General features: G+C 37.9%; 1 protein-coding gene, 2 long non-coding RNA genes and 3 pseudogenes across 3 annotated transcripts; 2 read left to right on the top strand and 4 right to left on the bottom strand.

Annotated features, from left to right (window-relative positions):
- Window positions 1-148987: 148987 nt before the first annotated feature.
- On the bottom strand, window positions 148988-165055 carry LOC139436497 (uncharacterized). The gene is made up of 2 exons (XR_011645757.1): window positions 164909-165055; window positions 148988-149140 (listed from the first exon to the last, which is right to left on the bottom strand). It is a non-coding gene; the product is annotated as an uncharacterized lncRNA (long non-coding RNA).
- A 147787-nt stretch (window positions 165056-312842) lies between these two features.
- LOC111765227 (U6 spliceosomal RNA) lies at window positions 312843-312941 on the top strand (annotated as a pseudogene).
- Window positions 312942-345573: 32632 nt separating this feature from the next.
- On the top strand, window positions 345574-346492 carry LOC101411785 (phosphatidylinositol N-acetylglucosaminyltransferase subunit C-like; annotated as a pseudogene).
- A 60072-nt stretch (window positions 346493-406564) lies between these two features.
- Window positions 406565-971307, bottom strand: DIAPH3 (diaphanous related formin 3). The gene is made up of 28 exons (XM_058276598.1): window positions 971005-971307; window positions 946080-946112; window positions 919761-919937; window positions 896493-896597; window positions 836375-836505; window positions 800911-800985; window positions 800753-800822; window positions 794463-794599; window positions 792209-792314; window positions 776787-776897; window positions 776350-776468; window positions 775424-775540; window positions 767042-767160; window positions 765827-765891; window positions 758258-758362; window positions 754138-754446; window positions 752468-752582; window positions 710759-710854; window positions 701463-701557; window positions 697572-697673; window positions 643897-644136; window positions 631960-632089; window positions 615886-616010; window positions 607164-607328; window positions 577561-577696; window positions 539515-539610; window positions 538980-539039; window positions 406565-407778 (listed from the first exon to the last, which is right to left on the bottom strand). Exons 1-28 carry the CDS (start codon window positions 971182-971184, stop codon window positions 407516-407518), a joined length of 3582 nt encoding a protein of 1193 aa, XP_058132581.1. The 5' UTR covers window positions 971185-971307; the 3' UTR covers window positions 406565-407515.
- Window positions 489573-493524, bottom strand: LOC139436538 (uncharacterized). Its single transcript, XR_011645832.1, has 2 exons — window positions 493346-493524; window positions 489573-489841 (listed from the first exon to the last, which is right to left on the bottom strand). It is a non-coding gene; the product is annotated as an uncharacterized lncRNA (long non-coding RNA).
- Window positions 971308-1137312: 166005 nt separating the features above from the next.
- Window positions 1137313-1138613, bottom strand: LOC101412656 (isochorismatase domain-containing protein 1-like; annotated as a pseudogene).
- Between the last annotated feature and the right edge of the window lie 14820 nt (window positions 1138614-1153433).

Below are 1153433 nucleotides of genomic sequence, written 5' to 3'. Positions count from 1 at the left end.
GATTTAAAAACCAAAGATAAGATCAAGGTTTGATATGGGCTAAACTGAGGGAAGGCAAGGGCTGTCATGGAGCAGGTAGAAAAAGAACATAATTGAATCTGGGGGGGGTGGGTGGAGAGGATTTAGGCGGAATTCCAGGTAGAAGTAATTATGAAACTGAAATAGTCAAATAAGGAAAAGTGGCAGAGAGTGTGTTCCTGTTTCGGAACAGCATTTGCAAAAAAAAAAAAAAAGGAAAAGCATATCATTTACAAACATTTCATTATCCTCTAATGCAGATTATGAGGGAGAAGAGACAGGAGTTGATGTGAAAAGATAAACATGGAAAGTTGGTAGGACAAGTTAAGGAGTTTGGATTGTATCTTAAGGTCTGTGGGTTGCACTGAAGAGTTTTAAGCAAGAGAGCAACCTATGTTGGATTTTAGAGAGTCCATTAACTATTAGTGTGGGAAAAAAGCAAGACTATAGACAGTTTGAAGATTGTCCAAGTAACCTAGGTAAACAGGTCATGCTTACCTAACCCAAGATAGTGGCAATACTTGGGAAAGACATGGCTAAATTGGAATGGCTTTAAGGGGGAGAAGCAATAGGCCTTGATATATGGGTATGGGAAGTAGAAAAGAAAGATTGCTCCCCAGAGTCATGTATGACCTGTGCAACCTACTCACTAATGGCCATTAAATATCCTATGAAGTCATGTAAGGCAGGTATTTGGGCTGCATCTATTAGTTTATATTGATGGACTAAGAATACTGATGGAGACCAATGGAACTTCCTGTTCAATTAACAGGATTTTTCCCCCTTGTTCTAGGAAATGGAATGTTCCTCATTGTGCCTAGGCAAAAGAATGTAAAATACCAAAAAACATGAGAACAACAATGACTGAAGTTCGTGATTAGTATTTCCATATAAGTTACCAGTTGTTTATAAAACAGCCATGCATGGCTCTGTGAATCTATTTCCTATATTTAGTGCTGCTATTTCTGCTCAATAGAAAAGACCTTTCTATAACTATTATTTCATATGAGATCTCATCTCATGGATTTTTTCTTTTAACCTATAATTCAAACAGACGTCAAATCTAACCATAAACCTTCAGGGTTTTTTTTTTTCCTCCAAAAATCTAAGAGAATCTGAGATTAGACTCAAATGCTTTTCATATGTGCATGAAATCTACATGGAAATATAATTACCTAGTAGGGACTTCCTGCCCAAAGATAAATGTAAGCACATTTCAAAATGTTCCAGAAATCACAGTCTTTGCTTTTTACTACATCAACCAGGAAACAAAAAAATAATAGAAAAAAAGTAGTTTGTGCCTTGAGCAAACCGAAGACTAACAGTGAAAATCTAAACACACAACCTGATAGTCTCCTTTAAGGAAATAAAAGTATCACAGACTTCTGAGAAGATATAAATGCCATGGGGTACTAAAAATACCAGTTATATAACAAGAAGGGAGAAGAGGCAGGGGAGTTGTTCATAAAGAAATATCTTCCCCAAACCCTACATAACAAACCAACCCACATAATACTCAAGAGAACTTTATTCTTTTACTGCTCCTTCTCTGGATGGTCAAAAGTACAAATCCAGTAAATGTATGTTGATAGGTTTGAGTCTGGGAAAAACAATACTAACTCTTACAACCCTTGGACACAGCCCAGCAACTATATGGCCAAACCAGAAAATTCTCCAACCATTCCAGCAGAACTGCACAACAAACACCAGTACCAGTTTAAGTTCCCCTGACTAGTATTCACGGGCACTACACTTTGTTAAATAAAAATTGGCTTAAATTTTATGGATGGAACTCTTAAAAAACATATTTTAGAGAGGTTAAAAGTTGTACTAATAACTGCCTTGATTTCCCATCCTACCTTGGAGACTGTAAATTTATCATTGAATGCTGTGTTAGGCTGAATGGAGGCCCCTAAAGATAAGAGGTCCTAATCCATGGGACCTGTGAATGTCACTCTATATGGAAAAAGGCTCTCTGCAGATGTGATTCAGTTAAGGATCTTGAGACAGAGAGAGAAGCTTGGATTATCCATGTAGGTCCTAAATACAATGAAAAATGCCCTTGTAAGAGAGACACGGGAAGATTTAAACCAGCAGAGGAGATGACAATGTGTCCGCAGAGGCAGAGGCTGCAATGATGTGGTCACAAACCAAGGAATAGCTGAAGCCACCAAAAGCTGGAAGAAGAGGAAGAACCAAACCAAACTGACAACAATAACAAGAAAACCAGATTCTCCCCTAAATCCTCCTTGAGAAATCAAGGCCTGCCAACACCTTGATTTGGGCCCAGTGATGCTGATTTCCGATTTGGTGCCTCCAAAACTGAGTGAATAAATTTCTGTTGTTTTAAGACCCTCAGTGAGTGATAATTTGTAACAACAACCCAGGAAAGCAATACAGATGTCCTGAGTGCATAGGGAATGGAGAAATTTCTCATCATTCACTTTGCCACTTAGCAGTTCTTCTACATGATGTGCTCACAGCCTTGGGCATGGGATCTCATCAAAGAGGCATGGCTTTAGCAGCTTTAACTGCAGACAGCTGAGCACACACACTATGCTCACATGGGAGGAATTTGGCCTTCTACAGAATCAGAACCACCAAGCCCCCTGCCAGCAGCAGAGTGAGGCTATGGGTAAGTTGCTCCATTCCTTTCAATGTACATACCGATGCCATTTGTAACTGGGACCATTTTGGTGGTATATTGGATTGTATGACTCACTGGCAAGGAGCAATCAGAGCCCTAGTGTGGGGTGAAGGGAAAGCTCCCTGAGAAGAGTATTCTTTTCTCAGGCCCAGCATCCATAAGCAATGTGACTTTGGGTAAGTTGGTAACCTACTTCTCAACAGTGTCTTAGGGCAGCTTTGCAATTAATTTGCAAATGCCCTTTGGCCCAAAGAAAATCCATTCAGCCAATGAGATCTGAATCTCCAGAACTACTGATTTGCATAACATGCAACCATGCCAAAGAACTAAGTATCTGCCCATGGTAAATGCAGAATCTCATATAAACACAGATTCCCTGGAAGGTCCAAATAAAAATGAAAGAAAAAAGAGGGAGACTATTATATTTATCTTGGTTCCATTGACTAAATCCTATTTGACTTACTCTGATTCTGTTTAGCAAACAGGTATACTGGCAAACAACTATTTTCTTAGACACAGTGAGACTGTGCAAAATATGTTCAGATGCTTTTAGATCCTTAGGAAAGGGCACTGTATAAATCCAGGAAACTATTGTGTGAGAGAGGCAGGTCCTTTATCTCCTGATCTTAATAAAGAACTAAGCATAAGTCCTATCAGACTTCTAGTACAGACACCAAATTGACCCCTCTGGGAGCTGGGAAAGTCTCAATCTCCTTCTTGCCTTATATAGCAGTGGTAATAAAGGAGCGTGCGTTGAGAATTAACTAAAGTTAGCATACTGCCTTGAAGAGAAAAGTCTTGATTTAAGTGCTGAAAATTTATATTAGTGGAATGGGAAAGACTAGAGAATGAGAGGAATGGAAAGTTACAGAAAGTTATAATGAGAAATATAACTGGAAGCAGGTCTAAGGGAAAGTTGAGAGCTCAGAGGCCACGGGGCAGGGTGTAGAACGTTCCTCCTCCTGGGTCGCCTGGGGTAGGCTCATCAGGTCCAAAAGAGAAGTATGCTCTTTAGGCAACAGAAGAATAACGATTCAGAGTGGAGAAAACAAAACGAGTAGCAGTGGAGTGCCAGGGAATGAGGGAAGGGAAAAGATGGCAAAAAACTAAGGAGTAAGGGACATCCTGAGAGAACAGAGAAGGAAATTCATAGGATCGAGGAGAAGTGCTCTTCAGTCTCCAGTTCCTCTTAGATGCTAGGACTGTGGGCCTGATTTTATGGAATCAAGGCTATCCCAGGCTGTCATCAACCTGCTACAAAAATTGATTTGACAAAACTGATGGGGGTGATGGGAGCATAACACTGTGAATACAATTAACAGCGCTGAAATATATATCTGAATGTGATTTAAAAAGGGAAATGTTGGATTGTATATATGGTGACAGAATAAAAAATTTTAAAAATCCATGGAACTTCACTGCACAAACAGTGAACACTAAGTTTAAACCATGTACTTTGGTTTATCGTACAATTATAAAATTGTGCTATTTTCAATTGTAACAAATGTTCTCCCTTAATTCAAGGCGTTAGTGATGGGTGGTATATGGGAATTTTGTGTTTTATGCATGATGGCTCTGTAAACCCACAAATTCTCCAATAAAGAAAAAAATTTTTAATGAACTAGAAAAAAAAACAAAAACCGGAGGTAAGTTCTAGCCTCTTGGCATATGGCAAAAAGAAATATTTTATGGGAATTCAGATTTCCTATCATAAACCACATTGACCACCAAAGCAGTATTTGCACACAAGTAAAAGCAGTTTGATACAGAAATGTAATTAAATTGGTTCTCGAGCTCCTATAATCAAGCAAATGGTTAGTTTGTTGTTTGTCGGTATGGTTTGTTTTGTTTTGTTTTGTTTTGTCTTAATTTAAGTTGTCTTAATTTAAATTTCCTAAGCCTTACAAAGATGTAGCTGACAATAGAGTCTAAAAAAAATAAACCTTTAAAAATTTTCCTAAGTTGTTGGAGGCAAAATGGTTACACCTCATTTTGTTTTTGTATGGAGACAATTCCAAAAGCCATCTTGTTGTTTCCTATGAAGCTTGGCCAAAACTCATCAGATAACAGGCATGTCTCCTCTTTGTATGTAAGATGTAAGAGGGAGTGGAGAGGGAAGATGGCAAAATTACAATCTGCTCCACAATCCAAAGGAAAGACAGAATTCCTCTGGCCCATGTATGATCAGATCTCAAGTTAAGTGTCCCCTCTGCCATGCTCTCTTTCTTCAGGAGTACCCAGTTCTTTTACCCTGTTCCAAATGCATGATTAACCCACATCACCTGCATGGTATTTTAAGCTATAAACATCCTGTTTTTCTGACAGGATCATTCATTTATTCAACAAAGGTATCAGATTCCAGTTAGAGAACAGAGACCGCACCAGCTATTCCAACAAAGGTTATTCAACACAAAGAATTGTTAATCAGATATTAGAAAACTGAAAAGGCATAAAGGAAAGATGGAGATTTCACAGACAAAGTAGCAGCTCTGGGACTGGAGAACAAGAGAGAGATGTTGAGAATGTTAACCATAGAGCTATACTCTCCAATACAGTAGCCAGTAGCCACGTGCGGCTCGTGAGAACTTGAGATGTGGCTAGTCCAAATTGAGATGTGCTAAAATTGTAAAATACACACCAGATTTCAAGAACTTAGTATGAAAGGTAAAATACCGCAATAGTTTATTTGTTGTTGTTGGTTTTTTTAGGATTTATTTATTTATTTATTTAATCCATCCCCTTGCGACTTGTTTCTTTCTTTGCTGCCTCTTCTCTGTGTCCATTTGCTGCGTGTTTTTTCTGGGTCTGCTTGTCTCCCTTTGTTGCGTCATCTTGCTGCACCAGCTCTCTGCAGTGTATGGGCCAGCTTGCCTTCACAAGGAGGCCCTGAGACACAAACCCAGGGCCTCCCATGTGGTAGACGGGAGCCCAACTGATTGAGCCACAGCCACGTCCCACCTCAATAGTTTTTATACTATTGAAATAATATTTTGTGCACACTGGGTTAATATATATTTAGTTCACCTATTTCTTTTACTTTGTAAATGGGACTGCTAGAAAATTTAGAAGTTCCCAGGTGCCTCACACTAAATTTCTTTGGACAGTGCTGTCTTAGAGGCTTAGGCAAGTCTCTCTCAGTATTCTGAGATGGGGTGCTGCTGGCCCGTGTTGGTATGCCTGAAAGGTTATAATGAGGCTGGCTCAGGGCTGGTGTGAAAATCTGCAAATTGGAACCAACAGCTGCTGTAGGAATCCCCTGTTCCTGCAGGGTAGAGAAGTGCTGCTGTGGTGATGCTCACAAGAGCTGCAGAAAAACAAAGAGGAAGCCTTTTCCTTTCCCAGCCTTGCAGTTTCCCTTTATTGCCCCAACAGGCGGAGCCTAACAGAGACTCTCAAAGAGAAAGGTGGTTGGCAGGGTCCCAGTCCCGCCCCACAAGGCAGAATATAGAAAGGCGAGTTTGATACTGAGGGGAAAGAGATTATTAAGTGGCATAACAGAAGTTCATTGAGTGTCAGGCATGGTTTTAGATATGAGGCACAACCATGAATAGGAAAAGTTCCTGTCCACAAAAAAGCTTCTCTTCTCATGAGACAAGACAGACAGGAAACAAATACATAAACAAAAAAGATGATTTCTGAAAGGGAAAAGTATTATGGATAACAATTGGGTCATGGATCTAGGAGGGAACAAGATGAGAGGCTGAGGTGAAGCACCGCTGTAGATAAAGAGGTCAGGAATCTCCTGTCTTGGAGGGGATGACACCTGAACTGACATCTGAGTGATGAGACAGAGAGGGAAGCAAAAGAAGGAAGAGGAAGTGTTCCAAGACAGAAAGAATAAAACTTGCAAATCTCTGGGATTTTAGCTGGAGCATAATTGTCAGGAGGAAAGTTTATAAGGGATGGTTGAGAACAGATTATGTAGGGTCCCTGTAAGTCATAGTAAGTAATATGGATTTTAACTTAATTGCTATGGGAACCACTGTAGGATTTTCAGCAGAAGAGTGGTATGATCTGATTTACATTTATAAAAGGTCATTCTGGCTGCTGTGCAGAGGAATGGACTCTAGAGGGGCAAGAATATGAGGGAGATCTAGAAGCTATTGCAATAGCCCAGGTAAAAGATAATGATGATGTGTGGGGCTGTGGTTGAAGCAGTGGAGATGGTGAGAAATGGTTGTCAAGATATGGACTAGAGGTTGAGTACTCATTAGGTGAAAGGGGTGTTTTATGTAGTTCATCTGAGTAACCTTTGCAAATAGCTAGCAATGTAGAGTTTAAACATCAAAATTCTTCTTAAAAATCCTTACTTTTCATGGAATTTATTCAAAATTATACAAAACAGTCCTTGATCTTCTTCTATAGAAAATCCAAATCAAATTTGCAAACTGTTGTTTTGATTGGGGACCCTATTCTCCATTTTTGTCTGCCATCTGATGCATCAATTTCTTGAGTTCCTCAACTCCAATTACTTTCACTCCATATGTGAGAGTTCTGCTTGTTTTGAAGCAATGCTTAATTAGGATGAAAAGATCATTTTCCCTATAATCTAAACCATGTCTTATCTATGGTGTTTAGGTAGAAACTGCACTTGCTTGTCCATGAAGCCAGTGCTTTGGCACTCATCAAGACCCTTACCTAAATGAAATTATTTTTGCTACTGAACTATCAGTGTTATTTAGCTGCTGTCACCTACCAAGGTCAGAATCACACTTACTAAAACCAAAGTCTCTCCATGAGTCCCAATGTGGGACTGGAAACATCTGGAAAATCCTTTATTTTTCAGCTTTCCCAGTCACCACATCCAAGATGCTGGGATTGAAGGTACCTATAAATGGCATTCCTTTCTTCTTTCCCTAGTTCTGGATGGTAGTCAGAATTAGAAATCAAAATGTCAGCTTATATATATATATAAATGGTGCTAAATTGTAGGCTATGGCTTGGACTGAAGGTCAAATGACTTTCCTAACATGTTCCCCTGACTGGAACTTCACCACCTTAACTACAGAATTCCCTGCATTCCATGGAATAGTGAAGATGAAAATCAGATTAGAGCCGGGTGGTGAGCAAATTGAAGGTGAGGTAGTAGAGATAAAGAATGATTCCTGATCATTTCCAAAGTTTGACTGTAAAGAGGAATGGAAAAATGGACAGTAGCATAAGTGGATGTCAGATCAATGGAAAAATGATATTTTTAGAAGGAAAAGAGGGCAACATGTTTACATGTACATGGAAATAATCAAGGGGAAAGGAGGAGTGAGGACAAAGGAAAATGAATGTATATCGAAGGATGACATCTGTGAGAGTCAAGGGGTGGGAGTCAGAGTACCAGCAGAAATGCAGACCTCCCTAGTAACAGGTGGTAATATAAAAACTATGGGGGCAAATTAATCTAGGTTTCTAGATTTAGTTGTGGGCAGATGGCGTTTTTATTCTATGTTTTCTATTTTCTGAATGAAAAATGAAATGAGGTAGGGTGGGAGGTGTTAGAAAAGAGAAAGTTTGATATTAATATCTTACTAGGTAGGGAAGCGAAGTTACTGGGGAAACTATTTCTCAGTGGTGCAGAAGGCCCATTTGAGGTGTGTGAAAATTTAAAGCGAAGCCAGTCAGCCTACCCATGCCATTCTCTCCAGAAATGTTCTGATGCTCCGGGACGCCAAGGAGAAGCGGAGTATCTGCATTCAGCTAAATAGGGATGATTGCAGGTCACGATGGTGAAGGAATGGCAGGCCAAGGAGTTGAGGTCATTTACGAGGGTGTGATTATATTACCATATTCAACAATAATCACGGAACTCCTAATACTATCTATGTCAAGATCTAGTGAAATATCCAGTGGAGTGAAAGAGAGACTTAGGCACTTCCATCGTCCAGGGCTTTCACCAGAATTGGTGAAAAGAATTTTTCTTTAACCTATGCCTCCTTTTCCTTTCCTTTTCATTCTTCCTAAATAACAAGGCACAACAACAAAATGGTAACATATATCGAGTACTTAGGTGATAGATACTACACTAAGGACCTTTCAGGAACCTTGTTCTACTGCTCCTACATAATGCCATGAGGAAATCACTATTCTTAGCTCCTTTTGCAGATGAAGAAAAAGAATCCGAAGATGCCAGGTAAACAACCTATGCAGATAACTGTATCAATTTTGCAACTACTGGCTTTGGAGGCCCTTGTTTCTGCAAGTTAAAAGTCATCATCAGTTGACCTGGAGAAACTCTGATTATTTTTTAAATTATTTAAAAGTTCCCATTTTCATGTTAACTCATAAACAACCAGTCCATTCTTTGCAGATCCTTTTGGAAGAAGTAAAAACGTTAAGCTGCTTATAAAATTGAGTGAAATTATTATTCCAAATTATCTGTTTACAAACTGCAGTCTTGCTTATAAAAGTAATTATTAAAACTCTACAACCAGGTAAACAGCTCATCTTATCTTCTTCCTTCCAAAATTCTCTTATGGGGGATAGATAAGATGTTGAAAAAATATTTATGCTTTACCAAACATTTTCCACTTAAGAGAAACAATTTGAATTTCTAAATCGAGGCCTAGAAAAATAAATAAAGGTTTCCTCTTCTTAACTCCTCTTCCTTCCTTCAAACCAAGATTATTGTTCCAAGAAAATGTTCAATGACTAACAGGTATTGTGTTTTCCTATGAGAAACCAGACTTACAGAGGCATTCTGTCCTACTCATGAAAAAAAAACCACACATACACAGAAAATTAGCAAGGATTGAAAAGAGCAAGAGTTTTAAAGCAAGGGTTGTATAGAAGTGAAGGTCAATCACATTTTTGACACAGGGAAGTGGGAAGTGTTCCTTTTGTTCTCTAAAGAAACAAAGAATTCCTAAAGTTGAATTATGCAGAAGTCCCTTTCACTACTTACATTTTTTAAGACTATGTTATATTTGAATATGTTCAACAATCCCTATCTAGAAAGACATATCCAGTCCAGACAAACAAAAAAGTGCCCATGTGTCCCAAACAGCAGAAATGTGTGGTCATGGATGACACAGTAGCCCATTTGGTAATAGCTGTCATTTGTTGAAGTTTTAGTACATTCTAAGCCAAAGAATCTCAATCTTGGTTACACATTAGAATCACTGGAGACATTTCTTTTAAGCTTGTTTTTTTTAAATTACCATTAAAATTACAGAAAAGTTACCAAAATAGCACTGAGAGTTACCTTATATCCCTCACCTACTTTCCATTCATATATAACTCATATTTCTTACATCAGGCCAAGTGATATTTAGTACATCTTCACAATAATTTCACATCTGTTCTTTCACCTTCAATTCACACTCTGATGAGCTCCAGTAAATTTCTACTCCTAGGATTTTGAATTTCTGAGCAGGCTTAAATGATATTGACATGGAATGCTATTGTGACTTTCTCCACTAACAAAGTCTGTTTCTACTGAATTGGATCTATTCTCCTGTTACCATATTTCAAACACATCCTATTCACCAAGCTTTGGTGACACCAAAGAGATATTTACCATCTGTTTTATGATATCTAATTCACTTGGTTACACACTAAAATAAAATATATTGAACCCACAAGATTCAATAAAAAGCAAAATAGATGCAACCTAGAATCATTTTTTTTAATGAAAAACAAATGAAATAGAATTTAGCCAACTGGCAAAGAGCAATGTAAATATAAACTGGAACTAATCTCTGGGTTTGACACCTTTGGACAGACATCTTGTAAGGAACCTTTGCCACTTGTCTCTGTTTCCACAATGAGTGTTTCATCACACAGGCAAAATGAAAATGGTCAGGAACTACAGTTATCCCATAACAGGAGGGCAGAAGTCATTTTTCAGTCTAGCTTTTTAAGAGTATAAAGCCAGATTCACAGTGAAGGAGAGGCATAGTTTCTCATTCACAATCTCTCTTCCACCCAACCTATTCTATTATCAATATCAGGAAGATACAGAGATAAAATATAGTTTAAACTTCGGATCCCTCTAGCCAGGCTATTAGGTAGGGGAGAGGTCAGTGCTGGCCTGTTGGAAAAAAGGAAAGCTGATGATGACCGCAGTGGTGGTATCGCTTTTTCACCTGAGAAGTGTGAATTGGGATGGGATCAGCAGAAGAGGAGAGCTGGGTTATCTGAGGTTTGTACTGTTGAAGCTAGAGACAGATGTGCCTAGGGAGCTATCAAAGTAGCGGTGGGGCAATGCACGCTCAAAATTGAGATAATTTGGGGGCTCCTCTGGGCTCCTCTGCTCAATGTTTTGAGAGATTGTTTTGAATTGAATGCATTCTGAAAATATCTTTTCTTCTGGTCCCTGAAAATTCCTGCCCAAGGCATAGGAGAGAACAATGAGTTTGGTCTGTAAGTTTACCCACTTCCTTCACTGGCTTTCCGTTCAGCATGTTTGCTTTCCCTTGTCATTTATACATACATACATGCATGTGTGTGTATATATATATATATTAGAATATGTAAGAAGGATACCATCTGGAGCTCTCCATTCATATGGCATACAATAAATAATTGCTTAAATTACATAACTGTTGCATGAAAGATAACTTATTTTTATTATTAGCTTTATGGGCTGATGTTGGCATTTTACACCCAAGAGTAAGGAAAGGTTTCTTCTGTCTTCAAGGAACCCCACAGACTAAGAGAGAAGATAAGACATGCATAAGTACCTAATACCTAATCTGTACAGTGCCATGTGCCTTACAAGAGATATAAAGAGCCCCAGAGGTTCAGAGAGAGAAGAGATTAATTCTGAACTCAAGAACATGACAAGCAAGATGGCTAATGGCGAAACAACAGGATTCAAACATGAGCACAGTGAATGCTAATCTCAATTTTACTGCCCTGCCTTAGCCACATCATTTCACTGTGCATTAGTTTCTTCAACCATTAAATGAGAAGGGCAAAATGGCATTTTTGCCCGAAGTACTCATATCCTCTGGAGATAGCTCTGCGATGAACACATCAATAAGCAGATCCCAAACCAAGCAAAAACATTGTATTGTTCATGGAAAGGTTAACAGCGCTCTGAGGATAGCAGAAGTGGCATTGCCCTTTACCACAGCCCACCTTCAAACTTGGTTTGTATTCTTTAGGACAGTCCCACAAACTGAGACTGTATTGTCAAGCTGGAGTAAAACTAGATGTTCACATACAGCCAATCTTAAAAGAAGGTTAATTTGTGTTAGCAAACTGTCAAATAACCTATCAAACTTAATTATCTGTCTTCACATACATTGTCCCTCCCACTCCCCATAGTACAGAATAAACAGAAAAATGTCTCCAGGATTGTGATAGCTGATCTTTTAAGGCAACTTTGTGACTAAATATATAAAAAGAAAACAAAAATTATTACTGTCTGAAGGGCTTTTTCTTTTCCTCTTTGAGAACACTGCAAAGCAATAATGATGATATAAATTCAAGAGCAAGTGTTTCTGCCTTTATAAACTCAAATGAGTAAATTGATCCTTTTCACCTAGCATATTTTTACTGTGTGAAGAGAGAAACTTTGATAAGTTTATGAAAACAATTAGTACAAGTAAGAGGTGTTAATAGAGTATAGACACCAAAAATGTATGAAACAAAACAAAATGCAGAGGAAGTGATGGATTCTCTGTTGTAGAATATAGATTACATTGTTAAAATAGTGACTGATGGGATGGCTTCTCTTTCAAAGACTCCCTGTATATAACAGTTGTATTGTCAAAATTGATAAAAAGGAAACACTTTGTCAAGGATATGCCTGCCCATATAATATTCATATAAAATTGCAGGCATGGGAAAGTTACTTGAAATAACGACACATCTAAAACTGAAGAGTGGGGAGAGGAACTTAAAAGCAGAAAATTATATTAAATCCCACTAAAATACCTCACCTTATAATGCTATTTAGAACCGCTCTGCACAAGGTGCTTCAAAATAGAGTCAAAAAGGGCTTGCAAGATTACATTATTTAATTTCTATAGTATTCCATATCATTTTGAGTTGCCATATACATGAATTCCTAGCTGTATTCTTCTGTGATTATCTCATTATGAATTAGGTAAATTATTCTCTCTCTCTTTCTGATGAAGAAATTGAGAAGGAAAAGAGTCAAGTAACATATCTCAACTCATTCTGAGTAAAGACAAGTTTTTGGTCACTTACTAGAGCATTTTCAAATGTGATAAGAAGTCATGTCTGGCCAAATTAAAAAAAAAAAAAGAAAAAGAAAAGAAGAGCAGGCATCGACCAGGACTTAAACTATTTGATCTTCTATAGACTTTTGTAGGTCGCAAAGGGCAGGGAAAAATTTAGGATTGGGATTTTTGGTAAGGATACAAGGGAGAATTAGCAAGTGCAAGAAATCCTCTCAGTCCTCAAGAGACAAGTTTCATGGTGAATTTTGTCCTATTACAGAAACTCCACCAGTCACACAGCATTACCTATCAACAGCTATTCTTGTAGATCAGCTTCAGTTTTCTACTTTGATTGTCTGTTTTCTCCCTCTTCCTCTAGCTCATGTTCTTTGTCCATGTGGCTTCTACCACCTCATGCCCATTGCCTTTTCTCTATGTGTCTCTCAGTCTTCTGATCAATTTTTCTTTGTGTCCCTCTATATAGGTCCCTAGTCTACGCAATAAGAGAGAATCTGATTCGCTTAATCACTCTTCAACATAGAGCACCCACGCTGGGCAGAATCCTTTCTCAAGTACCTGAAAAGCTGCTGACCAGCCCATAGATGATTTTTTTTTTTTTTTGTACTGGCTCCAATTTCCAACCTGCTCTAAGCAGATAGATGATAGGGATACAATGAATTAAGAAAAGGAAACTGCTCCCTAGTTCATGGTTGGAAGAGGTTGTTGGCAAGGTGGTCTCTTAGCATGTAATTAATTCAGCATGTAATTAATTCATCTGTATTCCCAGGCATTTGGTTGCAGACTGCAGAAACCTAAACTTAAGTTCCCAAAGAAAATGGTACCTTTGATTCAATATATCCTTTTTTTCTTGTGTTCCACTTCTGGTGTATAGATACTCTAACTGGAACAGTTATGTTATCTACCCTGCCCCCCACCCCCACCACCACCACCACCAATGACAGGTTAAAGGGGACAGGAAGTAGGAAATGAAACATGGCTGTGGAGAGCCATAAGGTAAGCTCTGAGGACCATCACAACCAGAGACAGACTCCAGATCACCTACAGCGCTCTCCTGACAGGCCAGGACAGTCACAAAGAATTTAAAGATAGGTCCTACCTCAAGAGAGTTCCCATTCCATGAGTTATTTTCCACTGTCGTCTGTCCCAGTACATTTTCATCTCTGTCTCCAGTAAATATTTAGCTGGAAGAGGCTGAGAGGAACAGGTAAGCTGGAATTCAGGTGCGTGTGCACACATGCATGTGTGCATATGTAGCTTTCCCCTCAAGAGCACAGTATATAGGAAGAGTTCTATTTTTCATCTACACCATTTCAATTTAAACTGTTAACTTTCTGAGGCAGATCAAATCGATGTGGGAAGAAAGCACAGTATTCTCATAGTGCTTACATTTCACCTGAATTCAAGTTAAATATGAATGTACTTCCTCTTCACTAGTTTTCAAGGGATCATATTAAACTAACTTCTCGCTACACACCAGACACTCCGCTGTGAGAGAGAAGCCCCAGGCGCCAGCATCACTCTTTTTAGTTCTCACCTGTGTTTGACCTACGTGGGTACGTTTCTTAAGGAGGAATAGGGTACTTGGCTCTACCTTCACGTAGAGGGTTGTGTGTGAATAAAGGCTACAAGGTATAAGAACCCTCTTCTCATTTAACTAACTCTCTCTGGCCTCAGAATCAAAAGAGGTTCCCTCATGCATCACATCTTTTCTATTATCCGTGTGCCCTGCACGTTCTGTTTCGTGGCAAAAAATAGTGATACCGTCTGCTTCCTAGAAGGAATCTGTATTTAAGGAAGAGATATGAAGTGGGCAGTAATACAATGTTCCCATTTTATCAGCTCTCTCCAGTCTCACATACCTTATCACCCAACTGTAACCCAACAGAAAACAATCCACTTCACCCTAATGTCTTTCATATAAGTGATTTTTAGGAAACACAAGGCAAACCTTGTTTTCTGTAGCACCCTGTGTTACCAAACCAAAACAGAAAGCTGCCACTGTTTTTACTGTTGGATTTGCAAAAGAAAATACCAAACTCATTTATTCATTCACCAAAATGCATTAAGGCCTTATGATGCAAAATGTTCTTTTAACATCTCCATGGGAACTTAAAACTAACAAACACTTTCCATTTTAAAGATGAAAAAACTAAGTCATAGAGACACTCAATGACTTATCTAAACTAAGAAAGTATGTTTACAAAAGTCATGTCAATTTTGTTTTTAAGTCTGACTCAGTGACTGGCAAGGCAAATCATTCCACTTCTGTTTTCACTCAACAGCTACAAATGCTGCCATACTTCAGGACACATGGGAGGAAAAACATACATTTATGCACGTGGATTTCTTATAAAATAAGAAAGCATTTTCTCCATCGAAGTTCTGATCTAATTGCCCAGATATTCTAGGTATTTCTTGAGATGTTTTTTATAATGTTCACTTATGACACTTGCATGTAATATAATGCAAATATTTGCTTTAGGCTCAGTTACATAAAATTAGAATTTACACTGTTTTTATTGAAAATACGATCAAAGTCAACTTACTTTTCACTAGCATATAATATGCTAGAGTTTCCCCTAAATTAAAAAAGAATATTTACCAGGCTTACTCTGTTCCCTCTCCTACAGGTCCCTTGCCCATGAATTGGCATTAATGGAGACAGTGAAATGAGTGGACTCTCCCACCTGGAAGGTAGAAAACAGCCCTACGTGTGTAGGAAGCTTAGGATACATGCTGCATAACAGTATTTCTGAAGAGTGGTGAATTTTGCCTTTAAACAGAGGTCAGCAAATAAATACAGGGAGCCTGAGTGTTGGATTTTTCCTTGTCAAAGATGAGCTGGTCTAATGGTAGGAGATCCCCATTTCCCAGCTCCAACACAGAAGAGTCACACACACAAACGTGGACGCTGTCCCTGCGGTCGCAATACAGACCAGTTATTGCTGCCAGGAACTATGGGTGGGATATGCCATTTCTGTGATAAAGTCCAGCCCCCACTTACAGACAAAAGAAACACAAAAAGAAGCCTCCAGCAGTCTCAAACCATAGTAATTTCACCTTGAATAGACTTCTGAAGGAAGCCCCTTCGTTTTGATTTCCATAAACAGAAAGGAATTTCAAATCCTGTTTTTCTTCATTAGTATATCACAAACGGCTAATTAGGAAAGATTTCTTTGACTAAATGATTTAGTTCTTATGTCTGTTTTGACACTTGAAAGGTTACAGCTTCAGGAAAAGAAGAGCCTTAATTAAAGAATGAATTATTAAGTATTGTTTTAATTGATGTTGCCCAGTGCTATTATTTTGAATGTTTATAGATGTTTTATGCGATTCTATTATCAAAATAACCAGAGAGAGAGAGAAAGAGATTGACTACTGGGGCTTAAAAAAAAAGGAAGGGCTTCTGCCTGATCACATTCAGCCATGTAAGTTCAAGAATCATCTGAAGCGTGGTTTCCATGACAACAAGTCACTAATTGCGAACATGAAGTAAAAAAAAAAATCACCCTCACTGAATTTGGCAGCTACATGGATGATGTATAATTTTTATTTTAATAGTGAAATGATACTCTTCTTTAGGGAATCCCTCAAGTCACGTTCCCGGAACCAGGGAGCCGCTCCACTGCAGGCTTAATTCTGGTCTGGCAAAGGTGTTAGTGTAAAGCTGACTAGATGTCAGGCTTTGATACCCAACACCCAGCTTCTGCTGGAGACAAGGGGAGATGGTTGTGATGAGGAGTGAAGGGTCTTTGCATGCGAGCCACAGAATAGCAAAAGGGGCTGCTGGAGCCAGGGAACCAGAGACACTAGCAAATACTGGATTTGAACATCACTTAGATGAGGAGATAACAACAAACTGAGCGGGAAGGGTGAGTTAAAACCTAAAATCGGCCACTTGCCTTGGGGTTACTCATCCTTGTCCACTTACTAGCAAAGGTTTCTGGTTCCTCTGCCTGGCAGATTTGAAAAAACAAACAAAAAAGTGAACCTTCTGCGATGTGGAAACCTGTTCAACGGACACAATGGCACCATTGAAAATTCACCAATTTATGAACTGCAGCATTTCATTTGTAAAAATTGCTTCAGCCCAAGTTCCCTTTCACCAGCTCTGTAAGTCTACTCACTGGGTCACTAGGAGTGAGCAAGAACATTTTGATAAATTCTGTTTCCATGACGATGAATAACCAGTGAAAAGGGGGAGGTGTTGAAAGATCTGTATTCTGCAGAATACTCTCAAATGTTTGCCTGTTTTCATTTTTAGCCATTTAGTTCTCATGGCTCTGTTCCAGGACTCTTTAATTTGCCAGTAGCTGTTTTTCCTACACAGATTACAGGAGTAATTCATCAGTGAATGTTTCACTCAATGGTCCCATCTGAAGTAAGGAAACATAAAAATGAATTTTTCCAATTATGCCTTTTTGTTTGTTTAGAAAGAATGTAGTAAGCTTTTTTTTCCCCTTTCTTTCCTCAGAATCTAGCTTTAGTGTTCTTATTCTCCATTATTTATTGACCATTACCTTACACAGACTACGAATGCAATTTGTAAGATGTTGGGATCTGCTTTTAAATACTAATAAATCCCCAAAGGCAATGATTTTTTTATTTAGTGGACTGTAACCCTAGAGGGGAACATAAAGAGAAAAAAGAACATTAAAACATGTAGACCCAGTACATGTTACAACAGCACAAAGTGTTTAGGAAAAAAAATTAAGAAAGCAATAGAGATTTTTTTTACTAAATTACTTTAAATTGGCTTGTTTATATACATTGGAATCTGTTTATGTTATTTCAGCATTTATTCACTTCCTGAATTTCATGATAAAAGTACTATCTTCTGGGGACCCCAAAAAAGAGAAGTGATTCCAATGTCTTTTTTTTCCCCTCAAATGATGAAAATAGCAAAAAGAGCTTATTTGCACCAGGAAAAAATTGGATATGTACTTTTTTTTCCTGAGGTACAAAGTAAGAATAATGTCTTTTCAAAACATGTATTTCCAATCTAGCTTTAGTTTGTATCTCAACAAGATGGAATTTAGTTCATTTTTAAAACTAAGTTCAAATGATGGGATTTTCCCCTTTTCTTTCTTCTTGCCTAAAACAAAGCAGATGAACAGTTTTTTTATTTCTCTTGCTTGTTCCATCAATTTGTAGCCACAAATGTAAACAACGCTTGTGTTGCTCTAAAAATTTATTTATCCTTTGTTCAAAGCTGGAAGAAATTTTAATGGGACATGTTCTAGACCCTCAGGAATTTGCAAATTGATGAGATCTCATCCTAATCTAAGATTGAAAGTGTAAAGAACGGTGTGATTCACAAGAAACAAAAAAAGAAACTATTTCACCTTTATTATGTAAAGCTCTGCCAGGCAGAACTACTTTTTAAAAATTTCAGTAGATAGTAATACCATAGTATCTTTTTCTGGTAAGAACTGCTCTTCAGGATCATATTTGCTCTGAGTTTAATTTCCCAACCAAAAACAGAGAAAACTGCCATATTGAAAAGAATATGGAAATCCTTTTCCTCCTTCTTTAAGACATCCCCTCTCAACTAATACTATTAATACTGGTGGATCACAGAGAATTTATATGACTGAAAACTCAAAGTAATTGTTTTAATTAATAAAATCTAGTTGTTTTGCAACAGACATCCATCCATAAGATATTTTTAAAAAGATAACCATGCCACTCATGTAGCCCTCAATTTGCTCATCTTGATTTAAAATACCAGGAACCCACAACATCGTTTTGGCAGGAAATGGACAAGGGGAAATCTAATGACTTCTTCTGTTAACCTGTCGTAGGTAATGCATTTCAGCTTGTCGGTAAGGTGCGTGGGCTCTGCTACAGGGCAACGCTTCCTTGGCCAGAGGTCGTCTCACAGGGAGCCAGCGTGCACTTCACGTGGATGCTCATAGTGGGAGACCCCTCAGCCAGCTGTTGTCTGGGCACTAGCACTGCCATGGCCCACCCAAAAGGCCGCCACCGCCACTCTTGTGTGACCCCTACTTGGCTCAGCAGCGCAGGGGTCTGCTTGTTAATGCTAACGTGTCTGGTGAGATGTGGTTCAACGGCAGCTCTCTCCGTCCTGTAGATTGCAAGTGCCACAGAAACACTGTCAAGTTCAGTTGCTAATCATTAAAAATGAGTATAAATTGGAGGAATAATGACTTGTTGATCCATCTTTCAAGTTTGACATCCTCATGACATTATTTACAACCTTATAGATGTCATTCAACTGTTAGCAAGAGAGCGAGAGAGAGAGTTTTGACAAAGAAAATGATCATGAAACTTCTTGGATTGTTTGGTTAAAACTGGCCAAATCACACAACATACTAAAAGCTCCAACAATTTTATTTCATAATACACATTTAAATGATGAAATCAACAATTCTTGTACCTGCCCTAGAGCATCTATTACTTAAAATTTTATTAACACTGACAAGATAATTTATAAATATGGCATCCTAAATAGTTTATTACTTTGCATATTTACATGATACATAAACGAATATATAGCATGTATCATAAATCTGGTCACATTTAAACAACACCAAAAAGGAATATTGAGTGTACATTCCTATAGCAATATAAGCACTAATAAGGAAATGTGTATTTATGGGTCTAAAGAACAGGTGTTTTTTAATATTTGCAATGTGTTCCTGGAAAGTTGTGTGAAATATGTTTTTAGTCAAATGATTTTTATTCGCTAAGACCTCAATGCTTAAATTATGCAATGAACCTTTTAATAAAGCTAGAAGTCTTTTTGGAATATGAAAAACTATTTTCTCCAAACCAGTTTTGCAACTTTATATTTTTTATACCTGTGGTTAAAAACTAGTATGTTTTATATAAAAAGTTAAAAGCGCATAGGTCCTGTTGTTGAGGTTTTTCCCACTGTTTCCCAAAAATAATAGCAAGGGGTATAGCTTTAAGGGCAGCATGTTGAAACAAAAGGATTTGATCACAGGATCCAACAGCCTACTTTCCCATCCAGCATCTAATACCACTGGCCACACTTGGCTCTCTATTGCAAAGGAGAATAATATCAACTCAGGATCTTTCCCACAAGCATAGAAACTTCTGATATTTTACCAAGAGTGGTTAAATGAATAAAATAATAGTCTTCTATTTAATTTACAACTCAGGGCTAACCTTCCACCATTTGTAAATCACATAAAATTTTAACTGCATTAAGAGATAAGTTTTTTTTTTTTAATTTTTTTATTTTTTATTGACTTTGTAATAATATTACATTAAAAATATATATGTGAGGTCCCATTCAACCCCACCCCCCCACCCCCCCTCTCCCCCCCCCCAACAACACTCGTTCCCATCATCATGACACATCCATTGGATTTGGTAAGTACATCTTTGGGCACCTCTGCACCTCATATACATTGGTTCACATCATGGCCCATACTCTCCTCTATTCCATCATGTAGGCCCTGTGAGGATTTACAATGTCCGGTGATTACCTCTGAAGCACCATCCAGGGCAGCTCCATGTCCCGAAGACGCCTCCACCTCTCATCTCTTCCTGCCTTTCCCCATACCCTTTGTCCATTATGTCCACTTTTCCCAATCCAATGCCACCTCTTCTATGTGGACACTGGATTGGTTGTGTCCATTGCACCTTTATGTCAAGAGGAGGCTCAGATTCCACCTGGATGCTGGATGCAATCCTCCCATTTTCAGTTGTAATCACTCTAGGCTCCATGGTGTGGTGGTTGTCCTTCTTCACCTCCATCTTAGCTGAGTGTGGTAAGTCCAATAAATCAGATTGTAGGTGCTGGAGTCTGTTGAGGCTCAGGATCTGGCTGAGATAAGTTTTTAAATAGCCCTTTTAGTGAAGTAGAAGCTACCAATTCCATGAGATAGCTGACATTATCATTCAACCAACAAACGTTTATGGCGTATTCACTGTGTCCTTCAGCCCAAAGTGCTGGCTGGATAGTGGAGAATATATAGAGAGGTAGAGACAGGGATAAAATAATCTAATGAATATGAAGCAATGTGGAAGGGAAATTATAGAAAGAGACCCAGAATAATTGTATTTGGAGGGTTGTAGTAGGAGCTTAACTGGGGAGAGGACAGCAAGGTTTAGCAAAAATTTCTGAATGAGATAATTAGGGGAGGAACACTCCATTCAAAGTGGGCATGAGGGCAAAGGCGGAGACATGAACAACAATAACCTATTTGGTATGGAGCACCACAAGCACCTCCTTGTTGCCTGAGTGTCTAGTGCAAGGCAGGTCATGGTTGCAAATAGTAGCAAGGAGATAGGCAGGGGCCACATCATGAAAGACCTCGTAGTCATTTTTAACAACTTGGACATTATGCTACCTTCATGACCTTTTGAGAGATGATGGCAGCAGTTCTAAAGAGAGATAATGATTGGCAGTAAATATTCAGAGAAGAAGATGAATTAGAGATATGATAGAAAGTAGGGTTATCAGAATTTGGTGATTGATAGGGCATGGGGAGGTTAAAGATTGCTTAATTAAAGACATTGCACAGGTTCTAGCTTGAGCAACTAGGTGGCTCATAGTATCACCAAATGAGATAAATACAAGAAAATGAGCCAATTCAGAGAGAACACGCTACCATAGAAGTGTTGATGGAGCATTCCTATAGGGATGCCCAAATGGGAGTTGGATAAATGAGTCTGAGGCCAAGGACAGAGCCCTAAGTAAAGAACACAGACTTGGGATACAGTGATAAATGATGGTATCTGAATCCGTGAAACTGAGTGAGTGTCCCAAAGAATGTGGAAAGTGAGATGAGCTATGGGTTGAGAATCCAACCCTTGGATCAATCTCTTAATTGAGAAATTGCCAAAGGAAAAAATAACCAAAAAAGGAAACAGCAAGGAGTTGATCAGAAGTAGAAGGAGAATTTATAACAAATAGAAGCCACAGGAGTGAAAAATGCAGCAGAGAGGTACAATATAATAAAGATGGAAAAAATACACATTAATCTTTCTTACCTCCTTCTCCTACCCAAATACAATTCTATGCACTACAAATAGAGCTTAGATAACTAAGACAACTAACTTAGATAATCAGTTCAAAGTTACTCTTTTTGACAAGTAAACAGGGTACAGATTGCAGTGTTGCCAGTTAAGGAAGGAAACTTTTACTTTAATGTCAAATTGAGAATACAGTTGATATTTTGTGAAAGCTGAGAAGCTTCACTCATCAGTTGGGTCCTAACAGAAAAGGACACATCCTTCAGTGTAGGAGAAAAGAACAGCAACAAGTTGTAAAAAGGAAGGAAATGGGCTGTAAAGCAAGTTAGAGCAAGCCCACCATAGGCTCCTGAGTAAGAGAATGTTGGGAGAAGTGTCATCGGTCCCTGGGGCAATGAGGGCAACTTGAGTCTCCACAGCTACTAGCACCAAATATAAACTTGGCTCCTACTGCATAGCCAGCAAGGGAGAAAGGGCAGGAAGCCCTAAACTAAAGAGAAACACTACAACCAAAATAAATACTCTAGTATGCCAGATGCCAAGAAATAGGATGATATGGCCTAGTTAAAGGAACAAGATAAGCCCCCAGATGACAGAAAGGATTTGAAACAACTAATCATAGATGATCAAACAAATCTCCTTAATAAATTCAATGAGATAGCTAAAGAGATTAAGGATAGTAAGAAGACTTTGTATGAGCAAAAAGAAGAATTTGAAAGCATAAATAGAAAAAGATCAGATCTTTTGGGAATGAAAGGTGCAATAAATGAAATTTATAAAACATTGGAATCATATGATAGCAGATTTGAGGAGACAGAAGAAAGGATTGGTGGGCTTGAAGAGATGACCTCTGAAAGTGAGCATACAAAAGAACAGATGAAGAAAAGAATGGAAAAATTTTTTAACAAGGTCTCAGGGAACTAAATGACAGCAAAAGATTTGCAAACATACGAGTCATGGAGATGGTATAAAATTTCCCAACCCTATTAAAGGACATAGATATCCATGTCCAAGAAGCACAATATACTCCCGTCTGAAAAAATGCAAATAAAACTACCCTGAGAAACATACTAATCAGAATGTCAAATGCCAAAGACAAAGAGAGACTTCTGAGAACAGCAAGAGGAAAGCAATGCATAACATATAAGGGAAACCCAATAGGATTAAGTGTTGATTTCTCACCAGAAACCATAATGTCAAGAAGACAGTGGTCTGATATATTTAAAATACTACAAGAGAAAAACTTCCAGCCAAGAAGCTTATATGAGGCAAGATTGTCTTTCAAAAATGAGGGTAAGTTTAGAATATTCACAGGTAAACAAACAGAATTTCTAACCAAGATATCGGATTTTCAGGAAACACTAAAGGGTATGCTAGAGCTTGAAAAGAAAAAACTGGAGAGAGAGGCCTGGAAGAGAGTCCAGAAATGAAGATTATATCAGTAAAAGTAGCAAAGTGTCAAAAAAGTGGTGAAAATAAAATATGACAGGTAAAACTCAAATAGGAATAAACTTAACCAATGATGTAAAGCACTTCTATTCAGAAAACTGCAACCCAATGTTAAAAGAAATTTTAAAAGTTCTAAATAACTGGAAGAAAATTCCATGCTGATGGATTGGAAGATTAAATATCATTAAGATGTCATTTCTACTCAAATTGATATACAGATTCAATGCAATCATGATAAACATTCCATGGGCATTTCTTTTAAAATTTGAAAGCACAATTATCAAATTTATTTGGAAAGGTAAGGGATCCTGAAAAGCCAGAAATATTTAAAAAGGGAAAACGAACTCTCATTTCCAGACTTTAAATCATATTACCTAGCTATAGTGTTAAAAACAGCATGGTACTGGCATAAAGACAGACCAAAGGAACCAAATCAATCATTCAGAAACAGACCCTTACATGGATGGTCAAGTGATTTTTAACTAGCCTGTCAAACCCACACAGCTTGGGCAGAACAATCCATTCAAAAACAAGTAGTGCTAAAAGAACTGAATATCCATCCCCAAAAAAAGGAAAGAGGACCCCTACCTGACACCTTATGAAAAAATTAACTCAAAATGGATAAAAAACATAAAGCTTCTAGAAGAAATTGTAGGACAATATCTTCAAGACCTCATGGTAGGTGGTAGGTCTTAAAGAAAATAAGAGAAGGACTGAGATGGACTACTGATGTTTAATATATGTAGAAGTTTTAATTAGTTTTACTGTAAACATTTGGAAATGTATAGAGTAAACGGTAACACATAGTGAGTAGCAGCTGGTTTATAAATTTGTATGTGGCTGAAAGTGGTAGTAGGTATGTAAATATCAATTGACAGAATGCTAGATAATAATCTAAGAGATGAAAAGCATGGTAAACCAAGAGTTGAATGAGAATTATGGTGGATAGTACAGATACAAAAGTGTGCTTTCTTAGCTAGAGCAAATGTACATCAGTATTGCAGGGTGGTGAGAAGCATGGGAAAAATACAACTGGAGTGATCTATGAACTGTGGTTAGCAGTAATAATATAATATTCTTGCATCTATGCCAAAGATGTACTGCATTGATAATGGGCAGTATGGAAAATGTGTGCCAAATGTACACTATGGACATGGTAACAATCAGATGATATTATCTTATCTCTAACAAATGTTCCGCCACAGTGTGGTATATTAATAGAGGGGTGTTGTTTGGGAATTCTACACATGTGCATGATAGTTTAATAAGTTTACAACTTCTGTCATATAATATATTTTTTAAATAATTATAGGGCAGTTTGGGGGAAAATACACCAAATGTAAGATAAGGACTATAAGTAGTAGTAACATTTTGACAATATTCTTTCATAATGTATAGCAAACACCTCACGACAAGGCAAGGTGTTGGTGAGGGTTGATGTATGGAACCCCTGTATGATGTTACGTGTGTTTGCTTTGTAAGTTCACAACTGTTACTATACACTTATTATTTATGTATGTTCATATATAAATGATATAAAGATTATAATAATAATAGGATGGGTTGGGGGAAAATATTTTAGTTAGTGGTAATATTTTGACAATGCTCTTTAATCATAAGTTAAAATGTTTAACAACAAGCCAAGGTATTGTGCTAGAGTGAGGTACGAGAGTTCCGTATGATATTATATATGCTTGTTTTGTAAGCTCACAAATACTACTATACACTTATTTTTTATGTATGTTTATGTATGAGTGTATACCTCAATAATATTTTTAATGAAAAAAAAGTAGTAATATGCCAAAGCTACAAACTAGCAAGTGGTAGAACCAGGATTCCATAAATTTTAACTCTTATTATTATACCATTGAAAAGTGAAAAATTAAGGTATTTCCATATGCCCAGCTCTGGGCAACAAAATGACAAAAAGTTGGAAATTCAAACATTTGTTTAAAGATTTAGTGAATTTTATTTACAGCTTTTTGGTTTTTAGATGTTTCAGAGCATTACACAAATACGTTTTCTCATTTTAAGACCTGCAAACAGATATATTGAATGGAAAAGTTTTTTAATATCAAATGAGGTGCATCCAAAATGCAATGATTATACATAAGGCAATTAATTCACAAATTGTGATTTATTAGGACATATCCTAAGAATTTAGAGCAGGTTATCAGGAGAAATCTGACCAAACTTAGAAATCAGTTATTTACCTATCCAAAAAACAAACCTAAGTAAACTTCCAAACAAGGAGCTTGAAAGTTTTTGCTAAATCCCCACTGGAAGATAGAAAGTGATGATTAAAATTTATATCCAGGCTTAATAGCCTTAATCCCAAATACTGGACTATCTCCCCAGTCTGCAACTGGGTAGAAATTATCTCATTTTGTCAAACATCTAAGTATCAAATGCATGCCACTGTGTCATAGAAAGGCTAAGTGTTCATTAATTCAACAGCAGAACAAGTAGTCATTAAATATCCACACTAATCTCCCAGCTCACTAACACTTACTGCAATCCCAAATCTGTACTCTTTGTCACAGAGTGACAAGTTATATTTTATACTACATATGTGTATGTTACCTGTGTGTGTATGTACACACATACACATAGTACTGCGTACAAAATGGCTTTTAACAGTCCCTGCAAAAATTCACTTTCAATTAAGTCTATGGCTGCTATGCCTTGGGGAGGTTTGACTTCACAACTGAAAAATACTGCTAACATTTCACTTCCTTAAGACAAAATTTGATTGCATGTTCAATAATATTCTCAGTCAAAAAATGGTAAGTAAAAAACAAAAACAAAAGAAATTTCTTCTGAACATGGACATAATCCAGACAAAACTGATACTCTGTGTGCCTTGAATTCCATATTGTCTTTAAATTTGTCTTTAAATATGGACAAAATAAAAGAACATAATGGTCAAAACAAAAGAAAGTTTAGCAGTTCTTAAGAACATCTTAGGGAAGGGGACATGGCTCAACTGATAGAGAGTCCACCTACCATATGGTAGGGTCCAGGGTTTGATACCTAGGGCCTCCTGACCCGTGTGGTGGGCTGGCCCATGCACAGAGCTGCCTGGCACAAGGAGTGCCGTGCCATGCAAGGGCGCTGCCATGTGGGGGTGCCTCACGAGCAAGGAGTGCGCCCTGCAAGGAGAGTCACCCTGTGTGAAAAAAAGCACAGCCCACCCAGGAGTGGTGCTGCACACAAGGAGAGCTGATAGAGCAAAATGACATAACAAAAAAGAGATGCAGTTTCCTGGTGCCACCGAGGGTGCAAGTGGACACAGAAGAGCACACAGCAAGTAGACACAGAGAGCATATTAATAAAGCATAAATCCATTCAAAGTATATGGTGGTATTTGATGTAATAAGATAGTTGTGCATTCATCACTTCAATCATTTTTAGAACATTTTCATTATTCCAGTAATAATAATAATACTAAAAAAACAAAACCCAACCAACCAAACAAGACTCATCACCTCTCAATCTCTCTGTCTTCCCCTGCTGTATGTAACTGCTTTTCTGTTTCCTTGTCTTTAGTTTATTTGTATGTATATTTTGCAAAAATGGTCTTATATATGCAATATCATCCATATTCATATTTTACATGAGGTTTCACTGTTATACAGTCCCATGTTACATTTTTTAGCTTTCCTTCTAGTAAGATACATGTCCTTAGACTTTTCATTTTGACCATTGTTGTAACCATATAATAACTCTGCTAGTTAAAAAACACCATGATGTGCTCTCACTATTTCCATTCATTTCCAAAGATTTACAAAATTTTACCAATTTTGCATGGAATAACAATCAGCTTTCCATTCTCTACCCTCCTATTTTCTGGTAAATTATATTCTAATTATTAACTCCATGAGTTTACACAATATATTTAGAACATAATAGTGCAATCATACAGTATTTGTCTTTTTGTGTCTGGCTTGCTTCACTCAACATAATGTCCTCCAGGTATATCCTGGAGCATATGTTGTCATACACTTCATGAATTTACACTTCTTACTGCTGCACAATATTCCATTATGTGTACACACTACAGTTTGTTTATCCATTCATCAGTTGATGGACACCTGTGCCGTTTCCAAATTTTAGCAATCATGAATAATGCCACTATGAACTTTGGTGTGCAAATGTCTGTTCACATCACTGCTCTCAGTTCTTCTGGGTATATACATAATGATGGTATTACCAGGTCACATGGCAAGTCTATATTCAACTCCCTTAGGAACTGCCACACAGTTCTCCACAGTGACTGTACCATTCTACATTTCCATCAGCAGTGAATAAACATTCCTACCTCTGTATATCCTCTCCAGTATTTACGGTTTTCTGACTTTTTAATGGTGGCCAGCCTAATACATATGACATGACATCTCATTGTAGCTTTGATTTGCATTTTCCTAATCACTAGTGATGTTGAACATTTTTTCATGTGTTTCTTTACCACTTTTATTTCTTCTTTGGACAAGTGTCTTTTCAAGTGTTTAGCCCATTTTTTAATTGGGTAGCTTTTTTTTATTGTTGAGTTGTATATCTTTTTATATATGGATATTTAAACCTTATTGTGTATGTGATTGCCAAATATTTTCTCCCATTTCTCCCATTAAGTCGGCTGCCTTTTCACCCTTTGACAAAGTCCATTGAAGTGCGAAAGTGTTCAATTTCAAGGACATCCCATTTATCTATATTTTCTTTTGTAGCTTGTGCTTTGGGTATAAGGTTTAAGAAATTACCACCTACTACAAGATCTTGAAGATTTTTCCTATATTTTCTTCTAGGAGTTTTGTGGTTGTTGCTTTTATATTTATGTCCTTGATCCATTTCGAGTTAATTTTTGTATAAGGTGCTAGATAGGGTTCCTCTTTATTCTTTTTGGATATGGCTAACCAGTTCTCCCAGCACATTTGTTGAATAGACTGTTCTGGCCCAGCTTGGAGGGCTTGACTGCCTTGTCAAAAATCACTTGACTATAGATGTGAGTCTATTACTGAGTTCTCAGTTTTGTTCCATTGGTCAATCTGTCTGTCTTTATTCCAGTATCATGCTGTTTTTACCACTGCAGCTAAGTAATATGCTTTAAAGTGAATTCTACCCAAAATGATTTACAGGTTTTATGCAATCTCAATAAAAATCTCAACAACCATTTTGCAGAAATGGAAAAGCGAATTACCAAATTTATTTGGAAAGATAAGGGGCCGTGAATAGCCAAAAATGTCTTATAACAATCTTATATTCCACCACTTTGATGAACCCAACTATTAATTTTAATAGCTTTATTGTGTATTTTTCAGGATTTTCTAGATATAAGGTCATATAATCAGTGAATAGTAAAAGTTTTCCTTCTTCCTTTCCTATTTAAGTGCCTTTACTTCTTTAGCCTATTTGCTCTAGCTAGAACCTCTAGCACAATATTGAAAACAATGGTGACAGTGGGTATCCTTGTTTTATTTCTGATCTCAGCGGGAAAGCGTCCATCTTTTACCAATGAGTACAATACTAGTTGTGGGTTTTTCATATATGAACTAATTACCATATTGAGAGATCTTCCTTCTATTCGTATTGTTTGAAGCATTTTATCAAGAAAAGGTGCTGTATTTTGTTAAATGCCTTTTCTGCATCAATTGAAAGAATCATATGATTTTTCCCCTTCAGCTTATCAATGTGGTTTATTACACTAGTTGATTTTCTTGAGTTGAACCGCGCTTGCATACCTGGAAAAAAAACCATTATATTGTGATGTATAGTTCTTTTAATATGCTTTTGGATTCAGTTTGCAATTTTTTGTTGAGGATTTTTGCACTATATTCATTAGAGATATTGGTCTCTAATTTTCTTTTTTTCATAGTATCTTTATCTCGTTTTGGTATTGGGTGATGTTGGCTTCATAGAATGTGTTTGCTAGCATTCTTTCTTGTTCCATTTTTGGAAGAGCCTGAACAAGCTTAGTATTAGATCATCTTTGAATGATTGGCAAAACTCACCTATGAAGCCACCTGGTCCCAGGCTTTTCATCTTTGGGAGGTTTTTGATGACTGTTTCAATCTTTTCACTTGTGATTGGTTTGTTGAGGTCTTCTAATTCTTTTAAGGTCAGTGTAGTGGTTCATGTGCTTCTAGGAATTTGTCCATCTCATCTACATTGTCTAATGTTTTGGCATACAGTTGTTTATCATCTCCTCTTAGGATCTCTTATTTCTACAGTGTCAGTGGTAATTTACCCCCTGTCATTTCTGATTTTCTTTATTTGCATCTTGTCTTTTTTTCTTTGCCAGTTTAGCTAAGGATTTATCAATTTTGTTTTTCTCAAAGAACCATATTTTGTTTTTGTTGTTTCTACTGTTTTTTTTTCCCTCAATTTCATTTATTTCTTCTCTGATCTTTACTATTTCTTTCTTTCGGCTTGTTTGGGATTAGTTTGCTGTTATTTTTCTAGTTCCTTCAGGTGTGCTGTAAGATCTTCAATATTATCTCCTTCCTCTTTTTTAAATGTAAACATTTGAGGGATATAAATTTCCCTCTCAGCACTGCCTTTGCAGTGACTGATAGGTTTTGATATGTTATTTTCTCATTTTCATTTGTTTCAAGATACTTGCTGAATTCTCTTGCAATTTTTGACTAATTATTTAAGATAACATTGTTTAGTTTCCATGTATTTATGACTTTTCCCTTTTTCCATCCATTATTGATTTCCAGCTTCATTCCATTATGATCAGAGAAAGTATTTTGTGTAATTTTAGTCTTTTAAAATTTATTGATACTTGTCTTGTAACCCAACATATAGTCTATCTTAGAGATGGATCCATGAACACTTGAAAACAAAGTATATCCTGCTGTTTTGGGGTGCAATGCTCTAAAGATGTCTGTTAGGTCTAATGCATTTATTTATATTACTCAAGATCTCTATTTCTTTATTTATCTTCTGTCCATATGTCCTAGCCAATACTGAGATGGTGTATTGAAGTCTCCAACTATTATTGCAGAGACACCTATTTCTCACTTCAGTTTTGCCTTTGTGTGCCTCATGTGCCTTGGGACACACAGGTTAGGTGCATAAATAGTTAGTACAGTTTTTCTTCTTAGCAAATTTTCTCCTTTTATTAATATATAATGATCTTCTTCACCCTTATAAGAGCTTTGCATTGAAGTCTATTTTGTCCAATATTAATACCTCTACTCCAGCTCTTTTTTATTTACTATTTGCATGGAATATCTTTTTCAAACCTCTCACTTTTAACCTGGTTGTGTACTTTTGTCCGAGGTGAGTCTCTTTTAGACAACAAGGAGATGGGTCTTTTTTTAAATACATTCTATCCATCTATGTCTTTGATTGGGGAGTCCAAGCCATTAAGAATCAATGTTATTACTGTAATGGCATTACTTAATCCATTATGTCCTTCAGCTTTCTGTTGTCTTATCGTACTATTATCTGTCTTTTTACCTTTAATTTACCTTTTCAAATAATTTTCATTTCTGCACTCTTCTCTAAGTCCCTTGCCATTGTTTTGTTTTGTTTTATTTTTTTTTCCTTTCAGGCCGCTGCACTCTCTATTATCTCTTGTCATTCTGGTCTTTTTTTAAACTACTCTATCAGTTTTTATTTATCTGTGAAGACTTTGAACTCAACCTCATTTTGAAGGACACCTTTCCCAGTTACAAAATTCCTGGCTGGCAGTTTTTCTCTTTCAATATCTTAGATATATCATACCACTTTCTTCTCATCTCCATGGTTTTTGATGAGAGGTCAGCACTTAATCTTAATGAGGTTGCCTTGTATGTGATGCTTTGCTTTTCTCTTGCTGCTTTCAAAATCCTCTCTTTATCTCCAGTATTTGTCATCCTGAATAGTAGGTATATCATAGTAGGTCTATTCAGATTTATTCTATTTGGGTACATTGTCCTTCTTGGATACTCTATTAGTCAGCCAAAGGGGTGCTGATGCAAAATACCAGAAATTGGTTGGTTTTTATAAAGGGATATATTTGGGGTATTTTATATTTGGGGTAGAAGCTTATAGTCCCAAGACCAAAAAGAGTAAGTTACTTCCCTCACCAAAGTCTGTTGCCCCATGTTAGAGCAAGATGGCTGCTAGTCTCTGTGATGGTTCAGCCTTCTTCCTCCTAAGGCTCTATGTTCCCAGCTTCTTCCAGTCTCAGCTGTAGGCTAGCATAAGGCTTGTCTCTCTTCTCAGGACTCATTTCTTTCTGGGCTCAACTGCTCTGCCCTCTCCACAAGGCCAGCTGTAAACTGGCCAGTAAAATATTTGGCAATCACATACCCAAGTTGCAAACAACCAGCTCAGGGCTCCAGCATCAGAACTCTCTGTGATCTCCTGTGTGTATTTACTTCCCTTTGATTGAGCATCTCTGTATATAGCCCACAAAGCAGGAGAGTGTGTGTATGCGGGGGACGGGGGGGGGGGGGGGGGGAGGTGGGGACAGACTCAAACAAAGATGCCCTAATGATGTGGTCAGAAAAATCCCTAATCTTGATTTAATAAAGGAAAAGGAAAAGTGAAACTTCAGAATCTAATACAATCTATTACGCCTGGAGGATCAGACCAGTTTATAAACACAATTCAGTATCTATATTTGGAATTCATAAACAATACCAAACTGCCACAGATACTGATATTTAGGTCTTTCATAAGAGTTGGGAAGTTTTTGGTCATTATTTCCTCAAATATTCTTTCTGCCCTCAAATATTCTCTTCTCCTTCTGGGACCCCGATATGTTTGTGCATTTTTCATTGTCATTCAATTCCCTGAGACCCTGTTCCATTTTTTCCATTCTTTTCTCTTTCTGTTCTCCTATCTTTACCAGTTCAGATGTTTTGTCTTTGAAATCACTATTCTGTCTTCAAACAACTCAAATCTGTTCTTAAGCACCTCTAATGCATTTTTAAAATCATCTATCATGTCTCTCATCCCCATAAGGTCTGTTACTTTTGTTTGCAGGCTTTCAAATTGTTCCTTATGCTCACCCAGTATCTTCCTAATATCCTTTTTCTCTTTAGTCATATTTTCTTTCAATTCTTTGAGTTGCTTTAGGTGAGTTGTGTGATTATCATTGATTAATTGTCTTAAATCCTGCATCTCTTCAAGATATTAGGTTTGTTCCTTTGGCTGGGCCATCTCTTCCTGTTTTTCAGTATGGCTTGTAATTTTTTCTGATGTCTAGGTATTTGAGTATATTGGTGAATTTTCTCTGATGGCCAATTTCTCTCACTTTATTTTTTTTTTTCACAGCTCTTCTTTGATATTTGATTTAACTTATTCTAAGTCTTTAAAATTTCCCAGCTTAAGTTATCAAAATTTTACCAGGGACTCACAAATGAGGCACAGATTTTCTCCTAGGAGTTAGGGTACAGAGAGAACCAAAAGCAGTTTTTGCTTATGAAATGTCCAAACTGGTCAGCTGATGATGCTCTTCAGTGCACCTTCCCAATGAGGTGTTTCTGTCTCCATTTTCCTGTATTGGTCTGACCAGAGTTGAGATTTAAAGTAGGCTCTGCTTGATGAATTCACTGAAGAAAAGCCCCCAACTCTCCCTCCCTTGTCCCTTGTTAACAGCTGGCAGCGTGGAAGATGTCTATCCCCTCTCAGTCGGTTGCAGTCAGCCAGGGGTTTTACCCAGCTTAACATCTTGGAGGTGGGGAGGAAGAGTCCTTCCCAGCCACCATGGGGATTTGGTCACTCTTGTTTATTGTTTTCAGTTCTTTGTCTCTCTGTTCCTTTAACACCTGGGGGCTATAAAGCACTGTCCAGGTCTGCTGACCCTCAAAGCAGTTCCCTCAGACAGCTTTTGGCTCCTTCTCCGTTGTTTTTGTGAGAAAGGTGAGACCTGCCTGCCTAATCCAACATCATCATGTTCCCACAGTTTCCTCCAGATTTACTTTTAGAGAAATCTTTTTAGTGTTAAAAATCAGTGAAAGCTGACTTCAATAACCACCATTAGGTCTTTTCTAATGCCAAAGTCAATAGCTCCTCTTGTAATGGTGTTATGATTTAAGCACTGCTTCAGGCCTATGCTAAACTTGAACATGGGATCAAAGAGATAAAAGTCACATGACTATATTACTTTCATTTTATGGTCTGAAATTCTTAGAATCTGTACATTACTGTCATGGATGTGTAATTGTTTTTAACGTTCTTTTGCATCTTTGTTTTGAAAGGTGTTTTTCTCCCCTTTAAATCTTCCTTCAGGGAAGCCAAACTATAAGCTGTTTGACTGTGGATGTGTATGAAACTCAAAAAATCCTAGAAAAGGAAATGTTGAAATGTCTGCCAAAATACAAATATTCTGACATCCTCAACAAAATATTCATGGAAATTCTGGGATCTTGAATTTCTAATACAATTTTATACTGAGTGAAGACAGTATAGTGCAAAAAGGAAAGCAGTAAAGCATAGCAAGTAAGAGCAAAAGATTTAGTGTCAGAATTGTAGTTAAATTCCTTCTTCACCATTTATTAATTATATGGCCTTGCAAAAGTGATCCAATGACTTTGAGTTGCAGTTACCTTTTCTGTAAAAGTAAGAAAATTAGATTGACCATGGAAACATTTCCGAAAATAAATAAATAAATAAATAAATATTTTTTAATGTATTTGAACTACCTTATGCCAACACTGTTCTAGTAGGATATCACAGTGAACTAACATGCAGCTTCTAATAAAATAATTTAAAGGTATATACATTCAGGTAGCAATAACTGTTTTAAAGAGAATAATGCAGGGTAAGCTGATAGTGAAAAGAGTGAGAATCTGCTACCTATAGGGTTTGGGAAGTCCTATGAGGAGTCATCTGAGCAGAAACTGAATGATATGAGGCAGTAAATCATGTATGAATATCTAGGGAGAGCACATCAAACAGAAGGAAGAGAAAATGCAACAATCCTCAGGTGGCAATATGCTGGTGAATTTGAGAAAAAGCAAGATTAGTGAGGCTGGTGCTCAGTGATTTAAGTGTTGAATTTAAAAGGTAGTCAGGGGAAACAGATGTGGCTCAAGCAGATGGGCTCCATCTGCCATGTAGGAGGTCCAGGGTTCAATGCCCAGAGCCTCCTGGTGAGGGCAAGCTGGCCTGTATGGCAAGCCAGCCCATGCAGAGTACCGGCCCATGCAGGAATGCTACCCTGCAGAGGAGTACCGACCAACATGGAGAACTGGTACAGCAGGACGACGCAACAAGAGACACAGAGGAGAGAATATAAGAAGAGGTAGCAGAACAAGGAACTGAGGTGGTGCAAGAGAGTAATCACCTCTCTCCCACTCTGAAAGGTCCCAGGATCGATTCCCAGAGCTGTCTAATAAGAATACAAGCAGACACAGAAGAACACACAGTGAATAAACACAGAGAGCAGACAATGGGGGGGGGGGGGGCGGAGGGGAGAGGATAAATAAATAAATCTTTAAAAAAAAAGCAGAGAGGGAAGCAGATGTAGTTCAAGTGGTTGAGCACCTGCTTCCTATGTATGAGGTCCCAGGTTTGATCCCCAGTACCTCCTAAAGACAAACAAATGAAAAACCCAACTCTCATTGGGGAGTGGATGTTGCTCAGTGGTTAAGTGCCTGCTTCCTCCCATGTATGAGGTCCTGGGTTCAATCCCTGATACCTTCTGAAAAAACAAAGTAGTCAGGGTTTAACTCACACATGAACTTACATGCCATAGCAGGATTTTGGACTTTCACCTAAATGTGATAGAAAACCACAGGGTAGTTTTGAGTAGGGAAATACCAGGATCCAATTTATGTTTTGAAAGGATCACTTTGGATCCAATGAGGAAAACAGACTCCAGGAGAGTTTTCAGGGTAACTGAAGAGAAGGCAATTGCAACAGTGCAAGCAAGAGGCAGTAGTGGCTAAAAATAGGATGACAGCACTTGGAAGTAGCTACAAGTGGTTAGATTCATGGTGAGTTTGAAAGTAGATGCCACAAAATTTCTAATAGGTTTAATACGGGTTGTGAGCAGGAAGATAAGCATGATTCCCAAGCTGTGGGCCCAATCAATTGGGTAAATTGAGATGCCACTTACTGAAAAGGTGAAGAATGGATGAAGAACAGATTAAAAGGAGAGAACTCTAAAGAGTTCAGTTAGAGATATCAATTAGACATCCATGTGAAAACATCAAAACATCAGCAAGACCACTGGACATACAAGTATACCTTCAGGAAAGAGGTCAAGATTGGATATTAAAATTTGGGGATTATCAGGGTATAAATTGTATTTAAGCTTTGAAGGCACATGAGATTCCTATAGGAGTGTGTAAACATAGAAAAGAAAGGGCTGAGCTCCGGGGCTTTCCAACATTTAGATGTCAAGAAGATAAGACCAATGGAAGAAAATCATGGGAGGGTGTGTCCTAGGAGCCAAGTAAAGAAAGAGCTCAAGAAAGAGGAAATTATCTACTGATATATGGTACACAGAGGATGAGTGAGACTAAAGCAGGATTGACCATTGCATTGGCAACACAGAGCTACTGGTGGCCCTGGGAAGATAGGTTTCAGTATAGTGATGGGAACAAAAGACTTAGTAGAGTAGGTATAAGGGATAATGGGGAGACTTCTGGGAAGCTGGTGTTAAAGTAGGTAGGCAGAACTCAGCTTTCTCACAAAGAACAACAAAGAAAGGGCAAAAACCTACTTGAGGGAGCTGTTTGGGAATCTGCAGAACAGGACAGTGCTGCCTGTCCTCCAAGAGTGAGTGGGACAAAAAGACAAAGAGGCAAATGCAAAACTGGAACACAGACAACTGCAATCATATAGAGTAAGAGGAACCAAGTGTCAAAAACGAACCTTAACCACACATGCAGAGAAAACAACAAAATAAAACCTAGCATAGAAAGAGAAGTTAACCAAACAAATAAGTCCATCAAGATAAACAGATACCTTAGAAACCAACAAAAAATTATAAACCACATTGAGAAACAAAAAGACATGACCCAGTCTAATAAACAAACTGAAAAACAAGAGTATATACAGAATATGGAATAACTAATCAAGGATGTCCAAACAAATATCATGAATTAACTTAGTAAAGTAAAGGAAGAGACAAAGGATATTAAGAAGCCACTGGGGAAACATAGTGAAGAAATTGTAAACATACATAAAAAGATAATAAGTCTGGTGGTGATGAATGGCACAATGCAAGAAATTAAAAATGTGCTAGAAGCACATATCAGCAGATTTGAACAGGCAGAGGGAAAAAATCGCTGATGCCGAAGACAGTACATCTGAAATCAGACAGATAGTAGAACAGATAGGTAAAAAGCCAGAAAAAAATCCAGCAGGGTCTTGGGGATTTGAATGACAACACAAAACACACAAACATGTACACTATAGGCATCCCAGAGGGAGAAAAGAAAGAATGGGACATAAGGAGTGTTGGAGGAAATAATGGGTGAAAATTTCCCAACTCTTTTGAGGAACATGCAAGTCTGGGAAGTGCAGAGCACCCCAAACAGTATAAATCCTAACAGACCTATTCCAAGACTTATACTTAACAAATTTTTCAATGTTCAAGACAAAGAGAGAATATTGAAAGCAGCAAGAGAAAAGAAATCCATCACATATAAGAAAAGTTCAATAAGATTCAGTGTTGATTTCACAACTGAAACCATGGGGGTGCAAGAAGGCAGTGGTATGACATAATTAAGGTGCTAAAAGAAAAAAAACTATCAAGCAAGAATTCTGTATTCAGCAAAGCTGGCATTCACAAATGAGGAAGAATTCAAAATACTCACAAATAATTAGAAATCAAGAGTTTGTCAACAAGAAAAATGCCCTTCAAGAAATACAAAAGGAAGAGGATTTGTCTCAATGGCTAGAGCTTCTGCCTACCACATGGAAGGTCCAGGGTTCAAACCCAGGGCCTCCTGACCCATGAGAGGAGCTGGCCCATGCACAGTGCTGATGCTCACAAGTAGTGCTGTGCCATGCAGGGGTGTCCCCTGCATAGGGGAGCCCCATGTGCAAGGAGTGCACCCTGTAAGGAGAGCCGCCCAGCATGAAAAAAGTGCAGCCTGCCCAGGAGCAGCGCCACACACATGGAGAGCTGATGCAGTAAGATGATGCAACAAAAAGAGACACAGATTCCTGGTGCCACTGAGAAGAATATAAGTGGACACAGAAGAACACACAGCGAATGGACACAGAGAGCAGACAACTGGGTGGGGGAAGGGTGGGGGAAGGGTGGGGGAGGGGAGAGAAATAAATAAATAAATAATCTTTAAAAAAACAGAAATACTAAAGGGAATTTTCCAGGTTGAAAGTTAAAAACAGGAGAATGAGGGTGGAAGAAGAGTGAGGAAGGAAGATTATTGGTAAGAATAACTAAAAAGATAAAAAGAGAAATAAAACCAATATATGACATGTATAAATCTAAAGAAAATATGAGTAATGTAACTAATGCCTTGACAGTAATAACACTGAATGTTAATGGATTAAACTCTCTGTGTCAAGAGACACAGATTGGCAGAATGGATAAGGAAATATATCTCATCTACATGCTGTCTACAAGAAACTCACCTTAGACCCAGGGAAACAAATAGGTTGCAAGTGAAGGGTTGGAAAATGATTTTATATGCAAACTATAACTAATAAAGGGCAAGGGTGGGTATATTAATATCAGACAAAATTGCAAAACTATTGTGAGACAAAGAAGGACACTATATATTAATAAAAGGGCTAATCTATCAAGAAGAAAGAACAATCATAAACATTTAAGCACCTAACCAGGGCACCTCAAAACACATTGGAAAAACTAAGTGGAGAAATAGATGCCTCTACAATTATAGTGGGGAACATTAATACACCATTAATACCATCAGACAGAACATTTTGAAAGAGGGTCAAAAAAGAAACAGAGATCTTGAATAATATGTTAGAGGATCTAGACCTTATAGACATATACAGAACATCACACCCAAATAAAATGGGATATACATTCTTCTTGAGTGTGCATGGATCATTCTCCAGGATAGACCTCATGCTAAATCATAAAACAACTCTTAAATTCAATAGCATTGAAGGGTTGAAATATACAAAGTAATTTCTCTGAACATAATGGAATGAAACTGGAAATAGGTAAGGGGCAGAGAGTCAGACTGGTACAAAGATATGAAAGTTAAACAACATACTCTTAATCAGTGGGTCAAGGAGGAAATTGCAAAAGAAATCAATAACTACCTTGAAATGAATGAAAATGACAACATAACACATCAAAACCTGTGGGATGCAGAAAAAGCAGTGCTGAGAAGGAAATTTATAGCCATGAATGCCTATATTAAAGAAGAAGAAAGAGCTAAAATCAAAGACCTAACTGCCCACCTGGAAGAATTAGGAAAAGAACAGCAAGTAGAAGAAGGAAATTTTTAAAAAATTATAGCAAAGCTAAATGAAATTGAAAATAAGAAAGCACTAGAAAAAATTAACAAAAACAAAAGCTGGTTTTTGAGAAGATTAAAAAAATTGACTAACCCTTAGCTAGACTAACAAAGAAAGAAGATAGGGAATATAAATACATAAAATAAGAAATGAGGAAGGGGATATTACCACTGATCCCACAGAAATAAACAGTATCATAAAGGATACTTTGAAAAATTGTATGCCAACAATATGGATAACTTAAATGGACAAATTTCTAGAAACACACAAGCAGCTTACATTGACAAAAGAAGAAACTGATTAACTGAATAGAACAATCTCCTGATCGAATTAGTCAGAGAAACCCCCAACTAAGAAGAGCCCAGAACCAGATGGCTTCACAGATGAACTCTACCAAACATTCTGGAAAGAACTAACACAAATCTTGCTTAAACTAAAAAAAAAAAAAAAAAGAAGGGGAGGGTACACTGCCTAACTCATTCTATGATGCCAACATCACCCTTGTACCAAAACCCCATAGAGATGCAAGAAGAAAGGAAAACTACAGACCATTCTCTCTAATGAACCTGGATGCTAAAATCCTCAACAAAATACTGGCTGATCATATTTAACAACACATCAAGTGAATTATATACCATGACCAAGTGGGTTTCATCCTTGTTATGCAAGGATGGTTCAATATAAGAAAATGAATCAATGTAACACCATATTAACAGATTGAAAGATAAAAATCACTGGTGTGGGATGTCAGTGATGGAGGAATGATTGGCAAAGGGTTCACCTGGGGCATGTCTCTAAGGCAAATGAGTACGTTCAGGTGTCCTTGGGGCATTGTCTCGGTGACAATGCCCCACAATAACTGAAAGAATATTGAATTCCTATGCTGAGGAGTTCTGTTACATTTCGTAATAAGACAGCAGGAATCCCCCAAGTACAAGGGCAGTGCCTAGTGAAGGAAGACAGACCACTACGCCAGCCCCTTGATGATGATGGTACTTAGAAACTTTATTTATGAAATTGAAACTTAGCCTAGTATTATATAATGCCTAAGAGTTAACTCCTGAAAGCCTCCGTGTTGCTCAAATGTGGCCTCTCTCTAAGTCAAACTCAGCATATAAACACACTACCTTCCCCCGGTGTTCAACATGACTCCTGGGGAACTCTTCAGTTCATTGGACTCACCCAAGACAACTAAAAAGGAGATGATGATTGACAATGCCCATCCCAATCAGAATCAGGGAGGGCATCACCATCCTCAAATCCTCAAGAATGGGGAATGAACAATGGACTAAAGTAGCCTTATTATTATTATTATTCTAATATAACCTTATTGTTATTATGGCAATGGAAGAACTTTTATCATTGATATAAAGGCAGTGGCCACCAGAGATTCTGAGGAGAGGGAGAGGGAAAAAGAAGTATAATAGGGGGCATTTTCAGAACATTGAAATTGTCCAGCATGATAATCCTAAAATGGATAAAGGCCATTATACATTTTGTCTAAACATACAAAATTGTGCAGGATAAAGTATAAACTACAATGTAAACTATAGTACACAGTTAGTAGCAATGCTTCAATATGCACTTATCAATTTTAACAAATATGCCACACTAATGAAGGTTGTTGTTAATATATGAAAGTGTGAGAGGATGATGAGGTGGGGAATATGGGAATCCTTTATATTTTTTATGTAACATTTATATAATCTAAAGCTTCTTTTAAATTAAAAATTAAAAACAAAGGGATCATGGGAAGAAAAGAATTGGGAATGAAAAAAGTAATTACATATTTTGTGAAGATTAAATAAGAAAAGATAGCTCAAGCACCTAATCCAATGCGTGTTTATAAATACTAGCCATCATTATTTTTATTATTTTTATAGTCATCCTGTATCATTCAGACAGACCAACAGAAATAATTCTGTACATATGGATTATAAATATATGTGTGTATACATACACTGAATGCTTTTACCAATAAATATTCATGAATAATTATCTCCTTTTAAGCTTACAATATTTTAGGGGGGAAAATACAGCAAATGTGAGTTTTCCCATTTTACAGCTGAAAAAATTTAGATTCAGAGTTTATGACTTGCCCCAAAGTCATATATAAAGCCAGAAATGAAACCAAGATCTAATGGCAGCCAACATTTTTCTCATGCCAGCAATGAAGAATACTTATAAGTTCAGTTATATCACCAAAGAGAAAATCAGACAATATCAGTGAGAATTAGACAATGCAAATATCTAACTGGAATAATGAACACCCAAAAGATACTTTTAATTCATAAATTATTTACATATACACTGTTAACCATCTTGTTCAGTTTTTTCTTGGTAGACATAGTCAGATTCCTTTCTCAAGTGAGAAAATGTTCTGCCATAAAAACAGAATAAACTAATCCCTTCACAGAAGTTATGTAAAGGAAGATAAAGGAAAGAAAAAACATTTTCTTCAACCATGCATTCAATCAATCAAGAAATATTTTATAATGCAACTACCCATTTTGGATATGGCATTAAGTGCTGGGGATACAAGAGGAAAGCAAGCAAGTATGATTCCTGCTCCCTTGCTGCCTGCAATCTTGTGAGAGATAAATATTATTCAAATTTCTAAATATTAATTTGCTAAATTGTGGTAAGTTTGTAGAGGAAAAGAACAAGGTACCTCGGGAAAGATAAACAGGAACAACCCAACCTAGGACCTCTGTGACTGAAATGTATGAAGGAGACAAGAAAACGTCTGGATCCCTTCCATAAACCAGATTCAAGAACTTTCAGGAGCTTGGAATGAAGAGAGACCCTCAGAGGAGACATAAATTCAATAACCCACTTTGGTAACACATATGAAAGAATCAGGTTGATTTTCTTTTAAGGAATCCATTTTTCTAATCTGCAGATTAGTGAAAACAAGGCACAGTATACTTTCTTTTCATTTCCTTGTAGGAGCCTACAAAGGCCAAGGTGAAGCATTTAAAGAAATAAGCACTGAACAATCCTGAAATGTTTCTAAAATGTGTTAGCTGCTCCCAAGACACCAGGTCATCAGTGTGGAGCCCTGTTTACACCTTCCAAAGTTTACCATATGGAGACTAGGATTCTTTTGGGGCTGCAAGCAAGTCAAGTCCTTGCTGCATTCTGAGAAGCATGCATTTTCCTATCTAATGGCTGGGATGAATTCTGTGGCAACCTTACAATCAGCTACTTCTCACTGCTGTCATCTTTGTTAGTAATCAAAATGTGATCCTTCTTGTTCATCCAGTTCTCTCACCTCCAAACTGTTTGGTACTTCTTCTCCCCAACCCTTGTCCCCCTCTTTTCCTACCTTCCAAATATTTAACCATCTTTTCTGGGACCACAATTGGACTGTTCCATCTCCAAAATATTTCTGAATCATGTCTTTTCCATTTTGTTTTAGCTCTGAGGTTCCAATGTGAGGTCTGTGAATGAGATTCAGTGACGAGCTTGAAGAGATGTATTTTTAAGTTTCTTTGCTGTTATTTTGAAATATGACTTTGTAAAAGAAAAAAAATGATTTTAAAAAGTTATTGCTGTATTAGAACACTATTGCTTCATTCAAAAGGTCTAGGTTGGCTAATATATATGATCAAGTGGCATGCAATCATCATTAAACCATATGACAGTACCTAGAATAATTTTCTGTTGACAAAAATTAAATAAAATGTCTCTGCCATATGAATAAAGAGATCTATCATTCTTTACTTTAGTCATAGATTAAGTTGCAGAAAATTTCAAGGGAAATAAATTATAATGATGCTTCTATATACTTCAGTTTTACTTTTATCTTTGAAATGGGACACAGCAATCACAATCTTTCTTATGTCAAAATGCTTCTGTGACTGGAAGCATGAAGCCAACAAATACAACGGTTTACATTGAATTTGTGTGTCTTTTTTGTTTTTGTAAGAAACCGTGATTGGAAAAACTGGAATGTTGTCAAAAATTTGCCAAGCCAGGCATCAAGATGCATACTGGATTCCTCAGTGACCATCACCCTTCACCCACATCTAGTCATTTTCCAACTTCTTTAGACTGAACCCTCTAAATAGCTCTGAATTCCATCCACGTCTCTCCATACCCACAGCCACCACTATCTACTCTCATCCAAGCCAAAGGCATTTATTAAATAGTTACTATAATTATTATTATTTCTGTGCCCCCGGTTATAGCAGTTTGATATGGTTATGAAGTCCAAAAATAGATATTGGATTATGTTTGTAATCTGATCTGTACCTAAACTGGATTAAGTTATGATTGGGACTTTGACTGGGCCATGTCATTAGGGCATTGAGTCCCCATCCCTTGTTCTGTGGGGACTCACAGATAAAAGGCATGGCAAAGGACAGAGTTGAAGTTTTTTGGTGCTGGAGTTTTGATGTTGGACTTTGATGCCAAAGCCTTAAGTTGAAGCCCCAGGAAGCAAGCTCATAGAGGAAAGAGAAGCCAGCCCCAGGAAGAGAGGAACCCTCAGCCCAAGAAGAAACAAGACCTGGGAAGAAAGGAACCCTAAACCCAGAAAGAAGCAAGACCCTGGAAGGGAGGAACCCAGGAAGCCTGAACCCTGGCAGACATCAGCAGCCATCTTGCTCCAACACGTGAAAATAGACTTCTGTGAGGGAAGTAACTTATGCTTTATGGCCTGGTATCTGTAAGCTCCTACCCCAAATAAATACCATTTATAAAAATCAACTAGTTTCTGGTCTTTTGCATCAGCACCCCTTTGGCTGACTAATACACAGGTCATGTCCCAGCTACCCTCCATTCTAGGTGATTCTCCATTGCAAGATAGGAGAGTTAAGGGTGGAGCTGGGTGATAAAGAGAGAGAAAGAGAGAAAGAAAGAGTTAGTGAGAGGGGGTTATTTTTGAAGCAACAATTATTAGGAAATTCTGGGTGAGAGGCATGATAGAAGGGGAAAAAATGCTGTTGGGATAGAGAAAAGACTTGAAAAATCAATTTGTTTATGGAAGACCTTGGAGCTAATTTTCACTGAAATCACCAGTGAGATGAAATAAAGAAATGTGTGGGTGTAATTTTGGGCAATGAGAGCTTGCTGACTTGTCTCAGTGCTAGGAGATTTTAAATTATCTGTCTAGCCAGAGAAAGGAGTTATTCTTTTGTTTCTTGTGGGGTTGGGTTTCAGAGAGCAGGACAGGCTGGGGAAAGGGAGGTGGTGGTAGATAACTACTGATGGGAGGACAAACAGCACAGAATGTAGCTACCTGTGGGCTGGCTACGGCCGAGGGGAGAAGTCAGCCAGGAACTCCTTGTGACAGAGAGTGACAAATGAAGTGAGTTCAAAGTTTCCTTTTTCTGCTCTGTAATCCTCTTATGAGAGTCTTACACATTTAGTAAAGCATGTTAGCATAGCCTTGGAGAAGGAAATAAATAAGCTCTATTTATGCTCAAGGCTAAGCACTATAGGGAGAGGACAGCAGTGTGCAGAGTAGTGATGTGGAGGCCGGAAGTGCTCCTGAGAAGCCTGAAACCGCAGTCAGGAATGAGCAGTGAAGGGCAGCAACTGGGGAAAGAAACATAAGCCCTCCTTTCCTACAGCTCCTCAGACAGCCTTTGTACACTGCACAGGTGGAATATCCATTCAACAGCTCTATATCGAATAGCCACTAGCACCTGACACTCTTCTAGGGGCTGCGTGTGGACATAGGAGATGAAGAAATCTGACCAGGTCTTGGTCCGGTGGAGCACAAATCCCCGTGGGAGAGAAAGACTTAACAAACCAGTGTAAATTATGTCAGATGGTAATAAGTGCACGGGAGAGAAATGAAGAGGGGTATAGTCGAGAGGGGGTGCCAATTTATAGAAGGAATTGGGGAGAACTCCCTAAGAAAAGAGAATTTGAGCAGAGATCTGAAGGAAGTTCTCAGCAAACTATACAGACATCTAACAGAATGTTCTAGGCAAAGATAACAGTGAAAGAGACTTGAGACTGGAGTGTGCTTGTTATTTTTGATAACCTAGGGAAGAAAGAGGCTCCATATGTCCATATGACTCACTGCTATCTCCATCAGTATATATTGATATTAAATCTTGTTTCCCTAGGAGAAAACCATTTTAAAATGATAAACCATTGTACTCAAGGCTGTCCATCATTGTCAGGGAGGCTGCTGCAAGATGTACATTTTTGTTCAAACTGTACAATGGATAAAGAGAAGACTAGAGGTAAATATCTATGTAAGTGTTGCTAGATGCAATGTTTCCACAGACTAGAGTTTAGAATGACAGAGCATTAACAATGTCTCTGAAACCGGAAGCTGCAGATACCTGAAAATACAAAAAACGAAACAAAACATAAAAAACCAAACTTCCTCCACTCACATGACCTTGGAATTGAACCATGGATTCATTATTCTTTTCTTGCTGACATTGACAGCATCTATGTGCCTTAGTCTTTTCCACAGGTGGCTTTAGTTTAAGGACAAAGAAAATCAAACAAATCCAGTCACTCAATAGGGAGGCTTGGATGACATCAGGCGTTCCCTAAACAAGTCCACTGTCTTCTGGTAAAGTGGACTTGAGAGGGTTAATTCCACTTCCTGCTGTAAACTTTGGATATTGTGTGTTCCACATTTCTGGTGTAAAAAAATAAGGCTCACCTGATTGTGGAGAAGAAAAGAATTTATTTTCAATCTTGCAAGAAGGGGCACACAACCAGAAAACATGGCCGGCGCCCCGAACAAGGAAGAATGACACAATTTATACCCCTAAGCCTAGCACGCAAGCCCTTCCTCTGTTTCTCCATAGATTGGATACTTCAGAGGTTACAGCCTATCCGAGAAGATCTAACTTTCCCGGGGAAAAGTTTGTGATTAACTTCTTCCCTCATCACATTCCAACCATTTTAGTTTTTACCTACTCCCCTTTGCCAAATAAGGAATGGAATTTAGTGCTGAATTGGTATTGACTTAGCTCTTTCTTAGGCATCTTTTTTACTGCCTATAGGACTGGCTTAAACTGGTTTCCTTTGTTCCTGTTTAATCCAGGAGTGGGAGACTGAGGCAGTAGCCTGCAAGGTTACATTAATTAATATTTTCTACCTTTATGTAAAAACTAAACTAATCCTTGTTTTTTACACTGGGCTTCAAAATAAAGATAATTCTTGGACAAGTGCATTTCCATGTCAAAGTCTCTTCTGCTTTTCTCTCTTTTTTTTAATTCTTTTTTTCTTTTTGGTCAATAAACAGCAGCCTTCTCATTAAGGTTTGCTTCAAAGTACATTAAAATTTACTTTTAAAATTTGCATTATTTGGGACTATGTAAATGTTTTTAGAAAATGACCATTTGTTGTTTGCATGAAAAAGCAAGCCTTGAAAGAGATGCAATTATTTGTGAAGATTGATTTTACATTCTGTCTCTATGAAAAGAAATCAATTTTCCATTCAATAGAATACATTGTATGCAATTTTTGTGTATATATGTGTTTACATGCTGTTTCTGGGAGCAAGTCTGTGGCTCTCATCAAACTCTCAAATGTTTTTCGAAGGAATAAAAAAAAAAATAGTAACGTCCCCTGCCTTAAGCTGAAACCTAATTCTGCCTGAGGATAGCTCTTCTCCCTGGGCTGTCTCTGGTAGAATCTGCTCACTCCTCAAACTTTGCAAACCTCAGCATTAGGAGTTAGTCCCCACTCCACTTCCAAAGCATTCCTCACCCACCATCTTGTAGCATGTTTGTCCTCTCTCTCACTACTGCTGTCCTCTACCAACTACCTTTTCATTGTCCCCTTTATACTCAAGTCTTTAGAACCTTATTCACAGTTCTCCACTTCTCTGCAAATCCTGCCATCTTCCCAGAAACTTGAGCATCTATGTGAACAATACTTCCAAAGGCTACCCTTAAAAATGCCTGTGTTCTCATAATTTCAATGACATCCTCACCATTCTATTTCTGCTATCCACATCTCAGGACTAGGTAGGTTCTGGTCCTTTGTTATCACTTGAAATGTTCATGTCTAACATTACAACCTAATCACCACAACCATATCCTGTCAATTCTCTGACTCAGTTACTAAAATGCCATACCTATTGCAGCAAAGTAGTAAATAGTTAAGGCTCTGAGGTCAGCCCCGCTATAAGGGATTCTTAACCAGGGGTCCGTGAGCTTGAATTGAAACTTAAAAAAAAAAAATATTCTTGTGGGGACATGTGGGTGTGGGTATGATATATTTATTAAATAATACACAGAATGGTGTGGACTTAATAGGAGCTCTGTGGTTTTCACCTGACTGGCAAAGGGGTCCATGGAACAAAAAGGGCTAAGAACCCCTGCTCCCTAAGTTTAATAGCAATTCTGACACTTTAGAGATGCATGAGTAAGAGCAAATTTGTTAATTTCTCTGTGGTAAACTGATTTATGTACCCAGGAAAATAAAGCTTGTTCTTAATCTTTATCCATTCCTATGGGTATGAAGCCCCTTTGAACATAAACTATTGAAGATGTTATTTTCAGTCAAGATGTGGCCCCACTAAGTGAGGTTGGCTGCTAATCCTGTTACTAGAGGCTTCCTGAAGAGAACGTACATGGAGAAGCTAGGAGCTGGAACTCCACAGAACCTGGAAGGGGGAGAAGACACTGCCATGTACATTGCCATATGACAGGACAGCCAAGGACTCAAGGATTGCCAGCAGCCAGCCCTGGAACACTACTGTCTTTGAGGAGAAAGCATCAGCTTGCTGATGCTTCCGCTGTGGACCTCCCCTAGCCTCAAATCCATGAGCCAATAAATTCCTATTGTTTAAGCCAGCCCATTGTGTCGTATTTGTCCCAGCAGGCAGGAAACTAAGGCATTCTCTAAGCCTGCAGTTTTTCTTATGGAAAATAAATATAATAATAGTAGTTGTTGGACAAACAACAAAACCCATAACATATAGTATAATGATATTAAGGAAGTATGCAACAAATCATAGCCCAATCTATTATTATTTGACCTCGCCAAGACCTCTAGTCACTTTATTCCTTTACTTACTTCCTTATTAACCCATTTCTTAAGTCACCTCCCTACCTATGTTAGACAATGTGGTCTTTCATTTTAGTCATACTCCTGCTGGAACATCCTCAATTCTCTCACACTGCTTGCTGTATTTCCATTTGAACTCTCCTTGCAAAATCCTGACCCTAGATTGCCATGAAAAATTATACCACTTGTTATGTTGTCCCTGGGGGGAGGAGTGAGATGAGGGGGGTGGGGGTATATGGGGACCTCCTATTTTTTTAATGTAACATTAAAAAATTAAATAAAGACAAAAATTTAAAAATTTAAAAAATTTTCAAAAACATGAACTTAAAAAAAAATAGTACTGTGAATGAATGAATGAATGAATGAATGCTACCATAAATTCAAGTGATCCAGTCTTAGCAGGCCCCTCAGAGCTACACAGCTGCTTTATTTCTTAGTCATCCCTCTCCTTTCCCTAAAGCAGTTATTTCAAATGCTCTCTACTCTTCAAACTCCAAACCCTGCCACCTGACTTCTCAGAATTAACCAATGTTCCCCAAGTTAACACCCCTCTTATCTTCACACTGAATTATTATGGTAAATGATAGACTAACTCCCTTAATACCACTTTAGCCCCCTCCCATCAGCATGAACAGTGGCTGAAATGTTTTAAGGCCTGCATTTCCCAATCAATCTTGCATCTGGGTCTAGCAGAATCATTCTCTAGGCTAGAGAGCAGAAATGAGTACGGTGCTATGGCAGCCACCCAGAGCTCTTCTGAAGACACTGGCAGAAATACAATTTGGTAACCCTTCGACCACTTCAGGAGAAGTCTTCACGCAAAGGTTCTCAATCTTGGCTGTACACAACCATCACCTGGAGAGTTTTATTTTGTTGTGTTTTTTTTAATACTATGGCTGGGCTCTGCTCCAGATCAATTAAACAGTCTCTAGGAGACCAAACCAGGCACCAGTAGTTTTGAAGAACACACCAGGTAAGTCTGATGTGCAGCCAGAATTGGGAAACATTACTCTGATACCCAGCTGGCCCCTAACTGTGTTGGATGCCAAGCCCAAGGCAAGTAGCAGCAGCAGCTCCTGATTCAGCAGCTTTCCTCAGAGAGGCCAAGGCAGTGTGGTTCTTGAGTAGGAGCTGGTGGCACAGACTCATCAGTTCCTTGGCCAGCCAGTATTGCATTAAGATAGAGGCAGTCATTGTTCCTGGAAGCTCAGCCCAGAACTGGCTTCTCCAGCCCTTCCAATAAGAATGTAAGCTGCTTAATACCCTGTCATAAATCCTTTCCTGCTGAAACTGGTTAGAGTGTACTGTTGTCTGCTACTGAACCCTGAGCAAAACAGCTATCTAAAATTCAAGTGGGACCATGTCACATTCCTGCTTTAAATAACTCACAGATTCACCATTGTTCTAACATGAAAGTCTAAAGTGATTCTAGGGCCCTGAGCCTAAGCAGAGTTGCAACTTCTACTCTCTGGTTCGCTGGACTTACCCAGGTCAGCTAACAGGGGGGTAAAGATGTTCAACCATCACACCAGGGAATCAAGAGTGCCTACAACTGCAAGCAGAGGAATTGCATTCATCATCCATGTGGAATCTAAGCCCCCTCTTGATCTAGAGGTTGAGTGGACATCACCAACTCAGGGTTCACAGAATGGAGGAATAAAATATGGATTATAGTAGACTTACTAATATTCTACTCTAAACCTATTGTGACTAGAAATAGAAGAAATTGTAGCATTGAGGTGGAGAAAGTGGCCACAGTAGAGGACAGGGAGAGGGAAGAAGAGATGTGATATGGGGGCATGTTTGGGACTTTGAGTTGTCCTAAATGATATTGCAGGGTCAGATGCTGGACTTTACATATCCTGCCATAACCCACTGAATGTCCTGGGGAAGAGTGTGAACTACAAGGTAAACTATTATCCATGTGGTACAGCAGTGCTGCAAAATGTGTTTACCAAGTGTGGTGAGTGTGCCACAATGATGGGGAAGGTTGTTGGCATGGGAGGAGTGGGGTGGGGAGGTGGGGGGTATACGGGAACTTCTTATGTTTTTTAATGTAACATTTTTTTAGATGTATATATCTACAAAAATATATAATTTATAAAAATGATGGGAGTGGAGGGGTGGTGAGTGGGTTATATGGGAACCTCTTACATTTTTTAATGTAACGTTCTTTGTGATCTCTTAACTTTATTTTAAAAATTTCAATAAAAATATAAAGTGACTCTAAAAGACTTACAAGGACTTTTGTGATCTGGTGCCTGTCTTTAGTTAGTTAGTTAGTAATAAGTATTAGAAAGCTTTTTAGAAATCCATACACTCATTAGGAAATTATACTTGTAAGAATTTATTGAAAGGAAAGATTTGGACATATGGACAAAACTCCAGGTGGTAGACTCAAGAGTGGTTTCTATGTTCTTTCTTATACTTTACTTCTTTTTCACTTTTTTTTTCAAAGACCATGCATGATGTCTTTCAAAAAAAAAGAAAATATTCTCACTTTAGGAGAAAGCATTTGATGTTTTTAGTATACAGACCAAACCAGATAACCAGACCCCTTTAAAGAACAATTCTGTAGCTTTTCTGAGTGGCCAAATCAGTGTGATTCTTGAGTAAGAGGTGGTAGCCCTAATAAGACAGAACCCTTTCTGGATGAGCTCATGGTTGTGGGTATTCTCCCACTGGCAGTCTACTCTCATGCAAGCCATTGCTATGGCCTTTGCCGTTGAGAAGAGGTGAATGAGAAAACAAACATCTTATAAACAGGGTCTATTTGCCCATTCAGCAGATAAAAAAGGAAAGAAGAGCACTAAACAGAAGAAGAAAGTAATAGCAGACTTCAGAGAATTAGGAGAAATCTTCAACCTTCTCAGTTCTCTGCTTTGGTTTTTCTATCTCCTCCTTCAGCAACGTGTGTTGTAGAGGAAGGGAACATAATCTAGTATTGACTAATGCATATATCAAGAAGAACTAATCAATCATGTTCCCTATACCTAGCATTGGCCAGGAGCCATAACAAGAGCTTTAGAGAACAGATGGATATTATTATTGTCTTTCATATACCATCTCATGCAGTTCTTCAGTAACCCTGTGTGATGGGATTCTTTGCTCTCCTCTACACAGATAGAGACACTGAGGCTAAGGAAAATGAAGTCCCTTGCTCCGGGAGACACAACTCATAAATGACAGGGCCTGTTTCATGGCAATTGAGAATAATGCCTCTATGAACATAGGTGTGCAAATATCTGTTCGAGTCCCTGCTTTCATTTCTTCTTGGTATATATTATACTAGTAGCAGGATTGCAGGGTCATATGGTAATTCTATATTAAACTTTCTGAGGAACTGTCAAACTGTGTTTCACAATGGCAGTACAACCAGAAATAAAAGAGTGTTTCTATTTCTCCACATCCTCTAAAACACTTGAAATTTTCCATTTTTAAAATAATAGCAACTCTAATAGGTGTGAAATGAGTGTGGTTTTGATTTGCATTTCCCTTATAACTAGTGATGTTGAGCATCTTTTCATGTGTTTTTTAGCATTTGTATTTCCACTTTGGAGAAATATCTATGAAAGTTTTTCCCCCATTTTCTAATTGGGCTTTTTTACTTTTTATTGTGGAATTGTAGAATTTCTTTAGTCTGGTTATTAAATCTGATATATGATTTCCAAATATTTTCTCCTATTGATGAGGTTGTCTTTTCATTTTCATGACAAAGTTCTCTGATGCACAAAACTTTTTAATCTTGAGAAGGTCTCATCTATTTTTTTTTTCCTTCATTGTATATGCTTTGGGTATAAAATCTTAGAAACCATCACCTAACACAAGATCCTTAAGATGTTTCCCTACATATTCTTCTAGGAGTTCTATAACTCTGGCGCTTATGTTCAGGTCTTTGATCCATTTTGAGTTAATTTTTATATGTGGTATGAGATAGAGGCCCTCTTTCATTATTTTGCATATGTATATCCACTTCTCCCAGAATAATTTATCGAAGACTCTATTCTTTTCCAATTGAGTGGGCTTGGCAGCCTTGTCAAAAGTCAATTGGCCAGGGAAAATGGAGGATTAGAGAGGAGAGGATTCACTTCTCTTCCAGAAAAGTAGCTAGAGGATAGGCAAAAATTATCTGAAAAACTATTCTAGTGCTTAGACTCCAGAGGAAGGATAGACATCACCCAGAAGAGAGAGGGACAAAGGAATGCAGTCTCGGCTGACTGAAAAAGTCCTGTGAGTAAAGCTGCAGGAGCAGCTGCTAGCACATATCCCCCTCTACCCTTAGAGCAAACAGCACTGGGTCCTCCAGCCCCTGGCAGATGGCTACGGACTAAAGGAGTTATAGGGGCCCTCTTTCCCAAGAAAGGTAAGAGGGAGGGACACAGCCTATGGCAAATTCAGATTTTGGCCAGTGAACTTGATCTACTGTGCACACTTTCAGGCCGTGAAGGGCTGCAACATTATTGGCCCTGAGAGTAAACACTCAGAGTGTTCTCAAAAACTCTCCTCTCTACTCCCCCCAGGCTAGCTGCTGAGGATGCAGAAGGAGGGAGGGAGTAACCAGTAAAAGGAGGAGAGGAACTTCTGGGAAAGATTGTTGGCAAGTCTTGGCCTGCCCTGAGGACATTGCTTCTGCTCTGCCCACCCAGGCAGGGTTACAGGGAATGTATTCCCTCCTAGCATCTGGGGCCTGAGAGGAGAGATCTGCCAAAGACCGCCATCTGCTGGCAGACCAGGCAAGTACGCACAAAGAAGGGGGAAATAGTAAATTCAAAGAGATAATCTGGTGCTTTTATTGCCCACCGCCTTCCAGGGTGCTTAGAAACTGGTCTCCATGCCATTACTGGGTCCTTAATCCTGGTTTAAGCAGTTAAAGAGGGGCAATTCTAAATACCTAGAACAAAATGAACCAAGAACAAAAGAACAGTGATAACAAACAACTAGTTAACAGTCAATTCCTAAGCAACACAGAGAAATAGAACATCAGATTAAACTCAGCATCATAATCAGATACCTAGGCATCTGCAAATAATTACAAGACATATTAAGAAAAAGGAAGCTATGACTCAGGCAAAAGAATAAACCAAAGCTCCAGAGAAAAATCAAACCATGGATTAAAGGACAGCATGGCTACAGAAATAAAAAGACATTAAGAGGAAAGCATATGTGACTCAAGCAGCTGGGCTACCTACCACATGGAAGGTTTCCCAGGTTCAGTTCCCAATGCCTTCTAAAAAGGAGATGAACAGAGAGCAGACAGTAAGCACAAATAATGCGGGGGGAGGGAGAAATAAATAAATAAATATAAATCTTTTTAAAAATACATTAAGACACTAGGCAAGCACAAAGAAAAAATTGAAACCTTGGGTAGAAAAATAACAGAGCCTATGGGAATGTGGGACACAGTAAGAGAGATTAAAAATGCAAAAGAGGCAATCATGAAAGAAAGAATATGCAATGTAGAGAATAAAAAAGCTGAAATTGAAAATAGAGAAGATCAGAGAAAGAAAAGAATGGAAAAAATTGAACAGGTGCTCAGGGAGTTGATTGATAACATGAAGCAAACCAACAAACATGTGATGGGAGTTCCCAAAGGAGAAGAGAATGGGAAAGGAGCAGAAAGAGTATTTAAGGAAATAATGGATGAAAATTTCCTAACACTCATGAAAGACATGAATATATATATATATATATATATATCCAGGAAGCATAGCATATTTCAAATAGAATAACTCCAAACAGACTTGCCCCAAGACACATAATATTCAGGAAGCTAAATTCCAAAGAAAAAGAGAAATTTTTGAAAGCAGCAAAGAAGCAAAAACATCACATACAAGGGATGTCCAGTAAAACTTAGTTTGGTTATCTCTTCAAAAACAATGGGGACAAGAAGGCAGTGATAGGATGCAATTAAGTTACTGAAAGAGAAAACTGCCAGTCAAGAATTATTTATCTGGGAAAACTACTTCAAATATGATGGTAACTTTAAAATATTCACAGATAAAAATAAACAAACAGAGTTTGTAAACAAGAATCCAACTCTTCAGGAACCACTAAAGGGAGTTCTAAGACAAAAAAAAAGGACGAGAGAGAGTCTTAGAGGAGAGTGTAGAAGTAAAGACTCTCAGAAAGGGTAACCAAAAGGGAGAAGAGACAGGCAAAAATAAGATCTGACATATGAAAGCCAAAGGATAAAATGGTTGACGTAAGTAATGCCTTTACAGTAATAACATTGACTGTTCATGGATTAAACTCCCAATCAAAACACATAGCTGACAGAATGGATAAGAAAACTTGAGCCATCTATATGTTGCCTGCAGGAGACCTACCTTAGAGTCAAGGATGCAAATAGACTGAAAGTGAAAGGTTGAAAAAAGATATTTCATGTAAGCAGTAACCAAAAAGAGCAGGGGTAGCTATACTAGTGATGAACAAAACAGACTTTAAATGCAAAAAGTGATAAGAGATGCAGATGGCCATTTTATATTAATAAAAGGGACAATCCACCAGGAAGAACTAGCAGTCATAAAAATCTATGCACCTAACCAGGGTGCCCCAAAATATGTGAGGCAAACTGTGGAAAAACTGAAAGGAGAATTACACATCTCCACAATAATTGTTGGAGACCTCAACATGCCACTCATGCTAATAGAACAACTAGACTAAAGATCAACAAGGAAAGAGAGAATTTGCACAATATGATAAACAAGCTGGATCTGACAAACATATACAGAACACTCCAAATCAGCAGGTTAGACATTCTTCTCAGGTGCACATGGATCCTTCTCAAGGAATGACCATATGTTGGGCCACAAAACAACTCTCAATGAATTTGAGAAAATTGATATTATACAAGCACCTTCTCTGATCATAATAGGATGAAGCTGAAAATCAATAATAGGCAGGAAAGGGGAAAATTCACAAATATATGAAACATCACACTCCTAAACAATCAGTGGGTCAAAGGAGAATTGCAAGCGAAATTAGTAGATATCTTGAGACAAATGGAAACAAGGACACAGCTTATCAAAACTTATGGGATGCATGAAGGCAGGGCTGAAAGGGAAATTTATAGTCCTAAATGCCTCTATTAAAAACAAAAGCTGAAATCAAAGATTTTAATAGTACAAATACAAGAATGTCCTTCTAAGGAATAGAACAAATGTTCATCACTCTTGCAAGGTGATAAGAAGGTGGAGAAGCATGGGGAAAATATAATTAATGTAACCTGTGGACTATAGTTAACAGCAATACTGTAATATTCTTACACTAAAGCCAAAGATGTATTATGTTAATAATAGGGCAGTATGGAAAAAATACACCAAATGTACTATAGACCATAGTTAGTAGTAATAGTCTGATGATATTAACTCATAATCCGTAACAAATGTTCCACAATAATGTAGTATGTTGGTAGAAGCATGTTGTATGGGAATGCCACACATGTACATGATTGTTTTGTAAGTTCACAATGTCTCTAATAAAAATATATTTTTTAAAAACTGAAACAGTATTAGCAATAAGAGAACTTGATAACTAATAGAGATCGCAGGTATTTTCATATGATATTACAGAAGTTTGAGATATCTTATAGGGCATGACTCTTGCTGACCAGCTCTCTCAGCTTCTGTTCTGTGAATATTTTAAACTGTTCCTCGTTTTTGAAGAAAAGTTTGTCAGATAATTTTTGATCAGCAGTTTTTCTCTTCATTTCTGATGAGAAGTTGGCACTTAATCTTACTGAGGATCACTTTTGATTCAGAAATCTTACTTTATTTTTGGCATTAGACCTTCTGATTAATGTCTGTCATGGAGTAGGTTTATTAGGATTTATTTTGAATGGAGAATGTTGTGTTTCTTGAACATGCATATTTATGTCTTTAATAAGTGTTGGGAAGTTTTGGGCCATTATGTCCTCAAATATTCTTTATGCTCCTTTTCCCTTCTCTTTTCATTCTGGGACACCCATGACACATATATGGGTGGGCTTCATGGCATTGCTCAAAGCCCTGAGACACTGATGAATGTTTTATATTCTTTTTTCTATCTGTTCTTCTGGCTGTTATAGATTATTCTTGTTTTCTAGTTCACTGAGTCTTTCTTCTGTCTTTTCAAATCTGCTCTTGTGTGCCTCTAATATATTTTTAATTGCTACTATTTTGCTTTTCATACCCATAATTTTTGTTATGTTTCTTTTTATACTTTCAAAATATTATTTATGCTTACACATTGTATTCTTAATATCATTTATCTCTTCATGCATATTTTCCTTTATCTCCTTGAATTGATTTAGGAGATTTGTTTGATCATCTTTTACTAGTTGTTGCAACTTCTGAGACTCCTCTGAAGTTTTAATTTGTTCCCTTGTCTGAGCCATATCTTCCTGTTACATGTGTGGCTTCTAATTTTTTGTTCATGTCTTGGTATCTGATTATATTGAGTTAATTCTGACAGTTTCTCCTTCTTGTCCAGGGTTTTATCATTGACTGGCTTTGTGTTAAGGCTCTTCTCTGATGCTTGGTCTAACTTATTCTAGACATTTACAATAACCTGTGTGTATCTGTTCAGATATTCTCATCTCTCCTTCATCTGATCCATTCGGATAATATGTGGTGCAATTTTTGAGATTGTTCTTTTTGTGCACATTGTTTCACCTCTAGGACAGAGCCCCTTTTCCTCTGTTTCTTCTCCCAGAATTTTGATCTGTTCCATTTGTTTTTGTGCAGACTTTTCTCCCCAGGTCCTATGATTCATTTAAATTCTCTCCCTCAATCTGTGCCCCAACGTCCTTACATTTTTCAGTAATAGGACCCATCCTATCTTACAACAGCTCAGTTTAAACTCTGTCCCTTTTTTTCTGTGAGGAATTCTTGCCTCCATTTTCTTCCCTAGTAGAGTATCAGATGGTGTTAATCCAGAAAGTTCACTTCAGAAAAGTCCATTTTGCCTCTAGATGGTCCAGCCCACTAATACTGGATAGAGCAAGGTCACAACAATCCTGACCAGTCTTTCTACACTGGTATCTCTTTTTGTTGTTCCCCTGGGATCTCTTTTATATGTACCACTCTTCAGTGTCTTGTGTTCTACCCTAGGTCCCTGTGGACTTAGGTCCCTGTGCCTGGATATGCATGGAGTTCTAACTCTCTACTGTGAATCAGTCTTAAGTATCTTTCTGATTGGAAGGAGTCAGGCTGTGTTGCCTCTGTGTGAACAAGATGCAGGGGACTGAATGAGGGGGAGGGAAAATGGGAACTAACCAGTAGCCTGGGATGGAATTCTCCTACCTGAAATTTTTCTGTTTCTTCTATTCAGCATTTGTGGAGCTGTTTTTCAGTCTCTATGAGCTCCAGAGTTCTAAGCATGTGGAATTTGTCCTTTTGTTGGCTAAATCTCTTGGGATACTTTTTCAGAGACTATCTTATGTTGCCAGGTCAATTATGTCATTCAAAGATTGTTTTTAATGTTGTTCAATGGAGGGGGGCGAGGGCCGTGACCCAAATTTCAAAACAACTGACATCCATGCTTTTAGAAAGAAGTTCAGATATAAATTTTGAATCACGTGGATGGTTAGTCAAAAATTAAAGATACTTAAATACCACAAATTACTCTTGATGAAATGTTTTTCCTTTGGAGCTAGAGTCTGAGTATCATTGTTGAAGGTAGTGAGGAAACATTAAGGCTATGAACAAGAGTGACAAAATGAAAGTGATACAGAAAATTGATTTGTTAGTGATGAAGAGAATGGACCAGAAAGAATAAAAGTGGAGACAAGAAAATTAGAAAGTCCCTGCTACATGCAAGTCACTAAATGGCAAATTTTGCCCATCTAAATCTTACTTAATCGTCACAAAAATAATGTGACATGGACAATTTGATATTCATTTTACAAATGAGAAAACTGAGGCTCAAGGAAACAAAATAACTTGCCCAGTATAACACTGCTATTATCAGTGCCAATTTTGGGGAAGAGAGAGTACAGAATACATTTGTGACATCCTAGGACTACAAGAGACGTTAAGTCAATTACCCTGATAACCACCTTTCTAGACCAGTGCTTCCAACTTTGCTGATGACTGGAATCACCTGAAGAGATTTTTAAAATACCAAAACCAGCATTCTATGCCAGAATGATTCTGATGATTAGTCAGGTTTGGTGAGCTTTACTGAAATCCAGATATCATCTAGTCATTTTACTGAAAAAGGAACTAAAGCCAAGGGTTGATTAATTCAGCCTGGGACCTACTGAATTTGAGATAATAGCAGGGCTTCTGGTAAATTCTATGAATATTTCAGCTGGAGATATGAGATTAGAGCTTTGAAGATATGTCAGGATTAAAGGAATAAATTTTGAAGCTATCTGCGTGGAGGTGATTGACTCATGTAAGTTCCTCCTGGAAGGAAATAGTGGGAAAAAGGAACAGAGTTTGAAGGTAGAGCTTTAATATTCACACTGGTGGAATGGGAGTAGCAGCAGAAATAGGTAGACATGATTAAGAAGTATTCAGGAGGATACCGTGTGGCCTCAGAAGTCAAATGAGTAGAGTCCAATTCATCAAAGGAAATATGCATGAAGAAAAAATGTGGATTTAATCATTGGAAAGTTACTGGTGAATTAGAGAATATTATCTTGAGTAGAAGGTAGATAATAGACAGTTGGTTAAGGTTGTAAGAAAAGGAAGACAGCAGATGTAGAGCTCAGAGAAGCTTGGCAATGAAAGAAAAGGAAGAAAAAATGGTAGCTTCTGGTGATCTAGAAGGTCATTTTGAAGGTATTTTAATTTATGCTGTCAATGAAGTATTTAGTAACACTAAGTAGGGAACCATAGTACTTATTAGAATTAGGAAGGAATTTATTCCAACCCAGAAATATCCACCAAACTCAAAATGGTGGGCAGCTTTTCTTTGTGTGAGTGAGGGAAGTGCACCGCATTTGCAGGAAGAAAGTCCACAGGCATAAAAGATGGATTTCACCTGTGAGGCTCTCCAATACTGCTGATCAGGACTCCACTTCTGCACATGGAGCTCTGCTCATCTCCCTCTGGCCACTGAACCAGGACTTCAGTCCCATCTTGGACCTGGAATCAATTTCACTCAAAGCAATGAGGACACATGTAATTTCATGCTCCCCTCTCCTTCCACATGGTCAGTTGGATTGAGGAAAGACTGGAAATTCAAGCTTGTTTGGTTTCATTGTTGTTTTATTTTTTAATGATGGGGTGGCCAGGTGGGGAGAGCAGGTTTTTAGACTTGTAGACCATCCATGTGCTCCAGTCCAGTCTACCAGAGTTCACTTTGAGGCCTGAGGCCCAAGTCCAGTTAAAAATAGAATGTAACTTTTTGTTTTCTTCTCCATTACTCCATACTTGCATTTCTCCCTCCATGTAAAGTTTGAATTTGACCTAGAGTAGGATTTGGTATTTCTAAGCCTACTAGCCATCTGGCCACCCAAGCCCCCCACCCTAACTTCCAAGGCCAGATTTGGACCAGGAAAAACAATACATAGTGTCTGGGAGCAAAATGGACAAGCCAAGTCAAACTCCATGATGGAAAACTAAGATTCAGACAACATAGAGGCTATGTACGAGCACCAACCACCATCTCCATTTCAACTAATAGAATCTACGCCCACAGTACAGGGAAATAGAAGGCACCACATGGGAATTACTTACGCCCCACAGAAAGACCTATAAATATACCTGTATCCCACCCATCTCCATCCCTTCTTCCCCTTTTGGAATGCAGGAGGGTTCTTTTTATTTTAGGTCAATTCTTTAACCTGTACTTTAGATTCTGTCCCTCCTTTCCTCCTAGGAATACTTCTCTTTCTTCTACCTGAAACTGTTGATTACCTTCCTCTTTCCTGTATGTTCATCTCCTCCCTCTTAAATGGATCCCTTACACTTTAAAAAATATTCAAGGCTCTGATCTATTTTAAAGGCCCTCAGGTTTTTTATCATCTATCTCCCACCTCCCCTTCAAAGCCAGATTTCTCAGGAGAGAGGTCAAGCTTCCTTATCCCTATGATCCCATCAGCCCACCTAACCCCATCCACGTGGGGCCAGATGCATTGATATTTTCAGTTTTCAAGCTACACAGCCTCTTAAGAATGTTTGATACCATTGGCCACTTCCTCACCCTAGAAACTTTTTTCTTGGCTTGAATGAAACCACCTACATTATCCTGTTTAGTTTTGTTTCTTCTCAATGTTCTTTACTGACTATCCTCCTCTACTTGCCATTAATATTTGGCTATTACCAAATATCCTTTCCAAGTCCTCTTCTATCTATTCTCTATCTCCAAGTGATCTTTTCCATTACTATAGCTTCAGTGACCATATGTATTTATGTCTCCCAATGTATCTAGTCAGCCCCTGCCCATTAGTTCACAAATTCAACTTTCTACTTAAAAATCTTCATTAGCATAAAGACTCTTCTAAACTTAAGGTCTTCTTTCACTTGCAAACTTGGTTTTCTTGCAGCATTCCTTGTCTCTATGAATGTCAGTTGTGCAATCCATAAATTTATGGTCATCTTCATGCCTCCTCATCCAATTTATCCATAAACCAGCCCTGAGATTAACTCCTGAATATCTTCAAAAGTCATCCATTTCTCTTTATTCCCCACTGCCACCACCCCAGTCCAAACTACTATCATCTTTCCCTTATACTGCTGTACCTAATTCCTAACTGGTTTCTCTGCATCTATTCCTGGCCCATTCCAATTGATTATCTACACTGCACCCAATTCTTTCAAATCCGATCTTCTCACCTCCTAGTTTAAAACTCTTTAGTGCTTCCCATGGCTCTAAAACAGGGGCTCTTAACCTTTTTTGTTCCACGGACCCCTTTGCCAGTCAGGTGAAAACCACGGACCCCTTACCAAGTCTACACTTTCCTGCGTATTATTTACTAAAAATATCACATCCGTACCAACACAGCCCCACAAGAATAATGGTTTTTTTTAAATTCCAATTCAAGTTCATTGACCCTTGTGAAGAACCCCTGCTCTAAAAGTCTTACAAGGCTCTGCAAGTCCGGGCCCCCACTTGCTTCTCCAGCCTCATCCCATACACTCTCACTTTGATCCCTCAACCAGACCTCACCAACACTGCTTCCTCCCTCCTGCCTCTATACTTTCGCTCACACTCTCTCCTCTTCCTGTCAGCCACCCTGCCCCACCCTGCTGAGCGTGTGCATGCAAGCATATATCCATGCATGCGCACATACGCACCACTTCTCTTAGTTGATTCCAACACGCTCTTTCTAAATATCCACATGAACACACTTTTACTGGGAACCTCTACTCACCTGTCCCTCCTTCATATGTGGTTGCCCACGTCATGTACCCTCTTAGCTCCATGTGCCTTTCCTTTCTAGTTTTATGACAGTGTACAATTATACCATTGAGATGATAGGATTTGTTGCATCTCTGGCTATACTGCAAGCTCTCTGAAGTAGTATCCCCAGTGCTAAACAGGGTGTGGCCCGTGGTAACAGGATATAGTTATTGAATTTGACCTGTTAAATTTTACCAAGAGGGCACAGTCAGGAATCAGTTTGAAATTTAAATTATCAAAGTTCATAATCATGTTGGGTCATTCCTAGAAGAGTTGAAAAAAAGAACGAAAACAAATAAAAACAAAAAGAAGGAAAAAAAAAAAAGAAGAGCGGTGGTCTTGGGGTTCTGTAGCTCACGTTTAATGCTTCACAGATGATTAGGTTTGTCAGCTGCCTCAGGGAAGGGAGCAAAGAAAGACAATCTCACCATCTCACAGGACTGTTGAAAAGGATGAACAATGCATGCGACAGTGTTCCAGAAGCTGGAAAAGCTGCTGTACATAAATTTGGTTTAAGCCTAAGGAATGTGATATAAGATTGATGAGAGCAGGGAACGTCTCAAATACACAGTTCTAACCCCAAGCCCAGATCAGTGACTGGCACAGAGAAGGTCACCACAGTGTTTGTTGAATGAATAAACGGATATCCCTCTTCTTAAAATAAGTTAATTTACTGAAAGAATTTCTTGGCCATATTTGTTGAATGAATTCTATTCTTTGAAGTGAGAGGCTGTCCTGAGAGAGACCTAATTTAAAGATTTTAAAACATAAGATGGATTCTCTTATATTTGAAATCATTCTTAAAGATTAAAGTGAGAGGACACAATGATCCCTCTTAGGCTTTATTTGTCTCGGTAATTACTCTTAATTCTCCTGAATTATCTCAGGCATCATCCCTCTGGAAAGCCTACCTTGACTCCCCAGTCTGGGTTAAGTACTCACCAACCCCCACCCCCTCTGCGCCCTCCCCCACACACCCTGGACTTCTGGAGCACTGCAGGGACATCCCTGTTACAGCGCTTTCCCATTGTTTTAAAATCCACCAATGTCTCTCCCACCAGTCCTTAAGTTCCTTTAGGACAATGACATTGTTTTATTCTTTTAACAACTGCTAATTCCTCACAGAATGGCTGGCACGTAGTAGATACTAAATAAGTTTTGGTTGGAGCAAACTGAATTCTTGAAGACTTTCACAGATGGTATCAATTTTATAACCTGATTCACTCATGCATTAGCGTTCAGCCAGTTTTTCAGCTAATCCCTGTTCATACCTGGGAGAAATGATAACATATCATTTCATAAAGACTTTCTGGACCACTTTCATGGTACCAAATGTCATTTTAAAAGAATTCTGATCAATACTGGTTTAAATTAGATATCAGAAAATCCAATGCATACATAAGTGTTTGCAGTATTTATATAAAGCTAACCTCAACAGTTTCTTCCATTTCCTTTCCTTCATTTAGCATGACATTTCGGTTCATATTCCTGTGTTGCTGGGTAGAGCATATGCATTTCTATTAGTCAGTGTTCCCCCATGGGATTCTGCCAACAGGTGTTCTGACGTCTTCATTCTATATACATTTTCCCTTTACTTGCTCTATTACTAGAACAAAAGAGCTCATTGTGGTTGCTATAAGACCAGATCTCATTTACATAGACTTAATAGTCTATATGTATTTCTTAATCTATTATTAATCTACTGATCTAATTTAACAATCTATTGATTTAATAGGTTAATTTAATCTATTATTCTAAAATATTTATTTAAACAAACAGATTTAATAAACAGATTGATAGATTTAAGGTTTCTCTGGATTACTCACAGTATGAAAAATTGGGGACCAACTATTTGCCAGTATTGGGTGCTACGTCAGTAGACATCATCCTTGTGCTTTCTATACCTTCACTAAGCTCTGAAATTCTGGCAGGGTGGGGTAGGAGGGAGCAAGTCCAGAAATACATCTTTATATACACAATTCTCAGTATTCCAAACACAGAAGAAAAATCCTACTCTAAGAATATATAGCTTGATTTCCCCCTTCCAAATATGATATACCAGCATGAGTCCATATATTCCATATAACTTACTTCAGTAAATGTACAACTTGTGTTATCCATCTATGCAGCTACCATATATTTTTAAAGCACCACAATCTACAGCAAACTCTCTAAAACAAAAAATGGAGAATGTATGCTTAAGTTTACTTCCTTTTTCTGAATAAAGACCTCCTTAGAAGAAAATGTATAGCAATATTACAGGCATATGGTTTGTATTTCTGGGTGGTAGTGGGGGGAGTCGTTTTTGTACTTAGTCTAACTTGGCATATCTAATTGTATTTCCAAAAAATATTTATGATTCTCAAAATTCAAAAAACAAATGTTGGTTTTCCATTTATAAGGCTGAACTCCCTTGACATTAGCTCATTCTTTTTTCCCTGAGAATTTTCTATTATATATTGTTGCATGCTAGCACACACAGACACACACAGACACATCTGCATTCTTCAGACAAATCTGTTTAAAAGTTTACTTTAATTATTCTTGACTGATATACGTTGTATTCATTGTCTCCTGTCCTTTGCCTCCACCAAATCTCTTGCTCCAAAGAACTACCACTCTTATAAATTCTTTTTAGGATTAACAAGCTGAAGAAACCTCTCCAAGTAGTACTGCTCTGCAGCAGCCCCTGCTGTCCCTTCCCAGTTGTGCTTGTCAAGCTCCGTGCCGTATCCCCAAAGAGCCAAGCCAGGGTCTAGCCCCAAGCGACCTGCAGGGTCAGCAGCTCCTGAATTGTGCCGTCGACCATTTGCAAGGTAACAACTGTTCCTTGTTTTCAAAGTGAAAAGGGAATGCCAGAGGAATGCATCATTTTTATGAGCCTTTATTTTCCTTGTTTCCAGAACACACACATAGAAAAAAAAAGGGATTTGAAATCGTTTGTGACTAAAATGATAAAAGGAAATCAAAGCAACAAAGCATAGACCATTGGAAAATCTTCAGCTGAAGCACTAGTGACATGATGTCAAAGAAGCGTTCATTTCTCAGAGAAGCTATATTAAATTATGCTCGTGCTGACTGCTCTTCCAAGGACTGTTGATAGATGCTTAAGAGAGGAAAATTTTCCTTTCAGGTTGACCTTAAATGCTGCTTATACCAGACCTTAAATGTTTAAATGTGAACATAAAACATGTTTCCATTGGTCCCAGAAAAAAATATATTTTTTCAACTTATTCCTTTTAGTTGTTGCTCAACAATTGTTGCATATGGAAAGATATATATGTGGATGGATGGATGGATGGATGGATGGATGGGTGGATGGATGGATGGATGGATGGGACAACATAAAGATAGATTAATCCTCCACTGAAGAATAAACACATTGAATATTCAAAATGACAAAACCAGACCGTAATTACCCAAGTGGTTACAATTATTTTTGCCCTGCACCCATGGAAACTCTTTGCAGCAGAGAGAAAATAGAGTAAGTAGATTACGATAACCTACTATGTTTCTACCACTTACATTATATTTAAACCAATCTTCCCAAACAGTGTAAAATGTACATATTTGTAATAAGGATACTATTTTCCCAGAACTGAATAATTGAATGAAATAGAGAAAAAAAAGCTGCAGAACTAATCCAAATGAATGTAAATCATGAAACAAGATGTTGATTGGAAGAAATAAAAGAGATAGGAATAGCAGGAGACAGGAACAGGACAAGGAAGACAAACTGATTTAAAGATTTGGAGTATGTTGCTATTCTGGTATCAGGAAATCTATCTTTAAAGGAAGAGTGAATAAGCCTAAAACAATGGGACACCAAGAACAACATTCTTTCAAAAGATTAACCTCAGGGTCACTTGTAACTCAAATTTTATGAATAACCTAATTCTTTAATAGTAATTAAGACCACCAGATCTGTCAGCTACCAAAAGACTATTGAGTACAATGCAGAGTGGTAGGAATATAGAGAAGCATGGGAAAATACAATTAGTGTAACCTATGGACTATAGTTAACAGCAATACTGTAATATTCTTTCATCAATGCCAAGGATGTACTGTGTTAATAAATAGGGGGTATGGAAAAAATATGACAAATGTACGCTCTGGACCATAGTTAGTAGTAATAGTCTGATGATATTATCTCACAGTCTGTAACAAATGTTTCACAACAGTGTAGTGTGTTAGTGGAGGGTTATTGTATGGGAATTGCACACATGTGCATGATTGTTTCGTAAGGTCACAAGTTCTGTACTAAAAATGTATTAAAAAATAAATTATTTTTTTTTAAAACTATTGACCTAGCCAGATATTCCAACTAGATAAGGCTGCATTTTTTGCAGGTTTCTCACTTAACAATATCAAACAGTGGGTCAGCCAGGCCAAGGCCACTAAAGCATGGTTAGTGAAAATAGTACTGATTTTAAATGAGATAAAATCATTCCAATGCCTTCTTTTAAATTTGAGAACAAATCTTGACCCCAAAGAGCCATGTTGACATAACAAAACAACACAATCCTAGCTGATATTATAGTACCCTCTTAGAGTAGCTGCTAAATAGTTGTACTTTTGAAAGAAAATAAAGACAAAGAAATCAAAACAAATCACTTTATGTTCCCTTGGTACAGAAGACAAACTTTCAAGTTGTGACAAGGGACTTTGACTTACAACAAATCCTGACTTAATCAGGGTACGGATGAGAAACTATTAAGTCATCTGATCTTCGCCTGGACTCCATTTAGGAGACACTCACAAAAATACTACCCAAGAAATACTACTTCCATAAAGCAATGCAAAAAAGTCACTAATGTATTACTGTATCTGACAAGTGGAATGCTCTAGAATTTATCCTTTGTTAATGAATTACCAATAATAGGAGTATATTTATATGCTTTTGTGCAAAAAAACAAAGGTAAGGTTTCATTATGCCAATGGGTATATACTCCTTTGACAACCTTCTTGGAAGCGATTGTAAAAGCAGAATCTTGGGGGAAATGTCATAGGGGCCCAGCTTATTAAATTTTGTAAATCATAAGGCTTGTCTGCAATTGCAGTGCACTGCAGCTGATTTAGTCATTGGCCTAGAAACTCTACTGTTAGGACCATTAAACAGGTCCAGAGTTTAAGTCGGGATGTAAATTATACTCAAAAGAAACGGAGACCTTTGCCTCATGTTTTCTGTCTGTGAAAAGCAGGCTGGCTGCACATACAGCAGCGATGTGAAATGAAGCAACTGTGCTCAGGTGATGAACGTCAGAATTTTAAAATGATGCATCAAACCTTGCACTTCGATCAAGCCCACCTGAGTCTCCCATAAAGTTCTCTTGTGACTTCTAATATCAAAAATGGAACCCAAATTAAATTAGACTTTTCCTAGCTGAAAAATCTTCACAGCTGGAATAGATATAACCACTATTCATTTCAGGTTATGCCAGCTTTTACAGTCAGCTTCAACAAATAGCTATCATTAGATATAACAAGGACAATGCTGTGGATCGTTTAAAAATAAAGGGTTGTCATTTTTATTTTTTTTTCTTAAAAGGAATAATGAATTGCCTATAGCTACTATGACTGAAAAACCCCTTTAGAGGCCACAAATAAATGAGGCCATAAAGGAAGCAAAGTCATATGTCAAAGAAACTTGATCCAATTAATCATTCTTTGTAGTAATTCTGTCATGAAACTTTTTAATGTTTTTGTTTCCATTGAAATGTAAACTGCTAACTTGTAATTTGGAGCCTACTCAGTTATTTAATATTATTACATTAATTTTTAAAGTATTTTTTTCATACAAGACTAAATTTTTGAAAGTTTCTCATGGCCAAGTTGTAAATAGCCAACTATTTCATAAATGTGGGAAAGGAAGTCTTTCCTGAATTGTAAGGACTAAAGGAAAATGGTTCCAAGTATGTTATAGAACATTATAGTGTGTTAAGTGTTACATTCTTTAACTATTATATAATAATAGCATTTAATTGCTGAAAATTAATATAAAAATTGCCCTCATTGCATCCATATAATTTGGGGGTATGTTTTTAAGTTCCAAAATTTTCATAGCATCTGTAAGAGAAAACCATGTTATTCAATCAAGATCACTTCTAGGTGGAAGCACCACAGAGCCTGGACACTCAATAACTATTAGTAGATAAGCATGATTCTGCCCATTCTATAACCTTGATAAACATAAAACCCTGACTTAGTTTTCCATGATAAATTAACCTAAACCCATTGCCCCTGGTAACATGTACAAAGCTCTCCTTGGGACAAAAAATAATGGTCAATCGTGTATTGAACTCTTCTTACTGTCTCCCATTTTTTACTGTGGTACAAGCTGCTGGGAGCAATATACCAGAAATGGATTGACTTTTACAATGGGCATTTGTTAGGTTAAAAGCTTACATTTCTGAGGCTGTGAAAATGTCCAAATCTAGGCCTCATCAGAGAGGCTGTCTCACTGAAGGTCAGTTGCAAGTGATCCTGGACTCATGCCATGTAGCAAGACACATGGCAGATCTGCCAGTCTGGGTCTCTGCTTTCTCCACTAGGCTTACTTTCTCCCTGAACTCAGCAGTGGGCAATCAGCTCTCCTCCAGGTCTCATCTCTTTTAGCCTCTCAGGGGCCTCTATTCTCTGGTGATTCCAGCCTCCGGCTGCAAGGGTCTCTCTCTCAGCCTCTCCCGGTTTCTCTTCTGTAGCTTTTTTCTCTGTGTCTCCTACTTCTAGTTCCCAGTTTATAAAGGACTCCAGTAAGAGGATTAAGACCCACCCTGGGTCCTGCAATCAAATCAAAGCTCTTACTGAAGTAATTCATTCAAATTTTCCATTTAGAATAGGTATATAGGCACAAGAATGGGTTTGCTTTAAGAGCAGGATTTTCTGGGGTCCACAAAAGACACAATCTAGCACATCCATGATTCTGCCTACCCAATACATCACAATATAATGCAACAGAACATATAATGGTTAAATTCATTTTAAAAATTCCCATTTGGACATCTTTTATGTTAAGACACAAAAACCTAGTTTGGAAGATATGATTAAAATGTGGTTTGATATCAATAGAAGAAGGAAAGAGGCAGAAATCAATACTGTGAAAGCTAATAAAGACAAATGTTCCGTGATTCACCAGGGAAGGAATAATGGATGAAAAATTGAATATGATTCAGCAGTGTTACACTGTCACCAAAAGGCAAATGCTATATCGGATTGCATTAATAGACATATCATGTAAAACAAGCAAGGTAATTTTTCAGCAGGAGCATTTCTCAATACTATTAGCTGGGCCAAAATTGGGAGAGTACCTATAATTTGGGGCACAATCATTGTACCAAAAATTGTATAGAGTTCACAGGAGAAAGAAAATAAGCATGAAGAAAATTAAAAAACAAACTAGCAAAGAAACAGGTTTAAAAACCAAACTTGCTTTTAGAGATTCAGAAAACTAAGTCTTACGTTGTACAACTAAGGGAGGACATAGTTACTGTAACAAAATTAATAGAGGGATGGGGTCTAAAAGTGAAGATAAAGACCAGTCGTTTACACTAAGCAGTAATAAAACCAATAACAAATGAATCCAGGTAGTGGACTTACATTAAACAGAAAGGAAAATTCCTACTATGTAAGTATCATGCAGTGATTCAGTGGTATGATGGGGATCCCAGTCATTGCATGTGTTTAAAACATACTTGGTAACTCAGCCTTTTCAAAGTGATTTGGATTAATGAGTATATGCCTGAAAACACCTTCAAACATTTGTAGTTGTTTCCTAGTCTTCATAACATGACATCTAATCAGTTTACTTACTAAATGAGCAAAATTTAAAGAAAAAACTGGGCCTGGGAAATTCAACTTGAAGTAATAGAGACAGGGCTTACTAAATCCACTGTCAAAATAAATTATCTCAGAATTTTAAAAATGGAAAAAATACTAGCTAATTTGTGGAGAACATACTATATCCTATGTATCATACTACATTAGTCTGTCAAAAGGCTGTTAATGCAAAGTACCAGGAATCTGTTGCCTTTTATAAAGGGGGGGTTACTTGGGGTAAAAGTTTACAGTTCCATGGCCATGAAAAGCCCAACTCGAGGCACTCTCAGCAATGCTTTCTCACCATAGTCAGTTACTGTTGACCTTGGTGTGTTGCCACATGGTGAAGCAAAATGGATCTGATCTCTGCCTAGGTTTCTCCTTCCCCTCTGAGCTTCCTCTTTCAGGCTCAGCATATCTCCCCAGGGCCTCAGCTATTTGAGCCTTCTCCTTACTGTCACATGGCAGGATCAAAAATGACAAAGCTCTCTTTTCTGTGTCTGTCTAAGCATCTGTCTATATCAACACAGCAAGGGGCAGAGACTCAATAGAGTCAGGCCTTACTAACATAGTCCAATAAAAAAGCCCTACAGCAATCTTATCAAGTAATCTAATCAACGTCCCCTCAGATGAATTTAATACAATCAAAGGGTATCATGCCCAGAGGAGTAGATTACTTTACAAACATAACCTTTCTCTTTTTGGGATTCATAAAATAATCTCAAACAACCACAACCATGTACTGCCTTATATTTTTTATTTATATATACCATTTGGTACTCAATCATAAGAATTATATACTATTATTATCTCCATTTTACAAATGAAAAAATTGGGGTTTAAGGAAGTTAGAATAACTTTGCCCATAAGGTCCCATAAGGATTTGAACTCTATAGTCTAGCTACACTGCTTACTATAGATATTCTCAGTTAACCTAGAAATAACCACAGCATTTAAAGGAACTAATTAGAATGAACTAGGGTGATAGTTAAAATCTGTTATCAGTAGATAATGACAAAGTTTCTGTTGGTAACTGAAGAAATAAATTTATGATGCAGAAGGAGAATAGTAGAACAGGCATAAGGATAATTTTATGCACAATGAATGACTTCAACATTAAACAAATATTGTGAAGAGTTAAGGAATATTTTTTTCTGGAGATGTCATCAAATTCTAAATACTTTGGATTTTCATCTTTCTGTGATGAAAATTTTGTGAACTTTTTTCTGAGTGCAGAGTATTAGATTAAGTCCTCCTAAACTCTTTGTAAAATAATAATTTACATAAACCATAATGTTGTTTTGGAAAAAAAAATTGTACTGGGGGAATTTTAAGGGAATGTTTAATTTCTTTCTAATATAGAACAATTAATAGAGACAACTGGCTACAAAACTACAACCCAAATTTTACATCTCTTGAGTCCCATTGAAAAAAGAGACCATTCAAAATGGGAATAGGAAAGCAATCAATCCAGAACAAGACCATGATGATGACAATTACCTAAATTGTATCATGTATTGTATAAGCATACTCAATTCAGAAACAGTACTCAAAGATATATTCATGATATAAGAAAGTCCAACTGCAAAACAGACATTGGATTCATGCTGCTTTTTATAAAAAATAAATGATGATTGTAATTTATTTGCTCTTGCCCTTTTTGTTTCCATGTATTTCAATATGCCTTGATGTTCTGTTCCTCTTCTTTTTTTCAGCTTACCTAAACTCATCACATTGAAAGCCTACTTCATTTCTGGTCAAAATAATGGGAGTAAATAAAACCATGACCTAAGAGTTTATGTAGGATTTGCTCCTTCCGTTATCATTTCCATTACCATTGTTAACATGTCTACAATAGTACAGGTGGTATTGGGGATATTATTCCAACTGCCCCATTATTCTGTTCTTCTCTGATGAGGACCTTTAAGAGTGTTTGGAACATCATAGCCTTTCAAAATGGTTCATTTTTCTGCTCTATGAATAAAATTACATAGGTAAATAATTCCCTTTCTGCTTAAAGAAGCTTCTCATTAAAACTCCTATGTTGGAGGTAAAAACATTTGTCCAATGTAATTCTTAATTCCTACATGTAATATTGGTTAGTTTCAGGATTTAACACTAGAACTAAAAAACAAAGCGCTTCCTCTGTATCCTCAATCCTAAGATTTCTCAAGAAAAATAAAATCAGTAGCATTGTTTATATCCAATGCTGATTCTTCACTGTTGTCCACTGCATATCTACTAATTGTTAAAACATTGTTCAAACCTAGGCAGATTTAGAACAGATGGGCTTGGTTAAAACATTGGTTCTGTCACTTACTAGCTGTTTGTAATTGGAAACTTAAATCTGCACCTGTTTCTACATATTTAATGGGAATAATTTTACCTATGTTGCAGAATAACAATGAATTTTAGACGTCAAATTGAATTACTGTGGTGCCTTGCAGCAGGTACCAGATGAATAATAGCTCTTAAGATTATGTTTATATAATCTAATGAATTGCAACAGGGCATTAGAAAGCTACAGAGAAGTACAAAACATAGAAGGAGATTCTTGCACAAAGAACCTAAAGGATGGGATTGGAAGGGTTTTTGCCAATCTTCCATTCCTGTGAAACTTCTTTGTACCTCCAGGACTTCCTTAGGTGAGGGAGTGGTTTCAAGAGGACAGGGCCCTGGGTCCCAAATTCCTTCCATCAGATAATCTCATAGTTTATTTGTTTGGTGCACTGGGCTTCAACATAAGATATTATTTGATAAAAAGGTTTTTTGGGGTTTTTTTTGTAAAATAATAGCAGAAGCTATGTGAGATGCTCCAAATTCAATCAGATATAATCTTTTACATACCCAAAAGTTAGTATTCTAAGAGATTGGAAAAAAAATTATATGAAAAGAAAGCAGAATTCCAGCAAGCTCCAGGGACTCTAATGTTAGAGGGAAAAGACATTCTGCAAGACAAAGAGATGCAAAATCCAATCAAGAGGTGAAGTCATCTGGCTGAAGATTATAGAGTGACCTGACTTGTGGCCTATATGATTAACTGTGGTGTTAAGTTACGAAGTACCATATGTCAGAGATTATAAATAAGGTCTTTCCATCCTTTCTCCTCACTGAAAAAGCAGCAGTTGCTTCCTGACCAGAATCCTTGATCATTAATAACTTCAGTTAACTGTGAAGGCAACCAAAAAAATCACTTGGGAAAGCCACCCTGAAAAGTGTTGGGGGTAACAAAATTGTGTTCCTCTAGTGGAGCATTGTTCAAATCCAGACAGACTTAGAATTAAATATATGACATTTAAGGCAACCATTTATACATTATTGTTTTCATTTGATTACTTTTCTTTTAACGAGGGTTCATTCAATATGATCTAGGTGTCAGCAACTCTTCTGGGCTCTATGGATATTCTATTCAGCAAAAAGAAAAATCTCTACCTTTGTAGATCTTATCTTCCAGTCCAGGGACAAATGCAATAAACAGTAGATAGGTTAACTGATAATCCCAATGCCCAGTCCATATTTTCTCCACACTCATCTATTGAAAGCTATTAACTATTAATAAATAAAATTCTCTGCCTGAGAGTTAAGAGCACACTCTACCCACAGTTAAGGCAAGACAGAGATGAAAGAAAGGTAATGTCCTTGAAACATTCCTCAACAGATGATAGAAGGGGTTCTGGTAGATTCACACTCCAGCGTTTTCACTACATGGTGGAAAGGAATTGAGCCTCAGTTGCCCAGACTCAGACTGATAATACGCTTGATCACCTACCCTTTCCTGATTCATTTCCCCACCTCCCTTTTCTTCTTTGGGATCACCTCTCAATTAGCACTTAAATTTTGTCCCATAATTTGTTTCTAGGGAAACTTGTTACCTGCAAGTAAATTATATAGTATCTTAAAATGTGATAATACCTATGAAAAAATACAGAACACATTAAGAGGGATCTGGATCACAGTGGTCAAGTTGATGGAAATAATTTTAAAAAAGACTTGAAGGAAGTAAGGGTGCAAACTATGGGGATATATGGAAGGCTGGGGGAAGCCAATGCAAAGGTCCTGAACCAGGATTATGCCTGGGGTGTTCAGGACTAGGGAAAAGACCAGTATGAAAAGACCAGGGTGTGAAGTAGAGAGTAGTAAAAAACGGGATAGAGAGGTAACTGTTGCAGGGAGGGGTTGAAACTTTTGTAAGACCTTATAAAGACTTTGGATTTTATTCTAAGTGATTTGCTGAGGAGGAGGGCTTTGAGCAGAAAAGTGACATGACCTGACATGTTTTATAAGCATCTCTTTTGCTACTGTATTGAGAAAAATTAATAGGGGATTGTGATGGTCAGCTTGACCAGGAAATGGTACCCAGTTGTTTGGTCAAGCAAGCACTGGACTAACTGTAACACAAAGGCATTTCATGGACTTTAATCATCAGTGAGTTGATTGCATGGATGGCTGATTATATCAACAATCAACTGAAGAGATTGCCTTCAGTCAGTTGAAGGCCTTAAAAGGAGAAGTGATTTCATAAGTGATTTCAGCATTCAGGTAGAGAATTTTCATCTCTACTTCAGACAGTCAGCGTATCCTGGGAACTCATCGAGGCCTTTCATTCGAGACCCTGACTTGCAGCCTGCCCTATGAAATATGAACTTTTGCATCCCATTTTCACATGAGACCGTTTTATAAAATCTCATACTATTTATAGATATATCCTATCATTCTGTTTTCTAGAGAATCCTGACTAACACAGGGGTCAAAGATAGAAGCAGGTTGACCAGTTGGATATCTATTACAAAAATATGTGCAAGAGAAGATGGTAGCTTGGACTGGAGTGCCAACAATGGAGGTTATGAGAGTGATAAGATTCTAGATATATTTTACAGGTAGAGCCAACAGGATTTCAAGACTAGATGTCAATGTGAATAGTAAAGGATGACTCCAAAGTTTTGGGTTTGAGAAACTGTAAGAATGAAGTTGTCATTTACAGATAAGGGAAAATCGCAGCTGGATCAAATTTAGGTTAGACTATCAGGAATTCAGTTTTGAATACATTAAGTTTGAGATGTCCATTAGACAACCAAGTGGAGTTTGAGCTGTCTGGCATTAAGGAGAAAGGTCTGGGCTGTAATCACACCCATTGCATTATTATTTTTGCATCAGAAAATTTGGAGCAGATGTGGCTCAAGCGATTGAGTGCCTGCTTCCCACATAGAAGGTTCTGGCTTCAGTTCCTGGTGCCTTCTAAAAAGCAACAACAACAATGAGCGAAAAAAAAAAAAAAAAAACCAATCAGGGAGCTGATGTGGCCCAGTGTTTGCGCACTGGCTTCCCACTTACAAGGCCCTGGGTTCAATGCCCTAATACTGAGTTAAAACATGTACCCAGAATATAAAGATATTTATGTGTGTTTCTGAGTGTGATGTAGTTGGACTCAGATATGACCTTTCTACACATGCCTCTTCTGTTACTTTTACTGGACCTGTGATTGGCGTTTGGGTTGGTGTATACTCAGGAGACCTGAATCTCTGGACTGTCCATGTGATGGCCAGGCCCTGGGCCTCAGCAGACTTGCGGCTCCTACCCTCTGGTTTCTTGGACTTACCCTGGTCAGCTGACAGGGAGGTAAAGAGGATCAACCATCACACCAAGGAGCCAAGAGTGCCTACAGCTGCAAGCAGGAGAATTACACCTATCATCCATGTGGAATCTAAGCCCCCTCTTGATGTAGAGGGAGACTGGTCATAACCATCCCAGGGTCCACAGGATGGAGGAATAGAGTATGGATTAGAGTGGACTTACTGGTGTTCTGCTGGGGAACTATTGTGATTAGTAAGGGAAGAAATTGTAGTAGTGATGTGGAGAGGGTGGCCGTAGTGGCTGCTAATGGTAGGGAGACAGAAGAAGAGATATGGCATGAGGGCATTTTCAGGATTTGGAGTTGTCCTGGGTGGTGCTGCAGGGATGGATGCTGGATGTTGTGTGTCCTGCTGTGGTCGCCCCTCGGGCTGAAGTGTGGTTTGCTGAACTGGCGGGGGGCGGCGGCCGCGGTAGGCCTATTCCAAACCACTGCCCCTGTAATAGGGTGGTTGGTCGGGCCCACCGCCACCCCTGAAGGAAGCTCGGCATGGGCGCAGAGTGCCCTCGGGTCTCCCCTTCTCGGCAGCCATGCTTCCGTGGCTGCCCCTCCTCCCAGATAGCACCACACGATGCCTTCTTTCTCCCTGCGCAGGTGCAGGGTGGAAAATTCCAGTCTGCCCTTTTCCCCTCCCCCCAACAGCAGCAACAGCCAGGCGTGGGCAGGAAACTCAAGTCTGCCCTCTACCCCAGCAACAGCAGCCACCAATCCCTAAACCCTGCCCCTTCCCCCAGCAACAGCGACAGCCAATCCCTAACCACCACCCCTCCCCCGTCCAGTACCGCCCACTGGCCTTTCTCCGGCAACCAATCAGAACAGGGCGTGGCTTCGACCAATCAGCCTTCCCCAGCCCCTATAAAACTGTTGCCTCTCCCTCAATAAAGTGGACTTGCGTGTTTACCTTGTCTCCGCGGTAGTTCTTCTGCCATGCGCCCTCCAGTCCTGAGAGCCCCCGACAAGGGCCTGGCCTCCCTTGTCCCCAGTTCGTCGCCTGCTTCTCCGGGCGACCCCCTCGTCGCCGGCTTCGCCGGGCGACCCCGTCAGCCAAACCGCACAACCCCTGTGAGACCGATCCCTCGTCTGCTGCCGGACCGACCCCTTGTCCCAAGCGGGACCGACCCCTCGTCCCAAGCGGGACCGACCCCTCGTCCACAGCCAGACCCCACCTCTACCGACCGAGCAAGCCGCCGCATCCTGCCATGGCCCACTGGGTGGACTGGGGGAGATTGTAGACTACAATGTGGACCTCTGTCCATGTGCTGCAGCAGTGCTCCAGAACGTATTTGCCAGGTGCAGTGGATGTGCCGCAATGATGGAAGAGGTTGTTGATGTGGGAGGGTAGGGTTGCTGGGGTGGTGGGTATATGGGGACCTCATTTTTTTTTCTCCCCTTTCCCCCCTTCCCCCCAGTTGTCTGTTCTCTGTGTCTATTTTGCTGCATGTTCTTCTTTGTCCACTTCTGTTGCTGTCAGTGGCACGGGAATCTGTGTTTCTTTTTGTTGCGTCATCTTGTTGTGTCAGCTCTCTCCGTGTGTGTGGCGCCATTCTTGGGCAGGCTGCACTTTCTTTTGCACTGGGTGGCTCTCCTTATGGGGCACACTCCTTGCACATGGGGTTCCCCTACGCGGGGGATACCCCTGTGTGGCACAGCACTTCTTGCACGCATCAGCGCTGCACATGGGCCAGCTCCACACAGGTCAAGGAGGCCCAGCGTTTGAACCATAGACCTCCCATGTGGTAGACGGATGCCCTAACCACTGGGCCAAGTCCGCTTCCCCTCAAATTTTTTTAATGTAACATTTAAAAGAAAATAAAGAAGAAGAAGAAAAAAACAAAAAAACATAAAAATATTTATGATTTTAAGTAGAACTTTTAGCTTTTATATAATATCAGATTGTTTAAAAGAACTTAAGAGTTTACCATATCTGTAATTTTAATTTATTAGCATAATAAGAAACAACTAAATTCTTGAGAATTGTCAATCATATCATTGATGCAGTAAAAAGAAAAAAATCATTAAAGGTATTGATAAAGTTTAAACTGTGTAAAGACAAATATACTTGCAAAAATGTTCAAATGGTATTCAAAGGCCCTTAAAAGTTATTGCAATCTTATAAACAGAATAGTAAGCTTGGTAAACTGAACCTAAAATCTAAAGAAAGAATTAGGTTTTTTAATATCTAACTTATAAAAAATGGAAAATTATTCTTTAAAAACTCTTAAAATGATCTTATCTACACAAAATTGCCCCTAAGAGCATCAACAAACTCACATTTAACAGTTTGTTCTGATAAAAAATAGAGATTGAAAGTCTACTGTCTAGACAATTCGGAAGACCAGAATGATGAAATATACTACTTAAAGTTTCAGAATCAAGATTTCCAAATATTTCCAGTTACTATCCATGCCTGAAGTGAGCTGTAGTGTAACTGTAAATTATTCTGGAAGTTTGGGGATTCTATGTTGTATGTAATAACTTTCAGGAAAATGTATAGAGGCTCATCTTGGTTAGGTACTTGATGCCTTTTATTATTTGTTATAACTAGTCAACATGACACATATAAGATCCCAATTCAATTTACTACATATGACAATATATCGCCCATTAAAGGAAACGAACTTGCCCAAGAAATTGAGCCACAGCCAAGACTACAGTGGGTACAGTCAGAGAGCATAAGAAAAAAAATTATTTTTGGAGATGTGAAAGAACCAGATTCACTTTTTCCCAATCCATTACCATATTGGATAGCAATTATAGCAATAGCAGTAGCTTACACCATTAAGAATAATTTGGGGAAACATAAAAAACTGTGCTGATTAAAAATTTTAAGACATTATGTACAAATAATACTGAGCTCTATTGAATTGTAGCTATTTCTAAGTTTAGGATCAATTCTTTATACTGCAAGTGGGGTTTCACTGCATTTATTATTTTAAGAACTTAATTTAAGGGTTTATGGTATCTGCAAATTTTGGTCGTTCTGGTAAATAGAATTAATTTATGTGGACCGGATAACAGCTTATTAATGAGGCTATTTAAGGGTAGAATAGACTGGAGTAGTGATATTAAGGTAGAAAATCGATTTGAGCAGCTAGAAGTTTCCAGCCATGATTTTTATACAAATTTAACTCACTAGGTAATTCTTCCTAACCTCTCAATTTTTTTTTATTTCTTACTTTTGGGGACAGAGGATTATCACAGAAACATAGCAACTAAGAGTTAATTAAACACAAAATAGTTCAACATGAGACTTTACAAAACTTAAGATACAAAGAAAGTTAGCGTACTAAAGACTATCAGCCCTTATTGTCACTTTTTGTCCAACAAACGTGACCTTCTCTTTATTTTTTTATTTATTTTTTTTTTTAAAGATTTATTTATTTATTTAATTTCCCCCCCCTCCCCTGGTTGTCTGTTCTTGGTGTCTATTTGCTGCGTCTTGTTTCTTTGTCCGCTTCTGTTGTTTCTTTGTCCGCTTCTGTTGTTTCTTTGTCCGCTTCTGTTGTCGTCAGCGGCACGGGAAGTGTGGGCGGCGCCATTCCTGGGCAGGCTGCTCTTTCTTTTCACGCTGGGTGGCTCTCCTCACGGGCGCACTCCTTGCGCGTGGGGCTCCCCCACGCGGGGGACACCCTTACGTGGCACGGCACTCCTTGCGCGCATCAGCACTGCGCATGGGCCAGCTCCACACTGGTCAAGGAGGCCCGGGGTTTGAACCGCGGACCTCCCATATGGTAGACGGACGCCCTAACCACTGGGCCAAAGTCCGTTTCCCGTCCTTCTCTTTAAATGTGCTATTAGTTTATGTCCACGGCTTTATCTCTAAATATATTTATTGGTTTCCTGCCATTGTAAAAAGAGATTGCCCATTTTATAAATTAACTTTTATAAAATTAGGAAAATACAAGAATGTTTCAATAAGAAAGCAAAACCTCCCACAAATTCATCACTCATCACTCATACTGAACATTTTGGTATATTTTCTTCCAGATATTTTACTGAGTTTATGTAGATTTTTAAAAGCATATTTGGGATGACATATTTTCATCAAGTTTGATATTCTTTTCCTCCCCCAGATTACCTTCTAACATTTTCACAAATCGGTAAATATTCATGGAAAAAGGTTTTTTGATGGCTAGGTAATATTTCATTGTAAAAATTTTCATTATAAAAATATATCTCAAATTAACCATTTTCCTATGGTTAAATATTTAAATTTCTTGATTATCATTTAAAAACTACATAATTAATACCTAAAAACATAAGTATCAATAGAATGAAATTTGATTTTTTAAAATATGCATTATAACAAAGTTTTTAAAGAGTTAAACTATTTCTTATTTTTAAAAATACTTCCAGTTATCTTTTCCTTAGAGATGCAACATTTGGTTACATATGTTTGGTATTCCATATATATACTTTGATTTTCTTCTTTCTGTTCCTAATTAAATATGCAATTAGCTTAATTCCCTTGAGTCTAATGATTCTCCATTGTTGGCATGCCAAATATCCATTTTTACCTCAACTATATTCATTTGAGAGATAAATATTTGATGACTTGTATCATCATTTTTCTTCTTCTATTTTCCAACATATTTTTTGGAAATAATGAGGATAAAATCCCATAAAACATTTAAATAATTGTACAAACACTGTTAATACAAATCTGCCATCACCATTGAAGCTGAAATGGTAGCTAGCGTATCTTCTTTTTTTTTTTTTTTTTTTAATTTTTTTATTTTTTATTGACTTTGTAATAATATTACATTAAAAATATATATGTGAGGTCCCATTCAACCCCACCCCCCCCCCTCCCCCCCCCCAACAACACTCGTTCCCATCATCATGACACATCCATTGGATTTGATAAGTACATCTTTGGGCACCTCTGCACCTCATATACATTGGTTCACATCATGGCCCATACTCTCCTCTATTCCATCAAGTGGGCCCTGTGAGGATTTACAATGTCCGGTGATTACCTCTGAAGCACCATCCAGGGCAGCTCCATGTCCCAAAGATGCCTCCACCTCTCATCTCTTCCTGCCTTTCCCCATACCCTTTGTCCATTATGTCCACTTTTCCCAATCCAATGCCACCTCTTCTATGTGGACATTGGATTGGTTGTGTCCATTGCACCTCTATGTCAAGAGGAGGGTCAGATTCCACCTGGATGCTGGATGCAATCCTCCCATTTTCAGTTGTAATCACTCTAGGCTCCATGGTGTGGTGGTTGTCCTTCTTCAACTCCATCTTAGCTGAGTGTGGTAAGTCCAATAAATCAGATTGTAGGTGCTGGAGTCTGTTGAGGCTCAGGATCTGGCTATCACATTGTCAGTCCAGAGATTCAAATCCCCTAAATATATCTTAAACCCCAACATTAACTGCACCTCCAGCACATTAGCATGAAAGTCTTATGAAGGGAGATCCCATCTGAGTCCAGATTCATCACACATAAACACCATTTCCAAAGAGGGGCCATCTGCCCTGGTAGTTAACCCCATCGGCCATGACCATAACTCCCATGGGTCTCTTTAGCCCTCAAAGGAACCAATATCTGGGGGTTGTATCTGCTTTATCTGTCTCTCTGACTCTGCTCAGTTGTGCATGAGGGCAAACCTTCTGCCAGCCTCCAGACTCTTTTTTAGAAACTTGTAGCCATATAAACTCATTTCTCCTTTCCATTTCCCCCTTACTTTAGGTCAAACAGCATTTTAAAGTCATGGTATTTTATGTAGACATGGATATTCTGCTGATCCGCATTGAACCTTCCGTATAAGGTCATTTTCCAGTTGCATCATCAGTTGGTAGTTGATAGTGGTCCCTCGTTGCCAGGGAGGCTCATCCCCGGGTGTCATGTCCTGCGCTGGGGGGAAGGCATTGCATTTACATGCTGAGTTTGGCTTCGAGACTGGCCACATTTGAGTAACATGAAGGCTGACAGAAGGAAATTCCCAGGCACAAAGTTGCTCTAGGCCTTGTTCTTATTTTGGGTTTATCAGCTCACAAGCATAGTCATTAGCATCTGGGGCTCACTGTTGAACCCTCACTCCCTCCCGGTCCCCACCACTGTACCTGGGAGACTGTCGCTGCTCCCCTAGGGACCACGACAGAGCACCACTGGCCAGGAACCCAGTACCCCCCCTACTGTGGTTTTTAATTGTTGCCACTATGAGTATATCCAAACATTACCATGCACCCTGGACATATGTTCTGTACAGCTCCCTGTCAGTCATATATCACCTGTCATTGGTATCCCATACCAGTATCCCTCCATTGCCATTGTTGAAACACTCTGTGATCCAGAACTCCCCGAAATTTGAAGCCCAATATAATGTCATGGTCCCTTACTAGGGAATGGCATATAGCGATGAGTTTAAAGGATAGATAAAGAACTTGGATAAAGTTAGATAAAGAACTTAGATAAAGAATGTTGACTTGAAAAAATTCCACATCCTATTTCTTTCTTTTTTTTTTTTTTTCCCCCCCCCCCCTAATTATTCAGCTTTTCTTCACAGGAGTCCTAGACCACAGCAGTGTATATATATAATATACAGCACTCCCACACATCCACCAGAAAACCTTTTCCCTTCCACAGTGATACTCTTACACCCTATTCATATCATATTTACTTAAAGTGATGTACAGAGTCTGAGACATTAGCTTTCTAACAAGGTGACATCTGTGCTTACATTATGGTGCATACTTTAGGATACACAGTTCTTTACATTTTTAGTTATCCTATGTTTTACATTATGGTTTACATTATCAGTCTGTCATCTCCTATATGTTATGGTGTAATATTACATGTTTTATATCCATCTTTGTGTACTCTCAAGAAACTCCTCTCTTACCCCCCATTTACTTTGGTTCCACACATTTAACATCCATTTTCCCTTCCACCTTGGTGCCCTCAGTGATAGCCAACCTCCGTTTCCTGAGGAGCCACTTCCAGAGATAGATGGAATAGTGTTCAGGGCCTAACTTGCTCAACTGCCCCAATGCCCTGGGAGCCACCCTTTCTCTCGAGGGATACAGTTCCCTCTATTGGATGGCATTAGTCCTCCCCAGGATGTGGGTCCACCCCCACTCTCACTACTTGGGTTTCTACCCCATGGTGTCACCCACTCTGGCAGAATGAGCATTTAGACATTCCCCAGGAGCCCGTCCTGCATCAGACCCTCCCCTCCGAGCATTCTAAACAGGTAACCCTCTTTATTATATTTTGATATGATTTTCCCGGCATTTTACTCTCCACCAACACCTGATCCTCTCCTGGTTCGTATGCTACCCCTCCCTCCCCCCACTTTTGGGCAACGTTACCCATCCGTCCCTCCCCAGCCACCCTCAAACCCGCAAAGCCCCAAGCAAAGGCAACCCCTTACCCCCCTTTTATCTCTTCTTTGTGTTCATACTTACCACCATCTCGTCTTAAATTCCACCCCTGCAGACATCGGCTCATATCCTTCCTCCACCCTTCGATTTCCTGCAAGCCTATCGTTCAGTCTCTTGCTATCTAGGGCAGCTTGTTTATTTCATATCATTGAGGTCATGTAGTATTTGTCCTTCAATGTCTGGGTTGCTTCACTCAACATAAGGTTCTCAAGATTCATCCATGTTATCACATGTGTTTGTAGTGTGTTTGTTCTTACAGCCGAGTAGTATTCCATTGTGTGTATATACCACATTTTATTGATCCACTCGTCTGTTGATGGGCATTTGGGTTGATTCCAACTTTTGGCAATAGTGAACAATGCTGCTATGAACATTGGTGTACATATATTGGTTTGTGTTCTTGTTTTCAGTTCTGCTGGGTATATTCCCAGCAGTGGTATTGCTGGGTCATATGGCAAATCTATGGCTAGTTTTTTGAGAAACCGCCATACTGTTCTCCAGAATGGTTGGATCCTTCTGCATTCCCACCAGCAGTGGATGAGTGTTCCCCTTCCTTCACATCCTCTCCAGCACTTGTATTCTTCTGTTTTTTTCATAGCTGCCAATCTTATGGGTGTAAGATGGTATCTCATTGTGGTTTTGATTTGCATTTCCCTGATAGCTAGAGATTTGGAACATTTTTTCATGTGCTTTCTTGCCATTTGTATTTCTTCTTCGGAGAAGTGTCTGTTTAAGTCTTTTTCCCATTTTTTAAATGGGTTGTTTATCTTTTTATTTTCAAGATATAGGAGTTCTTTATATATGCAAGTTATAAGTTTCTTATCAGTTATATGATTGCCAAATATTTTCTCCCACTGTGTGGGCTCCCTTTTTACTTTCTTGACAAACTCCTTTGAGGTGCAGAAGGCTTTAATTTTGAGGAAGTCCCATTTATCTATTAGTTCTTTTGCTGCTTGTGCTTTTGGTGAGATATTCATAAATCCATTACCTATTACAAGGTCCTGTAGATGTTTCCCTACACTGCTTTCTAAGGTTTTTATGGTCTTGGCTCTTATATTTAGGTCTTTGATCCATCTTGAGTTAATCTTTGTATAAGGTGTGAGATGGTAATCCTCTTTCATTCTTCTACATATGGCTATCCAGTTCTCCAGACACCATTTGTTGAATAGGCCACTCTCTCCCAGTTGAGAGGGTTTGGTGGCTTTATCGAATATTATGTGGTTGTATATGTGAGGTTCTATATCAGAGCTTTCAATTCGATTCCATTGGTCTATATGTCTCTCCTTATGCCAATACCATGCTGTTTTCACCACCGTAGCTTTATAGTATGTTTTGAAGTCAGGTAGTGTGATTCCTCCAATTTCGTTTTTCTTTTTCAGTATGTCTTTGGCTATTCGGGGTCTCTTTCCTTTCCAAATAAATTTCATAGTTAGTTTTTCTAGTTCCTTAAAGAAGGCTGCATTGATTTTTATTGGGATTGCATTGAATGTGTAGATCAATTTTGGTAGGATAGACATCTTAATAATGTTCAGTCTTCCTATCCATGAACAAGGAATAGTCTTCCATTTATTTAGGTCTTCTTTGATTTCCTTGAACAATCTTGTATAGTTCTCAGTGTATAAGTTCTTTACCTCTTTAGTTAAATTTATTCCTAAGTATTTGATTTTTTTATTTACTATTGTGAATGGTATTTGTTTCTTGATTTCCTCCTGATCTTGCTCATTATTGGTGTACAGAAATGCTACTGATTTTTGCGCATTGATCTTATAACCTGCGACTTTACTAAACTCATTTATGAGTTCTAGAATCTTCGTTGCAGATCTCTCAGGGTTTTCTATGTATAGGATCATGTCATCTGCAAATAATGAAATTTTGACTTCTTCCTTTCCAATTTGAATGCCTTTTATTTCTGGTTCTTGCCTCAGTGCTTGAGCAAGTACTTCTAAGACAATGTTAAATAGGAGCGGCGACAGTGGGCATCCTTGTCTTGTTCCTGAGTTTAGAGGGAAGGAGTCTAGGATTTCTCCATTGTAAACAATATTGGCTTTAGGTTTTTCATATATACTCTTTATCATGTTCAAAAAATGTCCTTGTATTCCAATCATTTGGAGTGTTTTTATCAAGAAAGGGTGCTGTATTTTGTCAAATGCTTTTTCTGCATCAATAGATATAATCATGTGATTTTTTTCCCTTCAATCTGTTTATATGGTGTATTACGTTGATTGATTTTCTTATGTTGAACCATCCTTGCATACCTGGGATGAATCCCACTTGGTCGTGGTGTATAATTCGTTTAATGTGTTGTTGAATACGATTAGCAAGTATTTTGTTAAGTATTTTTGCATCTAGGTTCATTAGAGAAATTGGTCTGTAATTTTCCTTTCTTGTGATGTCTTTGTTTGGCTTTGGTACTAGGGTAATGTTGGCATCATAGAAGGAGTTGGGTAATGTTCTTTCTGTTTCGATGGTTTGGAATAGTTTCAGCAGGATTGGTGTCAGTTCTTTCCGGAATGTTTTGTAGAATTCACCTGTGAAGCCATCTGGCCCTGGGCTCTTCTTAGTTGGGAGATTTTTAATAACTGATTCTATCTCTCTGCTTGTGATTGGTTTGTTAAGATCATCAATTTCTTCTTTTGTCAATATGGGCTGTTTATGTGTTTCTAGGAATTTGTCCATTTCCTCTAGATTGTCATTTTTGTTGGAATATAGTTTTTCAAAATATCCTCTTATGATAGTCTTTATTTCTGTGGGGTCAGTGGTGATATCGCCTTTCTCATTTCTTATTTTGTGTATTTGCATCTTCTCTCTTTTTTTCTTTGTTAGTGTTGCTAAAGGTTTGTCAATTTTGTTAATCTTCTCAAAAAACCAGCTCTTGGTCTTGTTTATCTGTTCAAGTGCTTTCTTATTTTCTATTTCATTTAGTTCTGCTCTTATCTTTGTTATTTCCTTCCTTCTTCTTCCTGTTGGGTTACTTTGTTGTTGTTTTTCTAATTCCTTCAAATGTGCAGTTAGTTCTTCAATTTTTGCTCTTTCTTCTTTTTTGATATATGAATTTATGGCTATAAACTTCCCTCTCAGTACTGCTTTTGCTGCATCCCATAAATTTTGGTATGTTGTGTTATCATTATCATTTGTTTCAAGGTAGTCATTGATTTCTTTTGAGATTTCCTCTTTGACCCACTGTTTTTCTAAGAGTGTGTTGTTTAATTTCCAAATCGTGGTGTGAAATCTGGGCTTCTTTCCCTTGCAAATCTCCAGCTTGACTCCACTGTGGTCAGAGATAATGTTTTGTATGATTTCAATCTTTCTGAATTCGTTCAGCCTTTCTTTGTGGCCTAGCATATGATCTATCTTGGAGAATGATCCATGTGCGCTTGAGAAAAATGTATATCCTGCTGTGTTTGGGTGTAGCGATCTATATATGTCTATTAGATCGAGCTCCTCTAATATACTATTCAGATGTTTTGTTTCTTTGGTGATTCTCTTTTGAGATGTTCTGTCCAGAGTTGATAGTGGTGTATTAAAATCCCCCACTATAATTGTAGATGTATCTATTCTTTCACTTAGTTTTTCCAGCGTTTGCCTGACGTATTTAGAGGCACCCTTGTTAGGGGCATAGATATTTATGATTGTTCGATCTTCTTGACAGATTTTCCCTTGGACTAAAATGTAGTATCCTTCTTTGTCTCTCACAATTGTTTCACATTTAAAGTCTATTTTGTCTGATATTAATATAGCTACTCCTGCCTTTTTTTGGTTATTGTTAGCTTGTATGATTGTTTTCCAGCCTTTCACTTTCAATCTCCATGCGTCTCTGGGTCTAAGATGTGTCTCTTGTAGACAGCATATGGATGGGTCATATTTCCTTATCCAATGTCCCAGTCTGAATCTTTTGATAGGTGAGTTTAATCCATTGACATTCAGTGTTATTACTATCAAGGAATTATTTTTGTTAGCCATACTTTGATTGGATTTGTGTTTGTCATATTTTGTTTGTATATTTTTTTTTGTCTTTTTTGTTGTTGTTGTTGGTCTTATACTCTCCTCCAACTTTGCCTTTCCTGTTTTTTCCTTTCTTCCTGCAGCACTCCCTTTAGAATTTCTTGAAGGGGAGGTTTCTTGTTGGTATACTCTTTCAGTTTCTGTTTGTCTGCAAATATTTTGAACTCTCCATCATATTTGAATGCTAGTTTAGCTGGATAAAGTATTCTTGGTTGGAAATTTCTTTCCCTTAGTACCTTGACTATATCATACCACTGTTTTCTTGCCTCCATGGTTTCAGAAGAGAAATCAGCACTTAATCTAATTGAGCTTCCCTTGTATGTGATGGTTTTCTTTTCTCTTGCTGCTTTTAGGATTTTCTCTTTGTCTTGAGCATTGGATAATTTGACAAGTATATGTCTTGGGGTGGGCCTGTTGGGGTTTATGACTTGTGGAGTGCGCTGTGCTTCTTGGATATGTACATCTGTCTCTTTCAGTAGATTTGGGAAGTTTTCAGCCATTATTTCCTGCAACACTCTTTCTGACCCCTTTCCCTTCTCTTCACCTTCTGGAATGCCTATAATACGTATGTTTGAGCGTTTTGCATTGTCATTCAGGTCCCTAAATCCTAATTGGATTTTTTCTATCTTCTTATTGACCCCTTCTACTATCTGTTTGATTTCTGATGTACTGTCTTCCACATCACTAATTCTCTGCTCTGTCTCTTCTAGTCTGCTGATATTTGCTGCAAGTGTATTTTTGATTTCTTGAACTGTGGTGTTCATTCCCATCATATCTGTTATGTTTTTGCGTATGTCTGCAATTTCCCCTCCAAGTGATGTCTTCATGTTGTTAACCTCTTTCATTACTGCATCAAATTTGTCGGTGATAAATGTTCTGAGATCTTTCATTGCTTGTGCCAAGTTTTGCTCCCCTTCGTGATTATTGGTTTGTTGATTGGATTCAGCCATGTTTTCCTGATTATTGGTTTGGTTCGTAGATTTTTGTTGCTTCCTGGTCATCTCTTTATTTTGACGAATTTAATCAGTTCCTTAGCTTCTTTGTCTGCTCTTGGAGGTTAATTAGTTGTTATTTTTGCACAGGTGTTATATCTTCTCTTTGTCACTTTTTTCTTCTTATTCTAGTTACTTGTTGTTGGTTAAGTTCACTTTAGAGGAAAGTATTAGTGTTGGGGAAAGGCAATTGTGTAAGCAAGGGAAAAGTGTAAAGTTGTATTGGTGATGTATGTTAATAAAGCAAGAATATGAGATCTGGAAGGATGGAGGTTAGATTCATGTAGATTGTATAGAGTTATAGCTGTAGGTAGAGTACCTTTTATGAAGTAGATGACTGAATTTGGGAGGAATATGGTATGAACTACACAGCTATTGTTTTCATGAGAGAGGGAAAAAGAAAAGAAAGGTAATAGTTTCAAGAGTGGATAATAGACAGAAAACAGAACAAAGGTATTAGAAATTAAGAGTTAGACACTTTGTGGATCAAAGAACGGGAGGTGGGGGGTGGAATATAGGAGAGACAGTAGATGATAGTGGATATCAAGATGCAGGGGAAGGGGGATGGTGTAGGTAGCCTAAATCAGTTCACACAGAAATGAGGCAGTGGAGGATGGGAAAACCCAGCAAATGTGAGGTATTCCCTGTAGCACCTATTGTATACTTGAATTAAAGTAAAAATAAGTGGAAGATGAGGGACAAGAGGGAAAGAGAAAACCGAAAAAAAAAAAACTAATTATAATAAAGAAAAAAGAAAGGCAAGAAGAAAGGAAGAAAGAAAAAGAGGATGGGCAAACGGTGGGGAACGGATAGGGAGAAGAGAGATACAGGTACACACGTGTCACAATTGCAACACTATCTAAAACAACAACTTCCCCCCGCTTTGCCCTAAAAACCCCGTCTGTCTGCCCAAATGGGTCTGCAAGCACCTCCCTTCCCACAAACCCCCAATAGGCCGCCCAGGGCCCACGAACTCCCCAGTACTGCAGATGCAAAAAAAAAAAAAAAAAATTAAGTAAAATAAATTTAAAAAAAACAAAAAACAAAACAAAACAAAACAAAAAAACAGAAACCCCTCCGCAGGCCCGGCTCCGCCCGCCGCGGAGGCTTGGACCGGCTCTGCCCGGCTCCTCACGCCGCCTTGGCCTGGCCTGGCTCCGCCCAGCTCTGCTCGCTACAGCGGCCCAGCCGGCTCCGGCGTCCACCTCCCGCCACCGCGGCCTGGACCGGCCCTGGCCGGCTCCGTACCCGCCGCGGCCTGACCCGGCCCCGCCCGGCTCCAAACGCTACCGCGGCCCGCAGCCGGGGCCTGAACCGGCCCCGCCCGGCTCCAAACGCTACCGCGGCCCGCAGCCGGGGCCTGGACCGGCCCCGCCCGGCTCCAAACGCTACCGCGGCCCGGCTCGGCCTGACTCGGCCCCGCCCGACCCCGCTCCGGCGTCCGCCGCTGCGGCCCGGCCTGGCTCAGCCCCACCGAGCGGGGCTAGATGCCTCGTCTCCGCCTACCCAAGGAGGGAATCCTCTACAGGTAGCTGGGATCTCCGTGTATATTTCACAGACGAATCCTCTCTGTTACCTTCCCTCCAAATCGATGTCCAGACACCTCCAGACCAGCAAAAATCCTGAAACAATCCGGTCCCAAAGAGTCTCCAACGCCGCCCAGCCGATTCCCTGCAGAAGACCCTAACAGGGATGTTCACTCAGCCGCCATCTTGCCCCCTCCCCAGCGTATCTTCTATAGATACCAGAGACAGAAATCAACTCTAGCTGACCAAAAAGAAAATTTATTAGAAGAACTTAGAAGAGTCCATAGGATCAAAGGGATATCAGGATGGGAACAGGCTGCAGACAGATACATGAAGTTATTATGCCAGGAGACATCGGGAAGTCTTGTGCTGGTACTGTTGTGACTAGAGTGAATAAAATCTGTTTCTCCTCGCATCATCCCACACAAAGTTTCAAATTTCCCAAAGAAAGGGTCCAACTGGGCAAATTGCCCTTGGCATTACTACAGGGAGGAAAAGAGATTTTGGATAAGGGAATTGGGGTATTCTGTAGTAAGAAGGCAAGCCCATGGATTTACCTTGCTGCTGAGTTGTCAGCAGGTGGAGGAGAGGAAATTTCCCAAGTGGGAACCAAGGTGCTCTTACAAAGAAAGGAAATGAATGCTGGAATGCAAGTCCCACGGTGGTAGGAACCTTTATCTTTTTTGTTTACCAATGAGAACAGGCAAGTAGGTGCTCAATAAATATTTGTTGAATCAATTGACTTGGGTAGGGAAAATAAAAAGAACAAGTGAGTGAGAAAAGGAAGGAGGGAAGGAAGAAAGGAAGGGAGGGAAGAAGGGAGGGGTGGATGGAAAAATGGAAATGGTAAGTGGTGAAAGTAACTCAAGGTAATTTTTTTTTTCAAAGATACTTTCTTTTCCCCCCCCCCCTGCCCTGCTATTTTTGCTGTCTGTGTCCGTTCGCTGTGAGATCTTCTGTATCTATTTCTTTTTTTGTCTTTTCTCATCTTTCTCCTCTAGGATTCACTGGGATTTGATTCTGAAGACCTCTGATGTGGAGAGAGATTTCCTGTCAATTGCACCACCTCAGTTCTGATCTCTGCTGCGCTTCACCTTGACTCTCCCCTTTGCCTCTCTTTTGTTGAGTCATCATCTTGCTGCGTGACTCTTGTGTGAGCACTGGCTTACTGCATGGGCACTCAGCTTGCTACATGGGCACTAGGCTCGCACACGGGCAGTCACATGGGCACTCGGCTCACCATGTGGGCACTCATGCAGCCACTCAGCTCACCGTGCAGGCACTTGGTTTACCACACAGGAACTTGCATGGGCACTCAGCTCACCGCTTGGACACTTGGCTTGCTGCATGAGCACACACATAGGCATTTTGCTCATTGCATGGGCACTCGGCTCACTGCGTGGGCACTGGCTCACCACGCAGGCACTGTCTCACCATCTGGGCACTCAGCTTACCATGCACTCACGCAGAAACTCAGCTTGCAGTGCAGGACTTGGCTTACCGTGTGGGCACTAGCTCACCACACAGGCACATTTTCTCTTCTTCTTTTTCACCAGGAGGCCCCAGGGATCATACATGGGTCCTCATATCGTAGGTAGAGGTCTTATCACTTGAGACACATTTGCTTTCCATCAAGGTAATTTTTTAAAAATAAAATGGATAGTCAAACTAGGTGATACTTTCTCTTTTTATCACTAATAAGGAGCTATTCTAAAGTAGTGTACTTGATTTTGGAGGGTGGCTTCCTTATTGACTTTGAAGGCAACGTTAAAAGGAAGCTCTAAGATCATCTTAAACCATGGCAGCAGTGTTGGTTGTAATACAGAGCTTCCCTACAGGGGCATTGTAAAGGGTTCATTTGGATGTTAAGTCCTGCAATGGAGGTTTTTAAAAAATTCATTTGTGGTTACACATAGTATATTCTCCTTAAACTAATTTGTTAAGGAAAGCAATACACAGCACAAGAAAACTGAGAGATGCAGGAAGGACATCACTCAAAACATGGTTGGTTTAACAACATTTGCAGATCAAATATAATTTTGGAGGTCTGAATGATTTTAAGCACATTTGCAAAACCCACTAAAAGCAATAACAATAGCAACCATATATTTAATACCAACTATAAATAAGGCATTTCACATTAAATTATCTATAATACTAATAACAAGCACCCTGCTAAATAGAAACTACTGCTCCAATTTCATAGGTAAAGAAATTGAGATCAGAGAGGTTGAATTGCCCAAAGTCATGCAGTACAGCAAAGCTAAGGCATGATTTGAATCCCGGTCCATACAGTGCCATACCCTGGGTGTAATACTGATTGTAATACAGTACTGCCTAAAAGTAAAAAAAAAAAAAAAAAAAGAGGCAGTGTACTATGTCCCCCTCTAAGCTACAAATTTATGAGTATATTTATTACTTGCCTGCATCTCTAAGATGTTCACACATCCATCAGTTTAACATATTTTCTAAACAATGCTAAACTCAAGGACGCATTTAATGTCATCAAACTTACTCTTTAATTTTTTCCTTTTAAACCCAATTTTTTCATTTTAATGTTTTAATGATCTAATCATGTATCCATATGTAACATTAACTTTTAAAATCAAAAGTACCTGTGTACCATCAGGTAGATGGATAACGATGAACTTTCTCTTAAATGAATGGAACATTTCCATATGAGTCAAAATTGTACCAAATTCTTATTTGATGAAAAAAGTCTTGTTTTCAGTAATGACCAAGGAATAGGCCTATCATATCCCTTGTAAGGACTTCTTGATGCCAGAGCATATCGGCATGGAAAAGTAATAAAAGAGAGCTCAAAAAGATCTAAAAAGTTTATAGAAAGAACAACTACTTCATAATAAGAGTTTCCCGATCACAAAGTAGAAAGAAGAAATCCGACCATAAATCTATATTCAGAGTACAGAGAGGGAAATGGGATAGGAAGTAATTTTTGCCTTACTTTTGAGCAGCACACATCTTATGAACAGGGGTGGAAGTTATTCAATAACATTTATTGCAAGGACTAGTTCAGTGCCTTCCACAGGTGGGCAATCAATAAACCTTATTTGGAAATGATATTTATGCAATGATAATGAGCCTATTTCAGCACAGCAATTTTGGGGGAGAATATTGTCTTACTGAGGTCAAGCCTTGTGGAGTGAAATAATAAAAGGAAGGTTAAAAATCAAATGTGGAAAGTATTCAAAAAAAAAGAAATTAAGGTTCACATGAAATTTGCATAAGCATCACTATTCAGAAAAGTAAATTTATTTCTATAAAAGTTTTGAAACATGTTTTGGTAAATACAGAGAATGCATAAAAATTATGCATGGTTCTCTGCTTCCCGCCAACTTCACTAATCCACACATATTTATTTACTCATTCCAACAGTGAGAACAGAACACAGAAGGAATCTGACTTTTGGTTCAGGGTAGAAGAAGCAATTATGTACAATTAAGTCCTTTTGCCTTTGTTTCTTGAGGTCTACTTGACTAAATTGACATAAACACAATCTCTGGAGTTTTGCCACATGCAAAATCAAAATGGGTAATTTCATACAATGATTTAATAGTTTGGATCAACTATATCAAGTGATTTAAATCGAGAATCACTTATTTTTAAATCGAGAATCCTTATTTTTCTAGCATAAATTAAAATACTATCTCATTACAACACAAACACACAAATACGAGGGCATTCTCTTGGACACCCTGGGGCTACTAAATGAGTTAGTCTCATGTCCAGGAAAAAATATCCTAAGCTGTGTTGACTGTTATGCTAGAAAAATCTAAACTTTTTCCTTATCTATTTCTAATCTAACTTTTGTATGTAACTTTAGGTAATAATAATGTAAATTATTCTTTTCCTACCTGGTAAAGAGCACTTGATCAAGAAATGGCTTATGGAAAGAAATAAAATGAAGAGTACCGAAGAAAAAAGTTAATGCAGCTATAATATATCTTTAAAGGTGGCATGTAGTATTTGTTCACTCTGTTCACCATAGAGATATCTAACATATATGTTTTAGAAGCTGTTAGAGTATGACTGAAAATAATATGGCAAAGTTAAAGAAGCAAATAACCAGAGCTGATCTGTCACTTTAACAGTCCCAAATTTCTCATTACATATTTGTATAAGTACTAAGAAAAAACTTACATAATAGACAGGACACTGTGTTAAAAAAACAAAGAGGAAAGAAGAAATTTACTGCCAACTTCCAGTTACCTGACCACTAAAACCATTTCTATATTAAGGTCTAATTTTAATTTTCTTAGAATTACCTATTCTCTTTCCTTTTTCCATTCATAAACTTAGCTTGAAACCCTTTGGCTGGCAAAACTCCATCTAAGATTTCAGGAGTCAGCTAAGAACTAAAACTTTGACCTGATCATTTCTTATAAAGAAAGCTGTAAAGAAGAAGAAAAGCCAGGCTGTTCAGTTAGCAGCAACACGGAAACCTAAGACAGATGATAGATACTCCCCTTTTATAGTTGGAAGGAAGCACACATTTGGATCAAGAGATGGGGGTGTAGGAAGCATTTCCCCAGGAACTGCAATTAGACAAACAACCAGAAAGAATAAACTAAAAATAAGAAGTATTTTCTTTCTCTGGTATTTCTCATTTTACACAAATCACACCCTGCATCCATATCACAACTTCATCTCTGACTTTCCTCTGCAGGGAAGTCTGTTTTGACAATTTAAACAGACAAAGTTTACAGTAAATCTTTGTAGCAGACAACTGAAACTTTGGGAGCAGGTCATTTGAAAACCTGGAGAGGACAATATTTCATGTTGCATTGAGAATATGTTCACAGAATTCATGGATTTGTTTTTTGTAAAACATATTGGATTCTACCCAGACACATCTTCCCCACACCCACACATACACAACAAAGTCAGTGAGAGAAACTGTGCCCTTGGGCCCCTGGATCTACCAAGTTTTGCAGAGAGGTATTCAATCTAGACTCGAAAGCTCTCACATCACATTTGGGAAAATGGAGGCTGACCAAAATCATATACAACCCATTAACACATGTTACTCTGCTATCATACCTGTGGCAGGTTAAGATCATTTTATGAGTCCCAGAATGAGAAAGATTACGTTTCTGAATTAATCTATTCCTGTGGGTGTGATACCCTTTGATTGCATTAAATTCATTTGAGGGGCCTTTGATTACTTGATAAGATCACTTTTGGACTTTTGATTGGACTACATCAGTGGGGCATGATTCATTTTGAGTGTCCAGTCCTCTTACTAGGTCTGATAAAAATGGAGACACAGAAAAAGAGACAGACAGACACAGAGAAAGGCAGCTGCCATATAAGAGAGAGGACTAGGGGTTCACTTACACAAGAAGCCCCAAGACACTGAGTCCACGGAGCAGCTCAAGAGAAGACAACCCTGCTATATGCCTGATAGCTTACAGCTGAATTTGGGAAGAAAGCAGAACAGACGAGAATGATATAAGAGGCCTGGAAAAAGACAGGCCCTACACCTGGTTGTCCTCAGCTGAGTGCCAACCTCAGCAAGATTGGTTTCCATCTTGCTCCAACACGTGGCAACTGGTTTTGGTGAGAAAGCATCTCTGAGGGTGGCTCAGTTTGGATGTTTCATGGCCTTGGAACTATAGACCTTTACCCTAAATAAATCCCCTTTACAAAAGCTAACCCATTCCTGGTACTTTGCACCTACAACCCTTTGGCACACTAAAACAATGCCTACCATCACTTCCATCCTCATACATTTCTACTCAAACCTCTTAGCTTCATATAGAAGGGCTTTTGAGGTCACCCCTTCCTATAGCCTTTCAGAGCATCATCCCATGCCTTGCCTTTTCTCTCAATTTTCACCTCACCCAGAGAAAACCAATTTCAGATCCACTCATGCAACATGTTCTTTTGTGCTTATGTGCTTCTTCCTGCACCTCCATTTGATGAGTTCTTGTGTATGCCAGGCATTATGCCAACTGGCCAGTGTACATTACTCCTATATTCCTGGGAAGCAGCTACAACAAGTGTTCCTGTTTGACAGACAATGAAACTTGTTCTGGTTCCTAAAGAGTTGAGTAACCTACCCAATACACTACCTGCTGAACGGAGGACTACCACCTTGAGTCCTGCCTTCAAAATCCATGTCATCATGTTTAATCCTATCCCCTGTCCTTTGCTTAGCTAACACATATCCCCAAAATCTGCCCAAGCTTTACTTTCTCCAGCAAACTTTTCCTTACTCTGTATTTTGATTTAGATGTTGTTCCCTGGTTCTCCCTAAACAGCCTACCTGTTACTCTATCTTATCATGCTCAACTGCATTGCTTGATTTACTCGGTTGTCTTTCCTCTAGTATCTAGAATAAGCCCATAAGCCCCTTTTAATCCAGGGTTTAGCCCAATGTCTGGCTCATGGTAGGTAATCAATAAATGTTTGTTGACTGGCTCAGGAATAAATAAATGTCACAAGCCTGTGAGATCATGGCCAATGGAAAGATTAAAATACAAGACTTTCTGACTTCAAAGTCATTTTCCTTCTTGTATATCATCCTGGCTCCCAGCTAATCAAGAATAAATGTCCTCACTGCACCCACAAACTGGAAATAAGGTTATCCTCAAAATTAGATAGTGAGAGAACCAGCGTTAAAAATACATTGTTGCCATATGGTAATCTCCTATAATTTTTTAAGGTAACACTTTGTGTGATCTATGTATCTTGTAAAAATAAATTAAAAAATACATTGTTTCTTGTGCCTAGAACTGTCTCTGGGACACAGTAGGAGCCCAATAAATGTTGAATAAATAAACCTGGTCCTGGCACTTAGGTAGCATGTGTTGTGATCTATTGACATATAGGGAGCCTGATAAAAATGTAGAATCCCAGATCTTGCCGCAGACCTACTGAAACAGAATCTGCATTTTATCAACATCCACCAAGTGACTAGTAAAGTTTAAGAAGCTCTACCCTAGAGTACAAAGTGTGTACAAAACTGTGCTTCCCGCCCAAGGGACTTACAATTTAAACGAGAGAGAAAAATCATCCCAGTCATGAAATAAAATAGATTAGTATCACAAAAATATACCATAGCAGAGGAAAAACAGCATTAGACACTGTGACTTGAATACCGTAGAGAATGAAATAATGTAATATTTCAGGGAACTCTCTTAAACCAGATAGAGAGCATGGAGCCCTCCGGAAAGGCACTGTCTGCAAAACACATGTAGTAAGCTCACTGCTCTGCCCACCCTTGCAAAAGTCATGGCGAAGACAGACAAAGCAAAACCCCTGTGGTTAGCATCATATCAGAACTTGGAGAGAAGGCCTGGAGAATCAGAATGTGGAGATAAATTGCCTCTCTTCAACTCCCAGCTCAACCATCGACAAGCTCAACAATCTCGTGACTTGAGGTGCATTGCTTAAACCTGAGTTTCTCTTCGGAAATTGGGAGGATAAAGGTACCTAATCTACCAAGTTCCTATGAGAGTTAGATGAAACAATTCCTGCAAAGCACTTGGCAGAATGCCTAACACAAATAAGTGCTCAATACATCATTGCAATTACGTCATTTTAGGCATTTTTGAAATGTATGTTTCCTTTGGCCTGGCCCCCAGCCTCAGGCCCTGAGCTGGCTTGTCCTGCATCCATCCCAGGAGGTGGCTGCTCATCTCCATATTAGGGTTCCTAAATTAAGGTGTAGTTGGCCCTAAACCTCCTGACTTTGTATGAAAATACAGTGTGTAGAAGTATATGTACACATTTTTAAGGAAATGTCATAGTGTTTTTAAAGGTATCAATGGCCTAAAAAAGGTTATTAATGATTAAATGATGTGAAAAGGCAGGGCAGAGAGATGTGTGATTTAACAACAGATTTTCAATTCCGGTCCTTCCCTCAATAGCTGTGTGGCCTCTCTGAACATGCCCCCTCATTTTATAGTGGGAATAATAACACTGCTTTAATAATATCACTTACCATGGAGGAATTTTGCAACATTCAAATGAGATGCTGGAAAGTGGATGTGGCTCAAGCAATTGGACTCCCATCCACCACATGGAATGTCCAGGGTTCCATCCCCGGGGTCTCCTGGTGAAGGCGAGCTGGCCCATGTGGAGTTTCTGGCCCATGCAGGACTGCTGGCCCATATGGCAAGCCGGTCGTAGCAGATTGCTAGAGCAGCAAGATAACACAACAAAAAGAGACACAGAGGAGAGACAATAAGAGGCCAGGCAGACCAGGGAGCTGGGGTGGCACAAGAGATTGAGAAGACAAGCAGACACAGCACAGAAGAATGGACACAGAAAGCACCCAAGGCAGGGGGAGAGTAAATAAATAAATCAATCTTTAAAAAAATGAGATGTTGTATGAAATGGTACTCTGTAACAATAAAGACCTTCCAGATGTTAGTGATAGCAGTTAACAAGTGACTTGCCAAGCATCTTCTTCCGCTAGTCCAAGACAGCACACGCCAAGGAATCACTTTCTCAGGAAATACCCTCCTTCGAAGGCTGCAAGGGAGTTGAGCTGGTCAGGAGGCTACAGACCCCACAGCTTTGCCCCTGTCAACCTTATAAAGATGGGGCTGGTTGAGATGATAAAGGGGGCAAAATGGAAACAGCAAGGGGCGAGGACTGGTCGGAAACAAAGGCTGCCAAAGCTAAAACAGGTGAGTAGCAGCAGCTTCTGGCTTGTCAGCATGGGTTAGCATACTTTGATTTCTAGACACGAGCCTGAGGCCGACATGCCCAGATGTGTCAACCAGGCGGCAGGGTTACTTCGCAGCAACACATTTCCAGGCAGCCTAGCGACGGCATTTTCATTTGTCAACAGCAAAAGTGAGTGGAATTCCGAAGTCAAATGATTCTGCTTCTTTAATTAAAAGTGGTCACAGCAAAGCAGCCTAGAAATAGGGAAGAAAAACAATCTCCACAAGAAGATCAGGATATGGATCTGACTTTGAACCTAGACACCTCCACACTGCAATCAAGTGGATTGTCAGAAGCCACAGTGCACAGCTGAGGTGCAAGTGAGAATGAGACTGTGAGGGGTGTGAGAACAGCTCCATACCCATAACACTGTCATCTCATAGTACACTGTGCATCAAACACAGTTCCCAGCAGCTTTCCTGCCTTTCAGGCAGGAATCTATCTGGAAGATGGAAAAATTGAGAAATATCAGGAAGTTAGATTTTCTTTTTTATTCACATGTAGGACAAGAGTGGGATAGCCCTGTGCTTGGTACGTGGAGATAGTCATTCATTCCAACCAACTAGACTTTACCAGCTTGCAGTTTTAAAAAAGGAAAAACGCAGTCTCTCTCTCTTCTTCTTATCACTTCCAAATCAGAAACAAGGATATTAAATCAGTTCCTGAAGAAATGATGTAAGAAAGCTATTTAAGACTTCAAATTCTTGGTGATATGGGAAAATAAGATGACATTGAGTGTTTCCTCTCTCTGTTTAGGACAAAATCATTGTACGTGTTTCCCATGGCCATATTTAGCTCATTTCCTAAGTCCGTGCATTTATTCACAGTTTCTTCTCTTTGAGTTTTACTGCTTGAACAGTGCCAGTAATGAGGGAAACATATTTGTCTCTCTAACTGTCGGAGATGACACAGAGAAGCAAAAAGAACGTGGTCAGCGCTGTTTTGTCTCTAATTAATGAAGGTTTTCATGTATTTCTGTAAAGAAAAGAATCGACATTTAAAGGGTTGGAATCTATTGCCCTTTTCAATGTTTTCCTGTAAGGAAAAAAGCGATAAATTTTTATGTGCAGAAAACATTGCATGTGCAATGCAATGGAATTGATAAGGACACTAAAATAATTTTTTTAATTAAATCATCCAGTACCACAAAGCAATGCCTAGCTGATGGTGCCATATTACTTCATATTATACCTTCTCATTCTGAATAACTACTGTTATATAATATGAATCATTGATGTTTAATAATAGAAATAACCACAGTCAGATGCCAAATCAAGAAGAAAAGAGCTGCACTTTGAAAAAAAGGACTCTCTTAGTGTACATGCCACACAAACGCTCAGAGCTCGAGCTCTGAAAGGAATCCTGTGGTGGAGAACTATTGAGAAAAGCAGTCCTGAGCAAAAGGAGAGGAGAAAAAGCCTAGTTACAAGTCTGGTTCTTGCCCAGTTGAAGTAAGTGACACTATGAAAGTCCATCTAGGCCCAGCTCTGTGCATGTGAACAGTGCCACACACAACACACTCCCCGGTTGCTAATAGCAGCTGGCAGAATTCAATGTGTGGTGTGTCCATCCATCAAAAATACCTACTGAAGTGTATAATGAGAAGAGAGGGCTCTATTATGCATCTTAAGAGAATACAAAAAAAATTTTTTGACTTTATGACTCACTATCTGGGAAAACAAAAAGAAAAATACATTAAAAAAAGAAAATATCTACAGTGTAACATAAAATGAATGCAATATATTAATACTGCAAAATGCAATGTATTAATAGTGCAAAGTAGAGAAGTAAAGGATGCCCAAAGTTTTGATTTCTTAGCTGCTAAAACAAATACTATACAATGAAGTAGCATAAACAATGGTTTTGCTGTTTTGAGGCTAGAAGTCAAAAATTGAGGCAGGAGCAAGGTGATGCCTTCTGCCAGAATTGAGTGGCATTCGGGTCTGGCTACTGGTAATCCGTGGCTGTAGGCTTTTCTGTCACATGGTGATACACATACAGCCCCTTTTCCTTTCTCTTTGGCTTCCAGCTTCTGGCTGCTTTCCATGGCTTCTCTCTCCATCTGACTTTCACTTTGCTTATAAAGGACTCCAACAATTTGTATTAAAGCCCAACCTTATTCATTTGGGCCATACCTTAACTGAAGTAACATCTTGAAGAATCTTATTTGCAATGGGTCCATACCCACCAGAATGCAACCAAGACCAAGAACATGTCCAAACAGGGGTTCACAAGTCAAACCACATCACCCTACAATAATGTTCAATGAGTTCCATATAAGGAAAAAACAGACTCAGATGAGAATATTATTTCAGTCATTTACATCTGCTTGGAAGAGGTGAATTTTTCACAGAAGAGGAATTTAAGGGAGAAGCTCTATGAGAATTCACAGATGAGTCAAACGTATTGTTCAATGGTACCAAATCAGAATGCAATCAGTTACAAGTAACAGCCACTTAAAGCCATGTGGATTTCTTTGTTGCACGAAATAAGAAGTCTCAAGTAGGCAGTATTAGTTGGTATTAGTTCAGCAGTCTCACAAGGTAAAAGCTGGCATCTGATTTTTTTTTGTCCTCCCTTCTCCTCACAAGATAGCTGCTCAGCTCCAATCACCATAACTTCATTCAAAGCAAAAAATAAAGATGAAAGAAAGAAAAAAGGGAAGGGAAGAAAAAAGGAAGAAGAGAAAGAAAAGGTAAAAGATGGAAAGGGAAGAGGGAATGAGTAAATTTGTTATATGTCCCTTTTATAGGAAAGCAAATGCTTTTCCAGAGACCCCACTCCTTCTGCAACTTCTACCTGTCTCGTTGACCAGAACTGTTTCTCATGGCCACATAGGGAATCTGAAAAATTGAGCCCTGAGTTTTTCCAGTCTCCAGAATGCAGTGAGGAAAGGAGTTGGGAATGCCATTAGGCATACCAAGGAATAGAGCCAGCCCCAAATGGACAGGCAAACGCAAGAAAATATAGATGATGGTGAGATTAGCTTGAGTAACTAAAACTATCTGGATGGTATTTTGAAAGACTTTCTAAAGCACACCCACAAAGTGAGCTCAAAAATAAATTGTGGGTAGAAATAACATCTAGAATATCTTGTTTACAAAAACATTCACACCCTTATAATACACTTTCACACTTTTATGCGCTGGAAAATTTCCACCCTTGACAGAAGAGCAGTCATCTCTGAAACAGGATATGCAGTAATTTGCCATGCCACATACAGGAATTCTCAGACATAGGGTATGCAAGGAAATAGAAATCATTCTCGCTAAAGCAAAACTACAAAACAGATTAAAGAATAGACTGTATCTGTTTAAAGGATCTCCCACCAATGTTCCACATTTCATCCTATCTCTTCTCTGGTCTGTTATCAAGCAAGTGACATCTGTGTTATCTGGTGCCAAGGCACTTTGTCTTGTTTGTGGATGCTTTACTTATTTGCAAGTACACCCTGCTGAATGCCCACGTCCCTATTATCTTGAATGAAGGGGGAAGATAGAGGATTCTACTCCCTGCCTATTCCATGCCGGGTACTTTCCTGTGTGCTGGGTCTTTTGAGCCTCTCCACAATGCTGTAATTTGAAGTGCTACTAAGGTGAACTGACCTAGAAGGAGCTTATCATAGAGGAGCAGCATGGCATAAGCCCAGCCAGTCAGATTGCAGAGCCCTTGGTTCCTCCTCGGCACTGCTTCAGGGAAATCTAAGTGACTTGGGAAGCATTCCAGCAGCGAATATAATGTGTATCACATGATAGATGCTGAACACATGAATGAAACCAATCTTCCCTTGACCACAAAAAAAGAGTGAAAAGCAGGAAGCTAGTTTCCAGCTTGGGGAATACCAGGTTGACTTGATCCAAGCCATTCTGGCCAAATGAACTCTCCATGGTTTCGGGAAAATCACCAAGCTCTGCCATGGACAAAGTAAAAGCATTGGGATGGCCCCAACTATTTGCAATATCAAGGCAATTTGATGCTGTGGAAAGAGTGAGGGCTTTAAAGCAAACCATCCTGGGTATAATTCTGAGTTCTACTCTTGCTAGCTAGGGTCCTTGGATGAAACTCAGCTTTCTTTTCCTCCTGTGTGCAATATGGCTAATAATGTCTACCCCAGTGAGATGATGTGTGCAAAGTGCCCAGCACAGTTCCTGACACCTGTAGCCAGTGCCCAATGAATGAGACCCAACATTAGTGATATGAACACTCCTTTAGCAGCCTGACCTCCACATGATGATGCTCCATGGGCCCATGGCTAGGCACTCTCCCAAGGTATGACCCCAAAATCAGTTGATGGAAACAGTCAGCAAGGCAGTTCCCCAGTCCCCTGGCAGTGTAGACGGGGCATGGCAGGGCTGTGCTCCCCAGCAATAAAGCACATAACTAATGACTGAGTCAGGAGTGTTTGAGCACACAAGGAATAAGACAGAGGAGATGTCAAAGATTAGAACTGTTTAGATGATGGAATGATCAAAAGGACATAAGATTTATTGGACTTACCCCACTCAGCTAACATGGAGTTGAAGAAGGTCAACCACCACACCATGAAGTCAAGAGTGCCTACAACTGAAAGCAGGAGGATTGCATCCAGCATCCATATGGAATCTATGCCCCCTCTTGATACAGATGTGGAGTGGACACAACCATTCCAAGGTCCACAGGATGCAGGAATAGAGTATGGATTAGAGTGGGCTTACTGATATTCTATTCATGAACTATTGTGATTAGTAATCGAAGAAAATGTGGCATTGGTGTGGAGAAAGTGGCCATGGTGGCTGCTGGAGGTAGGGAATGGGAGGAAGAGATGAGATGTGGGGGCATTTTCAGGACTTGGAGTTGTCCTGGGTGATGCAGCAGGGACAGTTACCAGACATTGTATGTCCTCCCATGGCCCACTGGGTGGAATGTGGGAGAGTGTGGGCTATGACGTGGACCATTAACCATGAGGTGCAGCGGTGCTCAGAGATGTATTCACCAAGTGCAATGAATGTCTCATGATGATGGAGGAGGTTGTTGTTATGGGGGGAGGAGTGGGGTGAGGGGTGTGGGGGGTATATGGGGACCTCATATTTTTTTAATGTAATATTTTAAAAATAAAGACAAAAAAAAAAAAAAAAAAGGATGGAGTGGTAAAGGAGACAGGAAGAAAACCCAAGAGAGAAAAAGGAAGATGCCCAACAGTTAAAGAAGGAAAGGCTTTATTTTTTTTAAAAGCTTTTTGAAGTTCATGAGACTATATTACTCCCAAGGGTAGAGTGGAACTCCCGGTGATAATCTGGAAATGGGTGAATAAGCGGTGAAGGTTTGGCATGAAAAGGCTAGAGATGGACCAGATTTGCAAGGGATAAAAGGATCAAGCAAGGTTTGTGGGTGATGTTCTAAAACAGGATTGTAGTGGGGGCTGGCCTAAGCATCGTAGCATGTTTAGAGCTTCTGTGGCCTCTGTCCACTACATGCTGGAAGGCTTCTCCCCAGTCATGACAAGCAAAAATGTCCCCACGCTGCTGAATGTCCTGTGGGGGACAAATCGCCCCCCAGTTGCAAACCACTGGTTTAGAATACAGAGATCTGTGTATGTTTTAAACCACAAGGAAAGAAATGTATAAATAGTTTCACTTTCTTGTCATGTCAAGCTTCTCTGTTTCATATCAATAGAGAGAAAAAATGCCAAAATTTCAAATGGTAAACAGAGAAGGGAAAATAGCAATGACTGTCAGCTGAGTGGATGGGAATCAGCAGCACTTTGTTGTTGCTCTGTGCAACAGTGTGAGTAAAGGTAACTTTGGGGGAGAGACCTTGACTGTAATTTTATTTAATTTCAAAATATTACCAAATTGAGACCACAGAATCGCTATTTACAAAATAATAAACTTTCTAAGAGCTTGAGAACAAATTTCCAGGCAAAACTTTTGAAAAAATTCAAAAGGGTAGTACCTTTACTTGTGGATGGAAAGAAGGAACGAATATGACAAGTTTTTATAGCCTTAGCTTGTTTCTTTGCGGTTTTAGACATGATGCATTTGGAGCCCTTCGACTGTTCCTACCTCCCGGCTTTCTTCCACTAGGAAAGCTTTAGCATTCAGTCATGAAATACTGCACCCCAGTTGCTCCTATTTTTAAACAGATTCTGCAGAGTTGATATTCATATAGTTTAATGTTTTATGCGGAAGTGCAAAAAAGAAACAATCCAACCCATATCTTTACTTAGTTACATATTAAAGAAATGTAATTTATAATAAACATCTGCTTTCCAGTAATAGCATAACAGAAGGCAAGGAAATTGGGTGTGAGAAACAGCATACACTCATGCATACATGTAATTAAACCTTTGGAGAATAGCTGATTGTTTTTTCATACCCATCCAAAAATCAATAATACACACAACAATGTCAAGTCTTATAGAAATGCTATCCTAAATATAATGACCTGGCCCAGTGATAACACCTGTTAGAAACTTTCAGTTTATGGAGAGCTCCCTAGGGGACATGCTGAGGCGACACTACAGGGAAACAGAACTACTAGTCAGTGCTGAAAGGGGAGAAATAAATACAATTCATTATCTGACATTGTGAACACACAACTCTAGAAGAAATGGTGATCGCATTTAAATTTCATTTTCTGATTGTTTGCCTTAAATTGCTTTGATGAGGACTTACAGGAAATTACTACAGAGATTGCTTAGTGTTATCTTCATGCAAAAATATATAATGCTTATATTTTCTTCTATCTCTCATAAAATATGTCCTTGAAAAAATAATGGATATTTGAAAAACTAATTGCTGGATTTTCTTGAAAAGCCCCCAAAGATAAGGAATTTAATTTTTTAAAATAGCCACTAGATTAATACCAATGAACTCTGGTATAGAGCATGATGCTAATGAGGTCAAACTCTTGAGTTAATTCTGGCAGAAGCCTTTTATTTTGGTTTCATTCCGTAACTATAGATTGTAGCTTCAACCCAGGTCAGTCAAATCAAAATTGCATGATGTTAATCCAAGAGGGACTAGATAGAGAGTATAAGTGAATCAAGTCGAACCTGTGGCCTTTCTTGGAAAAATAACTGAAAGTTTATAGACCCAGGCAAACACACCACCCATTAGAGGGGAGGGGGAAGAGGGAGGTCAACCAACGGGTCTTGTTTTTTGTGGTTGATCCCTAATGCCGCCTTCATTTAGGAAGAAAAACTCTCTGAATGCTGCAACTGGCTCAACCCCAACATAAGCTTGCTAGTTTCTCACAGCACATGTCTCTAAAAATCAGCAAGGCCAATCTGGAGGCATGGCCTAAGGATCCACAGTTAAGCTGCAGCCAGCTGTTTTACAACTGTTACCAAAGAGTATTGGAAATGCCATTTGTTGCAGATGTGACTTCAATTCTAGGGTTCAATTGGAAAGAAAGGACTAACAGGGTAGAAAGGTAGAACATCCCTTACTTTATAGAATGAAGTTCCAAATGGCCAACCAAACCTCCACTGAAAACAATGAAAGTGAACATTCTGTTCCATACCAAGAGCACTATTATTCCAGTTATCTGTCACCCGGAAACTTGAGTTGACATAAGCTGACAAGGAAGCTGAAGTGAGATCCTGTGCTATTGGCACTGAAACAATACATAATGTTTTGAATGCTGCAGAAAGATAATGATAAAACTGAAAAGAAGCGTTCAGTGTTGATTAGAAAACATCTTGTGGATGACTTCTTCGTCTGTTGCTGATAATTAATTTTGCAAAAAAGGCAGCCATATTATCTCATCTTAGAGGTCTTGCAGTTGCCCCTTCTTCACACTACTTTTATGAAAATGAGATTAAGTAACAAGAACACAAGCTGGTAGGAGAGGTTGTTCCTTTTTCAAAGCAGTCTTCACATCCAAACTGTTTCAACCCAATTTCCCAATTTACTACATTTACATCTTTAACGTTTATCATAATTGATGTTTAAAATACTTAACTCTAGGCACTGAAGGAGTCTGAAAAGTCAATTTGTGTTTAATATACCTGTCTATTAAAGCATAAAATTAGAAAATACATTTTCAAAAGATTATTCAAAAGGTGTGATTGAAGCAAACAAACCGAAGTTGTGATGATAGATGGGTAATCAGATGGCTTGTGTTCAACCATGCCAGAAAACTGAGCTGTAGCCAAATATCTATAATGTGTTATAGAACTCTTTTTCAGCCAAGTTGCCCAAATTTGCTCTCCATCAGCAATTCTCATCCTACCTCGGGGGGAAGGGGACAGAGAATCGTGTACCAGAGGGGAAGAGCAAAGAGAGCATGTCAAAATGCCAACCTTCTGAGTTGCTGTTATGCAGATTCTGAATCTGTAAATCACAGTGGGGTCCAGGATCTACCTTACTAATAAGTAACCCAGGCAATTCTGATGCAAGTAACGAGTGAACTATTCTTTGAGAAATATCATAGCTTTCTGTTTAACTCTTGTGATACCTTCTTTACCTCCTTAATACTTTCTTCCCAGGAACTCAGGAATGCGAGCTCCCCCATTACTTTCTTACCATTACCTCAGGGCATCCTTCCATGCTCTGCCTCCCAAATCTTCTTGCACCTCCCTGCATCACTTTGTTCCACTGCGCTTGCGATTTTGGACTCCCCTTGGCTTCCTCAAACTGAACTTGCCTGACATGAAAACCAAGTTCACCTGCAAAGGCAATTTTCTGCAGGGGACAGATGGATTTGTTCTTCCTTCAGCATGTCTGTTACCATCAAAAGTTTATGAGATTCTTTATTTGAAAAAGGCAGAATGGTGCAAATATAAAGAACCTGGGATCTGGAGTCAGGGTACTAGTTTTGCTTCTTGAAGATGCTGCCAAATATGGTTTAAGATCTTGGGAAAATCATCTTATATTCTGACCCTCAGTCTTCTCATCTGTGAAATGAATAAAATAGCACCTACCTCTTAGGGCTTCATCTAGGGTTAAATGAGATAATGTTTCTGAAAATTTCTTTGGAAACTTTAATTTCCTATAGGGATATTAGACTATTAAATTTTGAATATCTTTGCAAGGGAAAAAAAAAGGAAAAAAAAACATGTCGACAATCATTTTAAAGTCTTCATTCTTTATGGAAGAAAACAGGGAACTTTTTCTAGCTTTTTTCTCATGAAGAGTGAAAAGTATAATTCTTTAATAGTAATTCGGCTCTTTAGTTATCCATAATGTACTCTTTAGGGGTCCAGAAACCAACTGTTCTGGATAATGTCCATTTTCTCTTCTCTGCCTGACTTTGATGCCCAGGAGGCTGGCTCCTGCAGGCCACATCTCCTGAGCACTCTTGCAAGTTGCTGGTGGGGGTGGCCAATGGAGGCACCAGTGGGAGATGGATGGTGGGAGGAAAGATAATGGTGGGTTATTTCTTCCCCGCTCAATCCCCGTTTCCATACCACGTCTCTGGCAGCAGCTGTGCCCATCCACTAAACCAGCAGCCCTTCCTCCACAATCCCAGCCCTCTTCTCCCATCAGTCCTAGGCATGGTAATTCCTTCCTGCTTTGCCAAACCCTGAGTGGAATGTTTCACCATCCTTTATGCATTCCCTTGTTTGACCCCATCCTATACTGCGGTAGTGGTTCGAAGCTGTATATACCCCAGAAAAACATGTTCTTAAATCAAATCCATTCCTGTGGGTGTGAACCTATGGAAAAGAGGATGTCTTGATGAGGTTACTTCAGTTAAGGTATAGCTCAGCCCAATTAGGAGGGGTCTTAATCCTATAAGTGGAGTCCTTTATAAAAGGATTGAAATTCAGATAGAGAGAGAGAAAGTCACAGAGCGAGTAGCCAGTAGCTGGACATCAGTGAAACCTGGAAGAGAAGGGAGAGGCCAGGAGATGCCACCATGTACCTTGCCATCTGACAAACTAAGAACCAGGGATCACCAGCAGCCAGCCCCAGAACACAACAGTCTTTGGGGAGAGAGCATCACCTTGATGGCTCCTTCAGTTGGACTTTTTCCCAGCCTCAAACCATGAGTGAATAACTTCCTATTGTTTAGCCTGATCCATGTCATAGCACTTGCCAGTGCAGCCCAAGAAACTAAAACAACCTCTATAATTAAACTCTGGTTATTAAAATCTTCCCATTTGAACCATCTGGAGTGAATTCTGTTTCCTACTAGGATCCTGATTGTAAACTACATGTATGAATTTTTGAAGCAAGACTCAAATTTGAGTTCACTTTTATGACCGGGGTATTTTGTTACTACAGATTATTTTCCATTCTCCTATTCTTAGTCAAAAGCAGGTATTACTGTTAATATTGAATATTCTGCCTGGGGCAATGTGGTAAAAAAGATTACTGCCCTAAAGCTAAACAGAAACAAACAAATCCTCTCTCCCAAAGAATCTCTCTGAAGTTTCTTGTTACCATGGTGTACTTCGGCATTGGGGTGTTTTTCTTTCCTTTGCTTTCTTTTGTTTAAATGATGCATGGAGGCTTTTCAGTTGAGAGGTGGTAGTTTCTTGTCATTGTTATTTTGGTGGCGTGTGAAATGACTTCAATTTTTTAAATGTGTTTATAAGTTTCCAGTTTGAATTAAACTCCCTCAATATGTTTATGGAGAAAAAAATTAATGGAGAAGTTATTAACATTGGAAAATAAGCTATCTCAATTACACAGTAACTTTTTCCCAATGGTTTTCTTAATATTTATATATTAACATCATAATGGTTCAATACGACTTACACAATATATGGAACCATTATTGTGAAAAAGATTCATTAAAATAATATCTCCATCCTACCAATAGAATCAGCACTCCGTAATGAATGGGAAAGAGCCAAATGCAAGATTACACGATAGGCTAGAAGCTGTGTCATGGTCTACCAGGCCAGGAAAGTAGTACACATTTCGTAAAAGAGCCAAGTAAATAGTTACAGAAACAGGAAGATGTCTGTAGAGTAATTGTGTATTCAGGCAATTATTAAAACATGGATTTGGAAGATTCTCTTTTCTCCTTTTCTCTAGGCCTACCCTTTTAATAAGAACAAAAGTAAATCAAACGTGTGCACAAAGACACAGAGTACATTCAAGTAACTTCAGGGACTCTATTTTAATCAACTAAAGGGATATATTTTAGGGTGGAGAAATGACATCTTGAGACCCCTTCATTCCATCAGGGTGTAACAGCTGATAGGGGCCTGTGTCAGGCAAGCTAAGAACAATACATGCTATTCTGATGCCTCGATATTATAGGTGCAGCAATAACTAGCTTGCAGAGCTTCAAAGAGCAGAGACGATTTCAACCTTAATAACCCCTGTGGCATTTTTCAATTTTCCAGGCTGCCAGTCAAATGAATGCATGTCTGGGCAGGAGAAGAGACAAGAAAGGGATAAGATTAACCTCTGAGATTCAGGATATAGACTCCATTGGCTAAACTTGGTCATGTGTTAGAAAACAAATATGGGTAGCCAGTGCCCTCTCAAAATACTGAGCATGAATGCCAGCACAAAGAAAGATTCTAGGAAAGAAACTGCGCTCGACAGGATCGTCTGGCTGAAGTAATCTTGGAATGTTAATCATCCTTATTTTCTTCTTCTAGGTTCAATGCAACCCAGCAGTCTCCACCTGATGTTGAAACTAATTAGCCCAAGAGACGGCTCTTAAAAGACTGGCATTGCCTTTTCAAATGAGAGAGACTTCAGAAAGCGAAGACCCGCCACTGCTTGAGCTGTTGGATCTCCACTGCGGTGAGCAAACAGAGCTCTTGGCCCTTCCCCTTCCCCACATAAACTCTGCAGCCCTTTCCCCAGGCTTCCCTTCCCCATGGAGAAAGTAGAACCCTTTCCCCCAGGAGGCAAAGAGCCTCCAATTAGGGGCACCTCTAAAAGAGCTAAACTGACTTTTGTTGCCAAAAAGGCAAATTATACGGAGAGTGAATTTGCATCTAAAGATGGAGCCATTGTGTAGATGGCTCACTGCACCTTGACTTGTGGGTTCCGTTTCCAGGTATCAAGCACTTTCAAGATTTCCTCCCAAGTGTCTCTCAAGCTTCTACTCTTCCACCGGTGCTCCTCCCTCAACCCTTGTGCGAGTACTAGACAGTCTGAAAATAAGACAAGAGATTGCCCATTTCTAGAGAGAAGGTGATTGAAAGTAAAGGAAGAAACTCACAGAGAAAGCCTATTGATTCTGTCTGAAATGTCCAGGGCCAGCCCTAGAGTTTAGGAAGGGTCACCAGCATATGGCCAGGGGGCTGCTGACCCCAGTGACTTCTCTTTGATCTGACCTTTTTTCATTCAATCATCCATGTAGCTATTCATTTATTCATGCCAAAAACATATATCAATACATATTATGTACAGAATTTCTAAGATAGGAGCAGATGTGGCTCAAGTGATTGACGGCCCACCTCCTGCATGAGAGGTCGCAGATTCAGTTCTCAGTTCTTCCTGAAAAAAACAAACAAGGAAAACAAATGAGAAAACCGACTCAGGGGCACTGATGTGGCTCAGTGGTTAAGTGCCAGCTTAACCTAAAAAAAAAAGAAAAAGAATTCTATGATAAATATTAAAGAGAAATAAAAGACAAACGGGGGAAGTGGATTTGGTTCAACAGATAGAGCATCTGCCTACCACATGGGAGGTCCAGAGTTCAAACCCAGGGCCTCTTGACCTGTGTGATGAGCTGGCCCATGCTCAGGGCTGATGCGCGCAAGGAGTGCCGTGCCATGCAGGGGTGTCCCCACATAGGGGAGCCCCATGCACAAGGAGTGCACCCCGTAAGAAGAGCCACCCAGCATGAAAAATGTGCAGCCTGCCACACACAGAGAGCTGACGCAGCAAGAAGACACAACAAAAAGAGACAGATTCCTGGTGCCACCGACAAGGATACAAGTGGACACAGAAGAACACACAGCAGATGACACAGAGAGCAGACAACTGGGGGTAGGGAGGCAAGGAAGGGTAGAGAAATAAATGAAAAATAAATCTTGGGGAAAAAAAAGACAAATGGAGTCCAAAAACATGTAATGTGCTAAGGAGAGTCTGCCCCCACCATAACCTAACTGTCGTTTCTAGCCTGAATAACTGCACTTACCTGACAGCAAAATTTTCAAATTCAGTTCTGCTGTGTTGCCCACTATTTAAAACCATCACAGCCTTTCTCTTCCTCCAAGACAAACATCAGTCTTCTGAAGTGGGCTTGCAAGACCCTGTCAGAGTCTTGGCTCAGCCTTAATCTTCAGCCTTACCTTGCACCTTTCTTCCTTTGCACACTGAGTTCCTTCTGTTCTGGCCATCTTCTTCTTAAGCAAATTTCTACAGTTTGGAATAATTTTAGATTAACAAAAAACCTGCATAGATGTAGAGAGTTCCCATAGAGCCCTCACCCAGTTTCAGTTTCCTCTAATGTCATCATCTTCCATTACTACAATAGGCCTGTCAAAATGGGAAAAAAAATACATAGCACATTATTAAACTCCAGACATTATTCCAATTTCCCCAGTTCTGCCATGAGTGCCCTTTTTCTGTTCTTGTATCCAGTCACACGGGATGCCTTTTAAGTCTTCATCTCATCACAGGGTTCTTCCACATGCTTTTGCATTGTGTGAAACTCTCTCATTTCCCCTCGCTCCTCCTCCCAGCCTTCTTTGTCAAGGAGTTCCCACTTTCAGATCTCAGTTCAAAAGACATTTCCTCAGAAGAGCCCTTCTGAATTCTATATCTAGGACTGCTTCCTGTGTAGCATGCCCTCATGGAACGGTGTACCCTTCTTTCATAGCATATTTCTCAGTTTGTAATTTTACTCTTCCTGGGATTATTTGATTGTCTGTGTTTGCAACTAGACCATGAAGCGAGAAACCCTGTTGTTTTTGCCCATCATTGTATCCCCAACACCTAGCACAATGCCTGGCATGTAGTAGGTACTTAAAATGTTTTGAATGATTGAATCAATAAATGCATGAATGAATGATAAAAGAGAAGAGTTAAATGATAAGAGGATGCTTATTATGGAACATCAAAAGGAGTGATACAGACATTAAGTATCCCAAGAATTCAAGAGAGGGAAAGATCAAAACAACCGCATGTATGGAAAGACTTTATGGAAATGAAGGCTGGGACTTTACCTGGACCTCTGTTCATGAACTATCGTTTACTGACTACCTACTAAGTGTGAGCCCTGGATGTGTTTTGTTCATTTTTAGTGAGAAAATATCACAGTGTGTCATTTCTGTAATGTTTCAAAAACAGCAACAGTGCAACAGAGAGGATGGATTTGCGCAGGAAGAACCTAGAAATAGAAAAGTTAGGATAATAATCCACTCAGAAATACTGAGGACTTGAACTAAGGCAAAAGAGATCCAGATGGGGAAATAGCTAAGTGGCTGACTCAACAGGGATAGAAGAGGAAATTCCTGGAGGGAAGGGGGGGGAGGGGAAGGGGGAGTCCAAGGGCTGAGCAGTAAGAAAAATAAGCTAAGAGTTAAAAATTAGCTTGGATATTTGGAATACAGTGAGAATATTTTCAAGTTGTAGAAAAGGGCTCATGATAGAAGCAATGGAATAGAGACTTAGATGAGCTCTGGTTTTGAAAAAGTCAAAGAGATTGGACTTTATATTCTATTAGTAATGAGTCATTAAGCAATAATGACATGATGAAAGTGAGATTAGGATGAAGAGAATCTAGGGAAAGGTAAGATGCACTGAGAAGCTGCTACAGAAATCTAAACACTTGCTTTAGAGTTTTAGCATTAGAAATACTGAGAAAATGGCAATCTTGTGACAATTCTTCAGAGATGGACAAAGGAAAGGGACACTAAGAAGTACCCAGATAAGTACAGAATACTTTATCTTTAATACTTACAATTGAGCTTCTCTTCTTTATGAAGAAAACATCCTGGGAGACCAGATTTTGAATATTCATACATAGTCAATGAGAACTCTTTATAGGGCAAGTATAGCTGAGCATACCAGAAAAAAAAAAAAAAAAAAAACAACAATCGTACACATGGGCCTTACTTGGAAACCTATCACCTTGTGATAAAGATTTCAGGAGAAATGAATGAATGGGATCTACTTCTGTGCAAGTCAGTCTCTGAAACGACCCCCAGTGATCTCTTCTTCCTGACATTCAGCTTGTATATTCCCTTCCACATTGTACCAGGGTTGGTCAGTGAGACGAATAACCTATATCATGTACTGTTTGAGTTCTTCCCAGAAAAAATCTTCTGAGGTTCCATTCTCTTTCTTTCTTTCTCTTAGATCACTTACTCTGGGGAAATGCAGCTGCTACACAGTGAGGATACTCAGGTAATCTCTGGAGAGACATATGGTGAGGAAGGGAAGCCTCCAGCCAAGAGCCAGCAAGAAACAGGAGTCACCAACAACCACACACGTGAGCATAGAAATGAATTTTCCAGCCCTGCTCCAGCCTTGTTTTGATTGCAGTTGTGGTCAAAAACTTGCCTGCTATCTCAGGACAGACCAGCTAATCTGCTCCCAATCTTCCTTTTTTTAAAAAGATTTATTTTATTTATTTCTCTTCCCACCCACCCCCACCTCTCCACCCCACCCTGGTTGTCTGCTCTCTGTGTCCATTCGCTGTGTGTTCTTCTGTGACCGCTTCCATCCTTATCAGCAGCACCGGGAATCTGTGTTTCTTTTTGTTGTGTCAGCTCTCCATGTGTGTGGCACCATTCTTGGGCAGGCTGCACTTTCTTTTACTTCTGGGTGGCTCTCCTTACGGGGCGCACTCCTTGCGCATGGGGGTCCCCTTTGCGGGGACACCCCTGCATGGCAGGGCACTCCTTGCGTGCATCAGCACTGTGCATGGGCCAGCTCCACACGGGTCAAGGAGACCCGGGGTTTGAACCATGGACCTCCCATGTGGTAGGCGGATGCCCTAACCACTGGGCCAAGTCTGCTTTTCTGCTGCCAATTTTCTGACCCTCAGAAACTGTGCAAAATTATGAATGTTTGTTGTTTCAAGGCACTAAGTTTTGGGCTAACTTGTTACACAGCAAAAACAACTGAAAAACGTCGTACTACTAATTATTGAACACCACTAGAAATCATGTTTCCATCTTCACTCTGGCTGCTAAAAAGTTATAAGCTAATTATTACTCTTGGTTTCTGTTGTTTTTCTCAGCTTGGAGTTGTTGGTATTTCCTCCTTCCCCTCTCCCTTTTTTTAAATTTAAATTTTTATTTTTATTTTTATTTTTTCTTCCTTTACCCTTCATCCTGCTATTTTTGCTGTCTGTGTCCTTTCACTGTGTGATCTTCTGTATCTATTTTCTTTTTGTCTTCTTGTCTTTCTCCTCTAGGATTCACTGGGATTTGATCCCGGGAACCTCTGATGTGGAGAGGTTTCCTGTCAATTGAACTTCCTCAGTTCTTGGTGTCTGCTATGCTTCACCTACACTCTCCCCTTCTTCTCTCTTATGTTGTGTCATCATCTTGCTGTGTGACTTACTTGCACAAGCACTGGCTCATGGCCTGGGCTTGCTGCATGGGCACTGGTTTGCCATGCGGGCACTGGCTCGCCATGCAGGCAATCACATGGGCACTTGTCTCACCACACAGGCACTCAGCTCACCATGCGGGCACTTGCAAAGGCACTGGCTCATGACACGGATACTGGCTTACCACGTGGGCACTCAGGTCACTATATGAGCACTTTGCTCACCACGTGGGCACTCAGCTCGCCACGTGGGCACTGGCTTGCCATGCAGACATACTTTCTCTTCTTTTTCACCAGGAGGCTCCAGGGATCGAACCTGGGTCCTCCAATATGATAGGTGGAGGCCTTATCACTTGAGCCACATCTGCTTCCCTCTCCCTTTATTTTTGATTCCCAGCCTTCCACTGATTTTAGTTTCATTTTACCTACGCATTTATTGAAAAGCTCCTAAAGACCTTTTTGGAAATAGATGAGCACTAAAAATGTAAATAAAAATAGTAAACATTATATATGTTCCAGTCATCAGAGAGATCATAATGTGAGTGGGAAAGAAAAAAAGCAATAATATGACACAGTTTATTGTTAGTGTTCCACCACATGGCAATCGCTTTTAGATGTCAAAGGAAAAGGATACTGAAAAAGTTATGTTTTAGGTCAAGATCCCCAGAAGTAGACACTGCAGTAGGATTTGTATTAAGAAAGTGCTCTCAAAATAAATTGCTAAGGGAACACGGAAAGCAGAGGAAGGAAGAGGAAAAAGCCATGCCACAGAGGTAGTTCAGTCTCACAGATGGCTCCAGTCTGATCCTGCCTGAGAAGTTGGCAGTCTAGATTGACACCTCAGAGTTTGTCCTGAGACAGACAAAAACGAGCTTCTGTACCAGTCACTTATCAGCCAAGGTGCCCTCAGGGGGTTAAGCTCCCAGGTACTCCAATCTTCTGCAAGACTTTCTGAATGTGAAGGCAAAGGGCTCCAGCACCCTGAGGGCAGTCCACCAATGAAAGTTTCTAGGAGAATGTCAGAAGGAACCACTCCCTGAAGCCAAGGAAGGGGAGCACAAAAATGGTAAAAGATCTGACAGCACCTGGGTAGACAATCAAGGTTTACTCCATTAGGAAAGGTTTCATTGAAGGACATGATGGCTCTTTGCTTGTACTGAGCAGCAAAGGGAAAGCATAGAATTGGGATAAACAACCAGGGGGAAGTATTTTACAGAACCTATGATAAGATTAACTAGTTACAAAACAAGCAAAATCTCCCAGGTACCCCAGAATGATCTGAAGTTATAACTTAGACCCCTAATTCTATTCTGAATCCCAAAGTGAAGGGTTGGGGTGTGGGTATCTTGAACCTGGTACTTTTGGCTAATGAAAGCATAATCTTTTGTCTTTAGGAAAGGGGTGATATGAGGTTAAAAAAAAAATCCATGCCTTTCCCAAACCTTTTTTACTCCTTTCTGGCTCTAAAACATAGATACAGTATAAAACCCTGGCCTCAATCTTGAATAAAAAGAAAACCTTGTGAGAAGAGGATAAGAGGCCCACCCATGTGTTTCAAGTCTCCGTCTTCTGTTATTATCATCATCCTGAATTGCTGAAATTTGGGAACCATTTCAAATACAAGCTATTTAATAATATGTCTCTCTCATGTGCAGCAGGATTTATCACCAACAAGCAAAGTGCAGTAATAGCTTTTCCTCCTATGCACACTTTAGGATAGCGTCTAACTTTATCTGGAATTGGGCATAAAGGAATAAATCATTAAGCCCCTGTTTGCCTGAACAAGAGCCTGTCGTTCAGAAAAATCAGGCATCCAGGGGCTGCCACAGAAACTCTATTTTTCTGGCTCTCCATCAGGGTTGCAGACGTATCTCCCCAAGGATTCATCAACCACCAAACAAAGAGGGAGGCAGGTCAATGACACCAAAATCTGCAGCTTCAGCAGCTTCTGAAGTTCTTGACCAGGAAAAAAAAAAAAGTGAAAAAAAACACACCATCTCAAAGGAACTTTAACAAATGGTCTCAGAAGTCATAGGTTATATTCTGGAAAGAAGACTTTCAGATCCCTGTAAAAAGCAAGTTTCTGGGGCTTATAATGATGGGCTACCAACCAGCCTAGATAGGTGCCTTTATTGTTTTATTAGCTAGAATCTAATTCTATATTATGATTTTCTTGTATCATTTAGTCAAAAGAATTTCTTCATAATGATTTTTATCTATGTTATCATTATTTAAATATTGATGAATGATACTGAGTCAAACTTATTTGTAGAGTACAGGCACTGCATTCCAGTTGAATATTCCTCTTTCAATTCATCCTCCTGTTCATGTAATTTTCCACCAATAACTGATTCCATGGAATCATGGAATTCCAACCCAAAACAGAAACCATTGTATTTAGGGCTATTACGCACTTTATAGGTGTGGAAGCTGAAATTCAGAGGTTAAAGAAAACTTCTTACAGCCATAATGTATTAGTTAGCCAAGGAGTGCTGATGCAAAATACCAGAAATCTGTTGGCTTTTATAAAGGGTATTTATTTGGGGTAGAAGCTAACAGTTACTAGAGTTAAAGTAATGAGTCCAACTCAAGGTACCATAAGAGGTACTTTCTCACCAAAGTCTGTTGCCACGTGTTGAAGCAAGATGGCTGCTGGTCTCTGCAAGAGTTCAGTACTTAAAAGTACTTAAGAGTACTTTCCTCTTAAGGCTCCACTGGCCCAGCTTCTTCTGATCTCAGCTATAGGCTGGAGGGCTTGTTTCTTCCCTTGCTCAGCTGCTTTGTTCTCTCCACAAGGTCAGATATAAACTATCAGGAGAACGGTTCATGTCTTCCCGGGGCCACAGGATCAAAGCTGACTGACAGGTTCTCTCCTCTTCCATGTCTATCGAGTTCTACCTATTACTCTGTGTATCTTCTCCTGCGTGAGTGTCCATTTATATAGCTCACCAAGGGGAAAGGGACTCAACCCTAATGATATGATCAAATCAAAGCCCTAATCTTGGTTTAATCAAGAAATGTAAAGCCTTTGAATTTAAATCAATCAAAGGGTACCATGCCCAGAAGAACAGACCAGTTTACAGACATAATCTATACCTCTTTTTTGAATTCATAAATAACATCAAACTGCCACACATACAAAGCCTGCACTGGAAGGCCAGCCACTGGACTCCCTATCCAAAGCATTTCCTAGGATGTCACCGTTCAACTAAAAAGGTGAAGACAAATTTAAGCTCCAAAGTAGTTATGAATAAATAGTTTGGGCCTCATACCAAGTCACAGATACTCAGAGAAGCAGCTGTAGAAAAACAAAAGCAAAAACAAAACGAAACAAAAAAATCATTACAATTAAGAATCGAAAGGACTGAGGTTGAGTCCCTATGCCACTCATTTGTTCTGAGACTTCAGGCAAGTTGTCCAAGTTCCCCTGTACTTCAGACTTCTCATCTGTTAATGGGAATTCACAATTTACCTCACAGGATTATAGTGGAGAACAAATACAATAATGTGTACTTGATAATGTATAAAGTGGTCAAGAATGTATTTTCAACCATTTTACAGATACCATAAAAATGTAACAATATCGAGGTATTTTTAAAGGATCATATTCATATCACTACTGATATATCCATCTTCTTCCTCTCAAGTAGTGCCTTTTTGCTACAAAATAGACAGAGCTTTAAATTATGGATTCTTGATATAATAGAACAAGACAGTTCCTTCCAATGTGTTATATTCTATTGCCTCAAAATAATAAACTGCCAAGACAATATGTATGATATTAGTGGCACATTTTTCAGTGAAACTCCCAAGGAGAGGAACTCAGAGCTTGCAGTCAGAAGCTGGGTTTCATCCTTTTTTTTTTTCAATCTCATCCTTTTTTTGTAATGGCCTGAGTTTTATAGAGTAAGAAAAATCTTAACTTACAATAATCAGAAAAAGATAGGATTCATGAAAACATTCCAAATTCTTAGAAACACAAAACTTTAAAAAGCACCGAGGGGAAAGCAAGATAAAAATAAATCATTCTGGACTTAGAATTACTTTTGGGGCAAAGATTTATAACAGGAATCAAGGAATGGGAGTCCAAATATAAAGCATTCAAAATTCTTTTCCAGACATTCAGAAGTTCTCAGTGATTCTCAGTTCATTTTTCTCAGGAAGCACAGTTCTTTTGATGTCAAAGAAAGACTCAAATTGACTCCAGCACTGATACTTTCTCAATAACATCTCCTTTCAGTCAGAAATGGGTCACCCAGAAAATATTCCCCAAGGAAGGAAAGACCGTATCAGTTACAACCCTTGCACAGGTTCTCATAGGTGTCTGAAAGGGGCTTTCCAAGAAGAACTCAAAAGTTCCCAATCGATAGAACTTGTTTCTTATATCCTTTCTCCACAGAAACAAGATTCCAGTGAATTATTCAACTTCATGTTTTTTCAAAGCATTACAGTAAAGATTTTTAAAATAAAATGTTATTGAAGTATATCATTCATACATGAACATACATAAAAATAATAAATATTTAGTAAAAGTTGTGAATTTACAAAACAAGCATGCATATCATCATACAAGATCCCTATACATCTCCCCACCAACAACACCTTGGAATGTGGTGAAACATTTGTTAAAACTATGAAAGAACAGTGTCAAAATATTATTACTAACTATAGCCCATATCTTACATTTGGTATTTTCCCTCGATCCACCCAATTATTAACACCCTATATTAGTATTATATGTTTGTTATCATTCATGAGGGAATATCCTCATATTTATCCTAACCACAGTCCATCTTCCACCACTGGATTCCCGGGGTTCTAGAGTCCCATGCTTAGTACAGTCCATTCAAAGTGTACACTCAGTGGCTCTCATTTTCATCAGAGTTATGTTGTCATCACCTCAGTCAATTTTAGAATGTTTTCATTATTCCAAAAGGAAAAATACCAATCTACTTATATTCCCCTATTGTTATCTCTTAGAATTGAAATAATATCTTCTTGCCATTGCTGTAAAATATTACAATATTTCTCTTAACTATCCTTCATAAGTTACATTTGTTGTAATTTTCCCATGCATTACCAATTCTTAGCACTTTGTAAAAGAAGAGCAATCTTATATTTATACTATTAACCCAGTCTTCATCTACCACCAAAATACTGTTATATTCCCTAGATTATTCTCTAGTTTTCTTTCAGTTGACATTTATGTTCAAAGACTACCTCTTTCAGCCACAATCACATTTATAAATGAGCAGTATTAGTTATACTCACTATAACATGTTACTAACATTTCCACACTTTTACAATCAACTTTATTAATAATACTGGGCTTTTTAAAAAGCTTATAAAACAATAGTCAGTATTGTCCTGTTCCAGAAGAGCACCACATATTTTGAAGCTCAACAGCCCAAAAGGAAATTTCCAGTCATTACTCATAACCCAGAATATTTATGGGTGACCACTTCCAAGTGCATGAAAACTCTCATTATGTGTTCTCTTACACAGTCTCGTACCTTGACAATCCCAGGAACCTCTTACCACCCTACCCCAATGCATCTCATCTATCACCTCTATGCATTATGAAGATTTTCCCTCTTATCTCAATGGCCAAAATTGGGTCATGTGGCCGCCCTAAATCAGACCATGACTCCTAGCTCATACAAGTCAGGATTTCCTGCTGAATCTTGTGGAAAGGGGGAGCACTGAACACATGAGATTCTGCAATGGCCAATGAGTAGGAGGGCAGCAGGTCTGTTAGCACTGCCATTCTTTGAGTACTGCACTTAGCATTTTACATACATTATTTTATTTAATTCTCAAACACCCATGAGGTATTTCTTACTATCCTTATTTTACATATGAGAAAACAGTTGCAGAAAGGATCAGTAACATGCCCAATGTCACACCTCTTTCCATGGTGGAGACAGAAATCAAAGCAAACTTTGATTTAAAATATTTTAAAAATGCATTCCTGGCACACACGCACACTACCCTTCCACTGAACTTGACATTAGAACTTCAGCAGCTATTGCTTCTGTTAGAATATCCTAATGAGGTGCTATTGAAGCATCAATTCATTTTCCTTGGAAGTTCTCTGCCATGAACAGATGAAAGATACCGAGCCTAGATCTGTTTTAGTTATCCCAAATCAACACAGTCAGATTTACCCATGCTGGGATTTTTCAACAAAATGGCGACACGGAATCACAAAAAGAACCAGCGTCTTGTCGTGAAGTGCTGAGAACAATAGAGTTATTAGGAGAGGATACCAAAATATCTTTGATTCACTGGGAAAAATGTTCCTGTTCTGATCCTCACACACTGATACTACAGATGGACCCCGTTTAGCTGAGGCACGCTCTGTGCTTCAGCTGTTTACTTAAGCAGCACCAGGGTTCTCAGAAATAGTTGCTATGCCAACCAGCCCAGGACTATATATACATTCATGACCAGGGCTTATTCTTAGGGCTTTGTTACCTCTCTTTCAAAAGTTTGAATCTCTCATTGCTAAACTGCTTGTGTTCATGCATTACAGCCTTTGATAGTTAGGCAGTTTCCTGTTCTCCTGCAGGGGAAAAACCCAAGTGTGGGCTTGCAGGCTGTGCGGAGCGACCGTTTGACGTCACAATTTTACAGACAGGGGCCAGATGTCCTATTTGCCCAAGCCTCTAAAGATTTGGTGTTTAGATGATAACGGCCAGTGCTTTCTGTCACCCATTATTAACTATCACATGTGTGCATTACCGTGGAAGTTGCAAGAGGACAAAGTAAAGCACGCTTCTGAGGTGTCATGTTTATCGTGCTTTTTAAATGTTCTGTAGGTATTTTTAATGGGATTCAATTCAGAAGGCGTCAGCCAACAAATTTGGCCAATCAATCCACCCCTGGTCTCCTGCTAGAGCTGCTTTTAAATAAACCTGTAATGTTGAAAACTGAAGAGAAAAGGCTCTTTAATTACCTTTTCTCCTCTTTATGTTACTTTGATGGCTTTTGTTCAAATGCATCTGAATTTTTCCAGTCTGTTTTATAATTATTGGATGACTACATGCTGCATTGCCACTTCAATTAGATTTGATGGCTGATAAAGACATTGTTGACAGGGCGTGTGCAAGTAAATTTGGAGAATACCAGATTAGTGGTATTTGTGTCGTTGCATTTAAGTAAAAATGAAATGTCCTGGCGCATGTATGATGAAGTCTGGAAATTTTTTATAAAGAAAGAAAAAGCAACTGTGAGAAATCAGGTTTTCAACAGAGAAGCGGTTTCCTGTTGAGACATCATTTTAAATCCTCAAGTGTGTAGCACTTCTTCTTCAAACAGATTATAAAACCAAAAAACAATCATATAATCTCTTCCAACAAGAGGTCTGCAACTAGACAGATTGCTTTAAAAGAGAAAGAAGTTAAGAAAAAGTCAAGATCTAAATACTGATAATACATCCTAAATCCATCTGAATTGATAAGGTAGAGAAAGCATGGTGATAAAGCTTAAGGGGTTAAGGCTTTGTGTTCACCCAAAAGATCAATAGCTAGGAAAGAAGAAAACTTGGAAACATTTCCATCTCCAATTAACAACTGAACTATACATGGCAGATGAGGCAGAGTGAGAACAGACATGCTATTTCCCCAGGAACAGACCCTGCTAAAGCAGGCTTAGGCTTGGGTTTGCTATCGATGTAACAACTGTGTGAATGACAGTATTTAAGTGCTAAAATATTTGCAAAAAGGAATGGAAATCTGCTGTTTCTTCCAAATCATTAAAGCAAAGCCAGATATTTGAAGCAACACAGAACAGTAAGCAGTTAGCCAAACTGAATAAAAACTAACATTCACGCGCAGTGCTCCCTACCTGCCAGGCACAATGCTCAGTGCTGTCCAGGCAAATCCTATCATAGCCACAACAACCCAGCATTCCAGCTTGGGAGAGACATTGGCCATACAGCTGGCCAAGGGCAGAGCTGGGATAAGGACCCAGGATGGACTGCAATGCCCGTGCTTTTAACCATTTGGCTATGGCAGGTTTCCTAGCTTCCTTTCACCTGTACAACATTCACTTATTGAACCAGTCTGCTCTTTGCTGCTCTTTACCCTACTCTCTGAGTGGCATCTGAGATCTTCACCAGGAAAGCTCAGCAGGGTTGCAAGGTGAGTGCCAATGCCTACCATCTAAATTGTTACAAACAGCCTGATGTTAAATATCTTGGAGAACAAAAACCAGAATGTTTGGCTATACTTTTCACCTTTACTTCAGATGTTTTGATATAATAACTCCAGCTAACAACCATATAGTGCCTTCCATATGCCAGGCAATTTTCTAAGCACTTCATAGCTAGAAACTTATTTAATCTTCACAGTGGGAAAATGTAGCTATTCTAATTTCATCACTCCCATCTTACAGATCAGGTTCAGGAGAGCAGAGGCCCCTCAGCTGCTAAGTAGATCAGTCAAATCAGAGCTATGTAATCCGGCTTCAGAGTCCACACTCCTACCTGGCAATACTTACCCAACCTATGGGGGTAGCAGGGTATGTATGTGTGTGCACTGGACACAGCTAAATGCTCTGTATCTAAGTGCATATCTCTGGTCCACTGAAAAACAAACAAAAAATTGTTTTTCAATTACCTATTGTTTTTCATAATTACTAGTAGTATTAGTGGACCTGGTCAATTTTTTTTCTAATTGTTATTACATGCTATAGAATTTCTAATATTTCTCTGTCCCAAATTTATGAGTAATATCTTTATAACCTTTTTAGTGAATTGCCTATAGTCTCTACCTTTTCAGTAAACAGCATTGTAATAATAGCATCTACTTGTAAAGCTTTCCATAACTATCTTCCAAACAGATGCCCAGCATTTCATTTGGTGCTCCAAAAATCCCATAAAGTGATATAATGATAAAGGACCAGGCATGGGAAAATAAAAGACAATTATCAATAGAATCAGCTCTGAAAAGTACAGGAGGAAGAGAGGAAAATGGTGGAAGTGGTGACTAAAGAAATTGAAACTCTCTAGACTATACCAACTGGTGAATAAGTCAGATTGACTGCTAACGATCCTGGGAAGGTTGGGCAGAGGTCCATTAGCCAAGAAATCAGTTATTGTATTCTGAATACCATGTCAAGTGTCACAGGGAGGGAGATAAGGTGAAATAAGCAAACTTTCCAACCTTAATGACCTTACAATCTGAAGACAGAGAGATGAATTTAAGTCAGTGTAAATAAGAACAAGGTTTCATTTATGTTTGTCTGTTCTCCCCAGGAAAATACTTGAAAAAGGCAACAGTCTTTTAATTTGTTATCCCACCACTCCAGTAGATGACCATGACATGATGATTCCTAAAGAAATTAGTGAACCAATTATAAAAGTGTTGAGAAAAGAATAGATAGCATAATAAAGTCGCTAATAAGGTTCTTGAAATGAATGGAAAGGACTTTGTTGACAAGTAGAAAAAATGCTGAACTTTGAGGAGCTGTTGTAATCCAACAGTTGGTGGAAGTTACTCATTTAAAGAAGTTTCTGTTGTTTTAACTCAGAATGTCCAAAATGAAAATTAGTTTGGAGATAGAGAGTAACGTGTAGAACAAGTGAGAAGCAATATGTCCTGTGCCCTTTTGGTTCTTGTTCAGAAGTAAGGCAGAGTTGGAGAAAAGGAGTTTTATAATGGTAGCAATTCTACATTGTATTTTTAATATGATGATAACTGCTTTTACCTGATCTTAATGCATATCTTTATACTGGTGATATTCCTTATTCATCTACTCTCTTGATTCTCAACACCTCCCCCACATCTCTGAATAAAAAGCAAACATTTACAATAACAGAACAAAACAAAAACCACATAGATGGGCTTGGGCACACATGATAGCTGTTTGCTGAAAATAAAAAGTGGCTTCTATATGCATTACAACAAAACCCGGCAGACACACCACCAAATGCACCAAAAAAGTTGTCCAGGGGTGATTTCAGTGGTCAGAGTGAAATAGCTGCTTTGCTGCTTTTAATTTCAATTACATACTATAGCTTAACTCAACATAGCCTATAAATAAAATTGCTTTAGAACTTGAGAAAGCATAAGAAGTTACACATCTTAAAAGTGGGTTTTCTACAGATAACCTTCAGTCTTACTGTTAAGTAGATGTCTGGCCTTAAGACAGCTTGCCTGTTTCTCTGGATGTCTTATTCTTCATCTGTAAAAGGATAGGGGTGAATTGGAAAGAGGTATAAACGCAAAGAACATCAGCCTAAAGCTTTGATTCTGGCACTCTGACATGCATAAGGGATGTCCTCCAACACATGAGCTGACATGGAAAACTTTCACGGAAAGCTACTCTCTCAATGTCTAAGGAAGGGGTTCTTTGAGTAAACAGTACTACTGTTTAATAAACACTTAATTTGCTATCACTAGCATTTTATCTATAAAAAGGCATGCTTTGTTCTTGTCATCCAGTATGAGGACTGTATTTTATGCAGAAAGAAACACAGGATAGCTGATACCCTATTTCAAGTCAGTATATATTTTAAGTCTTATATTTATTTAACAAGACTTGTTTACATTCACACTGAAAAGTTTCTAGGAACAATTCAAATTACCTCCTTTCTCTCATCTCCTACTTAGTCCTCTATTGTTAGAACAGAGGAAAGGAGTGGAGAGAAGCAGAGAGGAGAAGGAAGAAAAGGAAAGGAAAATCATATCCTGGTTTCAAAGGCTCACAATCAGAATGAAAGGTCTTACATTTCTTCCCTTCCAGCAGTTGAAGTTTGGAGTCTAACCCTTCCTGAGAGCATGTTTTTTGGCCCTCCCTCCTCGGCAGTGATTGCTCTGTCCACATTTTCACCCCCTGCTCCTCTGTAATCTCTTCACTCAGCTCTGTTTTCTTCCTGCCCTCCCTGCCCTCAGCGTCTCTTCCGTGATTGCTCTGGCCTCCTCGCTTTCTCCAAGCTACCTCTGCTCTTCCGTTATCCCTCTTCTGTTCCCGTAACCCTTTCTGCGGCCTCCTCTGCAACCCCTCGTGCCCCCATCTCCACCCCTGCCATCCCTGGAGCCTCTGCAGCTTTTCCTATGATCACGCTCCTCGGTTTTCTTGGTGATTTCTGTGCCCTCTCTGGCTTTTCAGCTTTCCTTAGAACTCAGAAAACCACAAAAGGTTCAGAGATTAATTTCAGTTTGGGTAAGCACCCAGGCTTGTGAGTGCCTGTGCCAGTGCTTTACTGAAACTCTTTGGATAGAAAATCTCACTGGGAAAGTCGGTCTTAGGAAAGTTCAAGTACTTGAAGTTTGAGCAAGAGAACAATTTCCCCCCAACAGTGGCATTTCCACTTATTATTCTGGGTAAGCTGAACAGAAGATGTCTATGTTTATTATGCATAGCTTATCTTCTTTCATTTGACCTGAGCTCTACATGATTAGAAAACCCAGTGTGCTGGGCACTGAGAAGGGTCAGGCACTCATTCACTCATTTAGTAAACATTTATTGAATAATTACAACGTGCTGGAACTTCAGGAAGCTGGACTTTACTTCAATCTCCATGAAATAATTATAGATTTCCTTTCCAAACATAAACTATATATATATATAGACCATAGCTACCTTGTGTGCCCTTCAAGTAGAATGGATAATGTCAAAATGTTACTGCATCAGTCTTCCCACCATTCTTGTTTAACTGTCTCAAATTTAAAGATCAGTTATTGTTTCCTCTTACCTTAAAATATACATTTCTATGATTCCTATCACAGAGCAGCCTAGGTGCTTTTAAATGAAAATTTTCCTCTGAGGTCAAGTACAACCACCAGGATTAGCAGTTCATATCACATGGAATAGATGATAACAGCAGAAATCATTATTTTGCTTGATTTGTACATCCAATATTTAGTTGGTTTCTTTGCTTAGTTTTTATTTTTACATTTCTTGGGGAAATTGGAAAACTGAATTTTTATTGTCATCAAGCCAGGTAATGTAATCTGAAGATATTTGAAATGTTGAGGCAAAGGTTAAGCTTCTACCCTACTAATATTTGGGCATTGCTTCTCTCTTTCCCTTTAGCATGGAATCCCAGTCTGGTGGTTTATGTGCCATGTCTGCCAAAAGACATTTCTTACTGGCCTGAAAAATATTTTATTCTGATTATAAATGCTCTAGACAGACTGGCAATCTCCACTTTGCCTCATAGATATAATAATATCTATTGTCATATACTTGTCCTACTTCACACATTTTTAATACCCACTGGGTCCCAGACGCGTTTGAGTTTTAATTCCTAAATTAAGTACCAAGTTGAGCCCAAATGGCAGCTAAGATATGGAGGGGCATGACCTTTTAATAACTGAGAATATCCTAACAATAGATTTGCTGAAATGCAGTAAAAATATGCAAACTTCGATTAAAGCTCACTCCCCCACACCTTCTCCATATGAATGGGTGAAAACGGCCAACTAAAGGAAGGAAGCCCTTCTATTTCCATAATTCCCAGGAGAGCTTCCTGCAGTGTTCAAAATGAGTGACGATCTCGCTTCTCTAATAGATACTAGCAGGGACACGTATTTCTTCCTAAGGATGAGAATGTTTCTCTGTTAGTGCTAACTCTGGTTCAAGGCTCGGGAATATTTAGCAGTAATTCCTTAAACAAAATTGCACAGATGTTCAGGGTATCTTCTCGGGTGTGGTGAAGTAAAAGGGCAGTGGCATGATAAGAATTTGTCCATTTCCCTAACTCTGGCAGGACCCTACCTCCATAGACAGTGTCCCCAAACGTACAAGCTCCTTGAGGATATCGAGGGACCAGGAGTAAGTCACAATTCGATTGGCTATGCTACCTCTACATGTGCTCTATATAGCCATTTCATTTAAATTCTGTGGCAGGATCTTAAACTGTGTATCTATCTTGGGGGTGGGAGTGGGGTGGAGGGATGGGGAAGAAGCTGTAATTCTCCAGAAATTCTGCAGTGACGTCCCTAAAGTTCCAAACCTAAAGAGTCTCCTTGGACATTCAGTCCTTTCCAGCCTACAAAAAGAGCTCTGGGGGGTACCCTAGAAGGGTAACCCAAGTGTCCAAGCAATATTGCAACTGTTTCCTCCCTCCTCTCCAACCTGGCCCCCACAGAGAGTGGGAAGGCGAAGGCAGCCTACTCATCTTTCCTCTATGCTCAACATCTTATTCAGTAAATTTTCCTAAACCTGTTTCTCAATATCACCTCATTAAGGGAAAAGATAATTATGATATTAATGTCTTGCTTCCCAACACCTACTGAAGTCATAAGCATTTAACTTCACACTTAAAAGAAATGGGTCCCAACTTATCTGACACCTATTATTCAAATGCAAATATCATAGCGATGCTGAAAACTCAGTTTCTTTTCATTTCTGACTACAAAGAACAGATGGCATTTTCAGTGAACTGGTCTCAAATTGCCTGTGGGACCAGAGGAAAAGTGCAGGTAAGTGTAGAGATCCAATTTAGAAAGTAGCAGATATTTGGAAAAATATACACCGAGACTAATTCAAACCCATGATACAATGACATGCTGCCAAACATAGGGAAAGCTTTTCCAGCATCTATCACTTTCTTTCTTACTATAAGATTCCAAGCCCTAGAGGAGGAATATAGGGCACCCCATGAACATTTGCAGGGTTTCCTCTCTCCTTGCATTTTCCTTACCCTAATCACAGAGCACAACAGCAAATGGAGGACATGTCACAGACAGCAAGGTGACTGCTGTGCCTATCCCTTCTGATATGAACACTCAACATACATTCTCTCCTTTACTCCTCACTACAGCCAAGTAAGAGGAATTGTTTTTTCCCAGAGATAGGGAATCACACGTTTAGAAAGGTTAAGGAACCTGTTCCAGGTTGAATTGCTTCCCTAAGAAAGATACCCTTCCCCTCCCCTCACCCTGCCCCCATACCTGTGAAGGTGACCTAATTTGGAAATAGGATCTTCGTAGACTTAATCAAGTTAAGTTGAGGTCATATTGAATGAGGGTGGGCTCTAATCCAATAGGACTGGTGTCCTTAGAAGAGTCACATGGAGAGAAGAAAGTCATAGGAAGACAGACACAAAGGAGAGAAGGTCATGTGAAGGCACAGACTGAGGTTATGCAACTACAAGCCAAAGAGTATACCCTATGTATAATTTATGGATTCTTAGTTTTCAAGGAATTAAAGTACAGTAAAATACCCCTAAGACTAAATTCCAAAATGATACCGAATCTATAAGAAAAAAAACACACAAAATAAACAAAATAAAATTATGCAAACTATAATCACATATTTCTTGGATGCTTCAGATGATCCTGTAAGCCCTTGTAATGTCTCAAGTGTGTCTTCCTGAAGAAGAACGATTGTGCTAAAGAAATACAGGTCAGAAGAATAACAGATAAATCAGCTTCCGCTTCCATAAAATCACTACCCAAATTCTCTTAAATACTTCTGCAGGGTTCATGATGCGGTGATCTAACTTTTTTTCAGTTTAAGTTAACAAATCTTTATCTAGTGCCTTCTATGTGCCAGGCACTGTGGTAAGTTCTGGGTAGCAGTAATGTGTGATGTAATGCCTGTCCTGAAGAAGGATACATTCTGATTTTGGAGCAATACATTATTGTTCTTGCAAGTTTTAATATGGATGTAGGTGGGATAGTAACAGCAGCAGAGCCACACTTTAAAAATGGCAATTGGTATGTCCGCTGATATAAAATGACTGCTGATTTTCTCTTCTCTTCTTTATACTCTTAATAATAATAATAGCTACCTTCCCATGTCACACAAGCATATTTTGAAACTATCACACATACACACACACCTTTCAAAGATTAATAAACCATCATTTTGTCGTGTTATCTGGACTTCATCACTGTGCACTTTCACAAGGATCCTGCAGAAAACTTTCTTATGGTTCTTGGGAGGGAGGGGAAGCGGGGAACAAAGGCAGAAGGGAGGAAAGGAGTATAACCTTCCCTTTGGCATATGTCTGGGAAAAGGAGAATCCTTGTGAGCTCACTGGATCAAAGGGAAGTATGAAGTTTCTAGGCTGCCAATCACATAGCCACCAAACCTTACTTTTAATGAAAAAAAGAAACTAACTCCTGCACTGTTGTAAAGTACTTACCAAAGACACCTTCCCTGCTAAGCACCATTCATTTCAAGAATGAAAATGCTGTAAGAGAAAAACGCCCTGGGCAACTGGGGACCAAGGGAAGGAGGAAAGTGTGTGGTTCAACTGTCCCTGTAGGGGAAGGAAAGTGTCTCTTTCCTTGACAGCTACCCCACTTAACTAGTGTGCAGTCAGCCCTACTTGGCGCCAGTGAAAATTCAGCTTCCAGCAGATTCCCTGCCATCTGCCTTCTGACTGCCAGCCTACAGTCAACACACCTTGAATGCTTAAATTCTGCAGCGCTCCCAAGGGCTGCCTTTTGGGGGCAATTAGAAGATCCGTGGAAAGAAAATCTTTACTTTGCCACTTGGCTGAGGTTTCCAAATTTAGTTCAAATTCTGGAAGAGAATATTCAGGTAAATAGTATGTCCTGATTTTTCTTTTCTTTATTTTGATTTTTTAGTACCCGTAGCCAGCAGCCCTGGAAACTGAGGGAGTGACAAATGGACGTAAGGATGGCTCGAGTATCCAGAAAATCAGCAGAGATATTATTCAATTAACAAGGAAGAAAAAGGAAAAATGAAAACAGAAACAAAATAAGCTCAGCTTTTGGCCCCAGGACTCCACCAGGTATCTGCCAATTTTTTCACCCTGAAATATGAAGAGATTCCAGATGGAAACATTTTCACTTTTTATTATCTCTTTATTTGGATTTTAGTGGTTGCTATTTGAAAGTTCCCTCATACTGGGCTAAGAAAGAAGCTAAGACAATTGCTCAAAATCTGTGGAGGGAAGAGGGAAAGTTTTGGCATTTAATCATTTCGATCACTGGAGTATATGTTACAGGAAAGTCAAGATCTGCTCTTCCAAAATGTATCCATCTTACACATGAAAAAGAAAAGGGAGACAATTTTGGTTTCTTTTTCTTACAAAATGCATGACTAGGATCAGGTGCAACCAAAAAAAATGTCTTCTTGATACACCAGGGTCCTGACTATTGATCAAAGCTAAATGGCAGTCCAGGCACATCTGTACCCTCTGAGGGCCCGAAAAAAAATAAGAAATCTCTTGGTACCTTTACAGTCAAAAGAGTCAGGTAAAAAGTCCTATGGATGTTAAAAACAGCTTTTTAATGTCAGGCTAACATCGTCCCACAGGTTCCCTTTCCTTCATTACTTCCTCTGAGTTCCTTTTAGTTCTCCTTGAATGAGTCCTCTAGATTTGGATTAATAAACTCCTTAAACCTTTTACATTCAGATCCACATTAATCAGATTCATAGCTCTACCCATTCTCCTAGGCACACACTTAAAGAGGTCATAAAGAGGTCATCTGCTCAGATAGAATGTCCCTGAACAACCACTCTTGCAGTACAGTACTTAAACAATATACTACAGCTGAAACAAAAGTTTCTGAGTGAGAATAGGAGGGGGCCTATTTTCAACTAAAAAAACTCTCACCATACTATATCCAGGTTCCAAGGACAGTATAACAACTTCTTAAAGACATTTAGAAAAGCATTTATACTACAGCATCTTTATGTGGATGTCAATCACTTCCATTCAGAATTAAACTTAGATTGACTTTACAACCAGCGAATCATCTGTTTTCCTAGATTTGGGGGAGATACATGTTTCTCTATGTTGCATAGAACAATCTTAGTTGCATTAAGAATTCCAGGATCAAAAGGAGTGTGACAGTTTTGGTTCTTTAACTGAAAATGAATGAAAGGCCCCAACTATATGACGAGCATATATCAAGTCACAGTTTAGAGTCCCAACTGCACAGGGCTGTCCCAGTCCCTGGTTCTCTGTCTAGTTAGCTGCACTTCTCTCATCAGCAGATCCAGAAGCTGGAAGCAGGTTCCACAGTAGGGTCCAATGCTCTGTATTCAACAGGCTTCCTCAAGGCAAAAATTTCATCAGGGTTCCAATTAGAGCCGGAGACTGATTACTTGCATTTATAGACCTCCTGTCTAAATCCTCACTCCCCTCATCACTGGATCAATGCTTGTTCACTAGATGATTGATTGTGGGCACATTACAGCAGGCCCTTCTCTAAAGTCGTCTTCCTATTGCTTTCTGTTGCATTGGGGAAACTCCGATGGCTTTACTTTAGCAAACAGAGCAAATGGTGGTGGACGTCGGCTCTGGAGCAACCCTGCCTTGACTTGCAACCTGGCATTGCCACTTCTCAGTGGCCTCATCTTGAGCAGTTTGTTAACCCTTTTGGAGTCTGGTTCCTCGTACACAAAATGCAAATAAATTATAGTGCCAAACAAAGAGCTGAGGATTAAATCCTTTGAGGATTAAATTAACTAATCTATATAAAACAGTACAACAGTGTAGGAAGTACTCAAAATAGGGGATATTAGCTTTTCTACTGGTTCCCTGGAGTCTCACTGGGGGATGTAACATGAAATTATAATATAGTCAAAAATGCCCTTGAAAATCCTCTAACTCTCCCCTAAGTAGTGTTTTCCCTTTTGAATGCATAATCTTACCAAGACATGGCATCTGTAGCAAACACTGCGGGTGCCCTGTTGAAGTGCCCTGTGTGTGCCTTAGGCCACTTACCGGCAAACACAGGGAACTCTCCTCCTCTGGCTGTGGGATGGCCTCAACCCCAGGTCAAGGTCAGCCGGAAACCTGGATAGTTCGTGCCAGAGAACCCTCAACTAATGACCGGTGGAGAGTTGGCAGATAAATATCACTGCTTAGGTGGCTCTCAGTTGGAATACTAGAGATGTGTTCTTACTCTCTCCCAAAGTGGGAGAGGGACTGAGCACCAGATGCCCTCAGAGGCATCTAGCTCACAACACACTTTTTTTGGTCTTTCTTCCCTTTCCAGATTCACATCTCCACTGGGAGAACTTTCCAAATACATTCCTTACCCTTGAATCCTTGTCTCAGAGTCTGCTTCTGGGGAGTCCATACCAACACACTGCCTCTCAATAAAACCATTATAACCACATTTTTTTTGTCTTTATTTTTTTAATATTACATTCAAAAAATATGAGGTCCCCATATACCCCCCACCCTCTCACCCCACTCCTCCCCCCATAACAACAATCTCCTCCATCATCATGAGACATTCATTGCATTTGGTGAATACATCTCTGAGCACTGCTGCACCTCGTGGTCAATTGTCCACATCATGGCCCACACTCTCCCACAGTCCACCCAGTGGGCCATGGGAGGACATACAATGTCCGGTAACTGTCCCTGCAGCATCACCCAGGACAACTCCACATTCAGTGACTGTAGAAACAAATTGTTCCTTTTGGGTTGAGGGCCTATTAAAATAGTTGGCTGGGCTTAGCGGCATAGTATACATGGATCATCCTTGGAGTTGAAACCATGGTGGGGCCCTGTAGTGTGGTTTCCCTTTCCCATTCCAACTTCCAAAGGAAATATCTCCATTCTCCTGAGGGGATCCTTTAAAATGTAGTTACTGGATCTTCCTCTTCCTTTTCCTTCCTTTCCTGAACAACTCACTGCAAAAGCCAGTAAGCGGGGCCAAGCCAGACCTGTATGTTTGGGGAAAGATGGAGGGAGGCTCACAGCAATGCTCATCAGACATCAGAACCCAAGTGAGGAAGGAGAGCAGGCGAAGGCCCAGAATGGCACGTTGGAACCTGAGTTGAGCATACCTAGAATGCAGCTGGTGGTTTCTAAATACTATTTTTCACTAAAAGGAACCAGAGCTGATTTCAGAGTTGGGACATGGAAACTTCAATATGATCCTGGAAGTACCAGGATGAAAGGAAATGCTCACAGAATGGTGGGGATGTATGAAAAGGATACAGAAGTCATCTTAACAGGGTTCCAACTAGTCAGATCTGGGGCAAGTGAAGCATCAAAATAAATAACAGTGCTAATATATTATTGAATATCATTGAATAAAATAGAAACCCATGAGGAGAAACAGGGTATTTACATCATCTCAAAGAACTTGCCCCACAAAACATTTGTTAATTACAAAGGAAAAGATGACTTTACTGTGAAGCAGCCTGGCAGGCACTATATTATTCAAGTGATCAAGTTTAATATCGCTAATAATAGGACAAATCAAAATCATGTACCACAACCTGATAGGATGCAATCAGAAGCTTCACCTCTGAGATATTCCTGCCAAAGATGCATAACATGAATGTAATCATGAAGAAACATCAATAAAACACAAAATTGAAGGACAGTGAGAGACATTTCACACAATAACTGGCCTTCAGAAATGTCAAGATCATGAAACTTAAAGAACTGAGGAACTTTTCTGGAATAATGAGACTAAGATACAACAGAAAAACAAACATGTTTCTGTCCTGGTTTCTTTTACTATAAAAGGGCACTATGGGGAGACTTAGATGGAGTCAGAGGATTATACAGTAGTAATGTATATTAATGTTAATTTCCTGGTTTTGATGGACACATTTCGGATTTACAGAAGAATATCCTTGTAAATAGGAAACACACTAAAGTATCCAGGGGTGACAGAGCATCCTAACTACTGACTCTCAAATAGAGCAGAAAAAAAAAGGTCTTCGTATTGTTAACATTTTCTGGAAATTTGAAATTACTTTGAATTCAAAAGTTTGAAAAAAAAAAATAGGTACTGACATCCAGAGAAAATACCTACAGATACTGATATTTAGAGATTCTCAAAAGAAAAATCAGTTAAACAGCAGTAGACCCAGCAGTAAATAAAATTTAGCAGCATACACAGGTTCTACCAGGTTTTCAGTGCCTCACACCTAAATATAAATGGTCAAAGATCATCAGATTCTTAAGATTGCCAACATGTCAAAGCAAAGGACAAAAAGATCCAAAAGAAAATTATACATAGGAATAAAAGAGCACTGGTTCATTTATTGAATATCAATGGAGCATTCGGAGGGTTGCTACAAGATCCCCCGTGCAACAATTTTTTTAATGGCTTCTTCTGTTCTCAACAAAAATTTTAATTTTTTCCCATGTACTTTTAGATATACCTTCCCAAGTTGTTGCTAAAATTTATTAAAACAATCCCGATAGTTCTTTTTAAGAAAATTGGAGTTGAAAATCATAAATACAGTGGTTTAGTATGCCCTGGCAGTAGAATCAGACAGCCTTGGGCTTGCAGCATGCTCTACCAATCATACTGGATGTTTTTCTCTCCAATTCCTATTACCTCATCTGTAAAATGAGGATAAAGCTTACACCCTCAGTATTGTTGTGAAGAATGAGATAATATTCATAACTAAGCCTAACACTTAGAAAGTGCCCATGAAGTGGGGATATTGATAGTATTGTTATTTACCACTAGCTTTTCAGTAATCTAGATATATAGATCTTCCTTTTGGAAGAGGCCCTGTGCTCAACATTTGTTCCAATCATGTTCCACTGATGAATGAATATCTACATCTGAGTGCCTTCTGGTCAGTCCACTTATTCATGGCACCCATCCCATCAACATGTATCTAAGCCCTGATTTAGTTATTAAACTACTGTCTCTCAGATTCATACCCTCCCTTCCAAATTTGTTTGATATCCAAGGCTGAGGTTAAAACCCTTAATTCTTTTTAGCTGGCCCTTGTTTAGGCTCTGCCACCAAAGGGCGCTAGAGGAAGACTACAAGGCAAGAGAACAAACGCCTTCCTGTTTGCATCCTTGTTCCTATTTGGCTTCCTGGTGTTCTGGTTTTCTGTTTGCTCTAGGAAACCTTCTTCACCCTAGCAGCCACAGTTTGTTAGAGTATAGTAGTCAACTCCGGTTTGCAATTTTTCTGTCACGAAAAGAATCAATCTCATCACACCTTTCAGGGGACTCCAGCTCTGCAGAGCCCCTCCCCTAAGGCATTAAGTGTTAATAATTCCAACCCCTTCCTTCTTCCTTCAGTCCTAGGGGTGTGCTTCTGTGTTTTTTTGCCCCCCTTTTTTATTTCTTCAATACCTAGCTAGCAATTCTTTATTTTAAATGTGTTCTATTTATGTAAGAGGTGTATATTTTGCCTTCTACTGGTCTCTGCTATACATGTCTTGTGTATCCTTCTTGGATTCCTCTTCTGACTCAATTCCAGGATCCTTTCTGTAGATTACCTTATGTTTTAGGCTTAATCAATGCTTCCAGTAGACATTGGCATTTCCATTGTATATAGGTTCTCCAGGATTGTTCAGGCTAACTCCACACTCTGTTGAAGGAACACTTGCAGCCATATCTGATCCTTACATTCCCATCTGCTGGCCCCTCAGGGAACAGACAGACAGGTTTACTTCTACCTGGCTACCACCTACCATTTACCTTTACATCTCTTAACTCAGCAAGATCACTTGGGCTAGCAACAGCAGAGAAAATTATTGAAACCCAGGGCAGTAGAGAAACCTTATAAGACATCATTCACTTATTCTGCCTCTCTTCTATTTTGCTGTCTCCAGGCCACCCTAAAGAGTTCATCAGTATCCTCCTCAAATATTATTTTCATCTTAAATGTGCAATGACTCCCTGCTGCCTCTCAGATCAAGTCTAAACTCCTAAGGTAGACACTCAGCATCATTAGGACAACTTTGGCCATTTAGATGGACAACACGTCAGTCTTGGACTGACTTTTCTATTTTGTAAATCTGGTTTTGGTGACAAACTCAAATACTTTCCAAGCCCGTCTGTTTTAAAGAAAGAACTTGTAACAGCCTGTAATAGAGCTACTTGGGGATTGGAATGCCTGAGATAAAGGCCTAACACTCAGGAATGTGGTGCACCAAGAAGAACCAAAGTCTCCTTAAAACTTGGTAGAAGCGAAGAGGAAATCCCTCCAGAAAATGGAGCACACTTCTTGGAAGGGTTTGAAATGAACCTCACTCCAATGATATGTTTTCAGGGGCTACTGGGCTTCTTCTGGAGACCTTGGGGGCCAGGAAATCTTCACTCTTCAACCCTGTATGTTGCTATGCTCCTTTAATTGATGGTCTTCTGTGTACAAGTTGCATTCTTTACTTGCATTTTAAAAATTTGTATAATTTCCTTGTTTCAGTGGGCATTTCCATCCATCAAGTACGATGACTTTTGGCAATCACCCATACCCACCACCCAATAAATTTCCACAGTAGGACTTCAAAAAAAAAAAAAGCTTATTAAACAAATTCATAATGACTATCTTTCATACTCAAACAGCTATGGTATTTAGTAGATTGTGTTGCCACTCAGTTTTATTATATGTGACCTACAAAGTAAATTAGCTGCATATAATTAATAGAGTTTAAAAAGGTGGTTCAAGGTATTCTTATGTCATATCCAGCTTAAAAAAAACAAAGAGAAAATTCTGTCAAATTTCTGTATTTTTGATTACTTAATGTCAAGACCTAGGTTTTTAAAAATATCTGAATCATTGTCATACCTTATAAATCAACCTAAGAAAAAAAAAAGTTGTGATTTGTAAAGTATATTCACAGTTTAGTATTCTTACTAAATTTTCACTTGGCTAGTTATGATTTTGCTTTAATGTTAAATATTATGTTTGTGTTGTTTTCTCTTTGTAAGATGACTTGGTACTAAATTATCCTATTTTTGATGTGTCTGTCATCACTAACTTTATCTTATTTACTGTCATTCATTTCTTCTCAGTGTTACACTCTTCCCATTTATTCTGCTTTATCTGTATCGTGATTAGGGTATGGCATATTTCAGTTGTTTCATTCTCTTTATTTCTCAATAATTCATGACCTTAGCTTAATTTCTTAATGTTACAAACTTCTCTGATTTCAGAAAACTAAAAAAATACCTAATGCAAAGTGACAGATATAATCAAAAAGAAAGTTTCTGTTACCTGATTTCATAAAGAAATGAAAATTTAATGAAATAGGCACTTCTATTTAAATCATCAATGGCATACTTAACCATGTAACACATTCTCAGCTTCACATGTGGCACATTACAAGATATTTTTAAATTCTTTCCACAAAATGAAATATTTGACTATGAATATATCACTGAAACATTTCGTTTATTCATACTGGAATGTGAAGAACATGCTTCTCTTGATGAATCATCTGGAGGTGGTAAATGTAAGCAACAACGTAGCTATTTTTGTAGAAATGTCCTTTAACCCACACTGGTAGCCAAACTTCATGTTCAGGCCTACATTTTACTGCCTGCTTAAGGAAAGAGAAAAAAAAACTCATTTAAAAATAAATACATAACAATCATGCTTATTTCTGTTTATTTCTCCTTAGAAGTCAGCATTTCGCATTTCTCATAGAACTGAATTTAAATACATTCTCTGATGACTAAATTGCAACTCATCATCAAAACTTGTCTCTCTTAAGCAGGACAAGACTCAGAATAAAATCCAAGGTCTTTATCTTGACCAATAAGACCCAGCCTGATCAGTCCCAGCCTTTGTCCTCTTCTCTTACCACTCCCTCATTTAATAAATCCCAGCCATACCAGCCCTCAGATCACTTGAATTTGCAAGGCTCATTTTCCCCTCAGGACCTCTCCACTTGCTGTTACCTCTGCCTAAAGCTGTTACCTCTGTTCCATGGACCACTTTGCCAGTCAGGTGAAAACCAGGGACCCCTTACTAAGTCCACACTATGCTATATATTATTATATTTAATAAATATATCACACCCACACCAACACCAACATGCCCCCACAAGAATGTTTTGAGTTTTTTTTTTTTTATTTCAATTCAAGCTCATGGACCCCTGGTTAAGAACCCCTGGTCTAAAGGTCATTATCCCAACTCTTTGAAAGGCTAGCTCTTTCTCACAAGGCACATCTTTCCTCAAGCGCTGCCAACTCAGAGAGGCTTCCTCAACGTCCCATCTCAAGTAGCACTCCTTTTCCACCACTCTCTGTTCCAATGCCCTAGTCCCTGCATTTATCTGCATCTAAAATCATTTGTATATTTGTTGTCTGTCTTGCAATGAATCTCTGCATAGCCTCTCACACTCTGGGCTTCCCCTCAATCCTAAGTCTGTAGCTCTGCTTCTCTCCAGGTTGCTGGTTGTTCTCCAGTTCTGGAGCCTGCCCAAAATCCTGACCTATTTTTTACTGGCTCCTGACCCCCTGCTTTCTTCCTACCAGTCTTCTCTGTCTCAGAACTAGACCCAGCTCCATATACCTTCATGACTTGTTTCCGGAGGGACCTTCCTCAACCTTCCCTCACAGTGTGACCACATGACACTCAGAATCTTTGGATAGGATCTAGGGACTTTGACTGGACACTGATCTCCTTAAAAACACAGGCTCCTGCCATTTCGTGGACATGGAGTAAGTGAGAGTCAGACAGAAGGGAAGTGGGAAGAGCCATTTGAGCTTGTGGGTTTGAGCCACAGCATTTCAACCCAAGATCTCAAGACACATAGGTATTCCTGTCTTTTGGACCATGAGGTTTATGTAATTAATATTGGAAACAATAGCAACTTCAATTGACATGGGCTTTTGGCTGTGATGAACCACTCCTACCTGTGTGGGTTGCTAGAACTCTCCCGCTTTGCTTTTGTTGAATGTGAAGATACCTGAGATGCAGCTGATGCTGTCCAGGAACTAGACAGAAGAACGCACTGTGGGTGCAGTATAAGAGTGGAACTGTCGAATGGTGAAAAAGGAAGTGATAATCAAGGTCTCCTCCCTCTTGAGGTTGTCGCTCAAGAAGATTGTTGTAGAAACAGTCCTCCGCCTCGACACATATCTCCGGGAAGGAGAAGCTTCTCTCGTAGCTGGAGCAGGTCTCCTTCTAGAGATGGAGAAAGATCTCGGGAAAGATTGCACAAGCCATTGTAGGTCAATTGAAAGGAAAGAAAAGATCAGTTTGCAAGAGGAGTGACATCTGTTAGCCCCATTTGGCAAAATGACTCTCCCGTGACCCCCGGGGGCAACCCCCAGAGGACAACCCCAGGGGGCAAGCCCCAGCAGGCACCAACAAGTCTTCTCTGCCCCAGTAACAGATCACCAAAACCCCTACTCTCTGTCCCTGAAAGACAGAAGGTGCATTCCAACACGTGAAGACCCCTCCCAACAGAGTAAAAGTCAGTACTTTTTCACTGTTCTTGCTAACACCCTGCCCCTAGACTACTTAAGAGCAAACCCAAGTCATTCTAGCGCTGACGTCAGACCCCCACCACGTCAGCACTCTAATAAACTTTCTCCACCTGAACTTTGATCTGTCTCTGAGCCTCATTGAACTAGGATCTAACAATGTCAAGGAAATAACTTCATCTGATGGGAGTATATACAGAAAATTCAAGTTTTGTTTGTGACTTCATAAGCTTGGTGCATTTTTAAGACGTTTCAGCTGTTTGAATTTGTCTCTTGTAACAGTGATACACATGAAGATGTAATTCTCTATGGTTTGAAATTGATCATATGAGTCATGTTGAAATACCAAGAATTTGTTAGTTTACAATGTTCCCTTAAGCAAAACTGAACTGCTTTGAATTTTTAGCCTTGCATAGACTGATAATAAACCTCGAAATTCTGCCTGGCTAAAGTGTTATGTTTTAATATTATGGTAAGCAAACTGGCAAAAACTAAGGCATTTAGTTTTGTTCATAGCTGGGATATAGTAGCAATTGTAGTTAGACAAGCAGTCTTTCAAAGCTGCTGTGAACACAAGCCAGCTGGTAAAAAATAAAAGACTGCACTTCTAAATTAGATTGGAGGTTTTTAGAAATCCAACTAGTCTTCACAATGGGCAGAGTTGTCTAGTTTGTGTAGAATCTATTTCAAGAAAGTTACCTTTGACTTAGTTCAAAAGTTTCTTTTGTGATTGCTGCATATAAATACATAGCTGTTTAATAACACGCTTTAGTTGGAAATTTGAGACTATTCAAGATAACCAGTGTTCTGCCAGTTTAAGGGTACATTGTAGAGCTGACCTTTGAGTTACCGTGCAAGATTTCTTCATGCTGTCATTTGTAAAATGTTGTGTGAGAATTCTTGGGATTAAAATTTTGATGACAAATAGTTAAAAAAATTTTTAAAAAAGCCACAGGCAAACATGAAAGCTATTTGCTCTCTTACTCCATCATTCCTTGAAATTTTCAGGAACAATCATCTCTAGCAATAAATGATTTCCTACTAATCCTATCAGGACGCCAAAATATGATTTCAAGTAGCTTAATTCTAGTGACATATGGTACCATGAGGTGGTTAATTGCATAAATTTGGGTTCAAATTTCATTTGTGGTATTTACTAGCCATGTGACCCCAAATGCACTGCTCAAGGTCCCTAAGCCTTAGCCACACCTAAGTATAACAACAGAACCTTCCTTGAAAGCTTGCTGTGAGGACCTAGTGAGATAGTGTGAATTATTCAGATCTATGCTGACGCACAGTGCTTGTGAAAGGACAGAATGATAACAACCTTATGGAGGGGAGTTTGTAAGATGTAACCAAATTGCAAACTTACTCTTTGATCCAGTATTGCACCTACAGTTACACCTCCATGAGTACAATATAACATAGGCCCACAGTTATTTGTCAAGGATTTATCTGTAATAACAAAACATTGGGGGTGGGTGTGGGGGACTAAATGCCTAATGAGAGAATGCTATTTTATGTAACAGAGTATTATGTAGTCATGAAAAGAATGAAAAGTACTTCTATGAACTGATAAGGAGGGATTTCCAGGACATATTAAGTGAATTAAATCTGGTACAATGGAATATACACACCTTTCTGGTAAGACAGAAAATAAGAATTATATATGTATGGATATCTTTGTTTGGTGCAAAAGTAATTGCAGTTTGCCTTGTTGAAATTTGCCATTTGATATTGGTGTACATTCTTAAATACATCATTTTAATGTGCATTTCTCACTTTGTTTTTTTATTATTGACTCATTACTTGCTGTTTATTTTATTATTTTTAAGTTTATTGAAGTACATCACTCTTATGAACATATGTAAACAGTAAGTATATAGTAAAAGTTGTGAACTTACAAATAAACATATGTAACCTCTTACAGGACTCACATACCTCACCCTACCACAAATACTTCGAATTATTGTGAAACATTTTTAACTAATGATTAAAGAGCTTCCTCAAAATATTACTGCTAACCAAAGTATTTTCCCCCAATGACCCTTCTATTATCTTTATATCATTTATATATGAACATACATAAACAAGTGTATAGTAAAAGTTGTGAACTTACAAAGCAAACATGCATAACATCATACAGGAGTTCCATACATCAACCCCCCCACCAACACCTTGCATTGTCATGAGGCGTTTGTTAAAATTATGAAAGAATATTGTCAAAATCTTACTACTATTTATGGTCCTTACCTTCCATTTGGTGTATTTTTCCCCCAACCTACCCCATTATTATTTTTTAAATATATTTTTATGACAGAAGTCGTAAACTTATAAAACAATCATGTCCATGCAGAATTCCCAAACAACACCTCTCTATCAACATACCACACTGTGGGTGGAACATTTGTTACAGATAATATCATCTGAGTGTTACCACATCCATAGTGTACATTTAGCACACATTTTCCACACTGCCCCATTATCAAAACAGTACATCTTTGGCATAGATACAAGAATACTATATTATTATTATTACGGATAACCACAGTCCATAGGTCATACCAGTTGTATTTTTTCCATGCTTCTCCACATTCCCACCATCCTGCAATAGTGATGTACATTTACTCTAGCTAACAAAGGACCCTCTTATATTTGGAACATCAACCACAATTCTCATCCACCTCTTGGTTTACCATGCTATTCAGTTCCTAGATTATTATCTAGCATTCTGTAAATTGGCATTTGCATACCTAGACTACCATTTTCAGCCACATACACATTTATAAACTAGCTGTTTCTATATGGTACCCTCCACCTTATACATTTCCATACTTTTACAGTAAAGCTAATTAAAACTGCTACATACATTAAACATCAGTAGTCCATCTCAGTCCTCCTCTTACCTAAGAACCCACCTCTTACCACCAGGTCTTGAAGGTATTTTCCTACAATTATTTCTAGAAGCTTTATGGTTCTTACTTTTATTTTTAGGTTTTTGATCCATTTTGAGTTAATTTTTGGATAAGGTGTGAGACAGGGTTCCTCTTTTCATCTTTTGGATATGGGTATCCAGTTTTTTCAGCACCATTTGCAGAATGGACTATTCTGCCCAAGCAATGTGGGTTTGACAGGCTAGTCAAAAATCACTTGACCATACATGTCAGGGTCTGTTTCTGAACCACAAATTTAGTCCCACTGGGAAGTGTTTGTGGCTCAACTGATAAAGTGTCCACCTACCATACGGAGGGTCCAGGGTTCTATACGCAGGGCCTCCTGACCTATCTGGTGAGCTGGCCCACATGCAGTGCTGCCATATGCAAGGAGTGCCATGCCACGTAGGGATGTCCCCTGCATAGGGAAGCCCCACGTGCAAAGAGTGTGCCTGGCAAAGAGAGCTGCCCTGCATGAAAAAAAGCGTAGCCCACCCAGGTGTGGCAATACACACACAAAGAGCTGACACAGCAAGATGACGCAACAACAAAAAAAGTGACAGTTTCCTGGTCCCGCATGACAAGACTGCAAGTGGACACAGAAGAACACTCAGTGAATGGACACAAAGAGAAGACAACGGGGGGACAGAGAGAGAAATAAATAAAATAAGGCTTAAAAAAATTTTTTTTTGTTCCATTGGTCTATGTGTCTGTCTTTATGCCAGTACCATGCTCTTTTTACCACTATAGCTAGGTAATATGATTTAAAATCTGAAGATGAGGGCTCACTTTTCCTTTTTAAAAATTTCTGGCTATTCAGGACCCCCTACCCTTACAAATAAATTTGATAATCATCTTTTCAATTAAAAAAATGTTTGTGGAATTTCTATTGGGACTGCATTGAATCTGTATATCAATTTGGGTAGAATTGACAACTTTTTTTGGTTTTGTTTTGTTTTGTTTTTTGTTTTTACACTTTTTTATTGAAGTTAATAGATCACAAAGAATGTTACATTAAAAAAACATAAAAAACATAAGAATTTCCCATATACCCCTTTCCCCACCTCCCCAACCCATCATTTTTGTAAATTGTATTTTTTGAAGATATATACATCACACAAAAAATGTTACATTAAAAATATAAAAAACATAAAATATAATAAAATATATTAAGAATATAAAATACATAAGAATATTTTAAAAATTGTGAATATAATTAACACTACATATAATTGAAAATGGTAAAAGGGAAAATTTTAGGTTGTACATATGTTACAGAATAAAAATTTTTAAAGTGGTAGAATATAAACTATAGATCTCAGTTAACAGTATCATTATAATAGTATTGTAGCATCAATTATAACAAAATTACCATTCTACTAATATGAAAATCTGCATATATGAGTGGGATATATGGGAACTCTGTACTTTCTGAATATTTCTGTAAACCAACAACTATTCCAAAAGATATAAAAAAAGAAGCGTGCTCCAAAATGTATTCACCAAATGCAATGAATGTGCCACAATGATGAAAGAGGTTGTTGATGTGGAAGGAGTAGGGTGAGGGGGTGTGGTGGGTATATGGGAACCTCTTATATTTTTTGAATGTAATAGTTAAAAAAAAAAGAAAATAAACAAAAATAAAAGCAAAAGTTGAAACAAAAAGATAAAAATTAATGCAAAAATCCATAATGATTAATGTATCAAAATCTTAAAGAAACACAGGGTCAAGATTATTGATTTTTCTTTTAGCTTTAGACTCCAATATAGATCTTCATTTCAAGTTTATATTTTTTAGCCAATAATTTAAAAAAGATAAATATTTATCTTCTTTTTTTTTAATTTATTTATTTTTTTATTGACTTTGTAATAATATTACATTAAAAATATATATGTGAGGTCCCATTCAACCCCACCCCCCCACCCCACCTCTCCCCCCGCCAGCAACACTCATTCCCATCATCATGACACATCCATTGGATTTGGTAAGTACATCTTTGGGCACCTCTGCACCTCATAGTCAATGGTCCACATCATGGCCCATACTCTCCTCCATTCCATCCAGTGGGCCCTGTGAGGATTTACAATGTCCGGTGATTGCCTCTGAAGCACCATCCAGGGCAGCTCCATGTCCCAAAGACGCCTCCACCTCTCATCTCTTCCTGCCTTTCCCCATACCCATCGTCCACCATGTCCACTTTTCCCAATCCAATGCCACCTCTTCTATGTGGACATTGGATTGGTTGTGTCCATTGCACCTCTATGTCAAGAGGAGGCTCAGATTCCACATGGATGATGGATGCAATCCTCCCACTTTCAGTTGAAATCACTCTAGGCTCCATGGTGTGGTGGTTGTCCTTCTTCAACTCCATCTTAGCTGAGTGTGGTAAGTCCAATAAATCAGATTGTAGGTGCTGGAGTCTGTTGAGGCTCAGGACCTGGTTATCACATTGTCAGTCCAGAGATTCAAATCCCCTAAATATATCTTAAACCCCAACATTAACTGCACCTCCAGCACATTAGCATGAAAGTCTTATGAAGGAAGATCCCATCTGAGTCCAGATTCATCACACATAAACACCATTTCCAAAGAGGGGCCATCTGACCTGGTAGTTAACCCCATCGGCCATGACCATAACTCCCATGGGTCTCTTTAGCCCTCAAAGGAACCAATATCTGGGGGGTTGTATCTGCTTTATCTGTCTCTCTGACTCTGCTCAGTTGTGCATGAGGGCAATCCTTCTGCCAGCCTCCAGACTCTTTTTTAGAAACTCGTAGCCATATAAACTTATAAACTCATTTCTCCTTTCCATTTCCCCCTTACTTTAGGTCAAAAAGCATTTTAAAGTCATGTTATTTTATGTAGACAGGGATATTCTGCTGATCCGCATTGAACCTTCCATATAAGGTCATTTTCCAGTTGCATCACCAGTTGGTAGTTGATAGTGGTCCCTCGGTGCCAGGGAGGCTCATCCCTGGGTGTCATGTCCCACGCTGGGGGGAAGGCATTGCATTTACATGCTGAGTTTGGCTTCGAGACTGGCCACATTTGAGTAACATGAAGGCTGACAGGAGGAAATTCCCAGGCACAATGTTGCTCTAGGCCTTGTTCTTATTTTAGGCTTATCAGCTCACAAGCATAGTCATTAGCATCAGGGGCTCACTGTTGAACCCTCACTCCCTCCCGGTCCCCGCCGCTGCACCTGGGAGACTGTCGCTGCTCCCCTAGGGACCACGACAGAGCACCACTGGCCAGGAACCCAGTACCCCCCCTGCTGTGGTTTTTAATTGTTGCCACTATGAGTATAGAATTGACAACTTAATGATATTTAGTCTTCTAATCCATGAGCATGGAATGTTCTTCCAGTTATTTAGACCTTTTTTTATTTCTTTTAACAAGTTACAGTTTTCTGAATACAAGTGCTTTACATCATTGGTTAAATTTATTCCTATTTGAGTTTTATCTGTCATATTTTATTTTCACCACTCTTTTGACACTTTGTTACTTTTACTGATATAATCATTTCTAGACTCTCTTCCAGGCCTGTTTCACCTCTCTTTTCTTTTCAAGCTCTAGCACACCCTTTAGTATTTCCTGAAAATCCAGTCTCTTGGTTAAAAATTCTCTCAATTTCTGTTTATCTGTGAATATTCTAAACTCACCATCATTTTAAAGACAATCTTGCTGGATATAAGATTCTTGGCTGGAAGTTTTTCTCTTTAGTATCTTAAATATATCATACCCCTGTCTTTTTGCTTCCATGGTTTCTGCTGAGAAATCAGCATTTAATCTAATTGGGTATCCCTTATATGTTATGCATTACTTTCCTCTTGTTGCTCTCAGAAGTCTCTCTTTGTCTTTGGCATTTGACATTCTGATTGGTATATGTCTCAGAGTAGGTCTATTTGCATTTTTTTGGATGGGAGTACATTGTGCTTCTTAGACATAAATACTTATGTCCTTTAATAGAGTTGGGAAATTTTATACCATTATTTCTTCAATATTCCTTCTGCCCCTTTTCCCTTTTCTTCTCCTTCTGGGACACCCATGACATGTATGTTTACACCTCTCTTGCTATCATTTAGTTCCCTTAGACCTTGCTCAATTTTTTTCCATTCTTCTCATCTTTTATTCTTTTGTACATTTACTTTCAAAGGCCATCTCTTCAAGCTCACCGATCCTTTCTTCTGCTTCCACAAATCTGCCATTATATGATTCAAATGATTTTTTAATTTCATTTATTGCACCTTTCATTCCCATAAGATCTGCTATTTTTCTATGTATGCTTTCAAATTCTTCTTTGTGCTCATCCAATGTCTTCTTAATATCCTTAATGTCTTTAGCCATGTCATTGAATTTATTAAGGAGATTTGTTTGAACATTTATGATTAGTTGTCTCAACTCGTTTATGTCATCTGGAGGCTTCTCTTGTTCCTTTAACTGGGCCATGGTTTCCTGCTTCTTGGTGTAGATTGTGATATTTTGTTGGTGTCTTCGCATCTGACTTACAAGAGGATTTATTCTGGGTGCAGTTTTTCTCTTTAGTTTAGGGCTTCCTGCCCTTTTTCACTTGCTGGTTGTACAGTAGGAGCCAAGGATGTAGTTGGTGCTATAAGCTGTGCAGGCTCAAGCTGCCCTCATTGCCCCAGGGACTGATGAAGCATCTCCCAACTTTCTCCTTTGCCAGGGGTAGGGACAGAGTCACAGCTGTGTGGAATAATCCAAGTCACACAGGCCTAGACTGTAGTTGCCCAGAAAGACTGATGAAGCTTCATGTCCCTTTTTCCCCTGCCTTGGGCAGGGATGGAACTGCAGGTGTGGGCAGCAAGCAGTGCAGTGTGGTCCAAGATGACTGCAGTCGCCCTGGTAGATTTCTGATTATTCAATCTGTTCCAGTCAAAGGTATGTGCAGTTACCTGGATAGGCTGGTGCAGGGCCCAGCAGCCTCCTCCCTGCCAAAGGTGGGGCTGAAGCCTAGACTAGGGCTCCAGGGTCATCCAGGTGAAAGAAACCAGTTTTTACCCTCACTGTGATTTTCTATCAGCCCAGCTTCTCCTCATGCTGGGGGTGGAGTCAAAATGCTGGCTACCAGCCTCTTTCCAACTTGGATGGGTTCAAACTTTAGTCAGCTGAATTTACTAATCAATAGCTGAAATCGGCAGCAAACTGTCTCTTCCTCCCCTGTTTTTGGGAAATGGAGCTTCAAATTCCAACCACAGAATAGCTCCTCAGGCAGCTTGGACTGTCAAAGTAGGATGATAACTGGCCTCTGTGGCTTGACCAGTAATTTCCCAGAGAGGCTGGCACAGATTCTTCCAGCATCCTCCTTGCTGGAAGGGGGGATGTGGCTTAAACTAGAGCTGCAATCTTATCTGGATGGAAACAAGCCAATCCATACCAGCACTGTGATTTTTCCATCCACCCTGCTTCCCCTCATGCCAGACACAGAGTTCAGATGGCAGCTACTGGCCTCTCTCTGACTTGAACAGACTCAAACTTTAGCTGTTCTAAGGATTATACTTTAGCTCACCGAATTTGCCTATTGGTAGCTAAAGTTGGTGCCCAATCATCTCTTTCTCCCCCATTTCTGGGAAGTGGAGCTTTCACTCCTCCCAGGGAACAGCTCCAGAGGTGGCTTGTGCTTCCAGTGGAGGATGAGGACCAGCATCCGTGAAGTGGTGTGCTCTATTTACAAATCTTCTCTGCAGATGGGCAGACTCCTCCTTCCATTTTTTTAAGGATGTTGCAGGATCCTCTCCCGGTCTCCTGGAGGCCCCAAACAGATGCTTCAGCTAGCACCAGATAGCTCTGGGTATTTACTAACTGCCCTGTAGCAGGAGCTGACTCTAGGAGCTCCTTATTCTGGGGCCATCTTGCTGGTTCACTTGCTGTTTATTTTATATTTTAGACTTTGGAAATGATGATGTTAGACAAAAAACAAATTTGAGTGATTTTCTTATTTGAGTTCAAAAATGGGTTGTAAAGCAGCAGAGACAACTCACAACATCAACAATGCACTTGGCCCAAGAACTACTAACAAAAGTATAGTACAGTGGTAGTTCAAGAAGTTTTGCAAAGGAGACAGAGAACATTGAAGATGAGGAGTGTATTGGTCAACCATTGGAAGTTGACAGTAACCAGTTGAGAGCAATCATCAAAGCTGATCCTCTTAAACTAAACAAGTTGCTGAAGAACTCAACATCAACCATTCTCTGGTCATTCAACATTTGAAGCAAATCGGAAAGGTGAAAAAGCTCGATAAGTGGGTGACTCATGAGCTGACGGAAAATTTTTTAAAAATGTTCATTTTGAAGTGTCATCTTGTCTTATTCTATGCAATAACAAACCATTTCTTGATTAGATTGTGACGTGCAATGGAAAGTGGGCTCTGTATGACAACCAGCAATGACCAGCTCAGTTGTTGGACCGAGAAGAAGCTCCAGAGCACTTCCCAAAGCCAAACTTGCATCAAAAAAAGGTCATGGTCACTGTTTGGTGGTCTACTGCCATTACAACTTTCCAAAACCCATCAAAACCATTACATCTGAGAAGTATGCTCAGCAAATCAGTGAGATGAACTGAAAACCGCAACTCCTGCAGCTGCCATTGGTCAACAGAAAGGGCCCAATTCTTCATGACAACGCCTGACTACACATCACACAACCAACACTTCAAAAGTTGAACGAATTGGGCTACGAAGTTTTGCTTCACCCGCCGTCTTCACCTGACTTCTCGCCAACCAACTACCACTTCTTCAAGCATCGCTACAACCTTTGCAGGGAAAATGCTTCCACAGCCAGCAGGTTGCAGAAAATGCTTTCCAAGAGTTCGTTGAAGCCCAAAGCATGGATTTTTATGCTACAGGAATACAAACTTATTTCTCATTGGCAACAATGTGTTGATTGTAATGGTTTCTATTTTGATTAATAAAGATGTGTTTGAGCCTGGTTATGATTATTTAAATTCACTGTCCAAAACCGCAATTCCTTCGTACCAACCTAATTGTATGTTTGTATGTATGTATATATGTACACACACACACACACACATATTAGATACCTACGCATATTGCTGGGGAAGTCATGGGCACACCAGAGGTCATCTCCCAGCCATTGCCTTCCCTGCCTTCTTTTGTTTCGATCTGTTTCTATTCTGCAGCCCAGGGTAGATGGTAGGTCTAATGAAAATGCCCAGCCATACCTTAACTCTGGAAACCTGAATATTAATGTGGAAATTCTCAGTTGCAAGGTCCCCTCTTCCTGAGGTGTTTAAATACCCCACTCTTGGGCAGTACAAATTTGTCTCTAGTCTCCCCAAAGCGGGGCACACGGGAATGCCATCCACACACCCTGACCCAAGTAGTTGGCCTCCCAGGGACACCTGCCTCCATGGAATCCTCTCCTCCCCCCAGCACTTTGGACCCTTTGTGCTATGGAAGTAGTAAAGCCATCAGTCATTTGCTCAAAGTTTCTGTTGTGTCTGATCCTTGTTCCAGTGATACGTCATATAGCAACTTGCAACACGCATATCTATATATTCACATATAATTTATTTGCTTACTTTATGAAAATGAAACGAGAAGAATAAACCAGAAAGTAATGAAAATGGTTATCCATAAGGTATAGCTCAGCAGTTTGAGTGCCTGCTTCCCATTACAAGGTCCTGGGTTCAGTTTCTGGTACTTCCTACAAAAAAAAAAGAAAAGAAAGATGGAAGCAGGAGTAAGACTTTGCTAAGTAGATTTTTTTTTTTTAAGCCTAGCTCTGCCTCTTGAACCATGTAAATGTTTTACATATTCAAAAATTCAATTTAAATTTAAAAGGATTTGCAAAAGCAAACTCTAAAATTGAATACAAACAGAAACAAATGAACCTAACTGCATATCAACATGATAGTATAACCAAACAAAAGAGAAATAATTAAGTAGGTTTTGAACCCAGTAGTCTGAACCCGCTTGGTAAGATATTGTCAGACAAATCCACATTGTGAGCTTTTCTATAGCACATCCAAATAGGCAGGGGGAATACCTGTTGGCTGTTACTGTCTCTGGCTCTCCCGATTTGGGAGACGGCAAGGAGGAAACTTAGAATAAATACATATGGTTGATAAAAAAGAAATCATGGACTGGGATCTATTTCCAGCCTACTGAAGCATGTCAGTTGATACTTTACTTATTCATTTCCCAGAAGAGGTCCAAACAAATAAAACTGCCTCCAACTTTCAAAAAGGAAGTAATACTGGCTCCAAGCTGTCCTGGAAAGAAGCAGTTAAATCGTATCCTTATTTAACCTCCTTCTTTAGTGATGTGCCTTGGCAGAAACTCAAGGGGAGTACACTTGTAGCCAGGCTCTGGGAAAAAGACAGACAACACTGTCTGCCACTCTTGTGAATTATGCTAGGGACGTGCTGCAGTTTCCAATCTGCCCATCCCCACGGTGCTGACAAAGTACCAAGCAAGGGGCAGACCCCTGGGTTGACAGGTCGATTATTATTTCAGATTTTAAATACTGAAAGTGAGATAGAAAATCCCTCTCCCATATCAGGACTTGGAAAGTATAATTCACAAGCAATTAAGTTCACCTTATGTGGGGAGCATTTAAAGATCAATAGGCCCTTCCTTTTCAATTCCTGATGCACAATTGGCCTAACAAGACTCCTTTAGACGCTCCTAAATTATAGACTTTAAAAAAACTTTTCCCCCAATATATAATATTTTCCCCCACCACATGATGAAATGACTATTTGCCACTGGCCCTCTATTTTCCTTTCTCTCTAGACTTAAAAGCCTGTTTCATTTCTACTGCAGGATTGTGTCCAGGTATAGACAGACACCCTTTGTAACTGGTTAAAAGCTACAGAAAGTCTCTATTGAAACAAAATGCTGCTCATATCCCCATCCATGCCAAGAGGAATAAATCACACAAAAGCACCTAAAGAAAACTGTTTTATAGTTACTACTGTGTTATATTAGCTGACAAGGGGAAGATGATTACATTTATAGATTTTTTTTCCCCTTTTATAGAGGCAGAATCTATGTGTAGTTGAAGAATCATGTATTATCACCCCTGGAATTTGAATTCAGCTAATGGGAGCTCACAGCAAAAGGAAGACATCTTGTAGGGCCACTTTAGGTCTGGGCCTTGCTCATGGGCCATTTAAATAGGCTTCCTTGCTTCCCTTGGCAGCTACTGCACTGATCTGCAAATGCATTTCAAGCTTCCATTTTTGCACCAATAAAAATATTTAAACAAGTATCTCTTTAAAACAGCATCCTAGGCTAATTATGGATTTGGACGTAATTAATGCCAGTGATCGTTGTAAAATTATATCTTATGCTTGCACAGCATTATGTACATCTGTGCTTCAGAGCACAGTCACATACATAATCTCACTTAATCTTGGGAACTCTGTGAGGGAGATGGAATGATCATCTCTCCATTATGTAGTTAAAGCCCCTGTTCAAGAAATGGCCCCTCTCAACACTGAAACCTTGTGTCTATGAAAAACTCTGACTTAACAAGAGACATCAGTCTCAGTTCTATCCCTTACTAGCGCTGTTATCCTAGACAAAAGACCAAACCTCTCTGATTTTAATTTCTTCATCTGTAAAATACAGAAAATAATGTTTCCATCATAAAAATAGTGGGATGAGTAGTTTTAAGAGAAATAATTTAGCACTTAAAATGATAATATTGATTCATTCATTCATTCGGCAACTGTTTATTTAGTGTGTTTTAGTAGTTGGTAGATGAGAAAAATACAGAGCTAGAGGATGGAATACAACTGCACTATTAAAATATAGTACCTCCCTTCAAGAAGCTCACAGACTAGAGAGATGGCAAGCATCTAACCATTAAAATAGAGTGTGATATTAAGGTAAGCAGGCAGTCACCACCAAGTACAGTTGTGAAGGTTTTAAACTGCACTACAAGAGATATATTCATGTCATCATATATGTGAGTGACAATGCCCCTGGAGTTACATAACGCACAGCCTGAGCAGCCATGTACTCTCTGCCCTGCTGGTAACCAAGAAAGGTTAATGAAGGTTTCACAGAGGTGATATTTGATCTAGATCATTTCAGAAATGGGTAAAAGTACATGAGAAAGTGTGAAATGAATATGGAATAGCAAGACCATCATTGTCATAGTAGATGGAATGTGTGCATGACAGAAAAATGAATCTGAAAGGATAAAAAGAGAACTCTTGGAACAGAGCCTTGTAAATCATACCAAATAATTTGTACTTTATTCTAAAGCAATAGAATTGCCTTCCTGCAGATCTGTGGTTGCTGCCTTTTCAAATTTCTCTACTACCCATCAGTCCCCAGTTTCCATTTGGAGATCCTCATGGGTCTAGGAATATCCAAACAGAATAAAAACCAAAGCTCTTACCAACAATGTTGGGACAAATGTGAAACATTGTGACGGAGAGGGAAGTCAGCCTTGGAAAAAAGCTGGCACTAGACAGACTAGAATTGGGAAGAAACCAGGCTCCTGATAACTGTATTGAATCTCTGGGTCAAGACTTGCCTGAATCTCTGGGTCAAGTCCACCTAACTCTGGGATCTTCAATGATGGAGCCTATAAATTTCTATTTATTATTTAAGTCAATTTGAGTTTTATTTTCTGTTACTTTCCACCAAAATATTCTTAACAGATGTAGGCGTCAGTGAAAGACTAAGCAAGAAATAGCATAATTGTATTATATTTTAGAAAATACTACTGGCAGCAGTTGGAAAGATGTACTGCAAGAGGCATGTGTTAGTAAAACAGTCTATAGCCAAAGTCTAAGCAAGAAGGAAAGACAAAAGAAATGAGCTGTATACCCTGATTTCTCAGCTGCAGTTTTAGCTCTGCCTTTGTGTTACCAAATAGCTGCGGTTTTAGCTCTGCCTTTGTGTTACCAAATAGCCTCAAGAAAGCCTCAACCTCTCTGAGTCTGTTTCTGTCTCTGAAAGCCTTCATAGAAATATTTGAGGGGTCAAGATTAAAAGTCAAGATAGTCAGAACCTGTGAGGCGGAAAAGGAAAGAGTAAGCTGGTATAGAAAGATGGTATCAGGAAGGAAATAATGTGTCAGAAGGAAACCGCTTAAAGTACACTCCAGAGAAAATGCAACTGATAAAAGATATTCATTTGAGAAAAGCAACAGGATTATAACTAATGGGGCTTCATCACCAGAAATCCACAATCTAACCAAATAAACCATCTTCAAAGGAATAGAACAAATGCCACACAAAACGGGTTGATCCTGGTGTTCTGTTCGTCAAGGTCGTTCACTTTAAATGTTCACTGAGAGTTTCTATTTACAAAGCAGTGTGGTAGGTACTGATAAGACAGTAATAAGCAAGATAAGCATGGCTCTTGGGGGTCCAGAGAAGACCTCTGTCTTAATTTCCTACGGCTACCATTGCAAAGTACCACAAACCAGGCAAAATAAATCAACAGAAATTTATTCTCTCGGTTCAAGAGGCTCGAAGTCTTAAATCAAGGTGTCAACATTTCCTCTGAAACCTAAAGGGGAGAATCTTTCCTTCTCTTCTAGCCTCCAGTGCTTGCTGACAATCCATGGATTTCTCCCCTCATCTCTCTGTGCCCAGTTTGCCCCTTCATATGAGAACAACAATCACACCGAATTAGGACATACCCAAATCCAGTTTGTCTTTATCTTAACAAATAATCTCTTCAAAGACCTTTTTCCAAATAAAGCCATATCCAAAGGACCAGGGGTTAGTCCTTGAACACATCTTTTGTGGGGGGTTGGGGGGTGGATATGATTCAAGCATAACTGCCTCCTAAAAGATGATGTAACTTGATATTAAATCCAAAGGATGAGAAAAAGTTGTCAAATCAAAGGGAGAGCTGGTAGAGGGAGTAGGGGAAGATGTTGAGTAGAAATGGTTTCCCAGACAAAGGGAAGAACCAGTGTGAAAGAACAAAACATGTCCAGGCTCCTCTGCTCTTCCATATAAATGCATGATGCAGTATGGGTGCCACCGCATGCAAAAGACCAGCAGGGGTGGGACCACAATAAGTCTTTTATAAGTTTTGTTAAGGAGTTTGGATTTTGCCCTAAGAACAATGAGAATGCTGTACTATGCCTAAGGCATTACAAAAATAATAAAAACTGGAATCATCTGTTCTATACAAAATAATTTGTAGGCAATCTGGAAGGAAATTTCTGCTTTTGCAGCTTTTCAAGCATTTGTACAGCACCACATATTTGCCATTCAGTGACATTTGTTTAATAAAGGATTGATTTAGACCTTTTCTGAGTATATGATTCCTGTAATAAAATCAGTTTTTTGTTTTTTAAATGATATCTTAGACATAGTAAGACATCACAATCCATGTAAGAATCCTGCCCTAGAACCCAGGTTTACATTCTGGTTGCCTTCTAAGACTACTTGAACCTGGCATGCCCAGACTAGCTGACACTGTGCTGGACTTGAGAAGGTTGAATTTAAAGCATCCTTTCTGGCCCCCAAAACAATTCTGTGTAATCTCTGCACATCAGTCATTCAAACTGCTGATCCTTGGATGAGCATACCTCTGCAGTTTAACATGTATCAACCTTCTGGGAAAAACGGCTAAACGTCAGAGCATGAAATCATGTTTTGTTCAGGGGTCTGCTGAGTATGTTAAGTCAAATTCTCTGTTTTGGGCCTTCAAATTGTTTTGTGAGCTCCCATAATAGCATTGTACCATATGGTCTTCAGGAAAACAGACTTGGAAAGCAAGGCTTGATGGCCCTGACCGGCAGCTTCTTAGGTATGTCCTTACAACCAACCAACCACGGGAGATAGTTACGCTTGGACCTCAGGATTCCTGCCCCACCTCCAAAATCCTACCACACTGTAAGTTTACACCTGTTTGGAGACTAATACTTGCTGGACATATCTCAGTCTCAGCACTTGGGGAAGATGTCTAGCTCTTCAAAATATTTAAAATACTTTTCCACATTATCTGTTTCAGTTGCCTAAAAGTTGCTGGGAGCAATATACCAGAAATGAATTGGCTTTTATAGTGGGAATTTATTAGGTTATGAGGCCATGGAAGTCTCCAAATCAAGGCATCATCAGAGATTCTAGCCCACTGAAGATGGGCTACTGACGATCCTGGATTCTTGCCATGTGGCAAGGCACAATGGCAGCCAGTCTCTGTCTTCTCCTCCAGATTCACCTTCTCCCTGAACTCAGCTGTTGTCAGTCAGGCACATGGCAGGGTATAACAGTGGCTCTGCCAGTCTCTGCTTTTTCCCCCAGACTCAGTTCTCCTGGAGCCCAGTGGTGGGTAATCAAGCACATTGAAGAGCACGACACCAGTCTGCTCATCTCTCCCCTGTCTTCTCAGCCTCTTTGCTAGTTCTGCTTTGGGTTGCTCCATCTGTGGCTTTTCTCTCCCTGCTCCTGGGTTCCTTCTCTCCATCTTTGGCTTTTTTTGTGTGTCTCTCTCCCTTTCATTCCTCCATTTATAAAAGATTGCAGCAAGAGGACCAAGACTCACTCTGAGCCATGCCTCACAGAAGCAATCCAATCAAAGGGTCCCACACCAACAGGAATGGATTAGCTTCAAGAATGTGATATTTTCTGGGATCCACACAAAGCTTCAAACTGTCACACTGTTGTTTTTTTTTTTTCATATGTGTCTGGTAACCTGGAAAAAGTTCATTGTGATAAAATCAAGAACTGCAGCTAATATCATAATCCAAGCCTCAGATTGACAAAGCAAGGAACTACCCAGGGACCTAATGCCATTACTGATCTCAGCTAACAGCAAGAAGTGATTTGGAGAAGAGATGCTTCTGTGTTCAATATTGTTCCTGACTTCCTATTCAGAAATACAAAACTTGGGATTCAACAAGATAGTCTTCCTGCGAAAGCAAAGAGTTCCAAACTGCTGCAGACACAGATGCCATTAAACTGTTAAGTAAAATACAATGGCCAACTGGTCAACTGTATTGGACATTGTCAGAAGGGACCTCTTTCTGAGAAAGGATTCCCAAGAAGACAAAAATAATTGACCTGTGGGGGCTATCTGAGAAAATGAAACATATCCCTTCAAAACTGCAGATAAGCCATACCTGGTGATAAAGCAGTTTTAGGCCACTAGAAACAGTTTATCCAAAGGAACAAGTATTCTATACTAATCAATGTATATCTGCCCCCCACTTTGTAAGACACCCCAATCCTTCATGTAATAAGGACCTCTAATGTCAGCAGGTCATTGTAACCTCCCCTTAGAAATCCCCTAAATGCCTTTAATGAGCAGGTGGCTGTTAACACTCTCACTGGGCTCCCCTGGTTTGAGAGCTCCCTGCTCAAGCAGTTTGTCCTTCAATAAACCTGCAGCTTTGATTCCACTGGTGACTTTATTTCTTCTGACCCAGCTTGGCTGAAACTCGGAAGGGAGATCGGCTAGTGCAGGTCTAAAGGACCAGCTCACTAGAGTTCTTCACTAGTCTTTGGCAAGGGCTGCAATTCTTTAGTGCCCTTGACTAAGTCATTGGGTCTATCTTATATGGAAATATTAAATACCTAGCCAGTGAGAATGGCTATCATCTCCAGGACAGTGTTTTTCTTTCCACTGGTATCCTTACAAGATCCCCTTTCCTCTGGCTCAGCTTTCAGCCCTTCTGCCACAAATATAGATTCTGTACTGATCATCTTGTCTGCTTGTCTGCCTCGGGTCAGGTCCTTTGGAAACAGACTTGGCTAGAGATCTACATACAGATTTGTTGGGGAGTGCACTTAAGACCAACATATGGAAGCAAGTGAAAGCAGCAGAGCCAGGCAGAGGAAGAAGTTGAACTGGGATATAGCCACAACAGAGGCCTCCATCAATCCAACTATGGAGACAGGATGGAGCTAGGATGGCCCTAACAATGATGAATTTTACCAGAACCCTGTGATCCTGGGAAACAGTGTAGATTAAGAAATCCGCCACCCACTGTGGTATAGACCTAGACTGCGGTAACTTCTCCTTAGCTGGACTAAACTTCAGTCAGGGTTCTTCCTGACTGGACCCCTGACCCTTAACAGAATCCAAATCAAATATGTTCCCTCTTGGCTTTAAAAGTAAATTTAGGATATAACATCCTAAAATGAACACACTCTGTTGCTTGATCTCCCCCTCCAAAACTTTTCCATTAAACTCATCCCAGTCCTTAAACTCCCCTGTCCTCTGCTTCCTTCTTTTTGACTTGAATTTTATTTGATTAGAGAGGATGAGGGCTTACAAAATCATCATGCATAGAATACAGGATTTCCACATACCACCCTATTATTAATACTGTGTGTTGATGTGAACATTCATCACAATTAATGAAAGCATATTTTTATAATGGTACTACTAACTATAGTCCATGGGTAACTTAGGGTATAGTTCCATGGATTTGTTTTTTAACTGTTAGTGCTACCATATATATAATCTAACGTCTCCCCTTTACTCACATTCAGATATATATTTCAGTGCTGTTAATTACATTAACAATGTTGTGCTACCATCACCACCATCCACTACCAAAATATTCCCATCACCCCAAATAGAAAGTCTGTACAAATTAAGCTTTGACTCTCCACTCCCTAACCCCACCCCTGCCCCTAGTAACCTATATTGTAGTTTCTGACTCTGAATTTCTTACTCTATTTCATATCCATGAGATTATGCATTTGTCCTTTTGTGTCTGGTTTATTTCATTCAACATGATGCCTACAAGTTTCATTCATGTTGCATGTATTGGAACTTCATTCCTTTTACAGCTAAATAATATTCCATTGTATATGCCACATTTAAGTGTTTTAAGTTTTTGTTTAATGATATGATTTCTCATTTGGCAGGAAAGAAACTGGTGATCTTTGTCTAGCTCCATTCGTCCATAGCAAAGTACATCACAATTGGCAGGTGGCTAGTAGCCTCTGCAGGAAGAACAGAATCTACAAGTCCCCGTGAGACTCGCACAGCATCAATTCTAGCAGGTTCTATTGGTCAAATCAAGTCAAAGTTTATCTCAGATGCAAGTGATGGGGAAATAGCCTCCATCTCTTGACAGGTAGAGCTGTGGAGAGATTATGGCCATTTTTTTAATGCATTATTTTTTTTCTTTTTAACTAGAAAGGTTGTAGGTTTACATAAATATCATGCAGAAAATACATTATCACCTTGTATTTAATGTGGTGCATTTGTTACAATTAATGAAAGTTGTACTGTTAGCTATAATCCATGGTTTGCATTATGTTTCACTGTTTGTGCAGTACTATGTTGTTTTGTAAAACTGTTATTCTAGTAGCATATACACAACCTAAATTTTCTCCCTTTAACCACATTCATTACATAATTCAGTGCTATAAATTACATTCACAATGTTGTGCTACCGTTACCAAAATCCATTACCAAAACATTTCTATCATCCCAAATAGGAAGCTTATACATTTTAAGTCTTAATTTCCCATTCCCTATTCCCACCCCATCCTCTGGTAATCGATAGCCTAGATTCTGACTGTGTGTTTGCTTATTCCGGTTCAAATCAACCTTTCTCCCCTGTTTTGATAGCCTTTTAGTCTCTCTCTCTCACCCACAGTCTTCTGGTCTCTCTTTCCTCTATTGCATATAGCTTTGAATAGTCACCCTATTCACCCTGTTTCATGTTATCCAGTCAATGTTTCTTTGGCATCCCAAGGTGAGGCAAGAGGGCTAGAGCTTTCTACTCCCAAATTTATGTGATTCCCAACTTGTTCAGTGAGGGCTGCTCCAGGAAAAGGTCATAACCTTGGGCAAGGCAGCTCCAGCAAGCAGAGGACAATTCCTGGGGGGGTGGGGAGAGCTGAGCTGTGAAGCCTCAGCAGCACCCCCACCCGGGAGCTGGGGAGAAGAGTTTCTTGGACATGAAGGGGGATGGGGACATGCCACGGAGCATCCAGCACCACCACCTCTCACCCCAATAATGCAAGGAGCCACCCGGGGCGGGGGACTGTGCAGGGTGGAGAGGAGCTGGTGTGAGGTAGTTCAGCCACCGCCCTCCATGCGTCCCTGCCTCCTCCTAATTTCTGGTGGCTAGTGGTATGCTAGGGGAATGCCCCAAGGGACCCCTGACTGCTTCCACTCCCCCTAATGTGGCAGACTAAAGCAAGCAGCTTAGGCCAAGAGTCCTGTGACTTGAAGTTCTGCAGTGTATTGATACGTTTAAATATATTGTGTGATGTCTTTCTAAAGGTGAATTTCTAACACTTGCTTCTAATGTCTCTTGCTGGCTTTTAATGGCAAGAGCACAATATTTGAGCTACTTTTGGGTTCGACCAATTTTTGTCCACCATCCAAGCAGACTTACAGACTTTGTATTTTTGGGAAAACATCTATGGAGTTCCAAACACTCAGCTCAAAAGAAGTTTTGGAAGAGTGCCCAGGTGGGGACTGCCACCCAGGTAACAAGTGAAATGAGTACGTTAAAATTGTCAAATCCTTCAAACACGCAGAGTGAGAGCACAGGCCCACTAAAACAGAAGGTGCCGTTTAACGGTGCCTTAAACTGACGCTGCAGGACCAAAATACTGTTCTCTTCAATTTGTTTCCAACAAATAAATCTAGTACCTTCTACACCAAAGTAGGGTGAAGGCTGGTTCAAGAGGTCATTTTAAAGGAGTCACACTTCATTTCAGGAACAAGCACATCTTGCCGAAGCAGCTCAGCTGTCATTACAACCAGGATCTCATCACTGCCCTTTCTCTCCCTGGCATTATCCCTGTTTTACTGAAAAGGAGCCTGGCATGAGGTACGTAAGTGGCTTTAGCCCCAAACCAGGGACCATGTCTGCAGCAGGCACTGGTGAGAACACAGCTCTGTGCAGCCCTGGCTCTCAGCCCCAGACTGGATTCTCTCCCAGCAGCGGGGCCTGAAATGCCCCCTGCACTCACTCTCCTTGGCCTGCTTTACCTGAGAAACAGGCTGAAAAGCAGCCTTTCCCAGGAAGATTCTGTTTTCATTCACTGATCAAAGAATAGCCCTCCCTTCAAGGGGACACGGAATACAGCACGGTCGGTGAGTGACTTATTTTCTTCCCCCAAAGGGGGTCAGAATTTCCGAGCCCCTCTGCTGCTGCTTCTGACAATATGAACAATCGCTCCCGGCCTGGCTAAAGCATGAGGTGAAGCCCAGCACTCGAGCTGTGCCCAGTGCAATGATGCTGGCTAAATAATGCCATTCATCACCTCCCAACAGTCAAGGAGTCTAAAATCTGTCAATTCATCCCACGTGAGGCAGATTATGTGATTTACATGTTAAAGTGCCCCTGTGGTTTGATTTGCATAGCAAAGACTTTGGGGGCATGGAAACAAAGGATCAGTGTGCATGACAGAGTGCTATTAGCATAGAGCATTCGGATTTTCAGACAGCCCAGCCTGGCAGACCATCCGGCTGCTTCACCCCATGCATTGAGTTTATAGGATTTGACAATTTCTCATCTATCCTAAGGAAAGAGGTTAGGGTGTAGGTAGGGACTGAGTTTTGCTAGAAAGGCTGTCTTCTTAAAGAACAATAATTAGTTTTTCCTTAGAGGGTTCTCCTCCTACCTACCACCTTTTTCTTCTTCTGATAATCATTCCAAAGCAGAAATCTTCTGCCTGATAATGCTAGAAGAACCCAGCCTGAACACTGGAAAACTCAGGCAGTAGTTCCACCTTCATCAGCCGTTCAACCCGGTAACTGCCTAACTGAAACTTCCTGGGCTGGCCTCTGGCAAAATTACGAAGCAAGTTGAGCTTTTCTTTTTTCATTCCTTTCCAGCCATCTTCTGAATGGCCCTTATGGCATTTTATTAAAATGTATGTGATTCCACTTGGTTAATTTACAGTGGGAGATGAACTAACATGAGCCACGCAGAGCTGGTGATTTTGCAGGTCATGCTTCCAGATTAGAGATGGGAGGTTGCTAGGAGAGCAGAGAATCAGAATAAATGGTATGGGATGTCCCCGAGGGCCTTTCCTTCAATCATCTAGAGTACCAGGATGAGATGCTCCTCTACACACATTCACTCCTTCGCTCTACTCATATGCCTAGGATGGGTGAGGCTTTGCAGTTAAAAAATAAATAAAATCAATGTCCCTACCATCCAGAAACTCCCAGTGGATCAAGGGAAGCAAAATTATAAAGCAATGTGCATAGAGCTACAATGGAGAGATAAATGGGGAGCTCTGGGTGGGTATAGGAGAAATTAAACAGCCACCAGTTGGGTGGTAACTAGAAGATATCCCAGGGAAGGAAATGGTTAAGGCAGGACCAAAAGGATCTGTATGACAAAATGCCAAGTTGACATCCTCAAGGCTAGGTAGAGCTGGGTTGGACCCCAAAAACCCTGGTTTTGATTCCTTGCAGACTCATACTCTCTCCTTCATCTGCATCCTCCCCACAGTTACCCTCAGTTACAATTGAGTGGGTAAAACCTTTTTGAGAAACACATTGGCTCTCAAACTCATACTGCTTCTTTCCTGCCTATCTGGCCCCCAAGGATACTACTCCCTAATTATCCTGAGGATAACTCTTACTCTCAATCCCCTCTACCCTAAACCCACTCCCTACAATGCATACACACCTACACACACACCCCAAAATGTACTCACTTGCATCCTATTTCTTCATTCATGTAATATTAGTTGAGCAGCACCTAACGAAAAGACTTATTAAAGTCTGGAATCTTGGGTTTTAATTCTGACTTTGCCACATTTGTGATTGCAGGCAAGTTATCTAATTCCTCTGCAACCCAGTTTTCTCCTAAGATGGAAAAAAAAAAGAACTAGAAAACCTTCCAACTTTAACATAAAAGAATATAAGACTGGTAAGCAGATGGGGCTCAAGCAATTGGGTTCCCACCTACCATTTGGGAGTCTCTGGCTCGGTTCCTGGTGCCGCCTAAAGAAGACAGTGAGCTGGAGCAACGGACAGACTCAGCAAGCTGACATAACAAGATGACACAATGAGAGACACAAGAGGAAAAACATAACAAGAGACACAACAAAGCAGGGAATGAAGGTGGCTAAAGCAATTAGATGCCTCCCCCCACATCAGAGATCACAAGTTCAGTTCCTGGTGTCTCCTAAAGTAACAAAAATGATGAACAGAAACAGCAAGTGCAAACAACAAGGGGGTGGGGAGAGAAAAACAAAATGAATCTTAAAAAAAGAGAGAACATAAGACTACCTAATAGATAATAATAGACAAACTGAACCACAGAAATGTGGGGGCTGAAGAACAAGGTGAGCACCCAGAAATCCCACCTTAAGAGTTTTGTCATCCGTCACATTACAAGTGTCACTTACCAGTCCTGAGTTAGTCTCTAGGTCTTTAAAAGGAGAATATCAACAAATGTACCTAAGGGTTCTTGTGAAAGTTAAAAATAGTACTCCTTGTGAAAAGCACTTTGCAAATTATAAATGCAATACACCATTGCTAATGTGTTAACTCAGATGAGATAACTCAGCACTCGGATTACAATTACTAGCTGCAGGGTGCTGTGAAACATTCCTTAAACCCAGGGATTTTCAAGGGAGGAGGGGGGAACTAGGGAGGACATTTTATCCCACTGAATAGTTGGCAATGTCTTGAGACATTTTTTGGTTACTCAGTCAATATGGATCACCACAGCTAGACACCCAAAAATTTACGAAAAAGTCCCAATGAGGAACAGCTTCTCTCAGAGGTTTCATCCAAAAGCTCTTGGCTATGGGGATTTGGATGGAGGTTGTCCTGTGATCCAGATGTACCATAATGGATGTGCAGAAGCACCATGGAGTGGGATAACTACTCTAGAAAACACACACTCTTTTTTTTTGAGGGGGAGAGGAGAAGAAAGTCGACATTTCCTTTTTTTAATTAGGTGATGGAAATTGGGGAAATAAAGTCTGGATAGTGGCTGATAACATGACGTATCATTCATACAATAGAGCCAAACTCACTGATTCTGGTACATTCTGTTCCCAAGCACACAGCAAGGTTAGAGTCATAGAGATTACTCTTCCTGGAAATCCACCAACCTAAAAGTCTATAAACATACAATGTAAGGGCACAAAAATATCTGCCATGATGATATTCCTTTTAATTACGGGTTTTAACAGTGTTTGCTCCCTAACTGGGTGGTAAACACTTTGGAGCATGCGTATTTCTACAGGCTATCTGAGCATTTCACTCTGGAAATACTTCTTGCAACCCAGGCTAACCATGAACAAAATTTGGCAAGATCTTTAATGGGCTGATACTTTCAGGCTCCAACTGGTTTGACGCTGTAGATGGAGAAAAATGAGTTCTGAAACAAGAAACTCTTTAACCTTTAAATAACTGTTCTTGTTCAAAAGGGAAAAAAAAAACTTAAACAATTTGATTTGATTTTTCTTATCACAGTCCAATAAGGAGGCTGTTACACTAAATGGGGAAACAATCTTAAGGAATAAGAAAACTTTAACAATAGGATTAGAACTCACAAGCTGTAAGTTACTTAAACTCATGTCAGCAATTCTGAAAAGGCAATAGTTGCCCTCTATATACTTTTTTCCCTTAAATCTGATTGTATTAGGCAGCCAAAGGGGTGCTGATGCAAAGTACCAGAAATCTGTTGGCTTTTATAAAAGGGATTTATTTGGGGTAAAAGCTTACAGTTACAAGGCCTAAAGAGCCCAACTCAAGGTTGGCTTCACACCAAAGTCAGTTCACGTGCTGAATCAAGATGGTGGGTGGTCTCTGCCTGGTCTCTGCCTGGTCTCGCAGGCCTTAGCTGAGGCACCCAGAGGACAAGTTTACAGACATATTCTCTTTTTGGAATTCATAATTAACTTCAAACTGCCACACTGATGTTTTCCTCTTCCATATCATGCCAATATATGCGCTAAAAGGCTTTTGAATAGGAACAACTTGTAGGAGAGGGTACTGCAATGCTTTACCATTTTGTCTTCATTTGTGATGGTCATACTAGATTTCTGACCTTGATCTTGGTGTTAAAGCCTCTGAATCCTGAAATCTCAGATTGAAACTGAGAGCTCATTCCTTTACCCTCTTGCAATGCTACTAGGGCCATCAGCACTGACTCTCCCCACTGAGATAAGAGCCTGGCAGTGAAATAGCCTGGCGGAGGTGGACGCTTTGTAAAACACAGAGCGAAGGGGTAATAGTTATGAGGTGGACAGATTCAGTGCTCCTGAGAACTCCGTGATGTGGCATTGACAATACCTTCTGAAACCCTAAGTACTGCCTAGGTAATTGTCTCTTTGTGAGGAAGTAGCTGATTAAGGTATTGGTAGGTTTTTCCTGTGTCTGAGTATAAGCTTGGCACTTTTAAAAATGGCATGAAGTCTGTCAAGTCACTAGGTAGCATTTTTGAAATTATTCTGAAAATGAACTAAATGGTAACTCACAGGACTTACCCCACATTCACAAATTGCTCTTATAATGGAAGGCTAAAATCACTTGATAAAATCCTAAGAATAATTTAAGTCATACAAAACTCCAAACTACTTCAGGTCTACTTTTGTCCCCTAGGATATGAACTCTGAAATTTTCTAATTAATAGTTTATGGTAAGAAATTCTTTAAAGGTATTCCCTCTCCATCCTTGAAAAAGCATGCACACACCCTTTCTTTGTAGAGTTCACTTTTGAGGCATCTATTAATAGTTAAGGGCCATCCCAGCTTCAGACGGAGCTTCTTGTTTGAGACAGTGAGAGGAATGAAAAGGAGGGCTCAGGAGATGCCATCTCAGAACCCATGGATTATTCACACTTAGGGTGTGATCTTTAGGTACAGACAGGAAAGGCTGAAGGCAGAAAGAAGAGAATTTATTTTCCACAGACTTGCTTATGTTTAAACCAGAGGAGAGATTCTCAGTAGTGGCAAGATAGAGAATCTTAAATATGTGGCCAAGGGGTTTTTGCCCTGAAAAGTTGCCTAGATTGGGTGGCATTGTTTGCATGTTTGCCACAGAAGAGCCTCAAAGTCTTCTGGAATATCAATCCCCTAGAAATCCCAAGAGCTAAAAGGAAAAAAGTCATCTGACTGAAAACAATATTTATTCAAAAATATTTCCAGAAGCTATGCATGCTTCAGAGAGTATTGACTGAGCATATTCTCTTTCACATAATGAGGCAATTGAGCAGATTCCACTGATAGAGCAGCTGTAGCAAAGAAAGCTCACCAAGATGTGGACAAGTACTGAGTAGATCCTCAGGCACTATTGGCATTCTTTGTTAGAACATGAGGGGTTCTGGAAACAGAGATCCAGTAAGCCTTCCTACCTAGTTTGTCTTAGCCTGGGAAGAAACCCCTGTCCCTAAGACCACAGCATTCCAAGATACAATGACCACATCTGCTCAGGTTTTACAGAGAAAACAATCACCAATAGCCATTTGACATGAACATATTTTAAAGTAAAATTAAACAAGTCTAACAAATGTGGAAGAGGCAAGATGGTATGCACCTACCTCTGTTTCCTTCACCAGGAACTTATCCTGTGTGGTTCCTTTTATCCCTCGAACCTAAAATTTTCACATGAATCAAAACAAAGTCATGTCTTCTTTTAACAACTAAAGAATCCATTTAAAGATGAATATTCTGAGATTTGTTGTTTAGTTTCCTCATTCACCACCTGAAATTAAGTTACTGCTACACTTACACTCTGCTGGGGAAACGTTTAAGGTCAAACAAATGTTTAATAAATTTTCCAGCCTTATCTGAGAACAGTCTCCACCATCCCTCCCATCTTTTCATTTACTGCATTTTTCCAGGAAAGGAACACCATATCTGAACAATTCATTTTAAAAATAAACAAAGCTCTGTGAGTGGCTGATCTTAGATCGTGCCTGAGATTCATCTTTATATCAGCCTAATCTCTGTTGTGTTCCAGTTGCAATGCTTCAGCTGCCCAAGAATGGAAGGCACTCACCTAGGAAACAGAAAATCCATCTTTCAATTTTCTCAGGAAATTCTTTCTCAATAAGAATGTTTCTATGTGCTGTATATATCCTGTTGATTATAACTCCATTACTTCAATTGGCAGCAGATGTTAGTATGTCGTGAGAAACTAACGTTCATCTCAAAAATTTCATTGAAATCATTGTATATGAACATCTAGAAAAATACAAGATTAAGGTAACAGAATTTCAGATTATGAAAAAAATGCAGAAACAGATTATTATTGGTATGCACTTTATCTTCTGGAAGTAGACAGGAGAAACTTTGCCAAAAATTGGTTGGGAATTAATTTTAAAATTCTGTGATCTAAATCAAGTAAATTATGAGAAAATATTCATCCATGCATTGTAAGATTGTCTTTCCTGATATCTGTTTTATTATATAGTGTTATATACATTCCTAATGACACTGTACTAATCAGGATTAGTATATTTTACCTATTTTTTTAGTTCAGTTCTTTTATAAGGACACACAGGAGTCTAAACAGTTTTACGGAAAAATCTAATCTTTGATATACAGTCCAATAGAGACTGACAATGACAGACTCTTTATGAAGTTAATCAAGTAACAGTGAATTTTTCATTATGATTAAAGTGAATGATAATGCCTAATACATGTTGACCAACGTAGAAAGGTTGTTAGAGGATTCTAGGACAAGTGGCCTTAGATGTCCACCAAAGACCATTCATTTTGCAAGACCAAGAAAATTTAAAAAGGTCACAAAGGGAACAGAGTGTGGCAGTTATTCAAAAAGAATATTTGGATCAGATATCAAAAACTTGAATGGTATTAGTTGTAGAACATTAGATACAGAAAATCTTAAAGCAGGATTTAGTATGAGAAGGGTCCTCAGGAGAGGCCAAAGATTAATACTGGAAGTCATTTGTTCCCATGTCCTCAGAGATTAGCATCTCAAACCCACCACAGATAAGACTCTAGCTAGCTTACCCTATCACCATCTCAATTTGACCTCTTATAAAACATGTTGAAACTTGGAACAAATATAAAATCAAAAGAAAACTTTGTATCTCTTAGGATACCCTAGTTTAGCCATGCTGTTATCAGCATGATATAGTAATAATTCAAATAAAGATTGAAGGTAATCTTCCTCAGCTGGTCTTAGTAGGGATCTGTCTCATAAAATCCCTCAAGAAGAATATAAATATCAGAGCCATATTTATGTGATAGATAATATATAACAACAGTTCAAAGTTTTTATAATTAAAAAGGGACCTAAGATACCTGATCTAACTCTATTATTTTACAGATGAAAAAAAATATCAAATTTAGAGAAGCTGAATGTCTTTTCTAAGGTCACACAGGTAGTTGGTGGAAGGCAGTTAAAGTTTGGAATGGAGGGCTCTGGAATTTTACTGACAGGTACATCACATATACAACACTTGTTAACCTTGTGGCCTGAATCAAGTTTCTTAATTTCTCTTGGTTTCAATTTTTTCCTCCGTAAAAGAGATATAATAATAATAGAGTAGATGCCCCCGTGTAATATAATAAGGTCGAGTGTAAGAAAAGGTCATTGTAAGCAGGGACTCATTAAAAAATGTAAACATTCAATTAAATATTTTAAACCTAAAACATATACACTCATTTACCCATCTTTCCTGCAGGGCCAAGGCCTTTCTCTCAATTTGAGAGCTATGACCATGTTCCTCAGTATCTTTCTTCAGCTCACACCCAAAAAGTTTCCATTTCATTAAAGCGGAGCAAACACTGACACTTAGGAGTGAATCCAAGTACAGAATCTTTTTTGATTTTTATAATTTCAAAGCCTCTTGTGGTTGTTTCATCTATACCTAATTCAACTGCCTTTTTAAAAACATTCATCGAGTCCTTCATTCTATTGTAATTCACATTTCATTGAACTGTGTTAAATTTAATGAAAATGTGTAATTACATTAGCAAGTGCAAATGGTATAATCAGATTTGGGTCCAAATATCTCTGGCTCTTGGTAACATGCACCCTGACTTAGGGGCACTAGGGTGATCAACCTCCTGGAGCTGGACCTGCTCTCTGGCAGCTGCCAATCTGCCAAAAGCATCAGTCAGTGTGTTTTACAGATGGAGGGAGAAAGTCAAATGCAGGTGACTAAGAAAGCTTCTACTGGAGAGCACAGGTGCAAAATGACAAAGTAGAGAGTTCTACAAATCCTCCCTTTATAACGAACATGAAAGACCTGGAACAAAGGGACTAGAATTAACTAGATGCTAACCCTGGAACCAGAATGGACTTTCAGAACAACTACAGGAGTGCTAGAGGAAGTGTCAGGCTGCCCAGAGTTCAGTTTTTCTAAGTGAAAGCACTAACCAGTGACAGGTCCCATTGCTCAATCCTGCAGCAGTGGCAGGAGAAACACTGTGCCTAGAGCCTTGTGGTCTGGGTTCTGGGACTGGTGGACTGGGGCTAGGGTTGGTAGAGGAAACCTCCTCCTCTAAAAGTTGGGGCTGAGGGCTAAGGTCAGTCTGGGGGATCTTTGAGGGATGAGCATGGAAGCTGGCCTCATTTTCAGTCCTCTGGGCAACAGTGCTTCCATTCTTTCACCATCATCCAGGTGGATGCTGGTACACCTTCTCTGGTGGTTCTGTTTTCCTTCTGAGTGTGGGAAATTCCTGGTCTGGCAGACCCCTGAGAGCACAGGATAGCCTCTGGCCTCGATTTCAACCCTCTATGTAGCAGGGACTTCTGGCCTCACACCAGCATCTATGAGGACTTAAAGACCCAGTGCACTCTTTTATTAGTTGGGTTTCTTCTTTCTCTTTCTTGTGTTGTTTAGTCTCGTGGGTTCCCAAGGCACCAGCAGAGATGTCAGCCTTCGTTTTTTTCAGCAGCAGGATCTTCTTGCCTTATACTAGCATCTACAAAGACATAAAGATCTGGTGTACCCATTTTTCTCTTACTTTCTTATATTTTGGTTGGTCGACCTTTTCTTTCTCTGTTTTATATTTTTGGATTTAGAAGATCCCTAAGGGGTAAGTATCAACCTTGGCCTTGATTTTAACCTTGAAAGCTTCAGTTTTTGGATCCCCACTGGCACATAACAAGAGATTTGGAGAGGCAATGTACTTCTTTTTTTTTCTCCTTTTTTGTAGGTGTTTTATCTGTCAGTATTTTCTCTTTTTTCCTCTTTCTAACCTTCCTTTTTTTTTTTATCCTTTTCATAACTTTTTCATTCTTGAACTTAGTCTGGCAGATTGAAGAGTAAGAGAGTTCGATTTCTAAAGTGACCACACTCTGGATTAATACTCAATGTCCAATTCTCAAAAAAAAAAACTACAAAACATGCAAGGAGATAGGAGAGAGGAAAGTATGGCCCAGTCACATGGAAAAAATAATTTGATAGAAAATATTCCAGAGGAAGTACATTCTCTAAAATTACTAATCAAAGTTCTGAGAAAAAAATCAGATCAATGTGCTAAAGGAAAACATGGACAAGGCACTAAAGGAAATCAGGAAAACAATATATGAACAAAATGAGAATCTCAATAATGGGATAGAACTTATAAATAAGATCCAAATGGAAAATCTAGAACTCAAAAGTTTAATAACTGAAGAGAAAAATTGAAGAGTGATTCAGGAGCAGGACACATAAAAAAGAATAAGTGAACTCATAAATAAAATATCTGAAATTGTCCAGGTTGAGAAGCAGAAAGAAAAGAGAATGAAAAAGAAAAAAGTGAACAGAGCCTAAGGAATCTGTGGGACATCATCAAGTGTACCAAAATACACATAGAGGCGTTTCAAAAGGAGAAAATAGAGATAAAGCGTGTTTTAGTTTCCTTGGCTGCTTAGGAAAATACCATGTAATAGGTTGGCTTAAATGATGGGAATTTATTGGCTCACAGTTTTGAGGCTAGGAGAAGTCTATATCAAGGCCTCCTTGAGATGATGCTTTCTTCCCAAAGTCTGGTATTCTGGGGCTGGCTGCCAATGAGCCTTGGTCCTCGGTTCCTGTCACATGGCAATGCATATGGCAACCTGTCCTGGTCTCTCCCTTCTGTTCTGAATTTCAGTGACATTCAGCTTCTGGCTGTTCTCATGGGAGCTTTCTATCTTTCTGAATTTCATTCTGCTTACAAAGGATCTGTAGTAGGATTAAGACATATGCTGATTGAGTTGAGCCACCCTTTAACTGAAGTAACCTCATCAAATGTCCTACTTTCAATGGGTTCATACCCATAAGAATGGATTGAATTTAAGAACATGTTTTCTTGTGGAACATGACTTCAAATCACCACAAAGGACCAGGAAATAAAATTTGAAGAAATAATGGCAGAAAACTTCCCAAATCTAATGACAGATATGAATATACAAATCCAAGAGGCTCACTGAACACCAAGCAGGATGAACCCAAACAGATCTACCCTGAGGTACTTTATGATCAAACTATCCAATGCCCAGAAAAAAAGACAGAATCTTAAAAACAGCAGGAGAAAAGTAGTGTATCACATGTAAGGGATCTTTAATAAAACTAACATCTAATTTTTCAATAGAAACCATGCAAGCCAGAAGACAGTAAGAGGATATATTTAAAATGCTGAAAAAAAAAGACTTTTACCTGAAAATGATATACCTGGCAAAGGTATTCTCTAAAAAAATGAAAGAAATTAAGACATCTCCAGACTATCAAAGATTGAGTGAGTACATTAACACAAGACCTTCCTTATAGGAAATGCTAAAGGGAGTCCTTCATGTTGCAAAGAAAGGACACTAGACAGTATCTCAATGCTGGATGAAGAAATAAAGATATCCAGTGTAAGTAACAATATGGGTAAATAATTACAAGTATTTTATTTTTCATTTGTAATGATATCTTCTATTTCCTATAAGGGTTAAAATTTAAAAGGATAAAAAGGAAGTATAAATCTGTGTTTACAATGCATACAAATGTAATTTGTGACAACTAAAAAGACAACAATAGATGATATAGGTACTATATATGTGTAGGCTACTGAAATCAAGTTTTAACCAAAACAAACTAAATTGTAAAAGATATAGTATCCTAAATGTAATACCCATAGTAATCAAGAAAATATTTTAAAAATATACACAGAAGGAAAAGATAAATTCAAAATGGCTCATTATAAAAGACCCTTCCAAACAGAAAAGGTGGCAATGATGGAGGAAAAGAGAGTCAAAAAGGTATGATATACAAAAAAACAATTAGCAAAATGGCAAAAGTAAACCTTGCCTTATCAATAGTTTCCTTAAATGTAAATGGATTAAACTCTCCAACGAAAAGGCAGAAACTGGCAGAATGAATAATGAAACATGGCACAACATATATTGTTTACAAGAGCCCCACCACAGATCCATAAAAACAGGTTGAAAGTGAAAGAATGGAAAAAACTATCATGCAAACAGTAATCTAAAGAGAGCACAAGTGGCTATATTAATAGCAGACAAAATACTTTACATTAAAAACTGTTACGAGAAACATAGGACACCATATATTTATAAAAGAGTCAATTGAAAAGAAGATTTAATGACCATAAACATATATGCACCTAGTAGCTGAGTGTCAAAATATAAGAGGCAAACATTAACAGAATTAAAGGGAGAAATAGACTTTTCTTCAATAATAGTTGAGATTTCAATGCACTACTCTCAATACTGAATAGAACATTTAAACAGAATATCAGTAAGGAAATAGAGGATCTGAACAACACTAAATATAAGACATATTTAGAACACTCCACCAAACAAAAATACACATTTCTTTCAAGTGCATATAGATCATTCTCTAGGTTAAGGTATATATTAGGGTCCAAGAGAAGTCTCAAATGGCAAAATATGTAAATCATAAAAAGTAACGTCTCTGACCACAATGGAATGAAGCTAAAAATAAATAACAGAAGGAAACTGGTAAATTGACAAATACCTGGAAATTAAACAACATACTCAACCAATGGGTTTAAAGAAGATATTACAAGGGAAATTAAAAAATAGCAGCAAATGAAAACAAAGACACAACATACTGAAACTTATGGGATGAAATGAAAACAATGCTCAGGGAAATGTATAGCTATGAATATCTTTGTTTAAAAAGAAGAAGTATTTCAAATTAATAACCTAACTTTACATCTTTAGGAACTAGAAAAAGAATAAAGTAAACCCAAAGCTAGCAGGAAAAAGAAAATAATTATAATTAGAGCAGAGATAAATGAAAAAGAGAATAGAAAAATAGTTGAAGTAATACAAAAGTTTGATGCTTCGAAAAAAAATAGAATCAACAGACCTTTAGCTAGACCAATAAAGAAAAAAGATATAAATAACTAAAATCAGAAAGGAAAATGGTGATATCAATATTGACCTTACAGAAATAAAAAAGGATTATAAGAGACTATTATGAACACTTGTATGCCAAACTAGATGATCTAGAAGAAATGGAAAAATTCCTAGAAATACATCAACTACCCAAATTGAATCAAAAAGAATAAAAAACATTAACAAACCTATAACAAGTAGAGAGACTGAATCAATAATCAAAACTCTCCCACCAAAGAAAAGTCCAGGACTGGACAGCACCACTGGTGAATTCTACCAAAGATTTAAAGAAATAATACCATACCTTTTCAAATTTTTCCTAAGAATTCAAGAGGAGGGAACACTTTCAAATTCATTCTATAAGGCCAGCTTTACTCTGATAACAAAGCCTGGTAAATACATTACAAGAAAAGAATATTACAGACCAATTTCCTTTATGAATATAGATTCAAAATTCCTTAAAATACTAGCAAACCAAATCCAATGGTATATGAAAAAGATTATACACTATGACCAAGTGGAATTTATCCCAGCAATGCAAGGATGGCACAACATAAGAAAGCCAATGCAATACACTATTTAAATAGAGTGAAGGAACCCCACCTGATCATCTGTATAGAGGGACTACATAAAAAATTTACTTTCTTATTAAAACAATCTGAAAAGTAGGCATGAAAGCAAGCATGAAAGAAAGCAACATGATAAAGGTGATTTTTGAAAAACCAACAGATATTATCATCATTCTCAATGGCAAAAGACTTAAAAAGTTACCCCTAAGATCAGGAACAGACAAAGATGCCAATGTTCACCACTGCTATTCAATACTTTACTAGAATTCTTGCCAGAGCAATCAAGAAAGGAAATAAAATATTTCCAGGGCAGTGGATGAGGCTCAGGTGGTTGAGTGGCTGTTTCCCACATGGAAGGTCCTGGGTTCACTTCCCAGTGCCTCCTAAAAAAATAGAAACAAACAAGCAAACAAATGAAAAAACTTAAGGGAGCCAATGTGGCTCTGTGATTGAGTGCCATCTTCCTACATACAATGTCCCAGGTTCAACCCCCAATCCTGGTACCTCAAAAATAAAAATGTTTTTCAGATTGGAAAGGTAGAAGTAAAACTAACCATATTTGTAGATGACATGACCTTATACATAGAAAACCCAAAGGAATAACTAAAAATTATTAGAGGTAATAAATGATTTCAGCAAAGTGACAGGGTACAATATCAACACACACAAAAATTCTGTTCCCATACTTTAGCAATCTGAAGAGGATATTAAGAAAACAATTTCATTTACTGTGGCATCTAAAAGAATAAAATATCTAGGGATAAACTTAGCTAGAGATACAAAAACTTGTATAAAAACTACAAGCACTGCCAAAAGAAATTACAGAAGACCTAAATAAATGGCAAGACATCCCATGTTCATGGATTAAAAGAATTTGCATTGTTGACATGCCAATATTACACAAAGCAATGTACAAAATCAATGTGATACCTATCAAAATTCCAGCTGTTTTTGAAGAAATGATAAAAGTAATCCTCAAATTTATATAGAATTACAAGGGGCCTTGAATGCCAAAACGATCTAACAAATGAAGAACAGAGTTGGAAGACTATATTTCCCGATTTCAAATTGTATTGCAAAGTGACAGTAATAAAAACGAAGAATGTCAACCACCACACCATGGAGCCTAGAGTGCCTACAACTGAAAGCAGGAGTATTGCATCCAGTATCCATGTGGAATCTAAGCTCCCTCTTGACACAGAAGTGCAATGGACACAACCAATCCAATGTCCACAGAGAAAATGTGGCATTGGTGTGGGAAAAGTGGCCGTGGTGGCTGCTGGGTGCGGGGAATGGGAGGAAGAGATGAGATGTGGAGGCGTTTTCGGGACTTGGAGTTGTCCTGGGTGGTGCTTCACAGACAATTACGGGACATTGTAGATCCCCCCAGGGCCCACTGGATGGAATGTGGGAGAGTATGGGCTATGATGTGGACCACTGACCATGAGGTACAGCGATGCCCAGAGATGTACTTACCAAATGCAATGGATGTGTCATGATGATGGGAGAGAGTGTTGCTGTGGGGGGACTGGGGGTGGGGGCGGAGGAGTTGAAAGAGACTTCATATTTTTTGAATGTAATATTTTTAAAAAATGAATAAAAAAAAAAAAAACCCCAAAAAAACAAAGTGGTTCTGGCACAAAGATAGATAAATAGATCAGTAGTACAGAATGAAAGTCTAGAAATAGCCCCACACATCTATGGACAATTGATTTTTAACAAATGTGATAATTACATGCAGGGAAAGAATAGTTTCTTCAACAAATGGTATTGGGTAAACTGGATATCTACATGCAGAAGAATGAAGTTGGATTCCTACCTCACACCACATACAAAAATCAACTCAAAATGGATCAAGCACATAAGTATAAGAGCTAAAACTATAAAACTTCTAGTGATAACAGGAGCAAATCCTCATGACCTGGGATTTGGCAATGATTCTTCTGTATGTCATTAAAATCATAAGCAACAAAAGAAAACAGATAAAATTGATTTAATCAAAATTAAAACTTTTGGTACATTGAAGGAAATTATCAACAAAAGTGAAAAGACAACCTATGGACTGGGAGAATATAATTTCAAGTCATATATAAGGGTTTAATATCCAGAATATATTAAATTCTCAATACAACAACAAAAGGACAAACCAATTTAAAAAAATGGGTAAAGGACTTGAATAGACAATTCTCTAAAGGAGATATACAAATATCCAATAAACGCATGAAAAAATGTTCAATATCTGTAGCCAATAGGGAAATGCAAGTTAAGACCACAATGAGATTCTACTTCACACCCAAAATGATGGCTATTATTTTAAAAAAGGAAGGAAAAATCAGTGTAAAAGGAGTGTCAGAGAGGATCCAAAAATGGAAATTTAGTGCATTTTTGTGAGAATTTTAAATGGTGAAGTCACTGTGAAAAGCTATATGATGGCTCCTCAAAAAGTATAGAATTACCATTTGACCCAGCAATCCAACTTCTAGGTATAAACCCAAAGGGAGTGAAAACAGTAGAAAACAGATACTTGTACACCAAAGTTTATAACAGTATTATTCACAACAAAGATGGAAACCCAAATGTCCATCAACAAATGAATGGATAAACAAAATGTGATACATATGCTACACGCAATGGAATATTATTAGGTCATAAGAAAGAATGAAATTATAAGACATGCTACAATATGGAAGAACCTTGAAAAGATTATGTTCAATGAAATAAGAAAGATACATAAAAACAAAAATTATATGATATTACTAATAAGAGATGACCAGAAATAGCAAATTTGCAAAGATAGAACACAAATTAGAATGTAAGGAGGGAGAGGGGCATGGGGAGTGGGTAAGGGAAATTTTTAAGTTGTTCTCTAGAATTTATAAATAGAATACATGTTATATGAAAAACAAAAACTTCTAATGATAGATCACAGAACAGCACCAACACATAGAAAGCACCCAACCAATAGTAGCTATTATTGTACAAGTTCAGAATTAATTTCTCCTGATTTCCTGTCTAATATTCTTTCTTCTACACATTTTTTCCATTGATATACTAAATTGACTTTTTTATCCATTTTAACTCCATTAATAAAAATTCCTAATAGATTAAATTATATACCCAGGGTTTGTTACAATGGTAAAGAGCAATTCGAGAGTCATGTTACATAGAACCCCATGATATGAGAAAAAGATTTATATTTTTATTTTAATAGTTTCTATTTTTCTCATAATTAAAATGCACATGTTTATAAATCGAATGCTATATTTCACTGATTCTAAGATGTACATTTTCCCAAATTTTAATATCTTTTAAATGTGGATGCCTTCCTCCTGCCTATGACATCTTATAATTGCAGTGACCCAGGTGGCAGTCATAAGACAGAGACACTGCTTGCACATTAATATCCTTAAGAGTACCAACATCAAAATTCAGAAGTGACAGCAACTTGGAAGAAAATCACAGAATCAATAGAGTTTCAGTCCTGAGGATTACTGCATCACCAGTTATCTAAATGATACAGAGAGCATTGTTGTATGGAAAAATACAAACACTGACAATGAACTGAAGTAATTCAGAAAAATATGAAGACTTATGAATACCTTTTTCAATCCATTTCACTTGTATTTTTTTATGTATATATACAGGAGTGATGTATGATTTTTTAAATACCATGCCAAATAAATATAAAAAAGCTTTTTCATGAATAGGAAGAATTATATTGATTTTTGACTATGGTGGAGCAACTGGTACCAAAGTATCATTCCCATTGTAAACAACCACAATAGTGCATCCAATATATGAGGCAACTATTTTCAGGTATCAGTCACAAACAGAAGACTGTGATCCCTGAGAAAAGGGAAACTCACATAAGCCCCACAATTGCCCAGCTCTGCAATGGGACGTATTTTTTACTTCAATGCAGTGAGCTGGAGCCCAATCAGAGCATGGCGGTCCAGCTGAACAGAAGTGGCAGACATCAGAATTTGGGACAGCCAGAATCTATAGGGCAGGACACCAGAATAGGAAGCTACACAAAAAGAGGACTCCAGAAGTCCGGCATGGTATTTCTCATGAGTTGCTGGCCAAGGCCTTGAACTGTGTATGGTCAGAGTGAGATTATAAAAGGTTCACCAGAAAGCATCTGCTACAGAGTTCAACATGGAAAAAAAAATACATGTGGTCAAATAAATGCTCATTAAGATATTACCAATACCTTGTAATATCCTCCAGAGTCATCAAAAGGCTGCTTCTTAGAAACAAGGGCCAAAACCTAGAATAAACTCCACTCAGGACCCACCCAAGCAAAACTTAAAACCAAGCCTGACAAGATCTACAGGAGAGACACAATTTAGAGAATTATGGGGAATTGCTTCACAGAGCATAGTGGGAACACAGGCTCAGGCGAAACAGACACCCCGTAATGACCTCTTTATTACTTACACAGCACATAGGGTCTAAAAGAGGGGAGCAAATATCCTACTGTGGAGGCCCACTGCTCAGGTCAGGGTGTGCATATCCCACTTTATGTTAAGGATGGGGGACCAATTGTGGCTGGTCCCCAGAAAGGCGAAATGCCCAGTAACGCCACACACTTCCGCCTCACGACAGAGATGAGGGACACCTGCCCTGCCTGAAGGGCTTGTATACATTCCAGGGGAAGGGGCCCTGCTAATGTGCAAACTTTGTGCCCCAGCTGGTTAAGATTTAATATCTCCCAGATGCCTTCAGTCCTATGCAAATTGGAAACATACCAAACACCTTCATACAAACTAGCAAGAGTGGAAACATAACGCAACTGCATCTGGCAAATCTGCAGGAGGAGAAAAGGAGAGGGGCAGGTGAGGGCTGGGAGATAGCTGCTGAGTATGTCTGTGCCTTCCCCAGCTGCTGAATCCTACCAAGTTAGACAGGTTTGGAAAACACCTTTCCTAAGATTCATTGTCCCAGGCTAAGGTCACGCAAAGATAAGGTGTTCAACCAATAATTTAACTGCCCACTAAAAATCGTCACTCTTCACTCTCTACACTCCTCAGAGTCTCTAAAACATATTATCACAAATGGCTGGTATATAATCATATCTGTAAAGAAACAAGAAAACATGACCTAGAGTGAGTTAAAAAGCTGTCAAAAGTTACCATTCCCTAGATGCCCCAGATATTAGATTTAGCAAACAAGGACTTTAAAGCAGCTACTACAATAGCTTTGAAAAAATAAAAGAAAATGCATTTTAAAAAATACAGGAATATGTGGTATAAAGGAATAGATAAACTGGGAATCCCAGCAGAGAAATAAAAAATAAATAAAATGTAAATTCTATAACTGAATTAAAGTTAAAGTGAGAAAGTTGACCTAACAGCATATTAGAGAAGAGTCACAGAATTTAAAACCTGTCAAGAGTAATTAGCCATTCTGGAAAGAAGAAAATACAGAAGAAAATGAAAAAAGCCCAAGGAGTTTCTAAATATTGCAATTAGGTAATACATCCATTAATACATGCATGAATATAAACATACATAAAATAAAAAAGGAAGAGAGAAAGAATGACCGAAAAGGCAGAGATTGGAAAGGAGGAAAGAAGAAGTGGAATTGTCTCTTCAGACAAAATAATTGTCTTTACATAAAATCCTAGAGAATCATCAATAATTCTAGATTTAGTAAATGAATTTAGCTGGCTTATGAGATGCAAGTTCAACATACAAAAATCAATTGCATTTCTATATATTAAAGAGATTGGAAAATGAAGTTTAAAGGAAATCAATAACATTATCATAGCAACAAAAAATATAAATTTAGGAATAAATTTAATAAATATGTAAAAACCTTTACATGAAAATCTATAAATCATTTCTGAGAGAGATTGAAGATCTAAATAATTGGAGAGAAATATACAATGTTTGTAAACTAGAAGATTCAACATTGTTAAGATGTCGAATTTCCCCAATTGCATCTACAGCAATCCTAGGAAAAAACAAATAACAAACAAAAAATCAGCAGTAGACATTGATAAGCCAATTCTAAAATCTATATACAAAGGCCAGAAACTAGAACTAACAAACAACTTTGAAAAAGCTTGAGTACTTATACCATCTGTATGTCAAGACTTCCTATAAAGTTACAGGAGTCCATATGATGTGATGATGGTGTGATGATAGACAAATAGATCATGGGAATAAAAAGAGAGTCCAAGAAAAAAACTCGAGCATATGCGGTCAATTGTTTTTTGACAAAAGTCCCAACCTAATCCAATAGAGAAACATGCGTTTCATCAGATAGTGCTGAAACCACAGCTATCTGTAGGGGGAAAAAATGAATTTTAAACCGCATTTAACATCACACACAAAAATTAACATCAAATCTATTATACCTAAATTTGAAAGCAAAAACTCAAACTCCTAGAATAAAGTAGAGAAGAAAGTCTTTGTAAAGTTGGTATAGGCAAATGTTTCTTAAACAGAACACAAAAAGCACTAATCATAAAACTAAAAATTGATAAATTGTACTTCATCACAATTTAAAATCTCTGACAGGGCCAGGATTAGGGCAAGGTAACTGAGGACAAAGTGTGCAAGGACAACATAGAATTCTATCTTTATTTACAAGTTTGACATTTTGTTCATCATGAAATTTTGCATTGATTTTTAAAATGTTGCATTAAAATATTGCTCTTGGTTCCCAAGTTATTGGCATTCCATTCCATTTTGTGCTCAAAGCAAGGGGCTTAATTGTCTTACCTTACTTCTGGCCCTGATCTTGAGCACCCTGAATTTTCAACTCAGAATTATCTTGATTCCCTTTGACTCAGTGAGAACTTCAGGCTCTGTTCTGCATAGATCCTGTTCTAAGAACTGAAAACTTTCTCCATTCAGTAAACTGGGGCAATGAGGGCTAGCCTCATTTGCGTCATTTCTTGCAGGAATCACTGACTTGTTTACCAATTGTTTTACATCATTGTTTCATGTGGTCAGTCAAGTTTTCTAGTTGTTGAAAGGGAAGAGTGATTCAAGTCTCTGGGGTCTGCCCTGGCTGGAAATGGAAATACTTGCAAGACTTTTTAAATGTATTTTTATCACTACTGTTTGTATCCTTTAAAGCGCAAATGAATATGGCAAGCTTTTCAGTGTACCTCAGTTTTTATTGGTTTAGAAGACACAGTTATCAATTTTTCTAAAGGTGTTATACTCCTTAATCTATACAGTTATCCCCAGTGTACTTCAGTTTTTATTGGTTTAGAAGATAGGCTTATCAATTTTTCTAAAGGTATTATACTCCTTAATCTATCCAGTTACCCTTCCACATCAAGACTTTCCTTATTGCAGTTTTGATATATCACTGGTTGGCATAAGAAATTAAATGGGAGTTTTTTGGAGACAACACGAAAAGACCAGCAGATGACACAGAAAAAGTTTAGAAACTGAGAAATGCATAAAATATATGTATAGTATTGTATAATATTGCCTATGGCCAAATAACCCAAATTTTACAATTAGGTACTGTAAATACCCCATAAAAGAAAAGGAAAAAATTCAGACTTCTCCTCTGATATGGAAGGCCAAAAAATTTTATGCAGATTTTCCAGATCATAAGGTGCCATGTCCCGAGCCCCTGCAATGTGGAATGGATAACTATATGAACATTTTGCAACTGGTCAGTATTTGTTTATTAGAGAAGTTGTGGGCTTATAGACCAATCAAGCACAAAATACAGGGTTCCCACATACCACTTATGGCAGTTGGAAATTATTTTATTAATCCCAAAAAGAGAAAGAATATATCTGTGAACTAATCCATTCCTGTGGGTGTGAGACCCTTTCAGTTGGACTACATTGTTGAGGTGTGATGCAGATTGCATCTCTGCCCCCTTCCTGTGTCTTCTATAAATGGAGACACACAGAGAGAGATGTAGGAAATGGGAGCCGCCATATTTGATCCTGCCATGTGAGAGAGAGGTTTAAAGGAGAGGTCCAGGGAGAAATAAAGCCTAAGCCTGATAGCATGCAGCTGAACTTGAGAAGAAAGTGGAGCAGCTGAGCCTGAGAGAGGAGGCCTGGTAAGAGACAAGCCTTATGCATGTTTTTCTTGTGCTCATCTCTGGTTGATGATAGATTCTGTCATCACCTCCATCCATTTCCAAACCTTTACAATCAACCTAAATAGAAATTCTGTACAAATTAAACATCAACTCCCCATTCTCTAATCCCAATCTACCTCTGGAGATCTATATTCTAGCTTCTAAATATGAGTTTATAATTAGCTCATTTCAGAGAGATCATATAATATTTGTCCTTTTGTTTCTGGCTTATTTCACTCAACATAATGTCCTCAAGGTTCATCTGTTATGTTGCATGCATAAGCTCTTCATTCCTTTTTACAGCTGAATAATATTCCATTTGTGTGCACCACATTTTGTTTATCCATTTATTAATTGATGGACACTTGAGCTGATTCCATCTTTTGAAAATTGTGAATAATGCCACTATGAACAGTAGCATGAAAATACCCCATTCATGTACCTGCTTTCAATTCTTCTTGGATATAGCTGCTTTCTTTTTTTTTTTAAAGGTTTATTTATTTATTTAATTCCCCCCCTCCCGTGGTTGTCTATTTGCTGCGTCTTGTTTCTTTGTCCGCTTCTGTTGTCGTCAGCAGCACAGGAAGTGTGGGCGGCGCCATTCCTGGGCAGGCTGCTCTCTCTTTTCACTCTGGGCGGCTTTCCTCACGGGCGCACTCCTTGCTCGTGGGGCTCCCCCATGCAGGGGACACCCTTGCGTGGCAGGGCACTCCTTGCGCGCATCAGCGCTGCGCATGGCCAGCTCCACATGGGTCAGGGAGGCCCGGGGCTTGAACCGCGGACCTCCCATATGGTAGACGGACGCCCTAACCACTGGGCCAAAGTCCGTTTCCCATAGCTGCTTTCTTAGATGAAATGTTTTTCTTAATTACTTCAGATTGTTCATTACTAGTGTATATAAACACTGCTGATTTTTTTCATGTTGGTCTCATACCACACTATTTTGCTGAATTCATTCACTAGGTATAATAATTTTGTTGTGGCGTTTTCAGGATTTTCTGTATATAAGATCATATCATCTGCAAATAAGGAAAGTTTCACTTCTTCCTTTCCGATTTGGATTTTTATTCTTTCTATTGTCTAATTTATCTGGCTAGAACTTCCAGTACAATGTTGAACAACAGTAGTGATAGTGGCATCCTTGTCTTTTTCCTCATCCTAGAGGAAAAGTTTTCAGTCTTTCACAACTGGGTATGAGGTTAGTGGTGTGTTTTTCATGTGTGTCCTTTATCATGTTGAGGAAGCTTCCCTGTATTCATAGTTTTCTAAGTGTTTTTATCAAGAAGTGGTGATGGATTTTGTCAAGTTCCTTTGCTGCATCAGCTGAGACAAACATGATTTTTTTTTTCCTTTGTTCTATTACCAGGGTGTATAATGATAATTGATTTTATGTTGAACCAACCTTGCATATGGAGGATAAATCCCACTTGATCATAGTACATAATTCTTTTAATGTGATGTTGGATTCAGCTTGCTGATTTTGTTGAGAAGTTTTGCATCTATATGCATAAGGAATATTGGTCTAACATTTTTTCCTTGCATTTTTATCTGGCATTGGTATTAGGGTGATGCTGACCTCAGAGAATGAGTTACGGAGTGTTACCTCATCTTCAAATTTTTAAAAGAGTGGGATTGTTAATTCTTCTTGGAATGTTCAGTAAAATTCACCAGTGAAGTCATCTGGTCCTGGACTTTTCTTTGTTGTGAGATATCGGGTTACTGATTCAATCTCTTATTTGTTGAGATCTTCTATTTCTTCTATTTCTCCTTGAGTCAGTATAAGTATTTGCTTATTTTAATTCATCCGTTTTATTATCTAAGTTTCAAGTTGTTGGCATACAAATAAAAAATATTTTATTTCTGTGTGGTCAGTAGTAATGTCCCCTCTTTTCATTTTTTATTTTAGTTATTTCTTCTTCTGTTATTATAGCTAAAGCCTTGTTGACTTTATTGATCTTTTCAAAGAATCTAAAGTTTGGTTTCATTGATACTCTGTATTATGTTTTTATTCTCTATCTCTGTACTAATCTTTATTTCCTTCATTCCAGTTGATTTGTGTTTAGTATTTCCCCCCCTCTAGTTTTTTGTTGTGAGGTTAGGTCTCTGATATAAGATTTTTTTTAATGTAAGCATTTAGAGCTAGAAATTTCCATCTCAGTACTTCCTTTGCTGTATCCAAAAAAATTGAGGTATGTTGTATTTTCATTTTCTTTGCCTCAAATTATTTCCTAATTTCCCTTGTGATTTCTTCCTTGACCCACTGGTTAAGATTACATTGTTTAACTTCCACACTTGTGGATTTTTCATTTCTCCCATTATTGATTTCTGCCTTTACTCCATTGTGTTGGTAAGGATGAATTGTACAATTTCAATATTTTTGAATTTACTGAAACTTGTTTTGTGACCTAACATATGGTCTATCCTGGAGATTGATCCATGTGCACTAGAGAAGAATGTATATTCTGCTGCTGTTAGGGAAAGTGTTCTGAATATGTTAGGACTGATTTAGAAAATCACCCAAGTCTTCTATTTCCTTATTGATATTCTGTCTAGATGTTCTATGCATTATTGAAAGTGGTATACTGAAGTCTCCTACTGTTAATGTAGAACCAACTATTTTTCCCTTCAAATCTATTTTGGGGCTTTCCCATTACATACATACATACATAAATATATATATATAATTAGTATGTATTCTTGTTGAATTGACTCTTTTATCAGTGCATTAGTCAGCCAAAGAGGTGCTGAAGCAAAATACCAGAAATGGGTTGGTTTTTTGGTTGTGGGTTTTTTTTTCCTTCCCACTTTACAATTTTTCTCTTTTAAAATATATTTTTTTATCTGTTTTAAAAAAGATACATAGATCACACAAAATGTTATATTAAAAACTAGGGGATTACCATAAGCCCCACTCCCCACACCCCCCACTTTTCCCACATCAACAACTTCTTTCATTAGTGTGGTGCATTCATTGCAATTGATGAATGCATTCTGGAGCACTATAAAGGGTGTTTGTTTGGTGTAGAAGCTTACAGTTACCAAGCCAATAAGCGTATGTTACTTCCTTCACCAAAGTCTTTTGCCACGTGTTGGGACAAGATGGCTGCCAACATCTACCAGGGTTCAGGTTTCCTGGGTTCTCTTTTCCTGAGATTCATTCCTCTCCTGGCTCAGTGCCTCTGTTTTCTCCACAAAGTCAGCTGTAGACTATGAGGCTCCTTAGGCTTTGCCTCTCTGCACAAGGCCTGCTGTGGACTATCAGGAAAACAGATTGTTTCTCTTCCTGAGACCTTTTCTCTTTCCTCATTACCAAGTTCCTCTATATGCTTACTTCCCAGGGCTCCAGCTCAAGACTCCCACCTCCCTTCTCTGCATTGCAGTTTCTCTGTGAAACTCAATGTCCTACTGACATGGCCCAATTAAAGACTTAATCATTACTTAATCATGCCCAGGTAGAGACCAGTTTACAAACATAATCCAATATCTAATTTTGGAATTCATGAACCATATCACACTGCTACAGTCAGTATATAATGACCTTTGTCCCTTGTAGCAGTTTTGTCTTGAAGTCTATTTTGTCTGATATTAGTTTAGCTACCCCAATTCTCTTTTGGTTACTATTTCCATGATATATATCCTTCTCATCCTTTCACTTTCAGCCTACTTATGTCTTTGAACTTTAAAGTGAGCCTCTTATAAACAGTATAGAGTTGGGTCATGCTTTTATACCCATTCTGCCAATCTCTGTCTTTTGACTGGAGAGTTTAATTCATTTACATTTAAAGTAACTACTCATAATGCCATACTTTCTTGAGCCATTTTGCTGTTTTGTCTTTGTAAGTCATATTTTTGACCCTCATTTCTCTGTTAATTCCTACTATCTACTTTCATATATTTGATATTTTTGTGTTGTGCCCTTGAGTCCCTTATCATTTCTTTTTGAAAATATTTTTCATGTAATTTCTTCATTGTTGTCATGTGATTAAAATTCAATGTCCTAAATCTATAACAATCATATTTAATTTGATACTTAACCTCAACTGCATACACACACTGTTCCTATATTTCTCTTATCCCTGTACTATAATTTGGTACTTGTTACACATTATATATTTGTACATTTTATGTCCACAACCATAGATTTATCATTAGTTTTTATGAATTTGCATTTTATACCTAACAGAAGTGGATATACACAACAAAAAATACAATACAGTAGTATTTGGGCTTTATAATTATCTGTATGATTATCTTTACAGCAGGTCTTTATTTCTTAATGCTGTTTTGTCTAATGTCTTTCCTTTTAGTCTTTAGCATTGCTTATAAGACAGATCTACTGATCAGGAACTTCCTCAGCTTTTGTTTATCTGGGAATGCCAATCTATTCCTCATTTTTGAAAGAGTCTTGCTGAATATAAAATTCTTGGTTGGAAATTGTTTTCTTTCAGCACTTTAAATATTTCTTCCCATTGGATTCTTGTCTCCATGGTTTCTGATGAGAAATCAGCACTTAAGCTTATCGGGATTCCCTTAAACATAACATTTCTTTACTTCTTAATTTTTAATATACTTTATATTTTATGCATTGCTTTTCTCTTTCAGACTTTACATTGGATGGTTTTATTTCTCTATGTCTGTGTATGGTTTTCCTTGAGTTTATACAGTTTTGGCTTCACTGAACTTCTAAAACAGGCACATTCAGTTTCTCAATAAATTTGAAGTGTTTTATGCTTTTTTTTTCAATATTCCTTCTTTTTTATCCTCCTGGGGCTCCCATAATGCATATATTGGTGGCTTGATGGTGTGCAACATATCTTAGGCTATGTTCTCTATATTTTCTTTCTGCTGCTATGTCCAATTCATTTCAGTTGGCTTATGTTGGAATTCACTGGTTCTTTGGCTAGCTCTGATCTGAAATTCTCTAAGGAATTTTTATTAAGGTCTTCAGTTCTGGTATTTGTTTTGTTCCTATTGAGAATCTCAAAGAGATTATATTAATAGTTCATTCATTGCTTTCCTATCTTTTAACTCTTTCTCTGTATTTATCTCCTTGAATATACTGAGGATCATTTTTTTTAAATCTCTGTCCTATATGTCTACAGTCTGGTCCTCTTCATTGATAGTTTCTGGATTTTTATCTTGTTCCTTATATAGGCCATTGTTTTCTGTTTCTTTGTTTTGTAATCTTTTTCTTGTACATTGTATATTTAATGTTTTAAATTGCTAACTCTAGGATTTAGTCCAGAGCTGTCTGTTCCGTAAGGTTTATATCTAGGTAGCACTATGAGAAAAATGTTCTTCAGGGCTAGGAGCTCACCAAATCAAACAAAAGCAAAAAGGACCTTTCACAGTCTATGCAAATTGGTTCTTTGGCTGGCAGGCTTGCTTCTGACTTTAACCATCCCGTCAAGAAGATCCATCCTAAGGTGAATGTAACAGGAAGGGTGCTCTCTATTTTATCTGTGACTTGGAATGCTACTTGCCTCAAAATAGATTTTTACCTCATTCTGGGTGCTCTATTGTGCAACTTAATGCAGATAGTTCTTGCCCCAGGCCACTTCAACTTAATTGTTTTTCACACTGCCCTTTCTGACCACAAGCTGTGTCTCTGCCTTCAGGAAAAACTGGGAGTGCAAACCTGAGAGAAATTCCCCAGCTCAGTCCCTCAGACATCCTCCAATAAATTAGCAACTGACATACATGCACTCCAATATGTGCTGGGGTTTACTCTGCTCCCTCTGGAACAGGGCCAGGGACCCACAATGAGAGTGGAGGCTGGCTTCACTCCACATTGGGGATGGAATTGAGGAGGGGGTGGAGGATGGGCCAGCAAGGGTATCAGGTACTTCTCTTATGGCTTTTGAAGGTGCATTTTCTTGAGTATTCACCCTTAACTATAACCCTTTAGCTATTTTCCATAATTTTGAGGTAATGTACTGTCTTTAAATTGCCTCTGTACCTTTTGCTTAAGGGGGTTTAGAACAATGGCTGCCCTCAGAGTGGCCTCATGTGATCAGAAGCAGTGACCACTGATTACACCATACACCCCTGGAGCTTTAGAGTCCAGGTCTTTATATGCCACCTTGGCATCAGCCAGCTGCAGTGGAGCCTGGGCTGGAGTCCCCTTTGCTTCCTGCCACAAGGCTAGAGGATAGGGGATGGTAGCTGCTGCAGGACAGTGAAATTCAAAGGTATTTATTGCCACTTATCAACCTCTTCCTCGGATGCTGCAGTGTTCCACTAGCCTCAAGAGTTTTCAAAATAGTTGATTCAAACAGTTCCTGTCATTTCAATAGTTGTTTTTGCTGGAGGGATTGATTCCTGGAGTCTCCTATTCCACCATCTTCCCACAATCTTTCATGAACATTTTTAATCCACTACTTCTCTATATTTCAGGGACTTGGACTCTAACTGTAGAAATACACCATAAATATATGTAACCACAAGGTAAAGCTTTATTGAATTCTAGTATAAACCAGGCATATTTTAATACCATTACATGTAACAACTAAATAATCATTACATTCCTGTGACTTTTCATGAGTGAATAATAAGTTTTATTATTAGAAATAAGGAAACTATGGGACAAAACATTTGTGATGGAACAAAATTCAGGTCCAAGCAAATTACAGATTCCAGGCTCTTGAACACAGCACTTTGCGAAAAACACTGTGAGGATATTGCATTACATTTCTATTGCTGCCATAACATTACCACAAACTTAGTAGCCTAAAACAACACAGATTTATTATTTCACAATACTATAGGTTAGAAGTTTGTTCAACTTGACTGGTTTATCTGCTCCAGGTTTCATAGAGCCAAAATCAGGGCTGGATTCATCAGGTGGCTCTGGGAGGAAATCACTTCCCTCATCAAGGTTGTTGGCAGAATTCAGTTTCTTGTGACCATAGGACTGCAATCCCATTCCTTTGTTGGCTGTCATCTGGGGGGCCATCCTTAGCTTAGCTCATAGAGGCCTCTCTAGTCCTCACATATGGGCCCCTGCATCTCAGAGAGCAATGGTGCCCCAAATCCTTGTCATTAGAATCTCTCTCTCTTTCCCATCTGCCACTGCTTTCCCAGCTCCTCTCTGCTACATGACTGACTGCAGTCAAAGTAAGCTCTCTCCTTTTAAGGGCTCATATGATAAGATTGGGTCCCGTCCTGAAAATCCAGAAAAGTTCTCTATTTTAAGGTGCAGAACCTTAATTACATCTTCAAAATCCCCCTTTCTTCTGTAATATAATATATCCCCTGTTCTAGGTATTAGGGCAAGGACATTTTTGAGTGCCATTCTGCCTACCACAGATATTTAATTGCTATTGTAGTTCAGAGGAGGAAGAGATCGTAAGAGCCGGGAGATTAGAAAGGGTCCACAGAAGTAAAATATGAATTGAGTTTTGAGGCGCATCAGATATTACCAAGTGCTGTTTGTGCTGGAGAGGAAAAAGGACATGGCTGTGGGGGATGCCATTCCAGATAAGCAACAAGAATTGCACAAGCAAGGACACAGAGAAAGTAAAAGGCACTTGTAGTAAGTGAAAATGATTAGAATGATAAATTTCAGGGAACATTTGACAGGGAAATATGTTAGAGTGCAAGTTAAGCTGGTAGAGAATAAATGCCAATAAAGGAATTTTGGTTCTTATTCTACATATAATAGGAAGTCATTAAAAGTTGAATGGAGGAATAAAAAGTGAAAAAGATCTTCTGGAAAAATGAATCCAACCAGTATATAGGAAAAATAAGTGAGGAGGGCAAGGAGATGGCCAGATAAATTAGAGGCTGTTCTATCCAGTCAGTTGAGCAATAATAAGGTGGATAGAAAAGAAGGGAAATTGGTTAGACCTTAGGGAAGAACCAACTGGACTGTAGAAATGCTTAAATGTTGCATGCAAAGAAGTAACTGTGATCTTGGGATAAATAAGGCAGGGGGGCAAGATGCAGAATCTACTACTAAAGAGGAAGCCCAGCCAGGTTAAGCAGATTAAAAATGATTCACTTCTGGGGAGAACAGCTCTGCACTAAGAGGAAACAGTTGGATTCTGCATCTTACTCAGCCTTCATAATGTCTTGCCATCCTCCTACTTAGTATAAGAAATGGCTCCTTCACAAAGCAGGCTCACTGCCAGAATCCCCCTGACTTCAAAAGCCACATCTCCAGGCACAATAAAGCAGAGAGACTTTTCCTCCTGAAACCTTTCCTTTAATATTTGCAGTTATTCTCCAAACAGTGGTTTAATTAGTGTTTTTAATTTCTATACTTAATGAAAAATTTACAGCTTCATGGTTGCGTCTGAGGATTCTGTTCATTTGTAAGCGTGCTATCTTTTCTTTCTTCCTATTTTTTAATGCAAGATTTTTACAGACTCAAAAGCATCTGAACTTTAATCTTTGGGGCCATCTCTGCATTTCAGAATTGATGTATATAATAAGAAAAAAGCCCCCTACTGTACAAAAGTCTGGATTAAGAGATCACTCTTGAAGGCACTTCTTAATAAACATTCTTTGACAGATCTGAGATTTACAGGGGGCCATCAAAGCAGCCATGTAAATGGGGACATATTGACAACTTTCCCCCTTAAAGGCAGAAGCAAAAAGGATTTATATGCTTCAAACACAGCTCCCTTGGGTACTCAACAAGGGACTTATTTTGTTTCTCTTTTAATAGCTCCTCTTGGGTACTTTATGGACCAGTTCTCTCATATCAAGTGTCTGATCCCAAGATATAAATTAATTTTAGAGGCACCTTTTATCCATCTTGTCTGCTAAGGCAACATTCACCATTTGTTTTGGTTGCCATGGAGATAATTGATTCTTGTGGTAGCAGGGGTCTTGTTTGGGGGTATTAAAGGGGTTTGGGTCCAGGGATTCTTTAATTTTCACACAGTGAGGGAAACCATTTCGTCAGTGGAGCATTTGTACACATCTCCCACATATAATTAGAATGATTTTTTTTATCACCTTGTGCAATTTTCCTTTTTATTTTCCACCTCTTTCTTTTTTTATGGCTTAATATCTCCTCTACAAGTGTTTGACTAAGACCACAGCAAAGGACAAACAGTCCATTTATTACTCTTTTTTAGGATAGTTGGACACAGCCTCCTAGCAGAATATTATCTGAAAAACCAGGTGAAGTATCTGAGAAAATGGTGGATTACAGAATCCTATTCAGGTGGAGGAAGAGGCTACATTTTATGAAGGCAAGAAACACTTTGAATACCAATTCATAAAATCAATCTCCCAGCGACCAACTCAGGTTGCTAAAGATTGGGTCCCTCTGGAGTTTATGCGCCAGTTTTGATATTTACAGAGGGGATTGCTGGATCCTGCTATAAACTGTTAGGACAGGCAAACTGAAAGGCCTTTTCAAATACAATAAGAAAAGTGAAGAAATATCAGTTTTAAAAGCACCCTCTCAGATATACAAAGAAAATAATAAAATACAATATTTCAACTACCTCATTTCAACTACCATGACAGAGCCTGACAATTTCCATAATAAATTATCCAAAGACCTTTAAAGGAATTATAAAACATAACTACCAGAAACATATTTGTTGCACTTAATCTTTGGGAATCATGAGTTACAGTATTTCTAAACATATATTTATAACACCCAAAAAAATCCGATTGCAATTATCCACAGAGCTAATATTTTCACTAAAATAACTTTTGTTACAGTTCAAAAAGCTACTATTAAAAGAAAAAAAATTAAATCATTGATCCAAATGAAAATCCTAGCAGTAATAGTGAGCAAAACTAAGAAGGTACTTCAGTTCTTTTAAGTGCACAGCACAAAATCAATTTGCAATGACCCTGAGAATCTACCTTCTTCACCACATGACAACAAAAGAAATGGGAGAGGAAAACAAATTAAAGTAGATTCTTAAAAGTCCTTTTAGTCTTCCAAAGATTTCAGGGTATCTGTAAACTATGAAACTTTTAAAGGCGGCTCTTTGAATGTTTATCAATATCAGTTGTATATTCTTACAATAATGGCTTTTAGGCTGACCCCAGAAGCTAATGATTCACTTTCTGATTCTTCTATCACTCCCATTATTTATCTATCCCACACATTTTTTGAGTATCTATTATGTATTTGGCACTGTGCTGGCAATGGAGGGAGAGGAAATCAACTAATGCAATCTAGCCATCCACCAAGGTAAAGATAGCACAAGGGTGTATGTGTCTACAACAAAGCAAAATGCCAAAGGAATGTAAAGTAGAGGGGACCATTCCACTACATGCTTTCCACATAATAGCTCATTTAACATTAGCAACATTCTAAAAAGGGAGGATCTATTGGCACATCCAATTCACAACAGGAAAGCTATACTTTAAAAGGAGTTGGTACCAGGTAGAGCCTGGGTTTGAGCCCAAATCTCTCTGAACCCTAACCCAAGCACTAACCCACTAACCTATAAGCTTCCTTAGTTCAAACATTAAAATTGTCTTCAAAGTTGACATTTCAGCTAGGCCAGGAAGGATTTGAACATGGGGAGGAGGGGAAAGGCATTCTACAGGAACAAAAGCATATATGGAGACCAGTGTATCTTTCCCTGGTGGACGACATAGATAGCAATTAAGTGTTACAAGGCACTTATTGGCACCTGACACTACTGTAAGCAATTTGTACATATTAACTTATTTCAACCTCACAGTGACTCAACGAGAGGAGGTACTATTATTATTCCCACTATAAATAAGGCAACAGACACCGATCAAGCAACTTGCCCAAAGTTCAAGTAGCTGATAATAGGCCATGACTCAAACCCAAGCAATTTGACTTCTAGCCCACTCTTTTTTTTTAAGAGATACAGATGACACAAAATGTTACATTAAAAAATATGAGGTTCCCATATATCATTAGTGTGGTACATTCATTGCATTTGATGAGTACATTTTGAAACATTGCTACAGAGCATGGATTATAGTTTATGTTGTAGTTTACACTCTTCCAGTCCATTCAGTGGGTTATGGCAGGATATATAATGTCCTCCATCTGACCCTGCAACATGATTGAGGACAACTCCAAGTCCCGAAAATGCCCTAATATCACACCTCTTTTTCCCTTCCCTGCCTTCAGCAAATTCTGTGACCACTGTCTCCACATCAATGATGTAATTTCTTCCATTGCTAGAATCACAATAATTCAATAGTAGAATACCAGTAAGTCCACTCTAATCTATATTTTATTCCTCCATCTTTAGGACCCTGGGATGGCAATTGTCCAATCCACCTCTAAATAGAGGAGGGGCTTAGATCCCACATGGCTGATGGATGTGATTCTCCGGCTTGCAGTTGTAGACACTCTTCGGTTCCCTGGTGTGGTGGTTGACCATACTCACCTCCCCATCAGCTGACTTGGGTAAGTCCAATGAACTGGAGAGTAGGTGTTGCAACTCTGCAGAGGCTCAGGGCCCAGCTGGCTCATGGACAGTCCAGAGAGTCAAGTCTCCTGAGCATATACCAACCCCAACACTAACCACAGGTTCAGTAAAAGTGACAAAAGAGGCATGCATAGAGACTCGCATCTGTCATAACTGTAGGACCTGTGTGTCTCCATACCCCTCAGGAGCACCATGACCTGGGATTGTATCTACTTTGGCTGTCTCTGAGATCCTGCTGAGATGTATGTAAGTGTGACCCCTCTGATGACCTCCTGATTCATTTTGAAGTCTCTTAGCCAGCCATATAAACTCATTTGTCTTTACCACTTCCCCCTTTTATTCAAGGTCTTTTTCTAGTTACATCACCAGCTGGTGCTTGGTAGTAATCCCTTGATGCCAGGGAGGCTCATCCCTGGGAGTCATGTCCCACACTGGGGGGAAGGTAATGCATTTACATGCTGAGTTTGGCTTATAGAGTGGCCAGGTTTGAGCAACAAGGAGGCCAAGCCCACCCTCTTAACATCCACTGTCTCTCTGAAGACAGCAAACTTCTGCAGGCTAAAGAAGATATGTGGAAGAAGGAGTGGTACAGGGCAAGAACAATCCAATGCCTAATTATGGAGGCTATAAAGGTGTCTTGGGGCTAGGCTAAGACCCTCAATGATCTTCTCCAGGCTTTGGTGAGGCACAATTTGTTTATTTGTTTGTTTTTAGCTGGAATAAGGTGAGCTTTGAGCTTTGTGTATAACACACATACACATTGACACATGCATTCCCTTGTCTCAGTCATGAGGTAAATAAACTCAAAAACACAATGCTCACTAAGATTTCTTTATGTCATTTCTCTTCTTTCCTGCACACAGATTGGATATCGTCAGGAGTCCTGAATCTGTAGCATAGGAATGTTGCATATCTCCATCTTCCATTTCTAATAGCATGATTTCTTCTCCACATGATTAATTTGGATCTTTTCTGAGCTCAGTAGCATCCCAGGGGAGTTAGCAAGATATATCTGAAAAAGGGCCTTGGGCAGCATTGTCCTCAACTTTTAATGATGATGTCCTGGTCACTTATGTTTTAAATTAAGAAAAACCAATACATTTTAGTTGACCCAATTTAATCTGATTTCCTATTCAGAAATTTAAGCCTGGTCAAACACCATGACATTGACTCCAGCTTGCCAGAGCATCCCAAAGAGCTCTAGGTAAATTGTGCAATTGCCTTTATGTCTAATTTTTTTTACATATTTATATCATAAATATACACATATAACATTTTACTCATAGGAATAATATATCTGTGTCTAAACAAAATGAAAACATTTATTCTTTAACTGCCACCTAGATGGCAAATTATATTCAGATTGTGGCTTATACTTGTAAATATAAATTTTTAAGCCATTGTATTAGTCAGCCAAAGGGGTGCTGATGCAAAATACCGGAAATTGGTTTGTTTTCATAAAGGGTATTTATGTGGGGTAGGAGCTTACAGATACCAGGCCATAAAGCATAAGTTACTTCCCTCACTAAAGTCTGTTTTCACGTGTTGGAGCAAGATAGCTGCCAACGTCTGCAAGGGTTCAGGCTTCCTGGGTTCCTCTGGGCTCAGCGCCTGTTTTCTCCATAAGGATGGCTGTAGACTATGAGATTCTCTAGGCTTTGCCTCTCTCTACAAGGTCAGCTGTAGACTATCAGGCAAAAAGCTCTGTCTCTTTCCCCAGGGCTCCAGCTTAAGACTTCGGCATCAAACATCAAAACTCCAACTTTAAGAACCCCTCAAATCTGTTCTTTGCCATGCCTTTTTTCTGTGAGTCCCCACCCCTTGGTGCCCTAATCATAATTCAATCATGCCCAGGTACAGATCAGATTACAAATATAATCCAATATCTATTTTTGGAATTCATAACCATATCAAACTGCTATAGCCATCAGGAATTTCTTACACATAATCTAAAGTTTCTTTAAAAAGAATTTCTTGAAAACAAAACAACACAAATTTAAGTTTATGTTAGAGACAATAAAAACTGCATCCCTGAGAACACACATAGACACTTACAGGAAATGTGGTTCATGAGATACAGAGTCTCTGGTCTGAAAGAAAGATCACATTTTTGTGTTTTGAGGTCAAATTACATCATTTTCTTTCCAGTAAAAAAAAAAGCATCATACTAGAATGTTAATATCTTTAAAACCCCTGAGACTCAATATTGTGATCTCTCAGGATGATTTACGGAAGATGAGACTGATGAGCTGCAGCAGCCATTTAATACCCAGAGTTGTGCTTAAGAGAAAAGGATTTCCAGGATAAACCATTTGCAGGGAAAATTCAATCTAGCCTTCTTTATTTTGAGAACCTACATTAAGGAGAAAAGAAAAAGGCACTGAGTTTTAGCCCCTCATTATAAGTAGAGCTACTTTATGTTACTGAGGTAATTTATGTCCATGATCAGTTTGACTATACAAAAACAGTTCAGTGAAAGAAATATGCAATTTCCATTGGCTCCCCACCTGTTTTTACTCTCTCTCTGTTCACTATGTTGTCTACAGAATTGTATGCAAAATGTATGTAACAAACACACACTAGGACCTACTCTGCTAGATGCAGAATGAAACAAAATTGCAGGAGAGTTCTCATTTGCCCTCAGTGAAGCTAAAATCCAGAAATCAAGAAAGCACAGTTATAAGGATAAACAGAGGAAGGTAGAGCTGGAGTTGAGAATCACCAGAGGGCAGGCTAAAGATGTGTGCCTAATTCCAACAACGGGAGATGAAATACCCATTTCAGGGACATAAAGCGTAAGTCTGTTGAGGGATCTATCTTGGATGCTGCAGCAGCAGATGTTTGAGACCCTGGGTTGGAAATAGGGAGCGTGAACGACTACAGGTGGTTATCATACCAAAATGACAAAATAACATAACAAAAAAATCCATAAAAACCTGAGTGACTTCTGTTAGGTTTGCTGGCATACTTCCAAACACTGAAAGGTTGCTCCTAAATTATCTTTCAGGCTGATTTCCTTTTTCTCTGCATGCTAGCAAAATGCCATAATGAACATATATACTATTTCAGTGGAACTGGGAGTTAGTGTTAATGGGAAAAACAAGTGATGTTGCTTGCTCAAGGACATACTAAGTATTTTTGCCTGAGTGACACAGCAGTGGACTCACAAATTTCCTGGTTGGTTTGGGACAATCCCAACACCTATCAAAGTGAGATTTTTGTTTGTTTGTTTTGTTACCATGGAGTTTTCCAAGTGGAAATTTACAGAGGATTCTCTGAGGAGGTCCTTGAGGCTCTTTCTGATTTAGAAGGTGTTCACAGGCCTCTGGCTGGGCACCCATACACAGCCTTCCTTTCCCACTTGGCATCTGCGACCTGAATTTCCTGCACAGGATCTTATCCATATCTGTTACACAGAAGAGTTAAATTGGATCACAGGGCCCCCTCACTACTCATACCTGTGGGGAAAGGCTCTACTGTTAAAATTTCTGAAGTCTGAGCAGCCTAGCGCCTGCAGGTTAAGTATATTATCAAAATTGCCAGCCTACAGGGGAAACTGCAGTCTCTGCCATTTGCAGAACACCTATCATGCTCAAGAGCTTTACATACATTTTTTTCCCTCTAAACAATTCCACAAGGTTAGCCATTGTTATTTCCTTTTCACAGGCTTCAAGATGTTAAATAAATCTGCCCAAGGCCACATGTACAGCAAATAATCAGACTTCTTGATCACAAACCATACTCCTTCTCTGATCTGGGATTCTAAACATAACCCACAAGTGAATTATAAATATCAATTTAAGCAACATAAAACCATGCTGATCAACTAGGTAGTTACTCTACTGGACTAATCCTGAGAGAAACTGAGCAAAACCCTTGGGAAGCCCAAACCACAGATTGCTAGGTTAGAAGTTGACAAAGGGGTCTTGGCTGAGACACCATAACCTCATGCAAATAACAAAGGGCTCGCATCTGCAAGGGTCCAGTGTTAAGGACTACCACTCACTCTCCCAAGAGACAGTTTCAGAGGCATGAAAACCTTTCAGAAATGGTGGGCCTGATGATCTATCTACTATGGCTATCAACTACGATCTATCAGCATGCCTACTGAGGTATACTGGAAGAAGATCTGACCCCAAGAATAACATAAATCCATGGCATTTCCCTCTGGGCAGTTAAACTAAAAACAGATTTCAAGTAAAACATGAACATTCAAAATTGCCCTGTTATCCTTCGGAAAACAAATGTAATTTCTTAAAAAATCATTGAAATGGGCTGACACCAAGGTCCAGGAATGAAGAGAAATGAGAGAAGAGATCTGTCCTATGAAATAATAGTCTCACTCATCTACTACTTATAATGTAGACTGAAATACATCCCAGATTAGGAAATAGCCCTGCATCTCATATGTAACATCTTTTCATTATTCTTTTGTTTTCTTTTTTTGCAGTGACTTTTGCAGAGTGCTTGTCTTCTGAGTAAGAGAGGTATTAAGGTTCATGTGGAGTAGAGTGAGATGAGAAATAGGTGAAAGTGATTAATTATTTTGATCACTATTTCATAAACATTTGAGTGCTTGCTTTGAGCTCATTGGGGATACTGTTGAGCAAAACAGTCTAAGTCAATAATCCCTACCCTTACAGAACTCACATTCTAGTGGGGGAAAAGATAACAGAAAAGACAAATAAATAAGCTATATCATTTGTTAACCAATAATAAGTGCTGAGGAGGGGAAAAAAAGGCAGTGCCAGGGATGTAAATTTAAATGAGTTGATTATTTAACATGGGGACTAATCTATGGAAAGACTTCAAATTGGGGGAAATATCCTAACCTTGGTACAGTAAGCTGTTGGATAGGAAATTAAAATTTTAAAAAAATTTAAGTCCTGACAACATCAATAGGAAAGAAGAATTATGAAAGGGGTTGACTGCTCTCATCATGGAATGGTGATGATGCCTATTTCTATACTTAATAAAGCCTAATTTCAGCCCTAATGAAATATTTAATGTAAGCTGGCAAAAATATACCTATTGAACACAGTTGTTGTCTTCTGTTATAGTTGGATTTGGCTGTAGAATAAGCAAGGAATTAGTAAACTCTCAGGGGCCAGAATAGCAGAAAATTGGAGCAATACAGGTCCCTTTCACCTACCTAGAACAGTGTTGCTCCAGCTGGGGTCATGATGGCACCTGCACTGGTAGTAACCCAGAATGGCCTCCCTGGTTCTTTAATAAACCTATTTTCTTTTCACAAAGAGCAGAAAATATTATCAAGCTAAATTTTTCCCTCCGCCAACAACTTAGGGATAATGTGTACCTTGTGAATCAAGCTGATCACATAAATTAAGGCTTTGAAACACAATATGTGAGCATTTCCCAACTGAACATTTCTTTTCTGTATAAATTAAAAATGTCTAAAAAGGGGTTTATTAGAAGGAGGTTATCAAAGCTTTTTTATGAACATGCTTCCTCTTTTGATCTATATAATTTTCAAAAAGTGTTAGATATATCATGATTTCCAGCACAACCGGATTTTTTTAAGTTTAGGAATCAGAAGGAAAAAATGCAAATAGAAAAGGCATAATTTTGAGACCATGACTATTTCACTGAAATTAGTCATTAAGCAGAGGAAATGAATTTCAGTAAAAAGCCTTCGTTATCTAGCACTTTATCAACCAGAAAGCTCCAGAAAAAAAATCATTTCTAATATCTCCCCAACACAAATCTTCAATCTATTAACCACAGCACTACAAGAAGGCTGTTATTTGCTTTCTTACTGGTTTGGGGAGGAGAGAGAAAATTACATCTTTGCATCAGTGAGCTTTTTCAAACAATGGTGATTTACATGTCAATCTCCTGATTATTAAATATTATCTATGTGATTTTCAACCGCATCCAATGAAAAAAAATTTAAATCACAGATGATATTTTAGAAATGCTAACTACTTTGAATTTTTATAAAGCCTTGGTGAAGATCAAAGCCTTTTCACAGTGTGCTTGGGGGGCTCACTGAGCCAGAACAGATCTGAAGTAGTAATTTATTTCTGGGACTTTTCTTCAAGCATGTCCATATTAAAATACCAAATATTGGGGGACCTTGCAGGTTCTATTCTCAATGAACTCAATCCATGAGAGACAAAGTTGATAGTTCCTCAGTAGGCCTGGAAGACTACCAAACAGAAAACATAGTGCTGTATAATGCATCCAGTTCGGGAGTCATGGGAAGCGCTGTGTGTATACTTGGAGGACTTTTCTTGTCTGCAAGTGAGCTAAGGACACAATTAGGTTCCTCTGTTTGGAGAGAGTAGTCCATCACTTAATGAGACCATGAAAACATTGAAAAGATACAAAGATAAGCAAAGTGGGATTCAGGCTCAGCACTCATAATACCCTGTTCCTCAATTTTTTTGTGTTCTTCCCAGTTGAAGGGTGAATGCAAGCTGTCTCATTGAACTGTACAAACCACAACCCTGTGATCTGCCTGATTGGAGGAAGAATTAGCAAAATATGGACTGCTGAGCTCTATAACCTCTGTCAGTACTTGGAGATTGCCAGTCTCTCCTTTCTGCTCTTGAAATAAAGAGGAAACCAGTATACAAGCTAAGTTATGTCAATTAGAAGACTCAAAGCATTAGAAATCTCAAACTAGAATATGGTGTTTACTGATAGATTTCAAGGCCTTGCTTAACATCTGGTGCAAATAAGAGCTAGATGAACAGTGGATCTCTGGGTAGGTAGGCTGCTGTCATACCCCTTGCTGGTTTGTATCACTCACCAGAGAGTGAGAGCAGAGATTTTTCACATGCACTAGGCTTCCCAGTTCCCGGCATGGTAGCAGATACACAGTAATCACTTACTCAGAACCTGTTAAGAGAATAAATATACCCTCCAGAACCAGTATGGTGGTAAGGAAAGTTGTATGGTTCCAAAATTACAACCTTTGGCTTTTCTACATAATCTCATTGAGATTTTCTTCCCATTATAGCTATAAATATGGAAGTATGTTGTTATCATTAAGAATGGATATTTCACTTTTTCAATTGCTCTACAGTCCAGTTAAAATGTTCTCGTCTGACAAAAGGAGGCCACTCTAAGTATGATTGACTTCTCACTGACTGAATTTGTTTATGTCTTGATTAGTCTAAATCCCAGACTCAAAGAAGAGCCTTTCCAAGAGTGCAACTACCAACAAGGACATGTGGGCTGTGCAATGGTGTTTTTCTTTCCACAGAGTACAGGGTAATTTTTGTTTCTAATTAAATATCTGACATCATCTATTTATAAAAGTTCTCAGTGAAGTGACCCGCACACAACGCGTCCTCCTAACTGGTGGCTGATGACATGCGCACCTATAATGTGAGCCTTAAAGGAGAGCACATGTATCTGCGTTGTGTTCTATGTGCTTGTAAGGTTTCTATTTCCTCTATTCTCCTCAGTTGCCAAGATTTCCAAGAAAGAAGCCTCTAAGAGGCACTGGACACATTTCCCATCTCCAACAGGAATCTCAGTACCAGCTGAGGAGTCTCTTGCTCCTTCCCAGCTTCCTGGAAATGAAGATCACTGCCCCACCCACCCCCTCTTTGCTGGAAGACTGAGTCTCTGACCTAACCCATGGGACAGCAGGGTAAAGACAGCAGAATAAGCAACAAAGTGAAAGACTGGATGCTGTTTCCAAAAGTCTCTCTCTCATTCTCAGATTATAGTTTATCTGCAGAGAAAATGCAACCAAGAAATCCATCCAGCTCCATGAGACCAATTATACTATCAACACTTTCCTAAAGAGCACCAAACCTTGAGTTTTCCCTGCTGGAGAGTAGCTGATCTTCATGGATACCTGTGTTACTAGACATTAAGAAGGAAGATGAATTCCATCCATGCCTCACAAAAGACATTTTTGCCCTTCCCCCTGCCTCGCCACTGAACACACTATGTTTACAAGTACAAGCTATGACTCTGGAGATAGAAAATCTCATACCATCAGCACAAGTTGAACAAAATGAAAAGGGAAAAAAACCTACACCCATCTGGACTTCCATATGCTCTGTAGCCTAGAGGCTAATATAAATCCTTGAATGTTGGTTATAAAGCACTGTGATATGGATAACTGCTATGCATTGAGATTATTTAGACAAGTGTTTTTTCTACCCAATAAACCTCTGAAAGGATCAAAGTACAATCACTCCCAATTATCTGTCCATAAGTTCTCTCCTTCCTGAGTTTTTACCATACTCTACAACTGGTCTCTGTATTTATCCCAGGCTGGTTCTCTATCCAATGGACCAAAGGGCAGAGTGTAGTGAGAAGACCTGATACATGGGGACTGCTGAGAGGTTCGAGGTGACAAGGGAGCAGGGTGCCTGGTAAAGCAGGAAGCTGATGAGAGATGTGCCTAGAGAAAAAGAAGCTGGACTGTGAATGACCTTGTGTGCCTCACAATGGGTTTGAAAGGTGATGGATTTTGTGCTATTGTGTGGGCCAGCAGAGAGATGATGAAGGCCAATTTAAGGCAATTCCAGGAGATATGGAGAACAAGGATGAGGTTCAATTTTGTAGTCAGATTTATGCACTGGGAAAACTTCTCTTCCAAAGAAATAAAGCAAAAGTAAGCCCCCTGAGAAATCCTTCTCAGGATTTTCGTAGCCCCTAATACAGGCATAGCTCATTTTATTGCACTCTACTTCACTGTGCTTTGCACATATTGTTTTTGTTCACTTATTTTTTAACACATTGAAGGGGTGTGGCAATTCTGGGTCAAGCAAGTCTACAAGCATCATTTTTCCAACAGCATGTGCTTACTTAGTGTCTTCATGTTACATTTTGGTAATTTTCACAATATTTCAAATTTTTTCACTATCATTATATCTGTTACGATGATATCTGATCAATGATCTTTAATGTAACTATTATAATTGTTTCAGGAGACCACAAACCACGCCCACACAAGGTGGGAACTTAATGAATATATATCGTGTGCTCTAACTGATCCACTAACCAACAGGCTGCTCCCCATCTCTCTCCCTCTCCTTGGGCCTCCCTATTCCCTGAGATAGAACAATTTTGAAATTAGGCTAATTAAGAACCCTACAATGACCTCTAAGTGATCAAGTAAAAGAAAGAGTCACATGTCTCTCTTAATCAAAACATAGAAATGAATAAGCTTAGTGAGGCAGACACACCAAAAGCCAGAGAGGCTGAAAGCTAGACCTTTTGTACCTAAGAGCCAAGTTATGAATGCAAAGGGACATTTCTTGAAGGAAATTAAATGTACTACTCCAGTGAACACAGGAAAGATAAGAAAGCAAAACAGCCTCATTGCTGATATGGAGAAAGTTTTAGTGGTCTGGTTAAAAGATCAAACCAGCCACAACATTCTCTTAAGGGAATGCCTAATCCAGAGCATGGCCCTAACTCTCTACGATACAAGGAAGACAGAAAGAAGTGAAAAAGTTGCAGTAGAAAGTTTGAAGCTAGTAGAGTTTGGTTCATGAGGTTTAAGAAAAGATACTATTTCCATAATATCAAAGGGCAAGGTGAAGCAGCAAGTGCTGATGTAGAAGCTGCAGCAAGATATCCAAAAGATCTAGCTAAGATAACTGATGGAGGTGGCTATACTGAAAGGATTTTAAATGTAGGCAAAAACTAACCTTCTACTGGAAGATGATGCCATTTAGGACTTTCAGAGTGAGAGAAGTCAATGCTTGGTTTCAAAGCTTCAAAGACAGGCTTACTATCTTGTTCAGGGGTAATGCAGTGGGTGACTAAGTTAAAGAGAATGCTCATTTAGCATTCTGAAAATCCAAGGGCCCTTAAGAATTATACTAAATATACTCTGCCTGTGCCCTATAAATGGAAAAAATGGAGACTGGATGACAGCACATCTGTTTTCAACATGGTTTTCTGAATATTTTAAGCCCACTGTTGAGAGCTACTGCTCAGATAAAAAGAATTCCTTTCAAAATATTACTGCTCATTGATAATGTACCTGATCACCAAAGAGCACTAATGGAGATGTACAAAATTAGTGTTTTCATGCCTGTTAGCACAACAGCCATTCTGCAGCTCATGGATCAAGGAGTCATTTTGACTTTCCATTCTTTTTATTTAAGAAATATATTTCACAAGGCTATTGCTGCCATAGATGGCAATTCCTCTAATGGAACTGGGTAAAGTAAATTGAAACCTTCTGGAAAGGATTTATCTTTCTAGATGCCACTAAGAACATTGATGATTCATGGGAGAACATCAAGATACCAACATTAACAGGAGATTGGAGGAAGTTGATTCCTATACTCATAAATGACTTTGAAGGGTTCAAAGCTTTATTAGAATAACTGCAGATGTGGTAGAAACAGCAAGGGAACTAGAATTAGAACTGAAGCCCAAAGATGTGACCAAACTGCTACATCACATGATAAAACTAACAGATTAGGAGTTGTTTCTTATGGATAGGCAAAGAAAGTGTTTTCTTGAAATGGAATTAACTCCTGGAGAAGTTTCTGTGAACACTGTTGAAATAACAAAAGATGTAGAATATTACATAAACTTAGTTGACAAAGCAGTGGCAGAATTTGAGAGTTTGCCTAATTTTGAAAGAAGTTCTAATGTGGATAAAATACTATCAGATAGCATTGCACACTACAAAGAAATCTTTCATGAAAGGCAAGGTCAGTGTGGAAAACATCTTATTTTAAGATATTGCCACAGTCACTCCAACCTTTGGCAACAGCCACCCTGATCAGTCAGCAGCCAACAGCATCGAGACAAGACCCTCCCATCAGCAGAAAGATTATGACTCATTGAAGGTTCAGATGCTAGGTAGCATTTTTTGCAATAAAATATTTAATTAAGGTGTGTACTATTTTTTAGACATAATGCTATTGCACTTAATAGACTACAGTATAGTGTAAACATAACTTTTATACACACTGAGAAACCAAAAAATTGGTGACTCACTTTATCACAGTGGTCTGCAAGTGAATCTGCAATATCTCTGAGGTATGCCTGTATTTGAGGAATAATATTAAAGGGACTCAATGTGTTTGTTAAAGCTTACTGCTAAGGGGGAGAGTCTTAGTACTATAACACTTACTTTATCTTACAGGAGCAACATTCATTAATATTCTAAATTCCCACCTTAACATAAATATGTTTCTTTATTATATTTAAAAGTCATAGTTTTCAGCATCCTAATTTATTATTTTGCCCTTAATAGAGAAATGCCCTTGATTTGTGTTCCTTTTCCTTTTTTTTCCCCTAGTGCTGCCCAAGATTTCCACCTCTGAAAGCTCCAGTAACAGCCCTTGACCAACGGCTTTAATCCCCTTCATAATGAAATTAAAACTAAATGGATTTCAATGATCTGGTTTAAAGTTTTTCTAATTCCACTTTTATAGACAACCTTTAAAATTGGAGGTCACACAAAGGTCTCTGTGTCCATTATTTAAAAAAAAAAATCAAAGGAAGATTTTGAAAGATACTTTTCTCCCCTAAAAAAACCCTATTGTAAGAATAGTTTTGACTGGATTTTAACAAGAAAGAACTTCAAAGGCCCATGGATCCAATGTGTAGGATTAGCCCATGGACACCATCATCACAATTTACCAAGTTGCATTATGTTAAAGAAAATTTGTCTTTATTTGGGGTAACTGTACGGTTCTCAAGATTCTAAACTATTAGAAAGGGCCAGGCAAACCCCTGACCACGGTTTTGTACATCAGTACGTTCAAGGTCACCTTTTAGAGACAGCTTCAGAAGATTCCCAGGACCTGAAGTGAATTATTTCATTGATACTCAGGTGCTACATCCAGGGAGAATCTGACAATCTTAGATATTTGACTTAGGCAAGAAGGGGTGTTGTCAGACATGTTTTAGAAGAATTAACAGTTCCTAACGGGTAGGGAGAAATCACATAATATTTTCAGAGAGGCTTCCTTGGGAATCTGGGCACATATTCTCTTCATCAGAGAAGCAGATGTTTCTGATTCCTAGCTGTTTTGTCTCTTTGTTATGAAAATGAGCACAGGTTAAGAGAGATCTGTGTTTGTGGGACCACAGTTTGAATCCCCTGGTCTGGGCGAGACAGCATCAGAAGCCCTCGCTTGTTCTCAGGGCAGGCTGCCCAGCGAGACAAGCTCTCAGAAAGTAAACATGCTTGTCAGTTCGCTAAGGAAGCAGCAGTCCAGCTGTCACTCCATTGCACAACACTTAGTTTTTAATTTTATCCCAAAGACGTGTAAACAGGCGTCCAATACCACCTCTCATTTCTCTTAAGTAACACAATGGAAGTGACAGAGAAAATGTAATCAGAGTAACATAAATGGAGAAAAATAAAATAAGGGATAAGTATACAGCAGCCGCTTACTCAGGGCCAGGTTTTTAATGGGCTTTCTTAATTATGTCTGCAGTCTTTAACGGCAGCTTCCATTTTCACCAGTATAAGCCCACATTTCAAAAGCAAATTGGATACCTGCATGAACAAGCAGGCAGTTAGGCAGCTAATTACTGTTTGCAATTCAATTACCTAATTACTGTGGGCAAGTGTGGGGTGTTTGTGCAAGCAAACAGACCCACCCACAAATATTGCAGATTTGATTAAGAAGGCTTAGGTGCAAAGATCCATGTTCATTGGTACTACCTAATAAGCTCAATAATTTTCCCTCTGGGCCCAGGGAAGTCCTGGTTAAATGTTTTTCTAGGAATGGAGTGGAGAAATGCCTGCCTAAGTGGACATCACAGGCCTCTCCCCTAGCCAGGCTGAAGATTAACCTGGACCCTTACCTTGCTACTCAAAGTGTGGTCCAAGGACTGGCAGCACTGGCATCTTCTGGGGGCTTGTTTGAATGGTAGAAACTCAGGCCACACCCCAGATCTACCAAGTTAGAATCTGAATTGCACCTCCCTAGATGCCTCCTCAGTAAACAGCACTACTCCTTGCTCCAAGTGAAGGAATTTCCTTTAAAATGGTGGAAAGTAAATGACCAATAGTCACAATGAGCGTGCTATATGCTTTAAGAGCAACCCTTCATCCTAAAAACTCACACGTGCAGTACCCAGGTGGATGGTTTTGGAGGACGCCCTGGATCAAAACCGCCTTCAATATGAAAACATGCCTGATGTGCTCAGCATGGGCCCAAGGAGGAGAGAGCAGTGATGGAGCTGGGCTGCCCCCTAAGACTCCACAGACACATCATTCACACATCATTCCATGAACATTCACTACCCATTTTGAGATCCATTTGACTCATGATATCTGTCATCTGTGACCACATGTTCAGGAGCAAATTCATTCTGTGACTGTCCTCAACCAGGACTTTAAGTCCAATTCATCAGTAAGCCTGCCTCCATGGAAGAATAAGACAAGCACTCTTTTGTGGTCTCTGCCCACATTGACCTATTTATCCAAACACTACCAAGAGGATCGCTGTAAAGCTTCAGGAAGAACCTGTTTCTACTCCCAAAGAGAAAGTTTCAACTACCTCATCAATCTCTCTCATTCTGCATGGTGCTGGAACTTGAGAGCAGTGCCCTTCCTAGGCAAAACTGTATAGTTTTTCTTCATGATATAGAGGAAAAACACTGAGCAGGGATCAGAGACCTGACCCTACCCTAACCAGCTGTGTGACCTTGGGCAAGCCACTTAAGTCTCAGACTCCTCATCCATAAAATGAGGGGATTGAAGTAGGTGGTTTCCTGATTCCCTTCTAGTCCTACAATAATTTGTCATCATCCTTTCCACACTCAGGCTCACAGTTTCTAAAGCCACCTCTGGCTGCCAGGTGTACCCCATACAGCATTCTATTTAGGCCTTTGGATTCTAGGCAGCTCTTACTGCCCTTTCCCACTGTAAATCTCAACCACTTCAGTGTTTCTTTCAGCTAACTGTTCCACTGGCAGACTTCCTAAAAGATGTACCCTAAAGTACTAGCAGATAATGTAAATGTATTTAACTTCCCATGGAGCATTTGGATTTGCCTGTAAAACTCTTTCCTTAGCACAGAGGAGTCATTCTCTAATAAAATATTAAACTTGTTTCTCTAATAAATGAAACTATGGCATCTCTACAAATAGCTCATCAGAAATATTGGCCATAAGGCCACAAAACACAATCCCTCTCTTTTCATTTTGAGTAACTGAGGCCCAGAGAGATTAACTCACTTGTCCAAAGAGATACTGCAAAGATTATAACTAAGATTTCTTGAACCTCAACTCTCAAGGTCATTTTTATTATTATTGTAAAGGTAATGCATTTAAGTTATGTTGACTAATGAGCGCAGTCATTAGCTTTGCCCCCAAAAGGTTAAGGGCAGGCAAGATCTATATACAGTCATGTCAGGATTTCTTCTGTAAAGGAAAAGAGAAAATATCTTTCATGAAAATGCTTTATAGTAGTTATCCAAGCTAGAGTTATTAGCCTCTTACACAAAATCAACCATTCAACAACCCATAAGGGAAAGTCAGTATTGCTGAGAACACAGATTACTACAGGAGACAAAATGCTGAGGGAGAGAAGGGGGTACAATGGAACCCCCTTGGTACAAGAGACTTGACCCTGTTGCTCACGGGGGTCCATAACTTTACATCTCTGGCTTGGGTTGGACTTGATGATCTCTAAGTTTCCCTCACATTCAGAAAGTTCTTTGAAAAACTGTACTATATGCAAAGAATGAATCAAACTACAATGAAGTTTAGCAGGAACAAATAAAAGTTCTGCCGTATGGATACATTTCAATGACAGTACCAAGGAAGGATAGGGTAAAGACAAAGCTTACCAGCTAAATGTGAACAACACTCAGAGATTCCCATCAGAGTCTTACATGACTTTAAAAGTTTTACCATGGGTTCAAGCAGCATTGATATATGTTCTGTTTAATTTTAAGGCACTAATAGACCTATTCTGCTCAATTAGACCACATTCTGTTTTGATGCCACATTTAAGAAGCATGTAGACAACCAGAAATGTGTTCAAGAGAAGTGGCCAGATCAATGAAGAGGTTCTGAAATTTGTCGTGTGAGGGATGATAGAAGCATGTGAAATGGTTAGTCCAAGGGATCAAAAAAGATCCTGAGTGACCCGATAAAAACTTAAAGGGCTGCCACTTTCAGGAGAGGTTGGTGCTATTCTGTGTAGCCCCAGAGAGCAGAGTTGGTGCCAGTGGGGAGGAGATGAGAGGAGTGCCTTGAGAGCAATCGGGGGCATCCAAAGGCAGAATGGGTGACCTCAGGAGGTCAGTCACCAGAGCAGTGCAAGCCCTTCTGTCTGGTGTTCCCTGGAAAAGATCCAAGCATCAGATGAGTGGGTGAACAAGATGACCTTTACTGTTCCTTTCAACTAAGGAGGCTATGAAATGGAGAGAGAAGTTGGACAAAAAGAGGAAGCAAAGATCTGCAAATGCCAGGTATTTATTACTGCTTTAAATGAAGCCATTTCTGTCTAGGGAGTAGTGATAAATCATTCATTATCACTGGAGGATATTTTTAGTATATTTTGCTAACATACACAGCAGACATTTCTTTAGAATTACACCATTAAGATACTCTTGGTGTAACTGGTACAATAAGTCTATCACCTATTAGTAAGTTTGATTTTTCTTTTTTGCTAATGAGATACAAATATCTTGTTTTATAACTATAAAACTCATTTTTTCTACATCTAATATGTGATTTCCCTCCATGTGCCTTATTTAAGGCTGTCATATCCATTAGCAAATTTTATTTTTACCTGACTGGTTGAAAAAGCATGTTAATGGCAACTCATTAATAAACTTCATGAAGACGTGCAGTGCCTTCACTTTGTATTCATTCTTGGTTTCTTAGTTGCTGCTAGCATAACTAAAATTTATTAAGATGTGATTGTCTTCTACAGTGTGACCATCTGTGTTATTAATACAAAAGCAAAACAAAATCTGCTTCTTTTATCTTACTTGTGCTCTCCCCTCACCCATATCCAATGATCATCTTATTTTGACACGCCCAAGAGACATGGACTGTTTCCTGACTTTAAGAATCCCCATTCTGAGAGCTTTCAAAGCTTCCCTTTTCTCCCCAGACACAAGAGAAATCACTAAAACTTGACAATACACCTCATCAGAAAAAGGGCAGACATCCACAGTTATTAATTAGCAAAGATGTTGAAATTATCTGTAGTTTGTGTGGACCCGGTCTGTTTTGAAATTGTACTATACTACTCCAATAAAAGCCTGGAAACACAAGGAAGAAAAATAGATCAATCCATACAAGGGTGATCACTTTTGACAATTAGAACAATGCAATACTAATTCTCTCTCTACTTTTTAGGGAAGGCATAAAGGGAGCAGTGTCTTTTGGACAGTTAAGGGGCAAAAGGTGGGCACTGAGTACCTTGAGGTAAGGGAAACGGACTATCAGAATGTTGGAGAGAGTACCTAAGGAAATAGGAAGACAATAAAGGTCATGTTTGCCTCCTTTTTAGTTAGTGAAACCAATTGCCAAAGAAAATGGTTAGGCAAAGCTCATATCTGAGAAGGAGGTAGAAATAGTCTCAGATAAGATGACCCCTGGGCCCTGCTGGAACAATAAAAATCTGTTTATTCAAAGATCTCTGAAGAGTCTACACTGACCCTCAAGAGCTCACCCCAGAGCCTCACAAGAAATGTTCATAGAATGTGACAGCTGTTCTTGGGGTGTTCAGCCCATTAGCTGCCTTGAGATTTCAAACTCCTACATTCCACAATCGCCACCATTTTCAGAGTATCTGGTAGATAGAAGGCAGGGGAAGGAGCAAGAAAGATAACACATTTTCTTAAGTTTCAGAGGGCACTGGCCTTCACTGGACCTCTTTCCACCAATTCTTTTGTCAGAGCAACAAACCTTTCTAAGGTACCAGCATTGGAGAGATGATACCTAACCCATGGCTCATGTCCATTCCTCTGCCTCTGAATGCATGAAAAAGGGGTTAATGAAAATAACTAGTGTTTGCTTTATGTTCTGTTCTTTAGGGGATAGTTTCACATCTTTTTATTTTACTCAATTGTCAAGACAGGCCTTTGAGCTAACAAGAGTGGATATTATTATATAGTCACCATTGAGTAAATGAGAAAAATGCGGCAAGAAGAAATTGAGACTTTTCCCACCTGTTAGAGTCACTCAACTCTGACCATCCTGTAAAAATCTTTTAAGGTTAGATGGGGACTAAGAAAACAGGGATTAGAATCCAGGTGCCTAAACTCCTAATTTAAGGTTCTTTGCCAAGTCAATTATTCTCCTCCCACTACTATTCAATTCTCTTCAACAAGAAAACTGCTAATTCCACATTAGTTCCAGAAACTGTTCTAGGCTCTGAAGAATTGGTCAAATCCCAAGAAATTCAAAATCTATATAAAAAGTTAAACAGATACGCAAATAATTACATGATTTGGGTGCATACTATAATACAGAGTCATAAAAGATGCTATGGGAACAATATAATAAAGAGGACACTTCATTAGATTTGAAGATACCAGAGTTAGTAACGTTTGAGCAAGTTTTTAAAACAAGAACAGGAGTTTTCCAGGAGAGTAGGTATCAAGGAAAGTTCTGACCAAAAGAATGGGGTAAATAAAGGCACAGAAAGTGGCAAGTGGCATTCTATAGGAATGATCAATAGTTCAGTTTTGGTCAATAGTCTGATTGACCAATAGTCTAATTAGTCAATAGTCTCACTAAGTTGAGATGGGCTGTGAAGGGGTTAATGAGGTGGGGCTTAGCCTTTTAGGCTAAGGGGAGCTAAGGAAGAGGAGTCTTTAAAAACTTATCTATAACCTATTAAAAGCAGAGGGCCAGGTTGCAGATACCATTCTTCTGGCATGCTGACTGGAAATTAGAGCAGCAAGGCTCTTATGCTTATTCTAACCTGTCTACCCCCGCGGTGACATCACCGTTCACCTCCCCCTCTACACTATCCAGGAGGCATCTAATGTAATTGAACATCCATAACAAGTTCTATGTTTGCAATGAATGGAGTCATTCATTCTGGCTACAGGATCTTCATTATAATTGCATGAAGCTTTCATTGTGGGCCATGTTATGAGAATATACTCGAAGCTGGCACAAGGATAACTGACTGGTAGAGCCAGCTGCAAATGTCATGTCCCGCTTTTACGCACAAAGTGAATGGGAGTTTAGGGAAAAAAAATCCACTGCCCGTCATCACTATGATTCATCCTCATCCCATCAACACCAGGATGTCTCAGATTACATTGTCTGGCTCTCAGGGAAGAATCTAGGACAAGGTTGAAGGGAAGGGCTGCCACTGTGGAGTCAGGGCTCTCCTCTGAGGCTCCAGCTGCAGACAGCCACACTCCATGCTGAGAGTCGAGCCAAGGTCTTCCCGAGTGATGGCTGAAAAGTCTGTGTAAGACAGAATGTGAATCCTGGAGCCTAATGCTCCCTGCAGGAGCAGAAGCTGGGAACAGTGGGAGCTGACTGTCATTTCCTTTGTTTGTGGTAGCAGAGCAAGGGAAAGAAGTGTCACAAACATGAGGGAGAGGAAGTGGGAGATCTTTAGCTTGAGCCACTAAATTGGCTGGAAGCTGAAAACAACAAAAGATAAATTTGCATTTAGCATGTTGTCTGGTATATTCAAGGGCCTCCAGTGCAAGGATTTTGAAATGGCGGCTGTCTTATCTGCTGACAGGGAGAGCACATCTTGCCTGAAAACTTTGGTTCTGAACTGTGAAACCTGGGTGCCTGTATCTATGAGGATTCAACCAGAGAAGCAAAACCACTAGAAGCAAAAAACATAGGTATAAGGGTATTTATATGAAATGATGCACTTACAGAGAGAGGGGGATTTATTACAGGGATCTGACTTGACAAATTTGTGGGAGCTGGTAAACTGCATCTGAGATGTCCGTGTCTTCACATCTGATGATGGAACCTGATGTATGCAGAGCAGGCAGTCAGGAAGGGAAGGTGGATGTTGAGTGAGAGAGAGCAAGGACAAGCGAGAACCCATGAGGTCAGGCTAGAATGTGCATCACTCTCACTGCCTCCAGTTGTGATGATGCAAATATCTTACAGGAAAAAAAAAAAGATCCTTCATCTTGGAGATAAATACACACATGACCCAGAAGTCAAAGAAGCTGACTGAGGATCCAGGGAAGAGATGGGCATTTGCAGTCTGACTGCTACCTCACACCAATGAAGTAAGCCAATAGATAAGCAAGGATGTGTATGAGTTTCAAAAGCGCCTAGCGACTCTGCCCTGGCCTTTTGAGCATAGAAACAGTATGGCCATTGTTACAGTTGTGCCCTCAAATCTTGCTCCAAAATGTCTCTTTTGGCCGACCGTGATGAGAAACATACAGGGAAGGAAATTCTGGGAAATGTAGTCCAACCTAGTCAACACATGGCAAAGCGACCACTATGTCCCCTTAGAATTAACTTCATGATTAACTGCAAGGTGGATAACATACAGATATTAAAGGGATATTCTAGAACAGGGAATGAATGGAAATCCTAGAGAATTGAACCAAAAAACATGGCAGCTTGTAAAAGGCGCACCTTCATTCCAAATTACTGTGTGTTCAGGAGTGTAGTTAGGATCCCAGTTGGAGCCTAAATTCTGTTCAAACTGGAATAAAGGCAGATCTAGAAGACTGGTAGGCATGCACTTTAATAAGTTACCACATTTATTTACTCATGGGACATATACTATATCATTACTCAAAAAAGAAAATCTAAGTTCAGGGAGATTAAATATACCTAAGGCTAAACAATCAGGTAGTAGGATTGGGATATGAAGGCAGGACTGTTAAGGGCCATGGGGCATCTTCTTTTATTACCTATAGAATGTGAATAACAAATACTCTTTGAAGGGAATATTGAACTTGTTTAGATCACCGCTTATTCATCCTTCAGTGCTCATTTTAAATATTATTCTCCTGGACAAAGTGAGGTCCTCCTTTAACCCACCATAATATTTTGATCACAGCTTCACTATTGCACTCATTTCATTGTATTATAGTTATCTCTTTGCACATATGTTTCCTGTCTTGAACATTGGTACCACATCTTGTTATTGCAGTATTCCCGGTACCCAGTCATGTGTCTGGCACATAACAGGGAGTCAAACTTTAATTGATTAAAATTCTTTGGGGAAGTTGTGTTTATATCTATATCCTCCCATAATATACCATTTCCAGGCTTCAGATACCCTGAAGTTCTTTCTTAAGCCAAAAGAAATACTTTTACTTCAAAGCAAATTCTTGATTTTTTTCTCTCTCTTCTGAGAAGGTAAAAATGCCTAGTCTTAAATTTCAGAGAGACAGGAGCAGGCAATTTCAAGTCTCCAGTTTTCTTTGCCTGGCTAAAAAATCTAATTTTATGACACATTTGAAAAAAAAAAGAAAAAAACTTGTAAACTATACTTATGCAACACATAAATGTTTAACCTAAAAATCTTTATATACCCCCAGTCATGCTTTCTCTTCTATTCCTTCCCATATGTATTAGTTTCCTAGGACTGCTCTAAGAAATTACAACAAACTTGGTGGTTTAAAAACAACACAAACTTATTCTCTCTCAGTTCTGAAGGCCAGAGTCTGAAATCAGTTTTCACAGAGAAGAATCTAAGGTGTCAGCAAGACCACACTTCCTGCAGAGCCTCTGGGGGAGAATCCATTCCTTGCTTCTTCTGATGGCTGTTGACATTCCTTGGTTTACAGCCACATAGCCCCCAATATCTGCCCCTGCAACCCACACTACCTCCCCCCACCCCCTTCTGTGTGTGTAATCTCCTTCTACCTCCCTCTTAAAAGAATCATATGATTCCATATTGGGTCCACCCAAATAATCCAGGATAATCCCCCCATCTCAAAATCCTAATCACATTTGCAAAGAGCCCCACCTCTTTTATTTATCTATTTATTTTGCCACATGAGGTGATGTTCACAACTTCCAGGGATTAACATGTGAATATCTTTTGGGGGTGTAGTAGTTTGATATAGTTATGAGTTCTAAGAATAGATATTGAATTATGTTTGTAAACTGGTCTGTACCTGGGTCTGTAAATTATGATTAGGGCTTTGAGTGGGCCACATCGGCAGGGTTTTGAGTCTCTGCCCACCAAGGCGCAGGGACATGGCAAAGGACAGAGTTGAGGTTTTGATGTTGGAGTTTTTGAGCTGGAGCCCAGAAAGTGAACACACAGGAGAACAGAGGACTAGAAATAGCTCCTTAGACACAGCAGAAGCTCCGGGAGAGAGTGACAGAGCTGTTTGCCTGAGAGTCTACAGCAGACCTTGTGGAGAAAAAAGAGGAGCTGATCACAGAGAAAAATGAACCCTGGGAAGAGAGGAACCCAGGAAACCTCAACCCTGGCAGATGTCAGCAGCCATCTTGCTCCAACATGTGAAAATAGACTTTGGTGAGGGAAGTAGCTTACAATTTATGGCCTGGTAACTGTAAGTTCCTAACCCAAATAAGTACCTTTGTAAAAACCAACAGATTTCTGGAACTTTGCATCAAAACCCCTTTGGCTGATTAACAGAGCGGGGGACTTTTTCCAGTTGACCCCCACCATTTACGTTTTCAATTCCTACTACTATTGCCCATATCCCTAAGAACAAGCATCAGCCTTCATCAAACTCTCCCAATAGTGTCTCAGGGCAACAAATCATCATGATAACTGGACCAAAGAGAGAGAAAAAAGGCAGGGTAAATGTTGCCTGGGCTATCACCTGATTTTAGGCTCACTGATTGATTCCAGGGGCCTTGTCTACATTTTATTCTTATTTATTTAGTGGCCCTCTATGTGCTCAGTCCCATGTAATACACAGTAGGGACTGAAGAGCCATAAAAGAAAAATTTATTTTAGACTTGGCCAGTTCTCATTTCCCTAACTGCTTCAATTCATACCCAACAAAGTCCTAGGATCCTGGCCACTCAGTGTTATCCATGGACCAGTGGCATCAGCAACACCCAGGGACCTTAGAGATGTAGAGTCTTTGTCTCTTCCACTGATCTACTGCATCAGAATCTACAGTTTATCAAGTTTTCCAGGTAATTCATATGAACATTAATTTTTGAGACCTACCTCCCTGGATCTTTGAGGCAGCAGTGGTTTAGAGGAAACAACCAAGGATTGGCATCATAAGACCTAAGCTGGAATCCAAGCTCTATTTATATTTCTACCCATGTGACTTTTGGAAAAATCACTCTGCATCTCAGACCCTCAATTTCCTGAAATATATGTTAAACCATAAAGTGATCTGAGAACCACTTAGATCAGATTCTTAACTCCACCCCTTTATTCCTGAATCAGAATTTCTCAGAGATTTACATGTCCAGCAATCTCCTCAAGTGATTTTTGTGCATTTTAATTTAAAGGTTACTATACTCAGTAAATAATATACTGACACTAATGCCAGTGATATGAGGATGAGGGTCAGCACCAATAACACTGAGGAATGGTGATTAGGACAGATGTCTGTACCATATTTTGTCTTCCTTCTTTAGTGTCCATTACAGATGAAAGATTTTTTGCCTTTCCCCAAACCAAATCACAGCAGTAGGATTGCTTTATGGGGGAACTACCACCACAAGCAATCATTCTGCCAAGAAAAAGAAGCATGGTGCCTAGCAGGTTATTGCTATGATTAGTGGCTATCCATTGCTCTTCTGATTTTTCTGAGAATATCAAAAAGGTTCCCAAAGAGATGCGGCTTCCCACATTCCATTTCACAAGAAGTTTCTACAGCTGGCAGTTAGATAAAATAGTGCAAACTTTATTTCTTCTTACTGCTGTGCTTGCTTTTCAGACCAAAGAAAACCTGTAGCAGTTACACAAAATTAGCTAAAGACCAAAAAGATAAAAATCAACATTTAGTGGGCATCTACTATGTGCATCTACTGTACTAATTTCTCTCTAGCTGCTGATTCACTAAATCTCCATGGCAATCCAATGAGGCAGGACTGTCATATTTTATAGAAGATGGGTGAGACTGAGTGTCAGACACAAATACCCATTACATACTATTTTAATGTACAGATTTTTTATTTGGGTTCCAGTTAGTTCATAGTTTTCATCAGAGTCTCAAAAAATAAAAATAAAAAAGGCTAGGAACTAATACCGAGAATGCTTACTTTAAAATCCACTCACTAGCTAATCCCATTCATAGTTCTCAACCTGACAATATCACTCAACTTAATTCATGAAATATTGTTGAGTACCTGCTCCAGGACCCTGGCCTCTGGAGGTATATAACTAAATTTCAGAATAAAGGAGGGTTCCACAGATACTAAATGATGTTAATGCTTATGAAGACTGCCTCATATCTCATGAATGAAAGAGTTAAATATGCAAAGGTTTTTGAACAGGACAGCATTTGACTAGAGCTGCACTTCAAAAAATCACTCTGATACTTAAAAGTCAACCAAGACGGTGTATAAGATGCTCCAGGGTGCTGTTTCCCCAAAGAATCCTTGAACAATGAGCAAAAACTGGCATTGCCACATCCTCAAAATTCTGGAAAATAATTAAAGGGTTACAATAATGGGGAAAGTGCCCATCAAGAAAACACAGCTTTAAAAAGAGTAGGAGACACCTGTGCCAACCTTGCTGACTCCTCCCCATACCCTCCCCGCACAGTGTTAGAGCCAACTTGTGCTCCCATTGTGGGTCCCTGGCCCTGTTCCAGAAGGAACAGTAACCCTGTGCACACACTAGGGTGCCTGTATGTCTGTGCCAATCTATCAAGTAGCAGCTAGAAAGACTGAACCAAGAAACTTGTCCCTGACTCAGTCTCTCAAAACTTACCCTGCAGGCAGAAGAGCTTGCAGATTACTAAAGAAGTGTAAGAAACACTTAAGGAAAAGCAACCTGGGACAAAAGATTACCAGCTTTAAGACATACAATAGAGTACTTGGGGAGGGGGAAAGTCTCTTTCATAGGAAGTAGTGGGGCATACAGAGTCCTATAAATGGAGGCATTCCTAGGGCCATCAACAAGCACAAGGCAAAAGTGTAGGACAAGATGTAGTCTCTCAAAAAACAGAAAGAACCCTGAATTTCAATTGGCCTCAACCTACTCTTCTTGATAGGATGGCCAAACTCTGTAGGAGAAGCCAATGAGGAGGCAATTTGCAAAGATTGTGGAATGTGCTTTTTGCATTGACTTGTTTGTGATAGCTTCTGACACTCAAGGAAATCTGTCATATCACTAGCTGCATGGAAACCTAAGGAACAGACAAAGAAGGAAACAATTCTAGAGTTAACACATTAAAATATACAGTGTGCAACTAGATTACAAGATAAGAGAAAGAAATAGGAAATGATGCCCAATCCAAATGAAGATAAAAATTTCTAACTGTTTTTAATGGAAAGTCTATTTTATCTAATTTTACTATAGCTACCACTGATCTATTTTGGTTACTATTTGCATGGTATTTCTTTTTCTGTATTTTCACTTTCATCCTAATTTGGGACTCTGAGTTTAAGATGAGTTTCTTGTTAACAGCGTAGAGTTGGATTAAGCTATTTTTTCAATCCATTTTGCCACAGTATGCCTTTTGGAGAGGTGGGAGAGAAGATAGTTGAGGGATGGGAGATGGCCCAATAGGTGTATCTTCTTGAACACAATGGAATGAAGCCAAAATCAATAACAGAGGGAGAAGTAGAACACTCACAAATATGTGGAAATTGAATAACACTGCTCTTAAACAACCAATGGGTCAAAGGAGAAGTCACAGGGGAAATTAGGAAATATCTTAAAGCAAACAAAAATGAAAGACAAAATACAAAAAACTATAGAAGGCAGCAAATGCAGCAGTGAGTGGGAAATTTATAGCTCTAAATGTTAACATTTAAAAAGAAGAAAGCTCTCTAACATCCAAACTGGAGGATCAGAAAAAGAAGGGCAAACCAAACACAAATTGAGCAAAATGAAGGCAATAAAGAATGGAGCAAAGAAAAATGAGATATTTTTTTTTTAATTAGAATTAACAAAACCAAAAGTAGGTTCTTTGAGATTGTCATAGCAGTTGTGAGAGGTTCAATTATTTGTATATAGAAGGGCGAGGACTCAGGAATGATTTTGAGAAGGAAAAATGGTTTATTGACGGCTGGCTAGACTTGGGAACTTTCTGTTTCAAACCCGAATCCTGAACAAGAATTGTGAGTTCCTTTTATATAGAGAGGAAGGGTCAAATTGTTCTTTGTTTCAGTGCTCAATAGGCTTGAATTAGCATATATTGTCTACATCCTAGGTAAGCTTTTATCATGGACCTTATACATTCTAGATAAGCTTTTAGCACATTTGGTTTGCATTTCCCCTGAATATTTAAAGTTTATAGAGTTCGCATTGATAAACTGTTTCCTGGGACTGGAGTTGTTGCCATGCTCACCAAGGGCAGGACTGCAGCCTCTTACATTCCACACCCACAAGTCACAGACAGCTTAGGTTATCTCTTAAGAGACAAAGAGCCTCCCACCCATAGCCCATATCAAGATCTGTAAAATCAACACAACTTTAGCCAGACTGACAAAGAAAAAAAGAGAGAAGATAAAAATAACTAAAATCAGAAATGAATTTTATATATGCTACTGGCCACACAGAAATATATAGGATTATAAAAGGATACTATGAACAAATGTATGCCAACAAATTAGAAATCTAAATGAAATAGATGAATTCCTAGAAACACACATGCTACCTACTGATTTGAAAAGAAAGAGAAGATCCCTACAGACAAAGAAAGTGAACCAGTTATCAAAACCCCCCTGACAAAAAAGCCCAGGACTTGAGGACTTCACTGGTGAATTCCACCAAACATTCCAGGAAGAATTAACGTGAATCCCTGCACTACTTTCCCAAAAAATTGAAGAAGAGAAAATACTCTGTAATTTATTCGGAGGCCAACATTACCCTAATGCCAAAGTCTTTAGATAAAGATGCCACAAGAAAAAAAAAAAACAGAATAATATCTCTTATGAAACTAGATACAAAAATCCTCAACAAAATACAGGCAAAATAAAGCCAACAGCACATTAAAAGAAGCTAATAAATGAATTCAGCAAAATGTGGACTATAAGATCAACACCCCAAAATCAATAATGTTTATATACACAAGCAATGAACAATAAGAAAAAAATCAAGAAAAAAAATCCATTCATAATAGCAACTAAAAGAAATCAAATATCTACAAATAAATCCAACCAAGGATGTAAAGGACTTATTCACAGAAAACTATAAAACTTTGCTAAAAGAAATCAAAGAAGAACTAAAAAAATAGGACATTCTGTGTTCATAGATTGGAGGAATAAATATAGTGAAGATGTCAATCCTACCCAAAGCAATTTATAGACTCAATGTAATCACAATCAAAAGTCCAACAACCTTCTTTGCAGAAATGGAAAAGCCAATCATCAAATTTATATGGAAGGTTAAGGGGCCCTAGATAGCTAAAACCATCTTAAAAAAGGAAAATGAGGTTGACGGATTCACACTTCAGATCTTAAAACTTACTACAAAGCCACAGTCATCAAAACAGTATTATAGGGGAATAGATATAGCTCAGTGGTTAAGCACCTGCTTCCCACATATGAGATCCTAAGTTCAATCCCCACTATCTCAAAAAAAAAAAAAAAAAGTCAGTACGGTATTGGCACGAGGTCAGACATATAGACCAACAGAATCGAATTGAGAGTTCAGAAATCAACCCTCAATTTAATGGCCAACTGATAATATTTTTTAAAACTATTTTTAACTTCAAAAAATAAAATGACAGACAAAAGGCATCTTAATAAATTATGGAAGCATTACTTTAAAAAATACTGCCTAGCACATTTACCTAATTTAATCCTAGTAAACTCAGTTGTTTCTCCAGTATTCCCAAAGATGAATAAATGAATACAGATTGGCTAAATGACATGACCAAGTTCTCCTTGTTAATGAAGAAGATGAAAAAAATAATGCTTGATCATATTTACATCTCAAAACTAAATCTCATATTTTTTTTACCTTTAGCATTGATATAGTACTATCTTTGCCTTTACTACAAAAATATTACAATATCACAGTTATGATAGTCTCTAAGTTACACTAGTTATAATTTTCCCATGTATCACCATATTTTTAACACCATATAATAGAGGAAAATTCTTATATTTGAAATAGTAACACAAATGTCATCTACCACTGAAATCACTATATTTTACTGTTCCTAGACTATCTTCTGGCTGTCTTTTAATTAACCCCTTAACTGACTTTTTATTTATTTATTTATTTTGGTACTAGTGCTGGGGATTGAACGCTGGACCTTGTATGGGGGAAGCTGGCACTCAACCACTGAGCCACATCGGCTCCCCTGAGTTCGTTAATTTTGTTTGTTTGTTTGCTTGTTATTTGTGTTTTTGTTTTTAGGAGGCACCAGGGACTGAAACTGGGACCTCACATGTGGCAAGTGGGTGCTCAATCACCTGAGCCACATCCTCTAACCTGATTTTTGACAAGCTGACAAAGACTACCCAATTGGGAAAGAATAGTTTCTTCAATAAACGGTGCTGGGAAAACTGGGTTTCCATTTGGGGGAAAAAAAAAAAGGAGGAACCCTATCGCACACCTTATACAAATGTCAACTCAAAATGGATCCAAGATGTAAATGTAAGAACTAAGACTATGAAACTCCTAGAAGAATACATAAGGAAGCATCTTCAGGACCTTGTGTTAGGCAATGGTTTCTTAGACTTTACACCCAAAACACAAGCCAAAAAAGAAAGAATGTATGAATAGGACTCATCAAAATTAAAAACATTTGTCCCAGGAGGACTTTATCATGAAAGTAAAATGACAACCTACAGAATGGGAGAAAATATTTGGAAACCACATATCCAACAAAGGATTAATATCTAGAATATATAAAGAAATCCTTCAACTTAAAAAAAAATTAAATCGGCAAAAATCTTGAACAGACATCTCTCCAAAGAACGTATATGAATGGCCAGAAAGCACATGAAAAAATACCCAACATCATTAGCCATCAGGGAAAAGAAAATCAAAACCACAAGGAGATACCATTTCATAACCATTAGAATGGTTGCTATTTTTAAAAATGGAAAATAAGGGTTGGAGAAGATGTGGAGACATAGTAGTACTCACTCATTGCTGGCAGTAATGTAAAATGGTGCAATCACTGTGGAAGACAGTTAAGCCATTCTTCAGAAAGCTAAGTATAAAATTACTATATGCCTGATAATCCTTCTACTGGATATATACATAAATAATTGAGAGCAGACTAAAATAGTTTCCACACCGATATTCAGAGTGAAATTATTCACAGTTGCAAAAGATGGAAGCAACCTAAGTATCCAACAAGATAGAAATAACCCAAGTGTTGGGAAACGGACTTTGGCCCAGTGGTTAGGGCGTCCGTCTACCACATGGGAGGTCTGCGGTTCAAACCCCGGGCCTCCTTGATCCGTGTGGAGCTGGCCCATGCGCAGTGCTGATGCGCACAAGGAGTGCCCCCCCACGCAGGGGTGTCCCCCGCGTAGGGCAGCCCCACGCGCAAGGAGTGCACCCATAAGGAGAGCCGCCCAGCGCAAAAGAAAGTGCAGCCTGCCCAGGAATGGCGGCGCCCACACTTCCCATGCCGCCGACGACAACAGAAGCGGACAAAGAAACAAGACGCAGCAAAAAGACACAGAAAACAGACAACCAGGGGAGGGGAGGGGAATTAAATAAATAAAAATAAATCTTTAAAAAAAAAAAAAGAAATAACCCAAGTGTTCATCACCAATGAATGAACAAAATGTGGTATATGCATGCAATGAAATATTAGTCAGCTGTAAAAAGGAATGACGTCCTGATATACAATAACATAGAAGAACCTTGAAGACATCATGTTGAGTGAAAAAGCCAGACACAATGGGCAATTATTGTATGATCTCACTGATTTGAAATAATTAGAAATAAGAAAACTCAGAGTCAGAATCAAGAATATAGGTTACCAGAGGATGGGGCAGGGATAGGCAATGGGGAATTAAGGGTTAAAATGTACAGGGTTCCTGTTTGAAATGATGTTAATGTTGTGGTAATGGATGGTAGTGATGATAGCATATGAATGTGATTAAGAGGGAAAATGTTAAATTGTTTATATAGTAACACAATAAATTTTTTTAAATATCTATGGAACTATACTATATAAACAGTGAACCCTAAGTTAAACCATGAACTACAGTCAATAGTACAATTATTAAAATGTGCTGTCAGTTGTAATAAATGTTTCAAACCAATGTAATGTGTTAATAACAGGGTGCCATATGGGAATCCTATATTTTATGCATGATTGTTCTGTAAACCCACAATTTCTCTAACAGAGAAAAAAGAAAAAGAATTATACACAGTGAACAAGTGGGATTTGTCACAGGTATGCAAGGGTGGTTCAACATAAGAAAATCAATTAATGTAATATACCACATTAATAAAACAAAGTAAAAAAAAAAAACTCATGATCATCCCAAATGATGCAGAAATGACATTTGGCAATATCCAGGGCTGTTTTTTTAATTTCAAAAAAATTAGAAATCTAGATACACAAGAGTACTCCCTCAGCGTGATAAAGGACAGATATGAAAACCACTATCAACATCCTATTCAATAGTGAAAGACTGAAAGTTTTTCCTCTCAGATCAGGAAAAAGAAAAGGATGTCCATGGTCACCACTGTTATGCAACATTGAACTGGAAAGTTTAGACAGAGAAATTAGGCAAAAAAAAAAAAAAAAAAAAAGAAAGAAAGAAAGAAAGAAAAGGCATCCTAAGTAGAAGAAGTAAAACTTTCCCTATTTGCTGATGACAATGCTATATAAAGAAAATCTTGAAGAATCCTAGAGCTAAAAAATGAACTCAGCAAAGTGGTGGGATAATGCTCAACATGCAAAAATAGTGGTGTTCCCATATTCTAGTAATGAATAGGCTAAAGAAGTAATCAAGAAAAAATTCCACTTACAATAGCAACTAAAAGAATCAAATATTTACAAATAAATCTAGCCAAGATTGTAAAGTCTATGTACATCAAAACTGTAACATTTTGCTAAGAGAAGTCAAAGATGACCTAATAAATGGAAGGATATTCTGTATTCATGAATTGGAAGACTAAATATTGTTAAGATATCAATTTTACCCAAAGCAACTTAAAGATCCAAAACAATGCCAATTAAAATTCCAACAGCCTTTCTTGCAGAAATTTAAAAGCCAATCATCAAATTTATATGGAAAGCGATGTTGGGTATATGGAAACCTCATATTTTTTAACGTAACATTTTTTTGTGTGATCTACATATCTTAAAACAATTTTTTTAATTAAATTTTTTTTAATTTATATGAAAGAATAAGTGGTCCCAAAAAGTAGGAACCATTTTGTAAAAAAACAAAGTTGAAGAACTCTCATTTCCCAATATTAAACATTATTACAAAGCCACGGTAGTCAATACAACATGGCACTGGCACATGGACAAAAATATAGACGAATGAAATGGAGTTGAGAGTTCAGAAATCAAGGCTCACATCAATAGCTAATTGATTTTTGACAAGGTTTTCATTTCTACTCAACGGAGAAAAATCAGTCTCTTCTACAAATATTGTTGGGAAAACTAGATATCCATATGTAAAAGAATGAAGGTGGACCTCTACTTCACAACATACACAAAAATTAACTCAAAATGGCTCAGAGACATAAATATTTTTTAAAAAATTTTTTTAACTATTAAAAAATCCTAGAAGAAAACAGGGAATCATCTTTAGGCAATCGTTTCTAAGAGTGTACACCAAAAGTACAATGAACAAAAGAACATATAGATACATGGGATCTCATCAAAATGAAAAAACTCTGATGATGAAGTTCTTTGATACACCAAAGTAAAAGGACAACCTACAGAATGGAAGAAAATACTTGAAAACCCTATATCCAATAAGGATTTAAGATGCATAATTTATAAAGAAATCCAACAATGGAACAACAAAAAGGCAAACCATCCAATTAAAACTGGGCCAAGAATTAAAGAGATGTTTATCTCCAAAGAAGATAGACAAAAGGCCACATGAGAAGATACTCAGCAACACTAGCCGTCAGGGACATGTAAATCAAAAACCACATTGACATGCCACTTCCACCCCCCAGAAAGTCTTCTAATTTTTTTTTAAAGATTTATTTATTTATTTATTTCTCTTGCTCCCCTCCCTAGTTGTCTGTTCTCTAAGTCCATTTGCTGCTTGCTCTTCTTTGTCCACTTCTATTGTCAGCGACATGGGAATCTGTGTCTCTTTTTGTTGTGTCATCTTGCTGTGTCAGCTCTCCACGTGTGCAGAGCCATTCCTGGGGAGGCTGCACTTTCTTTCATTCACACTGGGCAGCTCTCCTTACGGGGCACATTCCTTGTGCATGGGGCTCCCCTACGCGGGGACACCCCTACACGGGGACACCCCTGTGTGGCATGGCACTCCTTGTGCGCATCAGCACTGCGCATGGGCCAGCTCCACATGGGTCAAGGAGGCCCCGGGTTTGAACCACCAACCTCCCATGTGGTAGACGGATGCCCTAACCACTGGGCCAAGTCCACTTCCCTTAAAGGGATAACAGTTTTGGAGAGAATGTAGACAAATGGAAACACTCATTCACTGTTGGTGGGAATAAGAGAAATTTAATACTGTATATGTTACCACACACACACAAAAAAAATCAATAGAACTGTACAACACAAAGAGTAGACCCTAATCTAAATGGTGGGCTAAAGTTAATAGCATAATTATATATTTTTTCATCAATTTTAACTTAAAAACCACATAATGCAAAATGTGTGAGAATGGAGTATGTGGGAACTCTCTGCATGAGTTTTCTGTAAACCTATGTGTAACTGCTTTCATTTTTTCAAAAAAAAAATTAAAATCACTCTGGCAGCTGTGTTCAGGGAGTTGGAGGGAAAAAAAAAGAAACTGACTGGGGACAGAGAAATAACTGCAGCCAAGCCAAGCCAAACCAAAGCCCCTAAACGAATGAGAATGACAAAGGGCAGCAGATGCCCCCCCATCCCACTCCGAGTGGGATGAAGGTACTCAGCCCAGGGACTAGCATCAGTAGGAGGAGGCTGGCACACACAGCAGCATCCAGAGGCAGCAGGCTTAGGAGGGCAACTGTGCACCTTATGTCATCCAGAACCACACTGGTGCCTCAGCTTTATTCAGTTGCCTAACCTGGACTGCGTAACCATATTTGTACATGGGCTGCTGTGGGGTATTATTGAATGGAACGTGTGAAACGCCCCGTCCAGAGTGCTCCTTATAGATTACCTTCCTCCTTTCCTAAAGCCTTTGTTACTGAAAGTGCAGTGAATGGACCAGCAGCAGTGCTGCCAGGAAACATGCTAGAAATGCAAACTCGCAGGACCGACCAGACCTACCAAATTAAAGCCTGCATTTTTATATGCTCCCCCAGGATATCAAAGCACATACAAGATTGTTGTATGTGTTGGAGAGGATGTAGACAAATGGAAACACTCATTCACTGAGTGACCTACATAATCCTTCTGGAATGCTCCCCATCCAGGACCCCTAGCTTTTCTCTGCTTACCTTTGAGCCCTCCATCTTCTCCCTTCCTTCCATCCTCCAAGAAGAAATGAGAGAAAGAAATGAAGGGAGAAAATATACCAGAGCCTAGAAAAATGTCCTTTGACTGTAACACAACGCTAATTTTTTTCCTAATAAAACTGTCACTAAAGGGCATTTTAAAAAAAAAGTTAGGAATAGTGAGCTTCAAAAATGTTTAAAGAAAAATTACATCCAAAGAAATTCATTTAGCAGTTTGTCTGCTATGTTTATAGGGGGAAATGTCTCCTATTATTGGCACACCTTTTAAGATGACTCATAAAAGGAAAACGTAGCACACTAGTGACAGTAGTAATCCAATTTTATAAGGCAATAAGCAGGACCCATGACAGAGAGGAGAACCTTTGATTTTGTGGATTAAGGATCAAATTTAGCCCTGAATGCCTTTGCGTTTGGACCACCATTCAAGCCAAAGCTTTTAGGCTCTTGATGTTATGAAGCAACAACAGGGTAAAGGATCAAAGGATGAAGCGTTCTCAGCAAGTAAGAGTTGGCTCAGGGTCTGCCAAGACAGGTATTCTCTGCATGAAATTCCTCAAATAAGGGGAAGCTGTTAAGCTGCTGAGCCACCAGCTCAAGGCAGCAAAACTGATGTTCTGATTCCAAACACAGAGAGGACAGCTCCTTGTTCCCTAAGGCCTCTGCCTGGGAAAGGGCACACATGATGAGAAAGAGTCACAAAACAGATAGCTCTGGAGCAACAACCATCCAAAGTGGCCCCAACCAAATCTCCTTGGACAATTCCTGAAAACATTTTGCAAAATCTTCCTGAGAATACCCTCCTGAATCCCCGATCTCAGGTAAGAATCAGCAATGTCAGAATATCCTCTGGTTCTATTTCAGTATAAATATGTGAGTACATGAATAAAAAGTATATGCTGTTATTTGGACACTATTCCCATTTAATGTCATTTTAGATCGTTAAGACCAGTGCTATTGTGATGAAGAATAAAGAACTAGGATAGTGACATGCACTGTCACTTCCCAGCTTGGTTCTTGAGCAAGTTAAAAGCTATCATTTAAGTGTCCACAATGTTGTCAATAATGATAATTCCATTCATTGAATAATTACTGTCTGCCACAGACTGTTCTTACTTTTGTAAGTATGATGTAATAAAATTTCCATTTTACATATGTAACTGAGGTACAGAGAGATTCTGGATCTTGCCCAAAGATACACAGTTGATACAAGATGATCTGGCCATCATAAATATTTCTTTCTGATTCCAAAGCCCTGTACATTAATTTGCACATCTTTCTGTGGAGTGAGTTGTTACATGGTACATAGAGGGAGCACAAGTCCAGGCAAAACAGAAACTTTTAGCAAATGACCACTTTATTACTTGTACAGAACAAAGGGTTCAAAAGAGCAAGGGAAGAGATCCCATGGTTGCTGGTATCCCATGGAGGTCAACTGCTCAGGTCAGGGCCAGTATCCAAATGCCCCACCTTCTCCAAATGCCCCACCTTCAGAGCAGAAAGGAGAGACAAACCTGCCTCTGTATTTATACAATTCAGGGAAAGGAGCCTAATAAGCAGCTGGGGCTGCTTGTTCCCAATTTCTGGGTTTAAGGTATGGTAGGTTGTTCCATTAGACCTAACATGTCTCCTGGGCTATGAAATGAAAACATACTGAAACACCTGAACAATAGAAAAAGGTGGGATAGAGGGTAGGCAAGGGCTACTAGGAGATGGCTGCTAGGTATGTCCCTGGCTTCCTCAGCACTCTGCCAAGTCATCCCACCTTCCTGTGCTCAGCTGTCTCATCTATAAAATGAAGACCTGAGGCTGATGGTCTCCTGTGTCCTCTCCTGCCCTGAGAAGATTTGATTCTCTGTGATCTAAGGTTAATTTATATTGTGTAGAGGAGGATAGAAAATCATTTGTTGATTTTGAATATGGTATTTTGTATTCCTTTGACCTAGACCAGAGTACAAAATACAATCAAATATAGCCATGATACATTTGAAAGTCTGAGCCAAATTAGTAAAAAGAATTATAAGAAGTATAATTTTTGCTTCCAGACCTGTGACGAGCCAGAGTCAAAACCATTTTTTGTTTGTTTTCAAAGTAAAACAAAATGTCTCATGGCGACGCCTTCCATTACTCTTAGGGAAGTTTTTTTTAAAACTAACCTAACTCTATCATGAGATATGACATTTGTTTCTTGTCCTAAGCCGAAATGTATATTTGGTTCTTTTCCATGCCCCTAGGACTCTGTGTGCTTTTCCCTATAACATAAAATTTTTAAAGTGACTTTGAGACTTTATCGTGCTATAAACTACTAAAAATTCCTTGGTATTATCAGTCAGATTAATGATCCTTGACCTTCATTATAAAATAACCAATTCAGGCAGCTAGGTAGTTATCTCATCAGATTTTATTCTCTTGGCTATACATTTCATCTTGTTACCTAGCCCTGACTTTCAAAATGCCTGGAATAAGATTTAACTTACCTGTGCTCTCTATTTGCAAGTGGCTATTTATAAAGTTTACTAAAACTTAAATAAAATTTAAGATTAATTTCCTCAGTCACATTTCAATAGCCACCATATGGCTAGTGACTACTATATTGGCCAGTGCAAGCACAGAACATTTTCATCATTCCAGAAATTTCTTTGGACACTGCTCTTCTAGATACTCCCACCCTCCAAATCCCCAGCCCTCGTTAGCATACTAGAACGCTTAGCCTCTAACAACTTGCAGTCATCTCATCTGAAAAGTGAGAATAACACTTTTCTAACTCAAGCAAGAGGAATGACTGAGGTTACCTTTGAGGTATCTTACCTTGTATGATAGCCCCACTTCTGTGAATCTACCAAGAGTTGGCCCTTAGTCAGAAAGATAACACCAACATAATGATGTTTCTCTGGGAAAAGTCAAATTTGAATTACATCATCTCAACTTACAGAATCTTTGCCAAGATTATAACCAACTTAAAAGTAGGAACTCATTCCAACTTCACAAATTCCTTATTTGCTCCAATATGGTTAGCGATACTTAGACTGAATCAGTTCCTTCACAGCCCAGCAGGCCTTAGAAACAGTGTGATAAGAGAACCAGCCTCTCCCAGATGGGTCAAAGGGTCCCTATAAGAAGACATCTGGGAAAGCGAAAATTCATTTAAAAATGCAAACAACACAGTTCTGCAGTAATTAATCGGGGAACATAAGTTGTATTTGAACTAAAATGGAACCTTTGATTACACTTAATGTCTGCCGGATGATTAATGTACAAAGCATCGGCTGTTTACTAAACAAGGGATTTGTCTTTTCTTTACTATTTGAAAAATGTTTAAAACAGTTTCAGAGATGTGATCATTTCTCTGGCACTTACTGGACTGTTAAATTGAATTCATGCCGTCCTTCCACGTTTCCCAGCCCACTTGGGAAGAGTGGAAATGGGAACCAATGAGCAGGGCCTGGACGTTGTGAACAAGGCCTAATTGCCACTGAGTTCATGTTTATGGAAGCAAGTCAGCCTTGCAAGCAGGGCTACCCCCTGGACCAAGATGAATGGTGAGCAGCATAGTTGGCTGCTTGGGCAAATAAGTTTCCTAATATGGGATATTATTCACTTCTATCATAAGCCTTAATGAAATCATTTTATATCATGTAAAATATCCAGATATGTTTGAATGACAATAATTCCCAATACAAGATACCATAGATACAATAGGAAAGGTTATCAACAACCGCCACCCCATCCCCCAAGAAGTCATCCTTGTTCTAGGCTTTCCTGAGCAGGTAAAATGAATCTGGGGATAGGGGCAGCAAAATCCTCTCCATCCTTTCACTAAACTTACTGGTGTTCAAATGGGTCATTTCAACTTCGTTTTATCATCTTGACTTCTTGCCTGAAGAATAACCAGACATTTCTGGGCAGATCCATGGGCTACTGGTTTTATCCTAGTAATTTATCAATCCCCAGAAGAGAAAAGCAAAATTGAATATATGTGTATTTATCTTGGGAGAGATTTTGAAAGGGATCCTTGACCCAGAAGAGATTTAAAAGTCCTGATTTCAATGGATTTGGACTGCAGCATCAAATCCCAGATGAAGGTACAGTCTCTACCACTGGTATGGGCAATTAGCTGGCAAGTACTGGGGCTAGAACTCTGTAAAGGGAAGCAGGATTTGGATGCTTAAGTCAAGATCTCCCCCTCACATCCCCTGTTTTTACTAGTTGCAATGTGATGGGTGATGGGTTCCAAGTCCTCAAAGACTGTTTATGTGCCTGGGCTGAATTTAATATTATACCACCCAACATAATTTCTGGATGTGCCAAGAAATTAATGCACATTATTTCACTCAATCTCAATAATTGTTCAAGATGGGTATGATTTGCCCCATTATGAGATGAGAAAACTGAGGCTCAAGTTGGCTAGATATTTCTTTCAAGGAACAAAGCTAATCTACTGCTGTATCAAAATGAGAACCCAGGTCTCTCTGATTCAAAAAAAAGCTTGTTCATTAAATTTGCTAGGAGAATGTCTTTCCAGTCTCGAAGCATGAACTTTCCATTCTCTTATCATCCCATCTAAAACTGAAAGGGTGGCACATCTCATGATTCTTTGGGCGGGGTAAAGTCAGGCTAATTTTAGATATCTAATGAGAAAGGATTAAGGTACTTCCTGTTAGACAGTCAACACAAGTGGCTCTCATTAGCAACAATAAAAAACCAGCTTGCATGGTAGGCAAAGGAAGCAGGCTCCGCTCGTTTTTGTGATTCTCAGCTGGGTTGCTCCTTTAAGAAGCTTAGCCTACATAGTCACATTCATAGATCCTCCAAATCAGAACCTTTAAAAAAACACTTAGGAGTGATTCCTAACTAGGAAAGACATTTTTTTCACAAAAGAACGTCGAAGAAGTTTATCTGAAAGCCAGTGAGTTTCAGGTATTTCAGAGAAAACCATCTAGAGAAGTGATTTTACACAATTTGTGAATTTTATTCAATCCCAGCAAAATTTGTCACCTGCTCTGTGCAGGAATCAGGCAAAATGTGGCAGAAGAGGCAAAGATGTATAGCATGAGATTCCTGTTCACCAGGAATTCACAATTCATTAAGATACAGGTATACACCCTGTATGTATGGTCTGGCAAACTGTACTAAGTTGTAAAATTGACTTCCAACAAATTGTGAGAGGAAAGGAGAAGAGAAGAGAGGCAGAGCATGATTCTAATGGGTGAACAGGTAGCTGTGAGAGACAAGTCTCAGAAGGACTTGGGGAGAATGTTGGCTCTCTGGACAAATAAAGGAAAGTGAGGCATTGATGGGAATAATTCTCAAAAAGCATGGAGGCAGAAGAAGTGTGTATGTATCTGGAAAAGCAACAGTGACCTGTGAGGGCAAAAAAGTAGGGTAACTGGAGCAATAAGCCTGGGAGGTGGATTAGAAGTCAAGGGTGCCATCAGTGACTACAAGTTCAGGTTTTACCCCATATATCCTTGCTACTCAAAAAGTGTGGTCCAAGGGCAAGCAGCCTCAGAAACATCTAGAAACACATCAAGAATATAGAAGCCCAGACCCCACCCTCAACAGACTGCAACAGAATCTGCATTTTTACACGGTAATTCACGTGCACATTAAGGTTTGTGAAGGACTGGTGAAGTCATGGGGAACCACTGAGGGGAGAGAAGTAACATGATCTGAGCTGTACTTGGGAAATATAATTTTGACAAGGAGTGCAGAATGCACACAGAGTAGCCATTTGATGACCACAATCTAGTCGCCTTCTAGAAAGATGACTGTTAAATGATAATCTGCAGACAGGTCCACCATATTTGACTTTGAGTTATCTCTGTTTTGTTTTTTTAATGCATGTTTATTCAATAAGAGAGAGGTAAGGAAGGAAAATCTGGTAGCGGTCTATAATAGATAAAATTTTACTCTGATTGACTATCTGGAATCTATGTAACCATGCTGTTTGATTTTGGATAGTTCAAGCTGTTTAATACTATCTAAAATCTGGTAGCCAAGGCCCATGTAACATGAGATGATAGGCAGGTTCAGTGCCCCAATTCCAGAATAGTCTATAGCATTTCTTATACTCCCCCCCATCCCTCAAACACCCATTTTGAGATAGTCACAATAATTTTCCTCATTTCCTGCCCAGACAGCTGTGGAATATTGTAATTCATTGTTAGACAGCTGCAGCAATCCTCCTTAGGAAAGGATACATCTTGTCAAGGATGAGATTATTCTCAAATTTTTTGTTTATTTTTTAAACAATCGATGTACCCGCCAGATGGAAAAACAGTCTAGCCTTAGAAACCTGAAAGTGAGGCAGCATCTAACATGTACTTCCCCGCACTGAGGTTAGTGCTGCAAATACCCTCACCAGACTGCTTGTAATCTCTGCTCTTTCTGTGAATAGTCCAAACTACTCCTGTTGGAAAAGTCTTTCTGACTCCTGAAAATAACTCCTTACTAGCTGAGTAAACCTTAATCCTCTCCTACAGGCAGATTAGTAGGATCTAATAGGTGAAGAGGACCCAGTTTTAATCCTCAATTATCTCCTTCCTCCATACTCACAAAACAACCCTGATATCTTCTGATCTTTCTACAAGACTGTGGAAAGGAAAGGCAAAGAAGAGCAAAAAGAAGATAAAGCCTTTCCGTGTGTGTGTGTTTGTGTGTGTGTAGCTTTGTGGGAGGGAAATAGAGACCACATAAAAATTGAAAAATTACCTCAGATGTCAGTGAGAGAGACGGGACTTGGAAGACTAAAGAGAGCAGAGATGATTAGAGTGGGTAGGAGTGTCTGGAGAGGTCTTAGAGGTTATAATACTTGGATTATTTGGGAAACGTTGGACATTATGTCAAAGGAGGTTTGTTACTATGACAAGTCCTATAATTTAGATATCACAAATCACAAACAGGACACATAAGAAGGAAACTCTTTTCCTCCTAAATGGCTTCTTGTGCTTTTATGATAACCTTTTATTTAGTGCTCTCTTAATTTTTTAAGGCACTATAGAGTTGGCAAAATGGTTCCAGAGGCAATAAAATCCCTATCGTTTGTTTTGTGAAATTGGTGTTTGGTAGTTATTTGGGGGAGTCTCTCTAAATAAAAATCCCATTCTTTCCCCATTTCAAAAATCTCTAATAATCATTACGTTTTGTTTGGCAAGTAAGGTTAGATTCATAACTTCATAAACTCAGTCACAAAACTTTATTCCCTGAGGTAGAGAGCAGATGAGGTGAGTGCTCACCAGCACAGCTTGGTAGTCTACAGAAACCAGCAGCAAAGGCCGGAGCAGTCAACAAGCCTCTCTGAATATCTACTATAGGCCAGGGTCTTTGCTCAGAAGAAGGTGCAAGACAACAAATAGGCATGAACCCTGCCTCCCAAAGCATATGCATTTATGAGGAAGACAATCAAGGAAATGGTGAGTATAATACAGTTTTATCAATATAACAGGAGCAGCTACCTCCCTGGGGAGGGGTAGGTGTCAGAACGGACTTCCTGACCAACGGGGGGGGGGGGGGGGGGGGAATGCCTCCAGGAATAAGTTGTCCTTAGAATTTCAAATGCAGGTTTTTGATAGTCCTAGATATGCTCAACCAGGATTAACTAGCTTCAGTGGTTTATCATTTAACTGAAGAACTTAAAACAGAACTACCAGTCATACACAAGATGAGTTATCCTGGTATCACAAATCCCAAGAGGTTTAAACACTGTAGACAGGATTACCCCATACAGTGACTGTCACATCCTTAGAAAGTCTTCATGGATGAAGTGTGTGAACAGGGTCTGTGGTTGGTTTCGTGGGAAAGGCCAGTTTGTCAGAATACCTCACCATCAAGGTAGCTTAGAAAGAGGAAAGAATCAAGAGAATTGGACTGCCTGAGTTTGAATCCTGGCTTCCCCACTTCCTAGACAGCCAACCTTGGGCTCAACCACTCTGCGCCACAGCTTCCTCCTCTGGAGAATGGGGATAATTGTAGTACTGACCTCAGAGGACTGTGATGAGAAGTAAATGTTAATATTCACACAACTTATAAAACAGTGTTGGCCCTTAGTGGGTTCTCTGAAAAGATAATGTTATATGAAAGTTGGTGTCATGCGGCCCTCAATTAAATGTGTATCAAGACTGGGTTGCTGAAGCACAGTTTATTCCAGGTAATACTTGACTTGACAGGTGATAAGATTACTTTTCTATGGGGGAAGAGGCCATCCATCTGGTGCAACGTACCTCTCAACCAAAAAGATCCACTTAGAGGTACTGGAGATTGAACCCAGGCCTCTGTACAAGGGAAGTAGGCACTCAACCACTTAGCTCCATCTGCTCCCCATCTATGCCTTCTTTACCCCCAGATATGAACTAATGAATGGGATACAGTATCCAGAGATACTCTCACATCTGTGGCAGATGGGAAGGCACCATTTCCCTTTTTTATTAATATTCAAGCAAAAACAAGAGGTAATCATCTTTATACTGAGGGACAAGAGATCCCCAAAACTGATAACAAATTAGCATTATGTTCTGTTGATACCCTGTCACATCCTTTTCATTTCAACATCGAATTTATCTTGACTGGAATTTGTCTTACCTCAGATTATAAAATTTTCATCCATCTTTTGCTTTTCCTATTATTCTCCACAAAAGTTGGCAATGACCCTCCTTCTCTAGGCCAAAAACAAACATAAAAAGAAGAAAACACTGAGGCATACACATAACCCCTAGACTGACAGACTTCCACAAAACTAATTTCCCCATCCTCTTATCAGAGGCCTGTGCTGAAGCAGCAGCCACAGGGAAACTATTTATAAACTGCACAGGGCAAGTAAATGCCAGGAAGCATGATTGGCTGGCTGCCTTTGAGATTTTACACAGACATTCCAAGTTGCAGAGCTGTTTCTTTTCCAAAATTTTAATAATTAGTCATTTTCTCAAGCTGTAACCAAAGAAAAAAAAAAGGAAAGGGCAAAGCTTCCTTAGGAGGACGCTAGGATTGCATTACCAACTTTGTCAGGCAGCTTAATAAGCATCCCACTGAGAGGGCTACAGATAAAGACACTGCTGAGATGCACTGGACGCCCAGACCGGCAAGTAGCCACTCCTGGCTTTTCCAGATGGCCATCCCCTCCTCCCAAGTGCAAGCTGACAATCACGCCAAATGGGACTAGATCCTGACCACCACCCTCATTTTCAATTGAGCAAAATCGGGATTTGAAGTGAGGTCTCTGAAGATCAGGCGCAATGACAAGAACTTGGTCCCCTAATAAATCACAGCTGAAGAGAGCGTTCAAGAAAGCAAATGTGGTATGATTCTGCTGGCAAGATGAATTCCATTATGGTCTCACTCTTCCCCTTTTGTCTTGGCTTAAAACTTTGAAAGAAGTTTAATCAGTGACCAAAAACTCCATGTTTATCCTTCGTCTAAAGCCATTTTTGTTATTGTTCTTTTGGGAAATCATCTTAGAGATTGCCTCTGTGGGGGAGGCAGGAATATATATTTTTTATTTATTCCTGAGGGCTCTGGGCTCTCACAGAAGCAAATTTTTGTGCGAAGTCCATATGTGGATCTGGGAATTTTGAATAAAGAACCAAAAATACCAAGCCATTTCAAGTATTTTTACATTTTATATTTTCTACCTATATGTGCTGAAAATAAATAATAACACCTGAAAATGACAATTTACCTTCTGAATCTGGGTTTAGTGAAGCAGGTGGTACTTAAAAAGGCATCACTGGTAAAAATCAAAACATCACAGAAACACTGCCTTTTACTCTCTGTTCTTCTTAACAATTTTTAAATTGGCCAAATGATATGAATTTAACATTTTCAACATTTAAGACTGGAAAATGCAAATATTTTTATCTTTGATGTAAAGGTGTGTGCTCACACAAAACCCCTCAATTTGTCAACCTTGTGTACATGACACTTTTCATTTCCCCACTTGCTGAGGAAAAACATAGAGAATGTGTAATGTTGAACAAAATGACATTTAGAGAATTACAGTTTTATCCTTTTACTACTTTAGTCATTTAAAATTTTATTTTAAATATTACATGAATAAGCCTTCCCTATATATTGGAAATCAAATCAAAAATTCCACATGAGTCAGCAAAATTTTCACCTACTCTAATCACCCTTTTATGCCAGTTGTCAAGATGATGCATATAATGACATCAAAACCCTGAATAAGTAGAAAATGCAGGCTCTTTGGGCAATATTTTACAAATTTATCTGAGTTTTCACTTGCCATAAATTGACTTGCCTTGAGGACCCAGACTCACCCTTAGTTTCATGACAGTGTAATCATAATCATAATCATGCTGAGTTGGATGTTGTAGCAGTCTGATACTATTGATGAATTCCAAAAAGAGATTTTGGATTATGTTTGTACACCAGTCTGTCCCTCCAGGCATATTAGAGTATATTCCATTCAAAGGTTTCACTTTTACTTGATGAAACAAAGATTAAGGCTTTGATTGGGCAACATCAGTAGGCTGTTGATTCCCTGCCCCCTTGTTGGGCAGAGACTTGCTGAGAAACTGTACCACGGAGAAGGGAAGTAGGAGTCCTGAACTGGAGCCCCAGGAAGAAAGTATACAGAGGAGCTTGGTTGCGAGGAAAGAGAAGAAAGCCCTGGGAAGAGAGGAACCCTGAGCCCAGAGAGAAGGAAGCCCTGGGAAGAGAGGAACCCAGGAAGCCTGAACCCTGGCAGACATCAGCAGCCATCTTGCTCCAACACGTGAAAATAGACTTTGGTGAGGGAAGTAACCTGTGCTTTATGGCCTGGTAATTGTAAGCTTCTACCCCAAATAAATATCCTTTATAAAAACCAAGCAATTTCTGGTGTTTTACATAAGCACCCCTTTGGCTGACTAATACAGATGCACTTAATTATTTACAGTTTCTAATCCTAAAAGAATCACATTTACCCCTTGGAAAAAAAAGACCACTGGTCATCAATAGTTGTCTTCTATATTCAGAATATTCTTAACCATACCCTCTCATTAGAAAAGTAAATTTTTGTGGGAAATAGAATGCCCATCCTATTATTTTGCAAGTACAGCAATTCTCCCTAAAGTACCTTCATTATCCTGAGTAAACCCATTACTCAGCTTCTCTGATGTGAGATGACAGCCAATACCCCAGCCCGTTCTGTTTTCAAATGTTTTATACTCTGGGACATGGGGGTCTAATTCCACATCAAGCCATTTTACATAAATGTCAGGGCTCTCACCATTATTTTGTTTGTTCCTTGCTGAAAGCCCTGCAGTGCTGGTCATCTTATCACCACTTCTAAGAGAAAAAGCAGATTCAAAGAGGTTCAGAGAAGTTAAGTAGCTTAGCTATCAGGGAAGCTGTCTAGGCTTTGAATCTAACCTGCTTGCATCCAAAATCCAGATTATAGTCACCAAGTCATCTTGCTTCTATTTCTGGCTAAAAGCAAAATGTCATGGCTAAGGTCATGGAAATATATAGGGGTTAAGTGCTACAGCCTAGGTTCAAATTCCACCTTGTCTCCTCCCTCACTGTGGGACTTTGGGAAAAGTATTTAACCACTGAGTATTTAACCACTAAAATGAGACCAGCAATGCACATGTCTCATAAGAATTTTGTGAGGATTAAATGAATATGTGGAATGTACTTAGTCTAGTGCTTCCCATGCAGTAAAGTGTTCAGTAAATACCAGCTGCTACCACTGTTACTTCACTACATTTGCAAAGCAACTTCTAACCATCTTGACTTCTAATATTCAACTTCTTACCTAGGGATAAGTTCTTAGCCTCTCTGCCTTCACGTGTGAAAAGCTGTATTAAACTTCATCAGGGAGACAGAGAAAGATTGAGAAGCCTTGAATTGGGGGCTTAGAATAGATGGACTTGAAACAGTACCATTCTGAACAATGAACATTCAAAAAAAAGATCATTGTAATAGTAATAGTACTAGAATATTCATCACCATAATGACTCGGTGTAATGGTTGGTTTTTAAATAGGGTTTCACTAAAAGAGTTAAAAATCTCTTAAAACTGCAATTTTTCTGGATTCAAGCAAAAGCATCTTTAGGCCTTTGTAAAAATCACAGATGTTTAAATATAAATCCCAGGGGAACTCATTAGTTAAGTAAGGCTCCCCCTGCCCACTCTAACCCATACCTCCGGCAGTCACCGAGGACCTACCTGTACATAACAGGTGTTTGCTGTGCACCTGCGCCTGGTGAGGTGCTGCATGGAGGGATTTTGATGTTGAAAATAAGCTGTCTAAAGATCACTGCTGCTGTGTTTGAAAATTTTATCGAATAAAAGGATATCTTTATAAAGAAAAATATGCATAAACAGGTTCAATCCCTGGTACCTCCTATAAATCAAACAAACAAGCACAAAACAAAATAAAAAAACACAAACCAGGCAACACAAAAGAGGGGGGGAGTGGAGAGAAGTAGTAGCTCAAGTGGTTGAGTGCCTGCTTCACATGTACAAGGTCCCGGGTTCCAAGGTTACGAACGGTTCTTGTTCTCATTTCTACTTGGATTCATGTTGTGCAATGAGAGTAGGATATACATGAGGCCATATTCACTAGGCAGTTATTGACTGCCTACTATGTAGATGATGATTTTTGGGCAAATAACTTGAGGCTTTTGTCATTTTGAATTATAAGTGGTTACAGGAATAACTCACAATGTTGTCTCTAGTACTTGCTCACTGAAATAGAACTGAATTTGCAAAGTGGGCTGTATCAGGCAGCCATTGCAATGTGATAAGCCACCCCAAAACAATATTAATTTATTCTCACAGAAGTAGCTGCTGGCCAGCTTGGGGTCAGGTGATCTAGGTCGAACTGAGCTGTGCTTAGCTCCAAGCTACATATTGGGTTAGAGTTATGCCTTGCATCTTTTATCCTCCTCGGACTGGCAAGTCTACTGGAGCTTCTTAAGGCATTAGCAGGCATGCAAGAGGACAAGGTCACCATGTGAGTACATTTCGAGCCTCTGTTCATATCATCCCATCAGTCAAACCACAAGACTGGGACCAAATCAAGTAATGAACAACACTTCTCTTCAGATGGGCAAAAATACAGTCATACAAGAAGGGGTACAGGCACCAGGTAGGATGAAGAATTGGGGCCAATAATTCAATCTTTCACATGTACTCTCTAGAGCAGGAGTTCATAAACTTTGTTGTCCTCTGGACCCCTTTGCCGGTCAGGTGAAAACCACAGACCCCTTACTAAGTCCACACTATACTGTGTATTATTTAATAAATATATCATACACCTCCAACACGTCCCCACAGGAATGTTTTTTTTAATTTCAATTCACACTCACAGACCCCTTGTTAAGAACCCCTGGCTGAAGAATGGTTAATGCCTCATAGGCTCTGTGCCTAAATATAGGGTAATTTTTTGGGTAACTATTTGGGAGGCATGTGCCCATTCCTTAGAAACTTTAGTTATTCAGTTTAGCACTTCAAAAGCTATCACACTATTTAAGCACTTCAAATTTTTCTATTAAAAATATGGATAATTCTTATATAAGAATAAATGTCAGCCAAACATTACCTGTATCATATTACAATAATGAGAAATTCCATATAAAGCAAGATTGGAAGAAATTAAACTGCATAACTCTGAAGTCAGCGACTATTCTGAAATATTTTTATCATTATACTTAGTACAATACCTGTCACGGAAGGGACCCAAAAAAATTGTTTGCTGAAAATTTGAAAAACAGAATTACCAAAACACTTCATCAGAGGCTGATATCTTACTTATATTCCTTATCATTAGTTTCCATTTTATCATTTATTGGTCTGTAGGCTTCCCAACTCAAGTTCACAAGCCTTCCTACCCTATGTGCTTGTTTATTGCTTAAGTCTTTGAAGCTATCATCCGTGTAATGAAAATGTGCTACTCCTCCCAATAAAGTTGGTCAGATCTGGGGCTTCTGTGCTGTTTCCAGACTGCTTTTGGCTAGCATTGATATGCCTTTGCCTCTGATGTTGGTTTAAACAACATATAGAACAATGCTGCCTCTCCTGCCCAGAATGGACAACCCGGTTGTCTCTTTCTACCACCGTCTTGCTTGTAAAGAGGCACACCTAAAAATGGGGTGATCATTTGTCTAGCAAAAACAACCCTGACTTCAGAACTTTCTGTGTTCAATCTAAAGGCCTGAGCCTCCTGGGTGTCATTTTCCTGCTCCTGGGGGCTCAGTAGTCACTGCAGAGAGACCTGCAGGGGCTCTGGAACACCCAGGAGCCCCCCTCCCAGAGGGTGTCTATGAGGACAAGGAAGCCATGCCTAGCGGGGAGAAAGATGAGGGTCTGCGAGAAGCCAGGGGCCCAGAGCTGGAAGAGGACTACAGCAATGCAGGGGAGCCTGAGGACGAGCCCGTGAATGAGGAGGTCGAGGCAGCGCTCCTGAGTCCCAAGGGTGGGACCCCCCAGAGCCCGGGCCTGAATCTTGGACTGGGACAGAAGGTCTCAGCAACAGCTGTTCCCCACTTGATGGCCCTGAGCGAGTTGTGTGTCAAATTGGTTAGGCTATACTACCCAGTTATTCAATCAGACACTAATCTAGCTATTGCTATGCAGGTATGTGGTTGACAGGTACATTCAGTTGACTTTAAATAAAGGAGTTTTCTTGATAAACTAGGTAGACCTTATCCAATCTGTTGAAGGACTTCAGAGCAAAAACTGAGTTTTCTTCCAGAAGAAATTCTTCAAGTCTAAAATATCAACTCCTTTGAGTTTCCAGGCTGCCAGCCTGCCCATCCGATTTGACTCACCAGCCCCTACAATCATGTAAGCCAATTCCTTTCTTGAAATATATGTATAGTTTTCTCTCAAGAATACTTACTAATGCAGATTTTAGTACCTTCAAGTAGTTTATCAGTTACTAACAATTTGGGTACCAAGGATGCTGCTATTTTGATATTTGATAACATATCAAAAAGGTGGAAGTGGTTTTGGAATTGGATAATAGGCAGAGGATGGAAGGATTTTGAGTGGCATGGTAGAAAAAATCTAGAATGCTGTGGCAGTTTGATATTATTGATGAATTCCAAAAAGAAATATTGTGTTTGTAAACTGATCTGTTCCTCTGGGCATATTAGATTGCATTAGACTCAGAGGTTTTGCTTTTACATTATTAAATCAAGACTAGCGTTTCTGTTTGACCATGTCATTAGGGCAACTCAGTTTGAGTCCCTGCCTACAGCTAGTCTATGGCTGTGGATGATATAAGCAGATGCTCAATCAAAGATGAAGAGTAAATACATGGAGAAGAAGAACACAGAAGCAGATACACAGAAAGAGAGAATGCTCCAAAGATACAGCCCCAGGAAGAAAGATGAGCCTGATAGTTTACAGCTAACCTTGTGGAGAGAGCAGAGCAGCTGAGCCCAGAAAGAAATGAGCCCCGGGGAGAGTAATGAGCCTTATGCCAGGCTAGAGCTGAGATAGGAAGAAGATGGAACCACGGCACCTTAAAAGGAAGGAGGAAGGCTGAATACTCACAAGCATCACCTGCCATCCTCTGTCAATGTGTGGCAAAAGACTGTGAGAAAGTACCTCTTATGGTAACTTGAATTGGACTCTTTGGGGCCTGGTAACTCTAAGTTTTTACCCCAAATAAATATCCTTTCTAAATGCCAACAGAGTTCTGGTACTTTGCATCAGCACCCCCTTTGGCTGGCTAACGCAACTGCTTTGAAGAGACTTTTGGTGAAATGTGAATATTAAAAGTGATTTAATGAGGGATCAAAAAGGAATAAGGATCACTATATGTAGAATGACTTGTCTAAATTCAACTCTTGTTTTTTTTGCTACATTAAAAGAATGGAATGCAAACATTTCTACTCACCTCCTAGGAAATTGTGAAAATTGAGAACTCTCTGCCCAACAAGAAGGGGAAACTAGCTTATCAGTTACTAACAATTTGGGTAATAAGGATGCTGAGTTTAATAGGCCATCCAAAAAAAAAAAAAAAAGGAAAACAGGATTTCCAGGCAGTTAAAGCTCCTCTAAGAAAAAAAGATTTCCCTGGCAAGGATGTTGCTGGGAAGGAAGTGGTAAAAGAGAAAAGTCATGGGGACAGGAGCCTCATCCCAAAAGTTCAATTTAGCAAAGGTCAACACTGAAGGTCTTGGGTGAGAGGCCATAAAGAGAAATGGTAAAGAGCAAGGACTCTGGAGCCAGCCTGCCTTGGGTAAAACCCCAACTCTGCTCCAGACTATTTGTGTAACCTTTGAAAAGTTACTTAAACTCTCTGCTACTCAACTGTCAGCTCAGTTTTCTCTCCTGTAAAATAGGGATAATATAAGCTTCTACCTGTGGAGTTGTAAGGATTAATGAATTGATGCTTAACAAGCTGTTAGAACAGTGTCTGGCACAGAGTATTTGCTTCGTGGTACCCGTCCTTATTATTCATACAGTACTTGAGAGCTTTAGAGTTGGGGCTATGTCGTTATACGCTCAGAGCAGAAACTTTGTGTGACCTGCACCCACACCTTATGCGTACACTAGCAGATTCTCCCATGAGGGGTCAGAGAGGATTCAGCTCCTGAAAGATCTGCCAGTATTATCTGGGGTCTTTCAGATTACAGAAAGATCTGAGCAACTCCTCACTGCTAGAAAGTCCAGCTCTGCCCCTTCCAGATGCCCTATTGGGACCACTGTAATCCCAAGAACAGAGAGCCTATTAAATTCAGGCCCCAAATGATTAGCGACTTCCTTCCACTTAATTCTATTTCATTCAGTTCCCTCATCCAGAAAAGAGAAGCACTACCCACTTCACAAGATCATTAGAAATGTTAAATGAGATCAATAAAAACCAGCTAACACAGTGCCTGGCACATAGTAGTCACTCAAGAAGTATTTATTTCCTTCATTCTTTCCCTTGGCTAAACACTGTTACGGACTAATGCTTCGAGGCAAAACCCCAGTAGGAGGAGGGAATTCGTTCTGTCCTTAAGACACTGCAGCCTATACCACATCTGCTGATTTATTCTTTCCCCAAGTGCTTGTTTCTCATAGTGTGGAAAGGCCAGAAGGAACAACTGCAAAATAGGAATAAAATAAAGATAATAAGAGTAATGATCATTAATAATATCTAGCTTTAGATTTATAAGAACACTGGCTTCTGTCTCTTGAGGAGAGAAGTTCGTGATTTCTCTTCCAGTCCTTGGAAAACAATTTTAAATTACCCCTGCATGTTAGGATAAGTTTTGCTCGGCTATAGTTATTAAATTCATTTATGTTCCTACAACAGAAGGAGACATCCTGGACGCCCATTTTTTTTTTATCATTGAATAGCCACCTATGTGCTGTTCCAGAAGTGGAGAAGGTAAAGGCACTGGAGTAATTAGTAATCAGAGTAAGGGTACTAGTAGATAGAGACCTGCAACCTATTTACTACACATAGAGACCGTGTGACAATATGAGGAAGGTAAGGGAGACTACTGGAGAAGACACACAGTTTAAAGACCAACATACAGAAGACAAAGTTTTATTCAAAGCATAGCAGATGATACCATGCCTCGCTCGTGGCAGAACAGTTAATTTCTCACACGAGTCAGTATGTTGCTAGAAATGCTGAGGAGGGGGGACAAATCCCTACTGCACACTTTCCTGTCTTTCCCCAGATTGTAAATCTGCACCCAGAAAATGAAGTACAGGCATCTCTGGGATTCAATGAGTTTTCCTCTCCACCTCATTTTGTTTTCTTATTTCCTGGCATAGGCACCAAGCAATCAGGAAATGTGACCCAGAAGTGTGGTGGCACATGTGTGTATTGTTTCAGGAAGATAAGCATTTCTCAGTCTCCACCAGGTGAACCTGCACATTCCACCTTTAAAGAAAGTTTTAAGCAATCCTGGACTTCTTCGGAGTCCTTTGTTCTCAGGACCAGTTCAGGAAACAGCCCACAAGGACAGAGTGTCTGTAAACTGCTTGATGGTATATGCTGTGATCTGAATACCATATCTTCAGAGATAAGAATATGCTGTTGATATTATCTTTACATGGCTTTAGGAAGGAATTCCTAGTTACCAGTCAGTGATATCAGTCATGATCCTGGTCACACTGCGATAATCCATTTAAATGGTCACATGCTGACCAAAAGAGCAAGCTTCATCTATAGAAATAAATAAATGTGCGAAGCTCTCTATGCAGTATGTTACTAAAAGTATTCTTAAAGAAATAACTAGGGCGGCGGACTTGGCCCAGTGGTTAGGGCGTCCGTCTACCACATGGGAGGTCCACGGTTCAAACCCCAGGCCTCCTTGACCCATGTGGAGCTGGCCCATGCACAGTGCTGATGCGTGCAAGGAGTGCCCTGCCATGCAGGGGTGCCCCCCGCGTAGGGAAGCCCCACGCACAAGATGTGCGCCCCATTAGGAGAGCCGCCTAGCACAAAATAAAGTGCAGCCTGCCCAGGAATGGTGCCGCACACACGGAGAGCTGACACAAGAAGAAGAAACAGATTCCCATGCCACTGACAACAACAGAAGCGGACAAAGAAGACACAGCACATAGACACAGAGAACAGTCAACCGGGTAGAGGGGAAGGGAAGAGAAATAAATACATAAATAATAAATCTTAAAAAAAAAAAAAAAAGAAAGAACTAGAAACAATGTGGGTATTCCACACATATCTGTATCTAGCTTAGCTTTATACTGAAATGAACCCCTACAGAGACAAATATGTCTATACCAAGCAATGATATCAATAAGTCATTTACTTTCTTATTGGAAAAGGAACCAGGGTAGGGAAGACAGAGATGATTAAAGGAAAGGGTCTTGGGTTCAAATAGACACCAAGAAGCACGAAGTTGCCCAGAACAGCCACTGGCCAATGGAAAGTTTAGACAAGTTAGAAATAGCCTGTCCTATCCTCACCCTGATCAGATGGAGCCTGAGCACCGACGGCTTTTTGGGGTCTGAATTTCAGAAGCCCCTTGCGACCTCAGGCAGGTGCGTGTCCACGTTTCACAAACAGCGCAGTCTCAGAAAGCAGCAACCTTTTGGAGCCCAAGGCACACTCCACAGAAGAATGAAGCAGAGGGTCAGTGGAGAGCTGCTCATGGTCTTAGGGATGGTCCTGAAGGTGAGACTTTCAAAAGGTGGCCTCCTGGTGGTTGCTCAAGTGGAAGCGAAACGTTCTTTCCCATCCCTGGCACAAAACTGAGCCAAGAATAATCACTGTTTCTCTTGCCAATCTTGTCTTTTTGACTGGGGGAGAGTTTTAGAGTGGAGAGAATGTTTGCTCAGCTCCATGCCTCAGTCCCAGACAACCTGAATTTCACTGTTGGATTGATGCATTGGCTCCATAGCTCTGATATGAAAAGCTCTGATTTCACCAATTGCCCTGATACATGGACAATATTTATTGTAGGAATGGCTATTGTCTTTAAACACACAGGTTAAACTTTATCTTTTCAAATGCAAATCCCAAAACATTACCCTTCATTAACAAAAGTCATAATCAGGAAAGAAATTAGAAACCACCCAAATAATTTTTTTGTAACTCTCTCTATTGGCACCATGTCTTCTTTCTCCCTCCCCTTCCATAGTTTGTTGTTGCCAGCAAGGAGACAAAAGGAAAACAAACATATTTATGTAAACTTATATTGATTCAACCAGGAAGAAACCCCAAGCTTTCAAGGTCTGAGTCACAAATCAACATGATCAGAAATTCTGATGTGTGAGGAATACACGAGTACTTTTGCTTGTTTTCATGGCTCAGGCCTGTTGAGCTAGAGCTAAACTGAAACACACAGACTCTTGTTTTAAACCTCCATTTACTAGATGATATTTTGGGAAAGGGAGGACACAATAGAGAAGAGTCCAGGCCTGTATATTCAGCTCCGTGCTCCATCTCTGACAGATCCACATTTGGGAAAATCAGAGCGAGGTCGTATCACCTTTCCAAACACGAGAAAACTCTGTTCTTCCCAAGATGACCCAAAATGTTCTAATTATTGGTTATTCCCTCTGGCCGGTGAGGCAGCCAACAAGCACGAAGAGTTCACTGAACCCACAAGCGCACAGCTGTTATCTTTGACTTGTGGCCAAAACAAAAATTGGAACAGAATTTACCCAGGCAAGTGTAAAGGCTTCTGTTTAAAGCAGCTATTTTCCAAGCCAGATAAACAGCTTTGAAATGGAGAAGAAATGAATCCTTTTAGAATGTCTGAATCAAAGTGAGGTCAACGTCTTCAAGACAAAATGTTAACATAGATTACCCACACGACTGCACAAGTCTCCGAAAGAATGAGGCAGCCTCCATGCCTGTGGGCTGCCTGTAGTTCTACCTTTTTTGCCAACTTGTTTCTGTATTTTGGAAACAACTTTCTGCATTCAGGAAAGGTGGCTGTTTATTTAGTTAGCTCATGACATAAAACATCAAGGGATAGCGAGATGTTGTGCTAGAAGTTTCTGTGAGCCAGCAATTGCACGGGCCAGCGGCCTCATTGCCTCCCAGCTCTTATCTGGCAGTTTGAAGAGAGAAAAAAAAGTTTCACTTTGACCTTGAGTCAGTGATTCCAGCCTTTGAATTTCTACTAAGAAACAGCATCCAATACCATTTTTTTCTCTTCCCCACCCCCGCCCTGCTGTTTTTGCCATCTATATACATTCACTGTGTGATCTTCTGTATCTATTTCTTTTTTTGACTTCTCGTCTTTCTCCTCTAGGATTCACCAGGATTCGATCTCGGGGACCTCTGATGTGGAGAGAAGTGTCCTGTCAATTGCGCCACCTCATTTCCTGGTCTCTGCTGCTTCACTTTGACACTCCCCTTCATCTCTCTTTTGTTGTGTCATCATCTTGTCATGTGACTCACTTGCATGGGCACTGGCTCACCATTGTGGGCACTTGGCTTGCTGCCCACACTCAGCTCGCCATGAGGGCACTCTCGTGGGCAGTTGGCTCACCACACAGGCAGCTGCATGGGCACTCAGCTCACCTTTGGGCACTGGCTCACCACACAGGCATGCTTTCTCTTCTTCTTTTTCACCAGGAGGCTCCAGGTATCAAACCTGGGCCCTCCCATATGGTAGGTAGAGGCCCTATCACTTGAGCCACATCCACTTCCCAATACCTTGTGTCTTAGAGCAGACAAAGGGACCGGTAGATAATAGCTGGTAGAAAAAGCAAGGAAAATTCACCCTCCCAGTTCCTTACACAAACACTGAGTGCCTGTGCTAATCTGGCCATCCATTTTACAAGCACCAAATGGTACAGAGCAAGAAAGCAATTTGCACTGCTCTCAATGCTTTTCATAGCTTGATACCTATTGTGGCTGCTTACATTGTACCAGCAGGTGGGTATAAAATAGATTTTGGAGCCTACAGATGCAATGTCCTGGGAGAGAAGAGGAAATGATTTTCTCCCCAGTAGAGTGAATATGCATACCAGCATACCTGAAAACAGGCCTGGATCCTGGTGAGCCTTTAGCACAGCAAATCCATCTGTACTTCTACCTCAAGTGGCCTATTTCAGTGACTACAAGGCTTACCGAGCAAGGGTGGGGAAAGTCTGCCTTTCTTGATTCCAGCCACATCCGCAGCATGGACAGCTTGACACCTACCCACTCATTCATTTCCAAATTCTCCCTGTCCTCGTCACTTGAGGCAGTAATAAAATCTCACCAGTTTCAAATGCCTGGGTTTTCTAGAATAGTGAATGCCATGTTTCCAAACAGGGTAAGAACATGTGTGACTTCAAGGCACTGTGGCCTGCCCTAAAACACTGTCGTTCAGGCACTCAGCCTCATGGTGGCGACGCTGTGCCCAACGGGCAGGGATCGTTATCAGAAGCCCAATGAACAAACCGATGGGATGTTTCAGACCTATGAGCCTCAAGCTTTTCCAGAAATAACGAGAAGTGACAGATGAAGTCACTTAACAAAACTGATTTTTTAAATGTGAAACGGGTTTTACAAGGAGTCCTACCTCAGTATTGGGTGTGAATGAGCTTAGTAAGAAATCTCATAGGAGGGGAAATCCCTATCAAAGCTGAGACACCCGCTTTGCTCTCTGTGTATGACAACTGGATATCCCTCGATAATAAAAGGACTGGGTGGGGAGCAGATGGGAGGGTGGGCCAAAGCTGTGCAGAACAATTCTCTGAGAAAGGGTTTCAGAGAACTTCCTAAGTGGAAGCATTAGGACCAAGCTTTGTACCAGTTCCAGAACAGTTGTTTGCCTGATAATTTGTTTATGTGACGTGAACAAGGAAGATTCTGCCCACTACCTTCCTTCCCTCGCCTAGGCCATGTGTTTCCGCTACTGGTTGTCTGGTTATTTTACCCTTGCTCCATTCCTGACTCATGAATTTCTTATAATTCTCTAATACAGAGATTGGCAAGCTTTGTAAGGGCCAGATGGTAAATAGGTTAATTTTTGCAGGTCATAAAATCTCACAACTACTTAAGTCTACTGTTAGAGCACAAAGACAACCATGGGTAAAGCATAAATGAGTACACCTTGATGCCAATAAAACCTTATTTAAAACAATAGGTACCTGGGGGCAGCCTCTATGATAAGGGTGATGGGATGGTTTGGCAGTGGATGGGGGTGGTGGTGCAGTGATGCGATGATGCTGGAGTGTGAGTGTGAGCAGAGTTGGGGGTGTGTGTTGGGTTATCCATAGAGCTGGACGGGGGGCAGGAGGAAGGAACGTGTGAACTCTGGGAAGGTTGAGGACTGTGGTTGAGAATACAATTGCAGGAGTGTTCTTTTGGCATCTATCGCAGGGTCATTGGGCAGGGTGTGGGGGGAGCGGGGTGTGTGGGGAGGGTGAACCTGAGGCCTAATTCTATGGAATATGAAAATGTTCATGTGGTCATGGGTGTTTTCTCAGTCAGTAGAGACCCACACAATAACCAACAAAATATTGAATTCCAATCCTGGGGAGCTCTGCTACATTCTCAGAGTGGCAAGAAGCTCTAGAGTACATAGGCAATGCCTAATAAAAGAAAATAGACCAATATTAACCTTCAATGTTAATGCTTATACTTATGAACCTTATTCTTGTAAAACTGAAACTTAGACTAATGGTAATTATTACCTAAAAGTTACCTCCTGAAAACCTCCTTGTTTATTCAAATGTGGCCTCTCTTTAAGCCAAACTCAGCAAATAAACACACTGCCTGTCCCACCCACCCCCACCCCAGCCATGAGACATGACTCCTGGGGATAAGCCTTCCTGGCACAGAGGGATTAATACCAAATGCCAACCAGTGATGCATTTGGAAAAAGATCTTGACCAAAAGGGGGACATCCCAGAGGACATCCCAGAAGTTCCACTTTTGCACATCTTAGGCAGATCTCACTGCCACAGTAAAAACCTCAAACAGGTGTGTGCCTAAGGGTTCTAGAGACATCCCAATACTATAAGCAGGACAGACAACCCCACAAAATCAGCACCCCATCAGGAATGCTTACCTTGGAATATATGTTAACCTATTTCCCCATTGTAACACTTAGACTAATTTATAATTTCCCTACATGATTCTTCTACCCTTTTTATTTGAACCTATAGTTAGCACTATACCTGCTAAATATGTATCCCAGAGACTTAAATCTTCTGGATGTTCATATGCCAGTTTAGCCCTGAATCTCAGCAGAGTTGCAGCCAATACCTACTCTCCAGTTCATTGGGCTCACCAAGGACAACTAACAAAAGGATGATGGACAACCCCCAGCCCAAAAAACAGTATCTTCAACCACAAGCAAAAGAATTCCTTTCATCTGTTCCATAAGATCTAGGCCCCCTGTCAGTCTGAAACAGAGCAGGCATCACCACCCCAAAATCCTCAAGATTGAGGAATGAGCAAACAAGGGGGGTATGCAACCATGGACCAAAGCAGACCATTTATTGTAGTAAAGGAAGAACTTGTAACATTGATATAACAATAATGGTTACCAGAGGTTCTGAGGAGATGGGGAGGGAAGAATAGGTGAAACATTGGGCCTTTTTAGGGCATGATATTACAATGATGGATACAGGCTAGTATACATTTTACCCAAAACTATAAACCTGCATGGTACAGTGCATAAACCATGATGTCAACTACAGACTTTGGATAGTAGAAATGCTTCAATATTTGTTCAATTATAACAAATGTACTACACTAATGTAAGCTGTTATTAATAGGGGAAAAGGTGGGGAGGGGAGGAGATAGAATATATGGGAATTCCCTATACTTTCAATGTAACTTTTCTGTAATCTAAAACCTCTTTAAAGTTTGTTTTCTGGGGGGAAAAAACATAATAGGGAAGGGGTCAGATTTGGTCATAGTTGGCTAAACCCAGCTCAGTCACACAGCATCTTGAGCAGTTAGCCCTGGGAAATACTGAATTTTCAGTTCCTTTCCCATATTTTGGTAACCTTCTGTGTAGATTGTTAGAATAATAGTCCCCAATTTGTTCCTATCTTCTTCCATCTATGCTTTGAGTAATCTCCTCCCACAATGACTCTGGGCCAATCATATGACTTGCTATGTCCATTTAGGATGGGTCTTAATCCTCTTACTGGAGTCCTTTGCATATTCACATAAAAGAATGAAATTCAGTCAAAGAGAAAAAATCATGGAAGCAAGAAGCTGAATGCAGTGAAACCCAGAAGGGCCGGGATAGACCAGCAAACACCTTCACGTGTTTTCCCATATGAGAGAGGGGTCAGAATTGCCAGGAGCCAGTGTTCAGGAAGAGGGTATTGTCCTAATGCCTTGACTGGGACATTTTCATGGCCTCAAAATTAAGTTTAGAAGTTAATAAATTCCCACTGTTAAAGCCAACTCGGTTTATGATATCTGCTTCCAACAGCCTAGCAAACCAAGAGAGATTTTGTTCCCAGAAGAGTGTGTTAACCTTAACAACAGCCTAGCAAATAAAATGCTAAAAAGGCTTTGTAACCGGGTAATGAGTAGAGATGGGAAGAGTTGTGAGGTGCTTGATAGAAAAGACCTAGATTGCTTTGAAGAGCCTATTGGTAGAGATATGGATGCTAAAGGTACTTCGGATGAGGCTGAGAGAGATATGATGACTGTGTCATTGCAGACTGGAAGAAAGGTGATCCCTGTTTTAAAGTGGCAGAGAACTTGGCAAAATTGAGTCCTGATGTCAAATGGAAGGAAAATCTGAAAATAATGCACTTGGATAGTTTTAGCTGAGGAGATCTGTAAACAAACTGTAGAACATGCTGCCTGGTTTCTCCTTGCAGCTTATAGTAAAATGTGAGAGGAAAGGAATAAGCTGATAACTGAACTCCTGGCAAAAAGAAACCAAAAAGAAATGGTTTGGAAAATTCTGAGTTTCCAGAAAGTGAGTACCCAGAATTGTGAGGGTTTAACTGAACATGGAACCAGTCAACCATTTCATTGCAAGTCATGTTTGGAAATGTACTTATCCAGAAAGGATTTGTAGAAAATTCTTTAGTGTGATGGTTTGGACCCCTACATACTATATGTGAATTTGACCAGTTTTTTTGTGAGATCTGTATAAACTAAGAGGGACAGAAGAGGAGCAGGTTGAAGGAAAAATGACTTCACAGGGAAAATCTTGGATGCTGAGGACTGGACAGAAGACTTCCCAGGCCAAGAGAGTAAGCCCACCCATGTGTGTGGAAAAGGAGAGTATGCCCTGGAACTTGGAGAGGGTGGGCCCTCTACCCCATTGTTGAGAGAGTGCATTACCACCCCAATGCTTGATGAGAGTGGAGCCTAGAGCCCAGCCCCACCTCAATACTTGAGGATGGAATTGTCACCCCAGGATTTGGGAAGAGCAGCACCCCTGTATATGGAGACAGTTTGGCCACTAAGCAAGTACTTGGAATGGGTGGGGCTGCCACTCCATTAGGCTCCAAAAACAAAACATTGTTCTATGGATGACTCTCAGAATTTGAACTCTAATGGATTATGCCCTGCTGGGTTTTGGAATTGTTTGGGATCCATGACCAGTTTTCCATCTTTTCTCTATGGGAATGGGAATGTTTATCCTATGACTGTCCCTCCTTTGTATTTTGCAAGCAGATAACTTGCTCTCTAGGTTTCACAGGTTCATAGTTGAAGGGGAATTCTGCCCTAGGACAGACCACACCTATAACAAGTTTTGATGAGACTCTGTACATATCACTGAAATGATTTAAGGCTTTGGGAATGTTGTGATGGAATAGATACATTGTGTATATGGAAAGAACATGTCTTTTGGGGGTCTAGAGGGTGGCGTTTGGTAGTTTGGAACTGTATGTATCCCAGTAAAGCATGTTCTTAAAGCTAATCCCTTTCTGTCAACAGGGACCCAGGATCTTTTGATGAGGCTACTTCAGCTAAAGTGTGACCCACCTCACACAGTATGGGTCTTAATCCTCTTACTGGAGTCCTTTATAAGAAAACAAAATTCAGAGAAAGAGAAAAAATATGGAAGCAAGAAGCTGAAAGCAACAAAACCCAGAAGAGAAGGGAGAGACCAGCAGATGCTGTTACGAGCCTTGCCATGTGGCAGAGGACCCAAGGATCACTAGCAGTCAGTCTTTGGAAAGAAAGCATTGCCTTGATTTGGGCATTCTCACAATCTCAAAACTGTAGGCTTTCAAGCAAATAAATTACCATTGTTAAGGCCAACCCACTTTGTAGCATCTGCTTTCAGCAACCTAGCAAACAAAAACACCTTGTTGCTAGAGGACACCCACATTCCTTCGTTCTTTGTCCCTTTCCTCTACCTACATAGCCAACAGTAGTGGTCAAGTGTCCCTTTTGCTTCAAATCTCTCATACTTTTTCTTCCATCATGTTTCTGTGACCCCAATTAGTAAAGTTCTTTGCTTTTATGGGCTCATATGGTTAGATTGGGCCCACCCAAATAGTCCAGGAAAATCTCAAGTCCATAACACAAAGTCCCTTTTGCCATGTAACTTAACATACTCACAGGTTCCAGGGACTAAGATGCACACATCTTTGGCGGGGGGAAGGGTCACTATTCTGCCTACCACAATGGGCAACTTGGTGTAATGGAGCCAGACCCTAGTTTTTTCAAGCTCTGTATAGAGTTTAAGGGCTAATTGCAAACACTTTATGTGACCAAATTACCCCACAAACACCATTATAGCCACTCTAGAGCTTCCCCTACATCTCCTGAAATTGCTGCTTATTTATGTATTCACCCATATCACTGAACCCTTCCATCTACACAGCTCTCCTATATACTTAGTTTTAAGTTAAGGTAGTGAGGCCATCATTGCCTCAACAATGAATTTCCAAGAATGTTGTCAGGAATTTCTAGTAGCATTGTATTGGGAAAATACCCACCAACCAGTTGTCATTTTTCTATCCCACTCTGCTTAAAGCTCAAATAAGTTGCTTATATCTAAGATTGTATGCAGAGAAAATACCAGTGTTAAAAACAATGTCAAATTCCTATCCTTATTGGAATTTTGCAAATTGGTTTGTTACAGTTTTTTGTGAAGCCACCAGGACCCATTCTTTTATCAGTTAGGATGGCTTCAGCTGCAAGTAAAGGAAACATGGCTCTTTCACATTACAAAAAGCACAGACAGATCAGACCCCAATGTTATTCTGCAGCTCAGTAAAAATAATCAAGATCCCAGTTTTGCTCACTCTCTCCACCCTGACATTCTTGGCATCAAACTGGTAGCAACGTGGCTGTACCTCTTCCTGACATCACATCCAATTATAACATCATGAGGAAGGAGAGAAGCTGTCTCTTCCTGTGCCTCTCTCTTTGTTGTAAGGTAATGTGTTCCCACAAGTCCCCCGATAGACTACCCACCTGACCCCACCCCTGGTTTTATTGCCAGAATTGGACATGTGACCTACAGCAAAGCAAGGAAACAAAAACATGTCACTTTATCAAGGCCTTCCGTGATCATCCTTTTTTAAAGATAGCAACTGCCCCAACAGTACCTCCCAGCATTCCCTTCCAGACCTTGGTTTTCTTCTTAGCATTCATTGCCATATGTAGTATACATTTTCTTCCCAATCACTACCACAACCCACACACTAGAATGTCAACTCCATGGTGATAGGCATTTAGGGCTTTTTTTTTTTTACATTCACCTAAAACAGCGCCTGGCACATAACAAGGATCTCTCAACATTGCTAAATAAATGAGCAAGTGATAACCCTTAAACCAATCAGGCCCTTGGAGCTGGAAGTAAATCTGCTTCCGCTTAGCCCTGTTGCTATAGCAGGGAAGGTGGATAACTGAACAAAACTGAATTCATATTGGGAAGCGGACTTGGCTCAACAGTTAAAGCGACCATCTACCACATGGGAGGTCCACGGTTGAAACCCAGGACCTCCCTGACCCGTGTGGAGCTGGCCCATGCTCAGTGCTGATGCACGCAAGGAGTGCCGTGCCACGCAGGGGTGTCCCCGCGCAGGGGATCCCCACGCTCAAGGAGTGCTCCCTGTAAGGAAAGCCGCCCAGCAAAAGAAAGTTCAGCCTGCTCAGGAGTGGCACCACACACACGGAGAGCTGATGCAGCAAGATGATACAACAAAGAGACACAGATTCCTGGTGCCACTGACAAGAATAGAAGTGGACACAGAAGAACACATAGCGAATGGACAGAGAACAGACAACTGGGGGGAGGGGCGGGAAGGGAAGTGAAATAAAAAAATAAATCATTAAAAAATATAAAAACTGAACTCATATTAAGAATAGATACCTAGGAGTGAATGCTAGCTAGGCAGCTCCCACCCCTACCTTTAACCCTTTTTCTCCCTTCCCACCACCACCCACCAATATTGGCCTGGGGTAACTTTGAAAAGACAGAGACTTAGTCATGTCAAATCTCCCAGGGGTTTACTGGATGTGTAATCTTTCATTCCAAACCAGACTCGCAGAAACTTCTTTTCAAAGCTCCATTCTTATCATCTGGAGTAGAAGGGAAGGTTATCGCCACGATCCTCTCCAGTGGGATTATTTTATCCTTTGCTATTACAAGATTTGTAATACCTTATATAATTTCCCCCTCTACATCCAAGGAAGCAATATCCCTCGATTTTACATACCATTAAGAAGGGGGTTTATCGAATGAAGACTGGAAACCACTAGATAAGCTAAAGCAATTAGTTGAAGCCATAAAAGGAACTGGGGAGAGCAATTAGGCAGATGTCTGGCTACTTAAGCTACCCCACCTGGGGGAGCCTGAGCAGAGCACGAAGAGAAGGTGACCATATTCCTTATAACTACCAGGCTTCTGCAGCATAATTCATAATATTCCTATCATGTTCTATTCTCTAGTTCTTAAAATCCACAAGGTAGGGGACCCAGCACATCTCTCAAGGCATCTCTAAACAGGCTCCTTCCTCAGAGATGTTTAGATCAAGTACCTCATTATGTTTGTCTTAGAAACCCTTTCTACTCTCTCTCAAAATGCCTTTCTTTATCCTTGTGGAATTCTAGGGGATCATTTGGTCTTTTCTCCACCTATTACAGTGAAACAGTCCTGCTACAACCACTATGACATAACCTAACCCAGGCTCCAGAGTCTCTTTCCTTTTGAACCCCTTCTGCCTAAATAATCCTGAGCTTCCCTCAGCACCCAGGGGTCTCTTACCCCTTACAGAGCTGCTACCATTACCACCCATCACAGGTTCTTCTCCTCTCCCCAGGGAACCAAAGAAAAGAGCCTGTTTGGATTCTACACCTGAATCTCCAAGTTCCTTCTCTGCTAGGTGCTAGGGGAAACTGATGACTTTGGTTTTATCATTTCTATAGTCAGCTCCACTCAAAGGAATTTCTCTCTAGGTACACTCTAGGAAACCCTAGCTATAATCCAGTGTTTTTATTGTTTATCTTCTTACATAAATTGTTCTGGGGTTGGTCATTAAGAACTACTTCAGTTTGGCTCCAATGTCTGTATAACCATCATCCTTCCTTTCCTGAGCACTTTCTTACATACATCCCAAGATATTCCAGGCTCATCCTTGCCCTAGACTAGGAATCAGTCACTTCTTTATGGAGCCCTAGAGTTACTTTTATTTTTATTTTACTTTTTAAGATTTATTTTTTATCTATTTCTCTCCCCTTCCCTGCCCCCCAGTTGTCTACTCTCTGTGTCCATTCCCTGTGTGTTCTTCTGTATCCGCTTGTATTCTTATTGGCAATACCAGGAATCTGTGCCTCTTTTTTGTTGCATCATCTTGCTCCATCAGCTCTCCATGTGTGCAGTGCCACTCCTGGGCAGGCTGCACTTTTTTCACGCAGGGCACTCTCCTTACAGGGTGCACTCCTTGCACGTGGAGCTCCCTACATGGGGGACAACCCTGCGTGGCACAGCACTCCTTGCACACATCAGCACTGCTCATGGGCCAGCTCACCACACAGGTCAGGAGGCCCTGGATTTGGACCCTGAACCTCCCATGTGGGTAGACAGATGCTCTATCAGTTGAGCTAAATCCTGTTCCCAAGAGTTACTTTTATTGAAGCATAGTGTTTAGAAACTAAGATCTGGGTACAAGGTAGACTTATTGCTAATGTAATGTCATTGCTTCTGGGCTCTCTCCAGTAGACAGACCTAGGAAATACATGTGTGTATACTAACCCATGTATGTGCACATCTACATTGTCTTCTCTTTATATATGTATATCAAAGCCCATGTTTATACTGATATCTGTGATTTCAATCCAACGCATCTTTCATTTTAGCCTTCTGCCTTTCCTTATCTGTAATGTTTTTTTCTCCAATAGTTAGAAACCCAACTCTTCTTATTGTCTATTTATTCAATTCTAATATATATATTAAGCATTTCAGAATTTCCAATGCATATGCCTCTGAGAACAATTCTATTATATATATTAAGCATTTCAGAATTTCCAATGCATATGCCTCTGAGAAATATTTACTAGCTAGATTACAGCATTTGTATAGTATTTTTCTTTATTCTTATAATATTCAGTAAAAGGAAGCAGACATGGTTCAACTGATAGAGCATCCACCTACCATATGGAGGGTCCAGCGTTCTATACCCAGGGCCTCCTGACCTATGTGGTGAGCTGGCCCATGCACAGTGCTGTTGTGTGCAAGGAGTGCCATGTCACGCAGGGGTGCCCCTGTGTAGGAGTGCCCCACACACAAGGAGTGCGCCCCGCAAGGAAAGCCGCCCTGCATGAAAAAGGCGCAGCCCACCCAGGAGTGACACCACACACATAGAGAGCTGACACAGCAAGATGATGCAACAAAAAAGAGACACGGTCTCCCAGTGCCACCTGATTATACAAGCAGATGCAAAAGGACACACAGTGAATGCACACAGAGAGTAGACAAGGGGGGGGGGGGGAAGGGGAGAGAAATAAATAAAATAAATGTTTTTTTTTAAAAAAAAAAAGGCCAAATAGGTAAAAAAAAAAAAATCAGTTAAATTCAGTTAAAGTACTGTTTTCCAAGGTTGCTTGGGTTCATTCCTTTTTATAAAAAATAAAAACCATAGTAATGATTAATATTATTTATTGAGCCCCTTTTAGGTGCAAGACACTGTATTAAGCTCAGGTTTCATCATATTTATCGATTTTTCTTTTTAGGAGGTACCAGGGAAAGAACCCAGGACCTTGTACATGAAGCAGGTGCTCAACCACTGAATTATACCCACTCCCCTCATTTCTTTTTAAAAATAAGATCCTTGATTCTGAAGACTTTCTCAAGCCACCTAACATCCCTCCTCACAATCTTGAAACCCATTCTATATGCAAACAACCTGAGAGCACTGGGTTTTGATGTCTCAATCCCTGTTCTTCTAGAAAGCAGGCATATTTAAATACTTTCAGAATCTTACTTTTTAAGTCCTACTTTTAGATCCTTAGCCTAAATAAGTGTCAAATATATATTGCGCCAGATCTTTAAATGTCTTTATAAGATTAAAGCTCTTAATTAAAGAAGGAAAATGGGTTTGACTCTTGTGTATATTGTATTCATACTTTATTATTTTTCTATACAATACTTTGGATGGCTGAGACAATCATTATAAATTTCTTTTTATTATTCTAAATTTGTATTATCCCCTTAAGTGGTATATTGGATTGCTATAGTTCACAACCTCCAACCATAAAATACAAAGCAATAAAGTCTTCTAATTAATGCACACATATGCAAAGTTTGTAATTAAATGCAAAGCTATAATTGGACCCAGTGCCCCATCTAACAAAACAGCAATAGTGATGAGTGGTGCGGGGAAGTGTAGCTGGAATACTAGTCATTGACATTGAATGTTTATTTACAGTAACTTAAAGAAAAATGTATTATTCCAGATTTTAGGGAGAAGAAATATCTGTAAAACCAATAAGGAGAAAATCTGTCTCAATTCATCATCATAGAGGAGGATAAGGTCTATTATAGTTATGACAAAATAAGGTGGGGGAAGACTACAGCAAATTTATGGATATGGTAGCAAAGAAAAAAATTTGGCTGTTGACTGTAACTGCCCATGCATACCCCTACTCCACACAGCCCCACTAACGCTTACACCTCTGTTATTGGGAGCATTAAGTTCCTAGATCCATTTGAGTTTTTGTTCTACAAATTTCCATATAAGCGTAACTTTTGCTGGAAATGGTGTTGCTTCTATCTCTGACTGCAAGTGTTTCCAATGATGGTGTTCCATGATCCACAAAAACATTTTTCATGAATAACTTATTTCCAAATAAAAAAAAAGTTTAGGAGTTCTGAATTTTAAAAGAAATGAGAAAAAATCCAAGTTACTGTATTAAATTCATTTGAGGACCCAATTAACCAAAGCTGTCTCTCCCCTAGTATTCTGAGTAAGCACTAAATGTTACCGCCACCCACGCTGTGGCTTAAGTTAGAGTCTACACATCATTCACTATTCCTCCCCTTCTCTGTCCCAAGGCACATCCACCTCAACAATAAATTCTAGCAGTTCTATCCCCAAAGTATGGCATGAATTCATCTACAACATTCAGTCTCTACTTCAACAACCTTAATCCAACATACCAGCATTGATTAGTTGCTACTATCGCCCTTTAGTTTTTCTCCCCCAATATTTATTTTGCCTACCTTGAACCCATCTTCTGTACTGCGGCCAAGTGAGCATTTTTCACAAACATAGATATGCTCATACCACTCTTCAGTTTAAAGAATGTTAAAGGCCTCCTATGTCCCTCTGGATGAAAGACCATCCTTGGTCTGGTCCCTGTGGGGCACTCATCTTACCCCACGCTTCACCTCACCTCTCTGAACTCAAGCCCACAAGCTTCCTTCGGTTGCTCTCTCCATCCCACTCTCTCTGCCACACCTGGTTGATTCCTACTCACTCATATCTCATTTCAAACATCACCTCCTCTAAGCAGCTCTCCTGAGCCCCATTGTCCTAAGGCAGAGGACCTCTCACATAATCTCATAATTATATATTCCATTCATACCCGGTCTTTTGCTTCATGGTACTTAGTATGGTTGAAGTTTTACATTTGGAAAATCACTGTCTTACCCAAGATTATAAAGAATTTTATCTATTTCCATTTTTTAAAAATAATATCCTTAGTACCAAGCAGAGTCAGTGACTGGCACTAATCAATAAATATTTGTTGCACGAATACCACATAAAGAAGAGTCAGAATATAAGGCATTTTCCCTTCTTTAGCAAACATCAACAGCAGGTGGAATAAAAACCTGCCAATGCACTTGAATCTCCTATGGTGATCCCTGAAGTTCTGCTGAGCTCAAGACAGATGGAAGCCCTGCAGCAGCCTTGCAGAATGACCACTAGATATGACACACAGACAAAGCAGAGCGCAGGGTGAATGCTCCGGGGCAGAGAGCCAGCAGCCTGTTGACATTCATAAAATATAAGCCTAGCCCTGTCTTTGACCCTCTTAGGCACAGTAAAACATGGTAAAGCTATAGAGAAAGGATGGTCTGCTCTTCTGGAAACATTACAGAAAATTTGAATATATGACCAATATTTTAATATACGACCACTTAGCAGCCACTTGTATTACCTGATAATGTAATATTTTCAATCTCAAAGAGCAGGAGAGTCAGAGGCTTCAGTGATTTTTCTTCTTCCTGCCATTTCCAGTGACTCATTGTAGTGAGAGAAAAAATAAAGGTAATGCTTTCTGGTCCTCTCTTTTCTAGCTCCCACAGAAATAATCGTACCCTGAACACACGGGGCGTGGATGGCAGGAGAGTGACCCACCTGAGGAGAAAAGATGGATGGCTCCAGGAGGGAGCCCCGAGGCGAACACTGGGCCTGGGGTGTGTAATGAAAGCTAGCCTGCACTGGAATATAGTCAGAGGGCAGGGATGTGACCCCAGGGTGCCAGCTGAGCCCTACAAAGGATTTCCAGGTGGAAGAAGTTCTGGGGATCAGATGGTGCCTAAAGCACTGACTGTAAAAGATGCTAGAAGCAGATCCAAGGCTAAGAAAGGGGATAGTGAGAAATAAACAAGCAGAATCAAGGACAGTGGCCAGGCAAACTTGGTTTGCAAAGTGTGTGAGGACTGAGAAACAGAGAACAGAATCACATCAGGCAAATCTCTCTCTCCCTACCACATTCAAGTGTCCTTGACTCTTGTGGAGGTTTCATAAGACACCAGGTCCTTAATGGTTTCATTTGTTCCTGTGAGGAAACTGCCAGGAACATCTTCAAGCCTGGATCATTTCAACTACCTACTTTCCATTCATACACCTCATCTGCCAATTATGTTCCTCAGAAGAAAGTTATCTTAAGTGTGTAAGACAGCTCCTGGTCAGCTTTCTCAGGGTCCCATTCAAAACTCCACATCCCAGGGGACTTTTATAAACCTTCTCTGCTCCCATCAAGTCACAGTCCTACCTTTGCTATCAAGTGTACCTTCTATTTTGTGCAGAAAATAAGAGCCATATGGCAAGAAGTCTTGCAACCTCATGGTCTTACACTTTCACCTGAAAAGGTGTCTGGAAATTTACCATCTTCTAAGAAATATTCAACTGGTGCTTAAGGCTAATGTACTCAGGATTACGCCCCGTCCAAGTTTTCAAGTCTTCAACTTCTCCATTGTTCCTCACACTTAGCAAGTAAGTCACTCCCCATTTTTAAAAAAAATCATATTTTCCTTTTGTCTCTCTCCTTCTCAACTTATCAGGTATCTTCTATACATTTTCACCTTCTTTTCACCTGGTACAACAGAAATAACTCTCACCATTCAACAACCTGCTCACAATCAAACCCAATGGACACTTCTGCATTTGACATTGCTGACTGCTTTCTCCTCTTCTGACTTCCATGATATCACTCCTATGCTTATCCTCCATCTGTCCATTCTTTCTTGGTCTCTTTTGCTGGCTTCTCCTTTCTCTGCCCACAGTGCACATATAAGCACTCACATTTCCCAGCCACCACAACTACATATAGAGGCGAGTTTCAAATCGTCAGCCTTTAGTTGCAGACTATCGTGCCCAAGAATCTACTAAAAGTCTCAGTTTGGACATCCCAGAATTCTAATTCATCACATCCCAAATTGAACTCATGTTCTTCCCTACAAAGCTGCTTTCTTTTATAGACCTTGACCAACTACTCACTTCACCCCTAGTGAACCAAACCAACTTAGACTCCTGCCTATCCTTTACCTTTCACATCCAATTAGTCAACAAACACTATTGATTCTGCCTCTCCAATACCTCTTCATCGACCTACTCATGTCTACCACCATATCACTGCCATGGTTAGGTCTCATCATTACTTTCCTAAAATTATAGCAATGGATTCCTAATTTTTCTCATTTCCTCTACTCTGCCCCCACTTAAACATGTCCTTGAAAGACATATATTCTTTAGGGAAATAAAATGTCCTATCATGTCATACAAGTGACTCACAATATGAAAACCATACTTACTTCCTCTAATATTATGTTATTTGGATATTAATACCTACTCTTTTGTGAGGCTTAAATGAGTTAATATACCTGAAATATTTAGAAGAGTGCCCCATACAAAGAGGATGCTTACAAAACAAATGATATTCCATGAAGAACTTAATAAATGTTCAGTGAATAAATGATAGGCTCAGCAGAAGCCTTGATTTGCATTCAAATCTATTATGCAGATATCTAGGAGACCAATATTGAGCATAGAAGACTTCAGATTCCAGGCTAAAAGGGAGGAATTGCTCACATGGTGCCAATTAGGGCCTCAATGGTTCCAGGACTGTATTTCCAGTGTTTGCAACCCATACCTGGATAGAGCAATTTGAAATAAAAAGCACTTCATAAAAATCTTCTTTCATTTTTACCTCTTTTGGCCAAAAAGTTCTATTTTTAAAAGAGAAATTAAATATTACATTTTAGACTTTTATTTTGCTTGCTCTTAACTGTTCTAAGATTCAGAAAAGATGTCATATGAATCAGTTCTTTAAATATCTAAGATGTTCATTATAGCACCTAAAAGATTAAGTTTTTAATAGGTGGTCATCATTGAAAGTGGTTCCGTTATCACCACTATGATCATTCTCCCTCATAGTCCCACAGGGATATGACCCAACAACAGAGACAACCATAGAACCATAAGTGTGCTTTCAATTTAGGTGACTATATATGTGCTGAGTGTGAATATGTATGTGCGTATACAGTTATAAACACTTTTACATTTTTTATATCACATTCATCAAGCAGCCCTGTGAGGAGGTAAGCAGAGTAATAATAAAATTATACTAGTTTTATAGAGAGAGAAAATGACACCAGAGGCAGCAAATCATCTCCACTATAGCAGTCAACAAAAGATTTGAGCCTGCTTTCTGCCTTGCAGATTCCTAGCTTCTTACTCTGAGGTTGAGCAAAGCATACAAAGGTGATCAGGAAGCAGGGGTACAAGGGAGGCCAAGTGAACAAGAAGTAATAGAGGAAGCTGTTTTCCAGGTTCTGTGTCCCTCAATCTAGGCAAAACATAGACGTGTCAAGCCATCAGTTAGTTTGTGGGTGGCTTCTGAAATTTGTCTCTTTTATCATCCCTAAAAATTTGTGAATAAGAGTTACCTGCACTCATGATTTGTTTACTGTACCAGCGTGAAAAGTCAGGACACACCACTATCTCCTACATGCAAGGATCAAATTTTTGTTTGAATTTACATTTGTTCTAAAGGAGAAGTGAGATTCTGACAAGCATGGGTTGATTTCCCATCGTGTTCCCCAGTTTCTTGGCTCAATCAGCTGGACCCTCAGCAGTGCCAAGCATATTTCGACTGCCCTGGATCACCCAAGGTATGCTGGAGGCCTTAGGAGACCATATGTTAGGCATCTGACATATGTTGAGAAGGAGCTGGTTGTATTTCTGAAATGGATTTCCATAACATATCTTCAGCAGTGATAGAATTGGCCCTATGGCTTATCATGTATAAATCATGGTTAATTATATTTGACTCTGTGAACTTTTCCATGAAGTCTTCTCAGTGGTACTTGCCCCTTGCAGTAGTCACACGTCCTGAGTTTTTCAATGCATTAAACACAAATGTCAATGCCTTGAGAAACTTCACAAATCTACTCACTGCCATTTTTCATCCAGTCCTGAGTCCACATAATTTGATGATAGCTGTATAATTATGAATACCATCAAGCAGACATCACCCATGTGAACCAAGTGCTAAGCATTATTGTAATAAGTCAGAGAAAAGTCATGAAATTCTTAGCTAGCCTAAACTTAACAGCACATGAAACCATTTAACTTAATTAAATGTGTTAGACCCGAGTTTTTCCACTTCAGCAACAGAAGTCCATTTAAATTAGAGCTGCATGAGGGAGAACTGCCTCCATAGTTGCCTCCTACACAGAACAGGCAAAACCACCAGGCTCACAATGGCATTTCATCTTCAACCTTTCTCTCCATGTATCATTTTATTATCTCCTACTGCCATGTTTAAATCAAGTCCTATGGAGTGCATATCAGAAAGTCATAGAATCATGGCTAAAAGAATTTCACATAATGTCTAATCTCTCACATTCATTTTATAGACAAGAAACTCAGGTCTAAAGTAGCAAAGCGATTCTCCTGAGATCATAGATACATGGCAATAGAACTGGGATGAGAACCCAGGTTTCCTGATGCCCAAGCCAAGAATTCATTTTTGGCATGCACTAAAGTACAACTTAGTAATGGCAGCTGAGAGTTGCAAGATTTGTTCCTACCTGAGAAACAGAACACTAAAGACTATCCAAAGAGGCCGTTGCCACTAGTCTGGCTTTATGCCTAAAAATCTCACCGTTAAGAGGTTCTTCTGTGCATTTAAACTGTTGGGTTCCTAGAAATCTTTTTTAAATTAAAATATTACATTATACAGCAGGGGATACCTCCTGAAATGGTAGAAGTAATACTTTAACATGGATTTCAAGTCAGAAATCAGGACCTGAAAGATAAGGATAGGAAATGGATAATATCTGATGGAAGTAACTGGTGGAATAGGAAAAGAGGGGAGATGAGACACTCTGAAGGTCTGTGTAGTTAATAGGCTCAGAAGAGCAGATCTGAGTGCTTAACATAGGTCAGAAAATGGAGGGTAAAGAGATTCATATCAAGAGCATTAGAAGGGGTGCCCAGTATCTAGTACCCATACACAAGAATGCAGGAGCAATGGCCAATGGCCAGTATCTTCCTATGTCTAGAAAAAAACTCTCTCGCCATGAGGCATTTTCCTCTTTCATCCAATTTTCACTCAGAAAAGTAGAAGAAAGTTTCTATGTCTATCTTAAGCCCTCTTGCCTAAGGTTTTCTATGGGCATATCCTGTAAGCAGATGGTGAATCCCTTAACCAGAAATCCATGGCTTCAGGCACTCTGCTTCTGAGTTCAGGCAGCAGGGAAAAAGCTCCCAAACAGGGCATCATTTATCCATCCTTTTGCTATGAAACTTCCTCAAGAAGGTTCTGGTCAGTTTTGAGGTCTATAAAATACAGGAGAAGGCTGTCGTTACTGTCTGGCAACCCCTTTGCCTCCCTCTACTTTTCTGAACTGGACAAGGTAGTTATGGGGACACTCAGGGCCACTGGGCTCAGTGACCCCCTTGCAACAAACTGGGTAAAAATATAATGAGGGAGAGGAGGCTAATTCTCTTTGGGAGGTAGGTAACCCCCTATAGGATAAGACATTATATTTTCAAGTCACTTTTTGAAGTGTCTAAGTCAACCCACCAGCAAGCAACTGTGAGTCAATGAAAACAAAGAAGCAATACAGGCCCTATCCTCAGGGGCTCGCAATCCTATGGTGGAGAGAGGGGCATTCTGTAAAGAGATAGCCAAGAATATCAAAGGCCAATCAATGAGAGGAAAGGGGAGAAGAACTATATGGAGGAGAGAAATGGATGGAAAAAGAAGATGTAAAACAATAACAGTTAAGTGAGCACCATGTTCCCAGCACAGTGCTGTGATTTATAGGCATTATATTATTTGATGATATTTATGACTTTAGATCTCTAGGAAGAAACTATTAACTAGTATATTAGTAACTGTCTCTAAAGACTCACCTCTAGGAAAAATAACCGAGCAAAGACATTATTCATTTACAAGTGACAAAGCAAAGCCATTGCCTGTGGTTTGAAAAAAGTGAGTAAACGGTGGAAATTGCCTGTTACTTCCTTCCTGTGGCAGCGTTATCTACCATTTTATCAACTTTGCTTTGAGTGTACTAGACTTGGCACAGCACCTTGGACAGAGTAGCTATGAAATATTCATTTGCTGGTTTGACTTGATTTATAACTTCTTGCATCCTCCCTGACCCCTTATTATCCTCACTGAGTGATCAAATCCTTATCTTTCAGTTTGACAGCGGTGCAAATTTCCAAACTGCTTGACTGAACCTGGCCAAACAAGACCCATTTTGGATCTTCAGCTGATATATCCTAAACACAAGCAGCCATAGAAATTCCTTTCTCTCTCTCCACATGCCCAGGAACACTTCCAAGTGCAAAGCTGCCCTGAACTACAAAGAGCAGGAGTGGAATTGAGAGATTAGTGATGTGAAGACAAAGCATGGTTGGAAAGTGGGAGAGGGCATGGGAACAGTACTTGTCATGCTGGAGACATTTTCAGTGAGAGCAGGCCAAAACCTTTGTCTGCCAGCTTAGTAAACGCTGGCCACAACACGCCCTCAGTTTGCCAGATTCTATTGTGGAACTCCCTCTAGGCTCAGAGAAATAATTATTAACTGTGGATTCCATGGGCTAGGATTATGACAGGTGGAAAAAACCTTAGACTTTAATCTGCGTGATCTGAAGTTTCAAATTGGGCCTAAACACTTCCAAGTGCTGTACATGCGGCTGTGAGAACCAAGCTCCTTTTGCCCTGGACCTTCTGCTCTCAACTTGAGCTTTTCTTTTACATTTCCATGCTAATTAGAATTCTCTGCAAGTGAGAGAATAATTGGTCTGGTTATTATACACTATCAACAGGCCACTTTTAAGCTTTCACCCCAAATTCAGAGTGGTTAGACCTGGGTCAGCCCGCCTTCTGGTTAGCCTAGCTTAGCCCTCCAGACTTGCTGCATAGATCATCGTCAAGCCTGTAGATTCTGTGATTGGAAAAGCCTTAGGTCTCCTTCCACCTTAAACCTCTGTGCCTTAAAGAGCTCTGAAGGGAAAAAGGAAAGAGGAGTCCCTCTACTGGGACCAAAGCAGAGTATCATTCATTTTCATGAAGGACTGAAAAAGCCCTTCAGAGATACACGAGCAACAGACTGGAAGCAACACAGGGTTACACTAGAAAGCTGAGATGCACCCAGATTGGGAACACAGGCTCTCAAGAGCAGGGTGGGTTGCACAAAGCATTTAGATGAGACCAGAGTCAGAGGGGCAAGAGGGCACTGGCATCTCCAGATGGACACTCTGAATGGTGCTGTATGCTGCTGCAGAAACCAGCTTGAGAATTGCCTGTCACTGCCACTCATTTATCAGGAACATGTCCACCACCTTTGGGAGGTTACGAAAGCAAAAAGAAACACAAATTCATTGCCTTAGTACATCACTTTACCTAGTTGTGAAGATTCTTTTCCAAGGGTAATGGTGATCTGTGTAACTAAGCACTCGAGGAATAGCAAGCATTGTGGAATAAAGTGTCTGACTCCATGTTTGATACACCTTCTTCTCTGCCCTACATGTGGACAAACCAGCCCAATGCTTCCTCCCTTGGCACTGGCAGAAATTTCAAACCATGCAAGTCCCAGTCTGTGCACAGAAATCTTCACTGCAGTCCTTCCCACTACCTACCATAAAACTGCAACCAGTCTCTTTTCCTGCTCTCAAGTCATTTTTGTATCAGCCTGGGAGACCAACTTATTTTCCCCAGAGGACCTCATAATGTGAGTACTACACATTTTCATACACTCTTGGTATGTGGGTGGTATCAGCACAACCAAATTCTGGGTGGAGGTTCTTTCCATTTTCATGGAGTGACCACAACACATTGTTTAAAATGCATAAAAGAAACATTACTTAATAGACTTGACCTGGGAAGATTTCCAAGATATATTCTTAAGCTTATAAAACATTTGCAAAACAAGGGTTATATGATTCCATTTATGTAAAATTTAACCTCAGTCACTACTGGTCAAGGGAAGAGAAAATATGAAGAAGTTGAAAGTTTACTTTCATGTTTTAATCTCTATACTTACATAATGCTTAAAACAAGAATTCCTCTATAGCAAATGATTTATTTTTAGAAGGCACTAGCAAAACAAATATTGGGCCTAAATAACTTCTATAAACTAACAAAATTTTTATTCAGACAGGCAAAGACTATTTTTATGGGAATATCCAACATTGATGAAGATGTGAAGAAACAGACACTCTATATTGCCAGTGGGCTATGGAGCAAACTGAGCAATACAGATAAATAATCTAAAAAGTGATCAAATTTTTTGACTCAGTAATTCCATTACTAGTGATCAACCCTAAGGAAATAGAGGTGTACATAGCAACTTACATAAAAGAACTGCCAGCACATTATTTTTTAAATTAAGTTTTATTTCTATCAGTGGAATATACGTTCATAGTTTAAATGTGATGGTACAAGGTTTATGCAGAAGACAGCAGCCCCCAACCCAGTATTTTCCATACCCATAAGCCCATTCCTCAGATTCCACCTCTCCACTCATTGATAGTCTTCCTCTGATATGTAACCCCATTTCTTAAAATAATATTCTTATCCTACATCTTGATTCAATTCTAGACATGATATGTTTGTCTCGTTATGGTGGCTGCCCTGCATCATCTTACCTATCCCCCTTCCTCCCAAAATTGTCTGTCTACGTGTTCATAACTATCTAAATATTATATTGAATCAAGAAATATGCTATGATTTTATTTCTTCAATAATTTTTTCCTCAAGTTAATTGGTTCTTTTTTTCTTTTTAAGTCTAATATTTTTCTGATATTTCTAGATGTTTAAATAGATCAAATAGTCACTACCCTCTCCCAAGTGCTTCCTAGAAACTCCCTTTTGTGTATTGGAAGGACAACTTTGTCATCTTTCTTTGCTTACTTCCTAGTTCACTTAAGCACATCTTCTAGCAGCTTCCCAAGAAGGAAAATAAGGGAGTTTTTGTATGTGTGTGTTTTTAAACTAATTGCATGCATGGAAAAAACATTATTTTCTTCACCTTCGGTTTTGATTTCTTTCCTATTAGGTGGATATTGGAATTTCTGGATTGATCTTCTAATTCCCTATTCTTTCCTCCATTTTCTTTTTTTTCTATTTACCATTTTCCCTTTTTTCTGTTTATCAGTTGAGTTCCCTCAACTGATCCTCCAATTCTTTTACTACTCTGACTACTGTTGTCAATTGAATTAAGTACCCCAATGTAGGCTTGTTCTTACTCTTCATCCACATTCCTGTGAGTGGATCCATTGTAAAAGCCCTTGACGTTACTTTTGTTTAAGGTGTGTTCCAACTGAATGAGGATGGGTCTTAATCAGAATTACTAGAGGTCTTAAAGAGAAAGCCACGGGAAAGAGCCAGAAACTCAAAGTCAGCAGAAACCCAGAAGTGAATGGGGAGGCCATTGCCATGTGACTGGAAAGCCAGGGAACCCCAAGGGTTGCTATTGGCCACCAGACTACTGTAGTCTTCAGGGAGAAAGTAAACCTTACCAATATCTTGATTTTGGACTTCTAGCCTCAAAATTATGAGCCAATAAATTCCTGTTATTAAATCAAAACCAGTGTGTGGTATTTGTGATAGCAACTCAGGCAAACTAGCAATATCATATTCTTAATTTTAAGGTCTCTTTCTAATCCACTGTTTATTATTCATAGTATCTTGTGTTTGTTTTATAGATGCAATAATTTATTATCCTGAAGTATTAAATATAGATATCTTCTGGTTTCTTCGGCATGATTTTTTTTTTTAATTCTTGTTTCTCTCTTTAATATTGCATAACTTCCTTAAATATCTAGTGATCTTTAGCTGATAGTCATACTTAAGGCCTACAATTTCAAAGTTCCTAATTAGAAGCTTGGGGTTCATGGGCATGACTTGTCTACCAGTGGAAGTGTGGTGTATATGGGCATTTGACTTATCCACCTACATGCTAAACTAGGAGATTATCTTGAAGCATATAAGGCTTTTGATAAAGAACCAAATACTAAGCTGGAGCTCTTTGCCAAGAGCATTGTCCTTCTCCAAAAATTCTCTAATTCCCAGCCAGGAGTAAGGACAGTTGTCAACAAGGCATCATGACTGACTATTAAGGTCCTACATGCAAGGCAGTGGAGATCACTAAGGATTCCAGAGGTCAGTGCATAGAGTTTCAGTTAATGGCCCTGCTTTCAGCTCTGCATGCTTCCTCCACTTTCCACCGTCAGTCCTACCATTGCAAGCATAATGATGCCTTGTGTGCCTAGGAGAGGGGAGGCAGGCAAATTAAAAAGGCAGAAGAAGTGTAGAGACTTAGGAACTATTAGGTTACTGGAATGACATGCCAGGCGCCTCGAAACACATGAACTAGAGCCTTCTGCAAGGCCAGTGTGTTTATTGACACTTAAGTTTTCCTACTAAAGATGAATCTTACTCTTAGGATTAACTCTGGCCAACATAAGAAGATAAAATGTTGTAAGCTGGACAAAAGGTGCCAGGCAACAACCTCACATAGAGCTATATTGCAAAAATCAATCTTCCTGGTAGCTGGTCAGAAACTCACTGTTTCTGTGTATTGAATTTTAGCCTATTTTTATAGTCATACATTCCTGTACAGACACATTATAGACTGCAAAGGCCTGATTGTGAAGAGTAACAATAAAAGGTGAATTATGCAAAGGAAATATCGGGCATTCCTAGTAAATATACACCTTAAACCTGGGGCAAAGAAACAAGCTAAGAAACAGTCACTCCTCAAAAAATAAATGCTTACTATTGTAAGGAAAGTATCATTTAGAAATATCCCACATGATTTGAAAAAACTGCAACTTCAAGCAGTTTAAAAGTGTTCATGCCCATGAGGGCTTTACCTTACACCATCATTGGGAGGGAATGACGAAACTCTGCCTTCTTTCTAGATTCTTGGTTGGAGACTGGCTTATGTGAAGATAAGGAAGTGACTCACTTCTCGGCTTCTTTGATACCTTACCGAAAGTGATAAGAAGTGTCGTAGGAGAGTTTGGTAGTTCCTCAGGAAGCTAACTATAGAATTGCCATATGATCCATCAATACCGCTGCTGGGTATATAACCAGAAAACTTGAAAGCAGGGACACAAACAGATATGTGCACACCAGTGTTCATAGAGGCATTATTCACTATTGCTAAAAGTTGGAAACAATCCAAATGTCCATCAACGGTTGAAAGGATAAGCAAATTCTGGTATAAACATACAATGGAATATTACTCAGCTGTTAGAAGGAATGCAGTATTAACACATGGGATTACATGGATGAACTTTGAAGACCTTATGTTGAGTGAAGCAAGCCAGGCACTGAAGGAAAAATATTACATGACCTCACTGATATGAATTAAGCAAACTGAGCAGACTTATAGAACTAGAATCTGGAAGATAGGTTTACAGGAGACAAAAAGGAAGAAGAGGGTTGTAGGCCAATACCCATATGGGCAAAATCTATGATAAAGTGGAAGGGTGTAGTTGTGCAGGGGATGGGAATGACAGTGTGAAGTGATGCTACTGGGTTGGACAGTGCTAGTCTGTGAGGAAGGTAGAGTAGGGAAGATGGGTTGGACTCTCCATAGAAATGGGGGAAAGGTTGGGGAACGGAGCAGATGAACTCTAGGGATTTGCAGGTATATGGTTAAAACTACAAAGTTGGGAATGTTCTTTTGGCAAATATGGCAGGGGAGGGTTACTGGTTTAGGATGTTAGATGTAGGGGCATGCAGGACAGGGCACACCTGGGACAGGCTTGTAGGGAGTGTGTGTGTGCACATCTTGTCACAGTGCATTGTGTTAGTGGATGGAGACCCATATAAAGAATGGGAAGGTGTTGGATTCCCATCCTGGGGAGTCCTGCTATGTTCTCAAATAGAGGGGTGGGAGTCTTTCAAGAGCATAGGCAGTGCCTAATAGGGGAGGACAGCCAGCATGTCAAGCCCTCAATGTTGTTGCAAGCAACTATGACTCTTGTTCTTCAAGGAGTGAAGCCTGGTGGTTGCTGTGGTCCTGAGGGAAGGGGGAGGGAGAAATAGAATAGATGGAACATGGGGCATTTTGGGGGCATTGGCACTGGTTCACATGATCTTGCAACGATGGATACAGGCCAAGGCCATGTTAAATTTCACAAAAATTTTTAAAAGTGTATGTTCTAAAATGTAAACCATAATGTAAATCATTGACCATGGTTAGTAGCAATGTTTCAATATTTGTACATCAATTGTAACAAATGTATCATCCACATGTAAAATGTTATTAACAGAGGAAAGAGGAAAAGGGGGAGGATGTTGGTATATGGGAATCCCCTATATTTTATATGTGACTTTTCTGTAAAATAAAGTTTATTTGAAGGCAAAATGAAAATAATAAGACACTGGGTGAATAAACTGAAGAAAATGTCGCTGTACATACAAGACAACAGATCTTACAGTGATAACAGGCAATGTCAATATTATTTTTTATTTTTTATTTTTATTTCAAGTTTTATTAAATTTTTATTTTGTTATTTTTAAAACTGTCATTTCATTTTCTTATTAATTGCACTTGGTTATTTTGTTGGCTTCATTTTTGAAGCTTTGGATCACAGAACTGTGGTAGGGAGGATCATTTGTGCGTGGTATCAGTGACGGGGGGTGCGTGAGTTGAGGTTCACCTGGGTCACTCCTATAAGGCATATGCATGTGTTCAAGTGTTCACGGGGCATTGTCATGATGGACAGACATTCACACAAGAACTTAAAGAATATCAAATTCCCATCCTGGGAAGCTCTGCCACATTCTCTAGTGGGATAGGAAGAATCCTCCAAGTACAGAGGCAGTGACTAGTGAAGGAGGATGGACCATTGACGGGCCCTTGATATTGGTGGCTGTACTTATGAATATTTACTTTTGAAATTGAAACTGAGCCTAGTATTATAGGGTAGCCCAAGAGCTACCTCCTGAAAGCCTGTTTATTGCTCAAATGTGGCCTCTAAGCCAAACTCAGCATATAAATACATTAAGTACCCCCCAGCATGGAACATGATTCCTGGGGATGAGCTTCCCTGGCACCAAAGGACTACCACCAAGCACCAACTAGCAATGCAAATGGAAAAAGACCTTGACCAAAAGGGGGAAAGGGTAAAAAGATGAGTTTATATGGCTAAAAGATTTCAAAGTGAGCTGGGATGTCATTCCAGAGGTTATGCTTATGCACGCTTCAGCAGGATCCCATTGACTACCAGAGTAAATATTGCCTCAAATAGCAGGACCTCTGAGAGCTCTGGAGACATCCAGACTATAGGCAGGGCAGACAGCTCAGGAGTTTGGCACCCTGTCAGTGGGCCCTACTTGGGAATTTATGCTCCCCAGTGTGACAGAGTTGCACTGGCTCTTCTGTTCCTTCTGTTTGAACTACAGTTGACAAGTGTATGTCCAAGAGACTTAAATCTTTGGGCTGTCCATGTGCCAGCTAGGCCCTGAATCTCCACAAAGGTGCAACATCTATTCTCCAGGTCATTGGACTCACCCAGGACAACTAACACAGTGATGATGATAGAAAACAAGCATCCCTAGGAACAGAGAGAGTCTACAACTGCAAGCAAGATAATCCCATCCATCTGCCTCATGGGATCTAAGCCCCCTCTCAATTAAAGGTAGCGTGGGCATCACCATTCCAGAATCCTCAGGATTGAGGTATGAATGACGGACTAGAGTAGATTACTATTACTCAGCTGTAGACTTACTGTGATTCTAACAATGGAAGAACTGTTATTGATGTAGAGGCAGTGGCCACTGGAGGTTCTGAGGGAAGGGGGAGGGAAAAACAGGTGTAATATGGGGCATTTTCAGGACTTGGGAATTGTCCTGGATGACACTGCAATGACAGATAGATGCCACTATATGTCTTGTCATACTTACAAAATTGTGCAGGAGAGAGTGTAAACTACAATGTAAACTATAATCCACACCTAGTGGCAATGCTTCAAAACTATGTTTATCAACTTAACAAATGTACCACACTAATAAAGGACATTGTTAATATGGGAAAATGTGGGAGGGGTAGGGAATGGGGCACATGAGAATCCCAGACATTTTTTAGGTAACATTTATGCAATCTAAGTACATTTAAAAAAATTAAAAAGTGTGTTTTTAAAAATTCTATTAGCAATTGTAGTTTTAGTTGAATAGTGCAATCCACACAGGAAAATCTATACTTGAGAATGTTCACTATCTAATTAGAATGCTTCCTCACTCCATCCAGTGGCATATATTTCTATATTTAATATCCATATTTATTTGCTATGTGTGCACATATGCAATTTTTTCTAAGAAATTTGATATATCTCAGAGTGGAGAAGAAAAAAAAGAAGTCTCCATAGGACAAGTTCAGAGTTGGCTTTGGCATGGCCTGGAGGATTTGAGGTACCTATTGCTAGTAACTCTCACCTTAAGAGTGGTGATTACTTCCCGTAGAATACTGAAAATTCTGCATCACTGAACGTCCTGTGTATGTGAGAAGGCTTGTAAAGTACGATGTCTGGGAGGTGGGCATAGAACCAACTCCAATTTATACTAAACAGAAATTCAAATATCTGTTTGAAAAAATTCTACATGCACACATACCTACCTATGTCTAACCATACCCATATGTTATATTTACCTTATGTGGTTAAAGCATGCTATAGAATCCTGCAATCCTCAAAGCTATGAATAGGCACCTCTCCTGTGTGCTACAATAGTATCCTATACTTACTCTCTCAGCCTGGTTTGATGCCTATTTATACATTTATCTTCCTTCCAGAGTCTGAGATATGAAGGGTGTATCAGTCAGGATGTCCAGAGAACAGGATACACACACATACACACACACACACATATACACACATATTAAGAGATTTATTTTAAGGAATTGCTTCAGGTGATTGTGGGAACTAGCAAGTTCAAATTCCACAGCAGCAAGAAGGTGGAAATTCTAGTAAGAATGATGTTGAAGTCTTGAGTCAGAAATCCATAGGAGAGGCCAGCAGAGATGTAAAGGATATAATCTCATCGAGGCAGATTTTTCTTTTCTCAGGGAAACCTCAGTCTTTACTCTTAAAGCCCCCAACTGATTGGGTGAGGATTACTGAAAATAACCCCCTCTCCTTAAAAGTCAACTGATTGTAGATGCTAATTCTATCTACAAAATACCTCAGAAGCAACTTGTGGGCCAGTATATGACCAAACAACTGGCCACCATACCCCAGCCACACTGACATATATTAGAAATCACAGCTTGGAAGGGACCATATTCTCTATCATATTCCTTGCCCAATGCCTATCACAACACTGTGTACAGAGCAGACATTCAAGATGTGCTTCTTGCACTAAGGAGTAGCTTACAACTTCTTTATTAAAAGTGTATTTATTAAAGGGGAAGCAGCTGTGGCTCGATTGGTCACCCATCTACCATGTGGGAGGCCCTGGGTTCACATCCCAGGGCCTCCTTGTGAGGGCAAGCTGGCCCGTGCCGTGGAGAGCTGACGGCCCACACCCAAAAAGAACTGGTGAGCAAGATGACTCAACAAAGGGAGACAAGCAGAACAGAAGAACGCACAGCGAAGAGACACAGAGTGCAGACAGCAAGCAAGCCACAAGGGGATGGGGGAATAAATTTTTTTTTTAAGTGTATCAAAAGGCTTGTCTCACTTCTCTGATTTCAGCTTCTAAATAATCTGGGGGTAAATATGAAGTTCTAAAGGGAGAGAGGGAGAAAGGTTGAGTGCCAAGTTCTCAAAATAATTTGACTTTTTGTGTACCTAAACCTGTTCTGAGACTTGAATATGAAAAACCACAACTGAACTGATTGAAGTCTCTTGACCAAAGTGTAAGCTGACACAATCACTCAGCAAGTATTCAGCACTATCTTTTCAAGTTGAATTAACAGCCTCCAATCAGGCAATTCCATTCCCAAACTCTTGAGAAACTCTTACACACACACACAAGGGCACATGCACAGGAATGTTTATTGAGGCTTTGTTCATAACACCTGAGAAACAGAAGCACTTAAGTGACAACTGACAAGAGAAAACTGAAATAATAGAATACCACTCAGCAGTGAGCTAGCATGAACTAAAGCTACAGCCAGGACACATCTTGGAAACAAATGTCAGGGAGAAAAAAAGCTTATAAAACTACACACAGGTTGGGTACTGTGGTACTCAATACATAAAGATAAAGAAGCAACAAAATTCAAGGTTAATGATGTATAAACATGTGGAAAATTCTGTTCATAAAGGAAAGGGAAAGAAAGCTAAGTCCTAAGTACATAAATTCCCATTACCTCTGGAGGGAAGGAGGGACACAGGGGAAGGAGCAAAGGCTACCCTCTGCCATGGTGTTGGTAATGGTCTAGATTTTCTGTAGAATGGTAGGTTTATGAGTATTCCTTTTGTTATTATGCTTTATGGTTTACATGTATTTTAAGTCTTTATGAGGCAAATATTTCATAATTAAGATTTTTTAATAACAAATTTTATAGACACCTGTAAAAGAACATTGTGCTGCTCTGCTTTTAACATAAAATATTTCTTCCTGGAAGCCTCTGTTCCTTACTTTTTAGTAACACTCTCTCCTTTTATCCTTGTCCCACATGTACTTTTCACAGCTTCTAATCCATTAACTATTCTGACATATGGATTTAAATGCCCTTATTACACTCTGTTGGATTCAAAATCTCCAGGTCCAATTCTCCCAACTCGGTCTCAAAATCAACAGTTCCGCTTGTGACCTTTATATATTCAACCCTCTCATCTGGTTGCATCACCACCTCCCTTACTCCTGTCTTGCCAGACTCTGAACCACATCCCAGGAGAAGACCATGTTCCCTGATCAAATCAGATTATTCTTCCTTTGTTCCTTTGGTTCAATAACTCTGCTTGGCCAAACGTTCACACCCATACCCCTAAGTTTCTTTCCTTCAATTCTCTCTTTGACCTTCTCTAATCCAGCCTTTGCCCACTTCAGTCCATTGAAGCACAAAGCTACCAATTATCTGCTGGAGGGGGCGGCTAAGCGCCTGGCCTCTGGGGCAGCCTCAGCCCCTTGACTTCACAGCAGCTTTTGATCTTGTGAAACACTCTCCCCAGGTCAACCGATGACTCCCACAGTGGACAGCCAGAATGGCTTCCTTGCCTAGAACGTAAAGAAGCCAGCACGGCCAGCTGCCCAGGGTAATTTGCATGCTGCAAAGTAGCTCCCAGCTAAAAGAGGGGAGCTTTGAGATGAGAATCATTATTTTCATTTGGAAGCTGAATAAAGGATTGATCACACAGTCTGAAGTACCTTGAGGAGAGAAAAGAACTGCCAGTGATTAGAAAATGCAGACCTTCTTTCAAATAATTTTAAGCAATTTAACAAAAAGTAGTATAAAATAAAAATTTTTAAGGAATCTGAATTGGCTCTGACAGCCACTGTAAGAAACTATCTTGGCTTCTCTTTTACAGAGCAGATTTGAGTTTTAGTTTTAAGGTAAAGGGGTTTTTTTTGTTTGTTTGTTTTTTTAGTTGTTTCTGTTTAGATTTAGAAAGAGCTAGAAATAGTCTTTCTGCTCTGAAATCACACTTTGGAAAAAAAAAACTTCTGTTATGGTTCTTACTGTATTTTAGCATATATTAAGGTTTGAGTTGATCATCAGCATTTGGATATTCAATATAGCCTCAATATTGCTCCCAATTACCATTGCAGATTGATCTCTAATTTCATCAGCTTTGAGTAAAGGACGCTGTTCCTCCTGTCTTTGCTTTCCTTCCTCCGTCGCTCTGCCCCTGTGGTTTTGTTTTTTCCTGACTGAATGACCTCCTTGCCCTCTCATTTCCACTGGTCAAAATTCCTCTCATTCTTTGACCAGCAGTAGCTCTGTTTGTACCCTGGCTGTACCCTCGCTGACCTTATTGTTTTATTTACTTGCTATATTACTTTAACTAATTTTGAAATAACTTCAAACTCACAGACAAGTTACAAAACTGATAGAGAGTATAGTACTCTTTATAGATACCAGTTTTAACATTTGAAGTATTTTTTGTAACTTTTGTTTGTGTGTATTCCCCTCCTGAACTTTAGAGAAGGATATTTCTATCATACCCATTTACCACTTACACCTCAGTGTATTTTTCCTAAGACTAAAGATATTCTTTTATATAGTCATAATACAGTTAGTAGCTTTAGGAAATTTAACATTGCCCTTTATAACATTTTTCTCCGTACCACATCATCTAAAATCAGATAAATATTAACTAGTGACATGACGTTTAAATGTATTAACAGTGCAACAAATAAGCAATCTGTGGGTAGTCATAGAAAGAACATGAATACCCTGTTTTTCACACTCTTCCTCCTACATTAGCATCCATTGATATTCTCACCCAATCTTTACTGTGATAGCTGCAAAATTGTGAAATTCCACCTTCACTGCTCCACCCACATTTATGTTTTCTTCTGTAAAGAACAGCCCTCATTTTTCCCTGTTGTATTTACTATACTTATTGTTAGTATAGACTCAAATTCCTGTTTATGCAGTGGGTTCCAAACCATCATCCTTATTCTGATGTTTAAAATTGTCCCATATTTAGCCAGTGAATAGCTTCTGTATCATTTTGATACATGTCTATTAATTTTTTGAGCACTTCCTTACTTTTTTATGTAACAATAGTCCAGGCTCATCTTGTTTCTTCTCTACCCCAGCCCTGTAATTAGCCATTGATTTGCTGATATCATATTTTATTAACTATCATGTGCCAGGCAGTCTGTTAGTCTCCACAAGTACAGTGATGAGCAAAACCAAACGTGGTCCTTTTCCTGATGGAACTTGCAGTTAAGTAGACAAGATGACTTTTCTTCCTCATATATTGTACCATTCAACCCACCCCTGTGTGGTGATGGTGAAGGTTTCACAAAGTGTATTGAATGTTTATGAATGAGTTAATATTACCTTATGGTAATCTCAATTTCTCATAGGAATCTAGGGCACAGTGATCCTACAAGCCTATAAAGAACTCCGAGTCCAAGGCTAACTGTTGCAGAGAGACTCCGTCCTATATTCAGAGCTCACTCCTGGCCTCCCATTCCCCTACAGTAGTAGCACACACTGGCAAGGTGCCATGCAGGGCAGGAAGCAGCAAAGTTGGTTGTTAGGAACCAAGAGCACAGGATTGAAACTTAGAGCAAATAACACCAAAGTCAGAGATTTAGTCAAGAGCAGTATCTTTGAAAAACCACAACCAAGAGGGTGAGATTTCCCCAGCCACAAACTGTATGCCTCTCTACCTACCTCTGTGTGCTTCGGCCACAGTGGCTTTCTTTCCATTCCTGGAAAGAGCCACACTCCATACCACCACTAGTCTCTGTGCTCTTCTCCACACTCCTCTCATTTCTGATGGAAGAAGCCATCAGGACCATCCCACCACCCTTGCCCATCCTGTTCATTCCTTTAGCCTTACCCTTACAGTCTGCAGTATAGAACCTTGAGGCATGTCAGGGAGCTTGCATTTTTATTCAAGGGCAACAGATTGAGGAATAGAAAAAGAAGAGTCAGAGTCACCATGTCATTTAAGGTAACTGACTATAGATGCACCTTCTACTTGAGCTAAGAGACTTAACTTAGACAAAAGTGTTATCGCTCTCAACCTCCAATCTAGAAGACTTACTTGGAATCTGAAAAACTAGAGAAGAACAAGTGATTGCACACTGATTCACAATAAATGAACTGTCCCATGGTGAGGCTTTTAGCAGAACCTCCTGACTTATTTAGGGATGTCACTTCCTGCTTTGGTCTCTCTGTTTGAAAGTATCAGTGCCAATGTTGGGTATACCTCAGGGACTTTTGAGAATGTAATTTATAAATCTAAATAAATGAAAAAGCTTTGTATGCTCAGTTGTGCAAGCTGAATGCATAAGGGCAAGCAAATGAAAAACTGTACTTGTTAGAAACAATTACAAAGGCCTCTGTCTCTATAACCCCACTGCCTTTCTTATTTTTCTGGAAAGTGGTAGGAAGCAGCAAAATGTCCCCAAAGAAATAATACCCTTGAGACATTTAAGCCTCTAAATTTGGGGTATTTGAGGTCTTGAAAAATAAGAGAACTAGATGGTAAAATTATTATTACTTTAAATAACCACAGATAAAAGTATCTCTAGTCAAGGATTTAAAGGATTCACTCTCAAAAAAGAAATTGGATATGGAAAAAGACTGGCATAGGTTTTTTTTTTTTCTGATATTAGAGTAATATCTTCATTGCAAAAAAAAAAAATCTGAAGCTCTAGAATTGCAAGGAGAATAAAATAGCAAGAATACTCACAATCTCACCACCTAAGTATGCTAACAACTATTATTTTCATATATGATAAGAGGATTAGGTTCTGACTAAAAAGAGAATTCTATATTCTGATCTGATTTTTGTAATTAATTTCTATTCTGAGCATTTCTTTTTGTCATTCAACAATCTTCAAAAACATGATTTTAAGTGCCTACATATTATGTCAACATATACATATACCCTGATTTAACTTTCTTGTTTTGAGAAACAATTTTCAGAAATAATAATAGTGAGGATTTCTGGCTTAAAAATGGCTGATTGGTCGCATATTTTAGCCCTCTGCTTTTTCAATCTTGCTAAACCATGAGTATAAAAGTATTGATCCATAAGGAAAAAGAGTGCAAGATGAGGCGTTGACAAGGAAAAGATTTCAATACAATTTTTAGAAGATGTTAGGAGGGAGGAGAAAAACTAACTTAGTAGAAACAAAGAAGAGGCTACCCGAAAACCTGCAGCTTGTTCTAATGAAAAGCCAACCAACTGACCCTAAAGAACACAGAGACTCAGCCCTTGAAAATATTTCGCTATTTCTTCCCTATAGATAACCCTTCTTTTTTTTTTTTTTTTTTTTAAAGATTTATTTTTATTTAATTCCCCTCCCCTTCCCCGGTTGTCTGTTTTCTGTGTCTTTTTGCTGCGTCTTGTTTCTTTGTCTGCTTCTGTTGTCGTCAGAGGCACGGGAAGTGTGGGCGGCGCCATTCCTCGGCAGGCTGCTCCCTCCTTCGCGCTGGGCGGCTCTCCTTATGGGTGCACTCCTTGCGCGTGGGGCTCCCCTACGCGGGGGACACCCCTGTGTAGCACAGCACTCCTTGCACGCATCAGCTCTGCGCATGGGCCAGCTCCACACGGGTCAAGGAGGCCCGGGGCTTGAACCGTGGACCTCCCATGTGGTAGACGGACGCCCTAACCACTGGGCCAAAGTCCGTTTCCCAGATAACCCTTCTTAAACATCTCTTCAATACCAGTCAGGAATGACACATACCTAACAATGACCAAGTTAAGAATCAGTAGGCTCACAGAGAGCCACCTGCAAAGTCATCTTGGTCAGAAGAATGTCCTGGTTGGTCACTGGTTATTTGGAGATAAACTATTTTTAAGTTGGAGAAATAGGGTGTAGGTATCTCTAATATTGTGATCGCACCCAACCCACCCAACTCTCCACCCTCCACAGTCCAGTTTCTCAGGATCTCTAGTTTTGATTTAGAATGTAACTTCCTGTCTTTCAAGAGTATTTGGAGGGTCTTCAACTCTCCAGAATCTTTCATTAAACCCTCTTTTAAGTCCACTGTGCTTTACGTCGCATGCAATATAGATTCTTCTTTATTTTTTCCACTTTTGTTTTTTGTTTTTTTCTTTTTCTTTTTTAATTTTTTGTTGCTACGAGATTCATTTTATTCAGTGCACATGTTGAAAATTTGTGAAGCACACCTTGAGTCATGGCAACCACTATAAGTCTATTTTTACAACTTTTTAAATTAGCCCAGCTAGCACCAGCAAGCTTAATAAAAGCTTCTGATGGTAGAATAAGTGGTTCTTATTATCAAACCTGAGCACTTTTTGACTCTTTTCCTTGGTGTGGATAACAACATGCTTGAAGGCTTTCCATCTCCATGCTGTCATAGCGCTTGTATTACTACATTTGTCACTTCATACTGTAACTATTTTTTCACAGTACTGTCACACTAGCTTATGAGATCATTGAGGTCAAGGACCATATTTCTGCTCTTTCAACACATTTTTCGAGGACCTGCTGCTTCTCAGTGTGATAATAGGAAATACAGTGATCAGCAAGGTAAACATGCCTTATGTAGACAAGCATAGGATGGTCTGAATGCCAGATTTATTTAACAGCTACTGCCAGAATAATGCTGCATAACAAAAAATCCCAGATCTCAGTGGCTTAAATCATTTATTCTCATGCTCACTGGTGCACGTTCTCTGTAGTTTGGTTGATCTGAGTTGGAGTCTGATGGGAGGCTATGCTTCAGGATGCAGGTGGACAGAGCTTGACTCTGGGCTAAAAGTTGGGTTCTGGTCTGAGACACCGTTCTTTCTGGAATTACTCAGAGCATGCTTTCAACATGGTGGATCCCTGGCACACAAAAGGTCAAATACATGAAAAATCTCTGCCACTGGTGTCCGTTAACTTTCCATTGATCAAAGCAAGTCACATGACCAAGTCTGACAACAATGGAGCAGGGAAGTACCTGCAAAGTTGCATCAACTTTAAATACTCATTGCGTCTGTACATAATTGTTCAATATTTGTCTCCTACTCTTTTGTAAGCTCAAAGGCAGACATCTGACCCTTCTCACTGATAATTCAGCAAGTTCTCTTGCATAAAGGTGCTCAAAATTTGAATCAAATTGAATTGTTAATTGTCATGATAGTGGAGTTCATAGAACTAATAGATCATAGGGAACAGAGGGTCTTCATTCTTAACATTGCCTGCTCATCAGAATCATCAGGGGAGCTTTGGAAATTTCTAGGCCTGTGGCTCACCAGACCAATTCAGCCAGAAGCTCTGCATTTTAATTTGAGTGCAGCCTGGGCCTTGGTGTGTTTCAAATACATACCTGATGGTTCTAATGTATCGTTAGGGATAAGACTCATTGATCTGGGCAGAGCTAATCAGGGAGAGCTAATCAGGGAGAACCTCCCGAAGGAAGAAGCATTTAAGCAGAAACTATCCCTGGAATGATAAGATCATATTGGCCCAGCTGAAGGCAAATGGTGGGTAGAAAAGGTTTTTTAAAAGAGATTGTCTCCATATGCCAAGGCACTGAGGTAAGAGCCTGTTTCACCTGGTGACTAAATCCAGGCAAGAAACATTGCTCTGGGGAGAATTTAGATTAAATAGCCAGAAAAACTAGGATTTGAGGGGAAATCTTTCCAGTCAGAAAGCAGAGGTTTCCTGGGAAAGGCTCTGCCCAGTCTGAGTAACTTCCCTCCCCTGCTCAGTGTGACTTTTGCCCGAGTTTATTTTTGCTGCTGCTACGTGCAGTCCTTTCCAGCTCTTCTCCGTTGTTTATGTAACTCTCTAGGCAACCATCTCCTTTCTAGGATATGACAGTCTTTCCACACAACATTTTTGTTCATGAGTGCGGAGTTACATTTTAATAGTAGGCTTAGAGATTTTTTTCCCCAAGTATCAATGTAAGAAAATCATTCCAAGAACATTTCTGCTTTTTAAAAGACTGCTCTTCATGACAGATTTTGTCACTTTATAGTCTCCCTATTCAGATCCATGTGATGAATCCCTTTCAGATTTTTTTTTAAGCAGTAAAGGTTTGATGTTGTCAAACTGATTAGCTTTCTGGAATCCAATAATGAGAATAGTTACATTTTATTTTGTCTTATTTGCCAGAAAGGTTAGAGCTAAAATTGTACATATTAGCCCAGGTTTGGGGTATAATTCTCTGGCCCACTTTATCAAATTTTAATGATTTTTATCTTTAGCAATCATACTTCTGTGTGTGTCTTCAGTGATAGTCTAAAATACCTTTCTGAAGCAAAATCTGCAGATCATCAGGTTAAGTACTCAGGCTCTTAGCAGAGGCTGTGGCAAACACAAAGCCATATAAGACTCTGTCAGTGGTCTCCAGGAGTTTTCAATCTAATTTCTCTACAAATGAGTATCAATGAGAGAGATATATATTTTTTAGACCTCAAGTTCTCTACGATAGGTCTAAAACTAAGTGATTTTCCTTTTATCTTATCTTAAAGTTATAACCATTTTTATTAAAATGTTTCCTGTATATAGATTATCTTCTGGAAAGAGATAGGAGTATGCACACATGTGCACAGGCAGTACTAGTCACTATTACCAATGTACTATTATGAAGGTTGACAAACATGAAGTGTAATTTGTAGCAGTTCTGGCTGCAAGATGTGGACACTAACAATGAAATAGTAAATGCATAAATAATTGCTGCCTGCTGCCTTTTTTGTAGCCTTACTGAGAAAATGGTATCAATTGAAATCAAGTAATTTTGAGCCCTATCAGTTTGCAGCAGAGAAGAAAACCTAAGAAAATGGGAGAACCGTGCCCTTCTGCTCTGAGGAAGTTACCAATACAAGATTCAAAAAACCAAGTGGAGACTTTCCAAAGAAAATTATGCCATTCAAGATGCCAACACTGCGGTTGTCCCCAATCCACATTCTTCAAATAAAAAGAGTAGTAAAAAAGGCCCTTTAAAAATTATTCCTTGTGACAGGTCTACCTCTGAATCCAATTAGCAATTTTATCACCTCATTTTACTAACATCTATTAATCTTGAAACACTTATTACTGGCATTCTATTGATCTCTTTCTGGTCTGTATTCATAAGAGAGAAAGCTTATTTCTATTTACTAACATGAAAAAAAAGAGTTAAGGCAAGATACTTAACATAGAAAACTCATAAGTTTCTACCTAAATAAGCAGTACAGGAATCTCCAGATTATAGTGGTAGACAGTGCTATAGACTAGGCAACACAGTTCACGTTAACTAACATAGTTGTCAAAATTATACTTTATCTTAAATTTATGATTTGTCATTTTCTGTAAAATTCTGAAGACCTAGAGCTTTTTGCATTCAGTTCTTACTCATAAGATACTGACATGATTTAGTTATTCTATGCCAAGTAGACATCCATCAGGTTCAAGATGGTTCAGAATGGCCTGATGTTTCCTGAATCATCCCCCACCCACCCTGATTTCCTGTAACGTAGCTCAAAATATCAGATGGTGGAAATCGACAGGTCTTGACTCAAGTCATATTTACAGAAAGCATCACAAGCATTTGTCTCAAGAGAAAAATATCATTTACAGCTGCTTTGAAAATGTTTATAAGGCATGGGAGAGTGGCTTGATCACTTTGTTCAACAAATGATACATTTTCAAGATGTAACAAGCATGAAAATTCCATTTTTTATTTGATTACAAGACCCCAGTGTACTGCAATGTGGTCGTTCCTTAGACAAAGTGTCTATTTGTTGGGAAAAAACATAGGAACTGGAGGAACCAAGCCCATCACATGCTATTCTAAAGCAGTTGGAAAGTTTTAGAGCTTCCTGCTTCTACATATGTAGAAATAGCCTGCCTGGTCCTTCTACTATGCGGTGTCATGATAGACTAACCCAGCATCAGGGTAGGGTGAGCACTTTCTCTCACTGCCTCTCCTTCTCTTTCCCTCACAGGTTCCTTTCCTTCCTCTATTTATGAATATCTGATTCACATTTACCTTTACAGAAATGTTTGGCTATATAATGCATATGCTCTGGAAAAGAGGAAAAAAAAATCACTGAGCAAAATGCCAGGTGCTAAAACATTTATGGAGGAGAATCTATAATTTCCTATAGCTGTTCTTCCCAGCATGGTATGGAAATACATTTAATTTTCTTTTCCTTCCCCTCACCGGAATTATTGAAAACCGAGGCATTGTTTTATAGTTATTTCATGTGATTGGTTTAAAATTTCAGTTTGATAAGAATCTTAAAGAGAAAAATAACCTAGAAAGTTCACCTGTAGTTTGGAAAAGCAGCAGTGGGGTTTGAAGAGCACAGATCTGATGAAAGTGAAAAATGTTTAAGCATTTTCAACTGACCAGGGTGGAATCAGTCTCAGAAGGAAACCACAACAAAGTAGCACAGGTTTAAAAGAGAATATTTAGCCATTTTGAAAGTTGTGTGGGAAATAAGGTAATTATTATCTGAGACTATAATGAAAAGGCAAGAATTACAGATTTGATGCCTCCATGGGAATCAAACTTCTTCAAACTTTTCCATTACAACAAACTAGACTTCCATTCCCGGCTAAACATCTTAAAAAGATGTGAGATTATGGAAATCATATAGTCTTGATTCCATCACAATTTCTGGGAAAGCAACATGTAGTAAAAGGTCAGGATGACCATTTTAATTGAGAACAGTCTCTATAAAACATAATCTGAATGATTATTAGAGCTGAAGACCTCAGCTATGACTAAAGATATGGAATGAACAGATTATGGCATAATCTATTCATTGGTACTCTCTGTAGAGATTGTCCATAATTAATTCTGCAGTCGTGACTGTCAATAGGAGAAGCGATCATGAGCAACCGGTAAGACGTACTGGGGAACACTGGGGAGAGGGGTGAGGCTTTAACCTGCCTCCTGTTCTCCCACTAACTAGCCATTTCACGTTGGCAAGCCCTATAAACTGTATTAGTTTCCTTAATTCTCAAATAGGAACAATAATAATCCCTTCCTTACTGCCTCACTGGGTTGTTGTGAATATCAAATGATATTAAAGTAAAAGAACTTTGAAAAATATTAAAGCCACGTAAATCATAAGGCATTAGCACTTGCTGAGTAATAATGCCATAGTTCTACCCAAAACTCAGCCTTCATGGCAGCATAGATTTTTTTTTTCTGCTTGAAGCAGGGGTTCTTTCTTTTCAACTTTATTTTGTACATTTAATAATTGAAAATATAAATTAAAAACTAAAAGGAAAGCCATTGACTAAAAACATACAGTTCTCAATCAAGTGTACTGGATACCTATACATTTTTTTTGAATCATACAATATGTTACATGATATATTTGGTTCATAGTAATGCAAACGTACAGTATTTGTCCTTATGTGTCTGGCTTGTTTCACTAAACATAATGTCCTCCAGGTTCATCCATGCTGTCATAGGCATTATGACTTCATTTCTTCTTACAGCTGCACAATATTCCATCATGTGAATACACCACAGTTTATTTATCCATTCAACTTTTAGACACATGGGTTGTTTCCAATTTTTGTCAATCATGGATACTGTTGCTATGAACATCGGTGTGCAGATGTCTGTTCGTGTCACTGCTCTCAGTTCTTCTGGGTATATAACCAGTAGTGGTGTTGCAGGATCATGTAGCAACTCTATATTCAACTTCCTCTGCCAAACAGTCCTCCACAGTGGCTGTACCATTTTGCATTCCCACTAACAGTGAATAAGTGTTCCTATCTCTCCACATCCTCTCAAAAACTTGCAGTTCTCTTTCTTCTTAATAGTGGCCATTCTTAGAGGTATGAAATGATATCTCATTGTAGTTTTGATTTGCAGTTCCCTAATAATTAGGGAAGTTGGGCATTTCTTTGTGGGTTTTTTTTTCCATTTGTATTTCTTCTTTGGACAAATGTCTATGCATGTCTTTTGCCCAGTTTTTAACTGGGTTGTTTATCTTTTTATTGATGAGTTGTAACATCTCTTCATATATCCTGGATAGTAAACCCTTATCAGATCTGTGATTTCCAAATATTTTCTTCCATTGAATTGGCTGCCTTTTCACCCTTTGTCAGAGTCCTGTGAGGTGCAAGAGTGTTTAGTTTTGAGGAGGTCCCATTTATCTTTTTTTTCTTTTGTTGCAAGTGCTTTGTGTGTAAGATCCAAGAAGCCACTACCTACTGCAAGATCTTGAAAATGTTTCCCTACATTTTCTTCTAGTGATTTTATGGTCCTGGCTTTTATATTTAGGTCTTTGATTCATTTTGAGTAGATTTTTGTTTAGGGAGTGAGATGGGGGTCCTCTTTTTATTCTTTTGGTTATGGATATCCAGTTGTTCCAGAACTATTTGTTGAAGAAACTGTTTTGTCCTATTAATATTTACTCGTTAGGTTTTTCAAAAAACAGTCGACTATATAGGTGAGGGTTTATTTCTGGCTTCTCAGTTCTATTCCACTGACTAATGTGTCTGTCTTCATGCTAGTACCATGCTGTTTTGACCACTGTAGCTTTGTAATATGTTTCAAGGTCAGGCAATGAAATTTCTCCCACATTGCTCTTCCTTTTTAGAATGTTTTTGGCTATTCAGGTGCACTTCTCCATCCAAATAAATTTGGTAATTGCTTTTTCTAATTCTGGAAAGGAAGCTGTTGGGATTTTGATTGGTATTACATTGAATCTATAAATTGGTTTGGGTAAGATTCACATCTTCACAATATTTATTCTTCCAATCCATGAACATGGAATGTCTTTCCATTTGTTTAGGTCTTTTTAAATTTCTTTTAGCATTGTTTTGTAGTTTTCTGGATATAGATCCTGTACTACTTTGGTTATTAATTTCTAGGTATTTGAGTCTTTTTGTCGCTATTGAAAATGGAATTTTCCCCCAATTTCCTCCTCAGATTGTTCAGTACTACTGTACAAAAACATTACTGATTTTTTTATCCCCCCTTGTGGCTTTTTGCATGCTGTCTGCTCTCTGTGTCCATATGCTGTACATTCTTCTGTGTCTGTATTTATTTATTTTATATCCCTTCCTCCCTTGCAACTTTCTTGCTGTCTGCTCTCTGTGTCCATTCACTGAACGCTCTTCTGTGTTTTTGCTTGTCTCCCTTTTTTTTGTTGTGTCACCTTGCTGAGTTGACTCTCCATGGAGTCTGCGAACTGGGTGGCACTCTGTAGCAATCGGGCGAGCCTGCCTTCACAAGGATGCCCCAGGACACAAACCCAGGGCCTCCCATATGGTAGACAGGAGCCCAACTGATTGAGCCACAGTTGCTTCCCAACATTACTGATTTTTGTATGTTGATCTTGTATCCTGCCACTTTGCTGAACTCACTTATTAGCTCAAATAGCTTTGTCATGGATACTTCAGGATATTCTAAGTACAGGATCACGTCATCCATAAACAGTGAAAGTTTGACTTCCTCTTTTCCTATTTGAATGCTTTATTTTTTTTTTTCCTGGTCTAATTGTCCTAGCTAGAACTTCAAGTACAATATTGAAAAACAATGGTGACAGTGGGCATCCTCATCTTGTTCCCAATCTTAGAGGGAAAGCTTTCAAACTTTCCCTATTGAGTATGACGTTGGCTGTGGCTTTTTCATATATGCCTTTTATCATTCTGAGAAATTTTCCTTCTATTCCTATATTTACAAGTGTTTTTATCAAAAAAAGATGATGGATTTTGTTGAATGCCTTTTCTGCATCGATTGAGATTATTATGTGGTTTTTTTCCTTCAATTCGTTAATGTGGTGTATTACATTGATTTTCTTATGTTGAAACAGCATTACATACCAGGAATAAAACCCACTTGGTTGTGATGTATAAGTCTTTTGATATGCTGTTGGATTCAATTTACAAGTATTTTGTTGAGGATTTTTTAATCTACAATCATTAGAGAGATTGATCTGTAATTTTTTTTTCTTGTAGTATCTTTATCTGGTTTTGGTATTAGAGTGATACCAAATCACCCAAATAGCTTCATAAAATGCATTGGGTAATTTTCCCTTCTCTTCAATTTTTTGGAAGAGTTTAAACAGTACTGCTTTTAATTCTTTTCAAAATCCTTGATAGAATTCACCTGTGAAGCCATCTGGTCCTAGACTGTTCTTTGCTGGGAGATTTTTGATGATGGATTCAATCTCCTTAAATGTGATTGGTTTGTTAAGTTCTTGTATATCTTTTAGCATCAGTGTAGGTTGGTTGTGCATTTCTAGGAATTTGTCCATTTCATCTTGGTTGTCTAGTTTATTAGCATATAGTTTCTCATAATATCCTCTAATTCTTTTATGTGGGATCAGTTGGAACTTCCCCCCTTTCATTTCTGATTGTATTTACATCTTCTCTCTTTTTTCTTTGTTAGTCTAGCTAGGGGGTTGTCAATTTTATTGATTTCAAAGAATCAGCTTTTGGTTTTGTTGATTTATTTTCTCTATTGTTTTGTTGTTGTTCTCAATTTCATTTATTTCTGCTCTAATCTTTATTATTTCTTTCCTTCTGCTTGCTTTGGGATTAGTTGGCGGTTCTTTTCTAGTTTCTCTAATAGTTCAGTTAAATAAATTTCCCTCTCAAGATTGTCTTTGCTGTATCCTATAAGTTTTGATATGTTGTATTCTCATTTTCATTTGTCTCAATATATTCACTGATTTCACTTGCAATTTTTTCTTTGACCCACTGATTTAGGAGTGTGTTGGTTAGCCTCCACACATTTGCAAATTTACTTTTTTCCTATTATCGATTTCCAATTTCATCCCATTATGATTTTTTTAAAGATTTATCTATCTCTCCATCCCTTCCCCCATTTCCCCCATTGTCTGCTCTCTCTGTCCATTTCCTGTGTGTTCTTCTGTGTCTGCTTATATTCTCATTAGGCAGCACAAGGAATCAATCCTGGGACCATCTGGAGTGGGAGAGAGGTGATTCCTCTCTTGCACCACCTCAACTCCATTCTGCTATGTCTTCTTATTTTTCTCTCCTCCGTGTCTCTTGTTGCATCATGTTGCTGTGCCAGCTCTCAGTGTCACCTGGCACTCCTGCGCTGGGCAGAATTCCCATGTGGGCCAACATTCCATGTGTGCCAGCTGACCCCATGGGCTTGCCCTCACAAGGGGACTCTGGGCGTCGAACCCTGGACCTCCTATATGGTAGACCAGAGCCCAATTGGTTGAGCCACACCCATTTCCCTCCATTATGGTCTGAGAAGGTACTTTGTATAATTTCAATCTTTTTATCTTTATTTCAATCTTTTTATCTTTATTGAGAGCTGCATTGTGCCCTAACATGTGGTCTACTCTGGAGAAACATCCATGGGCACATGAGAAGAATACATAACCTGCTGAGTTTAGATGCAGCATTCTATATATGTTTGTTAGGTCTAAATCATTTATCATATTGCTCAAGTTCTCTGTTTCCTTGTTGATCTTCTGTCTAGTTGTTCTAATGATGTGAGTGGAATATTGAAGTCTCCAGCAATTATTGTAGAGATGTCTATTTCTCCCTTCAGTTTTCCCAGAGTTTGTCTCATGTTTTTTGGGGCACCCTGTTAATTGCATAGATACTTATGACTGTTATATCTTCCTGGTTTATTGTTACTTTAATTAGCATATAATGGCCTTCTTTATCTCATAACTTTTTTGCATTTAAACATCTGTTCTAATATTAGTATAGCTACCTCTGCTTTTCTCTGGTTACTATGTGCATGGAGTATCTTTTCCCAGCCCTTCATTTCAGCCACTTTGTGAGTGAGTGAATTTCTTGTAAGCAGCTTATGAATGGCTCATGTTTTTTACCATTCTTTCAAGCCTGTATCTTTTGACTGGGGAGTTTAATCTATTCACATTCAATGATATTACTGTAAATGCACTATTTACTTCCTTTATTTTATTCTTTGGTTTCATATATCATATCTTATTTTTGTCTGTATTCTGCTATTCTTTCTTCTACACTTTCCTCCAAGTCTCTCCTGTCTTTTTCTTTTCCGCCTGTCTCTCCTGTCTTTTTCTTTTAGTTTCTAAGGCTTCCTATACAATTTCCTGCAAATGTGGGTTCTTCTTTTGCAAACTCTTAAGTTTCTGTTTGTTTGTGAGTATTTTATACTAACATTCATATTTAAAGGACAATTCTTCTGGAGAAAGAATTCTCAACTGGCAGTTTTTCTCTTTCAGTACCCTAACTGTATCATACCACTGTCTTCTCACCTCCATGGTTTCTGAAGAGAAATCTGTACTAAGTTTTACTGGACATCCTTTGTACATGATAGTTTGCTTCTCCCTTACTGCTATGAGAATTTTCTCTTTATCTTTGACATGTGACATTCTCAATAGTATGTGTCTTGGAGTAGGTCTATTTGGATTTATTCTGATTGGGGTATGGTGTGCTTCTTGGACATGTAAGCTCATTTCTTTCATGAGAGTTGGGAAATTTTCAGTTATGATTTCCTCAAATACTCTTTCTGTTCCTTTTCCCTTCTCTTCTTCTAGAACTACCATGACAAGTATGTTGTTGCATTTTGTGTTGTCATTCAACAATCTGAGATGCTGCTCAATTTTTTCCATTCTTTTCTCTCTGTTCTTTTCTCTCTTCAATTTTAGCTGTTCTGTCTTTGGTTTCACTTATTCTTTCTTCTGTCATTTCATGTCTGCTGCTGTCTGCCTCAAATGTGTTTTTGATCTCAAGTATTGTGTCTTTCAATCTCATGAGCTCTGTTACTTTTCTATTCAGGATTTCAAATTCTTTGTGCTCAATCAATGTCTTCTTGATGTCATTTATCTCTTTGACAATATTGTCTTCCAACTGATTAGTTTTCTCAAATTCTGGATCTCCCCTGGGGCTTTGAAATATTCCTTTTCTTGGGCCGTGTCTTCTATTTTCTTAGTATGGCTCGTAATTTTTTGCTGATACCTAGGCATCTGATTAGGATGTAGTTTACTCAGATGCTCAATTTCTTTCTCTTTTGTGGGGATTTAGTGGCAAGAGGCTGTGTGTTACTAATGTTCTTTGATTCTTGGCTCAACCTGGATTGTTAGTACTGTCTTGCTGGTTGCTCAAAACTGGGGCCTTGGGGAGGGAGGTTATAGAGGTGGGGAAAAGCCTCTCTTACTTTTTATTTTCTTGCATGTATTTCCTTGGTCTGCCAGAAGATGGTGCTCTTTGGCAGAATGAAGTTCAATGCCTGGTCAGAGTGTATTTGTTGCAACACAGACCAGATCAATCTGATACAGCTTCCTATCTGGAGGTTATGAGCCTTGTAATTCAAACTTTCTCTGAGATAGTTCTCCAGCCTTCTCTGGCAGCCCCCTCCCTTTTCCCAGGTCATAAATATTTCCACTCCCCTCTGAGTCCTCAACAATCAATCCCTGTTAGTAGAGGAGGAGATTGGGAGGGTTGTATATCTTTAGACCTTTTCTGGCTCCAAGGCAAATTTGGTGCAGCCCCACCTAGCTTGGATGGGCTCCTGGGACATAGCAGACCAAATGTGTGGATCAGAACCTGAGTCAATCTTAAGCTGTGTCCCTCCCTCTCCCCTTTTTTTGGTGTAGTAGATCCCTAGAGTTCCCTTTGTCTGTAGTCTCAGGCCCAGAGGACCGAGAATTCTAAAGTGTCTTTACTGTGGGGAATGGTGCTGGCAACAGCAGCTGCTGGTTTCAACTCACAGTTCTGTCATTGCAATTCCCCTCCATTGTCCCTCTCTCCTCCGGATGGTGTCCAGTCTTTGCCTAGTGTCCTAAACCCTAGAAGATCTTCTTCTATGCTGCTTCAGCCTGTCCTCTAGCTATTTTTCTGGAGGAAAAGAGAGTTCTGTGTCTTTCTAGTCTTCCACCTTCCAGAATTCAAGCAAAGCATAGAATATTAGTTGTTTTGTTTTCCAATCCTCTTCTTATCACATTCCTAATTTTTAAAAAATACCAGAGGAGAGGTTTTGCAAAGGAGAATTTTTTTCTTGTTTTTCTACAAGTGGAAAAGCTCTATTGACATTTCATTTTTCGTTCTTGGAAGACTCTGGAAAGAATTTAAAATTTAAAGGCAAGTTTTAAATCCTCTTCACAGTATTTCAATAGTAGCAGCATTATCAATATTACTCCATCTGCATTGATAAAATCCCTTTTTTCCCCTTATGGTCATGTTATATGTATACTACAATTTGAAGGAGACAGACATATTTCCTCCTGGGAAAGCCAAATGACCTTAGGTTCTGATGAGAGGAAAAACCTTGATGTGCTCATCCAGGGTCTGGGTCTTGGGTCTGGGATTGGAAATTCAGGGGCCAGTATGTACAGAGTAATCAGGCTCAGGGGAAATGATTCATACCAATTTAACTCACAAGTCTGTTGGTAAAAATCCAGAAAGCCAATTTATTCAGTAGATCAAAAAAATTTACTTTCCACGGCAGATCTGGGAAGTCTAACACTTACCAGGTTGCTTGATGGATATGGAATCAGATTTACTTACTAACAAAGATGGCTGCTGTGGTTCAAGACATGAGAGTACTAGGGGATACCTGGTGCTGCACAGGCCAGAGGAACCAGTCCACAAATATTTGTTCATATATGAAACAAATGTTGGGTAGTCTTAATCCCCCATTTGCAGATTCTTGGGCTTCACCTTATTACTATCCCAAATATATCACCAAATATTCCTGCTCACATTTCCCTGGAATCTGTTCTGTACTCATATACTTCTGGGTCTTTGGGCAAGATTTGTTCTGGAATATTGATGATACCCCAAATACACCTACAATAGTTCAATACCACATTAAAAGTCCACTCCTCTGTACCCACTGGGTAAGCATGGGCTGGTGTTCACTTAAAGAACTGTATCACCAAACTCTGATGGTCAAGTTTAAGTCACTTTGCAGGGACAGTACAAAGTAGAAAAATAAAGAATTTTCTCCTTATTTTGCAATAGGGACAACATTGATAGCAAGCTTCAAGGAAGAGTGCCACCATGTTAGCAGCATGGACCCACTGTAGCTGAGGGACATCTTGGCTAGAATTTTTTTTCTATCAAGTAAAAAAAAAAACTGATGATAAAAATTGTGTCATCAGTTCTGTGAGGGTGACATTGGCATAGGGACAATAGGGCTTACCTAAAAAAAAAAAAAAAAAATACAGCAAGAAGAAATGCAGAAGCTGTCTAAAACAACTACTTTGGGGATTTGCAGACCAGGAGCATACCATGCATCTCCCAGGAAGGAGTGGGATGGTAGAAGCTGAAGTAAAAACTGAGAAAAATACCCCATGGCAGGAAAAGATACCTATCCCTCCACCCTGGAAGCAAGCAGCCTCAGTACAAACTGTGGCTAACTGCCACCAACAAAATGTGGAGTGGACATTCTCATCCCTGGGAAGAGGGAAGACATGGCAGAGGGCTGAATATGGCATCTGATTGACAAATTTGGACTGCAGGGCACAGCTTTGAATCATGGCTCTAACTGGCCTGGAAAAAACCATACAGTGGAGGTTGGAAAAGTTATACTCCCTCCCTCCTAGGGCTGTCAGGAAAAGTTCACTGAAGAGCATCAGTGACTGGCAGGCCAGGAAGGTATACTCATTCCCAACAAATTGCATGGAAAAAGAAAAAGAAAAAGAAAAAAATGATTTTGGCATCTTTCCTATCCCTTCCTAGAGTCCCTTGGACTTGGTTTATACTCCATTAGTAAGTCACTGACCCCTTTTGACCACTAATATATAGACAATTTTAAAGATATAGAATAAGCTGAACCGAGAATCAGAGAAGAGATGCAACACTAAGTTCATTGACAATAAAACCATGGACAAGAGAAATTGACCAGAGTAAACTCACCAACATAATCAGATGCATAGCAAAAAGTCACAAGTCATACTAAGAATAAGATATGTCCCAAAAGGACAAATTAACGCTTCAGATGAGACATGGGATTTGAAATGAATCAATGATATTTGAGCAAATATATGTCAATTCAAGAAGTTGACAGAAAACATGGCTAAAGAATATTAAAATGACACTTGGTGAACACAAAGAATTTGAAAACCTGCACAAAAAAAAAGTAACAGAACTAATGGGAATGAAAAAGAATGGATGAGATTAAAAATATATTAAAGGCATACAAAAGCTGATTTGACCTGACAGAAAAAAAGGATCAACAGCTTTGATGACTGGGCATCTGAACTTAAAGACAGAAGAACAGAGAAAAGAATGGAAAAAAATTGAGCAGTGAGCAGTGTCTCAGAGAATTGAATGACAGCATGAAGTACATAAACATTTGTGTCATGGGTATCTCAGAAGAAGAGAAGGGAAAAGGAACAGAGAGAACACTTGAGGAAATAATGGCTGAAAATGTCCCAACCTTATGAAAGACCTAAATATTGATATGTAAGAAGTACAACATACTCCAAACAAACTAAACCCAAATAGACTTACTCCAAGACACATACTATTCAGAAGGTCAAATGCCAAAGACAGAATTCTGAAAGCGGCAAAAAAAAAAAAAAAACTGTTGCATACAGGGGTCATACAGTACGACTTAGTGAAGATTTCTCCTCAGAAACCATGGAGGCCAGAAGGCAGTGGTACAATATTTAAGATACTGAAACAACAAAACTGCTAATCAAGAATTCTTTATCCAGCAACAATGTCCTTCAAAAATAAGGGTGAGTTTAAAATATTCACAGAGTTCATCACCAAAAGTCCAGCCCTATAAGAAATAGCAATCAGAGTGCTGCAGACTGAAAGGAAAAAAATAGAAGAGAGGCTTGGAGGAGAGTATAAAAATAAAGATAATCAGTAAGACTAATTAAAGGCATTGGAAGACAGACAAAAATAAGAAATGAGATATGAAAGCAGAAAGATGGTCAAAGTAAAGCCTTTACAGTAATAACAATGATTGTTAATGGATTAAACTTTCAAAGACAGACTCACAAAATGGACTCAAAAAACAAGCCATCTATTTGTTGTCTACAAGAAACCCACCTTAGACCCAAGTATACAGATAGGTGAAAAGTGAAAGGTTAGCAAAAGATTCTAAGCAAAAGGTATCCAAAAAAAGAAATGAAGTAGCTATACTAGTATCAGAAAAATAGATTTTAAATGCAAAAATTTTATGAGACAAAGAAGAACATACTAAAAGGGGCAATTCACCATGAAGAAATATTTATGCACCTAACCAGGGTGCCTCAAAAATATAAGGCAAACAATGGCAAAACTGAACAGAGAAACAAATGTCTCAATGATAATAGTTGGGGACTTCAATACACCACTCATCACTGTCAGAATATCTAGACAGAGGATCAATAAGGAAATGGAGCTTGAATAATATGAGGAATGAACTAGACCTAACAGACATATGCAGAACATTGCACCCCCGAAGAGCAGGATATACAATCTTCAAGAGCTCAAGAATCTCTCTCCAGGAAAGACCACACGTTGGGTCACAAGACAAATCTCAAATTTTGAAAGATTGAAATTATACAAACACTTTCTCTGATCATAATGGAATGAAGCTGGAAATCAACAGGCAGAGAATGGGAAAAATTCACAACTACATGGAGGTTAAAAAGAAAATTAAACAGTGTATCAAAGAGGGAATTGTAAGGGAAGACAGTATGTTGAGACAAATGAAAATGAGAACACAATATATCAAAACCCATGGGATGCGGCAAAGCCAGTGCTGAGAGGGATATATAGCCATAAATGCCTACTTTTTAATGTAGGAAGAACTAAAATCAAAGACCTAACTACACACTGAAGGAATTAGAAAAAAAAAACAGCAAACAAATCACAAAGGAAGCAGAAGGAAATAAAGATTAGAACAAAATTGAAATTGAGAAAATAGAATCAATAAAACCAAAAGCTGGTTCTTTCAAAAGATCAACAAAATTGAAAAGCCCTTAAGTAAACTGACAAAGAAAAAGAGAAAATGCAAATCAATAAAATAAAAACTGAGGGGCTTATGACGACTGCTCCCACAGAAATAATAAAAAGATGGCAAGACATTATGAACAATATGCCAACAAATTAGACAATTTAGATGAAATAGACAACTTCCTAGAACTACACAAACTACCTACACTAAAGAAATAGAAACCCACAAATCAATCACAAGAAAAGAAATTGAGTCAGTCATCAAAAAACTTAAAACTCCCAAAGAAATACCAAGGACCAGGTGATTTCACAAGTGAATTCTATCAAACATTCCAAGAATAATTTATACCAATCCTGCTCACAATCTTCCAAAAAATTGGCTAAGTATCCACTACCTAATGCATTGAGGCCATCACCCTAATACCAAGAGACATATAAAGATATAAGAAACAAATTACTGACCAATCTCTATAACAAATATAGACGCAAAAATCCTCAACAAAGTACTTGCAAATCAAATTCAAAAGCACATTAAAAGAAATATACCATGATCAAGTGGGTTTTATCTAAGATATGCAAAGGTAGTTCAACACAAGAAAATCAATGTAATATACATTAACAAACTGAAGAAAAAAAATCACATCTTCATCTTGATTGTAGGAAAGGCATTTGACAAAATCCAGCATCCGTTCTTGATAAAAACACTTCAAAAGATAGAAATAGAAGTTTCTCAACATGATGCAGGGCATATATGAAAAACCCACAACCAACATCATACTCAATGGAGAAAAGCCACTAAAAGCTTTCCTCTAAGACTGTGATCAAGACATTAATGCCCATTGTCACCACTGTTATTCAACTTGGGCTTGAGGTTCTACTTAGAGCAATTAGGTCACAAAAAGAAATAAAAGGAATCCAAATCAGAAAGAAAGTAAAACTTTCACTATTTGCAGATGACATGATCATATATTTAGAAAATCTCAAAAATTCTAGAATGAAGCTACTAGAGTTCTTCTCTTCTAGAGTTCAGCAAAGTGGCAGGATATAAGATCAACATGCAGAAGTCACTAGTGTTTCTGTACACTAGTAATGAGCAATCTGAGGAGGAAATATAAGGAAACAAGTTCCATTTATAATAGCAACTAAGAGAATCAAATATCTAGGAATAAATTTAACCAAGGATGTAAAGGCCTGTATTTAGAAAACTACGAAACACTGCTAAAAGTAGTAATAAAAAAAAGTTTAAAAATTTTAAAAAGCTAAATAAATGGTGGGGCATTCTGTGTTTATGACCTGAAAGACTAAATATCATTGAGCTGTCAATGCTACCCCAATTGATTTACAGATTCAACACAATCCAAGTAAAATTCTAACAACCTACTTTGCAGAAATGGAAATGCCAATTGTCAAATTTGGAAGGGTAAGGGGCCCTGACTAGTCAAATATCATTAAAAAGAATTAAGGTGAAGAAATCATTCTTCCTGACTTTAAGAACATTACAAAGATACAGTGGTCAAAAGAGCATGGTAGTAGCATAAAGATGGATGTATTGATTTAATGGAATCAAACTGAGAGTTTAGAAACAGACCCTTACATCTATGGTCAACAAGGCTGCCAAGCCAACTCAGCTAGAACAGAACAGTCTCTTCAACAAATGGTGCTGGGACAACTGGATTTCTATATCCAAAAGAATGAAAGAGGACCCCTAATCTCACATTTAAACAAAAGTTAACTCAAAATGGATCAAAGACCTAAATGTTAGAGCTAGGACCATAAAAGTCCTAGACAGAAATATAGGGAACCATCTGCAAGACTGTAGCAGTTTGATATTATTTATGGATTTCAAGAAATGATAATGTTTGTAAACTAATCTGTTCCTCTGGGCATGATACCCTTTGAGTGTATTACATTCAGCTGAGATGTCTGATTAAATTATGTTAAGATTAGGGCTTTGATTCAACCACATCAGTAGGGCATGACTCAGGGTTGAGACCCTGCTCTCTTTGACCTATATAAAGGGATGCTTACCCAAGAAGACACAGAATATGACACAGGGAAGAGAGAAAGCTCCACAGCACAGGAGAGAACTTTGATCGTGGAACCCCAGGAAGAGATGATGTAAAGAAACAAATCCTATGCCAACCTGTATCTGAAAGAAAAGAAGCCTGAACCCTCATAAAGATCAGCAACCATCTTGCTTCAACATGTGGCAACTGACTTTAGTGAGAAAGCAGCCTTGAGATGGACTCTTTAGGGACTTGTAACTGCAAGCTCTTACCCCAAATAAATGCCCTTTATAAAACCCAACAGATTTCTGGTACTTTGCATCAGCTCCCCTTTGACTGACTAATACAAAGACCCTATTGTAGACAGAGGATTCTTAGGCTTTATACCCAAAGCATGAGCAACAAAGGAAAAATATAGGACTTCCTCAAAGCTAAATACTTTTGTGCTTCAAAGGACTTTATATCAAGAAACTGAAAAGGCAGCATCTTTAATGGGAGAATGTATTGGGAAACCACATATATGATAAGAATTTAATACCAGAATATATAATGAAATCCTCCATCAATAAAAAGACAAACAACCCAATTAAGAAATAGGCAGGGAAGCAGACATGGCTCAACTGATAGAGCATCCATCTACTATATGGAGGGTCTAGGGTTCGATACCCAGGGCCTCCTGACACGTGTGGTAAGCTGGCCCACACACAGTGCTGCTGCACGCAAGGAGTGCCATTCCATGCAGGGGCACCCCCACATAGGGGTGCCCCACGCACAAGGAGTGTGCTCCACAAGGAGAGCCGTCCCGCATAAGAAAAGTGCAGCCCACCCAAGGGTGGTGCTGCACACACATGGAGAGCTGACACAGCAAGATGACGCAACAAAAAAAAAGAGACACAGATTCCCAGTGCCACTGGATAATGCAAAGCAGACGCAGAGGAACACACAGCAAATGGACACAAAGAGCAAACAATAGGGGGAAAGGGGAAAGAAAGAAATAAATCTTTAAAGAAAAAAAGAAACAGGTAGAAGACTTAAATAGACATTTCTCCAAAGAGAAAATACAAATAGCCAAAAATCGCTTGAAAAGATGCGTAACATCACTAGCTATTAGAGAATTACAAAGCAAACCAAAATGAGATATTTCACACCTACTAGTCTGGCCACAATTTTTTAAATGGACAACAACAAGTCCTGGAGTGGTTATAGGAGAAACAAGAGAACTTCTTCATTGCAGATGCTAATGTAAAATGGTATAGCCTCTCTGAAAGACAGTTTAGCAGTTCCTCAGGAAACTACAGAACTGCCGTATGATCTGGCAATCCTACTTCTAGGTATATACTCAGAGGAAATGAAAGCAGGAACACAGACATCTGCACACTGATGTTCATAGTGGTATTAGTCACAACTGCCAAAAGATGGAAGCAACCCAAATGTCTGTAAACAAAATACGGTATATACATGAGATGGAACAGTGCTCAGCTGTAAGGAGATATAAAGTCCTATATATATGACAGCATGGATGAACCCTGAAGACATGTTGAGTGAAATAAGCCAAGCACAAAAGGACAACTATCATATGAGCTCACTAATAAGAATCAATTATAATGAGCAAACTCATACTTAATATCTGGAGTAAAGGTTACCAAGAAATAGAATGAGGATGGTTAGGGGGAAGCTGATGCTTAATTTGTGCAGAATTTACAATGAGGTTGATAGTAAATGTTTAAAAGTGAACAGAAGTGATGGGAGCACCATGAGAGTAATTAACAGCACTGAATTGCGCGTGTGATTGTGGTTGTAAAGGGAAGTTTAGGTTCTTTGATGTCACTAGAAGTAAAGCTAGAGGACGAGACATGGGACTATAAAACAGTAAACCCTGTTGTGGATGATGGCTTGTTAATATTATGTTTTTTAATGAACTATAACAAATGTACATCATTCTTACAAGCTGTAAATAGGGTGATACATGGGAAAAGATTCAATTAGTGCAAGTTGTCAACTATAGCTAATAGTAATATTGTAGCTTTTCTTCATCAGTTATAACAGATTCTTTACCACTGCTAAGGATCAATAATAGGAGGTATAAGAGGTAAGGACTGGGAGTTTTAATCCTGGAGTCCCAGGAAGTAAATACACAGAGAAGCACGTATGTGAGGAAAGAGAATAGGGTCCATTAAACACAGCAGAGGCCCCAAGGAGAGAGACAAGCAATTCGCCTGATAGCTTACAGCTGGCCTTGTGGTGAGACCAGAGCAGCTGAGCACAGAGAGAAATAAGTACCAGGAGAGAGATGAGACTTACCCTGGCCTACAGCTGTGATTGGAAGAAGCTGGGACCATGAAGCCTTGAGAGGAAGAGGAAGCCTGAATCCTTGCAGACATCAGCAGCCATCTTCTCCAACAAGATGGTGAGGGAAGTAACTTATGCTTTATCACCTGGTAACTGTAAGCTTCTACACCAAATAAATATCCTTTATAACCCCTCCCACAAAAAAATAAATAAAAAATAAAGACAGGTAAAGACTTTTTATTTTGTTTTGGTTATGTTTGGGGCAAAGAGTATTCTAAAAATTGATTGCACAACTGATTATACTGAGAGCCATTGATTGTACACTTTGGATGGACTGTATGGTGTGTGAATAAAACTGCTTTAAAAAACACACAAAAATGGTATGAAATCTTTTAAAAATGTATTATTATTCAGTAATGCATTGGGACTCAAGCAAACTTGCTGTGTAACTACTACATCCCCAGGTGCAGAGATCTGTCACAGAGTTGAACATTGTTGAGTACTGAATCATCTACCCCACAAAAAGACACGTGTAAGTCTTAACCCATGGTCCTGTGGGTATGAACTCACTTGTAAGTGGAACACTTGGAGATATCAGTTAAGCTGTGCCCAAACTGAATGATGAAGGGCCTTAATCTAATATGGCTGAAGTCCTTATAAGGAAAGGGAATTGGACACAAATATAGAATCAGGGAACAGGAAGAGAGAGAATGCCAAGGGACAGGAGTGCCAGAAAGCCATCACCACAGCACCACTAACTTTGGAGAAAACATGATCTTGCTAACACCTTAATTTTGAACTTCTAGTCCCTAAAACAGTGGTGCAATAAATTCCTGTTATTTAAACCAACCTGTGTGTGGTATTTGTCATAGCATTCCCAGCAAACTAAGACAGATATTGAGGTTAATGGGCCTACATTTGCAATCAGAGTAGTGTACTGAGTGTTTTGCATGGGTTATTTCATTTAATTCTCACAATGACCTTAAGATGTAGGATTTTAATTAACCCCATTTTACAGATGAGGAAACCCGTGTTAACAGACAGATGGTAGGAAGTAGTCAGAACCAAAACCTACTGGTGAAATCTCAAACAATACAGTGACAAAGGAGTCTCATTAAAGCTCGTATTTTCCCCTGTTGTATTAATCCTATAACATACCTGATCCCGTCTATAAAGATGGACTCAAATTGTTTCACATTAGCCAAGCACCTTGGTTAGAACTGGACAAAGAGTTAGGAAGTGTAGAACCTTAGGTTTTACTGATATAGGAATTGTGCCAGGTACTGCCTCAATCTTCTATGGTTCCCAGAACACATCTTTCTCAGCTGCCCAGAGCCATACAAACAGCTCTGGGATCCACTGATCAATGCCCTAGCTGTCCAAGAAAATGTCCCATAACTGGGAAATATAATGATTTGAACTAAAGAAAGTTTATGCCCTGCAATGCCATAATTCAAAAGTTTTAAAAAATTGTGTATTTGGGGACTCTGTGCTCATGATTTCCAGAATATTAGACATTTTTTGGTTGTATATTCCTATTTTCTAGCTCCAGGCCCAGGTGGCAATACAATTATACCCGAGAGCCCCAGGAAGAGAACTGTCTGCCTTGTCCAGCATTCACAGTATTAGACATAGTGAACTTTTTCACTCTAGAAAACCAATATAAGCCTCCCAGAATGAACTGACCATAATCACTGGGTGTATTAGTGTACCTTCATTCACGTGACTTGCCTAGCCAGAGGAAACTATTGGGAAGGCCATCTCCAGTTTCCACTGGGATCCAGCAGGCTGTAATATCTAAAAACAACCGCTGTTCAGTGTCCTCCTGTCTATTCAAAAACATACATTGGGTACTGACCCCATCCTTCTAACTTTGCTATCCACACTCAGTGTATCAGTTTCATAAATATACTCAAGTGCTAAAAATTATTTGGCCAGACAAAAAAAATTTCATACCCACACATATTATGTATATGAAATATCACTTAATCAAATGAATACTCTTGTGAACTCGAACAAAGAAAGTATGCCTTTTAGAATCAGGGCACTCAACCTCCAAAACTGGTTGCAACCTCTTCCTTCCACATCTGTCTTTCTCCAAATTTATCAAATTACCTTCTTGTATCCCACACGCACAAACATGCACTTCAACAAATCCTCAGTGCAGCTACCCACAAGGCTGCTCCATCATTAAGATCTATCACTTCTCAGCACCTGATGGTTATAATAGTATCCACCCCCCCCCCCCCCAGATTAATACTTGTTCAACATCTCTCAATCTCACCAACTCAAGAAACTCTTTCCTGGAGAAGGAAACAAAATTATAACTTTTCCATGATGATTCAGTAGAGAATGAGACTGCCCAATACATTAACTTCTATTCAGAGCCACATGCTCCCTCTTGAGAAAGGCTAGAAAATGAGCTGCCAGCTAGAAAATCCTAAAGAGTATCACAATTATAACTTCTCATTGGCACTTTCAGTGACAGTACTTCTGACCTAAGACAACAGAGAGACACAGATGTACTCCTGAGTCTGCTCATTAGCCTAATGAGGATGGAGTCAGGCAAAGAGTTAATTTGACTAATTTAATCAGCATGCCCTTAGATGGGCCTATTGGGAGAACACCAAAGTGACGGAGACAAACAGAACACAAACAGGAGAGGAGTTACTGAGTTGTGTTTGTGATTAGGCAGAGCAACAGACTGAGAATTTAACAGAACCAAAGCTGGAAAGAACCTTAACAATAACTCAACTCAATAATGGCATTTTATAAGATCTAATGAGGTAAAGAAATCATTATGAAAATAAAGTTTATCATAAGATATAGGAAATCATTTCATAAACTAAACTGTTATGTGTATGCATATATAAGATACTAAATTGTTTCCCCAAAATAAGAAAATTTAAACAATGGATATGTTGTCATTGTCATAGAATGAATACTGTAAGCATACTCCCTCCCCCGCAAAGAAACTAATTCTTTAGCTATGTGGACACACTTCAAATTTCCCTCATTATCTGATAAAGGATGCAGTGTTTAAATAAGAATTTTTCTCCAAGCTTCTCCTGCTCTGAAAAACTAGAAAAACAAAGCTCTGATGAGTGTTATTTGAACGTATGTTTCCTCTCTGCTAAAAGAAATACGACACAATGGGTTGGCTTAACAGGAATTTACTGGCTATGGTTTTAGAGGCTAGAAGTCTTGCTTCCCTCCCAGGAACAGTATCTTCTGACCAGCAATCCTTGGAGTTTCTTGGCTTTTCCATCACATGGCAATGTATGTGGCAGCATCCTCCCCTTTTTCTTCTAAGTTCTGTCAAATTCCCACTTCTGGTGCCCCACAGTTCTTTCCCACATTCATTTCTTCACATATAAGGACTTTTTAGTCATATTGGATTTAGGCCCACCCTCATTTAGTTTGGGCGCATCTTAACTGGTAACAGCTTTCAAGATCCTATTTGTAATGGGTTCACGCTCACAGTACCGTGACTGTGACCTGAACATGCCTTTTGTTAGAATCACAATTCAGTCCCCAACAGTGATGAATATAAATTGATTTACCAGATTGAGGGATTTTCAGTTAATTGTAATGGATGATTAATGTTTTTGATTAATGGTTTCTGGTTACTTTCAAATTCCACCTTAAAGTACCATAAAAATGTCTGTTTAATGTTGGCAGTCTTTTGACAACATGCCTTGAGCTTACAATTAGAGATAAAGCCACTTACTCATCAGATTCCATAATTCTAAGAGAGTTGATTGAGGGATTTTTCTGGACAATAGATCAATTGCACTGATTATTTCAATACATTAATTCTCACTTTTCCTGATTTTTTTTCTTCATTTGAACACTATTAAGGAAAAATTTAATGGCTCAAGCCTAAGGGGAATAAAAAAGAAATGAACAGGAAAGCGGGTATAGCTCGGTGATTGAGTGTTTGCTTTCCACATATGAGGCCCCTGATTCAATCCCTGGTGCCTCCTAAAAATTTTGTAAAAATAAAATATATTTCTTGGGCTAAAAAAACAAAAAACTTATGGAATTACTAAGCCACACAATCTATAAGTTGATCCTCTTTTTTTAACTTGATGATAGTTTATGGAACTAAAATAGGATAGGGAAATTTATATTTTGAGTATGAGTCTTTTAAGATAACTTTTGTAATGTTCCTATTTGAAAGCTATAGCTGCTAGCCCAACAGTCAGTCTAGACATACATAATGTTCCCTTTCAGCATTTTATAATTTTTCCTTTTTTTCAATTATTAATGGAGATATTACTATGTATAGTGGGTATAAAGTTTGTACTCTTGCAGGAGACAAATAAATCAAACACTGACAAAAAGAAGAACTGTGTTTTATAAGAAAAAATGTAAAACCTAATTTAAATGTGAGTGTGGTCAGGAATGACCTCTCAGAGATATAAAGAACAGGTCAAGTAGAGCATGTAACTCAGTGGTTGTGCATGTGGTTCACATATACAAGGTCCCAGGTTCAATCCCCGCTACCTCCTAAAAAAGAAGAAAAAAAGTGAACAGGCCAAATAGACTGGTAGAGGGAGAGAAGAGATACCAGGTAAAAATAACATCATATGCGAAAGTTCCTGAAGCAGATGTAACCTTGGTGAGTTCAAGGATTATCAGTCAAGGTCAGTGTAGCAAGCGTAAAAGAAAGCCATACAAGATGAGGCTGGAGAAACAGCCAAGGGTTGAAGAGAAAATGAGAGAATTCATATAGGATAATGGTGAATGTAGTCATTAGCCTCTGCTTCCTTCTAAAATCCAATTATAAAAGTTTTTTTTTTTAAATAAAAGAGAAAATGGCATCCAAATTTTAGAGTCTTAAAGTATGTGGACAGTAGGGTTAAATTATCAAATCTGAAAAAGCCTTCAGTAAAAAGAGCTAAAAGTTACCCAATTTATATCCCAGAATCCTCTAAAAGCTGAGAAATTTGGCATGACCAGGTTACCTATGAAAGGGTAAAGGTAAGGCTAAAAACAAAAAGATTGGTTGAAAGACCATTCAAGAGGCACTTAGTCTTAGTACCAGTCAGGGAGGGATTTAATACAGAGTAATAGCTGCTTACAAAACTGTTGGATGAGCAGGAAAAGCACATACCAGGGAAAATAACCATTAACTCTCGGATTTTTGTCAGTCTTTAGAGAGTCAAGAGGTAATAGGAACTTTAGGAAACTGCCAGAAATGATCACAGCTATCTGTAACATCATAGCAGGTGATTTGCAAGGAAACATCTTGAAGCTACTCTAAAATCTCATACATGCTGAAGTCCACAAAATGGCCTATTGCTGCCAGAGGACAATATGTTTTTTCCCTTTCTTATACCTTCCAAATCTTGTATGCATGCCTCTAACTGGCAGCCTTGAACCCAGATCGTGGCCAGCAAGGAATTCTGGGAATTAGTTCCTGGACTTCCAGCCCCCGTTTTACAAGGGGACAGCATAGAAAAGGCATGATCAGGGGAGAGGGAGGCGTGCAGTAGTAATGTAGCTGAGTTGGCATCCATAAATCAAGCAGAAAACCCATCCAAGATCCCACTCCCCATTTACTTATCAGGGCTGTTGTCCCTCCCTCATGTAGGCAGAGGACGGGAGGTGTAGGACAGATAGTCTTTAGACTCAAACACAAGGTTCAGTTGATGGCTGTGATACAGCTCTTTAAACAGCAGAAAGCTCTCATATTGAATGTTTAGACCAGACTTCTTTCCCATTTAGTTTTGTAATATTTATACCCCCTGGTCTAGATACTGGAAGAGCCTTCCCTAGAGAAGCTGGAAAGACAAGAAAAAGGCCATAGGCATTGTCCAGAAAATGTCTATCAGATCCCTATGATAAAGGGTAAGCCCACCTACTGCCACAAAGTTTTAAACAACCATTTAATGATTCACATTAAGTGTGAGGCAAGAGTGGAAGGTGATCTCAGCAAGACAGCACAGTGAAACACCCCTGGGAAATGGTTGCCCCTTAGAAATGGGGAAAAGACGAGGGGGGAGGCCCAGAATCTGTCAGTACCAACTTTCCCCACATTGGTAGATGATCAAGGCTAGACAACAAATCAACAAATGCTGAATCAGAAAGAAAAACTAAGAATAGTAGGAAAGCCACAGGACAAAATTACTCATCTGGGCCCCTCCCCCTCAGTTCCATGCAGCAGGTTATTCAAACTGTGGCAGCCCAGACACATTCAAATGCAGGTCCCTGGGGTCTGATTATTGGCATGCAGAAACAAAAGCTGTGAGTGACAATTATATCAGCACGCACTGGCTCCATGAAATATTGACTGAGGGCACACATCTAGGTCCCCTAATTCAGATTTTACCCAGGTCAAAAAGGTGTGGAAAGGAAGAGAAGACAGTACAGAAATGTGGAGCAGAGCTGAGCTGACTGTGGCTGCCTGGGGTAAAAGATTGAGACAAAGAGCACAGCCCAGAACCTCAGAAGGAGAAGTTGGGAAAAGAAACTCTATGGGAGGAGAAATAGTCACTTACTAGGGAAAACTACCATGCATGCCCTGGGAAGCCACTGGCTCAGAGAGACCTAAAAAGAATCTAACTGCTCACCATGAGCTCTTCAATAGATTCTGCATAAATTGGGCTAAGCACTGAAGAAGACTTTCAACACACAGCCAATATGCACTAAAACCCTGGGTAAAAGGGAGAATCTGATTTCCAGAGTTAACACATCAAAATTTTCAAATGCTCACACCTCAACAAAAGATAAGAAGATATACTATGACATACAGAGAAATAGGAACTTGAAGACAAAATCTGTTACAAGACACAAAAGACACTACATATTAATAAATGGGTTATTCCATCAAGATGATTTAACAATTATAAACACAGAGTTCCAAAATCTAATCACAGAGTTCCAAAATCACAGATCCCCAAAATATATAAAGCAAACATTAACAAAATGGAAGGGGAAGAGCAATAATTCTATAATAATTGTTGGAGATTTCAATATGCCACTTTCAATAATGGACAGAACATCTAGATACAAGGTCAATAAGGGAACAGACGAATAGTATAAATAAACTGGACCTAACAAACATATATAGAACACTCCATATGACAGCAGAATATACTTTCTTCTCAAGTACACATGGATCATTCTCCAGGATAGACCATGTTAAATCACAAAACTAGTACCACTACATTTTAAGATTGAAATTATATAATGTATCTTCTCTGACCACAATAGAATGAAGCTAGAAATCAATAGCAGGAAAACTAGAAATTCCACAGCTTTGTAGAAATGAAATAACACACTTTTAAATAGCTAATCGGTTAAGGAAGAAATCAGAAGGGAAATGTGAAAATTCTTAGATGAAAAAGGAGGAAAAAAAAGACACAACATATCAAAATTTATGGGATGTAGCCAAGCTAAGAGGGAAAATTTATAGCTGTGAATGCCTATATTAAGAAAGAAGAAAGATCTCAACCAATAATTTAACTTCCCGTCTTGAGGAACTAGAAAAAGAGCAAACTAAATCTACAGTAGTAGAAGGAAATATTAGAGAGGAGATAAATGAAATAGAGCACAGAAAAATCAAAGTCATTGAAAGCGAAAGTTGGTACTATGAAAACAACAATAGACAAACATTTAGCTAGACTAAGAAAAAGAAATGGTGAAATGAAATTGGGCCATTATTATTGACCTTACAGAAATGTAAATGATTATAAAAAATACTATGAATAGTTATATGCCAACAAGTTAGGGAATCTAGAGGAAATGGACAAATTCTGAGAAACACACAACTTACCTAAACTGACTCAAGATGAAATAGATCTCAAGCATAAGAAGTTGAATCAGTAATCAGAAAACCTCACACACACAAAAAGTCCACATCTAGACAGTTTCACTGGTGAAGTCTACCAAACACTCCAATTAGAATCAACACCAATCCTTCTCAAACTCTTCCAAAAGATTGAAGAGAAAATAAGTCTTCCTAACTCAATAGTGTTTCATTTCTCTGATAGCATTACTTTGATAACATTTCTCTGATGCCACACACAGTTAAATGCATCATAAGGAAACTACAAATTTCCCATATGCAAAAATCCTCAACAGAATACTAGCAACTTGAATTTAATAGTATATTAAAAAGATTGTATGCCATGAATAAGTGGGATTTATCCCAGGAATGCAAGAGGGACACATTAACAGAATGAAGGGGGAAATGTCACATCATCTCAATTTATGCGGAAAAGGCATTTGGCAAAATTTAACACCTCTCATGATAAAAATATTCAGGAAAAAAAACAGGAATAAGAGGTAATTTCAAGACCAGAGTTGTTATACTCAATGATGAAAGACAGAGAGTTTTCCCATGAGCATTGTACTGGAAGTTCTAACCAGGGTAGTTTGGCAAGAAAAAATAAAAGCCATCCAAACTGGAAAGGAAGAAGTGAAACTACCTATTTGCAGATGACATGATCCTTGATATAGAAAATCCAAAAGATGCACAAGAAAACTATTACAATTAATAAATGAGTTCAGTAAAGTTGCAAGCTACAAGATTAACAAAAGATCAGTTTTTATATACCCACAAAAAGGCAAAATAGAAATTTAAAACAGTTCTATTCACAATAGCATTTAAGATTTAATCAAGGATGTGAAGGACTTGTATGCCGAAAAACTACAAAACTGATAAAAGAATTTAAAGATGATCTAAATAACGACAAGTCATCCCATGTTCATGGATAAGAATATTTAATATTGGTAAGATGCCAATCTACCCAATGTAATCTACAGAGTCAATGCAAAACCTATCAATATTGCAACAGACATTTTTCCATAAGTAGAAAAACCCAAAGTCATATGGAATCACAAGGGGCCCAGAACATGCAAATCAATTTAACAAAGGAGGTGTTCTCATACTCCGTGATTTAAAGTTTATAGAAAGCTACAGTAATCAAGACAGTGTGGTACTGGCATAAAGATAAGTACATGGTACAATGGATAGAATAGAGAGCTCAGAAATAAATCCATATGTAAGTGGCTTACTGATTCGACAAGGATTCCAAGTCATTAATTGAAGAAAGAATGGATTCTTCATCAATGAGTGCCAGGAAAGCTATATATCCATGCAAAAGAGTGAAGTCGGACCTACCTCACTCTATATACAAAAAAGTATCTTAAGATGGATCAAAGATGTAAACGAAAAGAGCTGAAAAACATAAAACTCTTAGAAAGCTTAGAGGAAAGCCTTCATAGACTTGGCAGTAATTTCATAGATATGACCCTAGATGCACAAGCAAAAGAAAAAATAGATAAAACAGACTTCAAAATTAAAAGCTTTTGTGCAAAGGACATTTTCAAAATAAGAAGACAGCCTGCAGAAGAGAAGAAAATAATTGCTAACCAGATACCTCATAAGAGCAGATGCAGCAGGAAGGCTGTGGTGCAGCTGAGTGAGGATCTGCTGTCCCAGGCAGTGATGACGGTGGAGAACAGCAGATCCACAGTGGGCATCAACCTGACGGGAACCCAGGACTGGCTGGCGAGCATACTGCTGCACGACATAAGCATCCATCACCTGTGGGGCAAGAACACCGTGCAGACGGGGCACAGCTCCAAGGACCGGCTGCTGTCGGGGCTACCGCCCGCTAACCCCACCAGGAAGGCCTGGCCAGCCTGCACAGTGCTCTTCCACAAGCCGCTTTATGCCGCAGACCGCCGCCCCGCTCTACTACCCCATCCACTGGGCCACTCTCATGTCCTCCCACCAGCTCTCCCAAGACCTGCACTTGGTGCAAAGTGCCTGACGTGTGCTGGGAGCTGTGTCCAGACCCACGCCTCGCAGCCGGGCTGGTTCAGAAAGGACCAGCCCAGCCACGGCGCCATGGGCATCCTGTGGCACTGCCAGCCCATCAGCTTCCCATTGCTGACTTCACTGGGGAAGGTTTTAATAGCCAGGTAAGGATGCTATTCTGATAAGGGTTTGATATCCAGAATACACAAAGAACTGCTTCAACTCAACAGCAAGAAGTAACCGAACTTAAAAACGGGGGAAAGACTTGAATTGACATTTCTCCAAAGATATGCAAATGGCCAATAAGCACTTAGAGGGATGCTCCACATCATTGGTCCTCAGGAAAATACGTATCAAAACCATGAGATACTGCTTCACACCCACTAGGATGTATATTGTTTTAGAAATGGAGAGTAAGTGTAGTAGAGCGTGCAGAGAAGTTAGAACCCTTATATATTGTTGGTGGGAATGTAAAATGGCACAGCCTCTATGGAAATCAGTTTGGCGGTTCCTAGGAAAGTTGAGCATAAAAATTACCATCTGACCCAGGAATTCCACTTCTTTGTAAATACCCCAAAACATTAAAGGCAGGGACTCATTTGTACACTAATTTTCATAGCAGCTTAATTTAAAATAACCAAGATGTGAAAGCAACCACAAAAGTGTCCATTGACAGATAAATGGATAAACAAAATGTGATATATACACACAAGGGAATATAACTCATCATCAGAATGAAGTTCTGATATATGAATGAACCTTGAGAACATGTCGAGTAAAATAAACCATACACAAAATAAGAAATATTATATTTCTTGCTTATAAGAAATACATAGAATCAACCTTCATAGTGGCAGAGAGTAGACTGTAAATTACCAGAGCCAAAGGGGAGGGAAAGGGAAAGTTCTTGCTTAATGGTTGTGGAGATTGAGGGGATAAAAATGTTTAGGTAACGGATGTGGTGATCATAGTATAATATAGTGAAAGCAGTTATTACCACTGACCTGTACACTTGAAAGTGGTTAAAATGAGAAGTTGAGTTGCATATGTTGCTACAATAAGTATAAAGTAAAGATAAGATGTGAGGCAAAGATCACCAGCAAAGCCCAAAATAGGAAAAAAGTCCCATGAAGACACATGCTTTAGAGTGATAGGAAAATGTCCAAAAAAATAAAAATAAAGTGAACTATCACTGTCCTCAAAAAGAAAGGAGGATATTCTTTTTCTTGGAAATTAAGATATCACATAAATATCCTTAATAAAAAGTTTATAAAATAGCTACCAAAATGCCAGACATTAGATATCTTATCTTAGATATTTTTATTTTATGCAAAAACAATGTTTCAGTTATTTATCCATTTCCCATTTATTTTGCTTTCTGTTAAATGGTATTTTACATAAACACACATTGTACCTGAGTACTGTATCAATCAACCCCAAACTGTAGTAAATATTTTCTTATGCTTTATTGATGAGATTGTCTTTTATTTAGAATAGTTTTATTTTATGCATGGTACTTGCTCAGTGAGAAAATAGGAGAGGAAAGTTAGAGGATGGTTCAAATCATTGACGCTCCAGAAAGGACAAACTAACTGAGAAAGTTAAGAGGAGAATAAGTATCATAGGGAAAAATCAAACTAATATTCCAGAAACAGAGGCCTCCCAGTAAAGTTGTGCCACGTCTTCCACATCTATTTCTCATGTTTGGGGATTGTGATCCAGGGATGGAATGAGTCGTGCACACCTGAGAGACGACACTGGAAGCTATGCCCAGGTTTCCCAGAGCCCTGGAATGTTCTTTCTGCCTTCTTGCTCCTGGTGCTGTGTACATTTTGCCTGTAATAAATCTTTCATTAAGTATACCTTATTAGAGTCCTGTGAGTCCTTTCAATTATCTGACCCTGAGTAATCGCGGCACCATAGTGACCAATCAGATTTGGCCATTAACACATGTGAAACACCCTCTGGAAACTGCCAGAAATAGCTAGGTTGAACTTTACAAGGCTCTGGAGATCCCACACGAGCAGGTTGAGCAAGAAACCACATTACATATATAAGATTTTGTTTTCTCATTCACTTAAATGTTGGAAGGGAGTTTTAAATGAAGAGATATAATCTGACATGAATATAAATCAGAGTATTTGTGTTCATTTCTTTGGAAAAATAATTTCATTCTCTAAAGCAATTTTCTTTTCTGTAAAATGGAAAATATTACCAAATTTATACCACAGGACTATGTGTGTTTACATAATGCATGTAATAAGCAAGTACAATGCTGAGCATACAGTGAGAATTCTAAATGTTAGCTCTTACTACTATCCAAATGAAGATGTCAAATGTGAACATTTATAACAAAGCTGGGCAATACATTACATTAGAGATTTTATCTTATTTTTTATTTTATTCAACAATGTCTCATTTATCAATTTTCCATCTATTTTGTTTTCTGTTAAATGGTATTTTACATAAATATACATTGTACCTGAGTACTGTATCTTCCAAACCCAAAATGTAGTAATATTTGTGTTTTATTGATGATATTGTCTTTTATTTAAAATTCTATAACTTTATTCTATGCATAGTACTTGCTCAGTGAGAAAACCATAAATGTAATTATTAGACCACTAACTCAAATTTCTTCTCCTGGTGGTTAATCATAGTTTCTAATTCCAATGGACCATTTTCTAGCAGTCTTCTTATCTAATCCTCTCACTACAGAGATCTCACGGCTAGTAGGAGGTAGGACTGGGACTCAAATCCAATCAGATCCATATTAATGCTGAAATTGTGAAAATATACAGATGATGTGAATTTTTGGAAAGGATATCCTTTATAATAGGAATACCCAAATGTGATGAGAGAAAAACAATTTTAAAGAAATTGCTCAAATCTTTCAATGCTTTAGGAGAGAGAAAAAAATATAATAAGTATAGGATATTCTCCTACCAAAACAACAACAACAAAAACACTCAGACCCCAGGTTGGAGACTGTTCAAGGTCCTTTGACTCACATGAAACAGAAACCCATTCAAGATAACTCAAATATAATAGCGACTTACACAGTTACCTTAAAGAAAAAAAAAATATATATATATATATATGTATATATATATGTTGAGTTGAGGCTGGCACTTGATCTCTAATTTTACCTCTTCTTGCCATCTTTGCCCTGGATTATGGTTCCTTCTGCTTGCTTCTCTCATAGCCGAACACCCCAACTTTTAGCTCTAGGTCCATCACTTAGACAATGCTACCAGCATTGTCTCTCATTTCAGTTGTCTCCCTGGTTCACCTGCTGTTAAGGTTTGGCCGAGGATATTTTTAAGCTCAGGTAGTCTAGGGCTGACCTTTCTGGGGCTGTGGGGAAGCGAATACCTCTGAGCAGATCCTGTATTCATAGAAGTTAATGACCCATGCAAGGTAAGTCCTTGAGGTATCTTCTAGAGGTGTTACATGAGGCACATGCCAAAGATGCAGTTAAAAAAACAGGAGTTGTGCTTGCTTCGGCAGCACATATACTAAAATTGGAACGATACAGAGAAGATTAGCATGGCAAGGATGACATGCAAATTCGTGAAGCATTCCATATTTTTATTTACCACGTAGATTAGAAAATTTTTAAAAATTACTGGAACCCAGCACCCAAAAAGTCCTTTTGTTGCCCCCTTGAGTCAGGAAGGTCATATCCCTAAGGATCATACTGTCCTGTCTGTTCGCACCATCAACTAATCCCACCTGGTTTTGTACTCCAAGAAATGAAATCATAATTCCTTTTTTACTTGGCTTCTTTTGCTTCACTTTTTGTAATATTCACCCATATAGGTGTACAGACTTAAGGATCATTCATACTTACAGGGTGAAAGTTTACAATTGTTGGAACATGCTACAATTTTTACCTTCTATTGTTGATAATTGTTTGGGTAGTTGATAAACTGATAAACAGTTGATAAACTGATAAGTTTGGGAAATTATGAATAATGCTGTTATATGCACTCCTGGAAATGTGTATTCCTGGAACTGTGCAAGCATTTCTATTGGGTATTTTCCTCCAAAGGTATCAACAGGTCATAGGAGATATCTATGTTCACCTTTGGTGAATATTGACCAAGAGTTTTCCAAATAGAGTTAACACCTTATGCTTACACCAACCATGGAATAGAGTTTAGTTTCAGCCCATCCTCACCAATATTGTTATCTTCTGACTCATTTTAGCCATTTTGGTGGATGTGTAAAAGCACATAGGAAGTGCAGAGATTCTAGTCAGTTCACAGATGCTGACAGTTGGGAAGTACCACAAAGCATCACTTCATCAATCCCTGCCAGCACTAGGGTCACTCCTCAGCATCTCACACGAAGCATAAGAACTGGGAAGATATTTTAGTGGTATTTGATAGCATTACCAAGAGCTTTAGAAATACTCAAATACTCTGAGCCAAACACCCAAGGGACAGTGACAAAAAGTACTCAGGGACCACCTGACTTTTAGCCTGGTGTTCATCATCCTTGTTCTTCCTTGGGAAGATTTTCCCATTTCTGGACAAGTCTAGTTTAATTTCCTTTCCCCAATACAGTTTGTGCCAATTTTTTTGTGAATATTTTGGGTTTTACCTAATTTTGTCTCTTGCTTTTCTCTTTTCCCTCTTCAAATTTTACTTAAAAGTTTGGAACTTTACAATAATAAATAGTTATTGTACAAAAATAAAATAAAAAGTGAAAAAACAAGAGTGATCTAATAGTTCCTTGGTAGCATATATCCACGTACGATATAAGCTCAGAAAAATTGTATAGAGAAAGTGAATGGAAGAATGGGTAGGGTTTGACTAAGTGGAAAGAAGATAAAACTGTTCCATGGTGGTAAAAGGGCACCAAGATAGGAAATATTGAGGTTTGTTCAAGGACTAGAGTATTTGAAGCAGAGCACAGTATTTGATTAAGGGTATAATGAAAAACAGGGTGGCCTAATTAGGAGAGCACTGAAGTCCTTCGTAAAGAGGATAGATTTGATTCTAGAGGAAAATTTAGAGAAAACTAGGTTTTAAGATATTTTCTTCTTGGGAAGCAGATTTGACTCAACTGATAGAGCATCCACCTACCACATGGGAGGTCCAGGGTTCAAACCCAGGGCCTCCTGACCCATGTGGTAAGCTGGCCCACACGCAGTGCTGATGTGTGTTAGGAGTGCTGTGCCATGCAGGGGTGTCCCCCACATAGAGGAGCCCCACATGCAAGGAGTGTGCCCCGTAAGAAGAGCCACCCAGTGCAAAAAAATGTGCAGCCTGCCCAGGAGTGGCATCTCACACGCGGAAAGCTGACACAGCAAGATGACGCAACAAAAAGAGACACAGAATCCCAGTGCCTCTGACAAAGAATATAAGCAGACATAGAAGAACACACAGCAAATGGACACAGAGAGCAGAAAACTGGGGGGGTGAGGAAGGGGAGAGAAATAAATAAAAAATAAATCTTTAAAAAAAAAAAGATATTTTCTTCTTATCATACATGGGTACAAGTTTGGGTATGGGGACATGTGAAGGTGGGTGGTGGGTGGTCCAGAGCTGGAAAAAAGAGGTAAGGTGATGTTGTACATTCTACTTCTAAGACTCTATCCTAAGGAAATTATTAAAAAAAGAAAAGCAAAGATATTCATGGCAGTATTATAAATAACATGGAAAAAGAAGTGATTTAAATACCTAGCATGTGGTTTAATAAATTAAATTTCTAGATAGAATTCTACATGTCATCCCATGTATTTCTAGATGTTGTACCACTGAAAAGAATGTTTCCCCCACAAATATTTAGTGATGAGAGTTGGGAGCTGCTCATAAAATATTAACTGTAAAATTCAAGTAAAGTTATGTTTATATATCTGATGTTACCTGAAACAAACATGACCTTTTGCTTTAAAATTTTTGTAATTTAATCTTCACTTCTTAAAAAGAGGTTAACATTGTTTATATTTTCAACCAATTATAACAAGCAAGCATTGGTATCTGTTATGTGTGCTAAAGTTAAAGCTAAGCTGCTACAGAGAGACCCCGAGAAATCCAGGGCTTAAAGAAGGCAGGCATGGGTTTATTTCTCTCTCCTGTAACCATCTGGATGGTCTAGCTGAGCATCTCCCTTCACCAGGTCATTAAGGGAACCAGGTTTCTTTTATCTAGGGACTTCCCCCTCTTTTCTTACCTTAATGATCAAAGCTGGGTTGGTGTCATGTCCCTGTTCTAGCCCATTGGAAGGGGGAATGAGCAACAAATTCAAGAAACTTTGTTTTTAAGAATGTAAGGTGAAAGTAACTCATCTCACTTTTGTTCTTATCCCATTAATTAAAATATAGTCACATGGCCACCTGTAGCCAAGGAAACATACTAGAAGCAGAGTTTGCTCTGTGATTTAGAGGAAGAAGGGGAAAAGGGATACTTGGGGACAAAAGTTGGCTTTCCCACATCTTCTGGAAGATAATGGTCCTGCAGCAAGAGCCTTTTCTTGACTGTTGCCAGAAAACCAAGGGTTTGGGGGGGGGGGGGGGCTTGTCCTTAAGTCAGTAATAGAAACTCCCTGTGTCACCATTCTAGTGTGTTAATTGAGCAACCAGGTAATCAAGTATAATGAGATCTTCTCACCTTCAGTTCCCACCCCATACCTACCCCAACACTGCCCTGGAGCAGATTAAGAAACCTAGACAATCAGGGTCTCTCTGCATTTTTTTCCTTTAACTTCTCAGCTTTGTGTAAACCTTTTTTCTCTACTTCAATAAAGTTTGGGGAAATGCTGAAAGCCTCAAATCCCAAGTAATATTAAAAGTGACAGAAAAAGCTTTTGCCCTCAAGCAGATTCTGCTTCCCAAACTGCAAAATTTCTACCTGATTAAAACAGAAGAGAAGGGAAAAACTGTAGAGCAAACCAATCACAAATAATCACCTTTAAAAATTATCCTGCCACCACATTGCTAGAACCATGTGTAAAATCAGAACCAATGTCCTTCAGTACATGGACTTCTTATTCCGAATTCTCAGATTTTTTTTGCCTTCCTAGTTCCTAGTTATTGGTCATATTTTAGAGTGTTGAAAAGGAAAGTTCAGATAATATCCAGCGAAATGACGTATTCATATGAATTTCTCTAGGAATTAAAAAAAAAAGCAGCAAGAAGAAAACATGAAAGAGGAAAAGGTTACTTATCTAACTGCTGTACTCACAAAGTTCACCCATGATTTTAAATAAAGAATCTGGAAATCATGGGAAAGTGTGCAGGGGTCTTTAATGCTGAAACCTAGGAGACCAGATGGATGTGGAATGGTTTGGGGGGCCCACAACAGAACTGAGAGAAAAGGGGGGGGAGGAATTCATCCAAATCATAACTAGAACAGCAAATGGGTTCCATTTCTTTCTCTAGGCAGCTGCCCACCCACCAATCCCTGAGAGAATAAACCATCTCAGTCAGTTCATTTGACAAAACTTCCTACTCTTCAGTTCTTTGCCTGACTTCCAAACATCAGCATTTCAAATTTAGTCATTTGTCATTTTGTCTGTAGATTTAACCCAAATCTGCAATTTTTTTTTTTTAATTTAAGAGAATTCGTTTTAACACCGTGAAAACCTGACCAACTCAGCACGTGGCCCAGTCTGAGGGTGCGAGCCGCCTCTCAGCAGACACTTGGGAGGGCCTCGATACAAATAAGCAAAGGATCTCAATATTTAGTTTCAGGAAAAATGTTCACTACATCTCCACTTTATTTTTCCTCAAGATGTAGTGTCGTAGCAACTTTCCAAGATGCTATGGTTGACATCTTTATTAATTATCTTGCAGAGACAGCAAATGGCACTTAAATGAAGTTCACAGATGACGCTAAATTAAGAGCTGCTGCTAATACCAGTAAAGACAGAGCAATAAATAAACCCTCAATGGTTAAAAATACAGAGAAGGAAAAGGGGGGTGATAGTTGGGAAACATCTGAAAGTGCTACAGAACATGCACATTTTAAAGGAGGTCTATTTTAGGCTAAATATAAAGACACTGCCTCTTGGATGGAAGCAATCCCACATCCCTTCCTCCTGACTCCTGTGGCACTGAACTTGGAGCAGCAGGTCTAACTTGGGGCACTGCATTCAACCTGGAGGAGTTTGAGAATAAAGAACACCACCGAACTGAGGATCACAAATTGCAATGTAAATAAAAAGGTTAATGGGAATAAATATTTATAATTTCAAGACTAAAGAAAAGTCTGCAATTATTTGAAAGGTGCAAACACTACAAAGAATAGCAATTATTTAGCCTAGGAAAAGGCCTGCAACTAGAAATAGTGAAGTTAAATATGGCATTACTTCAGAAATATTAGGCAATTTTTCCCAGCCACAAACGCTATTAGATCACAGCAGTAGGTACAAATATCATTCTTCCAGATCTTTCCTTTCTGGAGGAAAGAAGAGTAATAAATTGAAGGATTATAAGGTAATTTAAGAGAAAGCATTAGCCCACCGGTGAGTAAAGGGCCAGAGAAAGCAGAGACCTTGGGCTCAGTTGAACCAAAGTTCCCTAGGTCCTTGCTCACGTTGTTGGGTCCCAAGCTTGCAAAGCCAAGGAGATGTATTGCAAGAAAGAAGGAAAAATTATTTCTAGAATTCCTTCTTCCAGTCTTGGAAAAGATAAGCAGAAAAGACTTCATTCATACATTATGGGATGGTATGAATTTTGTCCCCTCAGAAGATGTCTACTCCTAACTCTGGTTTTGTGACTGTGACTTCGTTGGGAAGTAGGATCTTTGAAGATGTTACAATGAGTCTAAACTGGATTAATGTGGGCCCTATCCCAAAAGGACTGGAGTCCTTATTAGAAGGGAAAATTTGGACACAGAGAGAGAAGACGTCCCCGTGACAGAAGCTGCGGCTGTCATTTCAAAGCAAAGAAGCCAGCACTGGAAAATCACTGCCAGAACCCTACGGGCTTCAGAAGCAGCAAGGTGCCCCACTGACACCTTGATCTTCAACTTCCGGCCTCCGGAACTGTGAGGCAATAAATTGCTGTTTAAAGACATCCAATTTGTGGTTCTTTGTTCCTAAGACACAAGAAATGCTTAGAAAAGATCTGACCCATATTGTTGGTGTCCACGAAGAATTAATTCTTCCGAGATGGAAAGTAGCTTACTAGAAATAGACAAATCTCTGGATTTTGGCAGATTCGGATAACAACCCTCTTACAGTTGCTGTTACAGTTGTGACATACTCTAAGACTGAATTTCTCCTCCTACCTCTTCAGGTAGTTTTGCAGGGGTTCTTAATATTTTTTTGTTCCACCAACCCCTTTACTAGTCAGGTGAAAACCACGAGCCCCTTCTCAGAATGTAGCGGCGGATAGTTTTACGACACTCAGCATCAGAGGTCAAAGAAAATAAGAATAATAGGTTGATTTTTTTCAGTTCAAGCTCACGGACCCCTTGGGGGTCTGTGGACCCCTGGTTAAGAACCCCAAGTTTAAAGAATCCCCTGATAGATAAGCACAGCACTGCTGAGTAAGAGATGGATTGAACTCAACCCTACCTTTGCCACATAGTAGCTGTGATAACTTAAGGTACTCAACCTCTGAGTTTTTTTCCACCTGTAAAAATGGTATAGTATCTAAAGATTGCTGTTTGTTCATACCTCCTGAGATCCAGGGATCTTATCACCTAAACAAACTAAGGAAGGAGGTGGGAAATGGATGGCATACTGTGCAAAGGTCTTGGTTATAAGTAAAACTCGGGTGATGAAATGGAAAAAGAGTTGTGATGCTCAGGGTTGTGTGTCATCTTGGCTAGGCTCTGGTACCCAGTTACGCAGTCAAATACTAATGTAGGTGTTGCTGTGAAGGTGTTTTGTAGATGTAGTTAGCATCTACAATCAGTTGACTCTAAGTGAAGATTATTCTTGAAATGTGGGTGGGCCTCAGTCAGTTAAAAGGCCTTAAAAGCCAAACTGAAGTTTCCCTAAGAAGGAATTCTGCCTTAATACTGCAGCATCAATCCCTGCCCAAGAGTTTAACAGCCTGCCAACTTGCCTTACAGATTTCAAACTTGCCAGCCACCACAATTGCATGAGCCAATACCTTGATTTAAATCTCTTGAGATATGTATATCTCAAAATAGAGAGAAATATATTGAGAAGTATATTGAGATACAGACGTGTCTCTACCAGTGAGTAAATATATCCTCCTGGTTCTGTTTCTCTGGAGAACCCTGACTGACACAGGGTTTGTTTAAGGGATACTGGACAGAGAACTGGAAGCAAGGCTAAGCTTCTAGAAGCAATGCTGTTTTGACCCCACCATAAACACCACTGGTCTGCCATGAAGCTGATCACCACTGCTGTCAACAAAGTCCCCTGCAGGCTTGAGATGCTGCCAGGAACTCAACTTGATTGCAAGCATAGCTGCTGTTAGCACTCGTGTATTTTTTGTGCCCAAAATTTGACCTTCTTGCTCTGCCAATAATGACAACCAAATACCTAGTCATCACCTTCTCCTGCCAGTAGATTCCACTCATAGCCTGCTTCCTGATGCTGTTCTATTCTAAATTAAAGACTGGCAGGATCTACTTACTACCTGTGTCCTAACTGTAAGGGAAACTGAGAAAAGGGGTGTTATGACTTCTACATCTGTGAGGCAGGACTCATAAAGATGAATATTCTCCTAACATAAGTGTTTCAAGAGAGGTTGGATAGCCCTAAAACATGGCAAATGTCCATTAGAGGGACTTGGCTCCCCAACACTAACATACACATTTTTTCCATTCTTAAAGTCAAACAGCAACAGACAACAATGACAACATAATACTCCCACCTAATATATCCCTCTTATGAGCAATCTGCCAAAGGGGAAACAACTCAAAGTCTCATCTGCCAACTCCCTCCAGCTCCAAATCCAAGATCTGAGATCTATTCCTACTCTATGCCTGTCACAATTCTGGCTGGACTGTGGTTAAGCTATGAACTATTCTGTAAACTTTACTCATTCTATATAAAATATTAAGAACAGGAAAAAGGAAAATACTCAAAATGCATGAACATATGCATGAAGCAACTAAGAAAAAAGAGTAGGGGCAGACCTAAATCCTACAACTGTCACAAGGCTATAGTAGTATTTATTTCCTTCCTCCTGTACTCATTCTATATTCCCCTTGTCATTAGCCAGCACCTCAGCTGGTCAGAGTTTTTAACCAGGTGAGATAAGCCATATTTCAGTCCCAAGATATATAAACACTTGGCAGTCTTGTCTGAAGAGGGTTACTGTAGTTCTTATCTTTTATCACTGAATAAGGAAAAACTAGGAATCATAGAATCCCCTGAGTTTCATGAAGAATCCTTCTTGTCTCCATTGTATGGAAGTGACCCAATTTTCCACTAATAGGAATCACCTCATTTAATACAAAATCCTTTGTTTTTACTTATTTTCCAGATGAGGAATAATGAATGGCCAAGTGACAATCTCAACACCCAACATGACTTTGTCTGTTAACAGAAACATTTCTCTTGGTTACCAACCTTTAAATCAGGAGATTCCAAAGCTGCAAAGTTAGAAAACAGAGACTATTGGAGTCATTTGGGTATTATAGTGAGATGTGTCATTCCATCTTCCACCCCTTGGTTCCAGGATCCCTGAGTCTGGCTATGAAAGACAGGTCCTGTTTCTTTCATAGGTTCAGTTCATATCCCATCTTGTAGAATAGCACCTAGGCTGCAAGGAGTTGTTACTCAGCTAGAGTTGTAACTGAGTCTTTGGTGGTCCATTTCACTGTATTATCAGGTCAGATGCTTCTGGAAGGTAGAGTTCAGAGTAGAACCAGAAGATTCTGTGTCATGAACACTTTGCTCATGTCTTTAGCTTTAGATATCAATCACTCCATGAACACAGGTCCCAGCTCAGACCATTCCAAACAGTTCTGGGGTGAAAGGACATGGTTCCCAAGACTCCTCAGAATCACAAGGCATTCCATCCCACCAACAGGATTCTGAGAGGTCAAGAGTAGAGCAGCCTCTTAACATCTTTCATTCTCTTTTAGCCCTTTTCTGTTATTCTGTTCTCCCTCTCTTCCTCTCCTCTCCCCTCCTGATAATTGTTTCTTGCCCTTCTCTACCTTGTACTTCATCATTTTTGTAGTTTCAACCATCTAGTACCTTATCCAACTGGGGAGAAGCCAGATCCTTATATAAATTTCCCAGGGTGGTGTTTATCCCACTCAACGCCCAGGCACCATGTTATAGAAAACAGACATTAAGGAAAAAGAACTTGAGTATTATGTAAATTGTTCTTCCTAGCACAAAAGTGAACCTCTCATTTTTCTTTATTTTAGAAGTTCAAGCTTTGATTCTTTTATTGCAAAGGTTTATGCAATTAGATATCAGGATATCAGGGGAAATGTTTGCAAATTCCCCCATACAATCCTTACAAATTCTCAGTTTCAACCTCTACCAGTTTCCTTTTTTTAAAAAAGATTTATTTTATTTCTTTCTTTCACAGCACTCCTTGTACGCAGCAGCTCTGTACATGGGCCAGCTCACCACAGAGGTCAGGAGGCCCTGGGTATCAAACCTTAGACCCTCCCATACAGTAGGTGGATGCTCTATCAGTTGAGCCATGTCAGCTTCCCTGTTTCCTTTTCAAAAAAAACTCTTTCACATCTATAATCTTATTGAATAATGGAGTTTGAGCACTTAAAAGGTTTAAATCTATCTGAATACCTCTATATTTGTTTTATGTTAAATTTAAAGGTATATGTTCAACAGTAGTACATTAACCCCCATTGAGTTTTTTTCTTATGTGTTGTTTTACAATTTTTTAAACCGATGTTGACAAATTTTATTTTATGACTTTGCTCTTTAGTAATAAATCTATAATAAAAGTAATTGTCATTTTTGTAAGCTGACATTTTTAAAAACTTTGAAACCCAGGCATAAGTGTTCTCTATGGAGTATAGAACATCTGTTTTTACTAATAATATGGTTTTATGGAAAAGTTAAAGGATGGCTTAAAATTTAAGATTTTTTAATTGAGTCATAAATGAGAATGTACAAAAAAATGATTTGCTGAAATAGCATGTGAGTAGAAAGGATCTAAAATAGAAGGAAATTTTCTACAAATAAAAAATGAAGATCAGTGCATACTTAAACACACACACAAATGCAGTGGTTCTTAACTTTTTGGGGGGTGTTAAGATTCCTTCCAAAACCTAAATAATGCTATGACCCTTCTCCCCCAAAAAAGAACACATTGATACACAGGGTTATGGACTCTAAATTAAGACTAGATTTCTAAGTAATAAGAATTATTCCAGGCTAAAAGGCTCTCTTCCTCTCTTTGTACCTTCAGTCTAAACCCCCTTCTCCAAGTAATATTAGTCCTGTAGTAGAAGGTCACTATCATCAGTGTTTTACCCTGCCCATTAAAATTTAAGGCAGAGAAAGAATGAATAAGTGAGTATATGAATGCCAGTAGAGATCACTGTGGGTGTGTCTATGTTAAAAAAAAAATTCTGTAGTCCCTGGTTTGGAGAAAGTCATCCTAGGCAGAGAATTCAATACAATCCTAATCCTAAAATTCTAATAGCCATCTTTACTGGAATGGAAAAGCCAAATGTCAAATTTATATGGAAGAGTAAGGGGCCCTGAATAGCTAAAGCCATCTTGAGGAAGAATGATGTTGGAGGACTGACACTTCTTGATCTGAAAACTTATCACAAAGACAGTAATTAAAACAGCATGATACTGGCACAAGGATAGACATATATATACATCAATGGAATGGAATTGAGAGCTCTGAAGTCAACCTTCACATTTATGGCCAGATGATTTGATAGGGGGACAAAGATCACTCAACTGGGAAAGAATAGTTTCTTCAACAATGACACTGGAAAGCCTGGATCTCCATTTGCAATACAATGAAGATAGATCCCTACCTCACACTATATACAAAAGTCAACTCAATCAACAGAGGGAAGCAGATGTGGCTCAAGGACTGAGGTCCCACCCATGATGTGAGAGGTCCCAGGTTCAGTTCTCAGTGCCTCCTAAAGATGACGAGCAATACAACAAGCTGGCATGACAGGCAGATGTAGGGAGCTGAAGCAACAAGATGATGCAACAAGAGACACAAGAAAAAAACACAATGAGAGATGTAACAAAGCAGGGAGCAGAGGTGGCTCAAGTGATTGGGCACCTCCCTCCCACATCGGAGGTCCCGGTTTCATTTCTTGGTGCCTCCTAAAAAAGAAGACCAGCACACAACAAACAGGCACAGCAAATGTAAAACAACACAGGGTGGGGAGAAATAAATAAATCTTTTTTTTTTTTTAAGTCAGGGACCTAAATATAAAAGCCAGAATTATAAAACAAGAAAATGCAGGGAAACATCTTCAGGTCATTGGCAATGATTTCTTGGCCTTTTAGGCAACAATTTTCTTAGTCTTTACATCTAAAACACAAGAAACAAGAAAATATAGATAAACAGGATCTTGTTAAAATTAAAACCTTTTGTTTCAAAAGACTATCATGAAAGTAAAACCACCATCTAAACAATGGGAAAAATATTTGGAAACATCTCATAAAGGTTTACTATTCAGAATATGTAAAGAAATCCTTCAATCCAACAAAAAGACAAACAACCCAATTCAATGGGAAAAATATTTAAATAGACATGTCTCCAAAAAGACAAAAAAGTGGCCATAAAGTATATGAAAGAACACTCAACATCATCATTAGGGAACTGTTAATCAATTCCACAATGAGATACCATTTCATACCCAATTGAATGGCTGCTATAAAAAAAATACAAAACAAAACAAAAATCCACAGAATTAAAAGTATTAGAGAGAAGGAAGTGGATGTGGCTCAATCGATTGGGCTCCCGCCTACCATATGGGAAGCCCTGGGTTGGCTTCCCAGAGCCTCCTTGTGAAGGCAAGCTGGCCTGTGCCCACAGAAAGCTGACAGCCCGCACCTGTGGAGAGCTGGTACAGCAAGATGATGCAACAAAGGGAGAAAGAACACCGAAGAACATACAGTGAATGGACACAGAGCAGACAGCAAGCAAGTGGTGGGGGGGGATAACTAAAAATAAATCTTTATTTTAAAAAAAGCATTAGGGAGAATGTGGAGAAATAGTAATATTCATCCACTGCTGGTGGCAATGTAAAATGGTGCAACCATTGTGAAAGATAGTTTGGTCATTCCTCAGAAAGTACAGTACAGGATTACCATATGACCTGGCAATCCCACATCTAGATATATTCCCAAAAGAAATGAAAGTAGGGAATCATTTGCACACTGATGTTCACAGTGGGATTTTTCAAAATTGTTAAAAGATGGAAGTCACTCAAGTGTCCTTCAACAAATGAATGGATAAACAAATTGTGGAATATACACACAATGGAATATTATCCTAAAAAGGAATGAAATTCTGATACATATGACAACAATAGTTCAACCTGGAATACATGTTGACTGAAGTAAGCCAGATACAATGTGATGAACACCGCATGATTCTACTTATGAAAAACTTAGAATACACAAATTCATAGAGATAGAAAAGTAGATTAGAGGTTACCAGAGTCCAGGAGGACAGAGAAATTGATAATTATTGCATAGAGGGTACAGGGTTTTTGTTTGGTTTTGATAAGTGATGGTAGAACAACTTTATGAATAATTAATACCACTGAATGGTACTCTTAAATGGTTAAAATGGGAAATTGTATTGTTACAATAATTTTTTAAAAGTCAGAAGCCAAGGGGGGAAACATTAATAAATAGCTGGACTTGGTAATGGAGTGGAGAGCAGAGGTGATGGAAATAAAAAATGGTGACATACTTCACTTCTTAGGAGTACTTGGTTTTTACAGATGACTTAAGTTGCAGAATGAATAGCTTTACCATCTCAGGATCACCAGCGAAGACCTTGGGTGGTTTGCAATGCTAAAGGCACAGCACTATCACATGTCTGTATGACAACATCTTCCACTTCCACTAAGGGATTAGAGCTGGGCATTGATGTCCAAAGCTGAAGTTTGCAAGCAAAATTATTTGGAGAGTAGGATAAAGAAAGGGTATATCACAAAGAGGGTTATATAGCTATAAATTTACTTGTGGTCTCTCTTTTATCACCTCCATGCACACAAACTGTGCCCCAAAAACAGGGTGTGTGACTGGAGAAAGGCAAGTGGCCAGAAAAGCCTATCAGTGCCATGCAAATTCAACCTGCTAAACCAGGATTCTTGAATTACATAGATCACACACACTCTGCCATTGAATACCTAACACAAGTTTCCTTTTATTTTGAAGATAGTCTTTCATACTGAAAAATTGCTTCTGCAAGTGCTTACACTAGTAAAATTCCAGCTTATGATTCATATGCCTGATTCCACTTCACTTCATTTTGGCTATTAATAGCTGATATACTTTTTGGATATTTTCTAGTTCCTAGTGAATTCCCTCTTCCTTCTTCCAGTTGCTGGCAAGTAGAAGGAAGACCCAAAAGGAAAAGGAAGGGAAGCTGGTGTGTAAAAAAGCAATATGAACTAAAGATAATTATGGATGGCTGCATCAGGGCCACCTGCCTGCCCTCTCTCCCCCAAGCTGAGAACAGGTGGCAGTGTCAAGGATGGCAGTAGAGAGGGTTTCAGTTCCACTCCCGACTTCCACTTCCCTTCCCCAAATGTCCATCCGCGCTTCCCCCAAGCAACCGGTGTGAAAATACGAGGAAAGACTAAGTAAAACCATGTGGGGTCTCTTTTTTTTCCTGGCAAGCCAAGTTATAAGTCTCCCATGTCCGCACTTCCACCAGCTTGCGGTGTCTAACCCCCTTCTAATAGTTTGAACCATATAAAAAAAGCCTCTTGATAGTTCAATAAGTCAAACGCTGGCAATGTCATGAGGTGCAACGTACAGAAATTCCAGAAGCACGAGGTTCTGAATGTGCCCCTCCCTGAGACACTTGGGAAGAAAACATTCTGAGCCCTCCTTCCTGCCTGCGTTGCCTTGTGTACACCTGTGAATCCCCAGCTTCTCCTGCTCGGCTCTGTGATCCTTCTTCCTATGACGTTTGTGTTGGAAGAGAAATGGCAAGGATTTGAGAAACTAGGAGTTTGCTTGGAAAAGACCACAGAAAAGCCATCTGCACTCTAGCTTGTATCAGAATAATTCATGAGGCAGCACAGCTCCTCTAGCTTCCCTTAACCACCCGACCAAGAGCCACAAGCACCTTGTTGGGCTGAAGACACAGCGCCCCCACATGGCAGTGTGAAGAGAGGGCGCCTTCCCCTCTCTCCAGAGCTTGGGTTGCTATTCAAAGTCCTATCTACGACTCTTGGACAAGACCTCGGCCTCCTGCATACAGAGAAAAACCAATACGGATTTTAACAAAATGTGGCCAACAAGAGAAAACTAGAGTGTCAAATCTAGAGACTGCTGGAAAAAAACTCATCTCTGTCTTTAGTAATCAATAGCTTATGCTGGCGTGCCGGCTATCATCACGCACACTGTAAGCCTACAGACTGATACAGTCAAGCTTCATTTATACTTATGTGAGCAGGGGGACTTTGTATTTGATTTTTAAAGATGTATGGAGTCAGCTCTATTTAATTCTGATATATTGGTCTATTATCTATAACAGGCCATTGGCTAAATTACAGTGTTCACATGAGGGTCCAGGATGGAAATTTATCAGAATGACAGAGAAATATTTAGATTTAGCTTTTCAACAGTAAAATTTGAAGAATATAAGCATATTGTGCCGTAAATGGCCACCAGAACTAGATTAAAGAGGACCTCATTGTACAACAAATGCATTATTAAAATAGTTTATTATCCTGCATTAAAAGTGCAGCTTGACAATTGATGGAGCAGGAGAGATTCAATCGGCAGAATTTCAGCAGATGAAACTGCAGTCCTGGGGAGTCTAATTCAGCGAGTCTGGAGAAGGCTCCTAACAGTGACGGAAACTGACATTGCTGGATGGTCTATGACTAGCTGTTATTTAAGTTTTTATTTTGTTTCAATAATGCACTGTTCATTTAACTTCCTTTGCTGTTAACTCAATCTAGACAAGTCACTTCAGGAGGCATTTTCATTCACTCAGCACCTGTGGACTGGGTGTCTTTGTGTGGTAGCTATTGTGAAGGGTGTGCATTTTCAGAAAGAAGACTCGTGGTCATTACCTGTATCAGCCAGACTTCTCCAGAGAAGCAGAACCAACAGAATACAGATCTATGTATTTAGGCATTAAAGATTTTAAGGAATTGGCTTATGCAATTGTGGGGGCTGGGCAATCTTAATTCTCTTGGGCAAGCAGCAGGCTGGAAACTCAGGAGTTGAAGTTGTAATCTTTAGGCAGAATTTCTTCTTCTTTCTGGGAAACATCAGTTTTTGTTCTCAAGGCCTTTAACTGATTGGACAAGGGCCACACACATCATCAAGGGAATTTTCCTTTACTTCAAGTCACTCAATTATAAATGCAAACTATATCCACAAAACACCTTATACAAAATCTAGACTAGTATTTGACCAAACAGCTGGAGACCATAGTCTAGCCAATTTGGTACAAAAAAATTAAATATCCCACTTGCCTTAGGAATCTGACAGCCTAGGGAGAAAATACAGATACCCTGCTTCATGCAACACCATAGTCTAATGTCCCCCTTGAAGGGAAGAAGGAGAGGCAGGAAATCCCTGTTTCCTAGCAGGAATGTCAATAGTATTAAGGAAAGGCTTTATGTAGACCATGTAAGTCATGACCATGCTATCCCCTCCCAACACAGTGATGTCCTTATGGGGTAGCATTTATGGCTTCTATTGTTCCTTGCACTGATGATGGATTTACAGTAAATCATTTGTAAGAGATCAGTAACATGGATTTTCAAGCTGCTGGTTTTGGTAGGCAAAGATAATTGACTTATTGGAAAACAACATGAGAGTCTGAAAATGCATTAAATTCCAGCTCGGCCCCTCCCTGCCTCTGGGACCCTGGAAAAACAAGTTCTTTGTAAAAGGCCACAAGATTATTCTAGTAGAGTAGATTTTGTCATCTTTGAGTCCTGGGGACAAAAGATTTAAGAGTCATCCATTCAATGGATATATATTAACCGTGTATAATGGAGCCTGGGAAACAATGGGAGTACGGCACAGAGCCTTCCTGTCCTACAGCAATAAGCAAAGAAAGGTTCCTGGAATTTAGGTCAAGGAGGTCAAATACCTTCTAGTAGGATGCATAGCTTGCCTTTCGTGTCATAGAACACTACATCTGAAATGATCTTAGAGATTATTTAGGCAAAACTGCTCGTACTTGATCAGGGAAAACTGAAACCCAAAAACATAACTTTCATAAGCACTCAGGAAGATCCTGGCATTCTTTACCTATTTAACAAATATTTGAGTGCTGGTGTTTTGCGAGGTGCTGGGAAAACAACAATAAATGAGCCACTCACAAATCTTACCTCCAAATGGCAAACATACTAGTAAACATGAATTTGCAAAAAAGTATCTGATCTGATAAGGGTCATGATCTCAAAACCTACTGGAGGGGTGTCAAGATTTGCAGGAGGGAATTAGGCTGTTAATCTCTAAAGGGTGGAGAGGAAGAGTAGAGCTAGGATTGTAAATCCTAATAAAGTTCAACCCTTTTTCTACAGAAACCAATTAACACTTGCTGCTCAAAGGTGGTGGGTGGGGAAAGGGTTGTTCCTGGAGAAGATTTTCTTACTCTCTAACTAGTCTGACAACTGTGAGCTAGCTTCTTGCAAACCTTTGTTAGGGTTCATGCTGCCCCTTTGCTTTGATGAACGGTGAGTAGAATAATGGAATGGAAAGGGCCTGTTCCTTAGAATAGGGCAAACCTGGGTTCAAATCCAAACTCTGACACTGACTAAAGCTGTCACTTTCTGAACCTCACACTTCCCATCTGTGAAATGAGGAAGACACCTCTTTAATAAATTTTATTCTTTAGTTAAATGATGACTGGCCTCCAGGAGCCAGGCCAGAAAAAGAACTCAGAGTCACTTTAAAGGGTCAGACAACTGCAAACACCTGAAATTGCACATTTCTTGCCAGTGTTATCTAACAGACTTTGCAAAAGAAACAAATTCAGGGTCTCTAAATACTGAGCAACTATCTTCTATTCTGCTCCTATGCCTCCTCAGTTAAAATTATTATAAACATCTTCAGTGCTTTAAGTTAAGTTCATTAAAAGATCTCTATAAACTCTGCACTCCAAGCTCATTATTACCATGAGCAGACTGGGAAAAGCCCACAAGATTCGGATGTACAGATTCACTGATTAGAATCAATGCACTCAGTCATAACATGGGGAAAGCACCACAGTTTCTGTGTCTTGTTCCCCTAGCATTGTTGTAGCAGTTGTGTTCAATTATTTGCATATAGAAAGGCCAGGACTCAGGAATGATTTTGAGAAGGAAAAATGGTTTATTGATGGCCAGCCAGACCCAGGAGCTTTCTGGTGCAAACCCAAGCCCTGAACAAGAATTTTGAGTTATTTTTATACAGAGGAAGGGTTAAATTGTTCTTTGTTTCAGTACTTAATAGGTTTAAATTAGCATATATATCTTTCACATCCTAGGTAAGCTTTTAGCATGGACTTCATACATTCTAGATAAGCTTTTAGCACATTTGGTTTGCATTTTCCCTAAATATTTAAAGTTTATAGAGTTTGCATTGCTAAACTGTTTCCTGGGACTGGAGTTGTTGCCACAGTTACCAAGGGCAGGACTGCAGCCTCTCACCATCCCACACCCACAAGTCAGGACACAGCTTAGGTTAAGATTATTTCCAAAGAGACAAAGAGCCTCCCACCCATAGCCCACATCAGCATAAGTTACAGTTTTCTGAAAGGAAGTTTTAATGAGGGACCTAATGAAATCATATGTGCAGGCCTGGGCACATTTTAAACAAAAGCCTCAAGCACTCCATCCTGCTTCCGCTTTCAAAGAGGCTCATCCAGGAGAGGAGGAAATAGTGCTCCCCAAAGTGACCTTCCTTGATTTGGATTCAGGACAAAGTGGTGAATCCATGACTTCCAGGGAGTCAGCACATGCTCCCCTAATACGTAACTTCTCCTCTGGAAGCTGGGTTTGTATCTGTCAAAGCCTTTCAGTCTTCCACTATGACCACCACAGGTACTGGTTGCCTGATTTGTCACTCCACAGGACTTTTCTACCTGTACAATTCAAATGTTTTGATAAGCTTCTCAGACATTGCAAAGCAGGGAAGCGACAATTTGCAACTAGTAGCACAGGTTCTGGTGGAGACAACACGTGGAAATCTGGGGGGTTGGGAGACTGGTAAAATGCCTGTAGGTTCAGTTCTACATATGGAATTCCTATCCAGGCTCTTCAGAAGCAGTGTTGATGTCAAGTCAGTCTTTGCTACTCAAGGATATTCCATACATCAGCTTCCGATCTCTGGTTTTGAGTTTTAATGATACCTACCAATGGACCTTATTTCCCAGCAGCAAAAATCCTATAGCGTTTTTCTAACAGCAGCTTCTTTTGTCTCCTCTTCAGAAATGCCAACACGATCAACAAAAGTCAAACTAGCCACATGAGAAAAGGAGCAGAGTGCAGTATTTTTAGCCCTGAGCTTTATCGTTTGATTTAATTAGTCTGGTTAGTGATCCTTGCACCCTTTCAGCCAATTTTAAGACCTCTATTGATGAGTGATTACCCTATGTGACTTTAATGAAGAGCCACGATTTCAGAAACAAGCAGGAGTGCCCCGAGAGGGAGTATGGCCATTCTAACCAACAGGAAAGGCAATTCTATGTTTTCAAGCTCGGCACTTATCCTGGTTCTCACAACTTCCATACTATCGCCAAACACACTGCTATCCTGACAGCTACTATTAAAAAACACTTTCCCTTTGTGTTCTTTTGTTCCCTTTCAAGTACACACGCTACAGCTGTGATCTGCACAGTGGTTGTCAAACTAGGGAACTCACCGGAACCAGGAAATATGCAAGGGCTCTCCAAATGCTTACGAGAATTCCCACAGTTTTAAGAGAATCAATTTCCAGTTCTCAAACTCTATTCTTTATGAAAGGGGATTTGCCCAAGCATGAGCTTCATATTTTTACCAAAAGTCCTTTAGAAGAAAAAAAACAAAAACAAAAACAAAAAACAAACATTGCCTCACTCCCCACACCCAGTGGAAAATTTGTTTAAAAAAAAAAAAAAGGAAGGAGGGGAACAGACTTCCTTGAATGACTCGACACTATCCATTCTTTAGGCTTCTAGTCTTTACTTCTCTTTTACATGCTCTTGATAAAGATGAAGCTCAGCATTAAAAATGAGATGTTTTGCGTCCCTGTTGGGATGTTCTAAATTCAGATATACTATATATAGTGTAGGGTGGCAGGAGTAATGATAGTTTTGTGTAGTGACTTTACCTCTTCCATCCCCTATTATGAAAGAATTCATTATTCACTTGGGAGATTCTGTTGAGAGCAAGGCAAAAAGATCATCTATGGGAAAAAATGAACACCGAAAATGGACTTTAACGTATTTAAGTGTAAGCACTTCTTTTCAACTATTCTCAATATTCATTTCTAAGACATATTAGCTAGGGGAAAAGTGACTTCCATAACCCAAAGAAAATCACCTTCTAGAACAGCATAGGTTAGTGATGCCAATCTTTTAAATGTAAGCAGAATGTTTTCTGAGACTCTAAATCTTTCTAGATAGCTTAGATAAACCCACAGATAAACTTCTGTGTGATTTCTTACAGGATTTGGTGTGTGTTATTAAAGGAGGCAGTTAAAGCTATTTTATCTGATCGTATCTTGAAATATTAATTCTAATCTTCATTTTATGAAGAATTTAGTATTTCTGCCCCTTATTAATAAAATATAAAATTGTGCTAGCTGCCAGAACAATTCATTTTTAGCAGTTTATATACCTCTCTTTTGTTTCATATGCAGGAACTTTGATCATAGTGTCAAAGTAAAATAATGGTGGTGTTTCTTAGGCTTATAACTGAATTTTTAGCTGTATCTAAAAGCCAAACAGAAAAATGGTACACATGCCATATGCACAAGCACTCATTTACCTAAGCAGTGCTATGAGGCTTAGCTCCTTCTAGTTTTACCTCCACATTGCATTACATTGTTACGAGTTAACAAGAAACTACATATACCATTTTGGTTTTATCTTCTTACATAGGGGATGTTTGTTATATCTAAGTCATTTTAATCTTGAGTTAGCTGTTTTCACAATCATTTATATAAAATGCATTCCATAATTTCTTCAAAATATCCATTGTATACCTCAAGACACATTTAAAAATGAGGTCAGAGATTTCTGGATCTAGGGCAAGATGAGTACTTATTTACATTCCTCCTACTAAGTTCAGCTAAAGGACCTGGGACACTGGCTTTAACAAGAGTATAGACAGACAAAACGTGAAATGAAAGCTACGATAGACTTCACAGACATGCGGACGTATGGAATTGCATTACATCTAAGGTACCATGTGTGGTGGCTTGATAGTCATAAGGGTCTGTTCTTAGGTTTGATTCATTCCTGTGGGTAATTAGGATCCATTAGTAAGAGAGGTCTTAAAATGTGACCCACCTCATTTAGGTGGGTCTTAATCTTCTTTCTAGAGTGCTTTATAAGAGAATGAATTTCAGACAGAGCAAGAAAGCCATGGGAGCAAGAAATTGAACTCAACATAACCCAGAAGAGAAAGGAGAGACCAGAGGATGCCACCTTGTGCCTTACCAAGCATCCAGGATCACTGGCAACTGGTCTCTGGGGAGAAATCATCACTTGATGATGCCCTGGACATTTTTCCACCCTCAAAACTGTAAACTTGTAAGCTAATAAATTCCCACCATTAAATGCCAACCCATATTATGGTATCTGCTTCCGGAAGACTGGCAAACTAAAGAGACAATTGCCGCTTAACCTCTGACATTGCTTTCTTATCACTTAGAATATTTTATACTTATTGCCAGAACTTTGTTTACATATTTGTCATGTTGAATATACATTAAAAGGAAAATATAAGTGAATTAAGTGGGTTAAGGCATTCCTGAAAGCATCTTGTTCAGAATTTGACTTTCCTGTATCACTTTGAGTCAAGAATTTTATGTCTGTCTTTCCACACAGTATAGTTTTTTGTGCAACCAAGAGCATAAGTGATGTAGCAATTTTGGGGGGCATGGGGGGGTAGGTGCCAGCACCAGGGATTAAACTGGGACCTGATATGTGGAAGGCTGGCACTCAACTGCTGAGCTACAATGCCTGCCTGTTGTCTGTTTTTCCTTTAAGAGGTACCAGGAACTAAACTTGGGACCTTCCATGTGGGAGGTGGGCACTCAACTGCCTGAGTCACATCTGCTCGCCTGTAGCAATTCTTGAAAGAGTACTCTACCCAATCTCTAGAATTTTACTTGAAGTTGCTGATGTCTTTTCTGCAACTATTTGCAAGATTTTCATGATGAGTTATTCTTGCCTTTATTGAAAAAATTTTTCTAAGACTTAGGATTCATAAGCCTTCTTTGAATGGCTTATTTAAATAGGTTCGTTCAGCTACACTTCCATGAATAAAAACCAACTTTGTGTATGTGATGAAACAACCATATCATGACTGCTTCCTGCTTACCAACTATTGTAAAATGTGTGTCTTAGAACTAGCATGTCATAGATCTGCCTTAATGTGGTAGTATGAAGGATTGAACGAATCCTGTTCGGAGAAAGCCATACTTGACATGTTTTCTCTTTTTGTTTTGTTTTTATTCATGGGCAGACTGGCAGAAAAAGGGAGGGAGAGGAGAAAACATGGAGACATGAGGCCAAGGGGCACATTCGGGCAAATAAGTTAGTAAAAGCATATAACAATCCTGGAAATCTAGACAAAGGTAGTTCACAAGGGGCCTGGACCTCAAGATGAGCAGCTTAGTTTCTGGTGGGCAGAGTATCATGAGCCACTGAAAAGTTAAAGCAATGTTAAGATTTGATTCAAGAAAGATTACTCTGGGAAGTTTAAGGCATGTATTGCTGGAGAATAAAGAAAATAGGCAAAAAAGCTGTCAGAAGTGAAAGGACCAGAGATAACAAGAGTAGCTACTCAGGGATCTGCAAGTCTCCCAGGAGTCTACACAGAACAAAAGCAGCATCTTCAGCCATGATGCATGAAGCCCAGACTCTCGGCAGTCCTGAGTTGATGGAAATAGTAGAGGGAATCTGATGTTGGGGAGAATTTCCTGCAATGATCCTTAGCAGTCCACCTTTCAGATCTCAACTATGAGGCAAATGAAAAAAAATACTGCTCAAGTAGACTTCCACTGTTCAAGCCAAGTATACACTCAACCTTTGCAAGCTTGTAAAGAGCTTTTTAGGTACTGTACAATTGGAGGCTAGCAAGAGAGACTAGTTAAGCTCTTCTCCAAAAAATATAGTAGAGATTAAAAATATTAGAGCATGAGAAAGACTACCAGCATGCACAAGAAGGCCACTGGTATGTGTGAGAAACAAGTCATGGTAGATTGGTTATATACTGTCAAGAGGGAGTCGCGCCGCCAGCACGGATGTTGGTTTTGCTTTCTCCGCCGCCGTCACTGTGGTGGCTGCTGGAAGCCTTCCTCGCACCGCCTTCGCAAGCTGCGGGCTGTCAAAACACCTCGCCAGCCGTGCGCCGGGGACTGCTGGCCGGGGCTGCTAGTCAGTGAAGGGGGACCGCGCTACAAACTCACGCAAGCCACTGGCCAGGAGAAGTAGACAGCTTTATTGGCAGAAGCGGGGGAGCCAGGGCGCGCGGGCCTATGCGCGATCTGCGAGCGAGTCCGGGGAAGGGGTAGTGGACGGGCGTTCTATAGCATGAATGCAGAAACATTATCTGATTGGTTGGGACAGCAATATGTCTATATATGGTAACTATAGATTTACTAGACAAAATGGCAGAAGGAGATGAAATGGCGGCGCGGCGCATGCGCACTGTCCTTGCCCCATGACTCAGCGCTTTGAAGACCATCCCCGAGTTTACTCAAGGGCATGTGGGGGCTAGATTTTACTCATAGTCCCGTGTCTTGTAGTGCAAGTCTCATGGCTTGGACGGCTGCACTGCCGGACCTTCCTTCAATGTACCCCAACAGAGACATGTTCTTTTTTTTTCTTTTCTTTTTGAATTTTACAAAGGGGGTGTGTTAGTTTATATGCTTACACTTCTGAAGTCATGAAAATGTTCAAATCAAGGCATGATCAAGATCATACAATCAAGTCTCTTGGACCTACACCTACCAACTCCAACTATAAGTTCAAATAGAAGGGACAGAAGAAGCATATGGAGAGAAGTCACATCTGAGTCCAAATCTGTCACACTTGGGAGCACAAATTCCAAAATAGGGCCCATGGGTGAAGCACCAAACTCCAGAGCTATCTGCCATGACTGTAGGAGCTGAGTGTCTCCAGAGCCCTCAGGAGCTTCTCTGTTTGGGGTACTGTCTACTTTGGCAGTCTATGAGAACCTTTTCCCCTTTTTATTCAAGGTCTTTTTCCATTCTTCCTGAAGACTGACTGCTGGTGATCCTGGACTCCTCTGTCGTACAGCAAGGCATATGGGGATATCTGCTTCTCCCTCCTTTCTCTTCCAGGTTTCCTGGCTTCCTGCTTCTTGCTTCCTTGGCTTTCTCCTTAATTCAAATCCACATCCCTTTGTGTGATGCCATTGTAAATAGGATTTCTTAATGATGTTTTTAAACTTAGGTGTGGCCCAAATTAAATTACAATGTGGTAGGTCTTAATCTAGATTACTGGAAGTCTTAAACCTGGAATGTCACAGTAGCAAGAAAGGAGAGGACCTTACCATGTGGCTTGAAGAAGGAATTTAAGCCAAGGAACCCCAAGGACTGTGGCAAGCCAGCACCAGAACACTGTTGTCTTTAGGGATTTGCCAAACATCTAGATTTGGACTTCTAACCTCAAACCCAAGAGCCAATAAATTCCCATTGTTTAAGCCAACCTACTGTGACAGCAGATCCAGCAAACAAGATAGAAAAGGAATCAGTGCTTCAAATAGGAGATGCAACTTGCACTTTGAAAGCTGAGATGTTTCAGTAACTGATATAGGAAGACAAAAGCAGAACTTCCTCCCAGAGAGTGAAGTTCTGGTCAATTTCTCCATGCTTCCTTCATCCACATTTATTTATTCATATTAGGATTTAATCCATTCTCTCCTATTTCTGGGACTTCAATTTTACATATGTTAGGTCTTTTAATTTCATTCCTTAGGTCCCTGAGGCTCTGCTGAATTTTTTCCTATATTTTCCCCTATTGTTCAGATCATTTTTATCTGTCTTCAAGTTCACTGACCATTTCCTGTCATCTATATTCTGCTCATCTCAGTTATTTAAAATACTCAGGTACTATAACTTAGTACTAGAATATAATGGTCTTTAGTTTCTATTTCTCTGCTGAAATTTCCTATGTTTTTCATTGTGCACATATTTTCCTGTATATACTTGAACATAGCAAAATAGTTGCTTTAAAAATTCACTAGTGGGAAGCGGACTTGGCCCAGTGGTTAGGGCGCCTGTCTACCACATGGGAGGTCCACAGTTCAAACCCCGGGCCTCCTTGACCCGTGTGGAGCTGACCCACACACAGTGCTGATGTGCACAAGGAGTGCCATGCCATGCTGGGGTGTTCCCCGTGTAGGGGAGCCCCACGCACAAGGGGTACCTTCTGTAAGGAGAGCTGCCCAGCATGAAGGAAAGTTCAGCCTGCCCACGAATGCATACACAGAGAGCTGACACAACAAGATGATGCAAAAAAAAGAAACACAGATTCCTGTACCACTGACAACAACAGAAGCGGACAAAGAGGAAAACGCAGCAAATAGACACAGAGAGAACAGACAACTGGGGCAGGGCGGGGTGGGGCAGGGGAGAGAAATAAATAAAATAAATAAATCTTTTTTAAAAATTCACTAGTTCTAACTTTTTACTTACCTTGGGGTCTCTACTGATTGTCTTTTCTTGAGAATGGGTCATATTTTCCAAGTTCTTGGAAAGTCAAGTAATTTGGGATTGATCATATCTTAGACATTGTGACTTATGTTGTGGCGAGAATGGACTCTTTTATATTCTTCTGAAGAGTGTTTATTTCCTATTTTAGCAAGAAATCGTTTGGATGTAATCGAACAAAGAAACTCTTCCTCTTGGAAAACAAAACTCAGTTCAGAATCTTTAATCCTCAGCTGGAATCTGTCCCACACATAAACAGTTCAGGGGTTAGCCAGAGATTTAGGCAGAATTTAAAACAGAACTTAGGGCTCTCTCTCTAATTCTGAGATTTCCCCCTCACTTACCAACAGCTGAGGTGAGTGAACTCTGTCTTCCGGTTTTTCAATCCAGAAAACCATTCTTTTAGAGTTTTAGTAGCATCTTGGTGCCTGGGCCTGCTCTCAGACTAAATGTTATTAAAAGAATGAGTAACTCGCTTATGCAATTCCCTTTTTCTACATGTCCACTTCCCTCCAAAATCTACCTGCTTCTTTCACTCTTCAGTGCCTTGTGGTCATTAATTTTTAGGTTTTGTTGAGAACTTGCAGATGTTATCAACAGGACTCTGCGTTTCCGTGAACAGCTCAGCTATACTGGAAGGTAAGGCCAGTATTCCTGACTGATTCATAGCCACTAGACCCTTGCTGCCTGCAGGAACTGTACCTTTTTGTGTATTTGTAGTATCTCATTTTGTCCCACAAGAGTCCCAGTAGAAATGAACTGTTACTGTTTACATTTATAGACATGGAAGTAGAAGTTGAGAAAGACTCAAGGTCACACTCCAGAAACAGATTCAAATCCAAGTGTTTAAGAGCCTGAAGTCCACACTCAACACCTGCTTTATGAAAGAAAATTAGCTCTCACTACCAGCAGGTTGCCCTGAGGCACCAAAGACTGCCCTAGGCAGGCTTCTTAATCAGAAGCCAACTTCAGACTAGCTGATTGCAGGCACTTAGAAATTCACTTCCTCATTCACTTAAAGCAGTGTTTTCCCAACTTGTGTTGTAAGAACCACCTGAGGGGAATCTCCGGCTGCAGACAAGACATTATTAAGTAGTCTGCAGGGATAGGGGCTGAAAACCCAAATATTTAACAGGCACTCCAGATTATTTTAAATCTTCTCATTTGAAAACACTTAAAGAAATGAGCGCCTGGTACTGAAACACTGTTCATGACTGTGGTTTTAGTGGAGGAAATAACTCCAGGGTAATCAATGTAGTTTATTACCTAGAGCTTCTCAAGCTAGGCAGTATTTTTGCCTGTATTATCTCCTTTGGTCCTCCCAACGAACCCAGAAGTACTCTTTTCCTGAGGAAACAGGCACCAACTTCCCTACGATCAAACCAGGATGTAGAGGACCAGGGTCCACTCTAGGCTGTTGGATCCCATGAACATTCTTCACTACACTGTCCTGTTTGTCCACTCTGCTACCACCACTCCTGAAGAGAACTTTGGGTACATATGTGGCCATGGCACACTCTTTCCCAAGAACCCTAGAATAAACTTTTTGGTTTTTTTTAAAGATTTATTTATTTAATTCCCCCTCCTGCCCCAGTTGTCTGTTCTCTGTGTCTATTTGCTGCTTCTCTATGTCTATTTGCTGCATCTAGTTTCTTTGTCTGCTTCTGTTGTCGTCAGCAGCACAGGAAGTGTGGGTGGCACCATTCCTGGGCAGGCTGCACTTTCTTTCGTGCTGGGCGGCTCTCCTTACGGGTGCACTCCTTGCACGTGGGGCTCCCCTACACCGGGGACACCCCTGCATGGCAGGGCACTCCTTATGCACATCAGCACTGCGCATGGGCCAGCTCCACACAGGTCAAGGAGGCCCGGGGTTTGAACCGTGGACCTTCCATGTGGTAGACGGACGCCCTAACCACTGGGCAAAACTCCTCTTCCCTAGAAAAAACCCTCCAGAGCTTTGGGTTTGCTCAGCTTCAAAGGTCCTGCTATTTTGAATAATTCTCAGCAGAAAGATTAGAGAAGAAGAAGCTCAGAGAGCTCAGGCCTGATTCACAACATGCAAATTATTTCCATACGTTTATTATAGCTATTCTTGTACTTAGTGCCAGTGTATAAACCAGATGACAAGTTTACAACCTTAGTTCTTTTTTATATATAATAGTAGCAAAAGAAGTTTGAAGTAGAGTGTCAACTATTCCCACCCCCAACAGATTATACTAAAAGCAACCTCAGGCTAAGATATTTAAGTTTTAACAAATGAAGTATAAAAGAAGCCATTTGTATGACTTCTCTAGAACTTTTCTTTAAAATTTCTCTCCCCTCCCCCCTCCCCCAGTTGTCTGCTTTCTGTGTCCATTCACTGCGTGTTCTTCTGTGACCACTTCTATCCTTATCAGTGGCACCGGGAATCTGTGTTTCTTTTTGTTGCATCATCTTGTTGTGTCAGCTCTGCATGTGTGCGGCGCCATTCTTGGGCAGGCTGCACTTTCTTTTGCTCTGGGTGGCTCTTCTTATGGGGTACACGCCTTGCGTGTGGGACTACCCTACACGGGGGACACCCCTGCATGGCAGGGCACCCCTTGTGCACATCAACACTGCACATGGGCCAGCTCCACATGGGTCAAGGAGGCCCGGGGTTTGAACCATGGACCTCCCATGTGCTAGGCGGACGTACTATCCATTGGGCCAAGTCTGCTTCCCTCTAGAGCTCTTTCAGATGCTCTGACCAATTTTGCATGAAGGCTTATTCCAGGACAATGCCACAATTCCCAAAGCTGGACTTTGTTTTCATGTTAGCCAGTCAGAATTTAGAGTGTATGGCTAGAAACAAACCTCATAGGTGCAAGTTAAGAGTATGTCACAGACCTTGCTGAATTCTTATGCCCTATTCATACTATTTTAGACAGTCACCATATGTTAAATACCTTTATTACACTGACATCTCATTTCTAACATTCCTCATATTGGACAACAGGCTATATTTTATGCCAATAGAAAACTTCTAGCACCTAGAATGCTCGTTAGAAAGTATCTGTTGTTGGAGATGTGGCTAGTAGGAGGGCTTGTGATAGCTGCCTTTCCAGTATAGTCCTTTCTGATAGAATATGCTCTGACCCCTCAACTGCAATTTCTTCAGTAGCATACAAGCTGACGACTTCTTTACTCTGCTTTCCAGATCACCCCCATGTTAAGGGTTGGCTTAGCATGAAATGTACGTCCTATTATATCATGTGGTGCTGCTGAAGGGCTTTATAGTTGTAATATGCAGACATTGTAACAACAAACTAGAAACTTTTGTAAGTGCTATGAAGGGAGCCAATTTTAGGGTGCATTGAGAGAGAATAGGAGGAAAAACTGAGGCAGATTAGCTAGGGAAAGGAGAAGATGAGCGGTCGACAGGGCCATCGGCTGACAGGGCCATGGGTCGGCCAACAGACAGCTCGCTGAGACCTAAAATTTAACTTTGACGTCCCAGTTTCTCTTTCCGGGACCTCCCCTTGGTCCCAGATATTCCAAACAGACCTCATCATTGGCCCCCCCACCATAGGTGGGGTAACCAATAACCAATGGCGCATCCCCTTAGCACTAGCAAGGGGGTGGAATAATTAACAGTTAAAAGGTAATCACACAAGGCAGAGCTCACTCTCTCTGCCTAGATTAGCCCACACCAAATCTTGATGTGTATTTCCATCTTTTTCTCCCATTTCTCGGCAAGCTCTGTTCTTCCCCCCATTTCCCAATAAATTCTTTCTACTGGCCTAACTAAAGTGGCATGTTCTTAAATTCATTTTGCAACATAGCCAAGAATCTAGAGGAATCCAACACTTCCCCATTTTCAACACCAGTTTCTTCTCACAGGAACCCATGGCTGGAGGATAGTTGTAGATTCAGCATCAGTCATCAACTTTCCCATTTTTCCTTCTCCCAGTCTTACCGACCCAGTCGTCCAGAAGTACAAGTAGGGACCAGTAGAGAATGTTCAGGTGGAATTAGCCAGGAGTAAAGAGAAAGAAAGTCAAAATCTGAGAGAACAGATGCCAGGGGTTGACACAAAAGCTTCCTGAAAATCCCCAACTCATCCTTTCCCAGTCTTCAGCAGAGCAGCTTCAGTGGTCCTTACACATATGAATGCCATCTCCAGAATGTCCACACAATTCTGAACTCTAATAGCCCATTTCCTCCCAATTAGTTCTGAAGCATGTTGTAATGGCTCCCTCCACCATTTCTTCATTCCTTCCTCTCTATTTAATCATGTCTAACACTACTCTGGAAAAGATGTAGTTGTTCACACTGTCCAACACAGTCTCTCCTGTGCTTCCTAATCCAAGTTCATGAAAGCTGATGGATTCTTGGCTTTTGCACTTCTGGGGTGAGGTGTTTCTTTTTGTTTAATGAAAGGTATTTTGTTCTGTGTGTTCATAAAAATCAGGCAATGTAGAAAATAAAGCAAAAATAGTCACATTATTTTATAACAGAACTACCGTTATAAACTTCTATACATCTTACTACAAATACATAAATATATAGTTTGGATAAGACCATAGTATTCATATTGGTTTCATCAGAGCTAACACTTTTGGTATCACTCATTGTCATAGCCATAAAACATGTATATAGAGAGTTATCATGGTTTTTAATGAAATCATGTATTTCCCCTTTCATCTTGCTTTTCTCATTTAATGCATCATGGAGATCATTCCAAGCCAATGGTTTAAGTTTTAGCATTTTTTTAATCGTCTGCTTAACATTCCATGATTTGAAATACTGGAATTTTGCCATTCCCTTGATGGACATTCACATTGTTTCTAGTTTTATGTCACTACATTCATTCTACCAACATTTAACTTTTTATATATTCTTTTTATATCAGGTACTTTTGTTTCTTTGCCTATACTTCAAAGAGTACAATTGTTGTATCAAACACTGAATGTCTTATTTTAATAGGTTTTGCCAAATTACTTGCCAAAAAACTTTCATAACTCGCATTTTTATCACCAAAGTTTAAGAATGCTTTTTCTTCAGAGGTAGATGTTACTCTTTTTATTTTGTCAAACTCAATTTTGTCATCTCCTAATGAGAGATATGCTATCTCATTGCTACTTTGAGCATTTTCATGATCATTTATGAAGTTTAATATTTTTAGGTTTGTTTTCCATTTTTATTTCTTCTTGCATAAAATGTCTATATCCTGGCCATTTTTGCAAGATTAAAAAAAAACAAACTCCTTTGTAAAGAGTTCTTGATGTCGTAAATTTAGTCTATTGTGTTATGGGTTATCTATTTTCCAAAACAATCATTTGTTTTTTGATTTTGTATTACACTCATTTGAATAATTTGCATCAAGTCAAATGTCTTTTATTTTTTGTAGCTTCTGGGTTTACCTTGCTTTAAGATTTCTCCCCTACTACTAGATTATACATAGTGTCTCTTAGATATTTAATATTTTAATTTTAAGATTTAACTCTTCAGTCAACCTGGAGTTAATTTAGTTTGGATTATTTTGTGAAATTTAATTTTTTTTCTTATCAGTTGTGATAGCCTTATCTAGTAATCAAACTACTTCTCTCCCCTCCCCCCACTAAATTATAAAATGTGGGTATTTTTCTAGGTTAAAAAGCTTGACTTCTGGCTCAAATATAGAAGTCTTAAGATACTTTTGCTCTCAGTCTAACAACTAGCAAGCCAGATAAGCTACATACTCAGTTTTTGAAAGGTTATCAGAACTGAGGACATATGCTAACAGGATAGAATACATACTTTGTAGGGTAAGTAAAAAATAAGAATATGGGGCCCCTTATTAAAAGCCACTAAGAATTTCAAAGCTAACAGCAGAACTTTGAGCCAAATATTGGACCTTGTGAGCCTGGATGCCTTTGGGATTCTGTGGGTCACACTCTTGGAAGCTGACCTAGTACATAAACCTAAGTGAACTAAACTCCAGAAAGTGGCAAGAGACCTACAATTACATTTGTCCATGACTGCCAGAGGTGGGAGAGGGAATTGGCCAACGATTAGAGGAGAAATAATTTTAAATTTTAAGCTACTTTTGATGGCTCCACATGGGCTTGCATTAAATTTAGATCCATAGGAATCCCATACACAGAACAAGACAATCCTACTTCTCTATTTCTTCCACACACTAGCCTTCAAGGAGTGTTCAGGGTAGTACCCCTAAAATGAGGACAAGGAAGGAGACCTGTGAAAATTTCCCAAAGTACTCCAAGTTAAGTTAATAGTACAATAATAATATTCTTTCATCAACTATAACAAAGGTACTATAAGTACTATACTAATACAAAATGTTAATAAGGAGAACTACATGTGTGAGGGAAGGTGTATGGGAATTTTATTCTCCATGATGTCTGTAAACCTACAATCTATTTTTAAAAAGATACTAGAGGAGCTGAGAAGTAAATACAACAGGTAGATTTTAGAGGAGAATGAAAGCCAGGGGAGGAAACCCATGCAGTAATGAGTTGCCCGGATTTTTCTCTTGTAGCTTTGCCACTTAAGGAAGGCACCAGTCATGAAGCTGTATGATCACAGGGCACAGGCAGCTATAAATATGATAAACTATCATGAAGACACTTATTTTCTTGGCCAGAAAAACTATAAAAAATAAAAAAGGTGGACTTATGATCCAAGGATTGTGGCGGAATTCCCCACTTCTCCCCCTTCTTTTCTTTGCAGTTTTTTTTTAATGGAAATATTATATCTTGTCATTGCTGCAAAAATATTACATCAACTCTAAGAGACAACTATGGGGATAGAAGGAGGTATGGGAATTTTCCTTTCAGAGTAATGAAAGTGTTATAAAGTTAACTGAGGTGGTGACAACTGAGGAGATGACAACAACTGTGATGAAAATGAGCTACTGAGTGTATACTTTGATTGGATGGTACAAAGAGTAGAGTTGTATAATACAATGACTCCTATGGTGGAAGATGGACTGTAGTTAAGAAAGCCATTATGAGAATGTTCTCTCATGAACTATTATATAATACTAATACAGGGTATTAATAGGGTTGGTTGGATAAAAAATACACCACATGTAAGATATTGGCTATAGTAATATTTTGATGATGCTTTTTGACACTTGGTAACAAATGTTTAACAATGCAAGGTGTTGGTGATGGGGTGATATATGGGAGCCTTGTATGACAATATGCATGTTTGTTTTATAAGTTCACAACTTTTACTGTAAACTTATATTCATGCATGAATGAATTTCAAAAAAATTTTAAATACAATGAACCCTCAACAGTATAAACTCAAACAAAACATACCTAGACACATCATAATTAAACTGATGGAAGTTAATTCTTGAAAGCAGTCAGAAAGACATCAGATTACGTTCAATGGAAAAAGTCAAATAAATACAGCTTTCTCTTTATAAACCAGAGGGAGAATAACAGAAGGAGTAGAAAAATATTTTTAAAGTGCTGGGGGTGGGGGGGAGGGAATAAATCCTTTAGGAATGAAGGCAAAATAAAGGCATTCTCAAATGAAGGAAAACTAAGAATTTGTCACCAGCAAACGTGCTCTAAAAGGAGTGATAAAGGGATGGGAAAGCAGGCAGGCGGCCACTCTCCCCTGGTCTTGCACCCCGCTCGGGCCCGAGCAGGTGTCAGTATTTCTGGGCCCCCTCTCCTCCGCCATCCCCCACAGGCCCAAGGCTGGATGAGGGGTGGCAGCAGGTGGGGGAGGCCTGGGAGGGTGGGTAGGGGATCCCTGGGGGGACCCTACCCCTGCCCCAGTCCTTTCCCTGACCCTGTGAACAGGCGTTGCCATTTTCGGCGCAGCTCACCCTCCAGCACATGCGGCAGTCTGGGGATGCCCGGGATAGGGTCTCCACTGCAGGCGGGGCGGGGCAGGGGAGACTCCAAGGGTGTCTGGCTTTTGAAGCAAAACCTACCGTGGTCTCCTTGGAAGAAATAAAGACCAGGCAATAAGAATTTTCTTCTCAGGTGTGCTGGATGACCTTGGTATTTTTGACCCTCCGTTTTCCCCATTGTGAAAAAGGGGAACTTGGCTGTATTGTCCCACCTTAGAGAACAAACTCATCTGTTACAAGCCTAGTCTGGGTTGCTACCTTTGAAAGCAAGGGAAGGTTGGTAGAATATCAACCACAGCACAGCATAGAATTTCCAGAGAGGTCTTATTTCAAAACTTCATTAAAAAATGAACCACATGGACTTCTGCGAGGGAGACTGAACTGGCCTGAGTTTGAGGAAAAGGATAATGTGTGACCAATCAGTTACTAACACCAAGGAGGTCAGGTGGCAGAAGGTCTTGTATGAACGACAACCATTCCCTGATAACTACATGGATCAGCGGTTTCTGGAAGAGCTCTGGAAAAAACATCCATGCCTGGAAGTACCAATATTGGGCTGTAGTGTTTGAGTCCAGTGTGGTGATACAACAGCTGTGCAGCCCCTGTGTTTTTGTGGTGATCTGGTGGTATATGGACTAGGGTCTTCTGGCTCCTCACTGGCTTTTTGGGACTGGCCTGGCTTCTTCACTGATTGATTATGTTTTGTTTGATCTCACTGATGGAGGTGAAGGGCAGAAGAAGAGTGGGTGGACCCTGTGGGCTGACCTGAAGAGTGCCCTAATCTTCATTATTTTACATATGGTTTTTCACCAGTGCTGAAGACCCTGACAGAATCTGTCAGCACTGACACCATCTATGTTATGTCAGTTTTCATGCTGTTAGGGCACCTCATCTTCTTTGACTATGGTGCCAATGCCGCCATTGTATCCAGCACACTGTCTTTGAATATGGCCATCTTTGCCTCTGTTTGCCTGGCCTCACACCTGCCCTGGGCCCTGCAAGCCTTCATCATGGTGACATTTGCCATCCAGATTTCTGCTTTGTGGCCCATGTTGCAGAAGAAACTGAAGGCATGTACTCCCCACAGCTATGTGGGGGTCACACTCCTTTACGCACTTTCAGCCTTGGGAGGCCTGCTGTCCATTAGTGGTGTGGGAACCATACTCTTTGTCCTTCTGCTGCTTTCCATCTCATGTCTCTGCCCTTTCTACCTCATTTGCCTGCAGCTTTTTAAAGAAAACATTCATGGGCCTTGGGATAAGGCTGAAATCAAAGAAGACTTGTCCAGTTTCCTCAGCTCAGTTAGGAACTTCCAGACTCCATAATTAAGGCAAGCTGATAAACTAGCCTCCCAACTAGAATAAGATCTAAAGGCAGAGCTCCACTCTGGAAGTAGCATGCTGCTGTGGGTGGGAAAGCAGAGATTGAAAGAAAAATTTAGTCAAAGTCTTGGGTGGTGAAGGTGCTTATCCTTGTTATTTTGTGGATGACAAAGCTTTGGGAGGCACTCTTGAATTACTGCCTGTTGTTTGCTCTAATAAATGAAGTGATGTGGTTTCTATTTATTAAAAAAATAACAACACATCAAAAAATAAATAAATAAAATAAAAAGAGTGATAAAGTTTCAGGCTAAAAAAAATAATACCAGAGGTAAACTTGTAACCTCAGGAATGAAGGACGATCAACAGACATAATAAATATCCCCACATTAGTACAATAGACTTTCACCCTTTATGTTCCTTAAAACATGACTGTTGAAATCAAAAGTTACAATACTGTCTGGTGGAGTTTGCAATGTAGATAGATGCAATAAATATGACAAGAAGAGAAAGTGGAGGATCCAAAGACCTAAATGCTTCAAAGTCACCTACATTTTACTTGAAATGGTAAAATATTAACTCTAGATAGCCTGTGAAGGGTTGAGTATAAGTACCATACTGGTTAGAGCAACGAGTAAAAAAGGAAGATTAAGTAGATAGCAAGAGCCAAATAGATTTAAACAGAATAACAAAAAATAATTCAGAGGCAGGAAGGGAGGAACAGAGGAAGAGAACAAAGAAAACAGAAAACAATAAGCAGATGAACCTATACCTAACCATCCAATAGTACATCCATGTCTTTTTCCTGATTTTAGAGGGAAAACTTCCAATTTTTTATCATTATGTGATGTTAGCTGTGGGCTTTTCATATATGCCCTTTATCATGTCAGAGACATGATCCTTCTATTCCTGTGTTCTGTTTTTATCAATAAGGATTAATGGATTTTGTTAAATGCCTCTTCTGAGTCAGTTGAGAATGTATTTTTTTCCTTCACCCTGTTAATGAAGTATGGTAGTTTGACACCTTATGTACATTGGAAAAGATCATTTCCTGTGAGCTAATCCATTCCTGTGGGATTGAACCTATCAAGGTGGGACATTTTGATTAGGTTACTTTAGTAAGTTGTGATCCAGGTTGGACCTTAACCCTCTTTTAGAGACCTCTATAAACAGGATTAATATAAAGAGGCACAAAGAGAAAAGGCCACAGGAGCTCAGAGAGAGAGCTGGAAGAAGTCAGAAGCTGAAAGCAATGAGACCTGGAGGAGAAGGAAGAGACAGCAGATGCCTCCATTGTGCCCTGCTCTGGGGCAGGAGCCCAGGACCACTGGCAGCCAACTTTCAAGAAGAGCTTCACCTTATGCCTTGATTTGGACTTTTCTCAACTTTGAAACTGCAAGCTTGTAAGTTAATAAATCCACATTGTAAAAGCAAAACCATTTCTGGTATATTGCCTTAGCAGATTTTAGCCTGGAGTACTTTGGAAAACTTCTCACAGCTGTCCTTGTCTTCATTTTAGGGATAGTACCCTGAGAACTCCTTGAAGGTTAGTGGGGTGAGGATATAGGAGTAGGATTGTATTGCTCTGTGTGTGGGGTTCCTCTGGATCTAGATGTGGTATATTGCATTGACTGATTTTATGTTGGACTACCCCTGCATACCTAAGTCCCACTCAATCAAGATATAATATTTACTGTGCTGTTGGATTCTAAGTCCCACTTAATCAAGATATAATATTTACTGTGCTGTTGGATTCAGTTTGCTTGTTTTGTTGGGGATTTTTATATCTATATTCATTAGGGATATTGGTCTATAGTTTTCTCATGATATCTTTATCTGGCTTTGGTATGAGGATGATACTGGCCGCATAGAATGAATTAGAAAGTGTTTTTGTTTGTTTTTGAAAAGTTTGAGCAAGATTGAAGAAGAGGTATCTAGGTGATGGGCTCAGTTACTGTTTGTCTATGAATATCTGAAACTCTCCCTCATTTGTGGGCAGTTTTGCCAGATAATGAATTTTTGGTTAGCAGTTTCTTTCACTACCTTATGCATATATAACTGCTTTCATGTCCCCATTGTTTCTGATGAGAAAATGGCATTTAGTCTTCTTGAGGGTTCCTTGTTTGTGATGAATTGTTTTTCTCTTGCTGTTTTCAGATCTTTCTTTAGCATTTAACATTGATTAGTGTGTCTTGGAGTCAGTCCATTAGGTTTTTTTTTTTTTTAAGATTTATTTATTTATTTATTTATTTCCCCTTCCACTCCCCTCACCCACCCTGGTTGTCTGCTCTCTGTTTCTATTTGCTGCATCTTCTTCTTTGTCCACTTCTTTGTCCACTTCTATTGTTGTCAGCGGCACAGGAATCTGTGTTTCTTTTTGTTGCATCATCTTGTTGTGTCAGCTCTCCATGTGTGCGGTGCCTTTCATGGGCAGGCTGCACTTTCTTTTGCGCTGAGCGGCTTTCCTTATGGGGTGCACTCCTTGTGTGGGGCTCCTCTACGTGGGGGACACCCCTGCGTGGCAGAGCACTCCTTGCACGCATCAGCACTGCACATGGGCCAGCTCCACACAGGTCAAGGAGGCCCGGGGTTTGAACCGCAGACCTACCAGGTGGTAGGCAGTTGCCCTAACCACTGGGCCAAGTCCACCACCATGTCTATTAGGTTTTAATCCTGTTTGGATTTCATTGTGCTACTTATTCATGCATAATTATGTCTTTTTTATAATTTTGGAAATGGTCTTTATTTCCCCAGATATTCTTTCCTCTTCCTTTCCTCTTCCTTTTTGTTCTCCTTTGCTTCTGGGACTCCCATGTATATGTGTACAATTCATGTTTCCACGGGTTCTTTAGGGTCTGACTTTCATTCTTTTCTTCATATACTCTTTCAACTGTATGATTTTCCTGTCTTCCACTTCACCAATTCTTTCTTCTGCATGTTCAATCTGCTTTTGAATGCCTCTAGAGTTATTTCAAGTCTCCATTGTGTTTTCCATCCCTATAAGTTTGGTTTTTTGTATAGTCATCTTAGTCTCTATTCATACTTAGTTAATTTCTATCCGTATTTTCTGTTAACTTCTTGAATTGATTTAACTGAATGGCTTATTAGTAGTTCTAATGTGTTTCTTCTTCTGAACTTTTAATTTGTGACCCTGATTGCATCATCTCTTCCCATTTCCTTTTATAGCTTATGATCTTTGTTTGGGGATTTGGTTATTTTGATGTGCTAACTCTGGAACTCAGTCTCTCCTTCTTGCTTTTGATTTTATTGTAGATTGGCTATGTTAATGCCCTTCAATGTTTGGTTTGGTTTATACTGAAACTTTAAAGCAGCCCATGCTTGACAGTTTGAATTTTCCTATGTCTTTCTGTATGTGCCTTTAACCATGGGCATGTGCATTACCTTTTAAGGTTATCATATTATGTACAGCTATTTCCCCTGCAAGGGAAGATTTCCTTTCCCTGCTCTTCCAAAGTAGTTCTGGGCTCTTCTGTTTTTATGTAAACTTCCCTCCCCAGTGTCTATGATTTGCCCACCTCCTCTCCCTCATTCTGGGATACTTTTTCACTCCAGCTTTCAGCCAAGGGTCTGCCCTTCCTTAAAATTGTTCAAGTTTCCCTTTTCTCTTGCAGATTCTCTTAGTAACTTCTACATTGTGGAATCTGACCCACTGAGCCAGATGAAGGTCAGTGATCAAAATCCTTTTTTTTTTTTTTTTTGTCCCCCTTATTAGGTGCTGTTAATTAGCTGGCAGTTAAAACAAATATACAATGGCTTGGCTTAAGAGAAATTTGACTCACAGTTTTAGAAGCTAGAAGACTTGCTTTCTCCTGGGTCAGCATCTTCTGGCTGGTCAGCAATCCTTGGGGTTCCTTGACTTTGTGTACATGGAAATGTACATGGCAGCAGCTCTTTTCTCTTCTGTGTCTGTTGTCTTCCAACTGCTTGTTGTTTCATGTGTCTCTCCTTCATGTGACTTTCACTCTGCTTACAAAGAACTCTAATAACTTAACCTGATTTAGTTGGATCATATGTTAACTGAAGTAACATATTGAAGAGATCTTATTTATATTAGGCCCACCCCCACCAGAATATAGACCAAAATAGTGTCTGATCTGGGATACACTATTCAACTCCCATTGGTCCACCCTTTAGACCCCACAAAGACATGTTTTTCCCACATGCAAAATACATCAATTCCATCACAACATTTCTAAAGCTTTAAGTCATTTCAACAACATCTCATCAGAATCACTTATACATATAGTTCATCCTAGAACAGCATTCTTATCTGTCATCCTGTGAAACCTAGAAAACAAGTTTTCTGCTAAAATATGCAATGAAAGGACAGGCATAGGACAAACATTCCCATTCCCACAGCAGAAACTGGAAGATGGGCCACAGTCCCCAAAGAAGTCCAAAACCAAGCAGCACGAACTCAATTAGATTTCAAGTCTCAGAGTCATCTATAGATTGATGTTTTGTATTCTAGACCTGATGGACCAGCAGCCCTACCCTTCCCAAGTGCTTGCACATTACCCATGCTCTCCTTGAATGCTGGGACACAGGCCCCACCATCTCTAAGTTTTGGTGTGGCAGCACTTCCAGAAAAAAACAGGGCGCAAGGCTTTTCCCCCTCCAAGTGATGGGGTGGAACCCTTTTTCACTATATATGGGTGGCCTCCTCTTTTGCCCAAGAGGTCTTTGACTTATCCTTCTCTCTTCTTTAATCCAGGCTGGCAGTGGTTCTGCACATTCAAATTGTGAAAACTTTGTTGGCTTTGCACGTTCAAGTGAATCCAAACCAGACAGTAGAACTTTCTACAGATCCTTCTTCGATAATGGCAATTCCAATTCTGACTTCCTTCTTGACATGTCTGACTGGAGCCATGTTCAGTCACACCCTCTTTAGCAAATTGTTGTCCAGTTAACCTTTATGCTGAGCTCCAAGAACTCACTTCCTGAAAGCTCAAGGAGGTCCCTAGTAGAGCTGTTTCTGGTCCTAGTCTTAGAGTAGGCTACCTGGAGAGACTGAGAATTTTCTAAGTCAACTGCTGTTTCCTTTCTACTTGAGTTTAATTCTCAGCTTATCCCTTTCCTCCATTTTACTATAAGCTAAAAGAAGAAGCCAGGCTGCACCTTCTATACTTAGCTTGGAAATCTCAGCAAAATATCCACTACTTTTAATCTACTTTTAATCCAACAATAGAATATAATTTTGCCACATTCTCTGCCACTTCCTAACAAGGATTATCTTTCTTTCAGTTTCCAGTGACAATCTTTTCCTTCTAAGGCTATATCAGAAGTACTTTTTACATCGATATATTCCTACCAACATTCTGTTCATGACGAATTGTGTCTCTAAGACAATAAAAACTTGTTTTACAGCTATTACTCATTTGAGCCCTCACAATTATTCTGGCCTCTGCCTATTGCCCAGTTCCAAGGCCATTTTCACATTTTAGTCTTTTGCAATGGCAACACCCCATTCCTGTTACCAAAAACTGTTTTAGTTTGCCAGATGCTAAAACAAATATAATACATTGGGTTGGCTGAACAACTGAAATTTATTGGCTCCGTTCCAGAGGCAAGGTGGTTTGCATCTTCCCAGGGTTGGTATCTTCTGGCTGGCTAGCAATTTGGAGGGCCCTTGGCTTTTTCATTACACAGCAATGCTTTTGGTGATGTCTTCTCCTTTCTCTTCCAGGTTCTGTTGATTCCCATCTTCTGGGTGCTCCTTATGGCTTTTCTGACTTTCACTGTTTATAAAGGACTCCAGTAATCTGAATTAGAGCCTGATGTGATTTAGTTCAGCTACACCTTACCTGAAGTAACAGCTTGACAATCTCATTTACAATGGGCCCACACCCCTCAGAATGCAGACCAAGACCATGTCCAAATTACGGTATACTATTCCATCCATATCAGATGTGCCAGCAATTAGGGATTAGGCTGGGAGTATGCACATATTGCCAGGACTTTTCCTACGCATTGCTCTCCCTTCAGGAAGACTACTTTTTGTACATACTTACCAACTGCTAGGGCCCTGCCTTCAGTCTGTGAGGCCTTGGGTCCTTTGTCTGAATGTGCATGGGTGCCTTTGGGTTTAGTGACCTCAGCAAGAGGTACCTAGGACAGAATTGATGTGTGTCACTTAAGCCACACAGGACTAATGTGTAAGAAGTTTCAGGACTTGCAATTCTGTGCCATTCTACATTTTTTACATGCTCTCTAACTCAGCATTTGTAGAGTTTTTCTCCAGTCTATTGTATTTCAGAGTTCTAAGTGAGCTGAATCTTCCCTTTTATTTAGCTGTCTTCTAAAGGGAAATGTTCACAGGGATATCTTATACACCATCTTGGTGAATATACTCTTTAAGTATGTGTGAAACAATCCCTTAGAGCAAATTCTGGACTATAGAACAAACCTTAGCAAACTTAATTGAATTCATACAGAGTATGTTCTCTGACTGTAATTATAAATTAGTAAAAGATATTTGAAAGATTCGGTAGTTGGAAATTAAACTTACTTCTGGATATGAGACAGAAGTCATAAGAGACGTTAGTAAATATTTTTAATTCAATAAAAATGATAACCCAACATACTAACTTGAGGGATGGAGCTAAAGCTTTTCTTAGAGTAAAATTTATAGTATTAAGTTCTTAGATCAGAATAAGAAAAATCTCAAGTCACTGTTCTAAGCTTCCATCTTAAGATACTAGGAATACAAGGAAATTGAATTCAAAGCAAGCTCAAGAATTAATAAGAGCAGAAATCAATGAAATTGAGAGCTGAAAAAAAAATTAGTGAATCTAAAAGCCAATCCTTTATCATAAAGTGAATAAACTTAGCACATGGGTAGGAGGAAAGGCAGTAGTTTACCAATAGCAAGGTGGAGAGACAGCATCACTCTAGATACTCTAGACATTAGAGAATAAAACTATATACAACTGTGCCCCTAAGTTTGACAGCTTAGAGAAAATGGAAAAATTATTTTGGAGACAAGCTACCAAAGCTCACTCAAGAAGAAATGGAGGGAAGCAGATTTGGCTCAAATAAGAGAGCGTCCACCTACCAAAGGGGTGGTCAAGGGTTCAGACCCAGGGCCTCCTGACCTGTGTGGTGAGCTGGCCCACATGAAGTGCTGATGCATGCAAGGAGTGCTGAGCCACACAGGGGTGTCCCCTGCATAGGGGAGCCCTATGCGCAAGGAGCACACCCCTCAAGGAGAGCTGCCCAGAGCAAAAAAAGCGCAGCCTGCCCAGGAGTGATGCCACACACCCACAGAGAGCTGATGCAGCAAGATGCTGCAACAAAAAGAGACACAGATTCCCACTGCCACTGACAAGAATGCAAGTGGGCACAGAAGAACACACAGCGAATGGACACAGAGAGCAGACAATGGAGGAGGGGAAAGGGGAGAGAAATAAATAATAAATCTTTAAAAGAAAAAAAGAAGAAATGAATAATCAAGATTATCCTACGTTTATTAAAGAAATAAAATGCATAGTGAAAAGATTTCCCGAAGAAGTCTCCAGGCTGAGAGGGCCTCACTGGTGAATTCTACCAAATACTTTTTTTTAAAAAAGCCAACTATATGTTTTTCTGGAAAAAAAAGAGAAAGTGAACATAGCAAGTCATTGTGATATCAAAGACATTACAAGAAAAGACTACAGACCAATATCCCTTATAAATGTAAATGTAAAAATTCTCAAAAAGCACAAGTCAAATCTAACAATGTGTAAAATATGTCATCACTAACTTGGTTCTATTCTGGGAAGTTGTAGCTAGTTCAACATTCAAAAGTCAATGTAATTCCTTATGTAAATCACTAAAGAATTGACAAAAAGTTATCGTATACTAGTTTTATGAGTTTTTAGTGTTAGTTTTACAAAGTTTAGATACACAACATATAAAGATATACATTAGAAATCCTCATATGACTCCCATTTAGCAATAGTTTCTATGTCCTTTTTAAAAAAGGGGTTGTTTTTAACAACTTGTTAGCATGTATACTGCTTTAACTTAGAGGCATTAGAATATAAGATTAAAACTATGTTTACATTCAAATTTCTGTGTTCAAATACCAGCTTCGTCACTACTAGCTGTGTAATATCGGGCCTCACTTTTCCCAGCTTCAAATGGAATAAAAGATCTCAGTAAAAATTAACTGAGCTAATACATGTTAAGCACTGAAAAAGTGCCTGCCACAGTCAGTGCAAAATTGTATGAATTACTCTATCATGAGCATTCTCCCCTGTTAAACAGCTTCCAAAAGAATTGTAATGGTACCATAATATTCCCATTATATGAGTATGCCCCAAACCCTCTTAACCAAGACCTTGTTACTTTTACATTTGAGTTATTTCCCATTTTTCACTATTACAAATAAGACTTCCATCAACATTCTGGATTATACCTCTGATTCTTCCTATAGGTTAAATTCTTAGACTAGTAAGTTAATGAGATGGAACATTTAGGAATCTTACTGCATACTAACCAATTTTTCCCTCAAAGATTGTGGCCCTTTAACCACACCTACCAGAATATGAGAGGGTTTTAGTAGCATACTTACCAGTACTGAATACTCTTGAACTCATTTCTTTGTTAACTCTACTTCACAAGAAAATCCCTGCTCATAATCACTGTTTGTCCATGTCTCTCATTGCATCCTGAAAATACTGATGTTGGGCTGATGATTTACATTTTCTTTTTGGTGGTGCTTTTAGGGAATATCTTCAGTAAGTTTTAGGAACAGAAGGGATTTCTCTTTACCTTGCGGCAGCTTTTACCATTTCTGGTTACAAACTGTACCTCTCTACAGTCACTAGCCATCTTCCAATATAAATGGACTTTAGCCCTTGGGTTTATAGCCCTGATATATATGAAATATATTGACTGGGGATAATTTTTTTTTAAAGACTTATTTATTTATTTATTTATTTGTTTATTTATTTATTTATTTCTCTCCCCTTCCTCCCCACCCTGGTTGTCTGTTCTCTGTGTCTATTTGCTGTGTCTTCTTTGTCCCCTTCTGTTGTTGTCAGCGGCACGGGAATCTGTGTTTCTTTTTGCTGTGTTATCTTGTTATGTCATATCTCCGTGTGGGTGGCACCATTCCTGGGCAGGCTGCACTTTCTTTGGCACTGGGTGGCTCTCCTTATGGGGCGCACTCCTTGTGCGTGGGGCTTCCCTATGCAGGGACACCCCAGCGTGGCAGGGCACTCCCTGCGTGCATCAGCACTGCGCATGGGCCAGCTCTACACGGGTCAAGGAGGCCCCGGGTTTTAACCACGGACCTCCCATGTGGTAGAGGGATGCCCTACCCACTGGGCCAAGTCTGCCGCCCCTTGACTGGGATGATTTCTTGGCAAGACTGACCATATGAAGCTGGCTTAATATCTTCATTTCTATTAGACACCTGCTTTTTAGGAATACCTGGAAACAAAGCGTCTAAGAGTTTATCTCCATTGTTTTCAAATGAACTTCATCAGAATCACCTGAAGGGCTCACTCTGGGTTTCTGGTTAAGCAGACCTTGAACAGGGCTAAAGACGTGCACTCCTAACGAGGTTCCAGGTAATGCTGATGCTGCTCAGAGGACATTTTTCGAGCCATTGATCTTTCCCTCTTCCCTCCAACTAGTTCCAGTAATAGAGTCTATTAGGCCTCACCAGGGATTTGTTCCACCATGTATCCCTCAACTGGTTGTGCTCTGTGACAGAGAACAGCTGGAAAGCATCTTCATAACTTCTTGCATCCTTGAAGGCAAATATTCCCTTTTCTTCGTTCTCCTTTTTATCTATCTAGAGTCCCAATTCCCTTAGCATTTCTTCACATATCCAAACTGCTCATCACTTTTATTGCTCTTCCCTGAAGCTCATTTTGAGTCTCCACACCACGCACCCCCTCTCTGCTAAAAAATTAAAACCCACAAACACAAACACACAGAGGGAAAGTGTGGTAACCAACTTGAATGCATAACTTCCTATTATCTTTACCATGGTCTCTATCCATCTTTTAATCTGAGAAGCTTCATAGAAACTGATGCTCAGTGATAGGTTTTTATGTCAAAAATCATAGTGTTACACAGATAGGTAGCTAAGAAAATATTGGTCATTTTCTTCACACTTATTCGAATAGCCATGTCATTTGGTACAAGGAATATCCATTTATTCCAAATATTTCAGCACCTAGAATGTGCCAGCACCTAGAATGTGCCCATATCTGGTGGATGTGGCATTAACATTGTCAGGCCAACTTGCTTAAGTACATGCTAGCAAACTGAGGATGTCAGAAATGTTTACAGCCCACACACAATACTGCTGAAGAGAAACTTTAGCAATCAAAACACTATTTTGGCCTCTTCAAAATCCACTACGTATAGGAATGGATCTAGCTTATGGTCAACTTAATACTGCTTCCTTATAGATAATTTACTATTATGGAAAATTGAGTCATTTGTCTTCGAGATATGTCCTGACGAGTACATACTGTGTTTAATGCTGCCGACAAGGACCACTATTTTGTCACATAAATGTCAAACATTTTTAAAAGAGGGGAGATGCTTTTCCCCATGCCTTGAGCTTTGAGGCAGCAAGAATTGCATGGCAGATCGTACTGTCTTCTTGGTCAGAGTGTTAGGACACCACCAGTTAGCCAGCTAGCCATCTTCTTAGGTTACCCTGTGTTGTCTTTTGCATGAATTAGTTTGCTCTCAGGTTTATTCTGGCTTCTGAAAAGTGGATTTGATTTTTAATGCCAGAAAAGTATATGCAAACAATACAGCTGGCACTCTCAACAAAGTGACATATTCCCTTGAATTTCAAAATGCAGGTTATGATAGCCCATGAAAAAGAGCAATTAGGGATTGGTGGAAGGACTTTGACTTAGTAAGTATCGGTCATTACTGTAGCACGGGGAGACTGTCCAACTATGGTATGGGAAGTAGCTAGAAGATACATGCCAGTCATAGCTTCCAAGGTGGAGAAGAAAGTGGGGACTGACTTCCAGTGTCAAGTTCCAGGACCCGTCTCCTTAAGGACTGTGCTAATACTATATCTTTGGGTGTTCATTTCATCACTTCCAGGAATGTCATCTGGGGAGTGAGTGCAGTGAGCTCAAGAGCAGGTGTTTGAACTTCACACCCTCCAAGCTAGCATCAAACTTCCTGTGAGAAACTTCCAAAGAAAGTACTGTATTGAATTCAGCACTGAAGTGATAATCTACCATTATCAAGCATAATTTATCACAGGTACTTTAATGTATTACATTAAGATAGAAATTATAGGATAGTCTAGATATATACTAAAGAGATACTTGATTAAAAGAATCTTACTCCTATTAATTTTAAGATCTCTAAAAATTAGGAATAGATTTTTCTATAATGATGAATGCCTATCTGAAACCAAAAGGAATATATTCAATAGTAAAATTTTATTAGCATTTTTAAGTCAGAATAAAGCAAGGATGCCTATTATAATAAGCAAAATCCATTTCTTCATCTGAAAGTATATTAAATTCATACATTTTTCTTGGCACTGTGAGCATAGCAATGAAGAAAATATTGTATTAAAAGTACTAACACAAGAAGAGTTATTGGAAAAGAAACTTACATGCAAATGTACTATTTATGTTTTATCAGATAAACAAAGAAACATAATTGATACCTGAGATTAAAAGCACAGATGTCCCAAATTAATGATGGCAGGAAATTCCTAAGTCAGAGATAAAATATCTAGTTACCTTACCAAGGAATATGCAACATATGAATGAAGCTAAAAGATTTAAAGATCTCAAAGAATCTCACTAAACAGAGAGGGATACTAACTAAAAAGGACACAGTGGCAATTCCTTCCAAAATAACATAGCTTAAATGCAGTTTCAATTAAAATAGCAATAATTTTAACTTGACAGCAGTGATTCTAAATTTAATCTGGAAATAAAAGACAAGATCAACCGAGAAATTATGAAGATGGCAGAGCAGGTCTTTACTAGATATTTAAAACTATTCAGAAATATAGTAGTGACTTTTTTAAAAGTATGTTTCTGGAAGAAATAGACAAGACAATAGAACTGCAAGCTTATAGGAAAAGGAATAAGATATTCACTATAAATTATTTTGGTGGAATTGACAATTTGGGAAAACGTTCACCGAGATCCTAACCTTTAGATTAAAAAATTTAAAGAAAAAAAATTTAGATATACTTCTCTAAAATCTGGGTTTGGAGAAGCTAAGTATGCAGTCATAAAAGTAGGTAGGAAAAAAATGAATAGATTTGATGGGTAAAAATATTTAATATTTGGCAAGTCAAATTAATTTCATCTTTGTGGTGCAGTTTTATTAAAGAAATACAAGAGTCATTATGTTCCTGAGCCTGCCCTTCCCCATTCAGCTGTTCCCAGCTTCCCTAACCACTGTTAGGAAAAGCCAGCAACTCTTTAGTCTGGGTTAGAGCTCTGCTTAAAGAAAAATCAGACATATTCATAAAATAACTTTCATACCTTACCAACGGCTTGAAATAAACCCTATTACAGGGTTATGAAGACACTATTTATGCCCACAAGTGTTGAATTTAAAAAGGAGCAGATCATAGCAAGATTTGTCATAAGTCTCAGTTTAGTTCATCTATAAACAAATTTTGCTAGACATTTTAGATGTTCTGTACAAATTGCTTGCTTTAATTTTGTAAGGAAGTTTCCAGGTTGGCAATGGATTTTAAAATACTTGAATTCTAGGAAGGCAGCAGCTTTTAACCTTCGTACTTTTTTTTTTTTAAAAAAAGCTAATTAGGAACATTAAATCCAAAAGGACTGAATCTTTAAAATGTTGGCTTTGTAATGCTGATGGAAACAATTCGACTCACCTGCTAATTTGAGTGTCATCTCCTGATTAGTCATTGGAATGAGATATTCAAAGAAATTTTAAAAGATTAAAAAAATCATTTAGGAGCACCACTAACTTTACTATTAGGAACTTGACTGCTTGGAAAATTAAATGTGAACAGAGAAGTATTTTAAATTCTCTTATCACTCTTGGCTAAGAGCTTTCTTAATTTATTGTGCACTTGGTCAGTTGGTAAACTTCTGAGATAAGTCCTAGTCATGTTGTCAGCTGGGGTTCCAGAGCCTGACCATTATCTCTGTGGGTGCCTGGGACCCTGTGGGCTCTCACCATACACAGACGAGTGCACCAAGCCAGAAGAGCACTACAGCTGTTTCCACATCCAAAGGCGATTCCAGCCTAGGCGCCCCTGTAAAACCACAATTCATTCACAATTCTCCTTTTCTTCAGCTGTGCCCTGGACCTCTTCAAATAAGTTTAAAGTACCACCTGATCCTGAGAATTATTTTTTCTCTTGAATGTGCTCAAGATTCTGTGATGTCCCATCAAAATACAAGGAGACCCAGCTACCTATGACTTGGTCAGCATCTCCATTTGGATTCCATTCTTTCAAATGCTAATTGTGCAAATCATATTTCCAGGTAATTTAATCCTTGAATACAACTTTTTACCCCATTCAACTTATGTTTAAGGGCCTACCTTGTATCTGGCACTGATGAGAAAACAGACTCAGGTCTTAATCTTTAGTAGGAGATGCAGAAGTGTAAGAGTAGATTAAACAAGATATTACAGGTGCCAAGAGAGAAGCTGACATTGAGGGAAGTAGGCCCCACAAAGGTGCCAGGAGGCAAGTGGTGTGTCTGTAAGTGAAGGAGGTTAGCAAAAGTAGAACGGAAGAGAAGACAACGATTGAGACCACAGTAGCTGGTCTTCAGAGATGGCCTCCATCCACTGCTTTCTTCTTCGAATATGCATGGTGCTCCTCAAATCAGCAGCTGAGGCCTAATTCCCCTTCCCGGGAATATGGACTGGCTTTGGTGACTCACTTCTAAATGATTGAACACTGTTAGAAAAATCCATGCCACTTCCATTCTGTTTGGGCCGCGTGCCCTTGGGAGGCCAGTCACAAGAGACCTGCGTGGAGAGGAACCAGCGGTCCTCTGCTCATAGCACCCAGCGGAGCTCCCAGTCCACAGCCAGCACCAATCACCCATGAGGAACCCTTGGAGAGGACTCCAGGCCCCCCTGCTACATGACTGCAACCGCAGGAGAGAACACGAGCAAGAGCCATGCAGCTGAGGGAGCCAGTGCCTACCAAGAGATAGCCTTGTTGTTTGAAGCCACTAAGTTCAGGGTGGTTTGTTATGCAGCAACAAGAACACAGGCAAAATTGAAGCCTAAGTAATGGCACAGAGACACAAAACAGCCTGGGCTGGGGCGTTGCAGGCTCACCGTGCTGGGGTAGAGGGGACTGAAGGCCTGCGTGGAAAGACCAGAGACTGTAGGATCATTGACATTGTTTCAAGGGCAGTGGGTTTCATCCTTGTGGGCAACAGGGAGCCAATACAGAGGTTTCAGAGGGGGAGAGGAGGCTAATGCAATGAGATTTGAGAAGACCCTGGAATGTAGAGAATATTGCAATTGTCCCAGCAGGAGAGGGTAAAGCCCTCAGCTAAGGTGAGGGCAATGGAGATGCATGGGAGAAGGCAGATTTAAACATGCTAGAACTACTGTGACTCTACAATGGAAAAAATTGCATCATCGATGTGGAGACAGTGGCCATGGGAGTTGCTGAAGGCAGGGAGAGGGAAGGAAAGAAGTGATATGGGGGCATTTTCGGGATTTGGAGTTGCCCTGAATGATATTGCAGGACAGATGCTGGACATTATATATCCTGTCATAACCCACTGAATGGACTTGGGGAGAGTATAATCTACAATGTAAACTATAATCCATGCAGTGCAGCAGTGCTCCAAAATGTATTCACCAAACGCAATGAATGTGCCACAATGATGAAGGAGGTTGTTGAAGCGGGAGGAGTGGGAGATGTGGGGTATATGGGAACCTCTTATATTTTTAATGTAACAGTTTTTGTGATCTATGTATCTTTAAAAAAAAAAAGACAATAAAAAATAGAGAAGAAAAATACATAAACAAATATGCTAAGATTCAGTAGAATTTGGCGCCTGCCAGGACTACGGGGAAGGAAAGACGTGCATTCTCTAAACTTCTGATTGGATCCTGTTAAGTGCCGGGCAGCTTCTGTGCCCTGAGGATGAAGCAGCCAGCGAGAGCGCCTGGACTCTCAGGAGTTTATATTCTAGTCAGAAACAGACAATAAATGGGTGTAAGTGAGTTTAAGGCTCCCTTAATTTTCAGTTAGTGTCCTTCCTGCCAATCTGTCTTCTCATTTATCATGCAGTGTACAGGAAGAAATGGATGGTTTTCCAGAAAGTAAAATGAACTCCTTAATTTAATATTCTGCACATGTCCCACTGAGACAGATGATCAGGGTGCTAGAGAGAGGTCAGGGCTTGCTCTTGGAGACTGAGTACACCATGGAAATGCAGAGATTAAAGGAAGACCTTCGGCTGGGGACCGTGGACTTGAGTCCCAGAGAGCAGTGCCACAGAGCCAAAAGGAAGCACCAAGGACATGCTTCAGTGGGGAGCAAGGGTAGTTCTCACCGTTTTTCTAAAAACGTGTATGCGTTCGCAACTCGGGTATTTATTGAGCCCCTCCTAGGTGCCAGCCTCTGTTGCGAGGGTGGGGCATATAGCAGAGAAAGAGAGAAAGCCCCTCCCTGCCCGGACCTTCCATTCCACTGTGAGGGGACAGAGAGGCAGCTAAAGAAACAAAACAGTGTCAGTGTACTAGGTTCCTAGTGCTACATTAACAAATTACCAAAATTTAGTAGCCGAAATGCCACGGATTGATCATCTTACAGCTCTAGAGGTAAGAAGTCTGAAAACGGGCCTTCCAGGCTTACACTTAGAGGCAGGGCGTCGGCAAGGCTGGGCTCCTTCCCGGGGCTGCAGGGAGAACCGTGCCTTCCTCTTGCGGCTTCTGGAGCCCCCTCCCAGCACCTGCACCACTCTGACCTTCCACCTTCACCTCTTCCTCCCCAGACGCTGAGCCGGCTGCCTCCCTCTTGTGAGGACGCTTGTGATGACGTTAAGGCCTGGAGAAGCCAGGCTGCCCGCCCCATGCGAGGGCCTTAATTTAATCCCATCTCAAGACCCTTTTGCCATAAATGGGAGAATTCTCACAGGTGCGGGGGATTAGGGTGCAGGCATCTTTGGGGGGCTGTGAAGCTCTGATTGCCGTGAAGAAAAATAAGGCCAGGTAAGCAGTTAGGAAGTGTGACTGGGAAGAAGAGGAAGAAGAAATGAGGACAAAAGACACCGGGGCATGGAAGGCCTGTCAGCCGTGGGAAGGACTGGGGATTCTATTCTCAGTGCGGTGGGAGAATCTGGAGGGTTGATTTATTTAGGTGATTTGACTTATAATTTTGAAAAAAATCTATACTTTTCACTTTCTTTACATGTAGTTCTTTAAGGAATTTTGCCAAAGCTCTAGCTACCGCCATTACAAATTTGAGGAATGCACAGTTCTCGTCTAATACAGGGTCCAGGCAAGAGGCTATTGAACACTTGAAATGTGGCTGATGCTACCAAGAAAATGAGCTTTTAATTTTAATTATTTTAAGTTTACATTAAAGAACTGATACGTGATTCCACTTTTGGAAAACTTTTCAGTATGTTCCAGACAACTTGGGTATATGAATCTACTTTTCAAATGTAAATTTTATGAAATCTAAATACAGATCCAGTATTTCTGATGAAAAAATTGGCATGTGAATTGAGATAAGCTACAAATATAAAGTACCTGGATTTTGAAGACAATATGAAAAAAGGAGCGTAAAATAGCTCATTGGTTTAAATAAAATATATTATTAAAATTCACCTTTTTACTATTTAAAATGTAGCTACTAGAGAATTTAAAACTCCATATGGGGCACCAAAGAGCCAAAAATGTCTTAAGAAGAAGGAAGTTGGAGAACTCTCACTTCCTGACTTTAATGCAAATTACTTAGCTACAGTGGTAAAAAACAGCAAGGTACTGGCATGAAGGCAGACAGATTAACCAACGGAACCAAATCAAGAACTCAAAAATTGGCCCTCTCATCTACAAGAGATTTTTGACAAGGCTGTTAAGCCACCCAGCTGAGCCAGAACAGTCTATTCAACAAATGGTACTGAGAAAACTGGTATTCTATACCCAAAAGAAAGAACAAAGGCCCCTATCTCACATCTTACATAAAAACTAACTCAAAATGGATCAAGGACCTTAATATAAAACAACCACCATGAAATCCTAGAAGAAAATGTAGAAAAACATCTTCAAGATCTTGTGGTAGGCAGTAGTTTCTTAAACCTTATGCCCAAAGCACGAGTAACAAAAGAAAAAATAGATAAATGGGACCTCCTCAAAATTCAACACTTTTGCACCTCATAGAACTTTGCCAAAAGAGTGAAAAGGCAGCTAATCAATGGAAGAAAATATTTGGCAATCCCGTATCTGATAAGGGTTTAATATCCATGATATATAAGGAGATGATACAACTCAACAATAAAAAGACAAGCTATCCAATTTAAAAAATGGGCAAAAGACTTTAAAAAAAAAAAGAAATACAAATGGCAAAGACACATGAAAAAATGTTCAACATCATTAGCGATTAGGGAAGTTCAAATCAAAATACAGTGAGATATCATTTCACACCTATTAGACTGGCCATTATTTAAAACTTGGAAAACTGTAAATGTTGCAGAAGATGTTGAGAGAGAGAAATGCTTTTTCACTGTTGGTAGGAAAGTAGAATGGTACTGCCACTGTGGAAGACTGTTTGGCAGTTCCTAAGGAAGTTGAATATAGACTTGCCATGGAGCCTGGCAATATCATTGCTAGGTATATAGCCAGAAGTACTTAGAGCAGTGACACAAACAGATATCTGCACACTGATGTTCATAGTAGCATTATTCACAATAGCCAAAAGTTGGAAGCAATCCATATGTCCATCAGCCGATGAATGGATGAATTGTGGAGTATACACATGATGGAATATTATGCAGTGGTTAAGAAGAAATGAAGCCATGAAATATACAACAGCTGTGAAACATAGGACAACGTGGATGAACCTGGAGGACATTATGTTGAGTGAAGCAAGTCAGACACAAAAGGACAAATACTCTATGATTGCTCTATTATGAGTTGAATATATTATGTGAAATATGAATATGAGTAAAATTGCATGTATAAGATCATTTTTCTTTGAAGCTAAATAAATGTATGTTAATGCTACAAAATGTTAGTATCAGACCAAAAAAAAACCCATTATACAAAGTGAAGAAGAGCAGACACAGAGTACATATTGTATGATTCCATTTATATAAAATGTAAATATAAATAAATTTATAAAGATGAAATTAGATTAGCGGTTATGTAGGGCTGAGGAAGGAATGCTGTGGAGTCTTTCTTTTTGGAATAATGAAATTGTTCCAAAATTTTTGTGGTGATGAATGTACAACATTGTGACTTTACTAATAGCCATTGGTTATACACTTTGGATAGATCATATGGTATGTGAATATATCTCAATAAAACTGCTTAATAAACAAATAAATAGTTGTGCAAGAATAGCCAGAAATAGCAGCTATGTACAACAGGGGAAAGAGAAAGATTGAGAGGTGAGGAACTTTCTTGTTTGTCTGGAGTTTTTCTGCTTATTATTAATATTATTGAAATAATGAAAATGGTCTAATAATGTCTGAAGTGATGAATGCTTAACTATGTGATTATACCAATTACCATTGATCACACACTTTGGATAAATTGTATGCTTTATTAATATATATCATTAAATTGATTTGTTTTTTAAAAAACTGTATATGTGGTTTGTATTATCATTCTATTAGTGGTAATATTGACCTGTGGTTTTGGTTTTCAAACTTAGCTGAATATAAGAAAGATCTGGAAAACTTTTACAAAAATACAGATTTCCAGACATTATCCCAGGCTTATTGAATGAGACTCTAGTGGGAGGGTCTAGGAAGGAATATGGATATTTGTTAGGCTCTCCACGTGATTCTGAAGCACCAGGTGATTCTGATACAACACAAGTTTCCTTTTTAATTAATAATTTTGTTTTATTCATAGAGAAATTGTCAGTCTACAGAAATATCGTGCAGAAAATCTATAAAATGCAGAGGATCACTTTAGATGATGTGATCGTTTGGAATTTTATTTCAAAGAGGAAAAGGGAAAAGTGTGCAGTCAAACGAGGTGGGTTTTGTTTTCTTACTTTCCTGGTGCTGTTCTCTTAATTTTTTCTGCATTGGAGCTATTTCAGCAAGTCTGTATGCTGTTGGGAATAGTCTAGTGAAGAGGAAAAATGTGTAGTACTGGAATGGAAGGTGTTAAAGAGAAGTAAAATTTGTAGTTGGGAATGAAGGTGATAGGATCCAGTGCACAGGGGAGGGCTTGATCCTTGGGAGGAACAGAGATGGTTTTGCCTTTAACAGGAAGGAAAGTGGAGTGAGCGGGGAGGGACAGATGCAGGAAGATAGGGACCCTGCATCTATTTCCCTAGTCGAATAAGAAAGAGGCCATTCCTAAGTGTGAGGGGAGACTTTGGTAGTTACAGGAGAGAGAAATAAGTGTGAAATGGTTACTTAAGAAGGTGGGAAAATGAATTAACTAGGGAAACACTGTAGGTTTCCTGGGCAATGTAAAGTCCCTTGCGGGCTGTAATCGTTAATTTAAAGCTAGCAGGCTTGTGTGCATGTTTTTTCTCAGCCATGATCAGCTGCTCAGGAGCGGTAATGGAGAAGGTAAAAAGTTGGGTTTAATCAGGGTTGGGTTTTGAAAGTAAACATGAGGAAGAGGGAAGGGGGAAAGGAATTTGAGGGTGGATGCAAGGTGACGATTATAAACATGGACTATGGAAGCTAAGTTGGATGAAAGAGGAGAGTGAGGGTTTGGGGACACAGAAAAGAGGTAGAGTCAAAGGATAAAATGTCCCAATGGGATAAAAACAAACAAACAACAACAACAAAACACATTGGCATGGGGAATACTTAGAGTAAGCAAATTTTGGAAAACTAGGAGAAAGCGATCATAGTGTAATGCCTTAAACTGAGGTTTGGGAAGAGATATAGGTATTGGAACCAAGCCATGCCATGGGTTTGAATAGCTAAGGTGCAAAGGAAGTTAAAATCACTGGAGGACAAGGTGTTGGGGAAAGTATCTATATGGATACTAGAAACACAGAGAATGATGGCAGGAATAGTGGTAGGGAAACTCCAGGCAAACCAGGGCATAAATGCTCCAACTAGTAAAGGCAAGAGTTTGGAAGGATGGCAAGTGATTCTAAAAAATGGGATATCAGATTGTATCAGGGAGTATTGGGGGTGGGGGGGGGGTAAGGAACCAGAGGGTACAAGGATCTGGATGTGGAAATCAAGAGCAAGGAGGATAGCTGTCCCACCTCTAGGCACAGTGATACATGGGATGGAGGGAAGAAAAATAGCCATCATTTGAGAGAGCTACAGGGAAAGTCATGGTCTCAAGGGACAGCCAGATTTCTGTGTCGACAGGAGGATGAAAAGGTCGTCAAGGCTGATGATTTAGGGGATTTTGCAGATGATATGCTGTGAGTTCCAGATATCACAGATGTGAGGTTTGGGGGCTTAGGGAGGAATAGGGACTTGGGACAGAAAAGGCTTCCCACTTCCTGGAGCCACTCAGGGCTAGTGTTCTGGGAGGCGTGGTCTTCTTAGGGACACTAAGGTAAAAGGGATGTAGGAAATCGTGGACCTAATCCTGATGCTCTCTTAGAACAGAAATCAAGGGCCATGTAGCAATTGCCTTTGTGGGCAAAATATAAACAAGCAGATGTGGTTTTATTTACAATATCAGGCAGTGGGCCCTAGTTTGGTGACCCCTGTCTTAGGGAAGTGGCTGATCAGTTCTGGCAAGTGTTGCTCTATGCGAATTGCACAGGTAAAGAGGGCAGAGTTGACTGGAGGAAGGTGGGGAGAAGAATGGTGAGAAGAGTTCATGGGACGTTAGGTCCTCTCTGTCTTGCCAGTGGAGGAAGGACCAGTTGGTCTCCTCAGTAGCATTTGCATCTCTTTGGCCCACATAGATCCTTCTCTGTCCTCCTGGGTTTCATCTGGGATAACTGGTGCATGATCGGGTTGTTGTTTAAAACACAAGTAATGAGATAAAGCCATTGGGGGGGGGGAGGAGATGAATTTCATTTACGATGCTGATTTTGAAGTGCCAGTGAGGCATCCAAATGGAGATGGCGTTGGCATCTGGAGCCCATAAGAAGATGTCTAGGTGGGACAGATAGACGAAGGGGTCACCCATAGGTAGTGAATGAACTGCAGCCTCAAAACAAGGTGAACCTCTCTGGGGACAACATTTAGAGAGCACCAGAGCTATTCAGATACAGAAATCCCCTCTGCATCTTGAGGTTTCCCACTTGTAGGTATTGATAAAATTAATCCCATGTTTCCCAAATCCCAGCCTCATTTTATGCAGGGTGAGCACTGAGATGCTGAAAAGTGTGAGAGAAAGTTTCCACCACGTACTCGTTCAGGGTGGTACAACTGAGAAATGAGTGCAGGAAAAAATCTTGAACCTTCTTGTGCAATTTGTCAGTAAGGTAGGACAGATTAGTGAGTCGGGGTGAGCTTCCCTCTCCCTTTTGAGGATTCATTTTTCAGCTTGTCATCACTTCTAGAAGAGGGCAGAAAGATGATACGTAAATCCTTTGACATTACCACCAGTTAACTGCTTCCGCAGAAGGAAGTGGCGCAAGTGGCCATTTCAGGTTGTCTCTGGTGCCCTGAGAACCCGGAGAGCCCGTGTGAGGCAGTGCCAAGTGGTTTGCTCTTGGAATCAGAAGATCTGCATTGGGGATGTGGTTTGGGCATTAAAAGGATCTGTGACCTTGGTGCGACTCACTTCACCTTCCTGCACCCCAGCGATCTCCCTTTGTAGAGCACCAACTACGTACCTGGCCTGTTGTAGGGACCTACTCATGTCATTTACGAATTCCTGCTAAAACAGGGTTGCTGTGAGAATCAAACGAGAAAGCAGATATGAAAGCACTTTGTGAACTAAAAAACAGAAATGTACAGACAGAGGGCGTCAGATAACACGAATCACTTGCTTTCAGTGGCCCTATTTGCCATCAAAATAGCAGGACAGGTTTGCCCAGTGCCTAAAGGTCTCATTTATTGATTCAGTTTTCTTTTCATGACACTGTGGGAGTTTTGTTGTTGTTGTTGTTGTTGTTATTGTTTTCAAGTCAAGGAACTGATCATCAATTTATACTTTACATTCTATACTAAAATTCCCAAATTCAAGAAATAGAGTGCGAAGGTCCATATTCTTAGGCTACTGGGTCACAATCCTCTTAGAAAAATTGCTGTGACTTTTATAAACCCTCAGTCTGCCACTCTTTCTAAAGCTCCACTAGCAAAGTAAAGGGTTTGGAAAAGGAACCTGTGGGGGTGCTCTTTCCAGGACTGAGGAGGCACTGCCAGTGGAATATGATGGCATTCTTGCAGTATAATTTACACCTGTATTTCATGCATTTTATTCACTGCCAATAATTATTGAATAATTGCCGTGTTCTCCCACTGAGCCCTCTCTTTGTACTCCCACTTCTTCTTAGGGTTTCAGTGAGATTGTAGCCTTTGGAAAATTTCCTTCCTTCTGAAAAGAAGGCAGGTGGTTTGTAATTCTTATTTTTGAGGCAAGCATTTAAATAGAAAAGCTTTTGACCCAGTAGCCTGTCCTGTCTCCTTGGTTTCCATGTGCACTGTGTACTGGATGGATAACAAGAAGAAGTTTGTCCTAGGAAGTCACTTTTGCTTAAAGACCTTAAAATTCATGTGTTTGTGACTCCCATGTTACCTATTTTCATGGAACATCTTCCAAATTTGCTAAGTTGATTTGAATTGAGATAAATTAGATCATTTGCAGCCCAACTTGCCTGCCAAATTCAAATTGGCACTCAAAGCACTTTATCTATGTTTGGGGGTTTGTTGGAAGACAGAATCGTAAAGACATTGCTACGTGGAAGGCGTTTGTTTTATTTTCCTGTGAGTGAAAACAAGTTAATTTCTACTTTCCCCCCTCCCTTCTCTGTAAAAAGTTTTTCCCCAATTGCCCAGTTAGTCTGTTTTTGTATCTGTTCTCGAAATCAGAGGAGAGTTTTGTTTTCTTTGTGGAAAATAAGTCAAAACTGCAGCTATAACACACCCATACACACACAGAGCGCTGGGTGTACTCTAATTGCTTTCTCTAGGGGATCTTCTTGCCATTCCAGTGTGACTACTCCTGGGGAAGTTCTTAAGACTGAGATATTTACTCATTATTCCTTTATATTATAAACCTATAGTTAAGGAACTTAAATATCTGTCACTTCCAGAAGGGTACTTATTTGCAACCCAAAATGCTTATGGGGGAATCAGATGTGGCTCAAGTGATTGGGCACCTGTCTACCATAAGGGAGGTCCAGGGTTCAATTCCTGGACCTCCTGGTAAAGGCAAGCTGGCCCTCACAGCAAGCTGGCCCAAATGGAGTGCTGGCCCATGCAGGGGTGCTGGCATGCATTGAAAGCTGGCTCAGCAAATGATGCAACAAAATGAGACAGACAGAAGAGACAATAAGAGACACAGCAGACCAGGGAGCTGAGGTGGTGCAAGAGATTGAGTACTTCTCTCCCACTCTGGAAGGTTTCAGGATCAGTTCCTGGTGCCACCTAAAGGGAGGACAAGCAGACACGGAGGAACACACAGAAAATGGACACAGAGAGCAGACAGTGAGTGCAAAAACAATGGGGATGGGGGATAAATAAATACATCTTTAAAAATAAATTTTGAGGAAGTTTTGGATCACAGAGTGGTTCAACTATGGCAGGGGAGGAGCACTGGTGTGGGGTGTCATTGATGGGGGATGCATGGATGGGAGGGAGTTCTCCAGGGCATGGATATAGGGTATTTAGATATGTTTGGATGTTCGTTGGGTATTTTCATAGTGGATAGAGTTATATATGACAACTGAGGGAGTGCTGAGCTCCCATCCTGGTGCGCTCTCTCACATTCCCCAGTGGAACAGCAACAATTGCCCCAGTGCAAGGACAAAGACCAGTGAAGAAGGATGGTCGAATGATGGGTACTTGATACTGATGACTATAGTTATGAACCTATGTGCTTCAAATTTCAATGAGTCCTAGAGCTGCAGGGTATCTAAGAGTTACCTCCTGAGAACCTCCATGTTGCTCAAATGTGGCCATTCTCTAAGCCAAACTCAGCAAGTAAATGCACTGCATTCCCCCAGCATGGGACATGACTCCCAGGGATGAGCTTCCCAGGGACGAAGGGATTAATACCATCACTAGCAGGTGATGCAACTAGAAAACAACCTTGAGTAAAAGGGGGAAATGGTAAAGACAAATGAGTTTATATGGCTATGAGACTTCAAAATGAGTCGGGAGGTCATCAGATGGATTGCATTTATGCATGTCTCAGTAGGATCCCAGAGACAGCCAAAGTTAATACAACTCCAGGTACTGGTGCTCCTGAGGGCTATGGAAATGCACAGGTTCTACAGTTATGACAGATGGCTCTGGAGTTCGGTGCCTTGCCAGTGGGCCCTACTTTGGAATCTGTGCTCCTGAACGTGATGGATTTGGACTCAGATGTGACCTCTCTATACATGCCTCTTCTGTCACTTTTACTGAACTTGTGGTTGGCACTGGGGTTTGTGTATGCTCATCAGACTTGAATCTCTGGACTGTCCATGTGCCAGCTGGGCCCTGAGCCTTAGTAGAGTTGTAACACCTACTCTCTGGTTCATTGGTCTTACCCAGGTCAGCTGATGCGGAGGTGAGAATGATCAACCACCACAACAGGGAATGAAGAGTGTCTACAACTGCAAGCAGGAGAATTGCTTCCATAAGCCATGTGGGATCTAAGCCCCTCTTGATTTATAGGTGAGGTGGGCATTGCCATCCCAGGGTCCACATGATGGAGGAATATAATATGGATTGGAGTGGACTTGCTGGTATTCTACTATAGAACTGTTGTGACTCTAGCACTGGAAGTAATTGTATCATTGATGTGGAGCTGGTGGCCATGGTTGTTGCTGAGGGCAGAGAGAGGGAGAAAGAGGTATGATATGGAGTATTCTGGGGACTTGGAGTTGTCCTGAATGATATTGCAGGTACAGATGTGGGCATTGTGTATCCTGCCATAACCCACTGGATGGACTGGGGAAGAGTGTGAACTACAATGTAAACTGTGGTCCATGTGGTGTGGCAGTGCTCCAGGGTGTATTCATCAAGTGCAATGAATGTGCCTTACAGATCAAAGGGGATGTTGATGTGGGAGGAGCGGGTGGGGTGGGAGTGAGGTATACAGGAACCTCTTATGTTTTTTAATGTAATGTTTTGTGTGATCTCTTTATCTTTAAAAAAATAATAATAAAAATAAATTTTAAAAAGCAAACAGTGAAAAAATTAATAAATACATTTTAAAAATGTTTATGGAGTTTTTGTCACATTCTTTATCACCACAAAAAACCCTAGTGACAGATTAATAAACCAACCTTCCTAGACCCTGATCACTGAAGTGGAGACAAAAGCTGTTTCGGAGTCCAAGCCTTGCACACAGTATCAGACTGCTTGTGCATTTACTCAGCCTTAGAACTTGCAACCAAAATGACCTGGGCTCTAGTATTATAGAATAATTTAATGCTTATTGTTATAAGGCACCCTTCATTTGCTAAATGGGGTGTTGCTTAAATTGGTGGTATAATGCAACACCCAGCACTTGCTCAGGTGAAGTGCTTGGCAGTCATTTATTAGTTAATCCTCACAACGAGGTCTCCATGAAGTTGGTGGGTGGAAGGTAGAAAATAATCCGATTGTTCACTTTATAGGGGAGGATTTGAGCTACTTGAAATCAGTTTGGAAACCTAAGCTTTGGACATTCAGAACCTCATTTTGTTCCCAGGGAGGTCTTCAGTATAAGTCTCCAAATGTTTTTCCCATAATGTCAAGAAAAGAGATGATGACAAATAAAGCTATAGAACTGAAACTTCATTTCGTTTTGTCATAAATAATACATTCCTTTAACTGATATCCCTTTATAGCACGTCTCCTCACTTACCCATTTCTAATTGGTAAACCCTGAGATATGAGAGAGGACAGATTGGCACTAATGTCCCAATTGTTATAAAATGTTTTGATAAAGCTGAAATCTGCCCCCATGGACTTTTTAGACATTGGTCAATTCATTCATTTAATAAATTATTAGTGAGCATCTGCTATATGCCTGACATTGCACAAGGTGCTAGGGATAAAACAAATAAAGCATAATCCCTGCTCTCAAGAGGCATCCTCAGCAGCTGCTTACAATTAGAATCAAAATCCAGGAGACGCGATTAGCTAAATATAGAAATGACTGACCTCCAGAATCATCTGCCAACCACGGCTGAGATGTTAAAACACATAACTGATGAACAATCCTGCCGTGTTAAATCAGTGCTGTTATCTAAGCCAAATATGGCAAATAGATGAAGTTGAAATATTTAACTGAACTCATTCATTCGTATATCAGTTATTTATTATATGTGTACTTTCCCATGTCCTCTCAGACCTTAGCACTTATTTGCCAGTTCCCCATTCGGTCTTCCCCTGCTGTGCAAACACCACTGTATCCATTCAATTGAGCAGACCGAAATTTAAGCGGCAGCCTTGATTCTTCTCTTGCCCACCTTCATCCTCTCACTCCCCAACATACGATTCAGAAACAAACTCAGCCAACTCCAAAATATCCTGAGCCTGTCTTTCCCTCATAATCTCCACAGCCTTTCCCTCATCTAATCACCATCGTCTCTCACCTGGCGCATTGCAGTAGCATCCTCCCTGGCCTCCCTGCTTCGGCCCTTCCCTTCCTACCCCATACACATACCATCCATTCTCCACTCAGCAGCCAGAGTGAACTTTTAAAAATGTAACCCAGACTGTGCCATTTACCACATACGGATTGGCTTCTGTCCCCCTAAAAGACATGTTCAAGTCCTATCCTCAGGTCCTTTGAATGTGACCTTATTTAGAAATGGGGTCTTTGAAGATGTTATTAAAGAGGGGGCCAAACTGGATTAGGGTAGACCCCAAGCCAATATGACTGCTTGACTTGTGAGAAGGGGAGAGGAGATGCGGGCAAGACATGGTGGAGAAGGTTATGTGCAGACAATGGCACCAGCAATTGTAGGCAAACCCTGGAGCTAGAAGAGGAGAGTAAGGATTCTCCCCTACAAGCTTCAAATGAAGTTGGCCCTGCCAACATCTTGGCTTGGGGTTTCTAGTCTCCAGAACTGGGCAACAATAGATTTCCATTGCTGAAGCCCTCCAGTCTGTAATACTTGGTTACAGTAGCCCTAGGAAACACCAAGGCACCAATGGAAAGTGGCTCCCCCTTGAACTTGGAATAAAATCCAAACTCCTTTTCATGGCTTTGAAGGTATGAATGGTGCAGCCTCTGTCTTTCTTTCCCAGCTCAACTCCAACTGTTGTAGCCCTTCCCAAGCCACAATGGCCATTTGTGCTTCAAATTCACCAACATCATTCCCAACTTGGGACCTTCATGCAGATTGCCCCTTCTAATATTACATAGCTTGTTCCCCGCCATTCAGATCACGGCTCAGAGCTGTCATCATCACAGTACCTCCACTTAAGTCTCTGCACATCACTTATTGTGATATGGGGGTTCTCCTCTCTTTTGTTTATTTGAGTCTTGTCTTCCGCAACTAGAATGGAAGTTCCGTGTCTATCTTGTCTGCTTCCGTATCTGTAGATTGGTTTCTGGTACATATGTGATGCTCAATAAATATTTGTAGAATGAATGGGTGAAGGAGGTTAGCTGGAAAAGGAAAGAAGGAAGAGGAGTTGGAGGGAGAGGGGGTGGGGAGAAAAGAGATTGTGAGAAGGAAAGATACAGAGAGATATTGAAAGAGCCGGAAGAAGAGTGAGAGCAAAAGAGACAGCTAGAAATGAACTGAGTTTGATATTGAGATTCCAAGGACATAAAACGGTTAAATGCAGCGGGAGTATAAAGTGGGCTGGGGAAGAGGGCAGAGGCAAGCACCAAGAGGTGAGCAGCAGACAGATCATCAAGAACTTCGAAATCTAAGGAGGAGAGTTTGTGCTTTGTCCTGTGGAACCCAATTAAAGGTTTTTCACAGGGGAGTGACAGGATCAGATTTGTGTTTTAGAAAGATCACTGTGGCCGTGGTGCGAAGAATGAATTAGAAGAGCGAAGACAGAAGGAAAATTATGTTAAGAGAAAGGAATGGTCAATGTGGCAGCTTAAACAAAGGGGAGTCAGAAAGCAAGGATTTGGCAGTGTTTTTCCAACACTGTCAGGGAAGAGGCAGTAAATCTGAGAAGCTGAGCATTCCAGTGACTAGAGAGGAAGTATATAATGGTGGTTAAGAGTCTGGGCCTGGAGACAGACAGACCTGGGTTTAACCTCAAATCCATCACGTGGCAGTTTATGTGATCTAGCTCAAATTATCAATTCTGAGCCACAATGACCTCTTCTGTAAAACTGGAATGATGATAATGAGTTTGTAAACTCCTCAGCCCTCCGCCCATTACATATGAGTGCTAAATAAATATGAGCTTTATTATAATATTCTTAGATGTGCTCTGCCACAGGCTTGGATAATTCTAGCTGCTTATACTATGGCTTGGCCTCAACAGCCTCCTTCTTTTGATATGATTCCCTGCATGTCAAGAGACCAACTGATTATTCATTTGACTTCCTAGATATCTGCTTTAGGAGTCTCCTGGCCATCATTGAAAGCATGTTTCCCAGTGACTATTAATAGGATAATACTGTGTTCACCTTTAGTTTCTTCTGTGTTTGGTTAGCTTGAGTCAGTCTCCCTGGATGTATTTGACCCTGGGAAGAGCAAAAAATTGAGATGGGGAGCTTCCCAGGCTGGGGCTCAGACCCTGGACTGGTGTTGCCACGGAGACCCGTGTCTGGACAGGGACTTGTCTCAATACTCTCCCAGCTTTCAGTTTGCCATGTGGAATCATGTACTTGAAATTTAATCACTCGTACATGGTAACTCTTCCAATATTTAAAAATTCCTATTTTCCTTTTACTTTTCTTACCTCAAATCTTCCCTTGAAGCCTGATAACCAGATAGAATAAGAAAGAACTAGGGTTGTTTCATAGTTCTGAATTTCCAATGGATCAGGCGTGATGCCCACTTATGCATTTGATGTGTTTTTCTTTTAATCTGTCTTTGGGGAAAAGACTATATCTGTTAGTCTTAATATTTTTATAAATTTAATAGGCTCATTTAGAGGTAGATATTTTAAAGGGACCACCCATGCATTACATTAACTACATTGTACTGTAACCTTATCACAAGGGCTTTAAACCTTAGGGACTGAGAAAAATTTTAACACCCTGTTTAGTAAACTTGAAGCCCTTAGCTGATGATCGGAGTTCACTTTTCCCTCCGTACAGATCAGGCAGCTGAGGTGGGTGATACTTCAGTCCTCTGAAGGTCAGTCCAAAGGTGTGAACATCTCTGATGCTCATCCTCAGAGCCCTGGGGCATTTCCACTTGTGCCTGCATTACTTGCCAACCCAGAGCCTTTGCCTGGCCGCTGTCACTCTGACCCTGGGGCCACCCTTCACTCCACTCCCAACATGCTCTTTCAAGCTGACACCGAGCAGAGGCTGACCTCCCACAAACCACTTCCCCACACAGACCCAATTAATCTTAGGTCTCCAGTCAATCTAATGCATTTCCGTCCTTGAATACTTTAGAATTCCATGGAGGGGAGGCTTTCGGCTCTCCTTGGCTTCCATGTGGGCTGAGCCATGGCTGGAACACTGACAGCTGCCCTATGGAATGAGTTGAAGAGCCCTGATGGCCAAAGGTGTCTTCTCGCCAGTGCCGGCGTGTGGGAACTACTCCATTCCTACTCCCTTCCTGTGGCTCCTTAGGGCTTCTTTTGAAGATGAGGAATTCCTAAAAGGATTGACCAATTGCCTCTGGCCAGAGAGCAGTGCCCTAAGGCAGAGCCCTACAAGGATAAGGGAAGGAAAGGGGAAAGGAAAGGGCACTGAAGAAGGGACCAGGTGTTCAGACATTTGAAGACACTGGGTGCCTGCAAGTAGTGGGTCCCCCAGGGAGGGTATACATGACTCCAGAATCAAATTACTCAGGAATTAAACCCCAGCTTGATCAAAGGGATGAAACTCTTTGACTTGGGCAAGCCACTCTACCTCTCTGAGAACACATGCATGTGAAAGATTAAATGATATTTTGTATGCAAAGGGCTTGCCGTAGTGACTACCTGCAACATAGATATCTAAAAGTAAAGATAAAATACCACTCGCTCACTGTAGCTTTTTTTTTCAAAGATTTATTTTTTATTTTATTTCTCGCCCCTTCTCCCCACTCCCCTCCCAGTTGTCTGCTCTCTGTGTCCATTCGCTGTATGTTCTTCTGTGTCTACTTGCATTCTTGTTGGTGGCACCGGGAATCTGTGTCTCTTTTCTGTTAGGTCATCTTGCTACATCAGCTTTCCATGTGTGTGGCGCCACTCCTGGGCAGGCTGTGCTTTTATCGCGTGGGGAGGCTCTCCTTACGGGGCGCACTCCTTGAGCACGGGGCTCTCCTACGAAGGGGACACCCCTACATGGCACTGCACTCCTTGCACGCATCAGTACTGCATGTGGGCCAGCTCACCACATGGGTCAAGATGCCCTGGGTTTGAGCCCTTGACCTCCATGGTGGTAGGCTCTATCAGTTGAGCCAAATCCACTTCCCTTGTTGTAGCTTTTGACCTTGACCAGACTTGGCTTCAGTCAGGACCACAAAGACACAAATCAGCTGCAGTTTCATCAAATATAGGGCAGATGTCTACTTTGCCCTTTCAGCATTCAGAACATTCAAGATGCCTCCAGATCACTACAGAAAGAGAAGTCTTATTTATGTGAGATGCTTGGGTTAGCACTGATCTGGATTTGATGAGCTTCTTGCCCATGAGGAGACTGGAATTTGGGGTGAGGCATGGAAAGGAAGAGGGCATGGCACGTGCATGGAGTGAGAATGCGAGGGGTGGGGAAGTCAGTGGTGACATCACTGACACCAGTGACGACATTCCATCACGCCTTCCCTGTAGCTGTGGGAGCCATGCCATCATGAATACCCAAAAATGGAGGCCAAGAAGAGTTGGGAAGATATTTGGATCCTGGAGTAGGCAGAAAGATGGTCCCCCAAGATGTCCATGTCCTAATCCCTGGAACCCATGAACATTGCCTTACATGGCAAAGGGGACGTAAGGGAGCAGATGGAATTAAGCCAACCTTAAAATACAGAGATTATTCTGGAAATATATGAGTGGGCTCAATGTCATCCCAAGGGACCTTAAAAGTGGAAGAGGGAGGCAGAAGAGGAGGTTGGGTGATGATATGAGAAGGAGTCAACCCACTCTTGCTGGTTTTGAAGAGAAAGGGGGCTATGAGCCAAGGAATGAAGGAAGCCTCTGGAAAGTAGAAATGGATTCCCTACAACCTCCAGAAAATATAGCACTGCTGGCTCCTTGATTTTAGCCAGGTGAAAGCCATGCTGGCCTTCTGGCCTATCCAGTTTAAACCAGCTTCCTTGTGACCTCAGGCATTCAGAAGCTCTAGGTAAGTAGTAGAGTACCGAAGAAAAGCATCTGTTATTGAAAGTCAATGTGGAACTTGCCTCAGAACTTTTCAGACTGCTACATCAAAAGAAGAAACAAACATTAAGAAGGAGGTTGCTAGAGATCTAACTCGGCCTCTTTGGAGGAAAAATTCAGAGACAATATGTGTCCTGTATGTCAAGTTTACCTTTATTGTCCCAAAGAATAGCAGGGATCTTAGAAGGCTGTCATGTTACAGCACAACGTGCCACGTTAAAGCTGGAGTGGCAGTATTAATGGGATTGCCTTGCTTTAGTAGGTTTAAGGCAAATGCTTAACATTATTTTCCTGCCGTTTTCTAAATTAAATTTATAAGAAATATTATGTATCCTGCTGTGCAGAGTGAAAGCTCTATTCTTGTAAAGGGCTTACAATCATATTAAAAAGCTGGAGGGTGAAGTTTGTTCATCCCATCAAAGCCACAAAGTAAAAAATAGAGTCTTATGTAGTGCATTTTTATAATGGTAATACCTTTTGGGGTATATAACCCCACAAAGTGCTTCACCGATATTGTTTCCCTAATCCTCAGGACATCCCTGGTGGGAAGGTATATCTTTATCTCCCCTTTGCAGATGGGAAAACTGAGGCACAGTGAGTGTCAGCAATTGGCCTTGGCCTGCTGGTGGGTTGGCCACACAGCTTGCATGGAAACTCCAGGATCTTAGCCTGAGGACTGTTCACACCATTCATCAGATGCAGTCATCTTTCTAATCTACCTTTCTGCAGGTACAGAAATAGCTCCAGGAGGACTTCAGCATCTTGCAAATTTTATCTTAAAGTTCCTCAGAAGAAATCTTATAAATAGATTTTCTCTTCATTCCGCTACATCTACTTAAAATACTTCTGAACAGTCAGTGGATTGGAGTGGGAGGCCTCAGCACAGGGCTCAGAGTGGGGGCATTTTTGAGGAGTTAGTGAGAAATGTGGGTGATCTGGGGAAAAGCCAACAGAGACAGTTTGGGAAGCCATAGCAAGACTCTCTGTGGTAAAGTGAGGCCGAGAAGTGGGTTGTTGTCTCTTCTCTAGGAGGCCCCACAGGATCGTGTTCAGCAAAAAGTACACATTTCTTCAGACCAAGGAGATTCAGGTCGTTCAGGAAGGCATTTTCCTGGGCACGGAGTTTATCCCTGCTTTTCTGCAGCCTTAGATTTCCCCAGGCTCTTAGGCAGCATCTTCATATTCTGGAAACCAGGTTTGGGCATCTTGACCAGAAACCTACCATAACTGAAAAGCTTTACCCCTGTCCTGTGCTATGGAGGAGTGGGATGTCTCAATCCCCCATTCTTTCTGCTTGTTCCCTCAGTTGTGTGTCCTTGAGCAAACCAGAAAGCACAGGCTTGAGCCCCTTAAGAACAATGTACATTAATAAATGTGTCATTGTGTGCCTGCTTTTGCAGGCATTAGTCTCGGTGCAGCACTCCTGTGGTCTTGTTAGAATTACGCTCTCCCTGGCAGGTCTGATAGGACTGGACCATCCACTTTTAACCAGCATACTGTGATCGCTCCAGTATGCTGGATATAATAGCTCTCCATGTGTGCTGTGAGACACGGACTCCACCGAACAGAAATTGTCTTCCTGACACAGTGGTGCCAATGTTGTTGATGTTTGTATCTTTCTTTGACATCCCATCATCGAGTCTGATAAGGAGTGTTTTAATTTGCCAAAGGGGTGCTGATGCAAAGTACCAGAAATCTGTTGGCTTTTATAAAGGGCATTTATTTAGGGTAAGGGCTTATAGATCCAAGGCTGTGAAAAGTCCAAGTCAGGGCACCATAAGAGGTGCTTTCTCACCAAAGTCAACTACCGTTGATCTTGGCATGTTGCCATGTGCTGAAGCAAGATGGCTGCCAACCTTTGCTGAGGTTTCAGCATTCCCTTCTGGGTTCACCCTTTTCTCCTGAGCTGCTCTGTGGGTCCTGCCTCTTGGGGCTCCATGCTTAAGCGATTCTCTCTTACATGGCAGGATCAAATATGGCAGCTTCCTTTTCCTGTGTCTGTCTCAGTGAGTCTCTCTCTTTGTTTCCATTTATAACAGACCCAGAAAAGGGGCAGAGTCAACCTGAGTCATGTCTCAATGATACAGTCTAATCAAAAGCCCTAAAGTGATCTTATCAAGTAATCTAATCAAAGACCCCTCAACTGAATTTAATGCAATCAAAGGGTATCACATCCACAGGAATAGATTAGTTTACAAACATAGTGTTTCTCTTTTGGAGATTCATAAAATAATTTCAAACTCACAAGGAGGTCCATATTTCTTTTAATTTCAGGGCTTCTTATGCTCAATGCCCTTCAGTAAAAATATTAATATTAGGAACATTGTTACTGGTTATTCCTGGGAAATGATTTGAAACAAAGATAGCCAATTTATTTGGAAACTAATATTTTCCATTTCTTTTCTTCCTATACCCACATATTGTATTTGTGTCATTAGTGTTTGGGAAACATTCAGTTGTTCCATGATTTATTTATACAAATAATTAATTGATCAGCTGTACAGAAGCTCATTAGAGCAGTTTCCATCCCAGATTTAAGATTGATAGTGGAGAGATAAGGGACTTGTGCTACCTGTTCCCCATTTGAACAGTGGTCTTATACAGTGTTGGTTCTTACAAATACCTAAAGACAATTCTTTAAAGTCTCTTTCATTTCTGTGTAGAGGTTCTTCCAGAGCAGCCAGCTTTGCCAAAGTCTGGCATGCCCATAGCACAAAGCCCTGCTCATGTCCCCTTGACTCATGCTGCTCCAATCCCTGCCAAACTCTTCATTCTATGAGCGTTTGGGGCTCTCTGTCTGGATGTCTGGGTGTCTGGGGCCATGTACATATTCAGCCTGAGAGAAGGTAGGCCAGAAGGGCTCGGAAATTAATGCTTAACCAATAATGAATGGGAATTGGTGGATAAATATCCCATCTTCTTCTTTTTTTTTTTTTTTAATATTTATTTATTATTTTTTTAAATTACATTAAAAAAAATATATGAGGTCCCATTCAACCCCACCGCCCCCGCCCCCCACTCCCCCCACAGCAACACTCTCTCCCATCATCGTGATACATCCATTGCACCTGGTAAGTTCATCTCTGAGCATCACTGCACCCCATATCAATGGTCCACATCATAGCCCAGACTCTCTCACGTTCCATCCAGTGGGCCCTGGGGGGATCTACAGTGTCCCGTAATTGTCCGTGAAGCACTATCCAGGACAACTCCACGTCCCGAAAATGCCTCCACCTCTCATCTCTTCCTCCCGTTCCCCACACCCAGCAGCCCCCATGGCTACCGTTCCCACACCCATTCCACATTTTCTCTGTGGACATTGGATTGGTTGTGTCCATTGCACACCTATGTCAAGTGAGGGCTTAGATTCCACATGGGTACTGGATGCACTCTTCCTGCTTCTAGTTGTAGACACTCTAGGCTCCATGTTGTGGTGGTTGACCTTCTTCAACTCCATGTTAGCTGAGTGGAGTAAGTCCAATAAGTCAAAGTGTAGGAGCTGAAGTCTGTTGAGGCTCTGGGCCTGGGTGTCATATTATCAGTCCAGAGATTCAAATCCCCTACATATATCTTAAACTCAGCACCAACTACAATTCCAATAAAGTAGCATGCAAGTCTTGTGAAAAGAGATCCCCTCTGAGTCCATTTCCATCACGCAGAAACACCAGCTCCAAAGAAGGGCCATCTGTCATGGCAGTGAACCCCTTCTGCCATGACCATAGAACCCGTGGGTCTCTTTATCCCTCAAAAGAACCAATACCTGGGGTTGTATCTACCTTATCTGTCTCTTAGACTCTGTTCAGTTGTACATAGGGGTATTCCTTCTGACAACCTCCAGACTCTTTTTTAGAGACTCACAGCCTTATAATCTCATTTCTCCTTTCCATTTCCCCCTTACATTAGGTCAAACCGCTTCCCGAAGTCATGTTATTATATGTAGACAGGTATATTCTGCTGTTCCGCATTGCATCTTTAATTCAAGGTCATTTTCTAGTTGCTTCTTCAGCTGGTATGTGGTAGTGATCCCTCGGTGCCAGGGAGGCTCATCCCCGGGTGTCGTGTCCCACGCTGGGGGGAATGCATCACATCTACACGCTGAGTTTGGCTGTGAGAGTGGCCACATTTGAGTAACATGAAGGCTGTCAGGAGGAAACCCCCAGGCACAATGCTATTCTAGGCCTTGTTCTTATTGCAGGTGCATAGGCTCAAAAGTGTAGCCATTAGTATCAAGAGCCCACTGTTGAATATCCCATCTTCTTGAAATATATTCTAAACCACCTTCCCTCCAGGTTAAATCCAGCTACTACCTACAGAAGGAACTGCTTATGAATCCATCCTAAAATTGGCATCCTTTCCTTTCCTGTCTCCCTCTCCATTCTCTGCTGGGACTTCTTGGGATAACCTTCTAAATAAGTTTGGGTCTGCTTCTGGGGGAACCCAACCTAAGATGCCCATGTATTCCCAGACTTCTAACTTCCTTTGTCGTATACAATATTGGTCTATGCAATCATGAAGTTGGGCTAGACCTTCCAAGCTATCTAGGTCTATAGAGACCTTTGGGGGTGGGGGGAGGGGAAAGAGGGAGAAGGTAGGACTCTGACCATTTCCTTCAACCTGAGCAGAGCTGATTTATATTATTTTACCTCTTGCTTTGCCAGTAAAATTCCATTTGAACTAAAAGATCTACACCTTCAAAGAAAAAAAGTCTGAAAACTTGCAGATCTAGGCAAACATTTCCTGATACAGGGATCCCATCAGTATTAGTTTCCTGGGACTGCCAAAACATATTACCACAAGCTTTGTGGCTTATAACAGAAATTTTTTCTTTATAGTTCTGAAAGCCAGAAGTCCAAGATGTCAGCAGGGCTGCGTTCCCTATAGGGAAGAAGGCCTTTCTTGCCTTTTCCAGCTTTTGGTGACTCCAGGCATTTCTTGGCTTGTGACTGCAGCATGAGTCCAATCATTGCCTCCATCTCCACATGACCTTCTTGCCTCTGGCTGTGTCATCACCCTTCTGTCTCATTTAAGGACACATGTCATTGGACTTAGGGCCTGCTCAGAGAAAATTGGATGATCTCATCTCAAGATATTCAATTACCTCTACTAAGATCTTTATTCCAAATAAGGTCACATTTATAAGTCCTGGGCATTAAGACATGGACATATCCATTGCAGGACCATCATTCAATGCACCACACTATCCATAAGGGGTCTGACTAATGGTATTTGATCATGGCTCAAACCTGAAATAACTGGCAGCTTCTTTCCTCACTTTCCTTATTTCTACTTAACTCTGATTTCTTAAAAGATAGACTTCATATTGTGCCCAAATCAGCAACCCTGTAACTCTCCCCCATCAGTTTTGGTTCTGCCCGTGCAGATACCCTGGGGAAGTCCAATTCCTCTCCACTGTGACTAACACTGCTGAACATAAAACAAGGATTCTAGAAATGTGGAGATTTGTGAATTCAGAGCAATGTGGATAACTATTCAAACTTAATCGAACAATTATTTATTATGTATTTACTTTGTGCAATGGACACTGGTGGGTGGTACAAAGGATTCTAGCATGGATAAGAGAGCCCAGGACCTCTGATGTAGTATCCAGCAGGACGACAGGACATGTTCACACATAACTACAATACACAGTATTATGCGAACAACTCTAACACAGAGGAGAAGGCAATGGGTTAACAAAGTGCAGTGGGTGTTTAGATAATAGAGGGTAAGTCACGCCACCACCTTCAGTCCATTCTCCATGCAGAAACTAAAGTAGAGATGAAAATACAGCTAAGCATGCTCTTTCAGGTTCAGAACTATGTAAAGGTCTTTGGTGAAAACAAAAACCAAAACCCCCAGCCCCTAGCATGGCCTTCTCAGCCCTGCTTGAAGGGCCCCTGCTTGCCCCTCAACTTCCCTTTGCATACCGTCCTCCCAGCTCTCAGTAACAGGCGCCAGCCCTCTGAACCCACATCAGGTCCTCAGATATGGAAGTGCTGCTCTGTCCCAGGGTCATCTCTCAGGATTCTTCCCCCCACCCCCTGCTGTTTTGCTGTCTGTGTCCATTCACTGTGTGATCTGTATCTGTTTCTTTTTGTCTTCTCTTCTCGTTTTCTCCTCCAGTCTTCACCAGGATTCTATCCTGGGGACCTCCAATGTGGGAGAGAGATTCCCTGTCACTCATGCCACCTCAGTTCCTGGTTTCTGTTGCATCTGGCCTTGACTCTCCCCTGCGTCTCCCTTTTGTTGCATAATTTTGCTCTATCACTCACCGTGCAGGCATGCCTTTACCAAGGCCCCGGGGATTGAGCCTGGGTCCTGCCATATGTAGACAGAAGCCCAATCACTTGAGCCATGTCTGCTTCCCAAGCCTCCAATATTCTAACCTCAGTTCTCTGCTCATTGTTTAGATCTCATCTCTAAGAGGACGCTCTTGACTCTCTCACTTAAATTAAGTCCTAGGTCATATTCTCAGAGAGTTTTGTGACTTTCACTTATTTTACAGTCATGCATCTAGGTGTGTGATTATTTATTTGATGTGGATCTTTGCCACTAGATATTAAACTTCATTAAGGTTATTATTTCTCATAATTTCCACATAGTCTGTCATAGTGCCTGTAAAATAGATTGCTTTTGTTTTCCTAGGCTGCTCAAGCAAATACCATGTATTTGCTCAAGCAATACCATGGGTTGGTTTAAATAATGGAAATTTATTAGCTCATGGTTTTGAAGCTAAGAGAAAGTCCAAATCAAGGTGCCATCAAGGCGATGCTTTTTCCCAAAGACTGGCATTCTGGAGCCGGCTATCCTTGGTCTTTGGGCCATACTTTAACTGCAGTTACCTCGTCAAAAGGCCCTACTTAAAATGGGCTCAGAACCACAGCAATGGGTTAAGTTTAAGATGTTAAAGCTTTTCTGGAGTACATACAGCTCTAAACCATAACATAGATGTTTAACAACATTTGCTGAATGAGAGATTCATTCAATGAACAAGAGCAGTTGGGTAAAGGCTTTCCAAAAGAGGTGGCATTTGAAAAGAATTCTGAAGCAATCATAGAGATGAGGCAGGGGGCAAAAAATTCCTGAGTGAAAAATATATAAATGGGAAGTTTTTTTTCCAAATTCTACTCAATTTATTCATTTAAAAAAATATATTACATTCAAAAAATATGAGGTCCCCATTCACCCCCACCGCCCCCACCCCCCCACTCCACCCACAGCAACACTCTCCCCCATCATCATGACACATCCATTGCATCTGGTGAGTACATCTCTGGGCATGACTTTAAAGGTTAGATGTAGAATAAATATTGATTTGGAAAAATTCTACATCCTATCTTTTTTCTTTTCTTTTTTCCTAATTATTGAGCTTCTCTTCACAAGAGCCATAGATCACAGTAATTCATATATACAATATACATACTCCCACATATCCATTATAAAACCTTTTCCCTTCCACAGCAATAATCTTTTAACTTATTCATATCATATTTACTGAAACTGATGTACAGATATTGAGACAATAGCTTTCAAACAAGGTAACATTTGTGTTTACATTGTGGTTTATACTTTAGGCTATACAGTTTTCTAAATTTTTTAGTTATCCTATGTTTTACATTATGGTGAGTTCAAGGATTACTTTTGGGAAAATGACAATAGCATTTAGTTTTAAGATGTCTGGAGTGGAGGTTGACAAACTTTTTCTGTAAAGTATGAGATAGTAAATATTTTAGGTTTGCGGGCCACAGGGTCTCTGCTGCATCTACTCACTTTTGCCGTTGCAGTGTGAAAGCAGCCAGAGGCCATACGGTAACAAATGGGCTTGGTGGTGTTCTAATAAAACTTTATTTACAAAAGCAAGTGAAGGAATGGATTTGTCCTGCAACCTACAGTTTGCTGAACAGATCTAGTTAATCAGAATCTAGACTTGTTGGCTGGTGAAGGGCCCTAATGCTAAGTTGTGGAGCAATAGCTCACCAGACAGTAATAGGGAGTCATAGCAACTTGTTTTTGTTTTTGTTTTTTTGAGGAGGGGGAAGATTTGTAATGAAAGTGTTGTTTTAGTGTTATTAATCTAGTAGCATTTTTTGCTGAACTGAATCAGAAGATATTGGAAGCACAGAGAGGACAGTGAGGAGTTGTTTGGTTAACTTGGTTAGGTTATTGCATCCAGTTGTTTGGTCAAACACTAGCCTACTTATTACTATGAGGGTATTTTGTAGGTGGGATTTACGTCTTCAATCCATGAAGGAGATGGCCTCAGCAAATAGTCAACAAAGGAGATTGCCTGGGCCATGTGGCTAATTTCCTCATCCAATTAATTAGAGGTTTTAAAGTCAGAACCCAGGGTTTCAGAGATCAGAAGGAGAATTTCTGCCTCAAAGTCAGAGGCTCTTGAGGGAATTTCCAGCCAGCCAACTTCTTGGAGAATTCAGACGGAGGACTTCAGCATCACCTTTATTGGAGTTTCCAGCCTATAGCCAGTGCTCTAAAAGTTCAGATTTACCAGCTCCCACAGCTGTGCAAGCCAATGCCACATAATGCAGCTCTTTAGAAAAAATATTTATATAAATATGTATGTGCACACATACACACATGCATGTATATCCTGTTGATTCTGTTTCTCTGGAGAACTCTCTTACAGGAATCAATTGTACTAATCTAGGCAAGAGATGATAAGAGTCTGGCCTAAACAAGACCGAAAGTAACAAGCTGGGGGAAACTACACAGTTAATGCTGATGTTTTCATCCCAGGTACTAGAAAATGAAATGGGCTGAATAGGGAAGAGGTAAACGTTAGGAAGAGAATAGCTTTGGTGTTGATAGGAAATGGCATGTCCAGTTCAGGGCGTCAGGAGGATATACAGTGGCATATCAACAGATGGGAGAAAATTAGGGGCTCACCAAGGGATTGGTTGACACAGACTTGGGTGAAAGCCTGAGAGAACAGTGAGAAGGAAGGCCCACAGCCCACGGGTAGACCCTGGCGATGTCTCCAACAGAATCCTGAGTGATGAAAGAAAGCATTAGTGTGTGATCCAGGATGGCACAAGGCCATAGGTGGCAAACTGGAGAGGGTTTCAAGAACGAAAGGTGAAATTAGGCCCAAACAAATCCATCTCCAGAAAGCAAACAGAAAACAAATCTTCCATTTCTGGAATCATAAAAAAATATAGCTGTAGCACGGAATATTAGCTAGAAATTAAATAATGAAATTAGCCAGAGTGAGCCTGGCCTTAGGGTTGGCGTTACCCCCATTCTCTTCAAGAACCTGCATCACAGGGAGTGCGACACAGAAAGGATACAGACCTATTTGCTTCCTTTATCCCAGGCAGGCTCTCATACTTCAAATGACCTGAAAAAATTCAGTAATCTGTTCCTTTGTTGGAGTCTCTCTCTGAGACTCCATTGGTGTTTAATTTATCGGGGCAACAAGGGCCAGCTCAGGGGCCATCTCTGACTTTGCTTTGATGCCCTGATGCCAAAGCACACAGTCAAGACTGAAGGCCCTGATTTCCAGAGGACACAATGACTTATGGTTAATTCCACTGTGTTGGCATATAATAGGGGAGCTGTCTGGCGATGAAGGGAGAGCTGAGAGTTCACTGCTGCCCTGTTTGCTCTGCTTCTCACGTATCTGCCCTGGCATTCCCGGGAAGAGGGAATGCATCTGTTCTTTAGAATGAGGCTCTGACTCCTCTTTGACCCTAAGTGAAATCCGGAGGGAAATGGATTGACAAGGGCTGATTTCACTGGGAATTTGACTTCCTTCTCTTTGAGTTGAAAGCATTTAACCACAGATTCGCGTGGTAAGGCCAGCAGAGAAATTAGGAGCAGGAGCAGAGCGATGATCCTAAACAGCCTTTCCTGGAAAGTGCCCAGTTTGTTCCCACCTGCTGATTTCTACACTCTTTCCAGGTGCTGTTGAATATAAACTATGGTTATTAGTTTCTGTGGTTTCTCTTTGTGGAAAGATTTACCCTTCTGCCTTTCCTTGGAGAAAAATAAAAACTTCGGAGTCATCTCTGGGGATTTTACAATCAGGAAGTAGAAAATTGTATTTCAAAGTTGAAGCTGATGAGGGATCATCCTGTAATGGGATATAAGCTCTGTGTCTGTGGAGAGAAGGGATGGAGGGAACAGGCAATCTGCCTGCTCCTGTTCTCTGTCATCAGAAAGATTTCAACTTTTCAATCTGACAAGGAAGTTTTGCAGCCTAGACCAGGTCATGACTCAAGTGAAAAACAACCGTTCCTGTTCAGGTAACAAAGCACTTAATTTTCACAAAGTCATCTGGATTCAGAATAATGAGTCAGTTGTTATTTCTGTAGGATGACTGTCAATAGAATTTTCCTGTGAATACATTTCAGATTTTAACAGCACTACTCCTTGCTGCTGGTGTAAAAGCTACCAGGTCATAAAATGAGTTGTGTACACCGTTTGCCATTTGCTCCTGCGGATGCACTGCTGGCCTTCTCTGGGCTCCAGGAGGCTAACCTATGTAATCTCCATACTCTCTGGCTTCCAGCTGGGTTCATCCGAGGGGAGTCAGCAGCACGTCAGAGGGCAGGATATGAGAAAGGTCAAGGGCTCCTATTCTTCAGGCTCCTTCCATTAACCTCCTGTCCTGCCGAGGTTTGGGCAGGGGCTGTACTGCTACCCAATGACCCCTCTTTTTTGGCTCAAGTTTTTGAGGCCTCCAGTCCCAGGGTCCCTCCCTTTGCCCCTTTAGGTTCAGGGTTCTAATGACGTCCTACTATTGCCCCTCCTGGGAGCTTCCCAGTCTGTAAAAGCTTACAGTTCTGAGGCCATGAAATGTCCAAATCAAGGCATCAGCTGAGAAGCTTTCTCACCTGCCAAATGGTGAAGGAAATTGACCACCGATCTCTGCCAAAGTCTCCACCTTTCCCTTCAGAATCTGCTGGAGCTCAGCTGAGGGCAGCCAGCCAGAAGGCTTCTCTTTGATCAGGTTCCATCTCTCAGGCTCAGCTGCTCTTTCTTCCCTCATCTTTCCCTGGGCCTCAGCAATTTGAGCCTTTTGGGGCTCCTCTCCTTGAGCTCAGCTGTGGACAAACCTGGAGTCCTTTCTCTCATACCGAAGGATAAATTTGGTGGCTTCTTTTTCCTCTGTGTGTCTCTCTCTGTGTCTCTGTTTTTATCAGACCCAGCAAAAGGGCAGAGACTCAACCTGAGTCATGGCTCACTCTTGACATAGTCCAATCAAAAGAGTCTCACATCCACAGGAATGGGTTAGTTCAAAAACATAATCTTAACTCCTTATGGGATCCACAAAAGAATTTCAAACTGTCACAAGTCCTTTTATCAATCATTTGTAAAATAAAAGGAAAGTCAGTATGGAAATAACTATGTCTATCCTGGTCAAAATTTTAACAGGTATGTTGGAAAACTTGACGGAATAATTCTTAACTTCATATAGAAGAAAAAACATTCAAGAATAGCTCAGAGAAATTGGAGGGAGGGAAAGCAAAAGCAATAATAAAAGTCAATTTTATCAGATATTAATAAAACTTCATCAATTGAAACAATGTGACAACAGTGCAAGAATAGGTAGGAAACAGATTGACTACAGAGAATAGAGAGTCTGGAAAATCACATAAGGATATATAGAAATACCATGTCAGAATATAATTTATGCAAATGATAGTATTTCTAAACATTAGGGAAGGTAACAATTATTTAATAAAATGTTTTGGGGTCTGGCTAGCAATTTGGAAAAAACAGAAAGCTGGGTCCCCAACCTCACTAATTATATTACAACAAATTCCAGAGGAAGCAAAGATTTTAATCAGAAAAAAAAAGCCAAAAATAAAAATACTTGGAGAATATATATTTGAATATTTTTATAACCGTGGAGTGAGTATGTATGGGTCTAAGGATGTAAAGAACACAAGAAATAACATAGAAGTTTTATTTTCTCTATATAAAATATAAAAATCTATAAATAAAAAGATGACGTATATAAGGAAAATATACTGACAAATACTGATAGTAATCTGATATAGATAGTCTGAAAAACTTCCTACTGAAAACAACCAAAAATGCTGGATAAAAGTAATTTAAAGCTCTTTAAGTATATTGCTGAGCTGGCAAAAAGTTAAGGGATTTATAGAGGTCAAAAGTGAAATTAAAGTTAGGAATGTCTTAGTTTCCCATCTGCTAAATCAAATATTATATGATAGGTTGGCTTAAACAATGGGGATTTATTGTCTTATGATTTTGAGGCTAGGAAAAATCCAAAATCAATTTCAACACTGTGGTGTTCTGGGGCTGGCTGCCAGTGACCCTTGGTCCTTGGCTTTTCTGTCCTTTGACAATACCCAGAGCGATGTCTTTTCCTTTCTTCCCCCAGTTCCATTGACTTCCAGCTTCTTTCTGTGGCTTCCTCTCTCTTTGGACTTCATTCTGCTTATGAAAGACTCCAGTAATCCAGATTAAAGCCCAACCTGATTCAGTTGGATAACTCCTTAACTGAAGTAACATCTTCAAGAGATGTATTTACAAGGGCCCACACCCACCAGAATGTGGACCAAGATAAAGAACATGTCCAAACGGGAGCAGACAATCCCATTCACCACAAGGACTGAACTGTGAGCTAAGCAAGTACTGAAGCAGTTTCCACTAAAGGTGTCTGCCAACTCTGATGACACGGATCTTCTCTTTTTGATGGCTAAGCACGGTGAGGAAGGTAAGATAAAACTAGGACCTGCACAGGGATCCCAGTGGTTATACCTTGATTGAAGGGTGAATGAGAAATAAGCTGTGCTGCATGGAAGTGGAGAGCAAGGAAACTTGCCTGTCACCACCTTGCCAAGTGGACTGGGAAAAAAAAAAAAAAAAATCTTCTGAGAATTTTCCAGGTTTCATGGGGCTTTATAGATAGAATTGTTATTAGCAGACATAGTCCAAGGAACCTCAAGCTGGCAGGGAACTCAGGCTACTGGCAGAAGAAAACATAGACCCTCTCTGAGGGCATGTGAATTCAATTCAAGTTTCAAAGAATTCTCTAAGATGATGTTCCCAAAAAATGAGTTTACAGCAAAAATAAAGGAAAACAAGTTACCAGAATCAAGAGTCAGCAGATACAAGCTTCTAAAATCTTTAGATATCAGAATTATCAGATACAGACCATAAAATAATATATTTAATACATGTAAGTAAACATAAGGATGCTTAGAAGTATGAGAAAGGAACAAAAGACTATTAGAAGCAACCAAGTGGACTTGTAAAAGAAGCTAACAGACTTCCAAAAATGAGACACATGATAATTAATTCCTAATACTCAATGCATAGGTTAAAAAGGTTAGACATAGTTGAAGACAAATTAGTGTTCTGGAAGATAGATGAGAAGAGATTATCCAGAGTGCCATATAGAGTGACAAGTAGAAAACGTAAAAGCACAGGTAAGAGACAGAGAGGATAGGCAAGGTCTTCTATATAGCTAATAGGTATTCCAAAAGGTAACAGAACTGAGAAGCAGGTATAGCTCAAGTGTTTGAGCACCTGTTTCTCCCATGTATGAGGTCCCAGGTTGGATCCTTAGTACCTCCTAATAATAATAATAATAATACAACAGAGAAGAAGCAATGTTTGAAGAGAGAATGGCCAGAATCTTCCAGAATTGTGGAAAGGTACTTGATGATTAAGTTCATGTGTCAACCTGGTTTGGTTATGGTGTCCAGTTGTTTGGACTGATTGTTACTGTAAGGGTAGTTCATGGATTGAAATCATTAGTCATTTAAATAATTACATTTATAATCCATGGCTGATAATACCTACAACCAACGAGAGAGAGAGCCCTCAGTATTGAGATAAGTCTCATCTAATCGGTTGAAGACTTTAAAGGGAGAACTGATGATTTCAGAAAGATTTCTCTTTACTCCAGACAGCCAGCTTCCCATGGGAATTAACTGAAACCTTCATTGGAGTTCCCAACTTGCAACCTACCCTATGGAATTTAGACTTGCCAATCCCCATGGTTGTATGAGCCAATTCCTATAATGAATCTCTTAGTATTTATACATATATCTCTTGTCAGTTTTATTTCTCTAGAGAATCCTGACTAATAAACCAAAGCTCAATTCAAGAAATACAGTGACCCTTAAGGAGAATGCGTAAAACAAAGCTGTACCAAATGCATCATGGTGAAACCACAGAACCCCAAAGAAAACAAAATTTAAAAGCTGTCAGAGAGGAAAGAGATACCTCTAACAAACCAGTTAGACTGACAGCTAACATCTCAACTGCAACAATGGAATTTGTGAAATATTATTATGCTTAAAGAAAATATGAAAATACAATATCCATCTTTCAATAATGAGAATGAAATAGAGAAATTTTTCAGTCAAAGAAAAACCAAAAGAGTTTATGACCAATAGATTATTACTAAAGAAAATTCTGAATATATATGCAGAATGGTTCTGGAAAGGTTTCAGATAAACTAGAAATGATGAGCAAAAATACTGGCAAATAGAGGATAAATCTAAAGAAAAGAAAATTGTGTAAAAACAATGATAACAATGTCTAATTTATGGAGTTAAAGAAATTGGGTAAATAAGCATATAATTTTGGAGGGACTAATTGGTGTTAAGGTATTTAAGACCTATATTATTCAGAAGAGTAATATTAATAAAAACAATTAACTGTAAACTTTGGAAGTTAAAATATCAAGGTACTTAGGAAACTACCAAAAGAATCAAGTGGAATTTCCAAATTTATAGAGGAAAGAAATGAAGCGAGGAAAAGGGGGGTAGGGGTGAGGGGAGAGAGTAAAATATGTTGTTTAGGATTACATACTTATTTGGAAAAACCACAAAGAAAAGTAAGGGGACAGTGAGCACAAAAATCCAGGAAGCCCCATGGCTAGACTTAGAGCGTGGCCATGCTGTGTGGTCTCTGTTTGTGTGGTCAGTGGAGTGGCCCACAGGATGGACTCAGGGGTTCCCCTGATTGCCCAGAAGAGTGTCCAGCTGGTACACGAAGACCAGCGCTTAACAGCATCTTCGGAAGTGGGAGGAACAACGACGAAGATGGAGAAAGTAGGAATGACTGAGAGCACCATGGTGCTTTCCCTGGCACCATTTGAGCCTGGGAGTCTTGTGTGATCCCTGGAGGGCTAGGTGGGGGTCTCCAGTTATGAGTGAGATGGAATTTCCACTAGCCAGACAGATGATGGCCCAGATCACAACAATTAACTTAGAGAAATAAAGGAAAAATACTTCTTTTGCTGGGAAAAAAAAAAATCATCCTCAAAATGTTAGTAACAATCTTTGGTGAAATTTCAGGTGATTTTGTTTCTTCATATTTTTACAAAAACAGAGATGTATAAAAACTAGACTTACCTGACTATAGGATGTAACAAAGGGAATTTCCTTTTCTTTAGAAAGGACAGTGTTTGTAATTCCCTAGTTGTTGCCATGGAAAATATTTGTGGTAGCTTCTAATCTTCTAACCTAATTTTCTAAGGTCGCCTATGCTTTATAAACTATAAAGCACACATATGTTTCTGTTACCATTATTTAGTATTTAGCACTCATTCTCCCCTCAAAAGATAATTTTTATCAAAACATATCTGAAATTCAAGCTGCTATATATTATGCCACCTATAATATAGGACCCCAGGCAGTGTGGGCCCTCCATAATTAATATGTATTAATTATAATCTTATCAGCAGAAAATAAGACCAGAGAAAGGGTTATGGTGGTAACCATCACTTTGTCCATTGTTCTCCCTTCCTTTGGGCACACAGTTAGATCACATTTCTCAGCTCCCTATAGTGAGGTGTGACTGCCTAAATTCTCTCCAATGGAACTTGAGCACGGGTGATGTCTGCTATTCCCAGGCTTGGCTGTTAAAACCGCTCACACACCTTCTTCCAAACTATTTTTCTTTAGGCTTCCTGGGAGGCTGACTCCCTGTCTTGCATCCTCCCCACCTCTCTATCTATGGCAACTATGGAAGCCACACACTGAAATGGCAACGCTATATCAACCTGGGTCTCTGAATGTCTGCGTGGAATGTTCCACTTCCATCTCCAACCTCTGTCCCTAGACTATGAGGTGAGCAGGAAGTAAACCACTATGAGGAGCCAGGAGTTTTTGGGTCTATTTGTTTCCACCATCTCTCCTAACTAAAATACTGACAAATTCTTAAGAAGTTGCTCATAATATCCTGAGGATGAAAGTTCTCTCTCTAATGACTTTTTGTAGTCTTTTGAGATGAATCCTCAGATACCGTGTGGTGTTTCACCCATGACTGTCAGATTTACTTCAGATACCGTGTGGTGTTTCACCCATGACTGTCAGATTTACTTCATTAGTTAATTTGATCTCCTGGGTGTGAAACTGTCTTTTCACTCAGTGTGAAACAGAGACACACACGGTAGGGTACATGTCAGATGCCACAAGTTAAGCAGAGCAGTATTTTCCACTAGACCTATTTGGTCTTTTACAATTATAGATGGGAATGGGATCTGGAAGTTGAAACTGCAGTTTTGAAAGTACAAAAATAGAAGCACCAGTGTATTATATTTAGAGGAAACAAAAGCTTTAAAATGACAGTTATAACAAAAACTAAAACTAAATAATGTGTGCTGTTCTGGAGTAGGTTGCAGAAATTTCAGAAGAGTTGTCTCCTTCTAAAATAAGCCACTGTTTTGATTACTCCTCTTGGACGGGCTCAGATGTTACCCAAGTAGAGTGGAGTCATCTATACATGCTCCAAAGTTCTGGTTCCAGAAGGCTCAAGAAATAATATGAATATGACCAAAGGCTTTCTGGAAAGAATACTGCAGGGCTTTATACATAGGGCACACAGGAAAGTGTTTTACAATTCTTCACCCATCCATCTCCACCAAATCCTTATGTGGCTGTACAAACATTTCTCCCCATGGTATTTGCTTACATTTCCCTCCTCCTTTCCCTCTTCTTTGCTAGTCTCTCTGTTCTTTTCAGTGTAAATCCTGCTACCTTATTCTAGTTTTCCCCCGGTACTCCATCCCTCCTCATTCAATATCCCAATCTCCATGGAAAGATCCAGGGAAAGGGATGTAGAGTCAGAAAGAGGCTATGAATTCTTAAGCTTTTTTCTTTCTGTCTCTATCATATTGATCATATGTATTGCTCTTTCCTCTGCCCTTTCCACTTTTCAAGGACTTCTCAGTTCCCCCATAGCCCTGCTGCCCTTAACTAAGTGAACTGCAAAATTTGGGTAAGGGCAAGGCCCAGTGATCAGGAGTGAGGCTTTGACCTCTGCTCATATTGGTTGTAATTTTGGGGGACTAGAGTTCCACTCCATTGACATAAACGGGTAAGAATTGACTGAAGAGCCTTTATGGGTACAAGTATTTACATTCACATGTTCTGTTTATTTTCATTTTTACCCAGGACTTTAATGCTACAGGTCATAAAAGAACTTGCTTGTCCTTATTCATATGACTTTGGAGGACGGGCACTTCTTCAGGTTGTTTGCCTTGAGCATGCCCCAAAGCAAACCAAACTGGAGCACTTGCCCAGCCCTCCAATGTGGCTCTGCCCACAACCTCATTCTACAATGAGGAATGACAGTGATGACCTAACAACTCTACTCTTGCTACGTCTCAGTGGACCCAGAGGCCTGGGCCAGGGGGCACTGCTGTGGACTGGTAAGAGCAGGTGAACCCGAGATATCTGACCCACAGTGAAGACCCAGATGCCAAAGTCCTCAGAGCCAGCAGCCGAGGAGTCCTGATGATGTTTCATTTCACTTATTGTAGAAGAGGTTCCCAAGCTAGAACTTAGGGTTCCAGGGGCTTGTGTTTCCATTGCCCTTCCCACTTCACTGGAACCCAGATGGCAGGCAGCTCACCTGGGGCTTCACTCCTGGATCCTTTGCTAACTTCCGAGTCCAGGATTTCTGGCAGCCCTGACAACTTCACATTACCTCCCATCTTTTCCTTTGTGACCTTTACAGTTGTCAAATGAGCTTATGGTCTTTTTTCCCTCTAGTCCTTTATCCCTGAAGTGAAATAAAGCTGCACATTCATCAACTTGGTCCCCCTGACACTTTGCTGAGTATCTTTTGTAGTTTTTTCTGTCTAATATAACATGCGTTTAGAAGCATGGCCACCCAGCCCTTTCAGGATACATTGTGTTCTCAAAGCTGCCATGACATAAGCTTGTTTAGATGAAAGGGCCGGGCCTATTCTGGTAGCTTCTGTTTGGCTTATTTGTCTTTGGTGAGATCATATTAAAGTTTCATGCTTTCTGGGTGTGTAAAATTGATGTAGCATAAATGTATTGGCTGATCTATACATTTTTACTCTATTGTTTGAAAGTCACTCTCTTTGGGGTGGTCCCTGTAGATGCAACCTTGCCTGCATGGATCCCAGACAAAATGCCATGGTTAGTATTTATCAGAAAAAATATGCATCTGTGGAGAAAAAAAAGAAAAAGAGTTCTCTGGAAAGTCAGATAGAATGGCTATTTTTACATGATTATTTTTTCCCCATCATTTCTAAAGAATGTACATCCCACAGTGATGTGGGTGATCTAATGGCAGCAGTGTTAAAAATTAGATTGACAGACTTAATCTCAAACTCTATGGTTATTTTCCAAAATAAACACATGAAAACACATACTGAAAATGTATCAAGTAGGAAGGTAATGTGCTTGCCTTAAATACCAAGATGACTTAGTGCAGACTGATTCTTGCCATAATTAATACAATAGCAGATGTTTACTTTGGAATGCCATAAAATAGAAATCTTGATGCATTTAAAATTAATAAAAAATTGAAACCTCTTAATTTAAAATTATGTATGTTTTATTTTATAAAGATGAAAGAAAACATAAGGAAGCTCCATATCATGAGAAATTGTTAGCTATCTTCCTTTTGTAATTGGCTTAGCAAAATTTATACAACCCCCCTTAAAAAAAAAAAATCCAGTGGTTTAAGAAAACTGCATTAGCCTGTTTTAGAAGCAGCAATATATTAGCTTGGTTGGCTTCCCCTCAATCTTTGATCTATTTTTTTTACCCCCAAATGAAAGGTACTTATTCTTTCCCTCTTCAAAGACTTGATATATGTTGCTCATTCTTACTGGCCTCTTCTACCCCTTCATGGCTCTGCTTGCCTAATTCTGCCCATTCTCTCGTTTCAACTTCCGTCACCACCCAGAAGGCCTTTCCCGAGCCTCCCGTGAACTCAGCCTCCCATTACATTCTCCTCCTAAAGCTGTACTTCCTATACCAAGCACACTTTTCTTGTGTATGTCTTTCTTTTTGGACTATACACCCTTTTCTTGTTCCGTTCTAGGTCACCGGTATTTAGCACAGTTCCTGGTGTTACTGAATGAGTGGGTTTCTCTTAAGGATTGCCATCTGAACAGCTTATATCAGACTTTTGAGCCTAATTACTATTTTATATACATACATGGGGTTTGGCAAAGAGTAATATTTGTCTAAGGATTCTCTAATGGATGGATCCCTTGGTCTCCTTTCATTAAGCAGACTGTTCATGAGTTATTTTCAACAGAGTTGAAATGTACAATCTGTTGAGCTGTATGACAGGTATCGTACAGAACACTGAAGGTATGGAGATGAACAAGACACAGCCCTTGTCTTCTAGAAGCAAGACAAAAATGGACAAGGATGGTGCTGGATCTGTGTGCGAAGGACAACGCCAGCAACTTTTAACTTTAGAAGGATCAAACTGTCAGAACAAAAAATATGGTTAGATTGTATAGAAACCTTATACTGGGATGGTTTGGAAAACACAGAAAACATTTCCTGTTTATTTAAGCTGTCTTTAAAGAATCAATTATTTGTCAATTTTGCTGGTTTCAGGAATGGAAGAAGCAGCAGGGAGGCCAATGCCAAGTTCAGTTTGTCTGCAATAAGTCTCTTACTTTCAAGAGGACTGGAATATAAATTGCCTCATCTAAATGATGAAATTCAGAAATCTCTCCAAATATGCCACTCCAAAGTGTATAGCTGTATACTTAAAAAAAAAAAAAAAAAAAAAAAAAGGGTATCAGACGTGTGAGAAATACCTTGATTACTGGACTAGACTCTTAAACTCTACACATATTCTGAATTTGTTAAAAAAAAAAACCTCAAAAATACTTTCTAACTTTTATATACTATTTAAAAAGGCCTGTTTTAAATGAAATGGTTGTTTTGCTAAAAAAAATTTGGCTTGCCAAAGGCAATACTTTATGTATTGTCCTTCTATTCCTCCCTAAACTCAGAAAGAAGGGAGGTAGATAAAAAAGGAAGCCAATGGAAAAACAAAAATGATGAACACTGTCATTGTGCTGAGATGCTAATGATTTGGAAAGTACTCCTCTCTTGTACATGCCATGCTTACAGAAGCCTCACGTGTCTTCAAAACACAGAGCGTTTGACAAGTTGTTCGTCTGTACAGGAAAAGGCATTCCTAGTGGGAGCCATGCACAGAGGCCACCGGTCTCAGAGGACCATAGCTTCCTGTCAACTCTTGGTTATTTTCACCAACTATGGCAGCAAATGTATACGTATAAATTTATTTACCTTGAATTTGTGTGTGATCCTCTCACAATTTCTATACTAAAAGAGAAGCAGAGGTGACAGGAATTCAGAATGAGCAACTATTTTATAAAACGTATCCATTTTCACCTTTAAGAGACATAATGGAGACTGGGGGAATTCATAGCAGTTTGGAAGAAAATAATGTAGCTGTGTGTTGAGAGTTTTGTATAAGGGCCACTAGAAAACTGCCTTCAGTTTGGTCCTAATTGCTGGAATTTCTCTAGGAGGCAGTTTAGAATAGTGCAGAGACAATATAGCTTAAGACCACAGAGCCTGGAGCTTTGGACTGCCCGAGTTTTAATTACAAATTTACTCCCTGCTAGTGGTGTGGTGGTGTGGCTGGGTTGGTGTCTTAACCCCTCTCCCCATTAGCTTCTTCACTGGTAAAATGGAGGTTCCTAATAGCTCCTCCTCCTCTTCCTCAGATTGTTATACACACTAAGGATAAGTGTATATAACTTAGTGTATATAGTTTCAAATACACTAAGTGTTTTGTTATATTCAGCAAGTAAGATGTGCTTAGAACAGTGTCTGGTGCGTAAGTGGGCAAGCCATGGAAGAGAATGTTTTGGTTCCTCGCTGCATTCCCATGTGCAGGATGTGAGCTGCTTTGCCTCTCCCACTGAGGTGATGCACCAGCCCAACCAAGTCAGTCCTCAGAGACAAGCAAACAGCATATGTGATGGCAAAAGGGGATAAGCGCCAAAGCTACAGTGCCCCCTTGTTCCATAAAATCGCAAAACACGGATTCTCTGAGCCGTCAAGTCCTTCGGAGCTCAGATATGGTAACCTTTCACTTGCGTAGTAGATTCCTTTATTATCTCTCAATCAGAGGCCTCTGCTGGCTGAGGACATGTGGTGAGGGAGGGAGGGAAAGAGCAAGGAGACATGGGCTTCAGCTGGGCCAGTCACTTCACCCCTCGTAAGGAGGATAAGGGGTTTGATTTAGATCGTACAGTGGTGGAAGCAGATTCAATGTTCGTGTATGGAAGGCCAGGACTCAATAATATTCTTGGGAAGGAAAATTTATTAACGACTGGCCGGGCTTGGGAACTCTGGTTCAAGAACCTGAGCCCTGGATAGGATTTTTGGGTCTCTTTTATACAGAGGACGTAGGAGTGGGGAGTCAAATGGTACATTGTTTGAGTACCCGATAAGCATGAATTAACCCATCTCCCCCACATTCCTGGTAAGCTTGAATGAACATATTTTGTTTGCATTCTCCCTGAATATCCAAAGTCTAAAGAGCCTATATCACCTAATTGGCTTTCCGGAACTGGAGTGGTTGGCATGGTTACGAAAGGCGGGGCCGCAGTTCTTATTTGATACACACAGTTCAGGTTATTCATGAAGAAAGGCACAGCCCCACACAGAGCCCCTATCAGTACCCAAAGTTCCTCATGGGAACTTGCTAATATCCTAAGACTCAAGAACTTCAGAACCTTCAAGGAGGGCCTCTCAGCATTGGACAGCTCTAAACTTTTAGAAAGCTTTTCCATGGTCACTCTACTTTTATCCATTGGCCATATCTCTATCCTCATAGACACACAGAATAAGTTAATCATCTTTCATATGACTCCTCTGAGGACTTGAAGGCAGCTCTCCTGTCCACTGCACGTCCTTCCCCTCTCTGAATATTGTCAGACGGACGGTGGCTGTTCCCATCGGCACCCTACAGTCGGTGCAGTGTTGGACAATTGGTGAGTGAAGCTTCTGAAGGTGGCTGCTGTTGAGCATTAGCGGCTTATCACCCAGGAACCACATATCCAAATCAACAAAGACATCAGGTCCAGGGTCCACCTGACTCTACCATGGCTGCCAACACTACACAGTTCAGGCAAGCCCTGCTGTCTCATTTCTGAAGTTTAGGAATGGCTAAAATGTCCAAGCAATCCTCATGGACATACGGGATCTAATTCATGGGACTGCACCAATGGTTGCTATTCTGCAGGATATATGAGGCTGTTGGAGGGCTAACTTGTTCCCAGAAATGGACCATTAGTGCCCTTCTGTTGTCATGTCAGAATGCTGCTCTCACTCGGCTCCTCCTCAGAGGGGCATGTTGACTGTGGAGGATGAAAACAGCTATTTATTAGCTTGGATGTCTGTGTATTTCTTGTTGCCTCTATCTATCCCTCCACTTTTCTACTCAGAGCTTCTGAAAGTTCCATCTTGTCTCAACTCAGCAGAGAAAGGAGGAAAGGGGGTTTAGTCTGTGCTTGTCCTCAACATTAAAGGACGAGGAGCACCCCTAAAGGCCACGGGGGTGGTGACAGGATTACTCAGACTGAAAGAATTCCAATGGAGACGTGCGAGTCACGGCCCCATCTAATACGTGTGCATACATTCCCTCCATTTGTTGCTTGTCGGTTCACCACGAATAGATCAGGCATAAAATGAAAATATGCCCATTGCAGGGTACACTTTGCTATTACCATCCACCTAAAGATCTCGAAGGAGGCTCGGATGTAGGGAAAGGAGGCCACCAGGACAGTAAGAGCCTCGTTTCTTGGAAAGGTGGGGTTTATCAGAACCAGACGCTGCCTACGTCGTGCTGTAGCTGGGGGAACGGGCAGCCTCCATGAGCAGCACATCCTACCTGAACAGGACACGTGGTCTCTGCTGGCACTACTGTCATGCCTAGCAGTGTCCTGAGGGGGCCTGTTCTTCTGTAAGGGTGCCCTTCTTGGGCTCATCAGTCAGCAGTTGTTCAGCCTCTGTGGAGAGTATGAGCAAAACTATTATAACATCAAACAAGACAAAACAAAACAAAACAAAATCCCTCCCTTTCTAGGCTGACACATGAGCAGAGAGGCAATTCCCCCAGTCCGCAGTGACTGCCAGGATGAAGGATCTTTGACAAAAGTGGGTAGTAGATTCACGGACTGGGTGAGTACAGAACATTTCCTATAATATCCTGGGACCCCAGGAGTTAATAAGGAATAACACTGGACACTTCTTGTTGAGGACCTTTCCTCTCTTAGAGGACTTCAGTATTCATTTCGTAAAGTGAGACGTAACTTTTAATCTAATGGAGGCAGTAAATGTTCTGCAGAAAACATTTGGAGTGACTTCTAGGACATTTTAACTGAGTTTCTTATAAAGATTAAAAAATAAATAAACCACATTTGTTTTTTCCAGGTCAGCAGTCCTTTTTATTTGGGAGAGGCCGTGGAAGGAGGAGAGGGTAATGTATACAGGCTATAATTCAGGAGGTGATACACCTAAGGTCAGGCAAGACAGAATGATGTGTGAGATCACATTAGAAATATCTCTGGATTCCTTTGGGAGTTATAAAAGTGCCTTAATTCCTTTCCATGCCAAACATCCTGTAATAGTATGACAAGATTTTATTTATTATCACAGTCAACTTGGACGCCTAGGTTTGGGGTAGGCCACAGGTGTGGGATGTCAGGCACAGCTCCTATAATCATCAGGAAGGCTCTTGGGCCATAAAGGATTAGTAATGAGGCCCTCCAAAGAAAATGCCATTTTCTTCAGGTTGGAGAGGCACCTGTTTGCTTTCATTAGGCACCTAGTTGGCCAAGTACTTATGCCTGACCCAAGGGAAGGCAAGAAAGATCACATTTTAAAATTAAGTTTTCCTGATGGGTTGGGTACTTTAATTATGAGATCTATACTTTTGTTGCTTAGTTTTTATCTATTTCAATAGAGAATGCTTTTCACATACTGAGCTTTGAACAGAAATCATTACAAAATATGTAAATAGACATTTCTATAAATGAATACATTGGTACACATAACTACATGTGCCTTTATACACACTATTTAATGTGTTAAATTAAATGTTCATGCTATTCACATATTTATGGTCAATCTTTTGATTTTGATACAAAGATGGATCATTCCTCCAGAAACTGATCATGTCTGTGTGAAAGAAAACAGAGAATCTGGGAAGAAAGATATGGAATACATTCTGAGAACTAGTACTGCTCTTGAAAAATAATTCACCAGAACATGTTTCAGTGCGTTTATTTCTTTATAGTTTACTATCATAACCTTTGTGTCTGACCATTAAGGACATTTAGTCACCTTTATACATAAAATATTATTAGATTCTTAGAGAATCATCTTGAAAGTAAATTTTAGTAACCCATCCCATGATTAGAAATTAAGGAGAAAAGAGAAACTTTTAGAAATAGGTTTATACTGCAAATATAATATGGGATAAAAGTGCCAAGAGAAGAATGGAAAGTCTCAACCTTGAAATACTGTCAAAAGGTAAAAAAGTTAACATAATAGAGACTTACTAAAATACTTTGAGAGGCTGTTGTAAAAGAAAAATGAGTAATCTGTGTTGAAGAGATAATCCCAAAATTTGGCTTCCAATTCCATCATTGAAATGGCTTTAAAAACATGAATATTTCATAGTAAGAAATATGTAATAATGTAGAGCTGTGTGAACAGAGAATGTTGCTGATATTGAATGGGAGGAGGTAATATCTGAGCTTTTAAAACATTTTTGTCCAATAACTGGGATTTCAAAATGGACAGTATGGGAACAATATATTGTTTTAAGATTTTCTGAGGGAAGCGGACTTGGCCCAGTGGTTAGGGTGTCCGTCTACCACATGGGAGGTCCGCAGTTCAAACCCTGGGCCTCCTTGACCCGTGTGGGGTGGCCCATGCGCAGTGCTGATGCGCGCAAGGAGTGCCCTGCCATGCAGGGGTGTCCCCCGCGTAGGGGAGCCCCACGCGCAAGGAGTGTGCCCCGTAGGAGAGCCGCCCAGCGTGAAAGAAAGTGCAGCCTGCCCAGGTATGGTGCCGCACACACGGAGAGCTGACACAACAAGATGACAACAAAAAGAAACAGATTCCCGTGCCACTGACAACAACAGAAGCGGACAAAGAAGACGATGCAGCAAATAGACACAGAGAACAGACAACTGGGGCAAGGGGGGAAGGGGAGAGAAATAAAATAAATCTTAAAAAAAAAAAAAGATTTTCTGAGACTAAGTTCCTACCCCTTGGAGAAGTCAAAAAAGGAAGGTATTATTGCAGTAAAATATAACACGCAAATAAAAGTAGCTGATTAGGAGACAAAGATAATTTTATAGTCAAATCCTCATTAGGGGACACATCTAATTTTTGTTCTAATGCAAACAAAATCCTATACCAGTCCTACTTTTGACCTTTCCCTTATACCCATGTGGGAATAAAGGACTTTAATTGATTAAGGTTCCAATATTTTCATTTTATGGAGAGATTTGGATACAATTCTGAAATGCCATACAGTCTCTGTGGGCCTTTGGCAACTCTGTGCATTTTGCACAACAGTAGCTCTCAAAGCAAAATGATTTAACTGTTTGGCCCTAGGACATATTTTAAGAACACTCATGCTTGGCAAGGGTATCTAACGAGTACCATTTAGCAATTCACCAGACAAAAATAAGTACTGATCCACTGTCAGCCGTCATTCCTGGATCTCCAAAATTTAATAATTAATATGAAGGAAAAAAGAAAAATGAAGGTCACTTTTTGGGGAGGAGGGGGAAAGGAATGTTTCAATTAAATTAGCAATTCATATAGTAGAACCTATTATTATTATTATTTAAAGGTTTATGTTTTCATTTATCTCTCCCCTTCCTCCCTGCCCCCCAACCCCCACCCTGCTACCTGCTCTCTGTGCCCATTCGCTGTGTGTTCTTCTGTGTCTGCTTGCATTCTTGTCAGCGGCACTGGGAATCTATGTCTCTTTTTGTTGCGTCATTTTGCTGTGTCAGCTCTCTGTGTGTGCGGTGCCACTCCTGGGCAGGCTGTACTTTTGTTGCATGGGGTGGCTCTCTGTGTGGGGGCTCCCCTACATGGGGGACACCCCTGCATGGCACAGCACTCCTTGCGCGCATCAGCACTGCACGTGGGCCAGCTCCACACGGGTCAAGGAGGCCCTGGGTTTGAACGCTGGACCTCCTGTGTGGTAGGCGGACACTCTACCAGTTGAGCCAAATCCGCTTCCCAGAACTTATTATTTTCTAAACATCATATAGTCCTTCCAAAAGTTGCCACAAAAATAAGTACCAAATGTGTTCCTTGTCTACTTGTTCTTACCTATAAAAGTTATGAGTTTAATTAATAAGGTGAAACATAGGACAGATGTATATCATAGCCTAAATGATTTAGTTTCTAACTAGGAAACTCAGAGCTACATTAGATTATGATATTTTAAAATAGAATGAATTGCCTAGGAAATAATCATTTATGGCTAAACTAACATTTTAATGTCATTAACAACCCTTGTTTTCACATAAATAATACAGCAACAACTGAAAGCTTTTGGGACAACTTGGTATAAACAAATGAATTTCCTAGATTTGCAAAAAAATTTTGAATTATTGAAACACCCACTTCTTCATATAAAAAGTAGGCATTTTTAGATATACTTTTCTAAAATGTTATCAAAAAGGGACATATATAAGCAATATAGATTGCTTCCCTTATTTTAAAATTACTTTAAATATTTGGGAAAATAAAGCCAACTTGTTAGCAGGTCTTTGTTTTTGGGCACCTCGGTGGTCACTTAGTTGTCTGTGTGCTTTTGCCACATTCTCCACAATGACCATAGAGGAGAGGGAGGGGAAGCCAACCAGGGTTTTGTCCACAGCCTGCATGGAACATCCTCTGTCAAGGGCACTGGGTTTTGAGTTGGCTTTTACCTGCTAATTCAAATGAGCAAACTGTTTGCTCGGAAACACGAAATTATACTTTAACATCTGACCAAAAATGAAAGGTCACTGCTATAGTTCCATCTAAATTTGGCTAAAGGAATACCACGGATTTTAAAACCCAACAGGCACCACACCTCATTGTCAAAGGGGCAGTGATGAAGGAAATATGTCCAACTGAAAAATGAACTGTTCCTGCCGGGCACATACATCTCTGTTGGTTGTTTTTTGTGTTTTGTCCTCCACAGCTGTAGTCCTTCTCTTCAGGCCTGCTCGGAACTGGCTCCTGTGGGAACGGGGGAGGGAGTGCTGGCTGCTCACCTGTGGGAGCACAGCACTGGTGCTCTGCTGGCCTGGGCTCCTGGCGCTCCCCCTTGAGGGGTGTCCTTCAGCTCCTGCCCGCAGCTGCTCTGGGCGCTGCCTGCTCCCTGTGTGCTCCCTGCCTGGACTTCCCTGCCTTCCTCTGCCCCTGAGAATCTGTGTCATCTTCACTTTCCTTTACTTGCCAGGTTTCTTCCCTGTGGCTGCTCTCAGGCCCCACGTTTCCAAAGTGTTTACCTACCACTTGGTGTGTCTAAACTATGTGACTGAATTTAAGTTTTGTTTCTGAAAAGCCCAAGTATCTCCACAACCACTTTCAGAACAGAAACTCAGAATTCTTTCATTTAACTGCCTTGCTAAACAAAACAATCCTGCTTTCTTGTTAGGGCTGTGTTTGCTTAAATGTGGAAATGTCCTCCACCTTTCTTGATTTTTAAAATTTGTTTTCAGAAAAATAGCAATTGCAACTGGAGAGCAAAATGCACATTTGAGCAATACAAAAGAGAATAATTTATTCCCACATTGGCTATGTATAACTCTCTGGCCCAAAATGTCTACAAATAAGACCTGGTTCATAGTTCCAATTAATTAACTTTATTAACTTGGAGCTGAAAGGAGGTGGCCCCTTAACCAAGGAGACAAAAGCAGTGAACCTTGCCAGACTAGTTCATATAACTACTTTTTAACTGAAGGTAAAAGAATCAGTTATTACACATTATAAAGAAAATAGATGCCTACACAGACTGCATATCAGCAGTCTATCTCCAGCTTATCTATATAATATCCCCCCAAAAGAGAACAAAGTAACTTTTTTTCATTTAGTGCAAGTAGTAAGTTTATTTTCTTTGATATGGAATTAGCAGTGCAATGATGCTCCAAATGAGGTAAAATTTTAACCTTCGCATATGAAAACTTTCCTTGAAACACTTATTTTATTCAGATCCTTGTTAAAGTTTTTGATTGTCAGATAAAAGAAATTGCAATTACAAGTTTTTTCACAAAATTTAAAAAAATCGTTAGACACATTTCAAAATGGCAACTTTATCCCATTGTCATAATTATCGGGGGAAAATGTTCTTTCAGCTAGACTGAGCATACAGCAGCATTGTAATACTGTATATATCCACTGTACGCAAAAGCACCTCCATTTTGCAAATAGAAAGCATACTTTCTGATCACATCATTCTTGGAAATGTGCTCAAATACCATATAGTCCCATACAGGGCCTAATCAACATCAATTCAACAATGATGATAATGAGCTTACCAGTCTTTCTGCATAGTTGCAATATATTCAGCTACATGTTTTTGATGCAGGTTGGTGATCTCAACTGAGGAAAAACTTGGGCTTGTATAAATAATATACATGGATAATGTAGCAAGATTTGAGGCTGATGATTCAATATTCATTAATGTTCAAAATAGTAATGTAAAAAATACAGGGACTTAGAAAGATGGCATTTTCTTAAGGACATGTTTCTGAACATACATGTGGCCACCTATCTGCTCTCTAAAGCATTATGTATAATTTCACCACCATATATAGAACAAATGAGTACCAGGAGACAAAAACAGCAGGAAAGTCCATTACAATCTTCAACAAGCCAAAGCCTCAAGTATATAGCTTAAACATTGCAATCACATATATAGCTCTATATATCTAATATATATCATAATTTAGAACTATATAAAGTCACTTATATAAAAGCAATTTTTCAAGTGTTAGCTTAGAGCATGGCTTTATATTTGGCTTAATCATTTTTTACCACTTTAATTTATAAAGCTCGTAATCTTGCCAGCAGGGCTTCAACTTCAGGAACTGATTCGTTTTTAGAAACGGAGCCAAGAAGTTCCATTTCCTTTTTTCTGTTGCTTTCTACATTACAGGCTTCCTTCTTCTCAACTGCCTTGATCCTCCCCGTAGACGGATGAGTGTCTAGATCATAATTAAGCTCCTTGGCGACTGGAGTCCTTGTAGAGTTGCAATTGATATTGTAGTGTGAACGTGACCCTTCCGTCAACTGTACTTTCTGATTTTCTACAGTAAGGAAGAAAGTGACATAAAACTTATCACTGTGATAACCAAGGACTTAGCACATCATGAAACATAAATTTAAAACAATTATTCTCAATAAATATATCCTGTTAGGTTGACTGAAGTGAGAAATTGCTATATTCAACAGAATAAGGTGGATTTAAAATAAACATGCGGAGGTTTAGAAAAAATGAAAAATAAGACAATCGCTTCATTAGAACTAATGCTTCCTTCCTTCTTTCTTTATGCTTGAAATGCTCATTCTGAAATGCCCATCCCTCAGTTATTATCTATCAGGGTTTGGTCCCATATTTCTGCCAGGTCTCTGCTCAAATGCCTTCTAATTGGAGAGACCTCCCCTGATCATCTATCTGAAAAACACTCCCTGCTTACTTCACTCTATTCCTTTAACCCTCACCTTTACCTTCATAGAACACAGAGTCACTGGACACATCATATATTTATTTATTTGTTCATGGTCTGTATCTTTGCTAGAATGTATGCTCCAAGATGCCAGGGGCATTGTTTTGAATACTGCTGTGTCCTCTGTCTAAATGGTCTGGTGTAAAGTAGGTGCTCAATAAATGTGTGTTGCATAAAGAAATTGTTTCCATATTTTATGACCGAAGATGAACACTGGTTTGAATAATAATGAGATTAATTTCCTTTTTGAACAAAGTCAAGGAGGAAAGTCCCAATAAGAATTTAACTAAGTCAACAATTTCTCTAAGAAGAAATATTGAATTTGGCAGGCAAATTGCTGAACACCTGCCTAGCAAAAGAGAACTGTGCCAGAAATTTTCAAATATATAGACACACACATATATATTCTTTTATAGGTAAATGACAGTGGTCCTGGGTAATCAAGGCAGTAAGGAAAGAGTTGCAATAGCTAATGATTAAATGGCTCTGGATGATTGACTTTCCCAAAGAGCCCTAGACATTTTTTTTCCTAATTAACTGATGCTTACATCACACAACCTTATAAATGATCTCTCTCATAGATTTCGAACTTTTAAAAAACAGAAACCCTCAGTATTCATGTAACCTTGAACAGGGCTTGAAAATGGCTTCAACAAACTTGACATGACATTTAAAGTTTTTTGGTTATTCGCTGAGAGATGTTCCATTATCCCAATAGTAATGACTTTGGAGCACAAGCAGTCACTCATGACAGTGTGTTTTATGTGAGTGCTGAAAATTCCAACTGAAAACAGCTTGTACATTAAAAGGTGGCTGCTGAAGATATTTACTGCACTGTCATTTCCTGACCAGGGGTTTCCAGTGATGGATGAGTATTTTACACACTTTCTTGGACAATCTCAACAAATTTTAGAAGCATGATCACCTTTTAGCTGTTGGAAGAAAATAAATACATTTTTCCTATCACCTTCTTTATTAGGCGGGTGATTGTTACTCAAAAATCAAAATCTAGTAGAACAGTGATTTTCTCTTAGAACACTTAATACTCTATGGTTTAAAATGTACACATTGCATTTGTGGGAAAGAGCATGTATTTCCACTCATATCTTTTTTTTTCTTTCCTAGCACTCACACCTGCCCCAAAGAGTGTGTAAAAACAACATTTGTAGTTAGGCACAGACTTTTAGTAAGCTTATTGCTCCTTTTCCAAAATGTTCCTATTTTTCTTGTCATTTGGCCTCTTCTAAACTACTCCATCATGTGACAACATCTCCAACCAACCAGTTTATTCTGCTACTGGGCAACTGCAGTTAAATGTTTGATGGGAGAGGAGAGATTAAACTGGCTAAAATATGAGTCTGGATAATATACATACATACTGTACCTTCTATGGCTATGATATATCAACTTCAATTCCACATGTGGCAAAGCAGAAAGCATGCGGGATTTTAAGGCAAATTTCGATAGAAATCCAAGCTCCTTCACTTCACTTTACTTAACGTCTTTGGCTCTCAGGTTCTATTAATTAGCCTCCAAGAGTAGCTATGAGAATTAAAGGAAATAATGTGGGTGGCCCCTCTGGTGCAGTGTCTGGGCACTGGAAGATACTTCCCCTCTCCTTTTAAAGCTATTTTAAGGGAGGCATCTTCCCAACCAAGGATTAGGCTTTACAGATGCTCTGACCTCTCTGACTTTCTGGTGACCTACCAGTGAGAGCCAAAGTACCATTTTACTAACAGCTTGTATTTACATGGCACCTTTATTTATAAAGCATTTTAAACATTACCACCTCATTTTATAGATTGAGAGGTAAAAGCAAAAAAAGGTTAAATCATTTGCTTAGACTTAGTTACTGAGTAAATCAGTGGCAGAAGCCAAATGATCTCTCTAGAGACACTGAGGAGGCCTTAAAGAAATTTGAAAAGCTCTCTGCCAAAGAAGAGTGCTAAGTAATTCAAAACTAAGTTTCATTATCACAATGTCCCAAACTTACAGTTCAAAATGCTTTCTGACACACTTAATCGTCTCAGTAATCTTGTAAAGCAGATAGTATCCTTATGTCAACTATCTAGCACAGTACATCCAAGGTCAAACATATCCTCCATTTCTTTCCTAGTCTCACTTAAATTCATGACTATGAACTTCAAGTATGACCTAAATCACATTACTATTCCCCAGTCCATTCGTTCTCTCATTCTCCCAGACAACTCTTTCATACCTTTTGCTTTCTTTTCAAACCTCCAGCATGTCCTCCCTTATTATTTAACCTTATCATAGAAGCAATCAGAAGAGAACTCTCACAAGCTCCCACCACATCCACCCACTACCCACTGCAGCACATACACCTACCCTTCACTTAAGATGTGTTCCTTCGGCATGAGCACCAGATACCACCCTCTCTTGTCTATTCAAGGACACCACTCTGGCACCTGTTTTTTTCTCTACTACACCATCAGTATCTTTCTCCATGAGATTATTCCCCTTAACATATAAGTATGCTGTAATATCCCTAATATTTAGGAAATTAAAAAAAAAAATCTCTATATGACCCCACATCCTGCTCCAGTAATGACTTCAATTCTTGGCCCCTACCATTATCTTGAAAGAATTGCCCATACTTACTTTCTTAATTCCTCTCTTCCCATTCCAGTTATGCTTTTGAACCCATTCCAACCATGCTTTTGACCCCTTATTCTCCGAAATGAGCTCTCTGTTAAGATCACTAACAAACTATTAGTTAGCCCTTGTTAAAAGCAAAGATTTTATATCCTCCTTGGATATCTTGATCTATACCAGATCCAAGGATGAAATGCCCAGCATAAGCAGGGAATTTGAACTTTTTTGCAATTTAGGTGAATAACAATGGGGAGGGCAATGTGGACAAGAATATTTCTATTCTTTTGAGAAAACTCAAAATAGCTGTGGGCTTGCTTTGGGGACAAAATGATGAGAAAAACTGAGATGGCATTTAACTTCTCCGTGGTTTCAGGTGGAGAAACAGTCATGAGAAGCAACAGGCAAGTCAGTATAAAAAGAGGCCATTCCTGAAACCACTGGAGAAATAACAGAACATGCATAAGGGCTGCTTTAAGAACGAAATCTTAGCTGCTAGAAATTCCTAGATAACAACTCTTCACTTCCAGGCGTCTTAAGTGTTTCTCAGCCCCTATCCAGGGCCTCCACTTCATTCTCTTTGCTTTGCCTCAGGCCATGGAGACCCAATCTGTGGAACTGAGGTAGTCTCATCTTAAATCACAAAGTAGATAAATAAAGGGGGATTGGAAGAGTCTCCTCTTTCACTGCAACTAAAGAAAATGATTACAGGTAGAGGACATGCCCAAGTTAGAAATTTCACTTTCATGAAGAATTCTTTCTTATTATGATGTTGGTTCAAGGCCTCATGTCTTGGACACTGCTGTCACAGGTTTACCTTTTACTGCACTTTGCTTCACTGTGCTTGGCAGATGCCACAGTTTTTGTTTGTTTTTACAAATTGATGATTTGTTGGAGCCCTGGGTCCAGCAAGTCTATCAGTGCCATTTTTTCCAACAGCATGTGCTCTCATTCTGTCTCTGTGACCCTTGGTATTTCTCACAATATTTCCAACTTTTTCATTATTATTATTATATCTGCCATAGTGATCCATGATCAGGCTTCTTTGATGTTACAATTGTAATTGTTCTGGGGCACCACAAATTTTGACCATTTAAGCTTAATTGATACATGTGTGTGTTCTGACCGCTCCACTTCCGGCCATTCCCCTGTCTCTCTCCCTCTCCCCAGGTCTCTCTAATTACAATGGCCTCTAAGTGTTCAAGTGAAAAGAAGAGTCTCTCAGTTTAAGTCAAAAGTTAGAAATGATTAAGCTTAGTGAGGATGGCATGTCAAACGCTGAGATAGGCTGAAAGCTAGGCCTCTTGAACCAAACAGCCAAGTTGTGAATGCAAAGGAAGGAAATTAAAAGTGCTACTCCAGTAAACACATGAATGACAAGAAAGTGAAACGACCTTATTGCTGATATGGAGAAAGTTTTAGTGGTCCAGTTAGAAGATCATACTAGTCACAAGATTCCCTTAAACCAAAGCCTAATCCAGAGCAAGGCCCTAACTCTCTTCAATTTTATGCAGGCTAAGAGAGGTGAGGAAGCTGCAGAAGAAAGGTTTGAAGCTAGCAGCAGTTGGTTCATGAGACTTAAGGAAAGATGCCATCTTCGTAACATCAAAGTGTAAGGTGAAGAAAAGCAAGTATTGATGCAGAAACTATAGCAAGTGCTCCAGATGAGCCAGGTAAGATAACTGATGATGGTGGCTACACTAAACACAGATTTTCAATGTACACAAAACTGACTTTCATTGGAAGAATATGCCATGTAGGACTTTCATAGCTTGAGAGAAGTCAATGCTTGGCTTCAAAGCTTCAAAGGACAGGCTGAGTCTCTTGTTAGGTGCTAATGCAGCTGGTAACTTTCAGATGAAGTCAATGCTCACTTACCATTCAGAATTTGTACCCTAAAAGGAACAACAAAGCCTGGATGACAGCGCATGTTTACAACATGGTTTACTGAATATTTTAAGCCTACTGTTGAGACCTGCTGCTCAGAAAAAAAGATTCTTTTCAAAATATTATTGCTCATTGACAATGCACCTAGTCACCCAAGAGCTGTGATATAGATGCACATCAAAATTAAAGTTATTTTCATGCATGCTAAAACAGCATGCAGGGATTAAGCTGCCATTTCAACTTTCAAGTCTTATTATTTAAGAAATACATTTTGCAAGGCTAGAGCTGCCATAGATAATGATTCCTTTGATGGATCTGGATAAAGTAAATTGAAAAACTTCTGGAAAGGATTCACCATTCTAGATGCTATTAAGAACATTCGTGATTCATGGGAGGAGGGCAAAATATCAACATTAACAGGAGTTTGGAAGGAGTTGATTCAAACCCTCATGGCCCACTTTGAGGGATTCAAGACTTCAGATGTGGTGGAAACAGCAAAAGAACTAGAATTAGAAGTGGAGCCTGAAGATGTGCCTGAACTGCTGTGATCTCAAAATAAAGCATGAAAGGATGAGGAGTTGCTTCTTATGGATGAACAAAGAAAGTAGTTTCTTGAGATGGAATTCACTCCTTGTGAAGATGCTATGAACATTGTTAAAATGACAACAAAGAATTTAGAATATTACATAAATTAGTTGATAAAGTTGTGGCATGGCTAGAGAGGACTAACTCCAATAGTGAAAGAAGTTCTACTTTGGTTAAAATGCTATCAAACAGCATCGCATGTTACAGAGAAATCTTTTGTGAAAGGAAGAGTCAATTGATGTGTTAAACTTCATTGTTTTATTTTAAGAAATTGCCACAGCCACCCCAACCTTCAGTGACCACCACCCTGATCAATCAGCAGCCATAAATCCTCCATTAACAAAAAGATAAGACTTGCTGCAGGCTTGGATGATGGTTAGCACTTTTTTAGCAATGAGGTATTTTTTGAATTAAGGTGCATACATTGGTTTTTAGACATAATGCTATTGCACATTAAATAGACTATGGTATAGTGTAAACACAACTTTTATATGCACTCGGAAACCAAAAAATTAGAGTGACTTGCTTTACTGTGGTGGTCTGGAACTGAATCAGCAATATTAAACATTTGCTATTCATGACTTGTTTAGACTGACCTGAAGACCCAAATTCCATGCAAAAACATGTACTTAGTTGACTTGCAAAGAACTTGGGGAACATCATAGTCTCTGTTAGAGAGAACTCTTTATACATGTTCCAAGGCATGACATAATTGTAATTTGAGGCAGGTGGGCTCATCCTTTTCATGTGAAATTGAAAATCCCAGATACAAGATGATTCACTTGGGCACACAGACTCTTTCCATGAAAGGTAAGGCTGGGGTATGAATAAAAAGAGGAGCATTTTCTATTTCCCCTCAGCTCAAACCCATACCAAAAACACATTTTTAACTGGAAACTAAAAATATTAAGGCAAGATAGGATGATTGCTTAATTCTCCAGAGACAGGAGATAGCTTATGCTATTACATTATGAATCAAATCTATGGCATTCTTTTTCCTTTATGATATTACAATTGATGTCTGTGAGGAGAAGGATGATATATCCAGGACTACTGCCAATACCCAGGGCATTGCTGTTTGTCGTATGGATAGGCAAGGAACCAGCTGCTATTCTTAGTACCAGATCAGTAAGGGAATCCAATCCTCACATCTCGTATTTGTGCTTCTGTGGAAATAAACAGTGTGAGAATACATGCTATTTTCCTTTAAGATAGGAAAACTTGCTCATTTCGATTTGATTCCTTGTATGACACTTTAAGAATTGATTCTGGAGTTCTACCACAGTTGTCTTTCCTGAACTGAATGAAAATCTTGAAAATTGTTGAAAAGAGGAATAGTTCTTAAATAGAGAGAAACCGCTGGACTTACAAATGACAATAAAGACCTTAAATTACATCCAGTATTGGAATCCCACATGATCTTTTACAGACAATAGAATTGGATGACACAGAAAGCTTAAAAAAATAACCCACCATACTGAGCTAACATTTCCATTGTTTCCTGAGTGACACAAAAGAAACAGGAAACCAGGAAAGTTGCTGACAAAAAAAGTGCATATAAATATTTGCAACTTGGCATCCAAATGGGGAAAGTTTCAGCCAACAGTTGTTCTGCTTCTTGAGCAAGAAAGGAAAGGCTAAGGCCCTGGCTGACAACCCTTGAGGAAAACCCTCTCTGCTGGGTTTATCAGTTGCCATTGCTGCAGGAAGTATCAGTTATGGTTCAGAAAGAGGCATTATTCCCTTTAAATCAATATTGATCCCCTATCACATCGTGGTTCTAATGGGCACTGGCTTCTTAGAAGTGCCAACTCTCAGACGAAACATAAAATTGAGCTCCTGCCTTTTGTGGTCAATGGTGAGCCTGTGGCAGCTTTGACAGGAGGAAGAATATAGAATTCTGCTGTCCTAAATTGACTGCATCTATTCTGTCTTCCTGAAATTTGGTCTTTCCTTATAATTCATTACCTTTTGCGCTTAACTGTTACTCTGACCTATTAAGTAGAAGCTTTGTTTCACCACCAATGGCCTTATTTTGGTGAAAGAAAAAATGACCCGTAAATATAATTTTTAAAAACACCACTGCGTCTACAAGATAGTAAAGCATGTGGCAAATATATGTTTTTAATCTATGTAATAACTGAAGTTAGTGCTGGCTGCCAGCAAGTCATACCCCTGTGGTTTTCCTTACTGTTGATTTACTGATACTGTAAATAATTGTCTTCCCTTGGTTTCATTTTGTTGTTTATTTTATCTTATGTATTGAAAATATATAAAAGTGGTAAAAAAAAAAAAAAAAGAGAGCAGAAGGGCATTTTGTGCATAGTTAAAATCTTTTTGGAGTACCAAGAAACTCTTATTAAAATCAATTAAGTAAAAATAAATCCAACAAAACAATTTCTTCCCCAAATTCAAAAAAAATAAGTAAAAGAGGGTGGCGGACTTGGCCCTGTGGTTAGGGCATCCGTTTACCACATGGGAGGTCCGTGGTTCAATCCCCGGGCCTCCTTGACCCGTGTGGAGCTGGCCCATGCACAGTGCTGATGCGTGCAAGGAGTGCCCTGCCATGCAGGGGTGTCCCCCGCATAGGGGAGCCCCACGTGCAAGGAGTGCGCCCCGTAAGGAGAGCCTCCCAGCGCAAAAGAAAAGTGCAGCCTGCCCAGGAATGGTGCCACACACATGGAGAGCTGACACAACAAGACGATGCAACAAAAAGAGACACAGATTCCTGTGCTGCTGACAACAGAAGCGGACAAAGAAGACGCAGCAAATAGACCCAGAGAACAGACAACCGGGGTGGGGTGGGGGGGAAGGGAAGAGAAATAAATAAATAAATCTTTAAAAAATAATAAGTAAAAGAGAGGATGATTTAAAAAGAATCTCTGCATATAGAAGATAATTGACAATTGAATGAACTTTTTTCCAGGAACCCATCATATACTCTTCTGTTCAGTCATTTTTAAAAATCAATACCCTTAGACTAACAATTCAAAGACAGCACTGCCATTTTGCAATTTTAGGATTAGAAGGAAGTGGGAGATGAAGCAGGCTCCTAAGAGTAGGATATCCAGGATAAGTTCTGCCTCCTTCCTCTAAAGAGAATGGTAATGTGAACCCTTCTATTCAATTGCTTGTCTTTCTGATTTATAACATATTACTGGAGTTGAATGCCCCCTCTATATTTGATTCAGTCTTACTCACCTCTCCACTCAATTGTTAGCCATTCTAATTTGACTTTCATCCATACTTGTTCACTGAAACTGCCCCCAACAAGATCATCGAAGGTCTCAATATTCCTAAACTCAATGGAATTTTCTCATGCTTCATTTTCTCCTACATTTGAGACACTCAGTAATGTTATTTATAACTTTGAATATTATAATTATCATGTTATGTAACAATAGAAATATCATCACATAATCTTCATATGTGGTTCTATAGTTTACAAATATTTCCCCCATATATTAACTCACCTCCTGTGAGAGAAGTGACACGGATATACTTACCTTCTTTTGCATAAAACTGAGAAAGAAGACCTAACTTTCAGGCAGAGCCAATGATAGAACACAAGTCCTCAGTTTGCTGGGTACCATTCTCTACCATGATATGGCCCTTTGCCATGCTCATGCTCCTACTTTTTGACAATTCATTCTTAATGTTCTTTGATAATTGATCTTCTCAACATTTGTGTTGGAGACCATTATAAATTCAAATAATCTTGTATGACTTTATGTATAAGAATGCTCCTTTACTTCTTCCCAGGCTGTCACTGAATATGTTACATTAGCCATATCTAAGAATAGCAATATGTTCACAAACTAAGAAAAAACAAACTCATATCCACCCAGTGCTGACCTAACTTGAATAGAATGTAAGCTCCATGAAGGCAGGGATCTTTGTTTTATTCAATGATATATCACCAAGCACTGTCTCATAATAGGTGCTTAATAAATATTTCTTGAGTGACAACCTAAGCATGGCAGAAATTTATTACCTTATTTTACTTAAGGTTTCATACTAATCTTTTCCAAAGAAAGTACTTTGGAAAAACATTACCTGGATAACAAATAAGCTGATATTATATTGTTTTGGTTTAATGGTTCTGTGCTTTCTGGCCCCTTGATGATGCAGCATGGGGTCTAGAACAGTGCCACCCAGTAGAAATATGAGTCACAAAAGTTAACTACATACGCAATTTAAAATTTTCTAGGGAAGCGATGTGGCATAACTGATAAGCATCTGCCTACCATATAGGAGGTCCAGGGTTCAAACCCAGGGCCTCCTGTCCCATGGTAGCTGGTCCACGTGCAGTGCTGATGCGTGCAAGGAGTGCCATGCCACATAGGGGTGTCCCCCGTGTAGGGGAGCTCCATGTACAAGGAGTGCACCCTGCAAGAAGAGCCACCCTGTGCGGAAAAAAACGCAGCCTACCCAGGAGAGGCGTGGCACACACAGAGAGGTGATGCAGCAAGATGACACAACAAAAAGAAACACAGAATCCTGGTGCCACTGACAAGAATACAAGCGGACATGGAAGAACATGCAGCAAATGGACACAGAGAGCAGACAATGGTGGGAGGGAGAGAAATAAATAAAAATAAAAATAAAAATAAATAAATCTTTAATAAAATAAAATAAAATTTTCTAGAAGCTACATTAAAAACTTAAAAAGTAATCAGGTGAAGTTAATTTTAATATACTTTAACCCAAGATATCAAACACTATCATCACAAAAATGTAAGTAAAATATTTTAAAAATTATATTGAGATATTTAACATTATTTTTCTTTTGTACTAAATCTTTAAAATCAAATATGGGTTTTACACTTACACCATAACTCATACTAGTCATATTCCAAGAGCTCAAAGTCATATAAGGACATCACAGGTCTAGAACTTGGAGTTTCTATCAGTGTTTTTATTCATAACATTTTAGAATTGGGTATCTTCATGGAAAATTCCAGTGGTAAATAACTTTATCTCAAGTTGGATTTTGAACTATGAGAAAGATTATTAAAAACATTTTAGCCATTATGACAAAAATAGACATTTAAAATTTTGAGTTAAAAGTAAGTTCAAATTTAGAACAATCTATATCCAAACAGATTAACAGAAAGTCTTTAGTTTTTATTCTCCTATATTTAGTAGAAATACTTCTATTATTTATCAAACATCCCAGATAGGGATGTTTGTAGTTCATTTAGCTAGAGCCAAAAATTACTAAAATCAAGTTCAGGGCGGCGGACGTGGCCCAGTTAGGGCGTCCGTCTACCATATGGGAGGTCCTCGGTTCAAACCCCGGACCTCCTTGACCCGTGTGGAGCTGGCCCATGTGCAGTGCTGATGAGTGCAAGGAGTGCCCTGCCACGCAGGGGTGTCCCCTGCGTAGGAGAGCCCCACGCGCAAGGAGTGCTCCCCATAAGGAGAGCCGCCCAACGTGAAACAAAGTGCAGCCTGCCCAGGAATGGTGCCACACACATGGAGAGCTGACACAACAAGACGATGCAACAAAAAGAAACACAGATTCCTGTGCTGCTGACAACAACAGAAGCGGACAAAGAAGACGCAGCAAATAGAGAACAGACAACTGGGGTGGGGGAGGGGAAAGGGAGAGAAATAAATAAATAAATAAATACATAAATAAATCTTTTTTAAAAAATCAAGTTCATGTGCTTGCTTCAGCAGCACAAATACTAAAATCAAGTTCATAAGCCCCACTCCTGTATAGAATAGTGAAGAGTTGTGAATATGGTCACAAACTGTTCCCTTAATCTTGGTTAGCACTCAGATAAATAAGTATTTTGAACTTCACAAGGAAATATAATGAAAATACAGATAAAAATATACTCCAAATACTGGGGGAGAAGTCCCCAAAATATATAACCTTTTCCGTTATTAGCTCAAAAAATGAAAGGTAATTATTAATGGCATCAATCATTACAGAAGGAAAATGCCTTCCCAACATTTTATTTTCATTACTTGAAAAACAATAAAGTGAAAGAAGGCAACATTTCAAATATTTAGCATTTCATAAAGATTTTGTTTTATATAAAAAGAAAGAAACAGTTCTACTCTTCAGGTAATTTGGATTTATGTAACTTCTGTGTCTGGCAAAACAATGTCGAAAGATTAAAAATAGCCTTGTGAACCTGTGAATATGAATGACGACGACGCATCCTGTTGCTAGCACCCATCTTCTAACATATGGTCATCAGTCACCTAAGCACAGGCTACTGTTTAAAGACTTCTCTGATTTTACCATATGGTCTGTGCACATTTGAGTAAATCAGTGGAAATAAGAAGAATCTCACTTGCTAAATGACTCTCCTTCTTTCCAAAATGAGATGGACCTTTATTCCTTGACATTCTCCTGTTGAGACTGGAACAGGACCTATATTGGGGCCAAGGGTCGCGGAGGTGCCACTGTTCGAAGCTGACAGCCTTGCCTCTTTTGATGGGTCTATTCATAGCAGAGTAGCATTATCTTGTACTGGATTGACGGTGCCAAGTTTCATTATGAAATCTTAAACTACTTCTATGATTTTGGTTTCATGTATTTCCAGAAAATTAGTGGAAAAAAGAAATCTGGCATGAGTCATAGATGTGACCTTAAAAGAGACTAGCGCAGGCCAGTACCCTACTGCCTCCTGCTGTCTGTTTGAAGAAAGTGAGTGCCTGAGAGGACCTCAGGCAACATTCTCTAAGATATTTGAAGACAGCCTCTAAATTCTTGCCCTGTTCAGACTGCTGGGTCTGTGACAAAATCCCAACAAACACTCTCAGAGAATGGATCTTATTCCACTCCAGAAAAAAAAAAGGTTTCAAAGGTAATCCACACAATAACATCTGTTCTTTTAAAATTATATTTTGCTTTATTTTCTTCTTACATCTTTCACTTTTTTTCCTTCTTCCTTTCCCTTACAGGGCATTACCTAATGGCACTAAGGAAAAGGCAAGAGAAGAAATATATTATTTTTCCATTTTTAGCAGTTTTATCCTAAATGAAAATATTAATAAAAGTATGACATGAGTTAAAATAAATATAGGAAGAAGTATAACAATTCATTAAATCCAGAGAAATGTTTAAAATTTCAAATTATGTTTCTAAGATAAGGAAAGTGTTCATGACAATTTAGGGGTAAATATAAACTAATAATTTCTAGAACTAGTATAATTGGATCAATGATTTGGGTGCTAGATGTCAAGTCCCTTGAGTTTCAAACTGCAGTTTGATTTTTGATGGTCCTGGCTGAGTCCAGAATATCATCGACCTTTGAGATTTTTGTGGGATTTTTGATTGACAAAATAAGTCAGACAAAGTGGACCTTCCTTAGAAGCATTTCCCTTTTAATGAGGAAATAGTGAAGGAAATGTCAATGTCAGTTATTTTCTCGAAAATAAAATACCAAGTATGGTTCCTGGCTGCATTGAGATCTCTGAAAACTTGACTTCTGTAAACAACTTATTTTTCATGCAGCATTGCCTGGGTTGGTGCTCTTTAAGACTCTGTGTACACCATTGGCTTTGACTACACAATTCCCTCTTTCCAATTCCTGCTATAAATGCCTGCCTCTGGCTTCTTTACCCAGCAGGGACTGTTTTCTCAAAGACCTGCTTCCACTTGGTCCTCCTAGGGCTTTGGAGCACCTCCTGTCTCTATGGTAACAAGAAACACAAAGGAATAGAAATGTGCCATACAGCAGACAGTAAAGAAAGAAATTTGAGTGCAGTACTCTTGGTAAGCTAAAGAAGGTGCTGACAGCAGGAAAATGGACAAGGAGGACAAGTTGTAGCAATTGTTAGTAGTTTCATTTCTTGTATATTCTCTTAAAAGGATCACAAATGTTAACAGAGATAAAGCTTTAAAATATACGGAACTTTAAAATCCATGTGATATTTGAAATTAAAAAAAAAAATTGGAGACCCACATTAGTCATAAATGTCCAGCAATTCATTGTTCCTTGAACTATTGTGATAAATAAGAACTCTCAGTTAAGTGAGATACACAGTATGAAAAGAAAAATTAAGTCAAATATTCTAGTTTGGGCTAAGTTAAAGACAAGGGGAAATGAGTTACTACTATGACATGGCATAATGTTTTCTTTTTATATTTAACTTTAAGATAAACATTTTTTTAGACTTTTACAACTTGGGCATAATATTAAATATAGTAACTATTTAATTCAGTGCTTTGGAATAATCAAAGGGCATAGGTCCTAAAATTGTTAGTCAACTCCTAGTCATAAACCATACTCTTAACTCAGAGACTGGTTGTCTCAAAACATAGTGGAGTAAGATAATAGTTTCTCTACTAAGGGGAAAAAAATTGCTAGTGAGAAAATTCAAACCTTGTGGTTTGCTGATGAGCTACTACTATCATCTGTATATGAGGGACAGCAATGCTATCAACAGGAACCTAAAAATATTCATATAAACATGTATCTACAAATTATATATTATTCATATAGATACCTAATAAAATATACATAACCATACACAGTTATTCTATCATGATTTTTAAAAATAGTTCAGGCAGGCCAATGAAATAATGCTGAATATCAATGTTGTAAGCTTGCTGTGAAGTTCAGAATTCTACTGAAAAGCTGGAGAAAATGTAGAAATTTCCTAAGGAGCCTTAGGGCAGCCTCTGGTGACACATTTCAACATCTGAACTCATAGATTGACAAAGTTTATCCCAAACTCTCTTCTGAGAGGCAGTGCCCCAACAATTAGACTAGAAGAACTTCAGGAGAGCTAATCAGACACTCACTTGCAGAACTTTATTATTGGGATCTGAGATTTCTTTGCAAAGCCAGTTTATTTTTTAACCAATCAACTGAGACACAGCTATAAACTAGAGCCACTAGAGGTCAGACAGTTACACCTGTTGGCAATCATTAAATTTAAATGAACACTGGAGTACTTTGAATAACTTTTAAAGACTTGAAAAATATGGAACATTTTACATTCTTTGACAACTATTGAGGTACAATAATATGGTTGCTAATTAATTATTCTAATTTTAAAAGTCTTAGATTTTGCAATGGTACCACCTTTTTTTTTTTTTCTTCTTAAGTACCCGGCTGGGGAATAAACCCAGGACCTTGTAGGTGAGAAGCTGGTGCTCAAACACTGAGCCACAATGGCTTCCCTGAACTGTTTTTTTGTTTGTTTGTTTTGCTGTTGTTGCTGTTGTTTTTTCAGGAGGCACCAGGAACCAAACGTGGGAAGCGGGCGCTCAATGCTTGAGCCACATCTGATCCCACTATCTTCCTTTTTACCCTGGCTTTCTTCTTATTTGTTAGAGGAAAGAAAGCATTGCAAGTAACGGAACCTAGGAACTTTTGCAATTAATGGAATCTCATGGCATGAAAAGTTCTCTCTCTGGGTTAGAAGAACACAGAAGCAATTTGTTCTGCAGTTTTACCAAGTACATTTAGCATCTGTAACACTCATGGGCCTTTCAATAGGAATCATTCTGTTTTTCTAAGGTACTGCCTTGTACCTACTTTCTCCTGGTATACCCAAGTTTTATCTTATGTATGTTGATAGTCCCACTTAGCAAAGTGAAGGATTATTATAAAGGGTGTGGGGGTCATTTCTAATCTGCCCAATGAGATGTTAAGATTTGACACATTGAAAATACTCTGTTAACAGGGAGGTGAAGAAGGTCAACCACCACACCAGGGAGCCAAGAGTGCCTACAACTGCAAGCAGGAGAATTGCATCCATCATCCATGTGGAATCTAAGCCCCCTCTCGATATAGGGGTGGAATGGACATAACCATCCCAGGGTCCACAGGATGGAGGAATAGAGTATGGATTAGAGTGGACTTACTGATATTCTATTCTGGAACTATTGTGATTAGTAATGGAAGAAAATGTAGCATTAATGTGAAGAAAGTGGCCATGGTAGCTGCTGAGGGTAGGAAGAGGGAAGAAGAGATATGATGTGGGGCATTTTCAGGACTTGGAGCTGTCCTGGGTGGTACTGCAGGGACAGTTGCTGGACATAGTAGGTCTTGCCATGGCCCACTGGGTGGACTGGGTGACAGTGTAAACTACAATGTAAACCACTATCCATGTAGTGCAGCAGTGCTCCAAAATGTATTCACCAAATGTGCCACGATGATGAAAGAGGTTGTTGATGTGGGAGGAGTGGGGTGAGGGGGGTGGGGGCTATATGGGGACCTCATATTTTTTTAATGTAACATTAAAAAAAATACTTTGTTAAAAATATTTTTCAAGTAGCTCAGTGGTTGAGTGCTGGCTTCACATGTACAAGGTCCTGGGTTCAATCCCCGGTACCTCCTAAAATATATATTTCTTTGCAATGAAAACACAGTTGGCAAATATGGAACTCAGAATTAGCCCGAACAAAAGATATTCACTTTCTCATCATCTTATTAATAAAATAATTCTTGAAAAAAATTTTTTCCATGTTAGGCTATGTGTTATGACTTGTTCTACAAGTTTCTATAAAAAACCAACAATAAAATCTATACTAATATGTTGGAAAACTTAAGTGCCAGGTCTGTATGAAGTGCTTTATATGAATTGTCACACAGCCTAATGAAGCATGATTTTTATTCTTTCCATTTCACAGATGGGGAAGGGAGGCTTGAAAGGTTAAGACACTCACCCCCAAGTCATGTGGCAAGTTAGGGTGGTGCTGGGATTCAAGCCAAAGTCCCCTGATTCAGTTCCTGTCTCCTAACTATAGCACTGTTACTTACCATTTTAAACCTGTAAATGTTGAGGGAGAAGTAGACAATATTGCTATGTTAGCACAAGGAACCATAAGATACTTCATTTTCACTGCTATTATTTCACATATATTATTATTATGCCTTAAAAATCTATTGGGTTCTCTTGTTAAACAGAACCAGGAATATTTATTTCCAAGGTGTTTGGTTGTATGGTATAAAGAACACTCCTCACCCACACTTGATATATAATTATTCATATAAGAAACAAAATTTCTGATACCAGATTCACTAGTATGTTAGAAAATACTCCAAAAGCATTAAAACACTTTTGGAGCAGAACTACAAAGCTAGGCATTTGACATTATTACACTTAAAAACTTGATTTTAACAAATACTACCCAATTCATAGCAAATGGAGACTCTAGAGTCATAAAATTATGTTTTAGCTTTTTTTCCCCATAAAATAACCACACATGACTCAGTCTAGTTTTTAAATGTTAAAGTTTCAGCATCTAGTGTTCTCTCCCTAGTAATCTACACCTGAGATCACTGCACTATTCTTTTAGGAAATGGTTCAATTCCTTAAACAAAGACAAACTTTTATGGTTTTTAAAGCTTTACTTATGTAGTGAACTATGCATACACTCTCTATAATAATCTCATGACCTCTCAAGTCTCATCAAATACCACCTTCTGATTTCCCAAATGGTTGTGCTTCCATCAAACACTTCTCTCATACTCTGGTCTGCCTGGTGGTGTAGATTTTCTATGCCTCTTACACACACTAGTGTTTAGGGATAAGACCATAAACTACTTGAAGTAGGGTTTATGCTCTTCTCATTTTTTGTGGGGTGAAAAGCAGAACTTTACATGCAGATGTGTCACATTTTGTCAAAAGATTCCAGTCAAGAGGGCAGAAATTACATTTCAGAATTCTCTAGTACCCTGCAGAATACAAGATGGATAATGTGCTTTTATTCATATAGTCAAAATTAATTTACTGAGAATTCATAGTGGGCCAGGTTGTGCTAGGTGAAGGGATAGAGCAGAGAACAGACTAACAGGGTCCTTGCCTTCAGGAAGCCTAAAATTTAACCACATAGATTTATCTAGAGACATTCATTTAATACCTACCCTCTATAACTAGGAGGAATGATGGGAACAGTAGCTTGAAAAACACATTATTGATTTTGGTAACTGTTACGGCTTTTGGCAAAATTGGGACCCACATCTCTTAAGTACTAAACATTAACATATAAGTCCTGTGAGTCTGCTATGTTTCTAAAGAAAATGTTTACTGCTGGGGGGTGTCATTTTTAGAAGTTGACAGTGAATGAAAGAAACACAGGCAATGTAAAGGAAATAAGCGTTAATTAGAGGAAATCTTTTAAGGGGAAACTACAATATTTGGGGGACTGATTAAAAGGCAAGAGGCAGGGAGAGTAAAAAGGAGGCTAAGTAGAAATTCATATATGGAGGTGATAAATCTGGAATAGTTTATAAAGGATGAACTGGGCAGGAATTGAAGAATAACATGAAAAGGCAATGGATTTGTAATGTTTGAGACTCTGTTTTGGATATAATTGAGAATGGTGGCTGCCTCCACAATTCTTTCATTGTGGTTAACATCTAGTACTCTTCTTGTTGCCAACGCTATTACTAAAGGGAGATGTTCTGAGTTTGTCATGTTACCTGGGCCTTTCCTAAGAGACTGGTGTCCCAGTTTCCCACTCTCCCCAAGGCTAGACCACAACCGGGTCAAAATTTCTTTGGTTGGGAGTGGATACGGCTCAAGTAGTTGAGCACCTGCTTCCCACATGGGACGTCCTGGGTTTGGATCCTGGTTTCTCCTCAAAATAATGACAACAACAAAACAAACAACAAGCAAAACAAATGAAAAAAAAAAAACAACTTGGGGGAGCTGATGTAGCTCAGTGGTTGAGTGCCAGATTCCCACATATGAGGTCCTGGGGTTCAATCCCTGGGCCCTGGTATCTTGAAAAAAAAAAGTGCTTTGGCATAGAAAATCACTTCTCAGAGAAGTCTCCCTTTACCCTCAACTCCTATTTTCTGTTGTACCTTCTCACAGCACCCTGATTTTTTTTACTTCCTAGCACTTTCCACAGCTTAAGGTGTTTGTGTAATTATGTATCTAACGTCTACCTGGCTCTTCTACTCTACTGTAAGCTCAAAGAGGCCATTGGTCCATTCATCATTATATCCTATCAGAGTACATTGGATGACTACAACAAGTACCAAAGAAAGTATTCACTGAATGAATGACTGAATCTGAAATTTTACACTAATGCTGACCTTTATCCAATAAATTATACATGAAAACCACCACCAGCTTGATTTGGATTTAACAGCTAGATCTGAAATTCCTAACTTGTATTTGTAAACTGGAACTGTAGCTACTGCAATGCTCTTGTTATAGGTGTACTCTCAACTTCATTCCACAAAACAAAATCTTTCACAGGGTTTTATCTGAATGGTGATGATAAGGCTACCACCTATTCTCCATATGCCAGGCATGACTAGACACTGTAATAACATTTCCCCAGTGAATTCTCACATGACTCTCTAAGTTCATGTTATCCCCATTATACAGGCAAAAAAACTAAGGCCGAGCTGTCAGTTACTATCAGGTGTGACAGTCTTCTTGGTTTTGATATGTGATCCTCCTCAGGGTCTCCCTGCAAGGGCTATCCTCGGAAAAATTAGCAGCTCTTCTGTGGCAGGCAGATTTGTTTTAAGGGAGCTTACTGCCATGGTGCAATCTTTTAGTTTATCAAGCTGCATGCTCATTGATTTTTTTGTTCTTTGGGTTTATGTGAAAAAGAACCATAAACAATGCTCCTTGGCTCATCTGGTTAGTTGCAAACTGTACATTTGTGACTAGTTGGATCAAAGGATGCTCTGTTATAGGTTTAGCTTATATACAAAAGGGAAAATTGGGCTTCCTCTTTGCTCTATCATTCGCTTTTTATATCCTGGAAAGATTATCCTGGAATAATCTCTCTAGACTTCAGCATTTTTCTGTTTACTGGGGACGATTAAAGAAGACAAACTTACAAAGGATTTTTATGATAAAACAATCTATACATAAGCTGTCTTAAAAGTAGATTACCATATAAAAACAAGGCACTGTAAAGAGTCATCTCATCACAGCTCTGCAGAATGGCTGAGTTTGGGCCTCTTACCTAACGGTTACAGCAAAGAGATGAGTAAAAGGCAGTCCTGAACACAGATCACTTGGTCAAAACAGAGTCATAGATGCTTTCAGAAAAACAGCTCACAATATAAGAAATAGAAAGTTTCCATTTCTAAGACTTTTAATGTAATCAGCAGACTTGTTTATGCCTATATGTAGTATCATTAAATTCATGGTGAAGATGACAAATCCTGTGATGTGTATTTATGTGTTAATTTTCTGGGGAGAAGGTGGGTGGATATCCAAAATCTGAATAATGTATCTGATGAGAATGGCAGCTGTAATACTTACGAATTACAGCTCTTCGCCATTTAAAATAATCTGACAGCTTCCTCTTACAGTATGATAACAGCAATACACTTAAAATCAAGTTAAGGATTTCAGGGCCTCTAGAGTTTTCAAGTGGTATGAGGGATGGAAAGGAGATTTTTCTTATTTCAAGCCAGAGAAATGTTTCACAGTTTACTAAAATGTTGGTGCTTTTCTAAGTGATTTCTTTCTACTCCCACCTTCAAATATCTTGAAAGTAACTCATCAGTGACATTTAGTTTTTTGAGCAGTAACTAACATATTATGTTCATGAATAAACTGGTAATGGGAAACAGAAGAACCACTGACATCTCTTGTCTAATTAAATAAAAAACATTGTTTTCATTTCCTTGTCTTTCCCAAGTGTCTTCATATCTTGCTGGCTATCAAATAGCTGTCTAAAGTAAGCAGGTGCATGGATACATTCACACACATGGTATCCGTTTAATCCTCCTGTGATGTGGTCATTGTTATCTCCACTTACTGACAAGGAAGTTAAGTGGATTACCCTAGTGACAGAGCTAGGAAGTGGTAGATCTAGAATGAAAACTTAAAAACCTTTCAGTTTCTAGTGGCACACTCTGCACTGTCATTGGGACTGTGGGTTAGTTTTGCTGAATGAGATGCTCTCTATTACAGGTTTGCCTAATATGAAGAGGATTCACAGAGATGGAAAAGTGGTATTTCCATTGCTGGTGTGCACAGAAAGAACATGCTGGAGATGCAGGGGAGGCAAGCAGCTACAAGCTTAGAGTTTGGAGACAGCAGAGTTTGCTGTCAACAAAAGTTTTGTTGATCATGAAATTAGCTTTTGTGTGGAATCTATTTGGGGCCTAATAGATATATTTCAAATTCATGTGTTTCTTTTTCATTTGGTTTTAATCTGATATTAAACTAAAATCAACATTCAGAGCTATACATTTCAATCATCAAAACCTGGAAGTCCCCCAACTAAATCTGCCACTATCTGTGACTTTGTGTCTTTTTTTTTTTGGTCATCTCTATATCTTTTCCATTCTAAAGTTCGTTGATTCTATGAAGAAAATAAAATTACATTAAAAATAATGTGATAAGTATTTGATAGTGTAATGTCCTATTAAGTGCAGAAAATGTGAAGCTCAGTCATTCATTCTTTCTACTGAAACAAAGGCAAGAGGAGGAGCCTAAGTTCAGATAATACCATTATAGGGCAATTCTAAACTTTACATGTGCCAATTACTCTAGGCTATGCATTTAGTACCCTAGACAAGTCATGCATGCTTTTTATCTTATACTATAAGAAAAAATATCCCAAAGGATATCTCTTCAAGTCAATATTCCATTTGAAAAAGAAAAAGAAAAAAGAAAAAACAAAAAACAAAAAAACCCAATTCAACTCATAGGTGGTTATCAGGCAAGAGTACTTTTGGGTTCTAAAAGAACAAATGAGGAAAACAATGAAGTACTTTGGACTCTTCAGGAAAAGGTAGGGCTATCTAATAAACTCAAAGTTCTTCTCCATTGAGATAAAACATAAAATGCATTCAATGACAAACCAAGGTATTAATTTTTCACATACTTGTGTTTTGCACACATTTATTGTGTTGTGGTAAATACAGTCTGTAAGTTGCTTTGGGCTAGAGGTATGGAATGTTTGAAGAAGGCTAGGAAAGCTTTTTCCTGGTTTAGGTCAGGGGCTTAGCACAGTTTACACACCCAGGTTCAGCACATTCTAAAGCAGAGTCTATCACACATCCTCAGGCAAAACCATGAGCACCAAAGCGTTGCAGAAACAACCTTCAGAAGTAGAACAGAACACTGGCAAAGCAATGAAAAACATTGCCAAGACCAGAACCTTTTGGATCTTTGACAAGTGAGGGTATATAAAACCCAAACAACCTCAGAGCATCGAGGTGCTGGGCTTCATGTAAAAGCACCATCCATTTCTCATTGTCTGCTCTTAGTTGAAATTCCCTGTAAAGAGTGAGTCTAGACCAAGAGGCAGTATTAAAAACAAAAGGTTAGAGATCATCGTGGGACATTAATTATGCAAAAGAAGGTAAACTAAATTTAATCAGAAGCGGCAGACTCAGCGCAGAAAGAATTTTCTCTTTCTGACAGAAGCAGTTAGGAAAACATTTATGGTAATACCGCAGCATCTGCTGATTACAGTCAAAGCTGCAGGACACCAACGTTAAATCACTGAGCCATCCTGACAGCTCCTGGGTACTTGAGTCACATTGAACAACAATTTACAGTGAAATTCATCCAAGTTTAAAATCAGCCAACATGTTTCAACAAGAGAGAAATCACTTAGTTTGGACTTAATAAGACAATTATAAAAAGGAATTATAGCTGACAAAACTTTTGATCTAATGTAAGAATTGGTTCTCAAGAAATAAACATTTTAAAGAATACACTTTGAATTCTCAAATCTATTAACATGTTTTGTGATGAGTAAGGCTTCACAGTTTAAAGGAAGAAAGTATTATATATGAAGGTCAAAAATATAGGAAGTCGAGTCTTAACTCTTCTGACGAGGAGTCATGACAAACTCTGACTTCTCTTGATGCTTTGAAACTATGTATCTAAATCACTCAGAGTAATGAATTAGAATAATCATTTTTAAATAGTTGTGATTTGGTTGCTGATAGATATGGGTAAAACAAAAAAACTCAGAGAAACCGTGAACCAAAAAGTAGTGTAATGTGATCATTGTATAAACTGCCATTGGAAGGACATGCAAGACGACCACATGCCATTATTACCCCTCTGGGAATTCTTGACACAGGAATTTAAAAAATAATGAACTACGAAATAGTACATAAATTAATACCTAAAACCTTCATACTTAGGTGTTTTGGTGGGCTTTCCTGTGGCCACAAAAACACTGGTATTTACATTTAAATCTGAATGACTCAAGAGCCCAGAGAACAAAAGATTGTATTGAAGTCTTCAGAGGTTAACATTCACAAAAGTAAATGTTATCATATTTTATCCAAAATAGGCACCAAAAAGCTTCTTCCTCCAGTTGCTTTGGGAGTTCAACTAAATATTATTCATAACATTAGAGATTAAAAGAAGAAGGAAACAAAAAACTTTAAAATGATTATCTTTGAAGGAAACCACTGAAATCAGTCACCAGGGATGGCTCTTATTGTTGCCTTTTTCTCAGCTAGATAAATTGTTTCAAAATATGTTTGCTGCAGTTAATCACTTAAACAATATTCATCTGCAGTTTTAAAAGCTGAACTTCTTTATTCAATTTATTTTTCCAAACACACCAAAATGTCCCTAGACTTCTATTTAGAGGCATAGCCTTATAGATGGAAAAAAATGCAACAGGTAATCGAAACCACTGGCTAAAAACTAATAACTGAAAAGGACAAAAAAGGAATCAACTGAAAACCTCAACTATTAACATATAAGTCAATATATAATTGAATAATGAATCAATAAATACTTATTGAGCACCTATGTGCATAAACTACAGAGCTAGATACCACCTAGTAAAACTTTTTTTTTTAAGAAGCTACTGGGGATTGAACCCAGGACCTATGAAAAGCAGGCACTCAACTACTGAGCTACATCTGCTCCCTACTACTTAGCAATTTAAAGTACTGTCTGAAAGGGATCTGGGATAAAAAAAGAAAAAGCTCTTTTTTTAGTGTTACTAAAGTGCCAAATGAGTTGTGCATACCATAAATGCCACAAGATGTCAGAGGAGTGAGGTTCTCCCAGAGATAGTTTAAGTGAAGGCAGGCTTCACAGTGGCAGGGTCTCATTTGAGCTTTGAAGTATAAACAGGACTTAGATACTTCAGAAACAGTTTACAAGGAGCCTTCCCTGAGAAAAATCTACATGCTACAAACTTCCCATCTAGTTGATGGTATATCATTTAGAACCAGTGTCTCTTATGCAGATGAACATAAAAAGACAATGAAGAAAACATATTTCATGGGTTTTCTAATACTAAGATTTTTGGTATCAAACTGTGTTGGAAATTTCAGGTGGAAAATGTTTTTAAACTAAAGTTTGACCCAATAACAATTATTTTCATAAACAGGGTTCCATGTTTGTTACCTACTAGACAACACTCAGGCACAGAAGAAAACAAGAGTTGAGGGAGAGACAAATGTAAATCTCTTGTTACACAAAGTTTAAGATTCAAAAATTTACCAGTTTCTTTTTTCTAAAAGATTTTTATTTATTTATTCCCCCCTGCCCCCCGCCCCCCATTGTCTGCTCTCTGTGTCCATTCACTGTGTGTTCTGTGTCTGCTTGTATTCTCATTAGGTGGCTCCGGGAACTGATCCTGGGACCTTCTGGAGTGGGAGAGAGGCGATCATTCTCTTGTGCCACCTCAGCTCCCTGATCTCATCTCTTATTATCTCTCCTCCGTATCTCTTTTTGTTGCATCATCTTGCTGCACCAGCTCTCCTGCACGGGCCAGCACTCCTGTGTGAGGCAATGCTCTGCACAGGCCAGCACGCTGTGTGGGCCAGCTCACCTTACCAGGAGGTCCTGGGATTTGAACCCTGGACCTCCTATATGGTAGATGGGAGCCCAATTGCTTGAGACACATCTGATTTCCAGCTCCTTTCTTTTGCTCCAGAAAAGTTTTCTGAAAGGCCATAAGATTTCAGGGGAAAGCTTAATTATGGTGTGTGTGTGTGTGTGTGTGTGATAAAAAGGTCTTAGGCAGGCTGATGAGGCCAGAAGGGGTTAGGTCTCAAGCATGTTGTTGAGAGTATAGCAAAGACTCCTGCTATCCACACACTGCCCCCTTCTTCACCCACACAAAGGAAGGAAGGAAAAGCCAGGAAAGTGCGATATGCAGGTGGTATGGCAAAATCACACAAAGGAACTAAAATGAATTTCACTAAAATAAAACAGAATAGTAACTGGTAAACAGATGGCTCCTAATAGGGAATAAAATCTGATTAGACAGTTAGCTGGAGTATATATCCACTGTTTCAGAATCAAGTGAAAAATTCTTAGGCAAGTCATGAAGGGAAATTTACCCCTTTACGGATGAAACCAGCATTCTGAATAGGGAACAAGAAGCCTACTATTCTGCAACTTTGGATGGGGATATTATGTAATGGCAGTTAAGTTTCTAGGTAGATGTTGATGGTAGGTGTTGGGGAACAAATTAGTTTTAAGGTGGGAATATTCATCAGAGTAAAAGGAAAAAAATATTAAGCAGTAGAGACATAATAAAGGCAAGCCATGCTTGAGGAAAGCTGACCATAGATGAGTAAACAGAAGAAATTTGATGATATAACTATGAGTCCTCTGGGGCACTTTTGCTCTACCCAAACTATTTTAAACATAGACATCCAAATTCTAAGAACTGGAAGGTAATCTAATCCACACAATGTCACTTTACCCAAGAGGAAACTGTGGCCTAGAGTGGATGACTCACTTAGCACAGAGTTAGTCATGGTGGAGGAAGGATGCTACGGTGCTCACCCAGCTCCTGGGCTTTGGAGTCAGGTCTGCTGAGGCTTAAAAACCAACTCTGTCATTTTATTTTCCATTCCATTCAATAGCTGTAATGCAGTTTATGTTCATTTGTCTGTGAGTACTTTATATCATGGCATACATTGCATTTATATAGTGCTGTATATGTTCCAATGTGTTGTTTTTCCTTTAGGGGGAGCAAGCAAGAATTACCAAGACCATTGGACAGATGTAGAGACTCAGGTATAGTAAAGTTAAATGCTTTATAAGGTATATTAGTGAAAGAGCCTAGCCTAATTTAGATATCCTGCTCTTGTCACTAGATCATGTTATGCCTGGCCATTGGTATTATTTGCCCTGGATTGCAGTTTCTACACAGAAGAGAAATTGTATTTACTTAATGTAATGAAAACACTGCACATTTATAACTGTTGTTTTCTGCTATTTTTCATTACAATTGCATGGTATTTCAGCTACATTATGGGTTAAATAGACTCTTGAGGGCTAGCCTGGGAATCTAACCACTATTTATAACATTTCTAACATTGTTTCTATGGGAAACTGCTTTGTGAATTCCAAACAACTTATTTAATAATAAACTTTGGGAATACTACGGATTTCAAAGTAGAAGATTGTCTGTCAGACATTTCACGTAATTGGTTACTTAATTCTTGCAATGAAGCAACATATAATGGAATGCCTACTATGTACCTATCAGCCATTGTGCTGGCATATCTTAGACCTTGAGGCACTCCTATCTAGCAGAGAAGTACATTATTAAAACAAATAAAATATAAGTAAGTGCCAAGACAGAGATATGGGAAAAAAAATGCTGCAGGGGCAAAGAGGACAGAGGAATTAAGCCTCCAAAGGGCTAACCACAGATGCAATATTTGTTTTGGATCTTGATATATCAGTACAAGTCTGCCAAATAAAGAAGGGTAGAATGGTATCTCTAGTAGAAGGCGGAACATACAGGAAAACACTAGGACGTGTTGCTGAAAATGTTTTGGAACTAGAAAGAGGTGATAGTCACACAACATAGTGAATATGAGATGCCACTGAATTGTATACTTTAAATTTGTTAATTGTATGTTATATGAATTCCACCTCAATAAAAACAAAACAGCGAAAACACAAGGTGGGGGCTTTCCTCTACTGGATACCACAATGTGTCATAAAATAATGGCAGTCAAGCAGGTATGGTATAGGCACAGTGACATAAAGTAGACCAATGGAACCAGATAGAGAGAGAGAGAAAAAAGATGCCAGGATGTGAAAGGGCCTGGTGTATTAGGGAAATGATGACCAGAATACAGGGGGAGGGGAGAAGGCTATTAACTGCCAGCTTATATTTGGTCAGAATCTAAAATTTAAGAACATACTGGAGAAAGAACTAATGAGGAAAGGATCAGAATTAGTGTATAAGCAGTCAGTCCATACTGAGGCATCTTAAATTATCCTACTTTTTTGAGTTTTCCAAAGGAAAGAGAAGGGTCTATCAAGAAAATTATAGAGACCCCTGCCTTTCCTGCATGAATGATAGGAATTTCTATGTACTTATTTCTTGAGTATTGTTTTTATCCATGTCTTATCGTTAACTTTCAGCAATTGTTGAACTATGAGATCAAATCAAAGATTACAAACACTTACTTAATGATATCTAGTGTATTAATAAACATGGTGAAGGATCAGCAGTTAAAATAAAAATGGCACATCTCAACCTTTTCCTTATGCTTACTTCTTTTAAGCTAAAGTGCTTTAGGCTTGTAAAATTATCATCTTTTAAATAACAAAGAAAATATCTGACTATAAACATATATCTCAAGAAAATTCTGAACAAAAGTTCACCTGATAGTGCAGTCTGCATATAGATCAATTTTATTTAAAACATGTAAAAACAATAACATAAGCAAAAGAGAGGAAGCAATGCCAGCGAAAGGGAAAGAAGGAAGTAAGGAGGAAAAAAGATTTCAGCTCAAGTGCATTCTAATTTATGAGGAACTTCTTAATATTCAAGTACATAATCCATTTACAGATGGCTGACCAAAGGTGTTTAGGACTAAGTAAATAGTATTTCTTTCATGTGTAACATAAACAAAAGGACAGAGTCCACTGATTCTTTGTAAACATTAGTTAAAAATCATCCCGACCCTTCAGTGTAAAGCTTATGCAATGCACTTGTTAGGACTAAAATACTTCATTCAGTTGAAGACAAGTCAAAAAGGAATTTAAAGAACCAAATGCAGAATTGAGAATACAGAATACAATATCCCAGCTGTAGTTGAGAGTATTCTCTATTCTATGCTTTTGATAACTAAAAGCAGAATGAAATTTTCTTTTTTTCCAATCTCACTTGGTACAGATTCCTTGGAGTTTTGAGAAATTATCGGCTAGTTCTTTTTATAGAAAAAAATCAGCTTTCATGCTTGCGTTCATAATCATTTTCTGCATACCTGAGAATTTACGTATGAATTTTAGTAAGAAAAAAAGAGTGCTGAGGTTTAGGGCTAGTGGGCTAATCATGGGTGTTAATGATAAAGAACTAATTGTGAATTTAGAGCTAAAGAGGTCACTTAGTTAAATAGTTTCTAGGGTTTTCCCCCTCCCTTGTACCTCCTACATCACCGTACTCTACTGCAAAAAAGTTTTTGGCTGTGTCTGGAGTCCTTGGCAGAGTTCACAACTATATTTCATCTTCTGGTGCCTAAAGAACACTGGTGCCTAAGCCTCACTAGATTTTTTTTTTCTTTTTTTTCCATGGTTGATAATATCACAGTTATAGGGCTTTAGGTTTTCTTTTACTGATAAGGGAATTGAGGTCCAGAGTAGTCAAGAGACATAACCCAAATGACAAATGGCCAGGGCAATCTCTCTCCATATAAAAACCAACTCGCTTCCACCACAATCACCAAAACCCCATTCTACAAGGTCTCTGAAAATCTGTTTACAGTCTGTTGTACCTCCTGTATTACACTGCATAGCTTCTCCTTGATTTCATCTTTTTCAGGCCGTGTTTTGCTCCCTGGGAGTTATTCTGGGTCTAATTTACCTGTCAAAAGTGTGAAATACTGATTATAATAAAGTCTTTCTTCTGACTCCAACTTTCTTTAATCATAGAGCTTACACTTTATTGGGAGAGGGAGGCATTAAACAAATAATCAAACAAATATGTAATTGCAACTTGTAAGTGCAATGAAGGAAAAGTAAAGGATGCAATTATGAAGTGTAATCAGGGGGACCTGATTTAAGTTTTAAAGGCAAGGCAGTTATAGGAAAACTTCTATAAGAAAATAATATTTAACAGAGACCAGAGAGTTAAGAGTTAGCAAGACAGTGGGAGAAGAATATTCCAGGCCAGGGGAGCAGCGTGAAGTCCTCAGATAGAAGGCTTTTATAGTTGGAGAGTAGTGAGCAAAGAAGAGAGTGACACAACTGAGAACAGATAGGTGGCTGGGACTGGTCGGTGAGGGTGTTCTCAGACACGGTGGGAACTGAAATTTTCTAAGAGCCATGGGAAGTCATTAAAAGATGTTAAGCAGGAGAATGACATGACCAGCTGTGCTTCTATAAGATCTCTGATGATCCTTATCAAAGAACGCAATTTCAAAAATATATGCCATAATTCCGAGGAATGAAGAGCATTATCAGTGCAAATCCTTCTCTACCACCTGACAATGAAAAGCAAATGCTCTTTTGGTGGTCTTTACATAGTATCATAGAATTATTTACAATCTAACATGAAAGCTAATTACAGAATGAAAATAGCCTATTCCCATACCTTAGAAAAAGTAACAATGAAAAAAATTCATGAAGTGTGTGGTAGCTTTAGAATGGTAAAATGAGAGTATTGTATTTTTTTTTAAAGGAGATTGTCATAATATTACACAACAAATTTGAGTCTCTTACTTGCCTAATTAACTTGGACCTTTAAGTTATGTTAGAAATTGTGTTTTTTCAATTGAAAAAAAAACTTTGAACGCAGGACCTTGTACATGGGAAGCAGGCACTCAACCACTGAGCTATACCCACTCCCCTCTTTCATCTAATTTTAAATGATCTTTATGGGCTGCATAAAGAAAGTAAGGCCAAATTTTTCAGGAATTATTTTCTGAAATACATTATGAAATAGATAACCTTAGTAATGATATTGAAATGTGATTTTTCAAATGAGTGGCTTATTTTTGTGATACTGAGTTATTCTTGTGGTAATTTTAGTGAACCAAGGTCACTTTCAATTTGCCTCCCTTTACAGAGAAAACTGTTACTATTTCTTTGGTTTTGAAATTAATATTAATAACCAATGATCAACTTCAATAATGCTAAGAAAAATAACTCCCTGAAAAGATCTAAACAAGGTAAAAAGAAATAGGAGAGTTGCAAAAACTCAGAGAATTGTGTATAACCTCCAAATTTCACAGGATTCTCAAGATGTATTTGTTATACAAACCAAGCATCTTTTCTCAGGTTAGTGTTTATTCTTAAAAAAAAAAAGTGCATGAGGTTAATATACTTTGATTTTCATTTAGTATACTATCAAAGTAGCTATGCTACTCTTCATTTGTAGCACAGTTCTCAGAAAAATAAAAAATGTTACGTCAAAAAGTTTGATAATACATTACAGAAAGCCTATTTCATAGTTTCTAAAGTTAAATTGTTTTTCAGTTGGATACTTTAACAATCTAAGAAGAAAAGTAACTGAAGACATTATAAACCAGCTATTTTTTTTATAGCTTCTAAAATGCTAGATAGTTAAAATAAATAATGCTCTTGGGATGCCTCCATTTCTGCTTAATAAAGTAAATTAGCCTTAACATAGCTTCTTAGTGAACATATAACTTTAGCAAATGCTTGCTTTGTTCCTGATTCTTGGGGAAATGTTATTGAAAACAAAAACAAAGTAAAATAATGTTACAGTTCTGGAATGAAACAAAGTTGTTTAGTTATCTGAAACATCTGGTACTGAATGTGGATTTCTTAATCATTGAGAAGGCCCTGAAATATAAATATTCACAGGTTCAAAAAAGGGCTGCCAAATAGGTTATTGAGCAAAAAAATACACAACCACCTGGAGAACAAAATCCATCTGTCTGACTGAGTTTAGTTGAAAATATTTTTTTTTAGACTTGTTAGTAAAACCCTTATGTAAAATTTGATTGAATAATTTACTAAGAATATTTCCATAAGCATCATAAAGTGCTGCAATAGACAAAAGTGAATATACTAATCATCTTTCTAACTTGGCACCACTGCCACGACTTCTAATGAATATGCTTTATAGTTTACTAGTTAGGCTTCCCTGTACCCATGGTCTCAATTTTAAAAACAAGACTCCTATGGATAGAATTTGGCCAATCCCATTAAATACCCTCTTTTAGGGAAAAGGGGAAGGGGGTGAGAATAAGTATTCCTGGATTTAGCTGCTATTTAATTCCTTCCCTTAGAGATGTATACCATGGTGCCCTTCTCATCTTCCCCTGAGATTGGAACTCCAGTGATGGCTCAAGTTAGGATGAGGAAAAGCCAGGAGGTTTAACACTAAACCTCTGTTCTCTCTCCTAGAACTTGCTTTTGCACATAAACTCTGTCCTTGGAAATAACTCATCATTAGAATACATCTAGATGATCTCCTCTTTAAATATCGACAAGTTAAAGGGAGCATCTATTAAATGAGATAATAAAATGTATATAAAACACATAGTCTTCACATGTAAAAGTCACTAAATAAATATTAGTTCTAACACCCTCACAACTTGCCCCTTCTCCTAAGTATCAGAAAATTGTAACAAGCAAAATTTCCTAACAAAGAAGAGGTCTATAATCAGGCAAATGATCTATATTAAATGAACTGTCAGTACACAACTAAATTGGATTCATGGGTATAATACTGAAACATAAATTGTATTTTTTCTGATGACTAAAAGATGTACTTAAGAAGTTAGTCCTTTCCTTGCCATGTGACAAAGGAGACAGGGATCACAGGCAGACAGCCTGAGAATGCCCAGTCTCAATTGGGACATTTCCTTGGCCTCAAAAGTGAGCAAATAAATCCCCATTGTTTCACCCAACTCATTTCCTGGTTTTTGCTTGAGCAGTCTAGAAAACGAAAACACATTCCATCTTTTTATCAAAAAAAAAAGTTAGTACTTAAAACTTTTACCAGCATAAGAGTTTTCCAACAAGAGGACAATAAGTAGTGAATAGAATGGCCCTTATCTAAAAGAGAATGACAATTCAAGCTGAGTCAAGCAATTAAAAAGATATGCACTGGTACCCTTTCTTTTAATCTAATAGTATGAAAAATTGTCTTAAAAAAACTCTTTGTTCCATTACCCAAAACTCTCATTGTGGTTATCTTTTAACAACCACAAAACAAAAGAAAACAAATCAGAAACTAAGATATACACTCTCATCCCCCAAACAAAAGAAAACAAAAGAAAACAAGTTTCCTAAATCCTTACTGAAAAAGCTGAAAGGTAAAGATGGAGCTCTTAGCTTTCATTCAAAATAATTTCCATTTTAACTGCACCCAATCCTATTCATTAATTTCTATTCAGATGAGATGGTTACAGTGATCTTAAGCTTTTAGGCAGAGATCAATCAGGAGAATCTACTAAAAATAAAAGTGGCATGATATTTAAATTAATAATCACTTTTTAGAAATAGCTTAACGGATTTCATCTTATCTGGATTAATTTTCGAACATTAAACAACAGATGGTTATTAATGGTACAAAATTAGAATATAAAAATCTCAGGCTGTCTGAAAACCTGTCATTTGACACGTTTTCCATCTGAGAACATGTGGAGTTATTTCTTAGAGACAATCCCATGTTCCCTTATGTTGCAAACCTGTTACCATGACAGGGAGGACAAACTCCTGACATATAGAGCTATACATCCCATTACAATGGATTCATTCATATTTATAATACAATCTGTTATGTCGATGAAATCACTTTAGATCTCACTGTTATTTCAAACAAATCCATAACTGAGCAAAAGGCAGGATGCTGACAGGAGTTAATGTGGGTTTTACGCTGCTTACAATTGCTTTCTAATCTACTAAATGGCTGTGAAAATTGATGCACTGTTAGCAGTACTTTTATATACTAGTACAGATAAAGAGTTGTTGTGTTGCAATAATCTCTGTAATGCTAAATTGAATTTTCTACAATGCTTTTTGTTTTCCCTATTTGAACGTGATAAGCTCCTCATTTTTTGTAATCCACTTTAAAGAAGCCAAAAACATCTCATTTTATTAACTGAGATATATTTGCTTATTATACTTCCAGAAACAAAGTAAACTTGTAATTCTATCCTAGTTACTTTTGAAATGTAGTTAAAATTTTATTTTACATGAATTAAGGTATCCCATTCCCAAGAGATTTGGATTAACCCATTCCATACCTCTGAATAATGTGACTAGGAATTGGACTAGTACGTAGTTTATTGAGGGCTATATAACCTGATCAAAGTTATAAAATTTCAGATATCAACATGACATAATAATAATATCTCCTCAAAAAGCAGAATTGATATTTTAAAAACTAATCACTGGGCAAAAAGCTTTTTCAAAGAAGGAACTGAGTCTCATGTACCAACATCTATAATTATTTCATATAATTCATTCTAAATATCAGTGCAAACACACAATGTGTGAATGCCCACTAGTTATCAGACCTATGGACTGTATTACCTCTTTGGATGATACAGACAAATAATTGCAAACATGTGACAATTATAACAATCATTCCTCTCTTTAAAGAATTTGACTCCCATTTGAGGCTCGCCATTGGAACCATCAGGAATCTGAGGACTGCAGGCTGGGCTTTCACTTCTACACAAGTTATGAAGAAAGACTTATTGATAAAAGCAAAGAAGAACAGAGGTTCATGATGTTTTAAAACAACTAAGTCATCCAAAAAATTATTGACAAGTTGTGTATTTTTGAGAAAGGGGCTAGAAAGAGTGAATAATTATGCCTTGATTCTACAATGTTAATTGTGATTGTAAACCATGGTTGCTTTTAAGTACAATTTTGTTTAGAACTAAATAATGCTCCTGATTTATTTTTTACTATTATTTTAAACCTGTTATGTACTAGTGAGTGAACAAAACAGTCAGAAAAGTTTAATAAAATACATATGCCTAAATGTGCATAAATCTATGAATGCTTATTTTATGACTATTGAAATAGGAGCAGCATCACTTCAAAGGTCTGTTTTCTTCTTGTACTTATCAATACATTTTCATGATCTTATTATTTCTCTTTCTATGACAACTTATTATACTGACATTTATAAAGTGCATTCTTAGGAAAATTAAATAATTGGGTATCTGATTACGATTTTACTCTGAGCTTATTATGGCGTTTTAAACTCTTTCCCCTTCTGCTGTCTCAAAATTCTTTTTGGAAAATTGTCTTCTCCATGACTTAAAATAACATAAAATGATTTATTTCTAATGAAGGAAGACAAAACTATTGTAACTGCCTCAAAATAACTAATAAAAGAAAAGGAGAAAAATTAAAGTAATAATAAACCCATTATAAGTTGCTACATTTGGAAATCAGAACTACAGAACATAGCAGTTGTTAAAACCAACCTGAATATGAAAATAACATTAATAATACTAAAGATAAAAAGCACTAGCTTTTAAAAAATTTCATCTTTTTAAAATTTTTTTGTATTATGTAAACATTAGAGTAAACATGCAAAAAAAATGCTACTAAATTAGTGCATGAAAAGTACTGTAATTTTGTATCTTGACAAAAGAATCGAAATAGTATAAGCCACATTCCTGCTTCCTTAAAAAATAGCATATAAAAATATTCTTATTTCCTTAAATTAGCTTGAAATAATTTGTTTCTTATGAATGGCACAAATACTACATGGCAAGGGTCAAGACCTAAAACAATTAGTATGGCATGGTGTAGAGGTTCCCAACAGCTGCTCTCAGGCATTCATGGGTCTAAATGTGAAAAATGAGTCCTAAATCTAAATTTTTACGAATTACAAAATTAAGTTTATGTTCTCTTTCTTTTTCCTGGCCTTAGAATATGCTTATTAAAAATAAAGTATTGGTGATTGCAAAGGATCATCTTTTATATCCATTCATTCAACAATTAGTTATTGCACTAGTTATTAGTTATTATGGGCGATACTGTGTTCTAGGAAGAGAAGGGGAAAAACTGGAGAGGTCCTTACCTTTGGGGAGCTTATATTCTAGGTTAAGGCAGCAGAAGGCACACAATAGACAAAAAGTAAACAGACAGTAAGCCAGAGGGTAAGAAGCGTAACAGGAAAAATGCAGGGTAAAATGTGCTGAGAATTGGGGCTGCTATTTTACAAAGGATTGTAGAAGACTTTCATGAAGTAAACCTGGAATGGGGATTTGCAGGAATGGATAAAGTGTGTTGTGTCCATATTTTGGAAGGAAAATGCTTGAGGTAGAAGGAACAGCAAGTGAGAAGACTGACGTGTTTGAAGAATAGCAAGGTGGCTGAAGCAGCTAAAGAGGATGAGCCAGGGCAGAAGGACAGAAATGAGATCAGAAAGATAACAGGGTTTGGCCCTGTAGGTCTCTTACTCACTGGAGGGTTTTGAAAAGAATTACCTACTCTGATCTACAGCTCAGTCTGGATGTTTCAGAACAGATCAGTGGAGGACAAGGAGGAAAGCAAAGAGGGTAGTTAAAAGGCAATTGCGAGAACCCAAGTGGGAGAGAATGTGATTAGATTTGTTCTCCTAGAGATCCAGAGAAAATGTACGCTGACAATTCTATAAGTCATGTTAATTGTGATTTCCTAATTTATTTTCCAATTTCTCATTTGCTTCAGAAACATATTTGTGTATAGACTGGTCTTAATCCTAGGTTTTTATTAGAAAATCGTTTCAATAATTCATTCCATCTTAATGTAGAGCTAGTTTTTCTCTAAGAGTTCCTTACAGCTTTGGGACTTTGAACAATTCTGAGTTTGGAATCAGAGCCTGCTGGGGCAAGGCTGGTAGCTACTGACCTTACAGGGGCTACTGGAGCTAAATTAGAATGTTGGCCTTCCTTGGCTTTTCTAATATTTCACTTGGCTAGAACTAGCTATTCTTTTTTCTTCCTTTTCCTTCCAAACTTCTTGGTATATGCTTGTTGTCTCTAAAGGCATATTTCTCATTTCCTCCTTTACTCTGAAATACTCTTACTCCTTCAACTACACCTTCTCCCTCTGTCATTCTAAAATGTAAGCATTTTTCTGAGTCATCTGTCTCCATGGCTTCAACCTTAGGCTTCTGGCTCCAAACTTTATATCTCCAGGGCTAAACTCTTCTGAATTGCAGATCTTAGTTTCTACCAGGGTAGCGTACCTCCTTCTCTTCTTCAAATTCTTCATATCTAAATGTAGACTTCTCCTTGGGAGGGTGGGGGGGACCCTTTTCTATCTCTCTATATTCCCTTTTTCTCTTAATGGTTCCATCATTTTCCTATTTGGCCCATTATTTCTATCAGAGGAGATAAGAACAAATCTAGTAATCGTATCTCTCTACTGTATAACATATAACTGTCCCTCTTCCCTTTTATCCAGAAATCATTCAGTCAGAAACCTTTGCAAGAGTAGCCAAATATCCTCTGTTGGGGATTCCTCCCATCCCTGGGAGGGAGGATGCATGTGTACATGTAGTGGTGCTCACATGGGCACTCACAAAAGCTATAGTGAGTACTTTTGCTGACAAGTATCTCCAGAGACAGACACAGTGCTCACCAAATATTCCACGCGCTTTGCTACATCTCCCAGTCTCTTTTGCAGTTAGGTTGGGGTCATGTCACTAGCTCTGATCAATGAGTATGAGTTGAAGTGATAAGTGTCACATTTGAGGTGAAGGAGTTAACAGCTGAAGAGTCTCTAACATCCCTCATGTCCTGTTGAGGAGATGGTAATCTTTCAGAGGATGTAGTATATGATGGAGGAAGGTTGTCTGACCCACACTGGATTTCACGTGTCAAAGAAATAAACCTATATTATGTTAAACCATTGAGATTCAGGGTTTCTCTGCTCTCATGGTAAGACTTAATTATTTTGCCTAATAAAGGTTCTTTGGTTATTTTTTTTTCCCTCCCCCCCTGTTCCCACCCTGCTGTTTTTGCTATGTTCATTTGCTGTGTGATCTTCTGTATCTATTTCTCTTTTTGTCTTCTCTTCTCATCTTTCTCCTCTAGGATTCACCAGGAATGGATCCTGGGGACCTCTGATGTGGAGAGAGGTTCCCTGTCAACTGAGCCATCTCAGTTCCTGGTCTCTGCTGCACTTCACCTTGACTCTCCCCTTCGTCTCTCTTTTGTTGCGTCATCATCTTGCTGTGTGACTCAATCATGTGGGCACTGGCTCACTGCATGGGCACTCAGCTTCCCGCAGAGGCACTGGCTTGCCGTGCAGGCACTGGCTCACCACACAGCCACTCACGTGGGCACTCGGCTTGCCATATGGACACTTGCGCGGGCACTCAGCTTATTGGGCAGGCACTTGAATGGCCACTCGGCTCACCGTGTGGGCATTCAGCTCGCCAGGTGGGCACTCGGCTCACCACGTGAGTGCTTGGTTCACCATGTGGGCACTTGGCTCAGCATGCACGCACTGGCTCACTGTGCAGGCACACTTTCTCTTTTTTTTCACCAAGAGGACCCAGGAGCGAACCCAGGTCCTTCTAAATGGTACGCGGAGGCCTTGTCACTTGAGACATATCTACTTCCCTCTTTGGTTATTTTTGTTAAAACTAACCTTAAAAGTTAAATAATAGTTTATGTTAGTATTGATGTCATCCTAAAATTTGTCAAAAATCTTCATTTCTACCAGTATTCCTTTCAGTACCATCTTTAAGATGAATCTAGAAGTTTATTTACTTAGCAAAGGAAGTTAACCAAATCAAATTTCAAGGATATATATCTCTTTTATACTAGTATTTGGTAAGTAAGTCTTTGCTAACATAACATAGACAATGCTGTATAAATATATTATCATGTTGTCTCTCAGTCTCTGTCTTCAATTCCAAAAATTCATATGTTTTAAAACCATTCTTATCTTTGTGTTCATTTTAATTGCCTTACTCCATTATATCTATCTGGAGGTGAGTCAGGCCAAATATATGTTACAGCTATATATATAATAATGTTCAGTGTCTGTGACCATTTTTTCTATAATTTTGACCAAAGGTAATCATTGGCTGTCAGGCAGATGTCCCTCACACTCTTGACATCACAGTCTGAATTAGGTGATCCTCTAGCATCATCACATCACTTTAGGATGGGGATGGGAATAATTATCACATTATAGCATAAATATCATTATCTATCTCCTTCCCCAAACTGAGGTCAGAGGCCAAGCTTGTCTTGGTGTCTATTTATTCCCAGTACTTCATATAGACTCAAGTTTATGCCTGAAGCCCAAGAATTTTTTTTTTTTTCCAGTAAAAGAATGAATGAACTGAGGAAAATTATTCCTTAACATTTTAGCTAATTCAATACCAACATCTTGAAGCAGGGGTTTCTATTGTAGGGTTATAAGGTTTTATCTAGGGAAAAGGTTCAAAACTTCTATTAGATTCATAAAGGAATCTGGGTACTCTTCCAGACGTTAAAAGCCTTTGCTTTAGAGTTACATACACACATATAATGGATTTCCAATGACCAAGCTTATATCATGCATTTGCCTACTTCACACTTTCATCTGCCCACGTGCATGGTCTTGCCTGAAGATGCTCACCAATTTATTGACTCTCTCTACTACAGGGTTCAGTGTTTTCAAAACCTCTGATATTTGACTGACTACTGCCTTTCACTGGATTATTTGTAAAAGTGTTAAGTAAGCCTAGAGCTAATATCAATCCCCGAGGAAACCTACTTCTTAAACTTCTCAACCTTTTCTTTCACTGTTTGTTTTCCTTTTCTGAGATGGGTCCTTTACTATAATTAAACATCTCATCCGACCTCAGAGAGGGTGGATTAACTTTTATATTCCCATTTTGGCTATAAGAATTGCATTTTTACATACTTTTGAGCAGGAAGACAAAATATAACTCCAAAGTATTCTAAGTTTTAAAATTTTCATTTGTCAGAAAAGGAAATGTTCTATCTTTTTTTCTTCTTATGGCTTGTCTTTTTTTAAAAAATTAATTATTTATTTCTCTCCCCTTCGCCCCCAACCCCGGTTGTCTGTTCTCTGTGTCTATTTGCTGCGTCATCTTCTTTGTCTGCTTCTGTTGTTGTCAGCAGCATGGGAATCTGTGTTTCTTTTTGTTGCATCATCTTGTTGTGTCAGCTCTCTGTGTGTGTGGCACCATTCCTGGGCAGGCTGCACTTTCTTTTGCACTGGGCGGCTCTCCTTACGGGGCGCACTCCTTGTGCGTGGGGCTACCCTACGTGTGGCACAGCACTCCTTGCGCGCATCAGCACTGTGCATGGGCCAGCTCCACACAGGTCAAGGAGGCCCAGGATTTGAACCACGGACCCCTCATGTGGTAGACGGATGCCTTAACTACTGGGCCAAGTCCACCTCCTGTTTTATCTTTTCAATTAGATGTCTTCTTGTCTCCTAACATAATAAATGGAAGACTGAGCTACTTCTGTATATGTATATGTGTGCCTGTGTGTGTATATATGACACGCTTAACTTACTGATTTAATGTGGCTATTTTCTGTTTACAAAAGAAAATGAAATAAATTGTAAAATGAATAATTGTATTAATCTTCTTGCTAGGTATTATATTTACAATGAGGAATAGCTATTATTTTAAAGAAATTTATGTTGACAGAATGTGATTTTGCCCTAGGGACTAGGGGGAAAGATTTCTGAACACCAGCCTCAAAACACTGACCTTCCCTAACTTTTCACATAGCATATTTAGTGCCACATTTAATAAGGAATTATCAGTGGCTTTACCGGTCAGTCATTTTCAGGAAGTTTTAAAAAAATTAATTATTAAAATGGTAGAAAACCCAAAGCTAATGTTTAAGCCTTGAGTGCTTTTCTTTTTCCTTAATCTGAAGTGAGTAAACAAACATGAAAACATACAGATCTATTCTTCATTTCTAGATCAACCTCGAGAGGTCTATCAAGGCTTTCCAGAATCTGGCCCCCCTTCTCTTCTCTGACCTAATATCTTCTAGCTGCCCCTTTGATCCCTCCACCATACACCAGCGTCTGTGCATACTCCTTCTTCAGGTGACTGTTTTCAACCTTCTCATTTCACCCATCTGTAAGGCTAATTCACCCCCCCCCCATCTCTTTAATGTTTATCCTCAATATTACCCTCCTGGTGGTGAGAGCTTTCCTGATCTCTTTATAAAATGATGTGCTCCTTTATGCCCCCCAACCCCCACCATTTGGCACACCCTATCCCCTTTTCCTACTTAATTTTTATTTTTCTAATATTACTTTTGTCTATTTTTCTCTTTTCCTTCCAGGATTCTAACTACACATAAGTTAGACCTCAGCAATCCAATATGGTAGCCATAGCCACAATGGCTATGAAACATTGTAGCAGCTAGTTGCAACTGAGATGTGGGGAAGAATAAAATACATACAGGATTGCAAAGACTTCATATGAATAAAAGAAAGCTAAGTATTGCATTAATAATACACATATCACTTACATGTTGAAATAATATTTTGAATATATTGGGTAAAATAAATCATTAAAATTAACTCCACTTGTTTTGTTAAAGAAGTGTCCCACATTGTATGTCCATTGGACAATACTATGTTAGACCTTTTTCGTTTTCTCATGTTTCATATAGTCTTTTCCTATATATTTTCTTTTTTTCCCTCTCTGCTTCTGATTGGACATTTTCTCTTGTCTTCCAGTTCACCAATATGCTCTCTCTTTGTATAAATTACCATTTTACCTATCACTAAGTTCTTAATTTCATATACTGTGCTTTTTAGGTTCTAGAATTTCCATGTGATTTATTGTATATGTTCTAACTCTATGGTAAAGCACTCCAGCTCTTCACTTATTTTATCTTTTCTCTATTTCTTGGATATAGCCATCTCAATTAAAGTCTTTGCGTAATAAGTCTAATATCTAGATCATCTGTATATCTGTTTCTTGTGAATGTGTGGGTATATGTGTATGTTATGTGTGTGTGTTCATTTTGTCTTGCTTATTGCATACTTAGAAAACTTTTATTGCATTCTGGACAGTATGTATATATTAAAAACAAAAACTAAATGAGAACCTAAGAGCCCCCAAATAATGTTATCTTCTACCATGAAGTTCACACATTTCTCTGGAGGAAGACTGAGTGATTACCTTAATCCGAAGAGGGACTGAGCTGGTCTGAGGCTGGGCTGCAGTTTCAGTAAGACTCAACCCACTCTTACGGGCCCCAATTCCCAGGGTACGACCCTCTAGGGTTTCAGTTGATTGAATGGCAGGTAATGATTTCCTCAATGAGAGGTTTTTAGTACCTTGTGCAGCCCTTCACTACCTGCTGCTTCAGAGTTGCATAAACATCTTAAAGAGCAAACTGATTCTGAGTTGAGACCCTTCAAGTCTCCCATATTGCCATTTTGGCTCCATACCATTACCGAAGCTTGTCTGCTTTTTTCTCCCAAGTAGCAGCCCTCTGCCTGGCACTAAGCCAAGATTCTTGGCCTCTAATCTTAACAGTGTCACTGAAAGGTGGCACCATCTCCAAAATTTTAGTCCCTTTAGTCCTCATTGCTTTCAAAGCTCACAAATGATTACTGTGTTTTATCTGGCATTACAGTTGTTCCTGGTAGGAATGTTGATCTGCTACCAACTCCATGGAGAAGCAGGAGGCTTGCTTTATTATTTTTTTCCATAGCATGCTTTACTATAAAATAGTGTACATATTTTTATTATTTAGTTTATTTTCTGTCTTCCATCAGTAGAATTTAGACTCCAGGAAAGCTGGGGCTTTTATCAGTTTTTTCCACAATTATATCTCAAGTTCTCAAAAAATGTGGAAAGAATGAATTCATGGTCATCTGAGTTGATAAAATAAGAGAAATTAACTAAAAGTGATTCTTAAATAAAGATGAACTGATTTGTTCTCCTAATCTTCCCCCCACTCTTCATCAGAGAAGTTGTGGGTATACAGAATAATCATGCATAAAACAGAGGATTGCCATGCACACCCTATTATTAACACTGTCATTGATATGGAACATTTGTTAAAATAGATGAAAGCACATTTTTTAGAATTGTACTATTAACTATGGTCCATGGTTTAACTTAGGGTTCACTGTTTGTTTAATGTAGTTTCACGCATTTTTAAAAAATTTATTCTGTTACCATATATACAACCTAATTTTTATCCTTCTATCCACTTTCAGATATATATTTCTTTGCTGTTAATTATGTTCACTCCCATCTATTACCCATTCCTGGTAACCTATATTCTAGGTTCTGACTCTGTGAGTTTGCTTATTCTAATTATTTCATATCACTGAGATCATATAATGTGGTCCTTTTGTGTCTTGCTTATTTTCACTCAACATGATGTTGTCAAGGTTTATTCATGTTGTCTCATGTATCAGAACTTCATTCCTTCTTATGGCTGAATAATGTATTGTTTATCTATTCATCGGTTGATGGATAGTTTCCATTTTGGGTAGTTTCCATTTTTTGGCAAATGGGAATATGTTGCTATGAAAATTGGTGTGCAAATATCTGTTCGAGTCCCTGCTTTCAGTTCTTTTGGGTATATATCTTGCAGTGGGATTGCTGGATCATATGGCAGTTCCATACTTACCTTCCCTGAGGAACTGCCAAACTGTCTTCCACAGAGGCTATACCATTTACATTGCTACCAGCAGTGAATAAGTGATCCTCTTTCTCCACATCCTCTCCAACGTTTGTAGTTTTCTATTTTTTAAAAAAATTGTGTCCATTCTAGGATGTGTGAAATGGTATCTCATTGTGGGTTTTTTTGGGGGGGTGGGGTTATTTTTTTTACCCTTTATTTTGAAATATTTTTAAACTTACAGGACAATTACAAAAATAATTCAAGCTACCCATCTAGCTACCAAGTTATCTATACATCTGTTTAGCTCCTATATTTATCAATCCATTTTCTAAACACTTGAGTGTAGGCTATACGCCTCATGCTCCTTGAACACTTAATACTGCCGTGTATATTTCTTTTTTTTTTAAGATTTATTTATATATTTATTTCTCCCCCCTCCCTCCATTGTCTGTTCTCTGTGTCCATTTGCTGTGTGTTCTTCTGTGTCTGCTTGTATTCTCATTAGGCAGCTCTGGGAACCGATCCTGGGACCTTCTGGAGTAGGAGAGGCAATCATTCTCTTGTACCACCTCAGCTCTCTGGTCTACTGCATCTCTTATTATCTCTCCTCTGTGTCTCTTTTTTTTTTGCCTCATCTTGCTGCACCAGTTCTCTGTGGGCCAGCACTCCTGCACAGGGAAGCACTCATACATGGGGCAGCACTCCACATGGGCCAGCTCACCTTCACCAGGAGGGCCTGGGCATTGAACCCTGGATCTCCTATATGGTAGACGGGAACCCAATAGCTTAGCCACATCCACTTCCCTACATTTCTTAAGAACAAAGATATTCACTTATGGAGCCACCTTAAGTGCAGTTATCCAGTTCAAACAACTTATAATTGATACAATATTTATAGTCTATATTCCAGTTTTTCCATTTGCCCCAATAATGTTCTTTGGAGCTTTTCTCTTCCCAAGTGGGATCCCATCTAGGATGATGTATTGCATTTAATTGTCAATTCTCTTTTATTGCTTTTTTCTTTTTTATTGTGGGAACATACATGCAACATAAACTTTCCCATCTGAACAACTCTCAAGCACACCACTCAGCAGGATTAATCACATTCACTGTGTTGTTGTACCCTTACCACCTTCCACTACTAAAGCCTTTATTCCTATCTTCCCAAACAGAAACCCTACAGCTATATTGCATTAACTCTTATTCCCTTTGCCCCCTTCCCCTGGTAATACATACTCTACTTTCTGTCTTTATGAGCTTGCATATTCTCCAGTAGTTTTCTATGTAATTACCATGTCTTAAATTTAACATCTTAAATCTGTAACAATTTCATACCAACTTGCTTTCATACCAACTTAACTTCAATAATATACACAATCTAGGTTCCTATACCCCTCTGTCTTCCCACCTTTATATAGTTTTTGTCACAAGTTACATGTTTATACATTATAAGTCCAGCATGACTAATTTCTTATTACATTATATGAATTTGCCTTTTAGATCCTGTAGGAAGTAAAACATAGAGTTAGCCGTACAAAAAAGTCTCAGTAGTGCTGGCATATATATTTACCTATGTCTTTACACTCCCTGGAGAATCTTATTTTTTCATGTGGCTTCAATATATTATTTATTGTTCTTTACTTTCAACGTGCCAGTTCTTGCTGGTTGTTCAAGTCTTCTCTGAGGGAACAGGGCCTAAAGTTTCTCACTCTGCCATCTTGATTGGGGTGGGGTCAAAGATTGTGGCATTCCGGGGTTGGCCACTGGCAATCCTTGGTTCCTCATCACATGGCAAAGCACGTGCAGTGTCTCTGGTCTCTTCTTTCTCACTGTGGTTTTGATTTGCATTTCCATAAAACTAGTGATGTTAATCATCTTTTCATGTGGTTTTTAGCAATTTGTATTTCCTCTTTGGAAAAGTGTCAATTCAAGTCTTGTCCATTTATTTTTAATTGGGTTGTTTGTCTTTTTTGTTGTTAAGTTGAGGGATTTCTTTATATAGACTGGATATTAAACCTTTATCAGATAGGTAGTTTCCAAATACTTTCTCCCATTGTGCAGGCTCATGTTCACTTTCATGATAAAGTCCTTGGAGGCAAAAAAATTCTTAATTTTGATGAGGTCCCATTTATCTTCTTTTTTTTTCCTTCTTGCTTGTGCTTTGGGTGTAAAGTCTAAGAAACAATTGCCTAACACAAGGTCCTAAAGATGCTGTCCTACATTTTCTTGTGGAAGTTTGACAGTTCTGGCTCTTACATTTAGGTATTTGATTCATTTTGAGTTGATTTTTGTATATGGTGTGAATTAGTAGTCCTCCTTGTTTTTATAAATGGAGATCTTTTCCAAGGACCATTTGTTGAAGAGATTATTCTTTACCAGTTGACTGGTCTTTGCTACCTTGTCAAAAATCAGTTGGCTATAAATTTTAAGATTGATTTCTGAGTTCTCAATTCAATTCCATTTGTTTACATGTCTGTCCTGTGTCAATACCATGATGTTTTGATTAATGTGGCTTTGGGGTAAGTTTTAAGATTGGGACGTGTGAATCTTCCTTCTTGGTTGTAAGATTAGGAGGATGGATGAACTTGGAAGATTCACACTTCCCAATCTTACAACCAAGAAAATAGAAATTTATTCTACCATCATATATTGGGCCTTTGATATGTGCCAAATAGTGTGTTAAGAATTGGCAGTTCAGAAATGGGGAGAGTATGGTCCCTAACCCCCCAGTAAAAGATCAGCCAAAAATGGGGGTAAAAAAGAAAACTAAGACTTTCTTTCCTGACTCATGACAAGAGAGCACCAGTGGATCTGAAACATCCTAATTAAAAATGAATCTCTTCAAAAGTTTCTGTGGGAAGTTATCCTCTGCCTCTCATCGATGGCCCTCTGGTTCTGCTCAGAACAATCTGGTATTTTCTATAATTGCTTTGAGAGCCTGCAGCATCTTTGTTTTCAATGGTGGCAAAGTTTTGTGTGTGTTTTTCTTCTCTCCCTTGAAGGTATATTTGACTTTAGAAACAATCATAAACCCTCTGGTGTGAGGCTGGATAAAAAAGCAACCCCATAAACCATTTCTGATCAATAAGGGAAAACTATGAAGTAAATGGGACTTCTTTTCTTATGTGGTTTGTAAACTATCTCTGAAGGCAATTTCAGGAAATTTGAAATTTTATAAGCATGAAAACATTGCTGAAGTAGGTAAATTACTGTTTTGTTTCATTATTTTGGTCCTATGGTTGAAGGAATGATTCTGGAGTGTGCAATCTGCACTGCAAGGTAAGAATTAAAGAATATGGGGAATGAGATTATTTAGAGTTAACAATCCCTGTATTTCATAGTTTAGAACACAACATGTTCCATGTTATTATTAGTAAGGAGATCCTTAATAACAAACAATTCTATTTTGTGTTTTATGATACTGAATTCTGTCTATAATCCTTCATGAGTTTTTTCATATAGTTTTTATCCACTTAGGAATATATAAGCATGCATACATTTTTAGTGTATACAGTTTTTTATTTTATTGTTTTTAAGATTAATTTTATTTATTTCTCTCCCCTTCCCCACCCCCACCCCAGTTGTCTGTTCTCTGTGTCCATTTGCTGCATGTTCGCTTCTGTTGTTGTCAGCAGCACGGGAATATGTGTTTCTTTTTGGTGTGTCATCTTGTGTCAGCTCTGTGTGTGTGTGGCACCATTCCTGGACAGGCTGCACTTTCTTTCGCGCTGGGTGGCTCTCCTTACGGGGCACACTCCTTGCGTGTCCCCTATGCGGGGACACCCCTGCATGGCAGGGCACTCCTTGCGCACATCAGCACTGCGCATGGGCCAGCTGCACACGGGTCAAGGAGGCCTGGGGTTTGAACCGTGGACCTCCCATGTGGTAAACGGACGCCCTATCCACTGGGCCAATCCGCTTCTCAAGTGCATACTTGTTTTGAACTACCCCCAAACTTCAATTTAAGAATACATATAATAAGAAACAACAATGAAGATAAATGTCACCTTTTCCCATTTTCAGTTGAAGAAGTTGCTAGGTCAAACAGGGAAGAAGAAAGCAATAAGAAATATTGCTATTCTGAATAAAACACAACTGAAAATTGCTTGCAAATAATAGTTATTGTTAGTTTAATATATTTCTTAATACATACTTTGAAAAATATTCTGAGATTTTATTTATAAACTATTATTCCCCCAAATGAAGAGAAAATCAAAAGTGTTCATTAGCCATAAGCTACAACTTCAAAAGGCTATTTTCTTTTATCTGGATTCCTAAACATAATAAGTCTCAACTATGTGGGGTCTGTTACTAATCACAGGAAATAAGGGGCCTCTGAGAGATCACTTTTCTTTTTTTCTTTTTCTTTGTTGCTAATTCTCAGATTAATATTAATAATTCTCAAATTATTGATTTTAGAATTTTTGGACAATAGAAATAGTTAAATTGATTTCTTCAAATTGAAACTACTAATAAAATATATTAATATTTTATATTAGTATCACATATTTTCTATGGGAATATTTTGTTTGAGTAGTATTGACACATGCATATAAATGCAAGGAAGTAATTATGATTATATTATTAGCAGTTATTGTGGCAATAACTTCAGAAAATGGTTATAACCATCTGTCTGAGAAAACAGACTTTAACAGAAAATGAAGTCATTTTCATTATATGAAAGAAGTGATTAGACTCTGGTAGTAAAGCTAGCTAAATGTGTTTCTACCAAGCTTCAAGTTTAAGTTTTAATGCATTTTTAAATGTTTCTGGTCTCAAAACATTGAACAGCTGACAATTTCCCCCAAGAGAACAACACCTTGAGGGGGAAAGCAATTAGAATATGGATTGACCAGTAATCAGTAATCATTACTCGGTACATTAAATGTAATATGTTGGCACCTGGTTAAGTAACTTAGAAACTGGTATCTGGAAAACGGGACTTTCTCAAGTTAAACATAAAAGCTCAGAAAAATAAAATGGACTTTCCTAACTTTTACACATATTAGGAAGAAAACTGATAAAGATTTTAGAAAGATAATATTGGGTGAACATATTGAAGGCAATTGGAACCAAAAGGATTAAAATAGAAAATCTAGTCTTTTCTGGAAAGTTTAAATTCTTCAAAGTTTACAGCTTAAAAGAGCTGATGATACATTTGATATTAAGGTTTAATTGCCATATGAAGGTGGTTGAAATAAATTGTACATTTCAAAAAAACCTTTTATAAAATTTTTAAACTAGAAGAGAAGAACTGAAACTAATTACTAAACCAATTAGACAAGAACTTACACAAACTACTTTCACTGGAGACATATCCCACCTACCTACTGTACCATATACTTCACCTTACTTCCTATTCTACAAATGAATGCCATAGGAATAAAAATACCGATTCTGGGCTAAGACTGCTTGGATTCAAACCCTAGCTCTTCCACTTGCTAGCTGTGTGACCTTGCTCCAATAGGTCACCTCCTTCACTTGGAACACAGACCTTGCAACTTCTCATTCAAGGACAATGCTCTAGCAATTCTCTCATCTCTTCCTAACATATCAGTTTCTCCCACTTATTCCCATTGGCAAGTAAATCTGCTATTATTTCTCACATCTCAAAGAGAGAGAGAAAAAATTTTTTCTTTGACTTCAATTCCTCAATCTACTAATCTGTTTTTTTCTCCTTCCTTTTACAGCAAACTTACTTGAAAGAATTATCTATAATTTTAGCCTGTAATTTCTCTTAATCTCTATTGAACCCATCCAAATCAAGTATTTGTCCCATCTATTCCACCAAAAGTGCTATTCTAAAGGTCAACAGTAACTTTTATTTTACTAAACCCAATGGTCAGTTCTCAGGGTACTTGGCCCCACTGACATTTGACAACTTGTCACTCTCCTTCCTAAAATATTTCTTCTTTTGAACTCTATGGATATCACACTACCTGGGTTTTTCTTCTCAGTGTTTTGATGTTTCCTCTTCCTTACATTGAGCCCTAAATGTTAACATGTCCCAGAGATTAGTCTTTGGATCCTACCTCTTTTCTATCTATATTTATATCCTAAGAAATCCCCTCCAGTCTCATTGTTTTAAATATCACTTATCACTGATGATTCTCAAATTTATATTGCTATAGCCCTCACTTCTGAGCATAAGATTGCATATTCAACTGCTTATTTAACAGCTTTCTTTGGGTAGGGTGTCTAATAAATATCCCAAACTGAAATGTTCAAAACTGAGCTTAAGATATTCTCCATGCTATCTTTCACTCTCAGCCAAGCTCATCCTAAAGATTTCCTCATTTGGACAATCAGCAAATCCGGGTTAGGTCTACCTTCAAAATATACCCCAAATATGATCACTTTCCATGAGTTCCATGGCCACCACTCTGATCCAAGCCACCACCATCTCTACCCTGTATTATTTCCATAACCTTTTATCTTATCTTCCTATTTCTGGATAGCCACTCCTCCCTCACCCCCAGTTTATTCTCATCACTGCCACCAGGATGATAGTGTTAAAACATAAGTAGCCTACATCACTTCTCTGCTCAAAAATTTGTGTATGAGAGAGGAGTCAAGGCGAATAACAAGGTTTTGAACTGAGAAATTAGAAGAATGGACTTGCCATCAACTTAGATGGCAAAAACCGAAGGAGGAATGAGTTTATGGGAAGATTGGAAGCTCTTGTTTGGAGATATTATTTGAAATGTCTATTAGAAATCCAAACGAAAGTGTCAGGAAGATAGTGGGATATACAAGTCGTGAATTTAGGTATTAAACAGTAAGGAGTCAACAGTATACACATGGTATTGAAAGCCATAAGACTGGACGAGAACACTAGGGGAGTAAGTGTAAATGGAAAAGAAAAGTGGTTCAAGGATTGAGCATTGGGGCATTCCAATATGACATCAGGGAGGTGAGGAGGACCCAAAGGTACCAAAGAAAGGCATCCAGAAACTTAAGAAGGAACCAGGAAAATGCAGTGTTCTGGAAGTCAAGACAGGAATGTATTTCTATGAGGAAGAGATGATCAATTGTTAACTAACTGCTAATAAAATCAAGTAAGGTGAAAATAGAGAAATGACCACTGCATTTACCAATGTGGTGGCCACCAGTGGCCCTGACAAGAGCTTTTGTTGGGGAGATGAGGGAGAAAACCTAATTGCATTGAGTTCAGAGAGAATGGGACAAAAGAAATGGGACATGGTGAGAACCCCTCACAGCTCTTTTGAGGAGTTTTCTGTAACCATTATAATGTAAAATGAAGTAGATAAGTGGGGGAGTAGTTGGAGGATAAGTAAGAACAATATATTTTTTGGGGGGATGGGAGAAATATTTGTATAATGATGCAGTTTCTCTGCTTTGAGATGTACCCTTCATAAGCACGAGCAGTACAGCAGTGAACCATAGGACAAGGGACCCTCAGCTCATGGAGCTTACATCCTATTTTACTTTCATATATAGTAACTCAAAGATCTTCAAAGTAGACCTGTGAGATAAGACAGCTTTATTATTACCATTCTATACAAGAAAAAACAGGCTAAGAGTGGTTAAGTGACTTGTCTAAGAACAAATACCTAAAAACAGTGTTTAGATTAGTGAACAAAAAAACGCAAAGCTACAGCCTAATTAGGGAAGATCATTTGCCAGAGCTAATCTGTGGTAGGACAGAAAAATAACACATATGCCCTGAATTAGAGTTTAGACTGATTTTCTGAAAGAGCTTCTATCTTGTATCAAAAGGGAACATTACAAACAAAATTTAAGCAAGGATTGGAGACAAATATTTAAGCTCATTTCATAGCATGAACTAATTACTAAATAACTTTTCAAATATTGCTATTTATGACATCATTCATTTAGAAAGAGAATCAACAGAGAAACACATACAAATTTAAAGAGACACAATATATAAAACTCATTATTCCACTATGGAGTACAGATTGAAAATATAAGCATAAAAATTCTGATAAATTCATAAATGACTTTCTAAATACAAAGAGCCACTCTAAACTCTCATGAAATATTTACTCATTTAACTTGTGTATATAAGTTAATGGTTGGACCATTAAGTCTGATCCTTTACTATACTTATGTTTTAAAGGAATTTTCGAAAACATCTTTATGGAGGTATAATCCAAATATAATAAAATGTCTGTCTTGGGTGTCTATCTAGCTTGATGAGTGTTGACAAATGTATACACCCTGGAACTATCACTGCGATGTATAGAACATTTTCTGGGGTCCCTTTGGAGTCAATCTTCTCCCCCCACCTTCTGCCCCAGGCAACCACTTAAAAGTATTCTAATTAGCTCTCTAGAACACTTAGGTCTTGCTTGGGAAATGATTTGTAGCTTGTGCCCTAGTTATTATTGACAGCATCTCTTATTTGCAATTTTGACATCATCATTGTACTTGCTGGTTATAATTTTATGCATCACCTGAATATTTTAAGTGAGACATATTTTTTTTTAAATAAAAATATCCCTGATTATCTTCTGGAAAAAAACAAAGAAAAACAGTATTTGTTTTGGACAATCAAAACTAAATTAAATGTCATTTATTCAAAAAACTTTTATTAACATGTATAATTTTTCTTAAAAATCAGAGCTATAAAGATAAAGAAGAAACTTAAATCCCCTGTCCTCCTACCACATAGAGAAATCTACATTAAGACACATATAAAGTCATTAAAATCTGTGGAAAAAATGCAGATCTATGTCCCTTTGAAACAAAATAGTACCTGCTAGAAAGTTTCTAAATGGGCATAAATCTTTGGTAGTTTTCAGCTTTTTAATGAAGAACTTGTTTTCTGAGTGAGCCTGCAATTTATAGAATTATAAAAGTAACAGTTTATTTTTATTAAACTGGTCTTTTTGAAAAATACCAGATTATGATGACTAATGTAGAAAAATTATGCTAAAAAAAACACAATGGTATATTTACCCTCATTTTTTATTACATGTTTCAAATAAAAATTAACTTTCTTATCAGTATTTAATAAAAATTTAAAATGCTACAAATGATAAAACCACAATTTGAAAATGGCATGGAATTTTAAATTTTATGGTAGTAGATTAGGGATATATTAATAAAGTGGTGATTCAACTTTGGAAAAAAACTGCAGAACACAAGCTCCATGGAATTCGAACTCAATCCTTATCCAATTATTAAATAATAAAGGAAGAAGGAATAATAAAGAATTTGCTTAATTAATGCAGTTAAATACATACACTCCCTTACCAGTTATGTGCAGACAGGAGATCTAAGTCTAAATTTCTGTATTTGGAAAATGAAGATAATACTGCCTTCAATGCCACGGTTGCTGTGAGTACTAAGTGAGATAGTATATGTACATATCTTAGCATAGTGCCAAGACTATAAATTAAGTGCTTACAAAATATTAGCTATTATCATTATATTTAATTTCTTAAACTCGTTTATTACCTCTTTTTTTTTTTAATAGGGAGTTTTGTCATAAAGGCTATGTAAATGGACAAGTAACAAAAATAATTAAAACAAAGAGAAAATTCAAACTAAACTCTGAATTCTGCCTGAAAATTTTCAACCAACACAATTTATTACAGAGAACAAATCTGTACTTTGAAATCAGTTTGTTCTGTCAAAAAGACAAAAAAGCTCAGAGGATATAATTGAATGACTATAATGCACATTGGCCAAGAAGCGAGGCTTTAACTTGCTCTTTAAAGTACATGCAAGATGAGTATTGTTCCTACCATTTTAATATAGACTTTCCACTCCTAAATTGACTTTCTGAAAGAGTTAGATAATTGTTGTACACTTTTAAGTCACTTTGTCAGTGTTCTTGAACTGTGAAAGTAATTCAGTGTTGAACTCATAAAATATACTCTCCAAGGTCCAAGTTTAAGTGAGCATAGTGATTTGTTTCCTAACAATAGAGCCCAACTAAATTTAAAATATTCTTTGTGCTGGACAGTCCTTGAAGCTGTGAGTGCTTTTCTTATTCATAGCCCTTCTGAGCAAAGCGGCCATGGACAGATTTTTTAATGCATATCATCCACTATTACATATCCCACAACTCTGTTGCTACCCCTCTATGGCCATTTCTACCACACTATTCCCACTGCCTGCAAGAGTTCCTATATTACTATTACCACCACAACAGTCATTCTTATTACCACTACCTCAGCTACTGCTGCTTTCCTACCATTGCAACCGTTAGCACTCTTCCCATCACCAATGACAGCTATGAATAAGTGCATACTATTTGTCAAGCATTGTGCTAAACTCTTTACTTGAATTACCTCAGTTAATCTTCAGAACAATGTGAGATATGCTGTACCTAGCTGTACCTATTTTATAGACAAGGAAATTGAGGCACAGAGAACTTAAGGATAATTTTTGCCCCATGTTCATCTTTGGTAAATGGGAAAGCCAGGTTCTAAATCAGTCTTAACAACTCTGAGGCATGAGTTCATTCTATGACCTGGTGTGTAGTTTAACACAGAGTTAATACTGAAAAAATTATTTTTTACATGAATTCATAAATAAAAGCTGCCACGCTTTGAGTTGTTTTCAGTATATATACCTTACTGGACAAGAAATAGCATCTGACCAAAGTATGAGGCAATCTGGGCAGGGGACTGCCCTACAGGATATTCTATATGAGACATTATCCAGTAACTTGTGAATTCCTCTCCTGGGACCCTGAAACACATGAAGAGGGGCACAAATAGGTATATGGGCACTGATATGAAGGGCCAGAGAGAATAGAGTGGATTAGAGCCATGATGTCATGAAAATCATATATAAACATATCCCAAAAAGGGGACAGCATTGCATCCGCTGGGAATGACAAAAGAAACTGAGATGCATGAATAGACATAAGATATATCATTAGGAAGGCATAGTACTCATGGGTAAGGGCAATATCCAGAACAGCTTTCTGGTTCTCTAAGTGGCCTGACAGGGTAGCCACCAACATGCTCTTTCAAGGTTTTTGCTGGCTTCTCTTTCTCTAACTAATCAGTGATCCTTCTCTCAAGAAACGAGTTTCATCCATCTGCTCAAGCCTGTAATGTGAGGGTTCGGGTGTTTATTCTCCACATACAATCGCTCACTATGTTCTGTACTTTCTCTCTTTCCCCATCGTTGATTCAGCTCTGGTCCAAGCTACCATCATGTCTTGTCTGGACTATCACGATTTCCCCTTAACTTGTCTCCAGCCAATCGAATCTTGCCCCTCCCCAATTCATTCTCCTTGTAGCTGGCTTCTCTACCAGCCTCCCTTCACCTGGCTTTCAGTTAATCAGATCTCAGCTTAAAACACCATTTCTTTGGGGCAGTTCACCTTCAGAGTAGGGTATTTGGTCCTTCTGTTACTGACTCTTTTGTTGCCTTCTACTTTTCGTTTTTAACACTCATCACATTTACAACTACTTGTTCATGTCAATATGTCTTCCTTTCTAGACTACAGGCTCCTTGAAGGTGACATTGTTCTTGTTTTGTTTATAATAACTATGCAGTAAATATTTGCTTAATAAATACTTCTGAATATTTCTTCAAATAATATATCCTATATACTAATTTGAGGGACTCTGGTTTTTGAAACCTAAAAAACCTTAATATATGATCTGAAGTGTGTTTACAGGTATTTAAAATTAATACAACTAAAATCCAGCCTACCTCCATTGAGGGATGACACAGTGTATGCACTGTGCTGGGCATTCTGGGATGGGGAAAGGGTGTGGAGTACAGACTTTATGTAGTATCCAAACAGGAGTCATCAACATTTTTAAGTAGTGGAATGACTGATCAGATATGTGCTTTATGAAGGCAAATTTGATAGTAGTGGAATGGACTGAAATGTGTTGAGACTTGGGGAGCTATTAGAATACTACAGGTGAGAGGTTTTTGGAAGGCAGAATCATCCTCCCATAACAAATGCTGAAAATTCCAGCCAGCCCCTTACAACCAAGGTAAATGTGTGACCTAGTGATGTCCAGTAAGATTTAAAGAGAAGTCTGTGAAAGCACATATGGGAAAGATTTTCCTTCCTGAAAACAGAGACACACAAGAGAAGAAGAGAGCCCTTCCCTGGACTCTTATGTCTTTGGACATGGCTATGTGCAGATGTGAAGCCAGGCACTGTCTTGTAAGCATGAGTTGGTGACAGAGGACAATGGTCATGCAGAGCAAAGTGTAAGGTTAGAAAGAGACCAAATTCTTGATACCATGGTTGAACTACTGAATCAAAACTAACTAAAAAGACATTTTAGTTAAAAGAAAATAAAATTCAATACTGACTCCTTTCATTCTTTCCCTGATCCTTTACTGTATTAGGGGAAAATGGATAGATAATTTTTCTTTTGATCATGGGTAGAATACTTATTTTTTTCTCCAAAAACCATTTTCTTATAAAATTGAACTATATGTTACACATATACTCTCCTGACCAACCCCCCCACCCTGGCCAGCACTTTGATGGCCCCTCAAAAAGACAAAGGAAAAAAAAAAGCTTAGCTTTCTTGATTAGTGAAGTAATAAATATACCTTTTATTTAAGCATTTATTCTACCATCTGATACTTGGAGTTGGGGTATCCTACCAGACATAAACAGGATGCATTGAAGAAGTATTATGAAGGTAAGGTTTTGAGGAAAAGAGATCTGATTAGAAGGAGGAGGATGAGAAAAAAGATGAAGTTACATATAGATAAAGTTAAAAATAGAGATTTAAGATCTTGAACAAATAAAACTGAGATGATACTATTACCTGAGAAAAGGAAAAACATGGGAGTAGTTGAAAAAATGATGAATTCTGTTTGGAACAATTTGAGAGGTGGTTAATCAACCAGGCAGAAATAAATGTCCACAAGAACCTAGAAATAGTAACATACATGTAAATATCTTTCTTCTAAATGAACAAAGGTTGTAGGTGCTTTTTTCTTTTGTTTTGTTTTAAACACATTTATTAGCAAAATAAGGCATGTAAAAAATAAATGAAGTAATGATTTATACATACATGTAATTTTAATAGTTCCTAACACATATAACGTTTGCCATCATATGAGACTCATCTCCCACAACCCCCATTTTCTTGGGATTTCCTAGAGCTTGGAACTCTTGCCTCATGCCAAAGCCTGTTCCCAGGGATTGGCTGGGGCCTTAAGGAAGTGGTAGTGGGGAAGCCAGAGTGCATGCAACTGTATTTTCTGGATGTAACATAGAGCTCAATTTCTTAAGAAAATGGTTTTTGGAGAACAAAACATAAACAATTGACCCATCACACACAACACAACAACTCAATACACATCCCATCTACTGCCAAAATAGAACAAAGGAGCAAGGAGAAGAATCAGGAAGAACAACATTGAAATATTTTTTAAGGTTGAGATGCTAATTTTATGTTAGTAAGTAAGAAAGACCATATTTTTCTCCTTTATCTATTTGCAGCATATTCATCTTTTATGGTTGTCTTTCTGTTTCATTCATTTAACATTTGGCACCATTGATTGTTGAGAGCACATTATTGTTTCTGCTCTCAGAGAATTTTTCAGAATTCATCTTATGAAGACTTCACAAATTATCTGCTTAGCAAAGTTTTCAGCACATGGTTGGCAATCAATATTTGTTCAATATATGTATTAGTCAGGGTTCTCTAGGGAAACAGAAATGAGTAGATACCTGTTGTCTTCTAGAATATGGGATCTGATAAGAAGAGGGATGAAGAAAGAGATAACATTCAGAATGACTAGAAGTTATAATTTTGAGATTTGTAAACTCCATAAAAGACCTATAACCCAGCCTTTCATGTGAACCTCAATTTCTTCCATAACATCCCTGCCAAGCAACAATCCTGCCAAGGCCTGAATATTATAACTGGCAAGGAGGTCACTGTGTCCTAAGGGAGGTCAAACTATCACTGTACAGTTCTGTTAAAATGTTCTTCTTTAGAGTAAGATGAAATCGGATTCCCTGTTAACAGACCATTTCTGGTCCCAATCATAGCACTTTAGAAAAGTTTAATAGAATTAATAGTGACTTGGTGACATAGAACAGGTACAGCTTTGGAGAGGTCATGTAAACTCTCTGAGACTCATTTTTTCTTTCTCTAAGATGAGGATGATAATCTTTATACTCATGTTTCTGTGATAAGTAAATGAGATTATGTAAGTGAAAGTGCACAGTGCTTGGTTGCACCTAAAATTTTTAAAATGTGTACAAGAGGGTAATAATACCATTGAGTTCTTCTAAAGATTACCTTTTGCAAAAGGAGGAAAGGATGTTTAAAACAACTTTAGGTGGACCAGCTGAATTACTGTTAGTTAAAATTAAAATCTTAATGTACAAACATGTTATTGAACAGAAAATCTCAGCTTGATATTACAAGCAGTTGGTTATGAAAATGTTAAATCTTTTGACAACAATTTTTGCATTAAGATGTAAAAATATGCATGATTTAAGCTTTCCTTCACTGTGCTCAGAAATAATGCTGGGCTTGAGCATGAAAGAAACGTTATTTTAAAAGAGAAGCTGATGAAGATGCTATGGACAGCTATCTCTGAGAGAGACAAGTTCTGTGGTATGCACAATCCTACACTGTTGATATGCTTTATAGCTTCTAGTGCTCATAACTGTTTGAACTGGAGTATAAGGATCATCTCCATTTTACAAATATGAAACTGAACCTAAGATAGCTAAATAACTTGAAAAAGGTCACACATTACAAATAAGTGGCTGAGGCTGGATTTAAAACCTGCTCTATTGATGTTATACTCTATCCAAGAGTAATGGAGGACAAGTAAGGGCCTTAGTTCTCTATCAAAAGCCATTCTCCATGTTTTTTGTCTAATAAAAATTATGATTGAAAATGGTGAAATTTGGCAATGTATGTTAAGAATCTTTAAAATATTTATAACATTTAGCCTATAACTTTGCTCCAGAAATTAGTTTAAGTATATGATCCAAAATATGGTAAGAACTTTTATGCAAATATTCATTATAAATCATATAAAACAGTAATGAAATCAAACAAATTTCTTTTCTAAATGCTCTCTTCTCTTCAGTGACCCTCATATGCTATTGTCCTCCCTCCTTCTCAGACTTACTTACTGCCTCTCAACTTTAGCAACCAAATCAGAATCTAGACATTGGCAGGTATCAAGCTAACCTTGGCTTTCTACTCTGCTATTTTTATATTCACTTCCTAAGAGTCCTCATCCAGGCTTCTGGGTATAAAAACCAGCTATAGGCTAACTACTCTGACCTCTACCCAGCCATCTCCAGAATATTTTTACTTGAATTCCTAATAGATATCTCACATTAAATACTTCCACAAGAGCACATTCACCCCCTACATCCAACATACTCCTCATTCAGTAAAAGGGACCACCATTGCCCACTTCAATAAATGTCATCCAACCTTTGCTCCTATTGCTAACCTAGGAAGTCTACCTTGATACCTCCTTTCCTTCATCTCATCCATCACTTAGTCCTTTAACTTTAACAACCCCAATATACCAAAGTTTTCTTCATTTTACAATGGCTATTCATTGCCATTGGGAAATTGAATAATTCATTTCTGGGGTTCCTTTCCTTAGTCCTGATCCCTCTTCAACTGACAATACTTCTGATTCATTTGACTTCAACATTTCCCTACCACAACTGGATCAGATTAACTTGATTACTTCAGGGACCTACATAACAGTCTGCACAAAGAGGGGTAGTTATATGTTAACCATTCGCCTTCAGGGCCATCCACTGATCCATGGTAACAGGGACCTAAGGTCTTCACCATTCTGTCCAGTTCCAAGTCTTGCATTAATTTCTGTCACCTGACAGCCAACCCTTTCCTCATCCAACAAGGCCAAGTGAGTACAAGCCTGACCACTCATTTAGACCCTGTGGGAGAATTCTTACTTTCTGGTCATGTGCCCTAAGGTAATAAACAAATATTATACTGATAAAAATACTGCATTATGAAACTATAAAAATGATGTTTTCTATGCAAGAAAAACAGCAGTTGACTTTCCCACATAATAATAAATTCACCTCAACATTGCCACCAATGATTTCATGGCAGCCAAAACATTTATAGGCATAGGAGTATAATATTTCAAAGAACTAGCCTTGCAGTTCCAGATGTGTTAAAAAAAAAAAAAGATGACAAATATTAAAGAGGGTATCTTATATGCCACTAATTATATTGAACTTTTTATTCATAGAAACCATTTCTACAGAGAACACATTAATGTTAATGCATGTAAAGTTCTACACAACATAAAATTTTCAGAATTTCAAAAGAAAGTAAAATCAGTGATTACAGTCTATATATATACAGGCACTAGCCAGACATTTTCACATATTTATTCATTTTCAGACACTCAACAATGCTTGAAGGGTGGAATTGTTATCCCAGGCCCACAGGTGAGAGAACAGGCTGAGAGCCCCAAGGCTGGGGTGATGGTTGCTTCCCTGACACCATGTTGCCTGTGGTGAGAAAGAACTCGTATTTAACTTCCTTTCTTTAAGAAGAATATCACAGAACATAAGCCACACTAATAAGCTCTTAAACCTTTAGATGAAGTTCTATAGAAAGTCCTTGTAATTCCTAAGTTAATTCCTCTTTCTATTTGAACAGTTCAAAAAGAAAACCAAGGCTGTTTAGCACTTGATATTCCATTCAAAATTTTATAAATAAATGGTGATGATGTTTTATTCAAGGCAAATCATTATAAATTATAGACACCAAAATGTTACTGGCCTAAATAAAACACACTACCTAATCCTGCTGAATGTGAAGTGTTTAATGAATTAGCTTAATGTGATGTGCTTAAGATGACAGTAGGTATGAAGATCACCAAAAACAAGTTTCCATGGTTTAATTGTACTGCCTTTTAATAATACCTCTTAAAAATAAACACATACTTAAGAATGTACTATGAAGTATGTATAATCAAGAAATTTTTGATAGTGAAATAGTGAAAAAGGCAGAAAAAGGTAATAGTCTTTTTTATTTATTTTAAAAATGGTTATTTGTTAAATCATTTTGGTAGGCTGCATTTCAACACGGTAACACTTTTGAGGTGGTTTCAATCACCATAAAGATTAGAGAGAATGGCTTTCTGTATATTTTATTAAGGCTTCTGGGAGAAGTAATAGATACTGCACATTCATATATTTTAATGACAGTGCCGCCTCAAAAAAGAAGAGTATTTTTTTTTTTCCTATTCTTTGGATAATTTAAAAGAAAAAATTTCAGAAGTCAACTCTGAAATAAGTATAATGACCACTGATAGTTCAATTCTTTTCCTGAGATTTTAGCTCATGGCATGCCTCTGATAAGGAAATGCATCTTTCTAGAAATTGTTTATGGTTTTCTTTAACACAAAAAACAGCAGACTGCTCTTTTTCTTCCTGTAATGTATAATGCTTTCCTTCCAGAATAGTTTCCCCCTCAATATTAAGTCATAAAATAAAACGTCTTGCTTGAAAAACAGTATATTAATGAAGTAGGAGACATGTACACCTTATAATTTGAGTTGAATTACATGTATAATGAAGAGTCACATTTTTACTTAAAGAAGCCATCTATCAAATACAATACTTTCATAATTCACGTAAGTTATGCAAAAAGGTTGGCCATGGGCAAAAAGGTGAAGTAAGTGAAGGCTGCCTTTGGCTACTATTGTTCCTGGTGACTTTCCATTTTTGCCATTCATCAAAGGCAATATACTCTCTCAAGCTACTCATGGCCTATCTACTAAAGGCATTCCTTTCATGTGGAGTGCCCGGTGATATGAACTTCTATCTCCACGTATCTCCTCTTCTTGGGACTGGTGATAGCTCTTTAAAGAGCCATGCCTTTTTTTTTTTTAAGATTTACTTTTATTTATTTCTCTCCCCTTCCCCCGACCCCACCCCAGTTGTCTGTTCTCTGTGTCCATTTGCTGTGTGTTCTTCTGTGTCCGCTTGTATTCTTGCCAGCGGCACCCGGAATCTGTGTCTCTTTTTGTTGTGTCATCTTGCTGCGTCAGCTCTCCGTGCGTGTTGCGCTACTCCTAGGCAGGCTGAACTCTCTTTTTTTTTCTCTTCTTCTTCTTCTTTATTTTCTTTTAAATGTTGCATTCCAAAAATATGAGGTCCCCATATAACCCCCCACCCCTCCTACACCACTCCTCCCACATCAACAATCTCTTCCTTTTTATTCTTACTGATTTCCTTTCTTCTGCTCCCTGGAATACAGATATGATAAATGGAGTTCCAGTATCCAAGTTAGACCGAGAGGTAGCCTTGAGAGTAGAAGTTAGAGGTTAAAGAAGGTAGAGCATATAGACAGAAGGAACCTGAGTACTTGATAACACTATGGAAATGAATATGAGCACCAGCCTGCTAATCTTTGAATTGAGGGAAAAAAAAGGAAAAAAATCTGAAGCATTTAAGCCAATGCTATCTGAGTTTTCTTCTAGTGCACATGACATTAATCATAATCAATATGCATTTTTGCTTGGAAAGGGAAACTGGATGGCTGGAGCACAAGGAGATGAGAGAAATTTTTCATTGAATTTTCCTTTGCAAATCTAAATTTTGAACCATGTGAATAAACTGCTTAGTCAAAAATTAAAAATCAAATTTTAAAAATTTAAAAAACAACAACACTGCATTTACTTTTGTAACCAGAGCATCTGTCAGTTATTATACATGTGGAAGGTACTCATAAATGCTTGTTGAATGAAAAAAATGCCATAAAATACAACACTATTACAAAAGTACTCTCTTCTGTATGTTCTTGTGTTATCTATAAAACTGAATATATGAGGAAGACTTAAGCAAGCATGGAAAAATAAAGATTACAATTTCTTAGTAGAAGCTTAGCAAAACACAATTATTGGTAGTTACTGAAGCCAATAAGTAAACATTATATGCCCATTTATTTATCTGCCCCAATAACTCATTTTCCTTTGTGAGTATTCACTGACTATGCAGCATATGTAATAATTCCCAGTGAAGGTTAGAGAGCATTTATTTGTAGAGGAGTATAGAGCTGCTATTGAAGAAGCATTGTAAGATCTCAGCCCTAATTCCTATGACAATTTTAGTTTTCTAATATTTTTACACTATTAAAAGAATCCGAAACACACATTTTACCAAATGGATACAAGGCTAAATTTTTATACTGGAAACTTCTACAAATAACTCTCTAAACATCAGAAATTTTGATTTATTTCAAATATATACTATAGCACATCTTTTCTTTTTTTCTTTTAAGAAGAAATCACCCATCTTTCCACAAGGGACTGCTAACAATTTTAACCAGCTTGTTTGACAATTTGATTAGAATAACTCAAATGGAATTTGCTAGTAAGGTCTTTTTACTGAGCAAATCCATGAAACTTTTGAAAGATTGATAAGAATGTGTAACTTACTTTGTCAGACTCATTTTTCATTCTTGGTAATAAATGTTATTTTGATAAATAAAATTTATTTTCATTGCATTTATTGCACTGTGATTTTTATACAACCATGGTTTCTCAAGTGATATGAGGAAGAACCATACTTCAATACTCAAGCTGTTAGCTCATGTTTCTTTTAAAGTTATTTGTCAACATTTTTACATCTGCATTAGAACTAAATGAATTGATGGGATGACTTTCTCTATGCCCTATAAAATGAAATCCCAAGAATAAGTGGGTGTAAGAGCACCATTATTTCTTGATTGTTACTAATTCTACCTTCTTTGCCCCTCACTATTGCCATAAAACCATTTCACTTTAGGTTCCATCTGACAAAATAATGGTAAAGAAGTTGGGGAAAGCACTATAATAAAACAAAACAAAACTTGGGTAGACCTGAGTATACCCCTCTTAGTATTAAACCAGGCATGATGATGGATGGAAGAAGAAAGAATTCCAGTTCTTATAAGGCTGCTTGCTTGCATATGGAACCAAATTAAAACCAACAAGGTAGATATTGGGAGTTCTGAAAACAACTTCTCAGTGCCATCAAAATTATGGCCAGAATATTACTGGCTGCTTGTGCCCTTTCAGAAGCTAGGTTAAACTTCACAGCAAGGGCAAGGCAAAGTTGCTGAGTAAAATACAACTGTACGAAGACAGTTTTTACATTTGATAAAAACACTATTGTCAAAACATTGGCCATAGGAGTTGAGTTTTCCCTGCTGCAGATTCTGTGACAAAGTCCTTTGGAATTCAAGGCTCTAGGTCTACCATTCTGTAAGAATTAGTATGTGACCTTATAGAAGGAAATAATGATCTATATTTACAGAATGTCCTTAGGAATCATCCAAAAGAGGTCTAAGATGCTTATGGCACAACCTTTTTTGTTTTCCCCCTTCTGTAGGGTACAGAGGAATTAATAAGATATAACAGCTCTCCACTGACTGCCGCCATCATGGATACTAGTCGCGTGCAGCCTATCGAGCTGGCCCGGGTCACCAAGGTGTTGGGCAGGACTGGCTCGCAGGGACAGTGCACGCAGGTTCGTGTGGAATTCATGGACGACACAAGCTGCTCTATCATCCGCAACGTGAAAGGCCCCATGCGCGAGGGTGACATGCTGACTCTATTGGAGTCTGAATGAGAGGCTCGGAGGCTGCATTGAGCCTGCTGGGTCCTGGATGTCTGGGTGGACCACGTGGCCCACGGAAATGATTTGCGACTGTTCAATAAACCATTTAAATTGTATGTAAAAAAAAAAAGATATAACTGTTTCCTTTGAAAAATGTTTGTATACTAATTATTGCGATTGGCATTCAGTGTCCATTCTAACCATACTCTAGATTCTACAGTACCCACTGCAGTGGTTGGAAAGCTAAAAAACAATTAAAACCCTTTTGCAGATTGGGTACTACTTAGATTTGGCCAATTTCCAAATAGCTTAAGGTTTGGAAGCTGAAAATGAGGTGGAAGCCATGCTTTTGCTGGTTTTGTTCACAAGTGTGGCTGTAGAGGCATTTGGTTTCCACCATAGCATCAGTAGAGTTCCCAGTATCTGGTCACTAACTCTATGAATGCTCTAAGGCAGGAAGTCGGGTATCTGTTATGCTGATGTGGAGTGTAAAAGGCACTGTGTCGTTCTGTAGATGGCAGCAACAGTGGAGCTTCCTATATAAAGGGACTTCCTGTCAGGGAGCAGCAGTGACTAAGGTTCTGGAGCCAGCAGCTGAACCAGTGGCTTCCCAATTAAGCAGGAAGTTTCCAGACCATAGAGGAGGGAGCAAGGACATTGGTGGTTTGTTACGGCTTTGGATGTTGTTCATCAAAATTCAATCAAGGTTGTTTCTTGAGCCCTCCCAATGATTTGGTAATCCATTTAATATCCCAAGAGCAATACTTTCCTGCTTAAACTGGATTCTGGTCTCTGTAGCTGAACTTTTGCCAAGCATACATATCCCTTCCAAAAAGAATAGATTTAATATTTGTAGTGATGAGAAAGCAATTCAGGGGTTAGAGATCTATAGGGAGTGGGGCATTCCAGAACAATATTCAGGGGCTAAGGGGTGCTACAAACTCTGCTCTTCCCAATCAGGGTAAACATGTGCTTTTGGTACACTGAGATTTGTTTCAGGAACAGGAGAGTCCAATGTCTAAAAACAGTCCCTTGACTGGAAGTGTTTAGATTGCTTGTATAGGTACATCCAGAATAATATCCAAGATTTCGAACTCCAAGTTTTGAAGGACAGTGGCACAGCAAAAACCGAGTTTCTCAGAGTTGGTGCAACCCCAATTTCTGGAACAATGTCCTGGCTGCTAAAGGCAGCCATTTGTGTTTCTGCAGGCAATGGGGTTCTGGAACGTATGGCATCCACTCCTACCATGCAGCCATCTAACTTTCCATAAGATATTATATCCCTGGCTAATAAAATTAGAATCTTAATTTAACTGTACTATGAGAGGGGTGTGTGTGTAGTCTTTTACCAGAAGTCCATGGTTCACTTGAAATATTCAAGTTTCTTACGAAGAGTTTCTTTTTGTTTTATTATTATGCACTGCCCAAAGGGTCTTTGTTGTAAGTCCCAGCTGGTCAGAATATAATGGTATTTCTACCCATCTCCATCAGTATCTCAATAAAAGTTAAAAACAAAAAGACCATGATTGGTTATCACTCTGGGTCTTTAGTTTTGTGATAAGGAAATCCATGAAGTTATAAAAGGGACAATCCCCAGTCATACTTCCTGAGGTTTATCTGCAATTTGTAGGTAGGACAGCTAGATTTAGCAAAACAAAATGAAAGCAAGAGGACACTCAGTGAAATTTGAATTTAAGTTAAACAATGAATTAATTTTTAATATAACCATGTCCCTAAATGACTTATTTACCTGAAATTCACATTTAACTGTCCCTCTTTTTGTATAGAACTCCTTGTTTCCTACAATGTACAACCACTGTTGAGTGCTCTCGTTCCATATCAGCTCAGGGTCTTGAGAAAGACTAAAGGATTAAAGACATCTATATTCAGACAAAAGGAACAAGATTGCTGTGGGTCACTCTATGGCACTGTAATGAGTTATAATAATGGAAATTAATAAAGGATATAAGAAATTCTTAATTATTCTCAGACTCTTAATATTTCCTGGTTTTGTTTTAGTGAACCTAGTTCTTGAGCAGGGTTGCAGCCCAATTTTTGGCATTCTATAAGCAAATCTGTTTTGTTTTTTTTGCAGGCTGTCAGGAAGCTAAAAAAAAAAATTATAGTTGAGACATTTCAGATTCTTTTCTGTCCTTTAAATAGATAAGCCACTCAAATTCTTTTTAAAAAGAGATGGGCTATACATTAATGATTGACTCAAATGAGCTGCCTTTCTTCTATGGTAGTCATGGATAGTCAGGGACAAAAATAGTTCTAAAAATTATACAACAGAAATCAACTTTCTAATAATTACATCTTTGGGAAAATAAAATAATTTCTTATTAATATTTATGTAAGTTAGAAATTTGATTATAAAAGTTTAAAAAGAGTATAGTATCCTATTTATGCTGTGAAAAATGTATGCTTGGGAGCAGAAAAAATATTCTAGAGTTTCAACTTTTATTTACTAAGGCATGTACTCTGTAATGTGGAAAAGAGTAGTATTAAGCAATTTAGTGGTTTTATTTGTTAAAAATGTTCTGCTGCTAAAATATGAGAAGTGAAAATGTGGCTAAACTTTGAAATGCAATATATATCTGGAAAATAAAATAATTTAGAGCTTAGCTTATTTTTGGTCAAGTCTAGAGAAATATCATGAAAAATTCTCAGACTATTTGCTGACTAGAAAATCACTATATTTTCAATCAGCCTAATATGGCAGCTGTTTTTCATAGGCAAAGAAAAATAAGGAAGCTTTACAGTCTGTAGATATTTGGCATAGCTTGGCAAAACTAATCTGCTAGTTTCTTCTTATCCTTGTTATATGTTTTCCATATGGAATTTATTAGTATCAACGAGAAGAAATCAAAGAAATAAACAGAAACAAGAGGAAAGGTCCAGACTGGCATGCATTAACTGCTTGTCAACTATGGTTTTCCTAATTAATTGCCCTGTTGCTCTGTATCTCACTGATTACAGTACAACAGCTTTCATTAGTCACTGCAAATAAGACTTAGTGCCATCTTATTTACATTCTATTGCAAATAATTAGCATTTCATATTAGACTCGTCCAAGGCACTTCTGAACTTGCAAGACTATTTGACATCATCCAATACTTGATTCCATCCTGAACAAGCTTGAAAACAGATTCTGTGCTTTTTAGTTACAATGGTGTCACCAATGAATTTTACCATGGCTTAAATTCCTGCCAATATTAAGCTAGGGATATCAAAACGCTGCTGTAATTAGACTTTGCAAGCCTGACTTCCCTAGTGGTAGAACTGTCACAGAAGGGGAGGAAATGATATTCAAAGTTTATAATAACTCAAACCTCTACAATTATTGCTAGAACACGAATGCTACCATTTTATACAGCAAAAAGCAACTTAAGCAAAAGCCTTATTACAAAGGTAAAAGACAAAGAAAAAGAACATCATATGCTTTGATGACCAATGTTGTTCTTCTGCTTAAAATTTGTAATTCTTTATTAAAACTCAAACTTGATTATTTTGTTTAGGAAGTATTTCTTTTAAAAACATACCTGTCATATTTAACAGAATATAAAGCCTATTCTGCTATATAAATTAGAACTTCACTTTACAAATGCAATAATTCTAGAACTAAATATATAGATTAACATGTGCTATTTCATATAATGAAATTTCTAGAAAGCATTTTGTACAAAACCAGTTATTTTCATTGCTATTAAAATGTGTATGAATTTACATACACACACACATGTAATTCTTTAACTGCAATTGACATTTACTTCAGCATATACATACAATACAACAGGAAAAACTCAATTCTGTATGAATCTGCTATCCACAATAGAACTAGTTCATCTGAATGTAACACCCAGGGAAGGGTAACCATCAGTCTCAGACAATGGCTGGGACCATGTGCATCTCTGGATTATTTATCATGAGCAGTTCTTAGTATCTATTCCAGAATCTCATTTTCATGAGATATTTGAGCCTCTAGGTCCACTTAATCAACTTAGGAACCCTCCAGTTATTTATGTATTTGTTGCTCTTCTGCTTAGTCACGGATCTTGCCTGAGAGTCTTCCTCCACCAGCTCTGGCTGAGTGGAGCTCAGATGGCTGATCTAGTGGCCACTCATGCACAAGGGGGCTGATCTTTGACTTTTCCACTCTCTATAACTCAGTTTTCAACTAATGGTTTAAATGTCCTCACTAGATATTTGAGAAAAACAGGAGAGTGTTACACAATGTAATGCAATTTAAAAATCAGTCTTGTGAGCAAAGAAGTATACAAATACATTTTTTTGGAAAAGTATATGACTATTGGTTAAGAGCTCCCAGTGAATATAGTAGAGATTAGAGTTTAGAAATCAATGATGGTAATATATAGCACTCAGTTGATGAAGTTCTTTCATATAAATTATCTTTTCTACAAAGCGAATGAAGAACGTCAAAGAAACAGAAAGTGTCTTTCACATTATTTTGTTTCTCACCATAAGTCTCAGTGGAGCAGGGAATTAGTTATATCTGAAAAAACCTCTTTAAAAACAAAGCAAACGTCTGTGGATTTCTCACAAGGTCTGTGTGACCTGCAATAACAAAGGGGTCTTTACTTCCCCTGGCAACTGCTGGCGGTCAGAGCCAAAGTAGAGTTCCTTACAAGTGTGGGCTATTGTTTAGGAAACAAGAATGACAATTAGTTCAATATCCACTAGGTCACATACAGGATAGTAAAAATATATTTGATCCAGGAAAGAGGACTGTTAGAATTTACTCGGGCTGATTCACAGTTTACCTTCTTTCCAAATATCTGCATAAAACAAACCAGAGAACTTGGAAATTCTTTCCTATAGCAATCTATATAATCATTCAGCTATTTTTCAAGTAAAAGGGGACAAATGGATGAGTTTAACCACATTTCTGACATTTTCTAGCTGTTTAACCTTGAGCAAGTTACTTCTCTGTGCCTAATTTTCTCCTCTCTCTCTCTGTCCCTCTACCTGTCCCTCTCCCTTTCCCTCCCCCTCTCCTTCTCCCTTTCCCTTTCCCTCTCCCTCTCTCCACCTATACTTAATGGGGTTCTTAAATGATGATGAAATGAATTAGTACATATAATGATCAAAACCCTGCCTCTCACTACACAAATGTTGGCTATTATTTCTATTGCTAGGAAGACCATGATGTAGAGAAAATAAACCATTGTGAACTCATGACCTCAAGAAAGTAATTTCTTGTCAGTTTGTTTAAAAGAGGTCCAGCTGTGGCCTTACGTAGCCAGCCTATCACCAAACATATAATTTGACATACAGCCTTACTGCCCATATTTTGGTTTCTAACACTATTCTCCATTAAAGAAAGCAAGTGTCTGTGGAGAGAAATTGATTCCAAATCCCCCAGCAGGAAAAAATGTAGTCAAAATGAGCCTGTGACATCTGGTTGCCAAAAGGTAAGGATGACTTTAAAAAAATGCTTGGAGATGGGTGGAGGGAGAGGGAGCATATGGGAACTCTTTTTACTTTCTGCACAATTGTTCTGTAAACCTAGATCTGCTCTAGCAAATAAAGCTGATTTTTAAAAATCCCTGGGAAGTGATGTCATCAACGTGGCACTATAAGACAGCCCCTGGAAAACCTCCCCAGAGATTTAGTTGGGGGGTGGGGCGGAATCCCACATGCTTAGATTAAACTCTGAACCATGGTAGAGACTGGACCCATTGGTCTGTTCCTATTTCCCTCCCCCTCACTTAAACCTGAGCACCTTAGGAGTTACTCCAAGGCAGTGGTTTGGGTCCCTTCCACTGCAAGCAGAGACCATAAAGCCACTCACAGCAGTGAATTAGAATTCCATGCATATCCAGGCACAGAGATTCAAGTCCAGGAGACTAAGGGTAGAACACAAGCTGCTGAGAAGTGCTACATACAAAAGGGCCCCTCCCAAGGAGGGAGGGGAAGACAACAGTAGAGTAGTACTGCTGGCATGTGCTGTTGTGCCCTCACTAAATTCAGTTACTGCTGACTGGAACACCTAAACACATGAAGGACTTTTCTGGAGTGAACAACTTTCTGTATTGACCCCATCTGGCTCCCTGGGGCAAGATACCCAACTCGGGGATAAGTCATAGGAAGAAAAAGCTCACAGGAAAAAAAAGGGGGGGCGGGGTGGGATGGGGATTTAAACTGACCTATAGTAAGATAGGATGGGTTCCAGAAATGAAAAATGTAAGGAAAACAGGGCACTGAGAGAGGGAGAGAATTTGAACAAATTGTAGGAGTTGGGGAGAAAATTCTGCACAACCACAGATTAAGATTCCCAAAGAAAGAAAAAAGATAAGGAAGTTTTCTCCTGGCAGTGAAACAGTTACACAAAAATATAACCTTAAAAATTGTAACATATGCAAGGCAAGAGTAGAAGAAGAGCTGAGAAAATCAGAACAGTTAAAAATGGTCTATTTTAAAGGTCTACAATAAGTTGGACCAAGCATCAAAGAAAAGCCTTAACACAAAGCCAATCAACAATAAAATCCTAGGCAAGAGGGAGAAACTGACCTTCAGAGGTAACACAACATGATAATTAGATGCCCAGATACCAGCAAAAAATTACAAGCCAAACTAAGAAAGAGGAAGATATGGCTCAATCATTGGAACAGAGGAGACAGAGAATTTGGAACAATAATCAAAAAAGTTCAAGCAAATCTCTTAAATCAATTCAAAGGGGAAGAAGAAAATATGTATAAAGACATAAAGGATATTAAGAAGATAATGTGTAAACATAAAGAAGAATCTCAAACTATAAAAAGAAGCATAACAGAAATTATGGGGGTGAAGACAAAACAGTAGAGATTAAAAATACCCTAGAGACATACAACAACAGATTTGAACAGGTAAAATAAAGAATGAACAAACTAGAAAACAGGACAATCAAAATCATAGAATCTAAAGAACTTATAATTAATACTATACTTGTTAAATACATGTCCCACAGACTTAAATCTTTGTTCTGTTTATGTGCCATTTGAGTCCTGTATCTCAGCAGAGTTCTAACACCTACTCTCCAGTTCACTGGACTCACTCAGGACAACTAACAAGGAGATGATGATGGACAACACACATCCCAAGGAACAGAGAGTGTCTGCAACTGTGAGTAAGACAGTTCCATCCATCTGCCCCATGGGACCTAGGACCCCTTTCAGTTAGAAACAGAGTGGGCATCACCATCCTCAAATCCTCAAGATTGGGGAATGAACAATGGACTAAAGTAGACTTATTACTATTCTATTATAGACATTACTTTTCTAAAAATGGAAGAACTCTTATCATTGAAATAAGGCAGAAGCCACCAGAGGTTCTTAGGTGCAAGGAGTGTGTCCTGCAAGGAGAGCCTCCCCATGTCAAAAAAAAGCGCAGCCTGCCTAGGAGTGGTGCCACACACACGGAGAGTTGATGCAGCAAGATGATGCAACAAAAGGAGACACAGATTCCCAGTGCCACTGACAAGAATGCAAGCAAACACAGAAGAACACAGGGCGAATGGACATAGAGAGCCCAATTGGGGGGGGGGGGTAGAAATAAATTTTTAAAAATCTTAAAAAAAAAAAGTTAGAACATCTAGACAGAAGATCAGTAAGAATATAGACTTGAATAATATGGTAAGCAAACCTGACCTAACAGACATATATAGAACACTGCACCCTAAAACAGCAGCATATACATTCTTTTCAAGTGCACATGGATCATTCTCCAAGATAAATGGGTCACAAAACAAGTCTCAATAAATTTTGAAAGACTGAAATTATATAAAGTATCTTCTCTGACTATAATGGAATGAAGCTGGAAACCAATAACAGATGGTGAAATGGAAAACTCACACACATATATGGTAGTTAAGTAATAATCAATGCGTAAAGAAGAAATTACAAGGGAAATCAGTAAATACCTTGAGATGAATGAAAATGAGACTACAACATATTAAAACTTATGGGATGCTGTGAAGGCAGTGCTGAGAGGGAAATTTAAAGCTCTAAATGTTTACATTAAAAAAGAAGAAAGAGCTGAAATTAAAGACCTAACTGCACACCTAAAGGAATAAGAAGAGGAACAGTGAACTAATCCCAAAGCAAGCAGAAGGAAAGAAATAACAAAGATTAGAATAGAAATAAAGGACAGGAAGTGGATGTGGCTCAAGTGATTGAGCTCTCGCTTACTACATGGGAGGTACCAGGTTTAGTTCCCGGTGACTGCTAAAAAAGAAGACTACCACACAACAAACAGACACAGCAAATGCAAACAACAGGGGGATGGGGAGAAATAAATAAAAATAAATCTTAAAAAAAAAGAAATAAAGGAAATAAAGAATAAAAACAAAAAACAAAGAGAGAGTTAATAAAACCAAAAACTGGTTCTTTGAAAAGATCAATAAAATTGACATTCTTAGCTAGACTGACAAAAAAAGAGAGAAGATGCAAATAAATAAAATCAGAAATGAGGGTGTCATTACTACTGATCCCACAGAAAAGAAAATGATCATAAGAGAATAATATGAAGAAATTAGACAAAGTAGATTAAATGGACAAATTCCTAGAACTACACTAACAACTTACATTGGCTTTAGAAGGAAGAGAAGACCTCAGCAGACCAATTACAAGTAAAGAGACTGAATCAGTCCATCAAAAACCTCTCAAAACAGGTGGATCTTACTAACTTCCACAATAAACAAAACCTCAAACAGGGGTGTTTCAAGGGCTTAAAGACAGCCAGACACTATAAGCAAGGCATATAACCCCATGAAATTAGCACCCTATTGGTGGGCCTTAAGTTGGAATATAGGAAAGCCTATTTCCCCAGTGCAACAGAGTTCCTATGTATGATTCTCGTAGCTCTTTTATTTGAACCTACATGTAGCACAATACCTCTTATTGAGCCCTGATTCTCAGCAGAGTTGCAGCTGACAGCTACTCTCTAGTTCATTGGACTTGTCCAGGACAACTAACAAAATGATGATGGTGGACAAACCCCATCCCCAAAAACAGAATATCTATAACTGCAAGCAAAATAGCTCCTTCACCTGCCTCATAAGATCTATGTTCCCTTTCGATCTGAAGCAGAGTGGGCATTGCCATCCCCAAATCTTCAAGACTGAGGAATGAACAAACCTAATAGGGGAGTGCAATCATGGACCAAAGTAGACATTATTATTGTAGTAATGGAAAAACATGTAGCACTGATATAATGATAGAGGTTGTGAGGGGAGTGGGAGGCAAGAATAAATGAAACAATGGGCATTTTTAGGGTATTGGGATTATTCTGCAATGACAGATATAGGTCATTATACATTTTGCCAAAACTATAAGACTACAGTGCAAAGTGTAAACCATAATGTAAACAACAGACCTTGATAGTAGCAATTCTTCAATATTTGTTCATCAATTAAAAGAAATGTGCCACCCTAAAGTAAGATGCCACTAATAGGGGAAAATGTGGGAGGAGTGGGTGGGGTGTATGGGAATCCCTCATACTTTCGATGTAACTTTTCTGTAATCTAAACCTTCTTTAAAAATAAAGTTTTTATTATATATATTTAAAAAAACAAAAACAAAAAAACATATTCCTCCGAAAGAGAAGCCAGCAACAGAGGAATTCACTGGTGAATTCTAACAGACATTCCAAGAAGAATTAATATCAATCTTGTGCAAACTCTTCCCAAAAAACGGACAAGGAGGGAACACTACCCAACACATTCTGTGAGGCCAACATCACCCTAATATCAAAGACATAAGACACTACAAAACAAGAAAATTACTGACCAATTACTCCTTTGAATATAGATTAAAAAATTCTCAGTAAAATAATTGCAAATCAAATCCAACAGCACATCAAAAGAATTATACAAAGAGAATTAAAAAAAAAAAGAATTCTATACCACGATTAAGTAGGTTTTATCACAGATATACAAGTTTGATTCAACATAAGAAAATCAATTAATGTAATACACCAAATTAAAAAAGCAAAGGAAAAACAATCACAGGATGATCTCAATTGATGCAAAAAAGGCATTTGACAAAAGCCAGCATCCTATCTTAAGAAAAACACTTAGAAAAATAGGAATAGAAGGAAACTTCTTCAATAGGATAAAGGGCATCTATGAAAAATCCACAGCTAACATCACTTTCAATGATGAAAGACTGAAAACTTTCCCTCTAAGATCTGGAACAAGACAAGGATGTCAACCTGTCACTGCTATTACTCAACCCCGTATTGGAATTTTTAGCCAGAGCAGTTAGGCAATAAAAAGAAATCAAAGGCATCCAAATTGGAAAGAGAGAAATAGAACTTTTCCTATGTGCAGAAGACATATCATATACCTTAAAATTCTCAAAAAATCTACAACAAAGCTACTAGAGCTAATAAATGATTTCAGCAAAGTGACAGGATACAAGATCACACAAAAATCAGTATTTTCACACACAAATAATGAGCAAGTAGAGGAGGAAATCAAAGGAAAAATCCATTTATAATACCTCAAAATAATCAAATATCTAGGAATAAATTTAACCAAGGATATAAAGGCTTTGTACACAGAAAACAACTAAATATTGCTAAAAAAAAATCAAAGAATATCTAAATAAATGGAAGGACATTCCATGTTCATGGTCTGTAGGACTAAATAATGTTAAATGTTGATTTTACACAAACTGATTTACAGATTCAATGCAATCCCAATAAAATTCCAACAGCCTACTTTTCAGAAATGGGTAAACCAATTATTAAATTTATTTGGAAAGGTAAATGAATCTGAATAGCCAAAACATCTTGAAAAAGAAGAAAGAAGTTGGAGGACTCACACTCCCTGACTTTAAAGAATATTACAAAGCTACAGTGGTTAAAACAGCATGGTGCTGACACAAGAATAGATATATTGATCAATGGAATCTTATTGAGAGTACAGAAATGTTCTTCACATCTATGCCCAATTGATTTTTGACAAGGTTGAGAAATCCACTCAATTGAAAGAATAGTCTCTTCAACAAGTGATGCTGGGAGAACTGGATATCCATATGCTAAGGAAAGAAAGAAAGAGGACCCCTATATTACATCATATACAAAAATCAGCTAAAAATGGAATAAAGGCCTAAATACAGGAGCCAGGACTATAAAAGTCCTAGAAGAAAATGTAGGGAACCATCTTCATGAGCTTGTGTTAGGCAATGGTTTCTTAAACTTTACACCCTAAACAGAAGGAAAGAAAAAATAGACGAATGGGACTTACTCAAAATTAAAAATCTTTGTGCAGCAAAGGACTTTGGCATGAAAGTGAAAAGACAACCTATTCAGTGGGAGAAAATATTTGGAAGACACATATCTGAGAAGTGTTTAGTATCCAGAATATATAAAGAAATTCTACAATGCAACAATAAAAAGATAAACAAATGGGCAAAAACAGTTTGCCCAGTTAACAAATGGGCAAAAAACTTGAGTAGACATTTCTCCAAAGATGACATACAAATGGCTAAAAAGCACATGAGGGAAGCGGATGTGTATCAACTGATAGAGCATCCATCTACCATGTGGAGAGTTCAGGGTTCGATTCCCAGGGCCTCCTGACCCATGTGGTAAGCTGGCCCATGAGCAGTGCTGCCCCGTGCAAGAATGCCGTGCCACGCAGCCCACCCAGGAGTGGCGCCACACACATGGAGAGCTGACGCAGGAAGATGACACAAGAAAAAAGAGATGCAGTTTCCCAGGGCTGCTGGATAATTCAAGAGGACGCAGAAGAACACACAGTGAATGGACACAGAGAGCACACAACGGGGGTGGAGGCATGAAGGTGAAAGAAATAAAATAAACCTTAAAAAAAAAAAAAGCAGATGAAAAGATGCCCAACATCACTGATAATAGGGAAATGCAAATAATATCACGAGATCATTTCACATTCACAAGAATAGCTACTAAAATGATGGAGAATTCAAGATATTCACAGATAAACAAAAACTAAGAGAGTATGCAAACAAGAAACCTGTCCTTCAAGAAATACTAAAGGGAGTTCTGCAGGAGCAAAGAAAAAAAACAGGAGACACAGTGGGAGGAGAGCGTAAGAACAACTAAAATGACAAAAAGAGGGGAAAAAAAGCAACATATGACAAACACAAATCCAAAGAAAATATGGCTAATATAGGATTCCTTGAAAGTAGTAAATTGAATGTCAATGGATTAAACTCACCTGTTAAGAGATACAGATTGGAAGACTGGATAAGGAATTATGACCCATCTATATGCTGTCTGCAAGAAACAAATCTCAGACCCAGGGATTCAAGGAAATGAAAGTGAATGGCTGAAAAACAATCTTACAGGGAAACAATAACCAAAAAAGGGCAGGAGTAGCTATATTAATATTGGGCAAAATAGACTTTAAACGCGAAACTATTGTGAGAGACAAAGAAGGACACTACATATTAATGAAGGGATAATTTTTCAAGAAGAAAGAAAAATTATAAACATTTATGCCCCTAACAAGAGTGTCTAAAAATACGTGAGGCAAACACTGGAGAAACTAAGGGAAGGAATATGTGCCTCTACAATTATAGTGGGGGACTTTAACACACCACTATCACCACTGGACAGAACATCTCAAAAGAGAATCAATAAAGAAACAAAGACTTCAAACAATATATTATAAGTTCTAGACTTAATAGACATATACAGAACAATACACCCAAATACAACAGGATATACATTCTTCTTGAGTGCACATGGATCATTCTCAAGATAGACCACATGATAGGCCACAAAGAAAGTCACAATGAATTCAGAAAGATTGAAATCATACAAAATAATTTCTCTGACCAGTGTGGAATGAAGTTGGAAATCTACAATGGCCAGAGACCCAGATTTGGTACCAAGATATGGAAATTAAACAACACATTCTTAGAAGAACAGTGGGTCAAGGAGGAAATCTCAACAGAAATCAGTAACTACCTTGAAACTAGTGAAAATGATAATATAACATATCAAAACTTATGGGATGCAGCAAAAGTGTACTGAGAGGGAAATTCATACATTAAAAAAGAAGAAAGAACTAAAATTGAAGAACTGCACAATTGGAGGAATTAGTAAATACAACAAACTAATCCCAAAGAAAGAAGAAAGAAATAACAAAGATCAGAGTAGAACAAAATGAAGTAGAAAATAAGAAAGTGCTCAAAAAAGTAAACAAAACAAAGAGCTGGTTCTTTGAGAAGATCAATAAAATTTGACAAACCCTTAGCTAGACTAACAAAGAAAAAAAGAGAAGGTGGAAATACACAAAATAAGAAATGAGAAAGGGGATATCACCACTGACCCCAATGAAGTAAAGACTATCATAAGAAGATACTTTGAAAAACTATATTCCAACAAGAAAGACAATTTAGCGGAAATTGACAAATTCTTAGAAACACACAAGCAGCCTACATTGATGAAAGAAGAAACCGATGATCTCAACAAACCAATCACAAGAGACAGAATCAGTCATTAAAAATCTCCCAACTAAGAAGAGCCCTAGGCCAGATGACTTCACAGGTGAATTCTACCAAACATTCCAGAAAGAACTAACACCAATCTTGCTTAAACTCTTTTAAAAAAAATCAAAATAGGAGGAAGATTGCCTAACTCATTCTATGATGCCATCATTACCATAATACCAAAGCCAAACAGTCACCACAAGAAAGGAAAATTACAGACCAATCCCTCTAATGAACCTAGATGTGAAAATCCTCAACAAAATACTTGCTAATCATATTCAACAACACATCAAATGAATTATACACCACGACCAAGTGGGTTTCATTCCGGTATATAAGGATGGTTCAACATAAGCAAATCAATGAATGTAATACATCACATAAATGGATTGAAGGAAAAAATCACATGATCATATCTATAGATGCAGAAAAAGCATTTGACAAAATACAGCACTCTTTCTTGATAAAAACACTGCAAAAGATAGAAATAGAAGGGAGCTTTCTGAACATGATAGAAGGAATATATGAAAAACCCACAGCTAACATCATTTACAATGTTGAAATTATAAAATCTTTTCCTCTAAGATCAGGAACAATACAAGGATGCCCACTAACACCCCCTCTATTTAACATTGTGTTAGAAGTACTTGCTTGAGCACTGAGGCAAGAACCAGATATAAAAGGGATTCAAATAAAACAGGAAGAAATAAAAATTTCACTATGTGCAGATGACATGCTCCTATACATAGAAAGCCCAGAGAAGTCTACAACAAAGCTTCTGGAACTTATAAATGAGTTCAGTAAAGTCACAGGTTATAAGATCACTGTACAAATATCAGTAGCATTTCTGTACACCGATGATGAGCAATCTGAGGAGGAAATCAAGGAACAAATACCATTTACAATAGTAAATAAAAAAAATCAAATACCTAGGAACAAATTTAACTAAAGATGTAAAAGACTTATACACAGAAAACTACACAACACTGTTCAAGGAAATCAAAGAAGACCTAAATAATAGAAGAATATTCCCTGTTCATGGATAGGAAGACTGAAAATTATTAAAATGTCTATCCTACCAAAATTGATCTACAGATTCAATGCAATCCCAATAAAAATCAACACAGCATTTTTTAACGAACTAGAAAAACTAACTAGGAAATTTATTTGGAAAGGGAAGGGGCCCTGAATAGCCAAAGATATATTGAAAAAGAAAAATGAAATTGGAGTAATCACACTACCTGACTCAAAACATACTACAAAGCTACAGTAGTGAAAATGACATGGTATTGGCACAAGTATAGACACATTGACCAATGGAACCAAACTGAGAATTCTGATTTAGATCCTCATATATACACTCATCTGATATTCAACAATGCCACCAAGCCCACTTAATTAAGAGAGAATGGCCTCTTCAACAAATGGTGCCTAGAGAATTGGATGCCCATATGCAAAAGAAGGAAAAAGGATTACCATCTCATACCTTAACAAAATTTTAACTCAAGATGGATCAAAGACTTAAATTTAAGAGCCAAGAGTATAAAAACCTTGGAAAAAATGTAGGGAAACATCTACAGAACCTTGTAATAGGAAATGGCTTCATAAAATTGACACCTAAAGTACAAGCAGCAAAAGAACAAATAAATAAATGGGACTTGCTCAAAATTAAAGCCTTTTGCAACTCAAAGGAGTCTGTCAAGAAAGTAAAAAGAGAGCCTACCAAATGGGAGAAAATATTTGGTAACCGTATCTGATAGGAAACTTACATCCTGCATATATAAAGAACTTCTATATAGAGAAAATAAAGACAAACAACCCATTTAAAAAATGGAAAAAAGATTTGAACAGATGGTTCCTCAAAAAACAAGGTGAACAAGCAATTCCACTGCTGGGTATATAACCAGAAGAACTGAATATAAGGACACAAACCAATATATGCACACCAATGTTCACAGCAACATTATTCACTATTGCCAAAAGTTGGAATCAACCCAAAGGCCTATCAATGGATGAATGGATAAATAAAATGTGGTATATACATACAATGGAATATTACTCAGTTGTAAGAACAAATACAGTACAAACATGTGTGATAACATGGATGAATCTTGAGGACCCTATATTGAGTGAAGCAAGTCAAGCATTGAAGGACAAATACATCATGACCTCTCTGATATGAAACAAGTAAACCAAGCTGTCTCAGAGAGCTAGAGACTGGAAGATAGGCTTAAAGGAATTTGGGGGGGAGAGGAAGGTTGTGAGCTGAAGTCTACATGGATGACGTTTATGATAAGCTGGAGGTAAGTATTTGTACAGGGAAGGGATAAGATGGGGCCATAGGGATAACTTTGGGTGGGGCTTTGGAGGCTTGAGGGGGGCTAGAGTTGGGAGGATGGGTCAGATGGCCTAAGGAATTGGAGGGAGGGATGGGGAGAACAGTTGAATATGGGAGACTGTCAGGTATATGGTTGAAACTATGATGTTGAGAAAACTCTTTAGAAAATATAATAAGGAAGGATTATGTATTTAAGGTGCTTAAGGGGGGATCTGGCACAGGGGCAGACTTCTAGGGAGTGAGTGCTCATTTCGTCATAGTGTGTTATATCATTGGGTGCAGACCTATACAATGAGTGTGAAGGGGTACCCACATCCTGGGGAGTGCGGCGGCTTGCTCGGTCGGTAGAGGTGGGGTCTGGCTGCGGACGAGGGGTCGGTCCAGCTCTGGACGAGGGGTCGGTCCCGCTTGGGACGAGGGGTCGGTCCGGCAGCAGACGAGGGGTCGGTCTCACAGGGGTTGCGCGGTTCGGCTGACGGGGTCGCCCGGTGAAGCCGGCGATGAAGGGGTCGCCCGGAGAAGCAGGCGACGAACTGGGGACAAGGGAGGCCAGGCCCTTGTCAGGGGCTCTCAGGACTGGAGGGCGCACGGCAGAAGAACTACCGCGGAGACAAGGTAAACACGCAAGTCCACTTTATTGAGGGAGCGGCAACAGTTTTATAGGGGCTGGGGAAGGCTGATTGGTCGAAGCCATGCCCTGTTCTGATTGGTTGCCGGCAAAAGGTCAGTGGGAGGTACTGGACGGGGGAGGGGTGGTGGTTAGGGATTGGCTGTTGCTGTTGCTGGGGGAAGGGGCAGGGTTTAGGGATTGGTGGCTGCTGTTGCTGGGGTGGAGGGCAGACTTGAGTTTCCCGCCCACGCCTGGCTGTTGCTGCTGTCTGGGGAAGGGAAAAGGGCAGACTGAATTTTTCCGCCCACGCCTGGCTGTTGCTGCTGTCGGGGGAGGGGAAAAGGGCAGACTGGAATTTTCCGCCCTGCGCCTGCGCAGGGAGAAAGAAGAAGAAGGGTGCCGCCCCACAGGCATCGTGTGGCGCCATCCGGGAGGAGGGGCGGCTGCGGAAGCATGGCTGCCGAGAAGGGGAGACCCGAGGGCACTCTGCGCCCATGTCGAGCTCCCTTCAGGGGTGGCGGTGAGTCCGACCAGCCACTCTATTATTGGGGCAGCGGCTTGGCCTGCTGCGGCCGCTCCCCCGCCAGGCCAGCAAACCACACTTCAGCCCGAGGGGTGACCGCAGGGGAGACCTGATGTTCTCAAACAGAGGGAATTGTGTCTCTCAAGAGAATCAGGGGTTCCCAATAAGTTAAGGCAGTCTAGTATGTCAAGCCCTCAGCACTGTTTCAAGTACCTGTAAATCTGGTCCCTCAAGTAGTGAAGATTGATTGTCACTATGGGCCCTGAGGGGAAGGGGAGAGAGGTATAGAACAGATGGAAACAGGGCAACTGGGAGGCATGGAAGAACTCCACAAGCTCATGTAATGATGGATATAGGACATGTTAACTTACACCAAAAGTATATAAAAGTCTATAAGCTAAAATGTAAACCATAATGTAAAACATTAGGAAACTAAAAATTCTAAAATGTGTACAGTCTAAAATATAAACAATAGGTAAACCAAAATGGAACCATGTTCAATAGTTATGTTTCGAAATCTGTACATCAGCTTCAGCAAATATTACATTAACATGTAAAAAGACCTTTGCTGGGGAAAGGGGAAAAGGGTTTGATGTTGGATATATGGGAGTCCCCTATATTGTATATGTGAATTAATATGATCTTAAACTTTTTTGAAGACAAAACTAAAAATTAGAAAAAAAAAAGGATGTAGACACTGAGGAAGAAATGAAAGAAACTGCCTTGCCTCTGTACATACAGGGCAACACCTATTACAGTGATGAAAGGCAAAGTGTTAAAAACAAAGTTTTATAATATTTTTCATCCTTTTAATACACCAATTTATTTTTACTTCATTTTAGTATTTCTAAGTTAGTATGTATATTATCATGTATTCTATTTCTAAACTTTAAACCCATCACTGTATTTCAATTTCCTATTAATTGAATTTGGCAATATATTAGGTTTCATTTTTGAAGAAGTTTTAGACCACAGAGCAGTTCAACTATGGCAGGAGAGAAACACTGATGTGGGGTATTATTGATGGGGGACTCATGGGTGGGAAGGAGTTCTCCAGGGCATGTATATAGGGGACACAAAAATGTTCTGATATATGTTGGGTATTTTCATAGTAGTTACAGTTACAAACATCAACTGAGGGAGTGCTGAGTTCCTACCCAGGGGAGCTCTGTCGACATTCCCCAATGGAACAGCAATAATCCCCCAAGTGCAATGGCAAAGACCAACAAGGAAGTATGGTCCAATAATGAGCCCTTCATACAGATGACTATGCTTATGGCCTGTGTGCCTGAAATATGTACTATGCCTAGAGCTGCAGGGAGCCTAAGAGTTACCACCTGAGAGCCTCCATGTTGCTCAAATGTGGCCACTCTCTAAGCCAAACTCAGCATGTAAATGCATTACCTTCCCCTCAGAGTGGGACATGACTCCTGGAGATGAGCCTCCCTGGTACCAAGGGATTTACTACCATCATTAGCTGGTGATGTAATTAGAATGAGACCTTGAATAAAATGGTCAACTCAGGCCGGCAGAATGTCTCAGCTTACATTTAGGACCATGTGTTAAAAACTGCTTTTTGACCTTGAATAAAAGGGGGAAATGGAAAAGATAAATGAGTTTATATGGCTAAGAGTTTTCAAAAAAGAGTCAGTAGGTCATCAGAGGCGTTGCGCTTATGCATGCCTCAGCAGGACCCGAGAAAAAGCCAAAGTAGATACAACCCTAGGTACTGGTTCTAGGAGACCCACAGAGTATATGGTCATGGCAGATGGATCTGGAGTTCTGTGCCATGTCAGAGGGCCCTACTTTGGAATTTGTGCTCCTGAGTGTGATGGAGGAGCTGGTCAGATGTGACCTTTCTACAATGCATCTTCTGTCACTTTTACTGAACCTGTGGTTGGCGCTAGGGATAGTGTATACTCAGGGGACTTGAATCTCTGGATTGCCCATGTGCCAGCTGGGCCCTGAGCCTCAGCAGAATTGCAACTCCTACTCTCTGGTTTGTTGGACTTACCCAGGTCAGCTAACAGAGAGGTGAAGATGGTCAACCACCACACCAGAGAATCAAGAGTGCCTACAACTGCAAGCAGAAGAATTGCATCCAGATTCAAAAAGATACTATATGATCTCACTGATAAAAACTAATTATAGTAAGCAAACACATAGAGTTAGAATATAGCAGATAGGTTACCAGGTGATAGATTGGGGAGTTGATGTACTCAATTTCTATTTATGTTGATTGGAAGGTTTGAAAATAGATGGTGGTGATGGTAGCTCATTATTCTGAGTATAATTAACAGTGCTAAATTATGTATATGATGTGGTTGAAAAGGGAAGTTTTTTTTCAAAGATTTATTTTTATTTATTTATCCCCCCTTTGTTGCTTGCTTGCTGTTTGCTCTCTGTGTCCATTTGCTGTGCATTCTTCTGTGTCTGCTTGTCTCCCTTTGTTGCGTCATCTTGTTGTACCAGCTTTCTGTGGGCATAAGTCGTCAGTTCTCTGCAGGCGCAGGACAGCTTATCTTCACAAGGAGGCCCTGGGAAGTGAACTCAGGGTCTCCCACATGGTAGACAGGAGCCCAATTGGTTGAGCAACAGCAGCTTCCCTGAGCAGTAAAGTTTTGAATTATATATGTTACTAGAATGAAAAAGATAATACATAGGACTGCCTAACAGTGAACCTTCTTGTGGATGATGGACTAGCGTTAATAGTACAAGTATAAGAAAGTCCTTTCATGAATTATAAAAAATGTACAACACTAATACAAGGTGTTAGTAATAGGGTAGTATATAGGAAAAAATACACCTAATGTGAATTATGGGCTATGATTAATAGTGCTATTTTAATACTCTTTCATTAGTTGTAACAAAGGTAGCACACACTAATGCAAAGTGTCAGTATTATGGTGGTATATGAGAATAATATATTTTTTACATTTTTCTGTAATTAAATGTAATTAATTACATCTCTAATTAAAACAGTAATAACAATAATAATAAAAACATGGGTTGGTTTTAAAGGACATAAAAGCTTAAAGAGGGTTCTTACTGGCTACAACTGACAATTTGGAGATCAAAAAGAGAATAACAACAGAGAAATAAGTTCTTTTTTTAAAAAATTTATTTATTATTCCCCACCCCCTCATCATTTACACTTGCTGTGTCAGTTCATCTTCTTTTTTTTTCTTTAGGAGGCACTAGAAACTGAATTTGGGACCTCCAGTGTGGGAGGGAGCCACCTAATCACATAAGCCACCTCCATTCCCTGCTTTGCTGTGTCTCTCATTATGTTTTTCTTCTTGTGTCACTTGTTGCATTATCTTGTTGTGTCAGCTTGTCGCACCTACCTGTCATGCTAGCTTGCTATCTTCTTTAGGAAGCACTGGGAACTGAAGCACAGTCTCCCATGTGGTAGGCGGGAGCTCAATCACTTGAGCCACATTTGCTTCCTGAGAAATTAGTTCTTTCTGAGTTAATATATTCTTGAAGTTTCTTATTTGTTGCTTTATATACCAATATCTAGTAGGAACTAGACCACCCATTGATTTTACTCTTGTTATACTTTTCCTAGCTATTTTTGCTTGTTTTTCCATTTGTATTTTAGAATTTGTCTATTTCTAAGAAAAATTCTGTGGTAATTTTTATTATAAATGACTTACTATTGACCTGATATCTTTATGAGATGATACATAAAGAACTAGAAATAATTAAGAAAATGACAAAAAAAATCCAATAAAAATGGAAAAGGATATAAAGAGATAGGTAATACATTAAGAAAAGATAAGACAATGGTGACATTAGTTGACTCTGTGAAAGGGAATCATGAGCATAAAGGATAGGGGTGGGAGTGGAACTTTGGTACTTTCTGAATTTTGAAGCATAAGAATGTATTAATCATAAAATGATTAATTATGGTTTATTAGAAAAGTTGAATATATATAAACCCTATTTAATTATGATATATAGGAAAGAAAAAATAATATAGTGAACATAAAGTAATATAAAAACAGTGAATATAACAGAATATGTTTAAGTTTTACTAATTTAATAGTTAAAGAATATTGATACTTAATGGGAAAAAAGCCAATACACATATATAGGTGGATTTTTCTCCATCTCTGTAAGTAGAAAAGGGTATATATAAACAACTATGAGTAAAGACTATCATTCCACAAAGGCAGGGTGGATTTTAAGAAAAAAAGAGGAGGAGTTGCACAGAAGGGCTATAAGAGAACAGATAAGCTAGGGTCTTGAGTGAAGAGCTGACTTTGCAGCGTAAACACTTCCTGGCTCCTGAGAGTTGAATTTTCTGAATGACTTCACTAATTATAATGAGATGCTCAGAGGCTCAATAATGTGCATGGTAAAGGAAACATTCTGTAACTAAGACATTCATGTGGAGAAGAAGAGAATCATCGGGCTTCCTGGAAAGGTATGGGCTTTAAAAGTTCTACCAATGTAGAACAGGAAGCTTGACTATAGAAAGTGGCTCAGCCCAATAACATAGACCAGAACTGACTCATCTTGGAAAGAATGAGTTCCTCTGTAAAAATCAGTTAGGAGGCTACTTAGATCATTTACCCTTGGCTGACCTGAGATCATATTAATTTTTCTTCTGGTCTTCTAAGATTAAAGAGCCCTAAACAAGCACAGAAATAAGAGTTGAAATAAGTAAGCTATGGCCAGAAAGAACTCTAGTATGGAAGCAATAAATAATGAAATAGAGATTAGAAAAGAAAGAAAGAAAAAAATTATTCAGTAATTAGCAGTACAGTGGCTCCTGGCAACTGTGCGTGCGTGTGTGTGTGTGTGTGTGTGTGTAGGAGAGTGGGTTGAGGGGTCAATTTACTCTAGAGGGGTAGCACAAGAGAACTCTTTGTGGTAATGAATTAGTTTTGTATTTTGACTGTGGTGGTCATTACAAAAATCTATAAATGTGGTAAAATTGAATAGACTTACACACATACATATTAGTGCACATAAAACTAATGAGATCTGAATAAGGTCTGTGGAATATACCAATGTCAATTTCCTGGTTATGTGCTATAATTGTGCATAACACTACCATTGAGGGAAACTGGGTGAATGGTCCAGAGGATTTCTCTGTGAATCTATAATTAATTCAAAATAAAAAGTAGAAAAAAAACACATTTAGATCTATACCACATATTATGACTCAAAATAAAAGTCATATGAATCATAAAATTAAATATACTTTTTAAAAATGAGAAGAATGCTTAATGTTTACTGGGGTTCTCGAGCAGCAATTGAAAGATAATAGCCTTTGGGGCACTACAACTACAGATAGTTTTAATCTGGTCAAAGAGTTTTTTAAAAGAAAGCCCAAAATGTTTAATTATGAGATTTCACATAAAATTATAGATTGCTGGTATCTCAAAGAAAATAGAAGAACTACCAATATGGGCATTCTACAATTCCACACAGCCGTTCTCTTGGTGCATCCACTTCCATTAAGTGTCCAGCCTTTAATGGCATTTTAGTTTTTATCTCTATTCTCACAGTAGGATGATTTTACATCCTTACGTTCCATCAGTCTGGGAGTACTTGAAAAAACTCTGAAGGAAAAGTACTGCATTTAACTATATAAGGGCAAAGAAAATAAAAAGAAATATGATAATCTGAGAAGAGTTAATAGTTTCTAAATTATTTTTATTATAAAAGAAAGAAAGGAAAGGCAGAAATACATCGATGAAAAGTAAATCTGCTATTCTATTATTTAGCAACTCTATGAAAATAAATTTTAAAAACTGGGAAAGTAAATATAGAATTAGAGGTAAAATGAAGTTGGAATAAAAAAATACACTGGGGTAGCGGAGCAAGTACGCTATGGAAACTGAGTCCTGGGATTTGCAGCCATTCTTCCACTTACTATCTAGTGTTACCTTGCAGGTTACTTAACCTTTCGGAACTTCACTTTTCCCACTTATAAAGCAGGATACTATTACCACCCCACCAACTTTACAGGGCTATTGTGATGAGGCAATGAAATGATACATGTAAAATACTTAGCACAGTTCTTGGCACCTAATATGTGCTTAATAAATATTAGATATTGTTATTGCTGTCAGCATAAAATCCAAACTCCTTACCTTTCATACAAAGACCATTGTCATCTGGTTCCAGTTTACCCCAACTTTGCTCACTTATCACCATTCATTATCACCATCTTGTCAACATGCCCCTCTTGTCGTTAAAATAAGCTCAGATCTTTCCTGCCTTGGTGCTTTCATTACTCCTTCCTGGCTTTAGCTTTATCTGGTCCTTCCAAGTTCTCCTTTCACACTGTAACTCCAGTGTCACTGCCTAAGAAAGGCTTCTGCTGATTATCACACATGCTCATTTTCTTCCTTCCTAGCATTTATCACAAGCTGCTAGTTTGTTCATTTATACACTTGCTGTTGCAGGAAGAGATGGATATTGTAAGGTCCAAGGACAGGAACAGTTACAGTCCCAACACCAAAAACAGATGCTCCTGGGAGCTGTACAATCAACATCTGTTGAACGAATTTCTCAGTATTGAAGTATAAAGCACTGATGAAAAACTGCAGATTGTATGACCAACAGCAAACCATATTTCAAGCTCAAATGCTTAACAATTGTTAATGTCTATAAAGTTCAAAGGAAAATCCAATCATAATTATATTAAGAAAGAATATTTGGGAAATGGAGACAATTAATAACACAACAACAAAAAATGCTGTTTTGATAAACAGTAAGCAATCTAATTAGACAGCCACCATACTTACTTCTGTATAACATTTTTGACCTGCAAATTATGCCTTCACACTGTAAAGGCAGCTCTGTAATTATACTGCTCTCCACAGTTAAAACACTTAGAAACAGAATGAGTGAGTAAATCACTGTAAAAGACGTAATTGCTACATTTGAAGATCATACAAGCCTGTTTGTTATTCATAGTCAAATATCGCCTCTCTCTCTCTTTTTTTGAGGAAAAGAGGAAGAAGAACCAAAAAATCAAGTTGGTTCAACTTTTTACAGAGGAAATGAAAATTTTCTGTAACTAAATTTAGCAGAATTTAGCTTATTTTCTGCTGGCTTCACTTAAATTTGAAGATTTTAAATATCTAGATGGTCTTTACTGATCATCTGTCAAAATTCTGGTTTCTGTGTCACTGAAAATGTTCAAAACTCTGCTATTATGAGTACTGATCCACTTTGCTAAACTATACTGAATCTCTGTGGGATATCAGGTTCATTTAGACCAGCAACGCCAAAATATTCTTACTATTGGAAAGTGGGTTAAAAATCTTCAACTTTGACCCTCAATTTCTGTAAAATTTATCATGCTTTCTTATCTGTACAGAATGCTATTAAAACACCTTCCCAAGAAGGACTTCTTGGGTAGAAAGAGTTTATCTTTCTATGGTCCTTCAAAATTTAGCACAAATTACATTTTGTTCCACAAGTTTTTCCAGCCTATCCATATTCTTCTCATTTGCATAATTTCAATATTTATTTGCAATTCTATTTGTTAGAAATTGGTATTAAGGGGGTTGATTTTATTTTTATTAGAAAAATCATATGGAAAATAGAGTTCCTATGTAAACCCTCTTACACATGCAGTTTTCCCTATTATTAACACTTTGCATTAGTGAGATAATTTTGTTACAATTGAGACATCATTATTATAATTACACTATTGACTAGAGTCCGTAGTTTATACTAGGTTTCAATATTTGTGGTATATAGTCTTGTTTTTAAATTTTTAATTCTAGAAACACACAAAACCTAAATTTTCCCTCTTAACCACATTCAAATACATAGTTCAGTGGTGTTAATTATATTTATGATGTTGTGCAACCATCTCCACCATCCATTACCAAAACTTTTCCATCACTCCAAACACAAACTCAGTATAAATTATGTATTAATTCCCCATTCCCTACCCCCATTCCAGCCCTTGGTACCTGATTCTAGTTTCTGATTCATGAATTTGCTTATTGTAATTTTATCTTTATACATTGTATGTCCAAAGCCATAAATATATCATTACTTTTTAGGCATTTTCAACCAGTAAAAAGAACAAAGGGGAGTTATATACTGTTTGTTAGGCTGCTGAAATGCAATATATCTGAAATGGGCTGGTTTTTAACAATGGGATTTTATCAATCTACAAGTTTATTATTCTGAGGTTGTGAAAATGTCCAAATCAAGGCATAGTCAGATTATACTTCCTGTTCAAAGACCAGAAGCCAGGGATCCTGGACTCCTCTGTCATATGACAAGGCACATGGTAGCATTTGTTGGTCTCTCCATTTTCTTTTGGGTTTCATTGCTTTCAGCTTCTGGTTTCTAGGGCTATCTCTCTCAGCTTCTGTGAGTTTCTCTCTGTCTCTCCCTCAGTGTCCATCCTGTTTATAAAGGACTCCAATAAAAGAATTAAGACCAACCCTGGGTCACACCTTACTAAAGTAACCTAATCAAAAGTTTCCACCAACAATAGGTTCAAACCCACTGGAATTGATCAGTTTTAAGAAAACACCACATGGCAAAAAACAACAACAACAACAACAACAAAAAACACACAAAAGGATCTCTATTTCTTTATGCTGCTTCAATTCACTATCTAGTGTCCTTTCCTTTCAGTCTGAAGAACTCCCTTTAGCATTGCTTATAGGGCAGGTTACGTGGTGACAAATTCCCTCAGATTTTGTTTACTTAGAAATGTCTTAATCATTTCCTCACTTTTGAAAGAAGTCTTGCTGGATACAAAATTCTTAGTTGGCAATTGTTTTCTTTCAGCACTGTAAATATTTCACCCCACTGTCTTGCCTCCCTGGTTTCTGATGAGAAATCAGCCCTTAATCTAACTGGCACTCCCTTTTACATATCATGTTGCTTTTCTCTTGCAACTTTCAGAACTCTCCCCTTCTCCTTGGCATTTGACACAGTTTTGCTACTGTGTGTCAGGGTGTGGTTCTCCTTCTGTTTATCCTGTTTGGGGTTTGCTGAGGTTCTTGAATGTGCATATTCATGTCTTTCCTTAAATTTAGTAAGCTTTCTGCCATTATTTCTTTGAGAATTCTTTCTGCTCCTTTCCTCATTCTTCTGGTACTCTCATAATGCATATATTGGTACACATGATGGTGTTCCACAGGTCTCTTAGGCTCAGTTCATCTCTTTTGAAATTTGTTTTTCTTTCTGCTACTCAGTTTGAATAATTTCAATTGTCTTGTCTTTGAGTTTACTTATTCTTTCTTCTACCAGTTCCAATTTGCTATTTTGAGAATTTTTCATCTAGTTATTGTGGTCTTCAACCCCAACAGTATTTTTGTTTGTTTCCTTTGAAAAATTTGTCTCTTTATTGAGTCTTTTATTGTTCATTCATGTTTTCCTGTTACCTTTGAGTTTTGTATGTGTATTTCTTTATCTCCTTGAACATATCAAGGATCAATTTTTAGAGCTTTTGTCCATATATCCAAAATTTGTTTTTTGTTGGTTTCTTGATTTTTATCCTGTTCCTTTGGATAGGCCATCTTTTCTTGGTTATTTTTTGTCTTGTAATCTTCTGTTACACTGTACATTTTAATATTTTAATGTGTTAACATAAAAATTGAGTCTCTGAGTTGTCTCTTCCTTAAGTTTGTATTCAGCTTGTGACATGACAGAGATTTCCTTGAGAGGCAGAAGCTAACCATACCGAATAAACCAATGGGCAAAATGCCTTTCACAGCCTTTGCAAATTGGCTCTGTGTTGGCTAGTGATCTCCATCAGAATTTAATCCTTCTATCAAGAAGATCTGCCTCAGGTGAATGAGAAGTACAGGGTTCTGTCTTTTCTGAGATTGCATCTAGCCCTGGGCTTGTGCTTGCTCATAGCCTTAGGAATTCCCCCATTTACAAGTATTCAAATGATTCCTCTATCCCTATAATATAGATTTCTGCCCCTCCTAGGTACTCTATTGAATGTCTTTTTGATGTAATTGTTTCTTATCCTGCTTTAGCTGTCAACAAGTTGCTTCTGCCTGAAGGGCAAGTTCTGGGAGGGGAGCCAGAGATGCTTTTCCTGGTTCAGTCTTCCAGGCTGACACCAAATAGACTGGAACTGACATATAGGCACCTTCTGCTCCTTCAGGAATGCCAGAGACCCACAATGGGAATACAACTGGCTGGTTCCACACTGTCCTGGGGAAGGGGTACATAGGAGCCAGCAAGGTGCCAGGAGCTTCTCTTCCATTTTTTAAAGCTGCATTTTCTTTATTTGGTACTTGTCCAGTTACGGTAACCCTTCTAGGAAGATGGCTCTGGCAGGTTTTGCTAGTTCTTCAAAGATTCTGTTGGGGGAGTGGAGCATTTTACATCCAGCATTTTACATCCTGAAGCAATATACATCCCCCATCTTGGTTCACTTTTTAATGATGTAATATACTTTCACTGTGTTTCTCCTATATACATTTTAACCTATAAAGTCTTTGAAGGCATGTAGCTTCTTTTCTGGCATGAATTTTTTGTTGTTGTTGTTGATATATTTCAGTTTTGGTTTTAGTATATCAATCAGTTTAATCAGTCAATTAGAGCAGAAGAACATTTTCTAAACTGTAGGCCTTTATCCATCAAAGCTGGCATTAAATATCTTTTTTAAAAAATGGAATACTATAGAGTAGAACAGAATGAACTAGAAAAGAAAATATAGTATAATTACAATGCCTGTAGTAAAGGTGAATGTTGTGAAATTTTTTTAGGTGTGTGTCATATGTATATAAAGTAAGCCTTGATGTATCATGTTTTTCTAAATGTGGGTTGCAGTCAAAAAAATTTGAAAGCCACTGGACTAGAAGATCTTTATATTCTTTCAATATCTAGATTCTGTAATATCTAAGATATTCACCTATATGGCAGACTTTCTTTAAATGTCATTGCTTATTAGGAGCTATAACTGAAATGTATGAAGTTTTATCCAAAGGTGATTATTAAGAAAAATCCTAATAGATAACCACATTAATGAATATGAAAATGTTCGTTACTAAATAAAACTTGCAAGAAATAGATTTCCAGCAATTACTTTTTCTCAAAAAAAAAAAAAACCCTATAAAGCCAGAACTTAATTTCCATAAAAGTTTTCCATGCATAATCTAAGTATATTTATGGAGAAGAAAATAACTAAAGCTAATAGTATATGACTTGTGTCCTACCATCTTGTTCTAAAGATTTAAATAAAAATACCTAATTTTAGGTTTCTGGAAGAAGTCGTAAAAAAAGGAAAAATATATAGCCTGATGAATTCTCTACAGATAAAATTTGAAGAATAATATCCAAAGTATGTGGGTTTCATTATAATTAAAGTTTTCTGATCATGGCCTTTTAGGTTTCTGATAGATGTTTGTTTAAGAACACAAATTTCCCCAAAAATATTCACTCCAATCTCTTTCTACTAACAAATGTAAAAGTTTGAAGAACTGTTCAGTGAGGGCAAATGTATAGTACATAATATGCCACTTCGCTATTCAGCACCCATCATAGACATTACTAAATGAGCACAACGTTCTTTCCAACTGAGAATTTCCAAACCCAGGGTTCCAGGAAGTAAATGATAATCAACAAGTTGTTGAGAGGAAATATTTCCCAGCCTGGTGCAGATTAGAATCCATTTAGGTCAGAAAACTTTGCATGAATGGTATGGAAACCAAGTTGCCATTACACATATACATATACACACCATCTTTATGTGTGCCCAACTGATAGATATCTAAATACATGTATATATGTATTTATATATGTATAAATATCTAGTTGATTTAGATTACAATGAGCCATGATATAGCTGGTAACTGTTACCTTTTATTGTGTTTAGTTCCTGAAGTTGCCTGATTTCATGAAACTCAACTTATTCATATTCTTCAAATTCAAGAATTGAGGTCACATACGAAGGCAGATATCTGGTTCTTATGAGCTCCCTTTCTTTGCTCCCCATGAAAACTCATATCCCTATCAAATGGCTTAGTAAAGAAAATGATACATAATGATATGTGATATTCTGCATTGAAACAAATATAGTAGGTATTATTCAAGAAAAAGAGTCACAAAAGCAAAACAAAACATGGACTAGCCTAACCCAACAGAAAGTACCATAAAAACTAACTGCTAAAATAAAAACTTCTTTCTTTTCTCTAATCAACATCATCTCATAGCAAAAGGTTATGAGTTACTGAACTGCTGAATAGATTTGCCCCTTTAAATCATCCAACTTTGCTTCTGAGGAGTCTTGTCACTTCCTCTTCATGTCAATGTCTTGCATGGCTGGGTTGCCACAGTCTGCTTTGGCCACTAAAGCTCAAGTCATCAGAGCCATCAAATCAATTATAACAGCCACTGCTGTCTTATACCGACAACGAGTGATTGGTAACAAAACCTGTCTGCTTTCAGTTCGTATCTGACAGTAACAACACAGTCCCTGCCTGCTCTTCCTGGCATTTGTCATAAATCAATAGCAATTCCACCACACAGAAAGGTGCTGGTGACTCTCTTCAGTCCATCTGATCTGGTTTTATTTACAAATTAAAAAAAAAATAACCACTAAAGCAAGATTAACACCAAAAGTTTATTTCTTGAAGTGTCTACTATTACATTACATGCAAGCAATCTCATAATAAAGAACCTCCAGGTTATAATAAAATTAACACCACAGAGTGTTCCTATTCTTTAATTCAACTTAGAAAATGAACCACTGAAATACCACTAAAACTTTGAAAACAAAGTTTTACATTCTGAAATTTTGTTATTTCATATTTAGTCAACAAAAAATTATTATTTCAGATCACTTTAGATCTGATGTCATGTTTTTAACTGGATGTTTAAAAATATGTCAACAAGGGAGCAGATGTAGCTCAAGTGGTTGAGTGCCTGCTTCCCATGTACAAGATCCTGGGTTTAATCCCTGATACCTCCAAAAAAAAAAAAAAGCCAACAAAACTTCTCAAAAAACACTATTTATTTTAGTAATCAGCAATTTCATTACAAAATAAATACATGCAATATTATAAGCAGATACTAGCCATCATTGCATATTAACGTATGTAAAAGATGATGATTTTGTATATGAAATATAAAATTTTTTGAGTTATTACTTCCTCACTGAGATTGGGGCACTTTAAATATTTTGTGTAGTTGAATAGCACATGGCTATTTTTACAATATGAGGACAACTTTGATCTAATTTGCAGAATTTGGAGAACACTTTAAGAATTTGTAATGCCTTTCTCATCCTTACTCTGCAATTTTTAACATAAAAAACTACTTAATAAAAATATGTATATATTTGCTATATATTAGGCAGCATGCTAAATTAAGTAGGAAAATGATTCTTGTAGGGATCTTACACAATAAGAGTAAAATAAAGATAATTTACAGTCACATAGGTTTTTATATAAGTGGAAGAAAATGAGAAGCAATACAGTAGTAATATATATTAAGTACCTATTTTATATAGGCTTTGATAGATGCTTTATATACATGATTTCACTGGCCCCTCAAATCTCTATGGCAGTAATTTTTATTGCCAATTTAGGACAAAGGGTCATATCACACAATGAATTTGAACTCTTGTCTGTATTTTTGTATGCTACTGATTTGCTATTTATTAAGAACCTACTACATGTTCTATGTTAGATTAAGCATTAAAAATCATCTAATGAATAAATCTTAGACACTGAGGCTACAGATGAACAAAACAAACCCAAAACCAAGGATGTTGTACCTATCGTTGGATATAAAAAGAGAACACGATGGTGAGTAAGGTAATAACTGTTTTACTAGTCCCAAATATCAACATATGTGGGCTTATGAAGCTTGATTTAAATGTTTGCACAACTAGTTGTGTGACATTGGTTAAACTATTCTCTTAACTTCCTCTTCTTTCTCATCTGTAAAAATTAATTTGATTCAAAACAATTGAGTTACAAATGAAATACCTATACAAGAAATTATTGAACATAATGTAGTTGCTCTTTAAAAATATTAGTTCTCATCGCTTCTTGGTGTTTATGCGTGATGAATCTGGACTCAGATGGGATCTCTCTTCATAAGACTTTCATGCTACTGTGCTGGAGTTGTAGTTGGTGTTGGGGTTTAAGATATATTTAGAGGATCTGAATCTTTGGACTGACAATGTGATACCCAGGCCCTGAGCCTCAACAGACTCCAGCACCTACAATCTGATTTATTGGACTCACCTCACTCAGCTAAGATGGAGTTGAAGAAGGACAACCACCACACCATGGAGCCTAGAGTGCCTACAACTGAAAGCGGGAGGATTGCATCCAGTATCCATGTGGAATGTGAGCCTCCTCTTGACATAGAGGTGCAATGGACACACCAATCTAATGTCCACAGAGAAAAGGTGGCATTGGAGTGGGAAAAGTGGACATGGTGGCTAATGGGTATGGGGAATGGCAGGAAGAGACGAGATGTGGAGGCATCTTTGGGACTTGGAGCTGCCCTGGATGGTGCTTCAGGGGCAATCACCAGACACTGTAAATCCTTACAGGGCCCACTGGATGGAATGGGGGAGAGTATGGGCCATGATGTGGACCACTGACCATGAGGTGCAGAGGTGCCCAGAGATGTACTTACCAAATGCAATGGATGTGTCATGATGATGGGAATGAGTGATGGGGTGGGGGTGGTGGGTTGAATGGGTCCTTATATATATATATTTTTTAATGTAATATTTTTACAAAATCAATTAAAAAAACCCAAAAAACAAATAGATGAAAAAAAAATAAAAATATTAGTTCTACTTCATCTTTTACACAAATCCTTACCTTAAAACTCAGTTGTCATTGTCAGAAATATACAAGGCCTATGTCTCTAATTTAAAATGTAAAATCACCTCACACATCATTTAAAATAATGCCTATCATTTATGATTATGTTAAACTCCATCTCCACTCCCAAATGTCCCAATTATCCTAAACAGAAGTTATTTATTCATCACTTAAAAATCTTTAAGTTTTATTGCTTTCATCACTTATTTGACTGCTTTGTATTTGTCAACTTTTAACTTTTGAAGAAAGAGGACACGTAAAAATCTTATCTTTGTATCTATTCCACTGTTTCGGGAAATGTTAACATAACTGGGTATCATGTTGGAAGTTCTGACTAAAGAATCAATCTATAATAGACACTGCCTATTTCCAAAAAAAGTTGCCCGACCATATGCAGAATTTCTTTGTAGATAATTAAAAGAAAAAAAAAAAAAAAAAAAAGGAAAAAAGCAGTGACCAGGAGGAGTAGCTTCCCTGACAGGGGAATTGGAGGGAATCTTTTGAGAGACATTCTTTGGGGAGCATGCTGTGACTTTCTAACCTTGGCTTAGAGAGAGTTGGATATGTGGAGACCCTGCAGGGAGAGACACAGTGGGCTGGGAATGCTGGAGAACCCACGACAGCAGGGTACAGTGTGGTGCCTGGGAATTAACTGCATTGTCCTCCAGAAGTTTGAATCCCAAGGGCAGAATTAGAACCCCTGGTAAAAATGTCCCAGGATCATTTTAATAGACATCGTGGTCAAGAAGGTAGTCTGCCAAAGTGAGGGGACCACAGCAGTAAAAGGATGAGTGTGGGTGGGGTGGGGTGGGGTGGGGTGCATCTGGAGTGGTCGACTGGAGGAGTTGCATTAAGAAGGGCTCAGCAGAGGAGTCTTCAAAGAACACATGAGACTCCCAGGAGACAGTGAACTCTCTACATTGGCCAGACCCTGAAAGTGATTTGCTAAAGCAGTATGCCAAATGCTTAAGAATTGTCTTATTCCTTTAGGTTTCTTCCTCCCTCCTAATTCCATGGAAGGGGTATGTGTGTGTGTGTGTGCTTTTTTACTAGGGAGGCCCTAGCTGAGATAGATTTGACCTACTGTCAAATATTATGACTACTAAGATGTATATATACATAAGAGAATACATTCCTCAACATTATATAATTAAAACCTATAATCCCATTAATCCATGAAGGTATCTTTAAGGGCCACTACTTACAAAATCTTCTTCATATAACAGCTTGCAGCATCCATAAGAGAATATTTTAAAAATCAAGTCAGTCTGCATCTGTTTCAAGAACAGTTATGGATTGAATTCAAATGATCAAATTTTAGTTTGACCATAGTTTATATTACCTATATGCTTCTTCTCACGCTAAGATATTTTCACCAACACGTTATCTGTACACAGAAACTTGACTGTGTTTTAATAAATGGATTTTCCACTTTTGGAATTGTTTTTTTCTTTCTTTCTTTCCTTTTTTTTTTGTCCTCCATTTTTTAGCAGCAGTGAAGCAATGAAATTTCATGTGTTAAGAACATTTTGGGGTTGAAGTTTAAACTCTCTCTTAGTGGCCTCCGTCTCTCCTGACCATGCTGTGAAGAACTATTCCTTGTTCTTCGGTCTAAAAGTAGAAGTGGAGGGAACACTGCCTAATTCATTCTATGATGCCAACATCACCCTAGTATCAAATCCACATAAAAATGCCACAAGAAAGGAAAACTATAGACCAATCTCTCTATTGAAACTGGATGCTGAAAACTTCAACAAAATACCTGCTAATCTTATTCAACAACACATCAAATGAATTATACACCATGACCAAGTGGGTTTCATCCCCGGTATGTAAGGATGGTTCATCATAAGAAAATCAATCACTGTAATACACCACATTAACATATTGAAAGACATGGCCATCTCTATCGAAGAAGAAAAAGCATTTCACACAATACAGCACCCTTTCTTGATAAAAACTCTTCAAAAGATAGAAATAGAAGGAAACTTCCTCAACATGATAAAGGACATATATGAAAAACTCACAGCTAACATCATATTCAATGATGAAATGCTAAAGGCTTTCCCTGTAAGAATGGAACAAGACAAGGATGCCCACTTTCACCACTGTTACTTAACATGGTGTTAGAGGTACTTACTCGAGTAATTGGGCAAGAAAATGGGCATCCAAAATGGAAAAGAAGAGGTAAAATTTTCACTATTTGCAAATGACATGACCCTATACATAGACAGTCCTGAGAAATCTACAACAAAGCTTCTAGAGCTGATAAATAAGTTAAGTAAAGTGGCAGGATATAAGATCAACATGCAAAAATCAGTAGCATTTCTGTATACCAATAATGAGCAATCTGAGGAAGAAATCAAGAAAAAAATTCCATTTACAATAGCAACGAAAAGAATCAATTCCTAGGAATAAACTTAACTAAAGACGTAACGAACTTGTATGCAGAAAACTAAACAACATTGTTAAAGAAAATCAAAGATATTCCATTCATATGAAGTTCAAAAGCAAACAAAAGTAACTGATGGTGTAAGAAACCATGAGAATGTTATTCTTGGTAATTGGGAGAGGTTGGTGACTAGAAGAGACAGAAAATGGGGCTTCTGGGGGTATTGGGTAATATTCTGTGTCTTGATATGTGTGCTGCTTACATGGTATATTCATTTAGAGAAAATACATTGAGCCTATACTCTTTTGTGAATTTTTTTGCATGTATGTAATATTTCAGTAAAAATTCAGAAATGAAACAAATTGCATATTAAAACTGAAAACAAGAAATGTTATATGAAAATTCTCAATTTTTAAAATTAAAAATGGAAAGGATCACAATGCAATATAAGCATAATTGTAAAATACTGAAATGGAAGATACTAATTGTTGACACATACACTGCAGATTTCTAGCAAAATACACGTTTCCAAAAGTAAGTTTCAGAATCCAGAAAGGTATTTGATTAGAAAGCCATTCAGGGAATGGCTTGGGCAAGGGCAAGATTAACCCAGAGAGTGCAATATGGTATAGGATGTGGGGCTGAAGGAGAAACAACAGTGATACATCACTCTCTTAGCCAAGGGAGATGGCTACAGGTAAAGAGTTTCCTTCACAAAAAGTCTGGCCTGTGATTTAAGAGGCTGTACTATGTGCCATGGATTACCTGGAAAATGAAAAGGAAAGAAGACCAGGACAACAGAAAGAAAACATTTGAAGAGACTGGAATCTCAGCTTAAGTCTATAAAAACCCACTCTCACCACCCACCCCATCTTAATGCTTCATCATGCTATTTTCAGCAATCAATAGATGACACGTAATCTAAGAGGATCAGCATGTGATCTAAGCATAGATGCTGCCAAAAAGGAAAAAACATTAATAAGAAGAAAAGCGATGTAATAAAAAGAACAGATCTATGTCTACATTATATTGTACATCATGTTTTAATTTTTTTCTTTCATATTTTATGTTTATACTTAAACAGCTTTGACAATTCATCCTTCATAAATTATAACAAAACTCAATAAGGGGAAACGGATGTGGTTCAAGCAATTAGGCTTCCATCTACCATATAGGAGGTCCACGGTTCAATGCCCAGGGCCTCCTGGTAAAGGCAAGCTGGCCCGTGTGGTGAACTTGCCCATGTGGAGGCTGGCCTGCACAGAGTACTGCCCTGCGCAGGAATGCTGCTCTGCACAGGAGTGCTGGCCAACGCGGAGAGCTGGCACAGCAAGATGACACAACAAAAAGAGACACAGAGGAGAGACAATAAGAGATGCAGCAGATCATGGAGTTGAGGTGGTGCAAGAGAATGATTGCCTCTCTCCCACTCTGGAAGGTCCCAGGATTGGTTCCCAGAGCCGCCTAATGAGAACACAAGCAGACACAGAAAAACACACAGCAAATGAACACAGAGAGCAGACAATGGATGGAGGGAGGGGGGAGAAATAAATAAAATAAATAAATCTTAAAAAAAAAATCAGTAAGGATGAAGAAGTGATCAATTTTGGGGGTGGGCATTCTTAAAGATTTCATTCAAATTTTCAGTCTTGGGTGGCAAATGTAGCTCAAGTGGTTGAGTGTCTGCTTCCCATGTACAAGATTCTGGGTTTAATTCCTCATACCCCCTTAAAAAAACTTTTTTTTCCTTTAATCTTAATGAAATGTTGGAATGTGAAATTAAGAGGCAAAATTCCTAGAAGATGAAAGAGAATGTACAAAGAGTTGAGAAGTGTTGATCACACTGGGAACTACAAAATGGTTTGATTATAGCTAAGCAGTGGAATTTGGTTATAGGATGCAGAGAGACGAGCCTGGAGAAAGACATGCATCATGATGCATGGAGGTTACATTTTAAATTACTGGAATTTACAGAGCATGAAAATATTTGTATTTTTGGATGATCCTTTTAGTAGTAGGTAAGTGTAAGTAATTAATTGGATGGGAGGAAATCTGGAAGAGAGAATGGCCATGATATTATTGAAATAAAACTGTCTAGAAATGAAAATGGACAGAAATAAGGCAGTGACACTTGGGGGAGAGAAGGCCAGATTTGCAGAGGCGGAAGGACAAATTTGAACAACATTAAGGATATGGAATAAATTGTACTTGATGATGAATGTGGTATGTATATGGCAATGGTGATGACTGAGCAAGGGAGGAGGTTTCCTTTGTGGGGGTAGAAATACAAGTAGCAGGGTAGGTTGGAGTTAGGGAAGTGAAATAAGAGGATTCACAACCAGTACCTTGGGAGTGCCTGAAGAATGACTACTGAAGTGGATGAGAACACTAGCAGAGAATGTTCTCACTTTATCTCACCCTTTATTGGGCTGTATAACAGCAAAAACAGGTCGGGGAAATGTACAGTAATTTCAAGAAAAAGTTTGCCGTTTTCTTTCCTTAAAATTTTAAGAAAAAGTAGTCAATTATCTTTTTGTAATGCCTATTCACAGATCTACTAAAGGATCTCTTCTAGCCCTTTGATTCTATGACAACTGCCTTTTTCAGAGTCATGTAGGGATGCTTGGGGGGATATTAATGGGATATTTGTAAAACACTTGATTTCCTTTAAAATTTTTATTTACAACCACTTACATACATTTAAATGCAGCTAGGAAAGCATTTTTAAATTCAATTTCCTTTGAAATTACCAAGTGACTGCAACAGAGAGAATAAAAAAGCATATTAATAGAAGGGAAAAGTCTACATACTACAATCATCATTGTCACTTCCTTGTCTCAAAACACACATAGGTATACACACACACACACACAAGTAAAGTGGTGAAAAATCATGCTATCTTACACTAAATTTATGTTAGGATTAATTTATTTTCTCTGGTAAATTTCTATATACTGCTAAAAAACAATATGTATGGGTGCAGATGACATGGTGTATTTATTCATTTTGAGAAAAATAGATTGAGGATTTATGCATTTATCTGCATGAATATAATAGTTAAGTAAAAAAAATTAAAGTTAAAAAAATTACAGTAACAACCAGTAATAAAACCTCAATTGTTAAAGATGACTATGTATAAGTGTGATACCAGATGAAGATGTAATATTCAATAATTGGACTGATACTGGTCAATATCTGAAAATATGTGCTCCTGGGACAGATGACATTATGGATAGGAATAATAACAACCAAGTGAGCTCACCTGGGCATTAGGAAATCAAAGATGAAAAGGGATCACACACCAGAAGGAGAGAACTACATCAACAAGTAGCCAGGTGATAACAGAGGACCAAGGTACTATTGCAGCATAAGGAGTACTAATGGTTAGGAGTGGTGCAGAGAGAGCAGTCTTGGAAGGTGATTCTGAAAGACAGCTTTGAAACTAGGACTAGGAAGAGAAGCCCAATCAGAATGATTGAGCAAAAATGTGGAAGGACAAGGCATTTTAGTTAGGAATGGCCAGAGTGGAGTTTACGGCTAACTTGTACAACTCAGAGTCTTTTTGTTCCAGGAAGGTTTCTTTCTTTAGTTGTTTTCATAAGAACTGACAACTTTAGCTTGCCAGGAAGGCAGAATTCTAGAATTTCATTTCCTTCTTTGTCTTTCATTTCTCCTCCAGTTTTAACACACAGCCTGGAGTTTGTCAGGATGTTTAATAAGAACAAAGCGAAAAAGTGAAATAGAAAGCAAAATAGAAGGGAGACAGGACCCAAAATTTAGTAGGGACCAGTACTACTTTAAGTGTGAATACTGAATGATTTAATCTAGAGGCTGATTATCTTTTAAAAGCACACTATCAAAGTATTAGCAATTTCTCCTGGTATATCTGTAAAGCAGTATCTTAGAACAGATAATATAGACAAGTGTGTCAAAAGTGTTGAGTTCCCAGCTCTTGTGATTTTAGGGGTAGAGAGAAGACGTGGACTCAATAATGGCTGGTGTGTATTACGAAGATATTTCTTGCTTAACTGAACAACCAGTGTTTACTGATTCCCAAGTGTATGTGTCATATTAAGGAAAACAAGGTTGCATATATAAATATAGGTTAAATTAAGTTGTTATTTATGACACCCTGTTTAACCAAAGACCAGACTTTATGAGACAATAAGTTGCTATTAGCTAGGAACAGTAGACTGGAGAAGAACAGTCTACTTAGAGTCAGTTCTCTAGCTCCAAATGAACTGTCATTAACAAATTGATCAAAACTGAATGCAAACAATCAATATACACTTTAGGACTTTCTAAAAATTGTTTTTCAGACAAAGAAATTTTCTAATTAAATTTCAACCAATTATGCCTGCTATGCTTGTTTGGCAATGTTTTCACTAATGTCTCACTATATTTCGAGCTCTAAGTAAACAGTCTGGAAGGATATGGATTGAAAGCAAATCTTTCCAATCACTAGTTCATGCAATGACAATTTCTTCTGCCCTCTGGGTGTTTTTTTCTTTTTTAAACAACTTTTTACATCTTAAAAACAGCAATTCGGTCTGTGTTCTACATTACTTTTATTTCAAGTTCATTTTCAGTTGATGACACTTATATAACCTATTTAATATCATATTTTACTGTGCATACCATTTATATTTGAGAAGCTTTGAAAATATTTTCTTTTAAGGAGAAAAAACAAACAAAAAACCCACACACAAAAAAACAAAAAAAGGGCCAAGCAGAAAAAAACGTTTGGACTATTCCTAGAATGATCATCAAGATTTAAAGCCTGTTTTCAAATTGGAACCTGAAAATTAATAGATGAGAAATATTATTCCAGATCACTGTTTCCAAAATGCTTGACTGGGGACATCTCAGTTAGTTCCTTAGCAACTACCCCCAATAGTCCTAATCCAGCAGGTCTGGAATGAAGTACAGAAAACTAAATTTTTAAAAGTATGGCTGAGACATACAATAATAAAGTTTGGAACCATGATAAGTATTTCTCATTATATATAATTTATAATTTAAATAGTGCTAGTTTCTGGCTTGACATTTTCATGGCATGATTGACAAGGAGAAAAATGAACATGTTTTAAGAAACAAAAACTTAAACTATAACCCCCCCAAATTATAAAATCATGTGAACACGCAAAAAAAAAATTGAATAAATAACTGGAAACTTTCATTTGTGACCAATTTTTTCAGGAGCAATTCACTTAAGACTGGACACAATTAAAAATAATTCAGGTTTATGATAATGCTCTTTCATTAGCTGTAACAAATGCTCACAGCAAAGTAAGGGGTTGGTGGTGGGTCAATGTATGGGAAACCTGTATGGTATGCATGACTGTTTTATAAACTTACAATGTCTCAAAAAAAAAATTAAAAATAATTCAGGTAGCATTGCTAAACTGCAAAGAAGAAGACATATTCGACTGAAAATGATTGAGAAAATAATTATAACAGCAAACCAAACTGCAAAACACAAGAATACTAAAAAAAATAATAATAATAATAACAGATTGCCAAGGTGACCCTTATTATCAATTACCAATATGTGACAAAAATCACCAGAATTATTCACAATCTGTTTCGGCTTTACTTGTCCTATCGTTAGTGTTTTTCAGACTGTCATATTTAGGGATTTCTGGGCCTGACTTTGGCATAAACCTAGAAGGGCTGAATCTTCTAATAAATATACACATGATTTTGTGGCTAGAGTTTTAAATTGGCCTTTTTCCATTTATATATTGCTAGAATGGTTCATTGGACTTCCTGGGAGGATGCTGGGAGAATCATCGTGGGATATAGCTCCTTCAAGCCTCCTTTATTTAAAAGGAGGGAAAAGGAGCAAGTGGGTTGAGGAGGGGTTGAAATAGATGTTTAAAGTTCAGGTCACTCATCCTCTCATTCTCCCAATGGTGTGCTTCACTTACACTATTAGGTCCATCTTGACCATTGGGATCTGCCTATGAAGTCATCTCAGGTTGCAAGAGCAGATGATTTCATTTCATGACAACTCTTGTTGGGTTTTTTAAGTTATATCCTACTATGGACTTGCTCTATCTTCAAAGGGGAACTGTTATCTCACACTGAATGATATATTTGCCTGTTTTTTCTCCTTGTTTCAGGAAGTGATAGCCCTCCTATTCAGACCAGATTGAGGGAGGAGAACCACAGGTTAGCCCCTGGATTCCTTTTCCTTGTAGTCAACTCCTCCTTCCCAGGTGATAGTCCTTGTGGTAGTCCAACACAAATCAAGTAATCTGATTCTAAAAGCCTGCAGACTCTCCACTAGAAATTGTTTTGGAATGTTTCATCTTGGCTAGCCATATGGGGGACATAGAAACCAACAAAACAGAGGCCAAGAAACCAACAAAACAAATGGCTGTGAGTTTTTAGACTGCAGAGCTGTGAAATATAATCTGCAGTGGCTGTGATTCTGCCCCTGGAACAAGGTTGGTGGGGCACTAGGTATTCCTCAAAGTGCTGGCTTTCCTGATGAATTCTAATATTACGTGTTTGAAGAAACTCCTTGATAGCAGGCCACCCTTCAACCCAAATTCAGGTTTTAGGCCCTTCATCTCACTGGTCAATAGGGAAAAGAATTTCAGCCGGCTTGAGGGTGGATCATCTACTCTTATTTCTCCAGAGGGCTGCTATGGCCTGATTGTGATGGAAATCTATCCTGCCAGTTACCATCCAGCCCACTGCTAAGTTCTGTGTTAACACAAATTCTCTCTGCCAAAGAATGTTGGAAAGAGCAGCCTCATTGTAAGGATATTATAGACTTCATTTGTTCGCAGAACTTCATTGCAGACCTACTCATCTGAGGAAACCTGAAGCCACAACTGATGGTAAATTTGACAGCATCTCATCTCTGTTGACTGAGCAGTTAGAGTATTTCTTACTTTTAGAGCTTCTTTTCTCATTTATCATGCTGGGAATACAGTGTTTTAGAAGTAAAGGCAAATGTTTTAAAGCTAAGAGTTTAGTACAATAACCTTGTATTATATTATATTTCATAGGGTTTATTTCAGAATATCCAAAATACCTTGCATAAAAAAATCACAAATAAGATGACTGTATTTTTAAAATAGTACTTGTTATATAGTTAATTAGTGTTTTCTTGTCTTAATAAAATATTATGAAAAGGAAAACAACAATAAGTCTTAGAAAATGATGGTGTCTCTTGGAATTTATAGAATGGGTAGGATTTTACTCAATGAGATGGGACTAATTTGTTTAGTATTTGTAGCACACAAATGACTTATTGTGATAACCATTATCAGAAACTAAATTCTTTCAGGGCACTGAATAATACTCTGGTAGCTGTCTCCCTGGAAAGAACATGAAAAACATTAAATATACATGGGCTCTTTCAAGGAAAAAAATATATACATATGGGATTGAAAGGTCTTCTTTCCCTGCTGTCTGGTAAAGAGAGGAATATGTAATTATTATTGGGTCATTGCTGTACTAATTTGGAATATAAACATAAAGCTATAGCGAGGAATAGCCTGCGATATTAGTTCCCTTGAATTTTAAGAACACTTCAGCCAGGATGCACTGTCAATTTATTCAACTAGGAGGTATATACATTAAATTAATACCTAAAAAACTACCCTGACATTTATTACTGTGTTTACATAGTAGTTGGTTTTAAAAATCTCATGTTTGGCCATTTTTTAGTCAATACCCTTTTAAAGGAAAGCTATAATACAATAATACTATAATAACTCATATGTTTTCTCTTGCCATTATACTGATTTTTCTTCCCAAGTACCTACAGCAATTAGGTTTTACAATGAATTACTACTTGCCTGGATGAAAAGCATATTCTCAAATTTAACTACCATTAAAGACCATAAGATTGGTAGATATCACTTTGTCTTTTATTTTTAAAAATTTACGTTGAGTTGGTTTTCAATATCACCTAATTTCTGACACTTAAATCATAATTTTCTAAAAACAAGGGATGATAAAAAAGGAAAAAGAGGAGAGAGTTACCATTACAAACCCAGTCTAATACCTATGTTAACTACCACAATTGGTTGGTTCTGACCAAATGGATATGTTTTACCTTTGGCCCCAGTAAAGCCGTTTCAGATGGGAATAAAAGGAATAACCATTGATCTCTCTCCTACAGCCTCTGGGCATTCCAGTATAGCGTTCAGGCCTGGATAAATAGTTATTCTGATAGGCCTGGCACCTACCTCTTAGGGACTGGTGTCAAATTAATCTCCATGTTATTAGTACCTTCTCAACAGGTTTTCAACAGTATTCTCTTTCCCTCTGAGTCCCAGATCAACAGTTGTCAGGGTCTGAGTCAAGCTGTGCTTCTGCCCACATAGTGGCACTGTCAGCACTGTCGGCTGCTCAAATGATTTTTTAAGCAGAGCAGCCGGTTGCCTTCAGCAGCAATGCTTCTGGGGGCACTCCGTGCTGTTCACCCAGAGTCTCTGGCTGCTCTACAACTGTGCTAGTTAAGGGATCGACAGAAGGAACAACAAATGGCTACAATTAGCATTCGCCCTGCTCCCTCAAAAGAATTTCATTGCTATGGCAACGGGAGTTGCCCAGACAACATAGGGCTTTGATGGAGAACAGAGTATTGCATTATACTAAGTATGGAACAAAATAGCCGTAGATCAGACTCTCGCTTCACGGCACAAAGATCTCTGCCATCATATTTAAGTTTAATTAACAAGAACTGATTTCTTAATTCTGGGACCCAAAGTTCTAGTTGTTGGTAGGCAGAAACAAAATATCATTATTGATTTGTTCTTTTAAAATTCCAATAAAACGATTCAAATGTGATTAAATTAGATTCTTCTTAACTTTTTTTTTCTATTTGTAAATGCCTTTACTTTTATTGCTGCAACAATATAATTTATAAACCTTTTCCCCAATCAGTTGCTATGCTATAAATGTGGACAACCTGTGAAAAACTAACATGTGCTTTCTTACACCTAGATATTCAAGCACATTCTAGATGTGTGCAGTTGTGTAAAGGAAGGAGCAACACAGTCTAAGAAACTTACACGAAGAGCTACAATCTTGCAGCTATTCTAATTCATTTAAAATCATACAGGAGAATATCCATCACATCGTTTCTGAAGTGAACTTTTAAAGCAGGACAGTGAATATATCTTGAAATTGGTTCTTAGTAGTACTACCAGTAAAATGGGAAAATTAATCTAAATGACATAAAAATAAAGCTACCTTGGCTACTATTAAATGCCTCTGCAGTCAGACTCCATTGTTGGATCAGTGCCTTTTATAGTCACGCAAATCATTCTATGGATCTGATCCAGGGGCACTTCTTAATGAGCCAAGAAAGGGGATATATTCAATCAACACATGGGAGTAAGACTAGCTGGTATAATTTGGCAGATGATGGACTTTTCTTTCTCTACTAAAATTCTCAAAATCCAAATATTCCTAGAAAACATACAGTCTCTTTCCCAACCAACATCCTCATCAACATGGGACCAAATATTATCATCAACAATAACAGTTAAAATTTATTGAATGCATAGTGCTTTGCAAACCTTGTTTAATTTAGTTTTCACAAATTCCTCATGAGGTAAGTAGTAATGTATACCTAGCTGACAGATAAAGAAACCCAGGTGCAAGGAGATTCAGTAACTGCCAGCCTATAACAGCAAGGCTGGAATTCAAAACTAAGTCTACTCCAGAGTATTTTATGTCAGCTATATTGTGAGGGTTACATTACAATCAATAATAATGTGGCAATTTTTAAGCTACAGAACAATAGTAAATACAAATTCCATGATGGGAAGAGTCTAAGTCAAAAAAATTAATAGCATATGTGAGAAAAAAAATTTATGCTCAATTAGATCAATCAAATTTCTTAAAACAATTTCTGGGGATGTGGGTGAGAGGGGGTTGGAGGGAAAGAGAACTGAACTCTTTACTGAGCACATTAGCTAGTGTTGTTTAAAAAATATACCCATAAACAGTTTGGATAGAAACTGGTCCCTTAGAAATCGAAGTACATGTTTTCATTTTATAAACTATAACTTTTAGAAGAAAATACTTTATTAGTGGTAAGTCACCATTAGTAAAGGTAAGACTATTTTTACTGTCTAGCAGAAATCATCCAGCTTTAGAGCTTTTTAAGTGCAATCTGAATGGTTCAGATGACACTATATTAATTACTTGGAGCCTAGGTTAATGTCAATTAAGTAGAGTCAAAAAACAAAAACAAATAAATTTAGGTTTAAAAATACCTCTTTTTATAAACAGACAAACTTAAGTAAGTCAAATTTTATTCCCATCTATAATTAAAGGGCAAATATTGAAAGTTCAGAAATTTCAATATCTGGGGTTTCTCTTTTTTCATTAAATGCTAGATTTATATACATAATTCTTATCTATGAAAACAAGAGTTTTCATAAATAAACTTCAGACAAAATACAGTACAAAGTTTCTTATGGCTCCAAATTCTACAGTAATGCAAACCTGAAAATACAGTTTTTAATTTATTTTCTGGACTGATTTTTCCAGACTCAAAACTGTATTACATGGGGAAAATTACTTCACTTTGAACATGTTTGAACAGTGTGGTGGTATTGAGATTTTGAGATAGCTAAAGAAGGCATAAAATGAGAGGGAAGAAAAAGCGAAGATTCTTTCATAAAACTGCCTGATGGCCAGTATTTTCTGAATAATATGTATATATATTTTTAATCATAATTAATTTAGTCATTTACAAGAAAATAAACACATTTAAACAGATATGTGCTAAAAAATTTCAGTCCAGTAGTGTCTTCCATTCAATTTGGTATAAACATGTTTCTTATACTTATGGATATTTTAGGATAATAGAAACAAAATTGTAAAAGTGCCTACCAATATATTAAGATTAAACAAAATAAGTATGTGCAAGCACTCTGAAAACTGTAAAGTGCTATAAAAATGTGTTTCATGAAAAAAATACTAGCTTTTAAGGCCTCAAAGAGATCACCCTTGACATTTACTCATTTTAAGTAAATCAAAGGAGAAAAGAAGATGAAGTCTATAAATTGCATACCCTTCTAAGACACTCCTTCTAATCTATCTCCATTTTTTAATCCTCGTCTAGGTCATCTCCAGTTTCCTTCCCTTGGGGCACCTCCATTTTTAGCCAGTTAACTAATTTAAAACATGCTAAGTTGAGGAGAAATCATTCAGCTGATTTTTCCTATTTACGTTGCCACAAAAAAGTAAGGAAGTAAATAAAACTCCTGTTTCTTTCTTATCTTTCTGTACTCTACTTCTGATATTCTTGAGTACATCTTCTGTTCCAGAAAAAGTAATCTCCTGATTCCATTTAAAGAAGGGCAATTTATTGAAGTTATTTACTTCAATAAATATAATGGAATTTGCTGTCATAGATTTGGGTTCAATTCCTCACTGTGTCATTCGTCAGGTTTATGATTTGGGGCAAGCTTTTTAACCATTCTAAGCCTCAGTTTGAGACAATGTAAATAAATAACACTTTCAATAGAGTCTGACATATGATAAGTGGTCAGATACTAGATACTTTATTCTTTTTAGAGACATCTTTCTATAATAGATTCCCACTTCCCTTAACCCTTAAGTCTGAAACAGTTTATTCCCTCTTCTTTTCCCATTTAACAACTATTAACCTGTAGACAGAAGTTCTGAGTTTGAATCCTGACTCAGAACCTTAGTTGCTATAATTATGCAATAACTATAATTATCCAGAAAAGCACACTTTCCAATAATGTACCCAGAACTGTTGCTATGTGTTAGGTTCTGTTGAGAACTTTCCATGTATAATCTCATTTGAATCCTTAAACCAAGGCAGGGAAGATTACAATCCCACTTAATGGATGAAAAAACTGAGGGAAAAGGAGCAAGTAATTTGCTTAGGGTGCACAGCTAGTAAGGGACAGCCTGTACTCTTAACCTCTACTCTATAAAGCTAGAGTCAATGTCATTATATTCGATTGATTTATGTGTGTATGTTCAGTTTAATTTTCGGGTTTAAATGCTATGTTCTGTATTAGCCACACATCTCATGCTTTATATACTGTGTACACATGCATGCATATATATTTTCCTTACAGTTAAAACTACATGGAGTCAGATTCAGCACTTATTTTGAACTAGTTAGCAGTCATAGAACTTGATTCAATATCACACACTTCTAAGCACTAAATAAATGTTCATTGATAATGAAGAAAATGTGCATGACAGGGCAAAGTCAAGGTAGCATCAACCACATAGTGGAAATAATTTGCAATAGAATTATAAAATATTAAACTTAATGAGCATAGTCTCAATTAGGAAATTGAAAATCTGCTCATTAAATATGCACATCACTTAGTTGGGCAGGGGTTAAACAATTTATAAGAATGGAATAGGATTTAAAATGACCTTGGCAGATTAGAGGAATGGTTCATCAAAAGTTGGATGAAGTTCAATTAAGAGAAGAATAAAATGGTATACTTAACCAAAAACATACTACACAGCTGAAGAATGGAAATAAGTGGCGAGCCACAGTGATAGAAAAATAAAAGCCATAAATAAAATAACCAGACTACCTGTTAGCAAAATGGGCTATTTTTATCTCTACCTATCAGTGGTTCATAATTGTGGCCACACATCAGAATCACAGGGAGAGTTTTAAATAATACTGGTGCCCAGGCCTCATTCTATACTAATTAAATTACGATCTGTAGAGCAAAGGCTCCAAATTTAAAAATTCTCTAGATATTTCTAATGGGGCCAAGGTTTAGAACCACTGGGACACATAATCAACCATATCCTTCATATCCATATGAAGAACTGTGGCTTATAAAAATAACAATATGGTATATAATCATACTGGGCTATAAGACACATTTAAGAGAAACTACTTTACAATGTTCTAGATCTGTGGTTCTCACAGTATGTTTCCTGGAGCAGCAGCACCTGGGAACATGGAAGAAATACAAACTCTCCCAAAAAAGTATGGAATCAGAAACTCTGGGTCCGGGCCCTGCAACTTGTGTTTCGATAAGCACCTGGGATGATTCTGATGCATGCTAAAGTTTGAAAAACAGGCTTTAAGCCAAGGAAACAACTTCCTTCTGTTTTCTTACAGCATTTGTTTTCTCTTATAATTACTAGATTATTCTATGCCCTCTTTTATAAGCTACCTCAAATTCTTCCTAGAGATTAGTAGGGTATAAAAATTATAAATTTAAAAACCAAAGCAATCATAACTTACAAATACCTTCACTGTTAAAATACCTTTTATTAAATGGATCAATATGGTAAATTCAGTGAAAAAAAATCTGTTGAAGTTGCTATTAAAATAGTCTGGAAGTAAAACTTAGTTGGTTGGCTCCGTTTCTTCACTTTTCAACTGGCTCTGCTGGCATCAGACAGACTCAGCTTAGTCACAAGTATCTTTTGAGATCTATTAAGCTGCTGCCTAATTATCCAAAACTCCTGAGGTGTGAGTCCACTGAGATTCCCACTATCCCTTAACTAATTATGTGCCACTGGGTGACCGAAAGTTAATTTAAGAACTTTAACTGTGAGTTAGGTCTATGACTGATTTCTATCCCCACCTCCACATCACTACTCCAGTAAATTAAGAGTTGATTGTATTTATTATTGGTAATGGTCAAAATGTATATGTAAAACTTACTCCTGGACTGGCGGCCTTGACAATCATCAATACCGTAATAATTGCTCCTAGTGGAGAAATAAGACAGAGGAGATAATAACACTAAAGTAACTGATTTTTCCTCAAGGGCATAGTTTGATAAGAAATACTGACAAAATTCTTTCTTTCCTTCCTGTGCCCTCCCCAAATTTTGTCATTTTAAATAAAAGACAGAAAAATATCCAACTTTACTGCTGAAAAATTGGAATTAAAAAAAAAAAGGTAAAACAATAAGATGCCATATGGTCTAATGGGTGTTTTGAAAAACATCTAAGGTTGAGGGTTTGAGAAACAGATACTGCCATAGGCAGCCAGAACGAGTATAGTATAGCTTAATCCCCTTGCCCCATTCAGCTCAGCAATTTGTATAAAAAACCTTAGAAGTGTTTATATTCTTTGACTTATCCTGGAGAGAGAGTGCTATCTACAGTGGTAAAATTTTTAAAACCGTGCAAAGTTCAAACCCTAGGGAAGGTGGTTAAATAATGTACAGCCCATCTTACTATGAGATACTATGCAGTTCTAAAATACTGTTAAGAAAGAACTAATGCTATATGGAAAATATTCATAACACAAAATATCATGCACCGCATGATAATGTATATAAATTTAAAAATTTATATATATTAAGTATTAGAAAGGTCAAGGCCAAAATGCCAATAAGGGTTATATATGAGTAGATGGGTTATGAGTAAAATTAATTTTCTCCTGTATATTTGTCCATATGTTAAAAATGTTTGACTATTAATTTATTTTCTACAATCAGAAAACTCTAATGCATTGGTTTTTAAACAAGTTCAAAATTTCCTTTGCTTTTTAATGGGCATATTTGATCCCAAATGGTTGCTCAATTGGTTCAAGTGTAGTTCTTAAATTAGAGTAGACTACTAAACTGCCTTATTTTAGATATAGACTATAAATATTAATAAATAGAGTTCAGTATAAAAGAGACAGATATAAACGTAAAAGAATAATAAACACTTATTTAGTCTAATACCATATTTTACTAAAGAAGAAACATGTTAAATGATGGGCTTTGGGACATGTACTCAAGCCAGTAAACCACATATCTTCTTTCCCTCCCACAGAGACATGATTTTAAAAAATAACAGTAGCTTGTACTTTATCTTAACTCCTTCTCAATTAAAAATTACTTTAATGTTGTAAATCTGGTCTTGGAAGACACTACAGATTTCTGTGAGATGAATACATGAAACTAATCACCTACTGAAAAGCATATACATTTAGTTGCTTAATTATGGATCTAACTCATCATGATTGTATGTTTGGAAGTAAAGACTTTTCCCTTTGGTAATAATCCATGTATTTAAAAATAGCTTGTAAAAAAGTTACTCAAATTTTATCATAAAATTATATATAAATGAGTCATAAATTACCTTGAGAGTACACTCCTGATCCATATTTTTGAGCTATACTAGTTCATGCCCCTTAAATAGTATTTTCCAATTAATAGTGGGACATAATGAAATATAGGCTAAACCTAGAGTTGGGAGGCTGACTTTAAGTCCAAGCCATGTAGTCATTAATTTATTCTTTCCTCATATATTCGTTCCTTCATTCATTCATTCAACAAATAGTTTTCAGAAGTCTTACCATGACAAAGCTTTTCCAGAAGAACATCCTTGAAGAACTGTAATATATTGAGGGAAGCTGCAGGGGCTCTGGATGGCTATCACATGACATCAGTGGGTTAGACAATAGATTTGCATAACAAGGGGAATTTGACAGATGAGGGTAAAAAGGTAGCAGAGTCTATGAGTCTAGAGAGCAACAAGGCTGCTCTCTTATGCATATTTACTAGGCCTAACTTTCTAAGGCCTCTTAACTGGAAGACCTGAACCGAGTGGAGGATAATATTCCTATAAAGTGACAGTGTTTCCTTTAATGGAGAGTTTGACATATGCGTTATGATGGAATTCTAAACTGTGTCAAAACTGATTTCGTCTCAATAAGAAAAACACTGATGAGTCAATAGAAAAATGAGCAAAAGACTTGAACAAGTACTTCACATAACAGGATAAACAAAATGTCAATAAGTATATTAAAAGGTATTTAAGGTATTCATATGGGAGGCACAAATCCATATCAAAATGACATACCCTATCAGAATGTCTGAAATAAAACTCTCATGCATTGCTGATGAAATTATAAAATGGTACAATCACTTTGGAAAATAGTTTCACAGTATCTCCTAAAGCTAAATATAGGTACAATTGCCCTCCTAGGTATGTACCTGACATAACTAAAAGACATGTATAAAAATGTTCTCAGCAGTGCTATTTATCATAGCCCAAAGCTAGGAACAACACAAATATTCAACAACAAAAGAAAAATAAACTATGGTATATTCATATAGTGTAAGATTAAAACCACAATAAGAAGGAACAAATTACAACTTCACACAACAATATATGGACACAAAGTATATGACTCTATCAAAAGAAAAAGGTTAAACTACCTTTGGAATGCAAGGCATGACTAGGAGGGGTAGAAAGGGGCTTTTGTGTGGTCAATTGTTGTCCTGTGCCTGGGTGCTGATTATGTAGGTTAAGTTCACTTTACATAAATTTGTCAAGCCATATACTTAGGAACTGGGTACTTTTCTACATATGTTATTCTTCAATATAAAATTACATTTATATTGAAAGGAAGAGAATAATATATGGAAGGTTAAAACAAAACAAAATAAAACTTCCTAGAAAAGCACAACACACAGAGTCAAGGAATTCAGTGAAACAGTGGAGAGAGGGTTTACCTGAGGCAATAATTTGTACATTAATAGTTTTTTATTCCTGATTTTGAATGTAGAAATAGTGTTTAGTAGTTCTTTTTTTAAAAACTTTATTTATTTTTTCATTTTATTTCTCTCCCCTTCCCCCCTCCCCACTCCAGTTGTCTGTTCTCTGCGTCTATTTTGCTGTGTGTTCTTCTTTTTGTCCGCTTCTGTTGTTGTCAGTGGCCCGGGAATCTGTGTTTCTTTTTGTTGCATTGTCTTGCTGTGTCAGCTTTCCGTGTGTGTGGCGCCATTCCTGGGCAGGCTGCCCTTTCTTTTGTGCTGGGCGGCTCTCCTTATGGGCCGCATGCCTTGCGCGTGGAGCTCCCTTATGCTGGGGGAACCCCTGCGTGGCATGGCACTCCTTGCGCACATCAGCACTGTGCATGGGCCAGCTCCACACGGGTCAGGGAGGCCAGGGGTTTGAACCGCAGACCTCCCATGTGGTAGACGGACTACTGGGCCAAGTCCGCTTCCCCGTGTTTAGTAGTTGTTGAAAGAGGACAGACACAGGATAAAATGATATCAGAGTGTAAAAATACAGAGAGACTAGGATTAGAGATTTGTTTAGAAGAGGGGCATGTGATTAACCACATGGTATATGACATGAAAACAATGTTACACTTTCAAAAACAGATAAGCAAGTGTCCCATGGATATAGAAACTACCACAGGGAGTGTGCAGGATCTGAACTGATTAAAAAAAAAACGTAATTTCCAAAAAATTATTATGAAAACCTTTGCTTTCTTCCAGTTACTGAAATAAACCAATATGTAGAAAGCACAGAGTTATTTTCAAGGAATATTATAAGTTTTACAACATATTATATAGTGTTTCTTCCTTCCATTTACTGAAAATATTTATTTCTTACCCTTAACAGATTGTATCATTTTATATTTAGGTGAGGAAAGGGAATGGGGACGAGTGAATAAAAAGAAAGTAGGTTAAAAGCATGGAGAGTAATAAGTTTCCAGTGAGTGAGTGGCAAGCAGAAAGACCAGTGTATCACAAGTGATGAAAGCCTTGAGACTTATTAGAGAGGATGCTACTGCCATACACTGCAAGTTTAGCAACAAATCCTGAGAGCTCTCTCCTGCAGTGATTTCCTCTGCCCTTTAACAGTGTACTAGATAAATCCCTTAAATGCATTACTTCCTACATTTCTGTCTCCACATTCAAACATAGAGTATCATAATGATTATTTGTGAAGTTGCCTTACTTTTTTAAAAAGATCCTTTGCTTTCTCTTTCCCCCCTCCTTTGCAACTAAGAAAATTTTCTGAAAATACATCTTTTACTCAGTGATGAAATAACACTTTGGATTAAATAAAACCCTGTCCATGGTTTATAAAACATCAATTTAAGAATTGTTCAGACTAACTACATTAGCAAGATATGAGTATTAAAAGAGCTTAAAATAAAAGAATCTTAGGTATACCTTATATTCTTAAACTTGAGGTTCTATAGATTTTGTTATAGGCTTGTCAGAACTAAATTATAAGAAGATGCCGTTAACATTTTTAATGCGAAATCTAAATAATATTTACTGATTTATCTTTCAATATGGACATGTAGGTAAAAGAGGAATTTGTTTTTATTTGCATTTCATATTAGGCACTTCTCTGCTGCATAAATGCTTTAATGGGAAAATATGCACATTTAATTTAGTAGACCTAGTTGTCACATTTCAAAATTTAAAAAATAGCAAGAATTTTTAAACTGTGAGGCTGCTATAATGGACCAGGTGAAAGTAAATGAAGCCGATATATGTGGTAAATGGTAATGCACTATTGTTTTCCTTAGTATAAGTCTGTGTTCCTTTATTTCATTATTCCTTCAGAAACTGGGATGAGATAGCTTCTCTGACTAATTAACAAGAGATTTGACTAATAGAAGGAGTTTGCAAGCATGATTAGTTAAATGATCATAGAATAGCACTTAATGACCATTATAATTTATTCTAAGATCAGTGCTAACAAATGATAAAACTGTTAACCAAATGCCATTACATCACGATAACGTAGATGATTTTGAACACTAATATAATAAATTCTAATTTATTTGGAAATCAAAAGAACATGCAGGTTTCTTAGTGCGTATCCAAGTTTCCTTCAATAAATTTATAGGTCCTTTCAAAGTAGAAAAATATTTAATATTTATCTCCTTACCAAGACTACTTAATAAGTAGTCATACCACTATTCTCCGCCAAACCACAAACCATTCACAATATACTCATCCACATGCCTGGCTTTAGTGAGGCCCAAGTAATATATTTAGAGACTTATTTACAAATGAGCCAATGATTATAACTAACATCAATGTCTCAAAATGTTAATTTCATCCTATTCTCTTGCATTCCCAGGATTCAGCACATATAGATTAGCTATCAAGTTTTTATGCAGCACTGGAGGGCTGCTTTTGCTCGAAAAGGCAAAACAAATAAAATGGTGCTTGATTTTCGTTACTACTTATTTCTATTTTTCTTTTCACTCACATTAAGAATAACAACGGAAGAAAATAATTCAGATTTGTGCTGCAAAATCACTGGCCAATGTTAACTATAGGCACATGTAAAAAATTAAGGTCAGAAGAGTGGCCCTTTTACATGCAGAAGTACGGTTATTTCCTAAGCTAGAAGCACGGTCATTATTGGATATTATCATCCCCTATCACTTTTTAGGAATGTACATTAAAGAGCACTTTAGTTCCTGGATCACATAAAAATGATAAGCTGAGAGACAGAACAGAGAGGAGTCCCCTTTAGGTTCATGTTCACCACTGGGAGAGAGAAAATGAAGTGGAAAAATGAAAAATAAAATTATAATCAGTGTATTTTAGGAGAAAATGAGATAGATAACTAATGAAGGAAGAGATTTTGGCTCTAGTCATATCTTTTATCCCCAATCATGTGTGTATATAAATATATATATCAATTGTAGGTTTACAAAAATATCATACAGAAACGACTAAACTCCCATATATCCTTCCCCGTACTCAGTTTCCTTAACATTTTGTGTCAGTAGGCACTTTTGTTACACTTAATGAAACAGTATTATTATAGTTATGCTATTAACTTTTGCACACTATTTATATTAGAATTTATTCATTTTGTTATACCTTTCTATGTTGGATGTGTGTATACAGTGTGTGGTAACCTATATACAACCTAAAACTTATGCCTTCTTATGCTTTTCCAAATGTACAATTCAGTGTTGTTAATCACATTCAGAAAGTTGTACCTCTACTCTCATCATTTATTGTCAAACTTTTCCATCACCACAAACAGAAACTCCACATCACTTAAACAATAATTCCCCATTACCCTCCTGCACCTGGCACCTGGTAACATGCATTCTAATATCTGACTTCATGAATTTGCATATTCTGTTTATTTCATAGAATTGAGATCTTACAGTATTTGTTCTTTTGTGTCTGGCTTATAGAATTTGTTTGCAAATGACTGTTCATAGTATCCTCTTGTAATCCTTTCTATTTCTGTTTGATCAATAATAATGTCACCCCTTTCATTCCTGATTTTAGTATTTACATCTTCTTTCTTTTTTTGTCAGTCCATCTAGAGGTTTCTAAGTTTTACTGATCTTTGTAAAATACCAACCTTTGGTTTCATTGATTCTATTGCTTTTTATTCTCTATTTCATTTACTTCTGCTCTGATTTTATTTTCTTCCTTCTGATAATTTTGTGATATGTAAGATTTGATCTGTGATTTCAGGTCTTTCTTTCTTTTCTACTTTTTTTATTTTAATGTAAGTATGTAAAGCTATAAATTTCCCTCTGAACACTGTCTTCCCTGTATCCCCTAAGTTTTGATATGTTGTGTTCCAATTTTCATTTGTTTCAGAATATTTCCTGATTTCCCTTGTGATTTCTTCTTTGATCCATTGATTGCTTATGAGTATGTCATTTAATTTCCTTCTATTTATGGATTTTCCAGTTCTCTGTCATTTAGTGATTTCTAGCTTCATTCTATTTCGGTCAGAATGATGCTTTGTATAGTTACGGTCTTTTAAAATTTAAGCAGATTTGTTTAATAACCTAACATGTGTTCTATCCTGGAGAATGATCCATGTGCTCTTTAGAAGAATATGTATTCTGCTGCTTTGAGGTACAGTGTTCTGAATGTATCTATTAGATGTAGTTCATTTATAATATTGTTATGTTCTCCATTTCCTTACTGATCTTCTGTCTATATGTTCTATTCGTAGCTAAAAGTGCTATACTGAAGTCTCCAAAAACTACTGTAAAGGTGTCTATTTCTCCCTTGCATTATGTGAATGTTTTATCTCATATATTTTGGGGCACCATGATTAGGTGCAGAAATGTTTATGATTATTATTTCCTCTTGGTGGATTGATCCTTTTATCAATATATAGTGCCTTTCTTTGTCTCTTGTAATAGTTTTTGACTTAAAGTCAATTTTGCCATTTATTAGTACAGCCATCCCAGCCCTCTTTTGTTACAATTTGCATGGAGTGTATTTTTCCATCCTTTCACTTATTTGTGTCTTTGGGTCAAAGGTGAATCTCTTGTAAACAACTTATAGATAGATCCTGCTAGCTTATCCATTCTGATAATCTGTCTTTTGATTGGGGTGTTTAATCCATTTACATTTAGTGAATAAGACTTAACTTCAGCTATTGTCCTTTGTTTCTTATACATCATGTATCTTTTTTCTGTTTTGTTTTGTTCTTCTTTTCCCTTATTTCAGCCTTCTTTTGCATATAGTTGATCTTCTGTGACAAATCTTATTGATACCTTTCTCATTTCCTTTTCTGTATATAGTTTAAATACTTGCAATTACCCTGGGGTTTGTATTTAAACAACCTTAGTCTTTAGCTTACTACTTCAAAAAATATATATATAACTTTCAATAGCACACAGTGTCTGCTTCTCTAACCCTCCATTTCCCCTCTTTATGCTGTTTTTGTCATAGAGCACAAAACATATCCAAGGGTTGTTACCTAATTTTTTAAAATTTTATAATTCTTTTTCATATAAACATGTATAGATAAGAGCATCCTATTCTTTCCATCATTAAAATCTTCTTTGATAACTTTGTATTTATTAATTATTGTGTTTTGTTTGAGTTTCTTCTGTACTCCACATTTTTTGTTTACTAAGTGTTCCTTTTTTTTTTACTTTTTTTCACGATGGAGATTTTCCTCAAATATCAGTTGATGATCCTTGACTCTACATTAAAAATATTTAAGAGTAAAAGTTTGCATGAGTTGAATAGGTGTATTAACTAGAGGGCTTCTCTGTGGGATGCCTTACGGTAAAGGAAAGGGGCCTAATGCCAGTAACTAAGGTCTTTTCTCTAAACTTATTTCCAGATTATTCTGTTTTTTGCTTGGAGTTCAACCTTGGCTCCTGTTTACTAAGAACTAAGTGGCGGATGGAGGCCAGGGGAATATATTATGTGTATTTCTTCTTTTTTCTCTAGACTAACCTCCTCTGTTTATATAATGCCTGTTTTTAGCACCACACCTCACCTCTGCCTTATATCCCCATTGTAGAAAGTCTCTAGCACAATTTTTACAAACAATAAACCACGCATCTCCTGACACTGTAGAGGAAAGGGAGAGAGACTTGGGGCAATACAAAATAATGGTTATAATTTAAGACAGTGGAGCCTGACTGCCTGGAAGTGTAACTGATCCTTTACCATTTCCTCCATTTTTAGTTCCATGCCTCACTCCTTATGTTTTGGCACCTGTAATCCCTGATCCCATAAGGGTAATTCAGTCCATTTCTCATTAAGATTATTTGGATTTCAGCTTTTTCCTTGCTGTATCTTGTTCTTTTGGTCTTCATATGTCTGGAGATGGAATCTGTGTTTCTGTTATTCCTTCTCTAGGTGGCTCTGTGGTGGTGCCAAGGAATAAAGGGATATAAAACATCTTTACTACTCTATTTTAAAATCAAGACTCCACAGTCTTTTAATTTTAAAATTTTCCCTCTAAACTCATACATATGATTAACTTCCCTAACAAAACTTCTCTTGCAAACACCATAAAAATAAACCTAGGGTAGGACCTTTTGAATTAGTACAAACTCTAAATTAATGAGATCTGATTAAGATTTTATGTAAAAACCCATTCTGGACATACCCTTTGTTCATAGCCAATATTAAATTTTTAAACTTTAATTGATTTTTGAAATTTCATTCTTCACAATTGGATAAATTGTCTCTCTACAGTTATGCTATCATTACCAACACGTTCTAGACATTGGAAAAAGTTAAAAGAACTATAATTATTAGGATTTATTTAATTGGGTTCCAACTAATGAGAGACAAATATCTGACATTTCAATGAAATTGTGGTTTAAAAGCTAGGATATATACTAGTCTACCCATAATAGTTATCTTTGTTTCATGAAAAGATTGAACTAAGTTCAGATGGTAAACTGATTTATTTTAACTCACATTATTATTTTTCTTGCCCTTAGACGATACTGTTTAGAAGGAAAGGAAGGATGGAAAGAAAAAAAGGACTAAAGGAAGAAAAGGTAGGAAAAGATTTTTTAAAAAAAATTAATGTTTAAGGGAATTTCGATCAATTATAGTTTGGGGTCATAAAGGTCCAATTCTTTATACTGAAATAGAAAATATTAACTTTGCAGTCATATCACAGTTTTCATACATAACAAAGATTTTGATAACCAGAGAAGTGAATATATTTTTCTAAGATGATACCATAAAAACACAGATATGCCGTTTCTTTAAAGTGCAGTAGAGTAAATGTTTATACCAAAAAAAAAAAAAAAAAAGTCTAATTAACAAATCTATTCTACTTGGCACTATCACTTTGCTCACGAATTTACATTGACTTTCTATTGACAAATACATCATGGGAGGAAGGTAAAGAAGGGGATGGGGTGAGGAGGAACTAATTTTATTGAATTGATTGAATATCTGCTCAATTCTAGGTACTATACTAGTTTTACACTCATGTAATAATCTTCCAAACAGCCTTTCAAACATGTATTGTAATTTCCCTTTTTTACAGGTGGAAAAGGAAAATCAAAGGTTAAATAACTAATCAAAGTCATAGTGTTAGTAAGTCAAAGATTCAAATCAAGACATGTTTGACTCCAAAGCCTAAACCTGACTCCCTGCTGGTTTTCAAGTACTGTTCATGCTATACCTTCTACATATATACTGCTACAGCAGGAAAAAAAAAAAAAAGATAAGCCACAAGTTGGTATACAACATTTTAAGTTTTGATTATTTTCTTAAATAGCTACTATAATTTTAAAAAATATTAAATATTCTCAAAAAAAAATGTGATGGCTGTTTGGCTAGTGCCCTAAAGCACATTCGTCTCCCTATTGCCTAACTGAACACTATGGATACATGTGGAGGTTAATTTTTAGAATATTTAGGCTTTGGGGGAATTATACTCTCCTTCCTTCCCTTTGTCACAGGGAAAAGTAGCATCTTGGCTCCTTTCTTGTCCCTCAAACTTTGATGTGATTATACAAGTAATGATGTCTCATTTGAGCTGGGCCATTAATACAGAAATGATTTTGCATCTCCCTGCTTAGTTATTCTCCTCCAATTCCTGTAAGAAATGTGCAGTTGTCTACTACCTTTGCTTCCCTTTCCCATCCAGAGGCTATCTTTGCAAGAGGAAACCATACATCCTAATTTTCAGAGAAAATAGATGGTATCAGATAAGATCTCAAAACTCCTTTACAATAGTGTGAACGTAATTAACAGCAATGAATTATACAATGAATGTGGTTAAAGGGGGAAATTTTAGGTTGTATCTATGTTAGTAGAATCAAAACTTTTCAAAAAACCCAAAGGACTGTAGACAAATCAGTGAACATTAACGTAAACCATGTAATACAATTAATAGCACAATTATAAAAATGTTCTTTTATTAGTTGCAACAAATGAACCACCCTAATGCAAGGGTTATTAAAAGGGTGGTATGTGGGAGCTCTGTACTTCACTTTTTTTTTCTGTAAACTTACAGCTTCCCTAATTAAAACACGACAAAACAGCAATAACAACAAAAACTATTCCTTACTCAATTATTTGGATCCACTTCTATTCATACAGCCCTCTTTTTCACATCCAGGTGCCAGACACCCATGCATGCTTCCTATCTCATCCCCAAGAACCTCACTGACCTTAACTACTGCTCCTTTAAATCTTCATCCCTTCAGAATACAAAAGCAGTAAAAGCCTCTGTCATTTGAATGGTAAAGAAACTTTAAGCCACTCATTAAACTACCATACATTCTAATTCACATTATTTCCCTTCTCTTTGCTTTCTTTCTTTTAAAAGATTTATTTATTTATTTCTCTCCCCTCCCCCCTCCACCCCATTTTCCCTGGGCTTTTGTGTCACTAATGACTTCTGGGGAGACTGATCCTTCTCAGTCTCCTCTTTTCCCTTCCTAACCTCTGAGGCTGCATAATGCAGATGGGCTCTGCACGTCTTCCTGCCCTGGGAGACGTGGTAAGACGAAGCACCCAGGTGCAGTGATGTCTTCTTCCAGATATCCTAAGTGAACCTCCATGGGAAAACCATTATATTGGATCTTAGCTCTTCATCCAACACAGTTTGCCACTAAAAGTGTAGATCTGCCAACCATTTGACATATTTTTCAGATTTGTGAATATGTCAATGGAAGTTTAGTTTTCAAATGGCAAAAAATTATAGCAAAAGGGGCTTCCTTTAAAGTATATTACATGTAAAATTATGGCATGCAGAAATAGAGAAACATTTTTAACAAACCAGTAATCAAATAACAAAATCAATAATTATTTTTCTCTTTTTGAGAATTTTGATACAGATTCTTTCCTCAGGGGGAAAAATACCCTACACAAAATTTAAATCAAAGTTCCAGAGAGTTCAAGAAGCCTCTATGGCTGGCCTATTAATTCCTTATAGACCCAGATCCTGAACCTCGGTTACAAGAAGAGAGAAGTTTAGAACAAGAAAAACAAAAGGAATTTAAAAATGGAGCATAAAAATTACAGTCCATGACACAAACAGAAAAAGCATATGAATCATAACTATTTCAAGGAAGTCAAATGTATTACTTTCCTTCTTCAATAGTTCTTTATCTCCTTTTCACTCAGTTATTCCCAGCCTTTAGCAGCATACATTTGCAAATGCTCATTATATGAAAGACATTTAGTATTTCTTATAAATGTCCTTTTAAAACAACTTGAAGTCCTCACTACTTGAGAATTTTCTAAACTGTTCGAGCCTGTTTGATAATGACTGTGCCGAAAGTCTGTCCTTTCCTGACTACAAATTAGAAAAGAAAAGCCTTTATAGTCTACACACAGGGCATCTTTACCTAGGTAGGAGCCCTAACTGAGTCCATTCTTCCTTTTGCTTGACTACATAGTAAGTAAGAGGCTGTATGAATAAACTGTGAAATCACCCAAACTGTTGTACATTGTTGGCCCAGAAAACTCTCCTTAAAAAATACAGGTAGCATTTGATTCTGCTTGAAACCCCAAGTTTAGAATTAGAATTTTAATAGTTCCCTTTCTTAGGTTATTTGGCACACACAAATTCATCGGAAAGAGAATGAACGAAAGTATTCTCAATAAGCCAACAATGAGAAAAACCATGTAAGTTTGCCATATTTTCCCTTTCTCTTTACTTTATGATAGGATTCAATGAAAAGAAATAGCAATGCCAGTTGATAATATATACTATTATACTTTGATAAACAAGGTTCTCTAGACAAGGGCTGATTTGGTATTGTCCTCACTGCTTTCAAAAGAAGCCTTAAGGCAATTAATACTTGGATGATGCCACTGAAAATCTTAGAAATTCCATAATTCTACTCAGATGATGCCACTGAAAATCTTAGAAATTCCATAATTCTGCCTCAAGACAAATCCTTACATCTTGGGGAAAAGGTAAGTCTAGAAATAAGCGAACCCAGAACTGAATGGATTTGGATGGGTATGTGTGAAATTTTGATATATCAATAAAACCTGTTTTATGTGCTTCCCTTAGAGTCTATTTTGCAGGGAAATATACTAATTCAAAGATATCTAAATAGCTTCACACTTAATTCTGACTTTAAATCTTAGAGTGGCAGAGCAGCTGTGCCTGGAGGCAATACAATCTTATTTCTATAAAAATCTCTCAAAGCTCCATATATAAGTGGAGGAGTAAAAATAGATAATCAAATCCAAATTAAAGGCTATTAAGAATTGATTTAGTGTAAAGATAATATAGAAAGATTTTGTTTAGGTTATGGATGTGTAATACTTGTTTGCCTAAATTTTTGATTATGTTTTATCTTATTTTGTCACAGTTAAATAGTTTTATCATTAGGGGTTATAATTGCACATACTTTATAGAATTCTTTCTGATTAGTCTACATCCACTTAAATGGGAAAAAAAATCCCACTGTACTACTTAATGGAAAGAGAATCATCTAATGAGGATGCAATCAAATTGTAGGCAGATGCAAAATAATGTGTGGCTAAACCATTTGTATGTGAGAACCCTGTGTCACAAAAGTTTTAAGGAAACTTTATGGAGTGTACAGGGGAAGTGAAGTTTTGGAAGAAAGGAATAATTATACTCTGAAAAATATAGTCACTCAGCTATATATCAGAGGTTATAGAGGAGGAAAACAAAAACAAAAACAAAAAAGGTAGAAGGAAAAGAAATGAGAAAACAATGGAAAAAAGATGCCAACAAGTACATTCTTTGAACTGCAAAGATTTATGACAATTTTAAAATAGTGTATATTGTTAATCTTTACAAAAATTTATCAAGTTTTTTCCTCTTTAATAGGATAATTTATAACCAGAAGGACATTTTCAAAAAACAATAATGGGGCCCTTTTGAGTCTGAGGTGGTTCAGAATATTTGTAGGGGTGACAGGTGTCTTGAGTTACCTAACCCAAAGTCCACCCCCCTTTCTGTCTATTTTTGGGGCAAGTGTCAGTCCCAGGGAAAATCTGGCAAGTAATCAATTTTTATAGTGCTTGAGAACTAAGGATGGCTTTTACATTTTTAAATGTTGGGGCAAAAATCTAGTGAAGGTTAATATTTGTGAAATATATGTGAAAATTATATGAAATTCAAATTTCACAGAAATCTCACTTTTTTTTTTTGTCAGTGATTGGTTTGGAAAATAGCTGTTATAATAAAGTTTTGACCATTGAGATACAAGAAGGCTACTAGGATATTTTATTTCCTGATAAAAGAGAAAAGGGGTGGCAGATGTGGCTCAAGCAGTTGAGTGCCCACCTCCCATACGGGAGGTCCTGGATTTGGTACCCAGTGCTCCTGAAGAAACAAACAACAAACAACAAATAAAACAAACAATAAATTTTTAAAAACCTCAGAGAAGTCAATGTGGCTCATTGGGTTGAGTGTTAGCTTCCTGTAAACGAGGTCCCAGGTTTAATCCCTGGCCCCCAGGTACCTCAAAACACACACACACACACACACACACACACACACACGCACACACGCAAAAAACAAAAACAGAGAGAGAAAGAGAAGGGAAAAAAAGAGGTTTATACCTCTCTTTTTTAGGCAAGGGAGTAAAGAGGTTATTAAGAAACAAGAAAACGAGAGAGGAGCACACGGTCCGAGGCATGGACCATAGAAATATTGCAGAGTGAGAGGTGCACACGAGGGCCTCAGATCGGGCCTTTTAAAAGTTTTATTCCTCCCTCTTCATAATGGTAGGGATAGGTCCCAGTTGTTTGCTGTTCTGATTGGTTGCCCAACCTGTCAGTTCTCAGGGGGTCAATGGTGAAGGCCTTTTGAGAGGATCCAGGGTTTCCCTTGACCCCAAATGGGATTCCTGTTCAAAATGAGATTCTTGCGGCCAGGGTCTCACAGGATCTTTCTAGCAGCCTTCCCCTCAGAAGGTTTCCAGGTGGGGTCTCATGGCCATGTTGTCTGTTCTCTAAATCCTCTTTTTTTTTTTTAAGATTTATTTATTTACCGCCCCCCCCTCATTGTTTGTTCTCTGTGTCTATTTGCTGCATCTTCTTTGTACGCCTCTGTTCTGAGCAGCACGGGAATCTGTTTCTTTTGGTAGCGTCATCTTGTTTTGTCAGTTCTCCGTGTGTACGGGGCCATTCTTGGGCAGGTTGCACTTTCTTTGGCGCTGGGTGGCTCTCCTTATGGGGCGCACTCCTTGCGCATGGGGCTCCCCTACACGGGGACGCCCCTGCGTGGCAGGGCACACCTTGTGTGCATCAACACTGCACGTGGTCCAGCTCCACACGGGTCAAGGAGGCCCAGGGTTTGAACCGCGGACCTCCCATGTGGCAGACGGACGCCCTAACCACTGGGCCAAGTCCGCCGCCTCTACATCCTCTTTTTATATGCTTTGGATGCTGTCATGTTTTCTTTGGGCCTGAGTTTAAACCTGGTTCTGTAACATGATACATCTCCAACCTTCCTAGAGCAAGGCACCAAAGCTTCCTGTGTCAGAATAGTACCTACCATATAGAAATAAATGAATTGATAATTGCAAAGCCCTTAGAAAAGGGCTTGCCGTGAGTCCTCAATAAGTATGAATCGTTATTGTATTTCTATTATCAGGGGAAAGCCCAAGAATGAAGAACAGAGACTGCCTGTGATGCTGAATCAGCCTGGACAATGCTATAACTCAAGGCTTCTTGTTGAGTGGGATAATAAAAGGCAACTTTCTGGCAAGTATTCTATTACTTGAAATTGAAAGCATTCTAAGAGATTTATTGGGTTTGTGAAATATATTTTTTGTTTAAAAATAATCTGTGCATTACTGACGATTAAGAAACACAAGTACCTGTGATTAGATACAAAGTATGGAAAGGAGAAAAAAAGCAGAAGCAAATGGATTCTTTGTTTCTACCATCACATCACTGAATTTTCAACATCTAGGCCTACCTCTTCTTGGCCTCTTTGCAGCATGGCTCACATTAGCCCAATCCTTGAAACTCTTCCAACCTTCATGAAGTAGGCTCGACTATTGTACTTTCTCTCCTTATTTCTTCATCTCCCTTCTGCCTCTTTTAAACTTCATTACTCAGCTGTATCCATTCCTTAAGTTCAGTCCTTGACCCACCCATTCTCTTGAATTAAAAATTCTCCTTCAAATTGTCCTGCATGATATTGCAATGACATATACAGGCCATTATATATTTTGTCATAACCTATAAAATTGTGAGGGGCATAATGTAAACTATAACACAAATTATAGTCTACCGTTCGTAGCAATGCTTCAATATGTGTTCACCAATTTTAACAATTATACCACACTAATGAAAGATGTTGTTAATGTGGGAAAGTGTGGAAGTGGGAGGAAATGGGGCATATGGGAATCCCCTATATTTTTAAAGTAACATTTATGTAATGTAACACTTCTTTAAAAAAAAAATTAAAAAATAAAAGATTCTCCTTCAGGTAACTCATTTGCTTACACAGTTTAGCAATTCTTCATCAGGATCTCTTAACCTAAAACTCCAGGCCTTCTTTCTCCAAACCTTGATATACTCTTTGACTCATTCCTTATTCTTTCTACTCAAACCTTGTTGGCATTGAGGTGACTGAATCCTTTCAATTCTTTACTCTCTCTTATGTTTGTCATTTCAGATCTATGTAAACTGCTTAGATCTGTCTTCTTTCTACTCAAAAATCTTCATAAATCATCAGCAGTCCAAATTCTCAGTCTTGCATCAGACTCTCAGTGTTAACTTCTCCTCTATCGGTTCCTTTTCCAGTCTAGACTATAGAAATCTGTAGGTGTGGTATGTACTGTGATAAGTAATATTCTGTATTCAACAGATGCTTTCTTCTTTTGTTTTACTGTTGTTAGGCTTTGCTTGGCTAGGCAAGAGAAAGAAATTTAAGTGATAACAAGTATCCCCATACTTCTAAAGAGTGAATAATCCAGTCAAGGGTATATCCCATCCTCCACATCTACTTCAACAACCTTGGGGAGCACAGACATGTGATGTACAGAAATCATCTTCTGATGACAGAGGACATTTTAAGGATGAGATAAGACGTTGTTAAAGGTTTTTGAGTTTGCAACTGGCATATTAAATCCCACTTTTTTGAGTAGTATTTACAGGCCTGACTTTGCTCCTCAATATACAATAATTGTTCTATGCAAGCCTAAACATAAACACATCTGTTCATTCAATGCATTTTTACGAAATTCTTGTGTGTCAGCCTCCAACCACGCTAAGGATTCAGGTCATAGCAGTAAGCAAAACAGATATCTTCCTTTATTGCCTTGCCCCTGCTCTTATGGAACTCATGGGAGTATAGCAGACATTGCAAAATGGGAAGACTGGGGTGTTAACAGAGCATATAATTTTATGGGGTTCAGACCATACTGCTACTGCTTCTTGTCTCCCCTTTTCCCGCAGGTAGTTGGGCTCATTTCTACTCATTATTAAAACTCTGCTTGGACTTTTGCTCCTTCTAGAAGGACTCTGCTCTCACCTCCAAGTCTGGATCCGGTGCTTCTTCCCGGTCTTCCCAAAGTTTTCCGTATTACCTCTATCATGGCATTTACCAAACGTACGGGAATTCTTATTGGTCTGTCTCACAAGTAGATGGTAAATTCTTGGAGGGTAAAAATGGTGCCTCATCACCATATTTTAATGTGCTTAGCAAGTACTCAACAGATTTAGCTGAATGAATGAAGTCTTAACAAGGAGAAATAGCAAATACACAATTTCTGCTTAGGCTTTAATAAGCAAAGCAAAAGATAACCCAAATAAAGGTTTTGTTTTGTCTTTTGGTTTTGTTTCTAGGAGGCACTGGGAACGGAACCAAGGACCTCCCATGTGGGATGCAGGCACTCAACCACTTGAGCCACAAGTGTTCCCCTCAAGTAAAGGTTTTAACTGAAGTATTTTTGGTAGAGGTTTAGAGTACAGCAGAAGGGCTGAATTATTCAGTGTGTACGATTTCTGTGCTTCTGGCTTCTGAAGCCCATAGGAGTTAGAATGCTTAAGATTATCTTTTGCCAAAATACATACTGGGGCATTTTAGCCCCAGAGTCCCATAAGATGTTTAACCAGGATTTTTATTATGAAATAAAAGATATGAAAAAATATATATATAAAATGCTTGGAATTTGAATACAGACAATGAAGGGTTAAAATTGCAGCTAAACCTAAATTGGGTTGTTGGATATTCATTTTTTAAACTTAAATTTTTATGATCTTTCTAATAGAATATAAGTTTATTAGAATTAATTAGATGTTTTAATACAGAGTTTATTAAGAAAGAAAAATGAATAACTATAAAAAGTAAACTTCCACTCTGAACTCAAAAGGGGACATAATTAATTCCAGATGTAATCCAAGGCTCAGACTAGGAAAACAGTGCTCTCTAGTGCTTAAATCTAGGAACAAGAGATGAGGCACACCAGAGGCTACGAAACTTCTCTGAGAGGTTTTAGTTCAATACTTCAACCTTATGTCAGAAAAGAAAAATATACACACCTGGCTCATCAGTTCATGGGTAGCAAAGGAATTCAATACCGATCCAAGCAGTTGCATTTAGAGAGGAACATGGCAGAGCATTTAAGAGTTGGACTCTGATGTCAGATAGGCCTGGGTTCAAAACTCAGTTGCCTGACCGTAAGCAAGCTATTTAATCTGTTTAATCTTTGGCTGTTTTTTGTGTTGTTTTTTTTTCAACTAGGAAATGAGATAAATTTAACTACCCGATAGAATTATTGTGATTAAATAGATTATATATATCAAACATTGACCACATGGCTTAACATTTAGGAAGTTCAGTAAATATAAAACATATTCTTATCATTTTTATTGTTATTTTACTTAAGAAGTAAAAGAATTGAAAAAAAATTGTGGAAAATCTTCAAACTCATAGGTTATAAAATCAATATCAACTACTGTATACGTGTAGAAAATACGAATGTCAGACATTCTTTTAAGTACATGAAAGCAAATTTAAAACGTGAAATAGGTTCAATGTTACACTTCAATCAGATGGTTCATTTGTATGCTTAGTATTTTTGAAGAAAACAAAGCAATTTTCAGAAATGGAAAGGTTACAAAAATGAACTCTATCTTTTAATTTAAAAATGACTATGATTCTTTCTGCAATGAAGAAATTTGCCTTAACCAAATCCTGCATTTTTCAGAGTCTAGTCTAATAAATCTATCTTTATATATACAGCACTTAAAGATTAATTTGGTAATTTGGATTTCTTTCCACTTGGTTAGAAACATGATGGGAAAACACAACAAAATATCAACAAAAATACTTTTTACAAACGCCTTAACCCATTATATTTACAATAGAGAAAGAATTTGATCTTTATGACATATCTCCTTTAGTTTGCTATAGAGTCTACTAGCTCCATTTTCACTATAACCTCAGAACAAGACAGTATATATTGGCTTTAGAAAAGCCAGAAATGTAATGCTCATCTGCTTTTATATAATGGATGGGAGTATCACCATTTAGAAATAATTATAGTTGAGCCATTTTAACTTAATTTACCAACATTACAGTTACAGAAAAACTGGGCTCCCTAAGGCCAGTACACAAAGTTATCTTAAATAATTTTCCCAAATAATACTGAAAATATTCATTTTTAAAAGTATGGATATATATATCCATTTTAGTCATATCACCATCATTCTGTTTGGTTGTAGCTCTTTGATTTACAGAGGGGTCTGAGTTGGTGATTAATACATTTTATGAACAATAAAAAATCCAAGTACCTATGCATAATAAAAAATATATATATAATAGGAATAAAATTTTACTGTGGTCACAACTGTGTCCCTAATTAGCTCTGTACTCTTGGGAAGGTTTTAGGCTCTCTGGGTTTCCATTTATTCATCTATAAAACAAAATCATCTCTAAGGTTCAGGACGGCGCTATGCTCTACTCCTTTTGGCCATGATTTAGTATATCGCATTGACTCTAAATCATAAACTCAAAGTTAGGAATTACTTAATGATCCACAATGAATTTCTCTGACTTATTTTCCTATTGTTAAAGTAGGGAGAACAAAACAAAAACAAATAACGTACGGTGAAAGGAGTTATAAGACCTATATACGATTCTGCTGCAGATTTATCCTTTCTTCTCATTTATTAAGCACTACACACACACACAAACACTTTACCTTGGTCAGTCAAGATCCATACAGCTATTAAGATATTACTACATTCAAGTCTTTTACTTACCTCATAATTATTTTAGGTCGTCCTAGAAATTTGGTTCAAGTTTCTTTAATCAGTCATACATTCATAAATCTAGAAATTAACCTGTCAGCACCACCTAAACAACTTTGAATGAAATCTTTCAAGTATTTTTCCTTTTATAAATAAGGCAAACTTTGGTGACAACCTCCCTCTGAATAAATGGCAATCAGAATGGATGAAAGTGGTTCTGACTATGCAGGCTAAGAGAACTACCTAGTACATAACATCAAGGGAAAGGCAGTAAAAGTAAATAAAGCTTAATGAACATGAAATGGCACCCTGACCAGAGGGAGAGGGCTCCAAGAGATTGGGCGGGTAGGAGTTGGGGATTTTTAAAGTCAGTCTCAGATAAATATAAGAGCCCAAATGATTATAAATTCATTTTCTTTCAATTTCTTAAAAACAAATCTTTCTACAGTATCACATAAACTCATCTGTATTTATGATTTTACCAAAATACTGGTCACAGTATCTCAAATCATACTAGCAAACAGATAGATAAAACAGGTAACAGGGTCAATATTTTAAATTGTATCTTGATGTAAAAGTAAATCTACAACTTAAAATTGTATTAAAAGAGCACAATGATTTTAAAACAGGTGTAATGGACAACACTGATCATAAATGTGTGAAGGTAATTTCAAATAATTTTTTAAAAAATCTAGTGCTTAAGACACGATCTCAAGACAATAATGTAAGGATGGAAAATAGCACACTATCCACGCATCTTTACTATTTTAGCTATAGTGAAACTTGAGAACTTCATAGCAGCCTGCTAAAATCGCAGATTAAGAGGATGAAAGTAGAGAAGAAGAATGTGCAAATTATGAATACAGTTTATTACCATGGTTACAAATTTTCAGAACAGGCCTCTGAGAGACTGGACTAAGACTCCGCTGAATATCTGGTTAAAAAAAAAGAAAGAAACTTTACTATAGAGGTCTGTTCATCTCAAGAAGTATAATGTTATTAGATTTTCTTCCAAGGTTAAGTATTTCTGGAAGCAAAGCAATGCTTCAATACCCTGAAATACTTGAAGCAATGTATGATGCTATGACTTTTACTCTCCATTTAATTATGCTACAGTAAACTCCACTGGGATAAGGTACAAATAGTCTTTAGATGAGACTTGTCACACTAATCAGGATTTTCTAGGTTCAGTGCACTGATTTCGTTAATAAGATACTGACATAGGCCAACTGGAATGCATCTCTGTTATTTGTCACAGCAAGGGAAGGATTAAGCAAATATATTATACTTCTGAACAATTGTTGACCAGAGAACTGTATTCTTGACTCAGGATTTTAAAAGAATTTTTTTTTAAAGAGTTCTTTGTGATAATTCCCAAGAAAGTAACATGAAACAAGGGTAATGTTCACCTTTCGGCTTCGGTGTCCTTTTTCTTCGGTCGCGGAAGGCAGCCCCAGACTGCAAGGCCTCCAGCAGACTATCCATCACTCCTGTCTCATCACACTCTGTGAAAAGAGATGCAGGGAATTCCATCAGCCCTCAGGGTTACCATAGCAATGTCAAAGCATAAACAGAAACTGGTGATGGTGATGGTAGGGGGAGAAAAGATCAGATGCTAGGGCTAAACTAGCAATTTCAAAATAAGATAGGACTTTAACTCTCTCATAAATCAACTGTCTTTTAATGAAATCTGTCTCATTAGTGCCTGTGCTACTCTCCACTAAGGAGGGCTGAGTGCCACTGATTCACTTCAGAGCACTGGTTTTATAGTCTAACAGCACAAACACTTCAAATGAAATGTGGTCTTAGGCATATCTGTATTTCAGGTTATCATAAATCACACATTTCCCTTGTGGAAGTAGGTTATTTTCAAGGCATAGCTCTTATTCTAAAATAGACCAGGTGTTGAAGACCATTGTTGTTGTTGTTATTCAGATTCTGCTGTCTGAACTCATTGTATAAAGTTATATTTCCATGCTAACTTTTGTGAACATGCTCCCAGCAATGGAATATTCCAATTAAAGGACAACTGTCCTTAATTCAATGTGACACAGAACAATCATTGCAAACTTTTGCAGGATGTATGAAAAGTTGTTCTTCTTTATTGAAAAGTAAACCGAAAGAGGCTCTCTAAAGGGTGGTACCTCAATATGATTAGATTAAATTTATGTTCTTTATATAATTAATGAAGAGTGTGATTATATAGAGAATTCTCTTGGGTAGGACAGGATGAGGAGCAATCTGGCAGAATACACCTAACCCAAACATCATCAATAATGGGTCACACCAACATCAATCTCCTCCAGAAGTGATACATTAGGACACAACATAACTGTAGCAGTTTTGTATTTATGAATTCCAAAGATAGATATTGGATTATGGTTGTAAATTGGTTTGATCCTCTGGGTATAGTAGATTGTATTGGATTCAGAGGTTTCACTCTTACTTGATTAAATTATGATTAAGGCTTTGTTTGGGCCACATCAGTGGGATGTCGAATCCCCACACCGTTGCCGGTTAGGGACTCACAAAGAAAACTACACAGCAGAGCAGTTAGTTGGGATTTTAATGCTAGAGCCCCAGGAAGTAAATATACAGAGAAGAAGACAGGAAAGAGAGAAGACTCTGTTAGACACATCAGAGGCCCTGGGAAGAAAGATGAGCCATTCTCCAGAGAGTTTACAGCTGGTCTTGTGGAGAGAGCACAGCAGGTAAGCCCAGGGAGAAATGAGCCCCTAGACTAGACTTATCCTAGCCTGTAGGATAACTCAATAACCTACGTAATATTTTACATAAATATTTCATCTGAATTTAAATGCCAAAAAAAAAACCAAAACAAACAATCATACAAATCCAATGTGAGCGACATTTCATGGAACAAATGGTCTGGGATCTTAAGAACTATTCATATCATGAAAGACTAAGAGGGAAAAAGAGAGAGGAAGAAACAAAAGAAAAGGCAGGAGAACTATTCTAGATTAAAGGAGACTAAAGAGATATAATAACTAAATGAAGTACACAATCCTTGATTACCTGATGGACTGTTTAAAAAAAGTTATAAATGACATTACTGATTAATATAAATGATACTGTAAGGATAATTGGGGGAAATTAGAATATCAATTGTATTTAGATAATATTACAACTATGTTAATTTTCCTGAGTGTGAAAATTATATTGTCATGAGACAGAATGCTCCACTGTTCTTAGGAGGCAGATGCTGACATATTTGGGCTCATTGTACAACTTATACACAGTTCTATGTGCACTTTTCCAAGCCTTTGAACATGCTTTTCTCTCAACAAGAATATCCTCCTACTTTTTTAGCCAAGCTAACTCCTACTTCTTCAAGACAAAGAACTGGGAATCCTTCTGTGACCCACTTGGCTGAACTGGGTATCTTTCCATGTTCACATGGCATATGGTTCATAGAGCAATAAATCCTTTACAATATTATATTGTGTACCTGACTGTCTCTACTAGTAGTAGTACTACTAGTAGTACTAGACCAGTGCTTGAAACATTTCATAAGAAGCTCATTAAGGAGGAAATGTGGATTTCATTTATCTCCAGCATCTAGCAAAATGCTAATATTACATACAAGGTATTCAGTAAATATATCTTGACTAAATTAGTAAATGGGCACTGAGATGGTCAGTTGGAAGGACTAATAATGAAAGAAAAAAAAAAAAGGCCAAAGATGGACAGGCCAAGGAAGTGGAGGGAATGAATTCCTACCACCAATGTGAACAGCATATCTTTGTTTCTTCCTTTTCCATTTTATCATAATCCATTCAGTTGCAAAATCTTGTTGATTCAAACTCCCCAGTATCTCCTGAATTGATCCACCGTTCTCTTTGCTTACTGGAATTTATATTGGTGGTGAGTAATGAATTATTTTTCATCTGAAATGTTACGCAAGTTGCCTAATCACTTTCCTTCCAGTTTCTCCGTAATTCTAATTCTTCCCATACTTTATAAGCCGTAAAGCAGAATTTTGATTTTCAATATCCCCGCCACAAATTTTCAACCTCTCAGTTCTTACATTATAAAGTCCAGACTCTTGCACTTGCCATTCAATGACCTCAACTATGAATCCAATTTCTTTTCCAACCTTTCTTTTATTTTCAACTACTGTAATTACCTCTTCAGTCAAAAGTAACTACCTGTGATTTTCCACAAGTATTCTCTTTCCTCTCCAATACTCTCCATGTGGAACCTATATATTCCTCTTGTATCCCAAGCCAATGTTGCTCCTTTTTCTATGCTCCATATGGCATAATGGAAAGAATACAGTACTTGGAGTAAGAAGATCATTGTTCTAGGCTGTACTCAACTACCCCTGCAACAGTGGACTAGTTGTACAATAATTCCTGACATGTATAATAGAGATAATAGCTGCCTAAGTTCAATGAATCTGATGAAATAATACAAATATATTTGGTAAGTTGCAAGTGATTTAAAAATACAGGGAAATAAATAGAGTAAATAAGTGAACTTCATGGTAAACTATAAGAAGTTAATGAAAATGTACTTATGAAATGTTTCAAGCACACTTTCAGATACATTATAGATTAAATAAGTCTTTTATTGTATATTTGATTATGTCTTCAGTTATGGACATAATCACGTATAACATCATTTCTAAGGGAACCTCTGATCTGATGTACAAGTAGAGTGTTGAAATGAAACTAACATGTAAAATGGGGACAATGAAGATGTAATTTGAAATGTAAAATGCATTTAGAGCCCACCCTGATCAGGACAGCAGAGTGAGATGCTTCAGATTTCTGTCCACCTAGAGAAGTTTTGAACAACCAGTAAGAACCGGCAGAAACATCTTTGGCAAAGGCCCTGAAAGGGTAAGCACTTTGTCAAGAAAAAGACTACTCAAAACCAGTTAGATCTTGTGGAGCCCTGCCTAGCATCTCCCTTACCTCATACCAATTCAGAGTGGAGTCATTGTGAATCCCTGATCCCATTTTGGAGGGAGCAAAGTAATCTTTGTGCACATACTGGCAGCATGTATGTATATTTGGCCCAATCTGTCTGGTGGTGGCCTGAGGGACTTGTCATCCCAGAACTTGCCCTGCAAGTAGAAGGCAGCTCACTGAAATTTCCCACAGAATGCTGTGGGAGAGCAGTTAAGTGTTTCCCTGGGGCAAGGGATTGCTGGCTGAAGGATATATAGTATGGTACCAAGGACCATGAAGAAACTATTTCCTAGGGAAGAGAGAACATTTGTATCCCAGTAAACAAGGGAATTTCTAGGGCCACTGGTGACTGTCCCAGAAAGGATCAGGGAGGGTCCTACACTTTGGCTTGGAGCTATTCTCTAAACTTTCTGTATGGATAAATTCTGAGGGACAGTGCTCCAGCAGGTCAATCTGAAAAGACTGGGAAAGGTGCTTTCTTTTTCTCCTTTTTGTGTGCGCTCCTGGATCCTGGCATTCAAGAAAACCTCTGTGAAAACACTAGCTAGAGGGAAGCGGATTTGGCTCAACTGATGGTGTGCCCACCTACCATACGGGAGGTCTAGGGTTTGAACCCAGGGTCTCCTGACTCGTGTAGTGAGCTGGCCCGTGCAGTGCTGATGTGCACAAGGCCATGTCATGCAGGGGTGTCCCCCGCGTGGGGAAGCCCCACACGCAAGGAGTACACCCCACATGGAGAACTACCCTGTGCAAAAAAAGTGCAGCCTGCCCAGGAGTGGCGCCACACACATGGAGAGCTGACACAGCAAAATGACACAAGAAAATGAGACACAGATTCCCGGTTTTGCTGACAAGAATGCAGGCAGACACAGAGGAGCACAGCGAATGAGCATGGAGAGGACAATGGGAGTGGAGGGAATGGGAGAGAAATAAATAAAAAATAAATGTTTAAAAAAAACCCACACAAACACTAGCTAGATAAAATGTTAAGGAACAGATGCCTTGACGTCTAAATACCATCAAAAATACATTAAAATATCATAATGTCCAGGTTTAAACCAAAGCTTACAAAACATACAAAAAGGAAGTGATGGTCCAGGCAAAGGAGAAGATTAAAGCACTAGAAATCATCAATGAGGAGGAAAAGACCTAGGACATACCAGACAAAGACTTTTAAAAAATGGTTCTGGGAAATGGATGTGGCTCAACCAATTGGGCGCCCATATACCATATAGGAGGGTCCAGGGTTTGATGCCCAAGGCCTCCTGGTGAGGGCATGCTGGCCCACGCAGAATGCCGTCCCATGCAGAAATGTCGCCCCACACAGGAGGGCACCCTGTGTGGGAAACTCATCCCATGCAGGAGTGCTGGCCAACACAGAAAGCTGGCATGGCAAAATGATGCAACAAGAGAAACAGAGGAGAGAAAATAAGAAGACATAGCAGAATAGGAATCTGAATGGTACAAGAGAGTAATTGCCTCTCTCCCACTCTGGAAGATGCCAGGATCAGTTCCCAGAGCCATCTTATGAGAAGACAAGCAGACACAGACAGCAAATGGACACAGAAAGCAGACAACAGGGGGAATGGGTGGGAAGAAAAATAAATAAATCTTTAATAAAAATCATTCTAAATATGCTCAAAGAGCTAAAGGAAAGCATGGAGGAAGAACTAAAGGACATCAGGAAAATATTAATAGAGAGATGGAAATTACGAAAAGGAAGCAAACAGTGATGAAGCCCATAGTCACAGAAATAAGAAATTCCCTTGAGGAGTTCAAGAGCAGATTGGAGCTGGCAGCGAACTTGAAGATAAGAAAATTGAAATCGAGTCTTAGGAACAGAAAGAAAAAAGAAGAAAAGTGAACAGAGACTGGATATCTGTGAGACATCATCAAGCATACTAATAACTGCATTTGGGAATCCCAGGAGGGAAAGAGAGAAAGAGCAGAGAGAATATTAAAAGGAGTAATGACTGAAAACATCAAAAATTGAATGAAAGACATGAATATACACATACAAAATGTTCACTGAGGGGGAGGGTGGGGCAACACACGAACATAGGAGATTGTCAGGTGTTGGTTGAGAGTATAATGCTGAGAAAACCTTTTTGAAAATATAATTAGGAAAGTTACCTGTTTAAGATACTCAAAGGGGATAATCTAATGCAGGACAGACTCCTAGGGAATATCTGAATGCTCATTTTGCCAGAGTGGGTTATACCATTGGGTAGAGACCCATATAATGAGAGTGAAGGTAGACCCACAACCTGGGGAGGACTAATGCCATCAAATTAGAGGGAACTGTATCTCTCAAGAGAAATGGTGGCTCCCAGGGCATTAGGGCAGTTGAACAAGTCAAGCCCTCAAAACTGTTGCAAGTATCTCTGAACATGGCTCCTCAAGAAATGAAGATTGACTGTCACTGTGGGGCCTAAGGGGAGGGGAAAATAGATATTGAACAGATGGAACCAAAGTAAATGTGAGGGCAAAAGAAGTGTTTCATAAGAGTACACAAGGATGGATATAAAACATGTAATATTACACCAAAAACATATAGGAGACAACAGACTAATAATGTAAACCTTAATGTAAAACATAGGATAACTAAAAAATTTAGAAAACTGTATAGCCTAAAGTATAAACCACAATGTAAACACAAATGTTACCTTGTTTGAAAGCTATTGTCTCAATATCTGTACATCAGTTTCAGTAAATATGATATGAGTAAGTTGAAAGATTGTCGCTGTGGAAGGGAAAAGGTTTTATAATGGATATGTGGGAGTACTGTATATTGTATATATGAATTACTATGATCTAAGGCTCTTGTGAAGAGAAGCTCAATAATTAGGGAAAAAGAAAAGAAAAAGATAGGATGCAGAATTTTTCCAAATCATTATGTATTCTATATCTAACCTTTAAATTCATCGCTATATTCCATTTACTATTAAGGGAACCTGACATTATATTGGGCTTCACTTTTCAGGAAGTTTTGGATCACAGAGTGGTTCAACAATGGCAGCGGAGGAATACTGGTATGGGATGTTATTGACAGGGGACATATGGTTGACAGGGAGTTATAAAGGGCATGTGTCCAGGGTGCATGGAAATGTTTGGATATACTCATAGTGGAAACAATTAAGAACAACAGCTGGGGGAGTACTGGGTTCCTGGCTGGGGGGGCGGGGGGAAGCTCTGTTGTGGTCCCTAGGGGAGCAGCGGCAGTCCCCCAGGTGCAACGGCAAGGACCAGGAAGGAATGAGGGTCCAACAGTGACCCCCTGATACTAATGACTATGCTTGTGAGCCTATACACCTGAAATGAGAACAAGGCCTAGAGCAGCACTATGCCTAAGAGTTCCCTCCTGACAGCCTCCGTGTTACTCAAATGTGGCCAGTCTCAAAGCCAAACTCAGCATGTAAATGCAATGCCTTCCCCCCCCACCATGGGACATGACACCCGGGGATGAGTCTCCCTGGCACCGAGGGATCACTACCAAGTACCAGCTGATGACGTAACTAGAAAACGACCTTGAATTAAAGCTTCAACGTGGACCAGCAGAATATCCCTGTCTACATATAACAACAGGAGTTAAAAATGCTGTTTGACCTAAAGTAAGGGGGAAATGGAAAAGAAAAATGAGTTTATATGGCTATGAGTCTCTAAAAATGAGTCTGGAGGTCGTCAGAAGGATTGCCCTTATGCATACCTGAGCAGAGTCTCAGAGACAGATAAAGTAGATACAACCCCAGGTATTGGTTCTTTTGAGGGCTAAAGAGACCCACAGGTTCTATGGTCATGGCAGATGTAGTTCACTGCCATGTCAGTTGGCCCTTCTTTGGAGCTAGTGTTTCTGTGTGATGGAACTGGACTCAGATGTGATCTCTTTTCACAAGCCTTTCATGCTACTTTACTGGAATTGTAGTTGGTGCTGGGGTTTAAGATATATCTAGGGGATTTGAATCTCTGGACTGACAATATGATAGCCAGGCCCTGAGCCTCAACAGACTTCAGCTCCTACACTCTGATTTATTGGACTTACCCCACTCAGCTAACATGGAGTTGAAGAATGTCAACCACCACACCATGGAGCCAAGAGTGCCTACAACTGAAAGCAGGAGGATTGCAGCCAGTATCCATGTGGAATCTAAGCCCCCTCTTGACACAGATGTGGAATGGACACAACCAAGCCAAGGTCCACAGGAAGGAGGAACACACTAAGGATTAGAGTGGACTTAATGATATTCTATTCATGAACTATTGTGGTTAATAATCAAGAAAATGTGGCATTGATGTGGAAAAAGTGGCCATGGTGGCTACTGGGTGTGGGGAATGGGAGGAAGAGATGAGATGTGGAGGCATTTTCGGGACTTGGAGTTGTCCTGGGTGGTGCTGCAGGGACAAATGCCGGACATTGTATGTCCTCCCATGGCCCACTGGATGGAACGTGGGAGAGTGGGCTATGGTGTGGACCACAGGCCATGGGGTGCAGCAATGCCCAGAGATGTACTCACCAGATGCAATGGATGTGTCATGATGATGGGGGAGAGTGTTACTGTGGGGGGAGTGGTGGGGTGGGGGTGAATGGGGACCTCATATTTTTTGAATGCAATATTTTTTTAAAAAATGAATAAATAAAATAAAATTTTAAAAAACACAACAAGATGTTCACTGAACTCCAAACAGAAAAATCCAAATAGACCCATACCCTGTTATAATCAAACTATCAAATGCCAAAGATAAAAAGAGAATTCTGAAACACAACACTATGTGATTAAACCAAATACCATAGACTGTACATATGGATAAATTGTAAGCTTTATTAACATGTATCAATAAAATTGATTTGTTTAAAAAAATCCTTAAAAAAGAGAATTCTGAAAGTCCCAAGAGAGAAGCAACATGTCACATATAAAGGAGCCTTAACTGAATTAAGTGCTGATTTCTCATTGGAAACTTAAGGGAGGCATATTTAAAGTGGGACGACATATTTAAAGTGCTGAAAGCCAAAAATTGCCAACACAAAATTCTATATTTGGCAAAACCGTCTTTCAAAAATGAAGGCAAGACTAAGACATTCCTAGATACATAAAAGCTGAGGGAGTTCATCACCACTAGAATGGTCCTACAAGAGATGCCAAAGAGAGTTCGGCAGGTTGAAAGGAAAGGACAAGAGACAATAGATCAAAGTGGCATGAAGAAATATGGATATCTGGTGAGGGTAACCACATGGGTAAATATCAATGACAGTACTACTGTATTTTTGGTTTGTGACTCCACTTTTTACTTTCTACAGGATCTAAAAGGCAAATGCACAAAATGTAATAAAAAATCAGTTGATTTGGACTCTGCATAAACATGTGGTTTGTGACAAGAACTACGTAAAAGTGGGGGAGTGGAGGGGCAAAGGAATATAGTTTGTGCATACCACTGAGGTTATATTGGTATCTGAGCAAATGAAGATTGTTATAGAGTTAGAATGTTGTAGCCGTTTGCTATAACTGATGAATTCCAAAAAGAAATAATGGATTATGCTTGTATTCTGATCTGTACCTGGGCATGATTGAGTTATGATTAGGGCATTGTGTTTTCACTCCTTGGTGGGTGGAGACTCACAGATAATCAGCAATCCGAAAAACAGATTTGGGGATTTCTGATCTTAGAGTTTAATGCTGAAGACCCAGGAAGTCAGTACACAGAGGAAAAAGAAGCCAGCCCCAGGAAGAAAGGATCCTTGAACCCAGAAAAGCAAGCCCCAGGAATGTAGAAACCCAGGAAGCCTGAACCCTCAGACATCGCAGCCATCTTGCTCCAAATAGACTTTGGTGAAGGAAGTAACTTATGCTTTAGGGCCTGGTATCTGTAAGCTCCTACCCCGAATAAATACCCTTTATGAAAACCAACCAATTTCTGGTATTTTGCATCAGCACCCCTTTGGCAACTAATACAGATGTTATACTTACGCCCCAAGGCAACTATAAAGAAACTAATGGGGAACATAATTTTTTTGTTGTTGTTCTTCATTTTATTTTTTTATATATTTTTATTTTTTGTCTTTATTTTTTAATGTTACATTAAAAAAATATGAGGTCCTCATATACCCTCCATCCCCCTCACCCCACTCCTCCCACAACAACACCCTCCTCCAACATCATGGGACACTCACAGCACTCAGTGAACACATCTCTGAGCACTGCTGCACCACATGGTCAATAATCCACATTTAAGTTTACATTCTGCCCCAGTCCACCCAGTGGGCCATGGGAAGACACATAGTGTCCAGTAACTGTCCCCGCGGTACCACCCAGGAAAACTCCAAGTCCTGAAAATGCCCCCACATCACATCTCTTCTTCCCACACCCCACCCCCAGCAGCCATCATGGCCACTTTCTCCCTCAATGCCACATTTACTCCCTTCACTAATCACAACAATTCCAGAATAGAGCATCAGCAAGTCCACTCCAATCCATACTCTACTCCTCCATTCTGTGGACCCTGGGATGGCTATGTCCACTCCACCTCTGTATCAAGAGGGTGCTTAGATTCCACTTGGATGATGGATGCAGTTCTCCTGCTTTCAGTTGTAGGCACTCTTGGCTCCCTGGTGTGGTGGTTGACCTTCACCTCCCTGTTAGCTGGCTGGGGTAAGTCCAATAAACCAGAAGATAGGAGTTGCAAGTCTGTTGAGGCTCAGGGCCTGACTATTACATGGACAGTCCAGAGATTCAGGTCCCCTGAGTATACACTAAACCCCAGTGCCAACCACATGTCTGGTAAAAGTGACAGGAGAGGCTTGTGAACAAAGATCACATCTGAGTCCAACTCTATCACACTCAGGAACACAAACTCCAAAGTAGGGCCAACTGACATGGCACTGCACTCCATCTGCCATGACCATAGAACCTGTAGCCCTCACAAGAACCAATACCTGGTTGTAGGGAAAATATAATTTATAGAGACTCAAATTGGAGCAGATTTCTGGGGGTGGCAGATAGGGGAAAGGGGAATTAATGTACAAAGGGTGTAGGTGTCTGTTTGGGGAGATGGGAAAGGTTTAATAATGGAAGGTGGTGGAAATACTGCAACTGTGTAAATATGAGTAAGCCTAGTGAATGGTACGCTTAGGAGTGGTTGGAATGGTAAAGCACATATAGCACATATGATCCCACAATTAAAGAACATTTTAGATGCAAATGAAAAAACTGGGATATAGACTATCAGCTTTATATCAATATTAAATTTCTTGAACTTGATAATTATATTTAAGTTCATTACATAAGTAAATATTCTTGTTCTTAGGAAATGTACATGACAGTATTAAATGTTCAAGGAAATGTATACTCAAGTGTTCAGATAATGGATTGATTAATAGATAGACCAACAGATAGATAAAATGATATAGCAATGTGGTAAAAAATTAAAATTGGTGGACTTGGGAGAGTGGTATGTTGGAGATCTCTATATAGGGTTTGTATTATTTTTGTAATTGTTTTGTAAGTCTGAAAGTATGTCAAAATCAAAAGTTAAAAAAAGTAAATACAAAAACAAATGCATTTAGAATATTCATATGGCACCTATTTACTGAGGGCCTACCATGTACTAGGGCATTACTAGGTACTGAGGATAGCTAGGCCCAAAGGGCTAACAAGAAATGTTTTTGGTCTTGAAGAGGCAAGTGTAGGCAAGTGTGTTAAGTGTAGGAGGGAAGTGCACGGAGTTACTGGAGATGTAAGGCTTCTAGTGGATGATGACCTAGAAGACAAGCAGGTTTTAGATATGGCAGGACTAGGGAGAGAAGAACTTGCCTGGCAGAAGGAATATCAGGTTCAAAAGTAAAAGATATGAAATAGCACTGAAGATGAGGGATTATAAAGTTTAAACAATTTATTTACATTATTCTTATACAAACCAGAGAATGAAAACTTACATTTTATTGTAGACTAGAATTCAGTTTCTTTAACTACAAAGTCAATTTATATTCAAAATATTTAGAGCTTCTCTCCTGCTGTGAAAACTCTTTTACACAAATAGATCAGAGGCAATAGTTAAGGCTTTTTTATGTCTCACTAACATATTACCTTGTTTAATTCGTAAATGATATTTTGAAACCAAGCAGTAGCAAGGGAAATGGAGATGGGAGAGTTAAGGATGAGATATTTCTAAATGAGAATCAATAGGACATGGAGACAGGCAGAAGGTGGATGTTCTAAGTAGGGTGTCAGATATGTCTGAGGCCTCTGGGATCAATGACTAATGGAATAAAAATAACAAAAAATGAAAAATATTAAAAATATTGATTTCAAAGTGGGACAAAGGTTGGAGAAGACAGAGTTTCCTTTTGTACATGTGATTGAAGGATGTTAGCAGGGAACTCCAAGTAACTTCTAGAATTTAGCTAGAAATTCTGACCTTGAACTCTGATCAAAAAAAAAAAAAAGAAAGGGCTAATATCTTTGGAAGTTCTTTCCGTATTACAAAAAACATGTATTCAACACTACAGGCCAGGCCCTGAAAAAGGCTCTGCAAATCTTTTCCTTATCTCGTAGGTGCTAGGGCACTCTGGAAGTACATATGACTGAAACAGGGGAGATAAGATGTTGGGAAGCATCTAAATGTAAAGGGAAGTTGGAAAAAGATACTTTCCTCTATTCCATTTTCCTCAGGCCAAGGTACAATATTTCGAAAATATTAGCATAAAATGAAAATCCTAACAGTTTCAGAATGTTAACAAATAAGCAATCTAAAAACAGATCACATATGAAGGAAAGGAATCAGAATTAAACTGGACTTCTCAACAGCATCAATCGATTCTGGAAGATAAATGATTTCCAATGAAGAAATTTTATCTTTCCAATAAGATAAGGGTAGGAAAATAGACATTTTTTTCAGACATGCAAGCCTAAAAATATAAAAATAAAGCTTCTATACACCCTTTCTTAGAAAGCTCCTGGAAGGTGTGCTTTTGCAAAATAAGGGAGAAAAGAAAGAGGAAAACATGGTGTCTAGGGAAAGGGGAAGCAACACAGTAAAGTGACAAAAGGAATATCCTTGCTCTAGTAGCCACAAGAACACAGTTCAGTGAGTGGGGGCCCTAGAGGAAGGAGTGGCTGCTGACCCATCCAGTGGGTCTCAGGAATTGCTGAATTATCAGGCTTACACCTACTGCCCACTGGTCTGTCAGTTAACTATGGTGGCCACCCTCCTAGTACAGGAGCCCTTGACACAAACATTACCAGTTTAAGCCAGAAGAAAGTGGGGTATGATCTATTGCAATTACCAAAAATGCTGGAATGGTTTTATAAATGGATAAGAAATATTTTTTGGAAGAATTGTTAGAGGTTTGATGGAAAAATAGAAGGAAATGATGGAGCTCTTATTGGAAACCACAAGAAAGGTGATCTGTGTTCTAAAATTGCACAGAACTTAGCAAGATTGACTCCTGATGTTAGACGGAAGGAAGAACTTGTAAGTGAGGAGCTTGAACATTTAGCCAAGGAGATTCACAAACTAAATGTGGAGAATAGGCCTGGCTTCTCCCTGCAGCCTATAGCAAAATGTGAGAAGAAAGAGATAAGCTGAAACTGAATTGCTGTGCCCAAAAAAAAACAGAGAATGATTCTGGGATTTCCAAGCCTCCGGAAATCAAGCCCCCATACAATTAGTGCCCCATTTAAGGAATGAACTAAACTTGGAACTTGTTAAGTCAGGATTGAAAACACAGTTATCCAGGAAAGACTTGTGGAAGTTGTTACCAGGTTTGGACCCCTGCTTCGTGAATGCTAAACCAACAATCTTTTTGCAAGATCTGTATGAATAAAACCACTGTCAGCCTGGACTAAAAGGGATATGGAGGGGAGAGATGGAAGGAAAAATGGTTTTAAGAGGAAAACCATGGGAGCTGAGGTCTGGAATTAAGACACTTCCTTGGGCCAAGAAAGGAAGTGAGTTTGCCCCAGCATTTGAGGAGGGTGGCTGTTCCAGTCATTGTTCAGAGAGTTTGGCTGCCACAGGCTACAGAGAGGTGGAGCATATTCCCTATTGGTTAGGAAGAGTCAGGTCATCACCCCACTTCTCTGATGGGGGTGGGCCTGTTTTCCCCATAGGTTGGGGAGAGTGATGTCACCACCCCACTGCTCTGAGAGGGGTGGCTTGCTCCACATAGGTTGGGGAAAGTGAGATCACCACTCCATTGCTACAAAGGGGTTGGGCCTAGTCAATCCCCACAGATTAGGGAAAGCCAGGTCACCACCTCACTGTTCTGAGGAGATTGAGCCTGTGCGCCAGAGATTAAGGAGAATGTTGCCACCACCTCACTGTACTAAGGGAGTTGAGACTCTACCCCAAAGACTGGGGAAATTGTGGCTATCACCCCAGTGTTCTTGGAGGGTGAGGCCTGGAACCTGGTCACCACCCAGAAGCTTGAAGGAGGGTAGAACCAAGAAAATGGCCTTCAGGCAAGCCTGTGGAAAGGGTGGGCCCCATGAGGCCCTTAGGTAAAAAAACAACAACTCATCATCTTAAGAATGGCTCTCAGATTTTGAAATCTAATGGAGTATACCCTGCAGGTTTTAAGAACTGTTGGGTCCCTATGACTCATGTTTCCCTCCCAATTTCTTCTTGTGGTAATGCAAATGTTTATCCTATGTCAGTGTCTCATTTGCATATTGGAAGTAGGTAACTTATTTTGTAAGTTTCACAGGTCTACAGCCAGAGGGAAATTTTGACCCAAGACAAACTGTATTTCTATAACTGATAAGAGGATAGAATGCGACAGTTTGAAATTATTTCTGTGAATGGCAAAAAGAGAAAGATTACTTTTGCAAACTAATCTGTTTCTCTGGGTATTATACCCTTTGATTGTATTAAATTCAGTGAGGGGCCTCTGATTCAGTTTACTTGATAAAATCAATTTACGGTTGCTGATTGGGCTACTTGGTAAGTTATGACTCAGGTTGAATTCCCACCCTCTTGGTGGGCTGATATTAACAGACACTCAATCAAGAAGATGCATGGGAAGAGAGAGAGCTCTGTCCATTTTTGATCCTGGACCATGGGAAAGAGATGGACCATTAGCCTTAGAGTTTGCAGCTGAGAGAGAGGAAGCCCTGAGAGAAATGTCCTATGCCAGCCTACAGTTCAACTCTTTAGGACCTTGATACTGTAAGCTTTTACCCCAAATAAATATCCTTTATAAAGCCAACAGATTTCTGGTACTTTGATGTTGGAAACTGAGGCACAGTGGTCTCACAAGGAGAGTGGTGCTGTTTCCATGGCCATGGTTGCACCCTAAGAATACGGTAATTATTGTAGTAAATAGAACACTTAGACTTTGTACCTTGAGATAAGATTTTGAGTTCCTTAGTAATGCTAATAGTTAACTGCATGTTGCTGATTGTTGACACATAGACTGGGGTATATAGAGAGCGCCTTGAAAACAGAAAAGTTGTCTGATGAGTCTCTATTCGCAAACCCCCTGATCCCAGCTCTCTTGTTCTTTCCTTCTTTTTCGCTCTTTCTTTTTCTTTGTTTCCTTCTCCCTTTTCTCTTTCTTTCATTCCCAATACCCTTTGGGCCCAAATCTCCAATACTTGGATTCAGCACCCCTTTGGCAAACTAATATATCAAGTTAAAAAAATAAAATAAAATCTTGAGGGAGTTATTGCTTAATGGGTGCAGCATTTCTGTTTGAGGTGATGAAAAAGTTTGGGTAATGGATGTTGGTGATGGTAACAATATTTTGAATGTAATTAATATCACTGAATTGTACATTGTGACTTGTAAATATGTTGTTACAATTAAAAGTTTAAAATTAAAAAAAAAAATGTATAATTTATCTGAAGTTACAGATCTGTTGGATAACTCCAGTGGTGCAAAATTACTTTCTTCAGTGTCATATTTTTCTCCATTCCATTCTTAAAACTAATTTTGATAACCATCTAATTCATTATATATCCCCTTCCTTATATATCTTGGACTATTTCTCTCTTGTTGCATAGGAATGATTCGTTTTTGTCTACAACAAATTGGAATAGAGTTATATTCTCAAGTAAGAAAACCTTGGAAAACAACTTGCGTTAATGCATGAATGTCTCAGTCTTGAAGACATGCTACAGTCTGTAGGTCACCAGGAAGCAAAATGGTTGACCTTTACAGTTCATTGTAAATGATTTCTTCACTCCACAAGGCTCCTGGCTATGTGTGGGCTCCATCAAATACTGCCTTTAAACTTGTCTGGACAAGGGAAGAAGAACAAGTCAATGCACAATGGAGAGCATTAATATGATTAAAGTTTTCTATTAAGAACCAACAAAAGAAGAACAAGAGCCAAGACTCTTTAAGCAAAGGAAATTAGGCAAAGAAGTAACTTCATGATCCTCCAGGTTATTATGTCTGCATTTCTTAAACTTCACTCACTATGACAGAGAAAATAGACTAGCATTACAAGAGGAAGTTGAGATTAAATTTCAGAAAGATTTATCTGAGAAGAAATGATGGTTAACATAGGAACAACATCCAAGGACATCCCAGGGAAGTGAGGTTTATTATTGTTGAAGTGGGTGGCTTGCTGTGGCTTCACAACTTGAAATTTCTTACTAAACAAACAATTACACATATATATGAACAATTCTTCATTGTTCAGTGCATTTACCTAAGCTTGCACTTATCCATTTGCTCCCTCTTCAGCCAACATGTGACCAATTTGTGCATATTAGTGCTTTCATCAGGGTTATGTGCATCAATAAGAAGAAAAGTTGAAATCAGATTAGTTAATTTCCTACTTCATTAACAGCTGTGGTAAAAAGACCAAAGAAAAAGGATATTGAAGCTAGCTAAAATGAGAGTTTGTACTGTAAGTGAATCTAAATTATCTATGTCCCCTATTCCTGCGGATAACTGAGAGTCAGCTGGGCACACATCTGTGGGTGTTTATAAACATCTACCATCTGTGAGAAATTTATGGGTTGTAAATGGTGGACTAATTAGTGAAATGCTAGTCCTTTCTAATGACAGTTGTTATGGATAAAGGTTTTATCCAGGTTAAATTGATCTCAGAACCTTGCTGATCACTGGAGGCCACTCTACTTTTTATTACAGTACTAAGTAGCTACACTACGCTGAACATGTCACACATTAAAGATGCATTATAACTAGATCAAGTTGCTAGTTTATGCATGTTAATGAGCTCTGCTCTTAACAGACTGAAGTGCTGATTGAATATTTGTCAGGGAAATGAGAAGTTGTCAATCTATAAAAAGGTCAACCAATTCTGTAATATATGACATTTTCACTTTGGTTCTACATACATATTAAACACTTTCCATTCAGAAAATTGAGTCTAGATAGCAAACTAGTAATTGACAGAGATATTTTACTAATGAAAAGGTTTTCTGTATACACAGATACCCATACACACTCACCTGCATATATATTTATTTCCCTAAGTTCCCCACGTTAGTAACCTTTTCTAAACACATCTTTTACTGATCAAAAATTGAGGAAAACATTCTAAACACATAACGTGTAAATAAATTTGTCCCATAACCAAATGGAAAGCAAAGGGCATACTAGACATGAAAAGAGATTCGCATTTACTACTCAAAAAAAGATATCTTAGAGCTTGTATTGTAATAGAGAGCAGTATTAAGGAACTCATAGAGACTTAAGCAAATTTTGACTGCTTGGGTTCTAACAATGCTTTTTTTTTTTTTTTTTTTACTTAAAGTTAATTTACAGAATAAAGATGGAGTTAGAAGAACTTTATTTTATAAATGAGGAGACTTAAGCTCTGGGAAACTAGCTGATCTTTTTACCACCTCCAAGCTACTGGTAGAGCAGGGACTGAACTAATGGAGACCTGGACCCCCGGGCCTGGGTGCTCAACATTACATGACTTTGCTTATATTCTAAGAGAACCAAGAGAACAATGCTGAGAATTGGGGCAAACTGAAAAACTATGCTATTTAAAAAATTAATCCCTCCTACACTTCCCATTTCCTAGTCCTGTTTTGCTTTTGTCTCCTTTGAACTTATTAGCTTCTAGCACTATTATTATCTTCGTTGTTGCCTACCTCTTCCACCAGAATGTAAGCCCACAAGGGCAAGGATATTTGCTTGTTTTGTTTTCTCCTGTATCCTCGGTGCCTAGGATAGTCCATGATATACGTTCTGAATAGATATTTGTTGAACTAGGAGAGATTCTAACGGAAGGATTTTTCTCTCACATAGCCATAATTCTATTAACAAAGGAGGTATCCCAAGATTAATTTTTAAAATTTTAATTAGGAATTCAGTAATCACAGAACAAACTGTGGGAAGCGAGTGTGGCTCAAGTGATAAGGCCTCTGCCTACCACATGGGAGGACCTGGGTTCCATCCCTGGGGCCTCCTGGTGAAAAAGAAGAGAAAGCATGCCTGTGTGGTGAGTCATGCCCTTGTGGCGAGCCAGTGCCTGTGCAGTGAGCTGAGTGCCCTTGCGAGTGCCCGTGTGTTGAGTCGAGTGCCTGTGTGAGTGCCCATGTGATGAGATGAGTGCCTGCGTGGTGAGCCGAGTGCCCGTGTGGTGAGCCAAGTCCCCACACGGCAAGCCAGTGCCCGTGCAAGTGAATCATGCAGCAAGATGATGATGCAACAAAAGAGGGACGAAGCAGAGAGTCAAGGTGAAGCACTGCAGAGACTAGGAATTGAGGTGGTACAATTGACAGGGAACTTCTCTCCACATCAGAGGTCTCCAGGATTGAATCCTGGTGAATCGTAGAGGAGTAAGATGAGAAGAGAAGACAAAAAGAGAAATAGATACAGAAGATCACACATCTAATGTACACAGCATAAACTGCAGGGCAGGAGAGGAAATAGGAAAGGGGAGGGAAAAGTAAATAAATAAATCTTAAAAAAAAAAAAAAAAAGGACAAACTATATAAAAGCCTTGTAAATGTCTTTCAGAATGTTAGATAAGAAGTTATTTAAGAAAAAATATTACTAAATACTCTCTAATGCATCATATATGCCAAGGGAAAACAAACAAACAAAAAACAAGAAAGCAAACTTCAATAATGAGAATCTCTAGCCTTGGGACTAAATATCTTGGCTGGTTTCAGCTAAAGCACAAGTAGACCTGACACATTTTCCTTCAAGAGACTAATGCAGAGGGTGTGCTCAGTGGCTTGAGTGCCTGCTTACCATGTATGAAGTCCCGGGTTCAATTCCCGGTACCTCCTTAAAAAAGAAAAAGACAAAAAGAGAATAACAGGACACATCTTCTCCCTTACCGCACCCCAAGCCTTAGTCAGACTCTCCAGAAAAGGGGCACCCCTAGGTTATCCTAAGGATCTAAACACAATTGGTTTCCAGGGTTTTTCTGGATAGTTTAGTTACAAAAAATGCTCAAACTGTAGTGTTAACAAAGGTGCTTGTTTTTCTTCCCCTAAGAAATAATTTATTGTGTGCCTATTACTTTTCAGACCCTATGCCAGGCCCTTGCAGGGAAAATTATTTCTCAGATAAAAGGGCTTTAAATTGGAGATGCAAAATCAATGTGTCTTAAAACTAGTTAAAGGCATCATCTACCCAGTCACGAATATATTTTCCCTGGCTCCCCACACCCAGTCTGCTACAAAGCCCTATTGATTTCTACCTCTAAACTGCCTTTCAAATCCATCTCCTCATCTTTTTCTCAGCACTCCCTAGTTTTGGACTTCAGCATGTATCTTCCAATACTGCAATAATCTTCTAACTGGTTGCAGTCTTCCTAGACCCCCAACCCCATTTGCTCATCCATCAGCAATTTTGCCACAGAGCCATCTCTCAGCAGACCATATTGCTGACCTGCTTAGCACCCTTGAAGTGTGCCTACAAGATGTAGCAAAAACTCAAAGCACAGGAACCTCTCCCAACTTCCATATTAGTTTCATCTCTTCCCACAACTCTAACCAAAGATCATTCCAGGCCTGAGATATTACTGTTCTCCGAACAAGAATTTCATGGCTCTGTGCCTTTATTTATTCAGTCCATTGCATTCTCAGGCTTGGAAGGACTGGCCCCTTGTTCATTTGGTATTGGCCTAATTCAGTATTTCACCTTTCAAAGGACAGAATTACCCTTTGTTGCCCTAATGCTCAGACACCAACATTTCCTCCCTGCTCACACCCCAATGTGGAAGCCAAAAGGACCATTCGCAGTAAGAACTATATAGAGTAGGCACCTACATTCTTGCGTTGTGAATGGAAAAGACCCCTCCACCTGAAGGCCGAGTGCCATGTAGGAGTCCTGCACACTGCTTCTTATTCTGGGACAGAAGTGGGCACCCAGGGTAGAATTTCCTAAGGACTTGCAGGGAGTAGACTCCAAGAGTGGAAGGGTCTTATGTCCTACATGTGAAACTGCTGGGAACAGCAGAACCACTGATGCACACACAGATTTATTCTGCACTTTTGGTATGGGTCAGGAAGCGAGCATAGGCACAGGAGGGCAGAAGAAATCCCCACAGGCCACCAAAGGCTTTTGAAGGAGCACAGTAACTTCCTATCGACCCTGATAAAGAATTTAAAAACTGAACTATAATCCACACTTAGTGGCAATGCTCTATAGTGTGTTCATCAATTGTGACAAATGTACCACACTAATGAAGGATGTTGTTAATGTGGGAAAGTGTATGTGTGTGTGGGGGGAGTGGGGCATATGGGAATCCGCGACGTTTTTTATGTAACATTTATGTAATCTAAGTATCTTTAAAAAACAAAACCAACTAATAAAAAGCAGTTACCTGAGAAAGAATGGTAATTCAAGTGAAGAGCACAGCTACATTTCTGTGAATTGCCAATGTTCGGAAGCAGAACTAGGAACTAAGAGAAATCGAACAGATCTCCCAGGTTACCATTCAGGGGCAAAAATGCCATTGCCTTTACCAAGAGCAGTCAAAGCAAAATATTGTCAAAATAGGCAGGCTGTTTTGGACCTAGACAAAATGGAGCCAAGAAAAGTGCTCACTCTTATATAAGTATGCCTGCAACTTGCTTTCAGGTTGGGCGTGTCCATCCTAGGGAGAAGGAAGATGAAAGAGCATGGAAGGGAATGTCAAACCTCAATAACTGAATGCTACTCTTGGATTACTGAGATAAAACAGAAAGAGAATCAAATATGTTATGTATAATTAGGCAGACTGGTGAAATTAAACTGCAGTCTGAAATTAAACTGCTTTTATAGAAATAGTTACATCTTTGCATACCTGAATTTATTGTTGTGACTGTGAAATTCCCATTTGTTACCAAAACTGTAAGAGAACATAAAACAAACTTGACAGATGTCATATCTTGTTCTAGGATTGGGCAATTTACCTTTAAGTGGGTCTGTACAAAAAGAACATGTATTTGAGGACATGAATTCCATAAATATTTAAGAAATGCTTATTGAACACCTGCTATGGAAAGATACTATATTAGAAGTGGCAGCTCACATTAATAGATTTATTTATTTGAACACGACTAATTTTATATAAAAGAGGTTTATTTCTACAAGAGTTATGAATTGAGAAATAATGGGATGCTTGATAAAGAAGCAAACTTTTCAGAGCCAAATCAGACCATTAATTGAGGTATTGTTTAAAATAACTAACTGTAGTAAATGTTTCATGTTATTGTCCTAACTGCTTATATTTTATTTAAAAATTAGTATTAAGGGTCTGTGGTGGTTTGGAGTGAGGTATCCCAGAGTAACATGTTCCTAAATTTAGTCCATTCCTGTGGGTGTGAACCTGTTGTAAGTAGTACCTTTTGGTGAGTTTAATTCAGTTGAGGTGGAGCCCAGTTCAGTCAGGATGGTCTTAATCCTATTGCTGGAGTCTCTTATAAGCAGAAGGGATTCAGACAGAGAGAGAAAGCCAGGGAAAGCAAGAAGCTGAAGGTCAACTGAACCCAGAGGAGGAAGGAGAGGCCAGCATGTGCTTTGCCTTGTGACAGAGAAGCCAAGGACTAGCCCCAGAAAGCAAGTCTTCGGGAAGAAGGCACTACCTTGGTGACATCTTGATTTGAACTTTTCCTAGTCTCAGAACCATTAGCAAATACATTCCCATTGTTTAACCCAACCCATTTCATGGTATTTGCTTGAGCAGTCCAGGAAATGATGATAGTACCTAATTAATGAGATAGACCTGTATTTCAAAATGGTCTCTGATAAGTTTCCAGGAGGAATACACTAAATTCTCAAAACTTCTGATCTCTGGTTTCAGAGCTGCACCCAAATCTGAACTGGCTAAAAGCAAGCATATGTGTGTAGGCACACACATGTACACACACATGCAGGCACACACAAATGCTACTGTTAGGCTGATCCACAGGTGGAAATTTATACACATATTTAAGATTACCTTAGAGTCTAAGAATACTAAACAGTTTTGGAGATATTCCTCCCTTCTCTTCTTGCCTCTCCATTATTGGAGTTGATAAATGATGACTGAGTTAGTAAAATAAATCTGTTATTATTATATTAAAGGGCAATACTTTACAAGTAGAATGGTGCCAAATATGAAATGGTAATTTTCTCATAGGAGAGAGGAATTATTTGAATAAAGATACTCCTTTCCAAGCTTTCCCCAACCTCATAAATGTAGCAGTTCTGAACCAAGCTTGATATCATTTTAACACTTCTAGTGTTTTTCAGGCAGGGAAGAAACCCCCCAATATGCCACCACGTACAAAATTTAGTGATTCTATGTACAATCTCAGCAGATACCATGATTCAGGGAGGAAACAGCAGTTCCTAAGGTTTCAATGCTGTGTACCTTACAGTGTCAGAATCGATCAGACCATACTAGTACTCCAACCCCATGTTTCTGTTGACCAAGTTCCTTTAGCTTCCCATGGAAGAAGTCTCTATAAGTTTTAGGCCTTGGAGAAGAGGGGTGAAACTCTGGTCTTTTCTCAAGGATGAAAGGTGCTTCTAAATACTTATAAATGCTGTTTTCATTGACCAAAGTGAAATTACATATACTCTGGAAAATTCAAAATACAATCAACAGAGTCACAGAAAAATGGGAGGATAATTTATTCAAAATATGTAAATAAACAACATTCCATGCTGTCAAGAAATAACAGGGAAACAGATGTGGCTTCAGTGACTGGGCTTCTGCCTACCACATGGGAGATCCCAGGTTCAGTTCCCAGGACCTTTTGAATAAGGTGATTTGGTGCAGCAGACAGGCATGGCAAACTGACACAACAAGATGATGCAACAGGGACAGATGCTGGACATTGTATGTCCTGCCACGGCCCACTGGGTGGACTGGTGGAGAGTGTAGACTACAATGTAAACCACTATCTATATGGTGCAGCAGTGCTCCAAAATGTATTCACTAAATGTAATGAATATGCCACGATGATGAAAAAGGTTGTTGATGTAGGAGGAGTGGGGTGAGGGGGGTGGGGGATATATGGGGACCTCATATTTTTTTAATGTAACATTAAAAAAAAATGAAGAAGGAAAAAAAAGATGATGCAACAAAAGAAACACAAAGAGGAAAGACAACGAGAGACACAAAAAACCCAGGGGAGGAGGTAGCTCAGGTGATTGCGACTGAGTACCTCTCTTCCATATAGGAGGTCCTGGGTTCAGTTCCCAATGCCTCCTAAAGAAAAGATGAGCAGACACAGAGAACACAGAGAACACACTTCTCTGTAGAAGACAATGACCGCAAACAATGACGAGGGGGTGGATAAATATATAAAATAAATCTTAAAAAAAAAAGAAATAATAAACTACCACTCTCAAAAGATACTATGCCTTTTGAGGGAAATAAAAAAACACTGTTGTTCCATAAAAAACATTCAAAATAAGAGGGCAAGAGAGTGCGGGGGAAGCATATTTATTCAAGAAGTAAACCCAATCTAATTAGCATTGAGAACATCTACTAGAAACCAGGGATCATAATTGCAATCCAGTACTAACAAGATCAAGACTTAGAAAATACATTTGAAACGTACTAGAAAGATTATCTTCTTAATTCTTAGCCTGCAAATTAAAATAGTTCCTTTTGTTCATCAAGCAAACAATCTTCTTGACTTTACAACACTTTAAGGATACTTTGCAGTCAAGTTAAAAAAATGAAATGTCACATTTAGAGTCTTAGAATTGATGTAAATCAGATTATCAGAGTTGTAATGACTTTGGAGGGACTCTATCCGGCTTTCTAAAGCAGTGATCTTTTGGAGCCTCTGACTTAACACTAATTTGACCAAAATCTTTCTACTCTGCAGAATAGCAGTAATAGTTTTAAAGTAAACATTCAAAGGACTATATTAAGTTAAAACTTCTGTCACTTCTACCTGTCAGTGCTAATTATTGGTGAAAGTTCTATGGTGACTATGACCAGGCAATGGTATCCCATTATTTTCTTGTTTCCAAACTTACCTGTCAAATTGGCCCTGCTATGAAGCACACTGTTCTATGATAAGGCTGCCCTACATGTTAACTCAGTTAATACTATGGAGTATCTAATTTTCTTGAAGAACACTGCATATGTGAGAAATGAAGCTACCCAGGAAACGATATTTTAAAATCCCATTACAAAATAATTTCTAATTTCATCTAAACTCTAATGCTTATTTATGCTATTTTTGAATAACACATAAATATTCAATTTCTCTGCATAATTTTCCCAGTCTGCCCTAGTATGTATTTATTCATCATCAAAAGCTAAATACTACTGAGTTTATTTTTTCCCTCTGTGATATAATCACTTTGGACTCAGAATAACCTTCATGACCAGTTGAGCAGCACTGAATGGATTTCCTTCAACTTTAAGGATTTAATGTCAAAATGTCCAAAACAGGGAGAGAAAAGAGACAGCCTATTAATAAAGAAATAAAAACTTGGCTATACCTATGACCTTTTGACCCACTGATATTTTCATCTCAAAAGATATACAAACAATAGTACAAAATACTAGAGACTATACACTGGGATAAAAGGAGAAAAGCACAATGGATAAGTTAGATTGGTTATTGAACAATTGGCAGTCCAGATGCTTGCTAACATTTAAAAAGTTCAGCTGTACAACTTTTCATTTCAAATAACAGAATCTAAAATCAGATAATTCTCTGCTGTCTAAATATGCTTAAAGATTAAGTTATCCTAATAACTGCCATTTTTAATAAGCAGTTTTATTGAGGTATATTCACACTCCATACAATCCTTTCAATTGCCATAAATTTTTTTCAATATATTTACTCATTTAACTACTATGTCATTTTTCAACACAGATCAGCCATTTTGCCAATGTAGGCTCTTGGCTATAAGAGGATAGGAAAAAAGGTAACTGAATAGTTTTTTACTTTGTCATAAGAAAACAAAGACTAGCGTTTAGGATTATTGACCCATCTCAGGAATTGGCAAACTTTTTCTGTAAAGAGACAGACAGAAAATATCTGAGACTTCATGGTTTGTAATGTCCTTTGTTGCAACCACTAAACTCTGCACTTGGGGCTAGAAAGCAGTCATGGAGAATAATGTAAGGGGTGGGTGTGACTGTTTTCCAACAAAATTTTGTTAACAAGAACAGAGGCAGGCTGATATGGCTGGAGGGCTGTAGTCTGGGGATCACTGATCTACATCTTTACTTTCATATAAATAACAGTCGGGTAAACTGATGTCTTTTTGATCAATTAATATTTATATGTTTCTTGGCAAACCTTATTGAGCATCTTCTGTAGTAACCACCATGTGCACACACTGGCCTGGGTTCTATGAGATAAAGAATGTGTAAACCCATATTCTTGAAAGACGGATGTTCTGTTAGAAACACTAAAACAAATGAAAGGATGAGAATAACCAAATATTCCACTTACAAGTTTAATAGCAAGATAATAATGGTTTACAAGAAAGTATGAGTGCTTAGAGAAGACATTTTGGGGAACACAAGAATTGGGTTAATATTTTGTAAGATTCAGTCAAAAAAGAATTAGGAGAAGGGAATCTATGAGAACGAGAACACCACAAATACATAAAGAAAAGTAGAAATGACCTTTATGCCTGTGTGGTAGAAAGTAGATAGTCTACTTGGATCAACAGAAACAAAGAGCAGTTACTGAGAAATTCAAGTCCATCATCTCTTATTGCAAGCTCTGGAGCCAGTTGTGAGTCAGAGTTCAGAATTGTTCAGGTTATAGAAAGGTCAAAAAGGTGCCTCGGCTGGAAGTATCATAATGCAGTGCAAACTAGGGCAACATCCTCACACAAACTTATTATTTCTATAGCACATACATTCACACTCCATGGGACTGCTTATCAGTTAAGTCAGGCTTAGACATTGTATGAAATAGGCACTAAAGTTACTTAAAACTTCGTTTTCCAGAGCTTTCTGAATTGCAAAACGAGCTAAGGACATATGGTAGATTTAGCTTCCCTAAGTCAATCTTGGTTTTGTTGAAACCTTGCTTATTTGCTTGGTATGTTATTTTTGACTGGCACCAATAAGCCTTTGACTTTAGCAATGGTATTTGTTTCACATCTTTTCCAACTCCAATATATATATATTTTTCTTTTCTTTTCTTTTCTTTTTTGAAAGTGTTGGATTGGCAATCTATAAAGGCACCTTCTAGGTTCAAAAGTTTATCTTTCTGTGGATCTAAAACAATTGATGGTCTCTGTTTCTCAGAGTAAATGCTAAAAACAGATATTTACAAAGTATTTAAAAATATGCATATTATAAATGAGATGAGTTTCTTAAAAGATGAAAAGATTTATGGTTTTGCATCTGAAAATTGGACTCCTTTCCTATTCACGAAATTAAAAACAATATGACTTTTTAAAATGAAGATAACTTCTTACCAAATTCAAATAATAATGCCACTCAGATGGAAACGTTTTGTTGTTGCTATTATTAATATAAATGACTTACTTTAAATTTTAAAGCACTTTTATGGAGATATATTCACATACCACAAAATATATGGCTTTTAGTATAATCAGTGCTGTGAGTTCATCACCAGAAAAAATTCTAGAGTAATTTCATTACTTCAAAAAGAAAAACTCCACACCCCTTAGCAGTCATCACTCAATCTCTCTATTCTTCCTCAGTTCTATATAACCCACTAATTTCATCTTAATAAACTGATTTATTTTTATATTTTATATAAATGGAATTATGCAGTATGTGGTACTTTGTGTATGGTTTCTTTCATTTAGTATAGTTTTTTTTGTTTGTTTGCTTGATACAAACATTTTACAACATCAAAGAAAAACAGTCTTAAATAAGTAATATTACCCATACTCATATTTCACATGAGGTTTTAGTACAGTATTCAGTCCCATGTTACATTTTTTTACCTTTCCTTCTAGTAATATACATGACCAAAGATTTTCCCTTTCAACCACTGTCATATAATAGCACTGTGAGATATAAACACTAGGTTGTGCTTTCACCTTTTCTATTCTTTTGTAAAGATTAACAAACAACCTTTTTACCAATTCTGTACAGGTTAAATCTCAGTTTTCCATTCTCTAACCTCATTCTCTTTTCTGGTAAACTATATTCTAACTATGAACTCCATGAGTTTGCACAACATATTTTGTTCGTAATAGTGCAATCATACAGTATTTGTTCCTTTGTGTCTGGCTTGCTTCACTCAACATAATATCCCACAAGTTCATCCATGTGTCATATGCTTTATAACTTAATTTCTTCTTACAGCTGCATAATATTCCATAGTGTGTATACCCTACAGCTAGTTTATCCATTCATCAATTGATTGACACCTTGATTGTTTCTAAACTTTGGCAATCATGAATACTACTACTAGGAATATCGGAGCGCAGATGTTTGTTCATGTTACTGCTCACAGTTCTTCGAGGATATACCTAGTAGTGGTATTGCCAGGTCACACGGCAAATCTATATTCAACTTCTTTAAGAACTGTGTAACAGTCCTCCACAGTGGCTGTACCATTCTACATTCCCACCAACAGTAAGTGTTTCTATTTTTCTACAACCTCTCCAACACTTGTAGTTTTCTGTCTTTTTAGTAGTGGCCATTCTAATAGGCGTGAAAAATCTCATTGTAGCTTTGATTTGCGTTTCCCTAATCACTAGAGACGCTGAACAGTTTTTCACGTGTTTTCTTATCATTTGTATTTCTTCTTTGGATAAATGACTATCCAAATCTTTAGCCCATTTTTAAATTGGGTTGCTTGTCTTTTTATTGTTGAGTTGAAGCATCTCTTAATATATCATGGGTATAAAACCCTTATCAACATGTTATTTCCAAATATTTTTCCCCAGAGTTAGCTGCCTTTTCACCCTTTTGATAAAGTTCTTCGAGGTGCAGTGGTGGTGGTGTTTAATTTTAGGTTTCATTTTTCTTTATTTTTAGTTGTTGTTGCTTGTGCCTTGGGTATAAAATCCAAGAAACCACATACTGCAAGACCTTGAAGATGTTTCCCTGTATTTTCTTCAAGTAGTTTTATGGTCCTGGCTTTTATATTTAGGTCTTTGATGCATTTTCAGTTGATTCTTGTTTAGGGAGTGAGATAGGGGTCCTCTTTCATTCTTTTGGTTATGGATATTTATTTGTCCCAGCACCATTTGTTGAAGAGATGTTTTGTCCTGGTAAAATAGATTTGGTAGCCTTGTCAAAAATCAGTTGGCTGTAGAGGTGAGGGTTTATTTCTGGACTCTCAGTACTATTCCACTGATCATTGGGTCTATCTTCATGCAAATTCCACCCAGTTTTGACCAGTGAGGCTCTGTAGTATCTTTCAAGGTCAGGCAGTGAAAGTCCTCCCACATGGCACTTGATTTTAGAATGCTTTTGGATATTCAGGCACACTTTCTGTTCCAAATAAATCTGGTAATTGCCTTTACTATTTCTGTAAAGTAGGCTGCTGGAATTTTGATTGGTCTTGCAATATATCTATAAATCAGTTTGGGAAGGATTGATATCTTTACAATATTTAGTTTTCCAATCCAAGAACACAAAAAGTCTTTCCACTTGTAGAAGTCTTCATTGACTTAGCATTGTTTTATAGTTTTCTAAATATTCCTGTGCTTTTTGGTTAAACTGATTCCTAAGTATTTGAGTTTGGTTTTTTTTAAAGATTTATTCATTTCTGTACCCCATCCCCACCCCCCCCCCACCCCCGGTGTCTGCTCTCTTTGTCCATTCGCTATGTATTCTTCTGTGACTGCTTCTATCCTTATCAGTGGCACTGGGAATCTGTGTTTCTTTTTCTTGCGTCATCTTGTTGTGTCAGCTCTCCATGTGCGTGGCATCATTCTTGGACAGGCTGCACTTTCTTTCGTGCTGGGCGGCTCTCCTCACAGGGTGCGCTCCTTGTGTGGGGGGCTCCCCTACATGGGGGACACCCCTGCGTGGCATGGCACTCCTTGCGTTTATGGGCCAGCTCCACACGAGTCAAAGAGGCCCAGGGTTTGAACCGCAGACCTTCCATGTGGTAGGCAGACGCCCTATCCATTGGGCCAAGTCCAGTATTTGAGTTTTTTGTTGCTATTGCAAATGGAATTTTTCCCCCTTACTTCTTCCTCAGGTTGTTCAACACCAGTGTACAGAAACATTATAGATTTTTGCATGTTTATCTTGCCACTTTACTGAATTTGTTCATTAGCTCAATTAGTTTTGTTATAGACAATGCAGAATTTTCTCAATATAGGATTATGTTGTCTGTGAATAATGAGAGTTATACTTCTATTCCTATTCGATATCTTTTATGTTTTGTAGTCTAACTGCCCTAGCTAGAAATTCTAGCACAATATTGAATAACAATGGTGACAGTGGGCATCATTGTCTTGTTCCCGATCTTAGAGGGAAAGCTTTCAACCTTTCCCCATTGAGTATAATTTTGCAATGGGTTTTTCATATATGACCTTTATCATATTGAGGAATTTTCCTTCTATTCCAGTCTTTTGAAGTGTTTTTTAATGAGAAATGATGATGGGTTTTGTTGAATGCCTTTTCTGCATTGACTGAGATAATCAGGTGGTTTTTTCCTTACATTGATTTTCTTATGTTGAACCACCCTTGCATACCAGGAATAAATCCTACTTGGTCATGGTATATAATTGTTTTGATATGCTGTTGGCTTTGATTTTCAATTATTATGTTGAGAAGTTTTCATCTATATTCAAAGGAGTGATTGGTCAGTACTTTTCTTTTCTTGTATCTTTATCTGACTTTGCTATTAGGGTGATGTATTTTCAAAGAGTTTAAACAGGATTGGTGTTAATTCTTCTTGAAATGCTTAGTAGAATTCACCTTCTCTTTTTCGGCTATTGTTTGTGTGGAGTATCTTTTTCCAAACTTGCATTTTCAGCCAGTTTGTATTCCTGGGTTTGAGGTATGACTCTTGTAGGCAGCATATGGATGACTCAGGCTTTTTAATCCATTCTGTCAAGCTATAACATCCCCCACTCCAAGTTGGCCCCCTTGTCTGTCTGCTCATTGCTTTAGCTCATCGTCTGCTTGATTTTTCTTCAGGAGGCACTGGGAACAGAATCTGGGACCGCCCATGTGGAAGGCCGGTGCTCACTTGCTTAAGCCATATCTGCTCCTTCAAGCTTTATCTTTTGATTAGGGAGTTTAACCCATTCACATTCAGTGATATTGTTGTAAATGCATTATTTATTTCCACCATTTTATTCTTCGGTTTTCATATATCATATCTTATTTTCATCTGTCTTTTTACTCTTTTGGTTATCCTTTCTGCTATTCTTGCCATCTACACTCTTCTCCATGCCTCTCTCTCCTGTCATTTTCTTTCTGGCTATAAGGCTCCCTTTAATACTTCCTGAAAAGGTAGATTCTTTTTACAAATTCTCTTAGTTTATGTTTATTTGTAAATATTTTGAACTTACCTTTACATTTGAAGGATAATTTTGCATTCAGTTCTCGGCTGGCAATTTTTCCCTTTCAGTATCCTAATTATATCATACCATGTCTTTCGTTACCTCCATGGTTTCTGATTTTAAAAATCCACATTAATTCTTACTGGGCATCCCTAGTATGTGATGGTTTGTTTCTCCCTTGCTGCTCTCAGAATTTTCTCTTTATCTTTGATGTTTGATGTTTAGTATGTATCTTGGAGTAGGTCTATTTGGATTTGGATTTATTCTGATTGGGGCACACTGTACTTCTGTACTTCTTTGACATGTAAATTCATTTCTTTCTTGAGAGTTGGGAAATTTTCAGTCATTATTTCCTCAAATACTCTTTTTCTCTCCCTTTTCCCTTCTCTTCTCCTTCTGGAACTCCCATGACACATATGTTGTTTACGTTGTGTTATCATTCAATTCTCTGAGCCCCTGCTCAATTTTTTATATTCTTTTTTCTTTTTGTTCTTCTCTATTCAATTTCAGCTGCAGTCTTCTATCTCACACATTCTTTCTTCTATTATTTTAAGTTTGCTGTGGTATGCCTCAAATATGTTTTTTTAAAGGAAGTACTGGGGATTGAAAACAGGACCTTGTACATGGGAGGCAGGTGCTCAACTACCAAACTAAATCTGCTCCCTCTAATGTGCGTGTGTATTTTAGGCACCAGGGAATGAGCCCAGGACTTTGTTTGTAGGAAGCCAGCATTCAATCACTGAGCCACATCGGCTTCCCTGAGTGGGTTTTTTTTTTTTTTTTCACTCATTCATTTTGCTTGTTGTTTGTTTTAATTTTTTCAGTTGGCACTGGGAACTGAACCAGGACCTCCCATTTAGGAGGCAGGCACTCAATCACTTGAACCACATCTGCTCCCACTAATGGGTTTTCATCTTACCTATCGTGTCGTTCACTCCCACCAGTTCTGTTATTTTTCCATTGAAGTTTTCAAATTCTTTTTTGTGCTTGCTTAGTGTTCTTGATGTCCTTTATCTCTTTAACCATATTGCCTTTCAACTAATTAATTTGATTTTAGAAATTTGTATGAATCTTGTTGATTAGTTGTTTCAAATCCTGTGTCTCATCTAGGCTTTGATATATTCCTTTGCTTGGACCATTTCTTCCATTTTCTTAGCATGGCTTATATTTTTTGCTGATATCTAGGCATCTGATTAGGATGGTCAATTTACTCTAATGATCAATTTTTCTCTATTTTGTAGGGATTTAGTGATGGGAAGTTGTGTATTACTGCTGTTCTATGATTCTCGGTTCAACCTGTTCTAGGTCTTAGGATTGTTAGTTGCTCAAATCTGGGCCATGGGCCAATAATGAATAACAGACCAACTTCCATGAGCCTTGGGAAGGGAGACTAAAAGCCGGAAAAAGCCTCTCTTATTTACTTTTAATTTCCTCACATGCCCTTCGTTGGTCCACTGCAGATGGATGCTCTTTAACAGCCACCTCAATTAAATGTCTGGTCAGAGTGTGTTTGCTCCAGAGCCAACTGGAATAATGTGACAGAGAATCCTTCCTGAAGGCTATTCAAAATGTCAAAAATCAAACTTCCTCAGAGGCTGTTCTCCAACCTTTGCTCTCAGTCCCCACCCCTCTCCCCCCCCTTTTCTCAGATAGGAAATAATTCCACTCCCATCTGTATCCTCAACAATCAGTTCCAATCACTAGAGAGGGTGATTTGGAGGGTCAGATCTCTTTAGTCCTGTGCCAGCTCCCAAGACAAACAGTGGTGTGTACCTCCTAGCCTGGAAGATCTCATTGGAAACAGAAACCAAATCTGTGAATTAGCCTTAGGCTGTCTCCCCCTCTCTCTGCTTTCCTGGGGAGGTGGATCCCTGTGGACCCCTCTGCTTGTAGCTTCTGTCCTGAGGCTGGAGAAATCAAAATTGTCTGCTCGTAGGGTGTGGGAATGGTGCCTGTGTCTGCAGTTGCAGCTTTTACTCAGTCTTTCTGTCTAGATTTTTGTTTTCTTTTCCTTTACCCCTCTCTCTTCTGGATGGTGTCCAGCTTTCGCCTGGTATCCTAAATCCTAGAACATTTTTTTCCAGGCTGTTTCCGCCTGTCCTTTAGTTATTTTTCTGGAAGAAAATAGAATCTCCTGTCTTTCTAATTCCAGAAGTCCCTGCAATCCGTTTTGAAGAATTTATCATGGCAACAATCCACTGTTCTTTTGTTTTTCTAAAGAAAGTGCACATTTGTAAATAATTACAGATTAGAGGGGACAGTTACCTAAGTAGCAGACAATGTTGCACACAGAGAAGATGCCACTTTGATGAAGTTCTCAATAATAATACAATAAATGTAGCTGATGTTATCATAATTATAGAGTTCTTCATAATGTGATAAGATAAAAATAATAGATTGGTATGATTTTGTCCCAGAAACTGAACAGGGTAAATCTGTGTGTGATAACAGAAGTAATAAATAAAGGATGTTGACGTAAAAATTTCTTTGGTAAAATTTTTAGAAGTAGTCCATGCTGCATCAAAAGATTTAAAGTATTTTTTCTCAAATAAAGTTCATGACAATTGGCATTTAATTTTTCAGTAATGAATAAAAATTGGAGTCTATTTTTTACATAGCATATAGTTAATATTGTATAATATTCATAAGATGAACAATGAAAGAAACATTTTGAAAATGGTTTTAAATATTGGATGAACAGTAAACCAACTAGTATGAGGATGTGTCACAAAGATCTTTAAAAAAGGAGAACTCTCAAAAAAGTAGGAAAAAAAAGGAAAAATAATCAACTTTCAGGAAAGAATGTACTAGAGAAAAGCCTGAGGCTTCCTCTCCTAACTTCTCTTTTCTGAGATTAGCTTGAAAGGGATGTGAGAGCCTTGCACAGTTAGTTATACAGTGAAGACATCTATCAGTGCACACTAACTCTGAACTCTGAGTTTTCACAGTAGAAAGTGTGTTATTCAAGTAAAAGAAATTCCTGCAGATCAGTGAAAATCAATATGACTATTAGAGAGACCACTGGAAAAATTTCCCATCAGGACACCTCTTGATAGTATTTATGGAGTGGTATGTCAGTCTTTTAATACCATTAGCTTCTCATTAGAAGGAAAACATAGTTAAAGGTGGGGTGGGGATGTCATAGAGTACTTGTTTGGACTAAACCACACTGAGGTGTTTGTGCTCCTTCCAAAAGCTATGTTGTCTACCTACTGTTAACTCTCTGTTCTCTTAACTTCTAACCTGATGCAGACAATGAAAATACTAGAGACATTTCCATTCTCCTTTAAATTGTTAAGCTCTGACAACTTTGTTGAACACCAAACTATTCAATCAAGGTGAGGGACATTGAGGAATAGGAGTGCTGATGGCATTTTTCCAGTCCTTGGCATTGACATTAGGCATTGTCAATGTTGAATCTGGCCCAGAGAGGACAAGCATTCCTGATTTTGGTGATCTCCCCAAAATTTCTTAACAAAAAGGAAAAGGCCATCCCACTGGGAAAATCATATGGTACCCCAAACAGATGGCTGTTCCTGTCACACAAGGTTTCCAGGGAAGATCATTCTCAATCTCATTTAATATGTATAGTCCAGTGCCAGTTATCAAATACTAATGTACATTTGGCCCCCTTTTCCCCAAGTATGGTTAAATCATCAATAGTAAAGAAATACCAAACCTTATTTAAAAATATGGCCACTGGTCAGAAAACTTGATTCCTAGCTCCACTGCTTGCTAAGTCTGTGACCACGTGTAAGTTACTCAATTAAACTCTCTGATAAAAATAGTATGTTTTTTGTAATCATTACATGCAATAATGAACATACACAGAGTCCAGCACATAATATGTACTTAATAAATGTTAGCTATTATTACTGTTAGAAGTACTATTCAATAAAAGATGAGAGGAAGAAAAGACAAATATACTGAAGCCAATGAAATCTAATTTGTACTATTCTTCTACATCATCTTTATAAAGAAATGTTTAAAACCATTGTCTTATTTATATGCATCAATTCCCAATAATTCTAGAAAATAGAAAGCACTAACTGCACAAAACAAAACTATATGCAATTATGGAAAATAAGTTTTATGGTATCTGTAAAGGACAGTAATTGTCAAAGCCTTATGAATGTGAGTACAAACATTAATTGCATATCTGATGAGACTGGCAGAAACATTCCCAAGTAGTACTTATGTAAGATGAATTTCCTCTAAAATGGAGGCCTAATTGCTTAGTTATCTTAAATTGCAGAATAGAAAACAAAGGAGCTGTTTCGGCCGTGTGGGTAAACAACAGATTTCTAAACACTAATTATCTCTTTATTCAATAGGCTGAAGTTGCACCAAATGAGACATTTAAGTCTAATAAATAATAAACAAATTGTAACCTAAAGGCTGAAATATAGAAGCTGCTCATATAGTTTTTATTGCTCCATTAAATAAGCTCTTATTTACTTCCCTAATAAACATAATTATACAACACCAGGTCCATCTCAAGGCCATTCTGATGTGCTATTTAAAAATTATGGGAATCAAGTTACAAACTTAGGAAGTCCTAAAGCATAACATTTGAATTCTATTATCAAATACCCTTTATGTTTCCATGATTAACAGAAAGAAATGAAATTTAGAACAATTTGTACATAATCATATGAAATCACTACTACTATCTATCTGTCTCGGATTACATATACGGGTGACTGTGTACTTTAAATGAATACTAATGTCTGTCTTTACTAGGTAGTGTCTATGTCAGGAGTTTGATCCTTGGGTAACTTAAAAATCAAAATACTTTAAATTTAAATATCAACCTTAGAAAATGTACTCAAAATTCACCTAGCGATTAAAGAAATCATAAAAATGTAATGAGTTTGCTTGTTTGTTTGTTTAAAGTAATATCAAATCTTTCAGCACAAATAACCAGACCTGCATATGCAAATATTTAAGAGACCTCCAGGCCCATTATTTTTAAAGAAAACAAAAGTGAGAAAATGACATTGCAAGGCTGTAACATGATAATTTAAGATTCCTGTGTTTTCTTAGTATTGCTGCTCAAAAGGACTTTTAATGTTTCATTTTTCTTCTCAGGGAAATTTAGTTCACTATTCTACCTTTATTTTCATTCTATTAACAAAAATAGCATTCTGAAATGATAATGATAATAAACAGTGATTTGAAAATAGTTACCTGCTCCTTTGCTATGAGCAACTAATGATTTATGATGGGTAATAAGAAAGAGCAGGGATTTAATTTATTCTACAATGTTAGATGGTAACAGGACAATTTGTGAATCTGTGAAAACATTCAATTCTTATTTGTATGGTAAATATACTAAAGTTGTGAAAACATATGGAAGGAAGCTCCCTGTGGGTTTATGGCACCATTGTGTGGAGTTTTCTCTTCCTCTATCATTCAGGGATGAAAATCCTATAACAAAATTAAGATAAAACAAAAAGTTCTTCATCCAGAAAGGAAACAAAACACTAATGTAAATTCAACAATTCACCCTTCTACATTTTTTTAAGACAGGACAGCTAGGATGACTACTTCCACAAAGGTGAAATTAATTTGGCAGTATGCATCAAAAGACCTAGAGGTATTTATCCTTTTCTATTCCATTTTCCAATGAAATAACTAATTTTTCAATTATTTATGGATAAATGTATTAACCACATTGAGGAGTTGGAAATAACTATTGTTCTAAGATATCATTATTGACCAATGCAAGTTGGATTATATATGGCATATACAATGGATGCATTTTGACAAAGAAATTAAAAATTTCAAATTATGAATAACATGAAAAATTCAGAAAATTCAGCAAGACAGTAAATTGTAGTTTTATTAGGATCCTGGTTACTATTAAAAGGTAGAAATTTTTTAAAGTGGAAAAAAAATGTACCAAAATGTTAATAGTGAGTCTTTTGATAGGGAGATTATGGGTAATGTTTTTTTGATGTATTACTTTTTAGATGTTTTTTATAATGTGGAAGTACTATTTTTAAATTGAAAAAAATAATAAAAACTTAGTTTATCTTCTTAAAAATTGAATTTTTCTTCTGACTCTCATAATTTTAAATTAAAACACTATTAAGACTATATTAAACTTTAAATTTTCCTAAAATTTTTGCTTTATACTTCAAAAGTATACTCTTGTAAATAAAAAAATGGTGTTAGCATGATATTTTTTCCTTGGAAAAAACAATGCGATACATTAAGGAACTCAGTTTCCTTTATCAAACATAAAATATGTCTGCAAAAGCGAAAGTAAAGAAGGCAAAGTAGGCTTCTCTGTCTATACCTGAAGAAACCTTCCGTGAATTTGCTGCCATGAATTGTAAACTACGGTAATTTAGCAGTGATGTGGATGGATTTTAATTAAAACTTCCTCAAAGTTTAGTAGTTTGGAGGTGGAAGAGCCAGACAGAATTTTAAGGGAGTGAAAAATCTAACTATGGTTCACTTCATTTTTTTCTACTTCTAAATTAGTGGTACATTTAAGCTTTGGAAAATATATGCATATGTTTTTATAAAACGGTAATTTTTCTATTTTTTCTGTTTTACCTTTTTTCCAAAAACTTTGTATTATAGAAAATTTCAAAATATACAAAAGTAAAGAAAATAGTGTAATGAACACTCCTCCCTCACCAAGTACCCATAACTCAATTTTGGAAGTTATCAGTTTACCGTCAATCTTGTTTCATCTATACTATCTTCCACTTCACAGCCAATCTACATTATTTTGACTTAAATCCCAAACTTTATACCTTTCCAAGTATAAATTTTCAGTATACATCTCTATTAAAATATTCCCTCTCCTCTACCACTTTTTTCCTTTCCTTGTTTTTGTTTAAAAAACAGATTATGTGTCCTGTAGAATTTCTCACAATCATTTTCCTATTCTTACTAATTTATTAATTGATATAAATGATTATAGTTAATCAAGTAGTAGTCAAAGAAATGTAAATATAATAGAGCCAAAAGAGTACATCAGAGGGCCAAATCATCTATCATCAATCATAGAATGAAGACACAAGTTGTTATTAAAACAAAAAGGAGGAAGCAGATGTGGCTCAAGCAATTGGTCTCCTGTCTACCATATAGGAGGTCCAGGGTTCAATATTCAGGACCTCCTGGTTGAGCAAGCTGGCCCGTGTTGTGAGCTGGCCCACATGGAGTGCTGTCCCATGCAGGTGTGCTAACCGGCACAGGAGTGCTGCCCTGCACAGGGGTGCTGCCGTGCACAGGAGTGCTGGACCATATGGAGAGCTGATGCAGCAAGATGACACAACAACAAGAGACAAAAAGGAGAGACAATGAGAGATACAGCAGGCCAGGGAGCTGAGGTGGCGCAAGAGAATTATAGCCTCTCTCCCACTCCAGAAGGTCCCAGGATCAGTTTTGGGAGCTGCCTGATGAGAATATAAGCAGACACAGAAGAACACACAATGAATGGACACAGAGAGCAGACAATGGAGGGAGAAGGGAGAAAAAAAATCTTTAAAAAAATAAAAATAAAAGAGGTGAGGGGAGAAAGCCCATAAAAAAGAATTGCTGTTAAACAATACAAATGAAAGATCATCATTCTTTTCACCAAAGTACATTAAAATGCTAATAATGCAACCAGTATAAATCTTAAGTGAACATAGTATAAATAGCAAATTTGATGGTACTCACCAGTCTTCATTTCTAATAAGCGCCTTTTCTTTTTCTGGCGTTCAAGTCTTTCTTTCTCTGCTAACTCTTTGGCTATTTTGGCACGTTTTTCTTTTTCCTCTGCTTCTCGTTTTTTGGCATTCTCCTTTATTGCTTGCTGTTATGAATAAATTTTAAAAATGATCAATTTTAACTACAGAGCATCCACAAAGAAAAGAGAAATTTATCAATCTGAAACTATGCATTGGTAGGCCTATGATTAATACCTTTTAAAAAATGATTACTTCTTATATTAGTAACACGGTCTTTAAAAAAGATATGCAAAGAGGCCGTTGTTAAATACATTAGGTGTCTATAACTATAACTTAGGGTTAAAACATCTGAATCTTAGTGGAATCAACTAAGGAGAGAGAAGACAGAGAGAAACTAAAAATTAAAAAAAGCATTTATTTCACAAGGCAAATCTGTTTTCCTATATACATTTCCAAAAGAGTTTCTAACCATTGTATTAGAGTCCTATACCTCCTGTGTCAAGTAAATTATTGAGGATAAGAAAAACTGTTGGGCGGTGGACTTGGCCCAGTGGTTAGGGCGTCTGTCTACCACATGGGAGGTCCGCGGTTCAAACCCCGGGCCTCCTTGACCCGTGTGGGGCTGGCCCATGCGCAGCGCTGATGCACGCAAAGAGTGCCCTGCCACGCAGGGGTGTCCTGAGTAGGGGAGCCCCACGTGCAAGGAATGCGCCCCATAAGGAGAGCCACCCAGCATGAAAGAAAGTGCAACCTGCCTAAGAATGGCATTGCCCACACAGAGAGCTGATACAACAAGATGACGCAACAAAAAGAAACACAGATTCCCGTGCCGCTGACAACAACAGAAGTGGACAAAAGAAGACTCAGCAAATAGACACAGAGAACAGACAACTGGGGTGGGGAGAAAGGGGAGAGAAATAAATAAATAAATAAATAAATCTTTAAAAAAAAAAACTGTTGAAGAGAAAAGAGTAATAGTGAGAAAACTCATGAGTATGAATAAATAAAGATTTACCATTTCAAAGTCAGGTGCTCTGATTGTTTATCAAAACCAATAATAACATGTGAACTATAAGAAGATCTCAATAGACATATGGTAATGTGGTATTAGTGAGAGTTAGCAGGTAAATATGGATAATTTTAAATGCCAACAAAAAGCATGCCATCACATTAACACCTCCTAAATGTGGTAAATGTTAATTGCCAATGAAATCTAAAAAGCTTATCACACTGCTAGTTTATCATCCACGGTACTTAATAAAAGTGTGTAATGAGCAATAACTAACAGATAGATAATTTATTCTCTGTGGTGCTTTAATTTCCTCTTTGTAGTAGTGGGTGGTTTTTTAAAAAGATTTATTTATTTATTTTATTTCTCTCTCCCCCCCTCAACCCCGGTTGTCTGTTCTCTGTGTCTATTTGCTGTGTCTTCTTTGTTCACTTCTGTTGTTGTCAGCAGCACAGGAATCTGTGTTTCTTTTTGTTGCGTCATCTTGTTGTATCAGCTCTCTGTGTGGGCAATGCCATTCTTAGGCAGGTTGCACTTTCTTTCATGCTGGGTGGCTCTCCTTATGGGGCGCATTCCTTGCACGTGGGGCTCCCCTACTCAGGACACCCCTGCATGGCAGGGCACTCTTTGCGCGCATCAGCACTGCGCGTGGGCCAGCTCCACATGGGTCAAGGAGGCCTGGGGTTTGAACCGCGGACCTCCCATGTGGTAGACGGACGCCCTAACCACTGGGCCAAGTACGCTTCCCTGTAGTAGTGTTTTATTGTTTTGTTTCATTTTTAACCCTGGAAATAGTGCCAATTCTTCATTTAAAAAAATCAAAGAAAAAGTTCAATATTATTGACTGATGAAATTAAAGGAAAATTACATGGAAAAAAGTAGGAAGAAAAAAGCATAGAGAGAATATTAACTCATCCAACCATTCATTTATTCATTATTAACAGATTATTAAACTCTTCTGTTATATTGATAAGTATACTTTGACATAGTGGTAAAAAAAAGTTTGTGAGGGAAGCGTATGTTGCTTAACTGATAGAGTGTCTGCCTACCATATAGGAGGTCCAGGGTTCAACACGCAGGGCCTCCTGGCTCATGTGTAGTGCCACTGTGTGCAAGGAATGCTGTGCCACAGGGGTGACCCCCAGGAAGGCATGCCCCTCGTGCAAGGAGAGCCGCCCTGTGTGAAAAAAGTGCAGCCTGCCCAGGAGTGGCGCCGCACACATGGAAAGCTGATGCAGCAAAATGATACAACAAAAAGAGACACAGATTCCTGGTGCCACCTAACAAGAATGCAAGTGGACACAGAAGAACACACAGCAAATGGACTAAGAGAGTAGACAATGTGGGATGGGAGGGCGGGGAGAGAAATATATGAAAATAAACCTTTAAAAAATCAATATAAATAAATAAAGAGTTTGTGATAGAATATTTGAAGAATTACTTTATATTAGATGGACAGATAAGGCTTCTCTATCTGATTTGACATTTACGATGATCTTGAATGTCAGTGACATAGCTAGGTGATGATCTAGAAGAACATACTAAGTAGAGGGGATGACTCATGCAAAGGTATTTAGTGGAACTGAGAGCCAGAATAGTGACACAATATGAGATCAGGGAATTCGATGAGGCCTGGTCATTTAGGGTTTTCTAGGCCACGAGAGAGGGTATAGATTTTATAATAAGAGAACTGGAAAAGCAATGGAGAATTTTAAACAAGAGGGTGAGAGACTAACCACTCTTAAGATACAATCATTAATCAAAAACTTTTTTTCCAAATTATCTGTTTGACGATGTTTAACAAATGGGTTTAGAAGATGAGGTACTATCTCTCTCACAAGCAAATGAAATTATTTACTGCCCAATATAATAAAGAAGATATTTCCCTCTGCTATTGGTCAGACAGTTCCATCTTGAAAATACTAGCTAAGTGAAATAACTCAGACACAAAAGGGCATATATTGCATTATTCCAGCTATATGATATAACTAGAATAGGCAAATTCATTGAGACAGAGAGTATATTTGAGATTACCAGGGTATGGGAGATAGGGAGGAATGGGGAGTTATTGCTTAATGGATACAGAGTTTCTGTTTTGTGTGATGAAACATTTTGGGAATAAATAGTGGTGATGGTTGCATAACATTGTGAATGTAATTAATGTCACTGATTTGTACACTTAAAATGGCAAAATTAATAGCACATATATTGTACCACAATGAAAACTAGATTGAAAAAAAAAAGATTTGGGTTCCCTACATAACACACCTCACCACATACACAGCTTTTACTTCACCTTCTTCACATTATCCTGAGAGAATTTTGGCTCAGAAACTACAAAAATGCTAAGACTGGGAAACGGACTTGGCCCAGTGGTTACGGCGTCCGTCTACCACATGGGAGGTCCGCGGTTCAAACCCCGGGCCTCCTTGACCCGTGTGGGGCTGGCCCACGCGCAGTGCTGATGCGCGCAAGGAGTGCCGTGCCATGCAGGGGTGTCCCCCGCATAGGGAAGCCCCACGCGCAAGGAGTGCACCCCGTAAGGAGAGCCGCTCAGCGCAAGAGAAAGTGTAGCCTGCCCAGGAACGGGGCCGCCCACACTTTCCATGTCGCTGACGACAACAGAAGCAGACAAAGAAACAAGAGGCAGCAAATAGACACAGAGAACAGACAACCGGGGGAGGGGGGAAATTAAATAATATAAATAAATCTTAAAAAAAAAAATACTAAGACTGGCTACTGCTCCAACAGTCTTATGTCCTCTACCAGCAACCATAAAATTATGGCAGGCTAACTTGGTTGCTTTATCAGTAGAAAAAATCTCAGAACCTTCATAGATCTTGACATACATTAATGCTAATAATTATCACAAAGCTATGAAATATCAATTGCAATACTAGGTGCTTTAATATATAATCCATCTAATCTTCAAAACGGATTCTATATTTTCCATTCTGGCACAGAATAGGTAAGTACTTGTTTACTCTAATGAAACCAGTAAGAGACAGAAGAATATTTGAATCTAGTGAGTCTGCTTTTTCTACTTCATATTATGGTAGCATATGTTAAGCACCAGCTATGAGACAATAATTGTTATAAAAATCAATATGGGATATACATATCCAAGATCCTCAACCAACTCCAAATAAGATAAACCCACATAGACCAAACCATGGCATATTATAATCAAAGATAAAGAGAAAATACTGAAAGCTGCAAGAAAGAAGCAAAATGTTATGAACAAGGGAGCCCATTTCTCATCAGAAATTATGCAGGCAAAAAGGCCATAGGATGACATATTTAAAGTGCAGAAAGCAAAAACTTTCCAACCAAGATTTCTATGTCCATCAAAACTGCCTTTCAAAAATGAGGGAAAGATTTAAGACATTCCCAGATAAAAGCTGAGGGAGCTAATCACCATTAAATGGGCCCTACAAGAGATGCTAAAGAGAATTCTGCATGTTGAAAGGAAAGGGCAAAAACAATAGATTGAAGCCAAATGAAGAAATAAATGTCTCTGGTGAAGGAAATTGCATGAGTAAGTGTCAATGCATTTTTGGTTTGTGACTCTACTTTTTATTTCCTATAGGATCTGAAAGGCAAATGATAAATCAGTGGTATTGGACTCATAATGTATAAATGTGTAATTTGTGATAAGAACTACATAAAGGTGGGGGGACAGGGGGTATGGGCACATAGTTTTTGTATACTGTTGAAATTAAATTGATATTGAAGCAAATGATTATTACAGATTTAGGACAGTAACTCTAAGCTCCTTGATAAGTACGAAGAAAATACCAGAGGATATACATGCTCACTGTGACAGAAATTAGAGTACGTGTTGTCAGGGGTGCAGGGGCTAGGGGGAATGGGGATAGGATTTTGGTTTGGGGAGATAGGAAACATCTAAAATTAAAAAAAAAACACATTTAATTGACAATGCCAATTAAATGCAATAAATTGATCCTGTGCAGAATATAACAAGGGAGAACAAACAGCTCAAGAGGACATTTGGCACATGAAAAATCAGACTATAGACTACAAGTGTTATGTCAATGTTAAGTTTGTTTACATAAGGGAATATCCTTGTTCCTAGGAAATGTACATGGCAGTATTAAGAGTTCAAGAAGCATGATGTATAAAACCTACACTCAAGTGTTTAGAAAATGGATTGACAGATAGGTATATAGACAGGTAGATGGATAAATGGACTGATATGGCAAATGTGGCAAAATTAAAGTTGGTGGATCTGTATCTAGGGGGATAGAATCAGAAGTATGTTGGAGTTCTTTGTATGGGGTGTCTACTATTTTTGTAACTGTCCTGTAAGTATGAAAGTATTTCAAAATTAAGTTTTTTTAAAAAGTCTTTGCTCTCTAAGACACTCATTGTTGACCATGGCTTTGCTCATGAATGAGAATACAAACTTGACAACCCAAGGGAAGAAAACAACAAGATGGGCTAGAAAGCAGCAAGAGGCATCGTCAAAGTAGAATATTAGCAGGGGTTCAAAGACTGTGTGTGTATCTTTATGCATGTGTATATGCACACCCTCATAGGTATGTATAAGGGAGGTAGAGTAGGAAAAGGAGAATATAGTAGAGGAAAGGATAAACAAATATTCAGGAATCAAAATTGTATTTCTTGCTTGAGGGACATGAATAAGAGAAACCTACCAAAGATAAATACTGTATCATGCAGCTTATTTGAAAATTATTAAAAAGTTTCTGAAGTGAAATTTTCAACTTTAATGACTGGATGCATTTCAAGAAGATCCTTAAGTATACTACTTATTACCAGATATAACTGCCATAATTTTGTAGTATTCCATTGGACAATAAAAAGTCAAAATTAGTTGCTGGGACCCCCCCAAAATAATGTCTACATTTGGAAACAAGGCCTGAAGTAGTTCTTTAAGCTATGTTGCTTTATGGAAGATGCAGTATTGATTTTCATTTAAAAGCTTATCTCACTTAAAACTTAACTTATTCTAACATTGTATTCATCAGTAGAATTTTATCTGGAAAAATACCAACAGTCAGCATAGAAACAGATATTTAGTGTGAAACTATCTCAGTTCAAACAATAATTTGGATTTTCCTTTAGCCCAAATGTTTGGGAAATAAAAGTAGCCTCAAACAGAAAAACCTAATAGTTAGAACACATTATTCTAGATATAATCACCTCTTTTTCACTTAATGCAGGAAGGAAAGTTAAGGGTGAGCCAGACATAACGACAGTGGGCTATGAGACAAATATTTTTTTCATCTTATTCTTGACCTGTTTTTCTATTTAGTCAATTGGCAAATAAAGTGCACTGTTACTGACTCATTTTAGACATACATCACCAAAAGAAATTCTCTGAGTGCAGAATTTCCAAGGAGAGCCTGGTACATGCAATTGTTAGAAAGTCTGTGAATTTACTAGTCCATGCAATGACTGCATAACTTTGGATCGTCAGGCACAATTTTGAGTGTTCATTTCAAGAGCATAATCGATAATCTACCTGAGCTTCTAAGGGTAACTGGCTTTTTAAGGTAACAACAGATTAGAAAATATGTGCATAAAAATATTAACAAATATGTATAACAAAAATATAAACATGTTAACGAATATACAGATATGTTAAAACTATGTGTGCATTCTGGACAAAAAAACACGAGTTCACAATTATTGCCCCCACAGTGATTTCCCCTCCCAAGCACACCATTCAGTGGGATTAATCACATTCACAATGTTACAGGACCCTCACCACCTTCTATAGCTATAACTTTCCCTTCACCCTAAATAGAAACCCTACACTCATTCTGCATTAACTCCTTGTTGCCCCTGCCCCTCATCCGTGGTAAACTCTAGTAAACCATCTGTCTCTGAGTTTGTATATTCTCTGATATTTTCTTTTTGTTTACCATAGGGCTTTAACATTCTTGTATGCTTATTTGCCAATTTAACAACTTCAGTAGCATACACAAATTATATGCCTATACCCTTCATCATAACACCTCTATGTAGTTATTGACACAAGTTACATATTTAAACATTATAAGTCCAAAACCATTGATATATCATTACCTTTTAGGCATTTGCCTTTTAGATTCTATAGGAAGTAAAATGAGGAGTTACAAATCAAAAATACAACAGCACTGGTAGTTACATTTATCTATGTCATTAATTTTGGTGGAGACCTTCATCTCTTCATATGGGTTCAGTCAATTGTCTATTTTCCTTTCCTTTAAGCCTACAAAATTCCTTTAGAATTTCTTATAAGGCAGTCCAGTGTTGATTGATAAACTCCCTCAGATTTTGCTTGTTGGAATGTCTTAATCTCTCCCTTATTTGGCAACTTTTTGCTTTCAGTGCTTTAAATATGTCTTCTCATTGCCTCCTTTCCTCCATTGTTTCTAATGAGAATTGGGCAATTAATCTTATTGAGGCTCCCTCGTATGTGACACATTGCTTCTCTCTTATGGCTTTCAGAATTCTCTGTCTTTGGCATTTGACAATTTGATTATAACATGGTATGGCATGGTTCTATTCTGGTTTATCCTATTTGGAGTTTATTCAGCATCTTAGATATGTATATTCATTTCTTTCATTAAATTTGGGAAATTTCACTATTATTTCCTTGCTCCTTCCCTCTTTTTCTTTTTTTTAAAAAAAGATTTATTTATTTATTTATCTCCCTTTCCCCACCCCCACCCCGGTTGTCTGTTCTCTGTGTCTATTTGCTGTGTCTTCATTGTCTGCTTATGTTGTTGTCACTGGCATGGGAATCTGTGTTTCTTTTTGTTGCGTCATCCTGTTGTGTCAGCTCTCCATGTGTGCGGTGCCATTCCTGGGCAGGCTGCACTTTCTTTCATGCTGGGCGGCTCTCCTTACGGGGCGCACTCCTTGCACGTGGGGCTCCCCTATGCAGGGGACACCCCTGTGTGGCACGGCACTCCTTGCGCGCATCAGCACTGTGCATGGGCCAGCTCCACACGGGTCAAGGAGGCCCAGGGTTTGAACTGCGGACCTCCCATGTGGTAGACGGATGCCCTAACCACTGGGCCTAGTCCGCCGCCCTTCCCTCTTTTTCTTTTCCTCAGAGGACTCCCACAATTATATTGATATGCTTGATGGGGTCCCACAGGTTCCTCAACTTTTGTTCACTTTTCTTCATTCTTTCCATTATTTGCTCCTCAGACTGGATGGTTTCAGTTGTCTCATCTTCAAGTTCATTAATTCTTTCTTCTGGTACCCCCAATCTGCTGTTGAAACCCTTGTAACCGAGAGTTCACCCAAAGGTTGAAGATTTATGTACCCAGAAAAAAATGTTCTTAAATTTAATGCAATCCTGCAGGTGTGAAACAAAAGGTAAGTAGGATCTTTTGATGAGGTTACTTCTCACACTTAAGGTGTGGCCTACCTCTATCAGGATGGGTCTTAATCCTATTGCTGGAGTCCTTTATAAGAAAATGAAATTCAAACAGAGAGAAAGTCACAGGAGCATCCAGAAGCTGAAATTAAACAGAAGGCAGAAGAAAACTAAGAGGCTAGGAGAGACCAAGGAAAGATGCCTTGTGCATTGCCATGTGACAGAGGAACTAAGGACCAAGGATTGCCAGGAGCCAGACCCAGAACGTCACAGATTTGGAGAGAAAGCATTGCTTTAATGACACTGTTGAGAACCAAAAAGCATAACTTTGCAGAAAAAAATATCTAACGAGCCACCCTGCACCCCCTTCTGTAAATCAGCCCATGAGAACATGGCCTGCAGGGTTTCAAATGAGCCACTCTTGCCCCCTGCTTCTGTAATCTAATGAACCACTCCTGCCCCCACTTCCGTAAATCAGCCCACAAAAGCATGACCTTCCACCTGCCTTCTGCTTCTGTAACCCCACTTGCAAAATTTTGCGTAGCAATGCGTTAGCCAATGAGCAAGAACCATGCTAGTCCTGCAAAAAATCCTATATAAACCTATGAAAACTGAGAAATGGGACTCAGAATTTGAAGACTGACTCTCCTCTAGGCCCACAAGTAATAAGTCTGTTCCTCAGCCCCTCCGAGTGCTGTTTGGGTTTTTCTGCTGCTCAGAAGTCCTGGCTTTGCTGCAACATTTGGTTCCCTAACCGGTAAACCCAACTAAGCAGGCCCTTAAGCCTCTAGTTTGGGATTGGCGGGCGCAGCCAGAGAAGATCTCCACACGAATGAGGCAGCACCACCTGTCCCCTTGATGGGTCCTCCTTCGGGGAAGGGATCCCTGTGGGCCACGTCCTCCGACCCGGCCTGACTCGGTGGAGAGGTGGATTGAACAAGATCAGAAGACACCGGAAAGGTAAGGCCCCGGGGTTCTGAGTCTCAGGCCCATCTCCAGATGGAAGGGGAGACGATCACCTCCCAAAATCTCAAGATTCGAGATTCCAGGATAGAGTAGTTCCTTAGGTGGGATTGTGTAACCTCTGAGTAATTGAATGAATGAATGGGGACTGCAGAGGCTTGCCTCTGCTGATCCAGTTTGTAGCTCTACAGCCTGTGCTACAGAGTCTGAGTGGGCCCCATCCTGCACTCTGCAGCTACGTCATACAGCATAACATCTAATCCACACTCTACTCAGATGCCTTAGCTAAAATAAGCCTAAATTCTCACAAGAGACATGGACAGGTGGGTATCTTGAGTGGCCTCATGAGAGGCACCCCTCCATGTTTGTCCCGCAACACTGGTTCAGGGATGATATCATCACAATCCAAACTCACAGTCTTAGATTATATGTTAAAAAACTTCAAGAAAAGCTTTTCTGGGGATTATAGTGTCCATATGTCCTCCGGAACTCTCCAGACCTTGTGCGAGTTGGAGTGGCCCACGTTTGGTGTTGACTGGCCCTCAGAAGGAATCCTAGATGTAACCAAGGTGCATGCAGTTTGGCATGTAGTCACTCGGGCCCCCGGCCACCCTGATCGGTTTCCCTACATCGATTCTTGGTTAGAAATTGCCCAAACCCTGCCCGCTCAGGTCTAATTCTGTTGGAAGGAAGGGTCAGAGTAGGGTTCTAGCCACTCAAATGGCCAGACCTCAAAAGCCTATTATTCTATGAGGACTTCCGGAGGAAGACACTTTATCCCTACCATATGTTCCAGCCATTCCAGGGCATCTCCCTGCCCCGGAGCCTCCACAGGTAATCTCCCACAGAATCCTGCACCTTCAGTCTTCCTGGGCCCATCAGCCCCTTCCAAGGGGGATCTTGAGACCCCTTTGGCAAGAAGACTTCGGTCAGCGCAGCCTGCACTCCAGATGCCCCTCCATGAAACAAAGAGTCCAGCCCAGACTAGTGCAGATGGGACGGTCCAACCCAGGAGGCCAATCCTTCACAACTACCAGCCCTTCACAACTACAGAGCTCTTAAACGGGAAGCACCATACCCCTTCATATTCAGAAAAGCCTCAGGCTCTTATTGACCTCATGGAGTCCATTTTCCAAACCCACCGCCCCACTTGGGATGATTACCCCAACTCCTCCTGACCCTGTACAATACGGAAGAGAGATGCTGGATCCTCATGGAGGCCAGAAAGTGGTTGCAAGAACAGACCCTCACAGGTGTCTTGGAGCCAGAGGAATGGGCCTTAGAGGTGGCACCAGAAGCTCAACTGCCCTGGGACTTTAACACAGATCAGGGACGGGCTGCTCTTCAGCAGTAACTGAGAAGCCCTTCTTGGAGGGGTATGGGAAGGAGCAAGGCAGCCTACAAACATGTCCAAAATGGCCTCCATCACTCAAAAACCTGAAGAACCTCCAGGAGATTTCTATGAGCGATTCTGCAAGGCCTTCAGAATCTACACCCCCTTTGACCCAGAGGCCCTGGAAAGCCAGACAATGGTCAATGCAGCTTTCATTACCTGGGTGGCACCAGACATCAGATGGAAACTTCAGAAGCTAGATGGGTTTGCAGTAATGAACATCTCCCAGTTCCTTGAAGTCGCAAACAAAGTATCTGTCAATCAGGACAAAACTACTGAAAGGGAAGCAAAAAACCAAATAAAAGAGAAGGTCTCCCTGCTAGCAGCACCCTTAGGGAATCCTGACCTGACCAAACAAGGAGGACCACCCCGAAAAGGGGGGAATACCTACAAGAGAGCACCTCTGGCGAGAGATCAATGTGTCTACTGTAAAGAAACTGGACACTGGAAGAACGAATGTCCACAAAAAGGCCGGACTAACAAGGGAAATGCTCCCAGAGGACAATATCGACCTGAACCCCAAGACCACCTGATCGGGCTAGTGGGATTTGACTCTGAATAGGGACCACTGGGCTCACTAGAACTCAGTCCCCACGAGCCCATGGTCAAAGTAAACATCGGGGGCCAACCAAAGTCTTTCATGGTAGATACTGGAGTCAAATATTCAGTAGTAACCACACCAGCTACCCCCTTTAGTGGAAAAACAGCTAACATTGTAGGCGCAACTGGAAATCAGTACAACCAGCAGCCTTTCTACCAGTCCAGAACCTGCCAGTTGGGTGGCCACAAAATAACCCATGAATCTCTGTATTTATCAGAATGTCCAGTTTCCCTGCTGAGCAGGGACCTTCAAACTAAACTGGGAGCCCAGATCACCTTTAGACCTGAAGGGTCAACAAGTTTAAACCTCAGGACCAGCCTCACCCTCCTTGTCACCATTCCACAGAGCGAGGAATGGAGACTGGACGAAGAGCAAACTTTAAGTCAAAATCTGGAGAGGCTGTTAGAACTGTACCCTGAGGTCTGGGCTGAAAGAAACTCACCCAGAACCATGCTTCTTTCATCATAGACCTAAAACCTGGGGCCACCCCAATCCAACAAAGGCAATAGCTGATCTCCCGTGAGGCCCAATTGGACATGGTCAAACACGTAAACCGCCTAAGAGAAGAAGGGATCTTAATCGAATGCCAGTCACCCTGAATCATTCCACTGCTGCCATTAAAAACACCTGACTGGATGGGATATTGACCTGTTCAAGACTTGCCCGCAGACAACTATGTTACAATCACCCTGCACCCAGTCTTTCCTAACCCATACACCTTAATGGGGCAATTACTACCTGGGGTCGCCTGCTCTGCTTGTCTGGATTTAAAGGATGCTTTTTTCTGCCTGCGGGTGGCTCCCCAGAGCCAGTCTCTATTTGCTTTTGAATGGGGAAATCCCAGGACTCAACAAAAGACTCAATTAACTTGGACTCCTGCAGGGCTTCAAAAACTCCCCTACCCTTTTCAGAGAAACCCTGTTGGCGGACCTGGCTTCCAAACCAAAGGAAAGCTTAAAAGGTACTCTCCTTCAGTATGAAGATAACCTCTTGCTGGATAGCGAGACAGAAAAAATCCTGGGAGTGAACTCAGGTTCTTCCACAACTTCTAAGGCAAACCAGCTATGAAGTGTCTTGGAAAAAGGCTCAGATTGGCCAGCAACAAGTTAGGTATCTAGGGCTCGTCATTTCAAAAAGGCACCAAATACTCGGACTGGAACAAAAGAAGATAATTTGCACTATCTCCACACCTAACACTAAAAGAAAGCTCCGTGAATTTCTGCGGGTGGCAGAATTTTGTCACATCTGGATTCCTGGTTTTGCGGCTATGGCAAAACCCCTTTACGAAGCCTTCACAGGCCCAGAAAAAGAACCCTCATCTGGAGTATAACCCAACAGAAAGCCTTTGAAAAAATGAAAAAACAGGTCAGCCAGGTCCCTGCCCTAGGAATTCCGGATATATCCTAAGCATATGAAAAAAAACATATGGCCCTAGGAATCCTCACTCAAACAGTTGGCTGCTGGCAGAAACCTATTTCCTATCTATCAAAACGGTAAGGTAAGATCCTATAGCTGCTGGGTGGCCTCCCTGCCTGAGGGCTTTAGTGGCAATAGTAGCCCTTGTCAAAGAAGCTGACAAGCTCACTCTTGGGCAAGCCATTCATGTCATGGTATAGCATGCAGCCACCACTTTAATGAACTCATATGGTCACCTTTAGCTATCCAACCCCAGGCTTACTCATTACCAAGGCCTGCTTTGTGAAAATCCCAGGATAACAGTAGAAACCGTGCACACCCTGAATCTTGCCACTTTCCTGCTGACCCAAGGAAGAACTCCTGAAGATGACTGCGCAGAGGTAACAGAAGTGTATGCCAGTTGCCCCGACCTCAAGGATAGGCCACTTCCTTGCCCAGATCAAACCCTATTCACAGGTGGCAGCAATTTTATGAGAGATGGAGAGAGGCTTGCTGGATATGCAGTCACCACGGCTGAACAGGAGTGGAAGCAGCTCCCCTACCTAAAGGGTGGTCTGCACAGTGAGCAGAACTCTGGGCATTAATTCGAGCCCTACAACCGTCTGCCGGGCAAACGGTGAATGTTTACACTGACTCTAAGCATGCATTCACTACTGTACATATCCATGGAGAAATTTATAAGGAGAGGGGACTCCTAACTTCAGGGGGAAAAGAAATAAAAAATTAAAAAAATCCTTCACCTACTAGAGGCAGTCTGGAAGCCAAGCAGGGCTGCTGTCATCCACTGTCGGGGACATCAGAAGGGAACAGATACAGCTACTAAAGGAAATACGCCAGCTGATGAAGTGGCTCGACAGGCAGCCAAGAAAGCCCTCAAACTGCAAGCCCCACTGCCAGCACCTCACCTGAACCTTTTAGGGCAAAACATTGAAAAACTAAACTATACCCAAGAGGAACAGGAGTGGGCAAAGAGAGGAGAGTACCAGACCCCAGAGGGAAACTGGCTACCCCCAGATGGCCGAGCATTCATCCCAAAGGGGGTCACCTACACCCTTGTTCAACAATACCACCAGCTCACCCACCTGGGAAAGACTGCTTTAGGAGCCCTGCTAGAAAAATATTACTACATTGCCCGGATGACCGCTCTGCACCACTGTTAGCAGTCAATGCCAAACCTTGCTAAAAACAACCCCTCCCAAGGTCCCCAGGCCCCGGCGAGCATCCAGCACACAGGAACTGCCCCTTTAGAAGACATAACAATGGACTTTACAGAAATAAAACCAAGTTGAGGGTACAGGTACTTATTAGTAATAAAGTGCACCTTCTCAGGCTGGGTCGAAGCCTTTCCCACCCGCACTGAAAAAGCAAGAGAAGTAACTAAAGCTTTGCTCTGAGAAATAGTTTCATGTTATGGGATACCCTTATCCAGAGGCAGCGACAATGGCCTGGCTTTCGTGGTAGCCATTGTCCAAGAGCTAGCAAAAATGTTAGGAATTAAGTGGAAGCTCCACACAGCATATAGGTCCCAGAGTTCAGGGAAAGTAGGACGCATGAATCAAATCCTCAAAACTATCCTAGCCAAGTTCTGTCAAAAAACTGGCCTCCTGTGGATCTGCTCCATTAGCCCTCCTTTAAGTCATATCCACCCCTGGACCCTCAGGCTATTCATCTTTTGAAATTCTGTTCCAACAACCACCCCCAATTATTCAAACCTTCAAAGGAAATCTCAGACTCCTAGGAGAAACTGGCCAGGAATCTACCCTCCAGCAGTTGGGGAAAACCCTGGTCCAAATACACAAAACTGTCCTGTCTCGTGATCCCATCCCATTAAGCCACCCAGTACACCCGCACTTACCTGCAGATCTAGTTTGGGTAAAAGACTGGGAGGAGGAGCCCCTCCAGCCCACCTGGACAGGCCCACATACTGTTATCCTTGTAACCCTCACTACTCTCAAAGTTTCAGGTATTGCCCCTTAGATTCATCATACTAGAGTTAACAGGGCACACTCCAATGAAAAACAAGACAACTGGATGACTCACCCTGTACTTGACTGTCTCTTGAAAATCTGAATTGCCCAGAGCCACTGAAGATCGCCATCACCTGAATAGATGTCCTCCTGTTCCCTGTGGTTCATGCTCTTCAGACTGCTTGGCTTATTGTTTGGGAATGGACTAGAAGCTACAGCTCCCAGAGACTGGAGTGTAGTTGAAAGGATGCTAATCTTAATAATGTACTTGTGTCTTGAAGGATGCTTTGCTACCTTAAATTGTTTTTCTTCAATTGGCTTGGGGCCACTGCCAACCCCTACCCCCACTGTACCAGATGCTACAAGGCTATCATATCTACCACTATACAAAGGCTAAAGCAGCTCTAGGGACAATGGTCTCCTGTCCCTACCTTTACACTTATGTGCCAGCAAAATGTTATGATATCCGAACTGTTACCCTATGTTCAGAAAACGGGCAAAAGTTCTGGATGGGTGCAATGAAACACGGGGGCAACTGCAAAACCTAGGATAACCCAAGGGAGACTGTATGATGGATCTATCTCCCACGAGTAGGCATGTCCAATGCGGGAAGGGTGCAGGACCAAGCCCAGGAAAAAGTCTTAGAACAGGACCCAGCCAAACTCGTCCGACTAGCTAAATGCCCCAAATATCAGTGGGTAAACCTCACAGGACTCCACCAACTTATTAGGCTCATAGGCCCCATTTGTCAGGTGGAGCAGCTAGTCAACACCACTTATACCTTCCTCCTTAACCCTAGCCTCGGTGCCAGTTTCTGTTGGTTGTACCTGACCATCTTGAGGAAAACCTTTATAGGCACCCCACCTTCTCCGGAGTAGACCCCCAACCAAACCTTAACTAAAATTAAAAATGAAATTGCCCCTATTGGCCCCATAACCCACAAAGTCAGGCTAGTTCTCTCAGAAGGCAATAAAAACAACAGAACCTACTATCTGGGTAAAAACTCTGATCTAACATCAGAATCGGTCAGGGCCATCCCTGCAAACCTCTGTATTGCCAATAATACCCTAGCAAACAACCTGACCAGGTGTAGCCTCCCTATGTGGAAAAACTGAATATAGATGATTAGAAGTCAATTGGACAGGGAATTGCATCGTGGTGTTCTTAACATCAAAAGTGTCGGTATACACCAAAAATGAGCTAGACAAGCCTTAAACTTACACCAAGAGTGGGCCAAATGAGTTCTGCTCGTCACCACCCTTATAGGAGCAGGTATAGTCATGGGAGTAGGAACTGGACTGGGAGGATTAGATTCTTCCTTCGATTTTTATTACAAACTCTCCCGAGAACTAAATGAGGACATAGAATGAGTTGCTGATTCCCTGGTCTCCCTCCAGAGCCAATTCAACTCACTAGCCACAGAAGCCCTGCAGAACAGGAGAGCCCTAGACCTACTGACAGTAGGAAAAGGAGGAACATGCATCTTCCTTGGGGAAAAATGCTGTTATTACATCAACCAATCAGGAATAGTTTATACCGAAGTAAAATAGCTGAGAGACCAGATCCAGAAAAGAAAGAGGGAACTAGAGGAGTCATGGAGCTGGAATCTGGGACAATGGTCCTCTTGGCTCCTACGCCTAGCAACTCCCCTGATCACTTTACTCATGTTAGTCACATGTGGCCCCTGCATAGTCAATACTCTTATCAGGTTCATTGAAACAACAGTAACCCAGAGAGCAACAGCAAGAGTTCTGGCTCTAAGAGATTATAAGCCACTTAGCATGAGTGATGCCCTATAAAAATTATAAGGATGTCAAAGGGCGGAAAATATTGAGAAATAAAAAGCATAGCCTTGAAGAAAAATATCTAAGGAGCCACTCATGTCCCCCACTTCTGTAAATCAGCCCATGAGAACATGGCCTTGCAGGAGACTATCAAATGAACCACTCCTGTTGTGCTCCCACAGTGTTCTGCAGAAGAGTTAGATGAGCTGCCTTCTACACACAGGGCGAGTTCTGAGATGGCAAGTCCCTCAGGCCACTTCCAGACAGATTGGGACAGACATACACACTGCCAGTATGTGCACAAGGGTTTCTCTGCTCCCAGCAGAACCAAGACCAGAGATCTGCAAGTAGAGTACAGGCTGGCTTTGTGTCCAGTCCTGAGGGATGGAGGATGGTCTAGCCAAAGAGCCATGAAGGGCTACCAATTTCAAGTGGCATTTTTCATGATCCTTTGTTTTCTGGAGCTTTTAGAAAGGTGTGTTTGATACTTCTTGCTGGTTGTTTAAAGTTTCTGAAGGGAGATGGAGCCCTGAAGACTCTCACCCTGCTATCTTGACCAGAGTGAGCCACTGATTCTTTTTTGCGGCTGAGCATAATTTGCTGTTTTAGCCATTAAAATTTTAATTCCAACCATCATGCTTCTGTTTCTATAAGTTCTATTTATTTGTTTTCAAAGATGCTTGATTCATCTTGGTAGGCTGCTGTTCCTATCTCATTTTTTTACCCCATCGTTTCTTTTCTTAAGCATTTAACATACTGATATTAAGGAATTTGTGTGTGTATATCTATTTTTTGTTTTATTTTATCTTTTTCCTGATCATTTCACCACATAATCTCTATTTAACTTTGTGTGTTTTGTGATTTGGATCAAGTGCTTTTATTTGATTAAATTTAATTTGTGAGAATTCTGAGGACCTAAATTATAATTGCCTTCCTGCACAGAGATTTGAATTTGCTTCTGTAAATAACCAAGATCATTTCTCACCTGGATGAGTTTAATTTCCTTTTGTCCTAGGCTTGTTGTTAGAGTCTTGTTAGGCATACCCCTTTGCACTGGGCACTGGGCATGGTTTTCACATCCCAGAGCAACCCTGGCTTTCCCCTTTGCTTACCAATTCGTAGCATGCAGGTTTAAGTTCTTACTCTTCTTTTCTCTTTAGCCTATTTTGCCCTTGGAAATTTCCTTATTATTTTTTTTTTACAAAGAAGTCATATTTTAAAATAGTTTGTTGTTTTTTGGTGGGAAAGAACTTTATAGTCTCTGATAAAACATAAGCAAAGTTCTAAAAAGTGAGATATTTTATAAGGTTAACCAATACAGAAATAGATTATTAAAAAATATATATACTCCTGTAATCCATGAGGCAGTAGCTATGCACTACATATATTTTTCTGGGTACCTTAAACTTGCATGCTTTAAGATCCAAAAGTAGAGAATTGTACTCTGGGAAGCCATAAAAAATAAGCATGAGAAGGTCCTAAAAGAATGCTTAAGTAAAAATCGAGAACATCTTCAGAAACATAATAAATACATTTACTACTTTTACATATTATGAAATGCAAAAATATATACTATTACTTCATATTAGAAAGGTAGTATAATGGTTAGCAGTTGGGAATCTGAAGTTACATTGTCATGTTTGATTTCCCATTTGTCACTGAATGTATCAGTGCCCTTGAGCCTCAGTTTCCTCTCCTGTAAAAGGGGAGAAGAGTACTTACATTATAGAAATACTGCAAAAATCAATGAAATAATTAATGTACATGGCTCAGAACAGTGCCTCATATGTAGTAATTTTTTTAAGAAGGTACTGGGAATCGAACCCAGGACCCTGTACATGGGAAGGAGGCACTCAACAACTTGAGCTACATCCATTTGCATCCCATATAAATTTTGTTTTCAATATTATTACAATATTATTAATGGAGTACCTGTAAAACAAATTTATTTATCCAGTAATAATTCAAGGAAGAGCTATTTCTTAGTTAATATTAATAATATATCCATCTATCTTATGCGGGAGATGCCAATTTTCATAGTTCTAATAAAAATATAAATGCTTTCTTTCCAGAGAGGTTGGAATTTGATGGGCCATTGAGTTGCTGTGAAGTTGTGATGGTTTGAAGATTTATGGGCTCCAGAAAAGTATTTTCTTAAAGCTAATCCACTCCTAGCGGGTATAAACCTAGTATCAAGAGGACCTTCTGATTAGGTTACTTCAGTTAAGGCATGGCCCAAGCTGGGTCTTATTCCTCTTACTTGAGTCCTTTAAAAGAGAATGAAATTCAGACAAAGAGAGAGAAAGCCACAGAAGCCAGAAGCTGAAAGCAAGGAAACCCAGAAGAGAAGGGAGAAACCAGCAGATGCTGCCTGTACCTTGCCATGTGACATGAGTCCAGGATCGCTGGAAGCCAGTCTTAGGAGAGAAAGCCATCCTGAAGATGCCTTGCTCTGGGCATTTTCACAGCCTCAGAACTGTAAACTTGTAAGCTAATAAATCACCATTGTAAAAGGCAACCCTATTTTCAATATACAGCTTTAGCAAACTAAAACAGAAGTACTGTCAGTGGATGAATCCAATATAGGTTGGATTATTATCCTTTGAGAAGCAAACTACAATGTTCCAGAGTATGCACAAGGGCTATGATTAAACTTTTTTAGTTTTAAGTTTTTCTTGTTTGTAAAGTCAGTCTCAAATGAAACAACAAATTACTTATTAGCTCTCCAGGGACTCTACATTACTGACCCTTCATAATGATGCTATGAATTTGTTTGCAATTCCTTCAAACACTTTGTAAAATTCCCAAACTATTAAACAACTTCTTTAATACATAAAAGAAATATGAAGTTTCCCCAAAGAATAATTTGATTTTCCACCAAATGTGGTCTCTCCCTTGTGTTCTGAAGTAATATATTATAAAGTAAAATTGATTTTAACTCCTGATTACACTACTTTAAAGCTAAATGAATTATAACTGTGGAAAAGATGGCAGCCATGAGGTACTGGCCTGGTGATAAGGCAGTGGTTTTCTGGACTACTGCAAATCACCAAAGAAAATATCCCACTAAAGGCCCACAATATCCAATGTGACCTTGAAGAGATGAGATGTGGAGGCGTTTTCGGGACGAGGAGTTGTCCTGGGTGGTGCTTCACGGACAATTACGGGACATTGTAGATCCCCCCAGGGCCCACTGGATGGAAAGTGGGAGAGTGTGGGCTATGATGTGGACCATTGACTATGGGGTGCAGTGATGCTCAGGGATGTGCTTACCAGGTGCAATGGATGTGTCACGATGATGGGAGAGAGTGTTGCTGTGGGGGGAGTGGGGGGTGGGGGCGGTGGGGTTGAATGGGACCTCATATTTTTTTAATGTAATTTTTAAAAATAAATAAATAATTTTTTTAAAAAAAAGATAACATAAAGTAGCCTTAAGATAAAAGGTGTAACATTAATATAATTCTCTCTTTTGTGTGTATATATATTTGTGATAAGAAAGCAGAAGAAAGTCATATCCTATAGACAAAGAACATGCCATTGTATTCAATTTTTTTTGGTGGTATCCTAGTTTAGTGTCACCTTTTCAATTTCATGGGTTAATATGCCTTATTCTCATGTATTAGTTATTTAGTTGATTCATTTCCCTCCACTATCAACCTATTGTTACTGTCCCTAGTGTTTTATTAGAATAATCCAAGCTTTATATTTTATTATTTCAATGAACAAGTAAAATACTTGAAATGTAAAAGGGAAAAACAAATTACTAGTCATTTAATCATAAAGATTATGTCAGTCAAATGTTATTTATTATCACCTTAAGCAATGCATAGTAAGAATAAATCTTATTAGTAAAAGAGAAAAATTAAGCCAATTAGTCTAGGAGTGTTTTTAATGTAGAAAGACTAAAGAGCAAAGATTAGGAGTGCTTATAAGAATAAAATAAATTTTCAATTTTGGAAACTGAAAATATTCATACCTGACGTTGAACTAAATCCTTAAATAAACAGATACTAAAGGATCAGAACTGAGAAATAACTGAAAGTCAGAATATTTATTTTGTCCTAGGTTAGGAGCTTTATACCTCCAACAATATCTTAGAGTAACAATAGTGCTAATGAGTATATAAACAATACATAAAAGGACTTAAAATACAGTTTTCAAGCCATAAGTTCACCAAAATAAGACAAAAGAGTCCATGATTCCTATTATATTTACCCAAGTTGGTTCAATACTCAACCATAGGTATTGCATATGATTTCCTTTCCTTTGAAAAAATATAGAGTCAGGCTACAAGATTTAAGGAGCACACAGTAAATGCTTAGTGTTTTGGAGTTCCTATTTGTCACCTGGTTAGTCCATATAATAGCACAATAGTCTGCCATTTCCAGAGTTGGCAAGTATGAAATTTGCAGAATTTGATGATTTGCAGCATTTAAAGATTTGGCAAAATGAGTTTTGCTCTAGTTTCCTTCCTTGTTCAAAAAAAATGTGCATAAAAAATAACTTTATATTGGATTATTTTATTTTTGTTTGGCAATTCACTACTTTGGTAGGAGTACTTTGTAGAATAATAAATTGTTTTTGATCAACAAATGCAGAAAGGTTAAATGAGTTATAATTGATTTTATATTTGTTAACTACAGGTATTTCAGTTGTATAAACCAAAAGTCAACTTAAAGTCTGCAAATAGCAAGAATGACAGATCTTTAAACTGGATGAAACATAATTTTAACAGAATTGTAAAAATAATCTAGAGAGCTATTGATGGAAAATAGGAAGCTTTTTAGTTAGTTAAAAGCATCCCATATGGAAGCATATTAGGGATAAAATACTTAAAATGTCTACCCCTGTTATAATGAAACAGGAACAGTAGAACTTACTATACGTCCATCATTTGTAGACAACTAACTTGTTTTGAGAATACATGTATATTATGTTATTTGGCCTTCAAAATAGAATGTCCCTAAGAAACACATGATGTTATTTTCAGGAAATTGAGGCACAGAAAGGTTAGGTAACTTGTCCACAACTTATACTGCTAATCACAAGTAGAGATGAGCATCAAACCCAGAGTGCTCTGATGCCAGAACAAGCACTCTCACCAATTGCTATCTTCCCATTAATGAGGCAAACAGCAAAACATCAGTATTAAAAACAAACAAATAGAGGTGAGTCCTATTAGATGAGGAATTCATCAACCACTTAAGACTTGTAGATGTGGAATTCATCAATCACTTAAGAGTTGAAGAAATCGAAGGAAATAATTTCTTTCTTTGATTGACATCACACATAATTCAGATGGGAGCTATGTATGCAGGGAAACAAAAAGTTTAGGGGGAAGGCGATTGGACTTTATAGACTAGAAAATATAACTGCCCAACATAAAAAGTAAAAAGAAAAAGAAAACAATACAATGCTCCCTGACTTTTTTTGTGAACAATAGTGATCCTTTGTAAGACAAAGACTGCTTCTGCTGCCCTCTAAATTCTAACCCAAAAGAGGGGTTTCCAGATAAATCAGGGTCTTAGAAACTATTATTTAGGAGGTATGTGCCTTGCCCAACGAGCACCCCATCGGTGGGCCTTACCTTGGAATATATGATAACCTATTTCTCCACTGTAACAGAATTTGGCTCATTCATAATTTCCCTACATAGAATTCTTCTACCCCTTTTATTTGAATCTATAATTAGCAATCTATCCATTAAATATATGTCCGGGAGACTTAAATCTTCAGTTTGATCATATGCTGGCTGAGCCCTGAATCTCAGCAGAGTTGCAACCAAGACCTACTTTCTAGTTCAGCAGCCTTACCCAGGCAACTAACAAAATGATGATGATGGACAGCCACATTGCCAAAAGCAAAGAGTGTCTACAACTGCAGGCAAAACAGTTCCTTCCATCTGCCCCATAAGATCTAAGTCCCGTCTCAATCTGAGGATGAGTGGGCATCACCATCCCAAAATTCTTAAGATTGAGGAATGAAAAACATAAGGGGGGAATGTAACCATGGACCAAAGTAGACTTATTATTATTGTAGTACTGGAAGACCTTATAACATTGACATAAAAATAGTGGTTATCAGAGATTTTGAGAGGAGCAAGTGAGAAGAGTAGGTGTAACAAAGGAAATTTTAGGGCATTGGAATTATTCTGTATGATATTGCAATGACAGATACAGGCCATTGTACATTTTGTCAAAACCTATAAAATTGTATGGCACAAAATTTAAGCCATAATGTAAACTACAGACCATGGTTAGTAGCAATGCTTCAAATGTGTTCATCAATTGTAGCAAATGTACCACACTAATGAAAGGTGTTATTAAAAGGGAAAAATATGTGAGGGGGAGAGTATAAGGTACATGGGAACCCCCTATATTTTCAATGTAACTTTCTGTCATCTAAAATTTCTTTAAAAATAAAGTTAACAACAAAGAGGGATATCTAGTAGCTTTTTCAATACTTTAAAATTCCAGCAGGAAATGTTTATGTGTGCAAAACAAAAACTATATAAACCAGAAGGTATGACTTAAGTGTAATCACATCAATCCCATCAATCCCATATGGGAATATATGTTATTGTAAACTTAGAGCTTCCATATAGCAATTATAGATATCTAATTAAAGTGGAAAAATGACATTTTCTTTTTTTTTTTTTTTTGACATTTTCTTAATAAGTATAACTTGGCAGGAAAAATTATTTTCCCTGAAATAAAGGATACTAAGAGGTAAAAGCATTTGGAAACACTTTTCTAAGATGAGATATTTAAGCAAAATAAATAAGATATCAAATGAAATCTGTTTAAGGAGGTAAAAGTGCTGTTGCCACTCTAGTTAGAGAGACTAAAAAAAACTTCCAGTGATTTGAAAAAGGGAGGTATCATTCATCAGGATGAGAAATGAGACAGCTGAAAAAGAAAAGGTGTTATTCAGGCTAATGTGATTAAAAGAAGTTAGAGCGATTCTCTAATCTGAATATGAATGGGAAGTAGGACCACAAAGCCAGTTATCAAGGAGAGGCCACAAAGCCACAGTTATCAAGGAGAGGCAGGAAATATTCAAACACAATGGACAAACATGACATGCTATTGCTGTTGTATAAGGCAAATTCAACAAGAAGGATCCTAGTAGGAACCAACAAAACTTCCATAATGAGTGCAACTCATCTAACAGAAGCATGATATGTATTAACAACGGGGATATTGGTAATGGTATGTGACAATGAACCAGTCACAAGTGGAACACGATTATCATTATTCAACTAAAGGCATGAATTTCCATTAGGTAGAAGGCTTGATGCTTGACAGGTCACCGACTTACAGTGTGAGATCAAGTATTTCCACCTAATACCTCCAATTTGAACTTTATGTTTCACATAAATTCTATAGGAAATAAAAATCTATTACAGAAAGGTGCTGGTTCTCTACCCTTCACTTCAACTCTCACTCCAGCAATAAGTCTGTACATAAATAGTCACCTAGTTTTAAAAAGAGAACACTTTATACTTTGAAATAGATACAGACCTGCAAACATTCTTCTATCATAAACCCATCATTGTAAATAGAAAGTTAGTATACCAAGGAAAAAGTAAAATAAAGTATGCCCTGACCTTGATCCCCTCTAGTAAGTTGTCAAGAACACCCTTAGAAATTATGTTTTGCATCTTACAAACTGAGCAGTAGAGCATACATGGAACTGCTAAAAGTACAGGCTTTGGAGTTGGGCAGGACTTGGTTCAAACCCTAGCCCCATCCAAATTTGAAACACCCTGCAAAGGTGCTGAGCTTCTCTATCCCTCTCTTACCTCACGTGTAAAATTCTTTACCTTACCAAGATGACATGTAGACTAAGTGGGACAATACATAAAGCACTTAGCACAGGGTCTAGAGCAAGACGCACTCAATCAGTGGCAGTTGGTTTGGTTTTCGTTTGGTGGAAGATGGTAATAAAAATAAAGCTGAATGAAATTACAATGCAAATGTACTCCCTGTTTCTTGGGAAATTATCAGTTGTTCTAAGTAGAAAACATAGCTGGTGGACATGCTACTTATATATTATTAAAAAAACAAAAATCTAAAACAAAAAACAAATTCCCAATTGAGAGATCTCAACTAGAAAATAAGTTAAATTGTTTTCAAAATGAACATTTGTTGGGAGTGAATGTGGCACAAGTGGTTGAGCTCCCATTTCCCACATGGGAATTTCCAGGTTTGGTTTCCCATATCTCCTAAAAAACAAAAATGAACAAGCGAAACAAATGAAAAGTCAACTTAGAGAAGTCGATGTGGTTCAGTGGTCAAGCACCTGCTTCCCACATACGAGGTCCAAGGTCCAATCCCTGGCCCCCAGTACCTCAAAAAAAAAACCACAAAACACAACAAAGCAACTAAACAAAAAAGAACACCTGTGCCTTAGAGGAACCTACAGCATCATGAAACTTTTTTTCTTGGTTTCCATGGCTTGAGGTAGCAGTAAGTAACAGATGTTTCTTCTTCAACTATGGTAACAAGGTTCTCAGAGAGCAAAACCTGAACCCGAAAAGATACATGTCGAAATTAGCTGTAAAATCCTCGTAACACTGATGAATGATCGTATGACTTACGGGTACAGTAAAGGGCTTTGAATAAAGGGAATCAGCCTTTAATTGCTCAAGTTTAAATACATGGACAATACTAAAATATAAATATTTGTGAATAAGTTATTCACAGACTAAATCACTGTTACCAGTAAAGAGGCCAGATTTTTACTTTTGGGGGAGGGGTTGTGTTTCAAGTTAGTCCTGTTTTTAATAGGAGTTACACATTTAATAGGAGTGAATAAAGTTCAGCCATATGTGGCACAGACTCTGGAGTCAGATGGCCTGGGTTAAAATCACAGCTCTGACACTTACTAGCTGGGCAATGATAGGCAATTCACAATCTCTTTATGCCTCAATTTCCTCAGCTGGAAACTGAATTATAACAGTACCCATGGCTCATAGGTTATTATAAGGGCTAAGTGAGTGAATGCAGGTAAGGTTCTTAGAACAGTAATGTTACCTATTAAAGCATGTCTCCTCTTGTAGATGGGAGCATTTGTTGTTCAACAAATTTATCTGTTATATGCTATGAACTGCAATGCAGACACAAATGTAAAGAAATTAGATACAGGTCTTAATAGAGGAAGCAAGTCTGAGCAGAATCAGAAGCATGAAGGTAATCATTTGTCCAGAGTAAGGAGAGAGTGATCCAGGCATAGGGTACAGCAAGCAGAGATCTGAACTTGAAAGTAAACATTTTAGGGGAACTGCCATGGTGAGGGATTGCTAGGAGTGAGGACTACGGTTCCAACCCCCTTATATGTAACACAAAATAGGTCACCGACTATGGTAAAATATGCTTGCTCATGACCTAGAAGTACACATAAATGTCAGATGATGAAATCACAGTATAGGCATTTTAACAGTGTATTTTTAAAATAATTATATCTTTGCCTATTAATGTGGCTTTTTGGAACTGACTTTCGACACACTGTAATTCCACATCAGTATCAAAAGACCTAATTATTCTCATACTGACTCATTCAAGTTAACCTGGTTTCCAAAGTTGAGTAATATGGAATTAGATAACAAGAGACCAGAAGACACTGACAAAACAAGACAGTACCCTGAATTGGTGGTAATTGTTTAAAATTTTCTAGGAGGGCTTCATTTTTGGAAATAGTGACACTGTACTTTTTTAAAAGATATATTTTGCCAAAAGTTCAAACACTATAGCCATTTTTTTTAAAAAAGGAAAAACGGCAGAGAGCAATAAAATATCCATGCAAAATCTTACCATCTTGATACAACTTTCTTTCTTCCTTATCCTTATTTTATTCCCTAAAGAAAATTTCATCTCCAAATTTATTTTTTATTTAATTTTAAAAAAATATATTTAGCTCCAAAGATTTTTATTTTTGGGTATAACATATATATCATAAAATTTTCCATTTTAAGCATTTCAATTGTACAATTCGGATATTAATTACACTTACAATGCTGTACTACCATGAGCTCCAAAGATTTTGATTTGGTAAAAAAATGTGTATGTGTGTATATGTGTGTGCACGCGCGCACGTGTGTGTGTGTGTGTGTGACGGCTGCTACTTCTAGGGTCCGTGTACACCATGATATAGACCACTACTGCTGATACTCTATTTCTCCTCTTTCTTGTACCCTTCTCTCATTCAAACACTTTCTCCCTCTGCCCACCACTTGGTAATAGAAATGCCAAGCTATCTGTGGAATGTTCGAAGCACTCTAATTTGTTGGATCTCAAGGAGATTTGGAATAAGATCTGGATTTAAGTCCTTACTCGGCTACTTCCTAACAAATGTCCTTGGTCTCATTAAGAAAACTTTCAAACATCAGTGTACTTATTTGTAACAAGGAACACAAACTACAGAGAACTTAGGAGGCAATGTAACAAAGCCTTTACAAGCACATGCTCTGAAGAAAGACTGTATGGGTACAAATTCTAATTATACCATTTTATATCTATATAACATAGAGCTAGGTATCTTCCCTCTCTGTGCCTCAGTTTCCTTATTTGCCACAAAGGGGGGTAACATTGAAAAGATGTAGGATTAGTGTGAGGATTAATGAGATAATATATATGAGACTTTTAGAAAAATGCCTGGCTCATAGAAAATCTTCAATATATGATGTCTATTAATATTTCATATGTCCATCTTAACGCTTTTATGTATAATTTGTTAAGTAACTGCCATGTGCAGAAACTATGATAAAGATTTAATATATTATCTCATTTTAATACTGAAGCACTCTCATGAAAAAGGAATTGAAAGCCATTTTTTGGGGGGGTGTTCATTATAAAAATATTTTCAAATTGGAGAAGTTGAGATTTACAGAAAAATCATGTAGAAAATATAGCATTCTCCTACATCCCCTTCTCCATTATTAACATTTTGCTTATATATTCTATTCTTAGATTCTAACTCTATGAACTCTAATTATTATATATTGAGAAATCATATAATATTAGTCCTTTTGCATCTGGCTTTTTTTACTCAAAATAATTTCTTTAATCATATTATCACACGAATCAGAACTTCATTCCTTTTTAATGCTGAATGACATTCCTTTATATACCTATACCACATTTTGTTTATCCATTCATCTGCTGATGGACACTTGGGTTGTTGCCATCTTTTGGCATATGTGAATAATGCTACTATGACCATCAGTGCTAATATCTATTTGAGTCCCTGCTTTCAATTCCTTGGTGGTACATACCTGCTAGAGGGATTGCCAGGTTATATGGTAATTCTATAGTTAGCTTTCTGAAGAAATGCCAAACTGTCTTCCACAACAGCTACACCATTATACATTCCCATCAACAATGAATGGGTGTTCCTATTTCACCACCTCCTATCCAACACTTGGAATTTTCTATTTTTTTAATAGCCATTCTAGTGGGTGTGAAATGGTACCTCGTTGTGGTTTTGATTTGCTCTTTCCTATTAGCTAGCATGCTGAGTATCTTTTTATGTGATATTTAGCCATTTGTTTGTCCTCTTTGGAGAAATGTCTAAGTATTTTGCCCTATTTTTTAACTAGATTGTTTGTCTTTTTATTGTTGAGTTGTAGGACTTCTCTATATATCCTGATATTAAACCCTTTCCAAATATTTTCTCCCATTAGGTAGGTGGTCTTTTCAATTTCATGATAAAGTCTTTGATACACAAACATTTTTAATTTTGATGATATCCCATTGATCTATTTTTTTCTTTTGTTGCTTGTGCTTTGGGTGTAAAGTATTAGAAACCATTGCCTAATACAAGATCCTGAAGGTGATTCCCTAAATTTTCCCCTAGGAGTTTTACAGACCTGGCTCTTACATTTAGGTCTTTGGTTTATTTTGAGTTAATTTTTAAAATGCCTTTTTACATATTTGAAAACTGAGACTCAGAGAGGTTAAATAAGTGTTCAGTTACATAACTAATATGGAACCCAAATATGTGCTCTGACTCCAAAACCTGTGCTACTTCTACTGAGCCATGTTGTCTCATAAAATATTATAAAAATTAATATATTGTACAGTAAATGAAATATAGGTACATACTAATATAATTAAGAAAATTCATATCTGATAGTAAAAAATTAATTTAAACAATCACTTTGAATTTGTGGGAAGAAATAAGCTAGAACAATGAGCAAATGTATATTCATTAAAAACTAGTTTTCCTTTAAAACATATGGATTTTTATTCAAAAGCTAGCTAATCATAATCAAGTAGCCATAACCAAGTCCAAAAACCTCAGCAAAAAGTTTTCCTGAGATTAAAAAGATTAAGCTCTTCTTTCTCTTTATACCTCAAAACTTTTTAATCCCACAAATGTTTGCTGAAATATAGAACTGACATATCCATCTATTAAGAACAACATAAAATTTCACTGTAGAAATGTATCACCAGTTTCCCTAGGGAGGCAACAATGCCTTCTCACTTAAATATGTGTGTGATTTTTTCCCCACGACTAATCAGCTAACACTTTTCAAAAGATCTTTTTAATGCCTAAATGAAAGGATTCCACATCAAAGCCCTGACCTCCCTATTAAAGTATCTGAAGGAAACCCTAGGAATGCAAAATCTATTCAAAGGCAAATCACAGGTAGCTCATTGTACAATGCATTAAGAAAAGAAAAGGAATTAAAAGCTTCATAAGAGCTATACAGAATTTGGTAAAATTATACCACAGAAATACAAATTGATCTGAACTATAAAGAAACAAATTCATAGCCAAAAACTTACTACAAAAGTGCTCTGTAATCAGCTGGGGGGGGGATGTCTTTATGAAAAACTTCAGAATTTGTCACCTTTTCAATTAAAATTTCTGATTACAGCTTAATGTTGGAAAAGTCAAAAAACAAAACAAACTACACATTTTTAAACAGATTTAAATCTTAAAACTTTAAAGCTAACTTTTAGCATCAGAAAAGGAAGGTTTACTACAGGTAGCAAGAGTGGAATGAAGCTAATGAAGTAAACAAGCACAATAATAAACAGGATGTTACAGATAAAAGTACATGTCAATAATTCAAAAAAACTTTTTTTTTTCATACCATGAATGTGTTTCTGAAGTTATTCAAGTCGGTGAAAAAGTCTTCGACAGACACCTTCTTTGCATCAATGGCATAATATCCCATTATACTCTGGCATAACTTTTCCATGTTTTCATGTAGTGTTGAAATATTCTCATATTGCTGTTTTGCATTGATAACAAAGCTGTATATTATAGTTAAGGTATATTACAAAGTATTGCTTTAGAAAAAAATTACAAATCCAATGTTTTAGTGTAATTGTTGCCTCTTCAAAACGCCAAATTAGCTCTATTAGATAACCAATCTTATAGGTCAATCTGCATGGCCATGAAACCTTAAATTCAATTTCTAATTTTGGCAAAATTATCAGAAAACTCGAATATTTTAATATAAATATTTTTTATAAATATTTTTAATATATTTATAAATATTATAACTGAGTTCAAGGAATGTTTTTTTTCCGTTTGCCTATCTATATAATCTCAGATCATGCAGTATGATTTAAAATTATGGTTCAGTAGTTGTAATTGAGTAATTACAAAGATATTGAATGATCAATTCAGTCACTGAGCGTAACAATTAAATTGGATAACTTGGGGTCAGTTTCTGGCTTTTATACATGGCAGCAGTGTGTCCACAGCCAAGTTTGTTCACTTCTCTGTCCCTCAACTTCCTCATGTGTAAAATGGGAATAATAACACTACCACCTTCCTCGCACAGCTGCTGTGAGAACATGCTGAGTTAATATATGCTAAGTTCTTACAAATGCATTTAGTATTTAGTAAGTACATATAAATGCTTATTATTATTATCTACTTAATCATTTAAGCTTTATTTAAAGTTTCAAAAACAATTAAAAAGAAATTTATAAGACAAATTTAAAATATCTTACATTGTGTAAGCAAATGAATGTTTCCACTTCTTTGGAAAACTGGCACTTGATTTCTTCCATATATAATTTTAAAATTATGATTACACACATACACGTGCAGAAATGTCTTTCTCTCACTTATGACATCATAGTGCAAAGCACACTGACTGAGAAGAATAGTCATTGGGAATTAGAAAATATTTTCTAAACGAATCATAAAATTTCCTTTGTGGTGTGACAAGTTGCTGACATAGTTGAATATATAATTACCATACTACATTCTGAAAAGATGACTCATTCTTTAAGAGCATCAGTTATAACTGTCTGTGGCTCTCCTTTAAATTGTGGCATTTGAAGAAATAGAAAATACAGAGTGAAACTTATACTGAATTTGTTTCATTATCTTTTTTTTTTTTTAAGATTTTTATTTATTTAATTCCCCTCCCCTCCGCCGGTTGTCTGTTTTCTGTGTCTTTTTGCTGCGTCTTGTTTCTTTGTCCGCTTCTGTTGTCGTCAGTGGCACGGGAAGTGTGGGCGGCGCCATTCCTGGGCAGGCTGCTCCCTCCTTTGCGCTGGGCGGCTCTCCTTATGGGCGCACTCCTTGCGTGTGGGGCTCCCCTACGCGGGGGACACCCCTGTGTGGCACGGCACTCCTTGCCCGCATCAGCACTGCGCATGGGCCAGCTCCACCCAGGTCAAGGAGGCCCAGGGCTTGAACCGCGGGCCTCCCATGTGGTAGACGGACGCCCTAACCACTGGGCCAAAGTCCGTTTCCCTCATTATCTTTGATTAATGCAAAAGAATAAACATATATCAGCAAAAAAAAATTTTCAAAAACCACTAACAAAAAGAAAAATTGGATTCACGCCAAGATAAAGGAATAAAAAATGGGATATTTATATCTAAAGAGAACAATTGTCCACAATTTCAGAAAGATATTGTCCCACTGGACAAACCTTTCTCCACTCGAGGATGAAAGAAGGAAACCAATCCAGGCTCCTAATTGGGAAGGATAAGGCCAAGGAAAAAAGAGACCTACTGTCATATAATGCCTCCAGTGTGCAATCAAAGAATCCTAAGAGTTAGAACCGGATCTTCCCAAAAGACATCCCAGTCAATCACAGCTCACCAACACCCAAATCTAAGGTGAGTCCACAGATTACCTATTGCCCTTCAGTGACTGTTTCTTTCATGCTATGCTGTGCTTGGTAATCTAAACAGTATTTAGAAGGATGAGTGGACCAGAAGGCAGGGAATCTGGATTCAAAGCCAAGAACCACAATTTTTTTCTATGACCTTAAAATCTGTAGACCTTTTGGTGCCTTAGTTGATTCATTTGAATGACAAAATGCCTCCATACTTTTTCTAGAATCTAGAGCATAACAGTGCCAGTAATTGATGTATTTATATGTGAAGTATGTTTTAATTTTCAGGTAAATAATGAAAGATCTTGTAAAATTAATCAAATCACAAAATCACAGGAAACTATACCAATAAAAAAAGTGACATGTGACAGGTTTCTACACAATTTACCCTGGGAATAGCCACATTCCTTAAATGTTGTAGTGAAAGTGAATTTATGTAAATGAAAATCACATTTGAAATGCATTTAGAATCTATCATTTAAGGTGACATGATACTCATTTGCAATGTAAAATAACCATTCTTTAATTTGTTAAGTAAGCTCAGAAATCCACACTGGTTTATAAATTGGTTGATTATTCAATCTATAAACTTTCACCTAAATCATTTATGTTCCAGAATTATTTATATTTCCTCAAATCCTCTCTAAGAGAGAAATTTATTTTCTACTTTCGCTTGTCCTAGCAGTCAAGATTTTGTTCAAGTCTTCCTGAAGAAAAGCTTTCTCTAATTTTACAGCTAAAAGTGATCATTTGTCCCACTGAAAATCTCATTTGCAGTCCACTGTACACTTCTGGAAATTCATCAGTCATATTCCTACTCCCAAACTACATTGAACTTGTGATTTTGCCCATCTAGTCCAATACCATAGAGGTGCTTTTTATTTGCCACACTTGTAACAGGGGTGATCGTCTGTCAGCCCATTTTCTAAGATGCTGTGCTGCAGCTTCTTAGCTGTATTAAGCTTAATTATCTGTAACAACATTGATGCAAATTTTACCAGTTTCATTTTTAAAGTTTTGTGGGAGGATTACAATCCTCTTCAAAAGTTTGATTAAAGTCATGAAAATTCTATTCATAAAAATGCACATACGTCCACATACACAAATTTGTATGCAATTTTATGAGCTAATAGTTCTTGTATCACTTTGCAAGCTAATAGTTCCTGAATCATAATTATCCTGGACAAAAATCAAGGATACTATTATGGTGGTGTTTCTCATTGTATGGTTCTATAGCTGCTCATTAACTTCCCATGTCGCTTCTTATACGACTCGAGTTTTAGTAACAGGCATTTTGCAAATACTAGTTAAATTTATCCTAACATCTGGGAATACCCCCATGCTCAAGAATCTATTTGGTAAACAGCTTAAGATAAAGTTGAACATATTACCCAATGAACTGTTTCAGATTTTAACTAAGAAGAATTACAAGTAAAGAAACATCAGGCATATGCCTGTGCATATTTAATAGAAACATTGTGATTCCAATCAAAGTTGTGATAGAAAAGATGACCAATAGCTAGAATGATGGAAGTGACATGGTCTTGTTCTAACAGCTAGAGAGTGCTTAAGTTAATTTTCTTATCATTGTTATCCATAAAATAATTTATTCCCCAAGGAAATGAAGTATAACTTTGAATAAATGGAATTACCCACAAGAATGGCAAAATTATGATGGAACTGAACAATTTTGGAAAGAGAAAAATTAGTTCTTAGAAGTTTAAAACAATTGTCTGGTAGGATGGAAAATTTGGTCATATGATGAGGTGCTCTGCGTTCAAATGATGGGCTACTCCCTCATTAACTTTCCCTTCAACAACTATACAGTCAGACAAAGAATCACCACTGCCATCACCACTATCATCCAAAAATAAAAAGAAATGTAGGTGTTCTTGTGTCAACTGTTACACTCTGGATGAAACCAACATCCATGTCAAGAGTAGGTATTTATTTATTCCTTTTCCAGCACCAAGTTCTAAAATTGCAAAGCACATTAGAGAAATAGCTGATGTTCAGTAATATAAACATCTGATGAACTTTATTACAAACATATTGATATATATTTCAATTATTTGATGTTTTTGTGAAGTCAATTTTCTTCCCTTTTTCCAGGACTAAGGCCAAATTTTCAATAATTTCTACTTGAACCACTGAAGCTTTCCCCTTTGAAAGCTATATGACAACAAGTACTGTGTTCAAACACAATAAACAAGCATTTAGGTTTGGCCAAGTAATAAGCAAGACTAAGATTTGGAATTCAGAAGGAGGTTATTTTCCTGGTAAGCTGGCATTGTTTAGTCCCAAGCACTCACTACAAATAATTCCATATCAGTTCTTAGCTCAAGCCCTCATTATTGCACTTTCCGCACCAAGGATGCTCTTTACTTCCATCAGATCTAACAAGAGCCACTTTCAGATGGATTTAGGTGTCGAATAATTTTTATGGAACTTTCGAAGTATGGATCCTTTCATTCATCCATCTAATCATTCAATAAGTATTCCTTGAGCTCAACTATATTCCGGACCCTCTTCAAGGCACTATGGGAAACAGTAGTGAACAAGACAGGCCATGTGCCTGCTTTCATAAACATATTCTAGAGCATTGTTATGGAGTGAAACATGATCCCCACAAAGACATGCTCAAGTATTAACTCTGGTGCTGTGGATGTGGACTCATTTTAAAATGGGATCTCTGAAGATGGTATTAGCTAAGGTGAGGCCAAACTGAGTAAGTGTGGACTTTAATCTGATAAAACTTTAATCAGTTTTAAAACAGAGGAAATTTGAACATAGTAGAAGACAGATAGGGAGACAGAGCTGGCAATGGCCATGTGACTGAGCACAGATGGGGTTATGGATGTCAGGCAAGCCACCACCAGAATGTCACAGACTTCAGAGAAAGCATGATTCTGCTGACATCTTGATTTTGGACTTTTAGCCCCCAAAATTGTGAGACAATAAGTCCCTGTTGCTTAGGCCAACCAGTCATTGGCAATCGTTATAGCAATCCTAGCAAACTAAGGCAAATATAGAGACAGAGATTTCCAATATGATAAGTATGAAGAAGAAAATAAAATTTGTGATGTTATATAGAATGGCAGAGGCTAATTGAGACTGGATAAGCAGAGAAGTCATGGCTAAGAAGGGAACACTAACTAAAACAACTGAACTATGATTGTAAATTTGGAGTAGTGAACAGTGAGCACTACGTTGTGTGGCAATCTTTTCAAGAGAAAAGAAAGATTATAAATCTGAGAATCCATAGAATATGAGAAGCAGGACATTTAACCTGAGCCTTAAAGGTTTGTTGAGTGCCACTTTAAACAGAAATTAGGTAAGAGGGGAAGAAAAGAAGGAGAAAGGGAGGAGAAAGGGAGAAGACTAACTGAAGAGAAGAAAAATCTACGATTACAAATTGTCCCATTATTCAACTTTCCCACCCTTGCAACTGGCCCATATGTTATTGTATATTTTACCCATTCCACCCTTCTACTTTACTTCCTAACCACAGTTCAATTAAAGAAATGTGTAATGAGTCACTTTATCTGCAAAATTCTGTGCTTTGTGCAGTGTGGAATATAGATATAAGTAAAATACAAGTCTTTCAAGAAATTTCCTGGGATGTCTTTAGCATTTACCCAGTAATTTCAGAAATAAATACCTAAAATGTTGCTATATAGTGGAACAACAGAAAAGAAAAGTCTGAGAATAAAGTGGAATTGTGGTGAAGAAATTTGAAGAATATAGCATGAAAACGAGTCAATTAACTTGCCATATAAGTTGTAAAAAATACCCAAATGATTTTTTCTAAGTGAACAGGGGAGGGGAAAGGAAGAGAAAAAAATAGAAAGGCAAATGCTGTGCAAGGAAAATTTCAAGAGCAATGCTCTCGGATATATTTGTTATTTTCCTTAAAACAAGAAATATCACAGAATTTTAAATGTCAAAAGAACAGGTTATTGCATGAAACAAATCCTGGCATATTCCTTTTTCTCAATACAATTTAGTAAGTATATACATGCACATACAGTCATGTGTATAGAGCAATATTGATGACCCTACCTCAAATTTGTGTTACATATTTTTCAATCAAATATTTACGGTGAAACTATTTTACTCAATTACATTCCTGACAAGGCTTAGCAACTGGAAAGTAACAATTATTACTAAAAAGTCAATGTGACATATATGAAATAATTGTGCATACCCTTTAAAGGATGCATTAGAATCATATTTTTTTTACACTAAAAAATATATGTAGAGAAAGAGAAAGTAGTGGGAAATATAGAAATGTAACAAAGTGAATGCAATTAGTGAAATTTCATATTATAACAACACTGTATCAATTATAATTTATTATAAACCATTTAATGAACATATTCTTTGATAGTTCATTAAATCCTGGTTCTTTAAAACTACATACAAACTTGCGAAAATGGCTCCTTAACAATTCAAATAATGCACGTACTCTTTGAGAATTGGTTAATGAACCAAACATTTGATATGTGCTTCAACTAAAAAACACTTACACTTAAAATGTAAACAAAGTTTGAGTGTTAATAACCTAAACTTTAAACACATTTTTATTCATTGTGTATTTTAGTTTCCAAATTCTTCCATTTCTAAGATCTAAGAAGCTCACAATTTGCCATTTTAATAAGATCTGTATAAATGCATTTAATATTCAGTATCTGACTTGTTGTCAGTCCTAATTAAAGTAAACAAAGCTTCGCAATGAATGAATTTAATTACTTCGAAACTAGTATGTCTAACTAAAATGAAAAGCAAACGAGTGCAATCTAATCTCGGCAAAGAATATTTATGATTATAAGCTTTGTCAATAGCAAAGTGCACCAACTGTTCATATATCTGACTTCCAAGAGATACATGAATGCTAATCAGTTCATTAAAGGCTTCTAGGTTGTGATATTTAACGACAGGATGTAGTAGCTTTCTTGTCCATGGAGTATAATTGTATTCAGAATGAAAAATTGTTTCCAACGAAGTATCATCCTTCCTGTTTCTGATTTCCTGCTGCTTAGTTTTTATGAGCTGCATACCTTTCAAGAAGCCGACATCATTCAGTTTTTTGTGTCATATGAATACAAGTATGGATGAGTCCTGAGATGGGTTGCTGAGCAGGATTCTATAACCTTTACTCTGAGCTCAGGAATTTGTCTTAGGTTATGTAGTCCAGAAACCTGAGTTTCATAATTAGTTTGCTTACAGTATATTATCAGAAGCTTTATGTACACAAAAACTTTTTGCTAAAAAACTTTTTGTCTATAGGGAACAATAACAAGTAGTTCAAGTAATAGTACTTAATGATTAAAATAATAAACGGTCATATATGAATATTTTAACATGAAAATTTTTTCATGAGGGGAAAAACTGTGTGATGAAACTGATACAATGTTGCAATAATAAACATTTTTTAAAAAGCACAGTTTGTCAAATGTGAGGTGATATAAAAATATTTTCTTATGGATACATACTTTAGTTTAAAAAACAAACAAAAAATTTTGTCTCTAACATGTTTAAAATGGTGTAGTGATAAAGCCATCCTGCCTAATAAAAGAGGAAACTAGATGAGAAGGAAAGATACCAAAGGAAATACATTAGCCTGAATTGGCTGTTGCTGGAATGCATTTTTATGATATTTCCCAAAAGAGACGGTGAAGAAGGTAACATTGAACTAATTCACAATTAAGCTGAAAGCATATACAATAAAATCTATGGCAGACAAAATAATAATTTTGTGAATCACTAAATCTCAGGGGAGAAGAGATAGTACGAGGAAAAAGTCATTTGATTTCAAGTACCTCAGTTTAAAATAAAATATTAGGATGTCTATTTACAAAAGCTCATTTTAGAAGTGGGTTATCCTTTCATACAGAATTCAGAGAATCAAGAAGTCCATATGGGATTTTAATAATGAATAGGAGTAATACATTCTTACAGCACAAAAGCCTCTATTTCACGGAATGGTCTGCAAAGCAACTCAACATTTATTCCAGGAAATCAAGTTGGTTACTTCACTTACTCATTATGGATTGAGCCACCACAGAGTTAGTGTTAACAACGATAACGGAATACAAAAGAAACCTTAAACAGCAGAACACAAACCTCCTGCTAATAATTTTGTATTTGTGGATAACATATATTTACAAATTTTATTTTCAGTTTGGAGAATACCTACACAAATAGCGATTATCACAAACTCGATTTGGAATTATTTTCTAAAGGATATATTAAATTTTCTGGAATATGAGTTAATTTCTAATATAAACTAAGCCTTGAAATTAAGGTGATAGTCAAACCTGTCTTTATCTGCTTCCTGAAAAAAGTACTTAAGATATCAAAAGTATCTAAATCACACTGTTAATTTGGATTCAAACTTTCTCAAATTCAGTTTTAATATACTTTCAATTTATCACTAACATTACAAAGAAATAAGGCATATGAAAAAGAAAAGATGAGAGAAAATATTATTATCCAAGTTGATAAAAAGGAAAATAAGAATAGGAATTCACAGAAATACACTTTTGAATAATTCATAGAAGCTAGACACTTCGATAAATTTCCCTGCAAGACAAGGCAGTGGTTAAACCTTGTACAACTTGGCACAACAGAATGATCTTTGGTTATGCAAATACAGTTAAAAAGTTAAATAAATTGTAATTTTAGTTGACTGGAGACTTAAGTTATTTAGATATCAAAAGGATATGGACATCTTTGTCACAAACTTGTCATGTGAGTCCTCAGGAGGGGGAAAGGTTTCCAAATCTTTCTCAAGCTGTTGAAGCTGCCTTCCCATCTGCTTCAAACTCTTTTCCAGCGTTTCTACAGAGACTAAAAGAGGGTATATTAAATGCTTTGAAAGGACAGAATTATAATATATAAAAAGTTAAATACTCTGTAAACAAACACTTGCACAAAACCTGACAATAATAAAGTAAGAAGATTCGCTATAAAAAAAGAAAGATGTATTGCACTGGTTTTTTATTTTGTTTAGTTATATATACATATATAACCTTTTGATTTTTAAATCCAGGAACAAGATTAAGAAATTCCTTAAAACATAAGAAAATTAGGAAATGCTTCCTTGAACAAACCACATTTAAGAAATGTTTTGTTTAAAATTAGAATGCATGCCAACTACAAACTACAAAATAATCTATTATGATAAAAAGGCAAAGAACACCTATAATTTTTTAAAAAATTAAACCCATTTAAGGATAATTTTAGCATATTTCAATATCATGATCTCTTGAGAGGGAGCAACAAATATATTGGACATGGGGAAGGTGAAGCACTCTCCTCTGTTCAAGCTAATATACAAGAGGAAAGAACAGGTATCAGAGACAACTTGCAGTAACATGCAGAACAATGTCAAAGCTTTCTTTATTGGTACACTGAGCACAATAAATGTTAAGTGTCTAATAATTAAGATTTTCCTTCTTTGATTTAAAGTTTCTCTTATAGTGTGCATAAAAGAACAAATGATAAAGCAGAGTACTGAGACACTATCAGAATGTTCTGGTCACCCAGTAGGACAAATCTTTGGAACCACCTGCCCAAAATTTAGTCAATTTTATAAAACAAGATGTAGTGACTAAGGCCACCTTTTTAGAAAGTTCAGATGAAAGAAAAAATTCATTTGTTTCCAATCAGTGTGAATCATACAGAATGCTAAAACTGGAGCATAAAATAATTCTAGATATTTAGATATGTCATACTTCAAATTTATCCTAAAGGGTCTATGAAAGTAAGTCAAGTTTCACCTACAAGGATGGGAACAGCCCCCTCCCCTCCAAAAAAATGTGGAGTTTTATATATATATGTGCATAAGTGGTTTACAACCTTTGTTCATTTGAAAGGAACGGAATAGTAACCAGACATGAAAAATAATATTGTAAAAGAACATGGAGGTTGGTTTTTTTTAAGTAGCTGTACCCAAATAATATCCACCATTCTAACAGATATTACAAGTTGTTAATAAATTATTAACATAGTGGAAACATATTTAGAAAGCTAATTCTCAGATACAATGTTTAATGAGTTCAATGACTGAACTCTTCAGAGAGATATTTAATGAGCTCAATGATTGAACTCTTCAGAGAGCTACACATAATAGCTGTTTGTGTCTAAAGGGTGATGGCTCCCATATTGTAAAGCCTGTTGAATTTATACTCATACATATTTTCTTAGTTTTTTGTCTCTCATGTATCCCGTCTCTGTTACTCATAAAATTGAGACAGTAACTCAGATAATGTGATGCATGACATATTTTCATCATGATAATATTTATCATGTGTGTGTGCCTGTGTGTGTACACTCACCCTCACTCTGATAGCAGGATAACATATTACTAAATCATCTATTTAACTCATCCCCCCAATATCTTATAGTGCACTGCTCACAGTGGTAATACATATTTCCTATGCTAAACTCTTCATTTTTGTTTGTCAATTATTCAGACCCAAGAAATCTATTTGATTAGGCCCATGATATTTCATTTATTCTTTCCACTTCCAAATGGTTATTTGCCTCTTCCGAAGTTCTCTATCTATATTACAGAAGAGATTCCTTTTGCTCTCCTCAGGATATTTCATAAAGGATCAAAATCATAGGATAGGGTGAAGATTTTTTTTAAAAATAAGAGTACATTATGCAGTATGTTATTCTTAGAATTGAAGGTAGCCTTTAAAGAAAGAGAGAAGTAATATTAGAATCAAAGAAACAGTTAAAAACAATTGTTATGATCACCATCAGGCCAGGAATAGTATTGTATAAGTCAGGCTACACAAAGAAGAGTTCCTCATTTCAAGAGTAAAATGTTAGGAATGTTTGGGCACATCCAAACATTTAAGGCCTACATCATAAAGTTAGTAAGTAAGGTGTCTTATAGAATGGTCCTTGTGACTATTTCCAGATGGAAATCCCACTACACCATTTCATCAGCAGTCTCTGGGCATGTTACTTGCACATAAATCCATAAGTGGATTTAAGTATAACTGACCAAACCTTTCACTGTTGGCTTTTAAATAATGACCAAAACACCCTCAGAAGAGAGAAGGGCATGTGCAAATTCTAGGCTAATAAACAATTATCTAATCTGGAGCCATCTGATGGGCAAAACTAAAGAAAATTTGATGAAATTTCCTTAGTGTTTTTGTTTTTCAGCAATTATATTTCCACCAACAGAATCTTTTTGCATTTTTAAACGTTTATAATTTTAATCACACTTTTTACACATACGTCAAGTTCTTTAAGGTCAGTGACTATATATTTTGTATCAGAAGTCCCAACTAGAGCAGGGAGTTTTAAATTTACTTACCCTCAAAGATGTGTTAATTACAGGTGTCTCTGTATGTGACCTGTGGGTGAATTTTATCTTTCTACTCTGTTACATTTCTTGATCAAGAAATTAATCCTATTTTTATTCTTTTGAACTATTTAGAAGAAAAGTAACAAAAACATATCAAACAAAGAGTTGACTAGACTCTTTAAAGGCAATTTTGGTGTTAGCATTTCACTGAGTTAATGATCAGTCAAATGGGGTGTCTTTCAGTCCCCTCAGATGCCATGTGTCTCCATCCCCAAGCAGCACCTCATCTGCAGTATCCACATTCAGTGGGCAGCAGAACACCTGTGCTAGAAACCTGTGAGTCTTGACTCTTCCCTCGCCTGCAACCTTCAGCTCCAAACAGTCACACTTCACTTATTTTACTTGACAAGCAGATAATTCCTTCCTTGCTATAACATTATTCAAGTCACCAGAGCTCCTATCTATTCTCTGATGACTGGTCTCCTCTTGTTTTCCTTCAGGGCCTTCTCCATGCTGAACATGAGGGTTTCCAGATAAACACTAATTTAAAGGTGTCCTTCCTTGTTTAACACCTGTAAAAAAAACTTATATGACAACATCTGAACCCCTACACAATGCCCCACCCACAACCTAGCTCTGGTCTATTTCATATTCTGCCATACTGTACTCCCCAAAATACCACACTGCATGCAGTTCTTTCCTCCCACTCCTATTCAGTATCTGATACTGGAAATAATAAACTTCTGTTTTGCCTGCTCCATTTCTGGGTCACTCCTCTTCAGTCGTTCAGAGTCAAGAGTTAAAAACTTCAGGATAGCCCTGGTGAGGTGCCCTCCATACCCTGCCCATCATATCTGGTAATTATCTCAATCTTTACAATTACTACACTCTATTATATTCATTTTTTTTTTAAGATTTAAAAAAAAAATTTACTCCCCCCACCGCGGTTCTCTGCTCTCTGTGTCCATTCGCTGTGCATTCTTCTGTGACCCCTTCTATACTTATCAGTGGCACTGGGAATATGTGTTTCTTTTTGTTGCATCATCTTGTTGTGTCAGCTCTCCTTATGGGGTGCACTCCTTGCACATGGGGCTTCCCTACGCGGGGGACACCTCTGCGTGGCACGGCACTCCTTGCGCGCATCATCACTGCCCATGGGCCAGCTCCACATGGGTCAAGGAGGCCCGAGGTTTGAACCAAGGACCTCCCATGTGGTAGGCGGACGCCCTATCAATTGGGCCAAATCCGCTTCCCTACATTGATTTTTTTATGCTTCTTTGCCTCCCACATGACTGGGAATTCCTTGGGGAAAGGGGCCATATTTTATTCATCTTTGCATCATCAGGTACATTTTGCAGGTACTCAAATGTTTGTTGAAGGAATGGATTTTGAATTTAGCTTTAACCTCTTTTGAGATAAAAGCATTAAAAATGAAAATTCAATATTAAGAACCTTAAAATCTAAGACACAGACGTGTCTTTGAGTGTCTTGTCATTGTTATTACACACCTGAAGTTTCAAAGAAGCTTTGGAAGCAAAGTTAAAATCACAACTATAAATTTAAATCAATCAAGAATATAGCTTTCTGTAACACCATGGGATGACAGTTTGAAGTTATTTTATGAATCCCAAAAACAAAACAATTATGTTTTTGAACTAATCCACTCGTGTGGGTGTGGGGACCTTTTTTTTTTTTTAATTTTATTTCTCTCCCTTCACTCCACTGTCTGCTCTGTGTCCATTCGCTTTGTGTTCTTCTGTGTCCGCTTGCATTCTTGTCAGCTGCACCAGGAATCTGTGACTCTTTTTGTTGGGTCATCTTGCTGTGTCAGCTCTCTGTGTGTGCGGCACCACATCTGGGCAGACTGTGCTTTCTTCGCACAGGTCCCTCTCCTTATCAGGCGCACTACCTGTGCGTGAGGCTCCTCTACACAAGGGACACCCCTGTGTTGGCAGGCACTCCTTGTGCACATCAGCACTGCAAGTGGGCCAGCTCACCACATGGGTCAGGAGGCCCTGGGTTTGAATCTTGGACCTCCCATGTGGTAGGCAGACCCTTTATCTGTTGAGCCAAATCTGCTTCCCTGTGGGGCCTTTTGATTGGACTACACCAGTGAGGCATGATTCAGGTTGGGTTTCCGCCCCTTGCTGGGTCTGATCTAAACGGAGACACACAGAGAGAAACAGAGAAAGGACGCTGCCATTTTTTTGCTGCCATGTGTGAAAGGACTTGAGGATCATAAGCAGCCAAAGCTTAAGCACGAAGCCCCCCAGAGGCTGGGTTCACAAAATAACTAATGGCTGAAGAGACAAGTCACATACCTGATAGTTCACAGGTGAACTCGGGAAGAAAGCAGAGTAGCTAAGAGAGGCAGTACAGAAAAAGACTAGCCCTATGTATGGTTGCCATAGCTGAACTCCGCAAGAGGGTGTATTCTGGAGTGGAAGGCAGGGACCTCAGCAAAGATCAGCCACCATCTTCGCAACATGGCAGGACAACAAGATTACCAGTAGCTGACATTGGTGAGAAAGCCTCTCTGATGGTGCCTTGATTTGTACTTTTCACTGCCTTGGAACAGTAAGCTTTTACCCCAAATAAAATTCCCATTTAAAAGCCAAAGCATTTCTGGTACTTTACATTGGCAGCCTTTTGGCAAACTAATACACATGGTCTCTATAATTTACTATGTTAAGATTTCAAATAATAAAGGTGAGTAGAGATTACACACATTTAAGTAATCTTTGCAATTAAAAATTAATCCTCTGTGAATACCTCCTGAAAGTATTGATCATTATTCCATAACAGGCTTACTAAGATATGCCACATTCCTTCTTAAATACCAAAATACAATCTGGAGAAATTGATTTCTTTAAAGAATACTTAAACAACAACTGTTTATTACCATAAAGCAGTTTAAACATTCAAAACTAAATTAACCTTCCTACAGTTATAGAAACAATTGTTTTGTGAGGAAAACTAGGGATCATAGCATTTCAGTCTCCCACAAAATAATTTTTCCTAGAGCATTGTAATAATAATTGTATTTTATAAAATTTTTGATATATTTTATAAATGCAAGTTAAAAATAATGAGTTGGATGGACAGAATGGACAAAAACAAACCTTAGTAGAATGAAAAAACTTCTGAACAATTAGTAGGACTATAGCAAATTCTAAATTCTAGAATATAATTAATTATAAAACCCATTATTAGGATGAAAAAGTATTAAATTGAAACAAGAATGATAAAAACAAAACAGAACAAAAAGCACACATTCAAAATAAATTGCAGCTTGGTTCATAACAGACAAAGATAAATTCCAAAGAAGCAATGCTCAGTGAGCAGCCAGTCGCCCTCAGGTAGCAGGTGTGCCTTCTCTGCTCAGTTTTCCTTCCTTCCCATTTTGCTGATTCTTGATGAGACCCCAGGTAATAACCAACCATAATTTGCCTTCCCTAAATAATTTACTACATGTAATCAGCTTTCTTTCTCCTTTTTTAAAAAAATTATACTGCAAGAGAATTCCTGTATTTGCTGTGGAACCTGGAAAGAGGAAAAATAGAAGACAAACAGAGAAAATGATGAGCAAAGCCAATTAGAGGTCTGTAGTCAGTTATGGTGTTCTCTGGAGGGAAAGAAGCAACACTACAGCCTTGTCCAGAACAATAACCAAGAGGGTGTTAAAGGCAAGGAAGCTTTTTAGACAGGAAAAATATACTAGTGGGAGATGCCCACCTACTATTAATAGAAAACCATGTTAACTCAGAAAAATTTGAGAATTCCTTTCCATAATTAAGATACTCAAGAACAAGGTAAATATTAGACAAGAGAGATCCAAAACTGAAATGCTTGTAACAAAGTCAACATGTTCCCCCAGGACAAAGGTTTTATTTGCATATGCATGGGAGAGGGATGCTACTGTTTCTAATGGTTCCCATGTAAATGGTTAGGTATAGATTTAGATTAACTGGCTTTCAAAGGATGAAATGGGATTTCCATATGGCTGTTGGGGGTAATGTCCTCCTAAAAAGTGTTATACTGTATCTCTCCAGACTTGAAAAATTACAAATTTTTTGTCTTTCCCAGATTTTTCCACTGAACTCCAACTGCCTATTGGACCTCTCCCCTTGATATTTAATAGGCATTTTGAACTCACATTTTCAAATTGGAATTCCTTATTTTCTCCTATAATCTGCTCCTATATCTCAATAAATGAGGTCTTTCCTAGCTGCTCAGGCTAAAAGCTTGGTGTTATGACTCCGCCCCTTCTCTCATACCCCACACATCCAACCAAAGAGCAAATCCTGTCGGTTCTATCTTCAAAACGTATTCATTTTCTAAATACTTCTCACTACTCTCGCTACCTCCTCTAGGCCCAAGCCATCAGAATCTCTCCTCTGGATTATTATAAGAGCATCCAATTGGTTTCCCTTCTGCACTTTTTCATCTACACTTTTTTTTCCCCTCAACATAGCAGCCAAAAGGATCCTTTAAAAATGTAAGTTAGATATCACCCCCAGCTCCTCAATGGCTTCCTACTTCAGGCAAAGCCACATCCTTACAAGGGCCAACAATGTCCTACAGGATCATTCTCTCCTTAACTTTCTGACCTCAGCTCCTACTATTCTTCCCCTCACTACCTCAGGCCCCAAGAAACTCCTTCTCTTGCCATGAGGCCTAAGTACTTGCTCTTCCCAAAGAGTCAATTGCCCAGCCTCCCTACCTCCTTTAGCTGTTTGCTCAAAGGCCACCTTCTCTCTTTGATGCTTTTTCTTGACCACTCAATTGAAAAGAGGCAAACAGCCCTACACTGGCATTCTAGAGCTATCCAACCGACATAATATATATTAACTTCTTTTTTGTTTTATGCTCTGTACATCCCTCCTAAAATGTAAGGTTCAAAAGAGAAGAAACTTCTTTTCTGTTGTGTTCACTTCCCTTTCCAGTATCCAATAGAGTGCCTGGGAAGGAAAACACACTCAATAAAGGACTGTAGAAAAAACTGATGAATGACTCTTATGTATAAGTCAAGGTTATTTTGTTTCCTGTCACTCAAAGTCAATCTACAAGTTCCTACTCCCATGCCTGCCACAGAATGAGTGATCAATTAACTTTTGAAGTTCTTCCCCTATGGGGTCAAAATATATGAAAAACTAAATGAGCATTGGGTCTTTTTTCCTTAAAATATGTAGTTTGACAGGCAGCTACTGTCATCACAGAGATGGACATATTTACATGAAAAAGAGCCTACCCCATTGATCAATTATCAATCTATATTTAAAGAAAAGCTATTCTAGGAAGAAGGGAAAGATTACCTAAGATCATATTTTCTTTAGGTTTTCCTTTGCATGCAAATAACTTTTTAAGCATTTATATTACTTATATGATTTATCATAAAAGCATCCATATAGCATTTCTTAATAATTCTGGGCTAGTAAATTTACTTTTTATTTTTAAGCCAAAAGCAAACACATTCAGAAAAAAATAACTGCACAGGTGTTGGAGAGTTGTTGCTTTTAAACGTTGTTTAGTAATAAAACCCTTTCTCAAAAGAAATATTATGTCAAATTTCAAAAATTTGAAATGAAAAGTATGTCAAATTGAAGCAGAAGAGGGAAAATAGAAACCATTTTCCCAATTCCATTCCCCATGTAAGTTTGTTCAGTTTGGGAAAATACATTGAGCTGCACACATTTATGAATTTTTGACTTGAATTTTTGGAAAAGGGCAATAAAATTTTTGACAACATTAATCTCCAAGATTCTTGGTATTTGCAGAATTTTTAAAGCTTTGGATAACTTTCAGGGAAAACAGAGTTGGAATCTGTTCCAAAAGCCTGAAAACCTATATTACCACTCTGCAATAATACATTTATTCACATATATCCATGTTTACTTTATCATTAATGACAGCATAGGCAGATGCATGTCAACAAGGAACAATCACTGAAAAATAATTACATGTGTATAGAATATTTGTACCATGTTTACTAGTGCTGTTTAAGCTTTATACATATTTATACATATTAATTTCTTTAATCCTCACAAACATCTGAATTAAGTACTACAATTATCCCCATTTTATAGATAAGTAATTGAGGCCCCAAGAGGATAAGTAACTTGTCCAAGGTCATACTTTTAGTAAGAAGCCGAGCTGGAGTTTAAACCCCTATTGTCTAACTTCGGAGTCTGTGATTTTCCAAATATCATCTTCTATAATTTAAGTGGGATCACATTTGTATTCTGCCCACTAAAATAAATGGATGGAGTTATTAGAGGTATCACTACCTGTCAGTAAAAAATTCCTTAAATTCAGAAGGATATATGAATTCAATTTTTAACTGGTTTAATATTTCCACACAGTGAAATAAGAAAAGGATATTTCACAAGCTCATCAACAATCACCCTTAAACATTAAACCATCCCACAATTTAATGATAAAAGATTTCCACATATGACCATGACTGTAATTTCTGTTCACTGTTTCATAATATTCATAGATGATGGTTCTAGCACCAGGCAGTTACAGGAGTTACAGGAGTGATGGCAACAACTATTCATTCAAGATTTTTCAAGTTACTTAAATCCTGTCTGATTTCTGGGGAGCAGCTTTCAATTATGCAGCATCTGATCATCTCCACGCCGCTTCACCCTACAGGATATGCTGTTGTATATCAGCATTGCCAGCAGTGAGATTCAGCAAAAAGCATAAACATATTTACTCCATCTACTCCTTAGGTTTCTTTGTGGTATACTATTTTGCTACATTAAGCTACCCTTTCATCTACCTTGTTTATAATTTCCCACTTCATGTTGCAAAATTGAGGTGCAGTAAAAACTGCTTCATAGCCAGCAGTCTAAAAGAACTCCAAGATCTTAGTTGTCACTGGTGATACTGCCCTGTTACTTAATGTTAGCTATGGCTCATGGGTGACACTGATGGAACTACTCAAGTAGCTATTTCAAATCTGTAACTGGCCACAAACCTGCAAATACTGTAAACTGTTAGTTTCTCCAGAAGATTAATGCTATATTGATGCTACTTTTAGTCTGCTAACTTCCAAAAAGATATAAAGGTCTTTCTGTTGTGGTTTTCTTCTTCATCATCATCTATCAGCTCAAGCAGCAGCAGATTCAAGAAATGTTCCTAGTTCAGTATCTCAAAAAGCAACCTTTAGCAGCAAGTAGCTCTTCCATGCCCAGTGTTCCTCAATGTCAGTCTAAAGAATCCTTAATCCTTTCCCTGATTTTGGCCATGTTCTTTCTATTTCACCATACTGCTTTCCAATATAGTTTATATTTAGACTATAAAATAACTCATACACCTCACAGCCAAATCTCCAATTTAGACTTTTGATGCACAGTCTATATAGATAATCCCAGAAATAAACTGCTAAGATTTAAATAAAATGCTGTTCCATTAGACAACTTGGACCTTGTGACCCCTTACCAGGACACCAATCTTGTAGTGGCACTATAAATGTTTTCCATAAATAGATTAGCAGATAATCCAGAGTTGTACTTGCCTTTATCACCTACCTGCTTATAATAAAATTAAAACTACTATATTATCAAAATTAAGAAAAGCTGGTAAAGAAACAAATGTATGGATATAGTGAGTAAAAGCAAAAGACAAAACAGAAAAAAAACCTTCGTACATTTCAGTGTAAATGAATTCATTCTAAAAGGAAATCCAGGAGATGTCACAGACATAGCTCTCCAATTAAATGTGAATGTTCACAAATATATTTATTTAGAATTATTCGATATTTTTTGGGCATGCACTAATTTGTGTCTATTCAAAAAAAGGAAAAAGGCATAGTTATAATTATTTAAAGTCATATGATAATTCATGATTTGTGTAAGAACCTTAGATATAGTTAAATTACTGACGAGCAGCCAACACAGCAGGTCCATAGTCTCTTCATTCAACTAATCTGATAAGGTAGGAAATCATTCATTATAGGCTATCCTATTCTACAGTAAAGGAACTAGAAGCAAACAAAAAAAAAAAATGTCTTTAAGTTAGAATGCATTTTTGTGCTCTTCTTGGCAATTCAATTAAAGCCGTATTCCACACAGTCTTCAACACTAAAGTGTTGTATTATAAACACCCCCAACCACCAACATTGTGTCCTGTCAATTGATTTCATCATATTGGCAGAAATGTAATGTGTATCTTCATAAAACTCTAATACCCTACAGCTGATTTGAAACACCAAATGAAGTATATATCTCCCATAAGTTATGAGGCCCCAACCCCTCACCTCCATGACAAATAAACAATGTATGAGCAATAATACCTGTTGCCCAATGGTATTTTTTTATTAATTTACTATCTGCACGTGAAATATAAAATGCAATTGAATTAATAACTAATTCTGAACACAGAAAATATATCAAACTCCCTAATAAATTTTAATTGGTATTTTTGGGAGGCTATATAGCAGGAGGAGGTTAATAGAAGCCTTTGAAAACACTGCCTGCTTGTTATAGCAGATGAATTTGAAATTTTCAAACATTATGCAGTTTCCAGGTGGCAGCCACCTGGAAACTAGGTGTTCTAAGAGCTCACAGTAGGTGAATAAAAGACAACATTTGGTATTTAGCACAGTATTTATCATAAAATGCTGGAAAAGCATGAGGAAGAACTAGAAATCAGCATGTATATTTGGGCAGAAAAATATTTTGGTAAGAACAAAGAATTACTAAGTAAATGCATAGAAATAAAGTCTTAAAAGCTGAAAGAGATATAAAATTGAGGGGGAAAAATCAAATATAAAATATCAAAGAATGTTCCTAAAAGCTAGAAATGTGGAACCTGAGAAAGTACAAAAAGTAGAAATAAGCTATCACTGAACATACTCTGAAAATACACCGAATATTGCTCTTTTTTTAGTAGATAATTCTATTCCCAGCAGGCCCAGAAATAGTCCCAGGTCTAGAGTAGGAGTTTTTGTATAGTGGTCTAAGGATTTTTTGGAAAATCTGTAAGTTTATACTCAAGGAAGGAATGGAATAACCAAGAAATTTAGATGAGATTCCCAGTAATAACAGGAGAAAGCACCAAAGGGAAGGTGACATTTATGTAAGTTGGTTGACGAAGGAGAGAACTAGATAGACAATATTCTAGGCATCAGCAGCCGCTTCCCATAGCATTAATCACGACAGAACCCACCACACACCTCCATGGTGAAGTGCTGAAGGCTATAAACAGACATGGCAAATGAGAGAAAGGAAATCAGAAGAAAGGGGATTTTCTCAAGAAGATAAAATTTGTGAGGAGGGGTTAAGGCATTAGGAATCAAGAGGCCCATTTGGGGACATATTAAGATCCTGACACCTAGCAGGCATGATGATGGTAATGACAAGTAAGCTGTTGGATATACAAGTTTGAAAAGAAAGTGTGAAATATAAATTTGTAAGTTATTAGCATAACGATGGTATTTAAATCCTTGGATATTTAAGAGATCACCCAAGGAGAAGCTGTAGGGAGGAAAAAAAGAAAAGAGTAGGGTTCAGTGTTAGCTGACTAACAACAGTAATACTGAGAGTTTGTACAGAAGAAGAGGAGGGCAGAGAGGATACTGAAAGTAAGGGGGAGGAGTCAGTTGGAAAAGAAGCCAGTTGTGAGTGAAAGACTTGAAAGACTGGTTTTACTCTAAGGCACAGAAACTATACCTTGTAACTGTGGCAAGACAAGTAAAGTTTCTGACACGAAGTAAACACTCAACGAATATTTATTAAATGAGTGAATAAATAAATGAGTTACAGAGTAACTTGGTTGGCATTTCTGGAATTCAGAGTCAATTATCTAAAATTCAGAATCAAATAGTGGAAATATATATAGAACTATGATCACCCTAAAAAAGATAGGGCTGATGGGGAAGCAGACTTGGCCCAGGGGTTAGGGCATCCGCCTACCACATGGGAGGTCCGCGGTTCAAACCCCGGGCCTCCTTGACCTGTGTGGAGCTGACCCACGCACAGTGCTGATGAGCGCAAGGTGTGCTGTGCCACGCAGGGCTGTCCCTGCGTAGGGGAGCCCACGTGCAAGGAGTGCACCCCATAAGAAGAGCCACCCAGCGCAAAAGAAAGTGAAGCCTGCCCAGGAATGGTGCCACACACAGAGAGAGCTGACACAACATGATGACGCAACAAAAAGAAACACAGATTCCCGTGCCTCTGACAACAACAGAAGCGGACAAAGAAGAATACGCAGCAAACAGACACAGAGAACAGACAACTGGGCTGGGAGGTGGGGGAAGGGGAGGTAAATAAATAAAAAATAAATAAATCTTAAAAAAAAAAAAAAAGATAGGGCTGAGGAGATGACACTGTAAACTTACCTTGGTTTTTACATTAAAATACCCAACAAACACACTTTTATGACATTTTCTACTCAGGAATAAAATGACATCCCAAATTTTAAAAATAAACAGGTTTTTGTTTCATAGGTCAGTCAATTCATTTCAATTCTCTAGATCAGAGAAAAATGTATTCATCTCTTAGAAGTACATACAAGAAATATTACAAAGGTATATAGAAATACAGTAATAGCCCAAAATATTTTCACTGAAACACATCAGAAAACCTGTAAGCCATTATCTTTCAGAAAAGAAGCAGTGCTAATGAAGTAGATTTTTGAAAATTGTCATATGAGTAAGCTCATTAGTTGCAATGAAAAGTTCCCCTACTGATCTAGGAGCACCTAATGACCAGGACTTGTAATGTCTCAAAAACAAAGGTACTTTTAAATTCATGTGATAGTTTACTGAGGAGATTTCAAATCTGGAAACTTTGAAGTGATAATATATAAGAGCACCGAAATTCACCAAAGTCCACAAAGATGTTTCATCCAAAACATTAACCTATTCTTCTAAAACCTTATTAATAGGGTAATATAACCATAGAAAGAAATTATGACCAACAATTATACCCACACTATTAAAAAAAATTTCAGTTACAGCTTTTCTATTTCAAATATGAAGCTGCTGCTCCCTATGAAACTTAGCAGTAGCTGCTGACCCATACAAGCACACATGCCTCAAGTGGAACAGGTGGAAACTAAACACCCTGAGGTTGCAGAAGTCCCTGCTAAACACAGAAAACAAACAGAAAAATCAAAGTTCCAAGTTACTACTCCGCAAGCCCTTATGAATATTAAGTATGTTTTAAAAGCAAAAAGGATAATATTTATATAGAATTTTAATTAGAAGTAAATGTCATGATATTTTAAAAACCTATTTTATATCAAAGATTACTAGGATATAAATTCTACAATTAAAAAAATACATTTAAAGAAGTATGTTCCAGCTTATTCTTCAGTCTTAGAAGTAGTACGAAGAATTTCTGGTCAAGAAATTCAAACTGTTATTATCGTATATTTTTGCACTGAATTCATTTTTGCTAAAGAATTAATGTTGATATAAACTATTAAACACTCAACTATCTTTTCCCCAGAAAAAGAACTCCCTCACATTTCAAGGTGCTTTGCCCCACCTTTCATCAATTACATCTGTTACTTAGCAAGCTCAATGTTCACCAAGAACACCCAATTTCAGAGTTCCAGGGTTCAAACCCAGGGCCTCCTGACCTGTGTGGTAAGCTGGCCCACGCACAGTGCTGATGCGCGCAAGGAGTGCCATGCCACGCAGGGGTGTCCCCCGCGTAGGGGAACCCCACGCGCAGGGAGTGCGCCCCATAAGAAGAGCCACCCTGTGCGAAGAAAGCACAGTTTGTCAGGTGTGGTGCCGCACACATGGAGAGCTAACACAAGATGATGCAACAAAAAGGACACAGATTCCTGGTGTCATTGACAAGAATGCAAGTGGACACAGAAGAAGACACAGCGAATGAACACAGAGAGCAGACAACTGGGGGGTGGGGGAAGGGGAGAGAAATAAAATTAAATAAATAAATCTTTCAAAAAACAAAAACAAACAAACAAAAAAAACCACCCAATTTCAATTCCTTTTCATTCAATTTCCTCAAATATTCCAAAATTTCAGAGATCTCACTTTAAGAAAGTCAACTTAACTGAGTTAATGAACTAATCAGTTAAAAGCTATTTTGAGAATTATTGAGTTAGTTTTAATGTTTCTTCTCATTCAGTCTGTGTCTTGTTGCTCTATCTCACATGGATTATTATGAGAAAATAATTGGATAATTTTTTCTTCTTAAATTCCATTAGAACACCTATATATGTGGGTATTCTTATAGCATGGCTTTTTAAAAGTAGTATTATAGGGCAAAGTAAGTAAATTCACTATCACTAGAACAAGAGGTAGTGGTAGTGAAAAATAAAGGGCATCTCATCCAATCATCTGATTATGTCCAGATGAAATACTATAATCCCCATTTTATAAAAAAAAATTCAAAGAGGAATGAACGATAAAGGTGTTTTTTACATTTATGAAGGAATATTCAGTATAATATGGAAAAAATTAATTATCCTTTGTTAAGTCAGCAAATTCCAAAATTAGGAAGGAAATAGAGATTAGAAAAATAATTTGACATTACTAATGACCAGTGGTCCACACAGAAAGAATACAGTTGCTCCACCTCTTTCTCTCTCTCTCTCTCTCTCTCTCTTTCTTTCTTTATGCTTCGCCTCTAGGCAGGTCTAGGACCCTCTTTTTTTTTTTTTTTTTTTTACCAGAATGTCCCAGGGATCTAAGTCAGGTCCTACATATGGTAATCAGGAGCTCAATTGACTGAGCCATAGATGCTTCCCCTCCAACACTTTCAAATTAGTTTTCTTCCAAAAAGTTTTCATAAATCACTTATTTGGAATCAAGTAGACTTTTTTTCCATAGAATTAACAAAATATATAGATGAAAGTGGATTCTTAAAATGATCTAGAAATTTCATATAAATCATATTGTAACAAAGTGTTAATGAAGGCCCCCATTCTTTCTGAGATCCTTTATTACCTAATCTAAGCTCAAAGTAGGTGAAGGAAACAGGTTAGAAATTTGGGCATTAGGAAGGAGAGAGTGGAATCTCTGGCAGTTTGGTGTTTATAAGGACAAAGAGCTCCTGGGGCAAGGCCAGTGAGGCTAGATGAGAAACGCAAACAAAGGGGAGCACACCAATTGGTGGTGCTGAGCTCAATTACACAATAATACTCAGTATGTGTTCAACCACACTGAATCAAGGGAGCATTCACACTGGCCTCGGCAGAAGAGGGTCTAGCAGCAGAGGGTGGGGTGGGCAATCATTCACAAAATTTAAACTGCAAAGTAATTTAGTTTTGAATATAGAGCCTTGGTATCTAACGAAACAAATTAATCTCCTAACTCCCATCAGGACAACTCCTAAACTCCTACACCCTTCTCTTTATTTAAAAATTAGATAATCATACGGAAACATTCCTACAAAGTGGAAAATATATAGAAATAAAAGATATTATTTTCTGTCTTTAATTGAAGACCCAGAGCAATCAAACATTTTCTATAAAATCACAAACCTTTACTAGCTTTGTCTAAATGTCCCAAATCATCCACAAAATTCAGGATATCTGGATACTTTTCTTCACATATTTCCACCAGAAAATGAAGCAGTGTTGTTTTCTGATCAGCTGATTTTGTGTCCTTTAGCTAAATAGAAAAAGAGGGAAAAAAAACAGAGAATCAAAAATATTTTGATAATCTATTTATGCTAATACTATATTTTTAGATAAGAAATAAATGAATTGTAACATTAATTCTACTTTCAAATAATAAATATTTAAATAATAAGAAAGTTACATTTTTTTTGGTTTGGTCAAAATCATTAATATTTGTTGTAAAGAAGGAATAAGTTTAATCTAATCTAGTACGCAATGTTTTATGGAAAAAATATATATGGTGATATGCCTAGGAAAATTAGATAACTTAAAAGTCTGTACAATAATAATATTTAAAACAAACAACTTTGGGCATTCATCTATTCGGCCATGTTTACTGAACACCTACCAGATAGTGGAGGAATTGAGGATACAACAACATATAAGACACAGAGTATTTCCTCAATAAGCTGTTTGGTGAAGAAAATAGAAAAGAAAATATGTACTTACCTTGGTGTTACAATTAATATAGTAAAAGTATCATCAAATAATATCTAGGAGGATATGCCATCTAAACAGAATCTTAGAAGGAAGTTGTATGCAACAAGTGGGGGTTGGGGAGAGGAGAAAATTTCAAAGGGCAATTTCACAGGCAGATGGAAGTAGCAATTTGAAAAGGGCCAAAGACAAGGAAGAATATGATACATGTGAGAAGTCAGAAGAACTCCAGAAAAAAAGTATTCATATATTGGAGAGGGTGAGTGGTAGGAAAAGTGGAAAGATATAAATCTGAAAAGACAAGCAAATAAAAGGGAAGGGAATTTTAAGCTGAATGAGAGATGGTCAGGTGTGAATGTAAGCTCCCACGGTAGAGTACATGAAAGATGAACACAGCAATATTAGGGGGAAGAAGAGCTGAAGTTAATAGTCTAGGCAAGGCAAGAAGATAGCCTGAACTGAGGTGATGCCCTGGAAACCAGAACAAGGGACAGGGTGGGTCTGGAAACTCAGATGATGCTGTCAATTGAGGCAGGGCAGAAAGGATCAGAAACAGATTTCAGTAGGGTGAGAAAGAAGATAATTTGGTTTTGTTTTGGACAAGTTGAGTTTGAAGCTTCTATGAGACATCCAAGTGGAAATGAGTTTATATCCCTTCAGAACATTTTTACTTGGATGTCAAAAAGCTAACAAAATTCATTAAATAAACCAAAATAAGGATTAGAATGAAAGGAAGGAGGACAGAGGCTTTTGAGAAGAAGAGCAGGTTGGACGCACTCTAATCTGGAAAGGTCATGAAATACCACCAGAAGGGAGAGGTGGTTAAACTAAAAGTTAAGTGATAAAAAGGAATTAGCTGTGGTTTTGTAGCTTCCCTTACAACTGAGTAATCATTCAGAGCAGATACATATAAGGAAAAGAAATCACTCTTTTCATACCAGAATTTAATTTAGAGCTGGAAATTCTTGGCATACCTAACTGTGCACAGTCCTATTTACTTACTTCCTTTCCAACAATTTCTTATTTTAAAATAGACTTCTATGTAGATACTACCATATGTAAGAATTTTCAAATTCTACATCACTAAATATTATATCACCACCAGAAAAGTATTGAATACTAGTTAATATCCAATAGTAGAAGGAGAGAGATTCTATGCCATCACACATACTGGTGCATATCGCTACTCACTGATGCAAAAACTAACAAATCTTTGGAAACATTGAGCTACACTCCTAGGCAGCCTGATTTTCACATGATTGCTCAGACCATAGGTTTAAATGCTATGTTGACCTACTCAACCTATTAACCATAAGAATGGCTCTTGGCACTTTAAAAACTGACAGCATATGAAATGTAGTCCATTGTTTGATGCCTTGTTTATAGGGAATAGAGATTTCACAACATCTAACTATTTTGAAAAATGATGTGATTAAAGCTATAATATAAATTGCTACTAACATGTATGGATGACCTGGAAGTGCTAAAAACTACTTACATAGCCTTGGACAAGTTACTAGGCCTTAGTTTTCACAAGGATAAAAATAAGAAAATGGAACTGGACACTTTCTACTCTAAAATTATTTTGTGCATTATAGGGACCTAAGTATTAGCACATGCAGTGAAATCTACTTTTGAAAACAATACTAGAATAAAAATGAAACTTAGCTCTAATCTCAGTTCGGAAGTTATTTTTGCATGTTTGGGTCAGTTGGAACCCCTCTCTGGGCTTCAGTTAAAATATATATAAAACAGAGATTATACATAAATATATTAATATATCTACACACAAATAAACCTGAGAATGTTAAACCTGATTTGCAAAAGTTACAACTCTATAATTGCATCCATACTGTCATCTAGAATACACAAACCCAGAATAGGAATGGCAAACTCTCACAAATATAATAGTTTTCTCTTGTACAGCACCAGAATTAGCATAAAAGATGTCTTCATTTTCTTCACCTTTTTTTTTTAAAGCACCCCAGTAGTGAAGTTTTTATTCCTCACAGCATTTAACTACTAGGGGAACCCTGTCTTGGCTCTGGACTTTCAGCTCCTGACTGTCACCAGTCTTCAACCTTCTTTCTGAAGCAGGCCAGTAAGATGGGGAATCAATAGATGAATCTGGAACCTGACAAGAAGTCCACGTGGACATCAATAACCCCAAGATGGCTGCTGGAAAACTCTCACAATAAATCAAATTTGGAATGGGATTTCCTCCAGAAGACAGGAGAAGCCCTGGATATTCTCCAGGGGACTTATTAGTGGGACTTCCTGGGGGACTGATGGGTGGGGTAATCAATCAAAACAGCAAACAGCTGGGACTCCTCCCCTGCCATTAGCAAAGGGGTGGAATAATTAATGGTTTAAAAAGCAGGTGCAAAGGCTGAACTAGCTAGCTCTCTTAGAGCCTTTGGACGCTGTGGGAAAGGGTTAAGTTTAATTTTCACAAAGGGAAGCCAGAACTGGCTATGCCATTGGAGGAGGGAGGGAAAGGGGTACTAGTGGCTTTGGCATATCAGGAATTTGAAAAGTAGCACCAAATCGAGAAGGACCAATGGTGAGAAGTGGGGGCAGGGCCAAAGCGAGAGGCGCCAATGGTTAGAAGCGGGGGTGGGGCCAAAAGTTAAAGTGGGGACAACATTAGAAAAGCATGCCAGGAGTGAAAGCGGCCTGTAGCCTGGCCAGCCCACCAGAGTGTAGAGAGCAGGGGAGCAGCGACTGAGAACGGGAACTGCCTAAGTTAGTTAGATGTCTCAGATAGGCTGTAACCCCTGAAGTACCCAATCAATGGGGAATAGGGAAGGGACCTGCGTGTTAGGTCTAGAGTACAAATGTCAGAATTTCTTGCAGTTTGGGCGCCAGCCATTTTATGCAGGTCACGCCAGTTCTTGCAAAATGGTTAATAAAATTCTTTTCTCCTCCACAATCGGGTGAACTTTTGTTTTCTTACAGATGCAGCTTTCTTTCTAATAACCTCTGTTCTTGCCTTCTGCACCCTGCTCTTGCCATGTCCCCTGGCATGGATCAACACACGCAAGTAAAACCTGGGCATTTATAATCTATAATGGGAAATTGTAGTTTGTAAATCAGCTTGCTTTATCACTTTTCAGCCTCTTCCTCTCTACCTGGGACCCATGACCTGGTATTTTCTCCCATTTCTCTTCCCTCCCTGCCTTAATAAATTACTGGCCTAACTAACCTGATGTGCTCTTGAAATTCATTTCCGCAGCACAGTCAAGAACCTAGACAAAATCTGGTTACACTTCTATGGTGCTTTCATGTGAATTCACTTAAACAACCTGCATGGAATGTTTATTAAGACCAGTGCCGTCTACCTCTATAATTTGTTAAGCCTCTAAAGAGTTTTCTAGTAGTATTTGTGATATAGATAAACAGCCAGCAGCAGCTAGGAGAGCACTGATTAGCAAGCAGCATCTTAAGTCTAATATTAAAAATTATACTTACTGCATAGTAGCAAATGGAAGCACAATTCTCCCATCCTCCCAAAATCTGTATTTAATAATTATGAAACTAAATCACTCAAAATTCCAATAAATGCATTTGAAAGTAAACCTAATAAATGGTAAAAGGCTCAGATAAGAAGGACAGAAAATGATCTTCGTTGATAATGCTCTGTGTCTCATTACAACCTGCTATGCTGCTTCTAAATTCCAGGCAGAGATTCTTGACATATATCCTAACATTATCTGGAAAAATTATACAATCCTGCTTTGATCACAACATTCCCTCCCTTTCTCCCTCCCCAAAGTACTTAAAAACAAACAAAAACAAGCCTTCCAAAAGCAAGAAAGCACATCAAAACATAATGTATTAAGAATGTCTCTATCTATTGGCTCATTATCTTTTTCCTTTCCTTAGTAAACATTAACAACTAAAAAGGCACGTTTTACTTCTACATAGCATTCATATCCTAATCAGCCATTGAGCTAGGATAAGAAAAGCTTGAGCGATAGTGATAATTTTGCTGAAGAGGAAGAACAACTTAAGCAGACTTTGTAATGCTAATACTTGGAAAGAAAATGAAGCAAAAATATGTGCCTTAAAAATGCGTTCAGGTTAAGAAATACACTTTAAATTGTAACAGACATTGCTTGACAGGATTCCTTTTTTTTTTTTTTGACAGGATTCCTTTTACATTATTGTCAAGAGATTTATTTTACTGATGAGTAATCATCTCTGTTAAATAGAATTTCTTATTTATATATTGTTTCTTTAAGGCGCATTTAATGTGGCACAGATGTCAAATAACAAAAAGATGGATGGTGTTTCTACAACCACTCTGTTCATTCCAGAAAAAATAATGTTAAAAGAACATCCGGTAATAAATCATGGCCTAGTTGTATGTCTGGAGAACTTCTTTGTAGCTACAATGCAAGATTTTAGAATATTTTTAAAAGTATTCAGCACATATCTGGATGACACTTAGAAAATATGCCATTGTTTTACTCACAAGGAAGAAAATTCATAAAATAAAAAGCATCTTCTTGGTGGTCTTTAGAATCCAAAGAACTATAACCCCTTACATTTTTGAATAAGAAAACATATCTTAAGAATATTGTCAAATAAGTATATCTTCTCCCCATTATTATGTCCCTAGAATCTAAGAATATATCAAAACAGCAGTGACTTTTTAGTTGTTGGAGACATTGTTGAACAACAGAAACCTGGCAAAATTATAAGAACCTTATAATGGCCCATAAACATTCTACAAGACCACCAAATTGTGAATAATAATAATATTGAGGATGATTGAAGTACTTATTATTTCTTTGGCATGTACTATGAGCCAGGGACTAGCCAAATAACATAATACATGTTAACTTAACACAAACACCATAACTATAAAGAAGGAATTATTAACCCATTTTTAAGAGAAGAAAATCAAGATTGAGAGAGATCGTGTAGCTTGCCCAGATTACAAAACTAATAACTGGTGGAGCCAAGATTTGAACCACGGTCGGTATGAATCCAAAGCTCTTAATCACTATGCAATATAGTTTATCTACAAAAGCCATTATTTATTCTAGCTTATTATTACTCCCCAAATGAAACAAAGTTCTAGAAACACAGGGTCAAAAATGGTAGTAAGACAAAGATAGAACATTAATGCAACTTAAAATACTACTTATGATCTGCTAATTCTACCCTGGAAAGCCTCTAAAAAACAGACACCCTCTTCCCAATGTCATTTCTGAGAGCATGACAGTCATTCTATTGTTTCATCTATAAAATTAGTAAAATGCCATCAGAACTTGATTTCTATATTTCTAATAAATTACTGCTGACAAAATTTACACCAATATAATTGGAAGAAAATATACCTGTAAAGTTTAACCTTTAAAAGACACAAGTGTACTTACTAACATCATATCCCACCTTATATTCTTTGCTGAATAAAGTAGATTGTGTATGCATGAAATAACATCTCTAAGAATAAGTAAAAGGGATCCACATGAATATGGATGTATGCATACATACTAAGACTACATCATATTTGCTCAGATAGGAAGCTGAAAAAGTCAATAGTAGGTATAAATTCACTAGTAAGACCAATAACTATTACAGAATGGCAACTGTTTTTTTGTTATGCATAAATATATAGAGATAGATACAAAAAATAATTACTGTGTTGATTTATTATTTCAAATAGATTGCGTAACCCTCCAAAATGAATGACAATAAAAATCTTGACATCAATGAAACAAGATGTTTAGCATCATCTATGTCACTCTCATTGCCATTAATATCTGTAATAAAACTTCTATAATGGCTTTAAAGATATTAGAAATCAATAAATAATAGGTATAACTATTTTATGACATTCATACACAAAACCAACACATATTCATTACTTTTCACTTTAAAATGAAAATAAGAAGAGTGTTATATATTAAATTAGCAAGAAAATGCTTTTTAAAACTTGGACTTCTATAATTATAATAAGCTGGTTTCTACCATATCCGCATAGACATACTTTCCCTAAATTATGTTTAACATCTTGCTCTTAGATTTTAGTGAGCATAAAAATTGCTATGTGGAAAGCATTTTTGCATTTAGTAAAATTTGAATTTGATATTATTTATTCCATTATTCAGTGTTCTGTTTGTTAATTTATACTACCACCTTATTTCACAAAAGATTTAAAACAGCTTAATTCTCTTTATAAAAAGGACTATCAATTCCTTTAATATTTAGAGATTAGAAAACATTATGATCACAACAGACAAATGGGAAAAGAACAGGAATTAATAATTCACAAAGAAAGAAGTACAAGAAGAATACAAATATAGAGAAAAATGCTAAATTATCTGGTAGTCAAAGATATAAAAAATACAAGATCTTTTTCACCAGCTATAACAGATCCCTCTTCCAAACAAGAATGCTTTAGCCAAGAATATCTAATAATGGCAGGACTACAGTGACACTGGCACTTCTATACACTGCTCATGGTACACAAATCAGTAATATCCTTTAGGAAAATAATTTAATAATATATGTCAAGAGTTATAAAAATATTCGTGTTTGGGAGTGGTTTTAGAAAACTCAATGGAGTTCAATATTATCCAACCAAGCTGTGTAACAAAAGTGTTATTTTAGTGCATAGATCTCTTAACCTAATAGTAAGGATTTTCAATGTGAATGATAGATAAAAATTGGGGTAAATGCTTAGAAGGTGAATGTGTTTAAATTGTTAATATAAATGGATCAAAGACAATTTTAAATAATATGATGCTATTTTTTAATTAGAAAAAATACAGGAGCTTTAGAACTTTACAGTTTCAGTGGCGGATGAAGATCATGGTTAATAGTATAAATATAAGTGCTAGGACTATGGTAATACATGAGAAAATTACAACTAATGTACCTTATGGATGGTAGTTAACAGTAATATTATAATATTTTACAGCAATGGCAAGAAGACATTTCAATACTAAGGGACAATAGAGGGGATAAAGAGATATGAGATTTTATCTTTTGGAGTAATGAAACGCTCTAAAATGAGTTGATGATAGCACAACTCAGTGATGAAAATGAGAGCCACGGAGTTTATATTTTGAATGGATTGTACAAAGCTTGAGATTATATAAGACAGAGAATCCAGTGGTAGATGATGGACTGTCATTAATAGGATAGGACAAATATGAAAACATTCTCTCACGAAAGATAAATATATAATACTAACATAGGGTGTTAATAATTGGGGGGAAAATAGACCAAATGCAAGATATGACTATAGTTAATACGATTATTTTGTTGATCCTCTTTCATAGTTTGTAACAAACGTTTCAGAACCATACAAGGTTTTGGCGGTGGGGAGATGCATGGAAGTCCTGTATGATGATATGCACATTTGTTTTTTAAGTTCACGACTTTTACTGTACAGTTATTGCTTATGTATGTTCATGTATGAATGATATACCTCAATTTTTTTTTTTTTTTTAAAGAAAGAATAAAACTCATACTTGATAGGGAAGTGCATATGGGTCAAGCATTTGGTACCTGCCTACCACATGGGAGGTCCCGGGTTTGGTTCCCGGTGCCTCCTAGAGAAGACAAGCAGACAGCAAGCTGGCGCAACAGGCTGGCTTGATGAGCTGAAACAACAAGGAGACACAAAGAGGAAACACAATGAGAGACACAACAAAGCAGGGAGCAGAGGTGGCTCAAGCAATTGAGCACCTCTCTCCCACATGGGAGATCCCGGGTTCAGTTCCTGGTTCCTCCCAAAGAGAAAGATAAGCAGACGCAGAAAGCTCACAACAAATGGACACAGAGAGCAGACAGTGAGCACAAACAATGAGGTGGAGGGGAGAAATAAATAAAATAAATCTTAAAAACAACAACAACAACAACAAAACACCATACCTGATAAATCTTACATGGTATTTTTCAGAGTTTGTTGCTGTGATAGCGTAGTTCCACACTGAAAACATGGTTCAAAACCATGTACACACTCACTTCATCATCAAACTTCGCCTCTCTCAAAAGGCAGATATTTATAAATACTGTTGGCACAGTATTGCTATATAGATAATACACTGTATGTTTTGCCTCTGATCAGAAAATTAGCAACAGTGCAGATACTTGGTAAAAGAGAGGACTAAACAATAAGCTTCCTAAAGTGTCAGAACTTGGGTGTTTGTTTATTTAATTTTTGACTTTTATTTATAAAATGTATAAAAGTTAGGGACTGGGGAAAGCGGATGTGGCTCAAGCAGTTGGGCACCTCCCTTCCACATGGGAGGTCCTGGTTCAGTTCCCAGTGCCTCCGAAAAAAAGGAAGATGAGCAAACACATAGAGCTTGCAACAAACAGACACCAAGAGCAGACAGCGAGTGCAAACAACAAGGAAGGTGGGTGGGGAGAAATAAATAAATAAAATAGCTCTTTAAAATGAATAAATAAATCTAGGGATTAAACAAAACCAGTGATGGTTGGCTATATTCATCTTGAGAGTCATCTCTGATAAATAGTAACTGTCTAAGGAATGGTGTTGAGGAGGATTCTATGGGTGGGAAAACCTGGGTGGGAAAGGGACTTTGAAGAATAGCAAAGCTTGTAATGAATAAGAGACGCAAGATAATGGCACACAAGCAGTGTATTTGCTGTTCCTGAGTAAAGTCTATCTTATAATTCTATTAAAATAATAATTTATAATGCTTAATAGCAATTTTTTTAAAAACTCCACAAAGGTGGTATAACTAGAACTTTTCAAAAAAATTACCTAGTACCACTAATGATATATTTATTAGAAAATGCTAATATATTCAATGTGTAATGAACAAGTCAAAGAGGGTTAAGAATTCTAAATAGTTTCACATTGCTTTGCAAATCAGTATTTCAGTGATTTAATTGGCTGGATGCAAAATAAGAAAGGCATTTGTTACTTTTGAGTCTTTGGCTAAAAACTGCTTCACTTTAAAGGGAGCCAAAATTTATTGGTATGATTTTGCCAATCTGATAAAGAATAAAATACATGGTGAATGCATACGAAACAATGGATTTGTTGGGCAGAATTTTTTTCTTAAAAAATAACTTTATGATATAAAGGAAAAGGTGATATACAAGGATCAAAATTTCACAGAAAAGATTCACCATATTAACCTGCGCAACTGTGACAGGTACGCAGAATGCATGAGGCAGAGATATTCTGCCTCATGCTTATATAACCCCAAAAGTCTAACTACGTAGTGCAGAGCAGCCCAAAATAATTCAGGACAGTGGTTATCATCTTATTTCAGTTCCACTCTGTGCCTGAGATTCATGTTCCTTTTAAGTATTCTTTTTCAGAATATTACTCAGCTTGGAATGAAAAGTAACAGTTTTGAATTATTTCCACCACTCATGCTTGAATAAAGAAGTTAAGTTTCCTTTTTATTATTATTATTATTTTTGGAGTTGTGGTAATTAATTTTTCTGTGTTTTATAATTTTGTATATTTGTTTGCTGGTTCCTGACTAACAATCAAGAATTTTCCATTCTGAGGTTAATAAATAGGACAGAAGACAGATACATTCATTCTCAGTTCAGTTTGCATATTAAAATCACCTGGGGGAAATTTTTTTACAATGCCAATAATCAGGATCCACATTTATACATTCTGAGGTAACTGACCTCAGTATTTCTTAAGGTACTGCTGGTTGCAATGTCATTTTAGAAGAACTGTTTCTAATTTCAAGAAGTCACTCACTAGGATTGGTGGAGGCATTAAATAAAAATGAAATTAAATGTTTGACTTTAAAAAATCGGCCTCACCACAGTTTTAGTGAAGTCATTTAACTTTTGATTTACCTGTGCTTGTAGAATTATCTTCCTACAAAATACCTGGTCACATTGCTTGCCTTGCAGAACTAACATGTCTCCCTGACATCTACACGGGAAAACATGTCATTCAAGGCTCTTTATCGATCTAGACTAAATTACCATCTGAGCCCATTTCCCACTATTCTTCTCCCATCCTGCTGCAACCATATTAGACCACTCAGTGCCCTAATAATAACACGGCATGCTATAACCCCTAGGCTGTGAATTGTTGACTCTTGCATTTTGAATGCCTTTTCTTCTTGGGAAACATGTACTTATTCTTCAATATCTAGTTCAAATTCCTGTTCTGCACTGAATACTTAACTGTGCTCCCTCTCTTAATTCTGTGGCCTTCACTTTCATAATAGCGCCAGTTCAGCACTTAATCATAATTAATGGCTTACACGTGAAAGATATAAGTTCCACATATGCCAGGAAAGTATTAAACACATACATTAAATAAGATGGTCAAGTAAAGTGTTTGGCACAGGATTTCACCCAGAGTAAGCACTCAGTAAATGTGCAAAGTCTTCAATACATGTTTTAGGAATTTGCCTTTCCCATGCTAGGGATCTTAACCAAATAAAGTAGGCTAAAAGCCAAGGAGAGAAAAATAAAAAGGTGGAGATGGGAGGCAGGGAAAACTCACAGGCACTAAACCAATAGGAAGCTTAGGTCAGAGAAATCGTGTAAGAAAATTCACAATGCACCAAGAGCACCTATTCAGTAAATACATAGCTAGAGCTGAACTTATTTCTCACCTTCCCTACAGAACTGGCAATAGTAATAGTCAAATTCCTTAATCAGAGTGTGCATATGTTACAAGGTCAAGAACAAAAAGAAAACATTTTTTGCGATATGTAACTGAGAAGAATTGGTTGTAAGCAGATCAATAAAGCACTATTACTGTGGGCCACTTTCCAGGAAAGAGCTCTGTTACATAAAACATTGAATGTATTTGCTGATATCCTCTAAAATTATATTCAGAGAAACAAATATTTCAAAATCATCAATGACATCTGAGATATGTTTATGCCTAACATAACCATTTTCCCTTTCCTTATATAAAGTAGTCTTATTTTCTTTCTCTCACTTTAACGTATTTACAGAAAATGAAGAGAAAGATTTAAATACCTAAAGACAAATTTGTTGCGGCAATCCTAAACAATATTCAATATATATACCATCATATGGAGGTACTTAAATGGAATGAATACACGGCTTAAAATATTTTGATGTTCCATTTCATTGGTTTGAGAGAGTATAGGTTCAGGACATAATTTTGTTATTAAAAAAAAATTCTTCAGTTGGATTTACAGATGAGAGAAAATTAATATTTGGATTTAGTTCAGAGGTTGAATAAATTAGCTCAGTTCACTCCAGGTTTAAGTTCATGGTTCAGTTCATGTTCTTGATAATGAGCACAACAAAATAAAAATATTGAATAATGTAATCAGGACTGACATTTACAAATAAGTGTTCAGGCAAATACGTGTTTTGTTTTGTTTTTAAAAACAAAAACAGACTCACTTTACAGAGAGAGCTAAGGTTAAATCCGAAGGTTTGGGCATTCCGGGAACCAGCATTCATGTAGTTTCCCATTAGCAATACAAGTTCCAGCAACTTGCTAAAGCTTCTACTCTTCTTTATCTCTTCACAAGCAGTACTGACAGCCATGATGTCAGGTTTGATGTTGTTCACCTGCTCTTCAAACTGAAGCTTAAAGAGAATAGCACTGAGCCGTGGCCGGAGTCTCTTCACATTGCTCATCTGATTGAAAAGAAAATAGCAGATTTCCTTTAAAATGCATGGTATACTTTAGTACTGTATGACTGAAAGTAATCTGGGATGATTTATTGGTATGACAGTACCAAAGAAGCAATATGTCCCCTAAAACTGATACCAGTAAGGGAGAAAAAGCTCTGCTTCTTTTTTTAAGGAATCCAGAGCTATCTTTATAGAAAAAAAAAATTTAACAATTTAAGTGCTCAATGAAAAGTATTAAATGAGGAACAGTTTAATTAAGTACATATAATTTTAAAAAGTAAAATTTTAAAAGATAACAGGACACATGCACAATGAAATACAAAACATTCATATCATTAATTTAGATAATTTTTGTTCAATACTGGTATAAGCTGGGTCATGTTTAAAACACATTCAAAAAGATCTACAGAGAGTTGTTTTGTTTATTTTTTCAAAGAGCAATTGCTGTCCACAGAAGCCGTACTGACTAACAGAATATGTTAGATAGAGGGAGAGTAAATAGGTACCAATTTGTACTAAATTGACTTTCTTCAGAAACACAGGAAAGTAGAATGACTACTGACATGCTAAATTAGCAGAGTCAGAGTTAGGAAACATAGAAAGAGCAGAAGACAGTAGTGCAAAGCCACATATCCCATGCCATGCTAACCCTGTTTGGGACTATCACTTTCTCTTTTGAGAATATGGGGGTTTAGATGTATCAAAAAAGTAAAAGAGAGTGAGAGAGTCAGCAAATTCTTGCCTTTAAGCTCACTTCCTCATTCTCTATCCATTCTAGTGAGAGGAATATGTGCTTATCCAAAAACTGGAGACAGAATTTAAGCTAGCTATAAATTCCTTGCCCAAATTCTTTAGGGATTTGAGCCTTATAATATAATGTATTAACTATAATTAACAGAAAACTGTAATATTTTTACAGCTATAGCAATGCTAAGGGTCAATAATGGGAGGGGTAAAAAGGGGTATGGGATTTTTCCTTTTGGAGTAATGAAAACATTTTAAAACGGACCTAGCCGATGATAGCACAACTATGTGATGAAACTGAGAGCCACTGAGTGTAGACTTTGGATGGATTGTATAATGCAGGGGATCGTATAACACAGTGTACCCCGTGGTGAAAGACTGATGGACTGTGGTTAACAGCACAAATATGAGAACATTCGCTCATGAACTATAAATATAACAGACAGACAATAATAATACATAATAATAGGAAGGTTTGTGGGAGAAAATATACCAATATAAGCTATGGACTATAGATGGCAGTAATATTATGATAATGTTCTTTCATCAATTATAACAAATGTGTCACAACAATATAAGATGGTGGTAGTGGGGCAATCTATGGGAATCCTGTATGGTATACATGATTGTTCTGTAAAGTAGCAACTTCTTAGATTTAAAAAAAAAAGTAGATTGAGGCAAGGCTGGGGGAAAAATAGTGAAAGAAGACAATAGAGTTAAAGCTGGGACTAGTTCTATTAGTAAAAGACCCTAAAGAGAAAATTAGAAACCAATGCTACATAAAGCTCACAGGATGCCAAATATAATGAAAAATAATTGTCCAGGAGGCAGAAAGCTATTTGCTCATAATAAAATAATGACTGCTTTTAAATGTACCATTTGAAAGCTTGAATCTTATAATTCAACATGAAAATACGGACATTGCTTTAATGACAATATAATCTAGCCTAGTCATCAACTAACAAAAACTATTTGATGAATTAGCTTCCAGTAGACACCTCTAAGAAAATATCTTTAAGTGGGGATGATTCTTACAGTGACTGAAATGTTACATTAAACAAATAATATAAATATTTAATTTATATCTAGTATTCTTGCTAGCTATTTGCCATGCTAAGAGTTTATATGTATACGCCCAAGATTCTGAGAGATAAGCTAACATAGTTATATAGAAGTCCTCTCTATAAAGTACTTAAAGTATATGGAATGTCTTCAAATTCTTCAGTCTAGAAAAAATGTATTTCCTCCTACAAGAGAGTAAAAAGATAGTATGCTTTTAAAAAGGCATTAAGGGAAGTGACCATGGCTCAACTGATAGAGCATCCACTTACCACATGGGAGGGTCCAGGGTTCAACACCCAGGGCCTCCTGACCTGTGTGGTGAGCTGGTCCACGTGCAGAGGTGCCACGCGCAATGAGTGCGCCCCTCCAAGACAGCCATCCCGCGTGAAAAAAGTGCAGCCTGCCCAGGAATGGTGCCGCACACACGGAGAACTGATAGCAAGATAATGCAACAAAAAAGAGATGCAGTTTCACAGCGAGTGAACACAAAGAGCAGACAACCGGGGAAGGGGGAAGGAGACGGGGAGGCGAAGGGGAGAGAAATAAATAAAAAATAAATCTTTAAAAAAAAATCTTAAAAATTTAAAAAGGTATTAAGATTAAAGAAGCATTACTAATAAGGGTTCTACAGGAAAAAGCAAGGCCCTATAAGAATATCAATTTTTAGATTCCATAAATCAATTTTTTTGGACTTTTTATCTCTGGCACACAAAGTAGAGAGTGAAGCAATGATTACTTTGATAAAGTAATTTGATTTGTCCTAAAATATAGTTTGCCCCCAGATGAATTCAGTTCCCTGAATTTCTAACCTTCCTCAAATATTGCAAATGGTAGATATCCATATTAAATTGGATTAATTCTTCAAAATGCTCTATTATACTTAGAATAAGGAGATATACAAAGGACCACTCACACGCAGTATATCTACTGCAGGTATATAATTGCCCACAGCATTCTTATTTTCAGGCTTTGCCTGATTTATGATTATGAAATCAGGTATTGGAAATTTACAATAAACATGAGAAGGAATTCTCCTATACACATGCAAAACACTGGTACCCCAAAACACATTAATTCCAGCATATATTAATGTACTACTTCAAGCACAAATAGAAAAAAGACTGTTTAAATGCCTACATTATACCACCCAAAAATGTTAAAGCTTTCCTGCTAACAAGCTAACCATATGTAGCCTACATAAAGTAATTAATTTTCCTAGAAAAGAATAACCTAGATCTGTATGAATAATGAGGTTATCTGGCACTAGGGACAGGTACCTTGAAAAGACAGAGTAAGTCTATGATATAATGCAGAACACAGTGCTACGAGTTCAAGAAAAACCTTGACAAAGCAAACTCAGGAAAGGAAACCTAAAAACACATCTTTGAGCGACGATTTTTTTATTAGATGTCCATTTCACACTGTACTTTCTTCCAAATTTAGATAAATTAGTATTTTTTTCTCTGACACGAAGTAAATTTATTTTAGTACACAAAATTACTAAGTTGGAAAGGAACGTGACCTATCACCTGGTGCAAATTCCTGTTATTCGTCCACTATTTAGCCATACTCTGATCCCCAAGTTCAAATGGTTGCCCTATTTTCATTTAAGAGAAACACTCCATTAAAGCGAATGTTCCAAGTCCTAAATTTTGAGATCAATGATAATAATGGCAGGTCTTTTTTCTCTTTAGTTAAATCAAAGTTTATTTCTTTAGATGGGGTCAAAGAAGAAGTAAAGAAGTAAGAAATTACAAAATTAAAAAAGAAGGAAAACCCAGAAGGATGCTTCCTCATCCTCGCCACTTCACATATTCTTTCCACATTGGGGATTTCTTTTCCGTTCACTTGTTAAGGAACCTAGAATGCTGCCTTAACTGTCAAAGACTAATGAGCTCAGTTCAGAATTGGAGAGCTATCGTTCTACAACAACATTCTGAATGGCAACAGAAAGTCATTTTTAAAAAAGAGAAAAGAAGAGTTATAGGAAAAAACTATAAGGAAGGTAATTACTAGAATGTGTGGAGGAATTAGAAATTCATTTTCACAGAAGTAGCCTTTGAATATATTGCTAAAAAGTCTTCACCATATAAACTCACACAAAAATCTATGGCAATAATGAGCTATAATCGGAAGGTTAATCTCAAGGCATAAAACAGAAAGTAAAAATACATTTATTTGAAAACCATTTGGGAAGGCAGGTAGCTGTACTCCTTCGGTCTCTCCCTCCCTGTCACCTATCTGTGTCACATGTCAGAATGAAGAAACTTTGAAAGCAGTAACTGGTGAAAATCAAAAAGAAAAGAATACCCAGACCCTAAGGTTAATTTTGCTTTCAAAATTGTGATTGTTGGCTACATATGTGTTGTTGGAGCAGGGACAATGTAAAATGAAAAGACCTTTAGAAAATCAATGGACCAATAAGCATTGACTGGGTGCCTACTCAGGGCTGCAAGAGGCACAGAAGTCATGGCTGCTGCCTTGGCAGCACATATATCATTTAATTCTTTCCATCTGTCTAAAAGGGTAAAAAGTAGAAAAAATCTCCTGGGAGATGTAATCTCTCATAATCTTATTATGGTTATGTTTCCCACATAACCTTTTAATCTTAACCATTATTTTATGTGTAAAAAAAAAAGAATCAACTTGACATTTTACACCAATTAGTCTTTAACACTATGTCTAGTTCTCTTTATATAACAGTTTCTTTTATAAATAAGAGAGTTCAGTAGCCAACTTTGTCAGTTTTTTTTTAATCCCCTTTCCTGTTGTGCAGACTCATATAGGCTCACATCAAAAGAAATTTTAGTACATACTTCATATCTTTATTATTCTTACATGAACTCATTATAAATCTATTCAGCCATTCACTTAACTTTCTATCATTACAGTAACCTGATTGAAAAGCTAGCTTCAGTCTTAATTGACATTAATTTTAAAATACTTTAAACCTTTAACTCATATATAATATAATATATAATACATAATTATAAGGAATAAGGGATAATGAAACAGAGTTTGAGGAAAGCTAAATGACTCCTCCAAGGTCACATGGCTAGTAGGGCTTGGGCCTAGAGCTAACTTGGTACCAATCAAGTGTTCTTACCACCCAAAGGTTACAATGTGGAAATTTATTACCACAATTTAAAAATCATCTGAAGTACAAAACTTCTACTAAACTTTGAAATGAGTAAGAGTTTCCCCACAGGGGTTCTAAGCAACACACTATGGAAAATGACCTTACTCTGAGCTCTGACTGCTACTATTTTGATAATTCTTTCCTTTCTACCTTAGTACACCTAACTATTGGTCATTCTGCTGGATTTTTAATATTGTAACAGAACCGCTTTGGTTGTCTTCTCCAAACTTAACTCTCCACTCATACTTCTCTATTGACTAATTCTTTTCATTTCTTTATGGGAGAGCTATGACAAAGCAGAAGAATGTGTAAATGTCTTTATGAAAGATAAGGCTAAAGAAAATGAGAAAAGGGTTAAGAGATGAAAGTGGCACCTGAGAAAGAAGTGACCTAAAAACAGAATACAGACACTCAAAGAATTTTAAACAAAATGTCTTCAATTAATCTCTATGAAACATACCTACCCTTATAGTTAACCAGACAATATTTTCATGAGTGCTGGAATTCTCAGAAAATAAGAAACAAACACTTAATTTCCAGAATGAAAATCCACATTCAAGAGTCATCAAAAACAAAAAGGCTATTTGTTTTTTTATATTCTGAAGTAGAGCTCATAATATATTTAAAAGACTTTTTTAAAAAATGTGTGCTCTTATCCTAAGACCTGCTGAGCTAAAATTAAGAAAACTAGACAATGGCAAAGTACATATGGTACATTTTTAACATATTTCATAGGAGCAAAGTATAGTCAAGAGACATACAAAAATATTAAAAGTATAAGTGCATATCCCTCCAGCTAGTCAATAAATAGAGAATTCGTTATAGACATCAGACATGGCTTTACCTTTGTTCACAAATCCTTATCAATTCCAGACCGCTAAGCATTTCACAGGAGGTCAAAATAAATTCTGTAGATATTTAAGAGCTGCAAGTGTCAAAGAAAGCTATGAGTGATAAAGCTATAGATTTTCTAGTTAATTTGGCAGTCTTAGTAAACACTCCTAACACGAAAGTTTTATATCTGCTGAATTTAAAAGTTGGCATAAAATCCAGAAAAATCCTATTCTTAAATTCATTCATGCCAGGTTCCATACAATGCCAATACCACAACAGGAAACCAATATTTTGATTTCTGTCACTATTGCTTAGTTTTGTCTGTTTGTGAAATTTATACTAATAAAACTATCAGAGCAGATGCAACTCATGTGGTTGAGCCTACTTCCTGTGTATGAGGTCCTGGGTTCAATCCTCAGTACCTCCTATAAACAAGCAAACAACAACAAAAACCCAACACTTATTGGAGGGCAGATGCTCAGTGGTTGAGACCTGCTTCTCATGTACAAGGCCCTCTCTGGCTTCCTTCATTCAACCAAATGATTTTGAGATTAATTTACATGAATTCTGATTCAGGCCTTGTTATTAATGAGCACTATCTCATTGCAAGGTGTGGCAGTTTGAGATTATTTTATGAATCCCAAAAAAAGATTATGTTTGTAAAGCAATTCTTTTGGGTGTGATACCCTTTGATTGTATTAAATTCAGTTGTGGCTTGATTAGATTACCTTTTAAGAATGCTTAGGGCTTTTGAGTTAATTATGTCAGTGGGCATGACTCAGGTTGAGTCCCTGCCCCTTTATTGGGACACTCACACAGTCAGACACACAGGAAGAAAGAGCTCTATCATTTTTGAACCTGCGATGTGAGAGAAAGGAGAAGGCTCAAACAGCTGAAGCCCCAGGGGAGAGATGAGTCATTCTGACTGATAGCTTACAGCTGAGATTGGGAAGAAGCAGCACAACGGAGACTGACAAACAAGGCCTAGAAAGGAACAAGCCCTGTGCCAGGAGAGAGAGGACTACAGGATCAATTAAGCACGGAGCCTCAAGAGGAAGAGGAAGCCCAGAGGGAAAGGCAGAGACCAGCCAGGGATTGGAGACCATCTTCTTCACCACATTGCAACTGACATTGGGGAGAAAGCAACTTTGAGTTGGACTTTTTACAGCCTTGTAACTGTAAGCTTTTACCCCGAATATATACTCTTTATAAAAGCCAACAGATTTCTGGTATTTGCATCGGCTCCCCTTTGGCAGACTAATACACAAGGATATGCCCAAACTTTTTTTTTTTCCCCCATTTTCCTGTTGATGAACTTTTGGGTTCTTTACAGCTATGGACTATGTGTAGGTTAAACAATGACCACCAAATATATACATATATATATAACTCATAATCCCTGATAACTTTGAATGTCACCTTATTTGGAAACAGGGTCTTTATAGGTGTATTTAAATTAAGGATCTCCAGGATTTAGGGTGGCCCAGTTGGTATCCTTATAAGAGACAGTAGAAGACAAGAAGACAAGATTTGAAGATCATGGGAGAGACTGCAATGATGCATCTACAAATCAAGGAATGCTAAAGATTGCCAGCAGCCTTCAGAAGCTAGGAGAAAGACATGGAACTAATTCTCAGAGCCTCCACAAGCAACCAGCACAGCCAACTCTTGATTTCAGACTTCTGGCTTCCAAAACTGTGAAAGAATAAATTTCTGTTGTTTTAAGTCAGAAAATTTGTGGTAATTTGTTAAGATATCCCTAGGAAAATGATACAGGCTATTATGTATTATGTGTTAGTGTAAGTATATACTTAACTTTTTAAGAAATCATCAAACTATTTTTCAAAGTGGTTATATTATTTTATACTCCCTTCACCAATGTATTTATTCTGGGAGCTTTATATATTTATTTTTAGGTCTACAATCCATCCTCATTAATTATTCCGTATGGTATAAAGTAGCAGCTGAGGTTCATTTTAGGACATAGGACTCCAGTGAAAATTCAATTGATGGCATCTTTGTGGGTCTATTTCTAGATTTTCTAGAAAGAAAAATTTGTATGTCTTTAAGCCACAACCTTACTGTCATAATATCAGAGAATAAGACTACTTTATTCTTTTTCAAAATTGACTCTGTCAACTCTAGATCCTTAGCGTTCCATATGACCATATAGGTTTCAGTAACTACCTGTTAATTTCTCTAATAATAAAACTTGCTGGGATTTTTATTGGAAATGTGTATGATCTGTAGATCATTTGTGGAAGAAGTAACATTTTAAGAATGTGATGCATTCTAATCCTTGAGTATGATTATTTATTCACAACTGTAATTTCTCTCGGCAATATCATGTGGTCTTTTGTACAGTCTTTACATATATTACATAATTTAAGCTCCTTATGTTATAAACAACACAATTTTATTTCATTTTTCAATATTTTACCTGTACAAAAAATCCAATTGATTTTGGAATACTGATTTTGTATCCTGCAATTTTGCTAAACTTCACTAGTTGATTCCAGCAAAATCTATTGCAGATACCACCTAGAAAATTATGTCTCCTATAGGCCTTTAATTTATTTTTCGTGTCTTATAATACAGGTTAAAACATGCATTATAATACTGAAAAGTATGTTGAAAATAGACATCCTTCCCTGGTTCCCAATAATATATAAAAATATATATATATATATATATATATATCACCAGTAAATGGGGAGAGCCAGAGATTTTTCATAAAAATTCCTTATTAGGATGAGGAAGTTTTCTTCTATTTCTAGTTTTCTGAAAGTTTTCATAACAACCATGGTTGAATTTGGTCAAATGTTTTTTATTTTTTAAATCTACATAGATGATCATATGTTCTTTTTTCCTTCTTTTTTCTTTTTGTAATATGGTTAATTACATGTATTAGTCAGCCAAAGGGGTGCTGATGCAAAGTACCAGAATTCTGTTGGCTTTTGTAAAAGGTATGTATTTGGGGTAACAGCGTACAGTCACAAGGCCCTAAAGAGTGCAATTCAAGTACCATAAGAGGTGCTTTCTTACCCGAAGTCATTGGCCACGTGTTGTAGCAAGAAGGCAGGCAATGTCTGCGATGGTCCAGCCTTCCTTCTTTCTCTTAAGGCTTCATGGTCCCGGCTTCTTCCAACCTCAGCGTAGGCTGGCAGGAGGCTCATCTCTTTTCCCAGGGCTCATTTCTTTCCAGGCTCAGCTGCTCTGCTCTCTTCAAAGGTCAGCTGTAGACTATAAGTCTCATCTCTCTTCCTGGGGCCTGTGCCATGTCTAATGAGCAGTCTTTATTCCTCTGTGTTCTTCTGTGTGTATACTTCCATGTGAAAGTCTGATTAATCAGCCCACTAAGGGTGCGGACACTAAATGTTGAGTCACACTCTAATGATGTGGTTGAATCAAAGCCCTAATCTTAACATAATTTAATCAGATGGCTCAGTTGAATCTAACTCAATCAAAGGGTTATTACACCCAAAGGAGCAAACCAGTTTACAAACATAATCTCTTTTTTTGGAATTCATAAATAATATCAAACTGTCAAATTACATAAATTAATTTTGGAATGTTAGACCAAACCTTACATCCTAGGATCAGCTGTGCGGGGAGTTATAGGCACACTCAGCAGCCATCACCCAGCCCTCGCCTACCCTCCTTTTATCCCTCTCTTGCTTAGGTGTATGTAGATATTTCAATATCTTTCCATTTTACAGTACAGGGGATATTAGTTCTTAACCATGAAAATCAAGTTACCCAGAAATGGAACACTTGGCCATATCTTGCACCCAAAAACAGAAACAAGCAACCCCAACTGCTTGCCAGGATGGAACTCTCCAAAAATGTTTGATACATGCTTTTTTTGCTTAGTGGCAGAGCATCATTCCCTTAGGATGTAGAAATCCCAACACTCAGGCAGCACAGGGTCCTTCATTTCTGATGCAAAGCAGAGTATGTGGAAACACTATCCACCAATGCCATCTGAATAATTGGCCTCTCCAGGGGACTGGCCATGATGGGACGTTTTTCCTGTTCTTATGGACCCTTTGTGTTGTGTAAGTAAAAAAAAAGTCATTTGCTGAGAATCTTTGTTGTACCTGAGTCTGGGTTACCATGATACACCATCTAGCCACTTGCTCCACAAAATCCACTTGGCCATAATACCCTCTTCTTTTTAGTTTTGCAATACTTGATATGAAAATTTGGTGAGTGACAGATATAGGTCATTATATACCTTCTCATAATTTACAAAAATATGTGGGAGAGAGTTTAAACTATAATGTAAACTATAATCCACACTTAGTGGCAGTGCTCCAATATGTGTTCATCAATTGTAACTAATGTACCACACTAATGAAGGATGTTGTAATGTGGGGAGAGTGTGGGAGGGGTAGGGAGTGGGGCATATAGGATCCCTTACATATTTTTTTAAAGATTTTTTTTTTAATTTATTTCTCTCCCCTTCCCTCCCCTCCCTAGTTGTTTCTTGTGTCCATTCACTGTGTGTTCTTCTGTGACCACTTCTATCTTATCAGTGGTACTGGGAATCTGCATTTCTTTTTGTTGCATCATCTTGTGTCAGCTTTCTGTATGTGCGGCACCATTCTTGGGCAGGATACACTTTCTTTCGCACTGGGCAGCTATCCTTACGGGGCGCGCTCCTTCCATGTGGAGCTCCCCTACGCGGGGGACACTCCTGCATGGCGGGGTGGGCATTCCTTGCACGCATCAGCACTGCACATGGACCAGCTCCACATGGGTCAAGGAGGCCCGGGGTTTGAACTGCGGACCTCCCATGTGGTAGGCAGATGCCCTATTCATTGGGCCAAGTCTGCTTCCCTCCTTATATTTTTTATGTAAAATTTATGTAATCTAAGTATCTTTTAAAAAAAATTGTTTTTAATTTAAAAATTGGGAGGTGATAATTGTATCTAAGTTCATGAAGCTTATGGGTCTCTAACTTTCCATAGTGGATTCCCCTTATTGGGTCATGATAATGATAATTTGTGAATTTTTCTTCCTTTTCAGTATTTTCATTTAGTGAAAAATTTCTTTGCAATTTTTCTTGGAGTAATTTAAAACTATGCTTTATAATTTAGAAGATGTTCTAAATATCTTGTTACTATTTTCTAACTTAATTATGTTGTAGACGAAAAAACATTCTACATGATTCCAATCCTTTGAAAATAACTGAGTCTTATTTCTACTCCCCATCTAGTCTACTTTGGTGAATAGTCCTTGAGCATTTGAAAAGAATGTATATTCTGCAGTTTGTTGGGGACAGTGTTCTATAAATAACAATTAGGACAAGCTGTTTGATGATGCTATTTTCTAAATGTTTATTAATTTTGTCTGACTACTTGTTCTGGAATATACTGATAAATGATTGCTAAAGTCTTCTAATGATTAAGAACTTATCTATTCCACATTTAATTCTTCCAGTTTTTGATTAATGAATTTTGGCACCGTGTTATTAGATGCATACATATTTAAGATGTTTGCTTGTTACTGGTGAAAGTCTCCTTTTTTTTTTCCTTTTATTTAAATATACTACTGTTAGTTTAAAATCCTAATTTTACATTTGCTATTAAACAGTGTTTTTTAAAAAATATTTATTTGCTTATTTATCTTTCCCCTTTCCCTTCCCCTCTCCCTCCTCCCACCCTGCTGTTTTTTTGCTGTCTATGTCCATTCACTGTGTGATCTTCTGTATCTATTTCTCTTTTTTTGTCGTCTCATTTTTTCTACTTGAGGAATCACCAGATTTGATCCTGGGTCCCTGTGATTTGGAGAGAGGTTCCCTGCCAGATGTGCCACCTCGGTTCCTGGTTTTTACTGCACTTCACCTTGATTCTCCTCTTTGTCTCTCTTTTGTTATATCATCATCTCGCTGCCTCATGTGCACTGGCTTGCAGCACAGGCACTGACTCATCATGTGGGCACCTGCGTGGGCACTCGGCTAGCCATGCAGACACTCAGCCACACGGGCACCCATGTGGACACTTGACTAGCCATGCGGACATTCAGCTCACCATACGGGCACTTACAAGGGGATTCAACTCGTCACACAGGCACTCACATGATCACTCAACTCACTGCGCAGGCACTCGGTTCACCGTGTGGGCACTCACATAGGCACTCGGCTCACCACGCAGGCACTGTCATGCCATGCAGGCAAGTTTTCTCTTCTTCTTTTCCACCAGGAGGCCCCAGGGATCAAATCCGGGTCCTCTCATACGGTAGGCAGAAGCCCTATCACTTGAACCACATGCATTTCTCGAAATCCTCCTTTAGTCATTCTGTAATGTCACTTTTTATTTCTTGTAATATGCCTTGAAATAAGTAGTTTGAAATGTACATAGTCATGCTACCTTTTTTTACAATATATATATTTTTGAAGTATATCATTCATAAATGAACATGCATAAAAATATCTGTATAGTAAAGAAGGTGAACTTAAAAAATAAACATACATAACATCATACAAGGGTCTTATACATCACCCCTCCACCAACACTTTGCATTATTGTGAAACATGTTACTATGCAAGAGAATCATCAAAATATTACTACTAAGTATAGTTCCTATCTTATATTTGGTGTATATTTCCCCCAACACATGCTATTTTTAAAAAAATATATATATTTTTACAGAGGTTGTGAACTTGCAAAACAATCATACACATGGATAAATTCCCATACAACACCCCTTCCACCAATACACCGCACCATAGTGGAACATCTGTTACAGATTTGGAGATACTATCATCAGACTATTACCACCAACCATGGTACACAATGTATATTGGACATACTTTTTACATACATCTCTATTATCAGCACAGTATACCTTAGGCATTGATGCAAGAATATTACTGTATTGCTGTTAACCACAGTCTATAAGTCACACCAATTGTAGTTTTCCCATGCTTCTCCACATGCCCACCACCAGGAAATAGTGATGTACATCTGCTCTAGCTCACATTCTTGCATTCGTAACCTCAACCACCATGCTCATCCAACTCTGGGTTCACTGTGTTATTCAGACCCTAGATTATTCTTTAGCTTTCTTTCAATTGACATGTACATCCCCAGACTACACTTTTCAGTCACAGTCCCATTTATAAACCAAATTGCTACTCATTATAATGTGTTACCATCAACTCTATTTATTTCCACACTTTTACAGTCAAGGTAATTAAACCTTCTACACACATTAACCATCACTAGTTCTTTTCAACCCTCCTCTTATCTCCTAATAACCTATATTCCAGATTTTAATTACATGTGTTTATTCTTTGTATTTAGTTCATTTTAATGAGAGCAGGCAATATTTGTCCTTTTGTGTCTGGCTAACTATGCTTAGTATAATGCCTTCAAGATTCATCAGTGTTATATATGTGTCCCAATTTCATTTCTTCTCACTGCAGCAAAGTATTCTATACTATTTATATACCACATTTTGTTTATCCATTCATTGGTGGATGGACACTTGAGTTGTTTCCATCTTTTGCCAATTGTGAATAAAGCCACTATGAACATTGGTGTGCAGATGTCTGCTCATGTCATAGTTTATAGTTCTTCTGGATATATTCCTAGTAGGGGAATTGCTGGATCATATTGCAATTCTATCTTTAGCTTCCCGAAGAACTGCCAAACTGTCTTCCACAGAGGCTGTATCATTTTACAATCACACTAATAGTGAAGGAGTGTTCCTATTTCTCCACATCCTCTCCAGTACTTAGTGTTGTCTGTTTTTTTAAAAATGGCCATTCTATGTGGTGTTAGATGATATCTCATTGTTTTGATTTGCATTTCCCTAATAGCTAGTGATATGGAACATTTTTTCATGTTCTTTTTGGCCATTTGTATTTCCTCTTTGGAGAAATGTCTATTTAAACCTTTTGCCCATTTTTATGAATTGGATTGCTTGCTCTTTTATTGTTGAGGTGTTATGATCTCTTTATATAGAATGGAAACCAAATCTCTATCAGATATGTAGTTTCCAAATATTTTCTCCCATTGAGTGGGCTGCCTTTTCACATTCTTGATGAAGTCCTTTGAATAAAAGAAGTGTTTAAAATTTGAGGAGGTCCCATTTATCCATTTTTCTTTCATTGCTGGTGCTTTCAGTGCATCAGGTCTTGAAGATGTTTCCCTACATTTTATTCTAGGAGCTTTATGGTACTTGCTTTTATATTTAGGTCTTTGATCCCTTTTGAGTCAATTTTTGTATAAGGTGTGACATAGGGGTCTTACTTCTTTCTCTTGGCTAAGATATCCAGTTCTCCCAGCACCATTTGTTAAATAGACTGTTCTGTCCCAGCTGGGCGTGTTTGACAGACTTGTCAAAAATCACTTGGCCACAGATGTGAGGGTCTGTTTCTGAACCATCACTTCTGTTCTATTGGTCTGTGTGTCTATCTTTATGCCAATTCCATGCTATTTTTAGCACTGTAGCTAGGTAATATGATTTCAAATCTGGAAATGAGAGTCCTCCAAACTTCACTTTTCTTTTTTAAGATGTTTCTGGTTATCGGGGCCTCCTACCCTTCCAGATAAATTTGATAATTTGTTTTCTACCTGTTTAAAAAATGCTGGTGGAATTGTTATTGGGATTGTATTGAATCTGTGTATCAATTTGGGTAGAACTGACATCTCAATGATATTTACTCTTGCAATTTATGAGCATGGAAAGTTCTTACAATTATTTAGGCCTTTTTTCATTTCTTTTAGCAATGCATTATAGTTTTCTGAATAAAAGTGTTTTACATCCTTGGTTAAGTTTATTCCCAAATATTTGATTCTTTTAGTTCAATTATAAATGGAATTTTTACCCTGACTTCCTCCTCAGATTGTGTGTTAGTAGTATATAGAAACATCACTAATATTTGCCTATTGATATTGTATCCTGACACTCTTATAAAACCACATGATCATGATGACTAATTCTTTTAATGAGTTGTTGTATTTGATTATCAAGTATTTTATTGAGGATTTTTGCATTTGTATTCATTAAAGATATGGGTCTGTAATTTTCTTTTTCATAATATCTTTTTCTGGCTTTAGTATTAGGGTGATATTGGCTTCATAGAATGAGTTTTATAGCATTCCTTCTTGTTCAATTTTTTGGAAGAGCTTGAGTAAGATTGGTATTAAATCTTCTTTGAATACTCGGCAGAACTCACTAGTGAAACTATCTGGTCCTGGGCTTTTCATTTTGGAAAGGTGTTTCATGACCCGTTTCAATCACTTTACTTGAAATTGGTTTGTTGAGGTCTCTTATTTCTTCTAGGGTCAGTTTCGTTTGTTTGTATGTTCCTAGGAATTTTTCTATTTTGTCTAGATTGTCTAGTGTTTTGATATAAAGTTGTTCATAGTATCCTCTTATGATCTCTCTTATTTGTGTGTGGAGTCAGTATTAATGTTCCCATTTTCATTTTTTATTTCATTTATTTGCATCTTCTCTCTTTTTTTCTTGGTCAGTCTAGCTAAGGGTTTATCGATTTTGTTAATATTCTTGAAAAATCAACTTTTGGTTTAGTTAACTCTCTAAATTAGGTTTTTTGTTCTCAATTTCATTTCTTTCTGATCTGATCTTTGCTATTTCATTCCTTCTACTTTTTTGGGGATTAGTTTGCTGGTCTTTTTCTAGTTTCTCCAGCTGTGTAGTTAGGTGATTGCTTTTAACTCTTTCTTCTTTTTTAATGTAAGCACTGAGGGATATAAATTTTCCTCTCAAAACTGCCTTTGCTGCATCCCATAGGCTTTGATATGTGGAATTCTCATTGCCATTCATCTGGAGATATTTATTGATTTCTCTTGAAATATCTTCTTTGACCCACTGATTATTTAAGACTGTGTTGTTTAATCTCCATAGATATGTTAATTTTCCTTTTTTTCTGTCACTTGCTGATTTCTACTTTATTCCATTATGATCAGAAAAAGTGCTTTGTATAATTTTGATTTTGTTGAATTTATTGGGATCTGTTTGTGACCCAACATATATCCTGGAGAAAGATCAATGAGCACTTGAAAAGAATGTGTATCCTGTGCTTTTGGGGTACAATGTTCTCTATATGTCTATTAGGTTTAGTTCATTTATATTATTTAAGCTTTCAGTTTCTTTACTGATCCTCTGCCCAGATGTTCTATCCAGTGCTGAGAGTAGTGTATTGAAGCCCACAACTATTATTTAAAGATATCTATTTCTCCCTGCCAATATTTGCCTCATGTAGCTTGGGGCAACTTACATGCATATAAATTTATGATTGTTATTTCTTCCTGGAAAATCATTCCTTTTATTAATATGTAATGTCCTTCCTTGTGTCTAATAACAGACTTCCTTTTAAAATCTGTGTCATCTGATATAAGTATATCTACCCCAGCTTTTTTTTGGTTACAGCATGCATGAAATACCTTTTTCCAAACTTTCACTTTCGGTCTATTGGTATCCTTGGTTCTAAGGTGAGTCTCTTGCAGACAGCATATAGATGCCTCATATTTTCTTATCCATTCCCCCAGTCTGTGTCTTTTGACTGGGGAGTTTGATCCATTAACATTCAATGTTATTAGTGTAAAGGCAGTTCTTAGTTCATTCATTTTGATCTTTGTATTTTACCTGTCATTTTATTTTTGACACTTTAAATTACTGTTACTGATACCGTTGTCATTTCTAGACTCTCACTCTTAAGCCTCCCTCTCCTATCTTTTCTTTTCAGGCTGTAACACTCCCTTTAGTATTTCCTGAAAAGTTGTTCTTTTTGTTACAAATTCTCTCAGATTCTATTTATATGTGAATATTCTAGTCTCACCCTCATTTTTGAAAGATAATCTTGCCAGATATAAAATTCTTGACTGGCAGTTTTTCTCTCACAGTATCTTAAATATACCACTGCCTTCTTGCCTCTATGGTTTCTGAGGAGAAATCAGCACTTAATCTTATTGGGTATCCCTTGTATGTTATGCATTGCTTTTCTCTTGCTGCTCTCAGAATTCTTGTCTTTGCCATTTGCCATTCTGATTAGTATGTGTCTCAGAGTTGGTCTATTTGTATTTATTCAGATGGGAGTACATTGGGCTTCCTAGAAACAGGTATCTATGTCCTTCAATAAGATTAAAATAAAGGTGGAAATTTTCCACCATTATTTCTTCAAATATTCCTTCTGCCCCTTATCCCTACTCTTCTTCTGGGACACCCATGACATGTATGTTTGCCCATCTCTTCCTGTCATTTAGTCCCCTGAGACCCTGTTCATTTTTTTCCCATTCTTTTCTTCATCTCTTCTTTTGTATGTTTGCTTTCGGAGGCCGTTCTTTGAGCTCACCAATACTTTCTTCTGCTTCCTCAAGTCCACTGTTGTATGCCTCCAGTGTATTTTTAATTTCATTTATTGCACCTTTCATTTCCATAAGGTCTGCTATTTTTCTGTGTATGCTTTCAAATTCTTCATGCTCCCCCAGGGTCTTCTTAATATCCTTATTCTCTTTAGTCATAACAATGAATTTTTTATGGAGATTTGTTTGAACATCTAGGATTAGTTGTCTCAACTTCTTTATGTCATCTGCAGGTTTGTTTTGATCCTTTAACTGTGCCATATCTTTCTGTTTCTTGGTATGGTTTGTCATTTTTGGTTAGTGTTTTTGCATCTGGCTTGCTAGATGCAAGCCCTTTTGGTTAGGGCTTTCTTGTCTTTTCTCCTTTGCTCATTGTGTAGTAGGAGTCAAAGCTGTAAGCTATGGAGGTTGAAGCTGCCCACATTGCCCTAGGAATTGATGAAGCTTCTCCCACCTTTCTCTTCTGTCAGAGGTAGGGATAGAGCTGCAGCCACATATAATAATCCAAGCTGGACAGGACAAGATTATGTATAGTTGACTAGAGAGACTGATGAAGGTTCACACCCCTTCTTCCCCTACCTTGGGTGGGGATGGAGGTATAGTTGTGGGCAGCAATCTATGCTATGTGGGTCCAAAATGACCAGAGTTGCCCAGGTAAACTGATGTAGGACTAGACATCCTCCCTGCTGGGGATGAGAATGGACCCTCTGGAATGTCCAACAACCTAATCTGTGTGGGCCAGATATGCCTGCAGTTGCCCTGAGAGTCTGTGGAAGTACTGTCCATTCTGTCCTTTAGAGGGTGGGAATGGAACCACCAATGCCCAACTGTTCAATCCCTGCAGGCTGAATGTACCCACCGTTGCCTGGAGAGGCTGAGGAAGCACCAGCCCCTATTGGGTCATGGGGTGGTTCTATGGGTGCTCAACATTTCAGTCCCTTTAGGCCGAGAATACCTGCCATTGCCTGTAGAGGCTGAGGAAATACCAGCCCCCTCCGATCCTATTAGGGCATGGGATTGGATTCATAGGCACCCAACAGTTCAGTCCTGTAGGCCAAAAGTACCCGTCATTGTCCAAAGAGGCTGAGGGAACCCCTTCCTATCCTATGGGGGGAGGGGTCAGAGGTGGAGATGGACTCAAAGACACTCAACAAACCAGTTCTTGTGGGCTGAAAACTTCTGTAGTTGTCCTAGCAGTTCCTAGGATTATACTTAGGCAGCCAAGTCCACTAATCAGTAGCTAAGGTCAGTGGACAACTGTCTCTTCCTCCACCACTTATGGGAAATGGATCTTCTAACTCCAGTCACAGAATAGCTCCTGAGGTAGCTTGCATGGCTACAGTAGGATGGGCACCACCCTCTGCAGCGTGGCTTGCAGTTTCCCAGAGAGGTCGTGCAGGTCACAGGTGGTGCAATCTGATCTGGGTGGAAAGAAGCTGGTCCCTACGAGCACTGATTTTCAATCAGTCCCACTTCCCCTCATGCCGGGAGCGAAGTCAAAATGGCGGTGACTGGCCTCGTTCTGTCCTGAACAGGCTCAAAGTTTAGCTGTTCCTAGTATTATGCTTTAGCCTGCTATATTTACTAATCAGTAGCTGAAGTCAGTGCCACACCATGCCTTCCTCCCCAATTTTTTTGGAAATGGAGCTTTCAACTCCAGCCATAGAATAACTCCTGAAGTAGCTTGCACCACAAGCACCGACTTCCACAGTGTGGAGTGCTCCACGCAGGAATCTTCTCTGCAGATGGGCAGTCTCCTCCTCCCATACTTTCAAGGAAATTGCAGGATGGTCTTCTAGTCTCCTGAGACCCCCAAACAGGTGCTAAGACAGCTGTGGGTGATTACTAACTGTCCTGTTCCACAAGATGACTCCAGGAGCTCCTTACTCTGCTGCCATCTTGGCTTCCCCCCTCACCCATGCTGCCTTTTTTATGCTTATTGTTTATTATGTTTTCCTTATGTTTTACTTCTTTTATCGTTTCCCTGCATTCTTTTTTGATAATCAAGGAATTTTTAGTATTCCGATTTATTTTCTCAACTAGCGTCTTAAATATTCTATTTTTCCTGGTTGTTCCAGTGCTAACAATATACATCTTAATGTATCTGTCTCTTTAGAACTACTATTAAGCCAGTATTGTACCTCTTCATATTTTGAATTTCCTAACTTACCCTGCACATTCATATTTTGTACTTCATCCTTCACACCTCACTTGTATAATAATGTTACATAGGTATAATTCCATTTACCCTCCTCCTACATTTGTGCAATTACTACCATATGTTTTTCTCTTATTTTCATTATGGATCCCAACTTGCAATGTTATATTTATTTGAAACAATAAGATTTCTTTTAAGAAAATTATAAGAAGATAGTTTCTATTTAACATTGCAGATACTCTTCCTTCCTTTTTATGGGTCTGAGTTTCAATCTGAAATCATTTTTCTTTGGCCTGAAGAACATTCATAATTTCTGGCTATACATTCTCTCAGTCTCTGTATCAGTGAAAACATCTATTTGGCCCTATTTTTGAGAACTATCTATGAAATAGAGAATTTTTAGTTTTTGTTTTTCTTTCTTTTGGCACTTTAATGCTGCCTTTCAGTGGACTTCTGCTTTTCATCATTTCTGCAAAATTAGCAAAACCTCTTTTTCTTGTTTTTCTATTATGTAATGTGTCATTTTTTTCTCTTGAACTCAAGAGATATCTTTTCTGGTTTTCACCAGTTTGACTAGCATGTGAGTTGTAGTTCCTATATTTATCGCACTAGGGTCTGCTAAATCTCTTGGGCATATACATCAAATATTTTATTGGCTCCAACATCAGTCTTTTCTCCTTTTGGATCTCCAACTATGGACTGGTTTGTTTTCTTTTCTAACAAACACTTCGGTTTCTCCCCTACCTCTCCCCCGTTAACCTCTAATCTGCTTTCTATCTTTGGGAATTTTCTGTATCCAGCAAGTAAGTGAGCTCATACATTTTTTTTTTCCCCTATGTATCCTGATGGTTATACTGAGCATAATGTTTTCAAAATTATCCCATTTTGGAGCATGTCTCATAACTTTATTTTTTCTGACAGCTGAAAAATAGTCCATTGTGTGTAAATACCACATTTTATTTAACCACTCATCTGTTGACGGACATTTGAGTTGCTTCCAGCTTTTGGCTATCATGAATAATGCCGCTATAAACATTGGTGTGCAAGTATCTTTTGGCAATCCCACTTGCACTCTCTTTGGGATTGCCAGAACTTTTTGAGGACTGTCATATTACTTTCCACAGCAGCTGTATCATTTTTACATTCTGACCAACAATGCACTAGAGTTCCAATTTCTCTGCATCCTCTCCAACAACAGTTATGTTCCCTTTTTTAAAATAATAGCCATCCTTGTAGGGGGGAAGTGGGACCCATTGTGGTTTTATCTTGCATTTCCTTGATAGCTAATGATATAGCACATTTTTTCATGTGCTTATTGGCCATTTGTATGTCTTCTTTGGAGAAATGTCTGTTCAAGCTCTTTGCCATTTAATTGAATTATGCTGCACTGTAAAAGTTCTTTATATTTTCCGGATATTAAACCCTTATCCAATATATGATTTAAAATGATTTTTTCTCCTTCTATAGTTTGTCATTACAATTTCTTGATCATTTATTTTGATGCACAAAAGTTTTAAATTTTTATTAAATTATATGTGCCTATGGTTTCTTTAGTTGCTTGTGCTCTTGGTGTCATAGCTAAGAATCAATTGTCGAATTCCAGGTCATGCAAATTTGCCCCTATGTTATCTTATCTGAATTTTATAGTTTTAGTTCTTATAGTTAGGACTTTTATCCACTCTGAATTGATTTTTGTATATGATGTGAGGTAGGGGTCTAACTTCATTCCTCTGCCTGTGGATATCCAGTTATCCCAAAACTGGCTCTTCTTTCCCAATTGACTTGGCACCTTTGTCAGAAATCAACTGGCCATAGATGTGTAGTCAATTTCTAGACTTTTAATTCTGTTCTACTGATCTATTTGTCTACAAGTGGGATTGTAGCTTAAAGGGGTAGTTCAGGTATCTAAATGTCAATTGAAAGAAAGCTAGAGAATAATCTAGGGACTGAATAGCACAGTGAACCCAGAGGTGGATGAGGATTCTGGTTAACAGTACAAATGCAAGAATGTGCCACTATGAGCTAGAACAAATGTACATCACTCATACAAGGTGGTAAGAATATAATGATGCTTGGGAAAAATACAGTCAGTGTAACTATAGTTAACAGCAATATTGTAATAGTCTTGCATTAATGTCAAAGAAGATACTATATCAATGCTAAGGATCAATAATAGGGTGGTGTGGGATTTTTTCTTTTGGACTAATGAAAACGGACAAAAATTTACTAAGGCAATGGCTACACAACTGTAATGAAAAGTGAGAGCCACTGAGTGTACACTTTGAATAGAATGTACAAGGCATGGGACTGTTTAACACAATGAACCATGTAGTGGAAGATGGACTGGGGTTAACAGTACAAATAGAGAGTGTTCTCTCATAAACTATAACAAATGTACAATACTACTACATGGAGTTAATAGGGGGTGTATCAAAAAAAATAGGAAATATAAGCTATAGATCATAGAAAGTGGTAATAGTCTGAGATGTTTTTTCACAATCTGTAACAAATGTTCCACAACAATGCATAGTGTTGATGGAGGGGTGTTGTATGGGAATTCTGCACGTAGGCATGATTGCTTTGTAAGCGTACTTCTCTAATAAATATATATATTAAAATAAAAAAGTAAAGGAACTGTTAAAATAAAATAAAAATTAACCCATGGTGGGAAAAAAAGAGAAAATCAACTGGCCATAGATGTGTGGGTCTATTTCTAGACTTTTAATTCTATTTCACTGATCTATTTGTCTATATTTGTGCCAGTACCACAATGCTTTGAAAACCATTACTTTGCAATACAATTAGAAATCGGAGAGCATGAGTCCTCTACCCCTGCTTTCTTTATCCAAATTGTTTTGGCTATTGTTTACCTATTTATGTATGCAAAATATGCTGCTGTAATTTTAAGAGGGATTGCATTGAATTTGTATATTGATTGCTTTGGGTAGTATTGACACATTAACAGATGTTATCTCTTCCAATCCATAAATCAGATGTCTTGCAATTTATTTAGGGTTTCTTTAAATTTTTTTGACAGTGTTTTGTAGGTTTCAGTATTAAGCCTTTTGTATTCTTAGTTACATTCATTCTTAGATATGTTACAATTATGGGTATTTTAGACTGACTAATATTTACTCAACAGTGCCTAAGCTCTGTTCATGTTTTATGCAATCATTTTGTCTCAATTTTTAAGACTAAATAATCCCTATATATCTTTGCCATCTCCAATCTCCTGTTAAAACTATAAAATAAATTTTTCAATTCATTTACTTAAGTTTTCAGTTCTAGAATTTTCATATGGTGAATTTCCTATAGTTTCAATTTCCCTGTTAAGAATCTTTTCCTGTTCACTCATTAAGACCATGCTTTCCTTAATTCTTTGATGATAATTTCCTTTGGCCCCTTGAACAAATTTATAACATCCACCTTCAATTCCTTATAAGTGAAATCCAAAATCTGAGCCATCTCAAGTCTGGTTTACATTGACTATTTATTTTTGTTTTATTTTGTTTTGTTTCTCTTGAAACTACCTCACATTGCATTATCCTTTATTTTATAATTGAATCCTGAACATTGTGTAAATAAACCATGCAGCAAATATAAATTCTCTAATATCCCTTTGAAGAATGCTCACTCTTATTTTAGGAAGCAAATCAATCAGTGGGTGATTCACAGTTGTGCAGTTTGAACTTTGATTTTGTTCGTGTAGATGTGTGAAAAGTAAAAGGTATGTCCATAGCCCCCTAACTCAAACCCTTGACTCTCCTGAGGCACTTGTCAATACTCAATTACAGGCTTTGTTAGGGAAGATCTACAGTAGGGTCTACTTTAGGGCATGGCCTTTATTGCTAAGTTGCAAGTTCCAGTTGTCTGAGTGAACACCAGAGGTTTGTTAAGGAGAAGTTAAGAAGTTCTCTCTCTTCTGGGAGGACAAGAACTCCAATGACTTCTGATAATGCTGGACCAGTCATATCTCTATTTCACTCTCACCCTATAGCAGCTGTTATCAAAATAAGATGTAGAATTTTAGTTCATAAGTCCAGTCTTCCTTTTTCAATTATAATTTCAAAAGTAGTATTAGAAGAAAAAAATGTAAACCTACACAGTAAGACTTGCAGAATGCAGAAAAATGCTTCCCCAGCACCAGATGATGCTCGGATCTAAAACCCAACCTTAAAAAAAATGTTGTTTTCAAAGTGATGGATCATAAGAGACCTTTTTGCTTATAACTACAAAAAGCTTTAGGCTTTATTTCAAATGAATGATGCATGGCTAGTAATTAGTATGTGACTATAATGATGCTTTGTTTTGCTTTGCTAAATGAAACAAATTAAGCAGATTGTGCCATAAAAATTCAATACTACATAGATGGTCTGACTAGAAAGCATCATGTTTCCATACTGAAACAAAAACAAAAACAAAATCTACAATTCCTATCATGGACTTAAGTGTCCCCCTTTTTAGAAAATCTAAATATGTGATTAATCCCAAAGAAGAAAAAGTAGAATTAACAAAATTCCCTACAAGTAGTTTTGAATTAGCATCAATCTCAGTTCCTATTCAAACATTTTAATCAAACTGTACCTAAAATTAACTCAAATATTAAAAATAAATTGTACTGGTAAAGAAACACACAGGAACCACTGCTAAAGGCAATTTCAATAGATACCTACAGCAAACAGAATCACAAGAGTGACTGTCACAATAAGAAATGGTTCACCATGGTTCACATCTGAGCTGTAATAGTTACTAGTTCAGTGACCAAGTTGCCCCAAAATGAAACAGTAATGACTATTTCTGATTTATGTGAGACTTGGGATTAATTATTCATTTACGTATCAAATACTTATAAATGCTTATCATGTGCTAAACACTGTTTTAGACATTGGTGATTCACAGTGAACATAAGAAGACAAAGATCTAGCCCACATGGAGTATACTATAAGTAAGCAGACAGAGACAGAGAAACAATAAAACAAACCGAAAGATCATTTAGATCATTTTAGATAGGGATAAGTGTTATGAAGAAATTCTTAAAAATAGAGAAATATTGATAGAGAATGATGGGGGGTGGCATCATTATAATGAGTATTTCTCTGAGGAAGTGGTATTTTGGCTAAAGTGAAGAAAACACAAAGGCATACCTGATGTGGGAACAAGAAAATGAATATATAGTAACAAAGAATGGATAAGATAAATAGAAAACAAATAGCCAGATGGGCGAATCAAATCCTACCATCAGAATAATCACATTAAATAGAAATGGTCTAAACATTACAATTAAAATGCAGAGTCATCAGATTAGATAAGTTTAAAAAAAGGCAAGACAACTATATGCTGCCCACAACACAACAAAGTTAAAAGCAAAAGGATAAAAAAGATATACCATACTAATACTAATTAAAGTAAAGTCATAGTGGCTACACTAATATAACATGAAGTAAATTTCAGAAACCATTAGAATATTTTAAGCTTGGAGATGATGTAATTTCACTAGTTTTATAATCATAGGACACTGGCTGCTATGAGGAAAACGATAATGCAGATAAAACATGTAGCACAGGACCTAAAACATAGTAGCTTATCAACAAATGGCAAATACATATGAATTTGATACCATTCCTGAGATTATATCTTTTTCAACAATATTGTTCTAAAATTAATATCCACATTTTATTCTACTTTGAATTTGGCTTTCCATTGCCATGTTACTAATATTAATGAAACAAGAACATTATAAGCATGGCAGTTCCTGTCTGACTTTCAGGATTTCATTTAACAAAAGAGAGATTATGAGACATCATTAAAATACCATAAACATGATATTTACATTCAAGAGTCACTTCAGCTAAATCTTCTTAACTTCCAAGTTGTTAATTAATTACATGCTCAGGAGTGGTCAGTGGTCCAGGTAAGGGTTAGTGAGTGAGTCATAGAACAAAAGAGAAAGTTGAAACTGGAAGAAGGATCCAAACAAAAAAATTAACACCCAAGAATCAGATTTTTGGATATAACTCCAACCAGCTATCCTCTATCCCCAGAAGCTGACATCACCAGTACGTGCTAAAGTTTGGGTGGCATTTTGGAGAGGCAGGGTGAGGCAAGTGAGTTACTGGAGACAGAGATAGTGACAGAAGAAAAGTCCTCTATGTTGCAGAATAGCTTATTCAAACATAAAGAACAAGCATCTTTTCCTACAACATTTTCTAACTTACCTTACATTATAAAATGACAACTCTGCCCCACTCTTAAAAATCAGTTCTTTGATTTTAATTTTTCACATGCCATTTTACATATTCTTGCTCTTTCTTTGATGCCAGAATATTACTAGCAAAGTTGTTTCTGTATTTAATTCAAACATAAGAATGATGTCTTGTTGAGTTAATATTGATGAGTTATAATTTTATACTCTGTTTGTGGATTAGGACAAATAAAATTCACTCAGAGACTTCTAAAAATAAATCAATGGCCTTTCAAAAATTGAGTCTGTGTTTGGGTGCTTCAGTTCAAAGCATCGATCTGGTTGGTCATTTTGGGAACATTCAAATCAAATCCCTGTAATACATTTTTCAGGCAATTCCTTTGCCCTTTAGTAATAAACTGTCTTCAATGCTTTGTCCAAAAACGCCAGAAGGGCCAGGTCTGTGGTCTGATTTTAGGTGGAATGGGAACGCTAATTGGATATTGATTAAGGTGTGGTAAGATAAAGTCTACAGAAACTAAAACTAAGGGTGAGATTCAGGCAATGGACATCAACTAATAAAAGATGAAACTATATAGTTAAGACCCATGGTTGGGAAGAAATAGGTAGAAACTTGCATTTGGGGAAGGGGGAAGTTCAAGAAAAAATCTCTTACTAGCAAAACAGACCATTATTAAAGTTAATAGAATAACAGATCATTCCCAAAAGAGTTTATAAGAATCCAGTAAGAAATAAGGAGCTAAGAATACAGAAGACATTATCACTCTAAGAAGGGGGAAAAAAAAAAAACTTAGAAAAGCAAAGAAGAAAAAGAAAAAAGAGCAAAAATCTAATAGAATGAGAACAGCAGAGAACTGGGTAAGAAAGGAAAGGATTGCCACGAATCTAAGTGAACTGGTTTTAATTACATTTAAAATCCAGAAATCTTAAAAATTCTGGATCAAACTTAGGAAAAGCATAAACCATGTCAAGGAAGCTCATAAAACAAAGCTCTGAAACCTTAAATCCTTTTAGGACATACTATTAGGTTGGTGGCAAAAGTAACTGCAGTTTTGCATTGCTGAAATTTGCCATTTGTAATTGGCATATATTCTTAAATAAATGTGCTTTTGTTATATATCATTTTAGTGTGCATTTCTCACTTTATGTTTTTTTGCTAATGATTTATTACTTACTGTTCATATTATATTTACTTTAGACTATGGAAATGATATTAGACAAAAAGCGTGCCCGAGCGATTTTCTTATTTGAGTTAAAAATGGGTCATAGAGCAGCGGAGAAAACGCGTAACATCAACAATGTTTTTTGGCCATGAATTGCTAATGGGCATAAAGTACAGTGGTGATTCAAGAAGTTTTGCAAAGGAGACGAGAGCCTTGAAGATGAGGAGCATAGGGGCCAGCCATCAGAAGTTGACAACGACCAATTGAGAGCAATCATTGAAGCTGATCCTCTTAAACTACAAGAGAAAGTGCGGAAGAACTCAACATCGACCACTCTATGGTCATTCAGCATTTGAAGCAAATTGGAAAGGTGAAAAAGCTCTGTAAGTGGGTGTCTTATGAGCAGACTGATAATCAAAAAAATTGTCATTATGAAGTGTTCTATGCAACAACAATGAACTCTTTCTCGATCAGACTGTGATGTGTGACAAAAAGTAGCTTTTATATGACAACCAGCAATGATGAGCTGAGTGGCTGGACTGAGAAGCCCCAAAGCACTTCCCCAAACCAAACTTGCACCCAGAAAATGCATGGTCACTGTTTAGTGGTCTGCTGCCAGTCTGATCCACCACAGCTTTTTGAATCCTGCTGAAACCACTACATCTGAGAAGTATGCTCAGCAAATTGATAAGATGCACCCAAAACTGCAACGCCTGCAGTCGGCATTGGTCAAAGGAAAAGGCCCAATTCTTCTCCACGACAATGCCTGACCACACGTTACAAAACCAACATTTCAAAAGTTGAACAATTTGGGCTATGAAGTTTTGCCTCATCCACCATGTTTGCCTGACCTCTTGCCAGCTGACTACCACTTCTTCAAGCATCGTGACAACTTTTTGCAGAAAAAACACTTCCACAGCCACCAGGATGCAGAAAATGCTTTCCAAGAGTTCATCGAATACTGAAGCACAGATTTTTAAGCTACAGGAATAAACAAACTTATTTCTCATTGGCAAAAATGTGTTGACTGTAATGGCTCTTATTTTGATTAATAACAATGTGTTTGAGCCAAGTTAAATTATTTAAAATTCACAGTCCAAAACTGCAATTTCTTTTGCACCATCCTAATAGCATTCAATTGATCAAATTGATATAGGTGCTTAAACCATTACCGCTGCTAGTGGTTCCAAGGGGAGCTACTTAAAATTTGGACAAATAATAAGTCAAAGGATCTGGTGGTGGTGATGCTGGTGGAATATAGATTAAAATTACCTTTTCAACTAAAGGGGAAAATAAACCACTGATTATCCCCTACCTTCCTCCTAAACTATTATAATATCTGACTTGGATACGAAATTGGCATCCTTGGAAAAAGAGAATGGATAATGGATAATTTCTGAGTTGCAGGCCAGGGAATTTGACCCAAAGTTAGAGGAAAGACAAAAAAAAAATATTAATCTTTCAAAATAGCCCAGTCCAGTACAGAAGATAAGGATGTTATATGAAATATACAATTCAGTACTAACTAAAAAAATAAAAGAGAAAATTATAATGTGGACCAATGACCATGTGGTGCAGCAGTGTTCAGAGATGGATTCACCAAGTGCAATGAATGTCCCATGATGATGGAGGAGGTTGTTGCTATGGGAGGAGTGGGGTGAGAGGGGCGTGGGGGCATATGGGGACCTCGTATTTTTTTAATGTAACATTAAAAAATAAAGACAAAAAAAAAAGAAAGAAAAAAAGAAAGAGAAAAATATTCCAACAAGTACTAATTAATCAGCCATATTTGGGACCAAAGCACCACCACAGTGTAAGATCCTGGGAATCCCAGAGATGTTTTCAAAGGTTCTTTCCCTTGGCACCAGAGTCCCATTTTCCCTGGTATTCAGAGGACAGAAAAGGGGAAAAGGCTTCCCAAGGGAGGGCAGCAGTCAGGCCTCAGGAGAAATGAGTCTCACAGCAGAGAGCAGCACACATACTCAGGCTCTTTAAGCCAAGGCATGGGGTCCCTCTACGTTTGGGACCCAGTGTTTCTGAAGACAGAAAACAATGTTTGGTTTATGACCAAAAAAAAAAAAAAGAATAGGTCAGGACTGGTCTTAAGTATAAATGTACTATAGACTAAGTTTCATTAAAACCTTTCCTTTACATTCATTTGCCTTTTTATCACCTCCTGTAGACATTTAATTTTTATCCATATATCAAGAACCTGTACCTGGAAACAGTATTTTATACTAGAAACAAAATGAAATGCAGAAAAGTAAAGTCAGAAAACCTAGGTTTGAATCCTCTTTGGCTTATGGGATGTGAGGGTTTTGGATGAAGTCCCCTATTCTATGTGAGTTTCAGTTATTCCAAACTGTAAGGAGTTACTGTAAGATATTTATCAGATAGATGTATATAAAGACTTTTGCAACTGTATATCACTATTAAAAAAAGATAATATAATTGTTATCATTACTTGGCTTATCTATGGTGACTCTTTCAGGGCCATACATATGCCATTGACTCAAAACTTACGCTCGTCTTCTTAGTGTAGCAAGCCTCAGAAAACATGTTTAAAAAAGCAATGAAACTAAACTAACGTAGAGTAGGATTTAATCTCCTCCAGCTATCCTGTTGCATGAGATGATTTACAAGCATAAGGCTAACCAGCTGTTTTATATCTCAGAAAAATAGTTAAATGAGTTTGTGTTTTTTTGTGTCCTTGAGCACATTTTCTATAATAACCACCCAGCTGTTATTGTATACAATTGGATGGTCTTAATTTTACAGGATTCCTGAAGCTAAGGTCTCCAACTGAATATACTAGTAAGAGAGCTAGAGACAGAAAGTACTTAGGCTGATATTTCTGGCTTCAACTTATACAACTTATATAAAAAAAGAAGCTTATTTAATGATTGATTATTTAATGATTTAAACTATACTCTTGAAGACTATTCCAATACAAAGAAAATAAACACTCTACGCACATGTCTCAATATGAGCTCTGGGGTTCTAAGTAACTAGCATTTTTCTCTTAACTCACTCTCCTTGCTGCTTTGTGCTATATTAAACTGTGCATGTAAAGAGTCAGAGTACAGAGAGTCTGGAAGATCTAGAAGTTACTCAAATAGGTTTATTAATAAAATAATTTTATGCGGTGAATGAACTCATTGAGAAAAAGAGGGGAGTATGAAAAGAAAAGAAAGCAGAGGATAAATCTGAGGAAGACTTTTATTCATGTGTTAGAAGAAATGGGAGAGGGGCCAGAGAAAATAAGAAGTTAACAAGGAACCAAGAGGAAGAAAAAGTAGATACAACAAACAGGGTGAAAGGCTGACCAGAGATCAAAAGAATATAAAATGAGGGGAAATTCAGTATTCTAGAATACTGAATCTGGAATTATGAGATTGTCTATAATTCCAGGACAGTGATGGGAACAAAAGTACATACATAAAAAATGTTATATAGGATCACATGGAAATTATAAAGGACAAAATGCTTCTTAAAATGGACCCTAGGAAAGCAGACTTGGCCCAATGGATAGGGCGTCTGCCTACCATATGAGAGGGCCGCAGTTCAAACCCCGGGTCTCCCTGACTCGTGTGGAGCTGGTCCATGCGCGGTGCTCATGCACACAAGGAGTGCCCTGCCACGCAGGGTGTCCCCCGCGTAGGGGAGCCCCACATGCAAAGAGTGCGCCCAGTAAGGAGAGCCGCCCAGCGTGAAAGAAAGTGCAGCCTGCCAAAGAATGGCGCCACACACACGGAGAGCTGACACAACAAGATGACACAACAAAAAGAAACACAGATTCCTGGTGCCGCTGATAAGGATAGAAGCGGTCACAGAAAGAACACACAGTGAATGGACACAGAGAGCAGACAACTGGGGGAGGGGGGAGAGAAATAAATAAAAATTAATTAATTAATTAATATTTTTTAAAAAAGGACCCTAAAGTGCATCACAAGAAATGAGAAGAAAACCATTCTAAATAAAAATATGATCATGATTATGGCACCTAACATAATTAGGTACTTACTATATATGTGTGCTGTAATTTAAATCTCATTACAACTCTGAGAAAAGATTCTAAAATCATGGACATTTTATAAATAAAGAAAATGAAATTAACACTTCTTAAGTGGTGTTAAGAGACTTGACAAAGTCTTATAGTATATGAAATATTCATAATTCAAGAATAGGTTCATCTATTCAAAATCTAATACAGGATTATTGAGGGAAGTTGTAATAACAACACGAAGCTGTTTTAACCACATTGATGTTTTCAACACTGGGAACTTGATGCCGGGCAAGCCTTAGTATGAAATGATTTTAATTTTTCAGAATTCAAAATAAATAATTAAAGCACCTTAGGGAAATTTATTTTACAGTCAGCAGATACTTATTGAGTGCTTACTATGCTCCAGGTTTGGTTCAAGACATTAGGAATTAACTCATCAGTTAACTGAGAGAAAAATTCCTGCCATCAAGGACATTTTTATGATAGACTAATAAATAGTTCAATGGACAGAAACAAAATTCAGTAAATGAGAACATGGTAAGTACTAGGAGAAAAATAAAGCAGGGATGGGGAAAAGAAGTACTATGGGCCACTGGCTATACAATTTCAAATATGATGCTCAGGGAATACCTCCACAAGTCGACATATGAAGAAAGACGGAAAGTACATGAACAAGCAAGCTGCCATTTGGATATCTGAGGGAAGCAAGGTAGAAGAGGAAACAGCAAGTGTAAAACCCCGAAGAATATGACTGGCATGTCTGAGGAATAGTTTAGAGGTCATGTGACAAAAGTTGAGTTAGCAAAGAGGAGAGTGGTAGAAGATGAGGCAAGAGATGCAGGGTTGGGGTCAGATTACGGAGTCTTGTAGACCATAGCTAGGATTGAGGGTTTTCCTCTGAGACTGGAAGCCATAGCAGGGTTACAGGTTATGGACACAGAACATAATCTGACTTAAGCTATTCACTGTTGTGTTAAGATTAGACTTTGTTGAAGATAAATTGAGAGATATATATCATTATTAAATTATTTCTTTTATATACATGTTAAGCATAAATATTTAAAAACAAAACACAAGTACAATTTTGTACCTTTCTCAACCAAGTGAAAATGTGGGGAGAGGAAGAACAATATAAATCATAGTTGAAAATTCAAACTTTCTGAGAAATTCACTAGTGTTAGCAAGTCAATGAAATAATATATTATTCTGACCATGCTGTGTTTTTATTAGTTCTAATAAATTAAAGAATTGCAGAGTTATTTAATGTAGTTGGCATTCTACTAATTTCAAGGGAACAAGCTCATAAGTGAATTCATTTAGAGCTCAATTCCACTTATCCTTCCACTCCACAAAGAACACAATTGGTAGTATGCAACTGATTTTTCCCCTTAATGGCAGGATTTGATATTACTATTTTGATGTAGATTTGAACTAAATGAACTCAATCCCTTGATTAAGTGAGAGTTCTTTTATCAGGGAATATACTTGCAGACTTCTGGCATTTTAATTTTATCTTAGTTCATAATATACGCACTATACATTTATGATGATGATGTATTGGACATTATGACATTTTCTTTCATATGCAAACAAGGTCTGGAGGCAAAAACATTTTCTTTCTTCCCATAGTGCATATTCTTACGCCCACTAGCTTCTTTCCAAAAGTTCCTGATGAATTATATATCCTACAAATGCCAAAATGCCCTCTCACTCCAAATCATGCTTCGTTTTTTTTTAAACAAACTGCAAATATTATAAAATCACCTTGTACAATTCCCTCAACCAGGGATTGCAATTTTCCTCAGAGAGGTGGTAACCAGCAGCAAAAACAAACAAAACCTCGCTGATGATAGGTCTTTCCCTAGGGAAAGACTGAGAAAAACAGTAAGGTTTGCATATTTCACCTTGCCCTTCACTGCCTCCTTTGTTACATTTCCAATTCACTCCCCAGGTGATCTCATCCAGTCCCATGGCTTTAGATGCTACCTATGCTACTGATTCCCAAATTCATTTTTCCAGTCCTGAATCCCCAGCTTATATCCCAACTGCATAACTCGTATGTCCACTTAGATGTCTACAGATATTTTAAGTGGTCTTCCTCCCACTATCTGCTCCTCTTAAAGCCTTTTCCTCATCTCTGTAAATGAAAACTAATTGAACAGGACAAGAACCTGTCATCCATGACTTCCTTTGTATCCCAAATCCAATCTATTACAAATCCTATCTTTCCCTTCTCTCAAAAAAAAATCCCCAATCTGACCACTTCTCACCAGTGACACTGTCATCAAGCCTGTCAAGTCACCAATATTTATCACCTTAATATTTAGATCATTGTAATAGCTTCCCAACTGGCCAGTGGCTTCAATTTATGTCTCTAGCCCCTCCCCACAATCTGATCCTCTGCACAACTGCCATTTCACTCCTTGTTTAAAGTTCTCTTGAAACAAAGTCCCTGGGACTTGCAACTTGACATGCAAGGCCCTGCACCATCAAGTGTTAGATGGCCTCTCTAATGTCATCTCCTACCACTCTCCCTCATTTAGTGCCTCAGTAACACTTGAATATGTCAAACACCCTTATGACTGAAGGCCAGGGCCTGAAGCCCCCTCTCTCCATGACAATGCTTTCCTGAGACATTTACTCAGTTAATTACGTCATTCAAGCTTCTGCCCAAATATTACCTCTTCAGAGAGGTCTGCTCTGGACTTAGTAAACACAAACACATATACAGAGAAACTCTACTACTTCCTATAGAGCATTTTTTACCACCTGATATTACATTATATTCCTGCTATATGTATATTGTTCCTGCCCCTTCTAAAATGAAAGTCCCAAAATATTTAAGGCACATGGTCACTGCAATGAATTCAGAGCCTAGAGCAAAGCCTAGCAGAAAGCAGAGACTCAATAAATATGTGTCAAACACATGAATGAATGAATTAATCAAGTGATGAATCAAGGGAAAAAAAAAACCTTCAGATAAACTTTGGTGCAGTTAACAATATAACCTGAAGATCTAAATTAATCCATGAAATGTCTGCAATCTAAGCCTGTGATACCAAGAGACTGAGTACTACACTAATAGAAAAGTTGATACCTAGAGCCATTTCTTCAGAATCATCCAGTAAGAAGTTAAATCAATATTAGTAAGGTTAATAAATATACCCAATTTACGAGCAGTGAAGTATGGTTTGTTAAGTTCAACCAAAAAAGGCCTCTAGTTTTCCGAGAATTTCAGATATTTAGTTAAATCTATCTGTTTTGCAAATTATTTTAGACTACCTGTTAAACATGTTAAAAAAGCTGTATAAGCCTTTCTAAGAGCTGGGTCAATGGGTCATCTGTGTCCATTGTGTCATCTGTAGGAAAAATTGAGAAGAAATCTGCGGGGAGAAAGCTTCCAAGAGAATAACATCTTAGCCTGACAAGGTGAAGCTATATTTCAGCTAATAACTGATTTTAACTATTTAAACCAATAAACTTCAGTTTAATAAAAAATTCAAATGGTATTGAAACTACTACTTAAGATGCTGAAGGAAATGGAAGGCTGAAATCAGTTTATTAGAAAAAATATAGAAACATTAAATGTCTGAAGAATTTTAGGTTACAAATCAATGATCATTGAAGGCAAGCTAAATTAATAAGCCCTAAACTAGGTGAAAGAAAAACCATCTCTGCTACTGAACTTATATGAATTCATGGATGTTGGGAGGAGGCTGTCAAGAAGGTTGTAAGGTAAAGTGATGAAAATAACTGAAAATAACAGCAGAGAGCTTATGATCTTAAAGACAATCATATCTCTAAGATTTAAATAACTAGGTATACTGAATGAGATAACAATTATTATACATTTTACTAGATATTTCACAGTCCAAATAATTGTACTGCCTGAGTAGTGAAAGATTTTCAAATGAGACTGCCAAATCACATTGTGTGAAGTATCATGGAATTTAAGGAAACTTGAACAACTGGACAGGTACTATTGAGGATATGAATCATGTCCCCTACAAAAGGCATACATGGTAAAAAGGACCTTTGAAGTAGTTATTAAAGTGCACACAAACTGAATGAGGGTGGGCCTCAGTCCAATATGGATGAAGTCTTTATAAGCAAAGGAAATTGGACGTGAAAAAGAGAAGCAATGGAGAGTAGCCAGAAGATGGAAGTCAATGGAACCCAGAGGAGAAAGGAAAATATATCACCATGGGCATTGCCATATGACAGAAAAGCCAAGGACAGGGATTGCCAGCAATCAGCTCCAAAATACCACAGTATTCAGTGAGAAAGCATTGCTTTGCTGACACCTTGGACTTTTTCTATCCTTAAAACCATGAATCAACAGGAAGCAGATGTGGTTTAAGCAATTGGGCTCCCGTCTACCATATAGAAGGTCCAGGGTTCAATTCCCGGGCCTCCAGGTGAAGGCAAGCTGGCCTGTGTGGTGAACTGGCCCGAGCAGAGAGCTGGCCCACGCAGCTTGCTGGCCCATGCGGAGTGCTGGCCTACACAGGAGTGCTGGCCTGCACAGAATGCTGGCCTGGCAAGGAGAGCTGGTGAAGCAAGCTAACACAACAAAAGAGACACAGGAGAGACAATAAGAGACACAGCAAACGAGGGAGCTGAGGTGGCACAAGAGACTGAGTGCCTCTGTCCCATTCTGGAAGGTTCCAGGATCGGTTCCCAGTGTGGCCTAAAGAGAAGACAAGCAGACACAGAACAATACACAGAGAATGGACATAGAAAGTACACAGTAAATGCAAAACAATGAGGGTGGTGGTGGAAATAAATAAATAAAAATATTTTTTAAAAAAACACCATGCAACAAAACCATGAGTCAATAAATTCCCATTGTTTAAGCCAATGCACTGGGATTTTTTTTTGTTTTGTTTTGTTTTTTAAACAACCAAGAACTAATACAGGTAGCAAATAGCAGTAGCAGTGGACTAACGGAACTTCTGTTTTTAAGGAGAAGAAGACAGTAGATTCTGCCAACTTCAGATTGGCATATTATGTCACTGACAGATAAAAATGAAGGATCAATTTTAAATAGAAAAGGAGGTGGTAATTACAAGAAGACAAAATAGGCTCTTGAAGAAGCAATTATGTCAGACTAATTCCATATCTTCTGTTAAGAATTCTGAAGTGCTAACTCTAGGAAATCTGGTTGAATTTATATTCTGGACATTTGCACAGAACTTGAAATGATGAACACATAAGAATGAAAAAAAAAATTTAGAGATATTTAGTCTGGGAAAGCCAAGTTTCAGTAGAGATATTTTCTTGGGTTCCTCAACTATCTTGGTTAATCTTTTCTGAAAGTGTTTCAACAGCTATTATTATTGTACCAAATCACCATTTCTTCAATACATTTAAAAAATAAAAGCACTAAATATCAAAAGAAGTGGAGGCAAGGCAAGATGGTGTCCGAGTGAGTGCACCCTCATCATCTCTCCTGCAAAAAACCGGCAGAGTGGGTACAGAATCCTGACCGAGTGAGCTGTTTTGGGAACCCACAAAGCAAGAGGTTTCTGGACATTGATTCTGGGAAGAGTGCGATGAAAGGAGTGCTTGCTCAAGATGCTGCAGACAGTGCTTCTTGTTTGCTATGCTTCCTCATCCCTGATTTCCTCTTTTCAGTGTGTACTGACTTTGGCTACCAACACTATCCCCTTTCCTTTATATCTTTCTATCAGCCATCTTTTGTTCTTTCTCTTACATTCCACCTCTCATTGTTTAGCCACCAATTTTTCTGACTTTTTATTTCTAACACTTATATTCTGTTATCTTCCATTCATTCTTTATGTTATTGTCCTTTCTTTTCTCTTTCCCTTTCTCCTGACCTCTTTGGCCTTTTGATTTATCCTATACACTTCTCCATGTTCAGTTTACCATCTCATTGTAGGTACTCCACTTTTTTATTGTTATAACTTTACACAGCTTACATGAGTTTAATCTTCATTCTCCTAGGTCTCACACGGTTCCTTTGCTAACATTTACTATCAATACTACTATTATACTTTTTCTTTTCTTACCTCTTTTGTTTACCCAGCAAGGAACTTAGACAATAACAAGGAAATAGAATAAGAAGAACAAAGTGCCAAAGAGAAGACTTAAACACACCACAAAAACAACCCCCAAATACAATCTGAGACTACATGGAAAAGCTAATCAACTGAACAACCCATCAAGATAAAATAATGACCAGGCAGCAACAACAAAAGTACAAACCATACCAATAATCAGGAAAACATGGGCCAATCCAATGAACAAACTAAAAACCAGGAAGAATGGAACATCAAACAACTAATCAAAGTTCTCAAAACAAAATAATGAACCAACTTAATGAAGAGAAGGAAGAGATTAAGGATATTAAGAAAACACTTGGAGAGCATCCAGAACAAATTCCAAACATATACAAAAAGGTAACAGATATGATGGTGATCAATGGTGCAATCCAAGAAATCAAAAATACACTCTTAGCAAATAACAGCAGATTTGAAGAGGCAGAGGAAAGAATTAGTGATGTGGAAGAGAGTACATCTGAAATCAGATAGTAGAACTGATCAATAAAAAGATAGGAAAAAGAACAGGGACTCAATAAAAAGAGTAGGGACTTAGGGACCTGAATGACAACACAAAATACACAAACATATGCACTATAGGCATCCCAGAAGGTGAAGAGGAGGGAAAAGGGACAGAAGGGGTATTGGAGGAAATAATGTCTGAAAAGGTCACAAACTTATTGACGGAGATGGATGTACATGTTCAGGAAACACAATACACCTCAAACAGCATAAATCCTAACAAGCCTACCCCAAGACAAAGACTTGTCAAATTATCCAATGCTCAAGAGAAAGAGAAAATACATAAGGCAGCAAGAAAAAAAAAAGAACCATCACACACAAGGGAAGCTCAATAAAATTAACTGCTGATTTCTCACCTGAAAACATGGAAAAAAGAGGCACTGGTATGATATAGTTAAGGTACTAAAAGAAAAAAAATTCCACCTAAGAATACTCTATCCAGCAAAGATGGCATTCAAAAATGATGGAGAGTTACAAATATTCATAGATAAACAGAAACTAAGAGAGTATGCCAACAAGAAAACTGCCCTTCAAGAAATACTAAAGGGAGCTCTGCAGGAGAAAAGAAAAAAACAGGAGAGACAGAGTGGGAGAAGATCATAAGAACAACCAAAAAAGACAAAAAGAGGGAAAAAAAGGTGATATACACAAATCCAAAGAAAATATGGCTAATGTAAGTAATTCCAGGAGAGTAATAACACTGAATGTCAATGGATTAGACTCACCTGTCAAGAGATTCAGATTAGAAGAATGAATAAGGAAATATGACCCACCTATATGCTGTCTACAAGAAACCCATCTTAGACCCAGGGATTCAAGGAGGTTGAACGTGAACAACTGGAAAACAATCTTACAATAAAACAATAACCAAAAGAGGGCAAGAGTAACTATATTAATATTGGACAAAAAAAAACTTTAAATGTAAAACTATTGTGAGAGACAAAGATGTATACTACATATTAGTAAAAGGGGTACTCTTTCAAGAAGAATAATCATAAACATTTATGCTCCTAACCAGAATGCCTCCAAATGCATGAGGCAAACACAGGGAAAACTAAGTGAAGGAACAGATGCCTCTACAATTAAAATGGGGGACTTTAATACACCACTATCACCACTGGACAAAACACCTCAACAGAAAATCAATACAGAAACAAAGACTTTGAAAAATATATTAGAGGAGCTGGACCTAATAGACATGTACAGAACATTACATCCAAATACAGCAGGATATACATTCTTCTCAAATGCACATGGATCATTCTCCAAGAGAGACTGCATGCTAGACCACAGAGAAAGTCACAATGAATCCAGAAGATTGAAATCATACAAAATAATTTCTCTGACCACAGTGGAATGAAGCTGGAAATCTGCAAAGGCCAGAGACCCAGATTAGGCACCAAGGTATGGAAATTAAGCAAAACAATCTTAAACAAGCAGTGGGTCATGGAGGAAATCTTAAAAGAAATTAATAACTACCTTGAAACTAATGACAATGACAACACAACATATCAAAACTTATGGGATGCAGCAAAAGCTGTAATGAGAGGGAAATTCAAAACCATAAATTCATACATCAAAAAAGAAAGAAAAAGGTAAAATTGAAGACCTAACTGCACACTTGGAGGAATTAGTATGATGTTATATATGTTTGTTTTGTAAGTTCACAACTATTATTATACACTTATTGTTTATGTATGTTTATGTTTGAGTGATATACTTCAATAATTTAAAACAATTTTTTAATTAAAAATTTCCACATAAGAAGAGCCCTGGGCCAGATGGTTTCACAGGTGAATTCTACCCAACATTCTGGAAAGAACTAACACCAATCTTGCTTAAACTCTTTTAAAAAATCAAAATAGAAGGAAGATTGCCTAACTCTATGATGCCAACATTACCGTAATACCAAAGCCAAACAGAGATACAAGAAAGGAAAATTACAGACCAATCCCTCTAATGAATCTAGATGTGAAAATCCTCAATAAAATACTTGCTAATCATATTCAACCACACATTATATGAATTTAAATGAATTATACACCATGACCAAGTAGGTTTCATCCCTGGTATGCAAGGATGGTTCAACATAAGAAAATCAATGAATGTAATACACCACAAAAACAGATCAAAGGGGGAAAAAATCACATGATCATATCTATAGATACAGAAAAAGCATTTGGCAAAATACAGCACTCTTTCTTCATAAAAACTGTGCAAAAGATAGGAATAGAAGGAAACTTTCTGAACATGATAAAGGGTATATATGAAAAACCCACAGCTAACATCATTTACAATGGTGAAATCCTAAAATCTTTCCCTCTAAGATCAGGAAGATGACCACTACCACCCCCCCTAATTAACATTGTGTTAGAGGTAGTTGCTTGAGCACTGAGGCAAGAACCAGATATAAAAGGCATTCAAATTGGGAAGGAAGAAGTAAAAATTTCACTATTTACAGATGACATGATCCTAATACATAGGAAGTCCTGAGAAATCTACAACAAAGCTTCTAGAACTTATAAATGAGTTCAGTAAAGACACAGGTTATAAGATCAATGCAAAAAAATCAGTAGCATTACTCTACACCAATAATGAACAATCTGAGGTGGAAATCAAGAAACAAATACCATTTACAATAGTAAAAAAAACAACAACAACAAATACCTAGGAATAAACTTATGTAAAGATGTAAAAGACTTGTACTCAGAAATCTATACAATACTGTTAAAGGAAATCAAATAAGAAATAAATGGAAGAATATTCCCTGTTCATGGATAGAAAGATTAAATATTAAGATGTCTATCCTACCCAAACTGATCTATAGATTTAATGCAATCCCAATAAAAATCAATACAGCATTTTTTAATGAACTAGAAAAACTAACTATGAATTTTATTTGGAAAGAAAAGAGGCCCCGAATAGCCAAAGACATATTGAACAAGAAAAATGAAATTAGAGGAATCACATTACCTGACTTTAAAACATACTACAAAGCCACAGTGGTCAAGAAAGCATGGTATTGGCACAAGGATAGACATACTGACCAATGGAACCAAATTGAGAGTTCTGATATCAATTCCATCATCTGATATTTGACAAGGCCACCAACCCCACTGAACTTGGAGAGAATGGCCTCTTCAACAAATGGTGCTTGGAGCATTGGAAATCCATATGCAAAGAATGAAAGAGGATTACCATCTCACACCTTATACAAAAATCAACTCAAGATAGATCAAAGACTTAAATGTAAGAGCCAAGACCATAATGACCTTGGAAACAATGTAGGGAAGCATCTACAGGATCTTGTAATTGGAAATGGCTTCATGAACTTCACACCAAAAGCATGAGCAGCAAAAGAACAGATAAATGGGACCTCCTCAAAATTAAAGCCTTTTGCACCTCAAAGGTGTTTGTCAAGAAAATGAAAAGAAAGCCTACCCAATGGGAGAAAATATTTGGTAACCATGCATCTGATAGGAGACTAATATCCTGATATATAAAGAAATCATATATCTTGAAAATAAAAAGACAAATAACCCGTTTAAAAAATGAACAAGAGATTTGAACAGAAACTTCCCCAAAGAAGAAATACAAATGGTTAAAAGGCACACGAAAAGATGCTCAAAATCACAACTATCAGGGAAATGCAAATCAAAACTACAATGAGATACCATCTTACTCCCATTAGACAGGCAGCAATTGAAAAAATAGAAGACTGGGAAGTGAACTTGGCCCAATGGATGGGGCGTCCATTTACCACATGGGAGGTCCGCGGTTCAAACCCCGGGCCTCCTTGACCCATGTGGAGCTGGCCCACATGCAGTGCTGATGCGCGCAAGGAGTGCTGTGCCACGCAGGGGTGCCCCTGTGTAGGGGAGTCCCACGTGCAAGAAATGTGCCCCATAAGGAGAGCTGCCCAGCGGGAAAGAAAGTTCAGCCTGCCCAGGAATGGCGCCGCACACACGGAGAGCTGATGCAGCAAGATGATGCAACAGAAAGAGACACAAATTCCCGTGCTGCTGACAAGAGAAGCGGATAAAGAACACCCAGCAAATGGACAAAGAGAACAGACAATGGGGGGGGGATAAATAAAAAATAAATCTTAAAAAAAAAACACAAAAAACAAAAGACTACAAGTGTTGGAGAGGATGTGGAGGAATGGGAACCCTCATCTACTGCTGGTGGGAATGCAGAAGGATCCAGCCATTCTGGAGGAAGTTAGGTGGTTCCTCAAAAAACAAGCTATAGATTTGCTACATGACTCAGCAATTTCACTGCAGGTTATATACCCAGAAGAAGTGAAAACAAGGACACAAACTGCACACCAATGCTCACAGTGACATTATTCACTATTGCCAAAAGCTGGAATGAACCAAAATGCCCATCAACTGATGAATGGTTAAACAAAATGTGGTATATACATACAATGGACTACTACTCAGCTGGAAGAAGGAATACAGTACAAACACATGGGATAACATGAACGAATTTTGAAGACCTTATGCTGAGTGAAGCAAGCCAAGCACTAAAGGACAAATACTACAGGACCTCTCTGATATGAAATAAGCAAACCAAGCTGTCTCAAAGAACTAGAGACTGGATGATAGGCTTACAGGAATTTGAGGGCAGAGGAAGGTTGCGAGCTGACACCTACATGGGAGAAATCTATGATAAAATGGAGGTAAGTAGAAAGGGAAGGGATAAGATGGGGCATAGGGATACTATTAGGTGGGGCTTGGCAGGCTCGAGGGAGGCTAGGGTTGAGAGGATGAGTCAGATGGCCCAAGGAATTGGGGGAGGTTTGGGGGGAGCAGACCAACATGGGAGACTGTTGAGTATGTGGTTGAAACTATAATGTTGAGAAAATTCTTTAGGAAATAAAATAAGGGTTACTTATTTAAGGTGCTTAATGGGGGGCATCTAGCACAGGGGCAGGCTTCTAAGGAGTGTGTGAGTGCTCATCTTGTTATAGTGTGCTATATCATTGGGTGGAGACCCATACAATGAGTAGAAAGGGGTACCCTAACCCTGGGGAGGCCTGATGTTCTCAAACAGAGGGAAAGGTGTCTCTTGAAAGAAGTGTTAGCTCCCAATGGGGAAGGATAAACTACTTAGTTGTCAAACTCTCAGCATTGTTGCAAGTATCTGTGAATCTTGTCCTTCAACCAGTGAAGCTTGGTTGTCACTGTGGGCCCTGAGGGATGTGGGAGAGGAATAGAATAGATGGAACTGGGGGGCAATGAAAGTGTTCCAGAAGATGGTGCAATGATGGATATAGGACACTAAATTTCACCAAAAATGTATAAAAGTGCTCAGTCTAAAATGTAAACCATAATGTAAACCATAATGTAACTAAAATTTTAGAAAACTGTACAGTCCAAAATGGAACCACGTTGGCAACTGTTTTAATATCTGTACATCAGCTGCAGCAAATATAATATGAACATGTAAAAAGATTATTGCTGGAGAAGGGGAAAAAGCATTTGATGTTGGATATATCAGTATTCCCTATATTGTATATGTGACTTTATTGTGATATAAAACTTTTTTGAAGACAAAATTAATTTTTTTTTTTAAAAAAAGGATGTAAACACTGAGGAAGGAATGAAAGAAATTGCCTTGCCACTGTACATACAGGGCAACACCTATTACAGTGATGAAGGCAACGTGTCAAAAACAAAGTTTTATATTTTTCATTTTTTAATATTACAATTTATTTTTTACTTTAGTTTATCTAAATTAGTATGTATTCTATTTCTAATCTTTAAACCTGTCATTACTATTTCATTTTCCTACTAATTTAATTTGGCAATATATTAGGTTTCATTTATAAAGAAATTTGGACCACAGAGGGGTTCAACTATGGCAGGGGAGGAACACTGGTGTGGGGTGTTCTTGATGGAGGACAGACACATGGTTGGTAGAGAGTTCTCCAGGGCATGTATACGGGGTATATAAAAATGTTCGGATATTCGTTGGGTATTTTCATAGTAGTTAAGAGTTCCAAATGACAACTGAGTTCCTAGCCAGGGGAGCTCTGTCATATTACCCAATGGAACAGCAACAATCCCCTAACTGCAAGGGCAAAAACCAGTGAAGAAGGATGGCTCAGTGATGAGCCCTTGATACTAATGACTATGCTTATAAGCCTATGTGCCTGAAATTTCGACTAGGCCTAGAGTTGCAGGGTGCCTAAGAGTGATCTTCAGAGAGCCTCCATGTTGCTCAAATGTGGCCCCTCTCTAAGCCAAACTCAACATGTAAATGCATCACCTTCCCCCCAGCGTGGGACATGACTTCCAGGGATGAACCTCCCTGGCACCAAGGGATTATTTCCAATCACCAGCTGGTGATGCAACTAAAAAAAGACAAATGAGTTTGTATGGCTAAGAGACTTCAAAATGAGTTGGGAGGTCATTAGAGGGGTCATGCTTACACACATCTCAGCAGGATCCCAGAAACAGCCAAAGTAGATACAACCCCAGGTACTGGTGCTCCCGAGGGCTATGGAGACACACAGGTTCTACGGTCATGGCAGATGGCTCTCGAGTTCAGTGCCTTGTCAGTGGGCCCCTCTTTGGGATTTGTGCTCCTGAGTGTGATGGAGTAGGACTGTGATGTGACCTTTCTACACATGCCTCTTCACTTTTACTGAAACTGTGGTTAACGCTGGGGTTGGTCTACTCAGGAGAATTGAATCTCTGGACTGGCTCTGTGCCAGTTGGGCCCTGAGCCTCAGCAGAGTTGCAACTCCTACTCTCCCATTCATTGGACTTAACCAGGTCAACTAACAGGGAAGTGAAGATGGTCAGTCACCACATTGGGGAACCAAGAGTGCCTACAACTGCAAGCGGTAGAATCGCATCCATCAGCCATGCGGGATCTAAGGCCCATCTCGATTTAGAGGTGGAGTGGACTAGACCGTTCCAGGGTCCACAGGGTGGGGGAATAAAATATGGATTAGAGTGGACTTCCTGGTATTCTACTACAGAACTACTGTGATTCTAGCAATGGAAGAATTTGTATCATTGATGTGGAGACAGTGGCCATAGTAGTTGAGAGGGAAAAAGAGATGTGATGTGGGGGTATTTTCGGGACTTGGAGTTGTCCTAAGTGATACTGGAGGGACAGATGCTGGACATTATATATCCTGCCATAACCCACTGAATGGACTGGGGGAGAGCGAAAACTACAACATAAACTATAATCCATGCAGTGCAGAAGTGATACAAAATGTATTCACCAAATGCAATGGAAGAGGTTGTTGATGTGGGAGGAGTGGAGGGAGTGGGGTATGGGCATAGGGGAACCTCTTATATTTTTTAATGTAACATTTTTTGCAATCTATGTATCTTAAAAAAAAAGACAAAAAAATATCAAAAGAAGTATTGTCTAGGATACTTTGAGTATTCATAGACTTAAGTAATGTGGCCTTCTGAGTTAAAGAAGGATAAGGAGATAGCCTAATCTTGGATATGGTACTAGAAGGGCAGTAGAATAGTAGGGCCAATCTCTGAGTGGTCTATAAGTTAAGGGACAGAATCACCTAGGGTGACAAATTCTGTTTTTAAAAAAAAGTTATGAATTCATGACTTCATGGTCAAAGTTGTAGGTTACTTGGTCAACTCTTGAATTAACCCTTTCTCAATCACAGAGAACAGTATCTACAGATTAATTTTTAACAAAATTTTTAAAAATTTTTATCTAAAACATTCAATATTTTTATCTTAAAGCATGATTTAAAAAACATTTGTTCTACCTAAAATGTTCTTGCTGTATTTTCCCATCCTTTTTCTATTGCTATACATTTTATAATTTCTTTAACCAGTATGATGTGTCCAATATGTGCCAAAAAATATGCCATGTGCTGAGAATATAAATATCACCATGAGATACTCCATCCTGTCAAAAAGTTCATAGCATCAATGAGGATGGTAATTTGTATGTTTGAATATAATAAGAGCTATATAGAGATTTGCACAGGGTGCTATGGTAACAAAAACGAAGGATACTAAAATTGTAGGGAACAACAGAAGTAGTTGTTGAAGGCTTTTTCATAGGGGGAAGTTAGGGGAAAAGAGGCATATTGAGAGGCCTGACCATGGTACTTTCAGATTAACAAAGATGAGGCACAGGGTAAAAATAAAATGTGAGGTTGGAGAAGATATCAGGAATTGCATTATAAAAGGGCCCAACACGCAATGTTTTGAGATGATGGATATGTTTATTACCTTGATTGTGATGGTGGTTTCATAGGTTTATTGGTATGTCACAATTAATCGAATTGTACACTTTAAATATGTGCAGCTTATGGTACTTCAAGGAAGATGCTTTTTTTAAAAAGGTCCTCTACGCAATAAATCTACTAGAGCTAATAAATGAATTCAGCAAAATGTTGGGATACAGGTTCAACATGAAAAAATCAGACTGTTTCTATACACTGGTAATGAACAATCTGAAAAGAATTTTTTATTTACAAGATTTACAATAGCAAATGAGAATAATCAGATTATCTAGATACAGATTTAGCTAGGGATGTAAATGACTTATACGCAGGAAACTTCAAAGCATTGCTGAAAGAAATAAAAAAAGACCACAAAAAATGAAAGGACAGTTCCATTCTGTGTTCATGCATTAGAAGACTAAATATTGTTAAGTTATTGATCCTACCCAAAGCAATTTACAAATTTGACACAATCACAGTCAAAATTCCAACAAGCTTATTTGCAGAAATGGAAAACTCAATCATCATGGAAGGGTAAGCAGTCCTGAATAGCCAAAATCTTCTTGGAAAAAAAAGAATGAAGTTAGGGAACTTGCACATCCTGATATTAAAACTTATTACTAATATGCATACACACTTATACCAATAGATTCAAATTGAGAATTCAGAAATAAAATTTCACATCTATGGCCATTTTTGACAATAGTGCCAAGTTCACTCAATGGGGAAAGAATAGCCTCCTCAACAAATGGCGCTGGGAAAACTGGATATAAATATGCAAAAGAATGAAGGTAGACTCACAGCTCATACAATATACAAAAATTAACTCAAAGTGGAGCAAAGATCTAAATGAAAGAAGCCAAAACCATACAACTGCTAGAAGAAAATACAGGGTATATCTTCAGGACCTAATGTTAAGCAACAGTTTCTTAGACTTTACATCCAAAGCACGAGCAACGAAAGAAAAGATTAATGGGATTTCATCAAAACTAAAAATGTTTATGAATCAAGATACTACATCAGGAAAGCGGATTGGCCCAATAGATAGAGTGTCTGCCTACCACATGGGAGGCCTGCGGTTCAAACCCTGGGCCTCCTTGACCCATGTGGAGCTGGCCCATGCTCAGTGCTGATGCATGCAAAGAGTGCCTTGCCATGCAGGGGTGTCCCCCGCACAGGGGAGCCCCACGCGCAAGGAGTGCGCCCTGTAAGGAGAGCCGCCCAGCACAAAAGAAAGTGCAGCCTGCCCAAGAATGGCACCATACACACAGACAGCTTACACAACAAGATGACACAACAAAAATAAATAGATTCCCAGTGCCGCTGATAAGGATAGAAATGGTCACAGAAGAATACACAGCAAATGGACACAGAGAGCAGACAACTGCGGGGAGTGGTGAAAGGGGTGAGAAATAAATAAATCTTTAAAGAGAAAAAAAAAGATACTTCATCATGAAAGTAAAAGGACAACCTACAGAAAGGGAGAAAATATTTGGAAACCACATATTTGGAAAACACATATCTGATAAGGGTTTAATATCCAGAATATCTAAAGAAATTGTACAACTCAAAGACAAAAAGACAACCCAATTCAAAAATGGGCAAAATACTTGAATAGAACTTTCTCCAAAAAAGGTATACAAATGGCTAAGAAGCATATGAAAAGATGTTAAATATCATTAGCTATTAGGAAAAGAAAACAAATGAAAATCGCAGTGAGGTACCATTTGATACCTACTAGAAGAGATACTATCAGAAAAAGGAAAATACTTGATAGAGAGTATGTGGAGAAAGAAGAACACTTGTTCATTGTTGGTTGGAATGTCGAATAGTGCAGTCCCAATGGAAAACAGTTGGCAGTTCTTCAGAAAGTTAAATATTATCATGCAACCCAGCAATCCCACTTCTAGGTATATATCTAAAGCAACTGAAAGCAGGTAATCGGGACTGGACAAATATTTGCATAACGATGTTCAAAACAGCATTATTTACAATTGCCAAAAGACTGAAGCAACCCAAGGGTCATCAACAGATGAATGGATGAACAAACTGCGGTATACACACACAATGCAATATTATTTAGCCATTAAAGGAATCAAGTTATGATATACTCAACAACAAGGACAACATGGAAGAACCTTGAAGACATTATGTTGAGTAAAATAAACCAGACACAAAAGGACAAATATTTTATGATTTCACTACTATGAAATAATTAGAATAAGCAAATATAGAGTCAGAAGCAAGAATATAGATTTCCAGGGGCTGAGGTAGGGATAAGGAATGGGGAGTTAATGCTTAATTGGTACAGAGTTTCTGTTTGAGTTGATGGGAAAGATTTGGTAATAGATGGTGGTAATGGTAGCACAATACTGTGAATGTAATTAACACCAATGAATTTTACATATATACATTAAATTATATATATATATAGTTTGAATGTGGATAAAAGGAAATTTTAGGTTTTATATATGTTACTAAAATAAAATTTTAAAAAACTACAACAACCATAGGACTGTGCAGTACAAACAGTGACACCTATCCATAGTAAACTATGGACTATAGTTAATAGTATAACTAATAGTATAATTATAATAATATTGTTTCATTAATGGTAACAAAGGTACCACACTAACACAAAGTGTTAATAATAGGGAAAATCATGTGTTAAAGGGGGTATATAGGAAATCTATTTTCTGCACAATTTTTCTGTAAGGTTACAACTTCTCTAATAAAAAATAAATTAAAAAAAGAAAAGAAAAAAAGCCCTAATGCCATTTAAAGAAAAGTATGAAATTACGGAGCAACTGAAGGATTTTAGAGAGCCAGTGGCATTTCACTCTCCCCTCCCCACCACCACAAAGACTACTAAGTCTTAACCACCTACACTTATGACTATGTTAACTTACATAGCAAAGGGACTTTGGATATATGATTAAAATAAAAAGATCTTGAAATAGGGAAATTATCCTGGATTATATAGGTGGATCTAATACAGTCACAAAGAGAGGGAGGCTGAAAGTCAGAGAAAGAACTGTGATGACAAAGTTAGATAGAGTGATGCAGGACCATGAATGAAGGAATGTGGGCAGCCTCTAGATGCTGGAAAAAGCAATAAACAAATGCTTCCCTGGAGACTTGAGAAAGAACAGAGCACTGTTGACCCAGAACTGTTAAGACAGAAAGTTTGCATTGTTTTAAGCCACTAAGTTTATGGCAACTTACTACATTAGCAGTAAGAAACTAATACATCATCCATTTCATAAATCCTGAAGTTTAGAAAAATGAATAGCTACCTAAGATCACATAGCAATTAAGGGTAGTGCTGGGACTGGAACCCAGTGACCACTTTTAGCCTTTGTGCTATACTACCTCACAAATATATATACAAAGGTAAATACAGAAACTTTTTTAAAACCCTGAAAAAACTAACTAACCATCCTTTATTAAGGGAAGAAGTGAAAGAAAAAGTCATATATGTATTATGAACTACTACACATGACTTTAAAAGCAGTACAATATGACAACTATCTCCAAACTATACTACATGGTGCAGAAGGTTTCAGAACAATGTATTTTTTAAATACCTTAAGAACATGCATACATTTGTAAATACAAAGAAAAGAGGATTGGAAAAAAGAACAACAAACTGTTAAAAAAGATCATTTGTAGTGGGATTTGGGGACATCTACATTGTATTCAACATTTTTATGTGTTATTTGAATGTTTTACAATAAGGATATTGTAGTATATTTTTAAATGAGGCACTTTTAATGCAGGGAAATATGCTTGAACTTCCTAAAACATTCTTGATTTAAAAAAAAAAAAATGGAGACCTATACTGAACAAAGTTTAAAAGCCCTGCCCTACAGTGACACCAATTGGTAGCAGATCAAAATACAGTACCATAAACAGGACCTTTATTCAATTCATTCTTCCGATATTCATTTTGATTCCTTTGAAGAATAGGCAGCTTAGCAGAATTAAACAATATGAAGTCAAATACTCAAAAATCTAGAAATTTTAATCAAAGAATGTCCAATAAAACAAGTTTCAATTGCAAATTTTCAGGCCTGTCTCCAAACTTCAACTAATCTTTTGATCCCATTGAATATTTAGAATATTTATTTCTCAAAAAGTTAAACCATGACACTGTGGAGTACAGAGATTTTGCAGGAAAGTTTATTGATCAAAAAAAACACTTAACTACAAGAAATGCGGTCATACAACTAAGACCAGGATCTACACCATGGGCATGAACTTTTAGTTTAAGATGCTAACACTTGAGGGAATGGATTAGGAGGTGCTAGAGCAAAAGAGGGAAGGAAGGATTCCAAGAAAAAGGACTGGAACCTGACCCAACTTTATTTCAACTACAAAAAATAAAATTATCAACAAAAGGTGGCCTAACAATTTATGGAAGCATTACTTTAAAAATTGGAAAACTGTATATATTACATAATAAAAGGAAAAGATTTCTAAAGTATATATTATTTCTAATATATTTTATTTTTTGGTTTTTTTGTTTTTTTTCCAATATATTTTATTTTTTTTAAACACTGCCCATTTACCTTTCTTTTATTTTTTTTAAAGATTTATTTATTTATTTCTCTTCCCTCCTCCACCCCAGTTGTCTGTTCTCTGTGTCTATTTGCTGCACCTTTTTTGCCCACTTCTGTTGTTGTCAGTGGCATAGGAATCTGTGTTTCTTTTTGTTGTGTCATCTTGCCATGTCAGCTCTCCGTGTGGGCGGCGCCTTTCTTTCGAGCTGGGCGGCTCTCCTTACCGGGCGCACTCCGTGCGCATGGGGCTCCCCTACGCGGGGGACACCCCTGCTGTGGCAGGGCACTCCTTGCGCATATCAGCACTGCGCATGGGCCAGCTCCACATGGGTCAAGGAGGCCCGGGGTTTGAACCACAGACCTCCTATGTGGTAGGCGGATGCCCTAACCACTGGGCCAAGTCTGCTTCCCCTAATATATTTAATTGATATTTAATTGACATGAGTTACTAAAATTCTGAATTTGTTCCTTTTGTATATGACCTTTCTATTCAAGAGAAATTTACTTATGCAGATACCAATGACCTGAAGAGCTAATTTGGTTTGTTTGCTTGTTTTTTTATATAATTCTACAGTAGAATTTAAATCGATTATATAATACAAACTCCTGCGTCAAATTTAACCATTGTCTTAAGTCTGGGTGTTTGGTTAAATAGAACATACTTTTCTGAGGAATTTGTAATTCACATAAACCAAATTACTGACGTCACACAATTGGATAAAAGAAAAAGTTAAATTGATTGCCAAGTGTAGATATGTAACTCATTTTTGCATAACTGAAAACAATGCTAGAAATTACAGCATGAGGCTACCAAATCTGAAGGAAAAACAGAGTTAAGAGTAAATCTATCTATGGGAAAAAATACAAATGAAAAAGCAAGGTTTGGCCTTGTTGGGGGATGAGAAGAGTAAGGCTACACCAATCCTCAACTATTCCTTCTTTGTGGTTGTGATGATTTTTCTGATAGAAATGATTAGTACTTTAAAGCTAAACTAGGTCAAAAACTAAATGTATTTTTAGGGCAAAATAAGTCTTGCAGAAAAGTGCACTTTAGTCCAGCTCAAGTTAATCTCCATCTTTCACAAAAAAAATAATTTCAAAAGTTCGTTAACTTTAAAAATTAAACAATATTATGGGGAATCTTATAGGAATTTCCATGGTAATTTTACTGAATTCCCTACCATCAAATTATTATATTAGTGATATAATTGATAAATTGAATTAGTAAACTTAAAAAGGAGCTTTTAATCCAGAAACAGAACAGAAAATTTCAGGCATCCCACATTGTTCTACAATCTTTACCCCAATTTTTTTGTTGTTGTTGTTGTTACTTCTCAAGGATTGTCTGGAACTTAAAGCAGCTCTCTCACCTTTTGGGGGGTGGGGGGGAAGGCAGGGAGTGTGAGAAATGAAGGGAGTCAGAAATGGAAATAGTGAGTTGAAATGGAAAAAAAAAAAAAGGTGAAACTGAAGAACATTATTACTACTTGACAAAGAAAAAAGGAAAGAATATAAAACATTCTCATTTTTGCCTCAAATCTTTCTACATTCTCCACTAAAAAAAGCACTTACATTTTAAATTGTTAGTGCAACACAAATCAGAACATAAAAAAATATGTTCAGGAATATTCTTAATCAACGAATGACTAAACCACTGTTCATACAGTCCATAGGAATTGATTTTCAACAGCATTACTCTTTCATATTCCATTTGCACTCACTTATAACCTGGCACAGAATATGTAGATTCCAGGTCAAGTCTGAGCTCACGTGTCCTGAAATGGAGGTGCCTGTTACTGTCTTGAAGTCAAAACTGTAACCTATAACACTGGTACCTGGGAATACATTTGTTTTAACATTCCGACTCTTAAGAGTAACCTGCTTGTGAATCACAGCTTTTCAAAAGAGAGAACTCCAGATTTTCAAAAGAAGGCATAAGGTGGTTATTTTAAATAAAACTAAAATAATATATCTGCAAATATGAACTCAGTCTTCTGTGACAATCACTAGAATATGGGAATAGCTTTATACCCTTTCTGTGAATGATATGCAACATAATAAAAAGCTACTTGCTAAATAGACATTTTTATACAAGCATATATGAGTTTCAGATTTAATGTGTGTAGAAAATACTATAAAATTTTAATTTTTCATACTATGATTTAACCTCAAAAGCCAAAAAGATGGGCAAAAATCAAAACACTAAGTAGTCTGCGTTTAAATATTTAATGCAAGTTCTCCCTTATTCTTTTCTCATATGGAAGACATGGCAGTTAGAATATCAAATAAGGATCAAGAGAGAGCAAAGAAAGAAATACAAAAAAAAAAGAAGGAGGGTAAAAAGGGGGGAAGAAAGCACACATGGACAAATCTGTAAAAAGTGAAAAGCAATTTAAAAAATACAACGACTTAAAGCTTTCTAATAAAATTTACTATTGTGAAAAGAAAGTCTTCATTTTTTCTTTGTGTGCTCTATTTAGCATCTCTTGGGGTTTTTGTTTTGTTTTATTTTCCTCGAGGAGAAGAGGAGGTCCTGGGTATGGCGGATTTAGGGACAGCTAGGAAGAAATTTAACAGCAAATGTCTACAACATGCCAAATATGGCAAACACAAAGACATTTAGTTTGGCTAGCCAACCTGAATTTTCAAAATTACATAAAATACAATTCCATCCTGATCCTGGAGGTTGATAATATAACTGAAGATGATAGAGGGGGAAAAAATCTTCTGAAACAATAAAAATAAAACACCACACCAAAGTATCAACATGATGACCAACTCTAACCAAGTTAAAATGATAATTCAATAGTAGGAGAAAAAAGAAGAAAGCAAGCTTGATAAAAATCTAAATTTTAAGTTGCAATACAGCTAATATACAATCTTGGCAAGTCTATTCACCTCTCCAGACCCCAGCTTCTATAAAATAGGGAGCTGGAGCAAGATAATTATCAAGGTGCCACAACGATATTTTTAAAATGTATTCATTTTCACTCTTATTGCCAAGAAAGATACTATATTTCTATTTTCAGAGGCCAGACCTAAAATGAAGTGAAATAAGTGATTAGAATGAGAAATGGAAGCTACTCTTGCAGTATGGTGGAATACATAGCTCTATAATAAATCATAAATATAGTTTCTATAGAGTGTGGTTTTCATTTTATATTTGGACATCAAATACAGAACATAAAAAACATGTATTATATACTTTTCAAAAGTCCCTTGGACTTCATTTAAGATCAGGGTTTCAATATATATTTTAAATCCAGATAATTTCTCATGAATATAGGTTAAAAAAAAAAAGGAAAGGGGGACATTAAATGTATGTGAGTAACAATGATGGGACAAGCTTGACATTTTCTTTCTCCTTTTTTGCACAGCATAAGAATCACCTTAAAATATTCTGAGTAACATTACTCACCACAACAGCAAACTGCTCAGGTTCACTTAGGTTGTTATAGTCACTCTTGAACTTAGACAATGAATTTAATTGCTCTTGATCAGGAAGATGCTTTATTAAGTTCTAAAAATTAAGACCAAAAGAAAAAATAACTTCACTAAATGTACTCCTCAATGTTTAGGGGAAAAATTACTAATAAATTATGGGAAGAAAACCAGTGAAGAAGCCAATCTTTAGTTTTGTCTAGGATAACTTCCTTATATTAAACCTTAAGCTACATTTCCTGCGTCTTGAAAAAGGTTCTTCTTTATTACGGAGTTATTACATATTCCAGTCAAGCACTAATGAATGTTTATTTAATTAACTATATAACCGAGAAAAAAAAGAGCTCAACCAATACCAAAAGGAACACCTTTCTCACCTGGATAAATGTGATCCATTACATTTCAGCTTTAGGGAGTTAAATGTCAAAACTTTCAGGCAAAGCCAAACATATTTTAACATTCACTCAGGGGGATAAAAGAAATCATATTGCTACTAAAAGGCAAGCTAAAGGATAGAAAAGAAATCAAGGGAATTTTAATGACAGTTCCTTTAAGATTTAACCAATATGTTTATGGTTTTAATAAAGACCACAGACATTTCTAAAACAAAGTAATTTTTCTGATAAAAAAGAAAATTAAAAAATTTAATGTAACTTATGGTCCATAGCTAAAAATAATATTGTAATATTCTTGCTTCAATGGCAAAGAAGGTATTAAGGGTCAACAATAGGGGGGATATTAGGGGGTATAGGATTTTTTCTATGGCAATAAGGAACATGTTCTAAATTTGTCTGAGGCAATGATAGCACAACTCTGTGATGAAACTGAGAGCCACTGAGTATACACTTTGGATGGAGTGTACAAGGCATGGGACCTTATAACATAGTGAACCATGTAGTAGATGATGGACTGTGGTTAACAGTACAAATATGAGAGTATTCTCTCATGAACTATAACAAATGTACAATACTAATACATAAAGTTAATAATAGGGTGGTTTATGGAAAAAATACACCAAATGTAAGCCATGCACTAATGTTAGCAATAACGTTTTCATTATATTCTTTCATAATTTATAACAAATGTTTGACAATGCACAGTGTTGGTGGTAGGGTGGTGTATGGGAATTCTGCAGGTTATGCATGATAGTTTTGTAAGCTCACAACTTCTCTAATAATAGAAAAACAGGTATTGAAGGCATGGATGATAGACCATGAGGATAAAACGACTATAAAGAGATCCTTTAGGAACTTAAGTGCCCATGGCTATAATAGCCCTTTGACTATATCATCTGCAGTGCAGACACCACAGTTTCATTTGGCCACTCAAGCTTCTTTATTCATGCACATCCCTCCCAAGCCACACCTTTAACTGAGAGAATAGCTCCCAAGGGAGAAAGACACAGAATTATGCTCCCCAATTAGAAATGAAAATGCACAGAATTATGCACAGAATGCACAGAATTATGCTCCCCAATTAGAAATGAAAATGATTAACCAATCTCTTGTATGAGTTCGATATAGAATGTCTGTATTAAAATATAACCAACTAAAATACTGTTATCACAAGTTAGTCTACTGGTATTAAAATTAAGGGAAAAAAGTATTTGGTGCTCACAATTCCAAATTATCCATCAGAAAGTTCTGTACAAGCGCAAATGCATGTACAAATTATATTTAAGCCTACATCATGCTATGTACATTTACGGATGGGGGAGTCCCCCAAACGTGTTATTAGTTAAAAGATGTGTTAGAGAATGTTACATATCAAAATACTTAAAGATAAACTATTGATTGACTCACTGTGCATCTTTGGACAAATGCTTGGTTGACTGGTCAAAAAAAAACAAAAGATAATCCCTATAAAAATCATCCATTATTAATACTATCAAACTGAATACAAACAATAAAGCTATAAGATTTTCCCACATACACAGAAATTTCTCTTTCTCAGTGGAATTGCCTGAGACCAAAATTCTCGGTCATTTATATTTTCTTTTAATCATTCTAGTTGATATATATAATAGTATTATTTCAGTTATTTATTGCATCAGGCCTCTGAATTTCTTTAACCTGACTTTCCATATTAGGTAATTATCAAACCCTCTTGGCTGATTTTACTCAAGATATAATTTGATTTTAATCTTTCAGGCCCAAGATGCTTGATCTCTCCCCTTACTATACTTCTTAACACCTTTCATAAATCCTAAGCTCCTGTCAAACTAAACTCTTCATAATTACTCACCCCTCCCCCCCAATCCAGCTTTTCCCTCACAGCTCATCATGCTATGCTGTCAGAAAAATTGTCCTTTACTCCATTATTTACACAATCCTTCTGCCCTCTTGTACCTCCTCACCTTACCCATCATTTACCATCCTTACCTCCACACATACATACATGTTGTACTCCCTTCAAGGCATCCTCTAGTTCTAAACCAATCTGCATACAGCTTTGTATGCATACAGCTTACATTATGATTATATAAGTAATGTCATTTCCCTTGCCAGATTATAAATTCCCAGGAGGCAAAGTGAATGTCTGAGACAAATCAAATGCCCTATACATGATGGGTACAATAAAATATTTGCTGAACAAACTAATTAATAAAAGCCTGAAAGAATAAACAAAGGTAAACAATAGGTAAAGAATGATATGAAAAAATGGCATCAAAAGTGACATACTAATGACCTCTTGTTATATATAAATGACTAGCTAGACAAACAAAAATAAAACCATAAAAGTAAGCAAAGCCTACTGAAATAATGTTCTGTTTTCATATCCAGTTCAAAACAGGCAGTTAGTCACTATAAAATTAGGAATATACTTTTTAAATTAAAAATAAGACTTCAAATAGCAAGAATATACAACGGGCTTCTATATATACAAAATAAATCTTTAGATTGCAGTTTTATATTTATTAAATACGGTAGGCAGAATAATGGCTCCCAAAGATGTCCACATCCTAACCCCAGAACCTGTGACTATATTAGGTTACTTTGCAGAGGAAATTATGGTTAAAAATGGAATTAAGGTTGTTTATCATCTGGTCTCAAAAAAAATAGGAAGATTATCCTGGCTATCTGGGGGGGCTCGATATAATCAAGTGTCCTTAAAAGTAGAAGAAAGAGAAAGAAGAATCAGAGAGATAGGTGATTACAGAAGAATAGTCCAAGAGATACAATGTCTATCAGTCAAATAATGTAACTTCTAGAAGCCTGAAAAGCAAATAAATGAATTATCCCAGAAGGGAAGGCAGCCTGAGGAAACCTTGTGAGACCCATGTCTGACATATGAGCTACAGAAATATAAAATAATAAATTTGTGCTTTTAAAGTCATTAAGTTAGGGGCATTAATAAATTATATGATGCTGAATGTTCTTTGGCCATGAATTTTTAAATGGGGAAATCATCTTTTTTTCCATCTCTTACACAACAAAAGCAACATGGTTACCCAAACCAAGGTAACTCTAAATGAAAACTCCCTCAACTTTCCACATCAAATAATAATATAATTTTATAAAACATATAAACTTGAGAAAAACACATTCTGAAAGGACTGTAGAAATAAATTTAAAGTAATATGTTGTTGGTATTAATAAAAACATACATGTAAAATTAAAGAACTTACCTTCAGAAAAAGTCGTTTAAAATAATTGAAATGTAATCATTCTCATAGCATTATATTTCGTTTGCAGTTAAAACAGTCTTATCTCCTGGCAATGCAGAAGTTATGCTAAAACTAATTATGCAGCAATGATTTTCCAGTTGAATAATTTGGGTTAAAAATTTTGCTTCACTTACATATTTCTATTTAATGAGAAGCCTACAATAAAATATTGGAATTTAAGTTCTCTGCCTATTTGTTTACCTGAATCATAGACTCCACCAACTGTGTTTCATCCACTTCCAATATCATCATTTTGATTTTCTCATAAGGCACCCGAAAAGAGCTCAGGAAGATCGCTAAGAGGGGGAGAAAAATGATTCATAATGAAAAAGGTAAGAAAAGAATTTGAGATGCAGTTTTATTTCTAATTTTTAAAAATTCCATACAATGAGAGTTTTTAAACATATAATATAATTACTGTAGGTGGGACTTTCATTAGCATATTTTATAGTCCTCTTCAGCGTTAGAACTAGTATTTTAAAAATAGTCTTATATTATTATGCTGGTTGTGGGGCTGATTTTTAGTGCTTAATTATTAGCCTACCAAGAATGATGCCAATTTTCATGTGATTAAAAAAACTGAAATAGGTTTGGTTCATTATAAAAAAATTAAGATTGTAATTTTAAAAATCCTAAAACCCCAGTATATACATGTCCTTTTTGGTTTAAACATGTGTTATTAGCATGTATAAAAGCTTCTAGCCTACTAAATAATAAAGGCAAATTATTTTAAGAAAACTGCTATTTTATGCATTAACACTTTTACAAGATATAGTAGCATTTCACTATTCAGAAATGTTATGCTAAAAATAAACTTTGAACCAAACTAAAGCTTAAATACCCAGTTTTAGAAAATACATTTTCATGGAAAATTGGCCAAATGAATTAGATGGAATAATAAATGATTGAGAATTCCAAACATTATTTCAATTTTTTGATATCTTAAAAATATAGTGCTATAATATAATGATCTTCTCAGGAGACACTGGGGTATATAAAAATATTTCCACAGCATTATATATAATGTTTTTGCTGTTTTCCTCCTGAAACATACTCAGTTCTTCATACCAATAATGTATTTTATTTTATATACTAAACAGCTATGCCATTTGGTCATATAAAGACACTATTTTTCATAAGACTCAGAAAACAGTATCTGCTTCTTTGTAGGACTAAGGCTGTGTTGCAGACTCTTAAGGATGCTGTGCATTACTTCTAGAGGAAAGCCAGGAGATCAGCTGTGTTCATATCACTAGCTTCAGTCACACATTTCTGAACCCAACTAGTCATAAATAAGGGAAGATAATGCCATAAATTAAGACTGTCTATAATCCTTAATATTCACCAATCCTGAATTTAAGAGACCACATGGCGATAAGAAAAAGATGGAACAAAGGATAAAAATGGCATGATAAAAAAGAGACCAACGGAATTAAAAAGGATAACTGGGCAGCACATACCATAAAGAACAAAATTATACTGTACAGTCTCTCAAAGGGATAAACAGTGAATAATGGATGGGGAGGGAATAAAATTTAAATCTTCACCTCACATACAAAACACTGCAGAACAAGGAAGAATTAAATATAAATATGAACAACAAAAACTACTAAAATATTAATAAATGTAACGGAACAACTCATCTCTTTTGTAGACTTTCTTAAGCATAAAGTCAATAGAGAGGGAAGCAGATGTGCCTCAAGCGATTTGGCTCCTGTCTAGTATATGGGACTCCTGGGTTCCATTTCCAGAGACTCCTGGTGAAGGCAAGCTGGTCCATCCATGCTGTGGAGAACTGGCCTGTGCCACAAGCTGATGCAACAATTTGATGCAACAAAAATGAGACACAGAGGAAAGACAATGAGAGACACAACAAACCAGGGAGCTGAGGTAGCTCAAGTGATTGAGTGCCTCTCTCCCATGTTGGAGGTCCCAGGATCAGTTCCTGGTGCCTCCTAAAGAAGAGGAGAAGAGAAGACAAGCACAAAGAACATGTAGCGCATGGACACAGAGAGCAGACAGTGAGCACAGGCGGGGGGTGGGATGAATAAATAAAGTACATCTTAAAAAAAAAGAAAAAATCAATGGAAAACATGTACAATGATTGATATCTGACAATGTAATAGGAAAATGAAAATTTCAAAGTACTTAAAACATAATGAAAAACATAATAAACAAGCAAGCCAGCTGGGAGGGAAAAAAAGACTCCCTCAAAATGCAGGGTACTATTTCTTCACCAAGTATAGTTAAACTATCTGAAATGGAATACCATAAGGTTCAAATAAGAAAATAGGAAATATATGTGTAATATCAAAATAATAAGAAATAAAAATGACCAAAAAAAATAATATGTAATATTTTAAACCTCAGGAGCAAGTAAACTGAGAAAGTGAATTGTTAAGGCATTTCTGAGATGCAAATTCAGTAAGAATGAACAGAACCCTTGAAGATATTGATATTCTTTCAGAAACAATAAATTTCACTCAAGAAACCTATTCTATAAATATAATTAAAGATGTAGAAAAGGTTATAGCTACTAAAATATCTATTAGAGTACTACTTAAAATGACATAAAATTGCAAAGAACATTAATAGAAAGGAATAGTATTGACACAAAAATGTTCACAATATAAGGTTAAATAGAAAAATTAAAAGGATAGAATTACTTTTGGGACAAAATACGATAAGTAGGAAAGAAAGATATGATAGTTTTCTATTTCAGGCAGTTATGGCAGAGTAGAGAGATACCCCTGAGGACCTCTCCACTTGAAATATCAAAAAGGATGTTTTTCAATGCATTTGTGAGCTGTCCTAAAATGAAGGAAAAGCAGGAATCCTGGGAGGTTAGCAGACAATATCTATGTAACCATGGAAACCTGGAACTTCCATCATCATGGCTGCATTTTGGGCAAAGTATAGGATATAAAGCTTAGAGCCTGACCAAGGAAGGAAATCTAACAAAAGAACCCTGTATCAAGCTAGGACCATAAAGGGATTCACCCTCAGTGTAAGAGAAAATAAAAAAATGCTCTTCTCCATATAAAGGAACAGGAAGAAAACGTGGTGATAGGGAGAAAAGAAAAAACTTCTCCTGAGACTTTAAAATACAAGCCAGATTTGGTTTATAGTCCAAATCTAAGCCACCTATAGAACAGAAAAAATAATTTAAAGAAGTCCCAAATTCTAAACCTCTCCAGACCACTAGCAGAAACAAAAACAAATCCTCAGCTTGCCATATCTGGAGTCTACCTTCACTCCCCTTTGCTCCCCGTTCCACAGGGCAACAGAGAAGGTTTTGTTCTGGACAGAAGGGAAAAGCATTTTTGCACTTTGACAGGAATGCGTTCTCAGGAGTCTGCTTTCCCCTGTCAACTGAAAGAAGAGGGAAAAATGGCTCTTCAATATCTAAATTTAAATAAGTAGAACTAGTTCTTTAAAGATAAACTTTTATGTTGAAAAATGCAACTCCATCTTATCTAAGCATATATAAGGAAAGTAAAAGCCATCTCTCTGGAATCAGAACTATAAAAAAAGAAAAAACTTTGCCAGCAACCAGAAACTAGCAAACTGAGCATGAACTAAAGGATAAAGAGTTAGGAAGGTAGATATAAGAAATCATAAGGACATGGATGAGTGAGTGATAAGATAGTCTCTGGTGCCTTGTATGAATGGATGTAACTGAGACATCCTGCTCCCCTTATAATGAGAACCAACTGGAGATAAATGCAACAGATGGTTTTAGGGCTTAGATTTAGAACACAGAGAACCTATTACAGTATTATTTTACTTGAAAGAAATTACTTACATGTTTTAATGAATAAGTTGCTTAGTTTTCTAGTATATGCTTTAAAAAACAAAAAAGCAAAAAAACAAAAAACCTTATCTGGAGAAACCATCCTCAATCCAGATTTCAAGAATATTTGCAGATAAAGTTTTAAGGTAAATGAGAAACTCACAATCCAAAATCATAAATTTCAGACGCAAACATAACCAGGCACCAGGAGTAAAATCCAGAGAAATAAAGGGCAACAGAAACCGATAAACAAGCATAGTAGATGTTAAAATTAAATTATCAGAAAGGGAATACAAAATAAATAGGTTTAACAGATTTCAATAAATAAAAGAAAAACTTGAAAAATTTGGCAGGAAATAAAAGACCTATTAAAAATAAGCAATATTTGAAGAAGAAAAGTGTTTTTTAGACATGAAATATTTTCCTAAGGAAATTAAAAACTCAGCAAATTGATTAGATAAGAAAATTGATGATGTGAAAGACAGTTTAAGAAGTCATCCAAAAAGCATCCCAAAGAGAAAAAAAAAAGGAAAAATGCTAGATTAAGAGACTTGGAATATGAACAAGAGCTAAAAGTAGAGTTCCAAAAGAAAAAAATCACAAAAGGAATAAGAAAGCAGCATAGCTGAAGAGATAATGCCTGAGACTTTTCCAGAACCTTTCAACATACACAAATCAAGGTCAGGCAGAGTAAACAAATCTCAAACACCATCAATAAAAACAAAGCCATTCTAGATCAAAACACCAAGAGTTTATAAAGTTGTCAAGTGCGAACTCTCAAGCAGTGATAGTGGAAAAGGCAATTGGTAAAAATACCAAATAGGAGTATACTTTGAAACAGGCATATACTTAGTAGGAGTCACCAAATATTTTCTGTAAAAAGTAGCCATAGGCAATATGTAAACAAGTGCCCCTGTGTACCAAAAACTTTTTTTTTATAAAAACAGGCAGGGGACAAGATTGAGCTTGCAGGCCAGAGTTTGCTGTCCCTGCCTTAATACTAACAAAAACTGGAAACAGCCCAAACATCGACTACCCATCAAATGTATAAATAAATCGTAATATTTTAAAAAACAGAATACCACACTATGATGGTAATTAATATCCTACAGCTGGAGGCATTAACATGGTATGATTTTATTTATGTAGAATTCAGAACCAGTCAAACTAAATAACTCTTTGTTTAGAGATATGTACATTGTTGGGGAAACTGTGAAGAAAAGTAAGGGAATATTTAACCCAAAATTCAGGATAATGTTTACTTCTGAAAAGAAGTGAGAGATAAGATCAGAGAAGGTCATTCAGAAGCCTCTAAATACTGTTACTGTTCTATTTCTTGAGCAATGGGTGTCTGATTTATTATTATTAAAACAGCATCAAGCATTTTATATTATCTCTCGTGTGTTTTTACATAGCAAAATGACTAAAAATAATTCAAAGCGAATAATATGCAAAGAAAATGCTTGGGAAAAAGTGGGATTACTATGTGCTAAAGAGAGGTTTGGCCTTTGGTCTTAGCTCCAGGGAGATGATCTCCACACCCTTGGGATATCCTGCCTTGGGTCAGACCAGAGAGTCTCCGATAACAATATTAAGGTCATAGTAAAATGTCTCAGTTTGAACAAAGACCATGTGCTCGCTGGAGCACAGACCAACTTGAACAGTCTTTTACTCAGCATCAGGAGGCAAACTGCAGGAGGACAAGGTAGCTTTTTGATGCAATTTAATCCTGCCATGGGTCTTAATGAAGATTCTATTTATGTGAAATATGCCTTGAAATGGACAGATCCAGAATCATGGTATCGGTTACCTGTGGAGGATTATCATGTACCCCAGGGGACATTGTAACCAGCTGAGGTCTTTGGATTCTTTGTGCTAATATGCTCCTGTAGCCCTATATTGCTATTGTTTAGGATGGGCCAAAGGTCTGCTGTTAAAGGCTTGCTCCCCTCTCCAGCCAGTCTCATTCTCTTCAAAGGGTCAGGGAATGGACACCATTGAAGAAGGGGATGGGAAGGCAGAAGTTAGGTGGTGTATTCTCTTCCAGAGAACCCGTGACTCATCTGAATTAAGAAGACAAATCCAAACAGGATGAAATGACAGGCAGCTAGGAAGAAGCAAGTGTCATTGCAGCTCTACGCCCTGCATTGTGAAAAGGACATGAGAATCTGAGCAGGTTCTTGGGAATGAGATTTCATGATGTCACGGGCAACAACATGCCTGGTACTATCCCATGCAATATTTGTTGTGTTTTGACCCCCTGGCTTTGCCAAGAGCATCATTTGTGGCTCAGGAAGTATGAGGTGGCCATTTTTCTCATTTCCTTTCATTATGAGTTGTAGCTAAAGAGTTCATTAGTGATCAATAAAGAGCTATGTGCTAATGTTTGCTCCGTGAAAAAAAAAAAAATTTAGGTCAGCTACACAGGAAGTTAACCATGTCTATAAGACCCAGTCCCAATAAAAACTGGGGATTCCAAGGCTCTGTAAATTTCCCTGGTTGGCAGTACTCCATGTGTGTTGTCATGCATAGCTGCTAGGAGAAGTTAAGTGTGGTCCAGGACACCATTAGTAGAAAACAACTTAAAGCTTCAGGCTTGGAACTCTCCTGGACTCTGTACCATGCATCTCTTCTCTTGGCTTATCTTAATCCATATCCTTTACATAATAAACCTTAACCATGAGTATAACAGCCTTTAGTGATTTCTGTGAGTCCCTCTAACAAATTATTGGATCTGATGTTGGTCTTGAATTCCCTAACTTTACCAATAAAAACTGTATGATATCAGTTATAGAATTCGGTACATAAATAATAATGTATATATAGAAAAATAAAGAAAAGATGAATTGTTAATAGAATTTTCTTTGCAGATGTAGATAACTTATTCCTTTACATTCTTCAGTATTTGCAATTTGCCCACTACTTACAGGTATTATTCTATAATTAAAATACAGTATATGATTAAGCATATGTATTTTAAAGATCAAACTGTTTTTTTCCCCCTAATTTATAAATAAACTGTCTTTTGGTAAACATTTCCTATAATAAAATAAGGGCAAAAAAATTACAGAAAAGTTGAAATGACCTCAACATCTAACACAATTCAGAAGACAAGTATAGACCACATATTTTTAAACACTGAGAATAACATAAAGGATACACAGTTAAAGCTTCCAAAAGACCCATTAAAATGAATCTTTTTACTAACATGCATCTTAGCCTTTAAAACATGATTATATAAATCCCAGTGGGAAGCTGAAGGCATCAAGTGTGCAGATTTGGGAATTGGTTATCCATGTTTTCTGCAAATGAACATATTTAATGAATGAACTTTAGATCTTTTCCTCAAAATTCTATAAAATATTTCATTCAAGAGGAATCTAGGAAAAATTATCAAATACAGCACCACCATTTTCTCTTCAATGAACTTTAAAAGTGAATCTCTCCATTTAATGTTAGTATTCTCTCCAGACTATTTCTTTAATCCAATTTACCTCATTCCAAAAAAAAAAAAAGCTGTCACTACCATAAGACACTTGTCAGAATTCAGTGTCTCAAAAGCCTGAATTTCATAGATTGAAAACCAGCTGTGAATCACACTATAATTACTATAAAGATTATAGGCCGCTAAAGTTTCTTAAAGCTTAAGTCATAACACTTGCTACAATCAGAGAGGGCAAGAATAACACTAGAATGGATTACATCATAAAATGACATGGTATATAAATTTTGGGCCTTTTGATCCTATATTAAAACATGTTTACCAAGTAAATGAATGAGATATCCATTGTCTAGCTAAAGCAAACAAGACAACCAGGATCCTCCATATACAGTAATAATATGATGTTTGTTGTCAGTAATCAGAAATAGGTACAATCTATATGTATTGGCTATTTTTAGAATGAGCAATCTTATTCAAGTCACTTAACAATTACACTAACCAGGTCCCTATTTATAATATAAATGCTAATATGTAGAGTTGCAGTAAAGATTAAAGTGTCAAGAACAGAACTAGCACACAAAGGTAATCAGTAAATGTTAGCTATTATAATTAACTTTGAAATCCTATTTAGTACATATTCTGCAATATATAAATAATTCTAAATAACGTGTGTAACAAGCCAATTATTTAACTTTGAGATGGATATTTAGGATAATTTATCACGGGTGACCCATCTACAAAAAGTTCTACTAAAAATAATATTTCTTCAGTGACTATAAAAGTCTGTTTAGAATCACTATCAATTTGTAATGCTAGTCATAGACATTTTTCAAGATCTCTTTTACGATCATCTCTTTTGAGGTCAGAGAATAAAGAACTTTTTAATGTTATCTAAGATAATATTTCAGTGCTTTGAACAGAGACAATGTTCCTGTAGGGGCAATTCCTTTAAAATACCTGTATCATATAAAAAAAAACTCAGTGGTCTGAGCACAACCAAAATTTATTTGCAATTCAAACGAAACGTCCAACACACACCAAAAAGACAGGGCTCCATTAGCTATTATGCTCACGGAAGGATGATGGACTCCACTCTGACTGTCAGTCTGGGAGCAAGCTAGAGGGAGCCCTGGAGCTCCTTGAATCAGCAACTAAACACTTCAACCCCAAAGGGATATAGCCTTCACTTACTTTTATTGGCCCAAGCAAGTCCTTAGTTGGAAAGAACTATTAACTTGTGCCCAGAAAAAGAGAACTAAATATTGGCCAACAGTGTTAATGCATCCACACTAACCACGGGGATATCTGCAGGTCCACACTGTAGAAATGGGGTGGTCTACTGTCATAGCAAGTAGAAAAGAAAGGAGGCTCCAAAACTTTCACAAAAAGAACAACAACTCTACCTGTTGCATACATTGCATTTAACATAGCTTCCTTGTTAACCAAGAGCATGGATCTTTATCCTCTTGCCAGAGAATTGTTTTGATCCAGTAACTGCTAAAAGTTCACATTGAGGCACCTAAAAGCCAAGTTAACTTTCCATTCCTGTAGATTTCCCACTTAAAATCCCTTTTGCACCACTAATATATACTGATCATATTCTTTCAGCTCCAAGAGAACTATATTTGATGCATTTAAGATGAAGTTAGAAATGAGTTTTTAGCAAAACTATTTACCCTCTTCTCCCAGAGTAATTCAGTCAAAAAGACAATCCAATACTAAGTATTTACCTCCTGCAAAAGTAATTAAGTCTAAATGTTTCTGGTCAGTACTTTTGAGGTAATGTTTTGAACTGCTCAGATGGGATAATGAAATTCATTTTCCTGATCACCCTTATTTACATTAATATCCCAGTCTCTTTTGTGTGTGATCAAGTATCACAAATAATAGAGATTCAGATATATAAAAGAAATAATCCATTGTCAATTTTTTAATATAATGTCATCACCTGAATTCATTAATTCTTTATTAGTACATTTTAAAAGTAGACCTTAAAGGAATGTTCTCTTTTCAGTTAAGATAGACAATTTCATTCTAAATTATTTTTCATCTTTATCTTCAAATATGCATTAATCTTCTGGAGCATTTAAGTCCATAACTTGCTTAAAGGATAGGAAAACTATCTTTGAATTTATTATGCAAGTAATAATTTTAAAAACAAATTTAAATAACATAAAATGAAACATGTCATAAAGAAAATGAAATAATTTAGAGGAACCAACTTAGTGGGTTTTGATAATAGTAATGAAATATGATGCTTACAAAGGTTCTGGGCAATTTTGGAATCTAGAAATTTAAGTTCTTTAATTTTTTTCTTAATAGCTTTCTTTGCTTCCAAATCTTCCTCTTCTCTTCTTTCTGTAAAAGCAAGGGATAGATCCATGTTAGAGCTAATAAGCCATTCAATTGCAAAAGGGCAGGAAGGGAAGCTTTTAAAACATCAATGAATCTAAAAATTAAAATAAAAAAATAGATATCTTTCAAATTATACAGGTATACAATAATCAAATGATATCCTAGACCTAAGTTGTTTCAGAGAGACAAAGGTGGCTTTCATGCTAGCAAAATTCATAAAAGTAAACATTTGAAGGTCTAAAAGGAAAAACAAAATTAAAACTGATATGCTACATTACTAAAGAAACCAATACCATTGGGAGAAAGAAAAAAATTCAATCAAGTCATTTGAACAGCATATACCACACAACTATAAAAACTATTATATTAACCCTAAGGATGAGTTAAGAATTTAGTTCCAATGTACTTAACAAAAACAAACACATAGCTCTTTTATGTTTAACATACCATGCTTATTTTAAAAACACAGCTCATACAAAACTGAAAGAGTAAACTGTTTACAATTTGCCAAATTCTTGAAAATTGTCAAATTTTGAATTCAGCTTATTTTATTAGCATGCTCCAAAATCAACAAATACATTTAATTTCTCTATCCTTGATAAAATTACATCACATATAAACACATCTTGCTAAACAACATATAACCTGTGCTTGCAGAGCAATATATGATAGGCAAGATTAACAGATATAATCATAAACTAATCCTGTCATCTTTCTTGTACTTTATACCCATGGACAATACCTCTGATCAAAATTAGGATCTTGATAAAAAGAATAATGGGGCAAAGTGTTTAGGTAGATATGCACGAATAAATCTCTAACTATGGTGGGGGGGACAGGCAAAATTGCAAGATCTTCATATATAAAAGATTTATTATTATTAGTTCAGAAAGAAGAATCAGATATTCACCTACATTTTACTTAATGTCATTTATTACTTCCTTTTGAACTGTTATTTTATCAGGAAGGTAGATTTTGTTTTGGTATATACGCATAAGATAGGGATCAAATTTTAGACTTTTTCAAAGCAATTATTAATAAATTATCTCTGAAAAATTTTATGAATAATCAACCATCTTTCTAAACTGATTTTAAATAGCACTTTTACCCTACAATCAGCTTCTAGGCATATAGATCTGTGTTCCTGGGCTTCTAAGTTCTGGTATACTGTTCTGTGTGCTCCTATTATGCTATTATATCATTTTTTTAAATTTAGATTTTTTATTTTTTTATTTATTTCTCTCCCCCCCCCCCACAGTTGTCTGCTCTCTGTGTCCATTCGCTGCATGTTCTTTTGTGACCATTTCTATCCTTATCAGCGGCATCAGGAATTTGTGTATCGTTTTGTTGCATCATCTTGCTGTGTCAGCTCTCCGTGTGTGCGGCACCATTCCTGGGCAGGCTGCACTTTCTTTCACGCTGAGCAGCTCTCCTTATGGGGCTCGCTCCTTGCGTGAGGGGCTCCCCTATGCGGGGGCACCCCTGAGTGGCAGGGCACTCCTTGCGCTCATCAGCACTGTGCATGGGCCAGCTCCACACGGGTCAAGGAGGCCTGGGATTTGAACCACGGACCTCCCATGTGGTAGGTGGATGCCCTATCCCTTGGGCAAAGTCTGCTTCCCTATCATTCTGTCTTGAGCACTATAGATTTATAGCATATTTTATAAATTGATTGTTGAAATTATTTTTCTTTTCTAGATTTTCTTGGCTTTTCTCATTTATTTATTTTTCCACATAAACTTTAGAATAAATAAAAGTTCAAAAAAGAAAACCCATTTTCATTGTATTTGAATTGTAAGGCACTTTTAAATAGATTCAGAGAGATTTGACATCTTAAAAACCTTGAAATTCCCCACTCACAGACATGTTATTTTCCTAATGATTCAACTCAATACAGTTTTCTTTACAAAGGACCTGTACATTCATTGTTAGGGTTGGTCCTAATAACATCTAAACTATTCTTCCAGGTATGTTAGGAGTGGGGGCGGGGGGGGGGGTTAGGGAAATATTAATTATATATTTCTCTGCTAAACTTTATAATTTGTTACCATTGGAACCTAAGTATTTTGCTGAATTTTCATGTTTATTATTAGCACTTTACTTATTTATTCTTTCATTCAAATAAGGAATATTCATTAAGCACAAACTAAAAGCAAGGGACTCTGTATGGCAATGTGGATATAGGCTAGACAAGATACAGTCATCCCTGTTTTCACAGAATTTAAGGTTCAATAGAGGAGACTATAAATGGCAATTATAATACATAGATATAGTAGCAATGTTTTAGTAAATACCAAAGAAGCACAAGAGCACTTGTCAGGTACAGTGAACCACACTTGTCAGTGACAGTCTTCTTGGATAAATGACATCTGAGCTAAAGCTTGAAAGAGAAATAGGAATAGCCAAGTGAGAAGGATTCAGGGTTCACGGTGAAAGGAAGGATAATGGAAGGATAGCATTTAAAAGTCTTTAAAAAAAAAAGTAAAAGAAATTAGAGAGCACAGAAAGATGTGAGGATAGTAAAAGCAGACCAGAAATGAATCAGGTACAAGATTACACAGGATCTTTTAAGTCAGGTTAATAAGTCTGAAAGTAAAGAAGACAGAAGGAAGTTACAATAATCTAAAAAAAATAAAAGATGTCCTCTACTAGAGCTGTAGCAACAGGAATGGAGAAAGGGATGAGTTTCAGAAGTAGACTCTACATTGAGAAGTATTATCAATTATTAGTCAACCCCAGACCTCTCATTCTAGTTCCAGACTTGTATATCCAACTAATGGGCTGCTTTAACTTAACAAGTTCTAAACAAAACTCCTGATATATACACCTCCAAACCTACTCTTCCAACAGCTTTCCTCATCTCTGGAAATGAGGATATGCTTATTCCAGCTGCTCAAGTAAAAAATCTTGATGTCATCCTTCTACTTTTCCCTCATAAGAACATCTAAAACATAGAACCCTGTTGATTCTAACTCCAAAATATTCACCAAATTGAAGCATTCCTCACCACCTTCCTGCCTAGTGCTTCTCCCCTTCTTGCAGCTACCACCCTTTTCATTCAGCTCATAATACTTTATAACTAGTCTCCTCACCCTCAGGCTTGACCATTTATAGTTTCTTCTTCAGTCAGCAGTACACGAACTCTCAGCTGTAAGAAGGAATACAGTACTAACACACAGGATAACATGGATGTATCTTGAGGACCTTATGTTGAGTGAAGCAAGTCAGGTATTAAAGGACTGATAGTACATAACCTCTCTGACATGAATTAAGCAAATCAAGCTGTCTGAGGGAGGTAGAGACTGGAATATAGGCTTTCAGGAATTAGGGGGGAAGAGGAAGGTTTTGAGCCAACACGCACATGGGTGAAATCTATGATGAAGTGGAGGTAAGCAGTTGTGTGGTAGAGGGATAAGATGGGGGTATAGGGATACTATTGGGTTGGGTTTTGCAGGCTTGAGGGGGGGCTAGGGTTGGAATGATGAGTCAGGTGGTCCACGGAACTGGGGAGAGGGTTGGGGGGTAGCAGGTGAACATGGGAGATTGCCAGGTTTGTGGATGAAATTATAATGTTGAGAAAACTCTTTAGAAAATACAATAAGGAAGGGTTATGGGTTTAAACTGTTTGATGGGAGGCATCTGGCACAGGGTGCACCTGGGGCAGGCTTCTAGGGATTGTGTGAGTGGAAGAGGGGATAACTGGTGGCCAATGGAGGTATTCTGCATGATCATGCAGTGATGGATGCAGGCCATGAAAACTTTTACCAAAAGTCTGTAGAGGTGTATGGTCTAAAATGTAAACCATAATGTAACCAAAAATTTACAAAAGAGTACAGTCTAAAATGTAAACCATGTATACCATAATGTAACCATGGTTGGTAGATATGTTTCAATATTTGTACATTAGTTGTAGCAAATGTAAGATCCACATGTAAAAAACATCATTGCTGGGGAGAGGGAAGGAGGGGGAGAATGTTGGGTATGTGGGAGGCCCCTGTATTCTATATGTGACTTTACTGTAAAAACGTTTTTGAAGACATAATAAAAAATAAAAAAATAAAAAGATGTAAGACACTGAGGAAGAAATGGAAGAGACTGCCTTGCCATTGTACATACAGGTCAACACATTTTAGTGGTGAAAGGCAAAATATCAAAAAAAATTTTTAAGATTTTTTTATTTATTTAATACCCCAAATTATTTTCTATATTACTTTAGTTTTTCTAAAACATTATGTAATTATGTAATTGAATCTTTAAACCTATCATTTCTATTTCATTTTTCTATTGATTGAATTTGGCAATACATTAGGCTTCATTTTTGAAGCAGTTTTAGATTGCAGAGGGGTTCAACTATGGCAAGGGAGGAGCACTGGTGTGGTTTGTCATTGATGGGGATGTATAGGTGGGAGGGAGTTCTCCAGGGCATGCATATAGGTTATATAGATATGTTCAGATATTCGTTGGGTATTGACACAGTGGGTAGAGTTTCACACGACAACTGAGGGAGTGTTGAGCTCCCATCCTGGGGAGGTCTGTCACACTCTCCAATGGAACAGCAACGACCCCCAAGTGCAAGGGCAAAAACCAGTGAAGGACAGTCCAATGATGGGCCTTTGATACTGATGACTAAGCTTGTGAGCCTGTGTGCTTAAAATTTCAAGTAGGACTAGACCCGCGGGGTGCCTAAGAGTTATCTCCTGAGAATCTCCATTTGCTCAAATGTGGCCACTTCTCTAAGCCAAACTCAGCATATAAATGCATTACCTTCCCCCAAGCATGGGACATGACTCCCAGGGATGAGCCTCCCTGGCACCAAAGGGATTACAAACAAGCACTGGGTGGTAATGCAACCAGAAAAGGATATTGAATAAAAGGGGGAAAAGGTAAAGACAAATGAGTTTATACGGCTAAGAGACTTCAAATTGAGTTGGGAGGTCATCAGAGGGGTTGCGCTTACACACATCTCAGGAGGAACTCAGAGACAGCCAAAGTAGATGCAACCCCAGGTAGTGGTGCTCCTGAGGGCTACAGAGACACCCAGGTCCTAAAGTCATGACAGATAGTTCTGGAGTTCAATGCCTTACTAGTGAGCCCTACTTTGGAATTTGTGCTCCTGAGTGTGATGGAACTGGACTCAGATGTGACTTCTCTACACATGCCTTTCTGTCACTTTTACTGAACCTGTGGTTGGTGCTGGGATTGGTGTATGTCCAGAATCTCTGGACTCTCCATATGCCACCGGGATCCTGAGCTTCAGCAGAGTTGCAACATCTACTCTCCAGCTCGTTGGACCTACCCAGGTGAGCTAACAGTGAAGAGAGGATGGACAGCCACCACACCAGGGAACCAAGAAAGTCTACAACTACAAGAAGGAGAATCCCATCCATCAGTCATGTGGGATCTAAGTCATACCCCCTGACTCAATTTACAGTTGGAGTAGACATAGCCTTACCATGAACCTCAGGATGGAGGAATAAAATATGGATTAGAGTGGACTTACTGGTATTCTACTATAGAATTATTGTAACTCTAGCAATGAAAGAAATTATATTATTGATGTGGAGACAGTGACCACGGGAGTTGCTGAAGGCAGGGAAAAGGAGGTATGATATGGGGGAATTTTGGGGACTTGGAGTTGTCCTGAATGATACCATTGGGGCAGATGCAGGACATTATATATTCTGCCATAACCCACTGAATGGACTGGGAGTGTGTAAACTACAAAGCAAACTATAATACATGCTGTGTTGCAGTGCTTCAAAACGTATTCATAAAATGCAATGAAATATACCATACTGATGAAAGAAGATGTTGATGTGGGAGGAGTGGAGGGTGTGGGGAATGAGGTATGTTTATATATATATATTTAATGTAACATTTTCTGTGATCTATGTATCTTTTTTAAGAAAAGACTTTAAAAAAAGGAGTTAGTGGAAAAGCCTTCCTTGACTGCCCTTTATAGGATACCAAACTTCCAGGACTCCCTCTCAGCACTGTTCTGCTTTTTTTTCTCCCTCAAAGCACTTATGCTTCACAAATAAATTTGATATTCTCTCTCTTCCTTATTGAAAAGTAAGTCTCTAGGAGGCAGAAATTTTGTTCACCACTGTATCCTTACCACCAAGAAAAAGTCCTAGACCATATTAGATAGGTATCTGCTGGATATGCATATTTGACTGTGCGTATGTATGCATGAACCTGCAGAATAAAAGAGTGAGAAGAGGATGCTTAGACTTTGCAACTGGGTGAATGATGACAGTACTGTCTAATTACTTCAGCAACAAATGAGGAGGAACAGATTTGAACTGGTCTAGATTTAGATATGTTCAGTTTGAGGAACTCTTATATATCCATATATTCATGTACAAGGGCAGCTAGACTCAGATGTATAGAAGAGAAATCTTGAATGGAGATGGTCATAATAGTTATTCTACTGACTGTCACAAATTTTCTAGGTGCCAGCAGTGATACATTAGTTTCCTTATCCCCAACCTTCAAATCTTCTGTTTATCTAGTCACATTGGCTAAAAGTTTCAGAGCGTTAATAAAATGTTAGTGGTCTTCCTTGCCTTAACCTGACCAAATGGCAATTCTCAATGTAAAGAAAGTGTGTGTATTTCATTTCTTATCTTTGTCCCCAGGAGAAGGGTAGAATGATTTTTTAAATCAGTCTTTCTCATCAACAACTGTATCCTTTTACTTTCTGGAATATTCTCTAGTCTACCTAAAGAAAAGGCAAAGAAAAATAAGTAAGCTTCAATTTTAAATAATTTGAGATAAAAATTGAAGAATTAATATCTACTGAACACCTCTTAAGGCATTAAACTCTGTTTCAGTTTATTATTTTCACAGTCATCTTATTACTACTGGTGCTGCTGCTGCTACCATTTTTATTATCACTACAATCATGATGAGGAAAATGAAGCTTAGGTTAAGTAATGGTAAGCAATAGATCTGACAAAAACAATGTAAATCATCTGGCTTTGACTCCACTTGTTCTTTGTCACAGTTGTAAAAAAAAATTTACCAACCAACCTTAAGGACCTCAATCTCCAAGCTTCAAATGGAAACTGAAGTGATTTTAGTGAATTCTGCCTTTTTTATACAAATTATAAATTAAACTCTTAATGAGTTTAATACATCAGCATACTCATAATGCAATCGAATTAGGGACTTGCTGCCATTTTCTCTGTTACTGTATAGTCAAAGGATGGTGGGTAAAAGATAAAACTTAAGAGCGTCTGCCTACCATATGGAACGTCCAGGGTTTGGCACCCAGGGCCTCCTGACCCATGTGGTAAGCTGGCCCACGTGCAGTACTGCCGCACACAAGCAAGTGGACACAGGAGAACACACAGCGAATGGACACAGAGCGCAGACAATGGGAGGGAAGGGGAGAGAAATAATAAATAAATAAATAAATAAATGGTGAGCATAAAATGGACAGAGGAAATGGAAAGAGTGATCTAAGAGAAAACAACAGAAACCAAAAAACACCATGGTAAAAACATGCAAAGAATACTCATGGTGAGATGAAATCAGAAAAGCTGTCTATTATTCAAATCGAATGATTTGGACAAAATCTTTCATATTGAGAAATAACAGAAAATGAAGTTTGAAAAATAAAGTGTGCAGTCATATAATGGGCTACCTAAAATCAATGGAAAACCAGTGAAAATGTTTATGCAAATGTCACCAATAAAGCAGCATCTAAACGTTGGCAACAACAAGAAGGAGGAATTAAAAAGAAGAAATAAAGGTGGAAGTTTAGTAGGAATAAAGTTTTTATACAAAATACTATTTCAGTTCCTCATACCAACAGTATCTCTGTGAAATACTATCACATAAGAAGAGAGTGCAGGGTCCTGCAGGGCACTCAGGCTTGGAATCACGACACCAGATTCTATACCCCCACCCTGCCACAGATGAGCCACTGAACCTGTGGCTTAGATCCCTCATCTATAACGCAAGGACACAAGCCTTCTAAGAGTACTTGTGAAAATGAAATGAGATCAGTATTGCCTTCATGTCACCTTTTCCTTCACAAGAGAGAAGGGACAGAACCAGAGGGTATACCTAAACTCAGCAGCCAAGAGTAAAGCACAGTTAGGACTCAATTCTGTCCACTGGAGGGGCTCCTTCTTAAGCCAGTACAAAATACACTTTCACAAAAAACACCAGATTTTCTCAAGTATGAGACACTGAATCATAAAATCAGATTACAAATGCCATCTATGCCTATGATCCAGCTTTTTTGGCATTAGAGGCCTGTGTTTAATCCTATTTCCTAGAGATGCTATGGAAGGCTGCATTTTTTCCAAAAGGTTAATATTGTTCAAAAACAGGTCTGACCACTAACATAGCATATGCCACATTTTATAAGGGTTTTATGTCACAATGAAGTCAAAGATGACAAAACTTTCTATGTTGCTGAAAGCCATGAACTGAAAATGTCTTTTTAAATTACATTTTCTCTTTATTTTTTTTTTATTTTCAAAGTTCCCAAAATAGTGGCAAAATTATATAAAGAATCTCCTTTCAGAATCTTTTCTTTCATACCAAACTTTCCATTAAAAATTATAGTTCCAGAGTACATAGTTAATTTAGCTCATTCCAGTTCATTTTCCATTATGTTCTAATCAGATTCATTAAAAATATTACCTTTTTATAAGGAATAAAAGTCCATATAAGTTTATCACAAATCATTTCACCATTGCAAAAATAATTTCTAGAATGTGCTCCTCTAAATGTGCAAGTAGTTAGTAGCAGCATAGATAATAAATACCAAAGTTTCTCTTTCCATAATTGAGTCTTTTAATTCAGTAAATGCAATTAATAATTGTTTATTCTGTTTTTGTTGGTGCTACCAGGTTAAATATATCTTTTCTTAAAATCTTGTTTTACTTTTTGGTTAAATATATCTTATGCCATTGTGTAATTAAAGTATTAGGCATCTTAAATATTTTTCTGGTATTCATTTAGTGCAAATGCTATTAAATTTTATACAATAAATTACCTTTTGTTCATTAGATTATTACAGTAGACTTGAGAGGATAAAAGAAAATATATCTGATTAAATAAGCCTTCTCTTGATACTGAGAGAAGCCAATAAATTCAACTCCACTACAGAAATAAACAAGCATAAATCATTTAATTTAGGAGATGAAAAACAATGACGCCTGACATAGTCTTCAAATGAGGTGCAGGGTGGGGGTAGGGAGACATCTATGAACTAGATTAGCTGCATAATTGTAGTTGATTTTCTTCCTTGCTTTCTAACAATTTTGAGTTTCTAAGAGGATAGTAAAAGTATCAAAAATTTATAGGATACAACTTTTGGAAGCAGAACAGCCTTTGAATGCCAAGAGTTCAACTCCATCATTGTACAGATGAGGAAAATGAAGCATATAGAGTATAAGTTACATGCCCAAGGTTACACAAAGAACTTGGCTGTGACCAGATGCCAGGCCAGGGAACTATCCAACTCCACAGACTTGTAGCAGGCTTTGGGACAGGGAATGCATAAAAGAAAAGCAGTGTGTAAACAAGAGTATAAAAGAAAGATAACTCCCCAAGTTTTGATGTATCCAATTTTTGCCTTACTGTACAAGTTTACTGAGAGAGTAAGTGGGAAGGTGAATAGGCCTGGGAAAGGAAAGAGAAAATGCTTGGCCTCCTGAATACAATGAAAATGATTCAAAGCTGTGGAAAGAGCCATAGTTTCAAAGGGAAAGTCAAGAATTCTCCCATAATTACCTCTCAAATGGTGGATAACTTTGGATGGGGTTCAATTATTCAACTATTCAACATGAATGGTGTATCCCTGAGAGTTTCAAGGATGAGAATTTGAGAGCAGAGAAATGGCTGAGAAAGGAAAATAGATTTCTACAGGTTAACAATATTAGTGTTTTGATAGGACAAGAGGATTTCAAAGAAAATTTAGGCAGCCCGAAGGCAGAAGATATGGAGTACATAGAAAACAGTGAAAAAACTTGGAATGAATTATTTTTAAGTTGGCAATATGTCCTTGGCAAAATATCAAAGTAAATAACTTGATGTTGAAAGCCATAACTATTAATATATAAATAGCTTTAGTCATATCTGATGTCAAACCCAGTTTTAACATTTCTAAGCATATAAATAAATGGTTATGCATCTAACTACATAGAAAATAACCACAGGAGAAACAGGCTATTTGTCGACTCACATATTAATATATGACTGCCATAACTAACCAGAGTATTTTACTGGCAAAAAGATGTGTGTTTAGCAATCCAATGCAGAGAATTATATAATATATAGGAAGAGTGACTGAAGCACAAAATTAAATTTTGTGGAAAAAATTATTTCAACTTTAATAACCATCAAAAGTATAGATAAATGCCTATTTTTCTTCTGGTGACACAAAATTTTAGTAGACAATGTCATGAAACAGCCTTGAAGGACACACTCAAGTCCAATGTAGACAGGGGAAATTTTTCACTATTTACCAAAACCTAACAAAGGTAGAATCTGGACTTTTTTTTAACCCATTTCAATATGTTCAAATGAATTAAAAAGGCTTTGGATATATAAAAATGTTAAAACACTCACCTCAAAATGATAATAAGGCCTATAAAACTGACCTCAAAGAACGTGTTTTCCCTATTTCTTTCTTCTTATATCAAACAAGTAAGTCAAAATATTTTAAGGAAATTTCTTGAACTAGAAAAGACTGTCCAACCACAGAAATTAGCAACCTCGTCTCAAAAGTATTACCTCTACAAATGAAAAAGAAACATTCTAGAGTTCCCCTCATTTATAAGCACCCTTTCATACCCAAAGATTTACACAGCAGGAAAAACAGCTCAAAAGAAAAAATCCTCACCCTTCAAATTCAGACAATGACAACTACTCTTGATAAATTGCACATTTGAGAGAAAAAAATAAGCCTGATAATGTTAAGCCTATTTATCATTTATATCTTAGTGTTGTTTTCATAAAATTACTTGCAATTTGAAATGAGCATTGATTAAATGAACTGATGGTCTCAGGGAGGTAAGTAAAAGGAATCAAGAAGAATTAAAAATTCAGCTAAAAGAATTATGAACCATTTTCTCACAGGACTTTTCTTCTGGGCCAATCAAAATTTCTCATAATAAAATCCTTGAATTTTTATTGTGTATCCACAAACTCCCCACTACAAGGAATTTTTCTTGCACCTGACCCCTACCCCATGAATTCTTCCCAAGTGTTGGTGTTTTCCAATCATGAAATAATACATGTATTCATAAAGAAATAATTCTATTTGTTTTGCAGTGCAACCATCATTCATAGATCCTCTGATATAAGAAATTAGAAATATATCACTGCTAAAAGAAATTACAAAGCAAAGTCTAAAAGTTAACACATGTCATAGATCCGGCAAGATGGCGGCAGAGTAAGGAGCTCCTAGAGTCACTCCTGCTACAGGGCACTTAGCAAACACCCAGAGCTCTCTGGAGCCAGCTGAATCACCTGTTTGGGGGCTCCAGGACACCAGAAGAGCATCCTGCAATGTCCTCGAAGGGGTGGAAGGAGGACACTGCCCATCTGCAGAGAAGACTCATAAGTGGAGCGCTCCACTTACAAGCCGCGGAGGCCGGGGCCCATCCTCCACTGGAGGCACAAGCTGCCTTGGGAGCTGTTCCGCGGCTGGAATTGAAAGCTCCACTTCCCCAAAACAGTGGAGGAAGAGACGGTTGGGCACCAATTTCAGCTAATGAGGAGCAAATTCAGCAGGCTACAGTATAATCCAGGGAACAGCTAAAGTTTGAGCCTGTACAAGTCAGCAAGAGGCTGGAAGCTGCCACCTTAACTCCACACCTGGCACACGGGGAAGCGGAGTAGAATGAAATCACAGTGCTGGTGGAGACCAGCTACTTTCCACCCAGATCATATTGCAGTTCTAGCCTAGGCCCCAGTGCCACCTCCAGCAGGGAGGAAGCTGCGGGTACCTGCGCAAGCCTCTCTGGGAAATTACCAGCCAAGCCACAGAGGTCAGTGACTATCCTACTCTGGCAGCACGAGCCACCCCAGGAGCTGTTATGTGGCTGGAATCGGAAGCTCCATTTCCCAGAAACAGGGGAAGAGGAGAAGGTTGGCTGCCAATTTCAGCTACAGATTGGTAGACTTGGCAGGCTAAGAGATAACCCTGGTAAAGCTGGGGTGAGAACCAGCCCAAGTCAGAAAGAGGCCAGTAGTCTCCATTCTGACTCCGCCACCAGCTTGAGGGGAAGCTGGGCTGACTGAAACTCTCAGTGTTGGCAGGAACCAGTTTCTTTCAGGCAGATCAGGCTGTACCCCTAGCCTAGTCTTCAGCCCCGCCTCTGGCAGGGAGGAGCCTGAAGAGCCCTGCACCAGCCTATACAGGTAACTGCAGGTAACTTTAGCTGGAAGAGACTGAAAATCAGAAGTCTAAGGGCAACTATGGTCATCTTGAACCTGCACTGCATAGATTGCTGCCCACATCAGCAGCTCCATACCTGCCCCAGGCAGGGGAAAAAGGGATGTGGAGCTTCATCAGTCTCTCTGAGCAACAACAGTTTAGGCCTGCACATGGATTATTCCACATAGCTGTGACTGTCCCTACCCCTGGCAAAGGAAAAAGTTGAAAGAAGTTTCATTGGTCCCTAGCACAATAAGGGCAGCTTGAGCCTCCACAGCTTACAGCACCAAGTACATTCTTGGCTCCTACTGCACAACCAGCAAGGGAGAAAGGGCAGGAAGACCTAAACTAAAGAGAAAAACTGCACCCAGAATAAATACTCTAGTAAGCCAGATGCAAAGACACCAACAAAAAATTACAATACATACCAAAAAACAGGAAGCTATGGCCCAGTTGAAAGAACAAGATAAGCCACCAGATGACATAAAAGAGTTGAGACAACTAGAGATGTTCAAACAAATCTCCTTAATAAATTCAATGAGATGGCTAAGAGATTAAGGATATTAAGAAGACATTGGATGAGCACAAAGAAGAACTTGAAAGCATATGTAGAAAAATAGCAGATCGTATGGGAATAAAAGGCACAATCAATGAAATTTAAAAAAACACTGGAATCATATAATAGCAGAGTTGAGGAGGCAGAAGAAAGGATTGGTGAGCTTGAAGAAACTGGCCTTTGAAAGTGAACGTACAAAAGAACGGATGAAGAAAGAATGGAAAAACTTGAACAAGGTCTCAGGGAACTAAATGACAGCAAAAGGGGTGCAAACATACATGTCATGGGTGTCCCAGAAAGAGAAGAGAAAGGGGGCAGAAGGAACATTTGAAGAAATAATGGTAGAAAATTCCCCAATCCTATTAAAGGACATAGATATCCATGTCCAAGAAGTACAACATACTCCCATCCAAAAAAATCCAAATAGACAAACTCTAAGACACATACTCATCAGAACGTCAAGGACAAAGACAAAGAGAGAATTCTGAGAGTAACAAGAGAAAAGCAATGCATAACATATAAGGGATATCCAATAAGATTAAGTGCTGATTTCCCACCAGAAACCATGGAGGCAAGAAAACGGTGGTCTGATATATTTAAGATACTACAAGAGAAAAACTTCCAGCCAAGAATCTTATATCCAGCAAGACTGTCTTTCAAAAATAAGGGTGAAGTTAGAATATTCACAGATAAACAGAAACTGAGAGAATTTCTAAGCCAGAGACCAGAATTTCAGGACATACTAAAGGGTGTGCAAGAGCGTGAAAAGAAAAGACAGGAGAGAGGTCCTGGAAGAGAGTCTAGAAATGAAGAGTATATCAATAAAAGTAACAAAGTGTTAAAAGAGTGGTGAAAATAAAATATGACATATAAAACTCTAATAGCCAGGAATAAACTTAACCAATGATGTAAAGCACTTGTATTCAGAAAACTGCAACTCGATGTTAAAACAAATCAAAAAATCCCTAAATAACTGGAAGAACATTCCATGTTCATGGATTGGAAGACTAAATATCATCAAGATGAATTCTACTCAAATTGATATACAGATTTAATGCAATCGCAATAAAAATTTCACCAGCATTAAAGAAAAAATTGAAAATATTATCATTAAATTTATTCGGAAGGGTAAGGAGTCCTGAATAGCCAGAAACATTATAAAAAGGAAAAGTGAACCCTCATCTCCAGACTTTAAATCATAATACCTACCTATAGTGGTAACACCAGCCATGGTAATATCCTAAAGACAGACACAATAGACTACTGGAACCAAATTTATGACTCTGAAACAGACTCTCACATGTGATTTTTGACTAGCCTATCAAAGTCACACAGCTCGGACAGAACAATCCATTCAACAAAAGGTGCCAAAAGAATTGGACACCCATAGCTGAAAGAAGGAAAAAGGACCCCATCTCATACCTTATCCAAAAATTAACTCAAAATGAATCAAAAAACTAAAAAGCAAGAACCATAAAACTTCTAGAAGAAATTGTAGGAAAATATCTTCAAGACCTGGTGGTAGGTGGTGGATTCTTAAAGGAGATGAGAAGGAATGCGTGGACTACTGATGTTTAATGTATGTAGAAATTTATTTAGCTTTACTTTAAAGGTATGGAAATGTATAGAGTGGATGGTAACACACAGTGAGTAACAGCTAGTTTACAAATGGGGATGTGACTGAAAATGGTAGTCTAGTTATGTAAATGCCAATTGACAGAATGCTCGAGAATAATCTAGGAAGTAGATAGCACAGTAAGATGAGATTTGTCGTTGGTAGTACAGGTGCAAGAGTGTCCTTTGTTAGCTAGAACAAATGTATATCACTACTGCAGGGTGTTGGGAATGTGGAGAAGCATGGGAAAAATACAGCTGGAGTGACCTATGGACTGTGGTTAGTAGTAAAAATATAATATTCTTGCATCTTTGAGAAAAATGCACTGTGTTGATACTGAGGCAGTATGGTAAATGTCAGCCAAATGTACACTATGGACATGGTAACAATCATGATATTATTTTATCTGTAGCAAATGGCACACAACATTGTGGTGTGTTGTTGGAGGGGTGTTGTTTGGGAATTCTGCACATGTGCATGATTGTTTTATAAGTTTACAACTTCTGTCATAAAAAATATATTTAAAAAATAATAATAGAGTGGGTTGGGGGAAAAATACACCAAATGTAAGATAAGGATTATGATTAGTAGTAAGATTTTGACAACATTCTTCCATAATTTGTAACAAACGTCTCATGACAATGCAAGGTGTTGGTGGAAGGGTGATGTATGGGAACCCTCTATGATGTTATGCATGTTTGCTTTGTAAAGTTCACAACTTTACATGTAATTGTTTATGTATGTTCATATATAAATGATATAAAGATAATAATAGGATTGGTTAGGGGAAAAATACTTTGTTTAGTGGTAATATTTTAACAGTGTTCTTTAATAGTTAAAAAGGTTTAAAAACAATGCAATTTATTGGTGGTAGAGTGAGATGTTATATATAAGTTTGTTTGATGTTATATATGCTTGTTTTGTAAGTTTACAACTATTATGCACTTATTGTTTATATATGTTTATGTATGAGTGATATATTTCAATAAGTTTTAATACATACACAAGAGACTGTACTGAAGGAAAAAAAAAAAACTATTAAAAAAAGAATGTGAACGAAGCATAAGTGCTAATTTAAAATAAGGATTAAACCCAAACGAGGATTCAGGTAATTCAAGACATCTAGCATGCTGCAGAATAGAAAAGCTTAATAAGCCAAGTTATTAGTATTTGTACACACAGTACTATGCAACTTGAGAAGAGTAAAAGTATAATAAATTAGATTCACTAACAGGTAAAGAGAATGTCGTATTAAACAGTGAACAGACTGTCCCTGATGTATCAGTGTGGGGAAAACATAACACATCAATTCATCAAAATGGACAGAATGATTGTTCAAAACTTGATAGAAGAATCAAGCATAAAAATCACCATTATTTCAAAATACTGGGGAAGAACTTCACTAACAGAAAAATGAATGCTTAGGTGGAAGAGGCAGAATTTTTTAATGAGCTAACTTCTGTTTAATAAGATGCTTGTATTATTTTGGTTCTTGTATTTGTACCAAGGAACCAATTACAATGTAGAGTGCCAGCACCAATTTCACCTTAACATTTGTTTTAATCTTAGAAAAACGACATTCTGGTACTTTGCCCCTCCCATAGGAACCACAGACTTGTTTGTACCTATGGGCTTAGCACTGTCATAGGAAAGGAGTACATACATCATCTCTCATGAGAAAATGCTTTAGTGCAGGTGTGTATAGGTGTATATCAGGGTGAGAAAAAGGAGAGGAGGTGGAAACAATACCGACTTATTTGTTCATTTCTATTCAACCATTATTCAGACTTTCAGGTAAGTAGTTACTTGTCCCTCTGATTTTATATTTTGGGGTCTGATAGCACAGTTGGGAATTCAAGTAATTTTCCCAATATCTGAGTTACTGGTTCTATTTTCCTCTGTGTTTTTCGATGCTCCCAGCTAGGGTTCTGAATCATTCTGATCTCTAATTATTCTACTATTTACTTGGAGCTCCATTATTTTCTTGGTTTTCTAGAAATCAGCCAGTCTCTCTTAATTTCTGTCCCCAAAATGACCTGAACTTGGAAATTTTTTTTAATCTGTACTTTTAATATTTCTATACCAATGTTATCTGACCTAGCTACATCTTGGATTGTATAGACCTCACATAGCCATATAAAACTGATTCACAGAGACTGCTTTTCAACTGTAGCACCTAACTGCAACCCAATGTCCCATATATACCATTCATCTATAGGAAAGACATAAAAGGGGAACAGCCAGGTTCAGGTTACCTCTGATTGGGAATTTTTTTTTTTCCCAAAAAGGATCTTTGTAACGTTGGACTTCAAATCAAACGTTGGAAGCAAGGGTAGAATTTTATATGGAAGGAAGCTCTGAATTCCCCTTTCCATCCCCTTTTTAACATTTAAATAATGTTAATTTGACCCTGAAACTGAAAAAGTATGTAGAAATGCAGACAAAACGAGCATTTTCCTTTTGAAAATGAAGAGACAGAGTCTAAGTGACTCCAAAATGTCGACACTTCACACATCTATAAAAGTTTGACTGTTTCTACGGTGATATAGTTGCTGCTGCTACAAAGGAATTCTTCCTCCCATCCTGAGTTACCTCTCCAAATTGTGCAAAGAATTTAATTCTTGGACAATTCAGTATTTCAAGACTCTAACCTCATTTCTTCTAAATGTCACAAGCCCAGTTCTTAGACTAACAATATGATAGTCTACATCAAATACACTGTCATTAAAGATATATAGTGAGGAAGCAAGGGTAGAATTTTATATGGAAGGAAGCTCTGAATTCCCCTTTCTATCCCCTTTTTAATCCTTCCACTTTAAAGCTCAAGCAAAGAGGTGTATTCCTCACATCTTTTATTTCCTCTCTCTTACACAGGTAACTGAGCCTGGCATTTTCCTGCGCTAAAACAGATTGCCTCATCTACTCGTTGCTCAGTGCCCATGTAAGCAGCTGGCACATGGATAAAGAACACTGTAAGTTCCAGGGGGAAGTAGCCAGGCTTCAGCCTCAACTTTAAACTACTTATTTAAGCCCAGAGACAAGAAAGAGCTTTATCTGGGGTATTCAGACAAAAGCCAAGTTAACAAGGAAGTGACTCTTTATCTTCCTTTGCTGTGTGTCCCTGTGTGTATATCTCTCCAAGTAATCAGAGGGTAAAGAGAGAGCTGAGTCAAGACAGGATTCAGAAATCTGTGGATGTTTTTACTCCCCTAGCCCCAAAAAACTCCTAATAATTTAAGATAAACAACACTCCTATGTCTTTCCCAATGCCCATATTTAAAGTTACAGGCTTTTAAAATAAATACATGTTTTCCAATGTTTTCCAGTCTGCATCTCTAAAAACATCTTACTTTTAACATACTGACCAAATAGATTATTAAAAGAAAAGAAAGCTACTTAACAAAATCATTCTGTGAAGGAGGAAAGAGGAGGAAACCTTTCATTAGTGGAATGACTCTAAATCTTATTAGAAAATCTCACTTTAAACTCAATTACTTCACAATTATGTTGGGCCACCTGACACTTGAGCATAGAAGCAGTAACATCTTAGTGGAAAAGAATCTTACAGGAATTGAAAATATCATTTACTGTAAACTCTCCAACCTAGCTAATTAAAAACTATCTCTAGTTTAAATGCTTCATGAAAATGTTAGATAGTAAAAGTTAATGTTCAAAAGACATACACCAACAAGTCAATGTAGAACAGGAAATGAAATACTAAACAGAACATCTATTAAATGGTATGCTCTGATGCATGCTAAAATGTCTAATCTTTAAAATGTTTATCACATCTTTGTTCACAACCCTCTCCTGTTACTTTTACCGGACCTGTGGTTGGTGCTGGACCTGAATCTCTGGACTGTGCACGTGACAGCCAGGCCCTGAGCCTCAACAAGCTTGCAACTACCTACCCTCTGGTTTATTGGACTTACCCCAGCCAGCTAACAGGGAGGTGAAGAAGGTCAACCATCACACCAGGGAGCCAAGAGTGCCTACAACTACAAGTAGGAGAATTGCATCCATCATCCATGTGGAATCTAAGCACCCTCTCAATATAGAGGTAGAGTGGACATAACCATCCCAGGGTCCACAGGATGGAGGAATAGATTATAGATTAGAGTGGACTTACTGATATTCTATTCTGGAACTATTGTGATTAGTAATAGAAGAAAATTTAGCACTGATGTGGAGAAAGTGGTCATGGTAGCTGCTGAGGATAGGGAGGGGGATGAATAGATATGATGTGGGACATTTTCAGGACTTGGAGTTGTCCTGGGTGGTACTTGCAGGGACAGATGCTAGACATTATATGTCCTGCCATGGCCCACTGGGTGGACTGGGGGAAAGTGTTAACTATAATGTAAGCCACTATCCATGTGATACAGCAGTGCTCCAAAATATATTCACCAAATGCAGTGAATGTGCCACGATGATGAAAGAGGTTGTTGATACGGGAGAAGTGGGGTGATGGGGGTGGGGGGTATATGAGGACCTCAGATTTTTTTAATGTAACATAAAAAAAATAAAGACAAAAAAATAAAAATAAATTAGCTAATTAAAAATCTTAAAAATTAAAAAATGTTTATCACATTCACATATTTAATATTTTACTTCATGCTGGAAACATCAAATCCCTATTTCATATCAGTACTTGGATTTCTGAAAGCTTCAAATACTTTTTTCCTCCAGTTACAATGGAAAGTAGGAAATCCCCTAATTTTTAAAAAATCTCATTTTACAAATAAGAAAACTGAAGCACAGAGAGGGAAGAGTCTGGCAAATGGATACCAGGACTTTGGAATTTTGGGGCTTATTCCATTCTGGCAAATCAGGGTCAATTTACTGTAACCATCAGTAGAAACTGCATATTGATGATATGAGAACTGGGTGGAATTCAAGGCAGAATGACTAAGATTCATTCTACCCCTCAGAAAAAGTAGAGCCAGATAATAATTGGAGATAACTGGAGATTAAAAAGTTTCTTTTTCTTTCCTGAAAATTTTCCTGTAGCCTTGCCATTTCAAGATCAATGGTTATTATTTCCTCTGGACAAGGAAGCTAAAGCTTAGAATAAGAGGTCATTCCTCAGCACTGAGGATAAAATTAAATTTTTGTTAATATCTTCAGTGAGACAGTAGTCTTAAAAGCTATGTGTTTAATTGCAAGAGCTGGGTACTTGGAAAAACTTTCTAACACATTCACAAAGCTTTCCTTTAATTATGTAAAACTGAGAAGAGGGTCTTCCTAGAAGCAGGTGATAGGAAAGATGCAGAATGTGAGGTAAGAACACAGGAAGACACAAATATCTTCCTAACCAAGGTAGAACTTATAGGGAAACAAAGTAGGTAAGATTTTAGATGCAACCTAATAGGGTGTGTGCTCTCTTCCTCCTTCTATGGAAAGAGATGGGGGTGAGGAGAGGGTATAGGGAGTAACAGAAGACCAAAGTATATTTTGAAACCCCAGAGCAGAGGATATTTGTGCTTCCTTTGCCAAAATGGCAGAAGCTCTGGAGAACAAGAATGGCACATAGTACATTTAGACAGTGAGTGAGCTTGAGGGAGAATATCACTCTATAAGTAGTAAATGGAAAATGTACAAGTACTAAAGAACCAGTGGACATGTTCTTTTCAGAAATATGTGCCATACCACATAAGATTTTTCAGAATGATGACTGAGGAACTTACTTTGAATATAAATTTCCCTGCAATTTCTCCTAGGAAAAAAAAGTCTACACTTGCAGCAGCAAACATCATAATTTCAAGGAATAAGGCAGTGGGAGGGACTGGAAAGAAAACAATTTCCTCCCAAAGTACATACACATAAATGTCCAAAAGGACGGTAACACATAAAACATACATTTCTATTGATCTATAAAGCAATTTACTTAAAATTATCAAATTTAAAATCTTATTCCCCACACTTAGCCCTCTTTAACTTAGTTACTTGAATCAGAATGCTTTCTCAGCATTTTACAGCTGCTCCTTCTTAGCCTGAGGAAGATAGATGCAACTCTTGCCTTCATCATTTACTTCTCCCCTTACACTTAAGCAAACTTTGTTCAGGATGACCCTTACACAGATTTTCTTCATTACAATTGGGTGTTCCTTTTGATCAGAGTACCATTTGAAATAATTACTATCAAATATTGCTTTCTGAATGGAGTTTATCGAATGACTGGAACCTTCTGTATATAATGTACTTGACAAAAATTTCATTTACTTTACACAGCTGTCATTTTTCAGCTTTCACTTTAAAAATAAAACAAATGGTTCACATATCTTGATACAATTTTTGAGATTAATTTTCACTGACTGAAGCAAAATCACCTTATTACTTTCCAGTTATACAATAAACATAAAATATATGCAAGGGGTAAATTGAATGTACTATTTTAGCTACTTGCCCTATTATTCTGGTCTTGTTCTCTAGGAAAAAGAAACTAATTTTTAAAAATTCATTCTAAGATAATTCAAGTAATACAGAAGCACACAACACACACACACAAACATGAAGATTCTACAATATCTACAAGTAGGCCCCAAAGAAAACTACTGGCAAAATATTTACTGTAACGAAAATTATTACTGTTAGCCTTCTATAATTTAATGTTTGCGTTTGTGTGTGTATCGCACGCAAATATAGTTTAGTTTTTGTTTCATTTTTTGTTTGTTTTTTAATCAAATGAGCTTGTACCATATACAGTTTTGTATTTTGATTGTTTTACAAAGCAATTAACTCTGGAAATTTTTCCATATTTATATGCATAGATCAACCAAATTCTTTTTAACAGCTCCATAATATTACTAGTACTGCAAATTATAACATAATTTATATTCCTTATTGATAAATATGTAAATTGTTTCTAAATTTTTGCTATCAAAAATATTACAGTGAACATCCTTATAAATATTTTTCCATATATAAACACTTATTGTATCTCTTTATAACTGTACCTAAATGGTAATTGCATGCCCTTATGAGGAAAAAAAAAAAGAATTTACCATAGTTCCTCTTCTACTGAGACTGGAAACAATGGAATTTTTTATATTTAAACTATCAAATTGAGTAACAAAAACAAAAACACTGTGTTTAACACTAATTTAGTTTAAATAAACCTTTCTGAGTTAGAAAAGGGGCTAAAAGTCTTTTGCACCATATTTTAGAGGAGGGGCAAAGCCTCTGGAAAGAGCTTGCCTTTAGCAATCAACCTTGGCTCAAGGTGGACCACTTCTGAGCCTTAAACCATCACCACCCTAACTGGTGGGCCAGCACAATCATCAACATCAACAACATTCCAATGTTCTCAACTAGTAGGTATTTCAAATGTGTGCCATATGTGCCTTTCCCCATACCAGTCCTTTTGCTGGATTTGCCTTCTTTTCCTATCTTATTTTCAAAAATATTCATCCTTCAAGACAACTCAAATGTTTCTTTAAAGCTTTTCTAAACATTCAGGCTCAAACCTCACCTCCTAACTATTCTATCCATCACATAATATGCTCCAGTCATACTGACCTTCTGATGAATCCCATAGTATAGATCCGTTACAACCGAAGGACTTTTATACCTGCTACTCCTTACAACTGGAGAGCTTGTCTCTTAATTCCTTACATGGCAAATTCCTAATTCCAAATTCTTCATTTTAAATGGCATAACTCAGGGACTTTTCATGAATACCCTATACAAAGTAGAACCCTATCATCATATTTCACGCATCTTTTTTCATAGCATATTATTATAAAACTATGGTTATTTTTATTTCTCTCTGTAATTTCTTTCTTGTCCACTAAAAAATATACTATATGAAGGAAGGAATTAGCACTGTAGACTGGAAGCTAGGATGGCACCTTTCATAGCTTCTCATGTGATCATAAGAAGTTGACCTACAGCTAAAAATAGTTAGTAAAAACAAACATTTGTATAACATTTGGCACATTCTGATCCCTGTCATGATTATTATAACAATGGGAAAAATAATGAGAAAAAAAAAACCCTCACCAACACTCTTTAATCCTGTTCCTTGCACTGCTGTCATTTTCTTTTAAAAAACATATTATTTCAAATTCATGCTCAATACATGGCATTTGAAATGCATGTTCAAAAAAATTAATTCCAAAAATTCCTAAAGAGTATATAGGCAGCTGGTTTTAATTAACATAAAGCTAAACAACACAATGCTGAAGAAGCACTTGGCTATCTTTTAAAAATATATGTATACACAAATGCAAAAATAACAAATATATTGATGAATACTGGCCTACACTTATCTACTTGGATAGCAAATGTGTACAATATTTTAATTTGGTCATATTTTAAATTGCCAAGTTTTTATTCTAAAAATGTAAGTACATAATGGATATCTTATTGTTTTTAACCATACCATCAATCCCAGGCATACATTTAAAATAATGTATAATACAAAATGAAAGTATGTAAAAATCTGACACAATAGAAAAAATTAAAATTGCAAAATAATACTGACAGTTAAGTGTGGAGTTGCACCCAGGGGTCAACATCACTGTCTCTTATTCAGCTAAAACACAGAATTTTCTTTTAGATACTATTTTAATGTTAAATCAAGAACTGTCAATCAGCACCATTTGTTTGTAATCCCTCATCAGAACCCATTGCCTCAATCTGAACATTCATAGGAAAGAATGCAGAGAGCATTTCTGCAACCACTTAACGTTCATCAACCAACATTCAAACATGCTCATTAACATTTTTTGCAGCCACTTTTGAGCATGACACAGCTCATACAGGAATAATAGCTTGCTGATAATTGTTCAAGACAACAGCTGGACAGGCAGAGTGCAGAGGTGAACACTCTCATAGATTACGGGCTAGAGTAATGCATTACAATTAGTACAAAGAATTATATGCTCATGCTCTACAGTTTTCAGAAGAAGTTAAGGACTTATCATTGGCAAAAACAACAATCTCCTCTAACTTTAACTCTCTTGTTTTTGCATGACTCTCTTAACACTTAACTATGTTCAAATAAACCAACAACCATTGATCTGAGTTACTGTACCATATCATGAATGGAAGCAATTTTTTGATGTGATACAGTCAGATGTAATCTAAACATATGATAAATTTTAAAGACTACCAAGGAGGAGAGGGCAGTTTTATAGCTTTCTAATAACAACGGTTTTGTATTAAATCTCATAAAAGCACTATTTAATATCCAAAAAGTGGCAATGATGCTTAAAAATGTTAATTCAGAAAACTAGCACTGAAGAAAACTGAATGATATCAATAAAAAGAAGTTTTAGATACAGAAAAGCATTTACAGACTATGTAGTCCAATGTTCCATTTATAACAGCTCTGACTGCTACTCAACTTCTGTGCCATAACACAATATAAATAAATTGAAATTAATATAATAATGGTAATAAGAGTTGTCATTTATGGAGTAATGTGAATCAGGTATCATGGTAGACCCTCAACAGACATTGTCTCTTAATAATCCTGTAAAGTAGCTATTAACCCTCTTTTTCAGATTAGAAAATTGAAGTTAACATGAAAGAGAATGAAAATTAGTACCAAGTCAAGCAACCATGGAGACAGTATTCCAACCAAGCAGTCTGATTCCAAAGCTGATGCTTTCAACGTGGCTTCATTGTTAATTTCTGCATTAAAATACTGCATATTTATTTTCATCAAATCCGTCCACACAGAAATAACATTAGGCCTATTCTTGTAAAGTTTTTATTCCAAGATGTAGCACTAAAAATTCCACATTTTCCCATTCCTCTTATGTCCAAGAAGTCCACTCTTAACCTCATAAATCTCTAGTCCCTATACTACGATGCAGTTTCCCTTTGACACTCCCCTACCTTTATTTCTTCCATTTAGCTCTCATTTTTTAAATCAAACTTTTCAGAGTATCACCTACTTATACTCTATCTCCATCTTGTTTATTTTACATGTAGACACAAATATCTGGGAGGTGGATCACCAAATACAGCAGTAACAGTTTTATTTTCTAGTACTACTTCAGATGAACGGTCGTGGTTGTAGGAAACCATATAACCTATATTGGGATCCACTAGGAAAAACCTCAATATATTACGCAGCAGTTAACATACTACAGACCCCTAGACCAAGTATGTTTTGCCACCTGTTTCTGTAAATAAAGTTTTATTTGAACACAACCACAGTCTCCAATCTGGTATGCCAGTCTCTGGGCTTTACCTATTACAGAAAAGACCTGTCCTATACTGAGTTAACATGCTAAAACACAGATAATAGCATGTTATGCCCCTATTCAAAACATTTCAAGTGATTCATATAAATGACAGAACAAAACATAAATGCCTAAATTTTATATATAAAGCCTGTACAAATATGAATACAGACTCTTACTAGATTCATCTTCTATTGCCATTTCTCCACCTAACTCCCCATTCTCATACATCTCACTGAAGTATACTCCATGGCTACTTTCAATTCCCATGCCTACGTATTTCTCCCCAAACCCCCAGCTCTCATGTGTGGAAACATTTTACATGCTTGACTCCCTTTCCCTGGTTGTTCATTGATCTACCCATCTCACATGCGTATTAAGCAATAATGGACATCAGATACTGCCTTGAGTGAAAGGAATACAGTGGTGAGAAGAAAAGTATAGTCCCTGCCATGGAAAGATTATAGTCTAAAGAGAAAAGAGGATATTGAATTAACACATAAATAAAGATTTTATCAGAATTGCAAACCAGTGCTCTGAATGGAAATTAAAGAATACTATAGGATTGCGTTACAAAGGGAGTCATCCTAATCTAGGAAGCCATAGAAGTAATTTCCCTCAGGAAATGACACAAGTCAGGATATGTGGTATGTATAAGGTCAGTAAAGTAAAGTTAATTGCTTTATGAAGTCTTTCCTAATTCCATCAGTTTAAATCAATGTATCTTTAAATATATCTTGTAGTTGATACAATGACTGGATATACTACTATATGGTTATTCAAGGTATCTTAAAAGCTATTTAACTGCATAAAAATGTGTTATGTTAAAATGAAAGGAAATAATACTGCATATATAGTGTGATTACTATTACATCGGCAAAACATGAATTTTGAGAAGATAAACAAAGTCAGCAAAATTCTACATTGGATTAAAATGGAGTAGTGGAGTTTATGGTAGCATTTTTTTCATACATTTTCTAAATTTTCCATAACATATTTAGTTTATAAGGAATAATACAACAGTTTAAATAGTTAAATGAGCTATAAATATATAATTTTAATATAATACATAAAAATTTTGTCTATTTAACTAGTAATAGATATTTAATACCTTACAGTTATAGGTATATATATATATATAAGAATAGCCTATAATAGAACTTTCAAGCAAAATTGCAAACTTCTGTCATAACAGCTTTATACTACCATTCACTCAATAAATTTGTTATAATTAAATATCCATGGTTATTATGAGATTTCCTAACTTTATTAAAACATTAGAATTAGAGTTTTCTACTTCTAATTTTAATTAGAATTTTCTCCAATATTTATTATGCCCAATCAAACTTTTATAAATGAATCGTTTTCAGTAGAGCTTTCAATTTTTTTAAACCTTAAAATCAACAACCAACAGCAACAATAACAGACAAAAAAAAAAAAACACAGAAAATAACGTGTTGGCAAGGATGTAGAGAAATAAAAATCCTCATACACTGTCAGTAAAATATAAAATGATTCAGCTGCTGCAGAGAACAGTTTGGTGGTTTCTCAAAAAGTTAAACCTAGAATTACCATATAAACAGCAAATCCATTCCCAGTTATACACTCAAAAGAAGTGAAAACTGGTATTCAAACAAATACCTGTACCACATGTTCATAGCAGCATGATTCATAATAACTGAAAAGTGGAAACAAACACACACACACAGAGATGAATGAATAAACAAACTGTGGTGTATTTAATTGAATATTATTCAGCCATAAAAAGGAACGAAGCACTGATATATGCTACAACACAAAGCCTTGAATACATCATGCTAAATGAAAGAAGTTAGCCACAAAAGATCACATATTGTATGATTCCATTTATATTAAATATTCAGAATAGGTAAATCTACAAAATCACTTAGCAAATGGTAGCAAATGGAGCTGAGTTGGGGAAAAAATGGGGAATAGGCTTTTATTTTGAGGCAATGAAAAAGTTCTGAAACAGAGGTGGTGGTTGTACAACTTTGTAAAAGTACTATTATATTCTGAATTATATATTGAATTGTACATTTTAAAATGGTTAAATTTTTATGTGAATTTCATCTCAATAAAAATATCAACATTTCCACATTCCTAAACAATGTTCTAGGAAAAAATTATAAATTGAGATACAATTTGTTTTTTAATAGTTATTCCTGGTAGTCACCAAAATCAAGTCCATCTAACAATAATGCAGCATTTACAAAAAATTTCCCTCCTTCCTGCATAGATGCTTGTTCTAAAACAGAAATGAAGAAAATTGAATCGTTTTAGCTTTGAGGTCCTAAACCTATCCCACTTTCTACCATCTCCATTAGTCTTCGAATTTTTTACCTAATTTACAAAAGAGTCTTTATTCACTCACAGCTAAAGTCATCAGTGGCAGAGTTCATTGGAATTTAGATCATTTAAATATTGCTACTCTCCTTTCAAAATTCCCATTTGCTTCAACTTTTAAAAAAAAAGACAGTTTACTTGAGGATGAAATTATTTCTGATTTAAAGGAATGAAAAAGCAGCCATTTATTCAGCAATTTTTAACTCAGTGCCCCCTATGTCCCACACACTCTTCTAGAAGCTTGGGATACATCAGGAAAAGAAACAAAGATCCCTCTATTAAAGGAGCATAGATTCCAATTGGGACAGAGGATGAAAAAGACAAATATTAACCTAATAAGTAGTGGACATATGTCAGAAAGGGACAAATTATCCATGAAAAAGAACAAAGTAGAGGAAACTAGGGTTGAGAAGTATGGAAAAAGGGGCTAGATGGCAGAATTAAATTGGGAAGGTGACATTTTGGTCAAGACTTAAAGTGATGAGAGGCTTAGTCAGGCAGGTATCTAGAAGATATCAGGCAGGAAAGAGCCTAAGGCAGGAGTGTGCCTGGTGTTTCTGAGGTATAGCTCCAAGGCTGTCCAGTGTGGTTGAAATAAAAGAACAAAGGGGAAGGTAGCAGAGATTGAAGTCAGACAGCTAAAGAGCAGAAGATTCTTGAGAAAGCTTTCTAAAGACTTCAACACTCTCCCCAGTCAGAGAAGAAAGGGCAGAACCACATGAAGGTATGAGACAAATGCATGGAAGATGGAGGTCAGGGACAGAATCCAGGTTCTCCAATGCCTAGCCTGGTGAAAGACATACTGTCAGCAATACAGCAGCAGCAGGAGATTTCTCAGAAGGTGAAGAATAGTTAGGGACTGCAACTGAAACATTCTGAGTAAGTGATGAAGACACAAGAGAGGGGCAATAAAACATATGGTTAAACTGAATGGAAAAGTAGACCAAAGTTCTTGGAATATAGAGAATGTATAGCAGAAAAATGAAAGGGAAAATATAGCCAGAATTAAGAGTTGGACCTGACTACCAAAGGCCACATATGGTGGGCAGAAAGTCTTTTTTTTTTCTTTTTAATCCTTTAAAATGTGTGTACATATAGGATATGATAAACATGATATTATAGGAACAACAAATCTGAAAGTATCTAGCATTATTGTTCAAAAAAGAGAGAAAATATGAGGAGAGAATAAACTGAAAACTACTTAAAAATAAAAAAATATTTGAAGAAAAATGAAATAGATGCATTATTACAACTTCTACAGTTTAAAGGACCAAAATGGTAGATGTAACTCTGCTACACAGGTAGTGATGGTAGCTGATAAGAAGGTCATGTCCACACCAATGCAAAGGGCCTCCACAAGCTTCCTACATGCTCTCATGCCTTGTGTGGCCTCCTCTTCTCCAGTGACCCAAATGGATAGAGAGGCAAGTCCACACGTGACGAAATCAGGAAGAAGTGAATTCAAATACAGACTTTCAACTTCTTTCTAATGGCATCACCTAGAAAAAGATTTTTAACTTCTTTGAGCCTCAACCTTGTCACATTAAAATGGGAGAAGAGCCTAATCTCTGGGGTTTAGCAGGCACTCGTTTCCCCTACACTTTGTAAATCAGTTTTCTCTCATTCTTTTTTTGTTTCCAGCAGCTGCTCTGGCCTTCTTAAAACCTTAATATGATCAGAAATAATGAGAAATTATTTGATTTATTGATGTTGTGGATTATGCTTATTCATCAAGGGCACATTCATGAAAATAGCTTTTCTGACAAAGTACACCTCAGAGATCCAAAAGTGGGAAGAAGGAGGATCCTGTCAGGTGGTAGTGGTGTTCTCTGCACTAAACCATCTTAGTGAGTAAAAAAGATGGTAAAAATGATTATTCAACTTCAGATTATCCGGTTTATTGAATATTCTTTCCTCTCTATATAGGAAGTTCTGTTTACAAAAGTATTGTTACCATGCTGAAGCTGACACAAATTGCAATTTTGCTTGATACTGAATTGGTACTGAACACTCTGCTAAATCTGTTACAAGCACGTAATAGAAATGTAAATGATCAAACCATTTGAACAGGTTCATAATCATTTTTATACAAATGTATAAGAATAAATATAAAAATAACTTTGGTAAAAAATATTTTTCAGGAAAAAAATACTGTTCAGGAAAACTGTTATTCTAAAATAGAAAAACATAAAATTTCTAAAGATGAATGTTTCTCAGATAGAAACAAACACGATTATCCCATTGGCTATTTTGACTCTTCTGGGTTGAATCTTATGCTGCAGAGCCTGAGAGCCAAACTGTCCCACTGTGACCTGTGAAACTCTGAAAAATAATTGGTTCTCTAATTGAAAAAGAAAAGAAGATTAAAGAAGGAAGAAGAGTCCTGCTTCAGGAAGAACAAATCTAAAGCAATATGATAGAAGAGTAGACTGGCAAATGACTAAGAGCCAACAATTAAATTAAAATAAATTATTTTGTGTGAAATGTGGTTCCATTAGATCTTTTGATAAATGTGATTTCCCTTAGTGATGAAATTTTTTCCAATTAAAATAAACTTCTTATATATTGTATTTTAAATTATCCAGTGAAAATGTGCAATTATACTAACATATATTTTCTAGGTTGTGATGAAATTATATATTCGTATCCATTTGTAGATGCTTATTAGGACTGAGTAATGTTTGGACTAAAGAAATATAGCTCTTCCCAAAGTCCCTATCATATGAATATGAATAGTCAGATAAAAATATTTTGTGAAACATCATAAAACAAGAGTAACAATCTATATTTTAAAACATAACTAAACTTTTTTATGAGTAATTCAGTTTTTCAGAACTTGATATAAATAACTGTAGAAACATATCTCTGAACACGTTAAAAAATGTATAAAATACAATGCATTTCTTTTTTCTAAATTAGGATTAGCATTTCTTTCTTCCTTCAAATAAATAGTAGCAATTGATTTTTAAATGCCAATGGCTCTTTACCTAAGATGTTTGGAAGGTTTTTCTATGGAATAAGGAATATGAAAGTAATTACAGTATACTTGAATAAAGAAGGAAAAATCTTTCTTGGTATGTAGAAAGACAGGACATAGAGATTTTCCTAAAAATCCAGAAAAGGACTTAGCTGTGATAACAAAAACATGTTAATGTCATTGATAAAGGGTCAAAGCCATACAAACATTTAGTAAATAAATGATTTAAAAAATTGAGTCAAAATATTCCCAGGATCCTAAAATGGCATTCCTTTAAAAGGAATTCAGGGCTTAAGGAGGAATTCAGGGTTTAAGGAGAAACTGACATAATGTGAAATAAGTAGAATAAATAGGGCCACGTGGCTTCTGAGATTTTGCAATTTTATGGCAAGGAGTTGTCCCAGGCAAAGTCGAAGAAATCAGTTCTGAGTATTGGCAGAGGGAGTGGAGGAAACCTATAGTAGGCAGAATAATGGAAAATCTCCCTCACTCCTCCCCCAACGATGTATGTGGCCTAATCCCTAAAGTCTGTGAGTATATATTACCCTACATGGAAAAGGGGACTTTAAGAATGTGATGAAGGTTAAGGGCCTTGAGATGGGGAGATTACCTTGGATTATATCTGGGTGGGCCCAAGTTAATCACCTTTCCTGACAGAGAAAGAGATGTGACCACAGAAGTGGGATGAGAGATGTGACACAGGGACTTCCCGTGCTGCTGCTGGGTTTGAAAAGGGAGGAAGGAGAACACAAACCAAGGAAAGAGAGCGGTGTCCAGAAACTGCAAAAGGCAAGGTTGCAAATTCTCTTCTAGAGCCTCCAGAAAAGAATGGAGTCCTGTATAGACCTTGATTTTAACCCAGAGAGACCTGTGTCTTTCTTTCTGATAGAAAGAAATACGATGGGAAGCAGACTTGGCCCAGTGTTAGGACGTCCGTCTACCACATGGGAGGTACACAGTTCAAACCCTAGGCCTCCTTGACCCGTGTGGAGCTACACACGCAGTGCTGATGCGCGCAAGGAGTGCCGTGCCATGCAGGGGTGCCCCCGCGTAGGGGAACTCCATGTGCAAGGAGTGCGCCCCGTAAGGAGAGCCGCCCAGCGCGAAAGAAAGTGCAGCCTGCCCAAGAATGGTGCTGCACACACGGAGAGCTGACACAAGATGATGCAACAAAAAAAGAAACACAGATTCCTGTGCCGCTGACAACAACAGAAGTGGACAAAGAAGATGACAAAGCAAATAAACACAGAGAATAAACAACCGGGGTGGGGGGGGGGAGTGGCGAGAAATAAATAAATAAATCTTAAAAAAAAAAATTTACATCAGTAAGGTTAAAAAAAAAAAGAAATATGAGATAATAAATTTGTGTTGTTCAAGCCACTAAGTTTGTGGTCATTTGCTTTAGTAGCTAAAGGAAACTAATATAAAATCCTACTTGTGAGCATAATGGTTTCTCCTTCCTCTGCTAGCTCAAGTGGGCTGAAACTAGAGCGAAAACTAAGAAAACAGACTAAAAGCTAAGCTGGAGTTTTAATATCACTGAGATCCTGAATTAATCAACTCAAACCGGCAACAACCAAACTTCTTATTTTTCACTTTTGGTTGGGTATTATTTCTGATAAAGTTCCTCACTGACTCACCAGGAAAAAATTATTTATATACTCTAGGTAATGTGTAAAAATCCAAGTATTCTTCCAGTTCTAGAATAGGGGCAGGATATCATATTCAAAGATTAATATTATCTAATACTTGACAAACTACCAGAGAAGTAGAAAGATATCAATACTTATTTCCAGTTAAGCTATAAACTAAAGACTTCTCTTTATATACTTCCTTGATTTCTCTTCAGTTGAGGATGCAAGTGTGATGGATAGGCTAATGTGTCAACTTAGCCAGGTAATGGTGCCCAGTTGTTTGGTCAAGCAAGCACTGGGCTAATTTTAATACAAAGGCATTTCATGGCCTTTAATCATCAGTGAGTTGATTGCATACATGGCTGATTACATCTACAATTAACTGAGGAAATTGCCATCAGCAATGAGTGACATCTCATCTGATCAACTGAAGACCTTAAAAGGGGACGTGATTTCAGCATTCAGAAAGAATTCCCAGCTTTACTTCAGACAGCTAGTGTCTCCTGGGGAACTCATCAAGGACCTTCATCAGAGTTGCTGGCTTGCAGTCTGCCCTACAGAATTGGACTTTGTGCTCCCCCAATGCCGTATGAGAAAATTTTATAAAATCTCATAGTATTTGAAGACATCTCCTGTCAGTTCTGTTTCCCTAAAGAATCCTAACTAATACAGCAAGTATTAGGCTGAACCATGTGAAGTTGACATTTTTGATAAGTCAAGAACAGTAGAACTTCAAAAATTTCAGATGGTACAACCAGTTTGTTATCCTTCACCACACAACTGGAGGAGAAAAAAAAAAGTAGTAACCCTTCCCAAAAATTCTCTCTCCTCTGAACCTTCTGCTGGCACTCTATGAAACTAAGAAAATTAATGGTTCCTGCAAGCCCTGGGAAGAATTTAGGTTCTGAGCTTTAGTTGGCACTTTTATTTGCTAATCAATTAAAGTTTCTCTACAACTTAATGCATCCCAGTTCCATAATTTTATATGTCATTCATACCATTCTCACTAATCTTTGAAACCAAGGACTGTCAGAAATAATACTAAATTGTTAACAAGAGGCAGTAATTTTTAAAAAGGCCTAAGCAAGCATTTTAAGATCACCCTGAAGTCATCAGCTCAATTCTCTTAAACTGAAACATGGCAAGAACAGTAAAGCTAATGAATATACATATATATATATATCACTTTCTAAATTTCAAAAAAAATTACTAAATCTATTGCGCCCCAACTCCATGAATTACTCATAAACTGAAAGCAAAATCTGGCACAAACAGATAAAAAGAAATGGAAAAAACAAAAAACAAAAAAAAACAAACCCTGGTCTTTAGGTCTTTATATTTATTCCTCAATCTAACAGATTCCTGTCCTCAAGGAACTTAATAAAGCATTTGGAAGGTAAGCCATACACATACCTAAAACAAACAGGATGTACAGAATATCCTATTATTATTATTATTTTCTAAAGTGTACAGAACACTGTAATGGAAGTCTCATAAATAACTGTTACCATAGGTCAATTAACATGGTAGTTTCATGGTTAAGAAAGCTTTATTTGGAATTGGGCAAAGGCTGTAGGGAGGTCATTTAACTTGTTATTCCTGGGAAAAATTCAGAGATGATGCACACCTCTTTATAAGTGGAAATGAACCTTATGTGCTCAAATTTTAAGTTCAGCTAACATTTCCTGAACAAACTACAATGAGCTGGGCACTGCAAAAGATGATTTAAAATATTCGTTATATTCTATGATACTCACAATAACCTCGGGTGGTGGGTATTATCTGCCCCATTTTGTAGAAGAAAAAACTAGAGCTGTAAAAGCCAGGGTCTCACACTCCTGGGGTGGACGGCACAGGCTCTTACTTCTCGTGTACACTCCACAGCATGGTGTTAGTATTTACAGCTCAAATACTTACAGAAGTGAATAGAGGTACAAAATGATGAAAGATGGTCTTAATAAAAACCGGCAAGTTTTTAAAGCCTTTAATATAAAGTGTGGGATGAGGGTGAACTGCTGTGGGGCAGTGGTAGGGTGGCAGGAGATGAGAGGAAAATTATTTTAAATCAAAGAAGAGCACTTTAAATAAAACATAATAGGATTTCTTTTAATCAGAGAAGCAGCATGGCATAGCAGAACAAGCAATCGCTTTAGACTCAGATCTGTATTCCGTTCAGAGTGGCTGCTCCTTTTTGCTAAACTTCACCTGAAGAGTAACTTTTTCTTGTATATAAAACACACACAATATTTGTCTTAGTTATTTGTCTTAGGATTGTTTTGGGGATCAAGCAAAACAATATAAATGAGGTAAATGATTAACAGCTTTAAAAAGCATGCATTACTACTGGTATTTTATTATCTAAGGGTTTCATATTATTTCCAGACTTGATATAAACTTTTACCAACACATGCATTACAGTAGTCTGCTAAAGCAAGCTTTAAAAAATAGATGGCCTGATGCTGAAATTGCCATAAAAATTTATTCTAAATTGGATAAAATATTTCATTACAAATAATACATTGGAACCAATACACACACACACATCCATTTGAATAGGCAGCAGTGAGGGCCCAGGCATCCACATTACTCCTGCCACTGCACAGAAGAGAAAGAGAACAGCAGGGTTCTTAGCATTTTTTTGGTGCAATGGACCCCACTGCAGATGAAGCAGACCTCTTCCCAGAATAATATTTTTAAATACATAAATAAAATCATCAGATTCCAAAAGAACCAAAGTATAAAGGAATGCAGCTATCAAAAATTTAAACACCAGTTTATAATCCAGTAATATGCATGTGAGGCAGCTGTGGACATGTCATGCTCAGATCTCCTTTCAAGGACTTTCTCTTCAGCTGCCAGGAGTGCACTTGGATGAAGGCGCCAAGGATCTTCAGGATCTTCAGCTTTTGAGCCCAAGCCAGGCTCTTCAGCTAATGACTGACATGGGGGCAATGCTAAGGCCTGGCCTTGGGGTCCAATGTGAGACTCTTCTCTGAAAGACATTATTTGTACCAGAGCAGCCTGCTGGGTTGGTGAAGACTGTCAGATTTGAATTATGGCCTATGGTTCTTCCTCCCCAGTCCAGCTTTCCCCACCTTCACCTTTCATATACATTATCTACCTCCTGCCCCCTAAATAAACCACTTGGACTCCAACTCCATCTTAGCATCTGCAACCTGGAGGACCCCCCTGACAAAATATGCTTTTTTATGAATGTATTACATAACAACATCTAATAACTACCCTAAACTTTGAAATAGTGATGAATTGATATGATATTTTGGCATATCTAAAATAACTCAGAAGTGATATAAATATATATATAAATTCTATAAGTGGAAAAGTTATAGATATCACTGCATTTGTGGCCTTATTTTTTAATAGTAAGAAAAAGTGACATTTCTAAAGAAGTTAGTGAAAGAAATGGTATGATTTTTTCTTAGACAAGTTCACAGACTCCTAAATTCTATCCAGGGACGCCAGGCTAAGAACCTCTGGGCTAGAGACTATCTTACTTTTTTTCTGTTTTTCTTGTCTTTATTTATTTTCTTTTTAGTGTTACATTAAAAAAATATGAGGTCCCCATATACCCTCCACCCCCCACCCCCCACTCCTCCCATAACAACAACCTCCTCCATCATCACGGGACATTTATTACACTTGGTGAATACATCTCTGAGCACTGCTGCACCACATGGCCAATGGTCCACATTATAGTTTACACTCTCCCCCAGTCCACCCAGTGGGCCATGGCAGGACATACAATGTCCAGTAACTGTCCCTGCAGTACCACCCAGGACAACTCCAGGTTGCCCCCACATCACATCTCTTCTTCCCACTCCCCACCCTCAGCAGCTACCATGGCCACTTTCTCCACATCAATGCTACATTTACTTCCATTACTAATCACAATAGTTCCAGAATAGAATATCAGTAAGTCCACTCTAATCCATAATCTATTCCTCCATCCTGTAGACCCTGGGATGGTTATGTCCACTCCACCTCTGTATCGAGAGGGTGCTTAGATTCCACTTGGATGATGGATGCAATTCTCCTGCTTGCAGTCGTAGGCACTCTTTGCTCCCGGGTGAGACAGTCTTACTTTTGAAAGATCCATTCTTTCAAGGCACAGACATGTACTTAGACAAGTTAGAGTTGTGGTAACCATAGGCCCAAAACTAGCTTTTCCTCTCAGATAAATGAAATATGGGCAAGTTTGTGTTAAATGCACAAAATTTGGTACAAAGTATAGGGTTGTATGCCAAGATGGTTTAACCATGGGGGATAAAAAAAAAACCCAGCTTAATTATTTTACCTTTATACATGAATGTAATTACCTCAAAATCTAACTTGTGAAACTCATGGTTATAAAGTACAACATAAAGTTATTTTTTACAGAGCTTTTTTGCTGTCACAAAAGGATTTTATTACACCGTTTATTTAATATCAAATTACTCATGCCTTTCATACCATGACTACTATCTTCTTGTGCTCCATGGCTGGGACTGGGTTACAATCCTAATTCCACATGATTTTCTCTCTTCCAAGTCTGACAAGTGGTATAGGGGGAGATAGAGCACAGGAGGGAAGGGAACAGGCAGATTCAGAAAATGCTATTTTAATATGAAAATAGTACATCTGGAAAGACGAGTCTCATTTATATTTTCAGGTGAATAATAATTTGCACCAATAGAGTGGGAATCCTGAGTGATAGAACTGCCACCAGAATTAAAATGAAAAGGTGGATTTTTAGTCAGAAGAGGTACAGCATACCACAGTCTACCCTCGTCTAGCTACTCCAGATGACTCCTGTGTCTAGCATCATTCCTTTCTCCAGTGGAAGAAGGAAAAGAGAAGGGGAAAAAGAAAACAAAAAAGCTGTTTATGCACACCCCCTCTCCACACACACACCCAAGGCTCTTTCCTTCCTGTCCACAGTATCTGTATACTATGCAAGAAATATGTCTATTTACAGGGACCTTGAAGGTTTCTATCACACCACACCAAAGACAGGGTCTATAACTAAGCATATCATTGAACAATTTTGTGGATTCAAAAATCTTCTGATGCTCCAGGGTAAATGAACCCACTTTCTTTAGTTTTTCTTCTTCAATTCTATTTCTCTAAAGCTGTCAGAATAGATTTCTATTTCTTCAGCAATCGAACAGAGAACACAATATAATAAGTAACAATAAGGTACTTTCTAATTGTGAAACCAGACAATCCTGACCTACCTCATAATTTCTAGTTCTTTTCAGGTTCAACCACACACAAGAACCAAAATATAAGTCCCTAGAGAAATATTTAATTCTCCATTGACCATTTCCCCAATATTTCCAAAATAACACTGGTCAAATCTCCTTTTCAGAAACCTTTAGAATGCTTAAGATACCCTGTGTTCATTTTAGCATCATCTCTTTATTAAGATTCATTCCCAAGAAACATATTTCTCAGTTACAAATGGAATTGTTCATCTTAACGTAGGCTTGTGAAGTAGTTTAGGAATTTTTATACACTTTTGTTCATACAATGGAATAAACTGTGGTTCAAATACAGAAACAATATGAACACAGACAAAGCCCTAGGATAATCCTTACATACCAATATTTTGTCCATTGAACTGTGATGTCAGAAATGTAAGCTTGATTTGTTTTTAAGTGGATAATCCATTAACTGTTTCCATATGCCATAACTGCTCACTTGAGAAATTATTTATAAACCAGTTTATTGCACCTATCTGGCAAATGTGACACACCTGTCACAAAACGTGATTACTTCAGAAAACTAACAATTGTGCAATAACATTTTCATAATAAATCAGTCTAATGGAATTAAACTATTCATAAACTTTCAGAAGGCCTTTTAATCCCTATTAAGTTAACAGTTTGTGAATAATGAAAGTAATTAATATTAATTTTACTTCACAAAATCCAACACCAATAACCTGTTAGTAAACTTTAATGCATTTTCCAACAGCCTGTAAATATTAACCAACAGATGCTTCCAATCTGGTTAAAAAAAAAAATGCAGGCCATTAACATTATTTTGATGCTACCAAATGTTCAATATATGAATACTGTGATTAAATTCCTGAAAGATATATAAACAATGTCTTTTATGACCTTGTTAAGTCTTAACAGAAGCCAGAGATAGTAAAATATGAGACTTTTCTAAAACCGAAATCAGCATTTGTTCTTGTGCTCCTCATTCTTAAGTTTGAGTGAAGAAGTTGACTGAGTTTGATTAAGAGGGTAAAATATAGGTTGCATGTCTGCCATATTCATCACTATGTCCCTGATGCCAAACTTTAGCCCTAACACACAGTATGAACCCAATAAATATTTGTTGAATTGAATATAGAAGCCAAATGGGGAAAAGGGAAAAATCAGGGGAAGTCAATAAGTGGAGGAATGAGAAAAAGAAATGGAAAAGATTATCTGGAAAAAAGCTCACATGTATTTCTAAAAGAATTTAAAATACAGAAAGCTAAGCTGTATTCCAAAAACTTAGGAAGGAGAGAAGCAAAGAAACCAAACTAAGATATCTACCAGCAAAATAACATGTAAAAGAGAAAACAAGAAAAAGATATAATTGAATCAGGAAAAATTGTTGCTTTCATAGGATAAGGCTTAGAAAGGGGTTCCTGCACTCCTTAAGATAGGACACAAGGGACTTTCCCATACAGCATAAATGTTATAAATGTTCATTGGGAGGAGTTGAAAAAAAACCAAACCTAAGTAAAATATAACTAAACATATTAGAAATACAGCAAAGGGAAACATCAGTTACGAGGAAATGTCCAAGAATATCTCCCTATGTCTATGGGGCAGGGTGGTGGTAGAGGGAAGGAGTTAGCATGGCTTTGCAGTCCACAGACAAGGAGAAAAGACCTCAGGTGAGAGGTAGTAAGGATTAAACAAGATAACCTCAAGACCTAGCTCTGGCCTGGTACACCACAGTTATGCATGCCAAGGTACACAACTCTCAGGGAATCAGACCTGAAAACCCAGTAATAATAAGCTAAATGTCCCAAAACCTAAAGCAGTGTTTACTGTAAGTAAACAGCCATACTTATTGACACAGAATAAAAAAATGTGTCAGAAAATTTCAAGGTTCTCTTTAAAATAATGGATTCAGTTCCTTTATTATGACTACCTACCAATTTCAAATACCTAGGAAACACAAAGGATTGGCAACTACCATTCTAAAGGCCTGGAATGAGAGACAATCAGAAATAGCGCTGTTTCTTAGTCTAAGAAGTTATTGCAATTAAAAACAGAGTTATACTCTTCCCTTAAAGACTCATTATTCTCTGGTAATCTGAATTCTTTGTCCTTTCCTGCTTCCTGCCTAGTTGTAATGCAAACCAAATTACCTTCAGCTTCACACAGCCAATGTCTCTACCTCCCCCTCCTTGCTAGGAAGTGGAGAAGCAACTGTTTTTCCACCTTAGAGTGACCAATGTGATGAGCTTTAATTTTGAGTTCTGCAGAAATTACAAAACTGATTCAAACAAAGTAACAGCTGGATTCATGGGTGGTGACAGGAGAATGTTAATATTTAGATCTAATGCCACAGAAGGAGGACATGAATAAAGAGACAGAATGGAATAGCCTATCTGCTCTGCAAGCCCTTACTTTTGGCTAAGCCATCCAGATACCTTTTTCTCATTCTTTCCTTCCTTTCTGATCTTTCCTATAAAATATTTATATAAAATGCTCTCCTTTTTTTTTTTCCTGAAAGCAGCAATGACTGGCCTTCTTCAGTAAAATTCTTAACCACTAGTAATGCCAAAAAGCATGCATAGGGGCCTCAAACAATGCTTTCTGGGAACTATTCTTTAAAATGCAGACCTCTAACAGTCGCTCCCACAGCTCGACTCCTGTTGGCATTGTGAAATGTTGGCATTGCCCAGGGTCACAACCTGTCTTTTCTGTTCACTCTGGAAAATATCATCCACTGTCAGAGAGAAAGCAGCATTTGAGATGAGACAAAAGAAGCTGTAGGCTTCGGCGAAGCTATACACTAAGTAAAAGAGATAACGGGGAGAGGGAACAGCATGCACAAAAGCAGAGAGGGATGGAAGTACAGGATAGTCAGAAATGATCATCATTTCCTCACCTTGTTCTTTCTAACTAGCATTTGATTGAGTAAATGGATCTTTTTCCTCAGCCTTGAATTTCAAGGCTAAAGGTAGATGACTTAAGAATTTTTTAAAAGTCCAATTATTTCATTTAGGACTAACACTACAGCTAAATTAAAGACATGCTAACAAGTTTCCCTTTTGAGCCTCATTAATTAAGAAAGTAATCAGAGTAAAGAGGGAAAAAAAAAGAAAGAGTAGCTGGATGGCAGCATCACTTAAATAGCTTTTTGGTACCACCATTTGCACCTACTAGGAAAGCAAAGGGAAAACTAATCAATTCCAGATTATGAAATCTGAAATTCTTAAGTGTTTTACATGTAAAAACACATCTAACTGTTATATATTTTCCTTGATTGCCTGGAGAGTGCAGTAATCTTATTCAAAGCAAATTTTGATTTTCTGTCACTGAAAGGTAAAATTAAGACCTGTTTATGTCATATATTTTCCTAGGGTGAGCTTGGTGATAAAAATTTCCCCGTTTTCAAAACCAAAATGTATCATTTTTAATATTTTAGTTAACACAAATGGTGTTCAAAATATGTGGTAATAGTTTTGGATCTACCACAAATTCTAGAAATCTACCTTAAATTACAATGATCTTTTCAAATGAGTTTCTAATTTACAGATAGATATCTTTTAGAAAATGTTTCCAAGGAATTTAAATGAATTTTTAATGTATCTACCAACATTCCCTGGTTGCTGTGATGTTCAAGTAATATCAGATATACAAAGTATCTAGCATGGCGCTTAGTACACAGTTGGCATTTCCAGATGTCAATTCTTTCCACTCTACCAAGTCTTCCTGCCTGCATCCCCTGTAGCCTCTGTTCACCAGCTCTCTGTGTGGTCAATGAGGCCAGGGACTGAAATGGCATAAGCCCATGGCGAAAGCGTTTATTTTTAAAAAACTGAAAGACAATAACAAATATAAGTGCCTTGTGCTACAGACCTCAATTGTAAACTTTACATAATACTGAGAAGTTAAGTTGACAGTACATGTGAGTATTAGCACCAAAATATTAAGTGGTGAGCCCATGAGCTCAAAAGGAATAAACTCAATTTTCAGACAATATTAATGCCTAATTATTTTTTAAAAATCACACTATACAGGTAAAACTATCAAAAAACAATTTGGGAAATGAATGTCAATACTTTAATAAAAAGATCATATAGCTTATTCATGTACTTTTACCTCAAGATGTTGCTACTCACTTTTTAACTTTCAAGACACTCTACAAATTTGTTATTTCTATCCCTTATGACTCAAAATTAGTTATATTATGAAAGCCACCTGTGATATTAAAGGGTGGTAAAATTCTGACCAGAGGAATGTTTAGACAGTTTGTTGTTTTCCCTATTTCTCACTGACTAAAGGGAAACTGCATTCTCATGCCAAAATTCTCACTAATAATATTCTCCTTTACAAAAGCTAGTTTCACTCCAATGGGACATCTTCAAAGTTTTATACAGAAAATTTAACAATCATAAAACTTTACACTGATGATTTCCATTTTAAAAATTGCTCCTTTGACACAAAGTATAAAAAACCAGCTCTTTATAAATATTTCATTTCATTAGATCATTTATTTATCCATTAGTAATGTTTATAAAAACACATATAGGATTCTTAAAAATGTTGCCCAGAAGTTAGTACATAAAAAGAAGTGGCAATGTTAAAATACTAGAAGTTAAATTCATAAATAATTAAGGTTTTAAACTTACCTTTTTGTTGGCAACAAAATGTGTTCTCAAGTTTACAAAGCAAATCCACATTTTCATACTTATTTTCATTTACTTTTATCCAGAAACAGTTCTCAGTCATTTCATGAGGTCTGATCTGCAATCAGAGAAAAGACCGATTCATAAATACATGGGTCTTTTACCTGTCCCAGCCCAATTGGTACATGCAGACCCTGGGTCCCAGAGCTGCTTGCAAAGGTCTGTGAAGTAATCCCTATAAGATGTTTCCCCCCAAATTCGTTTGATGAAACACACATTCTGCAAGATGTTAAGGTTTTTTCAGGAAAAAAAGAGTTTCCATGGTCAAATATTGGCAAACTGCTGAGTGAAATGAAGTTTGTTTCATCTCAATTATATTTCCTGGAATCTTACATTTCCCTCAGTCTTTAATAATGCTCACCTGCATTATAACTTGAAGTACAGGATAATTACACAGCATTTCCCAAGTTTATGCGACTGCAAGGCATCTAGCATAACCAGTGTTCGAACAAACAAAGTGATAATCACCTGGTTGTGACCCTTTCTATGAGCATATTTAGTAAATAGAGGAAACTGGAATTTTATGATATGGTAGCCAGATACATTAAAATAAGTATTTACTGAATAAATAAATGAATGAATGAAGGGAGGGAGGAAAAGAAGGAAGATTTTTTTCCTTTAGTCATACAACCTTTGAGAATTTTTATCACTCACCTCCACCCCATCCTCATCACTAACTGCCCTCTAAGTCTTATATCAACCATGAATCTACCAATAAATTTGGTCATCTCACAACGCGAACAGCAGCTTCTTCGGCAAGATATTCTGGATGGCTTCCTGCAGATGGCTGACTCTAAACTCCTACTGAGACCAGTGAATTAACAAAGAACAGCAGCCTCCTATAAAAAAATTGTCAATCCCAACCCTGGGACCAATATTCTCCCATTCAGTATTATAGCAAGACTTGAATTCAGGGCCTACTCCCATTCAATGGAAGAAATCCTTTTTACACTTTAAAAAGTTGAGGGGAAACCAGATAAGAAAGCAGGAAAAAGTGAATCTAAAATAAAATACCAGACCCTTTCCCCCTCTGCCCTATAAATCTTCCTTTACTTGTCATCTAATGCTTAAGATCTAGAGATTGGTATATGGACTCCTGGGGTGCTAAAGAGAACATAAGGCCACCACCTCTAGTGCTGATAGTAGATATTTAAGACCCTGTCAAGCTTACCAGGAAACTACTCTGAGAATTGGGTGTCAATGCCTCAGCTATCAACAAACTATTCCTTTACCAGGCCTCATCCTCATGCTCCTAAGAATTTAGGATTTAGAATTCCTGGGCCCTAACTAAATATCTACTTCTCATAACTAGTAATACAATATAGGAAGTTCCAAAGAATACTAGGTGGTTTTTTTCTGTGTGCTTTTAAGAAACACTGCATAAATATATATTGAGTTATCACTGCAACAACTAAAACTGACTTTCACCATGTTTATATATCAGAAAGCTTTAGCCAATAAAAAGGTCTTTGCTGAACACTTTTATTTAAAACATGTGATTTTACTTAATGTCACTTTGATTAGGTTTCTCATTAGATATTATATACAAGTAATTCAGAAATTAAGTTTTAATCTAGTGAAAAGCATGTTTTCCCCATTTATTACTGTTTTACCTTTAACCAATTTAATCTTCTCATGCTGATTTCAGGTTTAAATTCTTTCTTTGGTTTCAACCCAAATGGAAGGGTTGGTGGAGGAGGAGAATTTTTTCCACCAAGAAATCCAAGGGGGGGCGGTGGAGGCACAGGACCACCAAATGGCATGGGCATTCCTGGAAGCGGCGGTGCTGGTGGAGGAGGGGGTGGGGGTGGCACCCCTCCACAAGAGGGCAGTGGCGGCTGCGGAGGAACTGCTGCATGGCCAGTTCCACCTTCTTTCGACAGAAGTAAAGAAATATTTGTATCAGCTGGCAAGGCACCAAACTAGAGAAAATAAATAAATAAATTAGGTACACAATGTTTTAAAAACACTCTACAAAACATTCATTTTTCTCAAAAATAATAAGGTATTAGTATAAACCAGAAATCCTTGAAGAACTGCAATTTCAGGTGGTTCAACCTAAAAATAAAAGTCCAAACATTTTTTATCTCAGTTTAAGAATATAATCATAGCTTTTGTTTTCATAAAAATGTAATTGACACACATAATATTCCCCAGAATGAGGGAGTGATACCTTTTAGGTGAAAATGTATGAAGTGTAATGGATATATGGGTTCAGAAGATGAGGAAATCAACAGTCTCAAAGTGTCAGTTGAATACATGGGAGTGGATAAGTAAACTCAGAAAACCCATATGAAAAAGACTATACAGAATTCAATGGAATACTAACATTAAGTGATAGGAAAAACAAGAACCTGGGGGGGGGGGAACTTAAATGGTATTGCTGCAAGATGCTTTTGCTTAAATCTTCTCAATGGTATCCCAAAGCACTTCAGGAAAAACAAAAACAAAAACAAAAACCTAAATTTTTAGAAAGGCCTAGAAGGACATGGCATGATCTGGCCTCTGCACACTGGTCTTTCAAGTGACTTTTCTTCCAGTTCTATGAATATGCCAACCTCATACCCATTTCAGGGTATTTGTACATGTTATTCTCTCTGCCTGGAACATTCACCCCCACTCACTTCACTGGGCCATCTTCTACTAGTCCTTTCACTCTTAGCTCACAAGTCCCTTTCTCAGGAAGCCTTCCCTGGTCACTCAGGACTGGGTCCCCTATTTCACACTCACAATACTCTGTACTTCCCCGTGCTAGTGCTTATCAAAAGAGCTAAATAATTATTTAAGGAATCATTAATATTTGTCTCTTTAATAAATTATAATGTCCATGAAGACAGTGACTATAATTGCCCTGTTCATATTTTCCCTGGCAACTAAAGCAGTACATGGCACATGGCACATGGCAGCCATTCAAGAAATGTGTATAGGATGAATTAAAGGTGGGAAGACAAAAAGGAAAGTGCACCATCATGAATCACAAGGGAAGAGAGTGTTCAAAGGGGGAAAACAAACTATTCTACAGAGGCAAAAGCCACAGAGAAGCCAAGAAAAACCACTTTATCCACTGGTCATTTTTGTCTTAATGTTTCCATGGCATGATAAGAATGGAAGAATGACTGGAATGAATTAAACAGCAAATGGGAGGACAATTTTAGATGGTGGTATAGAAATATTTACTAAGTTCTTTCTGGTAACTCTAAGAATAAGATACTTTTACAATCTTTTCCCTAGTAGAGGACCCAAGGTATGCTTACTTTCTTTAAATGTAAGAGGGTTTAATAGATGTACTTAGGAGTTTAGTAACTACATTCTGATTATCATGAAAAATATCTTCTGAGTTGATACATAACTTTCATGATATGATCAAGTTCTTGAAATTAATCAAATTTATTCTCAGCTATTTATACATACATACACATAAAAGAACAACTTAAATACCTTTCAAATGATGGTTATTTAATAAACATTAATAAATCATTTAAAAAGGTTTATGCACAATTATGTAAAATACAACAGTGATAAAAGCCAGAAATGAACTACATCTGAGAACATCATTAAGAAAAAGAATGTTATAAAAGAAGTCAATAAAAAGAAATTTATCAAAAAAGTATGTGCTGTGATACATAGCAGCTCTTTGAATGTTTAGAATGTACATACACTTACAATCAATATATATTTTATAGTTACTGTTAATTTCTTAACATGAAGATATAGTTGCATTTCTGCTCTAGAATAGTTCATTTGATAAAGTGAGCATGATGGGCTTGAATATATCATTCAGGATGCCAGCTGCTCTATCTTGCTCACCATTATATCCCCAGAATCTAACAAAGTACCTGGTTGTCAAGTGACTATATCGCCAAAGGAATGAAATCACAGATCACAGAACATATTTAATTTATTCATATTCCATACCATAGCTGATAAAAGCAAAGTATCTGTTTTTTTTAAATATTTATTTTTATTTATTTTTCTTCCCTCCCCTCCCACCCAGTTGTCTGCTCTCTGTGTCCACTCGCTGTGTGTTCTTCTGTGGTCCACTTGTATTCTTGTCAGTGGCACTGGGAATCTGTGTCTCTTTTTGTTGCGTCATCTTGCTGCATCAGCTCTTGTGTATGTGGCGCCACTCCTGGGCAGGCTCTACTTTTCTCACGTGGGGCGGCTCTCCTTACGGGGCGCACTCCCTGAGTGTGGGGTTCCCCTATGCAGGGGACACCCCTGTGTGGAAGAGCACTCCTTGTGCGCATCAGCATTGCACGTGGGCCAGCTTCACCACCCAGGTCAGGAGACCCTGGGTTTGAACCTTGGACCTTCCATGTGGTAGGCGGATGCTCTATTCATTGAGCCAAATCTACTTTCCAAAAGCAAACTATCTTAAGCCAAATGCACAGATTTCACCAGAATCACAAATCAAAATCCAAGTAAAGAATTTGCCAATTAATCTCCAAAACTGAACATGGTAGACATTATTCCAGGCTTTCTGCAGATAGCCATGAATACAGGTCATCACTGTGCACAATTTAGCACAACCTAAGAAATTCCTTGATTTAATTTCAGTTTCATAACAAACATTTATTCCCATTTTTTATAAGACTGCCATGAAGCAACAGCTTATCTAAAGATGGTGGATGTTTCTTATCAATTAGAATTTTCTAGAGTAGATTTACAAGTAATACTTCAAGAAGAAAAATTATAAATAAAAAAGAAGTTCTCAAATTTATATTAGCTCAGACTCAAGAAAAATTCATTATAAATATTTCGGCCATTGTCTAAACCTGAATCTGAAGTACAGGATGCAAGCGAATGTTTCTTTCAATATGAAAGCCAAAACCCACAGGGACCTACACATAGGAAAAGTTTAATAAAATTTGGTCCTCCCTTTTTGAAGCACTAAAGGAAGACGATCAATGAGAATAATCTTGTAGATGGGAGATTTTTTTCTAAAATTGAACGCAGACATATATCAGGTTATCTTCAGACAACCACTGAAACAAAACCATGCCACCCAGTATTTAAAAGAAACAAAATTTCAAATAATATAGGAAATAATTTATCTGAGTCTATTTCAACATAATCATAAATTAGGATAAAAGGAAAATAATAAGACTGTACTTCCTGCTCATCATCTTGTATGTAAATCTACATAAAGAAATTTAGTTATGAATATTCTACCACCTCACTTTCATCCATTTAAAACATGCAGCTGATGTATTACATGAGATCTAAATGTTTTATGTGCAAAGGGTATATGTGAGCGATCTGCTTCATAATCTAGATTTGCTTTTCTTTTTTGTCATGTTTTAAATCTGTTTACTTTTGGAAATTGAAAAATTATCAGAAAATGTTCTCATTCAGCTAGAATAACGTTATCTTTCACTACATGTTACCCATATGCCGAAAAGTTTTGAAAAATAAATAGCTACAGTAATAATTTCCTATAGTGGGATGAAAATCAATGATGAATGACAAGTTTAAGAGTAAAAGACTTTCTTACCCTTTATGCTTAATTGCTTAGGAAATATATGACAATAGGAGCAAAACACAAATGAAACATAAGTAATCAGATTAATTAGTAAAAGCTTAACTATCCTCAAAAATACAAATAGAAAATGGCAAAATAAATTGCTTAAAAATAAACACAGAAGAGAAATTTTAGATGCTATAAAAATATTACATGGCTTTGTTCCCCTGGTGACATTTCAAAACCCCAGTTCACTCAGGATGGTATTTTACCTGAGATTTAAAAGCTTGTAATTCTGCTTGAAGCTCATTAATCTTTGCCTCTTTTTTCTGTAATTGAGCCTGAGTTTCTTGGTGGTCGGCAAGCTCTTTTTCAAACTGAAAATAAAAAAAAAAAAAGGAAGAAAGAGAAAGATGGAAATGAAAGGCACCATTCTTCATATAGAAATATGACTCTAATGATGTCAGTAGAACATAAACTTCTGAATTTGTTTTATGAAAGGAATGGTAGATTTTTGCTAAGTTACCCACAGCCTTTCTTGAGGTCCCTCTAGGTCCCAGCAAAATCATTCATTTGCAAGGCAGCAGACAAAGCTAGAAATGGAGTCTGTGACCTTCTTCTCTCAGCAGGACAAACTGGCCCATAGTTTCTGCAACCTTGGCATTCTTCTTAAAAGTTCCTAAATATCATTGTGACTTTGGGTAAAATAATAGCTAAGCATTGTGCTGAATTCTCTGCCCCACTCTTGCAAAATACTTAATACTTGAAACTTACCTGAAGCTTATCTACATTATTTAAAAGCATTTTACTTTAAGATTTTTTATTAATAATAAACAATACCATTCTATAAATGCATAAATTACTTACTTATGAAAATATCACGAGATTTAAGGGCCCTGATGTAGACCCTAATCTTCAACAACTTATGAAAATAAAGTCTGTCTTGACCCTAGTAAAATACCTTGAGAAAGAAAGTCAGACAATAAAATTAGGTGAACCTAATGAGTTTTCTAATTTATATAGCCACTAATCAAGTTCCCATCATGCATTCAAATAGCTTCATTCTACTGTCATCATGACTGAAACCCTCTCCTATTAAAGGTGAGTTTAAATATAAATCTTATAATTAAGAACAAGTATTTGATTCTCTTTAAAAACATGGGAGGAAAAGTCAATCATTTAAAAAAAAACACCTCAAATACTCAACAAATGTAGTCTTGAGACTTTAAATACAGTCAAACATCAGTTAGGGGAAAAAACTTTGAATGCAACAGTTTACAAAAGGCTTTTATGTATCTTATTTCATCCATAACAAAACAAAGGAACAGTTACTAATTCTTCATCATACAGCTAGAAAGTAAAAGACACAAGATTTATAAGCCGAATTTTGTCTTGAAAGCTTGAGTTCTTCAGACAAAACCATACCACTTCTCTACAATTAATATTTATATAACGCTTCATACTTTACTAAGCACAAAAAATAAATTTTACATTCGAACAAATATTATTAATTCTTACTTTACAGGTGAGGAAAGTATATCTCAGACCTCTGACCCTCTTACTCTCAACAAATAACTTTGTGTTACTTTATAAAGATAACTGAAACTAATAGAAAAGTTTCCAAATGCCCTTGCCCAAACCACACTAATATTACCACTTCTACTACTCCTACAGCTTCTCCAAACACCTCCTACCTTTAATAATAAAAAATAGATTGCAACCTTAAGCCTAATAAAATAAATAACCTACCACCCTAATCATGTCTCAGAGACTTAGCGGACCACCCAACTCTCCTGTAACCCACTGCAAATCTCACAGAAAACATTCCTTCCCACTTCCCCAAGGATTTGCTAAATTAATCGCCTTCACCTCTGTTTTACTGTTAATTTCCCTATTTTATTGCCCTTCATCTTACCCCACTATGTAACCTTATTTATCCTTCAAAATCAACTTCAACAGAATGCTTAGTCCATACTTACTGTTGAACTTCATTTGAACTCCATTCATTTCATGTTGAACTTCATTCATTACATTATACACTACAATTTAGCTATCACTCTTTCCCAAATTCCAAATCCCCTGGACTTTTTTTCAGCCTCATCTGACTTCATCTAAAGTTATGCTATTCAATATGACAACCACTAGGCACAGGTGACTATTTAAATGTAGATTTAAATTAACTAAAATTAAATAAAGTTTAAAATTCAGTTCCTCAGTCACTCTAGACATTTTACAAATGCACAATAAGCACATGGGGCTGAAGGCCAATGTGTCAAAGATTATAAAATATTATAAAAAATTATTAAACAATTCAAATATGCTTTTCATATTCAAGTTCTTTTCTTCTGTATGTTCCAGTACCACACACTCTTGTGGTTCTCCCAGTATCTCCTTAACTGCCTCCTTTAATTTTTTGTATGGGTTCCTATCCTCATTCCAACCCTTTAATGTTGGTATTCCACAGATTCTCTCCTCACCCCTCTGCTGGTCTCAGGCCACATTTTCTCTTCTTAAGATGGTATTGTGCACACCCACATGCTTCAACCACTATTCATACACTGATGACTTCCAAATTTCTATGAGTTGCTCAGCTTATCATTGAATTCTAGATGAGGGATCGGTCCACAAGAGCATTTGCAACTGTTTACTGCACATTTTCCAAGACAGACAAAAACACAATTTTCAAAAGCAACCTTTTCTTCCTCCCTACAAACTTTTCTTAAAAATATCACTATTCTTTCCAAAGGACAGGTCTGATAACATGACTTCTTTGCTTTTAAACTTTCAGTGCCTTCATTACAAAGACCATAAACACTAACCTAAAATCTAAGAAACATCCTGGTATCTGGGCCCCAACTTACCTACCTAACATTTCCCATTGTACAAAAAAATATGATGTGCCTATGATACATTCATTAGAGTGGTAGGTGCTGAAGATACAGAGTTGAACAGAGCAAGGTCATTGCTTTCAGTAAGCATAGTGTCTGGTCATGAATTAAAGGCAAATTGATAAGCCCAAACCCACAAGAATTGTCAGCAATAAGGGAGAAAGAAAGAGAAAAGAGAAACTGGAGTTGAGGGATGATTCCTGGATTAATGATGCTTGGTCTCAGGTTTGAAAATCTTCAGACATTAGCTGAAAAGTACAGTTAATATTTCAATAGAGGGAATAGCACAATGCACAGAGAAAAGGCAAGTAAATCCTTATGAGGGACACAAAAGGAAGAATGTGAAGAAACTGCAGGACATCAAGCTAGAGATGTACACAGGAATCAGAGTGTTGAAATGAATTTTGCAATTAGTCAAATAGCTATTTCTTTTTCTGAAAACTTTAAGGATGTATGAGAATATTTATAGTAATAATATGATCAAATTTGCACTTTGGAAAATCCAACTACCAACAAACAGATGGAACATGGATTGAAATAGAAATACTGGAGGCAAGGAAATGAGAGGGGAGACTACTTAAGTAATCTAAGCTAGACCTGAGGGACTACCTGATTTGAGATAGAAGATAGGGTAATGTAAAGGAAATGAAGTTAGACTACAGAACCCAAAAATGCTGGTATCTGGCTGAATGGAAGGAATGTTTGAGGAGTATATCTAAGAGGACTATGGTGGCTTTGTAAATTGGAAACAGTGTTTGATTTGAAGAAAAAAAAAAAGAGGATATAGAATGCAGGGGAGAAAGCAATTTTAAATACTTTAAGAAGAAAGATGAATTTGGCATTGGATATTTTAAGCTTGAGATGCCTACAGCAAATTCAAAATAGACACTTCAGTTTATATATTAATCCTCCTTAGATTTCTCACTTCATTGACTCATCCTGATTCTGCAGGGCTCATATTATGTATCGCCCACCTGGGTAAGACTTTTCTGGCCACCCAAACCTAGCTGAGGAACCCTTCTTATATGCTTGCACAGCAAATAAGAGTTCTCTGATCATAGCAATTACTACACTGTAATATAAAACTATCATGTCATATAATAATACTTCAGTAGGAGGCCGTCCTAGCGCAGCCTTCTGCCTTTCCCCAGGACCCACAGATATATCTTGTGCTCAGGACCAGGGATGCCAGCCTGAAAGCGTAAAACATAAATCCCTAGCAGTTAAGGAACTGCTATTACGTTCCTTCCCCTAGTAACCTGAGCTTAGGTAATGTAAACATTCACTGGAGACCATCTGACCTTGGTGAGGTATGTTTTATGACACCCAGCTCACACCTCAATGGTCTTTCCCTGACAGGCAGGGAGTGGGGTCCCTCCAACTGTAGCAGCACAGGAACACAAGGGAGGTGAGCTGTGCATAGAAACATGTCCTGGCATCAGCCACAGATTAAAACCCACTGGTTATGGGTAACCAATGCCCACTAGTGAAGCTGACCTTTCTCTCTTTTTTTTTTCAATATATTTTTTAATTTATTTGTAAAAAATACATAGATCACACAAAATGTTATCTTAAAAAAAAATGGAGGTTCCCATATCCCCCATTCCCCATACTCCCCACTTTTCCCACATCAAAGATTTCTTTGTGATATATTGTATATAATGTATATAGTGTGATATATTCATTGCATTTGATGAATACATTTTGGAGCACTCCTACACAGCCTGGATTATAGTTTACATTGCAGTTTACACTTTCTCCCAGTCCATCTGGCATGTAAGTAAAACGTCTTTACACCAGAGCCTGGGTTGGGTTTTGCTGGCGACTTTGACCTGTACTGGAGTTGGCTGATATCTCTTTAGGTATCTCTTCTTCTGAATGACAAATACTCGCCAACTAGAAGTTAATGGAATGTGAGAACATTTTCTATTTTATTCATCACCTCTGCAATATCCTGGTTTATAATTAAACTCAACATATATTTATTGAATGGCATAAATGAGACAACTTCTCTCAAACTTTCCTTTATATGGGGAATGGCTATGCTAATGGCATATATTAAAGCTCTCAACTCTCCCAGTATCCAAAATCTTTGAGGTATCATTTTCTCTATTTCCCTTTTTATGACTGTTCAATGTTTCCTGATTCATAGCAAAAAATAAATGAAATATTGAATTCTTATGAGAACAAGAATGAAAAAGCTTTGTCTCATGGACTTTAGAGTAAGATTCAGGAGGAAAAAGCATTAATTATAAGAACCAAAATAAAACTATCAAAACAACCAGAGTAATAATTAGCAGGTTCTAAGAAAATTTATTAAATTAACTTGGCCAAACTAAAAGTATCTGTGTTATGTACCAAAGAGCTGAATTTCCACATCCTCCTGTATAAAAGGATCAGTCTAAATATAAACTTTGCTTTAGCATTTTAATAATATCTATAGTCAAATCACTGTAGCCTTGGGGATAAAATGAATCTCCATTAAAAGTGTACTTTATAAAATCTGATATGATAGCCTTCTTCTACAAAAAGACTTACATGAGCAATATTACACTTAAAAAATTACGTGCAAAAATGTCAAGTTAAGGTTGAGGCTTTGCTTAATTTCATTCCCTAGGGTAAATGTATTAGTACATCTGAACAGAAGGTTGATAATTCAATATTCTCTATGTACTTTCTGAAATTTCTGGTCTTCATTTTTCAAATTTATGCACCAAAATAATGTGTCTAGGAACTGTGATAGCTTCCTGCCTAAAGCAAAGTATTTACATGTGTCCTTATAAAGCTATCAGAAAGAAGTTCTTGCTGATATATACAAAATGGTATGGCAATAGAAATTATTTATGAAGCAAACTATTTTCTGAATATATCTAAGACATATAATTTCTGACTAAAAGGAGACAACTAACCTTGAACAAGGTCTGTCTTGTGTTTACATTTAAAGCTTACAATCGTACAAGAATGTATTGAGGAAGTTATCATGCTTTACTCTACTTATATACAGAACATACTGAAAAATGACAATGAGAGTAAATTTATAGTATCTGGGATGCATCCAAATTGAGAGCTTGCAGTTTACCACTACTTCCCCTTTAAGAGAAAAAGTGAGCTTGGAATACAAAGCTGGCTGGGTGAGAGGCCCCTCAGCCAAACTCCCCTATAACAAGACAACATATATCTATCAACTATAACACTTGACACTTAATTGAATGATCCATTCACGTTTCCCCAACTAAATAAACTCACTTCAAGATAATGACAGCATCATATTCATGGTCATAACCCAGCTACCAGCAAAAGGGCTGGCACATAATACCCTCTTGATAAATGTTTGGTGAACACAACACCTTAGAACTTCTTAGGACAGAACTTTTACAATATTTTCCATAAGTTACTCCTAACAATTGAAACCAGTGGGTGCCTATCATGCACAGGTTGTGTTTTATCTTTATAAAGTTTATAAACATGTGTGAATCCCACAAGATAGGTTTAGAACCAGTTATGACACACGTGTAGACTACTCTGCATAATGCCTAACATAGAATGAATGTTCTTGTAGTAAATGTTCTTTGTGGTAGTAGTAGTAGGAATAATCATTATTATTATGCTTCCATTGTAAGAAACCCTGCCCTAAGAATTCAAATCAGGTTGCTTACTTGATGTGTGAGGAAGCCAACAAAAAAAAACAGTTAAAAAAACAGTTAAAGTGTTTAGTAAGTATATGCTAAGCCAGAGATGAAAGGACAAAACAGTTTCTCAAAGAAAAGTGGTAAAAACTAAATGGTCAGAAATACTACTAAGCAGAAGCAAATGAACTAGTGATATGAAATATTATGAAGTCTGCGAAAATGGCAGTTTCACACGATTTGGCTTGATATAATAAAGTAACTTTAAGCAAAATGAAATGTAAGCTAGCCTTTCTCTTAAAATTTTTATATAAAATTTCATCCTCTAAACCATAGGATTTCTAGAGAACGACTCAATCTTAAAATTTTGATTCAACCATTTATTCACTCACTCATTTGAAAAATATTTTTGACTTCCTATACTGGGCCAGTAATTGTTCTAGGTGCAAACAAAAATCTCTCATGCAGTTTACTCTAGACAGAATAATATATGATACATACACACACACACACACACACACACAGAGGCATATATGTAAATAAATAAGTAAAAGGCATAAACTGTGGCAGTCTGAAACTTTCGTGGACCCCAGAAAATCCTGTTCTTAAAACGAATCCATTCCTGTATGTGTAAGCCTTATTGTAGGAGGGACCTTTTGATTAAATTACTTAAGCCAAGGGTGGCCTTTGATTAGATTGTGTGACCCAGAATGGATCTTAATCCTCTTCCTGGAGTCCTCTATAAACGAAGGAATAAAACACCACAGATACAAAAAAAATCTGCAGAGACAGAGAGGAAACCAGAAGCTGAGAGAGAAGTCTCTGGGAGCCAGAAGTTCAAATCAATGGAACTCAGAAGCTGGGATGAAGTCACTTTAGCCTAAAGAGAGGAGAGATGGGTGGACATCACCATCTGCCTGACTGTCCATAGCAGCTCGGGGAGAAAGGACCTCCTGATGACACCTTGATTTGGACATTTTCACAGCCTCAGAACTATAAGGTTTTAACCTAATAAATTCCCATTGTAAAGTTAACCCATTTCTGGTATATAGCTCCCAGCAGATTTTAGCAAACTAACACATGTACTATGTCAGATAATATAAGTACAATGAAAGAAAAATAAATCAGGAAACAGGCATTGCCAGAATTACGGATGAATATCAGGAATATGAATTTTAAATATAATGATCAAGGAAGTCTTCCTTGAAGGATGATATTTGTGCAAATATCAGAAGAAAGAAAAAGTCTCAAGTCCTTAAGATAAAGCATGATGGCAGTGGTTCCCCATATAGTTTTGCATATAGTTAGTCTTAAGGAAATTACTCACCTTTTTGTAAAGTTCTGATGCTTTCTTTTCAAATTCTTCTAGTTTTGCTTGTTCTATGCAAACATCTGAAAGTACAGTGACAAAATTTTTAACTGCTATAGCTCTGAATTTCATTACAACTTTAAAAAGGAAAAAATCATATAAAAGAATGAAAAATAATGCCAGTGATATTTTAAAAACAGAGAAAAAGAATACTATAACTTTTGAACTGGACAAGGCTTTTTGAGCATGATCTCAAGGCCAGAAAACAAGCACCAGACACAAACATAAAAAAGTGAGAAGACAGAGATCAATTACAACATGAATACACTCAAAGGTTTCTATAATCAACCTATAAATATTCTGAAAAAAGAAAAGGAGAAGGTAGGCATTCTTTCAAATAAAAAAGGTGTTCCTTGAAGAAAGTGGATAGTTCAGCTTACAACTAAATCAACTGAACACACATTTCTCCAGTGTTTTTGTTTTTATTTATTTATTTCCCTTGCTGCTTGCTTGTTGTCTGCTCTCTGTTCATTCACTGTGGGCTCTTCTGTGTTTTTACTTGTCTCCCTTTTTTGTTGCATCACCTTGCTGAGTCGGCTCTCCACAGTGCTTGTGGGCTGGGGAGCACTGCGCGGCGCTTGCAGGCTGGTGGCTCTCTGCAGCGTGCAAGCAAGCCTGCCTTCACAAAGAGGCCCCAGGAAGCGAACTCAGGGCCCCCCATATGGTAGACAGGAGCCCAACTGCTTGAGCCACAGCCTCTCCACTGTGTTTTGATATGCAGCAGAAGTCCTTTATACCTACATCCCATTTTGTCACACAGAATATTAAAAAGCTATGTACTCAAGGATTAAGTTTAATAAAATTAATATTTGTTACAGATTTATCAAGGACATTAATTGAAAAATAGCAGATTGTTTTGTTTACTGAAAATGAAGAATATAATAACTACAAGTACAATTTGGTGTCACTGTCTTGATTCATAATAAGGTACAAGCAATTTCACTCACCATTGCTATACACCATCAGTGCAAATATCAATAAAGTTTATAGAAGTAAAAAAATATCGTATTATTATGAAAATAGTTTTTACTTTAAGAACTGTTGGGAAGGGTCTCTGGACCCACAGGAGTCCACAGGCCACACGTTGAGACTCAATACTCTAGAGCTAATCCATGGGGTAAAGGGCAATAAGATTTAGAAATAAAGAAATTTAAATATTAGAAAAGCACTCACCTACAAATTGACTTAAATCTAAATCTAGTCTTTTTCGATATGTGAAGTCTGGATCTATTCCATCTCTATGCAATACAATCTGGGAAACACACTCATCAATTAATTTAAAGTACTGTTGCCTAAAACGAAAGAGAAGAGTAAATGTACACTCAACTTACAAATATAATTGACATCATAACAAAATATTTTTCTGGGAAGTTTGGCTACAAGTTCAATCATTTATTTTTACATATTTTCATCCATTGACATGACATTTACCTGGGAGTGAGAGAAAATACATATGTCATCATTTCTAATGATTTCAAAATAATGCATTTTTATAATCTTTGTACTTTTTCCTTTGTACTTCTTTATTGTAGCAACATAGATATAACTCAAAATTTACCATTTTAATCACTTTCAAGAGTACAATTCAGTAATTTTAATTACATTCACAATATTGTGCTACCATCACCAATATTCATTAACCCAAGCTTTTCATCAGATTTGTGCTTTTAATAGTAGTGTTTTCAAGACAATTTTCTTATAAAAGTCAGAATCTTGACTTAAAAGGCAGTACAAAAGAGAATATTAAAATGAAATGACAAATGCTTAGAGTTGTTTTCAGTAGACATTATCAATATTCCACCATAACATACCAAACAATCTATCATTAAGTAATTCATTTCATTAATACTAGCCAAAATGCCAATTTCTTAGGGAGCTCTTTGGAAGATTCTTAAAAAATATACAGAATCTATACTGTTTTGGGAATGTTTATGGAATCAAATTAAAATCAGATACTCTAAATTATGTAAAATAACAAATTAATATTATTACTCAAAAGAAAACTAGAAAAATAATTTAGTATAACAAAGTTTGCCCCAAAACTAACTTTAACTAATCCCTAAATAGGATTCATATTAAGTTCAGTCCATCGGGTTTTGTAATAAGTTGAAGAGCTTCCCTTAACACTCAAGCTAATAAATGTCAAAGAAATAGCCAGAAGATTTATAAGCAAAACCAAACCAAAGATAGAGAAGGCGGGAACTACTCTAATGAGGTAGAGTCCTCCATCCCCAGCCACCCACTAGGGTCCATTTTTTTTCTTCTATGATTTTAAGCACACATTTTCCCTCAATTGCTCTTTAACATGCATGTGACAGGCACTCCACCACCTTGGTTTTCTTCCTATGAACTACGGCCTACTGCCTTATGATCTACTTACCCTATAACTAATAAAACATCTATTACACTAAATAAGATTTACTACAGTTTAACATTAATAAAGAAGGGTAATGCTCATAAATTGTCATGGTGTAAAAATGTTCATGAACCTGTTCTTGAGTAAAAATCAAAGCAAGAAAGTTTTATCTACACTTGCCTCAATTTTCTCAACATCTTTCAATGAGAGTATCCCCATCCCATAATATTTTACTCATAATAACCATATCTACTACAACTGAGGTACGTAAATTTCACACCTTCAAAAATGTGGAATTTGTATTCCATTCTTTTTTTACTAGTGCTATTTTAATATTTTAATAACAAAAATATTTCAGATTGACAACACAAGCTATTTTGCATTATTTTAAAAAATCAGATCTCCACTAAAAACAGGTTTGCAGGGAACCAGCAAGATAGCGGTGGAGTAAGGAGCTCCTAGGAGTCAGCTCTTGCTACAGGGCAGTTAGCAAATACCCAGAGCTCTCTGAGGCTACCTGAAACACCTGTTTGGGGACTTCAAGAGGCCAGAAGAACATCCTGCAACCTCCTTGGGGGAGTGGAAGGAGGAGACTGTCCATCTGCAAAGGAGACTCGTAAGTGGAGAGCTCCACACCGCGGCAGCCAGTGCCCACCCTCCACTGGAGGTAAATACCGCCTCAGGAGCTGTTCCACGGCTGGAATTGAAAGCTCCGCTTCCCAAAAACAGGGGAGGAAGAGGTAGTTGGGCACCAACTTCAGGTAATGAGGAGTAAATTCATTGGGCTAAAGTATAATCCTGAGAACAGCTAAAGTTTGAGCCTGTCCAATTAGAAAGAGGCCAGGAGCCGCCACCTTAACTCCACGCCTGGCATGAGGGGAAGCAGAGAGGACTGAAAATCACTGTGCTGATGGGAACTGGCTTCTTTCCATCCAGGTCAGATTGCCAGCCTAGTCTAAGCCCCAGTGCCACCTACGACAGGGAGGAAGCTAGGGAACTTGTGCCAGACTCTCCAGGAAATTGCTGGCCGAGCCACGAAGGCCGGTGATTGTCCTACTCTGGTGGCACAAGCAGCCCCAGGAGCTGTTTTGTAATGGGAATTGGAAGCTTCCATTTCCCAAACACAGGGGAGGAGGAGACTATTGGCTGCTGATTCCAGCTACTGATTGGTAGACTGGGATGGCTAAGTACTAACCCAAGGAACAGCTGGGGTGTCAATCTGTCCAAGTTGAAAAGGAAAGAGGCCAGAGGCCATTTTTACTCTGCCCCCAGCCTGAAGGGAAGCCAGCCTGACCAAATATCACAGTGATGGGAGGAACTGGTTTCTTTCACCCAGATCCGCCTGCAGCCGTAGCCTAGGCGTCAATTCAGCCCTGCCTCTGGCAGAGAGGAAACTGGCTAGCCTGCATCAGCCTATCCAGGTAATGCTGGGTATTTTTGGCTGCCATAAACTGAATAATTTGAAGTCTACTGGGGCAACTGTGGTCATCTTGGATCTACACAGCATAGATTGCTGTCTATACCTGCAGCTTCATCCCTACCCCAGGCAGGGGAGAACGGGGTGTGAAGCTTCATCAGTCTCTCTGAGCAACCACAGTCCAGGCCTGCACAACTTAGATTACTCCATCAACTATGTCTCTGTCCCTACATCTGGGAAAGGAGAAAGTCGGGAGAAGCTTCATCAGTCCCTGGGGCAATAACGGCAGTTTGAGCCTCCACAGTTTACAGCACCAATTACATCCTTGGCTTCTACTGCACAACGAGCAAGGGAGAAAGGGCAGGAAGCCCTAAATTAAAGAGAAAAACTGCACCCAGAATAAATACTCTACTAAATCAGATGCCAAAACACCAACCAAAAATTACAATCCACACTAAGAAGCAGGAAGATATGGCCCAGTTAAAGGAACAAGATAAGCCTCCAGATGACATAAAGGAGTTGAAACAACTAATCATAGATGTTCAAACAAATCTCCTTAATAAATTCAATGAGATGGTCAAAGAGATTAAGGATATTAAGAAGACATTGGATGAGCACAAAGAAGAATTTGAAAGCATGCATAGAAGAACAGCAGATCTTATGGGAATGAAAGACATAATCAATGCAATTAATAAAACACTGTAATCATATAATAGGAGATTTGAGGAGGCAGAAGAAATGATTGGTGAGCTTGAAGAAATGGCCTCTGAAAGTGAACATACAAAAGAACAGATGGAAAAAGAATGGAAAAAATTGAACAAGGTCTCAGGGAACTAAACAACAGCAAGAGATGTGCAAACATACATGTCATGGGTGTCCCAGAAGGAGAAGAGAAGGAAAAAGAGGCCAAAGGAATATTTAAAGAAATAATGTTAGAAAATTTACCAACCCTATTGAAGGACATAGATAGCCCTGTCCAAGAAGCACAATGTACTCCCATCAGGAAAAATCTGAATAGACCAACTTTGAGACACGTACTAATCAGAATTTCAAATGCCAAAGAAAAGGAGAGAATTCTGAGAACAGCAAGAAAAAAGCGTGCATAATATATAAGGGATACCCAATAAGATTAAGTGCTTATTTCTCGCCAGAAACCATGGAGGCAAGAAAACAGTGGTGTGATATATTTAAGATACTATGAGAAAAACTTTCACCTGAGAATTTTATATCCAGCAAGACTGTCTTTCAAAAATGAGGGCAAGATTAGAATATTTACAGATAAACAGAAACTGAGAGAATTTCTCAGCAAGAGACAAGCTTTGCAGGAAATAATAAAGGGTATGCTAGAGCCTGAAAAGACAGGAGAGAGAAGCTTGGAAGAGAGTCTAGAAATGAAGATTATAGCAATAAAAGTAACTAAAAGTGTCAAAAGAGTGGTGAAAATAACATACGACAGATAAAACCCAAATAAAAATAAACTTAACCAAAGATGTAAAGCACTTATATTCAGTAAACTGTAACCCAATGTTAAAAGAAATCAAAAAAGTCCTAAATAACTGGAAGAGCATTCCATGCTCACGGATTGGAAGACTAAATATCATTAAGATGTCAATTCAACTCAAATTGATATACAGATTCAATGCAACCCTAATAAAAATTCCACCAGCATTTAAAAAAAAATTGAAAACACAATGATCAAATTTATTTGGAAGGGTAAGTGGTCCTGAGTAGCCAGAAACATCATAAAAGGAAAGGCAAACCCTCATCTCTGGATTTTACATCATACTACCAAGCTATAGTGGTAAAAACAGCATGGTACTGGCATAAAGACAGAAAAATAGACCAATGGAACCAAATTGATGGCTCAGAAACAGACCCTCACATGTATGGTCAGATGATTTTTGACTGGCCTGTCAGGCCCGCACAGCTCGGGCAGAACGGGTCAGTCAGCAAAGTGGTACTGAAAGAATGGGATATTCATAGCAGAGAGAAGGAAAGAGGACCTCTATCTCACACCTTATCCAAAAATTAACTCAAAAGGGATCAAAAACCTAAAAAATATCTTCAAGACCTGGTGGTAGATTTGGATTCTTAATTGAGATAAGAGAAGGACTGAGATGAACCACTGATGTTTAATGTATGTAGAATTTTTAACTAGCTTTACTGTAAAAGTGTGAAAATATATAGTGGATGGTAAAAATAGCAATAGCTACTTTATAAATAGGGATGTGGCTGAAAATGGTAGTCAAGGAATGTAAATGCCAACTGACAGAATGCTAAAGAACAATCTAGGAACCGAATAGCGCAGTAAACCAAGAGGTGAATGAAAACTGTGGTTGCTGGTACAGATGCAAGAGTGTCCTTTGTGAGCTAGAGCAAATGTATATCACTATGGCAGGGTGTTGGGAACACATGGGAAAAATACACTGGAATGACCTATGGACTGTGGTTAGCAGTGATAATATAATATTCTTGCATCTATGCCAAAGAGGTACTGTGTTGATAATGGGGCAGTATGAAAATGTGAGCCAAATGTATACGATGCACATGGTAACAAATGATATTATCTGTAACAAATGTTCCACCACTGTGTGGTGCATTGATAGAGGGGTGTTGTTTGGGAATTCTGCCCATGTGCATGACTGTTTTGTAAGCTTACAACTGTCATAAAAAATATATTTAAAAAATAATAATAGAGTGGTTTGGGGGAAAAACACACCAAATGTAAGATAAGGACTATGATTACTAATAAGATTTTGACAATATTCTTTCATAATTTGTAACATCTCACGACAATGCAAGGTGTTGGTAGAGAGTTAATATGGAACCCCTGTATGATGTTATGCATGTTTGCTTTGTAAGTTCACAACTTTTACTATACACTTAATCGTATATGTATGTTTATATATAAATGATATAACAATAATAATAATAGGGTGGGTTGGGGGAAATACTTTGGTTAGTAGTAATATTCTGACAATGCTCTTTAATCATTAGTTTAAAAGGTTTAACAACAATAAAAGGTGTTGGTGGTAGGGTGAGTTATGAGGGTCCTGTATGATGTTATATATGTTTGTTTTATAAGTTCACAATTATTACTATACACTTACATTTATGTATCTTTGTGTGTGGGTTCTATATTTCAATAAATTGAAAAAAAAAATCAATAGCATTAATTTTTTTTAAATCCATTTCCAGAACTCTCAATTATGAGCTCATTTATAGGTAGCTCCAATTGTACACAAACCTCTTGGGCAATCATTGCTAAAAAGGAATAATGTACTTCTGGATTCTAGAAATGTAAATCAAATAATCACTATAAGCAATATTTGATGAGTTAGTGATTATGTCAGAGGACTTTGTGAACCATCTAATTAAGGTATAAACATAAACCGTCATTACTTTACTGATGAAATGTCATTGTTGTTGGAGAGTATTTTGAAATCATTCCCTGTTGCAGTTTCAACAAATACCAGAAATATTTTTCCCATGTCTTTCATACATGGTAAGCCATTAATCATTTGTTACAGAACTAAATTTGATCTTCTCAGTGTTTCAATTGCCTTGCCTGTATATCTGTATTTGTCTGATTATCATTTTCCATTTCCTGGGGGAGATGTGAGGGATTGCTGTACACTATCCAACAGAGTTCCACTGCAGTGAAATTTCCTTTTGTTCCAAATGTGAAAATGAGCAAAGATTCTAATTTTTCTTTCCACTAACTCTTTTAAGAAAGAACGTTTTTTATTCTGTAAGGGAACACCTCAAATACTTACCTGTTTAAAAAAAAAAAAAAAAAAAAACACAAAAATTGCATTTATTCATATCAAAATTAGTTTTAAAATATTCATTAAACAAAAAAAGTCCAGGTCATCTAAGATTTCTGATAACACTGTAAAATCCAGGTCCATTTGGGATATATGGAACCAAAAAAAATTAAGGTAAGCTCCAAAAGCACCAAATTCATAGACCTGTGCACTAAAAAGTGTGTATTTCCTATATAAATTTAAAACTAAATAAATAATTAAAAATAAATGTATGGTATAAATATTATATAAATGTCAATTCTGGAAAATTTTGTAATAAAATTATTATTTTAGAGAAAATCAATAACAGCAATATAATAAATAATTATGAGAGTTTCAGAAAATGGGAAATAACAGCACTCTTAAGAAGAACACTGCCTTGGGCTTAAAGAGCTAAGGAGGAAAGCAAAAGGGATGAGTGCCCAACCAAAAAGTTGATTCCCAAAAGAGGAGCAAAAGAGTTGAGCTTCAATGCTTCACTGTTACTTTGGTAATGCTACTTTTTAATATTTCTCTGAAATTCCTGATTTCACTAATTTTAAGTTATAGTATCTCCTGAGCAAGAACCAGTGTAATTTTGCTTTTTAATCTGGCTTGAAATTAGATATAACCACATCTTCTTGGAGCACAAAGGGATTAGAGTCAAAAGTAAGACGATCCCTGCAGAAGGAGACATTCTAACCTTTGAAAGCAAACTTTGTTGAGTTCTTAGGACTCAAACAGCATCAAACAACCAGAGGTTAAGAGACAAAGAAATGAATGAGGCTGGTTTAGATGGAAACTTCAATTTCATTTTTATAAAATTTGGAGTAGAAATATAATGTTACAATTAGCAGGGTACCAAAGATATGTAAGAATCTTAGTTAATTTATTAGTATTTTAAATTAGCGCTTAAAAAGTACTTAAATTTTCCAACTTATATTTTATGCTTAATAATCAGAAGGAAGTAAATTAAGCACCAAAACAGGTTACTCTTACATTTTAGAATACTAATGGGATTTTTATCTATAAAGTGAGGAAGTTAGATGGATGACAGGTAATGATAAGAACCTAAGTTTTAAATTTTTGACTTTCATTCTACTGTCTTATTAGGTACATCAAAGTCATTGAATTACTTGTACTCTGACATTACCCAGAGGACAGTGCCTGAGTGCAACATGTCTACCAAACCTTTCTACTTGAAATTAGAGTCAGTAAAGACACATTATCTTCGGTATTTGAGAATTAAATTTCAACAAAGCTAAAGTGGTGGCAACAAAAATGATTTTATATTCAAAGATCTAAGCCTCCCTCATAAATATGTGATAAAAATGGAAAGAGAATAACGAGAAAGTTTACTGTGTTTACACAATGTGCCATGTATTTGACTAGGAGCTTTTCCCATGATACAATAATTCATGTTCATAACAATCCAGCAAGTTAGGTATTAATATCTGTATATAGCTACATCTGATATAGATGAGGTACAGACAGGATGAACAGTTTCTTATGCTCAAACGGCTAGTGTATAATCAAATTTGAAAAGCTGTTTATCTAGCTTTTCTCATACAGTAGCAACTGTAAATGCAACTATATTAAGGAACTTTGTACTACTTAAACACTAATAAAAGTAATGCTTAGTACCCTTACATAACTTATAAAAAGAAATTTACGAACATCATATCTATTGCCTAAAGACTAACTAGGAAGCATTACCAATCACATGATAAACTAGTAAAATTTGTACTAGTTCATATTTTTATTCAGATAGAAGGTTGTAAACAAGAAATCCACTGGAACTAAAAAGCAATAGTAATATCATTATACCATCATCTATCAAAATACATGCCCTGGGGCAAAAACACATATTATGATTCAATATTATGACAGATAAAAAGTCTTAAAAATTATTTGCTTGTTCAAATCAAACATCAGGTATAGTTCACAATAATTTTTTTACTAGTAAAAGAAATCATTAGAATATAGCTTCCTCTTACCTTATGAAATAATCATTTCGAATCAGTAAAAGATGCTGAAGAATAGAAATAAAATATCCCTCTGCTCTAGTTTCCTTAACTGTGTTCCATACCATGTTGTAAACATCACATGCTTCAGTAAATTGATTAAGGAATATGTGGATTTATTTATACTCAACAGTAACAGCTGCAAAATGATATAGAATCTGCTCCAAAAGGCAACAAAAGATTACTCTGTCTAACCATAAAATAGGCATCATGTTATGTTCAACATGAGATAAAACATAGGTAGTAAGGATTAGGGTAGGGAGGAAACTGTGGAAATGATGACTTGATTTGATACTTCTGGTTCCCTCTCTGCTGTCAACTCCAATCAACCTCTCCCGAACAAGAAACTACTGTGTGGCAGGTTGTAGACAGCTGGCTGTGAACACTATGTTGGGTTGTGTCAGTGCCCTGACCAAGAGAGCTGGTACCAGGCTTTATTTACCATGGAAGGTAGGAACCTGTTGGATCTCAGAGAAAGCACAGACATCTGTAGACACAGAGAGTTAATATGAGGTCCACAAGAGTATGCACCCCGCACAGGGAAGGCACTAGCAAGTAGGTTGAGAACACTTGACTCCTGACGCTGGAAAGAGAACAGGGTGGGGGCCAAACAAAAAGAAAAAAAAAGGAAAAAAAAAGAACAGGAAGAGATTGCATGCATACAAAGATGAAACATCCCTAACAGAATCTATTTGTGCATTTACATATATGAGCATTTTAAACACATTAAACAAATAAGAAATACTTATATAAATATTCATCTGCTTGATAAAGGTTTGATTTCATATTGTTCATAGAGAATGGCTTCAGAAGTTTTACTTTGTTAGGGGATGGAGGTCAGTTCTTTGATTTTAGCAGTTATTTTACACATTTGACTAAACTTTAGAACAAAAGGATATTCGAATTCAGCTCTAATATCTTCAAGGCGATGAGAGAACTCAATAAAATCTTCTTCCTTATGTTCATCAAAGACTTTGAGTTGGATATCCAGGCCATCATTCTTAATATGTTTTAAATTCTAAAGATACCAAGTAGAAATTTTGATGAACAATTTTCTTTTTAATTATACAAAAAAAAAAAGAAAACTACAAAGTAAAGGTATTCTTTGAAATAATGAACCAAACATTCAACATATTTATAGTACTCAAACATTTAAAGTGTTAAGTAACACCCATATACTTATCTATATTTCAGAAATGGATTTTTATACTCAAGTCTTTTATACTCAAGCCTACTCCAACAGATAAATTATTCTTGAAGGTAAATTATCTAAATTTCCCCCTACTCAAGTACTCTTCTAATTTAAATATTAATAAGGAGACTGCAGGGCACTTACTGGCAATATTTCTTTCAATCCACAACGCATAAATTCATTTCTGATGTGAAGCCTTAAGTCCAAATCATCAGGAGATGTAACAAGGGCATTGATGAGCTGCATACAAGCCACCTATAGAAGATTACACAGTAAGACTCAAACTTGGTTTCCAACATTAAAGAAATAGTAACAAACGGAAACATAAAGGTTTTACTCAAAGTATTATCAAAAATCTTCCCTCGCAAAGAGTCTATTAAAACAACAATTTGTAAGTAAAACATGTAAGTCAATAATAAATTATGGGAGAAATATAGTTGCAGTAGAATTTTCTATTTTTCATTTATTTGGGTTTTTTTAACATAGAGAAGAGGTGAAGAAACATTAGCCATTGGTACCACTCCACAAAAAATTCTACTCTAATCAAAAGTTAAGTTCTTGTCAAAAAAAATATCATTTACATCATAAATGGACATATGTTAGCTGAAAAACTAGAATCTTTATTGGATGGATAATAATTTCCAGAGACAGGGTTACAAAATATCTTTCCATTCATTAAGAGACACCCAAAGCCCCAACAACTTTGAGGTCAACAAGTGCCCTTTATGTGGTTTTAACCAAAAATGATATTATAAACACTACAGATCAACCTAATAACTTATAGATGTTAATTTATCAGGTGATAATTCTCACATGTTGGCAAAATTCAAAATTACAGGATGTTCTGCTTATTAAGAATCCATAAATAAATAATAAAATTAACTAAATCCTTTAGTATATAACTTTAGTAATGAAAATGAAAAATCATAAATATTTTCAGTTCATGTTTAACACTTCAACTTTCAACCTCCTCTGTTTTTTTATCCCTGACTAAAATATATCTTTCACATAATACAAAATCCATATAATGGAAGAAAATGAGATTCTCTTTAGAAAAGCAAGGTGTTCTTTGTTGTTGTTGATGTTGCTATTTTTTCAAGTCAACATTATCCCAAAGTCTAGAAAAAACTACCAAACCTCTCTCTGATCAATATGTTTAACCTCATGCTGTTACCTAAATTGTCCTTTCCTCATCCCTTAAGGCAAGGTTTATATGAATTTAAAATATTGGTTTTAGATTAAGACAACAACAGGGGTCTCAGTTCCTGCTGGTTGAAATATATAGTAATCATTGTATTTGATATCTAAGCACTAAAATCTGACCAGCATACCTCTACTGTCAAAACTTAAGATTGTTTACAGTGGGGTTGGAGAAAAGAGCCAAAAGAAACAGAGGGAAAAGGAAAATATACTTAAAAAAAAAAAAAAGGAACCTTAAAATAGATTCTACCTTTTCAGTTCAGAGTCACTGAGCTATTTCAGTTTATGTCAAAAGCTTTCTTTCCATTCCCTTGCCAGTCATTAGCCAGTACCCACAAACTTTTTTTTTAACAATACCACATAATTTTAAAATATCTTAAAGAGGATATAAATTATGCTTCTCTACATCCAAAGAAACTCAATCAGTCTCAGTTATCTGGTTTTCAGAAAGATGCAAATTACAAACAACTCAAAAAGCAACAAAAATAAGACCACTCCTTCAAAAAGAGTTGTTACCAAAAATCTCACCTAACGGAAGCAAATATATGGAGACAATAATATCATGGCATTGAGAAGAAAGGGAAAAGAGTATCTAAATTATTTACAGGAAACATTTCATAGAAGCAATTGTCCATAGGAGGAAAAGTAGGAAATCAATTGAAGTTGAAATAATAAATTTAAGTTAAATCTATAAAATCCCTTCCCAATTCTAGTAGTAATTATCCATTATTAGGATCTACAACAACTCTTGGATGAATTTATATCATGTAAATATATGCCTATGAATACAAGCATGCACCAAAACATATAACAATGTTTTCTTACATTATAAAATTCTATAATCAAGGCACAAACCAAAGAGTTCCTTCCAGTTTTTTTAAACACATACTGAAATATATAGATCTGTGGTATCATATGATCTCACACTAATATATAACACACCAGTGGAAATGTGCCAGTCTGGGATCTAGGCCATAACAATCAATTTCTAGACACTGTGAATGGCTCAGGAACTATAAAAGTAAACATGTTGCCTGCTCACATGAAGACAAAGAGGTAGAAGAAAAATAAAAGTATAATGCACAAGTTATACAGTTAAGGTAGTATGGGAATATGGAGACAGTAAATGAGAATAGGGATAGCAGGATAACTGTAAGGATTCTTAAGGATAAAGAAAAAGGCAGCCTGATGAAGAAATGGACAAGGATGTTCTAAGCAGAGGAATTAATATGTTCAAAGACATGGACTCTTTCACTGAATAAGAAGTAATTCAGATTTCCCAAGTATTTAGTTGGGATGAGAAGGGAAGAGGTAGTGCAGGGGAAGGAGGCAACAGAGACGAGGCTGGACAAGACGACAGAGACCAAATAAGTCACAGCCTTGGGAGCCCAGTCACAAAGATCAGATTCAACTGGAAATAGTGAAATCATCAAATATTTTACGCAAAGGAGGGGCAATAATGGAGATAATAGATACAAGTTAGGAAGCTACTATAGCAGTGACTTGGGTGAGCAATATGAGGGATTAAACAACATTTGAAATATAAAGAATAACTGGTAGAATTTGATGGCTGGATGGAAATGGGGATGAAGGAATATAAAGGAGTTTACAAGAGGCCTCCCATTTTTGTTGTCCAACTAGATATGAGGTGGTACCATTAACATAAAATCCAAGAAGAGAAACAGGTTATATAAGAGAATAGGATAAACTTGACTTAAAATTTCGAGATTGAAATGTATATTAGGAATATTCATTCATTCATTCATAATGAGTACCTACCTTGTGTCAGCTGGAGATATTAACAGAAACTCAAGAAATGAGAGTGAGGCACTCCTCATAAAGAGAGTAATTACCATATTTTGTCTTATGTTCCAAAAACGTAGCATATGATTTCCATCAATTCACATATGCCAAAATAATTGTCTCAATGACAGAACAAAAGCTACCTCCCTCTGGACTTGATGGTAAGAAAAAAATCTTCAGTCGTCCTTGAAGCTTCTTAAGTTAAGTAATAGATTCTGGCACTTGCATCTTTGAATATCTGCCTTTCTTTTTCCTAGATCACATATTTCATTTCCTGAAAACCTATTTAGGGGTACCCACTATGTACTAGACATTGCTCTAGGTGCTAGAGAGAGATAGTGTAGTAAAAAGGAGACAGAAATACCTGTGCAAGAAAAGAGAGGCCTGAACATTAACTCCAAAGTTTTTGGCCTGGGCAGTTAGAAGGATTAACCCCACCGTTGATTGTAATGTAAAAGTATGCGGGGGAAAAAGGCTTGGAGAAATGCTCAGGAGTTCAGTTTTGGTGGTATTACATTAGAAATATCAATTAGTCATCCAAATGGAAAAAGGAGAGAAGGCAGTTGGACATAGGAGACTCCAGTTCCAGAAGGACATTTTAAGAAGTGATGAGTGCAGAGAGAGAAAAGAGGAAGTCCAAGAACTGATTGGGACATTTCAATGATGTAGATTGGAGAAATTAGTAACAGAAAAGTAAAAAAGTCATCAGTGAGGTATAAGAAATTCAAGGAGATTGTGGTAGTCTGGAAGAAAGTTCTCAACAGGAAGAGAGTGATAATCGTGTCAAAGGTCACTAATAGGTCAAAAAAGATAAGGACTAAACATTTGCCTCAGAATTTGCCAGTGAAACAGTGGTTATTTTAAAGAGTAGTTTCTACAGAGAAACGAAGTTGCTGCTCCAAGTGGAAAAATCCTTACTTTCTCACAGGATATGCAATAAGGAAACAAAAAGCTCTATATTAAAAAATATTCTCCTCCTTGATCCAAACACAACTTAACACTTTAGAAATACTGCTTTTTAACCTATGGTTAAACAAGTCTATCTCTGAGTGATAGATCATGCCATCAACTCCAATATTTTGGAAAGCAAATACTGAGTCAACTTTGTTATTCTTGTGTCAATTCTCAAAAAGGGTCTTACATGAGAAAATGTATTTTTTACATAACATCTTGCTGAGGCAGTATGTGTGTATGTGGGTATCTCCACTACGATTTAGGATAGTTCAGGATATCCTCAAGGACAGCAGCAGATTAAAAGTTTAGCACAAGGACTAAGACCAGCAAAGCCATGGAGCCAAATTCCGGCAAAATAGCTCTGGAACAACTAAAAGGTAATTACAAATAATGGGAGAAACATCAGCAAGTTCGTAAAATATGAAGGCAAAAACATAAAAGGAGACAACTAAATAAACTATAAACAGAAATCTCAAAGATATTCAACATGAGGGGATAGAGATGGTCAAAGGGAAGCTCAACGAACTGGGCAAATGATTGACAGAAAAATCATTAGAAGTGGACAGAAAGTGTTAATGGTAAGACAGGAAAATACCGTTCTAGGAAACGTAGCATTCTCCTCTTGAAAATAAAGTGAAACAGCTTCTTCATATGTGAATATAAATTTCCTCTAGTACACAGTTTACTGCCTATCTATATAATATATATATATATATATATATATATATATAAGAAAAAACACATTATGGCATTTTTATCCTTGGATTTCTGACCCTTCGGTAGATAAGTTTAAGCACAAAATTCAAGATCTATTACATTAGCAGGTACAATGCCAAAGCCCCATCCATAAAGCCCACCTTTTTCAGAGACCACAAAAGCAAATGTTTTCTATAGAATTGTGCTGAAGGAATTTAAAAGGTAGTCTAACAAACAGCAAAAAGCAAATAATATTTAGAAAGTCCACTCTTGGGTCAACATGTTCATCCTGGAGATAAGGAGATGTTTCTACAAGTAAAATGGTAGCTGAACTACATTGTAAAATATTCAGTTTGAGCAGCTAAATCCAGATTGGAAGCAAGTACCAGTAAAGTACTTAAATAAAAACTCTTTCAGAATCTGTGAATAATTATTATCAGGATCTGGAAGACACAGATCAGGCTACTATTCACCTTCCCTATCCCAGAGTAGAAATCATCATCTCTGAACAATCAAAGTTCACATTTATCAAGTTAAAATTAGCATATGATGCTTACAAAGAAATATTTCACCTCTAGTGCAAATAAAGAAAATCCAAAGATTTAAAAATTTCATATATAATACAAGAATTCATAATAAAAAACAAACTACATTATGTAGACAATTATGGAAATACTAAAGCATATGATCAGACATAAAGTTCTAGAATCTTATTTATACTTCCAATTGAATGTTCTTTAAATGACAGATATAGAAAAGGAACAAGTCAAAGCTTGAGGTAACTACACACATCGAACACAGATTCAAATAAATAAATGCAGGACTCAAGAGACTATCATTTACATGAACAGGAATAATGAAAAATAAACTTGGATTATTTTAATATTTATTCAGACACACATCCCTAAAATATAATTAAGTTCTTCTATGTCCTCCCAAGCACTTTGTTTAAACTTCTAGTATTATACCTTTCGTCTGAAACATTTGCTAGCTTTAATTTCCAGAGTATAAGCTTCTTAAGGCCAGGAATGTATTTCTTCCATCTTTTTATTTTTATCTAACATAGGCAAGGACACAGGAATCACTGAATAATTAACTGAGTGAAGGATAAGTTAATTACAAAACTTTGTAGTTATCTTTGAGGCTTAAGTTTATTTTTCTGGAGGTCCATTATTGCATAAGTAAAGAAATATATTATGCAGACTCAAAAAATTGGCAATAAATTCTAAACACAATGTTAACCATTAGTTATACTAAGACATACTCCATATGACAATATTGGTTCATATTAGAATAATATTTTATTGTTTTTCTTCAGTGTCTATTAGCTTAATACTATATTATTTACTGATCCATTTTAATAAATGTTTAACATTTTAATTGATCCATATTAATATATTAATACTACTGAAGCAAACTTCAATAAAAGTCATAGTAAAATCAGATAGGAATTAAAACAAATTGTTTCCACATCTTTCTGGGATTCCCCAACAATGGTCCAAAAAATAAATTCTATTCTACACCTGTATTCTTCATTTGGCCCTTCATTAAATGTAAGATCAATTTATTTAAGATTGAAAATAACTTTAGTTAATAATTTTTTTTAAGAGGGAGGAAATAGTTAAAACACAAAGAAATAGTAAATCAAGATGTGAACATTATGTAGAAAACTTTTATTTGGTTCTGGACAAAATTAAACTTGGATAAATTTTGAACATTTATGGGGTGGAAGAACAAAAACAACCAGAAGCAAATGAACTTGGCTAAATCCAGAAAGGCATTTTAATCTCCAATTCATATCAGTTCAACTACCCAATGTCATATTTGTCTGATTATTGCCCCAAAACAAATTTCAAAGTATAGTGATTATAATTGGATTAGTGTGGATTTTCCTACTCTGTTTTATATAATAAAATTAAACTACTTATATAATAGAGATAAATTCTGGATCTTTAAAAGATAAAATAAAAAGACACTGTTTTTGAACTTTGAGACAGAAAAAAACAAGGCCCAATCAAATTTTCAAAGATTTATTCTGTAAAAGAACTGAATGAAATCCATTCCTCAGAGATTATTCTGAAGCAAATTTTTTCAAAGAAAATGATGAGATTTTTTTAAAATTTAAGAAAAAGGTTAACTGTCTTTGTCGGAGCCATGAGAATACACCTTTCAATCTTCAGCTGCAGGAAGCTTAAATTACCAACAGTTGCAGCTACTGCTCTCTGGAACCCATCACAATGTCTGAACAGAAACCACACTTCTCATGGGCCCCACTTGGACAATGCCTGAACACAGAAATAATACTGAAGCAGACCTCTTCCTGGGACATATAGGAGTGTGGCTTGAGAATTCCCCAACAGCCCTATGAGCTCTTGTGGCAGCCTCAGAGGCTTCCATTCATCCTTCCTTACTTCCTTCCCTCCTTCACCTGGGATATGATCTGCATTACAGTCTGATGGCTATCCCAGCCTCCCCATGTATCCTCACAGGCATTTTCCCCTAGTCCTATGCTCGTCCAACTTCTTCCTTCGCAGAGGACCCAAATTAACACAGCCTTATTTCACAAAACAAGTTTCAGTAAGAGTATCATTTTTAAATTGTTTTATTTATAAATATAACTGAAACTTCAATTCATCAACTTCAGCAAATATACTATTTCTAAAATATTTAACAGAACATTTTAATTTTTTCTTCTTATTCTCCTTAAGTGACTAGACTCTGAACTAGATGTTACCATGATATCCTTCTTAAAACCAGACGCATGCCAGACACCTGGATATGTTTGAAACACACTTTTTTGCTCTAGTAACATTTCCAAAGAAACCAAAAGTTTGGACTACATTATTGACTTCTGCTTCTTGGGGGAAAAAATCTATCATAGGAATTCTGGAAGGACATTTCCAGCTGCCTACCACTCCAATCCACTGTTTCATTAAGATTATCAATGCAGCTTAAAAAGTCTAAAGAGAGCATTGGCTATATATTTCAAAAGTGGGTAAGGAAATTACGAGACTTGAGTTACTATTTTTACTATTACTTAGGAAAAACGATAGGTCTACAGAAACACACCAAGAACCCATCTAACTATTAGTATACTAAATTAAATTGTTAGTATACTAAATTAAATTGTTAGAAACCTGGAGACAGTTAAATCAAAAGATTTAAATAGATTTTAAGTGATCAAGCTCAGAAACTAAAAATGCTATCAGTTCACACATCAAAAAAACAAAGACAAAAAACAATAATTTTGTTCCTTTGAAATGAGCTTCCGCATCTCTTGCCCTTGGTTCATGGTGGCCTTCCTGCAGAACAAGTTCTCCTATCCCCTGGATTAAGCAACTTTGGAAAATATGCTTTCCCTTCAGTCACTAACTAATGCAGGACAAAGACTTGTACATGTGAACCAAAATTAATGAGGGCTTCACTCAATTCAGTCTATATCCAAGGTACAATATACGTGTAAGACCAACACTAGGAGCATCAGACTGAAGGAAAAGAAGTCAAGAGGTCTGCTCTCTAATGCAAGACAATTCTACAATGGTACCTCACATTTCTACTTATATTGCAAGTAGATGGACTAATGGCCTCTGCTCTGGACAATCTTGTCAAGAATGTTTGTATAGTAAACAACCTTGGAAGACAGAGACAGTGGCTCACTCCAGAATGAAGGGGAGGCATGCTTCATGACCACTACAGTAAAGTTAATGTCTCCCTCTGGAACAAAAGGCAAGTAAACTTACAGCCCATTATAAAAGGTTTGGATTTTCCTAGCTCAAGGTTCCTCTCCTATAGCACAACTTGCCATCTCCCGCCAAAACTATGCTTTGTCAACATCCTTGCATGTTTGCCTCACCCCCATTCCCATAGGAGTAGCTCAGTCACTCTGAGTTGGGTGAATCCCACCCAGCTAGTGGCAGGAAAAAAAGGATAGGTTGGAAACTCTAAGATCTACCAGACACTAGGAGGCCATGTTGAAAGCATGTCAACCTGTAACCCTCCCTACCCCAATAAAAAAAGGTTTCAATTTGGGAACCACAACCACAACAATTACTTTCTGTCTAGGATTACCACCTGTACCTCCAGGAGTAAAAATCTAGTTTGTAAGACAGACATTAACTTGCCCTCCTCTCAGAAACACTGTGACTTGCATGTTAGAGGTAATAAGAGACGTTCAAGTAGTTAAGAAACATGACCAGTACATTATGTGACCTCCTAGGTAGGGAGATCTCTCAAATTTAAGGCTACCTTTGGTTACTCTGAGGGACTTCATGGAGGGATAACTAACTACTCTTGCATACCCTGTAGGCAGTTCCCCCTGCCATGAGAGTCACCCAATTAGAAACGGTAGCAAGAAATTTGTCCTAACTTCTTCTGAAGTGATCAATGACAGTACGTACATCAGCTCTGGGAGGCATTGAGGTCACCTTCAACTCATTGGTCAGGGTGATTATAGGTAAAAGAATTGACCTGAATTTTCTCTTTGATGAACAAGGTGAAGTCTGTGCAATAACTAACACATCCTGCTGTATATGAACTAATACTTCATGCCAAGTGACCAGGAAAACTAAAGGAGAAAGCCATTTAACATTCTAAGGTAGACTCTGATGGTTTATGGAATTTGTTCAACTGACTGGATCTGAGAACTTGAGGGCATGGCTGAGGTCAAGCCTACAGGTCAGCCTCCCCCTGCTTCTTGGAGTCTTGTTGACAGTAGTGTTAATATTACATAAGACAAATTGAACAGATTAGATAACAGCTTCTATCAATCAAATGAATCAGAGTAATTTCTGTCCCTGAAATAAAGTTGTATTTCCTAAATTCAGGATTCCTCTCTTGAAACCCACCCACAACAACATGCCCTTTTCACATCACTCTGTAGAACTGGAACTCAGGGAACTGGTAAAAGAAAATGCTGATACTCAGCTACTGCTAATGCTGTAGATGATAAAGTCCTTTGTCTCTGACTAGACGGCCATGTCTTCTGCTACCAACCATCAAACTGTGGCAGGCTAACATGTTACCTCATGATCTCAGACCAATGCCATTGACATTCTGGACACTCCCCAGACAAGAGGCCAAAGGGACTGGATCAGGAACACGGCATAGGATAGAGAAGGCACAACATGAGGTCAATGAAGACCTGAAGACATATGCACAAAAAGAAAGCCAAATATCCACCCCAAATACTAGGGTTCTCATCCTTTGATTCCCTTCCTGACAAAAATTGACCTCAATCCAATCACAGTCCTATAACTAATATCAAGAGTTTTAACAAACTTAAAATCTAGATAATGCTTTCAATACCCTGAGTATGGTCCAAGCAAGAGAAGACAGAAGAGATACATAAAAAGAAAAAGCAAAACAAAAGAGGAGAGAAAATGAAAATAACAGATAAAATAAAAGTGTGGCAGACTTTGAGATTGACTGACCCTCCCTATCCCAACCCTCCTCTACAAAGGAAGAGGTATGAGAGGCACTCATACATATAAAGACTGGATCTTGTGAGGGAGGATTTGTTTCTAATAGGGCAACTATGGCAGAAGTTCTACTGTCTGTCCATAGTGTCTAGGTGCTGGCCAGAGGACTGTGTGGGGAGTGGTGTTTCCATCAGAACATTTTGTGGTGTGATATGCTGTCTCTTCTGTATTACTTTTGGCTATATACTATTCATACATAGTTCCCTGGCTGGCCAGATTCTGTAAAATAACCACTACTCTTTCCTGCTTAAATTATCTACAATGGATAATGTTGCAGCTGAAAAATTCTATCTGATCCATTTGAGAAGAAAAAAGAAAGTGCTGCACATTTATGTTAAGTCTTTCCTGATACAAAGATTCTCTAAGGCCTGAAAATAACTTTATTTCAGGCACACAGTTTTTCACTTTCTCATTATATCAAATGGGGGGAGGGGATAAAGTAGGCTATATTATATCATAATCAGAGGCAGTCAAATTATCTTTGTTATTATGACCAGAATACCTAACAGTCCTCCTTAAAAAGTACTTTCTTATAAAAATGACAGGTACCTCTCACCCAGTATCCCCCAATGGTAACATGTTGCATAATTATAGTGCAATACCAAAACCAGGAAATTTAAATTGGAACAATTCATAGAGCTTATTCAGATTTTATCTGTTTTAGCCGTGTTCACTTGTGTGTGTGATATGTACAGTTCTATACAATTTTATCATGTGCATAGATTAAGGTAACCATAGTCACAATCAAGGTACAGAACTGTTCCATCACACAAGACTCCTTCCTGCTAGTCATTTCTAGGAACACTCAATGCCTTCCAAGCCTCCATCCCAAACCTTTGGCAACCACCAACCTGTTCTTTACCTCTACAGTTTGGTTATTTCAATAGTGTTATATAAATGGATCATACAGTATAAACCTTTGGGAATTGGCCTTTTTCTACACAGGATAATTTTGTGGAGATTCATCCAAATTGTTGAATATATCAGTAGTTCATTTTTTTTTTATTGTTTAGTGTTCTATGGTATGAAGGACTTTTGGGTCGAGTTTGGGACATTTACCAATAAAGCTGCTATATAGATTTGTGCATAGGTTTTTGGGTGAACATGAGTTTTCATTTTTCTGAGATTAATGTCCCAAAGTATAAATGCTGAGCTTCACGGTAAAAGAGCAATTTTAATATCAACATTAGAAATGTTTCTGAAGAAAGGAAGATCACCTTTAATATCCACTTTCCATTAACTTTGATTTTCCAATTTAACAAAATTGGTTTTTATCGCAAGCATTTACTGAACATGTGCACTAATAGGCAAAGTATTTTAAACACATTATCCTATGTAATCCCTGCATCAACAATCAGCATATAATATTATCCCCAATCCACAACAGAGGAAACTGAGGCATAACAGAGATTCAAGAACTAGTCCATAGTCACAAAGCTGGGATATGCTGAACCTAGGACCTAAATCTAAGAATGGTTAACTCAGAAATCCATCTCTTTAATCACAAAAAGAAGCTATGTCCCACTCAATGTGTTTAGTTAGAAAAAAAAAGTGTATGTTAGTACAAAAAAAGTCTTCATTTAGTGGATAGAATATACATGTGATTATTGTATTTCATAAATGGAATTTTTTTTAATTGGGCATGATTTCTAATTCAATATACTACTCAAATAAAATTAATCTAATAACCTACTAGTATTCACACAAATATTACATACGAAAAAGTTAGAATTAATAATAGAAGAAAATTCAAATAAAGTAATTGTTCAACTTTTCCTTACAAAGTTTCCTTTAGATTTACTCTTTGTTAGTCTTGTGAATAGGAAGCCTGGGGCCAGATGAAAAAGAAATTGGTAAAAGCAAAAGATGACAACAGACCAACCAGTCACAGGAAAAATAAGAAACAGAGAAGAAAAAGAATAGAAAAGGGACGGAGAGAAGGAAGGGAGGGCATAGGGGAGAAAGGATAGACAAAAGTAGAGGGATAATGGACAACTACCATACCAAGGAACCAAGAGACTCTACAACTGCAAGCAAAACAGCCCCATCCACTGGCCCTATGGGATTACAGCTCATCTCAATTAGAGGTCGAGTGGACATCACCATCCCAGAATCCTCAGGTCTGAGGAATTAACTATGGCCAAAAGTAGACTTACTTCCTGAGAGCCTCCACACTGCTCAAATGTGGCCACTCTTTGAGCCAAACACAGCATGTAAATGCATTACCTTTCCCCCAGCATGGGACAAGACTCCCAGGGATGAGCCTCCCTGGTGCCAAGGGATTAATACCAATCACTAGCTGGTGATGCAACTAGAAAGAAACCTTCAATAAAAGGGTCAACTCAGACCAGCAGAATATCTCAGCCTACATGTAGGATAATGTGCTAAAAACTGCTTTTTGACCTTGAATAAAAGGGGAAAATGGCAAAGACAAAGGAGTTTATATGGCTAAGAGTTTTCGGAAAAAAGTCAGGAGGTCATCAGAGGGGTTGTGCTTACACACGCCTCAGCAGGCCCCCAGAAAAAGCCAAAGTAGTTACAACCCTAGATACTAGTTCTCCTGAAGGCTACGGAGACCCACAGAGTATATAGTCATGGCAGATGGATTTGCAGTTCTGTGCCATGTCAGAGGGCCCTACTTTGAAATTTGTGCTTCTGGATGTGATGGAGTTGGACTCAGATGTGACCTTTCTACACATGTGTCTTCTGTCACTTTTACTGAACCTGTGATTGGCGCTAGGGATGGTGTATACTCAGGGGACTTGAATCTCTGGACTGCCCATATGTCAGTTGGGCCCTCAGCCCAGCAGAGCTACAATTCCTACTCTCTGGTTCATTGGACTTACCCAGGTCAGCTAACAGGGAGGTGAAGATAAGTCCCCTCTTAATCTAAAGGTAGAGTGGACATCACCATCCCAGGATCCAAAGAATGGAGGAATAAAATATGGATTAGACTTACTGATATTCTACATAAAACTATTGTGGCTAGTAATAGAGGAAATTGTAGCACTGAGGTGGAGAAAGTGGCCACAGTAGTTGCTGAGGGCAAGGAAAGGGAAGAAGAGATGTGATGTGGGGGTATTTTTGGACTTTGAGTTGTCCTGAATGATACTGCAGGGTCAGATGCTGGACTTTATATATCCTGCCATAACCCACTGAATGTACTGGGGGAGAGTGTGAACTACAGGGTAAACTATTATCCATGTGGTGCAGCAGTGCTCCAAAGTGTGTTCACCAATTGTGATGAGTGTGCCACAATGATGAGGGAGGTTGTTGGTGTGGGAGAAGTGGGGTGGCAAGGTGAGGGGTATATGGGAACCTCTTATCATTTTTAATGTATCATTTTTTGAGATGTTTTTATCGTTAAAAAAATACACTTTACAAAAATGACAGGGGTGGAGGGTTGGGGAGTGGGTTATAAAGGAACCCCTTATTTTTTTAATGTAATGTTCTTTGTGATCTATTAACTTCAATTAAAAAAAAACAAAGCAGCAGCTATGCATGGCAGGGAAGCATAGAGAGCTTGAAAGGTGATGAGTTTTGTTTGTTTTTTCTTTATTATTTTTATTATTAGAGTAATGAAAATGCTTGAAAATGACTGAAGTAATGAATGCACAACTATGTGATTATATTGAATACCACTGATTGTACACTTTGAATGATTTGATACTTTATTAATATGTATCAATAAAGTTGATTTGTTAGAAAAACAAGTAGACTTACTGTTATTTTACTATAGACTTATTGTGATTCTAGCAATGGAAGAAATCATATCATTGATATGGAGGCAGCAGCCACTGGAGGTTCTGAGGGCCGGGAGAGGAAAAAACAGGTGTAAAATGGGGGCATTTTTGGAACTTGGGAATTGTCCTGAATAATATTGCAATGACAGACACAGGCCATTATAAATCTTGCCATAACCTACAGAATTGTGAGGGAGAGAGAGCAAACTACAATGTAAACTTTAATCCATGTTTAGTGGCAATGCTCCAAAATGTGTTCATCAATTGCGATGAATGTACCTCACTAATGAAGGATGTTATTAATGTGGGAACATGTGGAAGGTGTGGGAAGCAGGGCATATGGGAATCCCCTATATTTTTTATGTGATACTTGTATAAGCTAAGTATCTTTAAAAATTAAAAAAAAAAATTTTTTTTTTAAAGTACAGAGAAAAGAGAGGAAAGGAGAAGGGAAGGAAAAGAAATGAGGGGACACAGGAAAAAATGGGAACCGGTTATGTGAATGAAAAGTCCCTAGCACACCAAGCAACCTGAGGAAGCAAGGCCTGGGGCAGACATGGAGGACACATCCCTCACCCACTCCAATGCCCTCTGACAAGCCCAGAATAAGTGAGTAAAGCTCCTTTCCAGAGGCTCCAGAAACCCATGCAAGAGGCCCATACACTCAGGTTGTCAGTCCTGCCTTCTGCAGAGTGAAACAAATCACAAGAACAAGGTCCTACACTAGCCATTCGCATTACTTTGACAGTCCCACCGTCATCTGAAGTTTCTTCAAATTCCATTTGCTTTTTTTTTTAAATTTAACACTAAGCTTTGGCTCTTGCATTCCTATCAGAAGTAACCAAAATAAAATGGCAGGTCAAAGCAGAGCTTTAAATTATTTTTTAATTTTTTAGTTTTATTAAGTATGAAATAGATTTACTTCTTATCTTTTAGTACATTGGTTTCCAAACTTTTGCAGCACATCAGAATAACCTGGGGATGTTTTAAAACTCCCAAAGGCCAGATCACAATCCACACCAATTAAATTAAATCAAAATGTCTGGAGGTGGGAGTCAGCCATGAACATTTTTTTAAAGATGCCTCAATTTGATTCTAATCCACATCAAAGATTAGAAACAACTGTATTAGTGATGATCATACATGCACTATTACAAACTTGTCTCTTCTTTAAAGAAAAAGGTAAAATTAAAAGAATAAAAATTATTCAGTTCTGTTATTATAATGTTTATGTCTAAAGGTGAATTTTTGGCATCATTAAAAAAGTTTTATAAGTCTGTATTCAAGTGGAATGGTTAATCTCATTATTACTCATATAAACTCAACTTTTCAAAGTAACAAAAAATAAAACAATGAAATGCCATAATATGCCTCATTGGAAAAACCTCTCAAAAATTCTAAGAATGGATTAATGAAACTAACATAGAATAAACAAGCCATAGGACCAGGAATATATATTTCACAGGAAAACCTGGCAATTTAACATCTCAGAAAGAAATCTAAGAAAATAATCATGCATGTAAGCCAAGAGGTATCTACAAAATAAATTATGATATAGTATAAATTAGAATTCTAGTCATTAAATATAATGATATAATAGTTAATATAACACTTAAAAATAAGCCAGTCACAAAACTTACAAAACAATGTTTGATATGCCATTTAAAATAGATTTTATATACACGAAACCTACTTGCAATTGAACAGAATTGTGCCGAAGACCTTCCACAATAGAAGAAAATCTGTCAATTTTTCTTTCTTCTCCAGCTGATGTTAAAGCGTCCAAAACTTCTTCAAGGCTATTGGAAATTTTGAATCTATTAATTGGATTGCAAAATAGCAAGTACCACAAATGTCATATTACAACTACTTGATCCTACTAAGTAAGAGTAACAACTCCAAGGCAACCAACATTTTAGAAGCCCCTTACTGAGTACAGAGTATGTATTGCACACTGTTGTAAGCACATTACATTTTAATTCATTTCATCATCAAGCACTTATATAGAGAGTTTACTACACATCAAGCACTATTCTTACCTGTTTACAAATATTAACTCATTCTAATATGCGTAACAAGTCTATGAGGTAGAAACTATTATTATTCTACATTATAGATTAGGAAATTGAGGCAGAAAAATGTTAAGCAACTTCTCCAAGATCTGCCTCTATTAAGTGGTAGAGCAAGTATTTGAAAGCAGTCTGTGTAGTGAGCCTTAGAGAAATGTTCTTAACCATTAAACTCCACTGCCCTCAAATTTAAATAAGTGAAGATTTGAGATTACAAAAAAAAAATGAGATATTATACTCAAATCTAAAACACAGTAATTATGCAAGAACTATATTTTTTCCTCTTTAAAAAATAGCTGTAAATTATCATAATTCTTGATATAAAGAGTACTATTAAGGATTATGTTAGGGCATTATATGTTCTTTATATTTTCAGGCTTTACTAAGAGTAAAATGTATTAGCCTATAAATGTTTTTTGAGGAAGTACATTTCCTTCAGGGCACCATTTTTTCAACTACCTCCTATCATTTAACCTCTTATTTCCAAAATATTACAGTATGGCATAGAAAGAACAGTACTGTGAACAGTACCTAGCATTCTGAAGAAGCTCACATAATTTGTGGACATGAGGATGGAATTTCAAAAGTTATTTATATCATAAAAGACACCTAATCTGGAGTCATGAGAAATAATAAAAATAATATGGAGGAGGAAGAAGAGAAAGGAGGAAAAAAGAAGAGCAAAAGGAGAAAGAAGGTAGAGAAAGAAAAGAGAGAGGAGAGAAGGAAGAAGAGGGGAAAGGATGAAGGAAGGGAAGGAGAAGGGGATATGGAAGGAAGAGAAGGAAGGATGACACAAGAGAAGAGTGAAAACCAAGGGGGGAGGGAGGAAAGCAGAGGAGTAAGGAAGGAAGACGAGGGAAAGGAAAAGGGAGGAGAATGGGACATATCTTATGTAGGTATCAAGATTATATTCACCAAAACTAATATGGCCTTTTTAAAATGGGAAAACTAAAGTGCTGAATCTGTACCCCTGGCTTTGCAATCTGAGAACTGGGATCAGCCAAGCCTCTTTCATTGATACATACTATAGAATCAGATGAGGGCACAGGGCCCTGCCTGAATGTTGCCCATATCTCTCCAACTAGAGCCATCAAACTGAGATGTTCAAATGTGGGTAGGACTTCCATTTTAAGAGGCTCTGCCTACCCTTATCTGAGTAGGATATTGTTGTTCTTTTGGTTGTTCAGTTTTTATGCTTTTATCCTTTTTAAAAGTCCTGTTTAAATAATTTCTAAATTTTCCCTTATAATTAGAACACTAATCTCCTTTAAAAAGAAAACAGGTTTATCTTTATAGTTACCTTTTAACATGTATTAGTCATTTAGTTACACTCCATATAAATGTGGTTAGTGTCTTTAAAGTTTAAAGTTTGAGTATGTACTTTATGGCCAAGGACTATGTATTGTTAATCAGGAAAGTACTATTACATAAATCGCTTCCAAAATCTGCCTTGAATATAGATTTTCAAATGGTATGAAGTTTTCTTTCACATGGGGACATACCTGAACTACAGTTTGAATTAACTCTATCTGGAAAACCAAAAAGCATAAAAAATAGAACCTAATTGTATATTTTTCAGTCTTCATGTAGAAGTTTAATTTAGGGTTTAAACATAAATAAACAAGATGAAATCAGTTTTTCATAGAGAAGTATTTTAAACCATAACCACTATATCAATCAAGAGAAATAATTATTACTCGATCATTTCTGTTTGGCCAATAATATTTTAAGAATCTAAATATGCTTCTTAAATATACTACAATGTACTTTATTTAAAGTAAATTCTATTCTAGAATAGACTAGATAAGAAAAACATTAAAAGAATCAGATGATTAAATTATTATATAATTAGAGAAATAAACTGAGAATACTTACATGCTTTCCTCTCCTACAATGCATACTGCAGAGAGAAGTTTAACCACATCTGTCATCTTGTTGGGATGCTCAGGATCAATGGCCTTGGCCAATAAAGAAAGACTCCTTTCTTCACTCATAATTCTTTCCAAGCCATACTATAATATTATGGAAATGAGAGATTACAATGTGGTGAGTTGTTGGAAAAATAGTGTCCTGAATAAGAAATAATTCCATTAAAGTATTCACTTTACATCAAGAACTATGAGAATTGATCAAATACAGACAACTCCCAAAAGTTATTTTATAATGCAATAACTGATCATTGCTAGGTAAGTGGCCAAGTGGCAAAAGGCAGAAACAGTGAGGAATACTGGGATTTCCCAAGAGGAATGACAAACCAGTCACCTGTGAATATCTTCCTCCTGGAAAAGGAGAATGGTAAGAGAGACACTACCACAAGCAAATGCACAGATCAGCCCCATACAGGAGAAATACAATGCATACCACAAGTGTAATTTTAATTTTTTTAAGTAACAGGTAAATCTTAATAAAATTAAGTCAATATATCCCAAATATTATCACTTCAACATGTTATCAATATAAAACATTTATTGATTTGATATTTTACATTTTTCCTCCTAAGTAGTCAAAATCCAGTGTGTACTTCACAAACATGAATTCTAACTAACCACACTTCAAGTTCACAACAGCCCCTATGTGGCTATCATGCTATTCAGTACAGTCCAGATGCTAAAACTTAGTTCACAGTGGGTAAAAGACAAAGGATGATTAGGGCAGACACTATATAGAAAGTCAAAATGAGCATATGTGTTTTAATCAGAATTATATTTAATCATCAGGAAAATATGCAGTTGTAAACCCATTATATAAATGGGACAATTTTGGATAAGTTTGTTTCCACTATCAGTACCTCACCTATAATGAGAAGATTAGGATTTATGTTAATGACAGTGTTTCTGATTTAAGGAGGTATACATCTCTTAGGGTCCACTTACAGTATATGGAAAATAAGAATCAAATAGCATAGGATGAATAGAACCATTAAAACAATACCATATATCTATGATGCATCCCAGAAGACCCTTCTAAAGAGTAAGAAAATTGGTTGATCTGATAAGAATTACTACTAAGCATTAAAAAGGACCTTAATCTAACCTCAGACCTATGAACTCTGGCTTAGACAAAATCAGTACTAGAAAGAAATATCAAAGTTGAATCTATAGCAAGCCTAAACCAACAGGCTTTGAGTGTTATGAAATCCTATTTATGACTGCCCTATTTTGCACATGACATTTATGCAAAGACTTTACACTGTGCTAAATAGTGCATTTGCTTTAAACCACTATCTAAGGCACACAGAGGTACAACAGAGCAAGTACAAGGAGAATGACCATGGGCCCCAGGAAATGATTTTTGGAGAGAGAATTCTCTGTCTTGTTGATGACAGGGGAAAGTTTACAAGGAGACAGCTTCACCAGCCAGGAAACACTCACTTTTGTGATGCCCTGTGAAATCTCATAACAAACAAAGAGCAAAAAAGCAGGCATGGAGCCAGACACTACAATATGCCTCGATAATCATTCCAAGGAATTGTCAACAGCTTATAAAGTATCATTTAGACCCAATCCAGACTGGGTGGCTTTGTCCTAATAAAACCTAAGCATTGAGTAAAGCTGCCTCCAGCATTTCAACTTCATTTCCACTTCATTTCTTACCCATGTTCATAGTCAACACCTGTGCTTCTGGAATCAGAATCCTGTTGCAACTCCAGCCACTCAAGGCAACCCCTACTAGTTTCCTCCCTAGTGACAGATACTAACTTACTTCTCTGGCAAGTCCATCAGCTCAAACCATCACATATGAATGACAGAGTATGAATATGCTCTGATTTCATGGTTTTGACTACTATCCAATGAACCCTCCCCATAAAGGGTAATCATGGCTAGTGTTCTCTGATTTTGCTAATAAATAAATGTATAGTGCACATTTTAAGACTGGAATGAACCAGTACTCAGTATCTATAACTGAAGACATAATTACTACCTGATTGTATAAAATTACTCTACTTCAGTTATTGAAATCAAACCAAACCAAAACAAACAAACCCTTTGACTCTTCATGAAAAATATCTAACTTACCAGTGCTGGTATTAAGGTACATTAAATGAAGGATATTCTAGGTTAGAGAAGTGGTGACTAATTTTGGAAGGTCTAAGAGTGTATATCCCCTGAATGTCAAGGATTCACTCTAGATAATATGATAGCTCGCCTGTTCTAAAGTGAGGACCAATGCCAGTTTACATTTGCATTCCACATGAGGGCTATTATTACCTAATAGATGGAACTTCAGGCCATTGAACATGATGCTTCAGGTAGGGGAAGGTTAGCACGTTCATTCTCTGTGTAGGATGGCCAACCTCTGGGCCCACACTACATTAGTGCCAGTCCTGAGCAACTAACACAGGGAGCTAATCACAGTAGCAGAGACAACATGAGTAAGTGCTGCTTCAAGAGCGAAGTACCCTGGCTATGGGCACATACTTCAAAGCAACAAACATAAAGATAATCAACCAGTGAAGCCTCTATCCTCATTAACTTCTAATTTAATTAGATTGGTTTTTCATCCTTATTGTCTTCTTCCATTTAAAAATACTATTTAGTCCAATTTAGTGTTACTAGAAATTCACTTTCACATGATGTTATCAAGTTTGCTCATTGTATTAATGATAACATTAATTTCTGGGAACAAATAAGGTACCACATTTTTTCTTGTTAGGTCCATTTTTTCATCAATAACCTCTAAGATTGCCGAGTGAGGTTTAACAAATTTCATACTTACTTATAGATATGATCAAATAAATTTTAGTAAAGCCATAAAGCAATGTTGAAATAAACTTAACCAAAATTTTCACATTTTATTTTCAGCTATTAAGATACTAATTCTATGTATCAGTAACTAAAATCAACTTTTTATTCTTATTAGCACAAATAATAATACCAACAAATGGAAATAGAAATATTTTACAAGTCCACTCACACAAATTATAAGCAATAAAATCAATTATTATAAGAAAATAAATTATATTATATTAATTAGAAGATAAATCCAAATAAATTTTCTCTTCCTCCATCCAATTCAGTCTCAAACCAAGTAGCAAAATTTTCTATATACCACCTTACTTTAACCACAATACTCTTCTCAAACTCAAATTATGATCCAATCCACAGGTCCCTTTGGTTTGAAAAAAATGTTCATGGATTTTCTCCACTCTCAGCCTTTCCATCACCACTGAAATTTCCAATTTCTATATTCTCACTTTGGAAGGGTCTTCTTAAAGAAGTACTAAAGAAGAAGGGTCTTCTTAAAGAAGTATTCAAAATGGTAAGACCTCTCACCTTAGGCAGTTTCTGATAACTTATTTTATTGTCTTATTCTTTTAACAGATTATATAAAAGGCTACTTAAAATATATAAAATCCAGCTCTTACCAAAGAAAATGGATTTGATATAGAAAGGACTTCTGATCACTAAATTACGTATTTTCCTTTAAAATCATATTTGATTGGAGGAAGAAAAAGATTTCATTGGTTAAAAATAGAAAACTTAACTCCAAAAATGTGTTCAAAATACATAAATAATTAAGATAAAAAGAATTTGAAAATATATTTGCTTCATTTAGTAAAAATAAACATAAAGAAAACAATTTAAGTGCCCATACTCCTCTAAACATTTATTTTTAAAAAGAGCATAAGGCAAAATAGCAAAAATTACAATTAATCAAAAATATACAGCTAGCTTTGCTTTAAAACAAAACTCACCACACCACCATAGGTAGAATTTCCTTGCCTGCTTTCTAACAGCAAGTAAAACACCTATCATTGCATATATCATGAAGCAGAGGGGTTTAGATGTTGGAGTTAAAGACAATGCATTTACGTGACATGGGATAAAACTAATTTCTGCAATTAACAGCTTCAGATCAATCTAATTTCAGTAAATGCTTAAAGTACTTTCCCATTCTGAATCTCTTTAAATATGGAAATTCTGCAGAGATCTCATATTACTTTTTTTTTTAAGATTTCTTTTATTTACTTATTTCTCCTCCTCCCTCGTTTGTGCTCACTGTCTGCTCCCTGTTTCTGCTCATTGTCTTTGTTTTTTTTCAGGATGCACTGGGAACCAAACCCAGGACCTCCCATGTGGGAAGGAGGCACCCAATCTCTGGACCACCTCCACTCCCTGCTTGTTGTGGCTCTCATTGTGTTTCCTTGTTGTGTCAGTTCATTGCATCATCTTGTTGTGTCAGCTCCCCATCGCATCAGCTTGCTGTCTTGCTCATCTTCTTTAGGAGGCACCAGGACCTTCCATGTGACAGGTGCTCAAGTGCTTGAGCCACATCCACTTCCCTCATATAATTCTTAGTCTCATATTACTTACATAAGCAACATTGCTCCATATCTTGGATCTGTTTCTATCTCTCTACATTAATTTTATTATGGGTGTTAAATTCCTAGTATATAAGAAATCTTTCCAACTGGATTCTTTGATAATAAATACTACTGAAGACCACATTTAATGATCATGTATGATTTTAAAGTTGAATCATGCTTTTTTTAAAAATTAAGACAAGTTTTCATATATCAGTCACATAACTGACAGAACAAGGAGACAAAATAATTAGTAAGAGTATAGATTTAAACAAGCTGAGGAGCAAAATAGCCTTAATTAACATTTATAGACAATATTGCACCCTAACAAGTGCAGAATATACACTTTTTCAAGCAAAACATGAAATACTTATGAAATTAATAATGTGCTGTATCAAAAATGTGTCAAAAATTTTTCAAATAATTAAAACATTTCAATTACTCTAGATATCAAGAATAAGAAGATAAATAGAAATATTCCAATGTTTGGAATTAAGTAGTACAATATTTATTAATCCATTAATGAAAGGAGAAATCACAAAGGAAATTAGATAATATTTTGAACTGAATAAAAATATAAAATACTAACATATAACAAAAGCTGTGCTAGAAGGTATTTTATAGCTTTATATAAATATATATGCATATCAAAAAAAGCCTGAAAATTAATGAGGTACTCCCAATAAACTAGAAAAAATATAGCAAATTAAACCCAAACATCACAAAAGAAATATAAAAAATAAAGCTGAAAACTTATTAAATAAAAATAAAATATACATTAGAAAAGATCAACAGTACCAAAAGTAAGCACTTTGAAAAGACTTTAAAAACTGATAAAACCTCAGAAGAATTGATTTAGGAAAAAAGAGAAAGAAGGCACAAGTATCCAGTTTCAGATATGAAAAAAGAGGATATCACTATGTATTCTAAAAATTAAAAGATTATTAGAAAATATAAGAATAATTGTAAGCTAAAAGTTTTGGGAAAAAAATGGATTGTGTGGATATATTTCTAAAAAAGGACAACCTAATAAATTGAAACAAAAAGAACAATAAAATTTAAATAGTTCTATAACTATAATTATAACCATTATTACAAAGGAAATTTCAGATCCAATGGCTTCATTGATTTTTATCAACATTTAAGAAAGAAATAATGCCTATCTTAAGAAAACTCTTACAGAGAATAGAAAAACTGGGAATATTCTCCATCTTACAATGATATGGTCAACATAACCTTGATACCAAAACCTGACAATGATTTTTTGTTGTTGTTGTTGTTCTTATTTTTTGTTTGTTTGTTTTTGTGGTACATTCATTGAATTTGATGAATACATTTTGGAGCACTGCTACACAGCATGGATTATCATTTACATTGGGGTTTACACTCTCTCCCAGCCTACTCTGTGGGTTATGGCAGGATATATAATATCCTGCATCTGTCCCTGCAATATCATTTAGGACAACTCCAAGTCCTGAAAATGCCCCCATATCACACCTCCTTTTCCCTCTCCCAGCCTTTAGCAAGTCTTATGGCCACTGTCTCCACATCATTCTGTACTTTTGAAATTTAAAAGAGAGAGGAAGGAAAGAGAGCAAAAGAAGGAAAGGGGAAGGAGAAAGAGACAAGTAATCTATACATGCAGAGGTAAGCTCCAAAAGAGGGTCTTCCAATCCCGAGTATCTCATGCTTTAGAAGCATGCTGTCTTGATATAAAAACAAAATTCAGTACAATTAAAGATTTTTTCCACTCTGTACCAAAACATAAGACAAAGCAATCATCACTTTACTGCAAGTGATAATCATGTATTACAAAACTCATATAAGAGCTGATGATGAATATTATTGTCTATATACATACCTGAGTATTCATCAAGGCCTTTAAACACTGTATAACTTTGTGTTGATTCTTCTTTACAACTTTTTCTTGGCTGTATTGACATGAAAGACACTGGTGTTGGAATTATAAATCAATAAGAAAAAGTAGCTTAATTGAAAATAATTCTTAGAAAAACTTACATTCTGTCATTAATCAATCTTTCCAAAATGTCCAACAATACTCCAAGTCCTTCATGTCCAAAGCTTTCCACCCAACTGAAAAACAAAAAAGAAAAAAGAGTATTTATACATAAAATCAGAAGAGTTTTAAATGTATCCTACTTTGGAATATCAGAATAATAATTTATATACCAATAAATATTTTACACTTATGAATCATTCATGATTCATAATCTCAGTAGTGAAAAACGTCAAGGTGGGACAAGGTAGTGGTGTGCTGGAGGTGGCTTGTGCTAACTTATAAGAGCAGGCACAACTCTTCCAGCTCCATGTTCAGTGACATCACATTGGTAGTTTAAAGACCTACCAGCATACATTGGGTAAGACTCACTCTGGGGGGACTCCAAAGAGCAAAAATTGGGCAAAGGAGTAAAGACCTAAGGAGGGAAGACTCAGATCTACATAACAAAAAAAGATTACTAGTGGAAATTTATCAAAATATTGAAAAGGGATGCTTTAAAAGACAACTTCCCAACAAATAAAATGCATCCCATAAATATTAAGAATTCACTAAGTTTTACATTTCAGCTTTTTAAAAAATAAGCGCCATCATTACTGTTTTTTTTAAACGAATATTTAAAAAAGAAGTCTTCTTTCTATCTTGACCAAATCATACATTTTCCATAAGCAGTCACAGTACTGTATGTGAATTACACATCAGTGCCACTAAACAACAGCTTAAATTGATTACAAGAAAACTACCTTGGTAGAAATTTAAAACTTTTTCAGTGGTGATTTGAAAATCTATACCTATAACAAAGTAATGCTAACAATCTATCCCCCCAAAAGTGTGTTTATATGCATGATTATAATATATATGAATAACCTTTGAACACTGAGATGTTAAAAGGAAAATTTCAACAAATAATTAGTAGCAGGATATTAGAATAGAAACTTTAAGTCACATACCAAAAGAAAATTCCATTCTCTTACTGAAGATACACCATAGCATTTCCAATAATGAGCAATCTCAGGAGGAAATCAAGAAACAAATACCATTTACAATAGTAAATTAAAAAAAACAAATACCTAGGAATAAATTTAACTAAAGATGTAAAAGGCATACACAGAAAACTATACAACACTGTTCAAGGATATCAAAGAAGACTTAAATAAATAGAATATTCCCTGTTCATGGATAGGAAGACTAAAAATTATTAAGATGTCTATCCTACCAAAGCTGATCTACACATTCAATGCAATCCCAATAAAAATCAACACAGCATTCTTTAAGGAACTAGAAAAACTAGCTATGAAATTTATTTGGAAAGGAAAGAGGCCCCGAATAGCCAGACATATTGACAAAGAAAAATGAAATTGGAGGAATCACACTACCTGACTTCAGAACATACTACAAAGCTACAGTAGTGAAAACAGCATGGTATTGGCACAAGGATAGACACACAGACCAATGGAACCAAATTCAGGGTTCTGATATAGGTCCTCATATATACAGTAATGTAATATTCGACAAGGCCACCAAACCCACTCAACTGGGAGAGAATGGCCTCTTCAACAAATTGTGCCTGGAAAACTGGATATCCATATGCAAAAGAATGAAAGAGAATTACCAACTCATACCTTATATGAAATCCAACTCAAGATGGATCAAAGACCTAAATATAAGAGCCAAGACCATAAAGGTTTTGGAAAGCAATATAGGGAAGCATCTACAGGATCTCGTAATAGGAAACAGCTTCGTGTACTTCACACCCAAAGCACGAGCAGCAAAAGAACAAATAGATAAATGGGACTTTCTCAAAATTAAAGCCTTTTGCACCTCAAAGGAGTGTGTCAAGAAAGTGAAAAGAGAGCCTACACAATGGGAGAAAATATTTGGTAACCATATATCTGATAGGAGACTTATATCCTACATATATAAAGAACTCCTACATCTCGGAAATAAAAAGACAACACATTTAAAAAATGGGAAAAAGATTTGGACACGTCTCCAAAGAAGAAACACAAATGGTTAAAAAGCACATGAAAAAATGCTCAAAATCACTAGCTGTTAGGGAAATGCAAATCAAAACTACAATGAGATACCATCTTACTCCCACAAGATTGGCAGCTATGAAAAAAATAAAAGACTACAAGTGCTGGAGAGGATGTGGAGGAATGGGAACACTCATCCACTGCCGGTGGGAATGCAGAAGGATCCAGCCATCCTGGAGGACAGTTTGGCGGTTTCTCAAAAAACTGGCTATAGATTTGCCATAAGACCCAGCAATTCCACTGCTGGGCACATACCCAGTAGAACTGAAAACAAGGACACAAACTGATATATGCATACCAATGTTCATAGCAGCACTATTCCCTATTGCCAAAAGTTGGAATCAACCCAAATGCCCAACAACAGATGAATGGATAAACAAAATGTAGTATATACATACAATGAACTACTACTTAGCTTGAAGAACGAATACAGTACAAACACAGGTGATAACATGGATGAATCTTGAGAACCTTATGTTGACTGAAGCAACCCAGGCATTGAAGAACAAACACAACATGACCTCGGTGATATGAAAAACATAAACCAAGTTGTCTCAGAGAGCTAGAGACCGGATGATAGGCTAAAAGGAATGTGCGGTGTAGAGGAAGGTTGCAAGCTGACACCTACGTGGGTGAAATCTATGATAAGCTAGAGGTAAGTATTTGTACAGGGAAGGGATAAAATGGGGGCATAGGGATACCTTTGCCTAGGGCTTTGTGGGCTTGAGGGGGGCTAGGGATGGGAGGATGGGTAAGATGGCCGAAGAAATGGGGGGAGGGTGTGGGGAACATTTGAACATAGGAGATTGTCAGGAATGTGGTTGAAACTATAATGTTGAGAAAACTTTTTTGAAAATATAAGGAAGGTTACCTGTTTCAGATGCTTAAAGGGGGGCATCTGACACAGGGCAGTCTTCTAGGGAGTGTGTGAGTGCTCATTTTGTCATAGTGGGTTATATAATTGGATGGCGATCCATACAATGAGAGTGAAGGTATACCCACATTCTGGGGAGGACTGCTGTTCCCAAATAGAGGGAACTGTATCTCTCAAGAGAATTGTTGGCTCCCAATGGGTTAGGGCAGTCAAGCATGTCAAGCCGTCAACATTGTTGTAAGTATCTCTGAATATGGTCCCTCAAGTAATGAAGATTGATTGTCACTATGGGCCCTGAGGGGAGGGACAAAGTGGTATTGAATAGATGGAATCAGTCTAAATGTGGGGAAATGAAAGTGTTCCACAAGATTATGCAAAGATGGATATAGGACACGTTAAATTACACCAAAAATGTATAAAAGTCTATAGGCTAAAATGTAAACCATAATGTAAACCCAAGGGTAACCATGTTTGAAAGCTGTTTTCTCAATATCTGTACATCAGTTGCAGCAAATATAATATGAATGTGTAAAAACATCATTGCTGAGGAAGGGACAAAGTGTTTGATGTTCGATATGTGGGAGTACCATATATTGTACAGATGAATTATTGTGATCTAAAACTTTTGTGAAGACAAACTTAATAATTAGAAAAATTAAGAAAAAGAAAAAAAAAGGGGAAACAGACTTGGCCCAGTGGTTAGGGTGTCCGTCTACCACACGGGAGGTCCGCGGTTCAAACCCCCGGCCTCCTTGACCCGTGTGGAGGTGGCCCATGCGCAGTGCTGATGCATGCAAGGAGTGTCGCACCACGCAAGGCTGTCCCCCGCATAGGGGAGCCCCACACGCAAGGAGTGCACCCATAAGGAGAGCCGCCCAGTGCGAAAGAAAGTGCAGCCTGCCCAGCAATGGCGTGGCCCACACTTCCTGTGCCGCTGACGACAACAGAAGCGGACAAAGAAACAAGACGCAGCAAATAGACATAGAGAACAGACAACCGGGGGAGGGGGGGAGGAATTAAATAAAATAAATAAATCTTAAAAAAAAAGAAAAAGAAAAAGAAAAAGAAAGGAAAAAGACACTGAGGAAATAATGGAAGAAATTGCCTTGCCACTGTACATACAGGGTAACAACACTTATAGCAGTAATAAAAGGCAAAACAGCAAAAACAAAGCTTTTTCATTTTTTTAATTTTTTGATACCCCAATTCATTTTTACTTCAATTTTTCTAAATTAGAATGTATTCAACATCTAACCTTTAAAACCATCACTATATTCCATTTTACTATTAATGGAATCTGGCAATATATTAGCTTTCATTTTCGAAGAAGTTTTGGATCACAGAGAGATGCAACTATGGCAGGAGAGGAATACTGGTATGGGATGTTATTGATAGGAAGGGAGTACTCCAGGGCATGTCTACAGGATACATAAAAATGTTTGGATATTTTCATAGTGGTTGCAGTTAAAAATGACAACTGGGGGAGTGCTGAGTTCCTAGCCAGGGGAGTTCTATCACATTCCCTAAAGGAACAGAAACAATCCCCCAAGTGCAATGACTAAGACCAATAAAGAATAGTCCAACAATGAGCCCTTGATACTAATGACTATACTTGCGATCCTGTGTGCCTGAAATAAGAACTAGGCCTACAAGGGGGAGGTTGTGGTTATTGGAGAAGTGGGGTGAGGGGTGTGCGGGGGTATATGGGGACCTCATTTTTTTAATGTAACATTAAAAATAAATTAATTTAAAAAAATAATAAAATAAAAGTGGTTTAACAACAATAACAAAAAAAACTAGGCCTAGAGCTGCAGGGTGCCTAAGAATTACCTCCAGAGAACCTCCATGTTTTTCAAATGTGGCCAGTCTCGAAGCCAAACTCAGCATGTAAATGCATTACCTTCCCCCCAGCATGGGACATGACTCCCGAGGATGAGCCTCCCTGGCACTGAGGGATTACTACCAAGTACCAGCTGATGATGTAACTAGAAAATGACCTTGAATAAAAGGGTCAATTCAGACCAGCAGAATATCTCAGCCTCCATGTAATAACAGGTGTCAAAAATGCTTTTTGACCTTGAGTTTATATGGCTAGGAGTCTCCAAAAAAGATTCAGGAGGTCATCAGAAGGGTCACTCTTATGCACGCCTCAGCAGGGTCCCAGAGACAGCCAAGATAGATACAAGTCCAGGTATTGGTTCTTCTGAGGGCTACAGAGATCCACAGGTTCTATGGTCATGGCAGATGGAATTCAGTGCCATGTCAGTTGGCCCGACTTTAGAGTTTGTGTTCCTGAGTGTGCTGGAGTTGAACTCAGATGTGATCTTTGTTCAAAAGCCTCTCCTGTTACTTTTACTGGGATTTGGTGTATGCTCAGGGAACCTGAATCTCTGGACTGTCCACGTGATAGCCAGACCCTGAGCCTCAACAGATCTATAGTGCCTACCTTGTGGTTTATTGGACTTACTCCAGCCAGCTAACAGGGAGGTGAAGGTCAACCACCACACCAGGGAGCCAAGAGTGCCTACAAATGCAAGCAGGAGAATTGCATTCATCATCCATGTGGAATCTAAGCACCCTCTCAATATAGGGGTGGAGTGGATATAACCATCCCAGGGTCCACAGGATGGAGGAATAGAGTATGGATTAGAGTGGACTTACTGATATTCTATTCTGGAACTATTGTGATTAGTAATGGAAGAAAATGTAGCATTGATGTGGAGAAAGTGGTCATGGTAGCTGCTGAGGATAGGGAGGGGGATGAAGAGATATGATGTGGGGGCATTTTCAGGACTTGGAGTTGTCCTGGCTGGTACTGCAGGGACAGTTGCTGGACACTGTATGTCCTGCCATGGCCCACTAGGTGGACTGGGGGAGAGTGTAAATCACAATGTAAACCACTATCCATGTGGTAGAGTAGTGCTCCAAAATGTATTCACCAAAGGCAATGAATGTGCCACGATGATGAAAGAGGTTGTTGAAGTGGGAGGAGTGGGGTGAAGGGGGTGGGGGCTATAGTTTTTAATGTAACATTAAAAAATATAAAGACAAAAATAAATAATAAATAATAAATAAAATAAATAAAATAATTTGGTCCTTCCACTACTTCAAAAGTAAAGTGTTTACACTCCACTATCAGCAATAGACACATTACCTGTAGGCACTTCAAATCTTGCTTTCACGTTTCATGAAAATAGCTACAGCATCCCAATTAACTGTTGGCCTTGTTGGCATCCTATTTTGTATTTATTCTTATTTCACATGCAGCAGGGAAGCTTGAAATCCAAACACGTAAGAAGTAATTAGAGAGTTTCACCTGGACTGGTACCAAGATGCATAGAGAGCGTCTCTGTTCACCTGGCCCTCCTGTGTTAATAATTCACAGTGGGTCTTTTTCATGTGAATTTTCAGTAATCTCTATATTCAAAAGTATAACCATAAAGATATTCTATAGCCAATATAAATGCTTTAGGATTATTCATACTGCAATCACATGCAATCATTGTGGAGAATAAAAAAATTACTATTCACAAAACTGCCTTACACTAAAATATACAAAGTATAATTTTAAGTTATGTTAGTATAACAAAAAGACTTTGTTGCACCTAATAAGATTATGTTGTGGCACAAAATAAAATTCTGGAAGCCTATCAATTTGAGATCAGTAAGCCTTCTGATCTGAGTAATTAATAATGGAACAGGGAAGTGGATTTGGCTCAACGGATAGAGCGCCCGCCTACCACATGGAGATTCAAGGTTCAAACCCAGGGCCTCCTGACCCATGTGATGAGCTGGCTCATGGGCAGTGCTGATGTGTGCAAGGAGTGCCGTGCCACGCAGGGGTGTCCCCCATGTAGGGGAGCCCCACACGCAAGGAGTGCGCCCCATAAGGAGAGCTGCCCAGCACAAAAGTGCAGCATGCCCAGGGTGGTGCGGCACACATGGAGTGCTGACGCAGCAAGATGACGCAACAAAAAGAGACACAGATTGCCAGTGCCACTGACAAGAATACAAGTAGACACAAGAATACACAGCAAATGGACACAGAGAGCAGACAACTAGGGAAGGCAGGGAAGGGGAGAGAAATAAATAAATAATAAATCCTTAAAAACAAATAAATAAATCATGGAACAAAACAATTTTTTAAATATATTACCCTAATATAACTCCTTTGACTAAATGTGGGGGCAGAGAAAGTGTCAAAACAACTTTTTCTGGACACACTGGATAAATTACATTCTACACTGTAGAACTGGAATCATTAAAACTAAACTTTTCCCCCACTCATGTATATTACATATAAACTAATTCTCCATGAAACAAACTTATTAAAGTTGAAATGTAACAAGGCATTATACCAAATTACCTTAGATTACAAACTTTCAATGCTTTGTGAGAATTAATTTCTCAGTAACAATAAAATCAGAGAATGTGTCAACAACCATATGAAAGCCAGATCACATTTTACACTATGTGAAACATCAAAAACAAAAAGAAAGTATGGAACATGGGGCAGAGACTAAGATGTTTGAAACCAAAAGAAATACTATTTTTAAATATAACAAAGCTGTTTAAAGTGCTTATTGAAAAGGTACTACTAAAACAAATTAAATATGCATATCAAGTCTCCATGTTTCCATGAAAATTTGCTAACCCAACACACTGTAGTATAAAAATTGGTCTTTCACAAACCTTCTCAAGACCTTCAGCACCACCTCTACTATTTTCAACTATTTTATTTTTGAGGATAGGGGCCATATCACTTGCTATCTCTTCTGGAAAAGATGTTCAAGATAAAAAGTACTATTGAGTAGATAGGTCTGTAATCCTAACAGAGGTTTATTGAAATCCATATCATTCTACAAAAGTGAAAAATTTCTCATCACCAGTTTAAGAAGCAACTTGGAAAAAATTTATCAACTGATCTATAAATGATCAATCTTCAGGAAACAAATTCTGCACTATTTGTTCTTTACCTGTCAGGATAGTACCATCAGGTATTATGTGACTTAATTATAAACTGCCTTTACAGATGAATAAGCACTGAAGCAAATGTTTCTTCCTCATGAATAGAAATGACAGAGATCAGCATGACATTCATATTGGAAAAAAATTCTTTAAAACAGCATAAAGTAGTGTGTTAAATACTAATTTACCACAAAAACCTACCTTTTATAATTCTATTACAGGAAAAATTAAATATGTCTCTTTTTAATTGCCTCAAGAAAACTTTCTAAATATATTAACACTTAGCATTTCCTAGTAGGGGTCTCAATGCAGGAGAAGAGCAGAGGTAAAGAAGTAATAGAAAAAAAAAGATTTAGGGAGAGAGAGAACAGGGCTCAAGGATTAAATGTTTGAACCATCTTTAAATGTTCAAAGCAGCTTGGTCTTTGAAATTCAATTATTGCTTCCAGAGAAACAAAATGAAATCAAGTGTCCAAAGTGGTTTCCAACATATTTTTGCTTTAAGAAGTACCATTGCTTCACTGAGCAACAGAGGCAATAATCAAGTCTCAAATTTACTCCATGACCAAAAGGAACAAAACACTCTCAAGTATGCTTCTCATAGATTGACCCTCCCAGGTTTTCTTTATTTTGTTTAAAGATACTACCTTTCTTCCTATGTGTTCTTAGGAAGAAAAAGACAAATGCATCACTGGTCAGAGCTGGAATAAATCAACTAGATCATAAGACCAACTTTGCCCTTCTACACATTCCTTAAGAATAGGGACTGTTTGTCTTTAAATCTCCAACACCCAGACAGACTAAGCACCAATAAATGGTTTTAGAATGAAACTGAATCCCTTCCAATATAAGGATATAAGGAAAAAGACATGCAGAGAGGTTAAAGTCACTCAGAAATGGGATTTAGGTCTACTGATGCCCAGTCCTGTGCCTTTATTTATAGATATTGGAAAAGGCACACACAAAAAATGATGCATTGTATGCAGCATTACAAAGCCTGCCTCAACCTTCATGCTGGAAATACCAGCTATTATTTATTCATACTAAGGTTGGGGCAATGAATCTGGAGTCCCTATCCTACATCACACTTTAGAACTTGAGTGACTGATGCTCAAAGGCTGATGTTTTATTACTACTACAACTCAAGTGTTCATTAATGAAGTCAGTAAGCCTTTATCAAGGGTTCATTATGGGCTTGATACTGCACAAGGTATGAAAGAAAAGACTGTTTTCTGCCCTTGAAAGTAGTACAGACTAGGGTTTGAAACAAATGTTGAACAAAACTATTTCTATAATGTAATAAATGCAATAATAATGGTGCTATGGGAACAGAGGGTGCAGCATCTACCTCTCCTAGGAACATCAAAACAGCTTATGTCTGGGGAAGTAGACTTGGCTCAATGGATAGGGCATCCACCTACCACATGGGAGGTCCACGGTTCAAACCCTGGGCCGCCTCGACCCATTTGGAGCTGGCCCATGGGCAGTGCTGATGCATGCAAGGAGTGCCCTGCCACACAGGGGTATCCCCCGCGTAGGGGAGCCCCACGTGCAAGGAGTGCGCCCCGTAAGAAGAGCTGCCCAGCGCAAAAGAAAGTGCAGCCTGCCCAAGAATGGTGCTGCACACACAGAGAACTGACACAACAAGATGAAGCAACAAAAGGAAACAGATTCCTGGTGCTGCTGATAAGGATAGAAGTGGTCACAGAAGAACGCACAGCGAATGGACACAGAGAGCAGACAACTGGGGAGGGGGTGATATATAAAAAAATAATTCTTTAAAAAAAAAAAACAGCTTTCGTCTTCTGAGCTGAGTTTTGAAGGGTAATTAAGTCATAGAGAAGAGGAGAGGTTTCCAAGTAGGATGGAATTCATACAAAGTCATTAAATATGGAAGACATGGCCTGTGCTGAGTACCACAGTCAGCTGCATGGGAGAAAAGAACCAAACAGGTAGGCAGGGGCTTGATCTTGAAAGATACTATATACAATTCCAATGTGCAATGGGACACTATTAAAGGATTAGGCATTTGTGGTGGGCAGCATAATGCCCCTTCCTCACCACACAAAGATGTCCGGGTACTAATCCCAGGGCATGTGATGTTACCTTACTCAGCAAAAGGGAAATTATAAAGGGAAATAAGGTTGTAGATGGAATAAAGTTTGCTAATTAGATGACCTTAAAATAAAGATTGTCCTGGATTGTGCAGGTAGACCTATCTAATCTAACTACATGTGCTATAAAAGCTGAGAAACCCTTTTCCAGTAGGTTAGAGAGATGAGACAGAAGAAGAAGGAAAAGAGATTCAGAGCATGAGAGATTCTCGACTCACAGTTAGTGGCCTTGAAGGTGGAGGAAAGCCAAAGAATATGGGTGAACTCTAAAAAACTAGTGGGGGGTGGGGGGGTGGGGTTGAATGGGACCTCACATATATATTTTTAATGTAATATTATTACAAAGTCAATAAAAAATAAAAAAATTAAAAAAATAAAAAATAAAAAAATAAAATAAAAAACTAGTACTGGCCCCCATCTGACAGGAGAGTCTCAGTCCAAAAAACAGCAAGGAACTAAATTCCGTCAACAACCTGAATGAGAAAGCAAACTAGTTCTAGGAGTTTTTTGAAGACTCTGGGATTTTCTATGTAAACAATCATGTCATCTGCAAATAGAGACAGTTTAATTTCTTCCTTTTCAATTTGAATGCTTCTGTTTTCCTTTTTTTGCCTCACTGTACTGGCTAGAACTTTCAGCACTGTTGAGAAAAAGTGGTGAGAGTAGGAATCCTTGCCTTATTCCCAATCTTAAGAAAGCATCAGTCTTCACAATTAATGTTACAGATGCTCTATATTAAGCTGAAAACTTCTTCTCATATTTTTCTGAGAGCTTTTATCACATATTTGTGTTGAATGCTGTCAAATGCCTTTTCTGCATCAGTTGATGTAATTATGTGGTTTTATATCTTTAGCCTTTTAGTATAGAGAATTACACATGGATTTTTGCATCTATGTTCATGAGAACAGTGGTCTGCAGTTTTTGTTTTTGTTGATTGTTTGTTGTTGTTGTTTGTATTGTCCTTTGTCTGGTTTTGGTTTCAGGGTAATAATAGCTTCTTATAGCAAATTAGGAAATGTTCCCTATCCTTCTATTTTCTGGAACAGACTATGTAGAATTGACGTTAATTCTTTATATGTGTGGTAAAATTATTTAGTAAAACTGTTTGGTCCTAGAGATCTTTTAGAGGCAATCTTTTTAGGAATTCAATTTCCTTAATAAAGAGATTCAAACTATTGATTTTACATTGCGTATGTTGTGGTAATTTGTGCTTTACAAAGAATTGGTCCATTTCATCTAAGTTGTGAAATTCATGGGTATAAAGTTGTCCTAGTATTTCCTTATTATCCTTTAGAGAAATGTAAGGTATGCAGTGATATCCCATTTCATTCCTAATTATTGGTAACTTGTGTCTCGTCTCTTTTTATCTTTATCAATATGATTAGAGGTTTGTCAATTTTATTAATCTTTTTAAAAAAACCAACTCTTTGTTTTATTGATTTTCTCTATGCTTTCTCTGTTTTCATTCTCATTGATTTCTACTTTTAGCTCTATTTTCTTCTGCTGCTTCCTTTGCTTATATTTTGTTGTTTTTCTAGATTCTTGAAGTGGGAGCTTAGATTACTAGGATTTGAGATTTTTTTTCTTTTCTAAAGTATGCATATAGATCTAAAGCACTGCTTTAGATGTGTTTTCATGTTTTTGAAATGTTGCACTTTCATTTTCATTAAGTTCAATATATTTTTGTGGTTGTGTCCCTTGAGATTTCCTCTTTTGAAATGCGTTGCTTAGTTCTCAAGTGTTTGGAGATCTTCCTGTTAGCTGTTAGTGATTTCTGGTTTAAGCCCTTTTTAGTCAAAGAACACATTCTGCATGATTTTCCTTAAATTTGGTGAGGTTTATTTTTTGGCCCATGATATGGCCTATCTTGGTATATGTTCCATGGGCACTTGAAAAGAATGGTTATTCTGTTGTTATTGGGTGAACAGTTCTATAAATATGGATTAGATCTTGCTGGTTGTGTTGCTGAGTAATTCTTGCTAATCTTCTGTTTAATTATTCTCATTGATTTTGTGTTCTATCAATTGTTGGAGTAATTGCAGGCACCAATGTTAATTGTGCATTTCTAGTTTCACACATCTGTTGTTTGGTGCATTCACATCTGTTGTTTGGTGCATATACCTAGTGGATTGCTATATCTTTGGGTGGATCAACTCTTCAATGTAATATAATGTCCCCTTCTCTCTCTGTCTCTAGTAATTTTCTTTTCTCTGAAGCCTACATTATATGATATTAATATAGTTACCCTTGCTTTCTACTGATTAATGTTTGCATCATATGTTTTTTAACATTGATCATTTTACTTTCAATCTGCCCGTATCAATATAGTTGAAATGATTCTCTGTTAGACTGCATATAGTTGGGCTGTATATTATAGTCCACTCTGCAAAATTCTGCACTTTAATTGGTATATTTAGATTATTTACATTTAATATAATTACTGAGAATGTTAAGGCTTACGTCTCCCATTTTATTTTGTTTTTTTGTTTGTTCTCTCCTTTTTCATTTATTTGTTTACTTTTTCCTGCTTCCTACTATTATCTGAGGGTAGAAGTCCAGGTTCTGATAATAGTAATTATCAGCCTTTCCTGGCATGAGTAGAAATGAAGCCACATTTCTAGGTATGTAGTATCTGGTTGTAATAGAGCAGTTATTGTCTAAACACTTTTATGGTCGACTGCGCCTTTCCTGGTCCTTTGCCTAAAGGGAACAGGCTTTTGTTCAGACTCTTTATTTTCTGAACCATTTGGTCATTTCCTGGTTGTCAACTTCTTTAGCTCTGAATCTGAGATAAAGGAGGCAAAAAGAAAACCCAGAGAACTCACCACCATGTTATTCCTAGGTCCCCAAAGTTACTTGCCTTTTTGCCTTTTTATATTTGTTTCATATATTATGTCCAAGGTTTGTAGTTGTACATAGGAAAAAGAATACCTAACTCTACCTTCTAGAAGCACAAGTCCACAGCATCCACTGTTAAAGTGTAAGGATAGACAGAGGGTCCCACTAACATGCCTGAGAAAAGTCAGTGACAGTGGTAACAGGAGAACCTAGTGAAAATGATATAATAAAGCCTAAGAGGAAAGAAAGCTTTAAGTAAACAGTTAGCTATCGAAGAAAGGTCCAAAAAATATGGGCTAAAAAGAACTAAGGTGACTTCAAAGGTTTATAAATAACTCCATAGGAGTAAAATCCTAATTGTAGAAAAATTAGAGAGAAAAAAGGGTGGCATGAATAAAGAAAAGGGGATAATAGTTGAGAAACTTCTTAAATGGGGAAAAGCATGAACTATTTATAAAATGTGATGACTGAATCAAGAGAAAAGAAAAGATCAAATAAGATACTTACCAGGAGAGTAACATCCTTGAAATAATGGGCAACAGAATATAGACAATAGATTCTGGGGTTAAGCAAATTGAGCAAGAAAGTACAATTTGAAATAAGTCCAGGTAAATAAATTAGTCATTTAAGATAGAGAAAACAGCATGAGGAAAAGCATTAATTTGAATTAGCCAATATTAGACAAACTTTAATACCAAACTAATAAGTTTTCTTTTAGTCAGATATAAGTTTAATTTCATTAAAGAATTCCAATGCTTTTAATAATGCTAAAGGCATTAGGGAAAAAAATTGAAAATAGTGATCTTTATACATGATTCTAAGATTTTCAAGTTATTATAATACCTTATGCTCCTACTGTAGCCACTTGTAAAAAAAAAAAAAAAGCAGCCTTAAATAAATTAAATCCCTTAGCTTGCCAAAGTATAAAATATATATATCACATAAATTTTTCAAAGTTTTCATCAGTTTGGAAATTTCTCATTTATAAAATAATAACAGTATTTGGGTTAAAATAAAATATACAGCAAAACAAATAACCATAATTGAAAATTTTGCCCTACTTTTAACTTTTACTGAGTGCTTTCCAACAACACAATCAGTAATGACAAGAAGCCATTGTGTATTCATAACCAAATTGAGCCTAATATTGTAAAGACAAATAAGAGGCTTCTTTAATGACATAATAATATATGTTTTTTCAGCCCAAAACAAACTAAATAACTAAGATTCTGAATGAAAAGAGTATCTTGGATTATTCCAAATATACTTAGCAATGCCTCTATAGACGGAAGATAGAGGGAGGAGTGAGGGTAGGAGAAGGAGCAGAAAGAGGCCAATAAACAATGAAAACTTATAAAAAATACTGGACAAAAGTAAAGCTAAAGATGCAGGTAAGATGGCCACCTAACCTAGCCAGGAGGTAGAGAGAAATCCTGAAGGATTTAGCACTTTTTTATTCAAAGAAAGCTTTGCCTACAATCTTGACTTGAAAGGATAATCACCATATACTCATTAACTTTACAAAACAAATATGGTACAGATAGTATTTTCTATTTTTGTTCAAAAATGTTTTTGTTCATATATAAGAAATTTGTGCATGTATGTATATCTGCACAAATACATTTATAATCAGTCTTTATCTAACCAACTCAGTCAATCACCTGCTCTTTTCCCATTCCATGTGTGAAACATTCTAATGTCTATGGTATAATGAACATTCATGGCTAATCTAATATCACCAATATGTTCACATCCTTGGGCACCCACCAAGAATTAGTTGGGCTTGTTTTCAAATCTGGTATTACTAGTTGTACTTACTATTGTAATTATATAATTTAATTAATATTATGAAATAGATAAAATACCACGAGGGAAAGGATTGGTATTTATATGAAAAAACCAAGCCTAATTATTTGGAAAAGCACAAAAAATTAGATATAAAAAAAATTCCTACAGCATTAGATGTTGGGGCAGGGGAACAGCAAATAACTGGGAGATATCCTTTTTTTAAATATTTTTTTAAAAATTATTTTCAACTCAGGTCACTTTGCAAGGGTCTCTAATTCTTGTTCCACTTAAAAACACCAAAATCAAGAAGACAATATATGGGTATGGTATATGCACACCCATGGCTATGCAAAGAAAATGTGTGGCACACCAAAGTCCTGATAATGAATGTTTATATTTTGAATCAAAAAAACATCTACAGAGTATATTTGAGTAATTTATTTTATGATTCCCAGTTTTAAGCAAATATTCATATATATCCATCCAGTAGCATTAGACAAAAGGACATCTTTAGTACACACAAACATACAGAAGATGTTACAATGCCTATCTAAGTAACATGATATTATACATTTTCTCTTTACTTTGCTTTCCTGTATTATCTTATTTACTTTTCTATAATTACTTTAAGTTATTTTATAAGAAAAGTATTTCTTTTTAATTACACAAAAGAATAATCTTTTGTAAATGCCTAGAGAAACAAAAAGTTATTTTGCTAAACCTCAATATAAAAAGTTACTTGAAAGAAGAAAAAAAATATGTCACTGGTCATATGTGACAGAGTAACAAATTTATACCTTAAATTCAGAAGGTCAGCTTTAATACTGTATAATATCCAGATCCAATTTACATTCTTCTGTCAGTGTAATATATCACCAAAGCTGAATATAATTATAGCTTATTTTAAGCTTTCATTTTCACCTACCCTCAGCAAGGTGACTAAATACTTAAAATAAGCAGTTCTGTGGGGAGTACAAAGCAATTAGCCTACCCTGTAGGGTAAAAGAAACATAAAACCACATCCTAGTCAACACCTAACTATAAAAATTATACCAAAATTATAAGAGCCAGGTCAGGAATTCAGAAACTAAATAATGTTTCTGACTAAATAATGTTCCGACTGTGAAATCTACCAAGCTTCAGAAATACATCAATATATGTATTTTATGTATTAATTTTTTTTTAAATTTAAACTAGTCATTCCTACCTTTAAAATTAGATGAGATAGTAGAGAAACAAACTTAGAACTCATTTCTCCTAATCACTTCTTGACTATAACCTTAAAGACATAAAATATCTACAGAAAGTATTTCACATAAAATGTCCAAATAAATTTATTTCTTACAAATAAAATTAAGTTAGATCAATATTCCATTAAAAACATTAAATATTACTAAGTAGGTTTCCTAACATCAAGTCAAACACATCAGTAGCTCAGGAAAGCATTAGCTGAATTATTCATTTTAAATACTGACTAATTTTATCACCAATACATGGGAAAAGTGGAATTCTGGTCACATTTCAGGACTTAAATCATTTATTTCTCACCCTAAAAACTTGCCCCTATTGCCAAAACTAAGTCAGATCAGTTCTAGAAACTTAATTTATTAAATCCATAATCCACCCTTAAATCTGTAAAGTTCATTGCCACCATTTTGTCTTCACCGATAATGCTCCCCTCCACAGAAGAGTCACTATAAAAATTGAAATAATTTCATCTTTCAAGAGCCAGTTCAAGTTTCCTTCTTTAAATCCTCCTTTTATGTTTCTCTACTTGCTCACTGGATTCCATCCCCTGGACCCCAGATGGCATACTGGCTACCACCCATTTCTCTCCTCTCTCCTACAGCAAAAGTTCTCAAAGGATTTCATCAAAAGCATGCTGAGCACTTTTCACCATCCATTCACTCAATCTCACTTCAGTCTGGCTTCGGCCACCAACACTCCAAAAACCTGTTTTTATAAAAGGTGGCCTACAGCCCTCACTCTGCCCTGTCTAAAAATGATAGCTTGCCATTCAAGAGCATTCAATAGGGTTTATCACATAGTTTTTTTGAAAGATTCTTCCTCTTTTAGGTTTCAGGAAACCAGGCTTTCCAGGACCTCTTTCACAACACCTCCCCTCCCCTGGTCAGATCTCAGTCTGCTTTTCAGAGGCCAGGGAAGGACTTGAATCTCTCCTGGTTTTTCAACAGGGCGGAGAATATAGAGACACCAAGACACCTGATATCCTACCCTAAAACTGAAATATACTTTGGCATATTTTTTTACTTTTCTGACTTTTTAAGACCTAATTTTTTATACATATACATCAATGAACTAAAGCTGTGCTACTAAAAAAAGAAAGAGAGAAGTATAGGCACGTGCATTTTGCTTTAGTGTCCCTATTCTTTTTTACTATTCAAAAACATTTAACATGCATTCCGATCATCTCTTCTGAGTCCCATATTAAGGTTCCACAATGATAAAAAACAGTGACCTCCTCCTTAGAAGGTCATAGCATGTTAAGGAGAGCAGATATACATACAAAAAAACGTGCAACAGTTCAAGACAAGTACACAAAGAAAATTACATGAACTCCTGATTTCTAAAATCATGTTATCCAATGGGATAGCCACTAACCATGTATGGCTATTTAATCATTGATATGGAGACAGGGGCCACAGGAGTTGCTGAGGGCAGGGAGAGGGAAGAAGATATATGATATTGGGAGAATTTTCAAGACTTGGAATTGTCCTGAATGATATTGCAGGGACAAATGCAGGATATTATATATCCTGTCATAACTCACTGAATGGACTAGGAGAGAGTGCAAACTACAATGTAAACTATAATCCATGCAGTGTAGCAGTGTTTCAAAATGTATTCATCGAATTCAATGAATGTGCCACACTGATGAAAGAGGTTGATGTGGGAGGAGAGAGGGGTGGGGTGGGGAGTGGGGTATATGGGAACCTCTTATATTTTTTAATGTAACATTTTGTGTGATCTAGGTATCTTTTTTAAAAAAAGACAATAAAAAATTATGAAAAAAAAAAAAAAAGAATAGCCACAAGTAACTAGTGGCTATTGTATTGCACAGCACAGGAAAGAAAGTATAAAAAGTCACCTGCCATTACCTACCTCCCGGGCACTACCGAAAGGAGAAAGATTAAAAAAGAGGAAAAAAAGGAAGAAAATTTAAAGAGAAAAGAAATACAACAATGTCGCCCATCTTTAAAAACCTCTACTCCTCCTGTCTATTTCAGAAATCATCATTAATTATAGCACCCTAAATATGTACAGCTTGTTAATTCTCAAATTTTTTTAACCTAAGGTTAATTTGTAAGGATGGTTATATCTCATGCTCACTTAATCTAAAAATCCTAAATATGCCATAAAGGAAAAAAAATACATATTTTAATAGGAAGAAAGTAAGCAACAGAGTAAGATTAAAAAGTAAAATATAAACATACTAACATATGCATTAAAAATTGAGGGCAAAATCACAAGAGAAATTCTGAAGAGGAGTTCACCTCTGAGTAGCTAGTCTGACAGTCAAATGACAAGCAGAAGGAGGACTTGCAATCCTTTTATAATTGATACTTCTTTATGCAATATTTTGTTTTCTGACAGTATAGTAAAACATATGCACACATTCATCCTTGCAACAAATCACTAAAGCATTTAAATTCTCACCTGAGGTGATAAAAAGTTGAGTCCTATTTTTTAAGTACAGTAAACATTATAATTGTAGTAGTGGAAGAACTTGTAGCATTGTTATAAAGATAGTGGTTACAATGGGTTCTGATGGGGAGGGGTAGGGAAGAAGTGGTGGAACATAGGGCAATTTTAGGGCATTGGAATTGTTCTGCATGATTTTGCAATGACAGATACAGGCCATTATACATTTTGTCAAAACCTATAAAATTGTATCGTACAAAGTGCAAACTACAATGTAAACTATAGTCCATGGTTAATAGCAATGTTTCAATATTTGTTCATGAGTTGTAACAAATGTACCACACTTGAATAAGATGTCGTTGATAAGGGAAAATATGAGAGGGGGAGGGGCGAGGTATATCGGCATCCTCTATGTATTTGATGTAACTTTTCTATAATCTAAAACTTCTTTAAAGCTAAAGTTTTTTTTAAAAGTACATTTAAAAGTGAGAAAGTAATTTTGAGTGGTAAGTCAGCTCAAACCTCTTTAGCATTGCAGGGCACGTTGTAAAGTCCTGACAATCCCATGTTGTGATAGCTGCTGACTATGCAAGGGACAAGAGAGAAAGCCAAGAGCCAAATATCAAGTCTAAGATAATACCTTAAAAACGAGGAATCTCAAAATATTACACTCTTAACAGAAAGGTAAAATAAAAATAAGCTTGTCTAATAAAGACAGACAACAAGGAAAAATTTTTCTGAACACATAAGACAAGCCAGACAATAGGAGCTTGTGTAGTTAGGGGTATGTGTACTCAACAAAAACCTCAAGTCAGTAATTTTACTTTAAAGTGTCCTGGATTGTTAGAGCCACTAACTCCCAACAGAGGGAGGGAGGGAGGGAGGGAGGGAGGGAGGGAGGGAGGAAGGAAGGAAGGAAGGAAGGAATTCACTCTAGCAGAATATTCTCTTCCAAGTAATTCTTAAAGAAAGGTGCCAAGAGGTCACAGCCTAAAAATATGAAACATACAAAGGAACCAGATATCAATAGGGAAAGTAAAAAGAAAAAACTAACACCAGGATTAGACCTTGGATGCTTTCAGATAGAATATAAAATAACAATATTAGTAAGTTCATAGAATTAAAAAACAGGATTGAAAAACTGAGGGTCAAGAACATATTTTTAAAATGCTAAGAAGATTTTAAAAAGAAATTACAGGTAAGAAACTACAGTGATGGAAATTAAAATACTATTTAAAGTTAAGCAGATATACAAGTATGTACAAGCATGAGAGATAGGCAGAAATGGAGATACAACTGGAAAACTAGAAGTTGTAAAAATTATATCCAGAATGTAGGAAAGAGAAAAAAATAGTTGGAAACTATAAATGGCATAGTGGTGTATGGATTAAAGATCTTACATATCAAAAATTAGAGCAAAAAGAAAATAATAAAAGAGAGAATGGCTGAAATTTTTGAGGATTTACAAAAAACACTAATCCCCATATTCAGTAAGCCCTAAAATTCCAAGCAGGATAAATAAAAAAGAAATACCATCTAGATACATACATATACATCTAGAACTGAAACAACAGAACACCAAGAATCAAGAAAATATCATAAAACCAGCCAGAGAGAAGAACCAAGGAATGTGGTTTAGATGAGGAGTCAATCTCTCAAAACCAGCAATGAAAGTCAGACATAGAATAATACCTTCAAAGTAACAATAAAACATATATATAAAAACCCTGAATTTCATGTTCTAAAATACTACCCATCAAGAGCAAAGGCAAATAGAGACATTTTCAGAGAAACAGACAAAAGACCAAGTTTTACTATCAACAGACATACATTAAGGGAACTTAATGATAAATTTAAAGCAAAGGGAAAATAATCCCAGAAAAAAAAGTACAAGAACAAAAAAGAATAAGAATACATATGTATAAACATATATACATAAACACATATTTGTAGAATAACTCAATCACAATAATAGCACTAATAGCTCATTTACAACGTTAAAAATATAAAAAGATAAAATTAAAATATCTCACAAAACTAGCATAAAAATCAAGGGGGAATAATTGGTGATAAATTATTCTTAGGTTCTAGAAAAAGAAAGTGATATTGTTGATTTCTGTCCCTTTTAGGGGAATGTGTGTTAAATTTCCTTTATAAGTGTGCACCTGTTAAATTTCTTTCTGTTATAATATTAGAAAAAGAGAACATGCCCTCCCAATTAGTCAAGAAACAAAAATGAAATTAAAAATTAAAAATTAAAAATCTATCCAAAAGTGTCACTTCCAGGGAAGACAGCAGAGCAGGGTACTCCAGACTCAGTCCTTCCTCCAAAAGAGCTATTATACAAGGCAGGAACTGTCTAAAATAGCCATTCTGGGGCTCAGGAGGCCAGAAGAATACTGTACAGCATTAAAGGAGAGGAAGAGGGTGATAAACTACTGTAAAAAACAGTGAGTAGTTCTCTCTGCACAGCGGCTGTCACTACTCATCCACCACTCTTGAGGCAGGCTGCCTTAGGGTCCAGTGCTTGGCTAGTTCTCTGGTGACAGAAAGTGACATAAAAGTCCTCTTTCCCAAGAAGAGTAGTAGGCACAGCTGAGCATTAGTAATGGCTTCTGATTAGCAAATTCAGATCACTGGCTCCCAGCTCTGAGCTAATGTTTCAACCCTCTCTGGACAAAGATGGTAAAGCCCATGATCTCAGCTCACTCCAGACAGCGCCAGAGACAGAGGAGATTTAAAGAAGCAGTGTCTCCCCAGGGATGCAAGGAAGTTCCCTGAAGGGTGGCATTTGCTGGGCAGAACAAAAAAGCACAGCTTTGGGGAGTTGTCAAAAAGACTTTTGACATCCTTCTTTATCCCCTACCCAGGGCCATTTGGGAGCCAGTCTATGCATCCTTAGTGGGTTCCTGGTCCTGTTTTGTCTGGGAAATACTGCCTTGGGAAAGTCCTCTCTGGAATGAGTCACCCTCCCAGAATTTGCCCTCCAGGCAAAAGCAGTTAGAGACAATTCAAGTAGTGTAAAAAATATACAGCAGAAAATAAAAAGGAACAGAATAGATAAAGATTTCTGAAGAAGCAACAGAGGAAAGGAAGCTTTATCCTAGCAGTGAAATAATTGCACAAAAAGTGGAATCTTAAAAATTGTACCACATACCTAGGGCAAGAATCAGATGAAAAAGAGTTGAAAAAAATCTGATTACTTAAACACAGGCTATTTTAAAGGTCTAGATAAAGTTAAATTAATCTCCAAGAAAGAGCCTTAACACAAAGTGAACAATAAAACCCTGGGCAAGAGAGAGAAACTGACTTTCAGAGTAAACTCATCAACATAATGAGATACATAGACATCAGCAAAAAATTAAAAGCCATACTAAGAAACAGGAAAATATGGTCCAGTCAAGGGAACAAATTAAAACATCAGAGGAGATGCAGAATTTGGACAACTAGTCAAGGAAGTTCAAACAAATCTCCTAAATCAATTTAAGGAGTTGAAGGAAAATATGCAAAAAGAGATAAAGGGTATTAAGAAGACAATGCGTGAGCATTAAGAAAAGTTTGGCATGAACTCTTAAAGGTATAAAAAGAAATAAAACAGAAATTATTGTTATGCATATACAAGAGAATATTATTAAGCTATAAGAAAGAATGAAGTCCTGGTGCATGCAACAACATGGATAACCCCTGAAGTCATTACATGCAGTGAAATAAGCAAGACACAAAAGGACTAATATTGCATGATTTCAAAGTTACAAAGTAATTATAAGAAACAAATTCAATAGAATCTATAAGATAGATTACCAAGAGATAGATTGGGGCTATAGAATGGGGAATGGATGCTTTTCTTGAACAATTTCCATTTAGACTGATAGTAAAGGTTTGAAATGAATGTGGTAATGGCAACACATTTATTGTGAATGTAATCAACAGCACTGAATTGTATATGTAATGATGAAAGAGGAAACTTTCAGATGTATGTATTACTAAAATAAAAATTAAAAGATAACCATAAGACTTAATAAAATGTGAACCGTATGTAGATAATGGGTGATAGTTAATAGTACAAATTTAAGAATGTTTGTTCATGAATTATAACACATTTGATACTTATACAAGGTAGTAATAGGGTGGTATATGGGAAAAAATACACCTAATGTAAATAATGGATGATAGAGCTAGTTAAATAATTGTACATCCATTGTAACAAAGGTACCTACTATTAAAATAAAAATAGTACAGGGAGTCAAGATGGCGGCAGAGTAAGTAGCTCCTAGAGTCAGCTCATGAAATAGGGCAATTGGCAGTCACCCAGAACAACCTAAAGCACCTGTTTGGAGGACACAGGAGACCAGAGGAGTATCCTGTAACATCCTTGAGAGTGTGGAAGGAGGAGACTACCCAGCTGCACAGAGGAATCATGAGTAGCACACTCCACGACATGGAAGTTGGTGCCCGTGGCGTGTAAGCCACCTGGGGAGCTATCCTAAGGTTGCAATATAGAAATTTCATTTCCCCCAATAAAAACGGGAGGAAAACATGGTGTGGCACTTACTTCAGCTACTGATTAGTGGATTCAGGGGGCTGAAGTAGAATCCTAGGAACAACTAAACTTTGAGCTTGTCCAGGTCAGAGGGAAGATGGTGGCCACCATTTTGACTAGACCGCAGCCACGAGGAGAAGTAGTGCTGATTGAAAACCATAGTGTTTGTCAGGACTGAACTCTTTCCACCCAGGTTGGATTGGAGGGCTAGCCTAAACCCCAGTCCCACGTACCTGCACCAACTTTCTGGGAAGCTGCAAGCCATGCTGCAGAGGCTGGTGCCCATCCTACTTTAGGGGTGCAAGCCGCCTCAGGTGCTATTATGTGGCTGGAGTTGAAAGCTCCATTTCCCATAAACAGTGGAGGAAGAGACAGTTGTCCACTGACCTTAGCTACTGATTAGTGGACTCAGCTGGCTAAAGTATAATCTTAGAGACAGCTACGGTCTGAGCATGTCCAAATGGGAAAGAGCCCGATGGCAGCCATTTTTACTCCAACCCCAGGCATGAAAGGAATCCTGGCTGACTGAAATCCAGTGAAGTTAGGGACATGCTTCTTTCCAAGAAGATTGGACTGCAACCCTAGCCTAGGCTCCTGCCCCACCTCCAGGAGAGAGGTATCTGGAGTGAACTGCACCAGGCTCTCCAGGCAACTGGAAGTTCTCTCTCTGACACAGGTTGAATAGTTGGACACCTGGGGCTGCATCCCCGCACTCTAAGAGAATAGGAGAAGAGTTGGGGTATACTCGGCCTATCCGGGTGATGGCAGGCGTTTTCAGCCCACAAAAACACGTTTGTTGAGTGCCTTTGAGCCCATCTCCACCTCTGCCCCCCCCATAGGATAGGAGGGGGCTGGTGTTACCTCAACATCTCAGGGCAACTTCAGACAGTTTTGGGCTGCACAAGCCTGACTGTTGGGCACCTGTGACTCCATCTCCATCCCCAATAGAACAAGAGACAGACTGTGTTTGTCTAGCCTCTCTGGATAACTATAGGTGCTTTCGGCCCACACAGCCTGGTCTGGTGCATACTTATGGACCCATCCTCAGACTCCAATAGGAAAGAAGGAGCATGGTCTTTCCACAGTCTTTTTGGGCAACAGCAGGCCTTCGCCTGCACAGACTGGACTACTGGATGCCTATGAATCCCCCTCCATCCCCAATAAGAAAGGGGGGTCTGGTGAATCCACAGCCTCTCTGGACAACAGTGGGTACTTTCAGCCAACAGGGACTGAATTGTCAGATGCCTGTGGATCCAACCCCATGCCTTAAGAGGATAGAAGGGGGATAGTGTTTCCTCAGCCTCTCCAGGCAATAGCAGATATTATTGGCCTAAAGGATTGAACTTCATGAGTGCCCATAGAATTGCCTCTACCACCCAATAGGATGCTTCCTAAGCCTCTCCAGGCAACAGTCGGTACTTTCAGGCTACAGGACTGAGCTGTTGAGCATTTGTGCTCCTGTTCCCACCACCTAAAGGACAGAAGGGATAGTACTCCCTCAGCCTCTCAGGGCAACTACAGAGATTAGATTTGTTGGGCACTCTAGAGGTTCCATTTTCACTCCTGGCAGGGAGAGGGTCTGGTGCTACATCAGTTTACCTGAGCAACTGGGGTCATTTTGAACCCACAAAGCATAGATTGCTGACCACAACTATAGCTCCATTCCTGCCTAAGGTAGGGGAGGAATGGTGTAAAGCTTCATCCGTGTCTCTGGGTGACTACCGACAGTCTTGTTGTGCTGAACTTGGACTATTTATACACGGCTGCAGTTCTGACCCTACTGCTGACAGAGGAGAAAGGAAGGAGAAATTTCATTACTTCCTGGGACAATGTGGGCAACCACAGCCTCCATAGCTTACAGCACAAACTACAACCTTGGCTTCTACTATACAAACAGCAAGGGAGGAAAGATAAGAAATCCTTAAACTAAAGGGAAATACTTTTCCCAGAATAGATACATCTAGCAAGTCAGATGCGGAAACACTAACGAAACATTACAATCCATACCAAGAGGAAGGAGAGATGGCCCAATTAAAGGAATAAGATAAGCCTGCAGATGACATAAAGGAGTTGAGACAACTAATCTTAGATGGTAAAACAGATCTCCTTAATAAATTCAATGGGATGGCTGAAGACATTAAGGATATTAAGAAGACATTGATTTTTTTTAATGTAACATTAAAACATTAAAAGAAAACAAAGAAGAAAGAAAAAAGAAGACATTGGATGAGCAAAAAGAATTTGAAAGCATACATAGAAAAATAGCAGATCTTATGGGAATGAAAGGTGCAATACATGAAATTAAAAATACACGGGAGGGATTTAAGAGCAGATTTGACAAAGCAGAAGAAAGGATCAGTGAACTCAAAGACATGGCCTCCGAAAGTGAACAAACAAAAGAACAGATGAAGAAAACAATGGAAAAAATTGAACAGGATTTCAGGGAATTAAATGACAGCAAGAGACATGCAAGTATAATGTGTCATGGATGTCCCAGAAAGAGAAGAGAAAGGAAAAGGGGCAGAAGGAATATGTGAAGAAATAATGATGGAAAATTTCCCAATCCTATTGAAGGAAATAGATATCTGTGTCCAAAAGGACAATGTACGCTCATCCAAATAAATCCAAACAGACCAAATAAAAGACACATACTAATCAGAATGTCAAATGCGAGAGACAAAGAAAGAAATCTAAGACTAGCAAGAGAAAAGCAATGCATAACATACAAGGGATACCCAATAAGATTGAGTGCTGATTTCTCATCAGAAACCATGGAGGCAAAAAGACAGTGGTATGATATACTGCTGAAGGAGAAAAATTGCCAGAGAAAAATTTTATACCAAGCAAGATTATCTTTTAAAAATGAGGGTGATATTAGAATATTCACAGATTAAACAGAAACTGAGAGAGTTTATAACAAAAAAAAACAACTTTGCAGGAAGAAATAACAATCATAAATATATATGCACCTAACCAGGATGCCCCAAGATACATGAGGCAAACACTGGCAAAACTGAAGGGAGAAATAGACATCTCTGCAGTAATAGTTGAGGACTTGAACACACCATTCTAGCATTGGATAAAACATCTGGGCAAAAGATCAATAATGAGAGAGCTTGAATAATATTATAAATGGACTAAATCTAATAGACATAAACAGAACATTGCACCCCTAAACAGCAGAATATACATTCTTTTCAAGTGCTCATGGATCTTTCTCCAGGATAGACTGTATGTTTGGTCACAAAGCATATCTCAATATAGTCAACAAAATTGAAATTATACAAAGCACTTTCTCTGATCACAATGGAAAAAAGGTGGAAATCAACATGTGACAAATAAAGGGAAAATCCATATATATAAGGAGATTAAACAACACATACTTAAATAATCAGGGGTCAAAGAAGAAACTTCAAGAGAAATTAATAAATATCTGGAGACGAATGACAAAGAATACAACATATCAGAACCTAAAGGATGCTGTGAATGCAGTGTTGAGAGGAAAATTTATAGCCCTCAATGCGTACATTAAAAAAGAAACAGAGTTAAAATCAATGACCTAGCTACACTGCTGGAGGAATGAGAAAAAGAAAAGCAAGCTAATCTGAAAGCAAGTGGAAGGAATGAAATAACAAAGAAAAGAGCAGAAATAAATGAAACTGAGAATGAAAAAACAGTACAGAAAATTAACAAAACCAAAAGCTGGTTCTTCGAGAAGATTAACAAAATCAACAAACTCTTAGCTAGACTAAGAAAAAAGAGAGAAGATACAAATAAATGAAATAAAAAATGAACAGGGGAAATTTACTACTGACCCCAGAGAAATGAGAGATCATAAGAGGATACTATGAAAAACTTTATGCTAAAAAGCAAAACAAGGTAGATGAAATGGAAAAATTCCTAGGAATATACAAACAACCTACACTGACGCTAGAAGAAATAGAAGACATTAACAAACCAATCACAACAAAAGAGATTGAAAGTCATCAAACAGGTCCTCAAAATGAAAAGCCCAGACCAGATGGTTTTACAGGTGAGATCTACCAAGCATTCAAAGAAGATTTAATACCAATCTTACTCAAGCTCTTCGAGAAAAGGAATGCTACCAAACTTATTCTATGAAGCCAATATCACCCTAATACCAAAGCCAGATAAAGATATGACAAAAACTGAAATTACAGACCCATTTCTCTAATGAATACAGATACAAAAATCTTCAATAAAATACTTGCTAATCAAATCCAACAACACATTAAAAGAATTATCCATATGATCAAGTGAGTTTTATACCAGGCATGCAAGGCTGGTTCAACACAAGAAAATCAATCAACATAATACACCACATTAATAAATCGAAGAAAAAAAAAAACACATAACCTTAACAATTGACACAGAAATGCATTTGACAAAATATAGCATCCTTTCTTGATAAAAATACTACAAAAAATAGGAATTGAAGGAAACTTTCTCAACATAACAAAGGCCATATATGAAAAACCCACAGCTAACATTGTACGCAATGGTGAAAAACAAAAGCTCTCGCGTTGAGATCAGGGACAAGACAAGGATGCCCACTGTCACCACTGTTGTTCAATATAGTGCTAGAGGTTCTAGCTAGAGCAACCAGGCAAGAAAAAGAAATAAAAGGCATCCAAATTGGAAAAGCAGAATTAAAACTTTCACAATTCACAGATGACATGATTGCATATCTAGATGACATGATTGCATATATAGAAAAAACTAAAACAAAACTGCTAGAGCTAATAAATTATTTCAGTAGAGTGTCAGCATACAAGATCAATATGCAAATATCAGTGGTGTTTCTATACACTAATAATGTGCACTCTGAGGAGGAAGTCAGGAAAAAAATTCCATTTACAATAGCAACCAAAGAATCAAACATTTAGGAATAAACTTAATCAAGGATGCAAAGCACTTGTACTCAGGAAACTATAATGCACTGCTAAAAGAAATAAAAAAGACCTAAATAATTGGAAGAACATTTCATGCTCATGGATTGCAAGACTAAATATCATTAAGAAGTCAATTCTACCCAAATTGATATACAGGTTCAAAGCAACCCCAATAAAAATTCCACCAGCATTTTTTAAGCAAACAGAAAACACCATTATCAAATTTATTTGAAAGGGTAAGAGGCCCCAAATAGTCAAAACATCTTAAAAAGGAAAAGTGAAGTTGGAGGACTCTCATTTCCAGACTTTAAATCATATTACCTAGCTACAGTAGTAAAAACAGCATGGTATTGGCAGAAAGAAAGACACATATGGGAAGTGGATGTGGCTCAAGTGAAGGAGCGTCCACCTACCATATGGAGGTCAAGGGTTCTATACCCAGGGCCTCCTGACCTGTGTGGTGAGCTGGCCCACATGCAGTGCTGCAGTGTGCAAGGAATGCCATGCCATGCAGGGGCACCCCTGTGTAGGGGAGCCCCACACGCAAAGAGTGTGCCCTACAAGGAGAGCCACCCTGCATGAAAAAAGCACAGCCCATCCAGGAGTGGTGCCACACACATGGAGAGCTGATGCCGCAAGATGATGCAACAAAAAGGAGATGCAGTTTTCCAGTGCCACCTGAAAATACAAGCAGACACAGAAGAACACACAGTGAATGGACATAGAGTGTAGACAATAGGGGACGGCAGGAAGAAGAGAGAAATAAAATAAATGTTTAAAAAAAAAAAAAGATAGACACATAGACAAATGGAACTGAGTTGATGGTTCAGAAAAAGACCCTCACATCTATGGCCAAGTGATTTTTGACAAGCCTGCCAAGTCCTCCCAGTTTGGGCAGAACAGTTCATTCAACAAATGGCATTGAAAGAACTTGATATCCATAGTCAAAAGAAAGAAAGAAGGCCCCTATCTCGCATCTTATACAAAAATTAACTCAAAATGGATCAAAGACCTAAATATAAAATGAAGTTCAATAAAGCTCCTAGAAGAAAATGTAGGGAAACATCTTTAAGACCTGGTGGTAGGTAGTAGATTCTTAAACCTTCCACCAAAAGCACGAGCAACGAAAGAAAACAAGAATAAATGGGACCTCCTCAAACGTAAACATTTCTGTGATTCAAAGGACTTCATCAAGAAGGTGAAAAAGCAGCCCATTCTGGGAGAATACATTTGGAAGCCACTTATCCAATAAGGGTTTGATTTCCATTCATATAAAGAAATCATACAACTCAACGATAAAAGAGCAAGCAATCCAATTAAAAAATGGGCAAAAGATTTAAATAGACATTTCTCCAAAGAAGAAATACAAATGTCCAAAAAGAACATGGGAAAATGTTCCATATCACTAGCTATTAGGGAAATGCAAATTAAAACAATGAGATATCATCTAACACCACATAGAATGGCCATTATTAAAAAAACAGACAACAATAAATGCTGGAGAGGATGTGGAGGAATAAGAACACTCCTTCCCTGTTGGTGGGAGTGTAAAATGGTGCAGCCTCTGTGGAAGACAGTTTGATGGTTTCTCAGGGAGCTAAATATAGAACTGCCATATGATCCAGCAATTCCTCTACTAGGAATATATCCAGAAGAACTAAAAACTATGACACTAACAGACATCTGCACACCAATTCTTAGTGGCATTTTTACAACTGCCAAAAGATGGAAACAACCCAAGTGTCCATCCACCAATGAATGGATAAACTAAATGTAATATATACATGCGATGGAATACTATGCTGCCATAAGAAGAAATGAAATTGGGACATATGTGATAACATGGATGAATCTTGAAGACATTATACTAAGTGAAGTAAGCCAGACACAAAAGGACAAATATTGCATGGTCTCATTAATATGAACTAAATACAAACAATAAACACGTGGAACTAAAAGCTAGAGTATAAGTTATTAGAAGATCAGAGAAAAGTGGAGAAGAACTATGGATACTTTATGTAGAAGTTTTAATTAACTTGACTGTAAAATGTGGAGATGGATAGAGTTGATAGTAACACATTATAGTGAGTAGCAACTGGTTTATAAATGGGATTGTAGCTGAAAAATGTAGTCTGGGGAATTAAATGTCAATAGAAAGAAAGCTAAAGAATAATCTATGGACTGAATAACACAGTGAACCCAGAGGTGGTTGAGAATTGTGGTTAAGGGTACAAATGCAAGAGAGTCCTTCTGTGAGCTAGAGTGGATGTACATCATCACTATTGCAGGGTGATGGGAATATGGAGAAACATGGGAAAACTACAACTGGTGTGACCTATAGATTGTGGTTAACAGCAATACTATAATAGTCTTGCATCAATGCCAAAGCTGTATTGCGTTAATAATGGAGATGTATGGAAAAAACTGTGCCAAATATATGCTATGGACCATGGTTGGTGTTAATAGTCTGATATTGTCTCATAATATGTAACAATGTTCCAACAGGGTGTGGAGTTGTACAGGAAATCTACATATCTGTATGATTGTTTTGCAAGTTCATAATATCTGTAACAAAAACAGATTTTTAAAAAATAGTATGGGTTGGGAGAAAAATACACCAAATGTAAGATAAGGACTATAGTTGGTAGTAATATTTTGATGATGCTCTTGCACAGTTTGTTACGAATGTTTCACAACAATGGTAGAGGGGTGAAGTATGAGAACCCTGTGTGATGTTATGTATGTTTATTTTGTAAGTTCACGATCTTTACTATACTTATTGTTTAAGCTTGTTCATGTATGAAGGATATATTTCAATTAAAAAGTAAAAAGTAAAAAAAATTAGCACAATTATTTTTCAAAAGTCCTATCACCAATAGCAAAAGATGTTCCACACTAATGAAAGGCGTTGGTGGTAGGGTGGTATATAGGAATCCTATATTTTATGCATGATTGTTTTGTAAACTCACAACTTTTCTAAAAATAAAAATAAGTAAGTCTAGACAAAAGAAGTTAAGTTGCAGGCAATATACTATATTTTAGCCTCATTTGGAGTCAAATGGGTGCTTGTATTATTGTTATGATAGCCTTCTTTTTCCTCAAAATTAAAATTTATTCATATTATTTAATAGAACACAATGTTACTAAAAATACTACTCAATATAGTTACCATTTCCATAGAATATAAAATACCATAAAATATAAACGTTAAAATATGATAAAAGCTTATATTGCTTAAAAGCAAGATAATTATTTTCATTTTGTTATATATAAGCAACTAGGAATTCCTAGTTATTGGGATTAAATTGTAAATTCTGCATTATTTATTTTTAATTTTATTGATTATAATTGTGCTCAATTTGAATATCCAATAGCCTTTTTTAACTTTAATATTTTATAAAAGTAATTTTAAAATATAAGACAAAATTTTGTTAACTTTAAAATTTTGCTCTTGAAAAACTTTTTTCCTACATCATATGACACTAACGTATATATTGGTCTCAATGCTCGCTACAAGCTTTTTTATTTCTATCTACCCTCGGAAACATGGCACATGGCATATACGGCACAAAAAATAGATCAAGGCCAAAGTCAAGCTCTTCTATCTGCTTTGTGTTTTCAAGTGCAGAAATGCAGAATAACTAGATTCTAAAAATTATGTATTAAAGGGAATAACGACATTCAAAGCTACTTGTTTGCCTTACAGTAAACATATAAATTGTGCCACAAAATTCTCGAAAATGATTTTCTGGAAATTGTACTTATCATCTGAATCAAACCTACTTCCAAATCCTCCTTAGAGGTCTTCTAACAAAAAGGTAACTTCAGTGAGAAGTATTTTTTATAAACTTTAAAACGTAACTTTTAACTGTGATTAGAGGAAAATAATGTTAAAGGCTGAATTTTCTGAGAAACAAATGTTACCATTACTAGCTATATCAAACTGAGAAAATAAAGACCCATGCTAAGAACTAGTTTGCTAATGTGCATAGATGAGTATGGGCTATAAATGTATGATATATATCATAATGATGTTAATATCCATCTCTATGTTTCAGCCTCAACATATTCATTGGCTTAAACGTAACTGTTGACTATGTCTAGCTTCACTAAAAGTTACAACTTTTCCCTTCTGTTTCAAAAATAAAACTGTCTTGGGAAGCAGCTGTGGCTCAATCAGTTGGGCTCCTGTCTACCATATGGGAAGCCCTGGGTTCGTGTTCCAGGGCCTCCTTGTGAAGGCAGGCTTGCCCACATGCTTCAGAGAGCCGCCTGGCCTGAAGGCACCAGAGAGCTGACTCAACAAGGTGACACAACAAAAAAGGAAATGAGGAAAAACACAGAAGAGTGCCCAGCAAATGGACACAGAGGGCAGACAGCAAGCAAGCCACAAGGGGGGAGGGGAAATAAAATAAATACAGACACAGAAAAATGCACAACGAATGGACACAGAGAGCAGACAGCACTCAAAAAAGCCACGGGGGGGAGGGGATATAAAAAATAAAAATAAATAAAACTGTCTTTTAGCTCAAACTTTCCTAAGAATACTGTATAATCAATAAATCTCATTATCAAACAGAACTTTGTGAGTCTCAAATCAAATCTCCATAAAGTAAATCAAATAATCTAGTATTTAATACATTAGTTTTCACATAATTCACTATCCTGATAGTAAAAGTTAGACATGGCTCGTAATTGCTAGACAGAGTTTCAGAAACTGATGAATGACACTAAAAAATACTGCATATCCAGGGGAGACAGAGAAGGGAGACAAGTTTTTTACTTTTCGGTTTTTGTTTTTTACTTTTTTTTTTCTTGATTTTTTATTTAAATAAACCAGCTGTACTGGAGAACCATCACTGCCCATTTCTTTTTCAATTCAACTCACCACCTTTAAAGAATTTTAACTTTGATTTACTCAGTGACATCACAATCCTAACAAAGATCTCAAAAGCTGACAAAATGTCTAACTCTTCTCTCTTGGAATTTAGTCACATAGTGTACATAAATAAGAAAACATGAAATCCTCAGTTTATCAGCTGTTACATCAATAGCAAAAAAATTAATCAAAGATTTGATAACTTGAATAATTTCAAGTCATTCCTCGAATTGAAGTTCTGGATAAAGAAATATTCTCAAATATCTTCTCAGTTTTCTCTCTAAAGTGTTATGATTTCAGAAAGAATATTCCTGTGATAAGGTTTTCCATTCTTTTCAATTAAAGAACTACTTGGTGTGAAATTTACACAAGACTTGTGCATATTGGCTTTTTAATGAGATTCAGAGGCATATGGCATTGTTTTCCAGTATTTTTAGGAAACATCATAATAAATTATTCTGCCCACTGCAATATGCAGGAATTAGTACTTGATATAAAATGCTTTAATTTTGTTTTTCTTTGCTATCACATTCATCTGCTCAAAAGATAGAAGAGGAGTAGAAGAAAAAGTAAAATGAAGGAACTACCAATTATATTTAAAAACAATGAATGTTTAGTGGCTGGCAGATAAACTGAGAAATGACTGTGAGTCATCTTTCCCCTACAATCCCAAAATACCCTCATCCTATCTTTAAACTCCTCAGGAACAGGTCCTGGATCTCCTTTGCTAAAACTCAAGCCCTACACCTAAGATAGTACTTGGAAAATAAAAGGTGCTCAATAAATATCTTTAAATCAATAAATTTTACAGGTACATAATAAGCTGGAACCAAAGCTCTTCATGTGTAACTATACTGTCCAAATGAATAAATAAGTACATGTCATGATCCGATGTCAGTTTCTTAAAAATACCTGAGAAATAAATGAGGCTAAAATCAAACCCTCTTCATTTCAAAAATTCAGCACACCTTTACAAAGTACTTTCTATGTGCTAAGCTCTACACCTGGTAAAGAGAAGTAAATAAGACATGTGAATTACCGGGTCTCATGCCTAACCACTATCACATTGTCTAGAGGACAGACTGGAAATGACAAAACAGGAAAATCTTAAAAATTTAAATATACTAAAGATTATTTGTTCATTCTTCATATTCACCTGTTAAACTTCATTAACTGAAGACTTTTTTTATTTAAATATTTCTACTGCCAAGGATTTTTTTCATACCATATCCAAACTTCAGAAACATTCAAAAAAGCACTAATCTGTGAGAATGTCAGAGATTATTTGACATATCATTAAGATTCAATTATAGTATGTCAGTGCCACCCTCAGAATATATACATGAATATATACATATAAATACATGGAAATAAACATTATTTTATCATAAATAGGAAAATCAATCAACCTTAGTCTCTCACAGCTCCAAAATTCTCTAATTCAAAGACCACTCAGATTTTATAATACCAACATCTGGCTTGAATTTTTCAAGAATACTCTGAACTAGCTACCTCCCTAATTCAGGGTTAGCAAAGAGCCTCTGAATAGATTCAAACACTTCCATTTAGGTACTAAGACAGTTAGAAATTCTTCTATGAATTCCAAAAAGAGTAAGATTATGTTTTCAAACTAATCCAATTCTGTGGTTGTAAGACACTTTTGACGGGACTAGGTCAGCGAGGCATGACTCAGGTTGAGTTCCACCCTCTTGCTGGATCTGATACAGAGAGACACATACAGAAAATGGAAGGCCTACCATATTTGATCTAGCCATGTGAGAGAGGAGTCCGGGATTACCTACAGCTGCAGAAAGGCAGAGAAGCACTGAGAAACAGAGAAAGGAGGCCCAGAAAGCAATGCCTGGTTGCCGAAAACTGAGATACAGGAGATGGTAGATTCTTGAGGGGAAGGCAGAGACCTCAGCAAAGATCACTGGCCATTTTGCTTTGCCACATGGCCAGACAACAGGATCAACAGTAGCTGACTCTGGAGAGAAAGCACCTCTGATGGTACCTTGATTTAGACATTTCACAGCCTTGGAACTGTAAGCTTTTACCCTAAATAAACCCCTGTATAAAAGCCAACCTTTCTGCACCTTTTGGCAAACTGAAACAAGCACCATAATGTTCATGACACATTTAAGGTATATCTTGAGTGGTTTTTTAAACAAATCAAAATACATAAGTACTATTTTGTAAATTTCTTATATGATTATTTCTCAGAGGCAACAAAAATTAATCCCATTGCAAAAGCTAAAATTTCATTTATAGAGACACTGTGGTAGTGTTGCCAGATAAAATACATGCAACCAGTTAAATTTGGATTTGATGAACAACAAATAAATTTTTAGTATAAATATCCATGAAATTCAAATTTTACTGGGCATCCTTTTTTTTTTTTTTTCTATATTTGACATTAGCCTATAGGATCCTAAAAAGATATTTCCATTAAAGGAAAAAAAGATACTAATTGATGGTATTTCTTGCTATGTCAAGCAAGGATTAATATGATATATACAATCCCCAAATTCAGTGTAAAACTCAGCCATGTTAAATCAATAAATTTTCTAAACATGATTGTTCTCTTTTTAAAAATGCCTTAAGTTCTTCTAAGAAAACAATATAAGAATTAGATTTGTAAGTCTGTAGGCTATGCACAACTCAATAATAAATAGAAAAAGGTACTATTGAGATTTTATTTTTTCATATTTATAAACAGTATGTTTCCAATTTCTACCTTACGATGATGTTGAGGTAGTCCAGCTTCTTATTTAAATGTGCCATGAATAAATATGACAGATTGGTGACATCCGTTAAATTCAATAACTTGCTCTATTCGCCTAGGTGAATTACCTGACAGGGTTACTGGTCAAAGACACCCGGAGGGACTCCAGGCATGTGACAAGTCTGTCATCTGCAGACCCCATTTTCAGTTCATGGATAAATTCCTGTGGTGAGATCTGTTGGCTACTCTTAAGACTTCCCTGTAAAATAAGCCAAAAAAGAAAAGTTTTTATTTATGCTGAGTGAAGATTATCCATCAAAATAATAACAATTATATTAATCTCACCTCTCATTATTAAAAATTGCACACTATCACTGTGAACAATATTATTTTGGGGAGTGATTTCCTTATTCTGTGTATAAATCTATAAATTCATAATATCAAAAGGTTTTCATATTAAAATAATTGCTTTTGCAAATCCAAAATGTCACTGGGAGCAATTAACTGTGCATCATAGGAAATGAGTCTTAAAATTAGTACTCCAAGTAACAAAGGAAAGGCTATAATTCATCAGTTCATTCAACTGACCTTAAGTGCCTAGCTAGGCACTGTAGACACAGAGGTTAACAAAATCTAAGTCTGGAAAGAGAGACACAAGCTAGGAAATAATTTTCAGTGCAGTCTAATTCCTATAAAGTGGTACCAAGGGGGCCCAAAGGAGGAATGCCTAATTTGTCAGAGCATACCAGAGAAACCTGAGTCACACGTTAAAAGCAAATAAGAATCAGGAAGGCAAAGAAGCAGAAAGGAGTACCTTTGATGACCAAAACAATGTCTGTGCAGTGAGCGTGCACACGCACACACAAAAAACACATACAACTGAGAAGGAATTTAAGAGCGTACTGTATGTGTGTTTAGAGTACTTAAGGAGTAGCAAAAAAAAAAGACAGGAGATAGAGGCCAGATCATGAAGTGACAGAGCACCAATATACAAGTAGTATTCCCAGGGGACTGTGGAAGGACCGCTCGGCAACAGTGAGAAATATGGATTAGGAGCACTGGAATTCATTCATTATTCAACAGATGTGCCCACCAAGTGCTGCGCACTCTTTCAAGTGCTGCAAATAGATCAGTGAACAAGAGGTAAAAACCCCTGCCTGCATGGAACTTGATTCTAGTATGGAGAGATAGGCAATAAGTGAAATAAAATATACTTAAAATATACTGTATTATAGAAAGTGACAATAGTCTATAATATAGCAGTGGAGAAAAATAAAAGCAGGGGAGGGGAATAAGGAGCATGGTACAGGAATACAATCTAAATCAGATGGTCAAGGAAATCCTATGAAGGAAAATTTGCAAGCATCGGGTTTGAGTGTTTGAAGAGATCTGAAGGAGGTGAAGGAAAGGAGCATGCGGATATCTTAGAAAAGGCTGTGGAAGAGGGGACTGTAGACCTTACAAGTCACTGTAAGAACATCCTTACTTTGAGATCATAAGTAGAGAGACCTATTAAGATGGTACAGATATAGTAGAGGTAGAAAATGATGAGGATTTGAACTAGCAATGATGAAAAGTCAAGAATTATATCTATTTAAATTACAGATTACATGTTCAAGAGCACAGAAAGGAAGTGTGCATAGGTAAACAAAAGCAGATTAGTTGGGATGGGAGGTAATTTAAGTGTATTTTTGTTTCATTTCTTTTGATTTTTATTAATTTGCTAAATGATGTTCAAGAAACATTTCCAAGAATGCAAAACAAATTAGCACTGGGAAGGGAGGCTATTTTCATTCACATCAGTAGCAAAGTGGTAATTTACTAAGGAAAAAGTCACTGGCAAAATCTTAAAAGAGAATTAAAATGTTAAAGAAAAAGCTGAAAGGGGAAATAGTGAAAACAGTGATAATGAACATCCAATTTTTATATCGCAGACTATGTTATGTATCATTAAAAAGAGAATAGAGAGAAGGAAGTAGATATGGCTCAAGCAACTGAGTTCCCACCTACCACAGGGGAGGTCCCAGGTTCAGTTTCTGGTGCCTCCTGGAGAAGACTAGCAAGACTAGCAAGACTAGCTGGTATGATGTGTAAGCGCAGTGAGCTGACACAACAAGATGATGTAACAAGGAGACACAAAGAGGAAAGACAATGAGAAACACAATAAAGTACAGAACTGAGGTGGCTCAAGCAATTTAGTGCCTGTCTCCCACATGAGAGGTCTCAGGTTTGGTTCCTGGTACCTCGCAAACAGAAGACGAGCAGACACAGAGAGCACACAGCAAATGGATACAGAGAGCAGACAGCAAGCGCAAAACAATGAGGATGGGGGTGGGGAATAAATAAAATAAATTTTAAAAAAAGAGAGAGAGAGAATATATTCAACTTGCACCAGAATGGCATTTACCAATGTCTCTTTTTGCTTTAAATTAGCAAAGTATTGCTTATTCAACAAGGATATTTGAAAAACAACAATAAAAGTATCCTCAAATGACTAGTATTAATTTGATATTTCCATTTAAAGTATTTTTCTCATATAATATCTACATATAAATATCAATATATAAGTCTATATATTCATACTTCAATATGTATACTTATAAAAAGATATCTTTTTTTATGAGATAGTTTTTGTCACTGAGCAATATTTCATTAACAAACTTAAATATCGGAAAATTAGCCTTAAAGAGTATGAATTTTTCATGGCTACAGAATAAATGACAAATCATTATTTATATTACTATTCCCCACCTCTTAGATATAAAAGTTTCCTTATTATTTCTTGCTATCATAAAATTTTCAAGTTTCCTGCACAACCTCTCAGGCCAATATTTTTATCTAATTGTATATCAGCAGAAGGTGAACTAATGATCTTTTGTAGCTCCTTCTAAATTTATTATTGAAATAATTAGGATTTTGGTAGGTTCAAACCACAACTGAATGGACTATTTCCTTCAACAATATGTCGGTAAGTTCCTTATAGTAAATACATCTTAAATATTAGACTAGTAAATAGGTAAATGCATTTGGATAGAAATAAAAGTGGTATTAAAAGATTTTTTTAAAAATCAGAAGCCATATGCCCCACATGTTAGCCTTGCCTCACAAAGGCAATCAATATTAACTCCCTTAAATATTTTTTCTGATAGTAACTTAATATGCCCAAATAACACTCTTATCCTGGTATTTCCTTAATTTCTAAACGTTCAATATCACATTTGACTTGTGTTCTGAAACACAAGGATTTACTTACCCAATGAAACCTCTATCCTCCTGTTTTCTGAATACAGTTACCAAGAGTTACCAATAAACTGAACTGAACCAAAAGATACCATCCCATGAAATGAGAACTAAGTGAATCCACACTCTGTGGTATCTTTAGAGCAGAGTCCCTAAAGAGATGAGTTCAGATATACAAAAATATCTCAATAACCCTTTAGTTCTCTTTAATGACAATAAAGAGAGACATTGTATGTTCCCATTCATAATGTCTTCCAACTACTAAAATGATACTACTGGCCAAAGGGAAAGCTTTCTCCCGAAAATTGGGAACAAGAAAAGAATGTCAGCTCTCACAATTTCTATTCAGTCTTGTACTGGAGGTCTTGGTTAGTGCAGTAGGGCAATAATAATAATAGTGAGTATATAAATTAGAAAGGAAGAATAAACTGTCTGTATTTGCAAATGACATGATTGTCACTATGAACTCCTAAGGAATCTATTTTTTTAAAATGCCACAGAGTAAAATTCAATAAATGAAAATCAATTGAGTTGCTAAATACTACTAACAACTGAGAAATGAAATTTTAAGATATACTATTTTGAGTAAATCAAAAACAAAAAATAACTAGGAAAAAATTTACCGAAAGAAAGACCTAGAAACTAGAAAACATTGTGGACAGAAATTTTAAAAGATCTAAATCCATATTCATAGTTAAGAAGACTTAATATTATGAAGAAATTGAGTAAGAAGTCCATTTTCCCCAAAGTAGAAGAATAGATTCAATATTATCAAAATCCCAATGAAGGACATATATGAAAAACCCACAGCCAACATCATACTCAATGGAGAAAGGTTGAAAACCCCTCTAATCCCATCTAATCAGGAACAAGACAAGGATGCCCACTATCACCACTGGTATTCAATATTGTGCTGGAATTTCTAGCTAGAGCAATTAAAGAAAAAAAATAAGTAGCATTCAAATAGAAAAACAGGAAGTAAAACTATCACTATTCATGGATGACATGACCCTATATTTAGAAAATTGTGAATACCTACAACAAAGCTACTTGAGCTAATCAACAAGTTAAGCAGAGGTAGGATACAGGATCAATATGCAAAAATCACCAATGTTTCTGTACACTAGTATTGAACAATATGAGGAGGAAAATATTACATTTAAAATACCAACAAAAAGACTTAAATAGCTAGGAATCAATTTAACAAAAGAAATAAAAGGCCATATATTAAGAAAATTACAAAACAATGTTAAAAGAAATCAAAGAAGACCTAAACAAATGGAAAGATATTCCATATTCATGGATTGGAAGATGTCAATCCTACCCAAACTGATTTATAGGCTCAATATAATACCAATCAAATTTACAGAAAGAGAAAAGGCAATTACCAAATTTATGTGGAAGGGAAAGTGCACCCAAATATCCAAAAGCATTCTAAAAAGTGATGTCAGAGGATTTTCACTGCCTGATCTTGAAACAAACTACAAAGAAAAAATAGTCAAAACAGCATGTTATTGGCATAAAGACAGACATCTACACTGATCAGTGGAAGAGAATTGAGAGTTCAGAAATAAACTCTCATCTCTACAGCCAAGTGGTTTTTGATAAACCTACGATTTCCATGTAAACAGAATAAAAAAAGTCTCTTCAACAAATGGTGCTGGGAAAACTGGATATCCATAACCAAAAGAATGAAAGAGGGCCCCTATCTTACTCCCTATTCAAGAAGCAATTCAAAATGGATCAAAGACATAAATATAAAAGCCAGGACCATAAAACTACTCGAAGAAACTGTAGGGAAACATCTTCAAGATCTTGTGGTAGGTGGTGGTTTCTTGAACTTTACACACAAAGCACAAGCAAAAAAAGAAGGAAAAAAATAGATAAATGGGACCTTCTCAAAATTAAACACTTTTGTACCTCACAAGACTTTGCCAAAGGGTGAAAAGGCAGCAACTTGATGGGAGAAAATATTTGGAAATTACATCTCCTATAAGCATTTCATATCCATTATATATAAAGAGATGCTACAGCTCAACAATAAAAAGACAAATGACATGTTAAAAAATGGATAAAAGACTAGAATAGACATTTGTCCAAAGAAGAAATACAAATGGTGAAAAGAAACACATGAAAATGTTCAACATCACTAGCAATTAAGGAAATGTAGATCAAAGCTACCATGAGATATCACTTCACACCTATTAGAATGGTGACTATTAAAAAAACAGAAAACTACAAGTGTTGGCAAGCATGTGGAGAAATAGGAACACACCTTCACTGTTGGTGAGAATGTAGAATGGCATAGCCACTGTGAAGGACTGTTCAGTAGTTCTTAAAAGAACTTCCTAAGAAAGTTAGATTTACCAAGGGACCTGGCAATACCATTACTAGGTATATACCCAGAAAAACAAAGAACAGAGACAAGAACAGACATCTGCACACCGATGTTCACAGCAGCATTATTCATGATTGTCAAAAATTGGAAACAACCCAGGTGTCCATCAACTGATGAATGGATAAACAAACTGCAGTATATACACACAATGGAATATTACACAGCAGTAAAAGGAAATGAAGATGTGAAGCATATGACAACATGGAAGAACCTGGAGGACACTATGTTGAGTGAAGCAAGCCAGATATATAAGGACAAACACTGCATGATTGTGCTATTTATGAACTAAATATATTTTGTAAACTCATGGAGTTAATTAGAATATAAGTCACCAGAAAATAGAAGGAAGGTAGAGAATGGAAAGCTGAGGGTTAATCTGTGAGAACTGGTAAAAAGGTGTTTGTAAATCTTTGGAAGTGAAGTTTCATGGTGTTTGTAATTAGCAGAGCTATTAAATAGGTATGAGCTGATTGAAAGGGTAAGTCTAAGGTTGTGTATTACAAGAAAGAAAGCTAAAAACTATAATATAGGACTGTATAAGATAGTAAAACCTCATGTAAAACAAGAATATGGGTGATATTTCATATATGACTTTTTCTTTGAAACTCAACAAATGATATATATGTTATTGTTACAAGATGTTAATATCAGGCAAAAAACATTATGTTAATGAAAGAAACTAGACACAAGGTACTACATATTGTATGATTCAATTTATATGAAATGTAAAAATAAATCAATTTATACAGATGGAATTAGATTAGTGGTTATATAGGGCTGGAGAAGACAGAGGGATTGAGAGGAGACTTGCTAAAGGGTGTGACTTTTTCTTTTTGGTATAATGAAATTGTTCTAAAATTGGGGGGATGATAAATGCACAACATACTAAAAGCCACTGGTTGTGCACTTTAGATAGTTTGTATGGTATGTGAATATATCTCAACTGAAAAATAAATATATAAAAAAATAAATCCCAGAAAGCATTTCTTCAGAAATTGACAAATTCATGTGAAAATGCAAGGTACCTAAGACAGCCAAAGCAAAAAACAAGAAAAAAGTCACAGACTTACACTACCTAATTTCATTATAATGCTACAGTAGTCAAATAAGGATGGTATTAGCATAAAATATATTTACAGATCACTGGAATGGAATCAAGAGTCCACAGAATAGAAAGTCCAGAAAAAATATTTGCAATGTCCAGAGAAAGTCATTACTTCATCTCTTCAGGCTGCTCACTGCAAGCACGACTCTGAAAAAAAGGCCTGGATAAACAACAGTCAGGGAAGCGGATGTGGTTCAACTGATAGAGCATCCACCTACCATATAGGAGGTCCAGGGTTCGATCCCCAGGGCCTCCTGGCACGTGTGGTGAGCTGGCCCATATGCAGTGCTGCCACATGCAAGAAGTGCCATCCCATGCAGGGATGCCCCCCACGTAGGGGTAGCCCACATGCAAGGAGTGGCCTCTGTGCAAGGAGAGCCATCCTGCGTGAAAGAGCTGCCCACCCAGGAGTGGCGCCACACATGGAGAGCAGATACAGCAAGATGACTCAACAAAATAGACACAGATTCCTGGTGCCCCCTGACAAGAATGCAAGCAGACACAGAAGAACACACAGCAAATGGACACAGAGAGCAGACAATGGGGGGAGGGAGGATAAATAAAATAAATAAATATTAAAAAAAAAAAAGAACAGAGCCTTGTATCATTGGCATGACCAAAAATAACTTGCAAAGATGTCAAGGGGTCATGGCAGACTCCTCTTCCAATGTGGCAGTTTGAGATTATTTATGAATCCCAAAATGAGAAAGATTATGTTTATAAACTAATTTATTCCTCTGAAACCCTTTGATTTCCTTAGACTCAGCTGCAATATCTTTGGTTAAATTGCCTGTTAAGATTAGGGCTTTGATTCTATCAGCAATGTGTGCCTCAGGTTGAGTCCCTCTCCCCTTGGTGGACTGATATAAATGGACACTCACTCAAGAAGTTACACAAGAAGAGAGAGCTCTGTCATGTTTGATCATGGGGCCTCAGGGAGAGAAAAGCCATTATCCAGATAGTTTGCAGCTGAAAAGAATAGAGCAGCTGAGAAGGTGCAGAAAGAAATGAACGTTATGACAGAGACTGATACAGGAAGCCCTGTGAGATCAGAAAGAGATCATCTGCCATCTTGCTTCAACACATGGCAGCTGACTTTGGTGAGAAAGTATCTCTTATGGTATCTTGAGTTGGACTTTCCTTGGCCTTGGGACTGTAAACATTTGTCTCAAATAAATACCCTTTATAAAAGTCAACCAATTTCTGGTACTTTGCATCAGCACCCCTTTGGCAGACTAATATACCCAACAATAAATATTTCTGAGAAAGTACTTATATTTGGAATGTTTAAAGAACTCCTACAACTTAGTAGTTATAAGATAAACACCTCAACTGAAAAATGGGTAAAAGATTTGAACATACTGTGGTGGCTTGAGTTAAATTTATTCCTCATTCTTGTGAGTATGAACCCTTTGTAAATAGGATAAATAAGATGTTGTTTTTAGTTAAGGCATGTTCCACCAGGAGGAGGGTGAATCTTAATCTGGACTACTGGAGTCATTTCTAAGGAGGAGAAATTCTGAAATAGAGAAAGCTAAGGGGCCGAGCTAGAAGCTGGAAGTCAGTGAGAACCCAAAAGAGAAAGGAGAAGATATTACCATGAGACAGGAAAACCAAATAACAAAACCAAATAAGGATAGCTGGCCAGCCAAAATGCTATCAACCTGAGAGAAAACAAGCTTTCTAGTCTTTGAAACCATGAGCCAATACATTCTAATTACTAAGCCAACCCTTTGTGTAGTATTGGTCATAGCAGTATGGTAGACTAGGACACATATATTTTACAAAAGAAGATATAGGAGGAGGGGCTGGCCTTAAACAGTTGTAGGTAGAGTTTATCACTGAAATAAGAGTAAAAGCCAAGTTAAGAAAACAGATTCCAGTAGACTGTTCAATCTTGTGATCAGGAAGTAAGGTAAGGCAGTTGTAAGATAATTCCATCTACCGTCTCAGTGAAAGAAGCAGCAATATAATCAGCTAAAAATCAGGAGGCCAAACTGGAGCTATGAGAAGGAATGAAATCATTTTCAGAAAGTGAGTGAGTCCATTGACAAGAGTCATGTGACTGGATACGTGAGCACTACTAAGGTCTTGCCTGTGAACTGTAATTCAGAAAAGAGTAGTCAGTGTGTCTACAGATACATACTGTGCTGAGGTGCAAGATGCAGAGAAGGTAGAAAGCTTGGCGGGATTGACATAGGTGAGAAAGAAAAAATGGTAAGGCCAGTGAGCTGATGGTTTATGCAAGAGAGTAAAGGTATGTGGGGTCTAAAGTGGATAAAGAAAAAAATAAAAAATAAAGTGCATAAGGAGATACGTGAGGATATGGTAGGGGAAAGGGGAAGGAAATTAATAGATATGAAAATGTGATAGAGTCAATGGAGCAGAAGCTCTAATGGGGTTACAGAAGTCAAAGTGAGGAGACTAAATAAGTTAGAATGACAAGGTTCAGAGAAAAATGTCTGTAAAATATTTAGAAGTGGTACACTATTGTCCAAGGTAATGGCTGAGACTGGATGGGAAAATAAAGATCATTGGAAGTGATGAAGTCAAATAAATGAGAAGGTAGAATATAGTGAATCATCTATGTGGATAATAAATTCCCAAGGAGAATGATAGTGGTCATAGTAGGAAGAAAAGCAGTAAGCTAGCTAAGGAGGAGTATACATTCCAGCACCTCTTTTATAAAAGGCCATCTTCTCCACTGGAACACATTCTCCTAGGGCATGTAGACTTCTGCCTGGTTCAGCGCTATATCACCAGTTCCTTGTAAAATGCCTGGCATTTGTGGATAAATAAGGTCATAGTAAAATGGTAGGTATATATACAGACTAAGAATTAAAATAAGAAAGGAGAGAAAGATAAGTCACTAAAGAAAAATCTATTCCAGAAGAGGAAATACTTATTGGAAAGGAATATTTCAAATTAAAGAGACAGGAAATAGAACAGATAACTGCGAGATTAGTTTTCACCATAATTTCTCCCCATTTAAGTACTATCAAAATGCAGGTATGAAAAAAAGGAAAAATGCAGGGAGAAAATACTATGTTACATGAATAATCAGAAATATTCCTTTTTTTCTTTTTTAGGAGGTAGCAGGAAATGAACCTGGGATCTCGTATCTGGGAAGCAGACACACAACCACTGAGCTACATACACTCTAGAAATACTCTTTTTAAGCACAGTTCTTTGTGTTTCTTTCATTTTATGTAACTTCAAAGGAAGTGGGAAGTAAGGGAAGAAAGGGTGAGAATACATACTTCTGCATATCTCTAAGTCCATTAGCCAAGATGAAAATACTTAGAGAGGTTTATCCCCTGTGGTATCAAAACACATTAGTGAGGTAAGGATGTCTTTCTGACATCGCAAGAATTAGAAGGATATTTATCTATCGTAATTTTCAAAATCTTCTTTAATCTCTTGGTAAATTTTATTTTAAAATACCAAATGTAGGATAGGAAGAAAAGTATAAATATTATTTGTATGCTATGTATTAAATGTATGCTAAGGTGTAAAAAAGCAATATACGCTTTTACATACATATTTCCCTTACCATTTAATTTTCTCTAGAACCAAATATTCTTTCTTTTGCTACCTAACAATTAGAGTAATAAGTAACCATTTTCTTTGACCTAAGAACACCAACTTTTGTCTCTGCCTCAATGCCTGCATTTCATCTGTTTAGGTACAAGACTTATTCAGTATATGTTTCTTGACCATTCTACCTTATTTATTTGTTTGCAAGGTAATTTGGAATGTCATTTCTATGAAAAAATAAAATTCATCATTTTTCCAGCTACTGTTATAAAGTATTGAATAAATGACTTCCTTTCATTTTTTTAAATAATCAAATGATTTTTATATAACCATGGAGAATCCACCATCTAACAAAAACCTTATTTTTAAAATAATAAAAGTAGAAAACTAAATCCAGAAAGCTTGTGTGCTCTATGGAAATATGAACACAGCATAATGTCAAAGTGGGCCAAAACAAGAACCTCTAGCAAAGAGCCTGACTTTAAACAAAAGTTTGCTTAGATAGCCTGGGACATCAAATAGGAGTCAAATTATATTCTTTAACACTATTCCAATCAATGTAAACTATTACTTAGCTCACCAAACTATACCATATTCTTTTCAAAAAAGTGGCCTCTACCAATATCCACTGTACAACAGCTTCAACTGTAGGGTATAGTGTGATTTCTACAAATCACACTTAAATAAAGAGAAATCAGCATTTTCTAACATGATGACCCAAAATATGTAGCCTCTAGAGCTTAAAAAAAATTAAAATCGTGTGTAACTATAACAATAGACTGAAACTAAATTTTTCTCTGTGAAATTAGTTTCTAGATTCTAGTCCTTCTTCATGACATTTACTCAGTAATTTTTAAGAGGTAAATTGCAGAAAGCAGAAAAATCCCATCAAAATAAAACCAAAATAGTAAAAAAAAAGCCTAAGTTCTCTTAGTAATGTGAGACTGTGTATACTCTTGCCTGGATAGGTGCAAGTGTCTATCTGTATGTATATGTGTTTTCATTAAGTCAGTGAGCAAAAATTCACCGCCTCAGTTTTCTTTAGTATTTTACTTCCTGGATTCCTGGTATTTATTCAGATAATGAGACGTGTGAAAAAGAATGAGATGATACAAATGTGAAAACTATTTAAAGGAATAGTTTGCATTGATGATGACAATGTTTTAAGAAAACAGCAGAGTCAGCATTATACAAAACAAGGGTAAGCACAGTTGCTGCCAAGGGGGTAATTATAATCTAAATTACTATCATGTATAGTGCTATTAAAATGCATTGCGACAATATCCTTGCTTTTTTCAAATGATTTCTACCATCTCTAATGTCACTAATCAACAGAAGCACTAAGCTGTCATTGCAGTATGAGTTATTCGTTTTCAGAACATTTACAACCACAGATTTCCAGTGCCAATAAAATCAGTTATTTACAGACTTTATACAAACACATAGGAGGAAATATGGGAGCAGAAAAGCACTGCAAAAAGATGCACTCACCAATAAAATAAAGTGTAACAAGGAGTTCCCTTTAAGAGTAACTTATTAATTTTTTTCAACAAACATTTAATGAGCAGCACAATGTGCCAAAAACTCTGCCTATAATTGTGAAAGCTGCTTTTAGTATATACTAAAAATAGCATATGTAAAAAGTTTATTATCAAATATATTTTACAAAGAAATAATGAAAAATACAGAAAATTGGCCACTTCCCCACAACTTTTAGTTTCTAAATATCTATTGAAAAATATATGTATATTGATCCAACACTAATTTTCGACACAGAAAATAACCTGAAATAAGAGAAATTCAAATATTAATAATAAAAAACATTCGACAGTATCATTACTAAATGGCCTCCTTTTTCTTCACTGGAAAGCTTCCCTACATTGGCCCACAGTTTCAATAAGCCTCTTGAACCTTTAAAGTATGTATATTTATATATTTAAAAAGTGCCACTTCAATTACTGAACGCAAAATCCTAGTGATACAATACTTCTACTTACTTGCCATGACCAAAACTTTTAGCTTTAAGCCTTAATGGGGGGATCTCTTAATAGTCAAGAGTCAACTACTTTCCCTATAGCAGAATCTCTCTCTGCTCTTTATCAAGTGGTTGGTAGATTTAAAAAAAAAAAACTCAAAAAGAGATGTAAATCATTTCCATTAGAAGGAATTTCATTAATTCACTCAATAAGGGATCATTGAAAACCTACCATGCTCTGCACTGTTCTAGGTGTTAGGGACTCAGGGAAGAAGAAGACAGATGAGGTCCTGCTCTCCAGAAACATATAATTTTGGTAGGAGCAAGGCAGACCATGCACAGGTAAATAAATAAGCAAAAACAATAATTTTAGGTAGTGTTAAGTGCCATGAAGAAGAAAAAAAATGTGATAGTAATGGCAGAGAAAGAAGGTGACCTAGGAAGGCCTCACTGATGAAGTAATGCTTGATCTGAGATTGAATGGGGGGATAGAGCCAGCCGTGGTCACACATTCCACCCAGGCAAAGGGAACACTGATTATAAAGTCCCTAATAGGGCAATGAACTTCAAGTTATCCATGAACCAGAAGGAAGACCAGTGGTACAGGAATTACAGTACTCAAGGGGAGAAAGCAGGAGGAGATAAAGTCAGAGAAGCAGGCACAAGACAGGTCCCATAAGGCCAAAGTGAGCTGAATGAGTCTGAATCTTACTTATTGTAAATGTAAAGTGTAATGAGGAGCCCTTGTAGGGAATTAGGCAGGAAAGGAATGGGATCCAAATAGGATTCCAAAATATCAAAATAGAATCAAAAAGGCTCCCATCTACCATATCAGAGGTCCAGGGTTCCATACCTGGGGCCTCCCCGTGTGGAGTGCTGCCCCATGCAGGAGGGCTGGTCTGTGTGGGAGAGCTGGCGCAGCAAGATGACACAATAAAAAGAGACACAGAGGAGAGACAATAAAACACGCAGCAGACCAGGGAGCTGAAGTGAGGTGAGGCAAGAGGAATGAGCGCTTCTCTCCCACTCCAGAAGGTCCCAAGATGGGTTCCTGGAGCTGCCTAATGAGAATATAAGCAGACACAGAAGAACACACAGCAAATGGATACAGAGAACAGACAATGCGGGGACGGAGGGAGCAGGTAAATAAGTAAATTTTTTTTAAATTGATAGTCCCTATAGGTGAAGACCTTTTTAGTTTTTTCTATTTATAACTTTTTAAATATTTTGTTTTCTCTATTGAAATGCTAAATATATTTTTAAGAATCTTGTACTAAAACTACAAAACTTTTCTCCCACATTTTCTTCTAAAGGTACTACAATTTTTCTTAACTTTAGTAAGAATTAGTTTTTGTATTGTTTTTTTAACAATTTTTTAATTGAAGTATATCATTCATACATGATCTAGTTTTTTTTATCTAGGTTTAATATCTTTTATTGTCTCATGATTTTCTCTATGCTTTCATGCTCCCATCCCAAAACTGCTGTTAAATGTGAACTGCAGAAAATAAAATCATGAGTACTACATATTCTGCTCAATTGTTTTGTAGAGATGACATTCCATGACTTTTATTTTTTGCTAATAATTTACATCTTTAGCACATAGTACACTTAAGATGTAAAGTCTGGGGGGAGCGGACTTGGCCCAATGGATAAGGAATCCAACTACCACATGGGAGATCTGCGGTTCAAACCCTGGGCCTCCTTGACCAGTGTGGAGCTGGCCCATGCGCAGTGCTGATGCGCACAAGGAGTGCCCTGCCATGCACAGTGCCCCCGCATAGAAGTGCGCCCCATAAGGAGAGCTGCCCAGCACGAAAGAAAGTCCAGCCTGCCCAAGAATGGCGCCGCACACACAGAGAGCTGACACAACAAGATGTCTAAACAAAAAAAAAAAAGAAACACAGATTCCCAGTACTGCTGATAAGGATAGAAGTGGTCACAGAAGAACACACAACGAATGGACACAGAGAGCAGACAACCAGAGGCAGGAAGGGGAGAGAAATAAATTAAAATTAAAATTATAAAAATAAAAATTAAAAAAGATGTAAAGTTTGATTCATTGAGATACTCTGAAATGGATGCTCTCCCATCCATTGTGGTTTTCATCCAACCACTGAGACACTGTTTTCTACCAATTTTAATTTCTAAAAACTCTAGAGAGTAAGGTCAAGGAGACTGAGCTCACATATCTCTAAATAAGAACTTTTTGCTCTCAGCCTAGAGCTGGCATGAAGCATGAAAAAAATTTCTTAAGTATAGTGTGTACAGTAAATGTTATATTTCTATTTTGTTGTTTATATTAATTTTTAAAGACAGCCTAATTTATAAGTGATCAAAACTAATATTTTTAAATAAAGTTGACAAGCTGACAAATTCAAATTCGTACAATACCTATAGCAGGGAATCTTGCAATATCTAACAAAGCTGCATACCCAATTTCATTTTGGTATAGAACTTCTGGAAATTTACTCTGAAAAGAATTTCTACAACAAAAATAAGCATAAGTTTACTCATGCAACATTGTTTGTAATTGCAAAATTCGGCAAACAACCTAAACATCTTTACATAGAAGAGCAGTTGAATAAATCATGGTAACCATACAATGAGCAATATGCAGTGATAAAAAAAGAATAAGACTCTCTCTATAAACCAATATGGCATGATTTCCAGGAAAAATTTTTAAGTGGAAAAAGTATTAAAGAATATCTATACTATATTACCTTTTGTTAAATTGTTTATCTGTGAAAAAAAAAAGACACAGGAAGGAATAATTAGGAGTTAATGAGATTGGTTAGCTTCAGGGGGCGATGGTAGAAAAGATAGGGGACTGAGAACATCACAGAAAAGAGGAAAAGCAAGTGACATGATTATATTTCATAATATAGTTCTGACTTTTGAAACCATGGTGATATTTCCTATACTCAAAAAAAAAAAAAAAAGATAAAATAAAACAAAGGAGGAAAATCCTAAAATGGAATGAATTCAAAACAAATAAACCTTACTGTAATTCAAATGAATCATAATGGCAGAGAAATGAATTAAAATATGAAAACACAGAAGATTAGAATGAACTCTGTAGTGTTAGACTCTAATTTAAGGTCAAAATGAACTTGTGGTATAGGTATACAGACAAAAGAAATACAGATGGGTGTCTGTATATACATATATCATCTCTCTTCCATATATGGATATATATATATATTTTTATATACATATATTTTTACATAGATATATACACTTGTATGTCCATACACATGCATATAGATGTATACATGTATATATACTTGTCATATATAATTCATGAGAGGGCCTAGAAGGAAAGACATCCCATTAGCAAATTTAGTGCTCAATACTGTTTCTAAATATGATTCTTCACTATAAGAAAATAAGGCTCCTTAAGAAATAGCCGAATCAGGGCTCGGGTAGGAAAGAACAGGATAATAAGGATGTGCTCAGAATGATGGGGACATGTCAAAAGGACAATGGAACAAGCTTGAAGGGGCTTCTACTGGCCAAGTCTGGAACAATTTAAATATAAAAACAAATAAGGATAGTAATTACAATGTAAACTATAATCCATGCAGTACAGCAGTGCTCTAAAATGTATTCACCAAATGCAATAAATGTGCCACAATAATAAAAGAGGTTATTGATGTAGGAGGAGGGGGAGGGGTGGGGTGTGGGGTATATGGGAACCTCTTGTATTTTTTAATGTAATTTTTTTGTGATCTATATGTCTTCAAAAAAATGCAATAAAAATTTAAAAAGTAAGGATAGTAAAGAATTATAACACACTGAATAAAATCAGAACTCATGTTACTCACTGACATACAAACATACATTAATAAATAGGTGGGAGAAAAATAAAGCTCTTCTTTATAGAATTCCAACTAGTGTAAAAAATAGAAGGAAAAACACTATTTTGCAGTAAGCACAGTAACTAATTCAAGTAAGAATCACCAGTGAATACTGAAAATGAGTGGTGAGAATCTGACAAAAATCAGAATAGTTACAGTCTCAAAACTATCTCCCCACAAGATAGTAATTAACAAAAAAGCGAAAAAATGAATAACTGTACTGCAAAGAAGACTGGCAGATACTACCTTAACATAGTATGAAAGTTAACATCATCCACATACAGACAAAATATCATGTGTCTCCTGATATGATGCCCTGAGGAGGACAAATCAGCACTTACATGATGGTCTTGCCAAAAGTGTATGACCTGAATAAACTCACATGGAAGCATGAGACAAACCTAAATTTAGACATTTTACAAAATAATTAGCCTGTACTCTTAAAAATGCCAAGGTAAGGAAAGGCCAAAAAGACTGAAGAACTGTCCCAGGTTAAAGAAAATATACATCACAACTAAATGCCTGAACAGATTAAACCAAAGAAATGAAATGAGAGACCAATGTCAACGTTTGGGGAATATGAATGAAGGTGTGGAAATTCTTTTTACCACTCTTGAAACTTTTCTCTGAAAATATTTTACAATAAATAAGTTTTTAAAACTCTAGGTAAAATAGAAAAAACTAATTTTTATCATTAAAAAGGAGTTATTTTAGAAAGGAAGAAGGGTTGCTGGCATTGTTCTTTTGCTCAGTCTGGGTACTAGTTACGTATCTGTATTTACTCTCTGATAGTTTACCAAGTGGTTTATTTAAGATTTGTGGACCACAATATATGAATTCTATAATTTAAAAGTATTTAAAAAACCAGTTTCAATTTTATTTCATTTTTTTTTGTAGGAGGTACTGGGGATTTAACCCAGGACCACCTTGTACATGGGAAGGCACTCAACCACGAAGACACATGTGCTCCCACAATTTTTACTAATTTTCTGCTTTATGCTATTTCTAATGTTAAACAAATGCATTCAAATTAAATTCCTTTTAAATCTTTAATTTAGATTTTAAACATGCCATTTAAAATACCTTATAAGAATATATTTATATATTCCCTTGCTGAAAATTATATTAATTGAAAAAAAGTTACACTGTGTCAAATAAGGCCACTTATTTTTATTTACTATCTTCAGTATACCTTTTAGAATTGGAAAATGTTTAGTTTCATCATACCAACAAATTGCACTTTAAAGATTGAAAAACAATCCACAGTTGGGGGTAGGAGAAAGCTGATTAAATAAACATGGATGTTCTAATCTGCCAGCCTCTATTTGATGGTTCAATGAAGGATAAAGATCTATTCGGTACATCTAAAAAGATTTTTTAAAATGCCCTGATACTTTTAGTCATTGGTTCATTATCTTCTTTATTGTGTTGATTATGTTTAAAAGGAAAAAACTCAAAAAACTTCAGTGGGCATCCACCAATAAAGAAGAGGTAAAAAAAAAAAAAAAACACCAGCTGTTTCAGTGTTTAAAATTAGGTAATTTGTTTTTCAGTCCCTCCAGATAATTGCACAATTATTTGCCTCTACAATTTTGAGTAGTACTTTCAAGCCTCACTGTTACATTTACAGTGCAGTCTGTCTTCCTTTTTTTCCCCTTTCTTTGTCTTGATTTACAGAAGAAAATCACCTTGCTTTTTTTACATGCTAACCTATAAATCTACTCTTTAAATCTACAAAGTGCAAATTATAAATCTATAAATTTAGCCTATAAATCTAGTACAAAACTCAAAAACACAAAACAGTACAAAAATCTAATACACTTTTTAGATTATACCTCATATGAATAACTTAAACAGCTAAATCCAGGACTAAAATAAATAAATAGTAGAGCAGAAAAAAACCAAATCTTTAGATCAGAATCACAACTACGACTAGCTGTGTGACTCAAGTGCAAAATGTTAACAGTGGTTAGAGTGGGGAAAGCTGCAAACTTGAGATGCTTGGAATATACCTCTCTGATACTGTCACAATAAGCATATATTACTTTTTTTTTAATATGCACTTTTTACAGTTGTGCCATTTATAGGTCAAAGCAAAGGAAAGGAAGGAGGAACCCATAGTACAGGGGTTGTAAGAAGGAGCAATCTGGAACTACTGAATTGATCAAATGAGAAGATGCAACTAGTGTCCAACAACAACAACGAAAAGTGGTTCATTTATATCTGCCTCCTCCTCCTCCTTATAATTAAGTTGACATATGTGAAAAAGCCAAAACTTTTTTATAGACATATTTATCTTATATTCCCAGAATTCCTAGCACTATAATATTCTATGCAGACACTCTATAAAAGCTTCTTACATAAATGAAAGAGTAAATAGGAAAGGAAAAGGGACCTAAATGTACTATGCTCTTGCTCAAACATTCACAAGCGTTAAAGTTTTTTAAGTTTCATAGTCCCATGATAATGCCTTTATATAAGTTCCCAATTTCTAGGACATGCTGCAAAACCCAGCAACACACCTCACAGATTCATTCAATAAAGATGGATGTAAGTACTTATTAAGTTTCAAGCATTATTTTGAATAACTGAGACTCAAAGGTGAGTTAAAGAAATGTGTGTCCCTAAGGAACTCACCATCATGTGGGAAAGAATGTAAACAGGTACAAGTAGGGAGAGCCCAGATATGAGTCCATTCTCCGTGAAATGAAGTGAGGATCCCCCAATTGTTGCTTGGGTAGTCAGGTAAGACTAAAGATAATTTAAGAACCATGTCTTAAAGGATAGGGAAAGAGAGTAGAATAACATGAACAGCATGCACCAAAGCACAGTAAAGTGAAAGAGCCAGTGCATTTGAGGACTACTACATGGACACATTACAGGCGTGGGGAGTGGAGAAAATGGAGGCACAAAACACACAGCAACCAGAACATGTAGGTACCTCGTGCCAAGAAAAGTGGACTTTAACCCACAGGTAACAAGAAGTCACTGTAAGATTGGAAATTAAGTACAAAACGTTGTTGTTAGAAATATGCTCAGGCAACAGTGAGACAGAGACATAAGCCTCTGAGGGGATTTATAAGGTTGAAGAGACAAAAAGGCCAGTTCACATGAACTTTTAAGAAAGAATTCATCTTCTCAATTTTCCAAAAAGCTTAAAAAATCAAGAAAGAGCTGAAAAGGGCTATTATGCATGGTCACAAAACAATGGTCACACCACATAAGGAAACCTAGCATGTTCTATCTCCAAAGCATTTACAACACAAAATATAGGGAGAAATATTTCTTCTTTTAATAGACAAGGATCTAACCATTGCAATCTTCTCAAAATATTCCACGCTCTACTAGAAATAGTCTAAATTTCCCCAAACCTATCTTTACAATCTCTTACCCTAATGTTCTCATAGGAGCTTCATTCTAGACTAAATGAACAACTTCCCAATCCAGTATGGACATCATGTTTTTCCCCACATACATATCTTTGCTAGTGTGATTCCTACAGCCTTCTTACCCTCCACACAACCTACATCCAAATGTTAAATACTACTGTCCTTCATTCCTACTCAAAGCCTCCTCCTCCAGGAAACTTTTTCTAATTCACTCAGCAGGAAGTAATCCTCTAACCTCTGAATTCCCACTTTATGCTTGCTTCTCTTATTACTTTAATCACTTCTACTTTGTTTTACCAACCTATATATTTATAGGCTTTATACTTCTTACGAAATGGTAAACTCCTTGGAAGTAAGAAAAATGTCACATTCGGCTTTATATGCATTGCCAAAAACAGGAATTCAAAAACCATTTGAAATAAATATTTTAAAATCCTACCTTGATCAAAACTATGTTGGCTAACAATTAACAAATGAAATACAAGAAGCATTTACAATCCATCAAAATATAAGATATAGGAATGTTTTTTTCTCTGACCAAGAATGGTTTTAAATGAAAATGTGTAAAACTCTATATTGACAATTAAAAGAAAATTGAAAAAAAAAAAACAAAAAAACCTATGTTGGAAAGTTTGGTTAAAACAATCTAATTACATTCAGTCATTCATTCATTCAACATTTGCTGAAACCTACAGTATGGAGGAGTATGCTACATGCTAAAAATATTGAAGTGAACAAAGGAGGCAAAAATCCCTACAGCTTAGACTGTGATAGAGACACAGAATAATAATGTAGTAGAACACATCATGTATCAGATAGTGGTGACTGCTATTAAAAAAAAAACCAAGGCAGAAAAAGGAGAGTAAGGAGTGTTGGACAGGAGAGTGGGACAGGAGTGTGGAGAAGCTATTTTTAAATAATACAGCCTAAAGTAAAGGCCTCACATATAATGGGTGAAAGTTTAGTACAGTCCAGAAGGAAGTGAGGAAGCAAACTACCTGAGTGGAGAATGAAGAAGCAAAAGGGAATGAAAAGAGCAAAGGCCTTGGGACAGGAATCTGATGGAAACGGACTTAGCAATAAACAATTAGAGCAACCAAAGTGAAAGGTAACTGCAGGGCAAATAACATAGGGTCATGTAGCAAAGGCAAACTACTTGGTATGTTAAAAAAAAAAGTGGGGGGGGGGGCCCTAATTGTAAGTAAACATAAAGTAGTTATGCCAAGAAGAACTAAAATATTTGGAAAAGTAAAAGTGAAGCTCTGGAAATGGCTGCTTGGGTTTTGGGGAGGTTCTGTTTAGTTTTTATTTTATTTTCTTACTAGTTTTCAGGGTAATTCTTTCCTTTGCAGAGTAGCTTTCTAATCATTTAGACCAGTAATCCTGTATAAATCCTGCTTGCTTTCAAACACCTGCTAAACCTTTATGGTTCAGATATCTGCCAAACACTGTCCCTCATGGAACATGTGGGAAAATAGGGTTATCTGTCCTGGTAGAAAGATGTTAAGCCAATCCCTTATATGGTATTTGTTTTAGCAGCTAGGAAACTAAAACACTGTGTATTAAATATCAAAATACAAGTTAAGACTTTTGAGAAATAAAAAATATTTCTTTAGAAACAAGCTAAGAAAACTCAAGAAGATAGTATAAGTTTAAAAAATATAATTTTTAGACCTCAATTCTACTCATTGATATGTATCAAAATCAATATGATATTTATTGAGCATAAAATAAATTGGTTATCTTTGAATCACCACTATCTATAAATCTAATAATGGAAATGGGGTAATTCATATTTGGATTAGTTTTTTTAATGATAAAGAATGGAACAAAAATTATAAAATTTAAATGTAAGAAAAGAAAATATCCTGTATGTTATATTTAACTAATTTCTGATAAAATAATTAAATCACAACTAATTTCTGAATATTAATTTTCCAATTAATTTTTACTGTCAATATATCACAGGTCATGATTCATAATTAAATACTGTGGAATCACTGGTAAATGTTTAGCTACCAACTCTTTGGGAAAGTAAAAAAATAACTGATAGTATGGTAGGATATGCCAATCTACATGATATAAACATTTCTACAATGGTCAATCTCGGTCAACCAATAAGATGTCATAGTACATGAAGCTGGCTCTAGAATGCCACTGAAACAGACCTTGTGCTATATGATTTGTGTTTGCCACATCTTACAGCTATGTCATTTTCATTCATCCATTATTATTATGCATATATGCCACATTCCAGGCATTGGGGGGAGGGAAGTTGGGGAGAAGGGTGACAATTAAAACACAATCCCTTGTAACATTAAAAAAATAAAGACAAAAAAAAACCACAATCCTTGGCCTCAATGAAATCACAAGTTTTTCTGAAAATCAAAATGGCATAATGCCACATGAACTTTCTAACTGCTTAATAGTAAAAGACAAACTGATATTTACTTCTGGGCATCTTCAAAGAACTTACATTCATTTTAAATTGCTCAACCTCAAATCTCATTTAGCCCCCTAACATCTCATTGTAAGTATCAAGTTAACCTAAACTAAAAGTAACAAAATAACAAATTTAAGTTATTCCCTTAAACAAGTTATATGTTCTATTAAATACATGTAATTGGTATTACAATTTTTTTCAATTATTTTTAAAACATCTTGCCTTGCTGAAAATCCATTTCCTTTTTGATTCACATCTTACAATGCATTTATTCAACCAATATTTATTAGATGCCATATGTATAAAGCCTGATTTTATATATATGCCAGGCACCTTGCTAGAATGTGGAAATACTAAAATGGCTAAGACATACTTTACCTGACGTCTATTACTGTCACAATAAATCTATTTATCATCTTCAACTTATGCCCCAAGGTTAGGAACTTTAAAGTTTCTCAACAACTTCTTTAGTTTGAGCAGAGGAATTTAAAATACAGCATTCTGGGAAGCAATTGGATTCCTGCCTACCACATGGGAGGTCCATGGTTCAGTTCCCGGTATCTCCAGCAGGCATGGCAAACTTGTTGCACAACAAGATCATGCAACAAGAGATACCAGAAGAAAAACATAATGAGAGATACAACAAAGCAGGGAACAGAGGTTCCCAATGTCTCCTAAAGAGGATAAGCAGGACAGCAAGCTGACACAAGGGCAGGCACAGTGAGCTGACGTGACAAGATGATACAAGAGACACAGAGGCAAAACATAATGAGATACATAATAAAAGCAGGTGGCTTAAGCAATTACGCTCCTCCCTCCCACATTGGAGGTCCCAAGCTCGGTTCCCAGTGCCTCCTAAAAGGAAACAAGGAAGATGAACAGGCACAGCAAGTGCAAACAGTAACGGGGTAGGCAGAGATAAATAAATAAATCTTTAAAAAAAAACTTGAAAAACTAAAATAAGATAAAATACAGCATTCTTTAATACATTAATAATAATTTCTTAATGTAAATAAGCTTTTATTCCTCTTTTGATATGTTTTTTAAACAATTTTTAAAAATTCAATTTTTTATTCATTTACCTGGACATATATATATAATTATTCATACATCTATAAATGTGATAAAATAATAACATTTTCATGTGCAATTTCTTCCCTTTCTTACCAAACTTCTTTCTGCCCATCATAAGGCAATCCCATTAAAAAGTCTGATACACACCCTTTCATATTTTAATCTATATAATCCTACACACACACACACACACACACACAAGTACAGGTATAGGGTTTGCTTGTTTTTAATGGAATCATTTAATTTTCTGCATCTTTCTTTTCTCAATAATTTATACCTGATAGAAGTCCCTACAAATTATCTGGTATTATTCTAATTTATTCTTTTTAGTGTAAGCATAATAATCCATGGTATGGATAAACCATCATTTTTTTAGCCATTGCTTTTTTACTCTATTCACTTTGTTTGCAATTTTTTAACACAGCAATAACACTGCAGGAAACATATATTTGTGCCTATGTCCTCACCTACAGGTGATTTTATTTCTATTTCATCAATTCCCAGGAAGAACTCCTAGGTTAAGGGATATTTGTATTTTCATTTTCAATAGATATTTGTCAACAGAAAACCAGGGAGAAAATACACGGAACCTGACAAGATGTTATTTAATCATTAGTTAAAGCTATCTAGTTTTCCAAAAATACCCTATTGGGTGGCGGACTTGGCCCAGTGGTTAGGGCGTCTGTCTACCACATGGGAGGTCCGTGGTTCAAACCCTGGGCCTCCTTGATCTGTGTGGAGCTGGCCCATGTACAGTGCTGATGCATGCAAGAAGTGCCCTGCCACGCAGGGGTGTCCCCCGCATAGGGGAGCCCCACATGCAAGGAGTGCGCCCTGTAAGGAAAGCCACCCAGCGCAAAAGAAAGTGCAGTCTGCCCAGGAATGGTGCCGCACACAGGAGAGCTGACAAAAGATGATGCAACAAAAAGAAACACAGATTCCCGTGCTGCTGACAACAACAGAAGCGGACAAAGAAGAAGACGCAGCAAATAGACACAGAGAACAGAAAACCGGAGGGGGGGATAAATAAATAAATAAAACTTTAAAAAAAAAAAAAATACCCTATCACTTCACAGTCCCATAAGTCATCTATGAAGGCACTTTCTCCCAAAATCCCCACTAGAAGAGTAGAAATTAAGTGATACGTATAAAGTTAATTTAATCTGAAGATTCATAACTACAAAACTTTACATATGTATTACCTACTTGGAATTGTTCATCTTGAATTGTCTTTTCAAATCCTTAACTAATTTTTCTTTTGGATTTTTTTTGTCGTCTTTTTCTAGTCAATCCATGAAATCTCACTGTAGGGTACTGGTATTATCCTTTGCAAAATCATTAGATACATTTTTGCCAGATACATTATTTGTCTATTGCCTACATTTAGTTAGTCTAATAAAAGTTTTTAGTGTTTTTTTTACAGTTTCAAGATTTCCAGTCTTAGATAAACTAATTATACTTTTCGTTAGTAGTATGTGTAATTCCTGGATGTTCTTGCAACTTTTATCTGAAATTTGTTTTGAGTGATAGTTTAAGATGGGGATTCAATTCATTCAAAAATATTTTTTGGGCACTCACTAGGTGCCAAGTACTGATCTAGGTGTTAGGAAAGAGAAGAGAACAAAACCACAAAAACAAAATAAAATGGAATGGAATAGAATGGAACAAAATGAAATGAGCTCATGGGGATTACATTCAAGAAGGAAACAAAAATTATACAAAAAAAAAACCACAAATAAGGAAAATATATGGAATATTGGGATACATTAAGATAAGAAAAAACAAAACATGGAATGTCAAGGGATGCAGGAGTTGAAATTTTAAAAACTCACTTAGTAAGTGACATTTGAAAAAAGACCTGAAGCAAGTAAGCCGGCCAGATAGGATACGAGCGCTTAAGGAAGAGGAAACAGCAAGGGCAAAGATTCTGAGGTGGGGCCGCCTGGGGACTTAAGGAATAAGGCAGCCAATTCAATTTAAGACAATCTCCATTTCTCAGGTTAAATTTGGGGTAGAACCAGATCATCTTAGGTTGATAATTTACAACTACTCCCCTCAAGCAACCATAAGAGAAGAACTTTAAAATAATTTACTGTAAATTATTTTGTAATGTTAATAATTAGTTCTTGCTAATTTTACTGGCTTTCAAATATTATATGTAGAACATAGCATAAAAATTAAACAAAGTTCTAACATCTACTTGTTTTCTCAGCATAACATCACTCGGTGTCTCTGGGGTCTACCTCTTTCAGGGCAATGTTCCTACTCCACTTTAGCCATCTTGGGGCCAATTACAATACCCTCCACTGCAGACAGAGAAGTGACCACTTGACCCATAAAAAAGTCCGTCAGTTTCATCTCTGTATTTGATCATCTGTAACTAAGTGAAAAGAACTCATTCCTCTTTGCTGGCAAAATGCATGCTCAATGGGTGCCTACAATCATGACTTTTACTTCTTGGAGAAAACTGCTCTGCAGCCAAAACAGGATACCAATATTCAGAAAGAGGCCATTGTACAGGGGAGAGAATGCCCTGGCAGCAGATCCTCGTTCTATTCATTCTCAGCCTTACCCCTCTAATAAATTCCCAGCCTTACTTCTCTAATAAATTCCCCTTTTTTCTCAAGTTAGTTCAAGATGGGCTTCTGTCACTGAAAACCAAGACATCTAACCCTGCCTTGAACTTAGAAAAATGAATTGTTAGGTTTGCTACACTGGTTTTTATGCCAGTTCTGTAAATTAGGACTATATACACCATTTCCCATCCTTAGTACTTATGCCAACATTCCTAAGTCTCCACATGTTGATTCAAAGAAAATATCACTTCATGGTTTATTTTAAAGAAAATAGAATCTAATTATTTCTTTTGAGATTAATGGATAATTGACAGTATTGTTTAAAATACTCCAAAGAACTGACAATGTGATAGCCAGGTCCTGAGCCTCAACAGACTCCAGCACCTACAATCGGATTTATTGGACTTACCACACTCAGCTAAGATGGAGTTGAAGAAGGACAATCACCACACCATTGAGCCTAGAGTGATTACAACTGAAAATGGGAGGATTGCATCCAGCATCCATGTGGAATCTGAGCCTCCTCTTGACATAGAGGTGCAATGGACACAACCAATCCAATGTCCACATAGAAGAGGTGGCATTGGATTGGGAAAAGTGGACATGGTGGACGATGGGTATGGGGAAAGGCAGGAAGAGATGAGAGGTGGAGGCGTCTTTGGGACATGGAGCTGCCCTGGATGGTGCCTCAGAGGTAATCACCGGACATTGTAAATCCTCACAGGGCCCACTGGATGGAACGGAGGAGAGTATGGGCCATGATGTGGACCATTGTCTATGAGGTGCAGAGGTGCCCAAAGATGTACTTACCAAATCCAATGGATGTGTCATGATGATGGGAACGAGTGTTGTTGGGGGGGGAGAGGGGGGGTGGGGGGGGGGGTTGAATGGGACCTCACATATATATATATTTTTAATGTAATATTATTACAAAGTCAATAAAAAAATAAATAAATAAATAAATAAATAAATAAAAATAAAAATAAAAAAAAATACTCCAAAGAACTAAGGTGATAATACACTTAGAGATTCCATTTGGCAAATGTGTCTTTTTCTTAACTAATGTTCACTCAATTTTCATTCTTTAAATTTTCTATCTTGTCATACCAGAAGTAAAGTAAGTCTCACTTTCAAATAACAGGATAGATAGAATAGGATATGATGGCTAAAGACTAATTTTAGAAAGTATTTACAATTTTACATTTGTTTTCACTTAAAAACTCAGATTCTTAAAGGTTTTATTCCTACAAACATCCACCATTCTCCACTTAAAATTTAGAAGAAGAGGGGGAAAAGTTGGACCATATAATAACCACTTGGAAATGGGCAAATAAGACAATGGGGAAGTAATAAGACCCAAAATTTAGTCAAATTTTTGCTGCACCAAATATTCTCTATACTGGGACCATGTCAAACTTGGAAGGAAGAAGTGAGAAATCAGATGGGCAACTAACCATACACGTGAACTAAAGGAAGATGTATAAATGCAGTCTCTGAATCTGGGCAAAAATATATCCATGAGCTCATCGCCCCCACCCTGAGGTCTCTAGGAAGTTTTATTAAAGCTACCCAAATGAACATGTGTGCTTCCTTATTTTTAAAGCTTTTAACCCTAAACCACCAGTCCAATCCTGGCATCTATATTCCCCGCCCCCCCTTCTTTTTTTCCAGGTACCAGGGGCCAGACATTGAACCTGTTCTTTCATTTGTTTTGCTTGTTGTTTGTTTTGTTTGTTTGTTTGTTTGTTTGTTTTTTCAGAAGGCACTGGGAACTGAACCAGGGACCTCCCATGTGGGATGTGGGAGCTCAACCACTTGATCCACATCTACTCCTTATTTCCGTTTTTATCTTTCTTCTCTTTCTCTCCAGTGATTTCTTTTCCATTAAGCTTTCAACCAGACCCACCTCTCACCCAAAACTTCAATTCCGCTTCACCCTCAGGCTATTAAATCATCTTTTTCCTTTCTATCACCACCAAATAACTAACAAGTATGGTATATTTTCACTACCCTACTTCCTCATGGTACACTTAATTCTAAGACTCTATACATTTGGTTACCTCCCTTATAAGGCCTCTAAAGAGTTTCTCTTGCAAATGAATTTCAAGGACCCCTAATCCAAATGCCTCTACTCAATGCTCATTCACCTATCTCTCCAAAGCAAGAGACTGCTATATTTTCCCACTTGATGCCTATTCTCTCTTAACTATCCTAATTCTTTTCTACTTCTCTATATTATGCCTACAAACTTAAATACAGTCGATTCTAATTATTCTCAGTAGTTATTTTCTATAAAGTTGCCACGAATACTGTATTAGCTAATATTGAACCAGTACTCCTAGGGGAAAAACAGGGTTGGGTTCCTGTGAGCCTCTGGTCACATTTTTGTCAACTGTTAAATAAATAACCTTGTTTTATGTGTGTTTCAGCTTAAAGACACATTATATTACAAGTATTGCTGATTCATTAACATTGAACTCATGGCCAACAACACTATAACTCATGCTTGGACAAAACTTATGGAATACACATATTTTCTCCATAAAGCACATCACAGCAGTCCTGTGCTTCACTTCAACACTACATTTGGGCCCATTTTAAACAGCAAAATCACCAATAGAAAGCATAAAAATGAAAAGAAAAAAAAGGCTCCTAAGATACAACAAAAGGATACTTATTTGCAGTATGAGAGCTTAAATAAGGCAGAGATTCACCTTGTTCAGTCTCAGCTTGGACTGCGAAGAATGACTCAAAGTCTTCACTGCTCTGCCTGTATCTGATAATGACCATAAAAACACTGAAACTATTGATTTTGGTATTGTAACTACATTTTAGCAAGTAGGCAAACCCACAAAAACAGAATCTGCAAATAATAAGTGATTAACTTTAAATCTATATTACCCATCAGTATGCTTTACTGGATTTCTCCTCTATTCACTTAACAGAGGTTTTCATATTGCTCCATCTTTGCTCTCTTCTCACTAGGTTAACTTCACAAAGTTTTCAACCACATCTTTACGTGAATGAATACAAAAACTAATCTCTAAATGGCCCTGACAAATTTCACTAATTTCAGATAAAAATATATATTCTCCGATGTTCTCTACAGATTGGTGTTACATCAAACTTAACTATTATATACACAAACTTTAAAATTTTCCTTGAAATCCAAAATTGTATGATATCAAAACACACTAGACATAAATGTATTTTTAGCCAAGTACTTCAAACAACAATATAAATTAGTTATAAGGGTTTCTAACAAATCTCAGAATAAAAGGAATTGAGACATAATTGGGATACTATTGAAATAAAATCAGAAAGAATGCTGACATTTACTAACTAAAGAATACACCTATCATTAGTATTGCTAGATGCTTTACCTAACATATGCCAGATACCACATATGCAGTAACAACATGTACTATTTCATTTACTCTCCACAACAATTCCCTGAGGTTGGTATTCTCAGCCCCATTTTCAAGGACTGAAAGAAAAGTAACCAAAAATGTTAACACAGTTATCCTGGTGAAAAAATTATGGATCGTTTTTATTTTCTCCTGTTTTGTTTATTTGTATTTTCTACAATGATCATACATTTTTGAAAAGGCACTAATATGAGGATATCAAGGTTTCAACTAAATGGCTTTGGAAGCAGAGACTGTCATTGAGAGCCATTTCCTGGTAAAAGAAGAAATCAAAGAACTTCAGAAATGGAAAGTAATTTAAATGTTAACAAGCACAGTTCCTTAATTTTTCAGAAAAGAAAAATCAATTTGAATAACACTAAATAATATCCAAGGCAGACATAAAAATCACATGAAATACTTCAAATATAAAATAATGATTTACATATATTTAATGTGTTAATAAACCTCTTCCACGAGTCAAGTTTCCACGTTTCCTATCCAACATTGTCACACATAGGTAAATGCTTAATAAACACTTTTGGCAACGATCACAAACTGAACATTTAAATTATTCATAGATTTATCCAGATGCTTTAGAAACGTTGGTTCTGTAGATAAAAGTGATTATTACATGAATGCTAATTTACCGCAAGACTGTAGAAATGAAATCTGTGGGCTATTCCAAGTTACATTTAAAAGTTTTGCAAACAGCATACTATTAACTCTGCTGATTTGTTTTTACTTTTCTAATTGAAATGTGGTCCATGTTATCAGGCCATCTGCACCATGGCAAAATGACTTTGTAAACCAGTAAAAATGGTATTCTTCGTTAGGAACAACATCAGATTGTTGTTTCTCGTAAAGAAGTACTATTTTAAAGGATATTTGCTGATACCAATGCTGAAAAGTTGGATATAAGAAACCACAGGAGGAGGAGCTTGTCGGAGCAACTCCTACAGTGCTTATGTTGCCAGTCAAAATGGTAAGAGTCCATCCAGGGTTTCTCCCACTGACCCCGATGTTAGTCTGATGCGTTTTCAGCATTGTGCTGCTGGCAGTATCCCAGCACTTTGATTCACTTTTAACTCACAGACCACATTATATTCTCTAACCTGCTTATACTATCTCTTTAAGTGCTAAAGAGCTTATCTAATTCACATTAACTCCCTTAGTATTATTTACATAGTAGGAGAAAGAACAGATTTCTGTAAACTAAAATCAAGGAGTTATCATTTAGACTTATGGTTCACATCTCACTACAACCAGGAGTTTAAAATAATCTGGTAGACAGCTCTGAACCGAATGTCCTCCTCTTCAGTTTTTGGCAAAAATGGTTTATCTTGAGAAATATACAAAAACACCAAAAATTAAAAGTCACTCATAAATCATATTCCTCTTTAAGTATACAAATAAATGAAAGTTCTTGCCCCACTTTCTGCAGTTCTACCCCAAGATGAGCAATGCAAATGCTTTTATAAGTTTGGCAAGACTCTATCAAGAGTTTTTCTTTAGAAGGGTGAATATATACAAATGCTCAGTCATCTCATATATATGTATATACATATACCATATTTTTTAAAAACAAAAATTGGTTCATACCATACCCATGAGTCCATATTGTTTTTTTTATATAGGGCAACTTCACAACTCAGATCTAACTCATTTATTTTAATGGCTAACATTGTCCCACCACTGCATCAATGTGCTATAAATTACTTACTACTTTTTCTATTGTTGGATATTTCAGTTGTTTAAAATTTCTTCGCATTTCATACCAAGGAACACCTTCATACATAGATCTTTATACAAACAATTATTTTAAAAATATTCAAAATAGTGGGATTGTTACATCAGTAGGGTTTACAAGTTTTTTGTTTTGATAGGTTCAAATTATGCTCCAAAAAAAGCTGCATTTTTATTTCCATATCACCACCAAACACTAGCTGTCAACAATCTCTTTCAGTTTTTCTATTTTGACAGATAAAAATGCTTTATATATTGAGATTGAAAATCTCTTCAAAAGACTGACATTTCCTCTTGGATGAATTGCCTATTCATATTTTGTTTGTTTGGGGTTTTTCTTTTTTGCTTATTCATATTAAGTAAATTTTTTTTTCTCTCGGCTTGTTCATCATTCTCCTAATGATTTGTAGGTGTTCTTTACACATTAGTGACATGTACCAAATACTTTCTTCCAGGGTTTTGTTTATTTTTTAATTTCTTTTAATATTATGCTTACTCTCTCTCTCCCCATCACCACTCATATGGAAATTTCTAATTGTTATATTTAGCAAACATATCCATCTTTGCCTTTACAACTCTTGGATTTGAACTTGCTTAATAACACTCTTTCACTCCAAAGTTATTTTTAATCATATCACTTCAGATTAACATTCTAAATTTCACATAAATTATCCAGTCTAGTTATAGGACAGGAAATCTACAGTGGCAAACTGGGCTATAGAGCATCACTGTTTTCTCACCTTACTCTTCAACTCTCCAACCCTACTCATCAGGTTTCCTCCGGTTCCTCCAGGATTAGAAAGAAGATACAGAAAACTGTTGTTTCAGGTGTCAATATTGTGTTCAGACGCCTCTGCCTTTAGAATTGGCTGATATATAAATCCTGGCTTCATTTGTGGAATGCTTATGTGGGTTACTCAGGGAATCCCTTGCTTGAGACTTCACAGTCTACTCTACAAAGACTCTTTGTGTTGAGCTCATCTCACAAGCAGATGGTCTCCTTAAACAAAACTCCTTTCAAGACAACTCAAAGTAATCCCCCTTCTGAGAGGTCCCATCCAGCCAATGCTATTTAGAGGAAGTCCAGCTTATTCCAATAATTCACCTAATCCCTTTCATTACTCTGGCACCAGAGAAGCTCATACAGACTCTTGGTTTTAGACCCTACCATTAGCAAGAAGAGTAAGTTCTACCTGGAGGAGATACACATCAGTCCCTGAGTGGTTCTCTCAAATGCCCACTCATTTGGCAATACTCCCTCAGGAGGAGTCAAAGACAATCACACAGCACCCTTATGCCTCTTTCTCCAAATAAAGCCTCTCTATCAATCTCCCAATTTTTAAATAACTCTGAACCTAATCTTAGATAGCCTAGTGGCTAATGACAATCTAATGGTGGCACAATCAGTTTCACGAACTCTTCTAGGTTGTCTGGTACCTGCCATCCTGAGTCTTGGAACTTCTGCCAAAACTCTGACACAACAGGAAAAGTCATATTTAATATTTCTGTTACAAAAATGTTATAATAATTCCTTTTTAGGCTTTTTCAAAATCAAAACAACATTAATATCTTTGCTGAATGGCTCATCTTTGATTAGTAAAACTATTTTTTTTTATTTCCTTCTTCGTGATGTCTTGTATTTTCTAAATTTTCCACAATTATGTGTCACTTTTGAAATAAAGGGAAAAATAGTGTTATATTTTAAACCTATATTTTAAATGATCACTAGTTACACATTCTCTATTATGCACATTCTTAACGGGGGCTTTTTTATTAATTTTAAGCATTATGCAAAGGAAAGTAAACAATTATGTAAAGCCATTTATTTATTTGTGCATTAATATGGTACTTTATTCTGACCACGTCACAAGAATAACATTCCTTTCACAGCACTGTTACTATTAGAAGTATTTAGAAATCACATAACTTTTTCACTTAAGAAGACCAAACAGAGCAATAAGATAGTAAGAGATTATCCTACATTGGTTGAAGACTGACTTATTAAGTGATACCGTATCTTTTTAAGTTGTACCTTTGATCTTTAATAATTTTAAGTTTGAACATCTGAATAAATGAATGATACTTAGAATGTTACTTGATTACTAAACAAGTTGCTCTTAGAATTTCTAATCATTTTATTTTGATTATTTGAACAATCTTTTTGTCCTAAGAAAATTCTCAAAAGTGACAGGAGAAAGTGAGAAAATAAAATGAGAGCACCAGTTCCTGTCTGATTCTCTAGGCAGGAAGTATACTTCAAAGACGAAATGCTTCATCAACTGTAAGATACCTCCAAATCTTGACTTACAATTAACTTTAGATAATGAAATTCAGAGAAACCAAGATATAAGAAATATTAGCCTGCCATTAAAATGACCCGAGACTACACATGTACCGAGATCAAGTGTAACCTCAAATACAATAAATTTAATACAATAATATGTATTACCCCAGCAACTTCAAGGTACTCTAAAAACAATGAAAATGTGTTTATAGAAGGGAGGTAGTCTACATGGCCAGCTGCCAATATATCCAGAGACACAGTGTTCAGCAGAGTCTCATCAAAACACTCCAATAATTCTTCCGATCACATAAACTCAAATATCCAGTTTGCACGACAGCAGGTATTCCCTGCCTTCATGAAATTTCTAGTCGGTTACATTCAATTTAAATAGATAACTACATGAAGTATTAGGATAGGTGCAATAAGAAAATCATACAATACTATGGGCACACATAGCAGGATCTAGCTCAGGTTAAATACATGCCCCATTATCTCCATAACAAATCATCCAACAAACCAAATAAGCAACTCTCTGATTATCATTTGGCTTCCTAAATAGACTGCTCTAAAAGGATAGCAGAGAAAACAAGAATCTTCTCCTTAATTATATTTCTGATTATAAATTAATAAACATTTGGATTTTTATACATCAGTCTCTATAAGCTTACATTACACATGTGGAAAACAATGAATTTGCAAAGCTAATATTGTCTTATGGGAACTGTCTTGTCTGGATTACACATGACTTCAACGTTTATCTATATATATATAGTATATATATATATATATATAGTACATATATATTTTTATTTTCCTCAAAGTATAACACATAAAGACAGATTCAAGGCAAGTCATATCTCACAGACATCAAGCACTAACTCAATAAGTAAATAACAGGAGGGTAGCAATGCTGAGATCAAAACACAAAATCCAAACTGTGTCTTTAATTAAATGTGACTAAATGCAGAATAGGAACTGGTTAGTGACACAAGAAAAGAGGAATCAGGAAAAAATAAGAAAGAGTCGAAGTCAATAATATGAAGGAGGTCAGTTTGAAATTTGGAGAGGAAATGTAAATGTTTACTGCAAATTTGTACATCCACCCAGAACATTCCCAAATGGGTATGATAAATTCAGTTTTAAGGGCTAGAAGAGAAGGGCAATTTATTGGGGAAAATAGAGGCAGAGATATAATTTTTAGAAGAAAACTAATAAAAGAAATTTTAAAGTTAAGAATTTACCTTAAAATCGGCAGCAAGTCCGGAAAGTAATAATTCCTAGATTTTGAAAAAAATATATTTTGGACTAGAAAAAAGAAGGCATATTTATCAGTTTATGTCATGAATCTAGCACAGTGAAATGTGAACTGATCTCATTTGTGAATGAGCCAACATTTTCATATTAAATAATAATATATTAATCTATACTATATATGCAATGAATATAACAAATATATACTAGTACAATGGACATGTTTATAATAAACATATATTGGTGACATTTATGGTGATTTTTTTTTAATTGATAGAGTGAGTGATCTAAAACTATTGGAGGAAACGGACTTGGCCCAGTGGTTAGGGCGTCCGACTACCACATGGGAGGTCCGTGGTTCAAGCCCCCAGGGCCTCCTTGACCCGTGTGGAGCTGGCCCATGCGCAGTGCTGATGTGCGCAAGGAGTGCCCTGCCATGCAGGGGTGTCCCCCGTGCAGGGAAGCCCCACGCGCAAGGAGTGCGACCCGTAAGGAGAGCCGCCCAGCGCGAATGAAAGTGCAGCCTGCCCAGGACTGGCGCCGCCCATGCTTCCCGTGCAGCTGACGACCACAGAAGCGGACAAAGGAACAAGACGCAGCAAATAGACACAGAGAACAGACAACCGGGGGAGGGGGGGAATTAAATAAATAAATAAATCTTTAAAAAAATAAATAAAAATAAAATAAAACTATTGGAGACAACCGACTTACAAAATAGGATGTAAGCTGGAGTTTCTGCTAACCACTTGGATATATCATGGAAAGAACCTGCAGAATGAAGGCAACAGATATATGTGGAAAGATATATAGAAAGACCCACTTGAGAACTTGGATCCAGGTCTCCCTGAAATCCCTGGGCTGCTCAGCTGAATGAGCCAATATATTCTTATTTTTGTTTGCGTCATATTGAGCAAAGTTTAACTCATTTCCAACAGAAAAGGAGTAGAACAATTAAGTGGGAAAGAATAAAACAAGTTACAGAACAATACATTTTTATGACCCCAGTGGGAAGGGAAAGGAAAGAAAAGAAAATTCAAAACATAACAAAGGTATGAATTCTTTAAGGCACTGGAAATAAGCATTCAGTATTAGGCTTTCCATTATTCTGTACACATAGCAATGAATGACCAGAGTATGCTATAGGCTAAACATGTTTACTCCTGTGAAATGAATTCTGTGACTACCAAGAGTTGATTGTGTTTACTCTCCAAACTTTATGAACTGCTGTAACAGCTGTACTTATTAATGTTATCATATATGAGAATGAAAAGAAAGACTTATTTCTGTAATAATGTACTTTAATGCTTAGGAAAGACAAGATTAGCATGACTTACTTAAAAAACTTTTTCAAATTAAGTAAGAGCAAGGTAACTGAAAAGATTATACTGTAAAAATTATACAAATCTCTTATAAATCTAGACCTAAGTATTAGCTCTTAGTCTAATTATGACACACAGTCAAATGAAATCACATATAGGTATTCCTTATGGGAAAAAGCAAGGCAGGCGCCACCACTACTCAAAGATAATATTGGCTCTATATCCAAAGACTGGCATGTAAATATATATTTGAATATTTGAAATGGAAATATATGTATACATATCTATTATATTTTATGATTCCAGTTTTAATGACTTTTTATTCAATTACTAGTTCAATATTAGTCACACTTAAGGTTTCTACTGTATCATATATTCACCCAGTTGTTTTACACTTTACTTTGAACTTTGATAAGAACACTTGAACTATTAAGAGACTTTAAACATTACCCGTATCTCTCTTTCCCTATTTTCCTACACAAAAACCCCTATGCTGTTATTAAAATAAATCCTAGAGAAGAATAATGAATTTTCTGAAATCTCAAGCTAGAAGCAATGAAGACAGATTCTTAACTCTTAGAAACAACTACAGTCTGCCATATAAAGTAAAATAAACCTTTTAAATATTGTCCAACACAACTTTAATTCTTACCACCAGCAAAAAAAAACATGATGTATACTTTATTCCTATTTAAAATCATTAATGATGGTATACTTCAAATACTGCAGTAATTTTAAAATTTAAAAACAGTATCTAAATACAATTGCTCATAGTCTTTGTAATTTATTTTACTACATATATAATAAAGTCCTAATATCCATAACATTTTATAATGCATTACAGAAATTGATGAGTTTAATTACTTAATGTGCACAGATCAATTTGAAATAAATTGAAAATGAACACACTGTATTCTCTACTTAATCTTGTTACAGTCTTGTTTCAGAATTCATTTTACAATTTGCAACCCAGTAGGTTACCATTAAAACAATAAATAGAAAACTTCCTTTTATATTTCACCATTTAAAGCTAATGCAACTAAAGCTAAGCAGAGTTCTACTAGTTAAAAGGTCTGACCTCATTGGGGGGAAAAAAAGGCTCTTTGTTTCTGTAATTTAAGCTTATTTGTAATTTAAGCTTATTGTTATTGTAATTTAGCTTATTTGTTAAGAATCTTTTTTTTCTTTTTCCTTCTTAAAAACTGGAATGATATAATATTATCCCTTCTCTGTCTATAGAATAATTTTTAAATGAACTATAGACACAAGCAGTAGACCAACTAATTGGTAGACAGGTGATATAACCAAGGAAATCATTATTTCAACTCAATTCCAGTTGGTTAAATATGGCATGAAACCACATGTTTAAGATGAGTAATACATCTTCATTCTGAGGAATATAGGTATCTGCATAAGTGAACACACATCAGTTTTTCCATTGTTGAACCATTTTAAAACACAAGGTGATAAAAACATTACGTTCAGTGAAGCAAACCTGACACAAAAGGACAAATACTTGTGCTACTATGAACTAAATACATTGCGTGACATATTATATGATTCCATTTACATAAAATATAAATATAAATCAACTTGTAAAGTTGAAACTTGATTAGTGATAATATAGGGCTAGGGAAGGTATGCTAAGAGGTGTGGAGTTCTTTTTTTCAAGGTAATGAAATAATTTTAAAATTTTTTGTGATGATGAATGTACAACATTGTGATTATACTAAAAGTCACTAATTAATACTTTAGGTAGATCATATGGTACGTGAACATATCAAAATAAAACTGCTTAATAAATAAATAATTGTATAAGAATAGCCAGAAATAGCAGCTATGTACAGCAGGGGAAATAGAGTTTGAGAGGTGAAGAACTTTCTTGCTTAGCTGTTTTTGTTTATTATTATTACTGAAATAATGAAAATGCTCTAATAATGATTGAAGTGATGAATGCACAACTGTGATTATACCAAATACCATTGATTGTACAGTTTGGATGAACTGTATGCTTTATTAATATGTATCAATAAAACTGATTTGTTTAAAAATAATATAGAGAGATAAAAACTCAAAGGTTCCTATGAATTCCATTTACATTACTAGAATTTTTAAAAATGCATTCATATTCAAATCTTAGAAACATGATTCTGAGCTCATCAGGTCTGCTTAATTGCACCAACATCTGCAATCAATTTAAATTCCTTAAGATAGTCTTTCACAGGGCTTGAAGTGATTTCATGCTGTGATAGATTTAACACACCCACTAATTTATGGACACACACAAGCAGATGAGACCTATTTTTCCAGGGGATGGAGGACATGGGGGGTGAGTAAAGTACCTAAGGGCAGTCTGAATTTTCTAACTATTAGTGGGATATAGAAAAGGTTGCTTCATTAAACCTAGATGAAAAGGTGATAGCACTACACAAACATAACACAGAAATTAAGACCAACACTAATATTTTATTTAAATCTGCTTATAGATTATGGACAAGAAGTTTGAGGAAAGTTTATGGATGAAATAAACAGCAAAACTAAGAGCTATCACTTAAAGTTACATTTTTTAAAAATGTCATTCCTTAACATATTATCATTTTCTCAAGGGAAAGAAAAACAATAACCCAGATTTTTTCATTGAAGACATAAATGGTACAGAATAAAGAAAAGAATATGGGATTAAGAATCAGAAGACTGGAAGATCTGGACAGAAGGCAACAGCAGTATAGTTTTTCAAAATTACCAGAAAGCCCAATGAAAAAGAGACAAAACAACTGAATAAAAAAGGCCCAAAAGTGATAACATATCTCCACAATCCTCAAAATATAAGCAATTGGAGATAAACCACCAAAGGTCACAAGATCTGCACAGGATCAACTTCTGTGTGAGAAAAAGCAAAGGAAAGCATAGGGTGTCTGCGAGATGTGAAAACAGGAGAACTACAAAACAGCTCAGAGACAGATACTGGAATTCTCAGTAAGAGAAGCTGAGAACAGCAGCTAAAACAGAAGGTTTAGCTTGCTCCAATGTGGGTGACTGCAAGGAACCCAGGGCAAAATCTAAAGAGGTTGGATGAGTTTATATTGAACTATGAAGAATTAATTCCTGATACTGAAACCTCAAGATATCCTTTCAGGGCAGAAGCCCAAACTGAGGAGAAAGTCCTATGAATTGAATCAAAATTGAGCAGAAAAATCCTACAGAAGATGAAAGGGCACCACAAAGACACACCAAAAAAAAGATCAAAACTAAAATTTAAAATTAAAAATGAACTAAGAACTATTAAGAGGATGATACAAAACACAGAAAAAAAAAAACTTAAAACAGAGCTAGGTAAACTCAGGGATAAGAAGAGGGAATTGAGGAAACTCAGGAAAAATAAAATAAAATTAAATTAAATTAAATTAAATTAAATAAATAAAATAGCATTTCAGAAATGAAGACTAAATTCAAAGGCAAATAAGAATATACAAACTATAATGTTAACAGATTCAGAGATGAAAAAGTTATTTTTTTTTTTAATCAAAAAGAAATGAAGAATGGAATCAAAGGGATTTGAGAGAAAGTGAAATACTAAAGACAGGCAAAAATCCAACATATGGATAATAGGATCCCTGAAGAAGAAAACCAAAACAAGGAAACACTTCTGTGAATTTTTTTGTTTTAATTTCTTTTCAAAACTACACAATGAATGAGCACCCACACACTTGAGTCCCAATCAGACATCTAGACAACAAGAACCAACAAGTAATAAGGAATAAAATTAGTTACCACCAGTCTTTTTTGACACTAATACCCAATTCTAGAAGAAAATGGAACAATATATCTAAGATCATAAGGAAAGAATATATGTGTCAAGGATTTTATAGCCAGTAAAACTGATTTTCAAGTACAAGAGGCATAGAAAACTATTCTCAACACACAGATCTCAGGGAATATTGTTCCCATGAATCCTTCTGGGCAATCTACCAAAGAATAAATTTTAAGCAAAATACCAAGAGAAACACTGACATAAGGACTGGTGGTGAATATTAAAATACAGTTGATCATAGGGAGCAGATGTGCCTCGAGTGCTTGAGCTCCTACCTCCCATATGGGAGGTCCCAGGTTCAGTTCCCAGTGCCTCCTGGAAAACAAACAAACAAACAAGCAAAACAAAAAGTCCAACTCAGGGAAGCCAATGAGGCTCAGTGGTCAAGTGCCAGCTTCCCACATATGAGGTCCTAGATTCACTCCTCAGCCCCTGGTACCTCAAAAAAAAAAAAGAGATCAATGGACTATATATGTAAAGGTCTATAGTTCTTTTTTTTTTTTTTTTTTTAACTATAGTTGCTTATAGAGGTAAAGATTAAATGAGGGCTAAAAGGAAGGAAGTATAAATGTAATGACTATGTGCTCAGCCAATATAGATACAGTGCAATATAAAAAAGAAAATAGTAGGATACAGGAACAGCATATGCCAAAAAAAGGCTTTTAAAAACATATGTACATGTATGCGTGCACACACACACACACAAACCAGAGACATATATTTTCTCTTTTGCTATCTGTCCAGAGAAAAGACCTACAAAAAGTAACTAACACACAGCAGTAATAATCCTTGGCCCCCAGATTATAGTCTTGTAATATCATTTCCCACTAAAACAAATGGCTGGTTCTAGGTCTAGATTGGGAAATATGGTATAGGAGCCTGGATCATCTTATCTTACAAGAATGAAACAAAAACAGTAGGGACATGTCAAAAGAGCTAAAAAACCACCTGGACAAGGCTCCCACTGATGAAAGATGGGACAAATTGAGCTTTAATAACAGTAATTATGATGTATAAATTCTTAATGATATTTTAAAATAGTCACCTTCAGAGGATGATAGGCAACAAATTCAATATCTTGAAAACCGAAAAATAAAGGAAAAAGAACAGGCATTTATCCTGACTTTCCTATATCACAAGGTAACCAAATAGAATTTGAAAAAAAATGTTTCTTTATAAAAGTATTCCAACAACTCAATAAAAATGAAATTAAACAATTTTAAGTATACACCAGAAATTAAGGGCCTTCTGATAAAAGAACACAATTCTTCCTATAATATTGTAAAAGGGATCAAACCTGAGCTTGATCAAAGATCTGGATTAAGCTGCCATTTTCCAGGAAATACAAAAGATAAACATGTTGACATCACCATGTGTATGGAGTTAGCAAAATCCTGACTATCTTGGATAAAATAAAGGGATAGATGGGAGACATGAAGATTTTAAAAAGACTTAAAAGGGGAAGCAGACTTGGCCCAATGGTTAGGGCATCCACCTACTACATGGGAGGTCCGCAGTTCAAACTCCAAGGGACCTCCTTGACCCGTGTGGAGCTGGCCCACACGCAGTGCTGATGTGCCCAAGGAGTGCTGTGTCACACAAGGGTGTCCCCCGCGTAGGGGAGCCCCACGCGCAAGGAGTGCGCCTGGTAAGGAGAGCCACCCAGCGCGAAAGAAAGTGCAGCCTGCCCAGGAATGGTGCCGCACACAAGGAGAGGTGACACAACAAGATGACACAACAAAAAGAAACAAAGATTCCAGGTGCCGCTGATAAGGATAGAAGCGGTCACAGAAGAACACACAGTGAATGGACACAAGAGAGCAGACAACTGGGGGGGGGGGGAGGGAAGAAGGGGAGAGAAATAAATCTTAAAAAAAAATAAAACAATAAAAATAGAAAGACTTAAAAGATATGCCAGGGAAACAGATGTGGCTCAAGCGATTGGGCGCCTGTCTACAATATGGGAGGCCCAGGGTTTGACTCCTGGTGAAGGCAAGCTGGTCCATGCCCCAGAGAGCTGGTCCAGCAAGATGACTCAACAAAGGAAGACAAATGGACACAGAGAGTAGACAGCAAGTGGTAAACAACATGGGGGGGGGGGGGGGGCAGGCGGGCAGAGTGGGAAATTAAATGTAAAAAATATATATATGCCAAATTTAAAAATATGAGCAAAACTAACTACAGTATCTGGGGGTGCAATTTCGGGTGACACAGCTATGAAGAAACTTCAGGAAGTGATTCTTATAAAAGTTAAGATGGTGATTACTTTCAGGGGAAGAAAGGAGTTTGAGACTGAGACAGGGTACATGGAGGGCTTTCTGGAGTGGTTGGTAAGGTTCTGTTCATTGTTCTCCTTACAAAAATTCATTAGTATACATTTGGTTTTTGTGGTTCTCTAAACCTGAGTTTTATTTTACAATTAAAGGTTTAAAAGAAACCCAAAAATTAAGTTTCTAAACCTAGCTGCAGCACTAACTTGGGATGTAACAGCCTCCTTGGGCCTTCCCTCATTTCCAAAATGAGGAGATGCTTTAAGATATTCCAAACCTAACATAAATAAACAATCTATTAACTACTAAAACTGTCTACTAAATAGTGTCATAAAACCTGAACAAAAATAAGCCAGGAAATTATGTTTAATTCACTAAAAAAGTGTAATAGAGTTTTGCCAAGAAAAAGTCTCCAAAAAAAAGGAAAAAAAAAATCTAATATGTTGACAATACATAAGTAGTAGTCAAAACGTAAGCCTGAATTTACCTCTGGACTATCTTGTTTTCACAACTCAATAAATCCCAAGAAAAGAGTACCTAAATTACTTAATCTGTTCTGTAAGGTTTTCTGATTATGAAAACGTTTGAAAATAACTTTGGATCACAGTGAGGTTAAGACGGTATACCAAACATAATTACTTCTTGGGGGTTAAAAAACCACTATCCTGCAATAGTTAGAAAATGGTAATAAATCAAGGAACCATGAAATTAGCATTTTTAGCATGTCCAGAAAATTAACCAACTAAGGACATTTTTAAGTAGGTATAAGATTTATTCTATTTAGAAATAAGTAAGAAATGAAGGGATGTTTATTAAATCCAAACTAACTTCAAAGGGATTTAGGTATACTGCCACATAAAAATGTCAAATTTATCCACTAAAGCTTTAAAATCAGGCATGCTCTTCTCCTTGTTAATACCTGCTATATTGGGCATCTTTTTTCAAAATTTACCAGGTTATATTAAGGTAACCTTGCCCCTTACTGATTTCCACAAGTGGTTAAGTGTCATAGGGAACTTCTTAGTAGCTATAGAAACCCACTTGAACATTCATTTCAATGTTATGTACATGCCAACTAGCCTTGAACCAATAGTGGCTTGAGAATAGTTTTAATAAGTGTTCACCAAGCTTAAACTTTAAAATTCTATCATCTTGAAGAACCAGCAAGATGGCGGCAGAGTAAGGAGCTCCCAGAGTCAGCTCTTGCTACAGGGCAGTTAGCAAACACCCAGAGCTCTCTGGAGCTAGCTGAAGCACCTGCTTGGGGGCTCCAGGAGACCAGAAGAGCATCCTGCAACATCCTTGAAGGAGTGGAAGGAGGAGACTGCCCATCTGCAGAGAAGACAAGTAAGTAGAGTACTCCACAACCCAGAGGCAGGTGCCCATCTTCCATTGCAGGCACAAGCCTCCTCGGGACCTGTTCCGCAGCTGGAATTGAAAGCTCCACTTTCCCAAAACTGGGGAGGAAGAGACAGTTGAGCACCAATTTCTGCTATTGATGAGTAAATTCAGCGGGCTACAGTATAATCCTGAGAACAGCCAAAGTTTGAGCCTGTCCACGTCAGAAAGAGGCTGGGAGCTGCCATCTTAACTCCGTGTCTGGCATGAGGGGAAGCGGGGCAGACTGAAAATCACAGTGCTGGTGGGGACAGACTTCTTTCCATCCAGATCATATTGCAGCTCTAGCCTAGGCCCCAGTGCCACCTCCAGTGGGCACCTGCGCCAGCCTCTCCAGGAAATTAATGGCCAAGCCATGGAGGCCAGTGATTATCCTACTTTGGCGGCACAAGCCACCCCAAAAGCTATTCTGTGGCTAGAATTGGAAGCTCCATTTCCCAGAAACAAGGGAGGAGGCGATGGTTTGCTGCCGATTTCGGCTACTGATTGGAAGACTTGGCTGGCTAAGATATAACCCTGGGAACACCTGGGATGTGAATCAGTCCAAGTCAGAAAGAGGCCAGTAGCCTCCATTTTGACTCTGCCCCCAGACTGAGGGGAAGCCAGGCTGACTGAAACTCTCAGTGTCTGCAAGAACCAGTTTCTTTCAAGCAGATCAGCCTACAGCCCTAGCCTAGGCTTCAGTCCCGCCTCTGGCAAGGAGGAGGCTGAGGAGCCCTGTACCAGCCTATACAGGTAACTGCAGGTAATTTTGGCTGGAATAGACTGAAAATCAAAAGTCTACCAGGGCAACTGCAGTCATCTTGGACCTGCACTGCACAAACTCCTGCCAACACCTGCAACTCCAACCCCACCCAAGGCAGGGGAGAAAGGGATGTGAAGCTTCATCAGTCTCTCTGGGCACCTACAGTCTAGGCCTGCACATGGATTATTCCACACAGCTGTAACTCTGTCCCTAACCCTGGCAAAGGAGAAAGTTGGAAGAAGCTTCACTGGTCCCTGGCGCAATAAGGGCAACTTGAGCCTCCACAGCTTACAGCACCAATTACATGCTTGGCTCCTACTACACAACCAGTAAGGAGAAAAGGGCAGGAAGCTCTAAAGAGAAAAATTGCACCCAGAATAAATATTCTAGTAAGGCAGATGTGAAGACACCAACAAAAAATTACAATACACACCAAGAAACAGGAAGCTATGACCCGGTTAAAGGAACAAGATAAGCCTCCAGATGACATAAAGGAGTTGAGACAACTAATCATAGATGTTCAAACAAATCTCAATGAGATGACTAAAGATATTAAGAATATTAAGTACTTACCAAATCCAATGGATGTGTCATGATGATGGGAACGAGTGTTGTTGGGGGGGGAGGGGGGGGTGGGGGGGTGGGGTTGAATGGGACCTCACATATATATATATTTTTAATGTAATATTATTACAAAGTCAATAAAAAAAATAGTAAAAAAAAAAAAAAGAATATTAAGAAGACACATCTGGATGAGCACAAAGAAGAATTTGAGAGCATATATAGAAAAATAGCAGCTCTTATGGGATGAAAGGTGCAAAAAACTAAATTTAAAAAACACTGCAATCATATAATAGCAGAGTTGAGGAGGCAGTAGTAAGGATTGGTGAGCTTGAAGAAATGGCCTCTGAAAGTGAACATACAAAAGAACAGATGAAGAAAAAAATGGAAAAAAATTGAACAAGGTCCCAGGGAACTAAATGACAGCAAAAGGTATGCAAACATACATGTCATGGGTATCCCAGAAGGAGAAGAGACTGTAAAAGGGGCAGAAGGAATATTTGAAGAAATAATGGTAAAATTTCCCAAGCCTATTAAAGGATATAGATATCCATGTCCAAGAAGCACAACTTACTACCATCCAAAAAAATACAAATAGACCAACTCCAAGACACATACTCATCAGAATGTCAAATGCCAAAGACAAAGAGAATTCTAAGAGCAAGAGAAAAGCAATGCATAATATATAAGGGATATCCAATAAGATTAAGTGCTGATTTCTCACCAAAAACCATGGAGGCAAGATGACAATGGTCTGATATATTTAAGATACTACAAGAGAAAAATTTCCAGCCAAGAATCTTATATCCAGCAAGACTGTCTTTCAAAAATTAGAATATTCACAGATAAACAGAAACTAAGAGAACCTCTAAGCAAGAAACCAGATTTTCAGGAAATACTAAAGGGTGTGCTAGAACTGAAAAGAAAAGACAGGAGAGAGAGGCCTGGAAGAGAGTCTAGAAATGAAGATCATATCAATAAAAGTAACTAAAAGTGTCAAGAGTGGTGAAAATCAAATATGACAGTTAAAACTCAAATAGGAATAAAACTCAACCAATGATGTAAAGCACCTATAGTCAGAAAACTGCAACTCAATGTTAAAACAAATCTTAAAAAAACCTAAATAACTGGAATAACATTCCATGCTCATGGACTGGAAGACTAAATATCATTAAAATGTCAATTGTACTCAAATTGATATACAGATGCAATGCAATCCCAATAAAAATTCCATGAGGATTTTTTTTAATTGAAAACATGATCATCAAATTTATTTGGAAGGGTAAGGGGTCCTGAATAGCCAGAAACATCTTAAAAAGGAAAAGTGAATTCTCATCTCCAGACTTTAAATCATATAACCTAGCTATAGTGGTAAAAACAGCATGGTTCTAGCATAAAGACAGACACATAGACCAATGGAACTAAATTGATGGTTCAGAAACAGACCCTCCCAGGTATGATCAAGTGATTTTTGACTAGCCTGCCAAACCCACACAGCTTGAGCAGAACACTCTATTCAACAAATGTTGCTGAAAGAACTGGATACCCGTACCCAAAGGAAGGAAAGAGGAGCCCTATCTCACACTTTATCCAAAAATTAACTCAACATGCATCAAAAACCTAAAAATAAAAGCAAGAACCATAAAGCTTCTAGAAGAAATTATAGGAAAATATTTTCAAGCCCTGGTGGTAGGTGATCAATTCTTAAAGGAGACAAAAGGAGGACTGAGATGGACTACTGATGTTTAATGTATGTATAAGTTTTAATTAGCTTTACTGTAAAAGTATGGAAATGTATAGAGTGGATGGTAACAAGTAAGTCAGCTAGGTTATAAATGGGGATGTGCCTGAAAATGGTAGTCTAGGTATGTAAATGGCAACTGACAGAATACTAGAGAATAATCTAGAACTGAATAGCACGGTAAACCAAGAGGTGGATGAGAATTGTGGTTGATGGTACAGATGCAAGAGTGTCCTTTGTGAGCTAGAGCAAATGTACATCACTACTGCAGGGTGGTAGGAATGTGGAGAAGCATGGAAAAAATACAACTGGAATGACCTATGAAGTGTGGTTAGCAGTAATAATGTAATATTCTTGCATCTACGAGAAAGATGTTCTGTGTTGATAATGGGGCAGTATGGAAAATGTGTGCCAAATGTACAATATGGATGTGGTAACAATCAGATGATATTATCTTATCTGTAACAAGTGTTCCACCACCACGTGGTATGATGATAGAGGGGTGTTGTTTGAGAATTCTGCACATGTGCATGATTGTTTTATAAGTTTACAACTTCTGTCATAAAAAAATATATTTAAAAAATAATAATAGGATGGGTTGGGAGAAAACACACCAAATGTAAGATAAGGACTATAATAAGTAGTAAGATTTTGACGATATTCTTTCATAATTTGTAACAAACATCTCATGACAATGCAGGGTGTTGGTAGTGGGGTTGATGTATGGGACCCCTGTATGATGTAATGTATGTTTGCTTTGTAAGTTCACAACCTTTACTATATACTTATTGTTTATGAATGTTCATATATAAATGATATGAAGATGATAATAATATTGTGGGTTGGTGGAAAAAATACTTTGGTTAGTAGTACTATTTTGACAATGCTCTTTAATCATTAGTTAAAAATGTTTAACAACAATGCAAGGTATTGGTGGTAGGGTGAGTTTTGAGAGTCCTGTATGACGTTATATGTGTTTGTTTTGTAAGTTCACAACTATTACTACACACTTATTATTTATGTATGTTTATGTATGAGTGATATACTTCAATAATTTCTTAAAATCATTTAAAAAACACAAATATAGATAGCACTTTTCTCAACTTATGATTCTTCAGAACTGTTCCTTCTTTCAAAAGGGTCATTTCATATGGTATTTTCTCACCACTTTTATTTCCATTATAATCACATGCCCCTTCTTGGTGGCACTTTCAAAGTTTTCACTACTTCTATGGCTTCCAGACATGATAAGTCTAATGATGTTCATAAAAAACTAAAGTATTAGCATAGCAAAATGTGTTACACCAAGAAACAACACAGTGGCCAAGATGAAAACTACCTCAAATGACCTCAATTGCCACCAACTGGTATAAGCATCATTATCCACTTCAGGCTCTAAAATTCAGCTAGAAAATAACAGTGTTTCTGTATCTGGTGAGTCCTTGTAATAATAAAAGAACAAAGTATCCTAAATATCTATGATATTTTTAAAAAACGAAAAATATACAATTCTAATTTGAACCTAATATAATTTCTTGCTACAAAAAAAGGAGATCAAGAAGAAAACATGATCAGTTTTCTTCATTATCATCTCCTACCTAAACAGAAACACAATGCAGTAATAGCAGAGAGCATTAAAAGCCACTAGTGCTGCCCAGAAACAACTCATAAGAAAGCTGGAGAATTTGAGCTATTGGAAGATAATTTTAATTGTACATAAATAATACCTGTCTTATTTAGGCACAAATGGATATTAAAGTGCCAGATATAGTATTAGGATATTCTCTTAACAAGAAATTGGTTCATTGCCCTGAGGCTTTGAGATTTTCTCCTAGTCAGCAAACAAGACCTGGAGACAAACAGGCAAAGCATGATAAGCAAGGGCACTGTTGTTTTCACTAAACACTATCAAGCACCAGGCACAAATTTTTATAAAGATTTTGGGTTATAAGGGTACTTTTATCAAATCCCTAGCCTTTAATATAAGCCTAAAAATAGTCCACATTTTGACTACCAAAAATGTGTAAAACATGTCTGGTTCATCTAAGTTTCTAGCGGTTAAAAGATAAAGCTGCTTAAAATAATAATACTTAACATTGTCTTAGAAGTACTTGCTCAAGCACTGAGGCAAGAACCAGATATAAAAGGCATTCAAATTGGAAATGAAGAAGTCAAAATTTCATTATTTGCAGAAGACATGATCCTATACATAGAAAATCCTGAGAGTTCTACAACAAAGCTTCTAGAACTCATAAATGAGTTTAGGAAAGTCGCAGGTTATAAGATCAATGTGCAAAAATCAACAGCATTTCTGTACACCAATAATGAGCAAGATCAGGAGGAAATCAAGAAACAAATACCATTTACAATAGTAAATAAAAAAATCAAATATTTAGGAATAAATTTAACTAAAGATGTAAAAAACTTATACACTAAGAACTATACAAGACTGTTCAAGGATCAAAGAAGACCTAAATAAATGGAAGAATATTCCTTGTTCATGGATAGGAAGACTAAATATCATTAAAATGTCTATCCTACAAAAAATGATCTACACATTCAATGCAATCCCAATAAAAATCAACACAGCCTTCTTTAAGGAACTAGAAAAACTAACTATGAAATTTATTTGGAAAGGAAAGAGGCCCCGAATAGCCAAAGACATATTGAAAAAAGAAAAACGAAATTGGAGGAATCACACTACCGGACTTCAAAACATACTACAAAGCTACAGTAGTGAAAACAGCATGGTATTGGCATAAGGAGAGACACACAGACCAATGGAATCGAACTGAAAGTTCTGATATAGAACTTCATATATATAGCCATATAATATTCGATAAAGCCACCAAACCCTCTCAACTGGGAGAGAATGGCCTATTCAACAAATGGTGCCTGGAGAACTGGATAGCCATATGTAGAAGAATGAAAGAGGGTTACCATCTCACACCTTATACAAAGATCAACTCAAGATGGATCAAAGACCTAAATATAAGAGCCAAGACCATAAAAACCTTGGAAAGCAGTGTAGGGAAACATCTACAGGACCTTGTAATAGGAAATGGCTTCATGAATATCACACCAAAAGCACAAGCAGCAAAAGAACAAATAGATAAATGGGACTTCCTCAAAATTAAAGCCTTCTGCACCTCAAAGGAGTTTGTCAAGAAAGTAAAAAGGGAACCCACACAATGGGAGAAAATATTTGGCAACCATATATCTGATAAGAGACTTATAACTTGCATATATAAAGAACTCCCATATCTTGAAAATAAAAAGATAAACAACCCATTTAAAAAATGGGAAAAAGATTTAAACAGACACTTCTCCAAAGAAGAAATACAAATGGCTAAAAAGCACATGAAAAAATGCTCCAAATCTCTAGCTATCAGGAAAATGCAAATCAAAACTACAATGAGATACCATCTTACTCCCATAAGATTGGCAGCTATGAAAAAAACAGAAGAATACAAATGCTGGAGAGGATGTGAAGAAATGGGAACACTCATCCACTGCTGGTGGGAATGCAGAAGGATCCAACCATTCTGGAGGACAGTTTGGCGGTTTCTCAAAAAACTAACCATAGATTTGCCATATGACCCAGCAATACCACTGCTGGGTATATACCCAGTAGAACTGAAAACAAGGACACAAACCGATATATGCACACCAATGTGCATAGCACCATTGTTCACTATCGCCAAAAGTTGGAATCAACCCAAATGCCCATCAACATATGAGTGGATCAATAAAATGTGGCATATACATACAATGGAATACTACTCGGCTTTAAGAACAAATACACTACAAACACACGTGATAACATGGATGAATCTTGAGAACCTTATGCTGAGTGAAGCAACCCATGCATTGAAGGACAAATATTACATGACCTCAATGATATGAAATAAGCAAGCTGCCTCAGAGAGCTAGAGACTGGAAGATAGGCTTACAGGAAATCGGGGGGTGGAGGAAGGATGTGAGCCGACGTCTGCAGGGGTGGAATCTATGATGAGCTGGTGGTAAGTATGAGCAAAAAAAGAGATAAAATGGGGGCAAGGGGTTGCCTTTGGGTGGGGCTTTGCAGGTTTGAGGAGGGCTGGGGATGGGCGGATGGGTAATAGTGCCCAAAAAATTGGGGGGAGGGAGGGGCAACATACGAACATAGGAGAGTGTCAGGTGTTGGTTGAGAGTAAAATGCTGAGAAAGCTGTACCAAAATATAATTAAGAGGGTTACCTGTTTAGGATGCTCAGAGGGGATGGTCTGACACGGGGCGGACTCCTGGGGAATGTCTGAATGCTCATTTTGCCAGGGTGGGTTGTACCATTGGATAGAGACCCAAGTAGTGAGAGTGGGGGTGGACCCACATCCTGGGGAGGACTAATGCCATCAAAAAAGAGGGAACAGTATCTCTTGAGAGAAAGGGTGGCTCCCAGGGCATTAGGGCAGTTGAGCAAGTCAGGCCCTGAACACTCTTGCAAGTATCTCTGGATGTGGCTCCTCAGGAAATGGAGATAGGCTGTCGCTGTGGGTCCCAAGGGGAGGGGAAAATGGATGTTGAATGGATGGAACCAAGGTAAATGTGGGGGTAAGAGAGGAGTTTCGCGAGAGTACACAAGGATGGATATAAAACATGTAATGTTACACCAAAAACACATAGGGAATGACAGAGTAATAATGTAAACCATAATGTAAAACATAGGATAACTAAAAATTTAGAAAACTGTATACCCTAAAGTATGGACCACAATGTAAGCACAGATGTCACCTTGTTTGAAAGCTATTGTCTCAGAGTCTGTACATCAGTTTAAGTAAATATGATATCAATAAGTTATAAGAATATCGCTGTGGAAGGGAAAAGGTTTTATGGTGGATGTGTGGGAGTACTGCATATTGTATATATGAATTACTGTGATCTAAGGCTCTTGTGAAGAGAAGCTCAATAATTAGGAAAAAAAGAAAAGAAAAAGATAGGATGTAGAATTTTTCCAAATCAATACATATTCTATATGTAACCTTTAAACTCATCGCTATATTCCATTTTACTAGTAAGGGATCCTGACGTTATATTGGGCTTCACTTTTCATGAAGTTTTGGATCACAGAGTGGTTCAACAACAGCAGTGGAAGAATACTGGTATAGGATGTTATTGACAGGTGATATATGGTTGACAGGGAGTTATAAAGGGCATATGTCCAAGGTGAATGGTAATGTTTGGATATACTCATAGTAGCAACAATTAAAAACAACAGCTGGGGGGCTACTGGGTTCCTGGCCGGGGGTGCTCTGTCATGGTCCCTAGGGGAGCAGCGGCAGACCCCCAGCTGCAATGGTAAGGACCAGGAAGGAATGAGGGTCCAACAGTGAGCCCCTGATACTAATGACTATGCGTGTGAGCCTATACACCTGAAATAAGAACAAGGCCTACAGCAGCACTGTGCCTAGGAGTTTCCTCCTGACAGCCTTCATGTTACTCAAATGTGAATAGTCTTGAAGCCAAACTCAGCATGTAAATGCAGTGCATTCCCCCCAGCGTGGGACATGACACCCAGGGATGAGCCTCCCTGGCACCGAGGGATCACTACAAAGTACCAGCTGATGATGCAACTAGAAAATGACCTTGAATTAAAGTTTCAACGTGGACCAGCAGAATATCCCTGTCTACATATAACAACAGGAGTTTAAAATGCTGTTTGACCTAATGTAAGGGGGAAATGGAAAGGAGAAATGAGTTTATATGGCTATGAGTCTCTAAAAAAGAGTCTGGAGGTTGTCAGAAGGATTGCCCTTATGCACACCTGAGCAGAGTCTCAGAGACAGATAAAGTAGATACAACAACCCCAGGTATTGGTTCTTTTGAGGGCTAAAGAGACCCACAGGTTCTATGGTCATGGCAGATGGGGTTCACTGCCATGTCAGATGGCCCTTCTTTGGAGCTGGTGTTTCTGCGCGATGGAGCTGGACACAGATGGAATCTCTTTTCACAAGACTTTCATGCTACTTTACTGGAATTGTAGTTGGTGCTGGGGTTTAAGATATATCTAGGGGATTTGAATCTCTGGACTGACAATATGATAGCCAGGCCCTGAGCCTCAACAGACTTAAACACCTACACTCTGATTTATTGGACTTACCCCACTCAGCTAACATGGAGTTGAAGAATGTCAACCACCACACCATGGAGCCTAAAGTGCCTACAACTGAAAGCAGGAGGATTGCATCCAGTATCCATGTGGAATCTAAGCCTCCTCTTGACATAGATGTGCAATGGATACAACCAATCCAAGGTCCACAGAGAAAATGTGGCATTGGTGTGGGAAAAGTGGCCATGGTGGCTACTGGGTGCGGGGAATGGGAGGAAGAGATGAGATGCAGAGGCGTTTTTGGGACTTAAGAGTTGTCCTGGGTGGTGTTTCAGGGACAATTACCGAACACTGTAGATCCTCCCAGGGCCCACTGGATGGAACGTGGGAGAGTATGGGCTATGATGTGGACCATTGACCATGAGGTGCAGCAGTGTTCAGAGATATACTTACCAAATGCAATGGATGTGTCATGATGATGGGAGAGAGTGTTGCTGTGGGGGGAGCAGTGGGGTGGGGGCAGTGGGGTTGAATGGGACCTCATATTTTTTGAATATAATATATTTTTTAAAATGAATAAAAAAATTAAAAATAAATAAATAAAATGACTAACAAAAAAATAAAATAATACTACTAATAAGGAAAAATGAGAGAAAACAAAACAAAAAGAACCACTTGTTCTTTTACTAGTGTCTGAAAATGTTTTCCAATATTAGCATGTGAAACTAATCCTAAGCAAGAAATGCAGATACTGAAAGGCATGAAAACGTGCTCACTAATATTATAAAATTAACAAATCAATACTAATACTAACCAATCAATTCTAGATTTTCAATCTAGAGAAAATACACACAAATATGAATCTCAAAACATAAGATATCTTCTAGTATCTGCCTAGATGGTAAACATGCCTTGAAGGACGGTACTACAGAATACCTTGTCATGTCTTCCTTTTCCATACATAAGAACACCATACCCTACTGAGCTAAAGCAAGTGACTTTTCAAAATACTTTTAATTAGGAAATATATATATATGTTGTGGGAAACTGGCTTATCTGCTCCTTATTGTAAATGTTACACCTGTTCTATGGCAGATGTTGCAGTTCTTAGATTTTGCAGTTGTTCCCTATTATTATAGATGATGTTGCAGTTCTAATAGCAAACAGCTGCTTGGTAGTTTCCAATAAATATGAGGTGGAAACTAGGGTCAAGACTCTCCGTTCCAGAAGCTGTGATTTTCCTGGTCCCATTTTTATCTCTGTCCTTTATTTTGTAAAGTTCTGCATTGCCTTCCCTTCGAACCAACCTATTGTGAGCTGATTGCAGCATATATATATGTGTGTATGTGTATGTATACACACATACAGATACATATATATACATATACATTCATACACATGAAAATTTATAATCTCATACTTAATTCAAACTCAGAGTCATTTCATCATGCTGTTTAAAACACTTTTATTAGTCTTGCCGTGTGCCTTTTAAAGTTATGTTCTATAATATTTTATTTCTTGTTAGTCTGAGTAAGAAAGGCAAAAATACTTATGGGTTCAAGGTGGAAAGTAAAACATTATACAAACTTTTCCAATAAATTCCTCAGCGGAGCCTTCACTTAGAAACCAGCTGACAAGGAAGGAAAATACTGAAAAGTAGAAAAGGCAACAAACTTCGAGGAGCTATAAAAAAAGGAATTCTGCTTCTTCACTAGGAAGAAGAAATAATAAAAATAAAGGAAAATAAAGAAAAAAAGAGAAAAAGAGGGGAGCAGAGGTAGCTCAGTGATGAGCTCCTGCTTCCCATGTAGAAGGTTCAGGACTCAATCCCTGGTACTTCATTTAAGAAAAAACTGAACACAAGAAGGAAGGAAAGGGTGAACCTTCTAATTAAGAATCTGAGAAACATGCCATTAAATATTCCCTAACAGATAATAGCCCACCAAAATGAGCACATTGCTTGCAGCTGGGATACAGATGAGCAGAAGAGAAGGGGGGAAGCTACAAGAATTTTTGGTTCCAAGCTATTATTACAGGGGAACTTTTAATTATAAATATAAATTTAGAAGAGAAAATTTTAAGCATTTTATCCATACCTAATGGTCCAACCAAAAGAGACTAAGAGCTAACATTTAATTGTCGGTTAAAATCTGTATGTTAGTAAATTATCTGGAGAGTCTCATCATCTTGGTATATAAAGGTAAATTGCTCTAGGTCACAGGACACTCTTGCATGACGGTTTTGTAAGTTCACCTCTGTAATAAAAACATATTTTAAAAAATAATAGGGTGAGTTGGGGGGAAAATACACCAAATGTAGGAAAAGGATTATAGTTAGTAGAAGTATTTTGACGATGCTCTTGCATAGTTTGTAACAAATATTTCACAACAATGCAAGGTGTTAATCGACAGGTGATATATGAGGTTACACATGTTTATTTTGTAAGTTCACAACTTTTACGATATACTTATTGTTTATATGTTCATGAATGAATGATATACTTCAAGAAATATATATATATTTTAAAAAGTAAATTAGTAGGCTAGGTAGGGGAAGGAAGAGAAGATTCCAAAAGCACTGATGAGCAAATGTTCATCTCTACTAAAGAATTCTTGGAGACATAACAAAGACATTACACTACATAACATAGAGCAAAATTTCCCTCAAAAACTCTTCAAATCTCTCCTCTCTCGCACTCTTTCTCCAAAGCTCATTTCCTGGCAAAGGACCAGGCCTCCTTCTTGTTCTCCTTCCCTGTCTCTCAAACGGCCTCCCTGAGCCGCCTCCTCCCTCTCTGCTCCCGTCTTGCCATGTCTGACTCTCTTCCTCCTGGATCTTCACCTCCTTCCAGGGGCCTGCTTTCACTTTTCTAGTTTGCAAGATTTCAGCCTCTCAGGACTTCTCCAGTTTTCTATTGCCACAGATTACCCTGAAAAGCCCTAAAAACGAACTAAGAAATAAAAGAGTCTTCTCAATGGATGAGAAAGGAAGGTATAGTGAATGTTTTATTTCTACTAATCTTTGTGATAGAGAGGGGAAAATGTATCTTATTGATCTAAAATCCAATCTTCACAGGTATCCTTTAAAACATATTCCTTAAATGTGTGCAATTAACCCATGGCTTTCTGAAAAAATTAAACCATGTCTTTCTGTTAACCCTATCATGGGAGACTTCTATATTTCCCAGACATAAGTCTGTTGATAGTTTACCCTGAGTACAACTCAAGTAGAAAAGAAAATTTAAAAGAAAAGAAAAGAACACCCAATATACCTGGTGTCAGAGATACAGGGTGTAATATATCCAAACAAACAAGAAAATTTGGTTAAAGTAGCAACTTTATATTTCCTAAGCCTGGTTTGTCCACCCAATGCATAATAATCCTTACTACGAAAATCATCTCTTTATAATATCTACACAAGTGCTTTGGAAATTTTAAGGAGAAAAAAAGTTTAAAAACAATTAAACCACACTAAGGAATGAGAACTATACTGTACTACTCACATTTAGGTTAAGCATAATTAAATACATTAAATAGTAAACTTTTATATTAATATCTAATTTCCTTTCATTGAGAAAACAGTCAACCTTCTTATTTAGGTGTGACTGCAGAGAACATCCTCTGTTCTGTTCCAGAGTTTTCTTCATCTTGTACAGTTAGGGAATTGTAGATCCTCTCCAGCTTGGACTATGATCTGACATCCTATTTTCTTTATTTTTCTTTTTTTTTTTTTTAAAGATTTATTTATTTATTTAATTCCCCCCCTCTTCCCCCGTTGTCTGTTCTCTGTGTCTCTTTGCTGCGTCTTGCTTCTTTGTCTGCTTCTGTTTTCGTCACTGCACTGAAAGTGTGGGCGGCGCCATTCCTGGACAGGCTGCACTTTCTTTCACACTGAACGGCTCTCCTTACGGGGCGCACTCCTTGCGTGTGGGGCTCCCCTACGGGGGGAAACCCCTGAGTGGCAGGGCACTCCTTGCGCGCATCAGCTGCGCATGGGCCAGCTCCACACGGGTCAAGGAGGCCCGAGGTTTGAACCAGGGACCTCCCATGTGGTAGACGGACGCCCTAACCACTGGGCCAAGTCCGTTTCCCTGACATCCTATTTTCAAGGTCCTTACCACTAATTACAGTCTCACCATCTGGCTATGTAGTCAAGCAAAAGGAAAATCTGCATTATTCTTTTTGAGGGAAGTTTTGTCCAATAAACTTGCTACTAAACACATCAGGCGAGTCATTGTTTTAGTTTCCTAGGCTGCTCAAGCAAAGATCATGAAATGGGAATTTATTTGCTCACAGTTTTGAGGTTAGGAAAAAGTCCAAATTAAGGCAATGGTTTCTCCCCAAAATCTGTGGCTTTCTGGAGTTGACAACTGATGATCCTTGCTCCTTAGCTTGTCACATGGTAAAGCATATGGCAGCATTTCCTGGTCTATCCCTTTTCTTCTATGTTCCATTGATGTTTAGCTTCTGGCTGCTCCCTCTGGTTTTCACTCTCTCTGAATTTCATTCCATTTATAAAAGAATCCAGAAATAGGATTAAGACCCATCCTGACTGACACCTTCACTGAAGAAACCTCATCAAAAGTTCCTATTTACAATGGGTTCACACCCACAGGAATGCACTATGTTTAAGAACTTGTTTTTCTGGGGTACATAGCTCCAAACCACCACAGTCATTTACCAGAGAGTGCCTTAAAATATCTCTCTCATATCTAAGTTGAGTACACTGGGTTTGGGGAGAGTTTTTTGAAGATGCTCCTTCCAATGGAAAGAGTAATTTTGAGACTGAATTAGAGCTAAAAAGAGATCTCACTTAGGCAATAACATACCTGATGGTATTATCAGAATGCTTACATCAACAAAAGAAAAAATCAGCCTAAAGTGGATGAGGTGTCACTGGAGGCAGCATGCATCAGGTCTGAGCAGGAGCTCCATGGTGTCAAGCTCCCAGCATCCCACAGCATCTTACAACCATGGGCAATTGCCTCCTCTGGTTCCTATCATAAGGGAGGGAAACCATTCTCAGAAGCTCCCCAGCAGACCTGCCCATCAGATTTTATTGGCCTTCCCTCGATCACATATCTATGCACTAGGAAATTGAGAAAACACATGTCTGGCATTTTCAGCCTCTAAATGTGACATTTATTTAATAAAACTGTAATAATTTTTCCCAAATATAGAAATTCACTTTTACCTTTTAACTACTACACTCAAACACACTAAGGTCTTGGAAATAACCTTGTTTATTGATGGTATTTTCTTTTCTATTCTATAAAACAAGATCATATTTTAGGGCTGGTTTGAGGTAGCATTTCTCAAACATCTTCAAATCATCATACTATTTTCAAATATATATATATGAATAGCATGTCCACAAAAGAATACCTTAAAGTGAATTCTAAGGCTAAACTCAGAACAAAAGTTTATCTGTACTCTACCTCCCCAGAGCTCACCTGTTCCTTCCTCCAGCCCTCATGCCTGCTCTATGTTTAGCCCAACCCACCACCCCCCAACCCCACTCATGGTTACCAGAGGTTATGAGAGGAGGAAAAGGGAAGAGCAGGTAGAACATAGGGCTTTTTTAGGACACTGGAATTGTTCTGCATGATATTGCAATGACAGATACAGGCCATTATACATTTTGTCAAAACCTATAAATCTTGTATTACAAAGTATAAGCTACAGACCATGGTTAGTAGCAATGCTTCAATATTTGTTCATCAACTGTAATGAACGTACCACACTAACATAAGATGTTAATAATAAGTGAAAATGTGAGAGGGGGAGGAGTAGGATATATAAGAATCCCCTATATTCTTTATATAACTTTTTTGTAATCTAAAATTTATTTAAAAATAAAATTATAAAAAAAGTATATCTGACAGACTTCCCACATCCTCTCTAGAACACTCTATCTATGAATTTTGATTGTTTTTCTCAGAGTAACTTCTGTAATCATCAAATGTAAATACCTAGAATAAATGTTTTTGTATTTCCAGAACAAAAATAGGTAACTAACTGTTCAACTTGCACTTTCTATAATGCTATCTGCCAAACTGTTCAGAACTCTACAGGAAACACCATGATCCCCCACACACTAATTAAATAAGGCAATACTGTGATCATACCCTAGATAACTATTCTAGTTCATTCCTTAAAATTTAATTATCTAATTCTGGTAAATAAATTCCAGTCAAAAATAGAGGATTAAAGTTTTAAATATGTGAGTGCAAACTGAAATAGATCCATTATGACAAAGTTCAAAACAGGTTTGTTTTTCTATAAAAGTCTATTTATTATCTAAGATTTAAGAATTAAAATGCACCAGCATGCCAAAGTTTTGTAAACCAGTACTAACTAATCTATCTATTATAATTATTTTAAGTGAATTCACGCTTGTTGGAATTTGGAGTTAAAATTCCCACACAGGGCAGCCTTCTCTGAGTACCCTATATAAAAAGGATACACCATATCCTCTCACTCTGTTCAGTTTCTCCACATCTTGTTTTGCCTCCTATTACTTATGTGTTTATGCGTTTCCATCTGTCTCATCTACTAGAATGCTGCAATGTTGGAGCTCTATCTCCGATGCTTAGAATAATGCCTGACATATTGACACTTAATAAACTTGAACTGAGTGAACATATGGACATCTTAGAAATGTGGATTCATAAATAAATTTCATAAATTAAAACATTTTTAATTATGGTGTAGCAATTTCAACAGCAATAAACTAATCACAAAGAAAAATAAAAAATAAGTAACTGCCACCCCACCAATACTACCAAGAGGCAACTACCAGTAATAAAATATCAATTATGTTCTAAACATGGAATAAATGATTTAATTTAATTCTGAAACCTAGGCTATGTTATGGGTATTATTTCCATTTCATGGATGTGAAAATTGAGGATCAGAGAGGTAAAATAAGAAGCCCAAAGACAAATGGAGGATAAATAAGCAGATCCAGAACTGTGGATTCTTAAACCCCCAAAGCTAATTTGTGTTCTCTAAGTATCATTAAGTGACAAAAACAATTAGTATCCCAAAAGCAGGAGATGGAGCCCATCCACATGAAGAGCTGGAAAATGTACAGTGCACAATGTGATTTCTACAACTGAAGATCAGGCTGCCAAAACATGAAACATGTTTAAAAATTAAACATCACTTGAGTTTTTCTTCCAAAAGAAATACCTCAGAGTCAGACTATTCTGGTAGATAAATGGAGTTTAAGTATAAATAACTTATATTCTTGTAAATAGGTCTTAGGTTAAAGTCTCTAGTGAAAACCACAATGTGTTAAGCAATTTTTCTCTAATCCAATTCTATTTTAAATTCAGCCAAAATAATCTTCTACTGTCTTTTTACTGATCACTTCTCATTAGTTTCTATTTTATATCTTTCATCCAATCTATTTATTCACAATTTTTATATGACTGGCCAAGCTCATTTGTCATCCATGAAATAAATACATTTGATTCTATGTGCCACTTAGGGTTTATTAGATATTCAGTCATTACTTCCACTGACATATTTCATGTTTCCCTAGAAAATTGGCAGCCATGTGGATATTTAATACTCCTTTCAATGTAAACATTTATAATTGTTACAAGGTAATTATATCCAGAGAAATTTACATTAAAGAGATGCCTCTAAGCTACTAGCATGTATCCTCAGCTAGAATAAAATCACAATCTCTTTTCTACAATACAAATATCATCCCTATTTATAAATGACATTAGAGATCAATAACCATCTTTATTCACGAATATGGAAAGGTTTCTCGAGTAGGTAGACCAACCACAGTGTTTCCTAGCAACATGATTGGCTAAAAAACAAAAACAGTTTAAAAGTTATAAGATGGAAAATATTTTTAAATTAAACTTATAAAATACTTGATTGTATTTTTATTTCGACATTTAAAAGTCTCTGATTACGGCGGCCCACAAATTTAAGCACTTCATTAGGCAAACCCATTGTCTTACATACTACATGTTTCAGCAGTATTTTTCAATTTGACAGCTTTACTTACTGTCTTAGAAGCAGTATTAATGTACTGCATCACCATTTCCTTTTTGATACTGAGGTCCTTTTCCCGCAATGGTGCCTTTTTATCTTCATTTAAATTCATATCTTCCTGGAAAACACAATTAAAAAGCCTCATTTCAGAATCTAAGTAGAGTAGCAATTCCATATACACTATGAACAAAAATCAATAATTTGTGACTAAAGCAGCATTAATTGTTTTGGGAATGATTTACATGTAGTTCTGCCTGGAGGAAGGAGAGAGAAAAGAGCTGGTGAGGCAGTAAAGAAGATATTCCAGATCAATTTAGTAAATAAAACACATATATCAGGAAAACTTTCTCTAAATTCACAGCAGGCTAGTGAAATTACATACATCGCTATAGATAATTGAAAAGTTCTGCCGTTTATAATGTTTTTAGGATTAACAATTTATATATATTATTTTCATGGCTGTACCTGAAACTATCTTGCATCATTTTGAAAGAGCTGCCCCATATATATAGTAAAGTTAAAAGTAAATAAAGCAACCATTTTCCAGACTCTGACAGCTGCAAGCACATATTGTCATCAAATACCTACCACTGATCCCTGTAAGAGGCAAAAATTCTATAGTTTTGTCTTTTCCCCACCCCTATTAAAAAATATTCCTGAGGTAGATAATTTATTTAATGTTTGATATCACATGAAAGTTACAGTCATACAAAGAAGTACCACTTAAAAATCTAGCATTACTCAACGGCACCAATGAAAATAAGGGTTTAAGTAAACAAGATCTTGCTACAGGCAATTCAACTAATATACAAATCAGGTATATCCTCATAAATATATGAATTGCTCTAAGGCTCCATCAGTTAAGTTGCTTAAACAAGGACTATGCTGGCAAAGAAAGGGGGGCTGGCTGAAAAAGAAGGGCAGCTCAAATGGATTTCTTTCTGATTTTAGGCTTGGGTCATTTGTGAAATGCAATATAAAACACTTGATTGTATATAAACTCCATATCCACTCACAAACAGAGCCATAAAAATCAGAACTTTGGATCACCTATAAAGTCCAGCAAGTTAAATTTCTACCAAGTTTTAGAAAGGTACTACATTCATCAGACACTGTAGTTTATGCCTTTAGCTGACTCAGTTTTTAGATAACCCTTTAAATACTTAAAAGTAAAAAATCCCTTTCTTTATTTGTTTTATCTTGATAAAAATATTAGGATCTTAGATGTTCCAGTAAAGTAGTGATTAGTAATTGCCATTCTTGCTGTTCTATTTTGTTTCATATCTTTTTCTCTATAGGCCAAATACCAACTAGAAAGTATTTTGGATATTTTGGAAATTTCTGGGGGCATTTTATCTGTCACAGTGATTGTGGTTGATTTATAGGGGCCAGGTGTGCTAGACAATTCACAACACAAAAGCTAGTCCTGCATAAGAAATAACCATCCTGGGTTCCACAGAGAGATTCATAAAGCTGAAAAAAGAGAGTAATAACTATCTGACCCTAGACTCTAACTCAATGGAATTAGATGAAAAATGTAAAATGCAATCAATATGTAAAATGTCACAAATTAAATAATTTCTAGTTCTTGGTTTTTTAATAAACATTGAGTTTACCAGGAATCCAAGACTCTAAATTACAATTTCTCTGTGCTTTTTTTTTTTAAAGCTTTACTAAAAAGTGTGCTTCATTTCTGAAATTTAGATATCTGAAGGCAATGCTACTTGTGGTATCTGAATAACCAAAAGAGTGCACCTGTATCAGTCTGCACTGTAGCTGTCACACTCCTAATGGCTTGAAGCAGACATTCAAGAATGTGACTGCTTTATTGTAACTTCTTGAGTATCCATAGCTAATTATTTCTAAGGAAATACATATTAATTTATTATATAGTACAGTTAAGGCATTGTATTAATTTTTTAAATTATGAGTGAATTATCTATAAAGATTTTCTGGAGGAAGGCAGTAAAGAAGTTAGGGACTAATTATTAAAGGAGGGAAGGGGAGAGTAGGTCTTAGAGCACTGAGAACCTCTCTTTTAAATTATTCTCTATATTTTTCTTTTCATTCTAACTGAATAAGCATGATGCAGCCTCTTTAATCAGTATGCTAAAATATTTAACAGATACGGATTACTAAAAAACATAAAGCACTTTATTCATGACTGAAATCAAAATAAAATTTCAAAAAGTGGGCCATTTTGGAAAGGTGACATCTTCAGGATAATATCTGCTCATGGGTGAAAAAAAGGTATATTAGGAAATAAGGAAAAGACTCCGAGTTATCCCAACCTCTTTTCTCTGGCTTATCCCACTTGTCTTGTTTAAATATGTCACGTACCTTACTGACAAAAGTGGGATTATGATCCCTGTTTAAAAAAAAGGAGGGGTGCCAAAGAAGAGATGATACTACGTTGGAATCAACTACCTACTACCATAAACCCTTCAGGAGCACTGACTAGGCATCTAACAGGTGGTTATTCTCCTACATGTCCTGGAAGAAATGCCTTTGTAACAAGTAAGAAAATCTTTGCCCTCTGCAAAAGGAAAAAGAAAAGGGAGAGATGGAAAGTATAATATGTATGGAGATATAAGGGGTTCTGGATTTTTAGAATATATTTTAAATTCCTATCTATAGGGAAAGGAAACAAAGAAGAATACTCTGAGGTAGTGGCACTCAACTTTTGGGGGTCACAAAGTCCTTGGGGAATTTATTGAAAGTCCTACTCACTCCCTCCCCTCAGGAAAATGCACAATATTCATTTTATGTACAATTCCAAAGAGGTTAAGCTTTTCCCTAGGTTATCCAAAAAAAATTGGGGGATGGTATTGCCAAGCATCTTCATTTAATAAACCCCTGCCTTAAGGGACTATCTTCAGCATGAGTCTGAATACCACATAGCCTAAGTTACAGTAAAGACAATTTAATAACAGAAATTAAATAACTTTTCAAAGCTCACTGGTCACTACATGAACAAAACAGATGCTTTTTCCAAGTAATCATGTGTTCCTTGTGAGAAAGTCATCAATTTTTTGTGTTTCCCTGTTTACATTATCATATTGCATGCCCCTTGTCTTAACCTGAGCCTGAGACTGGGATTTCAGATGCAGGTAACTTATAGAAGGGATAAAGAGAGTGAGGGAAGCAATACAGGCCAGGAAAATGAGTCAAATCAAGATGTGGCCTCTGCTGTGCAAGACTAAATATACAAATGGACAATAAACAGAGAAAAATGACCCACTATCAGCAGCAACCAGTCCAGGAAGCCACATCACAATCCCTGTAATAGTCAACCCAAAATAACTAGGTCTTGATCAGTATCCCTAATTTGTGCCTCTCATTTCCAACTCAGGACCAAATGGAGAAAGCTAAATATGCTTCCCTAACCAATCACAGAGGATGCTCCACTTCTAGTTAGCCTGTCTCCAGCTTCCCCATGACAACATCCTCCAATCAAGGCAGACCTGAAGTCTTCCCCTTTTCCCAATGAACAGATTTCCACTCCCCTGCCTGCCTTTGTGTCTCGGCCAAATGCAAATGATAGTGGTTGGCTCCTGTACTATAGCAAGCTCTGAATAAACACTCCCTACTTGTTCTTTGGGTAGTCTTTGTTTATTTCACAGCTAGATTCTCACTTCAGCCAGAATGACACCAAGTCTGTCTCAGCTTGAGGTAAAGATCAGCTTCCACACATCCAAGTCAGTCAGTCACCCGCTACCAGGCCCCAGTTCCTCTGGAGGCAAATCGCCTAAGGTGAAACCATGAGACATTTGGACCAACTCACATATCACCTGGCAATCAGTGCTCCAGTCTGGTGTAGAGGGCCTGGGAAGGGCACCATGAGCAAACACTACAACATTTGAAAATAAGTTCCTCTATATTAAAGTAAGGCTTCTTTCTAAACAGAACTGAATAAATACAGAAACTCACAAATGAACAAATTCTTTCATTCAAATATAGGTCAGCACACCCACTATACTGCAGAAGTATAAAAATGAAACTACAGCTGTAAATTTTAAAACAGCCCTGAAATGGAAATTGATTTCAATATATCAGTATGCCAATATAAATGTATGTATTTCATCGAATGTTTACTATAGTAAGATACTGAGTAAGGAAATATATAGAATGTATAACTGATGAGTAATTTAAATGTGCCTAAAATTTCAGTGGCTATGTAAGATAAATAAATAACATCTCCCCTTAAAATGGCAAAAGCATATCAGCTGGCAGTTTGGCAAAATATACCTCATTCAAAAAATTATTTGAACACATAACAATTCAAAACTTTAGTTTCTGTCTGAAGAACATATTGTTGTTAAAATTCTATGAAAAATTAGCAACATACGTTATAAATTAACTCATATCACTACTTTCAAATACATATAGGCAGATCTGCCTGAGGAAATTGGGAGTTGCAATATCACAAAGTAAATTTCTTTTGGTTAATTACTGTCTAATTAAAAACTACACATAAACTGAATCACTATTCAAGTCTGACTGGCACTAGGGACAGAATTCAGAAATACAAAGAAGAAACACTGCAAAAAAAAGGTTGTTGTTTTTTAAATTGATATATGGGAACACAGTTATGCCACCAAAAAAGATCAGGGTTAAAAAGACCAAACTGAGGTTGTACCAGAAAAAAAAAAAAGGACTCAAAAAAATGGGGATAAGGGAAGGATATCAAAGAGAATCAATCTCAAAGAACACCCAGTGAGTAATGAAGATGTTCTAAAATTGATTGAGGTAATGACACCGTTACTCTGTGATGAAAATGAGATCCACTGAGGATACACTTTGAATGGATTGTACAAAGCATGGTACCGTATAACACAGGGAATCCAGTAGTGGATGATGGTTAATAGGACAAATACGAGAACATTTTCTTTTGAACAAAGATATGATACTAATATAGGGTTTTAATAATTTGGGTGGGTTGGGGGAAACATACGCTAACTCTATGATTTGGACTTAGTTAGTATTAGTATTTTGATGAAGCTCTTTCATAGTTTTGTAACATATGTTTCACAACAACGCAAGGTGGTGGTGATGGGAGATGTATGAAAGTCCTGTAAGATGATATGCATGTTTGTTTTATAAATTCACAAATTTTACACTACTTATTGTTTATGTATAATCATGTATGAATGATATACTTCGATAAAATTTTATTGAAAAAAAAAAAGTACCTAGTGGCCAAAGCTGGAAATAATTTGAACAAAAAAATAAGTAACAATGGTATTGGATTATAATTAATTTAATTATTGACTTATTATAATCAAAGAATTTTTAAAATGGAGATTTTTTTAGACTCTACAAATATCCTATTTCTCCTTAATTACAAAAGAGAAAACAATAACTTTACAGTGGAGAAACTCAGCAGACACCTTGATGAAGTAATCAAGACATCCTCCTGATATAATGCATTGAGAAGAACATATCACCTCTGTGGTAAATGAATCATGAAAAAAAAAAATTAGGCAAACCCCAATTGTGGGACACACTACAAAATTAAACAGTATTTTTCAAGAATGTTAAGATCATCAAAGATAAGGAATTATTATAGATTGGAGGAGACTGAGGAAATATGACAACTAAATGCAAAGTATGATCTTGGATTGGATCCTAGAACAAAAAAATTACATTAGTGGGAAAACTGGCAAAATCTCAATAATGTCCAAGTTTAGTTAGTGGTAGTATTGTGCCAATGTTAATTTCTTAGTTTTGATAATTGTGTAAGATTATATAAGATGTTCATATTAGGGGAAGCAAAGTGAAAGGTGTGTGAGAACTCTTTAGTGTTGTTGTCTTTAACGCTTCTAAAATTATTTCAAAATGAAGTTTTTTAAAAGACTGAATTGAAATATTCATAAATAATTCTGCTATAAAAATAATTCGAAAAGAATGAGAAAATGAAATATCCCTCACTGTTTAAAAAAAATCCCCTATATATGAATAAAGAATAGATTTACAGATTTGCTACAATAGACAACCTCTGATTTGATGAACAGAACAGAATGGATCAAAAGAGAAGAAACCATTTGTAAGCCAAATCCAAGGCTACTGAAAGGGTAGGTTAAGGCAGAGGTAACAGAATCTCTATTCAGAACCTAGAGGTCAGATGCCCTTCGGAATTTTCCTAAACTTCCACTACAAAGGTCTCCTAGTACTTACATTCCCTAATTCATTACAAATCTACACTGTGAATGTCCCTCCTACCATTCTCCCAGCAAACTTTTCTATAACTTCTCACAAGGACCCCTAATATTTTTATAATACTAAATATAGTTAAGTTCTTAAGCCAGGCCCTGTGCTAAACATTTATAAGCATTATTTATTGAATCCTGAGACTCTTTGAGGTATCTACTATAATCTGTTCCTTCTCAATGAGACAACTGAGATGTGTCCTATAGTTTAGATTTGAACTCCAGTCTATCTTATTTCTCCACTATTATTTCCATATTATTTATTTCCATCATGTTGTAAAATCTCATTTGCTTTGGAACTAACACTTTTGACAGTATCACTGTGTACTGACTCCTCTCAGGGACAAAACTTTGCTATCACCCACACAGGCCAAGCTCCCCACCCCCACCCCAAACCCTTGGATTCCTTCCAGCAGTTTTCATTTCCAATTAGTTGGAAAGGTAAAAACAAATTGAAAAGAAAAAATTAATGTCCTTTATAAATTCTTTCTCTGCCTGTGATGGTTAGGCTTATGTGTCAACTTGGCCAGGTAACTGGTGCCCGGTGCAGGTTGTTTTGTCAAGTAGCAAATGGCGTAACTGTCACTGAGGATTTAAATCATTAGTAAGTTGATTGTATCTAAGGCTGGCTGTATCTAAAATCAACTGAGGACATTGCCTTTAGCAATGCAAGACCTCTCATCGAATCAGCTGAAGGCCTTAAAAAGAGAAGTGATAATTTCAGCAGTAAGAAGAGAGAAGTTCCATCTCTACATCCACCAGCCAGCTTCCCCTGGGAAATTCATCAAAAACCTTCACTGGAATTTCCAGCTTGGAGCCTGCCCTAGACTAATGCATCCCCATAGCTGCATGAGAAAATTTTATAAAATTTCATAACATTTATAGATATCTCCTGTCAGTTCTATTTCCGTACAGAACCATGACTAATACACTGCCCCTTTAAGACGTAGGTAAATCTTTCTAAAAACCAAATAAGCCTCTTCCCAGCTTTATAACCCAGGAATGTCTTTCTCAAGGACCTGGGAGCCATCTCTCTGAAATGTAAACATCAAGGAAGATAAGTACTCTTATCTCCCCATCTCCACGGGAATTTATCTTGGACATCTGGCTACAAATGTTAACTTCCTGCCTATCATAAAAATATGAGAAATTGTATTATTCCTTTGGATAAAGAACAATTACCAAACATAAAGGTCACCCCAAATACCAGGTAAATTTAAGATGAACCATGTGTGAAAATACTGTCAAGTCCTCTTACTTGAGGACTAGGTATCTTCAGAGCATATATGTAATGGGTTGTATCAGATTAGCTACATAAAAGGATAGGATTTCTTTCTTTACAATCTCTTTTGGGGATTGCCTGGGATGTGAATCTCATTCTTGTTTAATACCTATTCATTAAAACTGTTTTCGTTTTGCTTTAACCTTTGTGGAGAGATTTTTTTCAGATTGTTTTTTGTTTTGTTCTCCTCTTCCGCTGAGGTACTGGGGATTGAACCCAGGACCTCATGTAAACAAAGCAGGTGCTCAACCACTGAGCTATATCCACTTCCTAGGTTGTTTTTAAACCCATTTCCCCAATACAATAAGACCTCCATTTTCTTGACCACTCCATTTTCTCCCAGTGCAAGTAACTCTATGATCCATTACTTTCCACAACATATATGGGAAATTCTTCTGGTCTCTTCTGTTCACATTCCCTAAGGTGCTAATTTCAAATTTTTGCCTTCTCCAGAAGCTATTAAACCATTACTTCCACCTACCATTTTTAGTAAGTTAAACTCAATTTCATCTGTGAAGAGAAAGCTATCATTCTATTTCCTGTTTCCTATATTACCAATTTATTTGTACATTAATATTTTTCTGTACCAAACACTGCATCTATCCAAAAATAATCCTATTCATTTATATGATGGATCGTACACTCCTACTTTCTAAAAAAGGGATTGCACCATCAATTATCATTTCCCAATTCTATTTTACTGAATTCTCTGTTAGTTGGGTCTCAATATATAAGCATGTTAATCCTTAATAGGTCCTTTGGCAAAACCAAGGTGACTCATGTGCATACACACAACTATTTACACACTAAGAAGTAAGTAATCAAGCAGAGAATGACTCCCAGAGAGTAGACATTTTTTCAAATGAATTATAAATGTAAGACTGAATATTTTCATTCATGGATGTGGATTTTACAGGACAGCATGCTCATTAAATTTTCATTCAACAACTTAAATGTGATAGTTAACACTATGGAGCGTCAGATTAAATTTTAAAAGACTGACTATCTCAAGAATTAAGCAGATGTATACCAGCAGCAAGTTGTTGAAGATGGCCAGGTGCAAGGTAATTTACCCAGAAAGGAAAAACACTACAGACAGGTAAAGGTATGACAAGATTTATAAAATGTATCCTGGAAAATATGGAATTATAATAAATTGAAGCATACATATGGATCAATAAGCATAATACTGAAAGGTAAAAATTGGAAGCACAGCAACAATGAAACCAAAAATTAATTTTTAAATCAATAACAATCATCTGTTCTTCAATAGTGTACTATATTTTGTTTCAAATTGTTTTCAGTAGCAGTCTCTCTTTAACATTTTAATACTACAGACACAAACTGATTAAGCAACTTAAGAGATCCTCAATATCCCCTTTTCCTGAGACTTCAGAGCCCAACATTCTGTAAGTACTATTTTACCCATATGTTTTCTAAAAGTTAATTCTCTTCTTCATCTTCTGTATCACACAATGTCAAAAGGTCTTGCTGATGTTTTTCCCTACTAAAGTAGGTTTTTACTACCATAAACTGTTTAGTGTCAAATAAGAAATGGAAGATTTCACAACCTCATTTCAGGTCATTACAGTCTCTTAAGTAGAGCAAATTAAATGGATCTTATCGAGTACAATTTAATAAATTATTATATTCTTAGATTTGGTTTAAGTATAATAAGGAAACTAATAAGATAAATAGGGAAGCGGACTTGGCCCAGAGGATAGGGTGTCCGCCGACCATATGGGAGGTCTGCGGTTCAAACCCTGGGCCTCTTGACCCCTGTGGAGCTGGCCCATGAGCAGTGCTGATGCGCACAAGGAGTTCCGTGCCACGCAGGGGTGTCCCCCACATAGGGGAGCCCCACATGCAAGGAGTGCACCCCATAAGGAGAGCCACCCAGCGCAAAAGAAAGTGCAGCCTGCCCAAGAATGGCAGTGCACACACAGAGAGCTGACACAGCTAGATGACACAACAAAAAGAAACACAGATTCCCGGTGCCGCTTATAAGGATAAAAGCGGTCACAGAAGAACACACAGTGAATGGACACAGAGAGCAGACAACTGGGGCGGGGAGGGGAGGAAGGGGAGAGAAATAAATAAAAATATAAATCTTTAAAAAATAAAAAGATAAATATTCCAAGAACCTGGAACTTGGAAATATCTTTATTACTACTTTTTAATATTCATCTAGATAACCAGTCTACAAATATTCTGAAACTAAATAGCTTTTCCCCTCTGGCCATAATTTTTACCATGTTCTTATATAAGTCTTTATAATAATCCTATTTTTTCTACATAAATGTATCATAAAGTAGATATTTTTTGGTTTTACCAACACTGGGAATGGACTTTTATTGTTCCATCACAGCTAAAATCAACAGGAAGTCAAAAGGCTCATTAACAAGATAGCAGCCAGAAAATGCCAATTACCCTGAGATTTCCAACAAACTCATAAACAATATTATTTAACCAAACATTTTAACTGGAGCTTATGGAAAGAGTATAAGCTCTCTTAATTGGCAACCAAATTTCCTTTGATCCTAATGCTAGTGTCAAGAAACAAGGACTATAAGTACCATTTCTTTCATATACTACAAATTTTAGTAGAACAGACAAGAACTAAGAATAAATACGTAGGGAGTTGCACAACTCTAATTTATTTTAGAGTATAACCTTGTTGGAACCATTCAAACATATGCATAAGCACCTGCAATTACATACAACACACATAATCCTGTAGATAGGAACACTGATACCTGATAAAACGAGTTTCATTCATTTATTTGCTTTTCTAGTTTTCTAAACAAACAGCAACAAATATATAAAGGATATAATGGTCATTTGACTTAAAATACAAAGGCTGACTTTTCTATGGAAAAAATTAGACTGAGAAAAGGCCTTCACATTTTTAAATGATGTGCCTACACACTTCCTAGTTGGTGAAACAGCATGCTCAAACATCACCATAATATTTAGCCTTTTAAATAGCCCTTCTTTAACCATTTTATTGGTTCTACAAATTCCCACCAGGCAAAATCCAATGCTCCTAAATAATTTATTTTCTCATTTATCTGGTCCTGGAAGAAACAACCAAACATTGACATTATCCACCTGACAAATAAAACCCATGAATCAAATTGACAGTTGCCTTACATCTCATCCTCATCCTCCTCTTCATATGTGGATTATCATTTGGATTGTTTTTAAACTGTTTTCCCTGAATCTTTCAATTTCTACCCAAAGGAGAGGGAAAATGGTGAAAACTAATAGAACAAAGTATTTCCACAGAACCTCTCTCTTTTTATCCGGTCAACTCTAAATACATTTTTTTTTAGTTTGTAAGAAGTAAAAATGCTCATGATACAGAAAAGTATAATAGTTTTGTTAAGAAGACTAATACTTGAAATATACTAACTGCTGGTTGGAATCTATAGCAGTCAATAAACTCTTAAAGAATTCACACAAAGAACTCTTTGTTGATTTTCTTTTTCACTCAGAATCCAGGTGACCTCTAAGATATCATTTACAAATTCAGCACAATAGGCATTCATTTATCTGACTACAGAAATAGGTATGCATAAATCCTGAACACCAAGGATTAAAGAGGAAAAAAAAAGATAGAAAAATTGTCAGCATGTATACAGATAGTGGCAACATGGAACAAGGTTAGCCAGATGAACCCTTCTGCCTCCAACTCTACCACAAAGTATCAAAAGTATGGTCTGATTTTATGAGTTCACTTGAGCTTTTTTTTCTTTCTCTAGACCTTAAGTTTCTCCAAGGTAAAGATGTCTATGCTTCTGAATTCATCATGAAGATTAGAAGAACACAAAGACATCTCAATATTTAACTCTATGTGTACTGACTGATATCATTTGGTTGCTTAAACATGGTGTATTAGGGGTCTCCAGAGAAACAGAATAGGCAAGTTATATATGTAAATATTAAGAGTTTTATTATAGGAATTGGCACTCATGACTGTGGAGTTATATAATCCCAATTTCGTAGGGTAGGTCACAAGCAGAGAATTCAATGGTGAGGCTGAATTCCCCAGAAGATGCCTCCAGTTGGGAACTTCAATGAAGGAGAAAATGAATCCCCCGGGAGAAGTTGGCTGGCAGAAGTAGAGATAGCCATTCTTCTTTCTGGCTACTGAAATTTTTAGTTCTCCCCTGAAGGCCTGCCACTGAGCAGAGAGGGAGAATTCTCTCATTGCCAAAGGCAATCTCCTATGTTCACTTAGCATGTAATCAACCAGAGATGCAATCAACTGACTAATGATTTAAATCCACGAAATATCCTTACAGCAACAATCAAGCCAGTGTGTACTTGACCAAACAACTGGATGCCATAATCTAGCCACGTTGACACATGAAATTAACCATCACACATTTACCAAAAGCAGTAAAAAACAGATCAGCTCATTCAACTGCAGAAATGTATACTGAGTGCATGCAATGTGTATTGTGAAGGCACTAAGGGATGAATAATGATTAATAAAGTTAAATGTTCAGAACCCAATCAAATATGATCCTGATATAAAGGTGGAAAACTGATCTAATAAATCAACAAATAAAAAGAGAATAGAAATGTATCAAAGAGAGTCACTCATTCAATCAGTAATGAAGGATATACTCAGCTTAAAAAGTAAAAAATTAATAGGGCCAAAAATTTACCCTATAGGAAATTCTGTCTAGTGAGGGGGCTGGGCAGCTTAATTTAGATAACTGAAATGAAAAACATAAAAAAGGACTTGTAGGAAGAGAGAAAAAAAAAAAAGGAAGATATTAATTCTACTCTTGAGAGTATCAAAACATATCATTAAACTGGTCATTTTTATTCTTCATTTTGAGGATATCATGAGATATTTTAGGAAGGTAGGGCAGAAGGTTGGTAGACAGAGAAATTATCAAGTATGAGTAGTTTCTAAGCTTTCCTAATTCAGGGCTTCTTTATTATATTTAGAATCAAAGCTCAAATCTGTAAAACAAACATTCAATCAGCCAAGAAGACTACTATATAATTCCTTTTATTGTACTACCCAACCCAGAAAAAGAAATAAAAGGTGTAAGAATTAGAAAGGAAAAAACAAAAGTTATTATTCATTAGATATTCTGATTATATACACACAAAATATGCAAGAATCTACAAATTATATGAACTAATATGAGACTTCAGGTAAGGTTGTCGATACTAAAATAAATGAAAATCAACAATATGCTTAATAAACAGACAATTTATTTCTTAAAATATACCACTTATATATTAGCAATAAATCTAGGAATAAATCTAGTAAGACATGTGCAAGATCTTTAAGAATAAAATTTATTTTACTGGAGATCTAAATAAACAGAGATACAAATGTATATACTGCTTATAGATAAGAAAACTTAATGTCACAAAAGTATGCATTTTGCATAAATCAGTCAATAAATTCTTTGCAATTCCAATCAAGATTCCAGTTGCGTTTGTAATGGAATTTAACTAGCTGATTCTAAAATTAGCATGAATAAGCCAAAGGCCAAGAATAGTAAACATGATTTTGAACAAGGGGGTAGGAAGGTTTGCAGATATCAGAACTTAAAAAGCCATAATCATTAAAGCAATGGATATAATTACAGTGCTAGATAGACATATGGATAAAATAAAACATAAGAAACAGATCTACATATGTGTAGAAACTCAATCTGTAATAGAGGTTGCATTAAAAATTATGGAGAAGAATAGATTCTTATAGTACTGGGAAAACTGGTTACTCAAGTACGAAAAAAAAAAGAGAATCCTCCCATCAGACACAGACACATAATTCTAAAATTTTCAGAAGAAAATACAGGAGAACATATTTATGACATCAGGATAAAGAGGAATTTCTTAAACAATATACAAAAAGCACAAACCAAAAAAAAGATTGATAAATCTGACTATATTAAATTTTACGTTCAAATCCCACATATCCCAAAAAAGTAAAAAGACAAAAAATTCAAACTGATACAAACTATATGCAACACATAAAAAGTGACACATGCTTATTATTCAGGATATTTGATGAATTCTACACTACAATATGAAAAAGACAAAAATTCCTGTAAAAAAAATGGGCATAAGATATGAAGAATAAATTCACAGGAGAGTAAACCAAGAGGCCAATAAACATGTGAAAGGATATTCACCCTCATTTGTGTTCAGAAAAAAAGAAATTTTTAGAAGTATGATATAATGCATTCACGTCCAACAGATTTGCAAAATTTAAAGTCTTACAATACCAACACAAATTGAGAGACATTTTCAAATTAACCATTCTGGAACCTTCAAAAGTTTTGAATTAATAGAATATAAGGAAAGACTGTGGAACTATTCCAGACTGAGTAATATTAAAAGGATACAACAACTGAATACAACAATAATTCTGAACTAAATTTTTTTTGCTATGAAGAACACTATTGGTACAACTGGTAAAATTTGAAAAGGCTAAGGAATAGTTGGTAGATATTGATCAATATATAACTTTCTGATTTTGGTTATGTAGCTGAATGCCTTTTTTACAGAAAATATAAATTAAAGAATTAGAGGATTATGGAGCACTGAGTAAGCAATGCTTACTATCAAACAATTCAAGATTTGTGATTATTACCCAAAAAAAAGAGTGTACAGGAACAAACACCATCAAATTCAGAATATATTTACTTCCAGGAAGAGAGACTGAGGAAAGAATAGGATAGGAAAGGGTATACAGGGACTTCGATTGTATTTGTGATGGTGTTTCCTATGTATTATTTTCTATACTTTTTTGTTTCTCTGAATTAAAAAACATAGCTGAGCAAAAATCATTCAACTGTGTATTACACGCTGAAAATTGTTCTCAGAATCAACTGTGAATGTTTTTAGTATTACCTACACTACATTACTTCACACTAGAAGTCATACACGTCTTAAATAGTAGGTCATCTGAATCCTTAAGCATGCCAATAAATGCATTCTTAAGAGATCGTGATGGCATTTTATAAATGTGGTAAACATTGTCCCAAGAAAAGATTAGAGGGAAGGAGGCTTGGCCCAATGAATAGGGCATCCACCTACCACATGGAAGGGCCGTGGTTTAAACCCCGGGCCTCCTTGACCCGTGTGGAGCTGGCCCATGCACAGTGCTGATGCACGCAAGGAGTGCCCTGCCACGCAGGGGTGTCCCCCGCGTAGGGGAGCCCCACGTGCAAAGAGTGCGCCCCATAAGGAGAGCTGCCCAGGGCGAAAGAAAGTGTAGCCTGCCCAAGAATGGCGCCGCACACATGGAGAGCTGCCACAGCAAAGGTGACGCAAGAAAAAGAAACACAGATTCCCAGTGCCGCTGATAAGGATAGAAGCAATCACAGAAGAACACACAGCAAATGGACACAGAGAGCAGACAACTGGGGGGGAGGGGAGAAGGGGAGAGAAATAAATAAAAATAATAATAATAAAAAGAAAAAAAGAAAAGATTAGAGCATCAATATTCATTTTTAAGTACTGCATGCAGTTTTATTAGACCATTTCTTCCATGACTACAAGTGATGACAGGAAGTCCAGAAAATTTGTCAGAATATTTTTGTCATTATTGGCACTCATTTAGTTTCCTTTAATGATGAAATTCTAAGAGGTGATATTTCTTGTGCAGCTTTCATTCTCTCAACAAAGTAAATCAACCTAAGCTTTGGCAACTTTCTCATACTCTCACATGGGACTGGTATCTCTGAATTTTTCCTACAACTACTGGTTACTCACAATCTGGTGCAGGGGACTAGGCTAAGAGAAGGGAAAGGCAGGTTAAGGAAAGTGAGAAAACTAGAAAATACATGATTTATGAAATCACTTTTACATCTTCATTTTAATGTTTTTGTGTTACTGGGAAAATTATCAATTAAAGTAAACCTCTCTAAACACAGGGTCTAAAGTGACAGAAATGTATTATTTTAAAACTCTTAAGAGGTAAGAGGTCGTACTTAATTCAGCAAATATTTCCTTATAAGACAGTATCACTGCTGGACTACAGGAATTTAATCTAGTGGGGAGACAGATACCAAAGAAAAATTTTTTTTAATTTTAAATTAATTCCATAAGGGAATCATATTCAAGAGCTGTAAGAGGCAAAAATAAGGAGTGTCCAAGTCTGAGAAAGCATGGGAAGATTTCAAATAAAAGTAATGTTTGAATCTAGATTTAAAATTGGCAGAGAGATGGAAGGGCCAATGGAAGAGGCCACTACAATAGTACAAGTACCAGGTGATAAAAGCTTGAACTAAAGCAGGGGAGAAAAAATATCAGGAGCTAATTAAGATGGAGAAGTGAATGGATGTGACCAATGACAGAATGAAGGGGAGCTCAAGGATGAATCCCAAATTTCAGGTAGACTGGAAACTAAGAGCAATGAGTAGGTTAAAAAAAAAAAAGAATAGAATGAATTCAGTTTCTGATGGACTGAGGGTTAGCACCTTTCAGTAGCTGTACTGTAGCTGTTACTCTGTAGAAGACACAGCAATTTATGAGAATAGAGGAGATATTCCACAATACGAGGAGGGTTCCAATCCCCCAGGAGGACTATTCAAAGAACCAAAGTGTGTAAAGGAAAGACAAGAGGGACAAAGGCAACATACAGAGGAAATAAAAGATAGAAGAGACCTGGAAAGAAAATGAAAAGAACTGGCCAAGGAGGACAAAAACCAGAAAAGGGAAAGAGGTGTCATGGTAACCAAGGGAAAAAGAGAAATTTAAACAGGAGGGATGACCAGCAGTGTCACATGTCGCAGATAGGATCTGATAATTAGAAAGCCATTTACATGAGAGCAGGAAATACCTAAAATGAAAGAATAGCAACAACAAAATGTTAAAAGCTACTACTAGAAATACCCAGAGTAAACTGTTTTTTATAGAAGACAGGCTCTGAAGGGAACAAGATAGAGGACAGGAGCTAGAGGCAAAGCTTACATTAGCTTCCTATAGTCAAGATGTGTATCCCATGAAAGAAGCTGCCTGGATCATCCAAAGAGAGACCATATATGAAATGCCCACTTGAGAAAACAAAGTGACCCCAACAGAATAATGGACTCATGGAAGACAGAGGCAGATTTCACCACTGACCAGGACATTGCAGGTGAGATTGGAGGGAGAAGAGCCACAAAAATACCACAGAAACAAGGAATTAGCCTTTGTAATCTTTCATACTTGTCACAGGCAGAATGGTCCCCCAAAGGTATCCACACCCTAATCCCGAGATCCTGTGAATGTTATATCGCATGGCAGAAGTGGCTGTGCAGATGTAATCAAGGTTGTGAACCATCAGAAAGAGAAATTATCCTGGAATGTCCAGGTGGACTCAATCTAATTACATGCGCTCTTAGAAAGAGAGAACTTTCTCTTAACAGGGGTAGAAGTGAGATGCAGAAGGGGAAGTCAGAGAGATTCCAAGCATGGAAAGGATTCCACTTATTACCAGTTCTGAGATGTAAGGACCCACCTAAAGGTCAGGAAATAGGATTCTACAAATCTAAAAAAGGACTCCAGTTGACAATCGCAGTCCTACAACTGCAAGGAACTGGATTCTGCCAACAATCTAGAGTTTGACTTTGGGCCTTGGGAAACCTAGAGCAGAGCAAACAGTCAAGCCAATCTGAACTTCTGACCTACAGAACTATGAGATAATAAATTTGTGGTAACTTGATATGGCAGCCATAGAAAACTAATACAACACCCTCAGACACCAGTGCCCTAGGTCCTCCTCCAGCCATCTCCAATCTATTCCTGGAGGAGAGAGAATGTGTTTAGTAAAGAAGGAAGAAAAACAGGAAAGCAAGGTTGAGAAACAGAAGAGAGGTTAACCACACACCCAGCAAGAACCCCCACTGGAGACGCCAAGTGGAACAAGCTTAATTGGGGTCACAAGAGAAGCTTCTTTTGGACGAACATTAAATTTTTTATATTAAAGTTAGGGTTTTTAGTACCTGAGAGCAACCAGAAAGTCATGGTATCCACCTGGGATTTTAGCCAGGGGCAGATAAGAATAGATCCAGAGGGTTGCTTTAAAAAAGTAAAAGCTGGAATAAAGTCACTTTTAGCTTATACCTACCATACCCACCTCATTCAAAAAATCAGTTACCTCTACCTACAAAGAGTTCAAGAAAAATGAAACCCAAGTTGTACATAAAATGATCAATGATGTACACTAAGTAATTCGCACTTCTGAGATCCAGGAAGGAAACAACATGGGCTTTCAGATAAATACTGTGCTATCATCAAAAGATAAAGGGGGCGGCAGACTTGGCCCAGTGGTTAGGGCGTCTGTCTACCACATGTGAGGTCCGTGGTTCAAACCCCGGGCCTCCCTGACCCGTATGGAGCTGGCCCACGCGCAGTGCTGATGCGCACAAGGAGTGCCATGCCACGCAGGGGTGTCCCCTGCATAGGGGAGCCCCACGCACAAGGAATGCACCCCGTAAGGAGAGCCGCCCAGCGCAAAAAGAAAATGCAGCCTGCCCAGGATTGGTGCTGCACATACGGAGAGATGACACAACAAAAAGAAACACAGATTCCCGTGCTGCTGACAACAACAGAAGCGGACAAAGAAGACGCAGCAAACAGACACAGAGAACAGACAACCAGGGTGGGAGGGGGGAGGGGAGAGAAATAAAAAAATAAATAATCTTAAAAAAAAAAAAGATAAAGGGGGGGAAGCGGATGTGGCTCAGATGACTGAGTTCCTGCCTACCACACAGGAGGTCCATAGTTTAGTTCCCCATGCCACCTGAAGAAGGCAAGCTGGCATGACAGGCAGGCACAGCAAGCTGACACAATAAGATGATACAACAAGAGATACAAGGAGAAAAATATAATGAGAGATACAACAAAGCAGGGAGCTGAGGTTTCCAGTGCCTCCTAAAGAAAATGAGCAAGAGTGAGCTGAGGTGACAGGCAGACGCAACAAGCTGACACTACAAAATGATGCAACAAGAGACACCAAAAAAAGCAATAAAAGACACTACAAAGCAGGGAATGGAGCTGGCTCAAGTAATTCTGTGCCTCCCTCCCCCTTTGGAGGTCCCAGGTTCAGTTCCTAGTGCCTCCTAAAGACACAATACACAGCAAAGTGCAAACAGGTGGGGAGAAATTAATTAATTAAATAATTAAATCTTCAAAAACAAAAAAGACAAAGGGGAGGAGAAAAAGTCTTTAAGAAGTATAAGTAGGAATTTATCACTACTTTAAAAAAACACAGGGGAGTGGGTATACCTCAGTGGTTTAGTGTATGCTTCCCATGTACAAAGCCCATTTAAAAAAAAGCACACCACAAAAACTATACTTTACCCAGAAAACAAGTAAATTAATTTGCTAGGTAAAAGTAAAATGTATACAAATACTAAAGTATTACTCTGTATTTATATTCATTTAGTTATGAACTCAGCACACTGTCTTTCTAAGGATTGTCTTTAAAGGGGAAAAGAGGTGTTCTTAATAACAAAGCTATGACTTCATGTAAAAATCATTTAATCACCTTTGATAATGCTAAATAATAATAAGTTTTTAAATTACACAATGCCAAAACAAAGGATCTAGATGCAAACTGTAAATGGTATGAAACCTCTGTAGTTGCAAATGCCAAAAGGTTAAAATGGCTGATTTATTAATAAATGTTCCTTTCTCAAAAGAATTGTTATGAGCAAAAATATCATACATATGTGCAAGCCAAAAATCAAAACCAATTTAAAGTCACCATTCTCCAGGCATAGAAACATCCCTAAATTTCTCAGAAGTGTAGTACCCTGAAAACTCTGAGAAATATCACTCATCTATGTTTAAAGAAGGAAAAAGGCCCTTCTCAGCTTCAAAGACCTTTAGACTTCAGAATCATCAGCAGGTTTTACCTACAAATTACTGTAAAACAGTCAAGGAATCAGAAAAGTAAGAAAATAAACTATTCCCTATTTTTTAAAAGGACCTTAGCCGTGACTAATTCATTCCCTAGCAAAGGAGGCAAGCCTAAAAAAGCAACAATTTCTTTTTACTTCTGCTGAGTGAAGTAATCATTTGATTGTAAAAGATCTGCTGCCAACAGGGAGACTTGATTAAGATTTAACAAGTAATCTGGCCCAGTTATTAAATATGTATTCTGTAAATGCCTCAAAAATGTCAGTATCTATCTGTCCTGTTTATACAATTAAAATTCATAGCCTTATCCTTCCAGGTTGAAAGTAACAGAAAAACACTTCTAAAGTAATCTTGTTCAGAACGGAATACCAAAAACTGTATTCATTATTTTCTAGGTAGTGGTACTTTTTTAAAATACATATATTTTTTATTTTTAAAAGATACATAGTGGAAGTAGATGTGGCTCACTTGATAGAGCATCCACCTAACATATAGGAGGTCCAGAGTTCGATACCCAGGGCCTCCTGGCCTGTGTGGTGAGCTGGCCCACACTCAGTGTTGCCGTGCCCAAGGAGTGCTGTGCCATGAAGGGGTGCCCCCGCACAGGGGTGCCCCAAATGCAAGGAGTGTGCCCCGCAAGGAGAGCTGTCCCACAAGAAAAAAGCGCAGTCCGCCCAGGAGCGATGACACACACACACACACACAGCTGACACAGCAAGATGAGGTAACAAAAAGACAGATTCCTGGTGGTACCTGACAAGAATGCAAGTGGACACAGAAAAATACACAGTGAATGGACACAGAAAGAAGACAACGAGGAGGGGACAGTAAGAGGAGAGAAATAAATAAAATTAATCTTTAAAAAAAAATAGATAGCACAAAACATTACATTAAAAAATATATGGGATTCCCATATGCCCCACTACCCACACCCCCTACTTTTCCCACATTAACAACTTCTTTCATAAGTATGGTTCATTCATTGCAATTGATGAACACATTTTGGAACACTGCTACACAGCATGGATTATAGCTTACATTATAGTTTACATTCTCTCCCAGTCCTTTCAGTAGGTTATGGCAGGACATATAATGTTCTGCATCTGTCCCTGCAATGTCATTCAGGACAACTCCAAGTCCTGAAAATGCCTCTATATTATATCTCTTTTTCCCTCTCCCTGCCTTCAGCAACTCCAGAGGCTACTGTCTCCACATCAATGATATAATTTTGTAGTGGTAATTTTAACATTTCCTAATAATAAAATGTGGTCTCCATAAATGTTTAATTTCAAGGGGCTCCCAGCTTAGGTGGCACCAACAATTAAAATATCCTCCCCCTAAATTTTTTAACAAAGTAGTCATAAGTGAACTGTATTAGTCAGCCAAAGGGGTGTTGATGCAAAACACCAGAAATCTGCTGGGCCTTATAAAGGGTATTTATTTGGGGTAGGAGCTTACAGTTACCAGGTCATAAAGCATAAGTTACTTCCTTCACCAAAGTCTATTTCCACACGTTGGAGCAAGATGGCTGCCGACGTCTGTGAGGCTTCAGGCTTTCTGGGTTCCTCTGGGCTCAGTTCCTTTGTTTCCTCCACAAGGTCAGCTGTGGACTGTCAGGTGAACAGCTCTGTCTCTTCCCCTGGTTCTCCAGCTTAAGACTTCAGCATCAAACTCCAACATCAAAACTCCAACATCAGAAACCCTCAACTCTGTTCTTTGCCATGCCTTTTATCTGTGAGTCCCACGGGTGGTGACTTCCTTTTTGGAATTCATCAATAATATCAAACTGATACATGAACCAACAGAATAACACTTCAGAATCTCACAGATAACTTAGGTGAGTGGTTCCATGCATGATGCAGGAATGAGGGCAAGAAAGGACATTTTACTCTCTTGTGTCCTCAACGCCAGTACTGAAGAATACCTGCACAGAAACCTCATTAACAGACGCAAAGGCTAGCAAAAAATAGTTGTTTTTTTTTTGTTCTTAGCTATAATTATAGCAGCCCACGGTGATAAAAGAGTTGATAAGGAATTATATATGAATGGTTAACAAAAAGCAAAATCAATAAAGCACTTCATCAAGAATTGACAGATAAGATGTCCTAAGCCAAGGATTCAAACAAAAAATAACAATAAAAATTATGCTCAGCGATAAGAAGTTAGGAATCTCTGACACTGATGAAAAACTCTGAGATGATCCAATTAGGTATTCTTTCTGTCTGGGATCTTCTGAAGCTCCAGGTGTAATAATGCCCAGCACAAATACTTGTAAGTGAACAGAAAATAAGGCAGTGTAATGTAATGGCAAATATGTCATCGATTTCAGGTTAGGCCATCTATTCTAAACTTTCAGGCCTTTCTTAAACTCTTAACTAAATAGATGAATGCAATAATTTCCTTAAGAACTGAAATACAAGCTGTTAAAAGCACTTGATGAAAGAATAGACTGATATGGTATAAATCACAACTCTGGGGAAGCAGACTTCGCCCAATGAATAGGGCGTATGCCTACCACATGGGAGGGCCGCAGTTCAAACCCCGGGCCTCCTTGACCCATGTGGAGCTGGCCCACACGCAGTGCTAATGCATGCAAGGAGTGCCCTGCCACGCAGGGGTGTCCCCCGCACAGGGGAGCCCTACGCGCAAGGAGTGCGCCAGGTAAGGAGAGCCGCCCAGCGCAAAAGAAAGTACAGCCTGCCCAAGAATGGCGCCGCACACAAGGAGAGCTGACACAACAAGATGACACAATAAAAAGAGACACAGATTTTCGGTGCTGCTGATAAGGATAGAAGCAGTCATAGAAGAACAAATGGCGAATGGACACAGAGAGCAGACAACTGGAGGTGGGGGAGGGCAGAGAAATAAAAATAATAATAATAAATCTTCAAAAAAAAATCACAACTCTGAAATAATATACAACTCCTCAGAATTCATAATCCGCCCCAAATTATCACTACAGTCTAATTTTTCGAACCTCTCACTGGCCCATCCATGAGCTATCTGTACCCTAGCATTCTGTCTTTCCTTACTGCTTAATGAATGCCCTCCCTCTGCTTATCTAATCCTACCCTCCTTGAGACCTAGGTCTAGTTCACCCTTTCTACTAAATTTTCCCTAAATTACTAGAATATCCTTTACATTTTAGTTTATCTGAAGCAAAGTAGGTATCTCAAAAATTAAGGTGATTTCTCCCTTCTCTGAACTTATAAAGAGCCTAATCATCAATAGTGCCTTCTAGCATTTCTTTCTCATTTAATTTTTCAAATGCTTGCTTTGAAATCATAGGAGAAAAGCAACTTGAGGGTAGAAAATATATATACAAATAAAAATATTTAGATTAAATTAGCATTGATTTTGTGGTAAATGGTTTCAATATACTTACCATGTTTGGATTACTGGTCAAATTAGTACACTCAGCTTAAAAGCCGGGTGCTCAGTCAGAGAATTATCATTATTTATAACCAAATGAAGGCGGCCCCGTGTATTCACTACCAGAAAAGCCATACCCCCAAAAAACAGTGAGTTAAAGTCTACATAATTATAAAGAACCAGGTTATCTTGACAACTATAAAAGAAATAAAGCAAATAAGTAATAAATCAGCATACTTACAAACGTAAACAGCAGAGCACTGAAATCAACACTCAAAATATCACTGTACAGAAAGACCACTCACATAACCACTTGAGCACTTCAGAGTGCTTAGGTTCTTATAAACTATACAAAACCTAACACTAGTGTGATGGTTTTCCTCCAGATCCTTATTTTCTAATCCTAAAGTTCTCTACAAATAATTAAGGGACATCAGAAATCACCCTAAGGAATATTTTATGTTCCACTAACATGAGAAAAAGCTAAGGCTTTTTCCTCAAGCATTTCATAAGGAATCAAAATTCTCACCATCATCTTTTCAAAAAGTTCTAAGAGTTCATTCTCTGTCAGTGGCTTTGGAAAGTTTTCCATCATTTCTGAAGATGCTGAAGAATAGTAGCTGCTTGCAAATGTAGTTTTCAAGTTGGGAAGTGGAGGTCTCTCTTTCTTGGTCCCTGGAATTCTTATGCTGGCAAATTTGTCCAACTATAAAGAAAGACAAAACAGCACACATGTAAATATTTCCTTCCCCAACAGCACTTATCTAATTCCCAAATGGAAAAAAAAAGAAAAGTCACTGTCAGTCACTGTGATTTTGTCAAGAGGCATTCAGCACTGGAATGTTTAAAACTAAAGATTAATAATAAAAATTAAAAGTAGTGAAAAGTTTTCAGTAACTATCCTAAGAAATGAGACTACCTCAAAAATTTTCTTCTAATCTTAAAATGACAGAATTACATAACTGAGATTTTTAAGTGATAAGTAATCTTTGCTTTATAGATTACAATCTAAGCAGTTTTAGAAAGGTCATTTAACTAGTTATTGGTGGCACACAAACTAGTACTCAGTGCCCTCCCCATCGCCCCAACTTATCCAGTGCTCTTTCATAATGCAGACTGCTTCTTGGGATAAAAATGATTAACAAATTTGGAGAATACAATTCTACTTTTATCTTCATAGTTTGCTGGCCTGAAAAACAACACATTTTCTTTGGTTGTGGTAGTTTAAATTATTTATCCAATTTAGATATGTTCTTAATCTTAATTTGCATTCCTGTGACTATGAGCCCACTGTAGATAGGATCCCCTGAAGATGTGATTTTTTTAGTTAAAGTGTGTGGCCCTATTGAATAAGGGTGGGTCTTTATCCAGATTATTGGAGACCTTATAAAGAGAAACTACAGGAAGGAGCCAGAAGCAGGAAGTCAGCTGGAATCTGGAAGAGAAAGAGAGGACACTGCCATGTGTCCAGAAAGTCCAGGAACCCCAAGGACTGCCTGTACCCAGCAGCAGGCATTACCAACACAAGCCTTTGAGGAACAAGCGAGCCTTGACAATATCTAGAATTTAGCTTCTCCTAGCCCCAAAACTGTAAGCCAATAAATTCCCATTGTTTAAGCAAAGCCACTGTGGGATATTTGTCATAGCAGCCTAGAAAACTAAGACACTGGTTTGTACTGGAACTTCTTGAAATTTATAAGTAGGTGGCTACAGCCTCAGGAAATAAACCGAAAGTTTTACTTTTAATGACATTTCATCTACAACAAGATCATCAAATAGTAATTGCTTGAATTTCACAAGTTCCATTCCTCATAATGAACTCAAATCCAAGAAATATTTCAAGTGGCAACAATCAAAACGGCAAAAAGTCTTCAGCTAAACTAGGTATTATGAAAAGAAGAATACTTAAAGACATAAGCAATAATCTATGAACTTTTCATCTTTGCTATGTAGATTATTAAGGTACTGTTTTTTTGCCATAATATATATATGATATAGGCCTGTGCTGTTCATGACAGTGGTCACTAGTCATATGTAGTTATTTAAATTTCAATTATATTAAAATAAATTTGAAATTCAGTTCCTTAGTTGCACTAAGATATTGCAAATGCTTGAGAGCCACATGTAGCTCCTGGCTGGCATATTGAACAGAACACTTACATAAAACATTTCCATCACTGCAGAAGGTTTTACTGGACAGAGTGGATATAAACCATTCATTTTAACTTAATTTTAAGTTTAATTATCAAAGTAAAAAGATAACTCACAATATTGATTATTCACTTCACTAAAGAAAAATTCCTTTAAATAATGATATGCAAATATAATGCTTATTTCAAAATAGGTCTTTAAATTCACTATGAAGACAATGTCTGGAAAAAATACTATGAACTAGAACTCATATATGGTCATCTAACATGATCTAAACACTAAAATAATAAGATATATAAAGTAATAATAAAGTAGATGATAGCCTCCAGTGGGGTTTACAAAGTAGTCCAAAGACACCACTACTCTCACTCTAAGAACCAAAACAAGCCAGAGAACCCACAAAATCATACTTGCTGTTGTTTTTAACTCATCAGAGAACTGAAGACACCAAAAAACCTATAAAAACTAAATACTGGAAATTGACAAGCTGTATTTATCCCTGGAGGTCAGCTGGAAAAGAAGTCAGACAAGGGTAAAGAAAAAACAGTCACACTTTTAACAAACTAGAAACAGCTGAACGTGAGTACTAATATGATAGATTAGCATTCCAAGGATCACCACGATGAAGCCACAGCCACAGATGAAGTCCACACTCACCCACCAATTCTTTTCCTAAAGACTTCACTAAGTGCATGGGATAGTATGTCAATGGCTGGAGGCAAGACAGGAAAGCTGAGTGAAATCTTTCCTGAGGTAGACAAGTCCTCTTCCAAGGGCAAAGCAGCTTCCCTGCAAAAGCTATGGACTAGGTAAAAGAGCTGAGAGAAATTTCCATGATATATCCCAGGCCTTTGAAGAGTGTATAGCGCTACCATTTGAAGGTTAGGTGCAGGGTTCCAGGTCAGAAAGTGATTTACTAAAGAAATAGAGAGCCAAAAGTAAAACTGAAAACAAAAAGAATTCTCCATTAACCTGAAAAATGAAGACCAGGATTTTAAAGACAAAAGCGATACCACATTGTTTGGATTGATTGATTGATTGATTGATTGATCTCCCCTCCCTGCCCCCATTGTCTGCTCTCTGTGTCCATTCACTGTGAGTTCTTCTGTGCCCATCTGCATTCTTGTCAGTGGCACCAGGAATCTATGTCTCTCTTTGTTTCGTCATCTTGCTGCATCAGTTCTCTGTGTGTGCGGCGCCACTCCTGGGCAGGCTGCACTTTTTCTGTGCAGGGCGGCTCTCCTTGTGGGGCGCACTCCTTGTGCATGGGGTTCCCCTATGCAAGGGACAGCCCTGCGTGGCATGGCACTCCTTGCACACATCAGCAATGTGCATGGACCAGGTCACCACATGGGTCAGGAGGCCCTGGGTTTGAACCCTGGACCTCCCATGTGGTAGGCAGATACTCTATCAGTTGAGCCAAATCCATTTCCCCCACCTTGTTTGAAAAACTAGTAGCTCAGCTGTAAAGAGAAAAAAAAAAAGAGATTGCAAGAATCTCACAAATGTTCAGATCCCAAGTCATTAAAACATTTGAAGCTACTGATGAGCTGAATCTAACTAAAGCAGTAACAAGGTCCGGACCCAGGTAAATAAGAGATCAATCTGAGTTAACCCCAGACTCTCTCTAGTAGTCTGAAAGATTACACCCTTTTTTGGAGGCAAATATTTGTTTTTTTCTACCATATATAAATAAAATATCCACCATACAATCAAAACTTGCTAGATACACGAAGGAACAAGAAAATATGACTCATAATCAAAAGAAGCAGACCTAAATGTTGCAATTATGAAATAGGTAACAAAATTAATAAAAATTAATAAAAATGCTAAAGGATATTAGTGGAAAGAATGGGCACCATACATAAAGAGATGGGGAATTTCAGTAGAAAAGCTATGCAAACTATAAAAAAGAGCAAGAGATCTATTAGAAATGAAAAATATGGGAAACGGACTTTGGCCCAGTGGTTAGGGCGTCCGTCTACCACATGGGAGGCCCGCGGTTCAAGCCCCGGGCCTCCTTGACCCGTGTGGAGCTGGCCCATGTGCAGTGCTGATGCGCGCAAGGAGTGCCCTGCCACACAGGGGTGTCCCCCACGTAGGGGAGCCCCACGTGCAAGGAGTGCACCCATGGGGAGAGCCGCCCAGAGCAAAGGAGGGAGCAGCCTGACGAGGAATGGCGCCACCCACACTTCCCGTGCCGCTGACGACAACAGAAGCGGACAAAGAAACAAGATGCAGCAAAAAGACACAGAAAACAGACAACCGGGGGAGGGGAGGGGGATTAAATAAATAAAAATAAATCTTTAAAAAAAAAAAAGAAAAAGAAAAATATATCAGAAATGGAAAATTATTATATGGGCATAACAGTACCTAGACATTGCTAAGAAAATAACCAGTGAACCTGAACACAGGTCAATAAAAAGTAACCAAACTAGGATATAAACAAAAAAAAAAAGAACATAGCAAATGAGGTTTGTGATAAAATATCAAATGGTATAACAAAATGTAATTGTGGTCCAGAAGGAGATGGGAGTGAAAATGGTACAGAGAAAATATTTGATAAGATAGTGACTGAAAAGTTCTTTATAACTGATAAGAAAAAAATTAATTTGCACATCCAAATACCTAAAAGAATACAAAAACAAAAACCTAGGCACATCATATTCAAGCTACTAAAAATAAAAATAAAGAACAAATCATAAAAGTGCAGTCAGAAAGACAACCAGCAAGATAGCATAGTAAGGAGCTCCTAGAGTCAGCTCATGCTACAGGACAGATAGTATCATCCAGAGCTATCTAAAGCACCAGTTTAGGGGCTCCAGGAGACCAGAAGAGCATCCAGCAACATCCTTGTAAGAATGGAAGCAGGAGACTACTTATCTGCATAGAAGATTCCTTACTCAATTCCCTAGAGACCTGTGCCTATCCTCCCCTGGAGGCACAAGCCGCCTCGGGAGCTATTCCGTTGCTGGAACTGGAAACTCCATGTCCCAAAAAATGGGGGAGGAACAAACAGTTGGGCACCACCTTCAGCTACTGATGAGTAAATTCAGCAGGCTAAAGTATAATCCTAAGAACAGCTAAAGTTTGAACCTGTCCAAGTCAGAAAAAGGCCAGTAGCTGCCATATTAACTCCACCCCTCGCACAAGGGGAAGCAGACTGAAAATCACAGTGTTGGTAGGGACCTGCTCCTTTCCATCCAGATCAGATTACAGTTCTAGCATAAATCCCAGCCCTGACTCTGGCAGGGAGGAAGCTGGGGGAACTGTACCAGCCCCTCTGGGTAAATACAGGTCATGCCATGAAGACCAGTGATCATTCTACTATGGTGGCGAAAGCCTATTTTGTGGCTGGAGTTGGAAGCTCAACCTCCCAAAAATAGGGAAGGAAGAGATAGTTGGTCACCAATTTCAGCTACTGATTAGTAAATTTGGCTGGCTAAAGTATAACCCAAAAAAAGCTAAAGTTTGAGCCGTTTAAGTCAGAAAGAGTCCAGTAGCCACCATTTTGACTCCACCCCAACATGAGGGGAAGCCAGGCTGGCTAAAAATCAGTGACTGGTTTCTTTCATCCAGATGGGCCTGCAGCCCTAGCCTGGCTTCAGCCCTACCTCTAGCAGGAAGGAAGCTGGCAGGCCCTGCACCAGCCTCTTCAGGTAACTGCAGGTACCTTTGACAGGCACAGACTGAAGAATCAGAAGACTACCAGGGCAACTGCAGTCATCTTGGACCTGCATGGCATAAAGTGCTGCTCATACCTACAGCTCCATCTCCGTCCTAGGCAGGGGAGAAAGGAACACGAAGCTTCATCAGTCTCTCTGGACAACTACAGTCTAGGCCTGCATGACCTGGATTATTGCACACAGATGTGGCTCTGTCCCTACCCCTGGAAAAGGAGAGAGGTGGAAGAAGCTTCATCGAATCCTGGGGCAAAGTGGCCAGCTTGAGCCTCCACAGCTTATAGCACCAACCACATCCTTGGCCCCTACTACACAAACAGCAAGGGAGAAAGGGCAAGAAAGCCCTACACTAAAGAGAAAATCTGTACCCAGAATAAATACTCTACTAAGACAGATGCCAAGACACCAACAAAAAATTACAATCCACACCAAGAAACAGGAAGATAGGGCCCAGTTAAAGAAATAAGATAAGCCTCCAGAACACATAAAGGAGTTAAGACAACTAATCAAAGATGTTCAAACAAATCTCCTTAATAAATTCAATGAGATGGCTAAAGAGGTTAAGGATATTAAGAAGACTTTCGATGAGCACAAAGAATTTGAAAGCATACACAGAAAAATAGCAGATCTTATGGGAATGAAAGGTGCAATAAATGAAATTTAAAAATACACTGGAGTCATATAATAGCAGATTTGAGAAGGCAGAAGAAACGATTGATGAGCTTGAAGAAATGTCCTCTGAAAGCAAACAAACAAAAGAACAGATGTAGAAAAGAATGGAAAAAATTGAACAGGGTCTCAGGGAACTAAAAAACAGCGAGTGACATGCAAATACACATGTTATGGGTGTCTTAGAAGGAGAAGAGAATGGAAAAGGAGCCTAAGGAATATTTGAAGAAATAACAGTAGAAAATTTCCCAACCCTATTGAAGAACACGTCCAAGGAGCACAACATAATCCCATCTGAATAAATCCAAATAGACCGACTACAAGATACAAACAAATCATAATGTCAAATGCCAAAAACAAAGAGCAATGCAAAAAACAAGAGCAATGCAAAAAACAAAAACAAAGAAGAACATAGATATACACGTCCAAGGAGCACAACATCATCCCATCTGAATAAATCCAAATAGACCGACTACAAGATACAAACAAATCATAATGTCAAATGCCAAAAACAAAGAGAGAATTCTGAGAGCAGCAAGAGAAAAGCAATGCATAACATATAAGGGGTACCCAATAAGATTACATAATGCCGATTTTTCATCAGAAAGCATGGAGACAAGAAGACACTGGTATATTTAAGATACTGCAAGAGAAAAACTTACAGCCAAATATCTTTTATCTAGCAAGATTATCTTTTAAAAATGATGGCAAGTTTAGAATATTCACAGATAAACAGAAACTGAGAGAGTTTGTAAGCAAGAGATCAGCTTTACAGGAAATACTAAAGGCTATGCTACAGCCTGAAAAGAAAAGACAGGAGAGAGAGGCCTGGAAGAATCTAGAAATGAAGATTATATCAGTAAAAGTAACTAAAAATGTCAAGACAGTGGTGAAAATAAAATATGACAGATAAAACCCAAATATTCAGGAATAAACTTAACCAAAGATGTAAAGCACTTGTATTCATAAAACTTCAACCCATTGTTAAAGGAATCAAAACAGAGCTAAATAATTGGAAGAACAGTCCATGCTCATGGATTGGAAGACTAAATATCATTAAGATGTCAATTCTACTCAACTTGATATACAGATTCAGTGGTAAAAACAGTATGGTACTAACATAAAGACAGACACATAGACCAATGGAACCAAGCTGATGGTTCAGGAACAGACCCTCACATCTATGGTCAAGTGATTTTTTACTAACCTGTCAAACCCACCCAGCTTGAACAGAACAGTCCATGAACATACGCTGCTGAGAGAACTGGATATCCATAGCCAAAAGAAGGAAGAGGACCCTTATTTAACACCTTATAATTAACTCAAAATGGATCAAAAACCTAAATATAAAAGCAAGAACCATAAAGCTTCTAGAAGAAAATGTAGGAAAATATCTTCAAGACCTGGTGGATTCTTAAAGGAGATAAGAGGAGAACTGAGATGGATTACTGATGTTTAATGTATGTAGAAGTTTTTATTGACTGTACTGTAAAAGTGTGAAAATGTACAGAGTTGATGGTAACCCATTATAGTGAGTAACAGCTGGTTTGTTAATGGGAACGTGGCTGGAAATGGTAGTCTAAGGATGTAATTCACAGAAAGCTAGAGGATAATCTAGGGACTGAATAGCACAGTAAACCCAGAGGTGGATAAGAATTGTGACTGATGGTATAGATGTAAGAGTGTCCTTTGTGAGCTAGAGCAGATGTACATCACTACTGCAGGGTGGTGGAATGTGGAGAAGCATGGAAAAAATATAGCTGGAATGAACTATGGACTGTGGTTAACAGTAATAATGTAATATTCTTGCATCTATGCCAAAGATGTTCTGCACTGATAATAGGAATGTATGGAAAAAGTGTGCCAAATATATGCCATGGACCTGGTAACAGTCTAATGATATCTCATAATCTGTAACAAATATTCCATCACAGTGTGGTTTGTTGATAGAGGGGTATTGTTTGGGAATTCTGCACACGTGCATGATTGTTTTATAAGTTTACATCATAAAAATATATTTAAAAAAATAATAGGATGGGCTGGGGGGGAAATACACCAAATGTAAGATAAAGAATATAGTTTATAGAAAGATTTTGACAATATTCTTTCATAATCTGTAACAAATGTCTCACAATGCAAGGTGGTGGTGGTGGTTGATGTATGGGACCCCTGCATGATGTTACGCACACTTGCTTTGTAAGGTCACAACTATTACTATACACTTACCATTTATGTACGTCCATGTAAAAATAATATAAAAATAATAATAATAGGGTGGGTTGGGGAAAGAATACTTTGGTTAGTAGTAATATTTTGAGGATGCTCTTTAATCATTAGTTAAAAATGTTTCACAACAATGCAAGGTACTGATGGTAGGGTGAGGTATGAGAGTCCTGTATGATGCTATGTATGTTTGTTTTGTAAGTTCACAACTATTATTATATACTTATTGTTTATGTATGTTTATACATGAGTGATAGAGTTCAATAAACCTTTTAAAAATTAAAAAAAAAAGTGCAGTCAGAGACTAAAGACACATTGTATATAGGAGGAAAATGATGCAAATGACAGCTAATTTCTCACCAGAAACAAGAGCAACAGAAGAAAATGGAAAGGGATTTTTTCAGTTATGATTTTTAAAATACTGCTAATGTGGGATTCTACACCCATTGAAATTGCCTTTCACAAACACAAGGAAAATAAGACATTTTCAAAAAGACAAATGTTGAAGGCTTTTCCAGTAGACCTGTGGTACAAAAAAAAAAGTTTTAAAAAGAAATTCTTCAGGCTAAATAATACCAGAAAGAATCCTAGACATGGAAGAAGAAATGAAAAGTAATGGAGAAGCTACTCTATTAAGATGTCGGTGATGCAAAGATGAATAAGCTATATAGTACTTACCTTAAATAATATACAATCTAGAGGAGATAAGCACACAAACAGGAAATTATAAAGTTAAAAAGAAAACTCAGTAAAAGATGTGTACAACATACTATGGGAGCAATGAAGAGGGACACCTAACTTATCAACATAAACACTATCTACTTTGGAAAAACCCAGAAATATAAAATCATCTCTGAATGAATTCAAGCCAAGGAATTATTGTTCCAATGTACATTTGTACCTCAATTCTTAATATGTGTTTTAAAACACAGAGATACCAAAAGAATTGTTTTATTAAATGGTACTGATTACTCTACCTGCCTTCTGAGATACTACTTCATTGCCATCACTTATGTACAGGTAACATTAATTCTTGGGTATAAAAACTATCCTGACACCTCTTCACATAAAATTTTAAAAGTGTAACTTAATTAATATGCTAAACTTTTAATGAAGTGAATTAAGCAAAACATCATTAATGCAACAGCAATATTATAAATATAAACATGTCAATAAATGGGAATGGTAAGCTTGAGCACCTCACAAGCTAATTTGTAAATGTGTAACTTAAGGGTTCTATCAGTTATAGAAGATACAAAAAAAAAACCTTAGTTTTGACCAAAACCTCCAAATTTATAAATGTGAATCTCTAATAATAATAAAAAATAACAATGGATGGTATTTACGGAGTCCCTTTTACAAGTCAGGCACTGTACTAAGGGCTTAAAGCCTCAGGTTGAGCACATTTGTTTAATCCTTACACTGAGGAAATGGTAAGCCTAAATCATAAAGGACAAGTTCCAAACTATTTTTATGCATAAAAATTTAAGAGTATTAGCTTGTAAAATAGCAGAAAGGTAAGAATCAACCACTATGTTTCTTGAAGTAGAACTGAATTTATATCAATAAACAATATAATTGCTAAAAATACCTCCCTCCTATGCTTAGCATGTAGAGATGGTTAGGTTTTACCCAAATAGAAAAACAAATTTGCACATAACACTAACATAGCAGGCTAAAGGAAAGATAGAAAAAATAAACATTTCTCTTTTCTATCTTCTAATTTTATAAAAGTTCAAATAGTAATATGAGACACAAAAGGATCAGTGTTTTATAATTTCAATATAACACTTTTATTTATTTTTCCTGATTAAAGGGGATGAAAGACAAAAGAAGAAAGATACAGGAAAAAAGAAAATATACGATTCCTTCTACACTGGAAAAGTACATTGAATTTGTTGAATACCTCAGGCTTAAAGTAAAAGCATTCACAAATATGTGATGCTCTATTGAGTACTATAGGTGCATTCCACATCATCTGGACACTATAACAAAGCTAAATTCAAAGTGAATTTACTATTAAATCATTTTAAATGCTCTCAAGAAGTTCCTTTCCTTTTTTAAAAGAAACATTACTATGACTCCATACATAAATGGAAAAATCACTTCTAATTTATCTTTCAAAGAAATGCATACACAATTTGCTTAAAGCAAGACACAAGGGAAGTGAACTTGGCTCAACGGATAGAGCGTCCGTCTACCACATGGGAGGTCCACAGTTCAAACCCAGGGCTTCCTTGACCCGTGTGGAGCTGGCCATATGCAGTGCTGATGTGCGCAAGGAGTGCAGTGCCATGCAGGGCTTTCCCCTGCATAGGGGAGCCCCACATGCAAGGAGTGCACCCCCTGTGTGTGGGAAGCTGCCTCTGGCACTGGTGTTGTATTGGCAATCTTGTTGCTAAGCGCTGTTTTTAGATACTAACCCGGTTAAGTTTCCATTTCCCCACCCTCGTTGTAGTAATTAAATTTCTATCCTCACGCCACTCAGACGGTTGTTTTGAAACGTCCACGAAAAGACTTTGTGACGTGGACCAATCAGATCTGTGGTGCGAAACCTCATTCATCCCTGGCTATAAATACCCCTGATTGACCATCAATAAATGAGACTTGATCAGAATCCTGTCTTGTCTCCATTCTTTGTGTCTCTTGTCCCTTTCATTCCCGCTCCCTCCCTCAGGTCTTGGTTCGACTGACCCGCGGGTCGGGTCACCTATGGAGAGCCGCCTAGCGCAAAAGAAAGTGCAGCCTGCCCGGGAGTAGAGCCACACACATGGAGAGCTGAGGCAGCAAGATGACCCAACAAAAAGAGACACAGATTCCCAGTGCTGCTGACAAGAATAGAAGCGGACATAGAAGAACACACAGCAAATGGACACACAAAACAGACAACTGGGGGAGGAGAGGGTGAAGGAGAGAGATAAATAAATCTTTAAAAAAAAAAAAAAAAGAAAAAAGCAAGACACAATAAAACATAAAAGCCAACTTCAAAAATAGTTTTGAACATAAAAACACAATAGAGGGAAGCAGACTTGGCCCAGTGGTTAGGGGTCCGTCTACCACATGGGAGGTCCACGATTCAAACCCTGGGCCTCCTTGACCAGTGTGGAGCTGGCCCACGCTCAGTGCTGATGTGCGCAAGGAGTGCCATGCCACACAGGGGTGTGCCCGTGTAGGGGAGGCCCATATGCAAGGAGTGTGCCCCGTAAGGAGAGCCGCCCAGCGTGAAGGAAAGTGCAGCCTGCCCAGGAGTGGCACCGCACACACGGAGAGCTGACACAACAAGATGATACAACAAAAAGAAACACAGATTGCCCGTGCCGCTGACAACAACAGAAGCAGACAAAGAAGAGCACATAGCAAATAGACACAGAGAACAGACAACTGGGATGGGGAGGGGGGGGAGAGAAATAAAATAAATAAATCTTTAAAAAAAAACACACAATAGAAAGCTCTGTCACACTAATACTATGTTAGTTGTTATTTTGTATTGGACAATTTGGCTGTGTGTTTTTACAATTTGTGCTCTTGTAAAGCCACTTTTAACTTTATGTAGAATTTCTGTTTTAAGGTTTAGCTAGTAATATAACATGATCAAGTAAAGTTACACTAACAATTTGCATTTTTTTAAAAAACTAGTTAAACACATACAAGTTTGAAGGAATATACTAAGTTTTATAAATTAATATCACTTTCTTCAGGGAAAGGTAAACAAGCACTCTATTGAGTGTTATCTCATCCTGATTAATCACACTGATAACCAGTAGTGACAGTTTAAATAAAATTAATTAAGCAAACAACAACAAAAAAAACAGACTCTAAAAAACTTCATCTGTATAGTATACCATTTTAATAGTGAAAAACTCAGTGTGGTGGTTTACAACTGTATGTACCTCAGAAAATCATATTCTTAAAGCTACTCCATTCCTATAGGTATAAGCCTATTGTAAGTAGGACCTTTTGGTGAGGTTATTTCAAATAAGGTATGGCACAGGGTTAGTTCGTCTTAATCTTCTTACTAGAGTCCTTTATAAACGGATGGAGAAAAGAGAGAAAGAACAACACAGAAGCAAGAAGCTGAAAGCAACAAAACCTGAAAGAGAAGAAAGAGACCAGCACACCCTGCTACGTGCCTTGCTATGTGGCAGAGGAGTCAAGATTCACCAGTTTTCAGAAAGAAAGAATCACTTTCATGTAATCTTCTATGATATTTATGAGGAGGAAAAAGCCCTAACAGCTAAAATAGCTAATTAGCTTTATTTCTAAATAAGCAACTTGCTGATTAAAAACATGGCTCCAGAGACTGGCTTCTGAATCCCAGCCCAGCCACATGCTAGTTGTGTGACCATGACCAAGCTACATGGCCTTTTATGATAGTACCTACCACAGGGAGTGTTATCAGGAAATAAAACTACCTTTTACCTTTCATCTTAAAAGGTCTTAAGTGCCCTCCTTGATTTTCTATCTAAAGTGGAGCATGTACCTACTTACCACTCAGTATCTATCACTGCATTCAGTTATTCTGTCATACGTTCTTTTATATGACTATGACAATCTGCAATTATTTCATTTATTTTTAAGTTGTTGATTTAAAACAGTAAAACATATCATGCTAGGTAAATCCTCAATTGTCTCACTACTATAGCTAATCTTGAAGATGGACCCCAATGATCCCCTGACTTGTGTAAACAATCAGATAGTGTGGAAATTATGGAATATGATTTCTAAGATTAGAACATAAAAGACATTATATCTTCCATTTTGCTCTGTCTTAGCTGCCACCTCATAAGAATACTCAAGAAGAAGTCCATGTGGTAAAGAAATGAGGCCTCCTGACAACAGCTAGAGAACTGAGCCCCCTTCCAGTAGCCATATGAGGAAGCCATTTTGGATATGGATCCTCCAGTCCCAATCAACCTTCAAATGATTATCTCTACGCCAACATCTTGACCCCAAGTTAGACCACACATCTAAGTCACTCCCAAATTCCTGACCCACAGAAACTATGAGATAATAAATGTTTGTTGTTTTGAGCCACCAAGTTTATGGGTAATTTCTTACCCACCTATAGGTAACTATTACAGTCACTTTTGTGCATTTAGCCTATATAGCATTATACCTGGCAAACAGCTAGTAACCAATTAATAGTTAGAATGCTTGTATGATATAATTACTTCATGATAAAATATATAAAATGAAGTGCCATCCCTGGAGACTTTTACCACTTGATGGAAAAATATATTACACGGAACTGATTAAATTTAAGGCAAACTGTTATAACTACTCCCAAGAAAAACACAATCTAAGTTAATTAGAAACAGAAAAGAATGCTTAATCAGTGATACTGCTTGGTATTAACATTCATGATCTATTGTAATTCTCATATTAAACTCTTGGGGTTCTCTGATGCATCCCTTTCTCAAAGCCTCTTGAGAAGCCTTCTCCACCCATTATTGACTAATGCCCTACTTAAAATATGCTGTTCAAATTTAGATTCATACAGTATTCTAATATTATCAAATGACAAACATAATAATTATGCTCTTAAAATCCCTTTAAATTACTTAAAATACAACATGCAATAAGCATGCTACAACCAGCTTTAATGTTGTGAAGCAGCCTGTGGAGATGTCTGCATGGTGAATAACTAAGGCCTCCCATCAACAATCAGCACCAATTTGCCAGATGGAAACAGATTCTCCAGGTCTACCAAAATTTCAGATAACTGTGACCTGAGCTGATATATTGATTATAATCTCATGAAAGACCTCAAACCAGAGTCATCATGCTAATAAGCTACTTCCAAATTCCTGACCCAAGAAACTGTGAATGTTTTTGTTTTACACCGCTAAATTTGAGCATTTGTTACAAAACAATAGATCATACAGAGCTCCTCACCAAATAATATTTGTAAACGCCTAAACTAAAAGATACATACCTACCAAGAAAACTAATTAAAGTAAAATACAGTTATCAAAAGAAGTAAATTTTATTATAGTAAGATAGGTTCTTCAATAATGCATTAAATAACAAGAGTTAATAGAAAGTCTAATTTCAACTTTGTGTTGAATATAAACCATTTTTTGAAATATCTCTAATAACTGTAATGTGCCTTGAAAATATCTGTAGTTGATGGAGTCACAGGTCAAATTCCCCTGTATTTTGTGGTGGCTTTTTGTTTTGTTTTGCCTATATTCATAATTAAAGGAAATACTAAATTTCAATTAAAGCCTAAGGAAAATAAAGATTTAATATTTTCCCATTCAAGTTCAAGTTCAAGGATACCATGAATTCTATTGCACACCCCTTTGTGGTCTATGGACCCCAGGTTAAGAACTCCTGGTAGGTGTATGGGAGGCAACAGAAGTAGAGGTGGAAAAGAAGGAAGTAACTCAAGTTCTGATGCCTTTGATGAATCAGGAGAGACTAGAAGACCTACAGTTGAGACCAAAAAGGAGGAATGTGCACTCTGATGGTTTGTGCTTCAAAAAGAGCTAGCAGCTTTTGAAGGAAGAAGCCACCAGGAAGTAAAGCTTTCAAAGGACACCCAAGTTTCAATTAGAACAAGGAAAGAGAACATTCAAAGAAGATGACAGGCTTTGAGCTCTAAAGGGCAAAGTAAAAGGATTTGAGAAGGCTGGAAGGGTTGAGAAATAAAGTTAGATTAGGACCTGAATGGGGACAGAAACATATAAGTGCTTATTGATGATATGGATTATGATTTTATTGACTGAGGTTAATCAAGAGATTATGTGAATTGTGATGATTTTGATGAAAATTAATAAATGACCAAACCATGTGGACTGTGCCATCTTTATTCATCTTCTTTCTGCCCCTACTGCCATTATCTAGTTCAGGCCACCATCAGTTCCTACTTGGATAAATGCTACAGCCTCCTGACTTGCCTCTATGTTTTCACTGCTCCCTAACCCTATCTCCAAGCAATTCTCTCACTGATACTCATCCTTGCTGCACCTGACTATCCATATAAAGATCCTTACTCATATGGGCATTAATTACTTTTACAATATTGTGCTACCATCACCATTTTCCATTACTAGATCTTTTCTTTTTAGAGCAATGAAAATGTTCTAAAATTGAGCCACTGATTGTATACGTTGAATTGATTATATGATATGTTAATAAAACTGTTTTTAAAAAAAATTTTTTTAATAAGAATAGTGCTTTGCCCTAAGAACCTGTTGATAGGTCCCTCAGGGACAAACCCCAGGTTCTACTTGAAAAAACATATATAGCACAGAGGCCCCTCTATCTCCTCCTCACATCTTATCTGGGATGTATCACAAAAACTCAAATACAAACACCACAGTCTCCTCTCCTGCTTCACCTGCTGCTACAGCTCTACCATGCAACATTATACAGGCAGAGTCCCCAGGTCCTCCTTAACCTTTGCTCCCTGCCTGCTTGGTCAAGCCTACCACTCCTCTCTATTCTAGGACCTGTGAGTACTAATAAACTTTTCTTTCTCATACCTTTGCTGTAGTTGTCCTTGCTGTACCTGACTCTCCATATAAAAACCCTTACTCACACAGGCATTAATTACTTTTCCAATGTTTTACTACCATCACCCCTTTCCATTACTAGACCTTTACAGGACCCAAAACAGAAACTCTTTACCCATTAAGCAACAACTCCCAAGTTCCCGTCTGCCCCCACACACCAACCCTTAGTTACTTCTAATCTACTTTGTCTCTATGAATTTGCTAATTCTAGATATTTCATATAAGTGGAATCATACAATATTTGTCCTTTTGTGTCTTAATTATTTCACTTAGCATAATGTTTTCAGGTTCATCCATATTGCAGCATGTATCAGAACTTCATTCCATTTTATGGCTGAAATATTCCACTGTATGGATACACTACATCTTATTTATCCATTTATCTGTCAGTGAATATTTGGGTGTTTTTACCTTTTAGCTCTTGTGAATAATACTGGTATGAACATTGGTGTACAAGTATCTGTTTAAGTCCCTGCTTTCAATTCTTTAGACTATATACATAAGAGTAAAATTGCCAAGTCATGTGGGAATTCTGTGTTTAACTTCTTGAGGAACCGCCTATCCATTTTACACAGTGGCTCTATCATTTTACTTTCTCACCAGCAATGGACAGTGTTGCAATTTATCTACATCCTCACCAACACTTTACATTTTTTAAATAATAACCATCCTAGTGGGTATGAAATAGCATTTCATTGTAGTTTTGATGTGCATTTACTAATGTTTTAATATGTTGAGCATTTTTCATGTGCTTAATGGCCATTTGTGTATCTTCTCTGGAGAAAGGATTTTCTGTTGTTTTGAACCACCATTTGTGGTACTTTGTTTCAGCAGGCCTAGGAAACTAACACAGGTAGTATGGAAAATGCCCATTCAAGGGAAGATGCACAAAAATCTGAAACAGAAGAATTTAAGATTCAAGAAACCCCAGAGTTATATCTATCCACATCTACTCAAAATATAATTCTAATAGCATATATTCAAATACCATACTATATTCTTAAAAGGAAATATAAATTAACTCTACACATAAATATTATACTTTATTTTTAGAATGCATAAACCAATATTACCCATACACAAAAACCATATAATTACACCAGGAATTGCTTTATACATGCCAACCTAACATGTTTCTAATAGTAATCCATTCAGTACCCCACTCAGTTGATATCCAGGAAGTGAAATTATTACAGATTAAAGAACTATAGCCTGGTTCTCCCAGTATCCAAAACCTGTCAGACCACATTCCAATTTACCCATCAAATCCCACTGAAAAGTCTCTTTCTCTATGAATCTTCCCCAAGATCAAGTTGACTTACCACTGCCACTGAACCCTCAATACTATAGCAGCACTATCACACTATACTGCAATCAGTGATTGTCAATACATCTCTTTCTCCCACTATTCCAAAAGGGCAGAGACAACCTTATCCATCTTTGTATTCCTAGCAGAGGACTAGGCACTCAATAATGCTTAATAAATGAATGGACAAAAAAATGAATAAACAAGTCTGCCCACCCTACATTTTACTATTTTCAACCAGAGCTCTTGATCTTTTTCCTAAGTTTCTCCTGTTTTAAGAGGGAGCTCTCTAAACTATCCCATAAATATTTAAAGAGTCTAAGATAGTACTTAAGTGTTATACTAAAAATCAAAGCACAGGAAATCCTAATTAACTCATATTAATGGGCTAAGGACCACCTGTCTTAGTGAATAGTTTAAATTTTAAAGAACTTGTTTTCATGCATTTTACCCTATTTATTCAGTTGCTCCAGTCCATGCTGGTATTTCCAGTTTACACAGAAGAATATATTTTAAATATATGGTTTTTTGAAAAAAACTGTGAAAAATATTATCACACTTTTTCATTATTACTTATTGTTCTTAACTTACCAAGGAAAATACAAAAGTTTAGTTAATAAAAATGCAAAATAAACTGTAGAACAGATAAAGAAAAATAAAATTTTAAATAATTGTTTTAACTTGAGCTTTTATTTTAAACTAATTGATTTATATTCTATTACCTGACTTGCAATTACAAATACAAATAATCAAAATCATTTTATATTTTTCATAAGAATGATGTCTAATTAGCATATATCTGACAAGACATTTCACATCTAGGTAGTTTCAGAAATAGTCTACAGGTAGACAAAAACCAGTCCTAATACACCACATTCGTCTGAGAACTTCATCTTTGAGTGAGTCATACAGAAAACACCCAAGAATGTCTGAAGCAGTGATTTACACTGAGTGAGTCAGCAGGCACATAGAGAGCAGTAAAAAGGCAAGAGAACAGAAGGGGTGGGAGCTACTCAAAACAATTATTAGAACCAACATCCAGAACGGGGGATATCTATAGTTGCTTGAAGAACTTTGGGGAAAACCAGGAAAGCTTTCCTTGTATCTGGAAGTAGGCTGCAGTCATTGCTAAACTTACAAAGCAGTTTCCATACAGAAAAAAATTGTCTGTGTCCCTCGCACAAGAAATCTCATACCCTTTACTTGTTGACATCTCTCAGTCAAACATATCACTAATCCATTGGGACAGCTCTTTTTCTGGTTTGTTTGATTGGAATATTCGAAATAGTTTATTTTCTTATGGAAAATAGATACAGTATAGTATGTCTTTACAATGAGTTCTTCACAATGGTTTTGTGAGCATTAAGGTCAATGGCTATGATACAATTTTTCCTTTCAATCTGAAGGTCAAAAGTCTTATATGGATGGCTTCAAGGGAAAAATGGAAAAATAAGAAGATGTATTTCTAGTTTTTCACCTTCGCACTCTGAGAGGACAGAAAGAATGTGTAAGTGGCAGTTTAATGCTGTTGGTAAAGACCATGGACTCTGAAGCCAGTCTGTCAGATTTTTCTGGCTGCCCATATGACTCTGAAAAGTTACTTCATCTCTCTCTTGCCTCAGCCTAGATCTTTAAAAATGGAAATAATAATAGTGCCTACCTAGAAACTTGCTGTGATGGTTCAATGTGTTTATATAGCTAACATTTAGATCACTACTTAGAACATAGTTAACAATTGCATAACCTTCACTATTAGTTAACACACCATTATTGTGACCAGCAGCTATTATTTCGTAGTTATATGTTCAAGTCCCTAAGTAACTCCTCCAACAACTTATCTCATTTTTTATCCCTAGAAGTTTCTTGTAGGTTGACAGAGAGATCGATAGCAAGTTAGAGAGGAAGGGTCCTTCATGGAGGCCTTATAAGTCACATTAAAGAGTTCAGGCATAGCATAGGGCAAAACACGGTCAAATATACTATTTAGATTGGTTACTATGGTCACAGTGCAAGGAAATTGGCTTTTTAGGGGGCAATAAGAAGCTATTATGAGAGTCCTGACAAGAGATGATGAGGGGACCAGCACTCTGATAGAAGGAATGGAGAAAGGAGATAGATTCAAGGAATAATCAGAAAGTAGCATGGAAAGGGTGACGTTACTCCTAAGAGAATATAGAAGCAGAAACAAATTGAAGAGGAAAAAGGAAGGGCTTAATTTGGAACATGTTGAGTTTTAAGTACAAAGGGAATATCCACATGAAAGTATTCAAAAGGTCACTGCATTAACATGCCTCAACTTGAAGAAAAGATGATATAAGTAGGCGGTAGCTGCAACCTTCAGAGGTTGATTATTCAAGTAAAGCACTAGGTAGAGAGGAGAAGAAGAATAACTTCAGGAAAGAACCCCGAGAAATAAGAGTAATTTAAGATAGGCAAAGGGAAACACACACACACACAATAGAGAAGAAAAGTAAAGGCTGGGGATATGAAAACTGAGAAAGTTTAATGTCATAGAAACAAGGAATCTTGGTTCTTCAAAGAAGCAACAGAACTAAAGTGTGTCAAGGGGAGCAGAAAAATCACGCAAATTTCCAAGAACTAAAAAATAAGAACTATTGCTAGAGTCAAAATGGCCATTTCATAATGATAAAGCACAATCCTAAATGCATATGCACTTAATTGCAGAGTTTCAAAATATGTGAAGCAAAAATAACTGACATTCCTGAAGGAAGAAGAAAATCCAAAAGTGCAGTTGAACACTACAACACTTCTCTCTCAGTAGTTGTTAGAACAAGTAGGCAGAAAATCCATAAGGATATACAAAATTCAAACACTATCAACCAACATGATCTATTTATTTATACTATATATAGATCAATTCTAACAAAAGTATAATACACTCAAATAGTCACAAAAATAGGCCACAATCTGGGACATAAAGCAAAACTCATAACAATTTAAGTCACACAAAAATATAGTTGCTGATCAAAAGGTAACAATTACAAATCAGTAACAAAGATATCTGGAAAATCCCAAAATATTTTAAAATCAAACAACATATACCTAAATAATCCATAGGGGGGATGTGGAGATGGTTCAAGTAATTGAGCTCCCACCTACCACATGGGAGGTCCCAGGTTCGGTTCCAGGTACCCCGTCTGTAGTCTAAGTATCTTTTTAAAAAAATAAAAATATTTTTTAAGAAATAAATAAATAAATGAAGACAACAAGCAAGGCAGCAAGATGACACGACAGGCAGACGCAGCGAGCCGACACAACAAGACACACAAGCAAAACTTAATGAGAGACAAAGAAAGCACAGAGCGGAGATGGCACAAGGGATTAGGTGCCTCCCTCCCACATGAGAGGTCCCGGGTTTGGATCCCAGGGACTCTTAAAAAGAACACCAGCATACAACAAACAGACATAGCAAATACAAAACAATGAGGGGGTGGGGAGAAAAAAAGAAATAAATCTTTAAATAAATTTAAAAAATAACCCATGGAGTCAAAGAAGAAATCAACAGAAAAATTAGAAAATATTTGAACTGAATAAAAATAAAAACACAACATAATAAAGTTAGTGGAGTATAACCAAAGCAGCTCTCAGAGGAAAATTTATTGCATAAAATTCTTATCTTAAAAAACAAAGCTCTCAAACTGATGATTTAAGCCTCTACCTTAAGACACCAAAAAGAACAAATAAAGCAAAAGGGAAGAAATAAGAAAGATAAGAGCACAAATAAATAAAAACAGAAGAAAAGAAAGAAAATTGGTGGAACCAAAAGGTGCTTCTTTAAAAAGATCAGTAAAATTGACAAACCTCTAGCTAGATTAATGGGGGGGGGGGCGGGGAGGGGAAGGAAAGACACAAATTATCAATGTCAGGATTGGAAATCGGGGCATAAATACAGGTCATACAGTAAAAAGTTAAGGAAAAAGATAAGGAAATATTACAAATAACACTATGTACAAAATTCAACAACATCGATAAAATGAAAAAAATTGCTTAAAGGACGTAAACTACCATAGCTCCCTCAAGAAGAAACAGATAACTTTAACAGCCCTATACCTAGAAATAAATACTTTAAAGAAGATACGTATGGCAAAAGAACATTAAAAAATGCTCAGCATCATTAGCCATAATTTCTTAGCTTCTTATAAAGTTAAATACACACTTAATATATGCCTCCCCCAAATGAAAATATATGTCCACACAAAGACCTGTACTAAAATGTTCTAGCAGCTTTACTCAAATAACGCAAACCTGGAACCAATCCAATTTGTTGACTAATAAACAAACTGTGCTACAATGAGGACAACAGAATACTACTCAGTCATAAAAAGAACAAATCACGGATATATCTAACCACTAAATGAGTCTCAAAAGCATTATGCTAAGTAAAAGAATCTAAACACAAAAGGCAACATACTGTGTGATTCCATTTACATGAAATTCTAGAAAATGAACTATAGCTATATAAAATTCTAGAAACTAAACTATAGTTCAGCAAGCTGATCAGTGTTTTCCAGGGGGCAGGATTGGGGAAGAGGATCGACTGCAAACAGGTTCAGAGGGAAATTTTGGGGGTGATGGAAATGATCTGTATCCTCAATGTAGTGAATAAATGATTATATGTATTTGTATACAATTCATCAGATTACACTCTTTAAAAAGGCATATTATATGCAAATCATAATTCTATTTAAAAAATAGTACATGCCATTAATACCACTAATATTGTGATATATGGTATACCAAGCATTTTAACATATATTAATTTGTTCCTTAAACAATCCCTATAAACAAGGATACCAAGGCTCAAAAGCTAAATGACTTAAGCAAAGTCACACAGCCAGTAAGTGACAGAGCTGCACTCTTAAACCAGCTCTCCTATATGCAACTTTGGTTAAAAAAAAAAAAAAGTAATAATGAGAGAGCACTTAACAGGCGGTCAGAACACCTGCAGTCAGACCCTTAATACCTTGGAATCTGAGGCTCCTTATAAGCAATGTGAGGCTGTTAACAATAAGCTTCCAAAACTGTAGTAAGTACTAATGAAATAGCTTTTTAGAAACACCCAGCACATTATGTGGCATGGTGTAGATGATAAGACTTTAGTCCTTTCTCTTGGAAATTAAAGTGTGGTAAACAGAGGCAACCAATCAATCAATAGTGTAAAAGACAGAAGACAAAAGCTGATAATATCAGCCTATATCGATCAAGTGAAGAGCCAGCATCACTAAGCCAATAATCTAGGGACCCTTATTCTTTATATGTGTCTCCCCTTGTGTATTTGTCTCTAGGTCTCCTTTCCTCACATGTATTCTCATTCCTACAAGCTGCTGACATTTATTGAGCATTTAACTGAGCCAAGCATATATTTAATGCTTTTCATGCTATGATAGCCAGAACAATGGTCTTCCAAAAATGTACATAACCTAATCCCTAGTACCTGTGAAAATGTTACTTGAAGTGGTAATAGGAAGTAAAATTGCAAATAGAATTAAGGTTTGTGGCATATATGGCCTCAATCTCCCTCCTACCACCTGTTTTCACTCAATGGGGAAAGTTTTCTTTTCACCCAGGTTAAAGCAATGGAAGAGAAACTAAACAAAGATTTTTTCATCTTTTTATTCCCCTAGTACCATGGACTGTACTTTATACATAGTGAATGCTCAAATGTTTGTAGAACAAACACTGTTTAAAGTGCATTACCCTCTGCCTAGGGACCCCGGCACTATAGTAATCATTCATTCCTTTTACAAGACTGTGTCCTATGAAATTCAATTCTGATAGTAACTCAAGAAATAACCTTGAAATGTGAAGTGCTTTTGCAGGATTTTGACAAAGCAACTTAGAGAGATGGGTTTTAACATTAATGTTTCCAGGATGTTTCTATTTAATGTTTCTAAAATACTGTTACTCAATTTATGACTAGAGCAGAATACCATTCTTACATGCTTTCTCTCAAGTTCTGCCCACAAAAGGCTATTCACATTAAGAAATTCTAAAGTAAAAGCACCTATGCAATATATATTCACATTAAGAAGTTCTAAATTAAAAGCACATATGCCACGTATAGGTTGTGGGGATGGCAAACTTTAATTAGAAAACATATTGCCAGCACATATCAAAACATCAGTGGCAAATGCTTCCCTGAGCTCTAACACACCAGAAATAGTTTAAAGAGCCCTTAAAATATCCAGCTACCCTTACCCTTTTGGCAGCTCTGCATTGATCTGTAAAGCATGTCCCCTTGTAAGGCTCAGCTACAAATGTGTCACACCACTTCTCTATACACATATCAGGAAACGTTTTTAAAAAGGGGAGAAAGGGCAGAATTGAATGTAGCTTTCCAGTATATTTTGGCTTAAATGAAATTCATAAAACCCTTATGAGGAAAGTAGAGAAGATATAATTAATTCTGCTTTATAAAAAAGTGAACAACCAAATAACTGATTTGCCAAGTTCACAGAGCTAATAAGTGAAGTGCTGTCTTTCAAAAAGTCTTCTGGCGACAACTTTAATGATCTTTCCACACTCCATCAATAAACAGTGAATAAAAAAGAATTTACGTGTTCAAGATTGCCATGCTTATTGTCTGACCTCCACAACAGTAGATCCAGCTGCCTCAACTAGACTGCCTGCATGGACTAAATCTTTGCCTGCTGAAGGCTAAAGCACAAAATCAAAAGAGAACAGTAAGAGTGGGAGGGGGCAATTCAGCCATCTGCAAGTCAATCTTAGAAGGGTCAACAAGGAATCCAGAAGAAATGAACAAGTTTACATTTAAGATGAAAGCAGGGAAGGCAATAGTCAATGATTCAGGCAGGTGGTCAGAGAGACCAACAACAGGTCCTTATCAAAGCTTCCATACTCCACGCAAGGCAAGATTTCATCTCTGAGAAGCCTGGCCAGAGCCCAACCAGCCCCAGATCCAAAAAAAACACACCACAATACCAGGCAGGTTATCAAGACAGTGACTCATTCTTTCTTTCAGTCATTCAAAAAAATGTATTAAAATGCTTACTATATATGCCAGACAATGGGCAGAAATGAGTAAATTACATTGCTTCTGCCTTCAAAAGATTGAAACTAGTGTGAAAGACAATAAACGATGTAATGGTTTGATAAAAATATGCACAGAGTACTATGGTAGCAACCCAGAAGCCCCAAGGGTTGCCAGGGTGAGGGGAGAGATGAAAAATGAGGGCAAGATGGAAAAGGAAGATTAGGAAAGGCTTTGTTGAGAAGGAGCCTCACTATTAGTATAAGATCAGAGCAAGAAGATTTCTGGAGTGGCCTGTTTAAACCTTTTCATTGGAAGATATTGCAGGCTGGCAGTGTGCGAAGACAGAGACAGACCTATAATGAAGGTAAGGGTAATACTGGAATGCAAAAAATACAGAGTCCAGGGGAGCACATGTGGCTCATGCAGTTGAGTGCCGGCTTCCCACATGGGAGGTCCTGGGTTTGGTCCCCAGTGCCTCCTCAAAACAAATAAACAAGCAACAAGCAAAACAAACAAAAAAATAAAAACAAACTAGGAGAGTCAATTAGGGGAGTCAATGTGGCTCAGTGATTGAGTGCAACCTTGGGCTCATTCCACGGCCCCAGTACCTCAAGAAAAAAAAAAAAACTACAGTGTCCATAAAATATGATAGATTCTCCACACACAAAAAAAAATCACTATGGGATATACAACAATAAAAGGATATGCAGTAATGATACATGCTTTATGGTTTGAGACAATTATGCTAAGTAAAATCAGCCCATCACAAGAGACCATACACATATTATTTGACTGCATTTATATGAAATGTCCAGAAGAGGCAAATTTATAGAAAAGAAAGTAGACTGGTGGTTGCCTAGAGATGGGAGAATTCTCATATTGATTGTAGTGATGGTTATACAACCCTGTGAACAATACTGAAGAGTCACTGAATCACATACTTTAAATGGGTGAATTACATATGTGAATTATATCTCAATAAAGTTATTAAAAATATCATGGTATACTCTCATAAAAGGTCAAATATAGAAATTGCAGATGGTTTTATTATCAGCCTTCTGAAGCTATTTGAAAGCAGGGTAAGCCAGCACAGTAAGTGTATGGAATCTAGAACCATGTGGAACAAAAGTCAAGTTATGGCTATACTACTTGGCAACTGTGTATCCATGGACAAGCTACGTATGTAATCTGTCTGAGCTCCCAATGTCCTCACTTGTAAAATGAAAACAGTATATAACTTGCAAGGTGAGAAAAAATATATGTATTCCACATAAGGGCACCACATTACTACCATTCTATAAGTACATTATATGAAAAATAAGTGTCACCCATTTATTTATATATTATCTTTATAGAAATATCTTTTTTTATAGATATTGTCCAGAGGAAAAAAATAACATTCTAATTTAATTTTTAAAACCTTCATGTCAAGAGCTGTCTCATTAATCTTTGAATGTCTACCTTACTCAGGTGGCTAAGAGGGAACTCTGGATATTAGAGGTTCTAACCATCTTATGAGTGCTTATTATGTTCTAGGCACGCTGCTTAATCCTTGGCATGTGACAAAGGTGAATTCAAAACCTGAATGATCAAGTGCTATGCTTTATCTTCTATATCACAGTGCTATTTTTGCTGTTATTATTTATTTGGGATTTTGTAGTTGTTTATGTTATTCTTTTGCCATTATATTAACATTAAATCAACGTTATAATTATATTATATATATATATACACAAAAGTATTTTTCTCAGAAAATCTAGTTGAATATTCAAGAATCTGTAATGGTGCAATAAAGCAGAAGTTACTTATAAGGAAACCCTACTATTTTCAATGTAAGAACATATACTAAGGCATGCTTGGTTCTCACAATTTTGAGCAAAACCATTTAAAATACATGCATGATATTTCAGACTGGTTTACTTTAATTAGCAACTACATATTTCTGAAAAGCTGACATGCCTTTAGCTATTTTTTTCAGTCTCTTTTTGAAGTGTGCAATTCACTCACAAAGAATAAGAACTGATTTGAATGATTCAAAGTTGACTAACAATTTGTAATCAAACAAAATTTTAAATTAACATATTGACTATTCCCATTTACTATTTAAAAGCAACAATTTAGTACATTTTAACAGCTCTGCCTCTTATTTTAGCACCATAAAAACAGTACATTTCCAACGCATGCAGTTTTAGGCAATTTCAAAGGAAGGTGTTAGCACAGCAAGCCATCAACATTACATGGTTAGTTAAGAGTCACAACATAGCGTAAAGGATAACCTTACCATATCATCTGTCAGTGTCCTAATATTTAAGTGCTGCAAATGAAAGAAACCAATCATATCAGTAATTTCTAACAGCTTTTTTCTATTTTATAATATTTAATAAAGAACATTAAAAATTCTACAATGCTAAGTTGAATATAATTAAATTCCTGGGTTTCATTAAAAATACACTCTATATTGTGTTAATCTCTTTCTCAAAAAAAGGGACGAAAGTTATCCTGAAAGCAGTTCGAAATGTTTACTAAAATTGCCTGGCTTTGTATACCTTGCAAACCAGAAGTCTAAATGTAGTACAATAAATATATTCTTCCAATTATTAGTATTAGTTGCCTTTAATTATGTGCACCTGGAACTCAATGTATCTTGAGAAATAAAATTGATTTTTAGAAATTTTTCTACATTATAAAACAGTGAAAAAAAAAATTTTTTTAAGTAGAAAAAAAACAGTGAAACTTTAAATTTACCACTGCATGCAGCATAGTAGATTATAAAGTACTTTGCTGGCTTAATTAACTTAATTCTAATAATAAGAATACACTGAATAACTATTTGCATCTTTAACATCAGTTTGATTTATCACAGTGGTAATGGTAGACACTTTCTCATTTCATTGCTGTCTTCCTAGAGAACACTTTTGCTGATTTCCTTGCTAGATAAACATAAGCCCACTTTAGAAAGTGAATAAATTATTTGTCTGCCAAGTGAAATTAAAAAGAAAAAATAAGTATTCAGGGGGAAAAAAAAAAGATAGAAATCTAAGTTTTTTAAGCTCTAGATAGTTGAGCAAGATTTTGTTATCAAGTGCCTGGAATCAATTACCAGTTCTCCTTTCTCTTACTTATTGTAGCATTAGATCCTTAAAAGAATAGAGAAAGGATCAAAGGCATTTTCTAAATAGTAAACCAGGTCTATCATGTTAAAAGTATAAAAGGGTATATGTTAGCAATCATCATCTAACAGAACAAGTGGCAACATTTCTGAACAAAAACTCAACATTTATTGAATAGAATGAAATTTATCATTCAGATTTATAAACTGGGGTACACCTTTTTATTCACATATCTACCTCAATGATGATCTACTCTGTACAGTGTAAATCACTATGTCAGATTCTCCTCTCCCTTTGTTTCACCAAGATGTTCTTTCTTCTAGTGCAGAAGTATAAAAATAACTAGAGGAGGAACCCAAAACATGTTTCTATATACCAAAGAGAATGTAGCAGAAGGAATAACCATTATTAACCACATTACCAGTTTCCAGGTGAGCCCCCTGTTCTGTTAGTACTACCTTCTCTGATCACAGACATCAGGAACAAGGGAGTATATAATGGATTAACTGAGGGTTTGTACCTAATCCTGAGCTTTAAAATTTGCCTTTTACCAATTATCTTCAGACTTTGAAATTAATGAGAATGTCTTTTAAGAGTGTATGTGATCCTGGGCAGAATCATAAAATTTCTAGGGAACTCAGGGCCAGTAATCCCTATGTCACACTGTAGAATTAAGTGAAAAACTACATGGTTCTTGAGATTGCAAAGAAAAAAGTGGTGGGAATGGCTGTGTGCAGCTCCCTTCCTCTAACTGCCAGCTGTCTGTGGGCTTTCCTGTCAAAATGATGTGGGCTATGGGTGGAAGGCTCTTTGTCTCTTCAGAGATAACTAAGTTGTTTGACTTGTGGGTGTGAAACGGTAAGAGGCTGCAGTCCTACTCTTAGGGACCAGCAGGCTCCAGTCCCAGGAAATGTTTAACAAAGCAAGGGCTATAAACTTTAAGTATTTAGGGGAAATGCAAAAACCAAGGCTTATCTAAAATGTCTGGAGTCCTTGCTAAAAGCTTACCTAAGATGTGAAAGAGATATATGCTAATTGAAGCCTATTGAGAACTGAAACAAAGGGACCATTTGGCCTTTCCTCTCTGTATAAAAGACGTTTGAAAATCTTGTTCTGGGCTCGGGATTCAAACAGAAAGCTCCCAAGTCCGGCCGGCCGTCAATAAACCATTTTTCCTTCTCAAAATCATTCCTGAGTCCTGGCCTCTCTATACTCAAATAATTGAACTTCTCTTAAATTCCACAACAAAAAGACGTTTCCAGACCTATTGCATTTGGCTAACCACATCTCAATCGTGTCAGTTATTCTCCAACCAGAGGTACCCCCCAGTCACAACCCATATCACACCTGAAAGGGGTCATTTCAAGTTCCTGTGACAAGAAAAGAGGAATATAGCCAACTTTTGACACAACGTCATGTCAAGTGGCCTAATGCTTAAAAAGTTAGGCCTAAGAAATAAAGTATAAAGCTATTTAGAATAGTATGCCTCAAGTAAAGAGAAAACATCTACTTACACAAATGAAATAGTCCCAAATACCAGTTTGAGGTGCCTGAGGAAAAGGCCATAAAAGTGATGTCAAAAAAGTAAGAAGGCACAATGAAAAGAGACAAACGATTTTACGAGAAATGAGACCAGGATCCATGCCAGATTTATGAGCTAAAAGCTGCACAGAAGATATAGGAAGTAAAGTACAAGGTAGGAATTTAAGTTACAAATCCAGAAGATGTAAACATTTTTATATACCATTTAAAGGCCTAAAATTGAGCGGTCTTTTAAATTAGAGTTGGACTCACAACTTTCAGAAAAAAGTGTAATCACACTTGTATAAAAATAAGACATGCAAATACTCACTTTTTTGTCATAATTTTTTTTATATTCTTAAGCCATCTCATTGAGGGTCTCACTTTTAAAAGGATTAACCATTTTGTTAAATGCTTGACCTGTCTTTTTAATAATGATATAGTCACATATATTACCCCACATACAATATATATTTTGATACATAATCTTTCTCACACACACACACACAAATGTGGTGATCACAACAAAATTATAGTGCTGGAACAGCTTACCTGGAGAAATAAGATAACTCAAGGGCATGTAGGTGTGGGAAGTATAACAGATCTGAGAGAAAAGCAAGAATCTAAGGTCAAATTCATTATTCCTACTCTTCCTTAAAACACCTATTGATTCTCCCCACCAGGAAGAGAAGTTAGCAGGGCAGGAAATGACAGCAAATTCAAGGGCCTATGTCAGGACCAGAGATATTAACAGAGTAAGGGCTGGAAAACTGATCTATGAATTTTGTTTCTATATCAAAAGAATAAAGTCAGAATATGTCCCATTTAAAAATTTAGCTTTCAGAAGAATAGAGATTACATAGCTATTTATATTTACAAATATGCAATCCTAAAGCAACCATTAAAAACCTGTTAATTTAAATAGATCTAAGCACTAGTAATTTTCTCTAAAAACTGAAATTTCCAATCATAGTCTACTTCAGGCATGACTTAATGAAAACCAAAATAAACACTAAGTACTTAGTGGGAAAATCTAAAGGCTGGTACCCTTTTTAGAATGTTTGAAGGTTAATACTAAGTTTATCATGAAAAAGTTTATATTATGTCCAGGTCCTATCTGTTTAGATTTTACTTTCAAGAAAGAGCACTATCCACTAAATTGAAATTGCTGCCTGAAAAAAAAAAAGAGACTCCTCAGGTATCAAGGCAGCAGGTTTGAACCTTTATAGATACACAATTACAGGGAAAATAATTTTTAAAAAGAGAAAATTATCACTATACAAAAATAATGCTTTTATACTGGTACTTGAGGTACTGTTAAAATGTCTGGTTAACTAACAGATTTAACAAATGTAGAAGTACCTCTCTTTTATAGCCACCAGAAATATTCTTTATTACCTTCTGTTTGAGGAAAAGAGGAATTGCACACATCAATCCAGTTCATGAGTAACATTTGCTGACATTCATTCCAAGAAATAGAAACATAAAATTGACTATTAAATGAAAGTAAATAAAAACATCTTTAAAAATAATCAGAGGGAAGCCAAGTTATGTACTGTGTTGATAATGGCGGAGTATGGAAAAAGTGTGCCAAATATATGCTATGGATGTAATAGTCTGATGAAATTATCTCATAATCTGTAATAAATGTTCCACCACAGTGCGATGTGTTGATAGAGTTGTGTTGTACTATTGTGCACAATTTTTTTGTAAATTTACAACTTCTGACATAAAAATATATTTTAAAAATAATAAGAGGGTGGGTTGGGAGAAAATTACACCAAATGTAAGATAAGGACTATAGTTAGTAGTAAGATTTTGACAATATTCTTTTATCATTTGTAACAAATGTCCCACAACAATGCAAGGTGTTGGTAGTGGGTTTATGTATGGGACCCTTGTATGATGTTATACGTGTTTACTTTATAAGTTCACAACTTTTACTATTGCTTATCTATGTTTATATATAAATGATATGAAAATAATAAAAATAGTAATAGTAATAATAGCTTGGGGGAAAAATACACCATACATAAGATACTTTGGTTGGTAATAATATTTTGAGGATGCTCTTTAATCATTAGTTAAAAATGTTTCACTACAATGCAAGGTATTGTTTGTAGGGTAAGATACGATGTTTTGTGTTATATATGTTTGTTTTGTAAGTTCACAACTATTACGATACACTTATCAATTGTTTCTGTATGTGTGATATACTTCAATAAATTTTTTAAAAATGGGAAAAAAAAAATCAGGGGGAGTAGATGTGGCTCAAGCAGTTGAGTGCCTAATTCCCACATGGGAGGTCTCAGGTTCGATTCCCATTGCCTCCTAAAAAGAAAAAAGAAAAAAAAAAAAAACAAGTGAACAAATGAAAAAACCAACTCAGGGAAGCCCATACAGCTCAGTGGTCAAGTGCCAGCTTCCCACATATGAGGTCCCGGGTCCAATCCCCTGCCCTGGTACCTCAAAATTTTTAAAAATCTGATAGCAACTTTTTTCTAAGATTATGTTTGGGGAAAAAAAGCAAAAAAAGGGGGAAAAAAGGCATATAGTTTTAAACATATCAAAACATTTACACCTAAATGTGACTTTTGGTTTTATTACCTGGTCTGACTCTAAATGTGTAATTAATGCTTCAGAGAGAATAAAACTATGATAATATCAAGATATTAACATTTCTGTACAAAGGACCAACAGTAATTGGCTAAGCTGTGGTATTAAAGTCCATTTGGGGTTCTTTTCCTAAGATTACCTGTCATATACTAAGCCAGTTTCTTCCTACCTACTGTGGTCCTATGTTTCTCAACATGATAATTCTACTTGCTCTCTAAAAAAGTAAGGAGACCCAAATAAATATGGGTAACAATATTTTCTGTTAATGATAGTTCATATGATGTATGGACAAGAGTATCACTCTGGGATTGAAAGAGAAAAAAGTCTTTATAGGTTTTTTCCTCAAAAGAACACAGGATCAAAAAATAAAAAAAGGTAGAAACACTGAACATAGGTCTCTATGTTCCCATTTAAGCAATGCATCAAAACTTTTATTGAAGACAGCATATGCTTTCAAAAAATAGATCTAGAGCTTTCTGAGCACAGTGCCAAAGGCTGTGAATATCAAGAGGTCCGAAGAAACAGTCCCTCCACCACCCAACTTTGTCCACAAGCAGGTAACAAAGAACAGATAAATTATATAATAATACAAAGTAACACACAAACCCCTGAAGTCCAGAAGCAATGAAAAAGATTCCAAGCTGTAGCCTAAGACTTCAGCAAATTTTACGTTCTCTTTCATTGCTTGGTACATTTGAACTAGCTGGTCAGTGGGGCGAAGGATCTGTTCACCAATGTTATTAGGTACATCACAGCCACCACCAGGTGTCAAGCCAGCTGGTTTGAACCAATTTATCATTTCATTGGAGCCAAATGTACAGTAATTTTTAAAAATAATTTTTGGCTATTACAGTCTAAGCCCTTTAAATTTACATTATTTAACCGGGTCACTATGAGGAATTACCAACAAAAGGAAACCTGTAAGATTAAAGCCTCCTAATGTATTTGTCTCAGACCCAATTTTCATAGATTAGACTCTCGACCACCTGGTTTTCAGCTTTTTATTGTGCACAAGAATCAGGCAAAATTTTTATTTGAAACAGTAGATTACAGGTCCTCAGCCTCCCAAGATGCTGATTCTGTATGTCTGAGGTGGGGGTTAGGGACCAGCTTGGTTAAAGGGCCTCTCTGTGATGCAGCCACTGCTACCCAGGATCATATAAGATACTCTGCTCCACACACCAAAGTCAGTGCTAAACATTCCCTCAGCCTTCACCCCTATGAATTTCTCAACACATAATTTACTTGGAAAAAAAACAAACAGATGTCTCTGAAACAAACTCAATGAAAGGTACAGATAAGAAGTACAAGAGGATTTCAAAGAAGTGAGAGCCAGGGGGCTGTTACACCATTACACCTGGGATAGCTTTACATGCTATCAAAGAAGTAACAGGTACCAATTAGTACTATTTTAAGAGAATTCATCAACCTCTGGCATGTAGGATAAATTGTCAATTTCATCATTATTCAAAAACTTAGTCGATCTCTAAGAATATATATATTACCTAAAGTATCCAAGATTTTTGTTATATTTAACTATGACATGACCCTATTAGCCCAAATGACAAGTTACTGACTAAACATCATAGTTACACCTCATGGGGAAAAAAGTAAGTATAAGTTTTCTCCTTGTCATAATCTATGATTAACAATCCAATATGAAAATATTACTTACATTGTTTTAAAACCCCGATTATTCCTTTCTACTAGTGAACTTATGAGTATGTTCTTTAACCTAATCATACTTCTGGTCTACACACCTGTGTTTATTTTAATTTCCACACCAACTACAGAAATGTGGGAAAATAAGGTAATATTACTACTAACCATGACACTAAACACACCTGAAGAATTGAATGGCCAACTCCCTGACAACTACACAACACATCTATGTATGAAAATACCATTCTTCAAGGGCTCCAGATTTAATGAAATCTTAAAAGGTTCCAAAAATAACAATGAAGCTTTCATGGGACTGATGACAAGAGTAGAGGTAGAGGTGACTTTGATACTGTAAGGATAGCTTTTAACTTGACTGGCTCTTATCATGGTGATTTTTTTAATCTGAGATGGAGAAAAGTAAGGAACAGGTGAGAATTAGTCTGCCTCTTTTAGTCTGTTCATTTATTCAAAACCCTAATCTTGCCTACTTCAAAAATATAAACATTCTGTCCATTATCCATTTTCCAAGGCTTCTCTACTCTCACCCACCCCAAAATCCAGAAATTTTTATGAGAAAAAAAGAACACTTTCAAAAGGCTGTAATATACCTGCTAGGAAACAACCTCCTCTTCTCTAGAAAAGTCAATTGTCAAACTGTTGCTTGGAATTCTCACCTAGATTACAATTACAGTGGTCGGGCACCTAAGAAGTCATTTTTTATTATAACATAATTCCAGGATTCTTTTTCTATAAAAGCATGCAACATTGAGGTAGAATTAAAGGGAAAATATAATAGCTGATTCTAGTAACATAGTTTAATACCTATTTTAAGAAGTTTTCTTCAGCTGTTCCAGGCCTTTTCCCTAAACGAATACACCAAGATTCTCTTCTGCAATTTGTCTAGAGAAGAGCAATTCAAATCTTCACACCACTTTACAAGTAGCTTTGGCTCTGGCCACAAGAATTCAAGACCTTATCGTTGTTTGGAAAAGGCTGAGAAGCAATTAAAACATTTGCTCCAGAGAGATTTAAACAGGTACCAGAGCTCCCACAACACCCTGAAGTTTACCCAAACCACTAGACACTTTTGAGAGTGTATCAGCCTTCTATGTATCTTGTCAATAACACAAATTTAGACTGGATATCCCTTAAGCTAATATAACATCACATATCATTTTACATATATTTGAAGCGAATTTTATTTGTTTACAGTCTAGCATCACCATAAGGGAAGGAAATTTGGTTAGACCTTTTTAGAAAACAATTTGGTAAAAGAAATCCTATGTTTATACTCATTAAACAGTACTTAGAATTAAGTAGTAATTCTACTTCTAGAATCTAAGGAAATAAGAATACAGTCAAAGGTTTATCTGTGCCACTACGGGGTTATTTTAAATAGCTAGAATTGTAATCAACCTAAAATTTCCAAAACATTGTAAAAATTAAATAAATTACTGTTCTGCCATATGGATTATAATAACATAAGAAAGGGTTTACCATTCAAAGTTGCAAAAAAAAAACGATTTTAAATTGCAAAGCAGAATGGGTGTAGCTCAGTGGCTGAGCACCTGCTTCACATGTATGGTCCTGGGTTTAATCTCCAGTACCACAAAAAAAAAAAAAATTGCATAGACAATATAACTCCAACTTCATTAATACACACACATTTATAGAAAAAACAAGACAGGGACCATTGTGGGAGTGGGTACAATTTTTTACAAACTTTTCTATTTTTTCCAATTGTCTGTAATGAGCATATTTAATTTCATAATGAGAAAAGTTTTTTACAAAGTTACCATAGATAATACTTTTCACCCCAAGCAGAAATATAGATTAGTTCCTTTTCAAATAAATATGTATGCATTAGCCAATTTTTAAAAAAAGAAAATCTGAAAATCAAACAAATACTGTGAGTGTAGACTTTTTAATAGACTGGACTTTTTTTTTATATTTTCAAGTATGTCAGAATATATTAAGCACATTATTCATTTGTATTCTAATCACATATATAAATTAACCAATCTCAAAAAGCTCCTTGGTTTTTTGAGTTATTGATGTTGTCACCTGCTAGAGACTTAATTCCAAGAAAAATATACGAATAACTACATTACAAGCACAAATCCTTTTGACACAAATTCAATTTTTGTGGCAACAAAAATATATTGACTTAGCTTTATTTTTCTACTTTATGACACTTATTAATGGCAGAGATAAAAGAAATCTATCATTTTTCTTTATTGTAAATGTAAAGATAACATAACATCTTGAGAAAGTGAAGGTAAATGCCACTCTCTTGATAATCCCGTAACATAAATGAGGACTTGATAACAAAATATCAGAAATAGAACATGAGAGTAATCCTAATTTTCCTAATACAAAACATAATTAGGCTGCCACCATGTGCAAGACACCACATTAAAAACGAAAAAGACCCAGTTCCTGCCCTTAAAAGCATACAACCAAAATAATGGCAAGACAAGTAAGCAAATAACCAAAATGAAGGACTATGGGGTAACACCATGATGGCAGGGTCTCTACTTACTAATTATATTTGTGTAAATACTAATTTACATTATAGTAATGGTCTAAGACTAAAGTCAAATAATATTTTAACCATGAATTAGGAAAAACTTGAAATGTAGAATTTGATATTCTTACAGAATGAGAAGTTCCTAATAGGCTCAATCATTTCATTCATCATTTATCATATATTTATTGTACATCTACTATCTTCTTGACAAGGGCTATGTTAGTGAATAAAACAAAAGCCTAAAGAACATACTTCCTATTGCGGAAAAAGACAATAAAAAATATGTAAATTAAACAGGGTGTTAGAAGATGATGAATGCTCTAAGAAAAAATGAACAGTCATGCAGAGCAAGGGGGGACCTGGAATGCATTGCAGGAGATTTGAAAGTTGCAGGGTTTTTTTGTTTTTGTTTTTTTTTTCTTCTTATTTCTTCCCCCTGTTGTCTGCTCTCTGTGTCCATTCACTCTGTGTTCTTCTATGTCTGTTGTATTCTCATTAGGCAGCTCCAGGAACCCATCCTGGGGCCTTTCAGAGTGGAAGAGAGGTGATCATTCTCTTGCTCCACCTCAGCTCCCTAGTTCACTGCGTCCCATATTGTCTCTTTCTGTGTCTCTTTTTTGTTGCATCATCTTGCTGCATCAGCTCTCCGTGAATGCAGCACCACTCCTAGGCGGGCTGCTTTTATCCTGTGCAGTGCTACACACCATTGCATGGGAGCCACTCCTTGCTCAGGGTTACCCCTGTCCAGGGTGACACTCCCTGCATGTGGCACTCCACATGGGCCAGCTCACCAAATGGGCCAGGAGGACTTTGGTATCGAACCCAGGACCCCCTATATGGTAGGCAGACGCTCTATCTATTGAGCCACATCCGCTTCCCAGTTGCAATTTTAAAAATGGGGAATTGGAGTAAATATAAGTTTCAATGAGAAACTGGCTTTTGAGCATAGAGTTAAGAGTGGGTACTTAATGTGCTTGATACCCATGAGATACCCCAGGACATTCTTACCATTCGCTTTTTCGAGCTTAAAGTAGTAACAACAACACTGGCTACAAAGCCATACTTTAAAAATTCAGGTGAGTGTAAGGAGTTGGGAGAACAGGTATGATTTCTGTAAAATGACCAGAATGTATGGTTTACTAGAGGTTTTTCACCTTGGTTTTTAAAGTTACTCTTTCCAAGTATCTATTAGAAATGTAATGAATATTTTAATTCACATTTACAGATTTTTATAAGCTTTAGTGTAAACCACAAGCTTTATAAATCATGCTCTTACAATAAAACTAAAGCATAAGGCGCAAAAATATCCACATTCCAACATGTCACTCAAAAAATAAAGAAAGCCTCAAGTCAGAAATTAACTATACCACAGTAACTACTTAAAGAAATTCATTTTTAAATTAGATTATATTTGAACCTTTTATTAAATAAAAGTTACCACTGTTCTCTTGCATAATTTGATTACTACTTTTTATCACTACCTCTGAATTGTTTTATCATTTAAAACAAATCAGAGAGAGAATTGCATATTATGAAATTAACATCTGAAAAAGGGAGAAAACAAACACAATTTTAGCTCTTGCAGGCAGTCTGAGTACTATGCATATGTGGGTTATAGTTAACATTTCTTTTAGAAATATTAACCAAGCTGGATATATTTATTCAGAATTTAGGCAAGTCACCATACTAGGCACTGGATTACAAAGATCAATAAAATATGGCACCTTCCCTGAGGGAGTTTACAATCCAGTAGGTTCTACTACAGAAAAATAAATAGCTTGGGTAACTGATTTTTCCATTTTTGGTGATTAAAAAAAATAACACAACATTAGTAACTTTACCACCTGGGATATACATATGGAAATAAATGGTTCCTCACCTTAATACTTTCTTTTGCACTTTTCATCAAAAGAATTGGGGGAATAGAAATAAATGAATGAGATTAAATACAAAGCAGCCTAATACTGAAGCATGCTTGTACTGTCACAGGACATAGTGAAAGTCCAACATATAACATTCTAGGACATAAATTAGTTTATGAGCACACCAATTTCTGTAGTCAAGCTCCAAACTCAAGCAACTGCTGCCGAACAGCCCTTGGCAATCTTCCAACAATGCCAAAAGGAGATTACAGCAATGACTCCAGCAATAACCCATGCACGTTTGCATAGGGCTTTTAAAAACAAAGTAGTTTTATGTCAATTATCACACCATTCAAGAGCACTAATAAAACTAGTCAACAAAGACCATAGGGAAGTCAGCATTTGACAGCTTGGAAAGGCACCCAATGATCTTAAGAACGTGGTGCAAATTATTAAGAACTACAGACCTTGAGAGGATATGAGACTAATTCTCCCATATCTGTTTTTCTCATCACTGATGCTGTTTTCCTGTACACCTATCACTGAGGGTAGTTAAAGAAGCTATGTCTTTTGTCCATTAGCCCAGAAAATTCAAAAAATCATTGGAAAGTATTGCCATTTTTGGACGATTGAGGAGCTAGATCCTTAAGTATAGGAGACTGGGTGAAAAATGTGAATTCGTTCAACAGCTTGCTTGGCACCTATTGAGAATTTGAGATTCAAATAACGAAAAGTTCCTCCTACACTTGACCATCTAGCAAGCCTCACAGAATTTCACTCTCTAAAGGTAGAGTAAGATGAATGTGACAAAAGAACTTGGTCTAAAATGCGGTGGAGAGCAGGCATCTCAGGAGGGCTACTTAAGGGGCCAGGGGAAATCCCAGGTTCTAGATTCACTTCAAGTATTGCAAAGGGGGCACTGAAATGGACCAAACAAATAATGGAGGGAAATTCCAGGCAGAAGGTTTAGTTTATAAAAATACATTGCAATCAATAGTTTAACAAATGTTTCACAACAATGCAAAGTGTTGGTGGAGGGGTGTTGTATGAGACCCCTGTATGACGATATATATTTTTATTTTGTAATTTCATGATCTTTACTGTCACTTATTGTTTATGCATGTTCATGTATGAATGATATATATCAATAAAAAACATTTAAAAAATAATTTTTTTAAATGGTGGTAAAAAAAATGCATTGCAATCATTTAGGGATCTGCAAGGAATTTATATGGCAGATGGGGTTAGAAATGTGGACAAGATCATAAAAGGACTATTTCTCATGCTAAAGAGCTTGACCTTTACACTGCGGATGACAGAGGGGAGAAACTAAAGGATTTTAAGCAGATTCCATAATCACATTTGTGCTCCCAAAAACTGTTGTAGCAGTGATGCGGTAGATGTAATGGAGTAGGGCAGTCAAGACAAGAGCCAAGGAAATCAAGTAGCCAAGAACGGTACTGCAATAATCCAGCAGAGAAAAACAAGTCTTACCTGGGTCAGGGACAATAAGGCTGGGAAGTACTCTAAAAAGTACTTAGGGGATAAAATTAAGGTAACTGGATAACCAAATATATGTGGAAGTTAAAAATCAAGAATTCAAGAATATTTCCAAGTATAGAATGATGCCATTTACCCAGAGAATAAAGAAAAAAGAGGTTTGTGCAGGAAGGAGATATGAGCTCAAATTAAGATTTCGTATTTGAGATATCTGGGCCATCCACTGAAAATAGGAAGTTGACTGTTTTGAACAGCTCAGAGGAGGATCCCAAATAAAAAGAGTTTAAGGAGTCATCAGCTTCTAGATCTAAGCTGTCAAATATGGTAGCAACTAGTCACACGTGGCCATTTAAATGTAATTTAATGAAAACAAAATAAAATTTAAAATTCAGTTCCTTGGTAGCACTAGCCATATTTCAAGTGCCTAAAAGCCATAGCAGCAGAGAACATTTCCCTATCACAGAAAGTTTTACTGGACAGCACTGATCTAGGTGGATGATCTAGAAATTGATGAGCTCATGGTCAAAAGAGTTATGAAATAAAATGAAAAGAATATCAAAGAGATAATAAAAGGCACACTAATCAGAAAGACTAGAAAGAAGGATGGGCTACAATCAGAAGAGAAGTACATCATATAGTTTATGGCAAAAGGTTTCAGAAATGAGAGGCCAGTGCTAATACTTTGAAGAAGTCAAGTAAGATGAAACTTGAAAATCAGTCACTGGATCTGCAACTGGTGGTGTGCTAAAACAATTTCAGTGAAATGACAGAAGCAAAGGAAAGGCTGAGGATCTAATGGGCAGTTGGCTCAACACCTCCTTTATGAGCCCACCCTACCATTTATTGATGATGTCATAATCATAACAGCTGCAAGTGAAGCGCTATTTAGCGTTTATTATGTGTTAGCCACTACAGTCCTCATTTTATAAACGAGGGGGGAAAAAAGAGCAATTCTCCAATGTCATACAGCTATCAAATAGCAGAGCAGAGCCAAGATTTAAATCTAGGTTAACTCCAGAGCCTGAATTCTTAAAGATTACACAACATGGACTTCCAAGTAACACTACAGCACACTTTCAATACTAGACTGACTGTGAGCATCTTGCAGTCAAGGATCAGATTGTATCCACTTGTGCTATTAAAGGCATTCAAATATTTACTGAATAAACAAAAACAACTAAGTCAAGAAATGTGACTGTAAGGGAAGGAAGCAGAGTGTGATGTGTAGCGGGTGCAAAGGATCAAGGGAAAGTTGGATAGTGGGTTATTTGATTTTGTTTCTGTACTTCTTTTATAATAGGAGAGATTTGAGCATTCTTATAGGATAAAACCCATAGAGTGAAACATCCCTGATGGAATGGGGTTGGGTCAAGACCAGTGGTAAAGGAATTAACCTTGAGCAGAAAAACAGACAGTTCTGTGAACATTGGAGGAGAAAAGATGAAGAATGGTTGCAGATAAAGATTACAGCTCCAATAGCAGGAAATTGAGCAAGTTCAAGCAAAATGGCTTTATTTTCTCTCTGAAGAAGGTATCAGGGTGAGTGCTCAGAGGTAGGGGCAACTATCTCTAAGATGTATTGAGTGAATGCTGCAGTGGGTTCCCTTGCGGGTAAAAACAGAATATCATTAAACGACACAAAAGAAAATGATAAGCCCTGTTGCCTCTGTAGGGAAGAACCTGAACTCCTGGGCGCAGAGGGCAGCCAGCCATAGTGAATTTCACTTTATAGTCTTATACTGTTGGACTTCTTTTTACCAGGTGCATATATTATTTTTCAGTTTAAAAAACTGTTTACAACAAAAAGGAATTATGCCACAGAGGAGGTAAAGAGAGTGATAAAGGGTTAGTATATATGTAGAGAGACATGAGAAAAGAAATGACTAAGAGACAGGTTGAAAGCCATGTTTTTATCCAGGCTTACCTATTCCCATCTGTGGCACCTCAGGAAAGCTACCCAACCTCTCTCTCTGCCCCAGTTCCACCATATGCAAAACAAGAGTTATGATAGTACCTACTTCAAAGCATTGTGTGAGAAGTGGTTCCACACTCTTAAGAGCTAAATAAATGAACTCATGTGATAATGATTATCTTCTAGCAGCTTTGAGGACGTAGCTAATCTTTGCTTGCCAATAGACATCAGTTCATATAGATGGGAAGGGTTTCTAATGAGAAGGCTGTCAGGTTGCTCCAGTCTTGGAGATTTGAGGTAACTAGATAAAGGACAGAGGTTCTATTTATTTATATTCTATTTTATGTGAGTTTTGAGGAGGGAAGAAGTTCAAAGGCATCCTGTTGGAAGGGAGGGCAAAGGTTTACTTTTGTGGCTGTGGGTTTGGTATGGAATAAATATTGTCAGGAGAAAGAGAGGCAAAATCAAGGGACTAGAAGTCTGAAAGGAGGGGAGCATGTACCAGGGCCAAACCTCCAGTACATGCCCTGCTCTAATAAAGGCAGGGTCGCTGGACACAATGGGGGTGTGTCCCATGGAAAAGACAGAATGAGGCAGGAGGAGAAAGGTCAAAATGCAGTCAATAACTGAAATCCTGTCACATCTCCTTCAAGATGACCAGCCATAGAGAATTTAAAACTGTAACATGGGAGTCTCCCCTATTTTGAAGTCTGCAAAAGAATCAAAAGAATAAAACTAGTAATAGTAGTCATGTATGAAGTGCTAGACACTGGGCCTAGAACTACTGTAACATACATTTACTCTTCTAACCCTTACAACAATACTATGAATGTAGATGCTGTGATTATTTCATTTTGCAGATAGGAAAACTGAGGCACAGAGATTAATTAACCTGCCCAAGGACATAGAGCCAGCCATATTTGAATACAGCCTCAGCCCTTTTATCACAGTGGTAGAGATGAGGCTCCAAAGTCCCACTGCCCAGCCCCTGGAGGAGCATAAGTTTGGCAGGCTCTGCTCTCCATTGACATAGATATGTTTCTGGTTGTATTTACCTGCCCTTATCTACCACCACTGGAATCTTTTATAAAATGAAATGGATATTTAGGGTATATCGAATGCATTTAAATTTAAATCAATCATGAAAGGTTAATGAACTAGGAGTTATAAGGTTAGAACAATTTTGCATAGATTTTCAATTAGCCAAGCATTCAGATTTCTACTATAAGTGCACATCTGTAGCAAGCACCACAAAGAGAGAAAGTGACTTCCAAAAACACATGCATAAACTAAATGCAGTTTCAAGATAACATATCACTAAGATCAAAATAATAATCTCAGGGGAGAGGTTGAGTATAGTTCGAACAGTGGTTTAATTGGAGACCATCACCTTTGATGAAGAAATGAATTGTCACACCGAATGTCTAAATGCAGATTATGTGTATTCCTTTTCATATTCATTTCTCAAGCTGTGAAATTTTTATTCAAATATGAATTGTAATTGCCATTTTGAATTGAATTCTATCCAAGATTTTGATAAATAAAAAAGGGTTAACTCTATATAAAAGCCAATAATTAATGTCACCATTGCAAATCTTTTATTTAAAAACTGATCTTACAAAGATTCATTTTATGACTCCCCAATAAATAGCCCACCTTGGAAAAATGCAGCAATTAAAGGATAAACTCATGACATCCTGGAAATATACTTAATAAAATTAACCAAATAAATGCAGTAATAAGGATCTTAGAATTAAACTAATTCATGTATCTTATTAAGAGTTTCAAAAAATTCTAGACCATAATTCTAAAAGGCATGTACACTTCTTTTTTTACTTCTGGAAAGGCCTAGAATTAGCAGTAATTTCACTGGGGAGAACTCTGGCACTCTGAAAAGGTTCTTGGCTACCTCTAACCCATGAAGGTCTTACTTAGCACTAACTTCTTGAGTTTATCTACACCTCAGCACACATAAGGCCTTTATTACGTATTTGACACGTTAAATCCTAGTCCCCTTCCTTTCCAGTATTTAAGAGGTGCTATGATACTCAAAATGGAGAGATGAGAATGCTGAGTGTTAATTCTATTTGTGGATCTACTTTTCAAGAAAAGAGACAGGAACACTCAAAAAAAAATAGAACACCGATTGTTTTGGTTTACCAAAGCTGCTGCTGATGTAAAGCAGCAGAAATGTGTTGGTGTTTATAAAGGGGATTTATTTGGGGTATAATCTTAGTTTCTAGGCCATGAAAAGTCAGGCCATCATAAAAGGTGCTTTCTCTCCAAAGTCAGCTACTGTTGATCCTGCCATGTTGCCATGTGGTAAAGCAAGATGCCCACTAATCTCTGTCAAGTTTTCAGCCTTCCCCTCCAGGCTCTTGAACTTCCCCATAGGTCCAGCCTCATGGGGCTTTTTGTTTAAGCAATCTTTTCTTACATAGCAGGATCAGAAATGGTGGCTTCCTTTTCCTGTATCTCTCTGAGTAGTCTCTCTCTGTGTTTTCATTTATATCAGACCCAGAAAGGGGGCAGAGATTCAACCTGAGTAACACCTCCCTGGCGCAGTCCAATCAGAAGCCCTAAATCAATCTTAATAATTAACCTAATCAAAGTCCCCTCAACTGAATTTAATATAATCAAAGGGTACCACACAGAGAGGAAGAGATTAGTTTATAAACACAATCTTTCTCTTTTTGGTATTCATAAAATAATTTCAAACTGCCACACCAATCAATACTAAAATGAAGAGGGAAAAAAAATAATAATAAGCTATGTATGCCCTTAACTTAAGGAAATAAAAAATAAAGATTTCAGGGTGATATAGATATGGAGCAGGAAAATAGAATTTATGGTGTTTCATTTCATCACCTTGGTGAAGCCCTGATTCGGACATTTTCTCAGCCTCAAACTGTAAGCTAATAAAATCCCATAATGTAAGCCACCCCATTTTATGGTATCTGCTTTAAGGAGCCTAGGAAACCAAAACCACGCTTGCATTTGTGTTTACTACCAATATGGCACCAAGTGAAGCCAAACAACATCATAACAGAGGAAATCTTCACCCACTCCTCCACTTAAAAAGGATTTCTGTTCCAAAAGGCTAATCATAATTCCAAAATGATACTATTCTAGCAATCATGTACCCAGGGCTATGGAAAGTTAAATTTCAAAAGAAAATGAATATAGATGCTGGTGGTATTGGTTCTGATTCTTTCTGCTCTAACTGCTTCATTTAATTTATTAAAAATTATTTACATACAGCTCTTTTTTTACCATAAATAGATTTCTAACAGTTCACTACTCAACCCATAGTCAAAACCCTGTGAACCAAACAAAAATAAGTGGTGTCTGATGGCAGACTTCAGCCAACAGTGGTTGAGTCTTTGCATTCATCTATCTATGCTTACCTTCCTCAAGTTTCTGGGATCCCATTTCATTCAAGAATCAAGTTGACAGAAAGGAAAATATAAGCCATATACATATCTTTCCAGTCTTAAATCCAATAGAAGTGACTTAATTTCAGCAAAACATCATCATCAATCACATTACATTAATGTTGTTAATTTGAATTTTATTGGTTTTATAATTTTGTTTTGGATTTTATATGTAAATCTGTTTTAGTTTTATAGTTACAAAACAGTCATAACCATAAAGAGTTTATACTTAAGTTTCATATGTATATACATATAAGTAACATTATTTTCATTATCATTCTAGTCCATACTGGAATATCACAAAAATTCTTTGTTTCTATATTTGAGAATGTTTCCATTGTAAGTTTCTTTTCTGTAAGTTTCAACTGTGCTCATGTTTCACGATCCTCATTTCACAAATTAATACACTCCTCAAAAAGCTTCAGGACCTGACTCTAGTCATTCAGCCATCAGAATCCAGACTCTGCATCAATTTGAATGTCTCCTGGCATGCCAGTTAAGAAATGAGGATAGAATGGCTTTCCTTCACCACACCATGAGAAATAAAGCTCAGAACTAATTTTTCTTGTAACTTCAGAGATTTCTGTCATAACACCCTAGTCCAATGAAGATTTTCTTTCATAAAAATTATCCAAATATCCAATGTAATATCCCTAATATCATAAAATACAGGGGAAAACTGCACTACAACTACTACTAATAATAACAAAAACAACAATGATATAAATGGCAAATATATACATGAAGCTTACAATGAGCCAAGTCCATCACATATTAACTTTTAATCTCCACAACAACCCTATTTTATACGTGAGGAAACTGAGCATGGAAAGAGGGCCAAGTAATTTGCCCAAGTTCACACAGCTAATCTATGACATAGCTGGGATTCAAACCCAGGGAGTAGTACAAGTCATTGTTCATAAATGCCATTCATAATGTCTCTCTTACAGAAATGACAGAAAGGATGGCTGTGAGTTTTTTGAAGAATAAAAAATATTGCAAGCATTTCCAAATAATTTTCATTAACTAGTAATTTGAAAATTCCAGCACCAAAAACTTATTTACACTCTTATTAAATTCTCCCGTAAGTTAATAATGTCTATTTGATTCACTGCTTGAGAAAATTACTCCCAACAGTGAACTATTTCAATGCCACCCTGATGCTACTGAGAGAAAAAGTTACCTTTGTAGATCTTTTTCAAAGAAAGCCTATTCTTTGATCTTAATATCCTATGAAGTAAAAGGTTATGCTTAATCTATATTTTATAGATCGGAAAGTCAAATTAGTTTCTGGAATAAACAAGTAAGAGTGTGATGGTAAGCATATTCTTTAGCATTCATTTGATTCCTACTCTGGATGATACTATGTGCTGAGTTAAAGACAATTACATTAGTATAATGCATAGCAGTTTTTCTCTTGTATTATTCTGCAAGCATAAACAAGTTATACACATGTTAATTTACATTCTATATAAAAAGCCAATTTTAAATCCAATTTATAAGGCAATAAATATATAAAGATTCTAGGACACAGCAATAAAGTTATGCTATAAAGTAGAGTTAATTCAAGACAACAATAATAAAAGCATGACAAATTTTCGCATTCCACCAACTGCACAAAGGTGTTTCAGGTAACATCTGTTCAGAAGAAATTGCTACAAGATAGACTAGATGAGATTGTTGCACAATGTAATAAATGTATGTCAGTTTGCGTGCTTCATAATTAAAGACATGAGTCTTTAAAAAAGCAGTTAAGCCTTGCTCCAAATCTGAGATAAGCATCCCTACCTCCTCAAAGAAAAGATCCAGAGGGATCCAGAAGCAAGTAATAAATACCATATACTATCTATTTCCAGCAGTTAAATGAAGCCCCCCCAAAAAGCCACTTGACATGTATCTTTTGTTCCTTTTGATAAATCATATATTAACAAAAATTTTTGTTTTTCTCATAGGAGGGTAGAATGAAAAGAAAGTCTAGGAAGATTCAGAGCAATTTACTGAATAAAATGGTTCTACCTTCATAGGAAAGTTTCAATGTCTGATGTGTTAGGCAGAATTTTGACATGAATAAAACTCAGGTACCTAAAGCCTTAAACTAAAAACACTATCTCCAATTCTTGACAACTTAATTCTAGGACAACTGAAAGCATCAACGAAGCTAAGGACTCATGAAGGAATAAATTCAAAAAAGAGTATGCAGAAATCACTTCCATCTTTTCTCAGCTTCCTGGCAACTATGAAAATGATACAGCAGACCAAGATCAATGAAGGTTCTGCATGTTATTCCAGGAGGCCAAACCGTGGTTGCCTTTTAGCCTCCCTAAATTTCAAACCTTCGGAAATAAAATGATATAAGGGAGAGACGTAAATGAATTGATGGTTCTCCTAATACATACACTTAATAAACTGCTCACCAAACCTTTCAAATTGATCATCCCCATAGCTATTACTGGTTATATTATTTCCCCGTGGTGGCTGCAACAAAGTGACACAAACTTGGTAGATTAAAACAAAAGATATTTATTCTTTTACAGTTCTGGAGTCCAAAAGTTCAGTATCAGTTTCTCTAAGCAAAAACCAAGATGTCGGCAGGGCTATGCTCCCTGTGGAGGCTTTAGGGAGAATACGTTCCTTTTCTCTTCCAATTTCTGGTGGATGTGACCCTATACAACCAGTCTCTGCCCTCATGGTCACATTGCTTTCTCCGCTTCTATCAAATCTCCCTCTGCCTCATCTTGTAAGGATATATACATATACATGTTTAGTCCCCACCCTGATAATCCATCATAATCTCCCCATTTTTAAATCCTTAACTTAATCACATGTGCAAAATCTTCCAAGAATTAGGACACTGATATCTTTGGGGAGACCAGTATTCAGCCTACCATATATGCCTCCCAATAACACCAACACAATTGGGCAAGCATGTACTAACCTCATCTGGTGTACTCTGATTTCAATTATACTCAAGTTCCACTACAATAAAGACTCTCCAACCTGCCTATAATCACGAAATCACAAATTCTAGAGTCATTAAAAACATTGCTAATCATTGTTAGAGGTTCCTGGTTGAGAAAAGTCATAAAGCTTAAAATTCTCAATAGCCATGGGAGAATAATACAGATCTCTGGAACCAGCCTGCCTTGCTTCAAATTCCACCCTTAAAAACGAACTGATAGCCCTAAGGCAGTTTAGCTGCTGTACCTCAGTTTCCCCATCTGTAAAACAGTACCAATAATACAACTTACCTGGTAGGCTTGTTGTAAGGATTAAAGGAGTTGATATTTATACAGCACTTAGAATAGTGATTGGCTCTTGGTAAGCATTCATTAAAGTTAATTTATATTAACAATGTCTAAACACAGCAGACATACAGATATTAATGGTGGAAATTAGATCACAACCAAAACTGAGGGTGTAGCAATGACATAAAAATAATTAATCATCCTGACAGAAACCACAATATTACATGCAGTGTTTAAATTATTAGATGCATTAAAGCCTGTGAGAACTTTAAAAGCTATTCCTCCCTAAAAAAGAAGAGCTACTCCCCAACTTAGCCCATCTCATTTATAGGCCTCCTTTCAAATTACTGGCCCCCATTCTAGAATGTTCATTGACCACCACTGTGCATACTCTGTGTATAGCTAAGAACAGTGGGAAATAGGAATGAAGTGTCCAGGGTTATTTAAGAGGCTTTCACGATAAGCAAGGCAACTGCTTTGCTCCGTTTTTTGCTTTTTGGTGGGAAATGGGACTCAAGTCCAGGTACTGAGCGTGTGACCTGGGATAGATATCAAGTTTAATGATCCTATTGAATTCTACCTCCACAAAGTCTCCACTGGGACCTTGTAGCAGTTTGATGTGGTTTATGGATTCCAAGAATAGATAATGGATTATGGTTTGTAAACTGGTCTGTATCTGGGCATGATTAAATTATGATTAGGGCTTTGACTGGGCCATGTCAGTAGGCTTCCCAATCCTTGGTGGTGGGGCTCACAGGTAAAAGACATGGCAAAGGACAGAGCTGGAGTTTTGAGCTAGAGCCCGGGAAGTGAACAAACAGGAGAAGAACACAGAGTAATAGAGACGTCTCTCCATAGACAGGGCATAAACCCTGCTGGTCCTCAGGTGGCTTCGTGGAGAGAGGCAGAGCCTACAGAGCCTCAAAGTCTACAGATGACCTTGTGGAGAAAACAAAGGAGCTGAGCCAGGAGAGAAATGAACCCTGGGAAAAGAGGAACCCAGGAAGCCTGAACCATGGCAGACTTCGGCAGTTGTCTTGCTCTAAGACATGGCAAAAGACTTCAGTGAGGGAAGTAACTTATGCTTTATGGCCTGGTAACTGTAAGCTTCTACCCCAAATAACTACCCTTTATAAAAACCAACTGATTCCTGGTATTTTGCATCAGAACTCCTTTGGCTGACAGACCTCATATATGGGAAGCAGGTGCTCAGCCACTGAGCTACACCCGCTCTCCTATCTTACATTTAAAACAGATTCCTATTCCTACTGCTTTTACATACTTCTGAGGAAATAGTCTAAGTTACACATAAACTTTTATACACAATTCACAAGTGACTTAGGGCCCACAACTAAGCACACAATAGAAAACACGATTTTTTATCTGTTTATTCAGGGCTCTAAATAAAACAAGATGTCAGTGGCTATCAGAGCTCCTACTTTCTTAAACTAAGATAGGAGCAAGTGGCAAATTTACCCTCAGTTCTATTACCAGCTTGCAGTTGTAGAGAGCAAAACATCAAACACCAAAAATATCCTTATTTCTGTCATGTCACCAACCTATATTACTTGTTCCAGTTAAAAGCAACTGCCCTGGTTCAGATAAATAACCAGGTGACCTGAGAGATTCAGACTAACATCACTTCATCCCAAATCAAGAAAAAGGACCTGACTTGACATCCAGCAATATAGCAGCCTGAGCTATACAACCATCACTTTTTGAGGCATTGCTGAACTCTCCCTCCAGATAAATATAAAAGTTACAGGGGTAGGTCTGAGAGCAGTAGGCAGACTGACAAGAGCTGAGCCTGGATCTCCAGCCCCCCTTAAGAATCCCAGCTCAATAGGAAGGTGGCCCAAATCAGGGGCACTCCCAGGTTCCTGATAGAAACAGACTCAAATTATCTCTAAAGAAAAGCATCCCCAATTTAGGCCTCCAGGAATTCTACACGTTAATAACAAAGAGCTTACAAATACCCCTAAGCAAAGGAGGACAGAGCAAGCCAGCATGGTGCAAATCAATCTAAACAGTCCAAGACTGCAGATACTAGAATTGTCAAATAGAAACTAAGAACAGCCAGGTATGAAATGTTGGGGAAAAAAAGTAACTAGCACACGAAGGTAAGTTAGAAACAAGGACGATCAGGAATGATGAGGCAGACTTGAAAAAGAAACAAATGGAACTTACAGAAACGAAAACTGTAACTTCTAAATCAAATGCTCAGTGAACAAGTTAGATGGCAGATTAGACATAGCTGATAACAGAATCAGCAAATTGGAAGAAATATGTGAAGAAATTACCACATAAGCAAAAACATAAATTAAATTAGTTTCAGAAATAACCAAGAGCCCAAATTTCTTTCAAATTAACTATGAAATTATGGTTCAAATCAGACACCCACCCCCATCCCAATGCAACACTTGTATTTCAGATATGTTTATTAGTTTTAGAGGATGAAAGTATTGTCTCATCTATTATGGCATTTCGTCCTCACAATGACCCTTTTAATAAAAGTCATGCTGAGAAAGTCGATATGCCATATTATTTCACCAAAAAGGCAAAGAACAGTACTAAAATTGGAATCAACTGAATGAAATTCAATGAAACTCAGCCTAAATATTTATTTAGGTCCTGTTTCCATGGCTTCCTTGCAGAGAATGAGTAACAGCAAATCGCACATCCTGATTATATTTTCTACCACAGAAGTCAGAAATGGGATGCAATTTTTAACAGAGAAAACAGACTGTAAGAAGAGAAAGTCATTGCCCCAGTAGATTCTTCTTATTTGGACAGAATCTTTCATTGCCCCATTAACACTATCCCGTTTATTTTTCAGCTCTGTCAAGACAACATTCATCTGGTGCATATTTAATCCTCCTACTAAATAGCTGAAAACCTTGAAAAGTTCACCATTTCTATGGCCATCTTGATAATTAATCTAGTGTAATTAATCCATTCCTCACTTTCTGTATTCTAACACATCTTGTATATCTGCTCTCAGTTTCATCCCACGCCTATAATTTTTAAATAAAAGTTATACCAAGTGACTCACTCCTGACTTACAAACCTTTATTCCCTTATTTTGTGAATCATGGCTTACATTCTTCACAATGTTTACTTTTCCACATGGGGTACATGCTGTGCTGTAAAATTTCACCTATCACTAAAAGATGTTTTCCCATGCTAAGCAAAATGGAGATGTCAGCATTAAATTTTCAATTTTATGTTAAGTGTTAAAGTAACTAAGAAAAGCAACAGGAATAGTGGGTTTCAAATATTTAAACTTCATTCCAAACGAAACATTCTTTAGTAGTGAGCACATGGCCCGCCAAATTTTAAAACGAGCTATTTATTTCCACTATAAAGTAATATCTAGGTTAAAACGTTCTTCTTAGATTAAAACACTATGCAGAAAAAGAAATACCCTTGCCTAAAACTCACTTTTATCTCTCATACCCTTTTCCACTGGGGACGGGGGAGGAGGAGGAATTCGACTTTAAAAAATGCAATGTCCACCTAAGTGACGTCGGTCCACTTAATTGCTTCTTCACGTCATTCTTAAGAAATCTGGGTGGGGCAAGGTAAAATTCAGAGTATTTTGCACAACGTCCAAATAGAACTGGACCCCATGAGCAGTCAAAGACCGGACTGGCAGCTCTGGACACCAATCAAAATGAAACCCCCGAGGACCTGTGGGCCCACCTCGAATGCCAGCCCAGTCAGAGGTGAGTGAACGTGAAGAGCCCCGGACCTGAGGGGCAGACCCTAGGCAGAAAGGGAGCTGCCCCCACCCGGAGCTCCAGGCGACACTTACAAACTTGGGGCGTTTTTCCCCAGTTTCCTCGGGGCCGCCGGGCGGCGCAGCGTACTGGGGACCCTTCTTGCGCGGCATCTTGCTCTCGCGGCGGCTGCGGACCGAGGCGGAGGAGGGATAGGGGGCCCCCGCGGCGGGGCCATGCGCTGCGGCGTGCAGGCGCGGCCGGTGTCGTTCCATCCTTCCCCTCGGAACTCAGGGATCCGCGACAGTGTCCGCGCTTCGGGCCGCAGGCTAGCCCTCTGCTCTCCTCCGACCACACCGCCCGCGGGTCCCGGCCCAACTGCTGCCGCCCTGGCCGCCGCCAACACATCCGAAAACTCCCGCCACCGCGCACCCGCCCACGGGCCGGCCAATCCCGCGCCGCCGGGCCAATGACACGCCCAGGAGCCGCCCCTTCCGGGTTTCCCGAGATGTGATTGGCTGTACCGTTTGTCAATTTTACGCTGTCGTTCCTTAAAGGCGTCGCGGGGATTCCCTTAAGGGGAAGAGTGGGGTTTGGCGAAGCGCCGAGAAATCTGGAGAAAGTCACTTCCCAAGATTTAGCCGGTGTTTGGAAAACGGTTTTTTTCGTAAGGTCTGTGCCGCTCCAGAGCAGCTCTAGAATGTGAAATTGCCACATCCCGATTGGCCCCCGTGCTCTGGCTGCCTGAAAAAGCGGTTATAGGATCCTACTTGAAAGGGGTGGTCGGCGGGGGAGAGCGACCGAGCCCGGAGGCTTTCTCGACGTTATTTCCTGAGCGCCTGCTGACTGCCAAGCTTCGGGCCACCCTGGGGTGGAGAGGAAAGTCAACAAAAAAATCAGAACGCTAATCTTCCAGCCTTTAGGAGCTCACAGTCTAATGTGGTTCACAAGCCTTTCGCAAATGATGAAGTAATGTAAATATTATAGCAATTCATTTAAAATTTCTTTGAGAACAAAAGTTCGTTGAAAGAGATTAAATCTGAAGGAGGGGCTCTGGCACAGGGGAAAAGAAAATGCACATATTTTCACTAGACGGTAAAGAATGGCGGGGTGTTCCTGATGAGGAATAAAATACGCTGAAGTATCTGATAACAGTGGAATTGAAGGGCATCCCACAGGGGTCCCCCTGGGTTGTTCCCCAGAGCAGATGAATTGAAGCCCCCACCAAGATGGTTTCCAGAGAAAGCAGGTTTATTTAACGCCTCTGGAAGGACTGGAGACTGGGGTGTCAATCTGTCCTTCTGGTTTTTAGGATTAGTGTTTTTATACGATCAACAATCAAACAAGGGAGGGTGGTAGAGTGGTTGCCATCACAATAGTAAGTATGAGCAAGAGTTTAGAAATAACCATAAACAAGGGTAGGGTCCTTATAGAATGACATCACCAGAGCGGGTATTCACCAGAGTGGGGCTACTCTAGAGAAAGATACACAGGGGTGAGTCCAGTTTAGAATAATCATAATGGCAAGTCTTAATTAACAATGACCATATACAAAGGTGAGATCAGTATAACCAGTTTCGTAATTTCAGGTATCAATTTTTGGCTATTCTGTAACATACAGAAAAAGCATCTATACGGTTTATCAGCAATCTTAATCATCTGTTAATTCCCACCTCTAAGTTTCAGGCTTCATTTTCACTTCAAAACGAGCAGGGCACTTTTGTTTCTAAACTAAACAAAATTATCTTATTTAAAAAGTAAACTTTATTTCAACTTCGAAAAATATAACAGATGAAAAGGCAGCTTAACAAATTACAGAAGCATTACTTCAAAATATTCTGTCCAGGCATATTCATCCCATTATTCCTAAAGAAAAACTCAATCTATTTCACCAATGTTCAAAAAGGCACATAAAGGAGCACAGGTTGGTAAAATGACATGGCCAAGATTTCCTTGTTAGTAAAGAAAATGAAGGAAAAAAATGAAGATCATATGCATATCTCATAAAACTAAATCCCATATTTTTTTTACCTTTGGCATTAATATAGTATCTTCTTTGTCTTTACTACAAAAATATTACAATTTACTGCTAATTTTATAGTCTATATGTTACATTAGTTGTATTTTTCTCATGTATTGAAGTCTGGGGAAGTTGGAGGATGCTGGATTCTTCCAAGTTCTTGGCTATGTTACATAAAAGAAGTTAAGAACATACCAGTTTAGTTAGGCTAGTAGTTTATTGAGAAATGGAAGACGAGAACAGGATCACACACCTAGATGTGTAGATTTGGGCTCCTCTAGGCAGAGAATGAGTTTGGGGCTTGTGGGCTACCTTTATTAAGCTATTATTTACTCCTCCCCTTCCTAATATTGGGGTTCCAGCTGTTTGCTATTCTGATTGGTTACCCCAGGGGCCAGTAGTGAGGCCTTTTGAGGGTATCCCATGCTTTCCCTTGACCCCAAATGGGATTTCATTCCAAATGGGGTTCTCATGGCCAGCGTCTTGCAGGGTTCTTCCAGTAGCCTTCTTGGTGGTGGGCTTTCCCTCAGGGGCCTTCCAAGTGGGGTTCCATGGCCACATGTTTAGCAGCCATGTTTTTCTGCCAGATGTTAGACTCGTCTTCCCTTTTCCTAAAAGGACCTGCCTCAGTAACACCATATTCTTAACACTTTGTAATAGAGGAACATCCTTGTATTTATATTACTAACCACAATCTTCATCTATCACCAAAATCACTGTTATACAGTTTCTAGATTATCCTCTAGCTGTCTTTCAATTAACGTTAACCTCCCTAGACTACCTCTTCAAGCCACAATCACATTTTTAAATCAGCAGTGTTGGTTATACTCAAAAGGTGCTACCATCAACTCTATCGATTTCCACATATTTACAATCAACCTTTGTATTAGCCAAAAGGGTGCCGATGGAAAGAAAGTACCAGAACTCTGTTGGCTTTTATAAAGGGTATTTATTTAGGGTAGAAGCTTACAGTTCCCACACCATAAAGTGAAAATTACTTCCCTCTCCAAAGTCTGTTGCCATGTGTTTGACGTGCAAGATGGCGAGCGATATCTGTGAAAGTTTAATCTTCCTCCCCCTCCCAAGGCTCTGTGGGTTCAGGCTTCCACTTCCTCTTAAGGCACTGTGGTCCGGGCTTTTTCCAATATCAGCTGTCGGCTGGGACAAGTCTTGTCTCTCTCCCAGGGTTCATTTCTCTCTGAGCTCAGCTGCTCTAGTATCTCCACAAGGCCAGCTATAAACTGTTAGGCAAACTGCTCATCTCTCTTCTCAGGGCCTCTGCTATGTCTAATGGAGCCTTCTCTCTTTCCTCACATATCTGCTTCTCTGTGTGCTTACATCCCAGGCTCCAGGAGCAAAACTCTAACTTTCTCCTCTGCCATGTCGTTTTCTCTGTGAGTCCCCACCCACCAAGCAGACAGTGACTCAACATCCTACTGACATGGCCCAGTCAAAGCCCTAGTCTAATCAAGTAAAAGTGAAACCTCTGAAGATAATACAATCTAATACACTCAGAGGAACAGAAAAGTTTACAAACATAATCCAATATCTCTTTTTGGAATTCATAATATCGAACTGCTACAGTAGGCACTTAGGTTGTCCATCTTTCAGCAGTTGTGAATAATGCCACTATGAACATAGCCATGCAATATCTGTTTGTGTCCTTGCTTTCAGTTCTCCTGAATATATTCCTCGTTGCAGGGTTGCCGGATCATATGTCAGTTCTATATTTAACTTCCTGAGGAACCACCAAACTGTCTTCCACAGAGTCTGCACCATTTTACACTTCCACCAACAGTGGAGTGTTCCTATTTCTCCACATCCTCTCCAGCTCTTGTAGTTTTCTGTTTTTGTTTTGTTTTTGTTTTTGTTTTTGTTTTTTTAAATGGCCATTCTGTAAGGTGTAAAATGATATCTCAATGTAGTTTTGATCTGCATCTCCCTAACAGCTAGTGGTAGTGAGCATCTTTTCATTTGCTCTTTGGATGTTTGTATTTCCTCTTTGGAAGAATTTCTATTTAATTCTTTTGCCCACTTTTTAATTGAATTGCTTGTCTTCTTGTCTTTGAATTGTGTGATATCTTTATATGATATGGAAAGCAAACCCTTGTCAAATATGTGGTTTCTGAAAATTTTCTCCCATTGAGTAGGCTGTCTTCTTCACCTTCTTAAAGTCATTTGAAACATAAAAAATATTTAATTTTGAGAAGGATCTATTTTTTTTCCTTCCTTCCCTAAATAAAAAAATTTTTTTTGAAGTACCAGGGGCCAGAAACTGAACCCAGGACCTTATATGTGGGAAGCCAGTGCTCCACCACTAAGACATATCAGCTCTCCAGAGTTGTGTTTTTCATTTATTTTGCTTGATATTTGTTATTGTTTTTTTCTGGAACCCAAGAACCAAACCTGGGACCTCCTATGTAGGAGGTGGGCACTCAGCTGCTTGAGTCACGTCTGCTCCTGGCCTAAAATTATGTTAATGTTAGGTTATGGATGACAGGACTGCCCCAATCAAGACCCTGGTATTTGCAGAAACCAAGATGGGGCTAGATTTAAAATAAATAACTAGACTTACATGTGGATAGATCTCAAAAATAGAGAGGAAAAGCAAATTGCAGAATGCATATTTACCATATGATAACAAAAAATTATATATTGCTTATGGATGTGTGTATACGTAATAACACAGCAAAAACACAAAAAGAATATACACATCAAACTACACCTACTTCCAGAGAGGGCACTGGAGGGAAAGAAGGAAGAATGAGGAGGGATTAAAGTTGGAACTTTACAGCTAAAGTATAAGTATTCTGTTTATTATAAGAGAAAGATCCAAAGCAAATCTAGGAACACATAGTTTATCTCAGTGATGGGTATATTGGTGCCCATTTTTTCTTTTGCAATTTCCTTTTCTTTAACTTTAAAGATTTATTTTATTTATTTCTCCCCCCCCCACCCCCCATTGTCTTCCCTTGCTATGTCTGTTCATTGTGTGCTTGTCTTCCTTTTTAGGAGAACCAGAAACTGAACTTGGGACCTCCCATGTGGGAGGGAGGCACCTAATTGCTTGTGCCACCTCCACTCTCTGTTTTGTTGTGTCTCTTGTTATATTTTCCTCCTCGTGTCACTTGTTGCATCAGCTTGCCATGTCAGCCCATCATGTCAGCTCGCTATCTTGCTCAACTTCTTTAGGAGGCATCAGGAACCAAACCCGGGACCTCCCATGTGCTAGGTGGGAGCTAAATCACTTGAGGCACATCCATTTCCATTTTGTAATTTCCTTTTCATTAGAAATGTTTTATATCAAGTTTATAACAAAATACTCAAATTAACAGAAAAATAGGAATGTTAGCAATATCTTCAACTGTTCCTATTCCTCCACAAATTCCTGGTTTATTGTCATTGAGACCACAACAAGCTATTAAGTCCATTTATATATTTTTTTAAGATTTATTTTTTATTTATTCCCCCGCCTCAGTTGTCTGCTCTCTGTGTCCATTCGCTGTGTGTTCTTCTGTGACCGCTTCTATCATCAGTGGCACCGGGAATCTGTGTTTCTTTGTGTTGCGTCGTCTTGCTGTGTCAGCTCTCTGTGTGTGTGGTGCCATTCTTGGGCAGGCTGCACTTTCTTTCGTGCTGGGCGGCTCTCCTTACGGGGTGCACTCCCTGTGCATGGGGCTCCTCTATGTGGGGGACACCCCTGCGTGGCACGGCACTCCTTGCGTGCATCAGCAATGCACATGGGCCAGCTCCACACGGGTCAAGGAGGCCTGGGGTTTGAACCGCAGTCCTCCCATGTGGTAGGCGGGTGCCCTATCCATTGGACCAAGTCTGCTTCCCATATTAAGTCCATTTAAAGGAAAATAAAACATTTAGTTTCCTTTTTTGGACCACTTTAATTTCAATTTTTCTTTTTTTATTCTGAGGTGTTTCTTTTTAAACTTGCTAGTTATATTACCTTTACATATGCCACACAGAGAAATGTTTCCTAAGAAAACTAAATGGCTCTCAATATTTTGTTTTTCTCTAGTTATTTATACTTCCTTATGAGTTGAGCAGCTCTTAAAAATACACTTAGGGAGTGGATGTAGCTAAGTGGTTGAACACCTGCTTCCCATGTAAAAGGTCTGGGTTAAATCCCCAGAACCTTCTTTTAAAAAATTATATATATATGTATAAAAACAATCATTTATTTTATTATAAAATTATACTACTTATTAATCTCTGTGCTACCAAAGTGAGGATATATATTTTCCTTTTTTTTAAATATTTTAATTTGGAGATTTTCAAACCTACACAGAAAGGAAAAAACCCATATTTCAACCATTTTCAAATTATCAGCATTCAGCAGTTCTAATTTTATTTACCCTCTGTTTCAGTTTTCTGGCTGCTAAATCAATTACTATGTAATGATTGGCTTACACAGTAGGAATTTATTGGCTCATAGCTTTAAGATTAGGAGAATTACAGAGTCAAGGCATCATTAAGATGATGCTTTCTCCCAGCAAATTGTGGTGTTCTGGGGTTGGCTGTCAGTGATCCTTTGTCCTTGGCTTTTCTGTCACATGGCAGTGTTCATGTGACAATGCTGTCCTTTCTTTTCTGGATCCATTGACTTTCAACTTCTGGCTACTCCGCGTACTTTATCTCTATGACTTTCCCTATAATGCCTCCCAGTAATAGGGTTAAGACCCACCCTAATGTCACATGAGCCACACCTTAAGTAAAGTAACATCAAAAGGTCCTATTTACAAGGATTCACTCCCACAGGAATGGATTAAGTTCAAGAACATGTTTTTCCTGAGGTACATAGCTCCAAGCAACCACACCCTCCCGGTTCTTATTTTTGATGTAGTATTTTAAAGCAAATCCCTGACATTATATCATTTCACCCATGCTATGAAAGATAAGGACTATTTTTAAAACATCCACAATTATTACACCTAATCAAATTAACAATAATTTCTTAATAATAACTAAGTGCTCAGTGCTCCAGAGTATCTTTTTACAGTTAATTTGGTCAAATTACTATTGAAACATGTCCACAAACTACATTTAGTTGATGTATCATTAAATCTCTTTAATCTCTTTTACTTCTCCCTTTTTTATTTCAGGCCAGTTATTAGTTGGAAATTTTAAAAAGAGGGGAACATTTGTCCTATACGATTTCTCACACTCTGAATTTGTCTGATTATCTGCATGGTGTCATTTAACCATTTAACATGTTTTTCTATCCACAGTATTACCTGTAAACTAGAATCTTCACTCTATTTGGTTTTGTATTTGATTTTTTTTTTTTTTTTGGAAAAAATAGGTGCCATTTCCTCTTACTGCATCATATCAAAAGGCACATAAACTATGGTTTTCCTACTATTAATTGCGATAAGAATGAGCAGTGAGTTTAACTAATTAGTATGAGTCTGGCCCATCCATTAAAAAATTCCTAATTCAAATGGATCTTTTCAGTGTTACATTTTTTAAAAAATAAAGAATTTCATGATGAAGAATCCAAATTAATGATCCTTTCAAGGTAAAAATAAACCATCGAAACAATGTCCTTTTTGGAGTCCACCTATATTTACTCTCTAAATCAGAAGTCAGCGCATTACATCTCATTGGCCCACCATCTATTTTTTAAACAACTTTATTGAGATATAATTCACATCTCATACAATTCAATCACAGTGTACAATTCAATGGCTTTTAGTATATTCACAGATATATGCAACTATCACCATAGTCAGTTTTACAACATTTTATCACCTAAGGAAGAAACTCTATATCCATTAACTATCACTACTCTATCGCCCATAACCCTTCCCAGCCCTAAGCAACCACTGATCTGCTTTCTATTTATATATATTTCCCTTCTAGACTTGCATATAAATGGAATCATAAGTGATCTTTTGGACATAATGTTTTCAAGGTGTATAAATTTGGTAGCATGTATCATACTTCATTCCTTTTCCCCACCCCCAAGATTGATCCCTCATCCCTCTGCTCATTGTCTGCTTGCTCTCTGCTCACTGTGTCTGTTTGTTGTCTGCTCATCTTCTTTAGGAGGTATCGGGATCCGAACCCAGGACCTCCCATGTGGGAGGCAGGTGCCCAACTGCTTGAGCCACATCCATTCCCTTCTCATTGCATCTGTTCATTGTGTCAGTTTGTTGCATCAGCTCATGACATCAGCTCATTGCACCTGCTTGCCTTCTTTAGGAGGCATCAGAAACCAAACTCGGTACCTCCCATGTAGGAGGCAGGCAGCTAACTACTTGAGTAATGAGCCCCCTCATTCCTTTTTATAGCTGAAAAATATTCCATTGTATGGATATTCCACATTTTGTTTATCCATTAACCACTTAATAGACATTTAGGGTTTTCCACCGTTTGGCTATTAAGAGTAATGCTGCTATAAATATTTGTATACAGGTTTTGTGTAGACATGTGTCTTTAATTCAGTTGAGTACATACCTAGGCATGGAATTCCTTGGTCATATGGTAACTATGTTAAACTGTTTGAAGAACTTCCTGTTTTCCAAAGTGATTGCAACATCTTATATTCCCAACTTCAGTGTATGAGGGTTCCAATTTTTCCACATTTGGCCAATGATTGTTATTTAACTGTCCTAGTAGTGATTCTAGCCATTCCAGTGGGTGTGAAGTGCTATCACATTTTGCTATTGATAGATACCTATTTTTGTAAATGACATTTTTATTGGAATAGTTTTCTTTCACATATTGTCTATTTAGCTGCTTTTGTACTAGAAGAGCAGCATAGAGATGGTAGGCCTTAAAGCCTAAAATATTTGCTACTGGCCCTTTAGAGAAAAAGGTTTTGACCCTTACTAAGTGATTTTCCCCCTTTGTGTATTCCACTTACTCCCCCCCCCCAAAGTTTTTCCTTTTCTTTCAATGAGAATCATATTCTACTAAGAAGAAAATATTAATTTTGTACAAATGCTTGCTATGGAGCTAAATATTCCTCTTGCCACATCACATGCACACAGGTGTTAACACCTTTATTTTTAAATCTGTTTAACGAATTCTAGAAAATCTTGTCACCATAACAAGTCACTATGGTGAACAAAGTTGATTTAAGGTAGGTATGAAAAGCAGAATTATATGGATGTGTGATTCTTCTTAACATGCAGTTAAGCAACTTGTACACTGATAAGTTTTCTCCAGGGTCTTATACTGTAAATTCAGATAGAAATTCTTCCTAGGGAATGCAATTAGTATAACACAGTTTAATGTCATGCTTAGTAGTTTCCCAGAATGTTTTGATTAGAAAATTAATCTGCTCATGTTTGTAGATGATATAGTCATTTAAAGGAGAAGAGGTATATCCCTATTAGTATGAGACACTTAACTAAGGTTTAGTTGAAAATGTTGGATGTCACTATCAGATCACACTCCCAATATTTAAAATAAATAGAAAAAAGGAATTAAGTAATTATTAAGATTGTTGTAAGATTAAGGTTTAATTCCTTCATATTAAAGCACAATTACTAAAGACCAAATCCAATTTGTTGAGTCACTTTGAAAATAATTTGTCTGACACTAGCAAATAGTAACTATGTCATTCAAAGCTAAAAATAAATGTAAAATAAGCTAGAAGAATTCTATGCTGTCCAAGATTATTTTCAAATTTCCATTTTCTTTCAACTATGTCTCTAAGTCATCACCATATATATTTATCATTTTTCAGCCCCAGGTGAATTGCTGTGGTCTGGACATTCAGTATGATCAAATTACATAAAATCTGTATTGAGGTTTCTCCTAAAGGCATCCAGTACTGTGCATTATTTGCTTTCTGTTCTAATTCTGTAGCAGAACCTATCTTAACATGATAGAATAAAAAAACTGTTTCCTCAATTTGCTGTGATTAATGTATTGTTTTTTATATTCAGGGCATGAAAAGTCAGTGTATAAATAGTTGAAAGAGATAGCAAAGTTAGTGTTCTTACCTTTTTGTAAGTTATGTCTGAAATATTTACAATTTCTTGTGAAATCAAGCTCTGCCCTCCCTTACCTAAAACTGTAGTCAAAAGTCACTAGAGAACTTACCAAATCCAATGGATGTGTCATGATGATGGGAACAAGTGTTGTTGGGGGGGGGGGGAGAGGGGGGGTGGGGGGGTGGGGTTGAATGGGACCTCACATATATATTTTTAATGTGTAATATTATTACTAAGTCAATAAAAAATTAAAAAAATTAAAAAAAAAAAAAAGTCACTAGAGAATTTTATCCTGTCAAATCCTCATTCTCGGTCCTTAATCCTTCTCCAGTTGCCACTGTTGGTTACAGAATTCTTCTTAAACATCTCTTCTCACTTATTTCTCTCATCTGTCTAAATATTCTCTGCCCTCTGCTATGGTTTTTCTTTCTCTTTCATCTTCTAGTGTGATAGTGTGCCTCATTATCTAGTGTGCCTCTAGGTAGAAGGTCTGATTTAATTCTCTCCAATTTGTAGGCAACTCCCAAATAATAAAATGACTAGAAAATTTAATCCTTACATCTTACCAAATGTGACAGTTTGAATTTGGTGAATTCCAAGAAAATGATTATGTTCTTAAAACTAACCTATCCTGTGGTTGTAGGGCCCTTTGATTGCATTAAATTTGATTAGATTGCTTGATAAAATTGCTCTAGGGCTTTTGATTGGACTAATCAGTGAGGTGCCAGCCAGCTTCGGTCTAAGCCCTCTTGCTGGGTCTGATATAAACAAAGACACACAGAAAGGAAGCTCACATATTTGATCTGGCCATGTGAGAAAAAGGACTCCAGGTTTGCACCCAGCTGAGCTCGAGAGAAGCCCCAAGAGGCTCAAGAAACTGAGACCCAGGGAGAGATGACTGATCAGCCACAGCTGAGTTCTAGGAGAAAGTAATGCAAAACCGGCAGATAAGCTTCCTTACCTGAGATGACTTTGTGGCAAGACACTAGGATACCAGTAGACAACATTGGTGAGAAAGCATCTCTGATAGTACCTTGATTTGGACATTTCTCAGCCTCAAAATTGTAAGCTTTTACCCTAAATAAATCCCCATTATAAAAGTTAACCCATTTCTGGTACTTTGTCTTGGCAGCCCTGTGGCAAACTAAGACACCAAGCTTGCCTCACTTGACTTATCTGCAAAATGAGAAGGATAAACTGTGTTCCTCGGATATTCAGAGATACTCAGAGCACTAAGCTTTCCCATCAGTACCTCAAGGGACACGGTGGGAGGTAAGGGAAAAGGCATCCAAGAGGGCCTCCTCTGCAGCGCCATTAAATCACATTGCTTTTACATGTTCTGTGTGTTATTGTTCACCATCATGTTTCACATGAAACAAAAAAAAGGACTCAGCAAAAAAGGGAACAGGAGTAAAACCTTTATTAAATGAAATGGGCTCTAAATCAGTGTTTCCCAACCTTTCATTTTTCATCATCACATCCTTAACAAGTCATTTTAGACAATTTGTTCTTAATTGCCCCATCCCCATGAAATTAATACCTTAGATATATTGCATATTTGTTTATGTACTGTATGTGCTTTATACTTAAAAAGGAGTATGATTTTTTTTTTTTGCCCCTTAAGAACCGAATTTCCCCCCCTTGGGAGTGATATCATTCTTATTAAGAATGCATGCTCTAAATAATCCACTAAATAACTGGATGACTTTGAGCTACTTACTCATCCTTACTTATCCTCTGAGAATCTCTGCTTCCATTTACAAATAATTTAGAGGAGGAAATAATTTACAGGGGGATAACTTACAAGCATATTATCAAGATTAATTGAGGTAACATGTGAAAGGACACTAGCAAAGTACTACCTGGTGCCTATTACATGCTTAATAAATGTTAATTTTTCTTCACTTTGAAAGTACAGTCTGACATCCTATGAAACCACAATTCCACTTGTACGCTCTAAATTTTAAAATGTAAAAACCTGAACCTCTCACAATCCCATTCCTATCACTTTCTCCTCCCAATTTCCAATGTCTGCCAGCATTACTACTGTGCTTCAGTATTCCAGGCAGAAAACCTTGAAAGTTCTCTTTGACTTTTCCTTTCCTTTGACAAATTACATCCAATTCAAGGTGGTGGAGGATGAGCAGTGAGTGCCACCCCAAAATCTGGAAAGAAGGAATGAAAAGAGGTTGCCCTGCTGAGAATTAATAATTAAATTAGCCTACAATGGGAAGAAGGTTTTTGTTTTTTTAATTGAGGTACTGATGACTTCGACTTTAAGAGCATATTAATCCATTTAAAGAAAAACATTTACCAAAAGTTTAGCAATCAGGAGCATAAAGTGGCTCAAGCAGTTGAGCCTCTGCTTCCTACATGGGAGGTCTGGTTCTTAGGAGGGGCCTCCTAAGAACAAAAACAAACAAACAAAGCAGATAAACATAATAGCCAACTCAGGGAAGCCTATGTGGCTTGGTGGTTCCCACTTACAAGATCCAGGGTTCAGACCCAGGAAAAATAACATTAAAAAAATTCAACAGGTACCAAAGGGAACTCAGGAACAAATATTGCATGATTCCACTTATAAAAAAATATCTAGAAAAGACAAATTCATAAAGGCAGAAAATAGTTTAGAGATTAATGGGCTGTGGGGGAGGGCTGGAGAGTTATTGCTTAATGGATCAGAGTTCCTATTGGGTGATGAAAAAGTTCTGGAAATAGTGGTGATGGTTGCCTACATTAAGAATGTATTTAATGCCATTGAATTGTGTACTTAAAATGGCTAAAATTGTAAAAAAGAAAAATTGTTATATGTATTTTACCACAATAAAAAAATATTTTTTAGTGAATTCAGCATCTTTCCCTCCACACGTGCACTAGTAAGCCTACCAAATGAGTAGCAATACTGCCTACCCGGTTACCCAAGCAGAAACCTGCTCCATTTTACATCTACCCTCTAAATCTTGTCAATTCCTTGTCCTTAATACTTCTGAAATTCATTTTTCTGCACCATTGCACCTACCTCAGACTGGACTCTGCCCCTTCTTACCTGGATGGCTGAACTAGCCTCTGATGGTTTCTTAGACTCCTCTCTGATCCCTCCAACATATTCAGCAGCTGCTGCCAAACTTTTTTCTCTGACAAGGACATCTGATGGTCTATGTTATGCCTTGGGTTTAATATCCAGCATCTCCACCTTCACACCCCTCCCTCTCAGCCCCACCCTTGCAATAGCTTCCAGGTTCAACTTCAAAATTCCTTGGATTAGATGCAGAAATCTCGTCCAACATCCACCTTCATCTCCTAACACACCTCCCTCCACTATCCCCCCCCCCCCCCCGTTTTTCTGTTATATACCTTTTATTAAGCTTCTTGGATTCTTCCCAAACTCATCATTTGATGCTGTCCTTGTCTCTTTTCTTCTGTGCCTTTCAGCTTCCCCAACTACTTTTGAACACCCTAAAATAAATATTCTTTTACAAAACATCTCTTATTTTTCCAACCTTCTTATCTAAATTGATTTTCCCTGGGATGAAGTTCCAGTCTCTACATTGAGATCATCAGTGAGATTATTCAGAGACTTTGGAAACAATGTGGGAGGAAGTGGCAAACCTCAAGAAAAAGCCAAGGAAAGAGGCTCCTGAAGGCCATCAAAGAACCCCTAAGTACCCTGGAAATAGGAATTCAAAGCTATCAGGATCCTATTCAAGCTCTCTTCATGGTCCATTTAGTTCCTGTCTCTCAGGGCATCTCTCTGCATGTCCAGACACCAACTATTCTGGGCAGATAATTCTTTATTGCTTGGATAAATCCAGTACATTACAGGGCATTTTGTATCACTCACCCTACCCTCAAGTGGCAGTATTTCTCTTCAGTCATTAGGATAACAAACACTTCTACTTACTTCCAAACATGGTCTGGGAGGTGAGGTGGTGTTGCCCTCAGTTGACAACCAGTTAGTTTGTTCCATCCTTATTCTGCTGTCCCAATTCCTGAGGGACCCAATCCTGAATTAGTGCTCTGGAGATCAGTCTCATTCCCATAAACAGTAGAAGAAAACACCCCCTTAACTCTAACCATATATTTAATGATTATTGACACTCCCAGGGGAAGGGAGAGAGAACAAGAACAAATTGAGACTGTCGACTATTATTTTCAAGTGAATCACACCAAGATTTGTGTGCACCTTTCTCAGAAATAGAAAATTTGCCTTATAGGAATAACTACAGTAATGCCTGCAAAGTTCTACTTCCCACCCTCTAATTAAAAGATGAGCTCAGAAGCTGCTAAAGAATGAGGAGGAGGAGAAAAGTCTCCAGCGGAAAGCAGGGTGGCAAGATGTCTTTACGTGAGGAAAGGCAGCAGAAAAGCCTTTCAACTATTTGCTTGATTTCATGAAACTTCTACCTTCTGTTGACCTTAAAAGAATCAAAATTGGGCCCGATCTAGAGAAGGAAGTGACCCCTGAATTTAGCAAACTTTTAACACAGTTAATCAGGGACAACCCACCCCCACCCCACAGGGACTTTTCTATGCACTTTAAGAGAATGTTTACTTTTCTTCCTGGACATAAAGGAGAGCTCTGCATTTAGAAAGGAGAAAATTCACTCTATTTATTTTGTGCCAAAATGTTTTTGCTTAGTAGTCATAAATAATTTCTCTGGGTAGTCTATTCACCTTGTCAGTACTTTTCTATTATTTCAATCATATGGAAGCTTGCTTTATACTTCTGTGTTGTTTAAATTACTATATATTTCCTTTCTTTATTTTCTTAGTTTTAGTTTTATTTCAAATCTCTCCCAAGTTCTTCAATTTAGAGCTATATTGCCATCTTTCTTGCTTCTTTTTTCCAATAAATCTTTTCCTTTACCTCAGTTTGTGTCTTCCTAAATAAGTTTCCAAGATTTTTCTTTTCTTAAAGGCAAATGCTGGAACCTAATTATCATCCCACCATATGGTTTCTCTTCTCTTCTTTATTCCTCAAAACTATCACGCAGTTCTCCTGCAATTGCTATCGAAATTCATCTGACCCCTTCCCGTTATATTTGTACACCTGTAAACTTACCATCTGCTGTTGTCCTTCAGACAGTTACTAAATCCTGAATTCATTTTAAGGTCTTGCCATTTCTATAACTATTTCTCACCTTTCTCAGTTATGTGATTCCCTAAGCTTAATTTCCAATTCTTACTAAGAGGAGGAAGTGAGCTATTGTAAACAAAATAAAACATCCTTTCTTCATTTACATTATGACAAGGAAGAGCTGTGCCTCATCCATTCCCTGATAAGTGATTTTTGAGCAAGGACAAAACTATACTGGTAAAAGAAATCAGAAGAGCGATTGAGGATCCTAAAGGCCAATTCTTCCGGTGTACATGGTCCTGTTGAGGAGCACCGAGGGGATGCTAGGATAGAATTTGTTGACAGCTAAAATTGCAAGACTGTGAGTGGATGTAGTTGTCCTCCTTCAAATTCACATTAAACCTTAATGGTCAAGATTAGTCTATTTTATTTTAGTGACCACTTCCAAAGCCTTTTTGAAATTAAGTAGTACTGCTAGCTCAGCCTAACTTTCTAAATTGAAGTTTCAGAGAGTAAAAGACCTCATTCTACTATTTCAGAATTTGAAATATATATTCTTGTTCATATAATTAATGCATCGAGTCTGATACATTTGACCATGTCCTCCCTTTGTATTCAGTCTTCCAGCAGGAAATGTTCTCATATTTGAGTTCTGTCTCGGTACAGCAGCACTTATCTCTTCAATTGTTTTGGTTGCTACTTCTCTATCTTTTTTAACATATGATAACTAGAACCATTAAATGAGTTTTGGATATAAATAAAACCTTTCTTTTATATGGCATAATGTTTTATATGGCCTAGTTTCCAAATGGGATGTTTTCTAAATATTCAAATGTAAATATGTTTTACCTGTCAATGGCCCATTAGTTCTGTTCAAAATGTAGACTCTCTTAAATCCATTTATTGTATGTAAAAACATTTTATAAACTGGAAATCTCTCTAAAAATGTAAGTTATAATTTGCCCTGGCACACATATGCTGCCTAAGTGTAATATATTTATATATTTATGTTTATGTACTTATATTTATATATGTACTTTCTCAAATATATATTTTTTCCTGAGGATGTTGTTAACATTAGTTTTCACTTCATGAACTAACTAATTGATGTTGTGAAGCTGGCTAAAAGCATGACAGATGGCAAGAAAATAGCATTTAGTGTTAAAACTGTGTCATAAATCATTCATAAGTGAATAATTTACCCTTCTGAGATAATCAAGAGTTTATGGTATCACAACCGGAGGACAGATAGAAAGTGCAAATTTGGAAATGTATTTTTCAGGATTGTTTGTTTGCATTTTAACTCACAAATTCTCAACTCAGACTAGCTTAAGTACAAAAGGGCATTTTGTCTTCTCAGGAAGCTAAGAAAGACACTAAGTTACTTAATAGAAGAAAATAAATCTCAGAAGTTGGAACAAGAGATAAGGACTGGCCACATAATTTGCAAAATTCAAAAACCAGGTGCCGTGTGAAAAGATGATGAAGGATTTCAAGGTGGCTAAAGCAGAGCATTTAATCAAGTACAGGGCACTTCTAAGTGTAGGATCCTGTGGGAATGCACAGCTTACCCTACTGGAGACTCAGGTCAGCCATGACTTTCCTTCTCCCCTTCTCTTTGACATCTCTCATATCTGTTTCTTTCGGCTTCTTTCTCTGTTTTCCTCATTCTTTCCTACAGCAGAGAAACTTAGCCAATCTTCTTTGCTAACTCAAGCAATTAAAGTCCCACAGAGGGGCTCTGATCCATCAGGGAATTGAGGTGCTCTTAGCAGTAAAAATGGGATAGAACTGTTTTCTGTGCAGGAAAAACTGAAATTACCACATAAAACCCATGGGGTTTTGTATGTCACCTTCCTGGTTTTAGAGTTTAACATTTCTTATCCCTAGTTATAAAGATTAACAGAGATGTTTAATACTACATTATGGGCATCCAATAATATTTTTCTTTTATATTTCCCAATGTAAGTGTACACCCTAGGGTATAAAAGTATTTGACCATTGATTTTGGGTAGACACAGAGATAGCAAATTTATTAGTAAAGGTGAACTGCACAGTGATTCTGGATTGTTCTATTTCTGTAAAACCCATAGAAAGAATGGTTGGGAGAAACCTGGATGACAAGTGGCAGGGCCCTTGTTTGTGTTTACAATATAAGGACTGCCTCTTTTTTACTAAAACAGATTTCCCAAGTAGAGAGAGTACAGAATATTTGTAAAGATTTGATCTGTCCCTTAATTCTACTCAGCACAGATGGATAGGCTGTAATGGCAAACAAAGTTCTTCTGAAAACTTGGGGATAACAAGAGGGACTTAAAAGAAAACTTACTAAATGTAATTTTTCTAAGAACCCTAGGGCAAGCCCTTTTATAGGGAATCCCTACTGGGAGTCACCTTTTCATATATCCAGCCTGCTTTATTTCTATGTCTTCTCATTCAACTTTCTGAACTATACTCCAAAGCTTCATTTCTTTTATATATGAATATACGTGCATTATGAAAGTTTATCAAAGAAGAGAAAGAAGCTTTCTACACCCCCAGAAGGAAAGGAATAAAGTTTAATTTCTACAAGGAGCTAAATAAGGAATTTATTATAGAAAAGAGAATTGGTTAAAGAGAAAAAAACAAAATCAACATTTTGGGTTTTGTTACACAGGAAGGGAAATGGTAAATTGACTGATCACCAATATAAGTAGCCAATTTTCTTAAAAGTTCAATGTCTTAAGTATTGTGAATGCAATTAATGACACTGAATTGTATTTTTAAAAATGGTTAAAAGTAGGGAAAGAGTAAAGGCAAATGACTTTTTATGGCTAAGAGACTTCAAAATGAGTCAAGAGATCATTCCAGAGGTTACACTTATGCACGTATCATTGACTGCCAAAGTAAATACTGCCTCAAATAGTGGGGCTCCTGAGGGCTCTGGAGCATCCAGACACTAATGGCAGGACAGACAGCTCAGGAGTTTGGCACCCTGCTAGAGAGCCCTGCTTTGGAATGTATGCTCCCCAGTTTGACAGAGCTGGACTCAGTTGTGGTTTCCCTACACATGGTTCTTCTGACCCTTCTATTCAAACCTGAAATTAGTACTAGAGTTGATAGGTGCATGTCCAAGAGACTTAAATCTTTGGGCTGTCCATGTACCAACTCATGCAGAGTTGCAACTCCTATTCTCCAGTTCATTGAACTCACCCAGGACAACTAACAAGAAGATAATGATGGAAAATGGCCCAAGGAACAGAGAAAGCCTGCAACTGCAAGCAAGATAGTCCCATCCATCTGCCCCATGGGATCTAAGCTTCCTCTCAGTTAGAGGCAGAGTAGGCATCACCATCCCAGAATCCTCAGGACTGGGGAATGAACAATGGACTAGAATAGACTTACTGTTATTTTGCTATAGATTTACTCTAACAATGGAAGAACTTTTATCATTGATGTGGAGGCAGTGGCCACTGGAGGTTCTGAGAGAAGGGATAGGGAAAAATAGGTATAATTTGGGGGCATTTCTGTGACTTGGGAATTGTGCTGAATGACATTGCAATGGCAGATAAAGGCCATTATAGCTCTTGAAACAAGTTACAAAAATGCCTAGGAGAGAGTGGAACCTATAATGTAAACTTTAATCCATGCTTAGTGACAATGCTCCAAAATGTATTCATCAATTGTAACAAATGTACCACACTAATGAACGATATTGTTAATGTGGGAAAATATGGGAGGGGTAGGGAGTTGGGGAATATGGGAATTCCTATATTTTTTATGTAACAATTATGTAATTCAAAATAAATAAATAAATTTTAAAAATGGTTAAAATGGCAAATTGTGTTATATGTATTTTACCAGAATAATTTTTTTAAAAAGAAAAAAATAAGCATTTTGAAAATTAACAGTGTAATTATCTTGTTTCTTTTCTTCACTTGTGTTAATTTGGACTATACCTTCAGAAGCAAGAACTAAATAGAAGAGTAAAAGAATTTGGTTCATGGTAGATGGTTACTAGACCTTTTATTTGTGTTGTTGCAAAATATATAACTCAAAAGATGTTATAAAGTTAGTTTTTATATGCACTGGTGCATAGAACCTCCTCTGTAAATATTCAGTCAATTCTTTCATTTACTAACTAGTAAATGCATGATGTATGTCTTAAAAGAAAAACTCTGTGGAGTCAAAGCCTTTATGATATTCCTGGAAAGAAAGTCATTGCTGCAAGATAGCTTTTCTTATGATGTCTTCAGAGATAGCTAGGACCAAACAAATAATCTATTTGCCTTAATTACCATGTCTGAGATTGGACAACAGATGTTCTCCTACATAAGATTTACCAATTTATTTTATTCTTTCTGTCTATTTATATCAGCAATTCTGAAAACTAGTATTGAGAATGTAGAATCAAATCTTCTTCTCTTGGTAAAGAAAATCTAATTTTTCCCATTAAAACATAGGTCTTTCAATACCAAAACTAGCAAGAAGAAAGTATGTATTACCAATCACAAACTTACATCACATGCAGAATGTGTACACTATTCTTTAACTCCACACAAAACAGAAGAAAAACGCACTTTTCTAACAGCAGAGAAAATTAGCAAACCCAGATGATATTCCACCATCATGCTCTTTAAATCTTTTAACATCTGGTAAAGGTTATTTGATCTTTACTCATCAATTTAGTCTTGCAAATTCAATCACCACCTCCCACTCACACATTTTTTTCTAAGTCTGAATATTTGCTTATTATTATATTTGAAGCCCTGATTTAAACCTGGCCAATTTTGAAAGAAATGATTAACTTCTACTTAAATTACTCAACATCAAGCATGCTCTAGAAAACCTTTTAGGTCAGGATTCATTTTTCTATTTTGTCCATCTAATACTAGTAAACCTAAAGTGCCTTGGTCCATTTAAAAGGAGGAAACTGACTTAGTTTTCCATTATATATATAGAATATAGCTGACCAATACATTATTTAAATTGGTTTCAGATTTTAGGTTAATGTCCTTACTGCTGTCCTACTTATCTTAATTCATCTGATTATTTTATGGCTTTAGACATTACTGTCTGCATAATGATCACAGAAATTTTAAATGTAGTACTTCCTTTCTCCTCATTAATACTGCTACTAAACTTCAGTCCTTAAAGAAAAATGATGATATTATATACATATTTCCAAGTGGATAATTATATTATCAAATGATACTGCCTTGTGTGCTACTTTAATTATTTATAAAATGTATAACCTGATTGTAAGCACAATCAGGATAAGACAATATGTCCTAAGTTGAGCATTTTTTGAAATTAGGGAAGTAAGAGAGGTATGGAAATATAACAAATCCAACATTACAGAAGATTATGAAGTGTCAAGTTAAAACCTCCTATTTACTACTCCAACTCCAGTTTGGCAGATACAACAGGTATTTATCTGTTTCTAGTTCTAATTCTTCTCATCATTACCTCCTGTAGCAGTTTTATATGGTCATGAATTCCAAAAATAGATATTGGATTATGTTTGTAATCTGGTCTGTACCTGGGTGTGATTGAGTTATGATTAGGGCTTTGATTGGGTCATGTCATTAGGACATTGAGTCCCCGCCCCTTGGTGGGTGGGGACTCACAGATAAAAGGCATGGCAAAGGATAGAGTTGAGGGCTTTTAATGTTGGGGTTTTGATGTTGGAGTTTGATGCTGAAGCTGGAGCCCCAGGCAGAGAGACAGAGCCATTCCTCTGACAGTCTACAGCTGACCTTGTGGAGAGAGGCAAAGCCTAGAGAGCCTCATGGTCTATAGATGACCTTGTGGAGAAAACAGAGGACCTGAGCCCAGAGAGAAGCAGGACCCAGGAAGAGAGGAACCCTGGAAGCCTGAACCCTGGCTGACGTCAGCAGCCATCTTGCTCCAACACATGAAAATAGACTTTGGTGAGGGAAGTAACTTATGCTTTATGGCCTGGTATCTATAAGCTCCTACCCCAACTAAATACCCTTTATAAAAACCAACTGATTTCTGGTATTTGCATCAGCACCCCTTTGGCTGACTAATACACCTCCTAATACTGAATATTTTGTTTATATCTTGTCTTCTAAATTTAGAGATATGCTATAGTATCAACTGACTCTGTTATGAAAAATTAGAAAATTAGCTTACTTCTACTCATCCTGCCAACTCCTTCCAATTTTATTAATTCTATTTTTGTTTATTTTTATTAAACTAGTTATCTTTATTTTTATTCACATATGTACACACAATCTATTTACATTTTTCGTGAGTATATAAATATGATGTTATCGTATATGTTTTGTTTTGATACAGTCCATTTTCTTTCCTTTTTTTTTGCTTAATTCTTCCTCATTCAATTCAGAAACACAGCTCCTTTCCAGTCATACATGTTTACAACCTGTTAAGAATCCTTCCATATTTACCCCTTTATAATGTCATGTCTCTTCTTTCAAAATCTTTCAGTGATTGGTCCTTGAACATTCTATTCAGTTCACACACTGTAAAGCATGTAGTTATGCTACCTACTTGTCCCCCAGTGATAAACCTATGTGACATTTACAAAAATGGATCATCTAAAGAAGGTAAGGCCAGCAAAGATGAAAATACAGCAACAAAATGAAAAGTGATCAAGCAGGAGGTGAAATTTGAATTGAACGTAAATGGAGTTATAAAAGAAGTAGCTGGCCATGGGAATACTGGCAATGCCTGCCGGGCAGAAGCCCATAGATGTACAGCCAAAGGCACTTAGTGAAAGTGAACTTAATCTACTGAAATGAGGAAAGTAGTTGTGATGAAAATATTGAAGAAGAACCAGACAAGTGACACCAAAAAAACACTTCACATTAATGGGACTTCTGAAGGTATTTTGCAACACTGAGAGCACAAAGGATAAAATGTCAGAAGCTGATCCAAACTTAGAAAGGAAATAGTAATTTGCCAAGACCTAGAAAAGATGCTTGCTCCACATTATAAGTTATATATGGAAAAGAAAGCAAGCACTGTTCAAACTATTTTTATTACTTTTTTGTAAGTATTTTTTTGTTTTTAATTTTTTTTTATAAAGAAACATGGCACTTTAATTCACAATGTTTTAGCATTTTAAATTAGTGTATTAAATAAATATTAGTTTTTCTGTACTATTTTATTTCTCTATCCATTTATAATTGACAATAAGAGGGATTTTAGTGTTTTGAATAAAAATTTTAAAAGATCGAAAACAAGGTAGTTGTCCTCATTATTAAGATCACTCTGCATAGTTTCAGCTTGCACGGTTGCTACACTTTCCTCCGCTTTGCTTTCCTCATTCAACAATTCCTTATGAACATCTCACTAAATCAGCTGGTATAGTTTGAAGGAATTCCTTTTTTTTTTTCTTTTCTTTTTTGATTAGGCTAGTAAAAAGAGTTTATTGAGAAATGAGGGAAGAAAGGAACACACCCAAGACATGGATGCGGGCTACCTCCAGGCAAAGAGGAGCCAAGGAATTATTTTTAAATAGTTTCATATTTTATGATGTGCTTGTACTTATAATTCACTGGACCTCTCCCCTACTAATGGCTGTTACCAATGCTTCCGGTTTTGTGCCACTGTGGAACGCTGCTTCAGTAAACATCTTGTGCCAATGTTCTTAAATACTGCTTAGTTTATTCCTAGAATATAGATTCACAGGAGGATAACTGTGAGGTCAAAGGGTATACATGTTTTAAATCTCTTAGATGTCACCAGATAGAGTTCACAAAACAGTTGTAACAATACACATTCCAAACAGCAATATAAGGAAGTTCCTTTCCCTTGCATCCTAACCAAAAATAGATATTAGAATTCTTGAATTGTTACCAGTCTGATAGGGTAAACTTATATCTGTGTTTAATTGAATATTATTAGCCATGAGAGAATTCAAACGTAGTTTTATGCACTTCTTGGTCATCTGGATTTGCTTTTTGTTGTTCTTTACCCATTAGTTAAAGTGAGCTGTGCTTTTTTCTTTTTTTGTCCATCTTATGCTCTTTGTGCATTATAGATTGGATAGCCAGTAAATGTAGGAAAGAAAAGAAATTTGCATGGGTTCAGAACTTGCCTGACTATATAGCAAAGCATGAACTCAACAAATCATTACTATAGGAACAAAATTTTTGGTATAGGAATAGACAAACAGATCTGTTTAAAACAGAATAATCTTGGAAACAAATCCAAGTATATATGAAAACTCATTAAATTTATTAAATGTATTCACTTATGTTGGAAAATAGTACAGTATTTAATAAATTTTGCCAACAAAACTGACTGGCCTTATGGGAAGAGTAAAATTATACTCATTTTAGAAAAAGACATTCCACAGGGATTAAAGTCATAAATGTAAAACGAAAAAAAAATCTTACACAAAATCTAGAATAGTGTATGTACAATCTTTGATTATAAATACAATGTTGGATTATAATCTTTGATTTAGATTCTAATCTTTAATTAGAATTTAAAATCTCTGAAAGAAAAGACATTTTACTATAAAAATTAAAATTTTCATGTGATAAATTTGTTTATAAAGTCAATAGACATCATATAGTTGTATGTATAGGTATATACATATATAAATGTGCCTATTAATTATCTATTGCTGCATAATAAAGCACCTAAAACCTTAGGAAAGTAAAACAAGAAGGTATATTATCTCAGTTTCTTTGGGTCAGGAATCTGGGCATGGCTTAGCTGGATAGATGCCTGTGGTTAAGATTCCTCATGAGGTTGCAGTCACATTGTCAGCCAAGACTATGGCCTCACCTGAAGGCTCTCCTGTTGGGGGGAGAGCTGCTTGTAAGCTCAGTCATGTGACTGTTGGCAGAACTGTCCACTGAGCTGCCTCACAATGTGGCAGCTGGCTTCCTCCAGGGCTAGTGATCTAAGAGAGAGGAAAAAATGTGCAAGGCAGAAGTCACAGTCTTTGTTCATAACCCTAATCTCAAGTGACATCTCATCACTTCTGCTGCATCTTATTGCTCAGAAGAGAGTCAATAAATACAGCCCTTCTCAAGAGGAGGGGGTCACACAAAGGCATGACTATCAGGAGGCAGGGATCTTTGGGATCACCTTAAAGTCTGCCTACCACTATATGTTACATTCATAGCTCTAATATACATACTCAAATCTTGTTCCTTCCTTCAACAACTTTAGATAACATCTCAAAACTTCCTACCATAAAATGAGGACGTTAGTTTCCTCTACTCTGTCTGCAGCCCCCACCTGCCATTTCTACTAGCTAGATTATTATGCTTACACTGTCAAAATTTATAACATTTACCTTACAAATATAATTAAATCTATCAACTATCTTCACTTTAGGTACATGAGCAAGGAATGGGCAGAAGTCGTCTCCTCTCTTACTTTCCAATTTGAGGACTTACTGAAGTAGACACAACCCTTACACTAGAAAAATAAGCCCTTCCCGGGAAGATGATTTCCCTTATTTTTAACCTGGGAGTGGGGAAACGATGAAACCTACACAGCTGATCTATAGACACGTAATCACCTAGATTTCTGTCTCACTTCCTACTTCCGAGTTTTAAACCTGCCAATAGAGAATCTGAAGTCTCCCCGGACTTGGCAGGATATAACCGTGCTGGCGGTCACTGTAAACTTTTCCCAGCAGGTGTTGGTCCATACCTTTCTCCACTCTGGATTATTCGTCATTATATTCCCATCTACCTTCTATCTTTAAATCTCTTACCTTCTGATATTTCTTCTCCTTGGCTTCTTTGATGAATATCTTCTCCTACATGTTTCTTTACTAACATTTCAATGGAATTCTGAGAAGAATGGGAAGTCAAAGTGGGCCAGTTTGCTTGCTGTCTTGGAACAATCACCTTACAGTAAACTTACCTATCTACAAGGTAGATAATGAATGTTTATATAGTTAATTATGTAAATAAATAAATAAGGATTTGCGGCAAATGTGACTGTCCTCATTTTCTATTGCTGCCATTACAAGTTATTAGGTTTAAAGAAACACAAATTTGTCTTGTAGTTCTGGAGGCCAATAGTTCAAACTGGGTTTCACCAGGCTAAAATCAAGGTGTCCAGAGGGCCTGTTCCTTTCTGGAAACTCTAGAGGAGAATCAGTTTCTTTGTTCATTCAAGCTGTTGGCAAAATTCAGGTCTTTGTAGTTTTAGACTGAGATCCCATTCTAATGTTTGCTCTCAAGTCTGGACTGTTCTCAGCTCCTAGAAACTACTCACCTGCTGTGGCTCATCACTCCCTTTTCTATCTTAGGAGCCAGCAGCGGTCGGTCAAGTCCCTCTCATGCTTTGAGTCTTTGCTGCCTCTTTCTGTTGTTGCACTGTTAGCCTTCCTCTTTCGCTTTAAAGGACTGGTGTGATTGTGTTGGGCCCATACAGGCAATCAGGTACAATCTCCCTATTTTAAGGTCAGCTGGTTAGCAACCTTAATTCTATCTGCAACCTTAATTCCCTTTTGCCATGTATGGAAATATATCCACCGATTTGGAGATTAGGACATGGATATCTTGGGGTGGCATGAGGATTTTTCTGTCTACCACAGTGATCTATATCCATTGCCATTTACTGGAAAAGGCAATTGTCCAATTCTACTTCTTTGGAAAAGTTTTATCGATGTTGGATAGGCTGTGGAGAAGATGAAGAATAGCTAACTATAGCTTCTTTTTTTTTTTTTTTGAGGTTCTGGTGCTGGGGATTGAAACTGGGACCTTATATGTGGGAAGCCAGTGCTCAACCACTGAGCCACATTGGCTCCCCTAACTGCTGCATTTTAAATTAGGTAGCAGTGAAGAAGAAAACATGGTGCATGAATTCTCAATCATAGAAGTGGACTAAATTACTGGGACCAGAATGTCCTCCATTTCAGGCCATTCTACTTATATTGGGCTCCAATTTTCAGGAAGTTCTGGATCACAGAGTGGTTCAACAATGGCAGCGGAGGAATACTGGTATAGGATACTATTGACAGGTGATATATGGCTGACAGGGAGCTATACAGGGCATATGTCCAGGGTGCATGGTAATGTTTGGATATACTCATAGTGGCAACAATTAAAAACTACAGCTGGGGGTACTGGGTGCCTGGCCGGGGGTACTCTGTCATGGTCCCTAGGGGAGCAGTGGCAGTCCCCCAGGTGCAGCGGCAAGGACCGGGAAGGAATGAGGGTCCAACAGTGAGCCCCTGATACTAATGACTATGCTTGTGAGCCTATATGCCTGAAATAAGAACAAGGCCTAGAGCAGCACTGTGCCTGGGAATTTCCTCCTGACAGCCTTCATGTTACTCAAATGTGGCCAGTCTCGAAGCCAAACTCAGCATGTAAATGCAATGCCTTCCCCCCAGCGTGGGACATGACACCTGGGGATGAGCCTCCCTGGCACCAAGGGATCACTATCAACTACCAACTGATGATGCAATTGGAAAATGACCTTGAATTGAAGGTTCGATGCAGATCAGCAGAATATCCCTGTCTACATATAATAACATGACTTTAAAATGCTGTTTGACCTAATGTAAGGGGGAAATGGAAAGGAGAAATGAGTTTATATGGCTACGAGTCTCTAAAAAAGAGTCTGGAGGCTGTCAGAAGGATTGCCCTTATGCACAACTGAGCAGAGTCTAAGAGACAGATAAAGTATATACAACCCCAGGTATTTGTTCCTTTGAGGGCTGAAGAGACCCACGGGTTCTATGGTCATGGCAGATGGGGTTCACTGCCATGTCAGATGGCCCTTCTTTGGAGCTGGTGTTTCTGCGTAATAAAACTGGACTCAGATGGGATCTCTTTTCATAAGACTTTCATGCTACTTTACTGGAATTGCAGTTGGTGTTGGCGTTTAAGATATATTTAGGGAATTTGAATCTCTGGACTGACAGTGTGATGGCTGGGCCCTGAGCCTCGGCAGACTCCAGCTCCTACAATCTGATTTATTGGACTCACCTCACTCAGCTAAGATGGAGTGAAGAAGGACGGCCGCCACACCATGGAACCTAGAGTGCCTACAACTGAGAGCAGGGGGATTGCATCCAGTATCCATGTGGAATTTGAGCCTCCTCTTGACAGGGAGGTGCAACGGACACAGCCAATCCAAGGTCCACAGAGAAAAGGTAGCTTTGGAGTGGGAAAAGTGGACATGGTGGCTGAGGGGTGTGGGGAGTGGCAGGAGGAGATGAGATGTGGGGGCACCTTTGGGACTTGGGGTTGCCCTGGATGGTGCTTCAGGGGCAATCACCGGACGTTGTGAGTCCTCCCAGGGCCCACTGGATGGAGTGGGGGAGAGTGTGGGACTTGATGTGGACCGTTGACCATGGGGTGCAGAGATGCCCAGAGATGTACTTACCAGGTGCAATGGATGTGTCATGATGATGAGAGTGAGTGTTGCTGGGGGGGGAGTGGTGGGGTGGGGGTGGTGGGGTTGAATGGGACCTCATATATATTTTTTAATGTAATATTTTTACAAAATCAATTTAAAAAAAAAAAAGACACACACACACACAAAACCAGTACCTTAAAATGACAATGCAGTACAGTTTGGAAATATGAATCAGCAAACATTAAAGAAGTTATAGGTTTACAAGAAAATCATGCAGAAAGTACAGAAACCACCCTCCAAACAAAATATTCCCTTTTATTAAAGTCTGGGTAGTGTGGAAAAAAAAAATAATAAAGTGTATTTTGTGTGGTTTTAGTATAAAATAAATAAATAAATAAATAATTAAAATATTTTGGTTAGAACTGTTATTTACAAACTAAGGCAGATAGTTAACTCAAAGAAATATATATTACTGGAACTAAAAATGGTTGTGGGCAAAAATAGATTTGCAAAGATTTTCCTGGTTGAACTAACTATATTTGCAGTTGAACTACAATGAACTCGGGATTTCAAAATATTTTCTCTTAAAGAGTCAACATATGTAATGAAAATAACAGTTTAATGGATTATATTGAAAATTAGAAGTTATATAAGTTTTAACTATCCCCTAAAATCTGACAGCAAAATCACTCATAAAATCCTTGTTTCCACATTTGCAGTGTGATAATGGCAAACATCATGCTCTGTAAAGTAGTGAATATCATTTTCTCTATCATAAAGAAATAAAGATGTTATTTTTCACAGAATAATAGCCCCATTAAAAAAGTTTTGAGGATTTCATTGCTAATGTATGCAGCCTAGAATGGGAAGGAAACTTGACAAATGAAAACACTTGATTTTTCTTAATGAATTGTAGGTGAATTTTTATCTTTTAGATGGCATAGGGAAAAATACACTTTAAAAATTCCTTTATTGTTGTTACTACCATTTGTATGATTAAATACATAATTATTAGTAGAAAAATTAGCAGACATATTGCATATTTTCAACTCTTTGAATAAAATAGATCACTGATACTTTTTCTAATGCCAGATAAAATGAAGCTAAGGGATAGTTTCAGTCTTTCATTTAAAGATTAACTGTCTGTCAATGTTGGTATAATATGTAGCATGTTAAAGAAATAAGCATGTTATATATTTTACTGATGAACATATAGGTGAATAAAATTCACCCACAATGCTAAGTTGACTATATATAATACCTATTGAGGTATCATATTGCTAACAAATGTACCTTTAACATGTTTCAACAGGCACATAAACATTGAGAGCTGAACAGAATATAAATTTTACAATGTTTTCCACAAATTGGAAAACTCAATGTGTGATTAAAATAAAAGGTAAATGTAATTCATCAGTGTTAAATATTCATTTAATGCTCATATTTACTGTTCTGTAATGCAAGAGCTATCCAAAGTAGATGTCTAAATCTTTAGGGGATGCTACTTTCATTTAATAAAATTCTCCTACCTAATTTCTTTGTTCACAATAGAATTTCTAGGCAATATTATTTTTAATGACTACAATATCATCTTGACATCAAATGATGTTGGGTTTATGAGCATTTTTATAATGTCAAAATTTTAATATTTCAATTATAAATTCTTCTTAATGTGAATTCATTCTTCTGTGCTAATTCTGACATCTTTTCTTTTATGAGGGAACATGTAAAAGAACAATATCAGTATTTATGCTCTTGAAATTATCATTTGTTTCATTTTGTGCCTCTTATAAAGATAAATTGAGAATGCTTTTGAGCTGTTCTGGGGCTTTATTGGGAAAAGAAAAATGGCTGTCTCTTTTTTTCTTTCTAATTGTTCACGTGTCATCTAAAATATAACAAAACTAAAATCCTGTGAGAAATCTCATTGTTTTACATTTTATAGGCTTAGTTTTTCAATAAAGTACATTCATGATATCTTTGCAAATCCCCCAAATTTTTGATACCACCATAATGTATACATTTCTATTTACCATAAAATATGTGTGAACCTTAGTAGTCACTAACCACAAAGCTGGTTTGAATATGGATGTGGTCAGAATGGTCAGCTATACTCACTAGCTAAGGAACAGCAACTTTGTAGCATGTCCAGCAAAATTACAAATTACTATATGGCCTGAAATTTTGGGGTCACTCACAATTAGTCAAAAATGGGAATACCAATACATAAATGCTTGAGAACAATTTATTAGGTATGATTTCACAAGGTTAAAGTTCATAACTATCAATCTTTCTTTAAAAATTTTAAGGGAAGGGAGTGGGATGGGACTCCTTCTTTGAATCACAAAGAATGTAGTGGAAGTCTATAAGAAAGAGTTGCGAAATCTGAGTCAGCAAGAGAATTGTAGTGGCACCATGTGGCATACCAGAAAACCCTGGAGTATATTAGAAATTGGAGTCAAATTCTAATTCCTTTAGGTTACTTCCTCTCCTGGGCCTGGTTTTCTCTTCTGTTAAATGCAGTGCTGTACTCTACCCTTTTAAACAGCGCTCCCTTGCAGAGCATTAATATACTAAGGACCCACCAAGACACCAGCAAGAGAGTGTCAATCCTAACATGAGGTTTGAGGACACCTGCGTTTAAGATTTGCCTGGAAGAGCTAGGCTGTGAATTGGCCTAGCCATTGCTGTTTATTTATTTTTTATATCAAATTATTTCTTTATGGTTCTGATTTCCCATCTACACTACCTCCTCTAGAGCATCAGTTCCTCTGGTTATTGACTTTGCCTGTTCTCAAAACCACCATACCTACCCAGTGTATTTCATAGCTTTTGGCTTATTGTCTGTGTTAATACCTTCGGTTCACCATTCTAGTCCACTCTTCACCCCTCTCCAGCCAGCTCTGATGCATAGGAGATTGAATGAACTGTAGAGACTACCTCTATGAACTCCTTTCCTTCTGACTTTCATTTGGGTTTATCTAAAGGGAACTTACTAGGATACTGGAAAGAAGGAGGAGGATGAGCTGAAAGGACTTACTCTCTGCTGTCTCTCCACTTAACAAATATTCTCTCCAGGGCCAGTATCACACCAAAGGGACTGAAAATTGGTATTTAGGGGCAAAAAACATTTTTGTTCTATAACAGTTTGTGACTCTCCGAAGAGTCACCATATATAAACATATATACACTAAATATGTGGCATTAAGCCTTAATGGGGGAGAGGAAATTAGACATAAATTATCTGTAAAGGCTCCTTATGGTAATAAAACAACACCCTACAGAATCATCGTGACCTTGCTGGATCCTACAAATCACGGTCCAGACCATCAGGTAACCCCGTCCACAAAGTGTCTCCCTTTCTGTATTCAGGAAATTGCTTCCTCCCTTCACATTCAGGTCTAGTGCAATAATTGTATCCTATTATTTCTTGTCCAAGGTTCTGCACTACATCTGTGGCATCCTGTCCATGCTTTTAAAATTCTCTTTTTTTTAAAAAACTCTCCTCAAATTACCTTGTGTGTGCTATCAGTTTCCTGCCAGGACCTTGCTGGATTAGTGCATTAACTTTTCCCTCTTTCACACCTGAGAACAGACCACATAAACTGGACCCTGAGACATTTACCTGTAGACAGTAGATAGTTTCAGGCTTTTTGGGGTCCTTCCTGAAATCTTGGTCTCTGTCTCTTTACTTTGGCATGGGGAACTGAGCCACAAGCATTTTCTGCTAAAATTTTATAAAGTAAAAAATAATAGACAAATTTTTTCTGAAAACTAAAAATGAAAGTGAATCTGAAATTATTCTTGGTAATGAGGATAAAAATAGAAAAATACAGATTTTTCAAGAATTTTGCTTGAACTAGAAAAAGGGAATGGCAAGGGTTATTCTTACCTACACCACCTTTCCTGAGCCCACCCATCTCTTGTGTGCGTGTCGGCTGTTCTGAGAGAATGGAGAGATGGTGGGAGAGAGTAGAGGGGTTTGCTTGATCAACTTTAGCCTTTCAGAATGAACAAAGAGAATTAAAGCTTCCAAGAGAAAATTCAGAAAGTCTCTCTTTCTCCTCCTCTTTCCAACCTTGATTCTTATACCTAGTCTTATTTTAGTTTATGTACTGTTTATAAGATCAAACCTTTACCTGTAAATCAATTAACATCACCTTTTCTGATTCCCTACAAAAAAAGGGAGAGTTTAAATACAGATTAATATCTGTAGAGTGATATAGCTCTTTCAATGATATGTTCTTATTTTACTCCCAAAATGACTCCCTGTATCACCATTTTACAGATGAGGACACTAGACATAGATCATTTTGGCAATCCATCCAAGATCATAGCCAGTAAATAGAAATGCTAAGACTCAAACATTTTAAAAATAGATTGCTTGCTTTTTCCATTTTTACATATTGCCTCAAGTTATTTGCCAATAACTACTTAAGAAGAAGTTGTCACACACTGAGAGAAAATCCAAAGAATTCTCAGAATGAATCATTATGTTCTTATAATAGTCCTCAATCTTAAATCTTTATTCTTACATGATGCAAAGAGGTAGAGGACAATGTCTAAGTTTTTTAAAGGATTTAAAAAATATGTTTTATGGATGAAGTATAAATAAATGTTTTGTAGAACACAATTTATATGGGTGCAACCTTACTGACTCCAGTATCAGAGTAAAAATTTAACTATTGAATAACACATGAAAATCATTTCAAATAACCCAAGTGTTCAGAGAAAAAACCATATTGAAATCAAGGGAAGGGGAGGTAGCTCAAGTGGCTGAGCACCTGCTTCCCATGTATGAGGTCGCAGGTTTGATCCCTGGTACCTTTTAAAAACAAAAACAAACAAACAAAACCTCTCTTTGGAGGAGCAGATGTAGTTCAGTGGTTGAGTGCCTGCTTGCCACGTATGGGGTCTGGGTTCAATTCCCACTACCTCTTAAAGGAAGAAAAAATCAAAAGGGATGGAGGAAGCATTCAGTCCAAGAGATTTTAATTAAAACTCAGCATATAAGTTAACTCCTTTAGGAAGGAGAACTCTGTAGAACAAGTGGCTGAGTACATACCACTAAAAGATTTTCTGACAAATAAAACCTGTGTGGGAAATGAGAGGATGACAAGGAAGCAAAACAAATGCATCAGAGTAAGAGAAAAGACTTTAGTTGAAAAGATATGTGTTTGCAAGTAAGTTTGCAAGTAAGCACATATTCTAATAATATAAAGGATTAACGCTAATCAGTAGGGTGTTAATAAATATATCAGGGGAAGGAGATACACAAAAAAGGAAGTAAGTTTGCTAATAAATGAGGACAAGCATGAAATTAATTATGTCTTTAAAATGCCTGTGACACTAAAGTCATTTTCAAAAAATCTTTCTTTAACAAGAAAAATGAAAAGAAACTTGTGCAATTTAGAAATAATAAAGATCTTGCCAAAGTAGCAATTGGTAACAAACATGATAAAGAAGTCTGGCATTCTGGACACACATAAATCAGTAGACACAAACGACGAGCAAGCCGGAGATGAAAAGCAATTAGAGAGCTTATTGGGTTCCTTGCAAATTTAATTGTTAAAAGCTAGTGGATAACTTTAAAAAGAATTGGTTGAAAAGAAGTTTGCACTTCTGAAGGAAAAGGCCAAGGAACCAAAGAGAAGGGAATGGCCTTGTGGCAGATATATTGTTAACTATTAGCAAAGTGGTGGTTTTATCACGACAGGAGAAAAACTGTATAAATATCAGAAAAAAAATGGTTCCAAGAAAAATGAATAGCAATATATTATCAGATAACAATCCCATTCACAATTATCTCTTTTTTATGGAATTATCAAGGAAATGTCTGGTATTTTAACATTAATTATGTATTTTTGCCATTGTCCTAAACTTTTTGTTGGAAAAAATGAATTTGATTTAGATAGAATGTTGTCAAGAGGAATCAAAGCTTTGTAAATGTCTGTAGGAAAGATGAGAAAGATGAAAATATATCAGATATTTTTCTTACAAGCTACTTGGACTGAGATTTTGATCAGAGAATCTAAAGAAAGAATAGAAATGGCCAAGGGCTTTATGACCAATGAGCAGGAAAAGATGGTTTACCAGACTAATAATCAAAGATATACAAGTTAAAATATCATTTGACACTTTTTCATCTATTAAGAGAATAAAGAGAAAAGACTAACACCTGTATTTGGACAGAATTTGTATAAAATAGGACTCACATGTACTGGTGTATGTTAATATACATGAGAAGCTGTAGGTTTAATGGAAAAACTGTATTTGAAATAGAGTTCTCATATACCACCTTATTATTAACATCTTGGACTTGTGTGGTACATTTGTTACAATTCATGAAAGAAAGATTTTATAATTGTACCATCATTTAAAATAGGGTTCACTGTGTTACACAGTCCTATAATTGTTTTTTGCATTTTTATTCTAGTAGCATATATAAAACCTAAAATTTTCCCTTCACTGGTGTGTATGTGTATAAGTATATTTTATGAGAGAAGTTGTGAGTTTACAAGACAATCACATGTAACATACAGGATTCTCATACACTACCCCACCACCGACACCTTACATTGTATGGAACCTTATCATTGGTGTCCCTGGTGTATATTAGAAAACAAAAATTGGTACAGTCAAAGGGATGATTCCTTTTTTCTTCAACCATAAAAAAAAGAAAAACAATTTGACAATGTTTCCCAATCTCAAATATGCTTGTACTTGACCTAGAAAATCTTTTCCTGGGCTTTTCCTTAAGGAAATACTTAAATCACTGATCAAAAATATATGTACAGGAATATTTCTTTCTGCATTTTTTTAAACTAGCAGTAGTTTGGTACAATCAAAATGCCCATCAAAAGGGACTTAAGAAAAATTCTGATGTAGCCATATAATGGAATATTGTGCAATAATTTAAAAATGTTGATGGAGATCTATATGAACAAGGCTAAACTGTGGTGATATCAACTTAGGTTCTCTTGCTACCTAACAATGAATCATTTCATTCATCGAGTCAAGAAAAGGACTAATATAACTGAGAAACAAATATGTTTGTGAATGAATTTTTAAAGGATTGAAAAGCTTTGTATTTCTTAGAGCTGGACCTTTTGAGAAAACAGATTTTAAAAGCCAAAGCCCTGAAGTGATCTGAACAAAGAATAGAATTGGAAGAATTCTTGCCTGGCCAGTTTTTCCTTCTTTCTGGGCAGGGAAATGGATTTATTTTTCACAATCAGGAAGGAAAGTAACATTGGCTGCTCCTGGCAGTTTTGGGGAAGGAATACAATTCTCTGCTACCCTCTAAACCAAGTTTTGGAGGTGAGATGGGTGGGGACATGTTTTAGTTTCCTGTCTGCTAAGACAAATGCCATGCAATGGGTTGGCTTAACCAATGGGTATTTATTGGCTCACAGTTTTTGACCTAAGAGAAGTCCAAAATCAAGTCATCGTCAAGGTGATGCTTTCTCCCAAAAGACTGTGGCATTCTGGGACTGGCTGCCAGTAATCCCTTGTCCTTGGCCTTTCTGTCACATGGCAATGCACAGGGAGGTCTCTCCTGGCTCTTACCTTCTCTTCTGGGTTCTGTTGACTTCCAGCTTCTGGCTGCCCTCTGTGGCTTTTTCTTTTTTTGCAACCTTCTCTATAAGGCCTTCAATAATAGAATTAGGACCCAAACTGATTCAGCTGGGCTACACCTTACCTGAGTAACCTCATCAAAAGATCTTATTTACAAGAGTTCACATCAAATGAATGCATTAGTTTAGAACATGTTTTTCTGGAGTACGGCAGTACCACGCCACCACAGGACAATAGAAATCCAACTGAGTTGGGGGAGGCACACCAAGGAAGAGAGCACTGTGTTTCCTTCCCTAGATATAGCTGAGGAACATTGCAGGGCTGTTTTTCTTTTTTGTTGTTGTTGTTTTTGTTTTGTTTTGTTTTTTAAGGATGTGCTGAGGATTGAACCAGGGACCTCATATGCACATGCGAAGCAGGCACTCAGCCACTGAGCTACACCTGCTCTCCTATGCAGGCCTTTCAACAAACTATGTTCAGCATGTTTATTAGTTTCCTGTTGCTGCTGTAACAAATTACTGCAAACTTAGTGGCTTAAAGCAAAACAAATTTAATTAACATTTTTGGAGGTCGAAAATCAGTTTTAGTAGGTTAAAATCAAGATGTTGACAGAGCTTCATTCCTTCTGGAAGCTTTAAGGGAGAAAGTGTCTAGAGACTGCCTGCATTCCTGCTTCTAGAGAAGGGCTACATTCCATCACTTATGGCCCTTTCTTTTATCTCTGAAGCCAGCAGTGGATATCTTCCAATCCTCTCTTTGATCCCATTGTCTTTTCATATCTCTTTTTCTTCTCTGACCCTCCTGCCTTCCTCTTATAAGGACCTTTGTGATTCTATTTGGTCTACCCAAATAATCCAGAATAAAGTCTCCTTCTCAAAATCTTTAATTTAATCACATCTGCAAACTTCCACTTACCATGTAAGGTAACATATTCACAATTTCTTTGAATATCCAGCCTACCACAGCGTAGTACTTTAACAGTAAAATAGCAATGGCTATGTTAGATGTATCAGTAGGGGGTCCCAAGGGCAACCTCACTTTGGCTTTGGGAAAGCAACTGAGAGGGCCCAATAGATGGGTTGGTGGGCAAACTTGGAGAGACCTTGTGTTTTTGTAAGGACGGTGGAGAATGTAAGATCTAATAGCCAGAGGTCAAGGTAGGATTTCAGCCATCTTCATAGGTGTAGTGAGACTAGAAACCATTGGCAAAAGGGTGGATAGAAGGTGGTAGAAGACAGAGAAGATCATCAAGAAGCCAACCCTGTCCTCCCTGCTTCCAGAATGATTCAAAGCCCTTAACTGAAAAATCACCCCAGGAGAAGCGAAGGAGAAGAGAGAGGGAAAAATCCTGAAATGATGCAACTTTGTAATACTTTGTGTAACCAAGAAAACACAGGAGTGATTGACTCTGCCGTTAATTGGCCAGATTGACTTTTCTACTGCTGTGATGAATGGATCCTTGAGACTCAATCAACTGGCATGATAAGTAGATGCCATTTTATACACCTTGAAATTCATGACAAAACATATTTATTGATTTGGAAAGTTATCTGCAATATATTATTAAAGGGAAAACCATGCTGCAAAACATGGTATATTTTGTTATTTTCTTTTGATTATTATATTGTATTTACATGTGTTTGTGCATAGTGAAATGTTTGAAAGTTTATACTCCTAATTCAACCTGGTTCTCTCTAGGTAATTGAATGATGATTGTTTTTCTTTTTGGTACTTTTCTTTATATCTACCCACTTTATATCTGTGCAATTGTTTTTACAATGAACATGTATTATTTAAATAATCAGTAGAAACAATAAAGCTATTTCTAGTTTGCAAAATGTTATGGTAAAAGTTGCCATCATTAATTTTAGATTGTGAGATGGTATGGAAAGAACATTGATCTTGTTGCCAGCAAAATAAGATCCAGTGCCTGTTTTCCATCTTACTAGTCATGAGACTTTGGGCAAGCCACCTACAATTTTTGGAGATAATAATTCCAACCATACTACCTCACAGTTGCACTGAGAGCAATGCATTGGACTTAACATTTAATGTGTGTGTTCATCCTCAAAACAACTCAATGTGGATATTACCCCCATTATACAAAATCAGTTATAAAGAATATATATTGCAGCTCTTTGAAAAGCATCACATAAACCTAAGATATTCCTGCAACATAATCTAAAAGAAATGCTTGCCATGTTCAGTTTAGATATTGATATTGTGTATATACTCTGTAAATTACATATAGAAAAATTAGTTTTCAGTTTGAATAGCAGGCTCCTGTAAAATGTTCTGCAATTTGAAGAGAGATCTGTGTGTTTTCTGCTTGAAAAGGGCCTCTTAAAACCAGATGACATTTCACTGGAACTCTTTCCTACCCACTGTCAGGGAACTTGATTAAAGCTTTGCGTCTGAGAAGTACATCACTGAATGAAATTATCAATTATAAACCTGTGTTTGCTAAGCTCAAGGTGCTTTCCATAGCAGCACTGGATATGCGTGCATGGATACATGCTTATAAATACATATTATCTCTACATAAATAAATAAGTATGTATACATATCATCATTTTAAGTGCTTAACTATCATTAATTATCTAGTACTCTGGTTAAGACAAGATGTGTTATAAATGATGGATACTGGGAAGTGGACTTGGCCCAATGGATAGGGCATCCGCCTACCACATGGGAGGTCCGTGGTTCAAACCCCAGGCCTCCTTGACCCATGTGGACCTGGCCCACACGCAGTGCTGATGCACAGGAGGAGTGCCCTGCCTCGCAGAGGTGTCCCCTGCATAGGGGAGCCCCACGCACAAGGAGTGTGCCCTATAAGGAGAGCCACCCAGCGTGAAATAAAGTGCAGCCTGCCCAAGAATGGTGCCACACACACAGAGAGCTGACACAACAAGATGATGCAACAAAAAGAAACACAGATTCCCGGTGCCACTGATAAGGATAGAAGCGATCACAGAAGAACACACAGCGAATGGACACAGAGAGCAGACAACTGGGGGGAGGGGGGGCGGGGAAGGGGAGAGAAATAAATAAAAAATAAATAAATCTTAAAAAAATAAAAATAATAAAAATAAATGATGGATACTGATGAGGAAACTAAGATCAATAACATGGACCAAGTATAATGCCATATAAAGTAAAAAATGTATGGTATAATTTCATATGACCTAAATAGAAAAACTTGTACACATTCACACTCCCTTATCTAAAACCTTTGAGGCTAGAAGTATTTTAGAATTCAGAAGGTTTGGCTTTCAGGAAGGTAATATAATGCACACTCCTTATGTTATGTACTGATATATTATATAACACCCCTGGTAGGTCTGGGGCACTGTCTTGTAATCAAGCACATTGTTATTTCTGCAGAGAAATGAATGAATATTCATACTAAGTGGGATAAATAAAGTCTTTAAACAGCCTCATATCAGTTCAGGGTTTGCTGCCAAATGAGTTTGCACCAAACTTAGGGAAAACTTTTTAGTGCAATTAAACTCCATAATGAGAAAGGAAGTGCTTCTCATTTGTTTCCAATCATTTTCAGGTTTTCACTTGTTCTTCCTTCTCTGTTCTTGCTGATGTGCTGAGAAGGGCTCACAGTTGTAAAAGGAGATAATGTGCAGGAACACCGTTGATTCTTATTGGAAGCTTCATTGCAAATGGTGATAAGTTGTCTGTAGGGAGGGAGGTTCTTCTGAACACCAGCACTGTGCACACTTGGAATAATAAAGCACATCCACGTCAGTGCATGTAAAGCGCTGATAGCATTTCCTATGTTAAAGCTTCTAGAAATTTTCAGTATTTTTGAAAGCCCAACTCTTGACCTCTGCCCTCTGGTCTTCTGCTAATGATAATGCTCAATATCTTTTTCAAGTGCTGATGACCTCGTTGCAATTATTTGTAATGTCGATACACTTAGCCAAGACTTTAGGTGCTTTCATAATTGGGTGAATATGTGAAATAAAGTGAATAAAGGGTAAATTTTTCCTGGAATTTGGGTAAAATATTTCCATTGGCAATAGGTCAAGCCTAAATGGTGAGTTAAGGGTGGAGGAAAATTTTCAAGCAGTGACTCAGAATTCTTTCCACTTCAAGAGGAAGCAGATATCATAATGTTGATGACAATGCTCAGAATTTAGGGATAGCGTATATCAGCCAGTAATTGAATGCTTGTCCTGTGAGACATGAGGCATTCTATAATTTTCCTTTTTTTTTTCTTTTTAAATAAGAAGAAAGAACCAGTCTCTAATACCTACTCTCCCACCCCATCCCCCACCTCTCAATCTTTCAGCTCTTCTGGCAAAAGAGACCCAACTATGACTAAAGAAAACAGGCTGGTATCATTCATCAGACCGTAGGGAAGGAGCCTCATAACTGCAGGTTAACAAGAGCAAAAGTTTGCCAGACCCTCTCAACAGCCTTGAAATGAAAGAATTACCCTCCCTTATCAACTGCATGCTGGTGCCCAGAGAAGTGAAGTAAGAATCATATAGACTTAAATAATAGAGTCTGCAGTCTTACCTAGTTTAAAATCTGGAGTCAGAACGAAACAAAAGGAGACAATTTTTTTTTTAATGTTGTCAATCTTCTGTTTTCTATTTAGTTGTTGTTGTTTTTTAATTCCTGGAGTATGCTTTTTTTTTTAAACAAATCAATTTTATTGTTACATATTAATAAAGCATAAATCGATTCATAGAGTACAATTAATGATATTTGGTGTAATCACATATTTATGCATTCATCACCACAATCATTCCCAGAGCACTTTCATTATTCCAGTAATAATAACAAACAAATAAACAAACAAAATCCTCGCCTCTCATCTCTTTGTTTCGCCTGCCACACATAGCTGCTATCTTTTTCCTTCTCCCTAATATATTTGTATTTATATTTTGTAAAAAACGGTTTTATATATGCAATATCTCCCATATTCATGTTTTACAGGAGGTTTTACTATCTTACACAGTCACATGTTACAGTTTTTAGCTTTCCTTCTAGTAATATACCTGACCTTAGACTTTACCTTTCAACCACTGTCATACCCATACAATGGCACTGCTAATTACAAACACCATGTTATGCTTTAACCATTTCTATTCATTTCCAAAGATTTATGAACAACCTTTTTACAAATTCTGCACCGATTAACCCTCAGCTTTCTATTCTCTACCCTCCTATTTTCTGAAAAGGAGACAATTTTATTTCATAAACTGTATAATAAGGTTCTAGTGCATAGAGCCATGCTTTATTAAATTGCACCTATAAATACATGTTCTTTGGGCATGCATTTTAAAGCATAGGAATGGTAGCCATTTATGATCAGGAGAAAACTGACTAACATAGAGGAAGGGAAAACCCATGAATGAATAAAACAAAGCAAACTGTTTTCTCAGCACTCCGCATCATCAGCATGGACATTGTTTCCCGGGTCTGGAGTAGGAATAAATTGCATAACTGTGAGCAGCACCTCCAATGTGACAAGAGCGTGGGAGATAAAAACCTCCTCACACAAAAGGCAGTTTTGCTTCCAGTGACAGTACAAAAAGCCAAGCAAAATCTTGCATGCCAGCCTGTTTAAATTACTTTCTTGAGACAGACTTTAAGAGTAATTTGGTTTCTAATCTTTGGGAGCAAAAATACATGTTTTTGACCCTGTGTGTTTTATTTATTCTTCCTGTACTTAATATTCATACCCGCACATCTACCACCCACTCCTACACACATATCACCACACAAAATATGTGCAGAATAGGTCTTTTCCAGATCTGATCACAAATAATCCATTCCTAATGGGGAGGGGCCATGCATGGTCATGGCCTGTAGGGAATAATGTTTTACCTTCAAATTCTCTCACTAGACCTGTGACAACTGGTCCTCCTAATCAAAAGGTTGGCCCTATGGTGGGCTCATAACACTGGCTTTTCATGAACATGGTGCACAGCACTAATTTTTGAAAGTACCTATTGGTCAAATTATTTTATTCCCATTTGGAGGTCTGCATAGGGTGAAAAAGTCAGGGAAAGCTGGATTAGGTATTGTATTAGTCTGCCAAAGAGGTGCTAATGCAAAGTACCAGAAATCTGTTGGCTTTTATAAAGGATATTATCTGGGGTAAAAGCTTACAGTTACAAGGCCATAAAAAGTCCAACTCAGAGTTACTTTCTCATCACAGCATTTGCCACATGCTGAAGCAAGATGGTTGCCAATCCCCGGCTGGTCTCTGCCGTCCCCCTGGGCTTCCTCTTCCTCTTGAGGCTCCGTGCTTAAGTGATCCTGTAGTCCTCTCTCTCCTGGCACAGGGCTTCTTCCTTTCTGGGCCTCCTGTATCAGTCTCCCTTGTGCTGCTTCTTCCCAATCTCAGCTGTAAGCTCTCAGGCAAATGACTCATCTCTTCCCTGGGACTTCAGCTGTTTGAGCCTTCTCCTCTCTCTCACATGGCAGGTTCAAAAATGATAGCGCTCTCTCTTCCTGTGTCTGTCTGAGTGAGTGTCTGTTTATATCAGGACCAGCAAGGGGGCCAGGACCCAGCCTGCGGCACGCCCACGGGCATAGTGGAATCAGAAAGCCTAGTCTTCGGTAATTTAATCAAAGACACCTCTGCTGAATTTAATGCAATCAAAGGGTATCACACCCAGAGGAATAGTTTACAAACATAATCTTTCTCTTTCTGGGATTCATAAAATAATCTCAAACTGCCACAGGTATTGAACTAAGCATGTAGGCATGGTAGTCAGTAGACCAAACTCACTAAATGGAGTCATCAGCAAGAACTTTGAGGAATGATAAAGCCCTATGGATCTGATATCCTTGATTTATACGCTCAGCTTAATATAGTTAAAATAAATATGCAAGAAAACCAATTTTAAAAAAACATTGATCTGGGAGTCAAGAAAACTGTTTATTATCATTAGATTTGTGACCTCCTGTTTCCCCTTTAACTATACAATAATTTTGTATGCCAACAGGATAAATTTGTGAGAAAATCATTATAAACAGAACTGTTTTTAAAACGTGACTTGTCTTCTCTGTGTCTAAAATAAATTGGTACTTCTGGTCAATGAAAAATTATGAATTTAAAATATAATGGTCTGAGGGTTACTATTCTAAAGGGCTCATTACTATTGATATGAAGCACACTGAGACCTCCATATGAAAATGTGCAAAGGAGATGAACAAACAGTACATACAAGCAGAGATAATTAGTCAGGATAACATATGGGAAAATGTTTAACCTTGCTAGTTATCACAGAAATATGAGCTAAAATAACACTACTTTAATATCTTATACCATTTAAATGTGAAATGATATTCTGGTGAATGCTACTAAACCTTCAAAGAAAAATTAATATCAATTTTACAGAAAAACTTAAAAAAAATAGAAGAGGAAGGAACATTTTCCAATTTATCCTATGATGACAATGTTACCCTGATCCCCAAACCAAAGACATCACAAGAAATGGAAACTACAGACAAGTTTCCCATGTGAATATACATGCAAAAAATCCTCAACAAAATACTAGCAAACCAGATCAAGCAACATAAAAAAGGATTATACACCGTGACCAAGTGGAATTTATCCCACGAATGCAAGGTAGGTTTAATATTTTAAAAATCAAACAATGTACACCATTTGATTATGCTTCTCTGCGGTCACCCCTTGGGCTGAAGTGTGGTTTGCTGGCCTGGCGGGGGAGCAGCCGCGGTAGGCCTAATTCCATAGGGTGGCTGGTCAGACTCACCGCCACCCCTGAAGGGAGCTCGGCATGGGCGCAGAGTGCCCTCGGGTCTCCCCTTCTCGGCAGCCATGCTTCCGCGGCTGCCCCTCCTCCCAGATGGCGCCACACGATGCCTGTGGGGTGGCACCCTTCTTCTTCTTTCTCCCTGCGCAGGCGCAGGGCGGAAAATTCCAGTCTGCCCTTTTCCCCTCCCCCGACCGCAGCAACAGCCAGGCGTGGGCGGAGAAATCCAGTCTGCCCTCTACCCCAGCAACAGCAGCCACCAATCCCTAAACCCTGCCCCTTCCCCCAGCAACAGCGACAGCCAATCCCTAACCACCACCCCTCCCCCGTCCAGTACCGCCCACTGACCTTTCGCCGGCAACCAATCAGAACAGGGCGTGGCTTCGACCAATCAGCCTTCCCCAGCCCCTATAAAACTGTTGCCTCTCCCTCAATAAAGTGGACTTGCATGTTTACCTTGTCTCCGCGGTAGTTCTTCTGCCGTGCTCCCTCCAGTCCTGAGAGCCCCCGACAAGGGCCTGGCCTCCCTTGTCCCCAGTTCGTCGCCTGCTTCTCCGGGCGACCCCTTCGTCGCCGGCTTCGCTGGGCGACCCCATCAGCCGAACCGCGCAACCCCTTGTGAGACCGATCCCTCGTCTGCTGCCGGACCGACCCCTCGTCCCAAGTGGGACCGACCCCTCGTCCCAAGCGGGACCGACCTCTCGTCCAGAGCTGGACCGACCCCTCGTCCACAGCCAGACCCCACCTCTACCGACCGAGCAAACCGTCGCACTTCTCAATAGAAGCAAAAAAAAGCACTTGGCAAAATATAACAGTTTTATGACAAAAACGTTCAATGAACTAGAAATTAAAGGGAACTCCATTATCCAGAAAACAGCCATCTATAAAATTCCCTAGCTAATATCATACTAATGGTAAAAGACTGGGCACTTTTCTCCTAAGAGCATGAACAAAAAGAGGATATCTGCTTTCACTATTGCTGTTCAACATAGTACTGGAGGTTCTAACTAAGGTAATTCAGCAAGAGAATAAAATAGAAGGGACCCATCTTGGAAAGGAAGAAGTAAAACTATTTCTGTTTACAGATAGTATGCTCTAATCTTGTACATAGAAAATTCTAAGGAGTCTACAAAAAAGCATTAGAACTAATAAATGGTCCAGCAAGTTTGCAGGATACAAGAGCAATATACAAAAATCAATTGTATTCATATACACTAGCAATGAACAATCTAAAAATGAGATTAAGAAAACAATTCAATTTACAATAGCATCAAAAAGAACAAAATATTTCAGAATAAATTTAACAAAAATGTGAGAATTATGCACTGACAACCATTAAATATCATTAAAAGAAATTAAAGAAGACCTACATAAATGGAAGGACACCACATGCTCATAGATGGAATGACTTAAGATGTTGATATTCCCCAGTTGATTTACAGATTCAGTGGAATCTTTGTAATTATCCCAGTTGCCTTTTTTTTGCAGAAATTATCAAGTTGATTTTAATATTCATATGGAATCACAAGGTTTCCAGAGTAACCTAAACAACCCTGAATAAGTACAAAGTTGGAGGGCTCACACTTCCTGATTTTGAGATTTACTATCACAATATAGTGATCAAGACTGTGATACTGGTATAAGGATATAAATATAAATCAATGTAAAAGAATTGAGAATCTAGAAATAAACCATTACATGATGGCCAATTGATTGTCAACAAGAATGCCAAGAAAATTCAATGGGGGAGGGAAGCAGATGTGGCTCAAGAGATTGGGCTACCACCTACCACATGTGTTCAGTTCCTTCCTGGTGCCTCCTGGAAAAGGCAAGCTGGCCACAGCCATGACCTGACACAACAGAAGAGACATAACAAACCAGGGAGCTGAAGTGGTTCAGGTGATGGAGTGCCTCTCTTCTAATGGGAGGTCCCGGGTTCAGTTTCTGGTGCCTCCTAAAAAGGCACACAGCAAATGGACACTGAGAGCTACTGGGGGGAATAAATAAATACAATGAATCTTTAAAAAATTCAGTGGGGGAAAAATAGTCTTTTCAGTAAGTGGTGCTGGGATAAGGGGATATCCACATGCAAAGGAATTAAGTCAGACCTCTAGTTCACATCATATACAAAAATTAACTCAAAACAGATCAAAGACTCTAAGTGTAAGAATTAAAAGTATAAAACTCTTAGAAGAAAGCTTAGGCACAAAACTTCATGATCCAGGATTAGACAAGGTTTCTTAGATATGATAGCAAAAGCACAAATAACAAATAAATGATATTACTCATTGTTAGCAAAGCAGTGGTGAAACTGGCGCAATTAGACATTGTAAGCAACTGTGCAAATTAGTATACTCCTCTTTTAAAGAAAACTTGATTATATCTCCAAGAACCATACATATCTTCCCACCCACTTCCCACCGAGTAATCCTGCCCTTGGGAATGGAGGTCGTGGACTGTGTCCAAAAGATGGGAAAAAAAACCCCACATGTGTGAAGATAATCATTCTGCATAATATAAAAAAACTGAAAGCAATTCAAATGTTGTACAAAAGGAAAGTGAATGGTTACATGACAGTATATCATTTTAGTGATGTATTTTTCATTTATTAAAATTATAATTTTAGAACTTGCAGTGTGGGAAAAATCTACAATGAATTGTTAAATAAAAAAGTTTTATACGTGATTACATCTTTTAAAACATTTACACATACAGACAAGGGCCGACAAAGAACATGGACATGTGAAAACAAGTGAGTTATTAATGTGCTATAATTGTTGGCATCCCTCTCCTTTGTTTCTTATATTACTTTTGTGAGGATTATGAATTTACCACAATATTCTTTGCTATTATGATGCTGTTACATTTAACATATTTAAGAGATAGTTACAGGATATTTCTTAGCTTCCTCTGTTTTTGTCTGGCATACCCAGAAAGATCTGTGGACACTCTGGGTGTCTGGGAGATGATTTTGACCAGGAGAACCATGGCAACACTGGAAAGCCTAGTGGTCCGCAGTAAAGGAGCATGTGGTCCCTACTTTCCTTGCAGAGAAGCCTGCCCAGGGAGTGACCGTGGTGGAGCAACCAGGCTATTTGAGGAAAATAAGCCTCCCCCACCATCCAAGGGTAGAACTGTAGACTTTGTGCACCCTGAAAAAGAAAGAATGGAGATGCTGAGGAATGCTCCTTATATGAATCTGCGAGAATGGAGTATATTGCTGAAATTTTTCAAAATTATTTAAAAGAAATAAAGGTATAAGGTTTTAAAAATTAATTGAAGTGTAATTATATAAACAGTAATGTATGGGAAAGTACACAAATCTTAAGTGTACACTGGATGAAATTTTTTATATGTATATAAAAGATCCTGCTTTTTTGGGAACCACCAGCAGGCTCCTGGTTTCCACTTGCAGTCAATTCCCCTGCCCCTGCCTGCCTTGAATAACCAGATTAGCTTCATTGCTTTTAAACCTGATAAACATGGAGTTACTCAGTTTGCACTTTTTTTTTTTTTTTGAGGTACCGGGGCTGGGGATTGAACCCAGAACCTTGTACGTGGGAAGTCAACATTCAACCTCTGAGCCACATCGGCTCCCCCAGTTTGTACTTTTTGGTGTCCACCTTCGTTTGCTCAACATTATTCCCGGAAGATTCATCCATGATACATATATAGCTAGAATTCATTCCTTTTCATGGCCATGTAGCTTTTCCACTGGACTTCAGGTTTCTATAGTCTGTCTCCTGAGGAATTTAGAAAGGTTAATGAATTTCCTTGTAATTAAATTTCATTCTGATGTAAAAGTAATGTGTGATTAAATAAACCATCTTAAGAGGAGAAAAATTAAAATTAAAATTAAAAAAAGAAAAAAAAAGTATTTCCGTAGAAGGATTTTGGCCCTGACAGGAGGGTCAGACAGCAGTCAATAGGAAAGCCGTCAGTTTTGAAGAAATGAAATGGGCAAAGGTTTAGGTAAATCCGCGGGGTTGCAGAGAATCCGATGGAGGCTGCATAGAGAGGAGGGGCCAGCTGGCCAAAGCGGTAAACAAGGGAAACTTGGAAACCTGAGAGGGTTTGCCTGGAGCGCCTGTGCTCGGCAAAGCTGGGCGTCTGGGTTTGAGGCAGGAGCACCATGTGCTTCCAGTGGCCTGTTGTATTCTGCCATAAAGCCATCCTGCCTGTTCCAGGCAGAAGACCAGGTTAGGGTCCAGTGTGAGAGACGAGGAAGAGCTAAGGTACAGTCTTAGCTGGCAGCAAGATGCTGTTTGCAAACACCAGGCTTGTAGAAAACAGCAGGAGGGCTTTGGTCAGAAAAGGATGGTAGATTCCTTAAAGCTGGTAAGCTGTTCCAGAGCAAGGCCTGGAAGGACATCACAAGTAGACGAAGAGAAGCAGATCTGGCCCAATGGATAAAGCGTCCGCCTACCACTTGGGAGGTCCAAGGTTCAAACCCCGGGCCTCCTGACCCGTGTGATGAGCTGGCCCAAACATACCGCTGATGTGCACAAGGAATGCCATGCCACACAGGGGTGTCCCCCGTGTAGGGGAGCCCCACGTGCAAGGAGTGCGCCCCATAAGGAGAGCTGCCCAGCGCGAAAGAAAGTGCAGCCTGCCCAGGAATGGCACCGCACACATGGAGAGCTGACACAACAAGATGACGCAACAAAAAGAAACACAGATTCTGGGTGCTGCTGACAAGAATGCAAGCAGACACGGAAGAACACACAGCAAATGGACACAGAGAGCAGACAATGGGGGAGGAGGCAGGGAAGGAGAGTGAAAAAAAAAGACTAAAAAAAAGTAGATGAAGTTAAATGATAATAGTAATAGCATGTACAATATTATTATTAATGTAGGTCTATTACTATCAATTGTGGGAGACTGGGGCAGGTGTTTTCTCCATCTACATCTGGTGACCTTGTTAGTGGTTTAGAGAAACCTCTCTGCAGTGCCTTCACCGTCTCAGAGCTTGGTGGACTGAATCTCTATTCAAAGAAAAGTAAGGGAATTACTAACATGTGAATCTATAGAAGCTAGAAGGTAGGCTTGCTGGCTACTTGCCAACCCGACTTTCTACTGACTGAAAAAATTCTCTTCTGTTTGTCATAAGTAAACATATTAAAATGTATAGAACATATTTTGAACAGTTAAATAATTTTACTTTCTCTGTAATTAAGGTAAAAACAAAATTATGTTCTAGTGTAAATTAGCATTCTGTCACTAAGATGTGTATACACTTGGGAAATTACTTCTGGGAAGTCTGAGTTTCCTCAACTGTAAAACTATGAGCTAAAATTAAGAGATCTCTAATGTGCATTTTTAAATGGTAATATAATTAATTTCTAAATCATGTCATGTTGAGAACCTAAAAAACAATTCCCTTTCATGTTAGGCTTAGCCATACATTAGCATTGGCATCAGGATCAAAACATTTGACTTAGAATGACTGGAATTATATTCTGCTTGAGTTTGGGTACTACATTTGGAAATCACAGTGTACCTACAGAAGCAGCATGTGATCACCAGGAAACAAAATACCCATCACCTCTTGAAGAAGAGTGATGAGACTCTGTCCAAAGAGTGGTCTTTTGGGTTTAGATACAGAAAGTGCCAAATGTCAGATAACATTAGATTAATTTGAGAGCCAGCGAACATTCAGGTAAGGCTAACAAATTTATCTTTATTTAAGCTCTTAGCAACCTGTATGCCAGGTGTTTATTACTCTTGGACAAGTTCCTTCTGCTTATCTGGGAATAGTCATTGAGACGTGAGTCTCCATTATATAGGTGTGACTGTAAGTGACAGAAAATGGGTATGTCAAGTCCATGTGCTAAGGGGCCATGTTTATTAGAAGGAAAACTTCAAGATTAAGAATTCCATTAATAGTTCATGATAAATTATTAGAGAATTTAATTACTCTACAATTAAAGTAGAAGTAAAAGTAGAATCACTGGAAAGTAAGGCTTAAAATGTGCAGAGTTTCTATTTGGGACCATGGAGAAGTTTTGGTAATGAGTGGTGATGATAGCAGCACAACACTGTGAATGTAATCAAAAGACCTGAATTATATATTTGAATGTGGTCAAAAGGGGAAATTTTAGGTTGTGTATATGTTATTAGAATAAAATTTTTATTTTTATTGAACTGCACAACACAAACAGTGAACCCTAGGTTCAACTATGGGCTATAGTTAATAGTACAGTTATGAAAATGTTCTTTCATCAATTGAAACAAATGTACCATTCCAAGGCAAAGTGGTAATAATAAGGTGGTATATGGGAACCCTGTATTTTATGCATGATTGTTCTGTAAATTTCTCTAATAAGAAAGGAAGAAAGGAAGAAGAGAGGAAGAGAGAGAGGGAGGGAGGAAGCTGCAATAGCCAGTGCTGGCAAGGATTGGGAAATGGTGGCTCATTAACTGCTATTTGAGTCTGTAAAATAGGACATTTCTGGAAGACAAATTGAAGGTGCTTTTTTTCCTTTTTTTAAAAAAAGGAATTCCCTAAACAAAATGTGTTTAAATTGTCTTTGACCCTACGAAGCACATCGCCAGAGAAAATAAGTGGCCATCCTCCATGGAATTGTGCCTACTTCAGGCAAAATTATTTTTGACACCCATCCGTCATCTTTGGTGACCAAATATACAATAACTCTAGCTGTCAAGTACTGATGAAAGCATAGAAATTCCATTTTTCTTCTCTTCTACAGGAAACACAAAGATCCTCCCATGCAATCTTCTAGGCTATTGTCATACAGTATGATTTATGTATTTCTGGTATGTTTCTTTCTTTTTAAATCTGGAAGTATATTCTTTTGCTTTATTGGGCTATTTATTCTCTTGACATCCTTGGGTGTGAGTTAATGGAACCATGATAAAAGGATCGAGAAGTAGAACAAACAAGCCTGATGGTACAGATTCAGGACTCCTTGACAGATTAGGGATGGCAAGGATAGGAGCAAAAGATAAAATGACCTGATTCATGTGCATTGGGATGGTCCAAATAAAACCAGTGCGCAAAGGTTTCACTATATTGTAACTCTGAAAAATAAATGGTGGAAAGATTGTGTTATAGTTATAGAGATTAAGAAAAGATGTGTTCTTTTCCCTTTAAAATATTTTTTGTGCATGAAATTAAAAGGGGCCTAGCTCAATGGTTTGCACCAAATTAGTAATTTAATAAATATTTTTTTAATAATGTCAGGAAACAGAGTTTATGGTTATGAAGATGAAGGGATGAAGCAGAGATCTATTGTTTTGTCTGCCTAGAAGAACACACATCCCCTTCCTGGCCGTGCTCCATCCATGTTGCTTTAGCATGCATCCTTCTTCCTCCAGGTCCTGCTGCTGCACATGGTGCAGAGATGGGAACCCACACTGAAACAATCATCATGCTTCCCCCAAGCCCAGGAATTGGCCCAGAGAAGTGCATGTAACTCAAACTGAGTCAATCTGAGGGCTTCTCCAGTATTTTTCAAGTTAGAACAACGGAAAGTCATAACTTCATAAGTGATAGAGCTGAAATAATGTGAGCTTGGAAAGCAGTGAAAGATACTGTTCCATACTCAAGAGGAAAGAGTGCAACATAGCAAGGTCAACCTAAAGATAGAGATAAGAGAGCAGCGAGAGGCCTCACCACATTTGTCCCTGGTTCCAGCTGTCTCCCAGTACCCCTTTTGACAGGCCAATACCCCTTTTGCTGAGGTTTAAAGAGTCCTACAAGGGACAATTAAAGCAGAAGTAAGAATGATTTGAGAGCAGTCTAGACTCTAAGCAACATGAGGTCAAGGACCATGACTTTTCATCTTTATAATCTCAGTGTATAAACAGTGCTTGGTACACACTGGGCATTCAATAACTGTACAACCTTTTAAAACACATGTATTATGTGTTCTGGAAATCTGCTAAGTGCTGAGAATAAAGTAGTGAGCAAGGTAAATGCAGTCCTTGCTCTTAAGCTTTTGAGCAAGTGCAGAGCCAGGCAGGATCACTGGCAATAAAAAGTGATACATTTTTTTGATGGGAGAAAGTATTACTCAGGAAACAGACTTTGGCCCAGTGGTTAGGGCGTCCGTCTACCATATGGGAGGTCCGCGGTTCAAACCCCGGGCCTCCTTGACCCGTGTGGAGCTGGCCCATGCGCAGTGCTGATGCGCGCAAGGAGAGCCGTGCCACGCAAGGGTGTCCCCCGCGTGGGGGAGCCCCACGCACAAGGAGTGCGCCCCGTAAGGAGAGCCGCCCAGCGTGAAAAGAAAGTGCAGCCTGCCCAGGAATGGCGCCACCCACACTTCCCGTGCCGCTGACAACAACAGAAGCGGACAAAGAAACAAGACGCAACAAATAGACACCAAGAACAGACAACCAGGGGAGGGGGGGAAATTAAATAAATAAATAAATCTTTAAAAAAAAAAAAAAAAAAAAAAAGAAAGTATTACTCATAGTTTTTGGATGGCAAGTACACAACCTAACTAAGATACATTTAAAAAGGGAATTATGAGGCAGTGGGAGGGATGCAAGGGGAGGGTTGCAGCCTAGCATCAGGGAGGCCACGGACCAGGAAGTGGAGAGCCATCATCTGCCGGGGAAGGGAGGTTCGTTTTCTGACTCTCCATTATGCTTCTCTTCATCTTTCTCTGAAGGCTGACTTCTCAGCTCCCCAATCTACTTGCTGTTACAAAGCTGGTCACATTTTCCAAGTACAGACCTGTCAGGAGATGAAGACAATTATATTCACCAGAATTCCCCTAAGGAGGAATACCTAGTTTGGAAGTAATATGTTGATAAGCTGATGGGCTTAGAGGGTGAGCCCACAGGGAATGCTCAAGTCACAAAAGATGATTGCTCTAAACCACCCTGCATTAAACGAGGAGAAGAATTAGTGTGACTCAGGAGAGAGACAGAATGAGAAAGGAGAAGGAGGAGAGAGGCACTGAATGACCTCCTTCCCCTCTACCCCTTTAGAGTAGACTATAAAAATTATAAGATACTTGTGGTGACTGAATTTTTAAAATGGAATCTAGTGAAGGAACTGAGTTCTGTCTGTGTTGGAGCAAAACAAGATAATACATGCATCGGCAAGGAGTGGGGACATGGGAGTTCCATTCTGCACCACCCCCCCCCCCCCCCCCCGCATTGGAGAAGTTGTAGGTTTACAGAAGTATCATACATAGGCAGTGGACTTGGCCCAGTGGTTAGGGCGTCCGTCTACCACATGGGAGGTCCATGGTTCAAACCCCGGGCCTCCTTGACCCGTGTGGAGCTGGCCCATGCGCACTGCTGATGCGCACAAGGAGTGCCCTGCCACGCAGGGGTGTCCCCCACGTAGGGGAGCCCCACGCGCAAGGAGTGCACCCGGGAAGGAGAGCCGCCCAGCTGGAAAGAAAGTGCAGCCTGCCCAGGAATGGTGCCGCACACACAGAGAGCTGACACAACAAGATGACGCAACAAAAAGAAACACAGATTCCTGTGCCGCTGACAACAACAGAAGCGGACAAAGGAGATGCAGCAAATAGACACAGAGAACAGACAGCTGGGGTGGGGGAGGGGGGAGAGAAATAAATAAATAAATAAATCTTAAAAAAAAAAAGAAATATCATGCATAAAATACAGGGTTCCCATATATCACCCTATTATTGACACCTTGCCTTGGTGTGGTACATTTGTTACAATTGATGAAAACACATTTTTATAATTGTACTATTAATTATAGCCCATGGTTTAACATGGGGTTCACTGTGTTGTGCAGGTCCATGAATTTTTAAAAAAATTTTATTTTAGTAACGTATATATATTCTAAAATTTCCCTTTGGTCACTCAGATATATAATTTGGTGCTGTTAATTACATTCACAATGTTGTGCTATCATCACTACCATTCATTACCAAAACTTCTCCATGTTCCCAAATAGAAATGCTATACATTTTAAGCCTTAACTTCCTATTTCCTATTCCCACCCTGTTCCCTGGTAACCTATATTCTAGATTCTAACTCCATGAATTTGCTTATTCTAATTATTTCATATCTGTGAAATCATACAATATTTGTTCTTTTGTGTCTGGCTTGTTTTATTCAACATGATGTCTTTAAGTTTCATTCATGTTGGCACATGAATGAGAAGTTCATTCCTTTTCACAGCTGAATAATAATATTCCATAGTGTGTATATACCACATTTTGTTTATCCATTCATTGGTTGATGGATACTTGGGTTTCTTCCATCTTTTGGCAATTGTAAATAATGATGTTATGAACAATGGTATGCAATATCTGCTTGAGTCCCTGCTTTCAATTCCTTTGCGTATATACCTTGAAGTAGGATTGCCAGGGTGTATGGTAATTCTATACTTAACTTTCTGAGCAACTACCAAACTGTCTTCCATAGCAACTGTATTAATTTAGTGTCCCTCCACCAATAATGAATGTTCCTATTTCTCTGCATCCTCTCCAACAGTTGAGGTTTTAAAAACTATCCATTCTAGTAGGTGTGAAATGCTATCTCATCGTGATATTTATTTATTTATTTATTTATTTATTTATTTATTCATCTCCCCTTTCCCCCCAACCCCCGTTGTTTGCTCTCTGTGTCCATTTGCTGTGTGTTCTTCTGTGTCTGCTTGCATTCTTGTCAGCAACACATAGAATCTGTCTCTTTTTGTTGCATCTTGCTGTGTCAGCTCTCCATGTATACGGCACCACTCCTGGACAGACTGCACTTCTTTGGTGCAGGGCGGCTCTCCTTGCAGGGCAACTTCTTGCATGTGGGACTCCCCTACCCCTGCATGGCACAGCGCTCCTTGTGTGTGTCAGCTCACCACATGGGTCGGGAGGCCCTGGGTTTGAACCCTGGACCTCCCATTTGGTAGGCCGATGCTCTATCATTTGAGCCAAATCTACTTCCCTCTCATTGTGATTTTGATGTGCATTTCCCTAACAACTAATGATGTTGAACATCTTTTACATGCTTTTTAGCCATTTGTATATTTTCTTTGGAGAAATATGTATTCAAGTCTTTTGCCCATTTTTAAATTGTGTTGTCTGTTTTGTTGTTGTTGAGTTGTAAGATTTCTTTATAAACACTTATAAAATATGAGGTTTCCAAATATTTTCTACCACGGGATAGGTTGTCACTTTACTACCATGGTAAAGTCCTTTGCACCAAAGTTTTAAATTTTGATGAAATCCCATTTATCAACTTTTTCTTTTGTTGATTGTGCTTTGGGTATAAAGTCTAAGTAACTATTGCCTAACACAAGGTCCTGAAGATGCTTCTCTATGTTTTCTTCTAGGAGTTTTATAGTTCTGGCTCTTATATTTAAGTCTTTGATCCATTTTAAGTTCGTTTTTGTGTGAGGTAGGAGTCCACAAACTCACTCTTTTAGTTGCAAATTTAAATTGCCAGGGAAGAATCTCATATTGGCTGAACTTGGAACAGGTGTGACTGGTGAGAGCATGAGATCATGTTGTATGCACTGGTTTCTGAGTCCTCACTTATGGGGTCAGGGTGGAGCCATTACAGAAATTTCTTGGGAGCTGACCAGACATCTAAAGGTATTTAATTTAAGGAGGAAATGGGTGTAAAGGAACATAAAGGAGAGGTCTAGCCCAGGTTAAATATTCTTTGAATGAAAGGATTAATAAACAGAGCCTAATAACAAAACCAGAAAGGGAAGGAAGGAAGGAAGGCAGAAAAGAAGTGAAGAAGGGAGGGTGGGAAGAACAGAGAAAAAAGAAAAAGAAGGAAAAAAGAAAAAGCAGGCAGGTGGGCAGAGAGACCAGGAGGGAGGGAAGGAAGGAATCAAGGTAGAAAAAAGGGAAGGAACCTAAAAATCAAGCAAGCAGGATTGTTACTAGCATATGCCTTCTTATACTCAGGTAACTCCTCCCCTCCAATTGCTGTTCCTTTCTCATAATGTTTTCTTCCCCATCCCCACATCTTTTTCCCTATACTCCTTTCTTTCTCAATTTCCAAATGAAAACCCTCTCCTACCTATCTTTCTCTTCTCCCTGTCTGTTTACTTACACTGTAATGATCTATAAACACACGCCAGGTTACTCAACAGTTGACTTAGGCAGATTTGGCCTTATAAACATTATTACATAAGGCACATCACAAAAAATTAGGGATATAGAAAATTTTGAATTACCAATGGAAAAAAAAAGTAGTCTAGTGCATAGATGAACACGAGGAAGCAAGGCCCCAAATTGCCCCTACCAGGAGAACTGTAATTGCTCTCCATTTTTTGTTGTCTCTTGGGGCTTCTCCCTGGCTCAGTATGCTGTTGCACATTTATACACTTCCCCCACCATTTCATTTTACTTTGCTGTTGTACAGTATGCAGTTAAGTGCTCAGATAGTGGGCTCTGATAGCCTGGATTTGTATTCTTTCTCAACCATTTACAGGTTGAGTGACCTTGGTTAAGTCATGTAACCCCTGTAAGCCTCACTTCCTAATCTATAAAGTAGGGGTAATAAGGTTTCCTTCCTCAGAATTATTATATGAAATAAATCAGATAGCCTTAGCCTAAAGCCTAGCCTGCAGTAAAGACCTTGCTAGTAAATTGAGAGCCTGCTGATGCCAACTCTGATGACAATCTTCTTTCTTTCCTATCTACAAGTTAAGTATTTTTCAAACTTTTGAATTATGAAAGACCAGAAGAGAATAACTACGTAAATGGGAAGCCTCTGTTAATAAGAAACGTGGTGCTGCAGTAGCTTGAGATTTTAAATTCTTTTTCTTTTTTTTTTGAAGTTGGATTGATCTAAATTAACATAATGATGAAGTGAGCTTGATATTCCTTGAAAACTCTTTCCCAGATGTTTGAGAGTTCTCCATTCCTTCTTTTCCGTTCCCTGGCAGTAGCCTTTCACTCTGGTTTCTCCTGTTTTATTAAATGTGGAGAGGTCTAAAAGCACTCAAACCTGGTTTGAGGAAGGTGACGGAGGAGGGGGGCAGAATAATATTTAAGGATTGTAACCTAAATAGTCTCTGTGTAAAAACATACTTCCTCTATATGGTGGCAGTTTGAGATTATTTTATGGATCTCAGGAAGAGAAAGCTTATGTTTAGAAACTAATTCCTTTGATTGTACTAAATTCAGTTGAGGGGCCTTTAATTAGATTACCTGTTAAGATTGCTTTTAGGGCTCTTTGATTCAACTATGTCAGTAGGCACAACTAGGGTTGAGTCCCTGCCCCTTGCTGGGTCTGATTTAAATGGACACTCCCAAAGCCACAAAGAAAGGGAGAGCTCTGTCCCTTTTGATCCTGCCCTGTGAAGAAAGAAGGCTCAAATCGTCGAAGAGATGAGCCATTTTTCTGATGTTTACAGCTGACCTTGGGAAGAAAGAGAACAGCTGAGACAGACATAGGAGGCCCAGAAAGAAACAAGCCCTATGCCAGGAGAGAGGACTACAGATCCCTTCAGCATGGAGCCTCAAGTGGCTGGGGCCACGGAGCTCTAGAAGAAGAGGAAGCCTGAGGGGAAGGAGGGACCAGGCGGAGCTCACCTGCCATCTTGTTTCAACTCAGGGCAGCTGACTTTGCTGAGAAAGCACATGTTACCGTGCCTTGAGGTGGACTTTCTATGGCCTTGGGACTGTAAGCTTTTACCCCAAATGAATACCGTTTATAAAAGCCAACAGATTTCTGGTACTTTGCACTCCTTGGGCAGACTAATACACTCTAGAAACTCAGGTCAGATGTCTTGAAGCTACACAGTACAGTGGAATAAAACATTCTCTAGCTTTCATTGAGTGGAGGATTTATCAGGCTGCTTTTTAAAAAAAATCTCCTTCTGTAGAGCTAGTGAGAGTCTTGGGAACCATGTTCATATCCATAATAATGAAGCTTGATAAGGACGCAGGACTCTGATTCTGCCCATCAAAACAAGCCATCCAAGCACCATGTGAAAGGCTTTGATAAGGACTTGTGAAGACAGTGTATGCAGTCCATTTTTATTAAACACAGCTTCATCCTTAGCACAACATTTTTAAACAGCCTGATCATAGTCTAAATTTCAGTAGTGACTTTCCAGTGCTTCCAGATTAATTCTTTCTTACTTCTGTCATGTAACACAGATATGGCCACTTTTTCTCCCTTGCCAGAGATTTCTGAGTTTTATTTTGGGGCTGAGGAAACTCTTGAATCAAATAAAATCTGACTTGGAACTCAAACAGCAGAGCAGAACTGCTCAGGAAGTGATCCCTATGGGGAAGATGATCGGAAAGCCACTGCCCTATACCAAAAATGCATTATTTGATTGGCAGATGTATAACCAGAACAGAGAAGCAATAAAAATGTAATTTGCTTAAAGGATGGAAATTAATTAAGTAGCACACACATAGAAAATAATAATACATAGTAACTACATTAATGAAAACCTCCCATTACAGTATTACGCTTTGTCACCAGAAGTAGAAATGGCTTAGGGGTTCAAGACCAGACTTCCAAGCCTGCATTCCCTACCGTCCCCCAGCTGTGGTGGACTGGGGCTCTGGAGCACATGTTAGGTCTTTCACCTCTTTCCTGAACAGGTGTCTTTTCAGTAATTAGAATTTTCACAGGTCCAAGCTTTTCAATCTTGGGTGGCTGATCCAAACTCTGTAAATGTGGGTCTAGAATATGGTTCATCAGATGGAAGGAACCAGTAAGTGAAATGGTACAAATACGCTCTCCTAACTGCTCTAGCTTTGACGTAGCATTAGGGAGAATGGAATTTTTCCTCCAACCCAGGCAGGCCAAATCCCATTTTGCCAAAAGGAACCTGATCCCAGAGAAATTATGATACAAATAAAAACCACCTATATTATGTGTGGAAAGCCTAAATTGTTTTTATGCTGAGTCCCCATTTTCCAGCTTTTGAGCAGGATTTTAGTATAAAACCTACAAAGGGAACATTTTTCAAAATTACCTGGCAGAGGAGTGAAGAAGGGCAGTTTCAATAACATGACCTGATTTGTATAACACAAACCTAGATGTGTCAAAACATTACGAATTTTTCAGAGGATATGATAGTCATGATAATGTATTTTAATCTTATACCCCTGCTTTGAAAAACTTCTTTTCTTGAGTCTCCCAGTTTCTGTTATTCTTTCCAGGCATGTAAACACCATCCCTCAGAGCTACTGCTATTCCTATGAATAAAGAGTTTTATGCTTCAGGTGTGTTGGAACAGGATCACATGGGCATTAGAACTGATTAGAAAATTTTCAGGAATTTTTCAAGGCATTATTAAAATTTAAATTCTATAAACATACATTAAATAAATTATTCAAAAACAAAGGTAATGAATAGTCAAAATTCATCAATACCTGGTTATCTTATGACATTTTATAACTATGCTCTTGAGATTGTTTATGTCTATTTTATTTGTGTGGTGGAACTACTATGTAATGATGTACTAGTTTGTAATTTTCCTCCATTCCACATTGCAACATCAAGTGGGTAGCTTAACATAGACCATGGAAAGAGTATTTACACCAAGGAAATTGGTAAGCACTAAAAGTTAGGACTTTTTCTCTTTCTACAGAGCTAGTTGTTAAACATTTGCCAGCAAGCCATTGGTAAGAAAAGTGTGAATCTATGTCTTTGCTGATATCTGACAAAACAGTTACTTATGTTTACATGTTTGGCTACTGGGACATTTTATTACCAACTAGTTATTTTTGTAATTTTGTGAGCTCTGATACTCACAGGTAAATTCTCTCATTCTTTCCTTATCATCAGTGAACATTGTAAATCAATAGCAATGAAGGATTAAGTTAAGTTTCAATAAGAAATAAAAGCTATGCCAATCAACTGTGTGGGTAACACTTCATACTGCTAGAAGAGCAGTAAAGATATGAACTCATAAATCCTTTGCACAAATATATCAGCCAGAGATGGAGAAAACCTTATCATCAGGCAAAGGCCATAAATTGTGCTATATGAAAGGAAATAAATGTCTAAATAAAGAAATGTACTGCATGGGTTCATAATTTGGTAATAACATGAGCTCATTGGCAAGAGTCTGGTATATTCTTGCTGGGCAATTAGTTTGTTGTTTGGTAGAAAGAAGATTTTACCAAAGATCCAAAGATTAAGACATAGAAGAATAACATAGTGACTCTCTAATGACCATGATTATATGTGCTCAAATTCAAAGGCAGTCCCATGAGTAGAGCAGTCCTTCTGAGTGATTTTCTGTCTAGATTTCTTCACCAGGTAAGTTGTTGAGTATTTCTGTTCTCCTGGAGTCCAGGGCCATCATACTCCTGAGCCCCAGCGTGTCCACCTCACCTTAACACCTCATTGTCTCAGGAGTAACCTCCTCCCTGGATGATTAATCCTCACTACATTTTAATTGGTGGCAAAGTGTGTGTGAGTATCTGTCATTTTGAGCTGAGAATAGGGTGAAGCTAAAACACTCAGTAATTAAGACAAATAATATTCATTAAAATGTTTTTATTGTGGTAACATACATATGTAACATAAAATTTGTCATTGTATCCATTTTTATGCATAAAATTCTATTACATTAATTACATTTACCATTTTTGGTGTGCTACCATCACCACCATCTATTACCAAAACTTTTTCATCACCCTAAACAGAAATCCTGAGCCCATTAGCAGTTACTCCCTATTCCTTCTTCACTTTAGCCTCTGATAACCTCTAATCTATTTTCATCTCCATGAATTTGCCTATCCTAGATATTTTGTATAAGTAGAATTATACAATATTTGTCTTTTTGTATTTGATTTATTACAAATAGCATAATGTTCTCAAGATTCATCCATAATTGTAGTATGTATCAGAATGTCATTCTTTTTTATGACTAAATAATATCCCATTGCTGTATATATCACATCTTGTTCATCCATTCATTTGTTGATGGACATTTAGTTGGTTTCCACCTATTTGCTATTGTGCATAATGCTGCTATGAACTTTGGCATACAAGTATCTGTTTGAGTTTCTGTTCTCAATTCTTTTGCGTATATACCAAAAAGTGGGATTACTGGGTCAAATGGTAATTCTATGGCCAACTTTCTAAGGACCAAACTGATTGCCACAGTGGCTGTGCACCATTTTACAATCCCACCAACAATCTATAAGGTTTTTGATTTCTCCACATCCTCACCAACACTTGTTTTTTTTTGTTTTGGTTGATAGTAGTCATCCTAGACAGTGTGAAGTGGTATCTAATTGTGGTTTTGATTTGTGTTTTCTTAATGACTAATGATGATGAGCATCTCTTTGTGTGCTTTTTGGTCATTTGTATATCTTTGGAGAAATGTCTGCCTTGTCTTTGCTGTTGAGTTGTAGCAGTTCTTTATATATTCTGGAAATTAATATTACCTTATTACATAAATGGTTTGCAACTATTTTCTCCCATTTTGTACGTTGTCTTTTCACTTAAATAATATTTTAATTCAATAATTTTAAAAAATCAAAATTATGCAAAAATCACAATTTACAAAGTGTTAAAATTTGAAATAAAGACAAGATCAAATACTAGTTAAAAGAGTGCATGTTTTCACTGGTGAACAAGTTTTTAAGTGAAATGCTCTTGTTATCATTTTCTCTTGCTTCCCATGGGAGTTCACTCCATTAGCAATTTCCTCAGATTCCTAGATTTTCAGAATCCCCTCTCTGTGTGGCTCTCTGTTTCCCAAAGCCTATGTACATGCTCAAGTTCCAATTACCTTAAAATAAAAACAAAAGCAAGACCTGTCTCACCTCAATTGTCTCTATTCCTCTCTGGCTAGCCCTTCCTTCTTTCTTTCCTTTATCCCAAAGTCCTTGAAAAAATAGTCCACACATATGTTCTCACCTCCTGTTTGACATTTCCTCACTGGAGAATGTTGATCATTCCTGCCTTCTTAAAAAATCTCTTCTCCTTTGACTTCTATGGTACCACACTTCTATTATTTCTCCTCCAACTTCGAGACATTCCTTCAGAGTTTAGTTTGCAGCATCCCTTTTCTCTGCCTTTTCTTAAAATGTTGATGATCCTCAGATGCTGACACCAGCTCTGTTTGCTCTTCGCCCTCATCCTCGGTGACAACATCAACTCCCATGACATGACTATCACAAACTCATGGCTCTCATTTCTCATCTCCAGTCTCTCCTGAACTACAAAGTCCCATGTAAATGACCTACTGAACAGCTCTTGTTGGCTGCCTCAGAGACAGCTCAGACTTACCTAAAACTGAAATGACACCCCCTGCCCCCCTGCTCTTGCAGTTTGTCTCTCCTATACTATATATCTGGTTGAGTGGCACTAGTAATCCCACAAAAAAACCTGGAGTCACTTTCCCAATGGCCACATCCATACAGCCCTGGGTTTTCTTGGAGATATCATCAGTGGACCTGACAACGGACTCCACTTTGATAACTGAACTCAAGACCTATAAGCAACCTGTGCCTCTGGAAAGACATCCCACCACAATCTTCCAAGTTCATCCCATCATATTCTTCCTGCCTGCCCTCATCTGCTACCCGTCTCTCCCTAGCTCCCTCTCTTCCAGAACTACTAGCCTTCCTTCTGCCTCCTGGACCTTTCTTCACCCAGATACTCATATGGCTCCTCACCCTCTTCATTCAGCAGCTGTTAATATAAAAATCTATCAGAGAGGCCTACCCTAACAGTCAGTCCTGCATAAAACAGCAACCCATTCCCATACCATTCGCTAGTTCTTCTGTCTTGCTTCATTTCTCTTCATAGTACTTACCAACACCCAACTTATATGCCTCTATTTGTTTGTTCACTCTTCCCCATTAGAATTTAAATCCCCTGAGAGCAGGGTCTGTGTTATTAACTCTATATCCTTCTTTGACTTTCATATATCCTCATCATCTGGAAACGTGCTTGGCATTTGGTTGGTACACAATAAATACTTGGTGAGTGAACCAATGATTGATTCCTATCGCAGCTACTTCTTTAAACGTTATTGTCTCTATTGCTTCACTTACTCAGTAAATACTTCCTCAGCCCCTCTTATGAGGCAGGCATAGTGCTGGGTGTTCTCAATTTTCCCTGCTCCAGATCTAATTGTCTCCAGCCTGGACACTAGCAATTGTCCCCTAAAGTAGTCTTCTTGATTGCAGTCGGGTCTCCTTTTTATCTGTTTTTCATGTTATTACTGGATTATTATTATACCTTAACTAAAATTGATAGTCCCTCTGTGAAGCTTTTCCCAATAATTTCAATAAAATTACTTGACCCTTCCATATACCTCAATGTACCTTGTACAGATGGTTATCATGTAATAAATAGCGCTTTATTGCACATATTTACTCATCTCTACCCTTTATTTGACTGCAAACATATTTAGGGCAGATCTTATCTTTTATTTGCCCCAGTTCATCCTCATTGTTTAACACAGTGCCAATCTATACTGAGTATTTGATAAATATTTGTTGAATGAGTAAAATAATAATATATTCAATTAATTATCTGTCTTTATGCCAAAAAGTCCAAAGTACTTACACATAAATCATATTATATTTTAGTCATTTTTAAAAAGATGACATGACCACATATCTCTAAAGGAGAGGTAAAAAGCAGGTATTATTATCTCTCTCTAACAGAGGGAAGATTGGATTTATATCTGTTCCCTAAGATTAGTTTGCACCCAAAACTGGATTGATAGCATCAAGTCCAGTGTGCAGAATATTAAATTAGATGTTCGGGGATTAGCAAAGAAAAGTAGAAATATTCTTTGCCTTTGAGGCTCATACTAACCGTCTACAGAAGACTGTAGGCATAGAAAGTATGGATTCATTGAACTCTTTCAACAACCTGAAAATGGACCACTCAAATATTGAGACAATAAAAGGATTAAAGCTGAAAGGTCCTGCTGCAGCCAAGCTGGAATTCTTTCCACGGGAGTGCAGCATCTTTATCCACATGGCAATGGCCTTACCTGGAGGACTGGACACTGAGGAGGAGACAAGGCCCTCTTCCAAACCCAACCATTCCCCAACGGCCAGCTGTCAGGGCATGCAGCAGAATCACCCCTTCTGATGGTTCAAGTCTGAGCATTGCTCCCACAATTTACCTGGAGAAAAGAAGCAGTTGGGGGGAGGGCAGAATGCATAGGGAAGTAATGATAAATTACTGACGATTATTCTAGCTTAAATTTCACTGATCAGTCAATAGGCTGAAGGTTCCATTTTGGAGGCGGTAGCCAAAAACAAACAAACAAAAAAACAACTAAAGTCATGTTTCTAAAATGAAATCAAACACGATCAGTTGTTCAACTTCAAAACTGTAATATTCTTTTTTTTTTTCTGGGAAATGACTATGTACAAAGAAAATGAGGAAGGGAAATAAATGAAAACTTATAAGCACCTTCCTTGCATTTTGCACTATTCTTTCAAATCCTCTCCCTCAATTAATCCTCACAACAATATTGCAAGATACATATTAGCTCCATTTTTATAGATGAATACACTGTGGAAGAGATAGGCCCACATAACCATGTAATTATTTATTTATGTCAGTATGAACTCATGGATATTTATTTTATTTTGTACACGATCAGCTAGTCCTCTCATTATTTAGTTTGTTGCTTTTCCCAGGTTTGGCCATGAGGAACTCCTTCATGTGGGCTCTTGTGTCCTTAAATATGCCCCATTGGTTTTTGAGGTTTTCCTTACTTTGTGGCACCACAAGATATTTTATGCTTCTATTGTATTTTTCTTGTTCCAGCCTTGGAAGCAACCAAGGAGGTGTTGCTCCTTTTGCTGGAGAATGGTTTTAAAATGAAACCAAGATCTAAGTGCTGGATGGACTAATTGCTACTGAGGTGTTATTGCTTCCAGGCTCTCGCAGGGGACAAAGATAAGAAAGATGCACAAAGGCGCATCCATACATTCCAGATATACACATCTAGGACACACACCTCTCTCTCTCTCTCTCTCATGATAGATATAAATCTATCTTGTCTTAAACTTTTTGTTTTGAAATAACATACAGGACAGTTGCAAAATTAATACAAAACCCAAACAGAACTCCAACACTTCCCATCCCCCAGATACACAGATCCATCCAATTTAACATTTTGCCTCATTTGCTATATTATTCTATCTTCATGAAGGTAAAAGAGGAGGTCACCTATGGTTTTTGGTTTTTCTTTTTTTTCCTGTTTTTTACTTTTATTGAATATTATTCATACATGAATATATATAAACAGTAAGTTTATATAATTGTGAACTTACACAAATCATGTATATCAACATACAGAGCTTCCATATATTACCCCAATACGAATACTTTAAATTGTGGTGAAACAATTGTTACAAATTATGAAAGAGCATTATCAAAATATTATTACTATCTATAACCAATATCTTATTTTGGTAAATATATATTTTTTAAAGATTTATTTATTTATTTATTTATTCCCCCACCTCCACCCCGGTTGTCGGTTCTCTGTGTCTATTTGCTGCATGTTCTTTGTCTGCTTCTGTTGTTGTCAGCGGCATGGGAATCTGTATTTCTTTTTGTTGCGTCATCTTGCTGTGTCAGCTCTCCATGTGTGCAGCACCATTCCTGGGCAGGCTGCACTTTCTTTCACGCTGGGTGGCTCTCCTTACAGGGCACACTCCTTGCACGTGGGGCTCCCCTACATGGAGGACACCCCTGCGTGGCAGGGCACTCCTTGCGCGCATCAGCGCCACGCATGGGCCAGCTCCACACGCGTCAAGGAGGCCCCGGGGTTTGAACCACGGACCTCCCATTTGGTAGACGGACACCCTAACCACTGGGCCAAGTCCGTTGCCTTATTTTGGTATATTTTTCACCCAACCCACTTGCTTATTCACACCCTGTATTAGTATTATATACTTGTTACAGTTCATGAGATAATGTCCTCATTTTTGTATTATTAACCATAGTCCACTCTCCACCACAGGATTCATTGTGTTATACAGTCCCAAGCTGTGTACAGTCCACTCAGATTGCACACTCAGTAGCTCTACTTTCATCACAAATGGGCTGTCATCACCTCAGTCAATTTTAGAATGTTTCCATTTACTTCAAAAATAAGAATCCCATAACCATATACACCCCTATTGTTGTCGCTGAGAACTGATATAAAATCTTCTTTGCCACTGCTGCAAAAATATTACAATATTACTGTTAGCTATCACCCATAATTTATATTAGTTATAATTTTCCCATGTATAGACTGTACTATGTGAATTCTACTTATTATTTAAAAGGTTTCACTTAATATTTTATTAGTCTTGTACTTATTAAAACTTTGCAGATGGCACTAAATGAGGTGATTTAAACAAAACAAAGAATAGACACGTAGTGCATATGGAGCTACCAAGGCCAGAAATATGTGGGTAGACAATCATGGCTTGTGATTAATCTTGGGAAACACCTACTAATGTGCACTGGGGGTAAAACACTGGTATTTCAAGTCATTTCAAATCCATAAAGATAAAATTCCAAAGGGCTATGAAGTGGTAAATAGACACATTAATTAGTAATATAATAAAATAACAGACATTTAATTTTGAGACGCTTGAGAAACAACTGAACAATAATAACCAACTGCATTAAAGGGTCTTCATCACCCACATGAGAAGTCACCAGTTAGTCCTGTCTGGCCAAATTCAGTCTGTTAACATGTTTTGTTGGTTTCATAACATTTTTTTTTTAAAAATCTGCATTTGAATTAATTTAGGCCCTACTACTCATTTTCTACTGTTTGATATTTGGCAAATTTTACCTATTTATCTTCTTGTCCCCTTGAAAGCATTTGTCTTTGTCAAATGCTTATATTCTATAACACTCCATCCCCACTTCCCCCTTTTAAATGCCATTGATTTGTTGAAGAAATAGTTGCAGAATGTACCACATTTTGGATTTGACCAATTGCATCATTGCTATTTAACTTGATCTTCTCTCCATTTTACTTCCTGAAAAATGTAAGATATATCTAGAGCAGGGGTCAACAAACTTTTTCTCTAAAGGACAAGAAAATAATATTTTAGGCTTTGTGGGTTGTAGGCTCTCTGCCTCAGTTACTAAACTCTGCCTTTGTAGTACAAAAGCAGCCATTACACAATATACGAACAAATGGCATGGCTATGTTCTAATAATACTTGATTTACAAAAACCGATGGCACAGTGTCAGTAAGGGCAGAAGGAACAGCATGTCTGAAGACCTGGAGACAAATGAGAACATGTGATGTCCAAGAAACAGAAAGAAAGTCAATGTGATGCAGGATAGAGTATCCTGAATATAGAGAAAAGATGACTGGGGACTACTTGTTCAGAGCAGCATTATCAGAGGACTCATCTCCCTCCTTGAGATTTTTACCTGGCAAATTCTGCCATTCTCTGTGTCTCCTGACTGTAAGTTATCTGCAACATGCTCATAGACCTAGCAACATCTATGGATCATTCTCCCCAAAGATGGAAGACTACTGTCATATAGAAGAGACACAGAGAAGTTGTCTTTCTGTCAACCTTGCATTCATTCAACAAATATTTACTGAGCATCTACTATGTGCCAGATCCTGTTGCAGCATTAGGGGCATGATGTGAGAAAAAAGATAGAGCTTAGGGTCTAACAGGAGGAGGAAAGACATTAATGAAATAACTATAAAAATGAAATGGAATCATCTAAACTGAGCTAAGTGCTGTGGCACAAGACACATTAGACTATACAAAGAAGATGGTCCAGGCTGGGAGTAAGAGAAGTTTTCCTAGAAAAATCTTTCCTCTAGTCAAATTCCAGTTTGCCCCTAATCCTTTTGGAGAGTCCCACATGGGCTGAAATTCTTTCCCTCACTCCTTACTCCCAGCATCAGTACCATCCTGCTTGAGTGCTCTGGTTGGTTAGATAACAGAACCCTGTTTTTCTCCAGTTCTACTTCTGACAGGGTCTCCTCAGGATCCCCAATTCTACTGAAGCATTGCTGGTCTCCCTTCTATTTCTGTTCTTCTGAGGGGACCTCTAGGCTTCTGGGATTTAGACACTGTCCCTAGGGCATGGCAAAGCCTCCATACATCTTTGAATCCAGTCGCTCAAGAGGTTCAGGACTGCTCTGGGGATCAGATTGCTAGGGCAATGTGGGCCCTCCAGATGAACTTACGGACCTGCAAACAGCATGTAAAGAGAAGGGCTTTACCTCCCTTTACCCTCCTCTCTCCCCACCATGCTACCAGTTGCCTCTTTGTGCCATCTCACTTCTTCTGAGGCAACTCTAATGTTTATCTTGTCTGCTTTCTTCTACTTGTCAGTGTTGGTTCCTCTTTCCAGGATGGCTTTCTATGTCATCTCTACCTGGAGAATCCCAGCTCAGCTGATTAATATATCACTTCCCCTGCCACCTAGCCCCAGGCCCCCTTTTCCTGGAAACACAGCGGAACTAATTTCTCTCTCCTTTATGCTCCTACAGCACCCTGTATCTTTTATTATGGCATTTGCCACATTATGTCATTATATTCTAATTAGGTGTGTGCAGATCTGTCTCTCCCACTAGACCATGACTGCTTGAGGCCTATGATAATTATGTCTTATTCCTCTGTGTCTCCAGAGACATGCAGTATCGGCCACATAGTGGGTGCTGAGCAGTGCTTAAATGATTTCATCAACTGTATTTCCTTGTCACACATGCCCAGGCACTTAACACAGATACAGAAAAGGCACAACTCGAAAGACATTTCATGCATTCTGCAAACGGAAAAGCCAGTGGTTTTGGTGAAAAGTTTCTGTTCTTCAGCTGATAGAGTATTAAGTCTTGTTCCCCTAAAACTGGGAAGTGCACTGAATAAAATGGCCAGATTTTCCACAAGCTGAATCCAGGCCTATTGGAGTAATTGCACTAGTATTGGTCTTTTTGCCTGAACTCAGAAGTCCTGGTGTTGTATCAAGGAGTTGCTTATGGAATGGCAAATGTCTATAAACATTTAGGTCTCAAGTGGTTGCTTCTCAATCATAAACAGATCTCATTAATTTGACCTTCAATGACTGAAAGCTGTTGACCAACAACTCCTTGGGCTCCTCAGATCAAGGAAATAGCATTCCCTAGAAGGGTGAGTAATAATAAAATAAAACCAAAGGAAGCCCAATGCCTACCTCACTGGTATCTTTCTAAAGTACTAACACCGTAATAAAGGGTTCCCCCTTCTGTTTCATTCTGTGACAGGCAAGGATGGTAAACACTATCTGTGGCAGAGAAAACAGTGTCTAGAAACAAATATGAAAAACTGAAGATGAAACTGGGAATATATGCACAGCTTATGCTTTGGTTTCTGTGGTCATGACAGCTTTTGCTCTTATGAAAGTACTGTGTGTGGTGTTCTTTTTCTCTGTAATGATTTCTGGAACTGTGTGTCTTATGGAACTTGCCTTAAAAAAATGCAGTGAGTGTTTAATCGCTCAGGGTGTGAGTAACCACATTCTGTTCAAGGATGCTTCCAGCCCTCACTTTCCTCCTTATCAGCGACAGTACTCTAAACACTTGTCTCAATTTTTAGATCAAAGCTGATGAAAAACAGACCTCTAAAGGGTTGAATTGCCTTCTGCATTTTTGTTCATCAGAAGGAAATACCTGCACCAATTGAAAGGGCTGCATTTTTTTTTTGGTGCTGCATCTTTAGATTGTGAATTCTGCTTTGCCTTTCTGTTTTTCTTATTTCTTACTTTGTCAATGTCATCTGCCTCATGAACTATATCTTTCAATTAATTATTCTTGTCTCCAATAGTCTGTTGTGGCTCACTGTCAGGGCAAGAATTCACACTAGTAAAATAGGATCTGCTATTAAAGGGAAATATCTTGGCTTATTTCAACATGGAATTTACCTCATTTAACCAGGAATCACCTTAATGGGTTTCTCAGATAAATCTTTTTACTGTTTATATTTTTTTGAAGTTGAACACAGCATGGTTTTTCTACAAAGAGCAGAAATTCATAAGTATGCAAACACTAAATTATTCCATAGCCTAGAAGTTTGATCGGGAAAACATTTGGAGAGAATTCCAAAGCTAGAAGCCAAATTCAACAATAAAAACAAAAACTCCATCTATATTCTGCTTTATGGAGAATCTCTGAAATATCCCTCAAAACCTGTGGTTCTCAGAACAAACATGAGAACATTCTCTCATGAACTATAGCAAGTATATAACACTAATACACGGTGTTATTAGCATAGTGGGTTGGGGGAAAATATACCAAATGTAACACATTGGCTATTGTTAGCAGAAATGTTATTTTGTTTTTGTTTTTTATTTTAAAGATCATCTTCCCTACCCTCCAATGGCATCCTTTTCTGTCTGCTCATTGTTTTTGCTCATTGTCTGCTCACTGTCTGTTTCTTCTTTAGGAGGCACTGAGAACTGAACCCAGGAGGTAGGCACCCAACTGCTTGAGCCACATCTACTTCCTGCTCATTTTGTGTCTGCTTGCTGTTTGTGTTCACTGTTTTTTGTTTGTGTGTGTGTGTATGTTTTTCTTGAAATCTGCTCACTGTCTGTCTTCTTTCGGAGGCACTGGGAGCCAAACCTAGGACCTCCCATGTGGCAGGCAGGCACCTAACTGCCTGAGCCACATCCGTTCTCAGTAGTATGTTTTGATGATGGGCTTTCTTAGTTTGTCACAATTGTTTCACAACAATGCAAGGTGGTAGTGGTGAGTAATGTGTGGGAGGCCTGTATGATAAAACGCATATTTATTTTGTGAGTTCACAATTTATACACTTATTGTTTATGGATGTTCACGTATGAATGATAAACTTCCACACATAAAAATGGGTAATTTCATACTGATTCCACATGGTCTAGCCTGGGTGTTTATTAAAACAAAGGAAGCTACTATAAATTATACAGACAGGCAAGTGAACATAAATGAAATTACCACAAATAGGAATAAGTTGAATGACAAAATAAACAAATCTCTTTGACTTTTCTAAAGATAACTTTTAAAAACAATGGAGGTTTTCAAAGTTCACATATTTACTAAAGTAATAGGTCTAAATTTTCCTATATTTTGGATAACCACGATTTGGTCTGTTTTGGAAGCAACTGAATTCTGAGGATTTCCACATGTTTCTCACACTCTCTTCATTGTAATCTTCCAGGATTGAATTTGCACTCTGTTCCTAAGAAGAGGAAGTAAAAGTCACTCTTCTTTTAGTACATGTAGCAGTTTGATATGGTTATGAATTCCAAAAATAGATATTGGATTATGTTTGTAATCTGGTCTGTACCTGGGTATGATTAAGTTATGATTAGGGCTTTGAGTCCCCACCCCTTGGTGGGTACTCACAGATAAAAGGCATGGCAAAGGACAGAGTTAAGGGTTTTTGATGTTGGAGTTTTGATGTTGGAGTTTGATGCTGACGTCTTAAGCTGGAGCCCTGGGAAGTCATCATGCAGAGAAAAGAGAAGCAAGCTCAGGGAAGAGAGGAACTGAGCTGGGAGAAGAACACAGAGGGATAGAATGGCTCCTTAGACAGGGTAGAAACCCCAGGGAGAAAGACAGAGCTGTTCACCTGATAGTCTACAGCTGACCTTGTGGAGAAAACAGAGGAGCTGAGCCCAGAGGAACCCAGGAAGCCTGAACCCTCACAGACATCGCAGCCATCTTGATCTAATATGTGAAAATAGACTTTGGTGAGGGAAGTAACTTACGACTTATGGCCTGGTATTTGTAAGCTCCTGCCCCAAATAAATACCCTTTATAAAAACTAGCCAATTTCTGGTATTTTACTTCAGCAACCCTTTGGCTGACTAATATAGTACAGATACCAGGAATGCCAGGATGATGTGATGTTTAGTCATGAATACCAACTAAATCATGTACAAAGATCATTGTGCTAGAAATTAAGAATTCGAGGTTCACTTGAGGTTCTGATGTGACTTTAACTGGTTTTGTGATACTAGGAAAAATCAATGAATTTAACAACTATTCTCCTCAACTCCCAAGGCCTTTCTCCTGGTAGGGAGAGACTGGCAGTGAGAAAGGCATTTCAGGGACTTGAAGCCCTTTGATATTGCCTCAAGGGTGCTTGACAAGGTGGAGCAAAAGATCAAACTGGAGTTACAGGCAGCAACCAAATTTTGGCATAGCTTTTACATTATACTAAGGACTGTGGACTTGGTCACGTATCCAGTGATTCTTAAGTTATGTTACATGACAGAATTATTGGGGGAGCTTATGAAAATACATGTCTGCCCTTGAAGTGATGACAATGGCATCTCCAGTGGCAGGATCAAGACACCAGTGTTTTTTGTTTGTTTGTTTGTTAGTATGTAATCCATTTATTTTCAATGATGACATTTTTGTCTTTTTTTAAATTTTGCTTTACCCTTGTACTAGATAGCAGAAGATTTATCTGTGCATCAAAGACTGGAGAGAAGAAATGTGTCATTCTACTTGCTAATTCCATTGGATTTATTCCTCCTACCTTCTTTTTTCTTACTTGTGTATAAGAATCCAGTTTCTGGTTGTAGCTTTCAACATGATATGAAAGCCCTCATGCACTTTTTAAAAAAATTAGATACATTATGAGTTTATGATGCATAAAATACAGGGTTCCCAGCTATCACCCTATTATTAACACCTTGTATTGCTATATATACTTGCTACAATTGATGAAACACATTTTTATAATTGTGCAAATAGCTCTAGTCCATGGTTTAACTTTGGATTCAATATGTTATACAGATTCATGGATATTTTTAAAAAATGTATTCTAGTAGCATATATACAACCTAAAATTTCCCCTTTTAAATATATGACTTAGCAGTGTTAATTCTGTTCACAATGTTTGCTACAATCACTGCCATCCATTACCAAAACTTTTCCATCATCTCAAATAGAAATTCTGTACATTATAAGAATCAACACCCTATTTCCTATATTTTAGATTCTGATTGTATGAGTTTCCATATTCTGTTATTTCATACCAACGCGAGCACACAATATTTGTCCTTTCATGTCTAGCTTATTTTACACAATATGGTGTCTTCGAGGTTCATCCATGTTGTTGCATGTATCAGGACTCTATTCCTTTTTATGGCTTAATCCATTTACACTTAAAGTAACTACTGATAAACAGGACTTTCTTCCACCATTTTGCTATCTAGTCTTTGTAAGTCTTAAACTTTTGTGGCCCTCACTTCATTTGTTTTTTGTATTGTACCATTTGATTGCCTTCTCATTTCTTGCTGGATATATTCACCATGGGGTCAAAATTCAACATTCTAAATATGTAACAATAACGGACACATTCGGTTCCCATAGCCCTCCATTCCCCACCTTTTTTGTACTTGTTGCAAACTATCTTTGTACATTGTATGTCCAAAACCATAGATTTATCATTACTTTTAATGTATTTTTGCACCTATAGGAAGTAAGAAATGGAGTTACATGCCAAAAAATATAACACTATAGTACTGGCATTTATAATTATCCATATGGTTACCGTTACCAGAGGTCTTCATTCCTAAAGCTGCTTTGGATCCTGACTATTGTATTTTCCTTTCAATCCAAAGAACTCCTTTTAGCATTCCTTGTAGGACAGGTCTAGTCTAGTGGTGATGAACTCCCTCAACCTTTATTTGGGAATGCCTTAATCTCTCCCTCACTTTTTTTTTAAGATTTATTTTATTTCTCTCACCCTCACCCCTGTTGTCTGCTCTCTGTGTCCATTTGCTGTGTGTTCTTCTGTGTCCACTTGCATTCTTGTAAGGTGGCACTGGGAATCTGTGTCTCTTTTTGTTGCGTCATCTTGCTGTGTTAGCTCTGCATGTGTGTGGCACCACACCTGGGCAGGCTGCGCTTTTTTTGCACGGGGCAGCTCTCCTTTAGGAGTGCACTCCTTGTGCATGGGGCACCTGTACGTGGGGGGACCCCTACATGGCATGACACTCCTTGCAGGCAGCAATACTGTGCATGGGCTAGCTCATTACATGGGGACAGGAGGCCCTGGGTATCCAACCCTGGACCTCCTATATGGTAGGTGGATGCTCTATCAGTTGAGCCACATCCACTTCCCTCTCCCTCATTTCGAAAGGAAGTCTTGCCATATAAAAATTCCTGGTGGCAATTGTTTTCTTCCTGCATTTTAAGTATTCCAACCTATTGCCTTCTTGCCTCTGTGGTTTCAGATGAGAAATCAGCACTTACTATAATTCAGACTCCTTGCTTTTCTAGTATTCTAGTATTTCAGATGTTGCTTTTCTAGTATGGTTTTCAGAATTCTTTCTTTTTCCTTTGCATTTAACAGTTTGATCAGTGTACAACAGGATGTATTTCAAGTTTATCCTATTTGGTGTCCTCTCAGCTTCTTGAATGAACATATTCACGTCTTTTGTTAAGTTTGGGAAGTTTTTCTGTTGTTATTTCTTTGAATATTCCTTCTGCTTCCTTCTCTCTTTTTTCTCCTTATGGAAATCCCATAATGTGTATATTTGTGTGCTTGATGGTATACTACAGGTATCTTAGGCTATTTTTACTTTTTATAATTCCTTTTTTTCTTCTGCTCCTTAGCATCACTCATTTCAATTGTCTTATCTTAAAGTTCACTGATTCTCTCTTTTGTCAGCTCCAATCTGCTACTGAAATTCTCCTGGGAATCTTTCATTTCATTTACTGTGATCTTCAACTCCAGTGGTTCTATTTGGTTCCTTTTTAAAATTTCTATTCTCTTTATTGAGATTCTTATTTTGTTCACTGATTGTTTTCCTGATATACTTTAGTTCTTTCACTGTATTTTCTGTCATCTTCTTGAGCATATTGAAGATCATGCTTTTAAAGTCTTTGTCTAGTACGTCCAAAGTCTGGCTTACTTTATTGATATTTTCTGGATTTTTGTCCTCTTTCTTTCGATGGGTCATCATTTGCTGTTTCTTTGCTTGTCTTGTAATCTTTTGTTACACACTGTATATTTTTATATTTTAAAATGTTAACGCTGGCATTAATTCCCTGAGATGTCTGTTTCTTGAGGTTGTATATAACTACTCATATGACAGATTTTCTTGAATGTCAGCAGCTAACAAAAGCAAGCAAACCTTTTTGTATGTGACCTCTATAGTTGCAAAGGTTTTCAGCTTCTAAATGCGCTATCATTTTCCAGAGTGACCCTTCCATTCTGAGTCATCACACCCAGATGGGATGCCTTCTCTGTAATATACTCCAAGTTAGGTTATGTCTCTGAAATCACAAAACCTTGCAGGTCTTGGGAACATTGATCCAGGAAATCTGAACCTCTGTAGATTTCTGTCTTCCCCCTGGGTCTTGGCATGGTAATTCTTCACCAACTTATAAATTCTCTGATAGCTTCAGGAGGAAATTGTTTTCATATGTCTGGCTTTTGTAGCTATCCAGAGGTGGAGGGTTGATCCAAATGGCCTTGTCTATCAAGTTTCAAAAGCCAGAAGTCTGGAACAAGGCATGCTGGAAAAACCATGCTTTCTCTCAGGGTTTGTAGTGTTCCAAAGCTGGCTTGCTGGCAATCCTTGAGGTTCCTTGCCTTTTCTGTCACTTTTCTCTTCCCTGACATCCTCATCTTTCTCTTCCATGTTTGACACCAGTGTTTTTGATCAGCTCCTCAGGTGCTTCTAATACATACAAAAGCTTGAGAACAAAAGTATAGTCAGTGGATGTCACTGAAGGCCCTGGAGTAAGGGAATAACACCAGAGTTGTACTTTAGAAAGATCATTCTGCCACAGGTATAGAGAATGGACTAGAGGGTAGGAGCCTGGAGACAGAGACTGATTATAAGACTATTGCCCCTGTGACCCATGACCCAATGTTCCCCTCCTGGGTATATATCTGAGAAAAACTAATATATGTAACTCAGGAGACATGCAGAAGAATGTTAATAACTGTTAAGTGTGTAGTAGCAAAAAATGGGGACATCCCAAATATCCACTAGCAGGAGAATGAATAAATTTTGGCACATTCCGTGATGGAATATTTTACAACAGTGAAAATGAATGAGTCAAGTCTATCTGCAATGGAATGGGTGAATCTTACAAACACAATTTTGACAGTAAAAAAGCAAGTAACAGGAAAGCAAATGTGGCTCAAACAGTTGGGTGCCCACTTACCACATGGGAGGACCAAGGTTCAATTGTTGGTGCTTCCTAAAGAAGACAAGGAAGACAATAGTCTGACATGATGGGCTGGTGTGGTGAGCTGACACAAGATGATGCAACAAGATGATTCAACAAGGAGACACAATGAGGAAACACAATGAGAGACACAACAAGCAAGGAGTGGAGGTGGCTCAAGCAATTGGGCACCTCCCTCTCCCATGGGAGGTTCCAAGTTCAGTTCTTGGTTCCTTCTAAGAAGAAGATGAGCAGACACAGAGAGTACACAACAAACAGACACAGAGCAGACTGCGAGCACAAACAACTGGGTAGGGGGAGAAATAAATAAAATAAAATAAGTCTTAAAAAAAAAAGCAACAGAAGACTGCATTTAGTATGATACTATTTAAATAGAACTTAAAAACAAACAAAACTGTTTAGACACAGTTTTTCAATGAAGCGAAGGAATGAAAACACACAATTCAGGATATTATTTAACCACTTATAGGAGGCAGGGTATGGGATCAAGAAGACACACACAAAAAGCTTCAACAGTATTGGTAATGTTTCACTTCTTTGGTTGAATGGTGGTTTTATGGCTGTTTACATTCTGATTATGCTACAAAATTGTACTTGGTAACTGGTTGGCAAAGATGGCACTCCAATGAGCCATACCTTCCAGTATCTATGTTTTTGTGTAGTGCCCTCCCACATTGAGCCTGGGATTATAATCAAAAGAATTCACCAGAAGTGATGCTGTGTGACTCCCAAGCTTTGGGGGAAACAAACCACCAATACTGTAAGGAAGTCTAAGTTAGCCACATGGAGAGGCTGCTGAGATGAGAAGGAGATGTCTGGCAAGCTATCCTGTCTGGGGCACTAGCTATGTGAGTGAAGTTATAATTATGCTACACATATTCTTTTGTATGTATCAGATAATACAATTATTTTTCAAGGATGACATCACTACAGTAATTTGTTGGAAGCAGACAGATCTGGCTTCAAATCCTGGCTCTGCCACTCATAGATTGAGATTCTGGATAAGTTGCTTAAATTCTCTAAGAAACAGTTTTGTCATTTGAAAAAGGTAGAAAATAATAGTGTTTATCTCATAGAGAGGTTGGGAGGCTAAGCAAATGTAGATTTTTTATATCCTTATCCTGGCCGAGGGTTTATGTTCAATAAATTGTAGGGATCAGGCCATACTATACAAACTTGCTTCCAATGGATCTAGGGAGGAAAAAAAAATCCTTTTTAAAGTGATGAGAATGGAATATAGCTTTTTGAACTTCTATGGACTATATTTTATAAAAATCTATGAGATACATGAGCTGAACAAGATTCAGCCAGACCGAGTGACTATAAAGTCTTTTCCTCTCTGAGATTTTATAAAGATTCAGTGATTTCCTGTATAAAGCATTATTTTACGTATAAAACATTTGAATTCAGAGCCCTAGTATGGTAGTTTAGAGTTATGCACCTCAGAAAAACATGTTCTTGATCTTAATTCATTCCTGTGGGTGTGAACCCATTGCAAATAGGACATTTTGATGAGGTTACTTCAGTTAAGGTGTGGCCCAGCTCTATTAGTGGAGTCCTTAGAGAGAAGGTGACAGAAAGAAGTTTTGGGAAACAGCTAGAAGCCGTACGTCCAGGGAACCTGGAAGAGAAAGGAGAAGAGCCTGCTATATATATAGGCCATGTGACGGAAAAGCCAAGAACCAAGGCTCACAGGTAGCCAGCCCCAAATGCCAGTGTTCAGGAAGAAAGCATCACCTGGCCAACACCTCGATTTTTGGAACTTCTAGCCTCAAAACTGTGAGCCTATAAATTCCTGTTGTTTAGACCAACAGCAGGAAATGGAAACACCTAAGGACAGATTACCAGGTTATTTCCCTATTTTTTAGCATTATCTCTCTCCTTGCTTTCCCTCTGCTGTGGTGCTCCCACTTTGGGCTCTCTCATGTCATATCAGTGACAACAAGAAAGGAGGACGGCCTTTGAATCAGTCCATCTGATGGCCAGTTGATACATCTTATAGGAGGAAGGGGCATGTTCTCACTGAAGCGTAGTTTGAAATCTGGGAAGGGAAGCTGGACATGTGACTTCCAGAAGCGATCTTGTTTGCAAAATGATTACACTCTGTGAAGGGGTGAAATATGACCACGGTGTTTTCACTCAGACATCTTTGGAGTGGTAGGACTGGCAATTTCCTTCCCTTTGTGTTAAGAAGCTCTGTCTAGAAGCAACACAACTCAGGAGAATTTGCAACCCAGCTGGGAGGTAGGCATCAATATTCCGCAGAGCTTGTAGCCCGTGAAGCCTGTGACCCACAAAACATTGACGTGAGCTAGAGGGGGTTCATGGGGAATCAGGCATGGCATGATGGCAGCCTTTGCAGGCTTGCCCAGGGGTCTGGCTCCCAATCTGCAGGCCCTGGAGCTCACCAGCATTGAAGGATGACATCCATATGTTCTCCACACCCACAAAAGGGACGGGCGTTGTATTACAGAAGGTGGTATTTGGGTTAGATGAGTTCCAGACGTCTCTTTAAGAGGCTCTAATTCAATGAAGAACATGTCTTTCCTATCTCTTAGAAAAGGAAGCATTCCAAAAAGCTTTTAGTGTACTTTTTTTTTTACTCCCCCCTTTGCTGCTTGCTTGCTATCTGCTCTCTGTCCATTTGCTGTGCGTTTTTCTGTGTGTCTGTATTTATTTTTTTATTTATTCCCCCCATACACACTTGTTTGTTGTCTGCTCTCTGTGTCCATTCGCTGTGCACCTCTTCTTTGTTTTTTCACTTGTCTCCCTCTTTGTTGCGTCACCTTGCTGAATCAGCTCTCTGCGGCACTTGTGGGCCAGCAGCACTCCACAGCACCTGCAGGACGGCTCTCAGAGGCATGCGGGCGAGGCTACCTTCACAAGAAAGCCCCAGGACACGAACCCTGGGCCTCCCAAATGGTAGCTGAGAGTCCAACTGATTGAGCCACAGCCATTTCCCTTTAGTGTTCTTTTGAAAAATGTGTTTGTGAAAAATTTGTTGAAACATCATAAATGCTTATACTTAAAAAAAAAACACACTGCAGTTAAATGTTCAGATTTGCTGGAGAGATGCTGCAGAACTTTTGGGTTTCATTTTCTAATATAATTTTTCTCCTTACAGATTCCTTCCTTCTTTCCTTGAATTTTGAGAAGGAAATACAAGTCATTGCTGTTACAAGTAGTCCCCCCACCCCCAGCAGCCTGGAATAACAGCAATTCTAAATTTCAGAAGACAAGGTAAGACCAGTGGTGGGAACCTCAATGTAGAATTTTCTTTCAAAAGTTTGCATAGCAGATTCTCCGGTTGTTTACCCATTTGCAGTATCTAGAGGGTTTGTTATTCTTATTTTCCTTGGAGGAAAAATATTCAGTTTCATATCTCTACTTCATTGAGCTTTCCTAATAAATTGAAATGCCTTAAAATATGTTTTTAAATTTTTATACTATCTCACACTAACAGAAAAAATACAAATATAGTACAAAGAATTTTTTTCCTGAACCATTTGAGAGTAAGTTGACAATCTGAAACCCAATAATCCCTCAGTATTTTAGTGCATATTCCCTAGAACAAGGAAATATTCCTATATAGCAACAATACAATGACCAAATCGAGAAATCAACACTGATGTTTTACTACCATCTGACTTCAGTCTCTATTCAAGTTTTCCAACTGTCCCGGTGTCATCCTTTATAGTAAAATGATCTGGTTCAGAGTCAAGTGCTGCATTTAGTTGTCCTATCTCTTTAGATTCCTTCAGTCTGAAACAGTTCTTCAGTCTTTCCTTGAGTCTCATGACCTTGACACTTTCGAAGATCACAGGCCAGTTCTTTTGTGTGTGTAGTTGTCATTTTTTTGTTTTGTTTTGGTAAGAGAATATCCTTCAATTTGTTTCCTCAAGATTAGATTCATATAATGTATCTTTGGCAGGAATACCGCAGAAGCGATACTGTGTTCTCATTGCATCCTGGCAGGTGGAATGTGACTTTCACTTCTGTCATTATTGATGATGTGAACTTAGATCACTAGATTGAAACAGTGTCTGCCAGGCTTGTGGTTACTTTTTCCCTTTGTGATTAATACACATTTTGTGGGGAGGTACTTTGACTATGTAAATATCCTGTTCTTTATCTAACTTTCAATTTATCTATTTATATCAGTATGCAGTCATGGAATCTTTATTTGCTACATTATACTCCATTACTATATTTATTTTGGTACTCAAGATGTCCTATATTTGGCCACTGGGGTTCCCTTGAAGCTAGTTGCCATGTCTTTTGGGCCTGACACCATCATTCTTTAAGCATTTCCTTACTTTCTGGCACAACAAGATGTTCCAGACTCATCTTGCCCTTTTACTGCTCTATCCTTGGAAGCAAACATTTATCTGAAGAGCCTAGCTCCTTTCAATGGAGAACAGTATTTAGAAACCAAGAGTTGGGTGCTGGGTGTGCTTATGCTGTCAGGGTGTTTCTGTAGCCAGGCTTCTCAGCCCTTCCAAGTCTTTTCTATTTTAAGAAACATCCATTTATCATATTTGCTGCAGATAACTTTCCTTTCTTTGAGGTTTTTCTTTTGACTTTGACTTTATTTATGGCAATTTTTGTTATGTAGAAATAATTGATTGTTTTGTGGTCCAATTTATCAATTTTTTGTTTTGGCTTCTAGCTTTTACATCTTACTTAGGCATTCCACATTTCAGAGTTATATACAATTTCCCTCCATATTTTCTTCTAGTACTTTAATAGAAAAAGCCTTTAAAATCTTGAATTACACATATCAGCCTGTGGGCAAGAGAATACTGTTCCATTTGGAGAATAAAAAAGCTCATTGGAAAGCAAGCCCAGTGCTTCAGAACGAAAATCCAATTTTGGGGATATGTATATACTTTGTGAACAGTTCTAAGATCTTCCTACCCAAACTAGTGGTTTTCTACCTATGTTGAATGGTCAACATTCAAGAGTTTTGGAGCTGCTATAGGAGACTGGTACCCAATATCCAACACACAAAGCAATTTTATCAGAACCTCTGGGGATTGCTGGGTAAGTATTTAAATAATATTCACAATAAGAATAAAACCTCAATAGGTTATTTTAATGTGCTTCCAATCCTGAGACAAACTTACCTAACTCTACGTCCTAACAGCTGCCTAAAATTCTACCACTAGTAATTACTGCTTCCTTCGGATTAGGTAATCCCTTTTTGGGATTACCTTTTTTAAAACATAAACACTTTTAAAACATAAACACTTTCAAAAGATGTAACACATCAGGTTTCTAATAACTTAGCTCAATGAATTGAGCAGACTCTTTTACCAAGACACAAACATTAAAATTATGTGGGAGGTCCCAGGTTCAGTTCCCGGTGTCTCCTAAAGAAGACGAGCAGACAGACAAGGGGGCCGTGTGTGTGTGTGTGTGTGGAGGGGGAGGTGGTAGTAAAAATAAATAAATAATTTTTAAAATTATATATGTGGAAAAAATTACATATGCTGCCCACCCACTCTCTGTACTGGGTGCATACAGAAGGCAGCAGTGTGCCTAGACTAGGGTGATATGGTGTGAAAACAGACAGAAGCTCTGTCCTCAGAATGATCCCAAGAAAAACCTTAGTGACAGATTTAGACTTTTGGAAAATAAGAGAAAACCATGGCCCATTGTATGTGTGATTATGGGCAAGTTACTTAACCTGGGGACGTCTGCTTCCTTACTTGCGAAAGTGAAGCTAATACTGTTACTTTTTTCATGGGCTCGTTGTAAGAAATAAATCAGATCATAAAGGTAAAGTTCTTTACATCATATTCAACAAGTAGTAAATACTCAGGAAATGATTGTTTTAAACAAGGAATTCCTACTCTCACTCCTTCTAAGCAGTACCACTTCTAGTGGCTATCAATTTCTATATGAGCCAAGTTGCGAATTCGTTTACATTTGCTTTTTGAGTGTCCTGTTTACCATATCCAGTAATACCATTATTTAATATTACTCTTAGAATGAGAGAAGTTTTGAGCTAATTTTTTTTTTTTGGTAATGAAGATCCATTACTCGATTCCTAAGGAAAGTTCAGTAAAAGGAAAACTACACTTAAATGAATTTTTAGATAGTTAAATGAGTCTAATTGTTGGAGTTGTACTAAGATTACAGGTGGGTCCAAAGTGGTAAATAAACTATAAATGTTTATTGTACTAAAATGCCAATGCTGTACTTTTTGCACTATAATATGTAAATCTCATACATTTTGGAAAAAATTATGTTAAACTATGAGGTGGTCGTGGATGATACTGAACATAGGAATTTATTATGGTATTTAAATTAATGTGTTTATAATATGTCTTATTTTACCTGGTGCATGTTAAGAATCAATCGACCTTGTGACAGCTTGAAATAATAGACAAAGCTTCTCAGAAATAGGCTCAGAATTATGTAGCCTGAGGCATGCACAATTTCCTGCAGTGTCAAGATAAATGAATATGAAGTGCATCCTTAATAAGCAGAAACAGAAACAGATAGCCCCTACAAAAGGGGAATTCTCTTAAGCTTTATATATATGAAAAATCTATCAACACAGGAAACTGATGGTTTAAGTAAACTATTTTTATATAGCCATCAATTCTTTTTAAAAAGATCTCCCTCAGGGAAATTTCTGTACCTGTTAATCAGTTCCAAGTCACAGTCAGCGAGGAAGTTAGAACTGAGGTCTGAACCAGGACACAGGTTGTGTGGGTGGGCAGAATATCAAACCTGTTTGCTTCCAGCCAGTAAATTTTTATTAAGTGTCCAGGATGAGCTAACTCTGTATTAGGACAGAGGGAAATTCAGAACATGTTTAATCTAATTGAGGGCCATGAAATACCCCAGAGAAAAATTTACATTTTTTAAAGATAAATCTGAGATCTAGGTGGAGTTCTTAAAGGGGAATATTTACATGGACAGAAGTCATCAATGAAGGCTTTGTGAGATAGGACTTTACCTGGATCTTAAAAGGGTTTGGACAGAAGGAGTGGAGAAGAGAGGAAGGAGGCATTCCCGGAAGAACAATGTGAAAATATAAGAGGTGGGAACAAGCATGGAATGTGTATGAGTTACATTTTTTGGTTATAGCTATATGACAACACCTCCCAACTGTGGCTTAAAATAAAGGCCATTTGCTATTGCCCATAGGTCTAGAATGGAATGGATGGTTCTGCTGACCTGGGCCAGGGTTGACTGGTTGGTTCTGCTGATTGGGCCAGGCACAGTGACCTCCGTTGGACTTGCTCAGGCCTCTGTAGTCAGCTGGGGGCAGGCCAGTCTTGAATAACTATCTTCCCTGTTGGGCAAGTGAGCCGGCTCTTGGCTGGAGTGCCTCAGCTTTCCTCCACCATGGCTAAGCCTCCAGCTGGCCTGTCTGTCCCAAAAGAGCAAAAAAGCCTCTTGAGACCTAGACTTGAACCAGGCACACTGTCATTTCGCCCTGTTCTACTGGTCAAAGCATATCACAAGGCCAGTCTCGGTGCAAATGGTGGAGAAATAGACTCTACCTCTGATGGGAGTTGCTGCCACGTTAACATTGCAAAGGGGGTAGATCAGGGAGGAGTCATTTTTACAAACAATCTTCCACAGAGCTAACCTTACTGAAGCATAGAGGATGTGAAAATAAGAGGACAATATTTTAAGATTAGTTGGCAACTCTCAGATTTGAGAACACATGGAAAAGAGACCAAAGTTAAGGAAATCGGGGGCTGAGTAGTAATCCTAGTGAGATGTATTAAGGTCTAGACAAGGTTGGTGGCAATATTGTAAGTTTTGTTTGTTTTGTTAAAAGTAATCACCAAATAAACTGTTCCATGCTTTTGAAAACATTCTGAATCTGTCTTTGGGTCACAGCTGTATATTTCTGAACAACTTTTCTTGGACCGATCTTTGGGCTGTGGCCTGTCCTTGGTCTTTGGCCAATAGTGAGTACCCAGCACTGCTGCCTCCCTAGGAAAGTTCCATATCTACCACATCTGCTGGTGTGCACTTCAGGTGCACATTCATCAGTATTCAGCTGCTTGATAACCCAAGGATTTTTTTTTTTTAACAGTGCTTGCACTCTCTTGAACTGAAATGGTTTTCCCGGAAGATTTGTAATAAATTCCAACCTTGGTTTCTGTGGTCTTGTTTGCAATCTTAAGTAGGCTTACCCAAAACTGGACCAATTGGCTGTGAAGGCGATCTGGCTGGGACATCTACCACCCCATTGATGGCATGGGTTGATAGGGTTGATCTGGCTGGCTAGGCAGGTGTCTCCTCCCTCACCACTCCAAGGGAGTCCCTCCCAAAGCTGCGCTCAGGGTCAAAGAGGACTATTTGCCCACTTGAGGAGGACTCTTCTTCCTTCAAGGGTATGTGAGTAGCTATGCTCCCTGGCTAGAACCTCCAAACAACCTCTCAGAAGGGGGCCAATTAAGCACCTTGTTTTATTCTTTTGTTGATGGGACAGTTCCAACATGATGTCATCAAATGTGACCTGCCAAACATTGTCATGTATTAACCTTTAACTCCAGTTAGAAGAATAAAATGATGGTGTTATAGCTTCTGGCAACTCCAGGCATCTCATCAGGTTTAAAAGGAGAATGGTATTTCTAAATATCCCAGACCTTGTGAGATAGCTAACTTTTACAAGAATTATACAAAAAAAAAAAAAACCCACACAAAACCCACAAATATGATGCTGACCTTTAATAGTACTTTATTATTTCCAGAGGAAGACTGAAAAAAGTATATAATTTAGTCAGGTCCTCAAGGATCCTTAAGAGGTCAGTCTGAGAATGCTTTTCTTATGAGAAAGAAATCATTAGTTCCAAGTAAAGATTTCAGATACTCATCATACTTCCAAATTGATTAAAAAATTTATTGCTTTAATAACTCAAAGTTCAATTGTAATTATCCACCCTGATACTCTTTTCAAATGGTCACATTGTTTTTGTTCTAATGATTTTGCTTTTCCAAAGACTTGTAAATCTTATATGCAAAGATTTAATTGCTTCCTATGAAGGAAGGAGGAGACGATGAAAACGCCTGGTGTGGGGCTCCAGAAAAACAAAGCATTTATCTCTATTTCTGTCTGTTGAGATGCTTTAAGGTTAATAATTGGGAATTGTTCATTTAAAAAGCCACATTGCATTAAAAAAGGCACATGCTTCCTGCTGATAGGAGTTTCAGACTGCCTAGAATTTATTATAATTTTATGAGAGAAAAATCTTAATGGCTCAGCGATCAAATACGGTATAAAATAATTTTAGAAAACCTAAGTATTTATAATTTTTCTAATTGTTCCTTGTAAATTTCACTTTCCCCTCTTGTATAGTTATGTTATCAGGATTTGGAATTTTAAATTGCAGCTTTCATTCATTTTACAACAGTCTGATGAACGTTTTATCTTCCCTGGGAATTATTATTTCCAGAGGTAATAAGAACAGTCATCTGCTATAGGGCCTGCATTTCTTGAGTTCTTCTCTGTGTTTTTGTTGTCAGCTTAACAAAATTAATTAGATTAATTCCCTGAATCCTAAAGAATATTATTAGATATCAATTAAGCATTTGGAAATGGTTATTTTAGATAGTAGTTTATAGACTAATTTTAAAAGAAAGTAAACCCATCTAGATTCATATATTTTAATGTTTAGTCCTCACCAAACACCCAATATCTGTTAATGCTGTGATTATTTTTGTAGAAATCTAGTAAAAAGTTGTATATATGGGTTGAATAAAATATTAACTGACTTTAAGTATTTTCTTCCTGTTTTTTTCTTCATCCACATTTTCAAATACGCCTAGAGACAGTATTTTCTAAAAAAAAAAAACAAAAAACAAAAAAAAACCCAGAAAACCATATACCTAAAAGAGCAAAACAGATTGAATGCCAGTTCTAAATGCCGGACAGAATGCCTGTTGTTTTTGCTTTTATTATTTAAAAAACATTTTATGGGAGTGCGAGTTGCGCAGTGGTTTGAACGCCTGCATCCCATGTACAAGGTCCAGGGTTCAATCCCTGGTACTGCCTAAAAAATATATGTAGCTATAGATATATAATTTTCAAAGTAACTTTCAAAATGCAAATGTACAGTTTGACAGCCAATTAACATAATATATAATAGTTCTCTGCCTCTCTTCTTTTTAGCCTCCAGTCTTACTCCATAGAGATGCCAACTTCAAACTCCTAGCTCTTTTTTATTTTTTGGTAGACTACATTGCCCATGCTCCCTTGTGGTTTGCTGCAGCCATGTGACTGATCTCAGGCCAATGGAATACTAGTAGAAGTGTTGGCAGTCACTTCCCCATCTTTAAAAAACTTGCTAAGTACAGTCACCAGCTTCCAGTTGAATGGAGAAGACTGTGGCTTTCCTTTTTTTTTTTTTAATTTCATATGTTCCGGTAGCTTGCCAAAAAAGATTCATGGGAGGTAACATTTTTGAATCACTACATTTAAAAAAATATCTTTTTGTTGATATAATATTTTGACTGAGTTTGAAAATTTTTCCCCCAAAATTTGAAGGCTATGTTCCTTTAACATTGCCTTCTTAATTTCTTTCTCTTCATTTTCTTGGTAGTCTCTTTCTAGAAGTCCTCTTATTCACATGTGAATCCTCTAGGCCTCATCATCTTCTTTTCTTTTCTTTTTCTTTTTGTTCTACTTTCTTTCTCTCTTTATCACATTTATCACAGTTATGTCCCAACCCTTCCACAGAATTATTTATTTTTGCTTTCATATGTTTAGTTTCCAAGAGCTATTTTTATCTGCTGATTATTCCTTCTTATCTTTTTCATGGATGTAATTACCTATATACAATATTTTTTTTTCTTTTCTACAAATATTATTGGCAGTTTTTTTAAAACTTTTTTCTGCTTTCTGCATTTGTCTATTTCCTCTAGATCTAGTTTTTCTGATTTTTTTTTTTCTCTTTTACATTGGAGAATTTCCTTTATACTTAGTGGTCTTTCAATGTCTAGCCATATTTAAGAATGAAACCCTAAAAAGCTGATTAATTCTATAATGCTTGGTTCATAAATATTTAGCATGTTTCGTCATTCTTTCAACAGTATTGACAACCATGGTATGGTGTTCATTGTAGATGGCTGCCATGTCGTTTGCAGTTAGACTTTTAGCCACTTTATACTACCAGAAAGAGTGGATTGTTTCCCAGTTGTGTGTGACTTTTTTTTTTTTTTTTGCCTCTGCTTATTGTATAAGTAAATTCAAAAGTGATTTCTAAAATTTTATCATCAAATATAATGAATTTTTGTCCTGGATTGAGTAGCACATGTCTTTAAATGAGGCTTAAAATAATAGAGGTTTACTTCAAAGGAGATTTTTTTTTTTTAAAGTCTTGCTAATCGCAATGACTTCACTAATATCTCCAGGAACAATACGTACCTAAGGAAGAGTTCATTGCTAATATTAGTAGATGAAAATCATGTTTCAAATAGTCTTATTCATCATTTTGCTTTGTTTTAGCCACTTTGGAGTAAGATCTGAGAGTCTTACTTATCACTGCCACTTATTATGTGCTTACACTTATACTGTTAGTATTATTTTTAGTTTTCAGGGATCCTTTTGGGCAAATTGTGCCCCAAATTATCTAATTAACACCAGATATAATAATCCAAAAATCCATAGAGCAATTTAAGTGCAATATGCAATGAGGCTGTAAGCTGAAATTTGATTCAGGAGAAAAGTGCCAATATCAGTGCCTCCAAGTTATTGAATCCTTTCAGGATACCTTACATATTATGCATGTGAAGTGACCAGTGGACAGTGAGTAAAGATGCTGGAAGTGATCTGTGTTATATGAGCAAAGTTTAATTTATCACTTTTTTGATAAGTTCTAACACTGTCTCCCCTTACTCAAATGGAATATCTCCAGGTTCACTTTGGAGGTGAGTGTGTCCTAAACCCTTGTGTATTAGTCAGCCAAAGGCGTGCTGATGCAAAATATCAGAAATTGGTTGGTTTTTGTAAAGGGTATTTATTTGGGGTAGGAGCTTACAGCTACCAGGCCGTAAAGCATAAATTACTTCCCTCACCAAAGTCTATTTCCATGTATTGGAGCAAGATGGCTGCTGATGGTGGCCAGGGTTCAGGCTTCCTGGATTCCTCTCTTCCAGGGTCTTTCTTCTCTTTCCTCTGTGAGCTTACTTTTCAGGGCTCCAGCTTAAGGCTTCAGCATCAGACTTCAACATCAAAAAACCCTTAACTCTGTCCTTTGCCATGCTTTTTATCTGTGAGTGCCCACCCACCTAAGGGTGTGGATTCAATTCCCTATAGGCACAAGAGGTTTATATAATTACTTAATCAAGTAAACCTATGAATCTAATATAATCTAATATGCCCAGAGGAAAAGGTCAGTTTACAAACATAATCCAATATTTCTTTTTGGAGTTCACCAATAATATCAAACTGCAACACCTTACTAGGCATTGTGTGGTCCGTGGGCCATAGCACAAGTATTACCCCGGCACCTGTTAGAAATATAGTATTTTACAAATTGCAGGCCCTAACCCAAAGCTCCTGCATCAGAATCTGCACTTCAGCAAGATCCCCGGGGGAGTCATACGTAAGTCAGAGCTTGAGAAGCACTGGGTGTGTATTAACTTCTGCCCCAGAAGTAGGTGCCTGGTGCTTAAAGGGTCACCTTTCTTAGTGTGACCTTCCTTTAATGCCCTTTCTTTCACCTCAGTGCCTCGCTCAAATCATTTTCTGCCTGGTATCTCCTAAACTGCCAAATTTTCTTGTTTGATTTCCTTTGAAATAAAAATTCCCTAAAGGCATTATGGTTTTTCACAGCCTTTATCCACTTCCCTTTGCCGAAGATTTTTTCCTCCCTGTTTTAATTTTCTGGCTGCTAAAACAAATACCATGCAATGGCTTGGCTTAAACAACAGGCATTTATTGACTTATGGCTTTGAGGGTTGGAGAGGCCAAACCCAAGGTGTCATCAAGGCAATGCTTTCTCCCAGAAGGCTGTAATGTTCTGGGGCTGGCTGCCAGTGATTCTTGGTGCTTGACTTTTCTATCATGTAGCAATACACATGGCAGCCTATCCTGGCTTCTCTGGTTTCTATTGACGTCCAGCTTCTTCCTGTGGCTTTCTTTCTGTGTGTCTGAATTTCATTCTCTTATAAAGGAGTCTAGTAATAAGATTAAAACCTGTTCTGATTCAGTTGGGCCATACCTTAAGTGAGGTAACCTCCTCAAATGGTCCTATTTACAATGGGTTCACACTTACAGGAATGGATAAAAACATGTTTTTCTGGGGTGGGGTATATAGCTTCAAGCCACTACACCACCTACCCTTCCCTCCTTCACTTAGCCAACTCCAATTTGCCCTTTAAGACCCAATTCATGTGACACCATCTTGGGGGCATTTGGTCTGGCCTGCTGCCTCACTATGTCTTTACCACCAGAAATACACAGAGTAACAAAATGCTCCTTTTGGGGTACCCATGTCACTCTATGCTTACCTCTATCTTTTCAAAAGACACAGTCACTGCTTCCTTACCTTTCTCTTCAACTGACATGTAAATGCCTAAAGGCCTTTTCTTCCCCAATACTTAGGACAAAGGTCTGGCATAGACAGGAGGTTCTCAGTAAATATTTGCCAAATAAAAGAATGTGTCTGAATTGACCTGGAACTTTTAGCAGCTCTTTGTCAATAGGTGAAGCACAGGTGTCCTATAAGAGGGTCTCTGGTTATGCCCCTGCAGTTTGGAGAATTTCCCCGAGTTTGTTTTGCTCTGAGTGATATCTCTGGTATTCCTGGTTTCTGGCTTGTCACCTTCCATCTGGCCAGTTAAGCTGGCTGTCTACCTTTCTATTTCATACTGATCCCTGACTGCTGATTCTTGACACACTTTCAGCACCAGACAGCATACTATGGGCTTATCCTGACTCAGTCCTGCTTGTGCAAGAGAAGAGTTCAGTCAGAATGAATCAATGAATTACATTCAGGTAAAGCCGTTCTTTGGAAGTAGGTTGTTTCTTATTTCATTTTGTATTTTTTTGTTGTGGGTAGCTTGTTTTGTGTTTGCTTTTGCGAGAATCAACACAGTGGTTATGTAACTTGCAGTTTCCTTTAGACTGATGTTTTGTGGAGCATAGGAAATTGTCATTCACCCTCCCCTAGCATGACATCAGGCCTCATATCATGTGAGGGGAATTTTTGTACAGTGTCACTTGAAATGAACATGAAGTTTTATATTATTCCAAATAGAATTCCACAAACTGACCCAGTAGTTTCTACTCTTCACCTTAGATGAATATGTAAGATTTTACCATTCTGAATATTGTCTATTAATTAGTGACCCGTTTGTACTTCATTCATAAATGATAACATGTATTGATTTAAATGAGTCCTTGTGTTCAATATTTACACTGTTACTTATTTCCAGTAGTTCACCCAAAATAACAATTGAATGGGAGTCTCTCAGAATCGAGAAGAAAGCACGTTGTCTGATACTGTTCTTTTTTCCATTATTAAACTTCCTATTTGGAGAGTTTATCTATTTAATTATATAACAAATATTATTATTCTATAACAATAAGTCTACTTGTAGAATCATATGCAGTTGTAAGATAAAATACCAAGAGATCCTGTGTAGCTTTTACCCAATTTCCGCCCATGGTAACATCTGTAAAGCCTTAGCACAGTATCACAACCAGAATATTGACCTGATTTAGTCAAGCGCCTGAACCATTCCATCCCACGAAGGTCCCTTCTGTTGCCTTTTTATAGCCATACACATTGCCTCCCACTTCACCCCCCAGCCCCTGATAAATGGCAAATATGATCTCTTTTTCTGTAACTGTGCCATATCAAGTATGTCATAGAAATGGAATCACATGGTATATAACCATTTGAGGTTTTTTTCCCAAACTCAATATAATTTCTGCAGTTTCATCCAGTTTGTTATATTTATCTTTTATTGTTGAGTAGTATTCTATAGGATGAATATACCACAGTTTGTTTAATCATTCATCCATTGAAAGACATCTGAATCATTCTGGGTTTTGCCTATTACAAATACAGTTACTATATACATTGGTATACAGGTTTTTGTGTGAACATGTCTTCATTTCTCTAGGATAAATGCCCAAAAGTTGCATGTTTCGTTTTTTAAAGAAACTACTAAGACGTTTTCTAGAATGACTTACTGTTCTACACTCCCACCAGCAAAGTATGACTGATTCATTCTGCACATCCTCGTCAACTTTTGGTGCTTTCGCTAATTTTATTTTAGTCATTCTGATAGGTGTGTGGTGATGTTTAATTGTAGTTTTAATTTGCATTTCCCTGATGGCTGGTTATATTACATCTTTCCATGTGCTTATTTGCCATCTGTTCTTTGGTGATATGTCTCTTTGTGTCTCTTGCTCTTTTTCTAGTTGGATTGTTTGTTTCTTTACAGTTCAGTTTTTTATATATTCTAGATTATAATCTTTTGTTGCATAGATGATTTGCAAATATTTTGTGCCAGTCTGTAGCTTTTTAAAAATCATTTTGACAGTCTGCTACAAAGCAAACATTTTTAATTCTTATGAAGCTCACTTTTTCCTTTTATGAGTTATGCTTTAGATGTCAATTCAAAGAACGCTTTGCCTAGTCCTAGACTCCTAGCTTTTCTCCTATCTTTGTTTCTACAAGTTGTATTGTTTTACATTTAAGTCCATGGATCAATTTTGAGTTAATTTTTGAATAAAATGTGAGACTTAGGTTAATGTTCTTATTTAATTTTTCACCTATGGATATCCAATTGCTGCAGCACTAATTGTTGAAATGGCTATCTTTCTTCAACTGAATTATTTTCGTGTCTTTGTCAAAAATCATTTGGGCATATTTGTGTGGGTCTATTTCCAGGTTCATTAAATGTCTGTTATATCCTGTTGGTTAATGGTGTTCTTGAGTTCTTCTGTATACTTGCTGATTTTCTCTCTAGGTGCTCTAGCAATTATTGTGAGAGGGGTGTTAGAGTTTCCAACTTTAATTGTGGATTTTACTGTTTGTCCTTTTGATTTTATCTATTTTTGTGTCACATATTTTACAGCCCTGTTGTTTGCTACATAAGCATTTACGATTGTTAAGTCTTCTTTGTGGATTGACCCTTTATCATTTTATAATGTTCTTTTCTCTGTCTCTGGAAATGTTCTTTTCCCCAATGTCTATTTTATCTGATGTTAACATAGCCACTCCTGCTTTCCTTTTTAACAAATTTGCATGCATTATGCTCTTCCATTATTTTATTTTAACGTACTTAAAAAAAACAACACACTTTTTATTTTGAAATACTTTCAAACTTACAAAGCAGTTACAAAAATAATACAGACCCCTTTCTGAGAACTTCAACATACCCCTACCCCCACAGACACCTAGATTGACCATTTTTAACATTTTGCCAAATTTTCCATCTTCCTTCCTTCCTTCCTTCCTTCCTTCCTTCCTTCCTTCCTTCCTTCCTTCCTTCCTTCCTTCCTTCCTTCCTTCCTTCCTTCCCTCCTTCCTTCCTTCCCTCCTTCCTTTCCTCCCTTCCTCTTTCCTTCTTTCTTTCTTCCTTTCTTCCTTCCTTTCCTTTCTTTCTCTTTCTCTCTGTTTCACCTTTCTTTCCTTCATCTAATCTAGCATCACCATCGTCCATCATCTATCTGTCATCAATCATCTATCTACCCACATATACCTATCTATCTATCCATTTGTTTTAGTTTGCTAAAAGCTGCTGGAAGCTCTATACTAGAAATGGGTTGGCTTTTACAATGGGGATTTGTTAGGTTAAAACCTTACAGTTCTGAAACTGTAAAACTGTCCGAATCAAGGCATCATTAAGAGATCCTTTCTCCCCAAGCTGCAGCTGTAGATGATCAGGCATGTGGTGGCATCTGCTTGTCTCTCTTCTGTCCTCTCCTCCAGGGCTCAATGCTTTCAGTTTCTAGCTAAAGTGGCTTCCTCTAAGCTTCTGTGTTTGATTTATTTCAGCTACTATTTCCCAGGGCCTTTTCTCTCATCTTCTGGTTTCCTCTCTGTTTCTGCAGCTTTTTTTTTTTTAAAGATTTACTTTATTTATTTATTCCCCCCCCCTTGTTGTTTGTACTCACTGTTTGCTCTCTATGTCCATTAGCTGCATCTGCTCATCTTCTCTTTAGTAGGCACCAGGAACAGAACCTGGGACCTTCCATGTGGTAAGGAGGTGCTCAATCGCTTAAGCCACCTCTGCTCCCTGCTTTTTTGTGTTTCTCATTGTGTTTTCTCTTTGTGTTTCCTTGTTGCATCACTTTGTTGCATCAACTTGCCTCAGCAGCCCATCATCTTGTTTGTCTTGTCTAGGAGGCACCAGAAACCGAACCCAGGCCTCGCATATGGTAGGCAGAATCTCAATCACTTGAGCCACATCCACTTTCCTGTTGCTGCAACTTTTTCCCTGTGTCTATGGTTTTATATTCCTTTGTTTATAATGTACTCCAGTAAGAGGATTAAGACCCACCCTGGGTCATGCAATCTAATCAGAGGTCCTGAATTTATGTGATTTAATCAATAGTTCCCATACACAATAGCTATACATATACAGGAATGGATTAGCTTTAAGAACAGGATATTCTGCAGTCCACAAAATCTTCAAACTGCCATACTATCTATCTATATACTGATCTACCTATCTATCTGTCTTTCTATCTATGGTCTATCTATCATCTGTCTACTTATCAATCTATCATCTATCCATCCATCCATCCATCCATCCATCCATCCATCCATCCGTTTGTCCATCCATTGGTCCATCCTCCCATCCACCCACCTATCCATCTGTCTCTCTCTCTTTCCATTATCTATGCATCAATCAATCCATTTTTTGAGCACTCAAGTGTAGGTTGTTTACATCATGCTCTTTGAACACCTAATATTGCCATGTATGGGAAATGGATGTGGCTCAACCTATTGGGCTCCCTTCTACTATATAGGAGGTCCAGAATTTGATGCGAGGGCACTGGTGAGGGCAAGCTATCTCATGCAGTGAGCTGGCCCATGCAGAGTGCCAGCCCATGTGGGAATGAGATCCTGCCTGGGAATGCTGCAATGTGTGGGAAAGCTGCCCTGCACAGGAGTGCCAGCTGATACAGAGAACTGGTACAGCAAGATGACGCAATAAGAGACACAGAGGAGAGAATAAGAAGACATAGCAAAGCAGAGCTGAGGTGGCACAAGAGATTAATCACCCCTCTCCCACTCTAGAAGGTCCCAGGATTGGTTCCTGTAGCCACCTAATGAGAATACAAGCAGACACAGAATACAAGCAGACACAGAAGAACACACAGAGAATGGACACAGAGAGCAGACAATGGCGGGGAATGGAGAGTGGAGAAATAAATAAAATGAATCTTTAAAAAAAAAAATATATATATATATATGTATATATATAGCCATGTACATTTCACAAGAATAAGGATATTCTCCTATGCATTTATCAAATTTAAGAAATTTAACAATCTTATTCCAATTTTTTCATGTGTCCCTACAATATCCCTGTTTTGGTTTGCTAAGCTTCTCAAAGCAAATACCATAAAATGAGTTGGCTTTTAACAGTGGAAATTTATTATCTTACAAGCTTAAAGTTTTGAGGCGTTTTGATGTCTAAATCATGGCATCATCAAGGCAGTGCTATCTTCCCGAAGACTGGCCACTTGTGATCATAAACTCCTCTGCCACATGACAACACACATGGTGGTGTCTACTAGTCTCTCCCCTCTCTTCCTGGTTTCATTGCTTTCAGCATCTTGCCTCCTTGGCTTTCTCTGTTTGTATTCATCCCCTTTATAAGGAAGGACTCCACTAAGAAGATTAAGACCTACACTGGGCTATGCCTTAACTGAAGTAACCACATCAAAAAGGTTCTACTTATAATGGGTTTACACTCACAGGGATGGATCAAATTTAAGAACATGATTTTCTGGGGTACATACACTACCACAGTTCCTTTAAGCCTTTTCTCCTCCCCTGCCAGATCCCATCTAGGGACATGCATGGTATTTAATGCCATTCTCTCTTCAGTTGCTCTTTCTTTTGTTTTAATTGTGGGAATATATATTCAATATAAACTTTCCCAACTCAGCCACTTCCAAGCATACCACTCAATGGAATTAATAACATTCATAACCTTGTGTTATCCTTGCCACCTTCCATTACGAACACTTTTCTATCTCTCCAAATGGAAACCCTACACCCAATGCATTAATTCCCCATTCCCCCTGCTCCACCCTGGGCAACCTGTACTCTAAATTCTGTCTCTGTATGCTTGCATATTCTCAATGATTTTCTTTGTAGTTACCATGAGGCTTCAATTTAATATTGTGAACCTTGTTTGCCTTGATATCAACTTAACTTCAACAATAGACACAAACTATGTTCCTATACTGCCTCTGTCCCCTTCACCTTTACATAGTTCTTATCACAGATTACTTGTTTACACATTTGAGACTCCAATGATACAACAATACAAATTTAGGTCATTTGTATAGTGCCTCCAAGTCCTTAAGGGGTCTGTTCATTTTTTTTCAGCCTATTTTCTCCCTATTGTTCAGATTGAGTGATCTCTCTTTTTTTTTTATCTTCCAGTTTACAGATTCTCTTCTCTGTCCATTCCATTCCGCTTTGCCCATCTACTGAGATTTTTATTTTGGTTATTAAATATTATAGTTCTGCATTTTGTGTCATTCTTTTTCATCCTTCTGTTTCATTGCTGAGACTTTCAATTTCTTTGCTGAGGCTTTCTACTTTTTCACTTGTGAAAAGTTGTGTTTACCATAGCTCATTAAGGCATTTTTATGATTGCTTTAAAATTATTGTCAGATAATTCTAAGAGCTCTGCCAACTTACTGTTGGCATCTATTGATTACCTGGTTTTATTCAGTACACAATCTTCCTTCTTGTTGAAATGATGATTTTCAATTGAAGCCTAGGTATTTTTATACTATGACATGAGACTCTGGGTCTTATTTAAGCCCTCTCTTTTAAGTGTCTTTCTCTGACACCACTCTGTCAGGGGAAGGATGGGGTCATCATTACTGCCACATGGAGACAGAAGTCCAGGTTCCCCTCTCAGTCTTCATTGACACCTGGGCATGTGTGTGTGGGTTCCTTGTTACAGGTGGGAAGGGGTGGCAGCTCCAGCTCTCCATATATTATCTATCAACACTGCAGTGGAGGTGGCTTTGTTATTTCTGGGTCATGATGTATGCTCTGACTCTCTGCTAGGCTGCCTCTGACACCACCGCAGCAGGGTATCTTATTTCTGCATGTTGCAGGTTGAAGTGCAGGTTCCCAATATGGTCTCCATTGACCTGTTGGGGGTGGATCCTGCTATGGCTGGCCAGAATGAAGGTCCTGGCTCCCTATTTGGTCTTATCAGATGTCAACCCATTGGACTCTTGGGGTGCCTTATTATAGTCCTGCATGAGTAGAAATCTCATCTCCTCACTCTACTCAGCCTTTGTTGGTATGGGTGGGGGTAGAATCACAGTTTTTTCTGTGGTGTTTTTCTTTTAGTGCCTGAGAGTTTTCTGTTTTGCTAGGCAGCCCCTTTCCTGGTCCTTTGACTAGAGGAGTAGGTCTTTGTTGCTCTTTTTAAAATTATTTGTCGGGAAACGGACTTTGGCCCAGTGGTTAGGGCGTCCGTCTACCATACGGGAGGTCCGCGGTTCAAACCCCGGGCCTCCTTGACCCGTGTGGAGCTGGCCCATGCGCAGTGCTGATGCGCGCAAGGAGTGCCGTGCCACGCAAGGGTGTCCCCCGCGTGAGAGCCCCATGCGCAAGGAGTGCGCCCATGAGGAAAGCCACCCAGCGTGAAAAGAAAGAGCAGCCTGCCCAGGAATGGCACCGCCCACACTTCCTGTGCTGCTGACGACAACAGAAACGGACAAAGAAACAAGACGCAGCAAATAGACACCAAGAACAGACAACCAGGGGAGGGGGGGAAATTAAATAAATAAAATAAATCTTAAAAAAAAAAAAAAAAAATTTATTTGTCCCTGCTGGTATTTCCATGTTCCTGGCTTCCTCAACTGCAAATCTGGATTTATGAAGCTAAACAAAAGCCCAGGGAAACTCACCACCATGTGTTTCTCATGTCCCAAGATTTCTTGCTGGTCTTCCTTCCTCTCTCCACCTTTCAGAGTCTTTGTTTGGTCTTATGTTTTAAGTATAATGTCCAGGGCTTTTAGTTGTACTTAACAAAATGAATAGAGAGAATATATCATATCTTCCTGAAAGCAGAAATCTGATACATTCAATTTTTTAATTAGAGTTGTAGAAAAATCATGTGGATAGTACAGAGTTCCACTGATACACTGAATTTTTAATATGAAGAAATCAAATCCTCAATAAGGCTAATAGTAGCATGACCAAAGTAGAATTTTGCTCCCGGAAATCTTTGTCAGTGTTCTTAGCATTCTAATAATGCAATTTGGGTGTCTATCTTGAACTATGATGATATACCACAGGACAGTTTTATGAAAACCCAGTAAGGACCCCCCCCCCAGGTCACTTTTTAAATTCAGTATTCCTTCAGTATCTCCATATAGATTTAGCTACTTCACCATGTTGCCTGTCTCCAACAATGGGTCAGGAATTCTCATATATAAGTAGCTTAGATGCAGCAATTTGAATTTAAAGGAAGGCTGAGGACTTATAACTATATTTGCCTAGCAAACACTTTGTTTTCTCTTAATCATTTGTTTATTGGAGGTAGATTGGTGTGGGGAGGGAGGGCTGATGGAAATAAGGGTGTTAAATCTCAAGTCATCCCAATATGACCTGCATTCTATTAAACCACTATTATTATAATATGTTGTTATGATAGTTATTGTTGGTTTTAATTCATTAATTTAGGACAAAGGTGGGATATTTTACCTAATATAAACCTGAAGTTATCTTTGGCATTAGAAGTTTAAAGAGGACTGTAATAAATACATTTGCTTACTTCCCCCTTACTATTGGCATTAGGGCCACATCTTTATTCACATAAAAGCAGAAATCTGTCACTTCTGAGTTCCACTTATCCTTGCAGAAGTCTCAAGTATCAAAATTGATTTTTTTAAATGTTAATTTGAAAAACAGCAGAGATAAGATTCAAGGATACTTGTTCTTAGGTAAGGATTATTTATTAAGGGAAAGATTTATCTTTTGAAAATTATTATAATAATTAGCACTCAGAACCCAATTCTATGTTTCTTATTAAGATAAATTCCCTATTGAGGCTAACAAGAAGGATGTTGATTGCAGTGGGAGTTCTGTCTGAATAGGGCTAAGTGATCAGCTTTGAAATGTCACTCAGAGGGAATCAGCAGGGCAGAGGCTAGTCCTGTGCAGGTCACAATATATTTGCTTGGAATTGCCAAGGGTTTGACATGGTTGTTGCATAGATTCTTGTTCTGGATAACTCCAGAAGAAATATTCAGGACTTGAGGAAAACTTATACTGGAATAGAGAAAATGGTATCAAAATCCAAGGAGCTACATCAACTCATAGAAAATGTTGACAGTCATTGAATCATGTACTCTCACAAAGTCATTTGGTCCCAATCCCCATTGATGAGTAATTCTACTTTACAGCTCCCCTGCCGTGATGTTTTTCCATATCATACCAGAAAATTGGGGACCTACAGACACAGCCCACTTCAGTCTCCGAATGCTGACTTTTCTGTCTTCATTTGGAGTGTCTGGCTTTTTCCTTGGGGCCATGCATTGGTTTTGGAGTAAATAATGAGAATGCAATTTAGCTTAAATCATTTTAAAAGATCAAAATCCTCAATACAGTAGGCACTTGACATTTGGAAAAGGCTACATTCTAAAACTTTTAGTATTCTCCAGACATGAAAATATTAATTTCTTCCCTAAATTGCATCAAGGCCTCAAGTAGCAACTACAGACACCCACTGCCAAGTTCCTAGGTATTGTATTTGACTATTTCCACTCACTGCACAAGAATTCTCTAGAATACTTTACCTCAGTAATTTTCCCCATCTCATTCATTTATTTATACCTTCTCTCATATGTTTTGAAGGCCAACTATATAATAGGGACTGTATTAGATCCTGGGTACATCAATGAGTGAAGCCATGTCATCCCTCTTCTTGGGGCATTAGCAATCTAGTAGAAGAGGCAGTCAATACTATCTTACTTTCTCAAGGCTGCTGTAACAACATACCACAAGCTTGTTGGCTTAAACAACAGAAATTTATTATCCCACCATTCTGGAGGCCAAGTCCAAAATCAAGGTATCAGAGGGCTGTGTGTCTTTTTGAAGGGGAGGCTCTGTTCCAAGCCTCTGTCCTGGCTGCTGGTGAGTGGCTGGCAAATCCATGGCATTCCTTAGTCTGTGGCAGAAAATTCAGTCCCTGCCATTTCTTTGTCTGCCTGTTGGTGTCCAAATATTCTCTCCTTATCAGGACACCAGTCATATTGGATTAGGGCCCACCTAATCCAGTTTGGCTTCATCTTAACTAATAACATCTTCAAAGATCTATTTCCAAATGGGGTCACATTCACAGATCTGGAGGTTGGGACTTGAACATATATTCTTTGGGGCATGCGATTCACTTCATAACAACAAGTAAGCAAATAAATATAAAAATACAAATTGTGGTAAGTGCTTTGAAGGAAACAGAAAGGGTAGAAGTAATACATGGTATGTTGTAGAGAAGAAGCCGCTCAGAATCCATAGGCAGGGAAGGCTACTTGGAAGGAGAGGCATATAAACTGAGAATTGAAAGAGTCAGTCACATAAAAAGCAAATATAATGCCTCTGAGAATGGAAAGAGCATAGGGCGTTTGAGAGGTTGAAGGTCAGTAAGACTAGAGAGTAGTGACGGAGGTGGAGCCGGTGGGGAGAAGAACATTGTCAGACAGGAAGGGCCAGATGAGCCGGGCCTTGGTAGGCCACGGTAAGTTTGGATTTGATTCATATGCAGTGGGAAGCCACTGAAGGTGGATTTTTGTTTGTTTTTATTGGAAGAGTGATATAGTCACAGATCGGGCAAAAGTTGCGAAACTCCAGAGTAGCCATTTTGAAAACAGGGTGTGGAATGTGCTTGTTAATTCCAAGAAAAGGCAGGTGGTAACATAGATTATTTTGGTTGCTAGGGGGGAAACCAGTTGAAGAAGACACAAATAGCCGTAGCCAGAAGGGAAATGAACAAAATAGTCTATGTGAGATGGTAGCTGAGGCGTGGGTAAGAGTAGAGGAAGTGAAGAAAGTGGAAGGATTCGACCTGCTTCTTCAATGATGAAATGACAAAACTATTGTGTTGGGATTGAGCAGCTAGAACTACTGTGGTGCTGGTTGCTGAAGGGACAGGCGATGGGGGTGGCAGGAAGCCTCACAAGAACAGTTTGGGATTTGCTGTATTTGAGAGGCTGGAAGCCATCTGAGAGAAGATGGCTGGTGAGCCTCTGGAAACTGGAACTTAGGAAGAAGTTTTGAGGTGTAAGTTTGGTAGTTGGGAACATGTAGATGTTATTTAAGGCCATGGGAACTGAAGACATCACCTGAAGAGAGGGTAATAAGGAAGAAGAAAAGAGGCCCAGGACAGAATCTTTGGCAAAAAAGAGAGAAGTTTACAAAGGAGTCTGAGCATTCGGCAAAGAGGTAGAAGGAAAACCAAGTATGATGTTGACTAAGAAAAGAGTTGGGGGATGAGGGAGAGAGAGAAGGATGAAGTGGTCCACTGTTGAAAGCTGATAAGACAGTGGTTCCGACCTCAACATGCATTGCATCAAATCAAAACTCAATGCGTTTATCATGTCAGGCATTTCTGTATTTCACTTACCAGCATCTTTCTCCTGCTCCTCTGCAGAAATGAATACTGCTAACTGAGTCATGAGCACTGTCAAATCACATATTTAAAACAAAGTCTTTAGTCTTTAACAATTTTGCTTCTTTCTAATTCTCCTGATAATTTCCACAGTTTTCTCCATTTGCTGTAGTATGCAGATTCCATAATTGCCAAAAAGCCTCCACTTTTCAAATGTAAAACTATTTTGGATTCATTTTATTATTTTTTGAAAATTATCCATGTTCATTTAAAAACATAAGCACTTCACCTTCAATTTATTTGAATTGCCATGCTGTAGGAGACCGGAATATTAAGCTTATCTGAAAGTTAGGACAAGTTTTCCCTCGAGGGCGGAGAGTACTTTTATATTCAAACTGGGAAAAAAGTTCCATATCTTAAAATAGCAGCAAATTTTTTCTCTGTTTCACATTCTCTCAAGATATCCACAATCCTTTTTAAACTCTCTATTTATTATTAAATACAAGCAATTTAGCTCCTTTGTAAGGTTATGCAAATAACTCATCCAAAATTAGCATTTAACATGCAGTTCTTATATCCACACAAATGTTTTGTATGAAGTTGTTTTAAAAAGATTCAAATCTTTATAATTAGGAAGGGAAAATATATTAATAGGAATAAAGGGATACTCTGCTAATCTCCAGTATGTAAATTAGCTTATAATTTCCATCATTTACTTTAGAAGCAATAGAACAATGGAACTTTTAGTCTTCAATATTGCTGTCTCTCTCTTTCTCCTGCTAGAAAGCATGTGCTTATACATGTATATCCAAAGAAAAACGACAAGGAATGTTAAATTCTTTAGTTTTTTGGGAAAGAGATGGGTAAATGATAACTTGTGAGTGGGATTGAAGTTGATACTCTTGTTATTGCCTGTGCATTGGTAGTTCAAGGGATATATTGCAAGGTAGATCCTCTCATGTTCTCATTTCAACTGGTTGTCTTTCCTTGTCCTCCTGGACTCTTCAGCCTCAGTCTCTTGATCCCCTCCCAGCTTTTCTACCTGGAAGAACTTACTGTAGTGTGTATGGTGAAATTGTTCACTTTCTTGAGAGGTGTTCTCTTTTCCCTAAAATCTAGCTTGGCCTTTGGAAAAAGGATCATGCCAGCCACAGGTGGATGTTGGTCAATGGAATGGCACTGTCTGGATTCTTCAGTCTTACTTATCTTTTTGGAGCATGGCTATTCTTTCTCAAGATTCCAGAATTCCTAAGGGTTTAGTAGAACAAGGTGAACCAGGATGGTGAAGGATTCAAAACCAAGTCAGAAAAAGAACCATTGAGGGGAGCAGATGTGGCCCCAGTAGTTGAGCACCTGCTTCCCACTTGAAGGTCCCAGTTTCGGTTTCTGGTGCCTCCTAAAAACAAAACAAAAAACAAACAACAAGCAAATGAAAAAACCAACTCAGGGGAGATGATGTGGCTCAGTGGTTGAGTGCCAGCTTCCCAGATACAAGGTCCCAGGTTCAATCCCTGGACCTGGTGCCTAAAAAAAAAAAAAAGAAAGAAAAATTGAGAGGATTACGCTGCTGAACCTGGAATTGAATTGAGAGGAGAGCTCTAAAGAGATTTTATATAGAAAAGTGGAATTGAGAGGAGAGCTCTAAAGAGATTTTATATAGAAAAGGGATTTAAATATGATCCTGATGGTTGCAAGGTGGTAGAAATAGGGAAATGGGTGATATGATAAGGGATAGTTTATTTTTCCTTCAACAAACATTGAGGCAACTGCCATGTATTGGACAGTGCTGAAAACAAGACCGGAAATGAGATAAAAATAATCATACATATTCACTTCAGGGAAATTACTAGCCAGGGGGAAATAGACATATAAAATAAATAAACATAATATGTCACAATAAATTCAACCATGGAGGTGTGTGTACTCAATGAGAGAATAGAGGAAGGCAGTCTATACCTGCCTGGGGTTTCCAAAGAAAGCTTGAGTAATAGCCCACTTTTCTCCATCCCTGCTTCATCCCCACTTCATCCAATGCTCCTTTATCTCTCTGGTAAACTACTACACCTGTCTCAGTGCTGGTCTTTTGCCTCTTCCTGTGCCGCTCTGACTCGTTCATCCACATTGTAGCTGGAGTAATATTTCCAAAAAGGAAACCTGATCATGTCATTTTCACATTTAAAAGCTTTTGAGGACTTTCCTTTACCCCATAAGTAAAATTCAAACATTTAATCTGGTTTATTAGGTAGAACTGACCTATGCTTCCATCTTTCATTTCTTCCCAGTTTGAGGTCCGGTCACAATGAACGACTTGACATTTTCCTAAGTCACCATTTTTTCTGACTCATGGGCCTCTGGGCATGTAGCTCTCTGCTGGAAACCCCCTGCCCAGTCCTGGAAATTCTCATACATGGACATAGAAAAAGGCACGTGGGAGTGCACACGCACACCCCCACACACACCATCGCTGCCGTTAGCCTTATTAACTCATGTTCTTGCCTCTGGTACACACCACCTCAGGCTTAGCACTAGTGCGCTTCTTTGTAGCCCCTGTGTACAGATCTAATCAATGAGCAGATCGCAATATTGGGATTGGCTATTTACTGTTTACTTCTCTATTTTTTCACTAGAGTGAAAGTTCCTTGAGGGTTATCCCAAGCACCTAACACAATTCCAAGTATATTGCAAGAGGGAGACTATGTATTTGTTTAATAGATGAGTAAACAAGTAAACTTTTAACAATGCTATCCAAAAATGTGAGGCTGTAAGATCCTTGTCACTGTTAATATACATATCTATATTAAATAGTTCCTCAGTGGAAATTTTGAAAGTTTCTTCAAACTCTAAACGACTAAGATGCCGTGAATCAGCCTCAGATCCTTTGTAGAAAGACACAACCTGTAAATAAATAATTTTTTATCTATTTCTTACCCTTGGACGGCAATGGCCAAGACTCCCTGATTCTTTCCATGAGCTGGGCAAAATTCTGATTTGAAGGTGAAACACTGAGGGTACAGTCACTGCACCAAATAGTCCCACATAGCAGGAAAAGTGGAGTCCAGCAAGCTTCCGAAAGCAGCCTGGACAGATTGCTGGGATGCAGCGCTATTTAATAGAGCCTGTGGCTGGGGTTTCTCTCACATCTTGTAGAAGTGCAAAAAACGGCAGCTTCCTCCTAACAGAATCTATTCCACCACCACCACTACCACCACCCCCTTCTCGTATTTGCAGCAAACAATTGCAAAACTCTAATCTAAACATTACTCCCCACCAGTCTCACTCCAGAAAAATTGAGAGTCAAATCAGACACCCTCTTAGAATTGGGGTGTTTATGTTGGTCTAATTCCACTACCCAGTTTTGCCCATGAAGAAACTGAGCTCCAGAGAAGTGAAGATCATCTCAATCACACATAGCTTCTGGATCCTTAACCCAGTGCTATTCCTATCATATCTGACCACCTAACAAACATGCCTGACTGAGCTAATTCGAATGTCACTCCTACCCTCTGGTTTCCTATTTATTTCAGGTTTTCCCTTGATGGAATGGGTTCTCAATGGGAGACCAGCTTGGCTCACAGGCAACCTGTAGCCTCCAGGATCCCAGGAGACTGTTTGAACGTCAGGGTCTTTCTTCCAGGCTCAACTAAAGAAGAGATTGGCCTGAAGATGTTATTTTGTCTATAAAACCTGACCTCTCAGCATCAACCATGGAAAATTATTAACAGGAGGTCTGGGACAGACGTTCTTCTTGAGGCCATCAGCATGGCAGCTATTCTGCCCCCATCAGGATTCCTTCTGCTGCTGCTGCTGCTGCTGCAGTTGCAAGGCACACCACACCCACCTCTAGGTGCCCCCTTCCCCACCAAAAAGGGGGTACTGTTTAGACAGAACTCTCTTCAGGAAAGCAATGACTATTGTCAACCACTCACAGCCTTAATTCAGCCTTCTGTCAGTCATGCAAACTCAGGTGTCCTCCATTAGAAGACTAAGTGCTTATTAGTCCATCTCAAAGACTTTTCTTGAAGCTCCATAATCTGGTTGCTACCATCATGCTCTGTTGTGTTGGTAATGTCTTAGGTATTTTGGGGTATAAGGAACTCAGTTTACTTCAAGTAATGAGGAGGTTATTGTAAAAAGAAAACACTGTAAGAATGAGGACGTCAAGTATTTTAGGGAATTAGGAAAAGGCTTATAACCAGGCCTCGTGTACATGTTGCAATGAACACAACTCTCTCTCCTTTCATTTCTGAGGGATTTCTCTCTACATGTCCCTTTTCTACTTTAGGACACTAGCATTTTTAGAACTTCTGTTCATTTATCACCTTGACTACCTCATCTCTGCAAAAGGCTTCTTTGTATGTCCTTTTGCCTTCCACCCCTCCACTAATTGTTCAACTCTGTCTCTTATTTAACTTTCAAATTCTGGTGAGAAAAATTGCATTGCATCAACTAATCAACATCATCCCTTTCTGAACAGAGCTGTTACGTCCAGCTACCTAATAAGTCACTTGACAGCCTATGTACAGAATGGCTTTTCAATTTCTATCTTGGAGGTGGCATGTTATGCAAAATGTGATAGAAAATGTTTTAGGGACCACGTAGGTCTGTCTTCCTTGGCCATTGGCTGTGGATGGGGGCTTCCTAGGAAGTCATAAAGTGTTGGCCTTAGTCTGTATCCCAAAGAAAGGTGGGGCTATGGTGATGATGCCTCCCTCTCCTGAGACACTTGACGCTCAGCACCTCACATTCATACATAGAGTGATGTAATCCCATGGCTTCTGGGAAAATAATAAGCCATGCTGCTCCTCCCCCCTCCCAAAACAAGATTCCACATCCCTCTAGAAAGAAATGGTGGTAGCCTTAAAAAAAGGGGAAGGGGACATATTTACAGTCTTATGTGCCCAGCTTTATTCCGTTCAGTGATTTAGGTGACAGAGGAGACTGGGCCTGGGCCTCTTTGAAGTAAACCTTAAATGCATTTTGGTATATGATTTAGATTCAGAAAAAGAAATTATTGGCAAAAAACCTTACCTCATGATAATTTGGATATTGGAAATGATGCATTTGTGTTTTGGCCATCTTTATGGACGAAGGAGCTCCTGAGTTACGGATGATTCATCCCTCACTATACAAAGCATTTGGCATTACTAAATGAAGTTTAAATTGGAGAGACACTATCCATTACACATGGAAAAAATTTGCATTTTAACATCTCCAGAATGCTATTAAATATCTCAGAAAGATCCATAAAGGAAAGTGTGTCCTAGAGCTTGAAATAGAAAGTGATTGGAAGAAAGTAGAAATAGAGTTCCCATTTTTTCAGAAAAGAGCCATATCATCCCATAAATCTTTGAAAAGAAGTTTTCCTGGGCTCTGCTCTAAGCATTCAAATACTTCCCAGGAGCACCTTGACCTTAAATTAACATTTATAGAGTTTCGCTGACATCAAGCTTTGCAGTTTAATGGAAGGTTTAAAGTTGAAGAAGGTAAGTAGTCTAAATTGGTATTGTATATTAAGTCCTGAATAAGGATGCATTTCTACAACTACCACCATTTTCATTTATTTTCCCCTCTAGAACAATAATAACAATTGGCAAAATATATGAAATGCATTTTCTTTCATGAATAATACATTTTTATATGTTAACCTCATGGAAACAGGAACAGTTCAACAGTAACAGCGAAATTAATGCTGTCTTCTTAAGAAAGGGTATATGTGACAATGTCTGTACTATATGACCTTGATAATGTTGTTTTCTGTGGAATGTGTGAAATAAATATAGGTTGTAAGAAATATTAATCCAGAACTAAAAAAATAAAGAGGCATCTTAAAAATAGAAAATATATACAGTGTTACTTATAGCCTCTATTACAGATCAAATGAAAACGAGGTAAGTTGCATTCTGTTCAAACAAGGACTGCAATCTAAGTGGAATATGAATGTCTGGAGAGTAATATATAAAGCATGGAGATGGTGTTTTAACACCACTAATGAGTTGCCCCTTAGTTGTACTGCAGATAAAAAAGGGCTGCCAATATGCATACACATTTCTGCACTGCATAAAGCCCGAATTATAAATGCTTGGTGCTAGCACACAAAGGCAAAGTCCATTTCTTTAAATGTTTAGTCTATCAGAATAACGGAATAATGGCCTCTAGAAAAGATGCTTTTGAAAAAGCAGGTGAGTAGGGGAGCTAATACCTGCCTTAAACCTGGGCAAAACGTCTCCAGTTCTGGGCTCTGGGCCAGGAGAAACGCCATCCTAACCCTAATCTTTACCTCATACTTTGGAGCACTCTCCTCAAAATTGTCTAAGTCCTCCACTGGTGCCCTGAGCTGGGCCAGGACCAGGACCCTTCAGGATGCTCTCCAATCCTTTATCTACAACCCCCACTCCACCCAAGTGTAGGGTTTTCCAGATGTGCTAAAGAGCTCTGGGGCTCACATCTGTGGAGTTGTCCTGGGGCATTGGAGCTGGCTGTTTCCTAGAGGACATTCTGGTGAGCAGATCACTCTTGCTGACTGGCTCAGTATTTCTTTTGCAGGATTGGATGAGATTGGGCCATTAGACTGGGGCTAACAATCTGGGCTTGGGTGACAAATGAATTATATAGACAGGGGCCCTGTAAAAGAATATTTGCCTGGGACACAATGCACCCTAGAAAAGCTGTAGCCAACTATGAAGAGTAAAATCCTCACCAGAATAAAGTAAGTGAAGAAAGTGTCCCCTCTTTCAACATTGATGACATATCACCTGCACGAGAACTAACAAGTAAATTAGTTCTTGTTATTGAGATATCTGCAAAAATGAGACAGTTCAAAAAAAATAAGGAAATATAAACCAGGACATATGGACAGGTACTTTCTTATGAAAATATATTTGTTGTGTGGAATAGATGTCTTATGTCGAAAACTAGTTCTCTTCTGTAGAAGACTTCCTTGCTTAAACCCTGCTCAAGACATTCAGACCCATCTGACTCTTCTTGTGTGCTCCCTCACATACTTTCTTTTTTTTTTTATATATTTATTTATTATTATTTTTTAATTACATTAAAAAATATATATGAGGTCCTATTCAACCCCACCGCCCCCGCCCCCCACTCCCCCCACAGCAACACTCTCTCCCATCATCGTGATACATCCATTGCACCTGGTAAGTTCATCTCTGAGCATCACTGCACCCCATAGTCAATGGTCCACATCATAGCCCAGACTCTCTCACGTTCCATCCAGTGGGCCCTGGGGGGATCTACAGTGTCCCGTAATTGTCCGTGAAGCACTATCCAGGACAACTCCAGGTCCCGAAAACGCCTCCACATCTCATCTCTTCCTCCCGTTCCCCACACCCAGCAGCCCCCATGGCTACCGTTCCCACACCCATTCCACATTTTCTCTGTGGACAATGGATTGGTTGTGTCCATTGCACACCTATGTCAAGTGAGGGCTTAGATTCCACATGGGTACTGGATGCACTCTTCCCGCTTCTAGTTGTAGACACTCTAGGCTCCATGTTGTGGTGGTTGACCTTCTTCAACTCCATGTGAGCTGAGTGGAGTAAGTCCAATAAGTCAAAGTGTAGGAGCTGAAGTCTGTTGAGGCTCTGGGCCTGGGTGTCATATTATCAGTCCAGAGATTCAAATCCCCTACATATATCTTAAACCCAGCACCAACTACAATTCCAATAAAGTAGCATGCAAGTCTTGTGAAAAGAGATCCCCTCTGAGTCCATTTCCATCACACAGAAACACCAGCTCCAAAGAAGGGCCATCTGTCATGGCAGTGAACCCCTTCTGCCATGACCATAGAACCCGTGGGTCTCTTTATCCCTCAAAAGAACCAATACCTGGGGTTGTATCTACCTTATCTGTCTCTTAGACTCTGTTCAGTTGTACATAGGGGTATTCCTTCTGACAACCTCCAGACTCTTTTTTAGAGACTCACAGCCTTATAATCTCATTTCTCCTTTCCATTTCCCCCTTACATTAGGTCAAACCGCTTCCCGAAGTCATGTTATTATATGTAGACAGGTATATTCTGCTGTTCCGCATTGAATCTTTAATTCAAGGTCATTTTCTAGTTGCTTCTTCAGCTGGTATGTGGTAGTGATCCCTCGGTGCCAGGGAGGCTCATCCCCGGGTGTTGTGTCCCACGCTGGGGGGAATGCATCACATCTACACGCTGAGTTTGGCTGTGAGAGTGGCCACATTTGAGTAACATGAAGGCTGTCAGGAGGAAACCCCCAGGCACAATGCTACTCTAGGCCTTGTTCTTATTGCAGGTGCATAGGCTCAAAAGTGTAGCCATTAGTATCAAGAGCCCACTGTTGGGCCCTCCTTCCTTCCTGGTTCTTGCCATTGCACCTGGAGGATTGCTGCTGCTCTCCCAGGGCCCACAACAGTGACCCCCCGGCCAGCAGCCCAGTACCCCCCCAGCTGTTGTTTTTAATTGTTTCCGCTATGAGTATATATAGACATTACCATATACCCTGGGCATATGTCCTGTATAACTCCCCCTCACATACTTTCAATGTTGCTTTCTCTTGGGGCCGTGGCTACTGGGAACAACCTGTTCAAGTTCAGACCCATTTTGTGCTGAAAACACTGTTTCATTCACAGCCCACCCCTGGACCTTCTGATGCCGTGGTATGGGATGCTATGACTCTCACATGTAAAGGAATTAACTTCCAATGGGCAATCCTCAACCAGAGGAGATCCAAGGGAGGTCCTAGTGTCCATGGATAAATGCTTCTCCTCTGGGTGCACATTTGGGAGGTATCATACAGCAAGGAAGAGCTTCAGTTGTGCACATGGTGACCAACTCAATAATGCATCCTGGATTGGCCTTATTCTCCTTCCTGGTTTCACTCTCCCTGTATTGTCCCTTACTGCTATCTCCTTGGGATCTCTTTCCAAAATAAACTACCTGTGCATAAGCCCTTGTTTCAGGCCTTATTTTCCCAGAAGAACTGAGGCTTTGACAGCAGACTAATATCACAGGTCCCTGTAATTTTTCCTCCAATTGCACATGGCCTCTCTCCTATGAATTATCTATCATTTAAGTATTTCTCAGTGCAGCCCAAGGAGCCCTCCATATATGTATGTATTTATAAAGTTTATTACACTGATATGAAGACATGTGATTATCCCTTCACTTCCTGCTAGAGATTATCCCCTAATAGCATCTAGGATGATGTTCTGCATTTACTGGGTAGTCCATGGTGTTGAAACACTGGTAAAATGCAGAAAGTGTCCATATAGATGGCTCTATAAATGGTAGACCTCACTCAATGCAGTCCTATGAGTAAAGGCAAGGAATCATTTTTCTTTGAATGAATATTATGAACAAGACATTATATATTATGTGATGTCTAAATGGCTTTATAGGGGGAAGTGGACTTGGCCCAGTGGTTAGGGCATCCGTCTACCACATGGGAGGTTCGCAGTTCAAACCCCGGGCCTCCTTGACCTGTGTGGAGCTGGCCCATGCGCAGTGCTGATATGTGCAAGGACCTGCCATGCAGGGTTGTCTCCCACATAGGGGAGCCCCATGCACAAAGAGTGCACCCCATAAGGAGAGCCACCCAGCGCGAAAGAAAGTGCAGCCTGCCCAGGGAACGGCACTGCACACATGGAGAGCTGACACAACAAGATGACGCAACAAAAAGAGACACAGATTCCCATGCCACTGACAACAACAGAAGTGGACAAAGAAGAACACACAGCAAATAAACACAGAGAACAGACAACTGGGAGGGAGGAGGGGGGAGAAATTTTTTTAAAAATGGCTTTATAAAGATCAGACACTTATTTGTCTTCTACATATATACCAAATGTCATTGCAATTGATATAAAACCATTAACTGCTCTGTTTGTGTAGCATAAAATGATTGCCAGAGTATTCAGAAACTTTCACATTCCTAGGATTGTGTGTTTGGGGGGAAGCATGAACAGTTATGACATAGTAAAATTTAGATGACTGAATTTAGGCTCTAAATCTTTCACATTTAAGACATAGAAACATCTGGGATATACAGGAAAATGGAGAAGTATTTGTTAAAAATGAACAGGCAGGTCAGAAATAGAAAACCTTAAAGTGAGTTATACATAGTCACACATACATACTTAACACATGATCAATTGGGCCTGCAGCATTTGCAGGCAGCAGTTTCCCATGGTCCCCAAGGAAGGGTAGAATGATTTAAGTATTTCTCTTGGCCAAGCTTCATTGCTCTTTAAAAAGGAGAAAACTCTAGTTAACATCTGGTTGAGATTCATTATTGAAATATATCCCAGACTTTGCTTCTTTTGACCAAACAGCTAGACTTTTTTTTAAATGTAATTTTGATCTGCCTGATTTTCACCTTCTTCTGGTAGAAAGAAAAACTGCATACATGGTGGAGAAATATACTTGCTTTATAAGCACCTATTCTGTGTCAGGAATACATATAGTATTTTACATATGTCATATTTAATAGAGTCACAAAGAAATTCATAATTGATAAGCTCTCCAAGCATAGGTATAATCAGCACACAGGCATGCATTTGTTGGGGAAGCCAAACATCAACATAACACTTTCTCTATCTAGTTGATACAATCAGAAAGCGTTTTTAGTGGAAAATTTCAGAGATTTTATTTTTACAATGGATTGTATGTATTACTCTAGTTGGGCATAATATCTTATATCAATCAGTGTGTAGTCAGGAAAATAGAAGCCAAGATAGGTATTTCAAGCAGAGAGAATTTCATAGAGGGAATTATTTATACAGTAGTTTGAAGGCTAAAATGAGCAGAAAGGGAGTGTTGAAGTAGCCCTGACATGAGTAACTTACAGGGAGCAGCTATGCCCCCTAGGCCTGGGAGAACAGAAGAGAAGCCATTAACCTATAGTTCTGCAATAATTATTAACTTAAATTAGTACCTTTATATTTAAGTGTTTTAAGCAGGCAAGATATACTTTTTATTTAATACTTTAAAATCATTTATAGTTGTTTTATACCTTAGAGATTTGTGAGATTAAGGTTAGAGTCTATCATTTGCAATACTCATAAAATGTTATTGCAAGAAGAAAATATTATATTGATGTATCATTAATTCATATATTCATAAACTTACATGGTGTTCTGAAGCACTTTTTTAAAAAATTGGATTCTGGATTCATGTGATAGATACAGAAATTTAGAAAGGTTAGATGAATTTCTACTGGCTTCAAATCTAAAGCTCTACAAAATTTAAGGGTATGTTAAGCTTTTCAAATTCTACACCAGAGAATGTGGATAGAGATGTACTTTCATTAAGCATCACTGAGGCCATATTTCCACAGAACCACAGTGGGCTTGCATCCTTAACTGGCCCTAAATTAGTAACTTGTAGCGACTCTCCCCAAACTTTTCAATTTGTTACCCAATGGCCTTTTCCCTAAGACCTCCAGAATACTGATTTTCTTATAAGGCACCTTTATACCTAAAGAAGTTATTATTTATTGACTGTGACTAAGGCAATGCTCAAAGTTAGAAGTAGAAATGCTTTCTTTCTGGTGACGGAAAATGGTGAGTGGGGAAAAAATTGAGTCAGCAAAAACTTGAGATGAAACTCCGTTAGGACATTTATTATCTGTGGAATAATCTATCTATGTTATATTATTTTTATAGTAGGATTCTTCAGCCTCAGCACAATTGACATTTGGGACCAGATAATTCTTTATTGTAGGGAACTGTCCCGAGCAGTATAGCATGTACCCATCAGATGCCAGTTGTCCTCTGTCAACCTGTGACAAGCAAAACTGCCTCCACGCATTGTTAAATGTCCAGGCATTGTTTCCAGGTGACTTGCCCCACCCCTAGTTGAGAGTCACTATTCTAGAGTGTACATTTCCTCAGCTAATTACACCTGCTTGGTAGGGTTGTTGTGAAGCTCTGAAATGTTTTACGTAGTCATGGTCCTAGCATGTGCCCAAATTAGCAAACCTGTGTATAACTGTCAAAGCAGGGATTGTGACCATTTGGAGTAAATTTTTTAAAAAAGGTTTTTTTTCTTACTATGGAATCTCACTGAAAATGAGGATCAGACAACATTTTTCAAAATATTGCATTGAAATATTTATTTTGACTATTGAATGTCTTGGCTCCCCCTTAAATTTTATACCTTGTCCTGGTCCAGATAATTGCAAAATCTCTGGTCCCAAGCAGACTTACTAAATCAGAATCTGCATTTAACAAGATTCCCAGATGGTTCTGATGCACAATGTAATTCGAGAGGCCCTGCTGTAGTTGACGGAAGAAGTGGTAGTGCGGGGTGGGGTAGGGGAGATGCGGGGGAGATGGGAAGAGGGGCGTCTGGGGCGGAGAGTCTGGGGCACATTTCAGATATGGGTTCCTCAGATCTTCCTCAGGAGTCCTGTGACACAGTGGCTTCAGGAAAAGCTAAGGGAGCTACTTCCAGGAGGGGTTAGGTGAGACATCTGCTATTCGGATGCTTAGCTGATAAAGTGTGACACAAAGTGGAAAGGAGGGGCACTCCCTCCGATCCTGTGACAAACATGGTGAAGCATCAACGAGAAGCCATCAGGGAATGCGACAACCCTCTGCAAGGACCAGTTTGCAGCTTCTCATGGAGGACACCGGCGCCCTCAAGCGGGCAGCGACTGGAGTGAAGAGAGGAAAGGACTCGGAAAGCGTGAGACGCTTCGTGAAGGTGCAGAAATATAATGTTGGGTTTTCCAGGGGGCTGAAGGTGGCCACGGAAGCCAGTGACGATAACAGTAACTTGGGTAATGCTACAAGTAGCCCAGACTGGGGAGATGGAGGAACACTTAGGTTAGGTATACTCAAAAATTTGAGGGTGTACGCTGTCCTAAGCAATGTATTAAAGGTGGGTGGTGAAATGCACAAGGCTAGTCTCCAACAAATATTAATTACATAAATACAGGCACCCTGGCTTGAACATTTGACTTGGGCCACAATGACACTGTTCTCTATGTAAATTATAGACCCAGAAATAGTTAATATGTGTTATGGTCCTAGACCAGGGGTCCTTAAATCTGTGGAATCCCTATAGAACTCAGTTGTATTGAAGAACAGGCAAGTTTTTATGCAAGTTTTAAAGTATATGGTGAGCTGATTTTATGATAAATAAAATAGAAATCCGTTTAAATTTTTCTGAAGTTATTATAGCTTTTTCATGCTGCATTTTCTCCTTTAAGGATAACCAAATGTTTAATTGATTTCACATGGGAATCTCTGTGCATGGGCATGTGTGTCTACAAACATATGTATTTTTAAAGTGTATTAAATATATGTGTATTGTATGTACCTATTTTAAAGGGTGTTCTTATGCTTGAAAAGTTGAAAGCCCCAAATTATGGACTATAGTTTCATGCTCATTTTTAATAGATGAGCTCACTGGAACTCTCAGAAATTAGAGTTTTGTCTCAAATGACTGAAAAACTTACAAAGTAGGTACTAGAATTTTGTGCTTCCAATTCTCTAGCCTCGGGCTTAATCCGATCTGCCACTCTACCACAGAAGGAAAAAAGTGAACTATAAGAAAACAAACTATTTTAACTATAAAAGGTGACCTAAAGAAAAAGCATTTTAAGACCAAGCTGGCTGTAGCAAAATTCATTAGCCTCTTCCAGGATGAAAGCTGGTACCTGGGTGACATTCCAAGGTTACTAATGTTTGTCAGTCCAGCAACTTGCAGACTGTACATGATGGGGAATCTTTGGGGTTTGGCATCAAAGGAGAAAGCATGTAAAAATGGCCCTGATGGATGTTCTGAAGTTGTTTGATCTAAATCCAGAGAAAATAGCAGCTATCACAGCTGATGGAGTACCCACTATGACTGGCAAGATGAATAGTATGAAGGGAAAAAAAAATTAAAGTCAGAAAAGCTTGTGCCAGACATTTTATCATATCTTCTTCTTTTATTTTTTACAAACCAAGCTTGACAACTTGGAAATCCCTTTGTGCGGTTTATAAAATAATGAATTCTAAATGAAGGCCTGAATTCACCAACAGGCCAAGCAATTATGTAAACAATTTCTGTTCCCCAATATGGCTCCCTGTCATGACATTTTCAAGTCAAATCCCTTCCATGATGTAGAACAGTAATACGTACGATGCGTATCTTTGAAGCATTAGCTATCAGGCATGGTGAGAAGCCAGCTTCTCAACATCCCCCTGACAAGAAAGGTACCCTTTGTTATATTTCCACTTCTGATTTAGTCAGAACGAGTCAACTGAAAGACAAAAGTGCTACAGGATAATTTGTGTTCTTATATCTTTTCTCCTGTGTTCAGTTGCTTTTTGCTCTCTGATTTTATTACCATGGCTGTTTCTTACTTTCGAACTCCTTTTAAACACATACAAACCTCTTTAAAGTTGCAATTAGCCATGTGATTTCTTATATGCGTCTGCTTTTTAAAGTGTTTTCCTGTCTTAATGCTGGCCTTCCATTAGTTTACAGGCTCCTGGAGAACAACTACCAAGTGTATTATGCCCTTTGGGTTTTCCCCACACCGCAAGTGTTCAATAAATACTATTGACTGACTGACACATCTCCCTCCTTTTCTCTTTGTCTCTGACACCTCTGCTTTCTTTCAGAAATGTTATTTTTTAAAGTGGCAATATTTCCCCACTCTGGGCTTATAAAAAGCTCTCCTCGATCTCTAACTTTCTCTTTATGTAAGGTTTTCAACAATAGACAAAATACAGGTGGAAGGAAACCAGTATTCTCTTATCCCTTCACAATAAATCTGTGTTTAATTGGAGTGAGACAAGTGGCTTAGAGAAGGGCAGCTTTCTCCCCAAGAGCAGTGCTGGCACGACATCCCGTTGAAGCAGCCATTGAAAAGAATAATTGCACCTCCCGCCTGTCCTGCCCGCTCCAGCCTCGCCCGAATCCAGGGCACGGTTGTTAATGGACAGCCTCGGCTTTATACTTCTTCTGCTATACAATGGGCCAGAGACACTGGTTATATTGTGTCTCTGTTGTTCTCTCATAGAACTTAAACAAGTTTGTTCTCCATTTGGAAGAGAAGCCTAAACCACAATTATTTTTTACCCTCACCTTAGGAAAAGCCTCAGTAGTTCAGTGATACCCAGACACATGGCCTTTTCAGAAGACGTTAAAGCACACCCTCCATCAACCTGAGCATTGCTTCACCTCCCAGAGGCAAGGTAATGCACCTTTATTACTGTTTGCTTTCTCCATACACCTATTATGGATTGTACGGTTGTGCTAGATGATCGTTACAGGGAGATTGCTCTTGTGTCACATCCTTCCATTGGTGTCAACCTTCCTGGAAAAAATGCAGGTGAGAAAACCTCAATCCAGTATACCATGTGTTCTTCAGTCAGTCTCAATATTCACAGCAAGTACAGGAAAGCATCATTCTCTTTGGTACCTTTTCCATATCCTGTTTTTTTTTTCTCTCCCCATACTCCTAGTTTAAACCTTCTTAGAAAAGAAGAATATTCAGAAACATCCTAGGTCATGGATTAAAGTCACAGAGAGTTAGCACAAGCCTATCTTTATGGTCATTTCCCACTTTCTTCACCTGCCAACAGGTGTTTGCCTTATTGCTGCTGATGACACAGTACCTGTAGCACCCAAAGAAGGGTGACCGTAGAGTTCCATCACCTAGTTCAGTCACTAGTGGTATCGCAGAAAAAACTCTGCCGATGTCTTAGGTTGGGCTTCCCCCAAAGCAGACCTGAGGCAAGGATTCTTGTGCACATTTTTATTTAGTTGTTGATGTCAGGAATCCAGGTAGGAGGTGGGGAAGTAAGACAAAAGCAAGTAAACCAAAAACAAAAACCAGATGGAAGTCAAGTAAGGGGTGCTAATAAACTTGTTACCACTGTGCAACTGGGAAACAGTGTTGAGCATTCTCCTCACAATTATCCCACTCAAAGAGGAAAGGATGGGAATGGATGTGGCTCGAGTGGTTGAGCGCCTACCTCCCACATGGAAGGTCCCAGGTTTGGTTCCCTGTGCCTCCTGCATAAACAGTAACAAACAACAAGCAAAACAAACGAAGAAAACCAACTTGGTGGTTTTCTAAGTTTCTAAGTGGTTGAGAGCTGACTTAAAAAAAAATGAGGTCCTGGGTTCAATCCTCAGCCCCTAGCACCTCAAAAAAAAAAAAAAAAAAAGGAGAGAGAAGGCACTGGGGCATTTAGAGACCAACTCCTCTCAATCATTAATCGAAAGCTGCTCCAGGGGTAGTCCACCAGTTCTGATTTGCAACTCCTGAGGGTAGAGGAGCTCAAATGGACAGGGAAAGCCCTCAGGCAAAAAGTTCAAGTGCTGGTGGTTGGAAATTCAGCCTGGTGCACTGACAATGGTGAAAGCCAAGGGCATTTGCGCCCGGCACCATTAGTCTCTGCCATGAAGTTGAAACTTGTCTAATGTAATGTAGACAATATATGCTGTGTAACAGGGTTGACTTTGGCTTCTCACTTTTAAGAGCCTCAATACTTCCTTTTATGTTCTAGATATATATAGGAAACCATATCATATGATAAAGCAAAGAGAAAATGTCAGTCCCATAATTCATCTAGCAATTATTTGTTACTAAAGAGATTATAGAATAGCAGATAAACTAGAGTGTAGGACTTAGTGATGAAACAGTCTTGATGCAAATCCAGTGGAAGCTTCCCAGTTGTATGATCTTAGGTAATTTGTATACTCTTTCTAACTGTGATTTCTCATCTGCAAAGCGACATGATAGTACCTATCACTCAGGGCTGATGTGAGAACTAAGTAAGACAAGGCATGTAAAACATTAAGCATGGTGCCAGAGTATGCAGTAAGTGTCAACAGTTGTTACAGTAAAAGTAACCCCCCTAGATGTTGGGGGCTAGGGAGGATATTCATTTCTTGGGGTTGCTGTAACTAAATGCCACAAACTGAGTGGCTTCAAACAATAGAACTTATTCTTTCATGTCTGGTGGGTTCAAGTCTGAAATCAAGATGGCGTTAGATTCATGATCCCTCCAATGGCTCTAGGGAATTAGAGCCTTGGCTCTTCTTCAGTATTATTTGGCTTGTGGATGCATCACTCCAACCTCTGCCTCCATCTTCACATGGCCTTCTCCCTTGCAGGTCTGTGCTTCTGGGTTCACATTTCCTTCTTCCTATAAGGACACCAGTCATTGGAGTAGGTCCCACCCTAATCCAGTATGAACTCATCTTAACTTGATTATATCTGCAAAGACCCTGTTTCTAAAACAGATCATATTCACAGGTACTGGGTACATAGGAATTGGGGGAGGGTGTACTCCCTGCAACTGTGTACAGAACGGTGTGGCAACAGAGATTGGCAAAAGAGAGCCTACCCCTGGAAAAGTAGTGAGAATCATTTCCCAGATTAACAAAGGGCATCATGGCAGGCGATGTCCATACCCCTAGTCTGCAAGGCGGGGAGATGGTGTTATCTGGCATCAGAAATCTGCCACTTTTCAGGGTTATGTGAAGGGATCTGACATCCACAGTGGGATTGCCCATTTTCTTGTGGGACAGCACAGAGCAAAGAAGGCAGGGAAGGTAAGTGGGCCCTGTGGCCCCTGCTAGTTGGTGGTGCCTGGCCCCAGGTAGAGAAGGCACTCGTGGTAACGTCCCTGCCTAGACCCAGGTTCAGCAGTAGCAGCCACCCAGGGTGTGGAGTCTTGAGGGGCGCCAGGTAGACACAGCTGCAGGTGGTCACAAGAGAGCCTCAGTATCTCCCCTCTTTGCTTTTTGGACCAGAGAAAGGAAACTGGATGAACTGCGACCAGAACAATGGTTGGACTCTTAATTTTCCCCTTGCACATGTCCCTAGACCGGTGGACCAGGGAGACAATAATAAGAGGCAGTAGCGATGGGGCAGATGCCAAACTCTCAGGCAGCACAGCTACACTTTACAGAGGAAAGCCGAAGCTTCCGGGAATTGAGGCATCCTGCCAAGTCCCGCAGCTGGGAGGTACAGAGCCGGGATTTGATCTCCAGGCAGTCTGAGCCAAAAGTCGGCTCCATGACCATTGCACTATCCCACCTCTAGGGAATAAGGTTTACACCTAACTCTCATCTTCACTCGCTGCCCTTCTCACGATGTGGAGGAAAAATCGGTGTGCCGTGTCTTGGGAACTGCATAGCTTCCTTTGGGCAGATTCTTGGAGCCAAGCATCATGCCTGAGGTCACCAGTGCTCTTTAGTTTTGGTGTGCATGAGTAAAAACCTGGTGCACCAAAGGAAGCAGGCCCAGTGCAGGGTCAGCAGCATATGGCATCCGGCCTCGGGCCTGGGATTATAAATTCATTTTTGATGCATCTCTTAGCTCTCCCATGACTGAATACTTTATAGGCTTATTCCCATATTAACATGCCTACCTTCCCCATCCAAATTAAAGAAGTTAAAACCATTCTTCCTTCCAAGGCAATGACTACACCACTTAGGGGAAATCCAGCCAGCATCACCTTTTGATGTTTCTGTCGAGAAAATATGCTGGGCGTGATAATTATTCAGGTAAAATTTTTCCTCCCAGGAGGATAGGCAGTTATTTTGACAGCTTGCTTCAGTGCCACAGATAAAGTTTACCTTGTCAATTAATGGGAATACACCAGGTAACAGTCATGAGCTCTCAGGGGATAATCTCAAAGCCATTTCCAAGTGTCCTTTCTGGAAGCATATGGTCGTACCCTCCACTTCATCACCAGGTCACTCAGCAGTTGCTTTTTAATACGGTATGATCTTCATGCACCAGTGCAATTTCCAAGCTCCATCACATTTGTTTTTTCCCCCACGGTGCCTGAAAGTTGCTTAAGCCACTGATTATTGCCTTGCCATGAGCTCTGATCGCTCTTCTGGATGGTAGGCTTTCAGATGTCATCTTTAATTTGCGATATTAATATTGAACTTCATCACTGTTCAGTGGTTTTAGTGAAGTATTTACATATAGACTAGCAAAAGGGTTTGAGCAGTGCATTGAAAACTGTCCGCTCCTAATTGGAACCGTAAAGTTTACCACAGCATCTGCATGACACGGATATGATTTCCAGTTATAAAGCGGCCTTGGAGGTTTGCTTTCCAAAACAAATGAGATGTGATTTTCACAGCCCTGAATTCTCCCACCCATTCAGACCTATAACGATTGGTGATGGCAGTGCTCTGAGAACTGCTTTTTACAACCCGGCACACTTTTAAGAAAGATTAACTATCTCACAGAGTTTTTCCTGGGAACCACATTTAAAATTAATGAACTAATTAGTTAAGAAATGTATTACTTTACTATGGAAAGAGAAACCTTGCACCATAATGATGGTAGGAAATGCACGAAATGTCCTTTTATTTTATGACATTAGAGGAAGGTGGGCTTGTTAAGGAACATTTGGACTGCTATTATTAATTATCTGACTTAAAGATCACCTCTCCCTGTGAGAAAGACGGATATCAATCAGGCTTTGAGAGGCTCAAAAGGATGGAAGGGAGAAAAGGGGGGACAGAGAGGGAACATCTTCCTCCTTGTGTTGTTAGATGACCTTGTGCCCTGGTGTGTTTAAATTGCTTACTTCCTATAACTCTATAAACTTCTGTGTTTTCATTTGCTGGATTAGATTGAAGTGTCAACTATATTTGATGAGTAGCATTGGTAATATATGTTCGTGTTCGTCTTTGCTCTTTCTGCTTTTATTTATATAGAGTCAGTATAATTTATTTCTCCTGAAAAAGCTTTCAGCAAAAAAAGATTTTTTAAAGTACAAATACTTTTTAACAGGGCTCTGGGGTTTGTGATGATCAAATCACTCATCTTTCCTTCTTCTTTCTAGGTTTTTTTTTTTTTTTTTTTGCTTTGCTTATTTTTCTTTTAAATCTAAGGACTGAAAAAAGAACAGAATGGTTGCACTCAAGCTGAACAAAAAGTTAGCATTGAAAACAAGCCTTTAGTTCGGTCTATGTCTTTATTAGCGGAATGATATGAAGAATTGTGCAATTACCTGGATAATTTAATTAGAATATATCAGTCTGCCGCCTGCTCTAGTCAAAGACTTGGTTCTTTCATATAGCAGACCAAGCATAAAGTTGTGGATTTGTTGTAGTTCTAGCTAAGAAGGAGGAATTTGTTCCTCCCTAAGGGGGGTGGTGTTGGGAAGGAGGTTTCTGGGAACCTCAAGTGGAGTATCCTGTTAATTAGGTAACCAGTTACTCACTCTGGTTTTTCACTTACATCAAAATATTCTGTTCAAGTGCATGAGCATGCCTATTTCAAAGCTCACTGAAGTTTCCTAGAAAAGAAAGGGGAAGAGGATGGAAGGACAGAAATCACAAAATCAACCCAGTTGGAATCTGAAAACTGCTAGTGCCCAGAAAATGGAAGGTAGAGAAAAATGCGGCAAAGCAAAGTAAACACAAAGCTGAACTGGACAGAATCTCTGGTTGGTTAACTGCGGTCACCCCTCGGGCTGAAGTGTGGTTTGCTGGCCCGGCGGGGGAGCAGCCGCGGCAGGCCAAGCCGCTGCCCCCATAATAGGGTGGCTGGTCGGACTCACCGCCACCCCTGAAGGGAGCTCGGCATGGGCGCAGAGTGCCCTCGGGTCTCCCCTTCTCGGCAGCCATGCTTCCACGGCCGCCCCTCCTCCTGGATGGCGCCACACAATGCCTGTGGGGCGGCACCCTTCTTCTTCTTTCTCCCTGCGCAGGCGCAGGGCGGAAAATTCCAGTCTGCCCTTTTCCCCTCCCCCGACAGCAGCAACAGCCAGGCGTGGGCGGAAAAATCCAGTCTGCCCTTTTCCCTCCCCCCGACAGCAGCAACAGCCAGGCGTGGGCGGGAAACTCAAGTCTGCCCTCTACCCCAGCAACAGCAGCCACCAATCACTAAACCCTGCCACTTCCCCCAGCAACAGCAACAGCCAATCCTAATCACCACCCCTCCCCCCGTCCAGTACCGCCCACTGACCTTTGCCGGCAACCAATCAGAACAGGGCGTGGCTTCGACCAATCAGCCTTCCCCAGCCCCTATAAAACTGTTGCCTCTCCCTCAATAAAGTGGACTTGCCTGTTTACCTTGTCTCCGCGGTAGTTTTCCTGCCGTGCGCCCTCCAGTCCTGAGAGCCCCCGACAAGGGCCTGGCCTCCCTTGTCCCCAGTTCGTCGCCTGCTTCTCCGGGCGACCCCTTCGTCGCCGGCTTTGCCAGGCGACCCCGTCAGCCGAACCGCGCAACCCCTGTGAGACCGACCCCTTGTCTGCTGCCGGACCAACCCCTCGTCCCAAGCTGAGACAGGAGGAGCCAGAGGCTGGAGGTGAGGAACGCAGAGGCTGATGGGAAGCCACTTTAGCCAGAAACTGAGAGCAATGAGACCCAGAGGAGAGGGGAGAGATGAGCAGACACAGTCATCGTGCCCAGCCATGTGCCCCCACAGCTGCAGCTCAGTAAGAAAGGATCGCTGATGATGCCTTGATTTGGGCACTTTCATGTACTCAGAACTGTAAGCTTTTAACCTAATAAATCCCTGTTGTAAAAGTCAACTCACTTCTGGCATATTGAGCTTTTAGCAAAACAACACACTGCCCTCACATTGCTTCCGCTGTACTTTCCTGCATTTTATTCTTCCAGTTATCTATTCTTCCATTTGTTCTGATCAAAATTTTTGGTGTCTTCTTTAACTATTCTGCTTCTTTCACACCCACTGTCCAATATTTCAGGAAATCCTTTTTGTTCAATCCTCAAAATAGTCTCAAATCTGACCTCTTCTCAACTTTCTCCATTACTACCCCCTAGCCCAGGCCAGCATTCTCTCTTCCCTGGATTGCCATAATAGTTGTCTTACTAGGCTCCCTGCCTCCACCTTTGCCCCTGCAGGACCTATTCTCAGCAGAACAACCAGAGTGATTCTTTAAAAGTATTAGATCATATTTCTCCTCTGCTGAGACGTTTCCAATGGCTTCCTACTCACGTGGCGTGAAAGCTAAAGGCTTCACAATGCCCTCCACGACATATTTCCTGTTGCTTCTTTGCATTCCCCACCTTTTACTTTTGCCCATTCCACTTGAGTCACCTTAATGTTTTTAGCTGTGCCTCAAACACATCAAGCATTTTTCTGCCTCAGGGACTTTGCACTTGGTATTCCCTCTCTCTGAAATGTTTTTCTCATGCCATATTGCATTATCTCCTTCAGATCTCTGCTCAAAGGTCAACTTGTTAAAGAAGCCTTTCTTGGTCACTTGTTTACAAATTGTACCCTCACTTCCTGGTACTCCCTACCTTTCTTTCCTGCTTCTTTTTCTTTTTTTCCCTTAGTATATTACTATCTGAAAACATACACACGTGTATATATAGATATATATATACACCCGTATATAATAGACATGATAATAATATATAGATCTATATATAACTATTTAACATACTATATGCACACAATGGTTTTGGGTATATATATGTATACACATATACACACATGTTTACACACACATATAATTTGTTTATTGTCTGTCTTCCTCCACCAGAATGTTAATTCTGTGAGGGCAGAGATTTTCAGATGTCTTGCTCACTGATGAATCCCAGTACCTGAGTCAGTGCTTGGCACATAGTAGATAACTATTAATATAATCATCAATAAATAATTCCTAAATGAATTACTAAATGAATATCTTACCAATGAGACGATATAGCTTTTTTATTTCTTGCAGCATATCATAAGTGAGACCATACCAAGTCTCTTTGTATTAGGTTACCATTATGAAATTGCTATTTGATTTTTTGACCTATAAATCACTATGTCATTTGGCTCAACCTAGCATTATGTCTGCATTTTCCTTCTGTTTCCTACCTTTTACCTCTTTCTGTCTTCCAGCCTCTTTTAGCATCCTGGTTTGTATCCCTCACACTCACCTAATACTTCTCAATATCCTTGCCGAAGTGAAAAATGGGCATGACTGATGTGGTGGTTTGGAGCTGTATGCACCCCAGGAAAACATGTTCTTAAACTTAATCCATTCCCGTGGGTGCCAACCCATTGAGGTAGGACCTTTTAGTGAGGTTCTTCAGTTAAGGTGTGGCCCGCCTCAATCAAGATGGGTCTTAATCCTATTACAGAAGTCCTTTCTAGGCGGAATGAAATTCAGACAGAGAGAAAGTCACAGGAAGCAAGAAGCTGAAGGTCAGTGGAACCCTGAAAGAAGGAAGAGGCCAGGAGAGGCCACCATATGCACTGCCATGTAACAGAGAAGCCTAGAACCAAGGATCACCAGTAGCCAGCCCCAGAATGCCAGTTTTTGGGAAGAAAGCATTGCCTGGATGATGCATTGATTTGGACTCTTTCCTAGTTTCAAAACCACGAGCTAATTAATTCCCATTGTTTAAGCCAACCGTTACATGGTATTTGTTTGAACGGCCAAGGAAACTGCAAAAGCTGGTATGTTTTCTAACCCTCTCTTCTAATGCTTTCTTTACTCACAGTTCAAGTGAGACCTCCCCCACCCACGTTAGCTAAGCAGTAGAAATATTGTTTGAGTCAGATACATCCGGGGATGAGGACACTTAACTTTTCTGTCATTCTCCCTGGCTTATTTCTGGAGAATCAATATCAGTGTTTAGGTTGGCCAAGTGCGTGCCAGCTAACAAGGACTGTGTTAATGCCCTCTCCTACGTGCCTCTGATGAAGTGGACATGAATACCATGTGATGCAAGCAGCCGTGGTACAGGACAGGGCAAAGAAAACCTTAGAGGTGCTGCAAGACCCTGTTCAATAACAGAGGCTTGTTTTTTCCTAGTCAGACATTAGATGAGCTTTGGAGAAGCTCATTGGGGCTGGAGTACCAAGCAGTGGGGATTACCTGGGAGCTTAATTGATCTGGATTACCCAGTTCAGAGAAGGACGCGGGAGAGGCCTATGGGGCTCTCTCTGCTGGTTGGTTCCGCTCTTCCTCTTTCCATTAGCTGGTGGGGAGTACAAGGCGTGGTGACATAAAGGGAGGAGATGGAAGGGCTGGCAGGTGGCCCTCGCTCTTTCCTTATCCGTCCCTGGGCTTGGCCAGGTGCCTCCTCCAGGTATGGAGCTTCTCAGCCTGGGCTCATCTGCACCAACCCCTCATAAACTATGGCCTACCTGGGCTTTGTTTCCACAAGAGGCCAAATAGACAAAAGCTCTCCTATAACATTGCTGCCTGATACAGCACCTGTGCAGAGGGGGCCTACTTCCCACACCTCCTTTACTACCATCTTGAAGCAATGAATAAGGACGAAATCTTCTTGGACAAGGAAAGACAGGGAAATGGCCTCTCTGAGGATAGTTCACGTCATATTTTTCTGACTGTGTGATACATACAGCATCTCCTACCTACCTGAGGACTACCCTCTCCCCTGCCCCTCCACCTCCAACCCCTATGCCAAGCAGCCCTCCCTGGAACTCCCTGGAAGCATGCCAAGCTTCGGCTGCTGTAACCTTGAACACTGCCCACCCCAAGGGCACCTTGTTTTGAGACAAGAGCATGTACGAAGACATTTTCCAAAAACTTGCACGCAAGCCTGTGGCGCTTAGTTACCTGTGTCCCTCAACCAGAACCCTAACTTGGAGAGCAATTGCCTTAGGTGCAAACATACTTCAGTGAGCGTCCCGCCAGCCTTGCTGTCTGTCACGGTATGTGACAGTGCAGCTCTGTGTAAGTTCCCCTGATAAATGCTGAAGGGCAGATCCCCCTGGCTTTCGTTGCCTCTTTCTTTGGAATCTCAACTGGTCCCAGTGTGGGGCAGTTTGGGAACAGTCCTGGCTGGGTCTCCCCCTGTTTCTTCTTTTGGAGTCAGTCACCTGCTAACTCAGTGGGATCTACACTGACTCATAGGTCGCTGCAGACAGATTGAGATGGCTTTGTACACAGAAAGATCTTCTTATGTTGGTTTGGTTGGTTGTGAAAAAAACAACAAACGTTCATTTAAGACTCAACAAGTAGTTGCAAGAGTTTCTGTGTATCCTTCACCCATCTTTCCCCAATGATAGCCTTTTATATAACCATAATATATTATTAAAACCAGGAAATTGAGAGTGATAAAATACAATTAACAGACAAAAGTCTTTTACTGTATAATGACAAAGCTCAGACTTTCATCTTAGATTACATTTGCCTTTGCCTAGAGTGAAAGTAAGTGACTCAGGGCAGCAGCCCCTCTTTTGAATTTTCCCCTCTCTGACTGATGAACAATGAGTATTAAGAGTTGGATAGTGAGTTAGCAAGTGTGCTTAAATCCAGCTGTGCCATCCACTGGTAACTCTCCTTACGTGTTCATGTTTGCGTGGTCCTGGGTCTGTTGATCTCTGAGCTGCGTGACTTTCAAATCAATGCGTGCTATCAAACAGCCGATTCCCAGCGCTGAGATACGTGAAGGGCCAGCCACAGCAGCAGAAGTCTTTCATCTGCTGATTGCAAATAAGAGGACAGGTTGTGCGCTAGCTAATCGAACTTCCATCTCTCTGAACCAGTCCTGGCTATTTCTAGGACATCATGCAGCTTCATCATTTCTTTTCTCCTGGCCATCCATCTAGAGCTTTATTATTGCAGGCTATACCACCTGCATATTTGATTTTCCATGTGAATTGGATCAGATGGAGGTGGGTGATGAAATTGTGCTTTCAGCATGGGCCAGGCCCAGGTGGTGTATGTTCCCATCTTCTTCACCTATGTATAGTATTTAAGTTTAATAGTTCCACGTATTTTGTAGCCCCAGGAGTCCAGAATCCTTCTTGCACCAGCTATTTTGCACAGCTGTTCCAGGACTTCATGACGATTAATCAGAGACAGAGGGGGTTGCCTAATAGAAGTGGCAGCAGACTTCTCTCCTGGAGGTTCCAACATCTAGTTTGCTGGGAACTTAACCATTAGTGGATACAACCATTTTGGGTCCTTACTAAAAGATTTGTCCAAAAGTAAGCCTATAATTGAGGGACGAAACGGGGTCCCTGTTATGGGATGAGCGGGGTCCCTGTTGCGGGACGAGTGGGGTCCCGTTGTGGGACGAGAGGGGTCCCTGGCGTGGGGAAGAAAGCCTCGTACGGCCGCTGAGGCTTCCCTCGGGGGCTCCGAAGGCGTGGAGGGCGCACGACCCAGGAAGAAGTTGCGGAGACAGGCTGATGGCACAAGTCTGGTTTATTGCGGAAGGGGATGCAGATTTATAGGATTGGGGAGTGGTGTGGTGGGTTCTGATTGGCTAGGGCAAATGCTGTTTCCATATAAGGCAATGTTCTGGCATTGGGCTAGTGATTGGCCAGTAGAGTATGTGCTAACTCTTGATAGGCTGACACTGTTACTAAGCTGATAGGTGGTTGTAAGCTGTTGCTGGGCAAACAGCGTACTAAGAGATTAGGTTTAAGGGAGGGGGGAGGGGAAGTGAGAGCTGGGCTAGGCAGGAGATAGGAAGGGGGAGGGCGGTGCAGGCTAGCCGTTAGCAGCAAAGGCCTAGTCAGGCGTGGTCACCTTGTCTAGGCCCAGTGGGCAGAGAGGTGGTGTCACCTCTTGCCGCACTGTTTGCCACTGAGGCAAGCCGGGTGCCCCTCCTCCCACAAATAATCTCACCAGGTTCCATTAAATTATGGGTCTTACATTCACTTTGGTTTGACAAATGTTATCTTGGCGAAGCCTTGGGCACTGTGCCGAGCCTAAGCCCCCTTTCTAAGTCGCCATCCAACTGTTGATTTGGAGGAATGTTAAGATGCTTACTGCTGTTAATCATACAGGTAAGTTGTGTTGGCAAGATGCTCAAAACTTTTTTTACCTGGCATTTTTTTTTTTTGGTAAAAATGGAAAGAGACAAGATGCTGACATTGTTTCTTGGGAAACTGAAGGAGCAGGACAAATTGACTTCATCCTCTGGAATTTCCTTCAGAAGTCTGTAGTAATTAAAGTAGAAATTATAGACATTTTCCCCAGAATATAATCTTCAGAGACCAAGTATCAGTAGCAACCAAAGTTTCATGATGATGTTATTGCTAAGAGACAGTAGTATATGTATGAGGCCATAGAAATGACTTTTCTTATCAGTATGAGGAGAACCAATTTTTGCAAGCATGGATAACCTGGAAAAACTGAAGACTGAGGCACTGTTTTTTTCAGCCAGAGCAAAACACAAACAACGTGTACCACTGGCAGTCTGTTAAAAAATATTTATGAGAGAGAGTATGGAAGATACTTGGAAGATTAAAAGATAATCCTAGGGCCACATACAAAATTTAGGACTCTAGATTATGATCTTTTATATCTTTGGGGAAAGATGTAAAAAACAAACAAACAAAAAAGCCACAATAAATATTTAACATTTCTTAAAGTTAATCCCAGTACTGGAGTCTGTGACAATGACTAATGCTTCTTTTGGTTTTGCTTTTAATTTTAGCATCCCCGGCCTGCCCCTGCCTGCCCCACTCTCAGCAGACAGTTTTGCCTCCCAATTAATCAAGAAAATTGAGGCCATTAAGCATGATCTTTCTTCAATCCTGACCCCCTATCTAGAAACTATTTGTATTCATACCTGTTCTCCATTCCTTTCGCCCTGTTTCTGAGACTCAAGTGTTCCCTTCTCTTGTTCAAGGCCAAACCCTCTTCCTGTCTGGAAGCCGAGAACTTCTGACTCCTACAGGGCATTGTTCCACCTTTACGCTCCTTCCTAGGATTCAGTCTTTGCAAAAATGTCTATGCTAAACAGGAGATTCTGGAAGGAATATTGTTCCTCAAGTTTTATCTTATTTAAATGCCTGGTTTTTATAATTCGACACATGTACTCTTCACATACGCTCTTAAATGCAGTTACTCTAGTAATTCACACTTTTACACTGGACTAATTTCTGTTTGAAACATTTTTCTGCGTGTATCTCCCCTCTTTTTGATGAAAATATGGTTTTAAGAAAATGTAGCACTTAATTAAAAATTCTGGAGGGATAAAGTGAATATGTATTTTTCTCTTGCATTATGTTAAGCCTATACCATACATAATTTATATTGTTTCAAATTAAAACCTTTTTCCATTCCTTGTTATTTGACTGAGGCAGACTGACAATATGACCATTAATAAATAATAATAATAATGGCAATAAAATTGATATTAATATAAATGGGTCCCAAATGACAGCTTGCATCACAACAGTATTTCATACTATCATTAGGACAATAATGCGTGGCATATACTGTAGGCATCATTAGCTCCTTTTCACAGATAAGAAAAGTGAGACTTAGGAATATTAAGTAGCACAGCCGGAAACAAAATTGAATATAGAGCCACATCCTCAAACATTTAACATGGTAATTCTCAATTAAAAATAAAACACCTGGCTTGACACCAATACTTATACATGAATATAAATAAGCAAATAAATATATTTGGGGGTTATGAGCTAGTAGACCTGTTTCTGGTGTTATTCAAGTGATTAAATATAATCCTCAACTTTCACATTTGTTTATATATGGAGATAGAGGACAAGAAATTATTTCTCATCATTTTTATTCGTTAATCTCATCCCAATATTTATTTTGTGTTATTCATTTGTTATATCCCAAAATACACAATCAGTGTCTTTTTGGGAAAGGCTCTGTTTTTCTGTTTTAGATTCTGTTAACTGCATCTCCTTAGAACTTCTGGAAGGGAAACTCTGACCCAGTGTAGCATGATTGCCAGTGACTAATTTTCTATTTTTCAGTTTAGATGAGACTGTGGTTTTTCAAAATTGTTTCTTCTGAGAATTATATTCCCATCCGCAACACGTTTTCACCTTTCCTATCTACACAATTGAGCATGACGGCTAAAAATTCATGTATGCTTTTGGTAATGCTACTGCTTTCTGCCCATCATTTCTGGGTTTCTCTCACATGCCCTTACTGCCTCCTTCAGTGAGCTTGTACTCCATCATCTTACATTTTCATAATATTTGTGAGCAGATTGTTCATCTACTTCTCGGCTTAAGCTTTCTCTCTCATTGTGTGATGTCTTTGAAGTTCAGGCTGTACACTTTGTCATCCTCTCTCTCTGTTCTGTATTTTGTGCCACTGATACTCCTATTCTTATCTCTGATTACTTCCCTCAGGTCCTATTCCCTCACAGTGGCCCCTTTTCACTCGTGGGCACCCACTGTTAGATCATTCACAGAACCCCGGGATAGCAAGTAATTGCTTCCTGAACACTTTCCATTTCTTTTTCCTGTTTGTTCCCTTATCCAACTCTCTGTTGTACTCCACATGGTGTCCATTTTTTCAAATTGCTTTTCTCCTTTTTTCAGATTAACTTACCCTAATCATGAAAATTATTTGAAATAACTTTATCTGGCCATCTCTAAAACTCAGATGCAACATGTGAACGTTTATAGTTGTCTTTTTGCGTTGCAAAAAATTGCCCTACATGCCTTATTCTGAAACTGTGCTTTGTTTTTGTGTGCTAAAACCTCACCTGTTTAAACCTAACTTACTCAGGATTTTTTTGACAATATACCAGGGATAGACTGAAAGTTTCCTTTGTAGCATTTTCTGAACATGAGTTGTATGAAGCTAAATTCTACTGTAAACAAGATGGAGGGAGCATATTTTAAATCCTCCTATTACACCATACATTTCATAATAATTATATATTTTAAGTAACTAATTATAAATGGCTCCTCTATTATCAATAAAAATTACATTAAGATCTTCACTAGGTAATTGGTTTAATAATGTAAAATTGGTTCAAAAATATAAATATAAATGTCTACTATTTATATTTCATTTATTTAAAAGTGGCTTCTCCAAAGTTTCCTTTAGAGAGGAGGCCTTCCTAGATTTATCATTCTGTGGAAGCTTTTTCTTACTCTCTATGTTGGGCTTACTTTTCTTCTCTGTTATCTCTTCTTATCATATGTTCACTTACATCAATTTCGGACTGTTGACAAACGAAACAAATTTTTATGCAGTTTAAGGATCTCCTTTCTAGGAGCAATTCATAAATTGGACAGCATCCCAACTAGGAAGTAGAAGGCAGCTCCTCTGAGGGGATGGATGTGGAAAGCATATATAGGGCAAATGGAAGCAAGTGAGAAAAGTTCTGATTGCTGATCCTAAATTTTTAATTTACATAGGGGAGTCTTATAAACTGGGGAACAGATAAACTTTGGTTATCACAATATACCTATTCATTTTTAATTGGCTGTACCTACTGGACTGAGACCAGTTAACCACTAAATGTTGCAAAAATTGCAAATTCATTGGGACTGCTCTGCTCTCCTAGAAAGCCCTGTCCTTTTTCAGTTTTCAATCTTTAAAGTCTCAGAAAGGCGGCTGCTCCTGGCAACTCCTAATGCAGGTGACCAGTTTATTATTATTTTTAAAATATACTTTTTTATTATTTTTTAAAAAGATACTTACATTACATAAATGTTACATAGAAAATATAGGGGGTTCCCATATACCCCACTCTCTGCCCTTCCCACATCTTCCCTCCACATTAACAACATCTTTTATTTGTGTGGCACATTTGTTAAAATTGATGAACACATTTTGGAGCATTGCCACTAAGCATGGATTATAGTTTACATGGTAGTTTACATTCTCTCCTGCACAATTTCAGTTTATTTTTATTTAACACTATCCATATTTTTTGAGGCACAATTTAAGTTTTTTAGTGGCTTTTCAGTCTTCTTTCCTTAACTTTTTAAAATTCTCTTCAACATAAAAACTAAAATTGTAGACAGATCCCTGAAAGTCAGTATTCCTTAAATTGCATGCAGATTTTTGACTGAGTGCGCCAACTTAATTACTTGATTAATTATGTCTGTTCCTTTCAGTGACATGAACTAGAAAGGCATCTTCACATTAAACCCAGTTTCATAGTAGAAACAAAAGTTTCTCTGGTGTGTTGGCCATTGGTGGAGGGGAAGTAACTGACAAGTCTGGTCATTTGGAAAGAAGGCCTGACACTGGCCTGCCAACCAGGTAAACAACAAAGAGAAACCCTGGGCCACCATAAAACTCACCCCACCTGCATTGCCAGTGACACAAAAAGATCCTACAATCCTCATAGGAGCAAAGTAATGTTGTCAGCTTAAGCAATTTTTATTTCTATTTCATTTACCTCTATGTTTACTTGTTCATTGAAAGTGCTTAAGTACTTCTTTGAAGTAGCAGGGAAAGGAATGCAAGAAGGAAAACAGGGAAGAAAACAGAGAGAGAAACAAAGCAGAGGTAAGAAAACCTAACGTGCCCTTTAACAGCTGGTGGGGGTTGGGAGCGCGCCCCACGGACCTGCTGCGCGCTCCCGCGGTACCCCTGCGAGCCCGAGGGCAGGAGGGATGCAGTGTCGGGGTGGGGTGGGGGGACTGCGCCCGCCCTTGGGAACCCCGTGTCCCGCTTGCGCAGCAGACTTTGAGGCACTGGGAACCATACTGGGACCTCCCATGTGGAGAGCAGGCATTCAAACATTTAAGCCACATCTGCTCATTCCCTATATTTTTGATGTGACATTTCTGTAACCTAAAGCTTCTTTGAAGATAAAGTGAGAAAAAAAATAAGACGTTGGGGGAAGATAACAGATGAAATTGGTTTCTTCAAAGTGAAGACTTTGATTGGAAAAGAGTGGAATTCAGAGAATTGGGATGGAGATATATGGGATGATGATATGGATGGAGACATTGGAACCCTGAATTCTGCTGAGACTTTACCACATAAGCCTGCCATGGCCTGCCCTGTCCAGATCATACCTTGCCAACCTTGTATCATCCAACCTCCAGCCCGCTCCAGGGAGTCTGAAACAACTTCCAGCCCTGAGGTGGGTACCAGCCAAACTGAAGCCTGCCCTGCCCAGCCTCTGGCCTGCCCCAAGGAGTCTGGACCTCCTCCCAGCACTGAGGCATGTACCAGCCAAACTCCAGCATGCAATGCCTAGCCTCTAGTCTGCCCTAAGGAAACTACCTTCCAACCCCTGCTTGAAGAGATTAATCCTGTCTCACCAGAAGAAAATGCAAGAGAATGCCCTGAGCCCACCGTTTTGGCCTCTAGGGGAGTCCTTAAAATCAGTTGACTGAGGAAGAGAAAACTTGGGCCTGGTCTATAGATGGTTCTGCACAACATGCTGGTAGCACCCAAAAGTGGACAGCTACAACACTGCAGCCCCTTTCTGGGACATCCCTGAAGGACAGTGGTGAGGGAAAATCCTCCCAGTGGGCAGAACTTGGAGTAGTGCACCTGGTTGTTCATTTTGCTTGGAAGAAGAAATGGCCAGAGGTGCGTTTGTTCACTGATTCATGGGCTGTTGCCAATGGTTTGGCTGCATGGTCAGGTACTTGGAAGGAACATGATTGGAAAATTGGTGACAAAGAGGTCTGGGGAAGAGATATGTGGATAGACCTTTCTGAGTGGGCAAAAAACATGAAAATATTTGTGTCCCATGTGAATGCCCACCAGGGGGTGACTTCAGCAGAGGAAGATTTTAATCAAGTGAATAAGACGACCTGCTCTGTGACTAATGCTGTCTCTTTCCCCAGCCACTCCTGTCATTGTCCAGTGGGCCCATGAACAAAGTGGCCATGGAGGTAGGGATGGAGGTTATGCATGGGCTCAGCAATACAGACTTCCTCTTACCAAGGTTGACTTGGCTACAGCCACTGCTGAGTGCACAATCTGCCAGCAACAGAGACCCACACTCAGCCCCTGATATGGCACCATTCCTCAAGGTGACCAGCCTTCTACCTGGTTGCAGGGTGACTTCATTGGACCACTCCACCATGGAAGGGGCAGCGATTTGTTTTAACTGGAATAAGACACATACTCTGGATATGGGTTTGCATTTCCTGCATGCAATGCTTCTTCCAAAACTACTATCTGTGGACTAACCAAATGTCTTATATACTTCCATGGTATTCTACACAGCATTGTTTCTGATCAGGGAACCCATTTCACAGCAAATGATGTGTGGGAATGGGCACATGCCCATGGAATTCACTGGTCTTACCATGTTCCCCATCACCCTGAAACAGCTAGATTGATAGAATGGTGGAATGGCCTTTTGAAGACTCAAATACAGTGCCAACTAGGTGGCAATACCTTGCAGGGCTGAGGCAGTGTTCTCCAGGAGGCTATGTATGCTTTAAATCAGTGTCCACTCTACGGCACTGTTTCTCCCATAACCAGGATCCATGGGTCCAGGAATCAAGGGGTGGAAGTGGGAGTGGCACCAATGACTATTACCCCTAGTGACCCACCAGGAAAATTTTGCTTCCTGTCCCTGCAACCTCAAACTCTGCTGGCCTACACGTTTTAGTCACAAAAGAAGGAGTGCTGTCACCAGGGAACACAACAATGATTCCACTGAAATGGAAGTTAAAACTGCTACCTGATCTCTTACCTCTGAATCAAGAGTCAAATAAGGGAATTACTGTACTGGCTGGGGTGATTGATCCTGACTGTCAAGGGGACCTACTACTGCATCTACACAATAGGAGTACAGAAGAGTTTGCCTGGAATACACGAGATCCTGTAGGGCATCTCCTAGTACTGCCATGTCCTATGATTAATGTCAATGGAAATTTGCAACAACCCAATCCAAGCAGGACTAACAATGGCCCAGAATCTTCAGGAATGAAAGTTTCAGTCACCCCACCAGGCAAAGAACCATGGCCAGCTGAGATGTTTTCTGAGGGTATGGAAACATGGAATGGGTAGTGGAAGAAGTGATAAATATGAACTTTGTCATGTGACCAGTTAGAAAAGTGAATGGTCATGAATCTTTCTTCCTTGTTTCATTATTATGATGATTTTATATGTACACAAAACAAATTTCTTTGTCTTCTTCCCCAAACTTTTGCCTTATCATATAACAAGTTTCATCGATTTAATGTCATAATATTTGAGGATGTCAAGTTTGAGAGTGAATATTACTCAAGAACTTGCACCCTATTCTATATGGAATTAATATGTTTCCAGTTGTACACAAGAGAGTTGAACATTGTTAGGCAGAAATATAGATATATGCATGTCAAAAAAAAAAAAAGAAAACCTAATGCAACATTCCGGAAAACATCTTTGACTGTCATTTGGATTCAGAGCTGCCAGTAATCACACTGATTACTCATATGGAGGGCTACTTTCAATAAAATACACCTGTGTCTGTTTAATTCTTTTATTTTCCATAATTGATATTTATTTCCTATCTATGGGAGTCACCTTCTTTGTAGGAAATGTAAATATCCAAACAAAAGACCTATTTTAATTTTAAAAGCACAAATATAACTATCTCTTTCCCTATGTATGTGTCAATCTGGGTATTTAAAATTATTTGTTAGATAAACCATTGGTGGGTCTTCATATTTGAGTATTTTACAGTAGTCAATGGCAAAGAAAATGTTGACAAAATTAATATCATTCTAGGTGAGACTATCTATTTTCATCTGAGCCCTCGGTGTTTTCTACAATGTTTTCAGGAGAATTAAATAGCCCTTGAGAATTTAAATGCAAGGATAAAATTACATATTATCATTACCATGCTATGTCACATTTTCTTTTATTAAAAGTGAATAAGGAGCAGATGTAGCTCAGGCAGTTGGGCACCTGCCTTCCACATGGGAGGCCCCGGGTTTGGTTTCTGGTGCCTCCTAAAAAGAAAACAAAACAGACAACCGGCAAAAACAATGAGCAAACAGATGAGGGAGCCACGGGGGAGGGGGGCTGTGAATATATCAGTTTATCCTTCAGAGTCCAAGCTTTAAAGGCTCATCCCATATAGTAATACTTCAGCAGTGTTACATCTCCCTCATCTGCAGACTCTCATTTATAAGCTAGGCTCACCTTCTTCCTCTAGTAACAGACATCTCTCTTTTTTTTCTTTTTCAGGAGGTACTGGTGTACATGGGAAGTAGGCATTCGACCGCTGAGCTATACCTGCTCTCTGATAAACATTCTTGCCTGCAAGATTTTAGATGAGATATCGTGGTCCCGCCTCTTATCCCCTTTTCAACGTATTGCCCTGAAAAAGGGTGCTTCTTTCTTTCAGCCTTTAAAGGGAAAAAACTTACTTCACTGATTTTTCCAAAGCAGCTCTTCAAATGTGTTTGGAATTGCTTTCTGAATACTCTCTCCTGTTGCTGTTCTGATGTTTTGTTGCATGTGAGGTAGAAAATAGGAAAAACCACTTAGATGACTGCTTTCTCGATTAGGAACTATAGTTCCAGTTCAGTAAAAAAGGTTTTTCTCCAGTTTCTGTTTTGAAGCTTTTGACGTTCATACAAGTTATATAACAACTGAGGGAAAAAACATATTTAAAGATGTATAGAAAACAAATGTAAAAAAAAACAAAAACTACACCTTTCAGGACCCAATCACCTTAAAACCCACTCTCACTGGAGTGATTTTTAGCATGGAAGATGATATACGGCCTCAGAGCAGGCTCCCCTGTGTGTGCTGGGCCGCAGTGCCCTTCTTTGTCCTTCCACAGACTCTCCTTCCCAGCTGATGAATGGACTGGTTTCCTAGCCGTTGTTGGTTCAGAAGGCATGAGGACGCCTATCCGGGCACTCAGTGGGGTTTGGCCCTTTTCCCGGGGTATCCCAGCTGGTTCATTTTCTAACCAGGTGTCTGGCCAGGCCATCTTCACTTTAGCTCTCCGTGCAGGGTCCCCCCTGAGGAAGGGGCGCTCTGAGGAGTGTGGCCTGCAGAAGGCTGTAGGGCATTCCTAGCATACACAGAGGATAGTCAAGCACGTGGGCATTCGCCCTAGTGAGCCAGGAGGAAGCAGGAGGGTGGTTGTAAGCATGGGTGCTGGACTGAGGAAGAGCAGCCACCCAAATACTGTGCCCTGGAAGAGGGCAGTTAATATGTGGAGCCTCTGTTTCCACATCTGTGGAATGGGGACTATGAGCTCAGCATCTGGTTATAAGATTAAAAGAACTTTGGGGTATTTAATAAGTGGAAGTTATGATTATAACTCTATTTTAAATCTATCTTAATAAGGAGAATGCAGTTTAAAAACCAAATTCAATTTCAAAGAACACCTAGAATTGAAGTATTTTTGGGTTAAAATTCCCTGCAATGTTCTTGACATCTTATATATCCCTAATGACTTCTTTCATTTGCCTCACTGTCACATGGTACTTTTTTTCCTTAAACTCTTAAAATTTTTCTCCTCTATAAAACCATTTCCTTTCATATAATTTTATCTTGTAGTACGCCAATCATACAAGTTCCATGTTCCTCATCTTCCAACATTGTCAAATCAAACAATAAACATAACAAAAACCTCCTGGAGGAGAAATTTTAGACATCCTAATTGAAGTATAGAACATGCAGCTGGGGGAAACATATTGTCATTTCCCCTCAATTTATCTGTTTTATGCCCCATTCCTACTTCTTCAGTTCCATGCAGCTATATGCTGTCTGGAGTCCCTTAAAAGCTTTTAATTTTATTTTTCCTGAAATAATAAATATTTTGGCATGAATGATTCTAGAATGTTAAAAGGCTGGAAGTTGAGGAATAAAGTTAGGCCTTCCAAGATTTAACAGGAGAAAATATTCTTAGCTCTATTTCCCCTAGTTACATTTGGTTTAACTGGATAATTTAATTACATTGTAATTTACAAAAGCACATTATGAAAGAACCATGCCAAGGACCACACAGAGAAAGAGAACACTATGCCTTCATTTGTTTTGTTGTAAAAGGGAATGATTTTAGAATGATTTTCTACTGTCCTCTTACAACAGAGAAGTTAAAATGTGTATAAACTGATATTAAAAATTATAGTGTTCCTACTATGTGCTGGTCATTGTCTTAGATGTCATACATGCTTCTAAGATTAACCAGTCCCTTACATCTTTTTTTTTTTTTAAAGATTTATTTTATTCCCCGCCCTGGTTGTCTCCTCTCTGTGTCCATTTGCTGTGTGTTCTTCTATATCTGCTGGTATTATCAGGCGGCACCAGGAAACTGTGCCTCTTTTTTGTTGTTGTTGTGTCATCTTGCTGCATCAGCTCTCCACGTATGCAGTGCCACCCCTGGGCGGGCTGTGCTTTTTTTGCACAGGGCAGCTCTCCATGTGGGGCACACTCCTTGTGCATGGGGCACCCATAGGCAAGGGACACCCCTGCTTGGCACGGCACTCCTTATGCACAGCAGCACTGTGTGTGGTCAGCTCCACACGGATCAGGAGGCCCTGGGTATGGAATCCTGGACCCTCCATATGGTAGGCAGACACTCTATCAGTTGAGCCACAATTGCTTCCCTCCCTTACTTCTCAGAGCTGACAATCATGTGTGAAAAATCAGACATCTTCACAAAGAGCCAAACCATAGAGCATGTGACAAGTGAAAAAAAAAGGTTTAAAAAAGTGTTATGGGCACAAAAATTATGGAAGAGAGTACTTCTTGCTGAGAGTGTTAGGAAGGCTTTACAGAAGTGGCGACAGATAAACTGGATGGGATTTCAACAGAAGGAACAGATGAGGTTAAAATGATCTGGGAGAAGGAAAACATGTGACTAACCAAGAAAATGGTGCTTGGTCTAGTTTGGCTGAATATATAGGAGCGGTGAGAGAGAAGGAGTGCCCTGGTCACATATTGTGGTGTGCCTTGGGAGAATGCACATGTTTAAGGGATAGTGACAGCATGTGAGAGATGATCAGAAAAGAGAACTGAGGAAGCCCATGTGCCAGTTGGGTCCTGAATTTCGGCAGAGTTTCAACATCAACCCTCCAGTTCATTGGACTCACCCAGGACAACTAACAAGGTGATGATGATGGACAGCGACCATCCCAAGGAACAGAAAAATTCTGCAACTGCAAGCAAGAAAGTCCATCCATCTGCCCCTTGGGATCTAAGCCCCATTTCAATTAGAGGCAGAGTGGACATCACCATCTCCAAATCCTCAAGACTGGGGAATGAACACTGGATGAAAGTAGACTCATTGGTATTCTATTATAGATGTATTGTTATTCTACTATAGATTTATTGTTATTCAAGCAATGGAAGAACTTTTACCATTAAGGTGGAGGCAGGGGCCACTGGAGGTTCTCAGGGGAGGGAGAGGGAAAAATAGGTGTAATATGGGGGCATTTTCAGGATACTGGAATCATCCTGCATGACATTGCAGTGACAGATACAGGTCATTATATATTTTGTCATAACTTACAATATTGTGCAGGACAGTATATAAACTTAATGTAAGCTATAATCCATGGTTAGTGGCAATGCTTCAATATGTGTTCATCAATGTAACAAATGTACCACATTAATGAAGGAGGCTGTTAATGTGGGAAAGTGTGGGAGGGGGCACATATGGGAATCCCCCATATTTTTAAGCAATATTTATTGTAATCTAAAGCTTCTTTTAAATTAAATTAAATAGGGAGAGAGGAAGAAAAGGTCTCAGGTGACATAAAGGCCTGGGGGGGGGGGGGGGCGCATTCTAGTGAAACCAGAAAGGAAGGGTTTGCTGTTGGGGCTGGGGAAAGGCTGTGGAGAAAAGGATAAAGAAAAGAACAATGAGGACTGCAGGGAGGCCCAAGCAGGCAAGCAGGAGCCCTCAGAGCACACCTTGAACAGGACTTCGTCAAGGAAGCCTCTTCTCTGACCCCCAACCCCTTGTCTAAATTAGTCCAATTCCCCGTCTGTCTCCTCTGAGTTAGTCGGGATCTGAACAGGACCCAGGCCCACCCCCGCCTGGGACACTGATGAATTCAACAAGGAGATGATTCACCAAGGCGTGTGCAGGGCTCCAGGAAACCAGTAGGGATGCTGAGGAATGCCCAGAGGGCAAGTGGGGAGCCAGGGCCACCCGCGGGCCTGGGGCAAGGGCAAGAAGTGGCTCCCAGAACCCCAAGAGAGGAACGCAGCCTCTGCCACATGCTTCTGCCCTCCAACCTCTTGCTAAACCCAAAGGGCAACCAGATGCAGGGAAACTCCTACAGGCAGCGCAGAGCTCAGCCTCCCAGGGCTCAGAGCAGGGCAGGGGGAAGGAGATGCCCCTGGAGGGGCGGGCGGAGGCTGCCCTCCCCGTGTGTTCTCAGTTTCTTGTGTTTCTTATTTGTAGCACTTTTCACAATTGTAGCCTCTAAAAAAAACGTGTGATTAGTTGTTTAGCATCTGTCTTCCTTTGGAATGTAAGTTCCATGAGGGCAGATACCCATTTGGTCTTTTCTCTAAGGATTTCCGGTCTCTGGCCCAATGCCTTAAACATAAAGTCTCAATATATATTTATTGATTGAATGGATAAATTTAATAAAGGCAGGATGAGCTTTATTTATCTTCTTAAACTATTTATTGTAGGTGTTTGGAAAAAGATAACGTCCAAAAGAGCTCAAATGAGATGTACGAGATGTACTTTACATTTAGTTTTGGATTAATTTTAAGCTATATTTTGAAGAAAAACTGTTTGCTGAAACATCCTAGTTCTAGTCCTAGTTCCACGATTATCATACATGGCTTTAAGCTCTTCGGATAGGTCTTTGCATGATTAACAACAGAAAACTGAAGTTCCTTAATATCTGTTACCATTCCACCTGTAATTATGGCAGCTGGCAGTATAGAAGGCACAGAAAATACATTTCCTTTCATGTCTCCAAGTCTTCCACAGATTGCCAATAATAGTGCTTATCTGCCTTGTGATCATCAAATCATCACATATTTAACATCACATATTTAAACAAAAATATGTGTTTAAATCAGTTCCAAGATTTTTCATCAAGTAGGGAGTAGGGTCTACCAGAGTGATGTGAAGTATGAAATACAGTGGTTACAAGAGAGAGGCAGACATAGTAGGGAGTCATTCATTTATTTTTATAATAATTATTTATCAAGGACTTCCTATTCTCTTGACCCTGTATTAGGTGTTTACGATATAATCATAAACACAATAGGCAAATCCCCTGCTATAAGAGAATTTGCAGCATAATGAGACAGGCAGAGGAAGAGGAAAAATAGTAGGCTACAACTGTAGGGAAAGAACCATGTAGGGTGGGAGTAGGCTGCAATGTGTTAGGGAGGGGCAATTGATTCAGATTTGGGGGAGGAGTGAAAGACCATGATATCTGGAGAAGGTGGCATCTGGGCTGGGAATTAAGAGAAGAGCAGGTAAGGCATTTTGGGAGTGTATACCATGTATAATGGGATGCCATTAAAAGGTATGCTAAATGATCCCATCTACATTTTAACAGATTATTTTTACTGGCTTCTTTGTGCAGAATGGGGCAGGAGTGGAAGTGGGAGCATAAACTCAGCCAAGAGAATGTTGCAGTACACTGGAGGAGAGTGGTGGTTGTGGATATGAAGAGATATGGCAGAATCTAGATATATTTTGGGGAAGAAATTAATGACAAGATTTGGTAATAGACTGGAGTGAGAAGAGAACAAGATGGAGATTGTTTTTTCTTGGGCATCTGGGTGGATGGTGACTCCATTGTCTGAATTGGGGATGACTGGGAGACGTGATTTTGAGGAGTGGAGGATGCTTTGGACATATCAGTGTTTAGATGCACATTAGTCATTGAAGGGGACTATATAGGCAGTTGGATATATGTGTTTGGAGCTCAGGGAAGAGGTGAAGCCCCGAGATTTAAATTTGATAGTAAAGAGCATATAAGTGGTGGTCAATATCAGTTAAAAAGGGGAAAGAGCACTGAAGCCCTCTGACATTTGTGATGGAGAAAAGAGAAGGAGGAGGTGGTCAGAGCATAGAAGAGAACCCCTGGTGAGGGAAGTTGTCAGCTGTGTCAAAAACTACTAAAAGGTTGGGATGAGGGCAGAGAAGTGCCAACAGGATTTGGCAACCTGTAAGTCATTTAGTGACTTGGCAAGATCATATCAATGGATTGGTGGTAGCAGAAGCCCTGAAGAAAGACTAGGAGGGCAAGAAGTGGAAATAGTAAGTGTAGAACCAGTTTGAAGGTATTTTGCAGTGAAAAGCAAAAAAGAAATAAGGAGAAAGCCAGAAGGAAATGTTGGGTCAAAGAAGGCTGTTGCTGTTTTGAACAGGACACACCAGGGAATGTTTCTCGTGCTGATGGGAATGATCCAGTGAGATCTGATAATGCTGGAGAAAGAGGAAATAATCAAAGGAATGATGTACTTGAGAGGGAGTCAGATGCTGGGATCCAAGGCTCAAGAAGAGGAACAAAGACACTTCTTTCATCATATCACAGGAAAGCAGAGAACGTGAGAAGCAGGTAGGTTTTTGGATTTGGTAGTAGGAAGAAGAGAGAGTTCCTAACTCTATTTTATCAGTGAAGAGTGAGGATATGTGATCTGCTAGAGGGAAGGAGTAAGAAATTGTAGGAGGTTTGAGGAAAGAGTAAAAGGTATGAAAGAGTGATTTCAGATAGTGAGAAAGCAGACTCATCAGGGAAATGTAGTGGATTGTTGGGCAATATTGGATGTGCATTTGGGGTTGGTGATCACAAATTTACATGCAACTAGTCACCCCATAAGTCCAGTGTGTCATTTTCCTAGGAGAGGTCAGTTACTTAGGTACAGGTATGGATTCAAGCAGACTGGGGTTTTGATAGATGAATGTGATGGAGGAAGAGAGAGGAAAGTTACCTGAGGGTGTTTGCAGGGAGTGATGGACCATGAAATCTACACTGTGAAGCAGGGTGCAAAAAGAATGATGAATAGTAGAAAGCAGTCATTTAAATGTGTCAAATGTGTCAAAGAATTGTTAACAGTGCATGTATTGAAATAAGTGAGCTGGAAAGAGGAAATGGTATTCAAAAGGTAGCATGTTGAGAGTGAGAGTTCAGAGAAATGCTGTTTCTGGGAATGACAAGACTAGGCTGTGGTCACAGATTTGGGTGGCTGAGTTGGGCTGGAAGAAAAGTTTACTGGAGTCGAAGGGGCTGAGTTCAGAGAAGCTAGACTGTGTCACTGAGACTGGTGTCAGTTGTAGAGGTGAAGAGGAGGAAATTGAGCAAAAGTCTTCAAAAACGAGTGACTTCTGTGGATAACTACTTCCCCTTTGAGAAACAGATTTTTTACTTCTACTGGGCCTTAGCAGAGACTGAATATTTAATATGGGCCACAAAGTTACTATGAGACTTGAGTTGCCCATCATGAACTTGGTGTTGTCTGGCCCACCAACCCATAAAATTGGATGTGCACATCAGTACTCCATCATCAAATGGAAGTATATAAAAGAGATCAGACTTCAGCAGGTTCTAAAGATAAAGGTTAGATATAAAATAAAATGGCTCAAATATCAAAAAAAAAAAAAAAAAAACGAGTGACTTGGAAAGGGGTCAGTAAAGGACAGCAGAAGAAGGGAAAGACTGTGGCAAAGAGGAAAGCAGGAGACTCAAAGAATCTGGGGTACTGGAGGAAGAGAAATGGTGTAGGTGTGGAAATGAAGCCTGAGAGAGGTGGAGTATGAGAAGGGTGAGAGGGAGCTGTATCCTATGGGAACAGCCAGGTTAGACCAGAGATGCAAGGTGCATTCAGGAAGCTGGAGACATAGAGGAACTGGCTGAGGATGGTTCTAGAATTGTACAGGGCTCAGATAGGACTCAGGAAGGCCATGAAAGGATGAGGGGTTTGGCAAAGTTAGGCACTGTAGGAGGAAGAAAGTGTGAAATGAGACCAGAAATAAGACCAGGGAAGAGAGTGGGGGAAGAGAGAGTCTGGTGGCTATGGATGGATATTGGGCACTTGGGGACTGTGGATACTGGGCTGAAGGGAAAGGGCTATTTCTTAGAGCAAGGGTTCTTAACCTTTTTTGTTCCATGGACCCTTTGCCAGTCAGGTGAAGACCATGGACCCATTCTCAAAATGTTGGGGCAGTGTCGGGTCTAACAACTACCATTAATTTCAAAGGATGGATGAGTATAAGCAATTTTTTGAGATATGCAATAATTGTAATGTGATACGAAATGAATACTACTGTAATTTGTTGTACACATTTATAAGTGAAGGAAATGATAGATTTCAGTTAGAGGGCAGAGAAAATAAAGATAATAAATTGCTTTTTTTCAATTCGAGCTCAGGGATGCCCTGAAATCTTTCCACAAACCCCTTGGGGGTCCGTGGACCCCTGCTTAAGAATCCCTGCTTTCGAGGTTTCCTAATAAATAGGTTTTTTTCTCTACTGTCCTGAAACTGATATAAGCTCCAAAAGAGAAAAGATACTGAAGGGAACAGAAAAAATACTTCTTTAGGTCATTTTCAAAATAGAGTATTTCCAATCACAATATTGTGACCTGCTCTTTCCTGACAATTTGAAAAGGGCAGAAATTTAAAGAAGCAAGTAACAATCCTTTATAATTTCCCCACAGAGAATACTATCGCTAATGTTTTCACAAAGTTCTTGCCCGCCTCCCCCAACACACACACTTTTTTATCTTAATTGATACTATACAGATATTGAGAATCACGGTGGAGAGGAGGGACGCTGAGAAAGCTCCTGTTCTACGGTCCCGATGGTCTCCAAAAGAGGAGGGGGCAGTATTAGCAGCAGTGGTGAAAGGGGTAAGGAGGACTTTGAAGGGTTAAGAACGGTGGAAAATTGTCCACACGGGCTGCTGTGGTGGGATCAACAGGGAATCGACATGGGAAAAATAAGCAGTTACTGAGGAACACCGAGTGCTTAAATATGGGAAATCTACCAGTATACCCTCCCCCAGGATTCCAAAAGCAGGCATTCCACCAACTTCTGCCCCATCTCACCCCAATATTAGGAAAACACTGGAGAGCATCACTTCCTCTAAAAAATTCATAGCAATTTTTTAAAGTTCTTCCCTGCCTCTTTGTTCTCTCCTCAGTAAGAACTGAGTTTCAAATTCTTCCCTGTCATCTCTGCAAATCCTGTTGGTAGAGCCTATGTCATGATTCTCCTTCTCCCCAGCTGATGGCTCAAGGAATAAAAACTAAAAAACAAATCTGACAAATAGCAAAATAAAGGAAATGACTTTTAAAAGACTGGGGGTCAACTTCCTTTGTCAGATACCGTATGATTCGGGGAGAGGAGACCTGAGTCCACAGTAAAGCCAGGTCACCCTGCCTTCACCTCGAATTTGAGAAAATAACTGAGGCCTACACAAAAGCTTTCATCTTTCTTTAAGTCTTTCAAATACGATCCTCAAATAATTCTCTAGAATTCTTCTCCCAAACAAAACCTCATTTTTAGAAACTGAAATGCTGTGAAAAACAAAAGTTTCCCCCCGCCCCCAGCTTGTTTTCTCCCTTTCTTGCCTGTAACATAGCACTCAGTAATGGTGCTACTCTGAGAGTCTTAATCGCCAAGGTCATGGGTCTTGCTCTCTCTTTCTCTCGTCGGCACTGAGGCACGAGGGGGCAGCAGGTTCACAGCACTGCTGACCTGGAGAGCGGTGGGGTGGACAGGCCGGGCCGACGCGGGGCTGAGCAGGCGGCCAGGGGACAAGCGGGCAGCGGGGAACTAGGAATGGCGAGAGCCTCCCACCAGGACTCAGGCAGGGGGCTTGGCCCCTGGGCAGGGGTAGAGGCTGGGGAGAATCGGGGGGAGCGCCAGGGCCAGGCAGCTGCCAGCGGAGAAGGCAGGCATTCTTGGGCGAATGCCTTTGCTTTGGGTCTTTCTAAGTCCATAATGGATGGGGGTGTGATTAAGTAACCCAAGACAGGCAGTTTTAGGTGGGGGGCTTTTTCCTTTGATGCAGCCAGAAGAAGACATTCATATAGAATCCTTATGAATCTTTATCTCCAGCAGTTTGAGTCTAAGATAAAAATTCTCTCCTGCATTTGTCCTTACTGAATGGATAAGGGTTCACAGTGTACAGATTTTATTTTTTTTTCAACCAGGCAATTGTATTCTTATCCAGTATAAAGAGGACCCTCAAAGTCCATCTTCTGCCCTTGGGGTCTCATGTCCTCCAGAATCCAAAGATCCTCTCTTATCTCTCCCCTCACTGTACAAAGAGGAGGGAACAAAGGAGGAAATCAGACAGACCAGCACCCACGGTTTTATTTCCTTTTTCCTCATTTTGATTCTTCAATGTCTTTTCTCTTTCAGCTCCAAGCCTTTCCTTTCTGCAAATTTCCCCTCTAGTTCAGTGTTTCTGTGTATTTATAGCTGATAGCCTAATCTGGCAACAATAACAGCTACCTTAGAACAGTGCCCCATTGAGAGTAGATTTTCAAAAAAAAAAACAATTGAATTCCACTCATAGGTATATACCCCAAATAATTGAAAACAAGGACTCGAGCAGATACTTGTACCCAGTGTTCATAGCAGCATTATACACAATAGCCAAAAGGTGGAAATAACCTGTGTCCATAAAATATGGTATATACATATACACAGCCATGAAAAAGGAATGAAGCTCTGGTACATGCTACAACATGGATGAACCCTGAAAACGTTATGCTCAGTGAAATAGACCAGACGCAGAATGATGAATATTGTATGATTCCACATATATGAAATACCTAGGTTAAGCAAATTCATAGAGACAGAAAGTACATTAAAGGTTACTAGGGGCTGGGGGGGAGGGACAAGAGGAGTTATTGTTTAATAGTATAGAAATTCTAATTGGGGTCATGAAAAAGCTTTGGTAATAAATGGTAGTGCTGGTAGCACAAAATAATAAATGTAATTAATGTCACTGAATTTCCTTAAAAATGGTTAAAATGGCAAATTTTACATTATATATATAGCCACAATAAAAATGTAAAATATTGATTGGATTAATTTAGAAATGATTGTCATTATTAGCATGAATAAGCATTTACTATGTGCCAGACTCTGCATTTAGCATTCATTATTCCATTTTATCTTCACAATGGTCTTATGAGATTGATATTATTATCCCTACTTTACTGAAAGGAAACTGAGACAGAGTCTGTGCTGCCTTTTCCAGGATGTATCAGCCACACACACTGGCAAGTAGTAGAGCCAGGATTAGATTTCACATAGTCAGGAACAGACTATACTCTCAATCACTAGGGATTTAATGTCCAGTGTGCTCTGAATCATAACACAAGGGAGGGTTGGGGGAAGGAAAAGCAGGCATATAGAGACTAGGAGATTTTTAAAATACGTTGCAAGGATTCTTTTCAGCTTTTTATGAAGAAAAATTTGAAATATAAATAAAAAATAGAGAGACTGGTATAATGAACATCCATGTCCTCACTGCTCAGTTTCAAAAAATATCAATTCTGTTTCATCTATACCCACAAACCCCCACCACTGCCCCAAATTATTTGAAGCAAATCCTAACAATATATCATTTCATCTGTAATGAGTTCAGTATTCCTCTCTAAAAGATAGGAACCCTATTAAAAATCCTCAATATTATTATTTTAGCTAAAAATAGGACTACTCTGAGTCTTTAAATGTTTAATTAAATTTAACAAATTTAATCACTTAACAAATATAAAATACTATCCCTTAAGATAGAGTGAAATGGGGATGAACTATGGCCCAATGAATATAGATATTCCTGAAACTTAGAGAGTCTGGGTTTCTCTTTTAACAAGGGACAGGGTGTTGTAGGTAAGGTGCAGTGTTATAAGTGAGGACAAAAGTTTTGTGTTAGGGTATATGCTGCAGTACAAATTTTGGAAACTCTTCCTTTCTCCTCTTCAGGTACTGTGCTAGACATGGATGTAAAGTGGTAAATAAAATAGACAGTATCAGCCCTCTCAGAAAAGAGAAACTTTTAACAAATAATCCCCCAAAATATAAATTGTGAAGGAAAATTGCAAGATTCTAAAAGACATAATATGGGAAAATCTCATTTGGATTGGAGGAAGATGGTGATAGATGCCCATTCTGAAGAAGTAATATGTGAGCTGCAACCCAAAGAATGATTGGAGGCAATTAGATGAAAAGTTTGGAAAAAAGAGTTTCAGACAGTGAAAACAGCATGGGTAAAGGCCCTGTGGCATGCACATGACAGATTCAAGAAGGTGTCCATTTGAAATTATTTTATGAATTCCCCAAAGAGAAAGATTGTTTGTGGGTTGGCCCACAATCCTGTGGGTGTGAGACCTTTTTTCAATTGAACTACTTCAGTGAGGTGTGAGTAGGTTGAGTCTCTGCCCTCTTGCTGGGTCCTATAAAAAGTGGAGACTCACCAGAAAACAGAGCTCTGCCATATTTGATGTCACCATGTGATGGAAAGGAGAGGCTCAAGGAACTGAGGCCCCGGGGAGAGAGGAGCCATTTGCCTGATAGTTTGCAGCTGAAATCGAGAAGAAAGCAGAACAGCCAAGCCTGAGAGAGAGCCTGGACAGAAAACAAGTCCTGTGCCTGGTTGCCCTCAGCTGAGCTCCGGGAGATGGTACAGTCCAGCAACACAGACCAAACAAAAATTGCCCACCATCTTACTTCAACACAAGGCAACAGACTTGGGTGAGAAAGTGCCTTTTGCAGTGCCTTAAAATGGACTTTTCACAGCATTGGAACTGTAAGCTTTTACCCCAAATAAATACCCTTTATAAAAGCCAACACATTTCTGGTACTTTGCATTGGCAGCCCTTTGGCAAACTAAAACAAAGATGCCAAAGTTAGGTCAGTGTGATTGAGTATAAAAGGCGAGGCACATGGGGGAGAAGATGACATTGGAAAGAAACACAGGGCCATGAAGACAATATTAAAATGTTTGAATTTCATGTAAAATGAAACTCTCTTAAAATGTATTAAAGCTACAAAGTGATTCAGTCTTTAAAAATATTTAAAATATTTTAAAGATCAACTTGAAGACCATTTAGGAGAGTATCACTGTCATCCAAGCAAGAGAGTATAAGCAAGGAAAGAGGAAGAAACCTAGAGACTGAAGGTATAGTCTTTGGAGGCAGAATCCACAAAACTAAATGTAGCTTGTTGATCTGACTCCCATTAGGGCTCATATCAAGATCATCAACATCATCCCAGATCTTGGTTTTTCACATAAGAATCAATTCTAAATATTGATGTCCCTGTCACTTGTATGGTCTCATAGTATACTGATAATACACGGTAATATTAATAGAACACTTACTATGTGCCAAGTATTGTGCTTAGTGTTCTACTTTGATATCTCATTTAATCTTCCCTCTGGCTCGACAGAGTATAAGTGATTTTTAGAGATGAGGAAATGGAAACTTACAGAGATTCAGCAACTTGTTCAATCTCATGGCTACTACGTAAATGATCTTGAACTCCAGCCTTTTCTGTCTGACCTCAATTGCTTCCGCAGACTTAAAATAAATGATATGGTAGACTGCTTCTAACATGGCTCCCACAATCTCTGCCGCCTCCTGGCACTCACTGCTTGGTATAATCCTCTCTCTCTCTGTGTGGGCTGGACCTAGTGACTTGTTTCTAACAAATAGAATACCACAAAAGTGATGGGAGGTCACTCCATGATTAGATTCTTAAAGATTGTGACTTCAGTTTCAACAGCCCTTTCTCTTGCCCTCTTGCTCATTCACTCTGATGAAGCAAGCTGCTATATTGTGAGCTGCCCTATGCAAAGGTCCCCGTGGCAAGGCCTCTGGCCAAAAGCCCATGAAAAACTGAATCCTGCCAACAACGAAGACAGGGAGAATGACAGTAGATTCTCCATTTCATCCTTGAGATTTTTGTAGCTCAGCTGTCAACATGATTGCAGCTTCTGAAAGAGCCTAAAAGAGAGGACCCTTCAAAACCATATCCAAATGCTTGACCAACAGTAACTGGGAGACAATAAATGTTGTGTCAGGCCCCTAAATTTTAGGCCAATTTGTTAGGCAGCAATAGATAACTAACACAAATGATTTTATTGCTATAAATATATTAACAGCTATCGTAACACCTTGCATTTGTATAATGTTTTATACTTTTCAAAGAGAAATAAAGTTTCAAAATAGCAAAATTAGAAAAAATTATATTTCAATTATTTCCCCTAAAATATAGCAGCTGCTTTTGAAAATACCATCTACATTTTTGACATGAAAAACTGGTATTTATTCACCTGATTTTCATTACCTAAATTCCAATCTCAAACACCATTTGAAACATGGTATCTAGCAAGGGAGTTATTTTCTTCTTTGTACTTAGATATTAGAAAGAGGCATGTTTAAACCATCTGGCCTGGTGTTTTTGGATTTCAAATTTGTAGCAGCCAGTTGGATTCCTTACTCTTTGTTGGGTTTCCCTAATTCCTATATCAATTCCCGCTCCAGGAGAGGGGCACTGATTTTTAGTTGTCAATCAATATTCTTGCCAGTTGAGATGAAATATGAGGGGTGAAATAAAGAAATTAACATAAGACCGATGCTCAAATTGGGCAAGAGCAAAAAGAATTTTTGTAAAAAGTTTTCCCAAAAGAAGTTAATTATTATGGGAGAAAGTGATCTTTGTGTTTGGCTTAAATAACCACAGAAACAACAGCATGCAATTTTTTTTTTTAATGATAGGAATTTAAAGGAAGAAAAACTTTTGATTGCACTCTCAGGAGGGCTTAGTGTTTTTTTACACCGAATATATGTGTAAATGTATATTCCCACACATGTACATTAACAGGAAGAGAAATACAAGGAATGTGCTAAAGATTCATTCATTTCGCAAAAAGTTACTAAGCACTTAGTATGTGCCAAACGAGTCCTGGATACAAGGCATATGCATCAGACAGAATAAGGCAAACATAGTTTCTATATTGATGTAGCCTATACTCCAGTGGAAGAGAGAGATAAGTAGAAACTAAAGCAATAAATCAATAAATAATTTCAGGTTGTGATAGTGACTGAAAATAAAAAGGAAGGAATTGTTTATATTGGATGTTCAGAAAAAGCTTGTCTGAGAACTATGGAAAGGAGGAACTATGGAAAGAGGCACGTCAGAAGCTGGACGAGAGTTTTCTAGACAAAGGGAAGAGCGAACATGAACCAGAAATAGGGGAGTGTGGCATGTTCCAGAAACATCAAAGGCTGGCAAGCCTGATGGTGAGTGGTGTGAGAAGAGGCTGAGTGGCAGCCATGGGCCAGATCGTAGAGGGTTTTTACTTTTAAGTTCAGAGGGAAACCGTTGATGAATTTGGGAGTTCTGATGACAGGATTTAATTTCTGCTTTCAAAAGAAAAATTCTTATGGAGGTCTAGAGGATGAACTGTGGGCAAGTAAAAGTGGAACTGGAAACTGAGAAGCTTATGGCAGGATTCCAAGGCCAGGATGACAGTGGCTTGAAGCTGTGGGTGGCGACAGAGGTGAAGAATAATGGAGAGATTTTGGAGATAGAGTGAAAAGAACTTGAAGGTGAATTAAATGTGGGGTTGAAGGAAAGGATGAACCAAAGAAAACTCTTGGGCTTTAATTTTTAATTAGGTGGGTGAACGGCAGTGCCATTTATTGTGTTGAAAAACTTTTAAGGAAGGGAACTGGGGGTTAAGGGTCTCAGATTGGTTTTGAACATGCTCAGATGAGATCTCTATGAGAATGCAAGTGAAGATGTTCTTTAGGAAATTAGATATATGAATTTGACCTAGATTTAATAAGCATAAGGCCAACCACATTCTATATTTAACCTAATATACAAATATAAACAGCACATAGGATTATGCTTGGTAATTCCTTACTTTTTTCACAAGCTGACCTCTTTCAGCCATTTCACACTTTTAATTGTAGTCCAAACACAAACTAATACCATTATTTATTCATTTTTTTTAGTTTCATGCTTTCTAATTTTTTAATACTCTGATTCTTCATATAAAAATGGACGGGGGAGCAGATGTAACTCAAGGGTTTAACACCTGCTTCCCATATATGAGGTCCTGGGTTCAATCCCTGGTACCTCCTTGAAAAAAACAAAAGGGTTCCCATCATGTAAAAGAAAGGGCATGATCTCTAAACTTTATGGAACACCTACTATAAAACAGTCAGGGACAACATAATATTATTTCACTTAATCATCATAATAATCCTCTAGGATTACCTCTTTTTTGCACATAAGGAAGCTGAGGTTCAGAGAGGTCAAATAACTGCCACAATGATATATGGTAAGAATTTGAAGTTTTTAGTTTTTTGTGTTTTTTGTGTGTTCTTTTTTTTGGGGGGGGAGGAGTTGATACTAAAAGCCAAATCCATCTTTATAGAGGCTGTAAAGCACAGAGCTGCTCCTTCTTTTCTCCTTTAGTTTTCATATTTCTTTACACTATTTTTACAGCTCTTTTATGGTTTACTTCAATTGAATTCAACAAACACTACTAAGCAACCCCTATGTTTGGATTGTTGCCGATTGTGTCTCTGCTGGGTTTTGGACATGCTCCATTCCTCACCTCCGTCATGGTATCCTGCCATTGTCTCAGCTGCTTAATAAAAATAAAAATTCCCAAATCCCTTCTTCTCACAATGTCATAAATAGCTGCTATTGTCTTGGCAGTTTTCTGGGCCTCTGCATCCAGTGAGGATTGGCTGTTACCTACACTGTTCATTTTCTTCTGGCAATAATCCATAGGAAACTAGATTCATTAATTCTGAGGCTTGCTTAATGGAACAAACAACATGATTTTATTCCTCCTTTCTCTTTGCTCTTCCATGACATATTTCTGCACTATATTTCATTATCTTATTTGTTTCACTTTAGTTTTGTTATATTTTTTAGGTTTAAATAAAAAGTAATCCAATGGCCTGTTCTAGTCTCAGTTTTTTTCTGCATTTCTATTTTCTAGAAGAGTAATCTTTGGACCTCTTAGTACTTATATTCATTTATTAAATGAGCTAATAACCTGGGTACAGGATTTGACCCTTCTACTATTTCAGAAAAAAGTTAGTATTTTTTATTGAAAGAAATACATATATTAATTAGATATGCTGGTTATAGGAACTCCCACATTATTATTATTTTTTTAAGTCAAGTTAGTTTCACTTCCTTTTTGTTTTTTTAGCTATTTCCATTTCTTCCCTCCCCTCTCCCCTCCCCTGAGATGGCTCCCTCATCTCTCTACTTACTGTGTCTGCTCATTGTCTGCTCTTTGTATCCACTCATCTTCTTTAGGAGGCACCAGGAACCAAACCCGGGACCTCCATGTGGTGCCCAATTGCTTGAGCCACAACTGCTCATTGTTTCTGCTCATTGTGTCAACTCGTCGAGTCAGCTTAGTTGTGTCAACTTCATTATGTCATCTTGTCTTCTTTAGGAGACACCAGAAACCAAACCCAGGACTTCCCACATGGAAGGTGGGTGACCTACTGCTTGAGCCATATTTACACCCTCCCACGTTATTTTTTTAAACAAACTCCACTATAGAAATTTCTATGTAGCATTCACTCTTATAAGCTATGAATACTAACTCATTTAATCCCCCTTAAAACTGTGTAAGATAGGTACTATTATTATCTGCCTGTTACAGGTGAAGAACCTATTGGGAATGTAGAACAAGAACTTAAAACATAGACTCTATATGTCTACTTTTACTAATAGAAATGGAACCTAACCCTAATCACCTGGCTGCAATTTGTATTTGGGGTACTATAAGATAGGAAGGGGAAACGGACTTTGGCCCAGTGGTTAGGGCGTCCGTCTACCACATGGGAGGTCCGTGGTTCAAGCCCTGGGCCTCCTTGACCCGTGTGGAGCTGGCCCATGTGCAGTGCTGATGCGCGCAAGGAGTGCTGTGCTACACAGGGGTGTCCCCCGCGTAGGGGAGCCCCACGCGCAAGGAGTGCACCCATAAGGAGAGCCGCCCAGCGCGAAGGAGGGAGCAGCCTGCCGAGGAATGGCGCCGCCCACACTTCCCGTGCTGCTGACGACAACAGAAGCGGACAAAAGAAAACAAGACGCAGCAAAAAGACACAGAAAACTGACAACCGGGGGAGGGGAGGGGAATTAAATAAATAAATAAATCTTTAAAAAAAAAAAAAAAGATAGGAAGAGGAGAAAAACCAGGAAATCGTGTCTCTTAAGGTGCAAAGATGTGGAGTGATACCCAAAAAAGAGAGGGGAGTTCCAGATGAGGAGAACCGAAGGAGGGGCATGACAATGCATACGCAGGAGAGGTGGGCTATGATGGGAGATTGCCTTCCTCATGAAGGTGCAAGTCTCTAGTGCCCTTCCTTTAGATACAAAAATAAAAATTTTATGTTAGCTAGAAACAGTTCCCTTTTCCTTCTAGCTCTCCAGTAGAGAAATTGTCATATATCTATGCAGCATGATGTGCTAGTCTGAAGAGATAGACCATGGTGGCTTAGGGGAGGGTGACATCAACCTATTGAGTGGGCCATAAGTTGGAGTTACAGGTATGATTAGCAGTACTCTGTTGGGCAGTCACCATTGGGGGTGATTTTAGAGGAGCATTCTAGAGAAATGTAAGACCAAACTTGGTGACCCTTATAGAATGAGTGTAGCAGTTTGATATGGTTATAAATTCCAAAAATAGATACTGGATTATGTTTGTAATCTGGTCTGTACCTGGGCATGAATGAGTTATGATTGAGGCTTTGATTGGGCGATGTCATTAGGGCATTGAGTCCCCACCCCTTAGTGAGTGGGGACTCACAGATAAAAAGGCACAGCAAAGGACAGAGATGGAGCTTTGGATGCAAGGGTTTTTGATGCTGAAGTTTTGATTTTGGAGTTTGATGCTGAAGTCTTAAGCTGGAGCCCTGGGAAGTAAGCTCACAGGGGAAAGAGAAACCAGCCCCTGGAAGAGAGGAACCCTGAACCCAGGAAGAAGCAAGCCCTGGGAAGGAAGGAACCTTGAATCCAGAGAAAAGCAAGACCCTGGAAGAGAGGAACGCAGGAAGCCTGAACCCTTGCAGCCACCGGCAGCCATCTTGCTCCAACACATGAAAATAGACTTTGGTGAGGGAAGCAATTTATGCTTTATGGCCTGGTATCTGTAAACTCCTACCCCAAATAAATATCCTTTATAAAAACCAATCATTTTCTGGTATTTTGCATCAGCACCCCTTTGGCTGACTAATACAATGGGGAATATGTCTCTGAAAGTGGAAGAGAGGGAACTAGGAAACATTTGCATTTCATGACACAAGTGAATTGTTTATATTTTATGAGAAGAATGGGAGAATGATTTCATATTTTAACTTTAAAAATGAGCCAGTAATTTTATGACACCCTGATAGCATGTTGTAAGTTTAAAAAAAATCACAAACACAGTGGTAGCCCATCACCAATAAAAGTGTCCTTTCACAAAAGAAATTTTTTTGGTGAGATACAACATATCTCTGCTTTATCAGTAGTAACATGGCTGGGTTCTATTTAAACCATAATGTATACATGAATTAAAGCCTAGAATTTGGAAAATTATAGACCAAATGCAAACGAGCCTACATTATAAACTTAACCAAAGAATACAAAAGAAACTAAATTGATAACGATGAAGCTAATAGTCCTCTATAATTAAAGTATAAGACTAGTAGTTAATAATATCTATGACCAACCCAACATATCATTGTTGACATACTGATAATAAAAGGTACTTTCAGGAACTAGGAGCAATTTCCATTATCTGCAATGCATAATAAGTAGTAAACGCTCTGCTGCAATGTTTAACAGTAAGTAGAATATTAATTTAGAGTTCTCAGTAAATTCCAGAAAAAGTATAATTTACCTTGTGAATACTATATTTTAGTAATTCTCAATAACTCACTCTCTGTAAGAGGAGTCCATTAGGTTGCATGTAACAGACAACCCTAGTTGACAGTGATTTAAATCATAAGAATATTTATTTTTTATGTAACAAAAGCCTGGAGGCATATGATTGGGGAATTAGGTCAACAGATCCAAATTTTAGGGTGTTTGGTTGATTTATCTGTGATTCTCTTGGCCTTCGCTGCAGCACCAGGCATTATGTCCTCAGGCTTCAGAACTTAAAGACAGAATCAAGGGGATGTCCAGGAGGGTGAGGGCAGTCCTCTCACATGCCTCTCCTCTTGAATCAAGGAGGAAAAATCTTTCTCTGAAGCCTATCCATCAGACTTCTTTTTTTTTTTTTTAGATTTATTTATTTATTTATTTCTCTCCTCTTCCCCCGTCCCCCCGACCCTGGTTGTCTGTTCTCTTTGTCTATTTGCTGCGTCTTCTTTGTCCACTTCTGTTGTTGCCAGCAGCACAGGAATCTGTGTTTCTTTTTGTTTTTCATCTTGCTGTGTCAGCTCTCTATGTGTGCGGCGCCATTCCTGGGCAGGCTGCACTTTCTTTCATGCTGGGCAGCTCTCCTTACGGGGCGCACTCCTTGCATGTGGAGCTCCTCTACGTGGGGGACACCCCTGCATGTCACGGCACTCGTGCGCATCAGCACTGTGCATGGGCCAGCTCCACATGGGTCAAGCAGGTCTGGGGTTTGAACCGTGGACCTCCCATGTGGTAGATGGACGCCCTAACCGCTGGGCCAAGTTCGCTTCCCCAGACTTCCTCTTAAGTCACATGAACTATAACTGGGTCTCATGGCCACCTAAGCTCTGAGGGAGGCTGGGAAAGAGAAGATATCATTTTTTTCAGCTTCTAGAGCAGAAGATGGGCAAGGGAGAAGGCAGCTGGGAAGGCAGTTGTGTAGTTCATTAATAAGTCTCAGCCATATTTTCCATGCTTAAACACCCTTAATTTCTCTGCATTGCTTCCAACTTAAAGTTGTGATGCCTTATAAGTCTTTCATAAGCAGGTATCTGCTCATAACTTACCCTGCAGCATACACAATCTGGGTTCTAGGTATTGTGGACCACGGCAGTTCTTACAACTCAGCATCCTGTCCTACACCACTATGCCTTAGCTTTCCTGGCCACCATTTAAAGACACAGCTCTGTGAAGTGTTTTCCAGGCTTCTCCACAGCCCAGGAAAGCTCAGCCATTCCCACAGTATCCTCTATTTTCCTTTAGCACTTGATCACATTGTTTTTTGTCTCCTTCTTTATTTGTCAGTCTTTCTCACCTAGTCAAGTTTCTAAAGACAGGGAAGTTTTTATGTCCAATTTTGTGAAGCATCTTCCACAGTGCCAGGTATATAATAACAGTTTCACAAATACTTGTTGAATGAATGAAAAGATGGATGAAAGAATGAATCATTGAACATTACTAAATCTTTGCTGTCCCAAGTGTGCATGACCTGGAGGTAGGCATGATTGTCTTTCCTCTTTCTTTTTTTCTCCTGCAGTTTTGTTCTCCTGCACATTTTGCCCTGGACTCTTGTCTTACCTACATAGCATAGTCCCAAGGGACTGCTGCTTCTCTGGGCTCCTGTGTTCTTTCCCTTTGTCACATCCTTGAAAGCTGCTTTCTAGGTCCAGGCTCATCCTTTCACCTGGGAGCATTTCCTCTCCCTGCATGTACAGTGGGTCCACTCTGTGTTGCTTGCCTCCAACACCAAGGACGCATAATCTCAACAGGCTTCAAAAAGGATTTGTTCACTAAAGTAGGCAACCTCCCCCTTTTCACTGAAAATGTTATTTATTTAAATTTTTTTTAAAAAGGAGTGCTAGATTACATAAAAGTTACATTGAAAATATAAGGGATTCCCATATACTTCACCCCCTCCCCTCTCCCACACTTTCCCCCATTAACAATATCTTTTATTAGGGCGGTGCATTTGTTACAAATGATGAGCACATATTGAAGCATTGCTACTAAGCACTGTCTATACTTTACATTATGGTTTACACTTCACACCGCACTTTTATAGGTTTTGACAAAATGTATAATGGCTGATATTCATCATTGTAATATCATGCAGAACAATTCCAATATCTCAAAAATGTCCCATGTTACATTTATTGTTCCCTCTCCCTCCCCTCAGATATAAAGACTGGTGACCACAGTCTTTATGTCATTGCTACAAGGTTCTTCCATTATTAGAATAATAAGTCTACTTTAGTCCATAGTTGCATTCCCTCCTTAGGTTTGTTTGTTCGTCTATCTTGAGGATTTGGGGATGGTGATGCCCACTCCACTTCTGATTGAGAGGGGGCTTGGATCACATGGGACAGTTGGATGGAAATGTCTTGCTTGCAGTTGAAGTTACTCTCTGCTTCTTGGGTTGTGTGTTGTCCGTCATCATCCTTTTGTTATTTGTCTGGGTGAGTATGATCAACCGGAGAGTAGATGTTGGTGGCAACTCTGCTGAGGTTCAGGACTCACCTGGCATATGAACAACTAGAAGATTTAAGTCTCTGGGACATATATTTAATTCATATAGTGCTAATTATAGGGTAAAATAAATGGTATAGAAGAACCATGTGTAGGATATTTATAAATGAGTCTCACATTGATACATTGGTGGAGATGGATTATCATATATTCCAAGGTAAGGCCACCAACAGGATGCCGATTTCCTGGGGCTGTCTGTCTTGCCTATAGTGTCTAGATGTCTCTAGAGCCCTCAGTAGCGTCCCTATTTGAGGCACTGTGTACTGTGACAGTGAGATCCTCCTGAGATGTGCATAAGCATAACCTCTGGAATGACTTCCTGACTCAGTTTGAAATCTCTTAGCCATAAAAACTCATTTGCATTTAATATTTCCCCTTTTTAGTCTAGGTCTTTCTGTAAATGCATCATTAGTTGGTGCTTGGTATTAATCCCTTGGTGTCAGGGAAGGGTCATCCCTAGGAGTTATTTTTAACACTTCTTTTACTGATAAAGAGTTAGTGCTCATGTTGATTGTTCATTTTTGGAAGTTAATCTGTCTTTTTTCTGGTTCCTTCTAAAAGTTTTTCATGATACTTCAGGGATTACTCTGCAATTTGACTAAAATGTGTCTAAAATAGATTCGTTTTTATTTATCTCTCTCAGAATTATATGCACTTTTTTTTAGTCTGAGGACTTGTCTTTATTCACTTCTGGAAATCTCTTAGCCATTTTTGGCTCATATCCAGATCTTTTCATTCTATCCTTTACTTCTCTTAACTCCTCTTTCATATTTAGCATCTTTTTACTTCCCTGTGTAGTGTTTTGGTTTGTCTCCGTGGAGCTATCTTTCAATATACTGATTTTCTCTTCTGCTGTATCTAAACCATTATTTAACCTGTTTGTTTAGTTTTTTTTAGTGACTTGTTTCAGTTTAATGATTTATAAAATTTTTTTGACAAATCCAATTTATTTTAGATTTCATGTCCTGCTCATTAAAAAAAAAAAAGTCTTCTATCTCTGAACACTTTAAACATATTTATATTAAAATCCCTTTCAAATTGCCCTGTTATCTCAGTTGTGAAATCTCCAGCTTGTTGGGTCTTGGCATTCTCAAGTTTGCCCCTACACTTTCTCATTTGATTTCTCCTTATGGGTTCATCCTCCATAAGAGTTATCTTTCACAACAGTTTCACATGGACCCTGCATTGTGGAGGAATCCCACAGGAATGGTTTCACGTGATGAGGTCCTGAACTAATTATCATGTTGTTTCTCAGTTTGAAACTTTTTCCTAATGTAGATAGTGTGAATTTAGACTTTCACTTGAGCATATATTCAGCTGTTCCATGTGACTGGTTCCACCATGTCCCTAGGCAGATGACTGTCCCTGGGCTCTATTTAAGGCTGGTTGACCTCAGGGCAGCAGAGCTCTTAGCACCTGACATTAGTCAGGGATCAAGTTCTTCATGTGTACAGAGTCTGCATCTCGAATCTTGTCTCCACAAAGTTTTAAAGCCCTGATATGGTATCCTGGTGCCTCACCTCAGTGCAGCTGTAATTCCTTTTTACCCTGAGACTTTAAATTCCTTCTTCATTTCTGTAATGTGGAGATTTTTTTTTTCTCCAATACTGAGCTTAGCTACATACTTTTAAAACAAGTTATAATGTTTTTGTTTTTTGTTTTTTTTTGAGGTACCAGTGGCTGGGGATTGAACCTTGGACCTTGTCTATGGGAAGCTGGCACTCAACCACTGAGCCACATTGGTTTGCCTCGGCTTTGCTTGTGTTTTTTTTTCAAGAGGTACCACATACTGAATCTGGGACTCCCCATGTGGGAGATGACCCTCAGCCACTTGAGCCACATCTGCTCCCCCATAATTTAGAATGTTTTATTCAGATTTCTATATGTTTTGTGTTAGAGGGGTAGAGGCCTTCTGTCTCTTTACCCCAAAAGTATTTCTTACTTCAGTACAGTTTAGGTGTTCAAGAAATGGTTGTTGAATTGTTGTATAATTAAAGTACGCGTCATATTCTGACCAAGTTGAACCTTGTATAAAGGAAACTTAAATCAACATTATAGAAAACATAGAGAACCGGAGACTAATACTGCTTTCGGTGGTGTGTCAACTTGCTTACTCATTTTATGGTGGAATTTCCCCCACCTTTTTTACCACTTAATTGCCTGTTAGGCTTATCTGAGAAATTGATTCTTTATAGTTCTGTAATTAAGTGAAGGAGTCTTGGGCTTCGGGTTTAAATTCCAACTGTGCCATTCTCAAATGTTCAAATCACACATTAGGCACTCAATAATTACTTGTTGAATGAATAAATGAATGGATAAGTAATCTTGCTGAAGATCAGTTCCTCCCATGTAAGATGTAGATAAGAATAGGACTTTGAGAACTGACCAAGCTCATGCATGTAAAGAAGTCAGCATATGTCTAGTGTAGAGTAAGAGCTCCAAAAATGTAAACTATTCTTATTTTTCTATGGAGTTATTTGAAATGTATATCTCAGGGTCTGGACATAGAAGAATTTAAATAATTGTAGTTTCCCTTTACTTTTTTATTTCGCTGATCACTTCCATTATCTGTATCCTCTCCTGGAAAATGTCTACTCCTTATAGGGTAATGCTTATGGATGATATGAAGAACCCAATTTTAACTTCCAGTTGTATAATTTCCCCAGACTAACTTTCCTTAAAAATTTCTGACATATTTATATATTAACAACACTGGAATGGTTGTTCTCCAGGTACGTATTTATTACATTATTAGAAAGAATGAATCAAGAGAGTAGAAGCTAAATAGAGGCCTGGCATCTCTGTACCAGTGGAAATACATATTATTCTAAAGACAAAAAGCCTACCTTGATTTAATAGATATTAAAAAGAAGAAATAAAACTGAAAAAAAAAATTGAGTTCATTCTGATTTTCACTTATTGCCTTTAAAAGGGAGTTAAAATATTTTAAAGAAAATTAGATCATCATATAGTTTTGTACTGTTATATATCCTTTAATATTCAACTACAATTTATGTAATTTAAACTATAAATTTTAGAATTCTAGTTCCCTGCTTGATAATGCAGAAACTTGTAGTGCCACCTTGTGACAAAATTCCAGAACTGCATCATATTAACTCATTTGAGTAAGTTGAAATACGGTGAGGAAAGGGATATAGAGCTAAAGAGTTTTGCATAATAAAGATTAATCACATTTCTGCTACCCAAGCTAAATTTAATTTTAAAAAATAGAATCTAGGTGGGGTTTCCACCCTCCAAACTATTTCTATTGTGTGGATAATAACCTAGAGGATCAGAAAGTCTCTTCAATTGAGTTTAAATTGTGTAAGGGGTATTACCGAATTTCAGTTTGGTTCCAAAGGGAAAAGGGAGGAGAGGCAAAATTGTGCTTATGCTCTGAGTGGCAAATCTGTGTACACTGATAGATCAAAGATGTTGCAAAACACAATTGAGAGGAGAGGGAATTGTTTTCATTACTGGGTAAACGCCTGTACTGTGTACTCACTAAAGCCTACACAAGGCAAAGACACTCTGCAGTTGTCAGAGAAGAAGAATCTGGGATGCTGAAGGAGGTGACCATAATTTACAGAAAAGAGTTATTCTATGTGAATGAAAGTGATTCAAGAATTAATTACTGAGTTTTGGAATGGGAAGATACAGGAAGCATTTTTCTTTAAGACTCAATAAGAGGCACTTTATAGATAAATCATGGCCATTTAAATGACTTGAAGTCGAGAAACACTGCTAATTGCCATCTGATTCAGGAGCACTGACCTTGCCTATTTATAAATATTAAAACACCCACATGCAGGCAGGAATGTGTGAACAGCTGTACATTGTCATCAGGACAGTATCTCTGTATCTAGTAAAGATACTAGCAGAGGAAATGGATTTGTATTAGAGTTATAAAGGGCTAAAGGAAAGAACAAAGAAAGATGGTTTTCGCTAGTTTGGGCTAACAGAAAGAATGGAAATGAAGTCAAGTAACAGAATCTGGGAAGCAATGATGGCTGGGATTGGGAGGTGGTTAGAACAGATGAAGGGTAGGGTAATAGCATTGGAAATGGAATCTCATTTTTTGTGGCAGCATTTTGACGGCTAAAATATAGCTGCTGGGAAATTTGCTGAAGAAAGTACCAAAAACAAAGAAATGTTGAGAGAACAGTAATAATGACAGACTTCATTTGAAAAAAAAAAAAAAAAAGGATCATTTCCTTATGATTCTGCTCCTATTACCAGTATTTTAAATTCCTTTGCTGCTTTAAAGGTCCATGGGAGCTGTCGTCAGCTAAATATTTAATTGCTTCTACGCCCTCCTATATTTTTGAGGAAGTGGTCATGAACATGCAGTGAGGCATGAAACTGAAGAAATTTTACTCCTAAAACCTTGCTTTGAATTTTCTTGCCTTCATGGATTTAACACAGATCCTTTAATACTATAATAATTTGCTTTCATATTGAATGTCCTTTGGGTTTTCATTGCCATTTATTTCTTTAAGAAGTTTTCCATGAGTTCAAAATAATCCTTTTGGTGAAAGGGCAATTCAATTATAGTGACGGTATAAAAGGAACCCAACATGATACAATTCTCTATTGAGATCAGGTTTACTGCTAAACCCAGATGATTATATAAAACCAAAATTTTTATTTGTGGTTTGAGACACTTGACTGAGAGCCTTGATCAGAAACTAAAGCTTCAAATAAAAGTGAATCTCTTGTCTATAAGGCAGAGATGAATTAAGAGTTTAAGTAACCCCTTCCAGAGCCCTAAAATATCCTGGCACAGTTTTTAAGATTTTGAAAGCACATTTGCTAGATACCAGTTCTCCCCTAATACCTTTCTACTCATAGACAGGAGAGAAATGTCTAATTTCCTCCCTATCATGGAGGGGGTTTCCATTAACACAGGGATGGTTAACACACACACACACGTTCCTAACTTTGCCACAAAGGTAAGTAGATTGTACTATAATTTGATTTTAAAAGGGACTATTCTCTGAAGACCTAAGTGCCTATTATCAGATTATAATTCCATCGCTCAGTGGCGATGTGACCTTAACCTCTCCCAGTTTCACTTACATTTAATCTGAAAAATAGGATAATATTAGTACTTATCTCTAGGGGTATTTTGAGGATTAAATAAATTAGTACATGTAAAGTCCTTAACACAATATTTGGCATATTTTAAGCTCCCCATTAGTGTTAGCTGTTATTAGCAGATATAAAGATTCAACATACAAATATAAACTTATAACAAGTATATATTTACATTATAAGGATGAGATCATAAAATTGGTCATTGTACATTAGAAAATTGAACTTCTCAAGGGGTGACTGATAATCAAGGATGAGAAGTTAGAATCAGAGAATTCTGCAAAAATTTAAGTGAAATGAAGGAGTATTAGAGAAATAGCTGGGTAGAGAGAGAAGCTTTTGTAGTCATGGAGTAAATTAATATTAGTTTTGAGTAGCTGTTTAGCAAATTTTAGACTAGCAGTTGATGGCAGAAGTTTTGAGCAGGACCAGAAATATTGAAATGAATCAGCCAAGGGATGGCTACTGAGGAAGCAGTGCAGACCACAGAGCCCTACGTCCATTTTCAATTTCTCCTATATTTACCATAGCATCTATAACTCTTTATATACCTCTTTATTGTACTTGATGGTTTTCCTGTCTTCCTCTGTCAATATTAGAATTGTGGTCCTAGAACAGCAGAATGGAAATCACCTGGGAACCTGTTGGAAATGCAGACTCTCAGGCCCCACCCTACACCAACTGCATTTAGCATCTTGTTTCCTAAGCATGTTACAGTTTGAGAAGCATCACTTTCATAGACTTTGAGCTTCTAGCATGGTGTCTCGCACTTAGTCAATGCTTAATGGAACTCTATTGAATGAATTAAGTTGAATTCCTGGAGGCCACTAAATCGAGCTTCAGGTGGAGCTGAAACAAATAATTTTAACTGCAAACCAATGCCTTGATCTAGAGTTAAACTTCTGCAGTGACTATAGAAACTAAGGAAAATCATCTGCCATGATTGGGGGGGTAGAGGTGATTAAAGGTTAGAGCAAGTATGTGAAGGGCCCTGGGAAGGAGGCCTGAAAACAGCCCACTACAAATATGGTTTGTACCATGAGATTCCATCCATAGGAGTACAATGTTTTGTCTTCTTAAAACGAATTATTCCATGTGTCCTGTACCGAGGAAGGCTGTGTGTGGGAGTGGGGAAATCCTGGGTGGGAGGAAGATGGGTTGACTCAGGGATCAGGGATCTTAAATTGGAGAAGGATTACGTAGAAGATGCCTATACCCCATTTCTCTTGCTCTACATATTTAGATGCACATAGAAATTTCCACTTAAACAAGTAATAGTTAATTTTTTTTCTTAACAACATGAGTTTATTGGCTCATAGTTTCAGCAGTTAGAAGGCTTGCTCCCTCCTGGGTCAGTCTTCTGGCTGGCTGGCCTTCTTTGGGACTCCTTGACTTTTCTGTCACATGGCATTCCTCCTGGTGGAGTCTTCTTTATCTTCTGGATTCCGTTGACTCCCAACTTCTGGCTGCTCCCAGTGGCTTCTCCTTCTGAATCCACTTTCCTTTGCTTCTAAGGACTTCCACCATATTGATTAAGGCCCATTGTCATTCAGTTTGGGCGTACCTTAAAAATAGTTCATCTTAATATCTGCTTTTGGAATTGTCCCTAATTTATTGGATATGTTGACAAAGATTTTGATGTGAAGTCCTTGCTCCAAACATAAATTTAAAAATTCATTTCCTGGACTCTCCTGTTTTAAAAACTGTATTCTCATTTTTTAAACTTAACTTTGAAAGGACAGAATCCTCTTTTACCCTCTGTCCTCACATATATATTTATCCCCAAAACATATCATGCAATTCTTCACAATCTTTTTCACCTAAGTTTCTTCCTTTACCTTTCTGATGCCACCATTCTGATTCAGGGCTCCATTACCTGGTCTCCAAAATAGTCTTCTAACTGGGATTTGGCATCATGGTTGGAACTTTGGAGTTAGGTGGAACTGGGTTTGACTCTTTGTTCCATCACTTATTAGACATGCAAACTTAAAATTACTTAACCTTTCTCAGTTTCAGTTTCCTCATCTGTAAAATAGCAATTATTGTGGCATTTTCCTCATAGAATTGTTAAATGGGAGGGAAATACTGCTTGTGTGTAAATTAAATGAGGAGAGGCAGCACACCAGTGGTTTGGAGCAGACTCCGAAGCAGAATGCTTGGGAAAGCACTCAGCCACAAACTAGCGCTGTGCCCTTGGGCATGTTGTATTACCTGTCTGTGATCAGTTTCCTCATTTATAAAATGTGGATAATGATAGCACTTATAGCATAGAGGTTTTATTAGGATTAAATGGGCACAGTGCTTCACAGTGTATGATACTTAGTAAATGCTATAGATGTGTTTCTCTTTTTTCTTTAATTGCTGTAATAGAAAAGACAGTAATGTTCCATATTTTACATAATATTTTGAAAAAAGTTAAAAAACCCTCCAATAAGTATTTAATGAAAACAATACTTAATTAGCAATGGCTACAAAATTAATAATGACAAATCAATTCTGAAGGCTTTTGCATTAACAATAATATTTGGAGGGTGGGTAGAAAAAATGTAAAAGAGAATTTAAACATTTTAAAACTCCATTTTATCCAGTCCTTTACCCTTTTGCTAAATCTTGTGAATACTAGAGGATAGATTCAATATTGCTGAAAGATATTCAGCTAAACTTATACTTCAAAAATGTTAAACAGCCCTTCACTAATTATATTCCATTCATTTATAAAATTAAAATAAGCAATGACCCAATGAGTCTTTCTAGGTAAAAGATTTAGCTAAAGAAGAGAACTTTAGCATAGAATTAGTTATGGTGACTAGAACAAGAAAATTAACTTCATCAAGAAAGATATATAATTATTCAACACAGTTTGGGTTGGTTAGATCAATGCAACTCACTCAGTAAGTCAACAACATCGTGAGGGAAGGAGGTCTAATCAGAGTCCTGTTTCCAATTTCTTGTGCAATAATCCGGTTTCAGTCATCTTATAAAGTAAAAACACAGACTCCACATTAACATTATAATGTACATAATGTATGGTTTTTTATTTATTTATTTTTATTTTTATTCATTCCCCCAACCCACCCTACCCCCTCCCTCTGCCACCTGGGCTTGATGTCTGCTCTCTGTGTCCATTTGCTAAGCATTCTTCTGTGTCTGCTGTCTTTTCTTCTCATCTCTTAGGAACAGATCCTAGGACCTCTAACATGGGAGAGAGGCACCCAATCATTTGAGCCACCTCAGCTCCCTGGTCTGTTCTGTCTCTCATTGTCTTTCCTCTGTGTCTATTTTGTGTTGTTGTTGTGTCATCTTTTGCATCAGCTTCGAGGCACGGGTCAGCTCTCCACAGCATGTGCCAGCATTACCTTCACCAGGAGGCCCCGGGAACTGAACTCAGACCACCCATATGGTAGACAGAAACCTGATCACTTCCATAATGTATGTCTTAACAATAATATAAACACCAAACCATTAAAGCACACAATTAAGAAAACTTCACAAAAGTGTGCATGCACCTTAGAAAGTTATGATTGGTGTATACAGTGTCAACAGCCACCTCCATTATAGAATTAAAAATAAATAAATAAAAGTACATTAGCAAAAATGAAGGTAAGCAGCACTGGAAGCCTTGGACATTTGTTACTAAATGCTGGTACCCAAATGGTCCAGCTGCTTAAGTTTTACTAAGAGATACAAAGGAGCCTATTTTTGACTTAATACGTCTCAGCAGGGTACCAGAGACAGCCAAGGTAGATGGAAACCCAGGTGCTGGTTCTCCTGAGGGCTGCAGAGACCCACAGGTTCTATGGTCATGGCAGATAGCTCTGGAGTTCAGTGTCATGTCAGTTGGCCCTACTTTGGAGTTTGTGTTCCTGAGTGTGATAGAGTTGGACTCAGATACAACCTTTCTACACATGCCTCTTCTGTTACTTTTACCGGACCTGTGGTTGGCATTTGGGTTGGTGTATACTCAGGAGACCTGAATCTCTGGACTGTCCATGTGACGGCCAGGCCCTGGGCCTCAGCAGACTTGCGGCTCCTACCCTCTGGTTTGTTGGACTTACCCTGGCCAGCTGACAGGGAGGTCAAGAGGGTCAACCACCACACCAGGGAGCCAAGAGTGTCTATAGCTGCAAGCAGGAGAATTGCATCCATCATCCATATGGAATCTAAGCCCCCTCTTGATGTAGAGGAGGACTGGACATGAACATCTCAGGGTCCACAGAATGGAGGAATAGTGTATGGATTAGAGTGGACTTACTGGTATTCTGCTGGGGAACTATTGTGATTAGTAAGGGAAGAAATTGTAGTAGTGATGTGGAGAGGGTGGCCACGGTGGCTGCTGATGGTAGGGAGGTGGAAGAAGAGATATGGTGTGGGGGCATCTTTGGGATTTGGCGTTGTCCTGGGTGGTACTGCAGGGATGGATGCTGGACATTGTATGTCCTGCTGTGACCCACTGGGTGGACTGGGGGAGAGCATGGACTATAATGTGGACCACTGTCCATGTGGTGCAGTGGTCCTCCAGAATGTAATCGTCAGATGCAGTGGATATGTCATAATGATGGAAGGGGTTGTTGATGTGGGAGGGGTGGGGTTAGTTGGGTGTTGGGTATATGGGGACCTCATATTTTTTGAATGTAATATTAAAAGACAATAAAGAAGAAAAAAAAATACTTTTGTTCTAGTAGAGACTAGAGCTTGTCTGGGCTTACAACCCTGTCCTTCCTGATAGTGAATAACAACCAGTCTTTCAAAAGTCCTGTACTTTGGAAAGCAGAAAGGATTCTGGAGCACTCATATTAATTAAATTCTGAACTCCATTAAATTGTGTATTGGTCAGCCAAAGGGGTGCTGATGCAAAGTACCAGAAATCTCTTGGCTTTTATGAAGGGTATTTACTTGGTGTACAAGCTTACAGTTGTAAGGACCGAAGGAGTCCATCTCAAGGCTGCTTTCTCACCAAAGTTAGTTGCCACATGTTGAAGCAAGATGGCGGTTGATCTCTGCCTGGTCTCTCAGGCCTTCTCAGCTACTCTGTTCTCTTCAACTGCAAACTATCAGGCAAAATAGCTCATCTCTTCCTGGGGCTTTAGCTGTTTGGGCCCTCTTCTTTCTGTCACATGGCAGGACCAAAATGACAAAATTCTCTCCTCTTCCATGTGTCTTCCTTAGTGAGTGTCCATTTATTTCAGCCCCCAAGGGGGCAGGGACTTAACCCTGAGTTACATCCTAATGATGGGGTGAATGAAAACCCTAATTTTAACAGATAATTTAATCAAGACAGGTCAGGTGAATCTAATGCATTCAAAGGGTATCACACCCAGAGGAATAGACCAGTTTACAAACATAATCTCTTTCTTTTTTGGCATTCATAAATAATATCAAACTGCCAAAAATTGTGGTGGTCTTTAACAGTCACCAACTGTAGTAGAACAGTCTCACTTGTGGTAACTATGATCCCAGTCCAAGCAAGATGCTCAAGAGCAAACATCCTGTCCATCATGCTTCTAGACGAGGTGGCATCAGTGACAAGATAAACCTCAATACCTCAGCCAACTGGCTCCAGTGCAGTTTGTTGGATGTACACATGAGTGACACCAGGAATCTGCTAATGCTTTAGGTAATACCACTGAAAATTTGGTATTTGGAAGTACCAGTTGTACTCCGGTTAAATCAGTTTCTTGAACGGTACTGCCAAGACATTTAGGGTTCTGTTTTGTTACAGTAACTGGAATTCTTAAAATCAGGGATCCTTGTAACAATCTTTGTCCCACACTAATAATATCCCCAAACACTTGATGGCTGGCTGAAACCTTTCCTGCCTATCACAGCAGTAAAACACAATGCTTGAAGGCGGAAGATTTACTGGGGTACTGAGCTGGATCTGCAGGGGCCCAAGGGCACCTTGCAGTACTCACTCCGAGGCCTCCAAGACGTAGACACAACCAGCCAGGGCAGTCCTGTCTCCATATGTATTTCTTAATTTAAAAATTGCCCAGAAGAAGTACTCAGTAAATATCTTGCTATATTGCCTGCCTTCAGTTCCGTCATCACAGTAACCTATCCTCGTTGATCCCTTACTGTTTTTCCTAAAACAACCCTCTTAGCATCAGTTAGAAAATTGTGGCCACAACAGGGACCCTGACTGATATTGGCTTAAACCATAAGATTATCTCCTCTTGACCTAATCATCTGGCATAGGTGGACCCAGCCTTGATTGAAAAGTTCAGCATTGCCATCAAGTACCCAGGCTCCTTGAATCTTTCCATTCAGTCCCAAGATTGCAGCTGAAGCTCTAAGTACCACATCCCTACACAATGGAATTTACAGTATAAGTTCAGGAAGTGGGAGCCAGATGGAGAAGAAGATAGAATGATTTTCTATGTACATATCTTTCTCTTTAAAAAAAACAAAACAAAACTAGAAGTCTCCAGTAGATTTCTTTTATTACTCATTGATCAGACTTGTATTTATCATCAGACCAGTGGTCATCATCCTTGAAAACTAGTCAAACCAAAAGAGAGAATGGCTATTGTGCAGGCCATACCTACATCACGTCACTTTGGCACCCTGCTTAAAACACTTTCATGATACTTCATTGCCTGCCAGAAATTATCTAGTCTTCCTAGCCAGGATTTGAAGCTCCTCTGTGTTGCATTCTCCCAGTCGCATGTCCATGGGCCCCCAATATAATGCTATACAGGTGTGGAACCATCGTATTAGACACTACCAAAAGATGCCTTGTAGTTTCCTGCCTTCTTTTCCCATATTTAACTGCCTGTAAAGTTTATCAGTTCCTCCTCTTGGCCCATGTTTCCCTGCTCATCTCTGAATTTTAAAATTCATCCTTTTCATAAAGGTCCTGGTCAAATGTTTCCTCTTCTACTGAAGACGGTCTTATCCTCCTAGGCAGAAAGACCTTTCCTTTCTTCATGTTCCTCACATTGTTTTGTGTTATTCAAATGTTCCTTGGTATTTTAGTTTTGGAAAGGGACTATATATATATATATATTCAATTTCATGCCCCATTTCTCTTTACTACTGCTCAATAATAATTTTTAAAGAATTTATTTTTTAATATTGTCTTTTTAAAAAAATAGATCACACAAAATGTTACATTAAAAACATAAGATGTTCCCAATACCCCACTCCCCACACCCCATTCCTAACACATCAACATTGTTGATGCTCCATTCATTGCATTTGGTGAATACACCCTAGAGCACTGCCACACCGCATGGACCATAGTTTGCATTGTAGTTCACACTCTCCCCCAGTCCATCCTGTGGGTTATGGCAGGATATACAATGTCTTGCATCTGTTCCTGCAGTATCATTCAGGACAACTCCAAGTCCCACAAATGCCCCATATCACTCCTCTTCCTCCCTCACCCTGCCCTCAGCAACTCCCATGGCACTGTCTCCACATCAATGATACAATTTCTTCCATTGCTAGAGTCACAACAGCTCTATAGTAGAATACCAGCAAGTCCACTCCAATTCATATTATATTCTTCCACCCTGAGGACCCTGGGATGGTGATGTCCACTCCACCTCTACATCAAGAGGGGGCTTACATCCCACATGGCTGATGGATGCAATTCTCCTGTTTGCAGCTGTAGACCCTCTCAGTTCCCTGGTGTGGTGGTTGACCATTCTCACCTCCTTGTCAGCTGACCTGGGTAAGTCCAATGAAGGAGACAGTAGGTGTTGCAACTCTGTTGAGGCTCAGGGCCCTGATGGCACATAGACAGTTCAGAGATTCAAGTCTCCTGAGCATACACCAACTCCAGCACCAAACACAGGTTCAGTAAAAGTGACAGAAGAGGCATGTGTAGAGAGGTTACATCTGAGTTCAACTCCATCACATTCAGGAGTATAAATTAAAAAGTAGGGCCCACTAGCAAGGCACTGAACTCCAGAGCCATCTGCCATGACCATGGAACCTGTGTGTCTCCATAACCCTCTGGAGCACCACTACCTGGGGTTGTATCTACTTTGTTTGCCCCTGGGATCCTGCTGAAACGTACATAAGCACAACCCCTCTGATGACCTCCCAACTCATTTTGAAGTCTCTTAGCCATATAAACTCACTTAACTTTACCATTTCCCCCTTTTATTCAGGATCTTTTTCTAGTTGCATCACCAGCTGATGATGGCAGTAATCCCTCGGCACCAGGGAGGCTCATCCCAGGAGTCATGTCCCATGCTGGGGGGAAGGCAATGCATGTACATGCTGAGTTTAGCTTAGAGAGTGGCCACATTTGAGCAATATGGAGGTTCTCAGGAGGTAACCCTTAGGCACCCTGCATCTTTAGGCCTAGTTGAAATTTAAAGGCTCATAAGTATAGTCATCAGTATCAAGGGTCCATTATTGGACCATCCTTCTTCACTGGTCTTTGTCCTTCCACTTGGGGGATGATTGCTTCTCCATTGGGGAATGTGACAGAGCCTCCCAGGATGGAAACTCTGCACTCTCTCAGTTGTCATGTGTAACTATCCACTATGACAATACCCAATGAATATCCAAACATACCTATATACCCTATATGCATGCCCTGGAGAACTCCCTCCCACCCATGTGTCCCCCATCAGTGACACCACACACCAGTGCTCTTCCCCTGCCATAGTTGAACCCCTCTGTAATCGAAACCTTCTTTAAAAATGGAGCCAAATATATTGCCAAATTCAATTAGTAGGTAAATTAAATAGTATTGACAGGTTTAAAGATTAAAAATAGAATGCATAATAATATAGAAAAACTAAAATAAAGTAAAAAATAAATTAAGGTATTAAAAATGAAACATATCATAAAACTTTGTTTTTGATGTTTTGCCTTTCATTACAGTAATAGGTGTTGCTGTGCATGTACAGTGGCAAGGCAATCTCCTCCATTCCTTTCTCAGTGTCTACATCGTTTTTTTTTTTTAATTTTGTCTTCTAAAAAGTTTTAGATCACAGTAAAGTCACATATACAAAACAGGGGACTCCTGTATACCCAACATCAAACCCACTTCCCAGCAGTGATCTCTTTTACATGTGGATGTTATATTTGCTACAGCTGATGTACAGATATTGAAACATAGCTACCAACCATGATTCCATTATGGCTTACATTATGGTTTATATTTTAGACTATACACTTTTATACATTTTTGGCTACATTATAGTTTACATTTTAGACTATACACTTCCATAAATTTTTGGTGAAATTTAACATAGCTTATATTCATTGTTGCACAATCTTGTGGAATACTTCCATTGCCCCACAGTTACGCCCACTTCCATCTATTCTATCCTCTCTCCCCCTCCCCTCAGAGCCCACAGTGACAACCAAGCTTCACTGCTTGAAGGACAAGATTCATAGATACAACAATGCGGAGGGCTTGACACTCTAGTCTGTCCTCCCCCATTGGGAGCCACCCCTGGTCTCGAGAGACACCCTCTTCTCTGTGATTATCAATCCACCCCAGGATGGGGATACATTTTCCTGTTCATTGTATATGCCTCCACCCACTGATATAGCACAATATGACAAGATGAGCTCTCACACATTCCCTAGAAGCCTGCCCCCGGTGAACACTGTGCCAGATGCCCCTGTCAAACACCTTAAACAATTAACCCTTCCTTATTATATTTTCTAAAGAGTTTTCTCAACATTATAGTTTCAGCCATGGACCCGACAATCTCCCATGTTCACCCACTCACCCCAAACCCTCCCCCCTATTCCATGGGCCATCTGACCCAACCTCCCAACCTTAGCCCCCCTCAAGCCTGCAAAGCCCCACCCAGTAGATCCCTATGCCCCCATCTTATCTCTTTACTGCAGTACTGTTTACCTTCACTTTGTCATAGATATTATCTGTGCAGGCACCAGCTCACAACCTTCCTCTCCCCGGCTATTTCCTGTAAGCCTATCGTCCAGTCTCTAGCTCTCTGAGACAGCTTGATTTGCTTAATTCATATCAGAATGGTCAAGTAGTATTTGTTCTTCAATGGCTGGCTGGCTTCACTCAACATAAGGTCCTCAAAATTCATCCATGTTATCCTGTGTGTTAGTACTGCATTCCTTCTTACAGTTGAGTAGTATTCCATTGTGTGTATATACCACCTACAGGATCTTGTAATAGGAAATGGCATCATGAACTACATACCCAAAGCACAAGCAGCAAAAGAAAAAGTAGATAAATGGGACCTCCTCAAAATTAAAGCCTTTTGTACCTCAAAGGAGCTTGTCAAGAAAGTGCAGTGGGAGAAATATTTAGTAACCACATATCTGATAGGAGCCTAATATCCAGCATATATAAAGAAATCCTATATCTTGAAAATAAAAAGACAAACAACTCATTCAAAAAATGGACAAGAGATTTGAACAAACTTTTCTCCAAAGAAGAAATACAAGTGGCTAAAAGCACATGAAAAGATGCTCAACATCACTCATTGTAGGAAAATGAAAATCAAAACTATAATGAGATACCATCTTACACCCATTAGATTGGCAGCTATTAAAAAAACAAGCGGACTACAAATGTTGGAGAGGATGCAGAGGAATGGGAACCCTCATCCACTGCAGGTGGGAACGTAGAAGTATGCAGCCTTTCTGAAGACCAGTTTGGTGGTTTCTAAAAAAATGAACTTTACATGTACCATATGACCCAGCAATTCCACTACTTGGTATATACCCAGAAGAACTGAAAACAAGGACACTAACTGATATATGCATACCAATGTTCATAGCAGCATTATTCACTATTGCCAAAAGTTGGAATCAACCCAAAAGCCCATCAACAGATGGATAATAAGAATAATTATAATTATATAATTATATAATTATAAAACTATTGAGTGCTTACCATTTTCTAAGCATATAGGTCATTGAATGCTTTACATGTATTATTTATTCACTATAATAAGTCCTAAACAATATTCTCCTTTTAATGATGAGGAAACCGAAGCCAAGAGAGGTTTAGTGACCTGACTTAAAGTCATCACAATTTAAGTGGGTGAGCTTGTATTAAAGTGCAAATCCTTCATGTTCGAAGTTTGCCATATGCCTCCCTAATGTAATACTTTTCGAAGTAGTAAGTCCTCATTAAATGTTTATTTAAACAAATAAAAGTGTATTTGTGTAATTTGGCTAACAAAGATAGCCAGTTTATGTTATATGTACCCTCTGCCCACTTCCCTCACCCCAAATTTAACCCAAGGAAACAAAATCATGTTTTCTTATGTAGATTAAATTATCTGGGTATCTGCTTCAACTTTTCCCACTTTATCTTAACCACGTGGTCTTTTAATTATTCAACAACAACAAATACCTGTGTTAATTGACATCATTTTTGGCTTTATGTGTTAAGTAGTATGCTAAGTCACAATACTTTTGACTCCTTCCTTCTACTTCACCAGGAAATTGCTTAAACATATAGTGGTTTTATTACCTCTTTCCAATTGGCTGCTTAGGTATGTGTGGCAGCTTAATAATACCACGTCTTGAAATTGACATCCCTGCAATTCTCTTGACCTGGTTACAATATGGCTGCTGCAATTCCAGACATCATGACCTCACACAACCACATTCAAAGGAAGCAAAGGGCAGTGCAGGGAAGAAAGTTTCTTCTTACTATCTGTTTTTATTTCCTGGATGCTAAAACAAATACGATGCAATGGGTTGGCTTCAATAACAGTTATTTATTGGTTCATGATTTTGAGACTAGGAGAAGTCCAAAAATGAAGGCATCATCAAAGTTATGCTTTCTCCCAGATGATTGTGGCATTCTGGGCCTGGCTGTTGGTGATCCTTGGTCCTTGGCTTTTCTGTCACATGGCAATGTATATGGCAGCCTCCCCTGGCTTCTCTGGGTTCTGTTGACTTCAGCTTCTTCCCATGGCTTTTCCCTGTGTGTCTGTATTTCAGTGTGCTTAGAAAGGACTCCAATAATAGGATTCAGACCCATCCTCAATGGTTGGGCCACACCATAACTAAAGTAACTTCACCAAAAGGTCCACAAGGATGAATTGAGATGGAAAACACTTTTGTCTGGGATTTTAAAAATCTCTTTAATCACCATTTCTTTAATATCAGAAAGGAAAGTCTCTTCCAGAAGATTTTCCAGATTTCACATTGTACTTCAATGGCCAGAATTGAATCACATGCCCACCCTTATACCACCTACGCCCATCGTTCCTGAGATCAAGAATTTGCTTTATGATATCGGAACTAAATTGGAATTCTGCTGGTAAGAAAAATGGGTTTTGAGTCACCAACAAAATTGTCTGTTCCAAATGGGTAATACACTGATGAATAACTAGAAATGGTTCCTGTCATTATGAATTTGACACCTTGCAAGCAAGGCAGATGTTATGTTAAAAAAGAAAGTTATACATTGCGATGAGTGATAAGAAGGAAATAAATAAGGAGTTGTGCAATAGACATGTCTACTTTGGGCAAGTGTTTCTGGAAAGACAACCCTGTAGAGGTGACATTTAAACTGAGACCAAAGAATGGGAATGAATCAGTCATGTAAAGGGTAGAGATAATGTGTGGAAGCAATTATGGAGATCCTTGATGAATATCGGGGAAAATAAAAGAAAGTAAGTGTAGCTGCTGATTCATTGGTATCAGTCAGGGGGAGAAACACCCAAAGAGATGTCAACACACTCCAATACAAATATGGGGGTTGCCAGCAAAGGTACGACTCACTCATCCTCTGGTGGGAAGATGTTTTACTCGCAGAGAGAAGAGAAAAGACAGCAAGGTTGCTTCACTAGCAGGTGTCAGTTCCCCATAGCTAATGAGTTCCAATTTGTGGCCCATGCAGGGAAATAATCCGTGCCCAGCACCCCTGTCTTGTGTTCCTGTGCTGCAGCAGAGGAGGAGCCCCACTCCCTCCCCACCGGGGTTGCAAACATGTCCACCAGAGTCAGATGGTCTCCAGCTAATGTTTACATATGCTTGGGGAAATGAGGGAAGAAATGCACCAGCAGTCCCCTTATCTACTAAGGGGTTGTGTTTTATCCTGCCTAGTCAACATACCTGCTCCTGAGCACAGAGTGTATTTGTGGGTCCTAGGTCAAGGTGGTGGGTCACGCTCAGACTGCCCCCACCACAATTGGTATTACAGGATTGGAAAGGGGTAGAGGCTTCTAGCTGTCCACCAAAACCCATTTTCCTGTTCTTTTGTAGCACTAGATTGTAGCTTGGTAAATGGTTGCCCAATTACATTATGATTCCTAGACTCCCTTCATTTAGATGGGGCAAATAGAATGTCAGTGGGAGTGAGGTAAAACACTCTTGGGTCAATGCCTCAGACAATGGATGTATCCTCCCTATCTTCTTTTCCCACCTTCTCACTGGCAGTGCCCTCTATGTGGCATTGTCTCAGCTATGGATACATTCACATGAGGATAACAGTCTAGGATATTTGTTCTCAGAATGTTCTCCCAGACCGTCAGGCAGCATCACTGACCAGAAACTTGTTAGAAAGGCAGACTCTCCAGTCCCACCCCAGACATTATATCAGAAACTCTGAGCATGAGGCCCACCAAATTTTGTTTTAACAGTCCTCCAGGTGGTTCTGATGCATGTTCAAGTTTGAGAACAATTAGGAGAAGGGGATCCAAGATGGAAGAAACCTGAGTCCTGGAATATCCATGGGGAACAAAGCTGGATATAATGAATCTGGAGCCAAGGGGAAAGTTTTGGGTAGGAGATTATCAATTTAGGATGATATTTAAAGCCATGAAATGGATAAGAGAACCTAAGAAGACAGAGAAAGAAAAGAGAGGAGGACCTAGATTGAGGCATGGGCAACTCCAACATTTAGAAGGAGGAAGAAGGAGAAGTCATCTGCAAAGGAGTCTAAGAAGTGGTGGCCAGAGAAGTAGAAGGAAAAGTAAGAGTGTGGTATTATAGAAGTCAAGAAAGTAGTGTGTTTCAGGCAGGAAGTTGGGGTCCCCTCTGCTGAATCCTGCTGAAATGTTGAGTCCGATAAGGACAAGAAAAGACCATAAGTTTAATAGCATGCAGTTCATTGATAAAAAGAGATATCAAAACCAGGTAAGAATAGATTAATAAGTAAGTAAGAGGTGTGGAAGTAGTAAAGTAGCTGAACAGTTCTTTCTAGAGGTTTAGATGTTAAGGGAAGCAGCTCAAAGCAGTTTTCTTGTACTAGGTCACTCATTCTCTAGTGTTTTCTGTCTTTCTTATTAAATTGTTATATTTGCCAGACCCTGGAATGAAGAAAATGGAGTTGGAAAAAAAAAATCAATAGAGAAAATCCTGAGTTTGGGAGATGAAAGCATATAATTATTATTAATACATTCTATTAAGTGTTTTAATTTTTATTTTTTCAGATATGGAAGCACATATACACTACTTAATGAGCTATACTGAAAATACTCTTTGATGATGGTGGTGTGCATTGTGGTTAACCAAATATCAATTTCTTCCCTCACCAATGAGTAGCATTTAGGAAAAGTGTATTAGAGACTTCCATGAAAATTCTTCCATTTTCTTAAAAGAGAAACAGGACCCCAGTGTCTCTCTCTCCCACTGGATGTAAATAATTTAGCTCTGATTGTTACTAGCAGCCATTTTGTGATGTTGAGGGAACTGTGAGGACACCCGTGTAAGACCTTAACTTTCCTCATTTGTACAATGGGGTCATTGCTATTACCTACCTCATAGAAGATGAACCTGCCAACTTGGATGCCAATTCAGAGAGAATAAAGGAACCAAAATCCTTGATGAAATGGTAAAGCCACCAAATCCACCAAACCAAACTTTCTGTTATATGAGCTAATACATTGCCTTGTTCTTTATTTAGTTTAATTTAGGGTTTCTGTTACTTGCAGCTGAAAGCATCTTATCTGATACAGATATCACTTATCTGATACAGTGATACATGAAGATTCCTTCTATTTTTAATTATTGGAGAGTCATAGATTTATTTCAACAAAAAATTATTTGTATGAAGTATTTTTTAATGAGTGTTTTAAAGCATTTTTCTTAATAAAATGGAATCAGCAAACTAATCTTATAAAACAACAAAAAAACTGAGCTTAGGAATAATGGACTAAGCATTTTTACTTATCTAAGAATGAATATATATTTCCTATTAATTTTATTCTTCTACAATTCAAGTCTTATATTAATATTAAAACCTCACTGAAACTAATTTTTTGAATTCTCATTTGGCATGAAAGATGCAAACATTGAAAGTCTATGTCTTACCCTTCCCTCAACCTTGAGTAATTGTAAGGACTGAAAATTAGGTCTGCAGAAAGAACATCTTGAATATTAAATATGCAAAATACTATAAACATGAAAATACATCTGCATAAAGTCAATGGTTTGAATGGTTGAAATATTGATATCTTAATTTCATTCAGAAAATTGATCTATTAAAATACAATGAAGCTGAATACTTCAAATTAAATTTTATTTACTCCTGGAACTCTGAGGTTGTAAAAAGAATGTTGATTTAGAAATCAGGAACGTCATGTATTAGTTCTACCCCTGTTACCAGTTGTGTGGTCTCAAATGCCTAATTAACCTCACCTTACTTAATCTAGTAAAGTGACAGAAAGTTGATCTTGGTAATCTAAAATTCTTCCAGTTTTATAATTCTATATGTATATTTAAAGGTATCTTAAATTCTTAAAGTACAAATAACTAGAGGCATATTTTTGTAAATATGTTATGTGTAATCTGTTCAGTTTCTAATTCCAAATCAGTAATTGCTTGCAGTTCATAACTTTGTCTCTTTTCAAACATTTCTATTTGAAATTACTTAGTAGGAGCAGGTAGGAAGCTCCCACATAGCTGAGTTTTAATTAAAATACCTGTGTACCGTGCACCAACGAGATAAATTATAAACAGAGTTGCAAATAGGTTGTCACAATGAAAAAGGAAAATTCCCTTTGTGGTGGTTAGAAACGGAATTAAAATTAAGCATGATTCTTAAATCAACAATAAATTCCATACACCACAAGATTATCATTAATAGTATTATTTAAAATGCCACCTCTGATATTTTCATTTATAACGCGGTATGAGCTGCATTGGTGTGAAGATGGTAGTGTTTGTGCTGCAGTAATGTTTCTTTGGTCCAATAACCAAAGTCAGCATGTGCAAATGTTAAGCAGCAATGATGATTTTCTATGTATCTTCCCCAATATTAACAGACAAATGTTATACTTATTTCCTTTGATCTACTGTTAGTTCCTCTTTAATGCTCTCTTCACTCCCTCCCAAGCAAAAGACATGTATATTATACATGACTATTAATTTGGGGCATTTTCTTAGTAAGTTCACTGTCTTCTCTAATTTTAAAAGGCAGTAGAACTTAACCTTTGGCTTGATAAATGTGATTCAATTGAGTTAAAATGCTGTTCCTCTGGAACTTAAAAGGTAAAATGTCAATATAAATATGTGGTAATTATCACAGAACTGTTCATTTTTAAGTATTAAATTTAAACAAAGAGCAATTGATGTTTGTTCATGCAAAACAAACAGTGCCTGCTTAAGATCTTTTTGATTAATCTGCTTCCCTGCATGCAGATTCAGGAGAAAATACCGCCTCCGGCTTAACACACACATCTATGAAATGAAAAAAGCTCTGCTGTCCCAGTTGATTGTCAGGCTTTTCCCAAAGCAGGGTTTAGTGACAAACAGTGCGGGATCAGCCGGGGGAAGGGCAACCAAATCCAGGGGAACAGTATATCCAAGAGTATATCCAAGGAATGGCAGATGCAGCCCTGTTCTAGAACAAGGCTTGGAAACAAAAAGATTGCTTTGGTGGTGGTGGTGGAAGGGAGAGTAGTAATTTAATAGATGGGAAATGGAGGGATTTACAGAGAAGGAAAGATTATCAGACATAGAACTAGATCACACTAGAAATTGCCTCCAAAACAAGTGTGATGAGGAGGAAACTTTTTTTTAACCCTGGTACTTTAGGCAGAGGCACTGTTGCCAGTGTGAATACCAGATATACGTCACAGGGGCTGTGCTCAGTAGGTCAGGTCACCTGAGAGGGAACCCCCAGGGGTGAGAGGTTGCTAGAGTCAGAGAGTAGAAGGCTTGAAGACACCACCATTCACCCCAAGTCACACACACACCCCAAACTTGAGTAAAAGTCCATAGAAAATTACAAAATACTTTAGTTGGGTAGATTTCTTGCAAAAACTGGTGGGAAGGTAGAGATGGATGTTCAGGACATAATGAAGCAAAAGCAAACACCTTTCCAGAGAGGCTGATGGAAGTAAGTTCTGGGAAATTGGATGGAAGGCTCCAGATGGGCATAAACCTGTGGGCAGGAATTTCTACCTGATCTAAGGGGAAGAGGAGCCCAAGATAAACACTAAGTTATACTCGAGAAGTGAAATCATAACTGGATAACCTACTATATTTTAGGTAATGGGTAGGTGTTTTATAACACTAGGGTCACCAAACCTGAGTCCAGTCCCCTGGAACAAGGCAGTGAGTAGGCGCCATCTGCTGGCAGGAAATCCTGGCTGACCTCCCATGAGGAGCTAGGGCTCTGCCCCTTGTGTTTAAGGTTGTGTGTGTGGTTGAGTATCTGGGGTTGGGTTTGACAGAAGAGCGGAATCGTAGAGACCTGGGACAGAAGAGGCCAGTTAGGCAGCCTGGCCCCACTGGAGCCATTCATCAGGTTCTCCTAGATTGCACTTAGCAAACCTGGCTCAGGCTTGAATATTTCATACCCATGTGGTTCCTTGAATGAAAAAAAAAAATGAGATGCAGATTCAATACCCTCTCATTAGATTTTGAGGCAGGGTAGAGTAGTCTGTAGATGCAAGGGGTGGGGTTAGAGGTGGGGGTGGGGCATTGGGTCCATCTGGAAAAGGGCTAGGATAGGGAGAGGAATTTCTATTAGATTTCTAAATGAGAGGGACAAGACTTCTAAATGGTGATTCAATATAAAACAAGTCAAGACGGTCTATGATCAATTGCTATTATGTGGCAAAGATTGGGTAAGAGCTGGGGTGTTGCAGAGTATTAGCTCACATATTAAATACATGCTGAGAAAATATGATGGGACAAGAATCAGAGTAGGCACTGAAGATAGAGACAAATGTCATGATAACTGTCAAGAAGTTCCTTGTCTGGTGGAGAAATCTATGAGTTAAAACAAAAAACTAAAACCTGATGTGTTACACCAGCTGTCAGGACAAAGTGCTACAGGAGCCCAGAGGCAGATACTCAACTCTTCCAGGGAGCTAGTGAGAGCCTTCCAGAGGAAGTAAGTCGTAACAAATTGGACCTCATACACAGAATAAGACAGATAGTGGGGAGAGGGTTCTATATTACCAAATCCTTTTTTAAGTACTAGTCCCTCCTTTCAAAGTCCCATAGGAAAAAAAAATGTATGTACAGAGACGAATGATCAGTTTTGGTCCTAAAATCCATCGAATGTGAGTGAGTAAGGACCCACCACGGGAAACTTGTGAGCCATATTGCCTAGAACAGAAGTCGTCCCCAGTCCTTCTTTGTCTCCTTTTGTCCTGTCCCTCAGCCCTGTTCCCACAGTCTGTAAGCTCATGTCCCTGTTCAACGGCAGACTGGTAGACCACACAGAGTGTCCACTTGGATTCAACTTTTGAACCCTCTACTCAGCCCAGAGGAAAGCCACTTTCCTCTCACTGTGATGGATAAAATGCCTTTAAAACCTTAGCAATATTAACAATATTCCTCTACCTTGAGGTAAGTTTTGTTGAGAAGGAACAGAGTGGAGGGGAGCCCTGAAGGCTGGGAGTGCTGTATAAGTTTTGAAGCACAAGGAAGTCTAGAAATGAGTGTTAGTTGAGGTAACCGTATACTAAAGGTACCAGACATGTAAGATCCCAGCAACCGAGGGAATGCCAAAGGATGCAGGAGAGCTGGACCCCAAGATTTGAGGGAGGAATGTGGATGGCAAGATAAGAGGGGGAATGCTAAGTAACTGGGACATCATTCTGTAGAGATCAGACGGTCACCGGAAGGTGAAAAGTGGCAGTGACATGATCAGATATTTATTGTAGGAACATCTCTTGCTCATACCAAAAGCCTACCTAAGCTTGTTCTGTACTTTAAACTCTCCTGATTCTCATCAAGCCCCAGAACTTATTATAATGAGATTCATATAGTGGATGATTTAACTACATGCTTTCTGCAAATCAGAACACGTCAGAGGAATGAGGCTCTGGAAACAACCTTGCAGTCTGGAAAGAGAAATGTATTGGGCACATTGGGCTGAAACCCTGGTGTCAAGACCACCAAGCAGGGGAAGGGACATGGGCCACATTTTAACTTCCCAAGGTAGCATACTGTGTGGGGAAGCAGCTCTCTGCGAGTGAGAAGAGCAAGATGGATCTGCTTGGTTCAGGGCTTTGAATAATGAGTCAGTAAAGATGGATAATTTTTAAAAACAGTTTGGAACAAGAGTATATGTATTGATTTCCAGTCTGAACCTAAAGAGAGTCGTACCAAGATTTTTGAGGGAGAGGCAATGTGTAAGTTATCTATTGTTATGTGACAAGTTACCCCCAAAACTTAGTGGCTTGCAATGGCAAACATTTATCTCACAGTTTCTGTGGGTCAGGAACCTGGGCATGGCTTAGCTGGGTTCTCTACTTCAGGGTCTCTTAATAGAGGCAATTAAGTTGTCAGCCCAGCTGTTGAAATCTCAAGGCTCAATTGGGGGAGTGGCCACATCCACATTCATTCACATGGTTGTTGGCAAGATTCACCTGCTCCTTTGCTGTAAGCTAGATGTCACCCTCAGTTTCTTGCCACATGGGCCTCTGCACAGGACCGCTTACAGCATAGCATCTGGCTTCCATCAGAGCCAGCAAAGTAGAGAGCAAGTGAGGGCAAGCAAATGGGAAGCCAGAGTCTAAAAACCTAATCTCGAAAGAGACATCCCATCCCTTTTGTTGAATTTCTATTTACAAGAAGGAAGTCACTAGTGTAAAGTGGAGAACATTGCACAGAGGTGTGAGTCATAGGAGGTAGAGATCGTGTGGAGACATCTTAGAAGCTCTTTATTACAGGGAGCAAAACAGAGAGAATATGCCCCATTAAAAATCTTTCAGGGAAGCAGATGTGGCTCAAGCAATTGAGCACCTGCCTACCATATGGGAGGTCCCTGGTTCAGTTCTTGGTGCCTCCTAAAGAAGACAGTGACCTGGCTCAACGGGCAGGCACAGCAAGCTGATGCAACACGATAACACAACAAGAGACACAAGAAGAAAAAGTATAATGAGAGACTCAACAAAGCAAGGAGTGGAGTTTCCCAGTGCCTCCAAGAAGACAAGCAAGACAGAGAGCTGATGTGACAGGCAATGAGAGACACAACAAAGCAGGGAACGGAGGTGGCTCAAGCAATTAGGGACCTCCCTCTCACATTGGAGGTCTCGGGTTCAGTTCCCAGTGCCTCCTAAAAATGAAACAAGAAAAACGAATACAGTAAGTACAAACAATGAGGGGGTGGGGAGGAATAAATAAATAAAATTAATCTTTAAAAAAAAAAGTCTTTCATTCCGGAGGCACCATGGGAGCCCGAGGTTGGCCTGTTTGCAGGTATGGGGGAGCATGAGAGGCTGGGGGTAGAAGGCATTGGAAACAGTTTCAGAAGGTGGCAAAGAGGAAATACTGTCAGGCTCTTTGGGGGGAAATGTGAGACAATCTGCAGGGCAAAGAATTATAAGATTAGAATCCCGGCAATTTTGCTGTTGATGACTTATTAACCAGAATTCTCCTACAACTTGGAGGTCTAGGCTTTGAGCAGTCACAGCTGGGTGTAGGGGTTTGAAGAGTTTCAACACGGCCTGCCTCCCTTTGTCTCTGCCTGAATTCATCCTGCACAAGAGG

This window comes from Dasypus novemcinctus, chromosome 15 (assembly GCF_030445035.2).
Source record: "Dasypus novemcinctus isolate mDasNov1 chromosome 15, mDasNov1.1.hap2, whole genome shotgun sequence".
Lineage (NCBI taxonomy): Eukaryota > Metazoa > Chordata > Mammalia > Cingulata > Dasypodidae > Dasypus > Dasypus novemcinctus.
The sequence above is the reverse complement of the archived record's forward strand: the minus strand, read 5'-3'. Positions and strand labels throughout refer to the sequence as shown.

What these genes read in the sequence shown, in the direction of transcription:
- DIAPH3 (XM_058276598.1), bottom strand. Translation starts at nt 971,184, where the DNA reads ATGGAACGACACCGGCCGCGCCTGCACGCCGCAGCGCATGGCCCCGCC. An exon ending in TACAAGCTTTTAAATCTCAG is followed by an intron (nt 754,447 to 758,257) that starts GTAAAATACCAT and finishes TATTTTCTCTAG; the next exon opens with TTTGGTGCCTTGCCAGCTGA. An exon ending in TCTGAAAATTTGTAACCATG is followed by an intron (nt 407,779 to 538,979) that starts GTAATAAACTGT and finishes TCCTTACTGTAG; the next exon opens with AAAATCAGAAAGTACAGTTG.